The sequence below is a fragment of the Podarcis filfolensis genome, assembly GCF_964270895.1.
Source record: "Podarcis filfolensis genome assembly, chromosome: 1".
NCBI lineage: Eukaryota > Metazoa > Chordata > Lepidosauria > Squamata > Lacertidae > Podarcis > Podarcis filfolensis.
This window is the reverse complement of record NC_139604.1, coordinates 129,702,249-130,855,681: the sequence shown is the minus strand read 5'-3', so window position 1 is coordinate 130,855,681 and position 1,153,433 is coordinate 129,702,249. Positions and strand designations below refer to the sequence as shown.

The 1,153,433-nt window shown below is 46.6% G+C and overlaps 17 protein-coding genes and 4 long non-coding RNA genes across 36 annotated transcripts in view; 12 read left to right on the top strand and 9 right to left on the bottom strand.

Moving 5' to 3' along the window:
- The window catches only part of LOC310766583, a 165,749-nt gene extending 78,481 nt beyond the window's left edge, over positions 1–87,268 (top strand). The window contains exon 2 of the long non-coding RNA XR_014550270.1: positions 83,283–87,268. This is a non-coding gene — a long non-coding RNA (uncharacterized lncRNA). The remainder of the gene's footprint in view (positions 1–83,282) is intronic.
- SAMD4A (sterile alpha motif domain containing 4A) overlaps positions 1–87,268 on the top strand; it is a 155,123-nt gene extending 67,855 nt beyond the window's left edge. Inside the window, exons 3-14 of the mRNA XM_083613985.1 lie at positions 14,241–14,762; positions 38,991–39,254; positions 47,410–47,519; positions 48,829–48,915; positions 54,231–54,525; positions 57,869–57,954; positions 63,204–63,322; positions 64,718–64,919; positions 69,453–69,579; positions 71,173–71,256; positions 78,654–82,852; positions 83,201–87,268. Of these exons, the coding sequence (XP_083470111.1) occupies positions 14,241–14,762; positions 38,991–39,254; positions 47,410–47,519; positions 48,829–48,915; positions 54,231–54,525; positions 57,869–57,954; positions 63,204–63,322; positions 64,718–64,919; positions 69,453–69,579; positions 71,173–71,256; positions 78,654–78,682 (1,925 nt within the window). The 3' untranslated portion in view covers positions 78,683–82,852; positions 83,201–87,268. The remainder of the gene's footprint in view (positions 1–14,240; positions 14,763–38,990; positions 39,255–47,409; positions 47,520–48,828; positions 48,916–54,230; positions 54,526–57,868; positions 57,955–63,203; positions 63,323–64,717; positions 64,920–69,452; positions 69,580–71,172; positions 71,257–78,653; positions 82,853–83,200) is intronic.
- A 16,917-nt stretch (positions 87,269–104,185) lies between these two features.
- GCH1 (GTP cyclohydrolase 1) lies at positions 104,186–155,857 on the bottom strand. Its single transcript, XM_083620360.1, has 6 exons — positions 155,127–155,857; positions 131,567–131,676; positions 123,572–123,627; positions 110,285–110,316; positions 108,276–108,360; positions 104,186–107,203 (listed from the first exon to the last, which is right to left on the bottom strand). The coding sequence occupies exons 1-6, from the start codon at positions 155,470–155,472 to the stop codon at positions 107,077–107,079; spliced, it is 756 nt and encodes a 251-aa protein (XP_083476486.1). The 5' UTR covers positions 155,473–155,857; the 3' UTR covers positions 104,186–107,076.
- A 10,422-nt stretch (positions 155,858–166,279) lies between these two features.
- WDHD1 (WD repeat and HMG-box DNA binding protein 1) lies at positions 166,280–198,171 on the bottom strand. 2 transcript variants are annotated; one of them, XM_083611330.1, is made up of 26 exons: positions 197,938–198,171; positions 197,309–197,394; positions 195,351–195,462; positions 190,861–191,012; positions 189,404–189,515; positions 188,675–188,725; positions 187,743–187,838; positions 186,641–186,733; positions 185,821–185,927; positions 184,071–184,212; positions 183,697–183,898; positions 183,312–183,499; positions 181,652–181,836; positions 180,256–180,497; positions 179,409–179,546; positions 177,726–177,882; positions 176,334–176,448; positions 175,252–175,383; positions 173,499–173,731; positions 172,056–172,189; positions 171,601–171,642; positions 170,498–170,550; positions 170,225–170,383; positions 168,565–168,698; positions 168,203–168,338; positions 166,280–167,320 (listed from the first exon to the last, which is right to left on the bottom strand). In XM_083611330.1, the coding sequence occupies exons 2-26, from the start codon at positions 197,383–197,385 to the stop codon at positions 167,117–167,119; spliced, it is 3,396 nt and encodes a 1,131-aa protein (XP_083467456.1). In that variant the 5' UTR covers positions 197,386–197,394; positions 197,938–198,171; the 3' UTR covers positions 166,280–167,116. The 2 variants fall into 2 exon arrangements, with proteins under 2 accessions (XP_083467456.1, XP_083467457.1); XM_083611331.1 differs by lacking the exon at positions 171,601–171,642 and having other exon boundaries at positions 197,938–198,047.
- A 2,746-nt stretch (positions 198,172–200,917) lies between these two features.
- On the top strand, positions 200,918–216,852 carry SOCS4 (suppressor of cytokine signaling 4). Of its 2 annotated transcripts, none has more exons than XM_083617596.1 (2): positions 200,918–201,061; positions 214,982–216,852. In XM_083617596.1, the coding sequence occupies exon 2, from the start codon at positions 215,092–215,094 to the stop codon at positions 216,400–216,402; it is 1,311 nt and encodes a 436-aa protein (XP_083473722.1). In that variant the 5' UTR covers positions 200,918–201,061; positions 214,982–215,091; the 3' UTR covers positions 216,403–216,852. The 2 variants fall into 2 exon arrangements, with proteins under 2 accessions (XP_083473722.1, XP_083473723.1); XM_083617597.1 differs by having other exon boundaries at positions 200,934–201,050.
- A 33,409-nt stretch (positions 216,853–250,261) lies between these two features.
- Positions 250,262–268,783, top strand: MAPK1IP1L (mitogen-activated protein kinase 1 interacting protein 1 like). Its single transcript, XM_083620439.1, has 4 exons — positions 250,262–250,444; positions 259,673–259,700; positions 261,978–262,685; positions 264,210–268,783. Exons 2-4 carry the CDS (start codon positions 259,677–259,679, stop codon positions 264,219–264,221), a joined length of 744 nt encoding a protein of 247 aa, XP_083476565.1. The 5' UTR covers positions 250,262–250,444; positions 259,673–259,676; the 3' UTR covers positions 264,222–268,783.
- A 14,456-nt stretch (positions 268,784–283,239) lies between these two features.
- Positions 283,240–305,793, top strand: LGALS3 (galectin 3). 2 transcript variants are annotated; one of them, XM_083620090.1, is made up of 6 exons: positions 283,240–283,377; positions 297,336–297,357; positions 298,317–298,706; positions 300,068–300,156; positions 303,829–303,997; positions 305,501–305,793. In XM_083620090.1, exons 2-6 carry the CDS (start codon positions 297,340–297,342, stop codon positions 305,654–305,656), a joined length of 822 nt encoding a protein of 273 aa, XP_083476216.1. In that variant the 5' UTR covers positions 283,240–283,377; positions 297,336–297,339; the 3' UTR covers positions 305,657–305,793. The 2 variants fall into 2 exon arrangements, with proteins under 2 accessions (XP_083476216.1, XP_083476217.1); XM_083620091.1 differs by lacking the exon at positions 283,240–283,377 and adding an exon at positions 293,873–293,944.
- A 1,705-nt stretch (positions 305,794–307,498) lies between these two features.
- On the bottom strand, positions 307,499–330,090 carry DLGAP5 (DLG associated protein 5). Of its 2 annotated transcripts, none has more exons than XM_083612426.1 (19): positions 329,965–330,090; positions 326,645–326,887; positions 325,836–326,056; positions 324,550–324,630; positions 324,014–324,101; positions 323,501–323,605; positions 320,865–320,938; positions 320,202–320,488; positions 319,375–319,511; positions 318,441–318,570; positions 315,712–315,797; positions 315,362–315,522; positions 314,897–314,992; positions 312,846–313,056; positions 311,889–312,090; positions 310,743–310,803; positions 310,385–310,634; positions 309,393–309,442; positions 307,499–307,726 (listed from the first exon to the last, which is right to left on the bottom strand). In XM_083612426.1, the coding sequence occupies exons 2-19, from the start codon at positions 326,874–326,876 to the stop codon at positions 307,625–307,627; spliced, it is 2,574 nt and encodes an 857-aa protein (XP_083468552.1). In that variant the 5' UTR covers positions 326,877–326,887; positions 329,965–330,090; the 3' UTR covers positions 307,499–307,624. The 2 variants fall into 2 exon arrangements, with proteins under 2 accessions (XP_083468552.1, XP_083468553.1); XM_083612427.1 differs by having other exon boundaries at positions 329,961–330,060.
- A 7,405-nt stretch (positions 330,091–337,495) lies between these two features.
- Positions 337,496–338,254, top strand: IMP3 (IMP U3 small nucleolar ribonucleoprotein 3; the record flags this gene model as incomplete). Its single annotated transcript, XM_083621171.1, has 1 exon — positions 337,496–338,254. The coding sequence occupies one exon, from the start codon at positions 337,496–337,498 to the stop codon at positions 338,057–338,059; it is 564 nt and encodes a 187-aa protein (XP_083477297.1). The 3' UTR covers positions 338,060–338,254.
- Positions 338,255–351,064: 12,810 nt separating this feature from the next.
- FBXO34 (F-box protein 34) lies at positions 351,065–404,585 on the top strand. Of its 3 annotated transcripts, none has more exons than XM_083613912.1 (4): positions 351,065–351,246; positions 381,040–381,118; positions 400,429–400,638; positions 401,793–404,585. In XM_083613912.1, exons 3-4 carry the CDS (start codon positions 400,559–400,561, stop codon positions 403,870–403,872), a joined length of 2,160 nt encoding a protein of 719 aa, XP_083470038.1. In that variant the 5' UTR covers positions 351,065–351,246; positions 381,040–381,118; positions 400,429–400,558; the 3' UTR covers positions 403,873–404,585. The 3 variants fall into 3 exon arrangements, with proteins under 3 accessions (XP_083470038.1, XP_083470039.1, XP_083470040.1); XM_083613913.1 differs by lacking the exon at positions 351,065–351,246 and adding an exon at positions 351,745–351,906; XM_083613914.1 differs by lacking the exons at positions 351,065–351,246; positions 381,040–381,118 and adding an exon at positions 385,561–385,806.
- Positions 404,586–409,941: 5,356 nt separating this feature from the next.
- On the bottom strand, positions 409,942–437,298 carry ATG14 (autophagy related 14). The gene is made up of 10 exons (XM_083615868.1): positions 437,008–437,298; positions 428,359–428,421; positions 428,173–428,215; positions 426,783–426,864; positions 424,996–425,233; positions 420,097–420,326; positions 417,616–417,737; positions 415,740–415,826; positions 415,542–415,627; positions 409,942–413,372 (listed from the first exon to the last, which is right to left on the bottom strand). Exons 1-10 carry the CDS (start codon positions 437,283–437,285, stop codon positions 413,063–413,065), a joined length of 1,539 nt encoding a protein of 512 aa, XP_083471994.1. The 5' UTR covers positions 437,286–437,298; the 3' UTR covers positions 409,942–413,062.
- A 2,220-nt stretch (positions 437,299–439,518) lies between these two features.
- On the bottom strand, positions 439,519–685,537 carry TBPL2 (TATA-box binding protein like 2). 3 transcript variants are annotated; one of them, XM_083619315.1, is made up of 7 exons: positions 685,486–685,537; positions 453,192–453,598; positions 450,272–450,359; positions 446,259–446,350; positions 442,988–443,155; positions 441,569–441,663; positions 439,519–439,879 (listed from the first exon to the last, which is right to left on the bottom strand). In XM_083619315.1, exons 1-7 carry the CDS (start codon positions 685,528–685,530, stop codon positions 439,800–439,802), a joined length of 975 nt encoding a protein of 324 aa, XP_083475441.1. In that variant the 5' UTR covers positions 685,531–685,537; the 3' UTR covers positions 439,519–439,799. The 3 variants fall into 3 exon arrangements, with proteins under 3 accessions (XP_083475441.1, XP_083475442.1, XP_083475440.1); XM_083619316.1 differs by lacking the exon at positions 685,486–685,537 and adding an exon at positions 660,733–661,240; XM_083619314.1 differs by lacking the exon at positions 685,486–685,537 and adding an exon at positions 456,084–456,661.
- Positions 460,274–476,750, bottom strand: ACTR10 (actin related protein 10). 2 transcript variants are annotated; one of them, XM_083617363.1, is made up of 13 exons: positions 476,560–476,750; positions 475,160–475,232; positions 474,258–474,340; positions 472,098–472,206; positions 470,111–470,218; positions 468,927–468,994; positions 467,605–467,684; positions 465,280–465,315; positions 463,833–463,912; positions 463,660–463,733; positions 463,187–463,268; positions 462,201–462,402; positions 460,274–460,821 (listed from the first exon to the last, which is right to left on the bottom strand). In XM_083617363.1, exons 1-13 carry the CDS (start codon positions 476,634–476,636, stop codon positions 460,640–460,642), a joined length of 1,254 nt encoding a protein of 417 aa, XP_083473489.1. In that variant the 5' UTR covers positions 476,637–476,750; the 3' UTR covers positions 460,274–460,639. The 2 variants fall into 2 exon arrangements, with proteins under 2 accessions (XP_083473489.1, XP_083473488.1); XM_083617362.1 differs by having other exon boundaries at positions 463,660–463,912; positions 476,560–476,747.
- Positions 483,975–541,697, top strand: ARMH4 (armadillo like helical domain containing 4). Of its 5 annotated transcripts, none has more exons than XM_083613600.1 (8): positions 483,982–484,158; positions 493,812–495,132; positions 501,230–501,430; positions 510,102–510,334; positions 519,253–519,535; positions 532,690–532,721; positions 535,188–535,322; positions 540,846–541,697. In XM_083613600.1, the coding sequence occupies exons 1-8, from the start codon at positions 484,144–484,146 to the stop codon at positions 540,912–540,914; spliced, it is 2,289 nt and encodes a 762-aa protein (XP_083469726.1). In that variant the 5' UTR covers positions 483,982–484,143; the 3' UTR covers positions 540,915–541,697. The 5 variants fall into 5 exon arrangements, with proteins under 5 accessions (XP_083469729.1, XP_083469730.1, XP_083469726.1 ...); XM_083613601.1 differs by having other exon boundaries at positions 483,983–484,158; positions 510,102–510,326; positions 519,251–519,535; XM_083613602.1 differs by lacking the exon at positions 501,230–501,430 and having other exon boundaries at positions 483,983–484,158.
- On the top strand, positions 585,518–749,925 carry LOC310762905 (solute carrier family 35 member F4). Of its 2 annotated transcripts, XM_083614595.1 has the most exons (12): positions 585,518–585,672; positions 695,755–695,943; positions 704,153–704,450; positions 705,197–705,416; positions 712,752–712,877; positions 715,359–715,551; positions 718,284–718,373; positions 736,760–736,842; positions 742,922–743,008; positions 744,291–744,380; positions 745,834–745,996; positions 748,180–749,925. In XM_083614595.1, the coding sequence occupies exons 1-12, from the start codon at positions 585,570–585,572 to the stop codon at positions 748,422–748,424; spliced, it is 1,887 nt and encodes a 628-aa protein (XP_083470721.1). In that variant the 5' UTR covers positions 585,518–585,569; the 3' UTR covers positions 748,425–749,925. The 2 variants fall into 2 exon arrangements, with proteins under 2 accessions (XP_083470721.1, XP_083470722.1); XM_083614596.1 differs by lacking the exons at positions 736,760–736,842; positions 742,922–743,008; positions 744,291–744,380; positions 745,834–745,996; positions 748,180–749,925 and adding an exon at positions 720,336–720,831 and having other exon boundaries at positions 585,522–585,672.
- Positions 749,926–755,812: 5,887 nt separating this feature from the next.
- NAA30 (N-alpha-acetyltransferase 30, NatC catalytic subunit) lies at positions 755,813–775,219 on the bottom strand. Of its 2 annotated transcripts, none has more exons than XM_083618193.1 (5): positions 775,008–775,219; positions 772,085–773,023; positions 766,062–766,185; positions 763,555–763,610; positions 755,813–757,714 (listed from the first exon to the last, which is right to left on the bottom strand). In XM_083618193.1, exons 2-5 carry the CDS (start codon positions 773,018–773,020, stop codon positions 757,577–757,579), a joined length of 1,254 nt encoding a protein of 417 aa, XP_083474319.1. In that variant the 5' UTR covers positions 773,021–773,023; positions 775,008–775,219; the 3' UTR covers positions 755,813–757,576. The 2 variants fall into 2 exon arrangements, with proteins under 2 accessions (XP_083474319.1, XP_083474318.1); XM_083618192.1 differs by lacking the exon at positions 775,008–775,219 and adding an exon at positions 773,160–773,371.
- On the top strand, positions 764,543–766,186 carry LOC310766911. Its single transcript, XR_014550521.1, has 2 exons — positions 764,543–764,663; positions 764,984–766,186. It is a non-coding gene; the product is annotated as an uncharacterized lncRNA (long non-coding RNA).
- Positions 775,220–830,960: 55,741 nt separating the features above from the next.
- Positions 830,961–844,129, bottom strand: AP5M1 (adaptor related protein complex 5 subunit mu 1). The gene is made up of 8 exons (XM_083616590.1): positions 843,266–844,129; positions 839,064–839,712; positions 837,870–838,097; positions 836,522–836,661; positions 835,698–835,783; positions 832,936–833,051; positions 832,149–832,245; positions 830,961–831,095 (listed from the first exon to the last, which is right to left on the bottom strand). Exons 1-8 carry the CDS (start codon positions 843,331–843,333, stop codon positions 831,013–831,015), a joined length of 1,467 nt encoding a protein of 488 aa, XP_083472716.1. The 5' UTR covers positions 843,334–844,129; the 3' UTR covers positions 830,961–831,012.
- Positions 844,130–844,446: 317 nt separating this feature from the next.
- On the top strand, positions 844,447–876,832 carry EXOC5 (exocyst complex component 5). Its single transcript, XM_083613785.1, has 18 exons — positions 844,447–844,570; positions 852,054–852,148; positions 853,769–853,916; positions 855,679–855,873; positions 860,870–860,934; positions 861,517–861,545; positions 861,669–861,778; positions 863,477–863,521; positions 863,614–863,754; positions 865,362–865,444; positions 867,149–867,358; positions 868,671–868,818; positions 870,577–870,685; positions 871,148–871,268; positions 872,738–872,824; positions 873,291–873,399; positions 875,366–875,581; positions 876,267–876,832. Exons 1-18 carry the CDS (start codon positions 844,460–844,462, stop codon positions 876,453–876,455), a joined length of 2,211 nt encoding a protein of 736 aa, XP_083469911.1. The 5' UTR covers positions 844,447–844,459; the 3' UTR covers positions 876,456–876,832.
- A 22,038-nt stretch (positions 876,833–898,870) lies between these two features.
- Positions 898,871–902,852, top strand: LOC310766596. Its single transcript, XR_014550274.1, has 3 exons — positions 898,871–899,053; positions 901,328–901,400; positions 902,595–902,852. It is a non-coding gene; the product is annotated as an uncharacterized lncRNA (long non-coding RNA).
- A 246,444-nt stretch (positions 902,853–1,149,296) lies between these two features.
- Positions 1,149,297–1,152,461, bottom strand: LOC310766642. Its single transcript, XR_014550290.1, has 3 exons — positions 1,152,192–1,152,461; positions 1,151,327–1,151,545; positions 1,149,297–1,150,294 (listed from the first exon to the last, which is right to left on the bottom strand). It is a non-coding gene; the product is annotated as an uncharacterized lncRNA (long non-coding RNA).
- Positions 1,152,462–1,153,433: the final 972 nt, after the last annotated feature.

Sequence of the window (1,153,433 nt, the reverse complement as noted above, 5' to 3'; positions counted from 1 at the left end):
ATTATGTCTGAATAGGATGAGAGTGTTGGAGATACGTGTAAATGTGTATGTGAACCCGGTCTTTGGGGGGTTGTTTGATTTTCGTTGTTGTGTATACTGTGTATATACGGACAATGACAATAAATTTATCTAAATGTCCGCAGGGAGCCAGCCGTGGCTGTATAAGAGTTATAGTTCAAAACTTCTGGTGGATTCCAGGTTGCCGAAGGCTTGTATGTTTTGTCCCATTCCCACAAGTCGCTGTGATTTATTTACTTATTTTACAAACGGAAATTTGCTTTATATTTTTCACAGTCAAAAACCATTTTCCGTACAGTGGTACCTCGGGTTAAGTACTTAATTCATTCTGGAGGTCCGTTCTTAGCCTGAAACTGTTCTTAACCTGAAGCACCACTTTAGCAAATGGGGCCTCCTGCTGCCGCCACGCTGCCGGAGCATGATTTCTGTTCTCATCCTGAAGCAAAGTTCTTAACCCGAAGCACTATTTCTGGGTTAGCGGAGTGTGTAACCTGAAGCGTATGTAACCTGAAGCGTATGTAACCCGAGGTACCACTGTATTTTACATACTCGTATATATATAAGTACACTTTTTGGGTTTGAAAACTCTTTGGCAAAATTCAGCGTGATACAGAAGGTTCGCTGTGACCTCTGCATTAGCCCAAGAAAAGGGTAAATCAAGCCAGTTTGCTGAAAAATGTGGATAGAATGGAATCCTCAAATCTTCCTAATTAGGATTAAAAGTTTCACACACACACAATCAATTACATTTCCATCCTTTTAATTGGAGAGGCACTTTTATTGTTGTTCCACCTTCACACAACCCCATATTTGAGGTGTGTTTGTGTTGGGGAGGGTATCCAGGAAGCTTTGACAGTCTCCCCGCCCCCAGGTGACACTGTTTTCATTCAGGTACAGCTGCAGCCCCTCTGCCCAGGTTTTTGGGGAGGGGTGAAATCTTTGGTGACACCTTATTTTAGCTTCTACGGCCTGTTTTCTTTGTGATAGTTATTTATCTTGTAAGATGCTGTTGGGTTTATTTTGTTTTAAGTTTTTATCGGTGTTAATTGCGTGCCACTCTGGAAACCTCCGACGGACGAATGAATGATTTAACGGCAAGACGTATTAACTCCCCACAAGCAGATCAGGATGAATGCTGAACGAATGTACATTATTGTGCCCTGTGGAACTCACTCCCATCAGAGATAAATAACTATATAAGTTTTAGAAGACATCTGAAGGCAGCCCTGCTTAGGGAGCGTTTTTAATTATTGGTGGCTTATTATGTTTTTATATCTGTTGCAAGCTGCCCAGAGTGGGGCAACCCAGTCAGATGGGCGGGGTGCAAATAATAAAATTAGCACCACCGTTAAATAGCTCAGAAAAAATGCTAAATATAAAGACCTGATGCAACCTAACCTCCGCATCCACTTTCTGCAAGCAAATCAGGGTGAATGTTCAGTAAACAGAGCGGCCCGAGGGTTAAAACACCCAATTCTGCCTTGAATCGGAACTAGACCAAATAAATAAATAGATCTGCGAAGTGAATTCTGTCAGGACAGCTTTTCTCCCCCTAATTTGTTGGATGGACCTGAAATAACAGAGTGCATCTCCAGTCATTGCTAAATCGTGAGAACATGAGAAAAGTCTCCTGGATTAGGCCATTGGCGCGTCTAGTCTAGCATCCTGTTCTCACAGTGGCCACCCAATGCTTCTATGGAAAACTCTGAAAGCTGGCCACAGTGGTATCTTGGTTCTCAAACGCCTTGGTACTCAAACAACTTGGAACCCAAACAGCAAACCTGAAAATAAGTGTTCTGGTTTGCGAACTTTTTTTGGAAGCCGAACGTGCTCCGTTTTGAGTGTTACGCCGAGGTCTGTCTGTTTTTGTTATTTATTTTGTATTTTTCTGGCTCTTTTTTTTGTTTTTGTGACTGTGTAGAACCCAGTTCAGCTGTTGATTGATTGATTGTGTGACTGCAGTACATTGTTTATTGCTTTCCTTTTATGGATCAGTGGTCTCGTTAGATAGTAAAATTCCTGTTAAATTGCTGTTTTAGGGCAGGCATGTCCAAATCCGGCCCGCCAGTTTATTTCCTGGGGTAAAATCTTAAGAAAATCTAAAAAACTTCAATCCTCAAAGAAGCTCAACTCCAACCCTTGAAAAAGCTCAACAGCTCAACAACTTCAAGCCTTAAAAAGGTCATCAAATCTGGCCCTCTTTGAAAAAAGTTTGGACACCACTGGTTTTAGGGGTTGTGTTTAAAAGTCTGGAATGGATTAATCCGTTGTGCATTACTTTCTATGGGAAAGCGCGCCTTGGTTTTGGAACGCTTTGGTTTTGGAACAGACTTCCGGAACGGATTAAGTTTGAGAACCAAGGTACCACTGCATTGGGAAGCCATTGCTCCAGAGCGCCACCTGCAGCATGGACAAGCATGGGACAGAAAACTCCTCTCGTTCCGCTTGGCAGGGACCGAGTGAAATCGTGTGCGCTCTAATTTTAGACCGGTGTTATTACAGGTCACAAGAGAGCCAGCTTGGAGCTCAAGCCGAGTGGCCGGTCACACGCGGAAGCTGCAAAAATAAAATTGGGGGAAGGGGGGGGGAGAGAGAGAAGACCGGCGGTCACATGACAGCGTCACATGAAGAGGAGGCTTGCGCAAGGAACGATCCGTTTTGTTTTCAGTTTGGTTGAGAGCACTAAAATAGTTTGGGCGCCCCGCTTTGACAAAAAAAAGCGAAACCAATGCGTTGCTTTAGCATTTCCTTCCTTGCGGCACCTCACCCCTCCCCCACCCGGTGTCAGCTGCCAGCTCCCCAGACAGATATATTGGACAGGGCTTTAGTGGATCCATTGGCATTATTTTTGCACTAGAGGAATCTCATCAGTGATTGAGCAGGTTAAATTGCAAGCTGCATGTTCACAATTCAGTCAGTTCACGCAAGGAAGGAGAGTCCACACCTTCCTTTTTTTTTAAAAAAAAAAAAGATATTTATTGAAGTTTCACAAAAACATAAGTTTACAAAATGAAAAAAGGTCATATAATAAGAAAAGGATACAAAAAAAAAGAACATAGAGAAATGCATGAAAAAGAAAAAAGATGAATAAAGATGAATAAAAATACAAAAGACAAATAGCTAAAAAAAGAATTAAAAACAAATCAATTTTTTGTAACTTTGAACTCATTAGCTTATTTCCTTGGCCTCCTCACACCTCCCCTTTTTATATTCCCATTTAAATAATCAAATCAGCAAATCCTTACCCTAATCTTAACATATTATAACTCTATCTTTTCATCCATTATCAACTCATTTTTGCATATTCTCACTAACTTTGTTGCTAATGCCACTTATTTTCAATCCAACATCATTTTAACATTCATTAATTTTACAGTGTTTCTGTATCTGTGTTTTACAGTGTTTCTGTGTATCTGACGAAGTGTGCATGCACACGAAAGCTCATACCAAGAACTAACTTAGTTGGTCTTTAAGGTGCTACTGGAAAGAAAAATTTTTTAGTGTTTCTGAAGATAGTCTTTAAATTTCTTCCAGTCTTCTTCCACCAACTCTTCTCCCAGGTCTCGGATTCTGCCAGTCATTTCGTCCAAGTCCACCACCTTCCAACCTTCCACTGCCACACAGCTCTTACTGCCAGAAAGTTCTTCCTGATGTTGAGTCCGATTCTCCTTTCTTGTAACTTGAAGCCATGGGTTCGTGTCCTACCCTCCCGAGCAGGAGAAAACCATCCTTCTTGTGCCCACTTTGGGAACTATGGTGGTACCTCTGGTTGCGAACGGGATTCGTTCTGGAGTCCCCTTCGCAACATGAAAAGCCCGCAACCTGAAGCATCGTATCTGCACAGGTGCGCGGCGTGATTTGGCGCTTGTACGCATGCGCGAGTGGTGAAACCCGGAAGTAACCCTTTCCGGTACTTCCGGGTCGCCACGGGACGCAACCTGAAAAAAACGTACCATGAAGCAAATGTAACCTGAGGTATGACTGTACTGATCTATTGCTTTGACATGCTCACACACACTGCTCAGTCCATGATTTCATGCCATGTGAGCGTTATTTATGAAACATTCCTTATGAAACATTGGTCTCTTCCTTCTAACCAAGGTAACTCAAATCACCTAACAATAGATAAACCAATATACAGTGGTACCTCGGGTTACAGATGCTTCAGGTTACATACGCTTCAGATTACAGACTCCGCTAACCCAGAAATAGTGCTTCAGGTTAAGAACTTTGCTTCAGGATGAGAACAGAAATCGTGCTCTGGCGGCGCGGCGGCAGCAGGAGGCCCCATTAGCTAAAGTGGTGCTTCAGGTTAAGAACACTTTCAGGTTAAGAACGGACCTCCGGAACGAATTAAGTACTTAACCCGAGGTGCCACTGTATTGCAATACACACACAAGCAAGCAGGAATGTGGAGTTCCCTGACACGAAAGCCTTTTCCCAATAGGAAAAAGCGTTTATATTCTCACAGAGCTTCGCCGTCATGTGGCAAGGCAAAATGACTGGCCCCCGGGCCCATGTCTGGAATGAGCCCCCACCCCCCCGAAATCTGAGGTGGTCCACCCCCTGGTTTAGATCACCAAAGCGAAGCAGCTCCGCTGGCCTTGCTTGCAGGCAGAGGTCCAAAAGGCTTATGGATGCTAATTGCAAATGTGGCGTTTCCGTAGTTCCTAATCCCCTTTGACCTCTCCTGTTCTTGTTTTGACAAGGCTGCACAAAACTCTCTGAGCTGCCTGCTGTTTGAAAGGGGAAGATGGCTCAGCCACACCTGCATCAGCTGTTGGGCAGAGAGCAGCTGCTGGCGTGATGGCAAAGGAGTCATTTCTTGGGACCGGGTGGGAATGGTCCTTTCCCATGCATGAAGGTAAAGGGAGCCCTAACCATTAGGTCCAGTCGTGACTGACTCTGGGGTTGCGGCACTCATCTCGCTTTACTGGCCAAGGGAGCCGGCGTACAGCTTCCAGGTCATGTGGCCAGCATGACTAAGCCGCTTCTGGTGAACCAGAGCAGCGCACGGAAACGCCGTTTACCTTCCCGCCAGAGTGGTACCTATTTATCTACTTGCACTTTTGTGCTTTCGAACTGCTAGGTGGGCAGGAGCTGGGACCGAGCAACGGGAGCTCACCCCGTCACGGGGATTCGAACACCGACCTTCTGACTGGCAAGTCCTAGGCTCTGTGGTTTAACCCACAGCGCCACCCGCGTCCCATTTCCCATGCATAGAGAACTGCATTACACCAGGTTAGGCTATTTGCCCATCCAGCCCATCCATGTTGCCTGCTCTGGCCAACAGCTGCTCTTCAGGGAGTCAGTCAGAGAGACTCCTTACCACCCACCCTCCTGATCCTTTTAAGTGGAGATGCCAGGATTTGAACCTGGGACCTTCTGAGTGCCAAGTGTGGGCTGGCTCTGCCCCTGACCTAGAGTCCCCTTACATCATGCTCCCAGCTTGGGGGAGTGGGAGTCTCTGCTTTGAGTGCAGCACTTTGCGATATCTGAGACATGCATAGCATTACAGTGAGTGGCTTGCTTCCTATGCCAGCCTTCAGTACTGCCCCTTCTCATGTGCATCGTGTGGTCCACCTGTCTCTCGCCACCTTTTTAAGTGGCAACACATTCATCCCTCACCTTAATCCTGCCCTGCTCCAAATTCACAAGCATTTTCAAAAAGAGCTGCAGAATCTGTGGGAAATTGAAGTCAAACATGCATGAGTGCTAGTTAGCTTATGAAGGGGTTAAGATGATAGAGCAGTGCTCCTAGACTCAGGTCACCTCCACTCTATTTGATGAGGGAAGAAGTGAAGCCTTCTCTTCCTGTTCTCTCTCTCTCCATGCCATGCAACTGACCAAGGAAGGCGGGTCTAATCTTTGCTCCAAGTTTAGAGTACATGTTTGAAGCTATCTCTCTGCATTTTCTACCCAAGAGTATTCTGCCTGTGTTCTCCTTGCTGCTGCTTCAATCAGTGCATGAACCCGACCTTTGGAATGTTTTGTAAGTAAAATTTTTCAAACTTACTTAACAGTGTGTGATCTGTTCGTTGCAAGAGAGGTAGAAAGAGAGAAGCACTGTTTGCAAGTGGATTGAACGGGATAAAAGAGTTTAACAACCTATATTCCTAATGTTGTCGTTGTTTAGTCGTTTAGTCGTATCCGACTCTTCGTGACCCCATGGACCAGAGCACGCCAGGCACTTCTGTCTTCCACTGCCTCCCGCAGTTTGGTCAAACTCATGCTGGTAGCTTCGAGAACACTGTCCAACCATCTCGTCCTCTGTCGTCCCCTTCTCCTTGTGCCCTCCATCTTTCCCAACATCAGGGTCTCTTCCAGGGAGTCTTCTCTTCTCATGAGGTGGCCAAAGTCTTGGAGCCTCAGCTTCAGGATCTGTCCTTCCAGTGAGCACTCAGGGCTGATTTCCTTCAGAATGGATCGGTTGGATCTTCTTGCAGTCCATGGGACTCTCAAGAGTCTCCTCCAGCACCAGAATTCAAAAGCATCAATTCTTCGGCGATCTGCCTTCTTTATGGTCCAGCTCTCACTTCCATACATCACTACTGGGAAAACCATAGCTTTAACTATACGGACCTTTGTTGGCAAGGTGATGTCTCTGCTTTTTAAGATGCTGTCTAGGTTTGTCATTGCTTTTCTCCCAAGAATTCCTAATGCTATCCTGCTGCTTTTGGGAGCTTTCTCCTGCTGTAAAGTGTGCAAAGCCCTGCATTTTGAATCCAGGCAACCAGCCAATTCCTTCATTATTTACCCCCCACACACAGGGGTCACGGGGATTTCTATTTTCCTCCCACAAAATCTGTTCATCACGGCCAGTAGCCTCCGATAGCCCTTTCCTCCATGACTGTGTGATGGTGATTACAGTCACAAGCCGATAAGAACCCTCTGCTGTTATCTGTTGCCCCGTTCAGATTGAGCTGTGTCAAAAGTCTGCAAGATTTTTCTTAGCTTCATTATAAAAACTTCTCTGTGTGCCCTGGAAAGCACGGATGGTGCCTTCACATCCCCTCCACTAGCCCTGAGATGTTGCATAATTTACCCTCCGGTTAGGACGGCTGAAAAAGGCATCCTGGAGCGATGCTGCCGATTTATTTCTAGACAGACCATCAGTCTGACTCCCTCTTCATTCTTGTTGACTTCTCTTAACAGGATTTGAAGATGAGCAACCGAGATGGTTTAGTTTGCTGGGGCTATGTTTTCCAGAAAGTGTATGTGTGTTGTTTTTCCCCTTTCTCCCTTAAACTGCCTCTTCTTAGACTACCATCGCCTTCCAGCCTTCCCCAACAGTGTGCCCTTCCGGATGTGTTGGGACCACACCTCTGAAACTGAAAACAAGAGCATAATAAAACAGCAGTTTTAAGGCCTGTCTGCTAACAAGCAGAGCTCTTAAATGCGCCTCGGTAATGGTGCGTAGGAATAAGACCTCATTTGCTGCTGCTGTGTTATTCTCGGATTCCTAGGTCTGTGTTTTCCTTCTTCATTTTTACCAAAACAATCCTCGTGGTCTTTAATTATACTCCTGGTTCCTTGTTATAAATTGCTGTCTTGTTTACAAATGGTAAAAAAAGAAGAAGAAATCACTGGGGGGGCGTTCTGTGTGCGCACTCATTGATTCTCCCACATTCCACATTTCTTTGAGTTGCTCATTCACATTCTTACGAAAGCTAAAAGTCTATTGAGGGCAGCCTCCTTCCTGTGAAACTTCCAACTCTCAAAGCAGTGGTGGCGACGTTTTGGTTATTTTGGAGCACCTGACTCGCAAGAGATCGTCCCACCGGTATGGGGTGTCTTTTGATCAGTGTTCCCCAAATATTCCGTACCTGGAGCACATCCGCTTTCCTGGATTTTAGTTCTGCATTCAAAAAGAGAGGAGGCCTGATAATATTGCTAAGCCACTATGCAGAATTGGATAAATTAACTGGAAGGATTCGAAACTTGCGGGATCAGAGATTCTTAGAAGACTGGAGTAAATATACGAACTATTTGAAAAGTAATAGAAATGAACAGATTTACGCTAGTAGGACTGCAAGAAGTTTTGTAAGGAGAATTATATGAAATATTACAAGAAAGACTATGAGGAGAATTATTAGTTGATGACAATTAAGTGTGATAGATGTATTAAGAAATGCAGAATAAGTGATAAAAGACGGAAAATCATCAGAGGTGTTGACGGAAGTCTAAAACAATGTATAAGATAAGAAGTTATGTTATGTGATTGTTGGAAATGATATGTTAAAAAAACTAATATATATATATATATATATATATATATATATATATATATATATATATAAATAATTACTTATAATAATAATTTATATAGATATAGATAGATATAGATATAGATAGATAATATTACTAAGCCACTCTTTCACACAGTGGTTCAACAATCAGTCCCAGTTCACCGGGAACTCGGAGAGTTGCAGCTCTGTGACGGGAAACAGGGATGTCCTAACAGCTCTCTGCACCCTTAGGAAACTACAGTTCCCAGAATACCTTGGGGGAAGAAGCCATGACTGTTTAAAGTGCTTTCATGGTGCTTTTAAATGTGTGGTATGAATGCGGCCTTAGTCAGGCAGCAAGCTGATGTTGTGACTTTATACTGTGGTTCCCTTGGTCAGAGGGGCTTCAGCTTGTGTCTTGCACCTGAGTGTGAATGTGTCTCGTTGTGAACACACTCCTAGCTTACAGAAAACAATGTTCAGCTTCTGCCATAACCTGCACCCAACCTGCCTATAAGTGATTTGTGTAGATCACTTAAGTGCCGGAATTTTGCTGACCATGTTGAGATGCTTAGATGTTAAAGCCAAAGGTGTCGATTATATACAGCTGACAGGAACTGCCTTTATATTGAGAGGAAATTTCTGCTGGGCTTCTACCAAAACTGTATGTGAAGTCTGCCGAAAGCACAATGACCAACCTGCTGCTGTTCAGGTTTATCACCTGCACCAAGCAAGGTCAAAGGTTAGGTGAGATAGGAGTCGGACTCCGTCAGCATCTGGTGGGCACCTGGTTGGGAAAGTACAATGAATGGTAAAGTTCTAGTTAGTACCAATGGACTTTCGAGGCTTCTGAGGTGCAGCTGATTGGTGGAGAGGAATTTCAGAAGTGCTGCCATTGGCCTGAAAGCCAAGATCCATCCCTGAGCCTTGACTTAACTGGACAAAATGAGAGAAAGGAGCTGTTGGGATATGAGTGAAAATATTATTGTAACAGGGGCTTGGTGTGGATGATGCCTTTGGGTGATATCCAAGCCTGTCATTTTATATCTATACATTGGGAGACAGCAGTTGAAGGAACTTCTGGAGTGGTCAAGGCAATTTCTTTAATGCCCCTAGACCATGGGTAGGCAAACTAAGGCCCGGGGGCCAGATTTGGCCCAATCGCCTTCTCAATCCTGCCCGCGGACGGTCCGGGAATCAGCATGTTTTTACATGAGTAGAATGTGTGCTTTTATTTAAAATGTATCTATGGGTTATTTGTGGGGCATAGGAATTTGTTCATCCCCCCCCCCAAAAAAAATATATAGTCCAGCCCCCCACAAGGTCTGAGGGACGGTAGACCAGCCCAAGGCTGCAAAAGTTTGCTGACCCCTGCCCAAGACAAACCTGTTAAGCATCCTTTTTACATGTTTAAAGGGTTGGTCAAGTACAGACATGTTGTCGTAGAAACAACTCAATAATAGTGCCTTCAGAAGAAGGCAGAAAGCCTCCCTCTCCCATAGCTGGCTGGATGCCACTCATCCTAGGGCAGTGATGGCGAACCTTTTAGAGACCGAGAGCCCAAATTGCAACCCAAAACCCACTTATTTATTGCAAAGTGCCAACGCAGCAATTTAACCTGAATACTGAGGTTTTAGTTTAGAAAAAACAACTCATCCATTAACATCTTCTGCCATAAAAGAAAAACACAATAACAGAGCTTTCAACGACACAAACAACTTTTTATTGAAAGGCAAAAGCTTGCATTTGGCATGCTTTTGAACAATTCATGTGATTTTTGCTGTTGTGCGCATGCTGATAATTTCTCTAACCTTGCTGAACTCAAGGCGGCTTACTCCCGAGTAGGAACGACAGACTGGCGGGAGGCCCTGGCGCATCAAAAGTCTGCACCTGCGCAGCCAGCGTAAGGTAAAGGTAAAGGGACCGCTGACCATTGGGTCCAGTCGTGGCCGACTCTGGGGTTGCGGCGCTTATCTCGCTTTATTGGCCGAGGGAGCCGGTGTACAGCTTCCGGGTCATGTGGTCAGCATGACTAAGCCACTTCTGGCGAACCAGAGCAGCGCACGGAAACGCCATTTACCTTCCCGCTGGAGTGGTACCTATTTATCTACTTGCACTTTGACGTGCTTTTGAACTGCTAGGTTGGCAGGAGCAGGGACCGAGCAACGGGAGCTCACCCCGTCACGGGGATTCGAACCCCGACCTTCTGATTGGCAAGTCCTAGGCTCTGTGGTTTAACCCACAGCGCCACCTGCGTCCCCTTGTATGTATAAATGTAAATACAACTGTATATCATAAAGGCAGCACAGCCTCCAGTGATCTCACCCTGTACTGAGACCAAGGTAGGCGCTGGCACCCCCAAAGTCTCTCGCAGCTGCTTCGAGATGAGGATGCAGGTAACATTGCATTTTGAAGTGTGCCTCCAGTTTCAATCTAGAAAGCACCGTGCTCAGATATAAAAAATCTAGGAAGTCCTAAAGCAGTGTTTCTCAAAGTGACCAGTACCACCCCCTGGGGGGCTGTGGGATCACCCGGGGGGGTGCTAAGAGGCAAGTAGGCTCCAGGGGGAGGTGCAAAGGACTATTAGACCTTGAAAAGCTGGTACCACTGGATCATCAAGTTCATCAGTTTTGTTGAATTAATTAAACTACATAGTCTTACCGTATTTTTCACCCCCTAAGACACACCTGACCATAAGATGCACCTAGTTTTTAGAGGGGGAATGCAAGAAAAAAAATATTCTTTAAAGGGAGCGCTGAGCAGAGCCTGTATGCATCCCAGGCTCTGCTCAGCACTCCCGTCGCTGACGGGCTGCCCTTCTCCCTCCTTGGGGAAAAGCCCCCAAGCGCCGCACACATGCTCCGTGCGGCTCGTGGAAGGGAGCGCGGATCTTGGGGGTTTTTGTGGGAGCAAGGGACAGAAGCTCAGCGCTCCCTCTTGCTGTTCTGGCTTCTGGGATAGCTGCACAGCCTGCATCCGCTCCATAAGACGCACACACATTTCCCCTTACGTTTTAGGAGGGGGAAAGTGTGTCTTATAGGGTGAAAAATACGGTAATTGGATTTTGAATAAACGCACCTTTGCTGTTAATTGTGCTAATATCTTCCTGGGTGGGTGGTGCAAACAGCTGTTTATGAATAATGCTTTTTTGTGCGGTGGGGGGGCGGCACTGGCGTGAGTTTATGGAACCAAGAGAGCGGTGCCCCAAAAGAAATTCAGGAACCAGTGTCTGAAAGACTTCTTGAAGGCTGTGTGTGTGTTTTAGATCTGATTAGAAGCTACCCTGATATGGCCAGTTGGATTTTCAGCTGTTTTGATGTGGCCAGTTGGATTTTCAGCAGTGTTTTGTGCCGGGGGGGGGGGGCAGCATTGTCGGCCATGAAACCGGAAGAGAGAGCTCTGTGTATTTGGGGCATGCGTGTGATGTCGGAGGCGGTTGCATGACTGCCATAGGACTTATGTGGGTTTGGGAGATTTAAGCACAAATGTGCCTCTGGACCAAGATGCTTGCCATTCTTTTTCTCCTACACGGCTTTCCGCTTCCTTCCTTCCTTCTGCAGCAGCTCCTTGCCTTTCTGCCCCCACTTTTATCTGTGAACCTGCCATAACCCCCATGCAGAGACGTTTGGCTCTGTGTCAGCTTTCCAAGTGGAATTTGCACAATGTTAGGAGAAGGGCAGCGATGGTGGGTGTAAACCTGGACAACCCAGAATGGCAACGAGAATGATGAATGGTTCTGGGGACGCGGGTGGCACTGTGGGTTAAACCACAGAGCCTAGGGCTTGCCAATCAGAAGGTCGGCGGTTTGAATCCCCGCGACGGGGTGAGCTCCCGTTGCTCGGTCCCTGCTCCTGCCAACCTAGCAGTTCAAAAGCACGTCAAAGTGCAAGTAGATAAATAGGTACCACTCTGGCGGGAAGATAAACGGCGTTTCCATGTGCTGCTCTGGTTCGCCAGAAGCGGCTTAGTCATGCTGGCCACATGACCCAGAAGCTGTATGCCGGCTCCCTCGGCCAATAAAGCAAGATGAGTGCCGCAACCCCAGAGTCGGCCACGACTGGACCTCATGGTCAGGGGTCCTTTTACCTTTACCTGGGGAAGTTGCACAGGAAGCCTTGCTTATGTCAGAATGGATTCACTTAACGATAAGGCAGATAGTGGTGGGAAGTGGGGGGAGGAGAGAGAGGTGGGGAAATATTGTTTAAAAAGGTATAGTCATAGGTGTATCAGTGTATTCCAATCTGAATTGTCAAATTGTGTTATTATCGCCATTATGGTTTTTGTTGTGTGTGTCTTTTGCGGTTGATGTTTGTATCGAAAAAATGATTAATTAAATAATAATAATAAAAAAAGGATTTGCTTAAGTCACCAAAAGAGATCATCACTGCGTTAAACGCAAGCTTCCTGTTTCTACCTCAGATATTTTCTAAACAAAGTGAATAAGTTACACCAGTACAATCCTAAATATGTTTACTCAAGAGTAAGGCCCTCTGATTTCAGTGGGACTTAGTGCCTGTGTAAGTAAACGTTGGATTGCAACCTTGCCCATTAAAACAGTGAATGACAGTAGGAAATTTTGCCTAGCAGAATTCAAATAGAAGTTTGTCTGCCTTCTCCAGGCAAACCAAGTGTGATACTGTTTCATTGATTCTGTTTTGACTATTTATTTGTGCTTTCATCTTGAATCTTTATCTTGTGAACGGCCCTGAGATCTTTTGAAATAAGCAACTATCCCACTTTTAAAAGACATCTGAAGGCAGCCCTGTTTAGGGAAGTTTTTAATGTTTAATGCTGTATTGTGTTTTTAATATTCAATTGGGAGCCTCCCAGAATATTATTATTATTATTATTATTATTATTATTATTATTATTATTATTATTTTTTTGATGACGGGTAGTAAATCTAATAAATAAATAAGAATAAGCCACAGATAAATGCTTGGCTACAGTCACTGCTCTCTCTTCTCTGGAAATTCATGGTAAGACATATTTTGGGTTTGTGTTGCATGTGAACTGGGTCTGTGTGGAAAGTACTGCTATTCTTTGTTAATTCTGAATTTGTTATATCCACCATAAAAAAAACCCCAAATATAAAATAATCAGGGTGTGTAACAGGTAAGTAGTTATTTTCATCTCCTGGTCCACAAATGATCAGTACGGGTCTGTGTGGATCAATGACCCTCACATATCTTTTCTGACTGTATCTTGTGCCAGTGGCAGGAGGGCAGCTGACACAGGTGTGATTTCTTTATTTTATTCGTTATTCTTCTTTTACTTATTAATTTTGTATACTGTCCTATGCCCGTAGATCTCAGGGCAGTTCGCAACACAAAACTGCAATATAAAAAAATGCAGAATACATAATAAAAACCAAAAACAATCCAATACAGTGGACGCTTGGGTTGCAAACGTGATCCGTGCGGGAAGCATGTTCGCAACCCGCAGCGCTGCATCTGCGCATGCGTAGGTCACAATTCGGCACTTCTGCACAAAGCATGATTCACTGCTTCTGCACATGCGCAAGTGCCCAAACCCAGAAGTAACCCGTTCCGGTACTTCCAGGTTCGGCAGGGTGTGCAACCCGAAATCACACAACCCAAAGTGTCTGTAACCCAAGGTATGACTGTAATCCCCCCTCCCCCAACCTATTATTCTATTTATTAAAATTTTATGTCATCTATTAAATTTCTTTAATCTTCCTGATTGCAATAACAGGCTGAGAAAATCAGTGCATGGCGTTCTGTGTGACTCAGAAGTCTGCACACTCCCAGCAGAGAGATCAAGTCACCTCTTTGGTTTGGTTTTGCACTCCCTTTTCTTCTTCCGCTTTGTGCGGGGAGGAGAAAAGAACTAGACTGCGTCGTTCCTTGTTCTGCGGGGATCAGCCTCGCAAAGCCGCCTCGGTGCGTCTGAATCTCCTTATTTTCTCGCTCGGCCGGTTTGCTGATTTCACAACTCTCTTTCTCCTGCCCCTTTCCTTCCCTGGCACAACAGGAATCATTAACCAGTGGCAGCAGGAATCAAAGGACAAGGTGATTTCGCTCCTGCTGACCCACCTGCCTCTGCTGAAGCCGGGGAACATCGAGGCGAAAGTGGAGTACATGAAGCTCCTTCCCAAGATCCTGGCTCACTCCATCGAACACAACCAGCACATAGAGGAGAGCAGGCAGCTCCTGTCTTACGCCCTGATTCACCCCGCCACGTCCCTGGAGGACAGGAGCGCCCTGGCCATGTGGCTGAACCACCTGGAGGACCGCACATCGCTGGGCACCTACGGGAGCCAGGGCAGAGGCCGGTCCGACTCGGTCGATTACGGGCCGTCGCACTACTATCACCAAAGACAGAACTCGGACGATAAGCTCAACGGGTGGCAGAGTTCGCGGGACTCCGGCATCTGCGTCAACGCCTCCAGCTGGCAGGATAAGAACCTGGGCTGCGAGAATGGCCACCTCCCTCTCTATTCCTCCTCTTCCGTCCCCGCGACAATCAACACGATCGGAACGGGCACGGGCACAAGTAAGTCGCGGGTGGCGGTCTTGGGGGGCGTGCGGGAGGGCTCTTTCCTTTCCCCGCAGTAGCACCGCACTGAGCAAACTTGAACAAAACAGCATATAACTCGAGGGGAAAGAAGCCGTGCCTAAATTAGGGTCTGGGCTGGTGGAGAACAGGGTCAGGTTCAGTCAGGCAGCCAGGGGAATGTCAAAGCTACGCAGCCAATCAGAGCACGTGTTGCCTCTGCCAAGCATCCCTGGTTGCTAAGCAACCCCTCCACCACCATCCCTTGGCTAAGTGGGCTTACCTAGCCTTGTATTAACCCTTTAAGTTACAAGCCGAATGATTCCCTGCTGTGGCCCTTCTGGCAGGTTTGCATGTCCCGTCCCACTTCCTATTCCTAAATAAATATTGTTATTGGAAGGTTTTCAAAACGTGGCAACAGCCATGGTAACAAACATCCATTAGGGTTCCAAGCGAGGAAGGAGGGAGTGGAATTGTGTAGGTCTCCTGTGTTGCACCAAGTTGCCGCAAAGATCTAATTGCAGCAGCAACTTCTCCTGGAGAAGCCTAGTGAGAGTTGTCTGAGGACTCCAGGGTGCTCGTTCATTTCAGTGGGGACGTGGGTGGTGCTGTGGTCTAAACCACTGAGCCTCTGGAGCTTGCCGATCAGAAGGTTGACAGTTCAAATCCCCCGTTGCTCTGGCCCAGCTCTTGCCAACCTAGCAGTTTGAAAGCACACCAGCGCAAGTAGATAAATAGGTACTGCTGCAGCGGGAAGGTAAACAGCGTTTCCATGCATTCTGGCACTCATCACAGTGTCCCATTGTGCCAGAAGCGGTTTAGTCCTGCTGGCCACATGACCCAGAAAGCTGTCTGTGGACAAACGCCGGCTCCCTTACCTGAAAGCAAGATGAGTGCCGCAACCCCATAGTTGCCTTTAACTGGACCTAACGGTCAGGGTTCCCTTTACCTTTACCTATAACACTTTAGAGTGTTCAGAGTGCTTCTTGCCATAGCTGTCAACGTTCCCCCTTTTTTAAGGGAAATTCCCTTATTCCAAATAGGATTCCACACAAGAAAAGGGAAAAGTTGACAGCTATGCTTCTTGCCGATCAGAAGGTCGGTGCTTCAAATCCCCGTGACAGGGTGAGCTCCCGTTGCTCAGTCCCAGCTCCTGACAACCTAGCAGTTTGAAAGCACACCAGCGCAAGTAGATGAATAGGTACCACTGCGACGGGAAGGTAAACGGCCTTTCCATGCGCTCTGGCTTCTGTCACTGTGTTCTGTTGCACCAGAAGTGGCGTAGTCCTGCTGGCCACATGACCCGGAAAGCTGTCTGCGGACAAACGCCGGCTCCCTTGGCCTGAAAAGCGAGATGAGCGCCACAACTCCATAGTCGCCTTTGACTGGACATCTTTCCGCAGGGCCTGCAAGACAGAGTTGTTCCACCAGGCCTTTGGTTAGGGCGCAGCCTGACCCCCTCCTCTGGCAACCTGCACAGAATTTTGCTTAACGGTTGCCATCAATCTGATTTTAATTAATTTTTATAATGAAATGTTTTTAAAATGTTGGATTATTTGATTGTTTGATTATTTGATTGTTGTTAGCCGCCCTGAGCCCGGCTTCGGCTGGGGAGGGCGGGATATAAATAAAATTTATTATTATTATTATTAACCCTTCGGGGCTCTTTTACCTACCCAATGGTTAGGCATGGGAGCTGGTATTGGACAACAATCAGAGACCCACAGCTGCCCCACTTCTGATTTAAATTGGCACTGTTTGTGCTGCTTCCAGAGGAGTCGCCGTGTCTGTCGACTGCAGCAAAGACAAAGGAATCGTGTAACTTCACCAGTTCATTGCAGTGTATATTTGCAATCCAGTGGCTTTTTGTTTTGTGGTTTGCATGGCATAATAATAGAATCGTAGAGTTGTAAAGTTAGAAGGGACCCTGAGGGTCATCTAGTCCAACCCCCTGCCATGCAGGAATCTCAGCCAAAGCATCCATGACAGATGTCCATCAAACCTCTTCTTAAAAACCCCCCAGGAAGGAGAGTCCACAACGTCCCAAGGGGGACCTTTCCTCTGTTGAGCAGCTCTTACCGTCAGAAAGTTCTTCCTGCTGTTTAGCTTGAACCTCCCTTCTTGCAACTTTACAATGAATGAATAAATTTCATAGAATCGTAGGATTTCTTTTTTTTTAATAATAATCTTTATTAGTTTTTCAATTAGGTACTCCACATACACATATTGTATTACATTTTACATTTATACTTGCTCTTCAGAGCTGACTTCCCTCCTTCCTTCTTCTGGTTCTTTTTATATCACATATAATTTTATCGCATTATTTTCTTCCATTTTGTATATTGTTATATTGCATGATTTTTTTGGTGCAGGCTGTAGCCATGGACATGCTATGTGATCTGATGGTGAATTTGGGGTGACCCAATGTAAAAATCGTGAGGATCCATGGGCTTTTACCTCCTCCCTCCCAGGCAGCCTCTGCTAGCATCCCTTATCTCTCTTCTGATCCCACCGATCAGGTGTTTCCTTTCAACACTCCCTTCCCTCTTGTTTGCCTTAGTGTCTTTTTCCTTGATGGCAATTAAACTGAGTAGGAAGTTGAGATGGTGCTTTGGGTTGAGGTGACCTGAAAACTACCTAAAGCTATTTTCCAATCTGGACTTTCTCTCCCCCCCCCACCCCCAAAGCAACCTGTCTCCATATCTGGCCTGGGGTAGTGATTGAGGGCTGGTGCCATTATCTTTTTAAAGGGGCTCTTTAAGAGTACCTTTGAAGCAGGAAGTGCTCATGTTGTAGTGCATTGACCCAAATTCCCAAGTCGGACCAGGGTTCGAATCTCCTTCTGGGTTTTTATTTTGAATTGAAATCCTAGGGCACCGCACCCAAGCTGTTCCACAGACGACTGAAATTTTAAAGGGCATATGAATTAGAAAAACCCTGTCCTTAGCTTGGCCGACTTCAGGAGAAGTGCAACAGAGGCGCTTGGAAAATCAGGTGTGTTTTCTGCCAGGTGGATCTGTCAAGGCGAAGGGAGGTGTTCCGGGAACCCTAGGGTGCCATCTGCACCCCTCACGCAGCTACAGTTCCCAGAGTTCCCTGGGAAGAGGGACTACCTGTCGGAAATGCGTCTCTAACAACTCTTATACGTAGGGCTGCCTCTGAAGTCGGTTCGGAAACTTCAGCTAGTGCAGAATTCAGCAGCCAGGTTGCTCACCGGAGAAAGACGATTTGAGCATATTGCATCGCTGGTCCATCCTGGTCCAACTGCACTGGCTACCAATTAGTTTCCGGACCCAATTCCAAGTGCTGGTTTTGACCTATAAAGCCTTAAATGGCGCAGGGCCCCAATACCTCAAGGACAGCCTCTTTCCATATAAACCTACCCGGACCCTGAGATCATCTTCTGAGGCCCTTCTTCGTGTGCCCCCTCCTCGAGAGGTCCGGAGGGTGGCAACATGAGAACGGGGCCTTCTCTGCAGTGGCTCCCCGTCTGTGGAATGCTCTCTCCAGGGAAGTCCACCTGGCACCTACATTATACGCCTTTAGGCACCAGGCAAAAACATTCCTTTTTAACCAGGCCTTTGGTTGATCTGATGGATATCCTATGCCCTTTTAAAATATGGCTCCTTTTGGGGGGAGTGTTATTGTTAATGTTTTTATTTTATATATTGTGATCTTTTCTGTGAATCACCCTGAGACCTCTGGGTATAGGGTGATGTATAAATTCAATAATAATAATAATAATAATAATAATAATAATAATAATAATAATAATATCAACAACTGTTTTTGTTTCAAACTGGCCTATCCACTTTTTTTGCAATTGTTTTTATTGATTTTCATATTATATATTTATACATTCTTACAATATTAGCAACCTAAAACTCTCAGGAGTTTTACAACTCTTAGTACCCTTTGCAAACTGGATTCATGGCTGTTTAAAGATGTTCTGGGCAGTTTTTTCGTTCTGAAATTCAAACGTTCACAGCCTGCCCTGGGACCTGCTGGCAAAGGACAGGTCATAAAGTTCGTCATTGTCATCCGGGTTCCTCTCGGGTGCCCCCTGCCCCATCTGAGCCTGCCTCCCGCCTGCCCCCCTCTGCACAAACGTCCTTCTGTTTCGCCTCTCTCCTGGCACGGGGCAGCCTTTCCCACCGAAGGAGCCTGCTGCGTGAGTCTTTCCTCTTTCGCTCCGTGTCCTCTCCAGGCTGCCTCCCCTGCACAAGCAGCCCTTATCCCAGCCCCAAGGCACTTCCTGGCTCCGTACAATGAGGGCGTTCTGCTCCTGGCCCGGTTCACTCGGGCCAACACGCAGCTCTCAGTTCCACCGAGGGTTTTGCAGTCTCCCCCTTTCAGAGCAGGGTTTTGCGGCACGAAGCGTGTGCTTAAGGAAGCTGCTCTGGAAAAGGGAGTTTTTCTGCACACTCCCTCGCTGGATCTTACTGAGCTTTTGTTTACTTCCATATATATATACATACACACACACACACATATATATATATATATATATATATATATATATATATATATATATATATAATTTTTAATGATTTTAACATGTAAATTATAAAATGTACCACAAAACTTATCACTTATACAATCTTTTTAGACTTCCATCAGCACCTCTGATGATCCACCGTTTTAACCACTTCTTATGCATGTCTTAACTTTATATTGCCTTTACATCTCTTAACAAATCACCCTCCCCCTTCTCCGTTTTTGCAATACTTCCAATAATACTCCTCACAAAACTTCTTGCAAACCTACAAACGTCGTCTGATCTTCACAAATACTTTTCAAATAGTCCGTAAATTTACTCCAGTCTTCCGTGAATTTCTGGTCCCGCCGGTTTCGAATCCTTCTTGTTAGTTTATCTAGTTCTGCATAGTCCAGGGGTCTGCAACCCGTGGCTCCGGAGCCGCATGTGGCTCTTTTACACCTTTGCCGCGGCTCCGGGGCGGATACTAGCGAGGGGAGGAGGCGCATTGTGCGCCCCGACACTCCCCACTGTGGCGGGCGCTGTACTGGCTGTGACGTCGCATGGGGGCGCTGCGTGCGTTAGTCACCTTCCCGCCTGCCCGCCCGCTACATTGTAAGGGGCATGTACGCTGGTCACTGCATTGAAAGGGGGCATGTACGCTGGTCACTGTTTTGAAGGGGAGTGAAGAACACACACACACACAAAAAGGTAACTTGTTAATTTAACGTTTATTTCTATGAGGAGGAGTAATTCTGAGGGGTCAAACAAAGAAATAATTTAAAAAAGTGACAAAAAAGTTATTTTTATAATGACGAGTTTTGCGGCTCCCAGTTTTTTTTTCTTTGGAAACGGGTCCAAGTGGCTCTTTTTGTCTTAAAGGTTGCAGACCCCTGGCATAGTCCATTAACTTCATCCTCCATTCTTCAATCGTCGGTAGTTCTTCTTGGTAGTTCTTCTTGCTTCCATTTTTCGGCCAGTAATATTCTTGCTGCTGTTATTGCATATAAAAAGAGCTTATATTCCTTTCTATTTATATCACTCCCAACAATGCCCAGTAAAAATGCTTCTGGTTTCTCTATAAATGTATATTTCAACATTTTTTTCATCTCATTATATATCATCTCCCAGAAGCATTTCACCTTTTTTCATTCCCACCACATGTGATAGAATGTTCCCTCTTTTTCTTTACATTTCCAACCTTTATTACTGACTTTATACATTTTCGCTAACTTGACAGGTGTAATATACCATCTATACATCATTTTCACGACATTTTCTTTTAGGGCATTGCATGCAGTAAATTTTAAACCTTCTTTCCATAATTTTACCCAATCACTCAGCTGTATATTATACCCAAAATCTTTGGCCCAGTGGATCATAACCGACTTTACCTCCTCATCCTTCAAATGCCATTCAAGCAGCAATTTATACATTTTAGACAAAATTTTAGAATCATGAGCTTTTGTTTACTTCCAAGTGATGGAAACGTGCAAGCAGCGCCGAGGGGAGCGCCAGAAGAGCTCTGCCGGATCGGACCCAAAGACCCAACTAGTCCAGCACTCTGTTCTCGCAGACGCCAAACATACGGCCATGGGGTCTGTTTCAGGCAGGAACTGAGGGGAGCAGCGCTCGCCCCCCCTGCCTGCGATTCCCTCAAGGATGTTCAGAAGCATACAAGCAACTCCCAGTTTTCAAGGGGGCTGTGTTGTTCCACGTCCTTGCTTGAAATTGTGTGAAATTGGACACCCATCAAAAAAGCCTGCAAACACCCAGTTCTGCCCTTTAAGTGACCTTTCAGTGACATCTTTATGACATTTCTGAGTCATTTCTGGGTTCGGTGCTGCATATCTGTGTGCGATCGCATCTGAAACAGGAGTTGCCTATATTAGTATTAGTATTAGTACAGTGGTACCTCAGGTTAAGAACTTAATTTGTTCTGGAGGTCCGTTCTTAACCTGAAACTGTTCTTAACCTGAAGCACCACTTTAGCTAATGGGGCCTCCCGCTACTGCCGCGCCACCAGAGCATGATTTCTGTTCTCATCCTGAAGCAAAGTTCTTAACCTGAGGTACTATATCTGGGTTAGCGGAGTCTGTAACCTGAAGTGTATGTAACCTGAAGCGTATGTAACCCGAGGTACCACTGTATTAGTATTAGTAAACCACCGAGCCTCTTGGGCTTGCCGATCGGAAGATCGGCGGTTTGAATCCCCACGACGGGGTGAGCTCCTGTTGCTCTGTCCCAGCTCCTGACAACCTAGCAGTTCGAAAGCACACCAGACGCAAGTAGATAAATAGGCACTGCTGTGGCGGGAAGGTAAACGGCATCTCCGTGCGCTCTGGCTTCCGTCACGGTGTCCTCTTGCACCAGAAGCGGTTTAGTCCTGCTGGCCACATGACCCGGAAAGCTGTCTGCAGACAAACGCCAGCTCCCTTGGCCTGAAAGCGAGATGAGCGCCGCAAGCCCATAGTTGCCTTTGACTGGACTTAACCGCCCAGGGGTCCTTTACCTTTACCTTACCTTTGCCCATTAGTACAGTGGTACCTCGTGTGAAGAACTTAATTCGTTCTGGAGGTCCGTTCTTAACCTGAAACAGTTCTTAACCTGAGGTACCACTTTAGCTAATGGAGCCTCCCACTGCCACTGCCACACGATTTCTGTTCTCACCCTGAAGCAAAGTTCTTAACCCGAGGTACTATTTCTGGGTTAGCGGAGTCTGTAACCTGAAGCGTCTGTAACTCGAGGTTACCACTGTATTACTATTATTATCTCGCAAGGAGGTGAGCGAGGGAAGCCCCAACTATGCCGTGGTTTAAAATACTCATATCCACACACCCCGTGGGCATAGATTGGCCAGGCAGGGGTGACGCAGCCAGTGTTGGCAGGGAGGGGGTGTCAATCCCCTGCCCCCGAGCCGGGTCACTACAAGGACCCAAATGCCCAGCCGCGCCATAACCCACCGCGAAAGGTGAGCGGTTTATTGTTAATATTATTATTAATTAAATTTGTATACCGCCCTACATGCAAAGATCACAGGGTGGTTCACAACATAAAAATACAAAATGAGAACAAAAAATACACAATAAAAGCACACACACACACAAACACATTTAAAAGGCATAGAAGAAGAAGAAGAAGAGTTTGGATTTGATATCCCGCCTTTCACTCCCTTTAAGGAGTCTCAAAGCGGCTAACAATCTCCTTTTCCTTCCTCCCCCACAACAAACACTCTGTGAGGTGAGTGGGGCTGAGAGACTTCAGAGAAGTGTGACTAGCCCAAGGTCTCCCAGCAGCTGCATGTGGAGGAGCGGAGACACGAACCCGGTTCCCCAGATTACGAGACTACCGCTCTTAACCACTACACCACACTGTTTAATCGGCCTGGTTATAAAGGAACATTTATAGAGAGACTATCTCCAACAAGGAAAGGTAGAAGATAATCAGCATAGCTGGTAGACATTGATAGCCATCTCCTCTATGGACGTGTCTCGTTCTCCTTTGACGCCACCTAGGTTGGTGGCTGGGGATGTGGGTGGCGCTGTGGTCGAAACCACTGAGCCTCTTGGGCTTGCCGATCAGAAGGTTGGCAGTTCGGATCCCCACGAGCGGGTGAGTTCCCATTGTTCAGTCCCAGCTCCAGCCCACCTAGCAGTTCGAAAGCACACCAGTGCAAGTAGATAAATAGGTACCGCTCTGGTGGGAAGGTAAACAGCATTTCCACGCGCTGCTCTGGTGTCGATGTTCTGTTGCGCCAGATGCAGCTTAGCCATGCTGGCCACATGACCCGGAAGCTGTCCGAGGACAAATGCCGTCTCCCTCGGCCTGTAAAGCGAGATGAGCGCCGCAGCCCCAGAGTCATCTGCGACTGGACTTAACTGTCAGGGGTCCTTTACCTTAGGTTGGTGAATATGTACTTTTACGTGTATATATCTGGCCTGAATCTCCAACATTCAACTTCACTGGGTTCCCCTGACTTCTAGTGTTAACTTAGTGGTGGAAACCTGGTGGCAAAACGCAGGATTTGCCAACTTGTCCCCAGAGCAGCACACAGAAAAGCCTTTCACAGGAAGCATCCCTGACGTGCTCCAGCTTAGAACCAGACATATTTAGTATGTTTTGACTGTGGCTTCTTACTTCCACAAAGGCCACCTCTTCTCTCTCCCTGCCTGCAGGAACACAGTTTCTTTCGAAGCTATTAATACATCATTTCAGTATTTCGCCCAGCGGAGGCAGTGGGATGAGAGAGAGAGAGAGAGAGAGAGAGTATTTTTGAAACTGAATTGCAATAAAGCCAGCATAAATCTTTGGCTCTTCCTCTTGTGATCTGCCGCACAGCAGAGGACAGAAGGAAGCAAAACATTTCAGACCACCAGTTTATTATATATTCATATTCTCTCTCTCTCTCTCGCAGTCTCCTCCGTTCCATATATAAATGGTTCTCTTTGAAAAATATCTTGTTGTTCCTGGGATCATTACTACATCTTCATTTGTCAAGTGAAGATGTAGTAACAATCAGCTCCTCGCTGTAAGGTGTGGTTCTCCTCCAGGGATCTTGTAAAATCAGAGCTGGGAAAATGCTCAACTTAAAACAAATCCCCCAGGAATCTCAGGCCAGACCGAGACTTCTGAGTGCACCCCTTTCTCAGCGAAGGTTCCCATCCGCCTCCCAAGTCAAGCTGCCCACTCCTGGCCGCTTGGAGTAGGCATTAATGAAAAGGAAACTTAAAGAGGTCAGGCAAGCAAAAAGGTAGTTTCCTTACTGTACATCTCACTGGATTGAGCTTGGCTGAAAGGCAGAGTTGGTTACGAAAGCCCCATTTAAAAGGAAAAGGAAACAGCAGGGAACCTCTCCATTAAGCCTGTTTGCACTGGAGCAAAAATGTACTGTATTTTTCACTCTATAAGACGCACCAGACCACAAGACGCACCTAGTTTTTGGAGGAGGAAAACAAGAAAAAAAAAATTCTGAATCTCAGAAGCCAGAACAGCAAGAGGGATCGCTGTGCAGTGAAAGCAGCGATCCCTCTTGCTGTTCTGGCTTCTGGGATAGCCGCGCAGCCTGCATTCGCTCCATAAGATGCACACAGATTTCCCCTTACTTTTTAGGAGGGAAAAAGTGAGTCTTATAGAGCAAAAAATACAGTAACTTTGGATTCCTTGATTTTCATAAATTCGTCTCTTGCATTAGGTAAGTTCTCGCAGGATAAGGCTACTAGCCACAATACAGTGGACGCTTGGGTTGCGAATGTGATCCGTGCGGGATGCATGTTCGCAACCTGCAGCGTTCGCAACCCGCATCTGCGCACGCGTGGGTTGCGATTCGGCACTTCTGCGCATGCATGACCACCAGGTACTTCCAGGTTTCGGCGGTCCGTAACCTGAAAAAAACACAACCTGAAGCGTCTGTAACCCATGGTATAACTGTAGCTGTTTTCTACCTCTTTACTGTTGGAGGCAGCAAATGCTGGAGCTGGGAATCACAAATAGGAAGAGGTGCAGTTATGCTCAGCTCCTGCGTGTTTTTGCCAGGAACCTAAAGATATGTAACAGTGGTGCCAGGCGAGCCACAACAGGGAGCACATTCCACAAGTGGGGAGCCACTGCAGAAAAGGCCTGTTCTCGTGTTGCCACCTTCCAGGGCTGGAATAATGTTCACAGGCAGGGTCTGAGCCGGTTCATATGGGGAGAGACAGTCCCTGAGATGCTGTATAATGTAGCACTTGGAAAATAGAACAGGTTAAGAATGGCGTAAGGGCAGCATTATAATTTTAAGAATGGCAGAGGAACAGCCTTGGAAATTGTCAATTTAGAACCATTTGTGAACCACTTAATCAACGAGCTCTCGGAGCTGTGTACATAATAATTGCATTGACACAGCAATCAGAGTAATTAAAACGAGAATCATCAGCTTGCTGTTTCCTACCCTAGCTGAAGATTCGGCTCCCTCCTGCCAACTTCCAGCCCACCTGGCTTTCAAAAGGAATTTCTTGGGTTTCCTAGCGTTTTGCCCTTTCCATTTAAGATTTTACCAGTCCCGCAGGAAGCGCCCTTGCCAACCTGATTCTGGTATCCATTTATCTCCTGCGGAGAGCGATAAGCAGATTGCCATGAAAGCAGTCTTTTTCCTCACATGCTGTAAGCTGCTGTTCTCAAATTGCGTCCAAAGGAGAGAGAGAGCTGTTGGGTATGCATATGGAGCAGTAACTGAGCAGTTCAGAAATTGGCAGCGGCGATGCCCTTACGACCGCAGCAAGGCGAGCATTTCGGGTGGGTTAGGGGGCTGTTGTTGTTTTTCCTTTGCCTAGTTCTGTCAGATGCTTCAGTCGCTCATTCGCAAGCAAACACAACAGCTAGCCAGCAGTTGGAGAGCGTTTTGCGGAAACGTCATTCTCTTGTTTTGTGCCACCGAGAGGTTTGGTGATGAAACTAGGGCCACATTCGCACTGTGCGTTTAAAGCACTATCGCATCATTTTGACAGTCAGGGCTTCCCCCCGAAGGATTCTGGGAACTGTAGTTTGTTACAGGCGCTGAGGGGTGTGAGGAGATCCTCCATTCCCCTCCCAGAACTAGAGTTCCCGGATTTGATTAACAGCTAATCCCCCTTCCCCAAGAATTCTGGGAATTGTAGTTCTCTGGGGGCGATAGGCATCTCCTTACAACTCCCAGCAAACTTAACAGACTCCTGTTCCCCTCATGGAGCTACAGTTCCCAGAGTGGGTTAACAACTGATCCTTCTTCCCAGGGAACTCTGGGAATTTTAGCTCTGTGAGGGGCAAGGGGTGCCGGCTGGCTGGTGCTCATGGGAGTTGTAGTCTAAAACATCTAAAAGGCAGCTCTAGCATGCAATATTCTAGCATGCAATATTCAAAACTACAACTCTCTTGTTTTGCAGGAGTAAGCCATGGCAGTAAGAACATTTCCAAATTGGTTAAACTTCATCTCTAGGTTCTGCTGTGATCTTTAAGACCTCCGAGTATAGGGCGGTATATAAATTCTAACAACAACAACCATCACCCAGATTTATTTCTTGCAACACTAATATGCACACCAAGTTCCTGTCGAGAGAGAATCATTTTTTAAGGCTGCCCCACAATTGGGAAACCCATTGTAGGTGGGAAGGCTGAAGGTTTGACAAAGGCTGAGCTACTATTTAAAAAAATAAAATAAAAAGACTTCCGGAGGCGGCGCGAAACAGCAATGGCGGTCCTCTTCAGTTGTTGAAGAGGGGCTCCGCGGAAAAGGGTCGTGCGCTGCGGCACAGCGACGACCCGTTCAGGAAAACCACGGGTAGAGTGAGCCCGTGGCCGTGGGATTCGGCGGGCACCAGGAGCGACCTCGGAAACGCAGAAGGGACCCCGTAAGGGGCTCCGGAACGTGGAGGGGGTTGCGGTGCTGTGAATCCATCGCTCTTTCCGCGGAAGTGAAGCCGCGCGGCTGCTGCTGATGAGCGCTGACCTTTCTTCTTTGAACATTTGATCGGAAACAACAAACTCGTGAGTAAGAAATTTGAGGCTTTATTTGGACTCTAAATTGATGAATTTCGGCTGAAAACGGGAGACGCTAAAAAGGAAGTCAGTCTTCCGTCCCTGTTTAAAGTACTGAGCAAAGTTTTCTTTTAAAGCGGAAGCGTTGAAAAGAGGTTAAAAGAAGTTGGAATTTACCCTGCAAGTTTGAATTTGACTGATTAAAAATAAAGGGAAAGTCAAAACTGTATTATAAATGGACTGAGACTGTGCTATACCTCTCCTTATTTTGTGGATTACAAAGTTATGAGCCCCAGCACACGGGCTGCCTGGATACAAAGTAACATCAGACTGTGGCAATTGCGTATAGAGACATAAAGTTACTTGGGCTACTTTATAGCCACTAAAAAGGAACTGTTGCTTACACCTTCGCAAAGAACTTTCATTATCTGCAGTGTAAAGTGATCTCAGAGGGTTCCACCCCCCCTATTTTGGAATTTACTATATATGGGACTTAAATGGTGGAAAATTTTCTATCCTTCTTCCTAACTTTTGGGGAGCTCCCCCTGCTGGATTGTGGAATATAAATCTCTGAGAACCGCTGGTTGTGTTGGAAATTCTTTTGCCTGGATGATTACTTTTCCCATGGGATTTACAATTTGACCTTGAAACCTAGACAGCTGTGGAATGAGTGTGGCAGGAAAAACAAGGGCTGCCAAGAAAGCAAAACAAACTGAGCTATTGCAATCAACTTTGCCTGTGCAGCCACGTAGATCATCTGTTCCAACAGTGATAGATCTGCCAGAAGGACAATTTAAACAGCCAGCTTTGGAAGATATGGCTGCAGGAGGGTTAGACCCTATTTCTAAAGAAATTTTGGAACAACTGGCAGCATTAAATAAGAAAGCCGACGAACAAGCGGCTAAATTTGACCAGGTTACAGCAACAATTAATAAGTTGACAGACCAAGTTGCTCAAAATACACAGGCGATAGGAAATTTCGAAAAGACTATATCAGAGAATCGAAAATTAGCTGAAGACGCAAATACGAAAGCAGACCAAAATAAAAAAAGGATTGAGGAATTAAGAGGGGAAGTAAGACCACTGAGCAGACAGGTTACTGAACAACAGGCCTATCTGTCTATGGCGGAGCTGAAAAACCGGGAGAGTAATCTTAGGATCAGAAACATCCCAGAACTAGAAAAGGAAGATTTGGCCGGCTTTTTGACAGCAGAAATATCCAAGTTCTGGGGTCTGGCAGAAGAGAAAGACTTCAAAATCGTCACCGCTTTTAGATTGGGAAGAGTGGCCAAGAAAGACAAACCAAGGGATTGCTTGATCATATTGAGATACAAGCAAGAAAAAGATAACATACTTGGCCTACATTTTAAAAACCCATTGGTGATACAGGGGAAGACAGCAGAAATCTTCAGAGACATACCAAAACAACTGTTGGATTTAAGAACAATATACAAGGACCTGGCAAGATTATTAAGAAACAACACAATCCCCTACAGGTGGGAATTTCCCCAAGGACTATCTTTTAATTTGAAAGGGAAGAAGGTGAGAATCAGAACAGCAGAAGAGCAAGAAAAATTCCTAAACGACTACGGGGAGGACCTTCGAAAAGGGACAGCAGGTACCTGGCCACCCCCCACGTCAGACACAAAAGATCCACCTCCAGACATAGACGATAAGGGAGACAATCCCATTGGCTAACAAGTGGATCCAGGATGTCTCTGCAGCTTTTTAGTTGGAATATTCATGGTGCAAATTCCCCTGAAAAAAGGAAAAGGATTTTCCATATTTTGAGGAAAGAACAACTAGACGTCATTTGTCTCCAGGAAACCCACGTGACTAGGCTCCACAGAAGAGTGCTAATAAACAAGCGACTAGGCCAAGAATTTATTTCATCAGCTAAAGAAAAGAAAAGGGGAGTCGTGATATATGCAAAGGAGAGCCTAGCACCAAAATTTGTGTTTAAAGATGAACAAGGAAGAATTCTGGCGATTGAGATACAATCACAAGGACAAAAATTTTTGATAATTGGAATTTATGCACCAAATGAGGGGAAATCTGAATTTTATGGGAAGCTGCATGAGACAATGCTGGACCACATGGACTATAACAACATCATTCTGATGGGAGATATGAATGGGGTTGTCTCCACACACATGGATAAGTCACAAAACCAAAATGTGACTAAAGATGGCAGACTACCAAAGACCTTTTTTGAACTCACAGACAATATGGATTTGATTGACATTTGGAGGACAAAGAACCCCTTAGGTAGAGAGGGAACATTCTTTTCTGAAGCCCACCTATCCTGGACAAGAATCGACCAAATCTGGATATCTGGAGGACTGGCACCTAAGACCAAAAAAGTAGAGATCTGCCCTAAAACTTGCTCCGACCATAACCCCTTGAAAATGGACTTGAGACTTACACCAGCTGGATCCTTCAGATGGAGAATGAATGACGCATTGTTTAGAGACCAGGAGATAGTGAAGAAGGCCCAAAAGACGATGAAAGACTACTTCGAATTGAATTTGAACACGTCGGTGGAAAAAAAAACAATCTGGGACGCAAGTAAAGCTGTCATGAGAGGGTTTCTGATACAGCAGAATTCTATTAAGAAAAAACTCTGGAATGGTAAAAAGGACAAGATTTTGGAAAGGATAAAAGACGGAGAGAAAAAGTTGAGACTAAATCCAAAATCAAAAGAAGTTTTGAGAGAAATAAAATTCCATCAAGCACAATATGCTAAATTGATAAACCAAGAAGTTGAATGGAAAATTAAACAGATGAAACAAAGATCATTTGAATCCGCAAATAAATGTGGGAAGCTGCTTTCATGGCAGCTGAAAAAGAGACAAAAACTGAACTTTGTTACCAATCTAGAGGTTGAAGGAGAATGTATTCAGAAACCAGAGGAAATTAGAAAGTGTTTCCAGAGATATTTTAAAAAATTGTTTTCCCAAGGACCCCAAGTGGAGACTGAAATAAATAATTTTTTAAAAAGCTATGGCCTACAAAAATTAACACAAGATAAACAAACTGACCTGAATTATAAAATAACCCAACAGGAAATCGAAAATGCCATTCAGCACATGCAACTAGGCAAATCTCCGGGCCCAGATGGACTTACCTCCAAATACTATAAGACATTAAAGGAATACCTGACCCAGCCATTGATGGAGGTATGCAACCAAATCATGGAAGGGAAGGGGGCACCAGAATCGTGGAAAGAGGCATTCATCACTTTGATACCAAAACTGGAATCTGAAAAGACTCAACTTAAGAATTACCGTCCCATCTCACTCCTAAATGTGGATTACAAGATTTTTGCTGACATTTTGGCAAATAGATTGAAAAAAGTTTTAAATGGAGTTATTCATAAAGACCAAGCAGGCTTTCTCCCTGGTAGGCATCTGTCAGACAATACTAGGAACATCGTCGATGTTCTGGAACTTCTACAGACAAATTTGAATACGAAAGCAGTATTGATATTTGTGGACGCGGAGAAGGCCTTTGACAATATATCTTGGAAATTTATGAAGAAGAATTTGGAAGGGATGGGAGTGGGAAGGGCGTTCCAAAATGGTATAGATACAATATATTCAGAACAAAAGGCTAAATTGATAGTAAACAATGTGGTGACAGAAGAGTTTAAAATTGAAAAGGGAACACGACAGGGGTGCCCCCTATCACCCTTGCTATTTATTTCTGTCCTGGAGGTTTTGCTAAATTTGATTAGGAAGGATCAGCGGGTGGAAGGAATACAGGTCGGAGGAAAACAATATAAACTGAAGGCCTTTGCAGATGACTTGGTTTTGACATTACAGGAGCCGGTGTCCAGTACAAAAAGAGTATTGGAACTAATTTCTGAGTTTGGTCGGGTGGCGGGATTTAAGTTAAACAAACAAAAAACTAAGGTCTTGGCAAAAAACTTGACATCTTTAGAAATAGATGGGTTTCAGAGGGAAACAGAACTAAATGTTGTTAATAAAGTGAAATACCTGGGGGTTAACTTGACTGGGAAAAATTTGAATCTGTTTAAAGACAATTATGAAAAATGTTGGTCTGAAATCAAAAAGGATCTAGAAATCTGGTCAAAATTGAAACTTTCCTTGTTGGGAAGAATTGCAGCAGTAAAGATGAATGTATTGCCAAAAATGCTGTTTCTGTTTCAGACCCTACAGATCGTGGACAGAGTGGAATGTTTTGGAAAGTGGCAGAGGGACATTATGAAGTTTGTCTGGCAGGGCAAAAAGCCCCGAATAAAATTTAAAATATTAACAGATGCAAAGGAAAGAGGGGGTTTTGCCCTGCCGGACTTAAGGTTGTACTATGAAGCTGCATCCCTCTGCTGGCTGAAAGATTGGTTTTTGCTAGAAAACACTGATGTCCTAGATCTGGAAGGGTTCAATAATGCTTTTGGGTGGCATGCATATTTGTGGTACGACAAGGTAAAGTCTCATAAGTTGTTTAAAAACCATATTGTAAGGAAATCTCTGTTTTCTGTCTGGACTAAATACAAGGACTTATTCGAAAATAAGACTCCGAGGTGGTTATCACCGATGGAGGCTAAAGCCATAAAAACACTTAATATGGGGGGTGGCTGGGCAAAATACTGTGAAATAATAGAAAGAGTGGGTGACACTTGGAAGTTGCAGAGCTTCGAAAAATTGAAAGGGAAGGTGCGAGACTGGTTTCATTATGCCCAAATTTTAGAGATTTTTAAAAAAGATAAAAAAATTGGTTTCCAGGTGGAAAAATCAAAATTAGAACTAGAATTGCTTGAACCTAAGACGAAAGTGCTTTCAAGAATGTACAACTTGTTGCTTAAATGGAATACTCAAGATGAGACAGTTAAATCAGCCATGATAAAATGGGCTCAAGATATTGGATACAACATTATGTTTGAGGACTGGGAAAGGTTATGGACCACCGGTTTGAAATTTACGGCATGTAGTGCCTTAAAGGAAAATATTATGAAAATGATGTACAGGTGGTACATGACCCCAGTCAAACTTGCAAAGATATATCATTTGTCTGATAATAAATGTTGGAAATGTAAGGAGGCTGAAGGAACCTTTTACCACCTCTGGTGGACATGCCCGAGGGTGAAGGCCTTCTGGGAATTGATTTATAACGAGTTGAAAAAGGTATTTAAGTATACCTTTCATAAGAAACCAGAGGCCTTCCTCTTGGGCATTGTGGGCCAGAGGATACCCAAGAAAGACAGAACCTTCTTTTTATATGCAACGACCGCAGCAAGAATTCTCATAGCTAAATACTGGAAGGCACAGGAGCTACCCACACTGGAAGAATGGCACACACAACTGATGGACTATATGCAACTAGCCGAAATGACTGGCAGAATCCGAGACCTGGGAGAAGAGGCTGTGGAAGAGGACTGGAAAAAATTCAAGGACTATTTACAAAAACATTATAAGATATATGAATGTTAAAAATTTGCTAAGGTTTGAGGTAAATAGGCTTCAGTATTGAAATTCGGAGACGATAGAAACAAAGTTAATGATTGAGAAAGTTTTAATTTCAGAGTGAATAACTAGACGAAAATACAAAAACACAGGAAACAAGGTACTAATTTGCTGTTTACATTTATTATAAAGAATGCAGGGATGGAGGGGATGGGGAAGTCCAGTGGATGATGGAAAAAGATGTTGAAAGATGAATTTTTTTCTTGTTTAATCTCTTTTTTTTTCTGTAAAACTGCTTTTGTTGTGTTATTGATGATGGATTCAGATTCTGGAAAAAAAGCAATAAAAAATATTTAAAAAAAAAAAAATAAAAAAATAAAATAAAAATTGCAGATGACCTGGGATTTCTGGCAAATGGGCCAAATTTCCCACCAGAAACCTCAGCTTTCTGCACCCAAAGCAACGGTGCTCTATGACTTCTGAAAGTGGTCTGGTCCTCACGACAGCTCCTGCTACAGTAAGCCAATTACTCCTGAAGACAAAACAAAAAAAAATTTTTCCTTCCAGTAGCACCTTAAAGACCAACTAAGTTAGTTCTTGGTATGAGCTTTCGTGTGCATGCACACTTCTTCAGATACACTGAAACAGAAGTTGCCAGATCCTTCTATATAGTGAGAAGGTGGGGAGGGGTATTACTCAGAAGGGTGGTGGGAATGGGTGATTGGCAGATAGCTGTGATGAGCCTGTTGACGACTCTTAACTGCTGAATTGCAACTCATTACCAAACTTAAAACCATGGAGAGACCTGGTCTGAACAAAGACATTGGATTCTTATCTCATTATACATGACAAAGCCATTTTTCACCTTCTCACCCCTTGCTTTTTCCTGTAAGACCTATTGCAGTCGTTAAGAGTCGTCAACAGGCTCATCACAGCTATCTGCCAATCACCCATTCCCACCACCCTTCTGAGTAATACCCCTCCCCACCTTCTCACTATATAGAAGGATCTGGCAACTTCTGTTTCAGTGTATCTGAAGAAGTGTGCATGCACACGAAAGCTCATACCAAGAACTAACTTAGTTGGTCTTTAAGGTGCTACTGGAAGGAAAAAAAATTTTTTGTTTTGACTATGGCAGACCAACACGGCTACCTATCTGTAACTACTCCTGAAGAGTTAGCTATATTTTCTGCAATACACTACTAACCAATTTCCCTTTGGGGAATGATGTGATGGTTAGGGGAGATAAGTCTTGGTAGGCAATGGGTGGTAGTCAAATATGCAGAAATGGCGCGTCTCGCTTTGCCACAGGGTCTGGTGAGGTTTCACAAGATTTCAGCAAGATCTCACCAGAAATTAGCACTGATTTCAGTGTGCCTTCTCCACCTGCAAGGGTGGCTTCAGATTACAGAGAAATGAATGGCACAGCCAGAAGCCCCACCCCAAAATACTGCAGCCTTTGAAGATTTTTTTCAGATACCTAGACAGCAGCAAGGACCAGAATCAGGCCACAGGTACTCAGAAATCCAAATCTGGCAGCGGATTCTCACTGCCTGGTTTGCACATATCGACAAACCATGGTTTATTAAAGCATGGCTTAGGGTTATGTGTGAACCTACAGTACGTTGTTTGCTTACAAACCTTGGTTTGTTTCAACTATGGCTTGGCGTTCCGTGGGAACCTAGCCGCCTTCCTTAAAACTATGGTTTGTTTGGCCACCCCAGATGCTCGCCAGGCTACAAAGGCAAGAGCAACTGGAAAACACAAGTCGCAGTTTGTAGGACAACCTGTGGTTTGTGAGACCTACTGCCGTACCTCCACCGTAACTGGCGGCATCGCAACAAATCCATGCATAAAACCCATTGCGTATTAAAACATCGGTTTCTAAAATTGCCTGCTGCGTTTTCTTGGCAACCGGCATTTCCTCCCCAATTACTCAGTTCAAAAGCAATATTGTCCTTTTGGTTTTATTTGTTTTTCCTTTTTAGAGTACACAGCTGCAGAATGATAATTTTAACTGAGGAACCGCTCCCACCCCCCAAATACACACACATTCATACATTTCCTACTGTTGGCATGTATATTTCGGAGAGGTTGGAATTTGCATATTTGATTCCGCTTGAATAGTGTATCAGCCAAAACAGGGGTTTAAAGAGCAGGCCAGGAAGAGACAAGAGGTTTGCCAGCCTGGTGGTTTCAAGGTTGCCAACAGGGAGGGACAGGTGAGCCCCACTTGCGTGTGGCTGGGGGGCAGGGGGCTTGTTCAGAGGGGCTGCCGCAGAGCCAGTGTTGTGCACACTCACACACCCCAGTTTCCCAGTTTCGTGGGGTGGTGAATGCTTCCCTCTGTGAGGGAGCCTTCCCAGACCCGCTGAAAGAGGCAGTTATCAAACCGCTTCTTAAAAAACCATCTTTAGATGCTGCCAATATGGCCAACTATCGCCCAGTCTCAAAACTTCCATTCTTGGGCAAGGTGATTGAGCGAGTGGTTGCTGAACAACTCCAGGCACGCCTGGAAGAAGTGGACCATTTGGATCCCTTCCAGTCGGGATTCAGGCCTCATCATGGGACTGAAACTGCCTTGGTCGCGCTGGTCGATGATCTCCGGGGGGCTAGGGACAAAGGTGAGAGCTGTTTCCTAGTTCTGCTGGATCTCTCGGCAGCCTTTGACACCATCGACCATAACATCCTTCTGGACCGTCTAGAGGGGCTGGGATATACTGTTATACAGTGGTTCCGCTCCTTCCTCCTGAGCCGTGTTCAGAAAGTGGTGGTGGGGGATGAGTGTTCAGACCCCTGGGCTCTCACTTGTGGGGTGCCTCAGGGTTCTGTCCTCTCCCCCATGCTTTTCAACATCTACATGCAGCTGCTGGGAGATCATCGGGGGTTTGGCCTGGGTGTCAATCAATATGCAGATGATACCAAGCTCTACCTCTCTTTCAAATTGGAACCAGTGAAGGCGGTGAAGGTCCTGTGTGAGTGCCTGGAGGCGGTTGGAGGATGGATGGCGGCTAACAAATTGAGGTTGAATCCTGACAAGACAGAAGTACTGTTTTTGGGGGACAGGAGACGGGCGAGTGTGGAGGAGTCCCTGGTCTTGAATGGGGTATCTGTGCCCCTGAAGGACCAGGTGCGCAGCCTGGGAGTCATTTTGGACTCACAGCTGTCCATGGAGGCACAGGTCAATTCTGTTCCAGGGCAGCTGTTTATCAGCTCCATCTGGTATGCAGGCTGAGACACTCCCTGCCCGCGGACTGTCTGGCCAGAGTGGTGCATGCTCTGGTTATCTCCCGCTTGGACTACTGCAATGCTCTCTATGTGGGGCTACCTTTGAAGGTGACCTGGAAACTACAACTAATCCAGAATGCTGCAGCTAGACTGGTGACAGACTGATGTCTTCATGTGACTTTCAAAACAGGATTGATACTGCGGTTCTCAACCTGTGGGTCCCCAGATGTTGTTGAACTACAACTCCCATCACCCCTAGCTAGCAAGGCCCGAGTTCAGGGATGATGGGAGTGGTAGTCCAGCAACATCTGGGGACCCACAGATTGAGAACTGCTGGATTAATAGTTTCTCTCTTTGGGAATGGTATTGCTGGCATCTCCGCAAGAACGTTGAACCTATTTTTCCTAAAAATAAAATAATGATAAATGATCAGACCCGGGAAATCCTATCAGCAGCCCTGAGAAATAAGTCAAACCACTTACCTTAAAGCTACTTCACTGGAGTAAACGGCTGGTGGGTTTCTTTATTAAGTTTCATTCCATACAGCAGTGCCTGCAGTCTGCACTAGATCGGGCGTGTACCTCACTGCTGGTTTCAGCAGCCTTTTCATTTATTTATCCCATTTATTTTATTTCATAAAATTTATATTTGCGCCACTTAATGGGGCTTACTCCAAAGTCAGTAGACCAAGCACTGCATTCTCTTTGGGGGGCCACATGCAAGTCATGCAAAAGCCACAGGCAAATGTGGGTGTAATCCTTACTTTTATGTTTCGTTTTGTTTTTTAAAATGATTTATTAAAAAATTGGACCTTCAATACGTAATAACTTTGTCCTTTCCCAACTTCCCACCCCGTTTCCCATAGCATTTTAATCCCACACCCCCGATGAACAATACCTTCTCTTTAAATTTATTTATTTGGTTTTTCAAATTAAAGTTTTACGATCACATATCCAACATACAGGGACGCGGGTAGCGCTGTGGGTAACACCTCAGCGCCTAGGACTTGCCAATCGCATGGTCGGCGGTTCGAATCCCCGCGGCGGGGTGCGCTCCCGTTGCTCGGTCCCAGCGCCTGCCAACCTAGCAGTTCGAAAGCACCCCCAGGTGCAGGTAGATAAATAGGGACCGCTTTATAGTGGGAAGGTAAACGGCATTCCGTGTGCTGCTCTGGTGCCGGTTCGCCGGAGCAGCTTCGTCACGCTGGCCACGTGACCTGGAAGTGTCTGCGGACAGCACTGGCTCCCGGCCTATAGAGTGAAATGAGCGCACAACCCTAGAGTCTGTCAAGACTGGCCCGTACGGGCAGGGGTACCTTTACCTTTACCTTATCCAACATACATCATAAAAACAAGTTTCCATAGAATCTCCTGAATTTCCCTCCTCCCCTTTGTGGGTCTTACGCCTTCACCCTTGTTATGTACTGAGTTGAATAGGATCCAAAATGCAGCAGTCTAATTGGTCCTAGAACAATAAGATCCAAAATGCAGCAGTCTGATTGGTCCTAGAACAATAGGATTCAGAATGCAGCAGTCTGATTGGTCCTAGAACAATGCAGCAGTCTGATTGGTCCACAGGAGCCACCCAGTCCAGTTCCAGGTGGAAGGGAATCCGCAACCTGATTGGCTTACAGGAAAATCCCGGAATTAGCCAATCATGTGCAGCCCATTGTGTAAATAATGTATATAAAGCACATACTTTGGGGAAACTTCCATTCCTCCTCACCACTATGAGCTGAATAAAGAGCATGAAATCCACTCTCGACTCCGAGTATATTTCAACCCTTTTATGCCACCACATCAAGACTGTATTCTCTAATTCCTTCTGTTGCTCATATTTCGAATCCTGCTTGCAAATTCACCATACTATAACATTCCCTTAAATAGCCCGAGAGGCGCTTCCATGCTTCCCCAAAGATAATCCTGACTTTTGCACTGTAGGCGGTGTTCCAGCCGTACGCGAGAGGCATTCTCGCAACCCAAAGACACGTTCCGGGCAGGGAAAAGCACTTGAGGAAGCCATGCAGAGTTGGGTGGCCAGGACAAGGGCATGGCGTGGGCAGAGACCCCAGGCCCATAGAGAGAGGCTTTGAGGGCCACATTGGGTCCCTGAGCCAGAGGGTCTCTGCCCCTATCCTCAGTACGCAAGAATCGTACTTCTAGGCCTTGTTGATTTCAGTTGCAGGGAAAACTTAACGAGTGGCAGATTTTTGCACCCGCATGATTGCTCTTTTCTATTATTCCCCGTCATTTTATTTTAGCAACTGCTGTGGCACCGGCCATCTGTCTGTACTCTGGGAGCTTTACGTCTTCCGTGGAAAGAGTTGCATTGCCGGAACAGCTCTTAACGCCAGAAAGTTCTTCCTGATGTTGAGTCGGAATCTCCTTCCTTGTAATTTGAATCCATCGTTGCAGGTCCTGGCCTCCGGAGCAGTTTGCTCCATCTTCCAGCCCTTTAGATCAGGCATAGGCAAACTCGGTCCTCCAGATGTTTTGGGACTACAACTCCCATGATCCCTAGCTAACAGGAGCAGTGGTCAAGGATGATGGGAATTGTAGTCTCAAAACATCTGGAGGGCTGAGTTTGGGGGTGCCTGTTTTAGATACTTGAAGATGACTCTCATGTCGCCTCTCAGTCTTCTCTTTCGTCGTCTCCTTCAACCGTTCCTCATAAGGATTGGGCGAGGATCTTACAGACAGGGATGGGCTGAGGCAAGGATTGAGATGGAGCCGGGGGCTGAGGCGAAGACCCCAAGAAAGCAGGTGGTGGAGGAAACCAGGGACAAGGGCAAGGGGAGCGGAGCGGGCCCACTCAGTCACCTGCTCATCTACAGGTTATATTTCCATCTCCTCTTCAAAGTGCCTATCAGTGCCGCAAGCTTTTGAGTTTAACAGAACTCCTCCTCAGACAAAATGAGTATTTGGAGCACCAAGAGGAATTGAGTAAGCAAATTCTAGGGCCCGTTTTTCCTTTCAGTCCAGAGACAAATTCCACACCAGACACCGAAAGCCCTATTAATTCGATTTTCAACGGCAATGGCTCTTCGTGCAAGAATCCTGGGAACTGTAGTTTGCTGAAGGTGCCGAGACTCGTTAGGAGAAAGCTACAATTCCCAGAGTTCCCTGGGAAGAGGGGTTGCTTGTTAGACAAGTCTGTGAGGGCAAAGGAATAGGAGTCCCTTAAGGTTGCGGAGAGTTGCTAGGAGACCCCTATTCCCCTCAGAGAGCTGCAATTCCCTTGGAAGAGGCGCTGGTTGTTAAACCGCTCTGGGATAAGATTAAACCTTATTCGCATTAGCCAATAGCCACAGCAACAGTAAAACATTACAGTATACGTAGAAAAGGAAGTTTGATACCAGAGCACAATTTAAAGTCCTGAATCAGCCGTCAGTTAGTAGCCCTTATTCTGAACCGCTCTGCGAATTGTAGCTCCAGCGGGCGTCTCCTAACACCTCAAACTACAATTCCCAGAATTCATTGGGCAAAGCCACCCGTTGCTCCATCTTGCGCCTCTGGGTCTGGCAGAGCGACCGTCTGGGGCGGAGGGGGTGGCGGTCGTGAGCAAATACCTTGTTTTAATTTTCTGTTCCCTGCTTTTTGTTTGTTTCAGTTCTCTCGAGCCAGACCCACCACAGCCCTTTGAAACGGTCTGTGTCCCTTACCCCGCCCATGACCGTCCCCAACCAGCCCCTAGGACACGGGTGGCTGTCACATGAGGACTTGCGAGCTAGAGGACCCCAAGGCATCCCTTCCGATCACGCCCCCCTGTCTCCTCAAAGCAGTGTAGCCTCTTCAGGAAGTGGAGGGAGCGAACACTTAGAAGATCAGAATTCTGCGCGTAACACATTCCAGGAAGAAGGGAGTGGTATGAAAGGTGAGTGGTGAGAAAACCAGGTTCCCCCGTCCTCCTCCTGTTTGTGTAATACAGTGGTGCCCCGCAAGACGAACGCCTCGCAAGACGAAAAACCCGCTAGACGAAAGGGTTTTTCCGTTTTGGAGGCGCTTTGCAAAACGAATTTCCCTATGGGCTTCCTTCGCAAGACGAAAGCCCATAGGGAAATCTCCAGGACAGCGGGGAAGCGCAGTGTGTCTTCCCCACTGTCCTCGGACCTCCTCCGAAGGCTGGCGGTGGGGCGGAGAGACCTCCTCCCGCCGCCAGCCTTCGGAAGGCTCCTCCGAAGGCTGGCGGTGGGGCGGAGAGACCTCCTCCCGCCGCCAGCCTTCGGAAGGCTCCTCCGAAGGCTGGCGTTGGGGCGGAGAGACCTTCTCCCCGCGCCAGCCTTCGGATGGCTGTCCTGAAGACTTGCGGTGGGAGGAGGGTTTTCCTTCCCACCGCCAACATTCAGAATGCTGTTCTGAATGTTGGCGGTGGGGAGGAAAAACCCTCCTCCCACCGCAAGCCCCGGGAACAGAGGAGAAGCGCTGCGCGCCTCCCCCTCTGTTCCCGGACCTGTCCTGAAGGCTTGCGGTGGGGAGAAAAGCCCTTCTCCGCACCGCCAGCCTGGCAAGCGGTCTCCATAGGAACGCATTAATTGATTTTCAATGCATTCCTATTGGAAACTGTGCTTCGCAATATGAAAAACTCACAAGAAGAAAAAACTTGTGGAACGAATTAATTTCGTCTTGTGAGGCACCACTGTATTCAGCCACTTATTATTGAGGGGAAGTGCGTGGAACAGGTCTCGGTGCTTCGATTTCTGGGAATGGAGTTGAGAGACGACCTAACCTGGGGAGAAAACAGCAGAGACCTGATGAAGAGAGCACAGCAGAGGTTATAGTTTCTGAGAATCCTCCGGAAAAACAATCTCTCAAAGGACCTGTTGATGGCATTTTACCATTGCCCTGTGGAGAGTGTATTAACTTATGGTCTGTGTGTGTGGTTTGGGAGCTGCACGGTCAGGGGAAAAACAATGCTATCCAGGGTTGTAAAGACTGCAGAGAGAATAATTGGGCGCACTCTTCCCACCTTGGATCAAATCTATGCTGTCAGGTGCCATAAGAAAGTGGCAGAGATAGCACAGGATAGTGCGCACCCCGGAAATGATCTCTTTCAGCTTCTGCCTTCTGGAAGAAGGTATAGGGTTGTAAAGGCCAGGACTAGCCGCCTGAGAAACAGTTTCTACGCAAATGCAATTCTGGTTCTAAACGCAGCATAAGGGGTCTCTATTGTATAGTGTATTTTAAAATGGGGTTTCAGAGTTTTTAGGGGTTTTTGAATGTTTTATGTAGTTTTTCAGTTTCATTGCTCTGCATGGGACAATGACAATAAAGATATCGTATAACATAAAGCAGAGCGTCCTGGATCAGGCCAGAGGCCCGTGGAGCGCAGCGCCCGCAAGCAGGACCCCAGCGCTCTCTCGCTCTCCCTCCTGCGGTTTCCAGAAACTGGTATTCAGAACTCAGCCAGGTGGGCGGGGTATAAATAATAAAAATTATGACAATCATTTGCTTCCACCAACGGTGGAGGCAGGCCACGGCCATCAAGGCTTGTGGCCGTGCATAGCCTTCGACAACAAAATTTTGTTAAAGTGGAATCACCAAAAAAGACAGTCCGCAGGAGAGCTGAGAGTTTTAAAACTCCGGTTTCACTTTGTTTCGCTTTTAATTTGTACGCAGCTTTTCTATAGACAAGGTGGTTGGCAAGTTAATCTTTCTTTATGTTAGGGTTGCCTAACAGCCAGATGATAGGTATTGTAGTCCCAAAACAGCTGGGGACCCGGGTTTGAGAAATCCTGGTATGGAGAAATAATAATAACAACAACAACAACAACAACAACAACAACAACAACAACAACAACAACAACAACAACAACAACAACAATTACTATTTATTATTTATACCACGCCCATCTGGCTGGGTTTCCCCAGCCATTCTGGTTAGCTCCCAACAGATTAAAAGCACAATAAAGCATCAAACATCAAAAACTTCCCTGAACAGGGCTGCCTTCAGATGTCTTCTAAACGTCAGATAGTTGTTTATTTCCTTAACATTCCTTGATGGGAGGGCGTTCCACAGGGCGGGCGCCACCACCAAGGAGGCCCTCTGCCTGGTTCCCTGTAATCTCACTTCTCGCAGGGAGGGAACCGCCAGAAGGCCCTCAGCGCTGGACCTCAGTGTCCGGGCAGAACGATGAGGGTGGAGACACTCCTTCAGGTCTACTGGGCCGAGGCCGTTTAGGGCTTTGAAGATCAGCACCAACGCTTTGAATTGTGCTCGGAAACGTACCGGGAGCCAATGTAGGTCTTTCAGGACTGGTGTTGCCTCCTTCCCCTGCTTCTAGGTTTCATGAAGGCATCTGATTGGCTGCCACAGGATGATGGACATCTGGGCCTTTGGTCTGGTCCAGCCAGCCTCCCTCATGTGATTTGTCTGCATAACTTGCAAGGGTGCAGATTCTCCCCCCCCTTGGCATATGCATATGAATAGGCCTCCCTCTGTTAGAAATACTTACAGGCTTTCTTAACGGCCTTCCATGTGTTCATCAATCTGTGCTGCCTCAATGGCACGCTCCTTGGATGTTTTAACCATTCCCATCTGTTGCCTCTTGTCACCAGCCTAGCTTGAAACGGACACTCTCCCTTCTAGTCTGTTGTTTTGTGTTTTCACGAGAGAAGCGGCCTTTTTTGGACTTGCGCTTTTTTCCTCGTGGTGTCGTTTAGAAGTGGATTAAATTAATTCCCCTAGGAAGCTAGCTGCGTGTGGCTGTTCTCTTTTTAATTTCGACTAAGCAATGCCAGCGTGGACCACAGATTCTTTTCGAGAAAGGCACCAGAAAGGGGATGTTCAGTACTACCGAGGATGACACAGCAGGCCTCATAAACCAATCAGTGGACAGCTGCTCATTTGCATGTTATAATTAGCAAAGTTGATGCCACCGAGTAAGTGTTTGTGGACTGTATCCCAGGATGCCTTGAGCCCATGATGGTCCCTGCAGCAACTAAGAAGGAGCAGGGCCAACTGTTATTAACTAGCTAAATTGTTTTATTTATTCATTCGTTTATTTTATTTTATTTATCTTCCTTTAATCTTCCTGGAAACCATATGAGAGGAGTTGGGCTGATGTCAGAGTGACTGGCTCTGGGGCTTGCATTGTGGCTGAGCTGGAATACATCTCACCCAGAGTGTGTCTTTCCTGTAGTTCGGACTCAAATTCTCACAAATTCAAGCAGTGGTTCTTACAGCACAAAGCAGACATCTTTAGCTTCTCTTGAACCTCTCTGCCTTCTTCCTGTCTGTCAGTCAGTCAGTCACACTGCTACCTTTACATTTTAATTACAGTATTTTTTGCTCTATAAGACTCACTTTTCCCCTCCTAAAAAGTAAGGGGAAATGTGTGTGCGTCTTATGGAGTGAATGCAGGCTGCGCAGCTATCCCAGAAGCCGGAACAGCAAGAGGGATTGCTGCTTTCACTGCGCAGTGATCCCCCTTGCTGTTCTGGCTTCTGAGATTCAGAATATTTTTTTTTCTTGTTTTCCTCCTCCAAAAACTAGGTGCGTCTTGTGGTCTGGTGCGCCTTATACAGCAAAAAATACGGTATCCATGTTTTGAGAGTAGCTCAAAGAGTCTGGTTGCCAACGGTGGTGATGGCAGCTGCCCTCCCAACATCTGGGTTGATGCTGTTTACCAGCAGGGAGAGACCGGAGGCAGCAGGAAGGTCAGCACAGTACAAATGCTCTTCTGGAGCCCTTTGGTGCAGTGGTTCTCAACCTGTGGGTCCCCAGATGTTGTTGGACTACAACTCCCATCATCCCTGAGCTCTGGCCTTGCTAGCTAGGGGTGATGGGAGTTGTAGTTCAACAACATCTGGGGACCCACAAGTTGAGAAAGGCTGTTCCATAGCATCTCCTGTTGTTCCTGGGAGCTGTCCCGGGTCCTGCAGTTCCTAGATATCGCCAGATGCAAAGAAGCCCTCTTGGTGGATCAGGGGAATGCAGTGGACATATTGTATCTTGATCTCAATAAGGCTTTTGTCAAAGTCCCCCATGATATTCTTGCGAAGAAGCTGGTGAGATCTGGGCTGAACAAGGTAACCGTTAGTTGGATGTGCAGCTGGTTGACTGACTGAACCCAAAGACTAATTAACGGTTGTGGGTTAAACCACAGAGCCTAGGACTTGCCAATCAGAAGGTCATCGGTTTGAATCCCCGCGACAGGGTGAGCTCCCATTGCTCGGTCCCTGCTCCTGCCAACCTAGCAGTTCGAAAGCACGTCAAAGTGCAAGTAGATAAATAGGTACCGCTCCTGCGGGAAGGTAAATGGTGTTTCTGTGCGCTGCTCTGGTTCGCCAGAAGCGGCTTAGTCATGCTGGCCACATGACCCGGAAGCTGTACGCCGGCTCCCTCGGCCAATAAAGCGAGATGAGTGCCGCAACCCCAGAGTCGGCCACGACTGGACTTAATGGTCAGGGGTCCCTTTACCTTTACAGCATCCTGGAAAAAAGTGACGAGTGGGGTGCCCCACTGGTTCTGGGCCCATTTTTGTTCAGCATCTTTATAAGTGACTTGGATGGAGGAATTGAGGGGATTCTCATCAGATGTGCAGATGGCACCAAACTGGGAGAGGGAGCTAATGCCGCAGAATCGGGACTAACAAAATGAATTTCAATAGGGACAAATGTAGGTTTCTGCACTTAGGCAGGAAGAACCAGCTGCACCCATATAAGATGCGGGACACCTGGCTTGTATGGGGAAAGGATCTAGGGGTCTTGGGGGAATGCAATCTGAACATGAGGCCACAGTGTGACGCAGCAGCAAAAAAATCAAATGCAATTCTAGGCTGCATCAAGAGAAGTATAGTGTCCAGATGGGACATGGAAAAGTTCCATTCTATTCTGCTTTGGTGTGAGAACCCCACATGGAGTTCTGCGTCCAGATCTGGGCACCACAATTAAGAAGGATGTTGGCAAGCTGGAAGGTGGGCAGTGGAGGGTGACCAGGATGATGAAGGGTCTAGAAACCAAGCCTTATGAGGAACGGTTGAGGGAGCTGGCAATGTTTAGCCTGGAAAAGAAGAGACTGAGACTGAGAATGAGAGCCATCTTCAGATATCTCAAGTGCTGTCACATGGAAGAAGGAACAAGCTTGTTTTCTCCTGCTCTGGGCAGGTAGGACTCGAACCCATGACTTCAAGGAGCTTCTGACTAAACACCAGGAAGAACTTTCTGACAGCAAGAGCTGTTCAGCAGTGGAACGGTCTCTCTCAGGAGGTTGCAGCCTGGAGGTTTTTAAGCAGTGGTTGGATGCCCATCTGATACGGATGCTTTAGTTGAGATTCCTGCATTGCAGGGGGGTCAGACTAGATGACCCCTGGGTTCCCTTCCAACTCTACAGATCTATTATTCTTTTCCCCCTGAACTCTTCTTCCTTGCTGTCCCCTGGTGGCTGACCCCTGCCCTATATAGTCATACCTTGGTTGCATGGCGAGTTCCCACCCCCTCCCAAGTGGAAACAATGACACATGACACAATTATTAATGTTAATGGGCTAAATAAGGCCACAACTTTATTGGTTACAGGTGATGAGTGGTATTGGCTTAGGCATTGGTCCTAACCCACTATATCCGACTTCATCCTGTCCGCTGGAAGTCCGGGAAGGGTTAACCACCAGTAGGGGGAGTCCTGCTGATGCACATCAACTAGGAACTCCCCCGGGGTCACCGATAGGGGGTGTGCCTTAGGCCCTCACCTCCATAGGCTTCGGACAGGGCCATGCCCCCCAGAATCCTTTACCGGACTACCCTTCAAAATGCGGGGTAGGCGATGGCGTTATCTCCCCTCTTCCAACTACAGAAATATACCAATGCCTAACCGCCAACACCCAGAAAGTTGTGACGATTTGCTATGAGGTAGGCGAAAACCGGGACGTGGGTGGCGCTGTGGGTTAAACCACAGAGCCTAGGACTTGCCGATCAGAAGGTTGGCGGTTCAAATCCCCGCGACGGGGTGAGCTCCCGTTGCTCGGTCCCTGCTCCTGCCAACCTAGCAGTTCGAAAGCACGTCAAAGTGCAAGTAGATAAATAGGTACCGCTCCGGCAGGAAGGTAAACGGTGTTTCCGTGCGCTGCTCTGGTTCGCCAGAAGCGGCTTAGTCATGCTGGCCACACGACCCAGAAAAACTGTCTGCGGACAAACGCCAGCTCCCTTGGCCAGTAAAGCGAAATGAGCGCCGCAACCCCAGAGTTGTTTCTAACTGGACTTAACTGTCAAGGGTTCCTGTACCGTTGTTGTTGTTGTTGTTTAGTCGTTTAGTCGTGTCCGACTCTCTGTGACCCCATGGCCAGATGGGCAGCATCTTATTATTATTATTATTATTATTATTATTATTATTATTATTATTGGCTGCAGAGACCACCGTTCCCTCCTCTCTCCCTGTTTCTGCCAGTGCTTGGTGAGCATTCTGCTTTGGTTTGACTCTAGAACCAGATTGCAAAAGGGGAATGGGAGGGAGTCAAAGTGCAAGTAGATAAATAGGTACCGCTCCAGTGGGAAGGTAAACGGTGTTTCCGTGCGCTGCTCTGGTTCTCCAGAAGCGGCTTAGTCATGCTGGCCACATGACCTGGAAGCTGGGAATCCCCCCAATCGCCCGGGGCCTGGGCTCCAGCCCCCGCACGCGTGGTGGGACCGTGAAGCCCACAACCTCACCTCCTCTGAAGGGCTGAAGTGGCTATCCCAAACGCCTTTGTACTTGGACATTTTGGCTCCTGAACGCCGCAAACCCGGAAGTGAGTGTTCTGGTTTGCGAACGTTCTTTGGAAGCTGAACATCCGACGGGGCTTCCACAGCTTCCGATTGGCTACAGGAGCTTCCTGCAGCCAATCAGAAACTGCGCTTTGGTTTCTGAATGTTTTGGAAGTCGAACGGACTTCCAAAATGGATTTCGTTTCACTTCCAAGGAAAAACTGTTTTTGGGTTCTGATTGGATGAGGACAGAAAGCCTCTACCTACACACTGGGTGTTCAACAGCAATGCTAAGTAGCAGGAATAGGAACAGTATTAAATTTATTATCCACCCACCCTCCACCAGCTGATCCCAGGATGGATTGCAACAATCCAAAATCCAGAACTTAAATCATCTAAAACCTTCTATTTATTCATTTGTTTCCTCACAGTCATATTTATTCATTTCCATAATATTTGTATTTCTTTCTATATTTTTATAAACTTTGAGCACCACTGAATTGCAGAAAAGGAAACCCTCCGAGCTGTTTACAAAAAGAAAAAATTACCGTTGAAAAATTCACAGCCCTAACTTAAAATGTGCAGAAAGTTAAAACCACAACAGAATAGACCAAAACTTACTAAAACTCATACAAACTTCTAAACATCTGGGTAGACTTGTCTAAATAAGAATGTCTTCAGCAGACGCCGAAAAGAGTTGCAGTGAAGTCGCCTGTCTGGTATCAATAAGCGGGGAGTTCCAAAGTGTTACCACCACACGAAGTAATCGAGTTCTTACAGAATACACTGCTTGATTTTTTTTGAAAAAAACACCCTCAAAGTGGTTTATGGAAAAAAATAAAACAACGAAATTATCATTGAAAGCAACTATCTGAAACAGTCAAAAGTTTAAAATCAGCGATAAATTGGAAACAGAAAGCACATCAACATTCTACATGTCTGAATTTTGTCTGAACAACAACACCAAAAATGCTTTTATCAGACACCGAAAAGCGTGCAGTGAAGTGCCGTCCATAGGCAGGGAGTTCCAAAGATTACTAAAAAGACGGGTTTCGTACAACCGCAGAACGTGTATTATGATTTGGCACTCGTAGCAGTGCTAGTTCCACAGATCAATGTGGTAGAGAAGGGCATACAATCTTACAAGGCAACTAGTCCCGCAGAATAATAATTATTTATTTGTACCCCGCCCCACCCAACTGGCTGGGTTTCCCCAGATTAAAGTTGTTAAGGGCTTTATATAGTAAAAGTAACGTCTCAAACATGTAGTCCTCTATACCGTAGCTTTCCGTGCTCTGTTGTTCAACCCCATAAGATCTAACGTGTGCATTCCTCTCCGTCTCCAACTTGCAGATGTTCCTGCCTGGCTGAAGAGTCTCCGCCTCCACAAGTACGCTGCCCTTTTCTCCCAGATGACGTATGACGACATGATGTCACTGACCGAGTGTCAGCTGGAGGCACAAGTATGTGAGGTCACCCAGCAAATTCATGAAAACTGTTTTACAGTGGTACCTTGGTTTACGAACTTAATCCGTTCAGGAAGTCCGTTCTTAAACCAAAGCGATCTTAAAACAAGGCGTGATTTCCCATAGCAGCGGGGGACTCAATTTACAAATGGAACACACTCAACAGGAAGCGGAACATGTTCTGCTTCCATGGCAAAGTTCACAAACCAAAACACCTACAGCATTCTTAATCCAAGTTTTTCATAAACTAAGCTGTTCTTCAACCAAGGTACCGCTGTATGTATGTATGTATGTATGTATGTATGTATGTATTTACATACATACAGTGGACGCTTGGGTTGCGAACGTGATCTGTGCGGATGCACGCATGCGCAGGTTGTGATTCGGCGCTTCTGCGCATGCGCAAAGCACGATTTAGCGCTTCTGCGCATGTGCGACCGCCAAAACCTGGAAGTAACCCATTCCGGTACTTCCGGGTTTTGGCGGTCCGTAACCCAAAAAACGCAACCTGAAGCGTCTGTAAGCCAAGGTATGACTGTACATACATACCCCACCCATCTGGCTGGGTTTCCCCAACCACTCTGGGCGGCTCCCAACAGAATATTATTATTAATAATGATGATGGTGATGATGAGCTAAAACATCAAACATTGAAAACTTCCCTAAACAGGACCGCCTTCAGGTGTCTTCTAAAATCAAATAGTTGTTTATTCCCTTCACATCTGAAGTGAGGGTGTTCCACAGGGCGGGCACTACTACCGAGAAGACCCTCTGCCTGGTTCCCTGTAACCTCACTTCCCGCAGTTAGGGAACCACCAGAAGGCCCTTGGAGCTGGACCTCAGCGTCCGGGCTGAATGATGGGGGTGGAGACGCTCCTTCAGGTATACTGGACCGAGGCCGTTTAGGGCCTTAAAGGTTAGCACCAACACTTTGAATTGTGTTCGGAAACGTACAATTAAAATTAAATAGTTTCAATTGTATTATGAAGACAATCTGTTTCAGATTTTATTGAGTTTTTATATCTTCCTTACTGGGTTGTGCAAACTGATATTTTGAATAATGCTTTTTTATAGGGTAGGAGGCTACTGGGGGTGAGTTTTATGGAACCGAGGGGACGGTATCCCCAAAAATTTGGGGAACCACTGGTCTGATAAATGGACTGAAGGTTTCAAGTTCTCTTGGGGTCTTCTACTTGTTGCTGAGCACCACCCTGAATTATATCTTGTAGTCCCATGTCTGCTTTGCAGTTGGTGGCCCACATGTGTGTGCATATACTAACACAGAGATCTACATTGTTCTTTTTAGAACGTTACCAAAGGTGCAAGGCACAAGATTGTGATCAGCATCCAAAAGCTAAAAGAGAGGCAGAACCTTCTCAAGTCCCTGGAAAGGGTGAGTTGACTCAGCTTATCCCTCAAAACTGTTGAGGTTTCGGCCATTAACGTCAGTTAAGTGTGTTAGTAATGAAGGTTCTCAATCTTCTTGTTTTTTGCTCCTACACATGTCTCCTCTCTGGCCTGTGTGACAGTGATTTCCTGTATGAGCTGCCTTGAAACATTTTTGCTTCCTCCCCGCCCACCTGCGTTTCAATTGGCTAAGCTGCTCTGATGTCACAGTATGTTCTGATTCCGCAGGGAAGTAGGGGACATATGGAGAGATGGGCCAGAAGTCAAGTACAGTGCTGATTTGGACATTAACGCAGTAATAAGAAGATGATCTGAATCCCCCTTTGGATCTTGAAGTATGGGTTCCCCCAACAAAATTTAAAAATTTGGCTTTGTAATTTGGAATTTATGTGATGTGATTTAATTTGATGTGATTGGCTAGTTAATAAAAATTATTTAAAAAAAAACAAACAGAAGTCAAGTACAGTGGTGCCCCGCAAGACGAATGCCTCGCAAAACGAAACACGCGCAAGACGAAAGGGTTTTTCGGTTTTTGCGTCGCTTCGCAAGACGATTTTCCCTATGGGCTTGCTTCGCAAGACGAAACGTCTTGCGAGTTCTTGCGAGTTTGTTTCCTTTTTCTTAAAGCCGCTAAGCCGTTAATAGCCGCTAAGCCGCTAATAGCCGTGCTTCGCAAGACGAAAAAACCGCAAGACGAAGAGACTCGCGGAACGGATTAATTTCGTCTTGCGAGGCACCACTGTAGAAAATGAAGAGTTGAGAACTGAGGGGTTGGGCAAGGGGGGGAAAGGAAGAGGTCTGATGCTGTGGGCTTTGTCAATTTGGGACTCTGCCAATTTGGGACTCCCAGCAGCCTCAGGCCACATGATGGGACTTGTAGTCCAAAAGTTGTGGAGGACACCAGGCTAGCAAAGGATGCTCTACAGAACAGTGTCTGTAAGCAAGGACTAGAAGGGAGAATGGTTCTCATGAGTAAAGGAAAAAGGAGAAAATGAAAAAGAATATTGGAGAGATTATTGCAATGCAAGTCTTTCTAAGAAGTCTTATTAAGCATCCCATCCCGTTATATATTTTGTAAAGCTTTCAGCTTGCCTGTTTACTATGCATTCAGACACCTCTTAAGATGTTGTTGTTGTTTAGTCATGTCCGACTCTTCGTAACCCCATGGACCAGAGCACGCCAGGCACTCCTGTCTTCCACTGCCTCCTGCAGTTTGGTCAAACTCATGTTAGTAGCTTCAATAACACTGTCCAGCCATCTCGTCCTCTGTCGTCCCCTTGTGCCCTCCATCTTTCCCAATATCAGGGTCTTTTCCAGGGAGTCTTCTCTTCTCATGAGGTGGCCAAAGTATTGGAGCCTCAGCTTCAGGATCTGTCCTTCCAGTGAGCACTCAGGGCTGATTTCCTTCAGAATGGATAGGTTTGATCTTCTTGCAGTCCATGGGACTCTCCAGAGTCTCCTCCAGCACCAGAATTCAAAAGCATCAATTCTTTGGCGATCAGCCTTCTTTATGGTCCAGCTCTCACTTCCATACATCACTACTGGGAAAACCATAGCTTTAACTATATGGACCTTTGTTGACAACGTGATGTCTCTGCTTTTTAAGATGCTGTCTAGGTTTCTCATCACTTTTCTCCCAAGAAGCAGGCATCTTTTAATTTCGTGGCTGCTGTCACCATCTGCAGTGATCATGGAGCCCAAGAAAGTAAAGTCTCTCACTGCCTCCATTTCTTCCCCTTCTATTTGCCAGGAGGTGATGGGCCCAGTGGCCATGATCTTAGTTTTTTTGGTGCTGAGCTTCAGACCATATTTTGCGCTCTCCTCTTTCCCCCTCATTAAAAGGTTCTTTCATTCCTCCTCACTTTCTGCCATCAAGGTTGTGTCATCTGAGGTTAAGATTGCCGGAAGAAATATCAACAACCTCTTAAGATACCATAACCTAATTTTCCACGATCAAGGCTTTTGTCTGTTTTGATACAGTTGGGTGCCATTTTGAATCAAGATGGCGGACCAAACCTTTCAAAACTGCTTTGATTAGAACCACTGGTTTCAAAACTGCACTAATGGTTTGGTTTCTCAGAATTCCTTAGGAGTGCCGGGCGCAAAGCTGCTAGTAAATAATATTGAGGAGTATGATAGGTCTATAGTTAGCTCACCACCATAGCTGTCAACTTATAGATTTGAAAATAAGGGACCAGCAGCCTTGAAAATAAGGGACCAGCAGCCAAAATAAGGGACCTGCAGCCTCACCTGTTCCAGGCACTCCAGTCTTCCTGTCCTCCTGCAGTCTGGTCAAACTCATGCTGGTAGCTTCGAGAACACTGTCCAACCAACTTTGTAACCAGAGGTTCAACTGAATAGAATCTGAATCACATGCACCACAAGGCCTATGCAGCCTCAACTTAAGATGGCTCCCCGGCCTGGCTTTGCACTGCAAAGTTTGCAGCAGCACGTACAGCAAAATGGCGTCCAGCATTCAAAACCCCCCTCAGCTTGCATTAACTAGCCACACACAAGGCATGCAAGCTCCACCCCCCAGTCGTTCTTAGACTTCTTATTGGGTGAGCAACACAGCCAAGCAACACAGTTGGAGCCTCCCTCCTCCCTGGCCGGCAGGGAGGGAGGGAGAGGAGCTGCTTCCTTTGAAATTTAAGGGACATCATTTAAGGGACATTTAAGGGACATCCATCAATAAGGGACAGCAGCGGGACATGGCGCTGGAATAAGGGACTGTCCCTTCAAATAAGGGACACTTGACAGCTATGCTCGCCACCCACCTCTGTTTGGGCCTTTTCAGTAGCTTGGCAGGGTGTCTGTCTGCGTTGGGTTAGCTCACGCCTCTGCTTCCCTCATTTATAGTACACGACTTATTTAGGAATCCTGCAGAAGATAATGAAGCCGTAATAGATCCCTCTCCCAGTTAATACAAGCTCTTAAAGGCCAAGAAGAGGGAGGAAAAGCCTGCATGATTCATGTGTGATTTCTGAGCAGTTTCATGGTCTCTTCCCCCCGCTGCTTCCCTGCCCCTGTTGCGTCTGAAATATTGATATATTGATTTGGCTGTCATGAATACGCAAACGCAACCACAGTCTCGCTGCTACGTTCTCTGTAAAACAGAAGGCGATGAATCAAAGCTTAGTTGTTGGCGTTTTTCCACTGAGGCTGCAATCCTGAAATGTATTTACTAGTGGGCAAGCTCCAAGGAACATAATGAGAGTCATAGGTAAACAAACATTGGGTCGATCCTGCAATTGTAAGGGCGTTGTAGCTCTTTTGACTGGGATTCAATCATATGCCACCTGGGAAATTTAGGACTTTTTGGTGATAAGGAAAGCAACAGGAAAATCAACTGGAAAGTTTAAGTTAACACTCCCTTGATGCAGTATCATCTAACTAACCACTACCCGTGAAAAAAAGCAAGAAACAGGGTCGTCTGGAAGTGGCATGAGCAAGCAGACTTTCAGAGTAGGATGGGAATAGCCCGTTAACAAGTTGCTTTTACAGTAGTACCTTGGTTCTCAAACTTAATCCGTTCTGGAAGTCCGTTCCAAAACCAAAGCGTTCCAAAACCAAGGCATGCTTTCCCATAGAAGGTGTTGCAAAATGGATTAATCCGTTCCAGACTTTTAAAAACAACCCCTAAAACAGCAATTTGACATGAATTTTACTATCTAATGAGACCATTGATCCATAAAACGAAAGCAATAATCAATGTACTGTACTACAAAATAAATAAGATGGTATTGTAGATGATAAAAATTAAAATTGCTTTTTTTCTTTCTTACCTGCACTGATGATAGTCATTGTTTGGATGGGGGGCTTTTATCCATTTCCGCAGTCACACAATCAAGCAGTAGCTGAACTGGGTTCCACACAGTCAAAAAAACAAATTAACTGAAAAAGCCTTAAAAACAAATAGGAGAAACCAAAGCGCCAAATTTAGTCCATTCCGGAAGTCCGTTTGACTTCCAAAATGTTCCAAAACCAAGGCGCAGCTTCTGATTAGTGCAGGAGCTCTGGAAACAATAGCCGACAGCCGCATCGGGCGTTCGGCTTCTGAAAATTGTTCGAAAACAGGAACACTTACTTCTGGGTTTTCGGTGTTTGAGAACAAAGAGAAAGCCAGTTTTAGGGCACACACCAAGGCTATTGGTAGAGAAATCTGCCATGAAATTAATTCACAGAATGTGTGCGTTTGCTGCGGGGAAAGCCGATTTCTCTTTCATCCAGAAACCAGATAAGAAGCAGCAGCTACAAAATGCTACAGCCTTTGAAGCCTCCTGACTGCAGAGAGTTCTGGCCTTGGCGTATCACGATGAGCGTTCTTCGCCGCCCTTGCTCACGGTCAGGGGTCCCTTTACCTTTACCTTTACCAAACTTAAAACCATTGAGACCTGGTCTGAATAGAGACACTGGATTCTTGCTTTTCCCTGTAAGACCAATTGCAGCCGTTAACAGTCGTCAACAGGTTTACCACACCTATCAGCCAATCACCCCTTCCCACCACCCTTCTGAGTAATACCCCTCCCCATCCTCTCACTATATAGAAGGATCTGGCAACTTCTGTTTCAGTGTATCTGAAGAAGTGTGCATGCACACAAAAGCTCATACCAATAACTAACTTAGTTGGTCTCTAAGGTGCTACTGGAAGGAATTTTTAAAATTTTGTTCCCATCATAGGAAGTCATAGTGCCACTCTATTCCGCCTTGGTCAGACCACACCTGGAATACTGTGTCCAATTCTGGACACCACAATTTAGGACAGAGTTTGACAAGCTGGAAGGTGTGCAGAGAAGGGCGACCAAATTGATCAGGGGTCTGGAAACTGAGCCTTATGAGGAATGGTTGAAGGAGCTGGGTATGTTTAGCATGGAAAAGAGGAGACTGAGAGGAGATAGAATAGCCATCTTCAGATATCTCAAGGGCTGTCACATGGAAGATGGAGAAAGCTTCTTTTCTGCTGCTCTGGGGGGGTGGGGGTGGGACTCGAACTCATGGCTTCAAGTTGCAAGAAAGGAGATTGCGACTGAGCCTTAGGAATAACTTTCTGAAGAGCCATTTGACCATGGAACAGACTCCCACGGGAAGTGGTGAACTCTCTTTCCTTGCAGGTTTTTAAGCCGCAGTTAGATGGCCATCTCTCAGGGATGCTTTAGTTGAGATTCCTGCGTTTTTTATTTTGTGGTCCCTTCCAATCCTTCGATTCTGTCTGGCTAAACCAAAGCAGTAGGTTAAGCACAGGTGCTTAGGTGAGGCTAAGAAGCCAAGGCATTAATGGCCAGGGGATGTTGTTTTCCGCAGGACATCCTTGAAGGGGGCAACCTGCGGGTGCCCCTGCAGGAGCTTCACCAAATGATCCTCACCCCCATCAAAGCTTTCTCTTCTCGGAACCTGACGGCGGACGACCGCGGCCGGGATCCTGAGCCCCATCGCACGGCTTCCCTGATTGGCTCTGACGGCCAGGGGCCCGACTGCAAGGACTCCGCCGCAGGGGGGATAGCCCACCACCACCTGCCAGGCTGCGAGGGGGAATCTGGAGGGGCTCCTTTGCCCGAAGGGGACATCCCAGGGCAGTTTACAAAGGTGATGGGCAAAGGTAAGGAGCCGCGATTGGGGAACGTCTTGCTCCCAAGGGAGAGACGGGAGCAGGTGGTGGCCCTGGTGGGGTGGGGCGGGAGCTCACCTGGCTCCCAGGTAAGGGCTGGGATGCTGGGGACCCTGTGACTGCACAGAAGCAGTGGGACGGATGTGGTTTGTCCATTGTGCAATTTTACGTGGCTCTCATTCATTGATTGGAGGGACGCAGATGGCGCTGTGGGTTAAATCACAGAGCCTAGGACTTGCAGATCAGAAGGTCAGCGGTTCGAATCCCCGCGACGGGGTGAGCTCCCCTTGCTTGGTCCCTGCTCCTGCCAACCTAGCAGTTCGAAAGCACGTCAAAGTGCAAGTAGATAAATAGGTACCGTTCTGGCGGGAAGGGAAACGGCATTTCCGTGCGCTGCTCTGGTTCGCCAGAAGCGGCTTAGTCCTGCTGGCCACATGACCCGGAAGCTGTATGCCGGCTCCCTCGGCCAATAAAGCGAGATGAGCGCTGCAACCCCAGAGTCGGTCACGACTGGACCTAATTATCAGGGGTCCCTTTACCTTTACATTCATTGATTGCACTTGTATCGTGCTTTCGCTTTTGTATTAATGTTCTGCTCGCCTCTTTGGCTCCAAAAGTGGCATAGAAAACAATCCATAGCAGACAAAACTGTTAGTATTCCTTTCTCATCGCTCTCCAGCCTCGTATGGTGTTGTAAAAGTGCCTCGGTGTTGGTGTCGTCGTCGTTATCACTGTGTGTCAGTCAGTCTAATCTGGACAAAGAGCGATCCGTTAGCTCAGGCACAGGCAAACTCCGGCCCTCCAGATGTTTGGGACTACAGTTCCCATCATCCCTGACCGCTGGTCCTGTTAGCTAGGGATGATGGGAACTGTAGTCCCAAACATCTGGAGGGCTGGAGTTTGCCTATGCTTGCGTTAGCGTTTGTCCGGGGGACAAATGGGTGGCAAGAATAAAATAGAATTAGGCTCCAGGGCTTTTCATGTGCAGACAGCACCTTCCACTGCAATCTGAAATGTGGGACCCTTTTTAAAAATTAGTTTTTATTAGAGATTTTCTTGTCCTATGAAATAAACAGATAAATGGAGGGGGGAATACATCTTTCGTCTTTCAAGAAAGTGTATAACTGTCTTGTGTATAACGTTCAGGCATATTCCATGTGCCCGTGTCTATGTGTCTTTTTCGATCTGTGCTTTGCTGTTTCTCTTCCTCCTCAATTCTCTCTGACCATGTTTTTTAATTAAATATTAATTTAATAATATAATAAAATAATAACAGCAATTTAATGTTATATATTGAAAAGCAGGGAAACGACAAACTGAACATCCCTCTACCTGCCTTTACCCATCCTGAAGGCAGAGTTCAGAATTATTATTATTATTATTATTATTCTGGAAACGTGTGAAAGTTTAGCGCTCAATTCTGTGCTAATTGTTTCCAGAAAGCATCCTATTTGTGCAACCTCATTGACTCGGAAATGAGAGTTTTGCGTTGCCCTTTCAGGTGACAAGATTTGGGGAGGTATCCAGTTCTTTTCTGCCTTTTGAAATTTAGCGTGGCACGGCTGTATATCAGCCCCAAAGCCACGCACCAGGTGCTGCAGTTTGAAAAGAGCATTAGAAATCAGAACAGAAGCACTAATATTATAACCGGCAGAATTAACAACAACCCCCGACACCTGGACGCAGCCAGCGTCTAACCCCTGCACAAGCTTTGTGCAAGCAAATCGGGGTGATTGCTCAGTAAACACAAACTGTCTAGACAAAACTAATTTTTTCTTATACGCAACGTCTGCAGCAAGAATCCTGGTGGCTAAGTACTGGAAAGGGAATCAGTTACCCACTAGGGGAGAGTGGCTATATAAGCTCTCAGAACACTTAGAATTAGCCAAATTGACAGATATAATAAGACGAAAACCAAAAAGTGAAGTAAAAAAAGAATGGGAGTGCCTAAATGAATACCTCAAAGGTCAAGGTTCGAGGGCAGAAATCTGGCTGAGTCTGGAATAACCTTGTGAAGTGAAAGGATAAGAAAGAGGGATTTATATCTAGATGTTAGGATAGAGAGGATAAAGAAAACAGGAAGACACAATGAGAGATAAGGGAGGTGCTGTGGGATTGGTGGAAGTCAATGTCTTGTTGTTGTTTTAGTGTTTATAATATTAACTTGTAAGATATGGATTTGGTTTTTTTGTTTTGTTTTTGTTGTGTGTTTTTTTTTAGTTTTCGAATGTTGATTTTTGTGTGTTGTGTATTGTTATTTTTTGATATCTTTCGTGTTGTTATTGTTGTTGTTATTGTTGTTGTTGTGTGGAAAATACTAATAAAATTCATTTAAAAAAAAAACTGTCTAGAGGGGACCTGGGAGCACAGAGCTGGGAAAGGGACTCTTCTACGGAAACGTCCACCTGCCAGAGATAACAATGGGCCCGTGGTCTGCATCGTTTGTGCCCCCTTGTGGCTAGTGAGAGCCTTTCCTCCTCAAAGGCTCTGCATCTGACCTGTCCATTCCGGCAGAGGACCCCAGCTGCTTCTCCCTTTTTATAAATAGACTTAAATGGAGTTATTGCAGATTGACGCCATAGTAACGAGGAGCAAAATAAGGAGCTAAAGGGAGAAAGGCATTAATGGAATCTGGCTTGTGTGTGTGTGTGTGTGTGTGTGAACATTCTTCGTGGAGGGCTCTTCGCTCTTCCGCACAGGTCGCTGTAACAAGGCTGGTTCGAATCCTTCCTTAACGTGAAAACAAGTCTAAAGCAGGTGCAAACTTCCCCAAGCGAAGGATAGACTTCTTTCTGCTTCTCTCTCTCCCTTCCACCAGGGCCAGGGCCTCCTCAGTGATGGCTCCGACCTGGTGGAATGCTCTGTCTCATGAGACCAGGGCCCTGCAGGATTTAACTTCCTTCCGCAGGGCCTGTAAGACAGAGCTATTCCGCCTGGCTTTCAATTTGAACTTAGCCTGATCTTTTATTCCCCTTCCTTCCCTCCCCCTTCCCTTTTTATGAAGATTACCCGCTCTGGGATCCCACAGCTAATTCTCCCCTGGTCTACTCGCTGGCCCAAACAGGACTAATTTAGCCAGCTAGCCCTGGTGATCATCTAATGTTTATTGGGTGGATTTCCCCCCTAAATTGATTTTTTAGTTCTGAATTTATTGTTATTCACATTTTATACTGTATTTTATGCTGTTTTTTGTTGTTGCATCAATTAAGTGTTTTAAATTTGTTGTTGGCCGCCCTGAGCCCGGTTTTCTGAACCAGGAAGGGCAGGGTATAAATAATTTGTTTTTATTATAATTATTATTAATATATATATATATATATTTATCGCTTTGCAGTATGCACCCAGCTCCTTGTCTCCAGGCCGGATGAGGAGAATATCAGCTCCTATCTCCAGCTGATCGACAAATGCCTAATTCACGAGGTGAGTGGGTCTCTGCTTAGCTTTCGTTCTTTTCTAGAGACGCGGGGGAAACTGGTATTCAGCTGAATACCAGCTCAGGCATCTTGGACTACAACTCCCAGGGGCTGCTGGGAATTGTAGGACAGGACGCCTGGTATTGCAGAGGTGGGGAATCGTTTTCTTCCTGAGGGGATTCTGCTGTCATACGGGGAATCTTCCAGGGGCCTCATGGTGTTCATGGCAGGAGCAGGAGCATAGCTGTCAAGCGTCCCTTATTTGGTGGGACAGTCCCTTATCCCAGCGCCATGTCCCACTGCTGTCCCTTATTGATGATGTCCCTTAAATAAGCTACTGAAGGTAATGGGGCCCTTTCTATGTCCAGCTGTCCTTTGTCAACAACAAATTGTTGCTTTTTTTGTGTTGAATATATGTTGTATGGTAATATATGGACCTAATAGGTATCTAAAGCCATTTGCACACAGCAAAACATGTATTTTATCAAAGTAAATGTTGATCCCTTATTTTGGCTGCTGATCCCTTATTTTCGAGGCTGCTGGTCCCTTATTTTCAAATCTGTAAGTTGACAGCTGTCAGGGCTGCCCAAGGTCCCAGCTCACAAAGGACCAACGCTGCTTCTTGGTTAAGTACAAAAGTCTTTATTGAAGTTCAGTTTCACTTCCAGAGCCGCAGCGCGCAGCTCTACGTCTCAACTGTTAGACCGCTGATGCTCCGTCTGAGTCTCCTCCCCCCTGACACCAATTTAAGATTCTAGCCTTACTCCACCTCTTCCTCAGTTTCTTCCGCCTCTGGTTCCGCCTGGCCGTTGGGGTCTCGCCCTTTCTAGACTCTTCTGACGCTGAGTCCCCTGAGCCTTCCCCCTCCCTCCGGCGGGCTTTAGGAGCTGGTTCCCCATCCGGGTCTCCTGCTGTTCCCCGCGCCTGTACATTTGAACTTGGCGCGCGCGCCCAGCCGGTAACTTTTCTCCTGACCGTTTCACTGCTGCTGCTGTCACTGCTTCCCCCTCTGGGGGGGCTAGCTGCAACTGACCTCCCCTCCGTTGGAGGCGTGGTCAGCCCTGACTCACTCTCTCTCCCCGCTGGAGGAGACGCTGGCCCTGACACATGTGACTCTTCCCCCCCACTACGCTCTGGTGGGGAAACTGGTCCCAATCCGCCACTGCTGCTTTGGGGTTCCCCTCTGTCTCCTTGTTTCTGGTGCGTCCCCCCTGGGACCCCCCTTGCCCTGACCATAGGCGCCCCCTTCTGGGAATCTTCTGATTCGCTGGAGAAGCTCATGGAATCTCTCAGGCCACTGTCATACTCCCCTACGCTGCCCTCGGATTCTTCCCCTTCGCTCTCCATTTCCTCTCTCCCCAGAGCTCCTGCTCCTGAGTCCCTGACAACAGCCATGAGCAGAAGTCAGTCACATGGTTGCCAACTAGATTAAAATGGGGGGGGGGTATAAAGTCATACCTTGGGTTGAAGTAGCTTCGGGATGAGTATTTTCAGGTTGCACTCCATGGCAACCCAGAAGTAACGGAGCGCGTTACTTCTGGGTTTCGCCACTCGCGCATGCGCAGACGCTCAAAATGACGTCACGCGCATGCACGGAAGCGGCAAAACACGACCTGCACAGACGCACAGTCGCATCTTACGTTTGCTTCAGGATGCGAACGGGGCTCCGTAACGGATCCTGTTCGCATCCAGAGGTACCACTGTAATCAATCACATGGCTTGATGCACGCCCACCATTTGAATGACAGTGTGCATCAACTTTGAGGAGCACCCTGCCCCTCAAATATTTTAGAGGGGGGGAGACTGAAGGGACGTCGGCCCCTAGAAGTTTACTCCTTTGAGTGGCTGTCCAGTACAGTGGTACCTTGCTTCTCAAACTTAATCCGTTCCAGAAGTCCGTTCCAAAACCAAGGCGCGTTTTCCCATAGAAAGGAATGCAAAACAGATTCATCCGTTCCAGACTTTTAAAAACAGTCCCTAAAACAACAATTTGACACAAATTTTGCTATCTGACAAGACCATTGATCCATAAAATGAAAGCGATGATCAATGTACTGTACTATAAAATAAATAAGACAGTATTGTAGTTGTTAAAAATTAAAATCAAACCATTTTCTTACCTGCACTGATGATAGTCATTGTTTGGATGGGGGGCTTTTATCCATTTCTGAAGTCGTACAATCAGTCAATCGGTAGCAGAACTGGGTTCCACACAGTGACAAAAACAAATGAACCGAAAAAGCCTCAAAAGCAAAAACGCAAAATAAATAGCAAAAACCAAAGCGCCTAATTTAATCCGTTCCAGAAGTCCGTTTGACTTTCGAAATGTTCGAAAACCAAGGCGCAGCTTCTGATTGGTGCAGGTGCTCCGGAAACAATAGCCAACAGCCGCATCGGGCGTTCGGCTTCCGAAAAACGTTTGAAAACCAGAACGTTTCAATGTTTGAGAGCCAAGGCGTTTGAGAACCAAGGCACCACTGTATAGGAATCAGGACCTAGAAAATGGTGTCTGTGTTTTATTTATCTCTTCTGTCCTTGGCCCTTAGTGTTGTATTTTTATTCATTTGTTCGTTTCTTCGTTAGAATGTAAGCCCGTGTGTAGGGAATGCCTTCTTTTTTGATTTCATGTGCCGTATTTTTCGCCCTATAGGACGCACTTTTCCCCCTCCAAAAATGAGGGGGAAATGTGTGTGCATCCTATGGGGCGAATGCAGGCTTTCGCTGAAGCCTGGAGAGCAAGAGGGGTCGGTGCGCAACGACCCCTCTCGCTCTTCAGGCTTCGCGGACCTCTCCGCAAGCAGCGGGAGCGCTCCCGTTGCTTGCGGAGAGTTGCCTGCAAGCCGAAGCTTGCGCACGCTGAGATCAGCGCGCCCAGGCTTCGCGGACCTCTCCGCAAGCAGCGGGAGCCAGCACTGGGCTCCCACTGCTTGCAGAGAGCTGCCTGTTTGGGGGCTGGGGTCGGGGGAAGCTCGGGCCTCCCCCGCCGCAGCCCTGCGCCTGGGGGGGGGGAATAATTTTTTCCCCTTTATTTCCCCCCAAAAAAACTAGGTGCGCCTTATGGGACGGTGCGTCCTATAGGGCGAAAAATACGGTAAGCCTTTCCGACCGAAGGGGGGCAGGTACAAATACTCTAAACAAACGAATACAGATTTCACACGGTTCCTGATTGTGGAGATTATTCTTCCCACGTTCAAATGGATGTGGTTGGAGCCCCTCGTCGGATTTCCCCACTGAACTGGGCACTGTCGTCCCATGTCAATCCCACATGTTTCCATTGGAAGACCATTGGACGTTGACGAGTTTTACCACTCGCCATGAAATTTACGTTCTTCTCCGCAAGTGGAGCAGGGAAGACTGCTGCTGCCTAGCCAGTTGCATGGTAAAGGAGCAGTTCAGGATCTCTGGGAAGGCTACTTCCACCCAACATCCCCCAAGAGAGTGTCGCCAGGGCTACAATATCATAATATAATAATAATAATAATAATAATAATAATAATAATAATAATAATAATAATATTTATACCCCGCCCTCCCTGGCCAGAGCCGGGCTCAGGGCGGCTAACACCAGTAAAATTACAGTAAAAACATAATAGGGGGGGGGACACAGTTTAAAATACAGGTTAAAATGCAGTTTAAAATGCAGCCTTATTTTAAAAGTAACCCATAGATCAAAACCATAAGGGGAGGGAAAACATAAGGGTCAGACTGAGTCCAAACCAAAGGCCAGGCAGAACAGCTCTGTCTTGCAGGCCCTGCGGAAAGATGTCAAGTCCCGCAGGGCCCTAGTCTCTTGTGACAGAGCGTTCCACCAAATCGGGGCCAATACTGAAAAGGCCCTGGCCCTAGTTGCAATCAATCTAACCACCTTGCGACCTGGGACCTCCAAAATGTTGTCATTTGTGCACCTTAAGGTCCTCCGCAGGGCATAGTAGGAGAGGCAGTCCCGTAGGTACATAGGTATTATTAATAATAATTATAATTATAATTTATTATTTATACCCCGCCGATCTGGCTGAGTTTCCCCAGACACTCTGGGCGGCTTCCAACAGAATATTAAAAAACAATGGTCTATTCAACATTAAAAGCTTCCCTAAACAGGGCTGCCTTGATGTCTTCTAAAAGTCTGGTAGTTGTTGTTCTCTTTGACATCTGGTGGGAGGGCGTCCCACAGGGCGGGTGCCACTACTGAGAAGGCCCTCTGCCTGGTTCCCTGTAGCTTTGCTTCTCGTAGCGAGGGAACCGCCAGAAGACCCTCGGCGCTGGACCGCAGTGTCCGGGCAGAATGATGGAGGTGGAGACACTCAGAGTGGATAGTGTTCAAAAACCTTGCTCTGTGTTGTCCCCTCCAAACAACTCACATGCAGCAAACCGCCCGGGGCTCAAACCGTCTTTCTCCAAAGGGCAACCAGTTGCATCAAGCCTATTAGGCATTAAAATCGTAAAGATCCCCTTTCATTACTATATATTTTTTATTACCGGCCCTTCCCCAACAGGTCCCAGGGAAAGGTTCTCCCATTTTAGAATTCAGTACAGTCATAAGGTAAAGGTAAAGGGACCCCTGACCATTAAATCCAGCTGCGGACGACTCTGGGGTTGCGGCGCTCATCTCGCTTTATTGGCCGAGGGAGCCGGCGTACAGCTTCCGGGTGATGTGGCTAGCATGACTAAGTCGCTTCTGGCAAACCAGAGCAGCGCACAGAAATGCCGTTTACCTTCCCAACGGAGCGGTATCTATTTATCTACTTGCACTTTGACGTGCTTTCGAACTGCTAGGTTGGCAGGAGCAGGGACCGAGCAACAGGAGCTCACCCCGTCGCGGAGATTTGAACCGCCGACTTTCTGATCGGCAAGTCCTAGGCTCTGTGGTTTAACCCACAGCACCACCAGTGTCCCTCAGTACAGTCATACCTCGGTTTAAATATGCTTCAGTTTGAGCGTTTTCAGGTTACGCTCCACGGCGACCCAGAAGTAATGGAGCGCGTTACTTCCGGGTTTTGCTGCTCGCACATGCACAGACGCTCAAAATAACGTCATGCGCAGAAGCAGCGAAACACGAGCCGCAGACACGCAATTGCATGTTACGTTCTACTCAGGATGCAAACAGGGCTCCAGAACGGATGCCGTTCGCATCCAGAGGTACCACTGTATTTGCTAAGATGTCTTTTATTAACAACTCGGGTGCATCCTGTGATTAATATTATTATTATTTCTGATGTTGCCTCCTCTCCTCTCCCCACCCCTCTTTCTTTTGGGCAGGCGTTCACAGAGACGCAGAAGAAAAGGTTGTTGTCATGGAAACAGCAGGTGCAAAAACTCTTCAGGGCTTTCCCTCGGAAATCCATCCTCGATCTCTCGGGGTACCGGCAGCAGAGAACGTAGGTTTGGGGCCTTTTCTCCTCCGAATATGGGGCCTGGGAGAGTGGCTGGGGCGCGTGGCAAGGTCCCTTCTGTGGCGCAGGGAGCCACGCTGATGTTTCGATACTGCTGCGTGTGGGTGGGAGCCCGGAGGTCAAGGCTTGAGTGTCACCCTGCAAAAAGTCCAGGCCAGCCTGACCCAGAAGTCTTTAGGGGGCCACTAGGTTCAGGGGGGGAGCCAATGAGCGGAGTCACCTTGGAGGGGCAGGGAATACAGCAGCAATTAAAAATATCAGGCAAAGCATGGTTAAATGAAGGCAGCTACGGACGATCCTCACCCAGAGCAGGTTGAGCAGTCAAGACCAAAACCCTTGAAATGCCCATGCAAACAAATAAGTTCGACTTCCAAAACGTTCGGAAACTAAGCCGCAGAAGCCGCGTTGGACGGCTGGGTTCCAAAGAACGTTCACAAACCGGAACACTACTCACTTCCGGGTTTGCGGCGTTCAGGAGCCAAAACGTTCGACGTTCCCAGCCCCCTAGGGATTGTTATTTTTAATATTCTTATTTTTAATAACTTTTTATTCAAAATTAAAACAAAACATATTATCCAGAAACATATCATCCTTATTTCCCCCCCATTTTTCGTAGGGTCACGAAGAGTCGGACACGACTAAACGACTAAACAACAACAAATAAAAGTAACAGCAAATCACAATGCATTGTTGTTGTTCAGTCATGTCTGACTCTTCATGACCCCAGGGACCAGAGCACGCCAGGCACTCCTGTCTTCCACTGCCTTCCGCAGTTTGGTCAAACACAGGCTGGTAGCTTCGAGAACACTGTTCCACCATCTCGTCCTCTGTCGTCCGCTTCTCCTTGTGCCCTCCATCTTTCCCAACATCAGGGTCTTTTCCAGGGAGTCTTCTCTTCTCATGAGGTGGCCAAAATATTGGAGCCTCAGCTTCAGGATCTGTCCTTCCAGTGAGCACTCAGGGCTGATTTCCTTCAGAATGGAGAGGTTTGATCTTCTTGCAGCCCATGGGACTCTCAAGAGTCTTCTCCAGCACCAGAATTCAAAAGCATCAATTCTTCGGCAATCAGCCTTCTTTACGGTCCAGCTCTCACTTCCATACATCACTACTGGGAAAACCATAAATACCACAAAATATACAAATCATAGTCTGGGGAAGGCAAGGTGGGGCAAGGCAGGTGGAAACACCACTGTCTGATGAGGAACAGAAAGTGCAAACGTAAAGCCATTAAACCAAAAAACCACCGCGATTTATATTTGGAATTAAGGGATGCCTGCATGATCCTTCGTTTTAAGCAGCGTCACCGGGCGGCTGAATCTTTGTTTCCAAATAACGCCCCTGGGGTAGCAGAGGTAAGCCGGTGTGTTTGTTCTTTTCCAGCCGAGGTTTCGGCCAGTCGAACTCCCTGCCAACAGCTGGATCTGTAGGTGCAGGAATGGGTCGCCGGAACCCGCGCCAGTTCCAGATCCCCTCCCGGAACCTGCCTACCACGCGGCTGGGCCTCCTGGGCTCCAGTGGCCTTCTGGGAGCCAGCCAGCGCAGCACGGCCGCCAACCCCACCATCCTGAAGCAAGGGAGACAGGTGGGTACCAACCAGCTCCTTAAGAACTTAAGGGGACCCCTCTTGGATCAGCCCCAGGTCCCATCTAGATAACTAACGGCATTACCCAGATGCCAAGGACGGCCACCAGTTTCGATGTCTTCGGAAGAGAAAGGTGCAAACAAGACAAGGACCAGAAACCTGTCCGTGGCTTGTTAGCTCAGTGGAGCCTCCACGCCCAAGGGCAGTCTATCTCGTGGGAATAACCCTCAATTTCTGCTGTTATGGTTATGGTTGAGGTCCCAGGGTGGGTTGTTGGCGTCGGAAGAGAGAGAGAGAATGGAGTACACCTCTGAGGGTGACGTTAAAAGGCTGTGTTAGCAGCAGCCAAGTGACACACACACACACAACCGGGACACACACCTGGAGGTCCTGGGCTGCCTAGGAAACAAGACCCTCTTCCTCAGCCCCACTGAAGTGGTTGATTGGTAAGCAGAATAATGCATTTGGCAGTAGCTTGGTGTAATGGTTATAGGGGTTGCTCGTGCGTAAGTTGCCGCCACTCCTGGCTAGGTTACCTGGTTGAACCCTTTCTGTCTGGACAGCCCTTCACTCCGTGGCTGTTCAGTCGCTAGCAGAATCCGTCAGTGGGCGTTTCTTGAACTTCTTCCAGCAAAGAAGTTCTTTGAAGCCAAGTCTACGCCTACTTTCCCTGCGCGGAAGTCTTCTGCGCAGGGAGGGCGTGGGCAGCGGAGGACCCGTGCTCTCCTCGCTGGTCTCCGGTGAAGAGTCCTGGAGCCTCCTCTCCGATTCCCCCATCTGCCCCCCTTCTCCACTGGTGTTACGCTGATTTCCTTCCCCAGCAGATGGGCTGCCTCTCTGCCTGCTGGGACCCTCTCCGGCATCCCTCTGGAGGCTTCCCTCCGCCTCTGGCTCCGATGGCAGTTCCCTGACACTTGGCTACAGGAGTTGTTGGAAGGAGGCGTACAATTATTATTATTTACCGTATTTTTTGCTCTATAAGACTCACTTTTTCCCTCCTAAAAAGTAAGGGGAAATGTGTGTGCGTCTTATGGAGCGAATGCAGGCTGCGCAGCTATCCCAGAAGCCAGAACAGCAAGAGGGATTGCTGCTTTCACTGCGCAGCGATCCCTCTTGCTGTTCTGGCTTCTGAGATTCAGAATATTTTTTTTCTTTTTTTCCTCCTCCAAAAACTAGGTGAGTCTTGTGGTCTGGTGCGTCTTATAGAGCAAAAAAAATTACGTTATTTTATTTATTTATTTATTTATTTATTCATTCATTCCCCGCCCATCTGGCGTCACCCAACCACCCCAGAGACCCCACGCCAGATTTGGGTTTACTCCTCAGCCCTTTCTTCTCCCAAAGATCTTCTGCAAGGCAGCAAAGATTTAGGATCAGAGTTTTCTTTCTCCCGGGTGGACGAGCCCAAGGTACAATACTGAAACACTGTCTGAGATAGCTGTTATAAATAAATAAGGAAGGAACCATTTAAATTGTTTATTATTATTATCATGATCGTCTTTGACGGATGAGTTGCCCCCTAAACCACTGTCGCAAGGCGATTTATACCAAAGATAATTAAAAGCAGTTAAGAACCCAGAAACGACAAATGCATTTAAAGAAGACCAATACCCTAATGAGTGCACGCTCTTTGGTAAAGACCCCCTTTTGCCAGCTGAGAAAAATCTCTAGGAATGAAAATCTCTTCAGCTGTTCCCGGAAAGTGCAGGTAGCAGGCACCTGTCGCATTTCGACAGGGATGCTATTCCACAGGGCAGAAGCCGCCACACTAAAAGCCCTGGTCTGAGGTACTGCAGAGCAGAGAAATTTGATATTTGCAGGAGAAGCTCTCCCGCAGACAGCAGAAATGGCCTCCATGAGCATCTTGCTGGCTGTTGCTGAAAAACCAGATGGGTCTTGATCTGAACCAGGGGTCAGCAAGCTTTTTCAGCAGGGGGCCGGTCCACTGTCCCTCAGACCTTGTGGGGGGCCGGACTATATTTGGGGGGGAATGAACAAATTCCTATGCCCCACAAATAGCCCAGAGATGCATTTTAAATAAAAGCACACATTCTACTCATGTAAAAACATGCTGATTCCCGGACCCTCTGTGGGCCGGATTTAGAAGGTGATTGGGCCAGATCCGGCCCCGGGCCTTAGTTTGCCTACCCATGAATTCTGAACCAACAAGGCGATCTGTACAAATGAATTTTTAACAAGTCCATGGGGAGAAAGGGGGGCTGTTGCGAACAAATATTTAAACTGGAATTGGAGGGGTGAGGTGAGGTGGGGAGGGTGTCTCCCCTTCCTCGCAAACACACAAAAAGCCAGTTGTGGCATTCCTGTCCTGGAAATATATTTTCTCCGAGCCCAATAGCCCACTCCCCAAACCAGGAGTAGAAGTCAAGTTGTTCAGTTGCCAAAGGTTGCTTTGTCACCACTTTCCTTCGTTGCACTGAAACTAGGTCCTTCTTGGGCTTTGATTGAAAAGAAAGGGAGCCAGAATGATCTGTAGGCATTTCCTGTTTTCACTCTCTTCCTTGCTGCAAAAAGAGGTCCTGTAAAGGGGAGGAAGAGGAGATCAGGCGGGGGGAGGGAGGGAATGCTTTGAGGAAAGGACTGGGGCGGGGTGGAGTTGCATATTCAGGCGCATGTATACGCCTTCTTCTTAAAATAAAAACAAGTGCGGCATTTAGAAAGTTAAAACCTTGCGCAAGATGTAAGCAGCGATGTGAGGGGGAATTGTGAGCCGGGTCTGGAGCCGTTTAGGTTAGAGAAGAGGAGGGGGGGTGCAACATGATAGAAATTTATGCAGTTGAGCATGGCGAGAGAAAAGTTCTTCTCCCTCTCTTGTAACCCCAGAACTCCTGCAGATCCAGTGACGCTGAATGCATAGAGGGGAGGGGAAAGGTATTTTCTTCACGCAGTGTGTAGTTAAACTGCGGAACTCACTGCCACATGAGGCAGGGATGGGCGGCTTTGAAAGAGCATTGGACAAATGCTTCTGGAACAGGACCGAGGAGAGGACTCTTGTGCTTGGATCCTGCGTGCTGGTTTCCCATAGGGCTGGCCTCTGTGAGAACAGGGTGCTGGGCTGGATGGGCCATGGGCCTGATTCAGCCGGCTATTCTTACGTTCTTAATCCGCTCCTACACCACTTGATCAAGACCATGTGAGTCAGCTACTGAAAGAATCTGATGGGAAGCTCTGCATGATGAGGCCAGCCTTGGAGAGAGACTGGCCGTTTAACAAAACTCAAGGGCTCGGAAGTTGGATTTGCTGCTTGGGTTAAACCACAGAGCCTAGGACTTGCCGATCAGAAGGTCGGTGGTTCGAATCCCCGCGACGGGGTGAGCTCCCGTTGCTCAGTCCCTGCTCCTGCCAACCTAGCAGTTCGAAAGCACGTCAAAGTGCAAGTAGATAAATAGGTACCACTCCGGCGGGAAGGTAAACGGCATTTCCGTGCACTGCTCTGGTTCGCCAGAAGCGGCTTAGTCATGCTGGCCACATGACCCGGAAGCTGTACTCCGGCTCCCTCAGCCTATAGAGCGAGATGAGCGCCTCAACCCCAGAGTCGGTCACGACTGGACCTAATGGTCAGGGGTCCCTTTACCTAATGTATGCAACACATCCAAAATCTTCCCGGCGTTGCCCAGTGTGTCATGCCGTGGTGATCATTTCCCTTGTGCCTTCCTGCTTCTGCAGCACGATAGGTCCTAGAGTGTAAAGCAGGGGTCAGCAAACTTTCTCAGCAGGGGGCCGCTCCACTGTCCCTCAGACCTTGTGGGGGGCCAGACTATATTTTTTGGGGGGGAGGGAAATGAACGCATTCCTGTGCCCCATAAATAACCCAGAGATGCATTTTCAATAAAAGCACACATTCTACTCATGTAAAAACACCAGGCAGGCCCCACAAATAACCCAGAGATGCATTTTAAATAAAAGGAAACATTCTACTCATGTAAAAACACGCTGATTCCCAGACCATCCATGGGCCGGATTTAAAAGGCGATTGGGCCGGATCCAGCCCCCATGCCTTAGTTTGCCTACCCATGGTGTAAGGTAAAACTTAAAGGACCCCTGGATGGTTAAGTCCAGTCAAAGGCGACTATGGGGTTGCGACGCTCATCTCGCTTTCAGGCCAAGGGAGCCGGCGTTTGTCCGCAGACAGCTTTCCAGGTCATGTGGCCAGCAGGACTAAACCGCTTCTGGCGCAACGGGACACCGTGACGGAAGCTGGAGCGCATGGAAATGCCGTTTACCTTCCCGCCAGAGCAGTACCTATTTATCTACTTGCACTGGTGTGCTTTCGAACTGCTAGGTTGGTAGGAGTTAGGACAGAGCAACGGGAGGTTACTCTGTTGCGGGGATTCCAACTGCCAACCTTCTGATCGGCAAGCCCAAGAGGCTCAGTGGTTTAGACCACAGCGCCACCTGCGTCCCTATAGGTCCTAGAGTGTACACAGCCAGCGTGGGGTGGGGCATCTTGTACCTTTGTCCCCCGTTGACCTCTGCATTTTGCAGCTTGACAGTGCATGTTCTTCTCCCTTACAGAACCTTTGGTTTGCAAACCCTGGAGGGAGCAACAGCATGCCCAGCCGGACTCACAGCTCCGTGCAGAGGACGCGCTCGCTGCCGGTGCACACCTCTCCGCAAACCATGCTTATGTTTCAGCAGCCAGGTGGGTCAAAGACGTCTTGCTCCTTTGCCAGTCCTCACCCTCATCTTATCTCTGTTAGAATATTCTGTTCCACCTTAAAACAGATGTGTGGATAGTTGTATGACACATGTCTGTTTACACTCCAGCACAGCTTGCTGGGAACTTCCATTTGTGTGCATAGCTTTTGCTTTTGCTGCTTGCCCTTGGACACGAAAGGGAGAAGACATGTTTTTCCTTTGTCCTGATGTATGCTGAATAAACTGCCTGTAAATATGCTCTCACAGCCGTCGCCTGCCACTTCTGTTGTGTGTTATTAACTCTGCTGATTAGAGCGTGCTCCAGCTTCTGAAGGCTTCTGAAGCTGTGGGTCACAGTTTCATGCTGAGCCAAGGCCAGGAGATTGCTCAGCTACCGGCCGGTGGGGCCTGCCAAATTGCCCCTGTTTCCTTGGAAGCATCCCAACAGCCCGCCTAAGCGAGACAGTGGACATTTGGCAAGCTTGCAATCTCCCTTCACCAGTGCCACCACACTCCAAAGTCTTTTGAGAGCCAGTGTGGTGTAGTGGTTAAGAGCGGTAGTCTCGTAATCTGGGGAACCGGGTTCGCGTCTCCGCTCCTCCACATGCAGCTGCTGGGTGATCTTGGGCTTGTCACACTTCTTTGAAGTCTCTCAGCCCCACTCACCTCACAGAGTGTTTGTTGTGGGGGAGGAAGGGAAAGGAGAATGTTAGCCGCTTTGAGACTCCTTAAAGGGAGTGAAAGGCAAAATATCAAATCCAAACTCCTCCTCTTCCTCTTCTTTTAAGCCTATTTTTAGGTGGTGCTTTTAAACCGTCAGGTTAGGAGGGAAATGTGGGGGATTAAATATATGGATCCCTGTGGACCCAGGTGTGTGGGTGAGCAGCGACAGAAAACAACTGGGTGCCTGGTTTCAAAACGTCATGTTCCTGTAGGAAGAGAGCACCAGTAGCAGAGATTAAACTCGCAAAAGTTAAGCAACAGTAAAGCGTTAGGAATATAGGTTCTTGAACCTTTATATCCCATTCAGCTGCACACAGCAGGTGACCTCTTTCTACCGCTCTTGAAATGAGCAGACCACACACTGTTAAGTAAGTTTAAAATGCTTTACTTACAGATTCAAGGTCTCAGTCATGCATTGCTGAGTGCAATACAGAATGTAGTTCCAAATATGTGCTGTAAGCTCAGGAGCAAGCTTATACATGTCCTCCTTGGTTGCAGAGAGAGAGAAAGGAAGCAGAAAGGCTTCACTTCCTTTGCAGAATAGACTATGGCGTAGCCTGACTGAGACTATCTAGCAATACAACTCTGTGGTCCTTTACCCCTTTGTGCACTAACTAGTTGTATTTGACTGCAATCTCCCAGATGAAAAGAGGTGGGCAAGTTCCCTACTCGGCCCAGAATGGATAATAATAATAATAATAATAATAATAATAATAATAATAATAATAATAATAAAAAAATTCTCCAGAAGGAAAAACTTTTGCCTTAACTAGATTTGCAGCCTGGATTTCCTTCCACATGCAGGAAGTGCCTCCAGCTACACTGCAGATATTTCCTATTCTCGTGGAAACACACTTTCTGTTTTTTTCTGCAGAGTTCCAGGTACCAGTGACAGAACCTGACATCAATAATAGGCTGGAGTCGTTGTGCCTCAGTATGACAGAACATGCACTTGGAGGTAAGCGCTTCTCTTGTTTCCAACCTCTTATCTGTGTCAGAAATGTCCTGAGATCCCATCCACACATGACACACAGGAAGACGGTAGAATTCCGGACTGAGCCATGTCAAGCTGCAGTTTAAGGGATTGAGATTTTTTTGGGGGGGGGGAAGGCACACAGAGAGAGACAGAAGCCCTTTGGGGAAGGGTCAGAGCTTGGGATACAAGGAGAAAGCAATTTCTGTCCTGTCCTGCTTTTATTGCAATGCACAGCGTTTCCATTCAGCTACAGTTCGGTTTCTGCTAAAACCATTTTGCTACCCACTGAAGTTACCATAATGAATTGTGCTGGCCAAGTCAACCAAGCCTTATGAGGAACGGTTGAAGGAGTTGGGTATGCTTAGCCTGGACAAAAGAAGACTGGGAAGCGATAGAATTGTTGTTGTTGTTGTTGTTGAGTCGTTTAGTCGTGTCCGACTCTTCGTGACCCCCTGGACCAGAGCACGCCAGGCACTCCTGTCTTCCACTGCCTCCCGCAGTTTGGTCAAACTCATGTTCGTAGCTTCGAGAACACTGTCCAACTATCTCGCCCTCTGTCGTCCCCTTCTCCTTGATCTTTCCCAACATCAGGGTCTTTTCCAGGGAGTCTTCTCTTCTCATGAGGTGGCCTGAGTATTGGAGCCTCAGCTTCAGGATCTGTCCTTCCAATGAGCACTCAGGGCTGATTTCCTTCAGAATGGAGAGGTTTGATCTTCTTGCAGTCCATGGGACTCTCCAGAGTCTCCTCCAGCACCAGAATTCAAAAGCATCCATTCTTCAGCGATCAGCCTTCTTTATGGTCCCGCTCTCACTTCCATACATTACTACTGGGAAAACAATAGCTTTAACTATATGGACCTTTGTTGGCAAGGTTTGTCATTGCTTTTCTCCCAAGAAGCAGGCATCTTTTAATTTCGTGACTGCTGTCACCATCTGCAGTGATCATGGAGCCCAAGAAAGTAAAATCTCTCACTGCCTCCATTTCTTCCCCTTCTATTTGCCAGGAGGTGATGGGACCAGTGGCCAGGATCTTCGTTTTTTTGATGTTGAGCTTCAGACCATATTTTGTGCTCTCCTCTTTCACCCTCATTAAAAGGTTCTTTAATTCCTCCTCACTTTCTGCCATCAAGGTTGTGTCATCTGCATATCTGAGGTTGTTGATATTTCTTCCGGCAATCTTAATTCCGGTTTGGGATTCATCCAGCCCAGCCTTTCGCATGGTGAATTCTGCATATAAGTTAAATAAGCAGGGAGACAATATACAGCCTTGTCGCACTCCTTTCCCAATTTTGAACCAATCAGTTGTTCCATATCCATCTTCAAATATCTGAAGTTTGTATGATTCTAGGAACTCTTGTAAGATAAATGTGTTGTCTTGCTAAATTTCATCTCTGTTGTCTCCCTCTTGGCCGTTCCTACTTCTTGGTTCAGGGGAAATTATTACGAGTCAGTTTGGTTTGTTAGGATGGACCAAGAGTAGCCAGCCAAGGTGGAGCCCTCTGGATGCTGTTAGACTACATCTCCCATCACTCCCTGACCTTTGACCCCGCTGGAGTTGTGCACCAAGAACACCTGGGGCCGACCATGCTGGCTACCCCTGCTATGAGCTGTAGATCTGCAAAATCAGAATAGCACAATTCTAGTCATCATCATCATCAAACCTTTATTGCATTAGCATACAGCCATAGCAGGATAAGACAAAAAATGCTAGAGAGAAGCAACCTAACAAGATTCAGACGATATTACTGGCATTGTGACATTTAAATTACCCTAAAACAATAATGTAAAAATTTAGTTGCCAGCGCCGGGAATCTAAAATGCAGATGTATATAAAACATATAATGGCCCCAAAATAGGCTCGGCACATTAGGTTAAAAAGGTAATACAAAGAATTAAAACAGGTCCAGGTCTGGGACACACTACCCAGTCAGTGTAGCCCTGAGTTTCAAAGCCTGCACTATAAAGATAGCCACCCCACGTGAAATTTGGGGATTTGCATCCACAAGAAGCGATTTCAAACAGTCTTCCTTAGATGTGATGGTGGGCGGGATCAAGAGGAGGAGCTTAGTTCTTATTAGCTCATAAATAGGGCAGTAGAAAAAGAAGTGTATGAAGTCCTCTACTTCATTCATTGTGCATGGACATAGACACTGAGTAATGGGGGTCTTAAAGTAAATCCCCTGCAAGAAGGCCGTGGGTATAGAATGAAAACGGGCCATGGTAAACGCTCTTCTCAAATTGGGCTCCGTCAAGTCTATCAAGTAGTTGGCCAGTGATCTTACCACTTTCAATTTAGGGAGCCACTTGGAGAGGCGAGCTGTGGTGGACTGTGCCCGGTCCATGGCCTCGTCTCTTGTAAGAATCCAGGCCCGGATATTATGATGGTCCCAAGATGACAGCGTGTCAAGATCTGGGAGGGAGTAGCGTGCCGTGATAGTCTCCATGGCCTTGGACCATTTGTTGTTATGAGCACAAGTTAAAAAGGCTTGCCTGGCTAGTAGGGAGCCTGGGGCATTGATTAATTTACAATAAAAACTAATTATTCTAATGTGGGCTCTCGCAACAATAGAGGGGAGGCCCAGTTCTGTTCTTAACTGTGCAGCAACCGAGCCCTTGGGGAGGCCCAGTATCTTTCGCACAATTCTAGTGTTAATAAACAGCTCTGGAGTTCCCAAGCTGTAGCCGGTGGACCACCGCCGATTCACAATCTTCATCCACATGGTCTGTAGTGTATCTGTGGGTTTGTGGCTGAAGATGAGAGACGTCACACAGTATTCTATTATTATTATTATTAATTATTTGTACCCCTCCCACCTGGCTGGGTTTCGGCCCCCGAAGTTCCCAACCCCTGCCACAAACCAATTGCACTGTTAGTCGTGGAATGCAGCCGTCGCTAAAATCATTAGAAACTGGCTTGCTTGTCTACAGTCCTGTACCCACAGGTCTCGGGATAAAATAAAAATTCTAGCTGAGAGGGCAAAGAGGAAGGGGAAAGGCCATGTTTCCCGCTTCCATTACTCACCAACTTAAGCCTGAGATCTTCCTGGCTACTGAAAGTGGATCAGCTGCGTTAGTAACGACAGGGGCAGGCGGTGGGGGTGGGGGGAGGAATTCCTATTTTTTCCTGCAGCTGCTTTGAAAGGAATCTTGCCGAGACATTCCAAGGATCTTGTTCCTCGCTGGTTGTTTTCATTCAGCAATGCTAGACCAAGAATGGCCCGCCGAGCAGCGCTATAAATAACGTTTTAAAGAAAGGGGTCGTTGAGTTTTGAGCTCAGGTGGTTTTGCTGTTTGTTTGCTTTTCTGAAAGGAGACCTGAGCAAGCTCCCTTCTTTCATCTTTTTCCTTTCTCCCCCCCCCCCCCAATAAGTCTGAAAAGCCCCCAGGGGGATGAATCTGAGCATTGGAGCACTTTCCACAATTATTTAGCGGGGAGAGCTGTAATAGTTGGCTGTAGACCCTAGGCTAAGTTGCCGCTGAACGAAACATGGCTGTGTGTGTATGTGTCTCCCTCCTTTCCCCCATCTGTGCCTGCGTGTAACTTTGAAGCCGCAGCCCCCGTCCCCAGAAACATTTCCTCCGTCTCGCTCATGTGCTAAATGGAGAGCATCTTTGGGGGCTGAAATCTGAAAGGGCAGACTCTTCACCCTTCCTCCCACCCCATCTCCATGTGCCCTCCTCCTGGTTTGCCTCGTTCGCAGAGGGAGACTGCGGAGCTGCAAAAGGTTCGCGAAAGGGCGACCCAAGCAGCCGAAGGGATGCGACAACTCCTGTACGAGATCTCTTAGCTTAGAAAACATCAAGTAAGAGGAGATGCGGCAGAAGTGTATAACCAGGCAGAGGGCCTTCTTGGTGGTGGCGCCTGCCCTGTGGCAGGCCCTCCCGTCAGATGCCAAGGAGATCTCTGCAACCTTTAGAAGACACCCGAAGGCAGCCCTGCATATTATTATTATTATTATTATTATTATTATTATTATTATTATTATTTCCCCAGCCACTCTGGGCAGCTCCCAGAAGAATTTTAATAATAACGAAAAAGCGATAAAACATCAAACATTAAAAACTGAGCATGTCGTGTAAGTAATAATAATTAAGTAATAATAATAAAAATATTATAAAAAGTAATAAAAATAAGTAATAATAATAATTTATTTTGAGCCACTCTGGGCTGCTCCCAACAGAATATTAAAAGCACAATAAAACATCAAACATTAAAAACTTCCCTAAACAGGGCCGCCTTCAGATGTCTTCTAAAAGTTGCTTATTTCCTTGACATCTGGTGGGAGGGCGTTCCACAGGGCGGGCGCCACCACCAAGAAGGCCCTCTGCCTGGTTCCCTGTAACCTCACTTCTCGCAATGAGGGAACCACCAGAAGGCCCTTGGAGCTGGACCTCAGCGTCCGGGCTGAACGATGGGGGTGGAGACGCTCCTTCAGGTCTACTGGGCCGAGGCCATTTAGGGTTTTAAAGGTCAGCACCAACACTTTGAATTGTGCTTGGAAATGTACTGTATAGGGGAGTTTTTATTGTTTGCTGTATTTTTTTCTTCCGTTTTAAAATCCCCCATCTTCTCCCTTCGTGGCGTCTTTCCAGTTTGTTCAGGAAACGTCGCAGGGGGGTCGTGAGAGTTGTTTTACAGCTTTTTCTCCATGACCCTGGAACCCTGGAACACTTGGGATACTGGGACACTGGGACACTCCCTCCTCCTAGTTATTTTTTCACTCAGTCACAGGCCAGACGTTGCTTTCAACGTCTCTCACACTCAAAACATTCACTGGAGTGTCCCCACACGCACATTCAGCAACCCATGCACCTCCCTCAATCCCTTTTTTACCAAAACCAAAACCACAACCGGCAGCGCTTAGACTTCGACCGGGGCCCAGCAGCACCCTTTACTGCTTTTTCTGGGCGATACCAAAACCAGTGGCACTTTTTCTACCCTACTGGTTGGGCTGATCAGGCCCTGTTTGCTTGCTCCCACCTATGCCCTGTGGAGCCTACCTTGTTCCTCGAGGTACCTTCTTTCGGCCGTTGCTTTTCTCCGGTCCTTGCAGTGTGTCCACTCAGGAACGGGTGGCAATTCCTCCCACGAACTTGGCAGGATGTGCACTGGAACTGCTGACACGAACCGAGCTGTTCACCACAGGGACGCCTTGGACCCACATCCCTTATCCTCAGGGAATCTGTTTTTCCCGGCCAAACGCACCAAGAAATGTAGCCTTATGTGGCTTTGCCCTCGGGTGGGGAAAATATTGCGCCTGGGAAAGGGAAGTGGGAGTCAACAGACACTCAAGGAATAGTTTCGGAGAAAAGGCTTTTATTTCTACCATCCATGAACTGGTAGAAGGAGCAAGTGTGATAAGTCACAAAAAGCATGCACGAAATTCACAGTCATGTGCACAAGCATATATACCCCTTTCCAGTTCCCTCCCCCTTTCTCCTCCCTCAGGAGTTCCTCTGAGCATGAACAGAAAGCTGTCTTGGGACTATTGGGACTCTTGGCACCCTTCCCAGGAAAGGGGTTTCAGAGTGTTCAGATATGTTTCAATCTCTTGTTCTGGCATGGTTCCCGGACAGAAAGTAAGTTGCAATGTGCTTCTTTAGCAAGGCCAGAAGGCATCAGAAAGGCCTGAGAAACAATGGACTGTTCTCTACCTTTTGTTACAGCAGAGCGGAATGTTTCTGATGCTTAGCTGCCGAGAAAATGATTTTGAAAAGCTTTGAGAAGCTTTGAGCCTGCTTTGGTGGGGGGTGACTTCGGGCCTAGGTGAGGTCACCTGTCCTCACCTTCCTTCATTATGTTTTTGTATATTTTGCAAGCTGCCCAGAATGGCTGGGGCAACCCAGTCAAATGGACTGGGCATTTATTATTATTATTATTATTATTATTATTATTATTATTATTATATGCATGGCACATGATGTCTGTGCTCTGGCAACCGCAGGAGGTCAGGGTCTGGCTAGACGAGGAGGAATGGCGGGGAATCCCCCCCAGGGAAGCGTCAGAGGGGGAAAGCCCCCAGCCAGGAGAATGATGGTGCGATGCAGGAGGCAGACCAGAGGAAGAAGGGGTTGCAGGCAGGTTGGAGGCTGAGCAAGCAGCAGGTTTAGGCGAGACGGAAGTAGAGGAGGAGGAGGAGCAGTCTGAGGCTGCAACAGATCCCCAGCCACCTGACAGCTCCCCTGTTTCCTTCTCCTGTCCTCCTCTGTCCCCAAGGATGGCATTACGTATACATAGAGAGCCCCACAGAGGAGGAGTTTGTGACTGTTGGGATGGCAGACAGCTGAGGAGGAGCCTTAGGAGGAAGTGGGGAGCTCAGATCCTCAGTTCTCACCAAGGCTAGTCCTGCCCGTGTATTTCTATTTTGTCTCTACGAGTACAAAAAATCAAACTTACTGCTCATCTCTGAGTTTCTGTGCTGAACTGCTGCTGGACCAGCCCTGGCAGAGGAGGGGAATGGGCTCTTGTGCTCTTAAATTGCTCCGTTTCCTTGGGGCGGGAGAGGAGAGGAATCGTTTGCCTTCACTCGCCTGCCACTGAAATTCCTCCTGAATAGGATGCAGAATTGGATAAAATGACAGGAAGGATTTGAAACCTGCAGGACCAGAGATTTACAGAAGACTGGAAGAAGTATATGAACTATTTGAAAAGCAGTTGTAACCAACAAATTACGCTAGTAGGACTGCAAGAAGTTTTGTAAGGAGAAATATATGAAGTGTTAAAAGGTAAAGGGACCCCTGACCATTGGGTCCAGTTGTGACCGACTCTGGGGTTGCGGCGCTCATCTCGCTTTACTGGCCGAGGGAGCCGGCGTACAGCTTCTGGGTATGTGGCCAGCATGACTAAGCCGCTTCTGGCGAACCAGAGCAGCGCATGGAAACACCGTTTACCTTCCCGCCAGAGTGGTGCCTATTTATCTACTTGCACTGGCATGCTTTTGAACTGCTAGGTTGGCAGGAGCAGGGACCGAGCAACAGGAGCTCACCCCGTCGCGGGGATTCGAACCGCCAACCTTCAGCAAGTCCTAGGCTCCGTGGTTTAACCCACAGCGCCACCCGCATCCCACATGAAGTGTTACAAAGTAGATAAAGAATAGAGATATTGGTTATGAGTTTTAAATGTAATAGGAATTTTCAGGCAGGACTGATGGAAGTCAAAAAACTGAATAAGATGTTAAAGTATGTTTAATTACTGTTGAAAATGGTATGTTAACACACACACACACACACACACACACACACACACATATATATATATATATATATATATATATATATATATATATATATATGAAATTCCTCATGCATAGCCTTTCCATCTCAGCCAGCCTCCAGCCTTTGGTCTGGCAGCCTCTTAACAGTGAACCTCACCCTTTCAGATGGTGTCGACAGAACCTCGACGATCTAGAAGACGGAGGTGTCTGCAGTGAGAACGCTGGCCGTCGGCAAATTGGGCTGCTGGACCAGCGGCAAAGTTGCCAGCGAGTCCCCGGACGTGTCAAGGATCCCTGGAGATAATTTGCAACCTTTCCGTTGCCGTTTTCTTCTCTCTGTGTCTCTCTGTCTGTCTGTCTGTCTGTCTCTTGTCTCCTCCTCTCTCCATCTCTGTTTACATTTTGTAAAAGGGTCACACTTATATTGCTGTTACGCATCGTCAAGAAACAGGACTGGGATCCGCCAGGTTTATGATTATGCACAAAACAGAGAAATAACATTGGGTGGGGAGCGGAAGATGTCGGAGGGCTTCGTCAGAGGAGCAGGCCGTGGCTAAGGGCAAGCCCCTTAGCAGCCAAATAATATGCTCGGAGCATCCGTTGGGAACGGGCAGCGGGGGTGGCAGACGGAACCGCTCCTGCCGAAGAGACTTTCTGAAATAACGTCACCGAAGCATGAAGACGACGACGCAGAGAGCGACGCGTCGGCCATCTGTAAATAGGAGCTGTGTTTCACTGACATTCACTGTTTTGAGCTGCAGTTGTTGTCGGGGGGGCGGCAGCGGCGGCGGAAAGGAAATTAAAAAGGCCAAACTAATTTCCCTCCGTTGGCGTCCAAAAGAGCGGCTTTGGGTTCTGCGCATTGTTTACACGAAGAGCGCGGCAGGTGTGCAGAGCGCGCCCCCACAAACACCTCTTCCTCCTCCTCTCGCAGTGTTAAGTTGATGAACCGACCGAGTGGGCCAGTCCCAGCCCCCTGGCCTGCCACTTGGGGGGGACGTCTAGCGTGGCCCAGACTCCCTTGCCAGCACCCCAATCTCGCCTGCCACGTTCTCTCCAGGATCAAGGGCGCTTCCACCAGGCAGAACAGGGAAACCGCAGGCACAGTGAGAGAGGGGAGCGGAACAAGGCCCTTCGGTCTTGCCAGAATAATTTTGCCGCCGCCTGCAAGGACTCGTCTCGCTGACGTAAAGGATCTTTTGCATGGCATTTTTGTGTGTGCGTGTGTTTGTTTGTGTGTGTGTGTGTGTCTTATAGCAGCAGGTTTGCCTTTGAAAATAACTGCCAAGCTATTGCTTCTATAGAGGGGGCTGCGGGAGGCACTTGCGTGACTTTTTTCTTGACTTTCCGAGCCAGGGGCAGAGCAGGGCGCCGAAGGAAGGAACGAGATTTGTGGCAGGGCAGGCAGGAGGAACTGCGTCTGGAGGTGCCGCAGAGAAGCCTCCGCTCCTTAGATTGCGTCTGTGTGCATATATTTGTATGTATGTGTGTGAGAGAAAATAGAAAAGATGTTGCATATGGACTCGCGAGCCCATGTCCTAGGAGGAAGAGAACATCTCAGAGATGCTTCTCTGGGAGAATAAGAGAACCATGTCCACTCAGAGACTCATCTTGCTTTCGGCTTGGTACCTGAAGTGTAGGGTGGCAATGGGACTCGGCTCATTGAGCAACACAGGCATGGCCGTCTTGTGTCAGACTGAAAGCTGCTGGTTGGGTGGCAGCAGCCATGAGAGCGGGGAGTCCATTTGGACCACCCTATTTCTAGGACCCAAGCCCTATCTGCTTGGCATTGCTTGCCACTCAAGGGGACGGGTCCAGTTGGGAACCAGAAGTGTTGGTGTGGGCAAGGGTCAGGTCGCCTAAACCAGGCACCCCCAACCTGCGGCCCTCCAGACGTTTTTGGCCTACAACTCCCATGATGCCTAGCTAACAGGACCAGTGGTCAGGGATGATGGGAATTGTAGTCCAAAACATCTGGAGGGCCGAAGGCTGGGGATACCATGCATGAGATCAGTAGTACATCAGATTTCTCCCCAGGGAAGCCATATAACAAGCTGCGAGACCTACCAAGACCTGGGTCAAATCCTGCATTGCAGCTTTAACGACCAGTGCCCGTTGGGAATGACAGGGTGGGCATCATGGAGCCCAACAGCAGGTGGCGCCAGAGCCAGTGAGAGATTGAGATGTCCCTATCTACTCCCTGCAGAGTTCTCCACGGGCAACACTGAGGCTCAAGGGGGAGTTGGCAGTCAATGCCACCCGCTGGATAGGTTGTACGCAAGAAGGCAGGCGGGTGGTGGCTGACTGAGGCTGGCAAGGCCCTGCCCCCTTCGCACCAAATGGACTAGCCTCCATTGGTGGCAGAGAGCAGTTGGGGTAGCCCTTTGCCAACCTGGTCCCACCCAGATGTTTTGGCCGGCAGTTCCTGTCAGCCCCAGCCAGCACTGCCCTGCTGGTAGGAGTTGGGGCCCCAAAAACATCTGGGGAACCCCAGATTGTCAAAGGATGGCATAAGCAGCCTCCCACGTGGCGTCAGAGTTCTTACCTGCCCCTGACGTAACTTTAGAAGGTAGCCCTGACTTCCAAGTAAGCCTGCTTCCAATCTGGGTACCCTTGGAAGACCCTTTGAAATACCAGCAGGGCCTGACGTCCACGCCGACGTGTCTGGGGACCGGAGTGCTGCTCATTCAACCCCACTTTCTTTTCCCGGCCTGTGAGGTAATCGGAGGAGAGGGTGCCGAGGCGTCTTCTCAGGAGGGGATGAACGTGCCTTTCCTGTGCCGAAGATCTGCGCAGGAGGGAAGGGTAAACAGAGCGGCTGGAGGCAGCCGTCTCCCCGTCTAAATGGGGCATCTGTTCCCCGGCGTGTTTGTGCTGGAAGGCAGACACTGATGCCTTTCTCTGGGCCTGGCGAACGGGGATCCGTGCGCCGGGCCAGGAGGGAAAAGAAGCAGGCCAAGGCCTGTCTCCCCTCATGAGCACAGCAGGAGAGGTCAGTGCATGGAGGGGTCGAGGGGGAAACAAGGCTTCAAAAGAAAACAGCTCTGGCCGAGCGCAGCTTCCCAAACAAGTAGGCTCATGCGCCTACTTTTTCCACTGACGCTCCCATCTCAGACCTGGCCAGATTTAATCCAAGCAGGTCTAGGAAGCCTTTGAAGGCAGCCTCTGTGCAAACCTGCGAGAGATGTGAGGTCACCTCGGAAACTTGGTTTGCGTGGCATCGGTACGGTTTGCTCTGTCTTAAACAAGAGCCGCACCGTCCGCAAGCGCGATTTGCCTGTTTCTTGTGGCCCAGAAAACTTGGCTGCTGGAGAAGGAGTGTGACTTGCAGACTCCCAAACGCCCAATCCTTGCTCCCGTGTCTTTGCAGTGGCGTGCTGTTGCCACCTGCAGGAAGATATAGCTTTAAAAATAAATAAATAAGTGTGCGCAGCTGAAATATACGTCACGTTTTGGTGCATCACATCATACCAGCATATTCCGTGATACCTGATTCTAAGGGCTCACCGAGTCAGCGCGTGCTTTGGGGGGGGGGTCTGTGCACCGTGCAGATTGGTGCATCATTTCAGCATTTCTGGATGCAGCAGGGCAGGAGCGCAGCCCGTTCAGCCATGCTGGCACTAGCCGACCCCTCAGGGCTAGTTCCTGCCACACTGGCTTCAGTGGGGGGGAAAGGAAACACCTCTGCCTCTTCTTCCCCCGGGATGCTTCTTCCGTTCTCAGATGTGTGCCACAGTGCCAAGCAATGGGCATCTTCACTCTGCGAATCATAAATTGATTTGAAACCAGTTTCATCGCCGTGGCTCCCCTTGGAACAACCTCCGTAGAATCCCGGAACTGCAGAATGGAAAGGGAACCCAGGTGGTCATCCATTCCAACCCTCTGCAATGGAGGGAATCCCCTTGGGAAATGTAGTTTTGAGATGGTGCTCTCAGGAATCATTGCAATGGTGTATAGCCTGCAGGTTTATATGGGCTTGAGACCAGTTTTAAGTGGATGTGGTCCCCTTAAACCCCCTTACTGAACTTGTGGGGAGATCCTGGGTGTCCTCTGTTGCGTATCCTCAGCTCCATTACAGAACTGCAGCTGGCAGGGCCCCCGGGTGGAAGCCATCCTCATTTAAGCCAGGTGTGCGCTACCTTTGGCCCTCCAGATGTTGCTGAACTTAAACCTCTCATTATCCCGGGCCCCTGGCATTGCTTTCTGCAGCTGATGGAGGTGGAAGTTCAACATCCAGTGGGCCATAGTTTCTGCACTCCTGGTTTACACCAAAATGAAACAGGTTGGCATGTTACAGGTAGGTAGCCGTGTTGGTCTGTCGTAGTCAAAACAAAATAAAAAAATTCCTTCCAGTGACACCTTAGGTAAAGGTAAAGGGACCCCTGACCATTAGGTCCAGTCGTGACCGACTCTGGGGCTATGGCGCTCATCTCGCTTTATTGGCTGAAGGAGCCGGCGTTTGTCCACAGACAGCTTCCGGGTCATGTGGCCAGCATGACTAAGCTGCTTCTGGCGAACCAGAGCAGCGCACGGAAACGCCGTTTACCTTCCCGCCGGAGCGGTACCTATTTATCTACTTGCACTTTGATGTGCTTTCTAACTGCTAGGTTGGTGGGAGCAGGGACCGAGCAACGGGAGCTCACCCCGTCGTGGGGATTTGAACCGCCAACCTTCTGATCGGCAAGTACTAGGCTCTGTGGTTTAACCCACAGCGCCACCCGCGTCCCTCTTCTTCAGATACCTGTGCATGCACACGAAAGCTCATACCAATAACAAACTTAGTTGGTCTCTAAGGTGCTGCTGGAAGGAATTTTTTTTATTTTGTTTCAAGGTTGACATGTGGTTGAGCCCAAGAAGTGCTACAGGAAGCCCCTGTCCCGACGCATCTATCCCGTGTGAGTCAATTGCCTTTCCCCCAGAGAGTCTCTCATGGCCCAGTTTTATTTGGGAAGAACGGTTTTCTTTCTCCACCTGATCAAGGTTTAACTCAGTGCCAAACACTTGCTGCGACTTTCTTTTCCAGTCAGCGGAGGGGAGAGGAAGGGGCAGAGCTGTGCCTCAGCATCTGTCTTGAGCCTCCGGGCAGAGAGATCTACGTAAATGCATTCGATATGCCATATTTTGAAGGCGTGCGTTGTTGTTTTTCGTTTTCCTCCTCCTCAAAACAAAAGGTGCCAAAATACAGTTTTCGTTTCTGTGATTCTAGCGGGAATGCGTGATGCTAAAGGGCGGTGTGGGTGTGTTGTGTTTTGATCGTATTAAAGAAGGAACGCAGTCCTGGAGGGGAAGGTTTTAGAAAGTGGTTTGTTTCAAGGCACCCAGGAAGAGGGGGCACAGCCTGCCCCGGGTCCACTCCCTCGCGGGGGGGGGGGTTCTCTGGAGGGCGGCCTGACCAATTTTGCTCAGGTTATCAATTGTGAGGGGCGAGGGAGAAGCAGCGGGCACAGAAGAGAGTGGAGGATGCAGATTGGACACAGAGAGGGTTTTTTTGGGGGGTGTCCTACAAAACTTGAGTGGCGTTGCTTGTGCAGGGAAACGGGGGGGGGTTGGGTAGAAAAGGAAGAAGTTCCTGAAAAGTATTTAGAAATCTGGGGGGGGGACCCTTTTATTTATTCATTTGCTGAATATAGGAAAACAGAGGTTATCTGATTATTAAGAGATATTATTTTGGATAAATATATGAATTATAACTCGCTATGGCTGGTAACCATGATAGAAATTCTGAGAATAACCATATGCTTGCTTGCTTGCTTGCTTTCTTTCTTTCTTTCTTTCTTTCTTTCTTTCTTTCTTTCTTTCTTTCTTTCTTTCTTTCTTTCTTTTGCTTGGAATAAGAGAGCTTCTTTTCCATTCGCAGTGTGTTGAGACATTGTCTTAGGTTTTGTGTGTGTGTGTGTGTTTGTGTGTTTCTTTTTTAATCAAAAGAGGCTTTAGATACGTTTCAAAAAGGCCCTCCCCCCCCCCAGGTTCCCTCTTAGTTCCTGTATTGACTGCAGGAAAAAGGGGGTGGGGTGGGGGACACACCCCATAAGTATCTAATCTAAAAATTAAATCTATTTATAAAAAAAGTGGGGAAGTTGCATGCAAAAGGCCGTGGAAGTCAGATGTTTAGTATTTTAAAACAAAACAAAAAAAAGTGGCAGTGCCTTTCATTTTTCTATTTACTCATTTATCACCAAATGCAACCGTTTTATAATAAGCAATTGTAGGATAGCGTCAGAAATTGCGAAATATTTCACTATGTAGAAATGTGTGGAGTTCTGTTATGGCTGTTATTATTATTATTATTATTTTGTCCTCCCCCTTCTCCTTGCTCTCATCGCAAGAGTGTATTAAGCTGGTTATGTCGGCTGCCAGAGACAACTTGTTACTATGCGATTTTATCACCTATGAAATTTATATTGCTGCTTTTCCTTTTAGCGGTTTGCGGCTTAATTGTTGACGGGGAAATGCAAGGGAGATTTCACGTATCCAGATTGCGGCAGCGGGGGATTCTGGGAAGGGGCTTCTGGTGTGTCCCCCCCCCCGCCGCAGAATTCATTTGATGGGCAGTAGCTGGCAGGGGTTGGAGCCAAGAAGAACGAAGCACGGGGGGGGTGTGTTTTTTTTGGGGGGAGCAGCGTCGCTTTTACTTCCTGCACTGTGATACCGTCTATACTGCAACGTGAAGCAACCCTAGTATACCTCCAAGTGCCCTTGGCTGTGTTGCGCACTGCGGAAACAAACTGTGCAGGCCGCAGGGTGATGCAGGTCTCTGCACAATTCCGTAGGCCCATCAGCTGGATGGGAAACAGCCCGGCTGCGAGGGGACGCAAGGCTTGCAGCGGTTCGAGGCGCCTCGGTGACCTTGCGCGACAAGGTCCCCGTTCGTTCCCAGGAGACTTGCGAAAGGGGAGTCTCCCAGCAGACCTTGAGCCATGTTCCTCAGCCAAGGATGGGCACCAAACAAGGTTGTCTTTGCTGCGTGAAGAACAAACCTACCTACCTGGATTTGGGGCCTGGATTCGGCGAGGTTTGGGCCAGCGCTCTGTGCCTGGCAAAACAGGGCCCCAAAATACATCTTCCCCCCCTGGCCCATGGCAAGCTTGCCTGTTGAATACAAGTCTTGCAATCGCTTGTAACTCCACCTGGATGTCCGAAATGACCATCTGCACAGCTGTTGTCAAGCAGTTTGCTTTTACCGCAGTGAGAGACACACATACGCCGCAGCCTCCTTAGACCCCAAATTCTGGGCCACGGCAGTGCCTTTTTTCCTCTCTCCCCCCCCCCTTTATTTTTCCCGGGTGGGGCCAAGGACGAATGACGCTGAGGAAACCCAGCCTTTCTTTTGAGGCGTCATTCGATGCTCCCTTTTCGTTCAGCTTCCTCCGACGCAGTCTAGGCATCTTCCCCTTGCTGTTCTGAGATCACAGAGGGGAGAGGGTGGTTTCACAGCCCTGCTCCCCGAACCAGCGCTTATGAAGATAGATGTAGAGACCTGCAGGCAGTTCAGATTGCTGCAGAATTGGCACTCTGCATATGGCGCCAGCCTCCCACGTTAAAGCCAGAACTTGGCTATTTTGTCTCATCAGCATCCTCTCTCTCTCTCTGGGTTTATAAGGGCTGATCTGGATGTTACCTTCTCCCTCCTCTTTCTGCACTGAAGGCAAGCAGTGTGTGGCATGTGGTATTTCCCCCAGATCAGTCTCTGCCAACCTGGCCCTCCCCACTTGCTTTTGGACTTCAGCTTCCATCAGCGCCAGCTGGCATAGCTGCCCAGAAAGCAACAGGTTGGCAAAGACTGGCAGAGACCTTCGCGGGAAGAGGGGGGTGAAGATACACCCAGAACAGCTGCAACTCCATGTCCCATAACATCTGGCGAAGCCTGTCTGCAGAGCCCTCTTGCCGTCCCCCGTTTTGCCCTTCCCACCCCCAAACTCCCCGGTCTTTCGAAGTTTTCCTGGATGTGCCTGATTTGAAGCAGGAAGGAAAGAGTAGACCTTGTAGAAAGTATAATTTGCACACAGCTATGATAACACTAAAGTTGATTTTATACAAGTCATCAAGAGTTTGCAAAGTGAGTTTTATTTTTTGTATTCCTTTAATCTTTACTTAAAAAAATAAAAATAAACGGTGAATGTGTATTCCTCTGGGAGGAATTGCAAGAAAACGGGAATGTTAATAAATGTTGAAGAAGAAGAAAAAAAAGCAAAATACTTCCTCCCTTATTAATATATAACTCTTATGTATTTATGCCTCCTGTAAGCAAATGAAAATGAAAACAAAAAAAAAGCTTGGGTTTCTGTTCTGCTGCATGCCTGCTTTTGGCACTGAAACACACCTTCTGTTGTTTTGCATGCGTTTTAGTCTTGACCTCTTCTTTTCATTTTCTTTGGTGGGGGGAAGGGTGTATTTCCCCTGTATAAAATTAGTGCACAAAGAAATATTTTTGCCTAGTTAATGTTGCCAAGCAATGCATATTTTTTAAGAAAGGAAATTTGTCATATATGGAAATAGCATGTTTGTTTACACGTTTCAGCTTCCTGATTATACAGAAGAAGAAAAAGAAGGGGGGGCGGAAACAAAACACACTATAAACGTTTGGGGATGCTGTAATTTCTTTGCAAGTGTACAGTTTTCAATTCGCTGTTATTACTGGTGAAACACCCTCGTGGTTTCAACTTGCTACGATATATATTTATTATTCGTCCTCCTCTCATGTAACTAGGAATCATGCCTATGTTTCATATCAACGTTATATTGGAAGTGAAGGGAGATGATTAATACAAGATTTTGTAACACTGGTGAGTGTTGGCTGTTTATGTGGGCGCTTGGTTTTGTTGTGATTTAGAGTGGGGAGGGAAATTATCCTTTCTCGTCGTTATCTGCTGGTACATTTCCCCTGCACAAACCCTCTGGAAGTGAGCAGAATAATCTAACTGAAAGTATTTGGCAATGATTTTTAACTACCGTATTTTTCGCTCCATAAGACGCACCCGACCATAAGATGCACCTCGTTTTTAGAGGGGGGATGCAAGGAAAAAAATATTCTTTAAAGGGAGCGCTGAGCAGAGCCTCCCACCTGCATTCGCTCCATAAGACGCACACACATTTCCCCTTACTTTTTAGGAGGGGAAAAGTGTGTCTTAGGGAGTGAAATATACGGTGTTTCTATGCAATCTTTACCCTTTACCTACCAAGCCAAACAGAATTATATCAATTGAACAAAAAATAGCTTTTGAATTTCTAAGTCATGCAACAACTTTTTAGCACCCCTCATTTGGGGAATTTGAAAAATTTGGCAAGTCCTATTGTGCCACACATACCTTCAGTATAGGGATAGGTAGGGAAGCAAAGCAGCCCAGCGGTATCAACGGACCCCATAAAGTCTAATCGTGCCCTCAGCTTTTCCTTGGCAGCCCCTTGGGTTGTCCAAGCAGTGGCATAACGTGGGTTGCCAGAGCCCGGGGCCGTGCGGGAGGGAAATGGACAGAGTACGCATGCACAATCAGCTGCCTGATGGCATCCGCGTCACCCAAGCGATCGCAGCTGCAGAGATAAGACAAGAAGAGTCGTTCTGTCGTCTGGAGAGGTCACTTCCTGGCTCGCATGGAGAAACTGTTTTCAACGGAGCCCTGCAACGAAAGCGCACAGCTGTGTTGAGGCAGCACCGGGTGTTGAAATCTTGTGTCCCTAACAAATTTTGTGCCCTGGGCAACTGCCCCGTGCCCCCCCCCCACATGCTACACCACCATGTACAAGTAGCTAAGCCAGCTGGATTTGGACCTCAAAACTCCCAATTTGGTTCAGCTTCTGGAGCTGCCTTTGCCAACCTGATGCCAGCTGCCCTGTAGCAATAGTCAAAAACATCAGGAGGGCACCAGCTTGGAGACAGCTGCTGCAGGTAAATATTCGCTGTTGGTCATTTGCTTCAAGAGTCGCTATGCAACCAGCCTCCCAAATGCTGGAGAAAATGCCCCTTCCGACACGTCAGGATTTTCCATGGACGTGGGCCTGCTGTTTGGATTTCAAATGCCTTTTTGATGCCCTGAGTGTGCATCTGTGTGTTTAGCCACCTTGGTGGAAAACTAAAGTGTTCCAGATATGGGGGAAGCATGCTCCAAATGGCACATGGAGGCCCTTGTGAAGGGGGAGTGTGTTTCCACGTCACCAACCGCAACTAAAACCCCACAAACATTGGATAGATTAATCTGACTAGGTAACTTCCTGTTCTTCAAACAACTCTGTGTCACTGTTTTTTTCTTTTTTCATTTTTTTCTCCCCCCCCCCAAAGATCTTTATTGAAACTTAGCATATATACATCATAACCAAAATTCCCAATGATTCCCTCACATAAAATGCAATATGTAAATTACAACAGCTGCATAATTACACTTAATTATAAAACCCACCCCCCACACTCTACTTCCCTCCACAGCAATTCAACTTCTTTATATTTCTTTCTACCTTTCCCCCCTTGCATTCTATAATAAATTATTTTTGTTAAATTCTGATTTTTCCGTCTTTCTTTATTGGTTTTGTTATTGCTTACATTTTTTATTTTAAGCCTCTTAGCATGTCATTTTTAGAACAATATTTTGACATATAATCGTCGAAATACTTTGTAAATTAAGTGAGTAGATAGAATTGGCAAAATTGACTTCAATTATAAGATACCAATCAAATCAAAAGTTAAGAATGGAGTGGAAGTACTGTATTTTTCTAAATGTCTGCATCTCCTGTTAACCAGGCAAGCCTGACCCTAAACATGCACGCTCAGAGCTAGTGCTTGAAACTGCAGTGTGCTTATTGGCAGGAATACGACAAGACTTGTAAAGTAACACGAACTTTGGACACTATGGATGTATAACAGATAAAGGTAAAGGTAAAGGGACCCCTGTGGCTGGATGGTTACGTGGGAGCCAGTTGAAGTTAAATCCTTCGAAGACAGAGGTCCTCTGGCTGGGACGGGACGATATGGGATTGAGGGGGCAACTCCCATCTCTTGCGGGGGTGCAGTTAGTGCCAGCACCGTCCGTTAAGAGTTTGGGTGTAATCTTCGACACCTCCCTCTCTATGGAGGCGCAGATTGCGGCTATAACAAAGGCGGCATTTTTTCATCTCCGCCAAGCTAAGCAGTTGGCCCCTTATCTCTCTCGCCCTGACCTAGCCACTGTGATCCATGCGACGGTCACCTCCAGACTGGATTATTATAACTCGCTCTACGTGGGGCTGCCCTTGAGACTGACCCAGAAACTCCAGCGGGTGCAGAGTGCCGCGGCGAGACTCCTTATGGGGTCTTCGCTGCGAGACCACATTCATCCGGTACTATATCAGCTGCACTGGCTCCCGGTGGAGTACAGGATCAGGTTTAAGGTGCTGGTTTTAACCTTCAAAGCCCTGTACGGCCTAGGACCCTCGTACCTACGGGACCGCCTCTCCTGGTATGCCCCACAAAGAAACCTACGGTCTGCAAATAAAAACATCCTGAAGGTCCCAGGCCTCAGAGAGGTTAGGCTGGCCTCAACTAGAGCCAGGGCTTTTTCAGCTGCGGCTCTGATCTGGTGGAACGCTCTGTCACAAGAGACTAGGGCCCTCGGGACTTGACATCTTTCCGCAGGGCCTGCAAGACAGAGCTGTTCCACCAGGCCTTTGGTCAGGGCGCAGCCTGACTCCCTCCTCTGGCAACCTGCACAGAGTTTTGCTTAATGGTTGCCATCAACTTGATTTTAATTAATTTTTATAATGAAATATTTTTAGAATGTTGGTTTATTTGATTGTTTGATTATTTGATTGTTGTTAGCCGCCCTGAGCCCGGCTTCGGCTGGGGAGGGCGGGATATAAATAAAATTTATTATTATTATTATTATTATTATTATTATTATTATTATTATTATGACCATTAGGTCCAGTCGTGGCCAACTCTGGGGTTGCGGCGCTCATCCCGCTTTATCGGCCGAGGGAGCCGGTGTACAGCTTCCAGGTCATGTGGCCAATATGACTAAGCCGCTTCTGGCGAACCAGAGCAGCACACAGAAACGCCGTTTACCTTCCCGCCGGAGCGGTACCTATTTATCTACTTGCACTTTGACGTGCTTTCGAACTGCTAGGTTGGCAGGAGCAGGGACCGAGCAACGGGAGCTCACCCCGTCGCGGGGATTTGAACCGCCGACCTTCTGATCAGCAAGTCCTAGGCTCAGTGGTTTAACCCACAGTGCCACCCGTGTCCCAATATAACAGATAGATTACAGTAAAAGATACAGGAACAAATTTTAGAAATGGAGGGATGGAGGGAAGATGAAAGGCTCGAGAGAACATTTTTTCTCTTTCTTTTTTTTCTTTTCTGTATGTATATTTTTTTAGGAAAAACTTTTATATATATATATATATATATATATATATATATATATATATATATATGAGACTGCAGCGTGCTTGTTCAACAGCAGTAAAAAGAAAAGAAAAGAAAAATCCTTCCATATCAATGGTCTTGTAAGAGTGCTTCTCCCCTGGCTGTGCAGTGGCTATTTAGGAAGAACATGTGCCATTAAAAAACATCAGTTGTTAAGCCCAGTTTGAACAATAGTGGCTAATGACTAATAACAGAACATTCAGTAAATGTGACACTTCAATAAAAATTCAGATAAAGAATTAAATGTGACCCTTCAGGTGTTGACAAAGGAGCAGTGGAAGATGAAATACAGTCATACCTGGGGTTACAGATGCTTCAGGTTGTGTGTTTTTGGGTTACGGACGCGCCAAAACCCAGAAGTACTGGTACAGGTTACTTCTGGGTTTTGGTGCTCGCGCATGCACAGAAGCACCCAATCGCAACCCGTGCGTGCGCAGACGCGGCGCTGCGGGTTGCAAACGTGTGTCCCACATGGATCATGTTCGCAACCTGAGCATCCACTGTATATCTAAAGACTTATGAGTTTGTGCCTGTTTTAGGCCGGGATAACTATTGAGCTTCCCCCAAAAGAAGCATGGGAGTTGTAGTTTGGCAAGGGTGCGAATTCATCTCTGTTGAGAGGTAACTAGCCTCCCACACAGGAAGACTATGGTTCCCGGGCAGAGGAGACCTTTTGTTTGATTTTGGGCACCTGCTTGTTTCAGAGAGTCTTCTCGAATGCTGCTTACCTTTAGGTCTGTGAGCACATTTGGATTTTGAAAGGACTGCTGTGGTCACCAAACTTCGGGTCATTCTTTTCTCCCCGCCATCTCCCAAATCAGCCCTCCTCCCCAGAGAGAGCGAGAGAACACACACACACACTTCACATTTCTAAGGGATTCGGGTAAAAGATCCCATCTGAGCCTTGGGAAACTCATCAAGATGACAGAGAAAGTTGGAAAGAGAGTAATCCTATTTCCTCCAGCTCTCTGCACATTTCAGGAGAGAAAAAGGTATCCATCCTTATCATTTTGTGACCAAGTGGGCAATGAGTTGAGGGTGTGGGGACTCAAGAGATTTTGCGGAAGATCTCAAGAGTGCCTCTGCCAGACCCTGATAGGATGTTTTTATTCGTTTATTTGACGTAATCCTATCCTGCCTTCTCCCGCTGGGATTCAAGGCGGCTTACAACATTCTTTTAAAAAGCCCAATGAAAACAATAATTTAAATACATCTGGACACATTTAATGTTATGTACTGAAGTTCTCACCCTGGGCCAGCAGGGGGATACTGTAGATAGTTATGCAAATAAGGGATCGAAAGTGACATTCAGTGATTGGATAGTTTTAGAAAGTTGTTACAGTAACGTTGTACTGGAGCTCTATATAAGCAGTTTGACTGAACCCTTCAGTTTAGTTCTGTCCTGGCCTGTGAATAAACAAGAGCTGTTTGAAGAATCGCTGTGTCACAGTGGTGTAGCGTGGGTTGTCAGCACCCGGGGCAAGGCAAGTAATTTGCGCCCCCTAACCCATGGATTTGCGCCCCCTAACCCATGGATTTGCCCTAACCCCAGATGTTGCGCCCGGTGCGGCCCGCCCCCCCCTGCACCCCCCACGCTACGCCACTGCTGTGTCATCTGATATGTTCCCCCACAACTTAACATTTTAAACTGACAGTTTAAAATCCAGATTGTCCTGACAGCAGCCCAGCGGCCAGTATTGCCTGCATCTTAGTTTTCAAAGGCCTCTCTGAGCAGAAAGACCATCAGATATGCTCAGTTGCATCAGGGCTGCTTTTTCCCAGGGCGGGTCCAAGTCTTGTTGCCGCCTGAAGCAAAGGACAAGATGGGTTGGGTTCCCCCCCTTCTTTTTCTAAAAAAATAAATTATTGATTTTCTTTTCTCATAATAAATATCCAATATCATTACTTAACATTCATTTTCCAATCCCCCCCCCCTCCCTGTTGACTTCCCCCAACTTCCATTTCTGGTTTATTACATCAAATGTTACATTCTGCTGTTTGTACATAATACTAGGTTATCACCTGTTACATTTCTTGTTCTCTGTAAATAAATTTGTAAATGTTTATTTAAATCCTGCCAACGAGTCCATTTTTTTTGTTGTTTCTGCAAATAAGTTGTGAAAGGTTCCCATTCTTTTTCAAAGTCACTATTGTCCTTTTCACGCAGTTTATTCGTTAACTTTGCTAACTCTGCACAGTTCATCAGCTTTTCTTGCCATTGTTCTTTTGATGGTATTTCTCCAGTCTTCCAATTTTGTGCTATTAAAATTCTTGCTGCTGCTGCTGTTGTTGTTTAGTCGTTTAGTCGTTTAGTCATGTCAGGGAACTGACATCGGAGCCAGAGGCGGAGGCAAGGCTCCCGAGTGATGCTGGAGAAGGGCTTAGCAGGGAGAGAGGCATCTCATCGGCTGGGGAAGGAAATCAGCGTAACACCAGGGATAAAGGGGGGCAGATGGGGGAATCGGTGAGGGGGCTCCAGGACTCCTCGCCGGAGACCAGCGGGGAGAGCACGGGTCGTCCGCTACCCACACCCACCCTGCGCAGAAGACTTCCGCACAGGGAAAGTAGGCGTAGACTTGGCGTCACAGAACTTCTTTGCTGGAAGAAGTTCAATAAACGCCCACTGACGGATTCTGCTAGCGACTGAAACAGCCACGAAGTGAAGGGCTGTCCAGCCAGAAAAGGTTTAACCAGGCAACCTAGCCAGGAGTGGCGGCAACTTACGCACGAGCAACCCCTATAACCATTACAAGTCGTGTCCGACTCTTCATGACCCCATGGACCAACCAGAGCACGCCAGGCACTCCTGTCTTCCACTGCCTCCCACAGTTTGGTCAAACTTATGCTGGTAGCTTCGAGAACACTGTCCAACCATCTCGTCCTCTGTCGTCCCCTTATTCTTGCCATCTCATTTTTTACCACATCCAGCTTACCAAGGTTCATGGTTCTTACATTCCTGGTTCCTATGCAATATTTTTCTTTACAGCATTGGACTTTCCTTTCGCTTCCAGGCATATCCACAACTGAGCAACCTTTCGGCTTTGGCCCAGCCGCTTCATCAGCTCTGAATCTACTTGTACTTGTCCTCCGCTCTTCCTCAGTAGCATGTTGGACGCCTTCCGACCTGAGGGGCTCATCTTCCAGCGTCATAACTTTTATATGCCTGTTGTCTTTGTCCATGGAGTTTTCTTGGCAGGGATACTGGAGTGGCTTGCCGGTTCCTGCTCCAGGTGGATCACGTTTGATCAAAACTCTCCACTATGAGCTGTCCATCTTGGGTAGCCCTGCACGGCATAGCTCATATCTTCTCCGAGTTATTCAAGCCCCTTCGCCACGGCAAGGCAGTGATCCATGAAGGGGTAGCATACATAAATAATGTCCCCACACACCCTTCCATGTACAAAAGCTGGCAGGACTGGGCAGCTGAATCTCATTTCCACACCCATGTTCAAACAGCTGCCTCCACCATACCTGAGCATGGCCAGCCATCTTAAAGGATGCTGGACAGGCTGTGTGGCACCTGCCCACTCACCCACCCACTGCATCAGCCGCCTGAGCTGGGCGTCTCCCTCTGCCTAACAGTAGAGCCGGTCCTGCTCTTCCCTCCCCTTTGGGGCCTTATTCGTGGCCAAACTGCAACCCGTTCCCCCCGCCCGCCATCAAATCACAGCTCAGCATGACACAAAACAGCCGAGCTTCTCCCGGACCGAGCGAAATCTTTATTAAAATCTCCTCTGTCTCTCCCGGAAGCAGGATCCTTATCGCAGGCCTTATCAGCCTTCGAGGCCGGGCAAGCATGTCTGCCACAAAAGGGAGCCTTGATGCACACTGTGGGTGGGATGGAGGCGGGAACGGAACAAGCACCCTTCATCACGATAATGAATATTGCAAACGATAGCTGCCCCCTGGGACTGCCTCGCTTTCCCCATATCAGACCGCTGAGGCAAGACAGGAGGCCCTATTGTCTGATGCTCTTAGAAAGACTGTGCTTTTATAGCTGCGGTCACATTTAGAGAGAAAGCCAGGCCTGTATGCTCATCATTTCAGGAGAGCAGGATTTGTGCCAACCTCCTCAGGGCACGGACCTGATCTCCTCCTTTGTAGAGAATTGTGCCCACTAATGGCCTGGTTCAGAATGCATGTAATAAATCATTAGCCACAACCCAGAGGGTTGTCAGAAGGTGGTGTGGCCTCGCAGGAGACTTTGGGTTTTTTGTCGCTGGAAAAATAACGCCTCCCTTTGCGGACGATGGCGCTTCCGCCTGCAGATGGCGATGCAGACTCATTTACGACAGCTCAGCCAAAGGACGGCAGCACTCGCTGCTCCTGCTGTGTCCAGCAACTGGTATTCAGACGCGTTTACTATATGGTTACCAGATTTTTTTCAATGAATCCAGGGACACTTTTTTTGGGGGGGGGGGAAGCTGAGTAGCAACAGGGAGTCAGCAGTGGGGATGGTGAGGCAAAAGACCCTGGGCCCATGCACACATGCATATTGCATAACGGTGCAAAGCCCTTCTTTAGCCCACTGTGAAACATAAATGCACAGAGTTTTTAAAAACCTGAGCAACGGCTGCTTGCCCACAACTCCCGAGCCTCCCCCGATCAGTCAAAACAAAGGGAGAAGGGGGCAGGAGATTGCGCAAGACATATCCTATGAGCACAAGATACACCATACGGGGACTTCCGGTGAGGAAAAATGGCGGGTGCCACGGCAGCGAGCAGCTCCTGAAGCCAGCCAGAGCCAACTGCGCTACCAGGCTGGCTCTGGGCTGCTGAGGCTGCCACTGCCACGTTTCCCGGGGACAGATTTGCAAATCCGGGGACATTCCGGGGATGGAATTTGTCCGGGGACAGATTTGCAGATCCAGGGACTGTCCCCGGGAACCAGGGACATCTGATAACCCTAATTTACTCGCTCCAGCAGTGGAGGGAGAGTCTAGCCATTGTGGCAAGCAAACATTAATAGCCTTCTCATCCATGAATTTGTCTAACCTTTTTTTTTTTTTACAAAGCCAACGAAGTTGTTGGCCAACACAGGCTTGTGTGGCAGGGAGTTCCAAAGTGAGTAAGTCCTTTCCTTTGTCGGTCCTGAGCCTTCCAACATCCAGGGTTAGGGGTTTTATGTTGCAAATGGGTCATTCAGATCTGATTGTAGGGGTTTTGGTCCCCCATCAATGCTATTATTCTATTACAGGATTTGACAGTACTGACCAGTCGTCTGTCTTGGGCCCCAGCTGCACTGTGCATTTAAAGCAGTATCATGTCACTTTAAACAGTTCTGGGTTCCCCCCAAAGAATCCTGGGAACTAGTTTCCTAAGGGACCCTGCGATAGTCATAGAATCATAGAATCATAGAGTTGGAAGAGACCACAAGGGCCATCGAGTCCAACCCCCTGCCAAGCAGGAAACACCATCAGAGCACTCCTGACATATGGTTGTCAAGCCTCTGCTTAAAGACCTCCAAAGAAGGAGACTCCACCACACTCCTTGGCAGCAAATTCCACTGTCGAACAGCTCTTACTGTCAGGAAGTTCTTCCTAATGTTTAGGTGGAATCTTCTTTCTTGTAGTTTGCATCCATTGCTCCGTGTCCGCTTCTCTGGAGCAGCAGAAAACAACCTTTCTCCCTCCTCTATGTGACATCCTTTTATATATTTGAACATGGCTATCATATCACCCCTTAACCTCCTCTTCTCCAGGCTAAACATGCCCAGCTCCCTTAGCCGTTCCTCATAAGGCATCGTTTCCAGGCCTTTGACCATTTTGGTTGCCCTCTTCTGGACACGTTCCAGTTTGTCAGTGTCCTTCTTGTACTGTGGTGCCCAGAACTGGACACAGTACTCCAGGTGAGGTCTGACCAGAGCAGAATACAGTGGCACTATTCCTTCCCTTGATCTAGATGCTATACTCCATCTGAGGCCCTTCTTCATGTGCCTCCCCCCATGTGAGGTCCAGAGGGTGGCAAAATGAGAACAGGGCCTTCTCTGTAGTGGCTCCCCATTTGTGGAATGCTCTCCCCAGAGAGGTTCACATGGCACCTTCATTATATATATTTTAGGCAACAGGCCTTTGGCTGATTAATATTCTATGGCCTTTTATATGTGTCTGAAGGAGGGGTTTTATTATTTTCCTGTTTTGTTTCAATTATCTTCTTGTTTTTATCCTGTATTTTAGTCTGTGAACTGCCCTGAGAGGTTATGATGAAGGGCAGTATATAAATTTTCTTCCTCTTCTTCTTGTTAACAAGAACAACAACAACAACTAACATTAGCAATGTTTATGCACATCCGGGTCCCACTTTGTCGTTTTTTTGGGATATGTTGTCTTCCAGGACAAATGCGTGTACAGATGTTGAGTTGTATGCAGTCATCTACATGGCATCCAAACGGACTTGGGGAAATAATATATAATAATAATAATTTATTATTTATACCCCGCCCATCTGGCTGAGTTTCCCCAGCCACTCTGGGCGGCTCCCAATCGAGTATTTAAAACAATACAGCATTAAATATTAAAAACTTCCCTAAACAGGCCTGCCTTCAGATGTCTTTTAAAGATAGGATAGCTGCTTATTTCCTTCACATCTGATGGGAGGATGTTCCACAGGACAGGTGCCACCACCAAGAAGGCCCTCTGCCTGGTTCCCTGTAACCTCACTTCTCGCAGTGAGGGAACCGCCAGAAGGCCCTCAGCACTGGACCTCAGCTTCCGGGCTGAACGATGGGGGTGGAAACGCTCCTTCAGTTATACTGGGCCGAGGCCGTTTAGAGCTTTAAAGGTCAGCACCAACACTTTGAATTGTGCTCGGAAATGTACTGGGAGCCAATGCAGATCTCTCAGGACTGGTGTTATGTGGTCCTGGCCACTGCTCCCAGTCACCAGTCTAGCTGCCGCATTAACCAAGGGACTTCCATACGTCTGGGAATCGGGCTGTCAAAATGGCTTCCGGGTTGATTTTCGCTGAATCGGCAAAATGTCCAGGAAAACCCAGACGTAGGGCAAGTAGGGCGATTTTTAAAAATGCTTTACAAATCCAAAAAAAGCCCCAATAATTTTGTCCAGATTTTCACTTTTGGAATATGACAACCCTAATTAACCTGTTTAACTTGATTACACGCATGGAGAAGGAAGAAGGGTAGCAAATTGTGCAACAGCCTAAATGAATTGCTTTGGGACCTCTTTCTTGTGAGACGTGATTAATAAATTTAATAAGTTGATTGCACTATGTTACCCAGGTCTTCCCAGGCAAACCACTGCATGCTAACGGCTGTGCCATCCTTTCGGTTTGCACTCAGTGGAACCTTAGCAGCAGCTTTAACTGGTGAGGGCAGAAAGTTTCTAGTGTTTGAATAAGGGCACAGAGCTTTTGAAATAGCTCCTCGCTATGTCCTCACAACGTCAAAGGCTTTCGCAAAAGGGCAAATGGACAGGGGGGTGGGAGAGACGCACAGCCCAGTGGCAAATATTCAGAGCAAGAGGCTGAAACAGCCCACCCAACGAATGACAGAGCCAGTGACAAAAAATTGACCCTCTTCCTGCCTCCTGTACTGCTGGCCGAAAGTACATCTTTCCAGAGTTACATCATTGTCCAGAAGAACAACAGCTCATCAATAGCTTTACTGATAATAATTAACTGCTTCGTACCAGGGCAGCACTAGGGTTTGAGAAGCGAAAAAGGAAAACACACACACACACCTGTCCTTTGAAGGCTCTACAGTGGTACCTTGCAAGACGAAATTAATTCGTTCTGCGAGTTTTTTCGTCTTGCGAATTTTTCGTCTTGCGCAGCATGGACTCCCTGGGTATTAACGGTTTTAAGAAAAAGGAAACAAACTCGCAAGACGTTTTCGTCTTGCGAAGCAAGCCCATAGGGAAATTCGTCTTGCGAAGCAGCTCAAAAAACGAAAAACTCTTTCGTCTTGCGAGTTTTTCGTCTTACGAGGCATTCGTCTCGCGAGGTACCACTGTATTTTGGAAGATTTGTTTGTCTTAGTGGGATGCAGGTGGCGCTGTGGGTTAAACCACAGAGCCTAGGGCTTGCCAATCAGAAGGTCGACGGTTCGAATCCCCGCGACGGGGTGAGCTCCCGTTGCTCAGTCCCTGCTGCTGCCCACCTAGCAGTTCGAAAGCACAAAAGTGCAAGTAGATAAATAGGTACCGCTCCGGCGGGAAGGTAAACGGTATTTCCGTGCGCTGCTCTGGTTCGCCAGAAGCGGCTTAGTCATGCTGGCCACATGACCCGGAAGCTGTACGCCGGCTCCCTCAGCCAATAAAGAAAGATGAGCGCCGCAACCCCAGAGTTGGTCACGACTGGACCTAATGGTCAGGGGTCCCTTTACCCTTTACCTTGTTTTTCTTAATTGTTTTTGCTCTGCAGATTCAGCACCCGGGAAAGCTGGATTCGACAACCAGCATAAATCCTGCAAGTTAAACAAACCAGCCATGCTGGGTTTGAGAGCCCTCCTGCACAGTTAGAATCATAGAATTGTAGAGCTGGAATGGGACCCCATGGGGTCATCCAGTCCAACCCCGTGCAATGCAGGAATCTCAGCTAAAGCATCCATGACAGATGGCCATCCAAGCTCTGCTTAAAAACCTCCAAGGAAGGAGAGTCCGCCAGCTCCTGAGGGAGACTGTTCCACTGCCAAACAGCTCTTTACTGTCAGAAAGTTCTTCCTGATGTTGAGTCAGAATCTCCTTGTAACTTGAAGCCATGGGTTCGAGTCCTACCCTACAAGGTAGGACCCTTCTGCCTTGAAGACCTGCCCTGATGAGGCCACTGGCCTAGCTACCCCAGGTGTAAGAGGCTGTTGGAGGGAACGGTCTCTTGTGTCCGATGATAATAACAGCAGTGAAAACATGTCATTTCCTGCACGTCTCCTAGCAGCCAATAAATTGCTAAATAATCTACACCGGCTTGATTCCTGGCCGGTGTCTGTGATGTCGTGACATGACTGAGCTTCAGAGCCAGATTTTAAATTACACTCCCAGCTATTTACTCACTGGGTGGCCTTTAAAGGTAAAGGTAAAGGAAGGCTGTGTGGAGATAAATTTTCGAACCAAAGCAGTGTTTCAAGACGAAGCTGGAAAGCTAAGAGTTTTGGAATGACGCAGTTAAAAATGCCGTCGCCATTTTGGGAGGCATTGTTGGAGCTCTTGGGTCTGGGAGGAGAAAGAGAGAAATAGAGTTGTTTACATATCGTGGATCAACTCCTCGGTGGGACTTAAGAGCGACAAATGCCAAATTCATGATGGAAAGAGCGATGCTATCTACGAAGGAGATATATGGAAACCATCTGGACTTAGTGGAGGAACGGGAAATCCACACAGGATTATTATTTTGCTTATCGGCTTAAGGAGACTAACAGAAGAGATCGTAAAGGAAAAATAGAAATTATATGAACAAGATATGATGTGGAAACACCAAGATAAGACTGGATAGAATTATGAATTTTGTCTGGACTGATTGGGACTGATTTGGACATTAACGCAGTAATAAGAAGATGATTTGAATCCCCCTTTGGATCTTGAAGTATGGGTTCCCCCAACAAAATTTAAAAATTTGGCTTTGTAATTTGGAATTATGTGATGTGATTTAATTTGATGTGATTGGCCAGTTAATAAAAATTATTTAAAAAAAAAAGGTAAAGGTAAAGGGACCCCTGACCATTAGGTCCTGTCGTGGCCAACTCTGGGGTTGTGGTGCTCATCTCACTTTACTGGCCGAGGGAGCCGGCGTACAGCTACTTGTATTTTTGACGTGCTTTCAAACTGCTAGGTTGGCAGGAGCAGGGACCGACTAATGGGAGCACACACCGTTGTGGGGATTCGAACCGCCAACCTTCTGATCGGCAAGTCCTAGGCTCTGTGGTTTAACCCACAGCGCCACCCACATCCCGTAGCCACCCACATCCCATGGGTGGCCTTTGGGAAGCTGCTATTCCTCTCCTGTTCCCCAAATCTGTAATATGTAGAGCAAAAATTACTGCGTTCCCTTGCAATGGGGTTGCTTTGAGGGTTAACAGGCGATAGCCAATAAGAGCATAAGAAGAGCGTCCTGGATCAGGCCAATGGGCCATCTAGTCCAGCTGGAGGCGTAGGAATACAATAGAATAGATTTTTTTATTTATACCCCGCCCATCTGGCTGGGTTTCCCCAGCCACCCTGGGCGGCTTCCAACAAAGTATTAAAATACATTAGTCTGTTAAAAGAGACATCACCTTGCCAGCAAAGGTCCGTATAGTTAAAGCTATGGTTTTCCCAGTAGTGATGTATGGAAGTGAGAGCTGGACCATAAAGAAGGCTGATCGCCGAAGAATTGATACTTTTGAATTCTGGTGCTGGAGGAGACTCTTGAGAGTCCCATGGACTGCAAGAAGATCAAACCGATCCATTCTGAAGGAAATCAGCCCTGAGTGCTCACTGGGAGGACAGATCGTGAAGCTGAGACTCCAAGACTTTGGCCACCTCATGAGAAGAGAAGACTCCCTGGAAAGACCCTGATGTTGGGAAAGATGGAGGGCACAAGGAGAAGGGGACGACAGAGGGCAAGATGGTTGGACAGTGTTCCCGAAGCTACCAGCATGAGTTTGACCAAACTGCGGGAGGCAGTGGAAGACAGGAGTGCCTGGCGTGCTCTGGTCCAGGGGGTCACGAAGAGTCGGACACGACTAAACGACTAAACAACAACAAGAAGTCTGTTAAACATTAAAAGCTTCCCTAAACAGGGCTGCCTTCAGATGTCTTCTAAAAATCTGGTAGTTGTTGTTCTCTTTGACATCTGGTGGGAGGGTGTTCCACAGGGCGGGTGCCACTACTGAGAAGGCCCTCTCCCTGGTAGGAAGGGGAGTGAGGGAAGCGGGGTGCAGGTGTCATCCTGAAGTGGGGGTGACATTCGGCACAGCTCTCCCCCTTCCCCCAGCTCACTGTAGGCTTGGGAATCAGCCTGAATGGGGGGTGACATTCAGTGCCCGCCCCCCTGCGCCGAGATCGGCCCCGTGGGCGGATCGTCCCCACCCCCCAGGTGCACAGCATGTCTGCACTCCGGGTGCCAGAACACCCAGCTACGCCACTGAGTCCAGCATCCTGTTCTCTCAGTGGCCGACCAGGTGCCTTTGGGGAAAACCCACAAGCAGGATTCGAACACAAGAGCATCTCTCCCCTCCTGTGGTTTCCAACGACTGGGATTCTGATTCTAATTGCTGCTAATTGTGGAGGCAGAGTATAGCAATCATGGCTGGCAGCCATCCGCATCCCTGTCCGCCATTAATTTTCCTAGTCCTCTTTTAAACGGAAGGGCATCACTACCTCTTCTGATAGCAAACTGTACAGTGGTACCTCGGGTTACAGACGCTTCAGGTTACAGACTCCGCTAACCCAGAAATAGTACCTTTGCTTCAGGATGAGAACAGAAATCGCGTGGCGGCGCGGCGGCAGCGGGAGGCCCCATTAGCTAAAGTGGTGCTTCAGGTTAAGAACGGTTTCAGGTTAAGAACGGACCTCCAGAACGAATTAAGTTCTTAACCCGAGGTACCACTGTACTTCCTTTCTTCAGTCTTGCAATGTCCCAACATTTAACTGCATTGGATGGTTCTCCATTTGCTGAATGGCCTTGGCAGTGCCTGAAATGATCCATCAATCATTTGACATGCTAAGTTTGGACCAGAGAGACACCTGGGGTCAGGACCCAGCCAGTAAGTAAAATTGGGTCCATCGCTCTTCCATCGTATCCAAGGGATGGGGAACCTGTAGATGGTGTTGGAGTACAGCTCCCATCTTCCCTGGGACGGCTGTTGTGGGTGCTTTAGTTGAGATTCTGGCAATGCAGAGGTTTGGGGGGTTCCTTCCAACTCTTTGATTCTGTGACATTGGGGAACCAGAGTCTCGCCACATCTGGAGCACCAAATGTTCCTCCTCCTAGCCTTCCTTGCAGGGTTGGTGTGAAGGTAAAGGTAAAGGGACCCCTGACCATTAGGTCCAGTCGTGGCCGACTCTGGGGTTGCGGCGCTCATCTCGCTTTATTGACCGAGGGAGCCGGCGTACAGCTTCCGGGTCATGTGGCCAGCAGGACTAAGCCGCTTCTGGCGAACCAGAGCAGCGCATGGAAACGCCGTTTACCTTCCCGCCAGAGTGGTACCTATTTATCTACTTGCACAGATGTGCTTTCGAACTGCTAGGTTGGCAGGAGCTGGGACCAAGCAACAGGAGCTCATCCCGTCACGGGGATTTGAACTGCGACCTTCTGATCAGCAAGTCCTAGGCTCTGTGGTTAACCCACAGCGCCACCCACGGTAAATATGGGCAAATTGTGGACTGAAAGGCAAGATGCATGTGTGTGTGTCAGGGGGTGGGAGTGTAAAGTTTTGCTTTTCCTTCGCTCACGAGAAACACCTGCTACAAAATCCAGGCTCTTCAGGGAATTAAAGGTCAGCATTTGTGGATTCAAGAAATCTGAACAAAGAACAAAAGCAAGGAGGTAGAGGGTAATCTCAAGAGTATTAGATGCCTCAGCTAGGCCAAACAGCGGTGTTTGAGTAACCTAATGTTGACACTGCTTTTTAATGTTTTTAAACCTCTGTTACTTTGCGGCTTTCTGAAGCAGTTGTGTCCGTTCTTCCTGGATGAACAAAACGAGCCATTTCCTGCCTCTGGGGGTGCTTCTTCACTTCAAATGAAATTAAAAAGATGGTCTGGTTTTGGGAAAAGATTCAAACAGAGAGAAAATAACCCAATGAACTGGAAGAAGTGTAGGCATAGTATTGTGGGGGGGGGGGGGGGAGAGACAATGTGCATCTTCCAGGCCTTTTGTGTGAAAAGATCCAAATGCTACAACCTTTGAGTCGCTCCATCCCCTTTTGTGAACCTTCTCCAAGTCCATATTGAGATGGCGCACCCATTTCATCTCACACCTGGAGGCTGCTGCACGACTTTCTACCCCAAAGACCAGAGCTTTCCTGACTTTTCGTGCTGGTGACGCACTTTTCAGACCTGTATCATTTTGCAACACAGTCATTCAGTTTCACTAGCAAACCGGAGGTTAAACCAAACACTTTTCCAGCCCCCGGGAGCATTCGCACGACACACCGACACTCTGCAACTGACATACAAACATGCCGCAACACAGAGTTTGGAAAGCTCTGCCACAGATACACATGGTAGCGGCAACACCCTGACCCATGTCAGATCGCAGGTACAGATCGCAGGTATGAATGCGATTCTCAGTCAGTTTAACCCCTGGGTTGCAATCTGCGAAGCTACAGGATGCTGGTGCTGAACTCACAAATCACACAGCGGAGAGTCTCCCAAAAATGACCAAGGCTGTATTTATCTTTTAATATTTTTAAATAGAACAGAGCTTGACAGAAGGGGGAAACACGACGACGGACTGTGCATGGCTTACGTTTATTTATGTACAGACTGGGCACGGAAAACGTTGGCTAAGGGTCACTTTTCGCCCACAAAAGAAGAGGCATAAGCAAGCCTTCCTCTTCACCCTGCCGTCATCCAGCCGTTTAGGGACTACGACTCCCGTCCGCCCCAGACTGTAGTCCCGAACATCTGGATGAGGCCAAGGGGAGCAGAGCTTCCTATAAATAACAAATTCGCCAAGATGCAAGTTCAACAAATTCTAAGGCCACAAAGGGTGCAAGCTGCTTGAAACTTCCTTTTGCTCGTGGTACGGGGGGAGAAGGAATAAATCGCTCCCTTGCACCAGTTCTCCTTTATGGAGACAGCCGAGAAGTTTTCCAAAAGTCCAGTTAAGAGGTATGTTGGAAGGACTCTGTGGCGAAACAAAAAAGCAGAGTTTGGACAGGGACGACGCCGGCTCTGTCCCCAAGGGAAAAGTGAGGCTGCTCTCCTCCTGCCTCTTCCCTCATTGCACAAGGCTGAGGGTCACCAGTTTCCTCATCCCAGGGCTTCGCAGATTAAGGTTACCAGACGTCCCTGTTTCCCGGGGACAGTCCCCAGATTTACAAATCAGCCCCCATACAGAATCCATTGAAGCTGCAAAGTGTCCCCACATTCATTGGGGGGGGAAATCTGGTAACCTTATCTCAGATGTTGTTGGACCACCAAGGGCCATTGGCCCTGACCACTGGGTGTACTTGCTGGCGCTGATGGGATTTCCAAGGCCAACAACAGGTTGGAAAGGGCCAGGTTGCCTTTTTGGCTTCGCACACTTCCTAGAAAGGGAGCGTCTGTGGAAAATCCAGACGGGCTTTCTGCTCTCTCCCCTCTCCCCCAACAGTAATGAGCAAAGAAAAGCCACCATGGCAAGCATCCGCCCACAGCCCTCTCCTCCACAAATTTGTCTAATCCTTTTTCAAATGCTGTCTCTTGTGGCAATGAGTTCCATAGTTAACTTCCGCCTCACTCGCTTTTTCAGTTTCGTCCCAAAGCGTGTTCTCCCTAAATGAGAGCACGTGTTGCGTTGGGGTCTGCTGAGTCATCCCTTTGTTGCCAGGTAGGGTTGCCTGGCATTTAATTGGATGGCTGTGTTGCAAATTTGGTGGGAGAGACCGAACTGTTTAAATTCAGAGCACGCAGCTTGAGGCTTTCTCTTTCGCTGTGTGAGCCGAATCACCCGCCCACCCGCCCTGCGTTTGGAAGGTTTTACTTGACCTTGCTATGCCTGTCATGGGGTCATCTGCCATTGGGGAAGGAGCCTGGTAGGAATTTTGTCCACCTGGCTGATTGGCTGAGCCATTTGGTTTTTGCCTACTGCATGGCAAATCATCACAACTTGTAAGGTTGGCGGTTAGGCATTGGTTATCAATTGGTTGGAGGAGGGGTAAGGATTGGCTGTGCCTGCCCCTCCAATGCTGCTGCAGAAGGGAATTCTGTTAAAGGAATCCAGGGGCTTGCCACGATTTCGTCCGAATCCCTGGAGAGGGGCTAGGGCCGGCAAGCCCTGGGAAGCATGCGGGTGAGCGTTGAGGGCCTGTGACTCAGCTCCATTGCTCCCCAATATTGTTTTCCCTTCACTGGCATCCGATGGAGTTTGGATGTCAGTTCTGTCCCCAGGCGGGGGGCGGGGGCAGATAGTCTTAACCAATGCCTAAGCAACCACTCATAAAAATTGTAAAAGTTGTGGCCAAAATTATGCCAAAAACCCAAACAAAAATTACGTGTGAGTTGTGAGTTATTTGAGGGGGTGGCTTGGGGACGTCGACACGCAAATGCTGCAACCTTTCATTGGAGGGGAATAGCTCCTGGCTATTGCCCTTTCCTGACAGCTTTCGTCCCTGGGACCATTGGCCAAGCTGGCTGGGATGGGTGGGAGTTGCAGCCCAATGACTTCTAGAGGCCCAGGGGTCCCCGGTTTACTGACTTACCGATCCAAGCTCTGGCAAATGATAGATTTGAGTAAGTGGATCAGACAAGCTTCGGGAGGGGGAGGCTTAGAGTCTGCTCAACACTTGCTTCCAGTTACTGCCTCATCTTTCCTTAATTAAAAGAGGTTTACACAACATCCCTTCCATAAATTTTCCGTGCAGACTGCAGCAAGCCACTTCTGACGATGGTGGCATTTTGGTTACCTAAGAGGAAGGGGACAGGACTCTTTGACGTGCACGGAAAAACATTCCCATGGCTGGCCATGTGTTGGAAACCAGGGAGGAGTTCTCAGTCTGGGGAGAAGGCCTTCATAGGATCACAGAATTATTGCAAGGGACCCCAGGGGTCATCTAGTCCAACCCCCGGCAATGCAGGGATCACAGCTGGCATGCGGCCCCTTGGGCGGTTGGCCTGTGAAGGATTGTGGCCCCTGGGTTCCCTGCCTCTGCTCCACGCCTTGAAGGAAGGATGCATTTTGTGAGTTACTTGGAAAGAAGGGGTTTCGCTTTCCCTCCTTCCGAAGGAGCATTTCCTGAAAAGCGCTTTAAACGGTCTTAAGAAGCAGAATAAATTTTGTAAAATCCCACTCGAACCACCCACCAAAATCAACGGACAGCGTTGTGAGAGGGCCTGCCCAGAACATCAGCCGAGAAAACATTTTCCAAGACAATTTGGAACCTCCCAGATGGGGGTCACAATGGACTTGCCATAAAGAACCTTTTACAGAACCAATAATAAGTGAAAACAAGGGAATTGAAATGGACAGTTACTTTAAGGAAAGAGAGAGAGAGAGAGGAGGGAACAAAGCAGCAAAATAACCAACAGCAGGCAAGACAGTCCGGAGGAAGATGGCACAGTTTTAGCTGCGGATGAGCGTCAAAAACTCTTCCCGGGTCTTTGGGTCTTCCCGGAATACTCCGAGCATCGTGCTGGTCACAGTCTTACTGTTCATTTTCTGAACCCCTCGCATCACCATGCACATGTGCCTGCGGGGAAAAGGAAGAGGGAGGAGATGCCATCAGACAAGAAGCAGCGCGGCGAAATGGTTAAGAGTGCCGGACTAAGACCTGGGGGAGCAGGGTTCAAATCTTCGCGCGGACATGAAGCTCGCTGGGAGACCTTGGAGTCAGCCACATCCCCAGCATAAAAAAAACACTAATTAAATGTTTCAGAAATAAGAGCATGAGAAGAGCTTGCAGGATCCGGCCAATGGCCCCTCTTAGTCCAGCAGCCTGTTCTCACAGCGGCCAACCAGATATCTGCCTATGGGGAAACCCCTGTCAGGACCGTCTTACCCATAGGTCATAGGGGTGCAGGGCACCCGGGCGCCGGGCTCTCAGGGGCGCCAGGCTGAGAGTCCAGGGCCTGAGATTTGAGTCCGGGGAAGAGCCTGCTCATCGGTTAGAGCGCCGGGGTGGGCTCTTCTACTGTGGTCTCCCCTGGTCTCCTCGCTGGCCCAAATAGGACTAATTTAGCCAGCTAGCCCTGGTGATCATCTAATGTCCTGTTTGGGCCAGCGAGGAGACCAGGGGAGAATTAGCTGTGGGATCCCAGAGTGGGTAATCTTCATAAAAAGGGGAGGGGGAGGGAAGAAAGGGGAATAAAATATCAGGCTAAGTTCAAATTGAAAGCCAGGCAGAATAGCTCTGTCTTACAGGCCCTGCAGAAGTTAAATCCTGCAGAGCCCTGGTCTCATGGGACAGAGCATTCCACTCATGGGACAGAGCATTCACTGAGAAGGCCCTGGCCCTGGTGGAGGATAGTCTGACTTCCTGAGAAACACAAAAATCTGCCTTATTCTGAGTCAGACCACTGGTCCTTCTACCTCAGTACTGTCTGCACTGATGGCAGCAGCTCTTGGGGTTTGTAAGTGTTTCAGTCAGGAGTCTCTCTGGGGATGTTTTTGGGATTGAACCTGGAACCTTCTGCATGCAAATCAGATGCTAAACCACTGAGCGATGCCCCTCCCACCCACAACATTTAACCCCTGGCCGTCCGGGAGAGAGAGGGAGCCCTCTCCCCTCTTGGGTAACTCAGCAGAGCTCTGCGCATGCTTACGTCGCTTCAACCACCACCCCGACACCCGCAGGCTGCAAGGCTTCCGTGATGGCAATGGCAATCTGTTTCGTGAGGCGCTCCTGAACTGCAGCAAGGAAAGAAAACGGGGCGGGGAAAAGAGATCTGTAACTCTTATGGGATGTCTCTGCAAGTCACATCCATTAGGAAAGAGTTGTTTGGGTGGCAGAGATTACCGTATTTTTCGCTCCATAGGGCGCACAGGACCATAGGGTGCACCTAGTTTTTAAGGGGGGAAATAAAGGGGGGGAATTTTCCCCCAGCCCAAGCTTCCCCCGACCCCAGCCCCCAGAACAGGTCCAAGAGCGGCGGCAAGATTGCACACAACCTCGCCGCCGCTTCCAGAGCTTGCGGGGCTGGGGACAAGGGAGGCCCGAGCTTCCCCAGCCCCCAGAACAGGCTGCTATCCCCCAGAACACGCTGCTACTCCCGCCGCGCTCAGAAGGCTTGCGGATAGCTGCCTGAAGCCTGCATTCGCTCCATAGGACGCACACACATTTCCCCTTCATTTTTGGAGGGGAAAAAGTGCGTCCGATAGAGCGAAAAATACAGTACATTTCAGAATATTCATTTAAACAACATTTCAGAATATTCATTTACTTCCCTTCTTGAACCTCTTTCCGTGGTTCATTTTGCCTACCATACACCCCTGCATCTTTTACATGAACTAAACCATTCAGTAATCCATTCTTACAACCATCAGAACTTACTTTCAGTGTTGAATTTATCTCAATGCTACCAGTGTTTTTCAATGAACACAATTTTCACCCGTATACTCAGTAAACATTTTCCAAGTCTTCTTTAAACATGCATTCTTTTTCTTCTCTTATTCTATATGTTAAATCTGCAAACTGTGCATACTCCATCAGATTAAGTTGCAATTCTTCTTTGGTTGGGACCTCGCTCATTTTCCATTTGGGGGCTAACAAAACACGGGCCGCGGTAGTAGCATATATAAATAGTCTTTTTTGACACCTGGGAATCTCCCTCTGAATTATCCCCAACAAAAAGGACTCTAGTTTTTTTTTTGGAAAGATACTTTTAAACGTCCCCCCCCTTTATATATCATTTCCCAACACCCTTTTACAAGTCCACCACTTATGATAAAATGTACCCTCAACCTCGTTACATCTCCAGCACTTATCTGATGGATATAGGTTTGATGAGACCCTAAGCTACTGAAGGTCATGGGGCCCTTGATATGTCCCGCTGTCCTTTGTCAACAACAAATTGCCACTGTTTTTTGTGTTGAATATATGCTATATGGTAATTTATGAACCTAACAGGTATCTCAAGCCATTGGCACGTAAGAAAATTATGTATTTTATCAAAGTAATTGTTGAACTGAAATACAATTAATAGAAATTTTATAATGGGATCAAAATAAATAAATTATGTATTACATGAAATCAATCAGAAGGTATAAGACTCACACCCTTAGTCTATGCTGCCTGATCATCAGTCTGCAAGCACTCTTTAATATTAGATAACAGGTGCAACAGCTTGGCGTGCATTCAACTGTGCTGCACTGCAGTCTGCAGCCACACGCTGCATGTTGCCCTGCAACCAGTCCATGCAGAATGTAGGTACCCTTTATATAGAAATGAGCAAACTAGTGATATTTGAGGGAGCAGGCTAGCAGGCAGAGCCCATGACTTACATCACAGGAGCCTACACAACACAAAACACTGTTGTTGTATGTAGGTTTTATTTTATTTGTTTTTTATCCTATATTTTGGAAATGTACATCCAGGTTTTTTCCCTTTAAATTTTTTTGGGGGCCCCAAGAGAGTGGGGCCCTAAGCTACAGCTTGTTTAACTTATACATAAATCCGGCACTGGTTTGCTCCCTTACCCCACCCTGACTTCATGCAATTCCAGGGTAGCGATGAGGCATTACCAATCCTCCAATGGCAGGTCTGTGTGATGACACTGTTCCATTTTTATTATAGAGAGAGATATCATTAGGTAGAGCACAAGGGATTACTCACCTTGTAATCTTCTGCTGTAGATTTCAACAATCCTTTATTTAAAAAGGGGAGAAAAAGAGAAGGCAGCATTCTGTTACAACAGCACTTTCAAACTGTAGATTTGAAAGCAGAGGTCAAACTTATGAACACAAAAAAGTAAGCTTTGGGCATTGACGGAATGTAAATTAATTGATAAGCAATAAAAACAAACGGGTATCCCTCCCCAAAGCACACTTTATCCCCATTTTTTTGTATTCCCCCCCCCCCATCATAAACCACACAAATTTCCTGTTAGGGTCCCACCTGTAAACCATCCCAAGAAATCAAGGTAGACCAGACCAGGTAAATTCCCAGGACTGGGACACACCCTCCCGTGCTAATCTCTTTCAAGGCACCTTAATTTTAATAGGAGAATTATGGGCACACTTTCATCACTCCCATGAAAATGGGCAGGACTTCAAACATTCTTAGCTTGGGTTGGGTAGAAACAGACCCACCAACCTGGATCACGCAAAGGGATTTGCAAAAACTTTATTCGCATTAGCCAATGGCCATAGCAACAGTCAAACATTATATGCAGAAAAGGAAATTTGATATAAGAGCACAATTTAAAGTCCTGAATCAGCCGTCAGTTGGTGGCCCTTATTCTGATTGCCCCTGCTATGAACCTAGCAACCTTTGCTGTTATCTGCTCATTTTGATCTGATAGAAGAAAGGACATTGTGGCAGTGATTGTGCGCCCTGGGATGGTTAGTACGGGTGGGGTGATGATCTCATTCCTCAGGTCTTTGTAGCGAGTACAAGACAGGAGGACGTGTGCCGCTGTTTCGGTGCTGCCATCTCCACAAGGACAAAGACGTTTCTCAGGCGGGATCTTTTGGAATTGACCCTCAAGTACCGCAGATGGCAAAACATCCAATCTTGCAAGTGTAAAAGCACATCTGTATTTTGGGATAATAAGTTTGTGCAGCTATGGAGCCAGAGAATCAAAATGGAGAGGTGGATACTGAACATACCAAGGGCAGAATTTCTGATGCTCGATATCTTTTAGACGTTGACCAGTTAGCCTGTTTGCTTTAGTAGGGCTCATAGTGAGTAGGTGTTGTGCGGATAGGCCACAAGAGGGAAGTTCTTGATAGACGGTTTTAAGCCAGGCACTTTTATGGGAGTCTTGAAGTACTAGGGATAGTAAACTGGCGGGATTTGAGTTTAGGCGGAGCCAGAAGTTAAGAGTTCTTTGGAGGGATTTGCAAAGTGTCTGGAGCTCAGAGATGGGCTGGGGCAGAGCATACCAACTGGCAAGGTCAAAAAGTTACTGGAGCAATCTCTTCTAGCCTGCTTGTCAATTCAGACGTACGTGTCTCCAGAGACACTTTTTAGCTTCCAGTTCTTAAAACAGCGTCCCACCTAACCAATCAGTTTTGGAGGGGGGGGAGCAGAAAGTGCTGCTTTCAGCTCCAGGCTGAATCCTTCTTGTACCACCTGGGTGCAACCAGGGTCATTGCTCAGTGGTGAGAAACAGCACACACAGAGAGAGAGATCACAGAAAAATCTGTCCCAGGCCCTTCAATGAGAATGCCAGGCAAAGCATTTAGGAAACTGTGCATTGATCCAATTAGAGCTCCAAAATTTAATCTGCATGAAAATGCAAAGTAAAAAAAAATTAAAAAGGTGTTTGTTTACTGTTCCAGGATCATGCCCCCAAGTATACTAACCCGACACATTAGTCCGAGAAATCCTATTAGGAGAGATTATTCTTCTCCTGTTGACAAACCTGATTTGGAGCCACAAGCGGCTTTAAATAAAATAGGACAAAGAGAAGGTGTGGGTTTTTTTGTGCAAAGTTATCTGGGCTTCCTTGCCAGCAAGGTGGCAAGGAAGCGAAAGCCAGCTTCGGCTAATCCGCTGCAGCACTTACAAATGAAGTTGCAAAACGAAAGCACGGACTTCTCAAATTTGCTGTCTCCCCCAAATCAGCCCCCAAAGCTCCAAGGTCAATGGAGGCTGCAGTCTTGGAAACCTCCATAGCTACTGACTGCAGGAATACCGGCTTCATGGTATTGTTACAGGTTTGGGGGAGGTCGTTCTGGGTGAAAACCAGGTTCACACCTGTGATCCTGTTTCTGTGAGGCTAGAGGGAAGGCCATCTGCCATGGGTGCTTTAGCTGAGATTCCTGCATGCAAGGGGTTGGACTAGATGACCATCGGATCCCTCTCCAACTCTACAATTCTATGAACGCTGCCGAACCTTAAGCAGAGGGCCTTAAGGTTCATGGATAATCATAGTTTAGAGGTCCAGGGCCCTGAGGAAGTCAGATTATCCTCCACCAGGGCCAGGGCCTTCTCAGTGATGGCTCCGACCTGGTGGAATGCTCTGTCCCAGGAGACCAGGGCCCTGCAGGATTTAATTTCCTTCCGCACGGCCTGTAAGCTATTCTGTCTGGCTTTCAATTTGAACTTAGCCTCATCTTTTATTCCCCTTCCTTCCCTCCTCCTCCCCTTTTTATGAAGATTACCCGCTCTGGGATCCCACAGCTAATTCTCCCCTGGTCTCCTCGCTGGCCCAAATAGGACTAATTTAGCCAGCTAGCCCTGGTGATCATCTAATGTTTATTGGATGGATTTCCCCCCTAAATTGATTTTTTAATTCTGAATTTATTGTTATTCACGTTTTATACTGTATTTTATGCTGTTTTTTGTTGCATCAATTAAGTGTTTTAAATTTGTTGTTAGCTGCCCTGAGCCCAGTTTTCTGAACCGGGAAGGGCGGGGTATAAATAAAAAATTATTATTTATAATTTATTTATTATGAACTGGCCCAACCAGTTCCTTTGTTAAGGCGATGGCCTTAGCTGGCCAGTTAAGGACTTCCATTCACATGTCCAAAGAGGTTGCTTTGTTGCCATGGAGACAAATGGGAACCCAAACTGTGCCTTGAGGCTCCCCTGGAAACCTAATGGGGAGGCAAGATGTTCTCTCCTGTTCTGGAGGGTAGGATTCGAACCAATGGCTTCAAGTTACAAGAAAGAAGATTCCAACTAAAGATTCGGAAATACTTTCTGACAGTAAGAGCTGTTCAGCAGTGGAACAGACTCCCACAAGAGGTGGTGGACTTTCGTTCCTTGGAGACTTTTAAACCAAGATTGGACGGCCATCTGTCATGGATGCTTTAGCTAAGATTCCTGCATTGGACTAGATGACCTTTGGGTCCCTTCCAACTCAAATATTCTATGATTCCAAGATACTATATTTTTCACTCTATAAGACGCACCAGACCACAAGACACACCTAGTTTTTGGAGGAGGAAAACAAGAAAAAATATATTCTGAATCTCAGAAGCCAGAACAGCAAGAGGGATCACTGTGCAGTGAAAGCAGCAATCCCTCTTGCTGTTCTGGCTTCTGGGATAGCTGTGTAGCCTGCATTCGCTCCATAAGACGCACACACATTTCCCCTTACTTTTTTGGAGGGAAAAAGTGTCTTATAGAGCAAAAAATACGGTACTTTGGCATGTTATGCTACGTCCCTTTCCACCCTTTGCTTAGGTTACATAGATGTTTAAATGAAACCATATATCCTAAAGACACTTCAGTCTCCATTGACCTTCATTCCAAGGAAAGCAAAAGATGGATAAGTGCCAGAATCCCAAGTCTCCCGCCACTCAGAGATTGGGGTTCACACAACGCTATGTCAAAACAAAGCGCTCCTGACCCTTGCTTCCACTCCAGAGGCACCACGCAATATTCCAGCCTTTGCCAAGTTGGCGCCCTGCAGAACTACAACTTACATCAGCTTCAGCATCAGCATCATATGGCCCTACTGGCTTGGGCTGATGGGAGTTGTAGCGCAGGGCAGCAGGTTGGTGAAGACTTTGTTGTTGTTGTTGTTGTTGTTTAGTCGTTTAGTCGTGTCTGACTCTTCGTGACCCCCTGGACCAGAGCACGCCGGGAACTCCTGTCTTCCACTGCCTCCCGCAGTTTGGTCAAATTCATGTTGGTAGCTTCGAGAACACTGTCCAACCATCTGGTCCTCTGTCGTCCCCTTCTCCTTGTGCCCTCCATCTTTCCCAACATCAGGGTCTTTTCCAGGGAGTCTTCTCAAGAGGTGGCCAAAGTATTAGAGCGTCAGCTTCAGGATCTGTCCTTCCAGTGAGCACTCAGGGCTGATTTCCTTCAGAATGGATAGGTTTGATCTTCTTGCAGTCCATGGGACTCTCAAGAGTCTCCTCCAGCACCATAATTCAAAAGCATCCATTCTTCAGCGATCAGCCTTCTTTATGGTCCAGCTCTCACTTCCATACATCACTACTGGGAAAACCATAGCTTTAACTATACGGACCTTTGTTGGCAAGGTGATGTCTCTGCTTTTTAAGATGCTGTCTAGGTTTGTCATTGCTTTTCTCCCAAGATTGCTCAGTTTTGTTTTTTTTTTTTTGTTTTTTTAATGACACTAGGCCAGGAATCAGACGGAGTTGCCGGCAGAGCAAAAGGAAAGAAGCAGCTCTCAATAGCGAGACCGAGTTGTGTGTTGCATGCGTACGAAGGTAACGGCGGTGGGTGCGTGGGTGGGGCCGTGGCGCACGAGCCGTTTCAATCCAAAGCAGCACATCCGCGAATTAATGCAGTTCAGTTTCCAAGGAAAAGGAGAAAGCCCCAAAGGGCAGCTGTCGGCACAAACGTCCAGCCATATCGCAGAGCCTGGCATCTGCCATTCACGTGCCCACTGAGGTATAGTTAATATCAGTGCTCTGCGTGAATGAGCAGAAAAGCAGAATAAGAGGCGTACTGGATCAGATCAAGAGGCATGCTGCGCCCATCAACGCCTGTCCAGCAGGAGCCCACCGGAAGGCAATAAACCCCTCTCTCTGCTCTGTTCCCAGCAACTGAGATTCAGAGGCCAGATCTGTATGTGATGCTTCTGTGCACACCAGGGGCAGGCAGGCCTCCGACAGGGATGGGAAAATCTCTGAATCTCTAGGGAGCAGCTACCAGTCAGTGTAGGCAGCACTGAGCTACCGTATTTTTCGCTCTATAGGACGCACTTTTCCCCCTCCAAAAATAAAGGGGAAATGTGCGTCCTATGGAGCGAATGCAGGCTCCTTGGCTTCAGCGATAGCAACGCGAAGCCTCCGAAGCACAGAGGGAGCGCTCCCTCCGCACTCTGGAGGCTTCGCGTTGCTTTCGCTGAAGCCTGGAGAATCTGGTCTTTGAGGCTGGCGGTGGGGGAAAGCTCTTGGGGGCTTTTCCCCAAGGAGGGAGAAGGGACTGACTGGCCGCGTCAGTCCCTTCTCCCTCCTGGTCGAAAAGCCAGCAGGAGCCGTGCGCTCCTTAAAGGGTGCGCGGCTCCTGTGGGCTTTTGCGGGAGATGGGGGGATTCCCCCACCTCGTAGAAAAGCCCGCAGGAGCCGCGCACCCTTTAAAGAGCGTGCAGCTCTTGGGGGCTTTTCCCTGAGGAGGGACAAGGGACTGACTGGCGGCGTCAGTCCCTTCTCCCTCCTGGTCGAAAAGCCCGCAGGAGTCGCGCACGGCTCCAGTGGGCTTTTGAGGGAGGTGTTCCCCCACCTCCCGCAAAAGCAGGGAGAAGGTCTGGGAGAAGCGCACAAGCTGCGTGCAGCCTGCCCGCTGCTCCCAGAGCTGGGGGGGGGATCATATATTTTTCCTTGATTTCCCCTCTGAAAACTAGGTGCACCCTATGGTCAGGTGCGCCCTATGGAGCGAAAAATACAGTAGGTGACTCAGTATAAACCAGCTTCTTATATCCACAGAAGTCTCGTAAGTCCTCTGTGCCAGCATAGCGGATGGAGTGGGTGTCCGAGTTAAAATAACCAGCTAACTGACTTGTTAGCGAAAATGATTAAATATTTACATACAGTGGACCTTCCAGATACGAACTTAATTCATTCCGGGTGTCCGTTCGCACCCCGAAAATAACGTAAATAGAGGCGCGCTTTTGCACACACGCGCAGCGCGATTGAGCACTTCTGCGCATGCACGCACGGCGAAACCCGGAAGCATCCCGAAGATTCTGTATCCAGAGGGATATGTAAGTAGACTGTATTGCAAAGTTAACAGGGAGAGTAAGAGGAAACACTATACAAAAAGTTAATAAGGAATGGATGATTTTTAAAGAATATCTTAAAATAGAGGAAATGTATAGCAAAACTCATCTAGAAAAAGAACTGGGAAAACAGAATAATAAAAATGAAATGCGTAGAGATTAATAAATTGTAAAATAGCACAACGAGAAGAGTTGAAAATCAAACACTGGTGGTGTGTCTGCATTGGGTTTGTATATAGGTAATGTATGTTTTGCAGGTATGTATGGTATGTATAGGGACGCGGGTGGCGCTGTGGGTAAAACCTCAGCGCCTTGGACTTGCCGATCGCATGGTCGGCAGTTCAAATCCCCGCGGCGGGGTGCGCTCCCGTCGTTCGGTCCCAGCGCCTGCCAACCTAGCAGTTCGAAAGCACCTCTGGGTGCAAGTAGATAAATAGGGACCGCTTACCAGTGGGAAGGTAAACGGCATTCCGTGTGCTGCGCTGGCTCGCCAGATGCAGCTTGTCACGCTGGCCACGTGACCCGGAAGTGTCTGCGGACAGCGCTGGCTCCCGGCCTATAGAGTGAGATGAGCGCACAACCCTAGAGTCTGGCAAGACTGGCCCAAGCAGGCAGGGGTATCTTTACCTTTATGGTATGTATTGTATGTACAGTATTGTATTGTACTGTTTAAGTTTATGTATAATAAAGATTTTTAAAAATTAAAAATTATAATAAAATAAAATGGGGACACCTGGGTTCAAGTCCCTGCCAAGCCACAAAGCATTGAGAGTATTCAGGCCAGTTTCTCTGAGCCAGTGTTTCCCAAACTTTTTTTTTTTTCTGGGCCACCCTTTGAGAATAAAAATTTGTTTGGGCTACACCAATTTTAAAATAGAAATATATTGTAAAATGCAACTAGTTATCGCTCTTGCTTTTGTTTTGAAAAGATATTTATCCATAGTCTGCAAATAATAATAAAACTGATACCATACTGAAATGTTTAAATCTGTGCTTGAACCGTCCCACCATTATCTCCTGCCATACCAGTGTGACATGCCACACACTTTGAAAACCACTGCTCTAAGCTTTGACATACCTCACAGGGCTGTTGTGTGTGTGAGTTGTTTCCTCCACATATTACAGATCTGGGGAACGGCATAGCTGTTTCCCGAAGGTCACCCAGTGAGTAAATGGCCGGAGCGAAATTTAAACACTGGCCCCGAAGCTCAGTCATGTCACGACACCACGGACACCGGCCAGGAATTAAGCCAGTGAACAACGTTTAGTGATTTATTGACTGCTGGGAGACGTGCAGGAAATGACATGTTTTCAGTGCCGTTATTAGCATCAGACGCGAGAGACCGTTCTCGCCCAAAAGTCCTTTCTGTGATTGTGCAATTTGGGGATAATTGTGGAGTGATGCAAAGCCATCGATCAGCCTGGAGCAGGGACCGATAAATGCATCTGAAGCGAATCCCTGCCTACACTTGAGGATGAAGACAAGCGCCGCAAGGCAGGCGAGACGCTGGAGGGTAATTTCAGCATTTGCTCACATGGAGACAGACAAAAGCCAGCAATTACGCAGGCTGCCCTCCAGAGTTCCCGCGCCCAGAAAGCCAAAAGCCGAGAGGGAAGTGAATCACCAAATGCCACAAGGCCAGAAAGTCCACACTGATGTCAGTAGCAAGCTAAGAAAATAAAGAAATTGAGGCTAGGAAGAAGAAGAAGAGGAGGAGGAGGAGGAGGAGGAGGAGGCGGAGGAGGAGTTTGGATCTGAAATCCCACTTTATCACTATCCTTGTTGTTGTTGTTTAGTCGTTTAGTCCTGTCCGACTCTTCGTGACCCCCTGGACCAGAGCACGCCAAGCACTCCTGTCTTCCACTGCCTCCTGCAGTTTGGTCAAACTCATGCTGGTAGCTTCGAGAACACTGTCCCACCATCTCGTCCTCTGTCGTCCCCTTCTCCTTGTGGCCTACATCTTTCCCAACATCAGGGTCTTTTCCAGGGAGTCTTCTCTTCTCATGAGGTGGCCAAAGTCTTGGAGCCTCAGCTTCAGGATCTGTCCTTCCAGTGAGCACTCAGGGCTGATTTCCTTCAGAATGGAGAGGTTTGATCTTCTTGCAGTCCGTGGGACTCTCCAGAGTCTCCTCCAGCACCATAATTAAAAAGCATCCATTCTTCAGCGATCAGCCTTCTTGATGGTCCAGCTCTCACTTCCATACATCACTACTGGGAAAACCATAGCTTTAACTATACGGACCTTTGTTGGCAAGGTGATGTCTCTGCTTTTTAAGATGCTGTCTAGGTTTGTCATTGCTGTTCTCTCAAGAAGCAGGCGTCTTTTAATTTCGTGACTGCTGTCACCATCTGCAGTGATCATGGAGCCCAAGAAAGTAAAGTCTCTCACTGCCTCCATTTCTTCCCCTTCTGTTTGCCAGGAGGTGAGGATAGCTCATAGCTTCTCTAAGTTATTCAAGCCCCTTCGCCACGGCAAGGCAGTGATCCATGAAGGAGTATCACTAGCCTAAGAAGTCTCAAAAAGGCAAACCATCTCCTTTCCCTTCCTCCCCCACAACAAACACTCTGTGAGGTGAGTGAGGCTGAGAGACTTCAGAGAAGTGTGAGTAGCCCAAGGTCACCCAGCAGCTGCATGTGGAGGAGCGGGGAAGCGAACCCGGTTCAGCAGATTATGAGTCTACCGCTCTTAACCACTACACCACAAGAGGCGAGAGGCTGCCACAAGGTTTGAGGAACCAAAGAGCAGCACTGCATCCTGTTTCATGGAGCTATCAAGGGCTCTGTTCTCCCTCCATGGCCAGAGGCAGCAGTGCTTCTGAACACCAGTTGCTTGAAACCACAGGAGGGGAGGGGGCTCTTGAGGTCAGATCCTGCTTCTGGGTTTCCCCACAGGCATTTGGCTAGCTCTTGTGAGAGCAGGATGCTGGACTAGATGGGCTTGATCCCGTAGGTCTCTTGTGATGCTCCAACATGGCCAATCAGGTATATCGGGCGTAAAGATAAAAATAAAGGACCCCTGGATGGTTAAGTCCAGTCAAAGGAGACTATGGGGTTGCAGTGCTCATCTCGCTTCAGGCCAAGGGAGCCGGCGTTTGTCCACAGACAGCTTTCCGGGTCGTGTGGACAGCAGGACTGAACCGATTCTGGAGCAACGGGACACCGTAACGGAAACCAGAGCGCATAAAAATGCTGTTTACCTTCCTGCTGCAGTGGTACCTATTTATCTACTTACCCTGGCCTGCTTTGAACTGCTAAGTTGGCAGGAGCTGGGACAGAGCAACGGGAGCTCACTCCGTCGCGGGGATTCGAACCGCCAACCCTCTGATTGGCAATCCCAAGAGGCTCAGTGGTTTAGACCACAGCGCCACCTGTATTCACCCCTGGGGAACCCACAACCAGGCCAATAGCACAACAGCCCCTCTCCCACTCTGCTGCACCTGGTACTGGGTGTGGGGATTGCGCTGAATGGCAACTATGGGCAGTAAGAGCCATCTACCTTTTATGGCCTGCCCATAAAAAGCAAGTCTGGGGTGATGTCTACTGTTTCCAGGAACTTTCCTCATGGTGAGATTTTTGTGGGTGAGCTGAGAGGCTGTTTGGACCCTTAGTGGGAACCCAGAGGGTGGGTTAGAAGGAAAAGGAATTGATATTGATTTACACATTGTCAGAGCTGCCCAAGGTCCCAGCTCACAAAGGACCAACGCTGCTTCTTTGTTAAGTACAAAAGTCTTTATTGAAGTTCAGTTTCACTTCCAGAGCCGCAGCGCGCAGCTCTACGTCTCAACTGTTAGACCGCTGATGCTCCGTCTGAGTCTCCTCCCCCCTGACACCAATTTAAGATTCTAGCCTTACTCCACCTCTTCCTCAGTTCCTTCCGCCTCTGATTCCGCCTGGCCGTTGGGGTCTCGCCCTTTCTAGACTCTTCTGACACTGAGTCCCCTGAGCCTTCCCCCTCCCTCCGGCGGGCTTTAGGAGCTGGTTCCCCATCCGGGTCTCCTGCTGTTCCCCGCGCCTGTACATTTGAACTTGGCGCGCACGCCCAGCCGGTAACTTTCCTCCTGACCGTTTCACTGCTGCTGCTGTCACTGCTTCCCCCTCTGGGGGGGCTAGCTGCAACTGACCTCCCCTCCGTTGGAGGCGTGGTCAGCCCTGACTCACTCTCTCTCTCCGCTGGAGGAGACGCTGGCCCTGACACATGTGACTCTTCCCCCCCACTACGCTCTGGTGGGGAAACTGGTCCCAATCCCCCACTGCTGCTTTGGGGTTCCCCTCTGTCTCCTTGTTTCTGGTGCGTCCCCCCTGGGACCCCCTTGCCCTGACCATCGGCGCCCCCTTCTGGGAATCTTCTGATTCGCTGGAGAAGCTCATGGAATCTCTCGGGCCACTGTCATACTCCCCTACGCTGCCCTCGGATTCTTCCCCTTCGCTCTCCATTTCCTCTCTCCCCAGAGCTCCTGCTCCTGAGTCCCTGACACACATATTAGTAACTTTGTATTAATGTTACAGTTTTATATTTACATCTGTATTTTTGTAAGCAAAAAAACAATTGAGTTCCTTGTTGCTGCTTCGGTTTTTTTGTACACTGCTTAGAGACATTTCTAATATATTGGGTGGTATAGAAATCAAATCAAACGAGCAAAGAGTGGCTGTAAAGAAATGTGAAAGGTCAGATTGAATTGAGTTGCTGATTAAAGCAGGAGAATCAACATACGCAGTACAGCCCACGAGTGGATCTACACACAAGGGGGGAAACACTATAAACAAATCAGAAATTTAATCATTATAACAAAAACAAAAAACGCTATGTAAAAATCACACCAAATTTGTTTTGCTCTCTGGCGCCATCTGGTGTTGCATGTTTATAACAAATTTGAAACATCGGGTTTTTTTTACTAATGTAACTGAGTCCCGTATCAGTCCAAATTGTGAACGGAGGGTTTACTGTTTAAAGAAGTTAGCATGTGGCTTGCTATTTTTAATCATTTTTTATAATTGAATTTGTATCAGAAAATCCCAGGACAATTCACAAAAATGAAACTATCCACACAGCTTAGGGATATGGAATGACCAACAGCAAAAAGATGGAAAGCAAAGAAGGGACATTAAACTAAGGAGCCTTGAAAGCTGTTTCAACTAAAACACAGTGCCTGGGAAGACAAGCTTTTAACCAAGTGGCAAAAAAAGGCTGTAATGTTCAGATCAATGAATTGTGTAAGCTTGACAAGAAAAATGGTTTTGCATCGGAAAAACCAAATTGGAAACGGAGTTGTTAGATACTAATGTCAAAAACCTATCTAAAATGTATAATTCATTGTTGGAGAGGCATACAAAGGATGAACAAGTTAAATCTGTGATGATAGATTGGACAAGAGATGTTGGACACAATATAATGTTTGAAGATTGGGAAAGGTTGTGGAACAAAGGGGTTAAGTTTACTGCATGCACTGTACTAAAAGAGATTATTATGAAAATGATGTGTAGATGGTACTTAACCCCAGTAAAACTAGCAAAGATCTACCATACGAATGATAATTCATGTTGGAAGTGTAGAGAAAAAGAAGGCACCTTTTACCATATGTGGTGGACGTGTCCCAAGGTGAAAGATTGCTGAGAAAAGAGTTATAATGAATTGAAAAAAATGTTAAAATAGACATTTATTAAGAAACCAGAAGCCTTTCTACTTGGAATAATAGGACTGGAATTGCCCAAAAAGATGTTAGATTGTTTTTGTATGCCACAACTGCAGCAAGAATTTTGGTATGAGCTTTCGTGTGCATGCACACGAAAGCTCATACCAAGAACTAACTTAGTTGGTCTTTAAGGTGCTACTGGAAAGAAAAAAAATTTTTTTGTTTTGACTATGGCAGACCAACACGGCTACCTATCTGTAACAGCAAGAATTTTGTTAGCCAAAAATTGGAAATTGCAAGAAATACCAACAGTGGAAGAATGGCAGATGAAGATGTTGGACTTTTTGGAGTTGGCTGACCTGACTGGAAGAATCCGCGATCAGAAAGAAGAGGAACATCAAGAAGAGTGGAAGAAATTTAAGGACTATTTAGCTAGATATTCGAATTTAACATAAGTAGAATCACTTGTAAGTACCAAATTGGCCGAGGATTAAAATATGTCGAATTTTATAACATTGTGGACTGAAAATATTATGAAAAGGAAGATAGAAATTTGAATAAGTAAATTTTATTGAAAAATAGATATTGGAAAACTGCTACAATGAGATTTACTGAAAGTCAATCAGGAAGGATTTGAGGAAGTCATTTAACAATGTAAACTAAATTGGACCTTTAACAGTTAGGTGTTTATATGTTTGTTTGTTTCTGTTTCTAATACTGTATTGTTTTCTCTTTTTGTGAGTTTGTCTTATATTTGGAAAATTAATTTAAAAAATTGGAAAAAAAGAAGGCTGTAATATTGGCCAACATACACCTATCAAAAAGCAATGACAAACCTAGACAGCATCTTAAAAAGTAGAGATATCACCTTGCCAACAAAGGTCCATATAGTAAAAGCTATGGTTTTCCCAGTAGTGATGCATGGAAGTGAAAGCTGGACTTTAAAGAAGGCTGATCGCCGAAGAATGGATGCTTTTGAATTATGGTGCTGGAGGAGACTCTGGAGAGTCCCATGGACTGCAAGAAGATCAAACCTATCCATTCTGAAGGAAATCAGCCCTGAGTGCTCTCTGGAAGGACAGATCCTGAAGCTGAGGCTCCAATAGTTTGGCCACCTCATGAGAAGAGAGGACTCCCTGGAAAAGACCCTGATGTTGGGAAAGATGGAGGGCACAAGGAGAAGGGGACGACAGAGTACGAGATGGTGGGACAGGGTTCTCGAAGCTACCAGCATGAGTTTGACCAAACTGCGGGAGGCAGTGGAAGACAGAAGTGCCTGGCGTGCTCTGGTCCATGGGGTCACGAAGAGTTGGACACGACTAAACGACTAAACAAGAACAACACACCTATCAAAATTGCACAGGGAGGAATTCAACGTAGCACTAACACAATTGGTCTGTCAGGGCATCCGTCCGTCATGAACTGATGTGTTCTGCACAGAGACTCACAGCTACATGCATCCTTTTCGCAGGTGAGTCTTCACCCAGACTAAGAGGCTAACACACAACAGCACAGCTTCCTGGCACTTAGAAAAGGGTCAGATTATGCAGCTAAACACACTCCGCTCAAGGCAATCCAATTTAGCAAACAGCATTGCTTTAATTACCTGGAAGTTCTTACCTTGCCAGCTTGCTGAGTCCCAGGACCTGTTTGTTAGGGAGGTAGCCTATGTGCACCTAAGAAAGGGAGGGAGAAAGAATGGGGAGGAAAGTCATGAAACAGATCACACAGGTGCGCGGCTGTCAGGCAAGACCTGGGGGTTCGTGCATGTGCATCCATGCCGGATCAAACATGAACCAGGAGTGCGCTTTTTAGCCTGGGCAAGGAAGAGGAAATAATGGCGATGCGAGTTGCGTTAAGAGGCCGAGAAGGAACAGAAAAGTCAACATGCTTGGTGAACTCACTTCCCGTTTGTCTCTCATTCCTGTAAAGAAGGGAAGGGGCAATCAAAAACCATTCAAATTGGGCTTCCAAAAAAGCCGAGAAGATTTCAGTCATACCTCGGGTTACAGACGCTTCAGGTTGAGTTTTTTTGGTTTGCGGACCACCAAAACTCGGAAGTACCGGAATGGGTTACCGTATTTTTCGCTCTATAAAATGCACCAGACTATAAGACACACCTAGTTCTTGGAGGAGGAAAACAAGAAAAAAAAATATTCTGAATCCCAGAAGCCAGAACAGCAAGAGGGATCGCTGCGCAGCTGTTCTGGCTTCTGGGATAGCCGCGCAAAGCCTCTTCAGGGCAGCAAATTCTCCCTGCCCTGAAGAGGCTTCGCATGGCTAAGCCAGAAGCTAGAACAACGAGAGGGAGCGCTGCACAGCGATTCCTCTCGCTGTTCTGGCTTGTGGGATAGCTGCGCAGCCTGCATTCGCTCCATAAGATGCACACACATTTCCCCTTACTTTTTAGGAGGGGAAAAGTGCATCTTATAGAGTGAAAAATACGGTACTTTTGGGTTTCGGTGGTCACGCATGTGCAGAAGCACTAAATTGCGCTTTGCACATGCGCAGAAGTGCCGAATCACAACCCGCGCGTGCGCAGACGCGCCGCTGCGGGTTGCGAACGTGCTTCCCGCACGGATCACATTTGCAACCTGAGCGTCCACTGTACTTGGAGGTCTAAGAATGGTGACACAAATCCATTTGACACGCTGGTGCATGCAGCTGATTTTTTAAAAGCTGAGGACTTCAGTGGGTCATAAGAACATAAAAGACTGCTGGGTCAGGCCAGGAGTCTACCTGGTCCAGCATCCTATTCTCACAGTGGCCAACCAGATGCCTGTGGGACAGCCACAACCAGGATTCGAACACAAGAGCGTCTCTCCCCTCCTGCGATTTGCAGAAACTGGTCTTCAGAATCATTGCTGCCTCCAGTTCTGGAGGGCAGATCCTGGCCATCAGGACTCAGAGCCATTGATAGTCCCAGCCTCCAGAACTTTTGCATCCTTTGGAAAAAGCTTCTCTTTAAAAAAGGGGGCAGGAAAAAGGCAGAAGGTTCTGTGCCTTTCTGTGCTTAAGCTGAACAGTCACAGCTCACTGCAAAGGATTGCAAGAACCTTCTTCACAAAGGTGTGCAGATTCTCTGTAAATGCTACGCAAGAAAAACTTTAATAAAAAATGATTTAAAAAAAAAAATCTCTGTAAATCTCATACCTACACAGAACTACATAAATCATTTCTTTCTTTCTTTCTTTCTTTCTTTCTTTCTTTCTTTCTTTCTTTCTTTCTTTCTTAAGGTTTTTTATTTATATTTTTCAACTCTATACATTTCATTAGTATTACTAAACATTTCCAAATTTTGACTTCCTTGCCCCTCTTCCTGTGGTTCCTTGAATTAATTTGTTTATGTCTTCTGCATACTCAAGTTCATTTAACTTGCTCACTTATATATCTACTGTAAATATATGCTCTTATAAAATGGCATTAATCCTGCTAATGTTTTTCTGTGTTCCCAATTTATCTGTAAATATTCAACAAACCATTTCCATTCTTTTATAAAAAGTTTGTTATCTTGATTTCTGATGCTTCCGGTAAGTTTCACCATTACGTAAATCGTTCCCCCTATGTTTCCTGGAGAGAGAGAAGAGCTATTAAATTAGATTATTATTATTAATGTTATTTTATTTCCAAATGTAAAGGCCAAGGCTTCTTCACGACTCTAAGAAGAGTTGGGCTGCTGGATCTGACCCAAAGGCAGTCTCATTCAGGGTTCTCACAGTGGCCAGTCAGATGCCCCGACGGGGAGCTCACAAGCAGGACCCGAGTTCAAAAGACGGTCCCCTCTACTTGCGATGGCTCCCAGTAACTAGTACCCAGAGGGGGGGGCATAGCTGTCAACTTACAGATTTGAAAATAAGGGACCAGCAGCCTCGAAAACAAGGGATCAGCAGCCAAAATAAGGGATTTTCTGGGCACAGATATGTTCGACTTCTGAGCCCCTCTGAGCCAAAGGCAGAAAGCCCAGCCAGCAGCCAAACGAAGCCTCAAGCGGTGGTTCACACAGCGCAGCAACCCAGCAAAGGGGATGCAGCAAGGAAAACCACTGTCACCTCTCTGCTGGGAAGCGCTGAGCAAAGGCGAGTCCCCAGGCAACGCGGCCGATTTGATCGGCAGAAGGCATGCAAGCTCCACCCCCCAGTCGTTCTTAGACTCCTTATTGGGTGAGCAACACAGCCAAGCAACACAGTTGGAGCCTCCCTCCTCCCTGGCTGGCAGGGAGGGAGGGAGAGGAGCTGCTTCCTTTGAAACCCGGGAAATTTAAGGGACATCATCAATAAGGGACAGCAGCGGGACACGGCGCTGGGATAAGGGACTTTCCCGCCAAATAAGGGACGCTTGACAGCTATGGGGAGGGCACAGGTAGTGGTTGTGTCTGCATGATCAAAGCATCAGGAAGAGCCCCACTGAACATGGAGCTGCCAGAAGGGACAAATTGTCCCCTGCCAAATTAGCTGGAACTGCTTAGAAAGAAAAAAATAATAATAACAATTAGGAAAGCCACAGAATGTACTTTCTCTGGAGAAGAGAATAATCTTACGGGCGCCGCAGTGCCATCATTTTACAAGGGAGGAAAAGAACAAGCGTCAGAGCCCGAGTTTGGGGGCTTTTCTGGCTGGAGAGCAGAAACTAAATACCCCCAAAAAAACTCTTCTTTTTCAGAGCAGAAGTCAGCTGCCACCAGGCCCCAGAAAGAAATCCACAATCGTGGTTGCCATTGAGGACTTCCTGGCTGTAGCCTAAGCAATGCAAGAAGCTGTCTAAGACAGAGTCAGACCACGGGCTCATCTTCCTCAATATTGTCTGCACTGACTGGAGTTTCAGACTTTGGGGGAAGCCACGACTGTTTAAAGTGGTACTAAACTGCTTCTAATGTGGAATGCAGATGGGGCCAGATAACAGCCCCTACCCTCGTTTCTCATGCCTGACCATAACTAAGCCTATGCACAAAAGTGATCTTCTAAAAGCAAAAAAAGTCACTTTGCATGTTGATTCCCTGTTTATCTCTGCCTCATTTCCAGAGTGTTTCATTTTGCAAATAAATTTTTATTGTTTTCAACATGTAATTGTTGCCCAGTATACCTGAAGGAGCGTCTCCACCCCCATCGTTCTGCCCGGATGCTGAGGTCCAGCGCCGAGGGCCTTCTGGCAGTTCCCTCATTGCGAGAAGCAAAGCTACAGGGAACCAGGCAGAAGGCCTTCTCGGTGGTGGCGCCCGCCCTGTGGAACGCCCTCCCATCAGATGTCAAAGAGATAAACAACTACCTGACATTGAGAAGACATCTTAAGGCAGCCCTGTTCAGGGAAGTTTTTAATGTATGACATATTAGTGTATTTTTGGTCTTTGTGGAAGCCGCCCAGAGTGGCTGGGGAAACCCAGCCAGATGGGCAGGGTACAAATAATAAATTATTATTATTATTATTAATTCTTTTTCCAACAATCCTTATTGTCACATTATAATCCCTTTGACTCTGCCGAATCCTGACTTCCCTCCCTCCCGACCGCTGGTATATACATCACATACTTTTTGTGTATATTATTGTCATAACTCTACTGTTTTACCTTGGAGGTGTTATTCCAGTCCTGCTAGTGTCTTAATATTTTTGTTGTTCTCCTTTATATATTCAATAAATTTATTCCAATTGTTATTGTATCTCTGGTCCTCTTGGTCCCGGTGCCAGAGTCTTTCATTTTGGATTGTTAAGTTCATTGAGGCATGGACCTGCCTAGCTTATTGGCTACAATGCACACTGAGCATGTCGTGTAAGTAATAATAATAATAATAACAATAATAATAATAATTTATTTTGAGCCACTCTGGGCGGCTCCCAACAGAATATTAAAAGCATGATAAAACATCAAACATTAAAAACTTCCCTAAGCAGGGCTGCCTTCAGATGTCTTCTAAAAGTCAGGTAGTTTTTTATGTCCTTGACATCTGATGGGAGTGCGTTCCACAGGGCAGGCGCCACCACCGAGAAGGCCTTCTGCCTGGTTCCCTTTAACCTCACTTCTTACAGGGAGGGAACTGCCAGAAGGCCCTCGGAGCTGGACCTCAGTGTCCAGGTTGAACGATGGGGGTGGAGACGCTCCTTCAGGTATACTGGGCCGAGGCCATTTAGGGCTTTCAACACTTTGAATTGTGCTCGGAAACGTACTGGGAGCCAATGCAGATCTCTCAGGACTGGTGTTATGTGGTCTCGGCGGCCGCTCCCAGTCACCAGTCTAGCTGCCGCATTCTGGATTAGTTGTAGTTTCCGAGTCACCTTCAAAGGTAGCCCCACATAGAGCGCATTGCAGGAGTCCAAGCAGGAGATAATTAGAGCATGCACCACTCTGGCAAGACAGTCCATGGGCAGGGAGGGTCTCAGCCTGTGTACCAGATGGAGCTGGTAGACAGTAATTAAACCATAATCATGTTAGAAGACTCAAGGCCTTGCCAGAGATTTGGGGCACTATCCTGCTTCCTCTCTGCCTGTCTTTCTCCTCCCACAGCGATGGGGAAAGAGTCCTTTTGCTCCCCCAGCTCTTTCCTTATTGTGTAGTAGTAGTACTAATAATAATAATAATAATAATAAATCTGAGCACAGATTAGTTTCTGAACTTCCAGCATCCAGAACTTTTGAATGTTTTGGAAAAAGCTTCTCTTGTTAAAAAATTATAAAAAATAGAGGGGGGGGGGAAAATAAAGCAGAAGTTTATTGCTCACAGCAGGTTCTGTGCTCCTGCGATGCTGCCTTTTTAACTGACGGTTCGTGTGACCTGGAAGAGATCAGAGCTTATGTCCAGGGCAATCAGGTTTAATGCACAGACGTCTGCCCTCGAGGAAGGCTGCTGGTACGAAGGGCTTTGAAATGAAATGTCAGGAGCGATGATGAAGGAGGCGAGACCAGTGCAAAGAGAGTGGGGGTAACCTTTCCAGAGGGAAGTCGGCAAAGACTTTGGCAAGGAAAGGTCTCCAGAAACAGTACTGGGAGGATTTGCAGGGAGACATCAGAGAGACGCTCTCTCTTTCTCTCCACACACACACCACCCGTTCTCTAAAAACCTGGATCTTGAAAGTGCAACAAGCAAGATACGCTTTCACGTCCTGGAAAAGGCTCGTCCGAGCCCTCCTCTGTTTACCACCACCCCCTTCCTTGCAAAACTCGCTTTGAAGCAAAGCAAATTGTACTAAATGACCGAAGAGACGCAATTTCAACTCGTGCCATTTATCCTCTTTTACGCAGTTTGGGTTTCCTTGGCTCCTGAGTCTGGGTTTCTGAATCCAGCACTGGAAAAGCTGTCTGACAACACTGAGCCCCACCCACCCAGACCATAGCTGTCAACTTTTCTTGCAAGGAATCCTATTCAGAATAAGGGAATTTCCCTTTGAAAAAGGGAAACGTTGACAGCTATGACCCAGACACCAGTTGCCGGCTAGATCAGTGCTGAGCTCTGCACCAGAATTCGCTCGGTTCTAGGTGGCAATTCTGGGCAGCAAATTCGGCAGCGGTGACTTAAAATTTGCAGAAAATTCAGCCGCAGGTGAAACAGGACTCCTGACCATTAGGTCCAGTCGTGGCCGACTCTGGGGTTGCGGCGCTCATCTCGCTTTATTGGCCGAGGGAGCCGGCGTACAGCTTCCGGGTCATGTGGCCAGCATGACTAAGCCGCTCCTGGCGAACCAGAGCAGCGCACGGAAACGCCGTTTACCTTCCCGCTGGAGCGGTACCTATTTATCTACTTGCACTTTGACGTGCTTTCGAACTGCTAGGTTGGCAGGAGCTGGGACCGAGCAACGGGAGCTCACCCCGTCGCAGGGATTCGAACCGCCGACCTTCTGATCAGCAAGCATCCCGCAGGTGAAACAGAGCTGCAGGCAAAACTAACAGGCAATGAAGCGCTTGGATTGTCCCCATGTGGCTGATTCCAACACTGGCTTCTTGCATAATACCAAACACTACCCAAGTATCCTGTTCCATGAGGGCTAGAAAGACAGCCCTGTGTTGCAGTGGTTAGAGCAGGGTTACACAAGCTGTTTCTCCAGGTTTTTCTGAACTACAACCCCCATCATCCCTGACCACTGGTCCTGCTAGCTAGGGATGATAGGAGTTGTAGTCCAAACCAGCAGAAGACTCAAGTTTGGGAAACGCTGGGTTAAGAGTTTCGGACTGGAACCTGGGAGAGACCAGGGTTCAAATCCCCCCAATTGGCTATGAAGCTCACTAGGTGTGACTTTGGGCCTGGTCACTGCCTCCTCTCAGCCTAGGCTACCTCACAGGGTTGTTGTATGGCTTGAATGGGGAGAGGGAGAACCATGTATGTCTCCTTGAGCTCCTGGAAGAGAAAAGGTGGGATTTACATGCAAATCAATCATGCGGGGGCTCAATTAGTGCCAGAGCCTTCTTAGGTGTAACCTTTGATGCCTTCCTTTCCATGGAGGTGCAGGTTGCAGCCCCAGCAAAGGTGGCATTTTTCCATCTCCGCCATATCAGGCAGTTGGTCCCTTACCTTTCTCGCCCTGATTTGGCCACAGTGATCCATGCGATGGTCACCTCCAGGCTTGACTACTGTAATTCGCTCTACACGGGGCTGCCCTTGAAGCTGACCCAGAAATTCCAGCGGGTGCAGAATGCCGCATTGAGGCTCCTTACGGGGTCCTTGCCGTGGGATCACATTCATCCAGTGCTTTACCAACTGCACTGGCTCCCAGTGGAGTACAGGATCAGGTTAAGGTGCTGGTTTTGACCTTTAAGCCCTATGCGGCCTAGGACCCACGTACCTACGGGACCGCCTCTCCTGGTATGTCCCACGGAGGACCTTCAGGTCCACAAATGACAACACTTTGGAGGTCCCAAGTCGCAAGGTGGTTAGACTGGTCTCAACTAGGGCCAGGGCCTTTTCAGTACTGGCCCCGACTTGGTGGAACACTCTGTTGCAAGAGACTAGGGCCCTGCGGGACTTGACATCTTTCTGCAGGGCCTGCAAGACAGAGCTGTTCCACCAGGCCTTTGGTTTGGACTCAGTCTCACCCTTATGTTTCCCTCCTCTTGTGGTTTTGACTTTTAAAATGAGACTGCATTTTAAATGGCATTTTAACCTATATTTTAAATTGGTTTTTCCCCCTATTATGTTTTTACTGGTGTTAGCCACCCTGAGCCCGGCTTTGGCCGGGGAGGGCGGGGTATAAAGAAAATTTATTATTATTATTATTATTATTATTATTATTATTATTATTATTATTAAAGATCAATGAGACAATGACAATAATCCTCACACAGCTAATCCCAGAACAAACGTGCATCAAACAGGCGTCCACTTAAAACATTTTTGTTTGATAAGTCTACCCAGAAACGTAGACGTTGCCTATGTTACTTATCCTTTTTCCACTTCTTTTCATCCATCTGCCATGGCTGCTTTAGCTGAGATCCCTGCATGACAGGTGAGAGATGGAAGAGATGACCCCTGCGGGTAAATTTCGGCTCTTCAATTCTACGATTCTGCGATAACTTGCTGATGGAATCCCTAAAGGCTTTGGTGAACCAAACATTCCGATTCATATCTCTGCTCATTCTCTGTGTGTGGTTGGTTTAAAAAAAAAAAAAGCGAGAAAGGGGATGGAAGTAAAAAATTACCTTTCCCACAAATGGAACCAGGTGGTGCTCGCACATCGAGAACATGTCTATGTCCTTCACAATCACCATTTCGTCGTGATCTTCATCAAATATGGCATCGTTTAGCACATCTGAAATTAAGCAAAGCACATTAAGAAGAGGAAGAGGAGGAGGAGGAGGAGGAGGAGTTTGGATTTGATATCCCGCTTTATCACTACCCTAGGTACCGCTCTGGCGCAAAGGTAAATGGCGTTTCCGTGCGCTGCTCTGGTTCACCAGAAGTGGCTTAGTCATGCTGGCCACATGACCCGGAAACTGTAGCCAGCTCCCTCGGCCAATAAAGCGAGATGAGCGCCGCATCCCCAGAGTCAGCCACAACTGGACCTAATGGTCAGGGGTCCCTTTACCTTTACCTAAGGAGTCTCAAGGGGATGTGGGTGGCGCTGTGGGTTAAGCCACAGAGCCTAGGGCTTGCCGATCAGAAGGTCGGCAGTTTGAATCCCCGCCACGGGGTGAGCTCCCATTTCTCAGTCCCAGCTCCTGCCAACCTAGCAGTTCGAAAGCACGTCAAAGTGCAAGTAGATAAATAGGTACCACTCCAGCGGGAAGGTAAACGGCGTTTCTGTGTGCTGCTCTGGTTTGCCAAAAGCGGCTTAGTCATGCTGGCCACATGACCCGGAAGCTGTATGCCGGCTCCCTCGGCCAGTAAAGTGAGATGAGCGCCGCAACCCCAGAGTTGGCCATGACTGGACCTAACGGTCAGGGGTCCCTTTACCTTTAAGGAGTCTCAAAGCGGCTCACATTCTCCTTTTCCCTTCCTCCCCCACAACAAACACTCTGTGAGGTGAGTGAGGCTGAGAGACTTCGGAGAAGTGTGACTGGTCCAAGGTCACCCAGCAGCTGCATGTGGAGGAGCGGGGAAGCGAACCCGGTTCACCAGATTACGAGTCCACCGCTCTTAACCACTACACCACACTGGCTCTCCTTAGTAGTTACCAAGTTGCTACTGATTACGGTGGAGGAAGAATGGTGTGTTTTGACTGCTTCCGCCCTCGCTGTTCCCAGCTGGGTCGTCGCCAAACCAAATATCTGGTATCGATCCTTGTTTGGCTGAATTATATATCATATTTCTGCACATTTGTACTTCTGTGACACAGGCACAGATTTCTGCATCTGGCTGGCCCAGTTTTATGGGAGAGATTCATCTAATCATCGGAAGCCCTGGGCAATTACTTCTGTTTGCAAATGGGGCTTTCTGCTTCCACTCCCACACAAACACAAAGCTCGTTCTGGAGGTCCGTTCTTAACCTGAAGCTGTTCTTAACCTGAAGCACCACTTTAGCTAATGAGGCCTCCCGCTGAGCCGCCAGAGCACGATTTCTGTTCTCAACCTGAAGCAAAGTTCTTAACCTGAGGTAATATTTCTGGGTTAGCAGAGTCTGTAAACTGAAGCACCTGTAACCTGAAGCGTCTGTAACCCAAGGTACCACTGTATTTAGCTATTGTTTGCTTGGTTTATAGACTGCCCTTTATCCAAAGATCCCACGGCAGTGCACAACATTAGGATCATAATGCACAGAATGTTAGGAGTCATTCTGCAAAGAAACAGAAAAGATGATTGTAACTTTAAGAACCGTTTCTGTGAGAGGTTTTCTAGGCTGATAAGGTACAGCTGGTGATGAGTACAAAAGGAGGAGACATTGCAGTTTGAATTTGCCTGCAAAGAGAGAACACCCACATGCTATGTGTTTGTTGTTTTTGTATAGCTGTAATAAAACCTTTGTTTGAGTGTTTTACACCGGTCTCGTGGTTCTGTCGTCTGCCACCAGAAGAAAAAAATCCTCTAACACAGAACAATAAAATAAAATGATGATGATGATGATGATGATGTTTTATTTATAACCTGCCCTCCCCGGCCAGGGCCAGGCTCAAGGCAGCTAACACCAAAAATAAATTATAATAAAACGTAATAGAAAAAAACCAAAAACATTTAATTAAAATACGGCTTAAAATACAGCTTAAGTGATAACAGTCCTCCCTCACTACCGCCCCCATTTAACAGGCCATAGATTATTTAACAGCCGAAGGCCTGGGTAAAGAGGAATGTTTCCACCTGGCACCTAAAGACATGTAATGATAGCACCAGGTGAGTCTCTCTGGGGACAGCATTCCACAAACAGGGGGCCACCACAGAAAAGGCTCTTTCTTGTGTTGCAAACCTCCGGACTTCTCGAGGAGGAGGCGCACAAAGAAGGGCCTCAGACGATAATTGCAGGGTCTGGATCTGTTCCTATGGGGAGAGGTGGTCCTTGAGGAATTGAGGTCCTGAGGCTTTATAGGTCATGACCAGCACTTTGAATTGGGCCCAGAAACTAACTGGCAGCCAGGATTAGTGATAAACGCTCACACCATCTTGCACCGATGAGCAACCTGGCTGCCAAATTCTGCACCAGCCAAAATTTCCAAGCATGAGCTTCATGATCACTGCAGATGGTGACAGCAGCCACGAAATTAAAAGACGCCTGCTTCTTGGGAGAAAGGCGATGGCAAACCTAGACAGCATCTTAAAAAGCAGAGACCTCACCTTGCCAACAAAGGCCCGTATAGTTAAAGCTATGGATTTCCCAGTAGTGATGTATGGAAGTGAGAGCTGGACCACAAAGAAGGCTGATCGCCGAAGAATTGATGCTTTTGAATTGTGGTGCTGAAGGAGACTCTGGAGAGTCCCCTGGACTGCAAGAAGATCAAACCTCTCCATTCTGAAGGAAATCAGCCCTGAGCGCTCACTGGAAGGACAGATCCTGAAGCTGAGGCTCCAAGACTTTGGCCACCTCAGGAGAAGAGAAGACTCCCTGGAAAAGACCCTGATGTTGGGAAAGATGGAGGGCACAAGGAGAAGGGGACCAGCACTTTGAATTGGGCCTGGAAAGCAATTGGCCACCAGAATCGGTGATAAATGCTCACACCATCTTGCACCGGTGAGCAACCTGGCTGCCAAATTCTGCACCAGCCAAAATTTCCAAGCAGTCTTCAGGGACAGCCCTACGTTTGATGCATTGCAGTAATCTAACCGTGAGGTTACCAGAGCACAGACAACAGTAGTTAGGCTATCGCTGTCCAGATAGGGGCGTAGCTGGGCCACCAGCCGAAGCTGATGGAAGGCACTCTGGGCCACTGAGGCCACCTGAGCCTCGAGCGACAGCAAAGGATACAGGAGCCTCGTTAGACTTGGATCTGTGAGATTTTGCTGTATTTTTCGCCCTATAGGGCGCACCGGCCCATAGGGTGCACTTATTTGGGGGGGGGGGGAATAAAGAAAAAAAATCCCCCCCCCCCGAGCCCCAAAGAGCAAAGAAGCCATGACAGCCAGCGGGATGGATCCCGCTAGCTGTCCTGGCTTCGTTTTTAGCCTCGGGGCTGGGGGTTCGGGAGCGAAGGCGAGGTTGTACAACCTCACCATCGCTCCCGGAGCTTGCGGGGCTGGGAGCGGGGGAAACCCGAGCTTCGCCCGACCCCAGCCCCCAGAACGGGTCCGGGAGCGATGGCGAGGTTGCTCTGGAACTCCAGCCGGGATCCCAAGGCTTGCGGATAGCTTCCTGAAGCCTGGAGAGCGAGAGGGGTCGGTGCGCGCCGACCCCTTTCGCTCTCCAGGCTTCAGCGAAAGCCTGCATTCGCCCCATAGGACACACACACATTTCCCCTTCATTTTTGGAGGGGAAAAAGTGCATCCTATAGGGCAAAAAATACGGTAGTTTGTGTCTCAGTTAGGAGCATAGGATGCTGCCTTATACAGAGTCAGACCACAGACCCACCCAGGTCAGTATTATCGACCCTGACTGGCAGCAGCCCTGCCCACTATACCTGAAGGAGCGTCTCCACCCACATTGTTCTGCCCGGACACTGAGGTCATGCTCCGAGGGCCTTCTGGCGGTTCCCTCCCTGCGGGAAGTGAGGTTACAGGGAACCAGGCAGAGGGCCTTCTCAGTAGTGGCACCCGCCCTGCGGCACACCCTCCCATCAGATGTCAAGGAAATAACTGTGCTTGCTTGGAAAATTGGAACGATACAGACGTCAAGGAAATAAGCACCTATCTGACTTTTAGAAGGCATCTGAAGGCAGCCCTGTTTGGGGAAGCTATTAATATTTGATGAATTGTTGTATTTTAATATTTTGCTGGAAGCTGCCCAGAGTGGCTGGGGAAACTCAGGCAGATGGGCGGGGTATAAATAATAAATTTATTATTATTATTATTATTATTATTATTATTATTATTATTATTATGGCACAAGGAGAAGGGGAGGACAGAGGATGAGATGGTGGGACAGCGTTCTCGAAGCTACCAGCATGAGTTTGACCAAACTGCGGGAGGCAGTGGAAGACAGAAGTGCCTGGCGTGCTCTGGTCCAGGGGGTCATGAAGAGTCGGACATGACTAAACGACTAAGCAACAACATTATTTTAGACAGGGCACTCTGTCCTTCCTGGGAAATGGCAGAGATTGCACCTGAGACCAGGCATGCAAAGGTAGATGCTCTAAAAAGCATCCCTTTTGCAATGAGGCTGCCATGACCTCACCGAGCAACAACTTTGTCTCAGTTCTCCATCTGTAAAATGGGTACAGCAGCTGCCTCCCTTCCACGACTATTGTGAAAGCAAACAAACAAACAAACAAACTGTAAAGCAGATGGGAAAAGTCGAAAGAGGCGGCACCAGAATCGCACATTTTCTGCCGTCTGGAATTTTCCCACTCTGGGTTACCTGCCCTCAGGAAGGAGGGAAGGGAAGGAAGTCTGTGCATAAAGGCGTAGCTGGGCTTCATTTTGTACTTTTTACACAGTTCCTGTGCAAGAGCCAATCTGAATAAGAACAAAAGGGCTTTCGGGCAGCGGTCCCCACCCTCGAAGCCCATCAAAAGCTCCCCGCCCCGTCTCCAAGTGACTCAAAAGCTAATATAAAAAAACCTACAGCTGTGCTAGACGCCTTTTCTTTTACAGCTTCCTGTGACACAAACACAGACGCATAGACACCCCTCGCAAACACGGCCACCGATGCTTGGTGCTGCCATTTAGGGCTGATAGTGATATGCTATCGCGGGTGGTTTTAATTTCCTGTGCGCAGCCAGATGGAGGCAGGTAACCCTGGCGACCAGGGATGGAGCTGCTCTCGGCTCCTCTGTCATGTCCATCACCAGGAAGTGTCTGGAGAAGGCGGGGGGGGAGGGCAGGGAGGCCTTCCAAGCACGTACAAAGGGCAGATTACGTTTGCCTCTGGCCAACTCCCTTCCCGCAAGGCAACCTTTGCCAACCTGGTGCCCTCCAAACGTTGTGCATCACAACTCCTGTCTGTCAGCTCCGGCTGCGTGACTGATGGGGACTTCAAAGGCCTCCAGAGCAAGTGGAGGGAGAAAGGTTTCTCTCCTAGCGCCAGGGCTCGTGGGCAGCAAATGAAGCAGAATGTTGGAATAATAATAATAATAATAATAATAATAATAATAATAATAATAATAATTTATTTATATCCCGCCCATCTGGCTGAGTCTCCCCAGCCACCCTGGGCGGTTCCCAATCAAATGTTAAAAACAATACAGCATTAGATATTAAAAACTTCCCTAAACAGGGCTGCCTTCAGATATCTTTTAAAGATAGGATAGCTACTTATTTCCTTCACATCTGAAGGGAGGGTGTTCCACAGGGTGGGCGCCACTACCGAGAAGGCCCTCTGCCTGGTTCCCTGTAACCTCACTTCTCACAATGAGGGAACTGCCAGAAGGCCCTTGGCTCTGAATCTCAGTGACTGGGCTGAACGATGAGGGTGGAGATGCTCCTTCAGGTATCCAGGACCGAGGCCGTTTAGGACTTTAAAGATCAGCACCAACACTTTGAATTGTGCTCGGAAACGTACTGGGAGCCAATGCAGATCTCTCAGGACCGGTGTTATGTGGTCCCGGCGGTCACTCCCAGTCACCAGTCTAGCTGCCGCATTCTGGATTAATTGCAGTTTCCGGGTCACCTTCAAAGGTAGCCCCACGTAGAGCGCATTGCAGTAGTTCAAGCGGGAGATAACCAGAGCATGCACCACTCTGGTGAGACAGTCTGAGGGCAGGTAGGGTCAGCCTGCATACCAGATGGAGCTGGTAGACAGCTGCCCTGGATACAGAATTGACCTGCGCCTCCATGGACAGCTGTGAGTCCAAAATGACTCCCAGGCTGCGCACCTGGTCCTTCAGGGGCACAATTACCCCATTCAGGACAAGGGAGTCCCCCACACCAGTCAACCCCCTGTCCCCCAAGAATAGTACTTCTGTCTTGTCAGGATTCAACCTCAATCTGTTAGCCGCCATCCATCCTCCAACCTCCTCCAGGCACTCACACAGGACCTTCACCGTTGGAAGATTCGGAACAGATAAATAAAAGGTGTCTTCATGCAGTGTGCGGAGTTAATCTGTGGAACTCTCTGCCACAGGAGGCAATGATGGTTGCCAACTTGAATGGCTTTAGAAGAGGACTGGGCAAATTCATAAAGGAGAGTTAATCGGTGGGTGCTAGCCGTTTTGGCTATGCTCTGCTTCCACAGTTGGAAGCAACAACAAAAAAAAAAAAACAACGGGCAGAGAGCCTTCTTGGCAGTTATGCCCTCCCTGTGGAATGCCCTCCAATCACATGCCAAGGAGATTTAGAACCACAGTCATACCTCTTGTTATGTTCGGTTCAGGTTACGTCTTTTCAGGTTGCGTCCCGCGGCGACCCGGAAGTACCAGAAAGGGTTACTTCCGGGTTTCGCCACTTGCGCTTGCGCAGACGCTCAAAATGACGTCACTTGGATCTGAGAGATTTTAGTTTGTGTCTCAGCTTAGGAGTATAGGATGCTGCCTTATACAGAGTCAGACCACAGACCCACCCAGGTCAGTATTATCGACCCTGACTGGCAGCAACCCTGCCCACTATACCTGAAGGAGTGTCTCCACCCCCATCATTCAGCCCGGACACTGAGGTCCAGCTCCAAGGGCCTTCTGGCGGTTCCCTCACTGTGAGAAGCCAAGTTACAGGGAACCAGGCAGAGGGCCTTCTTGGTAGTGGCGCCTGCCCTGTGGAATGCCCTCCCATCAGATGCCAAGGAGATTTAGAACCACAGTCATACCTCTTGTTACGTTCGGTTCAAGTTACGTCTTTTCAGGTTGCATCCCGCGGCGACCCAGAAGTACCGGAAAGGGTTACTTCCGGGTTTCGCCACTCACGCATGCGCAGATGCTCAAAATGATGTCACACGCATGAGCAGAAGCGGCAAATCGCGACCCGCAGATCATAGAATCATAGAGTTGGAAGAGACCACAAGGGCCATTGAGTCCAACCCCCTGCCAAGCAGGAAACACCATCAGAGCACTCCTGACATATGGTTGTCAAGCCTCTGCTTAAAGACCTCCAAAGAAGGAGACTCCACCACACTCCTTGGCAGCAAATTCCACTGTCGAACAGCTCTTACTGTCAGGAAGTTCTTCCTAATGTTTAGGTGGAATCTTCTTTCTTGTAGTTTGGATCCATTGCTCCGTGTCCGCTTCTCTGGAGCAGCAGAAAACAACCTTTCTCCCTCCTCTATGAGACATCCTTTTATATATTTGAACATGGCTATCATATCACCCCTTAACCTCCTCTTCTCCAGGCTAAACATGCCCAGCTCCCTTAGCCGTTCCTCATAAGGCATCGTTTCCAGGCCTTTGACCATTTTGGTTGCCCTCCTCTGGACACGTTCCAGTTTGTCAGTGTCCTTCTTGAACTGTGGTGCCCAGAACTGGACACAGTACTCCAGGTGAGGTCTGACCAGAGCAGAATACAGTGGCACTATTACTTCCCTTGATCTAGATGCTATACTCCTATTGATGCAGCCCAGAATTGCATTGGCTTTTTTAGCTGCCGCGTCACACTGTTGGCTCATGTCAAGTTTGTGGTCAGCCAAGACTCCTAGATCCTTTTCACAGATGCGGGCCGCGTTCCGCTCATGTTGCGAACGGGGCTCCGGAACGGATCCCATTCACAACCAGAGGTACAAGACATCTGAGGGCAGCCCTGTATTAGGAAACTTTTAATGTTTGACATTTTATTATGTTTTTATATACGTGGGAAGCCACCCTGAGTATAAATAATAAAAGTTGTTATTGTTGTTGTTAGCCATCCATTTGACCGGTTTCCCCCAGTCACTCTGCGCATCTTCCAGCAAAATATAAAAAGAGAATCAAACATTATAAACTTTGCTGTGCTTCTGAACACCCGTCGCTGGAAGCCTCGGGACAGGAGAATGGTTCTTATGCACGATTCCTACTCACTGGTTTCCCACAGGCAGCTAGCTGTGGCCTTGTGAGAACAGGGTGCTGGACCAGGTGGCCACTGCCCTAATCCAGCAGCCTCTGTTTATGTTCTCATGAGCACACCAGGTCGGGGAAGGCCAATCACTCTCTGTGAAATGGCTACAAAACTGCCTACCTCGCAAGGCTGTAGTGAGAATGAATTCAATACATGACTTTTATACCCTGGTGCAGAAATAATGGACGGAAACACCACCGTCGTATTAGCAGCGGTTATTATGCCTGGGTTCTGACAGGGCTGCTCTTAAGGTGAGGCTTAGGAACCAGAGTTAACTAGCGAAGGAAACTGGACTTCCAGCCCAAGGGAAATGCTTTTAAGTCCTACTGAAATCAAACGCAAACAGGAGTGTGATCCTATACCTGCCTACACAGATGCTAACAGAGGCTTGATTATTGTAACTCGCTCTATGCGGGGCTGCTCTTGAAGCTGATCCAGAAACTCCAGCGGGTGCAGAATGCCGCGGTGATACAGGGTCCTTGCCGTGGGATCACATTCATCCGGTGCTTTACCAACTGCACTGGCTCCCGGTGGAGTACAGGGTCAGGTTTAAAGTGCTGGTTTTGAACTTTAAAGCCCTATGCGGCCTAGGACCCTCGTACTTACAGGACTGCCTCTCCTAGTATGCCCCGCGGAGGACCTTAAGGTCCGCAAATGACAACATTTTGGAGGTCCCAAGTCGCAAGGTGATTCGATTGGTCTCAACTATGGCCAGGGCCTTTTCAGTACTGGCCCCGACTTGGTGGAACGCTCTGTCACAAGAGACTAGGGCCCTGCGGGACTTGACATCTTTGCGCAGGGCCTGCAAGACAGAGCTGTTCCGCCTGGCCTTTGGTTTGGACTCAGTCTGACCCTTATGTTTCCCTCCCCTTATGGTTTTGATCTATGGGTTACTTTTAAAATGAGGCTGCATTTAAAATTGCATTTTAACCCGTATTTTAAATTGTTTTCTTGTGTTCCCCCCCCCCCATTATGTTTTTATTGTAATTTTACTGGTGTTAGCCGCCCTGAGCCCGGCTCTGGCCAGGGCCAGGAAGGCGGGGTATAAATATTATTATTATTATTATTATTATTATTATTATTATTATTATGTCCAACAGGACTTACTCCCAGGTAAAAGCACAGCAAGGCCCCACTGAACTCAATAGAATTTAACTTCTGTGTGATGTTTTGGGAGGGACTCCAAAGGTCATCCAGTCCAACCCCCTGAAATGCATTTGCCTACGACAACTATAAAGCATGCTAAGGCATTTAGACCACGTGTGAAGTGCAAACTCCCCATCGACAGATGTGACGTTGGATGAAAGAGAGGATCGCAACAGTTGGGAGAAGATAAAATCTGAATAGGAAGGGAAGAGAATCGCCCGTGATTTGTAGCCTTTGCGTCAGAGGTAAAAGAGCCTGTTGCTATAGGAACTATTTGCATGGCTTTAATGTCGCTCGGGAGGCGAGCGAAAAAGAAAAGATGAAGAGGCTGCCTTTACAGCCTTTAGGGCAGGTTAACGGAAGACACAAAACGGCTAGGATGGCTGGCTCTCTGGTGCATTTGCAGTCTCCAGCCACAGCCGGAGTAATCAAAACCACGAGGAGTTTACGAAGTTGCTTCAAAGGCCAGAGCCGGAACATGCGCCAGCAATGCTTACAGCGGCTCAGACTGGGTGCATGCGCACCTACGCAAACCCATGTGCCGCCAAAGGGCTCTCCTCAAAACCCCTGGCTCTTGCCTTCTCACTTCCCATCATCTCTGCCCTCTGTGGATGGGACTCTAAGTTTCCCTGACTTGGAAAAAGGCCACTTCAGAAGTGCAATGAATGGGTGGGTGGAACATTCACATAACTGGCAAGAGTTGCACTCTGCTACGGCGCGGGTCATTAACCTTTCAATGCCCGTGGGAGCATTGGATTTTCTTTTTTCTTTTTTGTATAATTTTTATTAAAGGTTTAAACAAAACATATTATCCAAAAACATGTCATCCTTAATTCCCCCCCCCGTTTCCTCCCTCCCCCCACGCTCCCACACAAAAACCACCCACCCCCACCCCCACCCCCGACTTCCCTCAGTTCCAGTCTTTGGTTTCTCTGTGAATGCTGTTCTCTGCATGTTACAAAGTCGTATAAATCCTTAAATTATTTAACTGATTATTGTCGATAAAAAGTTTGTGAATGTTTATTCAAAACCTGCCTAGGAGTCCAATTTGCTTTGTTGCCTCTTCAAATACTTTGTAAAGGGTTCCCATTCATCTTTAAAGTCACAGTTATCCTTGTCTCGTAGCTTATGTGTCAATTTTGCCAGTTCTGCATAGTCCATCAATTTTTCTTGCCATGATTCTTTAGTTGGAATTTCTTCAGTCTTCCATCCTTGTGCTATTAGGACTCTCGCAGACGTTGTTGCATACATGAAGATGTTTTTCAGCTTTTTTGGCAGATCTTTCCCTACAATCCCTAACAAAAATGCTTCGGGTTTTTTAACAAATGTTAGACGGAACATTTTCTTCAATGGAGCATTGGATTTTTAAGCAAGTACAACAGGCACCGCATCCTTTGGTCTCTTTAAAGGGCCCCTGACCATTAGGTCCAGTCGTGGCCGACTCTGGGGTTGCGGCGCTCATCTCGCTTTATTGGCCGAGGGAGCCGGCGTACAGATTCTGGATTATGTGGCCAGCAGGACTAAGCCGCTTCTGGCGAACCAGAGCAGCACACGGAAACGCTGTTTACCTTCCCGCTGGAGCGGTACCTATTTATCTACTTGCACTTTGACGTGCTTTCGAACTGCTAGGTTGGCAGGAGCAGGGACCAAGCAACAGGAGCTCACCCCGTCGTGGGGATTTGAACCACCGACCTTCTGATCGGCAAGTCCTAGGTTCTGTGGTTTAACCCACAGTGCCACCCGCGTCCCTTTGGTCTCTTAAGAACATAATAAAAGAGGCTGCTGGTCAGTCTTGCCCGTGTCTAGTTGTGGGCACTGTTGGTGCATGGGTACACAGAGCTGGACCTCACTGGGCTTCTTGCACCAACTAAAGAATGCCGGGCAGCTACATTCTCCCCCACAAGCACCCCTCAGGATGATTCGTCACTCTTCTTTCCCAATGCGCTTCTGCGACACATATCCGAAGATATGTGCACACAGTACAATAGCAGAGTCCAAGCAGAAGCTAGGCATTGGCGGTGTGGATTTCTAAGCTACTTTATTACGTACCAAACAGAACAAAAGAAATCATGGCTCCTCTCTCCTCCTTCATCTCCAAGAGAGAACAGAAAAGCAATAGCACAACATAACGGAACAGCGTAGCTGAACTTCCGTTCTCGTGACTCCAGCAGTATGGAATGTCAACACAGGCATGTGATGAAAACAATCACACACCCTGCAACGGGAGGAATGAAATCCCAACAGGCACAGCAGTTTAAGAAGGGTGATAATATACATTCACCCTGGAGAAAAGACGACCGAGGGGTGATTTGATATCTGTGTGACAGGTGACCACCCAAACTCTGTTTAAAAAGCTCCAAGGAAGGAGAGTCCATCACCTTTAGTGGGAGTCTGTTCAACCATTCAACAGCTCCAGCTGTCAGATAGTTCTTCCTGATGTTCAGTCTGAATCGCCTTTCATGTAAGTTGAATCTATCGGCTTAGGTCCTTCCATCTTCCATGTGATATCCCCAGGGGCGGAGGAAGGGGGGTGCGGTGGGGACGGGCTGCCCCGGGTGTCACCACTGAGGGGGGTGACAAAATGCCGGGCGGCACTCACCGCGGGGGCCTGTAGTGCGTCCGAACCACGCGTCTCTCCTGGAAGTGACACAGCATCTTGAGCGCCCAAACGGTCCGCCTGCTGCCTCCCCCTCAGCGGTAGAGCGGCTGAGTGAGAGGAAGCAGGCAGACTCCTCGGAGGCCTCACGGAGTGTCCTGCCCCGGCTGGCCACACCCCGTGGGCGGCTGGCACGTGCGCTGCCCCAGGCGCCCAATCAGCTTGCTCCACCTCTGGACAGCCCTTCAGATATTTGAAGATAGCTATCCTGTCTCCTGTCCATCTCCTCTTTTCCAGGCTAAACACCCAACTCCTTCAAGTGCTCCTCATGAAACTTGGTTTCCAGACCCTTGATCATCTTGGTCTCCCTCCTCTGCACATATTGCAGCCTGTCAACATCCTTCTTAAACTGTGGTGCCCAGAACAGGATACAGTATTCCTAGTGGGGTCTGACCACGGTAGAATACAGTGGTGCCTTGGGTTAAGAACTTAATTCGTTCTGGAGGTCCATTCTTAAGCTGAAACTGTTCTTAACCTGAGGTACCACTTTAGCTAATGGGGCCTCCCGCTGCCACAGCCGCGCGCTTTCTGTTCTCATCCTGAAGCAAAGTTCTTAACCCGAGGTACTATTTTTGGGTTAGTCTGTAACCTGAAGTGTATGTAACCTGAAGCGTATGTAACCCGAGGTACCACTGTACGGTGGTACTATGACTATTCCCATCAAAGTAACTTCCCATCGAAAGGGGGGGGCACTCTGCGTTTTCCTCATTCTCTGCTTCATCAACAGCGCTTGCAAAGGAAGTCTTATAGTTAGTTATAAACATAAACACCACAGAACAAAACTTGCCTTCAGAAGAAAATATTATTGGTTACAACATTTTACTCCTTTCTTGTTCCCCCTCATATTTTTTTTCACAGCTTAGCTGTGAAAAAGAAAATAGAAAATTGTGCCAACATTTTTTTAAAAAAATTCTGAAAAATAAAAAAGAGCTTTGGCAAGTTTACTTTTCATGTGAGTCAAATTAAGGCACTTTCCCCCAATGCACTGACAGTTTAAACAAGTTGAAGACATGGCAGATCATTCAGAGGCAATAAAAGGCTTTAAGAGACACCTGGCCGAAATTGCAGCCTTTCTTCACTCCGCTTTCCTGCCAAAACGGTATTTACAAGAAGAGTGACGTGCAAGAGGCAACAAGGTTTGCTTCTGCCATCAGTGTCTCTAATGAGGTCTGGAATCATGCGCCGAGCCCCAAATGGAATCAATTGTTCGGAAAGCATCTGCTAGTTCCTCCATCAACATTGGCAGCGGAGAAAAGAGGTCTAATTTAATTCACATTTGTGATTGCACACAGTGCAAGTGGAAACAAGGGGGGCAGAGTCAGGCTTTATTCTGCCACTTTCAAGCCCGACGGACACACTTGTCTCTTTTGCACAAATCCTTTGGCACAAAACTATCCATTATGGAAATTGTTTGGTTTGGTTTTGTATTTTTTAATGTTTTCTATATTGCTTATGTGATGGCAGAAAGTGAGGAGGAATTAAAGAACCTTTTAATGAAGTGAAAGAGGAGAGCGCAAAATATGGTCTGAAGCTCAACATCAAAAAAAGAAAGATAGTGGGCGCTGGTCCCATCACCTCCTGGCAAATAGAAGGGGAAGAAATGGAGGCAGTGAGAGATTTTACTTTCTTGGGTTCCATGATCACTGCAGATGGTGACAGCAGGCACGGAATTAAAAGACGCCTGCTTCTTGGGAGAGCAGCAATGACAAACCTAGACAGCATCTTAAAAAGCAGAGACATCACCTTGCCAACAAAGGTCCGTATAGTTAAAGCTATGGTTTTCCCAGTAGTGATGTATGGAAGTGAGAGCTGGACCATAAAGAAGGCAGATCGCCGAAGAATGGATGCTTTTGAATTATGGTGCTGGAGGAGACTCAAGAGTCCCATGGACTACAAGAAGATTAAACCTCTCCATTCTTAAGGAAATCAGCCCTGAGTGCTCATTGGAAGGACAGATCCTGAAGCTGAGGCGCCAATACTTTGGCCACCTCATGAGAAGAGAAGACTCCCTGGAAGAGACCCTGATGTTGGGAAAGATGGAGGGCACAAGGAGAAGGGGACGACAGAGGACGAGATGGTTGGACAGTGTTCTTGAAGCTACCAGCATGAGTTTGACCCAACTGCGGGAGGCAGTGGAAGACAGGAGTGCCTGGCGTGGTCTGGTCCATGGGGTCACAAAGAGTCGGACACAACTAAACAACTAAACAACAACAAATATTGCTTATGAGTAGTTTTGTTATGTTTGCAGTTATGTGTATTTTCATGTTGGAAGGAGTCCTGTCCTGAGCATGTTTTTGAACTTTGGAAAGGCAACAAACAAATGATATACAGAGTATATTTTAGCCAAGCTTCTAATATTGTGGCCTTCCATAACCACAAGCATTCTGGAGAGATTTAACCACTTTTGACTCCTCTTTTCAACTTCCTCTTTTACCAGTGCCCCAAATTTCTTGGGGATGTTTCTTCCTTTGAAGTAAAATGTAAATATGCTGGACTTTCTTGGCAACTGCCCATTTATATATATATTCAATTTGATAGCACTATGGTCACTATCCGCATTTGGTTCAATAACATTTACATCTGGCACCAGATCCTGAGAGTCCCTTAAGAAGATTACTTCACCTGTGTTCAGATCCATGATCTACTGTTCTCAAGTATCGCGTCTAGAAAAGGCAAAGCGGTACACCAAGTGAGCTGCACCACTGATTAAAAATCGCAAGTGATTCTCAAGACAGTGATCTGCAATGCACTTTCAGGTGGTTCACTAGGCAGAAGTCAGTAAGGAGAAGCCATCGCCATCGTCGCTTTATTGGTTCGTGCTGGTTGCTCAGCAGCTAATTGCACACGGCTAGACCTTACGACACAAAAAGGCAAACAAACTGACAAGTGGCAGACAGCTGCAGTGCTAACTCCAAAGCCTGTGGTTTAATGCAGAGCAAGAATTTTGAAGCATTTGCCTCGCTATGCCTTCGGCGGAAGCGGTTCTGAATTTGCCTTGGTGTGGCTCCTGTCCAGGACGGACAAAAATGCAAGCAAGGGCAAAGTGATTGGGACAAAATACCCAACTCACTTTACATGTAAACAAAAAAGAAAAGGCAAAGGACCCCTGGATGGTTAAGTCCAGTCAAAGGCGACTCTGGGGTTGCGGCGCTCATCTTGCTTTCAGGCCAAGGGAGCCAGCGTTTGTCCACAGACAGCTTTCCGAGTCATGCAGCCAGCAGGACTAAGCTGCTTCTGGCACAACGGAACACCGTGACGGAAACCAGAGCGCACGGAAATGCCATTTACCTACCCGCTGCAGTGGTACCTATTTATCTACTTGTGCTGGTATGCTTTCGAACTGCTTGGTTGGCAGGAGCTGGGACAGAGAAACAGGAGCGCACTCCGTCACAGGGATTCGAACTGCTGACCTTCTGATCGGCAAGCCCAAGAGGCTCAGTGGTTTAGACCACAGCGCCACCCGCATCCCAACTTTGCATGTATGCTCATGTGGTCTGTATTGGTGGTGACTGACCATGAAAAAGAGTTATTGGGAGTGGATAGCCCACCTGACCTCATCCACACTGCTAACCTGACAGGGCAGCGACAAGTTTGGTGTGGTGCAAGCAGGGGCATACGAAGTGGGAGGCAGAGGGGGTGGGCTGCCCCGGGTGCCACTCGGGGGGGGGGGCGTGACAGGATGGCCCCTGCCTCCCCACAGCTGTAGAGCGACCGAGGGAGCGTGGTGTCCATATGGGCTGCCTCTCGCACAGCGACCGCACGGGCTGCCGTGCATGCGCACTCCATAAGGGATGCTGTGCATGCACAGTCCGTATGGACGTCGCGTGTGCGCTACCGGGCAGTTCGTCCTGCCCTGGGTTCCTCTGCCACTGGGTGCAAGCACCCTGGCAACAGTGTTAGAAACCCAGATGTATAAGCTGGGTGCCAAATTGCACCTAAAACCTGGGTTATGGTCTCCACAATGGAATGTACAATCGCCAGGGGGTTGGGTTTGATGACCCCTTTCAACGTGACAATGCTACTATTCTATTATCTCAACTACAATCTGCTGGGATAGCTCAGTTGGTAGAGCATAAGACTCTTAACTTGAGGGTCATGGGTGTGATAGGAATTTGGAGGTCTTAGGTATATGTTAAATGTTCATAAGTGTACAAACCAAGCACGTACATAGATCAGCACAGGAAGACCGACCTGAAACCATTTTGATTCCCAAACTGAGCAAATGATTTCTCTGCAAGGTCAAAATGGGAAACCTCCCCATTGTCTCTTTCCTCACAAATCCTGTCTTAAGGGCACATTTAAGATATGAATAGGGTGTGAGCCTGACCTGGCTCAGGAACTAAGTATTTATCATTACAAAAGACTGGCCAGGCTACCCAGGAAATCCAATCAATTGACCATTAAACAGGTAAACAAAGCACTCAGATTTCCCTTTCTGTGATGTAGGTATGTGGGGAGTGGTCTTGGGTTTCACCCCTTCTGTGCTGTATGTATGATGTATGGAGGGGTGGTCTTGAGCTCCACGGCAGGGAATTTAAAATGTCTATGTAAGGCCTTGCGCGCCATTGTTCTGGGTTCTTCCTCCTTTCCTGCGAGTGAGGGGAGCACCCTGTTGCAACAGATCAATAAAGATCAGGCTTACTAGCTGCTTTGCTTCTCAATATTCTCTGGTTGGCCTGTGTTCTTTTCTCCTACCAATAGGGAACCTATGTAAGGACTCTATATGGGCTCTTGGATACCCATAAGGAGAAAAGGGCAGATTTTGTTTACAACATGGGTTTTAGCCCCACATGGGGCAAAACATTCCTGCATTGCAGGGGTTTTGAGTAGATGACCCTTGTGGTCCCTTCCAGCTCAACAATTCTACGAGTCCATTGTTTGACTGCAACTCTTACAATAATAATAATAATAATAATAAATTTTATTTATATCCCGCCCTCCCCAGCCGAAGCTGGGCTCAGGGCGGCTAACAACAATAAAACAATACAAAAGTACAACACAAACAACGCTCTAAAATCATTCATTATAAAATTAATTAAGTTCAAGCCACTGGCCACTATTGGGCCAGAGCTCCGCGAAGATTGCCGAGGGAGGGAGTCAGGCTGTGCCCTGGCCAAAGGCCTGGCGGAATAGCTCTGTCTTGCAGGCCCTGCGGAAAGATGTCAAGTCCTGCAGGGCCCTAGTCTCTTGTGACAGAGTGTTCCACCAGGTCGGAGCCACAGCCGAAAAAGCCCTGGCTCTAGTTGAGGCCAGCCTAACTTCTCTGTGGCCTGGGACCTTCAAGATATTTTTATTTGAAGACCGTAAGTTTCTCTGTGGGGCATACCAGGAGAGGCGGTCCCGTAGGTACGAGGGTCCAAGGCCGTATAGGGCTTTAAAGGTTAAAACCAGCACCTTAAACCTGATCCTGTACTCCACCGGGAGCCAGTGCAGTTGATATAGCACCGGATGAATGTGATCTCGTAGCGAAGACCCCGTAAGGAGTCTCGCTGCAGCATTCTGCACCCGCTGGAGTTTCTGGGTCAGTCTTAAGGGCAGCCCCACGTAGAGCGAGTTACAATAATCCAGTCTGGAGGTGACCGTCGCGTGGATCACAGTGGCTAGGTCAGGGCGAGAGAGGTAAGGAGCCAACTGCTTAGCTTGGCGGAGATGGAAAAATGCCGCCTTTGTTATAGCTGCAATCTGCGCCTCCATGGAAAGGGAGGTGTCGAAGATTACACCCAAACTCTTAACGGACGGTGCTGGCACTAACTGCGCCCCCGCAAGAGATGGGAGTTGCCCCCCCAATCCCATATCGTCCCGTCCCAGCCACAGGACCTCTGTCTTCGAAGGATTTAGCTTCAACCGGCTCCCACGTAACCATCCAGCCACAGCTTCCAGACATCTGGTCAGTGTGTCTGGGGCCGAGTCAGGATGGCCATCCATCAACAGATAGAGTTGGGTGTCATCGGCATACTGATGGCAACCCAGCCCAAAACTCCGGACAAGCTGGGCGAGGGGGCGCATAAAGATGTTGAAAAGCATTGGGGAGAGTATCGCACCCTGAGGTACTCCACACACCAAGGAGTGGCGCGATGACAATTCCCCCCCAAGCGCCACCCTCTGTCCCCGACCAGAGAGAAACGAGCGCAGCCATTGAAGGACTGTGCCCTGGATCCCCACGTCGGCAAGGCGGTGGTCCAGAAGTTCATGATCGACCATGTCGAAAGCTGCTGACAGATCTAGAAGAATCAGCAGCCCCGACCCGCCTCGATCCAGCTGTCTACGAAGATCATCTGTTAGGGCAACCAGAGCTGTCTCGGTCCCATGACCAGCGCGGAAGCCAGACTGGAATGGATCCAGAGCCGATGTTTCATCCAGAAACCCACCAAGCTGTTCAGCAACCGCTCTCTCAATCACCTTACCCAGGAACGGAAGATTCGAAACCGGGCGGTAATTGGATAGATCTAAAGGATCTAATGATGTTTTCTTTAAGAGCGGGCGCACCACTGCCTCCTTCAGTTCCCCTGGGAATGTCCCCGTGCCAAGGGACAAATTGATGATATCCCCCAGGAGGGCCCGCACCTCGTCTGGACACGCTCTAATCAGCCAAGACGGGCACGGGTCGAGAGGACAGGTGGTGGGCTTTCCAGCTCGGAGGAGTCTGTCTACATCGGCTGGGGATATCCGGTCAAAGTGGTCCAATACTGGACCCGAGGACAGTCGAGGGGCCTCCAGTTCCTTTATTGTATCCAAATTGGCAGGGAGGTCATGGTGGAGCAACAAGACCTTCTCCGCAAAAAAGCTCGCAAATGCCTCACAGCCGTGTGTCAAATTGTTATTTAAATTTGGCTGTCCTTCAAGGGACGTTAAAGACCTGATTATACTAAATAATTGCGCCGGGCGAGAGCTAGCGGATGCAATGGAGGCCGAGAAGTAAGACTTCTTAGCAGCCTTCACCGCCATCTCATAGGTTTTCATAAAAGCCCTATAAGATGTTCTTGAGGCTCCGTCACGGGCACCCCGCCATACTCGCTCTAGCCGTCTGAGGTCCCGCTTCATTTTCCGGAGCTCCTCGGTAAACCAGGGAGCCCGGTTTCTGCGGGGTCGCAGAGGGCGCTTCGGTGCGATCTCATCGATGGCTGCCAGGAGCTGGATATTCCAGCCCTCAACAAGCTCAGTCAATGAGTCGCCAGGGGGAGCAAGGTCCCGCAAGGCTTGGCGGAATCTATCGGGGTCCATCAGCCTCTGCGGGCGAGCCCAAATCGGCTCGGCACCTAAGCAGGGTGGGGGTGGAAAGTCAATCCTGGCTTTCAGAGCGTAGTGATCAGACCATGGCACCTTCATCGAAGGAGACATGATCACATCTATACCTGCACCAAAGATCAAATCCAGCGTGTGGCCTGCTTGATGTGTGGGGCCCGAAACAAACTGGGAGAGCCCTAGTGTCGCCATGGAAGACACCAGGTCCAGAGCCTGTGAGGAGGGAGTGGCATCAGCATGGATGTTGAAGTCCCCCAATACCAATAGGTTAGGGAACTCCAAGGCCCAGCCGGCCACCGCCTCCAATAGGCCTGACAGGGTGGCTGCTGGTGCGCTAGGTGGCCGGTACACCAGCCAGACAGCCAAGCTCTCCTCGGAGCCCCACACTAGGCCAACACATTCAATGCCGGGGATCGATGGTGATGGTAGAGCCCTGAAAGAACAATCTTCCCGGATTAATAATGCCACCCCTCCCCCCCGGCCCACAGTCCGTGACTGGTGGAGGACGGAGAAACCCGGGGGCGCCATCTCTCTTAAGGTAACTGTTGCCCCTTCGCGCACCCAGGTCTCCGTCACACAAGCCAGGTCAACCCCCTGCGAGATAAAGAAATCTCGCAGGGTGGCGGTTTTGTTGCCTATAGACCTGGCATTGCACAGCACCAGTGACGGAGGTGAGTAGTCCTTGCTCGCCCTACCCTCGTCCCTCGGGATGAGGCGCAGATTGGAAGGGGTACGAGCATATCCATATCTCGATCCCCTTCGCCTATAACATCTGCCCCCACCGCCATACCTCCCTCGCCCCTCCACGGTAGCAATCCCAAGCCTCATAGTAGCCTCCATTGATGGCAATTAATGTTATTCTTTCGCAGCCTAAGACAATAAAACCTTAAAACAATAAAAACAAAAAACAAAACAACCCAGAAAACAATAAAACAATACAAATAAAAGCTACAAAATTACAAATTCATCAAAATCTAACGAATTCCCAAGCCCACCCAAACATCCCTCCCACCCCCATATATAAAAATCTAAAGGGAAAGGAACAGAATCAATTCCCAGAATTGATGCTTTTGAGTTATGGTGCTGGAGGAGACTCTTGAGAGTCCCATGGACTGCAAGAAGATCAAACCTCTCCATTCTGAAGGAAATCAGCCCTGAGTGCTCACTGGAAGGACAGATCCTGAAGCTGAGGCTCCAATACTTTGGCCACCTCATGAGAAGAGAAGACTCCCTGGAAAAGACCCTGAAGTTGGGAAAGATGGAGGGCACAAGGAGAAGGGGACGACAGAGGACAAGATGGTTGGACAGTGTTCTCGAAGCTACAGCATGAGTTTGATCAAACTGCGGGAGGCAATGGAAGACAGAAGTGCCTGGCATACTCTGGTCCAGGGGGTCATGAAGAGTCGGACACAAATAAACGATTAAACAACAAAGCTGGAGGTTTTTAAGCTGTGGTTGCCAGCTGTGGTCTCCATGTAGTTGCCATTGGACCTCTGTCAGTAGCAAAATGTGCCCGGCTAATTTCTGCTCTGATCTCCCCTCCACCTCGCCCCTCCCAGTGATGTGGCTGGAGGGAGGGGATGGGGGCAGCACAGCCCCAGAGGACGCCACCCACGAAGATTCTGACCCAGCTGTGAAAAAGGAGAATTCCATGCTAGGGATCATTGGGGGGAAAGATCCAGAATAAAACTACCAAGATCACAATAGCATTGCACAAACCCATGGGGCAAGTGCACTTGCTATAGTGGCATGTAACTCTAAGCCAAGGGTGTCCCAACTGTTTTCAAAGAGGGCCAGATTTGATGAAGTGAACATGCGTGAGGACCGTCCAAAGTTGTTGAGCTGTTTTAAGGATTAAGTTGTTCAGCTTTTTTTAGAATAGAATAGAATTTATTATTTATACCCCGCCCATCTGGCTGGGTTTCCCCAGCCACTCTGGGCAGCTTCCAACAGAGCATTAAAGTACAGTAGTCTGTTAAACATTAAAAGCTTCCCTAAAGAGGGCTGCCTTCAGATGTCTTCTAAAAATCTGGTAGTTTTTTATTGCCTTGACATCTGGTGGGAGGGCGTTCCACAGGGTGGGTGCCACTACCGAGAAGGCCCTTTGCCTTGTTCCCTGTAACTTGGCTTCTCGCAGTGAAGGAACCACCAGAAGGCCCTCGGTGCTAGACCTCAGTGTCCGGGCAGAACGATGGGGGTGGAGATGCGCCTTCTTTTTATGATTTTACCGCAAAGTTGTTGTGCTTTTTTTAGGATTTTACTCCAGGAAATAACCTACCACAGGGGCTGGATTAATCCGACAGGCCCCCGAAATGGACTTTGGACAGGCCTGCTCTAAGCCATCATTTATTTTTAGGGAATGGGTCATGGGTCAGGGACAGGCATTAACTTTGCATGCAGAAGATTTCAGAGATTCAACCCTCACAGCTGAAAGAGACCCCATCCTAAAACCCTGCTAGTTGGTGTACTTTCCCAAACTTGGGTCTCCACCTGTTTTTGGACTACAACTCCCATCATCCCTAACTAGCAAGACCAGTGGTCAGGGGTGATGGGAATTGCAGTCCGAAAACAGCTGGAGACCCAAGTTTGGGAAACCCTGGTGTACATAGTACTAATAATAATGCTAATAACAATTTTATTATTTTTATATTGGCCAAACATAACAGTCCTGTTTGAAATCCTGAAGAGCCACTAGTCAGAGGGAGAGGACGGGGAAGAGAGAGGGAGGGAGGGAAGACTCCTCTGAGACCAGATCGAAGATGGAGTTCAGAGAAGAACTAAGATTCATACTCAGGAGTTTCTGATTCACAACCGAGGGTGTGTTCACACCAGGGGACATTATTGGGGATGTCTTTACCCTATGCAAAGGAGTCCACACCTTGTCTAGAGATTAAGAGTGGTGTTAGCCTTAAGGACTCAGGTCTGTGTGAAGCTGGTTGGAGAAACAGTGCCCCAGATGGTATTATTTCACAACAAAGTACAGGATATGCTTGCATTCTGGATGATGTCCTGTGAGCAGGGATTAAAAACCCAGCATGAGATACACAACTAGTAAACAGGAGTGAGAACAAGACCTCGGTTTTCTTAGCTGCTTTGCTATGCCGGCGCCATACAAAGTGACCCAGCAGTTTAAAGTTGTTTCATTCATTAAAACTGAAGTTTAGTATTAACTTTTAAAGTCATCTTGAAATGGGAGGAGCCTGCAGAAGGCACCTGGTCCAATCCTTGGAAGCATCTTTAAAGCCCTAAACAGCCTTGGTCCAGTATACCTGAAGGAGCGTCTCCACCCCCATCGCTCTGCCCGGACACTGAGGTCCAGCTCCAAGGGCCTTCTGGCAGTTCCCTCACTGTGAGAAGTGAAGTTACAGGGAACCAGGCAAAGGGCCTTCTCGGTGGTGGCGCCCGCCCTGTGGAACGTCCTCCCACCAGATGTCAAAGAGAACAACAACTACCAAACTTTTAGAAGACATCTAAAGGCAGCCCTGTTTAGGGAAGTTTTTAATGTTTGATGTTTTATTGCTTTATTATTATTATTATTATTATTATTATTATTATTCTGTTGGGAGCCACGCAGAGTGCCTGGGGAAACCCAGCCAGATGGGCGGGGTATAAATAATAAATTATTGGATGATGATGATGATGATCTCCAATTATAGCTGGGAAACGCTCCTTGTCTGAAATCCTGAGGAGCTGCTGCTGCCAGTCAGTGTGGGCATACTGAGCTAGACGGCTTGACTCTGTAGAAGCCAGCTTCTTAAATGCCAATGCGTTTCCAAAGTAACAATGATTTCATTGGAAAGTCACTTCCCAACTTTTGTAATCTCCTGCAGGCAAGTCTCTTCCCCAACCTTTCTCCATTCCGGTGCCCTCTGGTTGCTTTGGACTAAAACAAGGCCACCAGCCCTGGGCAGCACTGCCTAGTGGGCACTGCAGTCCGAAACAGCTGGAAGGCACTGAGTCTGCTATAATCTACCCCATGGGAACAGTGAGGGTGCCTGAAAGGACCTTTAAGCACATTCATTTATTGGAACCAGGACACAACAGCCAGCTCAAATTGCCCCTAATTTGAGAAGAGCAGCCTGCCTGCCTCACAGAGCTGTTGGGAACAAGAACGATGCAAAGCACTGGGCATTTTGCTTTGTTTTTAGTTTGGCGGGGATCTATTCTCCAGGAGCCCTGCTCACCTGTGATGGTCTCTTGGTAGCCTTTGGTGAAGAACTGCATGGCGGTGGCCGCCCTCCAGGGGGTCTTGAGGAGCCCCTGGCGCTCGGGGTCCTCGCCCAGGGCGCGCAGGATGGTGCTGTAGGCGGCGGCCAAGCCGGGCAGGTTCATCTCGTTGTCTTCCTCGCTGCGGGTGCGCTCCTCTCTCCAGCTCTCGAAAGAGCTGGCTGCAGCCTTCGGGCAGCGCGGCGCGTCCACGGAGGAGCGGCCGGGCAGCGCCTGCGGCGGCTTCTCCGCCAGCGCGTAGCCGTTGTAGCTGGCGGCTCGCAGAGGCTGCTCCAGCAGCGCCCGCGCCTTCACCTTCTCCATCGCTCCGGAACCGGGAGACCTGTCCGTGCGGCTGGGGAAAACCCTGGAGATGTGGGCTGGATCTGGCGACTTTGCGCGCAAAAGGACGCGCGCCCTGGAGGGACGAACACCCGAGGGACCGTGCCCGGTCTCAGACGGAGGGGGCGAGTCTTTCTACCCACGAGGAGCGCAGGGATCCTCAGCGCAGCGTTGTCTCCAGCGCTGGAGACGGTGCGCCAAAGCGGTGACCCGTGCGCCTTGGCGCTGGAGAGGTTGGGAAGTTCCTGGCGGAGCGTGTTCCGGCAGGGAAAAGCGTGGCGCGCCTCGACGGAGGAGGGAAAAGAACACCGATGTCAGGATCCGCCCCTGGCTTTCCCTCGGTTCCACCCTCGGACTTTCCCCCGGCCGGCTCGCCCCACTTTATAGCGTGCCAGGCTTCGGCGCAGCTCCTATTGGGCTCCCCTGCCCGTGCGTCACCCGCCCTAGCAGCCTGTAAGCGGATCAGGCGGCCGGCGAGCTCCACGGGCGGAAGCGGGGGTAGCGGCGGGCGGACGGGGGAGCCCAGGCTGGGCCAAGCGGGGACGCGGAGGGGCCCCTGTCGAAGTGGGAGAGGCTGGGTCGCCGTGGGGAGCGCAGAAGCCCGGGTAGTCGCAGGAGGCTGCCTGATGGCTTTTATTTGGTTCATAAGGATCTTTGCGCACCGCCAACTCTTAAAAAAATAATATCCTGGCCGACGGGTACGATAAAATCACGAAAACATCAAAACAATGTGAAATCGCAAAAACCCACATGAGCAGCGTGGAATCCAATTCTCTTTCGTTCTTGTTTTGTTTTGTTTTGAATGTCACTATAATGTTCTTGGAATTACAGCTAAAGCATCCAGGACAGGTGACCGTCCAACCTCTGCTTGTTGTTGTTGTTTAGTCGTTTAGTCGTGTCCGCCTGTTCGTGACCCCCCTGGACCAGAGCACGCCAGGCACTCCTGTCTTCCACTGCCTCCCGCAGTTTGGTCAAACTCATGCTGGTAGCTTCGAGAACACTGTCCCACCATCTCGTCCTCTGTCGTCCCCTTCTCCTTGTGGCCTCCATCTTTCCCAACATCAGGGTCTTTTCCAGGGAGTCCTCTCTTCTCATGAGGTGGCCAAAGTATTGGAGCCTCAACTTCACAATCTGTCCTTCCAGTGGATCACTGCCTTGTCATGGCGAAGGGGACTGAATAACTCAGAGAAGCTATGAGCTATGCCGTGCAGGGCCACCCAAGATGGACAGGCCATAGTGGAGAGTTTTGACCAAACCTGATCTACCTGCAGCAGGAACCGGCAAGCCACTCCAGTATCCCTGCCAAGAAAACTCCATGGACAAAGACAACCTCTGCTTAGAAACCTCTAAAGAAGGAGTCTTACAACATTAGTTGTTACACATTAATTCATTGCAAAATAGCCAATGTCCATCATTAAACAATGTACCAATATTTGTTGTTGTTGTTGTTGTTGAGTCGTTTAGTCGTGTCCGACTCTTCATGACCCCACGCCAGACACTCCTGTCTTCCACTGCCTCTGCAGTTTGGTCAAACTCATGCTGGTACCAATATTACCCATATCGAGTCAGATATGAAATCTGACTTTCCAGCGCAATCAGCTATTAATAATATTTATTCTTGGCTGTACTCAGTTCCTCAAAAGTTCCCATTGTGGGGGAAAAGTAAGTAGCATCCTACTTCCAGAGGAACCCAGACTGAGTGAGTCTTGTGTCCCAGGAGCTTTTTCCCTGCTCAGAGAAGTGAGGGTGAGTATAACAGCCAGAGAGCAGGGAAAAGAGAGACGTTGAATAATAATAATGGCCTGCCTTGCAGGACTGTTGTGTGGGTTAGTGAATAATGCATATGAAGTGCCTTGCGAGTGGTTCCAGGAAGGCTTAGTGCACAGAGGAGAAAAGGGTTCAAACTCCTATTCATGAGCCCCAGGTTTTTGCAATGGCAAAGTGAGATAACCTCCTTTGCACACTACCCAGGCATAGAAGAAGAAAAACAGCATATAAAACAAATAGAAAATAGATTAAGATGGGGGCCACTAGGTGGCGCATCGGAAGATGGCTGACAATAACATCTCTCCGACCCACACGAGGTAATTTGGAGGCTATGATGGGGGTAATTAGCCTCCTTAACCCCCCCAGGATTATGGGGGGGACGGCCCTTGCCTGCTGTGCCCTATACCACCCCCGAATTTGTGGGGGTGGGGGCACTAGGCACAAAGCCCTCCTGTGGGACTCCGGCACTCCTGGACGCCGTCCCTGATCCGCGCCTCTAGTTTGCAAGAATCTTCAAAAGAAACAATTTGGACGAGATAAATTGCACATACTTCAAGGAAAAAGGGGGAGTAAAGACTGCTGACAGAAGAGATCTCTGATAACAAGGCAAGAACAAAATATGAGAAGATACGTCAAGATACGGTATTGCAAATGACTGAGGGGGGAGGGGGAAATAAAAACTTTCCTATCCTCTTTATGTGATTAACAAGAATCCCCTCCCCTAATGAGTTAGAACTTTAAGGACTTAAGCTGTGATTTAAGGCTGTGTGGAGATAAACTTTCGAACCAAAGCAATGTTTCAAGACGAAGCTGGAAAGTTAAGAGTTTTGGAATGACGCAGTTAAAAATGCCGTCGCCATCTTGGGAGGCATTGTTGGAGCTCTTGGGTCTGGGAGGAGAAAGAGAGAAATAGAGCTGTTTACATATCGTGGATTAACTTCTCTGTGGGACTTAAGAGCGAAAAATGCCTGATTTATGATGGAAAGAGTGATGTTATCTACGAAGGAGATATATGGAAACCATCTGGACTTAAATTGGAAGAACGGGAAATTCACACAGGATTATTATATTTGCTTATCGGCTTAAGGAGACTAACAGAAGAGATCGTAAAAGAAAAAGAGAAATTATATGAACAAGATATGATGTGGAAACACCAAGATAAGACTGGATAGAATTATGAGCTTTGTCTGGACTGATTGGGACTGATTTGGACACTAACGCAGTAATAAGAAGATGATTTGAATCCCCCTTTGGATCTTGAAGTATGGGTTCCCCCAACAAAATTTAAAAATTTGGCTTTGTAATTTGGAATTTATGTGATGTGATTTAATTTGATGTGATTGGCCAGTTAATAAAAATTATTTAAAATGAAAATAGATTAAGATACCCCAGAGAATGAACCTGTGGGCAGGGAGTGTCTCAGCTTTCAATATATGTACAATGCATATTATTAAATTCATGCATGCATAATATTGGCTACTGAGTCCTCTACCCTCTGGCTGGAGGAAGCTCTCAGGAAGTCGTTTATTTCTGCACATGCTAAATGTTTCCTGAAAACTTGTAAGGAGATATCAGTGGGAGTGAACCACAGGCTCACTTAAGCCATGTCTGTTTCAGCTGGGGTAATATCGGGCACTAGAGACACCGCTTCCTTGTAAGGGATTGCATTTATATCACCATCAAACCATTCGGGTTTTCCTCCCCGTGAAGAAAGGCATGCACTGGTCATGTAATAATAAACGTAGCAAGTGCAAAATGGCCTGGAGTCTTCTTGGAGGAAAGGAGACCTGGAAAGATAGGAATGAATCAGGGTAGGAACAGATTTTCGCATTTGTATCCTGCCTTTCTCCGTGGCAGCCCAGCCCTACAATTCTATAATTCTGCAAGAGGCAGTGGCTGGCTCTAAGTTACCCAATGAGCTTCTTGGCTGAGTGGGGATTCGAACCCTGGTCTCCCAGATCCTAGTCCAAAACTCTAACCACTACACAACACTGTGTACACCGTGTGGCCTGTCCCACACCTGGCTGTTGCTCAGTGGTATGAACAAACTTCCTAGGAGTTTATCTCAGTGAAGGCCTTACTTGGAAAATCAATACAACCCAGGTGGTTAAGTAAGCCCAACAGAGACTCCATCTGTGTGGTACAATGGTTTGACATCAACTGATAGGAAGTGCCTACAGAGGGTGGTGAATACAGCACAAGATATTATGGGCTGTCCCGTGGGACATTGCGGAAGAACGTTGCCTCAGGAGAGTGAGGAAAACTCTCAGGGATGTTTCACACCCTGGCTGGCACTTTCTCAGGCAGAAGATATAGAAGCATGATTAGTCGCACCAACAGGGTAAAGAACAGCTTCTATCCGTGGGCTGTTCGGCTGCTGAATGAAAAGATAACAACAGGGCAACTGACTTTTGGGTTTGGTGGGTGTGCATCAGTAAACGAGCGGAATTAAGTCTAAGAGAGCTGAGTGGGGGGTGCTCGTGTAATCTTACTGTATACAAGTTGTACAAGTGACAATAAAGTATTTCAAAGTTTTTATCGGTGGTTGCAAGAACCAATTATCTCTATCTTTAAGTCTGAACAAGATTGCTTGTTTAACCTGGAGGTAGGCTGTCTGAATTGTGCATTGCTTTGTAACGATTTGTTGGGTCTCTGGACCATAATAAAGATTGAGTGATTGATTGATTGATTGATTGATTGATTGAATAAAGTAGTTCAATTTCAATTCAATCTGCTTTCTCTGCAGAAGGTTCCAGGCTCAATCTCAGCATCTCCAGGAAAGACTGAGAAATACATGCCTGTCTGAAAAATTGGAGAGCTTCTGCCATACTGAGCTATTGCTAGTCCATTGCTAGTCTAGTCAGCTACTTTGTGTGTAACTGGGCATGTGTGTGTGTGTTTGTGTGCGCCATCTTGTCATTCAACGCAGGCAGCAAAATGTTTTGAGCTGGCCTTGGGTGCTGGCAACCTTTTTGACCCTGAAAACCTGCCATTTCCTCATCGCCAACTCTCCCGAGAGCTCCATGCCAGTGATTGGCAAGGCCACACAGTGCAGATATAGATGCATACACACTTTCTCTCCCGTGGAGACAGGCACACAATGTCCCTCCTCAGCCATATCTAGGTTGGTAGCTGTCATTGGGAGTGAGGTTTAACCCTCTCAACCTATTCCAGCACTGTAATAGGAAGGGAGATTGCACCAGATAGCTCCACTACTTTTGAAGACTTTGATCTTGTCTGTGCGTTGTTTTTTTGTTTTGTTTTTTCCACTGCTTTTTTGCCTCTTCCCTGCAGAGCTCTGTTAGCTGTTAGCTCAGTGGTCAGTATTCCTGCTGCCAAACGAAATGGAGGAAATTGTTAGTTGTCGAGGAGATAAGGGCCTGGGTAAGGAAAATATGTCATAAATACGCTTTGGTGACTCATTTCCTCTTTGTCCCTTTTGGGCACCTGGTATCATTCAAAACCTCGCTCGCTGAATCATCACCTTGTCGTGGTGAATGGGCTTGCACGTTCCTATGATCCTTGTGAGCAAAGCCAGTGTACTGGAAGAAGCAAAGATCACCAGTGTCGAAGCAATGATTCCTCAACATCAACTTTGTTGGACTGGTCATGTTGTGCAGATGCCTGATTATCGTCTTCCAAAGCAACTACTCTATTCCGAACATGGAAAGCGTAATGCTGGTGGTCAACAAAAGAGGTTTAAAGACTCTCTCAATGCAAATCTTTAAAAATGTAGTATAAGGACCCCTGACCATTAGGTCCAGTTGTGGCCGACTCTGGGGTTGCGGCGCTCATCTTGCTTTATTGGCCGAGGGAGCTGGCAAACAGCTTCCAGGACATGTGGCCAGCATGACTAAGCCGCTTCTGGCGAACCAGAGCAGCGCACGGAAACGCCGTTTACCTTCCCGCTGGAGCGGTACCTATTTATCTACTTGCACTTTAATGTGCTTTCGAACTGCTTGGTTGGCAGGAGCAGGGACCGAGCAACGGGAGCTCACCCCGTCCCAGGGATTTGAACTGCCGACCTTTTGATCGGCAAGTCCTAGGCTCTGTGGTTTAACCCACAGCGCCACCCGCGTCCCTCCAAAAATGTAGTATAAACACCAACAACTGGGAAACACTGGCCTGCAAGTGCTCCAATTGGAGAACAGCCTTTACCAAAGGTGTCATGGACTTTGAAGACGCTCGAACTCAGGACAAAAGGGAGAAACGTAGTAAGAGGAAGGCACACTTAGCAAACCCTCTCCGTAATGAACTCCTGCCCGGAAACCTATGTCCCCACTGTGGAAGGACGTGTGGGTCCAGAACTGGCCTCCACACTCACTTACAGACACACTGCTAAGACCGTGTTCATGGAAGACAACCTTACCTGGCTATGAGTGATCGCCAAAGAAGATCATTCAAAACAAAAGAGAAAACAGAATGGGCAGCTCAGTGCTCAGGGGTGGTGTTTGCAGAATCCCAGATAGAGAGAACAAAGATCCAATGGGGGGGGGGGCGTAGAACCATCACTATCAGGGCTGTAACAGCAAAATGACACATGCAACTTTCAACACAAGATGAAGCCCATTTCCTTGGCTTGAGGGATCTTTGTTTCCTTGTTAATTATAAACTATTATGAAGTCTTCTTTTAATCATCATCACCATGGTGAAAAGAGTTCTACTCCAGAGGATGGTTGCAAAGAACGTTTTGAAAATATTGTAGATTTCTTTTAAGTCTACAGAAGCCAGAGGAGAAGGAAAACAACATAAATATTGCAACATTTCAACTACTTTAAATGCATTTTTACTCAAAACAGGAGATCCGCATGGAGTGTATGTGGTGCAAAGGATTAACTGGAGACATGTGCAAGTAATTCAGTGAGGTTTGTAGCCTCTCTCCATCATCCTCCCCCCCCCCCAAAGTGAAGAGAGTCTCAATTTTTATAAGCCTATTGTTCTGCTGAGAACTCTCCTTTCTCCCCAATAATTTCAGAGGAGTGCATTTTGTGTACCACATCCAGCTCTGCATACATGGCAACCGGTTCAACTCTCCTAGCCTCACGATGAGCCGAAGATAATTTTGTGTAGCAAAATTGTTGCAGAAATTACGGATGCCACCCTCAGCCATAACTATGGGGTAGGAATGTATCTCAGTGGCAGAACATCTGCTTTGGAATAGATGCGCCAATGGTGTGACTCAGGAACATGACAGTTACAATATTTTAGGTGTCCTAATCAGTGTTGTTTTGAAAGGTTCGGTCTGCCATCTTGCTTCAAAATGGCACCCAATGGCGTCCATAGTCCGAAACCTGCTCCGCAATGTCCAAATTTGGCTATAGTACCTTAAGAGGTGTCTGAATACAGCGTGGAGACAGAGAGCTTTCCAAAATATAGAAACCGTTAAGTGCTTTGTAACTGTTGGTTGGCATCCGTCTGTCTTGGGAGACAGTGGAGGAGTGCACCTTTGGGGGAGAAGTCAAATCATTGAAGAGTTACAGTGCCTGCTGTGGCTGTAGAGACCGATACGGGAGAGACATGTTTTGTTGCAGCTGGGGCAGATGAAGGTGTCCGGTTGGGCTGATGCAGATGAACCACGGCATTTCTTCTGCCTGTGCTCCCCCCAAATAAAAAGGCCTGGGTCAATGAACTTCTCCAGGGCTGAGAAGACCATAGAGAAGACACCAGCTGAGTCTTTCTCGGGAGGCTATTTCATAGATGCGGTGCTACCACCAGCAAGGACCTTTCCATAAAAGATACCCAGAACACTGTGCATCACCTGTTTGCTAAGATTGCTAAGGGAAAGGAGATTGTTAGCCACTTTGAGACTCCTTAGGGTAGTGATAAAGCGGGATATCAAATCCAAACTCTTCTTCTTCTGTACGTTATGCTGCTTGACGCAAGTTTCCACATTCTTTGCTTCTAACTTTTTTTCAGTGCGTGTAATGAATTTCTCCAGCTTTGTGATCCACTGCAAGGATGGTATGTTGTAACAGATAAACTATTGAGCCTAGGGTCAGGGCAAAGGTTGCCCTAAGGCCAGGTATTACATCTTGTTTAATCAATAAACAGAAGGCCGTGTCCCCAGATTTCAACACATCTGCAAAACCAAACAGTGAGCTTCAGATAATGCAAAGTCCCTGTCCTGCATGATAAAGCTTAGGTTTATTTGCATGCTGGAATCCTCTAGCACCCAGAGAAGAATGTGGTAAGGGAGCTTCCTGGGAGGAAATCCTAAGAGAGTTGTTTAGCCAAGAGAAAATGCAATTTAAAAGTGACAGGATAAACATCCTTCAGATATCTGAAGGGGTGTCAGCTAGACAATGCAGCAAACTTGGAAAGAAGTGGACTCTCCTTCCAGACTGGGATTCCAACTTTCAGGAATGCTGTAGCAGAGGCCTTTCTGCTTCGGCTGGATGACCTTTTGAGATCCCATCAACGCCAATATTCTATGCAGGGGTATTGCTTATCAGCAATTAGATGGAAGCTGAATTAAAACAGGACTTCCACACAGCACTAAACGCAATACATTTTTATGTTCTTCGCCATGGCCAAGATCCTTCCATAATAGTTGCTCACAATTATGTAAACTGCATGCAGCTAAGTTCCTCGCTAGAATTAATTATAATCTTGTTTGCAGGTTAAGTCTGTTTCAATGCTGCCTGTTGATTTGTCTGGGGTGGGGGGCTTTAATTGAGCAGTCATTAAAGGCTCCCTCTTGGAAACAGAAATGAACACTGGGGTAATTAAAAGAGGCTAATTATTGGGAAACTCTTCACTTATCCCCCAGATGTAACTCACAATGAGGTGGTGAAAGCAGTCAATTAGCCAAGTTGCACATATCTGGCAGTCCTGCTTTTAGTGTTTCATCATAGGCACAGATTAAGGACGCGAGTGGCGCTGTGGGTTAAACCACAGAGCCTAGGACTTGTTGATCAGAAGGTCGGCGGTTCGAATCCCCGTGACGGGGTGAGCTCCCGTTTCTCTGTCCCAGCTCCTGCCAACCTAGCAGTTCGAAAGCATGCAGTGCAAGCTCCAGCGGGAAGGTAAACGGCGTTTCCGTGCGCTGCTCTGGTTCGCCAGAAGCGGCTTAGTCATGCTGGCCACATGACCCAGAAGCTGTACGCCAGCTCCCTCGGCCAATAAAGCGAGATGAGCACCGCAACCCCAGAGTCGGTCACGACTGGACCTAATGATCAGGGGTCCCTTTACCTTTACCTAGGCACAGATAGAGAAGAGCTAAATCTCACTGTTTACAGAAAAGCACCAGCATTCAAGCACAGGTCCAGATAAGGAATGCGAACCCCAGAGTGGAGCAGACTGACAGCATCGTCTGGATGTTTCATAAAAAACAAGTGAACAAATGACGGCAGATTCCAAAAAAAAAAAGTTAACATGGAAGCAACCCCAGTGGTTTAAAAACTCAAAGTGCAGCTATGGGGAGGGTGTGGGTTAGAGAATCTGCATCCCTGAGACCTGGGTGAATGCTGAATTTCCACATGGAGCTTGGCTTCATTGATGAGATGGCTAATATCCAAGAATAGACCCAAACAATAAACTTTCATACTCAGAAGCAGCATACTTTGGGTTATCAGATGCTGAAGGCAAACAATAGGGGCTTGGTCATTCCTCCTTTGGTCACTGCTGTGGATTCACAACCAGACTTTATCATGTATGAAGCACCTTAAGAGCTTTTCTACACAAGCTGCCTTCGTAATCTTTAAGGTAGCCCCGCAAGGCAGTTCAGCATATTTTTTAATTCCAAAATGAAAGGGCTACAGATGCAGAGATTGGCAACTTTAGGCAAGCCATTTGCTGAATACCTGAGCTCTGAACTAGACATCCCTGGCTCACAGTCCATTCTTATCCAGTCCATTAAGACTAGCCAACCGTCCCCTTGCTTTCTTAAAACTGAAGCCCTCTCCAAATGCCTCTGAATGAAAGTGGGATGGGGAAGGACAATCTTTTGATTTGCAATTCAGGACAGCCGTGCTCCTGCATCTCTTTGCTCATTTACCTGGGGGCACTGTTATCCTTGGATCGATCATTCAATTTCATAAGTAGATCACAGTATCCTTCCGATGAATTAGTGGATTTATTCCGTCCAACAGTTTACTATAACAATGGCTGTGATAACTGCTTCTTTGGCTAGCATCAACTTGGCTGTAGCAAGGTTAAAAGTGGTTATGCCCTACTGCACAGGGACGGGAAGCCCATGTCCCTCCAAATGCTGTTAGATGCCAACTCCCATCAGCCCCAGCTAGCATGGCCAAGGGACCTAGGGATGATGGGAGTTGGGAGTCCAGCACTATTTAGAGGGGCACAAGCTCCCCGTTCCTGTTCTGTAGGCTCAAAGTCCTTCCTCTCCAGGGCTCCAAAGTACTGGGAGCTGAACTGATATATGAGGGGAGGGGAGAGGAGAAGGATTTCTTCTCTCATCAGTTAAGTTGGAGGGGACAAAACAGACCTACCCAAATATAAAACTAGCATCTGAGATAAGTGAAAACAAAGTATTCATCAACTAAGATATACAAGACAGCATCTTAAAAAGCAGAGACATCACCTTGCCAGCAAAGCTCCATATAGTTAAAGCTATGGTTTTCCCAGTAGTGATGTATGGAAGTGAGAGCTGGACCATAAAGAAGGCTGATGGCTGAAGAATGGATGCTTTTGAATTATGGTGCTGGAGGAGACTCTGGAGAGTCCCATGGACTGCAAGAAGATCAAACCTCTCCATTCTGAAGGAAATGAGCCCTGAGTGCTCACTGGAAGGACAGATCCTGAAGCTGAGGCTCCAAGACTTTGGCCACCTCATGAGAAGAGAAGACTCCCTGGAAAAGACCCTGATGTTGGGAAAGATGGAGGACACAAGGAGAAGGGGACGACGGAGGACGAGATGGTTGGACAGTGTTCTCGAAGCTACCAGCATGAGTTTGACCAAACTGCGGGAGGCAGTGGAAGACCGGAGGGCCTGGTATGCTTTGGTCCATGGGGTCACGAAGAGTCGGACACGACTAAACGACTAAACAACAAGAAGAAGATATACAAATGTCACCACTTTATTTAGTAGAACCATTACATAAAAATACAAAAATTCCAGCATTTGGAAGAAAAACATTTGCTATGCAGAACTCAGACATACCCGATGATGCCCACATGCCTAAGGCAGGAGTATTTAATGTGATGCCCTCCAGAAGTTGTTGGACTACAACACCCATCATCCCCGATCACTGGCTAGGCTGGATGGAGCCAATGGGGAGTCCAGCAACACTCTGAGGGCACTGCGCTAGCTACCCCGGCCTAAGAGACAAGTCTCTCCTACATTCCTTTCCTACATAGATCAGGGGGAAAGTTAGACAAACCAGATGGGTGTGGGGTGAATGATTCTTCTTCAACATGGCTGGGTGGGAAATGGGGTTGCATGAAGGCTCCACTGTTCTCCGCTCACCTACCAGCACACGGTGAGTCAAGTCAAAAGCTCACAAGGCTGTTGCTGCAAGAGAGGCAAACCCCCAAAGTGCCAGAGCCTAACGAAGGCTTTCACACATTCTGTAACTTAAAAAGGAAAAGCAACAAAGAAGTAGTGGGAAACAGAAGGTCTGAAGAACAATGTCAAGCAGGAACGGTGGACATCTATGGAATGGACTCTTTGCCTTTTCTCCTTGGCCATAGCCGCTTTCTACTGCCATGGTGCAGTCCCAAAGGAAACACGGTGCACTATTGAAATAACAGGTCTCATGCCAGAAATATTTGGATTTGGCTTACTGGGACCAACTAAATGTGTGGCATGACATAAAAAGGGCAACACCTGTTTGGAGGCTGGTTCAAACAATAGGTTAAAGTTAACCCACAAGGTACCCTTAGAAAAGCACAGGCTGGTTTATCTCTGCTTAAAGGCAAATGCTGATAGCTTTGCGATGGCAGACTCCTGAATGGAACTGGGTTTTGTGACCGAGCTTGTGTCCTCCTTTGATTTTTTCCCTTGGCTTTCTTGCCCATCACTGTTAACAACTTCCAAGCGCTTCCGCTTTTTCCCTTCCAACGAATCGCCAGCTTCTTTTCCTTTGGCTTTCTCGGTCCAAACCTAGGGTAGGGGAGGAAACCAATTAACTAATGTAGCAGGGATTTGCCATTATTCAGCTATTCAGAGGTAAACTGCAGGAGTGGGACAGTGTGACTGAATTCTGTGGAATGGGATACTTCTTCAGCAGCACTGAATCCTAACATAATAAGATCAGAAGAGCCTGGCTGCTGCATTCAACCTATAGCCCAGCATCCTGGCTTCTCTCAAGGCATTACCCCTAGACCAGATTTCCAACTGCAGCAAAGATAGGGAGATGTTGAGCAGGGGGTGCAGTGCAAATATTATAGTTAGCATGTTGTAGTGATTAGCACTGAACTAGACCTGGAGAGACACAGGTTCAAATCTCTACTATGAAAGCTCCCTGGGTGATTTCACACTGTTGACTCACGTTAAGCTTGTGGTCTGCTAAGACCCCAGGATCCTTTTCACATTTACTAGTGGCAAGCCAGGTGTCCCCCATCTTTTATTTGTGTGGCTGGTTCTTCATGCCTTATAGTTGTTCCTACTGAAATTCATTTGGTTAGCTTAGGCCCAGTTCTCCATTCTGCCAAACTCATCTTGAATCCAGATTACGTCTTCTGCGACGTTAGCTACCCCACCCCCATGCCTGCAGGGGCTGATGGGAGTTGTAGTTCAGCAACACCTGGAGGGCCTGAGCTTCTACACACCTGGCGTGGCACAACATAGGCCATATTGTGCCAAACGTGGAGATTAATGCTTCACGCAGCTACCTCCAAGTTCATTCATTCTGGGGCATGGTAACAATGCTGGAGCAGGCAATGGAAAAGCAGCAGAACCCAGGAACGAGGAAAGGAAACAGGAAAAAAATAAAGGATTTCTATAGAAGAAGCAAATGAACATTTCATGGGGGAACTCCATTACCATCCTTTCTTCAGCAGACAGATTTCTGAATCGACTCATGCCTTCTTTTATTATCTCAGTTTCTTCAAAATGAGGATTATCTGCCCCAATGCAGCTTCTGTTCTCGTCTAGCCACATCTGGAACCCAGTCTTTGGCCTTGAAAAAAGGAAGAGGAGGAGGAGGAGGAGGAGGAGGAGGAAGAAGAAGAAGAAGAAGAAGAAGAAGAAGAAGAAGAAGAAGAAGAAGAAGAAGAAGAAGAAGAAGAAGAAGGGATTTTGAAATGTTCTGCAGCTGAACTTTTGGAATGCCCGGGGAGCTTTCTGGATTAGCCACCCCACAATGGCAATGGGAAAGACTGGGACTGCCCCCCTGGGACACTGACCTTTTATTGTCACTGCTCTCAGTTGGAGTTTGAGGTGGTTCAGGTGGGGGTGCTTCAGTTCCCCCTCCTCTCTCGTCTATGTTCTTCTTTTCAGTACTAGGTGTTCGGGGTTGGAAAAATGCAGCTGCTGCAGCCTATACAATTAGATACAGGTTTCAAAAATTCACAGTGAACGTGTATTACTTATGCATTTCAGACTGTAAAATACTCTGGGCGCCCATCTCTTGATGTTAAAACATTTCCCTTGAAAAGGGTGTCTTTATAGATAATTTTTTCTCCCAGTCCACAGTTTTAAATGCATTATTAACTACAACAGAAGAAGTCAGTGAGATAGCATGTCTTTTGCTTTGTGTGTGTGTGTGCATTTATTGTTTGTATGTATGTATTTTATCTTCACCTACTTACTGTTTCTTTGTATTGAAAAACAAAACAATAGGCATGCCAGGGTCTTTGCTTTTTTGACCACGCAACATCGTTTTTTACCCACTTAAAAAAAGATGCTGTCAAACAACCAACAAAAAATTGTATACATCTTGAGATGAAGTAACAACTCTTGACTGTTCAGTGTTCACTTTTCTATCATGTGCATATTGTTATTTATGAATGGTGCACCACAACAATAAACCTAACCCTCAACAAGTGGCTGGAAAACAGTTTTTTGAGATGAGTCCAACAAATTTCAGGTATGAAAATCTTCTTCAGTGCCAACAAGCAACACCTAACAACAATTCAAAAGCAAAACAGGTAAAACGTGTGCCCTTGAGAGAAAATGCAATAATCTAGTCTTGTGCATCACCCAGTATTCCCAATAAATTCACTAGTATGCTACTAGTATGATGAAAAAAAGTATTAAAGATCTTAAAGGTAAAGGTAAAGGGACCCCTGACCATTAGGTCCAGTCGTGGCCGACTCTGGGGTTGCGGCACTCATCTCGCTTTATTGGCCGAGGGAGCCGGCATACAGCTTCCGGGTCATGTGGCCAGCATGACTAAGCCGTTTCTGGCAAACCAGAGCTGCGCACGGAAACGTTGTTTACCTTCCCACCTATTTATCTACTTGCACTTTGACGTGCTTTCGAACTGCTAGGTTGGCAGAAGCAGGGACCCAACAATCGGAGCTCACCCCGTTGCGGGGATTCGAACCGCTGACCTTCTGATCAGCAAGTCCTAGGCTCTGTGGTCTTACAAGCCTGATAAAGGACACAAAAGAAGAGGTGGGGGTGGCCCTGTTTTGTGGCCCTTCAGTGGCGCTCACTCTGTGTTTCTTCACCTCACTTCTTCATCTCACAAACTGACCTTCATGCTTGATCTTACAGCCCTCACTTAGGGTACAACATTTCTTGCACTTGATATGAGCTGACAACAATGAATTAGCTGAGCTCCACCCCAATACAATCGTACCTTGGATCCCGAACACTCTGGTACTCGGACATTTTGGCTCCCGAACACCACAAACCCGAAGTGAGTGTTCCAGTTTGTGAACATTCTTTGAAACCTGAACATACGATGGGGCTTCCGCAACTTCTGATTGGCTGCAGGAGCTCCCTGCAGCCAATCAGAAGCTGTGCTTTGGTTTCCGATTGTTTTGGAAGTTGAACAGATGTCTGGAACGGATTCCATTCCACTTCCAAGGTACGACTGTAAGTCAACACGAATCTCACCTGCTTTGACTTCGGCTTAGGAACCAGCGGTTTTATAACTGGACTCTTCTTGTTTGAAGCAACTCGGCTGTTTGGCATGGAATTTTTCTTGCCTTGTTTGGTCATGTTGTCTATGATATTAGCCAGCTGAACCAGCTGATCCTTTTGGCTACTGGATACCTAGTGGAGCAAAACATTTTTAAAAAACCCTTACTTTCCATCGCTCAGGATTTCTGACAATCTTCACACATTTTACTTAAAATTTGAAGTGAACTAAAATCACCAAATTCTCACCTTGAAGGGATTGACTCGCTTTTGACTGCTGGACACAACTGCAGCTTTTGTTACTGGAGAGAGAAGCAATAGGGGAGAAGAACACCAATGAAAACCTTTCAAAATCACTGTGTATGCCTTCTGGGAAAAGGAACAAATTGTTTTCATTTACAATAGTTAGGTGGGTCTGCGTATACAGAAGTGCTTTATTAATTAATGTTATGTGTTCTTTATTTTTAGGGTTGTATTCAATGCTGTACACATGGGATTCCATTTATAAGCATAAGGTAAAGGTAAATGGACCCCTGACCATTAGGTCCAGTCGTGACCGACTCTGGGGTTGCGCGCTCATCTCACTCTATAGGCCGAGGGAGCCGGCGTTTGTCTGCAGACAGCTTCTGGGTCATGTGGCCAGCATGACTAAGCCACTTCTGGCGAACCAGAGCAGCACACGGAAACGCTGTTTACCTTCCCGCCAGAGCGGTACGTATTTATCTACTTGCACTTTGACGTGCTTTCGAACTGCTAGGTTGGCAGGAGCAGGGACCAAACAATGGGAGATCACCCCGTCGCGGGGATTCGAACCGCCGGCCTTCTGATCGGCAAGTCCTAGGCTCTGTGGTTTAACCCACAGCGCCACCTGCGTCCCTCATTATAAGCATACCTCAGAGATATTGCAGGTTCGGTTCCAGACCATCACAATAAAGCTAATATTGCAATAAAACCCAGCTCCAGCCATAGTCTACTCCCATGGCCGGAAGAGGGGCAGCAGCGGGGAGCTTCCGTCCCCTGGCTGGGCTGCCTGAAGTGGCACCCATGTCCTGGTAAGGAGCAATATCCACGAACCACAAAAAAAGCAAAACACAATAAAACGAGGTTTGCCTGAAGCCACCTCTCCACATGCCCCACACAATCCCCCAACTCCTCATAGCTGATTTGGGGTGCACAGTGGGAGCTGGAGAGGAACTGTTCCAATTTATTACATCAGAATTAAGGGATGCAAGCATGCTGTTTGACAAAAGGAGAGGAACTGCAGTTGGGCAGCTGACACCAAAAGTTGCACAAACAGGCACAACCATGAATATCTTTTCCTTGCCTAGAAAATAATAATTATTTTGACTCACCAGATTTGGGAGTAGACACCTTTTCAGAGATTGGTGAAGGTCCTTCAGAAAGATATGACAAATGGTGTATATGTAAGTGCAAGCACGAGAAGAGGAGTGAAATTTGAGGCATCTTCCAGGTTAACCATGAATAAGTGCTGTATTACAGTCCTAGTTAAGAACACCAGCTAAGCAAAATAGATGGTAAGTGAGCTACAAAATGCTAAAAGCTAGAGAACACAGAAGACAGACCCTACCTGCTACTTTGATTACTGAGGGAAAGGAGAAGCAAGCTTTTCCTTCCTTGAAAAGGAAAATGAATCAAGAAAAGTAAACCCCAGAAAATAGTTCTTCTTTGTGGAGCCTGTCATGCATTATTTGTCTTCTCTTATCAACAACCCGTCCTCAGGATTTGGGAAATATGACAACTATACAGCCTTCTGCCCTGAATACTTGTGTGCATCTATCAGTCTTACTAGGTTTTGTCACTTCAGATGTGCCTTCCTCCTCCTCCTCCTTCTCCTCCTCTTCCTCATAGGTCTCCATACTTTGCTGACGTTGAAGGTTTCTGATCCGGGCCTGACCTGATTCTGTGGAGGTGCTACTGTAACTGAAAGCGGATAAATGAACTCAGCAGTCTACTCATTTAGTTAGATATTTAGATAAACAGATAGATAAGAGGCAGCTGCCACACATGTAACAAACTGGGCCATTAGTAAGATTAAAACAACAACTGATTTAGGTCACATGCTAGAAAATATCTTAAAACTGCATACCTAGGTAAAAAGAAGATGATAACTACACACCCTGGCAGCAAAATAAATGAATCACCAAACTTCTGTTAAACTCAGTGAAAGGCTAGGAATAGACAGTGCTGTACCACTGATGAAACTAAGTGTGTGTGGTTGGAAGAAGGTATCAATCACTCTGAGGTTTCTAAAATGAGGGGGAGAGGATACAGGGAAAATATAAAGAACAGTAACATATGTTGCACAGCACATTAATGGACTGTCCTAGAGCTAACAACAAGTCTCTGGTTAAAAGCACATTCTAGCGAAGGTCACTGCCAACACACAACCCTTATCTACAATTAAGGACGGTGGTGAATAGTGAAGAAAATTCATGTGAGAAAGGAGGAAAGAGTGCAGACAATGGGTTAAGGGTTATATACACACATGCCCTTTGTAAATGTATGTATATGTGTGTATGTGTGTGTGCGTGTATCTCCATCTCCAAACCTTTACACTCAAAATGCTATTCTGTCCTAGGAGAGAAAGATAAGCTTAACTCTTGCTTCCAGAACATCCCCAGTTTGTGAAACATCCCAGTCTCCGCAAGAATCAACTTCAAGCCATAAAAAGATGGCTGTATCTTACTTTTTATGGAAAATTTGTTCCTCGAAGAAGAAGAAGAGTAGTTTGGATTTGATATCCCGCTTTATCACTACCCTAAGGAGTCTCAAAGGGGCTAACAATCTCCTTTCCCTTCCTCCCCCACAACAAACACTCTGTGAGGTGAGTGAGGCTGAGAGACTTCAGAGAAGTGTGACTGGCCCAAGGTCACCCAGCAGCTGCATGTGGAGGAGTGGGGAAGCGAACCCGGTTCACCAGATTACGAGTCCACTGCTCTTAACCAGTACACCACGCTGGCTCTCAAATGGTGCCTGTTCCCTTTTTAAGCATTGTTTCAGTCCAGGGGTTGAACACCAGTATAAAGGCTCCCCATTATCCACGATACTGGCAGGGAAGGAACACCACCAAACCTCAGGCACTGGCAGATAGAATATGGGACTGCAAGCCACACAAATGCCCACGCTCACTATCTGTCACTAGTACACGCCTGCGTGATGAATGAGGTCCCTGCAACTCCTTCACTGCAAAAGTGTGCCAACTGTAGTTCACTCTGGAATTTCTTCTTACCCAGCATTCAGATGGTTCCGGAAATCCTCTTCCTCCTCCTCTTCCTCCTGCATGCCGTTCTCTTCAGCAGCTGCCAACTCAGCTGCTCTCTCTGCTGCCAGTTCACTGAGCCGCTGGGCGAGATTCAGCCTCCGAGAGCGAGAGGCGTACTTGATAGCTAAGCTCCTGGCATTCTGAGTCATAAGCTCAGCAAGCTCCATGCAGCGAAACTCGCGTTCCAGGGTGCAGGAAAGCTATTTGTACGAAAGGGAAAAAGAGAAAGTCCCATGGTGTTTAGCAAGGGAAGGGTCTCTTGTAAAATCAAGAGAACAAAAGCTATACAGTAGTATCTCCGGTTACGTAACCCTCTGGTTACGTAAACTTCAGGATGCAAAAGTGGCAAACCCGGAAGTATTTTACTGAGTTTTATTGAGAGAGTCAGAACTTACAGGGTTAAGAAGTTCTGAGTGACGCCTCACATTCTTGGAGGCGTGTTTAGAACACTGACTGAAGTGGGAGTGGTCAGTATCTCTGAGAGAGAGAGAGAGAGACACACGCAGTGTGAGTCTAGCCGCTCACGAAGATGAGTGCGCTGTCACCGGGATTAACGATCTGTTGATCTGTACGAGATTAAAGCTACTTGTAAAATAAGGAAGACACCGAGCGTCTGCCTGATTTATTGCTGCACACAAGGCAATCATTGACTCTTGCTTCTGACGCTGTGCTAAGCTCTGCTAACTGGAGCTGGAAGCCCGGACGGAGCAAAGACACGCAGGGAAACGTGTGGGCTCCAAATGGGGCAAGCGAAGCTGCCAGGAAAGTTCTCCAAAAGTTTTGCTGCGCGCGCATGCGCAGAAGAGGTCCTCAGGTTGCAGAAACCTCAGGATCCAACCAGACCTCCGGAACGGATCACGTCCGCAACAGGAGTTACCACTGTACTCCTACCCTCCTCTCTGTCACTGGGAAAGCCACCTGCCTGTAGTCATTCTTTTAAAAAGCAGTAACTTTGATGGGAACCAGCCTGCTACTGGAGTTACACTGCCTTTAAAAACTGTTAAATTAAGAAGTAGACCTCAACATTTTAAAACCGTACAGGAGACAAGACAGTAATGGGCAGTGCAAAGCTCTGGGGCCATGACACGGCAGACCAAGGAACTATGGCGTATTAGGGTTAGTTTACTGAGGCTTCGCCAGCAAAGGGTGGGGGGCAGTTGTCACGTCACTTTCTTCTCTTGGCATAGCTTTCTCTTGGCTTAGCAAGGCTCCTCTCCTAAGAGCCTCCTGCTCTTAGGCATTAGCTACTCACACATTAAGCCCCCAGTCCTCCTCTCTGATCCAGCCTCTCCTCACCCTTCTCCATTCTCCTCCCATTCCACATAGTTTGCACTGTGCCTTGCCTCCATCCCTGACACCTCTGGCTCCACCCACTGCAGCAACTCTGGCTACAGTCACAGCCAGCCCACCTCGAACTTCTCAGCAGCCTGGGAATAGCAGAGGTGTTGGCACTGCCCAGCTACAAGATTTGTGTGTTGATTAAGCAGATCTATCTGCGTTATCTATCCACGCTCAGACCACACAATGTGTGTTGGCAAGCTAGATCTTGCAATAGTGCGTGCTCAAGCCTAAACGCCCTTTGTATGTTTCAGGGGTTAATAAAGGGTCACAACCAAATTCCCAAGCTGCAAAGAAATAATGCTATTTTGCTAAGCAGCGTGACATCAAAATGCTTCAAGAGCTGTAGTTGCTTTTTGAATTGAGAACCTCCCTCACTTACTGCAAACATTTTCATCAAGAGATTCTGCTGTTCTTGGGTTGCCTGGCTTTTCAAACTTTCATCGTGTTCATATCCATTTTGGGATAAGTAGTCCAGGTAGCGGTGAAACAAGACAGAGCGCCAAAATTGCTCCTGAAGCATGCAGGAAAAAGAAAGGGGGGGGAAACATAGTTCAACACGTTGCTGTTTAATCAGGACCATTTGTAGGTCCCGATATTTGCAGGAATTTAACAAGGTCCTGAGATTGCTCTAATACTTACAATAAACAAACATACAAATGCATGCCCTCCACATGCGATGCAAGTAAACAGCTTTGACGGTTTTTACAACACAGTGGTGTATTAAATGACTGAGTGAATGTAAACACACATATACAACTATGGGCAGAGCTTCTGTACATTTTCTGTTCAATACATGCAATTTAAACATGAATTCAACAAATGTTTCTGACCAGCCCCACAGATAAGAACAGGGGGTTCTGCAGTGCTTTTCTTCACATCAGAGATAATTTGCATCAGAGGTGTTTTATATTAAACGACGTGTCAGATAAACTACTCAAGGAACTCACGTGCTCCACTTCCATGCAATACAGACAAAGCAAAAACCATACAAAATGGGTCTGAGAAAAGGAAGCAAACTGCAATCCCTTATTTAGGTCTTCAGTCTTCCCGCTCCAAATAAAGATATATTGTTTTCCCTTCAGTTTTTGGTGCTTGGTATTATTTTGAGTCCAGCATTTGCTATGTGTTGCTGCTGCAAGGAATTTGTCTATGACCGCAATCGGTTTTTATGTTAATATTTATCATATGACGTATGTGTTTTATGCGGTTATTATTTTTCACCTGGGATCCAAACGTATGAAGGGTGAAAAGTGCGATAAATAACAACAACCATAATGTTGCTTTCATTAATAACACTGTCGTTGTTAACAAACCCCCTTTTCCAATATGGATCTACGGACCAAATCCCAAGTTCTGCCTACATACACGCTGCAAGGGCTGCTTTAATAATCTGGACACACATGTCAAGAGGGCACGGATGCAAGACAGCCAGCAAACCAAACCAATGTTGACTTTCCCTACCTCCATCTGGCCCTTATCTGTTGCTGTCTGACAAAAAGGAAGCTTGAATGGCAGCACTGCTACTGCAGGACGGGGAAGGGTAGCGGGGAAACGGGCTCCTTTACAAGGGATGCACCTGCAAGGAGGGAAGCACAGAATTAAGATGCACGCCTAAAAGCAGTCTCTCTCTCTCCCCCCCCCCCCAAGTAGGCTCTGTCTAAAGGAGCAATTCATGCACTCACAGCACAATAAATAAAAGGTACAGGTTTTCTTGCATTGTACCACTTCAGTCTACAGGTCAGGGAGGGGCAGTTTCCGTACTCTCCCACATCAGAGGGGAGAAAAATGGCATGCATTAGTTTTTATTTTTAAAAAGTAACACATTACAAAGAGTAGAACAAAACTCCAAAAAAGCATTTGCTAAATCTAAAATTTTAGCCCCATTCAATTACACTAGTACAATCAAATCCTTCATACATCCATTCTCCTAGGTGATATATTTTTTAAAAATACACATAAAGAGAAACCCTGTATTTAAAAAACACACTTTCTGTCTTTTTCTTTCTTGGAAGAGGAAGGAAAACCACAATGACTGTGACTTGCATTCATCAACCCAGACGTATCCTGGGGCTTTTCATTAGTTTCCCTAGAAATGAATGACTCGTTGGGGGAAGCAGGAGAACATGCCGTTTCTGTACAATTGGCCAAGTCGACAGATAACAGCAAGATGCCTCCCTGAGTGGCTGCAGTGAGCCCAAGCTTAGCTTTATCAGGGGGAAATAACGCAACCATTGGAAGAAAAAGATAAAAGTAAAGCAACCATGTACGGCTGCGCTCTATATCTGCAGGGAGTCTGCAGCAAAAGGGGAGATTCAGGGCAGCCCTAAGGTGATGGTAGTTGTGACAATGCCATCACTGAAGGCAAGAGCAGCCTGGTGCAGTAAGACTTGCTTCTCCAGCAGCTGGAGCTTGTTTGTTAACTGTATTTTCACTCTGAAGGTCTCGATTATTTCTTCTGTAATAGTGAATTTATTCCGCCTACCAAACTGTTGCGGTTTTTGTTTTACTTAAATTTATTATGCTTTGTTAGCTAGCTGCTGTTAGAAGCTGCTCTGGGGACAGCTCACTTTGGAAAGGTAGCAAAAATTAAACCAAAGCAAGTCAATTAAGGGCAGCCTTAGTTGCACAGCTGGCAGTTTAAAGGGGAAGAGACGCTTTCATTGCTAGCAGCTCCACACAGACCTCTTCCCACCCAAGAAATTTAGGCTGCAGGGGCCTGGACTAAACAGGCAGCAGTGGAGAAGTTGTAGACAGACAGCAGCAGAGGATAAATGGACAGGTGGCTTTGGACAAAACCACCTGCATATTCACATGCTTTTCTGTTGTATAGCCATGCAAACTCTAATTTCCTACCTGAGCTGCTGCGGGTTTTCATGAATGCCCACAATCCAGTAGTGATCTGACTTCCCTTTACAGTGCTCCCTTGTGTCACAGACTGGGGTCCAGGTATTACCAAGTCCTCGGTTCAGCATGCGCACGACACCCTCTGAATCCGCGTAACAAGGGGTACCTACAAAATCAGGAACACACACACACAGTGTTGTTTTGAGGGTTCTCTCTGAAGCAGACGCATGAGCTACAGGTAGGATGTTAAGTGCAGCACTCCTCTCTGCCTTACTGAATAAAAGAAGTATGGCACATTTTGAAGAGAATCGGGGGCTGTTAACTTTGGAAATGGTGCCACCTTCTGGTAGTCTGTAGTAACTAAGTTGTTGAAATTCAGTTTTAACAGCCATGTCCCCTTGCAATCTTCAAGAGCAAGCAAGTGCACAAGTATCAGTGACCCTTTTAAGCTTGTAGACAGCGACAATGATGTTACTCTTGCAGGATAGCCACCTGTCATTCACAAAGGAGCAGTGCTTGGTCCCCTTCCCCACCCTGGTATCCTCCTCAAGTTTAGAGATGCTCTTGAAAAGCTCCTTGCCCAGATCCATCTCCACAGATCTGGGTGTTCACTAATAATGCTGAACTTCCCTACATAGGACGTTGCAGGCATCTTCACCTCTTAGGGCAGGCATAGGCAAACTCAGCCCTCCAAAAGTTTTGGGACTACAACTCCCATCATCCCTGACCACTGGTCCTGCTAGCTAGGGATGATGGGAGTTGTAGTCCAAAACATCTGGTGGGCCGCGTTTGCCTATGCCTGTCTTAGGAGGCTGCAGGCATCTTCAACAACACCAGTGACCAATTTAGCTTGTAAACCAGCCCTTAGGGATAACAACTTGCACCCTAACTTCCCTTTCACTCATCAGTGTCGTTATTTTATTCAGATTTTTGCCTGCCCTTCACCATCAGGTCCAAGGGCTGCAATCATCCAAAACTGAATATTAAAAACTGCTATAACAAATTACAGTCGCAGAAATAGGGTCTGAATGTTAAGGAGTTCACTTTCATGGACCAGGGCTTTCCCTCCCCCCCCCCACCTTCACACTTGTCCTGGGGGCTGGGGAGCCTTTGGGAATGATTTGGAATATACTGCAGATGGCTGCAGGGGAGGTAGTGGAAACTGGCTCCTCTCACTTTCATGAAGAGAAACTCAGGATCCAAACCGGTGAGCAATACAGTGCTACCTCGGGTTACATACGCTTCAGGTTACAGACTCCACTAACCCAGAAATAGTACCTCGGGTTAAGAACTTTGCTTCAGGATGAGAACAGAAATCGCATGGCGGGAGGCCCCATTAGCTAAAGTGTTGCTTCAGGTTAAGAACAGTTTCAGGTTAAGAACGGACCTCCGGAACGAATTAAGTACGTAACCAGAGGTACCACTGTATCCAGTTATGTCTATCCACTAACAGAACAAACTTTCACTTGTGCAGTGGGACTTCCTCTTCTGCTTGCAAACCCCCTTGTACCCACCCACCCCCTCAATATAAAGGATCATAGGAACTTCTAGAATAGAATTGATGGGGCGTGAGAGGGCTGTGGAGGAGAGTAGAAGAATGGGAAGTCTGTCACACAATGCTGCACATCCCCTCCCCCCAGGAAAATGATATTGACATATCTCAGAATAAAGGAGAGAAGCGAACCATCTTACCTTCTGCTGAAAATCCTAGCCATGTGAGATAGGATTTCCTGGAAAGAGGAAGTGGGTCACCATGCAAAAGCTGCCTCTTCTTCCTTCCCAGCTCTAGCAGCTGCACCCCAAGACACTGATCCCCATCAAAACCAGTACCTATAAGAGCAAGAGGGGTGGGGGCAATTAATTCTAGACCGAAGGAAGTTGCAGGAAAGGAGCTGCTGCTGGTGGGTGAAGATAGCTGGAAGTTGCTCTGTCGGTGTGCCATTTTCTGGGCACCTGAAGGACCTGAGTGCTCACGGGAAGGACAGATCCTGAAGCTGAGGTTCCAAGACTTTGGCCACCTCATGAGAAGAGAAGACTCCCTGGAAAAGACCCTGATGTTGGGAAAGATGGAGGGCACAAGGAGAAGGGGACGACGGAGGACAAGATGGTGGGACAGTGTTCTCGAAGCTACCAGCATGAGTTTGACCAAACTGCGGGAGGCAGTGGAAGACAGGAGTGCCTGGCGTGCTCTGGTCCAGGGGGTCACAAAGAGTCGGACACGACTAAATAACTAAACAACAACAACAACAATCCTAAAACAATTCCAATGAAGTCTAAACTTCATTGCGGCAAGACGGGTGGTGTAAAGCCAGTAGTACAATTACAAAGAAATGGAATTCGTTGGGCATGTGATGACGGCTCACTTTAGAAATGCAACTAAATTAACATACTCAACATTTCCCCATTCAAAATCAAAGCATGATGCTTCTATGGCATTTTGTGAAACAGAAGTTGCAGCAAAAAAGGAGGTGGGGGGGGGAAACATAACTAACCCCGAAACATATTTAAACAGGAAAAAGAAGCCTGCCAGGGAAATCACCTTTGTGAAAAGCCACCAACAGCTGCTCTCCGTGTCCCGCCATGGACACCACAGGGCCAGGGAGGCTGAAGATGTCTTTCTGAACTCCCCCATTCGTGAAGAGGCGGAGGAGAAGGGTGCTTGTGGCACACGCAGCCCAGCCCTGGCCCAAACAAACCGCTTCTATCTCTTCATTCTGCAGCATGTCAACTGTCCACTCCTTGTTGGAATCCCAGGAGTTAAAATGTATGCAGTGAAGCTTGCTGAAAATGGGGAAAAAGCGAGGGGGGAATGGGGAACAAAATACAAGAAGTGATTAGGGATGTTCAGACTAGAGTCTTTCTGCTGAACATGTTTTTCGGGGGGGGGGGGACTTCACACAATAGTAGTAGTTTTGTTGGAGACTAAATTAAACCAGAATGCTGGTTTGTACTGTTACAAGTTGAAAACATGCTAGGAAAAAAAAAGTACATGTGAAAAGGATCTAGGAGTCTTGGTTGACCACAAACTTCACATGAGCCAACAGTGTGACGCGGCAGCTAAAAAAGCCAATGCAATTCTGGGCTGCATCAATAGGAGTATAGCATCTAGATCAAGGGAAGTAATAGTGCCACTGTATTCTGCTCTGGTCAGACCTCACCTGGAGTACTGTGTCCAGTTCTGGGCACCACAGTTCAAGAAGGACACTGACAAACTGGAACGTGTCCAGAGGAGGGCAACCAAAATGGTCAAAGGCCTGGAAACGATGCCTTATGAGGAACGGCTAAGGGAGCTGGGCATGTTTAGCCTGGAGAAGAGGAGGTTAAGGGGTGATATGATAGCCATGTTCAAATATATAAAAGGATGTCACATAGAGGAGGGAGAAAGGTTGTTTTCTGCTGCTCCAGAGAAGCGGACACGGAGCAATGGATCCAAACTACAAGAAAGAAGATTCCACCTAAACATTAGGAAGAACCTCCTGACAGTAAGAGCTGTTCGACAGTGGAATTTGCTGCCAAGGAGTGTGGTGGAGTCTCCTTCTTTGGAGGTCTTTAAGCAGAGGCTTGACAACCATATGTCAGGAGTGCTCTGATGGTGTTTCCTGCTTGGCAGGGGGTTGGACTCGATGGCCCTTGTGGTCTCTTCCAACTCTATGATTCTATGATTCTAAAACTGATAACCAATTTATTAATTAGGAAGTCTTCTTTCATTTATCAGCTCCACCTTTTCTTCATTCCTCAGCTGTTCCCTTGAGGTTTTGCATGAAACGAACGGTAACAGTATCTCCAAGAGATGTTGCACTAACAACAGCTCTGAGATCCATTCATCCTGACCATGACCACTACAGGTGAACCCCTGGCATGCCAAAAATAGGTTTGGTAGTGTGTGTGTTTTTAACAAGTTGTGTTCTTCACAGAAACATTAAAATAAGTGTTACCTCGCTAGCTCCTCTGTGCTCTCGCAGGCTAGCAAAATAGCTTCACTGGAAAGGGATGCCATTGTGTGATTCAAAGAATTTGGCAAGTGCATAGCGTGATGGATGGCCGTGTCATGGAATTCCACATCAATGGCGTTGTCCTGCTCATCATTATAGCAGCGAATAATACCAATAGAGTTCCACACCTATGGGAGGAACATCAACAGTAACAGTACTTTCAGAAAAGCAACATACAGCCTTCAAATGCCTGCTTTCTACTCTGAATGGATACCAGGTCACCTGGTCTAACTCTAGCAGAGGCTACTACTCTTTTCCGAACTTAAAAATGGAAAGCGTAATGCTAGTGGTCAACAAAATAGGTTTAAAGACTCTCTCAAGGCAAATCTTTAAAAATGTAGTATAAACACCCACAACTGGGAAACACTGGCCTGCGAGCGCTCCAGTTGGAAAACAGCCTTGACCAAAGGTGTCATGGGCTTTGAAGACACTGGAATTCAGGGCGCAAGGGAGAAATGTGCTAAGAGGAAGGCAAGCTTGGCAAATCCACACCATGATCAACTCCTGCCCGGGAACCAATGTCCCCACTGTGGAAGGATTTGTGGATCCAGAATTGGCCTCCGCAGTCACTTATGGACTCATTGTTAAAACCGTATTTATGGAAGACAATCTTACTCAGCTACAAGTGATTGCCAAAGAAGAAGAATGTTCACACAAATATCAGACAGGCAGGGTATAAATAATAAAATATTTATGTTATTATTATTAAACATCATTACTGGGTTTTTGGAAACCACTTTGCGATCCTTTTCTTGAAAAGCAGCATACAAAAACTTAAGTAAAAATTATACTCTCTCCATTTCCCCCTTAATTAGATGGGGACAACTGGCTGATTATTTTGACATGTTTGGTTTAAAGGGCTGAGGGCAGAAGAAATTTCAAAAAGCAAAGGGGGATGACAATACCACACGCCCAAGAAAGGACTCCAATGTCTGTTGTGAAATGATCTGATAAATGCTGGCCAATATTATACCACAGAGAAGAGTTTAGGCTGCAGTGCAGACTTATATTCTAACTGTGGTTTATTACTCCAAACAGCAAAAGACAGGGGCAATGTCTGGGAGACCAGGCAAGTTGCTTGCTCCTGTGACATTTCTCTTTTCATTTCTCTCCTTGTAAAGATGGCACCTTATTGATTGAAATGTTTATTGACCTTCCCTCACTCCTCTGTGGAATAACACCCCATCACCTTGTTTCTTGAAAGAGGCGGGGAAGAGTCATTCCTACTCACAAAGAAATCTTAAGCCACTTTTCCACCCCCATTCAGGAAGGTTCCCTTCCCTTTCTGGAAGGTTTTTTGTGCAACAGCAGCCTATGTAGAGATGCACTGCTTTAAAAAAGAAAAGAAAAAAGAACTCAGACTGCTCCCCCCCCCTTAAAAGGAGACAACAATTGATGAAGGGACCAAATGACCTGGGAACTGGTACTGTTTTGGGTGGCATCACACTCCCTTGCAAGATCAGCTGCATAGCCTGGGGGTACTTATCGGATCAGTATCACTCTTGGATCTTGAGGTGGGACCGACGGCCAAGAGTGCCTTTTCCCATCATCATCATCATCATTATTATTATTATTTTAAATCTGCCAAAGAAACGAAACTCACCATGAAGCGGTGAGTGAGGTGAACCGGAGTGGAGCCAGGCTGGAAGGGCTTTTGCTGAGGAGTTGGCAATGGTCCATCGTAGAACGGCCTCTGGGTTGATGACAGTGGCAGCAGCGGGGCAAGGCTTTCCTGGTCGTCCTCTTCTTCCTCTTTGTCAAGGCCAGAGTTAGCTTTCAGCAATCCAGTATCTATGCAAGACAGACAGCTTTGTATTAGAGGCTTAGGAAAGCAAGGGCTTCTTTTTTTAATCTTGCAACACCCACCCCCCCGCCAACCAAAGGATATTGTGAGCCAAGCTGGCAACATCCCTGATGTGTCTGCAGTTCCTGCAGTGTTGTCCCCCCTGCCCCCCGCTCCACACACCCAAGCTTTGGGAAATTCAAACCTAGGGAGCTTTCATCATCCTCTATTATTGCCCCTCGGTTTCTGGGACGGCCTGATGCCATCATGGGGTTGTCGTCGTCCTCTTCATCGTTCCTCGCTGCTTTGGAACCCCAGTCGTCCCCAACCGAGTCTCTGTTCAGGAAGTCCTCGCCGTCATCTTCATCAAAAAGTTCGTCGTAATCTTTGACACCAGGAGCAGATGCCTAGAGCCATGGTTTAAAAGTTACTGTCATAAAATCCACATAGTGCTATCAAGAAAACATCACGTTTTATCCTGAAGCCTGCCAAACTCCAGATTTACATGAGTGGATAAAGATTGCCATCCATGATGGGAAAGGATACCGAAGAAGCCAAGAAAGCTTCGGTTTGTATTACCTTGCGGTTTGATTTCTTTCCGTCTACATCACAGACGTTCTCAAGTAGTCCCAGATTGCCTTCCGTGTCCGTATAAGCAACCTGCCCGCTTTTTGGGTGCCAAGCCAGACCACAGATGGTGTAACTTTTGTCATGCTTCACCCTAAAAAATAATGAAAAACCAGTGTTCTGTGCAGGTTTAAAATCACAATCTGTTAAACCCTCGCTACAGAAAAAAATTGTTTGGCTCACAGGACTTGGACAAATCATTCTTGGCTTAGCAAAGATCACTAGAGCAGAACACAAGAACCCTGTGAAAAAACCCTGTGCCACGGATGAGTCCTAATACTGTAATTGTAATCAATTAAGTGAGAAACATACACACTAGTCCTCCTGAGCTCATCAAATCTTCTCAATGTGCTACGTCCTTCTGAATCATATGTAGTTAAGAACAATTCTAATTGGTTCTTACTAAGACAGATGAATCACATGCGGTCTGTGCAACCCAAATCGCTATGCTCAGGCAGGCCCAACACCCAGCTAAAAATTATTGTGGGCCGTTTGCAGTTTGCATGGCTGATATACACAGAGGAATGTCTTAGGTCCATGGGCCTGACATTCCACATTCCTGCTCTAGGGCATCGGGATTTTTTACCCAATGCAAGTTGCCCTAATTTACATAGGATTTTTTCTCCCAAAAGCAATCCCAGTTCAAAATTTTCCAGAAAATCCACACCACTGAGCACTGCAGTACAAAGAGACTAACAAAAAACATTTTTTCCTTCCAGTAGCACCTTAAAGACCAACTAAGTTAGTCCTTGGTATGAGCTTTCGTGTGCATGCACACTTCTTCAGATACTTCTTCGTATCTGAAGAAGTGTGCATGCACACGAAAGCTCATACCAAGAACTAACTTAGTTGGTCTTTAAGGTGCTACTGGAAGGAAAAAAAATTTTTTGTTTTGACTATGGCAGACCAACACGGCTACCTATCTGTAAAGAGACTAACAGTTATGGTTGCATGGAATGGACAGAGATGGCCCAACGAAAACAAGGCAGGCATCTGTCCTGTCATAAGCTGCTTCACCTCTAGATTAAACCAAATGTAAACAAAATAATAATAATAATAATAATAATAATAATAATAATAATAATTATTATTATTATTATTATTATTATTATTATTATTATTATTATTATTATTTATACCCTGCCCTCCCCAGCCAAGGCCGGGCTCAGGACGGCTAACAAGCAATAATAAAAACAAGTTGAATGAATACAACTTAAAAACAAGATTAAAATACAACAATTAAAATATTGAAACATTGAAATATTAAAATGCAGCCTCATCACAGGAGGAGAAAGGAAAAAGAAAAAAGAAAGAGGGGGAGGGAATCAAATTGGCTCCAAGCCAAAGGCCAGGAAGAACAACTCTGTCTTACAGGCCCTGCGGAAAGAAATCAGATCCCGCAGGGCCCTGGTCTCATGAGGCAGAGCGTTCCACCAGGCCGGGGCCAGTGTTGAAAAGGCCCTGGCTCTGGTTGAAGCCAATCTAACTTCCTTAGGGCCCGGGACCTCTAGGGTGTTGCTGTTTATGGACCTTAAGGCTCTCCGTGGGGCATACCGGGAAAGGCGGTCCCGTAGGTACGAGGGTCCTAGGCTATTAAGAGGGCCAAATGCTCATTTTATAGACCTGTGGCTCCCAATTGCTCTCTTAATAATTGTTCTACTTTACTCATCTTTACAAGACACATTATGAAAACTACAGGCACCTCTCCAAGCACTCCTGGGTCTCCACATTCCAAATGACTATCCAGCCACCAACACTTCCTGCTGCCAGATACTGTCCACACGGAGACCAGGCTACAACATTGAAGGGCTGGTAGGGGGTGGGGGTAGACAAAGGAAAAAATAAAGATGCGTCATTAACTGCAGAACACGTTGAACAATCTCACTTTCATTTTGGGCACCAAGCAACTGTGCTGATTATTAATTCTTTGTGAGAAAAGAAAGCATCTATATTGGGATTTTCTAAGCAAACTGAAAGGCAAAACAGATGTATGAAGATACTGGGCACTCGTTTCAACTTTTCATTTATCATCCTTGTGGGGGATGAGGAGCCTTGAATTTAAGGGGGGGAAACACCCTGTATCTTATATAAATATGAAAGTTGAGAAACTATTTCCAGTTGCCATAGCCACTGCCCAGTCCTATGAAATGTCAGGTTCTATTTTACAATTCTAACATTTGCAAAGAAAATTAATATCCCACAGGCAACACATTCCATTGTTCTGCTATGCACTCTGTGCTTACCTGAACAATGATGCATCTATCTGTAGGAAGGACTATTGGGCCTCGTTTCCTTTGGTTAAGAGTCAATGCCTGAGTGCACTGAATTCAATGAGACTTACTCTCCCAGGTAAGGAGATACAGGATTCCTTGCAGGTAGACTGCTCATTTAGAAAAGCATATCATAGCCATCCGGGAGCGATCAGTTTAACAATGGATAGCCAGCACTTTCTTCATGTGTCAGGAAAGCCCTCTTCTTACAATACGTACAGATTGAATAGCAAGCACCTGGAGGATACCAACCTGTGTGACGGACTTATCCAACAGATCTAGTTGATGATCCCAGGTTTCTCGTCTGTATAGTTTAACCACTTTCTCTACTGGAACAGCAAGCAACTATTCAGAGGGGGAAATGTTTTGTTTTTAATAATAATAGTTTTATTATTTATACCCCGCCCGTCTGACTAGGTTTCCCAGCAAATCTCAGTTGTAAAATGAGTTCCAGTTTTGTGGCTTTAGTTATAAAAGTATTTTTAAGCCACAGTGTCGTAAAATATCAAGGCAGAGTAAAACAATAAAAGAACACCGTTAAAAACAATATGATGTTTGATAAGCAAGCACTGATGCATCGTTCATTTTGGAAGGAACTCACTAGAAACAAAGCATTGTACACAGAACACAGAATGCATTGTATGGGTTCCGTCCTGTTCCAACAAAGCCGAGAGACCAGCCTGTGGCAACAATCTGAGTCAGAAAAAGCAGGACAGCTCTCATGGCTAAGACTGCAAACCCTCAGGAGCAATGGAGATTGATCCAACGAATGTCTGAAATCAGCGAAGCACATGCATACTACAGCAGCTATACCGAGTACCAGTCTTCCACAATGCTTCTTGCCATGAGAAGTGTGTCACTGCCCTCTGGCAAACATGACAAGTAGCCACCCTTCCTCCCAAATTTGAAGCTACAGAGGTGGCCAAAGATTTTTCTGAGCAAAAGATTAGCAAGCGTTATAAGTTACTTTTGGTTGCCCTTTTCGCTTTGTGAAAAGAGCAACCAATAAATGTAATTAATCGTGATCATCTATTGTATGGGAAGAGGTTCTTGTGCCATTTCATATGTTGCCCACTCTCTGCATCTGCATTACTTAGAAGACACAGCATTTATGACTGCGACAGCAGCACCTTCACCAACACACTCCATCCTTAATCCTGAGCAGGGCTCTGCCATTGTTCCACATGTTGGATTTCTAAACACTCAGCTGCACAGTGGCATCAGGGCAGGTTGATTTTCAGAGGAACAACAATTTGAAAAGATTCTAAAACATTTTCCTACCCATTGCTTTTCCAAATTTGTGCACGCGTGCACGCACACACACGGATTAAAACATATAAAGACAACTTGTTACCTTTCCCGTTTTGGGTTGCCACGCGTGTCTACATATTGTTTTTGCATTCACCACATCATTACACTTCTGCAGCAATGGCCAGTTTGTCTCACAACTCTGAAAGCAAAATAAGTTAATAGTGGTTATCCATCTTGAGATGAACTTTTTCTAAATATGATGAGATTCAGGTAGATAGCTGTGTTGGTCTGACACAGTCGAAATAAATAATAAAATAAAATAAAATAAAAGTCCAGTAGCACCTTAGAGACCAACTAAGTTTGTTTTGGGTATAAGCTTTCGTGTGCATGCACACTTCTTCAGATACTTAGCTGGTCTCTAAGGTGCTACTGGACATTTACTTTATTTTTTATTTAAATGTGATGAGTTTTAGATGAAGAGGGGTGCAATATAAGTCCCCACCCAAGGAAGGACAGATAGCCACTGTGGATCCACAGCCTGGGAGAATAAAAAAAAAGGTCTTCAACTATGCCAGTTAAGTATCTCTACATACTGCTACTCAAACTTTGAGATCATTAGGAACTTCGAGAAGTCAAATGGAGACACTTCCATCCCTTAACTGGAATGTTTCTTTAAAATGTCTGAACAGGGCAGGTGTGGAAAATGATATGTAGGACAAGCCATAAATTTGAATGATTTGGTAAATATGTACTCTATGAACCTGCTGTCTTCACAGTATATGTTCCTGGTTGCCTGAGTAGCCTGTGACCATTTTTCCTGTAAATAAACACTCTCTTCCAGAAGGCATGGGCCCTCTTGCACTAAACACAGAAGGGGGCAGTTTTTCTAAGAGCACGAAAACGTTAATATCTGAATACAGACAATGGGAGTTGGTATGAGGTCAATGCAGACATGAGAGAAATAAAATTTAAAAACCTACTTAAGCATCTCTTGTGGTAAAATTCCTGGTTTAACTCCAAGAAGTGGCATTTTACCTGCTCTGAAATTTTCCATACTCTCACTGACCCGTCACAGCTTGCTGATGCCTGTGCAAGGAAACATTTTTAGAGAGTCATTAGCCTCTGACCAACCAGCAAAGTACTACTGCATTAAGGTTTACATTGAAAACAGCAGCAAACAGTATCCTAAACGTATTATGCAATCAAACGTTCATGGACATACTGGTCTTCAAATGCATTAGCCTTTAAGGTACCCTTGATGTTTTCCTATCAAGTGTTGGAATAAATAGTTGAAAAAATCAAGTCTGAATTTGATTTTCATATTATCTTTTCTACTTTTCAGCATAGTTACAATTTCATGAAGTCATTTTGTCAGTGCCACATCATATATATATATATATATATATATATATATATATATATATATATGAGAAATATTTTGTTTGAAGGCACTCTTAAAAAGAAATGGTTGAGTATTTACAAAGCCATGACAAAATCTCATTTTTAAAAAGTGATAATGAACACTATAAACTTTTTATTAACATCTGACTGTCGTGTCTCTCCCCAAAGAATGCTGAAAGTCATAGTTATATAGCTTTGCAGGTTATTCTGTGCTCTATATATGTCACAAAGTAATTTTAGTTTTGAATTTTTAAATTATTAATTTATTTCATTAAGGAGGTTTTACAAAAACCACCTTAATTAAAATGTGTGATCCACTTTTAAGAGACAAGAGAAGAAAAAGTCCACTGGAAAAGTTGTTACCAGAAAAGTGTTCTTTGGATCGAATGACACACTTAAAACAGGTGCGTCATGTCCTCGAAATGTCTTTTGCTGGCTGCTGTCAGTTACTTCCACAATCTTCACCAGGAAGTCACTAGGGATAAGCATAATACTACTATCAGTTGTGCTATATAATGAAAAATTGAAAATCTAACTTTTATTGGAATAAATGAAGCTGTATTTCTTCCATTTAGAAATGACTCAATTACAATTACAGTGCAGATGTACCGTATTTTTCGTCCTATAGGGCGCACCGGCCCATAGGATGCACCTCGTTTTTTGGGGGGGGAAATGAATAAAAAAAAATTATTTCCCCCCCCCAGCCGCGGCTGCCGCCCCAAGCCTTGCGCACACCTGCCCGAAGCATGGGGCACCCTCTGGAGGGCTCCCCGTGCTTCGGGCGGCAGGGTGCCACCCCAAGCCTCGCGCGCTCGGCGGGACCTCCCGCCGGGAGTGCAAGGCGCGCAAGGCTTGCCGACACTCGCCGGGGCTGCAGGCTGCTGCCTGCAAGCCTTGTGAGCCCGCGGGACCTCCCGCCGGGCACGCGAGGCTTGCGGATAGCTTCCTGAAGCCTGGAGAGCGAGAGGGGTCGGTGCGCACCGATGCCTCTCGCTCTCCAGGCTTCAACGAAATCCTGCATTCGCCCCATAGGATGCACACACATTTCCCCTTCATTTTTGGAGGGGAAAAAGTGCGTCCTATGGGGCGAAAAATACGGTACTTTTTAAAAGGCACTGCATGTTTCTACGCAAGTGTGGGCACACAATTACTCTACCACAGAAAAAGTTAACCTCTGTTCAATCTCTGCAATTCAGAGATTCATTTGTGTTATCAAACATTATAGACATAAAAACCATTTTCATAATGCATATTAAAACTGTTGATTATAATGAACTACTAACTCTGACAAATTGTCTTCCTGCCATGAGCCCCTCAAGGCAATTACAACAAATTGATCTAATTTAAAATGACAATTAAGGACTCTTGAGAACCACCTCCACAAATATCACCTGCAAATGCTTATAACAAGAGCAAGAGGTAGAAAAATGGCAGTAAAAGTCGGCTGGAGTGCTTTAAGCTAACCTTCAGAAACTCAGTAAAGTGATAACTTATATCGTACACACTCTTCTGCAGCCTGCATTAAATTAGGTACAGCCGGACTCACTTCTCCACCAGATCAGTGCAAGAATGTAGACAGCTTCCTATGAGCAAAGCTGATGTGTTTTTCTCAAAGGAATGCCAATTATATGTAGAGAGAATATACAATGTTCTTGCAACAATCCCAACATTAAATACAATCAGCAGAGCATGCAAACTTTTTTCCTATCATACATGAACAGAATATTAAAACAATGTCTTCTATCCAAGGTTGCTGGTATTCAAAAGACATAGGGAAAGCTGTTTGTGTGTCTTTTCCTTCTACTTCAGAGTCAAATTACCTGGATCCAGCAGCTACTTTGCTCCCATCAGCACTGAAAACTACATGGTTTGCATTCATTGTGAAGCGTGTCAGGATACCATCTGGAGCACCCTCTGGGAATGTATGGATCTGGACAGTATTGTTAGAGACTGCCGTAATCAATCTTCCATTCTACAAATAAAGCAATGGGAGGGTCAGGTGATTTAAATAAACATCTACTGACTCCAGGAGCAGTTCAATCCACTTCAACCGGCTCCCACGTAACCATCCAGCCACAGCTTCCAAACATCTTATCAGTGTGTCTGGGGCAAGTCAGGATGGCCACCCATCAACAGATAGAATTGGGTGTCATCAGCATACTGATGGAAGCCCAACCCAAAACTCCGGACAAGCTGGGTGAGGGGGCACATTAAGATGAAGTGAAAAAGGACCTAGAAATATGGTCAAATTTGAAGCTTTCATTGCTAGGCCGTATTGCTGTGATAAAAATGAATGTATTGCCAAGAATGTTGTTTTTGTTTCAAACATTGCAAATTTTGGATAAAATGGACTGTTTCAAGAAGTGGCAGAGAGATATTTCTAGATTTGTCTGGCAGGGCAAGAAGCCTAGAATAAAATTTAAAATACTAACTGATGCAAAAGAAAGAGGTGGATTTGCCCTGCCAGACCTTAAACTTTACTATGAATCAGCCGCATTTTGCTGGCTGAGAGAATGGCTGCTTCTTGAATATACAGACATTTTGGATTTAGAAGGTTTGAACAATGTATTTGGGTGGCATGCATATCTGTGGTATGATAAGGTCAAAGCACATAAAGCATTTAAAAACCATATTGCCAGGAAAGCATTGTTTAATGTCTGGACAAGATATAAAGACCTACTTGAAAATAAAACCCCAAGGTGGTTGTCACCGATGGAAGCGAAGGCTCAGAAAAAGCTCAATTTGGAGGCCAAATGGCCGAAATATTGGGAAATTTTGGAACAAGAGGGAGACAAATTGAAATTGCAGAGCTTTGAAAAACTAAAAGACAAAGTGCGAGATTGGCTTCATTATTATCAAATAATGGAGGCATACAATTTGGACAAGAAAATTGGCTTCCAGGTGGAAAAATCAAAATTGGAAACAGAACTGTTAGATCCCAAAACTAAGATTCTGTCAAAAATGTATAACCTGCTGTTGAAATGGAATACTCAGGATGAAACGGTAAAATCTGCTATGATTAAATGGGCACAAGATGTTGGACACTACATTATGTTGGCTGACTGGGAGCAGTTATGGACCACAGGTATGAAGTTTACAGCATGTAATGCCTTAAGAGAGAATATTATGAAAATGATATACAGGTGGTACATGACACCAGTCAAGCTTGCAAAAATATATCATTTGCCTGATAATAAATGTTGGAAATGCAAAGAGACTGAAGGTACATTCTTTCACCTTTGGGGGACGTGCCCAAGGATTAAGGCTTTCTGGGAGATGATCTATAATGAAATGAAAAAGGTATTTAAATATACCTTTCTGAAGAAACCAGAGGCCTTTCTCCTGGGCATGGTCGGCCAATCGGTGTTAAAGAAGGATAGAATTTTTTTTATGTATGCTACAGCAGCAGCAAGAATACTCATTGCAAAGTATTGGAAGACACAAGATTTACCCACCAAGGAAGAATGGCAGATGAAGGTGATGGATTATATGGAACTGGCGGAAATGACTGGCAGAATCCAAGACCAGGGAGAAGAATCGGTAGAAGAAGGTTGGAAGAAATTCAAAGACTATTTACAGAAACATTGTAAAATTAAGGAATGTTAGAAGGATGCGGGAATGAAGTTATGTGGTTTTAGCAGTAATGTTTTAAAGGAGTATGTAAAAATGGGTTGTCAACAGGTGAGAATGTAAAGTTACAACATATTAAGATAAATGATTAAGATAAAAATAAAGATGGAAAGGATTTGCTGAATTAACTAACTGAACTAGAATACAAAAAAGGGAGGTGTGAGGAGGTCAAGGAAACAGGTAAATGAAAGATAAGTCATGGAAAAATTGATTTATTTTTTTAAGTGTTTTTATTTTTCAGTTTTTTGTAATTTTTTGTTCTATTATTATTTTTTCCTTATTTTTGTAATTTTGTGAAATTTTTAATAAATATTACCTTAAAAAAAAAAAAAAGAAAATCATCGGGGAGAGTATCGCACCCTGCGACACTCCACACACCAAGGAGTGGCGCGACGACAGTTCCCCCCAAAGCGCCACCCTCTGCCCCCCAACCAGAGAGAAACAAGCGCAGCCATTGAAGGACTGTGCCCTGGATCCCCACGTCGGCGAGGCGGTGGTCCAGGAGTTCGTGATCAACCATGGCGAAGGCTGCTGACAGGTCTAAAAGAATCAGCAGCCCCAACCTGCCTCGATCCAGCTGCCTGCGGAGATCATCTGTTAGGGCGACCAGAGCCATCTTGGTCACATGACCAGAGCGGAAGCCGGACTGGAATGGATCCAGAGCCGATGTTTCATCCAGAAACCCACCAAGCTGTTCAGCAACCGCTCTCTCAATCACCTTACCCAGGAACGGAAGATTTGAAACTGGGCGGTAATTGGATAGATCTAAAGGATCTAATGATTTTTTTTTTTAAGAGCGGGTTCACCACTGCCTCCTTCAATTCCCCTGGCAATGTCCCAGTGCCAAGGGACAAATTGATGGTATCCCCTTTTCAGTACTAATAAAGTTGTCAATACACTTCAGGGCGAATATACTTATTACTCAGCTGGGCTCAAAGACTGGCCAGGGTGGAGACTGGGGAGAGGCCATTCCTCCTCCCCCATTTATGTTCCCTTGGCAAATATGGGCTTGGGAATGTCCTTGCATGGATTACAAATTACAGTTAAATCTATTTCTAGGGAAATCCATATATATATGCACAATTGTAAAATTAACAACCATTGTAAAATTACCTCTTCAAAATACTTTCCATGTAAGAATAGCAAGCATCAGTCTAGTACAGGCATAGGCAAACTCGGCCCTCCAGATGTTTTGGGACTACAACTCCCATCATCCCTAGCTAACAGGACCAGTGGTCAGGGATGATGGGAACTGTAGTCCCAAAACATCTGGAGGGCCAAGTTTGCCTATGCCTGGTCTAGTTACGTCCTATAATTGGATGCTGTATCAGATTAGCCACTAAAGCACAAATTCAGTAACGACATGAGGTTGGGAGCAGCAAACATGAGTCCCAGGGCCAAAATGGTAAGAGGGAAATAGTAAAATGGTCACCGTAAACACACAACAGCACAATAACTTTAATGCTGATGGTGTTACAAGTAGCCAGGTAAATTTGCAAGCGCAGTATAACCAGCCTTTAATAAAAGATAAAGATTTGAAAAATTTAGGGGGTGATTTTCTTATAATAGTAGTCTCATTTGAGGCTAATAATAATAATAATAATCTCAATTATAAGTATCAATTGAGTTGCTTTAACTTGCTGTATTCACAAGAGGGCAGACTTGGGCAAGGTTTCACAAATAAAATACTTATTAAAAACTGCAGTCTGAGTATCAAATTTAACAAAATGATAATATTGCAATGAAGAAAGTCTTGTTAAACTGTGAAACAAGAGCCCAACTTAAATTAGCAAAATAAAATGTAGTGTAAATATTGTTTCAGAAAGGAGTTGCTGATGCCAAACATGTGGATTTGTATTGCTAATGTTTTACTCATCTTTTTCTATTTTTCCATTAAAACAGGAAACATAAAATAATTATTTTGTTTAAAGAAACGTTCCACCCAACTCTAAATGCATCTACTGTCTGCTGGCGTTAAAACAGAAGACCAGGGGTCAGCAAACTTTTTCAGCAGGGGGCCGGTCCACTGTCCCTCAGATCTTATGGGGGACCGGACTATATATTGGGGGGGGTGAACGAATTCCTATGCCCCACAAATAACCCAGAGATGCATTTTAAATAAAAGCATACATTCTACTCATGTAAAAATCCATGGGCCAGATTGAGAAGGTGATTGGGCCGGATTTGGCCTCTGGGCCTTAGTTTTCCTACCCATGCAGAAGACGATACAAATGATAAGTGATACCTCTTTCAATTAAGTTAGCAGTTTTGAACACCCTGCACAACACTGAAAAGAAAGTTGCTACACCAGAAGTTTTTACTTGTCTAACGAGTTCACAGACAATTTGTAGCACAGACAGCCTAGGTGAATGAAGCGAACCAGCTGTTCCAATTTACAAAAGCTTTTGTGCCTAGTCATAATTCTCATGTCACAGGTAATCAAGTCAGTGACTATATTCAATCCTGACATAATAGACTGCATAGCAGAAGCAACAGGTTGCTCAATTATTGCTGACTTCCAATCAGAATAAAGCACAGCTGTGAAAATGACCTCATTGTAGGTATTGCCTAATGCACAAGGCCTATCTGATGACACCACTTTTACAAAGGAGCCCTGCACACATACTGGAAGAACCAGAATATCTCCAAGTTCCCGCTGTATAGTTCATAACTGCAGTACCTTGAGAGCAAACGAGTAGGCCTTTTCTCCCACGTTAATTGACTTGGGGTCATTGTCATCCAGGCTTTCCCAAATCCTGACATCTCCATCACTGCCGCATGTTACAATACAGCTATTCAAAGAAACAAGATCAATCTTACACAAACATGTACGAAACTGTATCAAAATTCTTCACAGTTTTCACTAAAGTAAAACAGTGGTGGAAGTTTCTCTGCAAACGCTTTCATTCCTCAGAAACAATATACAGTGGTACCTCGGAAGTTGAATGGAATCCGTTCTGGAAGTCCGTTCGACTTCCACAACATTCAGAATCTAAGGCGTGGCTTCCGATTGGCTGCAGGAAGCTCCTGCAGCCAATCAGAAGCTGTGGAAGTCGCATCAGGACATTTGGGTTCCAAAGAACGCTCACAAACCAAAGCACTCACTTCCAGGTTTGCAGCGTTTGGGAGCCAAAACATTCAACTCGCAAGGCGTTCGGGATCCAAAGTACGACTGTAAATTGATCACATGAAGAAGGTGCTAGCTTTGGTGTCAACAGTCACTATGGACGACACTGTAAAAAGATGAGGTGTCCTACTAAATTTCAGGTGACTACTTCGCATCTCAACCTTATAGATTATGGTGATAAAACAAGGCATAAGGAAAGAGGCAATCTCTTGAATACATGCAAAAAACCCAACCTTGGGCAGCAAGACCATACAATTAAACCACATGACTTCCCCCAAAGAATCCTGGGGAACCCTCTCAGAACTACAATTCCCAACAAACTGCAGTCCCCGGGATTCTTTAGCTGAAGTCATGTGGTTTAAATGAATGGTGCATAGTAGGCAAATTGCTTCCTCCCTCATGAATTTAACTATCAGTGGTTACTTGCCACAATGGGTATGTGCTGCCTCCATAGTCTGCTTCTAAAAAACAGCTGCTGGAAACTACAAAGGGGAAACTGCTGTTGTGCTCGGGTCCTGCTTACGGATTTCCTACAGTCATCTGGTCAGTCACTCTGAGAACAGGATGATGAACTAAACGAGCCATGAGCCTGATCCAGGAGGGCAGTTCTTATAAATCTAGCACCAATGATATCCATTTTTGCAGAGCTCAAACTACATCACTCTAAAAAAGGACAGCACCCTGGCTAAGTGCATCTGTTTTGGCCACCAGGCCATGACAGTTTGTCCTCATTCCTCTGTTGCTTTTCACTGCTGTGCCACCTGGCAGAAAAGATGAACGTAGAATCTGCTTGCACTGAGATCATGCAAATCCATCTGTGCATGACTGTACTATTCCTAGTTGTCAATGGAGTATTCAGTTCCACACAATGCTGGAGTTCCCTTGTAATTTGGCAGCAGTCATTCAGATGGGATAGGCAATAAAGGCACAACATCACTTTGACCCATAGCATAAACAAAAATCTTTGGGTCTTAAGAATTATGAAGTCATTTATTTGTTCTTCACATGAAACAAACACTGTGGGAAGCCAATAACAATCGCTTCCTGCCATCTATACCAGGAATGAGGGACCTATGATCCTTCAGATGTTGCAGGACTCCAAACCCCACCAGTCTTAGCCAGCATTGCCAATGGCTAGTGATGTTCTAGATTCAGGTAGGTAGCCATGTTGGTCTGACGCAGTAGAAATATATATAAAAATAAAAAAAATGTCTAGTAGCACCTTAGAGACCAACTAAGTTTGGTCTTGGTATGAGCTTTCGTGTGCATGGTATATGAAGAAGTGTGTATGCACTCGAAAGCTCATACCAAGAACAAACTTAGTTGGTCTCTAAGGTGCTACTAGACTATGTTTTTATTTTTATATATATGGCTAGTGATGTTGTGAGTTATCCAGAGGGCCACAGGTTACCCACCCCCAACATACACACTGTGTGTACATTAATCACATGCAACTGGGTTGCAAAATTAGTGCAACTTTTAACACACACCCAAGGCCCTCAGTCACTTACCTCCCAATGTCATCAAAGCAAACATCTGTGTGACCTTCTGTGTGGCCGTATCTCATTGGCTTTTGTGACAAAGGCATATTCTTTATCTAGGTTACAAAGTTAAAAATGGCTTCAAGCAAAACAATTACAAGTGATTTAACAGGTCTTGTTTTTGAGTTCAAAAATCACCAAATCTACAATTACGTTCAAACTATTTTTATTTATTTTTTAATATAACGTCATTAGCCTGCATGAAATTTTACAGTGTAACACAACCAAAAGGTTGCCTGTAGAAGCTTACTACCTAATTTTAGGCTGGGGGGGGTGTGAATAGGAGAAGTGGAGAGGCAATAGTAGTAGACAAATGTAAAGGTAAAGGTACCCCTGACCATTAGGTCCAGTTGCGGACGACTCTACGGTTGCGGCGCTCATCTCGGTAACATATACAGTAATAAAAAATGCCTACAGACTGCAATTTCATTATAAAGAATCTCAGTTACTATACTATGGACAACTGTATTAGTCCTTTTTCATCATTTTGCCACAGACACAGTACTTTAGGATAGGAAAAAGTCAATAACTTATTCCGCATGTTATGAAGGCTTGGCTATTATTAGACTCCTTTCCTTCCTTTGTCTTGTTATGCTTACGTTTTCTTCCGTCAGCAGCCCCTCGACGAAATCTCCAAATGGGCGGTTTTCTAATCGGTGCCAGTGATTTGAGGTAGAGGTAAAAGCAGTGCAATTCCAGATTCAGTGACCTGCAGTGAAAGCGTATAGTCCCGTAAATGCAAAAACCACAGTGCGACATACATGCAAGGCGATAAATCATCATCATCATCACAACATTAGGAGGGTTTCTTTCACAAAGAAGACAAGAAGCAATGACATGGGTAGCGCAAATACTTTGGATTACACTGTTTAGAAGCACACCTTTTGTAAAGGTATCAGCCATACAGGTGACTCTTCACTCAAGGAGTTGCCAGGCTCCTGCTTACTCTCTTAGGAGGGCACCAAATTCCCAGGATCCCAGCTTGGCTGCCACTTAATCCGAAACAACTTGCACCCAATGCTGCCTCATAATGTTTTGTTTGAAAGGGGGGAGGGTTCCCCACAAAGTCTGCTACTTGGAGAGGTGAAGAATGGAGAGAGAAAGGAAGTCAGAGAGACAGCAGTCATCTCTTCTCACACCCCCTTTTTTTGCTGGAGCACAAAAAAAGGGAAAAGGAGCAGCGGGGAAGCAGTGGAGACACCAAGAAATAGGAGTGGGGTGGGAGGCCACTTCTAGGCAGGCAAGAAAGAAAAATAGCAGCACACATGTCAATGGCAGGAGTTCAGAAATAGAGGGGGAAGTGGGGCAAGCTGCTCTTCTCTTTATCTGCAAGCCGCCTTAAGTCCCTGTCTGGGGAAAAGGTGGGGTAACAACACAATAATAATAGCAGGTCCTTGTATGGGGGGGGGGTTGCTTGCACCTCACCATAATAATAATAATAATAGCAGGTCCTTGTATGGGGGGGGTTGCTTGCCCCTCACCAAATAAATAATAATAATAATAATAATAATAGCAGGTCCTTGTATGGGGGGGTTGCTTGCCCCTCACCAAATAAATAATAATAATAATAATAGCAGGTCCTTGTATGGGGGGGGGGGTTGCTTGCCCCTCACCAAATAAATAATAATAATAATAGCAGGTCCTTGTATGGGGGGGTTGCTTGCCCCTCACCAAATAAATAATAATAATAATAATAGCAGGTCCTTGTATGGGGGGGTTGCTTGCCCCTCACCAAATTAATAATAATAATAGCAGGTCCTTGTATGGGGGGGTCGCTTGCCCCTCACCAAATAAATAACAATAACAGGTCCTTGTTTGGGGGGGGGTGTCGCTTGCCCCTCTCTGCAAAATAATAATAATAATAATATAAATTATATCAGGTCCTTGTTTGGGGGGGGGTGTCGCTTGCCCCTCTCTCCACAAATAATAATAATAATAAGCCCTTGTTCAGGGGGTTGCTTGCCCCTCTCCACAAATAAAAATAAAAAATCAGGTCCTTGTTTGGTGGGGTCGCTTGCCCCTCTCCACAGATAATAATAATAGGTCCTTGTTCAGGGGGTTGCTTGCCCCTCTCCACAAAATAAAATAATAATAATAGGTCCTTGTTCAGGGGGTCGCTTGCCCCTCTCCACAAATAATAATAATAATAATAGGTCCTTGTTCAGGGGGTCGCTTGCCCCTCACCACAAAATAAAATAATAATAGTAATAGTAGTAGGTCCTTGTTTGTGGGGGGGTCGCTTGCCCCTCACCCCCCGACCCCCTCGTGGCGCCGCCTATGCGGGCAGCCTGAGGTAACAAATCACCCCCCCTTTTGCGAAGGGGCGCTTCTTCCCCCCCCTTTTTCTTCCTCCTCCTTCGCTTCTCTTTTGGGGGGACTGAGGAGAGAAAATAGGGCCGAGGCAGGCGCCCCCCCAAACGCAGCCCGGCCCCCAACAGCCCCCCCTCCTCACCGCCACACGGAGGCCCCGGCCTCTCCTCCTCCTCCCGGCCTTTCTCCTTCTTCCCGCGCTCTGGGCCTGAGGCGGAGCCGGCGTGGGGCGTCAGAGTCCCGGCCTCCCTCCCTCTCCTCTCCGCCTCCCGCTCCTCCTCCTTCCCGGGCCGGCCGGATCCTCCGAGACCGTGATGGGGGGGCGGAGGAGGCGCCTGAGGTGACCGGGCCGCCTGGCACCGAGCGAGGGAGGAGAAGGAGGAGAGGCGGCGGCGGGGGAGGAGAAGCGCCTCTGCGCGGCCGGGAGACGGGCGAGGAGGGCGGGCAGCAGCTGGCCGGGCCTCTCGGCTGCTCCTCTTCCCTTCTCCCTTCTTCTCTCCACCCTGTGGTGTTAAAAGGACATCTCTGTGTGGAGCTTTATAGGATATATATACACTTTTTTCAGCACTTTCTGTCTCACGGTTTCCTCTCTCCCCATTAATCTCTTTATTTCGGAGCTCCCACCTCCCTCTCTCTCTCTTCTATTTATTTTTTTTAATTCCCCCCCCCCGCGTTTATTTCTCATTTCTTCTCGCCTTGCCTTCCTCAAATAGCCCCTTCTCCATTGGCATTTTGGTCAAATAACCCCCTTCCCCATTGGGGAGGAGGGGGGCTCCTTTCTTCCTTCTTTTCTTCCTAGGGGAGTAAGTTTTAGGACGGCACCCCCCACAAAAAGTGCCTCCCTATTTACTTCCCGTGTATAAGACTTACTATATTTCCCCCCTAATTTTTTTAAGTTTAAAAACGGGGGGTCGTCGTCTGCACGGTTGCAATTCATTATTTCTTAATTTGGGGGCTCCAATTCATTATTTCTTAATTTGGGGCTCCAAAAAAGGGGTCGTCTTATGCATGGGGGGGCGTCTTATACATGGAAAAATACTGGAATTAAAATTCCCCTGCGCTCAGTTCTGCCCACCTTCCCTTTTCTGCTGCCTCCATCCTTCCCCCTTTCCGGGTGCTTTTCCCCTCTCCACCTTCCCCATTCCCTTTTCCTTCTCTTTCCTTTTAAACTCTCCTTCCTTGCCCCCCCACTTTCTTTCCTTCCTTCCTCCCTCCCCATCTCCTGCCTCCTCAGCCCAGCCCACCTCCCCCCCCCAGTTCCAGCTGTGCAGTTAATCCAGTCTGGCTTTGTGTCTGATGGGGAGCGGATGTGCTTGTCCTTGCTGGGGTGAAGCCCCTCTTGGACCCCTTCTTTTGGGCGCGAGACCTCCGCCCCCCCACCACCACCAACATGTCTCTTCTGGTAAGCAGCAGGTAAGCATGCTCAATGGGGTGGGGGCAGCTTCCCCTTCATTATGGAAATTGCTTTATTATTATTATTATTATTAACCGTTAAAGGCTTTCTGATTGCCATCAGTTCACATCTTCGCGGCATGTTTCTTAACATTCTGGGAAATTTAATTAATTGTAATATTCTTCCTTAACATCAGTAACTCTTCGGAGTTAAGGGCAGTGCTTTTTTCCTGGGGGGGACGCAGGGGTGCGCATACCCCTAAACATTTTGTGACTCTAAGTTTGGCCTCATTGAGGAGCAGTATTTCTATATGAGTAGGAAAATGAGAGTACCCCTAAACATTTTTTTCAGGAAAAAAAGCACTGCTTAACATTATGGGGAAAGTGTATGTGGAGGGTTATTGGAGTTGGGGGGTCTGTTATTTGCATCGGCCGGGTATCTTTCTGGTGGGAAGAGGAGTAAGCTGTATTCTGACAAAATCTGGCTCGCTGATGGTTTCATAACTGCTGTCGCAGAAATGTAACTTTTTTTTTAGAAAACAGCTGAAGGCAAAACTTTTTAATGAGTCTGTGCCTTTAAGGTTAGAATTGGTGCTCGGTAATAAATTTTGATTCAAGAAGTTCCCAGTTTTAACCCGCTCTAGGGATGTGTATTAAAAAATGGATGGGCAAATAAATATTTAGGATCCTTGACTGCATTGCTGAAGGTTTTTCTGGACAGCATCTACTAGTGAGTAACCAAGCATTTGACTGTGTTACAGGTCACTTCAGTATCTTATATCCACCCATGGCATAAGTGATACTCGCCTGACAGGCCATCCTTATTTCAAAGGATTTCCCTTTATTCTGGAGTATTCCCATCTCAAAACCAAGCACTGCACGTATTTTTAAAAACTTTGATATGCCCACCACACTTTTAAAAAGTTAAAAAGCGAGGCTTTCTTCTCTTTCAAATGACATTTCCAAGTGTAGCTGCTTCTCGCTCTACTTCATACATGGCACACATTTTACATCTCATGTCTTGAAACATGCATGGAAATGCCACTTAAGAATGACTAAAATTCAGGTCTGATTCACTGCCACCTTCTATTCTGGAAATATTCCGGAAGCGATTCGTTCAAAGCCAAACCTAGGTCTTAAGATGTGTGTCCTTTATTATAACGATAATTATAATAATAGATAATGATGATTATAATAATGCTATAGCAGCAACACTAGTTGTGTGTGTCTTACGGAGAAACCACAAGGAACTAAAATGCTTGTTCTTGCCTTTTAATGGTAGCTTGGTAGCTATTGAGATCTAGGCTGACAAAATACATGAAATAGCTCTGGATTGTTTGTTTGGCCCTGCTTACAATACATGTGTGAATATTTCTGGTCTCATATTGACACGTGTGTGTGTGTACTATTATTATTGTTACTATTATTAATCTATATGCTACCCATCTGACTGGGTTTCAACAGATTAAAACACAATACCACATCAAACATTAAAAACTTCCCCGAACAGGACTGCCTTCAGATGTCTTCTAAAAGTCAGATAGTTGTTTATTTCCTTGACATCTGACGGGAGGGTGTGACTACCGAGAAGGCCCTCTGCCTCACTAGATGTTTCAGGATATGGCAATATACTTTGTACACAAATAGGTGCCTTCTTCTGTTTCTAGAGATACAACTATTAGACTGTCCTTAGCGAGAATATAATTTTTACGAGATGACATTTAAAAATAAGCAACTAAATGTCCACGTTGTTGTATTTAAGGAAACATTTTAAATAGAATTGGTGTTTTCTTTTTACTCTTTTATTTTTGGAGTGTTAACAGGACTTCTTTTTTAAGGATGGAATTATGATAAATTCCTATTGAGGATCTCAATTCTGGTTGAATTGCAGATCCATAATTAAGCTAAATATATTTCTGTGTAGGGGGAGAAACAAATTGTGGGTATTTAAATGGGAGCTGCACAAGAGTAATATTTTTCTTCAGTTTCCATTCATTTGAATGAGCCGTGCAAAGGAGAACCCAAGCATTCTGTCCCCATTCATGACAATGGATTGAATAAACTGAGGCTTAACCCAGATAAGATAGAGAGGCAGTTAGTAGATGGTTTGTCTGCCAAGTTGAGTGGGTGGTTTTTGTTTTTATTTTTATTATGTATTTTGTGGTTTTATATTCTGATTTTATCTTGTGAACCACGCTGAGATCTGTGGGTATAGGGCAGTATACAAAATTAATAATAATTTTTTAAAAAAAAACCTATTCTGGATGGGGTTGCACACCCCCTAAATCATGAGTAGGCAGACTAAGACCTGGGGACCAGATCTGGCCCAGTCGCCTTCTAAACCCGGCCCACAGTCAGTCTGGGAATCAGTGTGTTTCTACATGAGTAGAATGTGTGCTTTTATTTAAAAAGCATCTCTGGGTTATTTGTGGGGCATAGGAATTTGTTCATCCCCCCCCCCAAAAAAATGGTCCGCCACCCCACAAGGTCTGAGGGACAGTGGACTGACCCCCTGCTGAAAAGGTTTGCTGACCCCTGCCCTAAGTAATCCAATTTGCAGTTTGGAGGTACAGTGGCGTAGCGTGGGGGGTGCAGGGGGGGCAGGCCGCACCGGGTGCAACATCTGGGGTTAGGGCAAATCCATGGGTTAGGGGGCGCAAATCCACGGGTTAGGGGGCGCAAATCCACGGGTTAGGGGGCGCAAATTACTTGCCTTGCCCCGGGTGCTGACAACCCACGCTACACCACTGTGGAGGTACAGTAGTACCTCGGGTTAAGAGCTTAATTCGTTCTGGAGGTCTGTTCTTAACCTGAAACTGTTCTTAACCTGAAGCACCACTTTAGCTAATGGGGCCTGTCACTGCCGCCGCACCGCTGCTGTGCGATTTCTGTTCTCATCCTGAAGCAAAGTTCTTAACCCGAGGTACTATTTCTGGGTTAGCGGAGTCTGTAACCTGAAGCGTCTGTAACCTGAAGCATCTGTAACCCGAGGTACCACTGTACTCAGCATCCAATATTGTCACTAGACTACAGGCACAGGTGTCCTCAGGGGCTGAAAATGTCCTGCCTTTTATCGACTTCTGGTGAGAAATCGGCTACAATCTTACTTGGACAGAGATAGCTTGGCCACGGTATGGTCATCCATGCTCTGATAACCTCCCCTTAGATTATTGTGTTATGTATTGTATGTGTTATGTATTGCCTTTGAAAACAATTACCTTGTTAGTCCAAAATGGGGCAGTGAGGTTGTTGACCAGGACTAGGCAACTGAAACATATTGTGCTAGTACATTATCAGCTGTTCTGGCTTCTTGTTCATTTCCAGGCAGTTTTGGGCCAGGTTACCTGTAGGATTGCATCCTCCCACATATATCCAGACCTTGAGTCCATGATCTCTGAGAACTACCACCAGGTGTGATCCAACTAGTAGTGATAAGGCCTTCTCAGTAATATCACCCTGGTTGTGGAATGCCCTCCCCAGAGAGCCTCACCTGACCCCTGTTATGTATTTTTTTTCTGGTGCCAGATGAATACATTTTTATCCTTCCAGGATTCTGACAGAAGGTTTTGGCTTTTAAGGTACCAATTTTATTGATTTTTCTCTGGCATTATGTGTTTTATAAGGGATTTGTACCAAGAAAGAAAAGAAAGAAAGAAAGAAGAGATTTGTACTTTGTATTGCTGAATTTTAGTAGTATTCATGTATTACACCTGAAAGTGAGGTTCTTCAGTTCACCACCCAGAGAAATGCCATAAATAAATATGTAATATTGATTAATGTATGGAAGGATGCAGTTTGAATTTTCTGCCTCTGGCACCAAAACAAAGGTCTAGCACAGTTTAGTACACTTCACACTTCTTATACCTTACGTGCTGATGACTGAGAATCATTTGCCAAAAACAGCAACTGATAAAACAAAGTTTTTGCATGAAGTAATTTCCCCACCCCATGGCACTATCTCACTATCACAGTGTGATGCAGCAGCAAAAAAGGCTAATGTTATTCTAGGCTGCATCAGTAGTAGTGTCCAGATCAAGGGAAGTAATAGTACCACTCTATTCTGCCTTGGTCAGACCACACCTGGAATATTGTGTCCAGTTTTGGGCACCACTATTTTAAGAAGGATGTTGACAAACAGGAAGGTGTGCAGAGGAGGGCGACCAAGATGATCAGAGGTCTGGAAAGGAAGCCTTATGAGGAGCTCTTGAAGGAGCTGGGTATGTTTAGCTTGGAAAAGAGGAGACAGAGAGGAGATAGGAGAGCCGTCTTCAAATATCTTAAGGGCTGTCACATGGAAGAGGGAGCATGCTTGTTTTCTCCTGCTCTGGAGGATGGGACCCGATCCAGTGGCTTCATGTTGCAAGAAAGGAGATTCCGACTAAACATTCGGAAAAACTTTCTGACAGTAAGAGCTGTTCAGCAGTCGAACAGACTCCCACTGGAGGCGGTGGACTCTCATAGAATCATAGAATCATAGAGTTGGAAGAGACCACAAGGGCCATCGAGTCCAACCCCCTGCCAAGCAGGAAACACCATCAGAGCACTCCTGACATATGGTTGTCAAGCCTCTGCTTAAAGACCTCCAAAGAAGGAGACTCCTTCCTTGGAGAAATCTCCTTCCTTGGAGATTTCTAAGCATCTGTCATGGATTCTTTAGCTGAGATTCTTGCATTGCAGGGGGTTGGACTAGATGACCCTCAAGGTCCCTTTCAACTCTTAAGATTCTATGATTCTCACAACTCATGTGACCAGGCACACAAATAATGGTTCCTAATGTCTCTTTACTGAAACAATGGGTTGGATTTTGCTGGTCTTGCATACTGGGAGTACAGTGGTACCTCAGGTTACATACGCTTCAGGTTACATACACTTCAGGTTACAGACTCCGCTAACCCAGAAATAGTGCTTCAGGTTAAGAACTTTGCTTCAGGATGAGAACAGAAATCGTGCTACGGCGGCAGCAGGAGGCCCCATTAGCTAAAGTGGTGCTTCAGGTTAAGAACAGTTTCAGGTTAAGAACAGACCTCTGGAATGAATTAAGTACTTAACCCAAGGTACCGCTGTACTCAAATAGGGCTTGCTTTAACTAGACATATATAGGATTGCACTGTGAGTCTCCAAATGACAAAAAAAGACAACACTGCACAGTCCCCTCTTAAGTCTGCTGAAGAGCTGACAGCCTGTTTTCTCGGCTCTTTGTAGTTCAAGCCCAATATATTTACTATATTTTGAGTGCATGTTAACATCTGCAGAATTGGGGCTACTATAAGTACAATTGTAGTCAGTTGTGCTTCAATGGAGTGCCTGCTTTAAAATACGACCAATCTTTGAAACAATATTTTATACATATTGTTCTTAAAGAGAAAATGTCTTTGGCACACAGGTTACAAAATACCTGAACTGAAAAGGGAATTTCCTCTTACCATTTCTGCAGCTGAGGCTAGCTTTTAATTTCACTACTAGGCCAACAACAGTAATCTCTCCCGGGCAGAAATCTTTTTAAAAACAAAACAAACTTGCAAGCAGTTTCCACAACATATTTGCTTATAGCGTATGGTAACCTTCATAGAATGTGTGTCCTTGATATGCTTTATAGTCTAAATGGTGCTCTGGTAGGTTTTATTCTGATGCCTATTTTGAGTTAAGCTGAGAGAGCCATCTCTTGAGTGGTAGGAGGGAGGAACGAATTGCCCTTAAGAACAGAAGAGTGCTGATGGGCTGCAGCTTTTGGTATCTGTCTGGTTTCTTACCAACAGCACAACCTTAACCATGTCTACTCAAATGTAAATCCTGTTGAAGTGTAGCGACGCAGTGGTGCTGTGGTCTAAACCATGGGTAGGCAAACTGAGGCTTGGGGGCCGGATCCAGCTCAATCGCCTTCTAAATCCAGCCCGCGGACAGTCTGGGAATCAGCGTGTTTTTACATGAGTAGAATGTGTGCTTTTATTTAAAATGCATCTCTGAGTTATTTGTGGGGCGTAGGAATTCATTCATTTCCCCCCCAAATATAGTCCGCCCCCCCCAAGGTCTGAGGGACAGTGGACCGGCCCCCTGCTGAAAAAGTTTGCTGACCCTGCCCTGACTGAGCCTCTTGGGTTTGCCAACCGTTGCTCTGTCCTAGCTTCTGCCAACCTAGCAGTTGAATTCAACCCTGAGCAAATGGAACTAAGATTGCAGTTTAAATTACACTGGGATAGCAAATACTATTTGTTTGCAGCCTGCATGTATGCGGTTATAACATATTCATTGCTCCTATGGATTTATTACTGGAGATAGAATTTCTCTCTTTAGGGAAATGCAGGCATATGGATTCCCTGGTCTTTATCAGCCACTTGGAGGTTATCCATACTTCCACTCACTTGTCCAGTGCCTAGAAAGCATGGGTCCGGGCAGTTTTCCACATGTCCCATACTTTCTAGGCAAGGGCCATAAAATCATAGAATTATAGAGTTGGAAGGGACCCCAAGGATCATCTAGTCCAACCCCCTGCTGTGCAGGAATCTCAGTTGTTTTGCCCTTGCCCTTCCACTTTCCCATGGAAAACCCGCTCTTTGGCAATAAACCAGAGCAAACGTCAATCTGGAGAGAACCCAATTGACATTTGCTCTGATTCAGCAGTAAATATTGGATTTTCCCAGGGGAAAGCAGTGGTGCAAGGGCAAGTCTGGATATGATCTTAGTCTCAGAAGAAGAGGGTTATTCTGGGCCTCTTATATCTGTCCACACATGATGCAGGGTCCAAAGTAACTGGTTTCAGACTTCTCCAATCTTCTGCTGTCCTTCCTGTTGTGAAGATCAGTCAGATTTCTCCTAGGTGCTCCTGTAGGAGAAAATCTAGTCCAGAGGTGTCCAAATTTTTTTCAGAGGGCCAGATTTGATGAAGTGAACATGCATGACCTTTTTTTTTAGGATTTTACCCCAAAGTTGTTGACCTTTTTTTTTTTTTTTTTTTTTTTTTTTTAAACCACAGAGAGGAACTGTCTATGAGGGCCAGATTAAACCGACCATCAGGCCAGATTAGGCCCCCAAAACGGACTTTGGATATGCCCGATATAGTCGCTAGCTGTAGGAGAGACGTGAAAAGGAACAATGTTGGCTTCCGTGCTCTCCCTGAGATAAGAGTCCATTGCGATTGCAACCAACAAAAGAGACAGTCCTGTGTCAAAGAACAACGAACCAAACTCCTCCGCAGCGTTTTTCATGCTCTGATTACTTCCCTGTGGCGGAATCATATGGTCCAAAAGGAAGCCGTTATTTTATTGTCTGCGTGTGGGAGCTAGCTGCATGCTTAAGTGTTTTGTCAAAGGCAGAATGCTTTTAAAAGGCTTTCAGTGTGTGCCCACTAACAAGTAAATTGTACATGGAAGATGTGAGCATCCTTTCTGTGAGCCCTATGTCACATCCGCTCTGTTTCTTAGTGAAAATAAAGCCTGCAAAGCAGATGCTCATAATGTGGTTTATCAAATGGCTCATTCCATCAGTGTTGCCCTCTGGGTGAAAATATACTTAATATCTATGTGGTCTTTTGTTCTTATCTGTGTTGCTGGCATTAGTGAACATAAAGCTATATGCATTTATTTGGTTCAAATATCCTTGGGTTATGAAGATGTCGTTAAAGCCTGATTTGTGGGGGGTTGGGATGGAGACTTAGGGGAAGGAGAACAAGTTAAAGCATGATATTAAGCAAGTCTGTACAGCTGGCATGAATCCCAATTTATGTGAGTGTTCCTCGTCTAAACCAAGGATTGGGAATTTTCTGTTGTCTTGCTGTGTTGTTAAAATGGAAATGTCCTTACATTAAGTTACTGAGGTTACGCTGGCAATCTTGTACATTTAGAATTTTGTATTTGCATAAGACCTTGTTCTGGTTTTTTGGACCTGCTTTTTGTGTTAATGTACTATTAGGTTCCTCTAGCCTTCAAAATGGTGCTGGCTAAGCATAACATTAATAAATAGCCCCTTTCTCTTGCTCATTTGAAGAGGAGGAGACAATGACTGAGAAATCAGTGGTATCTACCCTCGGGGAATAGGACACAGACACTGGGTGTCTCTCAGTAGCAATATTGTGAGGGTAAATATAATGAAGGGAATAGATTAATTAAATGGAGAGAAGACCCGAGAGCTGCTTTTTTCAGTCATCTCAGTTCATTTAATAAGAAGAGTTGGAGAGTTGAGCTGGGAGAAATAGAAATGTAAGCGTGATGTAAAATGGTTGCTCCAAAGGTCTGGTGGAAAGCCCTGTTTCTGTGCGTACAGATGAGCTCCTTCCTCTTTATCTTCAGCTGGGCAGGGGAAATATGCTTTGAGTTATAAACATGGAGAGGAATGTGTGTGTGCACGCTTAGATTTCTCCAAAGGTTATGGCATGTGTAAGATAATCTTTCTCTGCAGAAGAATGTTTATTGTTAAGAAAGAGGGTTTATTGCTTTTGATTTATAGTCCAACATATCCCAACCGCGCAAGGTGATAAAATTATGTTTGTTTAAATAAATCTTTATCAGCAGTGGAAGAGACACTGTTATTCATACCATTTACAGATGAGGCACCAGATTTGTGTCTTGAGTAAGCCTACATAGGATTGCTTAGTGCAGCCATCCCCAACCTTCAGCCCTCCAGATGTTTTGGACTACAATTCCCGTCATCCCTGACCACTGGTCCTGTTAGCTAGGGATCATGGGAGTTGTCGGTCAAAACATCTGGAGGGCCGCAGGTTGGGGACGCCTGGTTAGTCTATCATCAGAGATCAACAAGGAAAACATTTCTCTGTTGAGGTTTTTCTACCCTTGACCTCTCAGTGGCTTTTGATATGACATAAAAGAAAAGATTAACGGGTTGTTGTTTTTTAAGTGCCCTGATTTTCTTCCAGAAATGGCATTCAAGTCTTGAAACAACCGTAAGCATCATAACATAAAATACTGTATTATAATTAACAGCAGATTCAAGCAGTTTAAAACCAAGAGATCAAAGTCTCAAAGACATAACCTCAAAGAGTTAACAAACAAAAGCACTCAAGCTAGCAGAAAAAACCCACTGGTCACCACTAGAACAGTGTTACCGGTCACCAAAGGCTCATATAAACAAAGACAGGCTTTGCCTGATGCCTAAAAGATAATAAGGACATCTCCAGGTGAACATCCATCTAGAGGGAAATTCTATAATCAAAGCTTTCTATCTCCAATGGTGACATTTCCATTTCCGGGGGCCAGCTGCTTCACTTCAGACTAGGGGGTTGCCTGAAGAAGGCCTCCAGTCGCTATCTCATCCGTCCAGGAGAAGAAAGCCCTTAAAGTACCTTGTTCCCAGGCTATGTAAATTTATGGCTATGTATTATCAAAACTAGACCTTTGGCAACACTTGAAATAGGAGAGGACAACTTTTGAGTAAACATGCATAGAAATCACTTGAAATTTCTGAAGACATTTCAGAAGAAGCTTGGTGTAGAACACATTGTGTTAATTGTGACTTCTTTTGGACCTCCTGCTGGAGTCAATGGGAATAAGCAGAGCAGCTTTATGCTGGTTCTAATGCTCTCCAGGCAGTTGAGGGTTAACTCCTTTGTGGACACTTGTGCGCTGTTCTGTAAAGTTTCATAGCCCTCTTTCTGTCTGTACAGTCATACTTCGGGTTACAGCCGCTTCAGGTTGCGTTTTTTTTGGGTTACGGACCGTCGAAACCCGGAAGTACCAGAACGGGTTACTTCCGGGTTTCGGCGGTCGCGCATACGCAGAAGCGCCGAATCGCAACCCGCCGTGCGCAGACATGGGTTGTAAACGTGCATCCCGCACGGATCATGTTCGCAACCCGAGCGTCCACTGTATAATATCTGTATAAAATCACCAAGTGAAATCATTTGGTGTGCGGATGACGCCTGACTCCATTTTCCCTTTAGAACAGACCCAAAGGCAGCAGCTTCAGCTGCAAACAAGCTTGTGGAGACAATAATTAGCTGGATATACAAAATGTTACCAATGCCCTGTTTCTCCAGGGGTCAGTTTCCACTTGATGCATAATAATATTTCTCTTTTGGTGAACCAAGTTCACGGTCTTGCTGTGCTCCAGCATCTACTGCAGGTGTGGAGGAACCTTTGGGCCCTGTAGATGTTGTTGAACTACAACTCCCATCATCTCTGGCCATTGGCCAGGTTTGCTAGTGCTGATGTGAACTGTTGTTCAGCAACAGCTGGAGGCCAAAGGTTCGCCACTCCTGGTCTGCCATTAGAAGCAGAGCTAAAACAAAACGGTGGCTAAGAGCAACTGGTCATTTGGATGGCAGTCTCACTGTATTTCTCATTCATTCTTCTTCAGTAACTTCCAGGCTAGACTCTTTGATGCACTCTTGAGAGGCGCAGAGAAGCCCCACCCCCATCCCCACCCCAAAAAGTATTTGGAAACTAGTTGGTGTGCAATGCAGGGGCCTGGCTTTTTGTGAAGGCTAGTCACCGACATTGCACCTGTTCTAAACTACACTGGCTTCTTGTTGGTTTCCAGACCTCACGCAAAGTGCTGGTTTTAACCCTTAAAACCCAGTGGTGTAGTGGTTAAGAGCAGTAGTCTTGTAATCTGGGGAACCGGGTTCGCGTCTCCGCTCCTCCACATGCAGCTGCTGGGTGACCTTGGGCCAGTCACACTTCTCTGAAATCTCTCAGCCCCACTCACGTCACAGAGTGTTTGTTGTGGGGGAGGAAGGGAAAGGAGGATGTTAGCCGCTTTGAGACTCCTTAGGGTAGTGGTAAAGCGGGATATCAAATCCAAACTCTTCTTCTTCTTCTTCCTTGGAGTCTGTTTTCCTCTTGAGATCTGTGGAAGAAGCTGTCCTCTAGCACAGGGCTGTGGCCTTTTCAATTGTAGGCCCTCTAGGGAATCTAAGCGTTGTAAGAAGGTAGAAGGTAAAGGACCCCTGGATAGTTAAGTCCAGTCAAAGGCGACTATGGGGTTGCGGTGCTCATCTCACTTTTCAGGCCGAGGGAGCCGGTGTTTGTCCACAGACAGCTTTCCGGGTCATGTGGCCAGCAGGACTAAACTGCTTCTGGCACAACGGGACGCTGTAATGAGTGCCAGAGTGCACAGAAACACTGTTTATCTTCCCACGACAGCGGTACCCATTTATTTACTAGCACTGGTGTGCTTTTGAACTGCTAGGTTGGCAGAAGCTGGGACAGAGCAACAGGAGCTCACACCATCACGCGGATTCGAACCACCGACTTTCCAATCGGCAAGCCCAAGAGGCTCAGTGGTTTAGACCACAGAGCGACCCACTCCCCTAAGCATAGTGCTACCATCTTTTAAGAGAGGTTAAAACTTCTTGTAGTTTTGATACAGTACTTTGTTTTATTTGTGTGTAAACCACATTGAGTTAAAATATTTGCCTTAAAGGTAGCTTGTATGTGGCTTAATAATAAATAATATTAAAATACTCGTTTAAAAATGCCTCAGAGGTTCAAGTGCCCTTGCTCCACATTATAAATGTATTATGTTCCATCTGCATGTTTCTTATTCCCTGGGGCCAGCAATGTGTTTAGATAAACATTAAACTGTAGGGGAGGCAAACAAAGGCATGTGTTGTGCATGAGTTGAATCTTGAAGAAGGCTTAATTTTGGTAGTGTCATTTCCCCTCCCTCTTGCAATCCCTTAAAAAGAAAAAAAAGCCATCCATCATGGTCTTTCAAAATTGCTTTCATGAAAGGAACTGGATTTTATATAATCCTCTTCAATATGTAAAGCCCTAGATACTTCAAGTGCCTTGGGGGTGTCCTTTAAAAAGAAAAAGAGAAAACCCTTCATCTTGAAAAGCAAGTGACAAGAGCACCAAGAGATTCCCAGTATGTAACTTATGTATTTTTAATTAATTTCTGTCTTGAGTGTGACCTGAAAGTGTCAGTATAGAATAACATCTCTTAACATCACACTTATGTGAACTAATATTGAACAAGCATAACGTGAATCTTTTGAGCATGTAATATTTCTTGGCCTACTTTGCCTCTCTTCTGGGGGTTTTGCTCTTGAATGACTCACTGGCATGAATATATATAGCATTTGTCTAAAAAGGACAGGCAAAGCAAAATCCTCTCCAACAGCTCTCAGCTACCTGGTGCCCTCCAGATGTTTTTGACCACAATTCCCATTACCACCAGCCACTATGAAGGGGGCGGACATCTGGGGGGAAAGCGTTTGGCAACCCTACCCACCATTGAACCCAATGTGTTTTGACTTTATGTCATTTTGGCCCGTGTAAGTTGCAGGTTTACTGTACAGCACTTGTCCCAACGGCGTGGTGGGGATCCTGGAAGTGTGCCCACTTCCAGCGATGACATTAAGCCCTCTCTGCAGTTTATCTCTCATAATATGACCATGGAGGAAGTCCTTGAGAGCTAATTAAGTTAGAATTGTGCTTCAGGTGATACAGAGGTCCATCAGCCACAGTTCCATTTGTCTGGAAGCACTGGAAGTCACACCTATTTACCATGGCCTTTTGCACTTGAGTTGTACATTTTTACGACCCTTTGTTACTCTATTATTTGTAGTTGTTTCCCCGGCTGTTGTTAGACTACAACTCCCATCATCCCTAGCTAGCAGGACCAGGGATGATGAGAGTTGTAGTCCAGCTACAGCTGGGGACCCAAGTTTGAGAAACACAGATTTAAAATAATAAAGAATTTGGAACTCTGATAGTCTGGTTTTTTTTAAATAAGAAACAACAATATTAAGCAAGTAGCTATGAGTATTCCAGTATGTAGCTGGCACAAATGCTGATATTTATAGCTCCACAGGTAAAAAGGATCTTGCATGAATATGGTGTCCATGTGATCTAATCGCCTTGATCTGAATATCAGTGGAATAAGCTAGCAAGATATAACTTGGAGTTTAGCTTTGATTTGCATTTCCACCCACAAACGTTTCAAAATATCAAATAAAATACGATTGTCCTGATTCTGTGGCAGATATAGATTATCTGATTCAACCTCTCCCTCCAATTAATTAGTAACACTTTCCTAAGTGGATATCTGCCAGCCAAGGCTTGATTCTTGGAAACAAGTTAACCCCTTAATTCCCAAACCACACCACATACAGGATTTTTAAAGCAGTAGAATGCCTCCACGCAATGTCTGCCACATTGAGCTCCTGAAGGAAGTGTGGGATAACAAAAGAGGAAGAAAATATTTAGTGCTTGTCTCAGTATGAACTTAATGGATCAAGTGCAATTCTAATCACCCCACAGAAACCAGTGTAGTCCTTTCCTTTCCAATAGAGCTTCTGTTGTGCTGCTGGGCCCACGAGCACTGTGGCTGGGCCCTTTATGTCAAGTTGCTCTTCAAAACCTCCCCTAGGAACATGCAGCAGTGTTCACTATCCTTGCTCCTTGTTTTCAGCTCTACTGCTTTTCCTGGAAGTAGTTCAAAGCCAAGGGAAGGACAAGCCACCAGATATTCCTAGGGAGGGTTCAGAAAGGCTGTGAACAGCCGGTCTCTGACGCTTTGTGTCTGGGCGATGGAAGCCTGAGTGTATGCTTGAGTTTATCACACATGTACTCATAACGTAAAGGGACGCGGGTGGCGCTGTGGGTTAAACCACAGAGCCTAGGGCTTGCCGATCAGAATGTTGGCGGTTTGAATCCCCGCAATGGGGTGAGCTCCCGTTGTTCGGTCCCTGCTCCTGCCAACCTAGCAGTTCAAAAGTACGTCAAAGTGCAAGTAGATAAATAGGTACCACTCCGGTGGGAAGGTAAACGGCATTTCTGTGTGGTGCTCTGGTTCTCCAGAAGCGGCTTAGTCATGCTGGCCACATGACCCGGAAGCTGTATGCCGGCTCCCTCAGCCAATAAAGCGAGATGGGCTCCGCAACCCCAGAGCTGTCCGCGACTGGACCTAATGGTCAGGGGTCCCTTTTCCCTTTACCTTTTTACTCATAACGTAAGCTGAGGACTGTCTTTTTTGTTTTCGTAGGTACATCCGAAAAGCACCTGATGGAAGCTTTCTGAGATAGAAACTGGTTCCAGAGGATTTGGCAACGGTAGCCTTGGAACCTTTGTGAATCCGGTTGCATTTGCGGGGAAATGGCAGAAAATAAAGAAAGGAGTCCTAAAAATCCAGATGTGAGGCCTAAAACCAGCCGGAGTAGAAGCGCGGACAGAAAGGACGGCTATGTGTGGAGCGGAAAGAAGCTTTCCTGGTCAAAAAGGAGTGAAGGCAGTTCTGACGCCGAAACGGCCAGCACCTCAGGGAAATCCATGTTTAGTTTAAGGAACCAGGAGAGGAAGCACAGCTGTTCCTCTACTGAGCTCGACTTGGAGCGTTCCTGCGGCCACAGACTCCTAGGCCGCTCCCTTAAGCAGAAACTGCAGGATGCTGTGGGCCAGTGCTTTCCCATAAAGAACTGCAGCAGTCGACATTCTTCGGTGCTTCCATCAAAGAGAAAGATCCATATCAGCGAGCTCATGCTGGACAAGTGTCCTTTCCCGCCACGATCCGAACTAGCCTTCCGGTGGCATTTAATCAAACGGCACACTGCCCCTGTAAGACAGGCGTCCGAAAGTTGGTCAAGTATGGAGCCGTCACAAGGTGAAGGGAGGAACGGGGAACTCAGGGGCGTTGAGAGTGCCGAAGGAGAAGAGTCAGCGCTTTTGCAGGCGTGCAGCATTCCTGACGTTGCAGCCTGCAGGTGCGACCCTCAAGGTGACTCCGCCGCAGGCAAGCAGCTAAGGAACAGCAGGGAGGAAAGTGACATGGACTCCGACGATGAGGTGGTGACACTCTGCACCAGCTCCAGGAAGAGAAACATGCCACGGTGGGAAACAGACGTCGAGCTACTGCAGCTGGAAACCCCTCCTAAATATCACACCCAGATAGATTATGTCCATTGTCTTGTCCCTGACCTCCTTCAGATCAATAATAATCCCTGCTACTGGGGAGTGATGGATAAATACGCGGCAGAAGCACTTTTAGATGGGAAGCCAGAAGGGACTTTTTTGCTGCGAGACTCTGCCCAGGAAGATTACTTGTTCTCGGTCAGTTTTAGGCGATACAGCCGGTCCCTTCATGCCAGGATCGAGCAGTGGAATCACAACTTCAGCTTCGATGCCCACGACCCATGCGTCTTCCATTCTCCCGACATCACTGGACTCCTGGAGCATTACAAAGACCCAAGCTCCTGCATGTTCTTTGAGCCGCTTCTCTCGACTCCCTTAAACAGGACTTTCCCCTTTTCCCTTCAGCATATATGCAGGACAGTTATTTGCAACAACACGACTTACGATGGCATAGACGCCCTTCCCGTTCCGCCCTCTGTGAAGTTGTATCTGAAAGAATATCACTATAAGTCCAAAGTTAGAGTCCTCAGGATTGATGTACCAGACCAGCAACTCTAGAAGACTTTCTGAGAGACCTTTAGCAGTCTCTGTCCTTTCCCCTCTAAATAATTGTTTTCCCCTGAAAAAAATTATTTATAGTCTCAACTGAACTCTGCCTGAGCCTTATGGTCCAAATAGATTTTTATTCTGCAGCTCCAACAGGCAGATTTTTTGGGGTGAAGACACAAAATCTGTGCTTTTATTGGTAATAATATTCTATAGGGTTTTATGGAATTTCAAGTAGATTTTTTTAAGTTTTCACTCAAGCCTAACCTTTTAGATTGAAGCTAAGTCAAAATGAATTTTGACTTGTCCTTTATATACTGTGATTTATATGCAGTACAGGCATGTTTGAAACACTGTATGCAATGTCTACTCAAGAGTGACTAATTTGTATTTTATACCTTCCTTTGAAAATTAGTACTTGGTCCTCTCTATAAAAAGTAAAATTAATGTCTATTTATGATGCTGCTGCTGCTACTGTGTGGCTTCTTAATTTCGGTCATAACAACAATATATTATCTGTCTTTTGAGTCCATGTGACCATAATCTGGTATATGGCACAACATAATTTGGTCTTCTGATCATTTTTTACTTGTTTAAAAACTATGTACTGAGCTTAGATTACCTCGTTTGGAAATTTCTACCAAGAACCCAGAACGATAATGCACCATATTAAGCGATGCCAGTGTAAAAAGTTAGTAAATGTTTTACAAGGAATTAAATCATGGGCAGAGCATCCGATTGGGTGCAGACCTCACAAGCTATTAACTATATGTGCTAAAACAAATGTGAATTCCCAAATAAGACAACACTGGGATAGCTCAGTAGGTAGAACATGAGATACTTAACCTCAGGGTTGCAGGTTTGAGCCCCACGTTGGGCAAAAGATTCAGGCATTGCAGGGGGCTGGACTAGATGACCCTCGTGGTTCCTTACAACTCTTCAGTTCTAAGAAAGAGAGATGTGGACCTCCTGCCTCTCTCACACACACAACTCAGTCTTGCATAGCGTTGCCATGTTTCAAAAAGTGAAAATCCGGACACAAAAGTTGCTGAGCTTTTTTGGCACAGCTGTTGAGCTTTTTTCTTGGTTTTTGAGCTATTTTTAAGGACATTTGCCCAAAAAAGCAACACTTCCAACATGGGTTGCCATACTTCTGGGTTTCCCTGGACATTTTTGGAAATTTCACCCGGACGCAATTCACGGTTATGTCTGGGGAAACCAGGGCGTATGGCAGCCCTAGTCTTGCTTAGATTAGCGCTCTCTTGTCATTTTCCCACCCCCAAAACTGCCCAGGTCTAACCATTGTAGTTTCACATGGTTAAAACTACAGTAACCTTTCTCCAAAAGCATGGACAGTACCTGGTTGGACAGATGTATTATATCTGCATTCTTCAGGCCCGTTGCATAGTTAATACAGGAGAGTATTTTCACTGCAGACATCGGGGGTTCTCTGTGAGCAGAGACAAGCAGGTAGCCTGAAGACCGAAGTTTATAGGAAAACACCATCCTCTTTCAGGCGTGCGTCTCTCAAACAAAGTATAAATTGAACTAGATATGCGCTTTGTCCTCCCATCTCAAGGACAGCACTGTGTCCCCTCAGGACTAAGAAGTAGATTATTAGGCTTTTTCCTCACTTTTAAAATAGCTTTCGAACTCCAGAGGTCTCCCTGGAGAGCCAAGAGGGCATTGGGTCCTTGTACAGAAAGCGCCAGACACTCACTTAGAAATTTATGAATAGGTCTTGGTGAATTACCTATTCTTGAGGCACACTTTTTAGCATTGCTTCCCTGTCGCTTAGTTCCTTCTATTTCAGTCATAAAACTACCTAGTTTTCAGTTTTAATAATATCAGTGGGAAGGGTCTCCCCCCCCCATTTTTTTAAAAAAAACAAACCCCAGGCAGCGGTGTAGCTTTCTCTTCTTCCTCCCACCCTGCATATACCTCCCTCCCCAAGATTAATATTTTTGAATTAATCTTGTTTCATTTAAAAAGAAGGAATCCCAATTTTCACTTTTAAAAGTTCTCAAGACGACCTATATCTGTCCCTGTAGTCGCTCTCTTTCGCTTTTATTTCATCTGCATTCTGATACTATTCCTCCTCTCCTAATTGCTTTGTATTTACATTTGCTTCTCCCTTGTAGCACTGTGAGTAAAGGTAAAGGGTAAAGGGACCCCTGACCATTAGGTCCAGTCGTGACCAACTCTGGGGTTGCGGCACTCATCTCATTTTACTGGCTGAGGGAGCCGGCGTACAGCTTCCAGGTCATGTGGCCAGCATGACTAAGCCGCTTCTGGCGAACCAGAGCAGCGCACGGAAACGCCATTTACCTTCCCGCCAGAGCGGTACCTATTTATCTACTTGCACTTTGACATGCTTTTGAACTGCTAGGTTGGCAGGAGCAGGGACCGAGCAACGGGAGCTCACCCCGTTGCGCGGATTTGAACCACCGACCTTCTGATAGGGGAGGGCTATCTCCCACCCCACCCCATTTCATTGCAGTACAAAAGGAGAAACAATCTGTTTCACAAGGCTTTTAAGTGTGGAATCCAATAAAGCTAGCGTTTTCCTAGAGGCAATGCAAGGACCACGTCTCAGACTATGCGCAGGGGTCAGCAAACTTTTTCAGCAGGGGGCAGGTTGACTGTCCCTCAGACCTTGTGGGGAGCCAGACTATATTTTTTTGGGGGGGGGGGGAGAACGAATTCCTATGCCCCACAAATAACCCAGAGATGCATTTTAAATAAAAGCACACATTCTACTCATGTAAAAACACCAGGCAGGCCCCACAAATAACCCAGAGATGCATTTTCAGTAAAAGGACACATTCTACTCATGTAAAAACACGCTGATTCCCGGACCATCCCCAGCCTGGATTTAGAAGGCAACTGGGCCAGATCCAGCCCCCAGGCCCTAGTTTGCCTACCCATGGACTATGGAAAACATGTTTGCAGCGGGTAATACCCAGGTAGGTGCTGCCACTAGCACAAGAACATTTGACTGTGCAACAGAACTTCCTCTCCCTCTTCTCTCCCTGCGCACCCCCTAAATCTGTTCTGGGGCTTCCCAGGATAATACTTTATTATATTTTAAACTACAATGCAAGCAACTTATTTTTTAATAAATGTTTAAGGAAAATCACATGGCATATGTGCAAAGATAGAACCTACACGTCTGGTGGGGGGTGCGCGGGAAATAACGGTACAGAGGGTTTCGGTTTCTGGAGCATGGCAACTGCACTTACTAATGTTCATTGCTTGTTACTGTGTGTTGAGGAAGGGGAGTATATAAAACCTTTTGTCAGAGCCAGAACAAAGGAACGTTATTCCCACCTGCCTTCTCTATGTCTCTCTCTCACTGTCTCTCTCGCTCTCGCTGTGACCAGAGAGAGCCACAGAGCTCCTCTCACCATCTTTTATGCGTCTCTGCAGGAATGTGCTTTAAGTATACCCTGATGCATGAGCAAGCTTGAGAAAGCACGTTTCATGTTGAGGGAACCAGCTGGCAAGAGAGCCGACAGTCTCTGCTGTACGTCTGCAGATTTCCCCAGAGAAGCCCTAATTCCCATTTTTATTTTTCTTAGAAAAGAAGCCTAGTCCGTGCACAGCCTGACACAAGAGGGGAAATGCACAGATTCCGTTCATTGGTTTTGTCAGAAACTAGCCTGCTCCTGCCTCCCAGTGTTTCTTGGCCAATGAACGAGATCGTAATAACAACTGGCATTAATGAAAGCACATCTAGTCAAAATGAAGGCTGAAGTCGCAACACCCGGTGAAGGAGTTTCTGGGTTCATTTTCAAGCCTTCTGCTGGGCGTATTTGCAGCATTTTTAGTCTACTCTGGAGCTGGCCGGCACTGCAAATTCCATTCAGAAAAACGGCTGAATAGCTAGCTCCTGAGAAAGTCTCAGGAGGACAAAACCCAGAAAACACTTGGCTTGCAAGGCTGCAACAGCAGCAACATCCTCCTTACTAACATGAATGAAAAATGACCCTAGCTGGGGGAAATGGCTAGCATGGAAGCCACCGTCGTTCTGGGCCAGAGAAAACCAGGATCATTTAGTTAAAAGCAGAAGGTCAAGGGATAATCTTACAACTTGCTGCAATATTTATGTTTTCTTCTTAGATGTAGCATTCCTTCCTGTGGTGTCTTGTTTCCACAACAGAAGCCGTTTTTCTCCGCCAAACTTTACTATCTCGGCAGGCAAAACAGCTCATCTCATAGGCCACTGTGTGAGCAAAAATAGGGACTGTCCACTCCTTCCGCCCTGCTAGTGACCGCAGCTCTTTTTAGTTGCAGCATGCGGCATTTAGGGCCCTCAAGGGCAGAGAGATTCCACATTAGCCAACCAAATGCCAAGCCAGAAAGAGGGTGAGTTGGTGGGGTTATCTTATAAAAACTGCACTCTTCTGTAAAGAAGAGACTTTACAGTTAAATTATGTGTCATCAACCAGGAAAGATAGGCTACTCAAAGCTTATCACAATAAAAGCATCCAGTAGGAAAATGGTGCCCAAAAGTAGCTGGGAATGGGAGAAAGTGAAGTTATAACAATGACGGCTTTCATTTTTGTATCCAGCACAGCACAGTGGTCAGGGATGGTAGGTGTCGTCCGAAACATCTGGCAACCTCCCCAACCTGGTGCCCTCCAGATGTTTAGGATACAGGTGGCATTTTTTCATCTCCGCCAAGCTAAGCAGTTGGCTCCTTACCTCTCTCGCCCTGACCTAGCCACTGTGATCCACACAACGGTCACCTCCAGACTGGATTATTGTAACTCGCTCTACGTGGGGCTGCCCTTGAGACTGACCCAGAAACTCCAGCGGGTGCAGAGTGCCGTGGCAAGACTCCTTATGGGGTCTTCGCTGTGAGATCACATTCACCCGGTGCTATACCAGCTGCACTGGCTCCTGGTGGAGTACAGGATCAGGTTTAAGGTGCTGGTTTTAACCTTTAAAGCCCTATACGGCCTAGGACCCTCGTACCTACGGGACCGCCTCTCCTGGTATGTCCCACAGAGGAACTTACGGTCTTCAAATAAAAACATCTCGAAGGTCCCAGGCCACAGAGAGGTTAGGCTGGCCTCAACCAGAGCGAGGGCTTTTTCGGCTGTGGCTCCAATCTGGTGGAACGCTCTGTCACAAGAGACTAGGGCCCTGCAGGACTTGACATCTTTCCGTAGGGCCTGCAAGATGGAGCTGTTCCACCAGGCCTTTGATCAGGGCACAGCCTGACTCCCTCCTTTGGCAATCTACACAGTATCTCTAGCCCAATGTTTGCCAACAATTTGATTTGAATTAATTTTATAATGAATGATTTTAGAATGTTGTACTATTTTATTTATTTTTATTGTTGTTAGCCGCCCTGAGCCTGGCTTCGGCTGGGGAGGGCGGGATATAAAGGGGAAAAAAATTACAATTATTATTATTACAAGATCCATCAGCCCCAGCTGCATGGCCAATGGCCAGGGCCTATGAGAAGTATAGTCCCAAACAGGTTGGGGAAGGCTGATTTATAGAATCGAATCACTGTGTGTGTTTATGTATCTGTGGTGAGTTGCCTGGGTTTTGAATCTGCCACTGTGGTTCCCTTAGTTCCCAGCAGAGTACAGTCATACCTCAGGCTGAATATGCTTCAGATTGAGCATTTTCTTTTTTTTCTTTTTTTTAAGAAATATTTATTAAGATTTTACAAAGACAAATATACAAAAACACATAATAATAAAATAATAAAATAAAAAATAAAAAGATAAGTAAAACATACAGAAGAAAAACAAGAAAAATTAAAAGCAATTGTTTTTCATAACATAAAACTCATTTGCTTGTTTCTTTGACTTCCTCACACCTCCCCTTCTTGTATTCCCATTTAAATAATCAAATCAGCAAATCCTTACCCTCTTTCATTTATCTTATCTCTATAGATTGAGCATTTTCAGGTTACTTCCATGTTTCACCGCTCACACATGCGCAGACGCTCAAAATGACATCATGCGCAGAAGTGGCGAATTGCGACCCGCACACGCGCAGACGCGGGTTGCGTTCGCTTCAGGATGCGAACGGGGCTCCGGAACGGATCCCATTCACATCCAGAGGTACCACTGTACCCTGTTTGGGTTGGTGGTGTCACCCTACAAGTATTAACCCTTGCAGGTCTAGCAATCCACTTAAGCCTCCAAAATAGACTCCGGTTCTCCAGCTTTTTATAGTAGGGCAGATAATAATAATGATGATGATGATGATGATGATGATGATGATGAATTTTATTTATACCCTGCCCTCCCCGGCCAGAGCCAGGCTCAGGGCGGCTAACACCAGCAAAATTACAGTAAAAACATAATAGGGGGGAAAACCAATTTAAAATACAGGTTAAAATGCAATTTAAAATGCAGCCTCATTTTAAAAGTAGCCCATAGATCAAAACCATAAGGGGAGGGAAACATAAGGGTCAAACTGAGTCCAAACCAAAGGCCAGGCAGAACAGCTCTGCCTTGCAGGCCCTGCGGAAAGATGTCAAGTCCCACAGGGCCCTAGTCTCTTGTGACAGAGCGTTCCACCAAGTCGGGGCCAGTACTGAAAAGGCCCTGGCCCTAGTTGAGACCAATCTACTTTTAAAATGGGCTACTTTTAAAATGAGGCTGCATTTTAAATGGCATCTCATAGAATCATAGAATCATAGAGTTGGAAGAGACCACAAGGGCCATCGAGTCCAACCCCCTGCCAAGCAGGAAACACCATCAGAGCACTCCTGACATATGGTTGTCAAGCCTCTGCTTAAAGACCTCCAAAGAAGGAGACTCCACCACACTCCTTGGCAGCAAATTCCACTGTCAAACAGCTCTTACTGTCAGGAAGTTCTTCCTAATGTTTAGGTGGAATCTTCTTGTAGTTTGGAACCATTTTAACCTGTATTTTAAATTGGTCCCCCCCCGCCCTTATAATTCTACTGTAATTTTACTGGTGTCAGCCGCCCTGAGCCTGGCTCTGGCTGGGGAGGGCGGGGTATAAATAAAAATTATTATTATTATTATTATTATTATTATTATTATTATTATTATTACCCTATGGTTGGAGGCAGCAATGCTTCTGAACTCCCGTTGTTGGAAACCACAGGAGGGGAGGGGTCTCTTACGCTCAGACCCTTCTTATGTGTTGGGGCACCTAGTTGACCATTGTGAGAGCAGCATGCTGGATTAGCTGAGCCATTGATCCAGCAGGCTCTTATCACGTTCTCATGTTCCTTAGTCCACCAGAAGACAGGCAGGTGGTCATCTGTAGCAGCCAAAGCTTCTGAACTATCTTTAAGGGCGTTCCACATTGATTACTAGAGCGCAGCCAGTCACTGTGGTGGCAAACGACTGGATGCCTGCAGCAAGCTCCTTTGTCTTCCAGGAAAGGGTCGGGCAGCAAATCAGATTCAGCTGATAAAATGCACTCTAGGCCTGTTGCCTGATAGGCAAGGCTTGCGCTAAGGTGGCTTTCCTACGCATGGCCCAAAAACGAGGGCACAGATGTGCGTAGAATCTGCCAATCCGAATTTTTATTTATAGCTGCAGAATTTAGAACTAATGGGAGGAGTTCAACGTTGGGCTCCTCTGCTCGTTCCGCCATCTCCTCTCTCTTGCTTTGGGGGGGGGGTTTCTCCTGGCCCCCCAGGGCAGAATTGGGGGCATGCAGAGAGTGCGCATTGTGCTTCTGCTGGCATGCCAGCTTAGCTGAATCCCGCCCAATTTCCATAGCCAACATCAACAGTGTAAATTAAATAGAAATGCAAAACATCTCACTGTACAGGAGAACACACCTGTATGGAAAGTGACCTGTGCACAGTTCTGCTGCTCAGGGGCTCACTGTTGAGGGGCAACCTCAAGACCCCTGTGGGTCTCCTTTCTTAGGGAAAGAGCACCTCAGAAGAACAGTAAGAAAAAGAGGAAACAGCCCTGGGGCTCAACAAGGCAAAATTCATTATTACAGCTCAGGGCCAGCACAAACATAAGGCAAGGTGAGGCGACTACCTCGGGCGGCAGAATCCACAGAGGCAGCAGAGCCTGGTGGAGATCTTTATTCAGCCCTTCTTCCTGATACAGATCTTCACTCACCCCTTCTTCCCCGGCAAGGAGGGTGGCATCTTGTGGTTTGCCTCAGGTGTCAAAATCTCTTGCGCCAGCCCTGTTACAGCTCATGGGAATAATTTTTAGTGCCTTATTTATTGAATACCAGGACTTTCTCTCCACCACCCTATTTTCTCTCGTTCTTTAGAACAGTCTAGGACAGGGGTCGGCAAACATTTTCAGCAGGGGGCCGGTCCACTGTCCCTCAGACCTTGTGGGGGGCCGGACTCTATTTTGGAAAAAAAAAATGAACGAATTCCTATGCCCCACAAATAACTCAGAGATGTACCATATTTTTCGCTCTATAAGACGCACCAGACCATACGACGCACCTAGTTTTTGGAGGAGGAAAACAAGAAAAAATACATTCTGAATCCCAGAAGCCAGAACAGCAAGAGGGATCACTGCACAGAGATCCCTCTTGCTGTTCTGGCTTCTGGGATAGCTGTGCAGCCTGCATTCACTCCATAGGACGCACACACATTTCCCCTTACTTTTTAGGAGGGAAAAAGTGAGTCTTATAGAGCAAAAAATACGGTATTTTCAATAAAAGGACACATTCTAGTTATGTGAAAACACGCAGATTCCCAGACCGTCCGTGGGCCGGATCTGGCCCTCGGGCCTTCGTTTGCCTACCCATGGTCTAGGACTAGACTGCCCCTCAGACAGAGGGCAGCTTCAAACAGAGGAATGTCCACTGTAAAGAAGAACACTTGGTATTAACAAGCAGCTCAAGACATTTTGCTGCCTGAGGCAAAAGACAAGAAGGTGCCTTTCCCCAAACCAACTGGACTGGTAGTTGAAATTTACTCCAATATTGGAGGCATCCTGCACTGCACTCGAGGGCAGCAGGCTAGCATAGCAGTTAGAGGGCACTCACAGCTCGGTCCACTCTGCAGCTTGCATATAATAGTAACTGGTTTTTTCCCTTCTCTACTCTCCCACTTGGAAAACTGTAGTTGCTATGTGGGACAGTCATGACTCATAATGACCATTAGGCATCACTGACCTGTTTCCCAGCTCTGCATGCTAATTAAAATGGAAACAATGTCACTAGATGATGATGATGATGATGACCAGCCTTGGATGCAACAAACCACATGATGTTCTGCATGTTTGTAACACAGACTTTAGGCTTGCAAGACAGAGCTGTTCCGCCTGGCCTTTGGTTTGGGCTCAGTCTGACCCTTATGTTTCCCTCCCCTTATGGTTTTGATCTATGGGCTACTTTTAAAATGAGGCTGCTTTTTAAATTGTATTTTAACCTGTATTTTAAATTGGATCCCCCCATTATATTTTTATTATAATTTTACTGGTGTTAGCCACGCTGAGCCTGGCCAGGGAGGGTGGGGTATAAATAATAATAATTATTATTATTACTACTACTACTATTATTATTATTATTCCTCCGCCAGTGGTCGGAATTTCTTTTTTTTGTCATTCGGATCCATTGATTCAGGCCCTAACCCTCCAGAGCAGGAGAAAACAAGCTTTCTCCATATTCCACGTGACAGCCCTTCAGATATTTGTGGGACGCGGGTGGCGCTGTGGTCTAAACCACTGAGCCTAGGGCTTGCCGATCAGAAGGTTGACAGTTTGAATCCCCACGAAGGGGTGAGCTCCCGTTGCTCGTGCCAACCTACCAGTCTGAAAGCACACCTGTGCAAGTAGATAAATAGGTACCGCTCCGGCGGGAAGGTCAACGGCGTTTCCGTGTGCTGCTCTGGTTCGCCAGAAGTGGCTTAGTCATGCTGGCCACATGAGCCGGAAAAACTGTCTGCAGACAAACGCCGGCTCCCTCAGCCAGTAAAGCGAGATGAGCGCCACAACCCCACAGTTGTTGACTACTGGACTTAACTGTCAGGGGTCCTGAAATATACTCAGAGTCGCAAAGTGATTTCATGCTCTTTATTCAGCTCATAGTGGTGAGGAGGAATGAATGAAAGTCCCCTCAAAGCATCTGCTTTATATACATTATTTACACAATGGGCTGCACATGATTGGCTAATTCCGGAATTCTACTGTAAGCCAATCAGGTTGTGGATTCACTTCTATCTGGAGCATGATTGGGTGGTTCCTGCCAACCAATCATACTGCTGCATTGTTCTAGGACCAATCAGACTGCTGCATTCTGAATCCTATTGTTCTAGGACCAATCAGACTGCTGCCTTTTGGATCCTATTGTTCTAGGACCAATCAGACTGCTGCAGTTTGGATCCTATTCAACTCAGTACATAACAGGTCCTTTAACTTTTTTATCCTGTCTCCTCTCACTGTCCCCTTCCAGGCTAAGCATACCCAGCTCCCTCAACCATTCCTCATAAGGCTTGGTTTCCAGACCCTTGATCATCTTGGTCACCCTCCTCTGCACGTGTTCCAGCTTGTCAATACCCTTCTTAAACTGTGGTACCCAGACCACAAGACTCCAGGCAGGGCCTGACCAAGGCAGAATAGAGGTACAGTCATACCTCGGGTTACAGACGCTTCAGGTTGTGTGTTTTCGGGTTACGGACACACCAGAACCTGGAAGTACCGGAACGGGTTACTTCCGGGTTTCGGTGCTCACACATGTGCAGAAGTGCCAAATCGCAACCCGTGCGGGCGCAGACACAGCGCTTTACGGGTTGCGGACACTGCGGGTTGCAAATGTGCCTCCCGCACGGATCACGTTCGCAAACCGAGCGTCCACTGTACTCTTACTTTCTGTTAATGAATGTTAATGAATTGTTCTGTGGTTTCTTATTATTTTGGGCAGCTTTTAATAATAGGATAGCCTCTCAAGAGTGGTTATCCTGTTCCCTGCCCATGCCTCACTTTAACGGGACTCTTAAAACTGCTTTGTTCCAGCAAACATATTTTAGTTAAATCCTGTTGACTATCCTTTTTTATCAGTTGCTCACACAGGCTTTTTTACGACTGCGTTTTGGCTACTGCTGGTTTTATTGTGAGCTTTCTTGCTTTTCCTTTTCTTGTACTTTTTAGATTTGTAACTCACCTTGACTTTTATAGACAGGCTGGGTGTTGATGGCAAAAATAAATAACCAATCATTTTAGACACCTGGGAAGTCTGAGGTATAAATAAATAAAAGCACATCATTGTTTGATCGATGGTTTTATGTGTTTAGATACCACGTTCCTGCCAAGACATCTGTCTGCACAGGGCACTATGGGTCTTTGTGCGGCGGGGGGCAGTGTTTGGTATTTATATACCTCCCAATTAACCATAGTCTCTTGGTAGAGGGGATGCTCAGAAGCGGCAGCTAAGAAATGTGTAAGAAATGGTGTTCAGAATTACCAGCAAGTACAAAAAAGAGCCTGTTGTCTTTGTCCATGGAGTTTTCTTGGCAGGGATACTGGAGTGGCTTGCCGGTTCCTGCTCCAGGTGCATCACGTTTGGTCAAAACTCTCCACTATGACCTGTCCATCTTGGGTGGCCCTGCACAGCATAGCTCATAGCTTCTCTGAGTTATTCAACCCCTTCGCCACGGCAAGGCAAAATATGGTTTGAAGCTCAACATCAAAAAAATGAAGATCATGGCCACTGGTCCCATCACCTCCTGCCAATTAGAAGGGGCGGAATGGAGGCAGTGAGAGATTTTACTTTCTTGGGCTCCATGATCACTGTGATGGTGACAGCAGCCACAAAATTAAAAGACGCTTGCTTCTTGGGAGAAAAGCAATGACAAACCTAGACAGCATCTTAAAAAGCAGAGACATCACCTTGCCAACAAAGGTCCGTATAGTTAAAGCTATGGTTTTCCCAGTAGTGGTGTATGGAAGTGAGAGCTGGACCATAAAGAAGGCTGATTGCCGAAGAATGGATGCTTTTGAATTATGGTGGTGGAGGAGACTCTTGAGAGTCCCATGGACTGCAAGAAGATCAAACCTAACCATTCTTAAGGAAATCAGCCCTGAGTGCTCACTGGAAGGACAGATCCTGAAGCTGAGGCTCCAAGACTTTGGCCACCTCATGAGAAGAGAAGACTCCCTGGAAAAGACCCTGACGTTGGGAAAGATGGAGGGCACAAGGAGAAGGGGATGACAGAGGACGAGATGGTTGGATAGTGTCTTCGAAGCTACCAGCATGAGTTTGACCAAACTGCGGGAGGCAGTGGAAGACAGGAGTGCCTGGCGTGCTCTGGTCCATGGGGTCACGAAGAGTCGGACACGACTAAACGACTAAACAACAACAACAAAAAAACTTATACAATCACACAATACAATTTATGCAACAATAAAATAGTTTATACAAGAAAATCCTCCCTTTAAAAAAATAATATGAAGTAACTTATTCATACGTACACTCAAACACAAACCTTTCCCTTGTTTTCACCAAAATTGGTTCTGCTTTCTTTTTCAAAGGAGTAAAGGAAGTAATTATTAAGGCAAAGAATCTGGTAATCTTTTTATTAACCGCTGCTCTTTGCAGCGCTGTTCAAATAGAGAAAACTTTAGCTGATATCAGTTTTAAGAACCGGTGGAGCAATGCGTGGAATTTAGTCCTTCGAGAAACACTTACTGGGCACGTCAGATTTTTGAATAGGAAAGCGAAGTCAGACCCGTTTATTGTAGTCTGGTGGGAATTGACTGAATATATCAACAAGGAAAAGCTACATCTTCCTTTCTCCACCAGTTTCACAAGCCATTCGGGACAAATGAATCTCTCCATGAATAATCCATCACCTTCTCTTTATTACAAGTTATACTTTACATCTCCTAATGTGCACTGCATTGTCAACTGGTGTGCAACTGTGTTGTAATGCTTCTCACATGCTTGATATTTTGCTTCACCTTAGTCACCATCAGAAGTCCGTCTAAGTTCCTTCGGTTTTGATTTTATATTTGTTGTATCATTGAAAACCCATAAAGAATTTTTTTAAATGACAAAACCCACAAACACCTTTCCCCATCCCTCATCTTTTCCATTCAGGGCTATGTTTTCTGAAACTTATTAATTTACTTAGAACACAAAGTACAGTCATACCTCATGTTACATAGGCTTCAGGTTGAATGTTTTCAGGTTGCGTCCCGCGGCGATCCAGAAGTACCGGAATGGGTTACTTCCGGGTTTCGCTGCTCGCGCATGCGCAGATGTGCAAAATGACGTCACGTGCATGCGCAGAAGCGGTGAATTGCGACCTGCGTGTGCGCAGACACGCGGACACGGGTTGCGTTCTTTTCAGGTTGCGAACGGACCTCCGGAACGGATCCCGTTCGCAACCAGAGGTAATAATAATAATAATAATAATAATAATAATAATAATAATAATAATTTATTATTTATACCCTGCCCATCTGGCTGAATTTCCCCAGCCACTCTGGGCAGCTCCCAATCAAGTGTTAAAAACAGTACAGGGTTACATATTAAAAACTTCCCTGAACAGGGCTGCCTTACGATGTCTTCTGAATGTCAGGTAGTTGTTTATCTCTTTGACATCTGATGGGAGGGCGTTCCACAGGGCAGGCACCACTACCGAGAAGGCCCTCTGCCTGGTTCCCTGTAGCCTCACTTCTCGCAATGAGGGAACCGCCAGAAGGCCCTCGGCGCTGGACCTCAGTGTCCGGGCTGAATGATGGGGGTGGAGACACTCCTTCAGGTATACAGGACCGAGGTACCACTGTAGTCCACTCCAACATCCAATCATAGATGTATAATTTTTTATAGATTTGTTTACTGCATTTATGTATCCTGCCTTTTCCTCTAAGGACCTTGAGGTGGTGTACATGGCTCTCCGCTTCCTCACAACGACCCTGCAAAGTAGGCTAGGCTGAGAGCCACTGCCCATCCCAGTAAGCTTCCTGGCCGAGTGGGCATTTGAACCCTGGTCCAAACCCTCCAAGTGTCCCTATTTTCCAGGGACAATGCCGGATTTACAGAAGCCATCCCAGTTTTCTGATTTGATCCTGGAATGTCCCACTTTTCCGTAGGACCTCCCTATTTTCATCAGGGAAATGTTGGAGAGTATGGAGTTATGTGGCCCCCCAGCCAAGGAGATAAGTAACTACACAACCTTTAGAAGACATCTGAAGGCAGCCCTGGATAAGAGAAGGTTTTTTAAATGTTTAATATTTCATTACTAGTACGTTTCTGAGCACAATTCAAAGTGCTGGTGCTGACCTTTAAAGCCCTAAACGGCCTTGGTCCAGTATATCTGAAGGAGCGTCTCCACCTCCATCGTTCTGCCCGGACACTGAGGTCCAGCTCCGAAGGCCTTCTGGTGGTTCCCTCGCTGCGAGAAGCCAAGTTACAGGGAACCAGGCAGAGGGCCTTCTCGGTAGTGGCACCCTCCCTGTGGAACGCCCTCCCACCAGATGTCAAAGCTTGCAAAAATATATCACTTGCCCGATAATAAGTGTTGGAAATGTAAGGAAAATGAAGGTACATTCTTTCACCTTTGGTAGACGTGCCCAAAGATTAAGGCCTTCTGGGAAATGATATATAATGAAATGAAAAAGGTATTTAAATATACCTTCCTGAAGAAACCAGAGGCCTTTCTCCTGGGCATGGTCGGCCAATTGGTGCCAAAGAAGGACAGAACTTTTTTTATGTATGCTACAACAGCAGCAAGAATACTCATCGCGAAATATTGGAAGACACAAGATTTACCCACCTTGGAAGAATGGCAGATGAAAGTGATAGACTATATGGAATTGGCGGAAATGACTGGCAGAATCCGCTACCAGGGAGAAGAGTTGGTGGAAGAAAATTGAAAATTGGGAAGCTTTTAATGTTTGATGCATTACTGTATTTTAATATTTTATTGGAAGCCGCCCAGAGTGGCTGGGGAAGCCCAGCCAGATGGGCAGGGTATAAATAAATAAATTATTATTATTATTATTATTATTATTATTATTATTATTATTATATATGTTGGAAGCTGCCCAGAGTGGCTGGGGCAACCCAGTCAGATGAGCAGGGTACAAATAATAAAGTTGTTGTTGTTGTCATTGAATAGGACTTCCCTATTTTCATCGGGAAAATGTTGGAGGGTATGCTGGTCTCCCAGATTCTAGTCCTACGCTCTAACCACTATGCCACACTGTCAAACCTAGAAACAATGGCTATGTCTTAAATAGAAAAATAGTGCCTCTTGCACTAGTAGGGAAGAGGGGAACTGTGTCCTTCTGAGTCTGCAGTTTCAAAGTCCCATATGCTCTCCTCCATGGTTTTGTTTTTAAAAATCTTTAAACCAGACAGCCCTCGAAGCAGAGGACACCTTCAAAGAGAGCTGCCCTCCATAAAATGGGACACTCTGTGTGCACCTCCCTCCCCAAATAAATTTGCCTGGCTTCCTCGAGTTTAAGGAGGGCGGCAAAGGCTTATTCTCTCCTGCCCTGCCTTTAATCTGATTTAACCTCCTGCTGTGGTGATGCATTTTTAAACAGGCTCTGTTGCTTTATGCGCTTCTCATGCTGCCGTTTTAATTATTTAATTGATATATTGCATTTGCTGTCATTTTCATTTTCATTGGGTTCTGTATTTCCCTCCCTAATCAGATGCAGTGTGCTTGTTATACCAACTAGGTGCCTCTGGGAAGCCTGCGAGCGGGAGCTGAACACCAGGGTGCTTTCCCCAGCTTGTGTTTCTGGACAACTGGTATTCTGAACTTACAGATTTGAAAATAAGGGACCAGCAGCCTCAAAAATAAGGGATCAGCAGCCAAAATAAGGGATTTTCCAAGCACAGGTATGTTCGACTTCTGAGCCCCTCTGAGCCAAAGGCAGAAAGCCCAGCCAGCAGCCAAACGAAGCCTCAAGCGGTGGTTCCCACAGCGCAGCAACCCGGCAAAGGGGATGCAGCAAGGAAAACCACGTCACCTCTCCGCTGGGAAGCGCTGAGCAAAGGTGAGTCCCCAGGCAACGCGGCCGATTTGATCGGCACAAGGCATGCAAGCTCCACCCCCCCAGTCGTTCTTAGACTCCTTATTGGGTGAGCAACGCAGCCAAGCAACACAATTGGAGCCTCCCTCCTCCCTGGCCGGCAGGGAGGGAGGGAGAGGAGCTGCTTCCTTTGAAACCCGGGAAATTTAAGGGACATCATCAATAAGGGACAGCAGCGCGACACGGCGCTGGGATAAGGGACTTTCCCGCCAAATAAGGGACGGTTGACAGCTATGATTCTGAAGCATCACTGGCGTGGAAGTAGACCATTGCCAGCAGGGCCAGCAGCTACCAGTAGCCTTAACCTCCACGAATCAGTCTGATCCTCTTTCAAACCTATCCAAGTTGGTTACCCTCACCGCCTCTGGTGGGAGAGAGTTCCACAGTTTAACACTGCGCTGCATTCAGAATTTGCTTTCTTCTGCCTGTTCTGAATCAGACATTCAGCTTCACTGGATGTTCTCAAGTTCCCTATCCACTTTCTCCTCTATGTATCTCTCTCTCACCCACACCCACACACACAGAGTGCATATTTATTATATAATATTGAGAGCCTTTTTTTAAAAATTATTTTTATTGATTTTCCAATTAAAAAAAATCCAGTTAAATATCCAATCATAATACTTCTATTAAAATAAAAATCTAAAATAAAAAAAATCAAATTATAGTCCAAATTGTGTTTATTAATTTCTTGGGGCTCCCCACATTCTGGATCTCTGGAGCATATCTCCGCATCTTAGTCCTGCTTCTCCTTCTTGTTTCCCTATTTTCCACATCTCGATATTAATGCTTCATAATTTTTTGTCCCTGGGTCCGGGATTCTCATTCATGTCAAACACCATATACTTTCACCCGCCGAATACAGCTTTGTTAATATATATTTTTCCAACTGCCTTTTGATCAGCTCAGCTTCGTCTGATTCCGTTCCAATTCCGGGATGTTGTCCAAATCTGTTATCTTTGATGCCGCAGCAACACATTAATTGTCAAAACCTTCCTTTTGAACTTTATTAGACCAGTATCTTCCAAAATAATTTATTAGGCAAATGAGTTTGCAATATTGAACTGTGTTCCACAATATCAGTCATTTCGCGATCGATCGGCCTTTGGAGACCGCACTCTCTCCCCTCCGGGCCCTAGAGGGGGGGCTGCTAGACATCCCTTAGCCTTCTTTTTCGCTCATAATTAATATATAGTGGTACCTCGGGTTAAGTACTTAATTCGTTCTGGAGGTCCGTTCTTAACCTGAAACTGTTCTTAACCTGAAGCACCACTTTAGCTAATGGGGCCTCCTGCTGTTGCCGCGCTGCCGGAGCACAATTTCTGTTCTTATCCTAAAGCAAAGTTCTTAACCTGAGGTACTATTTCTGGGTTAGCGGAGTCTGTAACCTGAAGCGTATGTAACTTGAAGCATATGTAACCCGAGGTACCACTGTAAAAAGCTTCTGCAAACAGCTGCACGGTATATTGTTCCAAATTATTGTCTCGATTCATCACAAAGTCAATCAGTTTGTGCTAATATTGAGAGTCAATGTGGTGTCAGGCTTGCACCTGTGAGACCAGGGTTCAGATCCTCGTGTGCTCATGAAGCTCGCTTAGTGACCTGAGGCCACGCACTCAAGTCTCGGCTGAAACTACCTCACAGGGTTGTTGCAGACCCCCTCAGTGTCCCTATTTTCCAGGGACGGTCCCAGATTTACAGAAGCCATTCTGATTTCTGATTCGACCCCACAACGTCCCTCTTTTCCTTGGGACATCCCTATTTTCATCGGAGAAATGTGGGAGGGTGTGGAGCTATGTGACACACACACCCCAAACCAAGGAGATAAGTAACTATACAGCCTTTAAAAGCCATCTGAAGGCAGACCCGGATAGGGAAGTTTTTCAGTGTTTGATGTTTTATGTTTTTATATATGTTGGAAGCCGCCCAGAGTGGCTGGGGCAACCCAACCAGATGGGCGGTGTATAAATAATAAAATTATTATTAGTATTGCTATTATGGAATAGGAGGTCCCTATTTTCATCAGAGAAGAGTTGGAGGGTATGTTGTTGTGAGGGTGGAATGGAGAGTGGGAGAACCATGTATGCCAGTTTCATCTCCTTGGAGGAAAAGGTGAGATAGAAGAAGAAGAAGAAGAAGAGAGGAGGAGGAGTTTGGATTTGATATCCCGCTTTATCACTACCCTAAGGAGTCTCAAAGCGGCTAAACATCTCCTTTTCCTTCCTCCCTCACAACAAACACTCTGTGAGGTGAATGAGGCTGAGAGACTTCAGAGAAGTGTGAGTGGCCCAAGGTCACCCAGCAGCTGCATGTGGAGGAGCAGGGAAGCGAACCCGGTTCACCAGATTACGAGTCTACTGCTCTTAACCAGTACACTACACAACAAATAAATGCATGCAAACACTCATGCACAAAAACCCTGATGCATAAATGTTCTGTTTCTTTAAAAAGGTAAAGGTACCCCTGACCGTTAGGTTTAGTCGCGGACGACTCTGGGGTTGCGGCGCTCATCTCGCTTTACTGGCCGAGGGAGCTGGCGTACAGCTTCCGGGTCATGTGGCCAGCATGACTAAGCCGCTTCTGGCGAACCAGAGCAGCACACAGAAACGCCGTTTACCTTCCCACCGGAGCGGTGCCTATTTATCTACTTGCACTTTGACGTGCTTTTGAACTGCTAGGTTGGCAGGAGCAGGGACCGAGCAACGGGAGCTCACCCCATCGCGGGGATTCGAACCGCCGACCTTCTGATCGGCAAGCCCTAGGCTCTGTGGTTTAACCCACAGCGCCACCCACTGTTTCATTACAGTGATATAAATTCTGCCTCAGTTCCTTTAAAATCTAACAGCCATCTGTCCTGGGTGCTTTAGCTTAGATTCCTGCATTGCAGGCGGTTGGACTAGATGACCCTCAGGATCCCTTCCAACTCTACCATTCAATGATTCTATGACTGTAGATACTGAATCACAGGGATTTTTAAAAATTTAAGAAGTTAGTATATTGGTATGTAATGAATGATGCTTTACAGGGTTAAAGAAAAAGAAAAATGGTGTAAAAAAGAAAAAAAAAGTACCAAGGTGGAAGTAATCTAATTAGACACAACAATACAGTAAGAGTCAATTTTTTGAGGTCTTAGAACAAAGAAAGGAAGTCAATTTGTGTTTATGTACGTAATGATATGGTTTTTTTTCTGTAGATGTGTGCTTTTTCGTTTTTGTTTAGTTTAGTTTTGTTTCCTTTGCTTTTTTTTTTTCGTTTTCTGTTTTTTTCCCCTATATGTTCTGGGGATTTTTGTTTGTATAGTATTATTTTGGATTCAATGTTTGTAATTTTTGTTATGATTCTGCATTGAAAATAAAAAAATTCAAAACAAAAAAATTAAGAAGTTACACAAACTTGTTATGTGTTATAACGACTTTTGCACTTTTAAAACATTTTAAGTGATCTTGGGAGGATTAAGGCCGCAAGGCATCCTGTAAATGCTAAAATAAATAAACGAAGACTCCCGTTCTATCCTCACATCAACCCTGCGAGGGATTGCTCTGTGAAACCTTCTCTTCCCTCCCCTTTTATGAAGATCACCCGCTCTGAGACCCCACAGCTAATTCTCCCCTGGCCTTCTCTTTTTTTTTTAAATGAATATTTATTAAATTTTCCAATTTTATATAAAGACAAAAAGAAAAAGAAAAAGAAAAATATTAAAAACAATTCAGTTTCAATAACAGTTTTTCAGTCCCATGTTTCTTTGACTTCCTCATACCTCCCCTTCTTGTTCTCTAGTTCAATTTGTTAATTCAGCAAATCCTAATCTCTTAACATTCCTTTTAAAATATCACCTTATTTTCCACTCAACTTTTTTTTTTTAAATTTAGTAACAAAAACCATTATAATCCCCATTATCTTTATCATAACAGCTGGAGACCACCAAAGTTCAAACCAACATCTTTTCAAAGTTCATTAATTTTATAGTATTTCTGTAGATATTCCTTAAATTTCTTCCAATCTTCTTCTGCTGACTTTTCTCCCTGGTCGCGGATTCTGCCGGTCATTTCTGCCAGTCCCATACAGTCAATCAACTTCATCTGCCATTCTTCCAGAGTGGGTAGATCTTGAGTCTTCCAGTGCTTTGCTATAAGTATTCTTGCTGCCGTTGTAGCATACATAAAAAAGATTCTGTCCTTCTTTGGCACCAAATGGCCGACTATACCCAAGAGAAAAGCCTCTGGTTTTTTCAGGAAAGTATACTTAAATATCTTTTTTATTTCATTATAAATCATTTCCCAGAAGGCCTTGATCTTTGGGCACGTCCACCATAGGTGAAAAAATGTACCTTCCACTTCCTTACATTTCCAGCATTTATTATCGGGCAAGTGATATATTTTTGCGAGCTTGACTGGGGTTATGTACCACCTGTATATCATTTTCATAATATTCTCTCTTAAGGCATTACATGCCGTGAATTTCATACCTGTGGTCCATAACTGTTCCCAGTCAGCAAACATGATGTTATGTCCAAGATCTTGTGCCCATTTAATCATAGCTGACTTAACCGTTTCATCCTGTGTATTCCATTTCAGCAGCAAGTTATACATTTTTGACATAATTTTAGTTTTAGGTTCTAGCACTTCTGTTTCTAATTTAGATTTTTCCGCCTGGAAGCCAATTTTCCTGTCCAAATTGTATGCCTCCCTTATCTGAAAATAATGTAACCAGTCTCGGACTTTGTTTTTTAATTTCTCAAAACTCTGCAATTTCAGTCTATCTCCTTCTTGCTCCAAAATTTCCCAATATTTTGGCCAACTGGCCTCCATATTGAGTTTTTTCTGAGCTTTCGCTTCCATTGGTGACAACCACCTTGGGGTTTTGTTTTCCAGTAAATCCTTATATCTAGTCCAAACATTAAACAGAGATCTCCTAACAGTGTGATTCTTAAACGCTTTATGAGCTTTAACCTTGTCATACCACAAATATGCATGCCATCCAAACACATTGTTAAAGCCTTCTAAATCCAAAATGTCTGTGTTTTCAAGAAGCAGCCAGTCTTTCAACCAGCAGAATGCTGCTGACTCATAATAGAGTCTGAAGTCTGGCAGGGCGAAGCCACCCCTTTCTTTTGCGTCAGTCAAAATCTTATATTTTATCCTAGGCTTCTTGCCCTGCCAGACAAATTTAGAAATATCTTTCTGCCACTTCTTAAAACATTCCATCTTGTCCACAATTTGTAATGTTTGAAACAAAAACAACATTTTAGGCAATACATTCATCTTTATAGCTGCTATTCGACCCATCAAGGAAAGCTTCAAATTTGACCATGTTTCGAGATCTTTTTTCACTTCTGACCAGCATTTCTCATAATTATTTTTAAATAGGTTCCCATTTTTAGATGTCATATTAATCCCCAGATATTTCACCTTCCTCACCACAGACAGACCTGTTTCATTCATTCTCGCTGGCCCAAGTAGGACCAATTCAGCCAGCTTGCCTCTGGGATTATCTAATTGATTTTTGAATTTTATTGTTATTCATGTTTTTTATACTGTATTTTATGCTGCTTTTATAATTAAGTGTTTAAAATTTGTTGTTAGCCACCCTGAGCCCTGTTTCTGAACCGGGAAGGGTGGCCTATAAATATATTATGATTATTATTATTATTATTATTACTCAGAGACAGCGACTGGTCCAAAGTAATCATGTCAGATTTGTATTAGCATGAATTGTGTGAGAGTGAGAGAGAGAGTTAAGGTGGCTGTTTATAATTTAGTGAAAGTCAACAGGAACCTATTGACAATTCTCAGCCAAATTTTGCCCGTCTCCATCACATCGCAGCATGTTAAAACAGAACGCGATAGCCTGCACTCACTGGCGTGTGCTGAAAACCTGAGGACATACGTATCTATTTTTGGACATTCCCGAAATGAATCATGTGAACATCAGGCCTCGGCGTCCCAGCAGACAGGTAAATATATATAGGCATCCGTATATTTGAGTGCTTCTGTTTCGAAAACCAAACCTGCGGTGTGTTTCTTTAAATAAACCGCCCCCCAGGTTCCAGTGCAAAGAAGTCACCCTTGTATGATCCATTCATATATGACCTTACTGTAAAGCAGACACATGCTCTTAAATAATTAAAAATATGGGGGGGCAGTTAACTCAGTTTTTTGTGGTGGGTGGGGGACGTGCCCTGGGGTGGAGGTAGGGGGTTAAGAAGGAGGCTCAAGGAAGCTTTTAGCCAGATCTTCGGCCAGGTTTATTGATGACCCGGTGATCAATTTCATGTTCTTTCCTGGATGTTAAAGCTAATGGGAAGTGAATGGCTTTTAGTTAAACGTGCGTTTTTTTTCCCCAGGACTCGGGGAAATAAGACCGAGACCACGATCTGCGAAATGATGAGAAATAAGCAATTCCCTTAACCTTTTTTAAACAGGGCAGACGTGGCCCCCGATGTCATCCTGCCTGCCACTCATTAGAGAAATGGCTCTCGCTTTCGCCCCCTCCCCCTTTTTTTCATTTTACGAGAGATAACATAACCCGCCCTATTATTTATTCATGAATCGTAGCCATTAAGACAATAAATCAAATTATCAGCTTCCTGTCTCGCTCTGGGTTTAATCATTTTTTATGGCTGGCGTAATACGAAGACAGCTTCCTTCCTATGAAACAGGAGACCTCTGACGACCTATTTATTAGGACCCTGCATTTCCTCCCCATTTTTAAGTCTATCCCGGTCATTTTCTCTGTCAATCGCAGCTGTAATAAAAATCCAATAAGGAACTTGAACATTCATTCAATGGAGCAAAATTACCCATGAAACCAGGGGGCTTTTTAACCTTTCTTGAACATACAGTACTAATAAGTGACTTCTAGTATAATCAAGCTTTTCTCAAAATTACCGTATTTTTTGCTCTATAAGACTCACTTTTTCCCTCCTAAAAAGTAAGGGGAAATGTGTGTGCGTCTTATGGAGCGAATGCAGGCTGCGCAGTTATCCCAGAAGCCAGAACAGCAAGAGGGATTGCTGCTTTCGCTGCACAGCGATCCCTCTTGCTGTTCTGGCTTCTGGGATTCAGAATATATTTTTTCTTGTTTTCCTCCTCCAAAAACTAGGTGCGTCTTATGGTGCGGTGCGTTTTATAGAGCGAAAAATACGGTGGTATGTAAGGGACAGGAAATATCAGCCAGTGGAAGTGTGTTCACATCTGAAGCAAAAACGTTATATATGTATGTGTGTTTTTTCAGATTGCTTCCTCTGTGAAACATCTTTAAGCGGTTTAACAATGAAAACAGCAGCAAGAAACACAGAGAGCAACTGCAAACATAAACCCAGTTTCAAATATGATGAAGACTGGGGTAAAGCTGTCCGCTTAAAACGTTTGTTGGGAAACCAAACTGGAGACGGTGACTGTCTGACATGTAAGAGGAGGATGTTTCAAAGTTAGGGGCCAGCACATTCAAGGCCCTGCAGCCTTACATCTTACAAAATGGGACTTCCAGGTGAGCATCTCATCAGGTATCGGCAGGATACCTTCTCCTGCACAGCGCAGGAATAATGAGAAGAGTCAGCCAGCAGTAGATCACACCAAGCAAGTTGGAGTTAACTTTCTATTAGCAAAAACAGGAGGGTCAGGCCTCATGAGCGCAGCATATCATCTCCGGCAGGTCTGGCCTCCGTGAAGCCGTTGCTGAGGCTGAAGGTTGGTTCTCCCCCAAGCTATCTGAGACTGCGCCTGAATGAAGCAAGCTTCTCCTATGCCCTTTTCATACCTCTTCTGGTTCTGGGAGACAAGGGGGAGGGGAGCTTCTTGCAGCAGGAGATATCCTTGCCTTCTCACCAGCCTGATTAATCTCTGCCTCTTGGCCTTCCTCTTCTCCTGCTTCAGCTTCTGCCTCTGATTCTGGACTGCTCTCTGCCACAGACTCTCTCAGCTCACAAAGCCTTGTTGCCTCTTCAGCTTCCAATACCTCCTCTCCCCAGTCTCCTCCCTCTGACCACTTCTCTTTGTCCCACCACTAATCCCTGGACTTTGAGCCTTCTTCCCTTTATGGTTCGCCAGCTGGTTCCCCCCACCATTCCCCCGTGTCCGACTAAAGGTAAAGGACCCCTGGATGGTTAAGTCCAGTCAAAGGAGACTATGGGGTTGTGGCACTCATCTCGCTTTCAGGCCAAGGGAGCTGGCGTTTGTCCGCAGACAGCTTTCCGGGTCATGTGGCCAGCAGGACTAAAACTCTTCTGGTGCAACGGGACACCGTGATGGAAACCAGAGTGCAGGAAACGCCATTTACCTTCCCACCGCAGTGGTACCTATTTATCTACTTGCACTGGCGTGCTTTTGAACTGCTAGGTTGGCAGAAGCTGGGACAGAGCAACGGGAGCTCACCCCATTACGGGGATTTGAACCGCTGACCTTCTGATCAACAAGCCCAGGAGGCTCAGTGGTTTACCTGTGTCCGACTAGTCCATGACAAATAACATAAATGCTGATACGGAAACAGGGATGGGGTGGGTTCAGCCTTATGCCTTCTATTTCCCCCTCCACTTTTTATTTATTTACTATACAGCGGTACCTCGGGTTACAAATACCTCAGGTTACAAACACTTCGGGTTACAGCCTCCGCTAACCCGGAAGTAGTACCTCGGGTTAAGAACTTTGTCTCAGGATGAGAACATAAATCGTGCACCGGTGGCGCGGTGGCCCCATTAGCTAAAGTGGTACCTCAGGTTAAGAACAGTTTCAGGTTAAGAACGGACCTCCAGAACGAATTAAGTTTGTAACCAGAGGTAATCCCTGGGTTCCACTTCTGTGTCTTGAATTCACTAAGCTTGAGTGGAATCTCGGGATTTCTTCAGAGCAGAGCTGGGGGAGCCTGATGCCCTCCAGATGTTGTTGAACCCCCAACTCTCATCAGCCTCGGACAACATGGATCCAACTGTCAGGGGAAATAAGAGCTGCAGTCTCTGAAAAGCGGCTTCTGCACAAAACCTTGATAAGGCAGCTGCGGTCAAAAGGCCACTTTTTTGTTTGTTTGTTATGTATTTATAAAAGATGTAGATTAACAGAGCGACGACCCGAAGCATCACATCACCTGACTGACAATAACAACCTTCTCAGGTTTTTCCTCCTCCAGGCTTGTGAGGAAAACAAGGTTGCGCAGAAAGGGAAACAGCGGGGAAGTATTTTCACTTTGGGAAATAAGCAAGCAATCCAGTCTGCTGCCGAAATGCCATGTGATAGGACAAACAGGGTTTGTATTATCACATGGGACCACATAGACCTGAGAGGGGAGGGTTTGTTATGTACTGAGCTGAATCCTAGAATAGGATCCAGAATGCAGCAGTCTGATTGGTTCGCAGGAGCCACCCAATCCAGCTCCAGGTGAATCAGCGACCTGATTGGCCTGCAGGAGCAGCCAATCAGGCTCCTGGATGAAGTGAATCTGCAACCTGATTGGCCTGCAGGAGCAGCCCCGGAATTAGCCAATCACGTAGGGCCCATTGTGTAAATAATGTATATATAGCTAGACGTTTTGGGGAAAGTTTCATTCGTTGCTACTATGAGCTGAATAAAGAGCATGAAATTCACACTCGACTCAAGAGTATATTTCAGGGTTCACTCAGGTCCACGTCAGTTATTTTAGGTGGGAAACCCTGGGTTGTTGTTGCTACAATGTTGAGAGACGACTGCCTATAAAAGCAGGCCGGCTGAGCTGTTTGCTGTTCAGTTCAGTTCTGTTCTGTTCCAGCTTACGAATAAAGAGCTGCTTTGGAGAAATCGCTGCGTCGTCTGATATGCTCACCCACAACTTAACAGTTTTGTTTTGCTTTGTCTTGTTTTTTGTTTTGTTTTGTTTTGCAGGGGGTGGGCAGGGCTCACGGGATGCAACCCAGAGACACCCAAACCAACCCTGTGTCTTACGAGAGGTGGGCAAGCGGCAAATCCTCATGAATGAACCAATTTGTCAGGCGTACAGGAACGTGGTTCTTTGGCAACAGGCTGCCGCCATCGCCTGTGGAGCCCCATTGATTCCCCCTCCCCACCCAGCTGCAGCTTGTTGCATCAATTTGTCAGGGTTTAAATATCAATTAAAAGGACGGCTCTCTCCTCTGCCCACCTCTCCCCTGCTCATGTTTGCTCCCTTCGTTCGCCTCCCCTCCCTCGCAAAACACTAATGAACTGTTTAATGCCCAAGAGGCAATTTCAAATTATCTAGTGTGATGATGGGGCTGCAGCAGAAGATTTATTACCCTTGTTTGATCTTCTGCTAATGCATTATTATTATTATTCTGATCAAGAAAACAACCTGGGGTGGCTGGAAGTCCTTTTGCGCCTCTCTGTGGGGTCTTTTCGTTTGGTGGGGTGGTGGTAGTTGTTAGCAATGGACCACACATGGCACAAAGAATCTCAGCCCACCAGCTAATTCAATTCTTGTCTGCCGCTAGGGACCAAATTGGATTAGGCCATTTCCTGGTTCCACTGCAACTATCACAGATGAAACTATACTGCATAAGCAAACACACAACCCTTTTAACTTTAGAGAAAAGGTGAGGAAGAAGGGACCTGATGGATGTGTATAAAATTATTCCAGAAACGATCCTAGACTTACAGAAGCCGTCCCAGCTTCTGATTTGATCCTGGAATATTTCACTTTCCCTTAGGACATTCATCGGAGAAATGTTGGAGGGCATGGAGTTATGCGACCCCCAAGCCAAGGAGATAAGTAACTACACAACCTTTAGAAGACATCTGGAAGGCAGCCCTGTACAGTGGTACCTCGGGATGCGAACGGGATCCGTTCTGGAGCCCCGTTCGCATCCTGAACGCAACATAAGCCGCGACAGCACGTCTGTGCGTGTCGCGTTTTGCCTCTTCCGCGCATGTGTGTGATGTCATTTTGAGCGTCAGCACATGCGCGAGCGGCGAAACCCAGAAGTAACGCGCTCCGTTACTTCCAGGTTGCCGCGGAGCACAACTCAAACACACTCAACTCGAAGCACATTCAACCCGAGGTATGACTGTACAGGGAAGTTTTTAAATGTTCAGTGTTTTATTATGTTTTTATATATGTCAGAAGCCCCCCAGAGTGGCTGGGGCAACCCATTCAGATGGGTGGGTATAAATAATAAAATTATTATTATTATTATTATTATTATTATTATTATTATTATTATTATGGTACCTTGGGTTACATACACTTCAGGTTACAGACTCCGCTAACCCAGAAATAGTACCTCGGGTTAAGAACTTTGCTTCAGGATGAGAACAGAAATCATGCTCCGGTGGCACGGAAGCAGCAGGAGGCCCCATTAGCTAAAGTGGTTCTTCAGGTTAAAAACAGTTTCAGGTTAAGAACTGACCTCTGGAACGAATTAAGTACTTAACCCGAGGTACCACTGTATTATTATTATTATTATTATTATTATTATTATTATTATTATTATTAAATTAATTAAATGGGACACCACAATTTTCATTGGAGAAATTCTGGAGGCTAGGCTTCAACAGGCAGGGATATTTTCCTCCAGGCATGGATGGAGCGCTTTTTCCTTGGGGTTTCAGGAGAGGCTCAAAAAGTGAGTTTTTGAGGACGGCAAGCAGGTTTCCAGAAAGATTTATCTTCCATTTTATTAAGCGTGCAGATGCGAGGAAGGAAGAGAGAGGGACGTGAAGCAGTGTCACGGCACAGCGGTGCAGCCATCCATCACGAAACGGGCAACGCAGCGGATACCGGATCATCCTGGAAATGGGTTTGGCGAGCAGCGATGGAAATGAACTTAGAAGCGCAGTCAGCTCCCTTACGGAGCTGAAGGAGAGATTGATTGCTTCAATTATACAGTCTGACTTCCCCTCAAATGACGCCCGAGGCTGCTGGAGTATTCCCACTTCTGTATCCTTGCAAACCTCCTCATGGGAGGGCAGCAAGTCTGAAACCGATGCCCTGGACAGACAGGCCAGAGGCTACTGGGGGGGAACCTTGGTATTGCAATTTATGAAAGCTCAGAGGCAGCGGGACCACCCACTCCCCCGCCCCACTTCCCCATCAAACAGCCCCTTGAGCAGGCCCATTCGGAACAAACCGCTTCAGAGTGCTCTGCCCCCCCCCCCCGCCTTGCAGCAAGTTTGCAGCAAGTCTAATTTATCACCGAAATGTCTATAAAACTCCCCGAGGGAGACCGGTTGCAGTTCCCCAAATGCCCCTCTGCAGCCTAATCTCTTCCTTTGTTCATAAATGGAAAAAAAGGAACCAGTGGGTATTACATTAATAGCCCCGAGAGTCGGAAGAATTAGGCGATTTCCATGGAATTTGCTACTGCCGTCATAAATATCCCCAAGGGGTCGGTGTGGGGGATGGGAAGCCCAGTTATTTATACCGCATTAGCAAAGCCATATTTGGAGAGCATGTTAAGCAGACAGTATGTTAAGCAGAGTCGAGTCAGTTCGATAGCAAAGGCGTTGCCCAGTGTGTGTGTGTGTGTTTTTTTTAATGGGGGTACGCAGGGGTACGCATACCCCTAAACATGTTGCGAATCTAAGTTTGGCCTCGTTGAGGGGCAGTATTTCAATATGAGTAGGAAAATGAGTGTTTCCCTAAACATTTTTTTAAGAAAAAAAGCACTGGCGTTGCCTATCGGTCGGGATGACGGTATTAAGGTCACAGCAGAGGGATGGCGTAATAATAATTGAAATATACTCAGAGTCGCAAAGTGATTTCATGCTCTTTATTCAGCTCATAGTGGTGAGGAGGAATGAATGAATGTCCCCTCAAAGTATCTGCTTTATATACATTATTTACACAATGGGCTGCACATGATTGGCTAATTCCGGAATTCTACTGTAAGCCAATCAGGTTGTGGATTCACTTCTATCTGGAGCATGATTGGGTGGTTCCTGCCAACCAATCATACTGCTGCATTGTTCTACGACCAATCAGACTGCTGCATTCTGAATCCTATTGTTCTAGGACCAATCAGACTGCTGCAGTTTGGATCCTATTCAACTCAGTACATAACAATAATAATAATAATAGTAATAATGTTAATAGGCAGTTTACAAAGCATGAAAGAAACAAGATTCTGCCCAGTCTAAAATATGTATTCCATGTTTCTCGTCCCCTTCCCCATTTTTGCAAACTTGGTTAGGCTGAAAGAGTGAGAACAGTAAACTTTGTCATGAACCAGGAATTCAAACCCTGGTTCTCCGTAGCTCAGGTCCAAAGCTCTAGCCACTGTACAAAACGGCTCCTATTGCCAAGAATACTTGTATTAATAATAACAATTATTATTACTTATACCCCGCCCATCTGGCTGAGTTTCCCCAGTTACTCTGGGCGGCTCCCAATCGAGTGTTAAAAACTGAAATATACTCGGAGTCGAGAGTGGATTTCATGCTCTTTATTCAGCTCATAGTGGTGAGGAGGAATGGAAGTTCCCCCAGAATGTCTGTTTTAAATACATTATTTACACAATAGGCCGCACGTGATTGGCTAATTCCGGGATTCACCCGTAGGCCAATCAGGTTGCGGATTCACTTCCACCTGGAGCTGGATTGGGTGGCTTCTGTGGACCAATCAGACTGTTGCATTCTGGATCCTATTGTTCTAGGACCAATCTGACTGCTGGATCCTATTCCAATCAGACATTTTGGATCCTATTCAACTCAGTACATAACAAAAACAATACAGCATTAAAAACAATACAGCATTATATTCCATTCACTTTTGTTTTGTAGAAATGAGCAGCAGCCCCTTGAGGATTAAATCCCGCCCCCTCCATGACAAAAAGCTTTGAGCGCATCATTATTAATACACTTAATGCAACAGGGATTAATGCAATTATCAGCCTGGATTTCCTTTTCCTGCTGGCTGATGGCATGTTGAAACGAGAGTGCTTTGTGCCCGCGCCTGTGGAACGCCAGAAGGGAAGGAGCCATACACTCCTCACTTTCAACAATTGTTAATTATTTCTAAATTTGCATCTCTCAATATAAATCAGCATGTGGAAAAGTCATGCAAACTTGTGTCGTTTTTTATCGCGCGGCCCAGCAGAGGGCATTCCACAGCTCCAAGGAAGCAAGGAAGAATTCTGTGCTTCCTGCAAGGCAGAATGTAACTCTGGACTTTCTCAGATGATCTCAAGTCACAGGGAAGTTCATCTGGGAACAGGCACTGAGATATCCCAGAACAGCACTATATCTAGGTCAAAGAAGGCTTAAAGGGACCGGAAGCACACTGCTAATCATCCATAACACAATTTCAGTGAAATATGACCACGCCAACCCACGCACGTCAGGTGGTGGCATTCTGGACTCAGTGGATTTGTAACTGGCTGACTGACCGAACCCAAAGGGTGCTCATCAATGGTTCCTCTTCATCCTGGAGAAGAGTGACTAGTGGGGTGCCACAGGGTTCTGTCTTGGGCCCGGTCTTATTCAACATCTTTATCAACGACTTGGATGATGGACTCAAGGGCATCCTGATCAAATTTGCAGATGACACCAAACTGGGAGGGGTGGCTAACACCCCAGAGGACAGGATCACACTTCAAAACGACCTTGACAGATTAGAGAACTGGGCCAAAACAAACAAGATGAATTTTAAAAGGGAGAAATGTAAAGTATTGCACTTGGGCAAAAAAAATGAGAGGCACAAATACAAGATGGGTGACACCTGGCTTGAGAGCAGTACATGTGAAAAGGATCTAGGAGTCTTGGTTGACCACAAACTTGACATGAGCCAACAGTGTGACGCGGCAGCTAAAAAAGCCAATGCAATTCTGGGCTGCATCAATAGGAGTATAGCATCTAGATCAAGGGAAGTAATAGTGCCACTGTATTCTGCTCTGGTCAGACCTCACCTGGAGTACTGTGTCCAGTTCTGGGCACCACAGTTCAAGAAGGACACTGACAAACTGGAACGTGTCCAGAGGAGGGCAACCAAAATGGTCAAAGGCCTGGAAACGATGCCTTATGCGGAACGGCTAAGGGAGCTGGGCATGTTTAGCCTGGAGAAGAGGAGGTTAAGGGGTGATATGATAGCCATGTTCAAATATATAAAAGGATGTCACATAGAGGAGGGAGAAAGGTTGTTTTCTGCTGCTCCAGAGAAGCGGACACGGAGCAATGGATCCAAACTACAAGAAAGAAGATTCCACCTAAACATTAGGAAGAACTTCCTGACAGTAAGAGCTGTTCGACAGTGGAATTTGCTGCCAAGGAGTGTGGTGGAGTCTCCTTCTTTGGAGGTCTTTAAGCAGAGGCTTGACAACCATATGTCAGGAGTGCTCTGATGGTGTTTCCTGCTTGGCAGGGGGTTGGACTCGATGGCCCTTGTGGTCTCTTCCCTCTATGATTCTATGATTCTATGGACTGACTAGTGATTTAAATTGTGATTTAAATCGATTTGATTTAAATCAAATGCACCCTGACCAACATGGCAATTTTTTGTCTTCTCCAGAAGTTTTTCCAGCTGTGCTGATTTGGGGCTTACCCCTTTTGGGGCCAACATGGCTATTATTATTATTATTATTATTATTATTATTATTATTATTATATTTATTTATACCCCACCTTTTTCCCTGATAGGACTGTAGGCTGCCAGGGCTTCTGCCATAATAAATGTAGTCTTTCTAATATTTTTTTTAAAAAGTTTTAATTTATTTAACATTATTGTTACAAAATATAAGCAAAATATTGCAAATACATACATATATATTTCAAATAAGCACATATATATGAAAAAGGAACAAAAGGGGGAGGAGAAGAAAAGAAAAAAAGAAGAAAAGAAGAAAAGAAAAAAAGAAGAAAAGAAGAAAAGAAAAAAGAAGAAAAAATAAAAAGAAAAGAAGAAGAAGAAGAAGAAAAGTTGGAAGAAAATGTAGTCTTTCTGACAGGCTTCACTGATCTGGTGCCCTCCAGATGTTTTGGGCAACTCAGCCAGCTAGTAGCAAAAACTAGCAAAAACTGTAGTTCAAACACTCCGCTTAAATCCACCAAAGCACTTTGGTGTAGTGGTTAAGAGCGGTAGATTCATAATCTGGTGAACCGGGTTCGCTTCCCCGCTCCTCCACATGCAGCTGCTGGGTGACCTTGGGCTAGTCACACTTCTCTGAAGTCTCTCAGCCCCACTCACCTCACAGAGTATTTGTTGTGGGGGAGGAAGGGAAAGCCGCTTTGAGACTCCTGAAGGGGAGTGAAAGGCGGGATATCAAATCCAAACTCCTCTTCTTCTTCTTCTTCTTCTTCTTCTTCTTCTTCTTCTTCTTCTTCTTCTTCTTCTTTGCAAACAGCCTCAAAGAACATAAGAACATAAGAACAGGCAATCAATTAATTAAAACACATCTTAAAATTTGTTGTTGTTGTTTAGTCATTTAGTCGTGTCCGACTCTTCGTGACCCCCTGGACCAGAGCACGCCAGGCCCTCCTGTCTTCCACTGCCTCCCGCACTTTGGTCAAACTCATGCTAGTAGCTTCGAGAACACTGTCCCACCATCTTGTCCTCTGTCGTCCCCTTCTCCTTGTGCCCTCCATCTTTCCCAGCATCAGGGTCTTTTCCAGGAAGTCTTCTCTTCTCATGAGGTGGCCAAAGTCTTGGAGCCTCAGCTTCAGGATCTGTCCTTCCAGTGAGCACTCAGGGCTGATTTCTTTCAGAATGGAGAGGTTGGATCTTCTTGCAGTCCATGGGACTCTCCAGAGTCTCCTCCAGCACCAGAATTCAAAAGCATCCATTCTTTGGCGATCAGCCTTCTTTATGGTCCAGCTCTCACTTCCATACATCACTACAGTGGTACCTCGCAAGACGAAATTAATTCGTTCTGCGAGTTTTTTCGTCTTGCGAATTTTTCGTCTTGCGAAGCACGGATTCCCTGGGTATTAACGGTTTTAAGAAAAAGGAAACAAACTCGCAAGACGTTTTCGTCTTGCGAAGCAAGCCCATAGGGAAAATCGTCTTGCGAAGCAACTCAAAAAACGAAAAACTCTTTTGTCTTGCGAGTTTTTCGTCTTACGAGGCATTCGTCTTGCGAGGTACCACTGTAATTCTATAATAGTGTTGTGTGTGTCTATATGTGTGTGTATATCATAGAATTATATATGTGTGTGTGTGTGTATCATTCTATGATATACACACACATATTATATAGACACACACCACACTATTATATTTTAGATAGAGCTGGATAGACACACACACACGCGCGCGCGCACACACACAGTGTTATGTACTGAGTTGAATAGGATCCAAACTGCAGCAGTCTGATTGGTCCTAGAACAATAGGATTCAGAATGCAGCAGTCTGATTGGTCCTAGAACAAGGCAGCAGTATGATTGGTTGGCAGGAACCACCCAATCATGCTCCAGATAGAAGTGAATCCACAACCTGATTGGCTTACAGTAGAATTCCGGAATTAGCCAATCATGTGCAGCCCATTGTGTAAATAATGTATATAAAGCAGATACTTTGAGGGGACTTTCATTCATTCATTCCTCCTCACCACTATGAGCTGAATAAAGAGCATGAAATCACTTTGCGACTCTGAGTATATTTCACACACACACACACACACACACACACATATATATATATGCAGCTCTTAAAAAGTACCACTCAAGGTACTGAGTTCGAAACCCCCCCCCCGACCCACCCGAGATACGTGCACTTCCCTCCTCCGGCCAGCAGGGGGCACGACAGAGACTCCACCTCTTCCGGCGGCGCCGACGCATGGGTGAGGGCGGGGCTGTTTCCCCCCCTGCCGTCACGTGTCCCCTGCGAGGGGCGGGGGAGAGACTCGGAGCGACTTCTTCGACGGAGGGGGCGGGGCTCCGCTCCGCGCCTGCTCGCCGGCGAAGGCAGCGGGGCAGCGTCACGTGATCGGGCCCCTCCCCTTTCCCCCTCCCTTGCGACGCGAGAGCGAGGCTCGTTTCCGCTTCCGGCTGGCTAAGGAGGGCGTAGCGGTGGCCCGGAGAAAGAGAGAGCCGGAGCGAGGCTCATTTCCGCTTCCGGCTGCTTCAGGAAGGGCATTGAGGGAAGAGGCGGAGGAGAAGCGGCGGCGGCGGCGTCTGTGGCGGGGCTTCCTCGACGCGCGCGCCCAGGTAGGCCCCGCCATGGGGGGGGGGGAAGGGGCCCGGCTGCCCCGGCTGAGGCGAGGGGGGGCGGTGGGGAGGGGAGGGCGCGTCTCGTGAGGGGGAAGGGGCGGCCCTCGTGGGACCAGAGAGCGGCCCCCGGCAGCTCCAGCCTCCCTTCGCCCCTCGGGCTCCCCGGTCCCTTTGTTTATTTGCTTCAGGAAATCTGCACCCCGCCTGGTCATAGGGCCGAAAGCAACCTCAAAGCGGTTCCCCAAAAAATTAAGACCAGAACGGCGAAATGTTACTACAGTGGTACCTCGGGTTACAAACGCTTCAGGTTCCAGACTCCGCTAACCCAGAAATAGTGCTTCAGGTTAAGAACTTTGCTTCAGGATGAGAACAGAAATCGCAGCAGCGGGAGGCCCCATTAGCTAAAGTGGTGCTTCAGGTTCAGAACAGTTTCAGGTTAAGGACAGACCTCCGGAACGAATTAAGTACTTAACCCGAGGTACCACTGTGTTGTTGTTGTTATTATTATTATTATCATTATCACAATCATCATTATCACAATCATCATCATCATCAATGTTTCTTACGGCAAACAGCCAGTATACTAAATCCAGAATTTCTGACAATAAAAACAATCAGCATGGGATTTAACATTCAATATGCTATTTAAGTGGAATTAATAATAATAATAATACCATCATCAATGTTTCTTACAGCCAACAGCCAGCATACTAAAACCAGAATTTCAGCATAGTTCTTTACACAGACAGTAAAAACGATCAACATGGGATTTAACAATCAATACGATATTTAAGTGGAATAATACTAATATTATCATCAATGTTTATTGTGGCAAACAGCATACGAAAACCAGAGTTTCTGCATAGTTCTTCACATAGACAATTAAAACGATCAGCATGGGATTTAACAATATACCAATTAAGTGGAATAAAAATAATAATATTTAGTATTTATACCCTGCCCGTGGTTCCTGCACGTAGAAAAACATAATAAAAGACCAGGCATTAAAAACTTCCCAGTATATAAATCGAGAAAGACCCACAGCCCCACTTTGACGCAGACCAAAAGTTAAAATGCGAAAGCAGGTTAAAGTCACCTCCGCTTTCTGAGCACCTGGGCAGGCTTGCCTAAACAGGAATGTTTTCGGTAGGAGGATTCCCTCTGAATTTCTGTTGGCAGGGAGTTCCACAGGACTGGGCCCATGGTAATGAAGGGTCTGCTTTTTGTTGCCGTCAGATGACCCTCAATGACTTGGGGGGTCAACAACACTCCTGATCTCAATGGTAGAGCTGGAGTACAAGGGTTCAGGTTACCCATGGTCAGTTTTGCTCCCCCATCAGTTGTCTCTCTCGTTTATTATTAGTGTTACTGCTACAGCTACATACTGCCCTGGAAAAGTTTTTGAGAAGGGCAACCAAAATAATCAAGGAGAGATATATATGTAGTTCTTTTTATTTAGTCTTGTTGAAGCCATTACAAAAGATAGATCAAGGGGGTGGAGCAATGCAAACCCCCCTTCCCCATTGGAAAGGTTGCTGCAGTTGGTGCTTTTTCAGTTTAGAAGAAAGGTTGGATAATGTGTGTGTGATAGGAGAATACGAGATTATGCGTGGTGTGGGAAAAGCGGATAGTGTGAAGTTTTCATTTTCGTGATATCAAAACTCTTTAGGACGCCTGAGGAAGCTGAATGTTGGAAGTGTCAGGATAAAGTACAAATGCTCATTCTTGCATGAGGCAGTAATGGCGTCCAACTTCAATGGCTTTAAAAGAGAGACGATTTATTGGAAGATAAGCCCCTTGTCAGTGGCTCCTAGCCATTGTGGCTATGTTCTCACCCCAGTGTTGGAGACAGTATGCCTCTGAATACCATTTGCAAGTGGCATAGCTGTCAACTTTTCCCTTTTCTTGCGAGGAATCCTATTCGGAATAAGGGAATTTCTCTTTAAAAAAGCTATGGAGTGGGGGAGGGTTGTTGTTCTGTAAGCACCTGTTTAGCCTCTGTGAGAACAACTAGATGGACAGCTGACTTGATCCAGCAAGATATCTGGTTGGCGACTGTGAGAACAGGCTCCTCCAGCAGGGTGGTCTTTTGTTCTTAAGGCTCGTGTTCTTAAACAGGTATGGCAAGCCTCGATTCCAACACAGGTGCTGGGGAAATAAGTTGATAGGGAAAGAATATGGTGTTATTTTAACCACATGCAGTGGGGGGGTGGCTGGGAGAGTCCTGAGCTGAGGACCAGGTAGTCCCCATGTCTCCCTCATACATATGCCTTGGGTACATCACCTTAACCTGTAGTAAGGGCAGTGGCTGGTGGGGGGTGTTGGGGAAAGCCATGATACTTCTTTACCTTGCAGCCTTATGTAAGGATTAAGGAGGAAATACCTTTGAGCAATCTAAGCTCAGGGGACGCGGGTGGTGCTGTGGGTAAAAGCCTCAGCGCCTAGGGCTTGCCGATCGAAAGGTCGGCGGTTCGAATCCCCGCGGCGGGGTGCGCTCCCGTTGCTCGGTCCCAGCGCCTGCCAACCTAGCAGTTCGAAAGCACCCCCAGGTGCAAGTAGATAAATAGGGACCGCTTACTGGCGGGAAGGTAAATGGCGTTTCCGTGTGCTGCGCCGGCTCGCCAGATGCAGCTTTGTCACGCTGGCCACGTGACCCGGAAGTTTCTTCGGACAGCGCTGGCCCCCGGCCTCTTAAGTGAGATGGGCGCACAACCCTAGAGTCTGTCAAGACTGGCCCGTACGGGCAGGGGTACCTTTACCTAATCTAAGCTCTGCATCAGTGGTTTATCAATCCATGAGTGCAGGCTGAAGTAAGCCATGGAAACCTAGGTGACCTGGCTGGGTGCTTATTGGAGTAAGGAAGAAGCCCTGCATATCCTTGGTGATAAATCCTTGAGGACCTAAATATAGGTCAGTGATCGCACCCCTGAGGCGGAAGTAAAGGTGCATGGAAATTACCTGAGGCATCCCAAGCTACAGCTGACTAATGTGTGGGAATCCCCGAATATCACCATTTGCCAGAAACCACAGCCCTGTCCCTGTGTTTGGAATGCCTGGCAAAGTTGCGATGAGGATGCTAGCCCTTTGTTATGAGAGCAGATTGAAGAAATTTTATTTCTGGCCTGACTGTGTTGGTTGCCAATTAGTTTCCGGGCCCAATTCAAAGTGCTGTTTATGGCCTATAAATCCTTAAACAGCTCAGGACCGCAATACAGTAAGCCCGCAACTTACGCAGATTTAACTTGTGCACATTCAGCTTCACACATTTGGCACAAAACAAAAACAAATTAAAAGGGGACAAGCATTTGTGGAAAAAAGACTTTGGCAATTCCCCCCTCCCCCCGCTATTGAACCCAGTATGTTTTGACTATAGACGATTTTGGCTTAAGGCATGATCTTTGAAAGATGACCCCCACATAAGTTGCGGGTTTACTGTACCTCAATGACCACCTTTCCCCATATGAACTGATCCAGACCCTGTGATCATCATCACCTGAGGCCCTTCTTTGTGTGCCCCTTCCACAAGAGGTCTGGAGGGCGGCAACACAATAAACGGGCCTTTTCTATGGTGGCTCCCCACTTGTGGAATTCTCTCTCTGGTGAGGCTTGCCTCGCACCTTCATTACTTATCTTTAGGTGCCAAATATTAACATTCCTCTTTTCCGAGGCCTTTGGCCTTTTAAACTGCTTAGTTTGTTATTTTGTTATGCACTTTTGTGTTTTTATACTGTAAACCATCCTGTGATCCTTGGATGAAAGGCAGTATATAAATTTAATTAATTAGTAGTAGTAGTAGTAGTAGTAGTAGTTTCTATCTAGGAAAAAACCAAAACCACTCTCATGCATCAAGACACTGATACAAAGTGTTGCTGGCAATTGTAAATGAGATGCTGTAGCTGTGGGGCTTGGAATTTAGCCATGTTTACTAGAAAGTAAATGCTAGTGAGTTCTGCTGCCAGAGGAGTGCGCCTAGAATTACAGCTGTGATACCATCACAGGTCTCCATCTCACTCTTCTCTCTAATACCTAAAGAATAGCTGTATTTTATGTATGAACAAACACTTTCTCTGCTGGCACACCCTTTAGTGTTTGTGTGTATAAAGATCAGGTATGCCCTCTTGCTTTGCTGTTTGTTAACACACAAGCTTTATAAACTTCATGGAGACCCACGATCAATATTTGCACTCCTGTGGCAATCTAGAAAGCAAGCTGTCGCCGTACGTGTTAACGTACACTGTATGGATTGTGAATCCCTACTGCAACATTCAGTAGACGTCTAAAGTACCTCTCTGTTTCTGTAATGCTTTTCGTACTACAGCATTCTGCGTCTCTAGGACCAAATCGGATGGAAAATGCTCCCCCCCCTTCCACATCAAATTGTGTGGGGGCCTCAGGTGTCTTCTATCACTGAGGGGTTTTTTTCGGGCGTAGGAGTTCTGGCACTTCCAGAAATGGCTTATTCAAAAACAGATTCCAGTTAAATGATGGTATTTCCCTCCCTCCCGTTCCCTAGGGCTCAGTATGTTTAAGCAATAATGCAGTATGTTGCTGCATTTCCTTATTTTTTATTTGGGCTTGTGACATAATAATAATAATTTATCATTTATATCCCGCCCATCTGGCTGGGTTTCCCCATCATCATGGTTCTTACGTAAATAACTGACCACAGTTTTCCATTCTGCTGGGATGATTCCTTCCACCTAAGATTATTTTGTAGGGCAAGGTTTAATGAGGCACTTAAAAGCTGAAACTGCACCACCTCTGGAGATACTTGTTGATCACAAGTGCTGTTTTGCTTCTAGTGAAGTGGTGCCAAATGGTTGCCAACAATGAAACAATTTAAGCGAAGCCATGAGGGAATTGAGACAATTTAGCTCTGTGTTGTCGCCTGAGATTTCAGCAGCTAGACAATTTGCAGACAAGAAGAATAACACAGGATTCCAGATATGCTATCGTTTGTTCATAGGTAGGTATGATTAGCTGTTGTGAAGGGGTCGGCTAGTTGGTCCTTTGAATGCATCAGAATTACGTTTCTCTCCCTCGCAAGCCTTTGCTTCAGTTTCTAAGAAACCACGGTTTAGCATTTTGTTCTAACCCAAGCAAACTGTGGGTTGTCTTGCTGAAACAAACTTCAATCTTTGCTTTATGAAGCTTACTTGTTTCAGTAAACCATAGTTGAAATTAACTTCAGGGTTGGACGTACCACTAAACTGTGGCCAATTGAAAACGGAGGCAAAGGCTTTTGATCCCCTTATGGTCAGGGGAGGAAGGTCGTGTGAGAGCCTGAGACTTGTCCAGGTTCAATCCCATAATGATAAACCATAGTTTATCTTGACACTCTATGGGCTGAAGGATATGAGACAGTGATTCACCCTGCTCTGACCAAAGGATCAGATCAGCAAAGAAGATTCTTGGAATAGCATTAAACCAGAGCAGGTCAAAACTTGGTTGGGGTTGCTTCCTGGTCTGATCAACAAGAGAGCTTAGCTTGCTGTCGTCACCCTGTTCTCTCAGATTTCATTTGCCTTATTTGAGCACCCTGCCTTATTTGAGCACTTCCTCCAACCCACTAACTTGTCCCTACCACAAAAGTATCCAAAAGTCCTGGGGACGTTGTGCAGCCAGGCTGAATTAGTTTCAGTCGCTTGCGTGCACTTGTTTTATAATCCAGTTTCACTGTTGCAGAATTCCTGGCTTCCCTTGGTGGGTGCGGCTGTGTAGCTAGTACCAAGGACCTTTGCATCTCTGTCATTCTGGTCATAGCTGTGCCAATCCAAGGCTTAGTCAGCAGCTGGCTTAAAGGTCTTGCCTCTCTCCTCCATTCCCCTTCCTCATTCATGGCATGGGTGTGGCAGCACAGAGGTCATCAAAGCCGGCAATTAGTGCTGAGAAGCTGTTCTGTTTTTAGGCTTTGTCCGAGTGTTGATCAGGATGGGGAGGGAGGAATAACTCTTGGATACCACTCCTCAGTATTTCTGTTACTTCCCTGCTTCTCTTCTTGGAAACTAAGGGTTGCTGTTGTCTGACTAGACCCATTGGGATTAATGGACCTAAGTTTGCCTTCTCCGCTGGCTCCAGTGGCTCTGCTTTGAGGAGGACCAACATTGGGTACAAATCCAGAATAAAGAAATGTTATACACACACATGCAAGTGTGAGTAAGAACGGAGCCTTCTGCCAAGAGATCTGTCCCAGCCAATATTTGTATCTTGCACAAGTGCCTCTACTGCAGTTAAGATATTAATAGCATCAGGAACACAGGTGGCGCTGTGGTCTTAACCACTGAGCCTCCTGGGCTTGCTGATCAGAAGGTCGGCGGTTCGAATCCCTGCAACAGAGTGAGCTCCCGCTGCTCTGCCCCAGCTCCTGCCAACCTAGCAGTTTGAAAGCACGGCAGCGCAAGTAGATAAATAGGTACCACTGTGGTGGGAAGGTAAACAGCATTTCCGTGCGCTCTGGTTTCTGTCACGGTGTTCCGTTGTGCCAGAAGCGGTTTAGTCCTGCTGGCCACATGACCCGGAAAGCTGTCTACAGACAAACGCCGGCTCCCTCAGCCTGAAAACGAGATGAGCGCCACAACCCCATAGTCGCCTTTGACTGGACGTAACTGTTAGAATTTCAGCTCCAGTCGTCCGAGCTGATATGGCTCATCTTCCTTTGAGCCCAGCAGAGCATTAAAACAACGAAGTCCACAACAGAAGGATGAGGCAGATATGGGCTACATTGCTATACTTTATTACTAAGCTATACAGAGAGCAAAGAAAAACACATCTCCTCTCAGTGAGAAGCAGAGAGCAACTGAACAAAAGAAACGACAGAACAAAGGAAACAGGAAACCAGTAACGTCACATCCCGTCTCCCTTTCCCCTGAGAATCCAACAGTATCTGGACTCTCTGGAATGTAAACAGTCCTGTGACTGCAAGCAGCTGCTCAGTGAGAGAAACAGAAACTAACAGTAACCGTCCAGGGATCCTTTACCTTTTTACCTATTAAGAGCATAGGCAAACTCTGGCCCTCCAGATGTTTGGAACGATACTCATCATCCCTGACCACTGGTCCTTTTAGTTAGGGATGATGAGAAGTGTAGTCCCAAACATCTGGAGGGCCAGAGTTTGCCTATGCCCAATCAAGAAGATTCCTGCTGCGTCAGACGAAGGGCATCCTGTTCTCACAGCGGCCAGCTGCATGCCCATGGGAAGCCCACAAGCAGGACCTGGGCACAACCGCAATCCCCCTTACCTACATTTCCCGTGCAAGTGGTATTCCTAGGTAGACTGCCTCTGATATTATGGGTACCTGATATTGGTCCGGATGGGTTGTAGGATGTCCTGTGCATCAGGGCATTCAGCGGGGCTCCTCTGTGTTGCCTCATTGGGTGTGGTGTGGTGATTTTGCCGCTCCTCTCTGGATCCCTCATTACCCCAGTTATGTTAGGATGGCCAGAATGGGTAGATCATGTGGAAAACAGGAGTATGCTGAATTTGGGGGGAGCATCTGCTCCTGCTCTTAACTATAATTAAGGATTCCTGAAGAACAACTACCTCCCATATGTACCCTCCTGGATCTTCTGTTCAACACAATATGTAAGGCATTGTTTTCAGGTTTGGCAACTGGGCCTAAGGCCTTAGCCTCTTCCATTGTGCCTCTTCCGTTGTGCCTTCCCCAGGGAAAGCCAAATGACCCCACTGCTATATGCCGGCTGGTGCCAGATGAAGACCCAGATCTCTAGGGAGGCTTTTGAGGGAAGCTGAATGGATGGAGGATTGTTGTCTGTTCTTGTTTTCCCTGCTGATGTGCTGAACTTTCTGGATGCCTGTTGTGATTACCGATTTTACTGTTGAAACTTAACTGTTTAGCTCATGGTTTGATTGTGCTTGTTGTACATTTTCAGCACTTCCTCGGGGGAAGAAATATGGGATAGATTTTTCTCAAGTTATTGTGCAGCATTTAAAGGGGTAAATGGCAGTGGCAGATGCTCAGGAACGGGGGTGGCAAAGGTTCTGAGGGTGGGGAAAGTTCATTGCAAATTGCAGGCGTGCAATTATGTATTGTTCAATGTTAAATGGAACGCTGGCCCAATTGCTGATGTGCCGTCAGCAGATTTACTGACACAGTTGTGTCACTTGCCTTTAAAAGCAGAACTTCTTGCTAAACACGGGTATCACCAGCTACCTTGACCTGGAGAGTTTGTTCTTCTGGCGTGTTTATGTGTGTGTATTGTGATGGTTCCATTATTTTTCTTTTGTGATGCTCTTCCTGACTGGGGACTCAGTCCTTATTCAAGGGTCTTAGTCAGAATCTTTTATCCTAGTGAAAAGGCATGATGTCTCAAATGAGCAGCAAGCGGTCACTTCAACTGATCGCTTGCACTAACATGGGGCCCTTTTTATTCACAGTGATACAGGGACCTTTTTATCCAGCAGAAATAGGCAGCAGCTGTTTTTATCTAGTGCAGTGATGGCTAAACTTGGCCCGCCAGCTGTTTTGGGACTACAGTTCCCATCATCCCTGACCACTGGTCCTGTTAGCTAGGGATGATGGGAGTTGTAGTCCCAAAACAGCTGGAGGGCCAAGTCTGGCCATCACTGCATCTAGCGGGTCCAACCAATAAGATGATTTGTGGTTTTACAGGTTGCTACCAATGTTGGGTGGGATGTTTTGATTTATACAAACGTTGTATGTGACTTATTTTGTTCCCTTTTATGATATTGTGTATTAATGTTTTTAAATGTACCTCTGGTAACAAGTGACTAATAAGTCCCATTAATAATAATACTGACACTGATGGCACTGATACGGTGGCTGCGGGCAGTGACTCTCAAATACAGTTGTACCTTGGATCTCAAACTGCTTAGTTGCCGAACGATTCGGCTGCTGAGCGATTTGAAACCGGAAGTGAGTGTTCTGGTTTTCGAATGATTTTCAGAAGCCGAACGTCTGGCACGGCTTCTGCAGCTCCTGAAGACAATTGGAAGTCGCGTCTTGGTTTTTGAACGGTTCCGGGAGTCGAACGGACTCCTGGAACTCATTCTTTTTGGCAACCAAGGTGCAAATGTAGTGGTTTGTAGGAACCCAGTTGATGGTGAAGGTTTCTGAGCATGCAAAGGCTTAATGATGTGCAGTTCAAGAACTCTCATTTGTGCACCAAAATGTGCTTCATCTAAATTACATGCCTGCTGTAGTCTGAAATTCTGCATTAAACCAATCACATTTATTTCTTTTACAGGAAAATGTCAGCTGCTGACGACTTCTCGGTAAGTCTTCCAAGTTGGCTACTTTCTAAGTTGCAACCAGAATGGATTTGATTTAAATCACAATTTAAATCACTAGTCAGTAAGACTTGATTTAAATCATTTTTTTACAGAAATGCTCATTCTTGCTGGTATAATCTTAATATTCACAACCATATGAAGGTTTCATTTTTGGAATAATAAATTTTCAAAGTAGTTTTTTACAGTTTTATAAAAAATTACTGATTTGGTTATACTATTAGAAATACATAGACAGATAATTATGAAATTATTGTGAGGTTTAATAAGTTAACTTTATATTTGGACAACTTTTCTGCTGTATATTTAAATAACAATTTATTTAACTGAAACAATAACATTATAGCATATGCATCCATGTTTGTTAACTGATGTGGTTAAACGGGTTTTTTTATATAAAAAAACTTAAACTGAGTTTTGGGCACCCATGAAAACTTAAAACAAATCCTTATTTCCTGATGAATAGCCTTTGGACTATAATGTAACTTAAATAGAAACTATCTTTAGAAAGATTTCCCCCAAAAAAGCATTTTATTTTCAAAATCCAATTTAATCATATTTTTTATTATTATTTTTTAAAAATATCAATGATTTTTATTCACCCTGCTTGCAACCAATGTGTGATTGTATCGAGACCAATTCCGATGTTTGAACGGATGATGGTGTGTATTCCAATGCAAACCCAAGAGCTGAATTTTTAATGGGGAAAGAAGCACATTAAGTTGCTATAGCCTTTTACACTGACCCTTGAATGTTACGGTTGAACTGCTTCATTTTGTTAATGCAGTTAACCTCCCCCATCCCCCATAACGTTAGTGGTTAATCTCTGCCCACTGGGACTATAACCTGCATTGTTGGGCGGGAGATGTTGAGATTGTCCATCTGACAAGCGTGTGGTAGGAGCCCTCATAAGAGGAGGCAGAAGGTTTAAGAGAAAACTTTTCCGAAGAAGGGAAGGCAGGGCCTAAACCATGGAGGCATCTTGATAAATTGCAAGGCAGAGGCGACGTCAGCGTGGAACAAATGTGGAATGGAGGGAGAGAAAGAATAGGCAGGCAACCATGGACTGGAAATGGCCTGAACAATTGTGACCCACCAGTAAGCTATGTGGGTTTGCAGAAAAATTCCCAGTTCCCGAAATCAACAGAAACCTGACTAAGTACAATTGTCTTACTATAACAACACTTTTTAAGGTATAATGAAAAACCCCACCCTCCCACTATATATAAGGGACTGGTGAGTTCTGTTTCAGTGTATCTGAAGAAATGTGCATGCACACAAAAGCTTACACCAAGAACAAACTTAGTTGGTCTCTTAGGTGCTACTGGACATTTTTTTATATAGATACCGTATTTTTCGCTCTATAGGACGCACTTTTCCCCCTCCAAAAATTAAAGGGAAATGTGTGTGTGTCCTATGGAGCGAATGCAGGCTCCTTGGCTTCAGCGATAGCAACGCGAAGCCTCCGAAGTGCAGAGGGAGCGCTCCCTCCGCACTCCAGAGGCTTCGGGTTCCTTTTGCTGAAGCTGGGAGAGCAAGTCTCTCCTGGCTTCAGCAGAGAGGGAGAGCTGTGCAGCACGCCCCTTCAGCCAAGCGGGAGGAGAAATGGAAGGGGCTCCGTTTCTCCTGCCGCTTCGCTGAAGGGGCGCTGGGCAGAGAGGGGGAGAATTTTCTTGTTGTCCCCCTCTAAAACAAGGTGCATCCTATGGTCGGGTGCGTCCTATAGAGCGAAAAATACGGTATTTCAACATTTTTAAAAAGTGCTTTGTTAAAATTTCCAAGCTGTCTAAATAGTTTTCCCCCCTTAATAATGAACAGTGTTTGAGCTAATGTGCTTACCTGGGGGAAATTTGAGAAAAGCACAGATACCCTGCAAATTCACACGTTAACTTGGAAGTGGTTTTACTGGGATACTTAAGAGTTGACCATTGATCGCCTTAACCTTCTTTAAAGAACAGTAAAGCGGAGGTGCTGAAATCTTGGTGGGTCACAGCGAGAAGCTGGCCGCCCCAGAGTCAGGTCAGGACTCACCGGCAGAGAATTTGCTGTGGAAAGGCACAGTGAGTTTCCCCATGTCTTGAATCGGGTGTCCTTCGATGGTGGGATGAGCAAGGAAGGTATCAAAACAGTCTAGAGAGAGATGAGAGGTTGTTCGTATGTGGCTGATGCCAGAGATGGTGGTGGTGGTGATGATGATAAAGTGTAGTCTCCTCTGGTGGAGTAGCAACAGTGGTGGTCTCACCCCGTGTTTCGTTTTCCTAGCTGGCGGATGCTCTCCCAGACACGTCTCCTGCCAAGAATGCCTCCTTGGGCAACACGAAACCTGCTCAGCAACCCGGCCAGCCCCCCCAAGCCTGGCCCGCTTCCAACCCCTGGAACAACCCGCCGAGCGCTCCCCCCGCGGCAATGTCGGGGCTGCCTCCCAGCACGTCCACCTCCAACGTCCCTTTTGGACCCCCTCCCACGGGAATGTACCCTTCCCTCCCCCCTGGAGCCCCTGCCCCCTTCCCGCCTCCTGGGTCGGCTTGCCCCCCTCCTGGCACCCCTTACCCTCCCCCGGGCCCTGCCCCACCCGGCCAGTACCCTCCTCCAAACATGTCCTTCCCAGAACTCCCCAGGCCCTATGGGGGCCCAGCAGAGCCGGCCGCGCCCCCTGCCGCCGCCGTCGGGCCGTGGGGGTCCATGTCTGCCGGAGGAGGGTGGGGGCCCGCCGTGGGGGGCCAGTACCCTGCGCCTAGTGTGCCGTACCCACCCCCAGGGCCGTATTCCACTCCCACCCAGGCACCGGGGGCCGCTCCTACAGTGCCGTGGGGCGCCGTCCCCCCCGGACCATGGGGGCCTTCGCCACCAGCCCCATTTCCCCCGCCCACAGGGTCCTATCCGGCTCCAGGACTGTACCCAACGCCGCCGAATCCTTACCAAGTGCCACCTGCGCCCGCTGGAGCTCCGTCCATGCCAGGGGGCCTTCATGTGAGTACAGCAAGCTTCTTCTTCTCCTAACAGTCCCTTTGTTTGCAGCTCAGCTTTAGAAATGTCCTCCCTCAATTGCTGTTCTTCATCAGAGCCAGCGAACCTCTTCAGAGGCAGCTGTTGAATTGCAGCTTTTAATTTGATAAGCTTTATTTTTCCTTATTCTATTTATTTGGGGTTTTTATTTATTTATTAGATTGATATACCGTCCCTTCATTAAAAGATCTCGGGGGCGGTTCACAAGATAAAAATACAAGATAAAAGCGCAAATTGTTAGAACAGAAACATCAAAACAGTAACCCTCCCTCCCTCTCTGATCTTCTAAGGGAAGCTTTTCCATGGCAGCTTGTCTTAGGAATCCCTGCGTATAAGAATTGGGGGGGAGGGTGTTTTCTGGAGTGCCCTCTGATGCGTAGTGTCTTGGCATGCCTTGCATCATCTTCTCACAGTGGCCAACCGGATGCCTGTGTGAATCCTGCCAGCTGTCAGGAGCTCGTCCTACACTCGAGTAGGACCCTGGCAGAGACACATGACCGACTGGCATGTTCTCTCCCTCCTGGTCGTTCGTTCGGGAGCTTCAAAATCTTTCTTCTCCCTGAACATCACGGCGACCAATGCCAACAGACATCGGCACACTTAGGGATCCGCAGAGTCTTCGCAGCTTGCGTAACAGAACTCAGCAACTCAGCATTTTGGCTAATCTACTTTATTTACATATAAACACACACAGAGCACTGCAACATGGCTCCCTCTATCTCTAGCATCAGATAGCAGAGAAGAAGAACAAAGGACAATAGTCCCACTTCACGGAACACAGTAACAGAAACATCCTTTCTCCGTCACTTCCCACTCTGTGGAGTCAAAACATACACTGTCATGTGATAGACAACAATCCCATGACTTCAGTCATGGAGCAGCCCCCTCCCCACCTGTGATTCCAATGCAGCTGGCATCCTAGCAGCTCCCACAGGGAAGGGAGAACATCCCAATTGTAGCCAGCAATGGGCAGCAACCTGCTGTTGGGGATGGGAAATAGCCACGGATGCATTACTAGGTGCAGATCATAGCCTCTTCTTCCCATTTCAGTGCGTCACATTTAGGGTCCTTATGCTTCAGGGGGGAAAACCTATTTGTGAGTGATAATGGTCTAAAAACCAGGGAATCTCCAGGCACGGCTTCTGCTAGTTAGAGGGTGTGATTTCCGTATGCAACACTAATCCTATCCCCTTAGCATGTTTTGTAGTCACTGCAAGAACAGCCCTGGTAGCATCATTTTTAAAAAAGAAAATAATCTGCTGCCTGTGTATCACTGTCCTTTCCCCCATGCAGATAATAAACTGGCCTCAGTCACACACAATAGGCTCGGATGTAGATTTAGATCTGTTGAGAGAAATGCGTGTTTAATGGCGTTGCACATTTGTCAACCCCTCAACCCTTTGTCTGGCTCCTGGAGCAAACCCTCAGTAGTTTGATCTTGGAACTGCAGAATCTGACTGACCTCTCTCTCTTTACTCTTTTCCCCAGCCTTACCGTTGAACTTGTGCCGGGCTGATGAAGTGCAGTCTCCTCACCTACAACTGCTATTTACAAGAGAAGTTAAACATTCGTTTTCTGTAACCTTTTGGAGTCTCAAAAGAGCTCGCTCACCTTCTGCCTGCTCATCTGAGGCACAGAGGAGGACTCTGCGTAAGCTGGACTCTGTTCAAATGCTGAAGTAACCTTTTTGTTTGTCAGTGAATTAGGATAAAACATGCCCCAGCTTCCCGATCCTTGCTTGGGAGGTGAGGACCCCACCTTGGAATATGCGGCTGTTTGCCCAGAGGGTTAGGACTGCTCCAGAATAGTCCAGGAATTTGATGGAAGGCCTGGTCCCATCGCCATTGCTGGACTTGTGTCTGTGTGTTCAGGTTATTCAAGTCAATTCAATAAACTCGGTGTATTCTGGAGAAATTCTTGGACAGATAGGCTAGACACATTACGAGTCACTCATCAAACAGAAAAGAAGCAAACCATGTTAATCTGGAGGCAGTTCTCAACATCGCATTCATTTATCTTAGCCATGTTCTGGGAGATAGTTGGCAGAGATTTAGATCTGACACTTGATGTCTAGCCTCCAGGCAGCTGTGAACATCGTTGCACCGCCCAATTTAGGTGTTCGGGCAGTTCGGATAGATCATTCTGAGGGGCTAGTCTGCCAGCTGATTTGGACTTCACTGTTTTCATTAAGAGAATGGATTTTCCCTCTGAAATGGTCCACATATTAAATCTAGGACTAGAACTGCCATTGGGTTGACTGATGAGCCCTGATAACTTTTTGGTTGTTTTTGTCCTTCAGATGGAATTAAAATGTTTATTGTAGGGAGGAGGCAGGAATCTGACCAGAATAATCCTCTTCTTGCTTAGTGGCTCCAGAACCCATGGTCCTTGCATAACCGCTGCCCTCACTTGGGAACCGATGGTGTCTATTATCAGAACTCCACAAAGCGCAGTTGCACCTTCACCTGAGTGCTATCGTCTTGTTCTCAAATCAGATGGCAGAGTCTAATATCAGATTAAATAGGGAGGTTGTTCTGCAGCGGGGGGTGTCTCCCGAAGTCTGTTCTCAGGCCGTCTTGGTTCAACAAAGTAAATTGTGTATAGCCAACACAGGGCAGTGGTTGCAGCAGCAGTTTTAACTTGCCTGTGTGTGTACTTTCCCCTTCCATTCTGGCTTCTCAGAGTTCGTCCCTAGGCTCAAGTAAACCTCTCCTTCAAACAGCCCCTGTAGGGCTGGCACCATGCACTCATCTGGTTGCTGTTGCCGTCAGCAATGTTGCAGGACAGGGCAGCCTGGCCAGTAAATCCACAGTTTAGTTGCCTGCAAAACCAGCTGTGTTGTCTGTTTGACAAACCTCTGTCTGCTCATCCAAAGGCAATTCTTAATTCTTCATCGGCAAGTGATCATTTAGAAGCCATCTGTGGGCGGTGGCTCTGCAGGCGGGCACCCTGTTGCTCATCGGTGTCGCACCCCTGAGAATTGCAAGGCTGGCTAGAGTAGAGTAGAGAATGAAGATCTTTTCAAGTGGCTGCAAAAAAAATAAAATACTGGTTAATCATGGCAGGACTAGGTTCCCCTTTGGGTTCCTTCCAACTCTACGATTCTGTGCTGTGGAGTGGACATGGAATAGGGAGTTTAAACAAAATTAAAAATCTGCATGTGTGGAATGGAGGGGCCTTTCCGGTCTGTGCTTGTGTAAGTTTGTGGCAAGCGTTTATTTCCCCTTGGCTGCATGCCTTCCTTCCATGTTGCACTTCTCTGATGGGGATATTGCACCCTCCCAGAAATTCAGAGCCTAGTATTTTCTTGGTTGTGGGGAGGGGAGAATGCTTCCCACCGCCCCCCCCCCCCCGGCTAGCACATTCATTGTTGTTGTGATTTGCTCGGTGGTATGTGACTTTGCAACACCCGCAGCTATCGGATATTGTTCGGTGTGGTAATTGAGGTTAGTGATGGGTGACAATTCCCCTCTACATCCCCAGCTCCACCAGTTTTGTGAAAAACTCCAAGCCTAAGAAACCCTGAAGTAAAAGTCCTTCTAACCTTTCAAAAAGAAAAGAAAAGAAATAAGCAACCTTTGGTTTTATGTTCTAATATGGCTCTTTGAAGGCTGTGTGCTGTGCTTCTTCTGTGCTAGAAATCCCCTCCCTGCATGCACATTCAGCAAAGTTATTTGTTCTCCTGTTTGGGTGGGATGCATTATTGGCACTGAACAGGGACTTGCCAAAGTATGCAAAAGCTAAAATGAAGCGTGGGCATGCGTTGACCTGTGGAAAGGCCCCAGAATCACCATTTAGCACTTGGGAGTCGTTTACCGTAATTGCTATTCCATCAGGTTTTGGACAGGGCGGGAGTGGTTTGTTCCAGGTCCGAAGTGTGCGAGGTTCTGAGATGTGCAGGAGAGAAATGCGAATGTACCTACCATAGACCAGCCTAAGACAACCCACGTGTATGTCTTCTGTGTGCTTTTTTATATATATAAAAAAAATGAACTCTTGAAAATAACGAACGATACAGGAGTTTTTCACAAGCCTGGAGCAGACCAGTGGTCGTGCTGAACCTCAAGCTCATAGGACAGACTTCTCCAAAGGTGCGTTCAGTGGCTCCACCCTGAGGCTGTCCTTCTGTAGAGACTGCAGGATTTGTATTGCCCCTGGAGAGGAAGAGGAGAGAGACCATAGACCTGGCTAAGAGCCCATCACATCGTCTTTGAATTCAGCTATAACCCGCTTGGCTGAAGCTCCTGCAAAAGTAGGTGCTAAGATCCCACCTGAAACTGTAAGGGCCTTCAAGTCTCGTCCAGCCTCCCTTCTGTTCCTATTGATCATGCACATGCAAAAGTGTTGGGGAGGCAGTGGAGTCACAAAGTGTGTGTCCTGTCCCCGGCCAGCAGCCAGTGCAAATAAGCAGTGGTATCTCTCAGCCAGGACCAGGGGGTGGTTTTGGCTATACACTGTTTTCACCTTGTCTGTCGGCTTTGGAACCTAACCCCCGCGTAAGATGCGGCTCTGCTGCACCATGCAGGTGTACTCAGAAGTAGGCCCCACTGAACTTGATGGGACTTACTCCCAGGTAAGTGGGTATAGGATTGCAGACACTGGACTAAGCAGCTTGGACAGAAAGGCTGGACGGCCGCTGCTTCATCTGTTCCAAATTAAGAGGATGGAACCTGAATTCAGGGCTCTGCAGATTTATTAAACCTCTGCCCAGATGCCATGCCGAGAGAGAGCCTGGATTCTGCCCGGAAGTTTGTGCAGGGCACCACCCGTAACCATTCACTACTTTGGCATAATTCTGGGGTGCTCGAAAGTGGCAGGAGCAGAGGGCCAGGCAGGTTGCGGAAACCCCAGTCAGCGACAAACACACCCTCGGGAGCTCTGCCAGCATCTGCCGCAGTTTCTGAAAGCTGAGATTCTGTGCCCGGATTTCCACATTCTCTTCCTTTTCCACTTCCCTCAGAAACGCTGCCCAAACACAGCAGCGGCTAGATAGGAGTCGGTTGACGGATGCATTGCTCTGGTTCATCCTTTCCACAGCCAGGTGTCTGTCGGATGTTTTGAACTGCCAACTCCTGGCACCTGGGTGGGCCTGGATGGGAGTTGGCAGGCCTAAACATCTGGAAGGCTGTGGAAAAGGATGCTCTGGTGACACCATTTGGATAAAAGGGATCATGCATTGCTGGTTGGCATCTGTCCGTCTCGGGAGACAATGGAAAGTGCAGCTTCAGAGACCGATAGAGGAGAGAGATGTTTTGTTGCAGCTGGGGCAGATGAGGGTGTCCGGTTGTGCCACTGCAGATGCACCATGGCGTATCTTCTTTCTGTGCTCCCTCCTTTCTGTGATATATATCAAAGTTTCTCTTCTGGGTATATATGGAAAGAGTCAGAGCAGTATATGCAAGGGAGATGGAAGTCCTGTGAATTAAAATGCATTTTGCATCTTTGTGCTTGGCTCCTCCAGGAAATTTTTTCCAAAAATAACAAATAAAAATCCAAAATGGACCAGACTTGGTTATGGACAAAGCATCCTTCCTGGGGATTCACGATCTCTGCTTATTATCCCTTGATGTTACTTGGACCGCTCCCCCTCACCCCCCTGGTCATGAGACTACCCTTTCTCATAAATAATGGGGGGGACAAGGCCCCTACCCCACCATCCCAGGCAATTGTTCAATGCTGTGTAGTAAAACTTTTTAATCATTCTGTCCCGAGTGTGAGCAATTTTTAGCCCAATTGATGCTTGTTATGCAATGGAATTTGTATCAATCTGTACTTTGTGAGTTGGGGGTTTTGTTTTGTTTTTTGAGGGGGGAAAACTGCTGAGAAATTTGGGGTTGGGTTTTTTTTGGCTTGTGCTTCTGGGGTGGATATTTAACTGCATTTGTTTACAATATGGAATTATTAAGCAATCACACTTCTGAAGCATAGACCATATCACCTGCTGCTGTATTATTATTTTTCTTTCTAGATGACAAATTTGTTGTATGATGGTAGTGAAGAGGCTTTAAATACAGGATTTGATATTTTTTGTATACAATTGGACATTAAACGTATTTTCAAGATGACGGTGTTCAGAGTGCTTAGAAAGGCTTCTGTCTTAGGTGATGAAAGCTTCCTCCCACCTCGCTGTATGACAATAATCCAGTACCCTATCTTAAGAACATAAGAGGCTGCAGGATCATTCCAGTGGCCCATCCAGTCCAGAATCCTGCTCTCACAGCAGCCAGCAACTGGTACAGTCGTACCTTGGAAGTCAAACGCCTTGCAAGACAAACGTTTTGGCTCCCGAACGCCGCAAACCCGGGAGTGTTCCGGTTTGTGAACGTTCTTTGAAACCCAAACGTCCGCCGCGGCTTCCGATTGGCTGCAGGAGCTTACTGTAGCCAATCGGGAGCCGCGCCTTGATTCCTGAATGTTTTGGAAGTCAAACGGACTTCCGGAACGGATTCTGTTAGACTTCCGGGGTGCAACTGTATTCAGAAGCATTGCTGCCTCCAAGAGTTTTAAAGCGGTCCTTTATCTCTTGTCACTTCTGTGAACACACGAGACTTGACCAGCAAGACTCTGGGAAGAGGTACCAATAATAATTCCTCTCCACCCCTTGGCCCAGGTCGTTTTATTCACAAAAGAACTTTTTACACAGTGTTTGTAAGAACCAATCAGATTTCCTCTGAGCATTTAAAAAAAAAACCCACGTGGGGACAAAGTTAAAGTTAAAACTACAAAGAGCTAATTTGAGCATGCATACATTCTGAGAGTAAATAAAACAAGACTAGAGGAATGCATTCAGCAAAACCCCGGAGGTCATAAACAGGAGAGGAAGGATGGCAGTATTTACCATCTCCTTGTGAACACTCTTCCTGGCCCTTAAGATCTATCAAGATTAACAAACTACATCAAAGCTACCTTCTATCTTTATGACCCAGGATGCCTGGGGAAGCAACCAGTCTGTGTTTTCAAATGCTTATACGTGCCTGTCAGGCGTAGAGAAAGCAAATGGCAGAGGTGCAGAGGCTTGTGGGATTCGGTCAGAAATCATTGTCAATGAATCAAACCCAGTCAACGCAATGCTTTCATCGCGGACACAATGGCTTGCTCCATATTTCATAATTCCTCATAGCAATCCCACCTGACCCCCACACTCTGGATATTTGCACCCCCACAGTCTCCAGGCACTGTGGTCGTCTGCAAGGGATTCCCACATGGGGTTGAGATCGCCAGCCTCCACATGTCATGCTTCCAGACATTTTTGTAACACAGAGTTGGTCTGACAGCGGGCCTGGTGCCTGAAGCCTGCTCCCCGTAGAGCATGTCCTGGGGGGGGCGGGGTCCTGCCATCTTCCATTCTGCGGACATAGCCAAGCCAGTGTAGATGCTCCAATTCCACCCGACGCTGAGCATGTGGAAGGCATCGAGGCATCACTCTTGGTGGGTTGAAGTTGCCCACGGTTCACTTCCATAAAGCAGCCTGCTCAACAGTGAAGGGTTGGACATTAGCAGTTGCTAAAATTTAGCTCTTACGGTGCAGTGATCTAGTTGGTGCACTGATCTAGTTCGGTCTTTGGAGATTTGGGTTGTTGGAAAGCTGCAAACACACCGGCCTTGTGTCACATCACGGACCAGAGCAAGAGAGAGTATTTGGGCCCAGAAGGCGGGGGGGGGGGCTGCCCACAGAAGAAGCAGAACTCCAGAGTAGAGCAACTGCTTTGCGTATAGAAGGCCTCCGATTTAATCCCTGGCATCTCTGTGTAGCGCTAGGACTTCCCCCTGCAGGAAAACCTGGGCTGTCACTGCAGACAGAACTCAAATCTATGTTTCCAGGTGCCATAAGAAAGCTGCAGAGATAGCACAGGATAGTGCGCACCCCAGAAATGATCTCTTTCAGCTTCTGCCTTCTGGAAGAAGGTACAGGGTTATAAAGACTAGGACTAGCCGCCTGAGAAACAGTTTCTACCCAAATGCGATTTTGGTTTTAAACACAGTGTAAGGTAGTTTCTGTGGGAGTATATTGTATTTAATTATGGAGTATCAGAGTTTTTAGGGGGCTAAGCAGGCTGGGATAGCAGGGATAGCAGGCTTGTTGGTTTTTGAAGGTCTGATGTAGATTTTTTCAATTTCGTTCTGTATGGGACAATGACAATAAAGATTATCGTATCGTATTGAAATAGATGGACCAAAAGCCTGAAACTCTGCAATGCACCTTCCTTATTCCCTTTTTAAATTAGCAGTTCCTTAAGGTCGGCGGTTCGAATCCCCGCGGCGGGGTGAGCTCCCGTCGTTCGGTCCCAGCTCCTGCCTACCTAGCCGTTCGAAAGCACCCCTAAGTGCAAGTAGATAAATAGGGACCGCTTTCTAGCGGGAAGGTAAACGGTGTTTCCGTGTGCGGCGCTGGTGCTGGCTCGCCAGATGCAGCTTAGTCACGCTGGCCACGTGACCCGGAAGTGTCTTCGGACAGCGCCGGCTCCCAGCCTCTTGAGCGAGATGAGCGCGCAACCCTAGAGTCGGTCACGACTGGCCCTGATGGGCAGGGGTACCTTTACCTTTTACTAAAAACCCCAAGGACCAGTCCACTGTTTCTCAAACTTGGGTCTCCAGCTGTTTTTTGGACTACAACTTGTCATGAAACTCTACTCAATATTGATCCAGAGCAGAACTCCCAACGTATAGTTAGCAGAGTAAAAACACGTTGCAGGATAAGATAGACCAATTGTATTTCATCCAGCAGAGTTTGCTACTGCTGTTGTTGTTGTTTAGTCGTTTAGTCGTGCCCGACTCTTCGTGACCCCCTGAACTAGAGCACGCCAGGCACTCCTGTCTTCCACTGCCTCCCGCAGTTTGGTCAAACTCATGCTGGTAGCTTCAATAACACTGTCCCACCATCTTGTCCTCTGTCGTCCCCTTCTCCTTGTGCCCTCCATCTTTCCCAACATCAGGGTCTTTTCCAGGGAGTCTTCTCTTCTCATGAGGTGGCCAAAGTATTGGAGCCTCAGCTTCAGGATCTGTCCTTCCAGTGAGCACTCAGGGCTGATTTCCTTCAGAATGGAGAGGTTGGATCTTCTTGCAGTCCATGGGACTCTCAAGAGTCTCCTCCAGCACCATAATTCAAAGGTATCAATTCTTCGGCGATCAGCCTTCTTTATGGTCCAGCTTTCACTTCCATATATCACTACTGGGAAAACCATAGCTTTAACTATACAGACCTTTGTTGGCAAGGTGATGTCTCTGCTTTTTAAAATGCTGTCTAGGTTTGCCATTGCTACTGCTACTGAAGGTAAATGAGCATAATGGTCACAAATGCAATGCATTCAGGATTGGCCCTGCCCATAAGAAATCCAGTTGCAGCAGGCTTAAACTTACAATAACTTATAATGAGACTAAAACCTCAACACTGAAGCATACTATATACAGAACACCACAGCAAAATGAAAGAAAGACAGAAAAATGAAGCCCAGGCTCCATCTGGCCTTATAGTCAGCATGACCTTGACAGAAAGAGATAAGAGAATCAGTTTAAGCCAGCTGTACTCGGGTTCCCTGAAGGAATAACCCAAACATCACAAACCTTCTGCTTGTTTCTTTCACAAAGAGAAGCTTCCAGTACACTCTTGAATTAATTGGAATAGGAAAGATCTCTGCACATCAGAGCAATACTTTGTGAACCGAGAAACGCAGACTGACACAACTCCCACCATCTCTAGCTAGCAGGACCAGTGGTCAGGGATGATGGGAATTGTTGTCCAAAAACAGCTGGAGACCCAAGTTGGGAAAACACTTGACTGCTGTCTTGGATGTACAGTGGTACCTTGGTTCTCAAACTGAATCCATTCCGGAAGTCCGTTCCAAAACCAAAGCGTTCCAAAACCAAGGCACACTTTCCCATAGAAAATAATGCAAAATGGATTAATCCGTTCCAGACTTTTAAAAACAATCCCTAAAACAGCAATTTAACATGAATTTTACTATCTAACGAGACCACTGATCCATAAAATGAAAACAATAAACAATGTACTGCAGTCGCACAATCAATCAGTAGCTGAACCGGGTTCCACACAGTCACAACAACAACAAAAGCTGCAAAAACAAAAATGCAAAATGAATAGCAAAAACAGACAGACCTCAGCGTAACACTCAAAATGGAAGTGTGGCACTCAAAACAGAGCATATTCAGCTTCTGAAAAAAAGTTCGCAAACTGGAACACTTACTTCCGGGTTTGCAGTGTTTGGGTTCCAAGCTGTTTGAGTACCAAGGTGTTTGAGAACCAAGGTACCACTGTATCAATTTAAACTGTCATTTCCTTCTTCAACCAGGAGAGGGCACAAGGTCTACTGTCTTTAAGCACAGACCTGCAACCCTGGCATTTTGGGAAACACCTCATTTTCTTGCAAGATGGTTACTCCTATCGTTAGGCTGGGTTTGCACATGCAGCAGGAGGATAGGAAGAAAAGCCTTTACATCTATCCCAACCAAATCCCCTGCAGTGCAGAAATCTCAGCCAAAGCATCCATGACAGATGGCCACCCAAACTCTGCTTACAAACCCCCAAGGAAGGAAACCAGAGGCCTTTCTCCTGGGCATGGTGGGCCAATTGGTGTCAAGGAAAGATAGAACGTTCTTTATGTATGCAACAACAGCAGCAAGAGTTCTTTTAGCAAAGTATTGGAAGACACAAGAACTACCCACGCTGGAAGAGTGGCAGACGAAGGTGATAGACTATATGGGACTGGCCGAGATGACTGGCAGAATCCGCGACCAAGGGAAAGAGACGGTGGAAGAAGATTGGAAGAAATTTAAAGTTTATCTTAAGAACTGCTGTAAAATTAATGAGTGCTAAAATGTCATGGGTAACGTAAAACAGAATTGCAATGATAAACGATTGGGTAAGAGAAAAAGGATCAAAGAAATTGAATCATAAGTAATTGAAATTAGGGGTTGCTGAAAAAGTTTAAAACAGGGATGCAGAAAAGGGAGGTATGGGGAAGTCGTTGAAATAAGGCTTAAGAAAAAAAAGGTTATGAAATTATACGTGTTTATATGTTTGTTTGTCTATGTATTGTTAGTTGTAAAGTGTCTTAATTCATGTTGGAAAATCAATAAAAAAATATAAAAAAAAAACAAAACCCCAAGGAAGGAGAGTCCACAGCCTTCTGACGGAGTCCATTTCTGTGCCTCCACCTTCCCTGCCTGGACCTAAAGTGGAACATTGCACTCTGCTGCTTCATTTGGCTACAGACTTATTGATGATAATAATAATATAATTATTTATTATTTATACCCTGCCCATCTGGCTGGGTTTCCCCAGCCACTCTGGGCGGCTTCCAACAAAATATTAAAATACAATAGCCTGTTCAAGATTAAAAGCTTCCCTAAACAGGGCTGCCTTCAGATGTCTTCTAAAAGTCTGGTAGTTCATCAAACCTTTATTGCATTAGCATACAGCCATAGCAGGATAAGACAAAATGCTAGAGACCAAAATACACTAAAATGTCACACATTAAGAACTTCCCTGAACAGGGCTGCCTTAAGATGTCTTCTGAATGTCAGGTAGTTGTTTATCTCTGACATCTGGTGGGAGGGCGTTCCACAGGGCGGGCGCCACCACTGAGAAGGCCCTCTGTCTGGTTCCCTGTAACTTGGCTTCTCACAGGGAGGGAACTGCCAGAAGGCCCTCGGAGCTGGACCTCAGTGGCCAGGCTGAACGATGCGGGTGGAGACGCTCCTTCAGGTATACTGGACCGAGGCCTTTAGGGCTTTAAATGTCAGCACCAACACTTTGAATTGTGCTCGGAAAGGTAAAGGTAAAGGTACCCCTGACCATTAGGTCCAGTCGCAGATGACTCTGGGGTTGTGCGCTCATCTCGCTCTATAGGCTGAGGGAGCCGGCGTTTGTTCACAGACAGCTTCCAGATCATGGGGCCAGCATGACTGGGCCGCTTCTGGCGAACCACAGCAGCACACAGAAACACCGTTTACCTTCCCGCGAAAGTGGTACCTGTTTATCTACTTGCACTTGACGTGCTTTCGAACTGCTAGGTGGGCAGGAGCTGGGACCGAACAACGGGAGCTCACCCCGTCGCGGGGATTCAAACTGCCGACCTTCTGATCGGCAAGCCCTAGGCTCTGTGGTTTAGACCACAGCACCACCCGCGTCCCGCTCAGAAACGTACTGGAAGCCAATGTAGATCTTTCAAGACTGGTGTTATGTGGTCTTGGCGGCCGCTCCCAGTCACCAGTCTAGCTGCTGCATTCTGGATTAGTTGTAGTTTGCGGGTCACCTTCAAAGGTAGCCCCATGTAGAGCGCATTGCAATAGTCCAAGTGAGAGATAGCTAGAGCATGCACCACTCTGGCCAGACAGTCCGCGGGCAGGTAGGGTCTCATCCTGCATACCAGATGGAGCTGGTAAACAGCTGCCCTGGACTCAGAATTAACCTGTGCCTCCATGGACAGCTGTGAGTCCAATATGACTCCCAGGCTGCGCACCTGGTCCTTCAGGGACACAGTTACCCCATTCAGGACCAGGGAGTCCTCCACACCTGCCTGCCTCCTGTCCCCCCAAAACAGATAAGAACTGTGTTGCGGGTCTGGGTGTTTTTTATTCCTCCTGTGTTTCGGGGGACAGTGTAGGTATGATCGGTTCTTGCTTACAGGGGCAAGAGAAGCGACATTGGCTCAAAGCGCAACCAAGAATATTATACTGCAAGCAGAGCTGCTTATTTCGTGCTGTTAGAAGAACCTTCCCAACGAGAGGCCCATGGAGTCACAAATGCGCTTTAAACCACTTCCAGATCTGTTTTGTGGGGCGCAGCCAAGGAACTCTGGCAAGGGATTCCTGCGGCTTGCCTTCTAAAAACTCATTTCCAAAAACGGGATCTCAGAAACATGTCTCTTGTTCACATGAACCCACGATTTGCATGCAACAAGGGGGGGGTGCCTTGGGTGAAAAACAGACCTCTGGTTCCTTGAGGGCTATTGGGACGCAGAAATAGTAAGAGCCAACACTTCTGCCTCAGGTGATCTGATTTACACACCCTGCACAATCTCCCAATTGCAGCCTTTGCCAATCTTGGCTCTCTTGTCTAGATGTTGCGCGGCAATTTTCATCATCCCTGACCAGTGGCTAAGCTGCCTGCGGATAAAAACAGTTAAAAGCAGCTACATTAAAAAATTAAATTAAAATCAGCGATAAACTAAAAACACATCAACATGCAAGATTTCTGCATGGGCTTGTCTATGCAGAAATCTTCCTAGTAGGTGTTGCAAAAAGTGCTGTGAAGGTTTCTTCCTAATAATAATAATAATAATAATAATAATAATAATAATAATAATAATTTATTATTTATACCCTGCCCATTTGGCTGGGTTTCCCCAGCCACTCTGGGCGGCTTCCACAGAGACCAAAATACACTAAAATGTCACACATTAAGAACTTCCCTGAACAGGGCTGCCTTAAGATGTCTTCTGAATGTCAGGTAGTTGTTTATCGCTTTGACATCTGACGGGAGGGTGTTCCACAGGGCAGGCGCCACCACCAAGAAGGCCGTCTGCCTGGTTCCCTGTAGCTTTGCTTCTCGCAGTGAGGGAACTGTCAGAAGGCCCTCGGAGCTGGACCTCAGTAAACGATGGGGGTGGAGACGCTCCTTCAGGTATACAGGACCGAGGCCGTTTAGGGCTTTAAAGGTCAGCACCAACACTTTGAATTGTGCTCGGAAACGTACTGGGAGCCAATGTAGGTCTTTCAAGACCGGTGTTATGTGGTCTCGGCGGCCGCTCCCAGTCACCAGTCTAGCTGCAGCATTCTGGATTAGTTGTAGTTTCCGGGTCACCTTCAAAGGTAGCCCCACATAGAGCGCATTGCAGGAGTCCAAGCAGGAGATAATTAGAGCATGCACCACTCTAGCAAGATAGTCCGTGGGCAGGGAGGGTCTCAGCCTGTGTACCAGATGGAGCTGGCAGACAGCTGCCCTGGATATCAATAGGCAGCGAGTTCCACAGTTCCCAGGTTGTTGCGTGGATTACTGGAATAATGTATGCTAACTGCTTCAAGGACTTGAAAAGGGCTGGAATAAATTGCTACGGGATGAGATACTCGAGGCAGCTCCTTTGTGACTCACAGCAGCTTTTGCAAGAGATAAGTGTGTCACATCAGAGATTATACCCGTGACTGTGACTGAGAACTGGGTCCTTCCTGCTCATGAGGTGACCCTGCCGTTATTGAGCAGGACACACCTAGGATATGAAGAAAGCAGCTGATATGAATTCCAGCTCTTGATTTTCTGTATGCTTTCAACAATATTTAATCATTGCACTTATATATCCCATTCCCCCCCCTCCTGTGAGGCAGATTAGACAGAGACAGTGACCAGCCCAAGGCCATTCATGACTGAGTGGGAATTTGAACCCAGATCCTAAACTGAAACTCCTAACAGCTGCACCAAGGGAGGGGAAACCGTGGCCCTTTCAGGTGATGTTGGAATACAACTCCCATCAGCACCAGCCAACGCTCAGGGATGATGGGAGTTTGGAGTCATTATATTCACTGGGGAAAAAAGAAACTCATTTTTGGAGCTCACACGTATCCTAGGCATATTTACTCAGAAGTAAGTCCTACTATGCCCAATAGGGCTTGCTCCCAGGTAAGTGTACACAAGAGTGCAGCCTGAGCTTTGAGACGCAGACTTGCTCTAGGGCATAGGTAGGCAAACTAAGGCCCGGGGGCCGGATCCGGCCCAATTGCCTTCTAAATCTGACCCGCGGACGGTCCAGGAATCAGCGTGTTTTTACATGAGTAGAATGTGTGCTTTTATTTAAAATGCATCTCTGGGTTATTTGTGGGGCATAGGAATTCGTTCATTCCCCCCAAAAAATATAGTCCGGCCCCCCACAAGGTCTGAGGGACGGCGGACCGGCCCCCTGCTGAAAAAGTCTGCTGACCCCTGCTAGGGAGTTGATAGTGAATTGCCACCACCTGGCCTGTGGAACTACTTGCTTCCCACCTGGGGCGGACCAACACTTGTAGTTTATAACATTAAAAATGCGTTCTTAAAATGCTACACCAGAGGGCACTGTAGAGCAGCGAGCCACCGCCAATGGAAAATTGCTATTCAGCACTGTAGAAACATTTAGCAGATCATTGTAGATCCAGCCCTGGTCTACCTGCAATCAGGTAAATATTAGGAAAACATTGCAAGCTTCAGGTGTAAACGGCTGTTCCATGTATAAAAGGTAAAGGGACCGCTGACCATTAGGTCCAGTCGTGACTGACTCTGGGCTTGCGGCACTCATCTTGCTTTATTGGCCAAGGGAGCCGGAGTCCAGCTTCCGGGTCATGTGGCCAGCAGGACTAAGCTGCTTCTGGCGAACCAGAGCAGCACACGGAAATGCCATTTACCTTCCTGCCGGAGTGGTACCTATTTATCTACTCGCATTGGTGTGCTTTCGAACTGCTAGGTTGGCAGGAGCTGGGACTGAGCAACCGGAGCTCACCCCGTCGCGGGGATCCAAACTGCCAACCTTTTCATCGGCAAGCCCTAGGCTCTGTCGTTTAACCCATAGCGCCACCCACGCTCCATGTATACAGTGGAGCAAATTCAGTGGACCTGAGATGAAGGGTTCAGACTGATTTAATTTCTGAGCTGCCCTTCCATGCAAGCCCAGGGTGGCAAATAATGTATTTAGACTAGCCATACTAGGCTAGGAACAAGTATCTCATAGTATGAGTTGATCAACAGTGGAGAAAAGGGCACTTTCTCTGGAAGGTGATGGACTCTCCTTGGTTAGAAGCTTTGAAGCTGAGTACCTATCAAGGATGGTGTAGCGATGGATTTAATAATAATAATAATAATTTATTTGTATCCCGCCCTCCCTGGCCAAAGCTGGGCTCAGAGCGGCTAACAACAGGTAAAAATAGCACAGTGTACATAAAAATCACAGTCAATTAATTAAAATACATTCTAGAATGTAGAATGAATTTCCTGTATTGGTGGGGGGTTGAGCTAGATGACCACTGAGGTCCCCTCAGATTCTTTGAAAGCGGGGGAGGGTGGGTTCAAGAGAAGGCCTCTGTCCCCCTCTTTTGAATATGAAGAGATTTCGGAAACAGTTTATGAAAGAAAAATCCACTGAAGTCTGCTGAAGGCCTCCAGGTGATACCAGAATTACTCCCTCTCAGCTCGTGGGATCGCGATTTGGGTGTCCCATTCCTCAGAGGGGAGTGAAACTGTGGTGCGGATACATATTTCACACCCTTTCTTGAAATGCTTTTGTGCATAACTGCGGCTGGGTGGTGGATGCCTCATGACTCATCGCTTGGCATTCAAAACTGTTTTGAATGCTTGCGGAGCTAAGCTTAACAAAACAACCATCATAATAAAACGGTGATTCCCCCCCCCCCATAGCAGTCCTCCTGGTGTTCTGGAGTCCAAAGCGGTGCAGGAAACCACTGGACCTCATTGCAGCACAGGCACGCAAGTCATAGAAAGGGATAGTTGAGTCTGTACGGCATGAGGCTCTTCATCTGAGGGCTGTGGGTTCGAGTTCCACCTCAGGCAAAAGATTCCTGCATTGCAGGGGGTTGGGATGGATGGCCCTTGGGGTCGCTCCCAACTCTACGATTCCATTCAATCAGGCTTCCTCAACCTCGGCCCTCCAGATGTTTTGAGACTACAATTCCCATCATCCCTGACCACTGGTCCTGCTAGCTAGGGATCATGGGAGTTGTAGGCCAAAAATATCTGGAGGGCCAAGGTTGAGGAAGTCTGCCTTAAATGCTCTTCTAGCTAGGCTTGGGGTTACATGGGGGAGTGAGAAACTCTGCGAGGTTTAGCCCTGTCCTACATCTGAAATGTGGAGGTTTTCAGATGAATGGGTAAATCGTCTAATGAGTTGCACATGGTTCTTCTTCTGGATGTGGCCAAGCACATGAGCTGGCTCCTTAGCTTTGGAACACTTTGAACCAAAATTAAGTAAGTGTTTTCTGTGTCCAGGGCAGCTGTCTACCAGCTCCATCCAGTACGCAGGCTGAGACCCTATCTGACCCCAGACTGTCTCGCCAGAGTGGTGCATGCTCTAGTTATCTCCCACTTAGACTACTGCAATGCGCTCTACGTGGGGCTACCTTTGAAGGTGACCCAGAAACTACAACTAATCCAGAATGCAGCAGCTTGACTGGTGACTGGGAGTGGCCGCCAAGACCATATAACACTGGTCCTGAAAGACCTACATTGGCTCCCAGGACGTTTCCGAGCACAATTCAAAGTGTTGGTGCTGACCTGTAAAGCCCTAAATGGCCTCGGTCCAGTATACCTGAAGGAGCGTCTCCACCCGCATCGTTCAGCCTGGACACTGAGGTCCAGCGCCGAGGTCCTTCTGGCGGTTCCCTCACTGCGAGAAGTGAGGTTACAGGAAACCAGGCAGAGGGCCTTCTCGGTGGTGGCGTCCTCCCGGTAGTGGCGTCCTCCCATCAGATGTCAAGGAAATAAACAACTATCTTACTTTTACAAGACATCTGAAGGCAACCCTGTTTAGGGAAGTTTTTAATGTTTGATGTTTTATTCTGTTGGGAGCTGCCCAGAGTGGCTGGGGAAACCCAGCCGGATGAACGGGGTATGAATAATAAATTATTATTATAAATTATTACAGTGGACCCTCGGCATACGAATATAATTCCTTCCATGGGTCCGTACGTACCCCAAAAATCGGCAAGTAGAAGCACTGCTTCTGCGCACGTGCATGGCGTCATAGAGCGCTTCTGCTCATGCGCGGGTGGCAAAACCTGGAAGAATACACTTCTGGGTTTGCCACGTTCGCACCCGAAAGTTACGTTACCCGAAGGTAACGTTAACCCGAGGGTCCACTGTGTTATTATTTAATTCTGTTGAAAAGATTTCCGCTCAACTCTTACCCATTGTGCCTGCCTGACTGCTTTGATCGGTGGGATTGGCAATATTGCTGCTGCCCCATAACTCCCATTCCACATTTGTAAGAACTGGACCATTTAGCGTAGCAGAACCTACACTTCGGAACTCTCTGCCTCTTGATACCAAGCACTTTTGGGAGCCTGCTAAAACTATTCTTGTTTAGACAGGCCTAGCCAGGTGCTGTTGTCTTTGTCCATGGAGTTTTCTTGGCAGGGATACTGGAGTGGCTTGCCGGTTCCTCGTCCAGGTGGATCACGTTTGGTCAAAACTCTCCACTATGACCTGTCCATCTTGGGTGCCCTGCTCGGCATAGTTCATAGCTTCTCTGAGTTATTCAAGCCCCTTCCATTCTGAAGGAAATCAGCCCTGAGTGCTCACTGGAAGGACAGATCCTGAAGCTGAGGCTCCAAGACTTTGGCCACCTCATGAGAAGAGAAGACTCCCTGGAAAAGACCCTGATGCTGGGAAAGATGGAGGGCACAAGGAGAAGGGGACGACAGAGGACGAGATGGTGGGACAGTGCTCTCGAAGCTACCAGCATGAGTTTGACCAAACTGCGGGAGGCAGTGGAAGACAGGAGGGCCTGGCGTGCTCTGGTCCATGGGGTCATGAAGAGGTGGACACGACTAAACGACTATCAACAACAACAACAACAACAACAACAGCCAGGTGCTTAGAAAGTTTGTGTGGAATCTAACCTGTTTCAAAACTTTTTGTAAGTTTTAAACTATCGTTGCAAATGTTTCTTGATTTTATTTTTATCTTTTTGCAAACCACTTGGAGGTGGTTGGTTTCTTTTACAATCAAGTGGTGCAGAAACATTAACAGAAATGAATAAAACGAAACAAATGGAAAGCAATGGGCAGATGCTTGAACCTTAAACCGTAACACCATCTCAGTTTTTGGACGTTAAATGGGACCCACATTTTCCCTGCAAACTCATAAACTTCATGATATTATGCCTGTCCATGAAGGACACCTCACACTTCTCTCTGGGTGAATTTCAACCACTGCCCTCTGCCGCCCATGAACATTAGCAGAACCTCACGAAAATGCAAATCCATGTGACCCCTTAGGGAGACGTCCACGTTGCACATGCAGATCAAGGGTGGAAAACAAGTTCTGATGAATCATCCATGTGTTTGTTTCCATAGCAATAAGACCAGCTGTTCTAAGGCTCTTAAGCAGTGCTGCTTTTCTTTAAAAAAAATGTTTAGGGGTGCTCTCATTTTCCTACCCATGTTGAAATACTGCCCCTCAATCAGGTCAAACTTAGATTCACAAAATGTTTAGGGGTATGCGCACCCCAGAAAAAAGCACTGCTCTTAACTCCTACAAGGCAATGCTCTTCTCTTGCCTTCTGCTAACCTGGCACCACCCAGAGGTTTTAGGACTACGGTTCCCATCCGCTGGGGTTGTTGGGAGTTGTAGTGCAGAAACTTCTGGAGGCGCCCGGTTAGCAAAGGCTGCTGTAGTCTAACCTGAGCCAAGCCTCTGGCATATGACTGACTGATCCGAGGCCTTGTGACCTCCACACTGCAATTTCCCCTTTGTCCTCTTGAGCTGCTCTCACCCCCCCGCAATACAGGAATATGCAGCTGTCCCGTACGGGGATCAAACCTGCAACCATGGCATTTTCAGCACCAGGCTCTAACCAGCTGACCCCAACCCCAGCAGAGATTCAAAACTGCAAAACATGCAGAGAAGTAAAACGTGAAACTATAGGCAGAGGGCCTTCTCGGTGGTGGCGCCTGCCCTCTGGAACGCCCTCCCGCCAGATGTCAAAGAGTGACTATCTGACTTTGGAAGACATTTAAAGGCAGCCCTCTGTATAGGGAAGCTTTTAATGGTCGATGTTTTATTTTTTATATATATATTTTGTTGGGAGCAGCCCAGAGTGGCTGGGGCAACTCCGTCAGATGGGTGGCATATAAATAAAAAAAAAATAATAATAATAATAATAATAATAATAATAATAATAATAATAAGCTGTCAGGCCTTTATTATTACAATAGGTGGGTGTAAGGCCAAAATGTCACCTGATTAAGGCATCCATACCCTTGAAATAACCGTGGTCCCTTTTTAATGTTACAAAAGCATCCTACAGCTGGTCCATTTTCAGAACAAAAATACTAATAAAATACTATTTTTTTATATCGGTGCTACTACTTAAGTACTATAATACTAAGTATTAAAGTATTAATACTTAGTACTAAAATGCTAATAAAATAATATTTTATCAGTGCTAATACTTAGTACTAAAGTATTAGTACTAACATACTAATAAAAAGTGCCTTTTTTTCTCTGTCTTAAATCTCCCTGAATGTCTCCAAGCTCAAGCCTTAGGACAGAAGGAGGGGAAACACTTTCCCCTGTACACTTTCTCCCTGCCAGGCAGATATTTGCAACCTTCCCCCGGTCTCCTCTCTCTCCCCTTTTCTCTAGAGGGAAAAAGTCCGCGCCGCCGCCCCTTTTCCTCGTAGGGGAGTCGCAGGCATCCTGGACGGGGGGGGGATGCCGAGGGGAACCCCGGCTGGGCGGGGGGGTGTCACCCATGGGGGCCAGGCTGTAGAAAAAGGCGGTGCAAGGTCGTGGGCGATGGGGAGGGGCATTTTGGGGGCGGGACACCCGACGGGGCGGTCCCGGGACGGGGATATGAGACGCCTGGCCGGCCCCGCCCGAGCCCGTCTCGGCTGCTGCTTTCCCCCTTCTCAGTCCGAGGCTTCGACGGGATTCTGCCAGGTAAGAAGGGCGTCGAGGATCGGGCCCAGGAGATTTTTTTGGGGGGGCTGGGGGGGTTGGCCGACCTTCCACCCTCCACCTCGAGAATGGTGCCACTTTTGGGGGTTCCTTTCTCCAGCCCCCCACCCAGCTGCCGGTGTTGAGAGACGGTTCCAAAAAGGGGAACCGTCTGACTTTTGTTTTTGGAGGATGGGGGTCTCTGGCCCAGGAGGGTGGGCTTTGCCAGCTCCAAACCCCCGCCGTCTGCGATGACCTCCCGCGGCGGAGATTTGAAGGGTCCTCCTCCTGCCCCCCGGTTTGGGCATCTGCGCCCTCGAGGGGCGTGGAGGAGTTGGCTAAAGAGACCCCCGCCAAGAGCGCATCTGGCTCAGAGCTGACTTCTCCGAAGCTTGCAGAAGCCGTCCAGGGTCAGCCCAGCCCAAACCGAAAAGGCGCCTTAGACAAAAAGAGCCTTTGACGTCTCCTCCCACCCCCCCAAGCCCCTGTCAACGTCTGAATATTTGGCTTTGTCAAACAGAATCCGTAGCCTATTTCACAGCATGGAGCTCTGCCACCCTGGGAGGGTGATTCATCCCCGTCCGATATTAAATCCACACGCATGGATCTTGAAAGTTACATAAGAAGAGACTGCAGGATCAGGCCCATAGCCCATCCATGCTCTAGCCCAACTCCCTAGAGACTGCGATCTACTCACAGAGTTTAAACTGGCAGTGATCTACCCCCTTTTTGGGGGGAATTTGGGTCAAAGTTGTTGAGTTTTTTCAGGGAGGAGGTAAAATGTTGAGCTTTTTTTTTAGGGGAGCCACAGTTGTTCAGCTTCTTTGGGGGGAGCCAGTGATCTACCAGTGATCTACCACAGATGTCCAGTGATCTGCCGGTAGATCACAATCTACCTGTTGGACATGCCTGCTCTAACCAGCTGAGGTATCCATGGATTAGACAAAAGAGCAGGGGACAAAATGTTGGTTCTGCTCCGTCTGCGCATTTGGAGACAGCCATGCTTCGGAGGTGCTTCGGATTGGACCTGCGACCTTCTGCATGCCCAGCCTGTGCTCTAGCCACTGGCACTGCAGCGCCAGTCCCCAAAGCTGTGGGGTGCAGCATGAGGTTGCCCTTTCACATCCTGCTACAGCTGGCCAGCAGTGGGTCGGACTCTGTGTCTCGTGCAGAGGCAGGGCAGGGCTGGGTGTTAGGCACAGCAAGGAGGGTAGAAGCCCAGAACGCAGAATTGTAAAGTAATTGTTGTTTTGTGCTCAAATCTAGGCGGAATGGGGTTGGTGTGTGGGAGAAAAAAAGTACAGATTTCGGAGTGGTGCAGAAATATTGAACTGTGACTCTGGGTTTGGCTTTTTGCACAAGTTGGCAAGCAGCCAAGCAGCGAAAAGCTTCTGCAGTTGTGCAGAATAGTTCAGTCCTGCATGCAACAGCCTCTTCTGTGTCTTTCAGAAGTTGCTATTTGGGTAAGGTAAAAGGTAAAAGACCCCTGGGCAGTTAAGTCCAGTCAAAGGGGACTATGGGGTTGCGGCGCTCATCTTGCTTTCAGGCCGAGGGAGACAGCATTTGTCCGCAGACGGCTTTCTGGATCATGTGGCCAGCATGACTAAACCGCTTCTGGCGCAATAGAACACGGTTACAGAAACCTAGTTGCTGTTTAGCTTCAGATAGGTCACATCTGCACCGATCTCCTTCCACAGAGCTATAGGTAGCAAATGTTTGCTTTTTCTACATCCAATAGAAATCCATAGCATCGATACTGAGAACCAGCTGGGTGCGGTGACTGTGCTGTAATTGACAGTCGCAGTTCATATCCTGTGTTTATGTCCAAGATCCAAAACGGCTTACAATCCGGATTCCTGTTTAGTAACACTTGCAGAGAGTCTTCCGTCTGTATGGGCGGAGGCCGTGATGCTTCTGCAAGCCAGTTGTGCGAGACCATGGGAGAGCAGGGTTTTCAGGTCCCCCTCCCATTGAACCCTTGTGGGAACTGGATGCTAGACTTGGTGGCCCACTGGCCTGATCCAGGAGGCTCCTCTTAGGGCGTAACTATCATAGAACAAAGGGACGTGAGTGGCGCTGTGGGTTAAACCACAGAGCCTAGGACTTGCCGATCAGAAGGTCGGCGGTTCAAATCCCCGCGACGGGGTGAGCTCCCGTTGCTCGGTCCCAGCTCCTGCCAACCTAGCAGTTTAAAAGCATGTCAAAAGTGCAAGTAGATAAATAGGTACCACTCCGGCGGGAAGGTAAATGGCGTTTCCGTGCGCTGCTCTGGTTCACCAGAAGCGGCTCAGCCATGCTGGCCACATGACCCGGAAGCTGTACGCCGGTTCCCTTGGCCAATAAAGTGAGATGAGTGCCGCAATCCCAGAGTCGGCCACAACTGGACCTAATGGTCAGGGGTCCCTTTACCTATACCTATAATAGAACAACAAAACAACAACACCACAAACTGGCTTATACGTATAAAACCAAATTTACTAGAATAATAGCTAGAAGAGAGGTAGACTTGTAAACATTTAAGCAACAAACATACTAAGGTGCCATGTGCAAAACAAAGCCTGGAGATACTGTAAACATGGAGTGGATAAATGTACAACTCTATCTTAACAAGTGAGATGTGCAGTAAATGTTATACAGACTGGATAAATGAACCGTTCAACAAGTAGCGTAAGTCCAGTCACAGAACGGCAACCCCGTGCCGCTACAAGGGAAGGGTAGTGCACTGGAGAATATGAAAAAGTTTTTCAAAGCTGTTTTCCAAAGATTGCACTGGATGAGATGTTCTTCAATGGGTCTTGAGTTGGAAACACAAAGCCGTATGCACGGATCAGTCACGGGAAGTCAAATCAAAGCCACCGCCCTGGTGAGAATAACGCAATTGGGCAAAAGGAGACCTGTTCTTCGGATATATTACAGGTTTCGCTACAGGCTTCATCAGTCCGAAAAGCCAGTCGTACAAAACGGCTTGCTCAGGATAAAGAAAGTATTCCAACTATCATAGAACAACAGCAGCAAAGGGAGGAACTGCTTCTGGCCATTTCAAATCCCATTCATCAGCTCAGCCTACCTTTCAGGGTTCTTGTAATGAGAAGGTGGCGTTTGCTACATCCAAGCATTGATGCTGACCACAAGTATGCCACCCTCAGCAAAATGGGAAGAAATGGTGCGATGTGCCTAGGACCCTCATACCTACGGGACCGTCTCTCCTGGCATGTCCCGCAGAGGACCCTAAGGTCCATGAATAAGAATAGCTTAAAGGTCCCAGGCCCTAAGGAAGCCAGACTATCCTCCCCCAGGGCCAGGGCCTTCTCAGTGATGGCTCCGACCTGGTGGAACGCTGTGTCCCACAAGACTAGGGCCCTGCAGGACTTGATCTCCTTCCGCAGGGCCTGTAAGACAGAGCTATTCCGCCTGGCCTTCAATTTGAATTAGCCTGATCCTCTATTCCCTTTTCCCTTTCCTCTTCTGTGAAGAAACCCTTTCTGGGACCTCACATTTAAATTCTTCCCTGGTCTCCTTGCTGGCCCTAGTAGGACCAACTTGGCCAGTTAGCCCTGGTGATCATTTCATGTCTACTGACTGGGTTTTGTTTTGTTTCCCCCCCATAAATGACCCCTGAATTTTAGAATTTTATTGATATTGATGCTGCATTTTATGTTGCATTTTATGCTGTTTTTAAGTCACATTTTAATCAAGGTTTTATATTTGCTGTTAGCCGTCCTGAGCCTGGTTTTTAAACTGGGAAGGGCGGGGTATAAATAAAAATTTATTATTATTATTATTATTATTATTATGCATTTTTATGTTGCTAACTGCCCTGAGGTCTTCAGATGAAGGGCGGTAGACAAATTTAATAAATAAAATAAAGGTTGGTAATCACAATATAGTAGTGTTCATGGCTGACCCCAGCTTGTGAGTGCATTTTATTTTGCAGATAAATGCAGTGCTTTTTTCCTGGGGGGACGCAGGGGTATGCATACCCCCTAAACATTTTGTGAATCTTAAGTTTGGCCTCATTGAGGGGCAGTATTTCAATATGAGTAGGAAAATGAGAGTACCCCTAAACATTTTCTTTAGGGGGAAAAAGCACTGGATAAATGTATTGTATTTTATTTTGCAGAATGCTTAGACAGCTAAATGTGAAGATATCTAAGCAGTGTATCAGAGCAGAGGGTTAAAAAAAAAAAAGTTAACGGAAACTTTTGTGATTTGATTCTGGAGAGACTTCCTGGTTTACAGCTGCTCTGTCCTCCCCCCCCCCCTGACTCCCAGCTTTTTGTGCGGTGGCTTTTTCGTTTGTCACAATGTCAACATCCCTCCTTTTGAAATGACAGCCGTGTGAGAATAGAAGGCCCCTTTTCTGTTCTCCCTTGCTTGGAAATGGGTGAGGCTCTGTAATCCCCTGGGCATTATTTCTGCATTGTAGGTCTGAGCCCCTCCCAGCATTGATGCTCAGCACAGCCTGTAGCCCTTGACTGTCCAGGGTGCTCCTAGCTGGGGAGGAGCCCATATCTATGGGGCAGGGTGGCTGCTTTGGGTGCAGAAGGACCCAGGTTCAGTCCCCAATGGCCTCGTCAGTTCTTTCTTTCCTCTTTGGGGATCACTCTTAGCTGAGTAGTAGTAGTAATAATAATAATTATTATTATTATAATTATAAATTTTTATTTATACCCCTCCCTTCCCGGTTCAAAAACCGGGCTCAGGGCAGCTAACAACAAATTTAAAACACTTAATTGTAAAAGGCAGCATAAAATACAGTATAAAAACATGAATAACAATAAAATTCAAAATTCAGAGTAAGATTGTCTTCCATAAACAATGACTCCGTAAGTGACTGTGGAGGCCAATTCTGGACCCACACGTCCTTCCACAGTGGGGACCATAGGTTTCCGGGCGGGAGCTGATCACGGTGTGGATTTGCCAAGCGTGCCTTCCTCTTAGCACGTTTCTCCCTTGCGTCCTGAGTTCGAGTGTCTTCAAAGCCCATGACACCTTTGGTCAAGGCTGTTCTCCAACTGGAGCGCTCGCAGGCCAGTGTTTCCCAGTTGTTGGTGTTTATACTACATCTTTTTAGATTTGCCTTGAGAGAGTCTTTGAACCTCTTTTGTTGACCACCAGCATTACGCTTTCCATTTTAAAGTTCAGAATAGAGTACAGTGGTACCTCAGGTTACAGACGCTTCAGGTTACATAAACTTCAGGTTACAGACTCTGCTAACCCAGAAATAGTACCTCGGGTTAAGAACTTTGCTTCAGGATGAGAACAGATATCACGCGGCGGCAGCAGGAGGCCCCATTAGCTAAAGTGGTGTTTCAGGTTAAGAACAGTTGCAGGTTAAGAACGGACCTCCAGGACGAATTAAGTTCTTAACCCGAGGTACCACTGTAGTTGCTTTAGAAGACGATAATCAGGCATCTGCACAACATGACCAGTCCAACGAAGTTGAAGAATCATCACTTCAACATGGGTGATCTTTGATTCTTCCAGTACACAGTAGCGGGTGACAGACCTTGAGAGCTGCTGTAAGTCAGAGTAAGCAACACTGGGAGAGATGGGCCACTGAACGTGACTCAACAGAATATGGCTTCATCCATTCAGCTCTGGTCTGAACTGACACACTTCTAATGTAGCAACTGCTTCTCCGGGTTAGAACAAAGATCCGTCTCGACACATCTTGTTCACAAGCACCTTGGCAAAGGGAGGGTATTTGCAATATAAAAGCAGAAAAATACATAACATAGTAACAAATGAAAACAATTACACACACACCCCAGTTTAATAGGCCTGTGAGGAAAGGAATGTCTTTGCCTGGCGCCTAAAGATATGTAACAAAGGCACCAGGTGAGCTACCCTGGAGAGAACATTCCACAAACGGGGAGCCACTGCAGAAAAGGCCCCGCTCTCAAGTTGCCACCCTCTGGACCTCTCATGGAGGAGGGCACACAAAGAAGGGCCTCAAATGATGCTCTCTCTGGGGTCACTTTAGAGATGCAGTTCTTGAGGTTTTGCGGTCCTGAGCCATTTATAGGTCGGGTCAGATTCTGAGTCATATGAGCATATGTCCAAGTGAGCAACCTGGCCACTTAATTCTGTACCAGCTGAAGTTTCTGAACAATCTTCAGAGGCAGCCCCATGTATGATGTGTTGCAGTAATCTATCCTAGAGGTTACCAGAGCATAGACGAAAGAAGTTAGGCCGTCTCTGTCCAGATGGGAGCACAGCTAGGCCACCAGCCAAAGCTGATGGATGGCGCTCAGCGCTAACAAGGCTGCGTGAGCTGTGCCGGATTCACGCATAAGCTAAACAAGCTATAGCTTAGGGCCCCACTCTCTTGGGGGCCCAAAAAATTTTGAAGGAAAAACACCTGGATGTACATTTCCAAAATATAAGATAATAAACAAATAAAATAAAACCCACATATAGCAACAGTGTTTTGTGTTGTGTAGGCTCCTATGATGTAAGGCATGGGTAGACAACCTAAGGCCCTGGGGCCGGATCTGGCCCAATCACCTTCTAAATCCGGCTTGCGGGAATCAGCGTGTTTTTACATGAGCAAAATGTGTCCTTTTATTTAAAATTCATCTCTGGGTTATTTGTGGGGCCTGCCTGGTGTTTTTACATGAGTAGAATGTGTGCTTTTATTGAAAATGCATCTCTGGGTTATTTGTGGGGCATAGGAATTCATTCATTTCCCCCTCCCCCCCCAAAATAGTCTGGCCCCCCCCAAAGGTCTGAGGGACAGTGGACTGGCCCCCTGCTGAAAACATTTGCTGACCCCTGATTTAAGGTAATGGGGGTCTAGCAGCATGCTAGCCTGCTCCCTAAGGACAAAGAACAGCTGGACATATCAAGGGCCCCATTACCTTCAGTAGTTTAGAGTCTCATCAAACTTAAATCTGGCCCTGTGCATGAGCCTCAAGCGAAATGGAGGTTTCGTTTTATTTATTTAATTCTAGCATTTCTCTCCCAGTTTTCTAGCATGGGGCAGATTTTCAAAGCGGTGAATGACATAAGGAAAGCATTAAGAACAGGCAGCAATAACAGCGAGATAGTCATGCAGAAACAAAATCATGCAACCCTTTTGATCTCGGCTGCCTGCAATTGTGTTGAAGGCAAGGGAGTTAATTGCCTGCTTGGTGCTTCAGAGGCCCAAAGAGAATGGGATTCTGTTGTCTAAATAGTTGGTGTTCCAAGAGGGCTGCCATTATCAGAGTTTTGGATCCTTCTGATTTGTGTTTTGTAAAGGCATTCTCTGCTTCCAGGAGAGCAGCCTGGGCTTGCCTTCACCAGCATGGACTTGGTTCTTGAAAGGGCATTGTAATGGCAGGGAGGGGCGGTGAGGACGGAAGGAGGAGCATACTCAGAAAGATGCAGTGTTCTTTCCATTGTTGACATTGCACACAGTCCTGCAATAAGGTGCTTTAAGGCATGGGGACGCGGGTGGCGCTGTAGGTTAAACCACAGAGCCTAGGGCTTGCTGATCAGGAGGTCGGCAGTTCAAATCCCTGCGACGGGGTGAGCTCCCGTTGCTCGGTCCCTGCTCCTGCCAACCTAGCAGTTCGAAAGCACGAAGTGCAAGTAGATAAATAGGTACCGCTCTGGCGGGAAGGTAAACGGCGTTTCCGTGCGCTGCTCTGGTTTGCCAGAAGCGGCTTAGTCATGCTGGCCACATGACCCGGAAGCTGTATGCCGGCTCCCTCGGCCAATAAAGCGAGATGAGCGCTGCAACCCCAGAGTCGTCCGCGACTGGTCCTTAAGGTCAGGGGTCCCTTTACCTTTAGGCAAACTAAGGCCTGGGGGCCGGATCTGGCCCAATCGCCTTATAATTCCGGCCCTCAGACAGTCCGGGAATCAGTGTGTTTTCACATGAGTAGAATGTGTCCTTTTATTAAAATGTATCTCTGGGTTATTTGTGGGGCATAGGAATTCATTCATTTCCTCCCCCCCCCCCCAAAATATAGTCTGGCCTCCCACAAGGTCTGAGGGACAGTGGACTGGCCCCCGCTGAAAAAGTTTGCTGACCCCTGCTTTAAGGCATCCCCAACATCTGTCTGCAAATAATTCTATTGTATTCCTGGGCAGAGTTGCTCAGCTCTACAAATCTATGATTCTATGAACTCGTGCTTTAAATAGACTTGTATTAAGTTTTATTGATCACCTCTGGTGAGTCACAGTTGTCTCCAGGTAACCAAGTGAGAAAGTCTGTTGATATTCAAAACAATTTTTTTTTTTTCCTTCCAGTAGCACCTTAAAGACCAACTAAGTTAGTTCTTGGTATGAGCTTTCGTGTGCATGCACACTTCTTCAGATACCTTCTTCAGATACCTTCAGATACTTCTTCAGGTATCTGAAGAAGTGTGCATGCACACGAAAGCTCATACCAAGAACTAACTTAGTTGGTCTTTAAGGTGCTACTGGAAGGGGAAAAAAAAGAAAAAGAAAAAAAAATTGTTTTGACTATGGCAGACCAACACGGCTACCTATCTATAACTGGATCTGTTGATATTATTATTATTATTATTATTATTATTATTATTATTATTATTACTACTACAGGCCATCAATATGCTAGAAAATGCTCACGCACGTATGAGTAGACAAGGGGCAAGTGCCTTTCTCTTTGAGCTAATCTTGCAAATAAGTACACAACTTTGTGAACTTGGAGGAAGAATAAAAGCATGCTCAGAGTTAAATTCCTTGTGGTTAGGGCCAGGATGATACATGCTAGATTTTCAGTAAGCGTACTTTGAGAAATGTTTTGCATGGTAGGCACTAAAGTAGCATTTGTTGCTAAACTTTGCAACAAAGCTCAGGGAGAAAACAAAAGCAAAGTCACCCAGTCCCGTTGGGCTGGTTTAGAGCTGGCTATTGAACAACTTCTACCTATCCTAATTTTATTGCCTAATTGGGTTGGAATGTTTGGCATGAACGCTCTCTGTTTCGCTGTAGCAGTTAAACAGGGTGGTTGTTCAGCCTCGCAACCTTCAGGTCTGATTCCTTTTCTCAGTGACGCTTGCCTAAAACTCTGATCGTCTTAAATTTCATGGCCGCAAAACCTAGGTTCTGCAGCTGGAATAAATTGCACAGGAGTTTCTTCATCAGTTGATGGCTGGTTTGCAGGCAGATCTCAGTCTGTTTCGCAGAGGAAGGTCTTGATAAACTTTCTCTTTGCGTACCAGGTCCCGTAACTGGCATGTTTACTTCCAATGTGCCTGTAGTGTAAGTCCACCTTCAGGTATCAGGTAGAGGTGAGTCACTAAAGATAAGCAGGAATCCACATGCCTGGGATTTAGTTTCTGCCTCTTGAAGGCCCCATTCTGTCTGATCCTCGCTATCCTGTCCAGGATGAAAGAAACTACCACAGAGACAGACTTGGGTCTGTCTGCCTGATGGGAAAATCAGACTGATTTAAGAGCTGCAGCAATTAAGTAATATGCAACTGGGGTGGAGAATAGGGATGTCAGGAGCATCCCAGATCATAAGATTTCAGGACTCAAAGCTGAGACCTAAGGTAATGTCATTGGGGAGGGGGCAGACACTGATGATGTCGCAGAGATGATGTCATGGGAGTGCCACTAAGCATGACACATCAAGCATTAACCTGAAAGACCTACATTGGCTCCCAGTACATTTCCGAGTACAATTCAAAGTGTTGCTGACCTTTAAAGCCCTAAACGGCTTCAGCCCAGTATATCTGAAGGAGTGTCTCCACCTCCATCGTTCTGCCCGGACCCTGAGGTCCAGCGCCGAGGGCCTTCTGTTGGTTCCCTTGCTGCGAGAAGCCAAGTTACAGGGAACCAGGCAGAGGGCCTTTTCGGTGGTGGCACCCGCCCTGTGGAACACCCTCCCATCAGATGTCAAGGAAATAAACAACTACCAGACTTTTAGAAGACATCTGAAGGCAGCCCTGTTTAGGGAAGTTTTTAATGATTGATGTTTGACCGTGTTTTTAATATTCTGTTGGAAGCAACCCAGAGTGGCTGGGGAAACCCAACCAGATGGGTGGAGTATAATAATAATAATAATAATAATAATAATAATAATAATAATAATTATTATTATTATTATTAACAACTGCAACCACTATGACCATTTGCAGAGATGGAGTCACCGAGCTACGTTTTTTCAGAGATCCCCTTGAAAAGGGGTTGACTATTAAACTGCTTTAGGAATCGTATCTCTGCAAAGAGAATAGGGGTCTTCTGAAAACATTCAGCACCCCTTAACAAATGACAGCTCACAGAATTATTTGGCGTTCGCCATTTCTGTTTAAAGTGGCCATGGCTCTTGGGGCTTCAGGTTTCCCAGCCCTACAAAGATGCCATTGGGGGATTGAACCCGGAACCTTTTGCATGTGTGGACAGGATCTCCCATAGCCGAAGAAGCTGAGCTTGTGCAGAGAGCTTGCCAGCTCCTAATAGGACAGAAACTGGGTAGTGCAACATCTTGGATCGGATGGAGTGGGGAATAGCAAGGAGTAGCAGCAAGATCCTCCTTCATCTTTCTGGGTGACCTTGAACTGACTCTTATCCTCACGACGACCCTGCGAACTGTGCCAGGCAAGGCCCAGGTACATGTCTCTGCTGAGGCCAATGATAATTATAATCTATTACCTATACCCCACCCATCTGACTAGGTTGCCGCAGCCATTCTTTTCTTTTTCTTTTTCAACAAAATGTTTATTACAAAAGGAAAGGTCCTCAGGACACATATATGAACATAACCAGGTGTCTGGAGATGGGAACATTCATCAGCCAGCTCTATGAATAGCAAGAAGCCTTGCACTTTCCTTCATCGGGGTACTGAATACTCGTGGCGCAAAAATGATTCAAAGAGCAGGCAGCCGCTAAGAAGATGCTATTGGCTAAAGCCATCAGCGGACCAAAACAGTCTCTTGGTGATTACCCTAAAGAAAACCTCTTTGCTAGGCTCTCAAGCACCTACAGCCTGCTGACAGCCTGTTATTTGCCAGTGATTAGGGGGTTCCTCAAGGGACGCGGGTGGCGCTGTGGGTTAAACCACAGAGCCTAGGACTTGCTGATCAGAAGGTTGGCGGTTCGAATCCCCGCGACGGGGTGAGCTCCCGTTGCTCGGTCCCTGCTCCTGCCAACCTAGCAGTTCGAAAGCACGTCAAAGTGCAAGTAGATAAATAGGTACCGCTCCAGCAGGAAGGTAAACGGCGTTTCCGTCCGCTGCTCTGGTTCGCCAGAAGCGGCTTAGTCCTGCTGGCCACATGACCCGGAAGCTGTATGCCGGCTCCCTCGGCCAATAAAGTGAGATGAGCGCAGCAACCCCAGAGTTGTCTGCGACTGGACCTAATGGTCAGGGGTCCCTTTAACTTTAAGGTAGTCTCTGTGGGAGTATATTGTATTTAAAAATGTGGTATCAGAGTTTTTAGGGGGCTAACCAGGTTGGGATAGCTGGGATGGCAGGCATGTTGGTTTTTGAATGTCTGATGTAGATTTTTTTCAATTTCGTTCTGTATGGGACAACGACAATAAAGATTATCGTATCGTATTGTATCATATCGTATCATAATTGATATTCAGAAGTATTGCTGCCTCGAACTGTGAAGGCAGAGCAGAGCCATCGTGGCTAGTAGATAGGAGAGTCATCTTCAAATATCTCAAGGGCTGTCACATGGAAGAAGAAGAAGAAGAAGAGGAGGAGGAGGAGTTTGGATTTGATATCCCGCCTTTCACTCCCCTTCAGGAGTCTCAAAGCGGCTAACATTCTCTTTTCCCTTCCTCCCCCACAACAAACACTCTGTGAGGTGAGTGGGGCTGAGAGACTTCAGAGAAGTGTGACTGGCCCAAGGTCACCCAGCAGCTGCATGTAGAGGAGCAAGGAAGCGAACCCGGTTCCCCAGATTACGAGTCCACCGCTCTTAACCACTACACCACACTGGCGGGAACCAGCTTGTTTTCTCCAGCTCTGGAGGGTGGGACTCGAACCCATGGCTTCAAGGAGATTCTGACTAATCAGGAAGAACTTTCTGACAGGAAGAGCTGTTGGACAGTGGAATGGTCTCCCTCAAGAGGTTGCTGACTCTCCTTCCTTGAAGGTTTTTTTAGCAGAGGTTGGATGGACATCTGTCAGGGATACTTTAGCTGAGATTCCTGCATTGCAGGGGGTTGGACTAGATGACCCTTGGGATCCCTTCCAATTCTACCATTCTATGATTCCATGGTGAAAAGGTAAAGGACCCATGGGTAGTGAAGTCCACTCAAAGGCGACTATGGGGTTGCGGCGCTCATCTCGCTTTCAGGCCGAGGGAGCTGGTGTTTGTCCGCAGACGGCTTTCTGGATCATGTGGCCAGCAGGACTAAACCGCTTCTGGCGCAACGGAACCCTGTGATGGAAAACAGAGCGCACGGAATCCCCATTTACCTTCCCGCCACAGTGGTACCTATTTATCTACTTGCACTGGCGTGCTTTCGAACTGCTAGGTTGGCAGAAGCTGGGACTGAGCAACAGGAGCTCACCCTGTAATGGGGATTCTGTGATAGCCTTCTCCTCCATGAATCTATCCTTATCGTTAATGGCAGGGAAGGATAAACTGTAGAGTGAGCATACTTTTAATCAAATCAATCATGGGTGGGGTGAAGTCATGAGTCACCGTTTTGCAGCGTGAGCTGTTGCCACAAACCTCGCAGGACTCTTGTGAGGAGGGCTTCAGCAGGGCAGTGCTTGTCGTGCCAATGCGCCGTTGTTTGGCACTAAGTAAACTGTGTGGGGCACATACACTTTCTTAACATGAATGGGGAGCATTTGATTTGAGTCATGGGCGTGCTGAGGCCTGAGTGAGTCATATTTGCACAGAGCTTTCGCCTGAAGCCACGGACAACGGCTGTGTGTTTTCCCAAAGTGGATGCAATGGCAATTTCCCTGAATATCTCTTTGAAAGGGCGTGTTCGTGCGTGTTTTGTAGGCTTTCTATGAAGTTTGTGGGTCTCTCTTTTTTTTTATTTGGCCAGCTTTCAGGGGAGTGTACCCTCTCCGAAAGACAGCTCTGTTTGTGTTGAGAAGTGGGGGGGAAACCTGAAATATGTTCCTGGGCGGTCTTCACTTCTTGTTCCAAGATGAGTCAACATCATGTGTATACTCAGAACACAGACGGAAATGAATTGGTAGCAGATCTGGATGGCTCACTGCTAGAAAACAGGGAGAAATTCCATTCGGTTTGCATTTAAAGGCAAACCTACCTAATTCTCACTTTTCGAAACAACACAAGCGCTGAAAAACTAGAGAACCGAAAAACACCCGTCCTTTGAAACTGGCACGATTCTGGATTTTGCAATGACCTTCTGCAGCCAAGTAATGTGCAGGTGCTGCAGTAAAGTATTTATGAAGATGCACACAGTGAAAAGAAAACGCGAACATGCTTTATATTAGGCAAAATGGCAAGTACAGTGGTACCTCGGGTTAAGTACTTAATCCGTACTTAACCTGAAACTGCTCTTAACCTGAAGCACCACTTCAGCTAATGGGGCCTCCAGCTGCTGCCGCACCGCCGGAGCATGATTTCTGTTCTTATCCTGAAGCAAAGTTCTTAACCCGAGGTACTATTTCTGGGTTAGCAGAGTCTGTAACCTGAAGTGTATGTAACCTGAAGCGTATGTAACCCGAGGTATCACTGTAAACATTTAGAGAAGTTTGCATTCCAATGCTGGTGAATTTACATGAGCGCTTGAAAGCAACATCTGGATTCTGAGCTGTTTCTTTGCCCCAAAATAAGTAAATCCCAGCCTTTATCAAGCTGGTGCTTCTCCAGATGTTTGGGACTGCAACTTCCATCAGCCACAGCCAGCAAACATCTGGGAGGGGCACCAGGTTGGCAAAAGCTGCTCTATTCATTGTACCACAAAGCCTCCCTTAGCTCTGCCAAGATTTGCATTTGGCCAGTGGAATCTATGGATGCGCCTTGCACTCACCTGTTCTCTTTTTCTGTTTTGTTTCAGGAAGATGTCTGACGGCTTTTCAGTAAGTATCTACTCTCCTGATGCAGTAGTGCTTTTGATGCCAATTTTAAAAAGGATTACTGTGTTGTTGCTGTGACCTGAGACCTCACGTGATCTTGGCCTGAGAAAGCAGGGCGCTTTCTGTATCATCAAGAAAGCACCAGCCACGGTTTCAGCTGAGACATTTAATTGCACGTTTAGTCAAAACCCAGTTAAAACTATATATCGGGGTTTTTTTCCATCTATAAGACACCCCCATGTATAAGACGGCCCCTATTTGGGGGGCAGCAACCAATCACCAGTCCACCCTTGGCATTATCTTTGTATAAGATGCCCATTGATTTTTGACATTACAGTGGTACCTCTAGTTACGGATTTGATCCGTTCAGGGGTGCCATTCGCACCCCAAAAAGTCTGCAACTAGAACGCTGATTCTGTGCACGCACGCAGCATGATAGAGCGCTTCTGCACTAGTAGCATCCGTGCAACTATCGTTGCAAAATTAAAAGTATTTTCTGCTCCTTTGGAATATCTGCACCTATCTTTCCTAATAAGAAAGCCTCTGGGTTTTATTTTTACAAAAGTTAATTTGAATTTTCCCCTCATCTCATTATACAGTGGATGCTCAGGTTGCGAACGTGATCCATGCAGGATGCACATTCGCAACCTGCCACGTCTGCGCATGCGCGGGTTGTGATTCGGCGCTTTTGCACATGCACAAAGTGCAATTTAGCACTTCTGTGCATGCGCGACCCCCGAAACCCGGACGTAACCCGTTCTGGTACTTCTGGGTTTCGGCGGGTCTGTAACCCATAAAAACGCAACCTGAAGCATCTGTAACCCGAGGTATGACTGTATATCATTTCCCAGAATGATTTTATTACCTTACAAGGCCACCGTATATGATTTTTCTTTACATTTCCAGCAAATATTTGGACCTCTTATTCATTTTTGCTAACTGTTGCTTTGTTCTCTCCACAGTTGTCTGATGCCCTGTCCGGGGGTGCCAACAACCCGAATGCCAACCCAAATGCCCAGCCAAACCCTTGGGGAAATCAGCCTGGCACTTTCCCAGGATATCCCGGAGCGTTCCCCGGCCCATATCCCGGAGCACCCGGCGCATACCCAGGGGCCCCCGGCGCATATCCAGGGGCACCCGGCGCATACCCTGGGGCCCCACAAGCAGGTGGTGGCTACCCTGGAGGCCCACCCCAGCCAGGCGGATTTCCCAGCGCACCTGGAATGGTTCCACCAGGTGCCTCCGGCATGTATCCTGGCCCCGGACAGCCCCCAAGTGGCGGAGGAGCACAGCCGACCGCACCCGGATTCCCACCTTCCGTTCCGTCCGGAGGAACACCTTCCGGCCCGTTGGTGAGAAACATGCTTGTTTGCGTGTGCCTCTAGGCTAGGAAATCTCTCTGATCTGTCTTATTTTAGAAAATGTATACACTGCATTGATGGTAAGCAATCACATCAAAAGCGGCTTGCAAGATTTAGGGTTCTGTGTCTTTTTTAAAAAGGAAACGAATACCCTTTGTTCACAGAACGAAAAGTTACTCCTGGATGAAGCTGTGAATAGGATCAGTTTGCAATATTCCCCATAGATAGGTTTTTCTGCTGGACACCAGTTGCCCACTCAAAACTCCATTCCACAGAATGCTGTATTATTTTACTGTTGTTAGCCACTCTGAGCCCGGCTTTGGCTGGGGAGGGCAGGATATAACTAATAATAATAATAATAATAATAATAATAATAATAATATTACATGAGTTCCTCAGCTTAAGGCAAAGATCTGAGGGTTGGCGGAATTAAATTAAACTAGCCAGAGTCATTTCATTCTTATTATTAATTTGTACCCCACTTTTATATACTGATTTGTATACCGCTTCTATGCCCAAATGTCTTATATATTCCTCTCTGGTCCCATAGAACAGAGAGACACCTGACCAAAATTGCTGTGAAAATAATATTTTTTGATGATTGCACCAAGGTTTATTTTCTCTCTAACTTATTAGTTGTGGCTTTAAACAGTTATTCTATTTTACCTATATTTTGGTGATTTGTCTAAATTTTATATATTATGAGCTGCTTTGAGGTTGTCTCCCAGGTCCTAGACCAGTGGTTCTGAAGCTTTTCTTCTTCTCTGGGCCACACTTTCAGAAGAAAAATTTGCTCACACCACACTTAATTTCCTCATGATAAGGAATACATTGGGGGGGGGGTGTTTACTATTCCTAGTAGTGCTTGATTTATAACATAGAACACAACTATGATCATGAGACGTCCAGAAAGTACAAAACAATGCAGCTACATAACAACATGAAATATTCCCAAAATAATTATAAATGAGCCCCTTACATATGTACCTCAAGTATGTATACAAACTCAGCGAGAGGTGTGTGCTTGCTTTTGCCGGGTAATCTCACTTATATTAGGTCTAATTTGAGGCAAACAAACATCCACCTCCTCATCAAAACAAAGAAGCCTTTATCTTTTCTGTTCTTGAAAATCCCTGATCTCAACAATATGCTATAGCCAACTAGCTGCCGACGCTCTTGCTCTCAGTTCGGAAAGATAACTATCCACTATTCTGCAAATAAATAAAAAATATTTTGATACTATACACTGAAATGTTCACGTTCCTGTGATTGTCTTGCCATCCTTTCTTGCCACACCCCCTGAGACCCACTGCCCTCGACCAAAACTCTGAATGTTATACCATCTTTTGCAGAAAGTTCCCTGTGACATCCCACTGCCGGCAGGACTCCAGCCTCGCACTTTATTGACCATTGTTGGGACGGTGAATCCAAGGGCAACCTGGTAAAGATGGAATATAATAATAATTTATTATTTATACCCCGCCCATCTGGCTGAGTTTCCCCAGCCACTCTGGGCAGCTGGAAAAGGGATTGGGGGTGTGGGGGGGTGTTCCAGTTTTCTGTAGGAGGGGATTGCATTTTCGGGGCTGAATTACGGCTGTGGTGTCTCCCTCTTACTCATGGGTAGGCAAACTAAGGCCCGGGGGCCGGATCCAGCCCAATCGCCTTCTCAATCCGGCCCGCGGACGGTCCGGGAATCTGCGTGTTTTTACATGAGTAGAATGTGTCCTTTTATTTAAAATATATCTCTGGGTTCTTTCTGCCTGGTGTTTTTACAGGAGTAGAATGTGTGCTTTTATTTAAAATGCATCTCTGGGTTATTTGTGGGGCATAGGAATTTTCAAAATATAGTCCGGCCCCCCACAATGTCTGAGGGACAGTGGACTGGTCCTCTGCTGGAAAAGTTTGCTGACCCCTGCTCTTCCCTGTCCCTTCTCCCCAGGCTCACAATTCAGAACGAGGAACCCATAGATAGGGGTGGAGGCCTGCTATTTTGAGTCAGCCAGGGGGAAGTGCATGAATGCAGTGGCGTAGCGTGGGTTGTCAGCACCCGGGGCAAGGCAAGTAATTTGTGCCCCCTAACCCGTGGATTTGCGCCCCCTAACCTGTGGATTTGCGCCCCCTAACCCTAACCCCCAGATGTTGCGCCCGGTGCGGCCGGCCCCCCCTGCACCCCCCACGCTACGCCACTGCATGAATGAGCCGGCTAACCATGCTCTAGACCGGGTTGCTACCCCACATATCCTCCAGGAAAATCGTCATCTCCAAGCGGCTTTTCACAAAGCTTATGCAGTCATTAGGATCAGTGGTTCCCAAACCGTATTGGGCCCCCGGCTGTTTGGTTCCATAAACTCATCCCAGATGCCTCCCTAGCCGAGCCTATAAAGAGCATTATTCAAAATAGCGGTTTGCACAACCCACTAAGGAAGATAATAGCACAGTAAAATTCAGAATAACAATTAATGGTGCTGTCAGGGCTGCCCAAGGTCCCAGCTCACAAAGGACCAACGCTGCTTCTTTGTTAAGTACAAAAGTCTTTATTGAAGTTCAGTTTCACTTCCAGAGCCGCAGCGCGCAGCTCTACGTCTCAACTGTCAGACCGCTGATGCTCCGTCTGAGTCTCCTCCCCCCAGACACCAATTTAAGACTCTAGCCTTACTCCACCTCTTCCTCAGTTCCTTCCGCCTCTGGTTCCGCCTGGCCGTTGGGGTCTCGCCCTTTCTAGACTCTTCTGACGCTGAGTCCCCTGAGCCTTCCCCCTCCCTCCGGCGGGCTTTAGGAGCTGGTTCCCCATCCGGGTCTCCTGCTGTTCCCCGCGCCTGTACATTTGAACTTGGCGCGCGCGCCCAGCCGGTAACTTTTCTCCTGACCGTTTCACTGCTGCTGCTGTCACTGCTTCCCCCTCTGGGGGGGCTAGCTGCAACTGACCTCCCCTCCGTTGGAGGCGTGGTCAGCCCTGACTCACTCTCTCTCCCCGCTGGAGGAGACGCTGGCCCTGACACATGTGACTCTTCCCCCCCACTACGCTCTGGGGGAAACTGGTCCCAATCCCCCACTGCTGCTTTGGGGTTCCCCTCTGTCTCCTTGTTTCTGGTGCGTCCCCCCTGGGACCCCCCTTGCCCTGACCATCGGCGCCCCCTTCTGGGAATCTTCTGATTCGCTGGAGAAGCTCATGGAATCTCTCGGGCCACTGTCATACTCCCCTACGCTGCCCTCGGATTCTTCCCCTTCGCTCTCCATTTCCTCTCTCCCCAGTGCTCCTGCTCCTGAGTCCCTGACAGGTGCATTTATTCAAAACAGTTAAAAGATTAAGTCAACAAAACTGACGAACTTGATCCCTGTGATACCAACTTTTCAGATAGTCATTTACACCTCTAGTGCCCCCTGCCCCTTCTTCTCGTTGCTCACCCCCCATGTAATCTGACCCCCCAGGGGGGCAGGACCACCCACTTTGTTAGATGTCACCCTGTCTTTATTGAGCTTTCGTCCTAATTTGCTTAGGGTGCGTATAATTTCCCCCATCCTTCATCTCACACTTTTAAATGCATTTGCTCATCACATTCCTTACTGCAAAACTGTGATGATGATGATGATGATGATGATGATGATGATGATGATGATTTGAAAAGCCATCCAGGAACGGGGGGCGACTAGGTGGTACATCGGAAGATGGCTGACAATAACATCTCTCTGACCCACACGAGGTAATTTGGAGGCTATGATGGGGGTAATTAGCCTCCTTAACCCCCCCAGGATTGTGGGGGGGACGGCCCTTGCCTGCTGTGCCCTATACCACCCCCGAATTTGTGGGGGTGGGGGCACTAGGCACAAAGCCCTCCTGTGGGATTCCGACAATTTGGACGAGATAAATTGCACATACTTCAAGGAAAAAGGGGGAGTAAAGACTGCTGACAGAAGAGATCTCTGATAACAAGACAAGAATAAAATATGAGAAGATACGTCAAGATACGGTACGACAAATGACTGAGGGGGGAGGGGGGAAAAAAACCTGCCTTTCCTTTTTTTATGTGATTAAACAAGAATCCCCTCCCCTAATGAGTCAGAAAAGGACTTAAGCTGTGGATTTAAGGCTGTGTGGAGATAAACTTTCGAACCAAAGCAATGTTTCAAGACGAAGCTGGAAAGCTAAGAGTTTTGGAATGACGCAGTTAAAAATGCCGTCGCCATTTTGGGAGGCATTGTTGGAGCTCTTGGGTCTGGGAGGAGAAAGAGAGAAATAGAGCTGTTTACATATCGTGGATCAACTCCTCGGTGGGACTTAAGAGTGACAAATGCCTAATTTATGATGGAAAGAGCGATGTTATCTACGAAGGAGATATATGGAAACCATCTGGACTTAGATTGGGGAACGGGAAATTCACACAGGATTATTATATTTGCTTATCGGCTTAAGGAGACTAACAGAAGAGATCGTAAAGGAAAAAGAGAAATTATATGAACAAGATATGATGTGGAAACACCAAGATAAGACTGGATAGAATTATTAACTTTGTCTGGACTGACTGGGACTGATTTGGACATTAACGCAGTAATAAGAAGATGATCTGAATCCCCCTTGGGATCTTGAAGTATGGGTTCCCCCAACAAAATTTAAAAATTTGGCTTTGTAATTTGGAATTTATGTGATGTGATTTAATTTGATGTGATTGGCCAGTTAATAAAAATTATTTAAAAAAAAGAAAAAGAAAAGCCATCCAGGAACTCTGACAGTCAAACTCTTAGCTGAAAAAGAGCTACAAATTGCACACCTATCAGCCAAATTTGCCCTGGCAGCTAAGAAGTTCTGTTCCAGCTCTGTTAATGCTTTCTAATTTTAAATTTTTATGCTGTACATTTTTCATGCTGAAAATGTTTCTAGGTTAGGTTGTGCAATTTCAGAGGAAAGCCTGCTCTTGCCCTCTGCTGTACATTGTAAAGACCTTTGGCTGTATGCAATAAATTGATTATTCTTTAAGGGGATTTGTTGGACTCCGGGAGAACACTGTGACTCTGATAACAGTGGTCTTAATTCCTGGCTCCCGCTGTGTGATTTATGATCAAATGTTGAGACATTCCTCGGGAGACGGTTACAGCTTGTGTCTCCCTGTTGCAGCATTAAAGTGGATTTGAAGAAGGGCAATGACATCGCCCTCCACTTCAACCCCCGCTTCAATGAAGATGGCAGGAAAGTTATTGTTTGCAACACCATGCTGCATAACACCTGGGGGAAGGAAGACAGGACGGCCCCCAGGTTCCCTTTTGAGGCTGGCAAACCTTTCAAGGTAAAGGGGGGCACAGGGAATGGGGCTCTCTCTCTTAACTGAAGCAGAAGCGAGATGAATGAGTTAAACGTTTGTGCTGTACAGTGGACGCTCGGGTTGCGAACGTGATCTGTGCGGGATGCACATTTGCAACCTGCAGCGGCGCATCTGCGCACGCGCGGGTTGCGATTAAGTGCTTCTGCGCATGCACAAAGCGCGATTTAGCGCGTGCGCAACCGCCGAAACCCGGAAGTAACCCATTCCAGTACTTCTGGGTTTTGGCGGTCCGTAACCTGAAAAAAACACAACCTGAAGCATCTGTAACCTGAGGTATGACTGTATAATGAAAGCACTGGCTAAAATTGATGTTTTAATGATGGGCAGCTTATTTTACCACGAAAATTAATTGCCGCATTTCCACAATGAGCTGTGCCTAAAGCAGTGGACGACAACTTCCATCAGCCCTACAAAGCCCAGCCACGGGAGTTGCAGGTCCCCACACCTGATCTAAATCCACAAAAATTACATCTGCTTCTTTACCACGCTGTTTCATTACACCGTAAGCCTGCCACCGTATTTCTGCATCGCCTCTAGTAAACATCCATCATTCAGTCAGCAACATATGGATTTCAGCAGCAGTGTCGCTTAGTGGTTATAGCAGTAGGAACAGAAGATGACCACAACCTAGATTGGATGAAAGGTTTCAGCCTCCCGGCCAGATGTTTCTGGCAAGACCACAAGCACCCAGTATTTAACATTTACACTTTTTTGTTTTAAGTGTTCAGAGAATGCAGGTGTGTGGCCTCTATCAACTTTAGTCTTGTTTTCCATTTGTTTATTTGCTGACATATCAATCATCAAATACTGTGGGTAAGGGGTTTGCAAACTCCTGCTGTGTGAGCTGTGTCGTCTTCAAAACTACAGCTCCGACTTAAAATTAGGGGTAGTGAGCTGTACATTTAGTAAAACCACCATTTACCACATCCGGTACCATATCCAGGATTCCACATGACTGCACAAAATTGCATCAGCAGCTAACCGTGTGATGACTCTTCCACACAGGAAAACATATATATAAAAAAGGCATTTATAGACTGCTTAATCAGCATTTCTAAGAGGGGTACATAAAACAAACCATACAAAGGATATAACAATTAAAAATCTCCATAAAACTAAATACCAGCATATAACACCTGCTGGAAGAAGAAAGTCTTTGCAGCAAGGAGGTTGCCTACCTAATCCCAAGTGGGAGGGAGTTCCACAGGCCTAGACCTGCAGCAGTGGTTTACGAACTTGACTCAAGGGTAGAGCCACTGAAATTAATGCAAGTTAAGTTAATCATGGCTGTTAATTTCAATGAGTTTACTCTTAGTAAACGTTAGCTGAATATAGTCCTAAGCCTTGATGTGCTAGGAAGCCACGCTCTGTTCAAAGAATTTGGAACTTAAGTTAATCTCTGCTCACAGCCTCTGCCATTCTGCTTTCCTGGTTCTTTTAATGTTTTGAACACTTCTCCTTTTCCAGATTCAGATTCTGTGTGAAGCGGATCACCTGAAGATAGCAGTCAACGATGCTCATTTGATGCAGTATAACCATCGCATCAAGGAGCTAAACCAGATCAACAAGCTGTGCATCAATGGCGACATCACCCTCACCAGTGTCACACCAACAACCATCTAACCCAAGGCTCCAGCAACCTAATACGCCAACTCTGCGTGCATTAAAACAGCAGCTTTCGTTTTTCTAAAAAGATGTCCGGCTGGCTTCGCTTTGTAAGGCAAAGTTTAATAAAAATATATATACACAGGACCAGTCAAGGAGAGGCTGAGTGTCATATGTAAGTCCTCACAAGCAGGTTTCTAGTCCTTATGGGCACCAGAGGGTTAGAAAGGGTGTTGGCAATGGACGGAGGATGGAGTGGGGATGCAGCTGAGCAGGACTGCTAGGAGTGAGGGTTTCTGATTTTTATTAGTAAAGTTTTAAAAGCTAAAGGCCCATCAGATATTCAAGCAAAGGGGGAAGGGGGTGAGAGAAACATTTCAAAACTTATCAGTATAGGAGTACTGGCACCTTCAGAAGTCCTAAGGTCCAACATTGATGAATAACGATACCAATTCAATTTGGACTTGTGGGTGACCATACCCAAACAGTTGGGAACCAGGGGCCTTGAAGTGGTACGCACCAAACTTAACATTATCATGCTTATTAAATTTGGGTACAGCCTTTCATCAGTAGAATCCCAGGGGAGTGCATAACAGAATCACCTCGCCCCAACAGCGTTCTGTCTTACCGGCATACCTCAGGCAAAAAACCTCCCCAACAATACTGCTTTTGTTTGGACTACAGCAAACTCTGCTGTGTACCCTTTCGTGGACCCCAGGTGTATGTGTACCAAACTTTGGGAAACTGGCCCAGAGGATGGGCAGGGTTCGTTTTACAGCTGTAGCCTTATTAGACTTTACCGACTGGTGGGGTCTGCGTTGCTCCCGGGAGGGAGAAAGGAAGTCAAATGACACCGAGGTTGATTTAGAGTTTATTCTGCTCTCCGGATAGCCGAAGGCACTGCGTGAATCGGTTCACTGCAAGCACAAAAGCAAGAGAAATTTCATGCAGTATACATATCCTCCAGGCACCCTCTCCTTCCGTCCCCAGGAATCCAGCCACGTCACGGAAGTTGACATACATGACCATAAACAGATGTTCCTGTTCCGGTACTCTTGACCATAAAAGGGTCTTCCTGTTCCTATACTCGTATCTTGGGGCAAGAAGGTCACCAACTATAAGAGCACTCCTGGCGCCGTTCTGGGTCTCTTGTCAGACCTGACAAAGTCTGTGCGTCATTGTGGTCAGGATGTAAGTTAAGACCCAGATGTGCCATCCCTGCTTTACTTTGGAACTGGCAAGGCCATCCATTGCCGTCACGGACTGATAAAGGAGAGGGCTTTGAGCACTTGTTTATACAGCTGGGCTTCTGTTTATACATTGGCTCAAGAGCTCGTTAATGAATTTTAGAAATGCTCCCTTGGAGAAGGAAAATGGGGATTTTGGGTCCCGTTTTGGACTGACTGCACAGAAACCCATTCCTTAACTTCCTCTTATAGAACCACAAGAGGCTGTGATCTTCCTCCCTAGAAGTGGAGGTGACAGACAGAGGAAGGCATAATCTTGTGAACAGAATGTCCTCCAATCGAATCTGGCAAATCTCAGCATAAACTAGGTTAAAAAGCAACAACCCACAGAGCTTTCTTATTCACATGAACTGTGCAGGTCACACATTTTCCTGGCCCAGATTAGCCAGAGGCATTTTGTTTTATTCTTTTCCCACCGCTGCATGCAGCACAGAATACTCCCCGCCCAGCTTGTTACAATACAGGACAGGTCTGAGCTGAAACAGAAATAGATTTCCTCCAACACAGTTCTGGATCATAGTTGATTTTGGGAGGGAAGAGGGATTATGGATGAGGAAAGATGTTAAAGAACCCACACAGATGATACTGAAAGGCAACTCAGAAGACACAGACCAAACTTTAATAAACATTTAATAGGAGTACTTAAAAACAGAAAACACCACAGTAAATTTCCTTTTACCCACTCCCCCCACCCACCCCGGTTTGTAAATAAAAATCAATCCTATTCTGCCCCTTCTGATTAAGTAAGTGGAGAGAAAACAATGAGGTCGTTGCTTGGGTTGGCCACAAATTTCTCCGCCTGGTTCCTCGGAGTGACGAAAAGGCTTTCATCCAGGCTGGGCTGTGGGGAACAAATAAGGAAGGTTATATAATATAATATAGACAGGGAAGCAGTAAATAAATCATGTCCATGGAAATCAGGTGCATGTTGTACACTGCTGAAAAATTCAAACTTTTGGAAGGAGGCTAGAAATCTGCTCTCCTGCTTTAGGAAGAAACTTTATGGCAGCAAAAGCAGTTTGACAGCATAATGGACTCTCTCAGAAAGTGATGAGTTCTCCATCATTCAAAGTTTTTAAGCAGAGGCTAGATGGTCGTGATTCCTACACTGCAAGGGGTTACTCCTTTCGGTCCCTTTCTAACTCTACAATTCTATGACCTGCACTTCCCCTCTTATTTCAAGACAGAATATACATTCATCTGCCTCCTCTCAATAATAGCCAAGTGATAAAAGACTGACAAGTGCTTTCACAAACAGCATCCAAGCTCTTTTCATTGCTGCGTGCCTTACACCCACTTCACACTTGCATGCATGCATGCAATGAACGGCTTCCTTAGCAGAAGTGACTCAGAGGCTTCTTGCTTAACGGCAACTGCCTCCAGGGCTTTCAAAAAAGTGACCTAACCGGTTAGAGCAGCAAACAGCCTAAAAGGGAGATCAAGGATCCTCCCACTGAATTTAGAGATACCATCTGACAGATAGATAGTTATCATAAACGGTAGCGTTACAGTTGCTTGTCATAAGCAGAAGTAGTTCCCGTGTGGATTAGAAGAACGTAATACGCTAAATTGCCTCATTGCCCAGCCTTAAGAGAAGTTAGTTACCCTAACTTTCCCCTAGGCTTTTGATCTGCCAAAGTAATGAAGGTGACAAATAAGGCTGAGTGATATATCACTGTATTGTCCAAAACTGGTTTGAAGTCCAGATTGTGATATCGGTTTCATAACTTTTGACCTGGCAATATATTGTGAATCGTGTGTGCATGCACGCGCTATACAAAAAAATCACAATGTGGGGAAAACTGTGAAGCCAGCTACGGGAGGGGAAGTAAACTGCATTTACTTAACATTCCCCACCCCACCCCCAATTGTTGAATTTAGATTCTAGGCTGCTTTGGGGCAGGGACCTGGCCATTTGTCTTCATGAAGCTGTCAAGTGTTTTTCAAATAAAGAGTCAAGAAGCTGGATAGAATGCCATCCAGAGAAATTTTCACTCTGAGAAAAGGATCCGGTGAGGAGATGTGTTCATGCTCAGTTGCTCTGACGAGCCCACGGCTGTACTTTCCTAATAATCTATGTCCATTTGTTACTGATTTCTAAGGAGTTGGGGTTTTTTTTTTGGGGGGGGGGGTGAAAGAGAAAGGGCTTCTTGACATAAGCCTGACTTCATTGCACCAGACAGCTGGAGTCCTTTGCAACTCGATGCAGCCTCTTTATGGCACATCATAATCTGCATTATGCATAATCTCCATGTATAAGACTAGGGTTTTTTTTTACTCTAAAATAATGTTAAAAAATGGGGGTCGTCTTATACACGGGGGTCATCTTCCCCCATTTTCATAAATTTGAGTCCCCCAAACTAAGGGGTGTTATACACAGAAAAATATGGTATATATATTTAACAGGAAACCATGGCATCAGATTTGTTGCAGTAATTGGAGAAATGTTAGTTGCTAGTCTTTAGAAGTCCACCCAACCCAATTAGCTCCTTTTCAAACAAACATACCTGGAGTTCAAGCACTGCAGCTTCGCTGGAGAAGTCACCGAGAAGAGAACCTGGAAAATAAGGATATATTTCCAGTGGGCTTTTTAACCTAACTTAGGTCTGGTTCAGTAATATGTAGGAGAGGGTTTCTAGTGGGCTGTGTCAATAAGGTTTGAGGATACACATCTCGTTACCAAGTACCTATGGTTCATGAATGACGGCAGGGACTCACCGCTGTCCCATCTCAAAACCAGCACAGGCAGTGACTGTTGGGGACATGTCTGATGTGTGCGCAACTGCACATGCGCACACAGTGCTGAACCCAGAGGTGACACGAAAGCGTCACCAAAGGGGGCAAAACACCAACGGGTGTTCTGATTCTGTGCAATTTCACGCAAGCGCATAATGACTCGGAATGCAACCCCTGCACAAACGGGGAGTTGCCTGTAACAAACAGGAAATATCTTCATTTCAAGATATAGCAGTCAAACACAAGGAAGTGTCAGCAGGGTGAGAATATAGGAGCAACGAGACACCCACCCCCAATGCTTAACATGTGAACTTGGAAGTCTGCCACGCTGTTCACAATGAGACTTCCTTCTCCTGAAAAACAAGCCTAGGGCGGCAGCCTAAAGGTTCTGGGCCAGATTTAACAAACCCTGTTAGCCCTTGCAAGGTCTAGAGCAACTGGGGTTCCCCCTCGTCTCCCACGGGCCCCCATATTGGCTCAGTGGGGTTAGGAGCCTCCAAACAGCAATTGTTACAGCCCTGTGCTGAATTCCACCTTCCATCTACAGCTTAAAGCAGCTGATCACACAGGCTGTAACCTCCATAGAAGATTATGCCACAATGCATTTGTTAGTCTTTAAAGTGCACCAAAAACACAATGTGGTGAGTGAGATAGAAGCAGCTCCTTGAATTCAAATTCCAATCTGTTCATGTAATCACAGAATAATACATGGACCTCAGCCAGAGGTTCTTCCCGCTACCTAAAAAGCCCCATGGAAATCTACCTGTTTGACATTCTGGAGTGGGCAGCTCTTCAGCCTGGGAGCAACTTCCTTCAGGCGGGGAATCCTCCTTGGGACTCCATGAAAGAACATCCTGTTCGCCCAGATCTGCAATCGTCTGTTTCACCTCTTCTGTAGCTTCTGAAACTTCTGTTTTATCAATGGAACCTTCCAGGCCCTGAGAATCGGTAGAAATCAAGTCATCCTTATCACACAAGGGTGATCCGCTGTCACAAGTGGCTGTTTGTACATCCTAAGAGTTCAGGAAGGAAGAGAGAGAGATTTCAAGGAGCAAAATGAGATGGGGGCCATTCTGAACTTTCAGGACAGGCACACATTCAACACAGACGATACAACTTACAGCAGTTTCTTTCGCCATGTCTTCTGCTGTAGCACAGGGTTCCTCCGCAGCTTGGATGTCACTGGGGGGAGACCACATGTGTTCATCATCAGTCAGAAACTTGCATGTTAGGTTTTTAAAACGTTCATCTTGGGGGAAGGTGTGCATGGGTGTGAATGACAGCTGACAATTCTCCCTCTCAGTTTACGTCCAAGATACTGGACGAACAATTACAAGGGCAAAGTTTACAGCGTGAATTAGCACAGAGAAGCACTTGTCTGAAATGAACAGCTGCTTCTCCCAGGCAAATATGCCAGCAGCAGGATCCCACCCCCTGCCCCAACTGCATCCTTCCTACAGCTAGAACAAAATATCACGATGCTGTGTTCAGCACTGGAAGAGACCAAGGTGACAGAGCTGTACCAGTGGCCAACAAAAATTGGGTCGCGCATTTTTGCCGGAGGGAACTGAGATGCGAGAGGAAGGCCATGGGTTTTTACACTGTGCTCTCCGCGAGGGCATTTTCAGCACAAGTTAAAATGAACAGCTTCCAAAGACAATTCAACTCCAAGTCATACAACCAATCATCTGGCAAAGGGAAAAGAAGGCAGAGGTCTTGAGCAGAGCGCTGTGGTGTAGGAAGAGAGCAGGCGTTGGTTGTGCCCCAAGAGGTGGCAAAAGCAAATGAGGGTTTCAACTTTTGTGTTGCAATCCTCTAGCTCAGTGTGGATCGCACCCAGCAGCTGCAACTAAGCTGCTCAACAGCACCAGCCTACATAAACCTTGGGGGCTGAATGGAGCCTCTATTCATCAAGACAGAATAACTGTGGTGGAGACAAATAGAAAGCGGACCTGTTTCATGCTGTGTGTGTGAACACCCAAAATAATTTTTGCTGCTTACTATGCAAAACACTGTCCAGGGAAGGGGGAGGCTGTGGCCAGATGATGCTGGACTACAATTCCCATCATCCCTGACTGTTGATCACACTGGTGGGAGCTGTAGGCCAGCCATATCTGGAGGTCCACAGATTCCTCACCCTGGAAAAGATGGACGTTCAGTTCGATCTGGAAATAGCCACTGACGAGGCGATTCATCTGGATCTCACTAACACAGACAGTCATTTCTGCACCAGCCGAAAAGGGCTCACATTCAGGCCAACTGCATACCATTGTTCAGAAATGCAGCAGAGGTCAGTTCTGGCAGGTTCCAACACCGCACTCGGATCCGAAGGAGGAGGAATGGCGTTGGACGCGGTTGGCGTGCCTAGCCTTACAACACAGGTATCTGCACAGCTCTGAAGCAGGGCTCTGTTGGCAGATCTTGGTGTCATCCGCCTGGAAGCCCTGCTTGCAGATTGAGGAGTCCTGCCTGAGCAGTGGAGAGAGAAGGAATAAATCAATGGATATTCTATTAGGATGTCATGCATGTCAATAGAAAATCTGGATTCTTCAGAATTGCCCCGTGTCCTGAAACATATAGAAACTGCTTAAATCTGACATAGGGGATGGCGGAAGATTGGCTCCAGTCTCTCTTCCTGTTTGGACTGGTGCGCTAGCTGTGTCCACTCAGAAAACTAGGAGCTGGCTTCCACCATTTGTACCCTGAAAACTTCTCAATGGGATTACTGAAGAATATCCTTTGTATGTAAAATGTACAGAAAATGTACTGTATGTATGGAAAATGAGCTAGAAACTTTAACAGGTACAGAGTACAGAGTGAAATCTTCACTGGCTACGTGGCCCAATTAAAGGAGAGGTCTTAAACCCAAGAACTGAGTCTTCTCACTTTTGGAGTTGTTTCAATAAACCTTTGTGCTGTGTGGTGGGTGTGTATGTCTATGGAGAACAGGAAGCACACACACTGCCTCCTAGCTCACAGTATGTATAACCAAAACATTTGGTCTGGGGTAGGGGCTGGGGAGATAAATTCATGGTTCCCCTACGTACTATTCCTTTTCTAAAGAGAGACCTGCTTCACCATCACCTCCATGCTCCTCATTCCCAGTAACTGAGCAAGGCACGCTCACTAGAAGCGCACTAGACTTCCAGAGGTGCCCCCTGCAGCAAAAAAGCTTCTCCTTCACACCCAAATTCACTCACAGAAGGAACTGCTCCAACACTGACCTGGGAAAGGCCTGGGTGATTCAATTCTGAAAAACCCTCCATCAAACGTCACTTTCTCTGGGGTTTCTTGACCTGCAGCCTCCACCATCAGCCCTTCTGCTTTCATCTTGTTCTTCACGGCTGCCTTTATCGCTGCAAGGCGCTTTCGGGCTGCTCTCCTTTCAACAGAGCCACCCCCTGCTTTGGTTGCCCTTTGAGGGGCTGCCTTCTTCTGAAAGACAAAACGCAGGACAGCATTTTCTCCCCACTCTCTCTGACACCTTCTAAGAGCTCAGACAGAAAACTGACACAGTGCAGGACCCTTCAGCCTTCTGGATGTAGATAAATTATCCGCATCCCTGCCCATGTTTGCTGGGGCTAGTGAATTTAAGCAACACCTGGAGGACTAAAGGTTCCCCACGCCTCCCACAGCAGCCAGGGAAGTGCCAGTTCAAATCTCAGCCGAAGCCTGAAACCAGACTGGCATGGATCCAGAAAATCAGGCTCATCCAGGAATGTCTATAGTTGCTCTGCCACAACCCTCTCAATTATCTACCACAGAAAGGAAGCATTTGTGACCAGGCGATAGTTACTACAATCTGCTGCGTCCAGACCTGGCTTTATCAGTAACGGTTGCAGCTTAAGTCCTGCAAACTTATAATGATTGCAAACTTTGAAACTAGCTGGCACGGTAACTTTAAAGGTAAAGGGACCCCCGACCATTAGGTCTAGTCGTGGCCGAATCTGGGGTTGCGGCGCTCATCTCACTTTATTGGCCGAGGGAGCTTCTGGGTCATGTGGCCAGCATGACTAGGCCGCTTCTGGCGAACCAGAGCAGCACACGGAAACGCTGTTTACCTTCCCACCAGAGTGGTACCTATTTATCTACTTGCACTTTGACGTGCTTTCAAACTGCTAGGTTGGCAGGAGCAGGGACCGAGCAATGGGAACTCACCCCATCGCGGGGATTTGAACCGCCAACCTTCTGATCGGGAAGTCCTAGGCTCTGTGGTTTAACCCACAGGGCCACCCGTGTCCCACAGTAACTTTAGAGCTAGCCAAATACAGCTGGCTTATTATCCTGTGAGACCAACCTTCGCCAACCTGAGGACCTCCAAATGTTTCAGACTACAACTCCCATTAGCCTGTGCCAGCCTAGCTGTGCTGACAGGGGCTGATGAGAGTTGTAGTTCCAAAACATTTGCAGGGCCCCCAGGTTGTCAAAAGTTCCACGGGGTATAGAGCCCTCTAGTGGTGAACTATAGAATGACATGGACTCCACTCACTACAGAAACAGCAAAAACGCTGGTTAGATTAACAGAATTATTGGAAGGGACCCCAAGTGTCATCTAGTCCAACCCTCTGCAATGCAGGAATTTCAGCTTAAAATGTGCAGAGGGAACCCTGACTTTTTCTCCTAAAGGCACTCTTTGATTTACTTCTCTAGAACACATTTCAAGCAATCAGTGTACTTCACATTATCTCCGATACCCCTGAAAGGTGGACCAGTGTTATTTCCACCACCGCATACTGAGAGCACGGGGCTTGACCTGGAGGTTGCAAGTCTTACAGATCACTCTTAGCAAGCATCTCTCTCTGGCACCTTCTACTATTTGAACTGCGTGTGTGCACAAATTCAAAGAACCGCACAGGGCTCCCCCTCCCGACTCCAGTCAAGAGTGCCCAGTCTCCCAACCTGCCCTGTCGGTCAGCAAGAGGATGATGGGTGAGGATGGGGGATGGCATGGACCACTTTTTGGTTGGACGAAACAAAAACATGATCCCCAATGAGCTCACAAACCAAAATACAGCACAAAGGATACATGGGTCAGCGATGTGAATGCAGTCTGTGATTGTTTTCAGTCGCAGTTGCTGAGGCTACGTGACAGTTACTCTAGAGAGAAAAGGTTGATTTCCTGCCTAGAGGCCTAGTGAAGATCTACTCCAAAAAGTGAGAAAAGTATTTGCGGGGTTTTTTTTTAGCAACCTCCTGGAGTTGCTATGGGAAAGTCTGTCTTGGTAATCCTGTTAGATTGACAACCCAAGAGCAGAATTACAGAAGCCTCTCATACCTTGAGGGGTCTCTTGGCCTGGACATCGTCTGCCATTTGCCATCCATTCTCCTGGAGTTTCCTCAAGTTCTCAAATTTTTTCTTTACGTCTTCTACCTATATTCAGAAAACCAAAAGCAATGAGAAAGAAACAACGACGGCAGGACTAACCAGCTCAATTAGCTGTATTTATTAAACTGATTAATGTTGCTTATTACTTAAAAGGTCTCCAAGTGACTTAAATTTAAAACGTCATTTGGCTGCATTCTTTGAAAAACAAGACAAAGAGCCCTAAATGCCCAAGAAACTTACAGAGTAAAAAGCAAAGGGCTAAACCTGCAGAAATCATGAAACAGCTTCCCAAAGCTGATTTGCACACAATGCAAGTGGGAAGGATAAGTGTCCCGTATTGAAGTTGTGGGATGACAATGCGCTCTTGAAGAACCACCTGAATATGAGACAAACTTTAAAAAACAGAGATCTTACTTGGAAGTTCACCATATCCCAGAATCCATCCAGGTCATCACAGGTTGTTTCCTTTTCTCCGCGTCTGAACTCACAGTTATCCACCAGCCCTTCAAACTGCTTGAATCTCTCAGCTATCAGCAGCCTGGTTTGCCCAACAGTGGTACGGACAAGATCTTTGGCTGCGGAAATGAATATTTCATTATGTATAATAAAGTGTTTGATGAGACATTTAAGAAGCCTAATTCGTACAAATCTCGCTTGTGTAGCTTGGGAGTGTCAAAGCCAAAGCCACTCAGGCAACAGACTCGAGCAAACTGTTCCACCCAGAACAGCAATTTTGCAACTCCTCCTTCAGCTTCTTCACTTACCATCCTCTGGAATATCCGCCTCAGCTGCTCCATCCCACTCAAGGCAATGTGATGCCAGCCTCTCGGCCTCGCACCGAAGGAGGTTTCTTTAAAAGAGAAGCACACAGAAAGAATGAGTACAGTCATAAAAGGTAAAGGGACCCCTGACCATTAGGTCCAGTCGTGACCGACTCTGGGGTTGTGCGCTCATCTCGCTCTATAGGCCGAGGGAGCCGGCGTTTGTCCGCAGACAGCTTCCGGGCATGACTAAGCCGCTTCTGGCGAACCAGAGCAGCACACAGAAATGCCATTTACCTTCCCGCCGGAGCAGTACCTTATTATCTACTTGCACTTTGACGTGCTTTCGAACTGCTAGGTTGGGCAGGAGCAGGGACAGAGCAACAGGAGCTCACCACGTCACGGGGATTCAAACCGCCGTCCTTCTGATCGGCAAATCCTAGGCTCTGTGGTTTAACCCACAGCGCCACCCGCGTCCCTGAGTACAGTCATACCTCGCCTTAAATGTGCTTCAGGCTGAGCATTTTCAAGTTACGCTCCGCGGCGACCCAGAAGTAACGGAGCACGTTACTTCCGGGTTTCGCTGCTCGCACAGACGCTCAAAATGACGTCACGCGCATGCGGCAAAACTTGACCCACCCTCCAGAACGGATCCCATTTGTTGTTTTTTAAAAAAATAATTTTTATTAACTGGCCAATCACATCAAATTAAATCACATCACATAAATTCCAAATTACAAAGCCAAATTTTTAAATTTTGTTGGGGGAACCCATACTTCAAGATCCCAAGGGGGATTCAGATCATCTTCTTATTACTGCGTTAATGTCCAAATCAGTCCCAGTCAGTCCAGACAAAGTTCATAATTCTATCCAGTCTTATCTTGGTGTTTCCACATCTTATCTTGTTCATATAATTTCTCTTTTTCCTTTACAATCTCTTCTGTTAGTCTCCTTAAGCCGATAAGCAAAATAATAATCCTGTGTGGATTTCCCGTTCCTCCACTAAGTCCAGATGGTTTCCATATATCTCCGTAGATAACATCGCTCTTTCCATCATAAATTTGGCATTTGTCGCTCTTAAGTCCCACCGAGAAGTTAATCCACGATATGTAAACAACTCTATTTCTCTCTTTCTCCTCCCAGACCCAAGAGCTCCAACAATGCCTCCCAAAATGGCGACGGCATTTTTAACTGCGTCATTCCAAAACTCTTAGCTTTCCAGCTTCGTCTTCAAACATTGCTTTGGTTCGAAAGTTTATCTCCACACAGCCTTAAATCCACAGCTTAAGTCCTTAGTTTCTGACTCATTAGGGGAGGGGATTCTTGTTAAATCACATAAGAAAAAGGAAGGCAGGTTTTCCCCGCCTCCCCCCTCAGTCATACCGTATCTTGACGTATCTTCTCATATTTTATTCTTGTCTTGTTATCAGAGATCTCTTCTGTCAGCAGTCTTTACTCCCCTTTTTCCTTGAAGCATGTGCAATTTATCTCGTCCAAATTGTTTCTTTTGAAGATGAGACATTTAAGAAGCCTAATTCGTACAAATCTCGCTTGCAACTAGCGGCGCGAATCAGGGACGGCGTCCAGGAGTGCCGGAATCCCACAGGAGGGCTTTGTGCCTAGTGCCCCCACCCCCACAAATTCGGGGGTGGTATAGGGCACAGCAGGCAAGGGCCGTCCCCCCCACAATCCTGGGGGGGTTAAGGAGGCTAATTACCCCCATCATAGCCTCCAAATTACCTCGTGTGGGTCGGAGAGATGTTATTGTCAGCCATCTTCCGATGCGCCACCTAGTGGCCCTCCTGAACGGATCCCATTTGCACCCAGAGGTACCACTGTACGTGGCAATACTGGAGACAGGGTGGGCTTCACACAAACTTTGCTCCAATTCCCAGCCCTTTAAAGTAATTTGCATTTGCATTCCACCCTTCAGCAGTACAGCTTCAGGTGGCATCCCTGGGGGTTCCCCGCTTCTTCCCCACAATGCGCCCTGTTTTGGAGGTTTCACCGAAAGAATGTGACTGCCTTGAAGTCACCCCGGGAGATGTGTGTCCAGGTAAGGATCTGAGCCCAGTCTTGCCAGGCCCTGGCCCAACCAAACATCCACAACATCACACACGACCTTGGCCTCTCAGCCTAACCAACCTTACATGGTTGTTGTGAGGATAAAATGGTCCGCAAAAACTTATTTACCATTTGAGGCCCTGCTAGTATGATGATGCATTTAATTCAGTTATAGATATTGCTGCATATATTGAATATTGTACTAACGACGGACAGCATAAAAATGGTTTTAGAGAAATAATAATGATAAATCTGGGAGAGAGGTAATCTCCTTGGATGATTAATATTAATAAGTTCTCATGCTGTTCTATTAAGTCGCAAAACATCTGTGGAGGGCTTTCCCAATGCCAACCGAGCCAACCCCTCCATTTAAGAGTTCAGATGTGTTTGAGGTGTCAATGGGCTCTGTCTGAGTGAGAGGGAAAGTGTGCCAGATGAATGGGCCAAAAAGGAGCTTTAGAGACACTGCAGCTCAAAGGGAAGAGGGCAGCTAACTAACGTGCCTTTTACTGGGTCAAGCATTTTGCTCTGCAGTTACTTTGATTGCAAAGTGAATCTCATACATAGCAGAGGGACTGCCCATAAAGTGAGTGTTCCATCAGCCAGTGTTCTCTTCAGTCACGCTCCCAAGTGTATCAGTCTGGACCCCTCTGCCCTTTTGTACAAACCTGAAATAGGGCACATTGTGTTGTGGCTCTCCTGCTGGGTCGGATGAGTCGCTGGCTGGCAGATCCACTTTCTGTGGATTGATCTGCTTTTCAAAGGGAGTCACATCCATTGTTTCTTCAGTTACACATTCTGAAAGATGAAGGATATTTTTACAGAGAAAACTGCAGAACACTGTAAAAAGTACAGGGGAAAAAAACATGCCGCAATATAACTCTGTCAGTCCGCCTGGTTGAACGAATTGCTTACCTTTTGACGACTTATCAAGTTTAAGCTTATACTGTATATCCATAAAACCGTAATACAGTGGTACCTCGGGTTAAGAACTTAATTCATTCCGGAGGTCCATTCTTAACCTGAAACTGTTCTTAACCTGAGGTACCACTTTAGCTAATGGGGCTTCCCGTTGCTGCCGCCACGCAATTTCTGTTCTTATCCTGGGGCAAAGTTCTTAACCCGAGGTACTATTTCTGGGTTAGCGGAGTCTGTAACCTGAAGTGTCTGTAACCTGAATAGGTGCTATTGGAGGATACAGGAAGTCTCAGCCGCAATGATAAATCAACTTGAGCTTCAGCCCACGAAATGGCAAATCTTAAAAATAGGTTTAGCATTTTAATTGTGTTTTACAATGTTTGAAGTATTTCGGGTGGACACCACACAAACAACATGCAATTCCTGTTCCTAAATTTGAAACTTTCATTAGCTGCTTTGAAAGCCTTGTGGAGCTATGAAGCAGGATACATATTCCATATGAATAGATCGATAGCTCAGGAAAGCCTTGCAACAAACCTATAAGGCAGGTTGGCATTGCAGGTGGAGGGGCTGGGAGAAGGGCAACTGGACTAGGACCAGTTTTGAGTTCAAAGTGGAATATGGGACTTTTGGCCGAAAGTTAGCAACTATGCTACAAAAGCGCTCTTCCCCCCTCCGACACACCTGTGTTAGCATCTGGAAATTCAAGTACAGATGGATGTTCCTGAAGATCTGCCTTTGTCATTCCTGGGCTAGAGACCTTCTGTTTAAGCCCACAGTCCTGCGGCAAAGCTTCCAGAGCACCTTCTCCAGGGACTTGGCTAGGAAAAATAATAATTTACGTGGCATTATGTTTTACATGTATGTTTTAATGTATTTTTAATCTTTTGTTGGAAGCCACCTAGAGCGGCTGGGGAAACCCAGCCAGATGGGCAGGGTAAATAAATTTATTAATTATTATTATTATTATTATTACTATTATTATTAGGCAATCATCTGAATAGACAGAACATTAAAGCATTTAGGCAGTTTAAGTTCCATTAATGACATAGCACAGAAACTCTCCTGCCAGGGAAGAAATTGGGGGGGGGGGTTGCTTCTCTTACATGGCATTTTGACTGGGTCAAGACAGTGCACTCATTTGCCACAGCTACTTCAAAATAAACAGCAGGCAGCTTTCCACTGATATTTTTAATGAGGTCAGGCTTGCAAATATTCAGATCACTCAGGAAATCTGAACACTGGATCTGAGCCTTCATAATATTGGCCTGAGTCAAGGTGTCAACTCTAAAGGACTTCCCAGATCTCATGGTTCTATCAAATGATGCACATCAAGAGTGGCCAATGTCTTTGGGGACAAAGGCCACAGTCATTCATGGTAAAACCTTGGGAGCTGGAAGTACTAATTTTTAATTTCTAAAAATTACAATTTTTGCAGGGGCCAGAGAGATGTTACAAAAACATTTGGGCAACTCCTTATCTCATCAGAGGACCCTATGGTAACCCATTACCTGGTGGTCTCTGCAGGGCTCCAGCAAAGATTGGGTGACAGGAAGACATCTGCCTTGGAAGGGGACATTGGCTTGACTTTGTAGGCGGTCAAACCCTCCAGAGGCTTGAACACAAAATTCTGAGGGGCAAATGAGCGCTCTCTCCTTTGTGGTGCAGGAGCCAGGATGGTAGGGGCTGGAAGGTTTTCTTTCTCCAGGTTTTCTTTCTTCAGCTTTGCAGCTGTAGCCAAAGGGATTTGGGTGATCAGAGGCTCCACTGAATGATTCTCTTTCATGCCACTCAACACCTGTAACAGGACATAAAGGCTTATTTGTTTTTCTTGAATGATATGGACTTTTCTCAGCCAGTAAGGAACAGACAACATGCCACCCTAATGCATTATAAGGGCGACACACACTCACACTCTTTCCATCATCATAACACTTCTAGAAATATGCATGCAGATAGGAGAACTAGAAAAGCAAATAACATTGGAAATGTTGGCTAATGGGAAGTGAAGTCCATTGACGTATGGAGAGCCACCCATTCCCCGAACCCTGCTCAAGATTCTTAAGCTTTCCCCCATTACATGTTGATAACAGCAATCTAACAAACAGGGCTGTAGAGATTATTGATATGAAGGTTGCAGTGTGCGAAACACTAGGAAAAGCCAAGACACTTACTGTTGCTTTTGCATTTTTGACCCCTCTCTGTTGCTGCTTGCTGTTACTTGCTTCCCTTTTCTGCGGCGGAAAACCTAAAAGAAAAGCTGCAAGATTCTGAAAAGCTCATCAAAACAAGGAAGGACAAGCCAGAGAAGTTTCTCAAAAGCTTTCTATGGGGATACATCCCAGATATTTGGGAAGGGCAGTTGTAGTGAAGAAGCAAAGCATTGTAAGGAGACCAAAAAGGCCAAAGGATTTATGGGGAATGCGTTCTTGTTGCTTTAAGTGGAGACTTGCTGTCTACGGGAGTGAGAATCCTTATTGTGGGCATCTGCAAAAATAAAACTCTCCAAGTGATTAGTGGTATTCTAGCACCTGGTACTTAACAAAGCTGTCTGGGTGAGAATGAGTTATCAACCCTAATCACTCTGAGAATGGGTATCTGGTGAGTCTCTGAAAATAAGGAGGAACCTTTTGATCCAAGTTCCTGAGAATTAACAAGCTCAGCTGTCCCAAGTTAAGTTATTAGTCAATTAGCTGACCATTGGTGAATTTAAACATCATCAAGAATTTTGATTGGATCGGAGTTCCGTTTCCAGGTGAGTTTTAGAAATAAAGACTCTGAGAAAGTAGCCGGGGGTGCGCTCTGCAACCCGCAATTCTGTCAGCTTACCACCTTGCTGATAGTCATCCTGCCTGTGGGTCTTTTCCTTGAGATGCAGATTCCATTGAGGACTTTGAAATTATACTAACTTTGCCTTTGTTCTCATTTGTAAGTATGTTAGCTAGCTATACTTTACTACTTTACTTTACTGGAAGGAAAAAAAGTTTTTGTTTATACTTTACTACGTTATTGTTTTCTGTTTGACATGTATAAGAGAATGTGCCTACTTTTTTAAGTATGTTTAAACCTGTATTTTAAAAATAAATTTTAAAAAGAGAACTTTTCTTGTCCTGTGTGCCATTCTGGGGGGAAGTCTGAGTCCAGAAACCTGACCAATCAGTTACGCACTACCTGTTGAATTTCTGCCTGCATTTCTGTGAAAGTAACTTGCAGGGCAGGGCAGCCGGTAACTACGAAGCATAACTTTCTCCCTTGAGTTACATTTTCTGGTGCCCTGGTAAAAGGGAGTGGTGGCAGCAACTACCCTTTTTGATGCGTTTTGTCCTATAAAAAGTATATGCTGCCGGCCGCCGTTTCTCTGAACCTGACCCAGCTGGATGGTGTGATAGGAATTTTATGGTCTTAGATATACGGTTCATAACCGCACATACATAGGTCAGCACAGGAAGACCAACCTGGAACCATTTTGATTCCTAAACTGACCAAATGTTTTCTCTGCAAGGTCAAACTGGAAAAGTCTCCCCATTGTCTCTTTCCTCACAAATCCTGTCTTAAGGACACATTTAAGATATGAATAGGGTGTGAGCCTGTGACCTGGCCCAGGAAATAAGTATTTTACCACTACAAAAGAATGGCCAGGCTCCCCAGGCAATCCAATCAAGTAACCTGCCAGACAGGAGATAAACTGCGACAGGAGAAAAACAACATGCAAATGTTCTGTTTTAGACCGCCTTTTCTGGGATGTATCTGAGGGGTGGTCTTAGGCTACAGCCCTTCTGGGATGTATGCATAATGTTTCTGGGGGTGGTCTTGATCTAGAGGATGGGAATTTCAAAAGTCTTTATAAGCCCTTGCACAGCATTTTTGTGGGTCCTCCTCCTTTCCTGCGAGTGAGGGGAGCACCCTGCTGCAACAGATCAATAAAGATCAAACTTACTAGCTGCTTTGCTTCTCAATATTCTCTGGTTGGCCTCTGTTATTCTCTCCTACCAATAGGGAACCTACGTAAGGACTCTATATGGGCTCTTGGATACCCCATAAGGGAAAAGGGCATATTTTTATTTACAACAATGGTAAGGACAGGTGAGGGAGGGGCGCATGGCCGGAGTATTACTACAGCAGTAATATTTGAGAAGGGTCGCGGGTGGCGCTGTGGGTAAAAGCCTCAGCGCCTAGGACTTGCCGATCGAAAGGCCGGCGGTTCGAATCCCCGCGGCGGGGTGCGCTCCCATTGCTCGGTCCCAGCGCCTGCCAGCCTAGCAGTTCGAAAGCATCCTCGGGTACAAGTAGATAAATAGGGACCGCTTACTAGCGGGAAGGTAAACGGCGTTCCGTGTGCTGCGCTGGCTCGCCAGATGCAGCTTGTCACGCTGGCCACGTGACCCGCAAGTGTCTGCGTACAGCGCTGGCTCCCAGCCTCTAGAGTGAGATGAGTGCACAGCCCTAGAGTCTGTCAAGACTGGCCCGAACGGGCAGGGGTACCTTTACCTTTACCTAATATTTGAGAAAGGCTCAGTGATAGAGCATCTGCTTTGCACGCCAAAAGTCCAAGGTTTAATCCCTGGCATATTCAGTTAGGGCTGGGATAGAACCTTGTCTAAAGAAATTTTAGAGCGCTGCTTCCAGTCAGTGTACAGAATACTGAGCTAGGTGGACCAATGGCTGACTCAGTATGAGACAGCTTCCTATGTTCCTGGAGGAAAAAATGTCGAAAGTTCAATTTGGGCCAAGAAGAAAATGCAGAGCTGTCGCTATATGCATTGCTTGACGTTTCACTCCCCAATGCACAGCTATTTACTACCTCACTCACCTGCGCTCACAGCGGGCCGAGATATCTGTGGTATTTTGGTCATAGCAGCAGCGGTGGCTCTTGTAGCTCTTCTAGCAGCAGTTGCGGAAGTTGAAGGCTGCAGCCCTGAAGGGGGGGGGGGAGAGAGAGAGGAAGATGATGTGTACTCCTTAAAACATTTCACATTCTGGGTGCAAGACGTCAACAGCACAACCTACTCAGAATCAAGTCCCACTGCGTTTTAGCAGAGGCTGTATGTGGCATTAATTCACAGAAGACCTGATAACTGGACAGGACCTGCCGTGGGAGCCAATAGATTTCTGTACGTGGCTATTGGGAGTCACACTCATACGATTAACAAATGCAACCAATTCCAACTGCAGCCACATTGCTTTGCATGCCCAGGAGTTCAATGGAAGACGAACTCAGAGCTCCAGGAGCAGTGCTTTAGCACTATGCTATCCAGAAACTCACACGTATAGTAGCCCCAAAAGGTTTGGGGCAATCCTGCAGTGTTTGGATGACGATGCATACCTTTCCTCTCTTTGGGGGGTTTGTCTACGTAGATCTGCCTCTGGTTATGCTGAGCTGTTTGCGGAGTGGAGCCCTTGCTAGGTACCATCTATAGAGAGAAATGGAGTCAGAGTTTCATAAATGCATAACTTGGTTTACCATCCATTTACTTTTACAGGGCCTTCCTTTAATTCCCAATAAGACAATTGCCTTTGTTATATGAACCTTACATCTATTCTTGCAAATAAGCCCACTTGCAAATATTCTGGCCGAACATATATAGGTAGGTTAGGATTTACTTTGCCATTATTAAATTTCTTTAAGGGCTCAAATTAACACAAAACATTTGCAAAGCTACAAACATTTTGAGTTGGCCATGGCCCTTAATTTCAAGGTGCACACACATAACACACAAACTTAACCCCATATGTAGAAATAAATAAAAAACACCAACAGTAAAGACTACCTACCCCTGGTTTATTACCAAGCTGCCATAGTTCTAGCAGCTCATTTTTCTGTTCAAACCACATGTAAAAGAATAAAAATGTAAGACAAACCACTGATTGCGGTGGTCTAGCTGGTGGTCTGATTGATTCTTGCAGTTGGTTCTTCACCTTTGACCTTGTTAACCGCGTTTCCTAGGAATACCCAGCAGATAGAGTAAGCATACATCACCCCCAGAAACACACATTTCCAATTAAATTTTAAACCAATAAACATTTTTTTTTAAAAAAAAACAACAACCTGTATTTGCACCTCCTAACCAGAGTAGCCAACCATATGAAAGAATGGCCAGGCTGTCCAAAATCAGTGACCATAATCAGGTATTCTGGCAGACACGAAAAAAGCAACACTCTCAAATTTCTGTGACAAACCACCGCCTTCTACGATGTATGCATGATGCTTTTAGGGTGGTCTCTACTTAAGGGGTTGGACAATTTCAAAAGTCTTTAAAGGTCCCTGCACACTTTATTCTTGATCTCTCTTACCTCCTTACCAGGTGGGGAGGGAATTTTGCTGGAACAGAAAAATAAAGCCTTGCCTTGCTTTCACTGCATCCTGCCTCCATCCATTTCTCTCTGATGGATTATGGACTTAGGGGACTCAGTACCTTGGGGAGTTGGGCAGCAAACCAGGGCAAACACCATGCTCAAATTTGTTCTTACAGGGTACATTTATCTACTTTGAGGTGAAAACCTGTGTACACAGTAGCGTTTACCCTACATTCAGTGTGCTCAAACTGCCAGTTTGGGAAGTGGTATACAATGTTAGCCATGCTCCAGATCTATCCTGTCATTTCCTTTGAAATATTGTGCTTTGATGCATTCCCCCTCCCCCTTCCCCCTAAAAATACACCAGTTTTCAAACTGAAAGAATGGCCTAGTTGTGCTTAAAGCCAGTAATGTGTGCACAGCCCAAGTCACATTAGAAGGTGGCATGCATATCTTATTTTTCCCCTGATGGAAGTGATTGAGTGGTTGAAATGAGAACTTATGTACTTTCCTTATCCTGCTTCAGGGGACAATCTTATTCAAAACAAGCTACCCTGGCAAACCCCTGCTCTGAAGGCCCTTGGCTTTAATAATGGAACACAAGTGACTGTCAGCACCACAATTACATATAACAGACATCAATTATTGGAGCGCCCATTGTGAATCAAGCTGATTCCTTCCTTCCTTCCTTAACCACTACCCACCAATCCCTTTTTTTCTGGTCCACATAAGGCATACCACCCCTCCAAAATCAGAACCTATTTCAAACCATAATATTCAACTCTGGTTTGGACAAACTAGGAAAACCCAACAACATGGAAAAGAAACACAGGAGAGTTAAGTACACGTACCACACTTGCTGCTTTTGTTACAGTTTCCCTTGGCTTGCTGAGCACCGGTATATTTGATGGTTTTAAAAGGAAGGCAGGTGCCTCTGGTTTGAATTGCCCACATTTAAATATGGGCTTTCTCTGCTCCTTTAACTTCCGTAGTTCTTTCTCAGCTTTGTAACGCTGTAGCATTTCCAAACGCTCCTGTTCGCGAGACTTAGCTGAAACACTTGATTTCTGGCCTACATGGGAAGCAAAAATAACTTTAGTTCCCATCAGAATAACTTCAGAGGAATTAACAGTCTAATCACATCTGTGTTTACATCAAAACATCTCATAGATTTCAATATGATTTACTTCCAAAAAGGACCTAAATTGGAGGCAGCCATATTCATCTACCTATCCACTATTACCCCAAGGTCTCATTCCATTGTCATTTCAGTCCAGAGGATCAAATATGCAAAATTAGTATTATCTGCCACTACATGAATCACTTTACACTTGTTTACATTGAATTGCACCTGCCATTTTACTGCCTGTTCGCCCACTTTCAAGAGATCTTTTTGGAGCTCTTCACAATCTTTTTGTTTTAACCATTCTGATAAATAATCTACTATCATCAGCAAATGAGCCTCTCCAACTTAACATCTTAACATTTGGGTGCCTTAGGAATTCTGGGGTGGGTGACGTCTGAACTTGGTCATTTATCAGTTTCTGTTTTGTTCATAAGGCCTCTGGAGCACATTAACTTTGTAGATGCAGAAAACTCTACAATGACAGAGTCTAAAAATCAGTGCTTTGTCGAACACGAGTTGCAAGTCTTTACTTACTTGACTTTGTGGTGCTCCTTAGGAAGTATCCTTCACCTGACTCCTCCAGCAGTGAAGGCTCACCATTTCTTGATGCCTGTGTGTTGACATCAATGAGTCCAAACTGCCTGCCTTTGTTAAATTCCTTGTGTCTGCTCTCCTTTTGGGAAATGGACTTTCGGTGGGCAAGTTTTGTCTTCAAGGCCTCCGTACTTAGGTCCTTTTTGTACCGAGCAGCAAAAGTGGCAGCCATCTTGCTGTGTTCTAGATGTGAGAAAGTGAGAAAGATTATAGGCTATGGATTATAGGCTATGGATGCCTGCCCTTTTGTGGCACCCTACTTGCACAACAGTAGTGATGTATGGAAGTGAGAGCTGGACCATGAAGAAGGCTGATTGCCAAAGAATTGATGCTTTTGAATTATGGTGCTGGAGGAGACTCTGGAGAGTCTCATGGACTGCAAGAAGATCAAACCTATCCATTCTGAAGGAAATCAGCCCTCAGTGCTCACTGGAAGGACAGATCCTGAAGCTGAGGCTCCAATATTTTGGCTACCTCATGAGAAGACTCCCTGGAAAAGACCCTGATGTTGGGAAAGATGGAGGGCACAAGGAGAAGGGGACGACAGAGGACGAGATGGTTGGACAGTGTTCTCGAAGCTACCAGCATGAGTTTGACTAAACTGCGGGAGGCAGTGGAAGACAGTAGAAGACTGAGAAGGATCGCCTATTGCGACCTAGCCTGGATCTTGCTGGGGAATGCAGCCAGGGAGGTCAACAGGAGATCAAGCCGGGTGCCTGGGAGAGTTGCCAGTTTCTCATGATATGGGCTTGAGTGTGCCTGGCGTGCTCTGGTCCATGGGGTCACAAGAGTCGGACACAACTAAACAACAACATATATAGGGTGCCTACATTCTGGATGGACTGGTTGCATGGCAATTACTTTGATAAAATACATATTTTGTTATGTGCAAATGGCTTGAGACACCTATTAGGTCCATAAGTTACCATATAGCATATATTCAGCACAAAAACAGGGACAATTTGTTGTTGACAAAGGACAGCTGGGGATATAAAGGGCTCCATTACCTTCAGTAGCTTAGGGCCCAAATCCAGCCCTGCCCCAGACATCCCATTAACAGTGGGGTTTTTAATTTTTACTGATTAATTGAAAAGCTGATATCATCAAGTAAAGATTCCAAGTAATCTCAGGAATAACTTGATGATAGTAAGAGCTGTTTGACTGGAAAGAGGTGGTGGACTTCGCTTCCTTGGAGGTTTTTAAGCAGAGGTTGGGTGGCCACACATGCACAACAGACTTCTGCCTATGCAAACAGGACCTCCCATGTGCAGATACCCACTTCCCAGGTGTCTCAAAGATCTGCTTGGCAGGCACAGCTGAAAGACCCTCTGGAGTAGTTTGGGGTGGGATGCTCATGGGGCTGGCAGGGAGAAAACAGGAAAGCAAAGTCTGTCACATCTGCTGCCAGGACAAAGATCTTGCCTTAGAGGTTTTTTGGATTGCCTTCCAGTTCACTTACATTGACAAGCTACTTGGCTTTGATGTGGACATAGGTAAATGGTATTGCAAGAAAACACTGTTTAAAAGCACGGTACTATAGGACCTACCCACACGATGCTAACACTATGCAGTAGAACCAAAGAACGTTACCCCCATCTCTCTCCCCTCCCTTTTCCTCCAACTACATGATGTCTATGACAACACTGCCTCATACTGAACGAACTGTGAAAAAAGACCACAGATTGAAAATGAAGATGCAAAGTGTACATGTTTGTTGCTTTCCATTAAAGATTTTCTTCTGTTACAAAGCAAACTTTACAAAATGAAGCTGAGTCAGACCATTCCCATTCCCCCTTTTAGTTTAAGGTACTGCCTGCTTTGCCTGCAATAGGAGTCTTGTATAGCTCAATATACAAGAGCCTAGTCCAACATCCAATTCTCACAGGGGACAAAGAGGTGCTCTAATGGGGAACCCTTAACTAGGATTTGAGCGCAACAGCACCTTTCCCCACTTGCGATTCCTTGCAAATTGACCAGAGAAAACTACAATATCCCTGCATGCAGAGGAAGTGGCTACTTGAGGATGTGCAATCAGGAAGAATGTAATGCTATGAAACACCGTCCTGATGCAGGGGTCAGCAAACTTTTTCAGCAGGGGACCAGTCCACTGTCCCTCAGACCTTGTGGGTGGCCAGACTATATCTTGAAAAAAAAGATGAACGAATTCCTATGCGCCACAAATAACCCAGAGATGCATTTTAAATAAAAAGACACATTCTATCCATGTAAAAACACACCGATTCCTGGACTGTCCGCGTGCCGGATTTAGAAGGTGACTGGGCCAGATCTGGCCCCTGGGCCGTAGTTTGCCTATCCATGTCCTGAGTAGTAAGTTCCCCATGTATGAAGTGAGAGCTGGACCATCAAGAAGGCTGATCACCGAAGAATTGATGCTTTTGAATTCTGGTGCTGGAGGAGACTCTTGAGAGTCCCATGGACTGCAAGAAGATCAAACCTCTCCATTCTGAAGGAAATCAGCCCTGAGTGCTCACTGGAAGGACAGATCCTGAAGCTGAGGCTCCAATACTTTGGCCACCTCATGAGAAGAGAAGACTCCCTGGAAAATACCCTGATGTTGGGAAAGATGGAGGGCACAAGGAGAAGGGGACGACAGAGGACGAGATGGTTGGACAGTGTTCTCGAAGCTACCAGCATGAGTTTGACCAAAATGCGGGAGGCAGTGGAAGACAGGAGTGCCTGGCATGCTCTGGTCCAGGGGGTCACGAAGAGTCGGACACGACAAAACAACAAGTAAGTTCCCTGCTGCAGGATCAGGCCAAAGGGGGCCCAGCATCCAGATCTCCCAGTGGCCGACCAGGTACCCCAGCTGGGAATCCCACTTGTAGTTCCCACCAACCGGCACCCACAAGCATTTGCTGCCTCCCAGCTGCGGAGGCAGAGCAGAGCCTTCGTGGCCATTGACTCCAATGGGTCTACTCCGAGAAGGACTGAAATCGCAGGCCACCTAATATCCCGGAATTATTCAGAGGACAGCGCGCTCGTTGGAGAGCAGCCGCGATAGCAGCCTCCGCGAATCTTCCCAACCCTCATTGTGAAAGCCGTCCAAGTAGGCGGCTATCTTGTGGCAGGGAGTTCCGCAGGCACGCTCCGCGAAGGGGGACTAGCGTTCGGCCGAAGCTTCCCCCACACGAACGAGCCGCCGAGCGACCGGTCCTCCACCCCCTCAGCCCCTTCTTTCACCCGCCCCCATCCCATTTTATGGGGCCTTCTCATTCCCCACGGCCGCCCGCTCAACTCACCAAACGCGTCCTACCCGCTCCAGCGCCGACCCCCAAACCGCCTCTCGGCTCGCCTCAGATTCAAATATTAAAGTCCCCGCCGCTGATTGGTGGCCGGCGTCGAAATGCAGGCCGCCCATTGGCTGATTTGCCCACCAATTGGAGGCTCGCTTGCTCAAGCGCGCTTTGGTTGGGGGTGGAAACAACAGCGTCGGCCCCGCCTTTTTCTTTCGGGCCGCGTTTCTCTTTTCCACGCCCTCCACCGCACTCCAAGGCCACTGATTGGCCCGAAGTGGAGAATTCCGTCACTCGCTCTTTCATTGGCTCCGAAGCCGATAATTCAGTCACTCGTTCTTTCATTGGCTGGCTTCTTACTTTCAGAGAGCCGCTGCCATAGAGGTAGGTAGAATACAGAGGCGCGCACCTATTAGGAACTGGCGGGACTCGATGCTCCTCCTGGAAACTACAGGAATTCGATGTTATTTTTTAAAACGTAGCTTCTACTGCAACCGGCAAGCAAGCAACAGAATTTCTGTTGTGTTTCCCCCCCCCAAAAAAAATCAGGTGTTATTTATTTAATGTGAAAAGAGACAAATATTGATTCTATTTTTTAAAGAATTTTAAATAATAGAATAATAGAACTGTAGAACTGGAATGGGCACCGAGGGTCATCTAGTCCAACCCCGTGCAATAAGAACCCATGCAGGAATCATACGTGACAAATAGCCACCCAACCTCTGCTTAAAAACCTCCAAGGAAGGGAATTCCACCACCTCTTTTCCAGTCAAACAGCTCTTACTATCATCAAGTTATTCCTGATATTACTTGGAATCTTTACTTGATGATATCAACTTTTAAATTAATCAGTAAAAATTAAAAACCCCACTGTAAATGGGATGTCTATGGCAGGGCTAGATTTAGGCCCTAAGGTAATGGGGCCCTTTTATATGTCCAGCTGTCCTTTGTCAACAACAAATTGCCGCTGTTTTTTGTGTTGAATATATGCTATATGGTAATTGATGGACCTAATAGGTGTCTCAAGCCATTTGCACGTAACAAAATATGTATTTTATCAAAGTAATTGCCATGCAACCAGTCCATGCAGAATGTAGACACCCTATATATGTTGTTGTGGTTTAGTCGTTTAGTCATGTCCGACTCTTCGTGACCGCATGGACCAGAGCACACCAGGCACTCCTGTCTTCCACTGCCTCCCGCAGTTTGGTCAAACACAGGCTGGTAGCTTCGAGAACACTGTCCCACCATCTCGTCCTCTGTCGTCCCCTTCTCCTTGTGCCCTCCATCTTTCCCAATATCAGGGTCTTTTCCAGGGAGTTCTCTTCTCATGAGGAGGCCAAAATATGGGAGCCTCAGCTTCAGGGTCTGTCGTTCCAGTGAGCACTCAGGGCTGATTTCCTTCAGAATGGAGAGGTTGGATCTTCTTGCAGTCCATGGGACTCTCCAGAGTCTCCTCCAGCACCATAATTCAAAAGCATCAATTCTTCAGCGATCACCCTATATATAGAAAGGAGCAAACCAGTGATATTTTTGGTTTCTATGGAAGCCGCCCAGAGTGGCTGGGGAGGCCCAGCCAGATGGGCGGGGTATAAATAATAAATTATTATTAATATTATTATTATTATTATTAGAGGGAGCAGGCTACCAGGCGGGGCCCATGACTTACATCATAGGAGCCTACACAATGCTAAACACTCTTGCTGTATGTAGGTTTTATTTTATTGGTTTTTTATCTTATATTTTGGAAATGTACATCCGGTTTTGTTTTCCTTTAAAATTTTTGAGGGCCCCCAAGAGAGTGGGGCCCTAAGCTATAGCTTGTTTAGTTTATACGTAAATCCGGCACTGGCCTGGGTGTTAGTGGAAGGCTGGGGGGGGGCACATCACATTCTTGCTGGGACAGTTTGTGCACCTTTGATCCCCTGCACCCCGAACTCAGCTCTCACCTAGTAGCTGTCCGCATGAAACCTCAGCTACACTTCGTTTGGGCCTCCCTTTTGCAGCCCCTGCCTGAGACTGCACCCAATCATAAAATATGTCTAGAATATATTGCTTTTAAAAAGTTGCTGGGGGGAGACTATTCTCTATTTGTTACTGTCGGAGAGGAATATTCCAAGGGAACCCGGAAGATGTGCAGTGCACACCCATATCACATTTATTATATCTATGTTCAACAAGAAGAGGAAGCGGGCGGAGCTCAGGGACCGGAAAAGGAACTTCCGCTGCCCTTTCCCCACGTGGTTGATTCTGGTGCTGGTTTCCCCAGGACTTTTGCAGAGCCTGATTTTTGCTGCCTGTGAAGCCGCTGCAGGTCAGTTGGTGGTTGGGGTGTTTCTTTGGGGGTGGGGGTAAATATTTCTTTCCTCTGGCTTTCCTGTCTCCTTGGTTTCTATTTGTTAGATCCAGCTCCCACATTGTTTAAAAAATAATTTTTATTGAGTTTTCCACTTAAATCATTGAAATATACTCAGAGTCGCAAAGTGATTTCATGCTCTTTATTCAGCTCATAGTGGTGAGGAGGAATGAATGAAAGTCCCCTCAAAGTATCTGCTTTATATACATTATTTACACAATGGGCTGCACATGATTGGCTAATTCTGGAATTCTACTGTAAGCCAATCAGGTTGTGGATTCACTTCTATCTGGAGCATGATTGGGTGGTTCCTGCCAATCAATCATACTGCTGCCTTGTTCTAGGACCAATCAGACTGCTGCATTCTGAATCCTATTGTTCTAGGACCAATCAGACTGCTGCCTTTTGGATCCTATTGTTCTAGGACCAATCAGACTGCTGCAGTTTGGATCCTATTCAACTCAGTACATAACAATCATATTCACATGGGAGCTGGGGGCACTGCTATACGGTGGTTCCGCTCCTTCCTGCTGGGCCGTGTCCAGAAAGTGGTGGTGGGGGATGAGTGTTCGGACCCCTGGGCCCTCACTTGTGGGGTGCCTCAGGGTTCCGTCCTCTCCCCCATGCTTTTTAATATCTATATGAAGCCGCTGGGAGAGATCATCGGGGGTTTGGCCTGGGTGTCCATCAATATGCAGATGACACCCAGCTCTACCTCTCCTTTAAATCAGAACCAGTGAAGGCGGTGAAGGTCCTGTGTGAGTGTCTGGAGGCGGTTGGAGGATGGATGGCAGCTAACGGATTGAGGTTGAATCCTGACAAGACAGAAGTACTGTTTTGGGGGGACAGAGGGAGGGCGGGTGTGGAGGATTTCCTGGTCCTGAATGGGGTAACTGTGCCCCTGAAGGACCAGGTGCGCAGCCTGGGAGTCATTTTGGACCCACAGCTGTCCATGGAGGCACAGGTTAATTCTGTTTCCAGGGCAGCTGTCTACCAGCTCCATCTGGTACGCAGGCTGAGACCCTCCCTGCCTGGACTGTCTCGCCAGAGTGGTGCATGCTCTGGTTATCTCCCGCTTGGACTACCACAATGCGCTCTACGTGGGGCTACCTTTGAAGGTGACCCGGAAACTGCAATTAATCCAGAATGCGGCAGCTAGACTGGTGACTGGGAGCGGCCGCCGGGACCACATAACACCGGTTCTGAGAGATCTGCATTGGCTCCCAGTACGTCAAAGTGTTGGTGCTGACCTTTAAAGCCCTAAACGGCCTTGGTCCTGTATACCTGAAGGAGCGTCTTCACCCCCATCGTTCAGCCCGGACACTGAGATCCAGCGCCGAGGTCCTTCTGGCGGTTCCCTCATTGCGAGAAGTGAGGTTACAGGGAACCAGTAGTGGCACCCACCCTGTGGAATACCCTCCCTTCAGATGTGAAGGAAATAAGCAGCTATCCTATATTTAAAAGACATCTGAAGGCAGCCCTGTTCAGGAAAGTTTTAAATATTTAACGCTGTATTGTTTTTAAAACTTGATTGGGAGCCGCCCAGAGTGGCTGGGGAAACTCAGCCAGATGGGCGGGGTATAAATAATAAATAATTATTATTATTATTATTATTATTATTATTATTATTATTATTATTTTATTTTGTTACATAATTCTGTGGCTTAATATATTACTCTGTAAGAGCACCGACCTCCTTCCCTCCCTCTTTCTGACTTCCACATAACTTTCCATATTCTTCGCATTTCTATAAGTACTTCTTTACCCTTTGTCAAAATATAATACTTCACCTTATTATCGGTAAATCAGTTCCTTGTATTTACATTACAAAACATTTCAATTCAAGCCTACAAACGTTTTCAAATGTTTACAATTTTGTTTCATGTAAAATGTAAATTTGTTCCAGTCCTTTTGAAACAGTTCGTCACACTGATTCCGAGATCCAGCCCCCACTTTTCGCGTTGACGAAATGCACGTAGTTTCGTTGCAAGGCGGTGAGCCTGTGGAACTCACTGCCACAAGGCGTAGTGACAACCGCAAAGTCAGATGGCTTTGAAAGGGGATTGGGCAAATACATGGAGGAGGGGGCTGTCGATGGTTGCAAGGCACAAGGGCTATATATTAGCTACAGGGAATCACACGTGGGGATAATGTTGACCTACCTGGTTCTTGCTTGTATACATCCCATGGGCCTTTGGCCAGCCAATGTAAGACTAAGAAGCTGGACTCAAGGCGCCTTTGCTTGATCCAGCTGGGCTCTTCTTCCTTGATCACTTATCAAAGAGCTGTCTGTACTTTGAAATCAAGATACTTCGCTGAGCCTGGTTAATAATAATAGGAATGGGAATAATAATAATAATAATAATAATAATAATAATTATTATTATTATTATTATTATTATTATTTATGTGTACCCTGCCCATCTGGCTGGGTTTCCCCAGCCACTCTGGGTGGTTTCCAACAGAGATTAAAAATACAAGAAAACATCAAACATTAAAAACTTCCCTGAACAGGGCTGCCTTCAGATGTCTTCTAAAGTCAGATAGTTGTTTTTCTCTTTGACATCTGATGGGAGGGTGTTCCACAGGGCGGGCGCCACTACCGAGAAGGCCCTCTGCCTGGTTCCCTGCAACTTCACTTCTTGCAGGGTGGGAACCGCCAGAAGACCCTCAGAGCTGGACCTCAGTGTCCGGGCTGGATGATGGGGCGGAGACACTCCTTCAGGTATAATGGTTATAATATTTGTAGTGGTAATACCCCATGAAAACTTTTTATGATCTTCCTTTGTGCATCAGGTATAGAGATAGGGATGTATAGCAAGAGCTAAAGAGACATGGTAAACAGTTTAAAAAATACATATTTTTGTTGCATCATATGGTATTATTATAAAAGCCAGGTTTATGCCAGGGCGGGGTGTATGACCTCAGTTAATACTGTCAATATTTTCTGTGCAGTCGATTTCCAGCAGATGTTTGTGTCCCCTTACCTAATCCTTCTAAGTAGAGATGGCAGCGATTGCAGCTGGGGTGTTTTCCATGGGCCCAGCCATTACACTCCCATAAACTGACATAATAATAATGATAATAATAATTTTATTATTCTTACCCCGCTCATGTGGGTTGCCTCAGCCACTCTGGGCGGCTGCCAACACTCATAAAAACATAATAAAACATTCAGCATTTAAAAACTTCCCTGAAAAGGGCTGCCTTCAGATGTCTTCTGAAGGTTGTATAGTTACTTATCTCCTTGTCATCATGGAAGGGTGTTCCACAATGTGAATACCTTGGCAGAAAGTACGCTGTATATCCATTTAACTATTCTATCCTGCCAATTAGCTACATAGGATTATCTTCTCGTCCGTTTCCCCCCTGTTGCTAGTGGTGTTGTCAAATATTTGGCAGGGCACAGTGCATGGTTTTGCGGGGTCTACATTTTCCTTCTTAGGTCCCAAGTTGTCTGGAACACATATTCTGCAAAATCGCTGGCTGAACTGCTTACTCAGGGGTGTCGTCTTCTATTTGTCCCCGTGTCAATTTGCAGTTTATTGGTTAATTTTTCTAGTAGGGCTGTTTCCCATACTATTTGGTACCATTGGTCCATGCTTACTCCTGACAGGTCAGAGAGAAGCTTAGCTAAACACGTTATAATCAATTATAAACCAGTTAGGTTCCGGGCCCAATTCAAAGTGCTGGTTTAGACCTACAAAACCTTACGCGGCTCGGGACCACAATACCTCTTTTCAAATGTACCTCCCCAAACCCTGGGATCATCTTCTGAGGCCCTTCTTCGTGTACCTCCTCCACGAGAGGTCCGGAGGTTAACAACACGAGAACGGGCCATTTCTTCACTGGCTGCCCTTTTAAAATGGGATCGGATGGTAGTTATTGGGTTTTGCTTTTATTTTTATTATGTGTCTTGTGTTTTTATATTGTGATTACAGGTTGTAACCCCCGCCCCCCCGCCCCCGAGACCTGTGGGTAAAGGGCAATATACAATTTAATAAATAATCAGCATCACGAATATCCTTAAACGCTTAGGAGGCATCGCAAGCTTTCTACACACAATGCAGATACTAAAAATGTAAGAGAGTTCTGAAGAGGTGTGGTTCAGTGGTAGAGAATCTGTCTTGCATGCAGAGCATCCTAGGTTCAGTCTCTGACAGCAGCAGACTCCTGCTTGGATAGCGACTCCCGGTACAGGCAGTCATACCATTGGTCCATCTATCTGAGTACTAAGCATAAGACAGTGCAATCCTATAAGCAAAAAGAGACCACGGAGAAGGCAAGAAGGGGGAAGAGAAGAAGCTGGCTGAATGCAGGGTTAATGTAAGCTGGCTGAATGCAGGGTTAATGTCAGCGGATATACCCCAAGACTGCAGTCTTCGTTTCAGTTAATAATAATAATAATTTTTATTTATACCCCGCCCTCCCCAGCCAAGGCTGGGCTTAGGGTGGCTAACAAGCAATAATAAAAACAAGTTGAATGAATACAACTTAAAAACAAGATTAAAATACAACATTAAAATATTGAAACGTTAAAATATTAAAATGCAGCCTCATCACAGGAGGAGAAAGGAAAAAGAAAGAGGGGGAGGGAATCAAATTGGCTCCAAGCCAAAGGCCAGGTGGAACAGCTCTGTCTTACAGGCCCTGCGGAAAGAAATCAGATCCTGCAGGGCCCTGGTCTCATGAGGCAGAGCGTTCCACCAGGCCGGAGCCAGTGTTGAAAAGGCCCTGGCTCTGGTTGAAGCTAATCTAACTTCCTTAGGGCCCGGGACCTCTATGGTGTTGTTATATATGGACCTTAAGGTCCTCCATGGGGCATACCAGGAGAGGCGTTCCCATAGGTACGAGGGTCCTAGGCCGTGAAGGGCTTTAAAGGTCAAAACCAGCACCTTAAACCTGACCCTGTACTCCACTGGGAGCCAGTGAAGCTGGAAAAGCACTGGGTGAATATGCTCCCATGGCAGAGACCCCATGAGGAGCCTTGCTGCTGCATTCTGCACCCGCTGGAGTTTCTAGGACAGCTTCAAGGGCAGCCCTGCATAGAGCGAATTACAGTAGTCAAGATATACGAGAGAGAGAGATATTGCACACACTTTTGTAAATCAAGAAAATCTTTAATAATAGTAAAAAATAAAACTAAGCTTCTCTCTCTGCCCTTTGCGTCTAGGAGGAAAGATGGTGCGCAAGTTGAAGTTCCACGAGCAGAAGCTCCTCAAGAAACTGGACCTGGTGAACTGGGAGGCCGCCTCCGGGAACCTTGCTGAGCTGCGAGTGCTCCGTCGCTTCCGCTTGCAGCGCAGGGAGGACTACACCCGCTACAACCAGCTGAGCCGCGCGGTTCGGGAGCTGGCCCGCCGCATCCGGGACCTCGGGGAAGCGCCGGAGTCGGCAGCTTTCCGGGCTCAGAGCACTGCCGCTCTCCTAGAGAAGCTGTATGCCATGGGCTTGGTGGCCTCCAAAAGCTCCCTGGAGCTGTGTGACCGCGTCTCGGCCTCCTCCTTCTGCCGCCGCCGCCTGCCTTGCCTGCTCCTGAAGCTCCGTATGGCCCAGAACTTGAAATCGGCCGTCACCTTTGTGGAGCAGGGCCACGTGCGGGTTGGGCCCGAGGTCGTGACGGACCCAGCCTTCTTGGTGACTCGGGCGATGGAGGACTTCATCACCTGGACCGACTCCTCTCGCATCCGCCAGCATGTGCTCAACTACAACCAGGAACGGGATGATTTTGATTTGGCTTGCTAATTATCTTTTTTCTTTTTTTTTAAGTGGGGGCACCTTTTCCCAATTTGTTAACCTGACTTACCGTATTTTTCGATCTGTAAAATGCACCTGACCATAAGATGCTACTAGTTTTTAGAGGAGGAAAACAGGGAAAAAATATTCTGAATCAAATGTTGTATAAACTACCGTATTTAATAAAAAACCAGTATATCAGAATCATATTACAGCCGTGTAAAGTGAACAGCAGTCAACAGTGGCATTAAGAACCATCATCACTGTCATTAACAAGTGAAGAGAGACTTTAAGGTTAGAGTACTCTTCTAGTCTTCTGTGAACCCCAAGAACTCATCACTGCTAGAGTCAGAATTTATGAAGCTCAGTTGCTCACAATCACTGACATCACTTTCTTCGCTATCTTGATGTAAAGTACCATCTTCGCGTGCAAGCCCCCTTTTCCACCCTCCTCCTCTCCATCCCTTTCACCCAAACTCCTCAGGTGACGTCTGCAATTTCTCCCCTTCTCTGCACCCTCTCCTTTGCTCTCTACCATGACTCTCCACTCATGGCAACCTACAGTACCTCCTCTCCCTTCACCCAGCTTCTTGGTCCCCCTCCTCTCCATCCTCTTCCTCCCCTTTCAGCGAACAGCCTGCCCGCTGCTCCAAAGCTTGAGGGAAAGGGGCAGGCTGCTGGCAGAGCAGAATCCCCAACCCCCATTCAGCAGCCCAGGAACGCGGGGCATGGGCGCACAGCCTGCCCACTGCTCCAAAGCTTCCCAGGGCTGCAGGGGAAGCTGAGGCCGCCGGCAGAGCAGCGCGGCTCCCCCACCACCACCAAAGAGCAGCCCAAGAGCGTTTCGCACTCCGGCAGTTTGGGTCCAGGGACCACACATTCGCTCCATAAGATGCACAGACATTTCCCCTTACTTTTTAAGAGGGAAAAAGTGCGTCTTATGGAGCGAAAAATACGGTATTTATTAAATTTGCTCGCTGCCCTTCATCCGAAGATCACAGGGCAGTTCATAACATAAGAATGCCAAATTCATACAGAATAAAACGAAAACATCCATCTCTTGTGCGATCCTTGTGGACCACAGGAGTAGGTAGGCCTGGAATGCTTAGCCCAGATAATCTCCAAGGGCCCCAACATTTTCCCCACTTGGCAGTTAATGCCCTGATTAACGTGGATAGTCTTGATATTTTGGAGGGTAACTGTTTACCGCTGCGTGCAATAGTGACTCTGTTGTCTGGGTTGTGTGTGTAGATCCTAACAATGCCTGTATCTTATATTCATTTTAAAAAAAAAATTATTAAGGGTTTTCTTGTTTTACAGTGTAAGTGTAATGCCTCGTATTTTTTTCCCCCATGTAACATTTTTACAAATCCGTTTCATTTGTTGAGGCATTAGGGGGAGAAGAAAAAAAGAAAAGAAAGAAAAGAAAGGGGGGTGGAGGGAGGGGAGATGGATGGGGGTGGGGTCGGGTGGCGATGTTTCTGTTATGCTTAATGTATGTAGAGTTTGGTGTCAGCGTGCTTGTGTGGTTCACTTGTGTTCCTTTGGTGGTGAGAGAGGTTGGGGTTGGCCTAGGGTGTGATTGTTTGTTTGTGGCTGGCTGTGGTGGTCTTTGTTTTCGTGTGTGAGTGGGGTGGGTGTTTTGGATCAGGTTAGCCATACTGATCCGTATGCTGTTGGTGGATTATTGTCGTTGTCCTGTTGGGCTGTGTATGTGATAAAGGGGAGCCATACCGGGGTGAAGGTGTCTTCTTCTGTTTGTCCCCGTGTCAGTTTCAGCTTATTAGTTAATTTTTCTGGTAGGGCTGTTTCCCATACTATTTGGTACCATTGGTCCATGCTTACTCCTGACAGGTCTCTCCAGTGTCTGGTTATGATGTTTCTGGCTTATATTTATTTTTTAAAAAAATATTGGTTTTGTCCAAAATTAATCTAAGTAAGATAAAAACATGACATAAACAAAAAAAAAAAAAAGAAAGAAAGAGAGGTAAGAAAAAAGAGATAGAGTTTCAAGAGGAAATAGAGAAGATAGTGTTCAGAGATTAAAGAACTTTCAATTCTTCATCAGTCTGCTACATATAAACAATGTGGCTGGGGAAGCCCAGCCAGATGGGTGGGGTATAAATAATAAATTATTCTTATTCTTATTAATCACTTCATACATGCCAATGTAACACCTAACAAAACCACTTTCTAGAAACAAACATCATCTTCCATCCCCAAATCCAAACGTCATTATTTCATTTTCTCATCACTTCATTTTCTTATATTCTTTTATCTTATATTCCGATGGCAAAGGTTGAACTGCAATGGCACCTTCTCTTTACTTTAGGGAAAAAACAAAATGACAGGCTTCGGACTTGGATAACGCACAGAGAGAGAGAGACAGTCTCCACCAGAGGGAGGTGGTGGACTAAAAGTTGTCGGTGCATGCTTGGAAAAGCAAATGGACTGGCTGGCGAAACAACACTCCATACAAATACTCTATATCAAACATTCTCTGTGCCATAGACATCTTACAGGAGCACACCAGAAGTTAAATAACGGATTATATTTGACTGCTCCCTAGCAAACAACCCCAAATCTTGATCCATCTTTAATTAAAAAGCCAACAACCAGTATCATTCACTTCTGATCGCGGACTGGATGGCTGCCCACAAGTCATCCACACAGCTATTCTTTTCAAGAAGCTCCCCCCCTCCCCTGGCACCTCCGCAAAATAATTTCCTCTCTGTCTCTATGGTAACACGTTCCTTGATAGTACAGCAGAAGTCATTACGCTGCTGAATTTCTTGGCTGGTACCTCAGTCTTTGAATCAATGCTTAGCGTTTTGTGCATTTCTCTCTCACTGCTCTGCTGTGCTGGCCCCAGTTGCGAGCAAGAAACCTTTCCCTCCCTCAATATTTCTCACTTTGACAGTAGCTTTGCCACCATAATGCGTTTTGAGATGACTGTTTCGGTTGGGGGGAGCGAGATTAGCGTTCTGTGTGCTTCACTGTCACTTAATATGTTTAGAACTTTTATCGTCTTTTTGTAAAATTGACCTTGGCTTTTGCCAAGTTTAAAACAGAACCATGCACCTATCAATTGCTTCTGAAAACAACAACACTAATAATTTTATTTATACCCCGCCCTTCCTGGTTCAGAAAACCGGGCTCAGGGTGGCTAACAACAAATTTAAAACACTTAATTGATGCAACAAAAAAAAACCAGTATAAAATACAGTATAAAACGTGAATAACAATAAATTCAGAATTCAAAAATCAATTTAGGGGGGAAATCCACCCAATAAACATTAGATGATCACCAGGGCTAGCTGGCTAAATTAGTCCTATTTGGGCCAGAGAGGAGACCAGGGGAGAATTAGCTGTGGGATCCCAGAGCGGGTAATCTTCATAAAAAGGGGAGGAGGAGGGAAGGAAGGGGAATAAAAGATCAGGCTAAGTTCAAACTGAAAGCCAGGCGGAATAGCTCTGTGTTACAGGCACTGCGGAAGGAAGTTAAATCCTGCAGGGCCCTGGTCTCACGAGACAGAGCATTCCACCAGGTCGGAGCCATCACTGAGAAGGCCCTGGCCCTACATAACAACATCTAGCCACGGAATATGAGTCTTTGGCTACCCATTATTTCCTTATTGCATTTATATGCCACCACTCCTCCAGGGAGCTCAAGGTGGTGTATTTAGTACTCCTTTTCCCCATTTTATCCTCGCTGCAACCCTGCAAGGTAAGTTAGGCTGAGAGTGGGTGACTGAACCAAGGTCACTTGGGGAGCTACGTGGCCGAGTGGGGAATCGAACCCTGGTCTCCCAGGGACTAGTCAGATGCTAACAACTACGCCATACCAGGCAAGGCAATTTATGATCCATTCCGTGGCGTTCTAAAACGCTTGTTAACTTAACTTTCAATGGGTTTTGAGCGTGTTTGAATGCTTAAACTGTATACAATTTAGGGTTGAATCCAGTGCAGAATACACACCTTGAAGTTAATATACATGACTAACCTAAATTTTGGAACACAGGTGGCACTGTGGGTTAAACCACAGAGCCTAGGATCAGAAGGTCGGCGGTTTGAATCCCTGCGACAGGGTGAGCTCCCGTTGCTCAGTCCCTACTCCTGCCAGCCTAGCAGTTCGAAAGCACGTCAAAATGCAAGTAGATAAATAGGTACCACTCCGGCGGGAAGGTAAACGGTGTTTCCGTGTGCTGCTCTGGTTCGCCAGAAGCGGCTTGGTCATGCTGGCCACATGACCCGGAAGCTGTACGCCGGCTCCCTCGGCCAGTAAAGCGAGATGAGCGCTGCAACCCCAGAGTCAGTCACGACTGGACCTAATGGTCAGGGGTCCCTTTACCTTTAACCTAAATTTCAGTGGGTCTGCTCTGAATTGGTTGCCATCCCTATTGTAGAAATGGGAAACCTGAGATGCCCTTCAGGTGGTTATCGGGTTCTGACCCCCATCAGCCTCTGCCACTATGGCCAGTGATCAGGGCTTGATAAGACCTGTAGTTCAGAAACATTTGGAGTGCCATGGCCTCTGCATTCCTGTCATAATGAATTCCAAAGGGTTAAGTCATCTGTAAATGAAAAACAAACAAACGTGGCACTTGTAGACAAAGTGATCTGTGTGACACAGGCATTGGTGATACTTCATCAGAATAATGAAGCAAGCTGTACTTTTGTGACAGTAGGGACAGTCAAACTCCAGTTCCCATCAGCCCCAGTTGGCATCGCCGATGGTCAGGGAGTTGGTAGTCCCCCAAAGCACTGTGCAGGCACAAAGTTGCCTAGCCTTGATTTATTGCCTAATGAACCTGTCATTTTAGACCCTGCTGCATCCCTAAGAAAATGTCCGGAATGTTTGTCCTTTCCTAGCCTGAAACATTTGCATCTGCAACCAACTTCACCCAACATGCACCCAAATCACAGCTCATACTTTTACGGGCAAGAGGCTGTGTTGTCTTTAATGACTGCCTATGAGACAGAAGCGGGACGCGGGTGGTGCTATGGGTTAAACCACAGAACCTAGGTCTTGCCGATCAGAAGGTCGGCGGTTCGAATCCCCACAACAGGGTGAGCTCCCATTGCTCGGTCCCTGCTCCTGCCAACCTAGCAGTTCGAAAGCACGTCAAAGTGCAAGTAGATCAATAGGTACCGCTCCGGCGGGAAGGTAAACGGTGTTTCCGTGCGCTGCTCTGGTTCGCTAGAAGCGGCTTAGTCATGCTGGCCACATGACCTGGAAGCTGTACGCCGGTTCCCTCGGCCAATAAAGCGAGATGAGCGCCGCAACCCCCGAGTCGGCCACAAGTGGACCTAATGGTCAGGGGTCCCTTTACCTTTACCTTACGAGACAGAAACCAGCGGGTACAATGTTTTCCTGGCCTGCAGATACACAGAGGAAGAAAACGGCACCTACTGATACCTGCCTGTCGTGGAGCTCTGCAAAAGTCACACCTGTTCACTGCGCAGGTGCCAGGCAAGTTGCTGCTGCCTTTTTGCAATCTCTTTCCAAGGCTTTGTGTTCACTGCGTAATTGGCACTCTGAATCTGTGGCTGCGCATAGCTGTAACCGGTGCATAATGAAGGTGGCTTTCCCTGACACGACGCAGCAGCAGCAGCCGCCCACGTGAGGCAAGCCCTTTCTGCAACGCTGCCTGGCAACCGAGAGCTCCTTCTGCTAGTCATTTGCTATCGCGTTCTCAGTGCAGAGGCTTATGCCAGCATTCCTGGTTCTGTGGTGGCTAAAGTACAAGTGGGATAGTACATGTGAACCTTCCTCGTTCCAGCTTTCTCCAACTCCACTATCTGATTACCTTTCACCCGTGTAGGCATTTGCATATCAGTAATGGACTGTGTCAGGAGAAGGTCTTTGGCAATCACTTCTAGCCAAGCAAGATTGTCTTCCATGAACACAGTCTTAACAGTGAGTCCATAAGTGACTGTGGAGGCCAGTTCTGGATCCACACGTCCTTCCACAGTGGGGACAGAGGTTTCCAGGTGGGAGTTGATCATGGTGAGGTTTTGCCAAGCGTGCCTTCCTCTTAGCACGTTTCTCCCTTTCGTCCTGAGTTCGAATGTCTTCAAAGTCCATGTTACAGGTAGGTAGCCGTGTTGCTCTGTCGTAGTCAAAACAAACTAAAAAAATTCCTTCCAGTAGCACCTTAGAGACCTTACCTTCTTCAGGTATCTGAAGAAGTGTGCATGCACACGAAAGCTCATACCAATAACAAACTTACTTGGTCTCTAAGGTGCTACTGGAAGGAATTTTTTAAATTTTGTTTCAAAGTCTATGACACCTTTGGTCAAGGCTGTTCTTCAACTGGAGCGCTCGCAGGCCAGTGTTTACCAATTGTTGGTGTTTATACTACTTTTCAAAGTAGTATATTTGCCTTGAGAGAGACTTACAAACGCCATCTCCAACTCCTCAAAAGATTCCATCAATAGTGTCTCCGAAAATTTTTTTACACTTCACTTGGGAAGACAGGCAAACTAATGCCAGTGTACTGGAAGAAGCAAAGTGTCAAAGCAATGATTCTTCAACATCAACTTCGTTGGACTGGTCATGTTGTGCGGATGCCTGATTATCGTCTTCCAATGCAACTACTCTATTCCGAACATAAGAATGGAAAGTGTAATGCTGGTGGTCAACAAAAGAGGCAGAAGTTAAGGTCCTTTAACAGTTATTATTGGGTGGCCAGGAAACGAGAATAAAGTTGGTGCATCTTGTATACCTTCTTCATCTGTTTTTCTTTGTCTTGTGGTTGTTACATTCTCATGACTGCCTCCTGTTGCTGCTACCACACCTCCTTTACTTCCTCCCATCTCTTCCACCTGTTTTTCTCTAGTATACAATAATATGAATATACCGTACTTTGGCCTGCTAAAGTTGCCCGTGTTCTTATATTAGAACCATACCTTGGTTAAGCCTCCCCCCGCCCCAGCTCCAAAAAAATGCATGCACGCTCTCTCACACACAGAGTACTTAGCATTAGATCAGATCAAAAACATTCTGCAGGATGGCTCAGCTCTTCTGCAAGGCTTGAAAGGCATTGACATTTTGTCACATTCATTGCAGTAATGATTCCAACCTGACCTGGTAGAAAACTAATGGTCTTCATTCACAGAGGTTGGACTGTAAACATTCCGATAGCTTTTTGCTCCCCGAGTGGTTGGAATGTTGTTGAACGTTCTGTGCCATCCCACTAGCCCAGGTGATTGATATCATAGGCTGTACCACCACAGGAACAATACAATACGGACTAGGGTGCAAGACACCTTTCCATTTCCAGAATGGTTCAAGTGTCACAGGTTCCCTGAATAGCCAACAATTTATTTTATCTACTTTTTAATTAAATTAATAAACTTAATAATTCATCTGTGATCATGAGACTCTTCTTCATCTGCCTTCGTCATGAGAGGTCTGGAGGGTGGCAACACGAGAAAGGGCCTTTTCTGCAGTGGCTCCGTCTGTGGAATGCTCTCCCCAGGGAGACTTGCCTGGTACCTTCATCATACACCTTTAAAGGTAAAGAACCCCTGACCATTAGGTCCAGTCGTGGCCGACTCTGGGGTTGTGGCGCCCATCTTGCTTTATTGGCTGAGGGAGCCGGCGTACAGCTTCCGGGTCATGTGGCCAGCATGACTAAGCCACTTTTGGCGAACCAGAGCAGCGCACGGAAATGCCGTTTACCTTCCCGCCGGAGCGGTACCTATTTATCTACTTGCACTGGCATGCTTTCGAACTGCTAGGTTGGCAGGAGCAGGGACTGAGCAACGGGAGTTCACCCCGTCATGGGGATTCGAACCGCCGACCTTCTGATCAGCAAGTCCTAGACTCTGTGGTTTAACCCACAGCGCCACCCGCATCCCTACTCATACACCTTTAGGAGCCAGGTAAAAACATTTCTTTTCAACCAGGCCTTGGGCTGATTAATATTCAGTGGCCTGTTAAATTTGTTAGGGGAAGGGTTATTTTTATTTTTAAAAACAAAAACAAAAACCTTTTTTTATTACTTCTATCATGCATTTTTATCTTGTGAACCATCCTGAGATCTTTGAATGGAGGCATATCAATTTTTTTAATAATAATAATATACATTTTTATACCACCCTTCATCCAAGGATCACAGGGCAGTTTACAATATAGCAACACAGAAGCGCATAGCGTAGTAACAAATAAAAACAGTCACACACATACTGAGTTTAAAAAGCCATAGATTGTTTAATTAGCCAAAGGTTTGGGAGAAGAGGAATGCTTTTCTTTTCTTTTTTTTAATAAAATATTTATTGAGATTTTACAAAAAACATAGGTTTATAAAATACAAAGAAGACATATGGAAAGAAAAAGATAAAAAAAGAAAACATACAAAAATACATAAAAAAGAAAAAAGGAAAATAAAAATACAAAAAGCGAGTAGATAAAAAATAATTAAAAACAAATCCGTTTTTTATAACTTTAAACTCATTAGCTTGTTTCCTTGACCTCCTCACACCTCCCCTTTTTGTATTCCCATTTAAATAATCAAATCAGCAAATCCTTACCCTCTTTCGTTTATCTTAACTCTGTAACTTAACATATTATAACTCTATATTTTCATCCATTATCAATTCATTTTTGCATATTCTTATTAACTTTGTTGCTAATGACACTTATTTTCAATCCAACATCATTTTAACATTCATTTTAACATTTAACATACAGTGTTTCTGCAGATAGTCTTTAAATTTCTTCCAATCTTCTTCCACCAACTCTTCTCCCAGGTCTCGGATTCTGCCAGTCATTTCCGCCAATTCCATATAGTCCATCACCTTCATCTGCCACTCTTCCAGGGTGGGTAAATCTTGTGTCTTCCAATACTTTGCAGTAAGTATTCTTGCTGCTGTTGTTGCATACATGAAGAAAGTTCTATCCTTCTTTGGCACCAATTGGCCGACTATGCCCAGAAGAAAGGCCTCTGGTTTCTTCAGGAAGGTATATTTAAATACCTTTTTCGTTTCATTATATATCATCTCCCAGAAAGCCTTAATCTTTGGGCACGTCCACCAAAGGTGAAAGAATGTACCTTCATTTTCTTTACATTTCCAACATTTATTATCGGGCAAATGATATATTTTTGCAAGCTTGACTGGTGTCATGTACCACCTGTATATCATTTTCATAATATTCTCTCTTAAGGCATTACATGCCGTAAATTTCATACCGGGAGAAGAGGAATGCTTTTCCTGGCGCATAAAGATATGTTACAAAGGGGCCAAGCGAGTTTCCCTGAAGAGAGCATCCTGCAAGCAGGAGAATTCCACAAACTTCCCTGTGGACCTCTCGTGGATAAAGCCTTGAGGTATTGCGGACCTGAGCTGTTTAAGGCTTTGTAAGTCAAAACCAGCATTTTGAATTGGGCTCGAAAACTAACTGGCAGCCAGTGCAGTCAGGTCAGAATTGGTGTAATATGCTCAAAGTGTCTGGCACATCCACTGCCTCACCTGCAGATATAAAGGAGAAGGGCTGTGTATTAGCCATGACAATGGAACAGTATACCATGATACCAGCTACTGGGGAAGACTGCAGCTCTCATGTCCTGCTTTCAGACCCTCCAAGTGTCCCTATTTCCCAAGGATGTCCCTGATTTAGAGATGCTGTCCCGGTTTCTGATTTGATCCCGAAACGTCCCACTTTTCCTTAGGATGTCCCTATTTTCATTGGAGAAATGTTGGAGGGGATGGAGTTACCTGCCCCCACCTCCAAGCCGTCTGAAGGCAATCCTGTAGAGGGAAGTTTTTTAATGTTTTATTGTGTTTTTACATATGTTGAAAGCTGCCCAAAGTGGCTGGGGCAACTCAGTAAGATGTGTGGGGTATAAAATTATCATTATGGAATGGGACGTCCCTATTTTCATCAGAGAAATGTTGGAGGGCATGTGCTTTTCTGTGTGGTCCTGTTAATGACAGAGTGCGGGATGAGACATATTTTGGGTCCCACTCAGTCTCCTTAAGGTTTCCTTTAACCATTGTCCAAATGGGACCACACAACCTGGGAGCAGTTGCAAAGGCATCTAAGCCAGGGGTCAGCAACCTTTTTCAGCTGGGGGCCGGTCAACCGTCCCTCAGACCATGTGGTGGGCCGGACTATATTTTGAAGAAAGAAAAATGAACAAATTCCTATGCCCCACAAATAACTCAGAGATGCATTTTAAATAAAAGGACACATTCTACTCATGTAAAAACACGCTGATTCCCGGACCGTCCGCGGGCCGTATTTAGAAGGTGATTGGGCCGGATCCGGCCCCTAGGCCTTAGTTTTACCTTGTTGTTGTTTAGTCATTTAGTTGTGTCCGACTCTTCGTGACCCCATGGACCAGAGCACGCCAGGCACTCCTGTCTTCCACTGCCTCCTGCAGTTTGGTCAGACTCATGTTTGTAGCTTTGAGAACACTGTCCAACCATCTCGTCCTCTGTCGTCCCCTTCTTCTTGTGCCCTCAATCTTTCCCAACATCAGGGTCTTTTCCAGGGAGTCTTCTCTTCTCATGAGGTGGCCAAAGTATTGGAGCCTCAGCTTCAGGATCTGTCCTTCCAGTGAGCACTCAGGGCTGATTTCCTTCAGAATGGAGAGGTTTGATCTTCTTGCAGTCCATGGGACTCTCAAGAGTCTCCTCCAGCACCATAATTCAAAAGCATCAATTCTTTAGCGATCAGCCTTCTTTATGGTCCAGCTCTCACTTCCATACATCACTGCTGGGAAAACCATGGCTTTAACTATACGGACCTTTGTTGGCAAGGTGATGTCTCTGCTTTTTAAGATGCTGTCTAGGTTTGCCATCGCCTTTCTCCCAAGGAGCAGGCGTCTTTTAATTTCGTGACTGCTGTCACCATCTGCAGTGATCATGGAGCCCAAGAAAGTAAAATCTCTCACTGCCTCCATTTCTTCCCCTTCTATTTGCCAGGAGGTGATGGGCCCAGTGGCCATGAGCTTTGTTTTTTTGATGTTGAGCTTCAGTCCATATTTTGCGCTCTAGTTTTACCTACCCATGTGCAAAGGCATCTCAGCACCTTTCCACCCCTCGAGGAAAATGTCTCCACTGACATGCAGCTCTTAGCCTATCTTGAGCAAAAAATGGGGAGCTGTGCAGAGTGTCTGCAGGCAATTGTTTTCACGGTTAAAGCAAACAGCACGGTGATAAGGTGGTATACGCCCATGAAAAGCCCTGATAAGCGCAATAATTAAATAATCCACTGCCCACACACCAGAGCTGCCGTGGTTTGGCTGATCCCCTAATTACTCTGACAGAATCAGACTTCTTCCTTAGACCGTGATAAGATAGGGCTGTAATTTTATCTCTTGTTTTCTTCATGCCTGGGAAAGGCTGTAATGCCGAGAGGCTAAGTGTCTCGGGGAAAGTTATACAATATGCAGACCATCCTTTAGCAGAAGATTGTCGTAGCTTTGCATTGTGGGGGTGGCTGGTATCAGGCTGCCTGTAAGATTAGCACCATATGTTAAAAACAAAAAGCCCACCAAACCAAATAAACTTTAAAAAACTGGCACCAGGCTCACTTTAAGGTTAGCACTTTCTGGGGGGTGGGGGGCGGGGGAGAGAGAAAAGTTGGTATTAAACTAAGGTTACCAGATTTTTTTTCAATGAATCCCGGGGCACTTTTCAACTTCAGTAGGAATGATAGGATTTTATCAGGGGATTTGTAAAGCTGGGGACTAACTATACCCAGGAAATGGGGATGTCTGGTAACCTTATATTAAACTGGGTTTAAGAGTTAGTACCAAGGGACGCGGGTGGCGCTGTGGGTTAAACCCCAGAGCCTAGAACTTGCCGATCAGAAGGTCGGTGGTTTGAATCCCCGCGACAGGATGAGCTCCCGTTGCTCGGTCCCTGCTCCTGCCAACCTAGCAGTTCGAAAGCACGTCAAAGTGCAAGTAGATAAATAGGTACCGCTCCTGCGGGAAGGTAAACAGTGTTTCCGTGCGCTGCTCTGGTTTGCCAGAAGCGGCTTAGTCATGCTGGCCACATGACCCAGAAGCTGTACGCTGGCTCCCTCGGCCAATAAAGCGAGATGAGTGCCGCAACCCCAGTTGGCCACGACTGGACCTAATGGTCAGGGGTCCCTTTACCTTTAACCTGAAAAAAACCCAACCTGAAGCGTCTGTAACCTGAGGTATGACTGTACAGAAATGTAAATAATAATAATAATAAAGCCAGCCCCGCAACCTGGCACTACTAAAGCCGCCGCCCTCTTACGTTTGAGGCTTGAACACATATTTTTGTGCTTTTATACTACAAAACGCTCTGTGATCCTCGGACACAGTGGACGCTTGGGTTGCGAACGTGATCCGTGCGGGATACACGTTCGCAACCCGCAGCTGCGCGTCTGTGCATGCGTGGGTTGCGTTTTGGCACTTCTGCGCATGCGCAAAGAGCAATTTAGCGCTTCTGTGCATGCGCTACTGCTGAAACCCAGAAGTAACCTGTTCCGGTACTTCCGGTGGTCTGTAACCCCCAAAAAAACCCCAACCTGAAGCGTCTGTAACCCGAAGTATGACTGTATAGAAATAATAATAATAATAATAATAATAATAATAATAATAATAATAGCCAGCCCCGCAACCTGGCACTAATAAAGCGGCTGCCCTCTTCCCTTTTGCATATTTTTGTGTTCTTCCACCGCCCTGTGATCCTCGGAGGAAGGGCGGCATAGGAAATGAACCAATACTAATAATAACCCCCATAAGCGTGGCCCTGGGCCCCAGGGCCTTGCCCGCGCCGGGGCTTGTGTGGGTGTCCCGGGGGCTGAGCTTGGCCCTGGGCCCCCAATCCACTCAGCCCCGCGGCGGCGTCGGAGGCCTGCCCGCCTGTCCCTGCCGGGGCGGCGGGGAGCCGGCGAGGCCCGCCGGTCGGAGCGGGCGCCTGGTCGGCCCAGCCCTGCCTGCCAGCCTGCCCCCGCCGCCGCCGCAGCAGCCTCCCCCGGCGGGCGGCGCCCCACTCGGCGCCGCTGCTCCGCCCCGGGCCTTGGATTGGCGGGAGGCCGCGGCTCCTCCCAGCGCGGGTCGGGGGCCGAGCGAGAGAAGCGGGACGGAGGAGACGTCGGCGAAGGTAGCGCCGGAGGAGGAGGAGGAGGAGGAGGGGGAGAAGCGCCTCCGCCGCCAGCAGAAGGAGAAGGAGCGTCGGAGGCCCCAGAGCCGCCCCCTCGCCAGGTGAGGCGAGGCCGCTCGCGGGAGGGCCCGCGCCGGGGGCTCGCCTAGAACCCGCCGCCGGCCTCGGGAACCACAGCGGGGGGCTTCCTTCACCCCCTCACCGAAACAACCCCCGAGGGCGCCCTTGGGAGCCCCACACCCCCCAATTACCCCCAGCGCTATAATAGGACCTGCCCCCTATATGAGGGGTCTTTCCCCCCTTGTAGGGGAATTCTTCCCTTTTTTGGGGGGTGGGTGATATTTGAGGCGGGGTCTTTCGGGTTTCAGCCTCATTTTGGGAAGAGGAATCCCTCCCCCCTGCCCATATTTTGGGGTGTCTGTGGGGTCGAGGCGTGGACTCGAGGTGTCTCCATCCTTCTTTTTGGTGGGGGTCTGGACCTCCTTCTCTTTAGCTTGGGGCGTTGTGGGGGCTTCTCCGTATTCAGGGCTTAAAGAGGGGGCCCTGCAGGATTTGGGCTGCCTTTGCATTTCAGGGTGGTTGTGTTTTTGTGTGGGGCGGAGGCTTCTTGTCCCCATTCCCCCCACCCCCTGCTTGAGTGTAGGAGGGCCCCTATATTTAGGATTTTGTCGTGCTTGGGAAATATGGAGTTGGAGTCCCTGCTGCTTCCAGGGTTTGGGGTGATGGAGAGATTTTCTGTTTCCAGGAGGCAGGGATTTGGGGTGAGGGCTCCTTTCTCCACACTCATATTCTTTCCCTCCCACCCCCTTTCCCCCTACTCTTTGGGATTTGATTCTGTGCCTTTTCAAGGCTTCCCTTAAGCCAAACGGTTCCCTTGAATTCGAGAGAGGAGGCTTGATCCTGCTGCCCGAATTGCAAAGACTTCCTTGTTCCATCACCAGGGACCTCGGAGGAGCTTCACATCTCAGCCCCCTTTTTTTGCTTAGGGGATTAGGAAACTGGAGCAATTGCCAGCCCAGGTCCCAAAGGCTCCTTGTGACACGATGAATTTGCAACACAGAAGGAGCGTGCAGCGTGCGGATCTTGGCCTCCCACCCCTGGGAGCAAGCCCTGTTGAATTCAGTAGGATTTACTTCTGAGTAGACATGATTGTGATCATTTTGCTGTTGCATTTGTTAATCCCTTTTCTTACAAAGGTAGCTGTTTTGCATTGAAGCCAGTTAAAAGGCAGTAAAAACCTAAAACAGACAATTTGGTGCAGTTAGCAAAAGGAAAAAAGGCAAGACTACAAGTCATGCTTGGTATTGTGCCGTCCGTTAATTTAAATGGGACTTTATTTGTTTCTGTCTGTGTCTGTATATAGTTAACTGGACATGGTTCCAAAGATTTCAGTGAGCTAGCATATATGTTGCCCTTCAGTTTGCTCACTTATTTTTGTAATTTTAAACTTGTTTTAAACTGGATTTAATTATGTGTTTTAATTGTTGCTTCCCGCCCTGGGATCTTAGTGTGAAGGGCAGGCAATAAATTGTAATGGGAAACCCTGTATGCCTGCGTACACAATTTTTCTCTTACCTGCACAGGTAATTGTGACGTGTCATGTGCTTCTTTCCAAAGGGAAGGTTTGAGAAGGGACTGTGGACTCTCAGTGCTGGAGTCCTCAGTTTTTACTCCTTGGCTGTAAAAATATAAGGTATGTTCGGGCATCTCTGTTTGGTTTGAGCTATGAGGAATCTATGATGGGCATGACTGTTGCCTTTGAGTTGGTGGTGTGGTATTTCTGTGGTAGAATATGTGACTTTTCACCAGTGCACACTTGTGGATATGAAGAATGAGTCCCATAGTGTTAATGCATGTGTTTTGGAGTGCTCCCAGAGAATAAAAATGAATGGTGTTTTTGCTAATGCTAGCAAATACTAGCATTTTTCTAAGCTAGTTATGCAATATGTGATCTCATAAAATGTACTGACTACTGTACCTTAGGGGACGCGGGTGGCACTGTGGGTTAAACCACAGAGCCTAGGACTTGCCGATCAGAAGGTCGGCGGTTCGAATCCCCGCGACTGGGTGAGGTCCCGTTGCTTGGTCCCTGCTCCTGCCAACCTAGCAGTTCGAAAGCACGTCAAAGTGCAAGTAGACACCATATTTTTCGCTCTATAACACGCACCCGACCATAACACGCACATAGTTTTTAGAGGCGGAAAATCCGTAGGCATGCCACCCGTAGGCATTTCCTCCATAACACGCACAAACATTTCCCCTTACTTTCTAGGAGGAAAAAAGTGAGTTTTATGGTGTAAAAAATACGGTAAATAGGTACCGCTGCAGCGGGAAGGTAAACGGCATTTCCGTGCGCTGCTCTGGTTCTCCAGAAGCGGCTAAGTCATGCTGGCCACATGATCCGGAAGCTGTACGCCAGCTCCCTCGGCCAGTAAAGCAAGATGAGCGCCACAACCCCAGAGTCTGTTGTGACTGTACCTAATGGTCAGGGGTCTTTTTTACTGTTCCTTAGAAGAGCTAGTTATTTGGAAAAAACCTACATCTTCCCACTGCTAACCCTTTAACAGAGGTTCCCATGGCTGCTTCTGCCAGAGGAATTTCAGCCATTCATCCCTTTCCCTTAAAAGAACACCTGCCATTGCTATTGATGCTTCTGGGGGAAAGCAATTACCCCATAACTAGGGTTCCTGCCAGCCAGCTTAATTTAGGAGAGCATTACCTGCCCATGCTCCTTTTTCCACAAGGGCTCTCACACCAATGTAGCTGCTGCTCCGCGGAGGGAACAGATGAAAAAGAAGGTGATGCTGATAATAGGGTTGCCATATCTTGAAGAACAAAAAAGAGGACAGCCCGAGCCATGAAAGAGGGGTGCTGGTGTATGGTGCCACCGCTGCACCAATGTGCCTCTTTTCCCAACTTGGGCTTGAGCTGGCAGCGACTACAGTGTGCAGAGCTGCCTGAGCCAACCCCCAAATAAATAAATAACCCCCCCAAATCCCAGACATTTCCTTTAAAATCTAAAAAAAAACCCTGGATGGGCCTGTTGGTCCCCCCAAAAGAGGACATGTCTGGTATTTCCCAGACATATGGCAACCCTAGCTGATAAGGAATTTGCTAATGGTGCCTCATTCCCTTGAAATCTGTATGGGGTCCGGCTGTAGAGGGGACCTGTCAGTTTCACCTTTTGCTGCTGCATTAGAGCCAAGCTGTGCAGGCCTCATATTTTATCTTTAAAAATCTTAAGTTGGCAAGCTTTGTTCCCTTCCTCTCTGCTGTCCTGCTACAGTTTTCAGGTAAAATGGTGCAAAGTTGAGAGACCCCTTGGGAACTCCATAGGTACATGGATGAGGCTCTACACTGTCCCTGACTGACTCCAGCTACAAAAGCTGAAGCTGCTGAACAGGCTCTTGAGCTGCTGTGTTGTTTGCGGGGTTTTTTTTGTTGGGTGGTGTTGTTGCTGTTGGGTTTTTGTGATTTATGTGGAAATTCTTCAGTTTGCTTGTTTGTATTTTGATGTTTTATTTGTTGCTTATGACTTCTGCTATGTTGCAGTTACGTATTTTTTTCATGTTATAAGCCGCCTGGAGCATTATTCGAATTGTGGAAAGGAGGCAGACAAATAAATATATATGCCTGTATGTATCCAGTGTTTGAAATTAGTGAGCCACATTTTGCACCTGGTTTCTGACCACTTGTGACCAAGTGAAGATGCCCGGGCACCAGGATGGCACATGACGTCTCCACCATCTGGAGGTACATGCCTGGGGATCATTGGATCTGGACTGTTTTCACACACTAATACCCCATCCTGTAGAATTCTATCAGTTATATTTTATCTGCACAACAGAATGAATTTCTGGAACCAAAATGCTTTTTCTATGCAGCCTGAGCAGGAGCAGTCTCCATTAAGAAGAAGAAGAAGTTGGAATAGTCCATATATATGTGGACTGTCCCTGCATCAAGGAACTTTTCTTCTTTAAGTTATCAAATCTCTTAACCTAGCTCAGGGTTGCCATCTGAACTAGCCAGATGTTTAACTGATAATCAATCACAGTCAGTTCATCATTTGAAAAATAAGACATTAGAGCCATCTTGCTCCCAAATGGCAAACTAGACATTCTGTTTTGGCGCCTGTAACCTTGGTTTCAGGAGCCATTTGGCTCCTAGATTATATATCTGAGCTCCGAACACCAAATGTATTATAAGCCATATATCTGAAGCAAGGGAGGCCAGAGTGCTACCTTGGACCACACTTGAAAATCATATAATTATGGCAGAAGCTCCAAAGATAATGACTGGGAGAAATCGAGACTGAACCTTTCTCCCTAACATGCTAGATAACTTGCATAGCTGAGTGCTGAAATATTCCATTCCCACCTGCAGCAGCCTGAAGTGGATCAGTCCAGGAGCAGCTTTACTATTTGATTTTACTGAGAGTATAAACTGGTTCTTGCCAGTTTCTGCGTCCACAGTACCAAATTGCCCATCTAGAGTTGCCTGATGTTAGGAATGAAATCCATGCCATACAAACTGGCAGTACAGTGTCTTAGCGGCAGCTGTGTTTTTCTCGGTGGGCTCTGCAAATGCAGTCTATTAAAATGCAGTGGACATTTTTTAAAATAAAAAGTGATGTGTATCTTTTCATCCCTGTTTTCATGCTTGTATGATCAGTTCTGTTCCCTTCCCTTTCTTGGTCTCATTGCTGTGTGGCAGTTACATAAAGAGCGTATTGTGGAACTGGATTGGACAGAGTGTCGTCAGATGCGCAGTGACACTTCAGGATTCACTGACGACGCTCTGCAATGGGCTCAACACAGCGTGCACCGAGTGAGCTGGCACCAGGCTTTAAATACTCGGCACATTAGTGTCTCTTTAAAAATTCCTTTTCTTGAAGCCTCGGCATTGCGCTCATACTAATTGCATGGTTTTGGGTAGGTTAAATATGCTTATGCCATTTTTAAACAAAGGGCATAATGACAGTAGCTTGCGATTCTTGCTTTGGTGTTTGAGGCTTAAAGAATGTCTACGATGTGCGTTTTGAGCCGCGGTTCCGAATATGTTATTAGGATGCCAGCCTGAATCTTTTATTAACAAACGGAAGAATGTGACCCCAGGTTGCTGGGGTGGTGTGTGTGTGTGTGTGTGTGTGTGTGTGCGCGCTCGCGTCTGTGCGTAAGGATTTTGATTTTTTTTTTTAAGTACAGCCTTCCTCAAGTGGTTCTCCCAATTAATAAGCCAACATGTTCCCATGAAAAGAGTGGTGGGAATTCACAGCAAATGCAAACTTGAGAGCCATATCAAAATGTGTTGCATCTTTTTTTTCTATAGGAGGCACTTGCTCTTTATTTCCACCCTGCCTTGCTTCTCTACCCTCCCACCCAAATGTTCTTCTTTTAACAAATGGACCAAATGGACTCTTCCCCAGATGATGCCTCTATCATCCCTGCTCCCCATCCTCCAAAGTGCCTTCACCTGGCTGGAATGTGTCCTTTACCTGTGATAATTACACCATATTTCCTGGATGGAGAATTGTGTGTAGGTGTCGGGAACCTCTGACAAAAGCCAGAAGCCTTTGACTTCTGTGTCGCTGGAATACAGTGAACTGTACAAAAATAAGGCTTGCATCTGTTTCTCTGCCTACTTTTGCCTCTGGTCCCACCCATGATTTGCATGCGGCCCCTGGAAGATTGGCCATGGCGGAATGTGGTCCTCGGGCTGAAAAGTTTCCCTGTCACAGCTTTGACCCATCACATGGTGGGCCCCTTCCTGCCTGCCTCCTAGTGAGCAGTCCTTCATTGAATACGTTCTGTATACCCTGATAGGGGAATAACAGAGCTGCTCCCCACATGTCTGCTCAAAGAGCTTGGCTTCCCTACAAGCTGGAAAGGAAAACCGCTGTGAGCAGATGCAGACACACACACCATTATGTAGGTGTTGGTTGATTGAGAACACAACTATTCAATGCATCCTCTCTGTCTTGAGAGCTCTGAGCTTTTGCTGTTGCTTTTGACCCAATAAATGTTCCTGGTGTTGTTGTTGTTTTCTGGATGGCTGGGGTGATGGGCACTTCAGGGATCGCATTTCAAACCTCAGTTTGGCTATGAGCATGCTTGTTGGTCTTCTGAAATATTTCAAAGATGGAAGTAATAATGGCTCAAGCCAATAAAACAGTGTTAGAAACTCAATTATACAAACTAGGTGCCAAATGGCTCCTTAAAGCAGGGTGGTGGTGGTTGTTTAGTCGTTTAGTTGTGTCCAACTCTTTGTGACCCCATGGACCAGAGTACACCAGGCACTCCTGTCTTCCACTGCCTCCCGCAGTTTGGTCAAACTCATGCTGGTAGCTTCGAGAACACTGTCCAACCATCTTGTCCTCTTTCGTCCCCTTCTCCTTGTGCCATCCATCTTTCCCAACATCAGGGTCTTTTCCAGGGAGTCTTCTCTTCTCATGAGGTGGCCAAAGTATTGGAGCCTCAGCTTCAGGATCTGTCCTTCCAGTGAGCACTCAGGGCTGATTTCCTTCAGAATGGATAGGTTTGATCTTCTTGCAGTCCATGGGACTCTCAAGAGTCTCATCCAGCACCATAAGCAGGGTTACAGCCGCCAAAATGGAATGCCTAGTTGCTGTTTTTGGACCAGATGGTTCGAAAGTCATATTTTTCAGTATGATATTTTGGTTCCTGATATTCATTTTGATTGTGCAGGTACAATATAATGAATAGAATTCTACAGAATGTGTTGCCAGTGTGTGAAAACAGTCAAGATTCAAGGATCCTCAGGCATGCACCTCCAGATGGTGGAGACACCAGGCGCCATCCTGGTGCCCTGGCACTGATAGCCAGGTGCAAAATGCCCCTCACGCCTGACGAATTTTGAACGCTGCAATAAGGATACTGTAAAGTCGAAATAAAAGACTGGTGCAAAGCGCCTTATAAGCTAAAAGCACATTTGAACTTTAGGGGCGGGGGCTGCCAGTAATTTGGTGCCTAACTAAGCTCCATAATGAATGAATGGTCTGGAGTGCATCATTAGCCAAACCTGCATTTCCCATCTTCTCTTTTCCAGGGTTTGTTATGCTTACTGGATTATGTGTGACTGTGCAATGTTTTTTCTTTACGGAAGAGGGGAAAGCATGGTGTGGCTTACTTATACATAGAGATGAGCTGTATTTTTTGTGAATTAGGCTGGCTAGACATTTGAACTCATCAAATCAAGAGTAGCTGTGCCTCTGACTGTCTGAATCTGTTTGGAAACCAGCTGGGTGGCCTGGAGGGGATCTTGTAGGCAAGCACACAGAGAAGTCCAATACTCTGGCTGCCTTTCCTGATGCTCCTGCACCACATATCCCTACTAAATGAGACTTAAGATAAGTGGGGAGAAGGCTTGGTCCAGAGATGGAGACTACACCACCAGGTGCCTTCAGAGCATCTGATAGCAGCTTGCAAGCTAATGATGGGGGATAATAAAACCCCCTCTTCAGATGCTAATCCGAAGTGTTGGTCCCAAGGCTGACATAAACTGGGAGTGGAACATCTGGCATAATTTGTGAGCAGCGCCTTCTTAAGAGAGTAGGCAATACACTGCAGCCTTTCTCTTACGGTTTATAGCTTCCTCAAGTCTACCATTGACTCTTCTCTCCCCAGTCATAACATGTAAATGCACTTGTTCCGATCATAAACGTCGCTTCCCCTCTGGACTTTCGCTTGTGATGAGTTTGGCCTTTGAAACCATAGCTGGCAAGTTCTCTGCTGTGCATTTCCTCTTTAATAAATGGATAATCTTTTGCTTCGGGGACTGGGTGTGTTTGGGATACTGAGTGCAAAGGAGGGAAGGAGTGTCCAGAAAGCTAGGGAGTGAAAGAGTCTCATTCACTAGCTGTGCTGGCACTGCATCCAGCTTGTGCCTGCTGTTGCATGGCACTGCCTATCAGCGGTTTTTATTGGGTTTTCAGTAAACGCATGGCAGCAGCTGAAATAAAAACTTGTGTGATGAACAGTCATTAAACAATCAACGCCACTCCCTTACGCTCACCCTGTTTCTTCCTAGTCTTGTGTGAGTCGCTCCCTTCTAGAAAATATGTATTAAAAAAACCTGGGCTCAGATCTCTTTGCACACTTTTCATAGTATATGGGCCGTTGTTTTTGTTGGCATCCGTCTGACTCGATAGACAATGGAGCGCTCCTCCAGGGCTGAAGTCAAACCGCTGCGTTCGCAGTACTGAAGTGACCCCCGGGGTGCAAGCCTGGCCAGTGTGCATGGAGGTCCTGGGCTGCCCAGACAAAAAACCTACCTCTTGGACTCCAAAGGGTAGCAGAGCAATATATTTGGCTGGAAGAGTCTTCTGTCTAAAGCCCGGTCACATGGAAGATGGAATAAGCTTGTTTTTTCCTGCTCCAAAGGGTAGGGTTCAAAGCAATGGCTTCAAGTTACAAGAAGGGAGATTCTGACTAAACCTCAAGAATAACTTTCTGATAAGAGCTGTTTAGCAGTGGAACAGACTCCCCCAGAATGTGGTGGACTCTCCTTCCTTGGAGGTTTCCAAGCAGAGTTTGGATAGTCACCTGTCATTGATGCTTTAGTTGAGGTTAGTGCATTGCGGGGGGTTGGCCAAAATGACCGTTGGGGTCCCAACTCTACAATTCTATGATCCTGGAGGGCTGTAGACAATGCTGAGCTTAGATGGACCAATGGCCTTGACCTCCATGTAAGGTACCTTCCTATGTTCCTGTATCTGTTGCAATAGGACTTCACACGTTTATAGAACAAGATACTGGGTCATCATGAGAACCTACTGATCTAGACACTGTCTGTTTCCATTGTCAGGAGGGCTGGAGCTTGGGAGAGACCTGCTGGTTTCAGCATTGAAGCGGTTCAGACTGATAGCTGCTGATCCTTGCCATATCCACACTGGCTTCTGAATGTTGCATGCAGAATACCCTGTTAGCTGGGGGGAAATCTTTTGTAGGAACAAGATTGGCCAAGTTTCTCCAGCTGTGCCAGTCTTCAGGTGGCTAAAGAAGTGTCTTGTAAAAATCTGATGGTTGACCTACAACTCACACTTGGGGACTTAGAGTTTTGTGTTGTGGAAGAGTAGATAGTGTATTTGACCCTGAAGGCATAGAGGGAGCGCACACAGGGGTAGCTGCAGATCATTTCCTGAAGTGAGGAGGGTAGGAGTGTAGTAAACTGCCTTACCCCGAGTCACACCATTGATCCATCCAGCCCCGTATTGTCTACATTGAGTTGGGGCAGCTCTCCATCCCTACCTGAAGATGCCAAGGACTGAAACTTGGAAAGTTGTGCTGTACCACTGAACTACAGTCCTTGAAAAGAAGGGGAACTTCACACCTGTTTGCCTTTTTTGTGTTTTAAAACAGCTCTACTGCCCTTTTGCCTGTTTCTGGATACAATTCAGAGTGCTGTTTTTAACTTTCAGGCACCCGTTATGGCTATGGCTCGGGGCACAGGTATCTAAAGGACTGCCCACTTCCATACAAACCAGCACAGGCATTTGGGGGTCCCCACTGGTGGCTGTTCTCTGGGTGTCTCCAAAACCGGAGGGGCAGCGGGTGGCAAGTGTGTTGCGTGACACCCTTTCAGAGGGCAGCACCCAACTACAGCATATCCTCTCCACAGAGAACAGGTGCAGGGTTAATTTTTAGGTGCTTGGTTGAGGACTTCACTAGCCTGTGCTTTTAATGAATGGTGGTTTTGATCTCGTCTGCTGAGAACTTCTGTAGTTATTTTTGCTGCTTGATGGCTGCTTTTCTAGCACACCATTTTGATCTGACTCTTTTGAACTTGAAAAACTCTGTGTTGTTTCTATTCCACAACTGCTTTTGTTTTCAGTTATTCCCCACTCCCCCAAATGATTTCCAAAGCACGGTTCAAACAAGTTAAAAGTGAGAGAGACAGATATCTTTGAAATGGACTGGGAAAATCTCAAAATGTCATGTTTGTGCCTAGGATTCTGAAGCATTTCTCCAGGTGACGTAGACCTAGCGGTTGTGTGTAGTTTAGTCTTAAAACCTCATGGTGCTGTTTTCTTGTTTGGTGTATGTGCACAAGGGAAGGGTAGCCTGGGAGCCTGCATAGATGTAGGTTTTTGCCATCAAAATGCTATGTGTCTTTTGACCTGATATATATATTTTTAAACATAAGCTGGGGAGACACGGTTGATGATTCCCCCTCCCTGTTTCTTATTGGAGCTTAGTGGCCCATGAAAATCCAAATACGCTTTCAGTTTAGAGAAATGCACAATTGCAAACAATAAGTGACTTTTTCAAAATGCCCTCCAGCGGCGGCAATTTCTCCTTGCGCACAAAGCAGTCCTGTTTACAACTTGGGAGAGTTATGTTAAGTGGTTTTTCCAGCAGATATTTTGAATCCTTTGAAGCTGCCTCCTAGCCATACAAGCCTAGAACATAGGTGCGAAAACCACAGGGGTACCATTTGCTGCTCAAAAGACCTGTTCTTTCCTTCAGGGCAGTTTATTTTGCTAGTTGTTTTCCAGAAAACCCACATTATGCCCCCCCTCCCTTGTGAGCAGTTTGTGGGTTCAAAGGTCACAGTAACTTAAACATGTGTGCTTTTTCTGTGCATTTGGCTGTCTGGAGGACCGTAGGAACTGAGCTGTGTGTTTGGGCTGAATTAACTGTGTCTGTTGCGTTTCTTGTATTGCATTATTTTGTTAACACAACCTGATTCCCTATTTGGAATTTTCCCAACCTTGCGTCCGAAGCCATGGGTTGTACCCAACAGAGTTGTCTATTTAGTGCAAAGACTTCCCCCCCTTCTCTCCCCCCCCCATGTCCCCTTTTCCAGCCCAGATCTGCTCCAGAGGGTTGGTGGAAGGTCCAGAACAGACTGGGGCAGGGAGATGACATGTCCTCGGCTTCTTTTGATACAGATCCATGGACTTTCAGAGGTGATATTCCACTCAATAGGAGTTGGTAGGAATCAGCTCCTTTGTTCAGGCTTCCCATTGAGGCATCTGGTTGACCACTCTGAGAGCAGGATGCCGGACTAGATGAACTATCCCTTTACCCAGAAGCCAGGCACTTTTGATGTTCTTAATGGGTGGATTTCTGCCCTTTGCTGCCGCTTCCTACATAGGAATCTACCTTGTGCCGAGTCAGACGATTGGTCCATCTAGATCAGTCTTATCTACACCAATGTTTCTCAAACTTGGGTCCTCAGCTGTTGTGGGACTACAACTCCCATTGCCCCTGGCTAGCAGGACTAGTGGTCAAGGTCAGGGATGATGGGAGTTGTAGTCCAATAACTGCTGGGGACCTGAGGAACACTGGTCTACACTGATTAGCAGTGGTTCTCCAGGGTTTCAGAGCAGGAGACTTTCCCAGTCCTACCTGGCATTTAACCAGGGACCTGTTGCATACGAAAGCAGATCCACAAGCAGCTCCAGGACTCTCCAGACTGCAGTTTGGAAACCACTGGTCTGGCGGGATGCTTAGTTTCATCTTATCTCCCTTTTTTCCTTGCCTTTTTTCGTCTCCACAGCCAGGATTTTACCCTAGCAGTCTTCGTGCTTTGGTAATGCTGATTTTTCCGGTGTGTGTGTTTGCTTCTATCTGCTTGCAGTTCTCACTAAGTTTGTGATTTTGAGCAGTAACGTCAAATGACACTCTGCTGCAGGAGAAGGTCTTGCTGATTAGAACCAGCTAACTTGTGGGAGAAAGTGAGCATAATGCTTCTAAGGTCATGAGGGTTTTCAAAACAGCAGAATGCGGTGAGTGTAACAGTTGCAAAAAGCGACGTGTTTAGATGATGCCTGGAGTTGGGCTCTTGCCAGTTTTTAAAAGATAATTGGTTGTAATTCGACAAGCAGTGCGCTGGTTTTGCGGTGCTTGGATGCAAACCTGCGTCTGTCCTGATGGGAGCCAGAGAGGACACTCGTGATTCAGAATTCAACAGATGACAGGGTTGGCTCACTCAAATGCTTCATTCATGTGCGTCTGTGGCTTGTTTCAGCCCTTTTACCGAATAAAGAGAGACTGATGAATGACCACGTAAGCTGCTGTTGTGATTGCTCATGCATTCCAGCGGAGTCCACACACCGCTGCTCTTGGTATTAGATCAGAAGGGCTGCTTTGCTATGTCAAAGCAGTGTCAACCTATCCTGGCACCTTGACTGCTACCATGACCAGCCAGCGGCCTCCAGAAGCTTACTAGCAGAACTTGAAAAAGTTCATTCACCTCTGCATAGCCAGACCTCCAGTGAGTGACAGGCGCAACAACTCATCCATGAGCAGTCCCTGCTTTCGTTTGTTTATTAAATTTGTATACCGCCCTATACAAACAGGGCAGTTCACGACACAAAGTTACAGCAGCACAAAATACTTAATAAAAGTAATTTCAACAATTAACAATACTAATGTATATAAACTACAGTGGACGCTCAGGTTGCGAACGTGATCGTTGCGGGAGGCACGTTTGCAACCCGCGGCGTTGCGTCTGCACACGTGTGGGTCGTGATTTGGTCTTCTGCGCATGCACAAAGCGCCGATACCCAGAAGTAGCCCGTTCTGGTACTTCCGGGTTCGGCACGGTGCGCAACCTGAAAACGCGCAACCTGAAGCACCTGTAACCCGAGGTATGACTGTAATAAAAAATATGCTCCCCAACAAAAGCCTCTAAAACAATCCCCCAGCCCACCAATACCAATACAAAAATCCAAATTAGCACGTAACATTTAAAAGCAACCCCACCCTCCAGATAAAACAAGACCCACCCAAGTCAAAACCCCAGCCCTGGTTAAAATAACCTAGCAATTTCCTGCCGGTCTGCTCATTTGCCCTCCACCCGTGCCTGCCTTACTCTAGTAGTAAACACAGGGGTGGGGAAGCTACACAAAAAAAGCAGAGTTTCTCTATAACCCCCCAACCCCCCCCTTTTTGTAGCTGAAGCTCTGTTTGAGCTTTATCCTGCCCATCTTTTCCATTCCGAAGGCGGGCAGTCTGCCTCGGTTACCCTTAAGGAAGAGTTTAGGCTTAACTTGCAGCAACGCTGGCGGTGAAATCAAAAGCCACACATGCCGAACAGCCTTGAAGTGGCTCTGCTGCTTTTAGTGCATAGGGAAGTCCCTTGCCCGTTATAAGGGGTTGTGCTTTGCTCTGACACGCGATCCCTTAAGGTGCTGCCCATCTTGGCCTATACTGAAAGAATGTCGGAAATGGCACGTGTATTCCAATGGAGTCTTGCATTTGCAGCTCCCATTGTTTCCTCTGGCCGTTGTCTCCGGTGGGTCATCCCTGTCATCCCTTTTAGTCCATCCCATCAGTTTTTGCCTATTGCTTCTCAGAACCTTCGTTTCTGACGATGGGCGGGGCCAGAGGCCAAAGTGCGTGGAGCAATGTATGTAGATTTTACCTTGGTTTTGCAGGCTACTTTCTGCACACACTTGCACATGCCTGTACCCTTCCCCCAAGCGAGGAGTATTATTGGAGTTCAACTCGAAAGAGGGTGCAAAGCAGTGCCAGGTAGGGGTGTAGTCTAGGGAAAGGGTGTGTGGCTTGGGAGAGTCCCAGAGGCCAGATAGAGGAAGACAGAAGGGCAGCCTTCGGCTTCTGAAAAGAGGCATTGAAATTCAGCAAGTTCAGATCTCTCATATGTTTAAAGCTGCGTTGGGTTTAGCCAGACTTTCAAATAAGGATAAGGTTAATCAAATACAGATATTTATTTGCTTTTTAAAAGTTCTTGATGGTGGCAAGTCCTACCTTTCCAGTTTACCTCTTTCTTTCAGAGACGTGTGGAGGCCAAGAAAAATAAACTGGTACTTGCTCATTAGCTTTGACGTGAGGCACAAATAAGCTTGACAGCTTCGGAACAACTGATGCTATCAATGGTGGGGATTGTCGTCACTCTTGTGGTTTGTGGTGATCTCTTTATTATGATTTTGGAGATAATAAGGGCTTATTCATACATGGTAAGGTATGAAGGGTTTTCTCTGTCGTACTGAAATTAACGCCCTGGAATTCTTTTGATAGTCAGGCACACCTCGTTTTGGACCATTCTGGCTCAAACACAGAAAGAGCACTGTGGTGTAGTGGTTGGAGTGTTAGACTAGGACCTGGGAGAGCAAGGTTCAAATCCCTGCCCAGGAATTAAGCTCACTGGGTGAGTCTCTCAGCCGAACCCACCTCACAAGGTTGCTCTGTGAGCATAAAATGGGGAGAGGGAGAACCATGTATGCTCCCTTCAGCTCCTGTTTATAGGTCTGGAAACTCCGTATTTTGGAGATGATAACCTTGATATTTCTATATTCAGCAATCTGGTCCCTTCTCTGTGTTTTTGACTGCTATTCCCATCAGGTCCAGCCAGTGCTGGGGAGGGCTCCAGATTGCTGAAGGACTGGCTTACATGGTCAGGGATGGAAGAGCCACTGTTTTCCATTTTCTTTGACCAGATTCAGCCTTAGAACGATCTATGGGTAGGCTGTTCAGTCGCATGAGAGCCAGTGTGGTGTAGTGGTTCAGAGCGGTAGACTCGTAATCTGGGGAACCGGGTTCGCTTCCCTGCTCCTCCACCTGCAGCTGCTGGGTGACCTTGGGCCAGTCACACTTCTTTGAAGTCTCTCAGCCCCACTCACCCCACAGAATGTTGGTTGTGGGGGAGGAAGGGAAAGGAGAATGTTAGCCGCTTTGAGACTCCTTCTCAAAGGATAGTGGGGTAGTGATAAAGTGGGGTAGTGATAAAGCGGGATATCAAATCCAAACTCTTCTTCTTCTTCTTCATGTGAAAGTGAATGCCAAGATGTTCATAACTATCGTACTCAAATGTAAGTTTCCATGGGTCCTGAGACTTTGGGTGTGTGTGCCAATGACAATGATAAGTGGGGTGACTGTTTCAGCTTCCCCGTTCATATGGAGGATGATAGACCTACCCTCCAAATTCCTAGAAGTGCCTAGGAGTGCCTCTTAGTCATGATGGCCGTATTCTATGGTCAGTGTGCTCATTGAGGAACAGAAATGGGCTGTGGCCTTGCTGCCTTCCTGGTGGGCTCCCAAGAGGTGTCTCAATGGCCACTGCAAGAAGCAGGATGCTGGACTAGGCAGACCTTTTGTCTCATCCTGCCAGGTTCTCTCATGTTTTTCTGATGACTCTAAAGTAATCTGAATTAATGCTTTCATTTCACCTTTGAATGCCTGCAGAATCCACATTCGATGGCAGCATTTTCTGTTGCCTCTTAAATGAACCTGGATGAAATATTTGCAGAGGATATTCAATACCCCCTTCATTGTTGGTATCATTTGTAGAGGGACGTTGTTCTTTCGTCTGTGCTTCTTAACATTTAACAACCTGGGGAATTTGTGTAACCTTTCCAGCAGCATTAAATCTCTCTGACGGAGGGCTTCTCCGATTTGTCTTGTTGCTGCTGCTTCAGTGTTCCCAGCATTTCTGAACTATTTTTAGCTTGGCTTGTCATTTGGTACTAGGTGTTCTTGAGAACTATTAATTATTAAGTTCACTGGAATTCTTTTGTTGTGCCACCGCCGGTGTTGCTATACACACACACACACACACACACACACACACACACACACACACAGATCAGCACATAGATTTTTCACTAGAAGCTTTATTGCTCTTGGTCTTTAGCAGGCAAATTAACTTAAAACATGTGATTGTGGCCTTAAAGCAAGGCTTTCCCATAATTTTCATAAGAACATAGGAAGTTGCCTTATACCTAGCCAGACCCTTGTTCCATCTAGCTCAGGACTGTCTACACCAGGCATGTCCAGAGTCCGTTTCAGGGGCCCGCTGCTCGATTTAATCTGGCCCTTGTGGCAGTATATGTCCTGGGGTAATTCAATCCTAAGAAAAGCTCAACAGCTTTGGGGTAAAATGGTAAAAAAAGCGCAACAACATGTTCACTTCTTTAAATCAGGCCCTCTTTGAAAAAGGTTTGGGCGCCCCGGTCTACACTGACTAGCTGCCAGGGTTTCAGATAGTTTTTAACCCTACCTGCAGGTGCTGGGGATTGAATCGGAACCTTCTGCACGCAGATCAGGTGCTGCTATTCCCCCTTCTTCACTAATACTAATATGTACAGTGGTACCTCGGGTTACAGACGCTTCAGGTTACATATGCTTCAGGTTACAGACTCTGCTAACCCAGAGATAGTGCTTCAGGTTAAGAACTTTGCTTCAGGATGAGAACAGAAATTGTGCTCCGGCGGCGCGGCAGCAGCGGGGGGCCCCATTAGCTAAAGTGGTGCTTCAGGTTAAGAACAGTTTCAGGTTAAGAATGGGCCTCCGGAACGAATTAAGTACTTAACCCGAGGTACCACTGTATAGCATTGCCTTTAAGTAGGTGTTCGTGTTCTCTCTCTCTCTCTCTCTCTCTCTCTCTCTCACACACACACACACACACACACACACACACCCCAACACACCTTTTGGTCCTTATTAGCATCTTGCATAAACCAAATTGGTTCCTTTCTGGAACGTGTAGACTATTACCTTTACATACATTTAATATTCCGCTTTTTTTTTGTTTCTGGTGTCTTTTCTCACCTTTTCAATAAGGAGAAAGTAGTGAAGCATGACTTTTTATTACATCAAATAATACTGAACATGCTGGCAATGGCAGCTCTCGACGCTCTAAGAACTTCTTCAGGCATGTCCAAGGAATTTCTTTTTTTAAAAAAAATCGAATGTATTGCTTAACTTAAAGTCCCAGTTATAACATGGAGACAGTAATGGCTCGGTCCTTGTAGACAAAAGGGGTGATGGATAAAATCGACCTGTGCCAGTTTTATTTACTTACCTGAGAGCAGACAGTGTTTTTGCTTGCCTGAACTTTGATCTGATTTTACACTCTCTGCCAGGTTGGTTGTTCACAGACGCCACCACAAACCCAGGCTGAAAAAATCAGAGGGGTTAGTTTCTTTTGCAGAGCAAACCTCTAACCTTTTTGGTGCTCGACATCTGATTGGTTCCTTGCTGCTTTTGTTCTTTAAGCCGGGGGGGGGGGGAGGATCCTGCATCCTCCAGCTTGTTTGCTTGACTCCGAATCCCATCTTCCCCAGCCAGCATGACCAATGGTGAGGCATGATGGGAGTTGCAGTGCAGCTGCGTCTGGAGGGTCTACATCCCTCCACTACTCCAGGTAAAACACTGAAGCCCGCTCGCTCTGGCTGATTATTATTAAACTTGGATGTTAGAGGCTATTATTTTATTTATTTATTTATTTATTATTAAATTTATAAAACGCCCTTCATCCGAAGATCTCAGGGCGGTTCACAAGATAAAAATACAGGATAAAAGCGCAAAATAAATAGTTAAAACAGAAACAAGAAAACAGGAAAAAAAAACACATTCCCACAAGAACATTTCAAAAGCTGTAGAGAATATTAATTGGCCACCGGGAGCTGCCTTCCTGATATCCAGGCTGGCTAGAGAGCTTGGGATAGAAGACACTGCACAGTAGCCCTGTGGGTCTCTGTGGGAGAAGAGGATTTTGGGTTGGGGAATGAAATCTGGAGTATGAGGAGTGGTAGAGAAGGAATCTTGCTCTCTGGCTCTTGTGTTTTATGTAAAGCAAAACACAGAAAAGGATACCAAACCCAAATAGGCTTCTGCTCCAAAGCAGCAGCTTCCGAGCCAAGGATCTGCTGAGGTTAGATGGGCTTTGAACCGGGGAAACTATTAGTCTTGATTAGGACTTCCCAGGCTTCCAAGATGTCCTTTCTTTGCTTGACATATTTATTGCATCGCTGTGGTTTTAATAAGATGCTGAACGCCAGCGTCCCAAGGATTTTCGTACGCCGGGAATTTTCCTCCCTCGCACGTCCAGCTGTCCTTCCCTTGCGGAGCCGGTAGTGCGGGAAGCCGTAATGCAGACCTGCAAGCTGCTGACCGTGTTTCGAGAGAGGCAACGAGGCCAATTTTATAATAAACGGCATGGGATTATCTGTCATTCTGTGCCTGCTGCAGAGCAATATTTAATTGCATTCTGCACGTCTAAGCAGACTTCAAAGGAAGGTTTCACTTTTTAAAAAATCATTCCACCACACCCACTGGTGCTGTAATAACCTGCACACAGCTCCCAGTGATCTTGGCCTATTAAACTCGCTGGATTTGTTATCCCACCCCGGGGTTAGAATAAATAGGCCTCCCGTGCTTCTTAGATGCTCTCCATTTCATAATCCACTTCCTACAAAAGCATGACACTTAATGCAGTGGTAGACCCGTTGACAAATCCCTTTTCGCTTTGGCGGCTGCTGGTGGGTAGGGAGGTAATTTTCAAATTTTACACAGAATCGCAACTTTTCCTGCTTTATTTGCCCAGTCTTATTTTCATTGTGTTAGTGGGCGTTTGAATAACGTCTGTGATGTGGAATTAGTGGAGGCAAACAAGGAAACTCAGATTACAGCAGGTAGATCATTAACAACTTGCGTTTTCCTTACCACTTAAAACTTCCTTGTTCCGAGGGAAGCTGTTCTGTCCCCATAGATGCTTAATTCTCTAATAAGGAAGTGGATTTGGTGGGCGCCAGCTGCCGGAAATTGGCAGGTGAGGAGAATACCATTGCTCTCAGCTCCTGCTTGTGACCATCACGGTGACTGCATTGAGGATAGGATTATGGACTAGATGAGTGTTTCGCCTGATCAGTGGTTTTGGTAGTGGTACAATGAGATTCATAGCTGTTTTAAGACCAACATGGATGCTATCTTGTTCCGCCTGTCTTTGTTTATTTTATTTTTTAAAATTTTTTTGAGGCATGGGACATGTTATGTTTTGCAGCCCGCATAAGGGAGAAAATATCTGTTGCGCTCAGCTGGCTGTTTTAATCACTGTTTGCACAGTAATTTGAGCCTCCAAGAGGCTGGGAGCCAAATTTGCCGGTCTCTCCCTCTTTTATTCCGGCTGGGAATGCAGGTCACTGGGCAGCGGATGGAATTTTTTTCGGCTGGGTTTTTTAAATTTTTTATTTTTGAGCCAGCACTTTTTTGCTTTTCAGCGAAACAACAAAGGAACTCTCTCACCCGCTTAACAGGGTGGCTTTTCCCGTGGTCTTGCCAATAATGCCCCTTTGGCTCTCGTTCCAATTCCTAACAGACTGTGAGACTCTCCAGGCAAGGACCAAACGGTTCCTGGGATCAGACTGCTTTTGCATGCTTGAATGTTGGCCCTGTGGGGGTAGGAGGAATTTTTAAACACGTGGAAGACAAGTGTTATTGGGGAGAAGAGCTTTCATTATACAGCTTTAGGCGCCAGGCAATAAGTTCCCTTTTAACCAGGTCTTTGGTTGATTTGATTGACGTCCTGTGCCCTTTTAAAATGTGGTTTTTTTAGGGTGGGGTGGGGTTATTGGTTTGTAGTTTTTATTTTGATTATGTATTTTGTGGTTTTGTATTTTGATTTTATTCTGTGAACCGAACTGAGACTTGCAGGTATAGGGCGGCAAATAAAGTAAAATAAAATAAAACTTTCGCAACACCTGCTTTTTGAACCAAGTGGAATACAATCAAACCTCAGTTCTCGAACGGCTCTGTTTTGGAACGTTTCGACTCCTGAACGCCGAAAAACCAGAAGTAACTGCTCCAGTTTTTGAACGAATTTCAGCAGCCGAACATGCTACACGGCTTCCGTTTTGAGTTCCCCTATTGTATTGAGGCTTCCACTTTCAATTTTCGGTTGTCGAACGTTTCGAAAGTTGAACAGTCTTCCAGAACGGATTACGTTCGACAACCAATGTTTGACTGTAGTTAGTTATGTGATCTCCCCCCTCACCTGCAGTTTGAAGTAGTACAATCCAGGAATGTTTCACCCTATGGTGAACAGTCCCTCTGGCTCAGTATTGTCCACAAGACTGGCAGCAGCTCTGCAGTGTTTCAGGAAGGAGTATTTTTCCAGGCCAGCTAGGGATTGAGCTGGGGACATTTTTCATGCAAAGCAGGTGGTCGCCCACTGAGTGTGACTGTTCCAGTATATATCTACATCTTTCTCTCTATACGTATGTGTGTATCCCACCAAGCATGTCACATGGAATCCTGAGTGATTTTTTTAAAAAGTAATATTTATTAAGAGTTTAAAGATTACAAAAAGAAGAAAAAGAATTAAACAAAGCAAAACAATACAATACAATACATGAAAAACAAAAAAACACTACTTATCTTAACAAAACAAAAACAAAAACAGAAACAATTAAAAACACATCCAATATTTCCATATCATATCTTTCATTTACTTGTTTCAACGACCTCCTCACACCTCCCTTTTTTGTATTCTAGTTCAGTTAGCTATTTCAGCAAATCCTTTCCATCTTTCTCAGTTTTTGCCCTATAATTTATCTTAACCCAATCTAACCTTGTTTTTTCCCCTTTGGCCCATTAACAATCTATTTTTACTTAATTCTTTATAACATTTCTGCTAAAGCCATATAACTTCATTCCAGCATCCTTCTAACATTCATTAATTTTACAGTGTTTCTGTAAATAGTCTTTAATTTTTTTCCAATCTTCTTCCACCGACTCTTCTCCCTGGTCTCGGATTCTGCCAGTCATTTCCGCCAGTTCCATGTAGTCCATCAACTTCATCTGCCATTCTTCCCAGGTGGGTAGATCTTGTGTCTTCCAATGCTTTGCAATAAGTATTCTTGCTGCTGTTGTAGCATACATAAAGAAAGTTCTATCCTTCTTTGGCACCAATTGGCCGACCATGCCCAGGAGTGATCCTAACACCACAATATAAAAACAGCATTAAGCAATAAACCATTTACCGTATTTTTCGCTTCATAAGACGCACTTTTTCCCTAAAAAGTAAGGGGAAATGTGTGTGCGTCTTATGGAGCAAATGGCTCTGCGCAGCGTCCCTTCAGCGAAACGGGAGGAGAAACGGAAGGGGCTCCGTTTCTCCTCCCGCTTTGCTGGAGAGGCGCTGCGCAGAGAGGGCCACCCTAACCTCACTGGGTTGTTGTGAGGTTGTTGTGTGATAGCCCTTGTTTAGCCCCCTGAGCAACTTGACAAACAGACAGGAGAACATTATTCTTGTTTTCCCTCTTCAGTCAGTCTTGGATTCCATCACTGCCCAAACCATGTGCCTCTGTCTCTCCAAACGGCCAGATAATCCCATTTTTCCCCCCTGGGGCTTTCTGTGAGATAATGAAATCCAAGCACTAATGCCTGTTAAAATGCTTCTACTGTTCACTTGCAAAATCAAGCTTTTGAAAAGAGGCTCTACAGAAATAAAAGATTCAGAATATTTTTTTTTCTTGTTTTCCTCCTCTAAAAACTAGCTGCATCTTATGGTCAGGTGCGTCTTATAGAGCGAAAAATATGGTAAATACAGTGGTACCTCGGGTTGAGTACTTAATTCGTTCCAGAGGCCCGTTCTTAACCTGAAACTGTTCTTAACCTGAAGCACCACTTTAGCTAATGGGGCCTCCTCCTGCTGCTGCTGCGCCGCCGCTGCACGATTTCTGTTCTCATCCTGAAGCAAAGTTCTTAACCTGAGGCACTATTTCTGGGTTAGCGGAGTCTGTAACCTGAAGCGTATGTAACCCGAGGTACCACTGTAGTCTTGAATCAAAAGCAGTACAGCTGTGAGTGGAACCAAATGGAAAAACCTGCCCAGCAGATCTTAAAAGCACAAATGCCAGTGTCAGCTGATAGTGTTCTGAGATGCCACTCTGTGCTGGCACCCAAGTATTGCATGCATGCGCAGCCCGATGGAAGCACAGCACACTCATTCCCGTTGAAGAAATGAACTTCCCTGGGATCTACGGATGAAGGGCACTGTGCAAAATAAACAAATAAATCAGTAGCCTTATGCTGGCCATGGGCTGCTTAGCTGGTTCTTCCTGGGGTGGAGGTGAGCTGTTACATTCAGGTCCCGCTTGCAGGCTCCCTATGCGCACCATGTGGGGCTTTGTGAGAGCAGAGTGCTGGACCAGAAGTGCTTTTCAACTAGAAGGATCCGAAACAATTTTTCCTACAGGCATAAACGGCTCTGCAGAGGCCCACCGAGCCCCTGTGCCCTTCATACCAAAAAGAAAACTGCCGTTAGATGTTGAAAAGCTGTGCGCCCAAGAGAAAATATGTGATCCTTGGACGTGCCCAAGGATTAAGGCTTTCTGGGAGATGATCCATAATGAAATGAAAAAGGTACTTAAATATACCTTTCTGAAGAAACCAGAGGCCTTTCTCCTGGGCATGGTCGGCCAATTGGTGCTAAAGAAGGATAGAACTTTCTTTATGTATGCAACAACAGCAGCAAGAATACCGTATTTTTCGCCCCATAGGACGCACCGGCCCATAGGACGCATCAAGTTTTTTTGGGGGGAAATAAAGGAAAAAAAATTTTATTTCCCCCCCAGGCGCTTGTGGTGCCGGCAGTGGGGAGAAGCGCTCTTCTCCCCGCAGCCCGCCTTCAGACCAGGTCCGGGGACAGCGGGGAGACTCACTGCGCCTCCCCCCTGTCCCCGGAGCTTGCGAGGCAGGCAGCGGGGAGAAGCGCTCTTCTCCCCGCCGCCCGCCTTCAGACCATTTCGGGAGACAGCGGGATGGCGGCGTTCCACCTCCCTCTGTCCCCCGACCTTGTAGGGCTGGCACTGGGGCTCTCCCCTCTCACTCTCCAGGCTTCAGCGAAAGCCTGCATTCACCCCATAGGACGCACACACATTTCCCCTTCATTTTTGGAGGGGAAAAAGTGCGTCCAATAGGGCGAAAAATACGGTACTCATCGCAAAGTATTGGAAGACATAAGATTTACCCACCCGGGAAGAATGGCATATGAAGTTGATGGACTATATGGAACTGGCGGAAATGACTGGCAGAATCCGAGACCAGGGAGAAGAGTCGGTAGAAGAAAATTGGAAGAAATTTAAAGACTATCTACAGAAACACTGTAAAATTAAGGAATGTTAGAAGGATGCTGGAATGAAGTTATGTGGTTTTAGCAGTAATGCTACAAAGGGGTATGTAAAATTGGATTGTTAACAGGTGAGAATGTAAAGTTACAATATATTAAGATAAATTATTAAGATAAAAGTAAAAATGGTAAGGATTTGCTGAAACAACTATTGAACTAGAATACAAAAAAGGGAGGTGTGAGGAGGTCAGGGAAACAAGTAAATGAAAGACAAGACATGGAAAGACTGATTTGTTTTTAATTGTTTCTATTTTTCTGTATTTTGTATTTTTTTGTTTCTTTCTTTTTTCTCTTTTCATTTTTTCCATTTTTGTAACTCTTTGGAAACTTTAATAAATATCATTTATTTTTTTTAAAAAAGAGAAAATATGTGAGCTCTGTAACAGCGCGGCTTTCCCATGGCAGAAAGCACTAACCCCAGAAGCCTGGCAATTAATAGCGGCATGGGCTTTTTCAGTGCAGTGGACTCAAAATCTTCAACAGGCAATCTGCAAAAAAGGGTGTTCTCCCTCTCAACCCCCTACATGCACACTTAATGAATTTTGGAAGCAAACCAGCCGCGATCTGAATAAAGAGCAACAAAGCAGCATGCTGGTTTTTTAGCTGGCCACAGTTACGTTTCACTTCTGGTTTGCTGCCATCTGCTCTCTCGCTGTGCAGTTAGCACTTTCCTGCTGCTGGTGGAGTGTAAAAATCCAAATTAGTTTCCTCGGGGAGATCTAGCAAGTAGTTCTGAGGCTCTTTGGAAATGGGGGGGGGTGGGGGGAATGACATTAGCGGTATAATGCAGGCAGGTCTAGTAATTTGGAACCGGCTGCTTCTCCTGCTGTAGAAAGTGAATAACCTCATCTTGTTAGCTCTCAACTTCATAGAGGATTTCTATTTCCAGGATAAAGTGTGGGAAGGGAGAAACTGGTGCAAAATGAGAGCAATTTTGTCAGAGTGACTGAAGCTGGAACAGAAGGCCAGTAGTTGCGGGAAGTCAGCCTGTAAAACAGCTCAGAGCTTGTTCAGTAGCTGGCAAGTGGCTAGAAACAGCTCTTCTCTTTCTAAAGGCATCTTCAGTTGCCCTGTTTCTGGAGCCCTCGCCCTGATTTGCTTACAAGCCCTAAACGGCCTCGGTCCTGTATACCTGAAGGAGCATCTCCACCCCCATCGTTCAGCCCGGACACTGAGGTCCAGTGCCGAGGGCCTTCTGGCGGTTCCCTCATTGCGAGAAGCAAAGCTGCAGGGAACCAGGCAGAGGGCCTTCTTGGTGGTGGCGCCCGCCCTGTGGAACGCCCTCCCATCAGATGTCAAGGAAATAAGCAGCTGTCCTATTTTTAAAAGACATCTGAAGGCAGCCCTGTTTAGGGAAGTTTTTAATGTTTGATGTTTGACCGTGTTTTTAATATTCTGTTGGGAGCTGCCCAGAGTGGCTGGGGAAACTCAGCCAGATGGGCAGGGTATAAATAATAAGTTATTATTATATAATATTACACAAAGCTTATGCAGGGGTTAGATCAGGGGTCAGCAAACTTTTTCTGCAAGGGGCCAGTCCACTGTCCCTCATACCTTGTGGGGGGCCAGACTATATTTTGAAACTCCCCCCTCTAACTCCCCCATCCCTTCTCCACAGCACCGGACGAGCCCCGGTAGCTGCTTACCTGTGCCTTGCGAGGGGCAGCAGCTGGCGGCAGAAGGACGATGAGCGGCGCGAAAGGGCTGGCTTAAAATGGCGCTCAGCCAACTACAGCTCAACAAAGCCCAGCCTCCTTCCTCCTCTAGGCAGGGCGGGGAGAAGCCAGGAGGAGGGAGGGAGGAGGCGCCGTCGCGGTGTGTGTCGGGGGGGGGATGGCGCAGCCCGAATGATCAGAATCGCCACACCGATCCACGCGGCAATTCCCGGGCCGTCCGCGGGCCAGATTCAAAAGGCATTTGGGCCGGATCTGGCCCCAGGGCCTTAGTTTGCCAACCCATGGGTTAGATCAGGGGCCAGCAAACTTTTTCAGCAGGGGGCTGGTCCACTGTTCCTCAGACCTTGTTGGGGGTTGAACTATATTTTTTTGGGGGGGGGAATGAATGAATTCCTATGCCCCACAAATAACCTAGAGATGCATTTTAAATAAAAGCACACATTCTGCTTATGTAAAAACACCAGGCAGGCCCCACAAAGAACCCAGAGATGCATTTTAAATAAAAGGGCATATTCTACTCATGTAAAAGCACACTGATTCCCGGAGCATCCACGGGCTGGATTTAGAAGGTGATTGGGCCGGATCTGGCCCCTAGGCCTTAGTTTGCCTACCCATGGGTTAGATCAGGGGTCAGCAACCCACCACAGAATAACCCAGAGATACGTTTTAAATAAAAACACACATTCTACTCATGTAAAAACATGTTGATTCCCGGACTGTCAGTGGGCCAGATTGAGAAGGCGATTGGGCGGCATCCGGCCCATGGGCCTTAGGTTGCCTTCCCCTGGGTTAGATGATGCCCAGTCCTTATTCAGCATTTGTTCCGATTTGTTTATGGGATGGTTAGATGACAATGACCATTCATTCTGATTTGCTTGGGCTTTGCTTACAAGTCCTCCTGTTAACAGTTCAGTCATCCCACACTCTTTAGTGCCTTTCCTCACAACTTTCCTAACTGCAAAAAGTTTTCCTTTTTTTCAAAGAGTTATGCTACGGCAACAGCACGTTTAAGCCATTTTAATGGTGCAAACCTAAATTTATGGTATGCGTTTGAATCCCTTCTGGAAAAGAGTGACTGTCCGCGGGCCCCATCAAACTGTCTTGAACCTCCTGTTTTCTCATTTAATGCTCAAAGGAGCAAAGTAGATCGTAGCCAGTATAAAAACTTTTTAGAAATGAAATTAATAATGCTATTACTAGGTAATAACAACAAAAATAATAATAACAAATCTCGTTGTAAAAAAAGGCACCTAGACATTCAGTCGTGGTGACTGTAACCTAGGTTTAAGGTGCTATTTGATGATTAGCTTAAATATCTGAGTTTCTAACACTGCTTGGAGGGTCTCTCTTTCGCTCGCTCTCTCCCTCTTTCTCTTGTAGCCAAAAGTTTATTTAAAAGGCTTGCAGTCGAATCGTGTGCGCATTTACCTTGAAGGAGTTCCCTCTGCGACACTTAGGAAGAGAAGCAGCTAATCAGCAGGGACAGACTTCTGATTCAAAGAGGTGCACCTTTGGGTGGTTGGTCTGCAGTAAGCAGTCTAGATTCAGTAAGGGTGGCATTTTCCCCTTTCCTGTTTTTGATGCTGTCCCCTTTTGCCAACCCTGGATTTCATCATTCCTCCCTAGATGAGCTTAAAAGTGAGGGAGGGAAGCATATTCCTGAGAATGTGAAACGCCAAACAAGGACCCCGACTTCTTGAATGTGAAACGGTTTTTGTTTGGGTCGAGGAAGTGTCGTGTGGCGTTTCCTTCTTTACGGGCTCCTACATCTTGGTCTATTAATAAGCTGCAGGTCTATACTTAGCCGAGCAGCAAGGGGTGGGTGTACCGCTGCTTCTGCCTGGCAGGGCCTGGTGTTCCTGGCCTACTTCTGTTCAGCAGAGTGTGTTTGATGGTATCGTGCCTGCAGCTTCACAGCCTGCCGTCGTGGGGAGTGAATGGAAAGGTGCATCGCATGCTTTGCTGCACCCAGGGCACTTGAGGTATTAGATCGGATCGCGCTGTCCGTTGTTCTCCTGGTATCGTTCTGTACAAACGTCACACATCAGACGCTTCAGCTGCCCAGGCAAGTTCAGAATCCGGAATAAAGGCTTCCGCACAAAATGTGTAGACGTAACAGGATCGGGATGAGCTGTGCTCATGTAGAAGATGCAGGGCGGTTAGAATAAAGGACTTCTTTGCACCATGCGTGGCTAAACTGTGGAGTTCTCTCACACAAGAGGCAGTGATGGCCACCAGCTTTGGATGGCTTCGAAAGACAAATTCATGGAGGATAAAGCAGTTGTTGAGTAGGAGCCACAATGGCCGTGTTCCTCCACACTGTTGCAGGCAGTATATGCCTCTCGAATGCCAGTCGCTGTGAGTAATCCCAAGTGAGGAGGAGAGTGATCTGTTCTTGGGTCGTGCTTGTGAGTTTCCCATTGGGGCATCTGGTGGTCCACTATGAAAACAGGATGCTAGATGGGCCATTGGCCTGATCTAACAGAACTCAACTTTCGTCATTACTTTTAGAAAGATGTAAGTTTCTGGTCCTCAGCATGGCAGAAGTGGGAGGAGATCTATATTTGTCTGTCTGTCTGTCTATCTATCAAGTGGGAGAAGATCTCTCTCTCTCTGTCTATCTATCTATCTATCTATCTATCTATCATCTATCTATCTATCTATCTATCTATCTATCTATCTATCATCTATCTATCATCTCTAGCATTTTGTTGCCTTCATCAGAGGAGCTCAAAAGTGGCACATCAGCCTCACAACAGCCATGTGCTTTAGGTCTGGTTGAGAGCCAGTGATTTGCCACAGGTCATCTAGCTAAACTAAGGAGGAACATCCGTCTGGGTTCAAGACCTTTGGCGATAAAGCCCAAGGGAAAGCTGTACTGCTGATACATTCTCTTCCAGTGCTTTGCATTTTTACATTTTTTGCCGAGGGTTTTTATTGGGCTCCATTGTATTTTAAGTTTCCTTTGGTTAAACGTCTTACGATGCATGTCGCTATTTAAATTTAAAATAAACACAGACTTTGTTTCATTGTTGAACTGACTCCTGACCATTGGGAAGGTCAGGACTTTAAATGATGAAATGAACAATGACTGTTAACCTTTTTGCTTATGGAGCTTCTGAATTTGCATAACAGGATCTTGTCCGAGAATGTTTTTATTCCAGGTTCTGAAATACCCTGATGGGAGGGACTTGGTGGTGAGAGCTTGTAGAGCCATGGGGCAGGAATGGGAATGGGGAACATGCTGCTACTGTGGCTCCAGTCCTCACTATGGGACCAAGTCCAGAGGGTAGCATTGGGAGAGTGCTTTTTGGCCCCCTGGTGGTTATGCTATTTTATTTTATCCCCAGTGCTATTTAGTCATAGAACTGTAGAGTTAAAAAAGACCACGAGGGTCACCCAGTCCAACCCATTGCAATGCAGGAATCTTTTGCCCAACGTGGGGTTTGAACCCACGACCCAGAGATTAAGAGTCTCACACTCTACCAACTGAGATATCCCAACTTCACAAGGTAATATGTATATGAAGTTGTTGGGAGAGGTCATAAGGATTTGGGGGACAAGGTGCTTTAGGTGCACTGATGACACCTGGCTGGATTTCTCCATAACATCTCAATTGGGAGAGGCCGTGTAAGCCCTGGGCTGGTACCCTTTGTGGCCTCCTAATTTCTCTACCGGCCACCACTGGCCAGGGTCCTTGAAAAATGGAAGTGCCCTGAGCAGCCTCTGAAAGGGGCTGGTGATGTCAGAACCTGGACTCCGTCCAGGCAAATCACACACTCAAGGTTTTGGGGTGAGGGTGTCGGCATGCAGAGAGCTGGGAGGTCAGCTGGCTAGCCCTGGCTGGGCCGTCTCCTTCCAGCTGTCCCGCTGCGAAGACCATCACCTCTGCTCCGACGTAAATCAGCGACCCGGGCTTCTGAGCCAGGGCACACTATCCGCAGATTGAACTGCGCACACAGAATAGGTGTGAGGCTTGTGGAAGCATACTACAACTACAGATTTATTAATCATAAATCAGGACAAAGAAACATGTTGTTTCTCTCCCTCGTTGTCTCAGAGAGAATGGGAAGAGCAAAAGCTATACACAACTGAAGTTCCCAGCAAGCTGGTCTGGAATGCAAACAGACACGTGACACGCAACAGTTCCACACGCCTGCTCCTTAAGGTGGAATGGAAATGTCAACAGAGCTTCTGCTGCTCTGTCCCAGCTCCTGCCAACCTAGCAGTTCAAAAGCATGCCAGTGCAAGTAGATAAATAGGTACTGCTGCGGCGGGAAGGTAAATGGCATTTCCGTGCATTCTGGTTTCCATCACGGTGTTCCATTGCACCAGAAGCGGTTTAGTCCTGCTGGCCAGATGACCCAGAAAGCTGTCTGTGGACAAACGCCGGCTCCCTTGGCCTGAAAGCGAGATGAGTGCCGCAACCCCATAGTCGCCTTTGCCTGGACTTAACCATCCAGGTGTCCTTTACCATTACCTTTTTACCTTGTTCTTGATTTGCTGCTTGGTTTTTTTTGTCTGGGGGAGACAATCTGTGTAAACAGCAAAGAGCCTACCTCCCCTTTGAAACTTGAGGAAGGGGAAGAAAACCTCACATTTCCCTGAATCACTGGAAGGCTATTGTTCTAGGGCTGCCCCTGTAGGGTCGTGGGATAAGCTGGCAAGACTGGGAAGGGCTATTGCTCCATGGCAGTGTTTGCCATGCTTTGCATGTGGACTGTTCCGGGTACCATCTCAAGCATCCCCTGTCAGAAGGCTCTGATCACAGGTGACCGGGGAGAGGGGACCTCTGCCTGAGACCCTGAAGAGGTGTTTCTAGATGAACCGATCATGTGGGTTGCATGAATAACACTGAATTAGCCGAAACAATGGCATTTGGGGCATTTCTGTTGTGTGCAGTGATTTTGCCCATACACTGGGTGTAGTATGATGATGATAATGATGATGATGATGATGAATCCATCTGGCTGGTTTGCCCCAGCCATACACTGCATATTTTTGCAGTGGTGTTTTGTGGCTGTCCTTGAGCTTTCTGTGTCGAGAGGAGCTATAAATATCCAGGAGACGAGAGGTTGTGGCTGCTCTTGCCTACCGTAGCTTTTGGAAATTCATTGCCCTCTCTTTCCACTTTGAGTTGTCATTCCCAACACCCTCCAGAGGGAAGAGGCCTGTGATGTTCTGGGCGGCAGTGCTTTTAATACATCTGGTTGATTGTGTCCTCTGGTAATTTTTATGATGTGTCCTTTTTATAAAGATGGAATGTTTGCTGCCTGCTAATTGCTTGCTGCCCTCTAACCTCCCCTTCCTTTTCCTTTTCAGAAATGCCCTTCAAAGGATTGTGCCGAACACCGAGGGTGCTGTGATGTCTGAAACTGCGCAGAGGGGCTTCTCCCTGAAGGTACTGCTCTCAATTTGCCCCAGCGAGGTGCCTATGTGCAGCTCTACGTATTTGTTTTTGGTATTTTGGGGATGCTGTGCAGAAAATCTCTTCCTATTTATACAGTTTGGGTGCTGATTTTTAATTTTTTTTTAACGGGTGGGGAAGGGATCTTTCATTGTAGCAAGAGACTGCTTAGGAGCTTCCGTTTTGGACTTTACATGTTCCAGTCAAGAGGTATACCCAGATCCGGTACTTTTTTATATTGATTGATTGATTGAATTTATAAACCGGCCTATACCTGGAGGTCTTACGGCAGTTCACAGAACAAAATCAACAACCCAATAACCTCCCCCTGCAACAACCCCACATTTTAAAAGGGCATAAGATGTCAATCAAGTCAACCGAAGGCCTGGTTAAAAAGGAACATATTTGCATGGCGCCTAAAGGTGTATAATGAAGGCACCAGGCGAATTTTGCTTGGGAGAGCATTCCACAGACGGGGAGCCACCGCAGAGAAGGCACCTTGTCTACATCCTCGAGCCTTACCAACTAAAACTCATCCAACACAACAGGACTAGACTGTGCTCCAGACAAAAGGCCCTGTACAACCTGGAAAAGCTCATTCAGATGACATAATGAGGATGCAATGGAGGCAGCAATGTATGCCTTTTTTGCTGCCTTCACTGCCACTAGGTAGGCTCGATAATGAGCCCTTACCAGCGTTTGGTTGCATTCATTCGGATCTCTCCACCACTTGTGTTCAAGCCGTCTTCCAGCTCATTTCCTCGCCCTAAGCTCTGGAGTATACCAAGGGGCCAAATGGGCTCCTTGAAGTGGGAGAGGACACTCAGGGGCGATTGTGTTAATAGCCTGAGCTGTTTGGGTGTTCCAGAGGTCAGCCAGGGCTTCAACAAGGGCTCCAGTCATATCAGCCAGAACACACACACCCCGAGCCGTTTGGAATCCCACTGGATCCACCAGCCTCTGAGGGCGGATCTTCCTAATAGGCCCCCCGCCTCTGCGGAGGGGAGGAGTTGTTGACGGCCTAAATCTCAACAGGAAGTGATCTGGCCATGACAAGGGACTGATGTCAATGTCTCCCACTTTCAAGTTAACCTCTGCCCAGTTGAGTAAACAAGGTTCAGAGTGTGGCCTGCCAGTGACATGTTGGGCCAGTGACATGTTGAGACAGCCCCATAGTTGTCATGGTGGCCATGAAGTCCTGAGCTGCCCCAGAGCCAGCTGCCTTGGCATGGATGTTGAACTCTCCCAGAACCAGCCGTCTGGGAGTCCTCAACACCACCTCAGGCAGGGAGACTGCTGGGCAGTGAGGTGGGTGGTAAACCAGCAGAATCCCTAATCTGTCCCGATTGCCCAGTGCCAGGAACACACACTCTAGATTCCCCCTCCAACTGGACATAGAGCGTGGAGATAGAGAGAGAATTTCTACTGACTCCCCCTCCCCAACCCTTCAGTCTGGCCTGATGCTGCAGTGAGTACCCAGGTGGGCACAGCTGGGTGAGACCAACTCCACCCTGATCACCCACCCAGGGTTCAGTGAGACATGCCAGATCAGCCTCTTCACCCATAATCAGATCATGGATGAGGGAGATTGTTTCCTGGGCTGACCTGGCATCCTACAGCAGCAGTTGCAGACCCAAGGGCTGGATGATATGACAGCCACAATTCCCCAGGTTGGGGGAGGGACTGGCACACGGCACAGTCACTAACTGCCCCTCCTCCCACGCCATACCTCCCCCTACCCAGAACCACTGAAATTGGGCCTCCCCCTGCTCTCCACCACGTCTCTCCTTCCAGGAATATCCCACAAAATGCCCTTAAAACCCAGTTAAAAACAGTTAAAACACTAAAAAGAGGAATTTAAAAGGATATAAAAATAAAATTAAAAGCAATTTAAAAGAAAAAGCCCTCTCTGCTCAGCAGCAGCAGCAGCTCATATGAAACCTTTGAGGCCCTGCCCTGGGCCTGGTGGAGAGAGGCAGGAGCAGGGCCCTCAGGCTCTCATTTATTTATGACTTTTTACTTCCAAGGTGATGTATGTGGTTCTCCTCCTCTCTTTCATCCTTACAACAACCCTGTGAGGTAGGTTAGACTAAGAGATGGTGACTGGCCCAAGGTCACCCAGTGAGCTTCATGGCTAAGTGCAGATTCGAACCCTTCTCTCCCTGGTCCATGGTCCAACACTCTGAAACATTAGGCCACACAGGCTTTCATGCAGAAGGTAGCTGGACACAAGCAAATATTACAAGTTCAAAAAGGCAAATGTTTTCTAGAACGGAACAGTAAGATGCATGTCCCCAGTTTTAATTCAGGAGAAAATGGGACCTTGGCTGCCTGAAATCTGGGGAAACTGTTGTTGTTATTGTTGTTGCTTAGTTGTTTAGTTGTGTCCGATCTTTGTGACCCCCCAGAGCATGCCAGGCACTCCTGTCTTCCACTGCCTCCCGCAGTTTGGTCAGACTCATGTTTGTAGCTTCCAGAACACTTTCCAACCATCTCGTCCTCTGTCGTCCCCTTCTCCTTGTGCCCTCCATCTTTCCCAACATCAGGGTCTTTTTCAGGGAGTCTTCTCTTCTCATGAGGTGGCCAAAGTATTGGAGCCTCAGCTTCAGGATCTGTCCTTCCAGTGAGCACTCAGGGCTGATTTCCTTAAGAATGGAGAGGTTGGATCTTCTTGCAGTCCGTGGGACTCTTAAGAGTCTCCTCCAGCACCATAATTCAAAAACCATTGCTGCTACGTGAGCAAAAAGAGACAGTCTTCAGCCACCCATTCAAGCTGCTTCATTTGAAGAGGTCACATGAGAAGCTTGTTGTGCAAGCTGTTGAAACTGCCTTATGTTGGTGGGATGAGTCCTGGGTAGATCTGAGAGCTGGCTGGCTGAGCTTTGTAGTTTGCAATCAGCTCAGACTTCTGTTAACCACTTCTGTAGTTGCCTGAGGTGAGCAAGACTCTCCTCCAGGTGACCAGATGGAGCTTTGTAAAACTGGAAGTGCATTGGGGTTTGTGGTGTTGGTGTCATGTTGCTGTTGGACCTTCGATGTGCTACAGAGTTCTGTTGGCAGCTGGGCAAGTAAGTTTTGTGGATCTGTTTGCAAGGCTAGCTCAGTTTCTTAAGTTGTGTGATGTCTTGGCTCAGATCCGTGACTCAGAAGTCATGCCCTAAAATCCCAGGTGTGTAAGAGATGTCTACAGTTCCTCAGTCATGAGGAGAAGGAGTACTTGGTTCATACAGCATTGTAGATCTTGTTTCTAGAGTTTTTGGGGTACAGTTCCCATCATCCCTTACCACCGGTCCTGCTAGCTAGAGATAATAGAAGTTGTAGTCCAAAAGCAGCTGGAGACCCAATTTTGGGAAACCCTGGTCTAGATTCCATCTCTGTGATTCTGTGAGCTGTTCCCAAAAGCAAGTAAGAGAGAGTATCTGGAAAGTAAGGTAAAGGTAAAGGATCCTTGGACAGTTAAGTCCAGTCAAAGGCAACTATGGGGTTGCGGCGCTCACCTAGCTTCAGGTCCAGGGAGCTGGCGTTTGTCCACAGATAGCTTTCCAGGTCATGTGGCCAGCAGGACTAACTGCTTTTGGCACAACGGAACACTGTGATGGAAGCCAGACCACACGGAAACGCTGCTTACCTTCCCACCGCAGCTGTACCTGTTTATCTACCTGCACTAGTGTGCTTTCAAACTGCTAGGTTGGCAGGAGCTGGGACAGAGAAACGGGAGCTCACCCTGTCGCGGGGATTTGAACCGCCGACCTTCCAATCGGCAAGCCCGAGAGGCTCATTGATTTAGACCACAGTGCCATCTGCGTCCTTAAATCTGGAAAGTAAACCTGGATTTAAATGGCAGGTAGACCTTGGGTCAACCAATATTCTGGCCCCTCATCTTGGATCCATAAAGCTTTCTATGTTCTCGTCTTCTTGTCTACACGAATGACACCAGCAATTTTTGTTTGCAGCTGTGCAGAATTACGTAGTGCTCTCTCTTTCCCTGACTCTCCCTCTGACATCCCATGTCTTTCTCACCCATCTTCACACACACACACACACACACACACACACACACACACACACATAGAGTCTGGAGGGTCTATAAAAGTAGACAGGACCCTACAAGTTCCCCAGTTGGGCTTTACCTGGAGATGCTGATGTTTGAACCTGCGGCCTTCTGTGTGCAAAGCTTGGGCGTTCTCTGCCACAGGAGGCATTTCTGCGCAGGAGGCATTTTATTTCCCCAGCCTGCCACCGTGCAACAGGTTGCTTTCTGTCTGGACAGGCCTTGCCCAAGAAAAGGCCTGTAGTTGGGTATAAGGAGGGGGCTCTGAACCCATCTGTGCCTCACTCAGGCAGGAGCCGGCTCTGCTGCCTGAAGCTGCCGTGGTTCCAGAACACGGGGTTCTCCGCAGCCCCCATCATTCCCATGGTAACAGGCTGATGTCACATCTGGTGAAGGACGTGGTTTCAATGGCTGGATGACGCAGGGCTCACGCGTGGCTCAGGTGGAGGAGCAGATGGACTTTTTGCTGGGCTGAGAGTCCCCTGAGAAGGGCGGGAGGCAAGCAGGGCCGTTTCCTGCACTGAGGACTGAAATTGGGCTTGCTAAGAGGAAAAGGTGAATGTGTGAATCGGCTGCGTTTGCTTTCCTGCCTGTTGCTGACCGACCTGGTAGAGAGGATGGCATGGTGCAGGTAAAACCTTTGAAAACAAGCCTTTATTCAGAGCTGGGCATGGGTGGAGAGGAGAGGACCTTTTCTTTGTCATCTCCCAAGTTTCTGTTTGCTTCGGGGGGGGGGGACGACTTTCCAATGTCGTCTTGTTTTAATTCTGTTCCAGTTGCCTCATTTGTTCTCTGAGCCACTCTCTTCCCCACCCTGCCTCCTCCATTCTCTCCCCCCTCTCCTTTTATACTTACTAGGAAAGGGAACTCTCCCCTGCCCTCTGCGTGATGGTCACATTTTCCTATATCCTATGAGCAGATTCCAAGATTGCAGAGAGGGGTCCCCACCCATTTGATTTGGCGGCAACCTTTCGCTCCCATGAAAGCAGGGGCCGATTGTTCCGATTCCCTGTGTATATGTGCTTTGGCAAAGCTTGAAGGCGCTTTCAATCACGGCTGCCCATTGTTGGCTTGCAGAAGTGGCTGCAAATGAAAAGGGTGCAGCCCCAAGGCAGTAAAGATTATGGGATTGTTCTCCTCCCTGCCCTGTCTCCCTTGTCCTACTACTACTTATTTCCATGACATACAACTTTCCCTTCAGCACTTCCCTGCTGGGACTTCAGTCCAAAGACCACTGCTTGGTGCACAGGAATCTTTGCATCTCTCTGCCCACCCCCCCCAAAAAATAATTTTTTTGTTTGCTCTCTTTCTTTTGTGACCACGTTGGGGATTTCACAGGTGCTGCCCTGGGCCTCATTCCTACGTTTTGGAAGTTTTTTATGCCAAGACTGCTTCTTGGTTTAAAAATAACAGCAGATATCAAGGAATTGAAATACAGTGGTACCTCGCAAGACGAAATTAATTCGTTCTGCCAGTTTTTTCGTCTTGCGAATTTTTCGTCTTGCGAAGCAAGGATTCCCATAGGAATGCATTGAAAATCAAACTTGCAAGACATTTTCGTCTTGCGAAGCAAGCCCATAGGGAAATTCGTCTTGCAAAGCAACTCAAAAAACGAAAAACTCTTTCGTCTTGCGAGTTTTTCGTCTTGCGAGGTACCACTGTAGCGCACAGCTGGGTCCCATTTTCACACGGCGCATTGTTGAAACAAGGGGACTCGCTCCTACGGGAGCTAGTGATGCAGCCAGCAACTTGGATGGCTTTAAAGAGGGATTAGACAAATTGTTGTTGTTGTTTAGTCTTGTCCGACCCTTCGTGACCCCATGGACCACAGCACGCCAGGCAAATTAACAGAGGATAAATTGGTAGAACAATAAGACTCTTAGTCTCAGGGTTGGACTAGATGATCCTCGTGGGCCCTTCCAACTCTACCGTTCTATAATTTCTCTGATTCTACTAGATGCTGTGGCTATGCACTGTCAGAGGCAGTAAATTCCTCCGAATACTGGTTGCTTGAAACTGCAGAATGGGAGATGTTCTGTAGTGCTCAGGTCCTGTTTGTGGGACACGCCACTGTAAGAACAGGTTGGTGAAATAGACAGGCCTTTGGCCTGATCCTGCAAAGTGCTTATGTTAAATTCACTAGTCTGAGTTTAGAGCAGGGGTCAGCATCCTTTTTCAGCAGGGGGGCGGTCCACTGTCCCTGAGAGCATGTGGTGGTCTGTACTATATTTTTTTTGGTGGGGGGGAAATAAACGAATTCTAGGCCCCACAAATAACCCAGAGATGCATTTTAAATAAAAAGACACATTCTACTCATGGAAAAACACACTGATTCCCGGACTGTCTGCAGGCTGGATTGAGAAGTCGATTGGGCCGCATCTGGCCCACGGGCCTTAGGTTGCCTACCCCGGTTTAGAGCATGTGCTCTACCAGTGAGTATGTGGCCCTTAAGAGCTTGCTAAAAAGCTCCAGAGCTGGATGGGCAGCTGAACAATATCCCTGGCATTTGGGCTTCCCTTTTTCGTGATGCAAAACCTCTATTTTAGAGCAAAGTCTAACCAGTCCTAGCTGGATCGAGCAGTCTGCTTGTTTTCTGGGATTCCTTTGAATGAAATGTACTTCATTTAAAAAGGAAAACAAAAGGAGAAGCTGAGTCATGATTTGTGAACATGGTGTTACATGATGAGTGATCTTTGCAGTCCTGTCAACAAAAACTATGTGATTACTAAGAAAAAGGGCTCCAGGTTCAGCAGGAGATCACCTGTGAGATTGCAAAGAGTTTGCAGGATGTTTACCTCGAGGTTTGTGTGTTACTCCTCCTTTCTTCCTTGTTCCTGGTCTGGTGCCATGAACTGATATTCTAGTGGTTTGATTCTCTGCGTTTTGGGATGGGACGGCGTGTTATAAGGAATCTTTTAAACCCCAGACTTTAAAGGCAGTTATTTCCAGACTTAACGAGAGGCTTTCATACTCTGAAACGCAGTTTGTGCTGTACTCTTTTGTGTGTGTGTGTGTGTGTGTGTGTGTGTGTGTGTGTGATTACTTCCAGAATGCGGCAGCTAGACTGGTGACTGGGGGCGGCCGCCGAGACCACATAACACTGGTCTTGAAAGACCTACATTGGCTCCCAGTACGTTTCCGAGCACAATTCAAAGTGCTGGTGTTGACCTTTAAAGCCCTAAATGGCCTTGGCCCTGTATACCTGAAGCAGCGTCTCCACCCCCATCGTTTTACCCAGACACTGATGTCCAGCACTGAGGGCCTTCTGGCGGTTCCCTCACTGCCAAGTTACAGGGAACCAGGCAGAGGGCCTTCTCGGTGGTGGCGCCCTCCCTGTGGAACGCCCTCCCATCAGATGTCAAAGCGATAAACAACTACCTGACATTCAGAAGACATCTTAAGGCAGCCCTGTTCAGGGAAGTTTTTAATGTGTGATATTTTAGTGTATTTTTGGTTTCTATGGAAGCCGCCCAGAGTGGCTAGGGAAACCCAGCCAGATGGGCAGGGTACAAATAATAAATTATTATAATATTATTATTATACTTCATTTCAGGGGGTTGGACTAGATGACTCTTGGGAGCCCCTACTCCTGTCCCTTGCTAATTCTGTGCCTCTGTGGCTAAACGTATTATTGGGCAGAGTAAAGTCCACTTTGCTCCTTCCGCAGGTCCTGCAGATGCTGTACTGCCTAGAGCTAAGCCATGGCTTGACATAGCACTGTGTCCAAAGCTGGGATCGTGGTCCGTCTCCAGCTACAGCTCATGGTTTGTTTGGACTGGAGCAGGAGAAACCACAGCCCTGGGTTTGCACGCAATGCTAAGCCAAACCATGGCTTAGCTGAGGGTAGCCGAGCAGCAGCAGAATCAAGAGAGGGTCAAAGCAGCCAGGATTTTCCCTTTGAGTACTAACCCGCTCACTCATTCACACTTAGCCATGTGCTTCCGTATGAGGCAGGTTATTGTATGAAACTGATTTAGTGATTTTACCATGTTTTAAGAACCTTGCTTATACACCACTTTTGAACATGGGGAAGAAGTTTTAAATCAGTGTCCAGTCTGGTGTTGGACTACAACTCCCATCAGCCCCAGTGAGTGTGGTCAGTAATCAGGGATTATGGCAGTTGTAGTCTGGCAGCACATTGGCTACTGCACTATACCAGAGTAAGTCTGTGTCTACACACACAAACACACACTGAATCTTTCCTGGGATCCACAGCTGGTTCTTGGTTTCTCTGCAGTTAAAAGGAAACAGTTATTTAAAAAGTGGAGTGCATGTGTCTTGTCTTTTAAAGAAAACAATCCTGAATGGGGCAATTTTTTTGTAGCCATTAGTTTCCCTGATTTTGTGTGTGTGTGTGTGTGTGTGTGTGTGTGTGTGTGTGTTTGCAGCGCAATTCCTCTCACAGCCATGGGCTTTTTGCTGGTGGTCCAGCACATCATTTCATTCCTCTGTGGACTTTCCCCCCTCCATTTTTCAGGGTGTGAGGCTCTTCCAGCGACTTTCCAGATACTTGTCAGTGTGAGCTGGGAGGGTGTGTGTTTTAGTAGCGGTGATGAAAACAGCAACCCCCAGCTGGAAAACTGTCAGCTCTCCAGTATCAGTGCTGTAAAACAATGCTGGGATCACCCAGAATGGAAAAAGCAAGCGGCTTGGATTTCTACACACACACACACACACACACACACACACACACTCACTCCTTGGAAGAAGTGATTTGCACAAAGTCTTGCTGAATGTTTATTAGGGGCAGTGAAGACACTTGGAGGTTTCTCTGTGCCTCTTCCTCTCTCTCTAGCTAAGAGGCTTGGCCAGTCCCAGCTGGGAATCAAAGAATTGTAGCACTGGGAAGGACCCTGGGGAATATGCAGCTATCCCATACAGCGATCAGACCTGCAGCCTTGATGTTAGTAGCACCATGCTCCAACCAACTGAGCTATCCGGAATCTCCCACAGCTGTGGGGAACATGCAACCCTCTGGATGCTGTCAGACTCCCATTACCCCAGCCAGTATGGCCAGTGGCCCTGGGGATGATGGGAGTTGTAGTCCAACAACCTCTGGAGGGTTCGTGGTTCCCCATGCCTGGTGCACGACAAAAGGAAGAGGCTGCGTGTGTGTATAACATATGCACACGACACTCAAATGGAAGTGGCCCCCTTGCTGCAATGAGTGAGTGTGAGAGAAGGATACAACAGTGATTTATTGCTTTCTCCTTTTTAGAGGTGGGGGGTTAAACTAGGGTTACCAGACGTCCCCGGTTCCTGGGGACAGTCCCTGGATTTGCAAATCTGTCCCTGGACAAATTCCGTCTCTGGAATGCCCCCAGATTTACAAATCTGTCCTGGGAAACGTGGCAGCGGCAGCCTCAGCAGCCCGGAGCCAGCCTGGTAGCGCGGTTGGCTCTGGCTGGCTTCAGGAGCTGCTTGCTGCCATGGCACCCGCCATTTTTCCATGCCGGAAGTCCCCATTTGATGTGTTGCGCACAAGACACATCATATGGGGACTTCCAGGAGGCAAACCGCCAGGCGCCACGGCAGCAAGCAGCTCCTGAAGCCAGCCAGAGCCAACTGCGCTACCAGGCTGGCTCCGGGCTGCTGACTGCCGCTGCCACTGCTGAAGGGGAACTGGGGACGTCTGGTGGTACAGATCTCCTGCCCCCTTCCCCCTTTGTTTTGACTGATCGGGAGAGGCTCGGGAGTTGTGGGCAGGCTGCTGTTGCCCAGTTTTTTTAAAAACCTCTGCGCATTTATGTTTCACAGGGTGTAAAAGAAGGGCTTTGCACCTTTATACAATATGCATGTGTGCTTGGGCCCAGTATCTTTTGCCTCACCATACCCACTGCAGACTCCCTGTTGCTACTCAGCAAAAAAAAGGGGGGAGGGGTCTCTGGATTCATTGAAAAAAATCTGGTAGCCATAAGTTAAACATTCACAAACAGCCACTCTTGATGTAGTTCTGAAACAACCGCAGGTAGCCGATAGTGTGTTGTTGTTGTTTAGTCGTTTAGTCGTGTCCGACTCTTCATGGCCTCTTGGACCAGAGCACGCCAGGCACTCCTGTCTTCCACTGCCTCCCGCAGTTTGGTCAAACTCATGCTGGTAGCTTCGAGAACACTATCCAACGATCTCGTCCTCTGGCATCCCCTTCTCCTTGTGCCCTCCATCTTTCCCAACATCAGGGTCTTTTCCAGGGAGTCTTCTCTTCTCATGAGGTGGCCAAAGTCTTGGAGCCTCAGCTTCAGGATCTGTCCTTCCAGTGAGCACTCAGGGCTGATTTCCTTCAGAATGGATAGGTTGGATCTTCATGCAGTCCATGGGACTCTCCTCCAGCACCAGAATTCAAAAGCATCCATTCTTCGGCGATCAGCCTTCTTTATGGTCCAGCTCTCACTTCCATACATCACTACTGGGAAAACCATAGCTTTTACTATACGGACCTTTGTTGGCAAGGTGATGTCTCTACTTTTTAAGATGCTGTCTAGGTCTGTCATTGCTTTTCTCCCAAGAAGCAGGCGTCTTTTAATTTTGTGGCTGCTGTCACCATCTGCCGTGATCATGGAGCCCAAGAAAGTAAAATCTCTCACTGCCTCCATTTCTTCCCCTTCTATTTGCCAGGAGGTGATAGTGTAACTTGCCCAAATTCTCCCTGTCGTTACCTGAAAGTTTGGTGGAGGCAGAGTCTGGGGTTGGCGATGGGCATGGGCTGAGTGCTTCCTGGTCCTATTTTCCAGCTCTTTTGTATGCTCTTCCAGACATCAGGGGGAAACCAAGATCCCCCTGAACCTAAGTTTCACGGCGGGGCGTAGAAAACACCTGGCGACGAGGCAAAGTAACAGATGAGAGATTCTTGCTTATCCTTTGTCTTCCCTGAATTGTGAGTGCACTGTTCACAAGGATCTGTTTCAAATGCAACCTTGGAGCATCAATTTGCACGGTCCACCTGCAAGCCATCCTGTGTAAAGTAATTTACGTGGCAGTGTGTGGATGTGCAAACCAGCTATAAGGTTCTCAGATTTCATGCAAGAGTCCGAGGCCATAGGAAGATGTCAATCTGCCTCACATTGAGTATTGTCCACACTGACTGGCAGCAGTTCTTGTAAGGTTTCAGGCAGGGAATCTTTTCCAGCCCTACCCGAATATGCTGGAGACTGAGCCCTGGAGTCCTTTGCATGCAGCTCTGCCTCTGAGCTGCTTTTGACTTTCCTCATAGTGTTAGAATCATAGAATCATAGAGTTGGAAGAGACCACAAGGGCCATCGAGTCCAACCCCCTGCCAAGCAGGAAACACCATCAGAGTACTCCTGACATATGGTTGTCAAGCCTCTGCTTAAAGACCTCCAAAGAAGGAGACTCCACCACACTCCTTGGCAGCAAATTCCACTGTCGAACAGCTCTTACTGTCAGGAAGTTCTTCCTAATGTTTAGGTGTTTCCTGGGCATATGCTGCCTCCCATATAGCTAGATGGTTCCCAGTTCCTTTTTCAGCTCTTAAATCTTCCTCCCTTCTTGCTGCATCAACAGCTTGGCTTCCAGAAGCAGCAGAATTCAAATCCTGCCAGACTGGAAATGTGTGTAGATTCAGTGTTTGCAGTGACAAGTGCCTTGCCAGCTCTTTGAATCAAGGCTTGAGGTGTTCCCCATTTTGCCTTAAAAACAGGTTATTCAGGAGGACGCGAGAGAGCAAGTGGGAAATAAAACCTCAGTTATCAACATTCCTTAAGCTGTAAGTCACTTTCTGCTTTCGATGGAAAGTTAGCAATGTGGAGAGTGGCTGCTTATTTTTCTCCCAAAGCCCCTGATCTGCCTGGAGATGGGTACTGCTGCTGTTCTTGTATAGTCCTCCCGAGCATCTCCTAAGCTTTGCCCCTAGTTAGATTTGAATCTCAAAAGAACCTAGTGACTTTTTGAAAGGCCCATCAGGTTGAGATGCTTTGATTACCAGAACAGATAGAACATTTAATTGAATATCCTGGTTGAATGTCTTTCATCTACCACATCAGGCCACCCTGAAGCCTAATTGGGTGCATACAAATGGCACGCTCTATCAGCCATGAAGCGGTGCTTTTGAAGACATAAGGTATCAGAAGACTCCTTGTTTCTGCTGTCACAGATTACAAAGACCGACCGCCTAGAACAGGCATGTCCAAAGTCCATTTCGGGTGCCTAATCTGGTCTGCCGGTTGGTTTAATCCACCCCTCTGGTGGTTTATTAGCTGGGGTAAAATCCTTGAAAAACCTCAACAACTTCAAAATAAGGTTAAGAATTATAAGTAACAGAAACTTTATGTGTTTTTTCTATTTTTTTGTGTTTAGTTTTGAATATTATGTATTTTTGTGTTTTTTGTTTTGTTTATTTTTTGGTTTTTTGTCTGTTGTGTGTTTCTTGAAAATGCTAATAAATATTTTATAATAAAAAAAAATGAAAAACCTCAACAACTTCAAAAGGTCAACAACTTTGGTCGGCCCTCACAGCCCTTCACGTCATCAAATCTAGCCCTCTTTGAAAAAAGTTTAGACACCTCTGGCCTAGAAATTCTGACTGAGGCTGCGGGACCTTTACAAACGACCTGCAGCAGTGAAATGGTTGTAAGGAGCCTCCAAACTCTGTCACGGGTGATGGTTATACATGCTAGCATGTGTGGCTTCAGGCATGTGGGACTGGAGAGCCTTGGCCAAACCTTGTGGCCAGTTGCATCTGTGTTGTGTTTGTGCAGGTGCAATGTTTCTGTATGGCAGGGCTAGCTAATGTGGCGCCTTCCAGATTTTGCTGGACTGCAGCTCCCATCATCCTTGATCATTGGTGTCCTGAACCCTGGTGTACCTGGCGACCAGTCCTGCTGGCGTATACAGTCCCACGGGCAAATGCTGGCCAGTAGTCCGGAAATACGGTCCAGGTTCAATGCAGCAAGCCAAGTCCAAAGTGCGACAGTCAGGAAACGCAGTCGAGGTTCAGTTCAGTGTCACAAACCGGCAGGGCAATGGGGAAGAGGATCCCAGCGAGGGGTGCAGTCGTGATTGGTACATCCTGGGGCAAGCCGGGGATGAAGGAGAGGTTGGGGGCTTGGAAAGTACTCACAGGGCAACAGAGAAGGGCAAGGGGATTGGGGTCAGTGCACATGGACCAGGGGCCTCCGTCTCTGTGAACATGCGAGCAGGAATACGAAGGAGGAGGAAAACAATGTGTAGAAAGAAAACTCCCATAAGAACCCGTGATTAAAAATACCGATGCCTTCCCCTGAGCTTTTAATATTGGATAATTTAAGCATGCTCATAAATCAAAAGTTTTGTGTCTCTTCTGCAAAAAAAAAAAAAAAAAAGTATACTTTTGCGTGTGTTCTGCTCTTTCCATTGCATAGGGAGCAGTGGCAGGTACTCTCTAGGACAGTGTTTCCCAAACTTGGGTCTCCACTGGTCCTGCTAGCTGGAGACCCAAGATTGGATAAAGCCTGCTCTGGGAGGCTGAGGCAGGCAAAGGCCCACAACCCAGCTCCCTAGCTGGCCAGGTGGGGCTCATTAGCTCTGGGAGGAGGGTTGTGATTCCTCAGCTGGATTAGGCTCAGGACAGGTGAGGTTCCCATGGCCTCATCAAGCCCAGATGCTGCAGACCCAGCACCTCAGCTCTGCTCCCCTTTTAAGCCTTGACTCCGAGGCTGCTCCCTACGTCTCAGAACCTGCTGTGTTTGTGGAAACGGGGCTCCCTCTGGTTCCTGTGCACTGACCCCCATTCCCTCACTGTCCTCTGTCACCCCGTGAGTACCACTTACACCCCGAACTGCTCTCATAGGGACCTGAAGGGGTCTTTTCTTTCCACCGAGTTGTATCCCATGCTGAATTCTCATTGCCTGCTGGAATGGAAGATTTCAGGATGCAGAGCAACCTTCCGCAAAATTGGGACCTGTTTGAGGATGGTCTTGCACTGCTTCTTACGGGAGTAACCATGATGGAACAATCAGACTGGGGACTCAAGCCCATTTCATCAGGTACACGAAGGTGGCATTTTAGTTGGCAGGTATAGAAAGAAGAAAACTTTAAGGTGGGAGTTGAATGAGATGCAAAAATTACAGCCGGTGATAATTGGAACTTAATATATATGTTAAATAGGCACACCTTTAAACCTTCATAGTGGCAGATTAGCGATTGCTACTGAGATGATTGTATTAACACCTGCACATTTGCAAGAAACAGTCCAAGATAACACAGATATTGCTATCTAAGTAAGCAATTAACACATGTGGTGTGATTAAAAAAATTGTTTGTCTCCAGTTAATCCACAAGTGATGGCATTAAACGTCTTGATGAATTTGGCAGTTTCATCTTGTCCTTCACTTGTTCCAGAGCAGCCACCTACAGAGTGTCCTGGGAGGTTGAGATGTTCTCCCACTAACTTTTATGGATATTGCCATTCCTGATGTTCAATTTGCATCCACTCTTCAGCAGGCAAGATGCTACACAAAGTAGTGGGTGAGGGGCAAGAGGGGGAAGATTGTACAAAAATTAGGCTGCCCTCATGGCTACAACATCAACCTAATTTTTGTCCCTCCTCCCTTTTCTTTTTTCTTTTTATAAAGTCTCTCCTTTACTCTCCTGCTTTGAGTAACGTTTTTTCCTGATGAAGAGTCCTGGAGAATCCCAAAGCTTTGCCACTCTTTTGTGACAGCTTGGTTAGTCCCATAAAGTTATTGCTGAACTGTTGGTTTTCTTCTCCTTATGGACTAGTATGTTTATTTTTTACCCCCACCCCAATATAATATATATATCTATATCTATATATCTATCTATCTATATCTATTTCTATCTATCATCTATCTATCTATCTATCTATCTATCTATCTATCTATCTGTAGTAACACAGGGGTGCGGCTAATCAGAAAAATTACCGTATTTTTCGCCCTATAGGACGCACTTTTTCCCCTCCAAAAATGAAGGGAAAATGTGTGTGTGTGTCCTATGGGGCGAATGCAGGCTTTCGCTGAAGCCTGGAGAGCGAGAGGGGTTGGTGCCCATTGACCCCTCTCACTCTCCAGGCTTCAGGAAGCTCTGCGCAACCCTTTGGGAGACCGGCTCGAAGCCGCGCCGGTCTCCGAAGGGTCGCACAGAGCTCCCTGCGCTCCTGGGCGTCGCTCAGCTCTGCGCGACCCTACGGAGCCCGGCGCGAAGCCGCTCGGGGCTCCGATGGGTTGCGCAGAGCTGCCTGCATTCTGAAGCCTGGGGCGCACTGAAGAGCACATCCGGGCTTCACGCAGCTCTCCGCAAGCCTGGGGAGACTGCGCGGCTCCCTAGGCTTGCGGATAGCAGGCTGTTCTGGGGGCTGGGGTCGGGGGAAGCTCGGGCTTCCCCCGCGCCAGCCCCACGCCTGGGGGGAAAATAATTTTTTTTCTTTATTCCCCCCCCCCCATAAAAACTAGGTGCGTCCTAAGGGGCGGTGCGTCTAATGGGGCGAAAAATACGGTAAATAAGGGTGACTTTCCAGGAAGAAGTGAAGGTGGCAGGGCTTCATTTTGGTGCTGAGTTCAGTTGCTTTTCACAGGGTGAGATACACTAACCACTTGCTCACATTTGATTGAAAACACACGCACACATGGGCTGTGGCTTAAAAGAGTTTATTTCCAGAAAAACACTGCAGATAAGAGGCAACACAAAGGACAAGATAGTACACTATTTTTTAGAACTGGCCTTCCCCTGCGCAAAGGAGGTGTGAGTGAATTTCTGTCGGCAAGAATGCCGTTCAGCATCTCATCTGTTCCACAAAGATAACGCACGTGAATTTGCCCCTTATCATCATCCCTCAAATGGAGAGTCATTTTCCATATAGCCAGACAGGGTACAATAACACAGAGTCTATCACTGCTGGTGGTATTCTGCAAACATCCCAGCACCTCCTGTTACGGTTTGCTTGTGCTTATGCATGCATGTTGGGGGAGGGCCGGGTTAGGGCTGAGAAAGGGTCAGGAGGCAGCAATATCTTGGAGCCACCTCTGATGCTGCAGCATTTGTCCTTTCCCACCGAACCTTTATCAGTATTCAGCTATGATCTCAAAGCCCTGTTGGTGCCCAGTACTTCTCTCATGCTTTTGTAAAGTGCCTTCTGGAGAACAGTATGAAGGGGACAGCAGTGTTGGGTCTGGAAGGCATACAGTGCACAGATATCGAGCTGAGATGGGAGTAGTACAGGCAGTGGGAATAGGAGCAATGTGAGGAGGGCAAAGAGCGGAACAGGACACTGGTGATGTCCCCTTCCAACCATTGCAAGAATCCTTCTTGGGTTCTCCATCATCATGAGGCACCGTAAAAGCATTTCAGAGCTTTTCAGTTTGATCACGAGGACTAGGCACACTCTGTTTTCTTGCTAGATAATAAAACTGTAAGTCTGTCATCTCACTGCAGTTCCCATGGCCACCAAGAGGTGGCCATGGCAGTTCCAGTGTGATGACAGACTAGCAGGAAAACAAGCAGTCAGCACGGCTGGCAGGCACCCGAAAAGAGCTGCATAAAGGCATGTGGGAGGCATACCAGAGACTAGTTCGGCAAACCGCTCTCTGAAGGAGGACAGACTGCGCTTGGACAGACGGCTCTCAGAAGCGCCTTCCACCCTCCTTTAAAAGATGCTGGGGGGTTGGACAAACTGTGAGGGGTGGGGGCTTCAGACAGGCTGTGAGGGGGAAGAAGAGGGGTGGTCAAGGTATAAAGGGAGGGGCTTTGGCCAAGTGGGGGGGAAAGGGCTTGGCAAAGCAGTGGCAGCCCCTTGTTTAAAAGGGATATCTGCGTTCAGATATCTTTGGAAAGTCGTGTAGTTACTCATCTCCTTGACATCTGCTGGGAGGGCGTTCCACAGGGTGGGCGCCACCACCGAGAAGGCCCTCTGCCTGATTCCCTGTAACCTCCGTTCTCTCAGGGAGGGAACCGCCAGAAGGCCCTTGGAGCTGGACCTCAGTGTCTGGGCAGAACGATGGGGGTGGAGATGCTCCTTCAGGTATCCTAGGCTGAGGCTGTTTAGGGCTTTAAAGATCAGCACCAACACTTTGAATTGTGCTCGGAAATGTATTACAGTTTCCTAGTAGTAGTATGGTGGCAGACCTACGCCTGTGTCTGCTTAGTCAGGGATTTTAGATCTGCAGAAATTTGGATTGAGTGCAGGAAGAGAGTCTAAACAAGGCTTTCGTTCTGAAGCGCTTGACAAGATTCCGGATGCAGCGCTGCAGAGATGAAGGCTTGCAAAGCCACGTGCTGCCACCTAATTGCCAGTACGACCTGTTTAGCAACTTGGTGGCACGATTTCCTAGATACCAACCAGTATTTAACCAGACGACATTCCACTGCCTTGGCACTGACTAATCCATATATTTTTTCCAGCTCAGGGCTTGTTTTCCACCCTGGGCTTTGCCTGCAGGTCACGTGTTTGTGTCTGACGTTTTCCAGGCTTCCCTCCAGGTTCTCTCCAGTGTGGAGGCAAACGCTCTTGTGTGGAAAAACAACAATCCTACACTCAAGTGAATTGGGGGAGGGGGGAGGTGCGTGGAAGAGGGAGAGGCACACATGCTGTAAGGAGTAGATTGGGAAAAAGTCCCCCAGCAGCTGGGCTTGTGCTCATTCTGCAGTCTCCTCGGCCCAAGGGGCTACCAAGGGCAGTCGCTCCTGCTGTGTGTCAGCCTGTACTCCTCTGAAATCCAATATGTTGCCTGGATTTGGATAGTCAGCAGCATAAGCAGTTCTGCTGCTCCTACTTTCCGCTTCCCTATAATACGAGGGGTCCAATGACCAGAAAAAGGGTGAAACATCATATTATAGGACCAACCCATCCTTTGCCAAAAGACAATGGCAAGCTGTTCGATGCCACAGCATCCTTCTTCCCAAGGTGCAGTTGTTGAGAACGTGTGTGGCTGTCACAGGAGATGGGGGGGGGGAGAGGATGGGACATAAGACTGCAGCTCAGGGGCAGAGTATATACACTGTGGGCAGGAGGTCCCAGGTTGTTTCCCTCCCTCTGTCCTGAGAGACAAGGAAGCATACCTCTGGGGGCAAAGTCAGTTTGCTGGAGAATCACAGCACCTGCTGTGGCTGCAGAGACCAGCAACTCGTAACTGCTGCCTCCCGCGTCGCTTTTGCTGTGTTGGCAGCACCTAAGTGACATCCCTGGGTCTCAAGCCTGGATGGTGCATATGGAGGTCCTGGGCTGCCCAGACAACAAGACCCCCATCTTAGCCTGGCTGATGTGGTCCAAAGGAAAGCAGAGAAAATGTGTTTGGCACCAACTTGGCTACAGGAGTTGCTGCAAGGAGGTGTACAAGGCACCATCCAACAGGCTGTGTATCAGGTTTACTCCTTAGCCTTTTAACTCACCGAGGATTTGACCCCCATCAGCTCCCCTCACCTGGTTTAGCCACTCAGTTGAAGCTGTTTTCCGGGGTGTGGCCACTGCCACACGCTGACAGCTTCTAGGAGCTGCAGGCGAGAGCTGAGTGCAGGGGACCAAAGGTGGACAAAGTGTCCCAGAAAGAGCACGATGTGTCTCCCACCAGAGATACTACCCCTCCTCCTAACACCCCATACACCGCCATACATTGCCAGGGAGACAAAACTCCTATCTGAAACCCTGGAGATTTGCTACCAGTCGTTGTAGACCAAGGGTGGCAATGGGATGTTCTCCCATCATCCTTGACCACTGGCCATCCTGTCCGGGTGCAGTAACAACTGGAAGGCATCAGGGCAGGGCAGGCCGGTGGGTGTCAACTCTGTATGCTGCACCCAAAGTCATCTGTAAGCAGGCGTGGGGAACCTGGTGTCCTCTGGGTATTACTCGACTGCAGCTCCCATCATCCTTGACCACCGGGGAGTTGCAGTCCAACAACGGTGTGGTGCAGTGGTTAGAGTGTCAAGACTAGGATTTGCAACCAGGGTTCAAATCCCCACTTGGCCTTGAAGCTCCCTGGGTGACCTTGGGCCATTCACTGCCTCTCAGCCCAAGCTACCTCACAGGTTCGTTGTGGTGGTTAAACGAGGAGGGGGAGAACCACCTTGTATTTAGCCTTCAGCTCCTTGGAGTAAAAAGTGAGGCATAAATGTGATAAATAATAATAAATAGACATTGCTGCATGAGGTGAGCCAGTTTCCTGACCCCCTATAAGGCACCTTCCTGTATTTTTATGTTTAAACATGCAGTTCCCTTAATAGCAGCCGCAGTGCTGCTGGTGTGCATAATGCACAGTGCTTTGTGTATCTTTGATGCGTTCTAACAACGCCCGTTTTCATTTCCCCCCAGCGTTTTTTAGGTGCCAAAGACCCAGTTGACCGCCGTGTGGAGCGAGATAAGTTAAGGCAGGAGCCCCGCCAGAGGACCGGGATGGATTGGCTGTGACAACCTGCCGCAGGTGGAGGTGGAGGGGAGAGTTATGATGAAGAGTTCCTGCCGAGCTGGCCTCCACCGGGAACTGCTGAATTCCACATCCTCCGCGTTACACCCGGTCAAACGGTACGGTTAGATGCAGAGCCGCCATTTCTCGTGGGCAAACGCTTTCTACCTCAGCTGCATTCCGATAGGCTCTTGGTGGCTGAAAAACCCATTTTTAAGCAAGGATCCCAAGGAAACGAGGAGGAACACTGGATTCCTGGCAATTTATAGACTTATTTTGGGTCCTAGGTGACTCTGATGTCTTCTACGATGAAGGCAGTTTGTGTCAGAATTGCAGAGGGAAAGGCTATGGTCTTTTATAGACTGGGTGGCTGACTAGAAAACAAGAAGCAGAGGATAGGAATAAGTCAGCTATTTTCCCAGTATGTACAGTTGTACTTTGGAAGTCAAATGGAATCTGTTCCGGGTTTGCGGCGTTCGGGAGCCAAAGCTTCCGAGTTCTAGGGCGTTCAGGATCCAAGGTACCACTGTTCTTCATTATAAATATTTGTCTCGAAACAGCTTATGACAACAATGATTGGTTTTAAAAACCCAGCACCCTAGGAAGGAAAAGCCAGAAAGAGCAGTGGTCAGTGGAATATAACAAATGTGCGTTTGTTGAGATGCCCTCCTAAGAAGTGTGTCTGGGCCTTCATTCCTAACTCCCTCGTGCTAAGACAGAAGATGCTGGACTCCTCCAAAAATTCATGGGTGCTTGAGAAGTCATGCTAAGGTCATGGCTTAGGTAATTCTGGGTCAGCATCCTCTGCTCTGAAGTCCTGACAGGACGACGGGTCTTCCGCTCAGCCTTAGAAATAAAATCCAAACAAATAATCAATTTGAAAAATGAACTGAGTCTTGAGAGGCCGAAAATGAGTTTGTTCACTGTTACTGAAGTTCCTTCTTCCTGTAGTTTTAGGGTCCAATTTATATCAGAGCCTTCCCCAAGCTAATACCTCCCTCCCCCCAGTATTTTGGACTGGAACTTCCATCAGCCCCAACCAACATTGACTTTAGCCGGGGGTGTCGTCCTCTCTCAGTTTCTCTCTCACACGTGTGTTTGTGTGTGCGCACACATGTGCATGTATGAACACACAACTCCCTACCTACTCTATAAAAAAGGTATCCCATCTCCTTGATCTCTCAGCTCCCGGCTCCTTGTGTACAAAAGCACCCTTCAAAAATCAGCAATGGTATCGGTTTTTAATCTGTGCATTTCTCTCTCTCTTTTCTAGAATATCTGGCATGCACTTAAAGCCCTATCTCAAGTTACAGAAGAAAGAACGGCCTCTGGAAATAAGCCTGGACCCTCCCCGAAGCCCACCAATGAGCCAGCCGAGGTTGGCAGAAGAGGAGAAGCCCAGCAGCCCCGAGCCAAGCCTCTTTCCAGCCCCCTCTCTCCGGAAGCCATTGGGGACCCTCTCCCCCAACACCATCGCTAGCAGCAGGAGCCACGCGGAAGGGCCCGGCGGGAAGGAGAGGAGAGCCGCCCTCCCGGCCACCATCCACCAGGGGGACGATGGAGAGGGACCACTGGACATCTGGGCCATCGTGAAGCCGGGGAACACTAAGGAGAAGGTCGCCTTCTTTGCGGCCCAGCAATGCGGCGACCGCAGCCGGGTGCTCTCTGTGAAGAACAAGAGCACCTGGGACATCGACGGGAGGTCCACTAAGCGCAGGAAAAAGTCGCTGGATATCAAGAAGGCCAAGGTTCACCTGGAAAGGATGAGGGAGGCCAGCGGGAGGTGCTACCAGCCTGAGCCATTTGCCTGCGGCATCGAGCACTGCTCTGTCCATAATGTGAATGACGGCCTGGAGGGGGGCTTCCCGGGACGGCCCCTGTCGGTCGTCGAGATGGTTGCTTTCTTGGAGCAAAGAGCCAGCGTCTTGCTGGCCGACTGCTCCAAAAACTGCCCTAGTGCCTCTGCTGTGACCAAGTTCCCTGGCCAGCCCAAAGCCGCTCCCCTAGCCTCTCCCGGACCTTTCCCCATCTCGGGAGTCTGCGAAGCTCCCTCTGAAAAGGCAGCCTGTGGGGCGAGCAGCAGCAGTGGCAGCAGCAGCGATGGGGAGCAGCAGCCAGAGCCCCTTCGAGTGCTGGACATGGTGGCCAAGCTGGAGTCGGAGTGTCTCCGGCGCCAGAACGAACGCGAAGCAGGGTCACTCTCGAGGAACAACAGCTTCCGGCGGAACGTGGGGCGGATGCTGCTGGCGAGCGGGGCGCCTCCAGAGAATGACGCCGGCAAGGCGCCCCCAGAAGCTCCCAGCCAGGAAGAGCCCTGTCCGCCACTGGAAGGCCAGCTATCTTCGATCGTAGGCGCCCGTGCTGGGAACGGCCTTCTCGTGCTTGAGCAGGGAGGGTTGGTCTCCTCCAGCCGCGGCTGGCTCAGTTCTGAGAAGGCGAGCAAACCCACATATCCGGAAGCTGCTCAGGCGCCCCCACATTCCTTGCACAGCAGAAAAGCGACGGTTGATTGTACGCCGAAGGAGCCGGCCACTCTTCCCAGCCTGGCTCCCAACGCGCGAGTGAGAGAGTCCGTGAGCATTAGTATCTCTGTCACCAAGAGGGACGCCGGCTGCAGAGCTGCCCAGCCTTCCGACGCCGCCTTGGGCGAAGACCCTCTTCCGGGCAGACTCTTCTTGCTCCTGTCCAGGTGTGAGCCTCCCCAGGAGTGCCTGCGCTCGGAGGAGACCCTCCCCGAAGAGTGCCGTGTGGGCCCTCAAGGGAAGGACACCTCCCTGGGCGATGAAGCCCCGCGCCTGCCCGCCCCTGCTCCCGGGGAGACCCAGGAGGCACCCTCAGAAAGCACCCCGCAGGCCCTCGCCTCCTCGCGCCTGAAGCGGCAGAGATCTCACGACTTCCTGGAGACCAGGTTCAAAATCCAGCAGCTCCTGGAGCCGCAGCAGTACCTGCTCTTCCTTCCGCACCACATCATCGTGAAGATATTTGGGCTGCTGCCCACCCGCAGCCTGGTGGCGCTCAAGTGCACCTGCGGGTACTTCAAGTTCCTCATCGGGTACTACAACATCCGGCCGGCCGACTCCCGCTGGGTCCGCGACCCCCGCTACCGGGAAGACCCCTGCAAGCAGTGCAAGAAGAAGTACACCAAGGGCGACGTCTCGCTGTGCCGCTGGCACCCCAAGCCCTATTGCCAGGCGCTGCCCTACGGACCCGGCTACTGGATGTGCTGCCACAGGTCCCAGAGGAGCGTCCCCGGCTGCAGGCTCGGCCTTCACGACAATCACTGGGTGCCTGCCTGCCACAGCTTTAACCGTGCTCTGCACAAGAAGCCCAGGGAGGCGGAAGAGGACTGCTAGCATGCCCTCCCTGGCGCAGTCTTTGTGGAGCCTCACTTCCTAGGTGGGGAGGGGAAAAGATGTTTTATGCCTTGTGATGTTTACACTGTATATAATTTTGTGGGTGGTTTTTTTGTTTGGTCCCCCTCCCCCTTTCTATTTCCCGCTTCCACAGGGCTATGAAGAAACTGCACATGACTTCTAAATCACAAGAGCCTTTTTTAACCTTTTAGAGAAAGAGAGAGAGAGAGAGAGAAATAGCCCTTCCGTGTACATAATATTCCCAGAATCTCCTTGTCCATCAGAGTGACTTGACAGCTGGTTGACCAACGTTGAAGATCACTACAACGCAGCTACGAGAGTGTTGCGGCTACAAGTCCCGTGTCGTCGTCGTTGTAAAAAGCAACAACCGTGTCTCATTTTCAAATCTGTATATCCTGTACAAAAATATACATATATAAATATATATAAATATAAATATATATTGAAAATGTTTCTGGAAGGAAACTCTAAATAGGTAAAAGAGGAATCTTCGAAAAGATGGTTTAACTGGACAACCTTAAAAAAATAGGCTAGAACAAATATTTGTTATATCTTAGGGTGGCAGCAAGTGAAAGAGGGGTGTTTTTCTTAGAGCAAAGAGTGTTGAGAAAAAGCTCTGGCTTCCCATGCCAACCTCACCTGGTTTTTGTTTCATTTTTTTTTTTACCTTAAAATAAAATGTGCATTCTGAATCTTGCTCTTGCTCACCTCTCTTTTCCCCTCAAGATTTTTCCTCGTTAACGCTCTCTCTCTTAAAAAGGGGTGGTATTGCAAGCATTCTGGCTGTGTGAAAGTGCTCTGCATTACGGTCAGAGAAGCAGGGCCAGCCCAGGACACTTTGCTGTCTGGGGCAGGATGATGTGCCCTCCCTTTTCTGCATACCCAAGCCCATGGACTGGTAGTTGGGTCTTGCCATGCAGCCACCAGCACGGAAGAATCTTCCACTACACCAGAAGGCAGCAGGTTGGTTTCGGGCATCCAGGACAAGGCCACACAGCCCTTGTGCATAGGAGGGCCATACAAGAGGATGTATCTGCCACCTGGGGCAGTTGCCTTGTTTTGCCTAATGAAGACAGCTTACCGTATTTTTCGCTCTATAGGACGCACCGGACCATAGGAGGGGGAGAACAGGGGAAAAAAATCTTTTTCTTGTTCTCCCCCTCTAAAACAAGGTGTGTTCAAGGTGCATTCACCCAAAGCCTTTGGAGCGTAGCAGGAGTTACCGCTGCGCTCTGGAGGCTTCAGGCGGCTACTTTGGAAGCCTGGAGAGCGAGAGGGGTCGGTGCGCACTGACCCCTCTCACTCTTCAGGCTTCAGTGAAGGCAACTCGGAGGCTTCAGGTTCCTTTCGACCTGCTCTTTGGGGCTGGCAGGGGGAAGCGCTGCTTTCCCCCACTGCCAGCCCCAAAGAGCAGGTCGGGGAACAGCGCAAAGGCTGCTCGCAGCCTTGCCGCTGCCCCCCGAGCTTGTGGGGCTGGCAGTGGGGGGAAGCGCTGCTTTCCCCCACTGCCAGCCTCAAAGATCCCTGAAGCCTTTGGAGCGCAGCGGGACCTCGTGCTGCGCTCCAAAGGCTTTGGGTTCCTTTCGCTGACCCAAAGCCTTTGAAGCGCAGCACGAGTTCCCGCTGCACTCCAAAGGCTTGAGGCTTCGGGGACAGCCTTTGTAGCCTCCACAGGGCAGCGGGGTGAAGGCCCTGCGGAGGCTTTGTGCAGCTAACCGCAAGCTAGAACAGCGAGACGGAGCGCTGTGCAGCGCTCCGTCTCCCTGTTCTGGCTTTGGGCTTAGCCGCAAAGCCTGCATTCGCTCTATAGGACGCACACACATTTCCCCTTAATTTTTGGAGGGGGAAAAGTGTGTCCTATAGAGCGAAAAATACGGTATGTAATTGAGGGATCTTGCACCTGATTTTGAATGACAATTCCCCTATCCTGAGGTTATGTGTGACTCGGCCCACACAGTCCAGGAGGAACTGCAGGGGGGGATACAAGGAGCTTCAGGGAGAGGAGGGAAAGAACATGATTGGTTGCATGACCTTCCACTCATGCAGCCATTGGACACAATCCCTCTGTACTTAGCCAGGGGATGTGTATTTAGGACAGTGGGGGTGTTGAAAAACTAACTAGATTTTGAAATTTAAATGTGAATCTCGACCATTTCCGATTTAATTTTGCAAATGTCAAAAAACAGATGTGCACCTATGCTATGGAATGCACACTCAATTTTCAGACATTTACGAGGTTTTCTGGAATGCTCAAAATCAACATGGGCATGCTGATGTTTTCCAAATATTTAGGCATTCAGAGTTACATAACCTTCATAGAGTTTACTCCCAAGTAATAGACGGTTGCACACTTTGATCAGAGGCAGGTTGCAGCTGCCTCGAGCGCAGTCGCTTCTCGCCACACACATGGATTTGACTGGTGGAACAACCTTTTGTTTTGAGAAGCAACTTCCCTCCAGCTCTGGAAGCTAACTTTGATTAATGGAAAAGTGTGTATTTTATTCGTAGAATCAAGTAGTAGATTAAATTATGCAGTAGACAGTATATGGTTCAAGGTTGCAGAGGACACCAAATCAAGATGAGCAGCAAACGTTTTAGAAAACGTTGGGAGTGTTTCATAGATAGCAATTAATTTGAAAATCAACAAGAAACACGATTGTGTTTCATGTAGGAGCAAAAGTGCCAACCATCTCTATAGCCAGGTTGAGGCAGTTTAACTGGTAGCAAAGTCTTCTGAGAAAATATCTAACTTAGCATGAGTCACCATGACTCTATTATGCAAGGCCAGTGTTTTAGGTTCACCTTGATGGGCCTAGTTTCTGAGATAGAGGAAGCACTAATACTTTGTTCCCTGTGAGGAATACATTTTCACACTGGAAAAGAGGATGTTGATAAGGTGGAGCAGAGCATCTGCTTTGCTTTGCATGCAGAATGCCCCAGGTGCAACGCTCGGCATCTCCAAGCAGGGCTGGGAAAGGTTCCCTGCCTAAAATTCTGCAGAGCTGCTGCCAGCCTGTGTAGACAGCACTGAGGTAGATGGAACACTGGTATATGGCAGCTTCCTATGGCATGACCAGTCACAAGTACAGTGGTACCTCGGGTTAAGTACTTAATTCGTTCTGGAGGTCCGTTCTTAACGTGAAACTGTTCTTAACCTGAAGCACCACTTTAGCTAATGGGGCCTCCTGCTGCCGCTGCACGATTTCTGTTCTCATCCTGAAGCAAGGTTCTTAACCTGAGGTAGTACCGTATTTTTTGCTCTATAAGATGCACTTTTCCCCTCCTAAAAAGTAAGGGGGAATATGTGTGCGTCTTATGGAGCGAATGCAGGCGGGCAGCTCTGCTCAGCGCGCCCTTTAAAGAGCCGCGTGGAGCGTGTGTGCGGCTCTTCGGGGCTTTTCCCCTGAGGAGGGAGAGGGCTTAGCCACGCACAGCCTCTCCCGGGCAAGGGGAGCCTTCATCCCGCTGCCCAGGAGAGGCTGCGCACAGCTATCCCGTAAACCAAGACAGCCAGCGGGATCGCTGTGCAGCGATCCTGCTGGCTGTCCTAGCTTCTGGGATTCAGAATATTTTTTTTCTTGTTTTCCTCTTCCCAAAACTAGGTGCGTCTTATGGTCTGGTGCGTCTTAGAGAGCGAAAAATACGGTATTTCTGGGTTAGCGGAGTCTGTAACCTGAAGCATATGTAACCCGAGGTACCACTGTATTAGGAAGAGAAGGGAGAACATGTTTTTTTAGATTACTAGGACTCTGAGAATTAATCTGTTTTGCAAGTTGAAAAGCACCTCAGGCAGCAGAGAGCCAATCTTCCAGTAGCAATGACACATCTAACCCTAACCCTATCCTGGCTGGGGCTGATGGGAGTCATAGCTCAAAAATCTGGGAAAACATATTCTGCATAGGCAGCCCCTGCAGGAGAGCACCTGTTTTCTTTGTACCCAGAGACCAGTACCATCATTCCATCTTTGAATTCGTGAATTTGGTAGCTTAACTACATGCCGTGTGAAGAAGTCCCTTTTTTCCCTGTCCTGAAACTTCCAGCATCTGGGGATGCCTCCCTGGAAAGAGACCCAGATGTGAAACAGCGGATTTGTTGCTGACTACCTCCAGGATCAGATGCAACAGTTCTCTGGGGCCTCAGCTGAAGATACCAGGGATTAACCCCAGGACCTTCTGCTTGGAGAGCTACAGCCAGTCTGATTGGTGGAAGAACCACATACACCTGCCCTTGCAGGTGAGACCAGAATAAAACCATGAGATAAATAAATGGGTGGGACTTCTTGACAACAGCGACAAGAAAAATTTCCCTCTACACGGCAGGCTTTAGGGAAAAGGTGCTATTTGCCATTGACTCCGGGGAGCAGAAAGAATTCCTCAGTGTGCATGAAAGGGGCACATTCCACAAGGAGGCAGATCTTTCCCCATTTTGGTGCTTTGCATAAAGGTAAAAAGACCATTAGGTCCAGTCGTGGCAGACTCTGGGGTTGCGGCGGCGTTCATCTCGCTTTATTGGCCGAGGGAGCCGGCGTACAGCTTCCGGGTCATGTGGCCAGCATGACTAAGCCGCTTCTGGTGAACCAGAGCAGCGCACGGAAACGTCGTTTACCTTCCCGCCGGAGTGGTACCTATTTATCTACTTGCACTTTGACGTGCTTTCGAACTGCTAGGTTGGCAGGAGCAGGGACCGAACAACAGGAGCTCACCCCGTCTCGGGGATTCGAACCACCGACCTTCTGATCGGCAAGTCCTAGGCTCTGTGGTTTAACCCACAGCACCACCCTTGTCCCATTGAGTTGCATTTGGTCTCCCAAATTAGCCACAGAGGCATAAGGAGCTCTGATGGGACTTTACTTAGGTTATCAGAGCATAGATTTTCAACCTTTTTGAGGCTACAGCTCCCTTGACCAACTACATTCTTTCTGTGGCACCCCTGTGGGGCTCATGAGCCCAGATACGTCATCCCTTGCCGGCAGAGCTGGCAGCCTCTCACCTTTTTTCAGACACCTTTGTGGAGTGTCCCCTCAGCCTCTCCCCTCCGGGCGGCTGCTGCTGACCCAAAGAGAGGTGCCTCCTCATGCTGCCCCATAGCGGCCTGGGAAGAGAAGGCCCCCAAGCCTTAGTGGCCCAACAGAGACTGGCCAAAGGTGGGAGGCAGCAGTGACAGCAGCAGGGCTGCTGCAACAAACAGCTGTGCAAGCCTTAAGCATTAAGAGGAGGGAGGGAAGAAAAGAGGGATGATAAATAATAATAATTATTATTTATACTCTGCCCATCTGGCTGGGTTTCCCCAGCCACTCTGGGCGGCTTCCAACACAATATTAAAATACAGTGGTCTGTTAAACATTAAAAGCTTCCCTAAACAGGGCTGCCTTCAGATGTCTTCTAAAAGTCTGGTAGTTGTTTTTCTCTTTGACATCCGATGGGAGGGCGTTCCACAGGGTGGGTGCCACCACCGAGAAGGCCCTCTGCCTGGTTCAGTGTACCTTGGCTTCTCGCAGTGAGGGAATCACCAGAAGGCCTTGGAGCTGGACCTCCATGTCCGGGCAGAACGATGGGGGTGGAGATGCTCCTACTGGACTGGGGCCGTTTAGGGCTTTAAAGGTCAGCACCAACACTTTGAATTGTGGTCAGAAACGTACTGGGAGCCAGTGGAGGTCTTTCAAGACTGGTATTATGTGGTCTTGGTGGCTGCTCCCCGTCACCAGTCTAGCTGCCGCATTCCGAATTAGTTGCAGTTTCCGGGTCACCTTCAAAGGTAGCCCCACATAGAGGCCAGTGTTGCCTGCAGCACCCCTGATCATCATTCAAGGCACCCCAGAGTGCCACGGCACACTGGCTGAAAACCACTGTATTAGAGGGTCACTTTTGTGTTCATAGCAGTGGAAGATAGCAGACACCCAGATGCATACAACACACAATACTGTCATCTTCATAGTGTTCCTTACAATTTTAGAAAATCCACGAGGATTCACAGAACTAGCCTCTCCCAAGTCAGAATGAATGGAATAACAACAATAATAAAAACCAAACCAGCCAACCTTGGGAAAACTCCTGTTAAAAGATTTATTGCAATAATACAATAAATTTTTAGAAAAACACACGCATCTGTTAGGTTACAACCCTACCTAGTCGGAAAGTGGCGCAAGGTTTGCTGAAAAGGCAGCCAGGGGTTGGGGACCCTCAAAACATAAATCCCCCTCGGATGATAGAGAGCACTCATTTCAGAAGCTTCGCTCGGTATCTTTTGAGGCCACTGACCCTAAATGCGCAGCCTTGCCTCTGTGGCGCCACAACTATGACCCGCAAGATGCTCAGCCGGCTGTCTTCACCCACAACAGTCGGCTAATGGGGAGCCTCTCTGCTCCTCGCCATTCAAGCAGAACACAATCACACCTCAATTGCACTAAAGTTTTGGGCACACACTCCCAGTTTCTCCACATAGCTTTATATGTGTAAAAACATTTTTTTATATATGTGTGTGTATCTATTTATATATACATATAAAACAAAAACCAACCGGGGGAAAAACCATTGTTACCAAAAAAAGAGAAAAAAAAGTGTTTCTGGAAAGGATTTGACACCCTAACATATTACAATCCTTGGGGCGCACCTTTGTGAATTCCGAGTGGATGCTACACTACGGCGCTAGAGAGGCATCGTTTTAAGACAAAGAAATCAGGACTGACAAAAGGTTTGTGGTTTACTGGCATTTCCTATTAAGAGGGTTTCTCCTCTCTTCTTTTTTAAACAAACCATAAATAAGCAGCAGAATGGTTGGAACACATGGGGCAGGGCAGGGAACATAGAGTTATATATACAAGGGGGAAAGGGCCCAGAGCCAGCTGGGAGAACCCAGCAGCTATGAGCCCAGCGTTGAGCAGCCTAACTCCTTTGCAACTAATAAAGTGCCTTCTTTCACAGGACCTCCTTCCACACATATCGTTTCGGACACAGGAGAGACTCGCAGGGCAGTGTGTCCCACGTTGAGCATCCTTTGAGGCAAAGACAAGTGAGCCCTGCACCACCTGGTTTCCCTCTGGTCTCTCGTAGCTGGATAAAACCTCACCAGGAGCCTGCGATGGTGGAGCAGGCTGGATTACATTGCTGCTGTTCTTCTGCGTTAAGTCTTTGCGGGCTGGGAAATCCCGCCCGACGAGTTTAAAACTGAAAACACTGAACCGGTGGGATCTTTGGTTTATTAACAGAAATGCGCAGAACCCCACCTCCGGCAAGTACGTCTGCCACGCAAGGTTCCCCACGCCACCAACTTCCACCCAACTGCAGGCCAAAGTGGGACAGGCAGAGAATCAGAGCAGAAACACATCACAGAATCGAAACAGCCAAGAGCCAAATATTCAGCACCAGCGGCTGGAACCCTCTCCTGAAGACTGCAGAAATGCCCACTAGCCCAGGCCCGTTATCTGTGAGGATGAAGCCTTTTGCCTGGCATGACTTTGGTCTCTGCATGTGTGCTACTCCACAGAAGTGGATGCCCGCAGGACTGCACCACGTGACTCTGAATCATGGCAGCAAAGCATCCTTGGGCTCAAACTGCTGGCAGTGGCATGGGCAGGGAGGCTGCCTGACTGGCACCTCTCCCCCAAGGTGCACACTTGGCACATTGGGCCGCAGTGGGGTTGCAAGAGAGCAAGGGCAGCAACAGAAACCCACAGCCAACTTCTCTATTGTTCTGTAACGCATTGGGGGTTGCTACATCGTGCCACTGGATGCTGGACTTCAGTGTTCTCTATCTGTGGTGGAACTCCGGCCCAAATTTCCATGGGGGCGTGGGGGCACGTGTCCCCTCCCCACCTGCCCTGCCTGACTTGCACCTTTTGCTCACTCATTCCTTGCCAAGGCCTGGCCTCCATGCACACAGGGCCTACGCTGTCTCTTATACACGGAGAGATGGATTTGCATGCTCCGAATCTCCACCCACTAAGTGCCTGAACCAGGAATGGTTTTCTGTAGGGGGCTGAACAAGGAAAGGGTGCATTGCCAAAAGCCTAATTCGCCCCCCCCCCCAAATTGCCAAAAGCCTGCCTAGTCAGAAGCCAGGCTGAGATCCGAGGGGCACCGTGCTACATCCAACCAGAAGCTGAACTGGATGCAAGAACCAGGAGGATTTCATGGGGTTTTTGACCAAGGAGGAACACACGCCTCATTGCTCTCCACGAGCACAGGATTTCTTTAAAAACAAAAACAAAAACCCACATGGAACGTGGACCAAACGTCAAAACAAAAGTGCGGCTCCTTTGCACACAAAGAGGATTTGTGACGAGACAAACCTTATTGTAGCAGTAGAATTGCTCTGTATTGGCAAGTTATTACAGTCCAGGCTTTCTTTGGTGTCGGGCAGCCAGAGCAAGAAGCCAGGGAACTCTTGAGCGACTCAGCATAAAAAACGTTCTGCAACTGGATCCACAAGAGTGTGCGCACACACATGCACACTCACACAAAGAAGGCATGACCTAACATCTATTTTCTCCCCTTTAAAAATAAATAACCTACTGATATTGAGGAAACATGATGTATTAAAATTATGGCAACGGAGATCAGAGACCACACAGAAATGCAGCAATCTGCACATCTTGCCAGAAGGCTCTACAAATGTGCATTTTGTGCTGCAAATTTTCTCCCCTGTGCACACTTTTAGAATAAACACACACAAACAAACGTAACCCAAGAACCCTGCTGGGAACTAATCACAGGGGATGTGGTGGCCTCATGCACTGGGCAGAACTGCCACGATAGTTTTCTCTTTCAGTCTTCATGCTTCAAGATGATTTGCCAGGCCACGTAACCCCAGATCGATTTCCTTGTTTTTGTTTTGTTTAAGGGACTAAACTAAAAAAGAAACTGAAGTTAACAGACAGGATCCTCCTCCTTCCACCCTCAGCGGAACACGTGGGACTTGGAAGAGGCACAGACTTCCGTTTTCAGGTGTCCAAGATGCGTGTCGGGAGAAAACGAGATGCAAGGTGACTGTCGCGCAGTCAAGCTTGGGCAAATTGAAAGCATCTTCCGGAGGGGAGAGCGTGTTACGCAATCAGAAGTCTGACCCTTGATGTTCCAGGCACTACTTAGCAGAATTGGGAAGGTTTACTACAGTTTTGGTGGGGGGGATGTGGGACAGGAACTCCTCCCCCCACAGAGGTCCGAGTGTCACCCTAGCGATGTCCAGTGTACGCTTTGAACCAGGAGGTAACGGAGGCCGCGGCCGAGGAGATCATGCCTCCAGCGCTGCTGCTGGCGATGGGCTCCCGCAAGGCCAGCGTGCTCTCGCTCTGAAGCATCTCCACCGTCTGCGAGGGGATGTCGCAGAACCGGGGGCTGGGCAGGTTCTCCCAGTCCGTCCCGAGGTCCGTCTCTTCGTCGCTGACACGTTCGTCGCCGCTCTCGTCCGTTTCGCCGGCGCCACTGGGGTCCACGAACTCCATCGAGTCCTCCAGGTCGGCGCTGATCTCGAACGGCCCGGACCTGCGGTCGGAAAAACTGACTCGGCTTACGGGAAATACGACTCGCAAATCGGGACCGGCAAGAGGAACTAAGATAAGGACACTGACAAACTGGAACGCGTCCAGAGGAGGGCAACCAAAATGGTTAAAGGCCTGGAAACGATGCCTTATGAGGAACGGCTAAGGGAGCTGGGCATGTTTAGCCTGGAGAAGAGGAGGTTAAGGGGTGATATGATAGCCATGTTCAAATATATAAAAGGATGTCACATAGAGGAGGGAGAAAGGTTGTTTTCTGCTGCTCCAGAGAAGCGGACACAGAGCAATGGATCCAAACTACAAGAAAGAAGATTCCACCTAAACATTAGGAAGAACTTCCTGACAGTAAGAGCTGTTCGACAGTGGAATTTGCTGCCGAGGAGTGTGGTGGAGTCTCCTTCTTTGGAGGTCTTTAAGCAGAGGCTTGACAACCATATGTCAGGAGTGCTCTGATGGTGTTTCCTGCTTGGCAGGGGGTTGGACTCGATGGCTCTTGTGGTCTCTTCCAACTCTATGATTCTATGATTCTACCTTTTGCAGGAGAATGACAGAGCTTTGCTCCACTTACAAACTCCCCAGAAAAACAAGGTTTAAACCGGGCACCCCCAAACCCAGCCCTCCAATGGGACTACAATTCCCATCATCCCTGACCACTGGTCCTGTTAGCTTGGGATGATGGGAGTTGTAGTCCCAAAACAGCTGGAGGGCCGAGTTCAGGGGTGCCTGGTTTCAACTGACTGGTGGATCACTTAATAATAATGCTGTAAGCTGTGGTGTAGGGACAGGAATCAAGGTTCTCATAATATTTGGGAAGGTCTCCAGTGAAATTTGAAGAACGCAAGTAAGGGAAAGGGTGCCACGGTCTAACCCTTTTGAGGCCAGGATTGGAGCTGAAGGGAAACCAAAGGAACTAAGCTTGCTGGGAAAAGGCCCTAACCCCTCTCTACCATGGTGAACCACAGACACACTCTCCCATATTAAGGATACATTGCAGTCTGGCCAAAGGACCCAAGGGGGCTGGGGAGCAGGGCTGCAGAGGAGGCCTGGCCTGCGAAGAGCCCCAGGGTGAGAGATACAGACTTGGATGGCTACATTCGCCCCCAGGCCTGAAATCCGTCTCCCCTTCAGGTAGAAGATCCAGCTCAGCTTGTGGATGCCAATTTCCCTCCAAGCCACAGAGGGTTGCTGCCAGCCAGAGCTGATTCTACTAGGCTATGTGGACCGCTGCTCCAGTTCAGTATAAGGCAGTTTTAGTTGCTGAATTTGGCTCTCTGTTCGGTTGTCATGGTCCCATTTCATAGCTCAGGGAAAGCTGAATTAGGAAAGGAGGCCCTGAGGGAGCAGAGGAAGGGGGAGGTATCATGGTGGCACAGGGATGGGGAATAATAATAATAATAATAATAATAATAATAATAATAATAATAATAATTTATTATTTATACCTCGCCCATCTGGCTGGGCCTCCCCAGCCACTCTGGGCGGCTTCCAAAAATATATATATTAAAATACTGTAATACATCAAACATTAAAAGAACGATGGGGGTGGAGACGCTCCTTCAGGTATACTGGACCGAGGCCGTTTAGGGCTTTAAAGGTCACCACCAACACTTTGAATTGTGCTCGGAAACGTACTGAGAGCCAATGTATGTCTTTCAGGACCGGTGTTAAAAGGTTTCAGCGGCCGCTCCCAGTCACCAGTCTAGCTGCCGCATTCTGGATTAGTTGTAGTTTCCGGGTCACCTTCAAAGGTAGCCCACATAGAGCGCATTGCAGTAGTCCAAGCAGGAGATAACCAGAGCATGCACTACTCTGGCGAGACAGTCCGCGGGCAGGTAGGGTCTCAGCCTACGTACCAGATGGAGCTGGTAAACAGCTGCCCTGGACACAGATTTGACCTGTGTCTCCATGGACAGCTGTGAGTCCAAAATGACTCCCAGGCTGCGCACCTGGTCCTTCAGGGGTACAGTTACCCCATTCAGGACCAGGGAGTCCTCCACACCTGCCCGCCTCCTGTCCCCCAAAAATAGTACTTCTGTCTTGTCAGGATTCAACCACAAGGGGAAGGCTGTGCCAGGCTTAGAAGTGGCACAGAAAGGGGCAAGGAGGGAGAGGTGCTGATGGCAGGGCGCAAAAGAGGCTGGAAGCTGCCTCTTACCTTCCCAAATGTTCTGTCTCGGGGCTGACCAGGTACATCAGGTTCCTGAGTGTATGCAGAGGATGCAGGAGGTCTAAGTTTACGTGCTGGAAGAGGAAGAAAGCAGAACATCCATCAGGCAAAATGTGCTGAGACGAGGAAGGGAAGTGTGAAGCCACCCGAGAGGTTAAAGAAAAAGAAAACCTGCATTCACTGTACCTGAGAAAAGCAAAGGTAAAGGATATTGGCGTTCAGCTTTTTCACTGCCCACGTGAACTTCCTCCTGCTGAGGTTTTCCCCGCAGAACTCACTGCAAGACACGTTAAAAACACATGCACAAACTGAAGAGAGAGCTCTCAATGAAAGGATCCTCTCCTCTCCGCTTTCTGCAATGCTAGCAAATCAACCAAATCTTGGCAAAACGATGGCGTTTATTTGGCCAGTTGGCAGGAAAGGGAAAAGCGTGCATCTTGCCCATCTCCATTTGTGGAAGGAGGCAAAACTAACTGTTCGGGCACTTCTTCCATGCAGAAATAATAATAATAATAATAATAATAATAATAATAATAATAATAATAATAATAATTATTATTATTAATTCCCTACCCATCTGGCTGGGTTTCCCCAGCCACTCTGGGAGGCTTCCAACAGAATATTAAAATACAATAACCTATTAAACATTAAAAGCTTCCCTAAACAGGGCTGCCTTCGGATGTCTTCTAAAAGTCTGGTAGTTGTTTTTCTCTTTGACATCTGGTGAGAGGGCATTCCACAGGGAGGGTGCCACTACCGAGAAGGCCCTCTGCCTGGTTCCCTGTAACTTGGCTTCTCACAGTGAGGGAACCGCCAGAAGGGCCTCGGCACTGGACCTCAGTGATGGGGGTGGAGATGCTCCTTCAGATATACTGGACCGAGGCCATTTAGGGCTTTCAAGGTCAGCACCAACACTTTGAATTGTGCTCGGAAACGTACTGGGAGCCAATGTAGGTCTTTCAAGACTGGTGTTATATGGTCTTGGCGGCCGCTCCCAGTCACCAGTCTAGCTGCTGCATTCTGGAAGGAATCCCTTCGAGAGGGGAAGGGTTAAGTCAAAGCTGCAGGCCCTGTCACCCAACACCCCCCCCTCTCTCTCTGTGTGTGTGTGTGTGTGTGTGTGCAGGTCCTGTTCAGTAAGCAGAGACCCATAACCAGGATTTCCCAAACCCAGCCCTCCAGCTGTTTTTTGGACTACAACTCCCATCATCCCTAGCTAACAGGAGCAGTGGTCAGGGATGATGGGAGTTGTAGTCCAAAAACGGCTGGAACCCCAAATTTGGGAAATGCTGCACAAGAGGTCCCTCCCTATACCTAGAGAACGAACCCAGGAGCAGCTATTGGGGCTTTCTGTTTTCTGCGGGAGACTTATCAAATGCACAAGGAAAAGGTGAAATCCACGCTGCTCTCAAATATCTCCATTTTTTGCTTCCTCTCCAGTGCTACCACACGGGCCTTGGGGAGCTCAAAGTGCTTCACGTATAAAGGTAAAGGGACCCCTGATCATTAGGTCCAGTCGTGGCCGACTCTGGGGTTGCGGCGCTCATCTCACTTTATTGGCCGAGGGAGCTGGCATTTGTCCACAGACAGTTTTTCCGGGTCATGTGGCCAGCATGACTAAGCCGCTTCTGGCGAACCAGAGCAGCGCACGGAAACGCCGTTTACCTTCCCGCTGGAGCGGTACCTATTTATCTACTTGCACTTTCACATGCTTTCAAACTGCTAGGTTGGCAGGAGCAGGGACCGAGCAACGGGAGCTCACCCCGTCGCGGGGATTCGAACTGCCAACCTTCTGATTGACAACTCCTAGGCTCTGTGGTTTAACCCACAGCACCACCCGTGTCCCTTGCTTCACATATACTCCCTTGCAATTGTTACAACGTGCAATTGTAGAGCGAGTCCAGCTGTATCGCATCTACCCTGCGGAAAAGGGGATCTTTCCGAAACGTTGCACGCGGAAGAAAACCCCAGAGTGTAAACTGGGGTTCATGCACTTATAGACCTGGTGCTCAAAACACACGACGCTCCCCTCGCGCCGCCCGCCAGGTTATTCCAAGACAACTTGCCTGTTGTACAGCTTCTTGGGAAGGTTAACGTCAAGTATATGCGACAAAATGTTGACAAGCTGAGTTGTATAGCACAGGGCAGCACTGATGGTGTATGCAGGGTTGTTATGCTCCATGTCTGGAAGGGAAACAACAACAACACGCCCCTCATCAGTAGGTTGTAAAAGGGCTCCCTCCCCCAGGAGTATCAACTCTATACGTCTCCCCAGGAAACAGCCCCATCAAGAAGGGAGCCTTAGATCCCGGCGTAGCATAATACAGTGGTGCCCCGCAAGACGAATGCCTCGCAAGACGGAAAACCCGCCAGACGAAAGGGTTTTCCGCTTTAGAGGTGCTTCGCAAAACGAATTTCCTATGGGCTTGCTTCGCAAGACGAAAATGTCTTGCGAGTTCCTGCGGGTTTTTTTTCCCTTCCCCCCCCTTTTTCCCAAGCCGCTAAGCCGCTTATCAGCTGATCCGCTAAGCCGCTTATCAGCTGATCCGCTAAGCCGCTTAACAGCTGATCGCTAAGCCGCTAAGCCGCTTATCAGCTGATCCGCTAAGCTGCTTAACAGCTGATCCGCTAAGCCGCTTAACAGCTGATCGCTAAGCCGCTTATCAGCTGATCCGCTAAGCCGCTAAGCCGCTGATCGCTAAGCCGCTATACTGCTTATCAGCTGATCCGCTAAGCCGCTTAACAGCTGATCCGCTAAGCCGCTTATCAGCTGATCCGCTAATCCGCTAATAGCGCTAATCTGCTAATGGGCTTGCTTTGCAAGACGAAAAAACCGCAAGACGAAGAGACTCGCGGAACGGATTCTTTTCGTCTTGCGAGGCACCACTGTAGTTAGGGTGCCGAACTAGGAGCTGGGAGATCAGGGTTCAAATCACTGCTTGGCCATGAAGCTCAATTTTGGGCCAATAACTGCCTCTCAGCTCAGCCTGCCTCGCAGGGTGGTTGCTGGGATTAGAGAGGAAGGAGAGAACCACGTAGGCTGCCTTGAGCTCCTTGGGAGAAAAGGGTAGCGTAGGAATGCAATAAACAAATACATTGGTATCTTGGTTCTCAAATGCCTTGGAACCCAAACACTGTGTCAGGGGGCTGCCATCAAGGGAGGGGAGAGAGGTAGGAATGTACAGAGAGCCTCCCCGTTTGTTGAGCAGCTGCACCTTGTCAAGAGTCTGGTGAAGGCGGGCTCTCAGGAGAAACAGAGGAAGAAGGAAAAGGGCCTGAGATGAGCCACGACACCACTCCCAAGAGGTTTGAAATGCCACTTCCGTGGCAGAGTTGTTGCCAGGGAAATAAACATAAGGAAATGAGGCAGAGACGGGGTTTCCCTGGGCTTTTGTGCTGGAAGTCAATTCGGAAGAAACCACTTCCAGAATCTGCTAGTAATTGAGGCAGACCTGGATTTTGAACTTCTGCACTGTACATAGTTTGCACTCAATAAAACCTGTGAAAGACAGGTCGGATTCCTGGCTGTTATCCTCGTGAGAAACCACACACATTCCTCACACACTGCAAACCCAGAAGTAAGTGTTCTGGTTTGCGAACTTTTTTCGGAAGCCGAATGTGCTCTGTTTTGAGTGCCATGCTTCTGTTTTCAGTGTTACACTGAGATCTGTCTGTTTTTGCTATTTATTTTGCATTTTTGTGGCTTTTTTGAGACTGTGTGGAACCCAATTCAGCTACTGATTTATTGTGTGACTGCAGTACATTGTTTATTGCTTTCATTTTATGGATCAATGGTCTTATCAGATAGTAAAAATCATGTTAAATTGCATTTTTAGGGGTTGTTTTTAAAAGTCTGGAACGGATTAATCCATTTTGCATTACTTTCGATGGGAAAGCGTGTCTTGGTTTTGGACCGCTTTGGTTTTGGAATGGACTTCTGGAACGGATTAAGTTTGAGAACCAAGGTACCACTGTATGGAGGGGTAGAGATGTCAGGGAAGCACATAACCTGCACATAACTTCAACTCACTTTGTCCATGGCTGTGATGTGAACCCTCAATTCTGCCCAGCTCTATCTCAGGGCCCCTAGGACTTTTGCTTCCACACACCCACGGACAGGACACAAACAAAAATTAAAACTGTGTTGCGAAACAGTGTATGAATTATACAAGTTATTTATCTTCTCTGAACCGTGAGTCACAAATCCCAAACCCCAGCTGAAATTTTTGCTGCTGTTCCGGCTTCTGAGAGTTCTGCAGGCGAGGGATTTGCCGGCATGTTGTCACAACCAGGAAAAAAAGGAAAGGAAGCCAAGGAGTTGAATTTTGTGCCTGGACCTGTGCCCCACAGCTTTGTGTGGCTGCAGAATCGCAAACGACAGGGGAGCCCTGCTAACACACTCCCAGGCTTCCCTTAATTCAGTCTAAGCTACATGTTCTGCATTGATGTTAACCACATAATGTAGGTGAAGGAATGAGCAGAGGCTTACTCCCAGTGAGCTTAACTTCAGCCCAGCCAGAGGCTCTGTGGAATTTTTTTTTACCTGGCCCTTGAGTGGTCTTCTTCTCTTCCACCCAGTTGTAGTAAGCAGAATAATCTCCGTTGTTGGGAAGGGTGATCCAAGGCCCCGCAATGCCTATGCTGGTGTCTCCGTTGTGGTCGTCACACACCCATCGCCCGGACAGGTAGGTGGTCCTCCTGGCTTCCGCAAGCTTGCTCACAGTGCTAGAAGTCATGGCGTTGTCGCTCTCGGACGACATGTCTGCGGGGTCCCTGGAATAAAGGCAAGAGGCTGAATGGCGGTCTCTAAGGAAGGATATAGGGACGTGGGTGGCGCTGTGGGTTAAACCACAGAGCCTAGGGCTTGCCGATCAGAAGGTTGGCGGTTCGAATCCCCGCGACTGGGTGAGCTCCCGTTGCTCGGTCCCTGCTCCTGCCAACCTAGCAGTTCGAAAGCACGTCAAAGTGCAAGTAGATACCGTATTTTTTGCACCATAACACTCACTTTTTTTCTCCTAAAAAGTAAGAGGAAATGTCTGTGCGTGTTATGGAGCGAATGCCTACGGATGGCGGGGGGATCTGCTGCAGTCGTGAGCAGAGGATCCATGGTTCCCCTTCCTTCCCTCCTCAGTGGCTCGCTTTGAAACAGCAAAGCGGGAGAAGAGCCACTGAGTGGGGAGGAGAGAGGGACAGAGAGCCTGCTTGCTTTAAAGGAGCAAAGCGGGAGAGGAAAGGAGCCGCTTACACGAGTCCGGAGCTGTTTTTTTTCAGCGAGCCGAGGAGGAGGGAGAGAACAGCTAGCTAAATAGCAGCAAAGTTTTTCGCAAGCAGGCTCTCTGTCCCTCTCTCCTCCCCACTCAGCTGGCTAAATAGCAGCAAAGTTTTTCAGTGAGCCGGGGAGGAGGGAGAGAAGCAGAGACTTTAAAGGAGCAAAGCAGGAGAGGAGAGGAGCCTTCTCCTCTTATACCCTTCTTCTGCATTATTAACAGCATCCTCCTCCACCCACCCCACGCGTGCTCCTTGTCCCTTGACTGCTTTTCCTTCCCTCCCCACTTAAAACGTGGTTACAAAGCATGGATCCACATAGATCCTCAGGAATTTTGCACTGGGTCACCCCAAATTCACCATCAGATCACATAGCATGTCCATGGCTACAGCTTGCACCAAAAAAATCACGCACCCACTGTTGCCTGGGGCTGCAGTGGTACAAAAACGTGGTTACAAAGCACGGATCCACATGGATCCTCAGGATTTTTGCATTGGGCTACCCCAAACTCACCGTCAGATCACATGTCTGTGGCCACAGCATGAACCACAAAAATCATACATCCACTGTTTCGTTTAGAATATTTGTTTTTCTTGTTTTCCTCCTCTAAAAACTATGTGCGTGTTATGGTTGGGTGCGTGTTATAGAGCAAAAAATACGGTAAATAGGTACTGCTCCAGCGGGAAGGTAAACGGTGTTTCTGTGTGCTGCTCTGGTTCACCAGAAGTGGCTTAGTCATGCTGGCCACATGACCCGAAAGCTGTACACCAGCTCCCTCGGCCAATAAAGCGAAATGAGCACCACAGCCCCAGAGTCGGCCACGACTGGACCTAATGGTCAGGGGTCCCTTTACTTTTAAAGAAATGATATAGCCACCCCCACTAGCGGCTGCTACTGGTGTCCCCTCCGTGAACTGGGCAAACTGTGCTCAAGGGGCTCAGAAACTGGGCAGAAAATACAGAAATAAATAAACTCCTTGGGACATCGTCCCAGGAGTCCAGCTTTTCCTCTAAAAAGCGGGAAAAGTTAAAATTAAGCACATTGCTTTCAGTGGAAGAAATAAACCCATGCTAACATCATCTCCCTTAGGCAGAAAGTGCTTAAAATCGAACATTTAAAGAATTAGCTTCTGTCAAAGAAAAGCTGAAAACAGGCGTAAGACAAAACAGGTGTTGAGGCTGCAACCCCAAGCAAACTAATTATCCCCACCCAACCAGCCACCTAGAAACCACCCTTTAGACCACGCAGGGTAAAACAGAGGAAAATTAAGAACCAGGCATGTCCCCTTGAGCAGGATAAGCCTATATGGGATAGCTCAGTCGGCAGAGCATGGGACTCATGCCCCGCATTGAACAAACAGATTCTTGCACTGCAGGGAATTAGACTAGAAAGCTCTTGTGGTCCTTTCCAACTCTACAAATCTTTATTATTATAATACAGTCGTAACTCAGAAGTCGAATGGAATCCGTTCCGGAAGCCCGTTTGACTTCCGAAACGTTCGGAAATCAAGGCATAGCTTCCATTTGGTTTATGATTGTGCAGGAGTGCTGGAAACAATAGCGGAAGCCACACCAGACGTTCGGCTTCCAAAAAGACGTTCGAAAACTGGGGGCCACTAGGTGGCGCATCGGAAGATGGCTGACAATAACATCTCTCCGACCCACACGAGGTAATTTGGAGGCTATGATGGGGGTAATTGGCCTCCTTAACCCCCCCAGGATTGTGGGGGGGACGGCCCTTGCCCGCTGTGCCCTATACCACCCCCGAATTTGTGGGGGTGGGGGCACTAGGCACAAAGCCCTCCTGTGGGATTCCGGCACTCCTGGACGCCGTCCCTGATTCGCGCCGCTAGTTGCAAGCATCTTCAAAAGAAACAATTTGGACGAGATAAATTGCACGTGCTTCAAGGGAAAAGGGGAGTAAAGACTGCTGACAGAAGAGATCTCTGATAACAAGACAAGAATAAAATATGAGAAGATACGTCAAGATACGGTACTACAAATGACTGAGGGGGGAGGGGGGAAAAAACCTGCCTTCCTTTTTCTTATGTGATTTAACAAGAATCCCCTCCCTTAATGAGTCAGAAACTAAGGAGTTAAGCTGTGGATTTAAGGCTGTGTGGAGATAAACTTTCGAACCAAAGCAATGTTTCAAGACGAAGCTGGAAAGCTAAGAGTTTTGGAATGACGCAGTTAAAAATGCCGTCGCCATTTTGGGAGGCATTGTTGGAGCTCTTGGGTCTGGGAGGAGAAAGAGAGAAATAGAGTTGTTTACATATCGTAGATCAACTTCTCGGTGGGACTTAAGAGCGACAAATGCCAAATTTATGATGGAAAGAGCGATGCTATCTACGAAGGAGATATATGGAAACCATCTGGACTTAGTGGAGGAACGAGAAATCCACACAGGATTATTATTTTGCTTATCGGCTTAAGGAGACTAACAGAAGAGATCGTAAAGGAAAAATAGAAATTATATGAACAAGATATGATGTGAAAACACCAAGATAAGACTGGATAGAATTATGAATTTTGTCTGGATTGATTGGGACTGATTTGGACATTAACGCAGTAATAAGAAGATGATCTGAATCCCCCTTTGGATCTTGAAGTATGGGTTCCCCCAACAAAATTTAAAAATTTGGCTTTGTAATTTGGAATTTATGTGATGTGATTTAATTTGATGTGATTGGCCAGTTAATAAAAATTATTAAAAAACAAAAAAAACAAAAAGACGTTCGAAAACTGGAACACTCACTTCTGGTTTTTGATCGTTTGGGAGCTGGAACGTTCTGTTGGGACATTGCCTACGTGCTTCTGTGCAGCTTGGCAGAGTGAACAATTAGTAAGTTGGCTGAAGGCCAGGGAGACTGAGCAAGGGGAGTTTCTGCCTGGAGACATGGGAGCCTTGGCTACAGCTCTACTGTTGGAGGAGGTCGCCCATATAGGCAGAATGACCAATGACTTCTCTGTGTGTAGGAGAGTCTTGGAGTGAGTTGAAGTTTTGTTGAGAGAGAGTTAAGATCCATATCTGCAACTTGTATATAGTAACTTGTGAGTCTGCTGTTGTACATAATAGATCTCTAAGAAACCAAGTTACTAGTAGGCAGCATTTTGTTCCTGATCATCTTGCCAGCTTGCAAACAAACGTTTCCAGAAAGTCTGTGTACACTCTGCAATTTTCAACACATTCAACTCCCAAGGCGTTTGGGAGCTGGGGTACGAGTGTAATAATATTATTGTATGTATGCAGCCCATCTATCTGGGTTGCCCCAGTCAGAATTCTTTGATCCTAAGATAGAAATGTAGTAACTTTTTTTAAAATGAAGCTGTATCTCCCACTGCGGCTCAAAGGGACTTTCACCCAAGTAAACATGATTCTGGTTTGGGTACAAACTGGGTGACGTCAGGAGGGGGTAAGGACCATTTCAACACAACCCCTTCTCCCCACATTCCCATGGCCTTCCAGTTGCCAGCAGGTTTCCTGCCCACAGCTTTGCAGCTAGATGAGCATGGATATACCGTATTTTTTGCTCTATAGGACGCACTTTTTCCCCTCCAAAAATTAAGGGGAAATGTGTGTGCGTCTTATGGAGCGAATGCAGGCTCCTTGGCTTCAGCGATAGCAATGTGAAGCCTCCGAAGCGCAGAGGGAGCGCTCCCTCCGTGCTCCGGAGGCTTCGCGTTGCTTTCGCTGAAGGGCTGAAGCCCCTCTCGCTCTCCAGGCTTCAGCGAAAGCAACGCGACGCCTCCGGAGTGCAGTGGAAATGCGCACTGCGCTTTGGAGGCTTTGCGTTGCTATCGCTGAAACCGGGAGAGCAAGACTCTCCTGGCTTCAGCAGAGAGGGAGAGCTGCGCAGCGCCCCTTCAGCCAAGCGGGAGGAGAAATGGAAGGGGCTCCGTTTCTCCTGCAGCTTCGCTGAAGGGGCGCTGAGCAGAGGGGGTGAATTTTTTTTTTCCTGTTCTCCCCCTCCTATTGTCAGGTGCATCCTATGGTCTGGTGCGTTCTATAGAGCGAAAAATACGGTAAAAAGCAAAATTATTATTACTACTAAACCCCACAAAAGAGCACACGTATGCCTCTCGCCTACTGCACCTTGCAGACCGAGGAAGTGAGACCGTCTCCCGAGTGGTCCGCTCAACGCACTGGCTCAGCAGCTGCCCCTTCCTTCCCTACCTCATGCCAATCTTCACCTCCTCGATAGGGAAGATGACGGAGGTGAGTTCCAGGACATGCGAGCGCCGGAGGCCTGCAAGGTGCTCGTGCTGGCTTCTGAGGTCGTAGTTCCTTTTCTCCACCAGCTCTCCCAGCTTGCGGTTGTGCCTCTGGATCTTCTCCTTCTTCTCCTGATGCCGCTGGGCCCTGCGGTACAGCTTCTGGTTCTCGTCCTTAATTCGGAGAAGCCACTCGGAGTCTGGGGCAAAGCAAAGGCAATGGTGAGCTTTCGGGGTGGAACTGTCGTTTCTTCATACTGGTGCTGCAACCAGCTCATTCTTTCGATCAGAGACGGCCAGTCCTAGGCAACAGCTTTGATTTTTAGTTTCAAGTTACAGGGAAGCCAAGTTACAGGGAACCAGGCAGAGGGCCTTCTCGGTAGTTGCGCCCTCCCTGTGGAACACTCTATGTGGCGCTCTATGTAGGGCACTCTACGTGGTGCTACCTTTGAAGGTGACCCGGAAACTGCAATTAATCCAGAATGCGGCAGCTAGACTGGTGACTGGGAGTGGCCGCCGAGACCATACAACACTGGTCTTGAAAGACCTACATTGGCTCCCAGTACGTTTCCAAGCACAATTCAAAGTGTTGGTGCTGACCTTTAAAGCCCTAAACGGCCTCGGTCCTGTATACCGGAAGGAGCATCTCCACCCCCATCGTTCTGCCCAGACACTGAGGTCCAGCTCCAAGGGCCTTCTGGCAGTTCCCTCCCTGGGAGAAGTGAGGTTACAGGGAACCAGGCAGAGGGCCTTCTCGGTAGTGACACCCTCCCTATGGAACGCCCTCCCACCAGATGTCAAAGAGAACAACAACTACCAGACTTTTAGAAGACATCTGAAGGCAGCCCTGTTTAGGGAAGCTTTTAATATTTGATGTATTACAGTATTTTAATTTTTTTTTGAAGCCGCCCGGAGTGGCTGGGGAAGCCCAGCCAGATGGGCAGGGTATGTATGTATGTATGTATGTATGTATGTATAAATAAATAAATATTATTATTCATCTTGATTTTTTTCCAGCTGTTAACTTGTGATTAATAAAAAAGGGTTAGTTACATTGCTCTAGCAGTTGTTTCCCCAACTTGCTTCCCCAGCTGTTGTTGGACTACAACTCCCGTCATCCCTGACCACTGGTCCTGCTAGCTGGGGATGTTGGGAGTTGCAGTTCAACAACAGCTGGGGACCCACTGCTCTGATGGTTATAACTGGTTGCTTGAACCACTTTATGCCAACTGAAAGGGCCCCCTCAAACGTGCCTAATGCTATTCTGCTACTGAGGATGGCAGCAGAAGACTGACAAACGAAGGCCAAACTTTCTTTCGGGGAAGTTGCCCGCCATTACTGATCTTATCGTCAAAGAAGCCCAGATAAGCTTCTGGGGAATGCTAAGGTCACATAGCATGCTTTGCAAAACCGTTCCGCTATGGGAACAGGAGTGCCCCAGATAGAGTCTGCCAACGCTTCTACTGAGGAGGAAGAGGAGGAGGAGGAGGGGAGGAGTTTGGACTTGATATCCTGCCTTTCACTCCCCTTAAGGAGTCTCAAAGCGGCTAACAATCTCCTTTCCCTTCCTCCCCCACAAACATTCTGTGAGATGAGTGAGGCTGAGGGACTTCAGAGAAGTGTGACTGGCCCAAGGTCACCCAGCAGCTGCAGGTGGAGGAGCGGAGACGCGAACCCGGTTCACCAGATTACGAGTCCGCCGCTCCTAACAACTAAACCACGCTGGCTCCCAGCACGAGCATCACTTACTTCTTGCCATTTCTTCGTTTTCCTTGCAGATCGTTTGCTTCAGCTGCTCAACCCTCATTTTGCAGGACATTATTTTCCACCTCTGAAAGAAACAGAGCAAGTAGAGGAGCTGCCCCAAAACCCACCACCTCAACAGCCTTAATCAACCAATCAGTTTTGTCTCAGGACTCAAAGGAGCAGCACCTATGATAGGGCTATTGATTATCCCCTGAACTGCACACTGCAATGTTTTCAATCAAGAAGCTTCTTGAGCCCCTCACTAGGTATAAACATTAAATTACTGTGACCCAGAGTAATCCTGGGGCTGGCTGAGTTGTGGTAATTCGGTGCGAGAACAGCACTTTTTGCTTTCCCCAAAGGTGTTATTATTTTAGGGGCAAGTGAGACAACAGATACATCTATTCTCTCAACCAAATTCGCCTTCAGCAAAAAAGTTATATGTCTTGCTTATTTGCCAGCTATTTGGGCACTGCCTTAGAAACAGAAAGACTGGATGGAGGCTAGACCAGACAGATACGTTTACACCTTCAGAATAAAAAAGAAATTCCAGCCAAAGTAGCTGTAATTAAGTTCTGTCTTTCCTCCAATGAACTCAAACCACTGCACATGGTCCTCTTCCAGTTCCTGCTTTCTCCTTGAATCAGCCCTGAGAGGTAGGTTAAGCTGGGAACGGGTTTGACTGGCCCAAGGTCACCCAATTGGGCTTCTTGGCTGAGTCGGGATTTGAACTCAGGTCTCTCAGGCCCTAGTCCTACACTTTAAATGCTACATTGCACTGGTGGAAGCATAGGATAAAAACAACTCTCCTTTGCTAAACTCAACAGGTACAAGACATCCAGCGAATTTAAGGGCATCCGACCTCCCCTTTTAAAATGTAGGCTTACTTTGGCAATTGGTAGAGTATCAGCCTCTTAATCTCAGGGCCACGGGTTCAAGCCCCAAGTTGGGCAGAAAGATTCCTGCACTGCGGGGGGTTGGACTAAATGACCCTCATGGTCCCTTTCAACTCTACAATTCTATGATTACAGGGCACTGTGCTCTGTAATAGGTTTGTGTTTATCCTTCTCTGAAATCATTATTAAATGCCCCACAGGGAGCTGAGGTTTAGGGATCAACCTTACAGGGTTGTTGCATGGCTTACCAAGATAATGTGGATGTTGTGCTTCGAACACTTGGGGGGGGATGTTATATAAATGCAAAATATTACTACTGGACTGAAGCTGGTGCCCCACGGTACAACTCCACACTCCCCTCGGTATACATGCACAAGAGACCCACAAGCGCAGGGCTGATATGCGGTTCCTTCTCATGTGAAGAAAACAGCGCGGGTCTACACTGAAAAGTGGCCACTGCGCTTCAATGTAAACTGGAAGACTTCCACAGGACTCACCAGCTGGTCAGTTATCCATTTCCCCTCCATAGCTTTTAACAACCTACAAGAAGAGGGGAGCGGAAGGAGCAGAAGATTAGCTGGCAACCAGAACCACGCTTTCAGCAAACATCAGAGGTTCGAAAGACGATCTGCCTGTGCTTTAAGCCAACCAAAGCAGGTAAAAGAAACTGAACTGGGACTTACTGGGACTGGAATTCGTGCTGCTTGTTTCTAAGGTGCTTCAATCTCTCCTTCTTTTCAGAAAACCTGGAAAAGAAAGAAGTTCAAAGTTGTGGAAGGTGAAGGAGGTCTGCTGTTTGATGGCCCAGCCTATGTGTTTGTTTTTTAAATCTCCATACAGCACTTTGAAATTTAGGTGCTTTATATACCTAAGGGACGCGTGTGGTGCTGTGGGTTAAACCACAGAGCCTAGGGCTTGCCGATCAGAAGGTTGGCGGTTCGAATCCCCGCAACGGGGTGAGCTCCCGTTGTTCGGTCCCTGCTCCTGCCAACCTAGCAGTTCGAAAGCACCTCAAAGTGCAAGTAGATAAATAGGTACCGCTCTGGCAGGAAGGTAAGCAGCGTTTCCGTGCGCTGTTCTGGTTCGCCAGAAGCGGCTTAGTCATGCTGGCCACAGGACCCGGAAGCTGTACGCCGGCTCCCTCGGCCAATAAAGCGAGATGAGCCCCGCAACCCCAGAGTCGGCCATGACTGGACCTAATGGTCAGGTGTCCCTTTATAATAATAATAATAATAATAATAATAATAATAATAATAATAATAATAATATTATTATTTATACCCCGCCCATCTGGCTGGGCCACCCCAGCCACTCTGGGCGGCTTCCATAGAAACCAAAAATACAGTAAAATATCACACGTTAAAAACTTCCCTGAACAGGGTTGCCTTAAGATGTCTTCTGAATGTCAGGTAGTTGTTTATCGTTTGACATCTGCTGGAAGGGCGTTCCACACGGCGGGCGCCACTACCGAGAAGGCCCTCTGCCTGGTTCCCTGTAGCTTTGCTTCTCGCAATGAGGGAACCGCCAGAAGGCCCTCGGCGCTGGACCTCAGCGTCCGGGCAGAATGATGGGGGTAGAGACGCTCCTTCAGGTATACTGGACCGAGGCCGTTTAGGGCTTTAAAGGTCAGCACCAACACTTTGAATTGTGCTCGGAAACGTACTGGGAGCCAATGTAGGTCTTTCAAGACCGGTGTTATATGGTCTCGGCGGCCGCCCCCAGTCACCAGTCTAGCTGCCGCATTCTGGATTAGTTGTAGTTTCCGAGTCACCTTCAAAGGTAGCCCCACGTAGAGTGCATTGCAGTAGTCCAAGCGGGAGATAACCAGAGCATGCACCACTCTGGCGAGACAGTCCGCAGGCAGATAGGGTCTCAGCCTACGTACCAGATGGAGCTGGTAAACAGCTGCCCTGGACACAGATTTGACCTGTGCCTCCATGGACAGCTGTGAGTCCAAAATGACTCCCAGGCTGCGCACCTGGTCCTTCAGGGGCACAGTTACCCCATTCAGGACCAGGGAATCCTCCACACCTGCCCGCCTCCTGTCCTCCAAAAATAGTACTTCTGTCTTGTCAGGATTCAACCTCAATCTGTTAGCCGCCATCCATCCTCCAACCGCCTCCAGACACTCACACAGGACCTTCACCGCCTTCACTGGTTCTGATTTAAAAGAGAGGTAGAGCTGGGTATCATCTGCATATTGATGGACACCCAGGCCAAACCCCCGATGATCTCTCCCAGCGGCTGCATGTAAATGTTGAAAAGCATGGGGGAGAGGACAGAACCCTGAGGCACCCCACAAGTGAGAGCCCAGGGGTCTGAACACTCATCCCCCACCACCACTTTCTGAACACGGCCCAGGAGGAAGGAGCGGAACCACTGTATGACAGTGCCTCCAGCTCCCAGCCCCTGAAGACGGTCCAGAAGGATGTTATGGTCAATGGTATCAAATGCCGCTGAGAGATCCAGCAGAACTAGGAAACAGCTCTCACCTTTGTCCCTAGCCCGCCGGAGATCATCAACCAGTGCGACCAAGGCAGTTTCAGTCCCATGATGAGGCCTGAATCCCAACTGGAAGGGATCCAAATGGTCCGCTTCTTCCAGGCGTGCCTGGAGTTGTTTGGCAACCGCTCGCTCAATCACCTTGCCCAAGAATGGAAGATTTGAGACTCGGCGATAGTTGGCCATCGTCGCCGCATCTAAAGATGGTTTTTTAAGAAGCGGTTTAATAACCGCCTCTTTCAGTGGGTCTGGGAAGGCTCCCTCATGGAGGGAAGCATTCACCACCCCACGAAGCCCATCGCCCAGTCCTTCCCGGCTAGCTTTTATAAGCCAGGATGGGCAAGGGTCCAGGAGACAGGTGGTTGGTTTCACTCGTCCAAGCAGCCTGTCCACATCCTCGGAGGTAACAGATTGGAATTGATCCCACTCAACTTGACTAGACAGAACTCTAGCACTCTCCCGCCCCGGCCCTGCTCCCACGGTGGAGTCTACTTCTTCCCGAATCTGAGCGATTTTATCTGCAAAAAACTTTGCAAAATCATTGCAGGAGAACATGTGGCCCGTACTGGGCCCCGATGTTGCAGGTGGTTCCGCTAAATTGTGAACCACCTGAAAAAGTCTCCTGCTGCTGTTTTCTGCAGATGCAATAGAGGCGGTGAAGAAATTCTTCTTCGCCGTTGCTATCGCCACTTGGTAGGCTCGACGTTGAGCTCTAACCTGTGTCCGGTCAGATTCGGAATGAGTTATCCGCCACCGGCGCTCTAGCCATCTCAACGATTGTTTCATTGCCCTCAGATCCGTGGAAAACCACGGGGCTGTCCGGGCTCCATGCAATCGGAGAGGGCGCTTCGGAGCCAAACAGTCAATAGCCCTGGTTAACTCCACATTCCAGCGGGCCACCAGGGAATCAGCTGAAAGGCCATCAACATGGGATAAAGCATCCCCTACCACTCTCTGGAAACCATTTGGATCCATTAAGTGGCGGGGGCGGACCATCCGAATTGGTCCCACCTCCCTGCAGAGGGGATGGGTAGCAGAGAAGTCCAGTTGCACCAGGAAGTGATCTGACCATGGCACTTCTTTCGTTTCGCTTTTACTTAGTGTCAGATCACCAACATCCATAGAGGTAAACACCAGGTCCAAGGCGTGTCCGCGGCTATGGGTTGGGCCAGACTTATTCAGGGACAGCCCCATGGAGGCCATGCTTTCCACGAAGTCCCGAGCGGCCCCTTGTAAGGTCGTGTCGGCATGGATGTTAAAATCCCCTATGACGACCAAGCTAGGTGTCTCCAGGAGAACATCTGCCACGACCTGAAGCAGCTCGGGCAGGGAATCCTTGGTGCAGCGGGGAGGTCGCTACACCAAAAGGAATCCTGTACTGCCCCTATTGCCCAACTTCCAGAACATGCACTCGGAAAACTGGGTCTTCCCAATAGGACGCCTGGTGCAAACTAATGACTTCCTAAAAATCACTGCAACCCCCCCTCCCCGCCCACATGACCTGGGTTGCTGTGCGTAAGAGAAACCTGGTGGACAAGCAGCGGCAAGGACAGGCCCATCTGCTTCATCCAACCAAGTCTCTGTTACACATGCCAGGTCAAGTCCTCCATCCATGATCAAGTCATGGATGGCAGTGGTCTTATGAATCATTGACCTGGCATTGCACAGCAGCACCTTCAGGTCATGTGGGTATCCCTTGCTGATTCTAGTATCCATCCGGTCAGGACCAGACCCGGAGGCAGGAATAGTCCTCAGACAACGACTAAACCTGCCCCCTCTATAATGACATGGTCTAGTCTTAGCGTAACTCCTCCTCCTACCCGTGATCACTGAGATCGGTTGTCCCAGTGCATCCCCCCCTGTGGAACATGCCCCAGCCATTTTGTGGGCTGGGGCCCACTCCCCGGCAGCCCTGACCCCTCCCCCTAAGAACAAAATAACACCTTAAACAAACAAGCAAAACCATATACCTTAGCAACAGCAGAGCACCAACCTCATCAAGAAAAAAGATGGATGCAACAATCTCAGACATTTTAATCAGTGTTAGGAAACTCCCAGGTGCCAGGCACATTTTGCGACTGGCACGGGTCCACTTGCGACCACATGGAGAACTCTGGACGGAACGTTCTGCGACTGACATCTCCATCTGGCTGAACACTCTAGCTTTCTTAAGCAGGTAAGCAAAAGAGCTTATTTACTGCGCTGGTCTCCCACCTTTTCCCCCAAGGAGTACATGGTTCACCCTCTTCCTCAGTTAACCCCAACAACGACCCTGCGAGGTAGGTTAGAAGGTTGCGACTGACTCCAAGGTCACCCAGTGAGCTCCATAGCCAAGTGGGGATTTGAACCCTGACCTCCCAGGTCCTAGTCCAACCACTACACCACCCAGGCTTCCAGAGAACTTCCACTATGCGGCAGTTATATATATTAAGTTAATATATATATATATATATATATATATATATATATATATATATATATATTTATATATAGTTTTTTATATATAGTTATATATATTAAGTAGGTAAATAAATGAGGAAAGCAAAATGTCACTTAGAGAAGGATCTGAAATATTTTCCTTGATGCCTGAATTTGTTTTATTCTGAATTGTTTTATTAGATGTTTTAATGTGTTGTAAAGCGGTAGAGAAATGAAAAGAATAGTAGTAGTAATAACAGAAAAGGCACCTAGATATTCTGTTGTGGCGACCATAGCCATGGTTTAAGGTGCCATTTGGTGATTAGCTTATACATCTGAGTTTCTAACACTGTTTAGAGTGTTTTGGGCACAGCTGTTCGGCTTAACTTAGACCAGGAGTTTGATGAGGGGCAGCTTATGTTTCACTGGAAGAATGCCAGCCAACTTCTGATAGGTCACCTCAAGGCTGACCGTGGCCTGAACCTGCCAGATAGTCCTCATGTTCTTGAGAAGGACCAGGATAAGATATGTGCTATATCATTCAATGCACCACCCACGGGATTCTGGCAAAAATAGTAACACCACAAGACTGCGGTCAGGCCACACGTGACCTAAAGAAGTGATGAGCTGTTAAAAGCCAGCCACATATAATATAATCATTTGGAAAGAGATGCGCACTCAAAAGTATACTGATGGCAACTATTGGTTAAACAATTTTGCACCCTTCTTCCCTTCTGTTTCTTTATAACATTGGTATACTGTATTTAAATTTATTAAGTGGTATTGTGTTTTCATCAACAGTAATTTCTGCTCATGCTTGGGAAGAAGGTCCCAAATTCCTCCAATTTCCCTATCCCACAGCATCCCCCCAGCCCCCCACCAGTCCACAGGAACAGAAGGGGGCCACAGAGAGGAAAAGGAGAGAGGCAGGGTAGCCTGAGAATTGAGCCGCACACCTTGACAAAAGCATAAAAACAAACATAGCAAACATAGCCAAAGAAATAAAATACAAAAAGCAGTAACCAATCTAAAATGTAAAACAGAACTAAAGGAGCCAGGTATAAATTAGACAAAAAGCCTATGCAAGTTTACGCAGAAACAAGCTTCACTATGTTCAGATTGCACAATCCTATACAGTGTAGTAATGCCCAATTAACCTACCAGGGAGTAAACTTGCATAGGAGCACATTTAAACATTTTTCTGGTTTCCAAAAGATGCTGAACATTTTCCAGTACAGTGGTACCTCGGGTTAAGAACTTAATTCGTTCTGGAGGCCCGTTCTTAACCTGAAACTGTTCTTAACCTGAGGTACCACTTTACCTAATGGGGCCTCCAGCTGCCACTGCCGCACAATTTCTGTTCTCATCCTGAAGCAAAGTTCTTAACCCAAATTACTATTTCTGGGTTAGTGGAGTCTGTAACCTGAAGCGTCTGTAACCCGAGGTACCACTGTACATTGTGGGGGGGTGGAAATACTTATTTCCAGGAGCTAGCAAAAATAGCGTAACATAATAGCTAAAGCAGTCTTTGCCAATCTGGTGCCCTTCAGAACAGAAATAGTAATTTGGGTTAAGAACTTTGCTTCAGGATGAGAACAGAAATTGTGCGGCAGTGGCAGCGGGAGGCCCCATTAGCTAAAGTGGTACCTCAGGTTAAGAACAGTTTCAGGTTAAGAACAGACCTCCAGAACGAATTAAGTTCTTAACCAGAGGTACCACTGTATTTCTCAAAACTATGACACAATACTCAAAACACCCTGCACAAAACAAGGGGAGCAGGTTGCCTTTGTTTTGACTAACGGCAGGACTTCCTGCCAAACTGTGACTCATCATCGAAAATTAAATGTTAACCAAGGTCGAACTACTTAACAAACAAAGTGTTGGAAGAACGTTTCCTGAAACAAACACCGCATTTCAGCATGAAGTATAAATCAGGAGCAGACTAACAATGAGGAAATATAAATCCTATTGAGATCCAAGTGACTCAAACTTCTGTGAAGTTAAGAGTTGAGAAGCGGGAGTTACGACAGCTATGCTATGTAATATTTCGCTCTTGTGACTTCTTCCTGTTTACAAAAACTGTAATTCACCCAAGACATATGTGAAATCATAAATATGATTTATTTTAATCATAAACACACTCTTTCTCTAAAGGAACAGGTACGTAACTTGGGGTGCTCCTGGATCCGCTGCTGTCGCTTGAAACCCAGGTGGTCTCGGTGGCAGAGAGTGCTTTCTGTCACCCTTGGCTGCTGGCCCAGCTGGCCCCCTATCAGGACACAGATAGCCTAACTTCTGTGGCCTATGTTTTGGTAACCTCTAGGTTAGATTACTGCAAGGTGTTAAATGTGGGGCTGCCTCTGAAGACAGCTTAGAAACTTCAGCTGGTGCCAAATTCACCGGCCAGGTTGCTCACCAAGAGGAGCTGAGCATATAACACCGATCCTGGCCTGACTGCACTGGCTGCCAATTAGTTTCTGAGCCCTAATCAAAGTGCTGGTGCTGACCTATAAAGCCTTAAATGGCTCAGAACCTCATCCAGGGCCCTTCTCTATGCCCCCCCCCTTCCCAAGAGGTTTGGAGGGCAACAACATGAGAACAGGTCTTTTCTGTGGTGTCCCTGTTTGTGGAATGCTCTCCCAGAGAAGCTCACCTGGTGCCATCATTACATGTCTTTAGGCGCCAGTCTTTCCCAGCCCTACCTGAAAATGCCAAGGATTTTATCCTGGGACCTTCTGCATGCAAACCAGATGCTCTTCCACTGATCTACCCTATCAAAGAGGGTGTTGGGACTACAAAATTTACAAAACCCCCTCAAATTCTATGATACAACATCTGCTCTTGCGTCTTGCTTAAGATGCAAGGCAGAAAGTCAGCTACCGTTCCTACCATTTAGAACAGAAAGGTTCGATACTCAACTTGACAGCTTGCTTAAATTAACAAATGTGTATGGTCACCCAGGGTCATGTAAAGAGCCGTATGTCCCTGTTACGGCACTGGAGGAATCCAGCACCCGGGCAAGTACAGCCAGAAGAATCGAGGAAACAATACCACCAGCCTGAAGACGACTTTATGCTGCCAGACCAGGCTGGGTTTCCTTCAGTGCTAACAACGTAAGAACAGTACCACTGGCTCTGACTGAGTGCATCCTGTTTCACACTGGGGCAAGCCAGATCCTTTTCAGAAGCTGGCCGTGAAGACCATGGACCATCCCCCCAATGTTTGCCCCCGCTCCAACCAACAGATGCCCACAGGTACACTGACCCACCACAGGTAAGCTGTAAGTTGCCCTGGGCACGAGAAAGCAACTAACAAAATTTAATACAAAATGACAAGTTTACAAGACAGGAGTCCCTGGGTGGGCTGGAACTACCAGCCTCCTCATTAACATGCCAACCCTTTGCGCCCTGAGTGGCTGGCAAGGTCTACTGCCAGGTCTCAGGCCTCAACCTCGGGGGGCAGCGGCCACCTGTCAGCAGTGAGCCGCGGGAGTGCCTTTGAGCATGTGCAGAGAGCCGGAGCCACTTATATACAGTGGTACCTCGGGTTAAGTACTTAATTTGTTCCAGAGGTCTGTTCTTAACCTGAAGCTGTTCTTATCCTGAAGCACTTTAGCTAATGGGGCCTCCCGCTGCCGCCGGAGCACAATTTCTGTTCTCATCCTGAAGCAAAGTTCTTAACCCAAGGTACTATTTCTGGGTAGCTATGGTTTTCCCAGTAGTGATGTATGGAAGTGAGAGCTGGACCACAAAGAAGGTTGATCACCAAAGAATTGATGCTTTTGAATTATGGTGCTGGAGGAGACTCTGGAGAGTCCCATGGACTGCAAGAAGATCAAACCTCTCCATTCTGAAGGAAATCAGCCCTGAGTGCTCACTGGAAGGACAGATCCTGAAGCTGAGGCTCCAATACTTTGGCCACCTCATGAGAAGAGAAGACTCCCTGGAAAAGACCCTGATGTGGGGAAAGATGGAGGGCACAAGGAGAAGAGGACGGCAGAGGACGAGATGGTGGGACAGTGTTCTCGAAGCTACAAACGTGAGTTTGACCAAACTGCGGGAGGCAGTGGAAGACAGGAGTGCCTGGCGTGCTCTGGTCCAGGGGGTCACGAAGAGGTGGACACGACTAAACAACACTATTTCTGGGTTAGCGGAGTCTGTAACCTGAAGCGTCTGTAACCTGAAGCGTCTCTAACCCGAGGTACCACTGTATACACTTTCTTTATCCTGGATAAAGCCTTAACCGCAACCGGCCCCCCCCCGGGAGGCTGAGGTGAAAGGGGGGCTGCCGAATTTCCCGCTTGAGGAACCCCCTGAGGAAAAGCGCCACCAAGGGGCCCAGAGACCCCGGGGAAGGGGGGAGGGAAGGGGAAGAGGAAGGGCCTGGCCGCCCTCCTCCCCCGAGGCACCCACCGCTCCGAGTCCCGGCCGTCGAAGAAGACGAAGTCCCCCCCGCGGACGCACTTGGCGCAGGTGAGGCGCCGCCGCGTGGTGTTGCAGAGGGGGCAGCGCTCCACCGCCACGTACAGGCCCTCGGCCCGGGACTCCGCCTCGGCCCCGGCCTCCGCTCCCTCGGCACTGGCGGCGGCGGGGGCCACAACCCCGGAGGGCGGCGGGGGCGGCGGGCGCTGCTGTTGCCGCCGCGGGCACTGCGCCGGGCCCGTCCAGCCGCCGCCCCTGGGAGACGCCATGTTTGCCGACGGGCTCGCGGCGCCCGGCGGTCACGTGGGACTTTGTTTTCAATCCGGGGCATGATGGGAAACAAAACAACCAGCGGAGGGAGGGAGGGAGGGGACGCACGCGGGGGCGGGGCTTCAAGGGGAAAGGAGCGGCGGTGACGCATTACGCAGAGGCGGGGTGTCACGGGGGAAGCGGCTCCCATTGGCTAATCCCTGACGGGCCTACGGGCGGAGTTTAAAGGGGAAGGAAAGGCGGCGACGTATTACGCAGAGGCGGGGTGCGATGGAGGAAGCGGCTCCGCTATTGGCTAATCCCAGATGGGCCTACGGGCGGAGTTTAAAGGGGAAGGAAAGGTGGTGACGCTTCAAGGGGGAGGCGGGGGTTGATGCGGGGGAGCGGTTCCTATTGGCTGCCTCGCATCCCAATCCCAGGCAGGTGGGGGAGCGCTACCATAAGAGGGCGGAATGGAGGTGACGTATTTAAGGGGCGGGGATGAATGGGGGACGGTGTTTGATGGGGAAGCGGTTCCTATTGGCTGCCTCCCTGCCCAATCCAAGGCCGACTCCGTTTCCGCTGGATTTCATTCTTGCCCTCCTATAATTTGGGAGTATTTTCACTTTTACTTATTGGGTTATTATTATTACTACTACTACTACTATTATTATTTATTGTATTTTAGTGTTTTGTTGGAAGCCGCCCAGAGTGGCTGGGGAAACCCAGCCAGATGGGCGGGGTATAAATAAATAAATAAATAAATAAATAATAATAATAATAATAATAATAATAATAATAATAATAAAATAATAATAATAATAATAAAATAATAAATAATAATAAAATAATAAAATAATAAAATAATAAAATAATAATAATAATAATAATAATAATAATAATAATTTCTCTGCGCATTTTTTTTTTGCATAGGGTTTAAAGGTTGCCGGCTGCCGAAAGGAGAAGCTGACTTTGGAACCGGGGAACATTAAATTTATGTGATTATGAAAGTTAAATATAAACTCAACGTCAGGCAAGGAGTTAAAAGGTTCGCGTTGGTTTGCCTTTGAAGCCGAAGTTGTGAAATTCGCACTTGCAGGAACAATAGGAAAACCAAAAGGCAGCCATTCCATAGACAAAGGATATGGTGTTGGACTTTCGGAGGAAGAGACGAGAACCAGCCCCGCTGTACCTCGGGGAGGGCTGTGTGGAGAGAGTCTCTTCCTTTGAATTCCTAGGAGTTTATCTCAGTGAAGACCTTACTTGGAAGATCAATATAACCCAGGTGGCTAAGAAAGCCCAACAGAGACTCCATCTCCTCAGAGTATTGCGGAAGAATGATGTCAATCAACATTTGATTATCTCTTTCTACTGGTCCACAATAGAAAGTGTCCTTTCATACTGCATCATGGTGTGGTCCACTGGTTTGACATCATCTGATAGGAAGTGCCTACAGAGGGTGGTGAATACAGCACAAGATGTTATGGGCTGTCCCGTGAATCCGCTGGATGACATTGCGGAAGAACGTTGCCTCAGGAGAGTGAGGAAAATTCTCAGGGATGTTTCACACCCTGGCCGGCCCTTTCTTGATCTCCTGCTCTCAGGCAGAAGATATAGAAGCACGATTAGTCGCACCAACAGGGTAAATAACAGCTTCTATCCGTGGGCTGTTAGGCTGCTGAATGAAAAGATAACAACAGGGCAACTGACCTTCGTGTTTGGTGGCTGCGCGTCAGTAAACGAGGGGAATTAAAACTAGGAGAGCTGAGTGAGGCATGCTCGTGTAATCTCGCTGTATACAAGTTGTACAAATGACAATAAAGTATTTCAATTTCAATTCTCTGACATCTGCAGTCATCTGGATTTTACCGTGTAGTTTCCCAACCAACGCTGTCAGCAATATGCTAATGACACACACCTCTGCTTCTCCTTTACAGGAGTAAATGCTCCGTTTTCTGTTTCCCTGCCTCTTTCCTTGCAACAGTGGTGTGGACAGACATATTTAAGACCGTGTTCATGGAAGACAAACATACTCGGCTATGAGCGATCGCCAAAGAAAAAGACAACCTGCTGAAATGCTGATGAGCTAGAACCAGGCCTTCCAGTCAAATGGGTCTCCCATTCCACATCAGCCAATGTGGCTAGACTACATATTGTTTAACGAATAATTAAAAAAACAACAACCCAGTACTTTAATAGTGTGATTTATCTTTATTTTAGACAAAAATACATTTAAAAAACGGGGAACATTTCAATTTCAACAGTATTCCAAGACGCTAACCCGTTCCCTAAAGCATTCTTACAGAACTAGTTTTTGTATTTCATATCTCTTTTATCACATTTCACACTGTTCAAAATTCATAGCCTTTTTTCTGTAAGGAATTCACAAGAAGAAGAATACGATGAAACAGACTGACGGCCTCAAACTAACAGAGGATTAGAGGTATTTGACTGTCAACAGTCAATTTGTGTGTTTGAGAATTTTGTACTTGATGCTAAAACTCACCTAAACTATACAATTTATCAGAAAAAAATTAAGAAGCTTTCTTAAAGCCCTTCAGGATTGGATAGATGTTTTCAAATGCTTCATATATTTCAGAACGGTATTTGGCACCTAGGAAAAATGGTTTTGAAATGAGCATTAATAACATTCATAAGAAATGAAATGAAGTTAGGAGCAATGCCCTAAAAATGTTCTCTGCCAGGAGAGTAAAGTTGAAGGGGGAAATGGGGGGAAATTTTCCATAGCGCAGCCCTTTTGAACTCCATTATCAGAGTGGGATGGTTTTCGATCATCTCCACTAGACTGGTTGAAAAGCCTACCATAGTAGATGACACCTTCCTTCCTTGTCAGTTCCTGGCTTATAATGTTAATTACCATGTCAGTTTGGACAAACTGTTTTTCTAGTTCAGCATCTTGCACCTGGCCTGAACAGAGACAAATCTATCTCACATTTATTTTCCCTAGATGCCACCACAGCATTCTGTTTGGGTTCGTTTTTCTTAAACCTGCCAGCTATCCATTTCAATGAGAAATCAATAGTTTTTTTATTAAGAATGTACACTATTCACTTTCCCCCTAAAACAGCTATCCTGTTTCCCGCTTCTCACATGTGGTGTGTACACACACACACACACACACATTTATCCTATCACCATTATGTATCTTGTAATGTACGCCGGGGTGCCTGGCGTGCTCTGGTCCATGGGGTCACGAAGAGTCGGACACGACTAAATGACTAAACAACAACAACAATGTAAATATTATATATTATGTAAAATTGCATAATTTTACATAATATATAATAAAATATTACAGTGGTACCTCGGGTTAAGTACTTAATTCGTTCCGGAGGTCCGTTCTTAACCTGAAACTGTTCTTAACCTGAAGCACCACTTTAGCTAATGGGGCCTCCTGCTGCTGCCGCACCGCCGTAGCCCGATTTCTGTTCTTATCCTGAAGCAAAGTTCTTAACCTGAAGCACTATTTCTGGGTTAGTGGAGTGTGTAACCTGAAGCATATGTAACCTGAAGCATATGTAACCCGAGGTACCACTGTACATAATAAAATAAAATTACATAATATATATTATGTAAAATACATAATATTATGTATTTAGACACAGCGGGTGGCGCTGTGGTCTAAACCACTGAGTCTTGGGCTTGCCGATCGGAAGGTCAGCGGTTCGAATCCCCGCGACGGGGTGAGCTCCCGTTGCTCGGTCCCTGCTCCTGCCAACCTAGCAGTTCGAAAGCACATCAAAGTGCAAGTAGATAAATAGGTCAATAAATAGACAAACGTCGGCTCCCTCAGTCAGTATAGCGAGATGAGCGCCGCAACCCCAGAGCTGTTCGTGACTGGACTTAACTGTCAGGGGTCCTTTACCTTTAATATTTTTGCAGGATTCAGAAAAGGACCTTAAATTCTTTTCTTCATTATAGTTTTAGGGCAGAAGTGATGCTTAAAATGCTTTTCACATTTCACACATCAGTAAACCGAGATAATCACACTACACTGATCTGGGTGTAATAAAACAAAACTGTTCTTAGGCTGCAGTCCAATACGACTAACCTATGCATAAGCCCTGCTGAATTCAGTGGGACTTCTGAATAGATAGGTATAGGATTGCACCGATTGTCACACGGTGCAATTTTGGTAGAACAAATGTAAGATGTCTGATTTTACAGCTCCCATACATTTCAACAGGGCTCGCACTGGAGATGTTTCCAACAGACTGTGCCTATAGCCTTTTCCTCCCCTTCACATGCAAACTCCTAGGTCAATAGTTTGTGCATCACTTACCAGTTAATACCACTTTTCCAGACACAAAGATAAGCAATACAATCCGTGGTTTGACCATTCGATAAATGAGGCCAGGAAACAGTTCTGGTTCATAGCTGTTTAAGAAAGAATTAAAATGCATGACGTTAGAAAATCATTTGACATTGTATGTGACTAATGGAAGGGTTTTATGTGACTTTGGGGTTTAATGCATCAGAAAGGGGGAGGTGAGATATCAAAAGAGCGTCTACCCTCTTCGAAAGAAAAAGGGAGGAAGCAGCTTCTGAAAAGGTCATGAGGGACACAGATAGTCCAGGTTAGCAAAGCCAGCAAGAATCATTGTGGAATTATGTGAGAGGATACAATATCAGCACCAGGCTATGTTCATATGACCGCTTACTCCAAATCCATTGCACACCACAATGATGCAAGCCCTCCATTCACAAGCAGTGTAAATGGGGCTACGTGGGGCTACCTTTGAAGGTGACCTGGAAACTACAACTAATCCAGAATGCAGCAGCTAGACTGGTGACTGGGGGCAGCTGCCGAGACCATATAACACCACTCTTGAAAGACCTACATTGGCTCCCAGTATGTTTCTGAGCACAATTCAAAGTCTTGGTGTTGACCTTTAAAGCCCTAAACGGCCTTGGCCCAGTATACCTGAAGGAGCGTCTCCACCCCCATCGTTCTGCCCGGACGCTGAGGTCCAGCTCCAAGGGCCTTCTGGCGGTTCCCTCATTGCGAGAAGCAAAGCTACAGGAAACCAGGCAGAGGGCCTTCTCGGTAGTGGCGCCCGCCCTGTGGAACGCCCTCCCACTAGATGTCAAAGAGATAAACAACCACCTGACATTCAGAAGACAGCTGAAAGCAGCCCTGTTCAGGGAAGTTTTTAATGTGTGACATCTTAGTGTATTTTTTGGCCTTTGTGGAAGCCGCCCAGAGTGGCTGGGGAAACCCAGCCAGATGGGCGGGGTACAAATAATAAATTATTATTATTATTATTATTATTATTATTATTATTATTATTATTATTATTATAAAGCAGCAGAGGACTAGAATGTGATCTTGCCCCGAGGGCAAAGTACTCCCCGGTTTGCACACCCACAAGCTATTTCAGGCATCTCCCCTGTTAAGTTGTGGGTGAACATATTAGACGACACAGCGATTCTTCAACAGCTCTTGTTTATTCAGAGGCCAGAACAGAACTGAACTGAAGGGTTCAGTCAGCCTGCTTATATAGAGCTCCAGTACCATGTAACTGTAACAATTTTCTAAAACTATCCAATCACTGAACGTCACTTTTGATCCCTTATTTGCATAACTATCTACAGTATCCCCCTGCTGGCCCAGGGTGAGAACTTCAGTACATAACATCCCCCAAAAGAGGAAGAGCAAATGTTCTGTTTTCCTTTCCAACAGCGGTGTGGATGGACGTACCTACTGAACTGCTGATGCGTGAGAACCAGGCCTTCGAGCCGGATGGGAAATCTCACATCGCAGCTGCCCACCATGTTCTGTATTTTGAAATCCAGGAACTTAGCAGGGAATCCAAGCTTCTGCACCACACGGGCGTACTTCCTGGCTGCCAGCCGCGACTGTTCTTCGCTGCAGGTTCACAAACACACAAAAAGGGGGGTGGGGCAGAAATCCAGCCAGCAAAGGTTTGAGGCATAGCTGTCAACTTACAGTTTTGAAAATAAGGGACCAGCAGCCTCGAAAATAAGGGATCAGCAGCCAAAATAAGGGATTTTCCCAGCACAGGTATGTTCAACTTCTGAGCCCCTCCGAGCCAAAGGCAGAAAGCCCAGCCAGCAGCCAAACGAAGCCTCAAGCAGTGGTTCCCACAGCACAGCAACCCAGGAAAGGGGATGCAGCAAGGAAAACCACCGTCACCTCTCCGCTGGGAAGCGCTGAGCAAAGGGGAGTCCCCAGGCAACGCGGCTCCACCCCCCAGTCGTTCTTAGACTCCTTATTGGGTGAGCAACGCAGCCAAGCAACACAGTTGGAGCCTCCCTCCTCCCTGGCCGGCAGGGAGGGAGGGAGGGAGAGGAGCTGCTTCCTTTGAAACCCGGGAAATTTATGGGACATCATCAATAAGGGACAGCAGCGGGACACGGCGCTGGGAAAAGGGACTGTCCCGCCAAATAAGGGACGCTTGACAGCTATGGTTTGAGGAGGGCTATAGGTTGGTCTGTGCTTGGCAATGGTTCCATAAGGATACAGCAGAAGGGAGAGAAGCCAAACAGGAGCATCATCTGCTTGGCTGAGAAGCCAGCTCTATCAGGCTTCCCCTCCAACAGCTATCATTGGACAGCGCACCTTCCATCAGGTTGCTGCAGAGGGAACCAATGGAGCAGGGCCGCCCCATTGACTGCTGAGAGGCTGCAACTTTTGACATCTCTCCTTGAGCCATTTCCCATCCCAGCTGGTCTAGTGGCCTGAGTTTGCTCCCCGCTCCCCATTAAGTAGGGCTACCTTTGAAGGTGACCTGGAAACTGCAATTAATCCAGAATGCGGCAGCTAGACTGGTGACTGGGAGCGGCCACCGAGACCACATAACACCGGTCCTGAAAGACCTACATTGGCTCCCAGTACGTTTCTGAGCACAATTCAAAGTGTTGGTGCTGACCTTGAAAGCCCTAAATCGCCTCGGCCCAGTATACCTGAAGGAGTGTCTCCACCCCCATCGTCCAGCCCAGACACTGAGGTCCAGCTCCGAGGGCCTTCTGGCGGTTCCCTCACTGCGAGAAGTGAGGTTACAGGGAACCAGACAGAGGGCCTTCTCGGTAGTGGCACCCGCTCTGTGGAGCGCCCTCCCACCAGATGTGAAGGAAATAAGCAGCTATCTTCTTTTTAAAAGACATCTGAAGGCAGCTCTGTTTAGGGAAGTTTTTAATACTTAATGCTGTATTGTTTTTAACACTCTATTGAGAGCTGCCCAGAGTGGCTGGGAAACTCAGCCAGATGGGCAGGGTATAAATAAATTAATAATAATAATAATAATAATAATAATAATAATAATAATAATAATGTGGAATTATTTAATTGTACATCAAAATGAAAAATAACTCTGTATATGTATTGCTGCAGCTGCAAATTTGGAAAATTCCATTGAAGCTAAGCAAAAGGAACAGAGAGCCTAAGAGATGATAATCAACTTAGAATGTCTCTCTGCAAGCTTGCACGTGGAATGTTAACTTAGATCACATGAGAAAGGTATTGGGTTGCAAATCTCAATTTTGTCTGAGTTGGTCTTTGCTCTCTCCCTGGAAGCAGCCGGAGAGAAAAGTGTGCAATCTCCAGGAATGCAGCCTCAGAGTATAATACAGGCTGTGGAAGAGGCAGAGCTTTGTTTTCAGCTCTGGGTGAAGTAATTTCATGTTTCTAAGATGTTTAACCTATGCGTGGAGAAGCATATGATACTATGCAATAATTTGGGTGTAATATTACTGTTGCAAGTCTGTTTTGCAACAAGTTCTATTAGTAAAGCTTTTGAACCGTATTTTTGGACTGGACTATTCTTATTTCAAGGAGGGTCCGTTTTTATTCACCCTACTGCTTCCAAATGCACAATATCAATACTCCCCCCCCCAATAAATATTTTTTCCTTTTGGCTCATTTCCTTTATATTGTGGGCCTGAGGGCAGAGACAGGCTTGTTAGTGACATTTGCAAGGTTCTCTGGGAGCCTGCAAACAAAACGTTTCCCACATTATTCCAGTTGTTCCTATTTATTTATCTGTCAGGACAGACCCTATTTCTTGGTACTTGTTCAGAGCGCTTGGAAAGTTATAACTGGGGCCTGAGAATTGGGGTGTTGCAAGCATGTCTCTGTTTACTTCTGTGAAATGTGCAATGTAAACATTATTCAAATCAAACGAATCTGTATGTGCTGACTTTCAACCATTTATTACAGGCTTTCTGCTATCCTTTGGGAGGGGCAGAGAACTATGTGAGCAGTGAAAAGCGCCCCCTCTAACCATTGTATATCCTACTAATCGCAACCCGGCCTCCAGTTATTTCACTTGCATCACCCACAACACTTCCTTATATTACAGGGTCAGGTTTAAGGTGCTGGTTTTGACCTTTAAAGCCCTTCACAGCCTAGGACCCTCGTACCTACAGGACCGCCTCTCCCGGTATGCCCCACGGAGAGCCTCAAGGTCCATAAATAGCAACACCCTAGTGGTCCCGGGCCCTAAGGAAGTTAGATTAGCTTCAACCAGAGCCAGGGCCTTTTCAACACTGGCCCCGGCCTGGTGGAACGCTCTGCCTCATGAGACCAGGGCCCTGCAGGATCTGATTTCTTTCCGCAGGGCCTGTAAGACAGAGTTGTTCCGCCTGGCCTTTGGCTTGGAGCCAATTTGATTTCCTCCCCCCTTTTCTTTTTTCTTCTTCCTTTCTCCTCCTGTGATGAGGCTGAATTTTAATATTTTAATGTTTTAATATTTTAATGTTGTATTTTAATCTTGTTTTTAAGTTGTATTCATTCAACTTGTTTTTATTATTGCTTGTTAGCCGCCATGCGCCCGGCCTGGGGGGGGCGGGGTATAAATAAAAATTATTATTATTATTATTATTCAGAGTCACATGGCTAGGCAAAACGTATTTAAAAGGAAGGAGAGAAAGAAAGCTAAGGTTTGCAGAAAGCTCAATCCTGCCCGCCATGTCAGTGCCCCGTTTATTCTGGGTTCATAGCAAAGTCCTACCTTTTCGCTCCTGTGCAGACCATTTTGCCGGAACTAAATATGAGGGCTGTTGTCCTTGGTTCTCGAATTCGCATGATCACAGCGGCAAACCTCTGAAGTTCAGGAAAAAACCAGATTACCACCTTGCAAATCTGTTTTAGACAAGTGCCTCTGGCAGTATCTTACGAAATACAGAGATTTGACCCGACAGTTGCACTCTGTGCATGCTCACCCTTCTCATTTCTGAGGCTCTTGCAATGGAGGAATCTACAAGACCTGTTTTCCACAAGCCCTTTCTAATATTACATTTATATGCCACCTTTTCTAGCAAGGAGTTCAAGGCTGTGTACAAGGTTCTCCTCCACCCCAGTTCATCCTCACAGCAAACCTGTGAGGTAGGCTAGGCTGAGAGATAGTGACTGGCTCAAGGTCACCCAATGAGCTTCATGGCTGGGTGGGGATTCGAACCGTGGTCTCTCAAAGTCATAGTTCAACATTCTAGAATTGTAGAGTTGGAAGAGACCACGAGGATCATGTACTCCAACCTTCTGCAATGCAGCAATCTTTTGCCCAACGTGGGGTTCAAACTCATAATCCTGACAAAAAAAATTTTTTCCTTCCAGTAGCACCTTAAAGACCAACTAAGTTAGTTCTTGGTATGAGCTTTCGTGTGCATGCACACTTCTTCAGATACACTGAAACAGAAGTTGCCAGATCCTTCTATATAGTGAGAAGGTGGGGAGGGGTATTACTCAGAAGGGTGGTGGGAATGGGTGATTGGCAGATAGCTGTGGTGTAGAATCATAGAATCATAGAATCATCGAGTTGGAAGAGACCACAAGGGCCATCGAGTCCAACCCCCTGCCAAGCAGGAAACACCATCAGAGCACTCCTGACATATGGTTGTCAAGCCTCTGCTTAAAGACCTCCAAAGAAGGAGACTCCACCACACTCCTTGGCAGCAAATTCCACTGTCAAACAGCTCTTACTGTCAGGAAGTTCTTCCTAATGTTTAGGTGGAATCTTCTTTCTTGTAGTTTGGATCCATTGCTCCGTGTCCGCTTCTCTGGAGCAGCAGAAAACAACCTTTCTCCCTCCTCTATGTGACATCCTTTTATATATTTGAACATGGCTATCATATCACCCCTTAACCTCCTCTTCTCCAGGCTAAACATGCCCAGCTCCCTTAGCCGTTCCTCATAAGGCATCGTTTCCAGGCCTTTGACCATTTTGGTTGCCCTCCTCTGGACACGTTCCAGTTTGTCAGTGTCCTTCTTGAACTGTGGTGCCCAGAACTGGACACAGTACTCCAGGTGAGGTCTGACCAGAGCAGAATACAGTGGCACTATTACTTCCCTTGATCTAGATGCTATACTCCTATTGATGCAGCCCAGAATTGCATTGGCTTTTTTAGCTGCCGCGTCACACTGTTGGCTCATGTCAAGTTTGTGGTCAACCAAGACTCCTAGATCCTTTTCACATGTACTGCTCTCAAGCCAGGTGTCACCCATCTTGTATTTGTGCCTCTCATTTTTTTTGCCCAAGTGCAATACTTTACATTTCTCCCTGTTAAAATTCATCTTGTTTGTTTTGGCCCAGTTCTCTAATCTGTCAAGGTCGTTTTGAAGTGTGATCCTGTCCTCTGGGGTGTTAGCCACCCCTCCCAGTTTGGTGTCATCTGCAAATTTGATCAGGATGACCTTGAGTCCATCATCCAAGTCGTTGATAAAGATGTTGAATAAGACTGGGCCCAAGACAGAACCCTGTGGCACCCCACTAGTCACTCTTCCCCAGGATGAAGAGGAACCATTGATGAGCACCCTTTGGGTTCGGTCAGTCAGCCAGTTACAAATCCACTGAGTGGTAGCATAGTCAAGACCGCATTTTACCAGCTTCTTTACAAGAATATCATGGGGCACCTTGTCAAATGCCTTGCTGAAATCAAGGTAGGCTACATCCACTGCGTTCCCTTCATCTACCAGGCTTGTAATTCTGTCAAAAAACGAGATCAGGTTCGTCTGACATGACTTATTTTTCAGAAATCCATGCTGACTATTGGTGATCACAGCATTCCTTTCTAGGTGCTCACAGACTGTTTGCTTAATGATCTGCTCCAGAATCTTCCCTGGTATTGATGTCAGACTGACTGGGCGGTAATTATTTGGGTCCTCTCTTTTCCCCTTTTTGAAAATAGGGACAACATTTGCCCTCCTCCAGTCTGCCGGGACTTCGCCGGTTCTCCAGGAATTCTCAAAGATGACTGCCAGTGGTTCTGAAATCACATCTGCCAGTTCTTTTAATACTCTTGGATGCAGTTCATCTGGCCCTGGAGACTTGAATACATCTAGACTAGCCAAGTATTCTTGTACTATCTCCTTAGTTATTCTGGGCTGTGTTTCCTCTGCTGAATCATTTGCTCCAAATTCTTCAGGTCGGGCATTGTTTTCTTTATCGGAGAAGACTGAGGCAAAGAAGGCATTGAGGAGTTCAGCCCTTTCTGTGTCCCCTGTTTGCATTTCACCATCTTCTCCTCTGAGTGACCCCACTGTTTCTTTGTTCTTCCTTTTGCTACGAACATACCCATAAAAGCCTTTTTTGTTGCTTTTAACCTCTCTAGCAAGCCTGAGTTCATTCTGTGCTTTAGCTTTTCTGACTTTGTGTCTACACGTGCTGGCTATTTGTTTGAATTCCTCTATGGTGGTTTCCCCCCCTTTCCATTTTTTGTACACATCCTTTTTTAATCTTAACTCAGTTAAAAGTTCTTTAGATAGCCACCCTGGCTTCTTAGGCACCTTCCATGTTTCCGTCTCATTGGTATTGCCTGAAGTTGTGCTTTTACTATCTCCCTCTTAACAAACTCCCAGCCATCATGAACTCCCTTTCTTTTTAGTATTACTGTCCATGGGATCTCACCCAGCACTTCCCTAAGTTTTATGAAGTCGGCTTTCTTAAAGTCGAGAAATTGTGTCCTAGTATGCTTGGCTGCTCCTTTCCGCTGTATAGTAAACTTCAGAAGAGCATGATCACTCGCGCCTAATGATCCTTCCACTTCTACCCCACTAACCAGGTCATCAACATTGGTTAGGACCAGATCTAAAATGGCTGTTCCTCTTGTTGCTTCTCCCACTTTCTGGACAATGAAGTTGTCTGCAAGGCCAGTGTGGAATCTGTTTGACCTTATGCTCTTGGCTGAGTTTGACATCCAACAAATATCCGGGTAATTGAAGTCCCCCATTACTACTATCTCCCTTCCTTTTGCATGCTTGGCCATCTGTTCCAGGAAGGCATCATCTATGTCCTCCGTTTGGCTTGGGGATCTATAGTAAAGCCTGGTGAGCCTGTTGACGACTCTTAACGACTGCAATAGGTCTTACAGGAAAAAGCAAGGGGTGAGAAGGTGAAAAATGGCTTTGTCATGTATAACGAGATAAGAATCCAATGTCTTTGTTCAGACCAGGTCTCTCCATGGTTTTAAGTTTGGTAATGAGTTGCAATTCAGCAGCTTCTCTTTCCAGTCTATAGAGACCTGGTCTGAACAAAGACATTGGATTCTTATCTCGTTATACATGACAAAGCCATTTTTCACCTTCTCACCCCTTGCTTTTTCCTGTAAGACCTATTGCAGTCGTTAAGAGTCGTCAACAGGCTCACCACAGCTATCTGCCAATCACCCATTCCCACCACCCTTCTGAGTAATACCCCTCCCCACCTTCTCACTATATATAAGGATCTGGCAACTTCTGTTTCAGTGTATCTGAAGAAGTGTGCATGCACACGAAAGCTCATACCAAGAACTAACTTAGTTGGTCTTTAAGGTGCTACTGGAAGGAAAAATTTTTTTTTGTTTTGACTATGGCAGACCAACACGGCTACCTATCTGTATCATAATCCTGAGATTAAGAGTCTCGTGTTCTACCGACTGGGGTACCCCAGCACCTCCATCTCTAGAGTCCACCAAGTCTGAGCCCAACCAGAATCTCAAAGGGGAACAATTTCTCAGAGGCAAGGCACCAAACAGCTTCCCTGGGGCTTACCTTTGGGTTGAATTCTGCATTCCTAGCTTGAAGGGCAATGTTCTTGAGGTCCAGCTTACAAGCCAAGTTTACAGTGGCCACTATATTCCTAGGAGAACAAGGGAGAAACATTGCACATTTAGGGTTTCATGCAACAGACTGACAAAGGTGCCTTTAGTGCTTAGAAGTGGCATGGATAAGTTCATGGGATGCATAAAAGATAATTAGAAGTCACTTGAAAGTAATAAATAGGCTAAGGATTAGTATAAGAATGTGTTGTAAAACATTAAGGACTAGAATACTAATAAAAGAGAGAAGGATAGTAAATGGAAGAAGTCAATTTCAATAGAAATATGATTTTAGAGAACTGTTACAAGGTGATACAATGAAATTCAGTTGGGGGGACCTCAGGAAGTCAATTAACAATGTAAGGCAATTTGGGTTTCGGAAGAAATAATTCTTTTTATGTTTTTCTTTTGTTCTGTAATGTGTTTTCTTTTGCTGTGTGTTGTAATGTCTTTTTTTCTTATAAATTTGGAAAAGCAATAAAAAAAATTTTGGGGGGAAAGTTCATGGGATGCATCACAGCAAATTTGCCATTCCTTTCAGTACTGAGCCATAAATTGAATGTCCATCATACTCCTCCTCCTCCTCCTCCTCCTCTTCTTCTTGTTCTTCTTCTTATTTCTAGATGCAATTAGTTCAGGGAAATCAACCAGCATCTGTTGGGATTGCATAAATTTGACCTTACTAGTTTGGGAACGTTCACACGACACAGTGGTACCTCGGTTTAAGAACAGTCTGGTTTAAGAACGATTCGGTTTACAAACTCTGCAAAACCGGAAATAGTGTCTTGCTTTGAGAACTTTACCTTGGTCTAAGAACAGAAGCCGAATGGTGGTTGGGGAACCTCAGGCCTCATTGGGGAAAGCGCGCCTTGGTTTCAGAATGGTTTTGGTTTAAGAACGGACTTCCGGAACGGATTAAGTTCGTAAACTGAGGTACCACCGTACATTCAAAGCACCCCCAATGCACATTTTAAACATAGAACAAAGAGTTTAAGATAAGCAAACAAGAGTGAAGAGAATGTGTTGCCATTGCTTAGCAACCTGGAGGCAGACTCCCACTTACTCAGGGAGAAGGCCCCCAAGTGGCTAGTGGCTAGCAGCAGCAGCAGCAGTAGTAGTAGCAGTAATACCCTGCCTTTTTCCCTGATGGGGACAAAAGGTGGCTTCAGATAAAAATAAGAACAACCAAAAACATAGAAAAATAACAATTAAAAAAACCAATTAATGATTTGCTGGATAAAAGCAACCATGGTAAAGGTAAAGGTAAAAGGGCCCCTGACCATAAGGTCCAGTCGTGACCGACTCTGGGGTTGCTGCGCTCATCTCGCTTTATTGGCTGAGGGAGCCGGCATATAGCTTCCGGGTCATGTGGCCAGCATGACTAAGCCGCTTCTGGCGAACCAGAGCAACGCATGGAAACACCGTTTACCTTCCCACCAGAGCGGTACCTATTTATCTACTTGCACTTTGACGTGCTTTGGAACTGCTAGGTTGGCAGGAGCTGGGACTGAGCAACGGGAGCTCACCCTGTTGCGGGGATTCGAATCACCAACCTTCTGATTGGCAATTCCCAGGCTCTGTGGTTTAACCCACAGCGCCACCCGCGTCCCAAAAGCAACCATATTTCAATCTATTGATTTTGTACTTACCGTATTTTTCGCCCTATAGGACGCACTTTTCCCCCTCCAAAAATGAAGGGGAAATGTGTGTGCGTCCTATGGGGCGAATGCAGGCTTCAGGAGAGCCCCAGCGCCAGCCCCACAAGGTCGGGGGACAGAGGGACCATGCTGTCTTCCTGCTGTCCCCGGACCTGATCTGAAGGCGGGCGGCAGGGAGAAGAGCGCTTCTCCCGGCTGCCTGCCCCGCAAGCTCCGGGGACAGCTGGGAGACGCAGCGCGTCTTCCTGCTGTCCCCGGACCTGATCTGAAGGCGGGCGGCGGGAGAAGAGCGCTTCTCCCCGCTGCCTGCCCCACAAGCTCCGGGGACAGCTGGGAGATGCAGCGCGTCTTCCTGCTGTCCCCGGACCTGATCTGAAGGCGGGCGGCGGGAGAAGAGCGCTTCTCCCCGCTGCCTGCCCCACAAGCTCCGGGGACAGCTGGGAGATGCAGCGCGTCTTCCTGCTGTCCCCGGACCTGATCTGAAGGCGGGCGGCGGGAGAAGAGCGCTTCTCCCCGCTGCCTGCCCCGCAAGCTCCGGGGACAGCTAGGAGACGCAGCGCGTCTTCCTGCTGTCCCGGACCTGATCTGAAGGCGGGCGGCGGGAGAAGAGCGCTTCTCCCCGCTGCCTGCCCCGCAAGCTCCGGGGACAGCTAGGAGACGCAGTGCGTCTTCCTGCTGTCCCGGACCTGATCTGAAGGCGGGCGGTGGGGAGAAGAGCGCTTCTCCCCGCTGCCGGCCCCACAAGCTCCTGGGGGGGGAAATAATTTTTTTCCCTTTATTTCCCCCCCAATAAACTTGATGCGTCCTATGGGCCGGTGCGTCCTATGGGGCGAAAAATACGGTAATACACATATAACTTTAACCCACCAGGTGGCACTATTTGTGTAGAAAGCTAACTACGGTAGAACTTGTTGAAACAAAATTAAAAAATTCCTTTCAGTAGCACCTTAGAGACCAACTAAGTTTGTTATTGGTATGAGCTTTCCTGTGCTTGTTGGTAAGCCTCTGTGTTTAAGTTAACTCCACCCCTTAAAAGCTGAGCCATTTGTTGTTTGCTGTCCTCTCCAGACGAGATGTCTGCTATTTCTCTCCTATCTCCACTCATCCCGTAAACAGTTCCTGCATAAATAAAGCCTTTGAACTCTACAAACTACAAGAGTGACTTTCAATCTAAGTCACCCAAGCTTCAAGGCGCTCTAAGAGGAATGAACCTACTGCAACTGTGGGACGATGCCAGAAGAACTTTCTGAAGCAGAGGCCATAGGGGTCATCGGGTTCATGGGAAGACAGGTTCCAGAGGCATCGGGCATCCTAGAAGCATCGGGCGACGGTTGAGTTGCGTTTTCATCCCTCTGTCGGGACAGGCCACTACCATTCAGGAAGATGCCACTGTCTTGCGATCCTGACTGAGAGCCGTGCTGCTCTCCCAATGCCATTGCACGGCCCTCATATTTGTTATCCGGGCTTAAATAGTCAGGCAGGAAGCTGAGGTCAATCGAGAAGTTGTGGGTCCGGTCGGATGGAGAATGAAACGATGCTCCCTGGTAGGAGGAAGGAGGCAAGTCTGCCGCGAAGGGGCTCATGGGAGCAGAAACCTGCGGGCTGGACGATGGAAAGTTATCCTATCACAACGTGGGAGAGAGAAAAAACAGTCGTCACACTTCTGCGTTAATAGGACATAAGAAGAGGCTGCTGGACCCATCTAGTCCAGCATCCTGTTCTCACAGTGGCTTGCCTGTGGGAAACCAGCAAGCAGGATTCAAACACAAGAGCATCTCTCCCCTTCTGTGGGTTCCAGCAACTGGGATTCAGAAGCATTGCTGGCTCCAACTGTGGAGGCAGAGCCGAGCCATTGTGGCTAGCAGTTGCCAAAAGCCCTTCGCGATAGGTAAAGGGTAAAGGGACCCCTGACCATTAGGTCCAGTTGTGACCGACTCTGGGGTTGCGGCGCTCATCTTGCTTTATTGGCCGAGGGAGCCGGCGTACAGCTTCCAGGTCATGTGGCCAGCATAAGCCGATTCTGGCGAACCAGAGCAGGGCACGGAAACACCGTTTACCTTCCCGCTGCAGCGGTACCTATTTATCTACTTGCACTTTGACTACTTCCCTTGAAAAAAGGGAAAAGTTGACAGCTATGGTTGCTAGGCTTCCCTGTCTCCAAGCAGACCTCCTCACTTACTCTTGCTTCACTTGGCTTCTTGCCAACTCACTAATTGTCCGCTTCAAAGCTGCCGTTTCTCCCAAACCTCAACACCCACAGCTACTGGGCATTTATTCAGATTCTGGGCATTTATTCCGATTTGATTGTGGGGAGGTTAGATGGCGTTGTGTCAAATCAAGCGCTATCCCACACATTCCGGCACACTTTCCCTTCTTAGAACGTCCACTAACATTCAGCCTCAGCTCTCTATCTGCAATTTGGGAATACGGTAATTAGATTTGCCCAGCTTACTTGGTCATGTTCATAGCTCAGTGGTGCAGCACATACTGTATTTTTCGCACCATAGGGCGCACTGGACCATAGGGCGCACCCAGTTTTTAGGGGGGGAAATCAAGGAAAAAAAAAATTTTTCCCCCCAGCCCCAAAGAGCAGCGTACAGGCTGCGCACAACCTCTCCCTGCCGGAGGGGTTGCGCGCAGCTATGGAGCAAGCCAAAGCAGCAAGCGGGATGGATCCCGCTCGCTGTTTTGGCTCCCCCTTTAGCCCCGTGCAGCCTCTCCCTCCCGGGAGAGGCTGCGTGGGGCTAAAGACTCCATAGCCCCGTGCAGCCTCTCCTTGCCGGAGACGCTGTGCAGGGCTTTCCTGGCTTTACTGGGAGGGATTCACCCACCTCCCGCAAAACCGGCAGAAGCCGCACAACTCCTTCTCCTGGCTTTTCTGGGAGGTGGGAGAAGGGACTGATGCGGCCAGTCAGTCCCTTCTCCCTCCTGTGGAAAAGCCCGCAAGAGCGCACGGAGCTTGTGTGCAGCTCTTGGGGGCTTTTCCCGCCTGCCTCCCCCCTGCATTCGCTCCATAGGACGCACACACATCTTCCCTTGCTTTTTAGGAGGGGAAAAGTGCGTCCTATGGTGCGAAAAATACGGTACTTTTAATGCCAAAGATCCCAGGTCGAATCCCTGATGGATGACTGGGGCAAACTATTAATTATTATTATTATTATTATTATTATTATTATTATTAATTGCAAAACATACAACACAAACAGAAAAAACAATACCACAATGACAACATTAATTGGCTACACATCACCTAACATCACACATATTTTTGACTTCCGAATCACCTCATTGTGCTTTCTAAACATTTTTAAGCTATATGCACTTCCTATTATATCTATTACATCTCAGGGACAATTTTTTACATTTACAATTCTCTTTAATATTCAAGATTCAATCTGTCAGGAAATTTGCATTTTCACAGTATTGTTTTAAATATTCTTTCAATATTGTCCATTATTTGCTCACTTTCTGATTTGAGTTTCCTCTTATTCTCCCAGCCATTTTTGCCAGTTCCAGGTGTTCTATCATCTTCACCTGCCAGTCAAGCTTTATAGGAATTAAGTCACCTTTCCAATTTTTTGCTACCAGAGTTCTGGCCGCCGTGGTTGCATACATAAAGATGGTTCTAAAGTTTTTTTGTATTTCAGTGGACATAATGCCTAACAGAAAGCCTTCTGAGTTTTTTTTTTTTGAAAGGAGAATTTAAAAATCTTTTTAAGTTTGTTGTATATTATATCCCAAAATTCTCGTATCCTCACACAATCCCGCCTGGGACAGGGACAAACTCCTGCCTTAAACCCTGCTACCTTCTGGGCCACATGAACCAATAGGCTGAATCAATATAAGGTATATTCCTATGTTCCTAAATGCTAAGCAATAGGAGCAGAACAGAAATAATATGACCAGAATCAATCAAATTAAATGTGGAAACAACACACTTGCTCAACTTGTTCCAATAGCGTGACTGGGAGTTTTGCTAGTTCCACAGTAAAAAGCGGATAGCCACCTTTCACTAAGGCCTGCAGGTATTCTTTGACTCTGGCAATACTAGCAGGAAAAACAGTTGCCCTTTCAGAATGGATTAAGCCCCAGCATCCTTCATTTTACCTGGCCTGTACACTGGTCCAGGTAGTTTTCCAGGGATAAATCCTCATCCATGTTTGGTTTCCCTATTCCACAGGAGAGCAGGTCAACGGTTTCCAGTAACAGTATGGATGGAGAAAGAAGATGGAAACTGCTGTAGCAACCTAGAGAACATCTCTCCAGCTGGTGATGTTGGGAGTAAATGACTACAGGTGAGTTAAATTAAGAAACCCCCTTAATTGGAGAAAAGGGAATCAGGTGGTCTTAGGAAGCCTGAGCAGCTATTCACTGGGAGATTTCTCCTGACTGCTCTCTAGATCTGTTGGTATATGCAGGAGAATCTCACAGGCTTACCCAAGCAAAGCTGTGCTGGTCATACTATAACACCTGACTTCCATTTGATGGTGTGCAACAGAACTTGAGTCATACAAAGGCTTTGAAATTAAACTGGCTTCAAAAGGCGCAACTTTCCCCAGTGTAGCCTGGGAATTGTAGTTCAACGAGCCCCTTTACATCACTGCAACAACCTCCAGCGTTTCTCCACGGGGAGCCACATAGTTAAAACAGGCATGAAAATAGCTTTTCTGTGAAAAACCGTGTTTGCTCAGAGGCTGGTTCGTGGGCATTTGCTAATGCGGTTGTGTATAAAAGCATGCATCTCAGCAGATGTATGTTCATGTACGCTACTACAGCGGCAAGAATGTTACTTGCCCCAAAATGGAAAGAAGCAGAAGGAAGAATGGATACAAAAACTTATGAAATATGCAGAAATGGCGAAATTTGCTGGAAGAGTAAGAAATCAAGATAAGCATTTTTTACATAAAAGAACGGAAATGGTTGGTTGAATATTTCCAGAGAAAATGATTATAAATTAGTGAAATGTATAAAATCAGTGAAATGTATGAAGTTGAAAAGTATAAATAAATAAAAAAAGAAAAGCATGCATCTCAGCGGCAGGATCATTTTGAACATGGCCTCCTGGAGAACGAGGAGAGGCTTTGTCTTGGGTCACATCCACACCAGAAACAGGCAGCCCTGTTTAGGGAAAGTTTTTAGTATTTGATGAATTATTGTATTCCAATAGTTTGTTGGAAGCCGCCCAGAGTGGCTGGGGAAACCCAGCCAGATGGGCGGGGTATAAATAATAAAAATATTATTATTATTAATAATAATAATTATTATTATTAATAATAATTTCAAGAACATGGCTCCCCCCCCCAAGTGCTGGGAGCTGTAGTTCACACTCCTCACTGAGCTACAATTCCCAGCACCCTTCACAAACTAGTTCCCAGCCCTGTGCTTTGGGTGTATGGTACGGATTGCCTGGTTTTCCTCTGTTCCTCTGGAGATCTTTGAAGGTGATGAAGAGCAGATAGCCAGCTAAAGCTGTGGTACCGGTTGGAAGACTGATTGTCTCCCAGAGCACTTGGAAAAGAGCGTAGGAAGACACCCACAAAGCATTAAACATGTGGCATGTCAGGTTAGCAGAACCCAAGTGCAGAGGTTGAGTCTTCTTTTCAGCACGGTGCAGGCTGAATAGAGACGTCTTGGGATTTGTTGGGATTAAATGTGTTCAAAAATAACAGACCATCAAGCTGGGCTTCCATTTTCATCTGTGGTGGAGAACATAGGAAGGTGCCTTCCACCGAGTTGCACCATTGGCACATGGTCACCTTCTCACCAAGCTGCTTGGCAATAGTCTTGTAGCCCAGTCCAGCCTTGTGCAGGTCTACAGTCTTGTCCCTGACATCCTTGGACAGCTCTTTGGTCTTGGTCATGGTGGCTACTTTGGAATCTGCTGGGTTGATTGCTTCTGTTGACAGGTGCCTTTTCTACAAGTACTGTAACAAGCTAGGATTACAGGCAAGACCTCTCCCTTACTGCAGGTGCTTCTAATCTCAGCTCATTACATACAGTGAAGATACCAGGTAGCCTGGCATCTGGCTGGTCGATAGGGGATCAAATACTTATTTCACTCATTATAATGCACATCAATCTCTGACTATTGTCTTCTGGGGTTTTTTTCTGTTGTTGTTCTGTCTCTTTTGTGTGCATGCATACCTCTTCAGAACAAACTTAGTTGGTCTCTAAGGTGCTACTGGACAATTTTCTAATTATTTTTATTCATTCAAACTCTTGGACTACACCGAAACGGCAAAACTGACCAGAAAGCTCAGGAACCAAGAAGACAGAAACTTCAATAAAGAATGGGGAAAATTTATAATTTATCTTGGGAGACCACTGTAAGCAGATGAAAACATTAGCAGAATTGCAGGAACACTTGTAATGTAGCAAGTACTATGGAGATAATGGAGTTATATAAAATATGGACTATTGAAAAAATATGTAGTAGAAAAGGTTAAAAGAAGGACCCATGGAGGGGAAGGTGAGAAGTCCAGAGATTCGGAGAAATCTTTAAATGTGGATGTACTGTATATGGTTGTATTGTTATAATTTTATACTTGTAAAATCAAATAAAAATAAATTTTAAAGAAAGGGAACACTGATTTGCACATGCTAATTTATACATAGGTGCATATATGGAAATGTTATATACGCAGTAACACAAGACATCTCACACTAGCCAGGAAGACGGTGATCAGGTGTTCTGTGTGTCTGTTGTCTAGGTGTTCACTGTTGATGGGCAATTTCCAAGGTCCCTGCACTATACCCTTATTCTTTATATTTAAACTATTCTTTATCTTTTGAACTGGACTTTGACCAGAGCGTCCTTTGAGCAGAGGATGCCTTCAAATCAAGGATTTCCATCTGTAAAGTAGGGCACATGGCCACCCAACTCAGCAAGAAAAGGATGGGTTACAAGGGCCCTAAGGAAGTCAGATTATCCTCCACCAGGGCCAGGGCCTTCTCAGTGATGGCTCCGACCTGGTGGAACGCTCTGTCCCATGAGACCAGAGCCCTTCAGGATTTAACCTCCTCCTGCAGGGCCTGTAAGACAGAGCTATTCCGCCTGGCCTTTAATTTGAATCCAGCCTGATTTTTTATTTCCCTTCTCTTCCCTCCCCTTTTATGAAGATCACCCGCCCTGAGACCCCACATCTAATTCTCCCCTGGCCGCCTCGCTGGCCCAAGTAGGACCAATTCAGCCAGCTAGCCCTTGCCAACAAAGGTCCGTATAGTAAAAGCCATGGTTTTCCCAGTAGTGATGTATGGAAGTGAGAGCTGGACCATCAAGAAGGCTGATCGCCGAAGAATTGATGCTTTTGAATTATGGTGCTGGAGGAGACTCTTGAGAGTCCCATGGACTGCAAGAAGATCAAACGTATCCATTTTTAAGGAAATCAGCCCTGAGTGCTCACTGGAAGGACAGATCGTGAAGCTGAGGCTCCAAGACTTTGGCCGCCTCAGGAGAAGACTCCCTGGAAAAGACCCTGATGTTGGGAAAGATGGAGGGCACAAGGAGAAGGGGACGACAGAGGACGAGATGGTTGGACAGTGTTCTCGAAGCTACCAGCATGAGTTTGACCAAACTGCGGGAGGCAGTGGAAGACAGGAGTGCCTGGCGTGCTCTGGTCCAGGGGGTCACGAAGAGTTGGACACGAGTAAATGACTAAACAACAACAACAACAACAAAGCCCTGAGGATTATCTGATTTTTGCATTTTATTGTTATTCATGTTTTTATACTGTATTTTATGCTGCTTTTATAATTAAGTGTTTTAAAGTGTTTTAAATTTGTTGTTAGCCGCCCTGAGCCTGGTTTTTGAACCAGGAAGGGCGGGGTATAAATAAAAATTTATTATTATTATTACAACAATGGTTGCCTCAATCCAAAAGATCCCACCTCAGGTAACTCTGAGGCGACTGTTAGCAGGGAGAGATCACTATGAGGGAATTTGGTAGTGAGCAAGTGAAAAAGACAGTACTGTTTGATATAAAGAAAGTGTTTTCTGGTACCTTAAAGACTAACAAATGGACCGTGGTGTAAGCTTTTGAGGACTCAAGGCCATTTCATCCGATACAGAGGTGTAAGATTTCACTTCAAACCTTTGGCAAAGTAGGCCTGAGAACACGAAAAAGACTCAAAAAGGGGGGAAACGTCCAGAGGGGTAGAAGTGTTAATCTGTGCAGGAAAAGCAAAGTCTTGTAGCATCTTTAACCAATTTATTATGATGTTTGCTTTGGGAAACAAGAGTCAGCTGCACGAAAGCCTACTCCAGGAGGATGCGTGGAGAAAACACACACACGCACAAATACTGATAAATTACACATTTTAATGAACTACTGTGAAATAAAACGTTACATTGAGTTTGGCAGAGAACCCTGGAAGTGCGTTTTCAGGTTCTGACAAGTTTTAGAATGCTTTAAATAACAGCAAAGGTTGAAAGCTCAGGCCTTTGTAATGACTGTATATATAAATAAACATTATCACTGGGGTATCATCTTAAGTTGGGGAAGCAGAAGTGGCTGATAGCTTGTCTCCTGCTCCAGAATTGGACCCTTGCTGGCTTGCTTGAGTGTGCTTCCAGCTCCATCACAGTCCAACCTCAGGAGGAGGGAGGGAGGGAGGGAGGGAGGAAGTGCCACAATGCAAAGAAGACCCGTGTCTCAGGCAGACTCCTACTTCTCTGTGGAAAAGGCCCTTTTCATCAGGGGCGGGGGCGTTTTCCCAACATCAAACATCATTTCCAATGGAGGATTATTGAGGCAACACCAGTCGGGGATGCGGCCTGTCTGGTTGTAGTATTCTTTCGACACAGAACGACTGCCCAGGATGTCTTGGAGGGCTCCAAAGATGGCTCCTGTAACACGGAACAGAAAGCAGGAATTAGAGAAGCGTTTGTTCCACTGGGCTTCATTCGCACTTGGGCAATGCAGCACCTCTGGATTGATCTTGGTATGGACTCAGGGCTGGAGTTGTTGTTGTTGTTGTTATTATTATTTAAATTTTTTTTTAAAGAAATATTTATTAAGATTTTACAAAGACAAATATACAAAAACACATAATAAAAAAATAAAATAAAAGTAAACATACAGAGAAAATAAGAAAAATTAAAAACAATTCTTTTTGATAACTTAAAACTCATTTGCTTGTTTCTTTGACTTCCTCACACCTCCCCTTCTTGTATTCCCATTTAAATAATCAAATCAACAAATCCATACCCTCTTTCATTTATCTTATCTCTATAACTTAACATTTTATAACTCAGTATTTTCATCCATTATCAATTCATTTTTGCATTGCTAATACCACTTATTTCCAATCCAACATCATTTTAATTATTTTTTGACCTATTTATACCCTTCTTCCATATTCTTAAAGCATTACAGCTGGAAACCACTTAATTTCTATCCAACACCATTCTAACATTCATTAATTTTACAATATTTCTGTAGATAGTCTTTAAATTTCTTCCAATCTTCTTCCACCGTCTCTTCTCCCTGGTCTCGGATTCTGCCAGTCATTTCCGCCAGTTCCATATAGTCCATCACCTTCATCTGCCATTCTTTCAAAGTGGGTAAATCTTGTGTCTTCCAATACTTTGCAATAAGTATTCTTGCTGCTGTATTATTATTTAAATTTATATACCGCCCTATACCCGGAGGTCTCAGGGGTCTCACATAAAAGATAACAATACATAAAATCAAAGTAAAAACAATAACCCAATAATACCCCCTCCCCCAAATCAGAGCTGCATTTTAAAAGGGTACAGAAAGTCGATCAGGTCAGTCAAAGGCCTGGTTAAAAAGGAACGTTTTTGCCTGGCACCTAAAGGTGTATAACAGGGGTCAGCAAACTTTTTCAGCAGGGGGCCGGTCCACTGTCCCTCAGACCTTGTGGGGGGGCCGGACTAAATTTTGAAAAAAGAAAAAAAAAATGAATGAATTCCTATGCCCCACAAATAACCCAGGGGTGTATTTTAAATAAAAGCACACATTCTACTTGTGTAAAAACATGCTGATTCCCAGACCGTCCATGGGCCGGATTTAGAAGGTGATTGGGCCAGATCCGGCCGCCAGGCCTTAGTTTGCCTACCCATGGTGTATAATGAAGGTGTCAGGCAGACTTTGCTGGGGAGAGCATCCCACAGACGGGGAGCCACTACAGAGGAGGCCCCGTTCTCGAGTTGTGAGCCCCTCAAAGAATCCCAAAGTTAACTCACAGGTGTCTCAGACTTACCTCCTAACCAGGCCACGCAGTTGGGCTTGGCTGGTGGCATGTGCACGCGGAAGGTCTTGGATGCCAGCGTCTCCTTATACTTGGGCTTCTCCACCAGGTGCCTTATCTCTGCCATCAATCTGTGCAGGAATCCTGGCAACATGGCGGTGCCGCCAATCACCAGCAAGTTCTCAGCCAGCTGCTTCCTGGTGTCTATCGGGCACTGGCAGAGAAAGGGAGGAGAGAAGATGATTCACTCGGGCCACGGGCTCAACAAGGGCTGGTGTGCAGCTTGCAGGTTTGCCACAATGTCCCTGTGTGTGTAGCGATATACTGATCTGCGGGGGGAAAGGAAAGGGGCTGCAGATGGCAGGGAGTGGAGCAGATCAACCAGAGGATTGGCAGACAACATGACTGAAACTGCGTGGCTGCCAGGAGGTTCATTGTAGCTTTGCTAAGGAAGCTTATCTTCTGAACTTCCGGCCATGAAAAGAAGCGCAAGATAACCCTCTGGGGGGTCTCGAGCGGTGTGGGGGTTATTTGAGAGGTTTTGCGAGATCCTGAGGGACGTGGTACCCAGCAGTGCCCAGAAGTGCTCTCTTGATCCCTGGGTCTTAATAATAGACTCGGGGACGGGATTGAGCTGCGGGCACGAAGGGGGAGCAGCTTCAAAGCCACACTGTGAAGTCTCAGGCTTCTTATGAAAGTGGCCAGCTTCCAAAATTAGTAACGAATTCGGACTTATAACTGGCGGAGCTAATCCGAGCATTGCTTTAAAACTCTGAACTCTTTAAGATTCAGCGAGTTACGGGGCGCAAAAAGGGAGTCCGTCCCGGCAACTGGGAGAAAAGGGCGCACGACGGAAGGTTGGAGGAAGCTTATCTTCTGCTCCTGGACAGAAGGGCCAGCTAGTTTGCAGGGTGAGTGCGCTCTGTATGGTGGGGGTGTGAGATTCATCCCTGGCGGAGTGGGAGGAACCAAGAGAAGCAAAATGCCAACCACAGTACCTCAACCAGTGAATCCAGGATCAAAGTAGCCACCGATTTTTCTTCGTTGTCCTGCTCAAAGAGTATTTCGACGACAGAATCCCTGTTGGAAAGAAGCAAACGGAGGCTTTGAGTAATCCAGGCTTAGAATAAGGGATCAGAAGACACTACCCAGCTCCTCCCAGCTGAAAAACCAAAGGGACAAAATTGACATTAGGACACCCCCACGGGGCAAAGTTTGTTGCTCCTTCTGTTTGGCTATGTGGGTTTACAAGGCTGCCGGCTGAGCCGTCAGGGATGACAATGTTTTGGATAGCGGCCGCCACATTTGCACAGCAAGTCAAAAGAGAGCGGCGTTTTTCTATCTCTCTCTCGTACTACTAGAACACAGGATAAAACTACCGTATTTTTCACTCCATAAGGCGCACCGGACCATAAGGTGCACCTAGTTTTTAGAGGGGGAAATCAAGAAAAAAAAAATTTTTTTTACTAACCTAATTGCTCCATTCACGTGCAAAATCTTCTCTCCGTCCAACGGATAGTCCACGTCTGGAGGTGGAGTGGGGCGCTGCAATACAAGAGAGGCTGTCAGAAGGCGAAAAGCGAACGAGAAGGAAATCAAGCTCATTCTTACTGAAAGGGGAAATCCAGCTCCTTCCTCGCATACCTCAGCGCTGCCGTCGAGGTTGAATTTCGCCGCCTGGATTTTCAGCCCCCGCTGGAGGTCGCTCACGAAACAGGTGCGAACTTTGGAGACGAACAGAAATGGTTTCAGAACTGTTCTCAGCCAAACAGTCCATACCAATGGTTCTCAACCTGTGGTTCCTCAGTTGTTGGACTATAACTCCCATCATCCCTGAGCTCTGGCCTTGCTAGCTAGGGATGATGGGAGTTGTAGTCCATCTGGGGACCCACAGGTTGAGAACTGCTGGTCTATACAATCATTTTAATGGGTGTACAGATGGGAGGTTGCCTGCTCTTGATACGTCACCTGAGGCCCAGGTGGCCTCACTGTTGCAATGTGCCTTCCATCAGCTTTGACGGGTGGCCCACCTGCGCTCCTATCTGGAGAGGGATAGCTTAACTTCTGTTGTCTATGCTCTGTATCCTCTAGGCTGGATTACTGCAATGCATTTATATGTGGGGCTGCCTCTGAAGCCTGTTCAGAAACTTCAGCTAGCGCAGAATTCAGCAGTCAGGTCACTCACCGGAGCAGCCAGTTTGAGCATATTACACTGATCAGGTGGGAAAAAACCAATGATTTAAAAAAATATATTAAAAATTGGATTTTTTAAAATTTAAATTGGATTTTTAAAATAAAATGCTTTTGGAGGAAAAATCTTTCTAAAGATAGTTTTCTATTTAAGTTACATTATAGTCCAAAGGCTATTCATCAGGAAATAAGGATTTGTTTTAAGTTTTTCACGTGTGCTAAAACTCAGTTGTTGTTTTTTTTTTAATTGTTTAACCACATCAGTTAACAAACATGGATACATATGCTATAATGTTATTGTTTTAGTTAAATAAATTATTTAAATAGTTATTAAGGAAATGATTACTTTTCTCCTTCAAATAAAGATAGGTAGCCGTGTTGGTCTGCCATAGTCAAAACAAAAAAAAAATTTTTCTTTCCAGTAGCACCTTAAAGACCAACTAAGTTAGTTCTTGGTATGAGCTTTCGTGTGCATGCACACTGACGAAGTGTGCATGCACACGAAAGCTCATACCAAGAACTAACTTAGTTGGTCTTTAAGGTGCTACTGGAAAGAAAAAAATTTTTTTCCTTCAAATAAAGTACAGCAGAAAAGTTGTCCAAATACAGTTAACTTATTAAACCTCACAATAATTTCATAATTATCTGTCTATGCATTTCTAATAGTATAACCAAATCAGTAATTTTTGATATAACTGTAACTACTACTTTGAAAAATTATTATTCCAAAAATGAAACCTTCATCTGGTTGTAAATATTAAGATTATACCAGCAAGAATGAGGCAATCAATTAAAATCAAGGCAATCCATTTTAGGAATGGTTTGCTCCCTTGCGAAGTTTACAAATGGCAATTTCTGGATGAAAGGAAAGCTAAGGTTTGTATGAAGGCAGTCATCTTACCTTTGATATCTTCTACAATGTCTTCTGGAACAGAACCTAAAATACACGATGATGATGATGATTATACCCCACTCTTTTTACTTACAGGGACTCTAGGCAATTTACAGATAAAACAGGTTTTGCTCAAACAGCATCAACAGAACTGTAAGCCCCCAAAGACAGAATGCACTTAGAATGTAGTACAAATGAACAGAAGAGTCCTTCAGAATAATCCAATTATTAAAAACACATATTCTCTACAGTAACAGGAGAACTGCAGTGTGTGGAGCTTTGCGCCTCATCCTTCAGACACCTGATAACATCCCCCCCCCCAATTATGCAGCAGAGCAGGGAATATTGTCGCTGAATATTGCCCTCAGGCCCAACTTGAGGCTTCCCAGAGGCAGCCATCATGAGAAAAGGATTACCGTATTTTTCGCCCTATAGGGTGCACCGGCCCATAGGGCGCACTTATATTTTTGGGGGGGGGGGATAAATAAAGAAAAAAAAATTATTCCCCCACCCCCCGAGCCCCAAAGAGCAAAGAAGCCATGACAGCGAGTGGGATGGATCAGGGCCTTTGGCTTGGAGCCAATTTGATTCCCTCCCTCCCTCCCTCTCTTTCTTTTTTCTTTTCCTTCTCCTCCTGCGATGAGGCTACATTTTAATGTTCCATTATTTTAATGTTGTATTTTATTTTTGTTTTTAAGTTGTAATCATTCATCTTGTTTTTATTATTGCTTGTAAGCCGCTCTGAACCCGGCCTTGGCTGGGGAGGGCGGGGTATAAATAAAAAATTATTATTATTATTATTATTATTATTATTATTATTATTATTTTAGCCTCTGGGCTGGGGGTCCAGGAGCGAAGGCGAGGTTGCGCAACCTCGCCATTGCTCCCGGAGCTTGCGCGGCTGGGGCGGAACATGCTGCTATCTGCAAGCCTTGGGAGCCCGGTGGGAAGTCGCGCCGGGCTCCCAAGGCTTGCCGAGAGCTGCCTGAAGCCCGGGGTGCGCCCTGCTGCGCTCCCCGGGTTTCGGGCTGCAGGCTGCTGTCCGCAAGCCTTGGGAGCGATGGCGAGCTATCCTCTCCAGGACAGCTTCCTGAAGCCTGGAGAGCAAGAGGGGTTGGTGCACACCGACCCCTCTCGCTCTCCAGGCTCCAGCGAAAGCCTGCATTCGCCCCATAGGATGCACACACATTTCCCCTTCATTTTTGGAGGGGAAAAAGTGCGTCCTATAGGGCGAAAAATATGGTAGATGATCCTTTGGTCTGAAATAAGCAACAGAAAAAGTCCAGCAGAAGGGCTCTTTTTATGTTTTCAACCAACCTGCTCATGGTTGGAAGCCAACAGATACAGTAATGCATGTGGATCACTGCTTCTTAGCGGCAATAAGAATTCATGAACCATTTCTGACACTCCCTTTTCTAACTTGAAAGGGTTTGCTTTCTACTTTTCCTTTAGTAACAATAATCGGATGGGAGGTGGAAAATGAGCGAGGTCCTAACTAAAGAAGAATGGCAACTTAAGCTGATGGAATATGCACAGATTGCAGACTTAACATTTACAGGTGAAACTTGAAAAATTAGAATATTGTGAAAAGTTCATTTATTTCAGTAATTCAACTTAAAAGGTGAAACTAATATATGAGATAGACTCATGACATGCAAAGTGAGATATGCTTCTACTTCTCAGAGGTCCAATATTGCTCTATTTGCAATCCTTGTTTTGCTGATTTCATTTAATATTCCAATTTTCTGAGATAGTTAATTTGGGGTTTTCATCAGCTGTATGCCATTATCATCACAATTATAACAAATAAAGGTTTGACATCTCTCACTTTGCATGTCATGAGTCTATCTCATATATTAGTCTCACCTTTTAAGTTGAATTACTGAAATAAATGAACTTTTCCACGATATTCTAATTTTTTTCGTTTCATCATATGTTCATAAGAGAACAAGAAGAACATAGGTTTAAAGAAGATTGGAAAACGTTTACTGTATATATGGAAAATAATTGTGTGCAGATGAAAACGATGGCAGCATTAAGATTAATTCAACAGCGTAAATAATTTTTGATGGACATAATAATGGAAAACTGACTGGTATACTTTTTGTAAAATATGCAGGGATTTAAGATATACAATCTGAACCATGGAAAGAGAAGGGTAGTCATTGATATTTCAAGTATGTAAAATGTTTATCTGAAATTGTAAAACAGAAAATTTAATAAAAAACTATATTTTTAAAAAAAATGAATGAGAGGAGAGGGGATTTACCCCATTCTCATCTGAACAGTTCCAATAAGCAACACCTGCCTCTCATTAATTGTAATAATAGTTACCCATCACTGAGGGAAGGCTCTGTCCTTTGGTGGTTCCCGTATCCACAGTGCTTTGCTCCAGCAGCTGGTACTCCAGTTCTCTAAAGGATTGCAAAAAAGGTGATTTAGCAAAAAATAGCATTCAGGCAACACGATGCATACACACAACAAGCCATTTCCAACTTTCTGCTCCTAGTATTTATGAGACGGACAGTGGCTCACCGCCAGCCAATGTTAACTACTCCACAAAGGCCTGCAAGGCAACTGGAGGATGCTCTCACGTTTCAGATGTCATGCTTGGAGGACTGGTGGAAAATCTTTCTCCTTATGAGCAGCAAAAAAAAGCTAATGCTATTCTAGGCTGCATCAAAAGAAGTCTAGCGTCCAGATCAAGGGAAGGAATAGTACTACTCTGTTCTGCCTTGGTCAGACCACACCTGGAGTACTGTGTCCAGTTCTGGGTGCCACCATTTAAGAAGGAGGTTGACAAGCTGGAATGAGTGCAGAGGAGGGCAACCAAAATGTTAAAGGGTCTGGAAGCCAAGCCTTATGAGGAATGGAAGGAGGAGTTGGGTAAGAGGAGACTGAGAGGAGATATGAGAGCCATCTACAAATATCTATATTTTTTTAAAAAAGATTTTTATTAAAGTTTCAAAAATTATATAAAAACAGAACAATACAAGAAAAAAAATACACACAAACAAAAATAAGAACAAGTATACTTTCAATCCCTTATTTTCTTATAACTTACTTCCCCGACTTCCTCATACCTCCCCTTTCTGTATTCCAATTTCTAATTTATTTGATTCAACAAATCCTTTCCCTTCATTCTCATTCAAATTTTGACCTTTCTTTTTCTTTTACTTATCCATTACAGCCGAAAACCACATAAATTCTAAACCAGCGTCCTTCTAACATTCAATAATTTTACAGTATTTCTTAAGATAGTCCTTAAATTTCTTCCAGTCTTCTTCCGCTGTCTCTCTCCCCTGGTCCTGGATTCTGCCAGTCATTTCTGCCAGTCCCATATAGTCAATCACCTTGATCTGCCCATCTACAAATATCTAAAGGGACGTCACATGGAAGATGGAGAAAGCTTGTTTTCTCCTGTTCCAGTGGATTCAAATGACAAGGAGACTAAACATCAGGCAGAACTTTCTGACAGTAAGAGCTGCTTGGCAGTGGAATGGAAGGCTGCGGACTTTCTTTGGAGGTTTTTAAGCAGAGGTTGGCTGACTTATCGGTCATGGATGCTTTAGTTCAGATTCCTGCATTGCAGGGGTTGGACTAGATGACCCACAGGGTCCCATTCAACTTTGCAAAAATATTTTCTGTCGACTTACTTGTGAATGGCTTTTCCTCCCAATGGTAGCGCCCCCCAGCAGTTCAGAACTGGAATTCCTTCATAGATCTGCAAGCAGCTAAGGATGTTTCATGAATAGTATTTATGATAAACCAACCAGGTACAAGAACCACACTTAAGCACCATCTTTCTAACAGCTGCTTCCTTCTCCATACAATCAACTGACAAGTCAAATGGGCCAAAGAGGCAAGAAGACAAACATATTGTTTGGCTCCAAATACCGCAGCCCTGAGCTCTCCAAAAGCTTGAGAAATGTCTTTTGGAGGGCTGGAAGCAGTCCAGTGACACACTATCCTTTTGTTTTAGTTACAGGTAAGTAGCCGTGTTGGTCTGCCGTAATTGAAACAAAATTTTAAAAAAATCCTTCCAGTAGTACCTTAGAGACCAACTAAGTTTGTTATTGGTATGAGCTTTCGTGGTCTTACAGGAAAAAGCAAGGGGTGAGATGGCCGAGATGGCTTTATCATGTATAATGAGATAAGAATCCAATGTCTCTATTCAGACCAGGTCTCTCCATGGTTTCAAGTTTGGTAATTAGTTGCAATTCAGCAACTTCTCTTTCCAGTCTATTTCTGAAATTCTTTTGTAATAAGACAGTTACTTTGATATCTTGCATAGAATGTTCCCCTATTTTTAGCCATCTCACTCATTGCTTTTTAATGTAAGACCAACTGCAGTCGTTAACAGTCGTCAACAGGTTTACCACACCTATCAGCCAATCACCCATTCCCACCACCCTTCTGAGTAATACCCCACCCCACTCTCTCACTATATATAAGGGTCTGGTGACTTCTGTTTCAGTGTATCTGAAGAAGTGTGCATGCATACGAAGGCTCATACCAATAACAAACTTAGTTGGCCTCTAAGGTGCTACTGGAAGGATTTTTTTATTTTGTTTCGACTATCTTTTTGTATTCACGATATGGAAAGAGGGAGAATGTGAGACAGAAAGGAATGGAATTGTGATGAAAGCATGTTGCAGAAGCAAGTGTGACCTCATAAGGCCAGCATGGGTAAGAATCAAGGGTCTTCCGAAAGTTTGGCAAAGACAGACATGAGACAAACAGGCCTCCCGTTGAGTAGGTTGACTGTGGGAGTTAAAAGCTGTCTTGATTAATGTTTTCCTCCTGAAGTAGTCACACCGGAGAGTAAAAAAAAAGATACGGGGAGCACCATGCTTTCTGTATAGCCACAATCCAAGACCATAGCAGAATTGATCCCAAGGGTCAGGAGAGACATCAGGTGGCCTGGGGCAAAGAGCACCGAAGGAACCTAGAAGGAACACAGAGGTGACAAGCTGAACACATTGCAAGAAAATTTAGAAGGTCTGGAAGCCTCAAGCACCTGCCTTTCAGAGGCAACTGGTAGCTAAGGTTCAAAAGGATATGGGCCTATAAAACTCTAGAAATTTCTATACGGTGGATGCTCGGGTTGCGAACGTGATCCGTGCGGGAAGCACATTCGCAACCTACAGCGTTCGCAACCCGCAGCGCCGCGTGTGCGCACGCACGGGTCACGATTTGGCGCTTCTGTGCATGCGCAATCACCAAAACCCGAAGTAACCAGTTCCGGTACTTCCGGGTTCGGCGTAGTGCGCAACCCGAAATCGTGCAACCCAAAGCGTGTGTAACCTGAGGTATGACTATAGTACCATATTTTACCATCTTGAGCTCTCATATTCAAATAACCATCATGCAGTGAGATAGGCTATTGCTCTTCCCTTTAGATGTATTTGAAAGAGAGAGCTAAGTCCCATCTGCATGATACATTCAAAGCTGCACCACTTTAGACAGCCAAGGCTTCCCCCAAAGAATCCTGGGAGCTGTAGTTTTCTATGGGAGCTGGGAGTTGTTAGGAGACCCCCATTTCCCGCACAGAGCTACAATTCCCAGAATTCCCTGGGAAGAGTGATTGTTAAATCACTATGGGAATTGCACCCACATAAAACTACATCTCCCAGGATTCTTTGGGGGAAGCCGCCAACATGTTTAAAATGGGTAGGATACTGGGTTGGACATATAGTGCAGATGGGACCTTAAGAGTGTTTGTAGCCTAGGGTGCCCAGGACACCAGATTGGAGAAAGCTGCCCTTGTGATAAGCTGGGCTTTTGGACTGGTGGCGCCAGTGTTGTGGAATGCCCTCCCTGCCGAAATATGAGTGGCCCCCATCGGTATTGGCATTCCGCCGGCTCTTGGAAGACACAGCTGTTTAGACAAGCATTCTCCTGCTCTCTTGATCTGAAGATCCTGTTTTAACCACCATGCTGTTTTAATGAGCTTGCTGCATATTTTAACTATGGATATTCATTTTAATGTTTTGATCGAATTGTGTCTTGAATATGTAGATAGGCTTTTTCAACACTGGCCCCGGCCTGGTGGAACGCTCTGTCTCATGAGACCAGGGCCCTGCAGGATCTGATTTCTTTCCGCAGGGCCTGTAAGACAGAGTTGTTCCGCCTGGCCTTTGGCTTGGAGTCAAGCCTTTCTTTTTTCCTTTCTCCTCCTGTGATTGAGGCTGCATTTTAATGGTTCAATGTTTTAATGTTGTATTTTAATCTTGTTTTTAAGTTGTATTCATTCAACTTGTTTTTATTATTGCTTATTGCTTGTTAGCCGCCCTGAGCCCGGCCTTGGCTGGGGAGGGCGGGATATAAATAAAATATATTATTATATTTATATTTATAAACAATCATAATAATTCAGCACTCTTCTGCAGGTGCAAGGGCTCTGACGTACACACAAATCTCCCCCTTGCTCACTACAGCTTCCTCTTTCCTTTGACTAGCTCTGTGAACACCTGTCTGCCCAGCTTATTCAGGCTGGTATGGAAAACTTTGCGAGTGAGGATGCTCCATAAGCACCATTGGGCAGGTATGGGGTTCTAGGCTGCACCACCCAGCAGGTTCATGCTGGAACTGCAAAGGCGGGTCTCCAGCACTTGGCCATCTTGCTAAGCTCCATTTTTAAGGGGATTGCTTTGCAGGTGCTGCTGTGGAACTGAACCGAGATCCAGGCTTTGGCCATTATTCAACCGTTAATACAGCAGCTACTGAAAAGCCCAGGTGAGCTCAGCAGCTGCTTTCCCCACAAGCAAGCCAAGAAACCTAGACAAGTAGACAGGCAGCTGCAGCAGATGTCCGGAATGTATTACCTCAAAATATTTGAACAAAACCCTTGTAAGCGTCTCTCTGAAATGGGAAGGGCACAGTACAGACTCCACAATCACGACACGGCGGTCTCGGGGGTTTACCAGCAAGTGCCTGAAAAGTGAATGGATGAGACCAGAAAGCAGAATCAACAGCTGGTACCTCTTCTTGTAAAATAAATCACCCCCAGTCAAGACTTTGGTGATTACCACAGTCACTCAACATAAGCTGCAATCCATTGTATGGGATTCAATCCCTTCGAACACAGTGGGACTTACTTGTAGACAGGACTGCACAGCTAATAAAGAAAACAACAGGAGCCAGAAATAATGTTGTATGGATGGGACTGGAATGGGTGAATGGGCAGAGCCACACGTTGGGACGCTGTCTCTTGGCACAGAAAAATATGAGGAAGGAGACCCTGCCTTCCCTTACTTACAGGCAGAAAAACAGATTTTGTTGCTCTTTAAAGTTGCTATGACCTTTCTGAGACAGATCGCTTTCCTCATTGTGTATGAAGAGTTTAATTCCAAAAGGGGCTTAAGTTAATTTTGACAAAAAACTCAATTTTGACCTGTAGATGTTGCCATGAGTCCTACCAATACAAAATAAAAAATCTTGTATAAATTTTGGGCCTAAGTCATTGTTAGCAAGCCTTGAAAATCGTGTTTGCATTCAAAAAAGGCCCTAGCCAGAAATAATTTTCTTCCAAACGGAATGTTGGTCAAAACTGACTCAAGCCCCTTTTGGAATTAAACTCTTCGTATGGCATGGGAGGAGAAACTTTGGCTTCTGGACTGAATAAGACCCAGCACTGGTCCCAATATGGCTTGCGAGGCAGTCGTCCCTACCCAAATCATGCCCACCTGCCCCACACCTGATATCACATGCAGTAATGCACGGATTTTGCCACGAAGGAACACTCAGGACTTCCAAAAGAGCTCCTGAATGCTAGTTTACTAGCAGGGCTTGCTGACTGATCGACTCTGACAGTGAGCCCCATTTAGATTAGCTGCACTATGGAGTTTCCCACTAGAAACTCCCTAGTGCTGTCGAGGTGGTTTGCTGCCTGCAGGAGTCTGTTATTTTGTCTTCAGGCACATTTTGGGTTCAAGTTGCATTGCAGATGGACATTTTTCTTCTAGAAACACTGTCGTTGTGATGTCAGGTGCATAGCTGTCAACTTGCAGATTTGAAAATAAAGGACCAGCAACCTCGGAAATAAGGGATCAGCAGCCAAAATAAGGGATTTTCCAAGCACAGGTATGTTCGACTTCTGAGCCCCTCCAAGCCAAAGGCAGAAAGCCCAGCCAGCAGCCAAACGAAGCCTCAAGCAGTGGTTCCCACAGCGCAGCAACCTGCCAAAGGGGATGCAGCAAGGAAAACCACCGTCACCTCTCCGCTCAGAAGCACTGAGCAAAGGTGAGTCCCCAGGCAACGCGGCTGATTTGATCGGCACAAGGCATGCAAGCTCCACCCCCCAGTCGTTCTTAAGACTCCTTATTGGGTGAGCAATGCAGCCAAGCAACACAGTTGGAGCCTCCCTCCTCCCTGGCCGGCAGGGAGGGAAGGAGAGGAGCTGCTTCCTTTGAAACCCGGGAAATTTAAGGGACATCATCAATAAGGGACAGTAGCGGGACACGGCACTGGGATAAGGGACTTTCCCACCAAATAAGGGACAGTTGATAGCTATGGTCAGGTGACTTGACAGGTGACTGGGTTGCAGGGGAGGGGTGGGCCCAATATTATCCAGTTTCCAATTCCTGATACAAGGTTCCAGCCCACCCTGGCTTAGCCTAACGTACAAGCCAAAGCACAGAATTCCTGTGTCTTAGGCTACGTATGATTCAAAGAGTGCTGAAGGTCAGAATGGTCTTTGAGGCAACGAGGGTGCCCCTTACCTGTTTTACACAGACAATCTGAGCTCAACCTCCCAATTCTGGGAGCCTCTTCACAGATGCAACACCAAATTATGTACAATTCAAATGCGGATGTAGACTTGATACAACCATTATGGCACTGTATTGCAACAGGATACCTAAGCAATCCATTTCCTAGTCAACTGCTTATTTTTTGATAAAATTATTCCTCAAGTGTATTTTAATTGATAAACTAATCACTTAATTTTTTATTAGAGGGAAAGTCATTACAGCGGCATCTCCTACCTGAAGTACAGCATGTGGATGAACTCCTTCAGGTACGAATATAACTCCTCTGTATTGATGTTGTATTGAACAACTTTGACAGGCTGTGAAAGAAGTCCATTTGAAACAGTTTCAACATCGTCATCACACACACTGAATTGGCTTCAAAAATAACAACAGGTTTCTTTCTCAATAGTTTTAACCTAGTGGGAACCTAGTGAACTTTTTCCTGTGCAAGACCCCTATGCAAGCAGCCCAATACTGGTCTAGCTAACAAAGCTCCTCCTTCTCCTCAGTCTCTCTCTCATCTCCTAATCCAGTCCGCCTTGCTTAGGGTAAGATGCCATCCAATGTCACTACTGCCACCCGACAACTGGTGTTTAGCTAGGAGGATTATTTGCAAGACCCCAGAGAGCTTAAGCACATCCTTCATCCCCTTGTATTTATGGCTACACCAGTTTAAGGGCACATGACTTCTCATCCTATCCTATGAGGTCTCAGCAACTTACACAGAAATGCAGCATCACTTATCCCAGTAATTATACAGATATTGATAGAGACGGTATTACATCAGATAAATCTGTCGAACACAGGACTTATTTCAACAGAAGTTGAAAAATAAGGCCCAGCCATTTTTAATGTTTTATTTATTGTAGATGGATGATGTCCGGATGTTTTCGTTACTGAACTCAAGCAACCAAAACAACCAAATTTTGCTTCCCTGTCTTGCCTCCATTTCCTTCCCAGCGTTGAACTTCAGATTATAATCTTCTCAGGACACAATAACAATAATACTAAAGAAAAATTAACGTTAGCGTTATAGAAGTTACCACAGATAAAATACCTTAAATGGATTTGCATTCAACTAGCTTTTAATATACAGCAAAAGTTAGCCGTTTAAACAAAAAAAAAAGGGGGCCTACCTTTGAAATTCCAGGTTTCTTTATTTCACTAGGGATAACACATCTTGGCCCTGTTTCGCCTGCAAAGCCACACCTGGAATTTTAAGATTGAATAGTAAATGTGTGTATTTCTATAAATATGACAACCTATTCCAAAGAACGTTGACTGGATTGGCAACAGAAGAAAATGCTTTTAGCCAGCAACCAACAGTGTCTTTGGTAAAGGCATTGGGGTCTTTTTAATTTTGGAGAAAAGGCGAGTGAGAGGCAGCGTGATAGAAGTTCGTAAAATCACATTATGGCGTTTTGGAGAGAGAGCATGCGAACATACATACATGCATCAATTTATTTGTTGCTGTTGTTTTAATAATAATAATAATTGAATTTATATACTGCCCTATACCTGGAGGTCTCAGAGCGGTTCACAGAATAGAATCAAAATATAAAACGACAAAATACATATCTCAGGATGATACCACTACTACTACTAATAATAATAACAGAGTTTATATACCACCTTATACCCGGAGGTCTCAGGGCGGTTCACAGAATAAAATCCAAATAAAGGTAAAGGTACCCCTGCCCGTACGGGCCAGTCTTGACAGACTCTAGAGTTGTGCGCCCATCTCACTTAAGAGGCCGGGGGCCAGCGCTGTCCGCAGACACTTCCGGGTCACGTGGCCAGAGTGACGAAGCTGCTCTGGTGAGCCAGCACCAGCGCAGCACACGGAAGCGCCGTTTACCTTCCCGCTATAAAGCGGTACCTATTTATCTACTTGCACTTAGGGGTGCTTTTGAACTGCTAGGTGGGCAGGAGCTGGGACCGAAAGACGGGAGCTCACCCCGCCGCGGGGATTCGAACCGCCGACCATGTGATCGGCAAGTCCTAGGCACTGAGGTTTTACCCACAGCGCCACCCGCGCCCCAAATATAAAACCACAAATACATAATCCAAATAAAAGCAACAGCCCAATAACCCCCCTCCTTTATTTAGTCCTCTTTTTGATTCATTTGAATGAAAAGTGGCTTAGAAATAAATCAAAACAAAAACAAATTTCCAGGTCTGCAGCTTCCCTCCTGGGAATAAATAGGAGCGAAAGGCAAAAATATGACGTCGTCTTGCAAAAGGAGAGATAGTTAAAAAGACATCAAGTAGTTTTGTGTTTATATCTTGTATTTTTATGCTGAGATCTATGAAACAAGGGCGGTAGAAAATATTATTAATATTAATATATTATTATTATTATTATTATTATTATTATTATTATTATTATTATTATTATTGAGAGGGGGCGGGGAGGGCAACAGCAACAGCAAAAGCAGCAACAATAATAATAAGCGAGAGGGGGCGGGGAGGGTGGGCGACGCCCAGAGGAAGCAGGAGGCGGGGGCGGGGGGATAAATCGAGGGACGCCTCTCACTTGGTGAAGGCCGCGCCCAGGTCGATCACCACCGCGGTCTTCTCGCCGCCGCTCCCGAGGCCCTCGTAAAGCGGCATCGCGGCGACTGCCCTCGGGACGACGACGACGAGGAAGAGGAGCGGGCAAAACCCCAAGGAGAGCCAGTTTGGGAAAAGGGGAGGGGGCTTTCTTGACCGGGTGGCGCGCTGAGCTAAATGGCTGGCGGGGCGGGGGCCTTCAGCCTCAGCAGGCGCGTTTCAGGCTGCCCAACATGCCGCCTGATCCCGGGGGTTATTTATGACGCCCTCGTCTCTTTCCGCACGTCTTCTCCTTAACTCCACAGAGTTGTTATCGTTTGTCTGAAGAGCCACAAGCGCCCCTCGTTTCTCCTCGCCGCCCCTAGGTTCGGCAGGCAATGCGGTAGACACCCCACCGCCGTCGCCGGTCGAAGAATTGAGGCTGGCGGAGGAAAAGGGAGAGTAAAGGGGGTGCAGTCTAACGAAGTGGAAGCCACATTTCCGGGTGTCGTTGGGATGCTCGATAGGAAATCTCCCACTTGGGTGTCAAGGCTGGTGGTGCATTCACACGAGCTAAGGGGGCTGCCGTTTTGAGATCCCTTCCACAAGGATGAAGAGTGAAATATACTTTTGATCATAAATGATTGAAACTGCAAAAGAATAAAAAAAACATTCTCTGGCGTGTTTTAGGGATGCTAACTACAACTGATTGGTTCAAAATTGAGAAAGGAGTATGACAAGGCTGTATATTGTCTCCCTGCTTATTTAACATATATGCAGAATTCATCATGCGAAAGGATGGGCTGGATGAATCCCAATTAAGATTGCCGGAAGAAATATCAACAACCTCAGATATACAGATGACACAACCTTGATGGCAGAAAGTGAGGAGGAATTAAAGAACCTTTTAATGAGGGTGAAAGAAGAGAGTGCAAAATATGGTCTGAAGCTTAACATCAAAAAAACGAAGATCATGGCCACTGGTCCCATCACCTCCTGGCAAATAGAAGGGGAAGAAATGGAGGCAGTGAGAGATTTTACTTTCTTGGGCTCCATGATCACGGCAGATGGTGACAGCAGTCACGAAATTAAGAGACGCCTGCTTCTTGGGAGAAAAGCAATGACAAACCTAGACAGCATCTTAAAAAGCAGAGACATCACCTTGCCAACAAAGGTCCGTATAGTTAAAGCTATGGTTTTCCTAGTAGTGATATATGGAAGTGAGAGCTGGACCATTAAGAAGGCTGATCGCCGAAGAATGGATGCTTTTGAATTATGGTGCTGGAGGAGACTCTGGAGAGTCCCATGGACTGCAAGAAGATCAAACCTATCCATTCTTAAGGAAATCAGCCCTGAGTGCTCACTGGAAGGACAGATCCTGAAGCTGAGGCTCCAAGACTTGGCCACCTCATGAGAAGAGAAGACTCCCTGGAAAAGACCCTGATGTTGGGAAAGATGGAGGGCACAAGGAGAAGGGGACAACAGAGGACGAGATGTTTGGACAGTGTTCTCAAAGCTACAAACATGAGTTTGACCAAACTGCGGGAGGCAGTGGAAGACAGGAATGCCTGGCGTGCTCTGGTCCAGGGGGTCACGAAGAGGCGGACACGCTAAACGACTAAACAAACTTCATAAATCCTTTGTCAAGTCCTGCATCTTTTGCATTGAACCCCAGACTTCCCGCCCCTTCTTTACACACACACACACACTCTTTTAAAAAGGAAAAAGTTGCTTACAGGACAACTAGGCACGATCTCCCTTAATTCAGCGTCATCAAATTATCTCTTAAGTTCTAGTATTGGAGAGAGGGAGAAAAACGTCTCATCCACTCCCTCCAGAAAAACACATTATTTTATATACCTCTGTCATGTCTCTTCTTTCTTGCCTTTTCTCTAAATCAGGGGTCAGCAAACTTTTTCAGCAGGGGGCCGGTCCACTGTCCCCCAGACCTTGTGGGGGGCCCGACTATATTTTTTGGGGGGGGAAATGAACGAATTCCTATGCCCCACAAATAACCCAGAGATACATTTTAAATAAAAGGACACATTCTACTCATGTAAAAACACACGGATTCCCGGACCGGCCACATGCTGGATTGAGAAGGCGATTGAGCCGGATCTGGCCCCCAGGCCTTAGTTTGCCTACTCATGCTCTAAACCCAAATGATGCAAGTTTTCCTCATAGGGCAATTGTTCCATCCCTTTAGTCATCTTTTGTTCTGTGAACCGTCCCGAGACCTCCAGGTATAGCGTGGTATATAAATTCAATTAATCATCATCATCATCATCATTGAAATATACTTGGAGTTGAGAGTGGATTTCATGCTCCTTATTCAGCTCATAGTGGTGAGGGGGAATGGAGGTTCCCCCAGAATGTCTGCTTTATATACATTATTTACACAATGAGTCCCACCTGATTGGCTAATTATGGGATTCTCCTGTAGGCCAATCAGGTCGCGGATTCACTTCCACTTGGAGCTGGATTGGGTGGCTCCTGTGGACCATCAGACTGCTGCATTGTGAATCCTATTGTTCTAGGACCAATCAGACTGCTGCCTTTTGGATCCTATTCAACTCAGTACATAACAATCATCATCATCTTGGTAGCCCTTTTCTTACCATTTTCTAGCTCTAAAGATATTTCCTTATTTGGGGTGACCAGAACTGTGCATGCTATTTCAAGTGTGGTCTTACCAATAGATTTGTACAATGGCATTACGATATTGGAAATTTTATTTTCAATCATTTTCCTAATGATCCCTAATGATTGAATTTGCCTTTTTCACAGCTGCTAACTTCTGGGTCTGCATCGCCATTGGGCTGTCCACTACATCCCCAAGGTCTTGTTCCTGGTCAGTCACTGCCAACTCAGACCTCAGGAGTGTATATGTGAAATTAGGAATTTTTTTTGCCCTGATGTGCACCCCTTTGCACTTTCTTATATTGAATTGCCTTTGCTATTTTACTGTCTATTCATGCAGTTTGGAGATATCATTTTGGAACTCCTTGCATGCTGGCATCCATCTGTCTGGAGAGACAATGGAAGAGTGTGCCCTTGCGGGTTGAGGTCAAACTGAATGGTTAGGAACCATGAGCAAAACTGAAAGGTTTGAGAAATTTGTGCTTGGCAGATTGAGTATTTGAAGAATAGTGTGGGATAAGGAAGAAGAGAGTTAAGAATACGGCTGGAGGTTATTGAAGAAACTCAGGATTATTAGAATCTGTTTCCAATGGAAGAATGGGCAGATACAAAATTTCATTTTTCATTTTTTCCCCATTTCACTTTTAATTTGTACACCGCCTTTCTATATTACTATACGCAAGGCGGTTTACAAGCTGAAGAAACAACAAAATAGACAGCAAAGATCACACACCTAATAACAATCTGATCCAACACAGAAAAGTCAAAATAGAAACATAACTTTAAAAGAAGCAACTTATATCAAATAAAGCAATATTCAGTCATCCATTAGAATATAATACTAAACAGTAAAATTAAATAGCAAATAATAATTAAACAGTTTATACTTAACAATTACAATAAATAATTACTAAACTATAATCAATAAAAATAAGGCAAAATTTGTACAATGGCACTTCATGGGACTTAACCAATAAAGCTGAATAGTGGAAGATTCAAGGTGGTCAAAAGGAAACACAGTAAACTTGAGACTTAACACGCATTTAACTTTGTGCATTCAGTTTTATGCGCTTGGGAAAAACATTCTTAAAAAATTAAAAGGGGGCAGAATATGGGTGGGCATCCAGGGAAAAATGACTTCGGCAACCACCTGCTACTGACCACCGGTTGTTTTGACTTTATGGCTTTTGGCACAATCCCTTGAACGTAATCCCTGCATAAGTTACGGACTCCCTGTGCATTTTCACACAGCACATAGTTAAACTAGGCAATTTGCTCCCTCCAGGGTATTTGACAAATGCAGGGAAGAAAAGGCTATTGGTGGTTACTACTTGCCATTTTAAGGGACGTGGGTGGCACTGTGGGTTAAACCACAGAGCCTAGGACTTGCTGATCAGAAGGTCGGCGGTTCGAATCCCCATGATGGGGTGAGCTCCCATTGCTCGGTCCCTGCTCCTGCCAACCTAGCAGTTCGAAGCACGTCAAAGTGCAAGTAGATAAATAGGTACCACTCCGGCGGGAAGGTAAATGGCGTTTCTGTGCGCTGCTCTGGTTCGCCAGAAGCGGCTTAGTCCTGCTGGCCACATGACCCGGAAGCTGTACGCCAGCTCCCTCGGCCAATAAAGCGAGATGAGCGCCGCAACCCCAGAGTCGGTCACGACTGGACCTTTTACTTGCCATTTTGGCCATGTGCATCCTACATACAAGCTTCAGTATCAAATAGAGGAAATAAATGTAGTAGTTGCTGGAAAACAATGCATGAGAAATATTGCACTCGTGTCCCCCTTGTGAGCTTTCCGAGAGGGCTCTGTCTGCCCCGCTGTGGGAAAGGAGATGCTGAACAAGATGGACCACTTCTGATCTCATCCCACGGCAGGGCTCTCCTTAGGCACAGTCTGATATTGTTTCCATTAGCATTAATTAATAGGCTGGCCTCTTGAGATGCCCTTGAGAACATCTTCTTGGGTCGGCTTCCCTTCTCCCTCCTTTCCCCTTGCTTATTTCTTTCTTTGCTGTGCTTGTCTAATTTTGCAACTCGCTATGTAGGACAGGGAGAGGAAGGAAATAGCTCAGTACTGCAGATGGTGGTTTAAATTTAAGTTGAGATGCTACCGTGTGGTGTGACTATTTCAGTGGGTTCTCTCAACCCCCGAGATTTATTCTCTTTACTTCGGAGCACTTATTTGCTCCATTGATTTATGTACACTCTTAACAGACTCTCTAACAAACCCTGGTTAACCCTGGAAAGCGTAAGGGTATTTCTCTTCCAGGCTTCCTTCCCAGAATTGCAACTTCCTCGTGTGACCTTGGCTAGTTCAAGGAGAGTATCTGTTTATTTCTTTTTACTCAGCAGTTCTGCTTCCCAGGTTGTAACTGCTGACTTGATTCACACCAAGTAAAATATTTTCTACTTCCATCAGCACTGGAGAGATCAGGAGCAGAGCTGGACTCTGTTCTTTTGGGGCAAAACAAAAATGGAAATCTCAAGAACACCCACCTGCCGTGCCACAAGGGGGTGGCCTGGGCAGATCAGGTATAAACTGGCTTGCAGGTTCTGCTTTGCTGCTCGTGATGTTCTTGTGGAAATAATTAAGAAAGAAAATCCAGGTGAGCTAAAGGAACATTATATGCATATTGTTATGGATGGAAGGGGAAGGGAGACACAAGGTGAGAAGTTGGGCGAGGGCTGTAGCTCACTGTAGGGTAAAGGTAAAGGGACCCCTGACCATTAGGTCCAGTCGTGGCCGACTCTGGGGTTGCGGCGCTCATCTCGCTTTATTGGCCAAGGGAACCGGCTTACAGCTTCTGGGTCATGTGGCCAGCATGACTAAGCCGCTTCTGGTGAACCAGAGCAGCGCACGGAAACGCCGTTTACCTTCCCGCCGGAGCGGTATCTATTTATCTACTTGCACTTTGACGTGCTTTCGAACTGCTAGGTTGGCAGGAGCAGGGACTGAGCAACAGGAGCTCACCCCGTCGCAGGGATTCGAACCGCTGACCTGATTGGCAAGCCCTAGGCTCTGTGGTTTAACCCACAGCGCCACCCGTGTGCCTTGTAGCTCACTGTAAGGAGGCAGCAATTTCTGTTCTGACCTGTATTCATCACAATCAGCACCGTTTTCCGTTCTGCTGCAGTTTGGTTTCCACCAAATACTGTGTTATGTGTATTGCTATCCCCTACCTAAAGTTAAGTTATGCAGATTACATAACTATTTATGTAACCGATGTAACTTACATTCATTACAATGTAATGGAAACTTCTAAACAATGTAAAAGAAAGTAATTGCATATATTCTGCACACTTAAATGGCTCAGGGCTGCAACGTCTCAAGGGCCAACTCTCTCCATATAAACTGACCCAGACCTTGTGATCATCATCATCTGATGCCGTTATCCTACAGCCTTTTAAATGTGTGTGTGTGGGGGCAGTTATTGTTTTGTTTTACTTTTGTTCTAACTATTTATTTTGAGCTCCTGTCATGTATTTTTATCTTGTGAACCACTATCTTCGGATGCAGGGCGGTATATACATTTAATAAATAATAATAATAACAATTAGGTGAAAAAGCAATGATCTGAGTGAAAACCAACCGCATTCGCTTATTGAATTCTGTTCCTGACAGCAGACGAACACGCAAGCTGCAGCCATTTCTGCTTCTTTTTCTCTCAGAATTCTCCAGTGGTCCTGATCACTGGTAGAGTACATCCTTTGCATCGAGAAACTCTCAAGCTCGATCTCCTGGTAAGCACACCTGGATGGAGGCTGCACACCTGTAACTCATCACGGGATGCATCGAATCCAGGAGGAAGCCATTGTTTCTGTTATTATTGTGGTTGTTGATTTGTCCATCTGGCATCCTTCTAGGGCAGGGGTCAGCAAACCTTTTCAGCGGGGGGCTGGTCCACTGTCCCTCAGACCTTGTGGGGGGCCGGACTATATTTTGAAAAAAATATATGAATGAATTCCTACGCCCCACAAATAACCCAGAGATGCATTTTAAATAAAAGCACACATTCTACTCAGGTAAAAACACCAGGCAGGCCCCACAAATAACCCAGAGGTGCATTTTAAATAAAAGCACACATTCTACTCAGGTAAAAACACCAGCAGGCCCCACAAATAACCCAGAGGTGCATTTTAAATAAAAGGACACATTCTACTCATGTAAAAACACCAGGAGGCCCCACAAATAACCCAGAGGTGCATTTTAAATAAAAGGACACATTCTACTCATGTAAAAACACCAGGAGGCCCCACAAATAACCCAGAGGTGCATTTTAAATAAAAGGACACATTCTACTCATGTAAAAACACCAGGAGGCCCCACAAATAACCCAGAGGTGCATTTTAAATAAAAGGACACATTCTACTCATGTGAAAACACGCTGATTCCCAGACCGTCCGTGGGCCGGATTGAGAAGGCGATGGGGCCAGATCTGGCCCCCGGGCCTTAGTTTGCCTACCCATGTTCTAGGGTCTCAGGCAGGAGTCCTGTCCTTCACCTGCACTCTGCTCCTTTAGATGCTGAACTTGGGACCTTCTACATGCCAAGCAGGTGCCCTACCTCTGAGCTATATGGACCCTCCCTTTTGCAACCCAAGCGTTTTTTGCTTTTTTTTAAGACTTGAAAATGCTGTCTAAGCTCTTGCTATTTATGAGTCCACTGGAGGAACTCCTATAAGCACAGCACGGGTCTGCGGCTGGTGGGCGGGGCGAAGGAGGGCCCCCATGGGTGGGAGTCTTGCTACTGCCGCCTGGCCCAATCCCCGAGCCAGCGAGGAGGAGTGGCTGATGAATATGAACAGCAGCCTCTTTCTTCCCCTCCCTCTTCTCCTTTCCTCCTCCCAGTCTCTCCTGGCCATGAAGGCAGCAGCAGAGCAGCTGAGAGGAGGATGCTGAGGACCAGCCCAGATAGCATCTTCCTGAAGATGCTGCCTAGCTGAAAGGATGGAGGGCGCTCAGGTAAGGCAGGGATGATACAGAGGCTGCCCTGTTTCCTGGCAACGAGGGAGAGAAGTCTAGGTCCAAGGGAGGCCGAGGGAGGGGCAGAACTTGTCTGCAGAGAGACTTCTCCCAAGTCACTTTGCCCAGTCGCAGCTAAAAGATCCCTAGACAAGGGATGCTCGCTGCCCTGGGCTTTTTGAGGGCTGGGGATGGAAGGAGGCCTTGATGGGAAGATGCAGGGTCCTCGCCACTTGCAAGCCTTGCATTCCACAAGAACAGCAGCCAGAGCTTCTTTGTGTACTGTTTCAGCAAATGGAGGCTTGCTGCCTCTGCCTCTGCCTCCCTTTTGTTTGGGGATTTGCTTCCCCCATCCCTCCACCTCTCTTTCTCTCCACCTCTCTCTCTCTCCCCTTTCCTCCCAAGTTTCTTGGGCCCAGATCGAATTTCCCCCTCCGATTCATGGCTTTGATTTCATTCATATCTCCAGCTCTCCAGACTTTGGAGCAAGAGCCTCGTTGTGGAATTCCAAGGTTTAGACGATTGCAAGAAAGGGATAGAAAAAAAAAAGAGATGAGAATTGCAAGCCTTTCTTTGAACTTTTTGTGCGTCGCAGAAATACCTCCGAAGGTTACCGTCTGCTGCTGTCCTTACAGCTCCTTTCCTCAGAAAGGAAAATAATAATAAAAATAAGTGTTTGGCATTTAATGTTCAGAACAGCCACAGGGAATTGGTTTATTCGGAGATGGAAGCGAGCTGGTGGGGGAGGAGCGAAACTTCAGACCATTTGCCATTTGTCTGCTGTGCAGAGATGCTACACCCCACTTTAAAAATAACATAAGGCGACACTCTGGTGCAATGATATATAACAAGAGACACATGCTGTGATCTTTGCAGATGGGGGTGTTTTGGAGGAAGGGACGGTCATTTTCGTGTGTGTTTTAATTCATAAAAACCAACAGATCTGCGTCCCGGAAATTTAAGGGGCCATCTGTTTCCCCACAGAGAAATGGCTAAGTGGATTAGTGCTGTTTGCATGTATCCCTGTAGCAAATGGATCGCCAGATTTTGGAGAAGGTTGGAGGAACAGGGAAGCGAGGCCTGCAAAGCTAGCCACAGATTCACGCTTAAAAAAAGCAAACAATTTTTGGGGGGGCAGGGGCACCTGTGCCCAACCCCAGATCTAATGCCATCAGTGCTGATGTTCTGCCTGGGGCTATGACAGGTTCGGTGAACATAAGCTGCTAGCCATGTGTTGGTCCCAGGCCCATGCAGAAAAGGAAGGTTTTTTAGCCCCTGGTTTGTGCGCTGGGTTTGGCTTAGCTGTGCAGCCCTGAGATATAGGATTGAGGTTGAATCCTGACAAGACAGAAGTACTGTTTTCGGGGGACAGGGGGCGGGCTGGTGTGGAGGACTCCCTGGTCCTGAATGGGGCAACTGTGCCCCTGAAGGACCAGGTGTGCAGCCTGGGAGTCATTTTGGACTCACAGCTGTCCATGGAGGCGCAGGTCAATTCTGTATCCGGGGCAGCTGTTTACCAGCTCCACCTGGTATGCAGGCTGAGACCCTACCTGCCCACGGACTGTCTCGCCAGAGTGGTGCATGCTCTAGTTATCTCCCGCTTGGACTACTGCAATGCACTCTACGTGGGGCTACCTTTGAAAGTGACCTGGAAACTACAACTAATCCAGAATGCGGCAGCTAGACTGGTGACTGGGGGCGGCTGCCAAGACCACATAACACTGGTCTTGAAAGACCTACATTGGCTCCCAGTACATTTTCGAGCACAGTTCATAGTGTTGGTGTTGACCTTTAAAGCCCTAACGGCCTCGGCCCAGTATACCTGAAGGAGCATCTCCACCCCCATCGTTCTGCCCGGACACTGAGGTCCAGCTCTGAGGGCCTTCTGGCTGTTCCCTCCCTGCGAGAAGTGAGGTTACAGGGAACTAGGCAGAGGGCCTTCTCGGTGGTGGCACCCTCCCTGTGGAACGCCCTCCTATCAGATGTCAAAGAGATAAACAACTACCTGACATTCAGAAGACATCTTAAGGCAGCCCTGTTCAGGGACGTTTTTAATGTATGACATCTTAGTGTATTTTTGGTCTTTGTGGAAGCCGCCCAGAGTGGCTGGGGAAACCCAGCCAGATGGGCGGGGTACAAATAATAAATTATTATTATTATTATTATTATTATTATTATTATTATTATTATTATTATCTCTCTCTCTCTCTCTCTCTCTCTCTCTCTCTCTCTCTCAAGCTGAAATTACATACCCTCCAACATCTTGAGTCCCAAAACCGGGGTGCATATCTTCCCGCCCGAGTCACATGTGTCCCGCCCAAGATCATGGAACCCCAAAGATGCCCTTTTTGGGGTTATGCTTTCAGGCGCTCCAAAACATAAGATTGCAGCCCCGAAAGAGAGCTCTTTTTCCGGGCGAGATCTAGGCACAAAACAACACACCCAAAATGGCCACCTTGTTTTCGTGCGAGAAAGCAGGACGCCCTGGTTTTTTCCACAGCACTTGCGGAGTATGAAATTAGTTTCATACTGCATACTTCTTGGTCACGCTAAGTTCCTGCTTTTTCTCTAAGGTGTCCAAATTGTGGAGGTTGGTGGCATATTATCTTCTCAGCAGCCCTGCAAAGCGGACTAGGCTGAACAGTAAGGCTACCTAGCAAAGTAGCCCCCATCTTCTCCATACATTTAGAGCAGTGTAACACAACTTTAAACTGCCATGGCTTCCCTCCCCCCCAAAGAATTCTGGGAACTGTAGTTTGTTACGGGTGTTGAGAAGTTAGGAAGTCCCTTTGTTTCCCTCACATAGCTATGATTCCCAGAGTGGCCTCCCAGGGAACTTGGGGAATTAGAGCTCTAAGAGGGCAATGAAGGGGTCTCCAAACAACCCCCAATACCCTTAAGAAACTACAATTCCCAGGATTCTTTGGGGCGAGGGAAAGCCATGACTGTTTAAAGTTGCTTTTAGATGTATAGTGCAGATGGGGCTTAATTTCCCCAATGTCACACAGGAAAGGTTTGCGCCTGAGTGGGGATCTAAGCTGGACTCTCCTTGTTCAAACAGAACATTAATCTGAAGAGGTAAGGAACTTTTGTCAGTCTCAGGGTATCACAAGTTGGTAAATACAATACAGTGCCATGCAAGAAAAAAAATTAGTGTGGCAAGACTGCTGTCTGGGAGGATTAAAGAAAACTTGAAGTTTATTGCTCTTAGCAAACAAAAACATTTTTATGCATAGTGAAAAATAGTCGAGAGTGGATTTCATGCTCCTTATTCAGCTCATAGTGGTGAGGAGGAATGAAAGTTTCCCCAAAGTATCTGCTTTATATACATTATTTACACAATGGCCCCCACGTGATTGGCTAATTCCGGGATTCTCTTGTAGGCCAATCAGGTTGTGGATTCACTTCCACCTGGAGCTGGATTGGGTGGCTCCTGCGGACCAATCATACTGCTGCATTGTTCTAGGAACAATCAGACTGCTGCATTCTGAATACTATTGTTCTAGGACCAATCATACTGCTGCATTTTGGATCCTATTCAACTCAGTACATAACACATAGGTTTTTACATGTGGTCAAGGCAGAGCAAAGAAGTTAACACAAACACATGCTAGCTCAGTGGTGTCCAAACTTTTTTCAAAGAGGGCCAGACTTGATGAAGTGAAGGGCCGTGAGGGCCGACCAAAGTTGTTTACTTTTTTTAGGATTGAAGTTGTGGGTGAACATATCAGACAACACAGCGATTCTTCAAACAGCTCTTGTTTATTCACAGGCCAGAACAGAACTGAACTGAAGGGTTCAGTCAGCCTGTTTATATAGAGCTCCACTAGAATGAAACATTAATCACTTTCTGTAACAATCCAATCACTGAACGTCACTTTCAATCCCTTATTTGCATATGTGGACCTGAGTGAAAACTATCTACAGTATCCCCCCTTCTGGCCCAGGGTGAGAACTTCAGTACATAACACCAGTTGTTGAGGGGTTTTTTAGGCTTTTACCCCAGGAAATAAACTGACACAGGGACCAGATTATACCGACCGGCGGGCCGGATTAGGCCCCCGAAACGAACTCTGCTAGCTCATTCTGACACCGACTTACCTAGAGAAGAAGCAGGAGGAAGCGAAGTAAAGGAAGCGATTTGCTTCACCAACAATTAGTTACGAAGACAGGAGGAATCGGTGAGGAGTAGCAGGTTTCCTTTCGGTCCGTTGCCCCTCCACTTGTTCACGTAGCTTCTTACAAGTGCTGCTGATTTACTCTCAAAGGAGGCAAAGTCCCCAAACACTCAGCCTCTCTATGCCCTGAAAAAAAAACCATAGATTGTTGTATTGCCTTGCTGTTGCGATGCATTGATTATCCGGGATTCAAAGAACCCCTCTTTTTGTGTGATAAACTTTTTGCTTCCTGTGAGGCCGGGAGCAAAACTTCAAATCGTGTAATGATTCCTTTAAAAAGAAATAAATAGAAAAGCAATCTGGGGAGGCTGCAGTTTTAAAGTGAGAAGCAGCGTGTGTGTTTGTTTGTTTGTGTGCATGCGGAGCTGCTTAAATTTTCTAATAATAATAATAATAATAATAATAATAATAATAATAATAATAATTTATTATTTATACCCCACCCATCCAGCTGGGCTTCCTCAGCCACTCTGGGCGGCTTCCAACAAAATATTAAAATACCGTAATACATCAGAATACGTTCTAGCTGCTTATTCAACTTGTAATTGTGCAGGGGGAGTGGATACGTCCCGGGGAGGGAGATTTTGTGTATCAAAATAGCTTACCAGTGTAATAAACGTAAATCTGCCCTTATTCCCTTATAGGGGACACAAGAGCCCTCATAGAGTCCTTTTCAGGTTCTCCACCGGTCGGAGAAAATGACAGAGGCCAATCAGAGAATATTGAGAAGCAAAGCAGCTAGTAAGCCTAATCTTTACTAACTGTTGCAACAGGGTGTCTCCTTCACACACAGGAGAAGGAGGAGGACCCAGAACAAAGGTGTGTCTATCCTTACATAGACATTTTAAATTGCCCGCCCCGGAATCCCAGACACATCATACCTACATCACAGAAAGGCTGGTCCACGACAGAAATCTGAGTGCGTTGTTTGCCTCCTTTCTGGCAGGTTACCTGTTAATGCTTACTTGATTGGATCCCCTGGGGAGCCTGGCCAGTCTTTTGTAATGACAAATACTTAGTTCCCGAGCCAGGTCACAGGCTCACCATATTCATACACAGACATATCCTTAAGACAGGATTTGTGAGCAAAAAGACAATGGGGAGACTCCCCCATCTCCTCCCTCCTTGCAGAGAAAACATTTGGTCAGTTTGGAAGTGAAAATGGTTTCAGGGCGGTCCTCCTGTGCTGCTCCAGACATGTGGTCCACACATCTACGTATGCGCTTGGTTGGTACATTTATGAATACTTGTTTTTTTTAATATATATATATATATATATATATATATATATATATATATATGAATGACCTTAATTTTTTTATTTCACCAGATAGTGGTTAAGCACACTCAGCTCCTGCTATCAGCTCAGAACGGCAGCTTTCCAAGGCTGCTTTGCAGACTGTCTTGCCAGAGTGGTGCATGCTCTGGTTATCTCTTGCTTGGACTACTGCAATGCACTCTATGTGGGGCTACCTTTGAAGGTGACCCAGAAACTACAACTAATCCAAAATGTGGCAGCTAGACTGGTGACTGGGAGCGGCCGCCGAGACCATATAACACCGGTCTTGAAAGACCTACACTGGCTCCCAGTACATTTCTGAGCACAATTCAAAGTGTTGGTGCTGACCTTTAAAGCCCTAAATGGCCTCGTTCCAGTATACCTGAAGGAGCGTCTCCACCCCCAATGTTCTGCCCGGATACTGAGGTCCAGCGCCGAGGGCCTTCTGGCGGTTCCCTCGCTGCGAGAAGCCAAGTTACAGGGAACCAGGCAGAGGGCCTTCTCGGTGGTGGCGCCCGCCCTGTGGAATGCCCTCCCACCAGATGTCAAAGAGAAAAATAACTACCAAACTTTTAGAAGACATCTAAAGGCAGCCCTGTTTAGGGAAGTGTAATGGTTATATGGGGTTGCTCGTGCGTAAGTTGCCGCCACTCCTGGCTAGGTTGCCCGGTTAAACCTTTTCTGGCTGGACAGCCCTTCACTTCGTGGCTGTTTCAGTCGCTAGCAGAATCCGTCAGTGGGCGTTTCTTGAACTTCTTCCAGCAAAGAAGTTCTTTGACGCCAAGTCTACGCCTACTTTCCCTGCGCGGAAGTCTTCTGCGCAGGGTGGGTGTGGGTAGCGGAGGGCTCGTGCTCTCCCCGCTGGTCTCCGGCGAGGAGTCCTGGAGCCCCCTCTCCGATTCCCCCATCTGCCCCCCTTTATCCCTGGTGTTACGCTGATTTCCTTCCCCAGCCGATGAGCTCCCTCTCTCCCTGCTGGGCCCTTCTCCAGCATCGCTCTGGAGCCTTGCCTCCACCTCTGGCTCCGATGTCAGTTCCCTGACAGGAAGCTTTTAATGTTTAATAGATTATTGTATTTTAGTGTTTTGTTGGAAGCCGCCCAGAGTGGCTGGGGAAACCCAGCCAGATGGGTGGGGTATAAATAAATTATTATTATTATTATTATTATTATTATTATTATTATTATTACTGAGCTTTTCGTTCCACTTATGAAGACCTTTTTCCTCATCTGCGGTCTCCAAACACCCTTAACTGGGGAGCCCTGAGCAGGAGTGTGGAAATGATCTGCTTTCCTTGAGGGAAGACGGACTCATGCCGTTGGGTATTATTGATTTGCTGGTTAATACAATATACTCGCCTCCATCCTTTTCTAATTAGAAATCGCTAAGGAAGAAGATTGCCAAACAAGCTGAGCTTCTGCTTTTGAAGACCAGAGAGATGTCTTTGTTTTTGTTTTAAATAGTTTCAGATCAATACATTCTACCCCCATGGTTGGAGGCAGCGAAGGCAGAACAGATATAGTTTAAATTTCTATTAATGTTTGATTGGTTTTTAAAAATTATTATTATTATTTCCATGTTTTTAGCTGTTCTGATTTTATCTGTCAGCTGCCTTGAGATGCTGTCAGGGGAGAAGATGGGGTATAAATAAATATATGATAATAACATAACATAACATAATATGATAATAAACATTCAGCCAGTAATTTAAAGGGCTTGTTTGTATGGTTCAGTCTAGAACAGAATGGTATAGTCCTCTTCAGTCTGTAGAAATCTGATATGCAGGAGAAATTATCATTATTAACTTGCCTGTTTATAAGATTACTTACCTGCCATTCGCCGTAAGGTACCAGTAAGGGTTGCAAGTTTATAATAATACAACAGAAAACCTAATAAAAGAGTTGATGGATTATTAAAAAAACAAAACAAAACAATTCCCAACAAAAGCAGTGCAGTATAGGTTCAATGAAACAGAAATTGCCGGTCTAAGGCCACAACTGAGTGTCTTGTGAAGTAGAAAAGTCCCTTGCACATAGAAAGCTAGCCTCTCCTGGAGAAGTGTCTTGGCCTGACCTTCTCCCTGATGTGCTAGTTTTCCACATGCAAGGAGATTTCCTATTTTTCTTTTTATGGAGGAGATGCACCTTCTTAGTATGTTTGCATTTAAATTTCTCCCACCTCTCATCCCTTTGCAAAGCAGCTGACCATGGATTAAGGGCGAAAGTATTGTAGCGAAGCACTGTTGGGATGCTTTAATCGCTGCACCTACCAGTGTCCCTGACTGAGCCTGGCACCACAGGGTGGCGCGTTGAGAGATGAGAGCTGCCAGCTGCTTGCAGTTCTCTCCATCAAGCCTGCCAACAGGCTGTCGTGTTCCTTGAACTTCAGGGATGGAGGTGTTTGTAATGAACAGAGCGAGCACCTGCGATCATCATGGGCACCTAGTTCCGACAAATGGCAACCAAACCTTTATCCCAGCTTCCAAATCTGCATCCTTTTGGTGGCATATCTGAACTGCAGGTAAAGGTAAAGGGACCCCTGATCATTAGGTCCAGTCGTGACCGACTCTGGGGTTGCGGCGCTCATCTCGCTTTATTGACCGGGGGAGCCGGCGTACAGCTTCCGGGTCATGTGGCCAGCATGACTAAGCCGCTTCTGGCGAACCAGAGCAGTGCACAGAAATGCCGTTTACCTTCCCGCCGGAGCGGTACCTATTGATCTACTTGCACTTTGACGTACTTTCGAACTGCTAGGTTGGCAGGAGCAGGGACCGAACAACGGGAGCTCACCCCGTGGCGGGGATTTGAACCGCCGACTTTCTGATCGGCAAGCCCTAGGCTCTTTGGTTTAACCCACAGCGCCACCCGCGTCCCTATATCAGAACTGTATTGGGCCTTAAATATTTGGCCATGCTCAGCAGGGTTAATGGAAGTAGTAGTCTGAAATGTGTGTCAATATATTCTTAGCAGTGGGATTTATTTTATTCCTGAGCAGTGGGATTTATTTTATTTCTAAGTGGCATACAAAACCAGTAAAAATATCAGTAAAAGCAGTTAAAAACAAATATTTGAAACATTTATTTATTTTTATTAAAATCAAGCCAGAAGCTAAAAGCCGGATTAAAAACTCATGGATGCATTCTTTGTCTGGGAAGGCAGCCTAAACAAAAATGTTTCTAGCAGGTGCCGAACCTGCAAAGGACTCTATAAGGGCTCTTGTGTCCCCTTAAGGGAATAAGGGCAGATTTTTGTTTATTACACTTGTGAATTGGCGGTTTCAAATTAAACTGAGAACTTAAGAACATAGTGTTCATTATGCCAAGGTTGCAGGTTTGATCTCTGCATGGGACAACTGCATATTCCTGCATTGCAAGGGGTTGGACTAGATGATCCTCTAGATGGGTCCCTTCCAACTCTGATTCAATAGTCTGTATGGGCAATCTATCCAGAAGATAACTTGTATTTTGAAGAGCTTGTGATCTAACATGGTTGCCCTTCCTGCCTCGGTTCCTTTCCCTTCTTATCTCTTGTTACCTTCTTTGATGGCATGAGAACAGCCTTTAATGTCCTAATCAGTCGGGAGGTTAAGTGCTGGGTACCTTCTTTGTGTTGGACATTGTTTTGAGAAAGTGAGGGATTGGGAGGGGGTGGTCAGTTTGGGAGTCAAAATGGTTTCAGGCCTGTTTTCCTGTGCTGCTTCAGACATGTGGTTTATATATTTATGTACGTGTTTGCTTGGTACATTTATGAAAATTTATTATATGTATATAGGGACGCGGGTGGCGCTGTGGGTTAAACCACAGAGCCTAGGACTTGCTGATCGGAAGGTCAGAGGTTCGAATCAACGGGTGAGCTCCCGTTGCTCGGTCCCTGCTCCTGCCAACCTAGCAGTTCAAAAGCTTGTCAAAGTGCAAGTAGATAAATAGGTACCACTCCGGCGGGAAGGTAAATGGCGTTTCCGTGCGCTGCTCTGGTTCGCCAGAAGCGGCTTAGTCATGCTGGCCACATGACCCAGAAGCTATATGCTGGCTCCATCGGCCAATAAAGCGAGATGAGCACCGCAACCCCAGAGTTGGCCACGACTGGACCTAATGGTCAGGAGTCCCTTTACCTTTACCTATTATATGTATAAGACCTTAAATTTTTTATTTCAAGAGCTTAGCTGAACTGAGAGCTCTCTTTTGCTTCTCGCTTCCAGGTCTTGCTCCCCGGCACCGCTTGCTCTCCTTGTTCCCCCGCACGGCGCTCCGCCGGAATGGGCCCCCATCCGATGGGTTTCCCTGTCTGCCTCTCCCTCTGCCTCATCCTGCTCAGCTCCTGCAGCCCGCCATGCCTCGCTTTCTGGGAGGCGGAGGGGCGGCCCGCGAGACAACTACGCCAGGCCTTTCTGGAAGACCCCGGAAACGTGAGCGTCCCGGGTCCAGAAAGCCCCTTCACCTCACCTGCGCAAGCAGCCAGCAGTGCGGCTTCTGGAAACCTCTACGAAGGTGCCACAGCCGAGCTGGCCGGGGAGCCGTTAGACACCGCCACCACCAGCAAAGCCACGCTACCAACCAGCCTGGATGCTCAAAGTCCTTCAAGACGCCAGGGTTTGGATGTTGACGCCACTGCCTCAACCCCAGAGGTGGGTGGCAGCGAGCAGCAGTTGGACCCCAGTGTGCCCAGTAAGGAACTGGGGAGCAACGGGCAAAGCGAAGTCTTGCTCGCCCCGGTTGTGACGGCTCCAGACCCGAATGCCAGGGGTGATGGGCTCAGCACCACCGCAGGAGAGCTGGTGGAGGGTGGCGGGGCAGGAGACGGGCTCGGTTCAATGGCGGACGTTTTCGCGCCAGGCGTCTTGGAAGGAGGCAGAAGCGCCACATGGCGACCGGCCACAGAAGAAGCGCCCATTTCCAAAACGATAGCCAGCGGCCGCTCCGTGACTCCTTCCCCTCCAGTGGGTCAATCTGTTGATTCTGAGCAAGGGCTGGACAGAGACGACGCCTCAGTTTTGAGCAGCACAGAGGGTCCTGTCTTGGCTCCGACTGACGCCGCCTTGGGTTTGCAAAAGGGGATCTCCACAGATTGGGAGCTCTTGAAAGGCGTTCCTAGTGCTGCAGCAACTGTCACGCCGCAAAGCGACGACTGGGATGATACAAAATTCGGGCCCGCCAGTCGGGTGGGTGCTCTGGGACCCGTGGCGGAGCTTTATCCCGCCGTGGGGGGAGAGGAAGAGGAAGACGATGTGAAGAAGGCTCTGCCGCCGAGATTATCGGCAGCCGCGGCGAAAGGAAGCGAGAATGTTCAGACCGGGTTGGGCCTCGCGTCCGCGGCAAGCAGGGAGCCCACCTCGCCCTCTGCTAGCCTGGATCCTGCCCATGTCGCTGACCCGTCAGCGAAAGCTGCAGCCCCCTCTGGGAGCACAGTGGAAAATGGAGACCCCTTTGCCACTTCCCGTTCCAGATCCGTCGCAGAGACCACCGCTACGACGGACGCGACCAAAGCAGATGTCTTCCAAACCCCAAGAGATTCATCAAGAGGTAAATAAATTCCTCCTTTTGCTTTCAGTTTATTTGGTATGCGTCCCTATGACCTGGAAGCTGTACGCCGGCTCCCTTGGCCAATAAAGTGAGATGAGCGCCGCAACCCCAGAGTCGGCCACGACTGGACCTAATGGGCAGGGGTCCCTTTACCTTTACCCTATCGCGCCTTCCCTTCAAGCTGCTCAACGGGGCATACACAATCCTGCCCCCCTCCCCATTTTATCCTGAGAGCCAGTCCATTGGGATGGGTTATGCTGAGCGGTGGTTACTGGCCTGAGGTTGCCCAGTGACCTTCATGGGGGGGGGTGATTTGAACACTGGCCTTCCAGGTCCTCATCTAGCACTCTAACCATTACACCACACTCCTCCTCCTTGGCAGTTCCTTTTTTCAAGAAGGGCTTGGAATAAAGAGCCATTGGCGCGAGAGGACTTGGCCTACATTGCCGCCAGGCAATGAGATCACCTCCTTGGGTGGCACTGTGGTCTAAATCACTGAGCCTCTTCGGCTTGCTGATCAGAAGGTCGGCAGTTCGAATCCCCGCGATGGGGTGAGCTCCCGTTGCTCTGCCCCAGCTCCTGCCAACCTAGCAGTTCGAAAGCACGCCAGTGCAAGTAGATAAATAGGTACCGCTCCAGCAGGAAGGTAAACGGTGTTTCCGTGTACTCTGGTTTCCGTCACGGTGTCCCGTTGCACCAGAAGTGGTTTAGTCCTGCTGGCCACATGACTTGGAAAGCTGTCTGCGGACAAACACCGGCTCCCTCGGCTTGAATAGCGAGATGAGCGCTGCAACCCCATAGTCGCCTTTGACTGGACTTAACCATCCAGGGGTCCTTTACCTTTTTTTTTACCTGCACTTTGGAACTCCCTGCCTGTTGATACCAAGGAGGTGTCTTCAGTGTGCCCTTTCCGATGCCTGTTAACAGTGTTTTTGTTTAGGAAGGCTGCATAGATTTTGCGAAAGCTGACACGTGTTTTAATCTGTTTTTAGTCTATTGTAGTTTTTTAAAAATATAAAATTCTGGTTGATTTTATTGTTCTATCTGTTTTGTAAGCCGCTTTGAGGGTTTGTTTGATTTTTTTACAGTCAAGTGGCATATAAATTTTATGAAAGGAAAAAATAAACCTTCCTTACTCTGTGTCCCTTATCTGCCCAAAATGATCAGAAGAGATTTTATCTTCTTTGAGCCTCTTCCTTGATTCCATTCCCTGTTTGCTCGCTGAGGTCTGGCACCAGAGCCAAGACGTTTGCTTTGGTGTCCCAGATATCCTGTGTATCTGGGCTCTTTGGTATTTGACCTGTATTATAACACTGTTGCTGGCAGCATTCACTCATTCATTGGCCCAGATTGCTCAATAGAGGGTGTGTTCGCATTACTGCCTTCAAGGGGTAAGTTGCTGGGCTCTTATTTTTTTTTGTGTTTTTCACATCTCCTTTCTGCTCACATCAGCACAGCTTCATTAGTGTCGGATTCATTTCTTTCTTTTTTCTTTTTGTATGGAATCTCCTGGCCCTTCAGGAATTTTATTTACAACATAACACAACCCCCCCCCCAATACACAAACGCACCCTCATTAAACGTGAACATAACATGCAGGGAGCATAACATACAACAATACAAACAACCAAATAAAAGACTTCCTTTATCCTGTATCTGGCCTCCTTATTTACTTCTTATAAACTGTTTCCTTTATGAATAATTATTAAGATTTTTCTAATTATAACTTAAATATCCACAAAGTCTCCTGCAGACATTAATCGAAACAAGTCCAGGTATGTATTTTAGGGCACTGTTTTGTGAAGTGTTCTCTGCATTTTCCCCATGCTTTTTGAAACTCTTGTCTAGTGTGATCTCTAATTGCCTCGTTAATCTAGCCAGTTCAGTATACTCTAACAGTTTGTCTTGCCATTCCTTTTTTGTTGGCACAGTTTCTTTTTGCCAGTTTTTAGCAGTTAGGATCCTTGCCGCTCCTGTGGCATAGAGGAATATTTTCTGATCTTCTCTTGCTATACCTGTGTCTGTTATCCCTAGTAGATTCATTTCTGTGCGTTCCAGAGAGTGTTGACAGGGCAGGGATGCTGTTTATCCTACTGAAAGGTGTTCACACCTTGGCTTGAGATGAATTAGGTTTAAGGACTCCAATTGGTGTGAAACTGGTTGGAGAAACAACACATCAACCAACTGAGATGTATGCATTTTGGATAATGTCATGTTGACACAGACTAATGTTAATGGAGAAATCTGAGGGCTCCCTTGGACAAAAAACAAGGACACCAGCCAGGAATAGCAGAGCAAAACAGCAGCCAGTAGGCTTGGTCTTGATTGAAGACTGTCGTAACAGGACTCCTACCTGCCACAAGGTGGAACAAGATGGAAGCCCTGAACAAAAGAGAACCCAAACTTTTATTAGCTGCTAATCCCCATGTTACCCCCCCCCCAAACTACATCACTCATACATCACGGTTACATCATGAAAGGGGAGGTCTGGTGGCAGTAATCTGAGCATCCTGGACTCTGCCCCATGGTTCCCCTTGCCCTCCACCAAACACCCATCAAGTGTAACAAAAGAGATATTTACATTTCCCTGTTTCCCAGCCAAATGAATCACACCCTTTTGTCTTCATCTGGGTTTGTTATTTCTGGAATGGCACTCAGGTATCAGGATGCCAGGGATTATCACTCAGGCAGAGGGGCTGCTGAGTAGCTGAGCTCACTTGTCTACAGTCATACCTCATGTTACGTTTGCTTCAGGTTGAGTGTTTTCAGGTTACGTCCCACGGTGAGCCAGAAGTACCGGAAAGGGTTACTTCTAGGTTTCGCCTCTCGCGCATGCGCAGACGCACAAAATGACGTCACGCGCATGCGCAGAAGCGGCGACCCGCCCACCCGCAGATGTGGGTTGCATTCCTTTCAGGTTGCGAACGGGCCTCTGGAACGGATCCCGTTTGCAACCAGAGGTACCACTGTATATGAATTTCTGAAGTTTTCCCAGTGAGCCAGTACATAGATACATTTATCAGTGAGTTCTTACATTTGGGATTGTGCACCAGAGGCCCTTTGAATAGATAGGAAGAAACTGTGATGAAGTGTTTTGTGGGGACAAATCACAAAAGTCGCAAAAGTGATTGTGCTGATTTTGGTAGTGGGCTGCATGTGCATGATATCTGCTGGAGGGGCAACCCCCCCCAACCTATACATAAATTCCTGCAGTGCTAAAAACCCAGCCCTGGAATTGCAGTGAGTGCTCAGTGAATGGTTGTGGTTTGACTGTCGGACTAAGACCTGGGAGACCAGGGTTCAAATCCTGCCCCCTCAGCCATTAAGCTCACTGGGTGACCTAAGGGCCAGTCAGTCACTCTCAGCCTAACCTACCTCACAGGGTTGTTGTGAGAATAAAAATGGGGAGGGAGGGAAGAAAATGATGCACGGCATCCCGAGCTACTTGGAAAAGTGGAATATAAATGAAAAACTAAACAAACAAATAAATCTTATACTGCAAGCCGAACCATGCCTGCTCAGAAGCTACTCCTGCTGAATTTGATGAGAGTAGGATAAGTGGTGTTTGATGCTTGAAGCTCAACATCAAAAAAACGGAGATCATGGCCACTGGTCCCATCACCTCCTGGCAAATAGAAGGGGAAGAAATGGAGGCAGTGAGAGATTTTACTTTTTTGGGCTCCATGATCACTGCAGATGGTGACAGCAGCCACGAAATTAAAAGACGCCTGCTTCTTGGGAGAAAAGCAATGACAAAACTAGACAGCATCTTAAAAAGTAGAGACATCACCTTGCCAACAAAGGTCCGTATAGTTAAAGCTGTGGTTTTCCCAGTAGTGATGTATGGAAGTGAGAGCTGGACCATAAAGAAGGCTGATCGCCGAAGAATGAATGCTTTTGAATTATGGTGCTGGAGGAGACTCTGGAGAGTCCCATGGACTGCAAGAAGATCCAACCTCTCCATTCTGAAGGAAATCAGCCCTGAGTGCTCACTGGAAGGACAGATCCTGAAGCTGAGGCTCCAAGACTTTGGCCACCTCATGAGAAGGGAAGACTCCCTGGAAAAGACCCTGATGTTGGGAAAGATGGAGGGCACAAGGAGAAGGGGACGACGGAGGACGAGATGGTTGGACACTGTTCTCGAATCTACCAGCATGAGTGTGACCAAACTGCGGGAGGCAGTGGAAGACAGGAGTGCCTGGCGTGCTCTGGTCCAGGGGGTCACGAAGAGTCGGACACGACTAAACGACTAAACAACAAAGGATAAGTGGTGTTAGGTTTGCATTCTACAGCTCCCAGGATTCCTGATGGCCTTACTGGAAACAGACTGGTAAATAGGATTGCCAGGGCATATATTTTGCTTCCCCTAAAGTTTCATTCCCCTGATTCCCAAAGAAGAGGCAGGGGAGCTTTCAAAATTCTGGTAAGTTTGCATTTTTAGCCGGCTGCCACAATCAGATGCTGGTCTGGCAGCAGGAGGAAGAGGAGATTTTTTTGACCTTCAGCCTCTGCATTCTGCTGCCGCTGTGGAATTTTTCCTGCAGGCAGCACAGAACTTCTGCAGCCTCGATCCAGTGTTTTTTGGCTGTTTCTTTGCCACTGAAGTGAGCTAGTTTGGGCAGGCCCAAGTTCTGGCGGCAGCTGGCTGCTTTGACGGAAATGTCCCCAAATGAAAAATGGAAAAAAACCCAGAGAAAGTGTCATTGCAGGAGGGGAGCCTTGGTCACGCTAGGCTCTGACGCAGCTGGAGAGATGGCAATTGCTGCCATCTGTCTTGCTCTCGCTTTCCGGAGGGGAGGCCGGGTGATCAATTGAGACCATGTGGGTGTGAGGATATTGGAACATATCCGGCTCGGCTCCTGCAATGAACGGCTGTTTCTGCGGCAGGAGCACTAGGTCAGCAAACGCTTGCTGCAAGAAGAAAAGGGGGGGGGGAATTCCTGCCAACTTCTTACACACGTTGTCTCCTGTACAATATGCATAGGGGATAAAATTGAACCCGGAAGAACCCCACATTGAAGGCTCCATGCAGCTGAAGAGCACTCCTCAAGCTGCTGCTTCTTTGGCGTTCCATCGTAGCCGAGTAAGATTGTCTTCCATAAACACAGTTTTAGCAGTGAGTCCGTAAGTGACTGTGGAGGCCAATTCTGGATCCACACATCCTTCCTCAGTGGGGACATAGGTTTCCGGGCAGGAGTTGATCACGGTGAGGGTTTGCCAAGCGTGCCTTTCTCTTAGCACGTTTCTCCCTTTTGTCCTGAGTTCGAGTGTCTTCAAAGCCCATGACACCTTTGGTAAAGGCTGTTCTCCAACTGGAGCGCTCGCAGGCCAGTGTTTCCCAGTTGTCGGTGTTTATACTACATTTTTAAAGATTTGCCTTGAGAGAGTGTTTAAGCCAGTGTGAGAGAGCCAGTGTGGTGTAGTGGTTAAGAGCAGTAGACTCGTAATCTGGTGAACCAGGTTCGCTTCCCTGCTCCTCCACATGCAGCTGCTGGGTGACCTTGGGCCAGTCACACTTCTCTGAAGTCTCTCAGCCCCACTCACCCCACACAGTGTTTGTTGTGGGGGAGGAAGGGAAAGGAGAATGTTAGCCGCTTTGAGACTCCTTCGGGTAGTGATAAAGCGGGATATCAAATCCAAACTCTTCTTCTCCTTCTTCTTTTGTTGACCACCGGCACTACATATTCCATTTTTAAGTTTGGAATAGAGTAGTTGCACCCCAAGTCTCACCTTCTCGAAATGTTTATCCAAGTAGCACTGGAATCCACCACAAAAAACAACCTCTGGTTTGGATGGCTCCCCCAGAAGGATACCGTGGTGGATGGTATCGAAAGCCGCTGAGAGGTTGAGGAGAATTAACAGGGACACATCATACAGTTTCTGTGCCAAAACCGGGCCTAAACCCTGACCGGAATGGACCTAGGAAATCAGTTTCTTCCAAATACATTTTAAAAAGAATAAAAAATGAATGAATGAATGAATGAATAAATGAATAAATAAATAAGGGTGCTCTCAATGCATTCTGCTTTCCCTAAATGGGTCGGTCCAGTAACAGATATTTTATCTTCTTTTCTGTTTCCCCCCCTACACCCACCAGGCGTTACTCCTGGGGCAGCGGGTGCCGTGCTTCTTCCAGCTGTGACACAAGGAGACTTTAGCACCCAGCAAGCCGCAGGGCCAGAGAGGGGGATGGAGGGAGAAACACCGACAGTTTTCAGAATCTCCCAGCTGCCAGAAGACTCTGCTGCTTCCCCCCTTGCCACCAGTTTGCCTGTTCTGAAAACACCGGATGCAAAAGGTTGGTAGACTCTTCTTTCTTTTTTCTTGGCTGTGACTCCATAATAATAATATTACTTTTATTATTTATACCCCGCCCATCTGGCTGGGTTGCCCCAACCACTCTGGGCAGCTTCCAATACAGTCATACCTTCAGGTTGCGTTTTTTCGGGTTGTGGACTGCCGAAACCCAGAAGTACCGGAACGGGTTACTTACGGGTTTTGGCGGCTGTGCATGCGCAGAAGTGCTAAATCGCGCTTTGTGCATGCACCAAATTGCAACCCGTGCGTGCGCAGACGTGCCACTGCGGGTTGCGAACGCTGCGGGTTGCGAACGTGCATCGTGCATGGATCATGTTCGCAACCCGAGCGTCCACTGTATATGCAAAAACATGATAAACCAGCAAACATAAAAAAAACTTCTTGATACATGGTCCAGCCCACAGCTTGTGTTATAAGAAAAATACTGTTTGCTTTCCCTTATGGGGTATCTAAGAGCCCGTATAGAGTCCTTATGTAGGTTCTCTTATCGGTAGGAGAAAATAACAGGCCAACCAGAGAATTTTGAGAAGGAAAGCAGCTAGTAAGCCTGATCTTTATTAAACTGTTGCAACAGGGTCCCCCGCTCACCCCCACGCAAGGAGGGAAGAGAGGAACCCAGAACAGTGGTGCGCAAGCTTTTATATAGACTTTTGAAATTGCCTGCCCGGTAGCTCAAGACCACCCCCCCAAACTTCTTACATGCATCACAGAAAGAGGTGGTCCCCAGCAGAAATTTGTGTGTGTTGCTTCTCTCCTGTCTGCCAGGATACCTGATAATGCCTTATCTGATTGCCTTTTCTGGGTAGCCTGGCTATTCCTTTGAGATGGTAAATACCGTAGATTCTGGCGTATTAGGCCACTGGACGTATTAGACGACACCCCAAATTGGCAGCTGCAATCTGGGGATTTGCTCAGCTCCGCGCCGGGAGAAAGCTGCCCGGCGCGGAGCTGAGCCTGCCACTCGCTGCTGCTGCTTCGGGTGCCACCACCAAGAAGGCCTTCTGCCTGGTTTCCTGTAACCTCACTTCTTGCAGGGAGGGAACTGCCAGAAGGCCCTCAGAGCTGGACCTCAATGTCTGGGATGAATGATGGGGGTGGAGACGCTCCTTCATGTCTACTGGGCCTTTGAGGCCATTTAGGGCTTTAAAGGTCAGCACCAACACTTTGAATTGTGCTCGGAAACGTACTGGGAGCCAGTGTAGGTCTTTCCAGACTGGTGTTATGTGGTCTTGGCGGCCGCCCCCAGTCACCAGTCTAGCTGCCGCATTCTGGATTAGTTGTAGTTTCCGGGTCACCTTCAAAGGTAGCCCCACGTAGAGCGCATTGCAGTAGTCCAAGCGGTGTAGACAATATTGTATAGTCAGTCACCAGGCCTTCCATCCATGCGGAAAGACTTCAGTTCATTCGGCCTTCCTTTTTTGGTTCTGTATAGCAATTAGGATGCCTGCAACTCTGATTGTCAAACCAACAAACAGCAACAATATTAGGAAGAACTTTCTGGCAGTAAGAGTTTTTCGACAGCGGGACAGACTCCCTTGGGAAGAGGACCTTGCGGTCTTCAAACAAAAACATCTTGGAGGTCCCGGACCACAGGGAGGTTATGCTGGCCTCAACCAGAGCCAGGGCTTTTTCGGCTGTGGCCCCGATGTGGTGGAACGCTCTGTCACAAGAGACTAGGGCCCTGCGGGACTTGACATCTTTCCGCAGGGCCTTTGGCCAAGGCACAGTCTGACCCCCTCCTTCTGTAATCCTCATAGAACTCTGGCCCAATGGTTGCCATTAATTTGGTTTTGAATTGATTTTAGAGTGAATTGGTTTTAGAATGCATTTCAATCAGTTGATTGTGATTTTATGCAAATTGTGTTACTTTTATTGATGTTAGCCGCTCTGAGCCCGGCTTTGGCTGGGGAGGGCAGGATATAAATAAAATGTTGTTGTTATTATTATTATTATTATCTGCCATGGATGCTCTAATTGAGATTCCTGCATTGCACGGGGTTGGACTAGATGACTCTCGGGGTCCCTTCCAACTCTATGATCCTGCGCAAGAGGTTGTTTCCTACCTCTTCCAATAATCAGTATTCCATCCCCACCGAGCATGCTCAGTTCTTGTCGGGCTGTTTTCAGGGGGTTCCTCCCCTCAGTCTTTTAGGGTGTTTCTCCTAAAGATTTTGTGGTACTTCTGCAAGTCTAGAGGTCCCTGCCACCTGCTGATAACTGCGAACCAGATCCTTATATTTTGCTCCCCTCGTGCGCTACGCTTGACAGGTGTGTCGGGTCACGCAGCTGCCAATCATCTTAGCATCCCGACGATGTCATGTGAACCGTTTTCCTTCCCCCCTACTTAATTTATTTATTATTAATGTCGTGATACATATACAAAATCTTTACATATTGATACATATACATTGTATTCATAATAATAATAATAATAATAATAATAATAATAATAATAATAATTTATTATTTATACCCCGCCCATCTGGCTGGGTCCCCCATCCCCCCAGCCACTCTGGGCGGGTTCCAACAAAACACTAAAATACAATAACCTATTAAACATTAAGAGCTTCCCTAAACAGGGCTGCCTTTAGATGTCTTCTAAAAGTTTGGTAGTTATTTTTCTCTTTGACATCTGATGGGAGGGCGTTCCACAGGGCGGGTGCCACTACCGAGAAGGCCCTCTGCCTGGTTCCCTGTAACCACACTTCTCGCAGCAAGGGAACCGCCAGAAGGCCCTCAGCGCTGGACCTCAGTGTCTGGGCTGAACGATGGGGGTGGAGACGCTCCTTCAGGTATACTGGACTGAGGCTGTTTAGGGCTTTAAAGGTCAGCACCAACACTGTGAATTGTGCTCGGAAACGTACTGGAAGCCAGTGTAGGTCTTTCAAGACCGGTGTTATATGGTCTCAGCAGCCGCTCCCAGTCACCAGTCTAGCTGCCGCATTCTGGATTAATTGTAGTTTCCGGGTCACCTTCAAAGGTAGCCCCACATAGAGTGCATGGCAGTAGTCCAAGCAAGAGATAACCAGAGCATGCACCACTCTGGTGAGACAGTCTGCGGGCAGGGAGGGTCTCAGCCTGCGTTAACAGATGGAGCTGGTAGACAGCTGCCCTGGACACAGAATTGACCTGTGCCTCCATGGACAGCTGTGAGTCCAGAATGACTCCCAGGCTGCGCACCTGGTCCTTCAGGGGCACAGTTACCCCATTCAGGACCAGGGAGTCGCCCACACCCGCCCGCCCCCTGTCCCCCCAAAACAGTACTTCTGTCAACCTCAATCTGTTAGCCGCCATCCATCTTCCAACCGCCTCCAGACACTCACACAGGACCTTCACCGCCTTCACTGGTTCTGATTTAGAAGAGAGGTAGAGGTGAATTCGTAAATTCACATTTTCACATTTCTTTATGTACCCACATTTATCCATTTCTTATTTCTTGCCCTGTGTCTTCCCTCCACCCGTGCGTGACTTCCTTGCTATTATTTTGTAACTTTATTATTGAGATTGTAGTTTTGTATCTTAATAATTAAACATTCAATCTTAGTGAACCGTTTTCCTTTCCCTGCGCAGTTTGAGATCCAGTGGTGCGGGCAAAGGGACAGCCCGTTGCAACCGTCAACTGTCAGCTGTTTTTTTGCGCTGGCAGAAGTCCTGGCCTCTGCAGGAACTGCCCTGCACACCTGACATCATATAGGATGTCATGCAGAGGGCCAAATAGGGAGCCTGGTGCATCGGATTAGGCCCAAGGGCCAGAGTTTCTCTACCACTTACTGTATTTTTCACTCTATAGGACACACTTTTCCCCCTCCAAAAATTAAGGGGAAATGTGTGTGCGTCCTATAGAGCGAATGCAGGCTGCGCGGCTAAGCCCAAAGCCAGAACAGGGAGACGGAGCGCTCCGTCTCACTGTTCTAGCTTGGGGACGGCTGCGCAAAGCCTCCACAGGGCAGCGGGGTGCCATCACCCCGCTGCCCTCCGGAGGCTACAAAGGCTGTCCCGGAAGCCTCAAGCCTTTGGAGTGCAGTGGGAACTCGCGCTGCGCTCCAAAGGCTTTGGGTCAGTGAAAGGAACCCGAAGCCTTTGGAGCGCAGCGCGAAGTCCCGCTGTGCTCCAAAGGCTTCAGGGATCTTTGAGGCTGGCGGTGGGGGAAAGCAGCGCTCCCCCCCCAAGCTCGGGGAGCAGCGGGAAGGCGGCGCGCCGCCTTTGTGCTGCTCCTCGACCTCTTTGAGGCTTTTCCCCGAGGAGGGAGAGGGGACTGACTGGCTGCATCAGTCCCTTCTCCCACCTCGTAGAAAAGCCCGCAGGAGCCGTGCGCTCCTTAAAGGGTGCGCGGCTCCTGTGGGCTTTTGCGGGAGATGGGAGAATTCCCCCACCTCCAGCAAAAGCAGGGAGAAGGTCTGGGAGAAGTGCACAGGCTGCATGCAGAGCTGGGGGGGGGAATCATATTTCCCCCCTTGATTTCCCCCTCTGAAAACTAGGTGCACCCTATGGTCAGGTGTGCCCTATATAGGATGTAGTCCTATTCTCAGCTCCTGCTTCCATCTGCATGTTCCAAGCTGTAAAAGCAGAGGATGCAACTGAGATCTGAGCTCGCATTTCAGCCCATCGCCTTCCTCGGAGGTTTGGTTCGCTTTGCCTCGCGGTGCACAAAAACGGAACACTTTGTGTGTTTTTCAAAAATATTTTTTATTAAGTTTCTTACAGATATAACACATATCACAACAAAAGAAAAACAGAGAAAAAACAAAAGAAAAAAGGCAAGATAAACAAAAAACAAGGTACCTAAATACCTAAACAACCTAATCACCTAAACAACACAAATTAATTATTATTTAGATTTCTAACCTCATAAACGTATTTTGGGCTTCCTCTGAGCCCTCCCATCTGAATTTCCTTGTCATTAAAATGTAGCAGTTTTCTGGTATCATTTTTTTAAATAAAAAAAGTACCGTATATTTTGCTCTATAAGACTCACTTTTTCCCTCCTAAAAAGTAAGGGAAAATCTGTGTGCGTCTTATGGAGCGAATGCAGGCTGCGCAGCTATCCCAGAAGCCAGAACAGCAAGAGGGATTGCTGCTTTCACTGTACAGTGATCCCTCTTGCTGTTCTGGCTTCTGAGATTCAGATTATTTTTTCCCCTTGTTTTTCTCCTCCAAAAACTAGGTGCGTCTTGTGGTCTGGTGCGTCTTATAGAGCGAAAAATACGGTATTCCAATTAAAATAAAATTTCTTCGCTTTCCTTTAGGTTCTAAATCTTTTTATGAAAACGGAATACTTTGGAGAGGGAAAATTAAAAAACCAAGGGTAGCATCTTTCTTACCGCGCTGCTAAAATATTAAATAGGGATGCATTTATAATTAAGCTTGCTGGAAGCAAACTAATTGCGTGGGGACTCTGATGGTAATCTGTTAGCGATGGGCCCTTGGTGTGGCTCAGACCAGCTCCTTGGGATCGCCACAAAGAAGACTTTGAATAATAATCATAATAAATAATAATAATTTTTTATTTATACCCTGCCCGTCCCTGTTTAAAAACCAGGCTCCGGGCGGCTAACAGCAAATATAAAACATGGATTAAAATGCGACTTAAAAAGAGCATAAAACAGCATAAAACACAACATAAAATGCAGCATCAATATCAATAAAATTCTAAAATTAAGGGGTAAATTTTTTTTTTGGGGGGGGAAACCCAGTCAGAAGACATCAAATGATCACCAGGGCTAACTGGCCAAGTTGGTCCTACTTGGGCCAGCAAGGAGACCAGGGAAGAATTTAAATGTGGGGTCCCAGAAAGGGTTTCTTCATAGAAGAGGAAGGGGAAAAGGGAATAGAGGATCAGGCTAATTCAAATTGAAGGCCAGGCGGAATAGCTCTGTCTTACAGGCCCTGTGGAAGGAGATCAAGTCCTGCAGGGCCCTAGTCTTATGGGGCAGAGCATTCCACCAGGTCGGAGCCATCACTGAAAAGGCCCTGGCCCTGGTATAGGATAGTCTGGCTTCCTTAGGGCCTGGGACCTTTAAGCTATTATTACAGTATTCATTTGAAGGCATTTACACACACAGACCCTGATGTTGGGAAAGATGGGAGGGCACAAGGAGAAGGGGATGACAGAGGACGAGATGGTTGGACAGTGTTCTCGAAGCTACCAGCATGAGTTTGACCAAACTGCGGGAGGCAGTGGAAGACAGGAGTGCCTGGCGTGTCCTGGTCCATGGGTCATGAAGTGTCGGACACGACTAAACGACTAAACAACAACAACAACAACACACACACACACATTGTTTACAAGTGAAAATCCCCACAGGGAGCTGGGTAACAGCCTCTACCAGCACTCGTAGCTGGAGCATGTGATTCCTGGTGCTTTGACGCCACTTTAGAGATAAACTTTTTGGCTCATTCCATGTTCTTTTGGCAGTTAACATTGTGTTTCCTGCATATAAAAGCAGATCCAGTGTGCTTTAAAAATTGCGTCCTACCCTATCAGCATCTTATCTTTTTGCTTGTCATAGACCAGGCATCCCCAGACTCAGCCCTCCAGATGTTTTGAGACTACAATTCCCATCATCCCTGACCACTGGTCCTGTTAGCTGGGGATGATGGGAGTTGTAGTCCCAAAACATCTGGGGATGGCTGCCATAGAAGCATAGAATGATAGAGTTGGAAGGGATCCCGAGTGTCATCTTGTCCAACTCCTGGCAATGCAGGAATCTCAGCTAGATCATCCATGGCAGGTGGACACCCAGCCTCTGCTTCAAAACCTTCAAGGAAGGAGACTCCACCTTCTCCTGAGGAAGACCGTTCACCTGTCGAAGAGCTCATACTGTTAGAAATTTCTTAGAGCGATAGATAGATAATTTATTACGGTCAGAGACCAGCTTATAAAACACACTTGCGGGTACAATCCCAGAAAGAGAACAAACAGTTAAAACAATGTACAACAATAAATTTAAATTTTATAAATGCAATAAGCATGTTGTTGTTTAGTCGTGTCCGACTCTTTGTGACCCCATGGACCAGAGCACACCAGCCACTCCTGTCTTCCACTGCCTCCCGCAGTTTGGTCAAACTCATGCTGGAAAAGCCCCCAAGAGCCGCACACACGCTCCACGCGGCTCTTTAAAGGGAGCGCTGAGTAGAGCCTCCCGCCTGCATTCACTCCATAAGACGCACACACATTTCCCCTTACTTTTTAGGAGGGGAAAAGTGTGTCTTATAGAGCAAAAAATACGGTATGTGTTTATGCCTTTATTTTTGGTGACTCACTGGTCCCAAATTTTTTTGCTCCTTGTTCCATCCACTTTGGGATGGCAGCCACGGCACTTTTATCAAGATACGCGTGCCGGCAGCTCATTCTTTATCCCCCCCCCCCCGAAGAAAGCACCACTCAAATCACTAAAGGAAATTAAAAGAAGATAAATGCAGCAAACAAATACTCTGTCTGGCTGCTCCTCAGAAGAGAATGCCAGACTAGGCAGGACAGCTCAGCCTGAACCAGGACGACTGACTCATGATGATGACAAATCCATTGGGAGAATACTTTGTCCCTAAACTCTAGTATGGCATAAAGTTGCCTTAGTTAATAGCATCTGTGGGATGTAATCCACTGAGAGCAGTCAAGTATAACATTCCTTGTAATGCTAGAGAAGACATGCCGGGTAATGTTTGGTCCAGCCAGTCGAAAACTTCCTGTTTCCTCCTGGCTGGAGCATCCTTCCTTTTGCATGTGATAGAAGGTGGGTGTGACCTCACCTGTTCAGGTAACAAAAGGACAAGTCACGCAGCACGCTCTCCCTCTTTTTCACTTCCTTCTTCGTTTGACCAGCTTCTTAGTTAGGAATGCTCTGCTAGCTTCTCAGAAGCACTGGGATTATTCCCCCATATGGGGTGGATCCTCATGTACATATTTGTAACTTAAGTCTGCCTTCAGGAATCCAACTGTGAACTGATGTGAGTAAATTTCTTTTATTGACTTTGAATAAGACTGCCGTGTCTTTATTCTTTTAAGAGCGATTAAAGGGAACTTACCAGGAACATACAATTCAATACTTAATTGTATAACAGTGAGAGGCTCACACAAGCCTGCAACCAGCTATCTGCTGTGCATGTATGGAAGGAGAATGTAAACTCTGCTACATAAAGAAACTTGCCAACGCAAGTTAGGAAGGATATTAATAGACAACATAGCCTCTTCTGCCACCCTGGACATTGCTTGTGATGCTCTTGGGCTAGTTTGTGCTCATTATCCTTTTTTTATTTATTTCCAAAACCGAAAAAAGAAAAATTACAAACATCAAATTCAACATCCATATTCCTTTTCTAACATAAACCTATTACATAATTAACTAAATTGAAATATACCTAATTACTCTAAACTTCTCTTTGCTGTATACAAATACAACACAGTTAGAAATTTTATATTAAAGCTTTTATATTATAAATAATATTTCAAATTCCCCTATACCCCCTGTTCCCCTTGTGCAGGGGTAAGCAAGGAAATAATAAAAGAATCAGCTGAACAAGGATTAAATTATAACAACACAACAAGACGGAAGAAGTAAAAATAAAAATGAGATCACACATGGGTTTGCGCTCATTATCCATGTGGGTGTCGGGTACACACCAATCTCCTGTTTTCCCTTCCTCTTGCACAGGGCCCGTCACTGCCCTTAGTGGAGAGGAGGAGGAAGATGTTTCTGTTGCCAGCTCTCCTGCAACTCTGGGGGACCAGAGAACGCAGGACGAAGGGATTCTGGGAGCGACCGAAGCCATGACAGTTCTGCCGACCTTGGCGTCTTTGACGAAGAGGACCACTGTCCCAGCCACGCACCAGATCACCACGGCTGCAACCTATGAGCTGGATAGGCTGGAATCAGAAGGTATATATGTTACGGCCTTGGATCTCAGCGCCAGACCACTTGCTCTACGTGCAGAAGGTCCTGGGTTCAGTCCCCGTTAGCATCTGCAGGTAGGGCTGGGAGAAACTCTCCTGCCTGGAGAGTCAGTGTTTTGCAAGCTTGGTTCCCCAGCTACAGTTGGACTACAACTCCCATGATCCCTGCTAGCTGGGGATGATGGGAGTTGTAGTCCAACCACAGCTGGGGACCTAAGTTTGAGAAACACTAGGTGGACAACACTCAGTCTGGTGGACCGCCGGTTTGACTTCGGTATAAGGAAGCTTATCGTGTTCCCAGGTCCAGTACAATCTCAGTTAACTTGTGCGTTTTGACTTTGCACCGGTTGAAATTGTCCAGATTACATGCACACATTTAAGCTCTTTTGGCACTGAGTTATCCCGGTGTGGGAAGAGCTTTTGAACTCTCCTCCTTGCTTACTGCGCAAGTCCTGCTCAGCGCAGGGGCACTGGGATGCTCTCGCAAGATCTCACAGGAGCTCGGACAGCCCCCGTGAGATCTCGCGAGAGGAGCATCTCGGAGCCCCTGTGCTTAAAAGCTCTCTGCTTTGCTTTGGAGGTAAAGACCACTCAGAATGCTGGCTCTGGAAGGTAAGGATCCCTGACCAGGACAGGACAGTAGGGCTTACATTTTGCACACAGAAGGTGCACACAGTCAGACCCTGGTACCTCCAGCCGAACGGATCAGGGAGTAGCTGATGGAAAACACCTCTGTTGGTTAATGTGTGGAGAAGTGATGGATAGTTGTCGAAGGACCTTGTGTGAGAGGCAGGGAAGAAGAGATCTCCCAGGATGGGAGGGTGGGAGAAGAAAGGTGAGAGCTGGTGGCGTCTACCTTCCTCTGCATGGGACAAGTTAAGATTTATCAAGAGGTGTGGGACATAGCTATTAATGATAAATCAACATGTGCCATTAAGGTAATACGGGGAATACGCGGGAGAAATGATTTTGAGGAAATATGGAGGGTGTTTGTAGAATTTGTACTGTTAAAACAGGAAGGGGTCAAACCATCGCAAGAGGTGTTGAAATTTTGGGAGGTTGCATAGTTCCAATGGAATGGACTCAGTGGTGGGGTGCACATTTTTATTCTTATTTATAGTTATTACTTTGTCAGAATAAAAGAGTAATAATAATAATAAAATAAAAATAAAAGTTAAGATTTATCTGTGAATGACAACCCCCCCTTTTATGTTTTTGTTCAGATTAGTTGCTCTTTTACTGTAATATATTAGGAAAGGTCTTAATAAAAACTTATATTGATAAAGGGATTTAACAGGAAATAAAGTAGAAGAACCAGCTGAATCTTCTAGTGGCCCATCTAGTCCAGCACTCTGTTCTCACAGAGGCCAACTAGATGCCTGTGGGAATCCCAAGCACAAAAGAAACTCTTGCTTTTTAACCATGGAGGCATAGGATCGCCATTCTGGCTAGTAGCCATGGGCAGTTTGTCCTCCCTGATTTTGTCCAGCCCACTTTTAAAACTTTCCAGGTTGGTGGTCATCCCTGTGGGAGGGAGTTCCATAGTCTAACTATGCAAAGCATTCCTAGTTTTACTGAACCACCATTCGTCTCTACCCAGTTGAGTCTTCTTCTTCTTCTTTGGCAATCCCTCGTAGCTGAGTAAGATTGTCTTCCATAAACACGGTTTTAACAATGATGTCACGGTCCAGTTCATGGGCGGTAGAAGTCCCTGCAGGGGACATCAGGACCGGGGGCAAGATGGCGGGGTGGGAGCAGGAACGGTGGTCCAGAAGCCAGGAGTCAGGAAGCCAAGAGTCCGAGGGTCAGGAAGCAAGGAGTCACGAAGTCAGGGTCCGGGGATCAAGACTCAAGGAGTGAAGAAGCTGAGGTTCAAGGATCAGGAAGCAAGAAACCAAACGCAACAAGGCAGGAAGCATGTTGCTGTGGCAAAGAGCCGAAGGGAAATGCTGACCTTATATACCTTCCCAGCTCTTGCCACCAGGTTCTGTGAGTTACCAGTCGGCCTCACCTGTGGGGCCCTGCCTTGCCTCTTCAGAACAAACTTAGGAAGGCCCCAGTCCTGCAAAGTCCTATTGGTCACAGGGCCTGGCTCCTGCATGCACACCTGACAAATGAGTCTGTAAGTGACTGTGGAGGCCAATTGTGGATCCACACGTCCTTCCACAGTGGGGACATTGGTTTCCAGGTGGGAGTTGAGGGTTTGCCAAGCATGCCTTCCTCTTAGCACATTTCTCCCTTGCGTCCTGAGTTCGAGTGTCTTCAAAGCCCATGACACCTTTGGTCAAGGCTGTTCTCCAACTGGAGGGCTCGCAGGCCAGTGTTTCCCAGTTGTCAGTATTCATAGTACATTTTTAAAAAGATTTGCCTTGAGAGAGTCTTTAAACCTCTTTTGTTGACCACCAGCATTACACTTTCCATTTTAAAGTTTGGAACAGAGTAGTTGCTTTGGAAGATGATAATCAGGCATCCGCACAACATGACCAGTCCAACGGAGTTGATGTTGAAGAACCGTTGCTTCGATACTGTTGATCTTTGCTTCTTCCAGTACACTGGCATTAGTTTGTCTGTTTTCCCAAGTGATGTGTACATTTTTTTGGAGACACCAGGAGTCTTTTGAGGAGTTGGAGATGGCATTTATAAGTGGTCCATGTTTCGCAAGTAAATAGTAAGGTTGGTAGTACAATAGCTTTGTAAACAAGCAGTTGAGTAGAACTGGGGTGGCCAGGGTGGAAACCTGTTGTGGAGCACGACTCCCACCCCCCAAAGAAACTCTGGCCATGTTGGCTGCAGCAGCAGCCTGAAACATCTGGAGGGCACTGAGTTGGGGAAGGCTGAGCCCAGTTCCTGCTCTTCGCGGCTGTTCTACATCAGCTCTTGTTTACAACATGTTCACCAGAACAGTGTTATGAAAGCTGTTACCTGCCTGGGCCCTAGTGGGACAGATGGACTATGAATCATGGAGAGAGAGAGAGAAATAGGACGTTGCAATTATGATTTTCCTTGCTTGAGGGTAAGACTGGACTTGTTTCCTGCTTGTTCTTCCAATTAGCAATCACTCTTTGGACTGGGCTGCAGGCTTGTTCCTTTGATATAATAACCAGCATCCCATTTGGGCTCTTATAATTAATGTGCTAATGGGCTTCTCAGCAGGATTCGTTCCAAGGACTGGTTTCTCCCAAGCAACTTATTAAGAACCGCTGCAGCCTAATGGGTGGTTTGTGGCTGTGTGTGTGTGTGTGTGTGTTGGAAGCAGTAATGATTCTGAAAAGTGTTGCTGGAAACATTGGGAAGGGAGCGTGGCTGGGGAAACCCAGCCAGATGGGCAGGGTATAAATAAATTATTATTATTATTATTGGTGCGCTATTATTCAAAAGGGACGCGGGTGGTGCTGTGGGTTAAACCACAGAGCCTAGGACTTGCCAATCAGAAGGTCGGCAGTTCGAATCCCCGCGACGGGGTGAGCTCCCGTTGCTCAGTACCTGCTCCTGCCAACCTAGCACTTCGAAAGCACGTCAAAGTGCAAGTAGATAAATAGGTACTGCTCCGGCGGGAAGGTAAACAGTGTTTCCGTGCACTGCTCTAGTTCGCCAGAAGCGGCTTAGTCATGCTGGCCACGTGACCCGGAAGCTGTACGCTGGCTCCCTCGGCCAATAAAGCGAGATGAGCGCCGCAACCCCAGAGTCGGTCACGACTGGACCTAATGGTCAGGGGTCCCTTTACCTTTACCTTTACCTATTATTCAAAAAGATAAGAACCCATAATAAACAAACAACAAACAAAAAACATCTGGATATGCTTGTCTAAACAAAAATGTTTTCAAGTAGGCACCGAAAAAGAGTACAGTACAGGTAGGGATGTGGGTGGCGCTGTGGTTTGAGCCTCTTGGCTTGCTGATCAGAAGGTCGGCGGTTTGAATCCCCGTGACGGGGTGAGCGCCCGTTGCTCTGTCCCAGCTCCTGCCAACCTAGCAGTTCGAAAGCACGCCAGTGGAAGTAGATAAATAGGTACCGCTCCGGCGGGAAGGTAAACGGCGTTTCCGTGTGTTCTGGTTTCCGTCACGGTGTTTCATTGCATCAGAAGCGGTTTAGTCTATGGACAAACGCTGGCTTCCTCAGCCTGAAATTGCTCCTATCATCGCCAGCCAAGACAGCCAGTGATCATGGATGTTGGGTGTTGTAGTCCAACAACATATTGTGAACCGCACTGAGATCTATGGATAAATGGTGGTATATACATTAAACAAACAAACAAACAAATGTGGAGGGGGCACAGGTGTCTCCCCCTCCCAATTCTACATGAATCTACATATGTCTTTCAACAGAGGCTTTCCCGTGGGGCCTCTCAATCTTCCTTTTTTTAAAAAAAAAGATGCAAAAAGTAAGAACGTTTTTGTTCTGAATGCAAATCATTGGGAGGGAGATGCATGTATACGAAGAGAAAAGAATTAGAAGGCCATCAGAGCCCTAATTACAAACTGTTTTCCAAAAAGCAAACGTTCTGCTGATTCTCTGCAGTGCTGTTGAAAATGAAAATGAGTTTGCAAAGAAGGTCGTTTGGCTCAGCAAACTTCTACCTTCTCTCTCTCTCTCTCTGCATTTTCAAACAGCACCCAAAGAAACCCAAACTTGCGTGAAAGGTGGGGTCTTGTGTGATACAGGAAAACTGCCTGATACTGCATCAGACCATTGTCTAATCTTGCTCAGGACTGTCTGAACTGACAGCGGCTCTCCAGGGTGTCAGGCAGGGAATATTTCCCAGCCCTACCCAGCTTCATGGCCAAATAGGAATTTGAACCCTGGCCTCCCAGATTCTCCTCTGATGCTCTAACCGCAATACCACACAGCCCCTCCTCTGGCGAATAACCCCTGAATACAAAGCCGAATGAACACACAAGCTTTGTGGCGAGAAAATCAGGAGGAATATTCAGTAAAGGAGGTTGTTTTAAGGAATCTTTGGCTCAGTCGGTAGAGCACAAGACTCTTGATCTCACGGTTGCAGGTTCAAGACCTGCGTTGGACCAAAAGTTTCCTGCGTTGGACTAGGAAACCCTAGTCCAGCTCTACAATGCTATGGTTCCGATTTTGTTGCACTTCTGCCTGCATTTACCGTATTTTTTGCTCTATAAGGCTCACTTTTTCCCTCCTAAACAGTAAGGGGAAATGTGTGTGCGTCTTATGGAGCGAATGCAGGCTGCGCAGCTATCGCTGAAGCCAGAACAGCAAGAGGGATTGCTGCTTTCACTGCGCAGAGCTCCCTTTAAAGAATTTTTTCCCCTTGCATTCCCCCTCTAAAAACCAGGTGCGTCTTATGTTCAGGTGCGTCTTATGGAGCGAAAAAAAAGGTAAGTGATGACAACCTCTGCGCTGGCGAAACTTTATCTGGAAGACTGCACTGCTTCCCGGTGACCAAGAGATGGCAGTGTTTCCTATTGTTTCTGAGCAATTTAACCAGGAGCAGAGCGTTAGGGCAAAATGTTTTAGGAGAAAACAGAGCCATTCGGCATAGAATCGTAGAATTGTAGGTTTGGAAGGGACCCTGTAAAGGTAAAGGGTAAAGTGTCCCCTGAGCATTAGGTCCAGTCGTGACCGACTCTGGGGTTGCGGCGCTCATCTCGCTTTATTGGCCGAGGGAGCCGGCATACAGCTTCCGGGTCCTGTGGCCAGCATGATAAAGCCGCTTCTGGCGAACCAGAGCAGCACACGGAAACGGCGTTTACCTTCCCGCCAGAGCGGTACCTATTGATCTACTTGCACTTTGATGTGCTTTCAAACTGCTAGGTTGGCAGGAGCAGGGACCGAGCAACGGGAGCTCACCCCGTCGCGGGGATTCGAACCACCGACCTTCTGATTGGCAAGTCTTAGGTTCTGTGGTTTAACCCACAGCACCTCCCGCGTCCCTAAGGGACCCTGAGGGTCATCTATATCCAACCCCCTGCAGGAATATGCAGCTGCCCCATACGGAGAATCGAACCTGCAACCTTGGCGTTATCGGCAGCAAGCTCTAACCAGCTGAGCTATCCACTGGCCCCAAATGCCAGGCAGTATGGGGCTGCAGCAACCCACAGCTTCCCAATGAGACTTCCCGATGACTGTGGTTCCTGTCTCTTTTTTGTCCTCTTGGGGAATGGGAAACTTGTGTCCCTAGGACTATCTCCATCTGAACTATTAAAATTGGATTTAATTTCTGCCAAGAGAATTATAACTCACAAATTAGAGGAGATGGATTTACAATTTAATATTGTGACAGGTGGTGGCACCTGTTCGCCGATAAACCTTGGCTTAACACCACCAACGAAACTTCCATCTTATTTAACTACCTTATCTGTGGTGACGCACAGGTATGCCTTTATAAAGGCTAGATTTAATGTTTTCCCATCAAACGTGTTGGGTAACAGACTCTCCAAAGGACAGATCTCACTCCTTTGTGACTGTAAAAGTGGATCTATAGAATCGTTATATCACATAATCTTCTGCTGTCCATTATATTCGGCTTCACGGTCCAAGTTTCTGGCCCTATATTTATCGAGAATTGCTGACAGATCTCAGGAAGCCCAAATAATATACTTATTAAACGACGAAGATACAAGTAGATCCCTTGCAGTCACTAGATACCTGATTAATGTTTTATTTCAAAAGAGGAGAAATGGATCACTGTATGACTCTGACAGCTTAGCTAAACTTAAGAACCATCAATAAGTGCCAGAACTAAGACGCATATCCCCCAAAATCTGATGGATTTGAATTGCGGTTTACATAGAGGGAGCTTATTGTGTATAGTGTTTACTTAACTGAAGTAAAATTGGTTTTATATGGGTGTTTTAACTTGGAACTGTTTAAATTGTATTGTTTATGGATAAATTTTGATGTATTGTTTTCGATATGGGCCAATGGCCGCAATAAATCTATACTATACTATACTGTCCTCTTGGGGGGTTCCCCAGCTGGAGCCCCACCCCCCCGACTCGTCGACACCCAGCCAAGCCAAGCCATGACAGGGGCTAGTTCCCATTGGGTAGCACCATGGTGTTAAATGTGTCGTTGCATCAATACGCCTGGTGTTTTGTTCTTAAATGGGAGTAGCCGCGCAGCCCTTCTCGAGCAGAATCAGGACTGCAGTCCTTTAATCCTTTCCCTCCATGTGACCCTGATTAAAATAGTTGCAGGAATTTATGTATAGGTTGAGGGGGGTTGCCCCTCCAGCAGATATCATGCGCATGCAGCCCACTACCAAAATTGGCACAATCGCTTTTGTGACCTTTGTGATTTGTCCCCACAAAACGCTTCGTCACAGTTTCTTCCTATCTATTCAAAGGGTCTTTGCTGCACGATACCAAATGTTAACAATTCACTGATAAATGTATCTCTGTACTGGCTCACTGGGAAAACTTCAGAAATTCATATAGACAGGTGAGCTCAGCTACTCAGCAGCCCCTCTGCCTGAGTGATAATCCCTGGCATCCTGATACCTGAGGGCCAGACAGGTAGCCATTCCAGAAATAACAAACCCAGATGAAGACAAAAGGGTGTGATTAACTTGGCTGGGAAACAGGGAAATGTCAGATCTCTTTTGTACCACTTGATGGGTGTTTGGTGGAGGGCAAGGAGAACCATGGGGCAGGGTCCAGGATGCTCAGATTACGGCCACCAGACCTCCCCTTTCGTGATGTAACCGTGATGTATGAGTGATGTAGTTTGGGGGGGAGTACCATGGGGATTAGCAGCTAATAAAAGTTTGGGTTCTCTTTTGTTCGGGGCTTCCATTTTGTTCCACCTTGTGGCAGGTGGGAGTCCTGTCGCGACCGTCTTCAATCAAGACCAAGCCTCCTGGCTGCTGCTTTGCTCTGCTATTCCTGGCTGGTGTCCTTGTTTTTTGTCCAAGGGAGCCCTCAGATTTCACCATTAACAAAATAATAATAATAATAATAATAATAATAATAATAATAATAATAAAAAATATAAATCTCCAGGCTGGGCTCCTCCATGGAGGAAATGGCTACTAGCTACTTACGATGGCTTGGCTTGGCTTCCACAGTCGGAAGCCCCCAAAAGCAGAAATGGTCCGAAATACTGAAAGGGAAGGGAGTTATTAAACTGCTTCTTAAAAAAACATCTTTAGACCCGGCCAATTTGGCCAACTATCACGCAGTCTCAAATCTTCTATTCTTGGGCAAGGTGATTGAGCGGGTGGTTGCTGAACAACTCCAAGCACGCCTGGAGGATGTGGACCATCTGGATCCCTTCCAGTCGGGATTCAGGCCTCACCATGGGACTGAAACCGCCTTTGTCGCGCTGGTCAATGATCTCCGGGGGGCTAGGGACAAAGTTGAGAGCTGTTTCCTAGTTCTGCTGGATCTCTCAGCGGCCTTTGACACCATCGACCATAACATCCTTCTGGACCGTCTAGAGGGGCTGGGATATACTGTTATACAGTGGTTCTGCTCCTTTCTCCTGGGCCGTGTCCAGAAAGTGGTGTTGGGGGATGAGTGTTCAGACCCCTGGGCTCTCACTTGTGGGGTGCCTCGAGGTTCTGTCCTCTCCCCCATGCTTTTCAACATCTAGATGGAGCTGCTGGGAAAGATCATCAGGGGGTTTGGGCTGGGTGTCTGCGAGTACGTGGATGATACCCGGCTCTACCTCTCTTTTAAATCAGAACCGGTGAAGATGGGGTATAAATAATAATAATAATTTATTATTATTATTATTATTATTATTATTATTATTATTATTATTATCTGCCCTGGATGCTGTAACTGAGATTCCTGCATGGCCTCTAGCCATGGCCAAAATGGTCATCAACTGTCCAGCCTTTTTGCATAGATGCTGTCCTCTTGTGGACTCCAATTATATCAATGGACCGCTGTGTCTTTCTCAATATTGTGCTTGTTCTTCTCTCTCCTGCCTTTCTAGAGGAAGAGGAGGAGGAGGAGGAAGAAGAGGAGGAGGAGGAAGAAGAAGAAGAGGAGGAGCCGGAGGAGGAAGAAGATGAGGAAGACGATGGCAACGAAGAGGAGAGGGAACCAAATTCCATGGACGAAAGCTTGGATGAAGACGCCAACCTGTCCAGCTTCACTCTTCCTGGGGAGGCGTCTCAGGAACCCCTGGAAGGGCTCGAGAACCCAGCTGGGGAGCTCTCTGGAGTCTCCTACCAAGTGCCAAGCGCCATCGAATGGGAACAACAGAACCAAGGGCTAGGTAAGCAACATGCGTTCTCTGCTGCAGTGGGCAAGTTTTGCGGCAGTGATCCTTCCCAGTCCTTTTCTGAGCACAATTCAAAGTGTTGGTGCTGACCTTGAAAGCCCTAAACGGCCTCGGTCCAGTAGACCTGAAGGGGCGTCTCCACCCCCATCGTTCTGCCCGGACACTGAGATCCAGCGCCGAGGGCCTTCTGGTGGTTCCCTCGCTGCGAGAAGCCAAGTTACAGGGAACCAGGCAGAGGGCCTTCTCGGTAGTGGCACCCACCCTGTGGAACACCCTCCCACCAGATGTCAAAGAGAAAAATAACTACCAAACTTTTAGAAGACATCTGAAGGCAGCCCTGTTCAGGGAAGCTTTTAATGTTTAATAAGTTATTGTATTTTAGTGTTTTGTTGGAAGCTGCCCAGAGTGGCTGGGGAAACCCAGCCAGATGGGCGGGGTATAAATTATTATTATTATTATTATTGAAAGTTTGAAAGGGGGTGGGATTCATTCTCGCAAACTGAACACCCGCACCCCAAAACCCCGTTGTAAATGTTTCAGGCAGCAGTTCAGAGTTAAGCCAGCTGTTTGGCTGTGTGAGCAACCGACACCCTGTTTTGCACCCTGACTGAAACGCCGTTCCAGTTTGGGAATTGGACATGCTGCGATGTTTGCCTTGCGCCGGGGCCACATTACAGGCGTTTGGAGCCTGTTTTGGGGGGATTCGGATTTGGGAAGACATCTAAATATTGCTAGGCAAACCTGTCCGTTCCAGTCCATCATTTCCCCTCGTTTTTAAAAATATTAAACCATGCTTCTAGCCCTCATGTTGGGTGTTTGTGCACAAGGCAGCAGCCGGGAAGGACTTCCAGTGTTTGGACCACTGTTCTGTTTGTTTTCTTTTCCTCTTTTCCCTCTTGTTTCCTCTTGGTATTTTTAACATTTATAAAAAGCTGGGGGCGGGGGCAGCGGCGGTGTGGAGAAAGAATTCCTTTTCATTGGGCCGAGGAGGACACAAACAGGAAGGGGACAGTCAGGGGAGGGGAGTCACTGCAGGAAAGGCAGGGTAGAAAGGATCTTCTAGGTGGGAGATGAGAGGGTCTATACCTCTGTTTGTGGATAAATGACAGGATATATATGATATAAGGGATGCGGGTGGCGCTGTGGGTTGAACCACAGAGCCTAGGACTTGCCGGTCAGAAGGTTGGCGGTTCGAATCCCCGCGACGGGGTGAGCTCCCGTTGCTCGGTCCCTGCTCCTGCCAACCTAGCAGTTCGAAAGCACGTCAAAAGTGCAAGTAGATAAATAGGTACCACTCTGGCGGGAGGGTAAACGGCGTTTCCGTGCACTGCTCTGGTTCGCCAGAAGCAGCTTAGTCATGCTGGCCACATGACCCGGAAGCTGTACACCGGCTCCCTCAGCCAATAAAACTAGATGAACGCCGCAACCCCAGAGTTGGCCACGACTGAACCTAATGGTCAGGGGTCCCTTTACCTTTACCTATATATGATATAAAGAGAATGAAGGGCCTTATAGGTATTTTCCCCCATCTTTTTTCTCTTGCTTTTATATCTTTTGGTTCTTTTTAATATTCTTGTTCTCCAAACTAGTTTGATTCTTATTGTATTTTACATCAAAAATTGACAATATATATATCTTTAATGGAAAGAGTGAGGTGAAATAATAATATTATTATTATTATTATTATTATTATTATTATTATTAATAAGGGAGATGTGGTTCTTGAGTTATTGGAGTCCTGAACTTCACAAGGCTTTGCAGGTCGAAACCAACACTTTTAATTGGAAACTAACTGGTAGCCAGTGCAGTTCCGCCAGCAATGATATTTAAAAAACCAGAACAGAAATAGGAGCATTATGTGTGATGTAGCTGTCTTGCGAAAAGTCTTCGTAGCAGCACAAACATCAACACACCACGTTCCTATCATCACGATACCTTCCTTCCGTTTATTATATTTTGCCCTTTCTGTGTGAAAAGCTTGTAAGGGGTGGGTGGGCCACCTTGAGAGGAAGGGATATGAAAACCTCCCACAGAAGCCTTTCTTTTTGGTAAACAAATCAATCACATTTTGTTTGCCCTGAGACCCCGAGAGAGGCTTGCGCTGGAATCCATTAGGAAAAAAAATAATGTACGAAACCGTGTAGTTCTGGGTTTCCAATAACAGGATAATTGCCTCTGACCTCGAGCGGCCGTTGCCTTTCAAAACTTGGAGATCGGCATTAATCAGCAGGGGGAATCGATTGAGCGGGTCTTTCCAGAGAGGTTGTTCTGGCATTGGTACTTGATAAATAGAGATCAAAGCGCTTCCAAGCTCCAAACTGTTTCCCATTAGTCTATTAGCAATTTGGAACCACCCGGCATTTTGCTGTCAGCAGCGGCTGCGCAAGAAGGTTTATTGATCCGTGGGGATCGTGGCACAGTCTCCTCCAACCGGGTGCCCTCCAGCTGCCAAGAAGGACATTGGAAAGCTGGAAGGTGTGCAGAGGAAGGCGACCAAGATGATCAGGGGTCTGAAAGCCAAGCCTGATGAGGAGCGGTTGAAGGAGCTGGGGATGTTTAGCCTGGAGAAGAGAACGCAGAGTTGACATGATAGCCATCTTCAGGTATCTAAAGGAGGATGAAGCAAGCTTGCTTTCCGCTGCTCCAGAGGGCCGTGGATTTCAATTACCGTATTTTTTGCTCTATAAGACTCACTTTTTCCCTCCTAAAAAGTAAGGGGAAATGTGTCTTATAGAGCGAATGCAGGCTGCGCAGTTATCCCAGAAGCCAGAACAGCAAGAGGGATCGCTGCTTTCACTGTGCAGCGATCCCTCTTGCTGTTCTGGCTTCTGGGATTCAGAATATTTTTTTTCTTGTTTTCCTCCTCCAAAAACTAGGTGTGTCTTGTGGTCTGGTGCGTCTTATAGAGCGAAAAATACGGAGAGTCCAGTAGTGGAATGGACTCTCTGAGGAGGTTGTGGGTTATCTTTCCTCAGAGGTTTTTAAGCAGAGGCCGGAGGGCCACTGACTGCATATGATTCTATTACTGCAGTATTGCGAAAGAACGATGTCAATCAATGTTGGATGATCTCCTTCTACCGGTCCACAATAGAAAGTGTTCTTTCCTACTGCATCACGGTGTGGGACGCTGGTTTGACATCAACTGATAGGAAGTGCCTACAGAGGGTGGTGAATACAGCACAAGATATTATGGGCTGTCCCGTGAATCCGCTGGATGAAATAGTGGGAGAACGTTGCCTCAGGAGAGTGAGGAAAATTCTCAGGGATGATCCACACCCTGGCCGGCACTTTCTTGATCTCCCGCCCTCGGGCAGAAGATATAGAAGCATGATTAGTCGCACCAACAGGGTAAAGAACGGCTTCTATCTGTGGGCTGTTAGGCTGCTGAATGAAAAGATAACAACAGGGCAACTGACTTTTGGGTTTGGTGGGTGTGCGTCAGTAAACAAGGGGAATTAAAACTAGGAGAGCTGAGTGAGGCATGCTCGTGTAATCTCGCTGTATACAAGTTGTACAAGTGACAATAAAGTATTTCAATATCTTCAGTTTCCCGTTAGCCCCAGCCCAGCTCAGCTTGTCCCCTAGCTCCTAATCATGGACTCTGTTGTTGTTGTTGTTGTTGTTGTTGTTTGTTGTTGTTTCTTCTTCTTCTTCTTCTTCTTCTTCTTCTTCTTCTTCTTCTTCTTCCTCTTCTCTTCTTCTTCTTCTTCCTCTTCTCTTCTTCTTCTTCTTCTTCTTCTTCTTCTTCTTCTTCAAAAGTAAATCAAATAGATCAATGCAATAAAAATAACAGGCACACAAAAAAGCAGTGCAGGATATCCGAGAGAGACTTAAGATTAGGTTTGTGGCGTGCTTAAAGACCGTTAGGGAAATGTCAGGGAACTGTCATCCGAAGAACAGGTGGTGCAAGGGCTCCCAGAGGTTGAGAGAGACTTATCAGCGGAGGAGGGAACCAGCAGGGGGCGAGAAAGAGCTCCAAGGGAAAGCGAGTCAGAAGAATGGCTCAGAGACAATTCCAGTGAGAACAGTGGGGAGGTTTCAGGACCTCCTATAGGGACACCCACTCCCCGCCGGAAATTGTCACGTAGAGAGTCCAGAAGACGTGTTTCCGTTAAGGAGCTGTTATGCTGGAAGAAATTCCGTAAACGCCCACTGTCGGATTCTGCCAGCGACTGACGGAGCCATGCTTATGGCGCTCCGTTACAGACAGTGGTTTGTGGACTTAGCCAAACACTGAGGGACTAGGAACTTTACGCACAAGCAGCTCAACATCCCTTCACAGGAAACCAAATTTTACATTGTCCCAGTGCCAGATTTACGTATAAGCTAAACAAGCTATAGCTTAGGGCCCCACTCTCTTGGGGCCCCCCAAAAAAATTAAAGAAAAAACACCACTGGATGTACATTTCAAATTGTATTTCAGTTCAACAATTACTTTGATAAAATACATATTTTGTTATGCGTGAATGGCTTGAGATACCTATTAGGTCCATCAATTACCATATAGCATATATTCAACACAAAAAAACAGCGACAATTTGTTGCTGACAAAGGAAAGCTGGATATATCAAGGGCCCCATTACCTTCAGTAGCTTAGGGCCTCATCAAACCTAAATCCGGCCCTGACACCTGTATAGGGAAGTTTTTTAATGTTTAAAGTTTTATTACATTTTTATATATGTTATAAACCTTCTTATTTTCTTATGGACTGAATTTTTCCCTTCCCACCCCTAATTGTTGCCTAAGATTCTTGTCTGCAGGCTAAGACAACAAGAAGAAAGGAGCGACCACTTTTAAGGCTCTAGTCCTCAGCCTCTGATCTCAACGCAGTGCCGGATTTATGCATAAGCTAAACAAGCTATAGCTTAGGGCCCCGCTCTCTTGGGCCCCCCCAAAAAATTATAGGAAAAAAACCTTGGTGTACATTTTCAAAATATAAGATAAAAAAAAAAATTAAAACCTACATACAGCAACAGTGTTTGGTGTTCTGTAGGCTCCTGTGATGTAAGTTATGGGCCCCGGCTGCTAGCCTGCTCCCTCAAATATCACTGGTTTGCTCCTTTCTATATATAGGGTGCCTACATTCTGCATGGACTGGTCACATGGCAACATGCGGCATGCGGCTGCAGACGGCAGTGCAGCACAGTTGAATGCAGGTCAAGCTGTTGCACCTGCTATCTAATATTAAAGAGTGTTTACTTCTTCCGGCAATCTTAATTCCGGCTTGGGATTCATCCAGCCCAGCCTTTCGCATGATGAATTCTGTATATAAGTTAAATAAGCAGGGAGACAATATACAGCCTTGCCGTACTCCTTTCCGAATTTTGAACCAATCAGTTGTTCCATATCCAGTTCTAACTGTAGCTTCTTGTCCCACATAGAGATTTCTCAGGAGATGGATGAGGTGATCAGGCACTCCCATTTCTTTAAGAACTTGCCATAGTTTGCTTTGGTCGACACAGTCAAAGGCTTTTGCATAGTCAATGAAGCAGAAGTAGATGTCTTTCTGGAACTCTCTAGCTTTCTCCATAATCCAGCGCATGTTTGCAATTTGGTCTCTGGTTCCTCTGCCTCTTCTAAATCCAGCTTGCACTTCTGGGAGTTCTCGGTCCACATACTGCTTGAGCCTTCCTTGTAGAATTTTAAGCATAACCTTGCTAGTGTGTGAAATGAGTGCAATTGTGCGGTAGTTGGAGCATTCTTTGGCACTGCCCTTCTTTGGGATTGGGATGTAGACTGATCTTCTCCAATCCTCTGGCCACTGCTGAGTTTTCCAAACTTGCTGCCATATTGAGTGTAGCACCTTAACAGCATCATCTTTTAAAATTTTAAATAGTTCAGCTGGAATATCATCACTTCCACTGGCCTTGTTATTTGCAGTGCTTTCTAAGGCCCATTTGATTTCACTCTCCAGGATGTCTGGCTACAGGTCAGCAACCACACTACCTGGGGTGTACGAGACATCCATATCTTTCTGGTATAATTCCTCTGTGTATTCTTGCCACCTCTTCTTGATGTCTTCTGCTTCTGTTAGGTCCTTACCACTTTTGTCCTTTCTTATGGTAATCTTTGTATGAAATGTCCCGTTCATATCTCTAATTTTCTTGAACAGATCTCTGGTTCTTCCCATTCTGTTGTTTTCCTCTATTTCTTTGCATTGCTCGTTTAAGAAGGCCTTCTTGTCTCTCCTTGCTATTTTTTGGAAATCTGCATTCAATTTCCTGTATCTTTCACTATCTCCCTCGCATTTTGCTTGCCTTCTCTCCCCCGCTATTTGTAAGGCCTCGTTGGACAGCCACTTTGCTTTCTTGCATTTCCTTTTCATTGGGATGGTTTTCGTTGCTGCCTCCTGTATAATGTTGCGAGCCTCCATCCATAGTTCTTCAGGCACTCTGTCCACCAAATTTAAATCCTTAAACCTGTTCCTCACTTCCACTGTGTATTCATAAGGGATTTGGTTTAGATTGTATCTTACCGGCCCAGTGGTTTTTCCTACTTTCTTCAGTTTAAGCTTGAATTTTGCTATAAGAAGCTGATGATCTGAGCCACAGTCCGCTCCAGGTCTTGTTTTTGCTGACTGTATAGAGCTTCTCCATCTTTGGCTGCAGAGAATATAATCAATCTGATTTCGATGCTGCCCATCTGGTGATGTCCATGTGTAGTGTCGTCTTTTGTGTTGTTGGAAAAGAGTGTTTGTGATGACCAGCTTGTTCTCTTGGCAGAACTTTATTATCCTTTGCCCTGCTTCGTTTTGAACTCCAAGGCCAAACTTGCCAGTTGTTCCTTTTATCTCTTGACTCCCTACTTTAGCATTCCAACCCCCTATAATGAGAAGAACATCCTTCTTTGGTGTCAATTCTATAAGGTGTTGTAAGTCTTCATAGAATTGGTCAATTTCAGTTTCTTCAGCACCAGTGGTTGGTGCATAAACTTGGATTACTGTGTTGTTAAAAGGTCTGCCTTGGATTCGTATCGAGATCATTCTATCATTTTTGAGATTGCATCCCAATACAGCTTTTGCCACTCTTTTGTTGACTATGAGAGCCACTCCATTTCTTTTATGGGATTCTTGCCCACAGTAGTAGATATGATGGTCATCCGAACTGAATTCGCCCATTCCCGTCCATTTTAGTTCACTGATGCCCAGGATGTCAATATTTATTCTTGCCATCTCATTTTTGACCACATCCAACTTACCAAGGTTCATGGTTCTTACATTCCAGGTTCCTATGCAATATTTTTCTTTACAGCATTGGACTTTCCTTTCGCTTCCATGCATATCCGCAACTGAGCGTCCTTTCGGCTTTGGCCCAGCCGCTTCATCAGCTCTGAATCTACTTGTACTTGTCCTCCGCTCTTCCTCAGTAGCATGTTGGACGCCTTCCGACCCGAGGGGCTCATCTTCCAGCGTCATAACTTTTATATACCTTTTGTCTTTGTCCATGGAGTTTTCATGGCAGGAATACTGGAGTGGCTTGCCGGTTCCTGCTCCAGGTGGATCACGTTTGGTCAAAACTCTCCACTATGACCTGTCCATCTTGGGTGGCCCTGCACGGCATAGCTCATAGCTTCTCCGAGTTATTCAAGCCCCTTCACCACGGCAAGGCAGTGATCCATGAAGGGGTGCTACTATAATACTATATATAAATATTATAATTATATTAAATATTTTACTTCCTTATAAAGGCCCCCATTACCTTCAGTAGCTTAGGGTCCCATCAAACCTAAATCCAGCCCTGTATCGTCCTGTGGAGACCAGAGTCCTGCGTGTCTGTATTTGTCGTGTATAAGGTACAAAATGTAGTGAAATAGCTCTGAGCATGCAGATCTGAGCTTGTAGCGGGGGGGTTCAGGCATGCCTTATCTAGGTGAGTTTACATGGCGAAAGAGAACAGGAAAAGGAAGAAACGTAACTTCCTTCCTTCCAGGTGAGGGGCGTGGCCTAATTGAGTCTAGGAATACACCTCTGTGGTCTTAACCCTTTCATGCATTAACTAGCTCCGTGCCCTCTGGTTATATTTGACTTCAATTTCCCACACGAGCTTCTGAGCTTCTGAATGACTCATGAGATCTTAGCGACACTTTCACCTTTTAAAAAAACCAAAAATTTTCATTTTCCTCCACTCAGTTGCGCAAACTCTGCTCTGGTTCATTATCCCCCATTATCCCTTTGAATCTTAATGAATAGCTGCGGTTGTAATTGCAGCCTTGGTGGGAAATGTCACATTAACACCACTCTGTGTTTACAAAGCCCCAGCGTTTCTCTAAACGGGGAAAGGGGGAATAATTATTGCTTTCACTCGGTCCCGTGATGGATATGTTAAAAGCCGGCGCTCATGAGAGAGGAGCTTCCCTGTGATTAAGGGAACCAGGAAGTGTCTGTCAAAAGTCTGACACAATGCGTTGATAAATTGTTTTGCATGGTGTGCGGCCAGCATCCGATTAGGACCTGCGAGACACGGGTTCGGCTCCCGCACTCAGCTGGGAAATTCATACGATGACCTTGAGCTAGACACCATCTCTAGCCATCTGCGACAGTAAGAACAAGGAGGGAGGGAACCAGGTATATCACCTTGTGCTATCGGCAGGAAGAGTGGGATATTAATGTAAAGTAAATAAAAATAATAATATCATAGAATTGTAGAATGCAGGAATGTGCAGCTGTCTCATGCAGGGATCGAACCTGCAACCTTGGGGTTATCAGGACTATGCTCTAACCCACTGAGCTATCCAGGCTTCATGTAAAATGTGGGAAGGTTTTCTACCACAGTTTTACTCGGTTGTCTTTGCTTTTTAAAATGTGTGGTGTGGTGTAAGTGGGCATTATTGTCTTGGAAGATGTTTAGTAAGGCCAATTCTGGGGTGGTTTCTAATACTTGCTTGGTTATTTTACTTATTTCTCGTATGGTTATTGTCTAGAATAGTTGGATTTTGGGGCACTCATCTTTTCCTCCGTCTACCTCTTTCCCCCTTTTCTTCCTAATGTCTCAACAAATGAAACCGATTTGTAAAAATGTTACATGGGGGGAAAAAATACGAGAGAGGGACATTGCACACACTTTTGTAAATCAACAAGATCTTTAATAATAATAAAAAATAAGTATACAGAATGATTTTTTTTAATTTTTAAAAGTACAATGAACCAATACAGTTACAGTTCTGGAATGCAAGTGAAAGCAATTGTAATTAAAAGTTAAATTGTTTAAAAAAAAATGTGTGGTGTGTCGCCCTCCCCTTCTCTCTTATCAGAAGAAGATTGCAAACCTAGATGGAAATTTCGTTTTGCTATTAACCCAAAGCTGGGAGGTTAATATTCCCCCTAAACCCTGTTAATCTTTTTAAAAAGTCATCATTGCAAGTTGCCACAGTTCATGCCGTAAGTTATGGGCTTACACCGCAGGCATGTCCAAAGTCCGTTTTGGGGACCTAATCCGGCCCTCTGGTCGATTTAATTTGGCCCCTGTGGCAGTATATGTCCCTGGGGTAACCCCCCCAAAGCCCAGGAACTTCAATCCTAAAAAAAGTTCAACAGCTTTGGGGTAAAATTGTAAAAAAAGCTCAAGAACTTCAATCCAAAAGAAAGCTCAGCAACTCTGATCAGCCGTCACGCATGTTCACTTCATCAAATCTGGCCCTCTTTGAAAAAAGTTTGGGCGTTTTATCTGAGAGAAATAATTGTCTCCCTACAGCCTTATCCCTGTTCCAGGTACCGCATAATACCAGTTCTGCATTTGTAAGAAATCGACCCCCACTTCTTCTTCTTTTCCTCCAGAGATTTCCCTGCGAAAGCCTGCTCTTTAAAGCTCAATTGGAGCAAACAGCAATCCACAGAAAACCTGGGCGCTAAATGAATGAATGCTAAAGAGCAGGTTTTTATGGGGAAAACGTGGGGCGCTGAATAACTGTGAATACTGGTCTACCTTAAAAAGAAAGATTTAAGAAAGTTTGCTAACAGTAAACATCGAGGTAGCTCGTCATGTGGCTTTTTTTGTTCTGCCTCTAGCAAAATTCAGTTTTGTTCACGATCGTGTTGTAAATTAGGACTTTAGCATTCGGGTGTTTTTTAAATCAGCGACTGGCTGGTGCCTAGCCAAGATTTCACACTGTGCCGCATGTTGTTATGGCTAATGGCTCAAACAGTAACACTGCACCGAACTGATCAAGGGGAAAGAATAAAAAAGCAGAGAGAAGAGAAAGTAATATTAATAAGGGATCTTTCTGTCTAACAGGGAATGATGACTTTTGTTGATTAAATCTAAAGTTTTTTCACAATTCCTCTCTCAGAAAGGGCACCCGCTTGGGGTATTGAATAATAAGGAAACTGATTTCAATTAAATTGATTAATTGGAGAAAGGCAGTGACTAATACACTAAAAATGATTTTGTCAGTTGACTGCCCTATTGGAAAATGGATGTTCGAGAGCTGAGTCACACCTAATGAAAGCCGCCAGGGATCACAGGTGATTATAGGAATTGCAAATATTTTATAGCCTGCCTTCTGTTCTTTCATTTGATTTTTTTCCAAAAAAAGAGAAAGCATTATTGGCAATTAATTAAGTTACACAAGAAAAATTATGTGCCGAAGAAGGACTTCCAGTTGAAAAAGACAAAACTTGTTCCTATAGCTACACGTATAATTAAAGACACTCGTCTTCATTGAAAAAAAACCCTATTAATATTCCGTGTACACAATTCAACAAATTATTCGATTTTGACCTGTGCAATCTTTGGAGTTGGGAGGATAGCTTCATATTTCGTTTTCCTTACTTTCTCATGCTTAGAAATATAGAAAATCTATTCCCTGCCTGAAGTACCCAGATCTTTTATTTCGACTTGGCAAGGCAGGTCCCTGCCAATTTTCGTTTTAGCAGACAAGGAGACCGAAAGCAAGAAAATGAGTCTGAGTTAGAGGAGGGTGTTTAACCTCCGTTGTCAGAATGAGCCTCTGTTGTGTAAGCCCTGTGTCCAGGGCAGCTGTTTATCAGCTCCATCTGGTATGCAGTATGAGACCCTACCTGCCTGAGTGTCTCAACTGAGTGGTGCATGCCCTGGTTATCTCCCGCTTGGACTACTGCAATGCACTCTACGTGGGGCTACCTTTGAAGGTGACCCGGAAACTGCAACTAATCCAGAATGCGGCAACTAGACTGGTGACTGGGAGCGGCCGCCGAGACCACATAACACCGGTCTTGAAAGACCTACATTGGCTCCCAGTACATTTCCGGGCACAATTCAAAGTGTTGGTGCTGACTTTTAAAGCCCTAAACGGCCTTGGCCCAGTATACCTGAAGGAGCGTCTCCACCCGCATCGTTCTGCCCGGACACTGAGATCCAGCGCCGAGAAGCCAAGTTACAGGCCCTTGGAGCTGGACCTCAGTGTCTGGGCTGGACGATGGGGGTGGAGATGCTCCTTCAGGGATACTGGGCCAAGGCCATTTAGGGCTTTAAAGATGATCCTCAGGGTTCCTTCCAGCTACTTGACTTGATGCCGCCCATCTGACTGGGTTGCCCCCAGCCACTCTGGGCAGCTTCCAGCAACGTCAAACATAGTCAAACATCACTGTGTCAGCAGTGGGGTTTGTGTGTGAAGTTTCAGTAGCCAAGGTATATATAATGCTAAGGCCCACTGAGCCTTTTGTGCTTGCTGATCAGAAGGTTGGCAGTTCGAATCCCCGCAATGGAGTGAACTCCTGTTTCTCTGTCCCAGCTCCCGCCAACCTAGCAGTTCGAAAGCACACCAGTGCAAGTATATAAATAGGTACCGCTGTGGCGGGAAGGGGAACGGCGTTTCCGTGCACTCTGGTTTCTGTCACGGTGTCCCGTTGCGCCAGAAGTGGTTTAGTTCTGATGGCCACATGACCCAGAAAGCGAGATGAGTGCAGCAACCCCATAGTTGCTTTTGACTGGACTTAACATGGGATGCAGGTGGCACTGTGGGTTAAACCACAGAGCCTAGGACTTGCCGATCAGAAGGTCAGCGGTTCAAATCCCCACGATGGGGTGAGCTCCCGTTGCTCGGTCCCTGCTCCTGCCAACCTAGCAGTTTGAGAGCACAAAGTGCAAGTAGATAAATAGGTACCGCTCCAGCAGGAAGGTAAACGGCATTTCCGTGCGCGGCTCTGGTTCGCCAGAACTGGCTTAGTCATGCTGGCCACATGACCCGGAAGCTGTACGCCGGCTCCCTCGGCCAATAAAGTGAGATGAGCGCCGCAACCCCAGAGTTGGCCACGACTGGACCTAATGGTCAGGGGTCCCTTTACCTTTACCTTTACCTGTAATGTCACCTGACTTCAGGTGAGATGCTTTTCATGCCCACATCTGTCAAATAAACTTCATAGTAGCACCCTTTGTGTGTGTGTGTGTGTGTGTGTGTGTGTGTGTATGTTGTATCTCTGATATCAACATCTGCCCCTTGATCAAAGCCTCTTGCCGGATAGAAGCCCATTGATTCTTCCCCAGAAAGGACAGCCTTTCATTTATGCGATCACAGCGTGAGTTCCTAAGCGGAGCCTCGCTTTATCTTCTGTGTAGGCTTAGCGAAAGGAACTCCCTCCGTTCTGGCGCTTTGATCGCTCGGAAAGTAGCACAGATGGTTTGTAAGTGCCACCAGGAAAGACGTTGCTAAGCTGGCAGGTGAGACAAATCGTGGTTCAAAGCCCCCCACATCTGTTGCTGCTTGGGAGAGAAAATGATTTTCTCCCTTTTGCACTGGTCTTCGCGATTCGGCGCTTCTGCGCATGCGTGTGATGTCATTTTGCGCTTCTGAGCGGCGAAACCCGGAAGTAACCCTTTCCGGTACTTCCGGGTCGCCGCGGGACGCAACCTAAAAGAACGTAACCTGAAGCAAACGTAACATGAGGTATGACTCCATAGAAGAAACTTTCGTGGAATAAATTAGTGCAAGAAGGAACTCTGCGTGCATGCCTATGATGTGCAGGGAGCATGGCTGCAGGGGGGCTTGGCAGTGAGGGCAGGGGACCCCTTGACCTCCTCTCCCTGCATTCCTTGAATCTAGATATGTGTAATCCCCGCCATTCAAACTGCAGTAACTTTTAACAAAGTTGGTTTTCGATCTCACGCCCTGCTGCTGCTACAGTGCTGCTCTTAGGTTTATGACTGCCATTAACGTTTATGTTGTTGTTTTTCTAGTGAGAAGCTGGATGGAAAAGCTGAAAGATAAGGTAGGGAGATCTATCTTTGTCTCGCTTTGCGTTTGAAGGCAGGTGCTGTCTTTCGCTTTCAGAAACCAGGGCTCCCAAAGGGCGAAATTTGTGGTTTATGGTTCAGGGGGTCCTTTTGGATGGGCAGCTGGAGAGCAGATCATGAAAAAAGCACACCAAGAACTCAGGCCAGTGTAAGTTTCAATAGTGGGAGTAGTCTCTACTCTCAAATCAATAGTCAATTGTCAAAAACTAATCCATTCAAAAGTATGTATTCTGACAAGGATTACAAACTCAAATAGAGATTACAAAGTCTAACAGAGATTACAAACTCAGACTCATAAAGATATGTGTAACATCATGGTCTGAAGCTCAACATCAAAAAAACGAAGATCATGGCCACTGGGCCCATCACCTCCTGGCAAATAGAAGGGGAAGAAATGGAGGCAGTGAGAGACTTTACTTGGGCTCCATGATCATTGCAGATGGTGACAGCAGTCACGAAATTAAAAGACTCCTGCTTCTTGGGAGAAAAGCAATGACAAACCTAGACAGCTTCTTAAAAAGCAGAGACATCACCTTGCCAACAAAGGTCCGTATAGTTCAAGCTATGGTTTCCCCAGTAGTGATGTATGGAAGTGAGAGCTGGACCATAAAGAAGGCTGATCGCCAAAGAATTTATCCTTTTGAATTATGGTGCTGGAGGAGACTCTTCAGAGTCCCATGGACTGCAAGAAGATCCAACCTATCCATTCTGAAGGAAATCAGCCCTGAGTGCTCACTGGAAGGACAGATCCTGAAGCTGAGGTTCCAATACTTTGGCCACCTTCTGAGAAGAAAAGACTCCCTGGAAAAGACCCTGATGTTGGGAAAGATGGAGGGCACAAGGAGAAGGGGACGACAGAGGATGAGATGGTTGGACAGTGTTCTCGAAGCTACCAGAATGAGTTTGACCAAACTGCGGGAGGCAGTGGAAGACAGGAGTGCCTGGCGTGCTCTGGTCCATGGGGTCACGAAGAGTTGGACACGACTAAACGACTAAACAACAACAACATAATTCATTACAGAATTAGAGATAAGAGTTTATGAGTAGAGATAAGTTCATGTTAGTCCATAGTAAGATTTGACATGGAGGTCTTAGTTTCAATCATTGAGCAGAAGTCAGAAGTCAGTTATGGATCAGAAACCAGGACAGGGCCCGTTTTCAATATATTCACCTTCATCAGCTATTGAAACTTACATTGGCCTGAGTTCTTGGTGTGCTTTTTGCTTGGAGACCAGATCCTGACATAGGTTTGAAGGATGGTGGTGACAACCTTCTGCTGTTTGCAGAAAATTGGAAGCACTGACACCGTTTGCTGAGAGTCTCTGGATTTGATCCTCCTCTCTGAGAACCAGAGAATTTTGACTGTGCTGGTCCTCAAGTCAGCTGCTCCCCACGCTGATCACAACTGATCGGAGTAATCCAAAAGACACCCATGCTGATCACCGCTAGCCAAAATGGAGAACGTTTGTGGTCCTTCTACTGCTGCTAAGGCCCCAAGTCCCATCAGCCACTGCCAACAGCTGGGAATTCTGGGATTTGGAGTCCATCAACACCTGGAGGACCACAGTTTCCTCACCCCCAGACTAAGGGCTGATTTGCACTTCATTTTGGCAACACACCATCTGTTGTGTTTGAACCGGTATTGATTGTGGGGTATTTATGGGAGTGTTTCAACATTGTGCTAAGGAGATGGTTCTGCCAGAGCAGCTCAGTCACAGAGATCACCTGCGGGAGCATCTTTGGGCGTTCCCCCAGATCTCCAATCTTGGTTGTCCCTCGTATCCCATCCTCTTGGCGTGTTACTCATCTCCTGACTACTCCTGGTTTCACCACCACCACCAAAACAGCTACCTAGCCTGAATAGCGTTCCCATGTGCTGACATTCTTTCCTAGACTTGCCATTTTCATTCCCCATTCTTGCTTGAACATCCACGATCCCATTCAACACTTTCAGAGGCAGCAGCCCCTCTTGCTGGAAACAGCAGCAGGGGAGGGTGCTATTGAGTCAAAATGGCTTCAGGATTGTTCTCCTGTACTATTTCATACCCGTGGTTTATACAGTGGTACCTCTGGATGCGAACGTGACCCGCGTCCACGCATGTGCGTGACAGCATTTTGCCCGTCTGCGCATGCGCGAGCGGCGAAACCCAGAAGTAACGTGCTTTGTTACTGCGCAACCCGAAAATATTATCCCGAAGCTACTTCAACCCGAGTATGACTGTATACTTATGTATGTGTTTGCATTGTACATTTGTGAACATATATATATATATGACATATTAGTGTATTTTTGATCTTGTGGAAGCCGCCCAGAGTGGCTGGGAAACCCAGCCAGATGGGCGGGGTACAAATAATAAATTATTATAAATTATTATATATATATAAGACCTTAGAATTCCTATAACACTGAAGTGGCCTCTTTTCCCTCCCCTCTTCTGCAGGCTGGTTACATGTCTGGAATGCTGGTGCCCGTCGGGGTTGGCATTGCGGGGGCCCTTTTCATCTTGGGCGCTCTCTACAGCATCAAGATCATGAACCGCCGGCGAAGGAACGGCTTCAAGAGACATAAGCGAAAGGTAGGCTCCCAAAACACCTCCCCCCCCCAGAGCTGCTCAGCCTTTGTGATTCTCTGAGGCCCCGGACAATTTTGGCTCGTGGAAAGTGCCGCTCTGCCATTCAGACCGGAAAGGGCAATATCAGGCTTCCTCGAACTCGGCCCTTCAGATGTTTTGAGACTACAATTCCCATCATCCCTGACCACTGGTTCTGCTAGCTAGGGATCATGGGAGTTGTAGGCCAAAAAACATCTAGAGGGCCGAGTTTGAGGAAGCCTGGGCAACACCGACAAACCATCAGTGGCTGTTTAAACTAATAGAATTTTCTACTTCTTCTTCTTTGGCGATCCCTCGTAGCAGAGTAAGATTGTCTCCCATAAACACGGTTTTAACAACAAGTCCGTAAGTGACTGTGGAGGCCAGTTCTGGATCCACACGGCCTTCCACAGTGGGCACATTGGTTTCCGGGCGGGAGTTGATCACGGTGTGGATTTGCCAAGCGTGCCTTCCTCCTAGCACGTTTCTCCCTTGTGTCCTGAGTTCGAGTGTCTTCAAAGCCCATGACACCTTTTGTAAAGGCTGTTTTCCAACTGGAGTGCTCGCAGGCCAGTGTTTCCCAGTTGTCGGTGTTTATACTACATTTTTTTAAAGATTTGCCTTGAGACAGTCTTTAAACCTCTTTTGTTGACCACCAGTATTACGCTTTCCATTTTTAAGTTCGGAATAGAGTACTTGCTTTGGAAGACTAATAGACTTTAACTAATAGAATTTATAGAATGAGCCAATATGACAGCTGCAATGAGGAATATGGACGAGAAAATAATAGTAAGTGAGTGGGAATTCCGGGTTAGCGCCATCGGCGAATGGCGGAGTTCCTCCGATCGGGGGAACGGGCTCCGTGGAAATTGGGTCTTCCCACCGCGGCAAAGGTGGGGACCTGCTAGAAATCCCAGGCGGAGGGAGCCTGGGAACGTGGGGTTCGGCAGAGCACCAGGAGCGCCTCCCCTACTCACGGGGAACCCCATTTTGGGGCTCCGGAGCAAAGTGGGGTGAGCAGTGCAGTGCTGCGAACTGATTGCTACTTTCACGGAGGGAAGCCGCACAGCCATCGCCGGAGAGCGCTGACTTTTTCCTGTTGACAATTGGACTCTAAACAAGTACCCGTGAGTAAAAACGGAAAATTGGATCAAGAAATACTTCCGGTTAGCGCCAGCAACTGTAATGGCGGATTTCCTCCGATCTCCGGAGGAAATCTGCTTCGTGGAGCTAGGGTTCTACCGCTACGGCGAAGCGGGGACCCGAAAAAAATCACAGGCGGGGAAGCCTGTGAACTGAAGGCTCGGCGGGCTCCATTTGCGTCCCCCCCCCCGCTGCAAAGGAGCCTTTTTAAAGGCTCCGGAACATACCGGGGGTGAGCAGCGCGGAGCTGAGAGCTGTCTACCCGTCTCCGCAAAGCGAAGCCGCATGCCATGGTTGGAGAGCGCTGACTTCTTCCTTTGAAATTTGGACTAAAAGTAACAACCCGTGAGTATTACGGAAATTGGACATTAAAAATCACCCCTTTTTGATTCGGCACGAGCGGGGAAGGCGTAAAGAGGAAGTCCGTCTCCCCCTTTTGTAAACATTTTAAAGCAAGGACTAGATAACTAAGGTTGAAAAGAACATTTTCTTCGTGGGAAGTCAAAAGTAACTAATTTCACGTTTTGGCAGTATAAGTGAATGTGCTGGAGGATAAGAATTAATTTTGAAAGTGGATTGATACCCCTCCCCCAGGACCCGGGAGCGATCCGCGAGGGAGCCTGTTGGAGAGATTTAAAAGACTTTGACAGCTGTCAAATTAGCTGTCAAAGCTGAGAGGGAAAAAAGAGAGAGAACTTTGTTTCTATTGCCTCGGCTGGTTATATTGGTTACATATAGGTAACAAATTGTCGAAAACCAAGGAAAATAAAGGACTTTTGGATTTACAACTGGAAGGAATACTAAGTAACCAGCACTCCCCTAGAGGGGGCTCTGGGACATTACAGAATGGCTGTAAGTGGAAAAATACAGACGGCACTCGAGAAGATATTTCGAAGCCTGGGAAAACTTCATGAACAAAGCATTGTTTTGGCTAAAAATGTCATAATATTGAATGAAAAAGCAAACAAACCTGTGGAAATTGGAAGGGACTTGACTCAAGTCTCTGTACCAGAACAAAAAGACTGTGCCCTTGAACTAATAACTCTTGCAGCTGAACAAGAAAAGGAACTTGAGAAATTTGAAGAAGCTACATATGACAACTTAGAGGGAAAGGAAGGAGGAGCTATAATGCAGCAGAGGATCAAAGAAAGAAGCAAAAAACAAGATTTGGATTACAATCATAAATATGGAGACCTGGCAGGCCAGAGGCCTGTAAAGATGGACTTAAAGGGAAAGATAAATTTAACCAAAGTGGAAGCAGGAGTTTTTGGGACATTTGGTCTTAAAAGAAGTAAAAAACAAGATTTGGATTACAATTTTAAATATGGTGGCCTGGCAGGAAGAAGTATGGACCTTATGGGGACAGAGCTTCTCCGAGATCTGGTGTTTAACATAAAGGACTATCAGAAAAACCGGCAGAGAGGAAAGGAAAGAGATTTAAGGGCCTCGGATGTGAGATCACCAGGCTGATACCAGATGGATTGATGGACATTGGTTGGGGATTGAAACCGGGAAAAGTGGGGAGTGGGGTTTTGGGTATCCAAAGGCGGTATAAATATATTCTTTTTTGTAAATAATCTGTTTTGCTATTTTAGATTAAAATGGGGAAATCGTGAAATGGAATTGGGGTCGACTTTAGAAAAAGGTATTAAGAATAAGATTTGATGTATCAAGATTGAGATTTATGTCAAAATTGGTTAAACAAAAGGATTTAAATATAATAAGGTAAAATTTGGGGATAGGAACTTGTTGAACTAAAAATTGAATTGGAATACAAGAAGAGGAGATGTGGGGAAGTCAAGGAAAAATGTTAATGAAAGATATATGTTTGCTTTTGTTTTTTTTGTGTGTGTGTTTTGTTTTTTTGTTTTTTTTAAAATTTTTTTGAAAACTTCAATAAATTTTTTATGAAAAAAAAAAAGAAATACTTGAATTAGGCTCCGAAGTGGGAAGGTTCAAAACAGGAAGTCCGCCTCCCGCTTTTTGTAAATAGACTGAAGCAAAAATCTTACAATCTAATAGCCTGGAAAGTTGCCTTAAAGGTTGGAATTTCCTGCATTTACAACTAATAAAACCCCCTTGGAAGCAGGTGAAAAGGGGGGGGGAATCTGACTGTTTAAGCCTGCAGGAGAGGGAGTAAAGGAAAATAAGTTTCCATCGTCTCCAACCTGGGAACGGGGTGTCAGGACAGAAATTGCTGGAGACGTCCATTGATTGTACGTGGAGCATTTTGACAGATAGTTTAAAAAGAGAACCAAACTGACTTCAATGCTGCCTTCTGCATTTTAAAGAAACAAAGTATTTGAAAATTGAAAGTAACTTTCCTTTGTTGGACATGTTTCAAAAAGATTGATACAAATAGAAATTGTGTCCCCTAGAGGGAGCCTGTCAATTTGTTGCTGCAGTTTACTTGGAGACCTTACAGCTGTGAGATTGGGATCATGGGACCAGTCGTTTGACCTTGAATAGAAATGTGTTGGGAGGAAGTTTTGGTGTCTGCTTTTTGCAAGACAAATGCTTTGCTGGAGCAGTTGCATGAGAAGACGGATTCGATGAAAGAGAAGTTGGACTTGATGACTGCTGTAGCCAGTGAACATGGATTAACAGGAGACATAGAAATTATACAGCGACCAACTCAGGAAACTGGATCGACTAGGCAAGTGCAAGGGCAGATGAAGATAGAGGAGGCTGCGATCGCACCCCAAGCAACACAAATGGAGAGATCCGAAGTCCTGCAGGAGCATAAGCCGTTGTTTTGGAAGATTGAATTTGGAGTGGGCCTGGGAGAACCTGGAGTTAAGGAGGCTCTTAACTTTGGGGGGACTTGGAAACATGCTGACAACTACATTTTTTTTTAAGATTTGCCTTGAGACAGTCTTTAAACCTCTTTTGTTGACCACCAGTATTACGCTTTCCATTTTTAAGTTCGGAATAGAGTACTTGCTTTGGAAGACTAATAGACTTTAACTAATAGAATTTATAGAATGAGCCAATATGACGGTTGCAATGAGGAATATGGACGAGAAAATAATAGTAAGTGAGTGGGAATCACTGGAAAAAATAGTTCAAAAAGAGCAGAATAAATGTTAAATATACAAGCGGGGATCAACTTATGAACACCAGATTAAAAAGGGGAAAGGGGGGTGGGAATGGCGGGAAATATAAACCAAGGAGTTGCAGCAAAGTTAAGTGAAAATGTAGGCTGTCAAGGAAAGATAGGCTGGGAAATGACAGGAAATGGCTAGAGATGTTTTATGGTTGTAACCAGTGTAACCTTCAGGCCATAGGTGCCAACTCCCTGGAGCCCTGGGTGCCTGAGCACCCGCAAAATTCCCCATGAAGGGGCCGGGCACCCACAGATTTCTGTGCCAGGGCCATGCACGCTGCATGGCACCCAAGTCACGGGGCAAGCTGGGACTCCTGCTTCAGGTTTCATCAGAAATTTTCCCGAAGGACCAACGTCCATCTTCTTTGGCACTCTAGCAGTCCTTGTTGTAATTCAAGCCTCTATCGGGAGAAGCTGGCAGCCCTCCCAGGCACCCGAGTTGAGTTCTGATGACCTCCCTGGCTGCATTCCCCAGCAAACACAGGCAAGGTCGCTATAGGCGATTCTTCTCAGCGTGAGAAGAACACCCCCCCTCTTTCTTGCCCCCCGGCAGGGGAAAGAGATAGACAGAAACGTATTTTCATGCCTTTATTTCTGTCTTTGCAGCATTACAAAAAACATGACTGCTCTCTTCAAACTCCAGCAGTCTAGTAGCTAACACTTCCTGTACTTTCTGTACAGCTCATATTACACTCTGAGCTACCATATTTTTCGCTCTATAAAACGCACCAGAACACAAGACGCACCTAGTTTTTGGAGGAGGAAAACAAGAAAAAAAATATTCTGAATCTCAGAAGCCAGAACAGCAAGAGGGATCGCTGCGCAGTGAAAGCAGCAATCCCTCTTGCTGTTCTGGCTTCTGGGATAGCTGTGCAGCCTGCATTCGCCCCATAAGACGCACACACATTTCCCCTTACTTTTTAGGAGGGAAAAAGTGAGTCTTATAGAGCAAAAAATACGGTAATTCCGGTGCTTCGCACTGTGAAATGACTGTCCCTCTGTTTCCCACGGACAGTCCCAACATTCCCATCATGTTTTGTTTTCAAGCTAGCACTTTGCAGCAGCGTTGCATCCATATCGTAACAGTCCGGCCCGAACCTAAGCGCAGTTTCTGACCTACCCACCCCTTTTAAATGTGCCAATGTACCAGGCAGGGAGTTTGGAGGAGGGGAGGGGAACAAGCAGATGAAAGAAGGTTTCATTCCTTGTCGCTGATGTCTTCCCCTTCCTCTCTCTCTCTCTCTCTCTCCCCACCACAGCAGAGAGAATTCAACAGCATGCAAGACCGAGTGATGCTTCTAGCGGACAGCTCTGAAGATGAATTCTGAACCAGGCTGCGGCGCCTCGTTTCCTGCCCTCCCGTGACTTTTATTCCCTTCTCCCCCCTCTATTTCCCTTCTTTCTTGTCGCCAAGGGAGGTGCGCAAGCGTTTCTGCTGCGCCGCCACAGAGGCCGGCCACCTTCCTCTCGCTCACGGGGCCGCGGTGCTTTTACACAACCTGCCCCTATAAGAGGAAAACACACACACACACACCGATAACAGCATGCTGCAGCCACAGTATAACACACGAATATTGTTCTTTTTAAAATATATGTATCTCTGTACGGTTGCGCACGTTCATTTTCCATGCCCGGCACGCCGTTCCGAATGCGCAGCAGGCAAAGGCGTGGACCCAAAAGACAAAGGACGTTTGTTGGGTGTTTTTATTCCATCTGCTGGCCGTCATGCTGCCGTCCTTCTGGTGTGAGTCCCTGGAGAGGGCAAGCTTCAACCCAGATAACTCCTCTCCCTCTCTCTCTCTTTCTCTCACTGGGGAGCGACTTCTGAATACGTTGCGTTACCTGAACTGGAGTTCGCAGTTTCCAAAATTAGCTGCTCTGTTTAATTGATGAAGTGCCGCCCCAAAGCAGATCCCCACCCCATTGTCCAGGTAGGAACTAGGTAGATGTAGGAACTACACAGTGATATGTAGATTAAGATACACTGAAGGCCCATACTAGACGTTTATGTGGGAGACACACGGAGGGCCCCCCACTTTTGTAAACTGCAAAGCAGTTTTGGAGGCTGCAGTTAGGAGAAAGGGAAACAGCTGACTCTCCGGGGTTTCAGATGGGCGGCTTTCCCATCCCAGAACCTGGGATCTATTGCAGGCAAAGCAGGTTCTCGTCCACATATCCCTTAAAAAATAACGATAAGGTCCTAGTCCTCAAGGATCTGAACAAAGGACCGATTGATGCTGTCTCCACTGGCTGGCAGCAGGTCTTGAACCTGGGACTTGCTGCATACAAAGCAGATTTTCTGCCGCCGAGCTACGCTCCTTCCCCAAATCTGGCAAGCTGGGAGCAGAGAATGGCAGGGGGGAAATGCTTAACTCGTTTCCTTTCCGTTGGTTTCCCCCCCTTCCCTCCCTCCAGCTGCTTTTTCACCCGTGTTGGAAAAGATACAGGACCCCTGCATCTTTTTCCTTGACAAGGGAAAAACAGCAGGGTGTGTGTGTTATGATGATTTTGAGTGGACAAACGTGAGGAAGGGGAAGGGTCAAGCATCCCCTCCGCTGCTTGTGCTCCTACTGACCTCTTGTGCTTCCAACTTATCGTGAGGTTTAGCCTTCTAAGCACGCCAGCCTACTTTGCAGAGCTGCTTATTTAAAGACACAGACAACCCATTGCTAGGTGGGGTTTTTCCAGGGCTTTTTCCCCAGCTGGAACTTGCCGGAGCTCAGTTCTGGCACCTCTCATGTGTCGCCATTGCCTTTATAAGAGAACAAGGGAGGCATTCGCGGTGAGTTCCGGTGCCTCTTTTCTTAGAGAGACGGCGCTGGGATTTTCCTCCCATTGTGAATAGCAAGCGCATGGGGTGCTGATTCTTTTTGGAACCACGGTGTGTGGGGTCCCTTTGCGCCCCCCCACATGCTCCCAGTGCATCAAGGCCCTCCCCTTGCCAGCTGTTTAGTTTTCTTTAGCCATGACAGCAGTGTGGTGTCAAAGTGCACGACAAACACCACGTCTCGCTTGGCCCTGAGGTCACAACCTTGATGATGACGGTGCTGGGATCAATGCTGTCATGGGACACCCCCCCTTCCCCCTGTGGCGGATGCTTCTGGCAAGGCAGCCCAACTCGTTACCGGTATGCCGCCCGTTGGCTTGGGAACTGCCGGCCAAAGGCTTCTGCAGCCCGTCACCTGCAGTTGTGTAGCGTCAAATTTGGAAGTGCAGAGTTCCCTTTGTGATAGTCACAGCCACTCACCTCTTCTGAGATTATGCAACCTTCTAAGAATATACCATAATATTATAATGATACAAGAATAAGAATAAATAGAGATGCATTGCAGCGATCAATGCAGATCTCCGTTGTGTTGACTTTCAGCCAGATCTGCTATTTTCTGTGCACGTAAATATTTTGGACGGCTCCAATAATATCTTCCGCTGGAGAGACTGACGTTGCGTTTTCCATGAAGTTCCGTTCCACGTAGCAGAACTTGTTGTTTTTCTGAAGCTGGAGCACCTTATGTTTTCAGTGCTCCTAAATGCTTAGCTTTGCAGCATGCAGAATCATTCTTTCTTGGTCCTTCTCCAGATTGACCCCCAGGAGCCCATCTTCAGTGGCCGACTCATGTCCTTTCCCTTTGCTTGTCTCTGGTCAGCACAGAGGGTGAGAAGATGTCTTCTCAGTGGGTAAAAAGATCTCCTTTTATGCTGATCGGGCATAAAACAGGAGACAGGTACCCTTCTGCAGAAATAGTATCAGGTCTTTTCCTATACCTCTGATCACCTGGAACTTAAATCCACAGCGCTTTCCCTGGTGTAAATACACCCCACATGTGTTTGCGATCACTTGGAACATTACCAAGACTATGCTCATCTCTGTCCTGTTGTTTCATGGGTCCTCCTTTATGGCTCCATTGAAATGGACTGGAGGAGGACACATCCAAACGGCTGATGCCTTCAGCCTTGTGAAAGGTCACCCAGGGCCCCCGACCACCTGAGAAGCAGCAGTCAGCAAGCGGCTTTTGGGGTGGTAGGGAAAGGGGAACGTGTGTTCTGGGTTGCTTTCTGGAGAGAAGCAGTGTCAGCTGAATGAGCGTGAGCCCAAACAAGGCCCCAGGAAACCATAACATAGCGGAGGGGAAGCGGTTTCAAAAGCAAGACTGAAGTGGATCGGAGCTGGCTTTCAGGCTTCTAGTCCATAGTGAGTAATTCACAGAGCTGCGCTAAAAAAAGGTACAAGGGAGGTGGACTACACATGCTGAGAGCAGCTTCCCAGCCAAGACGGCAGATGGCGAGGCCAGGGTGAAGCTAAGTGGCTACTTTGCAGGGGTGTGGCGGTCGTGCATCAGACGGGATTGGTGGGTGCTGTTGGACTACAACTCCCATCACTCCCAGCCGGCTTAGCTGAGGAGTTGTACTCCAGCAACATCTCGGCAGGCCGAGGTAAGCGGGGCAGTGCCCAGTTTGCCCTAATGGACCAACCTCTGCTGATAGGAAGCTTAGGACTAGGTTGTTTACCCCACACAGCTCAGCATTGTCTATCCCAGCCTGGTGCTCCCTTCCGACTGTTTTGGACTACAACTCCCATCAACCCCAGTCAGCACAGCTGGAGGAGAGGTACTAGGTTGGGGAGCTCTTGTCTTCCTCAACTGGCAGCTGCTCTTCAGGGTCTCTGATAGAAGGAGAAAGGTCTTTCCCATCACCTGTTAACCGGTCATTTAGCTGAAGGTGGTTAGAGCAGAATCGGCAGGCTGGCCCAGGAATGGCTTAGAAAGCTACCGTATTTTTCGCTGTATAGGACACACTTTCTCCCCTCCAAAAATGAAGGGGAAATGTGTGTGCGTCCTATGGAGCGAATGCAGGCTTTCGCTGAAGCCTGGAGAGCGAGAGGGGTCGATGTACACTGACCCCTCTCGCTCTCCAGGCTTCAGGCAGCTATCCGCAAGCCTTCTGAGCGCGGCAGGAGTTCCCGCCGGGCTCCGAAGGCTTGCGGATAGCAGCCTGTTCTGGGGGCTGGGGTTGGGGGAAGCTCGGGCTTCCCCCGCCCCAGCCCCGCGGCTGGGAGAAAAAAAATAAATCCCCCCTTTATTTCCCCCTCTAAAAACTAGGTGTGCCCTATGGTCTGGTGCGCCCTGTGGAGCGAAAAATACGGTACCTTATGACCAGGATGGCCCATCCAGCTCTATAATGCCCACACAGACTGGCAGAGGCTCTTTGGGGTTTCCCTAGCCCTACCTGGGACCTCGTGCACACAAATCAGAAGCGCTACTGCTGAGCTACGGCACTTCCTTTAAAATTAATAGTAAGTGTCTAGTCCTCAAGGTTCTGAGGGAAGGGCTGATGTAAATTGGAATGGAAGCTGCCTTATCCTGAACCAGATCATTGGCTTAGTATTGTCCACACTGACCTGCCAAAGGAGATGCTCTGCTGTTGAGCGACAGTTTCTCCTGCAGCTCAGACCTTCTAGGCTTTCCCAAACTTGGGTCTCCAGCTGGTTTTGGACTACAGTTCCTATCATCCCTGACCACTGGTCCTGCTAGCTAGGGGTGATGGGATTTGTAGTCCAAAAACATCTGGAGGGACAAGTTTGAGAAACCCTGATCTAGGAAATCACTGATGCCCACTGATATCTCAACCGTCCCCTGGTCTGGAATGGGATGCCTCTGAATGTTTTTAATGTGGAAAGGCAAAAGAAAAGAAAAAAGAAAGTTCATGGCAAATGTATATCCCAGCTAGTGTAGACTTTACATTTGAATTATGCAATGCCTACTGCAGTGGAGGAAGGATTGGACCAGCATGGGGGGGGGGCGAGGTCCAAGGTCCGAGACCCATCACCGTCATGGAACCGCCTCAGGGCCTCGGAACGTGTCACTTCTGCCCGTTTCCCCACCTCTGTGGCGGGGATTTTAGTGACCTACCTCACAGGGTTGTTGTGAGGGCAAACAATAAAGCTTGAGAAGCACTTGGCAAATGGAGAGGGCTTTCTGAGAGACGCGAAGCAGCGGCGCCACAATAAATGGATTTAGGTGTTGTTAACAGAAAAATCCAAGGGCTCCCTTGGACAAAAACAAAAGACACCAACCAGGATTACTTGGAGCAAAACAGCAGCCTGTAGGCTTGGCCTTTATTGATCTGTTGCAACAGGGTGCTCCCCTCAGCCGCAGGAGAGAGGAGAACCCAGAAAAATGGCATGCAAGGCCTTATAAAGACTTTTGAAATTCCCATCCTGTAGATCAAGACCACCCCCAGAAACATCATACCTACATCACAGAAGGGGTGTAACCTAAGACCACCCCTCAGATACATCATATCTACATCACATTTGCTCAGTTTAGGAATCAAAATGGCTTAAGGTCGGTCTTCCTGTGCTGATCTATGTACGTGCGGTTATGAACATTACTGTATATCTAAGACCATAAAATTCCGATCACAATATCACGTGTGGAAATGGACACCGAGGGGAACGCTACTTGGAAGGCGCAGTTTAAGGGGGCTACGTGAGCTGGTCTGGCTACAGCCAGTTATGTGAACACAAAACAACAAGCAACAATCCACTCTGGTGAGCAGGAAGAGGGTGTGGAAGATTAACTAGGTGATTTCTGTTCCTGGGGATACTTCCATTCCTCTGACCAGGCCCTGGAAGCTTTCAAATGCAGGGCTAGGGAACCTGAGACCCATAAGATCAGTGTTTCCCATATTTGAGTCTCCAACTGTTTTTGGACTACAACTCCCATCATCCCCAGCTAGCAAGACCAGTGGTCAAGGATGATGGGGATTGTAGTCCAAAAGCAATTGGAGACTCACGTTTGGGAAACACTGCTCTAGAGATGTTGTTTGGACTCCAGATCCCATCAGACTCAATAGGCAGCCAGGAATGATGGGAGTTGTAGTCCAACTAACACCTGAAGGGCAAAAATGAGATTCCCTCATTTCTGTTGTGAAGGAAACCACCTGCTCCTCCTGAGCGATATGGAAACGGTGACTCTACAGATGTTGTTGGACTCTTAAGAAGACACCAAGAGCCGGCTGGATCCGTCTCATTCAGCATCTTGTTCATCACAGTGACCAACCAGATTTCTGTGAGAGATCTGCAAGCAGAATCCGAGCAGAAGAGCAACTCTCCCCTCCTGTGGTTTCCATATTGAGTTTTCCATATTTAATTACATCTCATTACACAAATCTATAACATGAAGCATTGCTCAGTCACAGCACCGACTTCCTTCCCTCCCTCTTTCTGACTTCCAAACATCTTTTACTAAATTCTCGCATTTCTATAACCCCCTTTTTTACCTTAAATCATCTTTTTTAAAATAAAAATTACCTCCTTATATGTAAATCAGTTCCTTATTTTCACATTACAAAGCATTTCAATTCAAACCTTCAAACGTTTTCAAATGTTTACAATTTTCTTTCATATAGAATATAAATTTGCTCCAGTCCTTTTGAAACAGTTCGTCTTGCCGATTCCGGATCTTCCCCGTCAGCTTTGCCATCTCCACATATTCTACCATCTTTATCTGCCGGTCTTCCAATGCAGGAAGTTCCTGCGAATTTGTCTAATCCTTTTTAAAAGCCATCCAAGTTGGTGGCCGTCACTGCAAGTTTCAGTGTGAAGAAGGACTTCCTTTTATCCATTCCTGAATCTTTCCAGACTCTGCTTCGCAGGGTGTCCAGGAGTTCTGGTGTTATGGAAGAGGGAATACCCCTCCTCTGTACACTTGTTGTTTATAGTCATTTAGTCGTGTCCGACTCTTCGTGACCCCATGGACCAGAGCACACCAGGCACTCCTGTCTTCCACTGCCTCCCGCACTTTGGTCAGACTCATGTTTGTAGCTTCGAGAACACTGTCCCACCATCTCGTCCTCTGTCGTCCCCTTCTCCTTGTGCCCTCCATCTTTCCCAACATCAGGGTCTTTTCCAGGGAGTCTTCTCTTCTCATGAGGTGGCCAAAGTCTTGGAGCCTCAGCTTCAGGATCTGTCCTTCCAGTGAGCACTCAGGGCTGATTTCTTTCAGAATGGATAGGTTTGATCTTCTTGCAGTCCATGGGACTCTCAAGAGTCTCCTCCAGCACCAGAATTCAAAAGCATCGATTCTTCGGCGATCAGCCTTCTTTATGGTCCAGCTCTCACTTCCATACATCACTACTGGGAAAACCATAGCTTTAACTATACGGACCTTTGTTGGCAAGGTGATGTCTCTGCTTTTTAAGAAGCTGTCTAGGTTTGTCATTGCTTTTCTCTCAAGAAGCAGGAGTCTTTTAATTTCGTGACTGCTGTCACCATCTGATTTGGTATGGGGCACCCCAAAAGACAGCGAGGCACAACCGCCAGGTTAGCAAAGGACTGGGAGCCCCTGGGAGGCTTTGCAACGGTGCGAAAGTGGTTAAGGCAGGTTTCTAGGTTCTTGTTTGAATGGATCTTCGTTTTTTTGATGTTGAGCTTCAGACCATATTTTGCACTCTTCTCTTTCACCTTCCTTAAAAGGTTCTTTAATTCCTCCTCACTTTCTACTATCACGGTTGTGTCATCTGCATATCTGAGGTTGTTGATATTTCTTCTGGAAATCTTAATTCTGGTTTGGGATTCATCCAGTCCAGCCTTTCGCATGATGAATTCTGCCCTGATTGTGACTATTTCTTCTTCCCTGTGTTTGTAGACCTCACCCAGGTTGGTTGGTTGACCTTTGAAGAAACAGCAGCCTTAAAATATAATACCTAGAGACAAAGCTCATGGCCACTGACTCCTCCTGCCCCTCCTCGCAGCTGCCTTTTGTTTTTTGTTCCCCTTGAGAATCTGGCAGAAAGCAAGTTGGGCTCTAGTGAGGTTTCCTCCCCAGAGACCTTGCTCTTTCCATTTTGCAAGCCCTTGCCTCTGCCTGAGCAGCAGCTTCCAATCTGTCCGTCATCCTGTGGGACAGAGACAAGGCAGGCATGAAAACCTACTGAGGTGGGGTGGGGAGGAAACAGCCAGGCGGAGGGGAACATCTTTCTCTCCAGGCACATTAAAAAATATATATTTTTTAAAGGGGCCTTTTCAGATGTCCCTCCCCTCAGTGAGGGAACGACGCTGGAACCCACAAACCAAAGTGGAATACGTTTTCTAACAAGGATGAAAAAACTGTGCCCCTCTGAAGGCTGTTCAAATCCAGCTCCCATCGTCCCATTGAGGATGGCCACTGGGCAGAAATGATGGGAGCTGGACCAGAATGATCTAGCAGGATGGAACAGCTATCCATCCTTGATCTGGAATTGAAGCCTGATGAGGAACGGTTGAAGGAGCTGGGTATGTTTAGCCTGGAAAAGAGGAGACTGAGAGGAGACAGGAGAGGCACCTTCAAATATTTCAAGGGCTGTCACACGGAAGATGGAGCAAGCTTGTTTTCTCCTGCTCCGGAGGGGAGGACTCGAACCCATGGCTTCAAGTTGCAAGAAAGGAGGTTCCGGTTAAACTTTCAGAAAAGCTTTTGGGCAGCAAGAGCTGTTTGGCAGTGGAACAGACTCCCATGAGAGGTTGTGGACTCTCTTTCCTTGAAGGTTTTTAAGCAGAGGTTGGATGGCCATCTGTCAGGGATGCTTTAGCTGAGATTCCTGCATTGCAGGGGTAGGCAATCTAAGGCCCGGGGGCCAGATGCGGCCCAATCGCCTTCTCAACCCGGCCCGCGGACGGTCCAGGAATCACCATGTTTTTACATGAGTAGAATGTGTGCTTTTATTTAAAATGCATCCCTGGGTTATTTGTGGGGCATAGGAATTCGTTCATATTTTTTTTCAAAATATAGCCCGGCCCCCCACAAGGTCTGAGGGACAGTGGACCGGCCCCCTGCTGAAAAAGGTTGCTGATCCCTGGACTAGAGGATCCGTGGGGTCCTTTCCAACTTTACAATTCTATATGATTCCAGCGAGGAAATGTTGCAGCGTTTCGGGCTTTTTAGTTTAGAGAAAAGGCGAGTGAGAGGCATCGTTATAGAAGTTTATAAAATTATACATGGCACAAAGAAAGCAGATACATTAGTGGCCAGAACTGTGGAAACCTTGTGGAAAAAGTGTATTTGTGAGGTTTGATGGCTCATAACACCTGATTGGCTCTCTAAACACTCATGCTCATTGGCTACATTGAAATGAAGGAAAACTACTGCATATCAACCTAAGCAAGTAGTGCTTCCTTTTTCTGGTTATTTGGCTATAACTTTTGACCCTTCAGGCTCATGCCCCAGCCCCGGCTCAGCTGGTTCTGGAGGCGGGGAATCCTGTGCAGGCTGGGATCCCTCAGGTTCAGCATCCGAGTCCGAATCCCAGGCCATCACAGCTGCAGGCTTTCAAGCAAGAAAGTAGTTTCTCTCTCTTACAGGGAATCAAGGCAGTCCCCCCCCCTTAAATGTTCACTGGCAAGACAGGCTTAATCAAATGAAGTGAGGCTGCTCATTTAGCTACTTAAATCCCTCTGGCTCTGAGGGAGGCAGAAGAGATAAAGGGTTTTGAGAATCCGATCGTGGGAGAGGATTGAATTCTTTGCAGAGGTGAAAAGGGCTGGCTGTTGGCCAAGGAAGGAGCACAGAGGAGAGAAAGAGAGATGGGAAGAGACTGCAATGCAGGGAATCCAAAACTGAAGAAGTCCACTGATCGATGGAAGGCGGAGGCTCACTGTTTTCAAGGTGGCACGCCAAGAGCGCTGACACCCAGGGGTGTAGACACACCCCTTATCTCTCCCAAAGCTTGCCAAGCCTCATTTGAGCAGTGACTGTTGCGATGCGTCCAAGGGAACGGGGGCAGTTGGCGGGCCCCCATCTGGCTCCAGCCCACCGGCTGGTCGAACTCCAGTCCTCGGTTCTGCATCAATCAGCGACTCAGAGCTTCAGAAGCCTTTCAGAAGCTAAGCACGCAAGTCAGCAGAGATAACAAACTCTTCGCGACGGAAGGGCGGACAGAGGCATATGTAAAGCATATTTACAAGCAGTTTATTCAGCATAGATCAGGACAAAGAAAACATGTCTGCTCTTCTTCATGTCCAAGCAAGAAGGCATAAGGCAAAAGCTATACACAAACAGAAGTTCCCAGCAAGCTGTGCTAGAATGTAAACAGACATGTGACATACAACAGCTCCACACATCTGTTTAGGTGGAACGGAACGTCAATATCCTAACATTGATGGCAGGAAGAGAGGAGAACTGGGCATCCCCTTGGTGCTGTGTTTCTTCACAAGAAAACACAGTTATACTATGGAACTTCCCACCACAAGAGGCAGTGACAGCCACCAACTTGGATGGCTTTGAAAAAGGATTTGACACATTCATGTAGGAGTCCTTCGGTGCTGCTTGCTAGTTTGCCAGAGGAATCTGAATGGCCCCTATGAGAACAGAATGTTGAAATGGATGGCTTGATCCAGCAGACTCTACTTATGATGTTATGTTCTCATCAGTTTGTGGATTTATTTATTTTTAAGTCCACATGAAAAAGTCCTCCTAATGTACATATCTCACTATGTACATTTGCATGGAAACCAAAATGCTTGTTTACAAAGCTATTGTACTACCAACCTTACTGTATGCTTGTGAAACGTGGACCACCATCTCCAACTCCTCGAAAGATTCCATCAACGGTGTCTCTGAAAATTTTTATACATCACTTGGGAAGACAGGTGAACTAATGCCAGTGTACTGGAAGAAGCAAAGATCACCAGTGTTGAAGCAATGGTTTTTCAACATCAACTTCGTTGGGCTGGTCATGTTGTGCGGATGCCTAATTATTGTCTTCCAAAGCAACTACTCTATTCCAAACTTAAAAATGGAAAGCGTAATGCTGGTGGTCAACAAAAGAGGTTTAAAGACTCTCTCAAGGCAAATCTAAAAAAATGTAGTATAAACACTGACAAATGGGGAACACTGGCTTGCGAGCTCTCCAGTTGGAGAACAGCCTTTACCAAAGGTGTCATGGGCTTTGAAGACACTCAAACTCAGGACGCAAGGGAGAAACAAGCTAAGAGGAAGGCGCGTTTAGCAAACCCTCACCATGATCAGCTCCCGCCCGGAAACCAATGTCCCTACTGTGGAAAGATGCATGGATCCAGAACTGGCCTCCACAGTCAGTTATGGACTTACTTTTAAGACCGTGTTTATGGAAGACAATCTTACTCGGCTACGAGTGATTGGCAAAGAAGAAGACATATCTCAACACTTTCTTTTAATATACACAGTTTTCCTTGGAAATCTCCACTGTGAAGCCTGGAGAAGTGTGAATTTTTGAGGGACAGCTTCCATCTTTGTGCCAAAAATGGAAGCAAGAAGAATTACCGACGAAAGAAGAATGGAGGATGAAACTGATGGCCTATGCAGAATTAGATAAACTAACAGGAAGAATTCGAAATCGGCGGGACCAGAGATTCACAGAAGACTGGAGTAAATTTACGGACTATTTGAAAAGTAATTGTGAGGGTCAGATTACATTTGTAGGTTTGCAAGAAGTTTTGTGAGGTGAATTATTTGAATTATTGCAAAAATGGATACAGGGGGGGATGGTTAGTTAAGACAATTAAAGGCAATATGAATTTAAGACATGCAGAAGAAGTGATAAGAATGGTGGATCATCAGAGGTGCTGATGGAAGTCCAAAAACAGATTGTATAAGATGCGGAGTTTTGTGGTAGGTATTATAATTTATATGTTAAAATTAATAAAAAATTATATATATATATATATATATATATATATATGAATTTTTGAAGGACAGCTGCATTTTGATGCACGAATTGGTTTGGGAACTGGGAATGAGGTGGGTTCAAATGAAAGCAAACTCTCCCACCCCTAGGTGAGGCTGAATAGGGCCCCCTTTGCAAGAGAATCTCTTTGGAGGGTGGTCTCCTTGCTACTCACTTGCCGTTGCAGTTGATGATAAGAGTCTTAAACCCCAGGAACATTTTTCCTGTGAACCTGCAGATTGGGTTCTTACTTCAACCTTTCTGAAACTGACGAGAGTGTTGCTGCTGCAGCAGCAGCAATAATCTACTGACTCAGAAAAGGGCCGTCTGTTATTTGTTGACATCTCCACCTGGCATTTCCTTATCTTGTAGAGCCTCGGTTTTGTCTCAGGATGGAAAAAGGAAGCTGACAAGGTGACGCTTCACCTCCAAAGGGAGAAACAAGCCGACTTTATGTGTCTGGCATTTTGACAACGGAAGCCCTTTGCTTCCGACCAGCTCCTGGCTTTCAGAGATGTCCCAAATGCCTGATGCTCACCTGCTTGTAGATATTTCCTTGGACTGCGATGCTTCCTGCAAACGGCTGCCAGGATGCTTACAATAACAAAATCCCCACTGAAGCACCAGGGTTGCACTCCAGAATGGCAAAACGCAGACTATCTGTGCTTTCAGATGCATCGCCAGACTTTTGCAATTAAAGTGGTGCAACCAATCCAATGCAGAAAGACATAACAGACTTTTTGAAAATAGGGAAGAGAAGGGGAAATGAACTGAAAAGTGTGGGATGAATGAATGATCAGCAGGAAGAGATGTAAACACCATGCAAGCAAATCTCGAGAATGCTCTTTGTCGTATCAACTCCCCACAAACAAATTAGTAGGAATAATCCGTGTATAATCCATTCTCCATGTAAACTTTGCACAGGCATTCCTCTGGGGAACTACACACAGGGACAATCTAATCTATAAAAGGTTATACCCCATAATTTATTGACTGTATTTAGTTTAGGGATTTATGCTCTGCCTTTCAACAAGTTCCCAAGGTTGATTTGTTTGCAGGGAGGTTGTAAAATGTTGTGAAAAACAAGCGTCACCCCACACATTTCCAGGACACTTTCCTTATTGCAAAAAGTCTGATTTTGTTGTGGGGGAGGGGGGACATATTTGTTATGCAAAATCAATTTAACATAAGAACATAAGGAGAGTTCTGCTAGATCAGGGCAAGTGAGCATGAACCTTCTGGCAGAAGGGAAGATCTTGCTTCTTTTAAAGTGGGGGGGGGGGAGTTTTTCAGCCTGGGGGCCTTCTTCCCTAGTGGGCTGCTTTCTTAGAGCTACATGCCAGTGGTGGGTGGGGCAGCTAATAATAATAATAATAATAATAATAATAATAATAATAATAATAATAATATAATAATAATAATAATAATAATAATAATAATAATAACAACAACAACAACAACAACAACACAGTGGTACCTCAGGATACATACGCTTCAGGTTACAGACTCTGCTTACCCAGAAATATTACCTCGGGTTAAGAACTTTGCTTCAGGATGAGAACAGAAATCGTGCGGTGGCGGCGCGGCAGCAGCAGGAGGCCCCATTAGCTAAAGTGGTGCTTCAGGTTAAGAAGAGTTTCAGGTGAAGAATGGACCTCCAGAACGAATTAAGTACTTAACCCGAGGTACCACTGTAATAACAACAACAACAGCAACAATAACATACCACTTAAAATAATCTCTAAGCAGTGTAAAGGTAAAGGGACCCCTGACCATTAGGTCCAGTCGTGACCGACTCTGGGGTTGCGGCGCTCATCTCGCTTTATTGGCTGAGGGAGCCGGCGTACAGCTTCCGGGTCATGTGGCCAGCATGACTAAGCCGCTTCTGGCAAACCAGAGCAGCGCACGGAAATGCCGTTTACCTTCCCGCTGGAGCGGTACCTATTTATCTACTTGCACTTTGACGTGCTTTTGAACTGCTAGGTTGGCAGGAGCAGGGACCGAGCAACGGGAGCTCACCCCGGCGTGGGGATTCGAACCGCTGACCTTCTGATCGGCAAGCTCTAGGCTCTGTGGTTTAACCCACAGCGCCACCCGTGTACACTAAGCAGTGTATAAGTGGCTTAATACAACAAAAATTCAAACCAGCAGTTAAAACTGTAAAATCAAAATTTGGTTAAAATGCCTGCATGAATTTTTGTTTCAAGTTTTCGGCAGCTGCCAGAAGTTCAACAGGTAGCGACTCTTACCTTTGCATAGTAGGCTACAGCCTAGCCATGCAAAAGTCAGGGGTTTCTATTCTACACCTCTCTCCCTCCAAGCATTCAAGAGGCATCGTTCATAGAATCATGGAACCGTCAAGCTGGAAGGTACAACGCAGGAATCTCATCTAAAACTAAAGCATCCATGACAGATGCCCATCCAACTTCTGCTTAAAAACCTCCAAGGAAATGAGAAAATCCAAAAAGAATGGTTCAGATTTATGGTATACCTGGAGAAAACCGTACATCAATAAAGACACTCACAGGACTGAAATAAAACTCATAACGTTTATTGTAAACATTTAGTTAGACCACAAGATGCAATGCCATAATATAATAAGGAATGTATGTCTAAAGTATAATACAAAAATTTATTAAGGAATTATAGACATTTATAGAATGTATATATAGTAATCACGCTTAAGCAAGAGCAATGTAGACAAGCCAGTTAATTCGAATAAGATACTGTATAGATTTAAAGGACAATAATATTGTTAAGCTATATTGTGTTTAAGGTATTTGGAAAAAATTAATAAAAATTATTGGGGGGGAACCCTCCAAGGAAGGCAAGCAAAAAAACAGAGGGGTGTGGCTTGGGTTTTCCCCCCATCCCCAGGCAGCCAGGTAAAAAGAGGTCTGGTGGGTTATATTTGTCCTGTGAGACTGAGGCTCCCTGGACATTAAAGGATGCCTTATTGATGGATGACTCTCCCAAAGCAAATAAATAAGAAGGCATTTCTTTGGGGCAAAAATTACAAATTGCAGCCGCGAAACCAGCCAGAGCAACGATGCGCTGTTCATCAACTCCCCCATTTTCCAAGGCAACCTGTCGCGCGTTCTGAAAGATAGACAGAAGACGACTGATGCTATCGGCCCGTTTGCTGAAGCAGAGACACTGAGTTAGCTTGCTGTCAGCTTTGCCGTCTCATTGTCCTGAGCGAGGAGGACATTGTCTCTAGTCAGCAGGTTTCTTCAGCTGGTACCAAGAGACCTGACAATTAGGGGATGTGCTTGGCTCTGTCAAACACGGGCGGACGCCTTAGATTGAGTCAGGCCAAATCTAGTGCAGCATCTTCTGCAGATAGGGCTGGCGATAGCCTCTGCCTGAAACTCTGGACAGCTGCTGCCAGTCAGTGCAGGGGATATTGAACCAGCTGGATTATCATTTGTAGTAGCAATAATCATGCTTCAATTTATTATCCGCCATCAGGTCCCAGGGTGGGCTGTTGTTGTTTAGTCATTTAGTCGTGTCCGACTCTTCGTGACCCCCTGGACCAGAACACGCCAGGCACTCCTGTCTTCCACTGCCTCCCACAGTTTGGTCAAACTCATGCTGGTAGCTTCGAGAACACTGTCCCACCATCTCGTCCTCTGTCGTCCCCTTCTCCTTGTGCCCTCCATCTTTCCCAACATCAGGGTCTTTTCCAGGGAGTCTTCTCTTCTCATGAGGTGGCCAAAGTATTGGAGCCTCAGCTTCACGATCTGTCCTTCAAGTGAGTACTCAGGGCTGATTTCCTTCAGAATGGAGAGGTTGGATCTTCTTGCAGTCCATGGGACTCTCCAGAGTCTCCTCCAGCACCAGAATTCAAAAGCATCCATTCTTCAGCGATCAGCCTTCTTTATGGTCCAGCTCTCACTTCCATACATCACTACTGGGAAAACCACAGCTTTAACTATACGGACCTTTGTTGGCAAGGTGATGTCTCTGCTTTTCAAGATGCTGTCTAGGTTTGTCATTGCTTTTCTCCCAAGAAGCAGGAGTCTTTTAATTTCATTGCTGCTGTCACCATCTGCAGTGATCATGGAGCCCAAGAATTTCAGTATTGTTTTCAATATTGAAATTTAAGCAGCTGTAGCCCAAGGGTGGGCTACAGCTGCGTAAATTTCAGTATTGGAAACAGTTAAAGTGAATGACAGTTGCGGGAATAGTGCCCTAGGAATTATAGGTACTCAAAATACGCACGAGAAGGCCTGAGCGAGGGAAGTTTGGAACATGAAGGTTGAGTTTGCAAGAGAACCACGAGAGAAGGACAGAACGACAAATGTGCAGGAGCTATTGCCATAACTGCTGAGAGCAAAGGAAGGAGGGGAAGATAAGAAAGTTGCTATGCCTTGTGATTAGACCAATAGAAAGTAGGAGAAGAAAGTGCTGCCATTTTGGTACATAACTTTCCTTTAAAATAATAATAATAATAATAATAATAATAATAATAATAAGAAGAAGAAGAAGACGACGACGACAACAGTGGTACCTCTGGATGCGAATGGGATCTGTTCTTGAGCCCCGTTAGCATCCAGAGCAGATTGCAACCCATGTCTGCACATCTGTGCGTGCACGGGTCACAATTTGCTGCTTCTGCGCATGAGCGTGACATCATTTTGAGCGTCTGCGCATGTGTGAGCGGAAAACCCGGAAGTAACCCGTTTTAGTACTTCCGGGTCGCCGCGGAGCACAACCTGAAAACGCTCAACCTGAAGCGACTTTAACCTGAGGTATGACTGTAATAATAATAGAAGAAGAAGAGTTTGGATTTGATATCCCGCCTTTCACTCCCCTTAAGGAGTCTCAAAGAGGCTCACAATCTCCTTTCCCTTCCTTCCCCACAGCAAACACTCTGCGAGGTGAGTGGGGCTGAGAGACTTCAGAGAAGTGTGACTGGCCCAAGGTCACCCAGCAGCTGCAGGTGGAGGAGCGGGGAAGCGAACCCGGTTCACCAGATTACGAGACTACTGCTTTTAACCACTACACCACACTGGCTCTTATTATTATTATTATTAATAATAATAATAATAATAATAATAATATTTTAAATATATATCCCTCCCATCTTGTTGGGCAGCTTACAATGCAACAAAGCACCAAACATTACAAAACTAAACAATAACAACCAGAATAATAATAATAATAGCAATAATAAACAGTTTACACTTACTGTATACCCAAATTAAAATAACCGCCAACCCCAACTAAACATGTAAGCAACATCAACCCGACAAAAACAAAACAGGAACCACCTCGCCCCATATGAACCGATCCAAACCCTTTGAGAATCATCTGGGGCCCTTCTTTGTGTGGCTCCTCCATGAGAGGTCCAGAGGGCCTTTTCTGTGGTGGCTCCCGGTTTGTGCAATGTTCTCCCCGGGGAGGCTCGTCTGGTGCCTGCCTTACATATATCCAGGCAAAAACGCTCCTCTAGAACCAGGTTTTGAGCTAATTAAACCATCTTTTAATTTAAATGCGTTTGCGGGAGGGGGAGTTGTTCATTCGTTTTCTTTTTTTCATTCTGTGTTTTCATGCTGTCAGGGGCTCGGGAGCAGGAGCACTAGGGAGAGAGGATTGGGAGAGCGAAGGGGAAGAATCCGAGGGCAGCGTAGGGGAGTATGACAGTGGCCCGAGAGATTCCATGAGCTTCTCCAGCGAATCAGAAGATTCCCAGAAGGGGGCGCCGATGGTCAGGGCAAGGGGGGTCCCAGGGGGGACGCACCAGAGACAAGGAGCCAGAGGGGAACCCCAAAGCAGCAGTGGGGGATCAGGACCAGTTTCCCCACCAGAGCGTAGTGGGGGGGGGGAAGAGTCACATGTGTCAGGGCCAGCGTCTCCTCCAGCGGGGAGAGAAAGTGAGTCAGGGCTGACCACGCCTCCAACGGAGGGGAGGTCAGTTGCAGCTAGCCCCCCCAGAGGGGGAAGCAGTGACAGCAGCAGTGAAACGGTCAGGAGGAAAGTTACCGGCTGGGCACGCGCGCCAAGTTCAAATGTACAGGCGCGGGGGACAGCAGGAGACCCGGATGGGGAACCAGCTCCTAAAGCCCGCCGGAGGGAGGGGGAAGGCTCAGGGGACTCAGCGTCAGAAGAGTCTAGAAAGGGCGAGACCCCAACGGCCAGCCGGAACCAGAGGCGGAAAGAACAGAGGAAGAGGTGGAGTAAGGCTAGAGTCTTAAATTGGTGTCTGGGGGAGGAGACTCAGACGGAGCATCAGCGGTCTGACAGTTGAGACATAGAGCTGCGCGCTGCGGCTCTGGAAGTGAAACTGAACTTCAATAAAGACTTTTGTACTTAACAACGAAGCAGCGTTGGTCCTTTGTGAGCTGGGACCTTGGGCAGCTCTGACACATGCCTTGAGCCCTGATCACTATAGGGTCACAAGAGAAAGAGAAATAATAAATTGTTGCTGCTGTTAGGCCTCTTTCTCCAGTGAAACTAACCAGAGGACAGATTTCAGCACATCAATTACTCTTCGTAGGACATGCCAAAGTGCCTGCAATTTATTAGCAATCTAATATCGTCGGCAAGTTGATTCTATTTCCCTCTGAGAGCTCCAGAAGCCTGCTGGGCCCTGCTGGGCCTGATCCTGTCAACCCTGGCATGATGCTCCTGCTAAGTGGTCTTACAGCTGGCAGCCAGCAATCTCCCCCAGCAAAATGGCCCCTCTGTGTCGTCACCGGTTGATTAAACGTCAGCAACGTTGACGGGGAAGAAATCTGAAGCGGAAACCTGTGCACAAATCAGAACTGCTTCCTCTGGCCCTTTCTCTGGAGGCTGTGTCTTAGAATCACAGAGCTGCAGAGCTGGCAGGTGTGGGATGTGATACAGAAGGAGCAGTCAAATACAACATTCCTTGTTTTCCTAGAGTGGACATGCAGGGGGATGTTTGGTCCAGCCAATTGGAACTTCCTGTTTCCTCCTGGACTGGGACGTATTTCCTCTTGCATGTGACCAGAGGTGGGCGTGACCTTACCTGTGCAGGTAAGAAAAGCACAAGTCACGCAGCCCTCCTCCCCTTCTTTTCCATCTTCCTTTCGTCGTGTGAACTGCAGTGACTGCCAGTCTGCAGTGACTGGGATTATTCCCCATAAGGGGTAGATCCACATGTACATATTAGTCACTAAGTGTGCCTTCAGGGATCCAACTGTGAACTGAATGTGTGAGTAAACTCCTTTTATACACTTTACATAAGACTGTGGCGTGTTTATTCTTTTAAGAGGGATATAAGGGAACTCACTGGGTCATTACAGTGATGCGGGTGGCGCTGTGGTCTAAACCACAGAGCCTAGGGCTTGCCGATCAGAAGGTCGGCGGTTTGAATCCCTGCGACAGGGTGAGCTCCTGTTGCTCGGCCCCTGCTCCTGCCCACCTAGCAGTTCGAAAGCACGTCAAAAGTGCAAGTAGATAAATAGGTACCACTCCGGTGGGAAGCAGCTTAGTCATGCTGGCCACATGACCCAGAAGCTGTACGCCAGCTCCCTCGGCCAATAAAGCAAGATGAGCGCTGCAACCCCAGAGTCGGTCACGACTATGTGGCCAGCATGACTAAACTGCTTCTGGCACATGGGACACGGTGACAGAAACCAAAGCACACGGAAACGCTGTTTACCTTCCCGCCGGAAGTTTCAATGGATGTAAGAATGGAATACTGAATGGTTTAGTTTATGTAAAATATGCAGGGATTTATGTTATCCAAAATGAACCATGGAAAGAGAAAGAAAGGAAGTCACTTATATATAATAATAATAATAATAATAATAATAATAATAATAATAATAATTTATTTATACCCCGCCCATCTGGCTGGGTTTCCCCAGCCGCTCTTGGCAGCTTCCAACAAAATATTAAAAATACAATAAAACATCAGACATAAAAAACTTCCCTAAACAGGGCTACCTTCAGATGTCTTGGAAAAGTCAGGTAGTTCTTTATTTCCTTGACATCTGACATTTTAAGGTTGTTGAAACGAATACTCTAAATTGTAAAACAGAAAATTTAAGAAAAATTACTTTTTTTAAGAGTCATAATGGCTCTGTGGAGCACTGGGATAAGGGCAAACGGACTATAGCTCAGTCCATCTCTCTCCTGGCCTAACCTACCTTGCAGGGATGGTGTGAGGCTGAAAGGATGTGGTCATGTACTTCACTGTGTTTGATAGATGGCCAAAGCCCAGCTGCAGCTCAGAAACAAGAGCTTTTAATATTGGGCTTTGTTGCTATCCAGAGACTCTTTTCATTAGACTATAGACAATCTATTGTTTGACAGCCTGGGTTACTCTTGTCATATTATTTACTACCTAAATGAAATATTTCTATTGATTGCTCTCCAAGTGGTGCAGTACAGGCACTTATCCACGCAGATCCAATGCGCTGGAAGAATTCCCGGAGCGGTTGCTGTTTTAAGTCTGTTGTAGCAAGAAGCAAAATGCAGAGACTCTTGTGGCGCCTTAAAGACGAACAAATTTAGGATGTTGTAAGCCAGGCTTACAGGGATGCAGGTTAAACCACAGAGCCTAGGACTTGCTGATCAGAAGGTCGGCGGTTTGAATCCCCGCGACGGGGTGAGCTCCTGTTGCTCAGTCCCTGCTCCTGCCAACCTAGCAGTTCGAAAGCACGTCAAAGTGCAAGTAGATAAATAGGTACCACTCCGGCGGGAAGGTAAACGGCATTTCCATGCACTGCTCTGGTTCGCCAGAAGCGGCTTAGTCATGCTGGCCACATGACCTGGAAGCTGTACGCCGGCTCCCTCAGCCAATTAAAGTGAGATGAGTGCCGCAACCCCAGAGTCGGTCATGACTAGACCTAATGCTCAGGGGTCCCTTTACCTTTACCTTAAGGCAGGCTTTATCAACCTGGTACCCACCAGAGGTTTTGCAGGACTAACCTCACGAGTAGACTACTGTAATGTTCTTTGTGTGAAACTTCCCTTAGAGTTGATCTAGAACAGGGGTCAGCAAACTTACTGCGCCTCGGACCAGTGTCTCCAGTGCCGATCGTGCGGCGGGCTGGAGGGCGGGGGAGCGTGTGCCCATACTTGTGCGCACACCCTATTTCCAGCGCACTTCTGGGTTGGAGGAGCACTGGAAATAGCTTGTGTGCATGTGCACGGGCCTCCTCCGACCCAGATGTGCACCGGAAATAACGCTTGCGCATGCACACAAGCTACAGTATTTTTTGCTCTACAAAACACACCCGGCCATAAGACGCACCTAGTTTTTAGAGGAGGAAAACAAGAAAAAAAATATTCTGAATCAAATGTTTTTGAAGAGGCTTTGTGCAGCTATCGCTGAAGCCAGAACAGCAAGAGGGATTGCTGTGCAGCCTGCATTCGCTCCATAAGACGCACACACATTTCCTCTTACTTTTTAGGAGGGGAAAAGCGCATCTTATAGAGCGAAAAATATGGTATTTCCGGTGCTCCTCTGACCCGGAAGTGGGCAGCCGCACAGTGCAGCCCCAGTAAGAGTGGGCGGCGGCAGCAGGCAGTGGGGGTCGCCATAGGTCAGATAAACGAGTCCTTCAGGCCCTATTCGGCCCACGGGCCTTAGTTTGGGGACCCCTGATCTAGAAGGTGCAGCTGGTGCAGGCCAGATTCTTAAGGGGATCACATGGCTTTAGGATAGGACTGCCATATGTCCAGAATTTCCCGGGCATAGCCGGGATTCGTCCGTCAAAAATGGCATCTGGGCAGAATTTTCATAAAACATCTAAAATGTCCGGGGAAGCCCAGGCATATCAACAACTTTTGTGTTGGGGTTTTTGAAATATGGCAATCCTACTTTAGGATGGGAGAGAGGTCCTCTCTGGGAAGGAGCGGTGAGTGAAAGAAGAGATGGAGAAGGGGAGAATTTGCCCAGGGGAAGATGGGTGTGGGTGGGAATCCATCAGGGATATTTTTTTTTAGTTGGGATTCCTGCATTGGCCTGGATAACCCTGCTTAGACTTTGTAAGATCACGTAGATCAGTGGTTCCCAATGGACAGTCGCACCTCCAGGAGGAGTGCTAAGAAGCAAGGGACTGGCAGGGGGTGGCAATAATACATTATTATCAGACTTTGCAAAGCTGGATCAAGTTCATCAGTTCTGTATAATAATAATAATAATAATAATAATAATAATAATAATAATTTATTTATACCCCGCCCATCTGGCTGAGCTTCCCAGCCACTCTAGGCGGCTTCCAACAAAATATTAAAATACAGTAATGCATCAAACATTAAAAGCTTCCCTAAACATTAATTAAACGAAATGGAGTCAGTCAGGGCTCTGCCCTTCCAGGCCAGGTAGAAAAAGGCCTGCTTCTTCCTTCCTTCCTTCCTTCCTTCCTTCCTTCCTTCCTTCCTTCCTTCCTTCCTTCCTTCCTTCCTTCTCTCTCTCTCTCTCTTTCTTTGGCGATCACTCGTAACTGAGTAAGGTTGTGTTCCATAAACACGGTTTTAACAGTGAGTCTGTAAGTGATTGTGGAGGCCAATTCTGGATCCACGCGTCCTTCCACAGTGGGGACATTGGTGGGAGTTGATTACGGTGTGGATTTGCCAAGCGTGCCTTCCTCTTAGCACGTTTCTCCCTTGCGCCCTGAGTTGGAACGTCTTCAAAGCCCATGACACCTTGGGTAAAGGCTGTTCTCCAACTGCTCACAGACAAGTGCTTCCCAGTTGTCAGTGTTTATACTACTTTTTAAAAGATTTGCCTCGAGGGAGTCTTTAAATCTCTTTTGTTGACCACCAGCATTACACTTTCTATTTTAAAGTTCGGAATAGAGTAGTTGCTTTGGAAGACGATCATCAGGCATCCGAACAACATGACCAGCCCAACGAAGTTGAGCAGGTCTTCCAGGAATCACAGCCAACTTACCGGTACATTAGCAGAATCACTTTCTAGGCAAAGCCAAATAATATTCGGTAGGCCATATAAGTTTGGGAGCCTCTGCTCTAATGGATTTCTTCCCACTTCTGTCTCATCTCTCCCACTTTAGTTGCACACATTTTAAGCCTGCCTTTTGAAAAAGAAGATTTGGAAATCATTGCACAATCAACAGCACAAGTTCTTCCTCTACTGTCAGAAGCTGTATACTGGGCACCGTAAGGTGAGGAAGAGTCCTGTTGCACTGTGGTCTTGCTTGCATGATATACCCATCTGGTTGGCCACTGTGAGAACAGGATATTGGAAGAGATGGTTCTTTGGTCTGATCCAGCCCCAACAACCTCAGATATGCAGATGACACAACTTTGATGGCAGAAAGTGAGAAGGAATTAAAGAACCTTTTAATGAGGGTGAAAGAGGAGAGCGCAAAATATGGTCTGAAGCTCAACATCAAAACAACGAAGATCAAGGCCACTGGACCCATCACCTCCCATGGACTGCAAGAAGATCAAACCTATCCATTCTGAAGGAAATCAGCCCTGAGTGCTCACTGGAAGGACAGATCCTGAAGCTGAGGCTCCAATACTTTGGCCACCTCATGAGAAGAGAAGACTCCCTGGAAAAGACCCTGATGTTGGGAAAGATGGAGGGCACAAGGAGAAGGGGACGACAGAGGACGAGATGGTTGGACAGTATTCTCGAAGCTACCAGCGTGAGTTTGACCAAACTGTGGGAGGCGGTGGAAGACAGGAGTTCCTGGCATGCTCTGGTCCAGGGGGTCACGAAGAGTCGGACACCACTAAACGACTAAACAACAACAATTCCCCATTCATTGTGTGTGCTTGTGCACAAGCTTAGAGCCAGCTCTCCCTTGTGAAACTGGGCTGCTGGTGATTTATGCTATAATTAAATCCCCGGCAAGGCAGCAATTTATTACTGGCCCGACAACGTCGGCACTGATATAATTGAGTTATTGCCCGGTGATTTACAATAACGAAGCCGTCCCCTCCAAGATCAGGGGAACACATTTTGCGGAGAGATTATGGTAACAGGAACCTTGATTAAAATGTCTCTGAGGGGGGAAGAAGGCCCGTGGCCACGGAAAGCTTTAAATCACCGCCAGAGATTCCCTCTTGGCCTGGTGGGGAAGGAATCCCAATGAATTTTATTTAATTCCTGTAATGCAGCTGCCTTTTCCGTGAGATGGAGAGAGGTGGGTTCTCTTCCAGAAACCTGGGTACCTGATAAGGAGCAAGGACCCCCAGGAGACCAGACTGAAGAATGGTTGGATTAAGAAACATAAGGCACTCCCTTATATCAAGTCCATATCTGTCCATATAAGCCTAGCCTTTGCCAACCTAATGCCAGATGAGTTGGATTATAACTCCTAACAGGTGGAGGAGTCTCTTATCTATGTTGGTGTAACTAAGCTTCTGCCATAGCCTATCTCTAGGGATGGAGTCAAAAGCAGAGGTCAAGTCCACAAAAGCCGCGTGTAGTTTGCAGTTGAACCTGTTTAGGTATTTATCAACTAAATTTTTACATTATTGTTTTAGGGTAATTTAAATGTCACAATGCCAGTAATATCGTTTGAATCTTGTTAGGTTGCTTCTCTCTAGCATTTTTTGTCTTATCCTGCTATGGCTGTATGCTAATGCAATAAAGGTTTGATGATGATGAACTCCTAACAGCCCCGACTGGCATGTCATAGAATTACAGAGTTGTAGAGTTGGAAGGGACTCCAAGCGTCATCTAGTCCAGCCCCCTGCAATGCAGGAATCTCAGCTAAAGCACCCAGGACAGATGAACATCCAACCTCTGCTTAAAAGGAAGGAGAGTCTACCACCTCCCAGGGGAAGAAGAAGAGTTTGGATTTGATATCCCGCTTTATCACTACCCGAAGGAGTCTCAAAGCGGCTAACAATCTCCTTTCCCTTCCTTCCCCACAACAAACACTGTGTGGGGTGAGTGGGGCTGAGAGACTTCAAATGGACAAGTTAACCGGGAAAATTAGATATCGACGAGAACACAAGTTCATTGAGGACTGGGAAAATTTTTCGGAATATTTGAAGAGTGTATGTGATGAGCAAACAACGCTAGTGGGCTTTAAAGAAGCTTTGTGAAAAAATAAGGAATATTGCAAGAATGTAAATAAGGATATAAAGGTATTTTTTTTTAAAAAAAGGCGATACTAAATTTGAGGAATGCGTAGACAAAAATTTAAATACGGATGATTGTCAGAGAAGCTGAGGGAAGTTCAAAAGGTGAAAATATGTTATTTGGGAAATTGTATGATTGGAGATATTTGTGTAAAATTTAATAAAAAATTATACTAAAAAAAGAGAGAGACTTCAGAGAAGTGTGACTGGCCCAAGGTCTCCCAGCAGCTGCATGTGGAGGAGCGAAGACGCGAACCCGGTTCCCCAGATTACGAATCTACCGCTCTGAACCACTCACTACACCACACTGGCTCCAGGGGAGGCCGTTCCTCTGTCGAACAGCTCTTGCTCTCAGAAAGTTCGTCCTGCTCTTTAGTTGGAATATCCTTCCCTGCAACTTGAAGCCATGGGTTCGAGTCCTGCCCTCCGGAGCAGGAGAAAAGAAGCTTGCTCCATACCCTTCAGATATCTGAAGATGGCTATCATATCTCCTCTCAGTCTCCTCCTTTCCAGGCTAAGCATGCCCAACTCCCTCAACCGTTCCTCATAAGGCTTGGTTTTGTTGCAGGAATTTATGTATAGGTTTGGGGGGGGGGGGGAGGTTGCCCCTCCAGCAGATATCATGCACATGCAGCCCACTACCAAAATCACTACAATCACTTTTGCGATTTTTGTGATTTGTCCCCACAAAACACTTCGTCACACTTTCTTCCTATCTGTTCAAAGGGCCTCTGGTGCACAATACCAAATGTAAGAACTCACTGATAAATGTATCTCTGTACTGGCTCACTGGGAAAACTTCAGAAATTCATATAGACATGTGAGCTCAGCTACTCAGCAGCCCCTCTGCCTGAGTGATAATCCCTGGCATCCTGATACCTGAGTGCCATTCCAGAAATAACAAACCCAGATGAAGACAAAAGGGTGTGATTCACTTGGCTGGGAAACAGGGAAATGTAAAGATCTCTTTTGTTCCACTTGATGGGTGTTTGGTGGAGGGCAAGGAGAACCATGGGGCAGGTCCAGGATGCTCAGATTACTGCCACCAGACCTCCCCTTTCATGATGTAACCATGATGTATGAGTGATGTAGTTGGGGGGGGTGTAACATGGGGATTAGCAGCTAATAAAAGTTTGGGTGCTCTTTTGTTTGGGGCTTCCATCTTGTTCCACCTTGTGGCAGGTGGGAGTCCTGTCACGACAGTCTTCAATCAAGACCAAGCCTACTGGCTGCTGTTTTGCTCTGCTATTCCTGGCTGGTGTCCTTGTTTTTTGTCCAAGGGAGCCCTCAGATTTCTCCCTTAACAGTTTCCAGACCCTTCATTATCTTAGTCACCCTCCTCTGCACACCTTCCAGTGTGTCAACATCCTTCTTAAATTGGGGTGCCCAGAGTTGGACGCAGGACTTCAGTTATAGTCTGACCGAGGCCACAATTGTAGTCTTGGACTCTTCAGAAAATAAGGACTCACTCCTCTTCCTCCATTCTGCTCTCAGATTGCTGCTGCTTCTCTCCTGTAAACGCAGGGTCAGTCCCCAGCATCTCCACACAGAGTGTGATGGCCTGGGATTCAGACTCAGAGGCTGAACCTGAGGAATCCCAGCCTGCACAGGAGTCCTCGCCTCCAGAACCAGCTGAGCCAGGGCTGGGGCATGAGCCTGAAGGGTTCTCACCTGTGCTGGATCCTCAGGTGCAGGCACCAGCTGAGTCTGCTCTGGCTCCTGAGGTGATGGAGGACCCATTGCCTGCAGGTGCTCCACTCTCAGCCCCGTCAGAGGAAGCGGAGGTTGCCTCTGGGTCCAGTAACCTCCAGCCTCTCCTGGGCTGCAGAGGCTCAGGGCAGAGAGGCGGAGGGAACTAAGTTCCCGCAGGAGGAGTGCTCACCTCCAGGCCAGGAGAGGCGAGTCACCAGAGGATCGGGGCCGCCCTATGCCTCGGGGCAGATAAAAGCCAGTCAGCCCCAGGTTGTGGGAGCAACATTGTTGGTAGCCTGTTCCTGCCTGCACCCTGTCCTGCTCTTCTGCCAGAGTTCCTGACCTCACCCGACTCCCTGCCTTGGACCCAGCTTCAGCCTTGACGGACAGCCTCCATACCGCACCCTCGACTTCGGACTGGACCTTGCCGCACGGTTAACCCTCGGGACCAGCACACAGAGCTTGCAACTGCTGCCAGTCAGTGTAAGCAAGGCTGAACCAGATGGGCCAATGGTTAGACTCAGTCTAATGCAGCCACCTGTTTTCCTACATGACCGCCGATGTTGGTTTGTTGTGGTGCCAGGCACACATCCTGCCTGCTTCCAGTTAGCGTCTCCTGTAATTTGGTGCAGGGATCTGAAGCCAAGTGCAGGGCAGGTGAACGTTTCGCCACCAGGAGGAGCAGGATCCCAGTTTTTCTGCTGAGATACAGAGCAGACAAGGGAACCGACAGATCTTGCTCTGTTAAGCTGCCAGATCTTGCTCTGTTAAACTGGCTGCTACTGCTTCACTCATTGCAAGTTTGCACAATTGCATGCGTGGCAGTTTTGCAACAACAGCAATTCAGAATTAAGGTATCTGCTTTGTCTCTAAGAAAAGAACCTTAGAACCCTGCTGGATCAGGACCATCAAGTCCAGCATTCTGTTCTCAAAGTGGCCAACCAGATTCCTGTGGGAAACCCGAAAGCAGGATTCGAATACAAGAGCAGCTCTCCCCTTCTGTGGTTTCCAGCAACTGGTGTTCAGAAGCATTGCTGCTTCTAATTGTGGAGGCAGAGCACAGCACCAACGTGGCTAGCGGTGCAGTCTATTCAGACTGTTAAGCCTGAGTGCAGGGACTGTCTGACTGCTGTGCTTGTAAGTTGCTCCTTCTTGATTAAAGAGCAAGGTAAACAGGCTCTAAATAAATGAACAGGTCTCCTATGGGCCCCACCATCCCGGGCTGCAGCTCATGTTCTCTTGGTTTTCATTGCACACATCATTAGAGCTGTTCAGCAGAATCCCTGATCTAGACCTTAGCCAAAAAGGTTGCACTCTGGCAAAAGCGTCAGAGAAGGCTGGTATATTCCCATTGAACTTACAATAAACGCACATGTCCTTGGGAGACCCTAGGATCCCTCATTCCTGAACATTTCACCTGGTTGCCCAAGGCCTCAGAATGCTGGACTGCCCTCAGCTAAAGCATCCATGACAGGTGGCCATCCAATCTCTGGAGGTGAAAGTCCATGTCTTTCTTTCTCCATTGCTAAAACTGCCCGTTTACATTGGTCCTGTGCTTCACTGAGAGCCTTTGCTCTTGGAACATCCAGGCCCAAATATGTGACCTCACAGGACTCCTCCAGTTTGGAGGACACCCCATAACTCATCCTTTACTAGCCTTCTACTGTAAGAGCCAGATACAGAACAGGGCAACTGTCCTTTAAAAGAGCAAGCAGCTCCTCAGAGGGGCCAGCTAGCCCTCCTAAGGCTTGAGAAGACTTGCCTGGCCACAACTGGTACATATCTCCACATGTGGTGGGAATGCACAAAAACCCAGCCTTTCTAGAATTCGATATTCCAAGAATTAATAAAATAACAGAACAGCTCATAAGAAGAGCCCTGTGGGATCAGGCCAGGGGCCTCTCTAGTTCAGCATCTGGTTTTCACCGTGGTTAATCAGATGCCCAATGGCAATGAGATAGTGCCTGCTTGATGTGTAACCAGAGATAGCTCCAAGGCACGGGTAGGTGCCGCCACACCAAAGGCCCAGCAGAGGGTATCTGCTGGAGGCCCTCACCTGCAAAGGGCAGTGATCGACTGGGTATATAAGCAGTCCGGAGGTGTATGCTAGAACCATCATCTTAAGCTTAGCTTGGTAGCTAATCTGCAGCCGGTGCAATTCTTTCAGCAGTGGTGTAACATGGAGGTGACAGTCTGCCCTGGTGAGGAGTCGAGCTGGTTACAGCTTCCAGGCCAACTTCAAGGGCAGCCCCACATAGAGCACATCGCAGTAATCCAGCCTGGAGGTTACCAGCCCATGGAAGAGAAAGCTAAACTGGTACGACCTGGGATAAGGAGCTATCTCCCAGGCAGGCTGATGGGGAAATGTTTTATCAGTTGCTGAGAAATGTCATAGCGGCCATTGCTGCAGCTGGTGCTCTCCTCCTTGTCATCCACATGCGCAAAGCAATCTGTTTCATGAAAGCACAGATCCAGGCCAGACAGGGTATAAAATGTTACAGGCACAGCAGAGAGGATTCAGCCACAACAAATGTCTGTGGCGCTCCTTTTGCTGGAAGAGTTACCAGCAGCCCTCGATTAATGGCCTTTGCAAAACACATGCAGGGCTTGCAAGGACAACTGCGTGCAAATCATTCCTTACGAGCAAAGCCAGCAAGAAAAGTTTATTAAAAGCTGTCTCGTTTCTCAGAATGGCAGCAAGGAGGGCTGCTTCCAAACCCCTCTGGATCCATGCATATTTGGGGGACTTTCCAGATTTTGTAGGCTGCTGGATCCAATAGGCTGCTGGATCCATGCACAGAGTAGACTGGATAGGAGCTGATGTGCCTCTCAAGTAGTTAAATCCAGCAAGGCAAATCATCTCCTTTTTTGGAATAACTTATTATTGGGTTTTATAAACAAGGATCATAGGAGTAGTAGATGATACAAACAAATGGACCAGGTCTTCCCATGTCACTTTATCACAAAAATAGCACAATACATTTGCAGTAATGTCCATGACTTATTGATGGTCAATGTGTAAGTTTTTGGTTCATGAACTGGTTTAAACAAAAACAAAGGGAAGCATAGTTTATTTGTTAATCTCTCAAGGAAGGCTGTTGTTATGTACTGAAGTTCTCACCCTGGGCCAGCAGGGGAATACTGTAGATAGTTTTCACTCAGGTCCGCATATGCAAATAAGGAACTGAAAGTGATGTTCGTGATTGGATAGTTACAGAAAGTTGTTACTGCTGCTTTGTAGTGGAGCTCTATATAAGCAGGCTGGCTGAATCCTTCAGTTCAGTTCTGTTCTGGCCTTTGAATAAACAAGAGCTGTCTGAAGAACTGCTGTGTCGTCTGATATGCTCACCCACAACTTAACAGCTGTCTCCCAAACTGCTTTGTACCAGTTATCTACCATTATGCTGTAAAGGTCTTTCTAGTATCTGGTTATGTTGCATCTTAACACTTGCAATAAATGGTTTATTAATTCTTTATTATGTAAATCCTGCTTCTTGTCGTGAAATATATTTAGTAAAGCAAATTCTGGTTCGACTTCTTGTTCTGTTATTTTATTAATTCTTGGAATATCGAATTCTAGAAAGGCTGGGTTTTTGTGCATTCCCACCACATGTGGAGATATGTACCAGGTGTGGCCAGGCAAGTTTTCTCAGGCCTTAGGAGGGCTAGCTGGCCCCTCTGAGGAGCTGCTTGCTGTTTTAAAGGACAACTGCCCTGCTCTGTATCTGTCTCTTACAGGAGAAGGCCAGTAAAGGATGAGTTATGGGATGTCCTCCAAACTGGAGGAGTCCTGTAAGGCCACATATTTGGGCCTGGATGTTCCAAGAGCAAAGGCTCTCATTGAAGCACAGATCAGTGTAAACGGGCAGTTTTTGCAATGAAGAAAACAAAGAAGTGGACTTTCAGCTCCAGAGGTTGGATGGCCACCTGTCATGGATGCTTTAGCTGAGATTCCTGCATTGCTGGACATTGGACTAGATGACCCTCTGCAATTCGACGATTCCTTGTTCCTAAATGACCTGGAGTCAACAGTGGGCAGTTAGGAGGTCATGTTTGAGGGTGACACCAAGGCGGTGAGCACTGAATCAGGCGGCTGTGAGCTCCAGAAGACCTTCTCCAATGTGAAGGAACGGTCAACCTTCTCCACACGAAGCAGGGGCTGTGCCGCTGAGCCGCAGCCCTTTCCCTTGCCTTGCCAAAACTTGTGCATTAAAAACGAAAGAGAGCAGGAAATGATTTGTTCACAGAATGAGGTTGCATTCCTTAGCTCATGGAGAAATGCTCGTGTTTCTGGAAATGTGATAACCACGTTGAGGTCCTTGTAGCATTTCACTTGGCTATCAAGTGCACACCGCGCATATTCTTCGGCAACTGCGTCCTGTTAAAAGGCAATGATATCATTCACCTGGGTTGCTTGCTACAGGCGGAATTCGCTGGCCATGCTACTGCGGATATTTCTGCTCCCCTTTGCAACAGAACGTAGCAAAAGAGTCCCTCCCTTCCCTGCGCTTGGCCCTTTGCCCACCCGCGGCATGAAAACTGCTTCTGCTAACATTTCTGACTCTCCTGCTTAGAGGAGATGTCAGTCACTTGGACTGGTTCCATTTGCACGAGTCCCTCGTTCTGCTTACGCAGAGCTTCTTCGAGGGGAGCAGCCCCGAATATGTTCCTCAATTTGGTTCTATCAGAGACAAAAGAAAGTTCACAGCCCCATTGGTTCATGAACGTAGGAGTCATCCGTCTCCTATAGCATTGTCCCCACTGACAGGCAGTAGCTCTACAAAGGTTCAGGCAGGGAACCCTCCTAGTCCCCTACGGACATGCCAGAATTTGAACCCGGGACCTTCTACATGCAAGGCACGTGCTCTGCCACTGAGCTATGGCCCTAGAATGGGAGTAGAGTCCAAAGGCCCACCTAGCCTACGGAAAGCCTGAAAGCAGGACCTGAGCGGAACAGCATTCTCCCGATTTGTGATCCCAGGAACTGGTATTCAAAGGGATACAGCTTCCATCTACCGGAAGCAGGATGCCTTAGTCATAACCAATAGCCGTTAATAGGTTACCCACTGTCAGGAGTCAGATGCAGGTCAGCAGTAAGGAAGCAGAACTGCATTGCCAGTTAATGAACATACAACGTGGCCTAGTGGTCTCAGCAACACATTCCCCAGTGGGTCTTGCCCCTATGGAGCAGTTGCCAGGGCTGAAGGTCCCCGTCTTCCACCCTCTCCAAGGCTCTTCCTCTCCCAAGCAGTCAGTATGGTGTAGTGGTTAAGAGCAGTGGACTAGTAATCTGGTGAATCTGGTTCGCTTCCCCGCTCCTCCACATGCAGCTGCTGGGTGACCTTGCGCTAGTCACACTTCTCTGAAGTCTCTCAGCCCCACTCACCTCACAGAGTGTTTGTTGTGGGGGAGGAAGGGAAAAGAGAACGTTAGCCGCTTTGAGACTCCTTAGGGTAGTGATAAAGCAGAATATCAATAATAACAATAATAATAATTTATTATTTATACCCCGCCCATCTGGCTGAGTTTCCCCAGCCACTCTGGACAGCTCCCAATCGAGTGTTAAAAACAACACAGCATTAAATATTAAAAACTTCCCTAAACAGGGCTGCCTATCAAATCAAACTCCTCCTCCTCCTCCTCCTCCTCCTCCTCCTCCTCCTCCTCCTCCTCCTCTTCTTCTTCTTCCCAAATTGCATCTGCATACCTCTGGGCCTCTGTTCTGCCGTTCTCATGACTCTGCGTGTTCTTGGAGACCAGTGGGGACGGGAGCTTGCTGCAGCAGGAGAGGGAAACCCCCCTGGATTCTTCAGCAGTCTCTCAACCCCCCTCCTCTGCTTCTTCCTCAGAGCCGGAACCGCTCCCCGTCACCAGCTCTTCCTGCTCACCAAACCCTGTTGCCCCTTTGGAATCCGGCACCTCTCCCAATCTGCCCCCTCTGACCCACCACCAATCCCCTAGTTCTGAGCCTTGTTCCTCTAGGGTTTCCCTTGGGGGTTCCCCGGCTGGTGCTGCCCAGGCACTTCTTGTCATCCAGTCCATGACACCATCCATTTGTCTAATCCTTCCAGTTTTTCCTGGAGCACAGCTCCCACCATCTCCGGTCATTGGCTGCACTCACCGAGGCATTAATAATAATAATAATAATAATAATAATAATAATAATATTTTATTTATACCCCGCCCTTCCCGGTTCAGAAAACGTGGCTCAGGGCAGCTAACAACAAATTTAAAACACGTAATTGATGCAACAAAAAACAGCATAAAATACAGTATAAAACGTGAATAACAATAAATTCAGAATTAAAAAATCAATTTAGGGGGGAAATCCATCCAATAAACATTAGATGATCACCAGGGCTAGCTGGCTAAATTAGTCCTATTTGGACCAGCGAGGAGACCAACTGTGGGATCCCAGAGTGGGTAATCTTCATAAAAAGGGGAGGGGGAGGGAAGGAAGGGGAATAAAAGATCAGGCTAAGTTCAGATTGAAAGCCAGGCGGAATAGCTCTGTTTTACAGGCCCTGCAGAAGGAAGTTAAATCCTGCAGGGCCCTGGTCTCATGGGACGGAGCATTCCACCAGGTCGTAGCTGGAATTAACAACACCACCTGGAGACCCAGGGTTTTGTGACTCCTGATATACAGGAAAAATTGTTTTGTTAAACTAAATCCTTACACAGTGTTTCAATACAAACAGATAACAATCCTAAAAGGAAGACTAGGTTGACGTCCCCCAAAAGCAGACACAATGGCAACAGCCAAGAGGCTGTTGACATTCTTAAGGAGTCTCCGAATGTCGCCTCTAAATGGACTACCATGTCCTGGCTGCGCTTCCTTGTGGCTTGGACAAGAGCCACAGAAGCAATTCTGCAGGATGAGTTTCTTCTACCTTATTATGACCGCCAATATTTATATATGCCCAGCATGTCTACGGAAGGAAAAGAAGAGATTCCCCGAACAGGAGGGCTTGGAAATGACTTGGAACTTTGCAGCTTGTTCCTCATCCTATATCGTTATAACCTTCAGGTGCGTCTCCTTCCCTTCCCCTTTGTGCTCCAAAGGGTAGGACTCGAACCCGTGGCTTCAAGTTACAAGAACGGAGATTCCAGCTAAACAGCAGGAAAAACTTTCTGGCAGTAAGAGCTGTTTGGCAGTGGAACGGACTCCCTTGGGAGGTGGTGGACTCTCCTTCCTTTTAAGCAGAGGTTGGATGGACATCTGTCATGGATGCTTCAGCTGAGATTCCTGCATTGCAGGGGGTTGGACTAGATGACCCTTGGGTCCCTTCCAACTCTACAATTCTACGATTCTATTGTCTACACAGATTGGCAGCAGCGCTCCCGGGTTTCATACAGGGGGTATCTCTAAGCCACGGGTAGGCAAACTAAGGCCCGGGGGCCGGATGCGGCCCAATCGCCTTCTCAATCCGGCTCATGGATGGTCCAGGAATCAGTGTGTTTTTACATGAGTAGAATGTGTCCTTTTATTTAAAATGCACCTCTGGGTTATTTGTGGGGCATAGGAATTCGTTCATTTTTCCTCCTTCAAAATATAGTCCAGCCCCCCACAAGGTCTGAGGGACAGTGGACCAGCCCCCTGCTGAAAAAATTTGCTGACCCCTGCTCTGAGCCTTACCTTTCATACAAACCGCACCCAGCCGGAGCCTTAAAGTGAAGCAGAGTTAAAACTTTCAGCTGCATATTAAAAGCCATTAAAAGCCACATGGAAAAGAGACGTCTTTACAGCCTGCCTAAAATCAATCTGGGATGGGGCCTGATGGACGGTGCGGCTGATTGTTTTTAGGGATGCTAAATTGTCCCAAATGGGGCAGTGCGCGAAATCAATCAAACCCTCTCACCTATCTCAGCATAAAACCGAGAGGCCAGCAGAATCTTTGGGAGGCTCCTGGGCCAATGACCAGCTCGTTAAAAGCCCAGCTCAGGGAAAAGGAGTTTTGGCATTTCATTAGCCAGCTAATCCCTGCGCAGTCCTTTGATGCTGTTTTGAGATGCTAAGCCGGCAACAGTCAGTGGGGAGGTAATAATTGCACCTTGGGCCATTAAATAGCATTTTGATCCTAATTGCTTTTCTTTCCTTCTGCTGATACGGAGGATCTGATTGTTGGACCGTCCAGGGATTCTTCACCTTCAAAATAAAATAAAAAATCTGCCTTGCACCCAGAATAAGAAAATGTAGAAATATCGGGAAGCAGGTTTCTATCAATTTCATGGGCCAAAAAGCTGGGGTCACACAGCTTAAAATCTGCCCCCACCTCAGTAAAGGCTGTGTGGATGGATGAGAGTTGAAAAAGATCCTGAGGGTTATCCACCCCCATCATCCAGCCCGGACTGGCGGTTCCCTCCCTGCGAGAAGTGAGTTTATAGGGAACCAGGCAGAGGGCCTTCTCGGTAGTGGCGCCCACCCTGTGGAACGCCCTCCCATCAGACGTCAAGGAAATAAACAACTATTTTACTTTTAAAAGGCAACTGAAGGTGGCCCTGTTTAGGGAAGTTTTTAATGTCTGATGCTGTATTGTTTTTTATATTCGGTTGGAAGCCACCCAGAGTGGCTGGGGAATCCCAGCCAGATGGACGGCTTATAAATAAATCATCATCATCATCATCATCATCATCATCATCATCATCATCATCATCTAGTCCAGCCCCCTGCTATGCAGGAATCCCTACACGTGGTCCCCAACCCAATTTGAAACCAGGAATGTGCCCTGTCTAAAACCCAGGAGAACCACTGCCAGTCTGTATGGCCTATTGGTCCAGCATCTCATTCCTACACCGGAAGGAGGTGGGTGGTGTTGTGGTCTAAACCTCCGAGCCTCTTGGGCTTGCCGTTCAGAAGGTTGGCGGTTCGAATCCGCGCAGCGGGGTGAGCTCCCGTTGCTCTGTCCCAGCTCCTGCCAACCTAGCAGTTTGAAAGCATACCAGTGCAAGTAGATACATAGGTACCGCTCCGGCGGGAAGGTAAATGGTGTTTCCGTGCAATCTTGTTTCCGTCACGGTGTCCTGTTGCGCCAGAAGCGGTTTATTCATGCTGGCCACATGACCTGGAAAACTGTCTGTGGACAAACGCCGGATCCCTCGGCCTGAAAATGGAGAGGAGTGCTGCACCCCATGGCCAAATTCAACTGGATTTAGCTTTCCAGGAGTCCTTTACCTACAGTGGAAGGTCACAAACAGGACCCTGAGTACAGCAGCTCCCTCCCCAAAATGATGGTGCCAATGATTCTCTGTGTGAGTCTACGGAATGGCCTAGTATTGCTCTGAGGGGCATTATGGGGGGAAGGAATGGTGCCCCCCTGCATGCCATATATTTTTGTTGTTGTTGTTTAGTCATTTAGTGGTGTCCGCCTCTTCGTGACCCCCTGGACCAGAGCACGCCAGGCACTCCTGCCTTCCACTGCCTCCCGCAGTTTGGTCAAACTCATGCTGGTAGCTTCGAGAACACTGTCCAACCATCTCGTCCTCTGTTGTCCCCTTCTCCTTGTGCCCTCCATCTTTCCCAACATCAGGCTCTTTTCCAGGGAGTCTTCTCTTCTCATGAGGTGGCCAAAGTCTTGGAGCCTCAACTTCACGATCTGTCCTTCCAGTGAGCACTCAGGGCTGATTTCCTTCTGAATGGAGAGGTTTGATCTTCTTGCAGTCCATGGGACTCTCCAGAGTCTCCTCCAGCACCAGAATTCAAAAGCATCGATTCTTCGGCGATCAGCCTTCTTTATGGTCCAGCTCTCACTTCCATACATCACTACTGGGAAAACCAATTTGACCATCCCCAAATGGGCTACAAAATACCACCCTGAAAATTCTGAGGATGCCAAATTTGTCACCTGGCAGCCTGAGCACCCATCCTTCGCTTCTTCCCACTACAAATACCCCGTTCATTTTGCCCACAAGATATAATGTTGTAACTCTCGGAAGATAGCCTCTGAACAAAGAGAGGCTTGTCCAAACGCCCTTGGCAATTTTTACTCAAGTGACAGAATTGAGATATTATTGGATGGACTATGCATTGCCCTGAAGGACTTGGCATCTCACTTTACCGCTAGATTTTTCTTACGTATTTGACAGGTGCTTGTGTGCTTCAAAATGTAGGGAGGACCCAGCCTTTTAAAGACAGTGCATGATGTTAACTACACGCCTTGTGGGCTGCTGTAGGTTAGTCCAGGGTTAGACTCTGGTAACGTGGCGCTCCCTTAAATATTTCTGATTTTGCATGCCCTCTTCCTTTCCATTCTGTGCATGCTCTCAAGTGTGCTACGCCATAGCTGCAGCAACTCAGTCACCCATACAAACTGGGCCTGAGTAGGTACCTGTATAAATATGTTGTTGTTTAGTCTTTTAGTCGCGTCCGACTCTTCGTGACCCCATGGATCAGAGCAAACCAGGCACTCCTGTTTTCCACTGCCTCCCGCAGTTTGGTCAAACTCATGCTGGTAGCTTCGAGAACACTGTCCAGCCATCTCGTCCTCTGTCGTCCCCTTCTCCTTGTGCCCTCCATCTTTCCCGACATCAGGTTCTTTTCCAGGGAGTCTTCTCTTCTCATGAGGTGGCCAAAGTCTTGGAGCCTCAGCTTCAGGATCTGTCCTTCCAGTGAGCACTCAGGGCTGATTTCCTTCAGAATGCATAGGTCTGATCTTCTTGCAGTCCATGGGACTCTCCAGAGTCTCCTCCAGCACCATAATTCAAAAGCATCAATTCTTCGGCGATCAGCCTTCTTTAGGGTCCAGCTCTCACTTCCATACATCACTACTGGGAAAACCATAGCTTTAACTATACGGACCTTTGTTGGCAAGGTGATGTCTCTGCTTTTTAAGATGCTGTCTAGGTATAAAAATAGGGTTTTAAATTATTATTATTACTATTATTATTATTATTATTATTATTATTATTATTATTATTATGAGGTTCCTTAGCTCGGCACCCTGTGCGGGATAACTGCCCGCACCTCCTTAAATCCGGCACTGTCTAGCCTTTCCACTTACAACAATGGTGAGGTTTTTTTCCTAACCTGAGGGCCACATTTTCTACTGTGCAACCTCGCAGGGGCCACATGCAGTTGTTGGGTGGTGCAATGAATATATGTTTTACCTCTGCACAGTAGACTAGTATTTTGTGCACAGTTGTCTATATCTTCCATCCAGCCAAACAAGAGCGGCTGGGGAAACCCAACCAGATGGGCGGGGTATAAAAGAATTATTATTATTATTATTATTAGAGGCAATAGCAGAGTTCAAGGCACGGGTGCCAGCTCCATAGGGCTGAGCCCTTTTGGTCCCCCTTATATTTTGGGGGCTGGTGCTGGGACCCCCCCCAAAGTCCAAAAAGCACAGAGTCTCCTTTTCCTCCTGCTGCTGCTACAGCAGAGGTTTGAAGCAGCCTCCTGCCAGTGGTGGCACCAAGGGGAGGAGATGTCAGCCATTGACACTGCACAGCCGCTGCGTTTGGCCCCTCCAGATGCCCCGACATCACATGTGCAACATGCCCCCCCCCAATCGCCCTCGCAAGCTGGCACCTCTGGTTCAAGGGCACATTCCAGTTAGGTACTGTTGTGGATTGGTTGGATGCAGAGGAATGGTGGGGAGGAACCAGCTGGGGAACCCCCAGGGGAAGAAGGCTCAGAGCCCAGGCGGTGGTGGTGGGACAACAAAGAGAGGTCAGAGGGAGAAGATGGGGAGGAGGTGTCAGTAGCTGGAGAGCTAACAGGCCTTAGTGAGCTGGAGGAGTCTGTGGCAGAGAGCAGTGCAGAATCAGAGGTAGACGCTGAAGCAGGAGAGGAAGGTGGCCAAAAGGCAGAGATGAGACAGGCTGGGGAAGAAGCCAGAGGGCCTCCCTCTCCTGCTGCTACAAGTTATGGTTACCAGATTTTTTTCAGTGAATCAGGGACACTTTTTTTTTGAAGCTGAGTAGCAACAGGGAGTCAGTAGTGGGGATGGTGAGGCAAAAGACCCCTGGGCACAAGCACACATGCATTTTGTACAAAAGTGCAACACTCTTCTTTCTGTTGGGATACTGCCAGGGAGACGGAGACATCAGGCAGGCCCCAATCCTCTCCAGACGATCACCGGTCTCCCGTGGAACAGCGTCAGTCAATTAGCGACACGAGCCTCAGAGACATTCCAAGACTCGTGCACACCCTTTTCAGCAGTCTCCACAATGGAAGATTCAGACAGGAGAGCATATTTACAGCTTTATTCAACGTAGACCAAAACAAAGGAAAAACATGACTGCTTGCCTCTGTGTCCAGGAAAACAGCCGGAACAAAAACTATATACAAAACGGAAGTTCCCAGGCATGTGATACACAACAATCATGCCTGACCATTTAAGGTGGAACGGAAATATCCTAACATCCTCCCCCTTTCCTGCGAAACATAAATGCGCAGAGTTTTTTTAAAAACTGGGCAACGGCGCTGTGCGCCCATGACTCCCGAGCCTTCCCCGATCTCCTTCCCCCTTCTCTCTTTATTTTGACAGATCAGGGGAGGCTCGGGAGTCACGGGCGGCCAGCCGTTGCCCAGGAGGGGCCAGCCTGGTAGTGCAGTTGGCTCTGGCTGGCTTCAGGAGCTGCTCGCTGCCTGCTGCCGTGGCGCAGGAAAAATGGCGGGTGCCACGGCAGCAAGCAGCTCCTGAAGCCAGCCAGAGCCAATTGCGCTAACAGGCCGGCTCCAGGCTGCTGAGGCTGCCGCGGTCACATTTCCCGGAGACCGATTTGCAAATCTGGGGATATTCCGGGGACGGAATTTGTCCGGGGACAGATCTGCCTATCTGGGGACTGTCCATGGGAACTGGGGACGTCTGGTAACCCTACTACAAGCTCCCTTCCCGCATGTCTCCCAGAACCAGAAGAGGTGTGAAGAGGGCAGAGGAGAGGTTGGCTTCATGCAGGCACAGTCTCTGATTGCTTGGAAGAAACCCAGGAAAGGAGGAGACATGGACAGCTCTGGAGAAGCACGGGCCATTAGCCTTGGCAAGTGATTCATGGGGCAAGACCTACCGGGGTGAGCTGCTGCGCTCATTTGCCAAGTCTGTGCCGATCCTGTTCTCGCTGACAAAGAATTAACTCCAATGTGCCTGGTGGCGCTGTGGGTTAAACCACAGAGCCTAGGACTTGCTGATCAGAAGGTCGGCGGTTTGAATCCCCGCGACGGGGTGAGCTCCTGTTGCTCGGTCCCTGCTCCTGCCAACCTAGCAGTTCGAAAGCACGTCAAGTGCAAGTAGATAAATAGGTACTGCTCCGGCGGGAAGGTAAACGGTGTTTCCGTGCGCTGCTCTGGTTTCGCCAGAAGCGGCTTAGTCCTGCTGGCCACATGACCCGGAAGCTGTACGCTGGCTCCCTCGGCCAATAAAGCGAGATGAGCGCCGCAACCCCAGAGTCGGCCATGACTGGACCTAATGGTCAGGGGTCCCTTTACCTTTACCTTACACTCCTGTCAGGTAAGAACACTCAAGGATGGGGAGCAGAGGCAGTGAGAGGCGTGGCCTGGGGAAAGAGGGTGTGGCTAGGCAGGGTGTGTGTTCTGGGGATAGTCAGGAGAGCCAGAGAAAGAGGACTGGAGAATCCCCACTCCCAACCGGCTTACAAAAATGTTGGTGCCTCGGGGGGGGGGGGCTGAGTGCCTATGAGTTCAAGCGGAGTTCCTTAGTGGAGGGAATTTTCCTCACCAGTCCAGCTGTGTGGTGGAATCTTGTGCGTTGACTCTCCATCCGCCAGCCCCACAAAGAAAGCACAGACAATTGGGGAAGGAATTGAAAATAGAACTGTCAACATCACAATGCCATTGTACCAATCCATTACCTGACCGCGGATGGAACACCGTGCGCTGTTCTGGTCGCCTCACCTCAAAAAGGATATTGCAGTGTTGGAAAATGTTCAGAAAAGGGCAACCAAGGAGACAGAACAACTCTCCGATGAAGGAAGGTTGCAGTGTTTGGGACTTTTGTCGCTTAGAGAAAGTGAGAGGAGGAAGAGACATGAAATTTACAAAATTATGCCTGGGACAGAGGAAGTGACTAGAGAAAAGTTGTTCTCCCTCTCTTGCAACACTGAAACTCGTAGGCAAAGAAGATGAATATTAGAAGATTCAAAGGAGATTAAAGAAAGAACTTGCTCACACAGCACATAGTTAAAACTATGGAACTCACTGCCACTGGAGACAGTGATGGCAATCAACTTGGATGCCTTTAACGACTGGACAAATTCGTGGAGGGGAAAAAGGCTATCAAGCTCTACCAGCCAGGATGACAATGTTCTATCAGAGCCATGTTCAAAATTCCCCAGGTGTCAGGCTTGTTTTGCTACTGGCATGGGTCCAGTTGTAACTGTGTGATTTCTGGGCGCCAGGCTGGCAACCACAGTTTAAAAACCTCTGCCTTAATCCAGTTCCACTGTGTGTGTTCCTCTTTCTTGCATATTGGGAAGAGTGAACTGTTGTAAGAGCAAGCTACACTAAAGCAATGCAGTTCAGATCATAGAAGCCCTTTGTGGCTTAAGGTAAAGGTAAAGGTAAAGGTCCAGTCATGACCGACTCTGGGGTTGCGGTGCTCATCTCGCTTTACTGGCCAAGGGAGCCGGCGTTTTTCCGCTTCCGCAGACAGTTTTTCCGGGTCATGTGGCCAGCATGACTAAGCCGCTTCTGGTGAACCAGAGCAGCGCACAGAAACGCCGTTTACCTTCCCGCCAGAGTGGTACCTATTTATCTACTTGCACTTTGACGTGCTTTCGAAATGCTAGGTTGGCAGGAGCAGGGACCGAGCAATGGGAGCTCACCCCTTTGCGGGGATTCGAACCGCCGACCTTCCGATTGGCAAGTCCTAGGCGCTGTGGTTTAACCCACAGCGCCACCCGCGTCCCCTTTGTGGCTTAGGGCCCTCATATCTATGGCAACCTCTCCTGGTATGCCCCGCAGAGGACCTTAAGGTCCATGAAGAACCATAGTTTAGAGGTTTCTCCCTTGCGTCCTGAGTTCAAGTGTCTTCCAAGCCCATTACACCTTTGGTAAAGGCTGTTCTCCAACTGGAGCGCTCGCAGGCCAGTGTTTCCCAGTTGTCAGTGTTTATACTACATTTTTTTAGATTGGCCTTGAGAGAGTCTCTAAACCTCTTTTGTTGACCACCAGCATTACACTTTCCATTTTTAAGTTTGGAATAGAGTAGTTGCTTTGGAAGATGATCATCAGGCATCTGCACAACATGACCAGTCCAATGAAGTTGATGTTGAAGAACCATTGCTTTGACACTGGTAGATATGTGAACATTTAGAGGGTAGCTACATTCAGACATTCAGGTACAGAGTATCTACCTTAGGGGCGGCAAAGTTGTTGTGGCAGTTGGGCCAGTTCACGGTCCTGCAGACGCCGCAGTTGGCCGGTGTGTGTGTGTGAGCCAAGCATGCGCAAAAGCTATTTCTGGCGCTCCTTCTGGCGTGGAGGAGGCGTGCTCAGCTTCCCATTGGCTGCAGGAGCTTCCTGCAGCCAATGGGAAGCCGGCCAGCATCGTGGAAGGCAATCCCCTCTCTGCTCCAGACCGGTTTAGCGCGGCACACGGGAGCCGACCAAATGGGTGGCAAGGGTCCATGGGCCGGTTAAATGACCCCCATGGGCTGCTTGTGGCCGACCCCTGAGCTACCTGTTCATATTTTCTACCAATGAAACCTTGAGTGCCTGGTCAAATTCTATTTTTTTTAATAAGATATTTATTAAGATTTTTTAAGATATTACAATAAATTAAAAGAAAAGAAAAAACAAATGTATAACAAAAATACAGAATAAAATAAAAAATAAAATTTAAAAACACATAAATTTTCAATTGCTTATTTTCCTTTAACTTGTTTCCCGGACCTCCTCATACCTCCCTTTTTTGTATTCCACCACAAATTATTAGTTCAGCAAATCCTTACCATTATATAATTACCTGTTTATAATCCTTTTTTTTCTCTTTCATATTCTCTTAAAGCATTACAGCTGGAAACCACTTAATTTCAATCCAACATCATTCTAGCATTCATTGATTTTACAATATTTCTGTAGATAGTCTTTAAATTTCTTCCAATCTTCTTCCACTGACTCTTCTCCCTGGTCTCGGATTCTGCCAGTCATTTCTGCCAATCCCATTCTAAGCTATACAAAATGTTTATTGCATATTTACAAAAGCAATGCACACAAATTAATACATTAGCAGGATTTTTTTAAAAAAAATACTTGTAATATTATATACAACGTACAAAAATTGGAAGTGATCAGAGATAAAGACTTTATTGAAGTGCATGAATGAAAATAATATAAAGTAACCAGGGGAAGGGAAAGGATGGAGGGAACTCACGGGATTCAAATAATCCCATACTGTGGATTCAATACTGATTGTGTATATAGTTGTTTTAAATGTTTTATTTCATGCTTTTTTTTTAATGCAATGTTTTTGTGAAAATTAATAATAATATTATACAAGGAATTCTAAGCCATGGTGTCCGCAGTTTCAAATAATGGGTATATATTTGTTTTAAAAATGTGATCCTGCAAGAAGCAAAGACCAGAAGGAAGTCTCCTTAAAATAAATCATAAAAGTAGGCAGTGCATTGTAGGAATATAATGCCTAGTGTTGCTATTTTTACCACACCTGCTCAAAGCTGAGATGGGTTAAAATAGAGGGTTTTAATGACCATTTGGCAACAGTGACCCTCTTTCCAATGGAGTAAATATACTCAGGGTTGTACCTGACTGGCCCACTGGGACTGTGAATGCTGGGGCTGACAGCTGTTTAGAGTCAGTGGGGCTGATCAGGGATGCCAACTTGAACGAAATATAGTGGGGGCCTAGGTAAGCCCCACCCCACACAATTGATCACATGATGCGGGTGGCGCTGTGGTCTAAACCACTGAGCCTAGGGCTTGCTGATCAGAAGGTCGGCGGTTCGAATCCCCGCGACAGGGTGAGCTCCCCTTGTTCGGTCCCAGCTCCTGCCCACCTAGCAGTTCGAAAGCACACCAGTGCAAGTAGATAAATAGGTACCGCTCAGGTGGGAAGGTAAACGGCGTTTCCGTGCACTGCTCTGGTTCTCCAGAAGCGGCTTAGTCATGCTGGCCACATGACCCAGAAGCTGTACACTGGCTCCCTTGGCCAATAAAGCGAGATGAGCGCCGCAACCCCAGAGTCATTCGCAACTGGTCCTAACGGTCAGGGGTCCCTTTACCTTTATCTATAGCACTTCAGAGTGTTCAGTGTGCTTCTTGCTGATCGGAAGGACAGCAGTTCGAATCCCCGCGACGGGGTGAGCTCCCGTTGCTCGGTCCCTGCTCCCGCCAACCTAGCAGTTCGAAAGCACACCAGTGCAAGTAGATAATAGGTACCGTTCCAGCGGGAAGGTAAACAGCGTTTCAGTGTGCTGCTCTGGTTCGCCAGAAGCGGCTTAGACATGCCAGCCACATGACCCGGAAGCTGTCTGCGGACAAACGCCGGCTCCCTCGGCTTGTAGAGCGAGATGAGTGCCGCAACCCCAGAGTCGTCGGCGACTGGACCTAACGGTCATGTGTACCTTTACCTTTAGGTAAGCCCTGCCCCACACAACTGATCACATGATGCAGTGCACACACACACACCATTTGAGTGGGAGCACCCCTCAACTTTGTGGCTCCCCCAAATATTTTATTGTGGGGGCCGGAGCGCCCTTACCCCCTGGGAGTCGGCTCCTTTGGTACTGATAATGTCAAAGGTTGCAGGTTTGATCCCCATACGGGACAGCTGCATATTCTCTGCATTGCAGGAGTTTGGACTGGATGATAGTCAAAATCCCGCCCCCCCCCCGAAAAAAACCTCTTGAGTTCACGTCTATCCTCTCCTGTCTTTCCAAACTTTTGCTCCTCTCATGCTCTGGGCTTCAGTGAAGAAGCAGGATACCAACGCCCCCCCCCCAAAGACGACACAGCACCCCGGTCCATTTGCTCCCCCCTCAATCCCCACCTCTAAAACCCACGTTTCTCTTCCCGCCCCCCCCTTACCCAAAACTTGGCTCTCCTGATGCTCTTAAGCGGTCTTCAACGAGGAGGCAAAACACGACCCACAACACGCCTGGTCCATTCCCCCCCCCCATCCCTCTCCCCCCCCCCACATCCTACCAAACTTTTGCTCGCTGCCGGTGCTTTGCAGCTGCATTGTGGCTGTGTCCCCCCCGCCAAAAAGGAGCAGGAATAGGAAGGGGCATTGGATAGCCCTGGGGGAAAGTGCGCAAAAACTTCTAGGTGGCCGGCGTGGGTGCGTATTGGGGGGGGCGCATTTGGACGGAGGAGGAGGTTGGCTCAGCTGGCGAGAGGGAGGGAGGGGAGGGGAGGGAGAAGTGGAAGGGGGGGAGAAGAGAGAGAGGCTGCAGCCTCTGCGATCATGCGGAGGAGCCGCTCTTTCCACGGTGGAGAAGCAGCGATAGCAGCAGCAGCGCAGGCATCCCCGAGCGCAGACGGATCGCGCTCCCCCCGGGTCGTGTCCGCCTCCCCCCGGCTCCCCCCTGCGCCGTCCCGGGCTGGCTCCGCCGCCGCTGTCCCCGGCCGAGCTGCCCCCGCAGCCGCTCTGCATGGACGTCAAGGCGGCGCCCAACGGGGTGGCCACCATCGAGGACCGGATCCTGCGCATCACCGGCTACTATGGATACTACCCGGGCTATTCCAGCCAGAAAAGTGAGCGCGAGCGCCGCGATCAGGGGAGGGGGGGCAAAGGATATTGGAAGGGGGGGTAATATTTCGAAATATTATTTTTTTGGAGAGGGGGTCTGTTTCTCCGGCGGGGGGGGGGGGGGAAGAAAACTGCATAGAAGTAAGTGACTCCTTGGTGGGGGGGGGGGTCGGGGTGCGGGGGGGGGAGAGAACAAGCCAGGATCCCTCCATCTCTTACGTTCACACGCTCCCCCCCTTTGCAGCTCTAAAGTGGGAGGGGGGAGAGGAGAAAGTGCGATGGATTCTGGGGAGGGGGCGGTGGAGAGGGGAAAGTGGGGGGGGGGCTGGTCTGTGTCTTCCTTGCTGGCGGGGGGGTATCCTCTCCAGACCCCTTTTGCATTTTAAGCCGCTTTGTGATGCGCTGTGGAGGTTGGTTGTTGCAAAATTGTGCAGTTTTTTAAGAAAAAGGTTGTATTTGGGGTGGTGTGTGTGTGCGTAAAAGCACGAAGGAGCCTGCAGTGCGTGTGTGTTTGTGCACGTGTGAAAGAGAGGTTTGCTGCTGCTGCTGGCTAGCAGCTCTTGAGGACTTGCCGCATCAAGTGTCGAGGGGCACGTGGGAACGGGCTGCCCGCGGGATGGGGCTGCAGTAATCGTGCGGGGAGGTCGACCCTGCTGCACGTGTGAAGCAGGAGGCACAGATTGCGGCTGTGGAGGGACTCCTGAGAGGTGGCGGACACGACATAGGTGCTTGAAGCGGTGCCTTGGGTGGACAAACGGGGGGGGGGCACTTCTTTGCACATAATGAGCTTGTGGGACTCACTGCCACATGATCTGCCGACAGGTTATCAGCCTAGAGGGATTTTGAAAGGGTTTTGGCCCCAGCCATGGCTGGTGTTCAGGATGGTGAAATTCAGAGGTAGAAAGTGCTCTGAAAGTCCCGTCCTCTGCACTGATTTTAGCATGCTTAAGCCTGCAGTCTTTTGTCTGCTTACCTGGGAGCAAGCCCCATTGCAGCCAAGCAGATATGTGCAGAATTGCATTGTGAAGACGGTCTTGGATTACGGCCAAGCTATTTGGAAAAAACACCCCGCGATTCCACATTCTGCAGCGGTGCAACTTTCCTGGAAAAGTTTCAAGATTTTTATTTATTTTAAACATGTATAAACCTCTTTAGTAGAAAGCCAAAAGTGCCTAATCTGGTGTATTAATAACAGGCCCCGTGATTATTATTATTGTTTGGTGGAATAACAGCAATAATAATTTGCCACCTACAAATAAACATTAGCAGCATTATCTTTTATCATCTGAATCTACTGGAGATCTGTCACCGCTTTGATTCACAGTCCAGAAAGGGACCGCTTGCATTTATTAGAGCTCAGCATGATCCGTAGAGGAGGCCAATATTCAAGTTTTTACGGGCAACTTTTATAACCTTTCATCTACCTGCAGTGAGGAGTCCGGCTTGTTTTGTGCAGAATGGAAAAGATTTTGTCTCTTTGCTAAGAAAACCACATGCCAGTGCTTTGCCATTGGAACGATAAGATGAACGTTCATTTGTCTAATTTGTCTTGGCTTCTCTGTCTTAATTCACTGTAGTGGAAATTCAGATGCAGTTCTTTGGCTTTCCGCTGCTTCTTCTTTTTTGCAATTCTGGCAGAAAGCATGAAATGGCACACTAGGGGTGTTAAAAAGGCATTTTAAGGGTGGCTGTGCAACCTGAACTTCTTAAATCACACGTGCAACCACGGCAGTGGTGAAAGTGAGCAGAAAGACTGCTACGGTTTGTGGTGTCCTGGGAATTGGATGTTTCCATTACAGTGGTACCTCGGGTTAAGTACTTAATTCATTCCGGAGGTCCGTACTTAACCTGAAACTGTTCTTAACATGAAGCACCACTTTAGCTAATGGGGCCTCCTGCTGCCGCCGCACCGCTGGAGCACGATTTCTGTTCTCTTCCTGAAGCAAAGTTCTTAACCCAAAGTACTATTTCTGGGTTAGCAGAGTCTGTAACCTGAAGCGTATGTAACCTGAAGAGTATGTAACCTGAAGCGTATATAACCCGAGGAGCTACTAGTTTTGGACCAGACTTCCCAAAACACTACTTGGGCAGTGATTCATTTTTAAAAAAGGAGGGGGGTGCTGGAATTTTTCACAACTGGAGTCCTTAATTGTGCAATCATAGAATCATAGATTCTATGATTAGGGACCCTGAGGGTCATCTAGTTCAACCTCTTGCAGTACATGAATCTCAAGCATTCAGTGGTAGAGCATCTACAATCGCAGGTTCAATCTCCAGTGTCTCCTTGTAGGCCCCAAGGAGATGCCTGCCTGAAATGGCAGAGAGCTGCTGCCAGCCCGTGTAGACAATATGGAGCTAGATGGACCAGTGGTCTGACTCAGGAAGTATAAGCCAGTGGCCTCTGTTCCTAAGGAGCGCAGAAGGTAAAGGGACCCCTGACCATTAGGTCCAGTCGTCGCTGACTCTGGGGTTGCGGCGCTCATCTCACTTTATTGGCCGAGGGAGCCGGCGTACAGCTTCTGGGTCATGTGGCCAGCATGACTAAGCCGCTTCTGGCGAACCAGAGCAGCGCATGGAAACGCCGTTTATATTCCTGCCAGAGTGGTACCTATTTATCTACTTGCACTTTGACGTGCTTTTGAACTGCTAGGTTGGCAGGAGCAGGGACCGAGCAACGGGAGCTCACCCTGTGGCGGGGATTCAAACCGGTGACCTTCTGATTGGCAAGTCTTAGGCTCTGTGGTTTAACCCACAGCGCCACCTGTGTCCCAAGAAGCACAGAAGAGGAACGGTTAAATAATCCAATCTGGGCGACTGGATTTCCTGGGCCAAGCTCTTCCTGCCGATGATGTCGTTGCAGCTAGGAAGTGATGCAAAACATGCTCCTTCTTCCTGATTGGGTATTGTTGTTGTTTAGTTGTTTAGTCGTGTCCGACTCTTCGTGACCCCCTGAACTAGAGCACACCAGGCACTCCTGTCTTCCACTGCCTCCCGTAGTTTGGTCAAACTCATGCTGGTGGCTTCGAGAACACTGTCCCACCATCTCGTCCTCTGTCCTCCCCTTCTCCTTGTGCCCTCCATCTTTCCCAACATCAGGGTCTTTTCCAGGGAGTCTTCTCATGAGGTGGCCAAAGTCTTGGAGCCTCAGCTTCAGGATCTGTCCTTCCAGTGAGCATTCAGGGCTGATTTCCTTCAGAATGGAGAGGTTTGATCTTCTTGCAGTCCATGGGACTCTCAAGAGTCTCCTCCAACACCAGAATTCAAAAGCATCAATTCTTTAGCGATCAGCTTTCTTTATGGTCCAGCTCTCACTTCCATACATCACTACTGGGAAAACCATAGCTTTAACTATACGGACCTCTGTTGGCAAGGTGAGGTCTCTGCTTTTTTAAGATGCTGTCTAGGTTTGTCATTGCTTTTCTCCCAATGAGCAGGTGTCTTTTAATTTCGTGACTGCTGTCACCATCTGATTTGGTATGGGGCACCCCAAAAGACAGCGAGGCACAACCGCCAGGTTAGCAAAGGACTGGGAGCCCCTGGGAGGCGTTGCAACGGTGCGGAAGGTGGTTAAGGCAGGTTCCTTGGTTCTTGTTTGAATGGACAATGAGGACTGGAAACCTGCTGCTGTTTTTAAAGCAAACGCCATAGTTCTGTGTTAGGGCAGCTGCCTTGCATGCAGAAGGCCCCAAGTTCAGACCTCGGCACCTCCGGGTGGACCCGGGAGAGATTTCTTGCCTGAAACCCTTCAGCCTCTGATGGTTTAGCCAGCTGCCCCAATTCAGGTCAAACTATTTGCCCATCTTAGCCAAGGACTCTGCATTCTGACTCTCTCTTTAGCTCAGTCGGCAGAGCATCAGACTGTTAATTCCAGGGTCGTGGGCTTGAGCCCTGGGTTGGGGCGAAGGTTTACTTCATTGCACGGGGGTTGGGCTAGATGACCCTCGTGGGCCCCTCCAACTCTACAGTTAGCTATGAAACCCGATCTTTGCAGGGCTTGACCAAGGAACCTTCTGCATGCAAAGCACTCTGCCACTACAGTCCCATTCCCATAGGTCAGTGGCCGGGGGGGGGCATTATTGCAGAGGCCTGCAGGGTGTGCTGCCTCTTCCAGTGGGGCACCCACTGGGTCAGAAATGGTAGCACATTGGTAGAGCCTCTGCTTTGCCACGCAGAAGGTGCTGGGTTCGATTCCTGACATCTGCAGAGACGCCTTCCTTGAAACCCCCGGAGAGCTTGGTCAGAGTGCGCAAGACTGAGCTGGATGGAGTGACTTGTATGAGGCAGGGACCTTGCTCAGAGCTTTGTGGGTTTTTTAAAATAATAATAATAATAATAATAATAATAATAATATTTATTTGATTTTTCAAATTACAGCTTTACAATCACATATCCAACATACAGCATAAAGACAAGATTACATAGAATCTCCTGGGCTTCCCTCCTCCTCTTTGTGGGTCCTGTTGTTAATCATTTCCTCCTGCATCTTTTACAACAATCCAAACCTTTTACCTCTCCGTTATACCCAACATTCAGCGTTGAAGTACAAGTGTTATTCCTATCCTACTAACCATTTTAATTGTTTCCAGTGGTTTTTAAGGTCAATTATAAACTTCCCCCGTTCTTTATTAAAATGTTGTTGTTGTTGTTGTTTAGTTGTTTAGTCGTGGCCCACTCTTCCTAACCCCATGGACCAGAGCATGCCAGGCACTCCTGTTTTCCACTGCCTCCCGCAGTTTGATCAGACTCATGCTGGTAGCTTCGAGAACACTGTCCAACCATCTCCTCTGTTGTCCCCTTCTCCTTGTGCCCTCCATCTTTCCCAACATCAGGGTCTTTTCCAGGGAGTCTTCTCTTCTCATGAGGTGGCCAAAGTCTTGGAGCCTCAGCTTCAGGATCTGTCCTTCCAGTGAGCACTCAGGGCTGATTTCCTTAAGAATGGATGCGTTGGATCTTCCTGCAGTCCATGGGACTCTCAAGAGTCTCCTCCAGCACCATAATTCAAAAGCATCAATTCTTTGGCGATCAGCCTTCTTTATGGTCCAGCTCTCACTTCCATACATCACTACTGGGAAAACCATGGCTTTAACTATACGGACCTTCGTTGGCAAGGTGATGTCTCTGCTTTTTAAGATATTAAAATGTTGGTTTCCCTGATTTCCGATTCTTCCCGTAATTTTTGCCATTTTGGCATAATCCGCCAACTTAAATCTGCCATTCGTCTCTGGTGGCCAAGAGGTCTACAGATAGCTTCGAGTCCTGGTGGCTCATCTCTCCCTTCTCAGTCGGAGACAGAGATGCTTTTGGGTACCAATTGCTGGAAACCACAGGAGGAGAGAGTCGCTCTCGGGCTTGGATCCTGCATCTGGTTATCCACTGTGAGAAGAGGATCCTGGACTCGGTGGGCCACCGGCCTGATCCTGCAGCTGCTTCAAGGTAGCAGGGCCCTGCATTACCTTGGAGTTATCTGTGTTGTCTTCTTTTGGCTTAGGGCCCTCGTATTTACGGGACCGCCTCTCCTGGTCTGCCCCGCAGAGGACCTTAAGGTCCATGAATACCGGTAATCATAGTTTAGAAGTCCCAGGCCCTAAGGAAGTCAGACTATCCTCCACCAGGGCCAAGGCCTTTTCAGTGATGGCTCCAACCTGGTGGAATGTTCTGTCCCAGGAGACCAGGGCCCTGCAGGATTTAATCTCCTTCCGCACGGCCTGTAAGACAGAGCTATTCCACCTGGCTTTCAGTTTGAACTTAGCCTGATCTTTTATTCCCCTTCCTTCCCTCCCTCTCCCCTTTTTATGAATATTACCCGCTCTGGGATCCCACAGCTAATTCTCCCCTGGTCTCCTCGCTGGCCCAAATAGGACTAATTTAGCCAGCCAGCCCTGGTGATCATCTAATGCTTATTGGATGGATTCCTCCCTAAATTGATTTTTGATTTTATTGTTATTCACGTTTTATACCGTATTTTATGCTGGTTTTTTTTTTTGTAGCATTAATTAAGTGTTTTAAATTTGTTGTTAGCCGCCCTGAGCCCGGTTTTCTGAACCGGGAAGGGCGGGGTATAAATCAAAAATTATTATTATTATTATTATTATTATTATTATTATTATTTTGCATGGGGTCTGGGGGAAGTCTGGGGGAAGTGACTTCTCATTACTGCAAGCTCTGAGCAGGGTGTGGGTGTGGGTGTGATCCATCGGGGGCCCCCTACATGATTACAGCATTTGAGACCTGGCACCTCTGAGCAGAGCAGAGCGCCCCCCCCCAAATATATATGGGTGGGAGTTGGATATGGCTCCTGAACAGGTCTCGTATCACCTTTACAGCCCATGGCTTCCCCTGAATCATCCTGGGAACCTTAGTTCCATTGGATGCTGCCAATTGTACCTCTGCCGGGCGTGGTGAACTACAATTCCCAGGATTCCTCGGGGAGGGGGAAGCTTAAAACGTCTTGCAATTGTATTGCGTGGATGTGGTCAGCAGTCTCTTCACATGTTCTTAACTACCCTTTATTCATCACTGCGTTATAATGTCAAAAGGTTTGCGCGTATTTGTGGGGGTTGGACTAAATGTCCTCCCGGGGTCCCGTTCCAAGTTGGTGGCTCTCTGGATTCTGGAAGAGAGAAAGAGAAAGATTGTGGAAAAGAGAAAGAGAATCTTCCTCAACGGATCTGGCTTGGCATATTCCCTTGCTTGGTAAATTAGAGGTGATGGGTTGCCATGGGAACAAAATAATAGGCCGATGGCCCTTAATGGTTGGCCTTATAAATGGCCAGCAGATGAGCGACTGGGATGCTTCTACCCCTTGCTAAGGAATGTGGTAACCCAACTGTCTGTGAGGAAAGGGCAGCCTTCAGTTGGTAACAGGCTGAGGGCAGAGGCATCGCAGGCTTAAGCTAGATGTGCCCTCGAATGTATAGCAACTTGGGACGGATCCTGTTTCTCCTCCTGATTCTCACTGCCAGATGTCAGCCTGCTTGCACTGTGACATCACAGGAAAGCCCCTTACGCAGACCCTTGGTCCATCTAGTTCAGTATTGTCTGCTCTGACTGGCAGAAGCTCTCCAGGGTTTCAGATGGGGAGCGTTTCCAGCCCTAACTGCTGACATTTGAACCCAGGACCCGCTGCATGCAAAGCTGACAGCTCATTCCCTTAACCAGGAGCCTTGAGGGGCAGCCATGGGATCTCTCCCCTTAATCTCTTCTCTCTATAGGGCGGGCAGGGTATCCATATTGTAGCCTTATTGGAGTTCACCGATTGGGTCTGCGTTGCTCCCGGACAGGAGGAAGGAAGTCAAATGACACCGAGGGTTGGTTCAGAGAAAGAGTTCTTTATTTCTGCTTTCCAGAACAGCAGAAAGGCACCTGCGTGGTCAGTCCACAGCCAGCCCAAAGAAATGAGAAGTTTCATGCAGTATATATATCCTCCAGGCACCCTCTCTCTCCTTCCCCAGGAATCCAGCCACATCAGCCTATACACGCAGGTTGACATCACATATGTTCCTGCTCCGGTATTCTTAATCATAAAAGGGTATTCCTTCCTGTACTTCTGACCATAAAAGGGTATTCCTGTTCCTATGCTCTTATCTTGGAGCAAGAGGTCACCAACTCCAAGAACACACTCTGGCGCTGTTCCTGGACTAGGCCTGTGCGTCAGGACGTAAGATAAGACCTAGACATGTCATCCCTACTCCACTGAAACAGCCAAGGTCATCCTTGCCGTCACGAACTGATAAAGGAGAGGGCTCTGAGCACTTGTTTATACAGCCGGGTTTTTGTTTATACATTTACATTGACTCAGAGCTCAAGTTAATGGATTTTAGCTAAGGAAAAATAGGGATTTTGGTGCCTGTTTCAAACTGCCTGCACAGTCAGTTTTGGGTTTGGGAAACCCATTCCTTCAATATGGCTCAGTGAGCACTGCATCTCTGTCAGAGTCATGGGGTGTGTGTTTGTATGTGTGTATGGGCAGTGTATGAACTTAACACAGCTTCATTCATTTTTGGCTGCTGTTTTGTTAACGTTGTTTATTTTGTTTTATAGATTTCAGGTGTTCCATTGATTCGTTAATCATATAAAACGACTCTTGCATCAATTGTGATGTTTCGCCTATTTTGTAGTTGTTGCTTTGCGAACGGTGTTCTCTAATTGTTTCACTGATGGCCTATTAATTCTTCACTGTGATTTATGCTGTATCTCTGATATTCTGTTATTGTGCCACCAAGTTGCTATTATTTATTGTTTGTCGGCCGCTTTGGGAATCATTTGAATCACAGCATAGAAATATAAGCAATCAGTCAAATCAATTAATCTCTGGGGCAAGTCTAACGATAGTCTGACAATGCAGGAAATCAGGGGCGTAGAAGAAAAATGCACTGCGCATGCTCAGAGGCCTATTGAGTCTAGGACTTGGTTGCCAGACTCCTGTAGGGTGTTAAGGCAAAATACCCTTTACTGTACCTTGTCTAGAGGAGGGTTGGAAACTCACTGGCCTTTCAGGAGTTTTTAGACTCCAACACCCATCAGCTCCAGCCAGCATGTCCAGTAGTGAAGGATGATGGGAGTTGTAGTCCAGCATCGTCTGGCCTGAGGAATAACAACACATATCTCTGTTCTGGAAAAGCTGTAGCTGTAAAGAAGATTCTTTGTTTGTTTGCATTTATATCCCACCTTTTCCTCCAAGGAGCTCAAATTGGTACTTGTGGTTTTCCACCTCCCACACAACAACCCTGTGAGGCAGGTTTGGCCGAGAGGCAGTGACTGGCCCAATGTCACCCAGTGAACTTTGTGGCCAACTGGAGATTTGAACCCTGGTCTCCCAGGCTATGGTGCTGGAGGAGACTATTGAGAGTCCCACAGACTGCAAGAAGAACAAACCTATCCATTCTGAAGGAAATCAGCCCCGAGTGCTCACTGGAAGGACAGATCCTGAAGCTGAGGCTCCAATATTTTGGCCACCTCATGAGAAGAGAAGACTCCCTGGAAAAGGCCCTGATGTTGGGAAAGAAGAAGAAGAAGAAGAAGAAGAAGAAGAAGAAGAAGAAGAAGAAGAAGAAGAAGAGTTTGGATTTGATATCCCGCCTTTCACTCCCCTTCAGGAGTCTCAAAGCGGCTAACATTCTCCTTTCCCTTCCTCCCACACAACAAACACTCTGTGAGGTGAGTGGCGCTGAGAGACTTCAGAGAAGTGTGGCTGGCCCAAGGTCACCCAGCAGCTGCATGTGGAGGAGCGGAGACGCGAACCCGGTTCCCCAGATTACGAGACTACCGCTCTTAACCACTACACCACACTGGAGGGCACAAGGAGAAGGGGACGACAGAGGACGAGATGGTGGGACAGTGTTCTCGAAGCTACCAGCATGAGTCTGACCAAACTGCGGTCAGTGGAAGACAGGAGTGCCTGGCGTGCTCTGGTCCAGGGGGTCACAAAGAGTCGGACACGACTAAACGACTAAACAACAACAACTCCCAGGCTGTAGCCCGACACTCTAACCACTGTGCCACCCTGTTACCCATCGGGAAGGTCTTGGATTCCCATCTCCAGCCTCTCCTGACAGGGCTAGGAAAGACTCCTGTCTAAAACTTTTGAAAGTTGCCACCTGTCCATGTATGGATGGTACTGAACTCTGGAGACAATGGCCTGGCTTTCTCCTATAATGGACCTTTCCTGTGGTCCTGTGTGCGAAAAAGATTCTTTCCTGGACACCCTATGATCCTCAGGTGTGCCGTTTACATTTTTCCTTCCAGTGTGTAACCTAGGCAGTGTGGGATCGAACTGTTTCCTTCTGCGCTGCCTTAACGGAGAACTTCTCCGGCAAAAGAAATTTCGCTTTTAAGAGCTGAGCTGCAAGCGAGCTGTCCTTGCTGGAATAGAACATTTCTGCGTTGGACGGTTTCAATTAGAAACTCTTTGTTTCTTTAAGCTGTAAGACAACCTTTTTGCCCTAAGCAAAAGTGATGTTTATACACAGATGGGAAATGACCCATCACGGTTTTTACTGTTTTTGGCATAATTTCTCTATTTGGCATGGCCTGAGGTGGCTGTGGACAAGGCACTTTTAAAAGGCAGTGATTTAAGGAATGTCTGAGGCGAAAATTCAGACGGAGCTGCACTGGGGAATGCAAAAGATACCGTATTTTTTGCTCTATAAGACTCACTTTTTCCCTCCTAAAAAGTAAGGGGAAATGTGTGTGCGTCTTATGGAGCGAATGCAGGCTGCGCAGCTATCCCAGAAGCCAGAACAGCAAGAGGGATTGCTGCTTTCACTGCACAGCGATCCCTCTTGCTGTTCTGGCTTCTGAGATTCAGAATATTTTTTTTCTTGTTTTTCTCCTCCAAAAACTAGGTGCGTCTTGTGGTCTGGTGTGTCTTATAGAGCAAAAAATACGGTAATCCATAGGTTTTTGGGGACAGGGAAGCTGTGTATCTATAGGTTGGGAGACGGGGAACGGTGGCTCCCCTGTTGCTTGGGGACTGGGGAACTGCAAAAAGACCAGTTCCTGCGTCCCTAATTTTCAGAAAGCGGGTGTCTAGAAAGAAGGGGAGAGAGAGGGGGATGCTGAAATCCACTTTCCAAATGAGCAATGCAGCTAGCAGTAAATTAAAAAAAGGATGATGCACGATACTCCCTCCTAAGCCTTTTGCTCGTGATGAAAGTAAAGAGAATCTGGCATCAAACAACTGTGCTCTTATTGCAGCAAACTGGCAAAGACGATTATGTAAGACAATTGTTTGTAGGGCGCGTCTGACGGCCTTCGCTGATTTGTCTCCTGCCAGCTGTGAGCTTTTGAAGAGGATACTTGAGGCAAAGAGAGAGGATAATTCTTCGGAACGGATGTGCACAAAAGGAGCACAATGTTTCTGTCGTGCGACGAGCCGCGTTCGGAAATGGGCAGAACCTCCCTCTCTCTGTGGCTCCCCCCCCCCCGTTACCTGCCCACCACCAGGATTTTTGTTTGTCTATTGCTTGTTGTTGTTTAGTTGTTTAGTCATGTCCGACTCTTTGTGACCCCATGGACCAGAGCACACCAGGCACTCCTGTCTTCCACGGCCTTCCGCAGTTGGGTCAAACTCATGTCCAACCATCTCATCCTCTGTTGTCCCCTTCTCCTTGTGCCCTCCATCTTCCCCAACATCAGGGTCTTTTCCAGGGAGTCTTCTCTTCTCATGAGGTGGCCAAAGTATTGGAGCCTCAGCTTCACGATCTGTCCTTCCAGTCAGCACTCAGGGCTGATTTCCTTAAGAATGGATAGGTTTGATCTTGTCTGTCGCTAAACTTCTTTAAAAATGTAAAGGGACCCCTGACCATTAGGTCCAGTCGTGACCGACTCTGGGGTTGTGGCACTCATCTCGCTTTATTGGCCGAGGGAGCCGGCGTACAGCTTCCGGGTCATGTGGCCAGCATGACTAAGCCGCTTCTGGCGAACCAGAGCAGCACACAGAAACGCCGTTTACCTTCCTGCCAGAGTGGTACCTATTTATCTACTTGCACTTTGACGTGCTTTCAAACTGCTAGGTTGGCAGGAGCAGGGACCGAGCAACGGGAGCTCACCCCGTCACGGGGATTCGAACCGCTGAACTTCTGATCAGCAAGTCCTAGGCTCTGTGGTTTATCCCACAGTGCCACCCGCGTCCTAAAACTTAAAACCTAAAACCTAAAACCTAAACTTCTTCAGGTTCCTATAAACTTCTCTCAATAGCGTTAGAAATTAGCCAGGTGTGTTTTGCGACCACGTGGAGATCTCTGGATGCTAGGATGGCGACTGACATCTCCACCTGGCTGGCCCCTCCAGCTTTCTTAAGCAGGTCAGCAGATTAGCTGATTTATGGCACCTTTTCCTCCAAGGAGTGCATGGTTCACCCCCGCTTCTCTGTTAGTCCCTACCACGACCCTGTGAGGTTGATTACGAGGCTGTGACTTGACTCCGAGGTCACCCAGTGAGCTTCATGACTAAGTGGGGTTTTGAACACTCATCTTCCAAATCCTAGTTTGGTGCTCTGACCACTACACCACACTGTCTTCCTAGAGTACTTCTGCTATGGGACGGCTCTATAAATTAAGCAGGTAAATAAATATAGGTAAAGGTAAAGGGACCCCTGACCATTAGGTTCAATCGTGGCTGACTCTGGGGTTGTGGTGCTCATCTCGCTTTATTGGCTGAGGGAGCCGGCGTACAGCTTCCAGGTCAAGTGGCCAGCATGACTAAGCTGCTTCTGGCGAACCAGAGCAGCGCACGGAAATGCCATTTACCTTCCCGCCGGAGCGGTACCTATTTATCTACTTGCTCTTTGACGTGCTTTCGAACTGCTAGGTTGGCAGGAACAGGGACTGAGCAACAGGAGCTCACCCCGTCACGGGGATTCGAACCGCCGACCTTCTGATCGGCAAGTCCTAGGCTCTGTGGTTTAACCCACAGCACCACCCACGTCCCGTAAATAAATATAGGGAGAGCCAAATGTCACTTAGAGAAGGATCTATTTCCCTTGAAGCTGGAATCTGTTTTATTCTGGATTGTTTTATTGGATGTTTAATGTGTTGTAAACTGTTTTGAGGTTCCCCCCCTTTAAAACATAAAGCAGTATAGAAATAAAATGGATAAGAATAAGCATAAATTATAATAATAATAAATTCCATTGCAAGAAAAGGGGCCCAGATATTGCATTGTGGGGACCACAACCTAGGTTCAAGGTGCCATTAGGCAATTATAGCTTAAATATCTGAGTTTCTGTCCCTGCTCAGAGGCACCTCAGAGGCATCTGTTTCCTTCGTAGGCTTTGGCGAGAAGGTTTTTGGAGGCCCAAACCCCCCCTTGAATCTGCACCTTTCTGTAACACTGTCAAGATTTACAGACCTGCCAGAGTGTTTTATCCAAAGATCCATCACAGAGAAATAAGCAATGAATAATCTGAAACGTCTTTTGGCACCAGCTAGCATCCTGTTTTTAGATACCGCAAGTCAGATTTCAGGTTACATATTGAAATGGCAGAGAAGAGGTCACAAGGAGCAAACAATAATCTCGCAGAACAAACACAAATAAAAAGCGTCTGCTTTGAGCCGGGAGATCTGGGAAGTCGACGTCCCAATTTGTCGCATTGAAAATGTCAGCTTTTCCATTCCTGTGTGACATGCTAATCTTTTTTCTCAGACTGTCATTCAGGGAGGTAGGGGAATCTGTCAGTTCTAGAGCATCCACTTTAGAGGCAGAAAGACCCCGCCTCAAATCCTAGAGAGCTGAGCTGCTGCCAGTCCGTGTGGGCAGTAAAGGGCTAGATGGACCAGGATTTGACTTGGTGTGAATCCATTTCTGATGTTCTTCTGCTAAACAGTTTCCTCTGTTCAAATGCTTCACAATCCTGGAATAAGAGGAAGAGGTCTTCTTATGGATCCAAAATTTGGTTAATTAATAATAATAATAGTAGTAGTAGTAGTAATAATAATAATAATAATAATAATAATAATAATAATAATTTATTACAGTGGTACCTCAGGTTAAGTACTTAATTTGTTCCGGAGGTCCGTTCTTAACCTGAAGCACCACTTTAGCTAATGGGGCCTCCTGCTGCCGCCGCACCGCCGGAGCACGATTTTTGTTCTCATCCTGAAGCAAAGTTCTTAACCCGAGGTACTATTTCTGGGTTAGTGGAGTCTGTAACCTGAAGCATATGTAACCTGAAGCGTCTGTAACCCGAGGTACCGCTGTATTTATACCCCGCCCATCTGGCTGGGTTTCCCCAGCCACTCTGGGCGGCTTCCAACACAATATTAAAATACAGTAATGCATCAAACATTAAAAGCTTCCCTAATCAGGGCTGCCTTCAGATGTCGTCTAAAAGTCTGGTAGTTTTTGTTCTCTTTGACATCTGGTGGCAGGGTGTTCCACAGGGCGGGTGCCACCACCGAGAAGGCCCTCTGCCTGGTTTCCTGTACTGTAATTTGGCTTCTCACAGTGAGGGAACCGCCAGAAGGCCCTTGGCGCTGGACCTCAGTGTCCAGGTAGAACGATGAGGGTGGAGACGCTCCTCCAGGTATACTGGACCGAGGCCGTTAGCAGAGAGTAGGCAAAAACTGATAGTTCTCCCAATGTAGGGAAGCAGAAAGTGGAAATTCCCCAAGGATCAGTATTGGGACCTGTGCTTCATAGCTCTTTCACAAAGTATCTAGAGTCTGAGGCAAGGAGTGAGATAGCCAAGTTTGCTGATGCTACTAAATGGTCCAGGGTCATTAAAACAAAAGGATGGCGAAGAGGTTCAAAATAATAATAATAATAATAATAATAATAATAATAATAATAATAATAATAATTTATTATTTGTACCCCACCCATCTGGCTGGGTTTCCCCAGCCACTCTGGGCGGCTTCCAACAAAGATGAAAAATACACTAAAATGTCACATATTAAAAACTTCCCTGAACAGGGCTGCCTTCAGATGTCTTCTGAATGTCAGGTAGAATCTCTTTGACATCTGATGGGAGGGCGTTCCACAGGGCTGGCACCACCACCGAGAAGGCCCTTTGCCTGGTTCCCTGTAACTTGGCCTCTCACAGTGAGGGAACCGCCAGAAGGCCCTCGGAGCTGGACCTCAGTGTCCAGGCAGAACTCTCCAAATTGAGTGGATTGGCAGGGAAGTGCCGAATGCGAGTCAATGTAAATGGGTCTGTAGGGATGGAAGGTGGAGCAAGTTGCTCCGGAAGGTAGGACCCGAATCAACGGCCTCAAGTTACAAGAAAGGAGATTCTGACGAAACACCAGGAGGAACTTTCTGACGGTGAGAGCTGTTTGACTGTGGGACGGAAGGCGATGGGTTCCCCTTGCTTGGGGATGTTTAAACAGAGTTTGGACGGCCACCTGTCATGGATGCTTTAGTTGAGATTCCTACATTGAAGGGGGTTGAACTAGATGACCCATGGGGTCCCTTACAACTCTGTGGTTCTATGCTTTTGGGCTTCCCTGAAGAGGCATCTGTGTGCTGGGCCCGGGGGTCACCTGTGAAACGCGGTCCAGGTCCGGTCCCAAATTCAAGGATTCCGCGAGGAGTCAGTCCAACAGGGCCAAGGCAGGACACGAGGCAGGAAACCAGGCACAGGATCTCAGGCAGGATCTGGCATACAGCAATGTTGCTCCCGCAACCTGGGGCGTGGTCCGACAGCCTTTTATCTTTGTCGGGGTAGCGGCCGGTCCTGATCCCCCAGCGACTCACCTCCCTGTCTTGCCCAAAGGCAAGCACTCCTCCTGCAAGTACTCAGGTCTCTCCTTCTCTCAGACCTCAGTCTCTGCAGCTCGGGAGACGTCGGTGGGTTACTAGACCCAGGGGCCACCTCAGCCTCCCCTGACCCAACCGGTAGTGGAGCAGCTGTAAGTGATGGCCCAGCTGAAGGCAACGAGGTCATCCCCGCATCTGGAGCCAGGGCAGGCTCAGGCCCCTGACTCGGCCCAGCTGGTGCTTGTTGCAGGGGAACCTGTGCAGACTGGGGCTCTTCAGGATCAGGCCCCAGACTTGGTTCAGATGTTGCCTGAGGCAAAGGATCCGGTGCAGACTGAGACTCCTCTACTTCCAAGTCCGAGTCCCAGGCCATCACAATCTGGTTGGCCACCACGAAAGCAGAAATCCACCTCAGATGGCCCCTTTGCCTGATCTACCAGGGCTTCGCTTACCTTCTCAGTGGGATGTTGTCTTTTCGGCATGGACGGAAAACGTTTATGTTTCTTCGGGTTGTGGACAGCATTTTAATGTGGTGATTTTCTCCTGTTTTTCTCCTCTGCAACATCTACTCTCCGTCAGGGAAAAAAACCCCCAAATGCATCTGAAAAGCTGTTTGGTTAGAAAAAGAAACTAGCAAATCATTTTATGAGGAAGCGTGGACTTTCTTATTCCAACAGATTGGTTGCTTTTGATTTCGGGGCTGGTGCTATGTTGTTTTTATTGTTAATTAGGTGTGTGTTTTTAATAGAACTTACAGTTTTTAGTTCTCTTGATGTTTCACTGTTTTTTAATGATTGAAAAAACAGTAAGTTTCTAACTGTTCTCATTTTATCTGTAAGCCGCCTGGAGTCCCTGTCAGGAAAAATGGCGGAATATAAATAAATAGATGAAGAAGAAATCTAGTTTCAAGGATCTGCAAACTGCACATTAACTGTGAGCAGGAACACACAAGTCTTTCCGTTGCATCCCTTGGCGCAATGGGACTTTGCCCTCGTCTCGCCTCTCTGCCCCCCCAACCTGCTCCCGAGGGTCCATCAATCCTCAGAAGCAGATTTCAGGGTGCACACATGGGGGGGGGGCTGCGTAGAAGAGGAGACGGGAAGAGGTGCAGTTATACTGTGCAGGCAAAAGGCTTTGGTGGAAGCTGTTATGGGAAAATCTAGGCGCGAGGCTGCTCAGTCACCCAGCTCATTGGGCAGAGCTCGCGGGTCCCTGGGGAATAAAGGAAGGAGTCCAGCCACCAACCGGAGCAAATAGCTGTAGACCAAAGTTTATTGTGCAACAGGTTCAAAGAGGAATTTTGAACCCCGAGGATGGGGTGACAATGACTTTTAAAACTTTCCCACCATATCCCAGAATACAGTTTGTACAGCATCATTGCTACATCATTGCTTCATCATGGCTACATCACTGACATGGCACAAAAGGGGAGGGGTAGACAGGGGTTAGGGACGTGGGTGGCGCTGTGGGTTAAACCACAGAGCCTAGGACTTGCTGATCAGAAGGTCGGCGGTTCGAATCCCCACGACGGGGTGAGCTCCCGTTGCTCGGTCCCTGCTCCTGCCAACCTCGCAGTTCGAAAGCACAAAAGTGCAAGTAGATGAATAGGTACCTCTCCGACGGGAAGGTAAACGGTGTTTCCATGCGCTGATCTGGTTCTACAGAAGCAGCTTAGTCATGCTGGCCACGTGACCCGGAAGCTATATGCCAGCTCCCTCAGCCAATAAAGCGAGATGAGCTCCGCAACCCCAGAATCGGCCACGACTGGACCTAATGGTCAGGGGTCCCTTTACCTTACTACAATCTTCCAATACAGTCATACCTCGGGTTACAGACGCTTCAGGTTGCACGTTTTTGGGTTACGGACGTGCCGAAACCCAGAAGTACCGGAATGGTTTTGGCGCTCGTGCATGCGTAGAACTGCCAAATCGCGCTTTGCGCATGCGCAGAAGACCAAATCGCAACCTGCACGTGCACAGACATGGCGCTCTGGGTTGCGGACGCTGGAGGTTGCGAACGTTTCTCCCGCATGGATCATGTTCGCAACCCAAGTGTCCACTGTATTTGTTAACTGCTGAACCTAGACATTTCGAACATTTCGAACGGGGAGGAAAAATAGTTCATTTACGCAGTCGTCATTTCTCGCTGTGCATTATGCATTACTGTTCCAGCTCCTTTGAGTCAGAGGAGGGAAGATTGAGGGGAGGCAAAAAAGAGAGAGGGAAAAACGGGTATGTAGGCTTTTAAGTCATTTGGGTAATTTAGAAAATGTTACACTTAATCTTTTGTAAAAAGTACAGGCCTCTGGTTCTCTTAGCGACACTCCTGCTGTTTCTCTCTCCACCCCCTGTAAGGAAAAAAGGACAAGTTGCTGTTTCAGGAGGTTTCTAAAGCAAACACCCACATATCGTACTCAGGACTAAAAGTGTGTGGGACCCTTGAGGACCCTTTGCTTTCAATAACACTTGCACAAGTTGGGGTTTTTTTTGGGGGGGTAGGAGGGTGAAAATCCTGCTTCATTTCCAGTTCATGCACTGTAAGTTGCTGCTGAAATAATGCATTTTTTTAAACACCACAAACTGGTGTTATAAGAAAAATACTGCTTCCTTTTCCTTATGGGGTATCTAAGAGCCAGTATAGAGTCCTTATGTAGGTTCCCTATTGGTAGAAGAAAATAACAGAGGCCAACCAGAGAATATTGAGGAGCAAAGCAGCTGTTGTTGTGTTGTTGGTCCCTTTGGCCGGCTCCCTTGGCCTGAAAGCGATATGAGCGCTGTAACCCCATACAGTGGTACCTCGGGTTACAGATGCTTCGGGTTACTCATTTTCAGGTAACGGACGTGCCAAAACCCAGAAATACTGGAACGGGTTACTTCCGGGTTTCGGTGTTCGCGCATGTGCAGAAATGCTAAATCATGCTTTGTGCATGCACAGAAATTTTGAATTTTGAAATACTTTATTGTCACTTGTACAACTTGTATACAGTGAGGTTACATGAGCACACCCCACTTAGCTCTTTTAGTCTTAATTCCCCTCGTTTACTGATGCACACCTACCAAACCCAAAAGTCAGTTGCCCTGTTGTTATTTTTTCATTCAACAGCCTAACAGCCCATGGACAGAAGCTGTTCTTTACCCTGTTGGTGCGACGAATCATGCTTCTATATCTTCTGCCCGAGGGCAGGAGATCAAGAAAGTGCCAGCTAGGATGTGAATAATCACCCCTGAGAATTTTCCTCACTCTCCTGAGGCAACGGTCTTCCGCAATGTCATCCAGTGGATTCACGGGACAGCCCATAATATCTTGTGCTGCATTCACCACCCTCTGTAGGCACTTCCTATCAGTTGATGTCAAACCAGCGTACCACACCGTGGTGCAGTAGGAAAGGACATTTTCTATTGTTGACCTGTAGAAGGAGATCATCAAATGTTGATTGACATCATTCTTTCGCAATACTCTGAGGAGATGGAGTCTCTGTTGAGCTTTCTTAGCCACCTGGGTTGTATTTATTTTCCATGTAAGGTCGTCTCTGAGATAAACTCCTAGGAATCGTGTCACACATGTGCGCAGACGCGGCACTGCGGGTTGCGAACGTGCCTCCCGCACGGATCACGTTCGCAACCCGAGGTTCCACTGTAGTCGCCTTTGACTGGACTTAACCGTCCAGGGGCCCTTAACCTTACACCTTTCTGAACCTTTTTCCAACTCTGCAATATCCTTTTTGGACTGTGCACAGGATTCCAAATGTGGTCGCACCGTAGGTTTGTGCAACAGCATTATAATATTGTCCGTTTCATTTCCAGTTCCTTTACTCATGATCCCTAGAAAGGGATTTGCCTTTTTCCACGGCTGCCACTCACAGGGCTGACCCTCGTTTGTCCTGTGCCATGGATGGCTCAGTTAGTCCTACTCGCTATATAAATTTCCCCTCTTGTAAAATTTCCTTGCAGCTTTTAGCCCAAGGTGCCTTCCCTCGCAAGGAACAAACAAACAAATCTGCAAGCTGTTAAGAGTTTGCCTCTGTTTAGCCCAACTTGTATCTCTTTGATCGTCTGCAGAAGCCGGAGGCTCAAATGGACCCCATCTTTTATTTATACAAATCCTTTGTTCCTAAAGATGTATGAATTACTTCAGTTTGCTAAGCTGCTGTTATTGCTTTGAGAAAAAGCCCGTTAATACGCTGTCTTTTCCACCTCCCCTTCCCACCCCCTCCCCTTTCTTCTAAGTTCTGCAATATGAATGCTGAAGGAAGCCTGGCCATAAATTTCCATTTGTCGTGTCATATATATGCGCTTGCTATATGGAAATGAATTTTGGAAGTTTAAAATTAAGGTGCCCTTTAAGGGATCATAGAATCGTAGTGCTGGAAGGGACTCCAAGGGTCATCTAGTCCAACCCCCTGCAATGCAGGAATCTCAGCTAAAGCATCCATGAAATGTGGCCATCCAAGCTCTGCTTAGAAACCTCCATGGAAGGAGAGTCCACCGCCTCCCAAAGGAGACTGTTCCACTGTTGAAACAGCTCTTACTGTCAGAAAGTTCTTCCTGGTGTTTAGTCGGAATCTCCTTTCTTGCAACTTGAAGCCATGGGTTCGAGGCCTCCCCTCCAGAGCAGAAGAAAACAAGCATGCTCCATCTTCCAAGTGACAGCCCTTGAAATATTTCGCTAGCAGAAGGGGAATTCGGCAACAACTTCTTCTTCTTCCTCCTCCTCCTCCTCCTCCTCCTCTTCTTCTTCTCCTTCTTCTTTTCATTTCTATACCACTTTTTCTCCTTTTCCATGATCCTCTTTCTGCAAGCAGGTAGAGTTATTGTTGTGTTCAGAGGCTTCTCATAGGCATCTGTGAGAAAAGGATGCACGGGACTTTGGTCTGACCCTGCAGGCTGGCTCTTACGTTCAGAGGTAAATTACTTAGGTATCTGGTGAAACGTAGTGTGTTTCAGATGGCAGCCTTGGTGCAATCCGTTTCCAGTTCTGGCAGGAAGAGATATGTAAAGATCAGGCATCGACTCGCTCAGAACAAACCAAAATCAGGAACTGTGCACTGGATTTGAGCGGAAAGATGTCAAAAGAGAGAGAGAGAGAGAGAGAGAGAGAGAGAGAGAGAGAGAGAGAGAGAGAGAGAGCAGGGCTCCAGTACCTTTGTGTAGAAAAGCGAATTTCAACAGGTGCCGTTTGTGATGCAAGCTGCACCTGCTGAAACCCCTTCTCTTGCACAGGTGGGATCTGTAGTTCAAAACATTGGAGGGCAGCAGGTTGCAGAAGGCTGTCATGTTTCTCGGTTCTGACTCCCTTGCTTTGGCTGGCTGGAGAGATGTGCTCCATTACAAAGGAGACGCACGGACTTCTGCATTTGTACGCAGATCAAAGCCAGATCGGGAGGAACACGCTATTCTAACCAGAAGCTGCTGTTTGGAGAGTCAGAAGAATGGCCCTTCATAGTGTGACTTCAGACCCGGGTGCAAAGCTTTCAGATTGACTCTCCTTGAGATCCTGAACCGAAGCAAGCGATGCATTTGGTTAGGGATGCAAGAATCAGACCGTAGGTGGATTTAGGCCAGCAATGCTTCCAGCAAACCCACAAATGGGGAAGGGTAGCTACAGTCCTCTCCTTTGTGGTTGTCCCACAAGCAACTAACATCTGGAGATCTGCATCCTCCAGACAACTGGTTTCTTGAGGATTCATCCTGGTTTGCTTGCACTAAGTTCACAGGGAGGTTAGGCTCATGTCAGGGGAACACCATATGTTTAAAGCACCTTTGGCACTGTGGTCTAAACCACTGAGCCTCTTGGACTTGCTGATCAGAAGGTTGGCGGTTCGAATCCCCACGACAGAGTGAGCTCCTGTTGCTCTGTCCCAGCTCCTGCCAACCTAGCAGTTTGAAAGCATGCCAGTGCAAGTAGATAAATAGGTACCACTGTGGCAGAAAGGTAAATGGCATTTCCGTGCGCTCTGGTTTCCGTCATGGTGTCCCGTTGCACCAGAAGCAGTTAAGTCCTGCTGGCCACATGACCTGGAAAGCTGTCTGTGGACAAACACTGGCTCCCTTGGCCTGAAAGTGGAGATGAGTGCCGCAACCCCATAGTTGCCTTTGTCTGGACATAACCGTCCAGGGGTCCTTTACCTTTACCTAAAGCACCTTTATGCCACTTTAACAGTCATTGTTGTTGTTGTTTAGTCATTTAGTCGTGTCCAACTCTTCGTGACCCCCTGGACCAGAGCACGCCAGGCACTCCTGTCTTCCACTGCCTCCCGCAGTTTGGTCAAACTCATGCTGGTAGCTTCGAGAACACTATCCAACCATCTCGTCCTCTGTCGTCCCCTTCTCCTTGTGCCCTCAATTTAACAGTCATGGTTCTGAGCCTTCTTCCCTTGGGGGTTCCCCAGCAGGTTCTCCCCCCCACTCCTCAGCATCCAGCCAGTCCATGACTAGTGAGGAGGGGTGGAACTGGCTGAACGTGGCCCAAGGCTCTCGGCTCGGGATGTTAGAAGGCGTCATTCTCCTTTCTACCCTGTATCTGTCAAGCGCACCGCCGTTTCCTTTCTGCTGCAGTTCACCTTCCGCCAAACCCCACTCAATTCATCTCGCTTCCCTCTGTGGCGAATTCACATAACTTGTGCAATATTGTTGTTGTTGTTTAGTCGTTTAGTTGTGTCCAACTCTTCGTGATCCCCTGGACCAGAGCACGCCAGGCACTCCTGTCTTCCACTGCCTCCCGCAGTTTGGTCAAAAACTCATGCTGGTAGCTTTGAGAACACTGTCCAACCATCTCATCCTTCATTGTCCCTTTCTCCTTGTGCCCTCAATTTAGCAGTCATGGTTCCCCTCAAAGAATGCTTGGAGCTGTTGTCTACCCACTCACAGAAGTACAGTTTAAAGCAGCCTTAACAAACTACAATTTCCAGGATTCTCTGGGGGATAAGTCATGTGTGCTAAACATGTGCTCATCCTACATCTTCCTGAGGATATTCAAGTCCAGCTCGTTGCAATGCAGGAAATTGCAATTGTCCTATACGGGGATCGAACCTGCAACCTTGGCGTTATCAGCTCCACGCTCTAGCCAACTGAGCTATCCAGCTGTTTAACTGATAATCAGTCACAGCCAGTCCATCGTTCAAAAAATAAGACTTTAGAGCCGTCTCAATCTCAAATGGCAACTAGATATTTTGTTTTGGTGACTGTAACTTTGGTTTAAGGAACCATCTGGTGCCTAGCTTATATATCTGAGTTTCTAACACTGCTTAGTGTTAGAAAACTGGGGGGCTGAAATCTGATTAACTGTAGCCAGATTTGGCTCCCTATATATGAACTCGCTTTCTAAAGAGATGGGACTTGTTGCAACCGTTTCATTCCTCTGATTATATTGAGACAAATGCTGGAGTCGGCCGTGCGCACATTAGATGAGATTTATGTCGAACCGTCTTGGGGTGGCTGCTGATTGATGGAAAGCACAGAAATGGCTTTATTGCGATCTGAGAAGCTGCTTTTTCTTGAGCTTGAGTATATTTGTGCGGTTATAGGTCTTGACAGTCAAAGTGCTTGCGCTTATCGCGACATTTTGTAACTGCTCCTTCGCTTCGGCTGCGAATGGCCCCCTGAGAAAAGTTTGGTGTGCGTGAATAAAAACAGAGAGAGCAAAACATCTGGGTCACACCAACCCAGCACAAATAACGAAAGTGTCTTGCAGCTCCTTAAAGACTAAAAACTAGTTTATTGCGGCAGAACCTTTGTTAACCAGATCCCACTTCACAGGAAGCGTGAAACTGTGTCTTCCCTTGGCAGACATATTTGTGCATTGGCTTGGGAGCAGATGGGAGGGGAAAGGCCATAAGATTATAAGAAGAGATTGTTGGATCAGGCCCATGTGTGGTCCAGCACCTTCAGTGGCCTGAGGGACAGGTGGTGCTGTGGTCTAAACCACTGAGCCTCTTGGGCTTGCCGATCAGAAGGTCGGGGGCTCGAATCCCCTCAACCAGGTGAGCTCCCGTTGCTCTGTTCCAGCTCCTGCCAACCTAGCAGTTTGAAAGCACACCGGTGCTAGCAGATAAATAGGTACCCCTGTGGCGGGAATGTTAACGGCATTTCTGTGTGCTCTGGTTTCTGTCACGGTGTCCCGTTGCACCAGAAGCAGTTTAGTCATGCTGGCCACATGACCCAGAAAGCTGTCTGTGGACAAATGCTGGCTCCTTTGACCTGACAGCGAGATGAGCTCTGCAACCCCATACAGTGGTACCTCGGGTTACAGATGCTTCAGGTTACAGACTCCGCTAACCCAGACATAGTACCTCGGGTTAAGAACTTTGCTTCAGGATGAGAACAGAAATCGCGCTGTGGCGGTTCAGCTGCAGCGGGAGGCCCCATTAGCTAAAGTGGTACCTCAGGTTAAGAACAGTTTCAGGTTAAGAACGGACCTCTGGAACGAATTAAGTTCTTAACCAGAGGTACCACTGTAGTCACCTTTGACATAAGAAGAAGAAGAGTTTGGATTTGATATCCTACTTTATCACTACCCGAAGGAGTCTCAAAGCGGCTAACATTCTCCTTTCCCTTCCTCCCCCACAACAAACACTCTGTGAGGTGAGTGAGGCTGAGAGACTTCAGAGAAGTGTGACTAGCCCAAAGTCACCCAGCCATAGCTGTCAACTTTCCCTTTTTTTGCGGGAAATTCCCTTATTCCAGTGCCGTTTCCCACTGCTTCCCGCTGCTATCTTGGATTGTTAGATATCCCATATAGACTGTCCCCGGGACAGGTGAGGGTGCAGATTCCTTATTTTCGAGGCTGCTGATCCCTTATTTTCAAATATGAAAGGTGACAGCTATGCACCCAGCAGCTGCATGTGGAGGAGCGGGGAAGCGAACCCAGTTCACCAGATTACGAGTCCACTGCTCTTAACCACTACACCACACTGGCTCTGTACCTTCACCCTAACCTTCTAACGGTATTCCTTGCATCGTTCTGCCACCTATTTCTTCAAGGAGTCCACGGTTCACCCTCTACCTCCGTTAATCTGTACAATGACCCTGCGTGGTAGACTGAGAGACAGGGACTGACTACGAGGGTGAGCTTCATGGCTGAGTGGGGATTTGAACCCTGATCTCCCGGGTTCCAGTCTGATACTCTAACCACTCCACCACACTGCTGGTGTGCAGCACTTGTGGGGAGAGTGCTGTTGCACTTGGGTTTTGCATCTGGGCTTCCGTTGTTGCAGACGAGCCGTTGCCTTGATCCTGTTTTGGAGTCTTGCCTTCAACAATCAATAATAAGTGCATTTTCTGTGTTTCCGTCCTGCATTTACGGAGTTCACCATCAGGACTCGAGATTTGTCTGGTTGGAGACCTTGATTCTTTGAGATGCATGTGTTAAGGTCTTTTATTCTTCTGTTTTTAGAAGCAGGCATTTAACCTCTGAGTTAACCTTCGTTTCCGTTTTCTTGCTCTTGAGATAATGCTGCTGATTTCATTTGGATTTCGCTCCCCCCCCCTTTGTGTTTAATGCTGTTCTATGCTTTGATAACTCATTTGAGTTGGAGATCCGATTATAAATCCCCGGAGAAATAAATAACTGTACACTGACGGGGCTTATAAAAGCACTACTAATAACTTAGATCCCCAAACTTTTGCTTGGGTTTACTGCTGTGCCTCTTGATTTCCCCCCAAGCCTCTGAGCATGTGCTGTGTGCTATTCCTCTGCCCAGGACCCTCCAGTGGGCTCTGTTCCTTTTACAGGAAGCGGGGCAGGTTGCCTGCGGTCAGAGGGATCAGCTTCAGATAAGCCGGAAGCCTCAGGAAATCTCCTTTTGCAAACAAATCCCCATTCCACTCCCTCTGCCTGCATTGGAGTGTGTGGCTTAGGGTATCTTCAATCTCTCCGGAAACATATTTTGAGCCTTGAGATTCCTTGGGGACTTTGTCCCTCCCCACTATTCTGCTGCAGACTGCAAAGCAAAAGATGTTTCGGCACGTTCAACGGAAAAAGCCACGGCACCCCGTCTGCAGCTTCTGAACATCACACACTTTCTCAATGACACTTTGATGCAAGGTGCTTCTGGGTACCGGTTGCTGGAGGATGCAGGACTTGTGTTCGAATCCTGTTTGTGGGATTTCAAGTTGGGCATCTGGTTGGCGGGATGCTGGACTAGAAGGGCCACTGGCTTGACCCAGCAGAGTCTCTTCTGATGTTCTTGTGCCCTTATGCAAAGGTCAAGAGTTGCAGACTTCATTTCAGAGCTCTGTATGTCTGCATTTTAAACTGCATTTTAACCTGTACTTTAAATTGGTCCCCCCCCCATTATGTTTTTACTGTAATTTTACTGGTGTTAGCTGCCCTGAGCCCGGCTCTGGCCAGGGAGGCTGGGGTATAAATAAAATTATTATTATTATTATTATTATTATTATTATTATTATTATTATTATCATCATCATGGATTTGGATTTGATATCCCGCTTTATCACTACCCTAAGGAGTCTCAAAGCGGCTAACATTCTCCTTTCCCTTCCTCCCCCACAACAAACACTCTGTGAGGTGAGTGGGGCTGAGAGACTTCAGAGAAGTGTGACTAGACCAAGGTCACCCAGCAGCTGCATGTGGAGGAGCGGAGACGCGAACCCGGTTCACCAGATTACGAGTCCACCGCTCTTAACCAGTACACTACACTAGCTCATCATCATCATCATCATCATCATCATCATCATCATCATCATTACTATTATTATAGCAGGGGTCAGCACATTTTTTCAGCAGGGGGCCAGTCCACTGTCCCTCAGACCTTGTGGGGGGCCGGACTATATTTTGAAAAGAAAAGAAAAATGAACGAATTCCTATGCCCCACAAATAACCCAGAAATGCATTTTAAATAAAAGCACACATTCTGCTCATGTAAAAACACCAGGCAGGCCCCACAAATAACCCAGAGATGCCTTTTAAATGGACACATTCTACTCATGTAAAAACATGCTGATTCCCGGACCGTCCGTAGGCCGGATTTAGAAGGCGATTGGGCTGGATCTGGCCCCCGGGCCTTAGTTTGCCTACCCATGTTTTATAGGATGGCATCAGCTCTCCTGAGTTTTTAAGGGTTTATAAAAGAGACAAAGTGTCTCGAGCCTTGGTGTGAAGAGCTTGGGAGCGCCATGATCAAATATTCATGATGAACATTGGTGCTTATTTGAAACTATAAATCCCACAACAGTTTCTTGCACATTCAACAGTTTGCTGATTAGCCTTCTTCTGTCTGGGCCTTATGAAGACAATAATAGCGAATGGTTATGAGCTCTTCAGAGTCGTCGTTAGATACACAAATACGTTGGCGCCACTTGAAAATGAAAAGGAAATTTCCAAGCGTTCCTAAAATGAGAATAAGTGAGAATTTGGTAACCCTGGGTACTTCCAGTGCAAGATTATTGTGGCCTCCTCCTTATATGAATCGAAGAAATTTTTTATTATGGACACAGACCAAAAACATTAGAAACATGCAACTAGTTTAATACAACTGAAGATAAACATGTTTTTCTCAAAGAGCCAACAAGACAATTCTCCTGGAAAAGAATGTTTCAGCTGCCTTGGTAATATGCGAAGGAATGTCCCTTTAAGTGAAACTGTACAAAATCTACTTAAAGTCTCCCCAGGAGGGTTCTTAATGGAGGGAGAGAATTGTCCTCTCTGAACAAGTTACAATGCAGAATAACATCTTCAGCAGCTCTGTTACTCCAGCTCCACACAGGCAGAAACATTTGTTAACCTGGACCTTGTTTAAATCTTGATACCATTTTTTTAAAAATTACATTTGTAATTAATATTTGCATATGTATTAAGGTAAAGGGACCCCTGACCATCAGGTCCAGTCATGACCGACTCTGGGGTTGTGGCGCTCATCTCGCTTTATTGGCCGAGGGAGCCGGCGTACAGCTTCCGGGTCATGGGGCCAGCAGGACTAAGCCGCTTCTTGCGAACCAGAGCAGCGCACGGAAACGCCGTTTACCCTCCCGCCGGAGTGGTACCTATTTATCTACTTGCACTTTGATGTGCTTTCGAACTGCTAGGTTGACAGGAGCAGGGACCAAGCAACGGGAGCTCACCCCATCGCGGGGATTCGAACCGCCGGCCTTCTGATCGGCAAGTCCTAGGCTCTGTGGTTTAACCCACAGCGCCACCCGCGTCCCTTTGCAGCTATATAGCTGACTCCATAATCAAAGTTCAGAGAGAGTGAGTGAGAGAGGTGAGGTATGTGGCTGGGAAGGGTTTCAGCGGCCAGGTGGAATATATTGAGCATATGATAGTCTTAATGGGAGATACAAATGTGGTAGACTCTCTAGAGATGGATAGAACTATAAGACAAACAGAAACTAAGGAAGGGAGACTACCTGTAACTTTTTTCAAACTGGTAGAGAATTTTGATGTGATAGATATTTGGAAATTTAAACACCCACTGGACAGGGAATACACATTTCTCTCAGAACCGTATTAGTCCAGTGGAAGAATCGACCCAGTATGGCTTTCGAGAAAGTTAGTGACACAGGCCAAAAAGGTAGAGGTACAACCGAAAACACTTTCGGATCATAATTCAATTTTATTAGAATTAAAAGGAGAAAAAAAATATCTCGACTAGATGGAAATTAAATGAGGAGCTTTTAGACAATCAGAATATTTTACAAAAAGCAGAAAAAGCCCCACGGGATTATTTTGAATTCAATTTAAACCAGGAAATATCCAAAAAGGTGGTTTGGGATGCCGGCAAAGTGGTAATGAGAGGGGGTTTTCATCCAACAGAATGCTTATCAGAAGAAAATTAGGGAAGGAAAAAAGAAGTACAGTGGTACCTTGGGTTAAGAACTTAATTCGTTCTGGAGGTCTGTTCTTAACCTGAAACTGTTCCTAACTGGAGGTACTACTTTAGCTAATGGGGCCTCCCACCGCTGCGCCGCTGCGATTTCTGTTCTCATTCTGAAGCAAAGTTCTTAACCCGGGGTATTATTTCTGGGTTAGCGAAGTCTGTAACCTGAAGCGTCTGCAACCTGAGGTACCACTGTATTGAATGAATTGATTGAAAAAGAAAAGGAACTGGTCATAAAACCAGGGAACGAGGCAATAAAACAAACAATAAAACTGCTGGAGAGCCGCATTCAAATCCTGGGGCTCTTCTTCCCCCCTCTGGCACAGAAGGAGGCACACCTATAGAGCAGGGCACCTGGGACACAGTACCTTTTGCCTGGCATGCTTTGCTAACACCGAGCGAATCTAAAAATAATTCTAAATGGGACTAAACGTGGAACACGAAAGAAAAAAGGCGGTGGCGGTGCAATGTTAATTGCTGAGCAAACCACCTCTCCGCAAACTGTTTGTTCAGCTCCAATTAAACTTTCAGATTTCCATGCTGGCACCAGCAAAACCGAAATCGATGGAAACCATCGTCTGACTCAGGGCTTGCTGGGCTGGGTTGCAAGATCCTTCTTCCTTTGCAGTTGTTTGATTTGAGGCTGCTTCCAAACAGACCGTCCCTGCCGGTGCATAAAGGGAGTTAATTTCGAACTTGGCTGGGCGCTTGTTTACAGGTATCTGTCTATCAGTATTCTGGGTAGAATTGATTTTCCTTTCCTGGTTCGGTAATTACTTCTGCAAAGCCTAATTTGCAAAATTGAAAGCAGCAGAGGGGAACCAGGTCGTTCATAATGCGTTTAGGCATTGTTTAGCTTCGGTCTCCTGCTTTTTCTATCTCACTTTCCCCCCATTGGAAGATGCAAAAATTATAACCAGAAGTTCATGGGTCTTTGCTGCAAAAGCAATATAGGGGCCTCCTGGGTTAAACCACAGGGTTAAACTGATCAGAAGGTCGGCGGTTCGAATCCCCATGACAGAGTGAGCTCCCATTGCTCAGTACCAGCTCCTGCCAACCTAGAAGTTCGAAAGCACGTCAAAGTGCAAGTAGATAAATAGGTACCGCTCCAGCGGGAAGGTAAACGGCGTTTCCGTGAGCTGCTCTGGTTCGCCAGAAGCGGCTTAGTCATGCTGGCCACATGACCCGGAAGCTGTACGCCAGCTCCCTTGCCCAATAAAGCGAGATGAACGCCGCAACCCCAGAGCTGGTCACGACTGGACCTAATGGTCAGGGGTCCAGTTACCTTACACAGAAGCAGGAGCTCGGACGGCATGTCATCAAGAGGGCAACCCTAAAAGAAGCACATAGATCATTTAAAACATTTATATTCTGCCTTTCCTGACAGTTCATGGTGTCTATAATAGTGAAATGGAATAAAGCCTAGTTATGAATTGGGAGTGGGGTCAGTCTGGATGATTCCCTGAGTCCCTATCAGTTTTGAGGATCCTGTATTTGTGGGGGTAAAATGCCAAACCATTTCTTTTATCGAGGTAAATATTTTGGGTAGCTAATTAAGCACCCCAATTAGCATAAGCAGGGGATAGCTCAGTCAATAGCACACGAGACTCTTTTTTGTAATTACAGTATAATATTTTATTGAAAGGTTTCTGATTATAAAGAAATAAAGTGATACACAGAAAAAAGAAGAAAATAAAAATAAAAAGGCACAACATGTGTAGAGAATATCCCCCCAAAATACTCTAACCCATTCTTTTTAAGTATGATGTTGTTATCCTAATACATATGTAAATATTAATAGCCTAATACATTTTGTATAAACTCATTCCAAACATTGTCATATTTGTCCAAGCAAAGTCTGCGTCTGTAAACAACCTGTTCATAAGTTGCGAGTGTTCTCTTATTATTGATCCATTTGTTAAAGGTGACCATATCTTTATTCTTCCGGTTCATCACACATTTATTCAAAATCCAGTTAAAACTATTTCAGCTTAATTAAATCAACAGAACTGATGAACTAGATCCAGCGATACCAGCTTTTCAAAGACTGATGGTACAGCTCCATTGCCTTCCTAACACCTGCTTGCCTCTTTGCACCCCCTAAGCAATCCCACGGCCACCCCCGCCCCCGGGGATGGCATCCTACGTTTTGGGGACCCCAGATGTGGACAATCTCGAGGCATTTGGCCCAGCGATGTGACTCTGTATAAGGCAGAGGCTTCTTTAAGCCTCACCCAAGCCTCAAATGGGACGGGATGCGGGTGGTGCTGTGGGTTAAACCTCAGAGCCTAGGACTTGCTGATCAGAAGGTCGGCGGTTCGAATCCCCACGACGGGGTGAGCTCCTGTTGCTCGGTCCCTGCTCCTGCCACCCTAGCAGTTCGAAAGCACGTCAAAGTGCAAGTAGATAAATAGGTACCGCTCCGGCGGGAAGGTAAACGGTGTTTCCGTGCGCTGCTCTGGTTCGCCAGAAGTGGCTTAGTCATGCTGGCCACATGACCCGGAAGCTGTACACCAGCTGCCTCGGCCAATAAAGCGAAATGAGCGCCGCAACCCCAGAGTCGGTCACGACAGGACCTAATGGTCAGGGGTCCCTTTACCTTTACCTTTAAACCTCAAACAGGTGGTGGTGGGGAATCCTGCAAAGATGCCAGAGGAAGACCAGGCAACCTTTGATGAAGCTGACCGAGACCCAAAGGCTTCCTAATGAGGTTGCAGCAGAACACCATCAGGTGCTGAAGGAGTCCTGGCTCCTTTTAATTGCAGCCCGGAGATCTGAAGCTCCTTCTTTGCAGAGCGACTCAGGGGTAAGACGACCATTTGCAAAGACACAGAGGGGAAAATAGAGAACAATGATTTGCATAGGGTGGTTGGAATACGGGGATGGACATTCAGTGGCATAGCACGCACTGCTGGTGCCTGGGGCGAGGGCACAAGCCGCCCCTTGTGGTGGTGTGCGCTCTGGGGGAGGGGGATGCAGAGAGTGAATGGAGCCTCGCCGCTGATGCCGCTGGAACGACCACCCGCCAGAGCCAAGCAGGGTTGCATTGCGGGTGCAGCAGGCATGCGCACAAACAGCATGCTCATGCTCCCCTGCCAGCGCTGCGCCGCTCTGTGATGCTGCAGGTCTGCATGAGGAGGATGCAACAGGCATGCGCCCTTCCTGTTCAGCCTGCAACATCGCTCAACATGCTTGTTGCAGCCGCCAAGGGCTGTGGGCAGGCAGGGCGGCAAGGATCCAAATACCCCCCCAAATGCGCCCAGGACCACAATCCCTCTGGTCCTTCCCTTGATCAGCATTGGATAGCTCAGTGTCAGGAGTCCAGGTTCCCAGCTTGATAAGACAGTAAGCGTAGGTAAAGGTAAAGGGACCTCTGACCATTAGGTCCAGTCGTGACCGACTCTAGGGTTGCAGCACTCATCTTGCTTTATTGGCCGAGGGAGCCAGCATACAGCTTCCGGGTCATGTGGCCAGCATGACTAAGCCGCTTCTGGCAAACCAGAGCAGCGCATGGAAACGCCATTTACCTTCCCGCCGGAGCGGTGCCTATTTATCTACTTGCACTGGTGTGCTTTCGAACTGCTAGGTTGGCAGGAGCTGGGACCGAGCAATGGGAGCTCACCCTGTCGCGGGGATTCGAACTGCCGACCTTCTGATCGGCAAGCCCTAGGCTCTGTGGTTTAACCCACAGCGCCACCCGCGTAGGTAAATAATAATAATAATAATAATAATAATAATAATAATAATAATAATAATAATTTATTTATACCCCGCCCATCTGGCTGGGTTTCCCCACCCACTCTGGGTGGCTTCCAACAGAATATTAAAATACAATAACCTATTAAACATTAAAAGCTTCCCTAAACAGGGCTGCCTTCGGATGTCTTCTAAAAGTCTGGTAGTTGTTTTTCTCTTTGACATCTGGTGGGAGGGTGTTCCACCTCTGCCTGGTTCCCTGTAACTTGGCTTCTTGCAGCGAGGGAACTGCCAGAAGGCCCTCGGCACTGGACCTCAGTGTCCGGGCAGAACGATGGGAGTGGAGACGCTCCTTCAGGTATACTGGACCGAGGATTTATTGCAAAAACAAAGCAATAGCTCCAGACGGCTCTAACAAAACCTCTGGCATCATCACTCAAGATGACCTTTCTGATGGTTCCTTCCGCTGTCAACAGCTCTTATGGCTCTTATTTTGCTTCCTGCCTAGTAGCCCTCCCATTCACCGACTCCTGGGACTTAGCTCCAGCCTTTTCCTTTTCTAACATGCTATCTGTGTGTTTGTTCGCGCCTGTTTGAGCTTCCGGTGAGCTTTGACTGTGTTCTGGCCTGCTCTCAGCTACTGCCTTATCAGCCTGCCCTTCAAGGTCAGGAATAGCTGAAGTCTCCAGCTGCCGGCTCTCCCCTGCCTGACTAACATCTAAGTCTCTCTGTTCTTGGCTGCTTTCTACAGTCGGCTGCAAACCTTCGCTAGGAGCTGGCTCATTTCTGACACTCAGTTGCTTAGAGCTTGGTGCTTAGAGCTTGATAACGCCAAGGTTGCAGGTTCAATCCCCGTATGGGACAGCTGCATATGTCTGCATTGCAGGTGGTTGAACCAGATGACCTTAAGGGTCCCAACCCTGCAATTCTGTGATTCTATGTGACGCCACTGTGCACATCCAGAAACATTGCAGGCTCAACAGAAACACAATGCATCTCTCCAGAGTAGGAGAGACAGTGACCAGATGGCTGGATGTCTGCTCTGTCTGCTGTCTGGGTCCTCACAGTTGACAGGAAACTTCAAAGCCTCTCCTGCTCTACCTTCTTTTGGGTCGTCTTTTTCTTTTCTATATACAGTGGTACCTTGGTTCTCAAACTTAATCCCTTCTGGATGTCCGTTCCAAAACCAAAGCGTTCCAAAACCAAGGCACGCTTTCCCATAGAAAGTAATGCAAAATGGATTAATCCGTTCCAGACTTTTAAAAACAACCCCTAAAGCAGCAATTTAACATGAATTTTACTATCTAACGAGACCATTGATCCGTAAAATGAAAGCAATAAACAATGTACTGTAGTCACACAATCAATCAATCAGAAGCTGAACTGGGTTCCACACAGTCACAAAAACAAAACAAAAAAGCCGCAAAAACAAAAACGCAAAATAAATAGCAAAAGCAGACAGACACCAGTATTAACACTCAAATCGGAAGCGTAACACTCAAAACGGAGCACGTTCAGCTTCCGAAAAACGTTTGCAAACCGAAACACTTACTCCTGGGTTTGCAGTGTTTGGGTTCCAAGTTGTTTGAGTACCAAGGCATTTGAAAACCAAGGTACCACTGTAAATTTTTGCTAATTCCCCCCCAAACATTTTGTGTTTTGTGCTCAGGTCCTGCTTGTGGGTTCCCCACGGGCATCTGTTATCAAGGACTGGGCAGCCTGGTCCTTCCAGAGAAGATGAAGACAGTTCAGAATTACCACAGGGGTTTGAGGGAGGTCACAGCTCAGAGGCAGGTGAGAGGAAAAGCTGGGAAACAATGGGAGAGGGAAAAGAGGAATAAGAAGCACTAGAGGAGCGACAGCTGACGGACTCAGTGTCTTTAGAAAGCATTCCAGTACCCCCTTCCATCTCCCAGAACCTGGCAGGCCTTGAAAGTAGGAGAGCAAGGAGCTCCAAGGCAGAGGGCACTTTTCAGCACCCGTAACAATGGCTCATGAGGAAGTGGCTCCCAGTACGTTTCCGAGCACAATTCAAAGTGTTGGTGCTGACCTTGAAAGCCCTAAACAGCCTCGGTCCAGTATACCTGAAGGAGCGTCTCCACCTCCGTCGTTCTACCCGGACACTGAGGTCCAGTGCCGAGGGCCTTCTGGCGATTCCCTCACTATGAGAAGCCAAGTTACAGGGAACCAGGCAGAGGGCCTTCTCGGTAGTGGCACCCGCCCTGTGGAACGCCCTCCCATCAGACGTCAAAGAGAAAAATAACTACCAAACTTTTAGAAGACATCTGAAGGCAGCCCTGTTTAGGGAAGCTTTTAATGTTTGGTGTATTACAGTATATTATTGTATTTTAGTGTTTTGCTGGAAGCCGCCCAGAGTGTCTAGGGAAACCCAGCCAGATGGGCGGGGTATAAATAATAAATTATTATTATTATTATTATTATTAGTGAGAGAGACAGAGCGGGTGAAGATTCACTCGGGACAACACCATTATTCAGAGAGGCTGCATTCCCGAGCCTCTGTCTGTGAATACTGAATAAAAGCAGATATTAAGGACTTTTTCCTGTTCTTGTCCGTTCTTGGCAGCTTGGTTTCTTTGCCGCCTGACCTCTGGCTGGCCCGTGCGAGAACAGGATCCTGGACCAAATGGGCCCTTGGCCTGATCCTGCAGGCTCTTGTCAGGTTCTTATGCATGGTGTGCAGTCCAGCGGATCGAGCGGTTCCTGGTGACTGTGGCCAGAGCTCCGCCTCTCAGACCCTTCTTGTCCCTGGGAGCGAACAGGCGTTCCCTGACCGCGTCTGTGGCTTTGCTCAGTTGCGGCCGGTTCCTGATTAAAAGCATCTGGGAAGCCCTGCTTTCTTCCAGCCTTGCCTGCTTTGCCAGGCGCTCCTATTGCTTCAATCAATTTTAAATTTGTGATACTCATGATCGCAACAGAAGCCGCTGCCTGGTCACGTGGCCACGGGGAGCTAAAAATACCACTCTCCGCGGAGCTTTACTTATTTCATGCTCCGAAGCCCCAGAAGTGTTTGTTTGAGGGGAAAAACATATTATGAAGATAGCACTTAATGCTATTCAGACACACTTCACAAATAATTTACCAGGGGAGGGGAGGGGAAATAATATCCACTGGAAATCGTGAGCTCCTGGAGTGCCTGGCAATATTTATCCTAATTACGGCACTAGTAAGCTCGGCTTGCCCTCTTCAGATTTGCGTCTTCTCTTTATCGTTTCTGTACTTTCCCTCTTTATACCACCCTTCACCAAAAATGGACATAGAATCCTAGGGTTGTAGTGTTGGGTTGTTATTGTTGTTTAGTCGTGTCCGACTCTTCGTGACCCCATGGACCAGAGCACGCCAGGCACTCCTGTCTTCCACTGCCTCCCGCAGTTTGGTCAAACTCATGCTGGTAGCTTTGAGAACACTGTCCCACCATCTCGTCCTCTGTCGTCCCCTTCTCCTTGTGCCCTCCATCTTTCCCAGCACCAGGGTCTTTTCCAGGGAGTCTTCTCTTCTTATGAGGTGGCCAAAGTCTTGGAGCCTCAGTTTCAGGATCTGTCCTTCCAGTGAGCACTCAGGGCTGATTTCCTTCAGAATGGACATGTTTGATCTTCTTGCAGTCCATGGGACTCTCCAGAGTCTCCTCCAGCACCAGAATTCAAAAGCATCCATTCTTCGGCGATCAGCCTTCTTTATGGTCCAGCTCTCACTTCCATACATCACTACTGGGAAAACCATAGCTTTTACTATACGGACCTTTGTTGGCAAGGTGTTGTCTCTACTTTTTAAGATGCTGTCTAGGTTTGTCATTGCTTTTCTCCCAAGAAGCAGGCGTCTTTTAATTTTGTGGCTGCTGTCACCATCTACAGTGATCACCCAATCTCTGTTTAAGAACCATCAAGGAAGGAGAGACCACTACTTTCCAAGGGAGTTCGCTGGCAAATGGCTCTCAGAAAGTTCTTCCTGCTCTTTAGTTGGAATTTCCTTTTTTTGTCATTTGAATCTGTTGGTTGGCGTCGTACCCTCCTGAGCAGGAGAAAGCAAGCTGTTTTCCATCACAGGGATGCGCAAAAATAGGACAACCATTCGCATATGTTACACAGTTAACACAAGCCTGGCTTTACTCCATCAACCTGACAAAAAAGATGGGGTTTTAACTTGCATCTAAAAGTATATAAATTTGGAAGGAGAGTCACTTCAATGGGGAGGTCATTCCAAAGATGTGGAGCCACCACAAAACAGCCTCTTCCATGAGTCCCTGCTCTCACTGTTCATTGAACACCAGGACCACCAGCAGCTATGGACAAAAACATATTTGTAGATTGCGACTAAACATCAGGAAGATCTTTCTGACAGTAAGAGCTGCTCACTAGTGGAACAGATTCCCTCAGGAGGTTGTGGACTCTCCTTCTTTGAAAGTTTCTAAGCAGAGGTTGGATGGCTGGATCTTTCATGGATACTTTTAGTTGAGATTTCTGCATTGATGCCCTCTTCTTTCAGCAATGGAAAAGACCACGCATTTCGCAAATTAAAAATTGTTTACTTACAAACTCCCCAAAGGTCAAATTCATGTGATTCAGAAAAGTTGCACAGGCAGGAAGACTTGGCTTAGTTACAAAATGGTGAGAGTTCCTCAAGAATGGCTTGTGAAAGCCATGCAGTCTGAGCTGGAGCAACCAGTTCAAACCTCTTTACACATTGAGTGGACTCCTTTTAGATCTATTTTTTCCTTGCAAACCACACACTGAGGTTCACAGGTTGACTGGAGGAGAACAAATTCCTCGTAAGGTGAGGGGAAGTGACCTAAGCTGGCAGGACAGCTTACTCTGTGGTATTAACCCATTTTTGTGTTAATAACGTTGGTTATATGAGACTGGTTATCCCACAAATACAAGTCAGAAACATCACCAGGGAGAGGACGCCATAGTTGTTTCCAATCTCTGGTGATTCCAGCCCTTGTGAATTCTTCCTTGGTAAGCCTCATTCCTGGTTTCTGTTCCTTGGCTGCCATAAATAAGCCCTCCCTAAAGTATTTGAAACCATTATTTTCATCTCTTATCATTTGCCACTGGACGTTCATGGTTCAGGACAGCCTTCCCCAACTTGGTGCCCTCCAGATTTTTTTTGTTTTTTGTTTATTCAAAATTATAACAAGACATATTATCCAAAAACATATCATCCTTGTTCCCCCCATTTTTCCTCCCCCCCCCACAACGCCCCCGACTTCCCTCAGTTCCAGTCTTTGGTTTCTCTAAGAATGCTGTTTTCTGCATGTTACAAAGTTGTATAGATCCTCAAACTATTTAGCTGATTATTATCAATAAAAGGTTTGTGAATGTTTATTCAAAACCTGCCAAGGAGTCCAGTTCGCTTTGTTGCATCTTCAGATACTTTGTAAAGGGTTCCCATTCATCCTTAAAGTCACAGTTATCCTTGTCCCGTAGCTTATGTGTCAATTTTGCCAGTTCTGTATAGTCCATCAATTTTTCTTGCCATGATTCTTTAGTTGGGGTTTCTTCAGTCTTCCATCCTTGTGCTATCAGAACTCTTGCAGCCATTGTTGCATACATGAAGATGTTTTTCAACTTTTTTGGCAGGTCTTTCCCTACAATCCCCAACAAAAATGCCTTGGGGTTTTTAACAAATGTTAAATGGAACATTTTCTTCAATTCGTTGTAAATCATTTCCCAAAATTATTTAATTACCTTACAATCCCACCACATATGATAAAATGTCCCCTCCTTTTCCTTACACTTCCAGATTTTTTTGGACTATGACTCCCATGAGTCTGGTGGGAGTTGTAGCACAAAGTATCTGGCGGACATGCAGCTGTGGTGGGGAACAGTGTTCCGAACCCTGAACACAGGCGACAAATGGTGGGGGAATCAAGAGAAGGTTTCCAGCCATTGGAGGGAGGGAATATATCTACGACTTTGAAACATTTCGGGTGGGAGCGAGTCAAAGCCAGTTGACAGGAAAAAGACGCTTCTTTGCTGCTGCCGGGCTACTTACCCTTCAACTCACACAAAGCGGCTTCCATCTGGCTGTTGACACAATAAATACATGAATCAAAGAAGCCAGCAAGCTGTTGCAAGGTGCCCTCCTTTATTTGTTCTTTCTTTTCCTCCCCTCTCTCTCCTTTTTCCTCTTTAGCCTTGTTTTGTTTTGACAACAAAGAAGCTCAGGAATCCCTTGATAACAATTATTTAGATAATCATTCCATCTGAGTAATAAAGAGGCATTTCCAGCTCGCAACAAAGAGCTATCATTATTGTTAATTGTTCACGCAGCCCTTTTTCGCGGGCAAAACGCTTCTTCATTGGCTGCACACGGGCTATTATTTCCGCGGCGCAAAGGAGGAGATGCCACAAGCAAAATTGCGCAAGTAAAACATCGGTGGATCGGGCAGCTGACAGAACTAAAGGGAAGGTGGCAGGACTGGGACCTAGCTTGCGTTTTAAACTAATAACTCAAATCCATCCTGCAGGGTTTGCGTACGTAGACTGAAATGTGCATATTGGATAGATTGAAAATGGTTGTGTTGTTTTTTTAAGCCATAAAATTGCAGAGTTGGAAGGGACCCCCAAGAGGTCATCTAGGCCAACCCGCTGCAAGGCAGGGATCACACCTTAAGGATCCCTGGCAGGTGGCCATCCAACTTCTAATTAAAAACCTCCAGCAAAGGAGAGCCCACTACTTCCTGAGGGAGTCTGTTCCACTGTCAAACGGCTCTTGCCATCAGAAAGTTATTCCTATTGTTTAGCTGGAATTTGTCCTTTTTGCCACTTGAATCCATCAGTCCTGGTTGAGGTTGAATCCTGACAAGACAGAAGTACTGTTTTTGGGGGACAGGAGGCGGGCAGGTGTGGAGGATTCCCTGGTCCTGAATGGGGTAACTGTGCCCCTGAAGGACCAGGTGCGCAGCCTGGGAGTCATTTTGGACTCACAGCTGTCCATGGAGGCACAGGTCAAATCTGTGTCCAGGGCAGCTGTTTACCAGCTCCATCTGGTACGTAGGCTGAGACCCTATCTGCCTGCAGATTGTCTCGCCAGAGTGGTGCATGCTCTGGTTATCTCCCGCTTGGACTACTGCAATGCACTCTACGTGGGGCTACCTTTGAAGGTGACTCGGAAACTACAACTAATCCAGAATGCGGCAGCTAGACTGGTGACTGGGGGCGGCCGCTGAGACCATATAACACCGGTCTTGAAAGACCTACATTGGCTCCCAGTACGTTTCCGAGCACAATTCAAAGTGTTGGTGCTGACCTTTAAAGCCCTAAACGGCCTCGGTCCAGTATACCTGAAGGAGCGTCTCCACCCCCATCATTCTGCCCGGACGCTGAGGTCCAGCGCCGAGGGCCTTCTGGCGGTTCCCTCATTGCGAGAAGCAAAGCTACAGGGAACCAGGCAGAGGGCCTTCTCGGTAGTGGCGCCCACCCTGTGGAACGCCCTTCCAGCAGATGTCAAAGCGATAAACAACTACCTGACATTCAGAAGACATCTTAAGGCAGCCCTGTTCAGGGAAGTTTTTAACGTGTGATATTTTACTGTATTTTTGGTTTTTATGGAAGCTGCCCAGAGTGGCTGGGGAGGCCCAGCCAGATGGGCGGGGTATAAATAATAAATTATTATTATTATTATTATTATTATTATTATTATTATTATTATTATCAGTCCTATCCTATCCTCCAGAGTCCTATCCTCCAGAGCATCAGGAAACAAACCGTCACAGGGATGCACAATTAAAAATAGGGCAATAATTCCCATAAGTCACACAATTAATTTCTTGAATTTAATCCGTTCTGGGAGCCCATTCAACTCCTGAAATGGTTCGAAAAACTAAGACGTGGCTTCTGATTGGCTGCAGGAGCTTCCTGCAGCCAATCAGAAGCCGCATTGGACATTCGGCTTCCGAACAACGTTTGCAAACCGGGACACTCACTTCCAGCTTCCAGACACTTGTTCAGTGTGTCTGGGGCTGACTCAGGATGGCCAGCCATCAACAGACAGTTCGAGTCAATCAACCTAGCAGTTCAAAAGCACACCGGTGCAAGTAGATGAATAGGTACCGCTGCGGCGGGAAGGTAAACAGCGTTTCCATGCGCTCTGGCTTGTATCACGGTATCCTCTTGTGCAGTTTAGTCCTGCTGGCCACATGACATGGAAAGCTGTCTGTGGACAAACACCGGCTCCCTTGGCCTGAAAGCGAGATGAGCGCCACAACCCCATAGTCGCCTTTGACTGGACTTAACTGTCCAGGGCTCCTTTACCTTTTTTACCTGAGCTGCCCAAAGGACAAGACCACACCCTCCTGCAGCCTCGCTGATGTGGTCCAAAGGAAAGCAGAGCAAGATGTTTGGCACCAGCTTGGCTGCAGGAGTTGCCAGAAGGAGATGTAGAAGGCGCCATCCAACCATCTTAGGGACTCCACTCTGGATTTGTGTAGAGTTTACTCCTTAGGTCTTTCTTCTCCCGAAGATGTCCTGCAAGGCAGCGGAGGTTTAGGACCAGAGTCTTCCTTCTCTGAGATGGGCTGCCTTCCCAGGTTGATGAGCCACATCTAACCCTCACTTCCATCTACAGCATGTGCAGAAACTGCAATCTTGACTGTTCAACCCACTCTTGGTCTCGTCTGTTGCATCTACCAGAGCCTGTCTTCACATACAAAGGAAGTCCCTAACTCACCGAAGGTTTGAGACTCATCAGCTACCCTTACCTGTTTTAGCCACCCAGTCGAAGTCATTGCTGGGGTGTGGCTGCTGTTGCCTGCTGACAGCTTCTGTTGTTGTTTAGTCATTTAGTCGTGTCCGACTCTTTGTGACCCCCTGGACCAGAGCACGCCAGGCACTCCTGTCTTCCACTGCACCCTCATGTTCGTAGCTTCGAGAACACTGTCTAACCATCTCGTCCTTTGTCGTCCCCTTCTCCTTGTGCCCTCCGTCTTTCCCAACATCAGGGTTTTTTCCAGGGAGTCTTCTCTTCTCATGAGGTGGCCAAAGTATTGGAGCCTCAGCTTCAGGACCTGTCCTTCCAGTGAGCACTCAGGGCTGATTTCCTTCAGAATGGATGTGTTTGATCTTCTTGCAGTCCATGGGACTCTCAAGAGTCTCCTCCAGCACCATAATTCAAAAGCATCAATTCTTTGGCGATCAGCCTTCTTTATGGTCCAGCTCTCACTTCCATACATCACTACTGGAAAAACCATAGCTTTTACTATACGGACCTTTGTTGGCAAGGTGATGTCTCTGCTTTTTAAGATGCTGTCTAGGTTTGCAATCACCTTTCTCCCAGCTTCTAGGAGCTACAAATAAGAACCACCCCGATCTTGAAGCAGAGCAGTTTCTATTCTGCAAGCCAACCTTCCTCGCTGGTGGTGGCAGCTGTTGGGAGTTGTTCTCCAAGCCCCCGTAGGGAATGAAGGCAGCAGATATTTCTCCTCCCTCTGGGTTTGCTCCCAAAGCCTTTCTCACGAATGAGTAAAGATGCAAGGCAACGGCGAATCTGTCAGGAGCTCGTCCTACACTCGAGTAGGACCCTGGTTAGAGACATATGCCCGACTGGCATGTTCTCTCCCTCCTGGTCGATCGTTCGGGAGCTTCAAAAGCTTTCTTCAGCCCGAACATCACAGCGACCGATGCCAATCAACACCAGCACACTTAGGGATCCGCAGAGTTTGCACATCATGCGTAACAGACCTCTGCAACTTAGCATTTTGGCTAATCTACTTTATTTACTTTTTTAAAAAAAATATATTTTTATTGATTTTAACATATAAATTATAAAATGTACTTATCACATACAATCTTTTTAGACTTCCATCAGCACCTCTGATGATCCACCATTTTAACCACTTCTTATGCATTTCTTAACTTTATATTGCCTTTACATCTCTTAACAAATCATCCTCCCCCTTCTCCATTTTTGCAATACTTCCAATAATACTCCTCACAAAACTTCTTGCAAATCTACAAACGTTGTCTGATCTTCACAAATACTTTCAAGTAGTCCGTAAATTTACTCTAGTCTTCCGTGAATTTCTGGTCCCGCCGGTTTCGAATCTTTCCTGTTAGTTTATCTGGCTAATCTACTTTATTTACATATAAACACACATGGAGCACTGCAACATGGCTCCCTCTCTCTCTAGCATCAGACAGCAAAGAGAGAAAAGAGCAAAGGACAATAGTCCCACTTCACGGAACACAGTAACACAAACATCCTGTCTCCGTCACTTCCCACTTTGTGGAGTCAAAACATACACCATCATGCGATAGACAACAATCCCATGACTGCAGTGATGGAGCAGGAATTCTAACAGAATCAGCTATTCTTCAAGGTGCCATGGGTCTCTGTGTCGTCCTTCACCAACTTGGCGCCCTCCAAATGTTTGGGGCTACAACTCCTGTCAGCTCCAGACAGCACAGAGGGCACCAGGTTGACGAACAATGGCCTCAGTTGTTTTTGCTGCAGTGTGCTAAAACAGTCTCACCCCAACCAGATACTTTAAACTACAGTCCCCACCACCTCTGAACAATAGCGGGACTGGCAGGGGCTGATGGGACTTGTGGTCCGGAAGATCTGAAAAGCGCCCAGCTGGGGAGAGCTAGGCTAAGCCCATTTCCACGGAGCCGACTGCTCCATTTTTAGCACAAAACCCATCCCATGCAAAGAGGCAAACCTGGGCCCAGGAAGCCTATCTACTGCTCTAGAAAGATGACATTTAATATTATTGAAATATGCCAGCTTTGCAGGCGCTTGTTTACATGCAATGTAGGTCACTAACCTAAATTTAAACGGTACCTTTCCTTAGGGACGCGGCAGGGTTCGTTCCCTCGGGGAATACTCCCAGGAAGGCACGGCTGGCGATCCGAGGGGCAGATGGATGACCTGCTTTCTAATTGCGCTGCGCACGATGTTTGCATAATGGGCGGAATTTGCAGCTGGAGTCAAAAGCGGGCAGGCCTGTGGCACTGCCCTGAAATTGGTGGCAATGGGAGGCCTTAAATTATATGCTGCTGCTACTGAGCCCTTTCGTTGAGGCTCTTCCCTCAGTGTTGCTGAAGGAAGGCAGGTGAACGTTATGAGAATCACTGTGGTGTAGCGGTTCTCCGGACCTTCCTTGTCAAAGCCCAACACCTCACTTATCAGGCTTTGAGATGGCACCCCCTTGGCTCAGCACCAGGTGCCACTCATACAGCCCTAAATTGGACCCTGCTGGGGTGCTGACTCTTGCAGGGGCCCTATCCAGTCCAAATGTTCTCAGATGTTTTCCCCTTCCCCCATGTCACAACCCCAACCCCAGCTCTCTCAAGGCATCCAGTGCTCCACTTCAAAGAAGCTTCAAATCAAAACGATGCATTTTGCTGGGTTTTGGGCTTTGGCGTTTTCTGCCTCTCTCGTCCAGTACATTTCCAAAGCAAAGCAAGAAGGTTAAGATTTGGTCTCTGGAGTATTCCCTGTAATGGTCTGAAAAAACTGACAGAAGAGTTGTCTACAGAAGCAAAAGATGAATGTGTGTTGGAAGGAATAAGCTTTTATGCCTTGTTTTGATAATCAAGGCATTCAAATGCTTTTCTTTTTTAAAGACAAGTTTGTCTGGGTCAGCTCAGGCTGATGGGAGTTGTAGTTCACAACATCTGGAGGGCACCAGGTAGGGAAAGCCCGGTGAGGAGTACAACTCCTTAGAAATCTCCAATGGAGGAGAGCTCACCATTTTCTGGGGGAGTCCATTCCCCTGTCAAACAGCTCCCACTTTTGCATGATATACAGATTCTTAACAAACAGAAGATGGCCATTTAGGTTAGAGCCAATTCCATATCAGGGCAGGATGAATGAAGAGATCTTGAACCTGTTTGGTTGTTGGCATCCATCTGTCTTGGGAAGACAAGAGAGCAGTGCCCCTTTGGGAGTGAAGTCAAACCACTGGAGATTTACAGCTGTGACTGTAGAGACCGATACAGGACCACAGCTTAAGGCGGGCAGTAGGAGACCAGGGAGACATGATGATCTCTCCCACCAAGGAAGGCAGCTCATCCCTTATGCCAATCAAGCTGAGCTAATAATAATAATAATAATAATAATAATAATAATAATAATAATAATAAATTTTATTTATATCCCGCCCTCCCCAGCCGAAGCCGGGTTCAGGGCGGCTAACAACAATAAAACAGTACAACAGTAACTGCTGCCTTCCATGTTGTTTTTTTGCTGTGCATGGAGGTCTTGGGCTGCCCAGACGACAAGACCCCCCTCTCAACTGATGTGATGTGATCCAAAGGAAAGGAGAGTGTAGGAATAACGGAGGACAACCAGAGGTTGGATGCAGTTGAGCTGTGCAGAAGCACACTGGCAAGCATGCTCCAAGACAAGCTGCCGGCTAGCTCTGTAGAGGCTCCTTTTATTAGCACACTATGCAAAACCAGTCAGATACATTTGGACTGTGACCTTTACACATCTTCCAATCCCGAGATCGTGGTGTGGTACAAAGTTATTTTGGCACCTGTTTCCACTGCATCATTTCCCCCTTGAACAATGTATGATGAAGGAGGCAAAGGTCACAGACAGGGCACGGGAGACCACTAAGAGAGCAAAGGTTAGATAGAGGGCATGATGTTCAGACAGCTGTGGCTTTGTCTGCAGATGGAAGTGTGCTCCACACCTGAAGGTCACGCGGTCAGACAGCTGAGGCCTGACTGCGGGTGGAAGTGTGCTCCACACCCGGTGATCACTCCTTCAGCAGAGCAAGACATTTGGCTCCAGCTTGGCTGCAGGAGCTGCTGGAAGGAAGCGCCATCCAACCATATTAGCAACTCCACTCCGGATTTGTGTAGGGTTTACTCCAGGGGTCGTCAAGGTTTTACCAGCCTGGGCCGGTCAAGTCCCATGGAGATCTCTCCATGGGCTGGATTGCATGCACACAATTTCCGGCGTCTGGGCATGTGCAGACGTGATTCCCGGCACCGCAGAAGCAAGTCCCTGCACCGTGCTGTGCCCGTTTAGCGCAGCATGTGAGGACTCACTGAGCAGGCGGCTCAGTTCAGGGGTTGCTCGTGGGCTGGTTAAACTGCCCCTGTGGGCTGCTTGCGGCCCATGGGCCACACGTTGCTGACCCCTGGTTTACTCTAGCTTTTCCTTTTGCTGGAGATGTCCTGCAAGGCAGCGAGTATGGATTACTCCTCAGGGTTTACCCTCAAATTCTTTCTCTTGAATGGGTATGTACCGCCTTCTTGACCGTCGGACCCCCCTCTTGGTCTTGTCTGCTCCATCCTCCAGAGTCTGTCTTCACATGCAGGGGAAGACCCTAACTCAATGAGAGCCAGTGTGGTGTAGTGGTTAAGAGCGGTGGACTCGTAATCTGGTGAATCGGGTTCGCTTCCCCGCTCCTCCACCTGCAGCTGCTGGGTGACCTTGGGCCAGTCACACTTCTCTGAAGTCTCTCAGCCTCATTCACCTCACAGAGTGTTTGTTGTGGGGGAGGAAGGGAAAGGAGAATGTTAGCCGCTTTGAGACTCCTTTGGGTAGTGATAAAGCGGGATATCAAATCCAAACTCCTCCTCCTCCTCAATGAGGGTTTGAGCCCCATCAGCTCCCCTCACCTGGTTTAGCCAGTCAAAGCCATTCCTGGATTGTAACTGCTGTTGCCTGTTGACAGCTTCTAGGAGCCACAGGTGAGGGCTTAGTGCTGGGTGGGGACCAAAGCAGGAGGGCAAACCACCACAGAAGGAGCATGATGCGTCCCCCACCAGAGGCACTTCCCCAATCTTGAAGCAGAGCAGTTTTTATTTTGCAAGCCACCCTTCCTCGCTGGCTTCTGTAAGCTGTAGTCCAAAGCCTCTTGAGAGAACCAACCGGGCTGGGAGGAGGCTGCTGTATAAACTGCTATTCCTTGTATAAAAGCCTTCCTTCCTTCCCATTTACTGCAAGATAAGAAGAAATCATGTTTCCAGGATGCCTTGGCCAGACACGCTCATAGGAGCTTGACAGCTGGTGGTCGGGGTGTGTGTGTGTGTTGTTATTGTGAGAGACAGAGACTTAGAGCCGTTCTGCTTCAGGTCCCCGGACCACCAGAGCCGGAATTCTTCCAGTTATCTTCCAGTTATCCTAACTTCTCTGTGCAGTTTACCCGGCTGGCATGGGCAAGGCTTGCAATGTGGCATGAAATGCCCATCCTTCCAAGAGGCAGCGGCTGCTCAAATCGTTTATCTCTTGCTTTCTAACTGCCCCAAGGGGATTGCAAGAAGAGTCCTGCTGGATCAGGCCAATGGCCCTTCTTGCCAGTACTCTGCTGCTAACACTAGCCGGCAAAATGTTTCTGGAAAGAGAAACGTTGCAGAATTTAGTTTTGGCTCGCATCTTTTTGGAAACCTGCTTAGTTCACACTTGATGGACTGATATGCAGCTGTGTGATATGCAGCACATTCGGGAGGCCGGTGGCGCTGTGGGTTAAACCACAGAGCCTAGGACTTGCCGATCAGAAGGTTGGCGGTTCGAATCCTCGTGACGGGGTGAGCTCCCGTTGCTCGGTCCCTGCTCCTGCCGCAACCCCAGAGTTGGTCACGACTGGACCTAATGGTCAGGGGTCCCTTTACCTTTTACCTTACCGGCACATTCAGTTGTGCAGGGTCTCTTCAACATAGTCAAAGCCATGTCCCTTTCTAAGATGGTGCACTAATATTATAATTATGCAATGGATTTGGAATGCTCCAACATCTTTTGGAATGATTTAAGTCGTGTTTTCCTCAAAATTGTATGTAACAGCATTCACACACCTTTTTCTTGAAACGGAAACATCCTGAGTTTCCAGTTCCTCTTCTGGGAATGAACTCCATGCACCGTGTGAAGAATAGGGAGGGTGAATACGCCAATTTTGCCTCCTTTCCATTTCTTGTTTTCCAGTCCTCAGTTTAGAGCTTCACATTTCCACATCAGCCGGCTTTTAAAATAAATCCACATGAAAATTTGTTGACATTTTAGTGGAAATTTATCTCAACATATACAATCTTACCCTAGTGTGCACTCTTTCACACATGTTAACTGCTTGGAGAACTCACTGCAAAATTCAGGGAAGTGCAGATTTTGAAAAGTGGGCGTGTTTCGGTTCACTTACTGCTCTGGAAAGTGCCAATGGGATCTGTTTGCCTTTCAGTGCAAACTGAATCTAATTCCAGCCAGCCATCCCTGGCCATCCCTAGTGAAGAAGTCCTTTCTCCTGTCTCTCCTGAATCTTCCAGCTTTGTTAAAGGTAAAGGTAATGACTCTGGGGTTGCGGCCGACTCTGGGGTTGTGGCACTCATCTCGCTTTACTGGCTGAGGGAGCCGGTGTACAGCTTCCAGGTCATGTGGCCAGCATGACTAAGCTGCTTCTGGCGAACCAGAGCAGCGCACGGAAACGCCGGTTACCTTCCCGCTGGAGCGGTACCTATTTATCTACTTGCACTTTGACGTGCTTTCGAACTGCTAGGTAGGCAGGAGCAGGGACTGAGCCATAGCTGTCAACCGTCCCGTATTTAGTGGGAAAGTCCCTTATCCCAGCGCTTTGTCCCGCTGCTGTCCCTTATTGATGATGCCCCTTAAATTTCCCGGGTTTCAAAGGAAGCAGCTCCTCTCCCTCCCTCCCTGCCGGCCAGGGAGGAGGGAGGCTCCAACTGGGTTGCTTGGCTGCGTTGCTCACCCAATAAGGAGTCTAAGAATGAGTGGGGGGTGGAGCTTGCATGCCTTATGCCAATCAAATCGGCCGCGTTGCCTGGGGACCCGCCTTTGCTCAGCGCTTCCCAGTGGAGAGGTGACGTGGTTTCCCTTGCAGCATCCCCTTTGCCGGGTTGCTGCGCTGTGGGAACCACCGCTTGAGGCTTCGTTTGGCTGCTGGCTGGGCTTTCTGCCTTTGGCTTGGAGGGGCTCAGAAGTTGAACATGCCTGTGCTTGGAAAATCCCTTATTTTGGCTGCTGATCCCTTATTTTTGAGGCTGCTGGTCCCTTATATTCAAATCTGTAAGTTGACAGCTATGGACTGAGCAACAAGAGCTCACCCCATTGCGGGGATTCGAACCACTGACCTTCTGATTGGCAAGCCCTAGGCTCATTGGTTTAGACCACAGCGCCACCCGCGTCCCCTTCCAGCTGCGTTTGAAGGCCCCAAATTCTAATATTGCAAGAGAACATAGTGTCATGATGCGCAACGGGCGCTGTGCCAGTGCTCAGCCGTGGCAAAGACATCCAGGAGCGGTTCTGCAATTCTGCAATTGCAAGGAAAGCAATTAGCGCTGGGTGCACTTTCCCCAACTTTTGAGACGTGTCAGCATTCAGCGTCCAACTTCGCCAGCAGAATTCTCCTGAGGCCAGTGGACCTCCCTGGGGAGGCCGAAATAACACTGGAGGTGGGGGGTGGGAAAAGTGGACTTTCTGAGAAGCTGTAATAATAGTTTTTAAGATGAGCGAGCCAGCAAAAAGTTAATGGCATTGCAGTCCCTTCTGCTATTCAACGGGGTCCCCCCCCCCGTTCCACCTTTCATTCCTCAGCCATTTGGGACTTTAGGGAACAGCTCGCAGACCTCACAAATGAGCGCATTAGAATTCCAAGCAGTTTCATAATTCAGATTTGCAGAAATCTTGGGTGAGCTGCTGGCACAAAGGACCGGCTTTATTGAGGTGAAATGGTTCACAGCGCCTCACTGGGGGAATTGTAATATGAAAGGCATGGATATTTTCTCTGTGTTTGGATTCTGCATTGAGTTCCTGGGGGAAAATGAAGATCTCATTCCTCTTGTACTTACGTTAAGCTGTATTACAGTGGTGCCTCGCAAGACGAAATTAATCCGTTCCGCGAGTCTCTTCGTCTTGCAGTTTTTTCGTCTTGCGAAGCACGGCTATTAGCGGCTTAGCGGCTATTAACAGCTTAGCAGCTTAGCGGCTATTAACGGCTTAGCGGCTATTAACGGCTTAGCGGCTATTAACGGCTTAGCGGCTTTAAGAAAAAGGAAACAAACTCGCAAGAACTCGCAAGACGTTTCGTCTTGCGAAGCAAGCCCATAGGGAAAATCGTCTAGCGAAGCGACGCAAAAACCGAAAAACCCTTTCGTCTTGCGCGTTTTTCGTTTTGCGAGGCATTCGTCTTGTGGGGCACCACTGTATATCATTGCAGGAGAGCTTAGAGCCGCCTTTCACAACCAGGTGCTGCCAGATGTTTTTGCCCATGGGAATTGTAGTACAAAACATCTGGTGGGTGCCAGGATCCCCAAGTGGGCCATACCATGCCCTGTGGGGGAGGGATTACTAAGAGGCAAGGGGACGGCAGGGGGCGCTGAGGTAAATGGCGGTAAGACTTGAAAAGCTGATTTCACTGGATGAACTTCATCAGTTTTCCTGAATTAATTAAACTAAATAAGTTTAATTGGATCCTGAATACGTGCACCATTAATTATTACTGTTTTGAATGTTACTGTGTTAATATCTTCCTTAGTAGGCCATGGAAACTACTATTCTGAATAATCCTTTTTCTAGAATAAGGGGCACTGGGGATGAGTTTTTGGAAGCAAGGGAGATGTTGCCCCAAAAAGTTTGGAAACTACTGCTTTGGAGTTACGATAGAGCCTGAGGTAAAGGTAAAGGGACCCCTGACCATTAGGTCCAGTCGTGGCCGACTCTGGGGTTGCGCTGCTCATCTCGCTTTATTGGCCGAGGGAGCGGGCGTACAGCTTCCGGGTCATGTGGCCAGCATGACTAAGCCGCTTCTGGCGAACCAGAGCAGCGCACGGAAACGCCGTTTACCTTCCCGCCAGAGCGGTACCGATTTATCTACTTGCACTTTGACATGCTTTTGAACTGCTAGGTTGGCAGGAGCAGGGACTGAGCAACGGGAGCTCACCCCGTCGTGGGGATTCGAACTGCTGCCCTTCTGATAAGCAAGTCCTAGGCTCTGTGGTTTAACCCACAGCGCCACCCCCTTGCCCTCAGAGCCTGAGAGTTCATCCTAAAATATAGGTCACTTGCTTTAAACTCTGCAAACTCATCACAGCCAAAGTCTGCTGTTTCCTAGAAATTCTCACAGCGCAGTTAGCCTTGTTGCTACCTGCCCTCGGCTTGACTGCATGGAATTCTTCCCACCTGCTAGAGTTGCCATATTTTGAAGAGCAAAAAAGAGGACACATTTGCCGACTTCTGCTTTTAACTATAGATCTCTATGACGACTCCCATTGCGAAAAAGAGGACATGTCCTGGAAAAAGAGGACATATGGCAAACCTTCCTGGACGTCTTGTGGACCTGCTGGACGTATTTTCACACTTGGGAGAGAAAATGCTCACCGGAGCGAGGGTGTGTGTGTGTGTAAAATTCCCCTTGGGAGTTTAAGTGCAATGGCTTTCACCAAATCCCCAATCAGACAGACTTTATTCAGTAATGCGTTATATCACAGAGCAAAGGTAAAGGGATGCGGGCGGTGGTGTGGTCTAAACCACCAAGCTGCTTGGGCTTGCCGATCGGAAGGTCAGCGGTTCAAATCCCACGGTTCAAAGCCCCCGCTGCTCTGTCCCAGCTCCTGCCAACCTAGCAGTTCAAAAGCACACCAGTGCAAGTAGATAAGTAGGTACCGCTGCGGTGGGAAGGTAAACAGCGTTTCTGTGCGTTTCTGTGGTTTCCGTCATAGTGTCCAGTTGTGCCAGAAGCGGTTTAGTCCTGCTGGCCACATGACCTGGAAAGCTGTCTGTGGACAAACGCCATCTCCCTTGGCCTGAAAGTGAGACGAGCGCCACAACCCCATAGTCGCCTTTGATTGGACTTAACTGTCCAGGGGTCCTTTACCTTTACTTTTTACCTATATAGCACAGAATGCAATAATCTGCGAGAGCTCTCCATGAGGACACACACAATGTAGGCAAAATATATGACGTCTTAGCTGCTTATCCTTTACCTAACCACTTTCCCCCACTCCAGGACCTCACCATCTCTCAAACAACCACAGTCCTTGAAAGGCAACTTACTGGTATTCAACCTCCCCCCTTTTACTGTACATATCTGAACCCTCCTTGCACCTTATAAGTTACTCTCACCTGCAGTCAAAAACAATCTAAACCACAGACCGACAAGTCAACATAAGGAACAGGAATTAAACAGCAGCAGAGGTAGAGTGAGATTCTGATTTGCTTGCACAATGCTTACAGGTAGGTTAGACAATGTCTGTCTTTGTTGAGTATTTGTTCTGATTTGTCTGTGGGGCAGTTACAAGGCAAAAAGGCATCCCAACACTTCAAGCTTCTTTTTTGGTGATCACTCGTAGCCAAATAGGATTGTCTTCCATGAAAACGGTCTTAACAGCCAGTCCGTAAGTGACTGTGGAGGCCAATTCTGGATCCGCACATCCTTCCACAGTGGGGATGTAGGTTTCCGGGTGGTAGTTGATCACGGTGAAGGTTTGCCAGGTGTGATTTCTTCTTAGCACGTTTCTCCCTTATGTCCTGAGTTCGAGTGTCTTCAAAACCCATGACACCTTTGGTAAAGGCTGTTCTCCAATTGGAGCGCTCACAGGCCAGTGATTCCCAGTTGTCGGTGTTTATACTATATTTTTTAAGATTTGCCTTGAGAGAGTCTTTAAACCTCTTTTGTTGACCACCAGCATTACACTGTCCATTTTTAAGTTCGGAATAGAGTAGTTGCTTTGAAAGACGATAATCAGGCACCCAAACAACATGACCTGGCTGGTGTATGGCAGGGCTGGGGGATGAATCCCGAGGGCTACATCTGAACCCAAGGCGTGAAGTTCCCCACTCCCTTGTCTAAATGCCTCCCCTTATTTTGTTGCATAATATCTATTCTAATCGGAACTGTCTTCTTCCCAATGCTACGAAAAGGAGCTGAACCATGGCACTGCAAAATATTTACATAATGCATAATCTCGTAGACTTGTGTTCTAGAAAATAAGCAAAGAAGACACAGGTCTTCATTTGCATAATGCATACATTTTGCAAAATTCAGCTTTTCTTGCTGCAGATTTTTCTTTTATAAATAGTGTACACACAACTCTGATTATAATCTCCCAGCTTTCATTAACTCTCTGGTTGCTTGTCCCCACCAGCCACAAATAAGAGCGCTCTCTCTTTTTCTGCAGCAAGAGCCTTGCTTATAAAAAAGAACATGATTTGGAGATTTGAAATGCAATATTCCAGTCACAGGCCCACGGGAAGGACCAGATCTCAGGGGGCCAGAGAGAAGACTTGTCCTTAGCTTCTTTTAATCATTGAGTAAGACTTGCCGATCAGAAGGTCGGTGGTTCGAATCCCTGTAATGGGGTGAGCTCCTGTTGCTCGGTCCATGCTCCTGCCAACCTAGCAGTTTGAAAGCATGTCAAAAGTGCAAGTAGATAAATAGGTACTGCTCCGGTGGGAAGGTAAACGGCGTTTCCGTGCGCTGCTCTGGTTTAGTCCTGCTGGCCACATGACCTGGAAGCTGTACGCCGGCTCCCTCGGCAATAAAGCGAGATGAGCGCCGCAACCCCTGAGTCGGTCATGACTGGACCTAATGGTCGGGGTCCCTTTACCCTTTACCTTAAGGTGGCTGTTCCCATCTATTGTGGGGAAGTGGGCAAAGCAGCGATGCTGGCAACGCAATAGTCTATTTTTTCTCCCAAGAAATATCAGCTGTCCTGTGTTGTCTTAACTGTCCTGGATGGGTTGCAGGTTCAAGAGCCATTTGGAGGTAGGAAAGATTCTACTTTAAAATTCTGAGATGTGTCAAAGGTGAGGATCAATTAGGATAACTTCTCAGGGGAGATTGAGGTTGAATCCTGATAAGACGGAAGTACTGTTTTGGGGGGACAGGGGGAGGGTGGGTATGGAGGCTATCCTAGCCCTGAATGGGGTAACTGTGCCCCTGAAGGACCAGGTGTGCAGCCTGGGAGTCATTTTGGACTCACGGCTGTCCATGGAGGCACAGGTCAGTTCTGTGTCCAGGGCAGCTGTCTACCAGCTCCATCTGGTATGCAGGCTGAGATCCTACCTGCCCGCAAACTGTCTCGCCAGAGTAGTGCATGCTCTGGTTATCTCCCGCTTGGACTACTGCACTGCGCTCTACGTGGGGCTGCCTTTGAAGTTGACCCAAAACTGCAACTTTTCCAGAATGCAGCAGCTAGACTGGTGACTGGGAGCGGCCACTGAGACCACATAACACCGGTCCTGAAAGATCTATACTGGCTCCCAGTACATTTCTGAGCACAATTCAAAGTGTTGGTGCTGACCTTTAAAGCCCTAAATGGCCTCGGCCCAGTATACCTGAAGGAACGTCTCCACCCCCATTGTCCAGCATGGACACTGAGATCCAGCTCCGAGGGCCTTCTGGCAGTTCCCTCCCTGCGAGAAGTGAGGTTACAGGAAACCAGGCAGAGGGCCTTCTTGGTAGTGGCACCCGCCCTGTGGAACGCCCTCCCGTCAGATGTCAAAGAGGTAAACAACTACCTGACTTTTAGAAGACATCTGAAGGCAGCCCTGTTTAGGGAAGTTTTTAATGTTTGATGTTTTATTGTGTTTTTAATATTCTGTTGGAAGCCATCCAGGGTGGCTGGGGAAACCCAGCCAGATGGGTGGGCTATAAATAATAAATTATTATTATTATTATTATTATTATTATTATTATTATTATTATTAAAAATATCCATGGGGAGATGGTTCTTTTAGTCTTCTGTGCACAGCCCTGAACATTGGCATCAGCTGGCGGAGATTTTGGAGATCTCAACGGCAAACCTTGAGCGTGTTGCACATATGCACGCAAAATTCCCCCGACGTTTAAAAATTCAATTTACTCTCCTTTTAAAAGAGAAGCATGGCAAGCCCATTAGCGGGGAAAGGGAACATATGTTTCCCTGTGCTGAGCAGCTTGGACATGCTGCAGGCGGCAGATCGCAAGAGACGCTCTTGGCACGTAGATTTTTAAAAAGTGACATCCCCCCCCCTCCGCACCTCCAAGCAGCCATCGAGATAATTAATCATAAGGCAAATTAAAGTTCTGAGCCTGGAATGCCTGTGTGGTACCCAGGCCACAGTTTGAGAAGGATGCTGAATAGGGCCTGCTGCTGATGCTCACCTGTTTGACCTCACCTGGGGAGGAGTCCCAGGTGAACCTCGGATGTCAAATAGAGTGCATTGGCAAGGGATCCTTTGCAGAAGGAGGTCCTTTATGTACTTGAAGATACTTCAAAGGTCTGGACCTAATTGCTCCCAAATGTAGCAGAGATTCACACTGATATCTTTTCAACTTTATTATTTTTTTTTAAAAAAAGGCCCTTCACTTTTTTGTTTTGAAGTGCAGGAAAATCACAGGAGAGGGTGACGCAGCTCCTGCAGATGGAAATTATCCCTCTTGTCCGTCATTAGCATGGTTATGAACACCTGTGATCGCAAGCACGATAATAATTGCAAACGTATTAACTTGCATGGAACATAGGAAATTGTGTGGAACAGGTGGATGAAGCACATTCGTCAGGGATTGCTGGATAAGTTAAGGAAAAGGTCCCGAGTTCAGTTCCCAGAACATCCAGGTTGTTGTTGTTTAGTCGTTTAGTAGTGTCCGACTCTTCGTGACCCCATGGACCAGAGCATGCCAGGCACTTCTGTCTTCCACTGCCTCCCGCAGTTTGGTCAAACTCATGCTGGTAGCTTCTAAAACACTATCCAACCATCTCGTCCTCTGTCGTCCCCTTCTCCTTGTGCCCTCCATCTTTCCCAACATCAGGGTCTTTTCCAGGGAGTCTTCTCTTCTCATGAGGTGGCCAAAGTATTGGAGCCTCAGCTTCAGGATCTGTCCTTCCAGTGAGCACTCAGGGCTGATTTCCTTCAGAATGGATAGGTTTGAACTTCTTGCAGTCCATGGGACTCTCAAGAGTCTCCTCCAGACCATAATTCAAAAGCATCAATTCTTCGGCAATCAGCCTTCTTGATGGTCCAGCTCTCACTTCCATACATCACTACTGGGAAAACCATAGCTTTAACTATACGGACCTTTGTTGGCAAGGTGATGTCTCTGCTTTTCGAGATGCTGTCTAGGTTTGTCATTGCTTTTCTCCCAATGAGCAGGCATCTTTTAATTTCGTGGCTGCTGTCACCATCTGCAGTGATCATGGAGCCCAAGAAAGTAAAATCTCTCACCGCCTCCATTTCTTCCCCTTCTATTTGCCAGGAGGTGATGGAACCAGTGGCCATGATCTTCGTTTTTTTGATGTTGAGCTTCAGACCATATTTTGCGCTCTCCTCTTTCACCCTCAATAAAAGGTTCTTTAATTCCTCCTCACTTTCTGCCATCAAGATCCAGGTGGGATTGGGAAAAGATTCCCTGGCTGAAATCCCGGAGAGCTGCTGCCAGCCGGTGTTGGCCATACTGAGCTGGATGGACTGGGGATCTGGCCCAGTAGAAGGCAGCTTCCAATGCACCCATGTTTGTGTGTAGTCAGCACCTCACTGTCCCACGTGGGGAGAAAGATGTCGGAGGGAGGAATGATCAAATACTGATAGCCCCCAAATTGGGGGAGATTAGCAGCTAAACCTAACATGTGCATATTCTTACTAGTTAGCCTGAGAAGGGGTTAATACCATAGTGCTGAATTGCTGATAGGCAGATATTCAGACCATAGACGTTCAGTTGGTAGAGAGGGCTCTGTGTGATGTCATTTCCTCTCCTCCCCTGGAGAGGAAAGAGTATAGAGTACTTCCTGTTCCTCTGTTTTTCTCTTGCTTTGATCCACATTGAATGCAGACATGTCTCTGTTTGCCCCAGCTTTAGGCACATTCCCAAGGCTGGTTATACTGTAAATATAAATATTTTGCCAGCCTAGTTTTCACTGCTGCCATTGCTGCAAACTAACACAAGATTACAAGTAAGTAAATTATAATTTTAAGCTTTCCTCCCTGGTTGATTCTTTATTAAGCAGGGTAAGAAAGAGGAACCATTTTCCTTCATAGCATGAGTTGCTCAGAACAAGGTTTTACAGATGAATTCATTTTAATTTTGCTGCCAAGGATGGGATTTTGAAACTCTGTTCAACCCACACACGTGAGTGCTTGGTGGGATAAATTGCAATTAATATATCCTCTCCTACCTTTTAAAACCCATTCCACACAAACTCCCAGTGGCTTCATATATATATTCAGTAGCACAAAGGATAATACAGTGGTACCTTGGTTCTCAAACACCTTGGTTCTCAAACGCCAAAAACCCAGAAGTAAATGTTCTGGTTTTCGAATGTTTTTCGGAAGCCGAACGTCCGATGCGGTTGTCGGCTATTGGTTCCAGGGCGCCTGCACCAATCAGAAGCTGCACCTTGGTTTTCGAACATTTCGGAAGTCAAATGGACTTCCAGAATGAATTAAGTTTGGCGCTTTTGCTTTTGCTATTTTGCGCTTTTGTTTTTGAGACTTTTTCGGTTAATTTGCTTTTGTGACTATATGTGGAACCCAGTTCAGCTACTGATTGATTTTGATTGTGTGACTGCGGAAACGGATAAAAGCCCCCCATCCAAACAATGACATCAGTGCAGGTAAGAAATTTTATTTTATTTTATTTTTATCCTCTACAATACTGTCTTCTTTATTTTATAGTACAGTACATTGATTATTGCTTCCATATTATGGAACAATGGTCTCGGTAGATAGTAAAATTCATGTTAAATTGATGTTTTAGGGTTTTTTTTTTAAAAAGTCTGGAACGGATTAATCCATTTTGCATTACTTCCTATGGGAAAGTGCGCCTTGGTTTTGGAACGCTTTGGTTTTGGAACAGCCTTCCAGAACGGAGAACCAAAGTACTACTGTATTGAAGCTGCCAAAGAACTCTCCCAATGCCACTCTCTGTAGGACTGGAACCATCAAACAACAGTCCCCCTGTTCCTCTCCCAGAGCCACAATTCTCAGAGTTCCTCACGAAAAGGGATAGTCTGTTAAACCTTTTTGGGAATTGTAGCTCTGGGAGGAGAATAGAGGCATCCAATATGCAGTAACGGCAGCAAGAATATTAATGGCCCAGAAATGGAAACAAGAGGAACTACCGACCCTTGAAGAGTGGAGAATGAAACTTATGGACTATGCAGAGTTGGACAAACTAACTGGGAAGATTAGATATCAACGGGACCACAAGTTCATCGAGGACTGGGGAAAATTTACAGAATATCTGAAAAGTATATGTGATGAACAAACAACGCTAGTGGGATTTAAAGAAGTTTTGTGAAAGTTAAAGGAGTATTGTTAAAAAGGAATAGGATAGTAAGGGTATACTAAAAGGCAACATTAAATTTAAAGAATGTGTAAAGTTTGTAAAAAATATGGATGATTTGCAGAGAAGCTGATGGAAGTCTAAAAATTTGAAATTTGTGAAAAAAAATTGATATGGTGAATTTGTATAATGGAAAATTTAATAAAAATTATTAAAAAAAGAGAGAGAGAATAGAGGCATCTCCTAACAGCTCTCAGCACCCACAACAAACTACAGCTCCCAGAATTCTTTGGCGAAGCCACGACTGTTCAGAGCAAAGTCGTACTGCATCAAATCCACGGTCTAATGTGGTCCTAACTGCACACAGCATTGTCATGGGAACGGCACGCAGGATAATAACACGAGAGTTTGACTTTTTAAGCGGCTTTCCGTGAAGGTTATCGCAGCAGCACTGGAAAAGGAGAGACAAGCTTCTCCTCTTCAAAACACTCTCTTGACTTAACATTCCTAGCCAATTTATAATTCATGGGGACACTGGGAAAGGTTTGAATTTCCCCCTGACCTACTTAGAGCAACAATGGCTACATCTGTGCAACATGCACAAGATCACAAATTCATGGGTTTGCAAATTTATTCTGCGGTGGCCAAGACCTCCCCACGACATCTCTCCACCCAAAGTCTCCTGCAGTATAATGCAGAATTATCTAAAACAGTGGTATCTGAGTTTTGAATGGAGAGTGCAATTAGTGGGGCAGTTTCAGAGGTAATTACCTCTCTTAAACAGTTGTCATTTGGTAATTACCCTGCTGAAGCAGGGGCAAAATTGGAGCATGCTTACCCACCGGTGAACAGTTTATGAAAGTTTAGGGAAATTTTTAATGTTTATCGTGTTTTAAATTTTCTGTTGGGAGCCGGCCTGAGTGGCTGGGGAGGCCCAGCCAGGTGGGCGAGGTATAAGTAATTTTTTTATTATTATTATTATTATTATTATTATTATTATTATTATTATAGCAGGAGTTTTTCAGGACAGTGGAGAAGATTTCTCCAGAAAAGTGGACTAGAAAAAGTATTAAGAATTTCTCAGATCTTGGGGGAGAATTCAGACTATGAGCTGGACATTTTGATTTTCAAAGTCGGCATTCTTTGAGGGATACTTGCAAAGAAAATGACTTTTTAGGTTTCATTAGCTGTTGTTGTTTAGTCGTTTAGTTGTGTCCAACTCTTTGTGACCCCCTGGACCAGAGCACGCCAGGCACTCCTGTCTTCCACTGCCTCCCGCAGTTTAGTCAAACTCATGCTGGTAGCTTCGAGAACACTGTCCCACCATCTCGTCCTCTGTTGTCCCCTTCTCCTTGTGCCCTCCATCTTTCCCAACATCAGGGTCTTTTCCAGGGAGTCTTCTCTTCTCATGAGGTGGCCAAAGTCTTGGAGCCTCAGCTTCAGGATCTGTCCTTCCAGTGAGCACTCAGGGCTGATTTCCTTAAGAATGGAGAGTTTTGATCTTCTTGCAGTCCATGGGACTCTCAAGAGTCTCCTCCAGCACCAGAATTCAAAAGCATCAATTCTTCGGCGATCAGCCTTCTTTATGGTCCAGCTCTCACTTCCATACACCACTACTGGGAAAACCATAGCTTGAATTATATGGACCTTTGTTGGCAAGGTGATGTCTCTGCTTTGTTAGCTATTCAGTACCTTACCCCGTGGCTTGCAGGACATCTTAGGAGAAGGAACGGCTGCACAAATCCACCTTTCCTTCACGTAAGGCTTCTCGTTTTATCCTCACAACCTTGTGAGGTAAGCTAGGCTGTGAAACTGTGACCAGCCCAAGCTCACCTGGTGAGCTCCATGGCTGAGTGGGGAGATTCGAACCCAGCTCTCCCCGCTCGCGGTCCCTGACGCTTTCTAACTACTACTCCACGCTGCCCCAGATCTTTGGCACTTTTGCATCTTGAAACAAACCAGTTTCCTTCGTTTGGTGCAATGTTAATTCCAGCCACAGGACTTTGTGGTTTCCTTGGCCCATAATGTGGATAGTTATTGTTGCTGCAGACTCATAAACTTCCCTAATATTCCCTCTCTTTTCTCCCAGCCTCAGCAATAAAGCTTTGGCTGCCCCTGCAGCAATTTCAGCTGATTAATCGATGGAGTACTTGACATCTGCCATATGTTATGCTTGAAACTCCTGCACTTTTTTTTTTTAAAAAAGAAATTTATTATAAGAAATCTGAGTGGCTGGTAGAATATATATTTTTTTGCTTTACGAGCAAAAAGTGCCCCTAGAGCAGCTTCGGCCGAACGGGGTGGTCATTAAATCACAGGGATGTTTGTTTCTCTGTCAAGCTCAGGTTTGGACCACGTGGAGCCTAAAAATAAGAGAGGGCTTTCAATTTTGCATGTTCAGGCGATCCGTCACCATAAGCTAAATGGATGGGTTAAATGTGCTATTTAAATGTGCTCAGCAAAGCGGTGGATCGTTTTCCTCCACTGAAATATACTTTCCGGTGCCGGAGCCAGCGCTGCAAATCCGCGGCGGTTAAATTATTTACGGGCAGAAATGTCAATGTTTGGAGAAGCCGAATGATCTTATTGATAGAAGCAACTTCGGCCTTTTGATGCTCTGTGATCTTTTAGAATTTATTCTGTTGGCTGTGGGTGGTTGTTGTGCTTTTCCTCTTTTGTTTTGGTGGCATCCATGCAGCATTTTGCCACCCAACCGAGTGTGCAGAAAGCAATGCGCAGCACAGGATTGGGAGGGGTCTCGGCGGTCATCTAGACCAACCCCGGCTAATGATGGAAGTCTGCTCCCAAAACAGCCCTGACAGGTGGGCATGCAGCCTCAGCTTGGAAACTAGTGTCACAACCTATTTGCTTCAGGTTGAGCGTTTTCAGGTTACACTCTGTGGCGACCTGGAAGTAACGGAACGTGTTACTTCCGGGTTTTGCTGCTCGTGCATGCGCAGACACTCAAAATGACATCATGCGCATGCGAGGAAGCGGCAAAATGCGACCCGCGCACGCGCAGACGCGCAGTCGCGTGTTACGTTCTACTCAGGATGCAAACGGGGCTCCAGAATGGATCCCGTACGCATCCAGAGGTACCACTGTATGCACACTAAGCTTCTGGCAAAACACAGCTAGAACAATGAGATGTCGTAGAGCTAATCTACTATTTATTTACACACTAGGTACAGACAAAAGCATAATGGCGTCCATTCTCTCCAGCTCCGAGAGAACAAACAGAACAAGTAAAAGTGAAAGTACATTACAGCGGAAGAAATAAGACTGTCTTCCGTTTCCAACACTCTTCTCAGACAGGCATGTGATTTACAACAATCTTATCTGCAGCATCGGAGGATTGAAATTGCTAACAGGGACGCTGTGACGGAAGCCAGATCGCAGAGAACAGTTTTTACCTTCCCACCGCAGCAGTACCTATTTATCTACTTGTACCGGTGTGATTTTGAACTGCTAAAACAAAAAGAAAAGAAAAGAAAAAAATCCTTCCAGTAGCACCTTATAGACCAACTAAGTTAGTTATTGGTATGAACTTTCGTGTGCATGCACACTTCTTCAGATACACTGAAACAGAAGTCACCAGACCCTTATATATAGTGAGAGGGTGGGGAGGGGTATTACTCAGAAGGGTGGTGGGAATAGGTGATTGGCTGATAGGTGTGGTAAACCTGTTGATGACCGTTAACGGCTGCAATTAATTACCTTATTTTTCTCCCTATAGGACGCACCGTCCCATAAGGCGCACCTAGTTTTTTTGGGGGGGAAATAAAGGGAAAAAAATTATTTCCCCCCCAGGCACGGGGCTGTGGCGGGAGAGGCCCGAGCTTCCCCGACCCCAGCCCCCAAACAGGCAGCTCTCTGCAAGCCGTGGGAGCCCAGCGCTGGCTCCCGCTGCTTGCGGAGAGGTCCGCGAAGCCTGGGCACGCTGATCTCAGCGCGCGCAGGCTTCGGCTTGCAGGCAACTCTCCGCAAGCAGTGGGAGCGCTCCCGCTGCTTGCGGAGAGGTCCGCGAAGCCTGGAGAGTGAGAGGGGTCGTTGCGCACCGACCCCTCTTGCTCTCCAGGCTTCAGCGAAAGCCTGCATTCGCCCCATAGGACGCACACACATTTCCCCTTCATTTTTGGAGGGGAAAAAGTGCGTCCTATAGGGCGAAAAATACGGTAATGGGACGCGGGTGGCGCTGTGGGTAAAACCGCAGTGCCTAGGACTTGCCGATTGTATGGTCGGCGGTTCGAATCCCCACAGCAGGGTGAGCTCCCGTCTTTCGGTCCCAGCTCCTGCCCACCTAGTAGTTCGAAAGCACCCCTAAGTGCAAGTAGATAAATAGGTACCGCTTTATAGCGGGAAGGTAAACGGCGTTTCCGTGTGGTGCGCTGGTGCTGGCTCGCCAGCTGCAGCTTCGTCACGCTGGCCACGTGACCCGGAAGTGTCTTCGGACGGCGCCGGCTCCCGGCCTCTTAAGCGAGATGAGCGCACAACCCTAGAGTCAGACATGACTGGCCCGTACGGGCAGGGGTACCTTTACCTTTAATAAGTTGCAATTCAGCGACTTCTCTTCACAGTCTATTTCTGATATTCTTTTGTAATAAGACAGCTACTTTGAGATCTTGTATAGAATGTCCTGGGAGATTGAAGTGTTCTGCTACTGGTTTCTCTGTCTTGTGATTCCTGATGTCAGATTTATGTCTGTTTATCCTTTGGCGTAGGGTTTGGCCTGTTTGTCCAATATAGAGAGCTGAAGGGCACTGTTGGCATTTGATGGCATACACAGTGTTAGAAGATGAGCAATTAAATAGTCCTGAGATGCTAAGTTGGCAGGAGCTGGGACCGAGCAACGGGAGCTCACCCTGTCGTGGGGATTCAAACCGCCGACCTTCTGATCGGCAAGCCCAAGAGGTTCAGTGGTTTAGACCACAGCACCACCCACGTCTCCCCACTCCTCAAGCATCACCGTCTCGAAATGAGCATCCAAATTGGACCAGAACCACCGCAAAGTGGTGCCACTGATCCCTAACTCAGACATCCGCTCCAGAAGGATACCATGGTCAATGGTATCAAGAGCGGTCCAGGAGAATTAGCAGGGACACATTTCCCCTGTCTGTCTCCCGACAAAGGTCATTTTTGTTCGCACTTGTGAGTGCAAATACTGCACCTGCTGCACGCGAATCTGCAGCGTGGGCCCTCCTTGTGCAGCCGGTGTGTTGGTAGGCAGCTAATGCACATTGCAGAGACCCTCAGTTGCTCCCCTCAAAAAACCTGTTCTGCTGCTTGTCTTATCAGTCTGATTTTGCTGCGTCAGACCACACGAGGTTCGCACAGGTAGTGGAACATTTTTCTCTTCCTCGTAGGCTCTTGTGCTTATCGTCGGGGTGGGGAGGAGAGAGAGAGGGGGGGGGAGCCATTTGCTGCATTATTCACTCGCCCAGAAATAGATTATGTTCCGAGAGTCATCTTTGGGGAACAGATGGCCTCAGGTAACAGCAAAACTCCCAGTTCATTCGTGACGTCCTTTCCCAGGTATGCTTTTGTGGCGATCACACAGGGTCCCTGGAAGTTTGACGGTCTATTGATCCCTGTGCCACCACTGTGATTGCCTCTTCGCTGCCACCAACCCATTTCCCTTGGGTACACACGGAGTCCAGACAGTTGTTCACATTAACAAATAATCAAGTTTATTTTTATAAGCACGAACAAGTTTGAGGTTTCAGTTAATTTTTCTTGTCAGTTTCTTAATCTTAGTTTCTATGCTGACCTAACAACTTCAAACTGATTATCCCAACTATCTATCTGACTCCACCTAACAGTTCCTCTCACGCTCTCACTACACAACACGACCAACCCATAGACTTATCCTCCCTCTTCCTTCTCCAACTCCCAACTCTCAACTGACTTCCACACAACTCCAACTCTCACTCTAACTCCTCCCCTCAAGTTCCCACTGGCCAATCACTTCACACTCATTTAACCCTTTCCTTATGACCCACCTAGGAGGCAAACGCCACAGCTGCTTAGAGGGAAGGGCACAACTCGAACCTTTATTTTGGGGGTGGGGTAGGGTGAAACTCGGGTCCAGGGACTGAATGTGGCCCCCAAGGTCCCCTCTATCTGGCCCTTGGAAGTCTCACCAGATTACGCACCTCGCTGGCCTTGAGTGTCTTGGCTTCGCTGGGATGTGCCCTTGGAATGCCTGCAGCGATCTGGAAAACGCTTTAGCAGGTGCCAGGTGAACATGAAAATAGCTCAAAGTGAAAGCAAAGAGTCACAGCATTTCACAGTGTCCGTCCCCCCCCCCCTTCATTTTAAATCTGCAAATAACCCGGGTTGATCGTTCAAAGACATAAAAAGCCACCATCATTTTGGAATTAAAACTGATTTAGCATGGGAGTCACTTGAAGCGCAAGTTTTTTGCCTCCCTCTCGTAACGGGCATGTGGCTTTTAACTTGTTTGCAAATGATCTAGAGTTAGGGGTTAGTAGGAAGGTTGCCAAGTTTGCTGGTGGTATTAATTATAAACACAGACAATAAATAATGGGTGCAGACAGTGTTGACAGCTGGCCTGCTATCAGGGCAATCGGTATTTTAACGCTGGTTCTAAATAGGTTTCCTTTTAAGTATTGTCTTTAGTGAATTTGTTTTCTTTACATGGTATTTTAAATTTGAGGTTTTAAAAATAGTGTAAGCCGCCTTGAATCCCAGCTTGGGAGAAGGGTGAGATATAAATAGAATCAGAGAATTACAGAATTGTAGAATTGGAAGGGACCACGAAGGTCATCTAGTCAAACCCCCTGCGATGCCCAATGTGGGGCTCAAATCCACAACCCAAAGATTAAAGAGTCTCATTCTCTGCTGAGTGCAGGTCTACCACTGCCTTGGAGATTTTGGACCATCTCTAGATGACATCCCTCTAAAGGAAGAATTATGGTCCTGGGCTATACTAACAGATGAATAATGAAAGTGGCTTTCAAAGAGATGGCTAGAAAGGTAAAGGTAAAGGAGCCCTGGACAGTTAAGTCCAGTCAAAGGCGACTGTTGGGTTGCGGTGCTCATCTCACTTTCAGGCTGAGGGAGACAGTGTTTGTCCGCAGACAGCTTTCCTGGTCATGTGGCCAGCAGGACTAAACCACCTCTGGTGCAATGGGACACCGTGATGGAAACCAGAGCACATGGAAACACTGTTTACCTTCCCGCCAGAGCAGTGCCTATTTATCTAATTGCACTGGTGTGCTTTCGAACTGCTAGGTTGGTAGGAGCTGGGACAGAGCAACGGGAGCTCACTCCGCCGTGGGGATTCGAACAACCGAATTTCCGATCGGCAAGCCGAAGAGGCTCAGTGGTTTAGACCACAGTGCCACCCGTGTTCCCCAGAACAACCACTACTCCGTTATCTCAAGGGCTCAGTGCCCTCTCTATGTTGGAATGCAAGGCTTATAGTCCTAGAACTATGTAGTTGGAAGGGACCCTGAGAGGCATCCTTGCAATGCAGAAATGACAGGTAAAGAATCCCTGATAGACAGCCATCAAATCCCAGCTTGAAGCCTCTATTGAGGTTTTTAGTCATCAGTCTAGATTAGATACTGTCAGAGCTGCCCAAGGTCCCAGCTCACAAAGGACCAACGCTGCTTCTTTGTTAAGTACAAAACTCTTTATTGAAGTTCAGTTTCACTTCCAGAGCCGCAGCGTGCAGCTCTACGTCTCAACTGTCAGACCGCTGATGCTCCGTCTGAGTCTCCTCCCCCCAGACACCAATTTAAGACTCTAGCCTTACTCCACCTCTTCCTCAGTTCCTTCCGCCTCTGGTTCCGCCTGTCCGTCGGGGTCTCGCCCTTTCTAGCCTCTTCTCCTGCTGATTCCCCTGAGCCTTCCCCCTCCCTCCGGCAGGCTTTAGGAGCTGGTTCCCCATCCGGGTCTCCTGCTGTTCCCCCCGCCTGTACATTTGAACTTGGCACGCGCGCCCAGCCGGTAACTTTCCTCCTGACTGTTTCACTGCTGCTGCTGTCACTGCTTCCCCCTCTGGGGGGGCTAGCTGCAACTGACCTCCCCTCCGTTGGAGGCGTGGTCAGCCCTGACTCACTCTCTCTCCCCGCTGGAGGAGACGCTGGCCCTGACACATGTGACTCTTCCCCCCCACTACGCTCTGGTGGGGAAACTGGTCCCAATCCCCCACTGCTGCTTTGGGGTTCCCCTCTGTCTCCTTGTTTCTGGTGCGTCCCCCCTGGGGCCCCCCTTGCCCTGACCATCGGCGCCCCCTTCTGGGAATCTTCTGATTCGCTGGAGAAACTCATGGAATCTCTCGGGCCACTGTCATACTCCCCTACGCTGCCCTCGGATTCTTCCCCTTCGCTCTCCATTTCCTCTCTCCCCAGAGCTCCTGCTCCTGAGTCCCTGACAGATACCTATTTGGATGTGTGGGCTGCCTATATAAAATACAAAAAATAAATAAATAGAAAATAACCTCTCGGTTTTCAGTGTGGGGACATTCCCTGTTCTACCTGGATATGCCCGGAATTGAACCTGTGACCTTCTGCATACAAGGCAGGGTCTGTAGCGCTGAGCCATAGCACTTTCTTTAAAAGGGCCTTTTGTTCCCCTTTTGATACCAAATCAAGGACTAGACTTTTTTCAGAGAGTTCTTTGGGTTTTTGAAAGCATCTTATATACACACACGTGTGTGATTTCTATTTCTTTCTCCTGCTTCTTTCATTCCACTTCCTACAGAAGATCTCAGAACGATTCAACGATTTTAAAGAAATTAACAGCAAAAATCAGTTACAACGATTTCAGATGCAAAATAAATGGAAAGGATTTTAGATAAGAAACCATTAAAAATAAGTTCAGATATAAAAACAGTTTCAAATCCAACGCAGATCGGAAGCAGATTAAAGAAACAGCGACACCTTGCCCTAAAATGTTTACTTACCTCTTGCCTTTTCTGTCATTAAGGCGGCTAACATCAAAAATCAGTAGAAACGACACATTTATGCAACAGGTCAAAAGGACAGTAAAATTAATCTGAGTGCCGCATGCAGTCCATGGTCAAAGGATCAGAGGTCAGCAGTCAAATCTCAGGCTCAGCTAAGAAGTCTGCTGAAGTTTCGAAATGAGAAAAGGTTTGCTGCTTGCCAAGAGGCAAACAGTTATGTGTCCAGGCATAAGATCTGCACATTGCTGCACTGAGTATATATCTTTCTATATAAATAAAAATGCAAGGCTGTCATCACGCAGCCCCATTGGAGGATTCTGCATTTGCATGAAGGCAGGGGAGGGAAGGGGAGCAAAAGAGAAGGCAGGTTTTAGAATGGCAATCTTAAACAACATCAGGTTCTTTAATAAAGCAGGTATCTGAGGAGCTCCGAGGATATGGAAGGCCTAGAAGGAGCTGTGAAGGAATGGGAGTTTGGGTGAGTTGTAAAGGGAGTGAGGGGTAAGCTGGCAAGGCAAGGATAGGGGTTTGGTGTGGGTAGGGGATAGGTGGTGTTGGTAAGCAATCTGAGCAGGGGCAACAGCCCCTAGTGTATATTACATAACTGATGATGATGATAATAAAAAATGTGGTTTTCCTGCACCAAAAGGTTGCTCTCTTTCTTATCTCCCTCTCGTAAAACTGCTGCAGGTTTCCTAATAGCCCTCCCCTCCTCTCTCTCTCCACATGAAGAATCCATGAGGACTTTACCTTTTGCACAGCTCCCCTGCAGTTTTTATTTAGTGCCATGGCCACAGGTCACTTTGCAACGTAGCCTGGGGATTTGTAGTATAGCTGTGCTTCTTATTGCTTGAGTAATACTATCAGAACAAGCGTTCCCACCTCGCCGCAAGCACGTTAAAACCCCCCTCTGACTTGTCTGCCAGCTCTGAGCTAATGTTAAGCATAAATTTCTCCTCCTTAACCGAAGCCAAGAATAGCAAACAAGCCGGTTTGAAAACGAACCCTTTGAGAAGCTGAGCATCCTCTGCTCAAGCGAGGCGTCCTTATTTCAACTGCAAAGATGGAGCGGTGGGTTGGGGACGCGCCAGAGGTCGGCAACAGGATCAGGCCAATTTGCTCATCTAGTCCAGCATCCCGTTCCCAGATGCCCTGGTGGGAAACCCGCAAGCAGGATCTGAGCACAAGATCACCTCTTGCGGTTTCTAGCAGCTGGGATTCAGAAACTTTACTGCCACTGACCCTGGAGTCACAGCATAGCTGTTGTGGCTACTCGCAAATTCCCGATTTCTCATAACTGAAGTGCAGAGTGTTTGAGGACCGGGACATTCGCAGGGAAACCAAAATGCTTGTTTGCAAAGCTATGGTACTACTAACCTTACTGTATGCTTGTGAAACGTGGACCACTTATAAACACCATCTCCAACTCCTCAAAAGATTCCATCAACGGTGTCTCCGAACAATTTTACACATCACTCAGGAAGACAGGCAGACTAATGCCAGTGTACTGGAAGAAGCAAAGATCACCAGTGTTGAAGCAAAGATTCTCCAGCATCAACTTCGTTGGACGGGTCATGTTGTGTGGGTGCCTGGTTATCGTCTTCCAAAGCAACTACAGTGGTACCTCGGGTCAAGTACTTAATTCGTTCCGGAGGTCCGTTCTTAACCTGAAACTGTTTTTAACCTGAAGCACCACTTTAGCTAATGGGGCCTCCCGCTGCCACTGTGCTGCCGCCGTACGATTTCTGTTCTCAACCTGAAGCAAAGTTCTTAACCTGAGGTACTATTTCTGGGTTAGCGGAGTCTGTAACCTGAAGTGTCTGTAACCTGAAGGGTATGTAACCCGAAGTACCACTGTACTCTATTCCGAACTTAAAAATGGAAAGTGTAATGTTGGTGGTCAACAAAAGAGTTTTAAAGACTCCCTCAAGGCAAATCTTTTTAAAAATGTAGTATGAACACCGACAACTGGGAATCACTGGCCTGCGAGCGCTCCAGTTGGAGAACAGCCTCTACCAAGGGTGTCATGGGCTTTGAAGACACTCGAATTCAGGACATCAATAGCTTTTCTCTTCAAAATCAACCTTACCTTGAGCAGGAATGCCAGCCATCCTGGAGTCCAGGGGAGTCTTAGCAGGTTGAATATAGCCCACTGGTTTTATTGTTCATAGGGCTAACCAGGCAGACTCTTTTCTCAGGGCTACAACTTTCTGTGTTTACCATGGACAGCTCCTGTTTTATACGCGTTATAACACTGTGACACCAGATGGCGCTGTGGAGTTCCGTCTTTTGCCAACGTAGTTTCCCAATTTGAGGCTTACAACGAGCTTTTTCTGAAACGCTTCTTTGATGTGTCTAGACCCAGGCAGTAAGAGCTGTCTGCCAGTGGAACGATCTTCCTTGGGAGGCGATGGGCTCTCCTTCCTTGGAGGCTTTTAAGCAGAGGTTGGGCAGCCATCTCTCATCTATGATCTAGTTGAGATTCCTGCATTGCAGGGGTTGGGCTAGATGACCTTTGGGGTGTCCCTTCTGGCTCTACAGTTCTATGATTCCATGCTATATCTATGGGTGGGTACAGAGTCTCCTGCAGCAGCATTTTTTTCGGATATTTGGTGCCCATATGCTTCCAGGGGGTGGGTGTGTAGATCAGAACGTTGCTCTTTAAGCTCTTTTTCCAAAGAGGTAAAAAGAACATAAATAATTACTTCAGCTCTGGAGAGTTCTCCAAGAACCGCAGCTTTCATTAAAAGGGAAGATTTCTCTCCCCCCACCCCCCCAGCCCTGGCCTGCTAAATCCCAAATGTTATGTTAATTCAAAACCTAAAGCATAGATTTTAATTGCAGGCAAGTCAAGCAACGCTCTTCCCAGAACAGCTTTTAACTCTCTGACTGGGTACAGATCTCCTCCTCCCTCCCCACCCTGCTACCCATAATTACACATTGTAGCTGTGCTGGTTTTAAAATGTTCCCATGTTTGCAAGTTAGGACGCTTAAAGGGTGTGTGTGATGGCCTGGGATTTGGACTCAGAGGCTGAACCTGAGGAATCCCAGCCTGCACAGGATTCCCCGCCTCCAGAACCAGCTGAGACGGGGCTGGGGCTTGAATCTGAAGGGTCCTCACCTGTGCTGGGTCCTCAGGTGCAGGCATCAGCTGAGTCTGCTCTGGCTCCTGAGGTGATGGAGGACCCACTGCCTGCAGGTGCTCCACTCTCAGCCCCGTCAGAGGAAGCTGAGGTTGCCTCTGGGTCCGGTAACCCTCCAGCCTCTCCTGAGCTGCAGAGGCTCAGGGCAGAGAGGCGGAGGGAACTAAGTTCCCGCAGGAGGAGTGCTCACCTCCAGGCCAGGAGAGGCGAGTCACCTGTGGACCGGGGCCGCCCTGTGCCTCGGGGCAGATAAAAGCTGACCAGCCCCAGTCCCAAGTTGTGGGAGCAATGTTGTTGATAGCCTGTTCCTGCTTGCACCCTGACCTGCTCTTCTGCCAGAGCTCCTGAACCCACCCGACTCCCTGCCTTGGACCCAGCTTCAGCTTTGACGGACAGCTTCCATACCGCACCATCGACCTCGGACTGGACTCGGACCTCGCCTCTTGGTAGCCCCCAGGACCAGCACAGGGGGGCACGTTTCGGTTTGAAGCAGGCTGGAGTTAAGTGATACTCAGCGCTAGTGCAATTGGCACGTCGTTCACGAATCTGCTGTCAGGAGCATCCGGCGCAGGTCTGCGATAACTCAAAAGGTGTCCACGAAGTTAACTCTGTATTCAAAGAAAGTAACATCTCGGGCCTAGTGAGCAAAGCAACTAGGACTGAAAATTCCTGCCTTCCCACCGCTCTCTAAGGCTCCTCCCTTAGCAATCTGAGGTGGTCTCTCTCTCTTTGCTCCTCCTTCTTCATACCTCTTCTGGTCCGGGGGCAAGGGAGCTGGTTGCAGCAGGAGCCGGAGACTCCCTGGATTATTCATAACCTGACTCATCTTTGCCTCTTGGCTCTCCCCTCTCCATCCTCTGCTTCTGCCTCTGAGTCTAGACTGCTCTCTGCCACAGACTCTTCCTGCACACTAAACCCTGTTGCCTCTTCAGCTTCCGGCACCTCGTCTGGATTTTGGAGCTGGCAAGCACTGTAGTCTAAGGTGGAACTCCCAAACCTTTGGGGCTACTGTCCCCTCGGTTCCATAAACTTGCCCCCTTACCCTACCCTATAAAAAGCACCATTCAGAACAGCGGTTTGCACGACCCACCAAGAAAGAAAGCAACGCAATGAGATTCAAAACAATTAATTGCATACTTATTCAAGGTCTGGTTAGAGCTCTTTAGTTTAGTTAACTCAACAAAGCTGATGACCTTGATCCAGCCACGCCAGCTTTTCAAAGTTGGATGGTCATTTGCACCTCCAGCTTCCCCCTAGAACCGTCGCCTCCCAGGCCCAACACTCTAACCACTACACCATACTGTCCTGCTTGCAATCTTCCCGTAGCACTGGGATGGGGAAACCTGTTGCCCTCCAATTGGACTCCAACTCCCATCATCTCTGACTATTGGGCATGTTGGCTGCGGATGATGGGAGTTGGAGTCCAATTGGAGGGCAACAGGTTTCCGCAGCCCCAAATTATCAGCCCTTTGAATTGTTGGAGAAGAGGTTTTTCAATATGTATATATTCCACACACACGTGTATTTTTCTCTCTGCTTGTGTTTGTGTGCCATTTGCTACTTCACGTCATAAAACGTTTTGGACTAACGGTGGCATCAAATTGCATTAAGTTGCTACTCTGAAATGTGTGTGTGTGTGTGTGTGTGTTTAAGAGGTTGAGTGTTAAAAGCATCACCCTGGGGAGAGTGTCACTGTCTTGAAGTAATTCCTGCTGAGCCCACTGACAGCTCTCTGAAATTCAGGTGCTGAAATTCAGGAATTGTAAAAAAACCAATTTTTCAAAGCGCTGCTACAACTCAGACAGACCCCCCCCTTTGCTGTTGGATGGGGAGAATCATTCCATGCCTGATCTGCCCCCCAAACCCTAAATAATTTTCTCCCTCCTTGTGACCTGGATAGGAATAATTTAGCAGTCTGTCTGTCCTGTCTGTCTGTCTGTGTCTCAGGTGATGCTTCCTAACTCACTCTGAGCACTAAAGCCTTGTCAACTGTGGAGATTGTGGTCTTCCATCAGGACCTTCTCTTTATGGAAATTTATTCCAGTATAAAATATGCACACGCCAGAGAATTCTTCACAAAACTGTTTTTTTTCCCTCCCCTTAGTTTGCTGCCAGCTTATTACCACCGTGGGCGATGAAGGCAGCCCTGAGGCGTCGGATTTTTAACCTTGCCGGTAGATTAAAAAACAACGTTGCATTTGAATAGGAGAAAGTTTGTGGTTCTTCCCACCGCCCCCGAGAAAAGTAGTTTTGGTGTCTTGTGCTTCCTTTCTGAGGTGAGGGGTGGATTGTATGCTTTGCACTGCAGGTTTAATGTGCAGTTTTAAATGTCTGAGTGATGGAAGGAAGGGTGAATCTCTGGAACGCAGCCAGGAATTGAGAAGAAAAATGGAAAAGTTGTTCAAGCTGTATTGTTTGTGGCAGTCTGACGCCTCAGGCACCGACTGGCTGAGCTGAGCATCCCAGCAATAAAGCGGGTAGAGACTGTTGGCAGTTCGGCTTATTTGAGGGAAGGGGAAATTGTCAGTTTGGCTGGGATGAAAATCTCACAGGGGCCACAAGAGGACTGTGGCGATCACACGGGGCCCCCGGACGTTTGACGGTCTATTGATCCCTGTGCCACCACTGTGATTGCTTTCCCGCTGCCACCAACCCGTTTCCCTCGGGTACACACAGAGTCCAGACAGTTGTTAACATTAAATCAAATAAGCAAGTTTATTTTCTTTTTCTTTTTTTATAACATATTTATTAAGGTTTAGGAATTTATATAAAACAGAAAAAACAGAACAATAAAAAAACAAAAACAATAAAAATACATACAATCCAAACAGAACACATACAAAACAAGTATAATTTCCATCCCTTATATTCATAAAACTTACTTTCCCGACCCCCTTCGTACCTCCCCTTTCTCTATTCCATTCTCTAATTAAGTCAATTCAGCAAATCCTTTCCCTAATTTCTATATAATTTTTAACCTTTCTTTTCTTAATCACATAATCATTACAGCTTTTAACCCCTTAATTTCTGAATCAACATCGTTCTAGCCTTCAATAATTTAAGCAAGTTTATTTTCTAAGCCTTAACAAGTTTATGGTTTCAGATAATTTTTCTTGTTAGTTTCTTAATCTTAGTTTCTATACCGGCTTATCCTTTCCTGAACTGCTAACTGATTATCCTAGAAGAAGAAGAAGAAGAAGAAGAAGAAGAAGAAGAAGAAGAGTTTGGATTTGATATCCCGCCTTTCACTCCCTTTAAGGAGTCTCAAAGCAGCTAACATTCTCCTTTCCCTTCCTCCCCCACAACAAACACTCTGTGAGTTGAAACAAAAAATTTTTTTTCCTTCCAGTAGCACCTTAAAGACCAACTAAGTTAGTTCTTGGTATGAGCTTTCGTGTGCATGCACACTTCTTCAGATCTGAAGAAGTGTGCATGCACACGAAAGCTCATACCAAGAACTAACTTAGTTGGTCTTTAAGGTGCTACTGGAAGGAAAAAAATTTTTTTGTTTTGACTATGGCAGGCCAACACGGCTACCTATCTGTATCTGTGAGTTGAGTGAGGCTGAGAGACTTCAAAAAAGTGTGACTAGCCCAAGGTCACCCAGCAGCTGCATGTGGAGGAGCGGGGAAGCGAACCCGGTTCCCCAGATTACGAGTCTACCGCTCTTAACCACTACACCACACTGGCTCTCCTAACTGTCTATCTGACTCCTCCTATCAGTTTCTCTCACTCTCTCACAACACAACTCGACCAACCCACAGACTTACCCTCCCTCTTCCTTCTCCAACTCCCAACTGACTTCCCAACACTTTCAACTCTAACTCTAAGTCCTCCCCTTGGGTTCCCACTGGCCAGTCACTTCACACTCATTTAACCCTTTCCTTATGACCCACCTGTCGGCAGCTCCCTTCGACCGAGCCTTTGAAATCGCCTCCGACAAACAATTAATGACCCCGAGCCTTTGATAAGGCGTTATATGTCAGGGATGTGTATACCTGTGAAGAGATCCAAGATTTAGAACCTCAAAGCCAAAGTGAGAGCATTTGGGTCAAAATTAAGGGAGAGAAGAATAACAGTGACCTCATTGTGGGAGTTTACTATAGATCCCCAAGCCAAACGGAGGACATAGATGATGCCTTCCTGGAACAGATGGCCAAGCATGCAAAAGGAAGGGAGATAGTAGTAATGGGGGACTTCAATTACCTGGATATTTGCTGGATGTCAAACTCAGCCAAGAGCATAAGGTCAAACAGATTCCTCACTGGCCTTGCAGACAACTTCATTGTCCAGAAAGTGGGAGAAGCAACAAGAGGAACAGCCATTTTAGATCTGGTCCTAACCAATGTTGATGACCTGGTTAGTGGGGTAGAAGTGGAAGGATCATTAGGCGCGAGTGATCATGCTCTTCTGAAGTTTACTATACAGCGGAAAGGAGCAGCCAAGCATACTAGGACACAATTTCTCGACTTTAAGAAAGCCGACTTCATAAAACTTAGGGAAATGCTGGGTGAGATCCCAGGGACAGTAATACTAAAAGGAAAGGGAGTTCATGATGGGAGTTTGTTAAGAGGGAGATAGTAAAAGCACAACTTCAGGCAATACCAATGAGACGGAAACATGGAAGGTGCCTAAAGAAGCCAGGGTGGCTATCTAAAGAACTTTTAACTGAGTTAAGATTAAAAAAGGATGTGTACAAAAAATGGAAAAGGGGGGAAACCACCAAAGAGGAATTCAAACAAATAGCCAGCACGTGTAGACACAAAGTCAGAAAAGCTAAAGCACAGAATGAACTCAGGCTTGCTAGAGAGGTTAAAAGCAACAAAAAAGGCTTTTATGGGTATGTTTGTAGCAAAAGGAAGAACAAAGAAACAGTGGGGTCACTCAGAGGAGAAGATGGTGAAATGCAAACAGGGGACACAGAAAGGGCTGAACTCCTCAATGCCTTCTTTGCCTCAGTCTTCTCCGATAAAGAAAACAATGCCCGACCTGAAGAATTTGGAGCAAATGATTCAGCAGAGGAAACACAGCCCAGAATAACTAAGGAGATAGTACAAGAATACTTGGCTAGTTTAGATGTATTCAAGTCTCCAGGGCCAGATGAACTGCATCCAAGAGTATTAAAAGAACTGGCAGATGTGATCTCAGAACCACTGGCAGTCATCTTTGAGAATTCCTGGAGAACAGGCGAAGTCCCGGCAGACTGGAGGAGGGCAAATGTTGTCCCTATTTTCAAAAAGGGGGAAAGAGAGGACCCAAATAATTACCGCCCAGTCAGTCTGACATCAATACCAGGGAAGATTCTGGAGCAGATCATTAAGCAAACAGTCTGTGAGCACCTAGAAAGGAATGCTGTGATCACCAATAGTCAGCATGGATTTCTGAAAAATAAGTCATGTCAGACTAACCTGATCTCGTTTTTTGACAGAATTGCAAGCCTGTAGCCTACCTTGATCTCAGCAAGGCATTTGACAAGGTGCCCCATGATATTCTTGTAAAGAAGCTGGTAAAATGCGGTCTTGACTATGCTACCACTCAGTGGATTTGTAACTGGCTGACTGACCGAACCCAAAGGGTGCTCATCAATGGTTCCTCTTCATCCTGGAGAAGAGTGACTAGTAGGGTGCCACAGGGTTCTGTCTTGGGCCCGGTCTTATTCAACATCTTTATCAACGACTTGGATGATGGACTCAAGGGCATCCTGATCAAATTTGCAGATGACACCAAACTGGGAGGGGTGGCTAACACCCCAGAGGACAGGATCACACTTCAAAACGACCTTGACAGATTAGAGAACTGGGCCAAAACAAACAAGATGAATTTTAACAGGGAGAAATGTAAAGTATTGCACTTGGGCAAAAAAATGAGAGGCACAAATACAAGATGGGTGACACCTGGCTTGAGAGCAGTACATGTGAAAAGGATCTAGGAGTCTTGGTTGACCACAAACTTGACATGAGTCAACAGTGTGACGCGGCAGCTAAAAAAGCCAATGCAATTCTGGGCTGCATCAATAGGAGTATAGCATCTAGATCAAAGGAAGTAATAGTGCCACTGTATTCTGCTCTGGTCAGACCTCACCTGGAGTACTGTGTCCAGTTCTGGGCACCACAGTTCAAGAAGGACACTGACAAACTGGAACGTGTCCAGAGGAGGGCAACCAAAATGGTCAAAGGCCTGGAAACGATGCCTTATGAGGAACGGCTAAGGGAGCTGGGCATGTTTAGCCTGGAGAAGAGGAGGTTAAGGGGTGATATGATAGCCATGTTCAAATATATAAAAGGATGTCACATAGAGGAGGGAGAAAGGTTGTTTTCTGCTGCTCCAGAGAAGCGGACACGGAGCAATGGTTCCAAACTACAAGAAAGAAGATTCCACCTAAACATTAGGAAGAACTTCCTGACAGTAAGAGCTGTTTGACAGTGGAATTTGCTGCCAAGGAGTGTGGTGGAGTCTCCTTCTTTGGAGGTCTTTAAGCAGAGGCTTGACAACCATATGTCAGGAGTGCTCTGATGGTGTTTCCTGCTTGGCAGGGGGTTGGACTCGATGGCCCTTGTGGTCTCTTCCAACTCTATGATTCTATGATAAGGCTCCAAGCACATTCTTCACTCAGCAAAGTTCCCAGCAGGGAAGGATGAGATCGTATGAGCTACATGTTTAAAGAGTTTTATTTCTAAACTACGCAGAACAGAAAAGACATCCTCTCTCTATGAAAGCAGAGAGCAACTGAAACAAAGGAACAAAGGAACAAAGGAAATAGGAAACCACTAATGTCACATCCCGTCTCCTTTCCCGTGAGACTCCAATAGTATGAAATCCCAGGAATGTAAACAGAGTCCTGTGACTCCAAGCAGCTGCACAGTGAGAAACAGAAACTAACACCACCTAGGAGGCAAATGCCACAAGGACCTTCATGGGGGCAGCCTCGCCTAGGTCAGTGCCGAGACATCTGATGGGGAGGTCTTATCCAATTCCAGCCATAGCAACTGAGAGGTTTGGGTACCGGGGATTGGGGTGATGAGCATGCATCCGCAACAACTCCACCACAGTGAGATTGGGACCCAGGAAAGCCAAGCCGGGCCTTATCCATATAGCAGTTGTGGGGAACCTTTTTTCACTCTTGAGGGCAACATTCCCTTCTGGGGCACATGTCAGTGGTGGGCGTGGCCAGAGGCAAAAGTGGGCGGAGCATCTGCCCTGAATCTTACCTGTGCGCAGTTGGCTGCTTTCTACACACACTCCCACAGCAGGCAAGCGAGAGGCATATCTCAAGGACGCTGCATATGGGACAGAGGCCTATTCCTGCATTGCAGGGGGTTGGACTAGATGATCCTCAGGGTCCTCCCAACTCTACATTTCTTTTCTTATAATTAAATAAATTTTATTAGTATTTTGCACACAACAACAACAAAACGAAAAATATCAAAAAATAACAATACACAACACACAAAAACCAACGTTCGAAAACTAAAAAAGCAACAACTAAAACAAAACAAAACAAATCCATATCTTACAAGTTAGTAATATAAACACTAAAACAACAACAACAAAACATTGACTTCTACCAATCCCACAGCACCTCCTTTATCTCTCATTGTGTCTTCCTGTTTTCCTGTTTTCCTTATCATCTCTATCCTAACATCTAGATATAAATCCCTGTTTCTTATCCTTTCACTTCACAACTCTACATTTCTATGTTCCTGTGATTGTATGATTTGCTCCCCGGGCCTCAGGCTCTTCGTGCCTTCCAGAGGGGCTCGCTCTGAGCCGTTTCTTTGCCCAACTGGAATGCTGTGGAATTTCAGGCTTTTAAAAAATGCCCCACAGGCTTCTTCTTCTTCTTCTTCTTTGGCACTCACTTGTAGCCGAGTCAGATTGTCTTCCATAAACACGGTCTTAACAGTGAGTCCGTAAGTGACTGTGGAGGCCAATTCTGGATCCACATGTCCTTCCACAGTGGGGACTGTGGTAAATAAAAATATGCCCTTTTCCCTTATGGGGTATCCAAGAGCCCATATAGAGTCCTTACATAGGTTCCCTATTGGTAGGAGAAAATAACAGAGGTCAACCAGAGAATATTTGAGAAGCAAAGCAGCTAGTAAGCTTGATCTTTATTGATCTGTTGCAACAGGGTGCTCCCCTCACACGCAGGAGAGGAAGAGGACCCCCCAAAAATGCTGTGCAAGGGCTTATAAAGACTTTTGAAATTCCCCTCCTCTAGATCAAGACCACCCCCAGAAACATTATGCATTCATCACAGAAGGGGTGTAACCTAAGACCACCCCTCAGATAAGGCGGTCTAAAACAGAACATTTGCATGTTGTTTTCTCCTGTCGCTTTGTTTATTTCCTGTCTGGCAGGTTACTTGATTGGATTTCTTGGGGAGCCTGGGCAGTCTTTTGTAATGATAAGGCTCACACCCTTATTCAAACAGATTAAGATAGGATTTGTGAAGGAAGAGACAATGGGGAGGCTTTTCCATTTTGACCATGCAGAGAAACATTTACTCAGTTTAGGAATCAAAATGGTTCCAGGTTGGCTTTCCTGTGCTGATCTATGTACGTGTGGTTATGAACGTTGCCATATATCTAAGACCATAAAATTCCTATCACAGGACATAGGTTTCCAGGCGGGAGTTGATCATGGTGAGGGTTTGCCAAGCGTGCCTTCCTCTTAGCACATTTCTCCCTTGTGTCCTGAGTTCGAGTGTCTTCAAGCCCATGACACCTTTGGTAAAGGCTGTTCTCCAACTGGAGCATTCGCAGGCCACTGTTTCCCAGTTGTCGGTGTTTATACTACATTTTTTAAGATATGCCTTGAGTCTTTGAACCTCTTTTGTTGACTACCAGCATTATGCTTTCCATTTAAAAGTTTTGAATAGAGTAGTTTCTTTGGAAGACGATCATCAGGCATCCGCACAACATGACCAGTCCAACGAAGTTGATGTTGAAGAATCATTGCTTTGACATTGGTGATCTTTGCTTCTTCCAGTACACTGGCATTAGTTCACCTGTCTTCTCAGGTGACGTGTAAAAATTTTTAGAGACACCGTTGATGGAATCTTCTGAGGAGTTGGAGTTTATAAGTGGTCCACGTTTCACAAGCATACAGTAAGGTTGGCAGTACCATAGCTTTGTAAACAAGAATTTTGGTTTCCTGCGAATGTCCCGGTCCTCAAACACTCTGTACTTCAATCAGGAGAAAGCTGCATTCACAGAGCCCAGGTGATGCTGGATTTCAGCATCAATGTCTGCCCTTGCGGAAAGATAAGTGCCCAATGGCTTGTATTCATTTCCCTCCTCCAAAAGGCCATTTTTCAGGGACACCCCCAAATTCTCCCCTTCCTCCCTCACAAAGTTCTTTATGTTGCTGGCACCAGTAAGATCATCTTCTCGTGAGTCGCGCTTCTACAAGCAAGCCCTTCCTCGCTTCGTAAAATGTGTCTCCCTCTGATCTTGCAGCCTTATTCCTTGGCACTGTTCCAGAAGAAGTTAGAGGGTCTAAAATCCATTTGCTTTACCTGAAAATAGCTGCCTATCGATTGACCGGCGTCCAGTGCTACAGGAGGGTGCTAAAATGCTTCCCCTTCTACAAACAGGAGGCTGGGAAGCTGTGTCCCAAAGCGGCTTGGCTTTCAAATGAGAAGGCATTTTAACAAATCTCTGCAAGTAGCTTCCAAGTTTTGGGCTGAGTGTTTTGAGGCATTCCCAAAGTAAAGGAAAGATTGAACTCTGATTAATAAGAATACACACAGAGGCTTGAACCAGCAAGACTCCGGGAAGGGTGCATATAATAATCTCTGCCTCCACCCTCTGGCCCAGGTCGTTTTATTCACAAAAGAGTGTTTTTACAGAGTGTTCCTAAGAACCAATCAGATTTCTTCTGAGCATTTCTACAAACCCCAGGTGGGGACAAAGTTAATCTACCAAAACTAATTAAGCATGGGGTAAATAAAACAGAACTACAAAGGAGTGCATTTGGCAAAACCTGAGGTGATAAACAAGCAATATACATGAGAAGAAGGATGGCCAGGAAGACAGCGATCATTATCACCTTCAGGTGAGATCTGTTTCCTGGCCCTAAGATTAACATCCTGGGATTAACATATCAGAAAAGCTACAGCAAAGAAACTTGCCCACTGAGTTTGATGACCCAGGACGCCTGCCTGTCTAAGCAACTGGGCTGTGTACCTGACTTGTCAAGCAAGAGAAATGGCCAGAGATGCAGAGGAATGTGGGATTTGATCAGAAATTATTGTCAATGTATCAAACCCAGTCAACACAATGCATTCATCGTGGACACAATGGCTTGTTGCATATTTTATAATTCCTCATAGTAATCCCACCTGACCCCACATTCTGGATATTTGCACTCCTACATGTTTTGTTTGTTTTTATATGTGGGGCTTGGGATGCCCCTAATGGGATGCAAACTCTGGGTTCCCCTTCTCCTCCTTCCACTGTTGCTGGTGCCCGTTGGTTTATCACCATCACCATCATAGAATCATAAAATTACAGAACTGGAAGAGACCCCCCCAAGGCTCACCAGCCCCCTGCAATGCAGGAATCTCATTCATTCATTTCATTTCTACACTGCTTTATATTTTAAAGAAAAAGTCTAAAAGTGACTTGCATCACATTAAGATATCCAATAAAGCAGAAGAAAGTAAAAAAAACAACCCAAAGTATACGTTGAGATCGACATAATTAACAGGAAAACAAAGTATTATCTTAAAGATATATAAAAAAAATTACAAAGAAGCTCAGCTACAGAGTGCGCATTTGACACAGCAACTCTAACAAATGTTTTTTATCTTAAACATTTCGCAAGAAAACAATACTGTTGTTGTTTAGTTTAGTTTAGCTTCGAGAACACTGTCCAACCATCTCGTCCTCTGTCGTCCCCTTCTCCTTGTGCCCTCCATCTTTCCCAACATCAGGGTCTTTCCCAGGGAGTCTTCTCTTCTCATGAGGTGGCCAAAGTCTTGGAGCCTCAGCTTCAGGATCTGTCCTTCCAGTGAGCACTCAGGGCGGATTTCCTTCAGAATGGAGAGGTTTGATCTTCTTGCAGTCCATGGGACTCTCCAGAGTCTCCTCCAACACCATAATTCAAAAGCAGCAATTCTTCGGCGATCAGCTTTCTTTATGGTCCAGCTCTCACTACTGGGAAAACCATAGCTTTCACTATACAGACCTTTGTCTCTGCTTCTTAGGATGCTGTCTAGATTTGTCATTGCTTTCTCCCAAGCAGCAGGCGTCTTTTAATTTTGTGACTGCTGTCACCATCTGCAGTGACCTACCAATGGTGGTTCATGGCAAATAGTGGCTGTGGAAACTTAGGCCCCATGACCTGGGTTTGTACCAAGAGGCAGCCAAGATGGTCTCAAGCCTCTGCTCCAGCCTCTGCTTTTGTAGCTGGAGTCAGTCCAGGCCCTGTCCTCCCAGGCCAGGTGGGGAAAGGCCTGCAAGCCAGGGAGGAGGTCTTCCAGGACTCACAGCCAAGGTGGTTTGTCCACCCTCTGAAGGCCTGATCCAAGAGAGAGCAGGTGAACAGGTAGTGACAGCAAGGAGGAAGCCGTGTCGGCCCCCACCCCCTGTAACAATTTGTGCCCAAGGATCAAGGTCTTCTGGGAAATGATCTATAATGAAATTAAGAAGGTTCTTAAGTGTACCTTCCATAAGAAACCAGAGGCCTTTCTCCTGGGCATGGTGGGCCAATTGGTGCCAAGGAAAGATAGGACGTTCTTTATGTATGCTACAACAGCAGCAAGAGTTCTTCTAGCAAAGTATTGGATGACACAAGAACTACCCACGCTGGAAGAGTGGCAGACGAAGGTGATAGACTATATGGGACTGGCTGAGATGACTGGCAGAATCCGTGACCAAGGGAAAGAGACGGTGGAAGAAGATTGGAAGAAATTTAAAGTTTATCTTAAGAACTGTTGTAAAATTAATGAGTGTTAAAATGTCATGGGTAATGTAAAACAGAATTGCAGTGACAAGTAATTGGGTAAGAGAAAAAGGATTAAAGAAAGTGAATTATAAGTAATTGAAATTAGGGGTTGCTGGAAAAGTTTAAAACAGGGATGCAGAAAAGGGAGGTATGGGGAAGTCATTGAAATAAGGTTTAAGAAAAAGAGGTTATGAAATTATACGTGTTTATATGTTTGTTTGTTTATGTATTGTCTTGTATTGTGTTTTAATATATGTTGGAAAATTAATAAAAATTTATTAAAAAAAACACAATTTGATCTCCCTGGCCTGGAATGGAGAATTTGGGGGTGCATTTCCATGCAACACCCAATATGATGGCACTGTAGAAGGTTGAACTAGATGACCCCCTGGGTCTCTTCCAACTCTGCAATTCTATGATTTTATAGTCTGCCTTTCTGGGGAAGCTTTGTTGAGCTCTGGCGTGGTGTAGCACAGCGATGGGGAACCTCAGCCTCAAGAGGGGCAAATGTGCCCCCCCAGACCTCTCCATCTGCCTGCTCAGGCCTCTTCCCTTCTTTTCACTCCCCTCGCTGCCATGCGCACTTGGGACCCTCTATTTGTGTGGGGTCGGTTTGCACGCACCCCTTGCTTCCTGCAGAGGAGGTTAGCAGCACTCCAGCCATTGCAGAACCTGCTTTTGTCTCGAGCTGCAAACTGCCGCCACATCAGCAGTCCGGTCACAAGCACACCTGCCTGACTTCATTCCTCAGGCAGGCTCTGCCGCCCGTCTGCCTTCTTAGCTGGAGGCGATGCGCGCTCAGGAAGGCAGGCGAGACGTGCGGAAGGAGCATCAAATGCTGCCAGCTAGCGGTGCTCGCTTTCCTCTCTTTTGAAATCCGAGGCAAGGCCGGGTTATCAACCCAGGCAGCTGTCTTGCAAGAACATCGGCACTGGCGAGAGGGCTGGAGATTGTCTTCTGCTCTGCCGGTTGCAAAATGGTTTTTCTGTCCTCTGGCCTGGTTCTGGGTGTGGGTTCTCAGCCCTAGAATTGCCTCTGAAGCCACAGAGGCAGAGGAACAGCCTTCTCTTCACTCACAGAGGGAACCAGATCTTGCTCAAAATAGCTCTGGCAGTAGAGTCTGGCTGGGTGAGAAAATGGGACAGAGACAAGGATGGAGCCAACTTTTCTGCATCCTCTCCTTCAGCTTAGTGGTAGAGCATCTCCTTTGCATGCAAAAGTTCCCAGGTTTGATCCCTGGCATCTCATAGAATCGTAGAGTCGTAAGGGATCCCCAGGGGTCATCTAGTCCAACCCCCTGCAATGCAGGAATCTCAGCTCCAGCATCCACGGCTGATAGCCATCCAACCTCTGCTTAAAACCCCCCCAAGAAAGATTCACGAGGAATCTGCTCCACTTTTGAACCGTCAGAAAGTTCTTCCTGATGTTTAGTCGGGATCTCCTTTCTTGCAACTTGAAGCCATGGGTTCGAGTTCTACTCTCTGAAGCAGGAGAAAACAAGCATGCTCCTTCCTCCATGTGACAGCCCTTAAGATATTTGAAGATGGCTCTCCTATCACCTCTCAGTCTCCTCTTTTCCAGGCTAAACATACCCAGCTCCTTCAAGCGCTCCTCATGAGACTAGTAATAATAATAATAATAATAATAATAATAATAATAATAATAATACAGTGACGGAAAACTCGCTAGACGAAAGGGTTTTCCGTTTTTTGAGCTGCTTCGCAAGACGAATTTCCCTATGGGCTTGCTCCGCAAGACGAAAACGTCTTGCAAGTTTGTTTCCTTTTTCTTAACACTGTTAATACAGTTGCGACTTGACTTCGAGGAGCAACTCATAGAACGCAGTGTACATAGTAGCCTTTTTTGAGGTTTTTAAAGACTTTGGTGATTTTTGAAGCTTTTCCAAAACTTCTTTTGCAGCCATTTGGTAAGTTAAGCTTTTAAAACTTTTTTGGGGGGTTTTGGATTTTGGGTTGGGGTGTTTGGAATTCAAGGACTTGGTGTTGGGGAGGGGTTTGCAAGAATCTGGAAGCTTGTGTGTTTTTCTCTGCATTTTTATGATTTTCTGTGACCATTGGGCCACTCTGCTGTTTTTTAAAAAAATTTCTGGGTTTGAATTTTGAAATGCTCTTTACAGTATGTGTGACTTTAAAGAGCACTTAATAAACTCTTGTTGTACCAAATTTGGCTTTGTTTGGACTTTTTTTGACCATAGGAACGCATTAATTGATTTTCAATGCATTCCTATGGGATTTCGTGCTTCGCAAGACGAAAAATTCGCTAGACGAAAAAATTCGCAGAACGAATTAATTTCGTCTTGCGAGGCACCACTGTAATAACAATAATAATTTATTATTTATACCCCACCCATCTGGCTGAGTTTCCCCAGCCACTCTGGGAGGCTTCCAATCAAGTGTTAAAAACAATACAGCATTAAATATTTAAAACTTCCCTTAGTTTTCAGACCTTTGAGCATCTTGGTTGCCCTCCTCTGCACACCTTCCAGCTTGTCAGCATCCTTCAATTGTGATACTCAGAACTGGACACAGTATTCCAGGTGTGGTCTGACCAAGGCAGAATAGAGTGGTGCTCTTACTTCCCTTGATCTGGACACTATACTGTCCGGTATATGAAAGTGTAATGCTGGTGGTCAACAAAAGAGGTTTAAAGACTCTCTCAAGGCAAATCTTAAAAAATGTAGTTATAAACACTGACAACTGGGAAACCCTGGCTTGCGAGCGCTCCAGTTGGAAAGCAGCCTTTACCAAAGGGTTTTGAAGACACTCGAACGCAGGACACAGGGGAGAAACGTGCTAAGAGGAAGGCACACTTGGCAAATCTGCACCGTGATCAACTCCCGCCTGGAAACCAATGTACCCACTGTGGAATGACGTGTGGGTCCAGAATTGGCCTCCACAGTCACTTACAGACTCATTGTTAAAACTGTGTTTATGGAAGACAATCTTACTTGGCTACAAGGGATCGCCAAAGAAGAAGAAGAAGACTGTACTTCTGTTGATGCATCCTAGAATAGCATTAGCTTTTTTTGCTGCTGCATCACACGGTGGACTCATGTTCAGCTTGTGGTCCACCAAGACCCCTAGATCCTTTTCACGTGTACTACATCAGGTGTCCCCATCTCCAGGTACGGTTGCGAGTTTTGCTGCCTATCTGTTTGGCCAATCCTCAGATAAATGGACCACTGCTCTGACTTGGGAAAAGGCAGCTTCCAATGTCCCTGCGATTCTGCATTCAGCGACTTTCTCAGGAAAATTCACAGTATTACATTCTCTGTTCTGGATCACTGCCATTGCCAACTGACATGAGTTTTTTAAAAAACCAAAAAAATCTCAGCAGTTTGCTTACTCTATATTTCCATTCCTCAAACAGAAATGATCACATCACAATTAAAATGCCCCTTTTAATCTCGTAATTTATTTTTCACTTTAATCTTATTTTTGTGTGATTTCTCCAAAGCTGCTATAGTCTGTACATGTAAATTGAAATGTTTGGATATTCTATTTCCTTTTCTTTATTTTGTTTTTAAGTTATTTACTGAAATAACTTGAGGCAAATGATTGTTCTGTGTGAAGTAATGATGCACAACTTCAGCCGCATCTTGGCTGAAGTTTTGGGCTAGGTTAGCAGGGCTTTAGGACCCGGCGGAAGAAGCTGGTGAACACGCTGTTCTTTCCACCACCGAAATAGGAAAGGACCGAAAGGACCGAAATAGGTTCGCTCATGTTCTTTGGAAGAGGAAATATTGCTCTGCAAAGTGTTAATCACTTGGAGGAGGTTGGATCCAGAATGTTCAGACAGGAAAATTCATTTCTCTGGGACACAGGGCTGTTAATACAGGCTGTTCCCTTAACGAGATGGGCTTCTCCGATTTAATTGAATAAATCCCTGCGACTGAACACCTCTGATTTGTAGCTGCCAAGCTCAAGTGCCATCTGATCAATATTGTGCCCTGTTCGAGAAAATGATCCTCATTTGAGAGCTGACCACCATGTCCTCAAGGTCAAAGGCTCATCTTTCAATGAGTACAGAAGATGCCTCATCAACTCTCTCTGAACTTTTCGGAAATTGCAAGGGAAATGGAGGGGTAGCACTGATGGTGGGGTGCAGAGACCAGGTGTGGTGAAAATATGTGTGTGGCCATTTTCATTTCAACCCCCCCCCCCCCGGGAGGAAATTCATCACACACACGAAAGGACACTGGCTTGCATAATATTTGCATATGATAATTGAGAGGGCCAGTCGTGATGTATGGAAGTGAGAGCTGGACCATAAAGAAAGCTGATCGCCGAAGAATTGATGCTTTTGAATTATGGTGCTGGAGGAGACTCTTGAGAGTCCCATAGACTGCAAGAAGATCAAACCTCAAAGATCAAACCTCTCCATTCTGAAGGAAATCAGTCCTGAGGGCTCACTGGAAGGACAGATCCTGAAGCTGAGGCTCCAAGACTTTGGCCACCTCATGAGAAGAGAAGACTCCCTGGAAAGGACATTGATGCTGGGAAAGATGGAGGGCACAAGGAGAAGGGGACGACAGAGGACAAGAGGGTTGGACAGTGTTCTCGAAGCTACCAAACTGTGGGAGGCAGTGGAAGACAGGAGTGCCTGCTGTGCTTTGGTCCATGGGGTCACGAAGAGTCAGACACGACTAAACAACAACAACAATTGAGAGGGCAAGACGCCTTCAGCTTGTGGGCCAAATGAGGTCCACCTGGAAGTCAGCAGTGCAAAAGATCTTCCTCTGTAGGCTCAACCTGGGATATACTAAAAAAAAGTTAAATTGCGAAAGAAAGGAAGAAAGAAAACGAAAGAAAGAAAAGGGTGGGGGTGAATCCAGAGTTGCACCCAAAATTCATGGATTGGCTCCCAGTACGTTTCTGAGCACAATTGAAAGTGTTGGTGCTGAACTTTAAAGCCCTAAACAGCCTCAAAGGTCCAGTATACCTGAAGGAGTGTCTCCACCCCCATCATTCTGCCCGGACACTGAGGTCCAGCTCTGAGGGCATTCTGGCAGTTCCCTCACTGCGAGAAGCCAAGTTACAGGAAACCAGGCAGAGGGCCTTCTCGGTAGCGGCACCCGCCCTGTGGAACGCCCTCCCACCAGATGTCAAAGAGAACAACAACTACCAAACTTTTAGAAGACATCTGAAGGCAGCCCTGTTTAGGGAAGCTTTTAATGTTTGGTGGACTACTGTATTTTAATATTTTGTTGGAAGCCGCCCAGAGTGGCTGGAGAAACCCAGCCAGATGGGTGGGGTATAAATAATAAATTATTATTATTATTATTTATTTGCCCAGCTAGTGGCCAGTCACTGGTGTCTCTCCCTCCTGCTCTGCTCCCCCCTTGTCTCTTAGAACCAGAAGGGCAGAGGGGAGTTTGGGGATGCACAAACACAGTCTCCAGTTGCTTGGGAGAGGAGGAGACATAGACGGCTTTGGGAAAGTGGGGACCTTTAGTCTTGGCAACTGATTTCACAGACCTACAGGAAATGAGCCGCTGTGCTCATTTGGCCTCACACTCAGCCAAGTCTGTGGAGATCCAACTTTGAGCTGTGTGAATCACTGGCCAGCTCGCTCGGTGGCACCCAACTCCTTGGTGAGGCCAGTCAGTTCTCTGTAACACGGGGGACAACTAACAGCACTCCTCTGGATGACTCCAGGGTTTGAGCAGGCATTTAAGGCAGTTCTTCAGGTAAAGTCCATATCTCCTACCCAGACCCTGAGATAAGCACCTCAGGCTCTTCTCTTCATGTTCCCTAGTCCAAGGTAGATCCGGGCGATGGCGACAAGAGACGGTGTCTTCTCTGTAGTAGCCCCAGTTCCTGCAATGCTTTCCCCAAGGCAACCTTCCTGGTGCCAACCTTGTCACTGTTTCAGCACAAGGCAAATATGTTCTTGTTTTGGGCAGCACCAACGATACATTTTTGGAGTGTCAAATGTGGTCCGTCTCCCCAATGTTTATGTGATTTTATTACTTTGTAAATCACCCTGGGGTTTTTTATCATTTAGTGGGAAATGATGCATAAGGTTAATTGTTGGCATCTGTCTGTCTCTGGAGACAATGGAGGAGTGCGCCTTTGAGGGTGAAGTCAAAACTGTTGAGAGGTTACAGCAGTACAGGATACAGGAGAGACATGTTTTGTTGCAGCTGGGGCAGGTGGAGGCGTCCTGTTGGGCTGCTGCAGATGCACCATGGCGTTTTTTCTCTCCCAGCAGTCATTCCTCCTCTGGTCACTGCCAGCCTCCATGTCACGTTTGCAAACTTTCCCTAAAACCTCACCTTCCTTAAATAGCAACAGCCCGATTTGCAAATTTATTTATTATTTCCTTCCTTGGTTGAAAGCCAAGCCCTCACCCGGAAGACTTGAAGACTTCACTTGAAGACTCTTTCTCTCTTCAACAACACAAGACCCAGACCTAGCACTTCTTTGATCCCTCGGGGCGCCCCTCAGAGAGTTGAGTGCTAATTCATTGTAAGTATAGCTAATCCAACTCCAGCCGCCCAGACTGATTACAGTGACTTTCCTTTCCTCTCTTTCTTTCTGATTTTATATCGTAGTTAGCACCTAATCCTCCTTCAGTCCTGCAGGCTTTGCTATGTTATCTGCTCCGCTACAATATGGTGAGAGAAAGCAAGATTTCCAGGGGAAAGTATTAAGGAGGATTATATGGAGATTAGACCAGAATTAGAATGAGAGACAGACAGACAGACAGGGGGAAAATACCCTCACAATGCTACAAGTCATTTGCAAAAGGAATTTTAAAATTTCAGCTTTTGGAATGCGTTGTTTTGCAATGGAGGGGCATTTGAGACTGCTTCTGTTCACTTAGATGGAGAGGGCTGGGTGGACAACAATATCTTCCTCCCGCCCTGACATCTTTGGGACCATTTATTAAATCTGCATCCTGATTTGCTTGCAAAAGCTTCCTCTCCTTCTGATTTGTTTGCGAGGCGCTTATCTGGCAATGAGCATTCAGCCTGATTTGCTTGCGGGGTGTTTGCATGTCTTCCCAATTAACCTTCCGTTCATCCCACGCTTCTCAAAATTCTGGAGATCAGGCAGATCCCGAATCCAAGACGTATTAGCTATTTATGTTTGTGTGTCTCATTTCTCAAACGGATCGCCCCTGTGCCACCCGATTAAAATTCACAGGGCATCCTGTATCGGTTTCAAGCTTACCTTCCTCAAAGGGTGTTTCTGGGGCTGCTGGCATCCTTGCAAGGTTTCTGTGCGAGCTTCTTGGCTTTTGAAATGAGTGTGTATCAAGAAGTCTGAAGTTCGGGTTAGAGGCAAAGTCACATATTAAAGGTAAAGGGACCCCTGACTATTAGGTCCAGTCGTGACCAACTCTGGGGTTGCAACGCTCATCTGGCTTTATTGGCTGAGGGAGCCGGCGTACAGCTTCCGGGTCATGTGGCCAGCATGACTAAGCCACTTCTGGCGAACCAGAGCAGTGCACGGAAACGCCGTTTACCTCCCCGTCAGAGCGGTACCTATTTATCTACTTGCACTGGTGTGCTTTCGAACTGCTAGGTTGGCAGGAGCAGGGACCGAGCAACCGGAGCTCACCCCGTCGCAGGGATTCGAACCGCCAACCTTCTGATCGGCAAGTCCTAGGCTCTGTGGTTTAACCCACAGCGCCACCCATGTATGGAGGCACAAACTCAGCTCTCCCTCTCAAGGTGGACAACTCAATTGGTGAGAGCAGGGTGTTGATAACACCGAGTTTGCAGGTTTGATTCCCCTTATGGGACATCTGCACATTCCTCCATTGCAGGGGGTTGGACTAGATGATCCCCAGGGATCCCTTCCAACTCTAAAAAAAATACTGTGATTCTAAATTCTAATTCTAGGTGTCACCTGTTTGACACACATGCTTGCCAACAAGTACCTGTTGCACTTGCATTTTACAACAGTACATTACTACAGTAAAAAAAGACCCCATCCAAATGTTATATGCAAAGCAGCCTTCTGTAGTTTCTATAGCTGAGCCTTCTGCACCAGATCTTGTGACTCCATCAGGATCCTGGGGCGTGGTCTAAACCAGCTTTCCCCAATCTTGTTGTTGTTTAGTCGTTTAGTCGTGTCCGACTCTTCGTGACCCCATGGACCAGAGCACGCCAGGCACTTCTGTCCTCCACTGCCTCCTGCAGTTTGATCAAACTCATGCTGGTAGCTTCAAGAACACCATCCAACCATCTCGTCCTTTGTCGTCCCCTTCTCCTTGTGCCCTCCATCTTTCCCAACATCAGGGTCTTTTCCAGGGAGTCTTCTCTTCTCATGAGGTGGCCAAAGTATTGGAGCCTCAGCTTCAGGATCTGTCCTTCCAGTGAGCACTCAGGGCTAATTTCCTTCAGAATGGAGAGGTTGGATCTTCTTGCAGTCCATGGGACTCTCAAGAGTCTCCTCCAGCACCATAATTCAAAAGCATCAGTTCTTCGGTGATCAGCCTTCTTTATGGTCCAGCTCTCCCTTCCATACATCACTACTGGGAAAACCATAGCTTTAACTATACGGACCTTTGTTGGCAAGGTGATGTCTCTACTTTTTAAGATGCTGTCTAGGTTTGTCATTGCTTTTCTCCCAAGAAGCAGGCGTCTTTTAATTTCGTGATTTCCCCAATCTGGTGCCCTCCAAATGGTTTGAATGAAAACTTCCACCATCCTTGTCCATAGGTCACGTGATCTTCTGGAGAGCTTGATGAAGAATGCAGTGTGACTCGAAAGCTTGCACGCTGAATTGTTTGTAGGCAGCCCCCAAGGCGTAATACTTCTTCTTTTCTTCCCCTCTCTTTTGCTTTCTCAGCTTTTTGTCGGGCACAAAAGGGAAAGCACATATTTGTCTAATTAAGTGTGGAGTGTCTAAAACGTAAAAGGAGATATAAGGCCGGGATGCTCACCACACCGGCACTCTGAATAGTGGCTTTTTCACAGATGACCTGCGATAAAGACAAAACACATCGTAAGTCCAGAATTGGAGGACGTAAGCGGCTTTCCCCCTCCCCTTTGCCCCACATTTGTATATAATTATTTGACATCCAATTACAACCAAATTATTCTTGCTCCAACTCATAAAATAAATAGAAATCTATTACTGCGCCCGACGATGTCGTGCAGCACGCTTGAAATTAATAATACAGATTTCTTTCTCTATTGATGCCGCAGACAGTCTCTGCCCACCCGCCCGCCCCCAATGGTAGTTTATTCTCACCGTGTTCCGCTGCCAGTGAACAGCTAAATTACTATGTTGAAAGATTAAGGAGCCCATCATCTCTCCTTAGGCAGGAGAATCCTTTGAGACAGCCCTCTGCTGAGAACGAAAGGCTTGCAAGATGCCTGCTTCGTGAAGCTGTGTCTCAGATATATTGGGTGCTCTGATGTCTGATTTTGCATCCTTGGGGGCTGTTCTAGCCTAGCAAAGCTTGCTCGGGGGGCTAAAACCATCTAACTCCTTCCTGGGATGTTCAAAATCATAGCAGGAAGTTGCGTTATACAGTGGTACCTTGGTTCTCAAATGCCTTGGTACTCAAACAACTTGGAACCCAAACACTGCAAACCTGGAAGTGTGTGTTCTGGTTTGCGAACTTTTTTCAGAAGCCAAACGTGTTCCGTTTTGAGTGCTATGCTTCCAATTTGAGTGCCACCCTTCCGTTTTGAGTGTTATGCTGAGGTCTGTCTGTTTTTGCTATTTATTTTGCGTTTTTTGCGGCTCTTTTTGTTTTGTTTTTCTGATTGTGTGGAACCCAGTTCAGTTACTGATCGGTTGATTGTGTGACTGCAGTACATGGTTTATTGCTTTCATTTTATGGATCAACGGTCTCGTTAGATAGTAAAATTCATGCAAAGTTGCTGTTTTAGGCGTTGTTTTAAAAAGCCTGGAATGGATTAATCTGTTTTGCATTACTTTCTATGGGAAAGAGCGCCTTGGTTTTGGAACAGCTTTGGTTTTGGAACGGACTTCCGGAACGGATTAAGTTTGAGAACCAAGGTACCACTGTTCAGAGTCAGCCTATTGGCCCATCTAGTACTTGCCACACTGACTGGCAGCAGCTCTCTGGCATTTCCGGCAGGAGTCTCTCCCAGCCCTACCTGGTGATGTCGGGGGTTGAACCTTGGACCTCTGGCATGCATGGCAGACACTCTACCACTGAACTACAGGCCTCCATCGAGGGCTCAGAACATAAGAAGAGCCCTGCTTATCATAGAATCGCAGAATTGTACAGGACCCCAAGAGTCATCTAGTCCAACCCCCTGCAGTGCAGGAATCTCAGCTAAAGCATCCCTGAGAGAAGGCCATCCAACCTCTGCTTAGAAACCTCCAAGGAAGGAGAGTCCACGACCTCCAGAGGGAGTTCATTCCACTGTCAAACGACTCTTACTGCCAGAAAGTTATTCATGGTGTTTAGTCGGACCCTCCTTTCATGTAACCTGATGTCAGGTGTGTGCATGCAGGAGCCAGGCCCTGTGGCCAATAGGACTCTGCAGGACTGGGGCCTTCCTAAGTTTGTTCTGAAGAGGCAAGGTGTGGCCACACAGGTGAGGCCGATTGGTACCGGTAACTCACAGCACCTGGTGGCAAGAGCCAGGAAGGGATATAAGGTCAGCATTTTCCCTTCAGCTCTTTGCCACAGCAATACGTTCCCTGCCTTGCTGTGTTTGGCTCCTTGCTTCTTGATCCTCGGACCCCTGACTTCGTGACTCCTTGCTTCTTGATCCTCGGACCCTGACTTCGTGACTCCTTGCTTCTTGATCCTCGGACCCCTGACTTCGTGACTCCTTGCTTCCTGACCCTCGGACCCCTGACTTCATAACTCCTTGCTTCCTGACCCTCGGACCCTTGACTTCGTGACTCCTTGCTTCTTGCTCCTCGGACCCTTGACTTCGTGACTCCTTGCTTCTTGCTCCTCGGACCCTTGACTTCGTGACTCCTTGCTTCTTGCTCCTCGGACCCTTGACTTCGTGACTCCTTGCTTCTTGCTCCTCGGACCCTTGACTTCGTGACTCCTTGCTTCTTGCTCCTCGGACCCTTGACTTCGTGACTCCTTGCTTCTTGATCCTCGGACCCTTGACTTCGTGACTCCTTGCTTCTTGATCCTCGGACCCCTGACTTTGCGACTCCTTGCTTCTTGATCCTTGGACCCCTGACTTGACCGCTCCAGTTGGTTGAAATTGGCACTCTTACAGGTGTCATGCAGCGTATTTTTCGCTCTATAAGACGCACCCGACCATAAGACGCACCTAGTTTTTAGAGGAGGAAAACAGGAAAAAAATATTCTGAATCAAATGTTGTTGAAGAGGCTTTGCGTGGCAATCCCTCTTGCTGTTCTGGCTTCAGTGAAAGCAACACAGCCTGCATTCGCTCCATAAGACGCACACACATTTCCCCTTACCTTTTAGGAGGGAAAAAGTGCGTCTTATAGAGCGATAAACACGGTAATACCCGTTCTGCATTCAGAAGAGATCAATCTTCTAGTGTGGAAGCAGTTACACTTTGGAACTCCCTGACGATTGACACCAGGCAGGCTGCTTCGCTGTGCTATTTTTGGCACCTGCTAAAAGCATTTCTGTTTAGACAAGCCTACGCAAGTGCTTAGAAAGTGGAGGCCAATCTGTTTCAGTATTTTTAAGTTTTAAAGTAGGGCTGATTTTACTCTTTTACCTTTTGCAAATCGCTTTAAGGTTTTCTTGCGTTTTTTTACAGTCAGGGGGTGTGTAAATTGCATGAAACAAACAAACAAAGGAAATAAAAAATAGAGGACCACAAGTTTCAAGCTGGAGCTTGAAGTCAGGTACCCACAGGTTGTGGAAGCCCATGTCTGGAGTTGGTACGACATCCCTGACAAGTGATGATGAGGAATTCTTTCAAATTCTGGGCCTCTTCAGCAATGGGGGGGGGGGTGCAAAAGTGGGGTTAGGGGCGGCATTCTCCAACCAGGGAGATTTCTGGGGCAGGGAGGTGAAATTTGGGCAAAGCTCAACGCTGCCACCCAGAGCTTCTCCAGAAAACTTTTTGTTTCTATGTGACCAGGGATGATGGAAGCTATAGATCATGGGTAGGCAAACTAAGCAATGGGGGTTCAGAGAAGAAAAGAGAAATGGGGCAACAACTAGGACAAAATTGATCCCCTCAGTAATACGTAGCAAGGCTATCATGTTAAAGCTGAAGATCATGGGTAGGCAAACTAAGGCCTGGGGGCCGAATCCGGCCCAATCGCCTTCTAAATCCGGCCCACGGACAGTCCAGGAATCGGCGTGTTTTTACATGAGTAGAATGTGTCCTTTTATTTAAAATGCATCTCTGGGTTATTTGTGGGGCATAGGAATTTGTTCATACTTTTTTTCAAAATATAGTCCGGCCCCCCACAAGGTCTGAGGGACAGTGGACTGGCCCCCTGCTGAAAAAGTGTTCTGGCCCCTGCCATAGATCCCCAGATGGGGTCTGCTGGTTCCCTTGCATTGCTGAGACCTCCCCACTGCCTTGCCCTCTCTCCCCATAAGCAGCAGAGCCCAAGAAGCTAGGGGGCAGCTCCACCCCATTGTGAGAGCCTCTTCCCCCCACATTATTTTTTGGTTGGCCCAAGTCTGTCTTGAGAAACAATGAAGTGTGCCTCTGAGGGAGGGGGGAGTCATTCCGCTGGTACCTCGTTTAAGCAGTTGTCAATCAGGGTAATTACCCCGCTTAAACAGTGGTAAAGTTGGAGCAGGCTTACCCATCGGTTGACAGTTTATGACGGCAGGATTTTTTTCAGGAGAGTGGAGAAGATTTCTCCAAAATAGTGGGCTAGAAAAATGTATCAAACGTTTCTCAGATCTGGGGGGGGGGGGGGAAGTGTCAGAATATGAGTTTGACATTTGGAGCTTGGTTATTTTCGCATTTTTAAAGTTTGCATTCTTGGAGGGGTACTTACAAAGAAAATGACTTTTTAAGATTTATTGGTTAAGGTTTACTCCTGAGCCTTTTCGTCTCCTGAGTAGCTAACCCTACCCAAATCCAGAGTGGAGTCCCTAAGGCGTTTGGAATTATTACAATTACAATTATAGTTAAAGGTAAAGGGACCCCTGACCATTAGGTCCAGTCGTGGCCGACTCTGGGGTTGCGCCGCTCATCTTGCTTTATTGGCCGAGGGAGCCGGCGTACAGTTTCCGGGTCATGTGGCCAGCATGACTAAGCCGCTTCTGGCGAACCAGAGCAGTGCATGGAAACGCCGTTTACCTTCCTGCTGGAGCGGTACCTATTTATCTACTTGCACTTTGACGTGCTTTCGAACTGCTAGGTTGGCAGGAGCAGGGACCGAGCAGCAGGAGCTCACCCCGTTGCGGGGATTCGAACTGCCAACCTTCTGATCTGCAAGCCCTAGGCTCTGTGGTTTAGACCACAGCACCACCCGCGTCCATCCACACAATTGTATTTATTTAAATTTCTATACTGCCCTGCATCTGAGGATCGCAGGGTGCGGTTTACAATATAAAAACACAAAAATACATACCATAGTAACAAACAACCCCCCCCCCCAGTTTAAAAGGCCTTAAGTTGTTTAATTAGACAAATGCCTGGTAGAAGAGCAATGTTTGCTCTAAAAGGACGACTTGCAATGAACCAACCTGTTTAAAATCAAATCAGACCTGACAGCGCTGTCAGTTTAATGTGTGATCAGTCCTCACTGGCACACTCTCAGCTTTGCGAAGATTGCTGCTGTTATTGCTTTAAAGTGTTTACCTGGATTGGGAAGGAAATATAAAATCACACACCGCCTTTTCCCTTTGAGTGGCACTTAAAGTGCGGAGCCCGAAGTTCCCTTCGTGTCTCTTCCCCGCCCAACTCTGCATTGTTTCCTTGTTTGCTTCCATAAATCACATTAATATTCCAGCCCTGTGAAATGAGCTGATAATGGCCCTGTCACTTGTCATCTAGTGTCTTAAAAGCACGGAAGATATGACAGCAGATGGTGAGATTTTCTCATCCTGCTGGCTGGCTGGCCGGCCTCCCTGCGAGCCTTTGCAAAGGTTTTTTGGTGAAAAGCCAACTTGAACCTGGAAGACTAAGGATGCCATGGTCTAGGATCGCCGCAAACCTAGACAGCATCTGAAAAAGTAAAGACATCACCTTGCCAACAAAGGTCCGTATAGTTAAAGCTATGGTTTTCCCAGTAGTGATGTATGGAAGTGAGAGCTGGACCATAAAGAAGGCTGATCGCCGAAGAATGGATGCTTTTGAATTATGGTGCTGGAGGAGACTCTTGAGAGTCCCATGGACTGCAAGAAGATCAAACCTATCCATTCTGAAGGAAATCAGCCCTGAGTGCTCACTGGAAGGACAGATCCTGAAGCCGAGGCTCCAAGACTTTGGCCACCTCATGAGAAGAGAAGACTCCCTGGAAAAGACCCTGATGTTGGGAAAGATGGAGGGCACAAGGAGAAGGGGACGACAGAGGACGAGATGGTTGGATAGTGTTCTCGAAGCTACCAGAATGAGTTTGACCAAACTGTGGGAGGCAGTGGAAGACAGGAGGGCCTGGTGTGCTCTGGTCCATGGGGTCACGAAGAGTCAGACATGACTAAATGACTAAACAACAACAACAACAGGATCGCCGCAGATCTCTAGCACTAGAGGCAAGTGGCTCAGGATCCTTGGTTTGGTGTTTTGCGAATGAGAGACGGCAGTGGTGTATTGGTCGGAGTGTCAGGTTAGGACCTGGGACAGACCAGGGTTCGAATCGCCACTTGGCCATGAAGCTCACTGGGTGACCTTGGTTCTGCCCTTGCCTCTCAGGCTAGCCTACCTTGCAGGGTTGTTGAGGAGATCAATGGAAGAAAGGAAGAAACATGCATACTCATTACGGGATAGTGGGATACCAATCCAATAAGCAAGCAAACAAATCATATCCAGTGAACACTTGGGATTGTGCACTCTGCCTGCTCCCCTCCATGCAAATGGTAGTTCCTCTGCACCTAGGCAGGGACGCAGGCAACAGGACCAGTGGTCAGGGATGATGGGAATTGTAGTCCCAAAAACATTTGGAGGGCCGAATTTGGGGGTGTCTGCCTTACACAAATCCAGAGTGGAGTCCCTAAGACCGTTGGATGGTGCTTTGTACGCCTCCTTCTGGCAACTCCTTCAGCCCAGCTGTTGCCAAACGTCTTGCTCTTTGGACCGCATCAGTGAGGCTGAGAGGTGGGTCTTGTCCTTTGGGCAGCCCAGGACCTCCGGACCTCCAGCCACCCTGCCCAGTCTTGTGCCCCGGGGAGGTCGCTTTGGTGCTGCTAACACAGCAAAAACAACCTGGGGGGCAGCAGTTACAAGTTATAAGCTCAACCTGATGGTGTAAGATATGAGGGCTACAGGTTGCCTTCATCGGTGGGAGAGATCTACTGCCTGCCGTAAGCTATGCTTCACGAATAGCTGCCCCAGCTGCAACAAAACATGTCTCTCCCCTATCAGTTTCTACAGCCAAAGCAGGTGCTGTAACTCTCCAATGATTTGACTTCACCCCCAAAGGCGCACTCCTCTGTTGTCTCCCGAGACAGATGAATTCGAAGAACCAAGCAGGAAGCGCTGGAGGAACAGGAACCTGGTCAGATATCAACTCCCCTATCTCCCTGGTGACCTTGGGCCAAGCGCTCTCAGCCTAACCTACCTCAGAGGGTTGTTGTGAGAATAAATTTGGGCGCGAATGGTGACTACAAGCCCTGTGAGCATCTTGAAGGAAGCACATTATTATTATTTTTAATGCAATCATTGGAAACATTTGTCAATTAATTTCCTTTCTCTGCAACCTAAATTTCCTTTTCTCCCGGAACCTAAAATGGGAGTCGGTAATGCTTCTTGATCTTGCCGTTTAAGTGTACAGTGGTACCTCTGGTTAAGAACTTAATTTGTTCTGGAGGTCCGTTCTTAACCTGAAACTGGTCTTAACCCGAAGCACCACTTTAGCTAATGGGGCCTCCCACTGCCGCTGCGCGATTTCTGTTCTCATCCCGAAGCAAAGTTCTTAACCCGAGGTACTATTTCTGGGGTAGCGGAGTCTGTAACCTGAAGCGTCTGTAACCCGAGGTACCACTGTATTGGATTTTGATTTCTCCTGCTAAAGATGCTATTTGCTCCAGTGATTCTGGATGAGCTCTGCAGCCGTGTGTTTTTCTATCGTCTCCTCCGAAACACTGCTTTTGTCTGCCGTGTTGATTTCCAGGACTTCCCCCTCGCTCTGTGATATTTAACTAAGCAGCTGAAAGCACCGGTTCCCCTGTCTAATATTAGACCTCACCGGCAGAGAAGTGCTTTCTATTCTGGTGAGATGCAGCCAACCTAAGCTCATGCATTTTCATGGCACGAAGGGCTCACAAAACAGCGCCGCATCTTTCCTTTCGCTGTGCTGTTGCCGAAAGATAATATGCCTCCTTTGTGGGCTTTCGGGGGGGTCGTTTCATTGCGAATGGGGTGCCTTGATTCAGAAGGGGCTTGCTGTCTCTTAGAAGTGGAAAGAGGGTTTTTTTGGGGGGTAGGGATAAAATATTAAGAGGGGTACTAAGATCTCTGGCCATGCCCAAGAACTGTGCAAAGTGCTGGCTCTGAGGTCAAGCCTTGTCTGAATGTGTTGCAAATGGTTTCTCCGGGAAACAGCAGATCTGACGGCAGCGTCTTCCGAACAGCATCTCCAGACACGGCAGAGAGGTACCTTGTGCCACAGGGCAGGGAGGGGGGCAGCCCTCTCCCCCCAAAAAATGTGCGGGCAAAAGGCGGCGAAGAGGACGTAGAGTCTCAGTGGAGGGCGATTTCCACAGAATGAAGAAACATACCGCGAGAGTGGCACCTTTGCAGCCCTTCAGTATTTCCACATTAAATTCAGCTAGATCAGACGGTAAATGCCATTTTATTTCCTCCTATGTACCTTCCGACCTATTCCACCCCCGCCAAAGAAACCAGTAATTTTTCATTTAGATTTTTGTGTGTGCGTGTGTGACGGAAAGGCCATTTGTTGGAATGTTGATGGAATACTTTTATTTCTTAGTTTTGGTCATGCGGTCCCCATAATGTCTAGCTTTTTCACTGTATTGAGATCCATTTCTGGCAATTGGGGGGGGGGGAGGGGGAGACCAAACAAGGGCAAAAAAAGGGGTTGTTGTTAATCTTTCATATTTAGTTTGTGAAGTCCTCACAAACCAGCTCTCTCAGATTGCCTCTGTTTCCCAATACTATTTCAGTGGGGGAATCTTTCATTTCTCTCTGTGTGTGTTAGAAGTATTTTATTATGTTGCAGCGGGTTGTGAAGATCGTCTACTTATCCTGAGTTTCAAATAGTAGAAAATGGTGGGGGGGGGGGGACAGGAGAGAGAAAAGGACAAGAATCAGTTTTCTCATGAATAGCTTTAATCCAGGAATGTGAAGAGAATGCACTTTGCACACCTGTCCACAGGTGTGCCCTGTTGATGGAAGAGATGGAGGCGGAATCCACAGAACCTCCAGAGTGGGCTCACCTGATCTGGGTGGATCAGGACTCTCAAGGGCTACTAGCCAGGATGGCTGTGCTCTGCACGTAAAGTTGGGGGGGGGCCAGCAATGCTTCTGAATACCAGTTGCTGGAAACCACAGGAGGGAGGAGGGCTCCTGTGTTAATGGCCTTCCTACAGACATCAGGCGTGACCACTGTGAGAACAAGATGCTGGACTTGATGGGCCATTGGGTTCTTATGACCCAGACCAGATCATGAATCGGCTTTAGTCCACTGTGGAATACTCAGCCTTGAGGTGGTCCAAGGACTCCAGCCATACCTCCGTCCATTGCACAGTGGTACCTCGGGTTAAGTACTTAATTCGTCCCGGAGGTCCTTTCTTAACCTGAAGCACCACTTTAGCTAATGGGGCCTCCCGCTGCTGCCGCGCCGCCGGAGCACAATTTCTGTTCTCATCCGGAAGCAAAGTTCGTAACCTGAAGCACTATTTCTGGGTTAGCGGAGTCTGTAAACTGAAGCGTATGTAACCCGAGGTACCACTGTATGTATGTGTGTGTGCGTGTGTGTGTGTGTGTGTAAATATGTGTGTGTGTGTAGGGGCGCGGGTAGCGCTGTGGGTTAAACCAACCTAGCAGTTTGAAAGCACATCAAAGTGCAAGTAGATAAACAGATGAGCGCCGCAACCCCAGAGTCGGTCACGACTGGACCTAATGGTCAAGGGTCACCTTTACCTATATATATATATATATATATATATATATATATATATATATATATCTGAAGGACCTAATGTGTGGGTCTTCTTCTTCAGACCATGCACTTTGTATAGAATACAGCAAGTCCCCCATGGGAACTCAGATACGTAAGCTAATCGTCATATGGCACCTTAAGGGGACACGGGTGGCGCTGTGGTCTAAACCACTGAGCCTCTTGGGCTTGCCGATTGGAAGGTCGGCAGTTCAAATCCCTGCGGTGGAGTGAGCTCCTGTTGCTCTGTCCCAGCTCCTGCCAACCTAGCAGTTCGAAAACAGGCCAGGGTAAGTAGATAAATAGGTACCACTGCGGCGGGAAGGGAAACAGCATTTCCATGTGCTCTGGTTTCCATCATGGTGTCCTGTTGTGCCAGAAGCGGTTGAGTCCTGCTGGCCACATGACTCGGAAAGCTGTCTGCGGACAAACACTGGCTTCCTTGGCCTGAAAACGAGATGAACGCCACAACCCCATAGTCGCCTTTGACTGGACTTAACCGTCCAGGGGTCCTTTACCTTTACCTTTATCATATGGCACCTTAAACCCATGTTACAGTCCCCACAGTGCAATGTCTCGCCCTGACCTAGCCACTGTGATCCACGCAACTGTCACCTCCATACTTGATTATTGTAACTCACTCTACGTGGGGCTGCCCTTGAGACTGACCCAGAAACTCCAGCGGGTGCAGAATGCCGCAGCGAGACTCCTCATGGGGTCCTCGCTGTGAGATCACATTCACCCAGTGCTATACCAGCAGCACTGGCTCCCGGTGGAGTACAGGATCAGGTTTAAGGTGCTGGTTTTAACCTTTAAAGCCCTATATGGCCTAGGACCCTCGTACCTACAGGACCGCCTCCCCTAGTATGTCCCATGGAGGACCTTACGGTCTTCAAACAAAAACACCTTGGAGGTCCCGGGCCACAGGGAGGTTAGGCTGGCCTCAACCAGAGCTAGGGCTTTTTCGGCTGTGGCCCCAATCTGGTGGAACGCTCTGTCACAAGAGACTAGGGCCCTGCGGGACTTGACATCTTTCCGCAGGGCCTGCAAGACAGAGCTGTTCTGCCTGGCCTTTGGCCAAGGCACAGTCTGACCCCCTCCTTCTGTAATCCTCACAGAACTCTAGCCCAACAGTTGCCATTAATTTGACTCTGAATTGATTTTAGAATGAAGTAATTTTAGAATGTATTTCAATTAATTGATTGTGATTTTATGTAAACTGTGTTACTGTTGTTAGCTGCTCTGAGCCCAGCTTCGGCTGGGGAGGGTGGGATATCAATAAAATATTGTTAATATTATTAACAAGATTACAAAGCTGAAAATGAATTGTGCCTATCGTCAGCACAACGGAGATGTCAGTTTCCTTCCTGGCATCCAGAGATCTCTACATGGTTGCAGTTGAACCCTCACCAGGTGCAAAATGCGCCTGACACCTGGGGAATTTCTAGCACTGGTTCCGTCGTCCTTGGACAAAGCTACAGGAAAGCAGCTTGGCTTCCTCCCCTGCAAAAAATGCCTGTTTGGAAAATGGATGAGGGTCTAGTGGAGGAAGGTCTTATCTGTGCCAGCTGGAGGGTTTATTACGGCAAGGAGAAGCTTGATTTGTGACTGGGATCCAATCGGAGAGGTGGCAGCAGCAGCGGTGGGCTGTTCAAAGTGGATCTGGTTCCATGGATGGTCAAGTAGCATCCTTAGGATCTGGTGGGGCCAGCTGGTTCCAGGATCAATTTGCTGGGAAGTCCCAAGTGTGCGTCTGCATGGTGGATTCACACAAGTCAGGGAATCCATGCCAAGATCAGTTCATAATCTGGAGTGACTTGCCAGCGCAGGCGCCATCTTGTAGGTAGGCCAGAAGGTTCTAATTTCAAGCCAGGATAAAAACCAGGTTTGCAATCCCATTTTGAGGAGGTGAGGTGGCTTAAAGTGCAAACCGTTGTTTCCTAGTTTAGGTGGAACAACAAACAATGGTTTGCAAAACACCATGAAGCAACTGAGCACTCTGACCGTACAAGGGGAGGCGAGTGTGGAAGTCCAAAGTTCCTTCTGAGATCGTTCTTACGGTTCCATATATTGGTTTGGAATGATGTCCAAAATGAGCAATCGAATAATACATGCACATACATGATGTAGACAGAGCCTCTCAGTTAAAAAAATAAATAAATCTGTGTTTTTAATTTGGGTTGGTGGAGAGCTATGTCTGTTGCATTCATATAGTGTTTCATTTGATAGTTGTCTTTCTTATTTGGTATTTGCATCCCATGAAACTTGCAACTCGCCTGGACCAGGAAACATAGCTGTCAACTTACAGATTTGAAAATAAGGGACCAGTAGCCTCGAAAATAAGGGATCAGCAGCCAAAATAAGGGATTTTCCAAGCACAGGTATGTTCAACTTCTGAGCCCCTCCAAGCCAAAGGCAGAAAGCCCAGCCAGCAGCCAAACGAAGCCTCAAGCGGTGGTTCCCACAGCGCAGCAACCCGGCAAAGGGGATGCAGCAAGGAAAACCACGTCACCTCTCCACTGGGAAGCGCTGAGCAAAGGCGAGTCCCCAGGCAACGCGGCCGATTTGATCGGCACAAGGCATGCAAGCTCCACCCCCCAGTCGTTCTTAGACTCCTTATTGGGTGAGCAACGCAGCCAAGCAACACAGTTGGAGCCTCCCTCCTCCCTGGCCGGCAGGGAGGGAGGGAGAGGAGCTGCTTCCTTTGAAACCCGGAAAATTTAAGGGACATCATCAATAAGGGACAGCAGCAGGAAACGGCGCTGGGATAAGGGAGTTTCCCGCCAAATAAGGGACAGTTGACAGCTATGACAGGAAGTGGAGTGGGAAGATTCCAGCTGATCAAAGGGAGCAATTGCTGATGGGACACAGTTCATACCTAACTTAAGAAGATCTCAGACTATTGCCCCTTTCTTACACCACAGAAAACTAGTTTATTTTGCTTCTCTCTCTCTCCTCACCCTTTATAAGGGGTGATTCATTCATGACTCGTGCTGATGACAGATGCATTGTAAATCCCACCCCCCTCAGAAAATGTCATTTTCAGATGGGCTAAAGGGACCGTTTGGGATATCCTGCTATGTTTGGTCTTTGAAAAGTGTGAGCACGCAGAACGTTTTGAAGAGCCTTCCATGAACTACGTGTGCTGGTTTTTTCCCCTCGCTGTCCACACGACATCCTCCATAATCCAAACAGATCCAACGCTTTGGGTAAATTAATGCCCTCATTTTCCTTCCCCGTGTAAATCTGCATTGTCTCCTGGTGTGGAAGACCAGAAATTCTCCTTTAAAAAAAAATATTGAATCAAAATCTGGTGCTCTAAGCCGATGACAGGATAGGAGAGCAAAGCTGCATTTTTATATTTGAAGGAAGCTCTGGCACCCTAAAATCCCAGCACAACACCTTCTTGGTTTACAAATCAAGCTTCTTATTTTTTTAAAGAAAACAATATGGTGCTGGGTTGATTCACAAAGCAGGTTTGCTTCACTGGTGCGCGACGGCTGTAAAGAAAGAGAACGCATCGCATTTTTGTTTTAAACCCGACGTTTAGAAAAATCACAGGAGAGGGAGAAGGAGCTCCAGCTGATGGAAATTATCCCTGCCGCTGATCATTAGGATGGTTAATAACCCTGGTGATTGCAAACACCATAATGATTGCAAGCGTATTAAATTGCATGGGGCAAGTGGATGAAACATATTCGTCAGGTCCTGCTGGATAAGTTAAGCCACGGGTCCCGAGTTCAGTTCCCAGAACATCCAGGTAGGACTGGGGAAAATCCTGGAGAGCTGCTGCCAGCCAGTGTTGGCCATACTGAGCTGGATGGACTGGGGGTCTGGCTCAGCAGAAGGCAGCTTCCTATGCACCCATGTTTGCATGGCAGAGAGAAAGTGTGTGTCGTCAGCTCACCCCGTCCCACATGGGGAGAAAGATGTCGGAGGGAGGAATGATCAAATACTGATGGCCCCAAATTGGGGGAAATTAGCAGCCAAACCTAACACATGCATATTCTTGCTAGTTAGCCTGACAAGGGGTTAATACCATAGTGCTGAATTGCTGGTAGGCAGCTACTCAGACCATAGAAGTACAATTGGTAGAGAGGGCTCTGTGTGATGTCATTTCCCCTCCTCTCCTGGAGAGGAAAGAGCATAGAGTACTTCCTGTTCCCCTCTCTCTTCCTTTGACCAGCATTGAATGCAGACATGTCTCTGTTTGCCCCAGCTTTAGGCACATGCCTGAAGCTGGTTATACTGTAAATACAAGTGTTTTGCTTGAACAGGTTTTACTTCTGCCATTGCTAATCAATGTGAGGTTATAAGTGAGTAAATTATAATTTTAAACTTACTTCCCATGTTGTGGTAAGAAAGAGGAGCCAGCTTACTTCATGGCTGGACTTGCTCAAATATCTCAAGGGCTGTCGTGTGGAAGATGGAACAAACTTGGTTTTCTGCCCCCTGCTCCTGAGACTAGGACCCAAACCAATGGTTTCAAGTTTAAAGAAAGTAAATTCCGACTAAACATCTGGTAGAACTTTCTGAGGGTTTGACACGATTCTGCGATCCTCTGTTGTTGGCAACGGAGGTGTGCGCCTTTGGGGATGAAGTCAAACACAAACTGTTGGAGAGTTACAGCGCCTGCTGTGGCTGTAGAGACTGATACAGGAGAGACATGTTTTGTTGCAGCTGGGGCAGGTGAAAGTGTCCGGTTGTGCCACTGCACATGCACCACGGCGTTTCTTCTCTCTGTGCTCCTCCCAGAGGTCATTCCTTCTCTAGTCACTGCTTATTGTAACCTCACAACGCAGTGTTGATCGAAACTCTGCAAACCTGTAAGCTGAATGGCCTGGGTGGGGACGGTCCAGCGCTCTGTTGGAGAGCACACACTTTGCTTGTGGAAGGTCCAATTTGTGGCGTCTCCAGAACCAGCAGTAGTCTTCAAGGAAAGATCTCTGTTAGAGCAGAAAATACTGGGGCGAGCAGACAAAACAGCTTCCGCGATGCCCAGAACCTGGGTTTCAGAGGCATTTTCCGCATCTCGGACTCTCCTCTCCCTTGGCTGCCCTCTCGTTTGTCTATACAAACTGCCAGGTGACTTCAGGAACCTCTGGACCAGGCTGCGCTTCTGTTTGGGGAGAAATAAATAAATGAAGCCCTCGGAACATTTACCAGAATGCATCGGTTCACCTTGAGGGTCAAAGCACATCCATGCAGCACACTTAGCTGTGTCAGTCTGAAAGGAGACAGTTTGGAGCTTCGCAGCTGCTGTAGGATGAAATATTGATAAGCTGTCGCTCCTCAAACATCCGGGAAGAGTAGTTTCCCCGGTCAAGCAGTGTCACCGAATTAAAGACGATAAAGAGCTGGTCAGAGCTCTCCATTCTTTGGGGGGCAGGGGATTAAGAAAACAGGTTGGCAAAAACTTTGACGTTGGATTTTTTTAATATTGAAGACACCTTTGGTTGTGAAAAGGGTGAAATAAATAAATCAGCTGCGACTCCGGCAGCCAGGTAGCCTAACCTTTCCGCCAAGTCCTTTGTGGGCTGAATTCTGAGGCTGCCTGTTTCACCGCCTCTGCAATTCTCAAGGTAAATGCCGGCCGTCTCTTTCAATTATGCAAAGAGCCTTCGCAGACCAAGTCTAGATTTGGCCCTTTAGAAAGGGAGGGAGGAAAAGTGAAATAAACTCAGAGTCGTGAGTGGATTTCATGCTCTTTATTCAGCTCATAGTGGTGAGGAGGGAATGAATGTCCTCTCAAAGTATCTGCTTTATATACATTATTTACACAATGGGCTGCACGTGATTGGCTAATTCCGGAATTCACCTGTAGGCCAATCAGGTTGTGGATTCACTTCCATCTGGAGCCGTATTGGGTGGCTCCTGCCGACCAATCATACTGCTGCATTGTTCTAGGACCAATCAGACTGCTGCATTCTGAATCCTATTGTTCTAGGACCAATCAGACTGCTGCATTCTGAATCCTGTTGTTCTAGGACCAATCAGACTGCTGCATTTTGGATCCTATTCAACTTAGTACATAACAAAAAGAAAGCCTAGATTTGATTTAGAGCATTCCTGCCCAATCAGGGCGAAGCTGGATGTTACAGGGATGTGAGACTGCTGAGTGGTGGCAACAGAGCTGATGATAAATAGTGCTGATTAATAATACCTGATAATGTAGGAAAAGCTTTGGAAAGCCACCTCCTTGCAGAGACACGAGAAGTTGATGGATTGGACAGAGGTGGCTGCCTGTTGGTACCCTGTATGGTTAACTGTTCCTGTCTTTTACCCTCCCAGGAGAGCATGTGCAGAGTACAGTGGTACCTCAGGTTAAGTACTTAATTCGTTCCAGAGGTCCATACTTAATCTGAAACTGTTCTTAACCCGAAGCACCACTTTAGCTAATGGGGCCTCCTGCTGCTGCCGCACCGCCGCTGTGCGATTTCTGTTCTCATCCTGAAGCAAAGTTCTTAACCTGAAGCACTATTTCTGGGTTAGCGGAGTCTGTAACCTGAAGCGTATGTAACCCGAGGTACCACTGTATGTTGATGGCTGGAAAAAAACTGGTGGCACAAAAAGGGTGTCACCTCTATCCTTAAGGGTTGGTAAATCGAGTGGCAGAGGTGATAAAATTGACTGAGAGGGTTGTTGTTGTTTAGTCGCTTAGTCGTGTCCGACTCTTCGTGACCCCCTGGACCAGAGCACGCCAGGCACTCCTGTCTTCCACTGCCTCCCGCAGTTTGGTCAAACTCATGCTGGTAGTTTCGAGAACACTGTCCAACCATCTCGTCCTCTGTCGTCCCCTTCTCCTTGTGCCCTCCAACTTTCCCAGCATCAGGGTCTTTTCCAGGGAGTCTTCTCTTCTCATGAGGTGGCCAAAGTCTTGGAGCCTCAGCTTCAGGATCTGTCCTTCCAGTGAGCATTCAGGGCTGATTTCCTTAAGAATGGATAGGTTTGATCTTCTTGCAGTCCATGGGACTCTCAAGAGTCTCCTCCAGCACCAGAATTCAAAAGCATCAATTCTTCGGCCATCAGCCTTCTTTATGGTCCAGCTCTGACTTCCATACATCACTACTGGGAAAACCATAGCTTTAACTATACGGACCTTTGTTGGCAAGGTGATGTCTCTGCTTTTTAAGATGCTGTCTCGGTTTGTCATTGCCTTTCTCCCAAGGAGCAGGCGACTTTTAATTTTGTGGCTGCTGTCCCCATCTGCAGTGATCATGGAGCCCAAGAAAGTAAACTCTTTCACTGGTTAAGAAAAGCATCAAGGGACCTTTTGTATGATGCGGTTTTCTTGGGCCGAATTTACGAGGACCTGCTATAATTTAGATTAGGGGTGGGGAAACATTTGGCACTCGGGGGCCACATTCCATTCTGGATATCCTTTCAGGTGCCACAAGATGGTGGGCGGGGCCAGTGGCAAAAGTGGGCGGAGCAGTGAGTGCGAACAGATTATTGGTTTGTCTTTGTTCTGATTTTTAATTATGTATTTTGCAGTTTTGGTATTGTAATTTTAGGTTGTGTACCGCCCTGAGATCTACGGGTTGATATATAATAATAATTAGGGTGGTATATAGTAATAATAATAATAATAATAATAATAATAATAATAATAATAATAATTTGTACAGAAGTAAGGCCCACTGTGTTCAGTGGGACATTTTCTCTGATGGGTGGAGAGGTCCTAGGAAATCTGAGTTGGACCCTGTGTTTCAGTCTTTCAGTCTTTCTGTTTTGGAATGTGCGAATTATTAGGTAGGTTTGTCGGTCATTGAGAACTGAATCTACTGAGCAGGTTAAATCATTAGCAGGATTTTAACCACACTTGTGAACTAACGGAAAGTACGGATAATTTGGAAGGATAAAACTTGGATAGTATTGATATGCAGTTGTAAATATTATCACCAGGACACATGGAAGAGATGGGGGGGGGGGAGTCAGGAGATTCAAGTAATCTCGATATTTGGATTTTGAATTTGTTGTTGTTGTATGTTTATAGTGGTTATAATCACACACACACACACACACACACACACACACACACACACACACACACATATATATATATCACAACTGAATCTGCTGCCATCCCTAGTCACAACACTCTTTGGCTTTTGCTGCAAGAGACTGACTCATCTATAACTTTGGAAAACATATATTTTGCTCTCCGCTATATACAGTACCAGGGACATGGGTGACAAAGATCCGTATAGTTAAAGCTATGGTTTTCCCAGTAGTGATGTATGGAAGTGAGAGCTGGACCATAAAGAAGGCTGATCGCCGAAGAATTGATGCTTTGGAATTATGGTGCTGGAGGAGACTCTTGAGAGTCCCATGGACTGCAAGAAGATCAAACATGTCCATTCTGAAGGAAATCAGCCCTGAATGCTCACTGGAAGGACAGATCCTGAAGCTGAGGCTCCAAGACTTTGGCCACCTCACAAGAAGAGAAGACTCCCTGGAAAAGACCCTGATGTTGGGAAAGATGGAGGGCACAAGGAGAAGGGGACGACAGAGGACGAGATGGTTGGACAGTGTTCTCGAAACTACCAGCATGAGTTTGACCAAACTGCGGGAGGCAGTGGAAGACAGGAGTGACTGGGGTGCTCTGGTCCATGGGGTCACGAAGAGTCGGACACGACTAAACGACTAAACAACAACAACAATGGCTGCGTAGTCTCTGCAGTAGCCAGGAGCACATTCACACCATTAAAGCTAGTGCACCAGCTACACCCGTTCCTTGAGATGTCTGATTTGGCTGCAGTGACAAATCCTGCTTTGATCACTGTAACTGCTCTACGTAGGGCTGCCTTTGGAAAGGGCGCAGAAACTTCAACCTTCCTCAAGAGCTGCAGCCAGATTGTCGACTGGGGCTAGTTAGGAGCAGACGACTCCCTTGTTACAACAGCTCTGCTGTTGGGGATAATTCAGACGGAAATCCCCAGGTGTCAAAAAAGGTTATTTATGTATGCCACTACTGCGTAGATATAAGGGACGTGGGTGGTGCTGTGGGTTAAACTACAGAGCCTAGGGCTTGCCGATCAGAAGGTCGGTGGTTCGAATCCCCACGACGGGGGTGAGCTCCCATTTCTCAGTTCCTGCTCTTGCCAACCTAGCAGTTCAAAAGCACACCAGTGCAAGTAGATAAATAGGTACTGCTCTGGCAGGAAGGTAAACGGCGTTTCCATGCGCTGCTATGGTTCTCCAGAAGCGGCTTAGTCATGCTGGCCACATGACCCGGAAGCTGTACACCGGCACCCTTGGCCAATAAAGCGAGGTGAACGCCGCAACCCCAGAGTCGGCCATGACTGGACCTAAGGGTCAGGGGTCCCTTTACTTTTACCTTTATATACAGTACCAACCTTTCCTTCTTCTTCTGCAACTCATATGCTTTTGTAGCATTAGATGCTGCAAATGTTCAGTCTGAGTAAGAAAGGGGACTGGAGTAGTTGGGTTGGGTTCTGAGCTACCACCCTCCCTCTCTGCTGTAACCTCAAAATGCATCTGCCAAAATGAGAAGAGGCAACTGCTGTGGACGATGCCGTCATTCCAGGCTGATCTCCCCACCTAACCTGTCAGATGCGTCTAGCAAGGATTCCCTGGACCAGTTTGAGCAAATGGCATCAACTTCAGCAAAGATACTTGAGATACTTCCCAGCATGGGAAAACGGGAAATTCCTCCTGGGTCAAAGTTGCCATCACCAGAAGACTGTGAGAAGGTGCTTTCTATGGGGTGGTGGCTCCCAGCTCTTGCTTCTCAGGGGCTCAGGGTGAAATATGTTTCATGAAAATAATAATTCTGGAGCTGAGACCATATCTTTGGATACTGAAGTCCTCAAGCAAGTCTGGCCAAGGTTGTCCACCATGAGGAAAAGGACTCCTGCCAGTGCGGAGAAGACCTCTCTTCTTTATGATTGCATTGCCTGCCCCTTTACAAACATGGCCATCGGGGCACCCCCAAAACCTGACTTGCACACCCACAGTTTGACTTATCTGCCTTGTTGAGAAGGCCGGTGGAAAGGACTCAAGTGAGCTAGCGTGAGGCTCGCCGTTGTCTTTGTCATCTGCACACGGGCAGAGGCTGTCCTGCGCATGCACGATCACATACACACATAATTGCATGCCTTTGTAGAAACGTTCTTCTGATTTGTTTTGGTTCTAGATGATGCAATCACAGAGTTTTCTGGTCCATGAGTTACCATATTGTGGCACTTCAATTGATGGCTGTTTGTTTTCAGGTGGACAGTTTTCTTACAGACACAAAAATGATTTGATAGAGGACAATATTAGCCAAGTAGGTGGTGCCCATTGGACTGGTAGGGTGGAAGGCAGACAAACCAACTGTACCAATGACAGGGTTGAGGCCACAGCCAATAACAGGCCAGAGCCAACTAATTCCAGTTTTGCTCCCACCTTCCTCCCCGCTGAGTTCTACAAGGGCAACACTAAGGACACATGCGCAGCATACATTTAAAGCATGATGCCCACCATGACGTCCCTCAAAGAATTCTGGGAGCTGTAGTTTGTTGAGGGTCCCATCCCAGAGCCACAGTTCCCAGACAGGTAAATCAACCAGCCCCTCTTCCCATTGTAGCTCTGCGAGGGGAATAGAGGCCACATTCCCACAGCTCTCAGCACCAGCCACAATCTACGTTTCCCAGAATTCTTTGAGGGGAAACCACGACTGTTTAAGGTGGTATCACAGTGCTTTAAATATAATGTGTGCAAGTGCCCTGAGATGGAGGAGGAGGAGGAGGACAGGCCAGCTCCCTGGACTGGTTGTAAGTAAGCAGGTAGGTAGGTAGGTTGGGGGGCTGGCTGAGGGTTGGTGGAGTGGATCCCTGTTTGCCCAAACAGGCCAGCTTGCACTGGCCAAGTCCTTTGCCCTCCCAATTTTGGGGAGCTTATCCGCCAAACTGATGCACGCCTCTTTCTCCCCAGGTGCCTCACGATCCTCTGTCGTCCGATGCAAGCCGGGAGCCAACTGCCCCAACACGCAGAGTGGCCTCCGCAGGCAACATTCCCCCTTGTCTGCCGCTGAAGATTCTGCTGCTCCCATTCTAGAGCTGCAGAGTCGAAGTCCCTCCGGATTTTGCCGGCACGGCAGAGGAGAGAGGCAGAACAGATCAGGTAGGCACCCCGTAGCCTGAGCGTCACGCCTTCCTGTTGTGCCTTGGGTACCAAAATAAAATTTGAAAAAAGCCTTCCCTGTCCCAACAAGGCATGAATAGTTTATTATTATTGATGATGATGGTAATAATAATAATAATAATAATAATAATAATAATAATAATAATAATGTAAAGGGACCCCTGACCATTTGGTCCAGTTGTGGCCGACTATGTGGCTCATCTCGCTTTATTGGCCGAGGGAGCCGGCGTACAGCTTCCGGGTCATGTGGCCAGCATGACTAAGCCGCTTCTGGCGAACCAGAGCAGAGCACGGAAACGCCGTTTACCTTTCCGCCAGAGCGGTACCTATTTAGCTACTTGCACTGGTGTGCTTTCGAACTGCTAGGTTGGCAGGAGCAACGGGAGCTCACCCCATCGCGGGGATTCGAACTGCCAACCTTCTGATCAGCAAGCCCTAGGCTCTGTGGTTTAACCCACAGCGCCACCCGCATCCAATAATAATAATAATAATAATAATAATAATAATAATAATAATTGCATTTATATCCCACCTTTTTCTCCAAGGAGCTTGAGGTGGCCTCCTCATTTAATCCCCCACAACAACCCTGTGAGGTAGGTTAGGCTGAGAAAAGGCGGTGACAATCTCAAGGTCAGCCAGTGAGTTTCATGGCTGAGTGGGGATTCGAACCCTGGCCTCCCAGGTCCTGATCCGAAAATCTATTTGCTAGCTCTCACTGACCCCTACACTGACCTACGTATTTTGGGAGTGGCACAGCAAGGGAAGGAAGGTTGTGTGAAGAAAGACACTCCGCTCTCTGTCCTCCAGCCAGGCCCAGTTCAGAGGCAAATTCCAGCCAGGCAAAGACCCCTGCGGAGGGTGCAGAGAACGCCGAGGGGTGTGGCTTGGGGAGGGGTGTGGCCTGCAAAGAGTCCCAAGGGCAAGAGGCCTGGAGGGCTGCATTTGAATTCTAGACCTGAGATCTACTACCCCTGAGTAAAGAAACTAACCCAAAATATGGTGGGCTCATAGCCCAGTGGTAGAGTTCCTGCTTCTTGTGCATAGTGTCCCAGGTTGATTCGTACCCCTCTCTTGTGGATGTTTTTTGTTTTTTTTTTGCGGATATGAAGGATGGCTGGTCAAAATGAGATGTGTCGTGTCACGTTGCAAGTTTGCAGCGAGCAAGTTGCATCGCAGAAGACTTCTCAAGTAGGACATATGAGCCCTGGGTACAGAGGTGGAGCTAAATCAGATCCCAGGGGCCTCTGAAAGGCAGTTCAGTTCTGCCACTGAAGCAGCGATGCTTTTTCTTTCATTCATAGGCGGAGAGAAGAGAAAGAAGTGAGAAAACCAGAGGAAGGACCCATTTTTGAGATTGTTAAAAATTGAGAGTTGGACTGGGGGGGTCTTTATGTTTGCTTTTTTGGAGAATATTTTGAGTGGCTGCCTGTGTTGTGTGTTTTTTTTGGAGGGGTAGTGGGCTTTGATTCCTATGTTTTGTTTTTGTTTTTTGGGGTGCCGATATTTTATCTATTGTTTAGGGCAAGGAGGTTCAAAGTACAGTGGTACCTCGGTCTTCGGACATAGTCTGTTCTGGAAGACTGTTCAACTTCCAAAACGTTTGAAAACTGAGGCGCAAAGGGAACTGAAAAAAATAACATGTACACGCAGGAGGAGCCGTTCGACTTCCAAGGCGCGTTTGAAAACGGAAGCATTTACTTCCGGGTTTTCGGCATTCAAAAACCGAAACATTCAGCTTCCGAGACGCTTGGAAACCAAGGTACCACTTTATTGCCAGCTTTCATGCTGTGAAATGGGCGCTTTGTGGTGCCCGTGGCAGTTTCTTAGATTTCCAAATGTGCCCTTGGCACATTTTCAACGCCACAGAAGGCTGGGGACCTCTGGCCTACTCCAACTGGGAGCAGTTTTCCAGGGCCTCCGGGGAGAGAAGGGTTTTTCTTGTCCCTTCATGCTGGAGACTTTTTCAAGTTGAGGTAGCATCAGGGATTGAAGCTAGGAGCGCCCCGCAAAGCATGAAGTACACCCATGTCCCAAACAGAAAGGAGTCTCAGTGGGTATTCACTTTTTGTTCTTGTTGCTTTTGATCTGCAGGTGATACGTAGTTGGCTGCCTCTCCACTCATGTGTGCTGTGTTACCTTTGCATTGAAAAGAATATGGTGGAATAGCGAAGTGACAACATATATTTACATAAAGAATTACGCAGATTGCTTAAATTGTATAATTTCACCTGCAGCAGACGGCAATACGAATAACATCATTTTGGGCAAACTGTTTAATCTGACCGTGGGCCTCTCCAGGCTGGTGGTTTTGTGTGGCAACGTGTCTCTGAAGCGATGGTGATAATGCGTTAGTGCTGGATTTATACTGGACTGCCCACACACAATATTCTTCTTTATTAGTTGTTCGACACAAGATAGTATCACCAAGGCAACTACAGTCATACCTTGGTTGATGAACGCCTTGGTACTCGAACGTTTTGGCTCCCGAACCCCACAAACCTGGAAGTGTTTGTGAACGTTCTTTGGAACCCGAATGTCTGTTCTGGCTGTTGGCAGAGGGCCTTCTTGGTGGTGGCACCCGCCCTGTGGAACGCCCTCCCATCAGATGTCAAGGAAATACAGTGGAATCTTGGTTTTTGAACGTAATCTGTTCCGGAAGACCATTCGACTTCTGAAATGTTTGAAAACCAAAAACTGAAAGCACAAGCCTCAGATCAATAGGGAAACTCTAAATGGAAGCCACTTAGCACATTCGGCTTCTGAAAATCGTTTCAAAACGGGAGCAGTTACTTCCAGGTTTTCGGTGTTTGGGTTCCAAAATGTTCGTCGATGGAGACGTTCGAGAACCGAAGTTCCACTATAAACAACTACTGACTTTTAGAAGACATCTGAAGGCAGTCCTGTTTTAGGAAGTTCTTAGTGTTTATTGTATTTTAAATATCGGTTGGGAGCCACCCAGAGTGGCTGGAGAAACCCAGTCAGATTTGGAGAAATTGATTGGCAGCTTCGCTTGCCCTCCTTGGAGCCCACACGCTTCCCTGCGTGTCTCTGCTGCTCCGGGCCTCCAGCTGCAGTTAGCAGAGCTTAGCACAGCGACAGAAGCAGAGCCTTGTGTGCAGTAAATCAGTCAGACGCTCGGTGTCTTTCTTATCTTACAAAGAGCTTTAATCTCGTACAAATCAACAGATCGTAAATCCCGGTGACACGCAACTCATTTTCCCGGTACGTTCCAAACCGGAGCTGAGCGCACACTGTGTGTGTCTCTCTCTCTCTCTCTCAGAGATACAGAACACTCCCACTTCCGTCAGTGTTCTTTTGCCACGCCTCAAAGAATGTGAGACGTCACTCAGAACTTCTTAACCCTGTAAGTTCTCACTCTCACCATAACCCCTCTCGTATCACATTCTGAGAGGACTTGTGAACAGACCTTTACAGACCTCTGTGTGTCCCACACCTTCCCACCTGCTTGTTGAGTCTCCTCACAAATCTCTGGTTCGCACTGTGCGAGACCAACCCATGCATTTGTGACTCGAAACCTCTCAGGTGGAATTCCCTTTGTTGCCCGTGAAGACCGCCTGGGCACAAACTGCGGTTCTTCTTCTGACCCACTGGGGCCAGCAAGTGCGTCTTCTTCATCAGACGACTCCCCCTCTGACTTGACCCGTCTGTGAGCTTTCTCCATCGCTCTAACAGGAGATGAGGGCTCACTCTTGGACACTCCTTTCACAACCTGTGGAGACGCCTCCCCCTGGTGCTGACCCTGATCATCGAACAGATCACCATTACCTGGCTCTCCCTCCTCCTCAGATTCGGACAGACAATCTGAGACAACGTCATGGCTGACTTTGCGCCTTGACCTACTTTCCTGCTGCTCTTTGAACTCAGCATGCTTACTGACCAGAAGCTTGGTTTGATCACCTTCTGGGTATGCAAATCTCCACCCCTTTGTCGCAGGCTCATACCCACAGAAGATCATTTCCTGGTACCTTGGACCACCCTCTTGCTGCAGACACTTTGGTACAGGCACCATGGCTCTGCAACCAAACGAACGGAAGAAATGCACCTGCGGCTTCTGTCCGTTGAGCAAGAAATACGGGGTGTCACCTACCACTGCATTGTAGCACCTGTTCATCGTGAAATTGGCCGTTTTTACTGCCTCCCCCCAGAAACTGTGAGGCAACCCAGAGTCACACAGTGGAACCTCTGAAACTTGAACCAGAGCCTTACTCCTCAGCTCTGCCACGCCACTCTCCTGAGGCGAAGTCACCTTGTGACGTATCCCCCTCTGGCGAAAGAAACTCTTTAGAGCAGACCCAGTGACCTCTGAACCACGGTCACACTTGAATCCCTGCACCTTGGTGGAGAACCTCTGTTCCACCTCCGCAACCCAATCCCTGATTAGTTGCGTTGCTTCCTCCTGCGTTTTCAGCAAAAAAGCCCAGGAGTTCTGAGTGAAATCATCTGCCAAAATCAGCAGAAACCTGGCTCCGCCCAGACTTGGCTGAGGCATAGGCCCAAACAGGTCTGCGTGCACAAGCTCAAAAGGCTTTGTGGTTACTCTCTCCACCCTGGGATAGCTGTATCCCTTGTTCTTGGCTTTCCTGCAAGCCCTGCAATTTAGGGTTTCACCACATTCTCTTACCTTGCACCCTTTGGTGCATTCTGATAACATCTGCAAGTCATCACAAGACCCATGTGCAATCCTTTTGTGCCACACACATGCACATGAAACATGAGTGTGAATGTTTGCTTTCCCAGCATTCCCCACTCCCTTTTCCTCCAGAGGTGTTTCCAGAACAAAGAGGTTCTGATTTTTCTCAACACGTACCAGTTGCTTCCCCCCTCTGGAAATTGTACAGACATTGTTCTCAAAACAAACCATATACCCCTCCTGTAAAAGACACGGTACAGACAAAAGACAACAATTCAGTCCCGGCGCCACGTAGACTTCCAGCTGCGCCTGCAAGAAAGAAACAAAAACATTGCCGGCTTTTGTTACAAGCCTCTGTGACCCATCAGCAAAACACACTGATTTCCCAGCTGAAACAGCTCTGCAGTTCTTTATCTGGACACCAGGTGTCTCAGGCACGAGATGTCTATTAGCAGCAGAGTCAATGACCCAACGTAGCACACTGTCCTTCGTTGCCTTAGCAACAGAGTTCCTTCTGCCCCCCTCTTTGGGGCCGTTACAGGTGTCTTTCAAAACAGCCATTGACGCAAGCAGCTGATAAGCACCTTCTTCCCCTTCCGGCCGTCCCTGTGCCTTCCCACGCTGGCCTCTTCTCCCGGGCTGGTTCCCATGGGAAATGTCCTTGGGACTTTCCTGCCCTTTCTCTCTCTGTGGACAGCAGCGGCGCAGGTGTTCAGGGGAACCGCAAACATAACAGCGACGAATGGAAAACTTTACAAAGTGGCCTTTGGACTTCTGTGCCCCCCCACTCTTGCCAGCAGCACTCCTTGAGGCTTTGCATCTGGGGACGTGGCTTTTGGCTTCCAGCTTGGTGGTTTCTCTGCAAACCTTCTCCAGCTCCTGCCAAACAGCCTGGCACTCAAGACCCTTGGACTGGCCTTTCTGGCCCGCACCACCAAACTTGGGTGCATAGCTTCCAGAGGAACAGCTAGCCTCTGCTTTCCTCTTCCCAGCTCTCAGCAGCTCTCCAGCACACGGCCCATCACGTTGGCGTGTCGAAGCATTGCAGCAGCTTCCTGGGCACTCTGGGCATTCCTCAGCCCCTGCTGGACTCTCAGCTTCTGTGCAGCATCTGGCCCCCTCTGGTGTGGTTCCCACTGCAACCTTCAGTGCCTGCCACACGACCCAGGGCTCCTTCTCGTCCACCTCTTCAAAAGGGACTGCACACGGTTCATGGCTCTCTGCCATCTTCTCCCCCGGGGCCCAGCTTACTTACGAACAGTAGTAGCTTCTCATGCACCCGGTACAGCACAGCTCCTCCAGCGAGCTCCTTGCCTCACGATCTAGGCACAGCTCCCAGCTCCAGCTGGCTTCAGCTTTTCTCAGCGTCTCTTCCTGGCAGGAGATTGCAGCACGCACACACCGGCACGGACTTGGCTTGCTTCACAGCGTCAGCTGACTCCCATAAGCTTTGGAGAAATTGATTGGCAGCTTCGCTTGCCCTCCTTGGAGCCCACACGCTTCCCTGCGTGTCTCTGCTGCTCCGGGCCTCCAGCTGCAGTTAGCAGAGCTTAGCACAGCGACAGAAGCAGAGCCTTGTGTGCAGTAAATCAGTCAGACGCTCGGTGTCTTTCTTATCTTACAAAGAGCTTTAATCTCGTACAAATCAACAGATCGTAAATCCCGGTGACACGCAACTCATTTTCCCGGTACGTTCCAAACCGGAGCTGAGCGCACACTGTGTGTGTCTCTCTCTCTCTCTCTCAGAGATACAGAACACTCCCACTTCTGTCAGTGTTCTTTTGCCACGCCTCAAAGAATGTGAGACGTCACTCAGAACTTCTTAACCCTGTAAGTTCTGACTCTCACCATATCAGATGGGTGGGGTATAAATTGTTGTTGTTGTTGTTGTTGTTAAAAGTTGCAATATTTCGGCAGGAAGTTATGGGGCACACACTGATTGAAGCAAAGCAATATGTCCGACCGGGTGGCCAGTGGTCACATGCTAGCAGTGGGTGGGGCCAGGGGGAAAGTGGGCAGAGCAACCAATGCGAATTTTGCTTTTGTACAGTAGGATAGTTTTTGTGCGGACTCACTCAGAACCTTCTCTATCCTCCATCCAAACAAGTAGGACGCATCACCATCAGAGTTCACTGACATATGCCAGTCAAAGGGAAAACACAGGGTGGGTAAGGGGTGTGGCCGAAGAGGGGTGTTGCCTAGGGAAGGTTCGGGGGGCCAGGCAGACAGACCTGGGGGGCCACATTCCATTTCAGATTGCTCTTTGTCAACCACTTGGAGGCTTCTGGGGGAAGGAGCCTGGGGGAAAACTGCCTTGTCTCCTTGCCTTGAGGTCTCCTTTGGGGTGGTGCTGTGAAATATACTCAGAGTCAAGAGTGGATTTCATGCTCCTTATTCAGCTCATAGTCGTGAGGAGGAATGAATGTTTCCCCAAAGTGTCTGCTTTATATACATTATTTACACAATGGGCTGCACGTGATTGGCTAATTCCGGAATTCTTCTGTAGGCCAATCAGGTCGTGGATTCACTTCCATCTGGAGCTGGATTGGGTGGCTCCTGCAGACCAATCATACTGCTGCATTGTTCTAGGACCAATCAGACTGCTGCATTCTGAATCCTATTGTTCTAGGACCAATCAGACTGCTGCATTTTGGATCCTATTGTTCTAGGACCAATCAGACTGCTGCATTTTGGATCCTATTGTTCTAGGACCAATCAGACTGCTGCATTTTGGATCCTATTCAACTCAGTACATAACATGCTGTGAATTGGGTTCAGAGGGAGAAGGTGAGGAAATGGTGACCGGGACAAGGGAGATGGGTTTGGTAGGGAGGGAGGGGTCCATTGAGGCCATTTTGACTGCACCCGACACCCCCCTCCAAAAAACCACCACCCTGGAATCAGCACTACGTACAAGCAAAGCAGCAGAGGGGGAAACGGCTGCTGCAGGCAGAGACGTATGAAAAACATACAGTGAGTGTTTGCCCCACCCAGGAACCATTCTGGGCCCAGGCATAGCACAAAAAGCCTTCTCTAGAGGCTTCAGGCATTGGGGGCAGTCACACATAATGCTAAACCATGGTTTGTTCAGCAAACCTCAAGTCATCTCACAAAGAAGCCTGCAGCTTGGGTTGCTTTTGCCTTGTGCCTCCATCGCAAGGCTGTCGGGCTCAGACGTAACAGCAAACCATCGCTAAAGTGATCCCCGGTCTGCAGGCTACCAGCAAACCATCGCTCCAGGTCATGGTTTGTTGCCGGAAAACACACAATCGTTCATCTACTGGGCTGGGTTCAGATGTCCAAACAAACAGCGTTTGGGCTAAACAACCATGGTTTTGCTTTGTGCATGACCCAGGTTACTAGTGTGAACCAAATTCCCAGAATTCTCTGGCCTGCTGCTGCTCGCTTTCAATCGACAAATGCATCTGATTCCATGCCCTCTTTTCAATACCAGCTGTGTGGCCTGGGGTTCCTCCTTTCAGATATGGGAGGTGGTCTCGATCCCCCTTTAACAGTCACTGCTGCCTCTTTTTGCAGGGGAAGACGGGACCCAGGGCCACGGGGAGAATGGCAGCCAGGAGAGCCACGTGCAGACGCGGTGCGAGTCCTGTACGTCCACGTTCCTCAAGATTGTCTGGGGATTTCTGATCATCCTCTCCGTCTCCTCCTCCTGGGTCGGAACAACGCAGATTGTGAAAATCACATACAAGAACTTTGATTACCCGTTTTTCATGACTTGGTTTTCCACAAACTGGAACATTATGTTTTTCCCAGTGTATTACTCTGGGCATCTTGCAACGGCACAGGAAAAGCAATCTCCAATCAAAAAAATCAGGTAGGCCTATCATTTATTTCATTCCTATCCCACCATTTTCTCCAGGGAGCCCAAGGTGACTGACATGGTTCTCCCCCTCCTCATTTAATCCCCACAATGACCCTGTGAGGTAGATTGGGCTCAGTATACCTGAAGGAGCGTCTCCACCCCCATTGTTCTGCCTGGACATGGAGGTCCAGCTCCGATGGCCTTCTGGTGGTTCCCTCGCTGTGAGAAGTGAGGTTACAGGGAACCAGGCAGAGGGCCTTCTTGGTGGTGGCACCCGCCCTGTGGAACGCCCTCCCATCAGGTGTCAAGGAAATAAACAACTATCTGGCTTGTAGAAGACATCTGTTTAGGGAAGTTTTTAATGTTTGATGTTTTATTGTGTTTTTAAATATTCTGTTGGGAGCAGCCCAGAGTGGCTGGGGCAACCCAGCCAGATGGGCGGGGTATAAATAAAAATTATTATTATTTATTGAGGCACTGGCTGGCCCAAGGTCACATTCAGTGAAAGTTTCATGACCGAGTGGGGATTCGAACCCTGGCCTTCCAAGTCCTAATCCAGCACTATAAACCACTATGCCATGCTGGTTCCATTACGATGGCAAGGAGTCTTCCTGGGTAGAATTGATCAAAGGCCCATCTATCAAGCAAACGCAAAGCTGGGAAGATGCTGGACTCAGGTCCCACTTTGACATTTATTTCTTGTGTTTGTCCACACCCTGGATTTTAAGACTCCTGTTTTCTTTCCCTTGTGTGTGCAGGGAATGCAGTCGGATCTTTGGCGAGGATGGTCTGACGCTGAAACTCTTTCTTAAAAGGACAGCTCCCTTTTCTATTCTCTGGACTTTGACTAACTACCTTTACTTGCTGGCTTTAAAGAAGCTGACAGCCACGGACGTCTCGGCCCTATTCTGCTGCAACAAAGCCTTTGTCTTCCTCCTCTCGTGGATTGTACTGAAGGACAGGTTCATGGGTGTAAGGGTAATGACCTCCGCCATTCCCTCTCATTCTCGTTCTCGCTCCCCATTGTGGGTAGGCCATGCACCATGTTGGCTTTGCAGTGAATATAACCAGAAAGGGGCATCAACTTTGGTAGAAATGGTTTCGGTTAACAGCCCTCAGGCGATGCTGAAAACCTTGGGTTGCATTCATGGGAGTCATTTTTATGGAGAAATCTCACCATCAGGTTGCTTTTCCTTGTGATTCTTCCACAAGGAACATCTCATAAATGTTGCCCTCTGGTGAGGAAACTGAGATACAACAATGGGAAAACTAATCCACTAATATATATATATATATGTATGTATATACCGTATTTTTCGCACCATAGGACGCACTTTTTCCCTCCTAAAAAGCAAGGGAAAATGTGTGTGCGTCCTATGGAGCGAATGCAGGCTTTCACTGAAGCCTGGAGAGCGAGAGGGGTCGGTGCGCACCGACCCCTCTCGCTCTCCAGGCTTCAGGAAGCTATCCGCTAGCCATGGGAGACCCAGCTCTCCCACGGCTAGCGGAGTGCTGCATTAATCCCGAAGCTTGGGGCGTGCGGAGCTCAGCGCGCCCCAAGCTTCTGGGTGCCGGCAAGGTCTCCGCTAGCCGTCTAGCGGAGACCTTGCCGGCACCCAGAAGCTTGGGGCGCGCTGAGCTCCGCACGCCCCAAACTTCGGGATTAGCGCAGCGCTCCGCTAGCCGTGTCTAGGCTGCGGATGGTAGCCTGCTTCCCGGAGCGTTGGGCGCCCTGAAAGCAGAGCGCCCGGCGCTTCGGGAACATATCCGCAGCCTAGGCAGCCCTGCGGGAGGTCCCGCAGGGCTGTCTAGGCTGCGGATAGCAGCCTGCTTCCCGGAGCGTTGGGCACCCTGAAAGCAGAGCGCCCGGCGCTTCGGGAACACATCCGCAGCGTGGGGAGCCTTGCAGGAGTTCCCCACAGGGCTCCCCACGCTGCGGATAGCAGCCTGCCGCCCGGCGGGTGGGGCGCCCTGAAGCAGAGCGCCCCTCGCGCCAGGCAGACATCTGCAGCGTGGGGAGCCCTGCAGGAGTTCCCCGCAAGGCTCCCCAAGCTGCGGATAGCAGCCTGCCGCTCGGCGGGCAAGGCGCCCTGAATCAGAGCGCCCCTCATGCTGGGCAGACACCCGCAGCGTGGGGAGCCCTGCAGGAGTTCCCCGCAGGGCTCCCCACGCTGCGGATAGCAGCCTGCTGCCTGGCGGGTGGGGCCCGCTGAAGCAGAGCGCCCCGCGCGCCAGGCAGACATCAGCCAGCCCCACAAGCTCGGGGGACAGCAGGGAGGCGCAGCGCCACCATCCCGCTGTTCCTCCACCTGGTTCGGTTTCCCTGACCTGCTTTTTGGGGGGAAATAAAGGGAAAAAATTTTTCCTTTATTTCCCCCCCCAAAAACTAGCTGCGTCCTATGGGACGGAGCGTCCTATGGTGCGAAAAATACGGTATATATAGTGGTACCTTGGTTCTCGAACGGCTTAGTTGTCAAACAAATCGGCTCCCGAACGCCAAAAACCCGGAAGTAAGTGTTCCGGTTTTGGAACGTTTTTCGGAAGCCGAACGTCCGAGTGTAGGAAGCTCCTTTGGCCAATCGGAAGCTGCGCCTCGGTTTTTGAACAGTTTCAGGAGTTGAACGGACGTCCAGAATGGATTACGTTTGAGAACCAAGGTTCCACTGTAATGCAAACTTATTTGCATACAACCGGGGTTGTATCTTTCTTTAGCTCCTCAGGAACACATTTTTAAGGAAAACTAACTGGAAGAATGACTGGTAAATGTTGGATTGTAGACGTTGCTAGTACAATTTCACCCTTATTGGGGGTGGGGGGCGCAGAGGCACTCACCTGACCTCCCAAGAACTGGGTCCCTTTTGCTTCTCTGTAAAGACCGGGGTGGGTGTTGGTATTCTTGAGAGTGTATGGATCAGGGCCATTGTGCAAAATGAAGAAATACAGCTAATCATTCACCTGCCTTGTATCTAGTATCACCGATGCCAATAAGGATATGGTGGGAAATATTTCCCTTAGAATTAATGATAGTGGAATAATAATAATAATAATAATAATAATAATAATAATAATAATTTATTATTTATACCCTGCCCATCTGGCTGAGTTTCCCCAGCCACTCTGGGCATCTTCCGATCAAGTGTTAAAAACAATACAGCATTAAATATTAAAAACTTCCCTAAACAGGGCTGCCTTCAGATGTCTTATTATGCACATTTAATAATAATAATAATAATAATAATAATAATAATAATAATAATAATAATATCATCTGGCCGGGTTTCCCCAGCCACTCTGAGTGGCTCCCAACAGAATTAATGGTAATAATTTTTTTTAAAAAAAACGATAAAACATCATACATTAAAAACTTTCCTTAAGAGGGCTGCCTTCAGATGTCTTCAAAAAGTCAGATAGTTGTTTATTTCCTTGACATCTGATGGGAGGGCATTCCACAGGGCGGGCGCCACCACTGAGAAGGCACCCTTTCGGAAAGATTGAAAGACGTGTGCCCAAAGGGATTGTTTAAGAAGCAAATGCTACCCATCAGTATTAAAAGGAAAGGCTTTCTTTAATGCCCCCGTTCCTGATTTCTATTTCTGTAGCACAACAAAGCCCCAAATGCTCTCCCAAAATAACCCGTGCATCTTTTCAACTCGCGGCACCATCAATTAATGTTTGCCCTCGCCAGTTAAAATTGTCCTCCTGACGGCAAATTAACTGAACGAAAGCTTTCGTGGGTAAATCCGTTGATTAAACCGATTTGAGCTTCCTGCTCCAGTGTTTATTCCATGGTTCTCTCTGTCCAATTTACTCTGCCCCTTAATGAACACACATATAAACTAGATGAGGCAGATAAGCAAACCGGTGGGATGAGCCGATGGAGGAGGATGCCTTCTGGAAGATGCAGAATGAAGGAGCTGGGAGGGCCTCGTACATCTTTGCTGGGAACTGCAAGGAGAGAGGGGCTGTTGCACTCAAGATCAGCTTGTGGGCTTTCCAAAGGCATCTAGGATGCTGGAGTGGAGAGTGTGGAGGGAGAAATTTGGTTCCGTTTGTGTTTTAATATCTGCACTTCTCTGAATTTTGAGGTGCATTTCTGCAGCCAAGGAATGTACAGTGGTACCTCGGGTTACAGACGTTTCAGGTTACAGACTCTGCTAACCCAGAAATAGTACCTCAGGTTATGAACTTTGCTTCAGGATAAGAACAGAAATTGCACGATGGCGGTGCGGCAGCGGGAGGCCCCATTAGCTAAAGTGGTGCTTCAGGTTAACGACAGTTTCAGGTTAAGAACAGACCTCCAGAACGAATTAAGTTCTTATCCCGAGGTGGTTCGAATCCCCGCAACGGGGTGAGCTCCCGTTGCTCGGTCCCTGCTCCTGCCAACCTAGCAGTTTGAAAGCACATCAAAGTGCAAGTAGATAAATAGGTACCACTCTGGCGGGAAGGTAAACGGTGTTTCCATGCGCTGCTCTGGTTCGCCAGAAGCGGCTTAGTCATGCTGGCCACATGACCCGGAAGCTGTACGCTGGCTCCCTCGGCCAGTAAAGTGAGATGAGCGCTGCAACCCCAGAGCTGGTCACGACTGGACCTAATGGTCAGGGGTCCCTTTACCTTTACCTTTACCACTGTATACAAAAATGCATTTTTTTTGTAATCGTCTCCCCACAAACCCAGGGGTTATGTTCCTGGGAACCATGCGTATATGTGAAATCATATATGGTGGGGAACACCACCTAAAAAGCCTGTAAACAGCCTCTAAACCTCTGGAAACCCATGAAAAACTCTTTTAAAAATCCACTGAACTCCACCACAATCACTCCCTCCAAACCTCCTTTCTCAAACTCCAACTCTCCCCGGGTCTCAAAGGTCGGTGCACCAGGCTCCTGGAATTGCAGTTGCAAAGGCCCCTGCAATGGCTAGCTGTTTCCCCACACTTTTCGCACAATTCTTGCAGTTTCCCTGCTCTTTCTGGGCCATTCTAGCCCTTTACGCAGCTTTCTGCAGTTTTAAATCAATTTATTCGATTATTTTGCGGTGTCACGCGTTATGCACGAGCTCAAGTGGGGAGACGCCTGCACAAAAGGGCATTATAGTAAGGGAAACTGCTTAGCAGAAATGTGGGTGTTTGCAGAATGAATTTGTGGTAAAATGCTTTCGAAGAAGATTAGAAAAATTCACGGAGGCTAAAGCTATCGTGGTTGCTTCTGCTCTGCTTGGAGGCAGTAATGCGGCTGAACATCAGTTGGTGCAAACCACAGGATGGGAGAGGGCTCTCGCACTCGGGTCCTGCCTGCAGGCTTCCTACGGGGACCTGGTTGGCCACTGTAAGAAAAGGATGCTGGATTAGATAGACCATGGGCTGGTCCACCAGGAAGGCTCTTCTTGGGTTCTCATGGCTCCAAGGCTCTTCCTCAAGAAGCAGTCTCCTTCTCAGAGTGTAGCCCAAGTTGGCTCATGCTGCCTCCTCCTCCTCCTCCTCCTCCTCTTCCTCTTCCTCTTCCTCTTCCTCTTCCTCTTCCTCTTCCTCTTCTTCTTCTTTGGTGATCCCTCATAGCTGAGTAAGATTGTCTTCCATAAACACGGCTTTAAGAATGAGTCCATAAGGGACTGTGGAGGCCAATTCTGGATCCACACACCCAGTGGCGTAGCGTGGGGGGTGCGGGGGGGCCGGCCGCACCGGGCGCAACATCTGGGGGGGGCACGCTCGCACTCGCCGCTCTCTGCCCCTACTAAAATCCACAGGTTAGGGGGCGCAAATTACTTGATTGCCCCAGGTGCTGACAACCCACGCTACGCCACTGCACACGCCCTTCCACAGTGGGGACATTGGTTCCCGGGCGGGAGTTGATCACGGTGAGGGTTTGCCAAGCATGCCTTCCTCTTAGCATGTTTCTCCCTTTTGTCCTGAGGTTGAGCATCTTCAAAGCCCATGACACCTTTGGTAAAGGCTGTTCTACAACTGGAGAGCTCGCAGGCCAGTGTTTCCCAGTTGTCGGTGTTTATGCAACATTTTTTTAAGGATTTGCCTTGAGAGAGTCTTTGAGCCTCTTTTGCTGACCACCAACATTATGCTTTCCATTTTTAAGAAGAAGAAGAAGAAGAAGAAGAGTTTGGATTTGATATCCCGCCTTTCACTCCCTTTAAGGAGTCTCAAAGCGGCTAACATTCTCCTTTCCCTTCCTCCCCCACAACAAACACTCTGTGAGGTGAGTGGGGCTGAGAGACTTCAAAGAAGTGTGACTAGCCCAAGGTCACCCAGCAGCTACATGTGGAGGAGCGGAGACGCGAACCCGGTTCCCCAGATTACGAGACTACCGCTCTTAACCACTACACCACACTGGCTCTCGTTGCAAATAGAGTAGTTGCTTTGGAAGACGATCATCAGGCATCCGCACAACATGACCAGTCCAATGAAGTTGATGTTGAAGAATCATTGCTTCGACACTGGTGATCTTTGCTTCTTCCAGTACACTGGCATTAGTTCGCCTGTCTTCCCAAGTGATGTGTAACATTTTTCGGAGACACCACTGATGGAATCCTTTGGTTTCTCACCCAAATGACAGTGGGCTATCATAAACAGGCAAGTGACAAAGATGTAGCAAGATCTCAGAGGCTGCCTGCACCGTCAAGAAACACACACCAGCAACATAAGGTTCCCCATTCACACTGTGTACCTTACAAAGTCCTTGATGAGTACTCCTCTCGCCCTGTTAGCCCCAAAACCGTCATTCCTTCATCCATTGCAAAAGACCGATAACAGAAACAAATCTGGTTTGGGAGCAGATTTGCCCAAATTGCTTTTAAATCTAAAATATCCTTAAAAATCAAAAATCAAAGAATTGTAGGGTTGGAAAGCTACACCAAAGAGTTATCTAGTCCAGCCCCGCAAGGCAGGAATCTCAGCTAAAGCATCCATGACAGATGGCCATTTAACCTCTGCTGTCGAACACCTCTTACTGTCAGAGAGTTCTTCCTGAAAAAGTCCCTTCACCGAATTTTATGAAAAGAGGGGATGTGCTGTAAAAATAAAAATAAAAATAAAAATAAAAATAAAAATAAAAATAAAAATAAAAATAATTTGTTATTTATACCCTGCCCATCTGGCTGGGCTTCCCCAGCCACTCTGGGCGGCTTCCAACAAAACACTAAAATACAGTAATGCATCAAACATTAAAAGCTTCCCTAAACAGGGCTGCCTTCAGATGTCTTCTAAAATCTGGTAGTTGTTGTTCTCTTTGACATCTGATGGGAGGGCGTTCCACAGGGCGGGTGCCACCACCGAGAAGGCCCTCTGCCTGGTTCCCTGTAATTTGGCTTCTCGCAGCGAGGGAACCGCCAGAAGGCCCTCGGCGCTGGACCTCAGTGTCTGGGATGAATGATGGGGGTGGAGACGCTCCTTCAGATATACTGTTACCAAGACAACCCCCTTGTTGTCCCCATAGTCTACACCGGGTGGTGGTCCCAAAGTGGGCAGTGGGGTTACCGGGGTGGGGAACGCTAAGCGATATAAATATGACTATTAGACTTTGCAAAGCTGGTATCGCAGGACGAAGTTCATCCATTTCGCTGAATGAATTAAGGTGAATAGTTTCGACTGGATTTTGAGTAAACGTGCAATTAATTGTTACTGTTCTGAATTTTATTTAGCCATTACCTTCCTTAGGGAGTCCTGCAAAGCACTATTCTGAATAAGAACAGGGAACAGGGAACAGGGGCAGAAGCAGTGTCCCAAAAAAGTTTGGGAACCAGTGGCCTGTGCTTCCATTATGGTGGTCTGTCCCCACTCAGAACCCTCTATTCAGAGGGAAAATATGAGAGAGAGAGAGAGAGAGAGAGAGAGAAATACCTCAAGGACCGCCTCTCACCATAGGAACCTACCCGGACCCTAAAATCATCTTCTGAGGCCCTTCTTCATGTGGCCCAGGGGGTGGCAACACAAGAACAGGCCTTTTCTGTGGTGGCTCCCCATTTTGAGAATGCTCTCCCCCGGGCGGCTTGCCTGGGGCCCTCATTATATATTTTTAGGTGCCAGGTGAAAACGTTCCACCAGGCGTTTGGCTAATTAACATTATATGCCCTTTTAAATGTGGGGTTTTTTTAAGGGGGGGGAGGTTATTGCTGTGTTCATTTTTCATTTTTTATATTTTTTATTTTTTATTTAGTATTTTGTGTTTTTTACATTGTGCACTGCCCTAAGATCTACGGATGAAGGCCGGTATGCAAATTGAATGAACAAACCAACCGACAAACCTCACGGCATCTCTTTCCGAGTGACGCGATTGCTCTAAATTTCTTTCTTTGTGGATTACGCAGATAGTTGCTGCAATCATGGCCATCACTGGAATCGTCATGATGGCGTACGCAGACGGTTTTCAGGGCGATTCGATTATCGGGGTCGCGTATGCCGTTGGGTCTGCATCCATGTCGGCGCTGTATAAGGTAAGTCCTTGCACACTTCCTTGTTATCTTAATGCTTTGAAGGAGGAGAGGAGCAAAATTTGACCTGCGCAAGAGCAAAGCAAGCTCTCCATGCTGTGAAGGCCCCTTCCTTCCCTCTCTTCCCTCCCCTGATTTACATTCTGCGCCAGGTGCGTCAGGGGAAAGTTACGACGGAGATAATTACTTTTGTGGCCCACCAAGGAATCAGCTTGGCTTCCCTTTATCGAGTCTTAATGAAAACTCTATTATTCCGCCGCGGTGAGATTAGCATCTGTGAGTCCCTCATTTTCCGCGCCGGTGTTTTTATCGACGCTCGCTGTGCATGAGTGGGAGAGCATGTTGAAATGTCGAAGGAGGACCCCTCGGGTGAGAGGAGGAAGGTCTCGCCCACGACGCCCCTCTTTTTTGGGAAGCCCAGCCTTAGAAGGACACGAGGGATTCTTTCCACGGCGCTAACAGTCAAGAAATGTCTGGAGTGAGGAATCAACTCTTGTCAAAAGTACCCTTACAAAGCTAGGAGAAGGCTTGTCCGCCAGTCCTACTGGGTGGCGCTGTACAGTGGTGCCTCGCAAGATGAAATTAATCCGTTCCGCGAGTCTCTTCGTCTTGTGGTTTTTTCGTCTTGCGAAGCACGGCTATTAGCGGCTTAGCGGCTTAGTGGCTATTAACGGCTTAGTGGCTTTAAGAAAAAGGAAACAAACTCGCAAGAACTCGCAAGACGTTTCGTCTTGCGAAGCAAGCCCATAGGGAAATTTGTCTTGCGGAACGACTCAAAAAACGGAAAACTCTTTCGTCTTGCGCGTTTTTCGTCTTGCGAGGCATTCGTCTTCCGAGGTACCACTGTAGTCTAAACCACTGGGCCTCTTGGGCTTGCCAATCAGAAGGTCAGCGGTTCGAATCACCGTGATGGAATGAGCTCCCATTGCTCTGTCCCAGCTGCTGCCAACCTAGCAGTTCAAAGGCACACCAGTGCGAGTAGATAAATAGGTACCACTGTGGGGGGAAGGTAAATGGTGTTTCCGTGCACTCTGGTTTCCATCACGGTGTCCCGTTGCGCCAGAAGCGGTTTAGTCCTGCTGGCCACATGACCCGGAAAGCTGTCTGTGGACAAACCCCGGCTTCCTTGGCCTGAAAGCGAGATGAGCGCCACAACCCCATAGTTGCCTTTCACTGGACTCAAACATCCAGGAGTCCTTTTATAGGTAAAGGTAAAGGGGCCCCTGACCATTAAGTCCAGTCGTGGCTGACTCTGGGGTTGCACGCTCATCTCGCTTTATTGGCTGAGGGAGCCGGCGTACAGCTTCCAGGTCATGTGACCAGCATGACTAAGCCGCTTCTGGCGAACCAGAGCAGCGCACAGAAACACCGTTTACCTTTCCACTGGAGCGGTACCTATTTATCTACTTGCACTTTTACATGCTTTCAAACTGCTAGGTTGGCAGGAGCAGGGACCGAGCAACGGGAGCTCACCCCGTCGCGGGGATTCGAACCGCCGACCTTCTGATCGGCAAGTCCTAGGCTCTGTGGTTTAACCCACAGTGCCACCTGCGTCCTTTACCTTTTACCTAAGTCTCTCAGCTTCTCCTAGGTGCGCGCCTGACAAGGCAGTTGCTGCCACAGAGCTGCATGCACCCTGCTTCTGCTCCTCTCTCTTCAGTCCTCTCCTGGTCCTGGGAGACAATGGGGAGAGGAGGAGGAGCTGTGGAAGGCCTTGACTCTACCCCAGACTGACCTCTCCTTCCCTCCTCCGGCACCCATTCTTCACTCTTCAGTCCTGCAGTTCCTCCTGCCTCTCCCTCTCGTCTCTCAGCTGTTTCTCCCAGTTCACTGATCCCTCCTTCCATGTCAGTTTCCAACCCCTCTTCTCCCAGTGCCCACTCCTCACTGCCCAGCCAGTCCCTGACCATGCCTCCCCACTTCAAGAGCTCTCTGCTATCTTCTGCAATGGGCACGACAAACTTCCAGCCTATGAACTCAAAGCAGCACCCAAGAGCTGGCTGGTTTCCCCCCTGGACTCTCCCAGGTCATGCCCACACAGGCCACGCCCCTCCATCCAGACCACGCCCCTCCACACTGGCCACACCCCCTCCTCACAGGCCACGCCCCTCGCCAGCCCTGCCCTTATTGAGCAAAGTGAGGTGGCCACTTCAGGTCGGAGCTTTTGCGTGTCCCAAAAGGACAACAAATTGCTATTTCAATGGGTAGACAGTCGTAGAATTGTTGGGTTGGAAATGGGTTCCAAGGGTCATCTAGTCCAACCCCCTTAAATTTAATATTGTTGTCTTCTTGCTCCCAGGATTCCGTGCCTCAGGTGTCAAAATAACTTGACCACCTTTGGGGAAGTTGCGCCATGACTTTGGGAGGGAGGCTAACCCTTTGCTGCACTGTCTCGGGCACTGAAATATCTTGAGTTACTCTGTTCCCCAGGGACTGAGGAGGTTGCACTCAGCCTGACCTGTTTCCCCCTTTCCCCCACTTTAGGTTCTGTTCAAGATGTTCCTTGGGAGCGCAAACTTTGGAGAAGCGGCCCATTTCATTTCTACGCTTGGCTTTTTCAACTTGGTCTTCCTTTCCTTTACACCGATCATCCTGTATTTCACCAAGGTGGAGTATTGGTCTCCCTTCTCGGCTGTTCCCTGGGGCTACCTGTGCGGAATAGCTGGCCTCTGGCTAGGTATTTATCCTTATTTTATTTCTTTACCTGAATGTTTACGATTTGCACAACCGTCTCAAGGTGGCTGCTTGGAAGGTGGAGGGAGCTTGCTTTCCCTGCTCCGGAGGGCAGGATCCGAACCAACGGATTCGAATGACGAGAAAGGAGACTCTGACTAAACATCAGGAAGAACTTTCTGACGGGAAGGGCTGTTCAACAGTGGAACAGACTCAGTGCCAATTGTCAGGGGTAATGAGAGGTCCAACAAGATCTGGCTGGTCACAGGTTTCCCATCCCATTCGCTCTACGCGGGGCTGCCCTTGAAGCTGTCCCAGAAACTCCAGCGGGTGCAGAATGCTGCAGCGAGGCTCCTCACGGGGTCTCTGCCATGGGAGCATATTCACCCAGTGCTTTTCCAGCTGCACTGGCTCCCGGTGGAGTACAGGGTCAGGTTTAAGGTGCTGCTTTTGACCTTTAAAGCCCTTCACGGCCTAGGACCCTCGTACCTACGGGACCGCCTCTCCTGGTCTGCCCCACGGAGAGCCTCAAGGTCCATAAATAGCAACACCCTAGTGGTCCCGGGCCCTAAGGAAGTTAGATTAGCCTCAACCAGGGCAGGGCCTTTTCAACACTGGCCCCGGCCTGGTGGAACGCTCTGTCTCATGAGACCAGGGCCCTGCAGGATCTGACTTCTTTCCGCAGGGCCTGTAAGACAGAGTTGTTCCATCTGTCCTTTGGCTTGGAATCAACTTGATCCCCTCCCCCTCTTTCTTTTTTCCTTTCTCCTCCTGTGATGAGGCTGCATTTAATGTCTCAGTGTTTTAATGTTGTATTTGAATCTTGTTTTTAAGTTGTATTCATTCAACTTGTTTTTATTATTGCTTGTTAGCCGCCCTGAGCCCGGCCTTGGCTGGGGAGGGCGGGGTATAAATAAAAAATATTATTATTATTATCCCTGCTCTATATTATTATTATTATTATTATTATTATTATTATTATTATTATTTGCTAAATGTATTGGTTGCTTTTTTTCTTGCCAAAGGCAAGTGAAAGCAACAAACAAACAACTGACAGCCCACCCACAGATCCGTTAAAACGAAGAAAAAAGCAGAAAAAATAATATATTTATTTCCTTGATGGATTACATGTTGCATAGTTCTTACCTGAGGGCTTTCAAGAGGGAGGGGCGGTAAGATGAAGGTGACACATTTTTTATGTTTATTAGCTACGAGCTGGGAAAGGGTTGTAGCTCAATAGTGGAGCAACTGCTATGAGTGCAGAAGGCCCCATTAAGGCAGAGTGAGGCATGCGCCTAACTTTCAAGTCCCACTCCGTTCGACGAAGGGCTGCAACCTTATTTCATTTTGCTGGGGGATATGCCCTATAAAACCCGGTGGGACTTTAGGTAAAGGCCACAGCTCAGCAAGAGAATATCTGCTTTTTATATAGAAGGTCTCAACCTGTCAGAGACGTTCCCCTTCTGACAGACAAGAGAGAAATCTGGAGGGGAGGGGGAAGAGCCAGAGTGTACAGTGGTACCTCCGGTTTCGGATCCGGTCGGATCCCGAGGTTTTCGCAAGTGGAGGTGCCTGTTCTGCGCATGTGCGCGGGGCGAAACCCGGAAAAATACCGTATTTTTTCCTCTATAAGACTCACTTTTTCCCTCCTAAAAAGTAAGGGGAAATGTGTGTGCGTCTTATGGAGCGAATGCAGGCTGCGCAGCTATCCCAGAAGCCAGAACAGGAAGAGGGATCACTGCTTTCGCTGCGCAGCGATCCCTCTTGTTGTTTTGGCTTCTGAGATTCATAATATTTTTTTTCTTGTTTTCCTCCTCCAAAAACTAGGTGTGTCTTGTGGTCTGGTGCGTCTTATAGAGTGAAAAATACGGTAGTTCCGGGTTTGCCGTGAGCATATCCCGAAGGATACGTAACCAGAGGGGTTCGTAAGTAGAGGTACCTGATTCCTTCACACAGTGAAAGCGAGATAAACTTATCTCACTCAGGAATGCAGCCTGGCAGTTCTGAAAGTAACACAGAGCGGAAAGAAGAGGATGCAACAGAAGAGGGGAAAGGGATAGTAGGAACAGTCTCTCCGAAAAGTTGGAAATTGAGTTGTTTGGCAGAAAAGCGCATGACAGGAAAAAGGTGGTGGTGGGGGGAAGGTGCAGAGTATCTTGCTTCAACCGGAAAAAGAAGCTAGATCCGTCAACTGACTCCGAAGGTGACGAATGAGCGAATGAAGCTCAGACTGCTGAGCCCTGTAATTGCTGAATAAATCCGAAGTAATAAAGCTGTCAGAGGCTGCGTCTTGTGTGGGAGAGACTATCAAACCTGACACCCCCACTCCCAGCTTTTTAGACTTTCAAATGGCTGACATTCTCAACCCAATCTCGAGGTGCTAGGTAATCCATTTGTATCCTCCGTGAATTTGTTTAATCCTCTCTTCACGGCATCCAAGGAGGCGGCCGTCACTGTCTCCAGTGGGAGGGAGTTCCACAGTCTTTCTTAACTTTTCCCAAAATTCAAAGTCCCAAACTCTATAACCTTTCCTCATAGGGGAGTCGCTCCATCCGATTCATCATTTTGGTTGTCCTTTCCTGAACAAGTGGGATTTGTCATCTAGAACCTTAGGAGGACAAGGCTTTCTGGAAGAAATATTTATTTATTTGCCGGTTCTGATCCTGGTGGTGCAGAAGATCTCTTTTTCTTCTTCTTTTTCTTCACAACCTCACTCTTTGCTTTTTTCCTCCGCAGCTTTCAACATCCTGGTGAACGTTGGAGTTGTGCTTACGTACCCAATCTTAATATCTATCGGGACATTGCTCAGTGTTCCCGGCAATGCAGGTATGTTGTTGTTGTTGTTGTTGTTTAGTCGTGTCCGACTCTTCATGACCCCCTGGACCAGAGCACACCAGGCACTCCTGTTTCCCACTGCCTCCTGCAGTTTGGTCAGACTCATGCTAGTAGCTTCGAGAACACTGTCCCACCATCTCGTCCTCTGGCGTCCCCTTCTCCTTCTGCCCTCCATCTTTCCCAACATCAGGGTCTTTTCCAGGGAGTCTTCTCTTCTCATGAGGTGGCCAAAGTATTGGAGTCTCAGCTTAAGGATCTGTCCTTCCAATGAGCACTCAGGGCTGATTTCCTTCAGAATGGAGAGGTTTGATCTTCTTGCAGTCCATGGGACTCTCAAGAGTCTCCTCCAGCACCAGAATTCAAAAGCATCAATTCTTTGGCGATCAGCCTTCTTTATGGTCCAGCTCTCACTTCCATACATCACTACTGGGAAAACCATAGCTTTAACTATACAGACCTTTGTTGGCAAGGTGATGTCTCTGCTTTTTAAGATGCTGTCTAAGATGCAGGTATAAATAATGCCTTTTGATCAATGCAGTGGCTCTGCGTGTGGCCCAGGTTACTTGCTTATTTATTGACATAAAATTCCTAACCACACCCCCTAATAAATTGAAAAAAATGTTTAAAAGCACCTTTCCAAAAAACAACAACCCAGAGTCCTTTTTGTTGGGGATAATTCAGGTGGAAATTCCCAGGTGTCAAAAATTATTATTTATGTATGCCACTACGGCAGCCCGTGTATTGTTTGCCCAAAAATGGAAAATGAGTGAGGTCCCATCCAAAGAAGAATGGCAATTTAAACTGATGGAATATGCGCAGTTTGCAGATCTAACGTATAGAATAAGAGAACAAGAACAACATTCATTTAAAGAAGATTGGGAAATGTTTATTGACTGTATGGGGGGAAATTGTGTACACTTGAAAATGCTGGCAGCATTCAGATAGATTCAACACTGTAAATAAGTTTCCATGGGTGTAATAGTGGAATGTACTGAATGATTTAGTTTATGTAAAATGTGCAGCAATTTATGCTATGTAAAATGAACCATGGAAAGAGAAGAAGGGAAGTCATTTTGTTTTTTAAGGTTGTTTAATCAATATTCTTAATTGTAAAACAGAAAATTTAATTAAAAATTATACATAAATTCTAATAATAATAATACATGGGGTAGGAGCAGGGCTGGAGTTAGGTTTGATGAGGCTCTAAGCTACTGAAGGTAATGGGGCCCTTTATATGTCCAGCTGTCCTTTGTCAACAACACATTGTCGCTGCTTTTTGTGTGTTGAATATATGCTATATGGTAATTTATGGACCTAATAAGTATCTAAAGCCATTTGCATATGCAGAATGTAGGCACCCTATATATAGAAATGAGCAAACCAGTGATATTTGAGGGAGCAGGCTAGCAGGCGGGGCCCATGACTTACATCAGAGAAGCCTTCCCATACTGTTGCTGTATGTAGGTTTTATTTTATTTGTTTTTTATCTTATATTTTGGAAATGTATATCCAGGTTTCTTTTCCTTTAAATTTTTTTGGGGTCCCCAAGAGAGGGGCCCCTTAAGCTATAGCTTATACGTAAATCCAGCACTGGTAGGAGTAGGAAAGGTGGAACATGTATGTAAATAATAATAATATAAGAACCTCTGTCTTTCGCTGTGCAAAGACAGAAGCCGCAAGAGTCCACCCACTTTCCCCTCTGCCCACCCATGGCATGAGGCCCTCAGGATGAGACTGCTCCCCTGACCATAGCTGTCCCTTTTTTTGCGGGAAATCCCCTTATTCCAGCACCGTTTCCTGCTACTTCCCACTGCTATCCCGGATTGTTAGATATCCCGTAGACTGTCCCTGGGACAGGTGAGGCTGCTGATCCCTTATTTTCGAGGCTGCTGATCCCTTATTTTCAAATCTGAAAGTTGACAGCTAATCTCCTCGTTCCCCTTTTCTCCCCAGCTGTCGATCTTCTCAAACGCGAGGTGATCTTCAGCGTGGTCCGTTTGGGGGCCACCACCATCATCTGCCTCGGGTTCCTGCTTATGCTTCTTCCTGAGGAATGGGACGAGATCACGCTGCGATTCATCAACAGCCTGAAAGAGAAGAAGGGCGAAGACCACCCTGAGGATGTCACAGACTCGAGCGTCCACTTCCGAAGCAGAAGTCGAGTCAACGGGACTGTGTCTATACCGCTGGCTTAGAGCCGGCTGGGCTTCAAGTTGCGTGCACGCCAATGTATATTCTGTGAATATGATTTATTAATTCCCTCCCCTCGCCCACTTGTATGCTTTAAAAAGAGACAGCTTTATTTTAAACAGGAATGGATTGTAAATTCAACGCTAAACACATCAGATACCTAAGCTGTTTACATTTGTACACTTTATCCAGGAGTAGGTGCAAATAAGGACAATAAATTCCTTTTTATACAGAAACGCAAATAAAAGAAAGCTATATATGTCTGTGTTTGGTTCTGGAGGTTGGCGGGGGGTCGGCGTTTGGAATTTGTGAAAAGCGCCGAGGGCACCAGCTACAAAATGGCTGCCGTGGGAGTGTTGGGGGACACAAAATGGCTGCCATGGGAGTGTTGGGGGACACAAAATGGCTGCCATGGGGGGGTGGGATGTGGTGGGTCACAAAATGGCTGCCACATCTAAAAGAGCGGAAGAAGAGGCTGGTCCACAAAAAGCAGCTCGCCAATGGGAAAAGGCACCTACAGCGATTGCGGTCAGAGGGGGGCTCTCCTCCGTTCAGAAGGGAAGGGATGGAGGGAATCCAGTCGTGGCATTTAATGAAATTTTGGGGCTTTTTCCCCTGAAGGGGGTTGGCTCAGTGTAGAAGAGGCCAAGTGAGTGCAAATGGGAACCAATTGGGTAGATCGGGAACTACTGGAGGGTGCTACTGTGGGAGCTACTGGAGGGTGCATTGTGATATAATAATAATAATAATAATAATAAGAAGAAGAAGAAGAAGAAGAAGAAGAAGAAGAAGAAGAATATAAATTTATACCTTGCCCATTGTGCTGGGTCTCCCCAGCCACTCTGGGCGGCTTCCAACGAAATATTCTTTTTCCTTCTTTGGCGATCACTCCTAGCCGAGTAAGATTGTCTTCCATAAACAATGAGTTTAACAATGAGTCCGTAAGTGACTGTGGAGGCCAATTCTGGATCTAAACGTCCTTCCACAGTGGGTGCATTGGTTTCTGGCCAGGAGTTGATCACGGTGTGGATTTGCCGAGCATGCCTTCCTCTTAGCACGTTTCTCCCTTGCGTCCTGAGCTTGAGCATCTTCAAAATCCCAACAGAATATTAAAAACACGATAAAACATCATTCATTAAAAACTTCCCTAAACAGGGCTGCCTTCAGATGTCTTCTAAAAGTCAGATAGTTGTTTATTTCCTGACATCTGATGGGAGGGCATTCCACAGGACGGGTGCCACCACCGAGAAGGCCCTCTGCCTGGTTCCCTGCAACCTCAGTTCTCGCAGGGAGGGAACCACCAGAAGGCCTTTGGAGTCCAAAATGACTCCCAGGCTGTGCGCCTGCTCCTCCAGGGGCACAGTTGTCCTATTCAGGACCAGGGAGTCCCCCACACCTGCCCTCCCCCTGTCCCCCCGAAACAGTACTTCTGTCTCGTCAGGATTCAACTTCAATCCATTAGCCGCCATCCATCCTCCAACCGCCTCCAGACACTCACACAGGAACTTCACCGCCTTCACTGGTTCCAATTTGAAAGAGAGGTGGAGCTGGGTATCATCCGCATATTGATGGACACCCAGCCCAAACGCCCTGATGATCTCCCAGCGCCTGCATGTAGATGTTGAAAAGCATGGGGGAGAGGATAGAACCCTGAGGCACCCCGCAAATGAGAGCCCAGGGGTCTGAAAACTTATCCCCTAACACCACTTTCTGGAGAAAGGAGCAAAACCACTGCATAACAATGCCCCTATAACAGTGCCCATAACCACCACAAGGTTAATAAAAGCTTTGGAGAGTTTATCCTGATCAGGGAAACAGCACCAGCAGAGTGTTCATTAAAGGTAAAGGGTAAAGGGACCCCTGACCATTAGGTCCAGTCGTGGCCGACTCGGGGGTTGCGGCGCTCATCTCGCTTTATTGGCCGAGGGAGCCAGCGTACAGCTTCCGGGTCATGTGGCCAGCATGACTAAGCCGCTTCTGGCGAACCAGAGCAGCGCACAGAAATGCCGTTTACCTTCCCATCGGAGCGGTACCTATTTATCTACTTGCACTTTTAGGTGCTTTTGAACTGCTAGATTGGCAGCAGCTGGGACCGAGCAACGGGAGCTCACCCCATCGCAGGGATTCGAACCACCGACCTTCTGATCGGCAAGTCCTAGGCTCTGTGGTTTAACCCACAGCGCGACCCACGTCCCTAGAGTGCTCATTGCTACAGCCCAAATCCACTTCACAGACACACTTTTATAGGTGCTTTAATGTTGGAAAAACCAATCTCAGATCTCTGTTGGTGAGTTGAGTTTCACACCAGCGTGCATTTTCCAGAATGGTAAAGGTAAAGGACCCCTGACAGTTAAGTCCAGTTGTGGACAACTCTGGTGTTGCAGCACTCATCTGGCTTTACAGGCCAAGGGAGCCGGCGTTTGTCTGCAGACAGTTTATCCGGGTCGTGTGGCCAGCATGACTAAGCCGCTTCTGGCGCAACACAACACCGAAACCAGAGCAGCACACAGAAATGTCATTTACTTTCCCGCCGGAGCGGTACCTATTTATCGACTTGCACTTTTGGGCGCGCTTTCGAACTGCTAGGTGGGCAGGAGCAAGGACCGAGCAACGGGAGCTCACCCTGTCGCGGGGATTCGAACCGCCGACCTTCTGATCGGCCAGCCCAAGAGGCTGAGTGGTTTTAAACAAGACTCCACTGGGGATTTAGGGGTGAGACTTCATTTTTAAGTGAACTGAGCTGGTTCACACCCCTTGGAGCAATACACAGACTGGAACATTATTATTATTGTGATTTCAGACTTTTCTCCATTTGAATTCAGCCTCTGGCATCACAAAAGTACCAAAATGTGTCAGAACAACAATAAGCATTTTGGGATGAGATATGGTAAGACCTATGTACATTGGGATAAGATATATATATTAAATACATGCTTTGTGGTTAAAAAATATGAATTTTCATATGGATTTTTTTTAATGCAGAACAGGACAGGACAGACCTTTGAATAAACCCATGTGGAACTGATAAGGATTTGAAACTGACTGATCCATTCATTTCTAGAACAACCCAGGCTAGGGATGGGGAGAAATTTGATTCAGATTGCATATAAAGGTGAACCTACCTAAGCCACATATTCCAAAACACTACATGAACTGAAACACATCCATCTTTTGAAATCTGCACTTTCTCAAATTTTGCAGAGCAGTCCTCCATCCAAATAATGTGTATTTAAAAAATAAAACAAAATGCATCTATTGGAGTAGAAGTGCACACACTCGTGAAAATAATATAAATTAATTGTGTTGGGCAAAATTACATACAGATATGTGTATATCAGAAATTCAGAGACATCACCTTGCCAACAAAGGTCCGTATAGTTAAAGCCATGGTTTTCCCAGTAGTGATGTATGCAAGTGAGAGCTGGACCATCAAGAAGGCTGATCACCGAAGAATGGATGCTTTTGAATTATGGTGCTGGAGGAGATTCTTGAGAGTCCCATGGGCTGCAAGAAGATCAAACCTATCCATTCTGAAGGAAATGAGCTCTGAGTGCTCATTGGAAGGACAGATCGTGAAGCTGAGGCTCCAATACTTTGGCCACCTCATGAGAAGAGAAGACTCCCTGGAAAAGACCCTGATGTTGGGAAAGATGGAGGGCAGAAGGAGAAGGGGACGACAGAGAACGAGATGGCTGGACAGTGTTCTCAAAGCTACCAGCATGAGTTTGACCAAACTGCGTGAGGCAGTGGAAGACAGGAGTGCCTGGCGTGCTCTGGTCCATGGGGTTACGAAGAGTCAGGCACGACTAAACGACTAAACAACAACAATATCAGAAATTCACACTAAAATGCTGGTGAAGAACTGATACAGAATTGTAGAGAACCGAAGACTAGAAAAATGAGAAAGTGAAACTGACAGATTTCCCTGTCCTTAACCCAGACAGAGTCTTACTCTCACCACCTATGAAAACAAGGGCGTAGATATCCTATTTTTGCAGACGAGCTTCAATGATCCGGAAGCAAAGCAATCCGCTAACTTAATTTTTTGCTGGGCGAAAACTGCCTTGGCGCTCCGAGCAAAGAAAAATACAATTTGACAAATGAGGCGGCTGTGAGATTGCATTCCTCGGCTCGTAAGGGCAATCAAGCCTCTCTCTGTCTCTGACGGGGAAAACAAAACGTGTGGCGAATATTGTCAGCTTGAGAAGCTTCCCAGAAACACAATAATGCATTTCCAAAAAGCTCTGGAAGGAAGCGGTGACAGCGGCGATGGCCTCTCATCGCAGTTCATTTGCAACAGTTTATTGCTCCTCAAATTCATCTCTGCTGCAAACATGCCGCCGATGGTACTTGAGTTCACAGGCAAGACCTAATGAAATCTAGGACACAGAGCGATGTGCTGTAATCTCTGGACTATCACATTATACCACAATATTTCTCGGAGTTATTTGATCAGTTTCATGGTGTGACACGGGGCTTGACTGCCGTGCTTTGCTGCCACAGGGTCTCAGAATTGAAATCAGGGCCAGGTTTAGGTTTGATGAGGCCCTAAGCTACTAAAGGTAATGGGGCCCTTGATATGTCCAGCTATCCTTTGTCAACAACAAATTGTCACTGTTTTTTTGTGTTGAATATATGCTATATGGTAGTTGATGGACCTAGGTAAAGGTAAAGAGACCCCTGACCCTTAGGTCCAGTCGTGACCGACTCTGGGGTTGCGGCGCTCATCTCGCTTTATTGGCCGAGCGAGCCGGCATACAGCTTCCGGGTCATGTGGCCAGCATGACTAAGCCGCTTCTGGCAAACCAGAGCAGCGCACGGAAATGCCGTTTACCTTCTCGCTGGAGCGGTACCTATTTATCTACTTGCACTTTGACGTGCTTTCGAACTGCTAGGTTGACAGGAGCAGGGACCGAGCAACGGGAGCTCACCCCGTCGCAAGGATACGAACCGCCAACCTTCTGATCGGCAAGTGCTAGGCTCTGTGGTTTAACCCACAGTGCCACCTGCGTCCCTAATAGGTATCTAAAGCCATTTGAACATGTGGCCATGCAATCAGTCCATGCAGAATGTAGGCACCCTATATATAGAAAGGAGCAAACCAGTGATATTTGAGGGAGCAGGCTAGCAGGCGGGGCCCATTACTTACATCAGAGGAGCCGACCCAACACAAAACACTGTTGCTGTATGTAGGTTTTATTTTATTTGTTTTTTTATCTTATATTTTGGAAATGTACATCCAGTTTTGTTTTCCTTTATTTTTTTTTGGGGGGGGGGCAAGAGAGTGGGGCCCTAAGCATAGCTTGTTTATCTTATGCGTAAATCCGGCACTGATTTAAATGAATATTGGAGACCATGTTCCGAAGTCAAATGGCTCTCCTTTGGATGTTTCAAAAAATAATAAAACCAAAAGTATCCAGGGAAGGACCAAAGCTCAGTGTTAGAGCATCTGAAGAATGTCATGGGTTCAAACCCCAGCATCTCCAGGCAGGGCCGGGAGAGGTCTTCGTCTGAAACTCTAATGAACTGCTGCTGTTGGTGAACTGGGTGGCCTGTCAGTGTCACTCGGTATAAGGCAGGATAAAACTCTCTCTTGGTGTCAGCAGTCCAGTCCCCGACTTGATCACACAGCAAGCGTAGTTAATTAAAAAGGAGGATTTATTGTCAAAACAACAGATCACTCCGGATGGCTCATAATACAGCCTCCTGGCATCATCAGTCATGATGACCCTTCTGAAGACTCCTTCCGGTTACAGATGTCAGCTTCACCTTTGAGCCAGTGCCAACGACTGGGCTCAACCTCTTCAGCCCCGACTGGGCCAGGCGAGCTGGAAAAGCACTCCCAGAGACCTTCCACGCAGGAAGCAGGTCTAAGTGCTGTGGACTCACAACTTAGAGCTGTGAGCACCAAACTTAGTTCCAAAAGTCAGCGGAGCACAGCAGAGTATGAACCACACGAACGATAGCTCTGAAGTATAACTTCTTTTATTCTCTACAGCTACTGCATAAACTAACTAAAGACTAATCGGAGACGCTGGACTGCATGAGTGTTACAGCTGCTTGAGCAGTCACCTTATCTATATACAGATAACACTCAGACTCCCACAGACTGGAGCGGAAGACGCGATGAGCAAAATCCGCCCCCTCCTTTCTGAAACATTGTCAGCAGATTCTTGCAATGGGAGGGGTGAAATATCCTCAACAGAAGGTATTGAACTTTCTCACTTTGCGCCTCTTGCTTTGTTTCCGGTCCAACAGCCCTCCCCTTAGCCTACTCTTAAGAGGCATTGGCTCTGCTCCAATCTCTTCCCATTCTGACAGACTGCTTCCTTCTCTGTTCGTGCCAGTTTGCACTCCTTGAGAGCGTTGGCTGGGTTCCGGCTGGCTCTCAGCCATTCCCTTATCAATTGGTATTCCAAGGGGCGGGGGAGTTAGCACTAGCCAATGCTCATCCTGCCTGGCAGTTAACCCACTCTGTTCCTGGCTGCTTTCTTCAGCTGGTTGCAAACCTTCACTGGGAGCTGGCTCATTTATGACACTGAGTCAGGCATCAGAGGCACCAACTTGAATTAAAAAACAACAACACACAGATAAGTCCTGGCCCCGATCCTAGCAATGGGGATACCTACTGCTGGTGAAATGGATTATTCCCACTGCACCCCGTTTTTTATCCCCTGAACAGTCCTGTGAAGTTGACTGATCTCAGAAACAGCGACTGGTTCAGGGCTACTCTGAATTCTTAAAGCTAAAAGGGGACTTGAACCCAACTCTTCCCCGAGCTCAAGTTTCTAGATACAGTGGTACCTTGGTTCTCAAACTTAATCCATTCCGGAAGTCTGTTCCAAAACCAAGGCTCGCTTTCCCATAGAAAATAATGCAAAATGGATTAATCCGTTCCAGGCTTTTAAAAACAATCCCTAAAACAGCAATTTAACATGAATTTTACTAATTAACGAGACCAATGATCCGTAAAACGAAAGCAATAAACCATGTACTACAGTCACACAATCAGTCAGTAGCTGAACTGGGTTCCACACAGTCACAAAAACAAAAAAAAGAGCCAGAAAAATGCAAAATAAATAACAAAAACAGACAGACCTCGGCGTAACACTCGAAAAGGAAGTGTGGCACTCAAATCGGAAGCGCAACACTCAAAACGGAGCACGTTCGGCTTCCGAAAAGAGTTCACAAACCGGAACACTTACTTCCGGGTTGGCAGTGTTTGGGTTCCAAGTTGTTTGAGTACCAAGGCGTTTGAGAACCAAGGTACCGCTGTGTCTGGTTGCCTCCCCACAGCCGCCCAAAATCAGCAAGGGCTGGCTGCAAAATTGCTTGGGCATATTTTTAGGACCCACCTTATTTCTGTGACAGTAAGTTGTTTTACACTGCTTTGAAATAAAGGTTGGGGGACCATCTGACAGGGATTGAAGAAGAAGAAGAAGAAGAAGAGTTTGGATTTGATATCCCGCCTTTCACTCCCTTTAAGGAGTCTCAAAGCGGCTAACATTCTCCTTTCCCTTCCTCCCCCACAACAAACACTCTGTGAGGTGAGTGGGGCTGAGAGACTTCAGAGAAGTGTGACTGGCCCAAGGTCACCCAGCAGCAGCATGTGGAGGAGCGGGGAAGCGAACCCGGTTCACCAGATTACGAGTCTATTGCTCTTAACCGCTACACCACACTGGCTCTGGATTGTTCTGCTTTGATCACTGCATTTCAAGGGGTTGGACTAGTTGACCCTTAGAGACCCCTTCCAAGTCTGCAGTTCTGCGCTCCTAACTCCTCACATTGACACAGTAGCCAAGGCTGTGCATTCATCAACCTTTAAATGCTGCAGTCTGGTGGCCAGTCTGCTGTCCGGGAAAGGGAGAAACGTGTTGGAATAAATCTCCCCCCTCCCCTTTTCTCTTCCTTGCCCAAAAGCTGAATTGCAGGATTCCAGAATTTAAAAGACAGGTTTTATGCATGCAGACCCTGAGGGCTGCACACACTGCCTGTTGGCCCCAGGTTTCTGAGTGTGCGTTCTTATGCACACACGGAAGTAAACCCCACCAAACTCAGCAGGACTTAATGCTAATTAAGGATGCACCAAACTGGATTGTCAGTGTCAATATTCAGCAATTTCCCAACTCGCTGGGGGGAGGGGGGCAGAATACCTCCTTTGCAGCAACTCTGCAAGTGTGTGTTGGGGGATTATTTCCTTGCAAAAGGCATAACAAGTGCGCAAGGACGTCTAGTAACTCGCGCACAATGCGTAAAACAAATGCCAAGTTCCTGGTAATTTATCTGCAAACTGACTGTGAGGTTCAGGGGTCTCGGTTGCAATGCTATTCCATTGCAAAACAGTATCTGAACATGACTTTCCCTCCCTATTGCCAGCTCTTCAACGTCTCCTTCCCCTGTTGTTCTCCCCCCCCCCTGCCTAAATGGTAAGGAAAACCACCCGCAACTGCAGAGCAAACGCTTTGCGGTACAGACATTAAGTTGGTGGAGCATGAAGAGTGTTTTTGTGTGGGTGAGTAACCTGCGCTGGGGAATGTCGCTCGGAGTCATGAATTTCATTACTGCATTATGCAGCAGCGCCGCTAAAATGATTGTTCCCCAGCTTGCGGGGTGCCCTAGTCTAACAATCGCTTATGTGGGGAGTGGGGTGGGTGGATGAGCTGCAGAGCAAGTCTTGTGGGATGTTGGAGGCAGGGATCTGCAGAGGAAGCTGCCTTCTAGCAGAACAGGCTATCTATCCAGCTCAATATTGTCTGCACTGACTGGCAACAGCCTGTGGCCTCGGTCCAGTATACCTGAAGGAGCGTCTCCACCCCCATCGTTCTGCCCGGACACTGAGGTCCAGTGCCGAGGGTCTTCTGGCGGTTCCCTCGCTGCAAGAAGCCATGTTACAGGGAACCAGGCAGAGGGCCTTCTCAGTAGTGGCACCCGCCCTGTGGAATGCCCTCCCACCAGATGTCAGAGAGAGCAACAACTACCAGACTTTTAGAAGACATCTGAAGGCAGCCCTGTTTAGGGAAGCTTTTAATGTTTGATGTATTACAGTATTTTAATATTTTTTTGGAAGCCGCCCAGAGTGGCTGGGGAAGCCCAGCCAGATGGGCGGGGTATAAATAATAAAATATTATTATAATGATGATTGCCACCTCTTTCCCATATGTGCGCAAGCGATCCTTTTAACTGGAGAGGCCGGCGGTGAACGACTTCTGCTCTGTCACTGAACTATGGTAGTTTTCTTGGGGGGGGGAGCAGGGATGTGGCGCTCATCTCGCTTTATTGGCCGAGGGAGCTGGCGTACATCTTCCAGGTCATGTGGCTAGCATGACTAAGCCGCTTCTGGCGAACCAGAGCAATGCACGGAAACACCGTTTACCTTCTTGCCAGAGCGGTACCTATTTATCTACTTGCACTTTGACATGCTTTCGAACTACTAGGTTGGCAGGAGCTGAGACAGAGCAATGGGAGCTCACCCTGTCATGGGGATTCGAACCACCGACCTTCTGATCGGCAAGTCCCAGGCTCAAACAATAAAGCAGACACATCACCTTGCCAACAAAGGTCCGTATAGTAAAAGCTATGATTTTCCCAGTAGTGATGTATGGAAGTGAGAGCTGGACCGTAAAGAAGGCTGATCGCTGAAGAATTGATGCTTTTGAATTCTGGTGCTGGAGGAGACTCCTGCAAGAAGATCAAACCTATCCATTCTTAAGGAAATCAGCCCCGAGTCCTCACTGGCTGCAACTTGGCTGCAGGAGTTGCTGGAAGTAGGCGTACAAGGCATCATCAAACTTGTGGGAATGTTCAGGGATGCAGGAGAGGATATATTGTTTGATTATATCCTTTCCAACTTGTGTTAACAAGTTCTACAATTTAGCAGAGTAACATTCCCCTTTTTAAACTTGCACAGCCGATGCATTTGCTCAGGCTCTCTAAAGCCTCTGAAATACGTTTTCCTTTTGGTAATTCCCCATTTAGTCCCTCATAAAAAGATAGACACGACACAGTCTTCTATAAAAGTATAAAAAGAGTTTACTCACTCACATTCTGTTCACGATTGGATCCCAGAAGGCAGACTTAAGTTAGAAAAGTAATATACACCTGGAAACTATCCCATAAGGAGAGCATCTTAGGCTAAGCAGATGTTGCTTCTTCGATGAATGTGGTCAGAGAGAGAGAGAGATGGCTGACCAGTCCTGCTCTTTTGTTACCTGGGCAGGTGAGGTCGTGCCCACCTCTAGTCACATGCAGAGGAAGTCTGTCCCAGCCTAGGAGAAAAAGGAAGTTCTGACTGGCTGGTCCAAACATCCCCTTTTATGTCCACTCTAGGGATGTTGTACTTGTGATTTTTACACCCCACAAAACTGTCTTAGGGACTCCACTCTGGATTTGTGTAGGGTTTACTCCTTAGATTTTTCTTCTCCCAAAGATATTGTGATGGCCTGGGACTTGGGCTTGGAGCCGGAGGAGTCTCAGTCTGCACTGGATCCTTTGCCTCAGGTGGCATCTGAACCGAGTCTGGGGCCTGATTCTGAAGAGTCCCAGTCTGCACAGGTTCCCCTGCAACAAGCACCAGTTGGGCCGAGTCAGGGGCCTGAGCCTGCCCTGGCTCCAGATGCGGGGATGACCTCGTTGCCTCCAGCTGGGCCATCACTTACAGCTGCTCCACTACCAGTTGGGTCAAGATGGCTGAGGCGGCCTCTGGGTCTAGTAACCCGCCGACATCTCCCGAGCTGCAGAGACTCAGGTCTGAGAGAAGGAGAGACCTGAGTACTCGCAGGAGGAGTGCTCGCCTTCAGGCAGGACAGGGAGGTGAGTAACCGGGGGATCAGGACCGGCTGTTACCCTGTCAGAGACAAAAGGCTGCCGGACCCCGCCCCAGGTTGCGGGAGCAACATTGCTGCTTGCTGGAACCTGCCTGAGACCTTGTGCCTGACCTAGCCCAGTTTCCTGCCTTGGCCCTGTTGGACTGACTCCTCGCGCAATCCTTGGATTCGGGACCGGACCTGGACTGTGTGGCTCAGGTTAACGCCCAGGCCCAGCAAGAGATATCCCACAAGGTAGCAGAGGTTTAGGATCAGAGACTTCCTTCTCCTGGATGGTCTCCCTTCCTACATGGAGAAGCCCCACCTGCCCTCACTTCCCTCTACAGCACATGCAGAAACCGCCTTCTTGACCGTTGGACTGATTCTCGGTCTTGTCCGCTCAATCCACAGGAATGCTCCAGGCTGGCTTAATGTTCAGTCCCTGTGAGACGGCTCATTCTTTCACAGCAGGAAGTTCCCACACCAGGTCAATGTTTAACTGGACTTACCAAAGTGTGGAGATGGGAAGGGTCTGTGAGGGAGTTGCCATGGGAATGGGTGCACTTTTGGCTATCCTGTGCGCCAGGGAGTGCCCTGAGGGGAAAATTCCACTGGGAGACCATCGGTAGGTTGCGTTAGAAATCCAGTTTCATCTCAAAAGGTGGTCGGTCGAACGAGCGGCTCTGAAAACCTGCCGATTTTTTTCCTTCTTGGGCTTCACCCTTCCTGGTAGACACTGTGTTTTGAACCCGTCTTCAGCTTCAAACCTGGAAATGTCACCCCACTGCACGGAGGAATTCTCAGGCTGCGGGTTTCGTCCTTTTGGATCTTGCCCCCATTTTGACGACTCCACGCTTATGGACCTGGGGAATGGAATGTAGGGCAGTTTTGGGAGTTGGGGACCTTGGCTGTTACTTCTTTTCCAGAGCGACTCACCGCTGTCTGGAAAGATGGGCTCGAATTCCTCAAAGGCCCGTCGAAAGGTGACTAAAGTAGCCCCCATGCCCATGAAAGAGGACTGGCCAGAGGTCCCGGGCAGGGTGGCCATCTACACGTTCCAGAACCCTCAGAGGGAGACAAGTCGAAACACATTTGCCTCCTGGGTGGAAAGGAATCCAGCATCAGACAGGCACCTTCCGCCCCTGAGAGAAATGGGACAAGGGGCATATCCCACAGGTAATTCTTCATTCCTTTTTAGGGTGTAATGAAAAGGACAGAGGTGTCATTTTTATTGTACCTTCCTGATGATGAAGCGTGATATCATTTCTTCTTGTTGTTGTTGTTTCCCTCTCCATGAATTATTTGCCTAATCCTCTTTTAAAGCCATCCAAGTTTGTGCTCATCACTGTCTCCTGTGGCAATGAGTTCCACAGTTTCACTACATGAAGAGGTACTTTATTTTCTCTGTCCTGAATCTTCCAGCGCTTAACTATTGACACAATACAGGTACCTGTCCTGTACTCTTCTTGCTGCCTGCTAATAACGTTGTTGTTGTTTAGACGTTGTTGTTGTTTAGACTAGCCTAGCCAGATGAATTTTTTAGTTTATTATTCGGTTGTTGGGATTTTTGAATTTTTGAATTCTTTTTACTAATAATCAGTCCCCGAAAACCTGTTGGAATGGAACAGTCTCCACCTGCCAACAGGAGGACAGCAAGGAGCGAGCCGGTCCAAATTCTGGGGGCAGCCATCGAGAAGGCACTCTCCTGCATCCTCACCAAATATCCCTGTGAGAGGGGATGAGACCCTGAAGATCTCAGAGCTGGGGGGCTCAGGACTTGCACTCATGGTGATATCAGGGCGCTTATACACAACGCCCCCCCTTTCAATAGTGTTTGTGCCTGCAAAAGTTTTGGGACAGAGCAATCTGTGGAACGCCCTCCCACCAGATGTCAAAGAGAACAGATGACTTTTAGAAGACATCTGAAGGCAGCCCTGTTTAGGGAAGCTTTTAATGTTCGATGCATTACTGTATTTTAATATTTGGTTGGAAGCCGCCCAGAGTGGCTGGGGAAGCCCAGCCAGGTGGGTGGGGTATAAATAATAAATTATGATTATGATTGATTGCCACCTCTTTCCCATATGTGTTCAAGCGATCCTTTTAACTGGAGAGGCCGGCGGTGAACGACTTCTGCTCTGCCACTAAACTATGGTAGTTTTCGGGGGGGGGGGGAGCATGGATGCTGTGGTCCGCAAACCAACTTGTGGAAGATCCCCGTGTGCCTGCTGGATACTGGCAATCTTGCGCAGGCTGTTGGGCAAGGTTTGCAAAGTAAGGCAAAGGTAAAGGGACCCCTGACCATTAGGTCCAGTCACGGACGACTCTGGAGTTGCGGCGCTCATCTCACTTAATAATAATAATAATAATAATAATAATAATAATAATTAATAATAATTAATAATAGTTAATAATAATAATATTAATAATTATTATTCCCAGATGGGCCTTGGAATGAGGATGGTGGATTTGACAGGCTTCTGGTATGATCTTATGCAGGGCCATCTTAAGCACATCTGGCGCCGTGGTGCAAAGATCCCTCCGGCACCCCCCCCTTTCCCAGAGTTGTTGAACTTTTTTTAGGGATGGAGGAGGCGGGCAGCGGCTGGAGGGTGGCTCCTCCGGCGGGGAAGAGGCGGAGGCTGGACGTGGCGCCTCCCGGCTCAGCTGCCTGCTTCATGCCGCAGTGGCCACGGCAGGCAGCACACCGAGCGAGCGGGCCTGCACCGAGCAAACGAGGGTGCGTGCGCCACTCCCGCCGAGCGCCGGCTCAGTTTTTTCCCTTTTAGCCTTCTGGAGCCCCGTTCAGTGTTCTCCGGACTCTCACCTGGCACCCTCCAGAACTTGGCGCCCTGGCGCCCCGCGCCACTAGCCTCTATGGATAAGACGGGCTTGTTCTTTTGCATTTCTGATATATACTCAGAGTTGCAAAGTGATTTCATGCTCTTTATTCAGCTCATAGTGGTGAGGAGGAATGAATGAAAGTCCCCTCAAGGTATCTGCTTTATATACATTATTTACACAATGGGCTGCACATGATTGGCTAATTCCGGAATTCTACTGTAAGCCAATCAGGCTGTGGATTCACTTCTATCTGGAGCATGATTGGGTGGTTCCTGCCAACCAATCATACTGCTGCATTGTTCTAGGACCAATCAGACTGCTGCATTCTGAATCCTATTGTTCTAGGACCAATCAGACTGCTGCCTTTTGGATCCTGTTGTTCTAGGACCAATCAGACTGCTGCCTTTTGGATCCTGTTGTTCTAGGACCAATCAGACTGCTGCAGTTTGGATCCTATTCAACTCAGTACATAACAATTTCCATGAAAAGGTTTGTTTCCAGGTTCATTTCACCGAAAACAAGGACGCGAGCCTTTCTTTGATAAATAATAATCTTGCATGGAGCATCATGGATCTCTCTCTCCCCGACCCCCCCCCCCCGGATGATCTCATGGTAGAGGCTGCCTTGCGCACGTGAAAGGGAATGTTACCCCCCCCCCAAGAAGACGTGGAGGTGAATACAAATGAGTCCTGGGCATTTGGCAAACGACCCAGAGCGCTTTATGACAGCAAGTACGCTCACATAAAAACACCTGGCAGAAAGGTATAAGAAAGCAGATTCTGTCGGGTATTATGAAAATGTTGTTTCCTTCTCTCTTTTTTGCACAGACGTTTTAACGCACTCATTATGCCAGAGTAGAAAATCTGTGAAGCTGCTGGGCGGGGGCTCTCCTGTGCTTTTCCTCCATCCCCTCAGTTAAAAAGAAAAAGGAAAGTGAAATGGATCTGTGTGTGAGAGAGAGAGAGCTCTGTTCCGCACACAAGGGGATCCGCATCTTCTAGAGCTAATTGACTGTTTGGGGTTGCCAGTTTCCCCAGAAAGCACTCTTCCTCTCCAAGTTCTAATTTCTGGGTATTATGAATAATTTGCAAATTAGACGCCGTCCTTATTAAGTCGTGCGAAGATCCTGCAGGTGGCATAAAACGAAGCAAAAAAACAAAAAACCAAGCCAATTTATAAAAGCAAAGACAAACTGCCCAAAGGGTCAGTACGATGGTGGTGGTGGATAATAGAACTGTAGAGATGGAAGGGACCCAAGGGTCATCTAGTCCAACCCCCTGCAATGCAGGAGACATGGCCTCCCATGTCCTCTCCCCCATGCTTTTCAACATCTACATGCAGCCGCTGGGAGAGATCATCAGGGGGTTTGGGTTGGGTGTCCATCAATATACAGATGATACCCAGCTCTACCTCTCTTTCAAATCGGAACCAGTGAAGGCAGTGAAGGTCCTGTGTGAGTGTCTGGAGGCGGTTGGAGGATGGATGGCGGCTAACGGATTGAGGTTGAATCCTGACAAGACAGAAGTACTGTTTTTGGGGGACAGGAGGCTGGCGGGTGTGGAGGACTCCCTGGTCCTGAATGGGGCAACTGTGCCCCTGAAGGACCAGGTGCGCAGCCTGGGAATCATTTTGGACTCACAGCTGTCCATGGAGGCACAGGTCAATTCTGTGTCCAGGGAAGCTGTCTACCAGCTCCATCTGGTACGCAGGCTGAGACCCTACCTGCCCGCAGACTATCTCGCCAGAGTGGTGCATGCTCTAGTTATCTCCCGCTTGGACTACTGCAATGCGCTCTATGTGGGGCTACCTTTGAAGGTGACCCGGAAACTGCAACTAATCCAGAATGTGGCAGCTAGACTGGTGACTGGGAGCGGCCGCCGAGACCACATAACACCGGTCTTGAAAGATCTACATTGGCTCTCAGTACGTTTTCAAGCACAATTCAAAGTGTTGGTGCTGACCTTTAAAGCCCTTAAACGGCTTCGGTCCAGTATATCTGAAGGAGCATCTCCACCCCTATCATTTTGCCCGGACACTGAGGTCCAGCGCCGAGGGCCTTCTGGCGTTTCCCTCACTGCAAGAAGCCAAGTTACAGGGAACCAGGCAGAGGGCCTTCTTGGTGGTGGCGCCCGCCCTGTGGAACGCCCTCCCTTCAGATGTCAAAGAGAACAACAACTATCTGACTTTTAGAAGACATCTGAAGGCAGCCCTGTTTAGGGAAGCTTTTAATGTTTAACAGACCACTGTATTTTAATACTTTGTTGGGGTGACCCAGCCAGATGGGTGGGATATAAATAATAAATTATTATTATTATTACTATTTTAAAAATTGTAAAAATTATATGTTGATGCAAACACAGGATGGGCAGGCCCCCCGATGCCTTTAGCTTCTGCAGCGAAATGTTGAAGGATATTGAGTAGTTGGGTTCCTCAGCCCTCGCTTCAGGAAAAAAGCATGTTAAAAATATTATTATTTATTTATTCAAAAGCCTTTCGCAGAAACTCCCGTGACAAAGATGCTCCTCTTTCCTCCCTCTTTCTAAGTGCCGAGGTCCACTGTGCTAGACCTGAAGATGGAAGCGGGAGGACAAAGCATCATCAAACAGCATCCTCCCCGAAGACCCCAGGTAAGAGGGGGCAGAGCAGGCCAGTGACGTCAGGGGTGGGTGCCAGGAACAGGTCAGCAATAACTCACACGATGTCTGTGACATTAACTCTTTATTCAAAGAAACAAACAGCTCAGGAGGCCAGGCCTACGAAGCACAGCAACTCATCCCGGTAGATCTTGCCCCTATGAGGAAGTTCTGGGGCTTTCCCACAGTATACCTGAAGGAGAGTCTCCACCCCCATCGTTCAGTCCAAACACTGAGGTCCAGCTCCGAGGGCCTTCTGGCGGTTCCCTCCCTGCGAGAAGCCAAGTTACAGGGAACCAGGCAGAGGGCCTTCTCGGTAGTGGCACCCGCCTGTGGAACACCCTCCCATCAAATGTCAAGGAAATACAGTCATACCTCGGGTGACAGCTGCTTCAGGTTGCGGTTTTTCGGGTTGCTGACCGCCAAAACCCAGAAGTACTGGAACGGGTTACTTTGCACATGCACAGAAGCACCGAATCACAACCCGCACGCGCACAGACGTGCAGACGCAGGTTACGAACACTGTGGGTTGTGAACGTGTATCCCGCACGGATCACGTTCGCAACACGAGCGTCCACTGTAAACAACTATCTGACTTTTAGAAGACATCTGTAGGCAGCCCTGTTTAGGGAAGTTTTTAAAGACTGGTGTTTTAATGTATTTTTAACCTTTGTTTGAAGCCACCCAAAGTGGCTGGGGAAACCCAGCCAGATGGGCGGGGTATAAGTAATAAATCATCACCACCACCACCATCATCATCATCATCTAAGTCTCCTCCTCTCCTGGGTCCTTCCCAAGCAATCTAAGACTTGGTTGAGGCATCTGTCTCTGCTCTGCCCTCTTCATACCTCTTCTGGTCCTGGGAGCCCAGGGGAGAAGGGAGCTGGTCGCAGCAGGAGAGGGAGACCCCCTGACTTCTTCAGCAGCCTCCCTCATCTCTGTCTCCTGGCCCCTCTCTTCTCCTGCTGTCAGGCTTCAGGGAATCATGTCCCTCCCACTGTGGCAGCCAAGACGCAGAGAAATGATAAAAGTTCTTCTTCTTGTTGTTGTTGTTTAGTCATTTAGTTGTGTCCGACTCTTCATGACCCCATGGACCAGAGCACGCCAGGCACTCCTGTCTTCCACTGCCTCCCGCAGTTTGGTCAAACTCATGCTGGTAGCTTCGAGAACACTGTCCCACCATCTCGTCCTCTGTCGTCCCCTTCTCCTTGTGCCCTCCATCTTTCCCAACATCAGGGTCTTTTCCAGGGAGTCTTCTCTTCTCATGAGGTGGCCAAAGTCTTGGAGCCTCAGCTTCAGGATCTGTCCTTCCAGTGAGCACTCAGGGCTGATTTCCTTCAGAATGGATAGGTTTGATCTTCTTGCAGTCCATGGGACTCTCAAGAGTCTCCTCCAGCACCATAATTCAAAAGCATCAATTCTTCGGCGATCAGCCTTCTTGATGGTCCAGCTCTCACTTCCATACATCACTACTGGGAAAACCATAGATTTATATGTCTATTCATTAGAAACCACCGATGGGCTTCTCCTCGATGAATTTGCCGAATCCTCTTTCAAAGCCTAGAAGAAAATGTGACTCTCATGCTTTCAAGTTTCCCCGTACGCTATCCGGTTTAGCACTCGCGCCGAAGTTAATTTGGCAACATGCTTAGCGCAGCAGCTAACAGGAAGCTTTCGTGATGACAGGTCCCCCGAAGGCAATAATTGCACCACCGGTCCCTTAAAACAGCCGTTGCGTAGTTGAGATTGAAATTCATAGGCCCGCGTCCCGGCAAACATCCCTCAAAGCCAAATCGAATGATGCGGAAGCCCGTGGGAATCTTCTCCCCGGAGAGATCCCCGTTACCGTTCTTTGACTTGACAAGATCCCTTTGAAGGACTGTCTCTCTTCCGCTCCTTTGCCTTTTCTTCCAGGCAGCGTGGCGCTCGTCCCTTTTCATGTGAGATCCCACCAGATGCTTTTAGCTGGCTTGCTGGTTCCTTTTGCTCGGCCTACTTCCTCAGGCTTTGAAAGTCTCGGCGGTGAGAAGGCTGAAAGAAGACTGCCAAAGGCGTTCCCAGGAGGACTTCTGGCCCTGAATCCCGTGCAGATTCCTCACAGCTGTGCGCGAGGATCTCTGATGCAGTCTGGAGCAGAATGGGAAGCCCTTCTTATTCACACACACTGATCAAGCAGCTAGAAAGTTATATATCATCACCAGCACCATCCATTTTAAATGCCACCCATCTGACTGGGTTGGCCAGTCACTCTGGGCGGCTGCCACAAAGAACAGTAAAAGCACAGGGATAAATGTTTGAGACCCTAGCGATACAAACCAATTGGCCAAAGCAAAACCAAAGTAGGTTTTTCTTTCAGCTGGGAAAGTTACAAAGGAAATGTGTGTGGGATTGTCCAGGGCTCCTCCCTGCAGAGGGTTCACTCTGTACAGTGGTACCTCAGGTTAAGTACTTACTGTAATTCATTCCGGAGGTCCGTACCTAACCTGAAACTGTTCTTAACCTGAAGCACCCCTTTAGCTAATGGGGCCTCCTGCTGCCACCGCACTGCCAGAGCACGATTTCTGTTCTCATCCTGAAGCAAAGTTCTTAACCTGAGGTAATATTTCTGGGTTAGCGGAGTCTGTAACCTGAAGCATATGTAACCTGAAGCGTATGTAACCCGAGGTACCACTGTATTGTAATTGATCACATTTACAGCGCCGGAAATCACTTCTGTACAGGTGCAGTTTTCGGTGTCTGGGCATGCGCAGAAGCGATTTCCGGCGCCACGAGCATGCGCAGACACAATTTCCAGCGTCGCGCTGCACTGGCCCGGCCCATGGAGGATTTCCACGGGAATGATCCGGCCCATGCCCGGTAAGCCTTGCCAACCTCTGGTCTAGCCCTTTTATGTTTTTGCATGTGCCTAAAAAGAAGGGTTGCAGCTGAGCAGCAGAGCATGCAGGAGGTGCTGGGTTCAATTCCTGCCATCTCCAGGTAGGGCTGGGAGAGATCCTTGCCTGGAACCCTGGAGTGCCACTGCCCATCAGTGCAGTGCAGCTTCCTATGTTCTTATGTGTACGGAAAAGTTATGATTTGTGAAGAGCGTTCCAGCTGAACTGAGCAGCTGGCAGATTTTACTCCCTGGGTTCCTGGGCAAAATGGTTTGAAGAAGAGTTAGCTTTGCAGTGTTAGGTGCTGCCACCTAGTGTCCACACTCAGAAGGCAGTTTCTGCAGAGGAACAGATGGGGCTCGTCCAACTGGGAAGGAAAACTCTGATCCTAAACCTCCAAGGGTTTGCAAGGCATCGTATTTTTCGCTCCATAAGACGCACCTAGTTTTTAGAGGAGGAAAACAAGAAAAAAATATATTCAGAACGAAACAGTGGATGTATTATTTTTGCGGTTCATGCTGTGACCACAGACATGTGATCTGATGGTGAATTTAACAGAGACATCACCTTGCCAACAAAGGTCCGTATAGTTAAAGCCATGGTTTTCCCAGTCGTGCTGTATGGAAGTGAGGGCTGGACCATAAAGAAGGCTGATCGCCGAAGAACTGATGCTTTTGAATTCTGGTGCTGGAGGAGACCCTGGAGAGTCCCATGGACTGCAAGAAGATCAAACCGATCCATTCTGAAGGAAATCAGCCCTGAGTGCTCACTGGAAGGACAGATCCTGAAGCTGAGGCTCCAAGACTTTGGCCACCTCATGAGAAGAGAAGACTCCCTGGAAAAGACCCTGATGTTGGGAAAGATGGAGGGCACAAGGAGAAGGGGACGACAGAGGACGAGCTGGTTGGACAGTGTTTTCGAAGCTACCAGCATGAGTTTGACCAAACTGCGGGAGGCAGTGGAAGACAGGAGTGCCTGGCGTGCTCTGGTCCATGGGGTCATGAAGAGTCGGACACAACTAAATGACTAAACAACAACAAGAAGAAGAAGAACTTTTATCATTTCTCTGCGTCTTGGCTGCCACAGTGGGAGCGACATGATTCCCTGAAGCCTGACAGCAGGAGAAGAGAGGGGCCAGGAGACAGAGATGAGGCAGGCTGCTGAAGAAGTCAGGGGGTCTCCCTCTCCTGCTGCGACCAGCTCCCTTCTCCCCTGGGCTCCCAGGACCAGAAGAGGTATGAAGAGGGCAGAGCAGAGACAGATGCCTCAACCAAGTCTTAGATTGCTTGGGAAGGACCCAGGAGAGGAGGAGACTTAGATGATGATGATGGTGGTGGTGGTGGTGATGATTTATTACTTATACCCCGCCCATCTGGCTGGGTTTCCCCAGCCACTCTGGCTTCCAACAAAGGTTAAAAATACATTAAAACATCAGTCTTTAAAAACTTCCCTAAACAGGGCTGCCTACAGATGTCTTCTAAAAGTCAGATAGTTGTTTACAGTGTTGTTTACAGAGAAGACTCCCTGGAAAAGACCCTGATGTTGGGAAAGATGGAGGGCACAGGGAGAAGGGGACGACAGAGGACGAGATGGTGGGACAGTGTTCTCGAAGCTACCAGCATGAGTTTGCCCAAACTGGGGGAGGCAGTGGAAGACAGGAGTGCCTGGCATGCTCTGGTCCAGGGGGTCACGAAGAGTCGGACATGACTAAACGACTAAACAACAACAACAAATGCAAAAATCCTGAGAATCCATGTGGATCTGTGCTTTGTAACCACATTTTTGCGCCATTGCGGCTCCACACAACAGTGGGTGGGTGATTTTTTGGGTGCAGGCTGTAGCTGTGGACATGCTATGTCATCTGATGGTGAATTTGGGATGGCTTTGGGGTGACCCAGTGTAAAAATCCTGAGGATCCATGGGCTTTTACCTCCCTCCTCCCAGGCAGCCTCCGCTAGCATCCCTTATCTCTCTTCCGATCCCACTGATTAGCTGTTTCCTTTCAACACTGTATACAAATATTGAAAACCACTCCTCTCCTGAAAGATACCTGCTCTGGCGGGCGCCCAAGGTCTCGCCACCTCTCACCACCCTCCATTCTGGGTCCCTGGCCGCCTCACAGCCATTTCAGTGCTGGGCGGATGGCATAGATGCTTTTCTGAAGAGACATCTGGTTGAAACAACCTGAGAGCAGAATTTGCCACATTTGGGAGACAGTGACAGCTGACAGGGTCCTGCTTCCCTTCAACATACAGAACCAACACACAAAACAACACTGATTAAGAAGGGAGTTCTAGTTGTCCTGTTTATTATACATACATACATACATACATACATACCCCACCCATCTGGCCGGGTTTCCCCAGCCACTCTGGGTGGCTTCCAACAAGAGATTAAAAATACATGAAATACATGAAAACACCAGTCATTAAAAACTTCCCTAAACAGGGCTGCCTTCATATGTCTTCTAAACGTCAGATAGTTGTTTATTTCCTTCACATCCGATGGGAGGGCGTTCCACAGGGCGGGTGCCACCACTGAGAAGGCCCTCTGCCTGGTTCCCTGTAACCTCACTTCTCGCAGGGAGGGAACTGCCAGAAGGCCCTCGGCGCTGGACCTCAGTGTCAGGGCAGGACAATGGGGGTGGAGACGCTCCTTCAGGTATACTGGGCCAAGGCCATTTAGGGCTTTCAAGGTCAGCACCAACACTTTGAATTGTGCTCGGAAACGTACTGGGAGCCAATGCTTCAGCAGTACATATACTAAAATTGGAACGATACAGAGAAGATTAGCATGGCTCCTAGTAAGGGAGCCAGTGTGGTGTAGTGGTTAAGAGTGGTAGTCTTGTAATCTGGTGAATCGGGTTCGATTCCCCGCTCCACCACATGCAGCTGCTGGGAGACCTTGGGCTAGTCACACTTCTCTGAAGTCTCTCAGCCCCACTCACCTCACAGAGTGTTTGTTGTGGGGGAGGAAGGAAAAGGAGATTGTTAGCCGCTTTGAGACTCCTTCGGGTAGTGATAAAGCGGGATATCAAATCCAAATTCTTCTTCTTCTTTCAAGACTAGTGTTATGTGGCCTCAGCAGCAGCTATTTCATTTATATACTGATTGGTTGCAAACAAAACTAAACAAAAACCCTCAAATATCTCAAAGCAAAACAGTTTTGAACAGTCCAACTCTCTCTTCTTGGCTTTGCAGAAGTTGGAGCCTTTCATTCTCGCAAAGGACATCCCTGCAGACAAATTCTTAAGCCTGCCATGTGGAGGAGCAACATACAGAGCAAAGGTTGGTAGAAGTTCGTGAAGGAAGGAAGGAAGGATGGAGGGAAATGTTTATGCTGTAAGTACAGGGTAATCTTAGTGTACAACTGCATGCTGCAGTTAGCAGTTTTTAAGAAGGTGCGGTTAACATTCTGGCCATGGAAGTATCGTATCAAACACATGCACTGCTCTGCTTGGGCAAGAACTCCCAGCATCCCTGACCATTGGCCATGCTGGCCAGGGGTGCTGGGAGTCCAGCAACACCTGGAAGGCTATATGTTCCCTTTTCCAGATAGACCAGGGTTTCCCAAACTTGGGTCTCCAGCTGTTTTTGGACTACAGCTCCATCATCCCTAGCTAGCAGGACCAGTGGTCAGGGATGATGGGGATTGTAGTCCAAAAACAGCTGGAGACTCAAGTTTGGGAAACCCTGAGACAGAGGATGGTCTGCCCATCCAATAGGGCTGTTTAATTTCCATGCCCTCTTCTTGAGGAGGGGATTAAACTATTCTAATTTAGGCTAATGCTTCAATCTTTTTCAGTTTAATAATCCTCAACACATACTTCCTCCAGAGATATAATATGTAGAACTTTAGCATGGGAATCTGCTTCTATGTCCCATGGTTGCAAATACTCACTAGTTGGACCAGGTTTTGCTTCAGCAAACCAATTCCTATGCCCATTGCTTGCCCATTCCCAGGAAGAACTCTGTTTATACTCACACTAGGGATGAATGGAGTTTTTTTTTTTGCATTTTAAAGCAAATTGGTCTCGTTTGTACCTCCGGGCCCTAAGTCACAGATTGGAACATAACGATCCTTTGGTTTTTACATTTTTCTGAATTTTGCAATACGTTTCTCACCCCCAAATACATTTAAAAAGTGTGCATTTTAGGATAAAACACATTTAGGAATGAATGTATTTGGAGATTATATGCATGTATTTAAGTAAATACACATGTAAGTATGAATTTAAATAAGAATTTTCTTGTGGGCTCTTTTTTTAAAAAAAGAAAGAAAGATAAAAACCCACAGATTAATGCAGAAACCGGATGGATCAGATTTATGAATGTACGCATGCAAACCTGCAACAGACCAGAAACAGAGTGATCCATCATCCTTATATCACCGCCTAAGAATCTTTGATTTTAGAGAGCATAAGAATATAACACCAGCCAAGCGTGATTTTTGCGTCAGCTACAAGTACCCTTGTTCACCTTGCCCAACGAGTGATGGATAGGATCGTGATGGAATCATGAGTTTGTTTTGCGAAATATGGGTCTCCTCCCCCTCCTTTTCCCTTGGAAGGAGCAAGATAAAGGAGGGAAGACTGTTCTGCACCCCGCTGGAAGACGGCAGTATCTACTGAAGATGAAGATGCTGGAACAAAGGAAAGAGGTAATGGCCATGGGATGCCCTTGGTGGATTCAAGAGGGAAACGTGGATAATTAAGTAAAACGATGGAACTTCCGTTTTGTGCATTAGAGAACACCACTGCAGGAGGGACTATGATAAGAGATGGTATCATTCTGAATGGATTCACTGCCATAACCATAGGCTTATGACATTCAGTTGTTTATCAGTTCCATTAATTGTAGAGAAGTCAATCCAATTAAACAGATTTTAATCGATTTGTTTTATTTGACCGATTTAAGGGGTTTTTTTTTATAGCGCGACTGTATACAGGTCCAAATCAGAAGTGAGTTTGGTGGGATTTACTCCCAGGTAACCTCCATAGGAGGGACATGGGTGGCGCTGTGGGTTAAACCACAGAGCCTAGGACTTGCTGATCAGAAGGTCAGGGGTTCGAATCCCCGCGACGGGGTGAGCTCCCATTGCTCGGTCCCTGCTTCTGCCAACCTAGAAGTTCCAAAGTAGATAAATAGGTACCGCTCCGGAGGGAAGGTAAACAGCGTTTCCGTGCGCTGCTCTGGTTCGCCAGAAGTGGCTTAGTCATGCTGGCCACCTGACCCGGAAGCTGTACGCCGGCTCCCTCAGCCAATAAAGCGAGATGAGCGCCGCAACCCCAGAGTCGGCCACGATTGGACCTAACGGTCAGGGGTCCCTTTACCTTTACCTTTTATCCAGGTCCAAATCAGAAGTGGGTTTGGTGGGATTTACTCCCAGGTAACCTCCGTAGGACTGCATCCTTAGGGCCAGATCCAGCTACATAGTTGTGCTAGCGGCAGCCAATGCAACAATGTGTGCGAGTGTAATAGAGCTGTCTCCTCTCTCCTCCCCGCACTGCACCCCCCCCCCATTGGCTCCAGGAAGTTGAGATAACACCCAGAATAGCACACAGGGGGAAGGAGAGGTGTGATCGTTTCACCAGGCAAGCAGAAATCTTTGTGCCAATGAAGCACTACTTTGAATTCCACCCAAAGTCAAATAATCTACCAATTAAATGCACATGTGGGTTAAAACAGCATTGCAATCTGTTTTTAAGTGTGACTTGTGTTCCTTGTGACTTGCCCCGAGACCTTAGGGTGAAGGGAATAAAATCAAAATAATAATTATTCCTATTCTTATTATTTCTGAAGAAGGAAGTCTATTTTTTTTCAAAACTGCAATAATGCTTGCAGTTCAAACACTGCACCACCCTTTAGTTATAGCAAGCGACCTGCTGCATTCTTTGGAGTATCTCTTTGATGCAAAAGCTAAGGTCAAATTTATTCCTACTGAATTGGCGTGGCACCCTCAAAGGATCATGGGAACTGTGGTTTGGGGAGGATTCTGATCACAAGCCTCTGGCAGCTGCACTACAGCTCCCAGGTTCCCCTGGGGAGAGCAAAAGACTGCTAGATCTGTTTAAGGCCCTTCTGTGCATATAACTAGCTATTTATAAACCCAGGCAGAACTGAAAAGATGCTTGCAGCAGGAGGCAAGACTTAACAAGCCAAAAGCGAGGGACCTCAGCATCAGCGAAACTCTTGGGTGTGTGCCGGGAAATAATAGCTCCGAAGATGAGGAGCTTCTTGCCCTTGAGCGTGACCAGACATTTGACGGAGACCATGGTAAGTGATACTGGGGAGCTGAGCAGGTTTTCCGGTTTAAGCAACCTGCTGTGGTTCACACTGCTGCAACTGCCATATAATTAAGACACCACTTCCCGCACGGATCACGTTCGCAACCCGAGCGTCCACTGTAGTTTAGTGCAACAATTGGTCAAAGAAGCATACTCCAGATCCTTCCAATAGCTTGTTACTATGAGCCTGGCCGCTAGTCAAAGAGAACTCCTTAAGAGATTTGAACTGTTAAGTTAGCATCACCTCCCACAAAAAGACTGAGAAGTGCCAGCTCTGGACATGTAAGGACGTTTCGTCCGGTAATTGCATTTACATATGCTGATCAGACAGCAAGTCCCAGAGCTGCAAGATATATCGGCATTCAGGTCAAATGTCCACAAGTCACCAAGTGCCATTTTGTGACTTTCCTGATTGCCATCGGGCAACAAGGCAGAAGGTGGGAAAGTATTTTCCACTCCGATGTCAGAGGTCCAGTCCTCGGCTTGATAACACAGTAAGCGTAGTTAATTAAAAAGGATGATTTATTGTCAAATCAAACAGATAGCTCCGGACGACTTAACACGGCTGCCGCCATCATCAGTCAAGATGACCCTTCTTAAGAATGCCTCCCACATGGCCAGAAGCAACTGAACTTTCGCTTCTTATGTCTTGTGTTTTACTTCCTATCTTGCAACCCTCCCATTCACCGAGACCTCGGACCTCAGCTCCCGCCTCTTCCCCATTCTCTGAGAGGCTGTCTCATAACTCTTTCCTGCCTGTTTGTGCTTCTGGCGAGCTTTGACTGTGTTCTAGCCTGTTCTCCGTTACTGTCTTATCAGCTTGTATGTCAAGGTCAGGAGGAGCCAGAGTATGCAGCTTTCCTCTGTCTGACTAACATCAAAGCAACCTCTCTGATCCTGGCTATTTTCTGCAGTTAGCTGCATACTTTTGCTTGGCGCTGGCTCATTCCTGACACCCGAGGACCACATTTGTTTCTGGGCATCCTTCCCAGGGTCATGTGGGGCCAGAGGCGAAAGGGGGCGGATCAATGGATGCAAATTTGTACTGAAGGCTAGTTTCTGCCCACACATCCAAACATCCCTGGTCCTGCTTCAACCGAGGCAAGGAAGAGGCATTCTCAGAGTTCCAGGACACATTCCAAGCAAGCAAACACATTTCAGGTACAAAACAGCACTAGTGGGGCCTGGGGGCACTTCCAAGGGCCTGGTAGAGAGCCCTGGAGGGCCACATTGAGCCCCCAATCTTGGGATTCCCCACTCTTCCTCTAGGCAAAACTACTGAAATTGATGGGCCACTCCAAGGTAGCCAAACCCATTGTTGTTGCTGTTGTTGTTTAGTTGTTTAGTTGTGTCCGACTCTTCGTGACCCCATGGACCAGAGCACGCCAGGCACTCCTGTCTTCCACTGCCTCCCGCAGTTTGGTCAAACTCATGCTGGTAGCTTCAAGAACACTATCCATCCATCTCATCCTCTGTCGTCTCCTTCTCCTTGTGCCCTTCATCTTTCCCAACATCAGGGTCTTTTCCAGGGAGTCTTCTCTTCTCATGAGGTGGCCAAAGTATTGGAACCTCAGCTTCAGGATCTGTCCTTCCAGTGAGCACTCAGGGCTGATTTCCTTCAGAATGGATACATTTGATCTTCTTGCAGTCCATGGGACTCTCCAGAATCTCCTCCAGCACCATAATTCAAAAGCATCAATTCTTCAGCGATCAGCCTTCTTGATGATCCAGCTCTCACTTTCATACATCACTACTGGGAAAACCATGGCTTTAACTATACGGACCTTTGTTGGCAAGGTGATGTCTTTGCTTTTTAACATGCTGTCTAGGTTTGCCATCGCCTTTCTCCCAAGGAACAGGCGTCTTTTAATTTCGTGACTGCTGTCACCATCTGCAGTGATCATGGAGCCCAAGAAAGTAAAATCTCTCACTGCCTCCATTTCTTCCCCTTCTATTTGCCAGGAGGTGATGGGACCAGTGGCCATGATCTTCGTTTTTTTGATGTTGAGCTTCAGACCATATTTTGCGCTCTCCTCTTTCACCCTCAATAAAAGGTTCTTTCATTCCTCCTCACTTTCTGCCATCAAGGTTGTGTCATCTGCATATCTGAGACAGTGTTGTTATGAAGCTTCCTGTGGCGACCAGATACCCAATGCTGTTTCTTTTTATTAGGCGATCGGTGGAGTGGAGAATTTCCAAAAGATCTTGGACCTTCTGAACCCCAAGGACAGAGGGGTAAAGTGGAGACATGGTTGCTAAAGCAGCAGGCGAGAAGGGAATCTTTCTGGGATGCATCAAGCACGGACTCCGAGAACTGGGAAGGCGACTTGGGGAAACCTCGCCGGAGACCAGCCTTAGTGAGGACTAAGACGGAGAGGATCGCTCTGTTCGACGAGTTTTTTGATAGAGAGTTCTGAGCCAGAGAGTCCCCAGAAGGAAGGTCAGGTTGGCGAGGAAGACGGAGCGAGCCTTCAAGCCAACAAGGGAGATGTCATGGCGGCTAAGAGACCGACACCCTCCCATCTCACTTCTGCCATGGACTTGCAAGCTTCTTTTTTGCTCTGCAAAATGGGGGGGGGGCGGGTTCAACAGCTTACCTTACAGGGTAGGTGTGTGAAGCATTGGACATACTTGGAAGTGTTATACCAATGCTAAGTATTATTACAAAGCCCTCAGTGGCCCGAGACCAAAGGACCTGCAGGAGTGACTATATCACCAGGGGAGGCTCTGTTCTTGATGCTTCCTGGTTGGCACTGACCCAATGACAGGGCCTTCTTTGTGGTGGTCTCTTTGTGGAATGCCTTCCCTGGTCAACTGAGTCTCTTTCCCTCCCTTCCCGACTTTCAGGAGAAATTTAAAGGCACCCCTGTTTACCCAGGACTTTGAGGGCCAAGAGACCTTGAAATTAGGAGCTGCGAGGGAAACGTGATTGCTTTTCAATGTTGTTATATGTTCTCAACGGTTTAAAATGGTTTCTAAATGTTTTAAACATGTGTTTTATTTTAAACTGAATTGTTTCAACATTTGCTATGTTTGTCACCTTGGGCTCCTTTGGGCAGACGGGCAAGATACAAATTTAATAATAAAATAAAATTATAAAACCCTGGTTCAGCTGTTGGCATGGCTTGGTCAATAACTAAACTAAGTGGCATGGGAACCGCAGGTTTTGCTGCAGTGCTCTGCTGAGATAAGCACATTTAACAGCCTTTATTCAAGCTCAGCCGAGTATAGTCTGTTGTCGCAGCGACTCTCCACGATTTCTGGTGGAGACTTTTGCCATCCCAGCTACCTGAGATAATTACCTGTTGAGTGGAGAGTTACCATTTTAGCAGAGCTGCTAAAAGCTGCAGCAAGCTGTCAAGCTAGCTGGTTTGGGAGTCACTCCTGGTTCTGGTGCAGCTCAAATAAACGAGCCCTTGCCTTCATTTTCTTTGATTCAGGTGGATGTCTAGGGCAGCTCGGAAGGGTCCTCGTGCAAAGGTAGAGCCCTGGCTGGAAAGCTTAAATCCTGCCGCCACTACACTGGAGAGGGATTGAAGAAAAGGAAATATGAATTGGTCCCACCCTGTAGCTTGACCAATTTTGGCTAGGAGCGGCTAGGAGCCAGGTAGAGTCACAGATCTAAAAAGAAAAAAGGTGTAGACTCGCACACACTGGCCAGCTTCCATTTTGACTTGAAATGTTTATGTTGGGCTTCTCTGAAGCATGTAAAGGCAAGAGTGGGCTGGGGGAGCGCCGGCTCATAATGGTACCCACCCGAGAGGTGCAAGAACTGCTCTCCGGCCCATTCCAAGCTGAAAAAAAGCAGTGTAAATCACTATCAGTCTTTGAAAAGCTGGCACCACTGGTCAAGCACTTTGGTTGAATGAAACGAAATCATTTTATGTGTGTTTTGAATAAATGTGCAATTAATTGTTACTGTTTTGAATTTCATGGTGCTATTTGTCATGTGACAAAGAGACATGAGAGCAGAAGCAGCAAAGCAGGCTGGGAAGTGCTGGGACTGCACAATCATTTGGGCTTACTAAAGTTAGTCAGGTTGCGGGTCCAGCGTTTTATGGATGGCGAATTGCTAAAGCTGGAAAATCAGGGTGTTGTTGGTGAGGACCTTGAAGGGACTGAAGGTCCAGTGGTGAGGCCATGTACCGGTGCAGCAAGGAGCAGAAGCCATGTCAGTTCAGCAACCTGCAGCGTTTATTAATCTTGGCAGCACTGCCCAGATGGAACGTCTGAATGGTAAGAACTACCTGACTTGGGCTCTCAAGCTTGAACTGGTTCTAAAACGTGGTAAGACTTTGTGCCAAAGAAGGATAGAACTTTCTTCATGTATGCAACAACAGCAGCAAGAATACTTATTGCAAAGTATTGGAAGACACAAGAGTTACCCACCCTGGAAGAGTGGCAGATGAAGGTGATGGATTATATGGAATTGGCGGAAATGACTGGCAGAATCCGAGACCTGGGAGAAGAGTTGGTGGAAGAAGACTGGAAGAAATTTAAAGACTACCTTCAGAAACACTGTAAAATTAATGAATGTTAAAATGATGTTGGACTGAAATTAAGTGGCATTAGCAACAAAGTTAATAAGAATATGCAAAAATGAATTGTTAAATGGATGAAAATATAGAGTTATAATATGTTAAGATATAGAGGTAAGATAAATGAAAGAGGGTAAGGATTTGCTGATTTGATTATTTAAATGGGAATACAAAAAGGGGAGGTGTGAGGAGGCCAAGGAAACAAGCTAATGAGTTTAAAGTTACTAAAAACGGATTTGTTTTTTAATTCTTTTTTATCTATTTGTTTTTTGTATTTTTATTCCTCTTTTTTCTCTTTTATGTATTTTTCTGTCTTCTTTTTTGTATCTTTTTCTTTCTATGTGACTTTTTTCTATTTTGTAAACTTACGTTTTTGTAAAATCTCAATAAATATCTTTTAAAAAAATAAAATAAAACGTGGTAAGACTTTGGCACTGTGTGGAAACTGGTTTGAATCATGTTGTTTATGAAGAAGTTTATTTTAACTCAGTAAAGCTTTTATTCTTTAAAACTCTGCATCATTAATTTACGCTGCGTGTCACTATTATCTTCCTTAGTGGGTTGTGCAAACTGCTGTTCTGGACCATGCTTTTTATAGGGTAGATTAGGGGGCACTGGGGGTGAGTTTATGGAACCAGGGGAGCAGTGACCTTCAAAGGTTTGGGAAGCACTGGTGTAATTCAGCTTTGTGCTGTGACGTACATCCTGTCTGTGCTTGCCACATGGTATTAATCACTGTATGATTCCCCACTCAGGTCCCCCTGTGTGCTGTTCTGGGGGTTCTCCTGAGCACCCGAGCCAATTTTCAGTGCAGGGGTGGCGGGGGAGAAAAGCTAGGGGAAGCCCCACTGCACATATAACTCTGGAATATTTGCAGATACCTCCAGCCACCTTGATGTTTTCATGATTTCCTGTACTGTTCCCTTCACTCCCCAGGTTAGGGTTCTGGTACTCCTAGGTGAGGCTGAAGTGGGATGCCTCTGTATGTTTTGACCTGGCTCAAATAAAGGAAATTAATGGGCTTTTCAAACAAAGGAATAAGCAACTGTCCAAAAGTGAAAAACAGTATTTATTTCTGTATAAGGGCTGGGAAGGGAACTGGCATGTGCTTTGAAAAGGAGAGAGAGAGGTCCGGCTTCATTTCAGTGAATCAATAAGTAAGTACCTGACATTTAACCTTGAAGGAATGTTTCCTTTCCTCACAAGCAGCTTAAGTAACCCAACGCCAGGTGAAGAAAGCCAAGAACCAGCTCTCTTTTCAGATAAGAAACGTCAGGCTAAATGCTTTAGATGAAGATAACTCACCACGCTGAAACTGCAAGCTACCCTCATATTGCCTTCCTCTGTTAAGACCAACTGCAGTGATTTGGTTGATGGCCTGGGTGTGTGTGTGTGGGTGTGTCTAATCCGATCCTTGCCATTTATCTTTCATCAGCAATTCTCCTTCTTCCTGAAGTTGCCATTGGCAGAATTCTCATAGGAATGTGAGAAGAGCCTGCTGGATCGGGTCCATGGCCCATCTCAGTCCAGCATCCTGCCCTCAACCATGGTCAATGAGATGTCTCCATGGAAAGACCACAAGCAGGGCACAACAGCCCTCTCCTCTCCTGTGGTTTCTAGCTACTGGTACAGTGGTACCTCGGGTTACATAGGCTTCAGGTTACACACTGCGCTAACCAAGAAATAGTGCTTCAGGTTAAGAACTTTGCTTCAGGATAAGAACAGAAATCGGGCTCTGGCGGCGCGGCAGCAGCAGGAGGCCCCATTAGCTAAAGTGGTGCTTCAGGTTAAGAACAGTTTCAGGTTAAGAACGGACCTCCGGAACAAATTAAGTACTTAACCAGAGGTACCACTGTACAGGGGACGCGGGTGGCGCTGTGGGTTAAACCACAGAGCCTAGGACTTGCTGATCAGAAGGTCGGCGGTTCGAATCCCCACGACGGGGTGAGCTCCCGTTGCTCAGTCCCTGCTCCTGCCAACCTAGCAGTCGTCAAAGTGCAAGTAGATAAATAGGTACCGCTCCAGCGGGAAGGTAAACGACGTTTCCATGCGCTGCTCTGGTTCGCCAGAAGCGGCTTAGTCATGCTGGCCACATGACCCGGAAGCTGTACGCCGGCTCCCTCGGCCAATAAAGCAAGATGAGCGCGGCAACCCCAGAGTCGGTCACGACTGGACCTAATGGTCAGGGGTCCCTTTACCTTTACCTTTTTTACCACTGTATTCAGAAACATCACTGCCTCTGACTGTGGAGGCAGACCATAGTAATTGTGGCTAGTGGCCATTGACAGTCTTCCCCTCCATGAATTCGTCCAGTCCTTGTTCAAAGCTATCCAAGCTGGTTGCCATCACTGCCTCCTGAGGAAATGAATTCCATTGTTTAAAATGTGGCACGTGAAGTTCTTTATTTTCTGTCCCGTATCTTCCAACCTTCAGTTTCATTTGATGCCCAATTCAACATAGCGCTATGACAATTCAGCGCTGCATTATCCTGTCTGTACTAACATTCCAGCTGGCCACATGCAGCAATCCCCTGCTCTATCCCTCCCCATGTGCTGTTCCAGGGGTTCTCCTGATCCCCTCAAGCCAATTTTTGGGAAGCGGGATATTATGTGGGTTTTTCTATCCACTTACTCCACGCCATATATAACTTGATGGGCTTTGATCATGTCACCTCTGGCTCAGTTTTCTCTAGAAGATCTTGATTCCCCAGAGGTCCTGTTCTAAAGACCAAGTGGGATGCATGGAAACCAGATGTGCTTCTTAAGAGTTTCTTACACGAGTCAGTAGGGATGCAGGATGACACACAGTTTTCTGTTCTGCTCTCCACTTCTCACAAGCAGCGCTGCTTCCATTCCTCTGCAGTCCGACTTCAGCCAAAAACTGTATTATTCATTTCACTGGCTGCTGTAGCCATATTACGTAATTGACCTAATTATGTAAATTACATTGTCATTACATTATTCCACCCCATTAATTTCAATGCATTAGGTACCTAGCAGGACCAGTGGTCAGGAACTGTAGTCCAAAAACAGCTGGAGACCCAAGTTTGGGAATCCCTGGTCAAGACCAACATCCTGTTTCCAACGTTGACCAACCAGATGACTTTGAGAACCTAACAAGCAGGGAAAGTATGGATCTTTAACAACGAACAGTGCGATCTGGAAAAATAAACCATTTTTTTTATTCTAGAGCTCATGGACTCAGCATTTTGGGGAACTTGGAAGCAAGTCACTCTGCTTTAATGGCAAAAGGCAGTGTGCACTGAAAATTCAACATACTAAATCTAGCCTTGGCCAACCTGGTGCCCTCCATGAGACTTGGGACTATAGCCCTCCATCAGTCTGTTGCTTCTTGGGGCTGTAGTCCAAGATATTCGGATATTCAGAGGGTATGCTAAGCAGCTGCAGAAAGGGGCAGATTACCATTTCACTTTTGGGGTTACCGGGATACAGAACGGTAGGCAAAACCACAGATGAGAGAGGTAACCACTACATATTATGGCAGATAGTCCTTACAGCCAGGGGCTAAAGGTAAAGGTAAAGGGACCCCTGACCATTAGGTCCAGTCATGACCGACTCTGGGGTTGCGGCGCTCATCTCGCTTTATTGGCCGAGGGAGCCGGCATACAGCTTCCGGGTCATGTGGCCAGCATGACTAAGCCGCTTCTGGCGAACCAGAGCAGCGCATGGAAATGCAGTTTACCTTCCCGCCGGAGCAGTACCTATTTATCTACTTGCGCTGGTGTGCTTTCGAACTGCTAGGTTGGCAGGAGCTGGGACCGAGCAATGGGAGCTCACCCTGTCGCGGGGATTCGAACCGGCGACCTTCTTATTGGCAAGCCCTAGGCTCTGTGGTTTAACCCACAGCGCCACCCACGTCCCTTACAGCCAGTGGCTACTTCAAATTAAATACAGAAATGCAGCACTGTCATCCAGCAACAGGAAAAAACCAAGGCAAAATCAGCTGTATTTTTTGTTTTGATATCTGCTTTTCAACTAATTAACAAGTTTTCAACTAATTAACATTATCTGCTTTTCAACTAATTAACAAGTTTTCAACTAATTAACATTATCTGAATCAAGTTTTTTCCCCTCACAGTGATTTGATGCAATGCAATTGTCAGGACTGCAAAGAATGTTTTTGTACTTGAAGACAAATCTCTTTTGAAGAAAACATTAGAAACTGATTGGTTAGTTGAAACTGTTTTTTATATATATATATATAAAAAAACCTCATCTTGCTGCTGCAACAGCCCTTCAGAACACGCCTTTTGCCTTCTGAAATTGGGAATAGATGAGTACCTCAAACATAGTCCCAGTACTGTTTTGCTACAGTTACTAATACAAGCAGCATTCTTCCAAAACAGGAAAGATGTACACAGCATGCTCAAGATTGTATTTGAAGTGGACTCTGTAGTGGAGTTCTGGAGGACTTCAGCCAGCTGGGAAGAAAAAATACAATCTACAGATTAAATATTCCTAAAATGCACAGGGACAGATCGTTCAGGATTATGGCACTTTGGATTTTAGACGAGAGGTTACCATGGGGGAACAGTTAAATATGCAAGCACAAAAATGATAAACTTCCTGTATGTAGAGAGCTAGCATATTAAGAAGTAATTGAAGTTAAAATGTTTCATGACATGCTGATTTTTATATTGCAGTGGGTTCCCCCCCTAAAAAAACCCCAGTGTATTCAAACATGCAATGTACACCTACAGTTGAAAAGTTATATAGTCCAGGAAGATTTATCCTTTGTTTTTAAAAAGAATTATTTCTAATTTGTCACCGAAAGCCTCAATAATTAAATAAGAGGGTTACCAGCACTTTGAAGAAAATCTCATGATTTTATACTAGAAAACTCACGTCAATTACTCTTACGGTGGCTAGACGCAGACCTCCAATCCTCCTGGCTTACGTTCTGTAGTGTCAAACAAAATTTTATACTGGGGTGGGAAGCAGTAACAAAATGATGCTTCCATTATTATGTCTTCGTAGCATTTACTTAGGCACCCCATTGCCCAAACTCTTGGGTTTATTAGCGGCAAAGATGGACTTGCACGATTGTTCAATAGCTAGACCCTGGTAGTAAACAGATGCCTGGTGGATGCTCAACAGGACATTATCTGCTGCTGCAAACATGGTGAATCCTGCTTAGCAGGGCACTCACTCGAATTGATAAAGAGGTACAACTAAGGCCTGATTCAGATTGGGGGGCCACGGTGGAAGGAGAGGTGAGCCACACAAATTGTGTCCAGAGAGAAGTGCCAGTTTTAAATTAAAATCCTTTATTTTTCCCAAATACAATTCACAACTTATACATAGTGGGGAAGATGCTCAGTCTGTGCAAAATAGGGATGGCCTTCCTTTAAACTTACTACGCTGTCCAGAATGGGTTGCCCTTCTCCAAAGGGTGACTGGAAATCAGGTACTCTCAAATGTACAGTTAACTCAAACCACTGCTGCTGTTGTTGTTGTTGTTTAAGACAGGTTGAATCCTTAACAAACAACATAGTAAGGCAAAGTTGAATTCTGAAGATTTTCCTTCCGATATAAGGAAACGGTTTTTCCATGAGTCATCTAGGGTCATTTTAATGTTTTGCTTATATATATATATATATATTGTATATAATATATATACCAACGCTGTCATTGCTGAACTGCCAAAAAGAAATGATTTGCTTTACATATTGCACTGACAGACAGAAGTACACACTGTGCCGCTGCTGAAAAAGGATACTGGTTTTAACAAGCCGGTGTAGCCCATTCTGAAAAGGGGGTCGGGGTTTATACCAAACCTTCGAACACCTCTCTGCCAAATTAATCCGAAGAAAATTAAAACTGCAAGAGTTTTGGCTTTCGTTTAAAAGAAAAAAGAAAAGGAGAGAAAGCGAATGCAGCTTAAAGATGGGTACGGTGCAACTTGAAATTTATTTCCAAGACCAAGAACTGAAAACTGAAACATTTTTAAGAACACGGAAGCAAAGCAATGTGAATCCAAATCAAATTTACGTTCTTCCAACTGCTTTAAAATAATGCCTCTTTCGCTATTCTAGTGATAATTTTGATTAAATTAAACAAAAATCGATCCAATCTACATTAATTTACTGCTTTGTGGTTTTGTTTTTTTTATATAAAAAAAGATCCCTCGCTCTCTTTAAAGGAAAAAGTGCATCAGACTCCCTTTTAGCAGCCACTCAAAAAAATAGCTTACACACCTGGGAGAAGTTTCCAAATCATAAAGGAAATAATTTATTATCAAATCCAGAGTTTAAATAAAATCTGTTCTTGCAAAGACCAAAAAAAAAGGGGGGGGGGAATCAAGAAAAGAAAAGCATGCACTCAAAAGTCAGCGGTGGAGACAAATATACTATCTATACAGGCACTGGCAGACGCAATTTTATTGTCACCGTTACTCGATGTAACACACACCCCACCCTACAATACATTTTTTCATCCACTAATCACTGAGGTACCAATATTTAAGAATGAAAAGTTCAATATTGAAAAATAAAGCCTAAAGTTGAAGCAGTTTTTATTTTCCCCAGAGGAAAAAAAAACCTATGGTGAGTTTTGTATGAAATGTTAGTATACTTATAGTATTTTTTTTTTAATTTTCTTTTTACAATCTACATTGGCTTATCTCTTTCTCTCTCTCTGGAACCGGGGGGAAAAAAAGAGTTGTGTTCCACATTACACAGGTTCTTGGATAAAATGTTCACCATCTTATATATCAGGAGTCAGTAGACTTGCAAATGAACAGGGATCTTGGCTACCTACTGGCACATCTTCCTGGTTACCAAGAGGATCTGAAGTCTGAAACAACCTGTTGCAAATTCAGAACAAGACGTGCCATGCCACACAGTGCAACGATTTAGGTGCGACGTTCGATGAGACACTCACAGAGAAGAGCTGCATGGAAGTTATTATGTCCACCTGCAAAGCAATTTCACACAAATTGCATTGCATGCAAAGGACGCCGCTGCCCGGCTGGTTGGGGAGAGGAGTCCTGGGCGCAAGGATGGCCTCCTATCAACGCAGCCACAGTTTAAGACGCAGTGCATCAACTCCATTTAAATAGTATCTGAACAGCCTCTTGTCTCGAACAAAGCCAAGATTTTCATAAAGTTTCAACGCGGACTTGTTGGTGATCTCGGTCTCCAAGACAACCTGCAAAAGAAGATGACAATATTTTCAAGCGATACTGCATTTTTCTGAAATTCCGAGGTTCATCAGATTGATATATATATATTTTTAACAGCAGTCAGATTCTTGTATTTCAGCTTCAAATCATCTGTAGTCCCGTAGAATATCACTATAGAAACCCCCAGAACTGGCCAAGGAATCAATTTGCTGATTCAAATGTGCATGTTTAAATCGCCTGTCCAGCATGCAGTTGTTTTTGTTTTTTTTTGAAAAGACAACAAATGCATTTACAAAGGAGGACCAAGGTTTGCAACTACAACAATTCAGAATATTGACTGTGGCTAGAAAGATGTGGGTTCATATCTCCACTCAGTCATGAAGCACTTTAGGGGATCTTGGCTGAGTCATATCCTCAGCCTAACAATTCCCTCACAGTTTTGCAAGAAGACGGAAAAAAAGGGGGGGGCACATTTCATCTCTTGAGCTCCTGTGGCATAAGGATGGACAAAAATGTTATTTTTAAAAAAACCAAAAAGGCCCAAAACAAAACCCAACAACCACAATTTCAAATGGTGATACATTTTCACTGATAACCTGTTCTTCCATTGACGGGATGTGAACATAGCAAGCTAAATCTGGGATTGTTGATCTGAAAAAAGGCGTTTCATAGAGCCAAGATATGCAACAAATATATTATGTGTGTACATGAATCCATACAACCGGTTCTCTAAAATGCAGAAGGACATATTCTGTGTTCTCCTAATGGCAGCCTGGTGCCAGAACAATCTAACCATCTCTCAGATGGTCAGACATTATATAGTTAAGCTGGCGGTACCTAGATGAGGGGCTGCCCAAGACCATAGAAGGTAACGGAAAACGATGATTGAATATGCCTCTGAAAGATCCTCTCAAGAAGGGAAATTGGCTGTAGCCCTCACAGTGAAAGTACATAAGGCAGCAACACGTTTTATCTTTCTGAGCACACACTGTGTATGTAAGTAGGTAAGTCTCTCTCTGTGTAATACAAACATTTCTTTTATTTATGACATTTGTCATATCATTACTTTAAAAAGTACAATACACTTGAGACTTGTCTTTTCTTACAGGAGGAACAGAAAGCTAAAGTTACACCACATCTTGATTGAAGTTTCTTAAGAGACACTAGAGTCCTGATTTAGCCTGCCAACAGTCAACTGGCCATCCCAGTTCTATACTACTGCTCACGTTTACCAGGTCTTAGACGCAGCTGTAATAATAATAATAATAATTTATTTGTACCCTGCCCATCTGGCTGGGTTTCCCCAGCCACTCTGGGCGGCTTCCAACAAAGATACATCAAAATGTCACACATTAAAAACTTCCCTGAACAGGGCTGCCTTCAGATGTTTTCTAAACGTCAGGTAGTTGTTTATCTCTTTGACATCTGATGGGAGGGCGTTCCACCACGAGAAGGCCCTCTGCCTGGTTCCCTGTAGATGTGCTCCTCACAGTGAGGGAATCGCCAGAAGGCCCTTGGCACTGGACCTCAGCGTCCGGGCAGAACTATGGGGGTGGAGACGCTGTTATTCCTGGTTACCTCCTGTCCCTCCCTGAAACCCTTCAGCATCCTGAAGTGGAGACTGAGCTTCAGAGGCAGTCTGAAGCTGGGAGTCGTTTTACTCTTTTTCGGAGACTCTGAAGCCTAGTGCAATTCAGAGATGGTCCTCCAGGCCACTTTGTACAGGGGCAGGTGGTTTGGCTGATTAAAGTTTTATAGTTTCCTCTGACAGCTGCATTTGCAGACTCTTGCCTATGAAGCATGCACATAATGATGTTAATCAGCATACTGCTTCTTGTATGCCCCTCTGCCCCTTCTTGCTATCTGCTGCCACATGGGTAGTCCACAGCCCTCCTGCTTCACTGCCCCACCTAGGAATTTTCCTATTTCCCCAATACCCTAATTCAATGTCTCCTCTTCCTCCAAATGTATCCAGCCATCACTACCTATTGCAAGTTAAGCATATCCACAAATGAAGCTGCTTCACGTCTATCAGCACCGTCATGAGTGGAAAACCACAGATCACAGTTGCCTCCCAAAATCTCCATAAAGCCAATTTATATACGTTGAGTTGGGGTGGCCAGGAATGAGGGAGCCGAAGTTTCAAGCTGCAACAGATTTTGTGATTAACAACACTATGTCCACCCTGAACTCTAAGGATGGAATGAGCCATAAACCAAACAAACTCCACTAACATTATCTCTAGAAGTATTTGCTTTTCTAACTACACAGGCAGCATTCACTTCCACCAGTGCTATTTTAAGACACTGGCTGTGCTCAGACATTCAAAAGGCCACAGAAGCCTGGGCTCTGCCACACCACTGTGATAGTCCAACAGCGCATTGCCCACAAATATGTATTAATTACTTTGTAACTGCATTAGATTATAATATTATGGTTATGATTTGATAGTGAGAAGATAGGGTGCAGAAGGGGAGAACAACTCCTCCGTGGAAAAAGGAGTGGCAAGCCAACCAAAATGAGAAAAGACAAAATTGTGTTTTGAATGTATATGTTAAATGTTGAAACTTTATATATATATCGTATTTTTTGCTCTATAAGACTCACTTTTTCTCCTCCTAAAAAGTAAGGGGAAATGTGTGTGCGTCTTATGGAGCGAATGCAGGCTGCGCAGCTATCCCAGAAGCCAGAACAGCAAGAGGGATTGCTGCTTTCACTGCACAGCGATCCCTCTTGCTGTTCTGGCTTCTGAGATTCAGAATATTTTTTTTCTTGTTTTCCTCCTCCAAAAACTAGGTGCGTCTTGTGGTCTGGTGCGTCTTATAGAGCGAAAAATACGGTATATATATATATATTGGGGGGGGGGATTATTCAGTAACTGCTACGTAAAGTGACCATATGCATGCATAAAACAGTAATAGATCAATCACTGCAGAGAGAACTTTTATTACTTGCAACATCAAAATACAATACTTTTCAGCACACATTGTTTAGTTCAGACTAAAGCTGCTGAGTAGTGAGAAATGTGCACACATGAATGGCTCAGATCCAAATGCACCAGAATTAAATATATGGCAAGGTAAGAGGACGCATCATCATAATCAGTTTATTACGGTCAATAGACCTGAAAGAAAGGGGGTTCATACTGAATGCTCCTGTTTCAGCCTTCTAATTTACTGCATCAGGAGAGAGAAAATCTACTATAAATGCAAACTGGAATTTATAAATCCGAATAATCCAATTGTTCGGGAACTTCAAGCTCTTCAAGGAATAGTTCAATTCAAAACAGCTCCAGAGAAATGCAGTTCAAAATATATGTAGGGCTCCAGGGTTGGGAAAGGATGCTGCAGACCAATTAAGGATGTTGCCAAGTTGGAATATGTGCAGAAGACAGCAACTAAGATGATCAAGGGTCTGGAAACCAAGCCTAATGAGGAACAGTGGAGGGAGTTGGGTATGTTTAGCCTGGGTAAAAGGAGACAGGCTAGCCATCTTCAAATATGTAAAAGGCTGTCACATGGAAGAGGAAACAAGCTTGTTTTCTCTTGTTCTGGATGGCAGGACCTGAACCCATGGATTCAGGTTACAGAGGAGATTCTGACTAAACATCAGGAAGAACTTTCTGGCAGTAAGTGCTGTTCAATAGTGGAACAGATTTCCATGAGATGTGGTGGACTCTCCTTCATTGGAGATTTTCAAACAGAGGTTGGATGGCCATATATAATATATGATTTAGTTGAGATTTCTGCATTGCAGGAGGTTTGGCTAGATGGCCATCGGGATCCCTTCCAACTCTACAATTCTACGAGAAAAGCAATGGGGGTTCAGAGAAGAAAAGAGAAATGGGGCAACAACTAGGACAAAATTGATCCCCTCAGTAATACGTAGCAAGGCTATCATTTTAAAGCTGAAGATCATGGGTAGGCAAACTAAGGCCCGGGGGCCGAATCCGGCCCAATCGCCTTCTCAATCTCATTGGTTTTCATTTTAATTAGAATTGTCTCTGTATTTCTTTTTCTTTTTTGGCTCAAGCAATGGTCATTTCCACAGTGAATTTTTTGCTATTTTTTTGTCTGAGTGGGCTTATTTGTACTGTTATGTTAAAATGAAATAAACACCTCAGTCTCTGATAGCTATCATTATTTTCCTGGCCTTTTACAGGTAAGGGGAGATATTTATTAACTTCCACAGTGTTTTTTTAAAAAATGAATTTTGCGCATTTATGAAGCAAATGAATCTCTAGCTGTCATATGCAACACCTTTGTTTTCAAGGCAGGGCAATAAAATTATCATTGCAAGTAGTCAGCACAACCAGCAGCATTCATTCCATTATTTACTCTGTTGGTTCAGCAGGTGTGAGTTAATGTTGAAATTCTTGTTTATTGGTATTCTAAGTACTTCAAGGTTCTCTTTTGTGGTTGTTCAGGAAAGCCTTTCTACCAGTTTGCCCTTTCAAAAACAAGCTGCTTCCAAGTCAAGATTTCAACATTAGTTCCAATCGGTTGATTTTATTAGGTTCCTATTCAGAGCGCCTAAAAAGCAGCAACTGTTTTAAGATGACTGAGGATGTTTGGCTCAATATCCGATTTAATAAGCCATGGTTTGCAGTTTGGCAGCGAGTTGGAATTAGAAACTGTGGCCTGTGATGCGATGTGAGTTTGCAAACTATAGTTTGTATTAGTTATGGTTTGGTGTGATGCCAAAGTTGAATAAGTTACAGCTGCTGCTGTATGTCTGGAAGCCACTAAATCTTGAGACAGGAGTGCTGAGCAAAGAGGGAGGAAATGGGAAAGAAACTCTAAACCATAGTTGGGACATTTGAATGCTCAGACCAAGGCTCTGAGCAGTGGTTAGCATAAACCATTTGGTACGGTGTCTGAACCAAGCCATAATTTCAGATTTTTCGCCCATCGACCTGGTTTGGTCCTAGTTCAGTGGACTAAATTTGGGCAGCAAAACACAAATGAGTTTTAAGAGAGTTCAAGCAGATCAAGGGAGGAGGCAGGGAAGGCTGCGGGGCACAGCACCAAACCAGAAAGATTAGCAAAACAGGTCAACCAAAGGACAAAAGGAATGGTATCCTGTATTGTGCTTTTAAGGGTGGGTGTCTCCCTCTGGGTCACATGTAGTTCCTCCAGCAAAGGCCCAACATTATTTTAATCAAAGTGTGCCACAAAAAATTCCCAAAGCTTTGCTCATAAACAAAAGGATGGGAAAAAATTGCTTTCAGATTATGTGTGTGAGAGAGATTTCATGCTTTTACATGGTAAATTTCACTGACAGGTTTTTAAATGCACCACATCAGCTATGCGCAAGCGATGCCCTTCATCAGTTCTTCTCGCTAGGTGGCACCAACTTTATAATAAAGCCTGGTGGCTGCTAAGGGGGATGTTTGGGTGGAAAACTACTTCTGGGCCCTGACTATTGTGAAGAGAACGCATTAGCCCCAGAGAATACTGAAGCTGCTGATACCCAAGATGTGTTTTCATGTAATAAAGCCTTATTAGTCATGTGGTTTTTTTAAGAGTAAAAACTGTCACAGTTTTGCATAGTCTACAACACCTTAAACCTTTAGTACACAAGCCAGAAATGCCACTTTAAGGTGCTCTTACCCCAGACAACTGTTTTCGGATGTTTGTAAAAACAATCTTTATAGACATCACTGCCCTGTTTAAAACAGTCAAACAGATGCTAACTCATTTCCTGGAGTCACAGAAAGCTCTCAGAATAACGTATCTTTCTGAATGTGTTCTATATTCTGCTCTAACAGAAGAGTTGCTTACATAGCAAATGGCATTTGAAATGATGGCCTTCTAGCAAAGCGAGGAATGAAAACATACTTCCTTCAAATGAAGAAAAGACTCACCTCATCGCAATCTCCTTCTACCATGGCATAAATAGCTTTCTTAACCAAGTTTGTACCTGGAATAGAGATTAAAAGCAACAAATTTAAACCACTGGCACAAATTATTTCAGCACCAATTAGCTCCTAGAGTTCAGGCTATGGCATAAAAGCAAATGTACATAATTAATGATTACTGTGGCTATTCTGTACAACCAAGATAAAATACCTTCTCTAATTCAAAATAAAAAGGTCTCTTAGCCCTCTGCATCAAATTGGGCTGGGCATTTCCTGTCTCCTAATTCAAACTGAAGCAATGGCCTTATTGAGGTCTTTTTTATTTTATTTTTACTGAAGCAGAAGCACAAAGCAGCTTCCAGGAAAACAACCACCAAACAATAAATCAGATTTAAAATAATGAAGGTGTTATAACAGCCAGGGCCACCTAGCCTGCAATGGTATAATGAACTGTATGGCCAGGGAAGATTCTGGGGTACAGGATAAGGGGCTTAAAAGTGTGAGGCATCATGGGTTGTGCGACTAAGGCCTTGGCATTAAAAAACAACAACCTTCAATTGCCTGCATTGTCAGAGTTTTGCTTCTCACAAAATGTCATGCTTTGGACCCGACCCTCCCCCAAGTTTTGTATTTGTTCCGTTAGTGTAGTTCAGATTTCCGTCTAGACGTGTTTTAACTGAGGAAGTCTACCATCTGAAGATGTCTTACAAGGCAAGGCAACCACCTCGAAGAGTGTGCACTGCACATAAGAGAGTCATGCCAATCTTCAATAGGATGCAACTAGAATGAACGCTGGGGGGAAGATAATAAATGAGTTTCTATGTCAGTGAATAAGAAGGGAACCAAGCTGTGTCCAATAAGTTGCTGCTGCGGACAGAGAAAACCAAAGCACCCTGGTGTGCTTGCACAAGGGACTCTTTAGATCCCTGCCAGTCAACAGTGTGCTGTACCAGCGATCTGAAGCAATGGCCCGTGAATTCACTTACTCCCAACTGCCAAGGCAAGCTTTCTTCTCCCAGTTCCCGCAAAGCAAGCCTTCAGAGCTCAGAGGGCCAAGGCAGAGCACAAGTGTGGGAGCTAGTCCCATCTCCTTGTGGAACCCTGGTCTGAACAAGGTAAAGGTACCCCTGCCCGTACGGGCCAGTCATGTCCGACTCTGGGGTTGTGCGCCCATCTCACTTAAGAGGCCGGGAGCCAGTGCTGTCCAAAGACACTTCCGGGTCACGTGGCCAGCGTGACAAGCTGCATCTGGCGAGCCAGCGCAGCCCACGGAAACGCCGTTTACCTTCCCGCTAGTAAGCGGTCCCTATTTATCTACTTGTACCCGGGGGTGCTTTCGAACTGCTAGGTTGGCAGGCGCTGGGACCGAACCCCGCTGCGGGGATTCTAACCGCCGACCTGACGATCAGCAAGTCCCAGGCGCTGAGGTTTAAAGGTGGCTGGGATTAATTGGAAACCACCAATTTCTGTAACCAAGCCTAAAGCCGAAGTGTATTTGGGGAGGAACACCCAACAAATTCCTTCTAAAATGAGAGCGGGAGAGTAGTTTCTGTTTCATATCCAATTTACCATTCATTCATGGTGCCTACATTTGCATTAAGGGGGGGGGGAAAGGTTCTCCCCTGGCTTTTGGTTCATTTAAGGCATACATAAAACGGCTGGCAACTGGTAGTTGTCAGGCTACATCTGGCCACCTGAGGGATGCCATCTGTTCACAGCAAATGTAGGTAGATAGATTAGGGGTTTTATCGTGTAGCAGCCACGAGGCCCCGTAGTGCCCAACACTGGCAATTTCCTTCAAAATGCAGCCATGACACACTTCAATGAATTCATGATGGCTCAATTTAACAAACACAGCAAACTTGCTGAGAAGGTGAAGTTATCACCTGGTGGTGGGCAAGCTGGTGAACTCAGAGGCCCGGTTTCAGCTTTTTATTTAATTTTTGTTTGCTGTTCCCTCAACACAGACACACATATACTGGAGGGCTTTTGCTGATTTGCATGATTAAGTGTATGTCCTTAAGACATGATTTTCATAACATGGCTTAAATATTATTTTTATGAACATGGGATACACCACACAGCTGTAGGTATTCCACAACACAACAGTGCAACTACTCTAAATAAAAAAAGATCAACTCTCTTTCTCCCCATAATGGAACTCTAAACAGGACCCAGACGGGTGCATGTCTGGTGCATCTTATGTTTTTAGGTCATGCCCAGTTTCTCTATCTTTTGTGTACATTCTGATTATTTAAAAATGAACTATAGTCATATGGAATTGTTAATGAACAAGCAAAAGTGGATTATTATCAGGAGTCTATTATGGACTACAAAGACTGTAGAGACGGGCTGGAGAACTGAAAATTTTCTCTCCTAGAAACAATAACGTTCAAAAATAACTTGTAACACAAGAAGGGTGTAATCAAGATTTCATCCCAAAGCAGCAACTTATCAGCAACTTTTAGATATATTTTTATTTATTTTAAAAAGGACACAAATGCTATTCTTACCTATGCCTTTTCTTCTGTATTTGGAATCCACTGCTAACATGGCTATATAACCTCTGCGAAACATCTTTTTGTGCATATCCAACTTGCAGACGATGGCACCTACACACTCGTCTCCTACCATTGCCTTGAAAAAAACAACAACCCAAGAAGATTTTTGTAGATTAAGAGGGCAATATGCAGTGCCACAAAATCCACCATTCTATAGGTACATTTACAGCAAGATTGCTTTCTGGAAGTTATTTGCTTTACAAATAAAGGCAGATGCATCTCCCAGTAACTAAAGCGTACACTACACATTTTGTAGTAAGGCAAATTTCGAGGACGATTTCTCAAATTGTTACATTGACTGGCTTGGATTCTAAGTAGCACAAATTTAAGAAAACTCACTTTCCTGTTCCCTCGAAGCCCCAGCATCCTGAGAAGTCCCTCTCTCTCTGAGGGGTGGGGGACCCTCTCCACTGTGTAAGACAGGGCAAGGAGAGCTGCTGGGGGAGTTGCCCCCAACTGGGAAGAGGGACTGTCTGCGAGCTTCATCTGCAGAAGGCATCTCTGCTCTAAAGCGTGTCCCCCCCATGCCTTTTAGGAACACCCTCCTGCCTGGCCTCTCCTCAGGAGCTTTTGGGTGGATGCAGAAGAGACAGGAAAGTCCCCTTGTGCAAGCTTGTTTCTGCTTGTCATTTAGGACACACACTACTAATTTCAGCCTAGTTACTATTCCACACAGAACTCCTAAAAGATTATGTAAAGGAAAGCCTCATGCAATTCAAAGAATGCACAGATACCAGTACAGGTGCTACCTCTAGTTGCGAACACCTCTGGATACGTATCCTTCGGGTTATGCACGTGGTAAACCCATAAGTAATGGAAAGGTTTCCACTGCGTGCGCATGCACAAAAGCAGGCTATCGCCCCGCGCATGCGCAGAAGCAGTGCCTCTGGATGCGAATGTTTCGGGGTAAGAATGGACCCCCTATTACTCGCCTGAGGAAAATAATTTTGAAATCCCGAGAAGGAAATACACAATCTAAGCATTATTTAAGTTAGCAAGCTGCTCCAATGATATACAGCCACTGTCCTCTAACCATGAACTAAACTGGAAGTCACAAACAAAGCTGCAGTCAGAGAACTCCAGAAGCTATTCTGGAATAACTGGTTTGAGGATTGCAAATAAGGACTGTGAAGAAGGGAAAGAAAAATCTACACTCCCCAAACCACCTCTTTCACAAAATATACACAAAGGTTTTTGATATATACGTAGATCACTTGCCATAGCTAAATTTGTTTCAGAATTCTTATCCTTTCAACAAAATACTAATTACTGATAACTTAAGCACTGATGGAAGTTAACTGTACACTTCCTAATCCATTTACGACACACCTGCACACGTAAATAAACTCTTGAGTGAGGAAAAGAAGCTGCAAAATCATTTCATTTGAAAAGATTCATAAACCTATGTGTTAAAAGATACTGAATGTGTAAAATTTAACACCAAGGAATACCTTAAGGGGAGATTCCATGCTAAATCTGCACCTCTCTCCTCTCAGATCCAAGTCTCTACCCACAAAACCTGTGCAACAGGACAATGCAGAGACCAACCCAAGCACTCTGACTCAGAAGGAAAAGTTACTGGATTTAAAATTCAATCCATCACATCAAAATGTTTTCTTAATAAAATCTGGCATAGAAGGGCCCCATAAGTTTTTTAAGATATAAAACATTAAGCAGCAACAGTGAGTTGCAGAGGAGCTCAACTACCTTCTCAAGTTCTCAAACATAGGGGAGGGGGAAATCCCCAACCTATGCTAAATTTTTGCCTTAGGCTGAAACCTTGCACACATTTTATATGTACCAGCCAGATCCTGAGAAGTGTCACTGAATATGCTAAGAGAACACCAATTTTTGCGCAAAGAAGCTCAAATGTATTACGTGACTGTTCATGCCATATCTTCTTTTGTTAAAGAGACACCAAGGGTAATAATGCATTATAGGCCAAACCACTTGGAATCAGGCAGCATTATAGGCTAGCAGCACAAACCAATTACAGTTAAGCACCCTGAATTCTGATCAAGTTCAACAGGAGGGATTTAAGCAGGTACTTAACTCTCCCGTTGTGATCAATGGGGGCACGGTCTTTCTTCCTAACAAACCTCTTGGAACAAGTGTGCATTCATGTAGTGAGTTCAAGGGCGCGCGCACACACACACACACACACACACACACACACACACACACAGAGTATACAATAGGCTTACTCGCCTCTTGCCAGGGAACCGCGCTTGCATAGCAGGATGAACAGAGCCAGCTGCTTGAACTTAGAAATGCTTACGCTGGCATACAACATAAGCATTTTGTGCCCTCATGCTGGCACAGCTGTTCTCTTACATTCTGTCCTTAGAGGTTACATGGAGTCTTAGATTTGGTAGGTAGACAGGCAAGAGTAGATTTCATTGTGCAGCAGCAGCAGAAGCGCCGAGGCTATGTTATGACATACAGAAGATGACATTTCAAGCAGCTTTCTCTTAAGATTTCACTCAAGTCATGAATAAAAGCAGGTCCCACTTAGTTCCTAATGTCTTAAAAAGGGCACCCAGCCAATTATTGTTAGAAGCATGGAGAAAGTATGCAAGTTAGAATCCACTTTGAAGCGGAGCTAGGGTCACACACATGAAGATAACAAGACCTGCGGAAAACTTTGGTAGTATTTTAAGAAGTGGGCACAAAAAAGAGCCCTGCCTTAAACTTCAGCCGCAAATCACTTCTCACTGACATACTGATGGCCTTGCAATAGTGAAGACAAAAAATTCTAGAGATAAGCAGCTGTAAGCCAACGTCTTTCATCTTTGAAGCCAATGAGCAATACCTGAATTCCTGTTGTCACTTTATTATCCGGAAACAATAACTTTCTGTCTCTAGTTCCAGCAACACAGCTAAATGAACAGTGTTTCACTCGGAGCTCAGAATTTAACCAAAGCTGCTTGGAATTTACTTCTCCAGCTTTTATTCATGGGTCTCATTCAGTCACCACACTAGTTCAATCTACAAACCATATTTTAGAGATCAGGAACGTGACAGGTTTCCAGTCTCTTTCTGCCTTTCCTACTCTCAAATGTGTGCATATACTTCCTTTCTTCCATGGTTTGTTTTGAGGTAGCGCTAGTTAGCATTTATCATTGTTCGCATCTGAATCAAGCAAATCATGGAAAGAAGAGAGAATCTTTGAGAAGACAGGGCTGCAGCTCAGTGACAGAGGATCTAGAAAGTCACAGCTTCAATTCATGACATCTCCAGGTTGGGTGGGAGAAACCTCAGTCTGAAACCCTAGAGCCACTACTGGTCAGTGTAGACAAAACTGAATTAGACGGACCAACAGCCCCATTCAGTATACGGCAGTTTCCTATATGTTTCTATGACAGACAGAAGGGAGCAAGCATTACTGAATGCTAGGTTTAGACTAGGCCACTGGACAATAATCTATAAAACACAAACTGCAACCAAACCAGAAGTTTACCATCAAGTAGCACCATTTAGAAACTTGGCCTAGCAAAAATTTGGCCCTTATGGGGCCACCTTTAAATTTCTTGTTTTATGTTCTGTTACCATTCATGTTCAACATTCACAAGGGTCCAAGCTCACCAGACTTCTAAACACACAAGAAGGGAGAGACTATGGCATATCACCAGCATTAAAACTTTAAGCAAGGAAAGTCCCATTACTATAGGAAGCTTAGTGCTTCACTCCAACACTACAGCTTAAAAAAAATAATAAAAATCAAACCTGACTTCAGGGATGCTGAAAGTATCAAGCACAGACTACAGAAAGATTAATTTTGTTAGTGGCTAATCAATCCGGCAGGACTAAGCATCTTGCAGCATTATTAGTTTTAATATGTTCAGAGAAGAGAAGCCATAAAGCTTCAGGAAGAACATTTTGTATTTGATAATTAGAACGTCCACAGATCTATTAGCACCGATAAACCGCTGAAACCCATAAATGCAATGTTTGCTTGCTAGAAGGCCTTCCAAAATTCAGTTTTGTTGGGTGCTCTTGTTCAGCTTTCTGGAACATCAACCCTGCAAATGAGTGTTTAGAAACCAGCCTCACAAGTGCCAGAACAAAGGTATTGGCTGACTCAAGTTGAAATGCTTAATCACTTTTCTTAAAAGCAGATGCTTGTGAACACCCTCAGTCCCTTTACCAAATGCAGCATGTAGGCAGCATTATACTAAAACAACATGGTGTTCAGTTTTGTCACTGGGGCCCAGCCAGTGGCTTCTGAGGTCACATAACCAATCTGCTGCAGCAATACACAATGCCTGTGCGATTCACAGACCTAACAAGAAGTGTGATGAGCATTTGGACTGATGCTGCCAGTATGAAGAACCACCCCTTAAGATTTCCCCCGCAAACCATTTTTGTTCCCTACCTAGCCAATTGATGCTTGCCCATGAGTGTTCTCTTCTCCACATCACAAGCCCTTAAAAAGCTGTCTAACTAGCAGTTCATAAACGTTTTAAAATCAACTGATATAAAATTCCATAGGTGGCATTTCCTTGTAAAAAATAAGGAGACATCTTATTACATTCTCATGAAATAAATTCCAAGGATTATAATATTAAAAGGCTCAACAAAATACCTGTACAATGTTCGCAAAGTCTATTTTATGTCCACTTATAATTGTCTTTAGAGATAGAATATTTGCCTTGTAGTTTACCTCTACTCTCATCATCCGGTAACAGCACAGCTTTGACCCTGAAATTATTTACTACTTCTGCATGTGCATCCATAAAAATAAACATAAGAGGGGCTGACAAGTCTGAGCTCTGACCATGTAAGTCTGCAGTCCAGTCTGATTGTTACTTTGCTATAAGGTGGGACACTAATATTTCCCTTTAGCACTGACAAGTTCTTTAACATATATAATGCAGTAGGAGCACTTGATTAGGTGCTTCCCCATTCTCTCGAACATATCACAAGCAACAGTTACCCTTCAATAGAAAATTCCCCAAAGCTTCCACACACAGTCCCTCATCTATATGGGTGGACCAGCTGCTGTTTCTGTAACTAAAATGTATACTTCAGACATGCATTTTTATGAGACTTTTGATGATACGAAAAAGTAAACTTTCTATTTAAAATTGGCATGCCACAGAAAAAAGGAGAAACCATGTTTCTAGCTCTGTGATCACCTCTTTCAGCATTCTGAAATCTCTACAGGCCTCAGTACTCTACCATCACAGAATAATATCTCAAAGAAGGCGAGGCAGCCAAATGAATAATAAAAATAGCATCATTTGGTAGAGACTAAGAAGGAACACAATTTTCAATGTATGACAGATGACAGCTGTGTTCCAATTTCATTAGGGAGAATAAGAACTGAATACAATGGAAAAGAGATTTTCAGTACAGCACAGTTCCACAGTTCCAAGTGGAAATGTATTACTATGTAATGACACATAAGATCCATTTTAGAGGCTTTTAAAAGGTGTTGAATTGTTTTTCAGAAGTAATGTGGGCTTAAATCAATGCCAGTCTGAAGGAAGATGGGACTAGACAATATCCAGGCTAAAATGTTTCTAAAAACTTCTCTACAGATATGAAGGCTGCCAGCTGTCAATTGATACCATTAATATGGCTATTTCTCATTTTTACTGGGCTGAAGTTGAGAGAGGGAATGCTAAAAAGAAATCAAATGGGAAAGTAATGTCAATGACAACTAATGCACACAAAAAGTTGAGGGTCTTATTTGTACACGCACACCCCAAATTTGAAGTTACACAGAAATCTCCATAAACTGAAGACTTACGCATTCCTATGCCAAATCAGCTGAGCCACAGAGGTCACCAAGCCGGTTCTGCGTATCATTTATTTCAACCACCAAGTGGCCAAATGTGGACCAACTTCCCCTGCGACCACCGCCACCCCACCTGCTGCGCCCCAACCCTGCACCGGCCACCCTTCCTCTACACCCCTCAACGCCAACTTCCTTCACCATGCCTCCTTCCTCGCCCCCTCCCCCAACTTACCAAAAAGCAAAGCTGAGGCCAGTTGTGGATAAAATACCTATATGTGTAAATGGAGTAGGGTTCAGACAGATCTTTGGTGATCAGTCTCATGATATCGGGCATCTGCAACTCGGACTCATAGCGGACGTATCGTATCGTCAGGTCCCCTTCCTCCTCCTCCACCTGCTGGGGGCCCCAGGAAGAGTCCGTGGTGGGGGGCCCCGGGGAGCATTTCTGCAAGCTGCAGTTGGAGGCCAAGGACCTGGACAGGAGCAGCAGGGACTCCTCCTCCTCCTGGTGGCCTCCTCCTCCTCCTTCCTCTTCCTCCTCCTCCACCCCTCCCGCTCCAGCCAGCCCATTCCTGTCCCCTTCCGAGGGGGCAGAAGCAGCGTCGTGGCGGCGCTTCTGCTGCTCTGGGGGCTGCGCAGTCCTTGCTTGGGAGCGGGGGACCCGGTGGTGGTGATGGTGGTGGTTGCTGAGCGAGGAGGGAGGCTGCTGCTGGGGGGGCAGCTCGGGACCCTCTTCCTGCTGCTGCTGCTGCTGCTGCTGCTGCCCGTGTCCCATTGTCTTGCCAGCGGAGCCGGGGCTGGGGCTGCTCCTGCCGCCGCCTCTCTTGCTGCCCGGCGGGCGCTGCTTCTCGCCGCCGCCGCCGCTCAGGACCTTGCCCTTGAGTGGGCCGCGCAAGTGCCTCAGGTCCGGCCCGGGGATGAGCCCGTTGAGCTGGTGGTTGCGCCGGTGCGGCGGGCAAGGCCGGCGGCGGTCCCGGGCGCCTTCATCCCCGGCCTCCTCTTCTTCTTCCTCGCGAGGCCTTCTTCCTCCGCCTTCCTCTTCTTCTTCTTCTTCCTCCTCCTCCTCCTCCTCTTCCTCGGCGGCTCCCGGAAAGGGCAGGAGGAGCGAGGCGGCGTCTCCCGGCGGCGAAGCGAGGAGGCTGCTAGGCCCGGGCGGAACCTCGGCCATGTCCTGAGGCGGGAAGAGACCGGCAAGGGGAAGGGGGAGAAGCGTGAGAAAGAGAGGCGACCCCCGCCCAAGACTCTCCCCTCGCCCACACGCCGCCCCCCCCGGCCGCCCCTTCACCGCCGCGCCGTCTCCGCCTCACCCCAAAATCCCCTCAGCAGCAGCAGCAGCAGCCGCGGCGCCTCCCGCTCCCCTCCTCCGCTCCTCCTCATCCAGCGGCCGTAAAGCGAGGGCAGGTTTCCCGTCAGGCCAGGCCGCCGCTCTCGCGCGAGGGCCGACGAAGGAAGAGCGCGACACTTCGCGCCGGCGCCTCGCTTTACGGCCGGGCCCCCTCAGGAAAGGGCTGCGAGGGAAAAGGGAAGGAGAAACGGCGTAAGGGGGCGGGGCCTCGCCGAGAGGGCGGGGCGCGACTTCTGCGCGCGCCGTCGCGGCCCCTCCCACCCTGCGGGGCGACGCTTCCGTTCGCGCGCTCGCTTTGTGCTAACGGTCCCCGTCCTCCTTTTCTTATCTCTATGGTCCTAACAAGTCGCGGAGACTCTATGGTCAGCGAAAGAAAGAGAGGCCGACATATATCTATTTCTCTTTTAAAAAGCTGTCCCTTCGCGGATAGGCCCTCGCGACGGTGGGAGAGCTGCGCAGGCGCAGATCGTGCTTTGGCTGAGGGCTAGGCGGGAACGAGCTTGAGGGCTGGGGGCGGGGCTAGCGGTAGGCAGACAAGGGAAAAGCGACCCTGTACACGTTTCTCACGACAAGGAGGGGGGGGGAGACGCGTGTACATATGCATGTGAGTATGGGAGTACACGTGTGCGGTTTTCGTGAACTATATTTCTCGGGTGACTACTTTGACTAAAGCTCTTCATTACATCCCCCTCAAATTAAGATGATGGATCATCACCATCTGTTAATTAAATCACCCTTTATCTCCATGGAAGCCAAGGTGGCATCTAGTAAGAACAATTATAATTATTAACTACATTTGTATACAGTGGTACCTCGGGTTACATACGCTTCAGGTTACATACGCTTCAGGTTACAGACTCAGAAATAGTGCTTCAGGTTAAGAACTTTGCTTCAGGATGAGAACAGAAATCGTGCTCCGGCGGCGTGGCGGCAGTAGGAGGCCCCATTGGCTAAAGTGGTGCTTCAGGTTAAGAACAGTTTCAGGTTAAGAACGGATCTCTGGAATGGATTAAGTACTTCACCCGAGGTACCACTGTACTGTCCTCCATCACAACGTAAAAATGCAAAATGAAAACACAAAATACGTAATAAGACAGAATCAAACCTACGGTATAACCCCTCCCCCCCCCCAAACACAGGCCATAGAATGTTAGTCAGCCCATAGCCTGGTTATAGAGATTGTTGTTGCTGTTGTTTTATTCATACCCTGCCCACCTGCTTCCCCCCAGAGTGGTTTCCCCAGCCACTCTGAGCAGCTTACAGTGTACATATGAAAACATGGTTTTTTCCTGGTCCGTAAACATATAAAGGTGGCGCTGTGGGTTAAACCGCAGAGCCTAGGACTTGCCAATCAGAAGGTCACCGTTTTGATCCCCGCGACAGGGTGAGCTCCCGTTTCTTGGTCCCTGCTCCTGTCAACCTAGCAGTTTGAAAGCACCTCAAAGTGCAAGTAGATAAATAGGTACCGCTCCAGCGGGAAGGTAAACGGCGTTTCCGTGCGCTGCTCTGGTTCGCCAGAAGCGGCTTAGTCATGCTGGTCACATGACCCGGAAAAACTGTCTGTGGACAAACGCCGGCTCCCTTGGCCAGTAAAGCAAGATGAGTGCCGCAACCCCAGAGTTGGCCACGACTAGACCTAATGGTCAGGGGTCCTAAAGGTCAGATGGTGGCCCACCTCTGGCAACTCCCCTCAACCCCTGGTAGGGGCTGGTGGGAGTTGTAGTGCAGGACATCTGGGCAGCGCCAGGTTGCAGGAGCCTTTCCTCTCCATCCCCTTGGATCCCCAGACCCTCTCATTCTTTGAGGCCACCTGTTTGCCACTCAATGGACAGTTGCCTCCATGAATCCCGCCGTCTCTCCTGCCATGTGCAAAGTGGCCGGTGTGCCATGGAGATCAAGCAGGAACACCTGCCCAGGTTTCACGAGAAAATGTCCCCTGAAAGGAACTTGGGTCATTTGCTTCAGGCTGCAGAAGCTGTGTTCTCTCGGCCTGAAGTCACAAAGCTTGCGGTGATGTCAGAACCGGCTGCAGGGTGGATGTCTGTGATCGATACTTCAACATCAACCATGTCTTTTCCTTAGCTGGAGCAGTTTTTTGCTCCTCCTTTTCTTCTAATTTCTCTCCTCATTGATTTTTGTCTTCCTGTCTCCTCGCCTTGCAAGTTTGCTGTTTTTACCTCCCCCCTCCCAGGCAGCCTCCTTTTTTGCTAGCGTCCCTTATCTCCCTCCCCGATCGCTTGCCATCAGCAGCTTTGTTTCAACACCCACTTCCCTCTTTCAAAAAAAAAAAAAGCATGATATGCTTTTTGCCCCTGGGCAATTTGGCTCCAGGGACCACACATTCGCTCCATAAGACGCACAGACATTTCCCCTTACTTTTTAGGAAGAAAAAAGTGTGTCTTGTGGAGCGAAAAATACGGTACATAAAATAAAAACAACAACCCAACAACCTCCCACCTGAAAAAAATCACATTTTAAAAGGGCATAGGATCCTGGCAACTTTTAAAGTAAGACAATTAACAAACCGCTCATTGGAAAGATCATGATCTCAGAAACGTCTGCAGCAATATTTGTTGGCAACCCAATTGGCTGAGTGTATGGTTTACTCCTGTGCCCTTTCTTCTCCCAAAGATGTCCTGTAAGGCAGCAGGTATGGGTTTTTCCTCGGGGTTTACTCCCGAAGCCTTTCTCATGAATGCATATAGCCAGAAGGCAGCAGAGGTTTAGGACCAGAGTTTTCCTTCTCCTAGATGGGCTACCTTCCCAGTGGAAAAGCCCTCCCTGCCCCTGAGGGTGGTGTAGAAATATAATAAACAAGCAAGCAAGCAAAGCCATCTCCATCTTTCACCTAAGATGCACTCCTCTCCTGTCTTTCACCTGGCTGGGATGAAAAGGGGCAGGCAAGTTTCACCATAGGAACAGAAGAAGAGTCTGTTAGATCCAGCATCTTTTTCACCCAGTGGCCAAACGCCCTCAAGGGAAACCCATAAGTTTCCTCTGCCTGAGAGCTATGAATTGCTGCTGGCAGCCTGTGATGGTTCTAGGGGTTGCTCGTGCGTAAGCCGGTGCAAACACCTGGCTGTATTGCCTGAGTGAACCTTTTCTGTCCGGACAGCCACTCACCCGTGGCTGTCTCAATCGCTGGCAGAATCCGTCAGTGGGCGTTTCTTAAACTTCTTCCAGCAAAGAAGCTCTTTGACGTCTAGTCTCCTCCTACTCTCTCTGCGCAAAAGCCTTCCGCGCAAGGAGGGCGTAGGCAGCGGAGGACCCCTACTCTCCCCGCTGGTCCCCGGCAAGGAGTCATGGGACCGCCTTGCCGCTTCCCCCATCTGCCCCCCTTCTCCACTGGTGCTACGCTGATTCTCTTCCCCAGAAGATGGGCTGCCTCTCCCAATCCCGGGACGCTCTCTGGAATCCCTCTGGATTTTGCTCTCTCCCTCCGGCACTGATGGCAGTTCCCTGACACAGCCAAAGCAGACGATACTGAGTTAGGTGGCTGAAAAACATTATATATTGCTTGGGAAGACAGGTGAACCAATGCCAGTGTACTGGAAGAAGCAAAGTGTTGAAGCAATGATTCTTCAACTTTGTTGGACTGGTCATCTGGTGCGGATGCCTGATGATTGTCTTCCAATGCAACTACTCTATTTCCAACTTAAAAATGGAAAGGGTCATGCTCGTGGTCAACGAAAGAGGTTTAAAGACTCTCTCAAGGCAAATCTTTAAAAATGTAGTATATAAAGAGAAATTTCTTGGAAGTAAAAATTAGGCTTAGGGGTAAAATAAGATTATGTTGTCAATAAATATTAAGGACTGGAGTATTAATAAAGGTGAAGAAGTTAGTAAATGAAAGAAGTTAATATTATTAGAACTGTGAATTTGGAGAACTGCTAAACAGGTGATAGATTGAATTCAGTTAGAGGGGATTCGAGGAAGTCAGTTATCAGTGTAATGAAATTAGGATTGGGAAGTTAAAATCTTTTTTTCTTTTTTAAATGTGTTTTTCTTTATTTTTATGGATTGTAATGTTTTTGTTTTTTGTTTTTTCCTTGTTTATTTCTTACGTGATAAATGTGAAAATCAATTTAAAAAAATGAAAAAAAATGTAGTATAAACACCAACAACTGGGAAACACCGGCCTGCGAGCGCTCCAACTGGAGAACAGCCTTTACCAAAGGTGTCATGGGCTTTGAAGACACTCGAACTCAGGATGCACGGGAGAAACTTGCTAAGAGAAAGGCAAATCCACACTGTGATCAACTCCCGCCCGGAAACTAATGTCCCCCCATGGAAGGACGTGTGGATCCAGAATTGGCCTCCACAGTCACTTACGGACTCATCGTTAAAACCGTGTTTATGGAAGACAATCTTACTCAGCTACCAGGGATTGCCAAAGAAGAAGATAGCCCAAGATCACATGGAAGATGGAGCAAGATTGTTTTCTCCTGCTTTGGAGAGCAGGACTCGAACCCATGGCTTCAAGTTACAAGAATGGAAATTCCGACTAAACATCAGGAAGAACTTTCTGACAAGCAAGAGCTGTCTACATTTTATATGTGACTTGTTCAGATGTTGTGAGTTTGTACATATCTTCTATACATTGGTTGGAGGGAACCCCATGTACCATATTTTTTGCTCTATAAGACACACCAGACCATAAGACGCACCTAGTTTTTGGAAGAGGAAAACAAGCAAAAAAATATTCTGAATCCCAGAAGCCAGGACAGCAAGCGGGATCGCTGAGTAGCGATCCCGCTTGCTGTCCTGGCTTATGGGATAGCTGCGCGCAGCTTCTCCCGGGCAGGGGATAAGGCTCCCCCAAGAGCTGCGCTCCCTTTAAAGCGTGCATGGAGTGTGTGTGCGGCTCTTGGGGGCTTTTCCCCGAGGAGGGAGAAGGGCAGCCCTCCTCGGGGAAAAGCCCTGAATAGCCCCACACATGCTCCATGTGGCTCTTTAAAGGGAGCGCTGACAGAGCCTCCCGCCTGCATTCGCTCCATAAGACGCACACACATTTCCCTTTTAGGAGGCGAAAAGTGTGTCTTATAGAGCGAAAAATACGGTATATTTTTCCGGTTCTTCAACACCTGTCTGCCACGCTGGTGTTGTTGGTGCAAAAAAATGATAACGAAAGAAAAGTGGTGTCTCGAACTGCTAGATTATGTGGAGTTATCAGGCGTGGCCACCAACATAAGAAACCAAAATGATGATCCCAGGAGTAAAAAAAAGGTTTTATTTAAAAATGCAACGACAGCAGCATGAATATTATTAGCTCAGTACTGGAAAGAAGCAGGTGTTCCAGCGAAAGAAGATTGGCAAGTCAAATTAATGGAATATGCTGAAATGGCTAAATTGAGGTTAAAACTAAGAAGAATAGACGACAACGAATTTAAAGAAGAACGTAAGGACTTTATTGCATATATACAAAGCATTGTACACAGGTCAATTACATTGGCAGGATTTTGAAATACTTGTAATGTGATTATGAATAAGATAATAAGTAAAAACAATGACTTTTCAGACTACAGAGGACATGTGAAGAAATACAATGTAACCAAGGAAAGTTTCAGAGGAAATCAATTTTTTAAAATATTTGGACATGAGTATATATTGTTATTGTATAAGTTTGTTATTTTTGGGAAATTAATAAAATGTTATATAAAAAATAAAGAAACCAAAATGATAAAAGATATTCCTTTGGATTCCCAAAGGAATCCAAAGGGTGTATAATTATAATCTGTTTTTTTTATTTTGTTTTGTTATTAGTAAGAAAATTGGGGAATTCGTGGAAGGGAATTTGGGTCGACTTTAGAAAATGGTTTTAAGAATGAGCACTGATATACAAATATGGATGTTTATAAGTTAAAATTGGTTTTTTCTTTAAAATGAACTAAATATAAAAAGGTTAAAAATTGGGGATAAGAACTTGTTGAACTAATAATTTGAATTGGAATATAAGAAGGGGAGGTGTGGGGAAGTCAGGGAAATATGTCATTGAAAATATGGTTTGTAAACTTTATGTGTTTTTTAATTTTTTTGTTTTCGTTTTTTCTTTTTTTGATTTTTTTATTAAGATGGAAAATTTTAATAAACATTTATTTAAAAAAAATGATAAAAGATATAAGGAAGACTGGGTATTATTTATTGATTATATGAAAAAAATTTATAAGCAGGCAATTAGCCTAGCAGGATGGTAATACTTTCAGCAGCGTAAGAAAGAACTAGAATTAATGGGATGAGCAAAGAAAGATTGGGGAAACTAAGAAGACGCGAAAGGAAGTGGAAGTCCATCAGTTACTGTATTTTTAAAAATGTAATAGAATATCTAACATGTAATTTTCTATTTCCTATTACTTTCAGGGTTTTTTTTTCTTGTGTTGAAATGTATCAGAAATGCAAATTTAAAAAATAAATACCTGTCTTTTTGCAGTAGTAAGGGAGTTCATTCTTATTGTCCCCTTGTTAGGTTCCATGTATTGGGGACATAATTCAAAAGGGTATTTGCAAATACCCAAATTTGAGATTGTATTATGAAGCCTCGTGCCTTTGTTGGCTCAGAGAATGGATTGTCTTAAAAAACACAGATCTGTTGGATTTAGAAGGCTTCGATTTAAGATTCGGTTGGCACGCCTATCTCTGGCAGAATAAGGAAAAGGTGCATAAAGGCTTCTCAAATCATATCATCAGAGGATCCTTGTTAGAGGTGTGGGGAAAAAATAGGAAATTGTTGGGAAAAATTACCCCTTGGTGGTTATCGCCCATTGATATCTTAACCATAAAAAAACCAAATATAGAAGGTGAGAGATGGACCTATGAAGACCTCCTGGAAAGATCTGAAAAACGATGGAAAATCAGACCCTATGAAGAGCTAAAAGAAAAACTAACAGGCTGGCTGCAGTACCATCAAATTAATGCCTTATGGAAAGAAGACAAAAAAACTGGGATGAATGAGAAAAAATCTAGGTTCCAGGTAGAGATTATAGAAAGTAAAACCAAACTTCTATCCAAAATGTATAACCTGTTACTAGAATGGGATACTAAGGATGAGGAGGTCAAGGAAGTTATGATAAAATGGGCGATAGACTTTGGATATAATTTGGATTACGATAATTGGACAAGGCTATGGAATAAAGGTATGAAATTTACTGCCTGCACCACCCTTAGAGAAAATATGGAAAAGATGATGTACCGTTGGTACATCACCCCCGTGAAATTTGAAAAAATGTATAAGACCGGGGATAATAGGTGTTGGAAGTGTAAATCCAAAGAAGGCAGTTTCTATCATATGTGGTGGAAGTGTGAAGAAATAAAAAATTTTTGGGAAGCCATATACAATGAATTGAAAAAGATACTTAAATACACCTTTGTTAAAAAACCCGAAGCCTTCCTCCTAGGTATGATCGGAGACGAGATTAAAAAAGAAGACTACATAATGTTTCAATATGCAACTGTAGCTGCTAGGATTCTACTAGCACAAAATTGGAAAGCCCCTAATATCCCGACCATTAAAGATTGGCAAATTAAATTATTTGAATACTTAGAATTGGCAAAAATGACGCAGAATATCATACAGCAAAAAGATACAAAGTTTATTGACGATTGGACCAAATTTATAACATATATGGAAACAAATTCTAGAAATCTAAAAATCACAGTAGGTTTAACATAATTCTTGCGATGCATAGATGATATAAAATAAAAACTGCAGAATGGAATTACAATCTTATATAATCAAAAACCGAGATGGAGGGAAGTCAATTCGTGTGTTTCTTTTTTGGTCCGTTTAGGTTTCCTGTTGTTTGTTCTTGTTTTTGTTTTCTTTTTTTCTCTTTTTTATGTACGGTTGTTTTGTTTTTCTATTTGCTTATGAAAATTAATAAAAAGAATTTAAAAAAACAACAAAAAAACAAAAGGGTATTTGCAAATTTAAGGTTTTTCGATACGGTTACGTTAATTGTCTCTGTTACCCTATGATAAAGAGTTGCCAATACATTGGTAAGAACAGTGGTGGATTCAGGGTGGATTTGATTAAACCAAATTGCTTTAAATCATGATTTAAATCACGATTTAAATCACTAGTCAATAAGACTTGATTTAAATCACTAGCCAGCAAGACTTGATTTAAATCATAATTTTTTTACAGAAAGACTCATTCTTGCTGGTATAATCTTAATATTTACAACCAGATGAAGGTTTCATTTTTGGAATAACAAATTTTCAGAGTAGTTTTTACAGTTATATCAAAAATTACTGATTTGGTTATACTATTAGAAATACATTGACAGATAATTATGAAATTATTGTGAGGTTTAGTAAGTTAACTGCTTATATTTGGACAACTTTTCTGCTGTACTTTATTGGAAGGAGAAAAATAATCATTTCCTTAATAACAATTTAAACAATTTATTTAACTAAAACAATAACATTATAGCATATGTATCAATGTTTGTTAACTGATGTGGTTAACCTTTTTTTTTAAAAAAAAACACCTTAGACTGAGTTTTAGCACACATGAAAAACTAAAAACAAATCCTTATTTCCTGATGAGTAGCCTTTGGACTACAATGTAACTTAAATAGAAAACTATCTTTAGAAATATTTTCCCTCCAATAGCGTTTCAATTTAATAATCCAATTTAAATTTTAAAAAATCAGATTTAAATTTTAAAAAATCAGATTTAAATAAAAAATCAGATTTAAAAAAAAACACAGATTTAAATAAAAAATCAATTTTTTAAATATATATATTTTAAATCATTAATTTTTATCCCCCCTGACCCTGTTACATCTCCAGCAGCTAATGTTTTGTGCCTCTTGCACTGCTTAGATCTGGAATATGGAAGGCAGTTTGCATTAACAAGCATAATATCGCTAGAGGGCAATGTTGCATAGCTTTCTCTGCCAGCACTGAAAAGCACCGGGATAAATTCCTTTTCGGTTGCTCTGGGCACCTCCCCCCTCATTAATTTTTGCTATGCATACCCCTAAAAAGCATGAATGCTGTGTACAAGTTTGCAAAGATAGGTCTCATGTGGGTAGGGATGGCCAAGAAATTCAATTCCGTTTACATTGAGAAGTGAACTTGATCCGCACTTGCGGAAGCAAACTATAAACCAGAACCAAAACAAAATTTGCGCTTCTCTTTATTTTGCAATGCAGTCACCCAGCTAAGCCTTACGAACGAAAATGGGATGAAGTGTGTTGAAAAAATGGACACGTGTGAAAATAACATCCAAAATGCATTATATTGCGGGTGGGGGTCCTTTGAAAATGTGTATATCAGGCAAAATGGAAAGAAATCAGTCTATTGACTTCACTGTACCTTTTCAGACACCTGCTAAACACATTTTTGTTTATGCAAGACATTTAGAAAGTTGATGTGTGTTTTAAATATGTTTTTGCTGACCATTCTTCCTTAGGCGTGGTTTCCAGACCAGTTATCCTCCTGGCCGCCCTCATAGAATCATAGAGTTGGAAGAGACCACAAGGGCCATCGAGTCCAACCCCCTGCCAAGCAGGAAACACCATCAGAGCACTCCTGACATATGGTTGTCAAGCCTCTGCTTAAAGACCTCCAAAGAAGGAGACTCCACCACACTCCTTGGCAGCAAATTCCACTGTCGAACACTCCACTCCTCTGAAGCTTGCCTCTTTTGTCTGACTGACGAACAATTCTGCATAACCTGTAAGCCTGCATGCTCTTATATTGGCAGATAAAGAGACACACATCTCAAACCTTTCTTTTTCTTTTTCTTCTTAACTTACGGTACATCTCAGATTCTCCCCCTGCCCCACACCCAGCCATTCGACTTCTGGATATCACATTGCAAAAAATGAATTGAGAAGTCAGAAGGGACCCATTTGGAACCTTTGTTTTATTTCTATGGCATGGGTAGGCAAACTACGGTAAGTCCCGGGGGCCGGATCCAGCCCAATCACCGTCTCAATCCGGCCCATGGATGGTACGGGAGTCAGCACGTTTTTACATGAGTAGAATGTGTCCTTTTATTTAAAGTGCATCTCTGGATTATTTGTGCGGCATAGGAATTTGTTCATCCCCCCCCAAAAAAACCCATATGGTCCGTCCCCCCACTGAGGGACGGTGGACTGGCCCACGGCTGAAAAAGGTTGCTGACCTCTGCTCTGGATGGTCTGCAACTGTTGCTGCTCTTTCACAGTCAAGAGCAGGTTAAAACCCAACAGGTGCAGCTGATTCACCGCCAGCAATTTGCCCCACTCAAGGTGGTGCTTTGCTAAGCTTTGCCAGAGAGCCAGATGGTGTATGATATCCAAAAGGAGAGGAGAGGAACCCCCGTGATAACTCAGCCCAGTGTGGTTCATGAGCCTGTTTCTAGACAGAACAGGAACCTGGGCTCGCTGTTTTTCTTGCTTACAGAAAGCGCAATCACTTATGCACAGTATAAGTCTGGACTTCATTCAAAAGTAAATAAATAGCTTTTTTTTAAAAAGAGCAGTAGACCCTGGGTCCTTGCGCTTCATTGCCATAGAACAGGGGTCAGCAAACTTTTTCAGCCGGGGGCTGGTCCACTGTCCCTCAGACCTTGTGGGGGGCCGGACTATATTTGGGGGGGATGAACTAATTCCTATGCCCCTCAAATAACCCAGAGGTGCATTTTAAATAAAAGCACACATTCTAATCATGTGAATCATTGTTATTAGGTGTGTGATCTTCGCTGTCTATTCTGTCGCTTCTTCAGCTTCTAAACCGCCTTGTGTACAGTAATATAGAAAGGCGGTATACAAATTAACAGTGAAATGCAATGAAATGCAACTGGCTGGGTTTGTCGGGGTTTATTGTTCCTTGCGAACACCTTTAGCTGAATCAGAAATCACGCAGCGTTCAGAAGCATCTCTGCCTGGAAGTGGTCCAGTACTTAAGAGTTGCGTTTATGTTGCAGTTGGGGATTAAATGGAAAGGGAGCAGATGGCAGCAGTGACCCCCGATGAAGAATCTTTTTCTTTTTTTGCTCAAGAAGGATCCTCCGCTAAAATTGCTACTGTTCTCCCATGTCGTGCAAGCACCCTCTGGTGGAGAAAGATAGCCAGTGCAACCATCGCGCCTTGAAAAACGTGATTGCAACAAGGAAAACTCACTGTAAACCATGGGTAGGCAAACTAGGGGCCGGATCCGGCCCATTTGCCTTCTAAATCCGGCCCATGGACGGTCCGGGAATCAGCTTGTTTTTACACGAGTAGAATGTGTGCTTTTATTTAAAATGCATCTGTGGGTTATTTGTGGGGCATAGGAATTCGTTCATTACTTTTTTTCAAAATATATTCCGGCCCCCCACAAGGTCTGAGGGACAGTGGACCGGCCCCCTGCTGAAAAAGTTTGCTGACCCCTGTAACCATCTCGTACCTACGGGACCGCCTCTCCTGGTATGTCCCACGGAGGACCTTATGGTCTTCAAACAAAAACATCTTGGAGATCCCGGGCCACAGGAGGTTAGGCTGGCCTCAACCAGAGCCAGGGCTTTTTCGGCTGTGGCTCCGATCTGGTGGAACGCTCTGTCCCAAGAGACTAGGGCCCTGCGGGACCTGACATCTTTCCGCAGGGCCTGCAAGACAGAGCTGTTCCACCAGGCCTTTGGCCAAGGCACAGTCTGACCCCCTCCTTCTGTAATCCTCATAGAACTCTAGCCCAATGGTTGCCATTAATTTGACTCTGAATTGATTTTAGAATGAATTAATTTTAGAATGTATTTCAACTAATTGATTGTGATTTTATGTAAACTGTGTTATTTTTACTGTGGTTAGCCGCTCTGAGCCTGGCTTCAGCTGGGGAGGGCGGGATATAAATAAAATTTTATTATTATTATTATTATATTGATCCAGTGAGCAACCTGGCCTCTGTATTCTGCACTAGCTGAAGTTTCCAAACCGTCTTCAGAGACAGCCCTACGTATAATTCATTGCAGTAATCTAACCTTGAGGTTTACCAGAGTACAGGTAGTTAGGCTGTCCATGTCCAGACAGGGACGTGGCTGGGCCACCAGCCAAAGCTGATAGAAGGCACTCTGCGCCACTGAGACCACCTGAGCCTCAAGAATCCAGGACCTGCTCCTTGAGAGCGAATGTAACCCATCAAGAGCAGGCGACCTCCCACCCATCTGGTCTAAGGGGCGACCCACAAATAGTGCCTCTGTCTTAATCCAGATTGAGCTGCGGTTTGTAGCTTGCGGAGACCAGAGAGCAAAATGAAAGCCAAAGACTGCAATCAGCTGGCGATCGGAGCAGATGTATTTGTCATGCATGGCATGTGTTTTTGTGAGAATGTGGGAGTGCAAGACCAGCCCTGCAAGATCAGGCCAGTGACTCATCTCATCCTGAATCCTGTTCTCACAGTTGCCAAGCCAGTGCCTCTGGAAAACCTACAAGCAGGAGTTGAGCAGGGCTGGGCGATGTATCTATATATTGCCCCAAACCCGTTCAAAGTCCATATCGTGATACCAGCTTTGTAATTTTCGACCTGGCAATATATCGCAAATCATGGTGTTGGGGTGTGTGTGTGCTTGCATGCTATGCAAAAATCACAATGCGGGGAAAACCGTGAAGCCAGCCAATGTCTCTACACAGCACCATCCTTGTTTCAGATATTGTGATATATCGGTATATCATGATGTTTAGCTGGTGATACAGCACAGGGTTGAAAACCAGATATCCCCCAGCCTTACTGTTCGCCTCTACATGTTGTTGTTTAGTCGTTTAGTCGTGTCCGACTCTTCATGACCCCCTGGACCAGAGCACGCCAGGCACTCCTGTCTTCCACTGCCTCCCGCAGTTTGGTCAAACTCATGCTGGTAGCTTCGAGAACACTATCCAACCATCTCATCCTCTGTCGTCCCCTTCTGCTTGTGCCCTCCATCTTTCCCAACATCAGGGTCTTTTCCAGGGAGTCTTCTCTTCTCATGAGGTGGCCAAAGTATTGGAGCCTCAGCTTCAGGATCTGTCCTTCCAGTGAGCACTCAGGGCTGATTTCCTTCAGAATGGAGAGGTTTGATCTTGCAGTCCATGGGACTCTCCAGAGTCTCCTCCAAAAGCATCAATTCTTCGGCGATCATCCTTCTTTATGGTCCAGCTCTCATAGTTCCATCCTTATTTCAGACATCATGATATATCAATGTATCGTGATGTTTAGCGATATGGATATGTTGAAGTATCACCCAAAGTATCACTTTTCTCTAAACCAAAAGGTCCCAAACGCTGCAGCTTCTCATAGGGGAGTCGCTTGACCTCCACAATCATTTTGGTTACCCTTTTGGGAACCGTTACCAGCTCTACAATATCCCTTGCACACAGCTAAACATTCAGGTGGATGGATCGCACCCTACAAAACAGCTGGATGACATTGTCAGCTAACAGTAAGGCTGGCTTTGCTAGAAACACATATTTAAGTTCTCCGATTCCAGAAGTCCCAGCCGCTCACAAAGGACACCGTTTCAAGGAAAATACAAGAACAACGGCATCACCTGATGCATGTTATCATTTTATTTTCCTGCTGGTGGGAAACTTGCCATATTTGCATTTTTGAGCCTGAATAGTTCTAATTTCCCATTTTTTAATTGCAGAAGCTCAAGAGGAACATTTACTTTGTTTTCACTGAGCAGTTATACAATTATTCCTTTTCAGATACTATGTGAACCATGAACCCTAATAGGCTAGGCTTTGTTAATGCAATTTGGCAGAGGTATTTACATGAAAACAGAAATCTAATGAATTTTTCAAATGAGTACATTGGTAACACAAAGTAATTACTTTTTGGGAGGTGGAGGAACCCAAAATTCATTAAACTTTTTTTTTTCTCAATTAGCAAAGTGACTTGCTAAATAAGCTGGGGATGGATGGAGAAGTGTTTTATTATAAACATGTTACACACATACCGCTCCCCAGCCAAACCAAGCAAATTTGCTTAGAGAGGGCAAGCTTGCCTTGGTGTTTCAAGGCCAAACGAGGGCTGAAAATTTTGGAAGAATTCGCATAGAGCTGGGAAGGGGAAAGGCTGTGGCGTTGTAAATAGCAGCAGCCGCAGCAGATGGTGCCCATTGGGTCTGATAGGATGAAATGCAGGGAGGCCAACAGTAGGTGGCGGCAGAACTTAAGACTAACCTGCTGGATCTGACCAATGGCCCATTTAGTCCAGCATCCTGTTCTTACAGTGGCCTGTGGGGAACCAGCAAGCAGGATTCTAGCACAAGAGTCCTTTCTCGTCGTTTTTAATGATGATGATGGAGGCTATCCTCCAAACCATGTGGAGAGGAATTTTTTCTGAACTCCCTCCCTTGTTTCTCTGGGCCTCTTCATATCTTTACTACAGGGTCATCCTCCCAGATATATCAAGAGTGTTGACTTTCAAGAACCGACAACACTGTACCTTCATTCTCGAACTTAATCTGTTCCGGGAGTCTGTTCGACTCCTGAAACGCGATTCCGTTTGGCTGGAGGAGCTTCCTGTACTCAACCGGAAGCCGTGTCAGTCATTCGGCTTCTGAAAAACGTTCACACTCGCTTCCGGGATTGCGGCGTTCGGGTGCCGATTTGTTCCGGGTCCAAGCCGTTCGAGTGCCAAGGTACCACTGTATCATCTAGTCCCACTCTCTTACTCTCCGCAAGATCTAGACTCAATCGAGACCAGAAGCAGCCCGCTGAGGGCAAGCATGGATGGGGGAGAGGGGGCGCACCCTCCATTTGTGTGCTATGAACAGGTCAGTATGTACGCAGCCCAGAGCTTCGCTTGCATGTAAACCTTGCCAGTCTGTTTCTTTTAAACATTCAGCCTTTGTTGTTGTTGTTGTTGTTGAGTCATTTAGTCATGTCCGACTCTTCATGACCCCATGGACCAGAGCACGCCAGGCACTTCTGTCTTCCACTGCCTCCCGCAGTTGGGTCAAACTCATGCTGGTAGCTTCGAGAACACTGTCCCACCATCTCGTCCTCTGTCGTCCCCTTCTCCTTGTGCCCTCCATCTTTCCCAACATCAGGGTCTTTTCCAGGGAGTCTTATCTTCTCATGACGTGGCCAAAGTATTGGAGTCTCAGCTTTAGGATCTGTCCTTCCAGTGAGCACTCAGGGCTGATTTCCTTCAGAATGGAGAGGTTGGATCTTCTTGCAGTCCATGGGACTCTCAAGAGTCTCCTCCAGCACCAGAATTCAAAAGCATCAATTCTTCGGCGATCAGCCTTATTTATGGTACAGCTCTCACTTCCATGCATCACTACTGGGAAAACCATAGCTTTTACTATACGGACCTTTGTTCAGCCTTTGGGAAGTGGTAAATCTGCAAGCAACACAAAAACCTTTGATTTCTTTCAGTTCGACGGAGAATACCCGAAGCCTTTACGATGGCTCTTGATGCACAGTGTTAAATACATCGGTTGGTGGGGGTCCCCTTTGTCTCTTCCCCCAGTGACCCACTATACTTTCCATAAGCAAGGCCGGCAAGGGGGGGGGGCGAGGTAGCTCTTTCCTTTTCTGAATATTCTCTCATTAGGCTGGAGGGGTGCACTCCAGAAGGGCTAATTGTTGGAATCTTTAATTGTTCCCCTATGACCCCGGCTTCCCTCGGGTGATAGTGGGCCACCACTGGATCTAATAGAGAGAAAATCTGACTGCCGCTCCGACTAATGGAACACTTTCCCCTCATTTTCTCCGTAGGGGGGGCTGTGGGAGTGCAGCGTTCTAATTGTTGCTCTTACGGTAATTGGAGGTAGTAGGTGTACGAATAATTTCATTGTCTTTCCTGCAAGGGGGTAGGTTTATTTACGACCTCTTTGACGCCTCTTAGACCCCGGCAGCAGCGCGGCGAAGATTGCATTAGCTTTCCTTGCTGGTTGAGCAAGGGCTACCCGAAAGCTGTCATTAACTCGGGGAGAAGTCGGGAACCCGGCTGGAGAGGCAGGGTCTGGAGCAAATCGCGGCAGCGCGAGGTGCTAAAGAAGGTGCCATCCTGCCACAAATCTTGGGGGTTTTCTTGGAGCCCCCAAGCCCTCTCTGCTCTGGGGTGAAAAGCAGGCTGGTTTCAGGCTCTTTCCTGAAAGGAAGCTAAATTGCAAAAGCCGCTCACCTCCTCGGAAAAAATCCCAATTTCCTGCCACTTTTGCCACTTTTCTCTTCGCCCTAATAACATTTGGATCATCTTCTTTCTGCAAATGCAAGAGGGAATCCCAGGATGGTGTCGCAGCACCATGCGGCCAATCAGAGGTGGCCATGTGACTAAAGGACAAAGAAAGCCAATTGAGAGAGAGGAGAACGCGCCCAGGATCTCGCAGTGATATTGCTGTGGCTAACCTACGGGAGGCTGGCAAGCAGGACCTGAGTGCAAGAACACCCCAACTGTGAATCCCAGCATACTGTCTCCGATATTGAAGAATATAGCCTTGTTATAGAAACATAGTGTGTTGCGCTGTGGTCTAAACCACTGAGCCTTGGGCTTGCCGATCAGAAGGTCGGCAGTTCGAATCCCCTCCACGGAGTGAGCTCCCGTTGCTCGGTCCCAGCTCCTGCCAACCTAGCAGTTCGAAAGCATGCCAGTGCAAGTAGATAAATAGGTACCACTCCAGCGGGAAGGTAAACGGCGTTTCTGTGCGCTGCTCTGGTTCGCCAGAAGCGGCTTAGTCATGCTGGCCACATGACCCGGAAGCTGTCTGCAGACAAACGGCAGCTCCCTCGGCCTATAGAGTGAGATGAGCATGCAGCCCCAGAGTCGTCTGCAACTGGACCTAACAGTCAGGGGTCCCTTTCCCTTTAGAGTTGGAAGGGACCATGAAGGCCATACAGTCTAAGCCTCTGCGATGAAGGAGTACTTTTTGCCCAACGTGGGGCTTGAATCGATGACCCTGACATGAAGAGTCTCATGCTCTACAAACTGAGCTATTGGATGAGGCTCATGATAAGGTTCAGGGAGCTTCATTATGCTCAGGAGGATGCTAGTATAATGATGATGATGATGATGATGATGATGATGAGCTGCCATGGATGCTTTAGCTGAGATTCCTGCATTGCAGGGGGTTGGACTAGAGGACCCAGCTTTATGCTTCTATGATGATGATGAAGAAGAAGAATTTGGATTTGATATCCCACTTTATCACTCCCTTTAAGGAGTCTCAAAGCGGCCAACAATCTCCTTTCCCTTCCTCCCCCACAACAAGCACTCTGTGAGGTGAGTGAGGCTGAGAGACTTCAGAGAAGTGTGACTGGCCCAAGGCCACCCAGCAGCTGCAGGTGGAGGAGCAGGGAAGCGAACCCGGTTCACCAGATTACGAGTCCACCGCTCTTAACCACTACACCACAAAAGCTATGGGATTTCCTTCTTTACACACTGTATGTATGTATGTATGTACAGTATGATTACCAGATTTTTTCCAATGAACCTGAGGACACTTTTTTTTTTTGAAGCTGAGTAGCAACAGGGAGTCAGTAGTGGGGATGGTGAGGCAAAAGACCCCTGGACACAAGCACACATGCATATTGTATAAAGGTGCAAAGCCCTTCTTTCACACCCTGCGAAACATAAATGCACAGTTTTTTACAAAACTGGGCAACGGCACGCTGCCTGCCCATGACTCCCGAGCCTTCCCCGATCTCCTTCCCCCTTCCCCCTTTGTTCTGACAGATCAGGGGAGGCTAGGGAGTCACGGGCGGGCGGCTGTTGCCCAGGAGGGGCCAGCCTGATAGTGCAGTTGACTCTGGCTGGCTTCAGGAGCTGCTCGCTGCCTGCTGCCGTGGCACAGGAAAAATGGCGGGTGTCACGGCAGCAAGCAGCTCCTGAAGCCAGCCAGAGTAAACTGCGCTACCAGGCTGGTTCTGGACTTCTGGGGCTGCCGCTGCCACATTTCCTGGGGACACATTTTTCAAATCTGGGGACATTCCGGGCACGGAACTTGTCCGGGGACAGATTTGCAAATCCGGGGACTGTCTTCGGGAACGTCTGGTAACCCTAATGTGCAGTATGTATGTATGTATTAAATTTATATACCACCCTCCATCGAAAGCCCATAGGGCAGTCTTCGGTGTAAAAATACAGAATGAAGAAGAAGAGTTTTGGATTTGATATCCCGCTTTATCACTACCCGAAGGAGTCTCAAAGTGGCTAACATTCTCCTTTCCCTTCCTCCCCCACAACAAACACTCTGTGAGGTGAGTGGGGCTGAGAGACTTCAGAGAAATAACACGAAATAATATCATAACAAGAAACAACAACAACCAATAACCCCCTCCCACAAACAAATTTAAAAGACTATAAAATGGTTTTAATCAGCCAAATGCCTGGTAATAAAGGAACATTTTCTCCTGGCAACTTTAACCCTCTCATCGTGGCTTATGTGGGGTGATGTTTGCTGGAGCAGCCAGCGGTACCTGTGTGTGTGCAAAACTTACCTGCTTACCTTTATAAACCTTTCCTATTCCCACTTCTGCTTCCGTCGCAGTTGCCTTCCTGTCACCCTTACACCAGAGCCCTGTGCCAGGAGAGCTAATCCAGACATGAAGGGGATTAGCAGGGAATACGTGGACAATAACATAATGCTATGAACCGATGGTGCCCTTTTTATGGTTGAGATGCTAATTTGTACAGTGGTACCTCGGGTTACAGACGCTTCAGGTTACAGACTCCGCTAACCCAGAAATATTACCTCGGGTTAAGAACTTTGCTTCAGGATGAGAACAGAAATCGTGCTCTGGCGGCGCGGCGGAAGCAGGAGGCCCCATTAGCTAAAGTGGTACTTCAGGTTAAGAACAGCTTCAGGTTAAGAACGGACCTCCAGAACGAATTAAGTTCTTAACCCGAGGTACCACTGTATAGCATTTTCCTAAGTGCTCAAAAGCCCTTAGTTCACCCAGAAAGTGAAGTCACAGCATCCGTTGGACCTGTCCAGGATATTCCCCCCAACATTATTCCAGGTTTCCAACATTACTTTGGAATAATTTTGGGATGGGGAACCAGAGACCCTCCACCTGTACTCAACTACAACTCCCATCATGCTTTGTTCATTGGCCATGCTGGGGGGGGGGAGTGTCTGATGGGAACTGGGTTCTCCTTTGAGATGCCCATTTGTTTTTCCTGGGCGATGGCAGACAGGCGGTTGCTTTGTTCCAGGGTGAAGGTGCTCCTAACAGGTTTAGACTGGTGAAGCTGTTTTGGAAGCCTCTTTGCTGCATTCATTCCAAATATATTCTGGGCTGAACTACAAAACGACAAACTCTCTAAGTGCAAGTTCAAAGCTTCAGCATGTTATGGAAAAATCTAGGTGCGAGGCTGCTCAGTCACCCAGCTCGTCGGGCAGAGCCCGCGGGTCCCTGCGGAATAAAGGAAGGATTCCAGCCAACCGGAGCTAATAGCTGTAGACCAAAGTTTATTGCGCAACAGGTTCAAAGAGGAATTTTGAACCCTGAGGATGGGGTGACAATAACTTTTAAAACTTTCCCACCATATCTCAGAATACAGTTCGTACAGCATCATTGCTACATCACTGACATGTCACAAAAGGGGAGGGGTTAACCTTGGCAAAAAATGTCCAGACAAGTCCTTGGTACAAGATTAGCATAAGCAGACGTGGCAGGGCAAGACTCAGGTATAAGATTAGCATAGACAAATATGTCTTAAGTACCCACCACCCAAAAGTACAATAGAAGTTCCTTTGCATGTCTGGTGCCTGAGGCGAGTCAGGTGATGAGATTTGGCTAACAATGAGCCCAGCAATTGTCACCTCTGGACACTTCCTGGAGTCCTTTTTCAAGGGGAAAATAGCTTTGGAATGGAGGAAACTGGGAAAGGAGATGATTTTATATTATTTCTAAAGCTAGGTAACTTCCCTGAGCTGTCAAGTTGAAAGGATACATTCAGGCATAATATTTGTAATATTTAACTTTAAAGATGTGCCCCCCCCCTGTAATTTCCGTAACAAGCATTTACTGGCTATCACCTATAATGGCATGGGAGAGGGTGGAAATCTCCCAGTTACCAGAGCAGTTGTAGACTTTTTTCTCCAAAAAAAGGTGTTTGCTTAATTGAGTGTTGAGTAAACAGATATATGTCCATGCAATACTTTAAAATTAAAAAGGACAGATAACTTAAATGAAGCATGGGGGAGAGGTAGCTCAGTCGGTAGAGCATGAGACTCTTATCTCAAGGTTGTGGGTTCGAGTCCCAGGTTGGGCAAAATATTCTTGCATTGCAGAGGGCCGAATTCCTTCCAACTCTACAATTCTACAAAAGGACCAGTAATCTATCCAGCGCTGTATTTGTTAATTTGCATGTCCATCATTTTGGTTGCAAAACGGCCCGCTAGCCTTTTCGATTCGCCTCTGGTCACGCAGGATTCTGAAACAATTTGGAAAGGAAGTCTGCAAAGGGTGGAAGCCGAGTGTGTGAGCTCCGATTCCTCTTTCCAAGCTATTTCAGCTCTCCGGAACGGATGGGAAGATCACATTTCTCTGGCTGTTTTGAAGACGAAATGGTTGTGCTGAATACAGATTTATTTTAATCTATTTATTTGCAAAAAAATAAAATAATGTCTGCCCCACCAACCTTAAGAAAAAAAAAAGGTGTCATGGCGGCGAGCAGAATATGATCCACAATAAAGCGGCATTCATGGAGCGAGTGCAAAATGCATCGCTAATCAGTAGAGCAGCTTAATACACCAAACTTAGCAGGATCACCCCTCGGGGGAAGCCTAGATGAGCAGATGAGCTTTAAGTAGGCACCAAAATGCCAGTACTGTAGGTGGCTGGCTGGTGTTCATGGCATCTACCTTGCAAAGCACACAGCGAAGCAAATCCAGCCCCTGTCAGTTGGCAAACAATACCGCATCGGAATGCCGTCTTCTTGGCTCGCTGTCCATCTTTGGACAACTCCCCCCCCCCCCCAAATCACTCCAGCCCCTTTCCTAACATCTCCTTCTCAAGGTGAAGCGAAATCGAGACAATCCGCCAGCCTCCAAAATAGAAAGCATAAAATGGGGAGTATATAGAAAGTCAATCCTTCACTGCTCTTCTCCGCCCTCTATGAGGATTTAGAAGCAAACAAGAGAACGAAGGAAGGGGGGGGGGAGAGAACAAGCTGACCCACTTTTTCCAGCTAGCAGAAAAACTCCGGAGATAAAACAGGAGAATGGATCTTTGCATTTCACAAACATCAGTGGCGCGGGGGGGGACGGGGGACGGACGGACGACCACTTCTGCATTTTGAGATGCAAAGCTTACGGCTTGACCAGGGGTCGGCAACGTGCGGTCCATGGGCCGGATGCGGCCCACAAAGACCATTTATTATTTTATAAATAATTTAAAATTATTATTTTACTGGCCCACAAGCCGCCCCCGAACTGAGCAGCCCACTCGGTGAGTCCCCCCGGTACGCTGTATTAACCGTTGCAGCACGGCACAGGGACTCACCGAGTGGCGCTGGAAACCGTGTCTGCGCATGTGCAGATACCGGAAATCGCTTATGCGCATGCCCAGACGCCGAAAATTGCTTCTGAGCAGGCGGGATGTTTGGTGTCTGGGCATGTGCAGAAGAGAAGAAGAAGAAAAGTTTGGGTTTGATACCCCGCTTTATCACTCCTCTAAGGAGTCTCAAAGTGGCTAACAATCTCCTTTCCCTTCCTCCCCCACATCATCTCGCTTTACTGGCCGAGGGAGCTGGCGTTAGTCTGCAGACAGCTTCCGGGTCATGTGGCCCGCATGACTAAGCCGCTTCTGGCGAACCAGAGTAGCGCACGGAAAGCGATGTGCAAATCTATCAAACCTCAACCTAGGGAGCTGGGCTAAATATTACAAAGCAGGCTTCAGCACTGGCAATGGGACAGCGCCCTCTGCAGCAGGGGAGGAGAAAAGACTAGTCCAGGGGAAAGCTGCTCCCCAGCACGGGTTGCCTCACTCTGTCTAATGGTAGTGCCGGCCCTGATATCCATTTCTGGCTATGGCTGATGGATCGGGAGCATCCTAAGCCCTGAGATTTTGGAGCCCAAATCTGAGACCTACAGGCAGCCCCTGGGGGTGTCAAGGAGGAAAGCCACTGGTGGTTCGCCCTCTGGGCTTCCTCCCACCACTGAGCCTGGAAGATGGAAGTTAAAGGGGAGAGAAGTGTAAGGAGCATAGAGGACTGACCCCACCGCAGAGAAGCTTATGCAATAATTTGCAGCGTGCTCCTGCCAGGCTGAAGCTTTCTTTTTCTTTTTCATTTTTTTTTTACTGATTTTCACAAAATTAAAAACAGACTAACAAATAAACAAACAAACTTTTATCTTCTTGCAGTCCGTGGGACTTTCCAGAGTCTCCTCCAGCACCAGAATTCAAAAGCATCAATTCTTCGGCGATCAGCCTTCTTTATGGTCCAGCTCTGACTTCCATACATCACTACTGGGAAAACCATAGCTTTAACTATACGGACCTTTGTTGGCAAGGTGATGTCTCTGCTTTTTAAGATGCTGTCTAGGTTTGTCATTGCTTTTCTCCCAAGAAGCAGGCGTCTTTTAATTTCGTGACTTCTGTCACCATCTGCAGTGATCCTGGTGCCCAAGAAAGTAAAATCTAGTTATCTATAAATCAGATGTTGTTGGGCAGGAGTTTTGAGAAGCTCGTCTACTTTGCCACTTCTTGAGGGCTTCCCAGTGGCAGATCGAAGTGCTTGCTTGGTAATGTATATAATGCTTGCTGTTTAGAATAAAACCTTTAATCTTCTCACTCGTGTTTTGTATTGCCTCTGAATCTCTTTTTTTAATTGTGTATTTTAAGTTCATTTTGCATCACACACACACTCAAACAAAACAACAACAACTAAGAAATACAAATAAGATGAAGGTACGTACAAAAACTTATACAGAACAAATAACAAATACAGAACAAATAACACCATATTTCAAATTGTTGTTGTTGTTTAGTCGTTTAGTCGTGTCCGACTCTTCGTGACCCCCTGAACCAGAGCACGCCAGGCACTCCTGTCTTCCACTGCCTCCCGCAGTTTGGTCAAACTCATGCTGGTAGCTTCGAGAACACTGTCCCACCATCCCGCCCTCTGCCGTCCCCTTCTCCTTGTGCCCTCCATCTTTCCCAACACCAGGGTCTTTTCCAGGGAGTCTTCTCTTCTCATGAGGTGGCCAAAGTCTTGGAGCCTCAGCTTCAGGATCTGTCCTTCCAGTGAGCACTCAGGGCTGATTTCCTTCAGAATGGATACGTTTGATCTTCTTGCAGTCCATGGGACTCTCCAGAGTCTCCTCCAGCACCATAATTCAAAAATATTTCAAATACATATTTCAAATACAGAACAAATAGTCACCATACCATATTTCGGTTCTTCTTTTCTTCCAGTTGACTTCCTTCATCCTCAACACAGTTCACTTTTCATTTTTGGTAAACTGTCTCCTTATTTTGTTATTACCAGCTTTTTCTTTCTGTGTTTTTTAAAAAACCTTAAGTACCATAATTTATTTTGCAGAAGTTAATCGAAACGAGTCCAAGTATTTATTTGAGGGCACAGCTTTTTAAGGTATTCTCTATATTTTCCCCTTTCTTTTTGAAACTTTTGTTTGGACTGACCCCTAATAGCCTCTGTCAATCTGGCCAATTCAATATAATCAAATAATTGTATTGCCTCTGAATCTCATTTTAAAAGAACCACCGTGCCTTGGGCAAGACAACACTGCGTCTGAAATCCTCTAGAGCCTTTGCCAGTTGGTGGAGACCGGGTGTTCTCATTTTCCCCCCCTCTTGGCCACACATTCAGAATAAAAATTTGCTCATGCCACACTGACTTTTAATTGGAAGTACAGTGGAAAACAGGGACGCGGGTGGCACTGTGGGTTAAACCACAGAGCCTAGGACTTGCCGATCAGAAGGTCAGTGGTTCGAATCCCCGCAACGGGTGAGCTCCCGTTGCTCAGTCCCTGCTCCTGCCAACCTAGCAGTTCGAAAGCACATCAAAGTTCAAGTAGATAAATAGGTACCGCTCTGGCGGGAAGGTAAATGGCGTTTCCGTGCGCTACTCTGGTTTGCCAGAAGCGGCTTAGTCATGCTGGCCACATGTACGCTGGCTCCCTCGGCCAATAAAGCGAGATGAGCGCCGCAACCCCAGAGTTGGTCACGACTGGACCTAATGGTCAGGGGTCCCTTTACCTTTACCTTTACCTTATAGTGGAAAACAAAAAGAAACAGCACCTTGCCATGCTTGCTTTATAAAACAGAACACAACCACTTTATAATATGACTTCTAAAAGACATCTGAAGGCAGCCCTGTTTGGGGAAGCTTTTAATGTTTAATAGACTATTGTATTTTAGTGTTTTGTTGGAAGCCGCCCAGAGTGGCTGGGGGGGCCCAGCCAGATGAGCGGGGTATAAATAATAAATTATCACCACCATCATCATCACCAGCACCACAGAACATCCAGAAAGTATAAAACTGCCTTAAGTATGTATACAAACTCAATGAGAGCTGTGAGTTTGCTTTTGTCAGTTAACCTCATTTATGTCAAGTCTAATTTGAGACAAACTCTCGTATCCATTTTTAATGAAAAAATTTATTAAGAGTTTCCAACATAAAATACAACAAGTGCCAAATTAATCTAAAGAAGACAAATGGGGGAAGAAGCACGAATAAGCAAAAGAAGAAACTAAACAAGTAGAAAAAGGAGAGAAGAAAAAGAATAAAAGAAGGTCCTCTATCATAATTTTTATTTATTCCCCGCACAGAAGAGTGAACCCTCCCAGCTCTCCCTTGGCAGCTTCCCCTTCTTGTCCCAGCCTCAAACTCTCATCTCCACATCAACCCAAAGAAGCCTTTCTCTTTTCTGATTTTTCATATTTGTCAGAGCTGGAAATCCTTGCTCATGGCAATATGTCATGGAGAACTGTTGAAGAATAGCCAATGCTCGTGAAGAGAGGATACAGTTCCTGGTTGTTGTTGCTGTTGCTGTTGTTGTTGTTGTTGTTGTTGTTGTTGTTGTTGTTGTGTGTTATGGAACTTGCCATAACTGAGTTCTGGCACCTCTCTGGTGGGTGCCATTGTCATTCTAAGAGAACAAGGGAGTTCATGGTGAGTTTCGGTGCCTCTTTTTCTAGAAAAATAGCTCTCCCTCTGCGTGTGTGCATTTTGATACTATACTACCCTAAAATGTTCAAATGTTTCTTGACTCTTCCTGTCACACTTGCCGTCCTCTCCTGCCACACCCTTTGAGAACCATGAGTGTGGACCAGGGGTAGGCAACCTAAGGCCCGGGGGCCGGATGCGGCCCAATCGCCTTCTCAATCCAGCTCGCGGACAGTCTGGGAATCAGTGTGTTTTTACCTGAGTAGAATGTGTCCTTTTATTTAAAATGCATCTCTGGGTTATTTGTGGGACATAGGAATTCGTTCTTTTTTCTCTCTCTTCAAAATATAGTCTGGCCCCCCACAAGGTCTGAGGGACAGTGGACCGGCCCACAGCTGAAAAAGGTTGCTGACCCCTGGTGTAGACAATACTGATCTACATGGACCATTGGTCAAATTTGGTATACTGTCGTACCTTGGTTGCCGAATGCCTTGGTACTCCGGCTCCCGAACAATCGAAACCTGGAAGTGAGTGTTCTGGTTTCCGAACGTTTTTTGGGAAGCCGAAAACGTCCGATGCGGCTTCTGCTATTGTTTGTGGTGCACCTGCAGAATCGTGAGCCAATCTGAAGCCGCACCTTGCTTTCCAAACATTTCGGAAGTCAAACGGACTTCTGGAATGCATTCTGTTTGAAAACCAAGGCGCCTTCCTATGTTCCTATGCTTTCTGACCCAGATTGTGTGTGTGCATTTGTGTGTGTGTGTGCTTGTGTGGGTAGGTGTTCTGCTTAATGGAGAAATCCATGGAGGGCTTTATTTTTCCAAGGTAACTCTGGGTGGTTTGCTGTGATGCTTAGTGGGTGCAAACGAAACATGGAGGGAGTTGGGTGAGTTGGGAGAGGGAGGAGGAGTAATGCATTTTTGCATTAGCAAGCCACAGCCAAGTTACAGGGCTGCCTCTTTCCAGTGACTCACGAAGCAATTTCTGAGCCGGTGAGCGCTACAGGGTAAATCTGACTTCTACTTTTAACCCCGTTAAGAGATAAGAAATGATTATTCTCCTAATTGCCGTGCCGTTACTTTATTGGTTAAATTAACATTCAATTGCAGGGGGTTTGCTGTGCAATATACAATATTATTTTGCCTACTGCGCGTTCAAAGTCTCCCTGTCACAGCAACAGCAGGCCAGCAGGAGAAATCCTTTTAACAAATAGGTAAATATAAGCCTTGGGGGGAGAGGCGAGGGAGGGGGAAGGGGGTAATTATTTCAGCTATGTTAGTGGGTGAAGGGGGGAAAGGGGGCTAAAAATAAGTCAAAAACGCTGGAAATTATATTAAACGGTCCACAGGGGAAAGCGGCTGCGATTCGAGAGTCGCCGGTGATGTTGGAGCAAATGGAAAGCCTTGCCAGATCATCTGAATCGCCGTAGAATTGTAGAATTGGGAGGGAACTTAAGGGCCATCCCCCCGCAATGCAGGAATTGTTTAAAATAACCTTTTCTAAGAAACCAGAAGCTTTTCTTTTAGGAATAGTAGGTGCTGGAATTCCAGGTGACCTGAAGAGACTATTTATGTACATGACTACTGCTGACCGGACACTGTTAGCCCAGAGATGGAAAGAAGACACAGTTTCTGCCAGGGAAGAACGGCAGATTTAACTGATGGACTATGCAGAAATGGCAAAAACTTACTGGAAGAATTTGGAATCAGGAAAACCAAAATTTCAACAAGGAATGGGGGAAATATATAATTTATTTTTAAAAAAAATCATTGTCAACAATGAGAAGAATCTTTCTTTGCATCAGCCACTAGCCATAGCAATAAAAAATAATACGTACTGAAGATATAGATAAAAACTTAATTATACAAACTACATTCCGAAGGTTTACATCAATAATCAAATAATCAAACAATTAAAATTATTAGTAGGATTGGAATGATAAAAGTTGACTGTGGCTTTATTGAAGATTTAATAGAATTGGATTAACAGAGAAGATGCAGGAGAAAAAGTTAACATAAAGACCCAAAAAAGGGGTGAAGGGAAGTCCAAAGGGATTTATGGATATTGTCTTATTTGTTCTCTTTGCGATGGTTTGTAAATCTGAAAACCCCAAAATAAACATATTAAAAAAAGAGAGAATGCAAATTCCATCGCCGACTCTTTTTTCCTTCACTGTGAATTTGTCCAATCCCACTTTTAAAGCCATGTAAGGCATGTAAGTGAGATATGGACCATAAAGAAGGCTGATCGCCAAAGAATTGATGCTTTTGAATTATGGTGCTGGAGGAGACTCTTGAGAGTCCCATGGACTGCAAGAAGATCAAACCTCTCCATTCTGAAGGAAATCAGCCCTGAGTGCTCACTGGAAGGACAGATCCTGAAGCTGAGGCTCCAATATTTTGGCCACCTCATGAGAAGAGAAGACTCCCTGGAAAAGACCCTGATGTTGGGAAAGATGGAGGGCACAAGAAGGGGACGACAGAGGACGATATGGTTGGACAGTCTTCTTGAAGCGACCATCATGAGTTTGACCAAACTGCGGGAGGCAGTGGAAGACAGGAGTGCCTGGCGTGCTCTGGTCCATGGAGTCACGAAGAGTCGGACACGACTAAACGACTAAACAACAACAACAAGTCATGTCTTGTGACAGCAAATTCCACAAGTTGCTTGTGCGCCGTGTGCAAAAGTTATTCCGTCAGTCTGCTCCGAACCTACACTGATCAGTTTCCGTGAGCCTTGCGTTGTGGGGGTTTGTCATTCAGGAAAATTAGGCACGGTGGCTTGGATCATCTCCTCCTAGGCCTGGTCGCCAATCTCTTTTAGGTTTGTGGGCACATTTGGATCTACTAGCCATGATGGCTATGCTCTGCCTTCCACAGTCAGAGGCAATTGGAAACCGCAGGAGAGTTGCTACTGCGCTCAGATCCTGCTTGCAGGTTTCCCACTGGCTGGCCACTGTGAGAGCAGGACGCTGGACGAGATGGGTCTTTGGTCTGATCCAACAGGGTACTGGATGCAGGTGGCGCTGTGGTCTAAACCACCGAGCCTCTTGGGCTTGCTGATCGGAAGGTTCGTGGTTCGAATCCCCATGACAGAGTGAGCTCCTGTTGCTCTGTCCCAGCTTCTGCCAACCTAGCAGTTCAAAAGCACACCAAAAAGTGCAAGTAGGTAAATAGGTACCGCTGTGGCGGGAAGGTAAACGGCATTTCTGTGTGCTCTGGTTTACGTCATGGTGTCCCGTTGCGCCAGAAGTGGTTTAGTCCTGCTGGCCACATGACCTGGAAAGCAAGATGAGTGCTGCAACCCCATAGTCGCCATTGACGGGACTTAACCATCCAGGGGTCCTTTACCTTTACCTTTGTTATTTATTAGATTTACAGTGGTACCTCGGGATGTGAACGGGATCCGTTCTGGAGCCCCGATCGCATCCTGAAGCGACCGCGACCCGCGTCTGAGCGTTTGCAGGTCGCGTTTTGCTGCTTCTGCGCATACGCGTGGCGTCATTTTTGACCGTCTGCGCATGCGCGCGTGGTGAAACATGGAAGTAATGCGCTCCGTTACTTCCGGGTTGCCGCGGAGCACAACCCGAAAATACTTAACTTGAAGCACATTTATCCCGAGGTATGACTGTATATACAGCCCACCGTAAGATTTCAGAGCAGTTCACAGAAGAAAATATGGGGGGGGGGGACACAAGTAAATAAGTAAAACAAAGCAGCAAAACAGTAGCCCCCACACACACTTATGTTCTTATGTTCAATCAATCAGTCAACCAACCTATCTATCTATCATCTACCTATCTATCTATCATCTATCTATCTATCTATCTATCTATCTATCTATCTATCTATTGCAGTCAAAGACCATTCAGCAGAATAAACAATAGCAACATATATGATATCAGTACCAAGGGGCAGACTCAGTAGGCGAAATTGAAAATTCCCTATAAACTTCATCGCATTAAAAATAGCACTTCTTCTGCTAAAAGCTATATTCCAGAGTTTAAAATCAGCACTCGTTCATCATGCTCGCACGATATTCTCAGAAATTGATCGCAGTTGTATTTTTGATGCAAGACGTGCTCCATTTCCCACTGCCCAAAATGAAACATTATGAAAAGCTGAATTCTCTTCTTTTTTTACACTCAGAATCGACACCCGTTTCTATCGTCCGCTTTTCAACCTGAAAACACGAAGATGCATTTCCTTCTGCCATCGTAGTTCAAAACCAAGAATTGATTCACACACACCCCTTGCTCTGAGAATGCTCCCTTTGTTCAGCCCCAGCCCCGAAGTTTCTCTCCCCCCCGCCAACCTCTGACTCCCAGCAATGAGTCGCTCGGAGCTGGTGGTGAAAGATTTTTTCAACAGCAATTTGCTTGTTCCAATTTGCTTTTCAAGGTCTGTGATCAGGATTGTGAAGGAAGCCTGTAAAAGGATCTAGTTCTATTAATTTGGCCTGGTAGTTTCTCTTGTTTGACTCGTATTCAGTTTCGCTGGCAGTTCCACTCGGTGAGCTAATTGAATCCAGAGGGCCAGCGCTTGGTCCCACGTGCGAGGCTAGAGTTTCACGTCCAGACCTGAGCTGGGCTCCGGTGCAGTAACAAGATATACTACACCTGTTGAAAAGGTGAGGAGAGGTGGAAAGAGAGAGGTTTGAGGGGAGCTTCTCGGTCCTGCTTCGTAGCTTCAGGTTTTTAACCGAAATTCTCCTGGAGAATTCAGCTAAGACATTTATTTACAGCATAAGATTTGGGCGCAACTCAAGTGCGAAAGACGCACACTCACAAAGCGGTTTGCAAAAAAAGAAAAGCAATGATGAACCTAGACAGCATCTTAAAAAGCAGAGACGTTACCTTGCCAACAAAGGTCCGTATAGTTAAAGCTTTGGTTTTCCCAGTAGTGATGTATGGAAGTGAGAGCTGGATCATAAAGAAGGATGATCGTTAAAGAATTGATGCTTTTGAATTCTGGTGCTGGAGGAGACTCTGGAGAGTCCCATGGACTGCAAGAAGATCAAACCTATCCATTCTGAAGGAAATCAGCCCTGAATGCTCACTGGAAGGACAGATCCTGAAGCTGAGGCTCCAATACTTTGGCCACCTCATGAGAAGAGAAGACTCCCTGGAAAAGACCCTGATGTTGGGAAAGATGGAGGGCACAAGGAGAAGGGGATGACAGAGGACGAGGCGGTGGGACAGTCTTCTTGAAGCGACCATCATGAGTTTGACCAAACTGTGGGAGGCAGTGGAAGACAGGAGTGCCTGGCGTGCTCCGGTCCAAGGGGTCACGAAGAGTCGGACACGACTAAACGACCAAACAACAACAACAGTAAAATTATCCATAAGAAAAATTAACAGCAATGATTTAAGACACTCAAAAAGTTAAAATAGCCATAGACCAAAAAGAAGGTTTTGACTTGCACCAACTTTCTAAACATCTGGGTAGGCTTAGCAAAAATGCAGCTGCTGAAAAGACGAAAGTGAAGGTGCCTGCCTTATATCAATAGGCAAGGAGTTCCACAGTGTAAGAACAGCCATAATAAAAGATCAAATTCTTACAAAAGTGGAACGGGTGTTTTGTGGCACCTGTAGTGCTGCTGATTCTGCTGATCGAAGGGGTTGACTGGGTGCAGATGAAGTGTGACAATTTTATAGGTAAGCCGGCCCCAAGTTATCAAAGGCTTTATGTACTAATAGTAAAAGAAAAGAAAACAAAAGGTAAGGGACCCCTGGACTGTTAAGTCCAGTCAAAGGCAACTATGGGGTTGCAGCGCTTATTTCGCTTTTCAGGCCAAGGGAGACAGCATTTGTCTGCAGCTTTTGCAGGTCATGTGTCCAGCAGGACTAAACCGCTTCTGGCACAACAGGACACCGTGACAAAAACCAGAGTGCACAGAAAAGCCATTTATCTTCCTGCTGCAGTGGTACCTATTTATCTACTTGCACTGGCATGCTTTTGAACTGCTACATTCGTAGAAGCTGGGACCGAGCAACGGGAGCTCATCCTGTCGCGGGGATTCGAACCGCCGACCTTCCGATCTGCAAGCCCAAGAGGCTTGGTGGTTTAGACCACAGCACCACCCGCATGTTAATAGTAACACCCTGAACTTGGCCCAGTAGCAAATTGGCAATGCAGTGCGGATCTCTGAGCACAGATGTTAGATGCTGGCAGGGTCAAAAATCATAGAATTGTAGAGTTGGAAGGGATCCGAAGCGTCATCTAAACCCTTGCAATGCAGGAATCCCGTGCATAGCTGTCAACTCCCCCCCCCCCTTTTTTAAAGGGAAATTCCCTTATTCCGAATAGGATTCCTCGCAAGAAAAGGGAAAAGTTGACAGCTATGATCCTGTGTGGGCTCAAACCGCCAACCATTCTGGTTAACGGCAAGATGCACTGATCCATTGTGCCACTGGGGGTTCACGGTGCATCGTTCTGCACAAATGGCAGCTTCCAGATCAAGCTCAATAAATTCAATAAATTAATAATAATAATAATAAGCCCCACACAGAGGACATTGCAGTAAGATATAGAGCTGTGGTCAATTCCTGATGATCTGTTGACTGAGCAGAGGTCCTTTGGCTGGGTCGGGACGATATGGGATTGGGGGTGCAACTCCCGTCTCTTGCGGGGGCGCAATTAGTCCAGCACCGTCCGTCAAGAGTTTGGGTGTAATCTTCGACACCTCCCTGTCCATGGAGGCGCAGATTGCAGCTACAACAAATGCGGCATTTTTTCACCTCCGCCAAGCTAAGCAGTTGGCTCCTTACTTCTCTCGCCCTGACTTAGCCACTGTGATCCACGCGGCGGTCATCTCCAGACTGGATTATTGTAACTCGCTCTTCGTGGGGCTGCCCTTGAGACTGACCCAGAAACTCCAGCGGGTGCAGAATGCCGCTGCGAGGCTCCTCACGGGGTCCTTGCCATGGGATCACATTCATCCAGTGCTTTACCAACTGCACTCGCTCCTGGTGGAGTACAGGGTCAGGTTTAAGGTGCTGATTTTGACCTTTAAAGCCCTATACGGCCTAGTACACTTGTACCTATGGGCCCCCCGGTCCTGGTATGCCCAGCGGAGGACCTTAAGGTCCACAAATGACAACATTTGGAGGTCCCAAGTTGCAAGGAGTTTCGATTGGTCTCAACTAGGACCGGGGCCTTTTCAACACTGGCCCCGACTTGGTGGAACGCTCTGTCACAAGAAACTAGGGCCCTGTGGGACTTGACATCTTTACAGCAAGACAGAGCTGTTCCACCTGGCCTTTGATTTGGACTTGGTCTGACCCTTCTGTTTCCCTCCCCTGATGGTTTTGATCTATGGGCTACTTTTAAAATGAGGCTGCATTTAAAACTGCATTTTAACCTGCATTTTAATTTTTTTTCTTATTATGTTTTTACTGAACTTTTATTGGTGTTAGTCACCCTGAGCGTGGCTCTGGCCGGGGAGGGCTGAGTATAAATAATTTATTTATTTATTATTATTATTATTATTATTATTATTGGAGTAAAAAGGTAAAGAGACCCCGACCATTAGGTCCAGTCGTGGCCGACTCTGGGGTTGTGGCGCTCATCTCGCTTTATTAGCTGAGGGAGGCGGAGTACAGCTTCTGGGTCATGTGGCCAGCATGACTAAGCCACTTCTGGCGAACCAGAGCAGTGCACGGAAACGCCGTTTACCTTCCCGCCAGAGCGGTACCTATTTATCTACTTGCACTTTGACGTGCTTTCGAACTGCTAGGTTGGCAGGAGCAGGGACCGAGCAACGGGAGCTCACCCCGTTGCGGGGATTCGAACTGCCGACCTTCTGATCGGCAAGTCCTAGGCTCTGTGGTTTAACCCACAGCGCCACCCGCGTCCCTATTAATGGAGTAGGACATCCCTATTTCCATCAGGAAAATGTTGGGTAGGGTATACAGTCAGTATTATGTGATTGATGAGCTTACACATTCTTTTTGGGGTGTTCCCTTCTGCAAACCTAGAGACTTCTCTCCCCGCAAGCCTGCTGATATCTCACCCTTGTAAAGTGGTCCTGTTTCCCTTCCATAAAGACTTGCACTTATGTCTGAACTTTGGAAGCAGAGAGGACGATTTGGTGCATTTTAAAACCACCAGGGGGCAGACGTGGCCTTTGAACGCAATGCTCATTCCTTTGAAATGCTGCTTTCTCTAATGCGCCCCCCCCCCATCATTAACCTATTCTGGTCTGTAGAGCAGGCTGTGCGAGGGAATGGGAGCTGAGTACCTGACAGGCTTTGGAGCAAGGCTACATCTTACAGGCTTCTGAAGGCATCGCAGTACGATTCCGAGCACAGTTCAAAGTGTTGGTATTGACCTTTAAAGCCCTCAATGGCCACATTTCAGGATACCTGAAGGAGCATCTCCACCCCCATCAGTGGCGTAGCGTGGGGGGTGCAGGGGGGGCCGGCCGCACCGGGCGCAACATCTGGGGGGGCGCGCTCGCTGCCTCCGGAGTCGCCGAAGAGTCTCGGGCGCAGGCTGTAGCAGAGCCCCATGTCTCGTGGAACCGACGAGCTGTGTGCGCGTCCTGGCTGAAGGCGTCCGGCAGGCAGCGGCTCTCAGCGCTTGCCGCGGTCGCCGCGCGTCAGGGCCGAGGAGGGTGTGCCAGGCAGCCCCTCCTCACAGCCCCGCCGCCGCCGCCGCTGCTGCAGCTGCTGGGCCATGTTGCATTTTCCTCGCCTCTCTGCCCTCCTCCTCCTCCGGGCAAGCGGCGTCGTTTGGGCGGCAGCGCCAGCGGCAACTCGCCTCAGATCACCTGACATGGACCCGCCGCCGCCGTGGCTACCTTACCGTAAATACCCCAACCCAGGCAGCAGCAAGAAGCTGGCAGCGGCGGCAGGTTAGGGGTTAGGGGGTCAAATTACTTTCCTTGCACTGGGTTAGGGGGCGCAAATTACTTGCCTTGCCCCAGGTGCTGACAACCCACGCTACACCGCTGACCCCCATCGTTCTGCCCGGACACTGAGGTGCAGCGCTGAGGGCCTTCTGGCTGTTCCCTCATTGCGAGAAGGAAAAATACAGGGAACCAGGCAGAGGGCCTTCTTGGTAGTGGCACCCGCCCTGTGGAACGCCCTCCCATCAGATGTCAAAGAGATAAAAAAAACTACCTGACATTTAGAAGACATCTGAAGGCAGCCCTGTTCAGGGAAGTTTTTAATGTGTGACATTTTAAGGTATTTTTAATTTCTGTTGGAAGCCGCCCAGAGTGGCTTGGGAAACCCAGCCAGATGGGCGGGGTACAAAGAATAAATTATTATTATTATTATTATTATTATTATTATTATTATTATTATTATTATCCAGCACATGACAAGCTGGTCTGCTCCCTCACAGTCTGGGGGACGGAGGACTTTGTGCATCAGAGACAGTAGGGTAGTTGGTGTGGGTGACCAGGGCACCTGCCATCAGCATCAAATTTGTTGTTGTTGTTTAGTTGTTTAGTCGTGTCCGACTCTTCGTGACCCCATGGACCAGAGCATGCCAGGCACTCCTGTCTTCCACCGCCTCCCGCAGTTTGGTCAAACTCATGCTGGTAGCTTTGAGAACACTGTCCAACCATCTCGTCCTCTGTCGTCCCCTTCTCCTTGTGCCCTCCATCTTTCCCAACATCAGGGTCTTTTCCAGGGAGTCTTCTCTTCTCATGAGGTGGCCAAAGTCTTGGAGCCTCAGCTTCAGGATCTGTCCTTCCAGTGAGTCCTCAGGGCTGATTTCCTGCAGGACTAGGAAGGGTGAGATAACACTTGATTAGACTCAATTAGAGATGGGAAGGCCTGGGAAGAAACCGGAAAAATGGTGTGTGTGTGTGTGTGTGTGTGTGTGTGTGTGTGTGTGTGTTTCCCAGTAGTGATGTATGGAAGTGAGAGCTGGACCATAAAGAAGGCTGATCGCCGAAGAATTGATGCTTTTGAATTATGGTGCTGGAGGAGAGTCTTCAGGAGGCCTGGGAGGGGGGAGGTAAAAACAGCAAACTTGCAAGAAGAGGACGTTTGGGACTACAATTCCCATCATCCCTATCTAACAGGACCAGTAGTCAGGGATGATGGGAATTGTAGCCCCAAACATCTGGAGGGCCGGAGTTTGCCTATGCCTGCTCTTGAGAGTCCCATGGACTGCAAGAAGACCAAACCTATCCATTATCTTCATTCCATCTCTGGGCCAATAGCATCTGTGCAGCTGTTGTTGCAACACCCCCATATATATTATAAATATTCTGGGACGGGTGCCAAATTTTGTCCTCACTCAGGGCACCATATGACCCAAGACTTTCCCTGCAGTGGTCCACCAGATGCCTAGGGGAAACCAGGGAGCAGGATTTGGGCATGAGAGCAACTCTCCGCTCTTGTGGTTTCTCACAACTGGTATTCAGAAGTGTCACTGCCTCTGATCATGGAGGCAAAGCATCGCCATCGTGTTCAGCTTGATGTACACCACTGAGAGACAGGTGTAAGGTAAAGGTAAAGGGACCCCTGACCATTAGGTCCAGTCGTGGCCGACTCTGGGGTTGCGGCGCTCATCTTGCTTTATTGGCCGAGGGAGCCGGCGTACAGCTTCCGGGTCATGTGGCCAGCATGACTAAGCCGCTTCTGGCGAACCAGAGCAGCACACAGAAATGCCATTTACCTTCCCGCTGGAGTCGTACCTATTTATCTACTTGCACTTTGACGTGCTTTTGAACTGCTAGGTTGGCAGGAGCAGGGGCCGAGCAACGGGAGCTCACCCCGTCGCGGGGATTCGAACCGCCAACCTTCTGATCAGCAAGTCCTAGGCTCTGTGGTTAAAACCCACAGTGCCATCCGCATCCCTTCGCCAAGAGTTATAGAAAACAAACAAATAAACAAGGAAATCTGCAGAGGAACATAGCCTTTGGAACCTTTAAACATCTCCTCTCGTAGGTGCAGCTTGAGATCAAAAGCCAAGGAATCAGGACCAGGCTAAGGTGAGCTTCCAGTTCCTTTGAAGCTGAATCTCCTGGCTTCAAGGTGATGTCGGGTGATGGACAGGAGGGTTGCTCCGCCCACCTGCCAAAGTGGCACTTTGGAACTCAGGATCTGTTTCCCCCCGCCGGGTGGATCCAGTTCACCACCTCTGCTTCTGGGGATGTGATGCTTTCTTTGACTCCCGGACTAAGAAGCCTGGAATAAATATCAATCGGTCGATGGATTGATGTTTAAAGCATTTAATGAATTAAAAGCATTTCTAAACCGCTTAGAAAACCTCTGAGCGGTATTTCGGGGGGGTGGGGAGAAGCAACATAAAAGCCAATTATATGGCACCATAAAAGCAGAGATGGAAATGTAAAAAAAACAGTATTCTGAAATGAGATAAAAGGAATTCAGCAATCATAGAGTCCAATCTTAGCAGTAGGGGAAAACCTGGGCAAAAAGACACACCTGAGGCAACTGATGGATGCTTCTTCACATGGGCCATGGGGAAGGGCATTCCACAGGGCAGGGACAATGAGGGGGGAATTTCCATTTGGGGGGGAGTCACTGCCCTGTAATATTCCATAGGGTCTGGTGCCATGAGTAGAATGGACCCAGGTGTGATCAAGGTCATCCTACCGGTCTCTGCAGAGTCAGGCATTTAATAATAATAATAATAATAATAATAATAATAATAATAATAATAATAAATTTTATTTATATCCCACCCTCCCCAGGCAAAGCCGGGCTCAGAGCGGCTAACATCAAATGTATAACACATTAACATAAAATCAGACAATCAATTAAAATACATCCTCAAATCAGATCAGGATCAGAATAAAATCCAATCAGATGGCAACCCGCAGATTAGGGTTGGGGACCTTAAATGCTCACCAGGCCCAACTGTTTGTGCTGAACTTAAATGGGCCTGTGAGAAAAATTGGGAGGCCACTTTCATGCAAGTTCTTATGAAAGGGGAGAGGGAGTCAGAGTGAACCCCGGCCAAAGGCCTGGCAGAACAGCTCCGTCTTGCAGGCCCTGTGGAAAGATGTCAAATCCCGCAGGGCCCTAGTCTCTTGTGACAGAGCGTTCCACCAGATCGGGGCCACAGCCGAAAAAGCCCTGGCTCTGGTTGAGGCCAGCCTAACCTCTCTGTGGCCTGGGACCTTCAGGATGTTTTTATTTGAAGACCATAAGTTCTTCTGTGGGACATACCAGGAGAGGCGGGGGATAAGCTGCTGGGATGTTGATTTGAAAACAACACAAGATAAAAAGCTGTGCACCCAGTGCACCCAAACTGGGCCAAACTGGGACCAGTGCAACCAAACTGGTCGCACCTCCCTAGGTCTGCCTTTGTATCTAGTTGGGGCACCTCACTGCCTCCTGGTGGAGCTTGCAAATAAGCACACCACTGGGGGGTGTTCTCTGCTCCCATCTGCTAAGATGACACCTGATTATCGTTGACAAGGCTGCATCCTCCATATAATAAAATGATTATTGGCTCCCCCCAAGGCTTTCCATTCTGCAGGAGGGTCACAGAAGAGACCCAGTATCCCAGCTTCCCCTTCCCAAACAGCCCCCCCCAAAAAAACAACCTAGATTCCCACCATTCAGTCACCATGTTCAGCTGAGACCATATAACACTGGTCCTGAAAGACCTGCACTGGCTCCCAGAACGTTTCCAGGCACAATTCAAAGTGTTGGTGCTGACCTTGAAAGCCCTAAATGGCCTTGACCCAGTATACCTGAAGGAGCGTCTCCATCCCCATCATTCAGCCCGGACACTGAGGTCCAGCTCCGAGGGCCTTCTGATGGTTCCCTCACTGCAAGAAGCGAAGTTACAAGGAACCAGGCAGAGGGCCTTCTTGGTGGTGGCGCCTGCTCTGTGGAATGCCCTCCCATCAGATGTCAAGGAAATAAACAACTATCTGACTTTTAGAAGACATCTGAAGGCAGCCCTGTTTAGGGAAGTTTTTAATTTCTGACATTTTATTGTGTTTTTAATATTCTGTTGGGAGCTGCCCAGAGTGGCTGAGGAAACCCAGCCAGATGGGCGGGCTATAAATAATAACAATAACTATAATAATAACTCTTCCTCTGTCATCTGATCCTGTCTACCCAGTCCCAGTCCTGATAGCTCATCAGGGCTCATGACATGTTGTTGCACTACGATTCCCAGCGAGCTTAACCAACAGTCAGGGATACTGGGAGTTGCAGCCCACAACATCTGTTGGACAGCATGTTAACCACCCCTGAGACTCACTGTTCTAGTGGCATTTATTTGTACACTGCAACGTCCAAGATCTCCTAGCAGCCTTCGCCTGCGAGCTGTCATATAACTCTAGATTTGGACATTTCTTAAAAGGGATTTATTTGCAAAGCCCACTACACTGTAATAGGCCTTAAGCTGTTTCTGTCTAGGCTTTAAATCCTCCGTAGTTTATGCATTATTGACCCAATCGACGGCGATGGAGGCCGCGGACCCTCAACAACCCACCGTGTCAATCCAGCCGCTAGGAAGCCTGGAATCCTACTTCTCTGCAACATGAAATGAGAGAGGAGCCCTGGAGATTTGCGTAGAGAGAAACCATGCAGATGTATCAAGCTAACTTGTGCTGTGTCCCATCGCTGCTCCACCTTCTCCTTCTTCTTCTTCTCCTCCTTCTCCTTCTTCGGCAATCACTCGTACCTGAGTAAGATTGTCTTCCATAAACAATGAGTTTAACAATGAGTCCGTAAGTGACTGTGGAGGCCAGTTCTGGATCCACACGTGCTTCCACAGTGGGGACATTGCTTCCCGGGCAGGAGTTGATCACAGGATCCTATGCCCTTTTAAAATGTGATTTTTTTCAGGTGGGAGGTTGTTGGGTTGTTGTTTTTATTTCCTGTACCGTATTTTTCGCTCCACAAGACACACTTTTTTCTTCCTAAAAAGTAAGGGGAAATGTCTGTGCATCTTATGGAGCGAATGTGTGGCCCCTGGAGCCGAATTGCCCAGGGGCAAAAAGCAGATCATGCTTTTTTTTTTTTTGAAAGAGGAAAGTGGGTTTTGAAACAAAGCCGCTGATGGCAAGCGATCGGGGAGGGAGATAAGGGACGTTAGCAAAAAAGGAGGCTGCCTGGGAGGGGGGAGGTAAAAACAGCAAATTTGCAAGGAGAGGAGACAGAAAGGCAAAATCAATGAGGAGAGAAATTAGAAGAAAAGAAGGAGCAAAAAACTGCTCCAGCTAAGGAAAAGACACTAAGGCAAACAAGAGGGAAGGGGGTGTTGAAAGGAAACAGCTGATCGCCAAGCGATCGGGAGGGAGATAAGGGACGCGATATAGGAGGCTGCCTGGGAGGGGGGAGGTAAAAGCCCATGGATCCTCAGGATTTTTACATTGGGCCACCCCAAATTCACCATCAGATCACATAGCATGTCCTTGGCTACAGCCTGCACCAAAAAAATCAGGCATCCACTGTTTCCTGGGGCTGCAATGGTGCAAAAATGTGGTTACAAAGGACGGATCCACATGGATTCTCAGGATTTGTGCATTGGGCTACCCCAAACCCACTGTCAAATCACATGTCTGTGGCCACAGCATGAACCACAAAAATCATACACCCACTGTTTCATTCAGAATATTTTTTCCCTTGTTTTCCTCTTCTAAAACCTAGGTGCGTCTTATGGTCAGGTGCGAAAAATATGGTATTATGGAGCGAAAAATATGGTATTTTGCATGTGAAGACCCCTAAAACCACCCCCAAATGAAGACACAATAGACACAGATTTTAGTTTAAGGTTTTTGGCATTAAATTTTGGCTACCACTTTACTGATTACAGCATGTGAGTGGTTGCTTAGGCTTTGGTTGCACTATACCTGAACCTGCACGGTGGCAGGAATAGGACTGACATTGGGCACCACCGTATGTCAGTACGGGAAAGCATCCTGGGGGAGCGAGAACTCCTTCGATCTCACAGCTCACCCCAGATGCTCCCAGGGGCTCTGGCGTGGCCCTAGCCCCTTGACAGGATTTGGACAAAGGCAAGGTGAGCCCCTGGATTCATTTAACGGAATTCCCTAGCAGCAGTGATGGAGGGGCAGGCACAGCCAACCACGTCCCCTCCCCAAAACATTGAACCAAATGCCTAACCGCCAACCTTACAAAATTGTGACGATTTGCTACACAGTAGGCAAAAACCAAGTGGCACCAGCCAATCAGCCAAATGGCAAAATTCCTACCGGCCCCTGCTCCAAAAGAGATGACCCCTAGACAGGCATAGCAAGGCCAAAAGAAAAACCCTAAATATAGGGAGAGGAGGGCTGGTGATCCGCTGCATGTCACAATAAAGTGAAATTCTCCAGCGACGTGCAGCTGCTTAAGTAGCCCCTCAGCAGCCAATGGCCAACCCAACTGACCAAATTTCTGCCCCAACATCAGAGGGGCAACTAATGGAGCATTGTGGCCATCCAAAGGGTCCCGCCCCACAAAAGGGAGGCAGTTTCTGGTGATCTCACCGCAACATGTGCCCTCCATGATGGAGGACCCGACTTGTGGCTTTATATTTTGATTTTATTCTGTGAACCACCCTCCGGGTATAGGGCGGTAAAAAAGGTAAAGGACCCCTGACAGTTAAGTCCAGTTGCGGACAACTCTGGGGTTGCGGCGCTCATCTCGCTTTACGGGCCGAGGGAGTCGACGTTTGTCCACAGACACTTTTTCCGGGTCATGTGGCCAGCATGACCAAGCCGATTCTGGCGAACCAGAGCAGCGCATGGAAATGCTGTTTACCTTCCCGCTGGAGCGGTTCCTATTTATCTACTTGCACTGGCATGCTTTTGAACTGCTAGGTTGGCAGGAGCAGGGACCGAGCAATGGGAGCTCACCCCATCGAGGGGATGTGAGCCGCCGACCTTCTGATCGGCAAGTCCTAGGCTCAGTGGTTTAGACCACAGCACCACCCTAATAATAATAATAATAATAATAATACACAAATCCAGAGTGGAGTCCCTAAGGCGGTTGGATGGAGCCTTGTACACCTCGTTCCAGCAAATCCTGCAGCCAAGCAGGAGTTGCTCTGCTTTCCTTTGGACCACATCAGCGAATCTCAGGTGTGTGTCTTGTCTGGGCAGCCCAGGACCTCCAGACACGCTGCCCAGGCTTGTGTCCCAGGGAGATCACTTCCATTACGAGTTACCCATCTTTGCAGCCACAGCAGGCGCTGTGATTCTCCAGCAGTTTGACTTCACCCCCCGAGGCGCAGTCCATTGTCTCTCGTTAACAGACATACCTTCCTCAAGCACGGGATTCTCCTCTGACAACACTTCAAATGGTCCTCTTAAAACCCTAAATACTGACTTTAAGCTGTGGTCCTACATGACTGGATTCTTCCTTATGTCCAGTGCCAGATTTACGTATAAGCTAAACAAGCTATAGCTCAGGGCCCCACTCTCTTGGGGGCCCCCAAAAAAAATTAAAGGGGAAAAAACCTGGATATACATTCCCAAAATATAAGATAAAAAACCAAATAAAATAAAACCTACATACAGCAACAGTGTTTTGTGTTGTGTAGGCTCCTATGATGTACGTCATGGGTCCCGCCTGCTAACCTGCTCCATAAAATATCACTGGTTTGCTCATTTCTATATATAGGTAAAGGTAAAGGGACCCCTGTCCATTAGGTCCAATCACGGACAACTCTGGGGTTGCGGCTCTCATCTCGCTTTACTGGCCGAGGGAGCCGGCGTACAGCTTCCGGGTCATGTGGCCAGCATGACTAAGCCACTTCTGGCGAACCAGAGCAGCGCACGGAAACGCCGTTTACCTTCCCGCCGGAGCGGTACCTATTTATCTACTTGCACTTTGACGTGCTTTCGAACTGCTAGGTTGGCAGGAGCTGGGACCGAGCAACGGGAGCTCACCCCGTCGCGGGGATTCGAACCGCCGACCTTCTGATCGGCAAGCCCTAGGATCTGTGGTTTAACCCACAGCACCACCCGCGTCCCCATTTCTATATATAGGATGCGCATAAATTACCATATAGCATATATTCAAGACACACACACACAAAACCAGCAACAATTTGTTGTTGACAAAGGACAGCTGGCCATATCAAGGGCCCCATTACCTTCAGTAGCTTAGGGCTTCATCAAACCTAAATCCGGCCCTGCTTATGTCCCATAAGAAAAGGAAGGAAAAGATATCAACCTGGGCAACATGAGAACTAGCGCCTTCTTTGTAATGCAATCCCATCTATAGAGACTCAAGACCTAGGAAAGCTGATCTGGCCTCTCTTTTTTAGAAAACCAGGAGAAACCAATCCTTTCGCGGACGTCTTCCTCCCATATGTGGATGTCCAGACGCGGGTTTCAGGGTGGTTCTGTGATGCATTTTTGGTTCTCCTTGCTAAAACAAATGGATGGATTTTATGTTGGGTTTTTTTTTTTTACGTTGCGTTGCATTTTCGGCCGGCTGCTTTGAGGGCACCATGGGGAAATTTTAATTAATAGCCATAATACCCAGCCTGGCAGGGGACGAGCCGGGGGAGGAGGAGATCATTGTCTTGCCCGGGCTGCTAACTCGCCGTGCCGAAGGGAGAAGATGCCTATTCATTGGACGGGCCGATTGATGCTCCGCGTCGGATAAAACGGGGCACAACCCGTGTTGGAATCCGTTCTGCTTCGGACATCCTTGTTGGGCCTGGGCTTTCAGGGCGTGCCGTTTGGTTTCTCGGTTGTCATCCCTGGATGAGGCCGGTTTCCCTGAGCAAACAACCCCCCCCCCCGAATGCAAGCCAGGATGCTAGCCGATCCCTTGTGTGAGCACCAAACGCCACCTGCCATTCCGTTGACTTTCTAACTCAGGATTTGCCTTCAAATACCGCAAGCGGACGGCATTCCAAACTCCTTTCTTGTCGCAGTTGGGGGTGCCGTGGTTTCACCCCCCTTTTTCCCTTTTCTTTTTTTTGGGGGGGGGAGAGAAAAAGGTTCAGGAGAATGAAAGCAGCCCCTGGCTGCGTCCTCCTGCCCTGCTCCCCCCTCCCCAAAATCTCGGTTGCACTTTGTCAAAACGAGGTAACTGCTAGTTAAGTAAAATTCCCTAGATCAAAGGGGGATTAATCACCAACTGAATCCTCGCTGAATAAACCTGTCATTCAAGAAAATTATTTCCAGTGAACTTAGCAGAGGATTGGGGGGTATTTGCATAACAGGGGCCATACAGGCTTCAGCCAGGTTAAAAGGTTCCGAATTCTGCCGGCCTCCCCAAGGTCTCTGCCCCCCCCCAACCTTTCACTAGCCCTGAACAATAGGTCCCTCTCCTAATCTGATAATACAGCTCACTATCTAAATGATGTCAGGACAGCCAAGTATTGCAAAGTTTGGATGAGGGATGGATCAATTTCAGTAACTCCCAAATCTGATTTGTTGGAATTTAAGATGTAATCCTTAAAAAAAAGACGGAGAAAACCCTTTAAACCCCCCCAAAAGGCTGTTTATTAACATCCCCCTCCTTTCTCTTCTCTTTCTTTCCCACCTCCTTTTTGACCTTTCCCCCCTTAGAAAAGCCTGTTCTGAGCGTCTGCTGTCTCCCTTCTGTTCCGCCACGGTCATATTCAAAACCACATATATATATTTTTAGTGGCTATCCATTCAAGGCAGGAAGTTAAGCCTAATTATTCTTTGTGGAGGTAAAGGGGGGGAGCTGTGAGCCAGTGTTATAGCCTTCCTCAGAGTAGATTCATGGAAGTTAATGGGCATGACTGACTCAGGTTAGCTATGAGCAGGACTTGCAAAATTGAATATAATGCATCATTTTACATTCTTTTAATCCTTTTCTTGCTAGGTCTTATTTCCTTATATGTCATCATTTAAAGTTTCTGACCGATTTTTTTTTTAGATTGATTTCACGATATGGCCAATTTCCATAGTTTTAAATACCCCCAAACTGAAAAACAAGTCTGCACTTTTGAAAACCACCCTGTAATAATCAATATTATTTTAGATTTTAAGATGAACAACTTTGTTTCATTAATATTTTCTATTACAACTATGGATTGTAGGAAAGTTGTACCCGGTAGCCATTTCCCCCCCACGATGTCCAAAAAACGTAAAATTTTGTTACAAGACATAAGAGACCCATAAATTGTTATTCTTTATTGAGAAATGGCATGTCTTTGCAATAATTTTCATCATCAAAAACTTTTGATTCCATTGCGCCCTCACGCTGAAAATTTAGGTTTTCTAAACCTAGTTTTTCCACCAAAAAACCCCTATATTTATACATTTTTAAAGGCATATATAAAATCTTTTGAGTGCTGGTGTATTTTTTCCTGAAATCCTCATCATGTTATTGAGCTCTGTGTAAAATTTCAAAGAGATCTTATCATTGGTTATGGAGAAAAAAATTAAAATGCACACAAGACCGAGGATCTCAAGAGGGACAGAAACACAGATTTCACAAACTTTGAAGTGCTATAAAATCAAAACCGTTTGAGATAGAGGGGAAAAATTTTAGGGAGTTTCTTTCAACCAAGTTTCATCAAAATCTGAGATGGTGGGTGGCGAAACCCTTGTTTTTTTGCACTGATCTGTTGTGGAATGACCCGGTAGAGAAACAACTTTAAAGCGAGTGACTGCAGTTCAGCACACTGAGGACTGTAAATGCTCAGTGGGCAGAGAATATGGACCAACCGCTGGGATGGGGAGTCTGGTAGAGGAGTCAATAGAACGAACAGGAAGGGAGAGAAATGCAATGAAGTATTGTGGAACAGGGCTTGACTGACTACCGTATTTTTCACCCTATAAGGCGCACCAGCCCAAAGGGCGCACTTATTTTTTTTGGGGGGGGAAATAAAGAAAAAAAAAATATTTCCCCCTGAGCCCCAAAGAGCAAAGAAGCCATGACAGCGAGCGGGATGGATCCCGCTCGCTGTCTTGGTTTTGTTTTTAGCCTCGGGGCTGGGGGTCCGGGAGCGAAGGCGAGGTTGCGCAACCTCGCCATCGCTCCTGGAGCTTGCCTCGGGCTTCCCCCGACCCCAGCCCCCAGAACGGGTCCGGGAGCGATGGCGAGGTTGCGCTCAACCTCACCATCACTCCCGGAGCTTGCTGCTATCCGAAGCCCGAGAAGCGTGGCGCTGTAGCCCGCTGCGCACCCCGGGCTTAGGGCAGCTATCCGCAAGCCGGCGGCGCCTGGCGGGAACTCCCGCCGGGCTCCGCAGGCTTGTGGATAGCTGCCCTAAGCCCAGGGTGCGCAGTGCCGCTGTCAGGGAATCAGGAGCAGGAGCACTGGGGAGAGAGGAAATGGAGAGCGAAGGGGAAGAATCCGAGGGAAGCGTAGGGGAGTATGACAGTGGCCCGAGAGATTCCATGAGCTTCTCCAGCGAATCAGAAGATTCCCAGAAGGGGGCGCCGATGGTCAGAGCAAGGGGGGTCCCAGAGGGGACGCACCAGAAACAAGGAGCCAGAGGGGAACCCCAAAGCAGCAGTGGGGGATCGGGACCAGTTTCCCCACCAGAGCGTAGTGGTGGGGAAGAGTCACATGTGTCAGGGCCAGCGTCCCCTCCAGCGGGAAGAGGAGGTGAGTCAGGGCTGACCACGCCTCCAACGGAGAGTGGGGGAATGGAGGGGAGGTCAGTTGCAGCTAGCCCCCCCGAAGGGGGAAGCAGTGACAGCAGCAGTGAAACGGTCAGGAGGAAAGCTGCTGGCTGGGCGCGCGCGCCAAGTTTAAATGTGCAGGCGCGGGGGACAGCAGGAGACCCGGATGGGGAACCAGCTCCTAAAGCCCGCCAGAGGGAGGGAGATGGCTCAGGGGAATCAGCGTCAGAAGAGGCTAGAAAGGGCGAGACCCCGGCGGGCAGGCGGACCCAGAGGAGGAAAGAGCAGCGGAAAAGGTGGAGCAAGGGGGGAGGAGATTCAGAGGGATCATCAGCGGTCTGACAGTTGAGACGTAGAGCTGCGCGCTGCGGCTCTGGAAGTGAAACTGAACTTCAATAAAGACTTTTGTACTTAACAACGAAGCAGCGTTGGTCCTTTGTGAGCTGGGACCTTGGGCAGCTCTGACAGCCGCGCTCCCCGGACTTCGGGCTGCAAGCACCTATCCGCAAGCCTTCGGAGCCCGCGGGAGATCCCGCCGGGCTCTGCAGGCTTGCGGATAGCTTCCTGAAGCCTGGAGAGCGAGAGGGGTCGTTGCGCACCGACCCCTCTCACTCTCCAGGCTTCAGCGAAAGCGTGAATTCGCCCCATAGGATGCACACACATTTCCCCTTCATTTTTGGAGGGGGAAAAGTGCGTCCTATAGGGCGAAAAATACGGTAATTGGGAAAGTGAACTGGGACACCCTGCACTGCAGCGTTCTATTTCAAGTCCGACTGGCCTATCTGTAAGCTATATTTTCATAGAAGCACAGAAATGTAGAGTTGGAATGTACCCCAGGGGTCATCTGGTCAGTCAGTCAGAGTCAGTTTTATTGCACATAGCCAAAGGCTGCCGCAATGTATACAAAATCATTCAACAATCAAAAGAAAATATGCTGGATTAATACAAAAAAACTTAAAACATTTATTATTAAGACATTACCTACTCGGTCCAGTATACCTGAAGGAGTGTCTCCACCTCCGTCGTTCAGCCCGGACACTGAGATCCAGCACCGAGGGCCTTCTAGCAGTTCCCTTGCTGCGAGAAGCCAACTTACAGGGAACCAGGCAGAGGGCCTTCTTGGTAGTGGCACCTGCCCTGTGGAACGCCCTCCCACCAGATGTCAAAGAGAAAAATAACTACCAAACTTTTAGAAGACATCTAAAGGCAGCCCTGTTTAGGGAAGCTTTTAATGTTTAATAGGTTATTGAATTTTAGTGTTTTGTTGGAAGCCGCCCAGAGCGGCAGGGGAAACCCAGCCAGATGGGCGGGGTATAAATAATAAATTATTATTATTATTACTCTAAACAGAGCTATAAAAGTACAGTGGACGCTCAGGTTGCGAACGTGATCCGTGCAGGATGCACAGTTGCAACCCGCAGCGTTCGCAACCCGTGTCTGCGCACGCGGGGGTTTTAATTTAGCACTTCTGTGCATGCGCGACTGCCGAAACCTGGAAGTAACCCGTACTTCTGGGTTTTGGCAGTCTGCAACCTGAAAAAACGCAACCTGAAGCGTCTGTAACCCAAGGTATGACTGTACCTTAATACAGTGGTTCCTCGGGTTACAAACACTTCAGGTTACAGACGCTTCAGGTTACAGACTCTGCTAACCCAGAAATAGTACGTCGGGTTAAGAACTTTGCTTCAGGATGAGAACAGAAATCGCGCGGCGGTGGTGCGGTGGCAGCGGGAGGCCCCATTAGCTAAAGTGGTACCTCAGGTTAAAAACAGTTTCAGGTTAAGAACGGGCCTCCGGAATGAATTAAGTTCTTAACCTGAGGTACCACTGTACTTCTGTTGATGCAGCCTAGAATAACATTAGCTTTTTTTGCTGCTGCATCACACTGTGATAGTGAGATAGTGCCATGGAGTGGGGAAATCACTTCATGCAAAAACTCTGTTTTATCAGTTGCTGTTTTTGGCAAATGATTCTCAGTCATCAGCACGTGAGGTATAAGAAGTGTGAAGTGTACTAAACTGTGCTAGACCTTTGTTTTGGTGCCAGAGGCAGAAAATTCAAACTGCATCCTTCCATATGTTAATCAATATTGCTTATTTATTTATGGCATTTCTCTGGGTGGTGAACTGAAGAACCTCACTTTAAGGTGTAATACATAAATACTACTAAAATTCAGCAATACAAAGTACAAATCTCTTTATTTTTTTATCCCCCCTTCCTTCCTTCCTTCCTTCCTTCCTTCCTTCCTTCCTTCCTTCCTTCCTTTTCTTTCTTGGTACAAATCCCTTATAAAACACATAATGCCAGAGAAAAATCAGGAATCCTTGACAGATAGCCACCCAACCTCTGGTTAAAAACTTCCATCTTCCATGTGATCTTTGAAGATGGCCATTGTATCTCCTCTTGGTCTCCTCTTTACCAGGCTAAACATACCCAGCTCCTTCAACTGCTCCTCATCAGGCTTGGTTTCCAGATCAACCACCTCTGCACACCTTCCAGCTTGCCAGTGTCCTCCTTCAGCTGTGGTGCCCAGAACCAGATGCAGGAATTCCCCTTCCCTAAAAGATTAGCTAAGGCCATGGGTAGGCAAACTAAGGGCCGGGGGACGGATCCGGCCCTATCGCCTTCTAAATCCAGCATGCAGACAATCCGGGAATCAGTGTGTTTTTACATGAGTAGAATGTGTCCTTTCATTTAAAATGCATCTCTGGGTTATTTGTGGGGCATAGGAATTCGTTCATTTTATTTCTTTTTTTTTAAAATGAATATTTATTAAATTTTCCAATTTTATATAAACACAAAAAGAAAAAGAAAAAGAAAAATATTAAAAACAATTCAATTTCAATAACAGTTTTTCAATCACATGTTTCTTTGACTTCCTCATACCTCCCCTTCTTGTTCTCTAGTTCAATTTGTTAATTCAGCAAATCCTAATCTCTTAACATTCCTTTTAGAATATCACCTTATTTTTCCACTCAACTTTTTTAAATTTGATAACAAAAACAGTTATAATCCCCATTATCTTTATCATGACAGCTAGAGACCACCAAAGTTCAAACCAACATCTTTTCAAAGTTCATTAATTTTATAATATTTCTGTAGATATTCCTTAAATTTCTTCCAATCTTCTTCTGCTGACTTTTCTCCCAGGTCGCGGATTCTGCCGGTCATTTCTGCCAGTCCCATACAGTCAATCAACTTCATCTGCCATTCTTCCAGAGTGGGTAAATCTTGAGTCTTCCAGTGCTTTGCTATAAGTATTCTTGCTGCCGTTGTACAATACATAAAAAAAGGTCTGTCCTTCTTTGACACCAAATGGCCGACGGAATTCGTTCATTTTATTTCCCCCCCAAAATATAGTCCGGCCCCCCACAAGGTCTGAGGGACAGTGGACTGGCCCCCTGCTGAAAAACTTTGCTGACCCCTGGCTAAGGCTCTCCCTCTTTCCCTTGCCCTCTGTTTTATCCTTGCAGCAAGCGAATGACATGGTTTAGGCTGAGAGAAAGAGAGTGCCTGTGTTGAGTTCTCCCACTGAACTTCATGGACGTGTAGGGATACGTTATCTAGGGCCGTAGCTCAGTGGCAGAGCATCTTTCGAATGCAGAAATTCCCTGGTCCAGTCCCTGGAATTTCAAGGGAGAATTGGGAGCTGGATGCAGGAGGGGAGAGACAGCTCCTGCGCTCAAATCTTGCTTCTGCGGGTTTCCAAGAGGCATTTGGCTGACCGCTCTGAGAACAAGGGTGCTGGACTAGATGGGCCATTGGCCTGAGCCTCTTCTGATGTTCAGGAATATCCCCTGCCTGGAACATGGGAGAGCAGCTGCCAGTCAGAGAAGGCAACACTGAGTCAAATGAGGTTTGACCTGGTATGAGACAGCTATTTAAACTCCTATTGGGAAAGGTCTGTTATTCAGGGGGTGGAGCCAGGGGAAAAGGTAGGCGTCGGGACACCCAGGGCGGGCATCGCTACGTAGGGCGCATGTGCGGCATCGCTACGTACGATGCATGCGCTGTATGTAGCAACGCTGCACATGTGCTGTATAGTGGTTTGCCACCGGCGCTGCTCTAGCGCCGTACGGACGGTGCCGGGATCCTTCTGCCGCCGCTATAGCCATGAACGGATGATCCTCCATTCACGGCTGCAGCCGCGAGCAGAGGATCCCGGCACCATCCATACGGTGCTGGAGCGGCGCTGGCGGCAAACCGCTATACAGCGCATGTGCGGTGTCGCTACATACAGTGCATGCATGCAAGGTCACACATGCGCTGTACTTAGCGGTTTGCTGCCGACACCAGTGTGGTGTAGTGGTTAAGAGCGGTAGACTCGTAATCTGGTGAACCGGGTTCGCTTCCCCGCTCCTCCACATGCAGCTGCTGGGTGACTTTGGGCCAATCACACTTCTCTGAAGTCTCTCAGCCCCACTCACCTCACAGAGTGTTTGTTGTGGGGGAGGAAGGGAAAGGAGATTGTTGGCAGCTTTGAGACTCCTGAAGGGGAGTGAAAGGCGGGATATCAAATCCAAACTCTTCTTCCTCTTCTTCTTCTTCATTCTGTCCATCCCCCTGCAGTGTAGGAAACTCTTCTTCTTTGACAAGTAAGATTCATAGCAGAGTAAGATTGTCTTCCATAAACACGGTTTTAACAATGGGTCCATAAGTGACTGTGGAGGCCAATTCTGGATCCACACGTCCTTCCACAGTGGGGACATTGCTTTCCGGCGGGAGTTGATCACGGTGAGGGTTTGCCAAGCGTGCCTTTCCCTTAGCACGTTTCTCCCTTGTGTCCTGAGTTCAAGTGTCTTCAAAGCCCATGACACTTTTGGTAAAGGCTGTTCTCCATCTGGAGCATTCGCAGGCCAGTGTTTCCCAGTTCTCAGTGTTTATACTACTTTTTAAAGATTTGCCTTGAGAGAGTCTTTAAACCTCTTTTGTTGACCACCAGCATTACGCTTTCCATTTTTAAGTTCGGAATAGAGTACCGTAGTTGCTTTGGAAGACAATCATCAGGCATCCGCACAACCAGTCCAACGAAGTTCATGTTGAAGAACCATTGCTTCAACACTGGTGATCTTTGCTTCTTCCAGTACACTGGCATTTGTTCGCCTGTCTTCCCAAGTGATGTGTAAAATTTTTCGGAGATACCATTGATGGAATCTTTCAAGGAGTTGGAGATGGCGTTTATAAGTGGTCTATGTTTCACAAGCATGTAGTAAGGTTGGTAGTACCATAGCTTTGTAAACATGCATTTTGGTTTCGCTGCGAATGTCCCGGTCCTCAAACACTCTGCACTTCCGTCAGGAGAAAGCTGTACTCGCAGAGCTCAGGTGATGATGGATTTCGGCATCAATGTTGGCCCTTGTGGAAAGATAACTGCGTAGATCATACATGACAGATGACCACCCAACCTCTGCTTAGGCTGATCATCCAATCTTAACACAGTGGAGGGCAGTCCTACCAAGAACTGGATGACTTGCTATTTTTGGGGGGTTGGGGTCCCTTCCAACTCTACAATTCTATGAATATATGACCAACCAGTTCTTAAATTTGAAATCAAGATTTATTAAGAATCACCTGTCTGTCTGTACACACCCATGATAGGGCTCCAAACTCCACAATCTCGATGCACCCTGTTCTGCCCACCCAAGGTTATCCTGGGCTTGGGAAGGGCAGATTTGCCCAGATCATAATCCAACCCAGTGCAATCCTATGCGTACCTACTCTGAAGTGAGCCCCACTGAGAACCATAGGACTTACTCACTGCGAAGGGTGAGCAGGATCCTGCTTATGTGATCCTGGGCATTGATTTATTTCACTCCTTAGCTACGGGGTGTTGGTGAGGAGACTTAAAGAGGGTATGTAGTGGACTGTATTGTTAAAGCTATGGTTTTCCCAGTAGTGATGTATGGAAGTGAGAGCTGGACCATAAAGAAGGCTGATCGCCGAAGAATTGATGCTTTTGAATTATGGTCTGGAGGAGACTCTTGAGAGTCCCATGGACTGCAAGAAGATCAAACCTATCCATTCTTAAGGAAATCAGCCCTGAGTGCTCACTGGAAGGACAGATCCTGAAGCTGAGGGTCCAAGACTTTGGCCTCCTCATGAGAAGAGAAGACTCCCTGGAAAAGACCCTGACGTTGGGAAAGATGGAGGGCACAAGGAGAAGGGGACGGCAGAGGACAAGATGGTGGGACAGTGTTCTCGAAGCTATGAACATGAGTTTGACCAAACTGCGAGAGGCAGTGGAAGACAGGAGTGCCTGGCGTGCTCTGGTCCATGGGGTCATGAAGTCGTACACGACTAAACGACAACAAAAGTGGACTGTAGTCCATGAGAGCTTACCCCAGAATAAAGGGGTTTGCATTTAAGGTGCTGCAGGATTTCTTCTCGTTGTAAATATTTACATCTGGAAGGTATGAAGAGGCCAAAAGCTTATGAAACTAGCAAGTCTAGTCCAGTATGTGCATTAAATGGTAACAGTTCATGGTTGCTGCCCATAGGCATTGGGGTTTCCCGAAGACTTTCTAGAAATTTGTTGACCCCTTGGCTTCTCCTGGTAGGGCTGGGAATGCCCCCTGTCTGGACTCCTCCTGGAGAGCCTCTGCCAGTCAGTGTAGACTGAGCTTGGTGGATTACCGTATTTTTCGCTCTATAGGACGCACTTTTTCCCCTCCAAAAATTAAGGGGAAATGTGTGTGTGTCCTATAGAATGAATGCAGGCTGCGCGGCTAAGCCCAAAGCCAGAACAGGGAGACGGAGCGCTGCGCAGCACTCCGTCTCGCTGTTCTAGCTTGGGGATGGCTGCGCAAAGCCTCCGCAGGGCAGCGGGGTGAAGGCACTCCGCTGCTCTGTGGAGACTTCAAAGGCTGCGCTCCGGGGGCTTCAGGCAGCTATCCGCAAGCCTTCAGAGCACAGCAGGAGTTCCTGCTGCGCTCCAAAGGCTTGCGGATAGCCTCCTGAAGCCTGGAGAGCGAGAGGAGTCAGTGCACACCGATCCCTCTTGCTCTCCAGGCTTCACTTCGCTGGAGAGGCGCTGCACAGCTTTCCCTCTCTGCGCAGCGCCCCTTCAGCGAAGCGGGAGGAGAAATGGAAGGGGCTCCGTTTCTCCTACCGCTTTGCTGAAGGGGCGCTGAGCAGAGAGGGAGAGAATTTTTTTTTTCCTGTTCTCCCCCTCCTATGGTCCGGTGCATCCTACTGAGCGAAAAATACGGTAATTGGGCTTAGGATAAAGTAGCTTCCTTCAAGGGGAAAGCTGTGGTTGGGTGGTTGGGCATCTGCCCAGCATGCAAACATCCCAGGTGCAATGCCGAGAATCTCCAGGTAGGGCTAGAAGTGCTGCTGCCAGTCAGTGTAGTGAATACTGAGCTAGATGGAACAATGGTCTGAATCAGGGTAAGGGCAGCATCCTGGCTTCTTTGCCATCTTTCAATTCTCATGGGTTTCATTATTCCAAATGTATCTGGGGGAGATCATAAAAGGTGTTTGTGTGTGGGTCTATTGCGGCCATAGAAAGGCATTTATTTTTTTATCAGGCCCCCCCCCCCCCAATGTATTAGATAAGTGTTTCGGATTGTAAATGTTTGGTGCACTCTGCATTTTTTAAAAATTTTCTGTAAGTCGCTTAGAGATGCTTTGTAAAAAGCGGTGAACAAATGTACTCATCATTGATATAACGATGACAGAATACCTAGAAATTCTATTTCTGATCCTTTTCAAAGGAGGGAACCACCCCCACCCCCTTTTAGGGGATTCTGCAAAATTCTGCAACCAACACAAGAATCTTCTAGCTGCACTTGATCTCATTGTGATGGCCGGTGATTGACAGGTGCCCAATGATAAAACTTTGGCTTGCGAGGCTGATCCTGATCAGGATCTGGCCTGCGGGCCTAAAAATGTTCCCTATCGCTGCTTCTCCCAGAAATCTCAAAGCAGTTGGACTTGACCTGCAGCCAAACGGTGAAGTGGAACTTTGCTGGGTCTCGACATTGATGGATTTACTGCAGAAGCAACTCAGAGAAACCCAATGCAGGCGAGACTGTACAAAAGAAATTGTAATTATAGACCTAGTGTGGTGCAGTGGTTAGAGTGCTGGAATAAGACCTGGGAGATACCAGGGTTCAGATTTCTACTCAGCCATGAAGCTCACTGGGTGACCTTGGGCCAGTCACTATCTCTCAGCCTAGCCAACCTCGCAGGGTTGTTGTGAGGGTACAATAGAGAGGGCAGGGGAGAACCATGTATGCTCTTTGCAGGGAGGGTGGGATATAAATGTGATACTAAAATTAAAAGCGAATGGTGCAGTTCTATACACGTCTACACAGTAAGTCCTGCTGAAGGCGAGTACAGTGGTACCTTGGGTTACATACGCTTCAGGTTACAGACTCCGCTAACCCAGAAATAGTGCTTCAGGTTAAGAACTTTGCTTCAGAATGAGAACGGAAATCGTGCTCTGGCGGCGCGGCGGCAGCTGGAGGTCCCATTAGCTAAAGTGGTGCTTCAGGTTAAGAACAGTTTCAGGTTAAGTACGGACCTCCGGAACGAATTAAGTACTTAACCCAGGGTACCACTGTACTCTCTCATCATTTCAGTTTATTTTGTATAGGATTTGGTTAACTTTCTCCCTTCGGCAAGCTCCTTTTGAGACACTGCAAGCCGAAAGCAGAACAGCAGCATGTGGACAGCTACCCCCCAAATCTTAAATAAGCATCTGCATTGCCCAAAACAAATCTGGAAATTGAACTCTAGTGAATTTTATGCATTTGGATTCTGGCTGCACATTCTGTAAAAGGTTGTTTTTTTAGTAAACCCAGAGCATCCATTTAAGAAGCCTGGCTATTTCTACAATTCCTTACTTCCAGCCGTTCAGTTTGGCCACCTGTGTTGCTTCCAGTTCCAGAAACGGCTGCCAGCGTTATCTCAAAACCTTATGTATTTTGCTAGCAGTTTCAAAGCAGACATTCAGAGATTATTTTTTTTGGGGGGGGAATTAATGACTAATAATTTGCATTTTTGCAAAACTACTGCTCCTTGGGTTAAGGAAGCGAAAGAAGTTATGCTAAACTGGAATAAGAGACTATACATTCCTAAACTGGTAAAAATGTGAATTCCTATTGGCGGCTTTCACTGTTGGGTTGATGACAAGCCTTCGCCGTTGGTGTCCGACTTCAAGAACGTCCCACTTCCTTCATCTTTTGGCTGTCTGGAACCATGCTAGGCTATGTGGCAGGTGTCTGATTCCCTAATCATAATTTTTGACACTAAACGGAATTTGCCCATTGCTGTCTCTAGAAGATGGCTCAGGCTCCCTTATGCTAGCAGTTCATATTCGCCACCAACACTGCAGTGTGTGTGTGTGTGTATCTGTGCAAAGAATGGCTATCAAAGAAAATGAATAAAATCCATATTGAGATAATTTTTTAGAAAATGATTGAAGTTTTAACCCAAGAAAGGACTCTTACGAGTTTCTTATAGCTTAGAATAAGAACGTGTCAATCACGATTTAGCTTCTGGAATTGGAATCTCTTTGAAATGCAGCTGTTTCTTCTTTAATTGTGGCAGCAGACTCGGAAGAAAAGAAAGGTCCAGCCTTCAAGATGAGTCAGGAATACAAAATAGCTCCGGATTAGTTGGGGAGTTCAAAGGTCCCTAATTACACTAAGGAGTTCCCAGACACAGAGAAAACATTAAACAGGTCACCTACCAAATGGGAAACAGACTTTTGTCTTCCACCCCAACCCCCCCCTTCCTTTTTTTGTTTTGTGAAAGAAATTATCTTGAAAAGATAGGTTTCTAGACAGAATCAAAAGCAGCGCTGGGATATCCAGCTGATCTCCTTGGAATGCACACAGGGGTGCTGCTTTTGTCCTGCGACGGGAGGAGAGTTTACCGCAGAGAGCAATGGACTTTCCCCTCCCAACAGGCGTCTCAGTCTGCTTGGCGCCGACCGGCGGGGAGTCTCCTTCTTCCTCCTGCGCACCCCTGATTTCTCCTCCCGGGGAATCAGCTGCTCATTCCCAGACTTCTTTCGGCTCTGCATTACTTCGGCCAATCGCTTTCGAAGCCAGTGTGGCAACGCCGAGGAAGGGCGTCGGAGCCAAGAGACGGGGAAGATTTGTAGCTTGGCGGCCGGGCACCTGCTCGGCTTGCAGAAGGTCTCAGGTTCGGTCTCTGGGTATGGCTGGGAGAGAAGCATGCCTTGCATCCGGGATAGCCACTGCCAGCCAGCGCAGGCAATATTGCGCTAGGTGGACGAAGGGTTTGACTCAGTAGAAGGCAGCTTCTGGTGTTCCTATGGCAGCACCTGGAACAGAATGATACATCGGCCACCTGCAGTGGCCCAGTCCAGGAGCCATTTAGCAACTGATCTGTACCATGCCTCGGAAGTCAAACAGCTTTTGAGGTGCATTTTTCTCCCCCCCCCCCGACTTTGCAGCCACCTCATTGGTCCTTAGTTTTTGAACATTGAACGGCCTTCCGGAATGGAATACATTCGAAAACTTGGGTCCACTGTATGTGGAGAAAGTGGGTCAGGTTTTTCTCCCTCTCGTAACACTAGGGACATCCGATGGAGTTGAATGATGGATGATTCGGGACAGATACCAGAAAGTCCTTCTTCACAGAACTCTCTCCCCCAGAAGGCAGTGAGGCCAGGCTCTTCTGTCCTCATGTGCGTACACAGTGTTATACACACATATTCTAACTACCAAGAAGCAAACTAATATCTGCATACAGGTGGTATCTCCTAGATGGTATCTTTGAGAAACAGGGGGTTTTAATTTCAGCACACCCTGGCTGTCCTTTCAGAAGTTTTGCCAGGCAGTCTTTTTTTGGCCGAGCATCATGGCTTGCGCTAATCAATCTCCTCTTTATGATGCTGAACCAGCCGTCAGATTGGTATCTCAACCTGAGCAGTTTTTCAAATTATAGTTTTTGAAACTTCTCCCCATACACAATCACTGATCTTATTTATCACACAGCAACACAGTTAAACAAAAGTCAGGCCATTGTGCCTGGTGATGAAAGGTGCTGTTTGTCTCTCCTTTTGTGCTACTCTCCAGGGTCCCAAAGTTCCCCCCCCCCACCTTTCACAATTTTGCCCATTTATCCCTACAGCCTGCTGAAACCGTTTCCTGTATTCCTGAAGATACCAGTGAATATTTTTTTAAAATGCAGAATTAGCATGCAGCTTTTGTGACTTCTCTGTTCCACTAAATTTGGAATAGTTTGTTCTTCTGCTTGCTGGGTTTACAGTCATACCTCAGGTTATAGACGTTTCAGGTTGCGTTTTTTTTGGGTTGCGGACTGCTGAAACCCGGAAGTACAGAAACGGGTTACTTCCGGGTATCGGCGGTCGCACATGCGCAGAAGTGCTAAATTGTGCTTTGCGGGTGCGCAGACACGCCGAATCACAACCTGCATCCCGCATGGATCATGTTCGCAACCCGAGCTTCCACTGTATATGGAAAAGGAGCTTGGAAGCTGTTAAAGGTGGTCAGAATGTTTTGCAGCAGAATCTGACAATCTACAGCCTTTTAAATGGGGGAGCGGGGGCAAATATTTCTCATTATGTTATGCATTTTGTGTTTTTATGCTGTAAGCCGCACTGTGACCTTTGGAAAAGGATTTCACCCCTTGTCAACTTGCACCGGCTAATGTAATAGGCTTGTAGTGTTACCTTTAGGCTTGCAGATTTAAAGATCCATTTCAAGAAGCACGAATTGAGTCGTGAATCAAATACTTTGCTCTGCCTTTCCCAATGGATGAACAGCCCTGGAAGGAAGGCCAGCTCTAGAATTCCAGTGGTACAGTTGCTCAGTGGTGAGTGAAAGGCACTCTGCACATGCACGGAGTTACTTTAAAAACAGTATTACTTCATACAGGTTTCTTTACAAATGGGCTTGGCCAAAGAGGAGAGATGGTTGTGCTCAACAGGAGGTGAAAAAGGCTATAACACTAAGGTCCACAGCACCTGCAAGGGCCTGCCCCCCCTAATAAAGATCCCACTCCATAGCATTCCTATATCTAGATTTCTACAAAGGCAGGAGGACCAGTTGCAGACCATTGAGGATGTGTTGGTGGTGAAAGAAAGCCTACAATGTCACTGGCTACAGCTAGCTACGGAAGGGGTGTGTGGGCTCACAAAACAATAAACAACATTTAAGCAAAATAAAGATGTTTGTTGTTTCCCCCCCCCAAACACGGTCTTAAATAATGAACAGATCAGTTAAAACATTTCAGTACTTTTTTCCCATTTCAAGTACAAAATTGAGGGGAAATTAGAAAAGTAAAGTTCTATACACTACAGGTGCCGGGGCTTTGGAATTCCAGATGTAGTAATCTGAAGAAAGCAATTCTCGAGCTGAAATTAAAATAAACACACACAGACACACACGGAGAGAGAGAGAGAGAGAGAGAGAGAGAGAGAGAGAGAGAAATAAGCTACTATACAGTATCTCAAAACACACAAAAGCACAAATGATTAAAATACATTTGAGATTGTAATTTCATAATTTAAAAAAACATGTTTTTACTAGACATAATAAATAAATCATATAGTTGAAAGCTACATTTTGGAGCATTTTGGCAGCAATATGCTGATGGCACACAGCTCTATTTCTCCTTTACGATAATGATAAATTCTGCAGAAGGTAATTTTGAAATGGAGGCTCCAGGGCAAGTTCACCTATTTACACCTTGCTAAAGGTGTCCTTCTGTTTTAACGTAAAGGAGGTGAGGCAGTGGAAGCGCTGGACCGGTGTCTTGCCTCGGTAATGGACTGGATGAGAGCCAACAAACTGAAGCTCAATCCAGGTAAGACTGCGGCTCTGTTGGTGGGCAGTTCCCTAGACCAGATGGGTGGCAGGTGCCCAATTCGAAGTGCTGGCTCTGTCCTATAAAGCCTTAAATGGCTCAGGACCACAATACCTAAAGACTGCCTCTCCCTATATGAACTGACCCAGACCCTGCAATCAACATCTGAGGCCCTTCTTTGTGTGGCCCCTCCTCAAGAGGTCCGGAGGGTGGAAACACAAGAACAGGGCCTTCTCTGCAGTGGCTCTCTGCTTGTGAAATGCTCTCCCCAGGGAGGTTCGCCGGGCACCTTCATTATATATCTTTGAGTGATGGGCAAAAACACTCCTTTTCTTCCTGGCTTTTGGCTAATTAAATCTATGGCCCTTTAAACTGTGTGTGTGTTATTGTTTCTGTTGCATTTTTGTGTTTTTATATGGCAAACTGCACTGTGATCATCGCATGACGGGTGGTGTAGAAATTTAATTAATAACAATAATGATAAATTCTGCAGAAGGTAATTTTGAAATGGAGGCCCCAAGGCAAGTTCACCTATTTACAGCTTGCTAAAGGTGTCCTTCTGTTTTAATGTAAAACCAGCGGCAGATGTGACCCTGCTCACCTGTACTGATCTTTGGTTTTCCTGAGGAAAAGACCTGGATGGAATGCTGGTCTGTGTAACATCCGGTCAGTGTGAAATCCAGGATTCTAAAATAAAGCTAAGCGCAACCAAGCAGAAAACAGTAAGATGTACAGATCCTCATTTCTGTTCAAACACCTCCCTGTCCCCATAGACCTACCTAGAATATACAGTATTTTTCCATCTATATGACGCCCCCATGTATAAGACCCCTCTATTTTTGGGGACTCAATTTTAAGAAAATGAGGGGAGATGGCCCAAAGTTGTTGAGCTTCTCCCCTCCACGCAGCTGCGGGCAGGAAACACTCCCTAGATCGTTTTCTGCATGCAGCGGCATCAGGGAAAGTTGCGCTCCCAACCGGCTGGCTGGCACGCTGCTTCTCCCCCCCTCCCATGCCACTATCCGTTTATTGGACGACCCTAGTTTTTTGACATGATTTTTGAGTCAAAAAACCTCGTCTAATACACGGGAAAATATGGTGTATCTAATCTTTGCACAAGGAGGTTACTTCCTCCAGCTAGTGAAGGCTCTCACACCCCTTGAACTTTTTGGTATTCCTGCACATAAGTGAGTAGAACTGGATGACAGGAACAGAAAATGCCCATGTCCCTCTTGTTTCCTAACATCCACCCATATCCAGGTTGAAGGCCCTTACAAAGTTTCTTGATGAAAACAGTGCCCAAGTCCATCCATTTTTTTGGGGGGGGGGCGACGACGACACACAACTGCACAATTAAGACCCAGCTTCTCTTGAAGCTGACGACTTACTTTGATGTAGGTGGTGTTTCCAGTACACACAGGGTCATTCTGCTGCTCCTGATTCAAGGCGCCAAAAGCGACAGTCCCAGAAAGGGATATTTCCAATGACTTGGGGAATTTTTGTCCTTTAAAAGAAAAAGGAAGGTTTCAGAGTTGTAATAATAGCAATAGCATTTATGTAAGACTTCTAAGGGACGCGGGTGGCGCTGTGGGTTAAACCGATCAGAAGGTTGACGGTTCGAATCCCTGCAACAGGGTGAGCTCCTGTTGCTCGGTCCCTGCTCCTGCCAACCTAGCAGTTCGAAAGCACGTCAAAGTGCAAGTAGATAAATAGGTACCGCTCCGGTGGGAAGGTAAATGGCGTTTCCGTGCGCTGCTCTGGTTCGCCATAAGCGGCTTAGTCATGCTGGCCACGTGACCCAGAAGCTGTACGCCGGCTCCCTTGGCCAATAAAGCGAGATGAGCGCCGCAACCCCAGAGTCGGTCATGACTGGACTTAATGGTCAGGGGTCCCTTTCCCTTTACGACTTCTAAGAAGGGGGGGGGTGTGAAGCCCAAGATTTGGAGCCCATGAGAACCAGCTCCTAAAGGGACCACTCGTAACTTGAGAGAACTGTTGGGGCAGCCCCGTCTGGGGTACTTTAAGTCCTGAGCGAAGTCTGAAAGAAGCCCGGCCCATCGATCTTTAAATCAGTCACCCTCCCCACTTCCTGTCTGGTTTAAACACATGGATCTGGCCACACCTGCACCTCTGCTTTGGACCTAAACCCAGTTTACAGGCAAATACTGCCCCAATGCTGTGAAGAAGAAGAAGAAGAAGAAGAAGAAGAAGAAGAAGAAGAAGAAGAAGAAGAAGAAGAAGAAGAAGAAATTTTAGGAGTAACTGTTAGTGGTTCCCCATGGCTTGAATGCACAGCTCATAACCAGCAGGAGCTCTGTGGAACTCCCTTCCAGTTGAGGTCAAACGGAACCCACTCCCTGTTTATTTATTTTATTTCGTAAAATTTATACACTGCTTGATTGTAAAAAAGAACCACACACACACAACCTCAAAGCGGCTTCAAAAAGAGAAAACAATAAAACCAAGAAAAAGGTGCAGCCATACTTTAAAACGTACAAAAATTAAAATACTGAAACAGATTAAAATTTCCTCAACTTTCCAAGCTTGTTTCTAATAATGTTTTTAGCAGGTGCTGAAAAGAGCATGGGGAAGGTCTCACCAGGCAGGGAGTTCCAAAGTTTAGGCACCGCAGCACTAAATGACCAAGTTCTTACAAATGCGGCACCTTCAAAACTTACTTAAAAAAAAAAAAGAATTTGCAGGCATTTTAACTGAATTCTGATTTTAACACATTTTTGTCTTATTGTATTGGATCACCAGCACGCTACTCCGAGACAACTGTGTGTAAGTGGTATACAAATTGTTGAAATAAATACATAGCATCATTTAGAACTGACACCTCACATTGGAATATTCCAGGTGCTTCACATTGTTAAGGTTTATTTCAGTCCCCCTTACAGCAAGCTTCATAATGTAGGTCAGTATTTTTTATCCCCATACTGCAGATGGAGGCAAGAAGGACTGAGGCGGATAGAATTGTTTGTGGTTTGCCTGAAGGCAACCTAGGAAGGGGCTGCAGGGCAAAGAGGGAATTCGACAACCAAGAGGAAAATATCCTCAGGTGCCATTTAAGATTTTCCGAGGCTGAGCCAAGGTTTTAAATTTTGGCTAACCCAATTATCAGAATAAGCAGTTCCAAGAATTAAGTGTCCCGTATCTGACAAATGCAGCTTGGGAACTTGTTCACAAAGTGAGACACCAGAGACGCTAATAAAGCACAATCCAGCTCTTTTTGTGGGAATCAGAGTAAATGGGAACCACAATAGGCCTGTGAAATAAATCAGACCGAGTGCTGAGAATTATTTGCTCAAGTCTATTCAAGGAGTCGCTGGCTGCACATGACATCATGGGCTGTCCTCAAGAGTTCGCTAGATGACATCGCGGGAGACTGCTGCCTCAGGAGAGCGAGGAAAATTCTTAGGGACGACTCACACCCTGGCCAGCACTTCTTTAATCTCCTACCTTTGGGCAGGAGATACAGAAGTATAGTCAGCCGCACCAACAGGTTAAAGAACAGTTTTTATCCGTGGGCTGTTGGGCTGCTGAATGGAAAAAAATAGTGGTGTAATTGACTTCCGACAAGCACACAGAGCGCGAACAAGACTGAGTGTATATGTGGTGGGGAGGGGGGCTCGTTTAATTTCACTGCACACAGGTGGTGTAGTGACAATAAAGGTTTGTTATTATTGTTATTATTTTCATCATACCTCGGGTTACAGACGCTTCAGGTTGTGTTTTTTTGGGTTACAGACCGCCAAAACCCGAATGGTACCAGAATGGGTTACTTCCAGGTTTAAGCAGTTGTGCATGCGCAGAAGCGCTAAATCACTCTTTGTGCATGCGCAGAAGTGCCGAATCGCAACCTGCGCATGCGCAGACGCTGTGAGTTTTTGCCTGAGATGAGAGCATGCCTGGCCTGAGTTCAGAGCTCACACTCTTGGCCACCAACTCTATGCTAGAGAAGTAAAAGAAGTCCTGGTTGGCAAAGCCCACCGGGAGGGAAAAGGCTTTAATGAGGACTTGGCTGATCTTCCCATGGACCAAGAGTGGATGGAGCAGCCAGCAATGTGGCTGTGATGCCTTTTCAAACAAGTTCAGTAAGTAGCCATCCTTCAGTAGGAAAGGGGGGGGGGGATAGGTTTTATCTTACCTATGACCCAAACCAGCAAGCTTTTCTCTTTCGCCACCTCCAGCTGGCCGTAGCTAACTTTGTATTCCAGGTGTGTAATGGGTCCCCTGTCGCCAACAGAAGAACAAACCCCGTTACAGCAACCTGGGGCTTACCTGGAACCCCTTCATTAAATAACCGGTAACAATACACAGTTTTTGTACAAGGTGAATTTGGTGCAAATTAAACATTTGCACCAGGAGACGATGTAAGCAGTAGCCTTCGTCACTCCTCTGTTATAAATTGTTCCAGCTGTAGGGCGAGTGGAGACACCTCTCCCATTTCCATCATATTGGTAAAAGGTGAACTGCTGGTCCAGTCCTTACTCATTGCCCATTGTGATGAGCAGCACTGAGCAACATCTGGAAGGTCAGTGGTTTCCCAACATTGGGCTAGATATGATCTGTCCTATGCTCTATTTCGGGACGCGGGTGGCGCTGTGGGTTAAACCACAGAGCCTAGGACTTGCTGATCAGAGGGCCGGTGGTTCGAATCCCCGCGATGGGGTGAGCTCCCGTTGCTCGGTCCCTGCTCCTGCCAACCTAGCAGTTCGAAAGCATGTCAAAGTGCAAGTAGATAAATAGGTACCGCTCCGGGAGGAAGGTAAATGGCGTTTCTGTGAGCTGCTCTGGTTCGCCAGAAGCGGCTTAGTCATGCTGGCCACATGACCCGGAAGCTGTACGCTGGCTCCCTTGGCCAATAAAGCGAGATGAGTGCCGCAACCCCAGAGTCGGTTATGACTGGAGCTATGTTGGTTCTTGAAAATCCCACTCCCAGAAAAGAGGGGACAATTGCATGATTCTCACCTGTTGAGAAAGGGAATACGGGCTTCACAGTACTCAAAAGTGTTTTTCACACTTTCATGAAGCTTCAGGTGAACGGTGAACTTCCACTGTGACTCTTCCTCTTTTAGCTGATAAAACCCCAAAATTGGTGGAACAGGCACCTGAGCGAGAGGAGGGAGAGTTGAATTCCTTATATTCACATTTTAAAACCATTCTTACACGTTTTATCAATTGATGGTTGTAGGCTTTTTTTATGGTTGCGGGTTTTCAAGTTGCCCAGAGGCCTCTTTGGAGGCATGATAGAGTGCAAATTCTAGAATAAAGTAAAATAAATAAAATTAAAATGGGTTGACAGCTTCCAGATGTCAGATATAAACTCTCCGATTGCTAAACAGTAAGATAATTAGGCAGAAAGTGCTTAATTCTGATGGAAAACAGGAATTAACAACTCATTTGCAAGCTAGATTCTCTAAACCACCGATCAGCAGGGTGCTGGAAAAATTTCTAGGATGGAGGCCAAAAACTTGCCCAATGCCACACTCAAAGCATGTAATGAGATGGAGGGCCATTGCTAACTTGCAGATTCCTTTCCGAGAGACAGAGATGAGAAGAGACCAGGCTTTGTTATGAGAGACCATGTTATTATACAGGAAGGTGTGATTGTAACTTTGCCTTCCATAGATGTAAATCTCTGTACGTGCGGCTGCATTTAAAAACAGTCCGGAAACCACAGTTGGTCCGGGAAAGGGGCGCAAGATTATTAACTGGGACTGATAATTTGATGATATTGCACCTGTGCTGTGTCTGTCTGACAGCGCTCAGCTTAAAAGTGTTGCTTTTAACCCTTAAACTTCACATTACGTGGTGCCATGCTGTAAATAAATGAACCAGACCAAGACGGGCACATATGATAAGTATCTTTCAATGGATAACTGATCAGGCAGGCAGGCAGGTCTCTTGCTTCTGCAGCCTTTATAAATCTGGTAGGTGCGCCAGCCCAGATTCTTTCCTGCTCATAGAATCTTAGACTTGCAAAGGATCCCAAGGGTCACCCAGTTCACCCCTTGTAATGTAGAAATTACAGCTAAAGCATCCATGACAGATGGCCACCATCCTCCCTCTCCCCCCCCCCGCCCCCGCTTTCCTTCTCCAGATCAGGTCCCGATCACCACCACTTCATCACCAGTGGTGCCAGCTGCTCCTTATCCTCACTGCTGTTGCTGCTCACTTGGTCATCCTCACCAGGCCAGAGGGTGGGAGAAGAGCGAGGAGGAGGGCCAGGGGATCTTGGCGCCTCTTGCTGGGGACCGACTCTGGCAAGTGCCTGACCCCCGCTGCCAGATTAATATTGCAAATCGTGCAGCCTTACCTGGGAAGTATAAAAGCACAGGTCGAAGGGGTCTGCAGGAGGTATTAAAGGGAATTTGTAAGGCCCGCTGAAGGCAGAGTCGTCCATTACGTCAACGCTGCTGGAAGTCAGAACGGCGGAGTCGAGGGACGTAACGCAAGGGTGGGCCAAAATATCCTGGAGAGGAGAGCCATTGGCAGGGAGGTTCAAGCTGATGGTCACGTTGGGAGCCGTGCCTTCGATGTCGCACTTCAAAGACAAAAAAAAAGAAGAAGTCTTCAAAGCACCCCTAGTTATCCATGAAAATGGAACAGACCTCCTTAGAGAACGGCCCACTTCACAACCTCCTAGAAGGGCTTCCCTTTAAATAGTTAATAGCTATAATAGCGGGGACGCAGGTGGCACTGTGGGTTAAACCACAGAGCCTAGGACTTGCCGATCAGAAGGTCGGCGGTTCGAATCCCCACGACGGGGCGAGCTCCCATTGCTCGGTCCCTGCTCCTGCCAAACTAGCAGTTCGAAAGCACGTCAAAGTGCAAATAGATAAATAGGTACTGCTCCGGCGGAAAGGTAAATGGCGTTTCCGTGTGCTGCTCTGGTTTGCCAGAAGCGGCTTAGTCATGCTGGCCACATGACCCGGAAGCTGTACGCCGGCTCCCTCGGCCAATAAAGCGAGATGAGCGCCGCAACCCCAGAGTCGGTCACGACTGGACCTAATGGTAGGGGTCCCTTTACCCTTTAAGAGGAACCTCCGACCTTCCAGATGTTGCTGACTTTAACTAGAATTGTATTATCACTTTCATTACTATTCTTACTATTGTAATTTATTACAAGTACAACCTGCAATGTCTGAACTGAGACAGTGTCTCTCAGCTCGCAGGGCTATTATGAGGATGAATAATGCAAGCGCCGCAGGATGAAATCTAAACACTGAAAAATGATATCGAAATTAGCAGTGGCATCTTTTAACTCTTTATTCAGCTAGCAAAACTAGGAGGGAGGTATGCAAGAGCATATCTGTAAAGCGAGATTTTCAGTTTGGTATAGCTCACAAATCTAAAAAAAGAAGCATTTCCTTTGCGGCATGCTGAAGCATTAAAAATATTAGGTTCAGCTTCCCCATATGCCAAGATAAAAATGAGCTGAATTTTTGCTTTTCCAGGGGCATTCATGTGTCAAATAGGTTAGAGAGATTTGCGCCAGAAAGTGTCTCACCTTGCAAGTTACAGTTCCATAAACCTGCCACATGTCTGACACATCCCTTTTGTCATACTGCACAGACTTGACTTTTTCAGTAATGCAGACATTAACTTGAGGCTTTCCCTTGTACGTGCTGGTTCTCCAAGCTGGTGGTTTCTGAGGATGGCTACTTGGAGTAACGTGATTGTTTTCCAATGACGAGCCGTTCAAGTTCATATCCAGCGGGGTGCCAAGAGGACAGCTCTGCATAAGCAAGCCTGGGAGCTGGCCAATTTTGGAAGTCCTCTCTGCTTTGCTCTTCTGGCTGGAGTTCATGAAAGCCAGCAGCCCCGACAAGACCGCAAAAGCCTGAGAGACCCCACTGATGCTGATGAGAGGTGGGCGCGGTGCCAAGGGCTGCTCCACCAATGGGAGGCCGACGTAAACCAACCCGCTCTTTTGGAAGGCCACCACAGGCCAAAGTTCGCCGCTTTCGGTCTGAAGGGCATAGACCGAAGTCTTGTTGATTCGGGAGCAGCCATCCCTACGCTCTATGAAGCTCTGGTCTTCATCGGCCAGCCTCAGTTCGAAAAGCAGCGCTTTAAGGAAAGGGCCGTCTTCAGGCACGGCCACATAACTTGCTCCGTTGAGGCATATTGCTCGCTTTTCAACCGTGGGGTAACGCCTGCAATGTGGAAGCACACAGGTTGCAGGAAAGTTAACATTACGTTGCTTGAGACATTCAGCCCAAACACTGAGGCCCAGCTCCGAGGGCCTTCTGGCAGTTCCCTCACTGTGAAAAGTGAAGTTACAGGGAACCAGGCAGAGGGCCTTCTCAGTGGTGGCACCCTCCCTGTGGAATGCCCTCCCATCAGATGTCAAGGAAATAAACAACTATACGACTTTTAGAAGACACCTGAAGGCAGCCCTGTATATGGAAGTTTTTAATGTTTGATGATTTATTGTGTTTCTTTATCTGCTGAAAGCCAGCCAGAGTGGCTGAGGCAACCCAGTCAGATGGGTGGGGTACAAATAATAAAATTGTTGTTGCAGGCTCCAAATTGGTCTGAGCTGCATGGCACCAAACTGACCCAACTCCTAAGGGTTTGGTTCACCAAGCTGTTTTTACAAGTCACAAGCGAGGTGGAGGCTCCATGAAGACACCTATCCGCACAATGGCTGTTTTGGCACAATCCTTTTCTGGGGAGAAATCACAGCATGAATCAGGCCATTGTACACAAAGGCCTTCATCTGAAGTTCCACTTCACACAAGATGTTATCTATACCCAGGGGAATGAGGCTTTGCAAGCACTCCAAGGCTTGAGTTGTGACCCAATGCTTTGGTAAACCTGGAGCCCTGCCTGTTTACAGTTCTATTACCAATAAAACAGACAATTCACTTGTTTCTGTGCTCATGTCCTTTTCCAGCCCCCTAAATTTGAGAAACCTTTACTGCTGTTTGTAGGTTCTGATTTGTCAACTGATTGTCAACTGCTTCTGTATCTTCCTTTATTAACTACAACTCCATAGTTAATTCTCCTCTTATTCAGAGGAGTAAAAGAAATATCAAACCCTTGTAATATCCACGGGAGAACAGAAAAACCTTTTTTTATATATTAAACAATTGGATTTAACTACTACGTTGTACAGTAATTATTTTTAAAAGACGCCACTGTCAGAAGCTCAATTTCCCCCCATCAAAATTAATTTAATTCCAAATATCAAGTTGACAGTGTCACTTTAAAGTACAGTAGGAATGAACAAAAGGGGATAATTGGCATTATGTGGAATCGGTGTTTGAACCTGGCATGGTGGAAGGTTTTTATTTGTTGTCTCTAATTCCCATTTTGGCTGAAGGATGGCTGAAGTATTCCTGAGTCTACAATGCAGACTACAATTACTGCTGAACCTCAACAATCACAAGCACAGTTTGTGTAGAGATTTTACAGAACTGGCACATGCTCTTTACGTTTCTCTTTTTAACTCTCCCAATGCTCATGCGAAAGTAACAGAGAAATGCGAGTGAAAGTGCGTGCAATGTTCACATGCTCATCACGACTTTGTATACTGGGATAGACCCTTCTTCTCCCCACATCCATAACATGGACACTCCAGGCAAACTCTTCCCCTCCTTTCTGAGGAAGCAAAATTAGGTACCTGCATGACGGCACATCCATGTGCCACATACAAATTTTATGCAATGTCACATGCACGGCGATTGGAGAGGCGCTCGCCACTCCTCCACCATGCAAAAGCATGCCTGAAACCCTAGACAGCTGCTGCCAAACAGTGTAGACAATATTGAGCTATGTGAACTAATGGTCTGACTCAGAATAAGGCATTTGTTCCTATGTAAATGCAGGACAGAAGGGACGTGGGTGGCGCTGTGGGTTAAACCACAGAGCCTAGGACTTGCCAATCAGAAGGTTGGTGGTTCAAATCCCCGTGACGGGGTGAGCTCCCATTGCTCAGTCCCTGCTCCTGCCAACCTAGCAGTTCGAAGGCACGTCAAAGTGCAAGTAGATAAATAGGTACCACTCCGGCGGGAAGGTAAACGGTGTTTCCGTGTGCTGCTCTGGTTCGCCAGAAGCGGCTTAGTCATGCTGGCCACATGACCCGGAAGCTGTACGCCGGCTCCCTCAGCCAATAAAGCGAGATGAGCGGCACAACCCCAGAGTCATCCGTGACTGGACCTAATGGTCAGGGGTCCCTTTACCCTTTACCTTTAAAAGCAGGACCCAGGGCAAGTAGCCCATCCAAGGTTGCCAAGAATTTGGTCCCCGTGGGGAAACAGGAGGAAAATGGTATAATATTGGAGGCAGAGTACACATTATGTTTAGGACACGATGTGGTTTCTGAGGTCTTTCTCTGCAATATGGAGGAACATGTAACCAACCTATGCATTGTTCGGAGTGTTGCTATTCCAAATAGCCACTCCAGAAAAACGGGGAAGGGGTCCATGATTCTGCTTGCAACTGAGTGTGTTCCACTGTTTTCTGCTAAGCTCCATGAGCGCCAATCTTTTTTTTCCAGCCATGAAGCTGGAGAGGAGGCAGAGCTCATAGTCAATTACACTGGCCTTTGGAGCAGCTGAGACACAAACGCACAGAGCAAGTTGCCACTAGGGTTTTGTGATTGCAGCCTTGAACTGGTGACAACCACATTCTCGGTCCTGTTCAGGAAGACAATGCTGTACTAGAGAAATAATGCTAAATAATTGCCTCCTGTGGGCCCCACCAATGTACCTCACCACCCAAAATGCAATGTTACTGTGCTGTGTATCCGTCACACAGAGGAGCCACTATCAATACAGTGCGCCCGCAACGTATGCACATTTAACTTACGCACATTCACCTTTACGTGCACATAATAAAAAGAGGGTGGATGTCCAGGAAAAAAAGTCTCTGGCAACCCTACCCACCATTGCACCCAATGTCTTTTGACTATATGCGATTTTGGCTTTAGGCGCAGTCCCCAGAATGCAACCTGTGCGTGGGTTTCAGGCTTACTGTATAGGAAGAATATAGGAAGCTGCCTTATTGCCCAGTATTGTCTTTCCCCAACACATTGACACTATAGAATTTTAACTGCCACAACTTTCGAAAAGGATCTTGGTAATTGTAGCTCGGGTCTGTTAAGAACGCTATCCCATGCAGACGCTCCAAACTACAATTGCCTGGGATCTTTGGGGAGAGGGAATGTAGTGTAAATACGCCCTTTGTTTTCAGATGCCTTGCCTCGCATGCTAGGAAACCAAAATCACAGTATGTCACAATGTCATTGGTGGGCTGGTTCCTCTAAGGGAGATCACCCTCAGTCTTTATCTCAAGCTGGCAATCCCAGGGGAAACTGGGCAGGAGAACGGCTACGCAGGAACAGCAACCACAGAAGTTGTGTTGCATCAGTTCAGACTATTCGCCCATCCAGCCCAATGCTGTCTACTCTGACTGGCAGCAGCTTTTCAAAGTTTCAGGCGGAGGAGGAGGGTCTTTCTCATCGAATCTGCCCAATCTATTTTGACTGCAGATGCCCACGGTGGAAACTTCTAAATGAAAAGCACGGCCTTCTGTCATCGAGATATATGACCCATCACTTAAAGAGATGCTCCTTACATGACGGTTCAACTCACAAGAGGCTGTTCTGGTTCACAATGGATGAAAGTGGGCAGGGAAACAGCCACTGGGTGGTGAAAGGAACATACTGACCAGCTCTTACGTAGGTTCACTACAGCATATTACCTGGAAAACAGCACGGTGCCACAGGACCCTTGTTCGTGGCCGACGAGCCAGAGTCCCCTCAAGGCCATTGCGGGTGGCTTAATGGATCGCAAAAGATCGCAAAGGATCACCACGTCTAGGAACGTCTTCTTGCAGGCATCATTCGGGTACCAAGGGAAATTTCGGATCCGGAACCGCCCAGCTCCTCAACCCGAGAGCCACTGCTAGCTTTTCCCCTGGATGAGCACCAGCTCCCTTGTTCCTCAACCAGAATTTGGCCCACAGGTTAGGGCACCCCTCTCACCGGCCGTGCCCCAACCCCAAATCTACTTAAAAAACAACAAAATCCCTCCGAAGTTTCGCTTCCCCGGGGTAGCAGGCCTTCAAAAAGTCGCAGGCGCCCCAAACAACGCCCTAGCTTTGCAAATCAACGCTCCAAAAGCGGAGACCCCCTACCCGTTCCAGGCTGAGGACCCCCAACCCCACTATCCCCTTGCAATGGGGAGCATGCACCCTAAGTGCACCCTTGCAAACAGGGAAAAAAAGCAGACACAAGGAACCAGATCTCTCTCTCCCTTTTTCTGTCCCAGAAGCTCTTGCACAAACCAGACTCTCTTGCAGTGCAGAGAGTAGGGGGTCGGGACACCCCTTCCCCTATTCAGAGCTCCCCTTTTTAGAGGGTCTTCCGACCCCTGCAGCAGATTCCTTCCCCCCCCCCAGCCCTGCCTTAAACTCCCCAACAGTCTTTCAATATATATATATGGAATATAAATATATATATATTCTCACCGTCCTACCCTTGTTACCAGAAGGAGACCCTCCCTCCCCACTTCGCTCCGTGGGACACCCCACTTTTCAGAAGCCCCCCACTGACGCTGCTGACAGGCCTGCGCCCCTCCCCTCGCCCCTCTCCTCAGGAGCGGCCTCCGCCTCCTCAGCCCCCTCAGGCCGCCTTCCTCCGCCGGGCCTTCCCGCTTCCTCCGAGGCGCGGCTTTGGGGCCTAGCCGGCGGCGGCGGCGGCGGCGACAGCGCCGGCAGCAGCAGCAGCAGCTGACTGGGGCGCCTCTGCCTGGGCGGAGCCGCCTCGCAGGCCCCGAGGAGCCGGGGAAGCGCCCAGCCGCGGCCTGCTGAGGGACGGTTTCCGGCGGAGGAGGAGCAGGAGCGGGAGGAGGAGGAGGAGAGCTCGGGACTCGGCCGCCGCCGCCGAGAGAGGCCATGGAGGAGGCCTGGTCCGGGCGGCGGGTGGCGGGCCTGCGGGGGCGGCTGAGGGACGGCGACGGAGCAGGGACCGGTGTCATGGCGGCCGTCACGCCCGAGCTCTTCGAGGTGAGGGGTTGGGGGGGGGGCGCCCCCCGGAGGTAAGGGGTGAGGTGGGAGGAGAGAGGGAGCTGTCACTGGGGCAAGATGGGGGAGCGAGAGAGAATGGGGTGTGTGGGGTGATGCCCGCTCCCCTCTCCTCATGGGGTGGGGAATGTCTCCCTCTCATGTGGGGGGATATGCCTCTCGTCATGGGGGTATCCCTCTTCTTATGTGGGGGGCACAACCTTTCCTCATGTGGGGTGGCACCCCCTCACCTCGTGGGGGGGATATCCATCTTCTCATGTGGGGTGGCACCCCCTATAATTGGGGGGATACCTCTCGTCATGTGGGGGGGATATCCATCTTCTCATGTGGGGTGGCACCTCCTATCATGTGGGGGGCATCCCTCTTCTCATGTGGGGGGCATCCCTCTTCTCATGTGGGGTGGCACCCCCTCTCCTCATGTGGGGGGGATATCCATCTTCTCAGTGGGGTGGCACACCCTATCATGGGGGGGGATACCTCCTCTTGTCATGTGGGGGGGATATCCCTCTTATGTGGGGTGGCACCCTATCTCCTCGTGTGGGGGGATATCCATCTTCTCATGTGGGGTGGCACCCCCTATAATGGGAGGATACCTCTCGTCATGTGGGGGGGATATCCATCTTCTCATGTGGGGTGGCACCCCCTCTCCTCGTGGGGGGGATATCCATCTTCTCAGTGGGGTGGCACACCATATAATGGGGGGATACCTCCTCTTGTCATGTGGGGGGATATCCCTCTTATGTGGGGTGGCACCCCATCTCCTCATGTGTGGGGGATATCCATCTTCTCATGTGGGGTGGCACCCCCTCTCCTTATTTGGGATGATACCATGTGGGGTGATACCCCCTCTCCTGCAGTGGGGCACCCCCTAGGGAGGGAGTGTTTTCTTTGAGGTGAGGAAATAGGCAGATTGTTTCTTTGGGGGGTGGGGTGGTCTTGTCCCTCCGGGAGTGAAGTATTGATTTAGTTACTGCATTTTCTATACTGCTTTTCGTTCACATGAATCCCGGAGCGGCTTACGGACAATGAGCGATAGCAGCGTGGAATGTCACAAACGCAGCATAAATCATATAGAATAGCTAACAAATCACCGGAGAAGCAGTCGCAACCTGCAAAAAACGCTGTTGACAAAGCAACAGCTAAGAAATAAACAAAACACCAGAATTAAAGCAAATGTCATATGATTAACAAATCATATGATCTGTCTATAATCTATTAACAAGCATTTATAATCTATACAATATTAACAACATAGCAAGAATAGCAAGCAAATAATAATAATAATAGTAGCAAGCAAAAAATAAGCAAAACCCTATTAAGTTCATACGTGGAGATGAGGGGAGAGGAAGATGGGTGGGCAAAGTCCCAGCCTCAGGCGGCAAAGGGGTGCAAATGGCATGCTCCTTTGTCTATAAACTTGCCTTTTTCTATGTCTGCTGAGGGAGGAAGAGGGTTTAGGTTGAGCTGATTTTGGGGAGGGGGGAGTGTCACTGAAGGGGAGAGGGAAGGAAAGGCAAGCGGTGGTGGAAGGGAGCTGTCAGTGGGGCAGCGAGGGTTTCCGGGGAGAGCAAAATGGGTGTGTGTTTTGCAGGGAAAGGTGGGGAGGGGCAGCTGTCAGCGATGTAGTGGGGTAACATCTTGTGTTTGTTAGGCCAGAAATAGGGAGGCATAAGATTGGTCTTAGAGGGGAAAGGATTTTTTTTGGGGGGGGGGGTAAAAGTGTCTAGTACCTGGACTTTCCCCTCACCCCTTACTTTGACAGCCACGTGAAATGGAGAAATGAACCCCCCTCCCTGAGATGAAGATGCAGCGACAGGCAAAAGATTCTCCTGCTGGGTTATTTGCTTGTCATGCAGCTGTTAGTGTTGTTATTATTAAGTAATAATAACAAATTGGGAAGCCTCATGTGTGGCACAGGGTGAATGAGATGGGGAGCAAGAGATTGTGAACGGTGGGTGGAAATTGGGGAGCCATTGTTTTGAAGGTGCAGTAGGGTGGGTGAGATGCTTCATTGGGTTGTGTCTGCGAAGATGATGAAGTTTAGCCAGAGAGACAAATTCAGAACAATAATAGTAGTAGTAGTAGGAATAATAATAATAATAATAATAATAATAATAATAATAATAATACAATAATAGGCAATCCCCCCCAGAACTGGTGGCATTGCTGCTGTTCCCCCCAAAATATTGTAGTAGAACTTCTAAGGTTATTTTTATTGGAGGGGAAAGGTTTTAAGAGTTTGTTTGGTAAATGATGTCTTAGCCCACTTTCCTCCAATATTGAGGTAATCAGGGCATTGAGCTATCCTTGGTCCAGTGCTGACGGGACTGAAAGGGCGGAAAGCAAGGAGGCCAGGGTCAGAAAGAACCAACAAATTCCAGTTTCATCTCCATCCTCTTCCCTGATGAGTTCCCCAAAGGCAGCAGACTAAGGAGGAGGAGGCTGACAGCCAGTGCTTGTAAGTAAGAAGGCCGGCAGGTGGGGGCTGGTGGGGCAGCTCCCCATCTGCCCTGTTGGAACAGCCTCCACTGCTCTGGCCTTGAGTATTCTTTGCAGCCCTAAGCTGCTGAAGAAGTCATGTACTGATTTGTATTAAGAGATGGTCTATGGTTGCCACTCTTTCTTTTCTTGGCATGTCTTCCCCTTGGGCCCATAACAGCTGCATTTCAGGCAGAAGTGCAGCCTGCATGGAGATGGGATTTCATTTGCTGCATTTCCTCCACTTCTGTAGCTGTTCAAGGACAGGAGCCCTGCTAGGAAAGAGACTGGCTAAAAGTGACCAGTCGCACCTTAGGCCGGACACGTTTCTTTGAAATATCCTGCAAACGGACGTTTGTGTGTGTGTGTTTATGTTTACAGGCTACAAGAAGCAGCTGCCATATTTTATTAATTTTTGTAAACATTTCTCCTCCACCTTTCAGCCCATGAAGTGGCCCCAATCATCTTCCACCTTAAAGATAATATATACGACAAAAGCAAGGCATGTTAAATAGCCTCACTTGGTCTGTTAAATTTATATCCCTGTGTTTCAGGTTGTACCAGAACCTGTGAGGTGGTTTTCATTGTGAACAAGTGTGAAGATGCACAGGGGTATTTTTTCTTTGGAACAACCCCCAATTCCAGAGCCTGACTGTAACTGTGTCTGTAACTTGGCCTAAGCACATGCAACCAAAAGAACCTTGAACTCATTCCTTGTTTTACCCTGCCTCCATTTCCTTCCACTTCCTCTGTAGTTTCCTCTGAATTGATTCCTGCGTAGCAGAGGGTTGGAATAGATGACCCTCGGGATCCCTTCCAACTCTACAATTCTATGATGCTGTGAACGCTGCAGTATTTATCTGTAAATGGGAGGCACGCTAAGGAAGCATAATCACCAGAAGTAGCAGCAGTGAAAGGAAGATTGCATTCATTGTGTGATGGTTCAAATGGCAGTTCAAATGCCTAGGGACTGGCCTGCCAGGCAGTTTGAGTAACCCAGACATAATGTAACACTCATCGTACTGTAACATGACCTATGTGATTAGTGGAAGAGAGGGGGAAACAGATGATTTCATCTGTGCAGTTCTATCAGCCATCCTTAAATACAAAGAGGTTTCCAGAGAATGTGAACCTTGGATCTCTAGGTCTGTGGTGCTCTGCATACTTAGCTGGAGAGTGTGTCTCCTGAATTCAGTTGGGCTTAATTTCTGAGTAATGGTTAGGGTTGCACTGTAAATGTACCACTGTGGTAGACAATATGCCACTTGCCAAAAGTTTTTAAGAATTTTTGGCATGATTACTGGCTTTACAGTTAAGTGTAGGCCGTACAGAGTCTTCCAGTTTTGCAGGCAGCCCCATTAGGTAGCAATGCAATATGTATTGTTATTAGATTACAGAAAAAGTGGGCAGTGTAGAATGTTCTCACAGTTGGCAGGTATACAGAAGAAATTGACCTTCCATTGGAATAAACATTCCTCCTCTGCATTATATCATAAATGTTCCAGGTAGTGTTCAGTTTGGGCAGCATATGCCCTAATGATTCATTTTGTGCTATGTTTCCATCCATTTCACGACCACAGTGGACCTTGCCCAGCACATTAACTATCATTTGGTGGCCTGCTTCCCACTTCATTGTGCTTCGTTGTACTTACCTGGGAATAAGTCCTGGGCACTCAGTAAGGTTTGGATGCTTCTGTAGAGGTAAAGGGACCCCTGACCATTAGGTCCAGTTGTGACCGACTCGGGTTGCGGCGCTCATCTCGCTTTATTGGCTGAGGGAGCCGGCGTACAGCTTCCGGGTCATGTGGCCAGCATGACTAAGCCGCTTCCGGCAAACCAGAGCAGCGCACGGAAATGCCGTTTACCTTCCTGCCGGAGCGGTTCCTATTTATCTACTTGCACTGGCATGCTTTTGAACTGCTAGGTTGGCAGGAGCAGGGACCGAGCAACGGGAGCTCACCCCGTCATGGGGATTCGAACTGCTGACCTTCTGATCAGCAAGTCCTAGGCTCTGTGGTTTAACCCACAGTGCCATCTGCATCCCTGGGTGCTTCTGAATGGGGACTTAATATTGTAAATGGGTATTTGGGTATTGCAGATGGGTTGCTGGCAACAGGATTTTTTTTAGCATGTTGGGTTTTCTTCAGAAAGGGTAAATCTGGCTTAATTTGGGGGTGGAGGGAAGTTCAGGCTGGCTTTTGATGCTAATAATGTTGTTTGGACACTGTGAGCTTGCACACTTGAGGAGCACCAATCTCACAATAAACCCAGGTCTGGAAGCAACCTTTTTGCTTTGTCCATTCACGTATGATTGTGGTGAATGTCTCCCAGGGTGGAATGCTATGCAAACAATAGAACACTGTGTTAAATCTGTTCAGATCCTAGAAGCAGTAGCCAGGGACCAGTGAAATCAGTAAATCCATAAAACTTAAACTGACGGATATAAAACATGCCAGATTGCCCCTAGGAAAACAAAAAAGCATTTGCCTGCTGCTGAAAATACATCAAAGTTGGCACCAGGCAAGTGTCTCTGGGGTGGGCATGCTATTGACAGAGCTTCACAGCCAAGAGCACCCTCTCCCCAGTCACCACCTGCCTAGCGTCACATAGCACAAGGACCAAGAGGAGGGTCTCAGAAGATGAACAAAGGCTCATGCTGAAATGGACTGACAGCTAGTGTCTGTTTAAGAGACCTGCTGAGCTACCTTCCCTAAAGCTGTTCCCAGTTAGCAGCGTGGCAGCTGCACTTTGTGTTAACTGAGGTTTCCAAGAAGTCTTCAGAGGCAGTTCCATATAAAAACACATTGCAGGAGTCCAGTCCATAGATTAGTAGAGTATTAATAATAATGATCAGACAATCTCTGTTGAGGAGGGAATTGCACATCACACTTGCGTGGTGAAAGATTCTACGGGGTACAGATGCCGCTCGGGGAATACACATTGTTCAATCAAGAGGCACGTTGCAACACTTTGCTTGTGGGCGTCTGGTTGGGAAACAGGATACAGGACTAGGTAGGCCTGTTGTCTGATCTAGCAGGTTATTTAAAACAGGGGTCCAGCAGGTACCTGAACTATAAACAGAAAATTTTGTAAATGTGATCAAAGAGCCTTGTGGCTCCTTAGAGACTAACATATTTATTATGATGTACAGTCATACCTTGAGTTGAACGTGCTTCAGGTTGAGCGTGTTTGAGTTGCACTCCGCGGCAACCTGGAAGTAACGGAGCGCGTTACTTCCGGGTTTTGCCGCTCGCGCATGTGCAGACGTGCAAAATGACGTCACGCTTGTGCGGAAGCAGCGAAACGCGACACGCGCAGACGCGCTGTCGTATCTTGCATTCCATTCAGGATGTGAATGGGGCTCTGGAACGGATCCCGTTCGCATCTCGAGGTACCACTGTAGTTTTTACGGTGCTACAAGACTCTCTGATTGTTTTTGCTGCAAGAGCCTAACATGGTTACACCTCTGGAAATGTTTGCAAACGTCCATACCAAATTTCACAGTGGTCTCATGATCTATATTGTCCCTTTGAATCAGATAAGAAATTCATAATGGGTTTCTGAACTTGTGATTTAAAACTGTGTGGTGAGCATGTCTACCATTTTTTTAAAAAAATCTCTATGCCGCATGGAACAATTGCATTACAAACAAATGTAGCAATGGAATGCTAAAAACACAAGTTAAACCAAAGGAGAGGCTTGGCTTTGCCACTAAACAGAACAAACTTGTGGTATAACTTCGGTGCACTGTAGGTGTGGAATAACTTGTCTATCTAGTCAGGTATTGTTTTTCAAGGTGCTAATGCTTGGCACTGATATTAAAAATGCCTGGAATAAAAAGCTGCTTGTGGCCTCTGAGCACTTTGAATTTGGAAAAAGATGGCTTATTGCTATTGCCCTCAATATCATGTTTTTAAAACCTCATATCACTTTCCAGCAATCTAGGTTTTTAAATTAGCTCAAAGACATAAGATTACATTTTCTTTGCTTTTTTCATTTTATTCCTTTTTTGAAAAAATATATTGCAATTAATTTTTTAAAAAACCCATAAGATCTATTCTTGATGAGCTTCTACAACTCTGTGTAGGACTGATCTGTAATTTATTTTAAGCTGTTTTTAATACTGACTTTTGAATTGCTGTAACCTGCCCTTGGACCTTGTGGTGAAGGGTGGATTAGAAGCCTATTATTATTATAATTGTTGTTATTGTTATGAATTTTGTAAATGTAAATACCCTCTAAAAGTAAACAGAGTGTGTTCCTGGTGTCATACAGAAGGGATACAGTCTTCCTATGAAGTCTACAATCCACATGAAGATAGGAGTGTGCTCAGGGTTTGGGACAGATAAATGAATAATGTGGGGTGGCAGGTGAGACTCACAGTCCTGCTACCTGAGATCTTTGTAAATGGAAATGGTGGTACTGAACCTGGCCCTTTGCGCATTCAGAGCGTGCTCCCCTACAACTGAGATACGGCCTCTCCACCCATAAGGAGCCGCATGGCAGAAAGGCACATGATTAGAGTGTGGGAAGTTGATAGCGGAGGCTGACGAACTTAAGGGAACAGCTTGCGACTTTCCTTGTCTAATCCAGCCTCTCTCTGAGCTGATGGATTGGAAGGTCCCTGTGTACAAATCGCTAGCGTCACCACTGAGTGAGCACACTCTTGAATGCATTGGGCCTAGATCCTGATTGGGCTTTGAAGTGAATGACAGGTCCTGGAGTGTAAAAGGCTGGGAGCCGCTGCTTATAGCGGGCCAGTTCTGCAAGCGCTGAACGAGGTGTTCACTATATTCAAAATGCCTAATTTTTAGATTACGTGCACAAATGTGTAAAGTGCCGCTGGCCCTATTATCTATGGTTTGTAAAGCATTCACTGCAGAAAAAGCTTTTAGCCGCTTTCACTCAGCGAGGTGTAAACAATATGTATCTTGCACTTCCTGCTGTGGCTTGCTGTAAAAAAGTGATTCTTTTCTTGTGTGGTTAGGAGCCCTTTGTGGCAGATGAGTACATTGAACGCCTGGCGTGGAGGACTCCTGGCGGAGGTTCCCGAAGTAACGTGGAAGCTTTTGATCCCAAAAGGTAAAATCCAGCCGCATAATCCAGCTGCACAATGAACACTTTTAACCATCCCTTAACAAAGAGCAAGCACTGTGCGAATCATATAAGTACCCAATAAACACCAGCTGTGAAAGCCGCTGGATCGCTGTGACACCCCCTCCTCCATGCCCCCCATGCAAGCTCCTTAGGTGGTTTTCATAATAGCGTGTTGAGGGTAGAAAGGGGGTTGAGGAAGTACAACGTAGAAAGAAAGAAGTAAACGGGAGAAAGGGAGAAGTTTTCTTCTGAAAGCCCATATTGGGGAAGGAACGGGTCTTACGTGGCTTATTGACATGGCCATATTGGCTTCTACAAGTAACATTAAGAGCATGGTTAAGGAACTTGAAGGATTAATCCCTAAACTGCTATACTTGACCAATTCTTGCAAGTTGCTAGTTTAGTATAGAATTCAATATGACATAATTGCTAGGTGTTGGTGCAATGGAGTGAATAGGGGTATTTTGATAAGGTTAAGTGCCATTTCACAACATTCTTTTAATCCATTTTAATAAGCAGATCGATTTTCTCATGGCTGTCTTATTTTCCCAAGTCCTCTAGAGTTTGTTTTTGCTGTTTTTAAGGTTGGCAGGGTAGCTTATTCAGGTGCATAGCTGGGCATAAAGGCTGCCAGGCTTTAATGGCTTTGGACCTTGAACCTAGTTCTTCACTAGGTCCAGAGGCCTTTCTAAATCCTTTTGAAATCCTTTAACTGGGACGTGGGACTCTGTGTGTCTTTTGACCAGTTTGGGATTTCTGTTTTATACAACTGTGCACCCACATGTTTGCATGAAAGGTCTTTGGGTGTCCCAAGGTTGATCCTGGTCTATGTACTTGCTAGACTTACGGTGTGGGGATGACCCGCTATGTGAAGCCTAGTTTTGTTTTTTTAATGGGGTAAACTTGTATGGTTGTCCTTATCTAAACTCGTTCATGGCCAGAAGTGTGCTGTGAAAGTATCACTTTATGGGACAAATTAGGATCCTGCAAGAAGACTTCAATTAGACTAGGGACTGAAGTTTTTGGGATACAGGGGGAGGGTAGGACAGAAATAGGGACGCGGGTGGCGCTGTGGGTAAAACCTCAGCGCCTAGGACTTGCCGATCGCATGGTCGGCAGTTCGAATCCCCGCGGCGGGGTGAGCTCCCGTCGTTCGGTCCCAGCTCCTGCCCACCTAGCAGTTCGAAAGCACAATTAAGTGCAAGTAGATAAATAGGTACCACTTTCTAGCGGGAAGGTAAACGGCGTTCCGTGTGCTGCTCTGGTGCCGGAGCAGCTTCGTCACGCTGGCCACGTGACCCGGAAGTGTCTGCGGACAGCGCTGGCTCCCGGCCTCTTAAGTGAGATGAGCGCACAACCCTAGAGTCTGTCAAGACTGGCCTGTACGGGCAGAGGTACCTTTACCTTTAGGACAGAAATGCTTATAATAAAATGAAGATATGCTGTAGAAGTTAGGTTGTGTGGTGTGTGTTTTTAAGCATTGTAGTCTTAGTACTGATGTACCTTCACCAGTGCCTTCAGAACTATTTGGTAGCACCAATCACACAATGTCATCACGATACTGCAATCTGCTTTCTCAAACCCTTTATAAAAAAAACCTTTCAGATTACAAGAAGAATTTGTGAATCATATCAATGAACTCAAGTTGCTAGATGAAAGAATCCAGAGAAGAGTGGAGAAGTTAGAGCAGCAAGTCCAGAGAGAAGCCAAGGAATTTGCCAAGAAGGTTCAAGAGTTGCAGAAAAGCAACCAGGTAAGAAGTCAGGGCTCAGTTCACATCCTTGCAGTACTCTCTCATCGTTTCAGTTTATTTTGCATGGGAGAACTTGTGCTAGATTGTGTCTTAAGCTTATACATCAGGTTTTGATGTACCATATTTTTCGCCCTATAGGGCACACCAGCCCATAGGGTGCACTTATTTTTTTTTGGGGGGGGGAAATAAAGAAAAAAAAATCCCCCCCCCCCGAGCCCCAAAGAGCAAAGAAGCCATGACAGCGAGCAGGATGGATCCCGCTAGCTGTCCTGGCTTCGTTTTTAGCCTCGGGGCTGGGGGTCCAGGAGCGAAGGCGAGGTTGCGCTCAACCTCGCCATCGCTCCCGGAGCTTGCTTGCGGGGCTGGGGCTGGGGGTGGGGGAAGCCTGAGAGCGATGGCGAGGTTGTGGGCACCATGCTTCGGGCTGCAGGCTGCTGCCCGCAAGCCTTGGGAGCTCGGCGGGCTCCCAAGGCTTGCGGATAGCTTCCTGAAGCCTGGAGAGCGAGAGGGGTCGGTGCTCACCGACGCCTCTCGTCTCCAGGCTTCAGCGAAAGCCTGCATTCGCCCCATAGGACGCACACAGATTTCCCCTTCATTTTTGGAGGCAAAAAATACGGTAATTTTTGTCCTTTGAATGTCCAACATCGGAGTGGTAGAGGCACACACTAACAGTCTCTCTGCAATTGCCACTGCCTTCCCACACACCTAACTGCAAACAAAATTTGAAGGGGTGGTATCTGTTATTTATTGTAAGGGAAGGTGTGTGTTCAAGACATATCGTTTTATTTATTTGGACAATTTATATAGCATTTATATTTAATAAAATCTCTTAAGCGGTTTACAATGCAGTTGGAGACATTTTAAAATTAAAAAAGCAAATGCAAAAAATTCTAGAAAATATCCATATTCTACAAAACACTATTAACCTCTTTAGCATCAGAATAAGCATTGAGCATAAAAATCAGTTATAGATATACAAGGATATTTCACGTTATAAAACATTAGTAAACACATAGATATAATATGCTTTAAAGATCAGTGTTACAAATGAAAATTAACTAAAACAGTTATTTTTGACATTCTTCAATAACAAAAATTGGCAACTAGGCAAAAGAGGGCATCTTCACTGTTCTGGGTAGGTAGTTACAATGATAGTGGGATCAATTTGTTGCCTCTCGTCAGCCACCATTAGGGAGGAATGGAAGGTGAGAGAATGTCAACTCAGCTTACCTTAATATCTAAGTGTACAAGCGATCTATACAAGCGACTTTTCTCCAGTTGCTTTGAGTACATTAGCCTCTATATCTGCAACCATTACCTATTCCTGCTGGTTATGCAGCAATCTGCAAATGGGGAACTCCAAATTCTAGCGCTCAATAGTGTGTGTGATTTAGCCAGATATAGCTGCTTCTATATAACACAAATTTAATCTTAAGAGGAATAATATGAATTATTCCGGATACTTCACCAAATGGTTGGAACCAGTCTGTGTGAGCAACTAGGCAGTCAGTCACTAACCATACTGAATCTTAAGAGCCGCACTGGATACCAATGGAATTAGCTCAGTTAATGCAACTTGATGCACTTTCATCAACTTGATTTATGTGGATGCTTCTCTGTTTTACTGGAGAGGGGACGAGTACTGAACCTTTCCCTTTGTTGGCTTCTGTGCTTTTGCTCTTTAGAATGTTATTGAATAGCTTGACTTTCCTTAATTACAGTAAACACAACCGCTATTACTTTGTCTGCCCTCTTCTCCCAGGTTGCCTTCCAACACTTCCAAGAGCTAGATGAGCATGTCAGCTACGTGGCAACTAAAGTCTGTCACCTTGGCGACCTGCTGGAGGGGGTAAACACGCCACGGCAACGGCTAGTGGAGGCTCACAAACTGATGAAATACTTTAATGAGTTTCTAGATGGAGAGCTGAAGTCTGACGTTTTCACCAACCCTGAAAAGGTAAGGCCCGTCAGCAGAATTGAAAGAAGTTGCACGCCATAAGCTGAGTTGCCCTAATTACAACCCCTTGCTGCAACTTTTCCACGCTCTGACTCCCTAGCGAGCGTCTTGTCCAAGCGCCATTGTTCTGGAGTACAGATTAACTTCATTTGCCTGCAGATTCAGCCGTTCTCAAATGTGGCAATGCTGTCACTTTTTCATTTTGCAAAAATCATAAGCGACTTGGAAGAATGCTGAGAGAGTAACTTTTTAGAATACCTTGGAAATCTCTTGTGTTTTCTTCTTCCTCCTCTCCTTCTTCTGAAACTCTTGCCCTAATTCTTCTCACTTGTGAATGAACATTTCCCTGTTATATGTCTCTTGGGTAATCCCTCTTTGTAGCTAGAAGTATTATCAGGATGCGTCTTTTGGCTCTACAGAATGGTTAATGTACTCCTCCTCTTCCTGGGGACATACAGAGAAAACTGAGGTGTGTTAAAATAAATTTTGCAGATAAGTATGTGTGTGTCTTTTTCTGCAAATCTGACTTCCCTGTTTTGCACCAGGATGTTGCTTTGAAAGCTTTACTGTGGCCTGGTTTAAGTGTCGCCATCTTGTTTGATAAACTATTTTTTGCTGGATCAAGAGTGAGCTTTGTGCCTGAGCACTTACTCCTCCCCTCGCATCCCTGGCTTAGGGACAGATAACTGAGGTTTTGTCAAACCACAGTTTTCCATGACATTCAATCAGATCCTAGTTTGATACCCTGGTTTGCAAACCACTCTTATGCCAGTTTCTTCTTGTTGTTGTTGTTTAGTCGTTTAGTCGTGTCCGACTCTTCGTGACCCCATAGACCAGAGCACGCCAGGCACCTCTGTCTTCCACTGCCTCCCGCAGTTTGGTCAAAATGCCAGTTTCTTGGTACAAACATCAAATACCATTGAGCTAACCTTTTGTAGCAATTTTCTTTAAGGGCCAAACATACAGAGTTACTCTCTTCCATGTATATTTCCCAAGTCTTTTCCTCCAGCATTATCACCAACTTTCCCTCTCATTTTAATACATAGATTACTTCTTTTTATTGTCCTTTTGTATTAACAGTTTATATATCCGTAACAGTACTTGAGTGTCTTTTTTTATATCCTTCTTTTATGTTATGCAAGGTCTTTCAGCATCTTATATTTTCAATTAAGAAGTTTCTGATATGAAATAATTCAAACAAAGGTGGCTTATTTTCTCCTACTGCTTCCTTAATCTGATTGTATGTTCTCATGCAGTTCATACATTTCCATTTGGGTTCATGTACTTATTTATTCCAAAACATTCTCACTTTTTAAAGCATCCACTACTCCCAAATTCATTGAAATGTAGATTGAGTGTCAGTGAACAGATTTGGAGATAGCTGTTACCTAAACTTATCCCAAATGCTCTATATGGAAACTAGAAATGTATTTTTCCTAAGTTCTAAGGGGCTTTTAATTAGTTTTTAATCATAACAAGGTTGGGAATAGCATCCTCCTAAAAGTATACTCTAATATTTTGAACACAGTGTTTTCTCCTTTTCTGCATCACTCCAAAAATTAATGTTCATCATAGTTCTTGTTATCCTCTCATCAAAAACAAGTTTCAGCAGAGTTGAGTTGTCTTAATCTGATTTTCTTTTTCTTTTCAAGCTTCCATAGTTGTTCCTATAAAAAAAACAGGTTTTTCTCTTTCTAAAACCTGAAATGAGTTATTTCCAGTATGTTACCATCTTCCTCTTTTAGTTAAATGTAAGCATGATACCTCGGACCTTCTGTTGTTCATTTTAAAACTTGATTGGTGTTATCTTTTAATGACTGTTCTGGTTGAGTAGGAAATAACAGCAACGCTGTCAGCATATGTGCACACTTTAAATTCTTTCCTGCTGATTTCTAAACCTTTGATCTTTAGAATGGTTTCTTATCATAACAGCAAGGAGCTCTGAATTTCAACAGAAGTGAGGACAAGGGGCCGCCTTGTCTAGTCCCACAAGTAAATTAAGTTGTCACTGTTAAATTAGCATTTATGACTGTACATATGTGGAAGAGGGCAGTTGATAAACCAGTTGATAAATGTTCCAGTGCTAGCAGCTTTTAATCCATGAAAGTCATGCTCCCATTCCATGCAGTCAAAAGCCTTTTCCCCATTAGTAAATGCAGTAACCCCCTGCCTTTACATTATGTATATATATATACGTGTGCGTGTGTGTGTGTGTGTGTAAAAATAAAACAAACTCGCTTCTCTGTTTGCTGGTCCTTTAGCAGCTAGAACAGCCTGATGCATGCATAAGAGGGAGGTCAGTGGTGGACCTTGGGGTCTCAAATTTCCGTAGTGCCCTGTGTGATGCCAAATTCAGTGCCTCTTGCCTTCCATTCTGCATTATAGTTATGGTGCCCCCTGCAGCATCCCGAAGGCTCCATGCCCAGTGTGATCAAACTGGTTACACTCCCCTAAATCTGCCTTTGAGGAGGTGTGAATAAGTGTAGGTTTGCAAAAATGGAAAAACAGCTAGTTAACAACCCTGGGGGTTACAAGTTCTACATGTAATCTATAAGAAACTGATAGAAGACTGGTAAGGTCCTTGAGATAGAGTATTCCATAGTGGAGGGCCTTCCTCCTGGTGGATCAGGGTTGAGGAACCTGGTTCCTTCTAGATGTTGCTGGACTACATTGGCTCCAGTGGTCAGGGATGATTGGAGTTGCAGTGTAGCAACATCTGGAGAGTCACAGGTTTCCACTCTTGTAATAGATTATAATACTGCCTTCAAGTCCCATCAGCCAGTGCATCTGGAGTGCTCAGGCTGGGGAAGACTACCCTAGGAGGTGGCCTATGCTAGCAGGTGCTCTTTGATTATATAATCCAGAAATCCCTTTCCATCCGTAGCTATATAATTTACTAATTTCTTTTGCTTACAATGCACCTACAACGTGATCTGTTTGTACTGCTCCCACAACATCCTCAGAGCTCGATAGAACTGCACTGATCTCTTCCCCTCTACTCATATGTTTGAATGGATGTGTGTGTGAGTTTTATGTGCTTCAAACGATTATCTTAATGCACCTCTGCCTGATTCAAGATGCTTTCGCTCCTAGACCTGGCAAAGTACAGCTGGATTGGGGGCAAAATTCCAAAGCACAGACAAGGGAGAATGGCTCTCCTGCCTCATCTTCCCAGCTTGTTTCCCAGCCTTGCGAGATCAAGCCCTTCTGAGATCTTGGCAATACGTTTTCATCACTTCCCACAGGATGCCCTTTGGGTTTTTGTCCACGACCAAATCTCCAATCGTCTCTGTGTTTGCAGGGCCACTTTATACTTCAAAGGGTTTTGATTGCCTACTAAGCAGTTTTCAGAACCGTAATTTTTGCCTATTTTTAGCGCAGCTTTAGAAATCTCACTGAAGTTTACTAGCCTGAGTGATAAAACCTGCTCAGCTACCCTTGCCTGTCATGACAAGCAATCATGAAGAAATGAATCATGGGCTTCACCTTGTCAGGCAAGGCCATCTTGCTCTGCGCCACACAGACTAGAATTTTGCATTAACTGTTTTATATACATAGTATGTTTTTAGTACTGGAGTTTTTGGTTCAGCTTTAGTTGAATGTTTCCTTCATACAGGCCCAGGGTTAGCTCTTTGCTTTTAAAAATTGGAGCTCTGGGGTTACTCTTATTTTGAGAACTTCTCATCAAAGATTAAACATTTGGACATTTGAATCACGTTCTTCTTCCATGGAGCCCAGGGTGGCTTACAGTGTTCTTCCTCCTCCCGTATTTTATCTTCATGACAAACCTGTGTGGTAGGTTAGACAGGGGGAGGTGACTGGCCCATGGTCAGCCAGTGAGGAACATGGGAAGTCACCTTCTACCGAGTGAGACCATTGTCCACATCACTCAATTTTGTATAGCAATAATAATAATAATTTATTATTTAGACCCTCCCCATCTGGCTGAGTTTCCCCAGCCACTCTGGGTGGCTCCCAATCGAGTGTTAAAAACAATGCAGCATTAAATATTAAAAACTTCCCTAAACAGGGCTGCCTTCAGATGTCTTTTAAAAATAGAATAGCTGCTTATTTCCCTGACATCTGATGGGAGGGCGTTCCACAGGGCGGGCACCACTACCAAGAAGGCCCTCTGCCTGGTTCCCTGTAACTTGGCTTCTCGCAGGGAAGGAACCACCAGAAGGCCCTTGGTGCTGGATCTCAGTGTCCGGGCTGAATGATGGGGGTGGAGACGCTCCTTCAGGTATACTGGGCCGAGGCCGTTTTGGGCTTTAAAGGTCAGCACCAACACTTTGAATTGTGCTCGGAAACGTAATGGGAGCCAATGCAGATCTCTCAGGACCAGTGTTATGTGGCCCTGGTGGCCATTCCCAGTCACCAGTCTAGCTGCCACATTCTGGATTAATTGCAGTTTCTGGGTCACCTTCAAAGGTGGCCCCACGTAGAGCGCATTGTGGTAGTCCAAGCAGGAGATAACTAGAACATGCACCACTCTCACTTTAGATTGGGAGAAGGTATACAGAGGAAAGGATAGCATGACCCAAGGTCTGTCTGCAATGCGTACAGAATACTTTACCTCCTGACTTATCAGAGAACCATTATACTCCACTTTAGCCTGTCCTGGCAGCAGCTGTGCCAAAAGGAGCAACAGATATAAGAACTAGGGGAATGTCCCAAAAATTATTAGTTTGGTCCATTTCCATAAAGGAGATGATTGCAAGTTTCGTGAATAAAGGCAAGAAACTAAAGCTTGAAATAAACTCTTAGCAAGTCATTTTAGGAAGAGGATTCAGAATATTGGAGTGGGGGAGCGAGGCGGGGGGGGGGGAGTTCCAGGCTACTCTTTCTGTCGATTGTGGGAATTTTCAGAAATAAGTGGTGGCTATCACTTCCGTGCATTAAGAAGGGCATTAGGAAATGATTTTGGTTTGAGGGAGCAAGTGATCTGCTTGCATGGTTTATCTCTTGTGGTAAATTGTACGTCTTCTCCCAATAGATTGAAGAGGCAGCTGATATTATCCAGAAACTGCACCTGATAGCACAGGAGTTACCTTTTGACAGGTGAAGTATGACTGACAGCTGTAAAATGGTCTTTGTGATTTCTGATGGATTTCAACTGACTCTTGCTAGCATTTTAAAGGGGGGACAAGTGGGGTAGGGGAGTAGTCATGAGCTGAAATCAAAACAGTACATTTCAAGTGGGGGAAAAATCATTAAAATACAACTAACTAGTTCTGCTAGCGGAAGCCCACATAAGGACTTCTGCCCACATGGGGGGAGGAGAGGGGCATAATTCTTTCTGACCAGGTGAAAAGCCTGTGCTGACAGGACAATTGCCATAGTGTTATATTGATTTCCTGCCAAAATATTTTGAGGGCTGCATCTAAAAATAATTCCAACTGTAACTCCGCCCTAATTTTTCCATTGCATTTTCTTCTTGTATGCTGATGTTTCGATATGTATTTTAATATATTGTATATGAGATTCTCTGATAATATTTTAAGATACTGCTGTGTACCACCTTGAAACTTGGGGAGGTGGTGTAGAAATCATAAATAAATGTAAAAATGTGATGTGTGAAGCTAGCTCTTTGCTAGAAGATTGAAGTGCAAGCCTTTAATTTTAATGTTATTTTGTCAATAGGTTTTCAGAAGTAAAATCCAAAATAGCAAGTAAGTTCCGCTCTCTGCTGCCCTGAATTTCTTAAATTGACTTGAAAATGTCCTTATTGCTCCCTTTTCACTAACTTGTGGAACGTTATTTTATACCCCCACCTCCTTTCCCCTTGCATGCAGGTAAGTATCACGATTTGGAGTGCCAACTGATCCAGGAGTTTACCAGTGCACAAAGAAGGGGACAAATCTACAGGATGAGAGAAGTAGCTGCAGTCCTGCTTCACTTTAAGGTAAGAGGCGAGAATCTCTTTCTAAGGTTTGAATCCTGTGCACACTTACCTGGGAGTAAGCCCCATCTTAAAAAGTAGAGACATCACCTTGCTAACAAAAATCCGTATAGTTAAAGCTATGGTTTTCCCAGTAGTGATGTATGGAAGTGAGAGCTGGACCATAAAGAAGGCTGATCGCCGAAGAATGGGTGCTTTTGAATTATGGTGCTGGAGGAGACTCTTGAGAGTCCCATGCACTGCAAGAAGATCCAACCTCTCCATTTTGAAGGAAATCAGCCCTGAGTGCTCACTGGGAGGACAGATCCTGAAGCTGAGGCTCCAATACTTTGGCCACCTTATGAGAAGAGAGGACCCCCTGGAAAAGAACCTGATGTTGGGGAAGATGGAAGACACAAGGAGAAGGGGACAACAGAGGACGAGATGGTTGGACAGTGTTCTCAAAGCTACCAGCATGAGTTTGACCAAACTGCAGGAGGCAGTGGAAGACAGGAGTGTCTGGCGTGCTCTGGTCCAGGGGGTCACGAAGAGTCGGACACGACTAGACGACTAAACAACAACAACAAGCCCCATTGAACTCAGGAGACTTACCTCTAACTAGCATGCATAGTGCTGCAGCCTCAGCCAGTCAGCCAGGGTTTTGAAGAATAAATATCCGAATGATTTGGCTCAAAACAGGGCCTTCCAGATTGCAGCCATTACTTAATCCATCCAGATGATGTGGCTTCAGCAAAGCGATTCCCAGCACATAGAACATTGTGCCATTGGAAAAAGCAGTTTGTTATGCCCCCTGTATGTTTGACTTTTGTACCGTTTACCTGCATGGATGGCAGTTGCGCTCAAGTTTGTGGGTAGCAGGGAATGTCCATTGCAAAGCACGTCACAAGGCTCTCCCTTCCTACTCTCCCTTTGAAAGCACGGGCCATTTTATTTTCTTAGCTTCTCTTCCAGCAGCCTCTCCATGAAAACTACACTCCTCCCTTGTTTCTTTACATACACACAAATGTGCAACGGCTGTTTCTAAGAGCCTCTGCCGCTTCGTTGTGATTTCTACAGTTGGCAGAGAACTCCGTTATTTGAGTCAAACTTATGTGTGCAAGTTCAGACCACTGGGACCTATAGAAAGGAATTGTCAGTGACCACCCCACAACTGCAGGCTTCTTTTCCTCTAGAAACTTTCCGGGGCTCAAAACTGTGTATATTTTGGAAGTGCATTGTATGATCACCAGCATGAGCTTCAGTGGGTGGCCAAGACTACACTTCGTTGGAAGCAGAATGGGCACATATATCTCAAGGCATGTGTTAATTCCTCTCTTGCCTGCCTCAAGGCAAGTTTGGATATTTTGTATTAAAGGCCCCACTCTGAATGGGTCTGTTGCTTCCAATTTTGTTAAGCAAATAATGTGCCTGAGAGGCTGTTGAGTTCGACAGATTAAATAGCCATTAGCATGTGCAGTGAAGTGCCACTTTTTGGGGAGAGACCAATGGTCCATCCAGCAGACCCATCTGTTCTCCTGGTTATTTTGTACTCCCGGTAGTATGTTGCTGGCAAAGTGGAGCTCCCCAGGGGCCAAGCAAAGAAAGGGAGCTGGGAGGCAGAGAGTTCCTCCCCCAGTGCCCTTGTCAAAACAGGATGTGAAACAGTTATTAACGGTAGTCGCAATGTGCCTAAATTTCAATTCCTTTTTTTGTTTTCAATAGGGCTATTCCCACTGTGTCGATGTGTATATAAAACAGTGCCAAGAGGTAAGGTTTTGCTTACGAAGGATCTATCTAAATAACATTGTTTTACAACTGTGGATATTTTAATGGTGGCAGCTCTCTCCTAACTTACACAGGGTGCCTACTTGAGGAACGATATATTTGAAGATACTACTGTCCTCTGCCAGAACGTGAACAAGCAGGTTGGCGATATATTTAGCAGCCCTGAGACTGTGATGGCCAAACTTATCCAGAACATCTTCGAAATCAGGCTTCAGGTGACTTGAACTTTTAAAAGCACATTATAAGTATTCTTCAAATACAAACAAGTTACTGTTGTTTCATTGTGTTCTTTGTGTAGTATATTCCTTTTCAGAATGGTTATCTGTAGCAACCTTAATTATTACAAACCTTGAAGTGTTTTGGTGCAAGAATGTGTTGTTTGATATATGCTGTCCAGTTATGGCTATTTGCTGTGCTTGCTCCCCCAATGCTATAGAAGTCGTGTGGGAGAATCTTTTTGTGGTACAAGGCTTTGAACTCCACAGCTTGGTTCTAATCATTATAATAATATATAGTAATAATTTATTATTTATACCCCGCCCATCTGACTGGGTTTCCTCAGCCACTCTGGGTGGCTTCCAATTGGATATTAAAAACACAATACAGCATTAAGCATTAAAAACTTCCCTAAACAGTGCTGCCTTCAGATGTCTTTTAAAAGTAAGATAGTTGCTTATTTCCCTGGCATCCGATGGGAGGGTGTTTCACAGGGCAGGCGCCACAGCCGAGAAGGCCCGCTGCCTGGTTCCCTGTAACTTGGCTTCTCATAGTAAGGGAACTGCCAGAAGGCCCTCGGAGCTAGACCTCAGTGTCTGGGCAGAGCGATGGGGGTGGAGACGCTCCTTCAGGTATACAGGACTGAGGCCATTTAGGGCTTTCAAGGTCAGCACCAACACTATGAATTGTGCTCAGAAACGTACTGGGAGCCAATGCAGGTCTCTCAGGACTAGTGTTATATGGTCAGTGTTATGGGCTTTAATAGGCAAGTCACAAAAACATAGCCTCAGGTTCCCCTATGTACACTGAAAATAGTAATAGCCAATCGCACAGAATCTTTGTGGGCATGAGCAGGGAAAGGATTGTGGGACGTTTTGCTGCTGAGAATGGGATGGCACTTCAAGCAACCGCCAAGTGAGCATCATATTCCACAAAGCGGCTCCTTCTGTCCCTTGCCTGTCGCTCGTCCTACGCTCTTTATGAACTGTGTTGTTTCCCCTCTGGGACCAGGGATTTTCCACCTGACTGCATCCCTGAGTGTGGTGAAGGGATGGAGGAACAATTTCTGTGTAGGCAGGGCCCCCGGTGCCTGTGCTGGCAGTGTGTATATCTATGCTTAATACCTCATCCAAGTACTTTGGCACCCCTTCTGTAATGGGGAGGTGAGTGGTTCAAGGGGAAGTTCATACAGCACATTAGTGGAAATGATAGAAAGGGGATTGGGATAGCCACTTCTCCACTCCCACTCTCTCCAGCATGTAGAAGAGGCAGAATAGTGGTAGTTAGGTTATGGTGAAAAGGCAAGATCTGAACAACACAGAAATGGCAGTGTTTGTTGTTTTGAAATGACAGAGGGGTAAGTGGAGGCAGTGTGATGTTGCCGTTGATTATGCTGGAAACCTTGCTTTTCTGAGAACTTCCATTGTATTTTAATATTTTGCTGGAAGCTGCCCAAAGTGGCTGGGGAAACCCAGTCAGATGGGCAGGGTATAAATAAATTATTATTATTATTATTAATCATTGACTTGGATGGGAAGTTTCTCAAAACTGGATTATTATATATGAATGTGTTTGAGAACTAGCAGTGCTGGTCTTCATTTCACAGAGTTATATAAAAGATCAGTTGGAAGAGCACAAGAAGTCTGACGCAGAGCAGTATCTTCAGAGCCTCTATGAACTGTATACAAGGTTGGTGCTGTCTGTCACAAATTTTTTTAACTGGGCACTGGCAAGGTCTGCTGGTGTCCCCCTCCCTGCCACTCCCCAATTTTTGTCCTTCTCCAGCACTTTGTGGCTATTCTGTCCGTAGATGCTATTTCCTCCCAGAACTGTGGGCTGTTTCTTCTTTTTTAAAAATAATGTGTGCTCATAATGTGTGCCTCCTGACCTCTGTGCCTCCCTACCTGTGCACCCATGCCTAAATTTGCTGTAATACGAAAGGAGAAATTCAGGGCTGGGGGCAGACTAGACACCTCTGCTTCTGTGGTGTTCAGAAAGTGCCAATAGCCAGGGCTTTCTGCCATCACAAGAAATGCGTCAAAGAACAGTGACTGTTACTGGTGGCCCCAGGTGAATATTTGATCCAAGTACATTCAGTACTGTTTGTACTCAGGGCAGCAGGAGCTTTGATTGGTGGTGAAGGAGGAGTGGCAGGAGGGTGACTGGGATGAGAGGATTGCACTGTGTGAAGGTGGATGCCTTCACGCTAAAGAAACAGGGAGAGTAGCACTAGTTCCTGCATTGCAGGAGGTTGGGCTAGATGACCCTCGAGTTTCTTCCAGCTCTACATTTCTATGATTCTATGATAACAGGGTATGGGGAGCCAAGTTAGTAGACTAAGTAAGCTATCCCTCTTCCAGTAAAGTGAAAATCACCCGGGAAGGGGTGGGGTTGACATTCTCAAACTGAACTGTAATAAAATGAATTTAAAAAGTAAAAAAAATGTCCAGTAGCACCTTAGAGACCAGCTAAGTTTGTACTGGGTATAAGCTTTCGTGTGCATGCACACTTCTTCAGATACACTGGAACAGAAGTCACCAGACCCTTAAACAGTGGTACCTAAGGTTAAGAACTTAATTCATTCCGGAGGTCCGTTCTTAACCCGAAACAGTTCTTTACCTGAGGTGCGCTTTTGCTAATGGGTCTTCCTGCTGCTGCCGTGCCGCTGGCGCACGATTTCCGTTCTCATCCTGGGGCAAAGTTTGTAACCCGAGGTACTACTTCCGGGTTAGCGGAGTTTGTAACCCGAAGTGTTTGTAACCCAAGGTACCACTGTATATAGTAGGAGGGTGGGGTAGGGTTTTTCTCAGAAGGGTAGTAGGAGATGGGTGATTGACTCAATGGGTATGGTAAACCTGTTGATGGCTGTTAACGACTGCAATTAGTCCTACAGGAAAAAGCAAGGGATTGTATGCAGATGACCAAAAATAGCTTTAGCATATGTAATGAGACAAGTTGTTAACAGTCGTCAACAGGTTTACCATACCCATTGAGTCAATCACCCATCTCCTACTACCCTCCTGAGAAAAACCCCACCCCACCCTCCCACTATATATATGGGTCTGGTGGCTTCTGCTTCAGTGTATCTGAAGATGTGTGCATGCACACGAAAACTTATACCCAGAACAAACTTAGTTGGTCTTTAAGGTGCTACTGGAAATTTTTTAAATTTATTTTGACTGTGTCAGACCAACACGGCTACCTACCTGAATCTGTAGACCAGGTCCACACTTGCTTAGCCTTGGCAGTGCTGTAGTGTTTGCTGTGCCCAGACCCCTCACTCCAATCCCTTAGTGAACACTGCAAATCCTTTATACCTGAATGTTACCTCCTGCTAATGTATTCCTTCTTTCCTTCTTGCTCCCTCCCCCCTCTCCCTTCCTTAACATAAAGGACTAGTAATCTTTCGAGCAAATTGATGGAGTTTAACTTGGGCACTGATAAGCAGACTTTCTTGTCTAAGCTTATCAAATCCATCTTCGTTTCCTACTTGGAGAATTACATCGAGGTGGAAATTGGTTATTTGAGAAGCAGGAGCTCCATGATTTTGCAGCGCTATTATGAGTCGAAAAACCACCAAAAGAGAGCCATTGGAAGTGGAGGGTAAGGTTTGGCTTCCAGTCTTGTTTACTGTTCTTCTTTCTTTCTTTCTTGATTTTAAGTTTGCAGTATTCTCAAATCTGCATTAAGGACAAGTCTTTTGTTTAAGATACTGGGTATGCACACATTAGGGATGCGGGTGGTGCTGTAGGTTAAACCACAGAGCCTAGGGCTTGCCGATCAGAAGGTCGGCGGTTCGAATCCCCGCGACGGGGTGAGCTCTCGTTGCTCGGTCCCTGCTCCTGCCAACCTAGCAGTTTGAAAGCACGTCAAAGTGCGAGTAGATAAATAGGTACCGCTCCGGCGGGAAGGTAAACAGCGTTTCTGTGACCTGCTCTGGTTTGCCAGAAGCGGCTTAGTCATGCTGGCCACATGACCCGGAAGCTGTACACCGGCTCCCTCGGCCAGTAAAGCGAGATGAGCGCCACAACCCCAGAGTCGGTCACGACTGGACCTAATAGTCAGGAATCCCTTTACCTTTACCTTTTATGCACACATTTATAATTTTGTTTGCTATCTGCTGCAATGGTTGCTTGCATGTCTTAATGATGCAGTCACAAAACCAAGCTAAAAACTTTGCAGGGATGTTTGTTGTGTGAAATAAATGGAACACCGTGACAGAAACCAGAGCACACGGCAACACAGTTTACCTTCCTGCCACAGCGGTACCTATTTATCTACTCGCACTGGTGTGCTTTCGAACTGCTAGGTTGGCAGGAGAAATTGCCAGCTGTATACCATGTATACCCCATAGGTTATATGGGGTATAGCCTGTGGATGCTAGAAGGATTTTGTCCAGCCCATAGCGATACTCTAGCAGAAGGTTGTTTCCTTGCTGTAGCTAATAGCCACCAAGACCACCTCTCTGTTTCCTGGCTGTGCTAACCTGGCATAAGCAGTAGCTTTTAAGAGTGTGTTGGAGGCAGCACGAGGGAGAAGGCATTCCCTGTGGTGGACAAATGCATACCTTTTGCCCTATTATTATTCCTGGTCCAACGGGCTTTGCTGGTTTTGAAACACTGCAAAACTTCTTGTGCCAGAGACGATAGCAGGACAAAATAAATGGTTCTGCACCCCACAGGCAGGCTTGCCTCTGCTGTACCAGCTTTAACTTTCTTCATATGAGTTGTCTGTCTCCAATTCTTTTGTACTGATGGTGTGGCATTTGTTGTTCTTTCTTCAAAAATCTGAGGAATTTGCATTCTGTATTTAAAACATCTAGCGTTGTTCTTCATGTGGCTGAAAAGTTAACCCCGGTTTGCATAACCAGACTTCACTGGGATTAATGGCTCCTGCTTGGTGCATCTCTTTCTAGCATTCAAGAATTCAAAGAGCGAATACGGCAGCGGACAAACCTGCCATTGGGACCCAGTATTGACACCCACGGCGAAACTTTCCTGTCCCAGGATGTGGTGGTTAATCTTTTGCAAGAAACTAAGCAAGCCTTTGAAAGGTGCCACAGGGTGTGTACACTTATTAATAGAATTATTTTAGGCTATCTCTAATGGTTTATCAGTATACACTGTGAGTGTTGCTGTGTGGACACAAACATTTTCTGAGTGTGTGCTCCCATTTTGCTGTTTTTACATCTTCTAATAGTTTTTTTTAAATTATCTTAATTCTTATGCTGTTTTTGAAAACTTTTTTTTAGTAGAAAAGTGGCATATAGATGCATGAAATAAGTGTTTCTTCCTGAGCTCCTATATCCCAGCTCAGTCCCTGAGATAATCTGGAGGAGCTTCAACAAGTAGTTGGGCATTTACCTGTGGGTATAGGGTGGTATTTAAATGTAATAAATAATAATAATAATAATAATAATAATAATAATAATAATAATAATTATTATTATTATTATTATTATTATTATTATTTATTTTTTTAATGCTGCTGGTGACATGCTTCAGAATGCTGTTCCAGCAGAGATTCAACAACACCCTCTTTCTTGACTTTCAGGCATCTCTAAGTATATTCATTAATAAAGTTTTGTTGTTGGGACTAGAGTGAAATTGACGGGAGCTGCAAGACCGTAGTTCCCCCTTCTGGATTCCCTTTTGCAGTACAATAGTGTTTTTTCCACCCCACCTTCCCTTGGTATAATAGATGTGCCTTCAGTCCGGATTGCCAAGCTCACTTCCGTGTTTGGTTGCTCTCCTCCATTTCACCCAGCTTCCAATAGCATTTTCAGAAGTTGTTGGGGGGAAAGGACGATAGCACTGGAGTCTGGAGAGAGGGCGAGAAGGGCAAGAGGAGCAGCAGGAAGGGTTGTTTTGTGAAAGATGCAAGGAGCCGTGAGGGGCCCAGAAGGCGGATGCGCAGGAGTGGGGAACCCTGGGCCCAGGGCAAAATGCAGCCTCCCAGGCCTCTCTATCCGGCCCAGGGAGCTCTCCCCTCACCCAGACTTCCTTCACACCTTCCTTCAGTGTTTTTACCTGTCTGGAATGTGTCCTTGAACTCTGATCACGCCTCCTGCTTGTCTGAAAGGGGAACAGAGAGAGACCTGTGCAAAAAACCTATTGCACTATACAAGGGCAACGTTTTCCATTCCTTGCTCTGCCTGCTACTGGCCCCACCCACAATTGGCATGTTGCTTAGAAGGGAGTGGCCCTCATTACCCCACCCCTTCATTTTCAGAACTTCCTTTTCAGGAAATAAAGGTAGGGGTCCTTAGTAGGGTTGGGCGATATATCGTCCAAAAGCGGTTTGAAGTCCATATCGTGATACCATAATTTTTGACCTGGCAGTATATGGCAAATCATGATATGTGTGTACGCTCTGCAAAAATCACAGTGTGGGAAAAGACGTGGAGCCGGCCAATGCTTCTCTCGATTCCCACAGCCCCTGTTAACTCTGCTGGCTCAGCTCTCCTTGCCTCCTGCAGGGGGCAGCAAATCACAAGAGCAGGCGCCGGCAAAAATCACGATGCGGGAAAAACCGTGAAGTCAGCCTGTGCCTCTGCATAGTTCCATCCTTATTTCACACATAGTGATGTTTAGCTGGTGATAAAGCAGGATGTTGAAAACCAGATATCGCCCAGCCCTAGTCCTTAGGATGGCCAACAAAAACTTGTCACTTGCAAGTTGCTCCAACTCTTCATAATTACATGGTTTTGGTTGGTCTTTGCATGAATCCATGCAAAGTGGTCTGTGTTTAAAATAGTTTGCATATGATTTTTCACATCTCAGTGCCAGAAAGGTCCTAACGAGCCCTTTCCACTTTTAAAGCTTTCTGACCCTTCAGATCTGCCGAAAAACGCCTTCAGAATTTTCTCTTTGCTCGTGGAGTTCTTATGCATCGAGCACATTGATTACGCTCTGGAAATTGGGTTGGCTGGTAAGTGCAATACTGCCTTTATTCCCATTAAATATTACTCTGTAACGTAGCTAAAATATGTGACCCTTCTTTGAAACAATACATTTTTGGAAACTACTTAAAAGTTCATTTAGTTCGAGGCTGCAGTATTCTGATGTAACTTGCCCTAGCGGTTTAGGCTCCAAACAAAACAGCATCGTAAACAAAGAAACAAAATTTAATGTAAACACCATTCTTAAAATTGCTGATATGTATATAATTTAGAAGCAACTCTGATGAAATAGATTGGAGTAGTCCCATTTTCAGCTTTTAAAGAAATGAAAATATCAAACACTTAACCTTCGTACAGCTTAAAGTCAGTGTCCTTGTTATCGCTGGCGATTCTGCTAACTGGTTCTCAGGATTCCTGACGCTTGTTGGATGGATTGTTTCCTTAGACTCATTCAAAAGTTTTTACTGGTTTCATTATTTGCTTGCCTCTAGGAATTCCTTCTCCAGATGCCAAGACTGCAAATCTTTACTTCCTGGATGTCGTGAACCAGGCTAATACCATTTTTCACCTCTTTGACAAGCAGTTCAATGATCATCTGATGCCATTGGTTAGGTAGGTTACCTGTTGTGTTTTCAGGCCAAGAAGCCATGTAGAGTTTGCATTCTGACTCATAAATGTTCCTTCGTAGGGGCAAAAAGTGTTATGCTAGAATCATCTCCTGTCTGGGGCCACATAAAAGCTCCAGAATAAGCAGGACATGGAGGCAGACACTGTGGGATTTCTTGCACCCTGACCTACTGGAAGCCCCCATACTGACTTCTGAGAGATCACATATTTCCATGTAATCCTCTGGGGGTTTAAAAACCTTATTTTGCATTTTTTCCAAATTAAGTTAGTTAATTTGCAAATTGAGATTTTCAGTATTCTGTTGGCTACCGAAGCCCAAGAATGGCATTACATGAGTGATAAAAGGCATCAGTGGCTATTAGACATGGTGGCTATGGGCTAACTCTGAATGACAGTCACTGGGGAACAGCAATAGGAGAGGCCTTTGGCTCTCAGGTCTTCTGCTGGGCTTCCCATAGACACCTGCTTGGTCACTGCAAGAAGGAGGTGGGCTCCCTTTTATCTGATCCAGCTGGGCTCTTTGGATAGTCTTCTGCATATGTAATACTTTTCCATACTTGCCTCCACACAGCACCCCCAACAGTTGCACGGCCAGGTTCTCCCTCCCACGTAGCCTGTTCCACACATAACTGCGACTAGGAGGCCTCTTTCACGAGAGGCGAAAATGACAGGGTGGACGAACTGGGAAACCCTTGCAGATTCAAGTGCCCTGGGATCGAGGGTGCTTGTGTAGCCTTATTGGAGTTCACCGATTGGGTCTGCGTTGCTCCCGGACAGGAGGAAGGAAGTCAAATGACACCGAGGGTTGGTTCAGAGAAAGAGTTCTTTATTTCTGCTCTCCGGAACAGCAGAAAGGCACTTGCGTGGTCAGTCCACAGCAAGTCCAAAGAAATGAGAGATTACATGCAGTATATATATTCTCCAGGCACCCTCTCCCCCCTTCCCCAGGAATCCAGCCACGTCAGCTTGTACACGCAGGTTGACATCACAGATGTTCCTGCTCCGGCACTCTTAACCATAAAAGGATATTACTTCCTGTACTTCTGACCATAAAAGGATCTTCCTGTTCCTACTCTTATCTTGGAGCAAGAGGTCACCATCTCCAAGAACACCCTCTGGCGCTATTCCCAGACTAGGTCTGTGTGTCTTTTGTGGTCAGGATATAAGATAAGGCACAGACGTGTCTTCCCTGTTCTACTGGTACAGTCAAGGCCATACTTGCCATCACAAACTGATAAAGGAGAGGACTCTGAGCACTTGTTTATACAGCTGGGTTTTGGCTCAAGAGCTCAAGTTAAAGCATGTTAGCTAAGGAAAAATAGGGATTTTGGTGCAGTTTCAAACTGCCTGCACAGTCAGTTTTGGGCTTGGGAAACCCATTCCTTCACTTGGAGTCGATGTGTGTGTGGCAGAGAATGGTAGCTAACAACTTCCCCTCCCTCCTTTTATTACAGCTCTTCCCCCAAGCTCTCTGAATGTCTTCAGAAGAAAAAGGACGTCACAGAACAAATGGAGGTGAAGCTGGACATGGGCATTGACAGGCAAGTGAAGGCTCCATCACCTTTCTGGATCATCACTCAGTTTCCCCTTTTGCATCAACTGTTCGTGGTTTGGGACAGTTCATTATTCTGGCAAATAATGAAAATTTAGGGGTGGGGAGAATTGTGGACCTGTGTCTAGCCATCCCTCCATCCCAGTGCCTAGTTCTGATTGCAAGTCCCTTGGAGGAAGGGACAGCCATGCTGCTGCTTTGTGAAGTGCAGAGTATCGAGATGGTGTTACATAAATAATGTGCGTGTTAATCTCTAATTTTAAGAGCGAAGTTTTAAATCGCCTCTGCTGCTCCTTAGCAGCCCACCATTTCTGGAAGCCCAGGGAAGTAGGCCTGCGACGGCACACTTCACCGCAAGTTAGCGGTCGCTTTGAGAAGAGGATCGTGTTGGCTTGGGCTTTGTGGGGCTCAAAATGCTAACTTTAAAACAGCCACCTGGTATTTTAACTTTGAAGGACGCTGAATTGCATGATTGGGCAGATGAAGCACATCTTGGCGGCGGAACAAAGGAAGACCGATTTCAAACCAGAAGATGAGAACAATGTTCTGATTCAGTACACTAATGTGAGTAACTATATATAGATTAGTCAATGACAAGTGACACGGCAAGTAATTGGACTGCCACTGGCGTTCTTCCCTGCTGGCTCTGCTCAGCGTATGCATTTTATCACACATGCGCCTCCCTTAATAGTCAAGTTTTCTTCACTCTTCTAGGAATTCTGATGCATTTCCATTGTGCGATTTCTGCCTGGGCGAGAACAATAGCGGTTCCTAAATGCTCAGCGTTTTTAGTCATTGGTGTCCTGTTGTGCTGTATAGAAATCATAAGAATGTGGAAGCATAGAGTGGGGTGAGGCTGGCAGATAGTTTAGCCCAGCCCCCTGCAATAAGGCTGTATCCTCTTATGTACTAAGCTACGCTGTATTGACGACTGCAATTTAGCATTTATACCGCACCAGGAGCCAAACCCACCCTCCCACCCTGCGGAGTAGCTCCCAGCACCCCAGCCGAAGTGTGCCGCGTTCACAAAGCACAGAGTAAAAATGAAGACATTCCTCACTGTGCCCTTCAGGCTCCCAGATCTCCGTGGTTGCCACCAACAGAGCCACAGTGTTTGAAGAAATCCAAATGTTGCACATGGAGCAAAATGCTCAGAATGAGTGATGCCTCAATTACCAGGGAACTTATTTTAATAGCGGTGCACCTTTTGCGACCACATTTGAAGGCATTACATAATACAGTGGTACCTTGGGTTACATACGCTTCAGGTTACATACGCTTCAGGTTACAGACTCCGCTAACTCAGAAATATTACCTCGGGTTAAGAACTTTGCTTCAGGATGAGAACAGAAATCGCGCAGCGGCGGCAGAGCAGCAGCAGGAGGCCCCATTAGCTAAAGTGGTGCTTCAGGTTAAGAACAGTTTCAGGTTAGGAACAGACCCACGGAACGAATTAAGTACTTAACCCGAGGTACCACTGTATAAGGACAGTATAACTCCAGAACCTTGACTGGCTTTGGTAGCAGCCAAAGTATTGGGATAATTGTAGCACATGGATTCAAGTTACGAGAGATTCTGACTAGACATCAGGGCAAACTTTCTGACAGTAAGAGCTGTTTGACAGTGGAACGGTCTCCCTCAGGAGGCGGTGGACTCTACTTCCTTGGAGGTTTCTAAGCAGAGGTTGGATGGCCATTTGTCAGGGATGCTTCAGTTGATATTCCTGCATTGCAGGGGGTTGGACTAGATGACCCTTAGTGTCCCTTCCAGTTCTACAATTCTGTTGTTCTATTTATTTATCTGAAGTGTGAGTGCATGAGAGAGAGTGATGGGTGCACATCAAGACCACTACTGCGGCTTACTTAATATTACCGTTTGAGTAACATCAGTGGAATTTACTTTCAGATACTTCCACTGGGATATTTGAATGCTTTTTAAAATAAGAGGTATGAAATAGATATAGTGAACCTTTTTGTTGCATCAGCATCTCTCTCTGCACGCAAAGTTCTGGGTTACACAGAACTACTTGTCAGACAGACTGGAAAAAATGATTAAATCACAAGTATGATTCTTGTACATTAGTCACTTCAAATAACTGCCACATCACCAATATTTTTTTTCACTTTAAACAAGTGTAATGTAGTGATAAGCAGGGATTACAAGCCAATTCTATGTTTCCTTATGAGTGAATCCCATTGAGTTAAATGGGGTTTACTCTCAGATAAGTGGCCACAAGAATGCAACCTGCATTTTGCTGCAGTTCCTGGGAGTTTCACATCCCAGGAATGCCATCTAAAAGTATTGAACTCATTTTCTTCCAAGAGGGCAGCTGAGAAGTTTGCGAAAGAGTGAAGTGTCCGTTCTTTATTCAGTTGAAAAATGTTGTATGACCACAATGTGAGGTAACACCTTTCCCCAGTCGTCAGTTCAGAAACCCAACACACACCCCACAGTTCCCACCCCCAGTGGCTGTCAAGCCTGACAGAGCCCTTTTCTTTTTCTCCTCCTAACTTTCCTGCTTACTTTCCAGGCCTGTGCCAAAGTCTGCATCTATGTCAGAAAGCAAGTGGAAAAGATCAGGAATTCTATGGATGGCAAGAACGTGGACGGTGTTCTGACGGAGTTTGGAGTTCGCTTCCACCGACTCATCTATGAGCACCTGCAACAATATTCCTACAGCTGCATGGGTGGCATGTTGGCAATCTGCGATGTGGCTGAATACCGGAAATGTGCCAAAGAGTTCAAGGTATGTGGCCAATAGGCATGCCCAGTGCAATTTGAGATGCAGCACCTTGTCCTTGTATTTGACTGGGTGGCCTAATGTTAAAACGGGATTTACCTATAAAATGGGAATAGTCAAACTGTCAGCCTCAAAGGTTTGTTGCGTTCATGAACAAAGGTGAGAAAAATATATTTGCATTGGGTGCATTATGCAAATAATGTTTTGCTAATACAGTGGTACCTCGGTTTTCGAATGTAATCCGTTCCAGAAGTCCGTTCGAGTTCCGAAACGTTCAAAAACTGAAAGCGGAAGCCTCAAAATGGAAGCCTCAATACCAGGCATGGGCAAACTCGACCCTCCAGATGTTTTGAGACTACAACTCCCACCATCCCTGACCACTGGTCCTGTTAGCTAGGGATGATGGGAGTTGTAGTCCCAAAACATCTGGAGGGCTTAGTTTGCCTATGCCTGCTCAATACGGAAAACTCAAATCGGGAGCCGTGTTTCCTGTTTGACTTCTGAGATGCGTTCAAAAACCAAGGCATTTACTTCCGGGTTTTCGATGTCCGAGTTCCGAACCGTTCGACTACGGAGGCGTTTAAAAACCGAGGTACCACTATAATAATCTCTAGGCCTGTGGTGTATCTGAAAAGCACCGTTGGGTATTTAAATTGATCTTGCTTTGCTTCCCCCCCCCCCATTGCTACAGATTGCACTGGTACTGCAGCTTTTTGACACGCTCCACTCCCTTTGCAACCTCCTTGTCGTCGCTCCGGATAACTTGAAGCAGGTCTGCTCAGGAGAGCAGCTTGCTATTCTGGACAAGAACATCCTCCATTCCTTTGTACAGCTCCGTCTTGACTACAGATCCGCTCGCCTTGGCCGCCACTTCAGCTGAGAGCGCAGAAGAAGCAAAACCCAAGTGTTTGCTGGGACTTGGCTTCCTAGAGAGCATAGTGGCGGCTTTTTCTGAGGGTGGGGTGGGGGCCAGATTGGAGAGGGGGGGGGAGAGAGAGAGAGAGAGAGAGAGAGAGAGAGAGAGCGCGCGCGCGCTCTTGGTAGAAAAATGTCCAGGTGTAACTTAAACTGGTCCTTTCCATTTGTCCTCTTTTCTTCTTCCGTGTAAAATAAACAGCCTCCAGAAATTTAGATTCTGCAAAAGCACTTCCTATTGCCTGTTCATCGGAACGCCACGTGGCCAATCTTTCTGACTTGCTGTCTTCTGAATGAATGAATTAAATAAATAAATAAAAACAAATAAATACGTTTTCAGCACTGGTTCAAAAAGAATGACTTGTATTTCGGAACATCCAAAGTGGATTCCTTTGCCCGATCTGCAACCTTAACACCTTTCGGTTACCCAGTGGAGAGAAGGGAATAGATCCTTTTTGTAGATGGGCGTTCCTTAAAACCGCTTTGCGCTCTCTCAAAATGACACCCGCCACAGATGTAAAGTTTTGCACTTGGGAAAGCATCAGGAAGCGTCTCCCCCTGCAGAGTTAAATGATGTTCCTGAGGCAGAGCTCTCATTCTATGGCTGGCATCTCTGTTCAGCTGAACAAGTCTCCCTGCTCTTCCTTTCTCTTTTCCATTTCCTTTCTCGCCATGCCTTTCCTTGCTCCCAGTAGCCACCAGCGGCCCCGTCTTGCTGCCTCCTTTTCCTTCCGCTGATGGGCTTGTGCACATCTCTGCAGCATGATCCTGATAAAGCATAGCGATGAGGCTTAGTGTACTTGTGGGACAGGTGACAGCTTGCAGGGTTGCCCGACTCCCTTCCCCCCCTGGAAGAGTGTGGGAATGCTAAAGACGGTAGGAAAGGATATATTGGATAAGTATTATCCGTCCTTCACTCACACTAGTAAGTGATGTAGCAGAGCAGATTCCCTTCAGTATAGCTGGAAACTAGTTTGCAGATTCGTTTGACTCTCTTAGTTAAGATTATTTCCTGGTGTCCCCTTTAATCCCCCTCAAAAGAATAAAGACACAAGAGTTTCTGAGTAAAGTAACAAAACGTTTACTCACATTTCAGTTCATGGTTTGATCCCTGAAAGGCAGGCTTTACTTAATACCGTATTTTTCACTCCATAGGGCGCACCGGACCATAGGGTGCATCTAGTTTTTAGGGGGGGGAACAAAGGGGGAAAAATTATTTACCCCCCCCCAGCCCCAAAGAGCAAAGAAGCCAAGACAGCGAGCAGGATCCATCCCGCTGGCTATCATGGCTTCCTTTTTAGCCACGCGCAACCTCTCCAGCCGGGAGAGGCTGTGCGCGGCTTTGGCAGAAGCCAAGACAGCGAGCGGGATGGATCCTGTTTGCTGTCTTGGCTTCATTTTGAGCCGCGGGGTTAGGGCAGGGGAAGCCCGAGTTTCCCCCGACTCCAGCCCCCAGAACAGGTCTGGGAGCGGCGGCAAGGTTGCGCGCAGCTCCCGGAGCTCTTCGGGCTGCAGGCTGCTACCCACAAGCCTTTGAAGCCCGGCGGGAACTCCCACCGCACTCCGAAGGCTTGCGGATAGCTTCCTGAAGCCTGGAGAGCGAGAGGGGTTGATGCGCACCGACCCCTCTCGCTCTCCAGGCTTCAGCGAAAGCCTGCATTCGCCCCATAGGACACACACACATTTCCCCTTCATTTTTGGAGGGGAAAAAGTGCGTCCTATAGAGCGAAAAATAGGGTAATTACATAACAAAGTCTGAGAGACAGCAGACAGCAAAACTACATTAAGATAACAAAATGGCTGCAGGAGAGCAGCATGGCAGCAAAAGATCAACAACCCACTCTAAGGAAATAAGGACTGTTGCATTTGACTGTATCAATGAATTACATCCCACAAAGTGGTTCCTGAAGCTTTGACAGCGGCTTGATGCACTGAAGTTCAGCAGCTGAACCTTTTCCCTTCCTTGCGGATGCCATGATGGGGAAAGCTTTGCACAGACGACTTGTGCTTGTTACGTGGGTGTTAAAAGAATCGTGACACACACATGTTAGCAGTGTGTATAGATGGAGAGCGGTGCTGAACCCTCCAGTAACTGACTTAAATCTGTGTAGTATCTCCTCACATTTTTCACAATGCTCCTAAGGGAATACACCTGACTACACTTTGACTTAGTTCTGGTGAGATCTAAAAGCCCCATGAAACTGTTAACAGGGCCTCTTTTCCCATTCATAAGACCATGTTCAGAACGTAGCAAGACAACATGCAGTCTTCATTTTATTAACTCATGTATACACAAACTGTGTAATCATGTATACACAAACTGTGAGCCAAATCCAATGTGCTAAATACAACCCATACATTCACAGGCAAAGTTTTAACTCCTTCCCTGTCTCAGAAGTGGCATGGAACTTTTCTGATTTAATCAGAAAACACCTGTCGGAAATACCGTATTTTTCGCTCCACAAGACGCACCTGACCATAAGACGCACCTAGTTTTTAGAGGAGGGAAACAAGAAAAAAAATACTCTAAATGAAACAGTGGATGTATGATTTTTGTGGTTCATGCTGTTGCCATAGACATGTGATTTGACGGTGAGTTTGGGGTAGCCCAATGCAAAAATCCTGAGAATCCATGTGGATCCGTGCTTTGTAACCACATTTTTGCGCCACTGCAGCCCCACAAAACTGGATGCATATTTAATTTATTTATTGGTGCAGGCTGTAGCCATAGACATGCTGTGTGATCTGACGGTGAATTTGGGGTGGCTCAGTGCAAAAATCCTGAGGATCCCCGGGCTTTTATCTCCCCCCTCCCAGGCAGCCTCCTTTATCGCTAGCATCCCTTATCTCACTTCTGATCACTTGTCGATCAGCGGCTTAGTTTCAACACCCACGTCCCTCTTTCAAAAAAAGAAAAAGAAAAAAGAGCATGATCTGCTTTTTGCCCCTGGGCAATTCAGCTCCAGGGACCACACATTCGCTCCATAAGATGCACAGACATTTCCCCTTACTTTTTAGGAAGAAAAAAGTGCTTCTTATGGAGCGAAAAATACGGTACTTTAGGGAAGTTTCCTAATGTTTTTGGTACATGTGCATCTTTATAAAGAGTTGCCAGCAGGGCAAATTTAGTATGCATCTCTTGATCACCTCTCGCTCCCTCTGGTTTAGAACTGGATCCCTTCTCCATTCTGTAGGGCAAACCAGATGATGGGGGTGGGGAGCAGCTGGGGCTGGGCATACCTGTGATTTCCTGCATGCCTTGAGGCTGGGTAAAAAACAAATAAAACATTTTGAGTCACAGCGTATGCACGTGAGGGCAGTGTGTCGTGGCAAAGATGCACACCGGTCGTACTATTGGGACCAAACAATCCCTCTTGGCTCGCCCCCAAGGAGATGACTGGCCTGTGTTTTTTAGTGCATCTTACAAAAGGCCTTTTCTCTCAGGCCTGCACTTAGCTCTTCAAGCCGCAAGGATCTTCCTGCAAACCTTTTTGAAGGTCTCCAGGCCCAATAAGTACTGCCTGATTTATAGCACTGTAGTTTTTTATGGGGTTTTTTTAGGGGGGGTGAATACATACAAGCTCAGTATTATTGTGATAAAGGAGCGAGGCAGAGCCATGCCAAGCTTTCCCAAAGCATTCTGGGAAAACGCCTGCTTTGTTCCCTTGCATCGCTCTTTTCGCTGGCCATGGCAGAGGCACAAAGCGTTCGGTGGACACCGGAGAAGGAAGGCGCTAGCTGTACAGCTGCCATTTTTGTGAGCTGTGATGTGGATTCCAAACATACCTCTCTGATACCTCTGAATCTTAAGTGCCAGCATTGCTGGTGTGTTGTTGTTTTTTTAAAAAAACAGTGGTTCTGCTCACCAGTATTACAAATCATTCTGCAAAAAAGGGGGATTTAGTCCATTTGTGAAAGATTTCAGAATGGCAAGCAAAGAGCGTTTGGCATCATCGTATGTCTGCAAATCGCATCAGAAGAATACTTCAAAACTTGGTTGCACACTTCAAAACTTGGTTGCACGCACACACACACACTTACTTTTTAAATAAAGTTCTAATGCTGTTATAGATGTCCCTTTACTCGGCTTGGCCACAAACATCAATACTAACAGAGGAAGTTGTGGATGGTTCCTTTAAACTCAGCCATACAACCATCGCTGCACCAGCCTTCTCCATTCTGGGGTTCTATTCACATGTTTTTGTTCAATATCCCCATCTGCAATCATTCCTTCCTGCAGAAAGCCGACGATTTCCGGGTTCAAAATTGAGAGAAGCCAGAACTTGCTGCCACCAGAACTTACTCTTCAAAGCCGTTTGCTGCGGTACCATTTTGGGGTGCTATTGTGAGCAGCGCTAAAACTTCAAGGTGCATCACGTCAGATCCTGCAAAGATGGAGTGGGGTCCTTTCCCCTTTGCGCTGCCTCCTTTTGAACCAGTTTACTCCAATCTGACTCCCTCCAGGTATCTTGGGCTTCAGCTCCCCTCTGTTGGAGCCAACACAGCTGCGCCAGCTTGGACTGATGGGAACTGTAGTCAGGTAATGTCTGGAGGGCATCAGATGAGGAAAGGCTACCTTACACCAAATCGGACCAATAAGCTATTGACCCAATTGCCTACTCTGACTGGCAGCAGCTCATCAGGGTTTCAGACTGGGAGCCTTTCCTGGTCCTACCAGCAGATGCTGAGAACTGAGCCTGCGGCTTTCTGTATGCTCTTGGGCTTGCCGATCAGAAGGTCAGCGGTTCGAATCCCTGCGACGGAGTGAGCTCCCGTTGCTCTGTCCCAGCTCCTGCCAACCTAGTACTTCAAAAGCACGCCAGTGCAAGTAGATAAATAGGTACCGCTGTGGCAGGAAGGTAAAAGGCGTTTCCGTGTGCTCTGGCTTCTGTCATGGTGTCCTGTTGCACCAGAAGCGGCTTAGTCCTGCTGGCCACAGAAACACGGGAAGACACGGAAAGCTGTCTGCGGACAAACGCCGGCTCCCTCGGCCTGAAAACGAGATGAGCGCCGCAACCCCATAGTCATCTTTGACTGAACTTAACTGTCCAGGGGTCTTTTTACCTTTTTACCTTTTACCTAGATGTTGTTGAGGAGTGAGAACGTGCTTGAAAGGTGGGCTTGGAAGAGCACATTGTTGCTTGAGAGTCTGGAAAGAACAAGCTGGCCAATGATTATTGGCCACAAAGCAAACTTCGGCTAACGTCAAGGTGGGAGTGCCAGAGTTGAGATTCTCAGAACCAAGATGACCAAACTGGGCAGCTTTGGCTATTCCTTAGCCTTCCTTAACCTGCTGCCTCCGCAGTCAGAGGTGGTCATGCTTTTGAATCCCAGTTGCTGGAGGCCACAGGAGGGGAGATGGCGCTCTCATGCTCATGTCCTGCTTGTCGGTTTCCCACAGGCATGTGGGCAGCAACTGCAAGAACGGCATAGCTGTCAACTTACAGATTTGAAAATAAAGGACCAGCAGCCTCGAAAATCAGGGATCAGCAGCCAAAATAAGAGATTTTAGTCAACCAGCTGAAATACGAAGTTAAAAGGGACCAGATAATTTGGGAGAGCAGCGCCGGTTTTTAGCCCTTCGTTTCCAGAGGTTGCTGCTCAAGACACCAGCTGATGAAACGCTGCAATTAAATAACTACAAGCAGCAACCACTTTTCGCCCAAAACAGAGTCCAAGCTACGAAGATGCTGCCGCAGTTCTGTATCTTTTCTCTCACGCTCCATCTGCAGCTCTCAGTTCCATCAGGCGGGGCGGGAGGAAGGGGGGGGGAATAGTGCCTGAAGTAAACCCACAGATCAGACCATCTGTGATAGTCTACCACTACAAATCTGTGGGAGAAGCGCTTGCGGTCCTTCCCCTGTAGCCCTTGGAACACCTGCCTGCGCCTCCACCTCCTCCTCCTCTCTCTGAACTGCTTTCTCTATGGTTGCCCTCACTCTCCTCTCAAGGCTCCCCAGCAATTCATAGGCCACACCAGGCTGCCCATCTCATCCAGGTTCTTCGGTGGCGCAGCCACAGTTTGGCCTAGCGGGAGCGGCGGGGGCGATGGGCAGAGGAGAGGCCCCAGGCAGAGACGCTCAGTTCGGCGGCCGTGAGGAGGATGGTGGCGGAAGGGCCCGAGGCTCCCACCAGTTCTGGTGGGGAGGGGCTCCCGGGGGCCGAGGCTGGTGAGAGGAGGCTGGAGGGGGGCAGGCCGGGCAGCCAAGCAACACAGTTGGAGCCTCCCTCCTCCCTGGCCGGGAGGGAGGGAGGAAGAGGAGCTGCTTCCTTTGAAACCCGGGAAATTTAAGGGACATCATCAATAAGGGACAGCAGCGGGACACGGCACTGGGATAAGGGAGTGTGCCGCCAAATAAGGGACGGTTGACAGCTATGAAGAACGGGCTGCTGGACGAGACAGGCCATTGATTTAGCAGGCCCTTCTTATGCGCTTATGCGTTTTCATGTACAGTCTATATTTTCCCACCAGTGGGGCCCAAGAGAGCTTGCTGGTGGAATATCCCCTCCCCACTCAAGCAAAACACAAAAGTAATTTGAAGAACAAAATTTGCACTGGGGAGGGGGGGAATTTAAACTTGCTGTGCGTTTCAAAGTATTATAGCTATTACGGCGTGCAATTTGGGAAAATATTTTCCAGTCGCACCTCAATATAATTTTAAGTACTATCCACAACTAAATTTCAAAAATGCCTTTTTTATTTCCAGGTAATGAGTTAAAAGTGCTGCCTTTCCATGACTCCCTCTTCTAACGTTGGCATTTAATGAGCGGCAATCAAGCGAGGTCTTGAGAGGGGGGCGGGTGTAATTATACGCCCTCCAATTGGTTAAAATAGGAAATTGCCAATAGGGCAGAAAATAACAGATGTGTTTTCCCCCTCCCCACCCAATTTACAAGTCCTATAATTTTTTAACACAACTTGGCGTTTTGTATTCCGTTTTGCTTTCCAGCCGAAGGGGTGACGATAATGAAAGGGGGGAAGGCTGAGCAGTTGCAACTCCATCCGCGCAACTTGGGAGGGGGGAAAGAAGAAGAAGAAGTGTGCATATTGTGAAAAGGGAACCTGGAGGAGGATTGTAGAAAAGAAAGATATTTAAATGCTTAGAAACAAGCTGATGGGGAGTCATAAATGGTGAAGGCAGCCGTAACATTTTAAGAGCAGCGGAAACACTTGGGAAGCTCTTTTGAAGCCCTGAAAACACAAACATACAAATTTCCACAGTCCTGGGGTGAGCTCAGAATGTGGAGGGGGGGGAAGCACACAAATTGCTTTGCGAGTTTCAGCATTGCTCAAGCTTCAGCCAAACATAAGAAGCCGCCACATCCCATAATGTAAGAATATAAAAAGAGCATTCTCTGCAACATTTTTCCAATGAAAATAGGGACATCCTATTCTATTATTATTATTATTATTATTATTATTATTATTATTATTATTATTATTATATTTGTACCCCACCTATCTGCCTGGGTTCCTCCACCTCATACCCTCCAACATTTCTCCAATGAAAATAGGGACATTCTATTATTATTATTATTATTATTATTATTATTATTATTATTATTATTATATTTGTACCCTACCCATCTGCCTGGGTGGCTTCCAACATATGTAAAAACATAATAAAACATTAAACCTTTTAAATTTTCACTTCACTTTTAATTTGTATTCCGCCTTCCTATATTACTATACCAAGGCGGTTTTTACAAGCCGAAGAAACAATGAAATAGACAGCAAAGATCACACACATAAATAACAATCTGATCCAGTACAGAAAAAGTCACAATAACTTTAACAATAAAGCAATATTTAACAATCCATTAGAATATAATACTAAACAGTAAATGGCCTCAGCCCAGTATACCTGAAGGAGCGTCTCCACCTCCATTGTTCAGCCCAGACACTGAGGTCCAGCTCTGAGGGCCTTCTGGCAGTTCCCTCCCTGCAAGAAGCCAAGTTACAGGGAACCAGGCGGAGGGCCTTCTTGGTAGTGGCGCCCGCCCTGTGGAACGCCCTCCCACCAGATGTCAAGGAAATAAACAACTATCTGACTTTTAGAAGACATCTGAAGGCAGCCCTGTTTAGGGAAGTTTTTAATGTTTGATGTTTTGTATTTTTAATATTTGCTTTTGAATTATGGTGCTGAAGGAGACTCTTGAGAGTCCCATGGACTGCAAGAAGATCCAACGTATCCATTCTTAAGGAAATCAGCCCTGAGTGCTCACTGGAAGGACAGATCCTGAAGCTGAGGCTCCAAGACTTTGGCCACCTCATGAGAAGAGAAGACTCCCTGGAAAAGACCCTGATGTTGGGAAAGATGGAGGGCACAAGGAGAAGGGGACGACAGAGGATGAGATGGTTGGATGGTGTTCTTGAAGCTACCAGCATGAGTTTGATCAAACTGCGGGAGGCAGTGGAAGACAGGAGTGCCTGGTGTGCTCTGGTCCATGGGGTCACGAAGAGTCGGACACGACTAAACGACTAAACAACAACAACAATTTTTAATATTATGTTGTAAGCTGTTGTTGTAATTATTCTTGTTCTTATTCTTATTCCCTTAAGTCATGGGTAGGCAAACTAAGGTCCGGGGGCCGGATCTGGCCCAATTGCCTTCTCAATCCAGCCTGCAGACGGTCCGGGAATCATGAGTAGAATGTGTCCTTTTATTTAAAATGCATCTCTGGGTTATTTGTGGGGCATAGGAATTCGTTCATTTTATTTTTCCCCTAAAATATAGCCCGGCCCCCAACAAAGTCTGAGGGACGGTGGACCGGCCCCCTGCTGAAAAAGTTTGCTGACCCCTGCCTTAAGTCATTCATTCACCCTGCACTTCTCGGACCATTTCCCTCTCACTTTCCAAACTGCAAAAAGTCTGTTGTTGTTTTTTTTTAAAAAAAGTAAAGAGAGGCAGAGCACTTTAATCCATTCTAAATGTGCAAACCTAACATTCTGGCATGTGAGCAGAATTTTCTGCGCAAGTATCGCTGGACTTTGAACCCTGGTCATCATTCGCAAGGCCCCTGTTGAGTATTTTGAGAGAAGCCATCACATTTGGCCGTCCATATGAAAGGTGACATTTTTTCCCCCCATTTTGTGTGTGGTGGTAACATTCATTTGACTGTAAACAATTCATTAAAATAACTAGCTAAGTCTCAGACAAGTGGATTTTTTGAAGGTTGCTCAATCTCCTTACTTATCTATCCAAAGTCAATTTGAGTGTGAATATGGTGCATTGTCCCCATGATGGCAAACAGCGTCTCCAAAGAGACGTTTATTCCGCCGGCATGGATTCCAACTAGACAGCAATGATGCATTACAAATATATAATTATTTGCACTAATATTTGAGCAGGTGGAATGGATTAGTAGACAGTCAACAGTACACTGCTGATAACATGTATTTTTCTATATTAATATGTACTGTGCAACATGTATTAAAATTGTCAATAATTCATTTCCACAGCGTTAGCAGTATTTATATTGCTGTGTTCTGCCGGGGGGGGGCAGTGAGGGGAGGGGGCAGAAACAAAGCAAATTGGGGGGGCGGAATGCATGACGAAGACGAACTTTTCAAAAACATTTAATGAGTGGAAGTTTTCCTACAATGAGGGAGGGAGGGCAGGGAGGAAAGAAGCAGATGATGCTCATCTTCTGTTTGGGTTGAAACAACAGTTTCCTAAACCATGGGTAGGCAAACTAAGGCTAGGGGGCCGGATCCGGCCCAATCACCTTCTCAATCCTGCCCGTGGACGGTCCAGGAATCAGCGTGTTTTTACATGAGTAGAATGTGTCCTTTTATTTAAAATGCATCTCTGGGTTATTTGTGGGGCATAGGAATTTGTTCATTTTTTCTTCAAAATATAGTCCATTTAATGAATGTTAGAATGATGTTGGATAGAAATTAAGTGGTTTCCAGCTGTAATGCTTTAAGAATATGGAAGAAGGGTATAAATAGGTAAAAAAATAACTAAAATGGTGTTGGATTGGAAATAAGTGGTATTAGCAACAAAGTTAATAAGAATATGCAAAAATGAATTGATAATAGATGAAAATACTGAGTTATAAAATGTTAAGTTATAGAGATAAGATAAATGAAAGAGGGTAAGGATTTGCTGATTTGATTATTTAAATGGGAATACAAGAAGGGGAGGTGTGAGGAAGTCAAAGAAACAAGCAAATGAGTTTTAAGTTATGAAAAATAATTGTCTTTAATTTTTCTTATTTTTTCAGTATGTTTACTTATCTTTTTATTTATTTTTTTATTATGTGTTTTTGTATATTTGTCTTTGTAAAATCTTAATAAATATTTCTTAAAAAACAAAAACAAAATATAGTCCGGCCCCCCACAAGGTCTGAGGGACAGTGGACCGGCCCCCTGCTGAAAAAGTTTGCTGACCCCTGAATAAAAGCACTCTTTTAACTACAGTGGTACTTCTGGTTACGAACGCTTCAGGTTACGACAGGCATCCCCAAACTTGGCCCTCCAGATGTTTTGGGACTACAATTCCCATCATCCCTGACCACTGGTCCTGTCAGCTAGGGATGATGGGAGTTGTAGTCCCCAAACAGCTGGAGGGCCGAGTTTGGAGATGCCTGGGTTATGAGCTCCGCTAACCCGGAGGTAGCTGCTCCTGGTTGCAAACTTTGCCTCAGGATGCGAATGGAAAGCGTGCACCACTGGCGGCCCCATTGGCGAAAGCACGCCTCACGATAAGAACGGTTTCAGCTTAAGAACGGACCTCCAGAACGAATTAAGTTCATAACCAGAAGTAGCACTGTAATGCCAGTACAGTGGTACCTCGGGTTAAGAACTTAATTCGTTCTGGAGGTCTGTTCTTAACCTGAAACTGTTCTTAACCAGAGGTACCACTTTAGCTAATGGGGCCTCCGGCTGCTGCCACCACGCAATTTCTGTTCTCATCCTGAAGCAAAGTTTTTAACCTGAGGTACTATTTCTGGGTTAGCGGAGTCTGTAACCTGAAGCGTCTGTAACCTGAGGTACCACTGTATACCTGAAGAAGCATCTCCACCCCCATCGTTCAGCCTGGACACTGAGGTCCAGCGCAGAGGGCCTTCTGGCGGTTCCCTCACCGTGAAAAGTGAAGATACAGGGAACCAGGCATTCTCGGTAGTGGCGCCCGCCCTGTGGAATGCCCTCCCATCAGATGTCAAAGAAATAAACAACTATCTGACGTTTAGAAGACATCTGAAGGCAGCCTTGTTCAGGGATGTTTTTAATGACTGATGTTTTAATGCATTATTAATCTTTTGTTGGAAGCCGCCCAGAGTGGCTGGGGAAACCCAGCCAGATGGGTGGGGTATTTTTTTATTATTATTATTATTATTATTATTATTATTATTATTATTATTAATTTATTTATTATGCTATTGTCTGAAAGAGAAGAGGAGGACCAGCCCTACCACTCAGCAAGGGGAAGCAGCTGCCTCGGGCGGCACATGCTGCGGGAAGTGACATCCCCCTAAACCAGGTACAGTGGTACCTCAGGTTAAGAACTTAATTCGTTCTGCAGTTCTATTCTTAACCTGAAACTGTTCTTAACCTGAGGTACCACTTTAGCTAATGGTGCCTTTCACTGCCGCCGAGCCGCTGGCTCGCAATTTCTGTTCTCATCCTGAGGTAAAGTTCTTAACCCGAGGTACTACTTTTGGGTTAGTGGAGTCTGTAACCTGAAGTGTTTGTAACCTGAAGCATATGTAACCTGAGGTACCACTGTATGGGGAATCTTCAGCCTTCCAGATGTTACTGAACTACAGCAGCCATGGATGAAGGGAGTTATATAGAGGCTCCCCACGTCGGCCATGCACTGATCGTATTTATTAAGTGGAAATTTGGGGTCTCCCCCTCTTTCTCCTTTTCCCCTTCTTGTCTTTTTCTTTTTCACCTTCCTTTTCCTGGTGAGCCTGTCTTTTCTCCTAGTTAGTTCCTTGGCTGGGAGCTATTATCATCCACAGTGAGAAAGGGACAGCACGTTTCTTTTAAAAAATATAAATCTGTCAGAAACAATTGCACCGCAACACTCCGCTGCAAAATGTTGCATATGAGGCTGTGTGTATGTGTGTGAGAGAGACTATAGCCATAGAATCATAGAATCATAGAATCATAGAGTTGGAAGAGACCACAAGGGCCATCGAGTCCAACCCCCTGCCAAGCAGGAAACACCATCAGAGCACTCCTGACATATGGTTGTCAAGCCTCTGCTTAAAGACCTCCAAAGAAGGAGACTCCACCACACTCCTTGGCAGCAAATTCCACTGTCGAACAGCTCTTACTGTCAGGAAGTTCTTCCTAATGTTTAGGTGGAATCTTCTTTCTTGTAGTTTGGATCCATTGCTCCGTGTCCGCTTCTCTGGAGCAGCAGAAAACAACCTTTCTCCCTCCTCTATGTGACATCCTTTTATATATTTGAACATGGCTATCATATCACCCCTTAACCTCCTCTTCTCCAGGCTAAACATGCCTAGCTCCCTTAGCCGTTCCTCATAAGGCATCGTTTCCAGGCCTTTGACCATTTTGGTTGCCCTCCTCTGGACACGTTCCAGTTTGTCAGTGTCCTTCTTGAACTGTGGTGCCCAGAACTGGACACAGTACTCCAGGTGAGGTCTGACCAGAGCAGAATACAGTGGCACTATTACTTCCCTTGATCTAGATGCTATACTCCTATTGATGCAGCCCAGAGCCATACAAACACAAATCACCAGAGCCTCCTGTAGCCCGTTCTTGAAGACTACATTGGGCAAAAGATAGTGCAATGTCTTTGGAACAATCCTGTGCAAAAAAAAGGGGGGCAGGAAGAAACCCAGAGAGGAACGGTAGCCTGATATTGCTACCACCTGCTACATCCAGTGTGAAATAAGAACCCCATTGAGACAAAAATTAAAGACTTAGCTTAGCTGAGGCGAATTATCTTTCTGAACCTGCTTGCTTTCTTCTATTATGGAAAAGAAAGAATAAATAATATCCCGAAGATGAGCCCCTCCGCCTGAATTTAAGGAAACATGGAGTAGATTTAGCTTCTGAGTTTGCCTGAAGTTCAGGCAGGGTGGACATTGTGGTGGCCGTGTGGCCTATTTTTACAGAGGGCAGTCCTCTAGTTGAAGGTATCCAGTTTAAAGATGGGGAGCAGAGGAAGAAGAAGAAGAAGAAGAAGAAGAAGAAGAAGAAGAAGAAGAAGAAGAAGAAGAAGAAGAAGATTTTATTGCTTGCACACTCCCCATTTCACTGGGTTGTCCCTGCGCTTTGCATTTCTATTTAAATTGTAGCATTTGTTCCCAAATTTGGCCCCTACATATGAATTAACACCTGACAGTTTTATGCAAATCAGAATACCCAATCTTTGTGACACATTTCCTCTCTCTTGGTAAGAAGCTGCCCTTGTGGAAATCTATTGAGATTTGGGGTCTGTAGCAATACTATTTAGCCTGCAATCAGTGGATCTCTGACCCTACCAGTTGTTTTGGTGCTAGCCACCAAGGCCCAGAAAGCCATGACACCCCGAACCCCAGGGCTTGCCAACCTTTTTGGACCAGTGAGCACATATCAAATTTTGAGAGAGTGTCGTGGGTGCCAGTCACAAAATGGCGGCATTGTAGGAGGGGGCGTGACATTGCACAAAATGGATGCGATGGAAGGGCATTTCTGTTCCTCTGGCAACCTCATGCTTCTCAGGAGATTTCAACTATGTCCTGCTGGCCTTGATTGTGGAAATATGGCTGTTAACTCTGTCTGATGGCCTTCTGGTGGTTCCCTCGCTGCGAGAAGCCAAGTTACAGGGAACCAGGCAGAGGGCCTTCTCAGTAGTGGCACCCGCCTTGGTGGAACGCCCTCCCACCAGATGTCAAAAAGAAAAACAACTACCAGACTTTTAGAAGACATCTAAAGGCAGCCCTGTATAGGGAAGCTTTTAATGTTTAATAGACTATTGTATTTTAATATTCTGTTGGAAGCCGCCCAGAGTGGCTGGGGAAACCCAGCCAGATGGTTGGGGTATAAATAAATTATTATTATTATTATTATTATTATTATTATTATTATTATTATTTTCACCAAATGGTAACCCTAGGCTGCCATTCTTTAGCCATTTACCTGGGAGTGTTGTTGTTTAGTTGTTTAGTCGTGTCCGACTCTTCGTGACCCCCTGGACCAGAGCACGCCAGGCACTCCTGTCTTCCACTGCCTCCCCCAGTTTGGGCAAACTCATGCTGGTAGCTTCGAGAACACTGTCCCACCATCTCGTCCTCTGTCGTCCCCTTCTCCTTGTGGCCTCCATCTTTCCCAACATCAGGGTCTTTTCCAAGGAGTCTTCTCTTCTCATGAGGTGGCCAAAGTCTTGGAGCCTCAGCTTCAGGATCTGTCCTTCCAGTGAGGACTCAGGGCTGATTTCCTTCAGAATGGAGAGGTTTGATCTTCTTGCAGTCCATGGGACTCTCTAGAGTCCTAGGCCGTATAGGGCTTTAAAGGTTAAAACCAGACCTTAAACCTGAACCTGTCCTCCACCGGGAGCCAGTGCAGCTGGTATAGCACTGGGTGAATGTGATCCCGCAGCGAGGACCCCATAAAGAGTCTCACCGCGGCGTCCTGCACCCGCTGGAGTTTCTGGGTCAGTCTCAAGCACTTTCATAGCACTATCAGCAAAAGGCACAGCCCATCCCAAATGATTATTATGCCGTTTGTTTTATTTTTCACTCGGGAGAAGGTTGAATCAAATCACAGGGTTAAAGCCATTGTGTGGCTACTTTGAATAAGAGACTGGCAGTTTTTGAGACAGCCTCGGAGGCCCCCTGCTCATGTTTTGATTCTCTCCAGCTCAACCTGCCTGTTCACACGGCTGGCAGCAATTACGGGTTCACCGCACAGGTGTGCCTGCCCCACCTTGAGACTCTGCTCACCTGTTCATTGCCCGGAGGCAGCCAGGTGCGGTTTGGTCCTTCTAACAATCACTGTAGGTCTGAGTGAGGCCTCTTTCTGTGTTGGATTGCATTGGTAGGGCACGAGCTGAAGGTTTATTCTTATTCTCTTTCCCCTGCAGAGGAAAGAGGGAAATCTCAGGGTGAGAGGGGCAGACTCAGGGATGCCATAAGTTTAGACAAGTTGCTGGACAAGTTGCAAAATGAGCCGGATTGAGAAGGCGATTGGGCTGCATCCGGCCCATGGGTCTTAGGTTGCCTACCCTGATGTAGCTTGTTGAAACCAGGCCTGAATATTCCATTTGCAATGACTTTTTAAAAAGTTTATTCTCTGAAACAACAATGCAGTTTCAGATATGAGAGAAAAAGTGTGCACGTGTGTGTGTGTATCTATCTATCATCTATCTATCTATCATCTATCTATCTATCTATATCTATCTATCTATCTATCTATCTATCTATCTATCTATCTATCTATCATCTATATCTATCTATCTATCTATCTATCTATCTATCTATCTATCTATCTATCTATCTGTCTGTCTGTCTGTATCTATCTATATCTATCTATATCTATCTATATCTATCTATCTATCTATCTATCTATCTATCTATCTATCTATCTATCATCTATCTATCTATCTATCTATCATCTATCTATCTATCTATCATCTATCTATCTATCATCTATCTATCTATCTATCTATCTATCTATCTATCTATCTATCTATATCATCTATCTATCTATCATCTATCATCCATTTATCTATCTATCCATCCATCTATCCATCTATCTATCTATCTATCCATCTAACTTTTTTCTGGGAGGACGCAGGGGTACACATACCGCTAACCATTTTGTGAATCAAAGTTTGGCCTCACTGAGGGGCAGTATTTCAATATGAGTAGGAAATTGAGAATACCCCTAAACATTTTTTTTAAGAAAAAAAAAACACCACACACACACACACACACACACACACACACACACACGTTTGTGTGTGTGTGCATGCATTTGCATAACACAAGCCAGGAAAGAGTTAAACTGATTAAGCTGGGCAAAGCATAAATAAATAAATAAACCTGTTATTAAAAAAATGATAATCATGAAACCCTACAAAAAAACTTTGCCGCTGCCCCCCTCTCTTTTTGGGGGGGGTGAGGCAGCAGGGGTGAAACAAAAGATTTGAAGGGTGGTGGTGGTAAAAGACAGGCTGTTCTAGGTATGCAAAAAATGTTTCCCCTTTTATATATATTGACAGCCAGAGGGGTGTTATTATTGAGAATATGGGCAAAGTTGCTGCCAAGGTTCTGCTGGTACTCGTGTTTAAAAAGAAACTATGGAAACCAGGGCTAGGAATATTAATTAAGTCCAAATTTGGAATTTCTCCGCCAGGAGCGGCTGCAGGCATTCAATGAAGCGACCTGTTGCGTCTGCCATTCACAACGGTGTTAGCAATTTAACCAACTGCCAAACTTCTCCCCCTCCCTCAAAAAATAAATAAATTAACATGTTGTTGCAATAATAAGATTAAAAGGTTAGGTGTTGATAGGATTTTTTCCCCTTTCATTTCTTTGTACCCTTACCTTCTTTTCCCTCTTGTTTTAAAGGACAGGGGACTGGGTTTCTCTTTTTATCTAGGGGCTCCTTTGTTTCAGTGCAGGAGGAGATTCTGGAAAGCTTTTTTTGCTGTAATGCATGGCAAAAACTGTAAAATATATGCTGCACAGGCCAAGGTTCATGGACATCAAGATTTGCCTTGTATCTGTTGTTATTTTTTTGTTTTAGTGTTTTTTTAAAAAAACCCAATCTGTTTCTGAGTCACTCTGTACTCACCTTCCACTTTGATCTGTAATTGGGGTTCTGCTCTGTAATTTGGGGCCTCTGAGCCACTTTGTATAAAACAAAGTTACGTATTCCCCTTTAACCATAACAGGGATTCGAAAAACGGTTATACCTTTCCCTGCTTTTGGCAAAAGTGGATGAAATTTTCAGGCACACGAACCCCTCTGGCCAGCCAAACTGCAGATAAGCAAGACCAGGGACTTAAAAGGGACACACTTTCTTCCATAGCCCCTCGTTGAGTTAGAGGTAGCGTTTTAGAGAGCATCTGAAAAAGCAGAGACATCATCTTGCCGACAAAGATCCATTATAGTTAAAGCTATGGTTTTCCCAGTAGTGATGTATGGAAGTGAGAGCTGGACCATAAAGAAGGCTGATCGCCAAAGAATTGAGGCTTTTGAATTCTGGTGCTGGAGGAGACTCTTGAGAGTCCTGTGGACTGCAAGAAGATCAAACCTCTCCATTCTGAAGGAAATCAGCCCTGAGTGCTCACTGGAAGGACAGATCCTGAAGCTGAGGCTCCAAGACTTTGGCCACCTCATGAGAAGAGAAGACTCCCTGGAAAAGACCCTGACGTTGGAAAAGATGGAGGGCACAAGGAGAAGGGGACGACAGAGGATGAGATGGTTGGACAGTGTTCTCGAAGCTACCAGCATGAGTTTGACCAAACTGGGGGAGGCAGTGGAAGACAGGAGTGCCTGGCGTGCTCTGGTCCATGGGATCACGAAGAGTCGGACACAACTAAATGATTAAACAACAACAAGCGTTTCTCTGGACAATTCTTACAACGACCCTGTAAGCTAGACCAGTGTGTTATTACCCCCATACTGCAGAAGGTAGCTGAGATTGAGGGTGGTATGCAGGAGATTCAAATATGGAAACATAGGAGCAGACAAAGCTGCTTTATGCTGAGCTGCCTTATATCCTGGTATGTCCCACGGAGGACCTTACGGTCTTCAAACAAAAACATCTTGAAGGTCCCAGGCCACAGGGAGGTTAGGCTGGCCTCAACCAGAGCCAGGGCTTTTTCGGCTGTGGCCCCGATGTGGTGGAACGCTCTGCCACAAGAGACTAGGGCCCTGCGGGACTTGACATCTTTCCGCAGGGCCTGCAAGATAGAGCTGTTCCACCAGGCCTTTGACCAAGGCACAATCTGACCCCCTCCTTTGGTGATCCTCACAGAACTCTAGCCTAATGGTTGCCATCAATTTGATTTGAATTAATTTTATAATGAAATGATTTTAGAATGTTGTATTATTTTATTGTTGTTAGCTGCCCTGAGCCCGGCTTCGGCTGGGGAGGGCAGGATATAAATAAATTATTTATTATTTATTATTATTATTATTATTGAGTCCAGCCAGCCCTAACTGGAGATGTCACCGGGGACTGAACCAGGGGTCTTCTGCGATGAAAGCAGGTGCTCTGCCACTCCTCCCCCATTTTTGTTTCATAAATCAACCTACTATCTATGCTCTTTGAGGAATAACAACCACAACCCAGCAACCTTTTTAGACAGGGGCACTCCTGGCTCATTTACCACTCTCAGTCCTTGTGTTATTGTATTTTACTTGTGTAAACAAGTAAATCCCATGCCCTCCAACATTTCTCTAATGAAAATAGGGATGTCCTATTTAATAATAATAATAATAATAATAATAATAATAATAATAATAATTTTATTATTTATTTCCTGCCCATCAGACTGGGTTCCCCCAGTAACTCTGGGTGGGTTCCAACATATATAAAAATATAATAAAACATTAAACATTAAAAAAACCTTCCTATGCAAGGCTTCCTTCAGATGTCTTCTAAAGTTTGCATAGTTACTTAGCTCTTTGACTTGGGGGTCGCATAACTCCACACCTCCCAACATTTCTCTGATGAAAATAGGGACATCCTAAAGGACGTGGGTGGCGCTGTGGGTTAAACCACAGAGCCTAGGACTTGCAGATCAGAAGGTCGGCAGTTCAAATCCCCGCAACGGGGTGAGCTCCCGTTGTTGGGTCCCTGCTCCTGCCAACCTAGCAGTTCGAAAGCACGTCAAAATGCAAGTAGATAAATAGGTACCACTCTGGTGGGAAGGTAAATGGTGTTCCTGTGCGCTGCTCTGGTTCGCCAGAAGCGGCTTAGTCATGCTGGCCACATGACCCAGAAGCTGTACGCCGGCTCCCTCGGCCAATAAAGTGAGATGAGCGCCGCAACCCCAGAGTCGGCCACGACTGGACCCAATAGTCAGGGGTCCCTTTACCTTTACCTAAGGAAAAACAGGACATTCCGGGATCAAATCAGTAACCTCTGTCAACCCAGTACTGTCCCCGGAAAATAGGGACACTTGGAGGGTTTGAAACCCAAGAAATATTTTCCCCAAATCTTTGTTTTACAGCTTCTGTCTCGACAGCCCACAGCTGAGACTGCTAACGGGGAGTCACTTTGCTTTGGAAATTGCTACTGCTAGAAATTCTACTCATGTGCTGGGCACAGTTCACTGGGAGAGGGGGGGAAACAGTGCAATTGAACGGCAGCTCAGTCATTCGGGTTGAGATGTAGGAAACCTCTCCATTGCATCCCTCTCTGGCTCGGATTCCAGCTGAAAGTGAGCCGGGCAGATGGCAAAAGAGATGCATTTCCTTCTCGCGGAAGAAGGGAGGCAGCCTTGACTCGAGCAAGGCTATTTCTGGGCGACGATAATCCAAAATGCACAGTAGGCAGAAGTTAAAAGGAAGTGCTCCCTTTTTAGGTTTTTAAACCATATCCCTTAATCCCGGGCAATGATTGACAATCATGATTTAGAGCACGAGGTCCCCTTCTCTAATCCAGCAAGTTTGATGTTATGTGCATCTCTCGTGTGGCATTATTCAACTCCAAATAAATGGAGGCCTGGTGCAATTGATGCTACATTGCTCTGATACTTTCTGGATACTTACAGATTAGTATCCATTCAGAGTATCCATCGCCGGATCCATTAAGGAAAAACAAAAGCAAATAGGCATGGGTGCAATTTAGCAACTCCTTCAAAATGCACATACAATTAAAATCTCCCCTTGCTGGGTGGATGGATGCCAGTCTGGGGAGGGTTGCGGGGACAGTAGGCATTTATACAAATTCAGATCAGAGAGAAGAGAAAGGCAATGGCTATAGTAACTCTGATTTGATGATGATAATATCGAGAACCACTAACCAAAAACCTCACACATCTTTATATCTGCTGGCAATTAAAAATAAATGGTTTATTGGGCTCATGGTACTTCTGTAAGGCGCAGGTGCTTGCTCTGAGTACCCACAAAGAAAGAAAAAGCATTAAAAAAATTATTATTTTGCATTAGTTTACCTAGCACAGATGCCAAACCAGAGGAAGGGAAGGGGTCCAGTGATGTCATTTTAATAGTACAGGTGAGATTAAACCTCCTTGTCTCATATGCTCAGCAGCTTTTAAAGGCTTGTTTGGCTTTGAGGGGAAGATAGTAGGCCACAGTGGTTGCAGCAATGGAGCAGAGATACTTGGTCCCGACGAAAAAAAAATTGGTTGCATACTTGAACACAGCAGTGTTTCCCAAACTTGGGTCTCCAGCTTTTTCCCGACTACAGTTCCCATCATCCCTGACCACTGGTCCTGCTGGCTCAGGAATGAAGGGAGCTGTCATCACCCAGAAACATCTAGAGGGGCACAGCTTGTCTATCCTTGACCTAGAACCGTGACATTTGGATGCTGAAGACACTGTAGGGGTTGCAGGTGAGTAGGGACCATGAGGGGAAGAAATGGAGGCAGTGAGAGATTTTACTTTCCTGGGCTCCATGATCAGTGCAGATGGTGACAGCAGCAACGAAATTAAAAGACGCCTGCTTCTTGGGAGAAAAGCAATGACGAACCTAGACAGCATCTCGAAAAGCAGAGACATCACCTTGCCAACAAAGGTCCGTATAGTTAAAGCTATGGTTTTCCCAGTACTGATGTATGGAAGTGAGAGCTGGATCATAAAGAAGGCTGATCGCCGAAGAATGGTTGCTTTTGAATTATGGTGCTGGAGGAGACTCTTGAGAGTCCCATGGACTGCAAGAAGATCAAACCTCTCCATTCTGAAGGAAATCAGCCCTGAGTGCTCATTGGAAGGACAGATCATGAAGCTGAAGCTCCAAGACTTTGGCCACCTCATGAGAAGAGAAGACTCCCTGGAAAAGACTCTGATGTTGGGAAAGATGGAGGGCACAAGGAGAAGGGGACAGCAGAGGACGAGATGGTTGGACAGTGTTCTTGAAGCTACTAACATGAGTTTGACCAAACTGTGGGAGGCAGTGGAAGACAGGAGTGCCTGGCGTGCTCTGGTCTGTGGGGTCACGAAGAGTCGTACACGACTAAACGACTAAACAACAACAACAACAGGGACCATAAGAACGTAAGAAGTGCCAATGGCCCACCTAGTCCAGCATCCTGTTCTCGCAGTGACTGACCAGACGCTTGCAGCGAGCCTACAAACTGGATCCGAGCACAGGAGCATTCTCTCTTCCCGTGATTTCCAGCAACTCAGATTCCAACTGCGGAGGCGGAACAGAGCTGGTAGCCATCAACAGCCTTGCCCTCCGTGAATTAGCCTAATCCTCTTTTAAAGCCGTTTAATGTGGTGGCCGTCAACAGCTGCTGTGGGAGAGAGTTCCCCAGTTTAACTACCGTATATACTCGAATATAAGCCGACTTTTTCAGCATATTTTTAAATGCTGAAAAAGCCTCCCTCGGCTTATACTCGGGTGTGGCGAGCGGCGGCGGAGGGACGAGTGGTGAGAAAGGAGCACTTTCTTGCCGCTCATCCCTCTGCTGCCACCCGCCTCTTGCAAGGGCAGGCACAGGAGCCACGGCTGGGAGAAGCCCTGTCCTGCGCTGTGCGAGCGGCAGAGGTGGCGGCAGAGGAATGAGCAGCCCAAAAGGAGCCCTTTCGGGCTGCTCCTTCCTCCTCCTCCACCTTGCCACTGTTGGCAAGGTTTGTGGTGTGGTGAACCGGCTTATACTTGAGTCAGTAAGTTTTCCCTCTTTTTTGTCCTAAAATTAGGTGCCTCGGCTTATATTTGGGTCGACTTATACTCGAGTATATACGGTATGCACTGCATGAAAAATGTACTTTCTTTTATCTCTCCTGAAACTTCCAGCACTTAGTCACGAGTTTCTGCATTATGAGAGAGGGAGAAAACCTTTTCTCCATCTACTTTCACATGCTGTTTTATAGACTTCTATCTTGTTACCTCTCGCTTGAATTTTCTCTAAACTAAAAAGTCCCAAAGGCTGCAAACTTTCTTTGTAGGGGAGTCGTTCTGTCCCCTCGATAATTTGGGCGAACCTTTTCCAACTCTGCAATATCCTTTCTGAGGTGAGGCGACCAGAGCAGGACACAGAATTCCAAATGCAGCTGCACTACAGGGGATTATAAACCATAGATTTGCAGTCATTTCCCCCCTGCCTGCCTCGTTTATCCACCGGCAAGGCTGTTGTTGCTTTATTTTGCCATCTTGCTAGACTCCAGTCAGACCACCGGAGGCCAAAGCGACAGCAGCAAGCTTGATCTATGATGGATTTCTTACAGCTGGGGCTGAGCAGCTGGCCAGATGGTTGCCAGCCCCTAGAGCAAACGTGGGTCCCCAGCTGTTATTTCTCAAATGTGGGTCCCCAGGTGTTATTGGACAACATCACCACAGCTAGCAGAACCAGGGGTAAATAATAATGGGAGTTGTAGTCCAGCAACAGCTGGGGGCTGCTGTGGCGGACCGTGGACTGACCATAATGCTTTGACCCCGAAGAGGACACAGCAAAGGTAATTGTTCCTTTGGAGGGGTGGGATTAAGTTGAAGGCACCCCCTCACACCTTCAATATTGCCATTATTGCATTGTTATATGGGACTGAGACGCATGGGGGTTGTTGGTTGACCATATCTAGGATTAAATGCATCCCTTAGGGCACACAGTGTGAGGGACTGATAAGACCCTAGTCAGTGGTGTCCAAACTTTTTTCAAAGAGGGGCAGATTTGATGAAGTGAAGGGCCGTGAGGACTGACCAAAGGGCCAACCAAAGTTGTTGACCTTTTTTAAGGATTAAAGTTGTTGACTTTTTTTTTTATAATTTTACCTCAGATTTGTTGAGTTGTTTTTGTTTTTGTTTTAGGATTGAAGTTGTTGAGCTTTTTGGTGGGGTTGGAGTTGCTGAGGTTATTTTAGGATTTTACCCCAGGAAATAAACTGCCACTGGGGCCAGATTAAACCGGATTAGGCCCCCCGAAATGGACTTTGGAAATAAACTGCCACAGGGGCTGGATTAAAACGGATTAGGCCCCCGAAACGGACTTTGGACATGCCTGCCCAAGTGTTAGGTGTTGCAGTGCCCTGGTTTAGGGACCTCTGATGGGTTTAAGAGCTCTCCTGCCACCTTCCTGAAGCCTGGGGAGCTTCTACCCAGCTTGGGAAGGGAGCCGAGATGCTCACACGCATGATGTCAGGATATCGTGACGTCACCCAGTGTCAGGGACTGGACTGAGGAGGAATGGTGGGGACCAACCCCCCCTTCCTGAACCTTCCTGAGAAGAAACAAAAAAAATTTTTTTTTCCTTCCAGTAGTACCTTAAAGACCAACTAAGTTAGTTCTTGGTATGAGCTTTCGTGTGCATGCACACTTTTTCAGATACACTGAAACAGAAGTTGCCAGATCCTTCTATATAGTGAGAAGGTGGGGAGGGGTATTACTCAGAAGGGTGGTGGGAATGGGTGATTGGCAGATAGCTGTGATGAGCCTGTTGATGACTCTTAACGACTGCAATAGGTCTTACAGGAAAAAGCAAGGGGTGGGAAGGTGAAAAATGGCTTTGTCATGTATAATGAGATAAGAATCCAATGTCTTTGTTCAGACCAGGTCTCACCATCTTCTCACCCCTTGCTTTTTCCTGTAAGACCTATTGCAGTCGTTAAGAGTCGTCAACAGGCTCATCACAGCTATCTGCCAATCACCCATTCCCACCACCCTTCTGAGTAATACCCCTCCCCACCTTCTCACTATATAGAAGGATCTGGCAACTTCTGTTTCAGTGTATCTGAAGAAGTGTGCATGCACACGAAAGCTCATACCAAGAACTAACTTAGTTGGTCTTTAAGGTGCTACTGGAAGGAAAAATTTTTTTTTGTTTGTTTTGACTATGGCAGACCAACACGGCTACCTATCTGTAACTTCCTGAGAAGAGGAGGAGAGTGTAGATTTAGAACAGGGGTTTGCAGAAGGTCGTGGTTCAGAGGCTGCAGAGCGGAGAAGCTGGGAAATATTGGGAGAGCAGCAGGAGGAAGCTGACACTCAGTGTCTTTGGAAAACATTCCTGACCCCGCTCTCCAAGGACCAGGCGTGCATTGAGAGTAGGAGAACAGAAAGCTCAGAGGCAGGAGGCCCTGATCAGCCAGTGCAGCGTTGATGTAGAATAGGAGGGACTGAGGGGGTGGGACTTTTCTTGGAGCAACGCCATTGTCTAAGTGAGACCACATCCCTTCGTCTCTCTCTGTGAATATTCAATAAACTACTTCGGTAAGAATTCTTCTTGTTTATCTGTCTCTTGGCTGCCATCGTGGGAGGGATAGGACTCCCTGAAGCCACACACACACACAGCCCTCACAAGCTGGCACCTCTGGCCCTAACTGCTCCCCTACAAAAGAATTTCACTACCTGCCACTGGATGCTCCTTGGCTCTTGTGCTATGGAGTTCCAAAGGGCACCACTTTGTCTCCAAATGCTGTTTAGCGTCTATATGGAGCCAATGGGAATAGCCATTTGGGGGTCTGGAACATGGTGTCAATACATTAATGACACACAGAGCTACTTCTCCATACCTGGACCACTGCCTGAATATTGTGTTGGTGTAATTTTTTACTGTATCCGTATGCATTTTTTTATATCACATTGAAATTTTATACAGCTGAGCAGTATATACATTTTTTATAAAATAAATGAATAAATAAAATACAGATTGGAGTTCAAACACAAAACTTTAGTTTTTCCTCATATAGCAGTTAAATACCCTGTATTTTCTTTTTAATCAAATCTTTTTTTTGTAGTCAGGTGAAGAGCAGGGCAAAGTCGAGATTGTGGCATAGCACATCAGGGTCCAGCAAGGCAAGGTAAGGCAAGGTGGTAGCATACTGTCACAGTCCGGTCTATGGGTGATCGAAGTCCTGGCTGAGGACGTCAGGACCGGGGGCAAGATGGTGGGGTGGGAGCAGGAACAAGAGTCCAGAAGCCAGCGGTCCAAGGGTCAGGAAGCAGGGAGTCAAGGGTCCGAGGGTCGAGAAGCAAGGAGTCAAGAAGCCGAGGTCCGAGGATCAGGAAGCAAGAAGCCAAATGCAGCAAGGCAGGAAACGTGTTGCTGTGGCAAAGAGCCAAAGGGAAATGCTGACCTTATATCCCTTCCCGGCTCTTGCCACCAGGTGCAGTGAGTTACCAAGCGGCCTCACCTGTGAGGCCGTTCCTTGCCTCTCCAGAACAAACTTAGGAAGGCCCCAGTCCTGCGAAGCCCTACTGGTCACAGGGCCTGGCTCCTGCACGCACTCCTGACACATAAGGCCAGGCAACACAGGAGAACAGGCTGTGAGTAGCACCTTGGACAGCTCATGTAGGGAGTTCAAGCTGCCAGAGTCAGAGGCCCCCTGGGCTGGACAGGAACTGATAAAATGGGTTTCTTTTGTACTAGACTTGAAACAGTGGAGATAAGAAGAGTCCTGGCTGGATCAGGCCAGTGACCCACCTGGTCCAGTATCCTGATCTCACAGTGGTGAACCAGATGCCCTTAGGAAACGTCGGCAGCCATTACTGAGTCAGGTGCGTCTGCTAGATCCTTGCTCTTCTCCCTGAAAGATGGGAGACAGATCCGAGGGTTGTGAGACAAATGTATAGACATGCAAGTGAGCTTGATTACATGATTCCCTGGTTTGCCCTCCCTTCATCCCTCCTCCTCTGCCCCTCTGGCAAGTGTGGGGAAAACCTTTTTCACCCAGAGGCCCACATTCTCTTGGTTGGGGCCAGTGCCCAAAGTGGACTGGACAATGGATGGGTCTCTTCTCTACGCCAGTGTGGTGTAGTGGTTAAGAGCGGTGGACTCGTAATCTGGTGAACCGGGTTCGCTTCCCCGCTCCTCCACATGCAGCTGCTGGGTGAACTTGGGCTAGTCACACTTCTTTGAAGTCTCTCAGCCTCACTCACCTCACAGAGTGTTTGTTGTGGGGGAGGAAGGGAAAGGAGAATGTTAGCTGCTTTGAGACTCCTTTGGGTAGTGATAAAGCGGGATATCCAATCCAAACTCTTCTTCTTCTCTTCTTCTCTGTTTAGCAGGCCACATTCCAGCTGGGTGATCCTTCACTTCCTCCAAAACATCTCTTCATTCTTGTTTTGCACACGAGCGAGACATATTACCATACTTCAAGGACACATCCAAGCCAGCCAAAGGCACTTGAGGAAGATGGATGCAAAGGAGTGGCCTTTTCAGTTGTGGTTCCCCATCTGTCAAATGTGCTCCCCAGCAAGGTCTGCCTGGTGCCTTCACTGACATATTTTTGGCACCAGATAAAGACTTTTCTTCCCTCCCAAGGCTTCCAATGGTGTTGTTTGGCTACTAGTGTGCTGCCCAAGTTTCCTGTGGTTGTTACGGGACTTGGGTGGCTTCCAACAAAATATTAAAATACAATAGTCTGTTAAACATTAAAAGCTTCCCTAAACAGGGCTGCCCTAAACAGCCCTTCTCATCTTGCAAACTCATAAATATGAACAACCTAAAGTAATGGTTGATTCCATTGAGTACAGTAAATATAATAAAATTAAGCATGTGCATTTGATAACTGCTGAAGGAGAGCAAAAGTGTGTTCTCTTCTTCAACAGCCCTCACCCCACTTCCTTTTCTAATGAATAAAAGTATATTCCAGTTTAGTTAAATAAAACCTTCAGTCAGCACAAAAAATACAATTAACATTTATAAATCACACAGGGCATTTCCCCACAAATGTACATGAAAGTGCCTTGGGGAGAGGGAAGGGGAAACAATTTTAGAGGATATTGGAGGTAGGAACTGTTGCTGGATAAACAGAACAAAGGAATACACAAGTAATACATTAGGTTTTAATCATAGGTACAAAGTAGGTTCTGATACATACAGTAAAAAGTAAATAAAAAATGGGTTGAGGAAGTGTTTTCATGGACTCTGGTTGGGTGAGAGATGGCGGGGTCCTGGGGTGGCAGAATGTGGTTGGGTGGAGAATGAGCAGCTAAAATGATGTATGTTTTTTGTGGGAATGTTCAGGGTGGCAGGGGAGGATATATTGTTGATTAATATCCTTCCTAACTTGCGTTAGCAAGTTCCTTTACTTAGCAGAGTTTACATTCCCCTGTACACATGCACAGCAGATAGCTGGTTGCAGGCTCGCGTGAGCCTCTGACTATTATATAATTCAGTCTGTCTCAGATTGAATTGTACGTTCCTGGTAAGTTCCCTTGAATCCCTCCCAAAAGAATAAAGACACCACAGTCCTATTCATAAGTAGCAAAAAGATCAGGCAGAGCACTGAAGGCAGGTTTAAGGCTCAAAGTTTCAAACATATACAAACAGGTTTACCCCATATAGGTCAATAATCCCAGTGGCTGCAGGCTTGCAGTCCTGCAGTTCACACGACAAAAGGAAGATGGGAAAAAGAGAGAGGTGTGCTGCGTGACTTGTCCTTTTGTTACCTGGACAGGTTAGGTCACGCCCACCTTCTATCACATGCAAAGAAGGATGCTCCAGGCCAGGAGGAAAAGGAAGTTTTGACTGGTTGGACCAAAAATTCCCTTGCATGTCCACTCTAGGAAAACAAGGAATGTTGTACTTGACTGCTCCCAGTGGATTACATCCCACATTTTTCCGTATAGCGTGTGTCCTAATGGAAATGTTCTCTCACATACTCTTTGAACTCTGTCCAGTACTTTATTATGGAATAAAGTCAGACTAGCTGGGAATTCAGTGTGAATTTCCAAGGGGAATTTCCTGTATAAAATGAACCTTGCATTCCCCACTTACTGCTACCTTGAATTCAGATGATGATTATCATATTGCAAACTCATTATGAACAGAAACTGGTATTTTATTGTTACTCTGCAAAAAAATAAAATAGTAAAAATTCTTGAGCAGCAGCAGCAGAATGAAAACATTATCTTCTTACGAGTTGAAAAGGTAACAAGCAAATGGTGGTTGTCCAAAATTTTGGTAGCTGCTCCTTGCCATTGCTGCTGCACTTGGACTGGACTTCAAATGAGAAATCTGTTTTGCAGCACATTCCATGGCAAATTCCCTCCAGATAAACTCATCCTGTCGACACGAGCCAGAGTGGCACCAGGAATTTATCCTTGGAACCGAGTTTCAGTAACCTTAATGGCTGGCTAGAGAGAGGTCTCTGTTGGGGGAACAGAACGATGTCCAAGGCTGGACACAAGGCTGGTAGCTGTCTTCATTTCACAGATTGAGTGTTCAAGGTTTGCCCAGCAGAGGAAAACATGGGGTCTTCCAGATTCTCTTGAAAGCTTGGAAACAAGCTTACAAGAGGAGCAGGCTGTGCTGATGGCCACTAGCTTAGCTGTTTTTGTGTGTGTGTGTGTGTGTGTGTGTGTGTGTGTGTGTGTGTGTGTGTTTAAGGATAAGGAACATAGGAAGCTGCCTTATTCTGAGTCAGACTGTTGGTCCATCTAGCCTAGTTTTGTCTGCACTGGCTGGCAGCGGCTTGCCAGAGTTTCTGGCAGGAGACATTCCCACCCAGCCCTGCCTGGAGATGCAAAGGGGTTGAACCTGCTTGCAGCCACATGTGCTCTGTCATTGAATTATGACACTTCCCCCTAGACAGGTTCATGATAAGATTGATGGTTGCCAGGTATGATAGCTATATGGAACCTTCATGTTCAGAAGTAGCAGACCTGAATGCAACTGCTTGGCCACTTCTGAAAACAGTCTTTCTTATGTTTGTATGGAAGGAATGAAGAAAAATATGGAAGGGAAGGGAGAAAGAAGATCAATTTAACCACGAAATCAAGCAGAACCGGAGTTGTATGTGTACAGTGGAAGCACAGAAAGCTGTACAATGGAGGACTTGATCACTCTATCTAGCTTCCTAAGAATCTCAGTTTTTAAATTTTATTTAAGGCACTAGTCCTTATGACTTGTGAGAGCAATTCCAGGTGTAGTCTCAGAAGCCAGAAAGTGCTGCTGCCCAGATGGAGTGGCCCCAGTGCCCTGGTTAAGTTCATTGACCCTCTCCATGTTGATGTAAAATAGTAAAGGCTACAGAATGAAATATGAAAAAGATATTGTGTTAGGTCACCAAGCACCAACACCAAGGGGTGGCTTCTATGTTCAGTAGAATCCAAAGATAATGCCTTTCCTGGACTGGACTTATTTCCCCTACAGGTGGAAGAATCATGTTTTTGAAGAATCAGCAGACAGATCACTCACTGCATATAGTAATGTAGCACTTCAGGGAGAAAACTAGACTGAAGCCTTTTGACTGGCATACTAGTTTTCTATGTGCAGGGAATGCATTCGGAACATGCACCCTTACTCTCACCAGTCCCATACCCTCCAACATTTCTCTGGTGAAAATAGGGAAATTCGACCTGGTAATTCAAATGCCCTTAGGTAGATATGGCAAAGCTTTTGACCCTATCCCATGGGAACCATATATGGCATTCTGAAGGATTTGTGGGGGGGATTCCTCAGAGCGGTGGGGGGAATTTTTTTGGAGTGTGCTTTGCAGGGCTGCACGGATAAGCCCTTCACTTTGACACAAATTAAGCGTTCCGTTAATTTTGAAAAGTAGGCCCCGTCGAAGAGTTGGTGTCCTTCAAAGCCAACTTAATGTCCTAATCCATGTTGGGCAAAGGTCTCCCAGTTCATCCCGAGACTGTTTCTCCACCCCCCGCTCCGGGGCTGTCATTCCTGTCCTGTTAATTTGAGCAGAAACCGTAATTAGATGTAAGTGGTCTTGTTTCTCACACAAATGAATGGCAGCATCTGCAGAGAGGCAACTTGTTCCAAAAACTTTTGGCTCCCAGCTCTCCCTGCAAGTTCAACAGCGCAGAGCAAGAGCCAGAACCTAGACTTCTGTCGGCCTAATTTCATATCTGTGAAAAGCACAAGAGCAAATCCCATATTCCAAAAACCTAAAGGAGGGTGTGGTGCAGGCCACATTCCAGGCACCATTCATTCTGCGTTGTTCTGGATTAGCCAAACTAGGAACACATTTTCTCTCTGTGTGTATAAAACATGCAGATTTAATGTGCCCCACCCTTCTTTTGAGGGGGCACCCTTTCCCCCAAGAACATGGTATCTAAGCCCCCTCAAAGCCCCCCATCTCTAGGACACCCGCGGAGATTCCACTAATACAGACCTAACCAACCTTTTGTTGTCCACCAGGTATTTTGGACTACAACTCATATCAACCCTAGCCAACATGGCTGCCCTGGCTGGAGATTATAGGAATTATGGTCCCAAAAAACTGGGGGTGGGACCAGGTTGGTGCAGGCTGCCCTAAAGAGACTGGCCCCATGGAGACCTCACACAGAACACATCCCTAAGTCTGGAAGCTCTGACTCTTCCAGCTGGTTGGCTGTGGTGGGTCTTGCTCATGAATGGTTTCATTTTTTGTCTTGGTTCCTCCATGTTTGTTCCAAGGGCAGGCCTTGTCTACATGGAGCCCTCTCTGTTGGATTGTGTTCCCTCTTGAAAGTGCCATGTGGTCAAATTGTGACTTTTTAATCCTTGTGGTCAACTCCTTCCTTGGCCTAACAGTAGGAGGATCCATCCATCCATCCATCTGTGATGGCCTGAGACTCGGGCTCTGACTTGGAACCAGAGGAGTCTCAGTCTGCACCGGATCCTTTGCCTCAGGCATCATCTGAACCAAGTCTGGGGCCTGATTCTGAAGAGTCCCAGTCTGCACAGTTTCCCCTGCAACGAGCACCAGCTGGGCCGAGTCAGGGGCCTGAGCCTGCCCTGGCTCCAGATGCGGGGATGACCTTGTTGCCTTCAGCTGGGCCATCACTTACAGCTGCTCAACGACTGGCTGGGTCAGGGGAGGCTGAGGCGGCCCCTGGGTCCAGTAACCCACCAACGTCTCCCGAGCTGCAGAGACTGAGGTCTGAGAGAAAGAGAGACCTGAGTACTCGCAGGAGGAGTGCTCACCTTTGGGCGAGACAGGGAGATGAGTCGCCGGGGGATCAGGACCCGCTGTTACCCCAACAAAGATAAAAGGCTGATGGACCCTGTCCCAAGTTGCGGAAGCAACATTGCTGTATGTCAGACCCTGCCTGAGATCCTGTACCTGTCCTTGCCTGCTTTCCTGCCTCGTGTACTGCCCTGGCCCTGTCGGACTGACTCCTAGTGGAACCTACAGATTCTGGACCTGACCTGGACCGCGTTGCACAGGTTACCCCTGGGCCCAGCACACCATCCATCCATCCATCCATCCATCCATCCATCCATCCATCCAAAGGTCTCTTGTGGAAGGGAGTTCCACAGACTGGGAGCAAGAGGCTCCTTGCCCTTGGTTTTGCAGCAGGGTTTTCCAAACTTGGGTCTCCAGCTGTTGTTGGACTACAACGCCCATCATCCCTAGCTAGCAGGACCAGTGGTCAGGGATGATGGGGATTGTAGTCCAAAAACAGCTGGAAACCCCAGTTTGGGAAACCCTGACCTAGAACAATAAAACATGGAAAAGGAGTCAGGATGTCTGCAGTTTGTGACCCTGGTGTCCCTTTGCTAGGATATTATTTGGGGGGGAATTAATGTGGCAAAGGTTTGGCCCAAGGGATCAATTCTTTGCCTCGAACTCAGAATATCCTATCCCTAAGTGGTCCTGATGTGTGTTTTATTTGCCACGCGTTTCCTTAAATGCTAAGCGCACATTGTGCTCCCAAAGCCCAAGGCATTTTAATTCCCTGTGATTCTGTGGGAAATTTAAACAAGAAAGGCGGGCTGTGAGGAATCCTGTAGACTTGAGAGCCATCTTAAGTGGCAGATTCAGGATGGCATTAATGGCCCTGGGTGGGTGGGCTCCATGTTAATTATTGGAAGAGAAGTTGCCATTTGGATTTTCTACCTCAGGCGCTGAAATATTGTGGGCCAGCTCTGCTGGAGAGATTACTTTTACCTCAGGTTTTCCCCAGTGACGTGTTTCATCCCCCGCACACAAAAATACCCCACAAAGTGTGTGAAATAATGACAATACTCCAACTATTCTTACTTTTTATCCTTTGGTTATTGTAATTACAAGTAATTTTGCGAAGGATTTTCTATTTTTAAGAAATCACACTTTTGTACTTGATCCAGCTAACAGGATTTTCCTACATTACTTCATAAAGAGAGCCCATCTTTTTAAACTTCTAATGTTATTTCTTATTCATTAGTACATATGCCTGGAGGGTATGTTCATAAATGGGTTAAAGTTACAAAGTTATGCTTATAAAAGCGCATGGTAATTTGGAATATCTGGGGGATTTATTAATTTTTGAAATCTTAAAAGAGCAAAAAGCTAAAATGAGATTGGATTAAGTATGTTCTTGCAAGCCCGTTATTCTAAACACCCTTAAGGACCACAGAGGAGGGAACAGAGGACATTATGCAAATAGGGAATCTATCTCTAAGTGCCCCGTAGGCTTGCTGATGTAATATTTTACATGGTTAGTTAAGTACATCAAGCAAAAAGGTTGACCTTGATAGACTGTAAAAAAAGGTATTTATTCCACAGCCACCAATTGTTTTGCAGCCTCGCTGCATCGCTTGCAAACACGCAAGCACTTTTGTGACTCTGTCGCATTTCGGAAACGGGTGAGGAAAACAAAGAACTGCCCACAACAGCCGTTTTTCTCTCTCTCTGCGTGTGAAAATGTGTTTTTAAAAGACAATTCTTTATCTTTATCGGAATGCTGTTTATGGTACCGCTAACCCGGGGCAATGTCTGAATGAGGAAATGTCATTTGTAATGGAAGCCGGGGCTGAAATGAATATTCATAAATCTTGGAAATTCACACAGAGACTTGAATTTTATTTATTTCCCCAGTTTCTCAGTTCACAATTGCAATGTGAAATTTTGAAACGCACATTCAGATGCTAGTTTTTTGTTTTTTTACTTCAGATATTGAATTATTTTACCTCAGATTATTATTTTATATTTTTTTTACCTCAGATATTTCGAGTTGGGCAGGTACAATGCACGAAATCAGATGAGGTATCAACTGATAAATAAAAAAAATCATTGTCAGTCCACTAGCACATGCAGTCACATATGAAATCATTGGGTGTGAGCCAACTATATCCTACTCAGAGTAGACCCATCAACATCAATGGATGCCAGTAACAAAAGCCCATTGATTTTAATGGGTCCGCTCTGCACAGGACTAACTTTGGATCTCACCCACCGCGTGTCACGTGCCAAATATTGACTACAGAAATGGAATGCCAAAGTCAGGTTCAAATTTTATTTTATTTATTTATTTCACAAAATTTATACTCTGCTCGATTGTAAAAACACACACAATAAAACCTCAAAGCAGCATGCAAAAGATAAAACAATAAAATCAAGAAAAATATACAACGCTGTTTTAAAAACATACAAAAGTTAAAATACTCAAACAGATTAAAATGAGCTCAAACTTTCTAAGCATCTGCGTAGGCTTGCTAAACAGGAATGTTCTTAGCAAAGGCTAAGATATAGAGGCCAATATTCATTGACTACCCAGCAAATATATTCTGCAGCATATCTGATCAATGGTCAACTTCATAGCTGTCAAAGGAGAATTTTTGCAAGCAAATTGATTTCAATTGTCTAATGTTTTACAATTTTTTATGTGCTGTAGGCCGCCCAGAGTGGCTGGGGAAACTCAGCCAGATGGGTGGAGTATAATAATAATAATAATAATAATAATAATAATAATAATAATATAAGAAGGCAGAGGAGGAGGCTATATAAGGGTAAAGGACCCATGGATGGATAAGTCCAGTCGAATTTGACTATGGGTTGCAGTGCTTATCTTTGATTTCAGGCCAAGGGAGCTAGCCTTTGTCCACAGACAGCTTTTCTGGGTCATATGGCCAGCAGGACTAAACCGCTTCTGGCGCAACGAACACCGTGACGGAAAACCAGAGCGCACGGAAACGCCGTTTACCTTCCTGCCACAGCGGTACCTATTTATCTACTTGCACCGGCGTGTTTTTGAACTGCTAGGTTGGCAGGAGCAGGGACCGAGCAACGGGAGCTCACCCCGTTGCGGGGATTCGAACCGCCGACCTTCTGATCTGCAAGTCTAGACCACACATGGGGGCCATTGGGAGAGGGCAGTTTGCAATATTACCTTTCAAATGTTCGGGCGTAAATAAAACAGCAGCACCCAAATGTTTCAACGTTTAAAATATTTGTGAATATCTCGTTTCGCTTTAGCCTCTGTTTTTAAAAAGCACGATCGTTTTGTTCTAGCGCTCGTCGAATCATAGAATTGTAGTGTTGGGAGGGACACCAGTGGTCATCTAGTCCACCCCCCGTGATGCAGGAATTTTCTAGGGTTATGGCATTCTGCTAAAGATGCAATAAAGTCTTCTTTATCAACCACACCAGCTTAAGTCTCTCTGCAGAATTTCTCCAAATCCTTTTAATTTAACTCTGTATTTGCACTGGGGGAACATCTTCACATGTGTTGAACGTAAGAAACTTATACCAAGGAAGAGTATCAAGCCTAGTAATGTCTAATACAGATGTGGTGCCCCTCAGGACTCCAGCTTCCATCAGTCTCGTCTAGCATGGCCAATGGAATCAGGCATGATGGGAGTTGTAGTCCAGAAACATCTGCAGGGCTACTCGGGTTTCACAACTTGCCTAAATGAATTCCAGACGGATAGCTGTGTTAAGTCTGTTGTAACAAAAACAACGAAGAGTCATGGGACACCCTAAATATCTCCTGTTTTTTTCTTTTTTGGACTACAATACCCAGTACCCCTGACCACTGGGCCTGCTAGCTTGGGATGATGGGAGTTGTAGTCCAAAAACAGCTGGCAACCCAACACTGCCCTAAGGGCTAACTGATCTGCATGACGTCCTGCACTTTATTCCGTTCAGCTGCTGTTTCCTTTCCCGATATTTTCCACGTTCCATGTGATCTTTCTCGCAGCATAACACCACTTCCGGAAATCTAGTGGAATCCAGAATTTCAGCACTCATTTCCATATTAATTGTTTACCCCCTCCCCCCCCAAGAAAATTCCATTTGCAACCCTGTTAACTTGGAAGATTGTGGGTGTTTTGCATTGTGATGCTACCTGATGATATCCTGACACACATTTCTTTCCTACCATTTAAAATGCAGCGTGGCATGTTGGTGTAGCAAGAGCCGCAGTTTCATAATGCAACAGGCAGCGCAGTGCAAAAGGAACATTAGAAATTGGGACCGAAGAATGAGCATTATAACTGGTAAAACAAGCATGATAAACTCCATGTCTGAATGCAGCCGAAGCTTTTTGGATGACAGCCGACTTCGTCTAAAGTGGGCTTGTAGTCCATGAAAGTTAATAGCAGGGATAGCCAATGTGAATGCCAGACATTGCTAGAAAGCTTTCTTTCTTGCTCACATGCAAGAGTCTCCTTGTTGTAGTGTTCAGGATGGGATCCTAAAGGTTTTGCTTCAAGTAGGCACGTTTAGGATTCATGTATAATCTTTCTGCATAGCAGGTCTTTGGCCTATTGGGGACTGAGAAGAGGACCAGGCCAAGACATTTTGGCACCTGAGGCAAAGCACAAAAGACACCCCCTCCCCACTGGGGAAGGAGGGAGGAATGAAAATCTAAGTCAGCAACAAGCGGGGGGGGGGGGGTAAAGATCTACATTGGGATCCGCTGCCCCTGTGTATCCTGCTGCCCGGGGACGGTTGCCGCATCTTGTCTCATGGGTGGGCCGGCCCTGACTGAGAATACCACTATTGCCCACAGTCCTAGTATGTATAGTTCTAACATGTGTGTGATATCCTTAAAGAGCAGAATGAAATCTACTGTGCTGGTCCCAAGGGTTAACTGTGCAGCGAGGTCCGAGTCCAGTCTGAGGTCGAGGGTGTGGTATGGAGGCAGTCCGTCAAGGCTGAAGCTGGGTCCAAGGCAGGGAGTCGGGTGAGGTCAGGAACTCTGGCAGGAGAGCAGGACAGGGTGCAGGCAGGAACAGGCTACCAACAATGTTGCTCCCGCAACTTGGGACTGGAGCTGGCTGGCTTTTATCTGCCCCAAGGCATAGGGCGGCCCCGATCCTCAGGTGACTCGCCTCTCCTGGCCTGGAGGCGAGCACTCCTCCTGCGGGAACTTAGTTCCCTCCGCCTCTCTGCCCTGAGCCTCTGCAGCTCAGGAGAGGCTGGAGGGTCACCGGACCCAGAGGCAACCTCAGCTTCCCCTGACGGGGCTGAGAGTGGAGCACCTGCAGGCAATGGGTCCTCCATCACCTCAGGAGCCAGAGCAGACTCAGCTGGTGCCTGCACCTGAGGACCCAGCACAGGTGAGGACCCTTCAGATTCAAGCCCCAGCCCCGGCTCAGCTGGTTCTGGAGGCGGGGACTCCTATGCAGGCTGGGATTCCTCAGGTTCAGCCTCTGAGTCTGAATCCCAGGCCATCACACCTGTTTTAGCCACACACTGCCTGAGATTTTGGAATTTCTGTACAGCAAGGATGGGGAACCTCTGGCCCTCCAGGTTTTTGCCAGCTCCCATCATCCCTGACCCAGCGCTGGCTGGGACTGATGGGAGTTGGAGTACAACAACATCTTGGGGGCCCACAGATTCCCTACCCCTAGTGTATAGATTCATCAGTATTCTTCCTTGCCTCTGAAAATGCAATTCCCTGCTCAGAGTCTCGGTGGATAAGGTGGGTAAATATTAAGCAACCAACCAAACCTGCGTCAGTAACTGACTGTAGAGATTATGATGCTTCTCTCCTATTCCCCCCTTCCCTCCTCCCTCCCAAATGCCCCCACTCCAGTTTTCTATAGACATGCATATATTTGCGAATTTTAAATTCAGAAGAGAATTGACAAGGTCCTTTGCTGAATATGGTGCGTTATCTTTTCCATGTGGGTGTCTAAAGGGAGAGATTGGTTGATGTGGCACTTACGGATTACTCCAGGCTACAAACCTCGCTTGTTCTGTTTAGCATTTCGGTGGTTATCGCCAAACTGAACTGGAGACTCTGCAGACGGACACTGCAATGCACCGGGGCCCATAGCATTGAAAACAGGTGAAAAGCAGATATTTAGCCAGTCCTGCGTGTCAATATATCTGAAAACCTTTTAAAGGCAGCATCATATTCTCTAGATCCTGTGGGGCACAAAAAGTAATGAGTGTTAAGTCCCCCCTAGGGAACCCCTCTCGCTGCAAAAGCAACTTCTGAGTGTCCCAGTCGCTGTTGAAAAAGGCATTGTGAGCTGCTAACCTATGATAATAATTATTATTTCTATTGATATCCTGACAGAGACTCAAGGCGGATTATAGATAAAATAGGAACAGCTGTAGCTGTCACCAGATGTGCAGACCCTCCAAGTGTCCCTATTTTCTAGGGACAGTCCCAGATTTACGGAAGCCGTCCTGGTTTCTGATTTGATCCCAGAATGTCCTTCTTTTCCCTAAAGGTAAAGGTAAAGGTAAAGGGACCCCTGACCATTAGGTCCAGTCATGACCGACTCTGGGGTAGCGGCGCTCATCTCGCTTTATTGGCCGAGGGAGCCGGCGTACAGCTTCCGGGTCATGTGGCCAGCATGACTAAGCTGCTTCTGGCAAACCAGAGCAGCGCACGGAAACACCGTTTACTTTCCCGCTGGAGTGGTACCTATTTATCTATTTGCACTTTGATGTGCTTTCGAACTGCTAGATTGGCAGGAGCAGGGACTGAGCAACGGGAGCTCACCCCATCGCGGGGATTTGAACTGCCGACCTTCTGATCGGCAAGTCCTAGGCTCTGTGGTTTAACCCACAGCGCCACCCACGTCCCTATTTTCATTGGAGAAATGCTGGAGGGTGTGGATGTGCATAACTGGTCCCCATGACAATACATTTTGCTGCCCCCTCTCCACCCCACACATAAAAGCAGATCAGAATAGCAGCCGAATCTTATTCAAGACTGATGACAAGGCAATGTCCGTAGGCTGCTCCCAACCCCCAAGCATCTACTGTTGGTGTATTGCCAAAATAAACTTGAAAGGAGCCTTGAAGCATGGTCTTGAAGCACATCCTCGTGAGGCCACACCTAAAGCATCTGCTTAGCAACGAGAATTCTCCCCAGCAACAGGTGCCTTTATCAGGGCGTGTTGTGGAGAGATGCAACTGAGTGTGAGGCAGTCAGTGTTGGTCAGTTTGTCAGCCAGAATATGTGAAAGTCTGTGAGTCTGTCTCTCCGGCCGGATGGCTGAAGGGAGCAGAGATCTGTAAATAACTCTAGTTTCTTATTTCATTTGTAGACCAGTAGTGTTGATGCCACTTGTTATGCAAATACAGTGGTACCTCGGGTTACAGACACTTCAGGTTACAGACTCCGCTAACCCAGAAATAGTACCTCAGGTTAAGAACTTTGCTTCAGGATGAGAACAGAAATCGCACGGCGGTGGCAGCGGGAGGCCCCATTAGCTAAAGAGGTACCTCAGGTTAAGAACAGTTTCAGGTTAGGAACGGACCTCCAGAACGAATTAAGTTCTTAACCTGAGGTACCACTGTAATAAAGACTTTAGAGAAGAACTGAATGGGTGAGGTGGTTATTCCTGTCATGGGAATTCACCTAGAGAGGGCTGGACTGCTGCTACCGCCATGAAGACGCAGGAAGACGTTCTGAGTAGCCTTGCTGAGATGGAGAAAGGAACCCCAAGAGTTGGAGCTCATGTACTAACATCTACTGCATGAAACAACTACTTTTAATCTTCCTTATGGAAGAGCTGGCCCTGCTTGCAACTTTTCATAGCTGAATACTCCTCAAGAAACATTTATGGTGCCCCCAATGGTCTTGAGAATTCCTTCTGTTCACCACCATGGTAAAATCAGGAGGAATATGGTATACTTGATGCTTAGAGACCATCAAGGTTGGATATTGTTTAGGGGTTGTAGCTGGAGCTCAAAAAGGTTGAAAACCACTGATCTAGTCCAACCCACTGTGATGCAGGAATATGTATCTATCTCATATGAAGATCGAACTTACAGTCTCATCCTCTTTGTATCAGCTGCTTGAACTGGAAGACAAGATGCCAGGAGCGCATCCCAGCTGAGCCTTGCTGAATGTTCACCACATGCATTCACTGGCACAGCACACACCTGTACACTAAGGCATCACCTGGAGGTTGTTCCTTGCAGGGAAGGTGCTCCAACCTTCCACTCTGTAGGTTCAAATCTGTCGATCCACTTCGACCCCAGTGAAGTCTGCCCTATGATGCGTCATCCTGTGGTCTGGGGCTGTTCTGTCCCATGAAATAGATCCAGTGGGAAAATGCCTTTTTGGTTATGCCTCCAGGACACTAAGTAAATCAGAATGGGTCTATTCTCAGGTGGAAAAGAAAAGCACAGCAATCATATGCCCCAGAGTGGCTGGGGCAACCTAGTCAGATGGGCAAGGTACAAATAACTACTACCAATAATAATTTGCCTAAAGAAGTTTCACCAGTATCTGTATGGGGGTTCCCTTCCCTGTTATAACAGACCACAGATTCTTGGTAAAACTATTAAAAGAGAATAGACACTCGCAATGGCTGCAAGCCAACTATGTAGTTGTGTTAGCCTGTTCATCAATTAACGGCCTCTTCTTATGGGCGTAAAAAGTGAGTAACCATTTTGCCTTAAAGTAAACAAGAACTAGAGTATATCATATCAGCAGCAGCAGCCCTGTATCTTTTTGAACATATGCGGATATATTCAATGCTAGTCATAGAGTTAGACCCATTGAAATTAATGGCTTTGTTGACTAATTGAGGTCCATTTCCATGGCATGCCTTTGCAGAACGGTTTGCTCTGTGACAATTCCTGCATATTGCCCTGTGGCTGGACATAAACCTCCCTCACAGTGCCCATCTGCTGCAGACCTCAGAGGTTTGCTTTCTTGCTGTGTGTTATTTTTCTTTCCGTACACAGTCTGTGCAATTGAACCCTTGCTTCTCTGTCGTACCACACATTTCGCTTATTGCTGTTGAGCATTTTCACTTGCGCTTTAGATGTTTCATGCACTCTGGCTATTCTTAAGGCGTTTTCTAATGTGACGTCATCCTTCACGAGCGGTTTCTCCTGTATGCCTTTTGCATTTGATCTCATTAGGATCCTGTCCTTTAGCAGGTCATCCCCATCGGTCATCCCGATAATAAATGTTGGAAATGTAAAGAAAATGAAGGTACATTCTTTCACCTTTGGTGGACGTGCCCAAAGATTAAGGCTTTCTGGGAGATGATCTATAACGAAATGAAAAAGGTATTTAAATATACCTTCCTGAAGAAACCAGAGGCCTTTCTCCTGGGCATAGTCGGCCAATTGGTGCCAAAGAAGGATAGAACTTTCTTTATGTATGCAACAACAGCAGCAAGAATACTTATTGCAAAGTATTGGAAGACACAAGAGCTACCCACCCTGGAAGAGTGGCAGATGAAGGTGACGGATTATATGGATTTGGCGGAAATGACTGGCAGAATCCGAGACCTGGGAGAAGAGTTGGTGGAAGAAGACTGGAATAAATTTAAAGACTATCTTTTGCATTTGATCTCATCAGGATCCTGTCCTTTAGCAGGTCATCCCCATCGGTCAAAGATCCGTCTTTGAGGATGAACTGCAGCTGGGTTACCCATTGGTCAGTTGTCTCTGTTGGGCCTTGGTTTCTCTCATTGAAAAGGTTCTTCTGTTATGGAGGTGTCCTTTCTCGCCATGCAGTAGGTCTCAAAAAGTTCAGACAGCCTGCTTGGGTTTGTCTTTTCTCCTGTAAGCTGGAGATCAAAGCTCTACAGTTGTCTGCGCCCTTTCGTCCAAGGCATTGTCAAAAATGCATGGAGCTGCAGACCACTTATTTGCCTCTGGCAGTGGCGTAGCGTGGGGGGCGCAGGGGGGGCCGGCCGCACCGGGCGCAACATCTGGGGGTTAGGGTTAGGGGGTGCAAATCCACGGGTTAGGGGGCGCAAATCCACGGGTTAGGGGGCGCAAATTACTTGCCTTGCCCCGGGTGCTGACAACCCACGCTACGCCACTGGCCTCTGGTCTTGCAAACAGGAGCTCCACTAAGACTTTTCATCTTACACACATTTCTGCTGCACTTCCATTTTTCAGACTCCGTGGGTGGCACACTTCTTGTATTCTTCTGAGAAGGCCACGGTCCATCCCACTTCTAACACCATGCATTGTCTTCCACTATTTCTGTATGAACTCACTACACGCTGAGTTAATGAGGGGTAAATCAAACTTCATGTTAACAATATGCAATGGGATATGCTACTTTGAGTTTTGTTTTGTAATTGATACAGGGGGAGATGCCTCCATTTGGCAACTGACAAAAGAATAAAATATTGGAAGGGATATAAAAGTTGTCGCAAGCCACAGAGGATTTTTTTTTTAAAGGAAGAAAAATAGGAAACATTGCAGAGACTGAAAACTATAATAACAGGTCCTCGACAGCATCCATTCAGCGTGCTTTCTCTCTGTTGCTTTTTGAAATATTGCCTCTCTTCTTGAGAAAGATTATATTGTATTTACAGGGCTGCAAAAGGCATCGTCTCCCAAACCCTTCCGCGGTGAAATAAATCTAAAACGAAAACATGCTGCGCAGTCGGCTCACACTGCCTTAAAAATTACACATCAAGAACCTTTTTCTAGTGACAAATACTTTCAAGGCAAACAAACTGAACAGAAATTAAAAAATCTCTGTGGGGCATAAATATGCAATTACACTCACACGGGGAGCATTTTATCAGGTAAACCAATCCTACTTTGTTAATTGAAATGCTGCTGTACAGGATTTCTCTCTTTCTGCCTCCCCCCACCCCTTTTTCTGACAAAAGGCCTTGAACACACACACACACACACACACACACACACACTTTCCTGCTGCAGCTGCTGTTCCACACATTGTACATCTCTTCTTTTTCACCCCCTTTTCAGTGACATGGGGTTACAGAAACCAACTGGACTGGCAGCTAAACCTTCTGGCCATGGGATATTATCCCCCAGCACATCTAGTTATGGGGCTGTGGTGCCCAGAGCTCTGTTCTCCCACAAAAATGTACACCAGGATTAAAATAATATCCATTCCACTTTTCAGCTGATAAAGGTTCCTGGATTAGGTAATTTATTAACAAACAAACATACAAACATACTCCTTTCTTGCCAAATCTCAGTAACGGCATCATTCCTTCTCTCTGGCTTACACATCACAAAAGGAAAAGGAATTCGGAGAGGAGGAGGGAGGAGAAAACACAGACAACCTTGGGCTCAGTTACAGTTTGAAGCTCGTCGCATCAAACATTTGGAATAGAAAGATGTAGAGAGGAAGAACCAAATGCCACTGGTCTTTTATTCTTCTGTTGTCTGTGGGCAGCTGCTTTTGTCGGGGGCTGTTATTTTCAAAAGAATGCTTCAGATGTTGTGCAATTCCAGGGCATTCTTGGGAGAAAATTGGTGGCTTCCACAAAATTGGTGGCTTGCACACGTGGATACGCCCGATTTCCCCAGAGTGATAAATTTAGGGGAACCTGGGAAAATAAGGTGGAGGATGCCAAAATTAGCTCTGCTGCCGCTGCTATTATAGAGAGGTGCACCCCGCCCAATACAAATGTGAGTAACGAAAACGTATCAACTTGTTAGCCAGGTCCAAGTTGTTGTTTATAGTGTATAAAGCTCTTAACAACTTGGGGCTAGTTTACTTACGAGATTGGCTCACTCCATATGTGTCCACTGGACCTCTTCAGTCTGCAGAAATATCACTGTTACAGATACCACATACTGTAACACCCATTACATATCTATAAGAAATGGTTATTTTAGTGTGGCAGCAGCTACACTTTGGAACTCCCTGCCTATTGATATCAGGCAGATGCCTGCTAAAAAGGGTGTTTTTTTTTGGCAAGCCTACCAAGATGTTTTGAAAGTTGATACAAGATTTAATCTGTGTTTGGTTTATTGTTGTTTTAACTTTTCAAAAGTCTTCAATTCGGATTGCCATATTTTGAAAAGTAAACCAGAACAACCCCAAAAGTTGTTCAGCTATTTTTTTAGACAAACCGCAAAGTTTGGGCAAAAATGCCAAAAAAACAACAACACCAGGGCAAACCACCGGGATAATCTGGACGTATGACAGCCCCGCTTAAATTATTGTTTTATCTTTTTTGTAAACCGCTTTGAGCTTTCTTTGCTTTTACAATCCAGAGGTGCATAGATTTCCTGAAATAAGGCAAACAGATGAATTCATGACACTTGTTTAGGAGGAGCTGAATGGTGTCCCTTGGGGCTCAGGCCTCCCCCCCCCCCGGTTTGTTCTAGGATGAACACACACCTGAATAGTGTTCAGGAGGCGACATGCGCTGTCCTGTGGGAAGGGGATGGTTCCTGGCCCCTGCATCAGCTTGGTTTTTCGGCCTTTGTGTAGCGTCGTCTGCCGTGGGTAACAACATTCTGTTCCTGTTTGTCACATTTTGGGAATGCTCGAGTCCAGAAAAATCACTGCTTGGCAGGCTGGTTAATTGCATCAATGCGAGCAGAAAGACCAGCTGTGCTTTATGCTCATCCATCTGCAAACGTTTGTAAGAGTCCAGTTCTTTTTGACAACTGCTGAACCCAGGCCAGCAAAGTCTTCTGCCGCTCCAGCTATGCTCAGAGTTAGCACCAACTGCGTGCTGTAGGTGGTTGTTTTTTTTTGGGGGGGGGGAGAACCTTGGAAAACATGTCCTGCGGAGGTGCCACCTCTTTTCTCAGTCAAACACTTGGTAGTGGCAACAATGGGCAGCCGCCGCTTAAATTTCCCACAATGCCTTGGGCAATGCTATGTCAGGGGCATTGTGGGAAATTAAAATGGCAGCTCCCAGTTGGATGGCATGCACCTTTGGCATGTTCCAGGGTGCTTTTTATAAACAACAACACATTTTTAAAAAGTGAAAGGGGAACCATTGGTTTGCGTGCAGAATTGTAAGGAATTATATTATGGGGTAGTTTCCATCACACACTAAGAAACTTAGGGCTCACATTTCCATTTGTCCCTTGATTTCTGCATTCTATGATCCTGTGGGTCTGAGAGGTTTTTGTTTTCTCCCGCCTGTTTCCCCAGGAAAACCTGCTCTTTACTGCTGCATTGGAACAAATGTCACTCTGGGTAGAGGCAGAAGGACTGATGGCTGCAAGTTACAGGGTAAGTTACGGAGAGCTCAGGTAGCTGGTGCAGATCTATCCTTATTCCTTAGACTCACACCAACCTTTTTGTCTATTCTGTTTTGTTTTGTTCTGTCTTCCTCCCCGCTGCTCAGTCTACTTGCTTCAGCCCAGCCTGCAATGTTTGAAGAAGTCTCCTGCTTCCAGGTATCTCTGTTGACTAAGCTGCACTCCTGTTGTGGAGAATGTAAATACAGCCTCTTTGTGGTTTTCGTTCAGGTTCATGGGATGCCCTCAAACACAACCGGTGAGGATTTATGTCCTTGGCGACGGTTTGGTCATTGCCAGAGAAGAAACAACGAGCCTTGTTTTCCAAAGAGGGAGATGCTGTTGCGAAACATTTCGGATTTAATTTGGTTCATTCGGCGGATTCAGTTACTCTTATTTCAGTTTCACTGTCTTTTGAAATGGTTTAACTTGTGCACTGTCATGAGAGCTGAGGGCCGGCCCTACCATTAGGAAGATGGGAGCAGCTGGCAGCTGCCCCACTCCCAGTCCCCCCCCGAGTGCTCCCTCCACCTATTTCTAGCTTCCTGGTGCTTGTACCCCATTGGTGGCCGGCTCTCTTGCCTGGTTAGTAAGGTAAAGGGACTCCTGACCATTAGGTCCAGTCGTGGCCGACTCTGGTGTTGCGGCACTCATCTCGCTTTATTGGCCGAGGGAGCCGGCATACAGCTTCCGGGTCATGTGGCCAGCAGGACTAAGCCGCTTCTGGCGAACCAGAGCAGCGCACGGAAACGCCGTTTACCTTCCCGCCGGAGTGGTACCTATTGATCTACTTGCACTTTGACGTGCTTTTGAACTGCTAGGTTGGCAGGAGCAGGGACCAAGCAATGGGAGCTCATGCTGTCGCGGGGATTCGAACTGCCAACCTTCTGATTGGCAAGTCCCAGGCTCTGTGGTTTAACCCACAGCGCCACCCACATCTGGTTGCCTTTTCCCAGTTCATGACAGACAATGCCACTGGGAAAGGCCCCTGACTGAGTAGGCAAACTGAGAGCCAGTCACAGAATCATAGAATTGTAGAATTGGAATGGACCTCAAGGGTCATCTAGTCCAAACCCTTTCGATGCACCCCAGGCCAGCTGGCTCAGCCATCATGCGGCACATGGACACTGCCATGACTTTTCAAGTGGTATAAGAGTGCTTTCAACAGAGAGCCAGTGTGGTGTAGTGGTTAAGAGCTGTAATCTGGTTAACCGGGTTCGTGTCTCCGCTCCTCCACATGCTGTTGCTGGGTGACCTTGGGCTAGTCACACTTCTCTGAAGTCTCTCAGCCCCACTCACCTCACCTTCTTCTTCCTAAAAGAAAATTGGGGTGGGGGATATAGCTCTGGGGGGAAGGATCTAGCCCATCATCCTGTTCTCACAGTGCCCAACCAGATGCCCTGGTGGGAAACCTACAAGAAAGTCAAGAGTGTGAAATCCACTTCCGATTGTGATCTACCAGCAAACTATCCTCAGAGCGTGTTTCCATAGGTCAGGGCCCATCACCAAAATAAGCACCATAACGTTAGCCTTTACTGGTGATAAAAGTGCTCCAGCCCCCTGAGAATTTTCGCTCCCTCTTTCTGTACTTGCCCTGGCACTGACCACAAAATGTCACCTTCTCGATGTGGCAGGGACGGGATCCCACATCAATGAATGGGTTGATCTGGTCGTGATGGCATGGACCAATAGTTCAAAAAAACATTGACTCCTTCCCTTTCTCTGTACAAGGCCAGCCCAAGACATTTTGCTGTCTGAGCAGTGAGGGTAAGAGGACTCCCACACCCCTATTCTGCACAGATGGTAATAATAATAATAATAATAATAATAATAATAATAATAATAATATCAATACCCCTCTAACTAAAACCATAATACATCAAGCGCTAAAAGCCTCCTGATACAGGGCTGCCTTCAGATGTCTTCTAAAAGTCAGATAGTTGTTTATTGCCTTGACATCTGGTGGGAGGGTGTTCCACAGGGTGGGTGCCACTACCAAGAAGGCCCTTTGCCTGGTTCCCTGTAACTTCGCTTCTCGCAGTGAGGGAACCACCAGAAGACCCTCGGAGGTGGACTCAATGTCCAGGCTGAATGATGGGGGTGGAGACGCTCCCTCAGGTATGCTGGGCCGAGGCCGTTTAGGGCTTTAAAGGTCAGCACCAGCACTTTGAATTGTGCTTGGAAACGTCCGTTAGATTGCGAACCACCTGAAAGAATATCATTTGTACCCTGCCCCTCTGGCAGGGTTGCCCCGCCACTCTGAGCCACTCTTCCAACAGATATAAAAACATAATAAAACATCAAACATTAAAAACATCCTGAAACAGGAGAAGCCCAGGGGGACTGCCAGTTGAGTCACCCACACCAAACGATGAAGAAGAAGAATTTGGATTTGATATCCCGCTTTATCACTACCCGAAGGAGTCTCAAAGCGGCTAACATTCTCCTTTCCCTTCCTCTCCCACAACAAACACTCTGTGAGGTGAGTGAGGCTGAGAGACTTCAGAGCAGTGTGACTAGCCCAAGGTCACCCAGCAGCTGCATGTGGAGCAGCGGGGAAGCGAACCCAGTTCACCAGATTCCGAGTCCACTGCTCTTAACCACTACACCACGCTGGCTCTCCTGACATTGCTAGCCTGCTTTTAGCTAGGAAAGTCAGAGTGGTCTTCATTTAATATTGCACTTGATTTTATTATTTTTAGTATCCTGGGATTTGATGATGTTAGGCTGGCTGTTACCATGTCATATGCTGTTTTGTTTTCATTTTGCTCTGTTAGCTTATGGCTGTTTTAAATTTCCTATTTGTGAGTGATTGGATTCAGAAGATGTTGTTTTTAATTTTTTATCTTTTGCTTATAATTTCTCCTTGACCGTTAGCTGTTTTGGGAGGATCTCTAGGTTGTTGGGTGTTTTTTTGTTTAACAAAAAAATGGCATAGAATTAATTAACAATAAAATAAAACGCATGTGCGCAGTGCAGAGAGGAGCAGGGGCGTTCTTTCTGCATCCTCCCGAAAACTCAATGAAGCGGCTTAGGAACAGGTTCTGGCCAGACCAAACAAAATACATCTTAACATTGTTGTTTAGTCGTTTAGTCGTGTCCGACTCTTCTTGACCCCATGGACCAGAGCACGCCAGGCACTCCTGTCTTCCACTGCCTCCCGCAGTTTGGTCAAACTCATGCTGGTAGCTTTGAGAACACTGTCCAACCATCTCGTCCTCTGTCGTCCCCTTCTCCTTGTGCCCTCCATCTTTCCCAACATCAGGGTCTTTTAACAACAACGACAACAACAGTAGCAACTCTTCTGCTCTGTAGGGTAGGACTCGAACCCATGGCTTCAAGTTGCAAAAAAGGGGATTCCGACTCAACATCAGGAAGAACTTTCTGACAATAAGAGCTGTTTGGCAGTGGAACAGACTCCCACGAGAGGTGGTGGACTCTCCTTGCAGGTGTTTAAACAGGTTGGATGGCCATCTGTCATGGGTGCTTTAGCTGAGATTCTTGTATTAATAATAAATAATTAATAATAAATTTTATTTATTTATTTATTTATTTATTTATTTATTTATTTATATTTTTATTCATTCATTCATTCTTTCATTCCCCGCCCTCCCCAGCCAAGACCAGGCTCAGGGCGGCTAACACCAGGTATAAAAACAATTGATTAAAATACAACTTAAAAACAAGATTAAGTGCAACATTAAAATGCAGCCTCATTTCAGTAGAAACTCAAATCAAAAACTTTTTGGGGATGAAAACGTTAAATCTTCTCCAAGGCCAAGTATCCAGACTGGTCCTACGTGGGCCAGAAAAAAAGCCAGGGAAGTCCTCAAATAGGAGTTCCATCACAGAAGGGGAAAGGAAAAAGGAAAGAGGGGGAGGGGATCAAGTTGATTCCAAGCCAAAGGCCAGGCAGAACAACTCTGTCTTACAGGCCCTGTGGAAAGAAATCAGATCCTGCAGTGCCCTGGTCTCATGAGACAGAGCGTTCCACCAGGCTGGAGCCAGTGTTGAAAAGGCCCTGGCTCTGGTTGAGGCTAATCCAACTTCCTTAGGGCCTGGGACCTCTAGGGTGTTATATTGCAGGGGGTTGGTCTGAATGACCCATGGGATCCCTTCCAACTCTTTGATTCTATGATCTCCTATCATCCATGCCTAATTCTTTCCCATGCTGGCCGGGGCCGATGGGAGTTGAGAGCCCAAGAACGTCTTGAGGGCACTAGGCCCTACCTCAAGACCTTGAAGATACTTTCCCCTGCAACCTGAATTGCCCTGCACAAACATTCACCGGTCCTGTCCCTTCCCCAGCCTGTGTTTTTTAAGTGGCTTTCTTTGAACCTCCTGGGCTATCTGTTTTGACCACACAAGCGTGAGTCCTGGCTTTGATGGTACAAGCAGATACTTGCTTGACAACTCCAAGAGCAGGTGTCTGTTTCAGATGTGGTGAAAAGAGACACGCAGAGAGGAGAACATTCGCCCGAGGATCATGTTTGTAAGAGTCATCTTCCCACAGTGTAACAGCTAAACAAGATGTCAAGTGCTGACAGCTCCTTTTGACGAAGTTAACCTTGAAATGAACCAGAATTTCAGTTATGAGCCGTCCTGTAATTCGATGCTAACTAAATGTACTTTGAATGGAACAGCGTAATTGACATGGGAATTGTTTGAATGACGCTGGAGAGCCAAGTGCGTCGCTGCTGGTCGGCTCCTGCCTAGTGTCAAGCTCCTTTGCTTAGTTACAGCAAACTTTCCGAAGAGGAATGCAAGGCACATCATTTACAACAACGGCAGCATGCTGTTCCTCTCTTTGGTGGTTTCTTTCTTTTCTTTTTTATACATATAAAAAGGAAACATTTGGCTTTGGAATAAAATAAGCACATTAACGAACCGATCCTTCCAGTTCTTGGGATCCTGTACCCAGTGGGAGTTCGAACCTAACAGAAGATTCTGTTGCTGAACTAGTCTGGCAAGTGAAGTTATAGGGAACCAGGCAGAGGGCCTTCTCACCAGCCATGTCCTCTCCTCAGATGTCAAAGAGATAAATAATCAAATGACCTTCCATGGACATCTGAAGGCAGCCCTGCCTGAGGATGCTTTTAATGTTTGATGTTCTGCTGCTGTTGCTGTGTTTCTGTATATTATGTTGGAAGCTGCCCTGAGTGGTTGGGGCAGCCCACCCAGGTGTGTGTGTATATCACTGTAATAATAATAATAATAATAATAATAATAATAATAATAATAATAATAATATATTTATACCCCACTGATCTGGCTGGGTTTCCCCAGCCACTCTGGGCGGCTTCCAACAGAACACTGAAATACAATAACCTATTAAACATTAAAAGCTTCCCTAAACAGGGCTGCCTTCAGATGTCTTCTAAAGGTCTGGTAGTTGTTCTTCTCTTTGACATCTGGTGGGAGGGTGTTCCACAGGGCAGGTGCCACTACTGAGAAGGCCCTCTACCTGGTTCCCTGTAACTTGGCTTCTCGCAGCGAGGGAACCGCCAGAAGGCCCTCGGCACTGGACCTCAGTGTCCGGGCAGAACGATGAGGGTGGAGACGCTCCTTCAGGTATACTGGGCCTTTGAGGTCATTTAGGGCTTTAAAGGTCAGCACCAACACTTTGAATTGTGCTCGGAAACGTACTGGAAGCCAGCGTAATTCTTTCAAGACCAGTGTTATATGGTCTTGGCAGCTGCTCTTCTGACCTTCATTTCAAGGAAACGGAAGAAGAGAAGAAGAGTTTGGATTTGATATCCCGCTTTATCACTACCCGAAGGAGTCTCAAAGCGGCTAACAATCTCCTTTCCTTTCCTCCCCCACAACAAACACTCTGTGAGGTGAGTGAGGCTGAGAGACTTCAGAGCAGTGTGACTGGCCCAAGGTCACCCAGCAGCTGCATGTGGAGGAGCGGGGAAGTGAACTCGGTTCACCAGATTACGAGTCTACCGCTCTTAACCACTGCACCACACTGGCTCACCAAACCCCGAGCAAGCACCTGGAACCTGCTTGGAGGTTAGGTGTGTGTGTGTGTGTGTGTGTGTGTGTGTGTTTCTGGAGTTGAAAGTGCTAGCCACCCTATACGCAAGACAAGGAACTTGACATGAAGAATGAGCAGTTCCCATCCCTGTTTGGTTCCCCCATTGTTGGTGGGCAGAAATAAGAATCTAGAGTCCTTGAGGTCCCTCGTTTAAGCCCCTCTGAAGCAACGAAGATGGAATAAAGCACCCTTTGAAGATAGATGAGCATTAAGCACCTCTCCCAAGCACTTTGTAGAATGGAGTGCTCAGGCGTTCTGAATATAACTTTATGCTATCTAAAGGGCTTCTTAAGCTTAATCAGGCGCGCTGGCTAGAGTTAGCGGAAGATACCCCCCCAAACCAAATGGTTAGCGGAGTAAGATGGATTTCAAAACGATCCTGTCACACAGATCCATCCCTTTGGCCCTGGAGGTTGAGAGCGAGCTTACCACAGAAAGCCGAGATGCTACAGCGCGGCTGATTTAATCGTTCATTAAACATTAGGGAGAGGCCAATTATGCTGTTCAAGAGTGAGATGTTTTACGCGAAAATGACAAAAAGATACATGTAATCATTGAAATGCCAGTTTACAATCAGATAGGATGTGAAATAATCCCTTTAGCAAGCTTAAGCTTTTACATATTAATGGAACGGAATTGGGGGCGAGTTGGGAAGATGGAGGGCCGGCTGGAACATACTCACGAAGGTCCTAATCATGAAGTGAGTGCCTGCGATGTTGCAAAGTAAGAATTAGCACATTTATTTTGAAGTCTGCGGCAAAGATAGTTGTGGGAAATCTCTTCCCCCCCTTAATAAGAAAAAATTGCCTGCTTTATAGCTCAACGATGGGCACACACTATTTGAGTGCAATGTGCACACACATCCAAAATCTCCCTCCCTCCCACCGGTGTCTCCCTCAAAGTCAAAACACAGGGTGACACCAGACAACTTGTTAACAGAGGAGCCATAGCTTGCTTTCCTTCTGGCAGTGCAAACCTGGCTTTGAAAACAGCTGCATTGCAAATTTAGGGGGGAATTCAGCACTGCGCTATTGCAAATATTCCCTCTGCGCAAACATACCAGTTGCTGGAAGTTGCATGGGACGGGAGAGGGTTCTTGCGCTCGGATCCTGCTTGTGGGCTTCTTCTTCTTTTTTTTTTTTAAGAAATATTTATTAAGATTTTACAAAAACAAATATACAAAAACACATAATAAAAGAACAAAAAAAAAGAATAAACACACAAAAAATAAGAAAAATTAAAAACAATTCTTTTTCATAACTTAAAACTCATTTGCTTGTTTCTTTGACTTCCTCACACCTCCCCTTCTTGTATTCCCATTTAAATAATCAAATCAGCAAATCCTTACCCTCTTTCATTTATCTTATCTCTATAACTTAACATTTTATAACTCAGTATTTTCATCCATTATCAATTCATTTTTACATATTCTTATTAACTTTGTTGCTAATACCACTTATTTCCAATCCAACATCATTTTAATTATATTTTTACCTGTTTATACCCTTTTTCCATATTCTTAAAGCATTACAGCCGGAAACCACTTAATTTCTATCCAACATCATTCTAACATTCATTAATTTTACAATATTTCTGTAGATAGTCTTTAAATTTCTTCCAATCCTCTTCCACCGACTCTTCTCCCTGGTCTCGGATTCTGCCAGTCATTTCTGCCAATCCCATATAGTCCATCACCTTCATCTGCCATTCTTCCAAAGTGGGTAAATCTTGTGTCTTCCAATACTTTGCAATAAGTATTCTTGCTGCTGTTGTAGCGTACATAAAAAAAGTTCTGTCCTTCTTTAGCACCAATTGGCCGACAATGCCCAGAAGAAAGGCCTCTGGTTTCTTCAGGAAGGTATATTTAAATACCTTTTTCATTTCATTATATATCATCTCCCAGAAAGCCTTGATTCTTGGGCACGTCCACCAAAGGTGAAAGAATGTACCTTCAGTTTCTTTACATTTCCAACATTTATTATCGGGCAAATGATATATTTTTGCAAGCTTGACTGGTGTCATGTACCACCTGTATATCATTTTCATAATATTCTCTCTTAAGGCATTGCATGCCGTAAACTTTATACCGGTGGTCCATAACAGTTCCCAGTCAGCAAACATAATGTTATGTCCAACATCTTGTGCCCATTTAATCATAGCAGATTTCACCGTTTCATCCTGTGTGTTCCATTTCAACAGCAAGTTATACATCCAACAGCAAGTTATACATGACAAAATCTTAGTTTTGGGTTCTAACAGTTCTGTTTCTAATTTTGATTTTTCCACCTGGACAAGAATGGAGATTCTGACTCCACATCAGGAAGAACTTTCTGACAGTAAAGAGCTGTTTGACAGTGGAATGGTCTTCCTCAAGAGCTGGTGGACTCTCCTTCCTTGGAGGTTTTTAAGCAGAGGTTGGATGGACATCTGTCAGGGATGCTTTAGCTGAGATTCCAGCATTACAGGGGGTTGGCATGAATAACAACGACGACAACAACAACAACAACAACAACAACAAAATATATTTATACAACGCCCTCCCCAGCCAGAGCTGGGCTCAGGGCGGCTAACAACAGTAAAAATTACAGTAAAAACATAATAGGAAAAAAAACACCAATTTAAAATACAGGTTAAAATGTAATTTAAAATGCAGCCTCATTTTAAAAGTAGCCCATAGATCAAAACCATAAGGGGAGGGAAACATAATGGTCAGACTGAGTCCAAACCAAAGGCCAGGTGGAACAGCTCTGTCTTGCAGGCCCTGCGGAAAGATGTCAAGTCCCGCAGGGCTCTGGTCTCTTGTGACAGAGCGTTCCACCAAGTCGGAGCCAGTACTGAAAAGGCCCTGGCCCTAGTTGAGACCAATCAAACCACCTTGCGACTTGGGTCCTCCAAAATATTGTCATTTGTCCCTTGCTGTCCCTTCTAACTCTACAGTGTTTATTGCCATGTTACTTTATCAAATATTTGCTTCCTGTATGAACAGCCTGAATTATTTTCAAATAATCTTTTGTGGCTCTTGTTGTTGGTTTTTGAATTGCTGTTTTCATCGGCTCTCGACCAGGGAGAGGAACAAATTTTGTAAAGTGTGTTTCGCTCAGGAACCCGTGTCCTCCCTTCCTCCCTCTCCCCCCCTCTACTCCCCCCCCTAAAGAGCGTTTGAACGACGACAGAGGATACCACGGTGCAGCGACGAGCTTTGATGCACGCTCTTTTGCTAACCAAGGTTACTTGCGAAACGGTCATCTCAGCCCCTTCCTCTTGCTCCCTGCCGGAGGGATGCCATGGTTGCTGCTCTCGCCTTGCATTGCTGCTGGGCAACGGACCCAAACGGCACTGGAGGGAAAAATGTATTCCAGAGATAATATTGAGGGGGAAAGGAGGAGAAGAAGAAACTGGCAAACAGGAGTGGTGTTTTCTCCCCCCCCCTTTGCGTCTATGGAAACACCTGTTGGAATGGTTGCTGCTTTGGGAAGAGCGGGATGAAGAGAGACAGCTGTAAGGGAGCCAGCGGCAGTAGGAGCCTGCTACCAGGATGGTCCTGTGCCAGCCAAAAGATGTGCCAGACTATTTGGCACGCTGTCAGATATCTGGGTTTCCACTCTGCTTGCCAGCTTGCAAACACAGGGAATTCTTCAGCAATAACACTGTGGCTAGCCCCATGCCCACAACCCCCATGTTGGGTGTTTATAATCCTTGATGTTGGCTGGGGTTTCCTACCCCCACACTCCTTTGCCCCCCCCCCAGTGAAAAAGCAAAGGTAAGTCCCGAACACCAACCCTATAGCATCGTAGCGGCAATTGGTACGGAAACAAAAGCATCACTCTAAGGTTTTTGGCAAGGGCCCTTGCGAATCTGCTGGGTGCTTTCCCTTCGTTTCCTGCCTCCCTCTCCCCAAAAGCAAACAGCGGTCTTTATCTCCTGCAAACACTTTGCTAACCTGCCCGCTTCTTCAGTGTACACGTCTTAAAATTCTGGAAGCAAAAGAGCTCGACTTTGAGAAGTTGTGTGTTTGTTTGTTTCCCCCCCACCCCACAATGGCACGGAGGTTGTCGTAAGAAAAGTCTGATGGGCGGTGGGCCTTTGGAAGGAGATAGGGGTGGCATCTGCTCAGCAAAAAAAGAAATTCAAAGGCATTAGGGAGACTTCAACAAAGGTCCGTATAGTTAAAGCTATGGTTTTCCCAGTAGTGATGTATAGAAGTGAGAGCTGGACCATAAAGAATAGCTTTTCCAGAAGTTGCTAGGCTACAGCTCCCATCCTCCCTAACCATTGGCCAATGGGCGCTGGAAGTCTAAGAGCTTCTAGAGCAGGGGTCAGCAAACTTTTTCAGCAGGGGGCCAGTCCATTGACCCTCAGACCTTGTGGAGGGCCGGACTATATTTTGAAGAAAATAATGAGCTGGACCATAAAGAAGGCTGATCGCCGAAGAATTGATGCTTTTGAATTATGGTGCTGGAGGAGACTCTTGAGAGTCTCATGGACTGCAAGAAGATCAAACCTATCCATTCTGAAGGAAATCAGCCCTGAGTGCTCACCGGAAGGACAGATCGTGAAGCTGAGGCTCCAATACTTTGGCCACCTCATGAGAAGAGAAGACTCCCTGGAAAAGGCCCTGATGTTGGGAAAGATGGAGGGCACAAGGAGAAGGGGACGATAGAGGACGAGATGGTGGGACAGTGTTCTCGAAGCTACCAGCATGAGTCTGACTAAACTGTGGGAGGCAGTGGAAGACAGGAGTGCCTGGCGTGCTCTGGTCCATGGGGCCACGAAGAGTCGGACACGACTAAACGGCTAAACAACAACAGGGAGACTTCCTGAATGCTTCTGTCCCAAAGCTCAAACAAGGGGAGGTTCTGGGGTTGAACGGGTCTTATCGGTGAAAAGAAATTCTAGGAAAGAGAGTCTCAAGAATATTTTTTAAAGAAGAAAACCCACTGTAGGCTACACTACCACTTTCGTGCTCTGCTGGGACTTGAGACAAAGGAAATGGAAGCAAGAACGAAGAAGCGCTCTTCAGGCAGGTCAGGACCCTGGACAGCTGCCCGTGACCTTGCTAGCTGAGCTTTGGAAGGTGGTGTTTCAGCAATGAGCTGGGGACATCTGAGGGCTTCTGTAGGTTGGAAAGGCAACTGACCTTGTCTCCTTGAGAAGCTGGCTCTGCTGGTTTTAAAGGTCCATGTCTGATTTTGCAGGCGCTGACTAGGGAAGGGATGGCGATGTTACTGTGGGATCATCCTCTGAGCCTGCAGAATGCAGAAGAGCTACATCCTCGAATCAGGAGTACATACTGAGCCCCCCACCCCTAATAATAATAATAATAATAATAATAATAATAATAATAATAATATAATTTATACCCCACACATCCGGCTGGGTTTCCCCAGCCACTTTGGGTGGCTCCCAATACAGTGGCACCTCGGGTTAAGTACTTAATTCGTTCCGGAGGTCCGTTCTTAACCTGAAACTGTTCTTAACCTGAAGCACCACTTTAGCTAATGGGGCCTCCTGCTGCCGCTGCCCCCCCGGAGCATGATTTCCATTCTCATCCTGAAGCAAAGTTCTTAACCTGAAGCACTATTTCTGGGTTAGCGGAGTCTGTAACCTGAAGCGTATGTAACCTGAAGTGTATGTAACCCAAGGTACCACTTTAGATTAAAAACAGAATAAAACATCAAGTAACCTGGATTAAGTAAACAGGATTTCTTAATCATCTATATCAGTGGTTCCCAAACTTTTTCCGGCCACTGCTCCTTTGGTTCCATAAACTCACCCCCAGTGGTCCCTACCCTACTCTATTAAAGGCATTATTTAGAATAGTGGCTTGCACGATGTACTAAGGAAAATAATAACACAATAAAATTCAAAACAGTAACAATTAATTGCTGTCAGGAGTGCATGCAGGAGCCGGGCCCTGTGACTGGTAGGGCCTCGCAGGACTGGGGCCGTCCTGAGTTTGGCCTGGAAGGGCAAGGCGCGGCCGCACAGGTGAGGCTTGACAGAAGACTCGTAGCACCTGGTGGCAAGGGCCAGGAGGGGTATATAAGACCAACATTTCCCTCTTGCTCTTTGCCACAGCAACACGCTACCCACCTAGCTGTGCTTCGGTTTCCTGACTCTTGGACCCTTGGCTTCCTGACTCCTGGTTTCCTGATTCGGGGACTCTTGGCTTCCTGACCCCTGGACTGCTGACCCTGGACTGCTGATTCCTGCTTCCTGATGTACCAAGCCAGGACTCTGGCTGCCTGTAACCTGGACCGTAACAATTGCACATTTATTCAAAATCCAATTAGTTTAATTAATGGAACAAAATGGATGATCCAGCAATACCAGCTTTGTAAAGTCTGAGATTTACAACTCTAGCACCGCTGCCTCTCTAGTGCCCCCCTAGGTAATTCTTCCCCCTAGGTGGTGCCACCCACCTTGGAAACCCCTAATCGATATCTTCTTGTAGGTAGTGTGAAGGACTGATTTGGGGGTCACGGCAGGTATTGCTCTTGATGGAAAGTACCATGTCGTCCTGGAGATGTGGAGCACCATCAAAACATCACTTCCCCTTTGAACACCCCTTTTCAAGTATGATTTCCTCTTTCTCTCTTTCTCTCCTTGTAATGCTCCCATCAAAGATAAGGGAGGCCTTTCCCTTTTCTGGCTTCTTGAGGACAGGATTAGCATCTGTGTGCATCCACTCCTGATGTCTACCTTGCAGGTGCAGGTCAAAGAACCAGCAGCCATCCTTCAGTTGGCTCCTCAATAATAGAGCTGTTTCACCCTATTGCAACCAACCTCGTTGTTCCCCTTCCTCTCTGTCTACCAGCTGAGCCCCAGAGGGCGGGAAGGAAGAGGGTCTCTCTCTGAACTTTAAAGTTGAACAGAAGAAAAAAGCCACACTCTCCTTAAACGGACGGATGGATGCTGGCAATAATGAGTGGGACTTTGATTACTGCGTCGGATGTATTGAGTTTTCTCTTCAAACAAAGCAAAACAAAAACCAGGAGAAGGGGAGGGAGGAAAAACCTCTTCCCTCCCCCCCCATCATATTTCACTTTGTGGCTGATTTTCTGGGCTCTGCTGTGTGTTCTTCCTCAGAAAAGTGTTATGAGAATCAATATTTAGACAGAATAAGCCTTAATCACAACAGAGTTATGCCTCATTAAAGAGGGATTCCTTTTGCTGCCTTCAGACGGTGAGGCACAATGTATCAAGAGCAAACAAGTGTCTTGGTTTCCTATTTGGGATGTTCCTCCTCCTGCTTCTCCTTCTGTGTAAACAAGAAAAATAATTTTTTTTTGGTTTGCAGGAGAGAGAAAAAAAAAGTCTTCTAGTTCACCCTCGGTTGCCAGCTGGGGTGTTAAGAAAACATGGCTGAGGTAAAAGGAATGAAGGAAGGTCTTTCAGAAGTTATCTATGTTCTCTCTCTGTTGCTGGAGGAAGAGGGTGCTGGACTAGATGGGACTTTGGCCTGGTCCACAAGGACTCTTCTTGTCTTCTTGAGCTGCCTTGCATCAGGTTGGACTATTTGTCAAACCAGCCCAATATCGTATCCTTCAGGAGTGGAGAGTCTCCGGCCCAGCAGCTGAAGATGAATACCAGAATCACCTGCAGGATCAGGCCAAGGTTCCGCCTAGTCCATCATCCTGTTCTCATAGTGGCCAAATCAAATACTTACAGGAAGCCTGATTTCAACAGCACTCTCCCAACAGTTAAAGTGTTTCATCGGCTACTTACTTCCATGAATGTGCAATGCATGATTTTGTAGCATTTCCAATGTCCTCCGGGACCACAGATACAACCTCATCTGCAGTTGTAAAGTAGTGTGAAGTTTCAGGTCAAGTTCTCATGCTAAGGTAAAGGGACCCCTGACAGTTAAGTCCAGTCGCGAACGACTCTGGGGTTGCGGTGCTCATCTCGCTTTATTGGCCGAGGGAGCTGATGTTTGTCTGCAGACAGTTTTTCCAGGTCATGTGGCCAGCATGACCAAGCCGCTTCTGGCAAAACCAGAGCAGCACACAGAAACACAGTTTACCTTCCTGTCGGAGTGGTACCTATTTATCTACTTGCACTCTGACATGCTTTCGAACTGCTAGGTTGGCAGGAGCTGGGACCGAGCAACGGGAGCTCACCCTGTTGTGGGGATTCGAACCGCCGACCTTCTGATCAGCAACCCCAAGAGGCTTGATGGTTTAGACCACAGTGCCACCCGCACAGAATCAGTAGATTCTTCATGAAATGTTCATCCCCTCCAGTTGTCTATATTGAGAAGGGAAAATATTGTGAATGATAAAGTGGAGTTAGATTTAGTACTGTTTAGTTAAAAGTTTTGAGATCCATCCTCTTCAGTAATACCGCTGAAATATATATATATATATATAGAGAGAGAGAGAGAGAGAGAGAGAGAGAGAGAGCGCTATTCCTGCATTACTAAGGAAGGTCAAAGGCAAAACGTTTAGCTAAATTGTGTTAAATTTGTCCCTGTTTTGTCATTCACTTATTTCCCATATATCCTTGTTTAGTGTTTGTTAGCAAAGAAAGGAGATTCTGACTAAACACCAGGAAGAACTTTCTGATGCTAAGAGCTGTTCAACAGGGAAAGGACTACCTCAGAAGGTGGTAGACATCACCAGAGGTTTTTACACAGTGGTTGGATGGTCACGTGCCAGGGATTGCTGAGCTGTGATTCCTGCATTGCAGTGGGTTGGACTAGATGATTTCTGGGGGTCCCTTCCAATTCTACAGTTCTGTGGTTCTATTATCCTTCTAGGATCCAGAGTCAACTTGCTTTCAGTGCAGTTCAGCGGCTTGTGGGGCGTGATAATGCGTGTGTACATTCATTCTATGTTTTGAGAAAGGCAAAAGACTTAATAACATATCGCAATTAAATTATATAATTGCATCCCCCCACCTCCCCAGAAGAGAATGTTTTGCTGTGTGGTGTAGGGAATGAAATGCATAACTCAATCTTGTCTTTCTTTCCCCCCCTCTCTAAGAGAGAAATAAAATCTGTATTTAAATGGCTGTGGAACATTGTGCATTTAAAGTGCACAGCAAGCTTTTCCCTAAAGCACTCCATAGGATATGTAAATCTTTTGATCTCTCACAAAATGCATGAGTTTCGTAAAGAATAACGAGCGCTGGCTTGGGAGGAACAATATTGACTGTCACTGCAGTGAGCTCAGGCCCAGCCATTATACGTGTGGCTTTTTGCAGTTTAACTGCAAGGCAGAGTCCTGTGACTATTTCTAATGCATTCTAATAGCTGCTAAAAGAGATTTTATTTCATAATAGATGCATTCTTTCTTTTGGGTCTGACAAGCTCTTATTTCAATTTGTTCCTTTACGTTTCTTCCTCTTTCATTATAAACATCTGTAGGGGTGGGGAGGAAGAAGGAGGGAGGGGGGCGGAAATCCCACAATCGAGCAGAGTAGGAGTTGCAAGTCAAAACAATTAAGAATATTACTCAGTTGTTAAACCGAAATAGGAGAGGTGGAGCAACAACGATAGATTGCGTGGCTGCGACAAAACTGGGAGATGCCTCCAGTACCTTTCAAGATGTCAGTGGATCAGGAGGGGAGGTAGCCCCCTGTGGTTTCTCAGTGACCTGGAAACTACAACTAATCCAGAATGCAGCAGCTAGACTAAACGGCCTCGGTCCAGTATACCTGAAGGAGCGTCTCCACCCCCATTGCTCAGCCCACCTTGAGGGCCTTCTGGCAGTTCCCTCCCTGCGAGAAGAGAGGTTACAGGGAACCAGGCAGAGGGCCTTCTTGGTAGTGGCGCCTGCCCTGTAGAACGCCCTCCCATCAGATGTCAAGGAAATAAACAACCATCTGGTTTTTAGAAGGCATCTGAAGGCAGCCCTGTTCAGGGAAGTTTCCGTGCGCTGCTCTGGTTCGCCAGAAGCGGCTTAGTCCTGCTGGCCACATGACCCGGAAGCTGTATGCTGGCTCCCTTGGCCAATAAGGTGAGATGAGCGCCGCAACCCCAGAGTCGGCCACAACTGGACCTAATAGTCAGGGGTCCCTTTACCTTTACCTTGAGTGATCGCCAAAGAAGAAGAACAGGATACTTCCCATCCAGTCTCCTGCTTCAGTTTCTGCCTCCAATTCTGGACTTCTCTCTGCCACTGATTCTTCTCGCTCACTAAACCCTGTTACATCTTCAGCTTCTGACTCCTCTTCTTCCCAGTCTTCTCCCTCTGACCGCTCATCACTGTCCCACCACCAATCCCCTGGCTCTGAGCCTTCTTCCCTTGGGGGTTCCCCAGCTGGTTCCTTCCACCATTCTTGTGTCCAACCAGCCCATGACAGTCAAGGAAAGCCTTATGCACTGTGAATTTTGTCTAAAGCCTTTTAAAGCCATCCAAGATGATGGACATCACTACTTCATCTGGGATTGAATTCCATCGTTTAACCATGTCCTGAATCTCCCAGCACTGAACTTCACCAGATGCCCCTGATTTTTAGTATTATGAGAGTTGAGCATCTCTATAGTCCTTCTTCACACCATGGAATTATTCCATTTGTCTCTATATTGTCCTCTTTTACTTGACCAACATCTGATAAACATTTTGAAGTATTGCAAAAGGAGCGGGAAAACCACATATAATTTACAAGGGGAAACATTTTGTCTCTTAACCTGTTCCCCCCCATTCCTGTGCTTTGGTAAAGGTAAAGGTGACCCCTGACCATTAGGTCCAATCGTGACCAACTCTGGGGTTGTGACGCTCATCTCGCTTTATTGGCCGAGGGAGCCGGCATACAGCTTCCGGGTCATGTGGCCAGCATGACTAAGCCGCTTCTGGCGAACCAGAGCAGCACACGGAAATGCCGTTTACCTTCCCTCCAGAGCGGTACCTATTTATCTACTTGGACTTTGACATGCTTTTGAATGGCTAGGTTGGCAGGAGCAGGGACCGAGCAACGGGAGCTCACCCCGTCGCGGGGATTCGAACCACCGACCTTCTGATCGGCAAGCCCTAGGCTCTGTGGTTTAACCCACAGTGCCACCCGCGTCCTCCTGTGCTTTGAGGAGGTGGTAATATATTGGAAGTGTGAGTGTAACCTGGGAAGATTATTCATGTCACATGCTTGCCGACTTCTTGGCTAGGTAGCTTTCAACAAAAGGAGGATATTCAGTTACATTCATCTTGGTTCTTAATAAACTAGTAAATCTCCCATTGTTCTTTGTTGTTCAATTATAAAAGCCATGTGTATGAGACTCTAGGTACTTTAAGATAACCGCAGCTGTAAAGATAGACAAAAAGAGAGAGACAAACCCTCTAAAAACACTTTATAGATTTGCATCGGAACAAAAAAATTGCCATTGTTTATCGCATTTTGATGAATACGGTTTTGCGAATTGAAATGGCTTTTCTTAGGAAATGGCTGTAGAGATTGCTCTTTGAATGTGGCACACAATGCACACTTTTTATTCATCCAGGTAATGAAGATGTGTGGAAGCCCGGGCCGAGAGGAAGATGCAATGAGCCAGTGAAACCCGATTTGAAAACTACCTTATAAAGATGTTTCTCAGAATGCATTTGTCCCCAAATGTTTTTGTTACGGAACATAGGTAGATAAATATATAAATATAAAGATATATTCATTCATATCCTTAGGGCGGATGGTCCCTCTCAGCACAGACCCATTGAAATTCAATTTGCATTACTTCCAAACTACAAGAAAGAAGATTCCACCTAAACATTAGGAAGAACTTCTTGACAGTAAAAGCTGTTCGACAGTGGAATTTGCTGCCAAGGAGTGTGGTGGAGTCTCCTTCTTTGGAGGTCTTTAAGCAGAGGCTTGACAACCATATGTCAGGAGTGCTCTGATGGTGTTTCCTGCTTGGCAGGGGGTTGGACTCGATGGCCCTTGTGGTCTCTTCCAACTCTATGATTCTATGATTCTACTTTCTCTCTCTTCTGTTGGTGCCTTCTAATATCCATATCCATACCTCTATCTGAATGAAATGAATGAACCTTAGCTACTCATTCACATCCATATCAATGGGTCTGATACTAGTGACCAGTGCTGAGATGAAGGTCTACCAGGCTTTTCCAATGAGGATGCTGCTTTATGGTAGTGAGACATGGGCGACTTTTACCCGCCAGGAGTGATGCTTCAGTGCCTACCACATGTGTTGCATAATGAAGATTTTGGGCATGGCATGGCAGGACAGACAAAGATGTGCTCTCCAAAGCCTACATTCCCAGCATGTCTGTGCTTTTGTCTCAGCAACGTCTCCTCTGTCTTGGTCATGTTGACAGTATAGGATAGCAGGAGCCCCAAGGATGTGCTCTACGGGGAGCTGGCTTCAGGCACCAGAAGGAGAGAAGGAGAGAAAGAGGAGAGAAGGAGAGAAGGAGAGAAGAAAAAGAGGAGAAGGAGAAGAAGAAGGAGAGGAGAAGGAGAAGGAGAGAAGGAGAAGAAGAAGAAGGAGAAGGAGAAGAAGGAGAAAGTGGTGGTGGTAGTAGTAGTATTTATATCCCACACATCTGGCTGGCTTTCCCCAGGCCCTCTAGGTGGCTCCCAACAGAATATTAAAATCATGAGGAAAAAAATCCAAAATTAAAAACTTCCCTAAACAAGGTTGCCTTCAGCTGTCTTCTAAAAGTCAGATAGTTGTTTATTTCCTTGACATCTGATGGGAGGGTGTTCCACAGGGAGGGCCTCTGCCTGGTTCCCTGTAGCTTCACTTCTTGTAGGGAGGGAACTGCCAGAAGGCCCTTGGAGCTGGACCCCGGACTAAACAATGAGGGTGGAGACGCTCCTTCAGGTATACTGGACCGAGGCCTTTTAGGGCTTTAAAGGTCAACACCAACACTTTGAATTGTGCTCGGAAACGTACTGGGAGCCAGTGTAGGTCTTTCAGGACTGGTGTTACATGGTCTCGGCGGCTGCTCCCAGTCACCAGTCTAGCTGCTGCATTCTGGATTAGTTGTAGTTTCTGGGTCACCTTCAAATCACCAACTGTGGTGCTGAACCACAGCTCTAATCAACCCCAGCATCCATGATAAGTGGTGTGGGGTGATGGGAGTTGTAGTTCAACGACAGGTGAGGGCCAAAATTTTCCTACACCAGGCTTTGTCTTGATGCTGCAACCCACAGTTACAAATACTTCAGCCGAGAACTAATCTTTTGTGGTCTGAAACTTGGGGAGGAAATGTCCCCAAGAATACTGGAAGCAGCAATGGAGAAGGAGCCAGGAGCTTTGGCTCCAGAAGTGCCAGGAAAAAAAGCAGTTGTCAGTCCCTGGGAGGAGATCCAAAGCAGAACATCTTGTGCCTACTTGGTCCTAATTCAAAGTTTTAGCTACCAAGGCTCCAGAACACCCGAAAGCCACTTTTCTAGCTACTGAACGTGCCATTCCTGCAAGTAACATATAACACTCAGGCTTGGCCTCTGAGCTTGAAATCCCTGAAGCCGTGGATCTCCTCACACAACTTCCTCACAATTATTTACGAGTTCTTCTTCTTTTTTTTTTTTTAAAAAGCTGCTCTGGAACAGATGGATGAAATGGGGAGGGGAGCGGGAGAGAATGAAAGAAGCAAAGGCGCCCAGAGGAAAGAATCAAAACGATGGAAATGTAAAGCAGCAGAACATATAGATGAATACCTGCTCTGAAATGCCACCCAGCATCCAAAATGTGTGATTTTCCCCAGGGGAAACCTCTTATCAAAGACTGCAGGTTGTTCCAGCAGAGCTGATCAAACCAGTTCCTCATTAAACGAGAGTCGCTGCCTCTCACGCGAACCTACCTCATAAGGTCGTTGTGAGGATGAAACAGGGTGGGTGGGGTAGAATCCATGGCACACATGCTACCCTGAGTTCCCCGGGTGAATGGCAGAATATAAATGCAATCCTAAAATAAATTTTAATACGTGAGTGAACGTGTTAATAAAGCAGTCCGAACCACCTTGGCTGGGAAGCAAAGTAAGGAATGGAAACGTTTTGAATAGTAACAAAGAGAGGTGATGTGGTGCAGTGCTTAGATTGCGGGACTAGGACTTGGAAGACCACAGTTCGAATCCCCACTGGGCCAGGAGGCTCACTGGGTGACCTCGGAGGAAAAATGGGATATAATGACCGCTCCCCACATTAAACGGGGGGTGCCCTTTGCGTGGTCATGCGCAGCCCCCTGGACCCTATGCGGCACCATTAGCACAGGCTTGGCTTCGCCTTCCCCAGGTGGTATACCTGGAGGTCTCCGCCTACCTCAGCCAGTTGCCCAATCCCGCCTGGGGAGGCGTTGCCAAGGCGATCAGGCCAGGTAGGGGGAGGGACCACCCTGCCCACACAATGGGGGGAGGATCTTACCTGGGAATCGTCAGTTGGCTCCAGAGCTTCTCCCAGACTTCTTTTGCAGGTTAACCTTTTCTCCACAGGTACGCGGGCGCTGCTACGTCAAGGTCGCTATTGAAGGGCCGGAAAGGAATCCCTCTGCATTGGCAGGTTTGCCTTTCCTGTAGCAAAACGTCACAACTTTGGCGGTATCAGGCCTTGGGCGGAATCCTTTAGTCTATCTTCCCTAAGTTGGGGGTGGGCGTGTAGCCCCCCTTCTCTTTGTGATAGCGATACCAGGGTTCCCCGTTAAAGGGGTTGTTTTGAGAGGAGGCTTTGGCTGTACGCCGAGAGGTTGTCATTGCTCTCCCCCTGTGACGGTGGCGTAACGAGGGCGGGCTCTCTCTGCTTGAACATACCGTATTTTTCGCTCCAGAAGGTGCACCTGACCATAAGGCACACCTTCTTTTTTTGGGGGGGTGGGATTCAAGAAAAAAAATATTATTTAAAGGGAGTGCTGAGCAGAGCCTGTATTCATCCCGGGCTCTGCTCAGCGCTCCCTTTCATGAGCTGCGTGGAGCGTGTGTGCGGCGCTTGCAGGCTTTTCCCCGAGGAGAGAGGGCCTTCCCGCTGCTCCCCGAGCTTGTGGGGCTGGCGGTGGGGGGAGCCCAGGTTTCCCCCCCCCAGCCCCAGGGACCACACATTCGCTCCATAAGACGCACAGACATTTCCCCTTAGATTTTAAGAGGGAAAAAGTGCGTCTTATGGAGCGAAAAATACGGTATGTTCTCCAGAGCCAGCCCACCCCACACACACTTTCTGGATAACCCTGATGTTCCCCAGATCCCCGGTGGGGGACTGGGAAGGATAAATGCCCACTGGCTGAGCCAAGGTCTGCTCACATCTGAAACATAATAAAGTTGTGGCCAATTTTAATCCCATAGCACGTTGTCTTGACTCATTATTCCACACAGGGCTGCCCAGGGTTTGGGGGACTCCGCCTGTCCACGCAAATGTAATCAATAAAGATATTGGCATGACCTATGCCCTTATACCTCCTTGCAGAGAACCATGGGTATTTGTTTATTTCTGCCACCTCCCAGCCACCTGCCCTCTCGTTTGGCCCAGTCCCTGCCCAACTGTGTGAAAAGGTATTTCTTTAATCTCAGGTCGGCGACTGAGATGAGGGGCTTGAAGGACATGTATTAAGCATCTCTCAGCAATCCAGCCGTCCGAGAGCGGAAGGTCAGGCGATTTGACTCTTCCCAGAAGCCCTTGAACAATGCAATTATTCAGGAAGGAAATTTCAAATTATTTTCATTAGACTTCTGTTTTTCCAATCTAACCAAAGTGATTAATTAGGGATTAAAATATTTACACTCTGCGCGCTGCCTTGGCACAGCGCTAGAATATTTAAGCGTTCTGCTAAAGGGGTCAGCTATTTTCCAGGACTTCTGGTATTCTGTTTTTTTTTTTTTTGAAGCATTTTTTCCCCTGGGGAGTGGAAGAAGGACACTTGTTGCGGCTGCATATAGAAGCTGAACTTCAGAGTAATCTTTTCCTCCGCGGCCAACATTTGCACTTAACCACACCATAACTCTGGAGCAAAGACTTAAGAAAAATGCACATAGCTACCAAGGAATCAGTTTACCAGCTATGAATGTTCGCTCCAACCATTTTTGGAATCTGTCAGCAAACTTTTAAGACTTGTGAGAAGCCCTTTTTTAAAAATGGATTTTATTATGAGGAGGAAAATGTGCAAAATATTTAAATGCCTTTTGTATACAAAAGAAGTATTAGCAGGCCACTCCCAGCAGAGGAAAGCTGTTGTGCTCATTAATATCCAAATAATATCTAGCTTTTGTAAAGTTAATAAAAGGGGACTATCGCCTCGACCACCACCACACAGAGGTCTGTAATTGTTTTCTGCTCTCTCTCTCTCAAGGGGATCCATTCAGCTGACACGGAAATTTCAGCCAATCTTGAAATCTTCCCAAACCGTTCTTTCAACGAAGGGGTAGTTGAATCGTGCCATTTCTTTGCAATTAAAATCTTTGCTGAAGTTAGCAGATTCCAAGCTTCCTCCTGCTGCTGTTACATGGAAAGCTACTGGCATTTCAAAGCGATACTAGGGACCATATTGCATTTTGTGCTTGTTGTCCTATTTTAACCCCCCCCCCCCGGGTATTTCCTACACATGCACAAACACCCAACCCCAGAGATTAACTTGTGGGGTGCAATGATGTAATTGTCTAGTATTCTTTCTTTCTTTCTTTCTTTCTTTCTTTCTTTCTTTCTTTCTTTCTTTCTTTCTTTCTTTCACCACACCTAAACCCCAATTAAATCTTTGTTAATTAATCTAAATTAATTAATCTAAAGATTTCACAGTTTCCCATTTTTCTTGACACACAAGTCATGGCCCTATTCCATGTGGTTAGCCTCCGACCGAATGTCTGAAGCATCGATCTTGAACACCGGTCTTGAAAGACCTACACTGGCTGCCAGTACGTTTCAGAGCACAATTTTTAAGATACCTCAGCTATAGACTGCTGCAATGTGCTCTTTGTAGGGCAGCCCTTGAAGACAGTCCAGAAACTAGCGCAGAAAGCTGCAGGAAACATCTTAACTGGCACCTCTGTGTAATGTCATATTACACAGATTCTGCGAGATCTGCACTGCACGTCTGTATGTCATCACCTACCAGGCCTTGTTTAAAGGATGAACATTAACATATCAATTCCTTTAAAAAAAAAATATTTATTGAAGTTTAACAATTACAAAGAAAGAAAAACGAACAGTAATAATAATAATAATAAAATTTACAATACTTCAAAAATACAGAAAAATACAATGCTAGAAAAGAAAAAAGAGAGAAAAGAAAAGGGAAAAGAAAAAGAAACCCAAAAACAATACAGCTAAACAATAACATTTAAAAACAATAACATCCAGTATTTTCATATCTTTATCTTTCATTTACTTATTTCCATGACTTCCTCACACCTCCCTTTTTGTATTCTTAATTCATAATTGTTTCAGCAAGTCCTTTCCCTCTTTTTCAAATTTTATTCCAGAGTTTATCTTAACGCAGTTTAACCTTAAATTTTACACTTTACCCATCAACAATCCATTTTAACTTAATTCTTTATAACCTTTCTGCTAAGACCATGTAGGTTCATTCCAGCATCTTTCTAACATTCATTAATTTTACAATACTTTTTAAAAATATACTTTAAATTTTTTCCAATCTTCTTCCATCGACTCTTCTCCCTGGTCTCGGATTCTGCCAGTCATTTCGGCCATTTCCATGTAGTCCATCAGTTTCATGGTGGGTAGATTTTGCGTCTTCCAATACTTTGCATATCAATTCCTCATTGGCCTGGGACCTCAGCCATTGCTGGAGTGCCTCTCTCCATATCAACCAGCCTGAGCTCTGCTCACAGCTGCACTGATAGCTACTGATCTATTTCCCCAAGCTTATAGGCCAAGTCTGGTTTAATTTCAGCCTTTAATCTTTGCATTTCTTCGTGGGAGTGTTGCTGTATTGCTCTTTTTGATTATATGCTCTGAACTCCCTGGATGTTACTGTGCTGGTTTATGTAAACTGCTTTGGGGTTACTTGGGAGAGAAAGCTTGATGCAAGAAGTCACCCGAAGAGGAATGACTGCTGTGAGGAGCACAGAGAGAAGAAACACCATGGTGCATCTGCAGCAGCACAACCTGACTGTCACTGCTAAAAATCGGCCGCTGTTTCTTTAATGCTAAAAGAACTAAGTCAGCATGAGTCAGCGGCCTACAATGACTCATGCAAACTTTCACCAAATTGTACCTGTATATATAGAGTGGTCAATGTTAGTGTAGTGTTGGGTTGGTTGGATGGTAGAAAGCTGGTTGCGTTTGGTGTGTGTAAAAGCTGTCGGTAAAAGCTGTTGGTCGTGGTTGGAGAAGAAGACTTTTTAAGAATAAAAGCAGCAATACTCTGCAAGAATACTCTTTCTCAAAGACTGTTTTGTGCCAACTAAGGTCTGAGGACTAGGGAAAGGAGTAGAAAGGAGGTCAGAGCCTTTGGTGTTATGTACCGAGTTGAATAGGATCCAAAATGCAGCAGTCTGATTGGTCCTAGAACAATAGGATTCAGAATGCAGCAGTCTACTTCCGGGTTAGCGCGAACGGCTAATGGCGGATTCCCTCCGAGCTCCGGAGGGAATTGGCTCTTCAGGAATTGGGTCTTGCCGCTGCGGCGACGCGGGGACCCTTAGAAATCACAGGCGCGGAAGCCTGTGAACTTGGAGACTCGGCGGGCACCATTTGCGCCCCCCCGACCTGTGAAGAAGCCTTTTTAAAGGCTTTGGAACGGGGGACGGGGTGAGTGGCGCGGTGCTGAGAGTCGACTGCTTCTCCTGGGGAGTGAAGCCGCGAGCCATGGTCGGAGGGCGCTGACTTTTTCCTGTGAACAATCGGACCCTAAAAGTAACAACCGGTGAGTAGTACGGAAATTGGACTTTTTAAGGAAATTTTCTTTGGAATTTGGCACGATCGGGGAAGGTGCAAACAGGAAGTCCGCCTCCCCGCCTTGTAAAAGATCTAAAGCAAGGACTAGTTAACTAAGGTCGAGAGAATTGTCTTTTCGATAAAAGATATTAATTTCACGATTTGGCGATACAAGTATAAGTAATTGTGCTGGAGGATAAGAGTTAATTTTGAGAGTTGAAGTGCCACCCCCCCCGACCCGGGAGCGATTCGCGAGAGAGCCTGCTGAGGAGATATAGAGAAGTTTGACAGCTGTCAAAATTAGCTGTCAAAAAGGAAAAAGAGAACTTTGTTTCTGCTGTCTCTGCTGGATACAGTTGCTGCAACTTGGTTATATTTTGTTGAAAATAAGTAAGAACTGATACAAATTAACCTGACTTTTGGATTTTAACTGGAAAGAATACTAAGTTACCAAATCCCTCTAGAGGGGGATTTGGGACACTACAAGAATGGCTGGAAGAGGGAAAATTCAGGCTGGGCTGGACAGAGTATTTGTTCTCCTGGGAAAGTTACAAGGCCAAATTGAGGTTTTGGCTACAAATGTAACAACCTTGAGCTTAAAAGTAAATAACATTACGGAATTCGATAAGGACTTGACTCAGGAAGCCCATGCAGCTGGACAAAAAGAGAACTTTGAGAATTCTGAAAGTGTGGAGAAAGAGATATATGTTGTTTCTGAGGAGAAGGAAGGAGGAGCTGTAATTTTGCAAACGACAAAGGAGAGCCAGAGGCCTGATATCATGCTCATAAAGGGAAACAAGAAATCAAACCAAAGGCCTGACAGGATGACTACAAAGGAAAATAAGTATTGGATGATGAAATTCTGGCTTAAATTGGTGACGGAAGAATGGAGAGACCTCTTTGTGTGGAGACCTGAAGACCTATGGATTACAAATCTGATTAAAGTGGAAGCTGGAGCTTTTGTGACAATTGGACTTTTGGACCTTGCTTTTAAGTATGGAGGTCTGGCTGGAAGAAACTTGGACTTTATTGGGACAGAGCTCCTCCGAGATTTGGAGTTTAATATTAAGGACTATCAAAAAAACCGGCAGAGAGGAACTGAGAGAGAATTAAGAGCCTCGGACGTGAGATCTCCAGGCTGATAGAAGATTAAGACTGGATATTTGTTGGGGATCGAAACCGGGAAAGGGGGTGGTGGGGTTTGAGAATCCAAAGGGTGTATAATTATGATCTGTCTTATTTTTTTTCTTTTGTCTGGTTATTAATATGAAAATTGGGAAATTCGTGGAATGGAATTAGGGTCGACTTTAGGAAAAGGTTTGGATATTGAGGTACAAATATTGATGTTTATAAGTTAAAATAAGTTAAAAAAAATGAATTAAATATAAAAAGGTTAAAAATTGGGGATAGGAACTTGTTGAACAAACAATTTGAATTGGAATACAAGAAGGGGAGGTGTGGGGAAGTCTAGAAAATATGGTAATGAAAATATGGAATTGTAAATTTCATGTGTTTTTAAATCTTACCTTTTTTTGCATTTTTTGTTCTTTTTGATTTTTTTGTATTGAATTTGAAAAATCTTAATAAATATTTCATAAAAAAACAGAATGCAGCAGTCTGAGTGGTCCTAGAACAATAGGATCCAGAATGTAGCAGTCTGATTGGTCCTAGAGCAATAGGATCCAGAATGCAGCAGTCTGATTGGTCCACAGGAGCCACCCAATACAGCTCCAGGTGGGAGTGAATCCGCAACCTGATTGGCCTACAGGAGAATCCCAGAATAAGCCAATCACGTGGGGCCCCTTGTGTAAATAATGTATATAAAGGAGACATTCTGGGGGGAACCTCCATTCCTCCTCACCACTATGAGCTGAATAAAGAGCATGAAATCCACTCTCGACTCCGAGTATATTTCATCTTTTTCAAACACTGACACGGACAACTTCCTCTGCCCCAGCTACAACAAAACATTGGTATCTGTAGCTGTAACTCTCCAACAGTTTGACCTCACCCCCAAAGGGGCACTCTTCCATTGCCTCCTGAGACAGACGGATGACAACTGAATATATAAATAATGAATAAATGATACTTCAAAAAATAAATTAATTAAAGGTGGGATTGTCTGGCCCAGATCTCCTGTCAACCAGATTTGTTGCAGAACCCTGGGTTCTAATATTAAAAGAGCAGCACAAGAAAAAAATAATGTATCTTTTGACTTACGAACAAAAGATGAGCCTCCTGGATCAGGCCCATGTAGTCCAGCATCCTGTTCTCACAGGGGCTCACCAGAGGCTTGTGGGATATCCAGAAGCAGGATCTGGGCACAAGAACACTTTCTCCTGCTTGTGATTCCTTGTAATCGTATTCAGAGGTATCCTGTCTCCGTCGGTGGACGTAGAGCATAGCCTTCCTGTTTGTTGTTGTTGTTTAGTTGTTTAGTCGTGTCCGACTCTTCATGACCCCCTGGACCAGAGCACGCCAGGCACTCCTGTCTTCCACTGCCTCCCGCAGTTTGGTCAAACTCATGCTGGTAGCTTCGAGAACACTGTCCAACCATCTCATCCTCTGTCATCCCCTTCTCCTTGTGCCCTCCATCTTTCCCAACATCAGGGTCTTGTCCAGGGAGTCTTCTTTCTCATGAGGTGGCCAAAGTACTGGAGCCTCAGCTTCAGGATCTGTCCTTCCAGTGAGCACTCAGGGCTGATTTCCTTCAGAATGGATAGGTTTGATCTTCTTGCAGTCCATGGGACTCTCAAGAGTCTCCTCCAGGACCATAATTCAAAAGCATCAATTCTTCGGCGATCAGCCATCTTTATGGTCCAGCTCTCACTTCCATACATCACTACTGGGAAAACCATGGCTTTAACTCTACGGACCTTTGTTGGCAAGGTGATGTCTCTGCTTTTTAAGATGCTGCCTTCCTGTTTAGTAGCCATCAATAGCCTTTCTCCACACTTTCCACTATTTTTGTAGACCTCAGTCCTATCCAGTCACCAATTTTTCCTAAATGGAAAAACAAACAAACAATCCCACACATTTTTCACATAAGGAAATTGCTTCAACCACCCGATCCTCTGGGTTGCCCTTTATTCTCGCTCCTTTCTTGGTCTACCATTTTCCTGTATCGCCAGGCAGGGCTTTGAGCAAATGTATCACATACCTAACAGAATTTGTGGGCACAAGACATGGTTGTGGCCATTAGAGAGGATTAGATATAGGGCAATTCGTGGAGAATTATCGATGGCTCCCAGCCATTTCATCTCAGTCAGAACCTCTACATTCATGCAAGTTGCTTTGGGCTACTTTGGGTAGAAATGTGACTAACTAACTAACTAATAATAATAATAATAATAATAATAATAATAATAATAATTCAGTGTCTCTGCTAGCCAGATCCTGGCTCCCAGCCACAACAAATGGCTGTCCTCTGCCCATGTCTTCCTTGCATGATCTTCCCTGCGGAATCTGCCTGGTCTAGATGGACCTCAGTCAGCTGCAACAAGGGAACTCTCAAAGCATCCAGACGCAAGGTGCAATAAATAAATAAATACATAAGAATGCAAGTGAATCACGGCAAGAATACCAAGTGCGCTTCTATGACCTTTGAAGTTAAGGATAATCAATTTGCTTCACATCTCAATCCTCTCCCGCCTGCCTTGCCGCATCAAAAGAGGTCAGATAAGTAAGAAAGCACAGAGTAACACGCAGTCAACTTGGAGTTTACCTGCTGCTTTGCCCTGGAAGTGCGGCCGTGTCGCTTAGGAGCACTTTGCCTTGATTTTATTAAACTGAGCTCCGAAGTTGCCGAACTTGTGTTGTCTTCCACGATGGGCTCGATGGAAACCAGAGGGTTGGGATGGTGGGGGTCATTCCTCGCAGCCTCCTGCCGTAGTCTCTGCAACTTTCCCCGAGATGAAAAAGGAGGTGAATAACAGGATTTGCATTCCTTTCCCCCAGAACGAGACTGCTGCTGCAAGCAAAGGTTTCTCGGTGCTTAATATATGTCGCCAATATTATCAGGCGCGTCAACCCATTTCCTGGCCGGGACATCTTTCCCTCAGGGGCCTGGAGTTACCTGCCATTTCCTGATGTTACTTAATCGTTTTAGCCCAAGCTGCTAACCGGTATTTATTTAGTTACCTTGAATGCGTTTCCAGTGATGGCGCAGGGCGCTGTTTGTGTATGCGACCAGCAAGAAATTCTTTGCATCTTTCTTTGGAAGGGGGTCACCAGGTGCTGAAAGACAAGATTGCTCGCTGCATTTTCTCCAACGTGTTTAACGGCGTGGAAAAACACCTCCCCTTTCTGGCCATGTTTCCATAGTTCCTCCCCTAAAATGTTCACATTCTCGTGAAACGCCCTTACTTGCCCCTTGTCCTCACTTGCCATCAGCGACTCCATCATGTTTAGGACAATCCTAGAGAATAAAGACTTAAAAAGTAGAGACATCACCTTGCCAACAAAGGTCCGTATAGTAAAAGCTATGGTTTTCCCAATAGTGATGTATGGAAGTGAGAGCTGGACCGTAAAGAAGGCTGATCACCAAAGAATTTATGCTTTTGAATTATGGTGCTGGAGGAGACTCTAGAGAGTCCCATGGGCTGCAAGAAGATCAAACCACTCCATTCTTAAGGAAATCAGCCCTGAGTGCTCACTGGAAGGACAGATCCTGAAGCTGAGGCTCCAAGACTTTGGCCACCTCATGAGAAGAGAAGACTCCCTGAAAAAGACCCTGATGCTGGGAAAGATGGAGGGCACAAGGAGAAGGGGAAGACAGAGGACGAGATGCTTGGACAGTGTTCTCGAAACTACCAGCATGAGTTTGACCAAACTGCAGGAGGCAGTGGAAGACAGGAGTGCCTGGCGTGTTCTGGTCCATGGGGTCACGAAGAGTCGGACACGACTAAATGACTAAACAACAACAAAGAGAATAAAGACAACAGTACAGTGTCCAACAAGTATTTCTTGCGCCAAAACGGGGTGGCATTTTCAATTTCAGTGGTGAGGGAGAAAGTGATCAATGGCAGCTGAGAGGTGCAGCTGCCACTGTCTACTCCTCTCTGCCCGCCTTTCTTTTCCCTCACCGCCTTCACATACCCTCCAACATCCCTCAGATGAAAATAGGGACATTTCCTCTGAGCACAATTCAAAGTGTTGGTGCTGACCTTCAAAGCCCTGAACAGCCTCCGCCCAGTATACCTGAAGGAGCATCTCCACCCCCATCCAGCCTTTCGCATGATGAATTCGGCATATAAGTTAAATAAGCAGGGAGACAATATACAGCCTTGTCGTACTCCTTTCCCAATTTTGAACCAATCAGTTGTTCCATATCCAGTTCTAACTGTAGCTTCTTGTCCCACATAGAGATTTCTCAGGAGACAGATGAGGTGATCAGGCACTCCCATTTCTTTAAGAACTTGCCATAGTTTGCTGTGGTTGACACAGTCAAAGGCTTTTGCATAGTCAATGAAGCAAAAGTAGATGTCTTTCTGGAACTCTCTAGCTTTCTCCATAATCCAGCGCATGTTTGCAATTTGGTCTCTGGTTCCTCTGCCTCTTCTAAATCCAGCTTGCACTTCTGGGAGATCTCGGTCCACATACAGTCCTACCTCGGGATAAATACACTTCAGGATAAGTATTTTCGGGTTGCGCTCTGCAGCAACCCGGAAGTAACGAAGTGCGTTACTTCCCAGTTTCGCAGCTCGCGCAGACGGTCAAAATGACGTCATGCGCGGAAGCGGCGAAACGTGACCTGCGCATGCGCAGAGCTACAATCGCGTCTTACGTTCTGTTCAGGATGCGAATGGGGCTCCGGAACGGATCCTGTTCGCATCCTGAGGTACCACTGTATTTGTTTTTTATCTTATATTTTGGAAGTGTACATCCAGTTTTTTCCCCTTTAATTTTTTGGGGGCCCCCTAAAAGAATGGGGCCCTAAGCCATAGCTTGTTTAGCTTATACATAAATCTGGCACTGCCTTCAGCGCATGAGGGCTTCCCCAGGCTGCCTCCAGTTGCCTCAGGCGGCGGCAACGAGAGAGCCAGTGGAGGTGGGGGCACCATTTTCAAGAGGCAAAACGTTTTGGGCCAGCCCTGGCCTTCCGAAACGAAAGGAAAAGGCTCTTGAAGACAGTATGGAAACCAGCAAGGAGGAGAGCGGAGTGACACGCTGCTGACAGCAGAGATAAATTTGTGATTTCCTCCCTGATTTTCCATGCTCTTTTCCCAGAGGGAATGACCAGATCCGTTCCTTCTCGATGCCACAACCAAAGTGGCCACAGGCTGAACAGAACAGGGATGTTCCTTGGACGGCTTTGGAAGAAACGAGGATCTTTTTAAATAGAAAAACCTGCTCCTAATCAACTTTCCGTACAAGCTATCCCTGCACAAGTCCCAAACCAATATAATTAGCATTATCTAAATTAGTTATCACACAGGGCCTCCTTCTTTCTTGGGGCAGGAAAATGAAGACGAGGAAGCAGGTTTCATTTTGATGTTATAGGTGTAGCTATAGGCTTCAGCAGAACTATATGCTTGGGCACATTTTAGTAGATAATATTTTTAATCCTAATTAAAAAAAAAACCTCTTCTCTCACATAAATATTAAGATTCATGAATAACTTTATTTTCCTTTAGAAATCAACTGATTTCCATATATCTATACTTCACCTATCTTTGGAATGTAGCAGTTTTTAATTTCAGCTCCCATATAAACAGATTTGCATTATGTTAAGGTTGCATTTAAGTTTTTCGGCATTTAAAGTTTTCAACCGAGTTGAATGTTAATACTTTTTTTTTTCCTGTAAAGAAAGTCTATAAAGTTCAGGCATTGGCATTCAAAGGTAATGTTTGTATCTCTGAAAAAAATAATAATCCCAATAATTTATAAGATGAAAAACTGCAAAAGAAGAGCAGGACTACATGACCTCATCCCTATGTTATCTTCGATATTCGCAACATTAAGGACTAGAAAGTTGCTTCTTTTTAAGGAATTAGGAAGCTGAATTCTGTGCCCTGATTTTTTGTGTGTGATGAGGTTTCCCCTCTATGTTTTTAGCCTGCTCTTATTTTTATCTGTAAGCCACTTTGGGTTCCCACTCGTGAAAAGGCAGGATATAAATAAATATACAACAACAGCAGCATAATGTTCTTGGACTCACATTAGCCCTGGAAATCATCACCAATGGTTAGGGATAATGGGAATTGTAGCAACACCTAGAAGGCTACAGGTTCTCCATCCCTAGTGTAGATGAACACAAGACTCACCTTGCTGGATAAGCCCATGTTCTAGCTATCGCCATTGCCATTTTATCCATAAGCCAAATTTTCCACAAATAAAATGTATGCTCAAAGTGGTACACACACAGAATCTAAATACAAAAATTCAATAACAATATATGCAGGTCCTGTTTACCAAACACAACGCGCTCCCTAGAAATTGTTCGTTAGGTGAGCATTCACATAATGAGTCCATGATTTCCATTGATTCCGATGGGGACATTTCTAATCGGGGATTTGTCCGAACACCCCTGCACCGCTTTTTCAATGGTTTCTTCCTGACATGGCTGCAGCCAACCAGCAAAAGAGAGACAGAGGAAAAACTGATTTATCTGATCTCTCCTCTGATTCGTCCAATCTCGCTTGCTGGATTCCTGCATGGTTTCTGCCCGAAAATGGCTGACCAGCAAAGCACAAACAAGTGAGGAAGTGGGGCAAATTCTGGCTGTTTGGGATATCGGAATCTGTGGAGTGCATAGCAAAGTGTCGGCATAATTCTTTACTTTTGGATAAATGAATTTTCACATAGGGAGCAAGCAGATAGCAGGGTCCTGTTTGTAGATAGTTGTTGTTGTTGTTGTTGTTTAGTCGTTTAGTCGTGTCCGACTCTTCGTGACCCCATGGACAAGAGCACACCAGGCACTCCTGTCTTCCACTGCCTCCCGCAGTTTGGTCAAACTCATGCTGGTAGCTTCGAGAACACTGTCCAACCATCTCGTCCTCTGTCGTCCCCTTCTCCTTGTGCCCTCCATCTTTCCCAAGATCAGGGTCTTTTCCAGGGAGTCTTCTCTTCTCACGAGGTGGCCAAAGTCTTGGAGCCTCAGCTTCACGATCTGTCCTTCCAGTGAGCACTCAGGGCTGATTTCCTTCAGAATGGATGCGTTTGATCTTTTTGCAGTCCATGGGACTCTCAAGAGTCTCCTAATTCAAAAGCATCAATTCTTCGGCGTGCAGGAAAAGAGGGAATCTTGTTTTATGCTCAATGATATATAATTACAGACTTCAGATCTTTCTGTTCTCAGCTATTCTGTATCAAAGGGGCAGGAAATGAATCTTCCCAGGCAAATAATAATGATAATGATAATAATAATAATAATAATACCCCACCTATCTGGCTGGGTTTCCCCAGCCATCTGGGCGGCTCCCAACAGAATATTAAAACCACAACAAAACATCAAACATTAAAAACTTCCCTAAACAGGGTTGCCTCCAGATGTCTTTTAAATTCAGGTAGTTGTTTCATAGAATCATAGAATCATAGAGTTGGAAGAGACCACAAGGGCCATCGAGTCCAGCCCCCTGCCAAGCAGGAAACACCATCAGAGCACTCCTGACATATGGTTGTCAAGCCTCTGCTTAAAGACCTCCAAAGAAGGAGACTCCACCACACTCCTTGGCAGCAAATTCCACTGTCGAACAGCTCTTACTGTCAGGAAGTTCTTCCTAATGTTTAGGTGGAATCTTCTTTCTTGTAGTTTGGATCCATTGCTCTGTGTCCGCTTCTCTGGAGCAGCAGAAAACAACCTTTCTCCCTCCTCTATGTGACATCCTTTTATATATTTGAACATGGCTATCATATCACCCCTTAACCTCCTCTTCTCCAGGCTAAACATGCCCAGCTCCCTTAGCTGTTCCTCATAAGGCATCGTTTCCAGGCCTTTGACCATTTTGGTTGCCCTCCTCTGGACACGTTCCAGTTTGTCAGTGTCCTTCTTGAACTGTGGTGCCCAGAACTGGACACAGTACTCCAGGTGAGGTCTGACCAGAGCAGAATACAGTGGCACTATTACTTCCCTTGATCTAGATGCTATACTCCTATTGATGCAGCCCAGAATTGCATTGGCTTTTTTAGCTGCCGCGTCACACTGTTGGCTCATGTCAAGTTTGTGGTCAACCAAGACTCCTAGATCCTTTTCACATGTAGTGCTCTCAAGCCAGGTGTCACCCATCTTGTATTTGTGCCTCTCATTTTTTTTGCCCAAGTGCAATACTTTACATTTCTCCCTGTTAAAATTCATCTTGTTTGTTTTGGCCCAGTTCTCTAATCTGTCAAGGTCGTTTTGAAGTGTGATCCTGTCCTCTGGGGTGTTAGCCACCCCTCCCAGTTTGGTGTCATCTGCAAATTTGATCAGGATGCCCTTGAGTCCATCATCCAAGTCGATGATTTATTTCCTTGACATCTGATGGGAGGGCACCACTACCAAGAAGGCCCTCTGCCTGGTTCCCTGCAACCTCACTTTTCGCAGCGAGGGAACCACCAGAAGGCCCTCGGTGCTGGACCTCAGTGTCTGGGTAGAACGATACGCTCCTTCAGGTATACAGGACTGAGGCCGTTTAGGGCTTTCAAGGTCAGCACCAACACTTTGAATTGGGCTCGGAAACGTACCGGGAGCCAATGTAGATCTTTCAGGTGTTATATGGTCTTGGCGGCCGCTCCCAGTCACCAGTCACTCCCAGTCAGCGTCCTACATTCTCAGGGATGTGCATATTTTAACTGAAACTGTGTTGTGCAATTCCGAGAAGCGCACAACTCAGTTGACAGCTGTCTTCCTTCCAACCTGCATATAAATCAGAGACTGGCAAAAAGATTAGGCTGGTTCGTTTTAAAAGACAGCACAGATTCTGCTCTCCTCCGTCCCTCGGCTCCTTGCAGCCTCGTGCCATCTCCCACGGCACATCGGGGAGGTCTGCTGCGCCTTTCCTCAGCGAAAGGGACCTCTGCAAGTGTGACAGACAGCAGCACCACCCTCCCGTTCCTTCCCTGTGTCAGGCCCGGCGCTAACAAGTGCTTGTCAAACACAAACAGCAGCGCACAAGAAAGGGGGCCTTGGCAGAGAAAAAACAACTGTGTATTTCCTTTCTTGTTGGCCGCTTTCTTGCAGCAGAGCAGAGCAGATGGCTTTCTGGTAATGATGGAGTAAAAATTAATTACTCTTGTGTGTGTGGTTTTTTTTTTTAAATGATTGCAACTCGGGATAGGAGTTAAAATATTCAGTTGCTAGGACTACAGGAAGTAAGGCGATCGCAAACAAACAAGGAAGTGGGGAGTGGAGGATCGCAATAACTGTTTAAAAAATGGTCGGGGAGGAAGGAGACTTTTTTGTGCAATGCCCACAAGGGAATCCAGGATCTCTTGACCATTGTCCTCCAAGGATGGGGTCGGCAATGTGTGACACATCAACACCTATCATGGCCGGACTTCGGCCATGCTGGCTGTGAGGCAGTGCATAACCTTCCTGGATGGTAGCCACTGAATTTGTCAAATCTGCTTTTAAAACCGTCCAAGCTGGTGGCCATCCCTGCCTCTTGTGGCAGAGAGTTCCAAAGTTTATATGCTGCATGAAAAAGTTATTTTCAAAAACCTGCCACGAATCTTCCAACATTCCTCTTCATGAGTTGTCCACAAGTTTTGGTGATAAAAGGTAAAGGGACCCCTAACCATTAGGTCCAGTTGCAAACGACTCTGGGGTTGCAGTGCTCATCTCGCTTTATTGGCCGAGGGAGCCAGAGTACAGCTTCTGGGTCATGTGGCCAGCATGACTAAGCCGCTTCTGGCGAACCAGAGCAGCACACGGAAACGCCGTTTACCTTCCCGCTGGAGTGGTACCTATTTATCTACTTGCACTTGATGTGTTTTCGAACTGCTAGGTTGGCAGGAGCAGGGACAGAGCAACGGGAGCTCACCCCGCCGTGGGAATTCGAACCGCCGACCTTCTGATCGGCAAGTCCTAGGCTCTGTGGTTTAACCCACAGCGCCACCCGCGTCTCTAGTTTTGGTGATAGATATAGATATAGATATATAGATATAGACTTTTCTCTTCCCACTTTCTCCATGTCATACACCATTTTTAAAAACTTCTATAGCATTTCATGGCAGATAAGCCAACTGTTAGGGGCTGTGGGGGCTTTGGTCCCAACAATAAAATATTTGAGGGGGCCGGGCTCCCACAAGTTGATGCGCATTCCCATTCAAATGCTGTGTGTGCACTGCTTCATGTTATCGATTATTTGTGATGGGGCTTACCTGGGCCCCCACAATATTTTATTCAAGTTGGCACCCCTGTTTCACGGCCAGGCAAGGGATAGACAAAAGTACAGTCTTTCTGGTGTGAGCAACTGCAGTGCTCAGAATTTTGTTTTTAACCCGCCTACACTCTTCAGTAATGAGTCCCATTTACCTCTCTTAATTAGTCACAGGGAATATTAATTAGCATGATACCTGGGGAAGGAAGCAAATTCCTTGAGCAAACTCCACGCTCCTCAGGTGACTCCAGAACAAATACATGCGATATCTCGGAGCATCGACTCTTCAAAAAGCCTGGTGGAATTCAAGGTCCTCCTCTCAAACTTGACAACCAGACAATGGGAAGACTCAAGGAGGACATTTTATGGCCCAGCTAGGGGCTATTAGAGGGGAACCACGAAATAGTGGCTTTTTGAAGCAATTGCCCATCGTACTCTGGCTCCAGAGGTCTTCCCAGCTGGCTACAAAAGCATCGCATATAGGATAGTGGGAGAAATTTCCTTTAGTTCATATGTAAAAGCGAACCTGTTGGATTTTCACTTTCTGAAACGTCCTTCGAAATGCAGCTCTCCTGTGAAATTTGCGCTTCTTCAAATTTTTGCGATGCAATTCGCCAACCAAACAACGATTATGGAAATGCATATATTGGGGAAAAGCCTGCATCAAAGCTAATGTGTTAGTGAAAATGGCGTTAAAAAATGTCTTACATTAGGGATAATTGCTTGCATATTTTTTTTTGTCACAGTCAAAACAGGATTAGGAGAAATTTGGTGTAGAATGCTGAGGGGTTTTGCAATTCCCTCTCTCCATTCAAACCTACCCAGACCCTGAGATTATCTTCTGAGGCCCTTCTTCATGTGCCCCCTCCTCGAGAGGTTCGGAGGATGGCAATTCGAGAACAGGACCTTTTCTGCAGTGTCCCCCCATTCATGGAATGCTCTCCTCAGGGAAGTTTGCCAGACGCCTTCATTAAACACCTTTTTGTGCCAGGCAAAAATGCCCTTTTAAAATGTGTTGTGGAAGGGGGGGCGTTATCAGGTTATCGTCTTTATTTTTATTATGTCTCCTGTGGTTTTTATGTTATAAACTGCCCTGAGATCTGCAGGTATAGGGCGGTATGCATATTAAACAAACAAACAAACAAACTTGCTACAGAAAATGTGGAGAACTGAATTTAGGACTGGGAAAATGTGAAATGGGGAAAATCAGAACTGACATCCCTAACCAAGTCTGGAAAGTCCATCACTGAGGGAACTCTACTGGAACTCCTCATATATTCAACTATATTCACTATTTTGATAGCCAATAATTTTTCCGTTGCCACTGACAACGTTGGATGCAACCTTCCAAGACATTTCACAGAGTTTGAAGTCCACTGGCATATAGCAAGGATGGGGAAATCTGTGGTCCTCTAGAACATGGGTAGGCAAACTAAGGCTCGGGGGCCGGATCCGGCCTAATCACCTTCTCAATTGGGCCCGCGGACGGTCCGGGAATCAGCGTGTTTTTACATGAGTAGAATGTGTCCTTTTATTTAAAATGCATCTCTGGGTGATTTGTGGGGCCTGCCTGGTGTTTTTACATGAGTAGAATGTGTCCTTTTATTGAAAATGCATCTCTGGGTTATCTGTGGGGCATAGGAATTCGTTCATTGTTATTGTTGTTTAGTCGTTTAGTCGTGTCCGGCTCTTTGTGACCCCATGGACCAGAGCATGCCAGGCACTCCTGTCTTCCACTGCCTCCCACAGTTTGGTCAAACTCATGCTGGTAGCTTTGAGAACACTATCCAACCATCTCGTCCTCTGTCATCCCCTTCTCCTTGTGCCCTCCATCTTTCCCAACATCAATCAGGGTCTTTTCCAGGGAGTCTTCTCTTCTCATGAGGGGGCCAAAGTCTTGGAGCCTCAACTTCAGGATCTGTCCTTCCAGTGAGCACTCAGGGCTGATTTCCTTCAGAATGGATAGGTTTGATATTCTTGCAGTCCATGAGACTCTCAAGAGTCGCCTCCAGCACCATAATTCAAAAGCATCAATTCTTCGGCGATCAGCCTTCTTTATGGTCCAGCTCATTATTTTCTTCAAAATATAGTCCGGCCCTCCACAAGGTCTGAGGGTCAATGGACTGGCCCCCTACTGAAAAAGTTTGCTGACCCCTGCTCTAGAAGCTCTTAGACTTCCAGCGCCCATTGGCCAATAGTCAGGGAGGATGGGAGCTGTAGCCTAGCAACTTCTGGAAAAGCTATAGGTGAAATGGAGAAGTGTCCTCTGCGTAAGAGGGCACACAACCACCCTAGTAACTAGTTGGGGATCTCTAGTCCCCTTACCACATTGCGTTCTGTGTTAAGAAGCTCTGCAGATCTGAAGGGTAGAAGATGCTTCATCTGCCTGGCAATCTTCCATCATTTTCCTGTCGCACAATATTGCATTGTGGGAGGTTTTTTTAAATAAATATTTTAAATCTAGTATGTCCCATTCATAAATAAAGGCTTTATGTCGTCTCCTCGCCTCTCTTGGTTCCTTAAGCACATTTCACTTGAAGACCACACACACAAGCCAGGAAGAAATGAAACAATTGCCCAATTCACAAATTAACGGGGAGGTCAAAGCGCTGATTTAGGCCGGTGCAACCGACTCAAAGCTATTCACTCCTTTTGCCACATGATCCAGGCTGCCCTGAGCTGAAACAGCTGAGCCACTTTAATCCTCCTTAATTTGAGTGCAGAGCGGCTCACATGTGATACTAAGAACATTTCAAGAGTACACTGTGCCCATTTTGTTCAGTTCGGCTCCTGACCTGAAATATATATTGACACACACATGGTCTTTGGACCTCACTCAGAGACTCGGGGAGGAATTAAAATGCTTGGGGACCGGCCACATGACTCAGGAAGTTGATAGTGCCTGCATCACCCAGGATGGACTGGTTACCAGAAGGGTCTGAAAACAGGACATATGTACCTACATCATTCACTCACATTGGCACAGAGAAAAGGTAACTCCAAAGGAATCAGGAATTTCACCACGACCGAGGAAGCTGAAATTTAGCATACAGTGGTACCTCTGGTTACAAACTTAATTCATTCCACAGGTCCGTTCTTAACCTGAGGAACCACTTTAGCTAATGGGGCCTCCTGCTGTCACTGCACGATTTCTGTTCTCATCCTGAGGTAAAGTTCTGAGAAAAGCAATGACAAACCTAGACAGCATCTTAAAAAGCAGAGACATCACCTTGCCAACAAAGGTCCATAGAGTTAAAGCTATGGTTTTCCCAGTAGTGATGTATGGAAGTGAGAGCTGGACCATAAAGAAGGCTGATGGCTGAAGAATTGATGCTTTTGAATTCTGGTGCTGGAGGAGACTCTGGAGAGTCCCATGGGCTGCAAGAAGATCCAACCTCTCCATTCTGAAGGAAATGAGTGCCCTGAGTGCTCACTGGAAGGACAGATCCTGAAGCTGAGACTCCAACACTTTGGCCACCTCATGAGAAGAGAAGACTCCCTGGAAAAGACCCTGATGTTGGGAAAGATGGAAGGCACAAGGAGAAGGGGACGACAGAGGACGAGATGGTGGGACAGTGTTCTCGAAGCTACCAGCATGAGTTTGACCAAACTGCAGGAGGCAGTGGAAGACAGGAGTGCCTGGTGTGCTCTGGTCCATGGGGTCACGAAGAGTCGTACACGACTAAACGACTAAACAACAACAACAAAAGTTCTTAACCTGAGGTACTACTTCTGGGTTAGCGGAGTCTATAACCCAAAGTGTTTGTAACCCGAGGTGTTTGTAACCTGAGGTACATGTGGTCAAGGAAACACATGGTTTGCTAGAAAACTCTGAACATGAGTTTTAATGGTTGACCACCACTTGTGGCTTATTGTTGTCGTCGTTGGCTTCCATCTGTCTCAAGAGACAATGGAGTGCGCTGCCAGGGGTGAAGGAAAGCCGCTGTGTTAGCAGCACTGAAGTGACCACCCTGGGGCACAAGCCAATAACAAGACCCCCTTCTTAGAATCATAGAATCATAGAGTTGGAAGAGACCACAAGGGCCATCGAGTCCAACCCCCTGCCAAGCAGGAAACGCTTGGCTTCGCTGATGTGGTGCACAGAAAATCACAATCAGCTTGGATGCAGGAGTTGCCAGAAGGAGGTGTACAAAGCATCCAGATTTGTGTAGGGTTTACTCATTGGCCCTTTCTTCTCCCAAAGATATCCCACAAGGGAGCAGAGGTTTGGGGCCAGAGTTTTCCTTCTCCTAGAAGGGCTCCCTTGCCCAGGTGGGTGAGCCCTATTTGCCCCTCACTTCCTTTTACAGAACATGCAGAAAACTCCTTCTTGACCCTTGGACCCGTTAGTGGTGTGGGTGGGGCTGGGGAAACCCACCCGGATGGGTGGGGTATGTATGTATGTATGTATGTATGTATGTATGTATGCCTGTTGCCTTTGTCCACGGAATTTTCTTGGCAGGGATACTGGAGTGCCTTGCCGGTTCCTGCTCCAGGTGGATCACGTTTGGTCAAAACTCTGCACTATGACCTGTCCGTCTTGGGTGGCCCTCCACGTCATAGCTCATAGCTTCCCTGAGTTATTCAAGCCCCTTCGCCACGGCAAGGCAGTGATCCATGAAGGGCTACAAACATGAGTCTGACCAAGCTGTGGGAGGCAGCGGAAGACAGGAGTGCCTGGCGTGCTCTGGTCCATGGGGTCACGAAGAGTCGGACACGTCTAAACGACTAAACAAGAACAACATGTATGTATGTATGTATGTATGTATGTATAAATAAATAAATAAATAAATAAATAAATAAAGGAAGGTCTCGTTCACTCACTAATATTGAAATACTTTATTGTCACTTGTACAATTTATATACAGTGAGATTACACGAGCGCCAGTAATCTCATGGTAATCTTATGGCTATATATATATATGATTATTACTCATGTCATTCAGATTTGCTTTTTCTTAAACCGTTCTGATGCATGCAGAAGGTCCCAAGTAATATAATAATAATAATAATAATAATAATAATAATAATAATAATAATATATTTCTACCCCGCCCATCTGGCTGGGTTTCCCCAGCCACTCTGGGCGGCTCCCAACAGAATATTAAAAACACGATAAAACATCAAACATTAAAAACTTCCCTAAACAGGGCTGCCTCCGGATGTCTTCTAAAAGTCAGATAGTTGTTTATTTCCTTGACATCTGATGGGAGAGTATTCCACAAGGCAGGCACCACCACCGAGAAGGCCCTCTGCGTGGTTCCCTGTAACCTCCCTTCTCTCAGTGAAGGAACCACCAGAAGGTCCTCGGAGCTGGACCTCAGTGTCTGGGCTGACCGATAGAGGTGGTCCATTCCCCAGTATCTCCAGGCGAGGCAAGCAATGTCCCCTGCATGGAACAATGAGAAACTTCTGCCAGGTCAGTCTAGATCAGGCACCCCCAAACTCGGCCCTCCAGATGTTATGGGACTACAACTCCCATCATCCCTCGCTAACAGGACCAGTGGTCAGGGATGATGGGAATTGTCGTCCCAAAACTTCTGGAGGGCCGAGTTTGGGGATGCCTGGTCTAGATGATACTGAGCTCAGTAGTTGCTGCATGGCAGTGTCCAGTGTTGTGCTCTCACGGAAGAGCAGCAGGATAACCCCAAGACCAACATTGTCCAGCAAGTCCACTTCTAAAACATGAAGGCAAGAGGCATCAGTGTGTGTTCATGTGTCTTCAGAGACCCATAAGCCATAGTTGTCAACTTACAGATTTGAAAATAAGGGACCAGCAGCCTTGAAAATCAGGGACCAGCAGCCAAAATAAGGGATTTTAGTCAACCAGTTAAAAGGGACCAGATAATTTGGGAGAGCAGCGCCGGTTTTTAGCCCTTTGTTTCCAGAGGTTGCTGCTCAAGACACCAGCCGATGAAACACTGCAATTAAATAACTACAAGCAGCAACCACTTTTCGCGCAAAACGAAGTCCAAGCTACGAAGATGCTGCTGCAGTTCTGTATCTTTTCTCTCGTACTCCATCTGCAGCTCTCAGTTCCATCAGGCGGGGCGGGAGGAAGGGGGTGGAATAGGGCCCGAAGTAAACCCGCAGATCAGACCATCTACGCTAGTCTACCACTACAAATCTATGGGAGAAGCGCTTGCGGTCCTTCCCTTGTAGCCCTTGGAACACCTGCCTGCGCCTCCGCCTCCTCCTCTCTCTGAACTGCTTTCTCTATGGTTGCCCTCGCTCTCCTCTCAAGGCTCCTCAGCAATTCATAGACCATGCCAGGCTGCCCATCTCATCTGGGTCCTTCGGTGGCGCAGGCGCAGTACGGCCTAGCGGGAGCGGGAGCGGCGGTGACGGGCAGAGGGGAAGCCCCAGGCAGAGACGCTCAGTTTGGCGGCCGCGAGGAGGATGGTGGCGGAAGGGCCCGAGGCTCCCACCAGTTCTGGCGGGGAGGGGCTCCCGGGGGCCGAGGCTGGTGAGAGGAGGCTGGAGGGGAGCAGGCTGGGCAACCAAGCAACACAGTTGGAGCCTCCCTCCTCCCTGGCCGGCAGGGAGGGAGGGAGAGGAGCTGCTTCCTTTGAAACCCGGGAAATTTAAGGGACATCCATCAATAAGGGACAGCAGCGGGACACGGCGCTGGGATAAGGGACTGTCCCTCCAAATAAGGGACGCTTGACAGCTATGCCATAAGCCTATGGAGAGGCCCTTTCAGATGCCGTCAGGTTTGTACAGTGGCTTCTGCACTTGCATTCTGCGCTGGGGTTGCTTATCACCCACAAGGGCGCTCAGCTATTCAGTGAGCTGCAGGAGGCGTCTGATACCGTTCCGTGGATGTGAAAGGAACCTATTGAGCACTAAAGGAGCAAATTATCAATAAAGGAAGACGGAGCAATGAAAAGGCTATAATAAAGTTCAAACAAAGTGTGCCTGTCAGTTCACAAGATCCGCATGCATGCAAAATTTTCCTGAAAATTACACATCTTACGGTCGATTACATCCTCCTTCTTGAGCTCAAGGAGCCGCTTCGGCGTTTTCATTAAACGTGGAGTATTTGGGGGGATGATAACGATAATTAATAGAGCAAAACCACTTAACATGCAGATAATAAAGTATACGAAGCACTCCTTCTAAAACTGTGACCCTCACCATAGGATATGGATTTGCTATTTTTGACAACATAATGAAAAATCTCTCCCCCTTTAGGCGACTCGATCCGCTCCCAAGTTCGTATCAAGATCTGCCGGCATGCTCACAAATCGAGGAGGGCGCTGGGGGAGCTGAATCAGCCGCTTTGAGGCCCAAAGGGCAGAAACAAAGGAGGTTGGGCTTGTCCTATCAAACTGCCTGTCCATGTAGTCCTGTATTGTCTACTGGCAGCCACTCTCTGGGGCTTCGAGCAAAGAAAGGCCAATGGCTATTAGCCACGATGGCTACGTTCTACCCCCACCATCAGGGGCACTATGCTGGGCACTATGCGGGTTTCCCAAAGGCATCTAGTGAGAACACGATGCTGGACTCGATGGGCCACTGGCCTGATGGACTACCCAGGCTCGTCGTATGCTCTGAATGCTCACACATATTTGCTGCTGAGATTTGCAGAGAAGAATAGAGGGGTGGTGGTGTCAGAAGCTCCTTAAGGCACGGGAATCCTCTGTGGTTTTTTTATAGGAAGTGACGTGGTGGATCAGATGATTCTGAGCCCATCTTATCTCAGTTACCGTACTTTTGCGTGTATAAGACACCCCCATGTATAAGACGCCCCCTATTTTGGGGGACTCAAATTTAAGAAAATGGGGGGAGATGGCACAGAGTTGTTGAGCTTTTTTTTAGGGGGGTTGCCAAAAATTGCTCACCCGCACGCATTGCTAAATAATGATGATGATGATGATGATGATAATAATAATAATAATAATAATAATAATAATAATTTTTATTAATACCCCACCGCCAGGCTCAGGGCGGCTAACACCAATAAAATCCCAGTAAAAACATAATGGGGGGGGGGAACCAATTTTAAATACAGGTTAAAATGCAATTTAAAATGCAGCCTCGTTTTAAAAGTAACCCATAGATCAAAACAATAAGGGGAGGGAAACATAAGGGTCAGACTGAGTCCAAAACAAAGGCCTGGTGGAACAGCTCTGTCTTGCAGGCTCTGTGGAAAGATGTCAAGTCCCGCAGGGCCCTGGTCTCTTGTGACAGAGCGTTCCACCAAGTCGGGGCCAGTACTGAAAAGGCCCTGGCCCTAGTTGAGACCAACCTAACCACCTTGCAACTTAGGACCTCCAAAATGTTGTCATTTGTAGACCTTAAGGTCCTCCATGGGGCAGACCAGGAGAGGCGGTCCCGTAGGTACGTGGGTCCTAGGCCGCATAAATCGTTCCATCGCCGGCAGAAGCTGCCAATAGCCCACCCAACTGATGGAGCGTCAGCCAATCAACCTCCCCCATTGATGCAGCAACCAATAACACGCATAATAGCCGCTGCCAACCTCGGCAGCAACCAATCAAACATCCACCCTATGCACTACTCATGTATAAGATGACCCCCATCTTTTAGCATGATTTTTAAACTAAAAAGCATAGTCTTTGAAATATACTCAGAGTCGCAAAGTGATTTCATGCTCTTTATTCAGCTCATAGTGGTGAGGAGGAATGAATGAAAGTCCCCTCAAGGTATCTGCTTTATATACATTATTTACACAATGGGCTGCACATGATTGGCTAATTCCGGAATTCTACTGTAAGCCAATCAGGTTGTGGATTCACTTCTATCTGGAGCATGATTGGGTGGTTCCTGCCAACCAATCATACTGCTGCATTGTTCTAGGACCAATCAGACTGCTGCATTCTGAATCCTATTGTTCTAGGACCAATCAGACTGCTGCCTTTTGGATCCTATTGTTCTAGGACCAATCAGACTGCTGCAGTTTGGATCCTATTCAACTCAGTACATAACAGTCTTATACATGGGAAAGTATGGTGCTTCTTTTCTGTTGGATTTCACCTTAGGTTCCTTCCAACTATAAAATTCTATGATTCAGCAGATGGTTACAGGACATGCACCGATGGGAAACAAAGCAGCGTGTCTTCCCTGAAAGTTTTGCAGGGGGGAAACAGTATTAAAAGTGGGACTGTGGGGATAACAGCCATGGTGCTATCATGCGCACAATCATCATGGATGCACAGTCAAAAGGATGTGAGAGCAGAGCCATAGCTGGGTGATCTTGCAGCCCTAAGTAACCAAACAATTTAACCCCTGTGTTGCAAACAATAGTCAGTAATATCCAAGGCAACACGATGACCAAATACACTGTTATGATATCAATATACACTCTTTATATAATACAGTGGTACCTCGGTTTAAGAACTTAATTCGTTCTGGAGGTCCGTTCTTAACCTGAAACTGTTCTTAACCTGAAGCACCACTTTAGCTAATGGGGCCTCCTGCTGCTGCTGCTGCGCTGCCGGAGCACGATTTCTGTTCTCATCCTGAAGCAAAGTTCTTAACCCGAGGTACTATTTCTGGGTTAGCGGAGTCTGTAACCTGAAGTGTCTGTAACCTGAAGCGTCTGTAACCTGAGGTACCACTGTATGAAATATATGAAAGTCATAAAATATGCACTCTTAATGGATTCTCTTGAAAACATAAACTTATGTTTATTTGGTTTTATGTTTTCAAGAGAATCCATTAAGAGTGCATATTTTATGACTTTCAGAGATTCATAAGTTTTCTGTTTATGTGATTTCATATATTTCATATTATATAAAGAGTGTATATTGATATCGTATTGTGTTTGGTCATCATGTTGCCTTGGATATTACAGATCCTGGTGCCCGGCTGCCAGGAGGGCCAAAGGGTGAGGGGGGCAGCCGGGAGCAGCTGCTGCCCAGCGCACCCTCTTCCCTGCTCTGCCTGGGCTGTGGGCAGGGAGCGCTGGCCAGACAGGGCAACGGGCAGAGGGTCCCAACAGCCGATTTTGTGCCCCCCCTCACCTGTGCCCCTGGCGGGGGCCCACCTCACCCCCCCCAGCTACGGCCCTGGCTGAGAGAGAACCTCACAAGAGTGAACATAAGAAGAGTCGGCTGGAACAGGCTGGGCATTGGCCCATCAAGTCCAGCATCCTGTTCTTAGTGGCCAACCAGATGCCTTTGCTGGAAAACCCACAAGCAGGATTCGAACACAGGAGCCCTCTCCTCTCCTGTGGCTTCCAGCAAGTGGCATTTAGAAGCATTAACTGCCTCCAACTGCGGAGGCAGAGCATAGCCATCAATAGCTCTCTCCTCCATGAATTTGTCTGGTCCTCTTTTAAAACCATTCAAGATGGCGGCCATCACTTCCTCCTAGGGGAGGAAATCCCATCGTTTAACTGCGCTGCACGATTAAGCTCTTTCTGTTATCTGTCCTGAATCTTCCATCATTCAGCTCCATTAGATGTCCACCATTTCTAGTACCAGGGAGAAAAAACTGTTCTCTTTCCACTTCTTCATTCCATGCATAATTTTATATTATTTTACATCATGCCACCTCTCACTTAGGGATGTGGGTGGCGCCGTGGGTTAAACCACAGAGCCTAGGACTTGCCGATCAGAAGGTCAGCGGTTCGAATCCCCGCGACGGGGTGAGCTCCCGTTGCTCGGTCCCTGCTCCTCCCAACCTAGCAGTTCGAAAGCATGAAGTGCAAGTAGATAAATGGGTACCGCTCTGGCGGGAAGGTAAACGGTGTTTCCGTGCGCTGCTCTGGTTCGCCAGAAGCGGCTTAGTCATGCTGGCCACATGACCCGGAAACTGTACGCCGGCTCCCTCGGCCTATAGAGCGAGATGAGCGCCGCAACCCCAGAGTCAGCCACGACTGGACCTAATGGTCAGGGGTCCCTTTACCTTTACCGTTTCCCTCTCACTTGTTCAACTGAAAAGCCCCAAATGCTGCCTTGTTTCCTCTGGGGGAGTCTCCCCCTCCCTCAATAATCCTGGTTGCCCTTTTCTGAACCTTCCCTTGAAAGGGCCATTCCATCCACAAGCTCTCTGGCTTCTATGTGATCTTTTCCCACATGAATCTGATTCCTAGATCAGGGCATCTGCCTTTGACACAGAATCCTGCTTCCTTCCTTCCTTGCTCACCATCCTGTTTCGCGAAGATAATGCATGGGAGGTTACAATGCATCTGGTTGTTGCAGCCCGTAATTCTCCTCTCCTCTGGTGGGTGGTGGTTGAGAGTTACTAATCCTGTCTCCTTGAGGTTAACTCAAAACAAGGATTAGGGTAAAGTTCCAGAAAATGTTAATCTTCCCCCTTCAGAAGAGTAAGGTTGAGTGCTGTTATCAAGCCCTGTTGGTACAGAACTCCCAGGAACAATGGCTCAATTTAACAAGGTGCAGGAGAAGAGAGAATCTTGCTTTATGCTCCTTGATAGTTACATACAGACTTGGACTACATACAGACTTTAGCCACTTTGGGCGGCTCCCAACACAATATTAAAAATATAATAAAACATCAGACATTAAAAACTTCTCTAAACAGGGCTGCCTTCAGATGTCTTCTAAAAGTCATATAGTTGTTTATTTCCTTGACATCTGATGGGAGGATGTTCCACAGGGTGGGCACCACTACCAAGAAGGCCCTCTGCCTGGTTCCCTATAACCTTGCTTCTTGCAGCGAAAGAACCACCAGAAGGCCCTTGGCGCTGGACCTCAGTGTCCGGGCAGAACGATGGGGGTGGAGACGCTCCTTCAGGTATACAGGATCGAAGCTGTTTAGGGCAATAAAGGTCAGCACCAACACTTTGAATTGTGCTCAGAAACGTACTGGGAGTCAATGTAGAAGAAGAAGAAGAGTTTGGATTTGATATCCCGCTTTATCACTACCCGAAGGAGTCTCAAAGCGGCTAACATTCTCCTTTCCCTTCCTCTCCCACAACAAACACTCTGTGAGGTGAGTGGGGCTGAGAGACTTCAGAGAAGTGTGACTAGCCCAAGGTCACCCAGCAGCTGCATGTGGAGGAGCGGAGATGCGAACCCGGTTTCCCAGATTACGAGTCTACCGCTCTTAACCACTACACCACACTGGCCTATGTAAATGTAGGTCTTTCAGGACTGGTGTTGTATGGTCTCAGCTGACACTTCCAGTCACCAGTCTAGCTTCCACATTCTGGATTAGTTATAGTTTCTGGGTAACTTCAAAGCTAGCCCCACATAGAGCGCATTGCAGTAGTCCAAGCGGGAGATAACTAGAGCATGCACTACTCTGGCAAGACAGTCTGCGGACAGGTAGGGTCTCAGCCCGCGTACCAGATGGAGCTGGTAAACAGCTGCCCTGGACACAGAACAAACAAATGGAAGATCTGAGACCCTTTGAACCAGGGGTCAGAGTCGAAGCACTTACCGCTCACTCCGAGTTGTGCTCACTTAGAAGTGAACCTCATCGCTTTTAATGGCACTTGTGTCCCAAGTAGGGAAGTTGCAGGGGTTCGATGAAAATAGAAACGGGAGCAGAAATTGGTGACTTTTTAAAAATTACCCGTTCTCTCCCTGTTCCTCTCCCCTTGTGTGCTATGTTTTTATTAGATTGCAAGCCTGTGAGTAAGGACTGTCTTAGGTTAGACCCCTATTCCCAGAATGCTTTAACAACAAACCCCTTTTCCTAGGGAGCTGTGGGAATTGTAGCTCTGTGACGGGATCTCTCCTAGCAGCTCTCAGCACCTGTAACAACCTACAGTCCCCAGGGTGCTTTGGGGTGCGGGGTGGAAACCACGACCCTTTAAAGTGGGGTGATACTGCTTTAAATGTGTGGTGCAGATGGGATCTCTCTGTGTGTATGGGAGGCTAAGTAGCGGCAATGCTCTAACTGCAATTTGAGACTGGAAGGAAGGGGGAAGGGTGATTAATTCGAAAGCCAGCCTTTTGGTTCCAGCCAAAGATGTGGGGAGCATGGCTCTCTGCCCCCCCATCCCTGCACCACAGAAAGAAGGGGAGCAAGCGAGTTTGATGTGAAGTTAAAGCAGTCGGGCGGAAGATGCCCAGCGAAGCTGCCAGGATGAGTTTCCAGGCAGGCTGTACATTTTCCCATCACGCCTCCAGCCTCCAGCCGTGAGATTAAGGCCATGTCAAAGGGACGAGGCAAACTAGTTCTGTTCATTTGCTTGTTTGCTTCTTAAACGTAGAGTCATAGAACTGTAGAACCATCGCCATTCTAGGAGAAAGAGGGAGGTATTCTTGGTGAGTTTCGGCACATCTTTTTCTAGAGTCATTGAATCAGTCCTCACTCAGTCTCTAGATCAGTTAGACAACCCTTGTTTTTTAAAAAATTCTTGGGCTTACCAGTTTTACTGATTATCAGGGGATGCTGCTCTGCTCACCAGCCACCCTTCCCTCCACCTTTTAGGTGAACCAAGACGCTCCAAACTCTGCAAGCTTTCTTCCTAGGGGAGTCTCCCCCTCCCCACGGTAATTTTGCTTGCCCTTTTCTGAACCTTTGCCAACTTTACAATATGCTTTTTGAAGACGCCTTTCTCCCCCACTCTCCAGGGTTTCAGACAGGGCACCTCCTCAGCCCAGCCTGGAGAAGATACGTAACGAAAAGGAAGTGATCTGCCGCTGTGACCTTTGCTTAAATACAGTAAGATTCTAGTCCCTGTGATTCTGGAGCTGCTCATTTAAATAGGAAATGGTGAAGCTGCCATATGCAGAGTCCAAAGGCCTCTCTAGCTCAGTATTGTCTACACCAGGGTTTTTCAAACCTGGGTCTCCAGCTGTAATAATAATAATAATAATAATAATAATAATAATAATAATAATTATTATTATTATTATTTATTATTTGTACCCCGCCCATCTGGCTGGGTTTCCCCAGCCACACTGGGCGGCTTCCACAAAGACCAAAAGTACACTAATATGTCATACATTAAAAACTTCCCTGAACAGGGCTGCCTTAAGATGTCTTCTGAATGTCAGGTAGTTGTTTATCTCTTTGACATCTGATGGGAAGGCGTTCCACAGGGCAGGTGCCACTACCGAGAAGGCCCTCTGCCTGGTTCCCTGTAACCTCACTTCTCGCAGGGAGGGAACAGCCAGAAGGCCCTCAGAGCTGGACCTCAGTGTCCGGGCAGAACGATGGGGGTGGAGACGCTCCTTCAGATATACTGGGCTGAGGCCATTTAGGGCTTTCAAGGTCAGCACCAACACTTTGAATTGTTCTCGGAAATGTACTGGGAGCCAATGTAGGTCTTTCAAGACCGGTGTTATGTGGTCTCGGTGGCCGCCCCCAGTCACTAGTCTAGCTGCAGCATTCTGGATTAGTTGTAGTTTCCAGGTCACCTTCAAAGGCAGCCCCACATAGAGCGCATTGCAGTAGTCTATGCGGGAGATAACCAGAGCATGCACCACTCTGGCGAGACAGTCTGTGGGCAGGTAGGGTCTCAGCCTGTGTTCCAAGGTGGAGCTGTACAACTCCCATCATCCCTTGCTAGCAGGACCAGTGGTCAGGGATGATGGGAATGGTAGTCCAAAAACTGCTGGAGACCCAAGTTTGGAAAACCATGGACTATGCTAAATGGGAGCAGCTCTCTAGAGGTTTTGGGCAGGATTCTTTCCCAGCCCAACCTGGAGAGACTGGGGATTGAACCTTGAACGTTCTGCATTCATAGCAGGTGTTCTGCCACTGAGCCACAGCCCTGCCCTGAAACATCATCTTCCAAGTTTCTTTAAAGCGTGCTTGATTTGCAAGACCCCTCTTTGGGCTTCAGTCGATGAATGAGCAGACTGAACAAAAGGGCCCTTTATTTGTTTTTGTTTCGTTTCACGCATAGCAAATATATAATTTTCTCCCTCTCTCTCTTAAATCACAGTAATTGTCTTGTCACGATTAGGGTTCTCTCCCCCCCCCCCCGCCACACCTCCCCCTTCTCTTCCTTTCCCCTCCATTCGCTGTCATTTTACATGGAAGCCCCGGGAAAGAGAATTCTCAAAAATTAAATTTCATGCTTGCATGTGTTTCTGTGATCTGTCATGTGTATGATCTCCGAGTGGAAAACTTCTCTAAAAATAAATGGATTACCCTTTTTACTACACCGTCTGATGTCTCTTCAGTAGATATCGCTGCCTGCCTCTGATCTCTAACCCGCCGCAATCGGAATGACAGGCATTGAATTAAAAGCCGCTGGGTGACGCCCTCTGCCTTTGTGGCCCTTTCCAGAGGGTGCCAGGCTGGTACAGCAGGCCTGCCGCCCCCCAGCCCCCGTTTGTCGACTGCAAGTACACCATCACTCTTTGGCAAAGGACAAATCTCTGACCTTTTCTCAAAGAGCATTGTAAATACCACACTCACTTGGCTCCTTGGAAAAGATGATTTTTATTTTTTAAAATATCGCCTAAGAACCACAGCGCCTTAAGAATTGGAAAGGATCACCATGAATTATCAGGGCCAAGCCCTTCCTTTGAGGCCGGATACCCCAGGCATCCCCTGACAACAGTTACTGGGTGAATACCTACAACCACTTATAAATATAAAGGTAAAGGGACCCCTGACCATTAGGTCCAGTCGTGACTGACTCTGGGGTTGTGGCGCTCATCTCGCTTTACTGGCCGAGGGAGCCGGCGTACAGCTTCCAGGTCATGTGGCCAGCATGACTAAGCCACTTCTGGCGAACCAGAGCAGCGCACGGAAACACCGTTTACATTCCCACAGGAGCAGTACCTATTTATCTACTTGCACTTTGACGTGCTTTCGAACTGCTAGGTTGGCAGGAGCAGGGACCGAGCAATGGGAGCTCACCCCGTTGTGGGGATTCGAACTGCCGACCTTCTGATCAGCAAGTCCTAGGCTCTGTGGTTTAACCCACGGCGCCACCCGCGTCCCTACTTATAAACACGGAGCACTTATAAATGCCATCTCCAACTCCTCAGAAGATTCCAACAATGGTGTCTCCGAAAATTTTTACACATCACTTGGGAAGACAGGCGAACTAATACCAGTTTACTGGAAGAAGCAAAGTTCACCAGTGTCGAAGCAATGATTCTTCAACATCAATTTTGTTGGACTGGTCATGTTGTGCAGATTCCTGATTATCGTCCTCCAAAGCAACTACTCTATTCTGAACTTTAAAATGGAAAGCGTAATGCTGGTGGTCAATAAAAGAGGTTTAAAGACTCTCTCAAGGCAAATCTAAAAAAATGTAGTATAAACACCGACAACTGGGAAACACTGGCCTGCAAGCGCTCCAATTGGAGAACAGCCTTGACCAAAGGTGTCATGGGCTTTGAAGACACTCGAACTCAGGACGCAAGGGAGAAACGTGCTAAGAGGAAGGTATGTTTGGCAAATCCACACCGTGATCAACTCCTGCCTGGAAACCTCTGTCCCCACTGTGGAAGGACATGTGGATCCAGAATTGGCCTCCACAGTCACCTACGGACTCATTGTTACAACCATGTTCATGGAAGGCAATCTTACTAGGCTGCGAGTGATTGCCAAAGAAGAAGAAGACCCACAACCAACTTTGAAGTGGCCATCTTACCACGTCACCCAGGCGTGGGGAAAACCCACGATGCTCCAAATGCTGCCAAATGACAAATCCTGCAATCCCTGACCGTTGGCAGTGCTGTCCGGGACTGATGGGAGTGCCAAAAATATCCAAAGGGCCACAGGTTCCACACCTCTGATGTTGTTGTTGTTGGCTTCCGTCTGTCTCGACAGACAACGGAGTGCATCTCCGGGGGTGAAGCCAAACTGCTGGAGAATCACAGCGCCTGCAGTGGCTGTAGAGACTGGTAACTCGCAAGTGCTGCCTCCAGTGTTGTTTTTGCTGTGTGAATAGCACCTAAGTGACCTCCAGGGGCACATGCTTGGCCAGTGTGTATTGAAGTCCTGTGCTGCCCAGACAACAAAAGCCCTCTCTCGGCCTCGCTTTTAGGGTCCCAAGAAAAGCAGAGCAATACATTTGGCCCCACTACACTTGATCTTAGCCAAAAGGCCCAGAAGCTTGGCTGCAAGAGTTCCAGGAAGGAGGCGCCTTCATTATAGATCTTTAGGCACCAGGCAAAAACATTCCTCTTCAACTAGGCCTTTGAATGATAAATCAATCAATCCATCCATCAATCCATCAATCCATCAATCCATCAATCCATCAATCCATCAATCCATCAATCCATCAATCCATCAATCCATCAATCCATCAATCCATCTTTATTACAGAGACCCAACAAATCATTACAAAGCAATGCACAATTCATACAGTCTACCTCCAGGTTAAAAGGGACGCGGGTGGCGCTGTGGGTTAAACCACAGAGCCTAGGACCTGCTGATCGAAAGGTCGGCAGTTCGAATCCCTGTGACGGGGTGAGCTCCCGTCGTTCGGTCCCTGCTCCTGCCTACCTAGCAGTTCGAAAGCACCCCTAAGTACAAGTAGATAAATAGGGACCGCTTTCTAGCGGGAAGGTAAACGGTGTTTCCGTGTGCGGCGCTGGTGCTGGCTCGCCAGATGCAGCTTAGTCACGCTGGCCACGTGACCCGGAAGTGTCTTCGGACAGCGCCGGCTCCTGGCCTCTTGAGCGAGATGAGCGCGCAACCCTAGAGTCGGTCACGACTGGCCCTGATGGGCCTTTACCTTTACCTTTACCCTTACCTCCAGGTTCAACAAGTATTTTGTTCAAAAGATAGGGATCATTGGTTCTTGCAACCACCGATAAAAACTTTGCCACTGCTAATGTTCTAGCATTTGTCTGGTCTTCCGGTAGGAACCTGACATAGTGAGCCTCTGATTTTCCCGGGAAAGGTACCAGCAAGGGTACTATCAGTTCAGCCCTGGCTTGCTCATATTTTGCACAGTGCAGCAAAATATGTTTTATGGAATCGATGTCTTGAGCACACGAGCAAAGTCTGTCCTGGTAGGGAACTCCTCTCAACCTGCCAATGGATGATAAATGTGTTTGCGGCGGCGCTGGCGACAACGGTGGGGTATTGTTTTGTTTCGTTTTTGTTCCAACTATTTATTTTGTGCTTTGATCCTTGTGAACCTTGTGAACCGCCCTGAGATCTTTGGATGAAGGGCAGTAAACAAATTTAATAGATAATTATAATTGTCAGATGTCATGCATAGAATGGGGAATGTGCCATCTTGCCCTCAGGCGGCAATATTGCTGAAGGGGGATGCGGGTGGCGCTGTGGTCTACACCACCGAGCCTCTTGGGCTTGCTGATCAGAAGGTCAGCGGTTCAAATCCCTGCGACGGGGTGAGCTCCTGTTGCTCTGTCCCAGCTCCTGCCAACCTAGCAGTTCAAAAGCACACATGTGCAAGTAGATAAATAGGTACCGCTGCTGCAGGGAAGGTAAGTGGCATTTCCTAGCACTCTGATTTCTGTCATGGTGTCCCGTTGCACCAGAAGCAGTTTAGTCCTGCTGGCCACATGACCCAGAAAGTTGTCTGTGGACAAACGCTGGCTCCCTCGGCCTGAAAGCAAGATGAGTGCCGCAACCCCATAGTCGCCTTTGACTGGACTTAACCACCCAGGGGTCCTTTACCTTTACCTATTGCTCAAGGCTGCTTCTGCTGCGGTTTCTGCCTTCATGCAGTTCGACAAATGCCTCAAGAGGAGCAAAAGGACATACCTAGTCCATCATTTTTCATCTTACTGGTCACCAAGATGCCTCTGGGAAGCCCACAAAACAGGCCACAGGCACAACAGCAGCACCCCCTCTTCACGACACCCCGATAAACAACATTCAGAGGCATGGGGGCCCTCGTACTGCAAGCTGGGCATCACTGTTACAACTGTTATTTCTTTATTCTACTTACAGTTGCAGTCGAAATTATTCAACCCCCATTGCAAATCGGGTTTATTCTCCAAATCTGCAGACTTTCAGCAGTTTGCAATGAGCAAATCAAACAAAAGCAATTGAATTAGCTCAAGACAACAGATGCTTTAAGTGGTTCCCCCCAAATTCAGCTGAAATTGCAACTAATGCTGGATTCTCCTGTCTCACTATTATTCAACTCCTTCATGGATAGTATCTTTAGTACTTAGCAGAGCAGCCTTTTGCTGCGATGACCTGCTGCAAACGAGATGCATAGCCAAAAAGCAGCTTCCCGCAGCGTTCCTGAATAATCTTTGCCAGTTCCTCACATTGCAAGCCAAGGGCAGCCAGGACTACATTTCATCAAAATCCAACACAATAATTCTTGTTGTTAACACCCATCTGTCTCGGGAGGAGTGTTCTTTTGGGGGTGAAGTCAGACTGTTGGAAGGTTGCTGTGGCTGTAGAGACTGATACAGGAGAGACATGTTTTGTTGCAGCCGGGGCAGATGAAGGCGTCTGGTTGTGTTGCTGCAGATGCACCAGGGCGTTTCTTCTCTGTGTGCACCTCCCAGCATGGAATCTCCTGGGATCCTGGGCAGGGGCTGTGACACACAGAGGGCACCTAGCGGCAGCGGGGAATGTTGGCCCCCTCAATATTGGTGGGGCTAGGCCCCCTGCTTCAAAATATTGTGGGGGCTGGGGCCCCATGAGCCCCATATACCCGGCGCTGCTGAATGGGACTGTCACTTCCCTTGGTCTGGACATTATACTGTTGACATGCAGAGGGGTCAGGAGGCCAGCTGGCAAGCCCAGCTCGGACGTCTCCTTCCATCAGCCTATTGTTGCTGTGGTTGTTGTTGTTTAGTCTCCAGCCACAGAGAAACTGAATAGCCACTGGTGAATTGTTGTTGTTTAGTCGTGTCCTACTCTTCATGACCGCATGGACCAGAGCACGCCAGGCACTCTTGTCTTCCACTGCCTCCTGCAGTTTGGTCAAACTCATGCTGGTAGCTTTGAGAACACTGTCCAACCATCTCGTCCTCTGTCGTCCCCTTCTCCTTGTGCCTTCCATCTTTCCCAACATCAGGGTCTTTTCCAGGGAGTCTTCTCTTCTCATGAGGTGGCCAAAGTGTTGGAGTCTCAGCTTCAGGATCTGTCCTTCCAGTGAGCACTCAGGGCTGATTTCCTTCAGAATGGGTAGGTTTTATCTTCTTGCAGTCCATGGGACTCTCCAGAGTCTCCTCCAGCACCAGAATTCAAAAGCATCCATTCTTCGGCGATCAGCCTTCTTTATGGTCCAGCTCTCACTTCCATACATCACTACTGGGAAAACCATAGCTTTAACTATATGGACCTTTGTTGGCAAGGTGATGTCTCTGCTTTTTAAGATGCTGTCTAGGTTTGTCATTGCTTTTCTCCCAAGAAGCAGGCGTCTTTTAATTTCGTGGCTGCTGTCACCATCTGCAGTGATCATGGAGCCCAAGAAAGTAGAATCTCTCACTGCCTCTATTTCTTCCCCTTCTATTTGCCAGGAGGTGATGGGACCAGTGCTCTGACGTAAATCAGCGACCCGGACTTTAGAAGCCAGGGCACGCAATTAGCAGAGTGTACTGCGCACACAGAAGTAGGTGTGAGGCCTTAAGTCATGTTACAGCTACAGATTTATTCAACATAAATCAGAACAAAGAAACATGTCGTCTCTCTCTCATGTCATCTCTCAGAGAACAGCAAAACAAAAGCTATACAGAAATGGAAGTTCCCAGCATACTGTGCTGGAATGTAAACAGACATGTGACATGCAACAATCTCATGCCTGTTCCTTAAGGTGAAATGGAAATGTCATCATATACAGTGGTATCTCAGGTTACATACACTTCAGGTTACATACGCTTCAGGTTACAGACTCCGCTAACCCAGAAATAGTGCTTCAGGTTAAGAACTTTGCTTCAGGATGAGAACAGAAATCGTGTGGCGGCGGTGGGAGGCCCCATTAGCTAAAGTGGTGCTTCAGGTTAAGAACAGTTTCAGGTTAAGAATGGACCTCCAGAATGAATTAAGTTCTTAACCCGAGGTACCACTGTACTTCGATGTGGAAGAACCACTGGGAGGTGCTGGGGGGGGTATGTGGGGGTAGGCGTAAGTGTGCTTTTCAGATGCCTATGACTTAACTAACAATGCGCACAGCAGAATGCAGACATCAGACTCTGCACAAGCTGACCTACTTTTATCGGGAACAAAAGCAGGATTATATATATAAAAAACATTTTTCTCTGTAACATCTTCTTCTTCTTCTTTTTCTTCTTTGGGAAGGGGAATGGGAAGTTTTCGATGCATACAGGTACGTCGGAAAGATGGCAAGTTATGAGAGAGGAAGGTGAGGCAAGAACAGTGGGAACATTTCCCCCATCAAACTTCCGTCCTAACCTTTCATAAATTACCGTATTTTTTGCTCTATAAGACTCACTTTTTCCCTCCTAAAAAGTAAGGGGAAATGTGTGTGCGTCTTATGGAGCGAATGCAGGCTGTGCAGCTATGACAGAAGCCAGAACAGCAAGAGGGATTGCTGCTTTCACTGCGCAGCGATCCCTCTTGCTGTTCTGGCTTCTGAGATTCAGAATATTTTTTCCCTTGTTTTCCTCCTCCAAAAACTAGGTGCGTCTTGTGGTCTGGAGGCGTCTTATAGAGCGAAAAATACAGTACTTTTTCAAGCTGCCTTGATGGCTCATAGTGGGGCATGAAGGAAGAGAAAATAACACAGTGAGAACAAGAACTACCAACAAAAAAAGAGTGGAAGATGAAACTGATGGACTATGCCGAGTTGGCGAAATTAACTGGGAAAATTCAGAACCAGCAAGACCAGACTTTCCTGAAAGACTGGAAGAAATTTATTATATATTTGAAAGACAATTGTAATCAATTGACATTGTTTGTAGGGTTGTAAGAAGTTTTGTAAGGAGAACTATATGAATCATTGCCAAAAAGGACTAAGGAGGAGTTTGTTAGGATTTGGACTTTATAGCAATAACTATTAAAATAAAATGCAAAATCAGAAAGGAAGTTAGAAAACCATTAGTCGAGGTTGACGGAAGTCCTAGGCTGTGATAGCCAAAGGTTTGTTGTATTGTATAAGATGGGCTGTTATGTTTGGAAAACATGTGCAAAAACCAATAAAAATTATATATACAGTGGTACCTTGGGTTAGGGGACGCGGGTGGCGCTGTGGGTAAAACCTCAGAGCCTAGGACCTGCCGATCGCATGGTCGGCGGTTCGAATCCCCGCGGCGGGGTGCGCTCCCGTCGTTTGGTCCCAGCGCCTGCCAACCTAGCAGTTCGAAAGCACCTCTGGGTGCAAGTAGATAAATAGGGACCGCTTACCAGCGGGAAGGTAAACGGCGTTCCGTGTGCTGCGCTGGCTCGCCAGATGCAGCTTGTCACGCTGGCCACGTGACCCGGAAGTGTCTGCGGACAGCGCTGGCTCCTGGCCTATAGAGTGAGATGAGCGCACAACCCTAGAGTCTGGCAAGACTGGCCCGTACGGGCAGGGGTACCTTTACCTTTACCTTTTACCTTGGGTTAAGTACTTAATTCGTTCCGGAGGTCCGTACTTAACCTGAAACTGTTCTTAACCTGAAGCACCACTTTAGCTAATGGGGCCTCCTGCTGCCACTGTGCCACCGGAGCACGATTTCTGTTCTCATCCTGAAGCAAAGTTCTTAACCTGAAGCACTATTTCTGGGTTAGCGGAGTCTGTAACCTGAAGCGTATGTAGCCTGAAGTGTATGTAACCTGAGGTACCACTGTATAAGAGAACAGTCCTGCTGCATCAGGCCAGTGGCCCATCTGGTCCAGAATCCTGTTCCTACAGTGGCCAGTCGGATGCCTTTACTGGGAAACCCACAAGCAGGATTCGAATACAGAGGCCCTCTCCTCCTTGAGTTTTTCCAGTTCTCTTTTTAAGCCACCCAAGTTGATGGCCACTACTGCCTCCTGCGGTTGGTGGTGCTGTGGGTTAAACCACAGAGCCTAGGACTTGCTGATCAGAAGGTTGGCAGTTCGAATCCGCACAACGGGGTGAGCTCCCGTTGCTCGGTCCCTGCTCCTGCCAACCTAGCAGTTCGAAAGCATGTCAAAGTGCAAGTAGATAAATAGGTACCACTCCGGCGGGAAGGTAAACGGCGTTTCCGTGCGCTGCTCTGGTTCGCCAGAAGCGGCTTAGTCATGCTGGCCACATGACCCGGAAGCTGTACGCCGGCTCCCTCGGCCAATAAAGCAAGATGAGCGCCGCAACCCCAGAGTCGGTCACGACTGGACCTAATGGTCAGGGGTCCCTTTACCTTTTTACTGCCTCCTGCAACGCACTTTTGGGTTATCTATCCATCCTTTCTAAATTTCTCCCTCTGACCTACCCTGCTGTCAGATCACTGTAATGTTAAAAAATAATAATGCTGGGCTGACAAATTTCTCGGGGGGCCATTTGGCCAAGAAACGCTTACGGTATGTCGAGCCGCAGAACTGTCCAGGCAACAATGGGGTTCTCAATTTGCGAGTTTGTGTGCCTCCCCGTTAATTAAACTTTGCAAACAGAATTTAATTTAGAAGCTGACGCTTTTCATTCCTGACTTTGAGGTTTGCCTCTTTAACCTTTCGCTGTGCCAAAGAATTCTCAGTTGCTCAAACCTGCTTTCTGTCCTTCGTTTGGCCGACGGACTGCCGTTCTCGCCAGAACTCCGGATGACGCATTGTCAAAACTCTTTTTCTTTTTTTCCTTTAAAAAAATTATTTATTTTATGTTTTTTCAATGCAAAATCACAACATAAATTATACACATAAAACCAAAAAGAAAAAGAAAAGAACCCCCAAACCCCCATAATATTCACAATACATAACAAAACATACATAGACTTTGACTTCCTTCCACTGTTTTGGGACTTCAAATTTTCAGTCTTCTTAATTGTTGTGTTATATTTATATTACTGATAGCTTTAAACCTATTATAACCATTTCTTTGACCTTGCAAAACTTTACTCGTTACATACCAATATTTTTGCTCCAGAACAGTGTTTTTTCATGTACTCTTTAACGCAGTCCCATTCTTTTATTAATTTTTGTTCTTAGTATCCCCTTAAGACTGCCGTTGATCGTGCCAAATCTATATATTTACAAAGTTTAATTTGCCATTCTTTTACTGATGGGATTCCTCCCCTTCCAATGTTTTGCTATAAGCATCCTTGTCAAAATTCTTTTGATGCAGGGTGGTTTAAAAAAATAAAAATCAGTGACTACAGTATCGTATGTGCACTGATCCAGAGCATATTTTCTACAGCGTTTATAATTGCTTACATGTCAGATTGGCTTGTTTAGAAATTGAACTGCATCCTTCTCATATTAATTCTTACAAGTCTGGCTGACGAAGAACTGATCAAGATTGGCTGATGAAGCATTGAACGAAACAGATTGGTTATCCGGAAACTCTGTTCCGGCGATATTTGGTGACAGATTATGGATATATTGAACTTTTGAATTATTCTACCACGACTGGGGGAGGAGATTTAGAGACTTTGGTTGTAATTTCTGATTATTGGTATTAGTCTATAAATAGGGTTTGGTGCCATTTTTAATTAGCCATTGTGTTGTGTTATATTGTTCAGCTTGTCTATATTGCAACACAGGGATTTGTTTTTGGGTCAAAGTGTGCCTGTTTGCATCATCAGTGAGTGCACAGCATTGGACCGTTTTGTCCCCGTTAGCTACGGAAAAGTTGAAAGTCGCATAAGCACAACTTTCCTTCTGTTTTGGCTCAGCTCGAGGCTTCTATAAATTCTTTCTAGGGCAGCAGAGTTAAGTCACTGACAGCTCAGGAAGCGATGCTGCGTCTGGTGTCTGTCTAGAATTGCAGCCTTATTTAATAAGAATAATATTTACCACCTCCACCACCATTTATTTCCTATAAGTTTATTGCATTTATAGCCGAACCTTTCTCTGCAAGGCACTAAGGGGGAGTATGTGGTTCTCCTTTTCCTTATTTAGTCACTGAGAGCCGCGGTAATGTAGTGGTTAGGGTGTCTGGCTAGGAGCTGGGAGATCAGGGTTCGAATCGCCACTCAGCCATGAAACTCACTGAGTCTGGCCTTGGGCCAGTCACCCACTTTCTCAGTCTAACCTATCTCACAGGGCTGTTGTGGGGATGAAATGTGGAGCAGGAAAAGTGTGCATGTCATCTTGTCCTCCTTGGAAGAAAGGGGGTATAAATAATAATAATATAATAGATTATTATTTATACCCTGCTGTCCCCGGCCGGGGCTGGGCTCAGGGCGGCTAACACCAAATATGAATTACAATAAAATGTAATAGAAACAACAACAAACAAACAGTTAATTAAAATACAGCTCATTTTAGTAAGGCAAAGGTAAAGGGATCCCTGACCATTAGGTCCAGTCGTGACCGACTCTGGGGTTGTGGCGCTCATCTCGCTTTATTGGCCGAGGGAGCCGGCGTACAGCTTCCGGGTCATGTGGCCAGCATGGCTAAGCCGCTTCTGGCGAACCAGAGCAGGGCACGGAAACGCCGTTTACCTTTCCGCCGGAGTGGTACCTATTTATCTACTTGAACTGTGATGTGCTTTCGAACTGCTAGGTTGGCAGGAGATCTGAGCTATACCAGGGGATAAACTGGGAGAGGAGGGCAGACCTCCCTCCGGAGTCTCTATGCCAGAGTCACTGCCTTGCGCCCAAGACTGTGACGTCATGCGCAACGGTGCAGCATCAATAGGAGGCTGAGTGTAGAGAACAGCGCAGCTTCCTCTCATGGGCTCAGGAGGAGCCAGCCACTGGACTGCACAACACTCGGCTTGGCTATCGGCCTCCTCCACTCCTTCAACATTGAGGGTGCCTGGCCCTGTGCCAGCATATTTTATTGGGGTCGAAGATACCTCTGCCCCTAGGAGTTGGCGTGACTGCTCAGTGCTATCATTTGCAGCCGGTTCCTGCCAAACTGAAACTCGCCGCTCGGAGGAGGGGGAACCAGGCAAACCTGGAGACTTCAGGCCAGCTCTGGCAGCATGGTTGACTTGAATAATAATAATGCTGGCCGCAGAACTGGGCATATGAAAGCAGAATCCTTTCCCGCTCCCCCGTTATCATTGTGGGTCTTATTAACTTTGCATGTTTAATTGGCTGGGATGATTATGCATTCCACACTGAACTGAAGGACAGAAGCGGAGGTATTTGTTGTACGGTAGGCGTGATATTCAGAGCCACTGGATTTCAGGAGAGGGAACAGAATGCTGGAAAATTCTCCCGACACTAATCACGGCCCTGATTTGCTATGCCTGTTCTCTTCTCCGCGAAATCAAAGAGGACACATCTGAAAAAGTAGATAGTCTAATGAGTAAGACATTTGGTAAATAAGACCAATTAAAAAATCAAACGCGGTACACATCTGTAAAAGCAGATAATATACCAGGTAAGACATTTGGCAAATAAAACCAAATAATGATGTTGTAAACCTCAGCCCCAGCCGCATGTTCTGAAAGCGCATCTTTATAAGCGAGCGGTTTTATTATTGAAACCGTGCTGGAGAATATTTAAATACGAGGACGAGATGGTTGAGCGTTTGGTAATGCGATCCTTCCCAGGTACACAGGGGTGGAAGGGAAGCGGATCAGTGGCAGAAGGCAGAAAACCCCAGGTTGATGCCCTGCGCTTCCAGGCAGGGCCGGGAAAACTTCTGCCAGACCAGGGTCCTTGAAACATGGGTGCCCAAGTGTTGGACTACAACTCCCATCATCCTTGCAGATCAGCTAAAATGGATGTGGGTGATGGCAGGTGTACTCCGACATTATTTCTGGTGTTCTTCAACCTTGGGGGCCCAGATGTTAGGGGAGGAGTAAAATAACAAAGGGGATAAAAGTAAATTAAATTAAATTAAAAATTTTAAAAATTCCTTCCAGTAGCACCTTAGAGACCAAGTAAGTTAGTTATTGGTATGAGCTTTCGTGTGCATGCACACTTCTTCGGATACAGTGGTACCTCTGGTTACGTACTTAATTCGTTCCGGAGGTCCGTTCTTAACCTGAAACTGTTCTGAACCTGAGGTACTACTTTAGCTAATGGGGCCTCCTGCTGCCACCGCGCCATCCGAGCACAATTTCTGTTCTCATCCTGAAGCAAAGTTCTTAACCTGAGGTACTATTTCTGGGTTAGCAGAGTCTGTAACCTGAAGCGTCTGTAACACGAGGTACCACTGTATAGGGAGCTGAAGGGCATTATTGGCATTTGATGGCATACACAATGTTAGAAGAACAAGTTATCTACCTGTAACTATAACAAAAGAAAGTTAAAATAAAAAGGTATCCCACTGACCTCTTAAATCTCATGGCTTCATTATCATTTATAGAAGGTTCATGGTGTTTAGAGTATTTGAAGTGCTAAGTGCTTAATAACATCACAGCAAATGAAAGCTGTATTCCACCGATTTTTACCTAGCACAAATGACATCAAAGTGGAAACTGAAAAAAACCCCATACTTTAAAGCTAATTGAAGGGAAATCGCTTTTGTGGTTAGTGCCCAACAATCTGCAGGACCTTGAAATACAGCTTACTTTTTGCCATGCTAGCTCACTGCACAGTATCTTTAAAAAACCACAAGCAGTGAGCTCAACTTAGTGTCCCCCTCACCTAAGTGCCCCAGGTTCACTCGCCCTTAAGGCCAGCTCTTCTTAGGTCAGGTCTTGTTAAAAGCAAGGAGACAGCCAGCCAAACATATGGTGGAAAAACTCTCCAAGAACCACTCAGCCAATCAGATCACGTGCTACTTCAGACCAAGCCACTCTGCTTGGTTGCAAAGCCGCACCTCCATCCCTTATTGACCAGCAGAATGATCTCTGCTGTCTCACTTCCAGCTCCCCTAAACCAATACATGGGTGATGCTGTTCTGCTTACATAAGCAAGGACAAATTGTCCAGTAGCACCTTAGAGATCAACTAAGTTTATTCTGGTATAAGCTTTTGTGTGCATGCACACTTCTTCTGCATGCACATGAAAGCTTCTACCCAGAACAAACTTAGTTGGTCTCTAAGGTGCTACTGGACAATTTTTAATGCCCCCCCCCCCGGCTGTGTCAGACCAACACGGCTGTTGTTGTTGTTGTTTAGTCATTTAGTCGTGTCCGACTCTTCGTGACCCCATGGACCAGAGCACACCAGGCACTCCTGTCTTCCACTGCCTCCCGCAGTTTGGTCAAACTCATGCTGGTAGCTTCGAGAACACTATCCAACCATCTCGTCCTCTGTCGTCCCCTTCTCCTTGTGCCCTCCATCTTTCCCAACATCAGGGTCTTTTCCAGGGAGTCTTCTCTTCTCATGAGGTGGCCAAAGTATTGGAGCCTCAGCTTCATGATCTGTCCTTGCAGTGAGCACTCAGGGCTGATTTCCTTAAGAATGGATACGTTTGATCTTCTTGCAGTCCATGGGACTCTCCAGAGTTTCCTCCAGCACCAGAATTCAAAAGCATCAATTCTTTGACGATCAGCCTTCTTGATGGTCCAGCTCTCACTACCTACCTGAAATAAGCAAGGACACTTACACCTGAAGATCAGAAATGGGGGAGGGGGAGATGGAATAGCAATGAAAGCTGTATCATCATAATCAGTTGTTGTCGTAGCATAGGGTTGCCATATGTCTGGCATTTCCTGGACAAACATGGAATACTGCAGTGGGAAGCAGTGTCTGGGTGAAAATTGCCAAACAAATGTCTGGGAAAATCTGGACGTATGGCAGCCCATGTTAGCAGTGTCGTTTTTGCCGATTTCCCTTAAAAATAGCTCAAAAACATCAGTTTTTATTTTTATTTTTGCAATTTTGCCAATATAGCTCAAGAACTTTTTGCGTCCGAATTTTCACTTTTTTTGAAATACGGCAACCCTATTGTAGCAGCGAAGATGATCTGGTTAAATGTAAACACTTTTAAAGTCCCCTGGATTTCAGTCGGAAAGTTAAGGATGTGTCTAAATCTCTCAGCCATTAACATGAACGGGAACTTAAATGTGCTTTGCTTCAGGCATGACCACATCATCAATGTAGATGGCATCCATTTAACACAAGCAAACAAGTAAATGAACACTGGTCTCTGCCCTGAGGAACATCCAGTTTTGACAGTGGGAACAACTATCGGGAGGGGATGGAGAGGGTGGTGCCAGATTTAGGGTGGTATGGGTGGCACAGGGCACCAAGCTGAGGGGGCACAAAATAATAATAATAATAATAATAATAATAATAATAATAATAATAATAATAATAATACAGCTGCCTACTAAGACAATCCATAATAAGGCAACTGCACCAAAAGGAACTGGATATGGAACAACTGCTTGGTTCAAAATTGGGAAAGGAGTACGGCAAGGCTGTATATTGTCTCCCTGCTTATTTAACATATATGCAGAATTCATCATGCGAAAGGCTGGGCTGGATGAATCCCTAGCCAGAATTAACATTGCCCGAAAAAATATCAACAACCTCAGATATGCAGATGACACAACCTTGATGGCAGAGAGGAGGAATTAAAGAACCTTTTAATGAGGGTGAAAGAGGAGAGCGCAAAATATGGTCTGAAGCTCAACATCAAAAAAACAAAGACCATGGCCACTGGGCCCATCGCGCTCGCACTCGCAGCTCTCTGCCCCTACCGGGTTAGGGGGCGCAAATTACTTGCCTTGCCCCGGGTGCTGACAACCCACGCTACGCCACTGCTGACCGGAAAGCTCAGGAGCCAAGAAGACAAAACTTCAAGAAAGAATGGGGGAAATTCATAATTTATTTAGGAGACCGCTGTTAGCAGATGAAAACATTAGCAGGATTTGAATGGCACCTGCAATGTAACAAACACTATGGACAATATGGACAGATTCAAAATATATATTGCGAAATAATATGCAGTTGAAAATGTTGGCAATAGGACATGGAGGGGACGGTGGGAAGTCTTGAGATTCAGAGAAATCTCTATATATGGATATGCAATTGGTATTTTGTAACTCTATATTTGTAAAATATAATAATAATAATAATAATAATAATAATAATAATAATAATAATACTATACCCTACCCATCTGGCTGGGCCACCCTAGCCACTCTGGGTGGCTTTCAACAGAACATTAAAATACAATAGTCTAGTAAACATTAAAAGCTTCCCTAAACAGGGCTGCCTTCGGATGTCTTCTAAAAGTCTGGTAGTTGTTGTTCTCTTTGACATCTGGTGGGAGGGCGTTCCACAGGGCGGGCGCCACTACTGAGAAGGCCCTCTGCCTGGTTCCCTGTAACATGGCTTCTTGCAGTGAGGGACCCACCAGAAGGCCCTCGGAGCTGGATCTCAGTGTCTGGGCTGAACGATGGGGGTGGAGATGCTCCTTCAGGTATACTGGACCGAGGCCATTTAGGGCTTTAAAGGTCAGCACCAACACTTTGAATTGTGCTCGGAAGCGTACTGGGAGCCAATGTAGGTCTTTCAAGACCGGTGTTATGTGGTCTTGGCGGCCGTTCCCAGTCACCAGTCTAGCTGCCGCATTCTGGATTAGTTGTAGTTTCTGGGTCACCTTCAAAGGTAGCCCCACGTAGAGCGCATTGCAGTAGTCCAAGCGAGAGATAACCAGAGCATGCACCTCTCTGGCGAAATAAAAACGATTTCAAAGAAAACACAAAAACAGCAGAGCTGGCCTTGACACCCAGCATGGAGTGGGCAGGTGAGCTTACCAGAAGATGCAAATGAGAGGAAGAAGTGGAAGATGTTGACGACAGCAGAACAGTCAAGCCATCTGCTGGCTGGTGGCCGCTATCTGTTTTCTGGAGCATTGTGGGAAATTCCAGGAGTGGCTCTCTGGCCCCAATCCAAGGGGCAGAAGAAGGGGGCCAGGGCAGAAGTGTCGCCACCCTGAGCACCACCACCTGCAAAAACACACGGCGCACAGCCGTGACCTTCCCTTTCTGGGAAGCAAGCAGTCCAAAGCATCGTTTATTGTCGAGGAACTAACATGGTGTTAATATCTATAAGCAGGGGTTTATGAGCATCCAGTACTTTGGGGGGGCCTCCAGATGAAATTGAACGCCTTTTGGGAAGTTTGTTTTCCCACACCTCCTTTGGAACCTCAAAAGGAAAGGTACTCTTCCTTCTTTCTGTTTTTGGTTTAGAGGATTTATAGCCTGGGTGACCCTGGGGAATTGCAGGTGTAAATAATCGCTTAGGAAGCTGCTGTCCTTGTTCTTGATTAAAACAACAGCAACCTGGCTTCTGTCTCTGTTTGTTTTAGAGTAGGCATTTGCAGGGAAACATTTCGCAATGCGCTGGGTCCTCTGGGGCGGCCCAAGATGTTTTGCTGCCTGAGGCAGAGGACAAGGGGACACAACCCTACACACACACACACACACACTGTGCAGAAATTGATGGGACTAGCAGCTGAATCCTACATCAGCAATGTTTCAAGAAGCCTGTATATTTATTTTCCTGTTTCAAGAAGCCTTTTGAGCCAAGATCTGTCCCAGAGTGGCTGGGGAAACCAAGCCAGATGGGCAGGGTATTAATAATAATAATAATAATAATAATAATAATGATGATGATGTCACCATCTGTATTGAAATTCTTTTTAAGATGTTCATTAAAAAAACGTTTCTATTCTATTGTTTTATCGCTTGCGGTTGCCAAATTGGGCACCTTGGGAGCAAGGGCAGAAAATAATGATGATGATGATGATGATGATGCCTGGAACTTCTCTTCCCACCATCCCCTAAAATAGGGACTGATTAGATCCAAGAAAGAATTTGACATTCATTTGAAATTTTAACATTTAACTCCTGGTATCTCCCCCGCCCAAATGCCACCACTGAAATTCAGTGATGTAGAAGGGATGGAGAGCTTTGTTACTTTCACCTTATATTCTTGCTCTTTTCCCCTGAGCCTTAAGTTCAGTTTGCCCCATTTTTCACATTGGTTTACAATCATTCATTTCCTTAAAAAAAAGAAAAGAAAAAAGGATGCACACAATTCATATGAATTTTTGCATGTATTTCTCCTAAGGGGCACATTCTGTACACAATTTCCCCTACTATACAGTGCATAATAATAATAATAATAATAATAATAATAATAATAATAATAATATTGTTGCATGTACCCTGCCCATCTGACTAGGTTACCCCAGCCACCCTCTAGGCAGCTTCTAGCAGAATATAGAAAAACAAACAAACCAAAACATCACAAATTAAAAGCTTCCTGATCTAGGGCTGTCTTCTGATGTCTTCAGGAAGTTGTGTACTTTATCTCCTTGACATCCAATGGGAGGGCAATTCACAGGGCGGGAGCCACCACCAAAAAGGCCCTCTGCCTGGTTCCCTGTAACTTCGCTTTTCACAGTGAGGGAACCACCAGAAGGCCCTTGGAGCTGGACCTCACTGGGATGAACACTGGGGATGGAGAAACTCCTTCAAGATAGGTAAAGGTAAAGGTAAAGGACCCTTGGATGGTTAAGTCCAGTCGAAGGTGACTATGGGATTGTGGCACTCATCTTGCTTTCAGGCCGAGGGAGCCAGGGTTTGTCCACAGACAGCTTTCTGGGTCATGTGGCCAGCAGGACTAAACCGCTTCTGGTGCAACGGGACACCGTGACGGAAACCAGAGTGCACGGAAATGCCGTTTACCTTCCCGCCGGAGCGGTACCTATTTATCTACTTGCACTGGTGTGCTTTCAAACTGATAGGTTGGGAGGAGCTGGGACAGAGCAACGGAGCTCACCCCGTTGCAGGGATTTGAACCACCGACCTTCTGATCGGCAAGCCCAAGAGGCTGAGTGGTTTAGACTGCAGCGCCACCCGTGTCCCTTCAAGTATACAGGTGCTTTTGTAATTCTCAATCATATATGCATTTTGCAAACACACTCCTGCACATGAAGATTCCTGTATGTGATTGGAGAAATGTGCCACAGAATTTTGGAGAAGTACATGTTTGGAAGAATAGCCGTGTTTCCATCACGGCTTGGGAAGTGTGAGAGAATTCCTACCCCATCCCTATGGTGAAACACAAAACAACAACAACAACCAAGCATATTGTTAGAAGCCATTTCCAGTCTCCACACGGTGCAAGATTCCAGGGAATTCTAGGCGTGCGTACCCAGAGTTTGTGTTTCCTTTTGGGAAAACGAGGCACAGTGGAAACTGTGGTGTCTTTATGATTTATAGTTTATTGACACACATATACAACCTGACCCCTTCATGGATCACTGCCTTGTCATGGCGAAGGGGCTTGAATAACTCAGAGAAGCTATGAGCCATGCCGTGCAGGGCCACCCAAGACGGACAGGTCATAGTGGAGAGTTGTGCTGGGCCTGGGGGTAACCCATGCAACGCGGTCCAGGTCCGTTCCCGAATCCAAGGGTTCCGCGAGGATTCAGTCCCACAGGGCCAAGGCAGGACACGAGGCAGGAAAGCAGGCAAGGTCAGGCACAGGATCACAGGCAGGTTCTGGCAAACAGCAACATTGCTCCTGCAACCTGGGGTGGGGTCCAGCAGCCTTTTATCTTTGTCAGGGTAGCGGCCGGTCCTGATCCCCCGGCGACTCACCTCCCTGTTTCGCCCGAAGGCGAGCACTCCTCCTGCGAGTACTCAGGTACCTCCTTCTCTCAGACCTCAGTCTCTGCAGCTCGGGAGACGTCGGTGGGTTACTAGATCCAGGGGCTGCCTCAGCCTCCCGTGACCCAACCGGTAGTGGAGCAGCTGTAAGTGATGGCCCAGCTGAAGGCAACGAGGTAATTCCTGCATCTGGAATCAGGGCGGGCTCAGGCCCCTGACTCGGCCCAGCTGGTGTTTGTTGCAGGGGAACCTGTGCAGACTGGGACTCTTCAGGATCAGGCCCCAGACTTGGTTCAGCTGTCGCCTGAGGCAAAGGATCCGGTGCGGACTGAGACGCCTCTGGTTCCGAGTCCGACCCCGAGTCCCAGGCCATCACAAGGGTTTAGACTAAATGTGATTCACCTGGAGAAGGAACTGGCAAACCACTCCAGTATTTTGCCAAGAAAACCCAATGGACATAAAAAACGAGAAGAGTTGAGAAGAAAGCGAGAGTTTCCAAGGCCTGCTCTGGTTCATGGGGTCACAGAGAGTCGAACACGACTAAGACGACTAAACACCAACAACACACAACCTGAGCCTACGATGGAGGGACTCACACCATTGAGCTCCAAGAGGGTCCCATTTCTCCCATGGCTGCTGCCTCCGATTCCAGCTCTTGTGTTTGAATCCTGCTTGTGTTTTTTCCACTTTCAGAACAGCTTGCTCAGCTAGACGGGCCATTGGCCTGATCCAACAGCCTCTTCTGATGTTCTGGTGTTCTTACGTGGTTCAGCATACCCTTCTCACGAACCGCCAAGCAGGACCCACACACCACAGGGCATCAGATTTAATTTAGAACATTTCCCCTGTGCATTCACTGTTTCCCTGCATATTCAGCCCAGCTCTTGATGTGTTTCCTGTTCACCTGTCCAGGGCCGGCTTTTGCAGCGGGGTTGATTTGGTTGCCAACACCCGATCAGCAGGATCAGGCCATACGTTCACTGCCAAACATCAAAGGAAACGACGTGCTCCTTTTTGATCGAGACCGCTGCTGTTCCTTCAGCAGATGTACACTAACAAGTATCTTAAATGCGCAACTCCCTTCCCCGCCACTTTGTGTGCATGTGTGACTTAATCACTGATGATGTTTAATGGAAGATCAAAACAAAGTAGTGCACTAATTTGTTTATGCACAGGGAGTTAATTACGACATCAAAACACAAGCATACAATGGGGCTGTGGTTCAGAAAATTCCAGTGTGAAACATGCATCTTGCGCAAGGGTCAGTTCAGCCTTTTCTTCGGACCAATGAGGACTGGAATCTTGCTTTTATTTTTTATTTTTTAAGCACATGCCCTAGCTCAGTGGCAGAGTGCATGCTTTGCTTGCAGAAGGACTTAGGGTTCAGTTCAGGGCCAGATTTAGGTTTGATGAGGCCCTCAGCTCCTGAAGGTAATGGGGCCCTTTATACGTCCAGCTGTCCTTTGTTAACAACAAATTGCCACTGTTTATTGTGTTGAATATATGCTATATGGTCATTGATGGACCTAATAGGTATCTAGAGCCATTTGCAAATAACAAAATATGTATTTCATCAAAGTAATTGTTGAACTGAAATACACTTAAGAAGAAGTATATTAATAGTGAAATAATTATTAAGCTCTAACTTAAAATGATTTTTTATTCTTAACAAACTTAATAATGCAAACACATTGGCATTTGGCAATAACAAAAGTTCCTTTAGAAACACAATTTACAAAGACTCATAATCTGGTCTCTATAAACTTGCTTTAATATGAAATAGTAATAGCAAACCAGTGATATTTTAGGGAGCAGGCTAGCAGGTGAGGACAATTACTTGCATCATAGGAGCCTATGGAACACAAAACACTGTTGCTGTATGTAGGTTTTATTTTATTTGTTTTTTTATCTTATATTTTGGAAATGTAAATCCAGTTGTTGTTTTTTTAATTTTTTGGGGGCCCCCAAGAGAGTGGGTCCCTAAGCTATAGCTTGTTTAGCTTATAAGTAAATCCGGCACTGGTTCAGTTCCTGGCATCTACGCATAGAGATGGGGAGTGACTCCCTACCAGACACCCTGAAGTGTTGCTACCCTGTTAGTGTAGACAATATTGACCTGGGTGGAAGATGGAGCCAGCTTGTTTTCTTTTGTTCTGGAAGGTAGGAACCCAACCATTGGATCCCAGTAAGAAGAAAGGAGGAACAGATTGAGGTTAAATCCTGACAAGGCAGAAGTACTGTTTTGGGGGGACAGGAGGTGGGCGGGTGTGGAGGACTCCCTGGTCCTGAATGGGGTAACTGTGCCCCTGAAGGACCAGGTGCACAGCCTGGGAGTCATTTTGGACTCGCAGCTGTCCATGGAGGCACAGGTTAATTCTGTGTCCAGGGCGGCTGTCTACCAGCTCCACCTGGTACGCAGGCTGAGAGCCTACCTCCCCACAGACTGTCTTGCCAGAGTGGTGCATGCTCTGGTTATCTGCCGCTTGGACTACTGCAATGAGCTCTACGTGGGGCTACCTTTGAAGGTGACCCAGAAACTACAACTAATCCAGAATGCGTCCGCTAGACTGGTGACTGGGAGCAGTCGCTGAGACCACATAAGGTCTTGAAAGACCTACACTGGCTCCCAGTATGTTTCCGAGCACAATTCAAAGTGTTGGTGCTGACCTTTAAAGCCCTGAATAGCCTCGGCCCAGTATACCTGAAGGAGCATCTCCACCCCCATCGTTCAGCCCGGACACTGAGGTCCTCCTTCGAGGGCCTTCTGGCGGTTCCCTCCCTGCGAGAAGCCAAGTTACAGGGAACGAGGCAGAGGGCCTTCTCGGTAGTGGCACCTGCCCTGTGGAATGCCCTCTCACCAGATGTCAAAGAGAACAACAACTACCAGACTTTTAGAAGACATCAAGGCAGCCCTGTTTAGGGAAGCTTTTAATGTTTAATAGCCTATTGTATTTTAATATTCTGTTGGAAGCTGCCCAGAGTGGCTGGGGAAACCCAGCCGGATGGGCGGGGTATAAATAATAAAAATAATAAATTATTATTATTATTATTATTATTATTATTATTATTATTATTATTATTATTATCTTTCTGACAGTAAGAGCTGTTTGACAGTGAAAGGTTGTGGGCTCTCCTTCCTTGGAGGTTTTTAAGCAGAGGTTGGATGGCTACTTGTCATGTATGATCTAGTTGAGGTTCCTGTCTTGCTGGGGTTGGACTAGATGACCCCTGGGTCCCTTCCAACTCTACACTTCTATGATATGTGGAATAAGTATTTTATACAATCCCAGACAATTGGTTCATCTGTCTCAGTACTGTCTACACTGAGTGGCCCTCCTTGGGTTTAGGCAGGGGTCTCTCCCAGACTTACCTGGAGAACTTGGGGTATTCTGCTTTTGTGTGTCGAGTTCCCCAGGGCCACCCCAATAACTCACACATCACACAGAATTTTTTGTTTAAGGTTTTTGGTATAATTTTGGCCACAACTTTATTAAAATACAAACATGTGAGTGGTTGCTTAGGCATTGGTTGCGACTATCTGCCCCCACCGTGGGGGACAGACTGACATTCCGCACGCCTGCAAAAGTCAGAAAAGGGGAATACACTTGGGGGTAGCGACGGAGCAGGGAACCTGCCCTCAGCCCTCCCCAAATGCAGCCAGGAGCTCTTGCAGTGGCCCGAGCCCCCTTGACAGGGTGGACAAGCAATAGTTAGCCCCCGATTCCTTTAACGGAATCCCTTGCAGCAGCAGCATTCGAGGGGCAGGCACAGCCAATCCATGCCCCCCAACCAAACCATAAACCAATGCCTAACCGCAACCTTACAAGTTGTGACGATTTGCTACGCAGTAGGCAAAAACCAAATGGCCCCAGCCAATCAGCCAGATGGACAAAATTCCTACCGGGCCCCTGCCCTAAGAGCAGACGACCCCATGACAGGCATAGGAAGGTCAAAGCGAACAGCCCTAATTCTAGGGAGGGGGGGACGGACAAACCGATGCACGGTTGAAAAGAGGAAGCCCTAGCCTTGTGCAAGGAGTTTTAGCATTTATGGCTGTCAATCAACAAATGGCAACATTAACTTCTTCCCAACAACAAGGGAAGCCCAATCGCATCAGTGGCCAGCGATCAATTAGCCCACCCCACAACTTTGGAGTGTCTTGGCGACCCCCACCACAACACATGCTCTCCATGAAGGAGAACACGCTTTAACACTTGGCAATGCCCTTTCCCCAAACATTTAGCTACCCCGCAACACCACTGTGTGATACCAAGCGCCTTCAAAACCCAGGGAAGTCTTTTGGATCTGCCTGGAAGTTGCCCAGCCCTGTTCAGCATGAGTCCCTCGATGGCAGCGTCTTCTTGCCTCTAATCTTGAAACTAAAGGCAGTCTTGATTGCAAACCTAAGCAGGAGCTAAACATAGTTTCTCTCCTAATCTCTCGGGATCAGTTCATTTTATCTCCCCGCTTAATTGAATGAATGAGAAATTAGATAAAACTTTGCAGAGCAAATCTTTCAGCAAACGTGGGCGGAAGAATATTCGGCAGGCTCTCTGCATGCTCACAGCTGCTCCTTTGTTTTGCGGGAAGTGTGGGGGTTTGATTTAATGCAAGTCCTGCTACACACTTCCATCCCTATTAATTCTATTGTACATATTAAATGTCCTCCTTGCAGAAGGGGAGACCAAAAACAAATAGCATGTGTTTTAAGTGTACGCCGGAGAAGAGAGCACCAATATTTCTTCCCCCGAAAAGCCCTCTGTGGTTTAAGGATGTAAAACTCTCCACTAAAAGGGATTTTGATTTAGAGGGAAAGTGATCGCCTTGAATCGGGCAAGTGCTCGGGGAATTTCCGAAGGGGATTAGGGGGAAACTCGGGGGAGGAGGAGGAGGAGGAAGAGGAGAACCAAACTGTATGGTTTGGGAGCCCTGTAGACAGAGCCTGATGTCAGAACATCAGCGCTGCCCTCTGCCTCATGCAAGTTCTGTTCTTTTGCGGGGGCTCTTTGTGTGTGTGTGTGTGTGTGTCAAATCGTAGAATTGTAGAGTTGGAAGGGACCCCATAGTTCATCTAGTCCAACCCCTTGCACCGCAGCCCTCCAGACCTCTCCCCAGGAACTCTACTCAGGCCACAACCCTCCCTGGTCTTGCTCTGTGCCCGCATATGAGTGCTTTTGCATCACTGGGATCTTTGAAAGCCCTAAACGGCCTCGGCCCAGTATACCCGAAGGAGCATCTCCACTTCCTTTTTTCTGAATAAATTTTTATTAGTTTACATCAAAAATAAAAGACATATTAGTTTCACATCAAATTTTTTCACAACTTATTCTTTTTCAGGACTTCCTTCAGCTTTTCCATAAATCATCCATAGTTATTATTTAAGTTACGCATTTCTTAAATTTATATTGACATTATTTATATCTTTCTTTCTATTCCCTTTAGACAATACTTCTTAATTTTTCACAGTGCTTCTTTCAATCCCTATAGCGTTATCTGTCCCTCACTTATATGTTCCAGATATTCCACAAATTTCCCCCAGTCCTCGATGAACTTTTGGTCTCTTAAATATCTGATCTTCCCTGTCAGTTTGTCCAACTCCGCATAGTCTAACAGCTTCATTCTCCATTCTTCCACAGTCGGTATTTCCTGTTGTTTCCATTTCTGGGCCAGTAACAGTCTTGCTGCTGTTACTGCTTATTGAAAGAATTTACAGTCCTTTCTTTTTATCTCATTTCCTAATATTCCTAATAGAAAGACTTCTGGTTTCTTTATGAATGTATATTTTAAAATCTTCTTCAATTCATTATATATCTTTTCCCAGAAGTCTTTCACTTTCTTACATTCCTACCACATATGATAAAAGTACCTTCTTTTTCTTTACACTTCCAACACTTATTACATGTCTTATACATTTTTGCTAATTTTACCGGTGTCATATACCATCTATAAAACATTTTCATAACATTTTCTTTTAACGTCACACATGCAGTAAATTTTAAACCTTCCTTCCATAGTTTTTCCCAGTCCTCAAATTGTATGTTATAACCCACGTCTCTGGCCCAGTGAATCATTACCGACTTAACTTCTTCATCCTTTAAATTCCATTCTAACAACAACTTGTACATTTTGGATAAAATTTTACCGTCATTATCTATAATTTCAATCTGAAATTTAGAATCCTTGTCCGCGTAGCCATACTCCTTACTGTCTTTCCTAAACATTTCGTTTATTTGGAAATAATGCAACCAGTCATATACATATCCTTTAACCTGCTCATATGGTTTCATTTTCCATTTTCCTCCTTCTTTAAATAGCAATTGAATATATGTTGTCCACTTACTTCTCATATTAATTTTCTTTACACTCATAACTTCTAGAGGAGATAACCAGTGTGGCACTCTAGGTTCTAATAGGTTTTTATACCTATCCCATATTTCAATTAAAGGACCTCGAAAGATGTGGTTCTCAAAACCTTTATGGACTTTCTTTTTCTCGTACCATAAATACGCATGCCATCCAAATCTATTATCAAACCCCTCTAAGTCAAGCAATTCCTTATTTTCTAATTTAATCCAATCTTTCAACCAGCAAAGGCATGATGCTTCATAATACAGTTTCAGATCCGGCAGGGCAAAGCCTCCCCTTTCTCTTATATCTGTTAACAACTTAAATTGAATTCTTGGCTTTTTGCCCTGCCAAATATATCTTGAAATCGCTCTTTGCCACTCTTTGAAGATTCTGTTCCCTTTAATTATGGGGATAGTCTGAAATAAGAATAACATTTTTGGTAGCACATTCATCTTGATTGTAGATATCCTTCCCCAAAATGATAATTTCATTCTTCCCCACACCTCCAGGTCCTTTCTTATTTCATTCCATACTGGCTCGTAGTTGTTCTTGTATAAATCTATATTTTTGGGAGTTACCCATATTCCTAGGTATTTCACCTTTTTAACCACCTCTATCTGTGTTTGTTGTTGCATTATTTCTATTGCACTTTGATCCATGTTCTTCACAATCATTTTCATTTTCTTCTTATTTAATTTGAAACCTGCCACTCCTCCAAACTGTTCAATTTCCTCCAATACTTCTTTTACTGTAGTTATTGGCTCTTCAATCATTATTACCAAGTCATCTGCAAACGCTTTAATCTTGTATTCATTTTGGCCGATTGTCACTCCTTTTATTTTCTTACTTTGTCTAATCGAATTCAGAAGGACTTCTAACACCGTTATAAATAATAGTGGTGAAAGTGGGCAACCCTGTCTTGTTCCTTTTTGTATCTTTATTTCTTCTGTGACTACATTATTTATAATCAGTTTGGCTTTTTGTTCTGTATAAATTGCCCTTATTCCATTAAAGAACTCTTTGCCAACTTCCATATATTCCAAATTTCTCAACATAAAATCCCATGCTATATTGTCAAAAGCCTTCTCCGCTTCCACAAACATCATTATGGCTTGTTTATCATTCCTGGCAGACAGATATTCCATCATATTAATTATATTTCTTATATTGTCTTTCATCTGCCTGCCTGGAAGAAAACCTGCCTGATCCTTATGAATAATTTCTAGTAATATATTCTTCATCCTCTTCGCAAGGATTCCTGCAAATATTTTATAGTCCGTATTTAGCAGTGAGATCGGCCTATAATTTTTGACTTGGGTTAAATCTGAATCCTGTTTTGGAATAAATGTAATATATGCCTCTTTCCATGTTTCCGGAATTTCTCCTTCTCTTAAGATGTTGTTCATCACTTCCTTCAATGGCGTCATCAAAATATATTTCATTTCCTTATAGTAGCACGCGGTGAATCCATCTGGCCCTGGAGCCTTTCCCCTTTTTAAATCTTTTATTGCTTCTTTTATCTCTTCTGTTTCAATTGGGTTATTCAGTTGTTCTTTTTTATCTGTCGGGATCTTCTGCACCTTTTTATCTTTTAGAAATCTCTCTATTTTCTTCAAATTATTTCTTTCTCTATTTTTATATAATCTTCTATAATAGTCCAAGAACCCCTTTCTAATTTCCTTCGGATTGGTTATCTCTTCTCCTTCCAGTGTAATTTTATTTATTGTGTTCTGTTCCTTTCTTTTTTTGATTTGCCATGCAAGCCATTTTCCTGATTTGTTCGAAAATTCAAAGTTTCTTTGTCTCAGTTTTTTAAATATTCCATTCCACTTCTCTGTTTATTATAATTGCAAACTGAGCTTGTAAAGCTTTGATATTTTCTTTTATTTTCAAGCTATTTGGTTTCTTGATTAGTTTTTGTTCGTTGTCCATTATCTGCTTCAAGATTTCTTCTTTACCTTTTTCTCTATTTTTATTTTTGATTGTGTTCTGCTGGATAAAGAATCCTCTCATCACTGCCTTGCTTGCATCCCATACCACTTTTGTCTTTGTACCTTTATTACAGTTGTCAACAAAGTATTCCGCTAGCCTCTTTTGCGCTTTTTCAACAATTTTCTGGTCGTCCAAGAGATAATCTTTCATTCTCCATCTGAAAGTTCTTTCCTCAAAGCTTTTCAATTCAAGTTCTATTGGACTGTGATCGGAGATTACTTTCGGTTGAATTTCTATTTGTTGGGTTCTTGGAGTCAGCTTGCTCGAGATCCAAATCTGATCTATCCTTGACATTGACTGATTCGGTTCGGAGTAATAAGTGAATTGTTTGTCCAGCGGGGGTCTAAGACGCCAAATGTCTATCAAATTACAACAAAAAAAATTTTTTTTCTTTCCAGTAGCACCTTAAAGACCAACTAAGTTAGTTCTTGGTATGAGCTTTCGTGTGCATGCACACTTCGTCAGATACACTGACGAAGTGTATCTGACGAAGTGTGCATGCACACGAAAGCTCATACCAAGAACTAACTTAGTTGGTCTTTAAGGTGCTACTGGAAAGAAAAAAAATTTTTTTTGTTTTGACTATGGCAGACCAACACGGCTACCTTTCTGTATCAAATTACAATTTTTTATCATTGAAAAGAAAGATTTAGGTAATTTCCCTTCTTTACTTGCTCCTTCTCTAAGTCTGTCCATTTCCAACGAAACCACTCCGTTCATATCACCCATTAATATAATTTTCTGGTCCATATATTCAAATAATTTTTCTTCTAGAGTTTTGTAGAATTCAGTCTTATTGCCATTTGGTGCATAGATCCCGACTATAATCAAATTTTCTCCTTGCCATTTGATTCAAACCGCAATTATCCTTCCCTCTTCATCTTTAAAAATTTGTTGAGCTTCAATTTTATTTTTAATATATATAACCACTCCTCTTTTTTTCTCCTTGTCTGAAGATGCAAATTCATTTCCCAATCTTTTATTGATTAATATTTTTTTGTGTCTTCTTGCCACGTGTGTCTCTTGTAAACAAATGATGTCTAAGTTTTTCTTTTTAAAAAACTGTTCAATTTTGTTCCTCTTCTTTTTTTCATTCATCCCATTAATATTCCAATTCCAAATTTTTAACGCCATGATGTCCAAATTTTAAATAAAATTTATTTATATTGCTATAATTTGGCTGTCTCTTCTTCTTCCTCCTCTTCTTCTTCGTCTGTTTCCTTTCCCTTCTCTCCCTTTTCTTCCTCTGGTTTTAATTCTCCTGGCGTTCTTCCCTCTGTTCCTTTGGTTTCATCCACATCTTAATTCTTTATACTTTCTCAAGAATTTCCCAGTTTCTTCTGGGTTTGTCAATCTGTGCCTCTTGCTTCTATACATGAATGAGATTCCTTCGGGGAACTCCCATCTGAATTCGATGTTATTTTTCTTCAACGTCTGTACCAATGATTTATAAAGATCTCTTCATTTGAGTAGTCTAATTGGTATATCTTTGAAAATAATTATGAAATTCCCATCTATATTCAATCTCTTTTCTCTATTCTTCTGTAGAATCATATTTCTCATTTCTCTATCTTTAAATGTAATCAAGCAGTCCCCTGTAAATCTTTTTGCTTTTGTTGTTTTCACTCGCATTCTAAATGCATTTTGGACAGTTTTTGCCATTTCTTCTACTGGTAGTTCCATCCATTGCGCTAATTCTGCTATCAATTTCTCTTTAATATTTTCTCCTTGTATCTCTGGCACAGCTCTGAGTCTCAAATTCACCTCTCTCTGCCGGAGTTCATTCATAGCTATTACATCCTTCATTTCCTCTTGTGCTTTGTTTAATTCCATTATCTCTACTTGGGAGTAGTATATATGATAAACGTCCAAGCAGAAAAAAAAGAGGAGAGGACAATTCAAAATCCACTTTCACAGGTAGCAGAAGATAACACAGTTATAAATCCAAGATGCTTTAAAAGTCAAATTTGTATCCAATATTATATCCAACTTTCAGCAACCATCAAATAGGAAGTGAAAAACCAGTCCCCCCCAAAAAGAGAAAAACAAGTTGTATTGACTTAGTCCAACCACTAGAGGTCTTGGGTCGTGTTGGTGTGGCGTTGTTACAAAAAGGACAAAAATATGTATATATCTCCATCAATTAAGTTTCTTATATATCAAGGATTCCAAAAAACAAAAAAAGAAAACAAAAATAAGGATAATTTACAACAGCCAAATAAACTTGCCAAAATATATTTGTTCTTTAATAGTGTGTCTGTTTTACTATGCTTAAACGTTCTTAATGGCGTTGAAGCCTTCTCTTCCGTTTCACTGTCCTTTGTTCTTTAAAAGCGAAAGTGGAGAAGCGCTTCCTCCTTCTATTTATGCCCTCCGTTACACCAAGGACTTCAATTTTAAACAAGTTCCTCTTCTGTTCCCCCTTTTACTTTGATAATGTCTTTGATATAATGTATCCTCGTAAAAAGTTACTTTTTAGAAGAGTTCATAGGGGAGAAAAACAGTAGCCGCTAAGGCAACTCACTTTCACTTTTCCGGCTCTGCACGTAGCTCTGCGTCTAAGTTGATTTCGGCTGTCAGCTGAACTCCGCAAACTTCTCTTTTCTCTCCGGGACTTCCTTGTTGTTAAAACTTCAAATTTATGCTTAATTTAGCACCGGATTCCTTTAATTTGAGAGCGCAGCGCTTCCTCAGCAAGCTCGGGGCTTCGCTATTCGGAGGTAGATAATGGCTTCCCTCGACCCGCAGATCTGCTCCGCCATTCTCTTCGCTTCTTTCGAAGCTACCTGACGGCCGGGCTGACCGCTTCTGGTTCCGCCGGGAACCTGACCTTCTGGACACCCACCAGAGGTATTTTTGGGGGCCACCGCGCCCTGTAGCACCCCTAATCCTCCAAAATAGCCCGGGATTTCCCTCACGGCAAAATCCCCGCTTGCGACGAGATCGCACTGCACCGGAAGTCTCCCGGAGCATCTCCACTTCCATTGTCCAGCCCAGACACTGAGGTCCAGCGCCGAGGGCCTTCTGGTGGTTCCCTCGCTGCGAGAAGGGAGGTTACAGGGAACCAGGCACAGGGCCTTCTCAGTGGTGGCGCCCGCCCTGTGGAACTCCCTCCCATAAGATGTCAAGGAAATAAGTAGCTATCCTATCTTTAAAAGACATCTGAAGGCAGCCCTGTTCAACTACAGTGATACCTTGGGTTAAGAACTTACTTAGTTCCAGAGGTCCGTTCTTAACCTGAAACTGTTCTTAACCTGAGGTACCACTTTAGCTAATGGGGTCTCCCGCTGCCGCCGCACCGCCAGAGCACGATTAGAATAATAATAAAGGAGAAGAGGTTAGTTAATGAAAGGAGTTAATACTATTAGAAATATGAAACTGGAGAACTGTTATACAGGTGATATAATGAAATTCAGATAGAGGGGATTCGAGGAAGTCAGTTACCAATGTTAAGAGATTTAAGTATCTGAAGTAATAATTCTCTTATGTGTTTATCGTCTTTGTTGTGTGTTTTGTCATGTTTTTTCTTTTTTCTGTGTGAAAAATTTGGAAAATCAATAAAAAAAATTGGAAAAACCAAAACAAAACATGGAAGAGGTGCTAGAGGACAATGGCATGGCTAGATGGGCTATGCAAGGACCTCCCCGCTTCCATGTCCTGTTTTCCTCTCTGGTCCGATTTCTCCTCCTGCTCCCTCACCCCTTTCAGGTAGAAGGCAGCTCCTCTTGGCAGACGGCTTCGTGGAAGCCCGGCAGAGGTCTTATTCATCCAAAAGCAAGCCCAGCTCGATGGGAAGGAAAACCCTCTGCCAAACCTCTGAGGAGCAACAGCCATCTTCTGGCCAGTCGGCCTGCATTCGCGTTGGCACCCTGTCGTAGCCTTCAGGTCCAGATTCTGCTGGCTTCCACCGATGTCGCCTGCTGGAGAGGTCACCCTCGCCGATGGAATTCCTTCCAGGTTAGCAGCTGAGCACACCAGGCAACCTCGTCTGCTCACTGGCACCCGCCGTCTCCGGAAGAACCCAGCTGGAACGGAGCTTGCCTCCCCGTGCCACCAGGCCAGCTTGTGGTGGCATTTTGCAAGCCAAAGCACTCAAATGAGTTGCACGCGCAGGAGAAATAAAAGAGGAGGCCTCCCCTGCTTGGTTTGCAGGAAGGGCAAAGAGGTGCCTGGTTCTTGCTCTGTAAACTGGGCGCACTTAGCAAAGGAAAATCTGAGAGCCAGCTTATCTGCCCAACGATGCAACAACATGCAATGCCTGGGATATCAGATGGCGAAGCAGTCTGTCCAAAACCTGAGATGCCCTGCTGGATGGGTGTCTGAGGCTGTTCTGTCTGCAAAAGGCTCCACTTGCCAGTGGGTGGGCTTGGATTCAGCTTGTGTCAGAAGCCCCCCCCCCCCAAGCAACCTGGAGCAAGACTAAAGTTTCTTCCAGAGCTTTTCTTCAAGGGCAGCATCGCAGATTTCTGGGGCGGCTGGGAAAAGAAAGATTTCAGAGGGCAGGTTCTAAAAAGGAATGGCGAGTAAAGCTACCACTTTCGGTTTCTCTCAGTGTCTCGTTTTCCCAATTCTAATTGTTCAGGTTGCCAAATTCTGGCAGCGATTTGCAATTTTTTAGTAAAAAGGAGGGGGGAGTCCTCATGAAAGTTCATTGGCATCATGCTGCAAATTTCTCCCCGCATAAACATTTTTGCAAGCAGTTTCCCCCTGATACGGTGCATTTTGTATGCTGTTTTCACAAATCTATATATTTTTATACACACTTTCCCCTAATATAATCCATTTTTGAACACATTGTTTGGCTGCATCGCAAAATTCAGGGAAGTTTGAATTTCAAAAGATAATTGTGTTCGTGTATCAGTTTGAGGGGAAGCGGGTGGCGCTGTGGGTTAAACCACAGAGACTAGGATTTGCCAATCAGAAGGTCGGCGGTTCGAAACTCTGCGACAGAGTGAGCTCCCATTGCTCGGTCCCAGTTCCTGCCAACCTAGCAGTTTGAAAGCACGTCAAAGCGCAAGTAGATAAATAGGGACCGCTCCGGTGTGAAGGTAAACGGCGTTTCCGTGCGCTGCTCTGGTTCATCAGAAGCGGCTTAGTCATGCTGGCCACATGACCCAGAAGCTGTACGCCGGCTCCCTCGCCCAATAAAGCGAGATGACTGCCGCAACCCCAGAGTTGGTCATGACTGGACCTAACGGTCAGGGGTCCCTTTACCTTTATCAGTTCGAGATGTGAATTTGGCAGCTTCTCATTAAAAGAAAGGCAGACCAAACAAAATTTCTCCCCATTCTGAATTGTGGCTTACTCCATGCTTGGAGGTGGGTGTCTGTCACTGAGGACCAGTTGGCCCCAATCCTCTCTTATCTCCCAAGCCATATGAAATAACACAAGGCTGTGCCAAATATTTGCCCATTTCAAATGTTTAATAATAGCGGCATGGGAGATTCTTCAGAAAAACCATCAAGATTGTGACCATTAACTCAATCCAGCATATGAAATGACACCCCAGTGCTAACTATCCTGCATCTGGATTGGCCGACGGTGTGCTCTGCAGATGTTATAGGACTCCAAGTGTCAGCCTCTCCAACCAGCATGGCCAATGGTCAAGGATGATGGGAGTTGTAGTACGGGAACATCGCAAGCGCGCTGAATTGGCTACCCTCACCCGACATCAGTGGTTCCCAACTGGTGGTCCACAGACCCCAGACATCCACATAACTCACCCAGGGGGGTCCGTGGCATAAACCCATCAACTGTCTGGGACATCCCATTGGGCGGCATACTCTCATGCAAGAGCGTGGCACCCCAAAATGTGTGAAATCACAGCCGGTCACAGCTCCCCGAAACATGCATCTTTGGGTGCTGTGCTCTCACGTGGGTCACATGACTCGCACAGGAGCATGGCCCAGAAAACATGCACCCCAATTTGGTGCTGGGACATGTTGTAGGGTGTGTTGGCACCATTCACAAAATGAAAACTAACACAGAGGTATCAATGTTTTCAAAAGCAAGGGGTCCATGGCTTGCCTAATTTGGAACGACTGCACTCCATGATAGAATGCATAATGTCACTGGGGACAAGTGAGGGCAATGCAGAGTGAAGAAGTTTGGAAGGGAAGTAGCTCAGTGGTAGAGCATCTGCTTGGCATGTAGAAGGTCTCAGACTCCATCCCTGGCATCTCCTGGTGGGGTTGGGAATGTCCACTGTCTGGAGAGCTGCTGCCAGTCCGTGTGGATAATAATAATAATAATAATAATAATAATAATAATAATAATAATAATAATTTTATTTGTACCCCACCCTCCCCGGCCAGAGCTGGGCTCAGGGCAGCTAACACCAATAAAATTACAACAACAACAACAACCAATTTAAAATACAGGTTAAAATATACAGTGGTACCTCGGTTTAAGAACTTAATTCGTTCCGGAGGTCCGTTCTTAACCTGAAACTGTTCTTAACCTGAAGCACCACTTTAGCTAATGGGGCCTCCTGCTGCTGCTGCGCCGCCGCCGCACGATTTCTGTTTTCATCCTGAAGCAAAGTTCTTAACCCGAGGTACTATTTCTGGGTTAGCGGAGTCTGTAACCTGAAGCGTCTGTAACCTGAGGTACCACTGTAATTTAAAATGCAGCCTCATTTTAATAGTAGCCCATAGATCAAAACCATAAGGGGAGGGAAAACATAAGGGTCAGAGTGAATCCAAACCAAAGGCCACGTGGAACAGCTCTGTCTTGCAGGCCCTGCGGAAAGATGTCAAGTCCCGCAGGGCCCTGGTCTCTTGTGACAGAGCGTTCCACCAAGTCGGGGCCAGTACTGAAAAGGCCCTGGCCCAAGTTGAGACCAATCTAACCACCTCATGACTTGGGACCTCCAAAGTGTTGTCATTTGTGGACCTTAAGGTCCTCTGCAGGGCATACCAGGAGAGGGAGTCCCGTAGGTACGAGGGTCCTAGGCCACGTAGGGCTTTAAAGGACAAAACCAGCACCTTAAACCTGACCCTGTACTCCACCGGGAGCCAGTGCAGTTGGTAAAGCAATAGATGAATGTGATCCCCATAAGGAGCCTCGCCGCGGCATTCTGCACCCGCAGAATACAGAGCTAGGTAGACCAGTGATCTGAGTGAACATTAGGCCACTTAAAGGTAAAGGGACCCCTGACCATTAGGTCCAGTCGTGGCCGACTCTGGGGTTGCGGCGCTCATTTCGCTTTATTGGCTGAGGGAGCCGGCATACAGCTTCCGGGTCATGTGGCCAGCATGACTAAGCCGCTTCTGGCGAACCAGAGCAGCGCACAGAAACGCCGTTTACCTTCCCGCCGGAGCGGTACCTCTTTATCTACTTGCACTTTGATGTGCTTTCGAAGTGCTAGGTTGGCAGGAGCAGGGACCGAGCAACGGGAGCTCGCCCCGTCTCGGGGATTCGAATCGCCGACCTTCTGATTGGCAACTCCTAGGCTCTGTGGTTTAACCCACAGCGCCACCCGCGTCCCATTAGGCCACTTACTCTGTTCTTAATATCCCAAAGTAGGGGAAAACAAGAGAAAGCTGGCTGACATTTTAGGTAAGTAGTGCCCTCACAAGTCACCCAAAAGTGCGAGCTGTTATTTGAGGCTGCTGAAAAGGTATGAGATGAGAAGTCGTTTCAGCCAAGCTCTGTTCCGAGATTAAATTTGGGGGGAAACAAAGCAAAACACAAAGCACAAGCAGCCGCCCCTTGCAACAAACCATGCATTTGAAGTGATTATGCTGCAGCACTTATTTTTCTTTTTCATACCCATAGCAACCAAGTTCAAAGAATTCCCCCCTTTCACCTCCTTTATTATAAAGGAAAGGCCTGAGTGGCTTTGGCATGTATAGATTCACTGCACACACCGACTGGAGTTGCAGAATCATAGAACTGTAGAGTTGGAAGGGAGACCACAGTGGTCATCTAGTCCAACCCTCTAAAATGCAGGTATCTTTTGTCCAATGTGGGGCTTGGACCTACAGCCGTGCGATTAAGAGTCTTGGGCTCCATTGACAGAGCTACAATAATATATATTTAATAATAAGTTTATTATTTATTTATTTTACTTTAAATTTACTAAAGTTTTAAAAGTTACAAAAGGGAAAAGTAAAAAAAAACCATACTAAGCAAAAACAAAACAACACATCACAATAATGAAAAAAAAGAAAAAGAAAAAGAAAGAAAACAGAAAAATAAAATCCATTAAAAAAAACCCACAGCAAATCTTCCCATAACTTATCTTTCATTTACTTGTTTCCTTGACCTCCTCACACCTCCCTTTTTTGTATTTTAGTTCGGTTAACTATTTCAGCAAATCCTTCCCATCTTTTCCAATTTTTGTCCTGTAATTTATCTTAATATAATGTAACTTTACTTTCCCTCCTTTCACCAATTAACAGTCTGTTTTTTCCTAAACCTTTATAACATTTCTGCTAAAACCACATAACTTCATTCCAACATCCTTCTAACATTCCTTAATTTTACAATGTTTCTGTAAATAATCTTTAAATTTCTTCCAATCTTCCTCCACCGACTCTTCTCCCTGGTCTCGGATTCTGCCAGTCATTTCCGCCAGTTCCACGTAGTCCATCACCTTCATCTGCCATTCTTCCCGGGTGGGCAGATCTTGTGTCTTCCAATACTTTGCAATAAGTATTCTTGCTGCTGTTGTAGCATACATAAAGAAAGTTCTATCCTTCTTTGGCACCAATTGGCCGACCATGCCCAGGAGTAAGGCCTCTGGTTTCTTCAGGAAGGTATATTTAAATACCTTTTTCATTTCATTATAGATCATCTCCCAGAAAGTCTTAATCCTTGGGCACGTCCGCCAAAGGTGAAAGAATGTACCTTCAGTCTCTTTACATTTCCAACATTTATTATTGGGCAAATGATAAATTTTTGCAAGCTTGACTGGTGTCATGTACCACCTGTAGATCATTTTCATTATATTCTCTCTTAAGGCATTGCATGCCGTGAACTTCATACCTGTGGTCCATAACTGTTCCCAGTCAGCCATCATAATATTATGTCCAACATCTTGTGCCCATTTAATCATAGCAGATTTCACCGTTTCATCCTGAGTATTCCATTTCAACAGCAAGTTATACATTCTTGACAAGTTCCTAATTTTAGGATCTAGCAGTTCTGTTTCCAATTTTGATTTTTCCACCTGGAAGCCATTTTTTTTGTCCAAATTATATGCCTCCATTATCTGGTAATAATGAAGCCAATCTCGCACTCTATTTTTTTAATTTTTCAAAACTCTGCAGTTTTAATCTATCTCCTTTTCCAAAATTTCCCAATATTTCGGCCATTTGGCCTCCATATTGAGCTTTTTCTGAGCCTTCGCTTCCATTGGTGACAACCACCTTGGGGTTTTATTTTCCAATAAGTCCTTATATCTTATCCAAACATTGAACAGTGCTTTTCTGACAATATGGTTTTTAAACGCTTTATGTGCTTTGACCTTGTCATACCACAAATATGCATGCCACCCAAATACATTGTTAAAACCTTCTAAATCCAGCACGTCAGTGTTTTCAAGAAGCAGCCATTCTCTCAGCCAGCAAAAAGCGGCTGATTCATAATAAAGTTTAAGGTCTGGCAGGGCAAATCCACCTCTTTCTTTAGCATCAGTTAATATCTTAAATTTTATTCGAGGCTTCTTGCCCTGCCAGACATATCTAGAAATATCTCTCTGCCACTTCTTAAAACAGTCCATTTTATCCAAAATTTGCAATGTTTGAAACAAAAACAGCATCCTTGGCAATACATTCATTTTTATCACAGCAATTCAGCCTGGCAATGATAGCTTCAGATTTGACCATATTTCTAAATCCTTTTTTACTTCCATCCAACATTTATTATTTATACCCCACCCATCTGGCTGGGTTTCCCCAGCCACTCTGGGCGGCTCCCAACAGAATATTAAAAACACGATAAAACATCAAACATTAAAAACTTACCTATACAGAGGGCTTCCTTCAGATGTCTTCTAAAAGTCAGAGAGTTGTTTATTTCCTTAACATCTGATGGGAAGGTGTTCAACAGGGAGGGTGCCACCACCAAGGAGGCCCTCTGCCTGGTTCCCTGTAACCTCACTTCTCGAAGGGAGGGAACTGCCAGAAGGCCCTCGGTGCTGGACCTCAGTGTCTGGGCTGGACGATGGGGGTGGAGACACTCCTTCAGGTATACTGGGCTGAGGTCGTTTAGGGCTTTAAAGGTCACAACAACAGTTAGTGGGTCGATTCAGTGTTCAGGACAGACTCCTGATGGATATTCAGATGTGGTCTAAAATGAAGAATGAGGTCTACTCTCTACCCCAAAGGACACCTTTCTTAAATTTCTATCCATGCATTTCTATCCCTCCTCTCTTATGGTCTGGTGAGGTTCTGGCAGTGACCTGAGCTTGATCCTGAGACCAAAGGTTGACAGATAGAAAGGAAGATGACCAACTTCTCACCTGGAGATTAGGGCACCTGGGATGAAGATGCATTACAGGGATGCAGATTCCTCTGAGCAGCGCCAGATTTACATATAAGCTAAACAAGCTATAGCTCAGGGCCCTACTCTCTTGGGGCCCCCCCAAAAAATTAAAGGGGGAAAAAACCTGGATGTACATTTCCAAAATTTAAGATAAAAAACAAATAAGATGAAACCTACATACAGCAACAGTGTTTTGTGTTGTGTAGGGTCCTCTGATGTAAGTAATGGGCCCCGCCTGCTAGCCTGCTCCCTCAAAGATCACTGGTTTGCTCCTTTCTATATATAGGGTGCCTACATTCTGCATGGACTGGTTGCAAGGCAACATGTGCAAATGGCTTTAGATACCTATTGGGTCCATAAATGACCATACAGTGGTACCTCGGGTTAAGTACTTAATTCGTTCCAGAGGTCCGTTCTTAACCTGAAACTGTTCTTAACCTGAAGCACCACTTTAGCTAATGGGGCCTCCTGCTGTTGCCGTGTCGCCTCCAAGCCCAGCACATACAGCCCAGCTGTTCCAAGACCAGCCCCATCTATCTTGCACCTTTGCGCTCCCTACTTGTAGCAAACTCAGCACAGAAAAAGTGTCTTGCAGCTGGTTGGAGCGCTCCGGAAATACAAAAGTGCTCTCATGGCACCAATAAATTGGGTCTGGGGTAGAGGCTGCCATATTTCAAAAAGTGAAATACTGGACACAAAAGTTGTTGGGCTTTTTGGAGCAAAGTTGATGACATTTTCAAGATTATTATTATTATTATTTGGATAATTCACCAAAATACAGACTTTCCCTGGACATTTCAGCGATTTCCGCCCGGACACTGCTTCCGACTGCCACATTCCGACAATGTCTGGGAAATTATGGACGTATGTCAAGCCTAGTCTGGGGTCTGGTGGTCCGCAAGAAATAGATTGGTGAGGCTAAATGAAGCCTACCTTACCATCTATGCCAAGGATTGGTGAAACCATTGTTCTGTGTGTGTGTTGTCATTTCCACACGCATTCATTCTGTTCCATTCCATTCATCTACTAAAAATGAAACAAACCTCAAATCTGCACCAGCATTTAAATCTACCTAAGGTTTTGAAAATGGTATAGGTGCAATATACTCTGAACAAAAGGCTAAATTAATTGTAAATAATGTGGTGACGGAAGAATTTAAGATAGAAAAAGGGACACGGCAGGGGTGCCCAATTTCCCCATTGCTTTTTATATCGGTCCTGGAGGTTCTGCTGAATATGATTAGAAGGGACCGGCTGGTTAAAGGCATACAGGTCGGAGCCAAACAGTACAAACTGAGAGCATTTGCAGGTGACTTAGTATTGACGTTACAGGAGCCAGAATCTAGTACTAAAAGGGTTTTAGAACTAATTCAAGAATTTGGTCAAGTGGCAGGATTTAAACTGAACAAGTTAAAAACTAAGGTTTTAGAGAAAAAATTAACACCGATTGAAAGAGAGAGGTTTCAGAATGAGACAGGCTTGACTGTGGTTAAGAAAGTGAAATACCTGGGGATTAATATGACAGCTAAAAATGGGAACTTATTTAAAGATAATTATGAAAAATGTTGGACGGAAGTGAAAAAAGACTTAGAAATTTGGTCGAACTTGAAGCTTTCACTGTTGGGTCGTATTGCTGTGATAAAAATGAATGTATTGCCTAGAATGCTGTTTTTGTTTCAAACATTGCAAATTGTGGACAAGATGGACTGTTTCAAGAAGTGGCAGAGAGATATTTCTAGATTTGTCTGGCAGGGCAAGAAGCCCAGAATAAAATTTAAGATATTAACTGATGCAAAGGAAAGGGATGGATTTGCCCTGCCAGACTTTAAACTTTACTATGAATCAGCAGCCTTTTGCTGGTTGAAAGAATGGCTGCTTCTGGAAAACACAGACATTTTGGACTTAGAAGGTTTTAACAATGTATTTGGATGGCATGCATATCTGTGGTATGACAAGGTCAAAGCGCATAAAGTATTTAAAAACCATATTGTCAGGAAAGCATTGTTTAACATTTGGATAAGATATAAGGACTTATTGGAAAATAAAACCCCAAGGTGGCTGTCACCAGTGGAAGCAAAAGCCCAGAAAAAGCTCAATATGGAGGCCAAATGGCCGAAATATTGGGAAATTTTGGAACAAGAGGGAGATAGACTGAAACTGCAGAGTTTTGAGAAACTAAAAAACAAAGTGCGAGATTGGCTTCATTATTATCAGATAATGGAGGCATATAATTTGGACAAGAAAATTGGCTTCCTGGTGGAAAAATCAAAATTAGAAACAGAACTGTTAGAACCCAAAACTAAGATTTTGTCAAAGATGTATAACTTGCTGTTGAAATGGAATACTCAGGATGAAACGGTGAAATCTGCTATGATTAAATGGGCACAAGATGTTGGACATAACATTATGTTTGTTGACTGGGAACAGTTACAGATGGGTAGCCGTGTTGGTCTGCCATAGTCAAAACAAAATTTTTTTCCCCTTCCAGTAGCACCTTAAAGACCAACTAAGTTACAGTTACAGAAAGGTAGCCGTGTTGGTCTGCCATACTCAAAACAAACAAACAAACAAATTTCTTTCCAGTAGCACCTTAAAGACCAACTAAGTTAGTTCTTGGTATGAGCTTTCGTGTGCATGCACACTTCTTCAGATACATGAAGAATACATGAATACTTCAGATACATGAAGTAGTGTATCTGAAGAAGTGTGCATGCACACGAAAGCTCATACCAAGAACTAACTTAGTTGGTCTTTAAGGTGCTACTGGAAAGAAATTTGTTTGTTTGTTTGTACCAACTAAGTTAGTTCTTGGTATGAGCTTTCGTGTGCATGCACACTTCTTCAGATACGTATCTGAAGAAGTGTGCATGCACACGAAAGCTCATACCAAGAACTAACTTAGTTGGTCTTTAAGGTGCTACTGGAAGGAAAAAATTTTTTTGTTTTGACTGGGAACAGTTATGGACCACAGGTATGAAGTTTATGGCATGCAATGCCTTAAGAGAGAATATTATGAAGATGATATACAGGTGGTACATGACCCCAGTCAAGCTTGCAAAAATCTATCATTTGCCCGATAATAAATGTTGGAAATGTAAAGAAACTGAAGGTACATTCTTTCACCTTTGGTGGACGTGCCCAAGGATTAAGGCTTTCTGGGAAATGATCTATAATGAAATGAAAAAGGTATTTAAATATACCTTCCTGAAGAAACCAGAGGCCTTACTCCTGGGCATGGTCGGCCAATTGGTGCCAAAGAAGGATAGAATTTTCTTTATGTATGCTACAACAGCAGCAAGAATGCTCATCGCGAAGTATTGGAAGACACAAGATCTACCCACCTGGGAAGAATGGCAGATGAAGGTGATGGACTACATGGAACTGGCGGAAATGACTGGCAGAATCCGAGACCAGGGAGAAGAGTCGGTGGAAGAAGATTGGAAGAAATTCAAAGACTATCTACAGAAATATTGTAAAATTAATGAATGTTAGAATGATGTTGGATAGAAATTAAGTGGTTTCCAGCTGTAATGCTTTAAGAGAATATGAAAAAAGGGTTATAAATAGGTAAAAATCTAATGGTAAGGATTTGCTGAACCAACAATTTGAAGTGGAATACAAAAAAGGGAGGTATGAGGAGGTCCGGGAAACAAGCTAAAGGAAAATAAGCAATGGAAAATCTGTGTGTTTTTAACTATTTTTATTTTGTATTTTTGTTATTTTTTTCATTTTTATTGTAATACTTTAAAAAATCTTAATAAATATCTTATAAAAAAAAATATCTACCTAAGTATTCTCTTGATTGCCGAAGAATTGATGCTTTTGAATTCTGGTGCTGGAGGAGACTCTTGAGAGTCCCATGGACTGCAAGAAGATCCAACCTCTCCATTTTGAAGGAAATCAGCCCTGAGTGCTCACTGGAAGGACAGATCCTGAAGCTGAGGCTCCAAGACTTTGGCCACCACATGAGAAGAGAAGACTCCCTGGAAAAGACCCTGATACTGGGAAAGATGGAGGGCACAAGAGAAGGGGACGGCAGAGGACGAGATGGTGGGACAGTGTTCTCAAAGCTACCAGCATGAGTTTGATCAAACTGCGGGAGGCAGTGGAAGACAGGAGTGCCTGGCGTGCTCTGGTCCAGGGGGTCATGAAGTCGGACATGACTAAGCAACTAAACAACAAGTATTCTCTTTCACTTTATTTTCTCTTAAAATGTGCATTTCAAAACTTACCCTCTTGCAGAATGACTTAACCACCCAGGGCTGTGCTGCTTTGCAATGTCCATAAAAGTGGGAAATCTAGGAATTGCGTTTCCGATCCACACGTTAATCTGAACTGCTCATATTAGAATCTGCAAAGATTGAATTCCCTGAGCATCTGTAACCCAGGCATACCCTCAACACATCCCTACCTTCAGCCAAACATTGGCTGGTTGTATCACAGGGCAAACTTGCTGTTTATCTCCCCCCCAGCCCCAAATTGCACCAGACTGGGACCTTTAAAGCAGGATCAGTCCCCACGAGATGTGTACATATTTCCCTCAATATTTCATTCGGGGAAAGGCGGAGGGAGACATGTTAAAGACACACACACAACCCAAACAAACCCTGAAAAGAATTGAATTTAACTGAGCGGAAATTGCTGACCGAAAGCAGTGCGTGAGCGCCGAACGAAAATTCTCCCTGGCTCTCTAATTATCCTTTCCTTCTCGACTCCAGTATCACATGTAACCATGTGTAGAATCATAAAATAATTATGCAGTGTACAAGCTTTTCTGGGAGCATGTACCACTGTTTTCCTAATTCTTTATCGCTCCCATTGATCGTGGCATGTGTGCATTGATCCAAGTCGGCCATCTGGTAAGGAAAGATAAGCGTGGTACTGTCTTTGCACTGCACTGTCACTCAGGGAGGGGGCAGATTTTGGCTGTAGGGAATTACGGGGGCAGGATTAGCCCTCGTCCTATGAGTAAACTGAATTTGAAATGCAATGTTGCAGCTGCATGGGCCACGTTGCTAACTTCTGGGCTTTTGCCCATGCATTGGGAAGATGGGTGGCTGGTGCGCTGCGTTTTGTGTTTTTTTGTTTGTCTCCTTCCTAAGTGTAAGGAGAGGGAGAGACGGCATTGTGGGGGGGGGGGGACGACCCCTCTCTCTAGCTATCTCTATCTCTCAAATCTAGGGTAGTCCTAAGCCTAGGACAGGGAATATCTAATTTTTTTTTTAAAAAAAAAATTGTATGCACACAAAAACTACTGGATCGAACACAATTTGGATAACAATAAAAAATAGGAATGAGACACAGGCAGGAGCAAAAAAGAAGGGACCATATTACAGAAGGATCAAGAAAGAAACAGACCCACCGATATTGCAAATATTCTGGTTGATTGCGCAAGTATATAGGACAATGATGATGGAATCATCGCCTTTTAAAAATAATAATAATCCTCATGATCTTTCAACGCACAACTTTACCCGACTTTGTGAGGCTTTCAACTTTCTATTTCCCCCTCTCTTCACACTTATTTTCTCAAAGCCGGTCAATTAGACGTCGCCGGTTGTTTTTTTTATTATTAAAAAAATAAATAATAAATAAATGCGATTGTGCTTTTTGCGAAACAATGAGGCCAGCAGCCAAGGGGATGGTGCCTCCATTGTTTCCCCCCCCCCTTCCTCGCCCCCTGCAAATGCCCGCCTGATCTTCTCAAAGCCGCCCCTCTAAAATTGAACAATTCTGTCAAAAAAGATTAGTTCTATTTTGTCTGCTGCTCGCTGACTATTCATGAATGCAAAGAGAAGGGGGGGGGGGGGAAGCAGAGTGTCATACTAAGTTGTGGAGGTGGCAGCCTTTTCTCCTATTGACTTCAGGATACGAAACCGAGAGGCCACAAAGGGCCAGCCCTCCGGGAGGGGGGCAAGGAGGTCCTGCCATGTGTTCGAGTTATAGCCCTCCTCCAGCTCACCCATTCGATTCCCTTTGTGGCTGCAAGTTTATATTGTCATACAGCGGGGAGGTGGAGGGGGGGGAAGCGAAAGAGAAAGAGGCAGAGAGACAGAGAAGCTTCAGGCAACACCAAGCAGAAAAAAACGGATTAGCATATCACAAGGATCATCTTGCATTGCACCAAAATCTTTTCAGTATGTATAATTAGTGAATACAGTCCCTCTTCAACCACCCCTTCTCTTCCCCCCCTCCCCATTTTTGGAGGATTTTTGATTTTTTTGGTGGGGGGGGACCAAGGCAAATTAGCTCCTATCTCTGGCTAGAATATCAGAAAATGGAAAGTTTATCTGGCTGTTATATTCTTTCTTTCTCTATAGCTGGCCTAACCGGCGCTCAGAATATTTTCCAGGTTGCGCTCTTGAACGTGCCACGCAAATTCTGCACGCAGAAGCTGGATTTACTCCAGGAAAAATCAGGGCGAGGAGGGAGGACACCGTGTTTGTTTTTTTAAAATTTATCACGCAGCCACTGCAATGAGTCGAAAAGTTTTCTCTCTTCGTCCTGCACCAGAGAGTTACGCAACAAAGGAGGAGGATAAGAAACATTTTTTTAAAAAAAATAGAATTTCTGTTAGGAGGGGATGTGACGCTCTTCAAGTATACCTTCCCAAAGCACTGAGTATTCATTTACTTCCTAGAGGCAAACTTGTCACTTACTTCTACCATGTCCTTATCAGTTGATCTGAATTAAATTGTACATTATTTAAGGCACACTCCAAAACACAGGGATGTGTTTGTTTTTTTAATGTTAGTTCAATTTTTGTGTTTTAATGTTAGTTAGGTTTTTTAAAAAGTAGAGACATCACCTTGCCAACAAAGGTCCGTATAGTTAAAGCTATGGTTTTCCCAGTAGTGATGTATGGAATTGAGAGCTGGACCATCAAGAAGGCTAATCGCCGAATAATTGATGCTTTTGAATTATGGTGCTGGAGGAGACTCTTGAGAGTCCCATGGACTGCAAGAAGATCAAACCTCTCCATTCTTAAGGAAATCAGCCCTGAGTGCTCACTGGAAGGACAGATCCTGAAGCTGAGGCTCCAAGACTTTGGCCACCTCATGAGAAGAGAAGACTCCCTGGAAAAGACCCTAATGTTGGGAAAGATGGAGGCCACAAGGAGAAGGGGACGACAGAGGACGAGTTGGTTGGACAGTGTTCTCGAAGCTACCAGCATGAGTTTGACCAAACTGCGGGAGGCAGTGGAAGACAGGAGTGCCTGGCGTGCTCTGGTCCAGGGGGTCACGAAGAGTTGGACATGACTAAACAACAACAACCACAACAGGTTTTTGTGGGAGTGGAGGCAGAGTCGAAAAGCACCGTTTGGCAATCTTTTGAGATGAGCTTCCAAAGTGTCCTTCTGCTCTGAAAGAAGCACCCGTCCTTTTCCTTACCCTAAAACTTCTTTGTTTCCCCTTTGTGACATCACAGCAGAAAGCAAGGTTTTATTTATTTAGATGCCACCCTCTTCGCCCACAGCTCTTCGCAAACAGCCGATGTGGCAGGTCTCCGTCCCAAGGGGATTACAGTCCAAAACAGAGCCAGGGAAGCAACAGCAGGAGGGAGGAAGCAGAGACAGGGGCAGAATATAGGGTGACTGCCAACTGCATGCCTTTTGGGTTAGCGACAGTAGGGACTGGCGGGTGAGAGAAAAATGAATTTGGAAGAGAGGCTTAATGGAAAGAAGGGAGGTTTTTGTTGGGATACTGCCAGGGAGATAAAGCCCATCATGGCCCCCACGTCGCCTCCGGACGTCCATCGATCTCCCGTAGATACAGTATCAGCAATTAGCGACACGAGCTCCAGAAAATAGCTTGTGACATTCCAGAGCTGATGCACGCTCTATCAGCAGAATTTGCACAGCGAAAGATGCACGCAGGAGAGCATATTTACAAGTTTATTTAGCGTTGGTCAGAACTAAGAAAAAACATGACTGCTTGCTTCGGTCTGCTCAGGCACACAGAGAGAAACGAAAGCATAGACACAACAGAAACATCCTGTGAACAGGAAATACGCAGACTCTGTGACTCACAAAGCCTGCTCCCTTTTAAGGTGCAACGGAAATATCCTAACAGTTTTTGCACGGAGGCGTCCCAGGAGGTGGTTCCAGTAGTTCAGGACAGCAAGGACAGCGTGGTTTAAATGAGAACAGATGATACCCAGCTCTACCTCTCTTTCAAATCAGAACCAGTGAAGGTGGTGAAGGTCCTGTGTGTCTGGAGGTGGTTGGAGGATGGATGGTGGCTAATGGATTGAGGATGAATCCTGACAAGATAGAAGTACTGTTTTGGGGGGCAGGGGGCGGGCGGGTGTGGAGGACTCCCTGGTCCTGAATGGGGTAACTGTGCCCCTGAACGACCAGGTGCGCAGCCTGGGAGTCATTTTGGACTCACAGCTGTCCATGGAGCCGCAGGTCAATTCTGTATCCAGGGCAGCTGTTTACCACCTCCGCTTGGTACGCAGGCTGAGACCCTACCTGCCTGCGGACTGTCTCGCCAGAGTGGTGCATGCTCTAGTTATCTCCCGCTTGGACTACTGCAATGCGCTCTACGTGGGGCTACCTTTGAAGGTGACCTGGAAACTACAGCTAATCCAGAATGTGGCAGCTAGACTGGTGACTTGGAGCTGCCATCGAGACCACATAACACCAGTCTTGAAAGACCTACATTGGCTCCCAGTACGTTTCCGAGCACAATTCAAAGTGTTGGTGTTGACCTTTAAAGCCCTAAACGGCCTCGGTCCAGTATATCTGAAGGAGCGTCTTCACCCCCATCGTTCTGCCCGGACACTGAGGTCCAGCTCCAAGGGCCTTCTAGCGGTTCCCTCGCTGCGAGAAGCAAAGCTACAGGGAACCAGGCAGAGGGCCTTCTCGGTAGTGGCACCCACCTTGTGGAACGCCCTCTCACTAGATGTCAAAGAGATAAACAACTACCTGACATTCAGAAGACATCTGAAGGCAGCCCTGTTCAGGGAAGTTTTTAATGTGTGACATCTTAGTGTATTTTTGGTCTTTATGGAAGCCGCCCAGAGTGGCTGGGGAAACCCAGCCAGATGGGCGGGGTACAAATAATAAATGATGATGATGATGATGATGAGAAGGCCTTTCGATGGCTAAATGTGGTTGGGCATATTGAGCAAAAGAAGGGGCGTTCCAGGAAGTAGGAAAGAAGGAAGGAACCATAGAATCGTAGAGTTGGAAGGGACCCTGACAATTATCTAGTTCAACCCCCTGCAATGCTGCAATCTTCAGCTGTCTCACGTGGGGATTGAACCTGCAACCTTGCCGTTATCAGCACCAGGCTCTAACCAGCTGAGCTATCCAGTCAGGAAAGTGATAGAGGAATTCTAAGCCTGATGTGGATCTCCCATGTCGCTAATTCGGGGGGAGGCGTCACCCTCATTTACTGAGAGTGATGTCAGCACATGCAGCATTATGACATCATCGCATTCACTATCAGGTCCCTGATTGGCTGCAATCACTGATGATGCATGAAGGCGAAAGGAGCCCTGTTAGAAAAGATTTAGGCACCCGATCTGCTTCTATGTACGAGGAGGAGATTAAACAAACAGGTCAGTGATGGCCTTTGTGGTCGCTGTCAACACCTGCATCACACCCGGCTAACAGCTCTTCTTAAGCCTGTTTATGCATCATATGTTTAATTACATTCCCTTCCCCTCAAAGAATCTTTCAGTAGTTTACCCCACAAAGAACTGCAATTCCCAGCACCCTTAACCAACTACAGTTTCCAGGATGCTTTGAGAGCTGATGTGCTTCAAATGTATGGTGTGCGCACAGCCAAAGTCTTTTAAGTCTTAAGTTTTTGACGTCTTCAACCTGCCATCTAAACCAAGAGAAGGAGAGAGATGGGACCACTCATTGAAAGCAGAAATAAACTTGGCAATGAGCAATACAAAATTCAACCCTTAAACCACATCGACGATAGTGCGGCAGCACCTACTTTTTGAAACTCCTTACTCATTTATATTAGACTGGATTCCTATCAGTGCCTGCTAAATCTTTTTTTTTTAAATTAGGCAGGCCTACAAAGACATGAAATTTTAACATACGGTTTTAACTTTAATACAAATGCATCGCCCTCTGTTGCCACCGCTGCACTCCCATCTTGTTCCCAAAATAGATCGTCTTTCCTCCCTTGTTCCCAGTCTAGATCTTTATTAATCCCTTATTATTCCCTGGTGGGTGGGCAAGGCGCCATTTTGTGGTTCGCCTCAGGTGCCAAAATATATTGGGCCGGCCCTGATTTATTGCATCGTATCTCACCTTTTCCTCCAAGCAGCTTGTGGCCGTGTACATGGTTCTCTCCATCCTCATTGAATCACACAACAACGACCCTGTGGGGTAGGTTAGATTGAGAGGCAATGACTGGCCCAAGGTGGGCTTCATGGCCGAGTGAGGATTCAAACCCTGGTCTCTCCGAGGTCCTAGTCTGACACTCTTTAAACGCTGCACTGTGCTGGATCACAATGCATTATTGGCTGTTTTAATTCCACTTGTTGTTGTTTAGTCGTTTAGTCGTGTCCGCCTCTTCGTGACCCCATGGACCAGAGCACGCCAGGCACTCCTGTCTTCCACTGCCTCCCACAGTTTGGTCAAACTCATGCTGGTAGCTTCGAGAACACTGTCCAACCATCTCGGCCTCTGTCATCCCCTTCTCCTTGTGCCCTCCATCTTTCCCAACATCAGGGTCTTTTCCAGGGAGTCTTCTCTTCTCATGAGGTGGCCAAAGTCTTGGAGCCTCAGCTTCACGATCTGTCCTTCCAGTGAGCACTCCGGGCTGATTTCCTTCTTCTGCATTTTACCCAACTAATATGCATTTTTGTGAACCTTGCTTTATTGGAGAAGCGCATTGCAATATTTGGAGAAGTGCAAATTTTGAAGGACGGCTGCTTTTCGGTAAGTTTGGACGGCTGTGAATCAGGCAAGTTTGTTTATAGATCTGAACCAAATTTATCCCCCTTATCCCTAGGCTGTCAGGAGTGCTATCTACTGCTGGCTCCCTGCTGGACCACAAGTTTTCCTCTGTATGTGTATGGAGAGTTGGCAGGAGCTGTGTGGTTTGTCTGTCTCCGGGAAATGGAAACAGAGTCGGTGGTAGGTTTTGAAACAGGCAGGCTGGGGTTAAGCCAGAACCACACTTCAATCTGTACCTCCTGGGCTGATTCAGAGATTGGAACAGAGTTTTCCACTGCATTGCACACCTTTCCAGACATTCCAGCTTGAAAACCATATCAAAATGCATTTTAAGACGCCTGTTTTTGAGATAACCTATGTTTAGAAATGCATAGAGATAAAGAAATGCATATTTTGAGATAGTGTGTGCATTTAGAAGAGTGTACTTGGGAGGAGAATGTGTTGAGAAATGCATACTTGGAAAGAACATGGGTTTTAGACTACATACTGAAATATCTTTTTAAAAAGATAACCTGCAAATTAACGTAGAGGCAGGGTGGAACAGGCTAAGGAGTATCTGCAAAAGATACAGGATGATTTCTCTACCCCATTTTTTTTGCAATCCTTAGGATCATCAGACTTGCTGAGACAGCCTTCCCCATCCTGGTGCCCTCCAGATGTTTGGCACTGGTGGGAGTTGTACTTCAAAACATCTGGTAAGCTCCAGATTGGGGCACCAAGCTGTCCTAAGCAGTATAGAATCCAAGCTCTACCTCTCCTTTAAATCAGAACCAGTAAAGGTCCTGTGTGAGTGTCTGGAGGCGGTTGGAGGATGGATGGCAGCTAACAGATTGAGGTTGAATCCTGACAAGACAGAAGTACTGTTTTGGGGGGACAGAGGGTGGGTGGGTGTGGGGGATTCCCTGGTCCTGAATGGGGTAACTGTGCCCCTGAAGGACCAGGTGCGCAGCCTGGGAGTCATTTTGGACTCACAGCTGTCCATGGAGGCGCAGGTTAATTCTGTGTCCAGGAGGGCTGTTTACCAGCTCTATCTGGTACGCAGGCTGAGACCCTACCTGCCCGCAGACTATCTCGCCAGAGTGGTGCATGCTCTAGTTATCTCCCGCTTGGACTACTGCAATGCGCTCTATGTGGGGCTACCTTTAAAGGTGACCCGGAAACTGCAATTAATCCAGAATGCGGCAGCTAGACTGGTGACTGGCAGTGGCCGCCGGGACCGCATAACACCGGTTCTGAGAGATCTGCATTGGCTCCCAGTACGTTTCCGAGTGTTGGTGCTGACCTTTAAATCCCTAAATGGCCTTGGTCCTGTATACCTGAAGGAACGTCTCAATCCCCATCGTTCAGCCCGGACACTGAGATCCAGCTCTGAGGGCCTTCTGGCGGTTCCCTCATTGCGAGAAGTGAGGTTACAGGGAACCAGACAGAGGGCCTTCTTGGTAGTGGTGCCCACCCTGTGGAACACCCTCCCTTCAGATGTGAAGGAAATAAGCAGCTATCCTATCTTTAAAAGACATCTGAAGGCAGCCCTGTTCAGGGAAGTTTTTAATATTTAACACTGTACTGTTTTTAACCACCGCCCAGAGTGGCTGGGGAAACTCAGCCAGATGGGTGGGGTATAAATAATAAATTATTATTATTATTATTATTATTATTATTATTATTATTATTATTATCTGTTTGACAGCCTGGGGCCCCAATCTGGTGCCTACCAGATGTTTTGAACTACAAAACATCTGGTTTTGTAGCCCTGGCCCTTCCAGGGTTTTCTAAAATAGTGCTGGGCCACTATTTTGATTTCCCACACTCCCCTAGAGTGGCACTGTTGTCGTTGGCATTCATCTGGCTTGAGAGACAATGGAGTACGCTTCCATGGGTGAAGTCAAACCACTGTTTTTGCAGCACCGAAGGGACCTCCCCTTGGTGCAAGCCTGGGCAGGGTGTATGGAGGCCCTCAGCAGCTCAGACAACAAGACCCCCTTCTCAACCTCGCTGATGTGGTCCAAAGGGAAGCAGAACAATCTGTTTGGCAAAAACTTGGCTGCAGGAGTTGCCGGAAGGAGGCGTACAAGGCCAACCATCTTAGGGACTCCACACTAACTCCCAAATCCTAAGAATACAGCTGGTAGGCTTCACAAAACTACAGCATTCCACGCCATTATCCTCACGCAAGAAGCTGTAGTTCATGGTGGAGAACGTGTTTTGCATGCAGAATGTCCCTGTTTCAATCTCCTACATCTCCAACTTCTTTCTGAAACCCTGGAGAGCTGCTGCCAGACCAGGGGTCTTCAACTCTGGGTCCCCAAATGTTGTTGGACTACAAGTCCCACAGTCTTTGAAGATTGGCAAGATGTCTGTGGGCGATGGGAGTTCCACCCCTACAATATGTCCAGTGTTCTTCAACCCTCGGTCCCGAGATGTTCTTGGACTACAACTCACGTCATCCCCAATGACTGGGTTTGCTGGCTGTGGATGATGGGAGTTGTAGTCCTACATATACCTGGGCACCTGAGACTGCTGTGGGCAATGCTAACTTTGACCCATGGCCAAACTCAGGATAGAGCAGCTTCTTATGTGAGGAGCCTATGCGACTAGAATAAAACAGGCCCTTAGTCTTGAAAGTCCCATTTTATTTCCTTGAGATGATGTTTTGTCCATTATTTTTTTTTTCTCTCCCCCTCCCCATTTATTTATTTACTTATTAACAAAATTACATTCTGTCAGGGAATCAGGAGCAGGAGCACTGGGGAGAGAGGAATTGGAGAGCGAAGGGGAAGAATCCGAGGGAAGCGTAGGGGACTATGACAGTGGCCCGAGAGATTCCATGAGCTTCTCCAGCGAATCAGAAGATTCCCAGAAGGGGGCTCCGATGGTCAGGGCAAGGGGGGTCCCAGGGGGGACGCACCAGAAACAAGGAGCCAGAGGGGAACCCCAAAGCAGCAGTGGAGGATCGGGACCAGTTTCCCCACCAGAGCATAGTGGGGGGGGAAGAGTCACATGTGTCAGGGCCAGCGTCTCCTCCGGAGGGGAGGGAGAGTAAGTCAGGGCTGACCACGCCTCCATCGGAGAGTGGGGGAATGGAGGGGAGGTCAGTTGCAGCTAGCCCATCCGAAGGGGGAAGCAGTGACAGCAGCAGTGAAACGGTTAGGAGGAAAACTGCTGGCTGGGCGCGCGCGCCAAGTTCAAATGTACAGGCGCGCGGGACAGCAGGAGACCCGGATGGGGAACCAGCTCCTAAAGCCCGCCGGAGGGAGGGAGAAGGCTCAGGGGAATCAGCGTCAGAAGAGGCTAGGAAGGGCGAGACCCCGGCGGGCAGGCGGACCCAGAGGAGGAAGGAGCAGCGGAAAAGGTGGAGCAAGGCAAGGGTCTTAAATTGGTGTACAGGGGGAGGAGATTCAGAAGGGTCATCAGCGGTCTAAAGCTTGAGACGTGGGGCTGCGCGCTGCGGCTCTGGAAGTGAAACTGAACTTCAATAAAGACTTTTGTATTTAATTAGAAAGCAGCGTTGGTCCTTTGTGAGCTGGGACCTTGGGCAGCCTTGACACATTCAGTTACACATATTCTCCCCCTTCATGGAACACTGCCTTGCCGTGGCAAAGGGGGTTGAATAACTCAGAGAAGCTATGAGCTATGCCATGCAGGGCCACCCAAGATGGACAGGTCATAGTGGAGAGTTTTGACCAAACGTTTTGCATGCACCTGGAGATACCAAGTGTATCTGAAGAAGTGTGCATGCACACGAAAGCTCATACCAAGAATAAAGTTAGTTGGTCTCTAAGGTGCTACTGGACATTTTTTTTATATTTCTAGGGCTTTAAAGGTCAGCACCAACACTTTGAATTGTGCTCGGAACCATACTGGGAGCCAATGTAGGTCTTTCAGGACCGGTGTTACATAATCTTGGAGGACAGTAGAGAATATGATGTCTTTAGGATAGAGTGGTACCTCAGGTTAAGTACTTAACTCGTTCCAGAGGTCCGTTCTTAACCTGAAACTGTTCTTAACCTGAAGCACCACTTTAGCTAATGGAGCCTCCCACTGCCGCTGCGCTGCCGGAGCACGATTTCTGTTCTCATCCTGAAGCAAAGTTCTTAACCTGAGGTAATATTTCTGGGTTAGCGGAGTCTGTAACCTGAAGCGTATGTAACCTGAAGCGTGTGTAACCTGAGGTACCACTGTATATGCTTTATTTTCAGACCCCAGGCCCATGGGCAAACCAAGTCTGCGTTACAACGATGTCTGCAAACGGGACATGAAGGCTGGCAACATTAACCCTGCTGTGTGGGAATCCCTTGCAGATGACTGCAATGGCTGGAGATGGACAGTCAGGTTGTGCATCTACAGTAGTGACCAGAGGAGGAATGACCGCTGGGAGGAGTGCAGAAAGAAGAAACACCCTGGTGCATCTGCAGCAGCACAACCAGACGCCTTTATCTGCCCCAGCTGCAACAAAACATGTCTCTCCTGTATCGGTCTCTACAGCCACAGCAGGCGCTGTAACTCTCCGATGGTTGGACTTCAGCCCCAAAGACCACCAAGGGCTTGACAAACGTCTCATGGGAAGAGGCCTTTTCAGTTGTAGACCCAACCCTCTGGTTCAGGAAGCTCCATCAGCTGGGAGGCTTTTAAACATCACTTTAGAACCTGTTGTGTTTACTCAGGCCTTTTCTGAAGTTTAGCAGAATTCTCCCGTCCAGCTGCTTATGTATTTATTATTTAAATTTTGCATGCCACTTTCCCATAAAAAATACGGTGGAAGAAGATTGGAAAAAATTTAAAGACTATTTACAGAAACACTGTAAAATTAATGAATGTTAGAAGGATGCTGGAATGAAGTTATATGGCTTTAACAGAAATGTTATAAAGAATTAAGTAAAAATAGATTGTTAATGGACTAAAGGGAAAAAATAAGGTTAGATTGTGTTAAGATAAATTATAGGACAAAAACTGAGAAAGATGGAAAGGATTTGCTGAAATAGCTAACTGAACTGGAATACAAAGAAGGGAGGTGTGAGGAGGTCGCTGAAACAAGTAAATGAAAGATAAGATATGGAAATATTGGATGTGTTTTTAACTGTTTCTGTTTTTGTTTTGTTAAGATAAGTAGTGTTTTTGTTTTTCTTGTATTGTATTGTTCTGTTTAATTCTTTTTTTTTCTTTTTGTAATCTTTAAACTCTTAATAAATATTATTTTAAAAAATATATACTCACAGCAGAAAAACAAAGGCTGCAAATCACTGCCTTGTGACAATAACAGCCAATGCTAAATTGCTTCAAAACGCAGCCCGACAACCCAGCAAATAACAAGGCGGATTAAACAAACATTGCAACACTTTAAATGTCATCATACAGTGTTGGACTGTCAACCATTGAAACATATCAATTAATGATAAAGACCGTAAACATTCCAATGCAATCTCATCGGTGTTTCTATAACTGACGGATTTTAAAAATGCATTTGTTATAGTCTGGTTTTTAATACAACGATGACTTTTGTAAACTTCTTAGAGTTTCCCCCTGCCCCAAACATGATAAGTAGCATTTTGTATGCAAATAAATTAATATCATAAATAGTATAAATTAATAAAGCAAGTTTCTAGTTTTGCATCAGCCAAAAAACAAAACAAAAAAAGGAATCCAATAAGCCGCAATAAACTGGATAGGATCACATATACAAAGTCATTATAAAGATCCAGCCTATTGGTTCATCTAGCCCAGTATTGCCTACTCAGGCTGGCAGAATCATTCCTGTCCTGTCCTGCTTGAGAACTTTTTAGAAGTTGATGCTGAGGCCTGGACTTTTGCTTCTCCTGCATGCAACAGGCAAAGTGGGACAAGTCTGGTGCAGCAAATCACAACTTGTGCCATTGTGAGAGGAGAACAGATAGCCATCTTCAAATATCTCAACAGCTGTCACATGGAAGATGGAGCAAGCTCATTTTCTCCTGCTCCAGAGAGTAGAGCCCGATCTTCTTCTTCCTCCTTGGCGATCCCTCGTAGCCGAGTAAGATTGTCTTCCATAAACACGGTTTTAACAATGAGTCCGTAAGTGACTGTGGAGGCCAATTCTGGATCCACACATCCTTCCACAGTGGGGACATGGGTTTCTGGGCGGGAATTGATCACGGTGTGGATTTGCCAAGCGTGCCTTCCTCTTGGAACGTTTCTCCCTTGCGTCCTGAGTTCAAGTGTCTTTATAGCCAGTATGGTGTAGTGGTTAAGAGCAGTAGACTCGTAATCTGGTGAACCGGGTTCACTTCCTTGCTCCTCCACATGCAGCTGCTGGGTGACCTTGGGCTAGCCACACTTCTCTGAAGTCTCTCAGCCCCACTCACCTCACAGAGTGTTTGTTGTGGGGGAGGAAGGGAAAGGAGAATGTTAGCCGCTTAGAGACTCCTTCGGGTAGTGATAAAGCGGGATATCAAATCCAAACTCTTCTTCTTCTTCTTCAAAGCCCATGACACCTTTGGTAAAGGCTGTTCTCCAACTGGAGCACTCGCAGGCCAGTGTTTCCCAATTGTTAGTGTTTATACTACATTTTTAAAAATTTGCCTTGAGACAGTCTTTAAACCTCGAAATAAATAAAAAATTGTCCAGTAGCCCCTTAGAGACCAACTAAGTTTGTTCTCGGTTTGTTCTTTTGTGTGCTTGCACACTTCTTCAGATACACTGAAATAGATGTCAGCAGACCCTTATATATAGTGGGAGGGTGGGGTTTTTAAAAACCCTCCCACTATACCAGCCTTTCTCAACCTGTGGGTCCCCAGATGTTGTTGAACTACAACTCCCATCACCCCTAGCTAGCAAGGCCAGAGCTCAGGGATGATGGGAGTTGTAGTCCAACAACATCTGGGGACCCACAGGTTGAGAACCGCTGCTACAGTATATAAGGGTTGGGGACTTCTGTTTCAGTGTATCTGAAGAAGTGTGCATGCAAACGAAAGAACAAACCCAGAACAAACTTAGTTGGTCTCTAAGGTGCTACTGGACAATTTTTTATTTATTTCAACTGCATCAGACCAACACGGCTACCTACCTGAATCTTTAAACCTCTTTTGTTGACCACCAGCATGACACTTTCCATTTTAAAGTTTGGAATAGAGTAGTTGCTTTGGAAGACGACAATCAGGCATCCAAACAACATGACCTGGGCCCAAACTAATGTGTGCTGGTCCTGTGGGTTAACTGTGAGGTGAGGTCCGAGTCCAGTCTGAGGTTGAGGGTGCAGTATGGAGACAGTCCATCAAATCTGAAGCAGGGTCCAAGGCGGGGAGTTGGGTGAGGTCAGGAGCTCCGGCAGAAGAGCAGGACAGGGTGCAGGTAGGAACAGGCTACCAACAATGTTGCTCCAGCAACTTGGGACTGGAGCTGGCTGGCTTTTATCTGCCCCAAGGCATAGGGCGGTCCCTACCCTCTGGTGACTCGCCTCTCCTGGCCTGGAGACGAGCACTCCTCCTGCGAGAACTTAGTTCCCTCCGCCTCTCTGCCCTGAGCCTCTGCAGCTCAGGAGAGGCTGGAGGGTTACCGGACCCAGAGGCAACCTCAGCTTCCCCTGACGGGGCTGAGAGTGGAGCACCTGCAGGCAACGGGTCCTCCATCACCTCAGGAGCCAGAGCAGACTCAGCTGGTGCCTGCACCTGAGGATCCAGCACAGGTGAGGACCCTTCAGGCTCATGCCCCAGCCCCGGCTCAGCTGGTTCTGGAGGCGGGGAATCCTGTGCAGGCTGGGATTCCTCAGGTTCAGCCTCCGAGTCTGAATCCCAGGCCATCACATAACGCCTACCTAAACCACCACCCGAGCCAAACACACATTCGCATGGACCATGTGACATTCCACCCTCCTCCCCCCAAACAAAACTAATTGCCAACCAGGGAAATATATACATACGCAAATTGCAACAGCGCCAACATCCTTCTTCGTTTCCCTCCTTGTTTCCCCCCATTGTTCATAAACAAGTGTAGCCTGTAGAAATGTTCATTCCACCCGCCCTCATTAGCATTGCAAGCTGATTGTGTGGGGCTAATATCGAGGCGGCCCAGCGGAAGAGTATATGATCTACAGAAAATGGGCAATTTAATAAGAAAGGGATTGGTGCGACTGGGCCGTTATTTATTTATTTTCTAAATAGCCATTTCACCGGAGAATTATTGCACCGTTTGTGTATAATTTGGCGGGGACGGTTATTTAAATATAAATGGAGAAAGCCCATAACTCAACTCCTTGCCGGGGCTATCTTGTGGCTGCTGCATCTCCATAATTTTTAATAGTGCAATAAACAAAAGATTAAAAAAAAACAAAACCCCACCACCCACCATCTCTAAGCCACACAGTAGTCAAAAGAAGATAATTGGGCCTGTATGTGTTTATTGTAATTTGAATGTGCTTCAATTAACTTTGCTTCTTATTTGCTAGTTCTGTTTTTTTTAAAAGGAAACTTAAATTGGATTTTGTTGTTTTTGGTGGATGTGTGAAATTTGTTTTCAGTGTTAATAACAATGCGAGGCTGGGGGGGGGCAGAACACCCTCCCTCTTTTGTTGACTCCATTAATGGTCCAACTTTCCCCAAGAGACGGAGTACATATCTCTGTTTCCCCAACGATCTTGTTTTTCTTCTGAAACCCTCCGTGTTCTCAGAAAAGGTAGTATTCAGCCTAGTTCTTGGTCAATAGCATTGCTGATGTTTTTGGCGTTTTTTTCTGCTGCATGGTCTGATTCTGCTTAAATTACATTTACTGATTTGTTTTGATTCTATAGCTTAAATCTGTTGTTGTAAATTACTTTGGGGCATTTTATTTTTGGGGAAGAGAGAAGTCCAGAACCATCCAAACTCCTGCCGCACAGATGGAGGTGGAGAAATGAGGTGGAGAAGTCCCGTTGCCAGGTCTGCCTGGCTGCACCAGGATCTACTGATGGAGAGGATCTCCCAAAACTTAGTGGAGAAGGAGGAGAGCTGGGCTGGTCAAGGAACCGCTGGATCCTAAGCCAGTTCAGCTACTGGTAGCAGGTCCAATCTGGGCTTCTCTGCTGCATCAGTCTGGAGCTGGTACAGCAGACAAACCGAATTCTCCTTCCAGATGGAGGGAAGTCATAGTACTGCTCTATTCTGCCTTGGTCAGATGCCACCTGGAATACTGTGCCCACTTCTTGTCAGTTTAAGAAAGATATTGACAAGATGGGATGTGTGTGGAGGAGGGCGATCAAGATGATCTGGAAGCCAAGCCTTATGAAGAATGGTTGAGGGAGTTGGGCATGTCCAGCCAGGAGAACAGAAGACTGAAAGGTGATAGGCTAGGCATCTTCAGATATCTCAAGGGCTGCCACATGCAGGAGGGAGCAAGCTTGTTTTCTCCTGCTCTGGAGAGCAGGACCTGAACCACTGGATTCAAGTTAGAAGAAAGGAGATTCTGACTAAATATTTGGAAAAACTTTCTGATAGTAAGAGCTTGTCATTGGTGGAACAGACTCCCATGAGAAGTGGTAAACTCTCCTTCCTTGGAGGTTGTCATGGTCTGGTCTACAGGTGATCGAAGTCCCGGCTGAGGACTTCGGGACCGGGGGAAAGATGGCAGGGTGGGAGCAGGAATGAGAGTCCAGAAGCCAGGGATCCAAGGGTCAAGAAGCAGGGAGTCACGAAGTCAAGGGTCCGAGGGTCGAGAAGCAAGGAGTCAAGAAGCCGAGGTCCAAAGATCAGGAAGCAAGAAGCCAAATGCAGCAAGGCAGGAAACATGTTGCTGTGGCAAAGAGCCGAAGCGAAATGCTGACCTTATATCACTTCCTGGCTCTTGCCACCAGGTGCAGTGAGTTACCAAGTGGCCTCTCCTGTGCGGCCACGCCTTGCCTCTTCAGAACAAACTTAGGAAGGCCCCAGTCCTGCGAAGCCCTACTGGTCACAGGGCCCGGCTCCTGCACACACTCCTGACAGAGGTTTTTAAGCTGAGGTTGGATGGCCATCTGTCCTGGATGCTTTAGCTGAGTTTCCTGTGCTGCAGGGATTGGACTAGATGACTCTTGGGTCCCTTCCAACTCTAAGATTCTATCATTCTATGATTTCTTGGGGACAACTGCACGGCAGCCTTCATCATCCACCGCAGGGTGACCTGTCCTGACCTTGTGCAGAAGGTCCCCAAATCACGATGGGGTAAGTGCTGCCAGAGCCCCAGAACCTCAGAGATTTCTAATGGCCACCAATCTAGGTGGCTTTAAAAGAGGACCAGACAAATTCATGGAGGAGAGGACTATTGATGGCAGGTAAAGGTAAAGGGACCCCTGACCATTAGGTCCAGTCGTGGCCGACTCTAGGGTTGCGGCGCTCATCTTACTTTACTGGCCGAGGGAGCCGGCGTACAGCTTCTGGGTCACGTGGCCAGCATGACTAAGCCGCTTCTGGCGAACCAGAGCAGCGCACGGAAACGCCGTTTACCTTCCCGCCGGAGTGGTACCTATTTATCTACTTGCACTTTGACGTGCTTTTGAACTGCTAGGTTGGCAGGAGCAGTGACCGAGCAACGGGAGCTCACCCTGTCGCAGGGATTCGAACCGCCAACCTTTTGATCGGCAAGTCCTAGGCTCTGTGGTTTAACCCACAGCACCACCCGCGTCCCTATTGAGGGCAGGTAGGAGACAGTTGGAGACAGCAGTGCTTCTGAATACCATTTGCTGGCAACTGCTGGAAGGGAGAGGGCTCTGGTGCTCGCATCCTGCTTGAGGCTTTTCAAGCAAAGGCATCTGGTTGGCCACTGTGAGAACAGGATGCTGGACTAGATGGGCCACTGCCCAGCCTGTTCCAGCAGATTCTTCTAATGTTCTTATGAGGCTCAGAAAAGAACATTTCTCTGATGAAAATAGGGATTTACAGCAGCAGCAGCAGCAGCAACAACAACAACTTTATTATTTGTTTTCTCCTGCTCTGGAGGGTAGGACACAAACCAATGGATTCAAGAAAGAAGATTCCAACTAAACATGGCGGGGGGCTTATTGAGTTGTTTTTGTTTTGATTATGTATTTTGTCGTTTTATATTCTGACTTTATCCTGTGACCTGCCCTGAGACCTGCCGGTATATGGAGGTACAGTCATACCTCGGGTTACAGACGCTTCAGGTTGCGTATTTTTGGTTTATGGACGCGCCGAAACCCGGAAGTACCAGAACAGGTTACTTCCAGTTTTCGGCGCTCGCACATGCACAGAAGCGCTAAATCGCACTTTGCACATGCACAGAAGCGCCGAATCACGACCCGCACGTGCACAGAAGTGGCGCTGCGGGTTGCGAACGCTGTGGGTTGCGAATGTGCCTCCCGCACGGACCACGTTCGCAACCTGAGCGTCCACTGTATACAAATTTAATAAACAACAACAACAGCTTTCTGATGGCAACAGCTGTTCACCAGTGGAACGGTCTCCCTCAAGAGGTGGTGGACTCTCCTTCCTTGGAGGTTTTTAAGCAGAGGTTGGCTGACCACCTGTCATTGATTCCTCAGATTCCTGCCTTTTAGGAGGTTGGGCTAGATCCTTGGGACCCTACGATTCTAGGAGCTGTCTGTGAGCAGCAAGGATTGCCCCAGGGGGTGGGGTGAGATATGGCAGATGGAAAGATGGTCACGTTTCATAGCCTCTGCTGGAAGGGACCCCACACACGCACCCTGATTGGGGGTTTACTCATCGTTTAAAGATGGGCTCCTTGAATTTCATGTTGTTTTCTGTCAGCAAAGAGGAATGGTGGACTCTGAGCTGCTAATGTCCCAGAACACTTAGGCCAACAGATTAGGCTTTGGGAAAACATTAAGACAAAAAAAGGTGGGGTGCAAATAGGTTTGGTAGGGGGAAGGTGGTAGCTTTGCTTAGCTGCTGCTTTCCTTCTTTTTTTCCACAGGCCAGATTGTTTCTGAGATAAGAGTTTGCTGAAGCCACACTGACAACAAGGGAGAGATGGTGTGAAAACCACTCAGTCTGAGGTGAAAATGCAGGGTGGGTTAAAAACAAGGGGATAACATTTTCACACGCAGCCTTGAGGAACAATGTCAGAGGAGATTAAACTCCTGGGCCTCCACAATTTGCACACACACACACTCCACAGGTGTTTAAGTCACCAATTTGCAATTTGAGCATATATTGACCGGGGGAGGGGGGGGACAGAAAGAACCTTGTAATTAGTCTAAGGCTATTTCTTGCAAATCCCTTTAAAGAGAGAAGGCAGGTTTTTTAATGCCACCATGCATATCTGCATAATTTAGATTTGGAAGAAGTCTATTGCATTGGAGGGGGCTGGACTAGATGACTCGTTGGGTCCCTTCCAGCTCTACAAGTCTATGATTCCGTAAGTAAAGGCAAGCATTGGAAGAGATGATTTAGGACACACCACACTTCAAATGGGTGTAATGGCCATTCAGTCCAAAGAACTTCACTAGGAAGAGGGGTTGACTGTTAAAATTCCTCTGGCAAAGATAGCTCTGGGAGGACAACTGCACATTTAACAAATGACACTTCCCAGACTATTTTGGAAGGAGCCATGGCTCTTTAAAATGGTATTATAGTGCTTTAAATGCATAGCATAGACAGGGCCCAAGAGTGTCTCTCAAGGATCAGAGTGTTCAGGCAGAGGTATCAGAAGTATACAAGGTAAGGAGTGCCCAGAGGGAAAATATTAGGATTATTATTAGAAATATTAGGACTATTTGCTAGCATGGGCCTCCAGAATTTAAATCTCTCCCTGGATGAGAAACTCATGAGTGACATGCCTCTTACTTTAGATGCACATCTATATAAACTTGTGCCCACATCAAGTTGCCATTTGGTACACATCCTGTCTGCCATCTCTCTTCGCATTCTGGTAAAGTTCTATTTTGAACTGTTGATTCATCTATGGGTTATTTATAACAAATGGTTGTGACACACACACACACACACCCTGCTCCAGCCTACCAGGTGAGGTGGCTTATCATTACAGCCTTGAGGGCTAGACATATGGAGATATTTCAAAACAGAAGCTGAGTCTGAATTCTGGGCCCCGTACTGAACTGTGCAGTTATGTGTTGTTGTTGTTTAGCCGTGTCCGACTCTTCGTGACCCCCTGGACCAGAGCACGCCAGGCACTCCTGTCTTCCACTGCCTCCCGCAGTTTGGTCAAACTCATGCTGGTAGCTTTGGAGACACTATCCAACCATCTCGTCCTCTGTCATCCCCTTCTCCTTGTGCCCTCCATCTTTCCCAACATCAATCAGGGTCTTTTCCAGGGAGTCTTCTCTTCTCATGAGATGGCCAAAGTATTGGAGCCTCAGCTTCAGGATCTGTCCTTCCAATGAGCACTCAGGGCTGATTTCCTTAAGAATGGATAGATTTGATCTTCTTGCAGTCCATGGGACTCTCAAGAGTCTCCTCCAGCTCCATAATTCAAAAGCATCAATTCTTCAGCGGTGGAGTTATGTAGTGCAGATGTAAAGCACACACACTTCCTTGCTTTGGGGACATTCCCAGAGGGTACCCAGATATAGGATTGTGTGAACCCTGAATCAGGAATCTCCAATCTCAGCCCGTCCTTCCCTGGTGGTCTCAGCCCTCACCCTCCCCTTCCATGGAATTGTCAGGAGCTCATCCTACATCTGAGTAGGACCCTGGCAGAGACACATGCCTGACTGGCGTGTTCTCTCCCTCCTGGTCGATTGTTCGGGAGCTTCAAAAGCTTTCTTCAGCCTGAACATCACAGCGACCGATGCCAACCAACATCGGCACACTTAGGGATCCGCAGAGTCTTCGCATCATTGCGCGACAGACCTCAGGAACTCAGCATTTCGGCTAATCTGCTTTATTTACATATAAACACACATGGAGCACTGCAACATGGCTCCCTCTCTCTCTAGCATCAGACAGCAAAGAGAAAATGGACAAAGGACAATAGTCCCACTTCACGGAACACAGTAACACAAACATCTTGTCTCCATCACTTCCCACTCTGTGAAAGGCAAAAATCCCATGACTGCAATCATGGAGCAGGAATTCTAACAGGAATATCAGTACAGGGTTGTAGGGAGGACAAGATCACACTTTGAGAGCACAAAGAGAGAGAGTGTGTCATCTCAATGCTAATAAATAAATGAATGAACGATTTTGGCTACCTACCGTGTGGGTTCCTCCAGAATTGCCCATTAGGACTGTGGACCACTGGGACATCAAATGACCTTGGAAAAGGTTTGGAAAGGGCAGCCAAAATGAGTTTGGAGAAAGGGAGAGTTAGAGGCCGCATGATAAGAGTTAAAGAATTATTCATGGAATGTAGAAAGTGGATAGAGAATTCCTGCCCCCCCCCATAACACTAGAACTCATGGATGCCTAACAAAGCTGAAGGCTGCACAGCTGTAGGCAGTGATGATTCTGAAGCCCAGTTGCTAGAAACAATAGGAGGGCAAGAGGCTCTTATGCTCACATCCTGCTCCCTTGATTCCCACGGGCATCTGGTTGACCACTGGGAGAAGAGGATGCTGAATTGGTGAGCAAGTGGCTTGTTCTAGCAAGGCTTTTCTTTTGTACGTTTCTCTCAGTACATTTCCGAGCACAATTAAAGGTGTTGGTGCTGACCTTGAATGCCCTAAACGGCCTCAGCCCAGTAGACCTGAAGGAGCATCTCCACCATCATCGTTCAGCCTGGACACTGAGGTCCAGCACCGAGGACCTTCTGGCGGTTCCCTCTCTGCAAGAAGTGAGGTTGCAGGGAACCAGGCAGAGGGCCTTCTTGGTGGTGGCGCCCTCCCATCAGATGTCAAGGAAATAAACAACTACCTGACTTTTAGAAGACATCTGTAGGCAGCCCTGTTTAGGGAAGTTTTTACTTTTTGATGTTTTATCGTATTTCTAATATTCTGTTGGGAGCCGCATAGAGTGGCTGGGGAAACCTAGCCAGATGGTCGTATAATAATAATAATAATAATAATAATAATAATAATAATAATATCAAAATATCAAAAAGTGTCAGACATTAAAAACTTCCCTAAACAGGGCCACCTTCAGGTGTCTTTTAAAAGTAAAATAGTTAATAGATAATGAATTATAATATTATTATTTGTGCTTATGGAATGACCCCTCCGCCCTTGCCTGGACTCCGAGGACCAGAAGTGCTGAAACGTGCTGAATCCACTTGCCTGAAACCCAGCGCTCCTCTCCTCTCCAGGAAACAGCAGGCTGGTGGATAAGGTGCCTGTTGGTTGAAACAAAAAGACTTGCATTATCTGCCATATCTCTTGATACCTATTAACGCAATCAGATTTACTTAGCGCACCAGCGGGGGCTGCCATAATCTCTTTCCCTTCTTATTCCCATCTCGCTCCCCTTTTCCTGCTCAACTTGGGCTGCTTTGTTTGCATACCTTCCTCCTCTTGGGATGTGTTTGCGGCGCGTACCTTTGGCTCCCGGAAATGCTATGATGCTGAGAGATGTTGCCTCCGTCCAGCCCCCCTCCCCCCCGGCTCCATCCCTGATCACACTTGTCTTTGAACGCTCCCAAACTTGACTTTGATTAGCCGCACTAATAAACGAGAGAGATTTCATCCTCTCCCCACCCAGCGCTCTTTATTAATGTCACTCGTTGGAGTTGAAAAGATGTGCACTTAATGCTTTCTTTTCATCTCCGCCAAGAAAGCAACACTAAGCGAACAACAATAATAGTAGCAATAAAAGTATTTAACGATAGCATATAGGATTTGTTGAGATGGTAATCAGGGAAACTGGTAATTGAAGCTTTCTTTTCCTTCCTTTCTTTTTTTGGCGGGGTGGCGGTGGGGAGAAGCCCTTTTCTTCTGAATCCTTCCGCCTGCTTAATAGGATGAAATTAGCTGGAGTGGCTCCGTGTTTGAAGAGGTTATGATCTAATTGGCAGTGCCCCCTGGGTTTGCGGCTGGACCAGGCGATCAGGTGGAGTCGCAGGAGGGCATGGGAACCTCTGAAGTACAAGGCTCAGCTTCCGCCATACTAATTAGCCTAAATTAGCTATGCTGGTTTTTGTGCCGGCTTTTGAATTCCCCCGGTAATGCTTTTATCAGGGCCGTACGGAGAGAAATATTAAGCGGCCAACCAAGTTCACCTGCTTAATGGCAAGGATGCCAGGGGTCGCTCGGCGAGGTTTACTCTTTTCCTTTTTAAGCATCAAACCTAAGGCAACGAGCTTATAATAGGAAATAACACCTGGGTATCAAGCATGCCCGTAAAGATAGACTCAGGAGGACCACACGTTGTGCTCCTCCTCAAGGAATGAAGATGTTTCCTTAGGTCAGTTTCTCATCCCTCTTGGACTACTGCCATGCGCTCTACGTGGGGCTACCTTTGAAGGTGACCCGGAAACTGCAATTAATCCAGAATGCGGCAGCTAGACTGGTGACTGGGAGTGGCCGCCGGGACCACATCACACCGGTCCTGAGAGATCTGCATTGGCTCCCATTACGTTTCCGAGCACAATTCAAAGTGTTGGTGCTGACCTTTAAAGCCCTAAACAGCCTTGGTCCTGTATACCTGAAGGAGCGTCTCCATCCCCATCGTTCAGCCCGGACACTGAGATCCACCTCCGAGGGCCTTCTGGCGGTTCCCTCATTGCGAGAAGTGAGGTTACAGGGAACCAGGCAGAGGGCCTTCTCGGTAGTGGCACACGCCCTGTGGAATGCCCTCCCATCAGATGTCAAAGAGATAAACAACTACCTGACATTCATTCAAAGACATCTGAAGGCAGCCCTGTTCAGGGAGGTTTTTAATATGTAATGCTGTACTGTTTTTAACACTTGATTGAGAGCCGCCCAGAGTGGCTGGGGAAACTCAGCCAGATGGGTGGGGTATAAATAATAAATTGTTGTTGTTGTTGTTGTTGTTGTTGTTGTTGTTGTTGTTGTTGTTGTTGTTATCCGTTTAAGCACACGGGAAGAGCCTTGCTGGCTTGAGCCACTGGTCCACTGGTCCATTGACATCCTTCTCTCACACTGGCCAAGCAGTGAGCTTCCCCTAGAGAGGGCTATTGATGGCTCCTAGCCATGAAGGCAGATGACACAACCTTGATGGCAGAAAGTGAGGAGGAATTAAAGAATCTCTTAATGAGGGTGAAAGAGGAGAGCGCAAAATATGGTCTGAAGCTCAACATCAAAAAAACGAAGATCATGACCACTGGGCCCATCACCTCCTGGCAAATAGAAGGGGAAGAAATGGAGGCAGTGAGAGATTTTACTTTCTTGTGCTCCATGATCACTGCAGATGGTGACAGCAGTCACGAAATTAAAAGACACCTGCTTCTTGGGAGAAAAGCAATGACAAACCTAGACAGCATCTTAAAAAGTAGAGACATCACCTTGCCAACAAAGGCCCGTATAGTTAAAGCTATGGTTTTCCCAGTAGTGAGGTATGGAAGTGAGAGCTGGACCATAAAGGAGAAAGAATTGATGCTTTTGAATTCTGGTGCTGGAGGAGACTCTTGAGAGTCCCATGGACTGCAAGAAGATCAAACCTCTCCATTCTGAAGGAAATCAGCTCTGAGTGCTCACTGGAAGGACAGATCCTGAAGCTGAGGCTACAAGACTTTGGCCACCTCATGAGAAGAGAAGACTCCCTGGAAAAGACCCTGATGTTGGGAAAGATGGAGGGCACAAGGAGAAGGGGACGACAGAGGACAAGATGGTGGGACAGTGTTCTCGAAGCTACCAGCATGAGTTTGACCAAACTGCAGGAGGCAGTGGAAGACAGGAGTGCCTGGCGTGCTCTGGTCCATGGGGTCACGAAGAGGCGGACACGACTAAATGACTAAACAACAACAACATGATTCTGTTATTGCTTGTATGGCTATGGTTAGTTTGTACATAAGTTTATATGTAATATGTAACTATTATTATTATTATTATTATTATTATTAGTGTTCAAATGTGAGCAGAACTTGACTGGACTACCAGCTTCCATGCGTATATCCATTAAAACTCATTCATTCTCCATCTGCCTTGCCCCGCATGCTTACTCTAATGCAAGTCCCGCTGTCTTCCGCAGAGCTCTCTCCCAGGGAAGCTTGCATCGGTTTGCAGCCTCCGTCTGTTTTGTCACGGAAGAGGCGAGACCCTTTTCAAAGCCAGGCGACTTTCCATCCTGGAGGGAGGGCCCAGGAGAGGCACTCTTATTCCTCGCTTGCCTCTCCTCCTCTTCTGTAAGCTGTTGACGTTTTTTAATTTTCGCTTCCCATCCCCCGATTAATCAACTTTAACCGTGCAAAGAGATTTGTGGTGCATTCAGAATAATTTTCACAAATCTGTTTTAATTGAAAAATGTGTCTGGGTGGAATAAAAAGAAACAAAGGGGAGAATTTTCTCAGCCCAGAAAGTATCTTCCTTTGAGTTGCCGGCAAGCAAGCAAGCAGGGTTGGGTGTGGGTTGGAGAGTTGATACTCTATTCTGAAATACTGCTAAGATGGACAGTTAGACAGTTTTCACATCCTAGTGACCACAAGTGGCCCCAGACAGCCTAGTTAGATAAGATCTCTCCAGGTAAGAGACCATAATTCTTCATAATCATAGTTTAGAAGTCCCGGGCCCTAAGGAAGTCAGAATATCCTCCACCAGGGCCAGGGCCTTCTCAGTGATGGCTCCGACCTGGTGGAATGCTGTGTCCCATGAGACCAGGGCCCTGCAGGATTTAACTTCCTTCTGCAGGGCCTGTAAAACAGAACTGTTCTGCCTGGCTTTCAATTTGAACTTAGCCTGATCTTTTATTCCCCTTCCTTCCCTCCCCCTCCCCTTTTTATGAAGATTACCCGCTCTGGGATCCCACAGCTAATTCTCCCTGGTCTCCTCGCTGGCCCAAATAGGACTAATTTAGCCAGCTAGCCCTGGTGATCATCTAATGTTTATTGGATGGATTTCCCCCCCCTAAATTGATTTTTTAATTCTGAATTTATTGTTATTCACGTTTTATGCACTGCAACCACCTCATGCCAGGCTCGCGAGCGGCATGGGCGAGAGTCTCTCTCCCTCCCCCCTCTCTCTCGGGCAGGGAAGGGCCGATGGAACTCCCCGCGCCAGGACGACGGCAGCCCCAACGTGCTGCTTAGCATACCCTCCAACCAGTGCAGCATCTTAATGTAGTGATTTCCCCCTCTGCATCCCTTTCATAACTCTATTTTTATAAATCATTTGTCCACCCATAGTTCGAATTTTTACTACAAGTTTACTACCAATGTATGTAACTCTTTACAATAGCTTTTCAAATAAATTATAAACTTTCCCCATTCTTTATTAAAGAGGTCCTCTTCCTGGTTTCTAACTCTGCCTGTAAACTTTGCCATCTCAACGTCGTTCATCAGTTTTGTCTGCCCCTTTTCTTTGGTGGGAGTTGTAGACCCTTAGGATCATCTAGTCCAACCCCCTGCAAAACACAGTCAGTCGCAGCCAAAGCAGCCTGGCTCCATCAGTGGCGGATTTATGTATAAGCTAAGCAAAATCCCTTATTTTGGCTGCTGATCCCTTCTTTTCGAGGCTGCTGGTCCCTTATTTTCAAATCTGTAAGTTGACAGCTATGGGCCAAGGTGTGGCTTGCTTCCCCACAGCTCCAGCCTCGGTGAGGGAGGTTGTCTTGGTGGCTCCTGGTTTTGCCCCCTCAGAAATTTGCACCCAGGGTTATGCGCACCGGTCCCCCATGCTGTGCCACTGCATTTGGGGAACAAGCAGGGATTTGCAACCCATGACCCTCTGTACGTTGCGGGACTACAACTCCCATCGTCCATAACCATTGGCCATGCTGTCTGTGGCTGATGGCAACTGGAGTTTGACAACATTTGGAGAATATTTGGTGGGAACGCACCTTCTTTGTAGCAGCAGCCAAAGTTCTGGTTTTGACCTAGAAAGGCTTATGCATATCCTCCAACATGCCGAGGTGTAAAACCAGAACACACATGTCTTCCGGGGCTGCGTTCCTGCATGAATCACGCAACCTGCGTAAGATTGCGGCCCTGAAAAATGTGCTTGGGGGGGGCGTGCTCTCACTAGAGAACAAGGCACCCCAAAATGTGTGTCTCTAGGGGCACTGTGCAAGATCATTACCCCCAAAAAGCACTTTGGGGAGAAAACATGGCATGAGAAACGGTCACCGTGCTCTCCTGTGAAAAAAACCAGAATGTCCCGCTTTTATTGGGACACTAGAAGGCTATGCTTATACCTCAAGCCAGTGTGGTGTAGTGGCAAGAGCAGTAGTCTCGTAATCTGGTGAACTGGGTTCGCTTCCCCGCTCCTCCACATGCAGCTGCTGGGTGACCTTGGGCTGGTCACACTTCTCTGAAGTCTCTCAGCCCCACTCACCTCACAGAGTGTTTGTTGTGGGGGAGGAAGGGAAAGGAGATTGTGAGCCCCTTTGAGACTCCTTAAAGGTAAAGGTAAAGGTAAAGGTACCCCTTTTTGGAATTTCTCATCGTCCTGCTCTCGGATTCTTCCAGTTAGCCTTGCTATTTCTGCATACTCCAATACTTTCTGGTGCCATTCTTCGATTGTCGGAATATCCTGTTGTTTCTGTCTCTGTCCAAGGAGTAGTCTTCCTGCTGTTGTGGCATACAGGAAGAATTTCTGATCTTCCTTTTTAATGTCCTCTCCAACCACTCCTAGCAAAAATGCCTCTGGTTTTTTTATAAAAGGTGTACTTAAATATCTTTTTAAACTCATTATACACACTATCCCCAAAAGTCTTCCCCTTGTCACGCAACCACGTGGTGGAATTTTTTTACTAGGTCAGCAGTCATATTATCTGAAAAACAGATTTTTTTTAAAAAAAATAAACAACTAGTGCCTTATTTCACACCACTTCTTTCAGTGCCACTTTTGTGATTTTTTTAAAAAAGGAATATTTACATATGGATTGTTTGTAGCCTCGTTACCCAGAGGTCTCTAAGTGACTTTAATTACATTATATACCATGTTTAATGGTATGTTTTCAATCTCAGCGTTGCTCCAAGGAACTGAAAGTGGCACATGGTCGTCAGTCGTCTCCTTTTATCCTCATAGCAGCCCTGCGAGGTGGGTTAGGCTGAGAGAGCCCATTGGCCCAAGATCACTTAGGAAGCTTCAAAGCTGTGTTGAGGATTTGAACGCAGGACCCGCCAGTCAAAGGCCAACATCGCAATGGCTCTTGAAAAGTGTGCCGAGGAAAAATAATGGGAAAAGGGATGCATTTTTAAAATAAATAAATAAAAATGAAATAGAGAAAATGGGAGTGATTTGGTTTGACATCAGTAAACAGAAAGGTGTAGTTCTTATTGCATATTTTAATTCCCAAATTTCCTTCTTCATAATCCTTTTTGCAAACTGTTTTTTTTTAATAGAAAACATCAGCATATTTTACATTTCCGTGTAGAAGGGAGTTATTCTAAGAGTTTTCTCATAAGTGATCCATATTTCTTCCATTACCATCTCTTCTCCCCCCTCCCCTTTTTTCTTTGGTAAACTTAATTTGAATTTAGAAAGTCTCCAAATGATAATTGAATCACAAGTTTGGATTAGAATTCTAGCAGCAACACTTGACTTGGTCAAAATCACTGTTATGAAGAGATGCAATTTTTACACAGTACTTCACATTGATTAAGTAATGTGTGAAAATGGGGAAAAAAGAATATGAATCTTAATCATAGTCATTTGCATGAAATAAAAGTCTGTATCAAGGGAATGCGCATTATAATAACTCCTCGGTGTTTTGGTTGCATCAGTGAGCATAGAAGTTGTATACTTCCCCCACCTGACTCCACCAACAATGTATAAGAATTCCTTCATTTCCAGTGCGGCTTTTTTTTGATGAAGTGAGAGTTTTGCAATATGTGAGTTATTTCAGTTGGTTGAGCCAGTGTGTACATGGTGACAGAGGCCAATTTTACTCAAGCTTGGCACACCTAAGAGGAAAGGGTTAATAAACTGGTAACCACATCTGTTGCATACCCTCCAACATTTCTCTGATGAAAATAGGGAGGCTCTATTTAATAATAATAGGGACGTGGGCGGCGCTGTGGGTTAAACCACAGAGCCTAGGACTTGCTGATCAGAAGGTTGGCGGTTCGAATCCCCGTGACGGGGTGAGCTCCCGTTGCTCAGTCCCTGCTCCTGCCAACCTAGCAGTTCGAAAGCACGTCAAAGTGCAAGTAGATAAATAGGTACCGCTTCGGCGGGAAGGTAAACGGCGTTTCCGTGCGCTGATCTGGTTCGCCAGAAGCGGCTTAGTCATGCTGGCCACATGACCCGGAAGCTGTACGCCGGCTCCCTCGGCCAATAAAGCGAGATGAGCACCGCAACCCCAGAGTCGGTCACGACTGGACCTAATGGTCAGGGGTCCCTTTACCTTATTTAATAATAATAATAATAATAATAATAATAATAATAATAATAATAACACCAGCCCCATTGGCTGGGTTGCCCAGCCACTCCGGGTGGCTTCCAACATATATAAAAATGTAATAAAACTTTAAAAACTTCCCTATACAGGTGTCAGGGCCAGATTTAGGTTTGATGAGGCCCTAAGCCATGGGTAGGCAAACTAAGGCCCAGGGGCCGGATCCGGCCCAATCGCCTTCTAAATCTGGCAGGCAGTCTGGGAATCAGTGTGTTTTTACATGAGTAGAATGTGTGCTTTTATTTAAAAAGCATCTCTGGGTTATTTGTGGGGCATAGGAATTCGTTCATCCCCCCCCCAATATAGTCCGGCCCTCCACAAGGTCTGAGGGACAGTGGACTGGCCCCCTGCTGAAAAAGTCTGCTGAGCCCTGCCCTAAGCTACTGAAGGTAATGGAGCCCTTAATATGTCCAGCTGTCCTTCGTCAACAACAAATTGTCGCTGTTTTTTGTGTTGAATATATGCTATATAGTCATTTATTGACATATTAGGTATCTAAAGCTATTCACACATAACGAAATATGTATTTTATCAAAGTAATTGTTGAACTGAAATACAGTTTGGAAATGTGCATCCAGGGTTTTTTTCCTTTAAATTTTTTTTGGGAGCCCCCAAGAGAGTGGGGCCCTGAGTTATAGCTTGCTTAGCTTATACATAAATCAGGCACTGACAGGTGTCTTCTAAAGGTTGTATAGTTACTTATTGCCTTGGCCTGGGGTTGCATAACTCTATACCCTCCAACGTTGCTCTGATGAAAATCGGGACGTCCTGATGAAAATAGGGACGTCCTAGTCTTTATAACCCTGTACCTTCTTTCAGAAGGGATGCGGGTGGCACTGTGGGTTAAACCACAGAGCCTAGGACTTGCTGATCAGAAGGTTGGCAGTTCGAATCCCCACGATGGGGTGAGATAAATAGGTACTGCTCTGGCATTTCTGTGCGCTGCTCTGGTTCACCAGAAGCGGCTTAGTCATGCTGGCCAAATGACCCAGAAGCTGTACGCCGGCTCCCTTGGCCAATAAAGCGAGATGAGCGCCGCAACCCCAGAATCGGTCACGACTCGACCTAATGGTCAGGGGTCTCTTTACCTTTACGTTTTACCTTAAGGAAAAGTGGGACATTCCAGGATTACATCAGAAACCGGGACGGCTTCTGTAGATCGGGGGCTGTCCCTGGAAAACAGGGACACTGGGAGGTCTGCTGTTGCCTCTGAAGGATGCTGGTGACAAGACGTGCAGAAGCAGTCTTGAGTCTCCTCCTGCTCTACCTGCTTTGGAGTTGAGAGATGACCTAACCTGGGGGGAAAACAGCAAAGACCTGATGAAGAGAGCACAGCAGAGGTTATATTTTCCGAGAATCCTCCAGAAAAACAATCTCTCAAAGAACCTGTTGGTGGCATTTTACCATTGTACTGTGGAGAGTGTATTCACTTTATGGTCTGTGTGTGTGGTTTGGGAGCTGCACGGTCAGGGGGAAAACAATGCTGTCCAGGGTTGTAAAGACTGCGGAGAGAATAATTGGGTGCACTCTTCCCACCTTGGATCAAATCTATGCTTCCAGGTGCCATAAGAAAGCTGCAGAGATAGCGCAGAATAGTGCGCACCCCAGAAATGATCTCTTTCAGCTTCTGCCTTCTGGAAGAATATACAGGGTTATAAAGACTAGGACTAGCCGCCTGAGAAACAGTTTCTATCCAAATGCGATTTTGGTTTTAAACGCAGCGTAAGGTAGTCTCTATGGGAGTATATTGTATTTAATTATGGGGTGTCAGAGCTTTTAGGGGGCTAACCAGGCTGGGATAGCAGGGATAGCAGGCTTGTTGGTTTTTGAAGGTCTGATGTAGATTTTTTCAATTTCGTTGTTCTATATAGGACAATGACAATAAAGATTATTGTATTGTATTGTATTGTATCCTTTATAGGCAACTTTGCCCCTGGCAGCGGCGTAGCGTGGGTTGTCAGCACCCGGGGCAAGGCAAGTAATTTGCGCCCCCTAACCCCTAACCTGCCGCCGCTGCCAGCTTCTTCTGCTACTGCCTGGTCTGGTCTGGTGTGGTTCTCTCCCCCGCTCAGCGCTGCGCTGGGCGGCCGCTGCACTGTCCCTCCCCCAGATAGTCCCTCGCTCTCTCTCCGCACCGCACGCCTGGCACCCACCCCCTCCACAGTGGGCGGCGACCCGGCGGCTCGGATCGGATTCGCACAGCCAGCACTGCAGTGAGAGAGAGTGAGTGAGCCAGGTAGGGGCAGAGAACTGCGAGTGCGAGTGCGCCCCCCCAGATGTTGCGCCCGGTGCGGCCGGCCCCCCCTGCACCCCCACGCTACGCCACTGGCCCCTGGAAACCTTTAGGCTAGGCTTCTGTCATGTAATCTGCATTGGGCTGCCTTTGAAGGTGGCTTGGAAACTTCATCTGGAATATGTCTGCAAGAACGTTAACAGGGATGCTCAATTTCATTAAGATTTCTTCATGTAGGCTCTTTGAATCCTGACCCACAATCTTCAATCTCCGGGTGCATCAGAATAAAATCCACGCAACAGTTAAAAATGTACGTTCCAGAGAAAGTACGATGAAAACAGACTATCAGCAAAGTCAAACAACGGCAGTTCTAATGCCCAAGGCCTGAACAAACAGCCAGGTTTTTCACCTGGCACCTGAAAGCCAGCCGTGTGGGTGCCAACTGAATTTCCAGGGGAGGGCATGCCAGAGCTGGGGTGCAGCCATGGAAAAGATGTCACTGCCAGGCTCCCGGTGGTCGAGTGCTAAGGTGGGCATCCCTGGAAGATATCAAGTCACAGGCTTTTCCCCATTCCACCAGCATCTACCACTGCCTATGAGACACCTTTTCTTACTGGGTGGTCATTTACTTATAAAGAAGAAATGCTCTCCTCTTCTCCAGGCTAAAGATACCCAGATCCTTCGACCGTTCCTCATAAGGCTTGGTTTCCAGACCCCTGGTCATCTTGGTTCAGATCCTCCAAATGTCCCTAATTTCCTGGGACAGTCCTGGGTTTACAGAAGCCATCCCAGCTTCTGATTTGATCCCGGAATGTCCCACTTTTCCTTAGGATGTCCCTATTTTTATCAAAGAAATGTTGGAGGGTGTGAAGTTATCCAACCCCCCCAAGACGTCTGGAGGCAATCCTGTATAGGGAAGTTTTTTTTATGTTTTTATATATGTTGGAAGTAGTAAAATTATCATTATGGAATGGGACGTCCCTATTGTAGGAGGGTGTGTTGATTGCCCTTCTCTGCACACCTTCCATCTTGTCAATATCCTTTCTAAATTGTGGCAGCCAGAACCTGACACAGAACTCCAGTGGCCAGATACAAATACTCAAAACAAACGCAGCTCTCCCTTCTCATCTAGTCTGGTCTTTAAGAGGCAGATTTCTGGCACTGCTTAAGCCAATCTCCAGCACCTGAATCGGTTTCTTAGGTCTGCGTTATTTTACAGTGCAATTCTATGCATGTCTACTCAGCACAAGTTCCCGTTGTGTTCAACGAGTCTTCCTTTTTTATTATTGCATTCATATTCCACCTTTTTCCTCCAGGGAGCTCGAGGTGGCGTACATGGTTCCCCCCCGCTCATTTTGTCCCCACAACAACCCTGTGAGGTAGGCTGGGCTGAGGAATAGTGACTGGCCCAGGTCGCCCAATGAGCTTCATGGCTGAGCAGTGATTTGAACCCTGGTCTCTTCCAGGTCCTAATCTGACCCTCAAACTGCTGTGCCTCACTGCTTCTCTAGATAAGTGGCTGACAACCTGTTGCATCTCTGCTGAAATGAAACCCTGCAGGGTGTAATGTTATGTTTTTCCTCTATGCCCCCCGCAAGATGTCTCTTTTTAAAACAAAACGAAAATGAAACAAGCCGTTCTACACCCCCTGAAGCTCTCCGGCCTCTGAGTCATTCCCCCCCCCCATATGCCCTTCTCGGAGGACCACCATCACCACCCTGTTCGCTGAGAGCAATTCTGATGAGGAGACCAGAACGTTACACAGTGTTCTGGATAAGGGCAGGCCATTGATTTGTATAATAGCATTATAATCCCTCTGAATTAGTCTGCTTCCACATTCGTAATGCATTCTAACACCCTGTTCCCATTTTTATCCTTAGTGGCACGATAATCTTATTTATGCAATTACATTTATCTGAATGACCTGAGGGATGCCCAAAACATTCCAATGACCAGACGCTTCGGATAACCGGGAGTCTCATTTATGGAGGGCAACGAAGGCACAGGGCTGTGTGTGTGTGTGTGAATATACCCTAACTTTGGGAAATAAAACCACTGGTTACACACTGAGTGACATGGGTTCCATATCGTCTTTGGGAGGACAGGCTGAAGGCAGTGAATGTCTTGTGTGAGTGTCTGGAGGCAGTTGGCGGATGGATAGTGGCTAACAGATTGAGGTTGAATTCTGACAAGGCAAAGTACTGATTTTGGGGGACAGAGGGCAGACAAGTGTGGGGGACTCCCTGGTCCTGAATGGGGTAACTGTGACCCTGAAGGACCAGGTGCACAGCCTGGGAGTCATTTTGGACTCACAGCTGTCCATGGAGGTGCAGGTCAATTCTGTGTCCAGGGCAGCTGTCTACCAGCTCCACCTGGTACGCAGGCTGAGACCCTACCTGCCCGCAGTAGTCCATTACTACATCCATCAAAACTTATTTACGCTGCTGAATTTATCTTAATGCTGTCAGCATTTTCAATTTCCCCCCATACATTCAATAAACATTTCCCATCTTCTTTACATGTATATTCTTCTTGTTCTGTATGTTAGGTCCGCAAGCTTCGCATATTCCATCAGTTTAAGTTGCCATTCTTCTTTGGTTGGGACCTCGCTCGTTTTCCATTTTTGGGCTAACAAAACACAGCCTGCAGCATGCAGTATCTATGCAGTAAAGGTAAAGGGACCCCTGACCATTAGGTCCAGTCGTGATCGACTCTGGGGTTGCGGCGTTCACCTTGCTTTATTGGCCGAGGGAGCCGGCGCACAGCTTCCGGGTCATGTGGCCAGCATGACTAAGCTGCTTCTGGCGAACCAGAGCAGCGCACGGAAACGCCGTTTACCTTCCCGCCGGAGCGCTACCTATTTATCTACTTTGATGTGCTTTCGAACTGCTAGGTTGGCAGGAGCAGGGACTGAGCAACGGGAGCTCACCCCGTCGTGGGGATTCAAACCACCGACCTTCTGATCGGCAAGTCCTAGGCTCTGTGGTTTAACCCACAGCGCCACCCACGTCCCTTATATCTACGCAGTAGTGGCATACATAAATAACCTTTTTTGACACCTGGGGATTTCCGTCTGAATTATCCCCAACAGCAGAGCTGTTGTAACAAGGGAGTCGTCTGCTCCTAACTAGCCCCAGTCGACAATCTGGCTGCAGCTCTTGAGGAAGGTTGAAGTTTCTGCGCCCTTTCCAAAGGCAGCCCTACGTAGAGCAGTTACAGTGATCCAAGCAGGATTTGTCACTGCAGCCAAATCAGACATCTCAAGGAACGGGTGTAGCTGGTGCACTAGCTTTAATGGTGTGAATGTGCTCCTGGCTACTGCAGAGACTACGCAGCCATTGCTGTTGTTGTTTAGTCGTTTAGTCGTGTCCGACTCTTCGTGATCCCATGGACCAGAGCACGCCAGGCACTCCTGTCTTCCACTGCCTCCCGCAGTTTGGTCAAACTCATGCTGGTTGCTTCGAGAACACTGTCCCACCATCTCGTCCTCTGTCGTCCCCTTCTCCTTGTGCCCTCCATCTTTCCCAACATCAGGGTCTTTTCCAGGGAGTCTTCTCTTCTCATGAGGTGGCCTAAGTATTGGAGCCTCAGCTTCAGGATCTGTCCTTCCAGTGAGCACTCAGGGCTGATTTCCTTCAGAAAGGATAGGTTTGATCTTCTTGCAGTCCATGGGACTCTCAAGAGTCTCTTCCAGCGCCATAATTCAAAAGCATCAGTTCTTCGGCGATCAGCCTTCTTTATGGTCCAGCTCTCGCTTCCATACATCACTACTGGGAAAACCATAGCTTTTACTATATGGACCTTTGTTGGCAAAGCCATGCTCAGGACTGAGTCCCAGAGCACACCCAAAGGACGAACCTGTGGCTTCAGGGAGAGTGTTGCTGAATCCCTGTTCCCTGTTCCGCCTTGACCAAGAGCACTTCTTCCTCGTCTGGTTCAAGTTTCAAGATACCTCTAGGACTGCAAAACGCAAGCATTTCGCAATGTGTGCAAACACGTTTGTGTGCATGCGTGCGCAGCGTGGAGGTTTGGTGTAAGTGGCGGCTCAATCGGCATGAATACGGGGTGGCTGGATTGCTCCGACATGGCTAAACCACTGTGCGTGCCAATAGCAAATCACTCTGTGCTTTTTTATATATTTTCATATTACATTTGCTGCCCCTGTGGCTAATCCACTCATCACCCCCTCTCTCTGCTTGGTTGGTGATTTGCAAGCAGCAAGCCTTGGTCGATCGCTGTGTGCTTTGTTGACAGGAGCACGTTCCGTAGCTGTAGTTTGCCAGAGGGGCAACTGCGAAATGTGTGGGATTTCTTGGTTTTCCACAACATGGGTGGCTCGGGGGTGGGGGGGAGGAGAGAGGCGTTGCTGTTATATGACTGTAGCCCACCTAGGACAGCTCCATCATTCCGAAATGGAGTGGGTCGTTGTGCCCCATCAGTAAGGCAATTAGCTACTCATAGGGCTTAATTAATCCATAATGTACTAAAGCAACTGCCCAGTGCCCCCTCAAATTTATCCATAATTTAAGCCCTCAGTGAGACTCTGCCGTGCATTTATATAATGACTATATAAGTGTCCAGTCTGAATTTCAGCATAAGGCTGGACACCTTCAGCCAAGGATAAATGGAATTTATCAATTCTAGTTTGGCATTTTTCCAACCTGAAGCTCAGTTTTACCCCATTTCTGTTTGTTTGTTTGTTTGTTTGTTTGTTTGTTACAAAACGTTCACATGAAAAACTGAAATTTGCATGCAACATAATGTATCTGTATATATTATTTTCACTAATATACGAAATAATGCACTCTAACGCATAAGCATTTTTATACACATTCTTTTGTTTGCAGCACTGCGTCGCAAAATTAATGGATTTCAAGGGCTGCTATGGTTTGCACATGGTTTCAGGAAGTGCAAATTAGGTTTGCACCGACGTGTGAAACGAACCAAAGTTCTCTTCCATCCCTCCATTCAGTTCATGCATATTCATGCTGCTGCTGATTTATCAGTTGCTTTACTCATAAAAATGACTCAAAGCGACTCACACGAAAACAATGCAAATGCTAAAATCAATTACAATTAACACTGTAAATAAAAACCTAGCAAACAATAAAACAATAAAAACCTAGCAGGCCCTAGCCCATCAAAAAGGGGCACAATTACATAAAAACCCATTCAAACTGATGCCCAAAAACCCACATAAAGAGGAGAGCTCCTGAGGAAAGCATTCCACAATCAGGGGGCCACCACAGAAAAGGCCCATTTTCGTGTTGCCACCCTCCACACCTCCTGTAGAGGGAGCTCACAGAGAAAGGCCTCAGATTGTATGAGATGTCCCAGAAGTCATGATTTCCAATGCATTTCCTGCAAAAGCAGCCTTCTTCCTTTGCCTTCAGCAAAGGAACAGCTTCAGATTGCCCAAGTAGCTACTAGGCGTGGTTCCACCTGCCAGAAGCGCCGACTTGGGCCCCAGCTTATGGGTGCCCAGCACGAACGTGGCATGACATCATGATGTCACATGCCCCATGACCTCAGAACCTGACTTCCGGTTGGGGGGGGAGAGCAGGTGAGTTGGAAAGTGACTCTGAGAGATGGTCAGCCTGTGAGCTTCTTGGCTGTATGGATATTTGACCCCAAGTCTTCCTCACGGCAGTCAAACATGCTAACAACTGCGGCACACAGGCTTTCCCCCCTTTCCACGTCAAGGAGGAAGGCTCTGAAGGGAAGATGCTATAACTGAGCAATTCTTCTTCTTCTTCTTCTTCTTCTTCTTCTTCTTCTTCTTCTTCTTCTTCTTCGATTGCTCTTAGCTGAGTAAGGTTGTCTTCCATAAACAATGAGTCTGTAAGTGACTGTGGAGGCCAATTCTGGATCCACATGTCCTTCCACAGTGGGGACATTAGTTTCCAGGCAGGAGTTGATCATGGTGAGGGTTTGCCAAGCGTGCCTTCCTCTTAGCACGTTTCTCCCTTGCGTCCTGAGTTCGAGTGTCTTCAAAGCCCGTGACACCTTTGGTAAAGGCTGTTCTCCAACTGGAGAGCTCGCAAGCCAGTGTTCCCCGTTTGTCAGTGTTTATACTCCATTTTTGTAGATTTGCCTTGAGAGAGTCTTTAAACCTCTTTTGTTGACCACCAGCATTACGCTTTTCATTTTTAAGTTCGGAATAGAGTAGTTGCTTTGGAAGACGATCATCAGGCATCAGCACAATATGACCAGTCCAACAAAGTTGATGTTGAAGAATCGTTGCTTCGACACTGGTGATCTTTGCAGAACGCTCCTGTATCTGCAAGGGATCATTGCAAAGGCTGGTGGAGAACGATTGAGGCTACATGCACACCAGACATTGAAAGCCCTATGAGACCACTTTGAACAGCCATGGCTTCCCCCAAAGAATTCTGGGAGCTGTAGTTTGTTAGGGGTGCTGAGAGCTGTTAGGAGGCCCCTGTTCCTCAGGTTAAACCACAGAGCCTAGGACTTGCTGATCAGAAGGTCGGCGGTTCGAATCCCCGTGACGGGGTGAGCTCCCGTTGCTCGGTCCCTGCTCCTGCCAACCTAGCAGTTCGAAAGCACGTCAAAGTGCAAGTAGATAAATAGGTACCGCTCTGGCGGGAAGGTAAACGGCGTTTCCGTGTGCTGCTCTGGTTCGCCAGAAGCGGCTTACTCATGCTGGCCACATGACCTGGAAGCTGTACGCCGGCTCCCTCGGCCAGTAAAGCGAGATGAGCGCCGCAACCCCAGAGCCATCCGCGGCTGGACCTAATGGTCAGGGCTCCCTTTACCTTTATTCCTCTCACAGAGCTGCATTTCCCACAGATACCTGGGAAGAGGGGTTGACTGTTAAACCACTCTGAGAATTGTCGCTCTGTGAAGAGAATAGGGGTTTTCCTAGAACCTTCAGCAACCTTAGAAAAAACTACAGTTCCCAGAATCCTTTGGGGAAGCCATGACTGTTTAAAGTCGTATCATACCACATGTATGGTGCAGATTGGGTCATAGTTTGAGTTGTTGTTGTTGTTTCCAGTGTTTGTGTGTGGACATTGAAGGTGCTTTTAACCTGTTGTTATGTACTGAGTTGAATAGGATCCAAACTGCAGCAGTCTGATTGGTCCTAGAACAATAGGATCCAAAAGGCAGCAGTCTGATTGGTCCTAGAACAATAGGATTCAGAATGCAGCAGTCTGATTGGTCCTAGAACAATGCAGCAGTATGATTGGTTGGCAGGAACCACCCAGTCATGCTCCAGATAGAAGTGAATCCACAACCTGATTGGCTTACAGTAGAATTCCGGAATTAGCCAATCATGTGCAGCCCATTGTGTAAATAATGTATATAAAGCAGATACCTTGAGGGGACATTCATTCATTCCTCCTCACCACTATGAGCTGAATAAAGAGCATGAAATCACTTTGCGACTCTGAGTATATTTCACCTGTGTTCGTATTTTAACTTTTGTATGTTTTAAAGTACAGTTGTGAAATTTTCCTCGTCCTTATTTTTTTATCTCTTTGTAAAATGCTTTGAGGTTGTTGTTGTTTTTCACAGTGTGTGACTTTCGTGAAATAAATAAATTCCTAGCATGACTCAGGTGCACAAGACCAGCTGTGGCACTGGGTCTATGAAGGCTCATTCGCTTCAGCCCTCGATGCGCATGTAGGAGTCAGTCAATTCCTTTTCAAAGTATAATTGCCATTTACACCAATATAGCATGTCTAAATCTCAAGCCGTCCGCTCCTCCCTTCCCCCTCTTTTTAATTCACTTATTAAATGTACATACTGTAGGACTAAAACTTAGCAAACAAAATCTATGCCCGGGAGCAAATCCTTTGTACAATATTTGAGGGGGAAGAAAGAAATAGTTATCCTGGGTGTCAAATGACAGAGGTGAAAAATAATTAAATTAGCCCCCTCTCTCTCAAATGCATCAATTACTCCGGAGGAAGACTCCCCTGTTTAAATATTAATTTGAAATTTGGCATGCCATTAATCCATAAATATGGGTTGGTGGCGCATTTGTGTGACTTAAATGTGTGCATACCAGAGGTGTATTGACATAGCTGGCTGTAATTACTGCTCAAGGAAATGTTATAGGCTTTAGTCTGTTATGTAAGTTGAGCTGCGGATTGGGAAGACGCCTCCTGGATTGGCCTAATACTGCCAGTCAGTTGCTCCCCTGCGAAAAACTCTCCGAAGGCGTTTCCATCTCCGGAGTTGTTTTGTTCGGATTAAATACCACTTTGGATTCAGTTTGATCGCTAAAACAGAATAGATCAGCTCAACACTTGCATACATTTCCAGATGACCCAATAAAGGCTTTTGCTGGCTGTCAAACCGCCCCCCCCCCCCACAGTTGCATTGGAACAATCTTACCCTAAGGGACTCATTTCCACTGGCAGCGCGATCCCCAGGGTACCATTGCAGCTGGCCCAAGCTCCCCGTGCGCTGGGTGCCCTGTCCCCAGGCCGTGCCCCAGCCCCGCCTCCACCTGCTCTCCGCCCCCCGTTGCCAGAGCATGAAGCTCCGCCACTGCGCATTCCTTCAAGTAGAACATTATGGGGGCCTCGGCCCAATATACCTGAAGGAGCGTCTCCACCCTCATCGTTCAGCCTGAGGTCCAGCGCCGAGGGCCTTCTGGTAGTTCCCTCACTGCGAGGTTACAGGGTACCAGGTAGAGGGCCTTCTCGGTAGTGGCACCCGCCCTGTGGAACGCCCTCCCATCAGATGTCAAGTAAATAAACAACTATCTGACTTTTAGAAGACATTTGAAAGCAGCCCTCTGTATAGGGAAGTTTTTAATGTTTGAACTTTTACCGTGTTTTTAATGTTCTGTTGGGAGCCGCCCAGAATGGCTGGGGAAACCTAGCCGAATGAGTGGGGTATAAATAAATAAATAAATAAATAAATAAATAAATAAATAAATAAATATTATTATTATTATTATTATTATTACTAGTACTACTACTGTTGCTGGGACGCGAGTGGCGCTGTGGGTTAAACCACAGAGCCTAGGGCTTGCTGATCAGAAGGTCACCGGTTCGAATCCGCGCAACGGGGTGAGCTCCCGTTGCTCGGCCCCTGCTCCTGCCAACCTAGCAGTTCGAAAGCACGTCAAAGTGCAAGTAGATAAATAGGTACCACTCCGGCAGGAAGGTAAACGGCGTTTCTGTGCGCTGCTCTGGTTCGCCAGAAGCAGCTTAGTCATGCTGGCCACATGACCCAGAAGCTGTACGCCGGCTCCCTCGGCCAGTAAAGTGAGATGAGCGCCGCAACCCCAGAGTCGTCACGACTGGACCTAATGGTCAGGGGTCCCTTTACCTTTACCTTTACTACTCTTGCTAGTGGTCAGAGTAATGGGTCATAGAATCATAGAATTGTAGAGTTGGAAGAACCTAAGGGTCATCTAGTCCAACCCCCTGCAATGCAGGAATCTCAGCTAGATCATCCAGGACAGATGACCATCCAACATCTGCTTAAGAACATCCAGGGAAGGAGAGTCTACCACCTCCCAGGGGAGTCTGTTCCACTGTCAAACAGCTCTTACTCTCAGAAAGTCCTTCCTGATGTTTAGTCGGAATCTCCTTTCTTGTAACTTGAAGCCATTGATTCGAATCCTACCCTCCAGAGCAGGGGAAAACAAGCTTGCTCCCTCTTCCATGGGACAGCCCTTGAGATATTCGAAATGGCTCAGTCTCCTCTTTTCCAGCATGTGGCTTTTATGCACAGGCAACTCCCCATTTACATGGGGGTTATGTTCTGAGGCACCACATGAGTCACTGAGACTGTGCATATTTGAAACACCATTTGAAAGGCCTGCAAACACCCTCTGAAATTCTGAAAACCCTGGGGAAACCCTTTAAAAAACCAGCCACACTTATCTGAATGGCATGAATGGTGGCAATCGCTCCCTCCAAACCTCCTTGCTCAGACTCCAGGTCCCCATGGACCACAACGATCACAGACCCTCCAAGTCTCCCTCTTTTCCAGGGACATCCCAGATTTACAGAAGCTGTTCCAGTTTCTGATTTGATCCCAGAATGTCCTGCTTTTCCTTGGGATGTCCCTATTTTCATTGGAGAAATGTTGGAGAGGATGGTAACATTTTCATCAAATGTTGGAGGGTATGTGGTTGGTGCAAGGGCTCATGGGAATGCACTTGCAAAGGCTTGTGGGATTGCAAAGCGCAGTTTTTGTGCCTTTTTTAAATACCTTTCTGTGCCATTTTTGAGCCATTTCCGGCCATTTCTTCCACTTCCAAGTTCAGGCTGATGTGCGTATGTGCAGTCACGCATATATTGCACAAGCGTCAATGGGGAGTTGCCTGCATTTGCACATTCCAACCGCACAAACACCAGAGGTATATATGCACACAGGTAGTCAGTCTCTCGTTCCGTTAGTGCAAAGATCTGCTCTTGCACAACATAAATAAATAAATAAATAAAATTTTTTTATACCCTGCCCTTCCCAGTCCAGGAAACCAGGCTCAGGGCAGCTAACAACCAATTTAAAACACTTCATTGATGCAACAAAAACCAGCATAAAATACAGTATAAAACGTGAATAACAATAAATTCAGAATTCAAAAATCAATTTGGGGGGAAATCCATCCAATAAACATTAGATGATCACCAGGGCTAGCTGGCTAAATTAGTCCTATTTGGGCCAGCAAGGAGACCAGGGGAGAATTAGCTGTGGGATCCCAGAGCGGGTAATCTTCATAAAAAGGGGAGGAGGAGGGAAGGAAGGGGAATAAAAGATCAGGCTAAGTTCAAATTGAAAGCCAGGCAGAATAGCTCTGTCTTAAAGGCCCTGCGGAGGGAAGTTAAATCCTGCAGGGCCCTGGTCTCATGGGACAGAGCATTCCACCAGGTCGGAGCCATCACTGAGAAGGCCCTGGCCCTGGTAGAGGATAACAGAACTTTGCTCTGTCTCCTCTCCCTGCACTGCTTCCCAAAATCCCTTCTGAGTTTCTCCCCGGTTGGAGAGGGGCAGAGGAGATAGGGGGGAAGTTATGTTGTGCAAGTGTAAATCCTTACACTAATAGAATGAGGGCATTGGACGCCACACCCCTGCACGCACATCTTCCATCCAAAAAAGCTGAGGGGTGAGGCCTGGTACGATAAGAAAAGTATGTGGCCAAGAAAGAGAGTTCAGAGATCTGGATGAAGAGGTCTAGAGGGCTGCATTTGGTCCCCAGGAGGGAGGATCCACTCCCTCGACCTGGTGGCTAAGATAGCGAGCTGCTTCCCTTCTCAGCTCTGCCATGAACTCACCAAGTAGGCCTACAGTGTCACAAGAAGCTGCCTTTCTACAGAGTCAGACTGTTGCTCCAGCCAGATTGTCTACTTCAGGGTTTCCCAAACTTGGGTCTCCAGCTGTTTTTGGACTGCAACTCGCATCATCCCTAGCTAGCAGGAGGACTAGTGGTCAGGGATGATGGGGACTGTAGTCCAAAAACAGCTGGAGACCCAAGTTTGGGAAACCCTGGTCTACAATCACTGGCAGAGCCTTTCCAGGTTCCCCTGCTTCTCATTTATTCACTCATAAGTTCAGTTTTCCATATTTCTACATCAGTATGGTTATCTCCTCCTGAAAATTCACCAGCAATTCATTTTCTCTCTCTCTCTCTCTCTCTCTCTCTCTCTCTCTCTCTCTCTCCGTACAATTTTGCCAAATATGCACATTTTTTAAAAAAAGACTTCCCCAAATATAATTTTATTTCTTTATTTCACAAAAGTTACATACTGCCTGACTGTAAACCCCCCCCCCCACATCTCAAAGAGGTTTACAAAAGATAACAGTAAAATCAAGAAAATTCACAACCGTACTTTAAAATGTACAAAATTCAAATAACTGAAACTGATGAAAACATACAAAAGTTGCAGTATCAGAACAGATTAAAATTACCACAACTTTCTAATCATTGTCTAAATAAGCCTATTGTTTGCCAAGGACTTCCAAAGTGCAGGCCCTGCCACACTGAACAAATGAGTTCTTACTAATGCAGAATGGATACCTTTAGTAGTTCCAATAATGCATTTTTAAAATGTTATTTTCATGAATAAATGCATTTTAATGTGCATTTTACTCCAGAATATGCATTTTTGTACAAGTTACCTGGCTGGAGAACTGCATTGCAAAATTCGGAAAAGTGAATTTATCTCTCATCTCTACCTGGGAATGCCAGAGATTGAACCCAAGGTCTTCTGCACACATTGCAGGGGGTTAGACTAGATGACCCTGGGGTTCTTTTCCAACTCTACGATTTTGTGATTCTAATTCATATCCGCTGCCACTGAGCTGTGGCCCTTCCTTTCACCGTTAGCTAAACCAGTGTTCCCAAAACTTGTGTTGTTGGTTTGAAACCAGTGGCTAAAACAGTGCAGCTTTGAATCAGTGCCACCTGATTCAAAATAGCACCCAGTTGTAAAATAAAAACCTGCGCTTTGATCTCAGGAACCATTATGAGAAATTCGGTTACGGTGTTGAAGGTGTTCAAATGCATAGCAAACAGCAGGAAAAAACAACTTTCCAAAATCAATACAGTGGTACCTCGGGTTAAGAATTTAATTCATTCTGGAGGTCCGTTCTTAACCTGAAACTGTTCTTAACCTGAAGCACCACTTTAGCTAATGGGGCCTCCCGCTGCTGCACCACCACCGGAGCACGATTTCTGTTCTCATCCTGAAGCAAAGTTCTTAACCCGAGGTACTATTTCTGGGTTAGCCGAGTCTGTAACCTGAAGCGTCTGTAACCTGAAGTGTCTGTAACCCGAGGTACCGCTGTAATAGATATAATTTTGAATGTGTGTATTTGTGTGTGTAGGTAGATGAACAATAGATAGATAGACAAAGACAAAGAGGTTCCCTTGCTAAGGTAAGAGCTAAAGATGGATCTTAAAGGTTAAGGTCCAGTCGTGGAAGACTCTGGGGTTGTGCACTCATCTCGCTCTATAGGCTGATGGAGCCGGCGTTTGTCCACAGACAGCTTCCGAGTCATGTGGCCAGCATGACTAAGCCACTTCTGGTGAACCAGAGCAGCGCACGGAAACGCCGTTTACCTTCCCGCCAGAACAGTACCTATTTATCTACTTGCACTTTGACGTGCTTTCGAACTGCTAGGTGGGCAGGAGCAGGGACCGAACAATGGGTTCGAACCGCCAACCTTCTGATTGGGAAGCCCTAGGCTCTGTGGTTTAGACCACAGCGCCACCCGCGTCCCAAAGATGGATCTTAGACATTGCTATTTTTTATAGAAAAATAGGTGCCAGAATTTTCCATGGACGCCTCCCTTGTTCTGTTATAATGGCAATGGCGCCCACCTGAGAGGTGCCAGAACTGAGTTCTGGCAGGGAAAAAGCCCTGGTCTTAGGTCTGAAAGGGTTGAAGACTAATGTGTTAAACCCATAGATTTTATTTATTTATTCTGACTTTGTCCATGGGGCAGTGATGGGGGTTGTGGTTTTTTATTGTTGTTTTGTGTTTGGGATTGTAGACCTGCCATTTGGCCACATCCTCTCTTGAGACAAGTCTTTAAAAAAGACACCAAGGTGTGGCAAAGCGAGATCTGAGAAGGCCTGCTGCTCCAAAACGGAAGACACATTTCCAGGTTTTTATCCTATAGCATGTCGTTTTGCGCATGTGGGGCAGGTGCTTTGACTTTCCGAAAACAAGACGCCCCTGTTTCTGTGCTTGCAGAACCCTTGCCATCGCTACGGGAAAATACAGAATGGAAAAGTAAAACCCTGCACAACAGCACCCAGTTCGTTCTCCAGCTCGTCTTGGTGCTGAAACCTTTCCAATACCATATTCCTCAAAAGTGCTAAAGCCTTCAGAAACCATCCCAGACTCCCTGATTTTCTCACCCGCTCTCCCCCTCTGCTCCAGCAACTTCTCCTTTTGTGTGCCTTTCAAGGTCTTCTGAAGTGAGGCAATCTTTTTATATATTTCTCCCCTCCCTCCCCTCCAGCCTGCATCAAAGTTAGGACTTTGTTAGGGGAGCTTGCGACCAGCATCTGTTCCCTCTTTTTCTCAGGGGCTAAGGAGCCGAGTGCTGTTTGGCTGAAAAAGGCCCGCATTCAGGCTGAGATTGCCTCTCTTTTGCTTCTCTGTCACACTGTCAAGCTCAATCAGAAAGCAATGAAAGTGATACAGAAGGAAGACTTTGCTGGCTAGTCTTAGAACAAAGAGAACTCTGGAGCCTAGCACAGATTTCACATCCAATTTAACTCTTTGCAAAAGGATTTTAGGAAATACATAGTCAAGAGTTGGGGGGAAAAATGGAGTTGGGTCTACTATAAAGGCTAAAAGTATTATCCAGGCTTAGATAAGCCACAAAGATAGGTTGATAGTATTTTCGAGCATAAACCACATTAGCCGGTATTACATGTTGAAGCTTTCTTTACTCGTTAAGTTGCAAGGAGATTTGAGGGGAATTTAGCAGCTAAATAAAATGACTCTTTCATGATTCTTAGCCTTAACAGTCATTTTACTTGTACAAGGTGCATGAATAGCAGGGGCTGAAATCACGTTGTTTAACAAATCTGGTATTAGAGGGTTAGTCTCAGTTTACTTATTAAGAATTTAGTTGAGTAAAGGATTTTAGGCTCCAGGTCTTTGTGCTGGTGACAATGAAGCAGGCCGCTACTGACATTTTTGGATACATAGATTGGCTCGTCCTGTTTGATCTCTCTTGTTAGGCCTGCAATTAAGCCTCTGCTTAATTAGACTTTGCAGATTGGATATGTACGGGAAAACCTCCATCGAGGGAACGGTGGTGGTTATTTCTGAGGCTTACACCAATAGTCTGTTTTTCCAGTTTACATTTACAGGTCGCTTTTTTCAAAAGGGTGAAATATTTTGATGTTTCAGAGAGATGACTTTGAACATTAATGTAACGCACTGATGGGGAGACTGGGAGACAAATTGGGTGTTTGAATGGTTTTTTTGCTTTCTCTGTGCGAGTTACAAACACAAGATGGTGTTATTGCAGCTTCACTTCACACAGGTTTGCCCTGAAATAAGTCCCATTGTATCCAGTGGGACTTACTCTAGAGTTAGGAATGCAGCCTTAGTACAACTAAAATCTGTGGCCCATGATCATCTTTAAATCCATGAATTTTAGTGCTATGATAGGGATCAGGCCGATTCTCTGATGCCCAGTATAAATGCTCATTTGCACAAATCTAAACAATAGCAATTCTTTAAAGAATCGATGAGGAATAATGTCTCTTCTCTCTTCTCTTTCTGCTCCTCTCTCTCTCTCGCTTAGGTACGCATAAAACACAGAGCAAATAATGCAACTTTTGGTTGACAATCAATTCATTCTGTTTAAAAACGTCCAGTACTGTGAAATTTCCGTTATCCTTCTGCTTGCCTCCAAAAAAAGGGGGGGGCTTGTGGTTTTGCAACCACAGCATTCATCCGGCCGTCCAAAGCTGCTAATATCTTGTAAGCACCCTTTTCTAACATCCAGCCCCGTCTTACTAGGGCACATTATGGAAGCAGAAGAGAAAACGCCTCTCCGAAAAGTCATCTTCCTTGGAGAGAACGTATCTCTTTAGAAATTCCCCAAGAACAAGAGATGATTACAAGGAAGAAATATGACGGACACTAACATTTCATCTCTGCATACAATTATGGGACAAATTAGAAATGCTATTATGTTAGTGCTTCATAATTAAGTAAGCAATTAAAAACAAAAACAGTTCATTAGCAAATTGTCAGCGCTTTGCAGACAAGTGCCCAGCAAGGTCGTGGAAAAGCAGCAGATGACTAAACACTGGGAGGCAGGGAAGGAGGGAGAAAGCCAGGCTAATGTGGTGGCAATTTGCAGTGTTTAGTTATGGTGGGGGAGAGTGGTGCTTTTTCCCAATTAAAATAATAATAATATTTTTTTTTCTAGCAAGTTAGTGAGACATCTTCACTAACGCTGCATGGCTGATGGTTCTCTCCCTCTCGCCCCCCCCCCCAATCTGCAGCCTTTTGGTTGAAAGTAGGGGAAGGGAAGAAATTCGACTCAGTTTGCATTTAAAGGCAAATCAGCCACATTCGCACTTGTGAAACAAAAATGTAGCCATCCTTCAAAATGTCCACTTCTCCGAATTTTGCAATGCAGTTCGCAAGCCAAGTCACTTGTGCAAAAATGTAAATGCTAGGATAAGTGCGGGGGAAATGCACACATTTCTGAAAATAAAACCCAAAAGATGCTATATTTAGAGGAAACGTCTTTGCACAAATGAGTATCTCAGGCAAAATTCCACCCAAAATGTGGATATCATGAGAAATTACCGCTGTAATGCTGATGAATTTTCCAGAGTGCTTGGAAAATAATAACAATTGTAATCAAAAATTGATGTGGAAAAGCGAGAGACTTAGGAAAAACTGGTTTGCACGTCCCTCGTTGTGAGGGATAGACATGCCTTCCCCTGAGATTGAAGGAAACTGCTTTTTGCCAGTACTCCAATCGCCAGTTGTGCTTGCTGGCAAATTGTGATTCATGTCCCATGTTGTGCAACATCATCACTGCTAGAGAGTGCAAGTAGGGAAGCAGATGTAAGAGTTTGGAAGTGCTGGAGGAGGTTTGGTAGCTCTGTACATAAACTTTTATTTGTCTCTGTTGGGATGAGAGCTGAGCCAGCACGGATAGCGTGGGCTTTCTATACAGTTCAGATTTAATAAGGAAAAGCTGGCTGTGGAGGAAGCCTATTGGCTAGCACCTGTGACATCACCGATTCATCTCATCTCCACTCCAATTCATGAAGTTTTACAACTCTTCTTTAAATGTCTGTGATTTTTATTTTTTTAGTACAATGAAACATGAATAAACCTACATTCTACAGCATGCCTAGGGTACACAATGAAGAGCAAGACCCAGGACTGATCTAGCATTTTCCTATGTTGCACAAGGCTGTTATGGATGCTACTGAAAGCAAGATACAGCCCTCTTTGCCTCTTAGAAAGCCCAACACCCTGCTTGAGCAAGTGCCTATTGGACTGTATCTGTGACGTCATTGAGTACAGGACACAAATCTCTGCCACCCCCACACATACACACCCCGACCAGCCACATACAACCCTTTCTTGAAGAAGAAAGAAACCCCAAAATAAATATTGAGCTCTTCCCTATCATACCCCCCAAGCTTGCAGCAATTGATCTCCATTTTCAAAAATTCTCTCCCACCACAAAATCACAAGTGAAGCACACTAAGAGGGTAGCTGTTCCAATTCCTTTGGAGATCACCGTGCCTGAGAGCTCTTTAAGATTGCAAGACTGCATTTTGCATGTGTAAGTTGCATTGATTTCAAAGAGGCCTGTTTACTTAAGTAGATACAAGACTGGAGTCCAAGGTGACAGCTTTAATTTCTAGCCAATATATGCAAGAGAGAAATGTTATCTTAATATTGACAAGCTCCTGAGGTAGTCTGCCATAAGAAAGAAAGAAAACAATGTTTGCGGCAACTTTTAATACAGTTATTGCATTAGATATGTTGAGCCATTTTTTTGCAACATAAACTGAAGTGGGCTCTAAGCCGCAACTTACATCACGATAAGTGCATTAGTCTTTATGGCGCCACAAGACTCTTTGCTGGCTTAAAAAAGATCTCCACATTATTCCGTTGCTGGACTTCAGATAGGCAGAGACCTAGTTATAAAGGCATGGCACAGAAGTCATTTCAGTCTATAGCAACAGGATTTCGTTCACCCTGTGAGGTACTTACGATCGATACATTCCTCAATTGGTTTGATTCTTTTTATATATAAAAAAATACCCATGTTATATGTAAGCTGTCTCCTGAGCAATTTATTTAGCATTAAAACCTACTGAAGTTCGAAGAGGACTTATTTCCAAGTAAACGTCTTCAGTGACTGATTTGTTATTAAAGCAAAACATAAGCAGATAAACGAACAACTTATATCTTTTTTGGGGGGGGAGAGTTTCCTGTTAACGTCATTCTGAGATTCGCCTTTGGAATAATTTTATCTGCAGCCTCCAAATTCTTGGGTTTTGGGGTTGTTGTTTTTTTGCTTTTTTAAAAACACTCAGCTTTTATTAGGCAACGCAACCAAACCCTCTCACCGGCCACCATCTTCTGCCGCAAAACATGTTTTCATGATGTTTTCTCAAAAGGCAAACAGTTGGCTGTTGCTAATGATTTCTCCTGTTGTTGTTGTTTTTTAAAAATGATGCAGCAAACACATTTCACTCTGTGGATGGCAAGTCTGAACAAACACTGTCGTAAACTGTTGAATTGACTTTGAAATGGATTCTGAGGAAAGAAATGGAAGGTGGTGTTGCTTTTTGTGTGTGTGTGGGAGGGGAAGAAAATGGCAGGATCCACCCAAACTTGGCTGTGGTCCGTCTCCAGTTCGGAACAGATGCCCACCGATTTTGGCGAGGATTTTTGTCCTCCGTCCCCCACCCCCACCCTATCTGTTGCGGTTCACAATCCTAATGAATGTTATGTTTAAATAACATGAATAAAGATAAACTGACAATGAATTCAACTCCGGTTTGAGCAGCGGAATAAAAATGAGCAAGGCGCCTTAATCTCCTGCCACCTAATCTGGGTTGAATTTCCTCTGTATCTGTGTGTGTGTGTGTGTGTGTTTGTGTAAGAATCCTTTTCTTGAGTCTCCTTGGCCATTGACAAGGTCTTTTGAGATGAATATGAAAAGATAGATTTAAAGGTTAAGGTCCGGGTCAGTTGGTTGCAGATGTTTTGTGAGAGATTGTTCGGTCGAGTTGCAGCTACTTCTCGCGACGAAGGAATTTCCAAGCGCTGCCGCCGTGACCAGTGAGCTGCTGACTGGTGAAATGGGGTTTTGTTTCACAATTGATCCTCGCAAACACAAACACATGAGATGAAGTGTTTGCTCTCTTTAAAAAAAAAATGGGAAAAAAGGAAGAGAAAGACGGTTGGGTCCTATTCCAGACACCCACCAATTGTTTCTCTGTATGGTTCTTAGATTCCTAACCTGTATATACTTCATGGGCTCGGAGCAGGTGACAGACACCCCCACCACCACCAAAAAAGGGCAGCTGGGGGGGCAGGTATACACTAATCATCAACCAATGGAACTGTATCTATAGAGATTAGCATGTGGGTGGCAGTGGTAGGAGATGTACAAAAAAGGCAATTCTAATATAATCACCAAAAGTTTTAAGTTCAACATGCAAATATTTTACAACACACATCTCTCCTGAACAAACATCAAAGCAGATGACAGGGCTGATAAAATGTGCAGAATTTCTGTTATTTATTTAAGACATTTATATAGCGCTTGGTTATCCGTCTGTTTTAGCGGCGCGTGTAAGAGCAAGCCACAGAAAATGGGGCAATACAGCAATAAAAGTTTCTCAGGGGATGAAAATTACAATATCTATTTTTTAAAACACACACACACACACACACACACACACACACAAACATACTGAAAGAAATTTCCGGAAGGATCAATACTCTTGTTTCTCAGGGTCAGCATTTAGGGTGGAAGTTACCAGAAACGTTTGTGTAACTCACAAATTTGGATTTCCTATCTAGGCCGATGGGCTATGTAAATGCGTGTGGTGTGTATTCTGTCCACTCAAATTCTGGTGTTGCTGCCACAAATAGTCCCTTGTGTTGTCCTTCATGGGACACCCCCCCCAAAAAAAAATTGAACTGAGAAGAAAATATTGTGAGATTTTAATAATTCATTTTCAGGCTGAAAATCTTTCAGATCCACGTTTTGAAATTTATTTATTATGAATGCTCTTTTCTTTTTTCAGTCCTAAATCATATGTTTTGTGCAGTTGTTGGCCAACTATTGTTCTTAAAGATAAGAAGACAACTGGGCTGCTGTCGCGGCAATCAGTATTTTCATGCTGGTTCTAACTGTGCTTGAACAATTCTTTCTCAACTCGTTTGTTTTTATGACTTTGTATTTTAAAACGATGTTTTGAAAAATGTAAGGGCCTTGAATCCCAACTCGGGAGGAAGGCCAGAAGTAAATACCATCAGCAAATAAATAAACAAACAACAAGCAAGTTGCCATATACCGAATTGGACCATTGCTCTCTGAGAGCCAGCATGGTGCAGTGGTTAAGAGCGGTGGACTCGTAATCTGGTGAACCAGGTTCGCTTCCCCGCTCCTCCACCTGCAGCTGCTGGGTGACCTTGGGCCAGTCACACTTCTCTGAAGTCTCTCAGCCCCACTCACCTTACAGAGTGTTTGTTGTGGGGGAGGAAGGGAAAGGAGAACGTTAGCCACTTTGAGACTCCTTCGGGTAGTGATAAAGCGGGATATCAAATCCAAACTCTTCTTCTTCTCTCTAGTTCAGTATTGTCTGCACTGACTTGTAGTAGCTCTCCAGAGTTTCAAGCAAGGGGTCTCTTCCCTAGATATTCCGGCGAATGAACTTGGGACCTTCTGCATGCAAAGTAGATGCTCTACCCACAAGCTAGGACCTTCAGTGAGACTCTGGCTGCAAGAACCAAAATTGGGTATATGTAGACATGCTCCAGATTCTACAAAACACTGTTCTTCCCTTGTGATTTGGGACCCTCAAGTGGGTTGCCTGAGCCAACTATCTGGCTATTTAGTAGTTGCAGTGAGTAGAAGATTTTGTTAGGAGCAGGAGTTAGTTAAAAGTCATGTAGTGGAACAAAGGCTTAACCAAGTAACTAGACCACCTGTGATTCCCCTTCCCTTTCTCTCTTTCCTATAACATTTCCTCTTTCTTCTTCTTTGGCGATCACTCGTAGCCGAGTAAGATTGTCTTCCATAAACATGGTTTTAAATGTGAGTCCATAAGTCACTGTGGAGGCCAATTCTGGATCCACATGTCCTTCCACAGTGGGGACACTGGTTTCTGGGCGGGAGCTGATCATGGTGAGGGTTTGCCAAGCGTGCCTCCCTCTTAGCACGTTTCTCTCTTGCGTCCTGAGTTCGAGTGTCTTCAAAACCCATGACACCTTTGGTGAAGACTGTTCTCCAACTGGAGAGCTCGCAGGCCAGTGTTTCCCAGTTGTCAGTGTTTATACTACATTTTTTAAAGATTTGCCTTGGAGAGTCTTTAAACCTCTTCTGCTGACCATCAGCATTACACTTTCCATTTTTAAGTTTGGAATAGAGTAGTTGCATTGGAAGATGATCATCAGGCATCCGCACAACATGACCAGTCCACCGAAGTTGATGTTGAAGAATCATTGTTTCGACACGGGTGATTTTTGCTACTTCCAGTACACTGGCATTAGTTCGCCTGTCTTCCCAGGTGACGTGTAGAATTTTTTGGACACCATTGATGGAATCTTTCAAGGAGTCGGAGATGGCGTTTATAAGTGGCCTTGAGAGAGTCTTTGAGCCCGGCCTTGGCTGGGGAGGGCGGGGTATAAATAAAAAATTATTATTATTATTATTATTATTATTATTTTGTTGACCAGTAGCATCACGCTTACCATTTTTAAGTTTGCAATGGAGTAGTTGCTTTGGAAGACGATCATCAGGCATCAGCACAACATGACCAGTCCAACATTACCATGATCCTACACTTTGTTGAAGGGAAACTGCCCTATAATGTTTACAGCACGGATAAGTAACCCTCAAGATGTTGTTGCACTACAACTCCAGTCATAATAGCTCAGTTGGTTAGAGTGTGCTGCTGATAACACCAAGATTGTGTCTTTGTTCCCCATATGGGACTCCTGCATATTCCTGCATTGCAGCTGGTTGAACCTCTGGGTCCCTTTCCAGCTCTACAACTCTATAATTTTAAGAACATAAGCATAGCCTTCTGGATCAGGCCAATGGCTCATCTAGTCCAGCATCTAGTCCAGGGAGCCAGTGTGGTGTAGTGGTTAAGAGCGGTGGACTCGTAATCTGGGGAACCGGGTTCGCGTCCCTGCTCCTCCACATGCAGCTGCTGGGTGACCTTGGGCTAGTCACACTTCTCTGAAGTCTCTCAGCCTCACTCACCTCACAGAGTGTTTGTTGTGGGGGAAGAAGGGAAAGGAGAATGTTAGCTGCTTTGAGACTCCTTAGGGGAGTGATAAAGCAGGATATCAAATCCAAACTTTTCTTCTTCTTCTTCATCCTATTCTCACAGAGGCCAACCAGATGCCTGTGGGAAACTAGCAAGCAGGATCCAAGCACAAGAGCAACTCTCCCCTCCTGTGGTCTCCAGCAACTGGTATTCAGAATAATAATAATATAATAATAATTTATTATTTATACCCCGCCCATCTGGCTGGGTTTCCCCAGCCACTCTGGGCGGCTTCCAACAGAATATTAAAATACAATAGTCTATTATACATTAAAAGCTTCCCTAAACAGGGCTGCCTTCAGATGTCTTCTAAAAGTCTGGTAGTTGTTTTTCTCTTTGACATCTGGTGGGAGGTTGTTCCACAGGGCAGGTGCCACTACCAAGAAGGCCCTGTGCCTGGAGGCCCTCTGCCTATGGAGGCAGAATGTAGCCATCACAGCTGGCAGCCATCGATAGCCCTCTTCTCCATGTTTCCTAAGTCAGGCTGGATATAAATTTAGCAGGCAAACATTTTGACGTTTTGACAAATCATCACATGCACACGAAAAGGAGCTCATTTCCCGGAACTGCCAGAAACATTCACGAAAAACTGAGAATAGTTTTGGCCTTCTTCCTACAAAAAGATACACACAGCCTAACTGTTGCCTGGAGCCTTGGGTTTGGGCAAAATGTTAGGAATTATAAGAAAATCCTCGCAGAACTTTAGAAGTCTAAGAAGTTCCCAGACAACAACTAGATTGCAATCTTCCTGTGCGCTTTGCTTCAATTATCGCGTCTCTATCAGTCGCTCCTCACATTAACATTCTTGTGAGTTTTATCCTGCATAACATTACCAATATAATGTTACTAATATAAGCCTTTGTGCATTATTCTGACATGATACTTCATTAAAAAGGAAAAAAACAGAGCGGGGGCTTGGGTATAAAGATTATATGTTCTGAAACCCAAAGTGGCTAATCTCGCAAACTTCTTTGAAAGGAGAAGAGGGTGATGATCCTTTTAGATGGCAAAGGCAAAGTCGTGTTTCTCGTGTTTAATCTTCTTCCTGACATGTTTGCTCAAGCGCAAGTCTTCCTTGAAGCTCAACTTGCTGCAAAGTTTACTTCTGTGCCCCATATTTATCTGTTGTCCTCACAGCATGTCCTATCAGCAACCACTGCGCGTGCGGGGGTGGGTGGGAGAGAGATAACACATTAAATGATTCTCCACTACTGGTCTATAGTAAACATCAGAAGAGATACCTGCTGGATCAGGCCAATGACCCATGAAATTCAGGATCCTGTTCTCGCAGTCGCCGATCAGATGCCTGCGGGAAAACAGCAAGCAGGGTAGTGGCTGTTTCCAACCTGGTGTCCTCCAGACATTTTGAACTACAATTCCCATTGCCCCCATAGGACTACAAGTCCCATCGGGCATGCTGGGGAAGGCTGGCTTAATCACACAGCTGGAAGAGGATGCTATCCCAATGATAAGTGGTTTCATGGATGGCTTCAAAGCCCTTTGTGGCTTAGGGCCCTCGTATCTACGGGACCGCCTCTCCTGGTATGCCCTGCAGAGGAACTTAAGGTCCATGAATAAGCATAGTTTAGAGGTCCTGGGCCCTAAGGAAGTCAGACTATCCTCCACCAGGGCCAGGGCCTTCTCAGTGATGGCTCCGACCTGGTGGAATGCTCTGTCCCACAAGACCAGGGCCCTGCAGGATTTAACCTCCTTCCGTCAGGCCTGTAAGACAGAGCTATTCCGCCTGGCCTTTAATTTGAATTCAGCCTGATCTTTTATTTCCCTTCTCTTCCCTCCCCCTCCCCCTTTTATGAAGATCACCTGCTCTGAGACCCCACAGCTAATTCTCCCCTGGCCTCCTTGCTGGCCGAAGTAGGACCAATTCAGCCAGCTAGCCCTGGGGATTATCTGATTGAATTTTATTGTTATTCATGTTTTTATACTGTATTTTATGCTGCTTTTATAATTAAGTGTTTTAAATTTGTTGTTAGCCGCCCTGAACCCGGTTTTTGAACCGGGAAGGGCGGGGTATAAATAAAAAATTATTATTATTATTCAAGACAGTTTTCCATCCATAAACCATACAGATGCAAATCCAGTTGCTTTCAGAGATGAAGTTGCAACTGGCAGCTTGTAAACATTCCTCTCTGGCAAAGAGCCATAGTAGAGCATTTGCTTTGCATGCGAAAGCTCCCAGATTCAATCCCCAGTAAGGGATGGAAAGACTCCTGGTCCCAATCCCTCGGAACCTGCTGGCGGTCAGTGTAGACAATACTGCACTAGATGAACCAATGGTCTGATTCAGTAGAAGGCAGCTCCCTACATTTCCAGGTTCATTGGCTACTTCTATGTTGGTTACCAGAGGGAAGGCCCTCAAGATGCCTCCTGCAAACTCTACAAGCATCTTCACCATCTTGGTGCTCTCCAGAGGTTAATAATAATAATAATAATAATAATAATAATAATAATTTATTTATACCCCGCCCATCTGGCTGGGCTTCCCCAGCCACCCTGGGCGGCTTCCCAAAAAAATATTAAAATACTGTAATACATCAAACATTAAAAGCTTCCCTAAACAGGGCTGCCTTTAGATGTCTTCTAAAAGTCTGGTAGTTGTTGTTCTCTTTGACATCTGGTGGGAGGGTGCCACTACCGAGAAGGCCCTCTGCCTGGTTCCCTGTAACTTGGCTTCTCGCAGTGAGGGAACCGCCAGAAGGCCCTCGGCTCTAGACCTCAGTGTCTGGGCAGAGCGATGGGGGTGGAGACGCTCCTTCAGATATACTGGACCGAGGCCGTTTAGGGCTTTAAAGGTCAGCACCAACACTTTGAATTGTGTTTGGAAACGTACTGGGAGTAATCCACATCTCACGTGATGGGAGTTGTGATCCAAAACATCTGGATGATACCCAGCTCTGGAATGCTGTGCTAAGGGATTGTGTTATGGACCAAGGAATCCTGGATTCAAATAACGTCTGAGCCAAGAATAATTTTCCAAAAAGAGAGAGATGGTTTGTTTTTCGGTTGCCTCGCCAAGTTCAGCTTCCACGAATTCTGGGTGCAGCAGTGGTCCCAGTTTTAGTGTTGTTTAATATTATTTTAATATTGTTGAAAGAAGCAATGGGCTTGAACTCTGTTCCTTCAAGACCAACCCTCTTGCCCAGAGCTTCTTTCACCCACCAATTATGAACCAATCAAATTTCATTCAGCATTTAGTGAGCTGAAAGAACATCTCGAGAACTTCTTGAGAACAACCGTTGCAGGCATGGTTACATCTACCTCCGCCACCCCGCAAGAATATTCAGCAAGGAGACCTTCAGTTTTGCCACCTGCAAACACACAGTGCTTTCAGTGTTCATTCCACACTTGCAAATAATTGAGCCTTTGGTGTGACAGCATTTACACTTTGGAACTCCTTGCCAATTGACATTGGGCAAGTGCCTTCATTGCATCGTTCTTAGCGCCTGCTAAAAAGTTTTCGTTTTGGCAAGCCTACCCAGGCATGCACATTCCCTTTAAACTACCCAGAAGTTAGAGGAGCCCAATCTTTTCCTACTTGACGTTCCTATGCATTTGGAAAAGGAAAACCCACATTTGAAGCATCTGTGAGCTTTTTCAAGCTGGTGCTTCATGTTTTGTCCTTGTTCCGTGCCTGAGCAGAATATAAATAAATCTCATGCGAAGCATCTCTACAGCAGGAATGTCAATGACCCTGCTCTGTTGCTTTTGTTCCTTGCCCTGTCAACACATTATCCCCATGGAAGGCTAACATGTGATGTGGTGGCCACCAGCTTAGAAGGTTTTGAAGGGAGGTTAGATATATTCATGGAGGATAAGGCTGTCAGTTGCCACGGCTCATGTTAGCTATATTCTAGCTCTGGATTTGGAAGTAGGATATGATGTGATGCCATTTGCGGAGGGTGGTAAATGAATTTTCAGATTGCAAGTCCAAAAATAATAATAGCATGGACTAGGACGTGATTACTGCTCCCACACAGATTTTTTCCACCAAACCTTGCAAGCTTGATCCACCCTGAACTCTTTTTACAGAGATCTTGCGTACCTTTCAAATCTGCTGATTAGGAGAGAGAACAAAATCTTGCTTCTCAGAATAGAAGGGCCATAGCTCAGTGATATGGGACGCGGGTGGCGCTGTGGGTTAAACCACAGAGCCTAGGACTTGCCGATCAGAAGGTTGGCGGTTCGACTCCCCATGACAGGGTGAGCTCCTGGTGTTCAGTCCCTGTTCCTGCAAACCTAGCAGTTGGAAAGCACATCAAAGTGCAAGTAGGTAAATAGGTACTGCTCCAGCGGGAACGTAAACGACGTTTCTGTGCGCTGCTCTGGTTCACCAGAAGCAGCTTTGTCATGCTGGCCACATGACCCGAAAGCTGTACACCGGCTCCCTCGGCCAATAAAGCAAGATGAGCACTGCAACCCCAGAGTCGGTCACGACTGGACCTAATGGTCAGGGGTCCCTTTACCTTTACCTTTAGCTCAGTGATAGAGCACTGAGGTCTCAGATTCAATCCCCGGCGTCTCAAATAAGGGCTGGGAATATGCCTCATAGGAAAATCTGAAGAGCAGCTGCCAGCCAGAGTAATACTGAGCTGAAAGGACCCATGGTCTGACTCTGTCTAAGGTAGCTTCCATTATTCCTAGTGGAGAAAACCACACCATGTTGCCATCTTTACACAGAAGAAGCTGCCTTGACCCAGATTAAGTCACTGGTCCAGCCAGATCAGTATTGTGCATGGGTGGCGCTGTGGTCTTGACCACTGAGCCTCTTGGGCTTGCCAATTGGAAGGTCAGCAGTTCAAATCCCCATGGTGGGGTGAGTTCCCATTGCTCTGTCCCAACTCCTGCCCACCTAGCAGTTCGAAAGCACACCAGTGGTATTAGATAAATAGGTTCTGCTGCGGCGGGAAGGTAAATGGCGTTTCCGTGCGCTCTGGTTTCCGTCACAGTGTCCCGTTGCGCCAGAAGCGGTTTAATCATGCTGGCCACATGACCCGGAAAGCTGTCTGTGGACAAACGCCGGCTCCCTCAGCCTGAAAGCAAGATGAGCACCTCACCCCATAGTCACCTTTGATTGGATGTAACTGTCCAGGGTCCTTTACCTTTACCTTTTTACCTTGTTCATATAGTCTAGGAGCAACTCTTCAAATTGTGAGGTTACGATGCATAGACAACTGTGTTCAACCTATACCAATCTAGGAACAGCTATAGTTGTATTACCAACCAAAGTTGGTACAATGCGCTTCTAGCCACCAGGACCTAGTTCCAGGAGCACCCTCAAATAATAATAATAATAATAATAATAATAATAATAATAATAATAATTTTTATTTATACCCTGCCCTCCCCAGCCAAGGCCGGGCTCAGGGCGACTGACAAGCAATAATAAAAACAAGCTGAATGAATACAACTTAAAAACAAGATTAAAATACAACATTAAAATTTTGAAACATTAAAATATTAAAATGCAGCCTCATCACAGGAGGAGAAGAGAAAAAGAAAAAAGAAAGACGGGGAGGAAATCAAATTGGCTCCAAGCCAAAGGACAGGTGGAATAACTCTGTCTTACAGGCCCTGCGGAAAGAAATCAGATCCTACAGGGCCCTGGTCTCATGAGACAGAGCGTTCCATCAGGCCGGAGCCAGTGTTGAAAAGGCCCTGGCTCTGGTTGAGGCTAATCTGACTTCCTTAGGGCCCGGGACCTCTAGGGTGTTGCTATTTATGGACCATGAGGCTCTCCGTGGGGCATACTGGGAGAGCCGGTCCCATAGATACGAGGGTCCTAGGCTGAGTCCTAGAAAGAGTGCAACCTCGTCGAGGGCTGGCAATGCACCAATTTCTTGGACCCTTGGAGCCACACACCCAAAGATCTTCCATCTTTCCAGGACAATCAAGTGGATTTCCTTCTGTTTGCCCATTCAGTCCCCACAGTGGCAAGGACCCCTGCTGTGTAAGGTTAGTTCTCTGCAACCATTTTTTTTTTAAAAAATGCACACGCTATACGTAAAAGGGGTACGTAAAAGGCTTCACAATAAATGCTATATTACATTCCTGCAAACAGCCGCCTCTTCATGTTTCTTATTTCTAAAGGCAGCACAATTTTATTTATTTATTAAATTTCTGTCCCACTTTTCTCCAGAAGGGGACCAGGGGGGCAAACAAGGAATGAAACAAAAAAACCCCAAAAATATTTAACCACCCTGAGATCTATGAATGAAGAGCAGTATACAAATTTTAACAACAACAATACATTTTTGCACTAGACCGCAATCTTAACCATGTGTACTCTGAAGTAATTCCCAATGATTTTGAAGCTGCCCCCAAGTAACTGGGGTTAGGATTTCAGCCTTAATCTGCTTCCTTTTGTGAATTTTATTAACCAATGGAATGCATCGTGCAAAATGGGGAGAACCATCTGGATTTGACTGCCCACTTTGACCATCCTGAATCTTCATCTTAGAAGTAAAATTAAACTTAAAATTCATTTCTTTCACCCTCCCTCAAGTTATTATTTTTTTAAAAACTTAGAAATAAACAGTATATCCCTTTGCTGGAACATGTGCAGAGGACAGTGTCCACTCCAGAGGACAGTGTCCACTCTGCTCCAGAGAAGCGGACACGGAGCAATGGATCCAAACTACAAGAAAGAAGATTCCACCTAAACATTAGGAAGAACTTCTTGACAGTAAGAGCTGTTCGGCAGTGGAATTTGCTGCCAAGGAGTGTGGTGGAGTCTCCTTCTTTGGAGGTCTTTAAGCAGAGCTTGACAACCATATGTCAGGAGTGCTCTGATGGTGTTTCCTGCTTGGCAGGGGGTTGGACTCGATGGCCCTTGTGGTCTCTTCCAACTCTATGATTCTATGATTCTATGATAAAGGGTCTGGAAACTAAGCCTTATGAGAAATGGTTGAGGGAGTTGGGTATGTTTAACCCAGAGAAGAGAAGACTGAGTGGAGATATGATAGCCATCTTCAAATCTATTAAGGGCTGTCACGTGGAAGATGGAGCAAGCTGGTTTTCTCCTGCTTCGAAGGGCAGGACTCAAACCAATGGCTGCAGATTACAAGAAAGGAGATTCTGACTAAACATCAGGAAGAACTTTCTGACAGGAAGAGCTGCTGGATGGTGGAATGGTCTCTCTTGGGAGGTTGTGGGCTGGACTAGATGGACCAATGGTCTGATCCAGCAGGTTCCTCTTATGCTCTTTAATATGGTCCCCAAAGGGCAACCCAAATGATGAAGGGGATGCCAAGACACAAAGGGCCTCTGCAGATGTCCTTTTCAGTGTGCATTCATTGATCTGTAAGACATCTGGTCTGGAGAAAAGAGGGGATATAGATGATAGTAATCAGTGCTCTGGAGGGTAGGACTCGAACCCATGGCTTCAAGTTACAAGAATGGAGATTCTGAATTAGCATCAGGAAGAACTTTCTGTTGTTGTTTTTTATATAAGATATTTATTAGAATTTTCCATTTTATACAAACAAAGAAAAAAATTAAAAAGAAAAAATAATAAAAACACATAAAGTTCATAACTTATTTTTCAATAACATATTTCCCTGACCTCCTCATGCCTCCCCTTCTTGTATTCCAGTTCAAATTGTTTATCCAGCAAATCCTTATCTCATAGCATTACAGCTAAAAAAACCCTTTTTTTCTATCCATCTTCTTAAATTATTGTAGCTTAAACTTTTACTTATATACAAAGAAAGAAGAACCATTTTTTCATATTCTTTTGTACCATTACAGCTAGAAACCACTTAATTTCAATCCAACATCACTCAACATTCATTAATATTGCAGTGTTTTTGTAAGTAATCCTTAAATTTCTTCCATTCTTCTTCTGCTGACTCTTCTCCCTGGTCACGGATTCTGCCAGTCATTTCTGCCAATCCCATAAAGTCAATCAACTTCGTCTGCCATTCTTCCAGAGTGGGTAAATCTTGCGTCTTCCAATACTTTGCGATGAGTATTCTTGCTGCTGTTGTAGCATACATAAAGAAAGTTCTATCCTTTTTTAACACCAATTCGCCGACCATGCCCAAGAGAAAGGCCTCTGGTTTCTTCACGAAGGTATATTTAAATACCTTTTTCAATTCATTATATATCATTTCCCAGAAAGCCTTAATCCTAGGGCACATCCACCAAAGGTGAAAAAATGTACCTTCATTTTCTTTACATTTCCAACATTTATTATCGGGCAAATGGCAAATTTTTGCAAGCTTGACTGGGGTCATGTACCACCTATATATCATTTTCATAATATTTTCTCTTAAGGCATTACATGCCGTAAATTTCATACCTGTGGTCCACAACTGTTCCCAGTCAGCAAACATAATGTTATGTCCAACATCTTGTGCCCATTTAATCATAGCAGATTTAACCGTTTCATCCTGAGTATTCCATTTCAACAGCAAGTTATACATTCTTGATAGTATCTTAGTTTTTGGTTCTAACAGTTCTGTTTCTAGTTTGGATTTTTCCACCTGGAAGCCAATTTTCTTGTCCAAATTATAAGCCTCCATTATCTGAAAATAATGAAGCCAGTCTCGCACTTTATCTTTTAGTTTCTCAAAACTCTGCAATTTCAATTTGTCACCTTCTTGTTCCAAAATCTCCCAATATTTTGGCCATTTGGCCTCCATATTGAGCTTTTTCTGAGCCTTCGCTTCCATCGGTGATAACCACCTTGGGGTTTTATTTTCAAATAAATCTTTATATCTTGTCCAGACATTAAACAATGCTCTTCTGACAATATGGTTTTTAAATGCTTTATGAGCTTTAACCTTGTCATACCACAGATATGCATGCCACCCAAAAACATTGTTTCTGACAGTAAAGAGCTGTTTGACAGTGGAACGGTCTCCCTCTGGAGCTGGTGGACTCTCCTTCCTTGGAGGTTTTTAAGCAGAGGTTGGATGGACATCTGTCATGGATGCTTTAGCTGAGATTCTTCCATTGCAGAGGGTTGGTCTGGATGTCCCTTGGGGTCCCTTCCAATTCTATGATTCTGTGATTCTAGAAAAAGATGTGCCAGAACTCACCAAGAACGCCTCCCTCTTTCTCTTAAATGGCAATGGTGTCCACCTGAGAGGTGCTGGGGGAAAATCCCTGATAACAGCAGCAGCAGCAACATAAATGCTCATGAAAGTATTGGGCTGGTTATGCAGGATCCCATTTTATGTTTGTGTCTGCAAAAGCATGGCTTCCTTTCCAATCAGTACCCCTGGAGGGTAGGATTTGAACCCATGGCTTCAAGTTACAAGAAAGGAGATTCCGAATCAGCATCAGGAAGGACTTTCGGACAGTAAGAGCTGTTTGACAGTGGGACGGTCTCCCTTGGGAGCTGGAGAATTCTCCTTCCTTGGAGGTATTTAAGTAGAAGTTGGATGGCCATCTGTCATGGATGCTTTGGTTGAGATTCCTGCATTGCAGGCAGTAGGAGACCTCTTTCCAACCCCACAATTCTACCATTCTATGTCTAAATGACAAGTGTATACTCACTTGTAGAGAGAGTGGCTGCAGTCCTATCCCAACTAACCTGGGAATCAGCTTTGCAGATGTCATTTGGGCCTTGAATCAGAAAGAAGAAGAAGAAGAAGAAGAAGAAGAAGAAGAAGAAGAAGAAGAAGAAGAAGGAGAGGAGGAGGAGGATGGGGGAGGAGGAGGGGGAGGAGGAGGAGGAGGGGGAGGAGGAGTTTGGATTTGATATCCCACTTTATCACTACCCGAAGGAGTCTCAAAGCGGCTAACATTCTCCTTTCCCTTCCTCCCCCACAACAAACACTCTGTGAGGTGAGTGAGGCTGAGAGACTTCAGAGAAGTGTGACTGGCCCAAGGTCACCCAGCAACTGCATGTGGAGGAGCGGGGAAGCGAACCCGGTTCACCAGATTACGAGTCCACCGCTCTTAACCACTACACCACACTGGCTGGTGTATCCAGGAGTACCTCCAGGCTATGTACCTCCTTCTGAACAGTGTAATAATAATAATAATAATAATAATAATAATAATAATAATAATTATTATTATTATTATTATTTATTTGTACCCCGCCCATCTGGCTGGGTTTCCCCAGCCACTCTGGGCGGCTTCCACAGAAACAAAAAATACACTAAAATCACACATTAAAAACTTCCCTGAACAGGGCTGCCTTAAGATGCCTTCTGGATGTCAGGTAATTGTTGATCGCTTTGACATCTGATGGGAGGGCGTTCCACAGGGTGGGCGCCACTACCGAGAAGGCCCTCTGCCTGGTTCCCTGTGTAACACAACCCCAGGTAGAACAGACAACTTGCCTGTCCTCCACGCAGATTCTTCGCTATCTTGAACCCCATCTTTTGAATAAATTATGTGCGGCAGGTTTCTACACGCATAGACCCCCCCCCTTTGCTTCTTGTGTCTGTTTTGCTCAACAGCTATTGGCACAGCCACATCCCTATTTTGGAATTAGAGGGACTAAATGGAAGCAAGGCCTTCAAGATCCAGATCTCGAAGCCTGCCAGCTGAACCATGATGCCTACCGTAAATCCCGGTCAAATGTTCATGTGCTTAAGACATGAGTGATGGGGTGCAGGCCCTGTTTTCCACTTCCTTTCCCCCTTTCCCCTCATTTCAAACTGAAAGGATGTCTGTTCTAAATTGCACTCAGCTCTAACCCCCCGTCTTCCAAACGTCAGCGATAGGGGATATCGGGTCTTGAGCTTTGGGATTTTGGTTGATTAAACAGCTTCCCGGTCTCATCTTTTATGTCTAAGTGGAATGTCATTGAAAGAAGTCTCTCATATATATATATATATATATATATATATATATATATATATATATGCTTGGTATACACAACACATTTATTTAATATATATTTTTTAAAAAAATATTTAATCTATAGCTCAAGTAGTCAACTGCTTGTGGGGGGGAGGGAAAACCCGTGTAACTGACAGTTTGTGGGTTTTATGGAAGTGGTGGCATTAAAGGGCATTATTTAAATTTGCTTCTAAATACTTGTTTGATAAGTAGGGATCTGTATGATTTATTCATATCACAATTTACTAAGGCATGTTAGATAGCTCCCTTCTCATTCATACCCTCCTGTCACTCTGTTTTTATATATGTTAGTTTAAAAAGATTTACCCAATGTAAATAAGAACAATTATAGAATTACAGAACGGGATTACTTCTGAGAGAATTGCGTGCGTGCGGGGGGGGGAGGAGGGGGAGAGGATCGGGGGGGGGGGAGATGGGGAGCGAAATAACCCTACAGTGCATTCTTGGTGGCTATTCTCTTTGACTCCATCATTAAGGGAGGTATTCAAGAATGTCTAGAGGGTGAAGAGAGCAAAAGTGTGTTTTCTTTTCGATATGATAGCCGCATTGAAGATATTCTTCCCCGTACAATGGATTTTACCTAGTATTATCTTTGTAGGAAGCTCCTTTCAGCTGAAAAGCAGGAGTGAATAGGGGTGTCATGACATGGGATTAACAGTACAACCGGATAGTAAATCAAATGTTTGAGATGAGGGGTGGAGGGGGGGGGAATCAGGGCTGGAGGGGAAAGCGAAATGTCTAATGTGACATGCATCACAAGAATAAACTGGCAGCGTTTCATCGAGATGAGCAGGCGGGGAGGTGGGGGTGGGGGTGGAAAGAGAAGAAAAAGATAATATATAATTATCCGGCAAGGTTCTTGAGACTTCTACTTTAATGCAACTTTGGGGAGACACGCAGCCCATTTTAACCAGCCAATCTCTCTGTAATGAATCTAATCGCAATGTAAAACATTCCCAAAGACTGTAGGCCGCACTGAGTACTAATTAGGGGGAAAGTCGATCTTGAGAGAGGCGGAGGGAGAGAAGCTTCTGCTCACGTGGAAATCAAATAGCTCTGAGTGACCGTTCCTGGGAAGATGGTCTCAAAAGCCGGTGAGTTCCAAAGAATTTTCGGCAGTGGCGTAGTGTAGGAGGGGGGCCCCAAGGCTCCGGGCGCACAATTTTTGAGTTGCCACAAACTGGTACTCCTCTCCGCCCATCAAGGGCTGTGTCGGCCAGCTGGGCTCCCCCCTGGAATGTGCAACCGCACCCCGTTTTGCTCCAGTGGCGAGGACTGAGCTGACATCCTCCCCACCTGCTGTGTGCTTGCCCTGGGCACCGACAACCACCGCTATGCCACTGATCACGGGAGTGGTTGTTGTTGTTTTTTAATCCGGCATTGTAAATACACCCACAAAAGTTACTAGCCTGCTAACGAGTGGGGTATGGGGAGCTACTAGCCTTCAACCGAATGGGTTGGTTACAAGCCCTGGGCCACGCTCTATTTGGGGGTGAGGAGTCAGGATCCTTGGGCAAGGCCAAAGGGGGACTGTGGACTATCCCATGGGTGAGTTCGTCCAAGTAAGCAGGAGCTCAAAGGAGAGGTGGCACCTTGGATACCAGGCAGAAAATGTGAGATGGAGACTCATCTCATCAGGAGAAGTGCCCAAGTGCAGGCAAAGACTCCTCAGGTATCAAGGTCTCCTCAAGAGTAACACACACAAACACCCTTCTCAAGGAGACGTCCTGATGAGAACATCTAATAGGTTGTTGTTGTTTAGTCGTGTCCGACTCTTCGTGATCCCCTGGATCAGAGCACGCCAGGCACTTCTGTCTTCTACTGCCTCCCGCAGTTTAGTCAAACTCATGCTGGTAGCTTCGAGAACACTGTCCAATCATCTTGTCCTCTGTTGTCCCCTTCTCCTTGTGCCCTCCATCTTTCCCAGCATCAGGGTCTTTTCCAGGGAGTCTTCTCTTCTCATGAGGTGGCCTAAGTATTGGAGCCTCAGCTTCAGGATCTGTCCTTCCAGTGAGCACCCAGGGCTGATTTCCTTCAGAATGGACATGTTTGATCTTCTTGCAGTCCATGGGACTCTCAAGAGTCTCCTCCCACTGCCTTGCCATGGTGAAGGGGCTTGAATAACTCAGAGAAGCTATGAACTATGCCGAGCAGGGCACCCAAGATGGACAGGTCATAGTGGAGAGTTTTGACCAAACGTGATCCACCTGGAGGAGGAACCGGCAAGCCACTCCAGTATCCCTGCCAAGAAAACTCCATGGACAAAGACAACAGGCATATCTAATAGGAGTCTTAGCTATTTATTTTATAAAAGTTATACAGATCAAAGTGGTCAAGTGGGCATATATGGAGTAAAGCAATTTCACAGGTAAGTTGGCTCCACATTGTGAGGGTGTGGCTCCAGCAGTTCTAGCAACATCTGGAAGGCGCCAGGTTTGGAAAGACAGCTATAAGCTGTTGCTTTCATTCAAATACTGCGTCTTTGCCTTCGAACCACAGCATTGAAAGGCAGAGTATTATATGAAAGCAATTCATCACGACTCAATGGATATATCTAAATAAGTGTGCTGGGAGAAAGCAGTTAAGGGGAGCCAGTTCTATGAGTGATGGGTCGATGCAGATGTCACAGGAGTGTGCCGGCCAGTAATCACACAGTTCAAAGCTGGAGTTGACTCCTTATCAGCAAAAACATGATCTCCACAGACTTGGCTGAGTGTCAGGCCTAATGAACAGAGCAGCTCATGCCCAATGGTCTAAATCCATAAAACTCAGTTGCCGAGACTGAAAGTCCCTGCATCCACACAGCTATCTAAGTCCCCTTTTCTCCAGGCCTTTTCCCAAGCAATCAGAGACTGTGCCTGCATTAAGCCAACCTCTCCTCCACCCTTTTCATGCCTCTTCTGGTTCTGGGAGAGAAGGGGGAGGAGAGATTGTTGCAGTAGGAGGGGAAGATACTTGTGACTCGTCTCTGCATCTTGGTCTCCCTCCTCTTCTGCTTCAGCCTCCAATTCTGTCTGCCAAATTCTCCCAGCTCACTAAGCCCTGTTACCTCCCCAGCTTCTGACATCTCCTCCTCCCAGTCTGCTCCCTCTTTTCCCTCGGACGATTCATCGTCGTCCCACCATCACTTTCCAGGCTCTGAGCCTTCTTCCTTGCGGGGGGGGGGGGGTCCCCAACTGGTTTATCCCACCATTCCTCTGCATCCAACCAGTCCAGGACTGCAGAGGTGTAAGAAATAAATGGTATGCAAAATTGCTGTGTGATCCAATGCTATTTCTATTGACCTGCACCAAGAATATATTGAGATGAGATCTGACATTGGGACAGGGGAACCTCAGGCCTGGGGGTCGGGTCACATGCCCTCTATTTGGCCCTCAGGCTGCACACCCCTTACTAACTCTGCTCCCCCCCCCAAGTGTTTTACCAGGGTGGAATCTATCCTCCTTTTCTGCCTTGATGGAAGATAGAGAGTTCTTTTGGGATAGAGCTGGATAGCTCAGTTGGTTAGAGCTTGGCGCTGATAATGGCAAGGTTGCAGGTTTGATCCCCATATGGGACACTTGCATATTTCTGCATTGCAGGGGGTTGGACTAGATGATCCTCAGGGTCCCTTCCAACTCTACAGTTCTATGATTCTATATACAAAGGTAATACTTGCACACATTGCTTCGCCCACTTTTGCACGCATGCCCCGGCCCTTGGAAGCTTACCCAGAAGGGAATGTTGCCCCTTGTTTGAAAAAGGTTCCCCACGCTCATTTCAACATCATGGCAGTCGCTCTTACTGGTTCTGCAAAATCTGATGTAGCATTGATCAGTTCCCACCCCATCCAAAAAATTAACAAACTTTGCTTTTGTTAAAATAGAAAATTGACAACACTGGAACTACTCAAAGGTCATTTATTTTAGTCTAGTTTAAAATTAAAAACTCAAAAAATCATACCCTGCATTTCTGAGGAACTTTCTCCATAAAGCAGCTCACAAACTTCAGTCGAAACCAAGATAATAAAAGCATTCCTTTATTATATATCGGCAGAGCAAAGTGCACACATCTGCAAATGCATCTACAAATACGACTCATTTGAAGAGTTTCAAAATACAGGGCCCTTGTGGGTACAGGTCCTTACAGCCATTTCTTTGCCTATTATTCCTTCTTTCGCTCTTTGCTTTCTAAGGGGGTCCTTCTTTCTTAAACATGCACTGAACAGTGTTTTTTTCTGTTTGTTAAGGCTGGAGCCTTTGGCAAAAGTCTGTCCCCATCAAAAGTCCAGCTGCATCTTTTTGCATCAGCTGGCTCTTCTGAGGGGAGCCCCATGCAGAGCTCACTACAACAGCGGAGGCTTGAGGTTGTTGTTGTTGCTTAGTCGTTTAGTTATGTCGGACTCTTCGTGACCCCATGGACCAGAGCATGCCAGGCACTCCTGTTTTCCACTGCCTCCCGCAGTTTGGTCAAACTCATGCTGGTAGCATATGATATGTAAAATACGAGATTCTAGAATTTATTTGATACTTACCAAAGGAATGGAGGGAAGTCTGAGGCTCGGCAGAGCCTAGTTTAAATATGTAACTTATATATGTAATATATGAATGTATGTATGTTTACTAAAAATTAATAAAAATTATTCTGCAAACTCATGCTGGTAGCTTCAAGAACACTGTCCAACCATCTCATCCTCTGTCGTCCCCTTCTCCTTGTGCCCTCCATCTTTCCCAACATCAGGGTCTTTTCCAGGGAGTCTTCTTTTCTCATGAGGTGGCCAAAGTATTGGAGCCTCAGCTTCAGGATCTGTCCTTCCAGTGAGCATTCAGGGCTGATTTCCTTCAGAATGGAGAGGTTTGATCTTCTTGCAGTCCATGGGACTCTCAAGAGTCTCCTCCAGCACCATAATTCAAAAGCATCAATTCTTAGGTGATCAGCCTTCTTTATGGTCCAGCTTTCACTTCCATACATCACTACTGGGAAAACCATAGCTTTAACTATATATTTGTTGGCAAGGTGATTTCTCTGCTTTTAAAGATGCTTAGGTTTGTCATTGCTTTTCTCCCAAGGAGCAGGTGTCTTTTAATTTCGTGGCTGCTGTCACCATCTGCAGTGATCATGGAGCCCAAGAAAGTAAAATCTCTCACTGCCTCCATTTCTTCCCCTTCTATTTGCCAGGAAGTGATGGGCCCAGTGGCCATGATCTTCGTTTTTTTGATGTTGAGCTTCAGACCATATTTTGCACTCTCCTGTATCACCCTCATTAGAAGGTTCTTTAATTCCTCCTCACTTTCTGCCATCAAGGTTGTGTCATCTGCATATTTGAGGTTGTTGATATTTATTCTGGCAATCTTAATTCTGGCTAGGGATTCATCCAGCCCAGCCTTTCGCATGATGAATTCTGCATATAAGTTAAATAAGCAGGGAGACAATAAACAGCCTTGTCGTACTCCTTTCGTAGCTTCTTGTCCCACATAGAGATTTCTCAGGAGACAGATGAGGTGATCAGGCACTCCCATTTCTTTAAGAACTTGCCATAGTTTGCTGGGGTCGACACAGTCAAAGGCTTTTGCATAGTCAATGAAGCAGAAGTAGATGTCTTCTACTGCATATTAGTGAAGCAGAAGTAGATGATCACAGTGCATGAATCACTGTGGCCAGACTATCCCTGCCCAAGAACAACTGCATATGCATACCAGCTGCAGCTGGTCAAAAGGAATCCTAGACCCTGATGCTTCTTCAGCCTCTGGTGACGAAGATGGATCCAAGCACACCCTCATATTCCAGGCCTGTTCTTTAAGAAAGAATGCATCCCCGTATCTCCCTCGCTGATAACAAAAGAACTCGTGGACGTTTGATAAAGCTGGATGATGGAGATTCAGGACAGATAAAACAAGGGTGCCAGACACAGCCTTCAACGTGTAGCAAGGGTCTATGGGACTCTGGGCAAGGGCACAGGTGGCTTTTTCATCACAGCTTCCTGTTGAAGGTCGTGGCCCCGGAAAAGAGAGTGAAATACTGGAAGTAAACCACTGGCTTCACCACACCCTGAACCCATCTGTGTGCTGGTCCCGTGGGTTATCCGCAAGGCGAGGTCCAAGTCCGGTCCATGGTCAAAGGTGCAACGAGGAGGCAGTCCATAGTAGCTGAAGCTGGGTGCAGGACAGGGAGTCGGGTGAAGTCAGGAACAGGCTTGCAATCAGGGAGCCAGGGCAGGTCAGGAGCTCAAGCAGGAACTAGCAACCAACAATGTTACTCCCGCAACTTGGGACTGGGGCTGGCCAGCTTTTATCTGCCCCGAGGCATAGGGCGGACCCGATCCTCCGGTGACTCGCTTCTCCCGGCCTGGAGGCAAGCACTCCTCCTGCAGGAACTTAGTTCCCTCCGCTTCTCTGCCCTGAGCCTCTGCAGCTCAGGAGAGGCTGGAGGGTCACCGGACCCAGAGGCAACCTCCTCTTCCCCTGACGGGGCTGAGAGTGGAGCACCTGAAGGCAATGGGTCCTCCATCACCTCAGGAGCCAGAGCAGACTCAGCTGGTGCCTGCACCTGAGGATCCAGCACAGGTGAGGACCCTTCAGGCTCATGCCCCAGCCCCGGCTCAGCTGGTCCTGGAGGCGGGGAATCCTGTGCAGGCTGGGATCCCTCAGGTTCAGCATCCAAGTCCGAATCCCAGGCCATCACAATCTGGTCACCCTCTGTCCCCTGAGAAATCCCCCAGAGCATTCATAAATCCATCTGGTTCCATAGGTCTCCGGAGACAGACCTTCAACATTGGTCCCTCACTTCAGTGTGGCAGGCCCTGCTCTGGGGAACATCTTGCAACAGGTGTTCAGAAGGAGTCTTTCCTGCTCTCTTCCAGACGTCTTTTAAAAACTATCTTGTTCAGACAGATCTTTGGAGTGCGATTTTTTTTCTCCAACAATATTTTATTGATATGTTACTGATGTTCATACTGTTGTTGCCATGGTATTGTGTTTTTTTCTGTTGTAAAAAGGTAAAGGACCCCTGACAGTTAAGTCCAGTCATGGATGACTCTGGGGATGCGATGCTCATCTTGCTTTACTGGCTGAGGAAGCTGACGTTTGTCCACAGACAGTTTTTCCGGGTCATGTGACCAGCAGGACTAAGCCGCTTCTGGCAAACCAGAGCAGCGCACGGAAACACCGTTTACTTTCCCGCCGGAGTGGTACCTATTTATCTACTTGCACTGGCGTGCTTTCAAACTGCTAGGTTGGCAGGAGCTGGGACCGAGCAGCGGGTGCTCACCCCGTCGTGGGGATTCGAACTGCCCACCTTCCGATTGGCAAGCCCAGAAGGCTCAGTGGTTTACACCACAGCACCACCCGCGTCCCTTTTCTGTTGTAGATGCCTGTATTTTCCATGAAAGTGCTGCTTCTAGATATAATATAATATATCCTTATCCTGATTTTGCTTTAACCATGAGTGCTCTCTATGCAGAAGGTTCCAGGTCCAATCCTTAGCATCACCAGTTAAAGCTCCCCCGTTTTCTAGATGAACCAAGAGTCCAACTCTGTATAAGGCAGCTTTGTATGTTCCACTGATTCGCCAGTGAATTTGTTTTCCAATCTGAGAAGCACAGAACAGCTTTCAGCCTGGGCCATGCCTTTCCACTATCTGTTTCCGAGCGTTTGTTTGCACAGGGAAAGGGGTTAAACGAAGGCTCGCATGATGTCCCTCTAATATTCCCCTGCAAAGTTAGTACAAAAATATTCTGTGCCGCCAAAGCCCATTAAATATTCAAACTTTAATATATATTCCTCAGTAACAAATGTACAGTTAGATAACACATAAAGAATTATGAATGACTAATTATATTTTGCATATTTACAGCAAAGACAATTAGCAAATAGCTTTTATATGCAAAATAAATGAAAAAGTAATTAAGATGCACTAACTAGAGCAGCAGTATCAAGTCTGTTGTCTTGTGATTCACTCCTAACAAACATAATAATTATGCATTCATTGTCATATAATTACAACAGCTCTGTCCTTTAGAAAACTGGTTATTTACTGTATAATAACCTGAAGAGATGCAGAAGTTCCTCATAATAGTGAGAAGGATAATTAAAACATTTCTGCATGGAGTCTGCTTGCGCAGTCGAGTTTATTATCATAAACTTGAAGTAAGAGACCAATTTCCAATGAGATTCAAATGCCTCCCAAGCAAGCCCTGTGAGTTCTGGAGCACAAAAGTTGTTGACTTCATTGCATGGGTCATCGACAGGCCACCACCAGTGTGTGAACCAGCGTTCGCCAACCTGGTGCCCCCCTGATGTTTTGGACTAGAATTCCCAGCAGCCCAAGCCAGCACAGCTAATGGTCAGGGAGGACGGGAGTTGCAGTCCCAGAATATCTGGAGGGCACCAGGTTGAAGAAGGCTGGCATGGACAACAAAGCTGCCATTCTACATGCATGTAGGAGACATTGTGGAAGGGTGCTCAGGTCAGGATGAGGGATGGGAGGAGCTGGAGAAGATAGAGAAAGATGATCCTAGGAGAACATCCAGCACGAAACATCTTAGTTGCCCAGGGATGGAGGGGACCTAGCAGATACAGAATCCAGTCCTGGAGAGGGAGTCATCGGACTTTCACCCAGCTGATTCATGGAGGCCCAGCCCACAGCCCCGGTACTACCTTCCCTGCTGCCAGAACTGTTATGTACTGAAGTTCTCACCCTGGGCCAGCAGGGGGATACTGTAGATAGTTCAGGTCCACATATGCAAATAAGGGATCGAAAGTGACGTTCAGTGATTGGATAGTTACAGAAAATGGTTACTGTTGCGTTCTAGTGCAGCTCTATATAAGCAGGCTGGCTGAACCCTTCAGCCCAGTTCTGTTCTGGCCTGTGAATAAACAAGAGCTGTTTGAAGAATCGCTGTGTCGTCTGATATGTTCACCCACAACTTAACAAGAACCTATGCCTTCATCCAATCCTGATGGCAAGCTTCCACCTTCAGAGGAGGCCTTAGATACCAAGTCAGCCTCCTCCTTCATCACCTAGGTCAGGGGTCAGCAAACTAAGGCCCACGGGCCGGATCAGGCCCAGTTGCCTTCAGGATCTGGCCTGCGGACTCTCCGTGGATCGGCGTGGGAATTCTGTTCGTTCGGGCTGCGCCATTTCCCCCCCTGCGCCGTTCCATCCCCCCTCCCTCACACACACGGTGGCAGCTCCTCCTCCCTCCCTCCTTCTGGCTTCTCCCCGCCCTGCCTAGAGGAGGAAGGGGACTGGGCTGAGCTGAGTGCCATTTTAAGCAGCGCCTCTCCGGAGCCTTTCACACTGCTCATCTTCCCTCCTCCGCCACTGCCCTGGTGCTCCTTTAGGCCAGAGAGTGGAGAGGACAATGTCCCTTTGGCTACCACAAGAAGCTAGAAAAATGCAACCTGTGCATAGAAGTCATACAACTCATGCAACATGTTGGCGACTAATATACACACAATAATTCCCAAAGTAGTTACACATTCTTTATCAATCTTCTGAGAAAAATACAAAACCTTATGCAAAGCCACAGAGACTTGCGAACTACCCAACCCAAGATGAACTTATCATGTCTGGTTTCGATGGATCCATAGTCGCCAACGTGTTGCATGAGTCGTAATACCCACAAGAATGGCAGCCCCAGGGAAGGGAAGCACAGCATCTGGGGCTGGGGCTTGTGGGGTGTAAAACACAGGAGCAGTCAATGACAACATTCCTAGAGTGTACATGTTAGAACATGGGGAGGGATGTCTGTCCAGCAAGCAGGTAAACTTCCTGGGACAGACTTCCTCCGCATGTGACCAGAGGTGGGGGTGGCCTCACCTGTGCAGGTAAATGATAAAAGCACAGGGCAGGCAGCCATCTCTCTCTCTCATCTTCATCTTTCGAAGAAGCAGGATGCCCTCTTGGCTCTCAGCCAAGAGAAGAGGAAAGGACTATCTTCCTATAAGATAGATTCTATATGTATTTTACCTTTTTAAGCCTGTCTGCCTTCTGGGATCATATTGTGAACAGAACGTGAGTAAACTCTTTTATACTTTTATAAAGACTGTGTCGTGTCTTGTATTTTAAGAGGGAGCAAAGGGGAAATTACCAGAGTGATTATTATAGAGGTTCTAGCGAACCTGTGCAGACGTTACCGTTGCAAACTTAAAGGGGAATGTTATAAACTCTGCTGATATTTTGGGAACTTGTTAGCACAAATTGGATTAGGATATAATCTCACAATATATCCTCTCCTGCACCCCTGAACATTCCCACAGGGCTGGGGGGTGGGGAGGAGGACGACTTGCCCCCTTGCTTCTTCTTCCAGCCTCCCCCCACCCCCGGGTGCTGCTTCTCTGGCCCACCACAAGGTCTAAGGGACAGTGGACTGGCCCGCAGCTAAAAAAAATTGCCGCCCCCTGACCTAGGTCATGGAGACGCCAGTGCTAGTGTGAACAGACAGCTCAAGCCCAACCCACTAGGAGGAGCTCCCGTTTGCTTCTCCAGTCCAAAGATGTGCAGAGGTTATATTTTCTGAGAATCCTCCGGAAAAACAATCTCTCAAAGGACCTGTTGATGGCATTTTACCATTGTTCTGTGGAGAGTATATTAACTTATGGTCTGTGTGTGTGGTTTGGGAGCTGCACGGTCAGGGGGAAAACAATGTTGTCCAGGGTTGTAAAGACTGCGGAGAGAATAATTGGGCGCACTCTTCCCACCTTGGATCAAATCTATGCTTCCAGGTGCCATAAGAAAGCTGCAGAGATAGTGCAGGATAGTGCGACCCTGAAAATGATCTCTTTCAGCTTCTGCCTTCTGGAAGAAGGTACAGGGTAATAAAGACTAGGACCAGCCGCCTGAGAAACAGTTTCTACCCAAATGCGATTTTGGTTTTAAACACAGTGTAAGGAGTCTCTATGGGAGTATATTGTATTTAAAAATGGGGTATCAGAGTTTTTAGGGGGCTAACCAGGTTGGGATAGCAGGGATAGCAGGCTTGTTGGGTTTTGAATGTTTTGTGTAGATTTTTCAATTTCGTTGTTCTGTATGGGACAATGACAATAAAAATTATTGTATTGTATTGTATTGTATTGTATTGTATTGTATCGTATCGTATCGTATCGTATCTCACTTGCTGCACTGAAGCCATCCATATAGCAATAAGTCTTGGGGGCACGTCAACCATTGGGTCAACATCTTAGCCTTTGACCTCTGCACTGACTACAGTATGTACTGATTTGAGCATGGAAGTTTCTGGGAGAAACTGAAATCCAAGTTCAAGCTGGAAGCAGGACAAGGCCGCTGGTCACTTCTTGACGTCTGCCCAGCTGGCATGGCAACCTGCTCCATAAATGAGCATCATAATCCACAGTGAAGATCTGTAGCAATTGGATTTAAGTAACTTTAATCCTGTTGTTGTTGTTGTTGTTTATTTAAATCCTGAATTTTCCCCAGACTCAGGGTGGCTTACACAAATTAACACAACACAGATAAAATACACACACACACACACACACACACACACATATATATATGTGTGTGTTTTATTTATTTATTAAAGTTCTTATGTTACATCGGTAAACATTATCGTATTACATCACAAGGCTATAATTATATACTATAATTTTCAACATGTATACAAAGTTTATATACTAAAAGAAAAAAGAAAAAGAAAAGGGGGGGGGAAACAAGGACAAAAAACTATTCCAAAATCATATATATAAAACACTTCGGACTTCCTGTCTATCCCATTTACAAATGAATGTACTCTTATTATTGTATATTTCTTTACATTTTATCTAATACATTCCTATATCAATATGTACCCTTGGTCTTAATTCTCAACTCTCTCTCGAATGCTAGCATAAAAAAGCTACATATATATATATATATATATATATATATATATATATATATATATGCCAATTGTTTAAAAGTAAGTCAACTGTAATAGAATCGAAGAAAGAAAAGAAAAAAATCTCTTGAAATACAGTTAAGAAAAACAGTGCAGCACTATTAAAAGCCCTTTCCTTAAAAACAGTCAGTAGTCTGAATAAAACAGTTTTGGCATGCTTGCTGGTGGGAGGACAATAAGGAAGGAGCCTGTCTGGTTTCTGTAGAAAGGGAGTTCTAAAGTTTGGGAGCAGCCACTGAGAAGGCCCTGTTAACTTCAGTAAGAACAATTCATCTTCAATCCCAGTGTTAAATTTTAACAGGGTCCCCCCCCCACACACACACACAACAGACCTCAGTGGCTGAAGAGCTGGTTCATAAAACTGGTTTGATGTGCTAAGTGTTACTAACTGCGACTGGGCTCTTTACATGAACACAGCAAAGAAGAAGAAGAAGAAGAAGAAGAAGAAGAAGAAGAAGAAGAAGAAGAAGAAGAAAGGAAGGAAGGAAGGAAGGAAGGAAGGAAGGAATTGGTGGTGACATGGAACCAGCTGTGAATTGTAAGAGCACTGCAATAATCCCATAACCACATCACGGGAAGCTCTGAAGTCAGTCATAAACTCAAACCATGAAACGGTTGTGCGAATCAGTCTACATGGTATTTCTGAGCTGAAATCTCTGAAAGGACCTTTCTGATATTTTCCTTTTCCTCACCTGTCTCCCCTCCTCCTCTGCTGCCATTTGTTGTGGTGGCTGCCATTTGGCTCCCATAAGAAAATAATAAGAGCCTACAGGACCAGGGCCTGGTCCATCTGGCTCAGCATCCTGTTCTCACAGTGGCCACCCAGATGCCTGTGGGAAACCTGCAAGCAGGATTTGAGCACAATAACAACTCTTCCCCATCAGCGAAGGTAATGCTCTTGGTAATAATGCTCTTGGTAATAATAATAATAATAATAATAATAATAATAATAATAATAATAATAATTTGTTTGCTTGTTTGTTTGTTTCCTACCCATGTGGCTGGATTTCCCCAGCCATTCTGGGCGGCTCCCAACAGAAGATTAAAAACACAGTAAAACATCAAACATTAAAAACTTCCCTAAATAGGGCTGCCTTCAGATGTCTTCTAAAAGTCAGATAGTTGCTTATTTTCTTGACATTGGATGGGAGGGCGTTCCACAGAGAGGGTGCCACCACTGAGAAGGTTCCCTGTAACCTCACTTCTCACAGCGAGGAAACTGCCAGAAGGCCCTTGGCGCTGGACCTCAGTGTCCGGGCTGAATGATGGGGGTGGAGATGCTCCTTCAGGTATACTGGACCTTTGAGGCCGTTTAGGGCTTTAAAGGTCAGCACCAACACTTTGAACTGTGCTTGGAAATGTACTGGGATCCAATGTACGTCTTTCAGGACTGGTGTTATATGGTCTCGGCGGGCGCTCCCAGTCACCAGTCTGGCTGCTGTATTCTGGATGAGTTGTAGTTTTAGTGATGGGATGGAAGTAAGCTGCTGTGGCTCTTCTTCCTCCAGCTGTCCAGCCTCCTCTCCTGGCTGCTTGACCCCTTCCTCTGTTGCTAAGGAATGTCTCCACTCCATGGATGGAGCAGGACAGGGAGTGAGTGGGTCTCCTCCTTGCCCTCTTCTGACAGCTCATCTGACTGCACCTGCCACCCCCCAGCCAGTTGGGATCATGAGACCCACGATAAATGGTTCTTTACTTAGATGCCAACCAACCTTCTCCAGTAATCTCCTAAATGTCTTACTGGGGCTACAGACTGAGCAGACACACAGAGGACCTGCTCACAATCTTTCCCATTATCCCAAGACATAGTGTTATTTCTATTGAAATGAAAGGAACCGTTTCTGTGGACAGGCGGAGTCCCCCAAACCCTGGGCGCCCCCCCCCCATGTGGAATAATGACTCAAGACAACATGCTATGGGATTAAAATTGGTCACAACTTTATTATATTTCAGATGTGGGTAGACCTTGGCTCAGGCATGGGGCATTTATCCTTCCCAGTCCCCCGCCAGGGATCTGGGGAACATCAGGGTTATCCAGAGTGTGTGTGGGGGGGACATATGTTCAAGCAGAGAGAGCCCACCCCCGTTACGCCGCCGTCGCAAGCGAGAGCAATGACAACCTCTAGGCGTACGGCCAAAGCCTCCCCTCAAAACAACCCCTTTAATGGCAAACCCTGGTATCGCCGCCACAAAGAGAAAGGGGGTGTGAATCACTGCTACATGCCCACCCCCATTCAGGGAAGATAGACTAAAGGATTCCACCCAAGGCCTGGCCTGATCACCTTGGCAACGCTTCCCCAGGCGGGATTGGACAACTGGCTGAGGTAGGCGGAGACCTCCAGGTATCCCACCTGGGGGGAGGCGAAGCCAAGCCTGTGCTAATGGAGCCGCATAGGGTGCAGGGGGCTGTGCGCGACCACGCAAAGGGCGCCCCCTGTTTAATGTGGGGAGTGGTCATTCCAGTATTGCATTTGTACATATAAATCGGCACCTGAAAATGTTATGCAAACCAGAATCATTCCATTCGTTCCCTTTTCTGGCAAGGTGTGATTGGTCTCCCTCTTGGCAATTCAGGCAGCTGGGCCTGATGGGTCCAGAGGTTTGACAGACGCAGAATGACTTTTTTAAAAAAATTAGAAAACCAGCAAGAATCTCAAGGGAATGACCTGCTATTTGCTATGGGAGATACTGTTAGTGAGCATCTTAAGCATCCTGCCTGTTACTGAAAAATCGCGCCAGTGTTAAAACGGGCTTATGCAGCCCATTTTATAGGAAGACAGTGTAGCATCTGAAAGGGCCAATTTTAAAAGAAAAAGAAAAGTTTATTTTTGTTTTTGGTTGGCTTGCAGAAAGTTGTAGTGGATAGCTCGATGGAGGCTGACCCAGAGTCTGGCATAAATCTGTTTTAGGGACCATTAGGAAAAGGACGGAAAATAAAACGACCAATATCAGAATCTCTTTTATTCAACTCTATGGTGCAAATACTCTTAGAATACATGGTTAACTCACCTCCAAAATGAAATTGCAGAGTTGGAAAAGCTTCAAATCTCCAGGGCCGGATGAGCTGCGTCCAAGGGTGCGAAAGGAGCTTGAGGATGTAATCTCAGAGATTCAGTCTATATTCTCTGAGAATTCTTGAAGAACAAGTGAGGTCCCTGCAGACCGGAGGCAGGGAAATGTTGTCCCCATCTTCAAAAAGGGGGAGGGGGAGAAGACACAGGTATCTACTGACCATTGAGCTCGATATTGATACCAGGAAAGATCCCAGAACAGACAATTAAACAGTCGATCTGTGAGCGCTTAGAAAATGAAGTTATGATTACTAAGACCTAGCTCGGGTTTCTCAAAAACAAGTCATGCCAGACAACTCCCATTTCTTTTTTTGATAGAACTACAAGCTGGTGGATCAGGGGAATGTGGACATAGTGTATCTTGATTTCAGTAAGGCTTTTGACAATGGCTCCCATTATGTTCTTGTGGAGAAGCTACTAAAATCTGAGTCGAATGGGATTTTTTAGCTGGTTGACAACTAATCCAGAATGTGGCAGCTAAACTGGTGACTGGGAGCGGCCGCCGAGACCACATAACACCGGTCTTGAAAGACCTACATTGGCGCCCAGTACGTTTCCAAGCACAATTCAAAGTGTTGATGCTGACCTTGAAAGCCCTAAACGGCCTCAGTCCAGTATAACTGAAGGAGCATCTCCACCCCCATCGTTCAGCCCAGACGCTGAGGTCCAGCACCGAGGGCCTTCTGGTGGTTCCCTCATTGCAAGAAGCAAAGGTATAGGGAACCAGGCAGAGGGCCTTCTCGGTAGTGGCACCTGCCCTGTGGAACACCCTCTCATCAGATGTCAAAGAGAAGAACAACTACAGTGGTGCCTCGCAAGACGAAATTAATTCGTTCCGCGAGTCTTTTCGTCTTGCGATGTTTTTCGTCTTGCGAAGCACGGTCCGTCGCAACTGCACCTCTTCAAGCGGCTTTAAGAAAAAAGCGAACAAACTCGCAAGACGTTTTCGTCTTGCGAAGCAAGCCCATAGGGAAAATCGTCTTGCGAAGCAACGCAAAAACCGAAAAACCCTTTCGTCTTGCGCGTTTTTCGTCTTGCGAGGCATTCATCTTGCGAGGCACCACTGTACCTGACATTTAGAAGACATCTGAAGACAGCCCTGTTCAGGGAAGTTTTTAATGTGTGACATTTTGATGTATTTTTAATCTTTGTTGGGAGACGCCCAGAGTGGCAGGGGAAACCCAGCCAGATGGGCGGGGTACAAATAATAAATTATTATTATTATTATTATTATTATTATTATTATTATTATTATTACTGTGCTGGGCCTGTTGCTGTTCGACATCTTGGATGAAGGAATTGGGGGGATGCTCGTCCAATTATGGCCAACTACAGAAGACTTCCAAAAGCATTTCCAGAGCCATGGAGCACCTTGTTGGTGTCAGTGGCTTAGCAGTTCGTGGGGAAATGCAGGCCCTACAGGAACTGCTGAAGGAGAAACTAGACGCGGCTAAAGCAAATAGGGACAAATGTAAGGTTCTGCACTTAGGCAGGAAGAACCAGCTGCACAAATCTTAAGGTTCCATTCTTTGCCTTTCTTAGCTCCCAGCACATGGTCTGTCATGTATTGTATGCAAATCTGTGTTCTCTTCTGCTCTCTGGTGATCCATTTATTCCTTTTGGTGATATGTAAGCTGCCACCCAACTCATGCTGTGTGCCCGTAGTAAGAGTTTTAACGGATTGCAACCCTGGCTAGTTTCCACGGCTCCCAATAAAGGGGCCTTGGGAACTGTTCCTTCAGGGGAGCTAATGTAGAATAGTGGCTGAGCGATTCAGTTTGCAAATCAGGAAATCTCTAGCTCAAATCTTACCTCTGCCAAAAATTCACAAGGTGACCTTTGGGTACTTATTTTGTCCTCCACCTCTGTCTGCAATAAAGGTAAAGGTAAAGGGACCCCTGACCATTAGGTCCAGTCGTGACAGACTCTGGGGTTGCGGCGCTCATCTTGCTTTATTGGCCAAGGGAGCCGGCGTACAGCTTCCGGGTCATATGGCTAGCATGACTAAGCCGCTTCTGGCGAACCAGAGCAGCGCACGGAAACGCCGTTTACCTTCCTGCTGGAGTGGTACCTATTTATCTACTTGCACTTTGTGCTTTTCAACTGCTAGGTTGGCAGGAGCTGGGACCGAGCAACGGGAGCTCACCCTGTCACTGGGATTCGAACCGCTGACCTTCTGATTGGCAAGTCCTAGGCTCTGTGGTTTAACCCACAGTGCCACCCGCATACTAATACAGACCTACCTTGCAGGGCTATTGTAAGGTGATGTAACCCTCTAAATGTGTTATATGAATTCATCTGGCTTGAAATTGAGGCAAATAATTTTGTTTGTCTGTAAGCATACTGACCTTATTCCCACCTCCTTATTCCCACAGAACAGGACATTCTTATCCTTTGTATTTTCCACTTCTATGAAAGGAAATGCACTTAAATGCATGAAAGAAATGCATTTGGTAAAAGAAAATGCCCATTTAAATTCAAATTTCATGATAAAATACAATGGCAGGTTGATGTGCAACAAACAGGACAAAATGGATTTATGAACCTGGGAATATGCCCTGGAACAGAAATAGCCTTCTCGGCCCATTTGTATTTGAAACCAGCTTGAAATCTGAGATTTCAGATGCTGTGCTGCTACTTCATCACTGGGAAGACCCAGAGGGACCCAGAAGTGGTGCTGGTTGTAGAAGCACTTTGCTGATCTAGATCCTGGGCAGCCGAGAGATCCAGCACGGCGAACGCTCCCGGTTCACGAAATGAGAGTCGTGCGAGGGTTTGCGCCCCAAAGGAAGGTCTGGAAAGGAAAGCACGTTGTTGTCGACGAGAGGGAAAGGGGGCGACGCGAGGCCTTTCGAGAGAGCCTGGCACAAAGCGCCGGGAAGGCGGATATGTGTTTGTGCATGTGCGTGCGTATGTAGGGAAAGTGTCAGGATCAAGCAAGCGTTGCCACAAGCCGGGCTTACGATCCCTCCTGCAATAATCCAGGAGCGAACACGGATTCTGAAGAAGTCGCTTCTTCAAACTTTCATGCAACAATTAAGTATTCCATTGTCACGGCTCAATTAAATGGTACGGCCTGAGAAAATTGGGGATTGTAAAGTGAGGACGGAATGCGCTTTGATCCTCCTTCCAGGGTTATTGTTTCATTAATAAATGAACATGTCATTTGTCTCACCAGAGGGAGCCCATGCCCTCCAGGCACTATTCCCTTTTTTGTTCAGGTTTTATAAAGATGAATTTCCAGTGCTCAGAAATATCATGGATTAGAAGTTAAGCCTGACAGCACTTCGGGGAGCTCTGAGCTTAAAGAGCCTCACACAGGTCTCCAAAGCAGTTGTTTACTAATAGAGGGAACTGGAGGCCGTCTGCAGCTGCTGATATCGTATTACCATTTGGAAAGACAGTAGCTGAGATAACAAATCACACAGTTTTAATAATTACTCCTGCTTTCCCTCTTTTTCAGGGGTTTCTTTCTCTCCCTCTCCCTCTCTTTTTTTGTTTCCTGCGTGACTGCGGAGGCTGGACTCCATCCAAAAAAACAGATAAAAACAGTATGGAACTTTTATCTTTCCGCGATAATGACAACACATCATGTTCCACGAAGAAGTTTCCTGCTGGATTTCGTCTTCCTCTCCCCGCCCTCCCCTCTATTTCCCTCAAGTTTCAATAAAATGTAATTATACTTTATAATTCTGCTCTTTTAATCTTCCCCCTTTTTACCAAAAAAAAAGAAAAGAAAAGAAATAAAAGGAACTTCACACCCACAACGTTCTTAGGTTTTGGGGGGCTTTTTTGGGTGGTGGGGGTGGCGACACTTAATTGTCTTCCCCCCATTGACAAAATGCAGAAAACACCCCTTCTTTGGGTAGACCTGCCGTCAAAACTCCATGCACAAGCGGAGCTGTTTTGCATTCAGATTAATACCTACTTTAATTTGGATGCAAAATAGCTGCCCCATTATTTAAACACACACACACATACACACAGAGAGAGTTAACTAAGTCATTTGGCAATGAATGGGTACTAAGATATGATATTTCTTCTTGTTGTTGTTTTTAATCCTAAATTGAGCTGACATTAGGATTGGTATATTTTAATATCAATAGATTAGCCCTAAAGAGTGGAAGCCTTATTTAGAAAATCTGCATTTTTAATATGCTCTCCAGGAATCTCTTTTTTTCAAAAAAGTGTCCATTTAGACAAACACTGGATTTGACTGGGCTGTTTTTGCTTCTTCCTGGTGTTTCAGAGGAAATCGCGTATTGTTCCAGCAGCAAGCAGGCTCCATTTGCCAGACAATGGCACCGGCTAATTTCTGGCAGTGGAGGAAAGAGATAAATGTCCTATAATTATATCTTCGCCGTGAAACCTGAAGTCTAGGAGCGTCAAGGTAACCTAAACTTTTCCCATAGCTTTCACTGCGCTTCTGATGAGGCCATGTTCCATTGGGTGATTACAGGGGGCTAACACTCTCTCACTCGCTCTCGCTTTCTCTTCTTCTTCTTTTCAAAAAAAAAAAAGGAAAAAGAGAGCATTATTTCAGAATAATCTTAATTGGCGAAAGGTTGAGGCCTTTCTAGGAGGGGAGGGAAAAGGTTGAATAGTCTTTTCAAGTCACATGAAAGTTTCTGGGATGAATGTACGGTAATTAGATTAATAAGTAGCTTAATTTATCACAGCTGAGGATTTCAGCAACCACACATTAGAGCAAGGAGGGGAGGGGAGAAGGCTAGGGTGGTGGTTCAAGATTTTTTAAATTTTGGGGGGGAGGGGTGGTGGTGAAAATGTGCGGAAACTTGTTTAACCTTACACACACAGTGTAATTCTTTGTGTGTGTGTGTGTGTGTGTGTGTGCGCGCGCATGTGCGCAAATTCAGCCGTTGCGGAACAAATTAGCACACATCCACACGAATAACAGAATGAGGAGGGCCCTGTTCTGGCCCTTTGTGCTCTCTAGTTAGTAAGAGGTATTAAGATTTGTCAAAGAAACTTTCCCCTGTGAAGTTATTCCATACCCTCTGACATTTCTCTGATGAAAATACGGATGTCCTATATTATTATTATTATTATTATTATTATTATTATTATTATTATACCTCGCCCATCTGGCTGGGTTGCCCCAGCCACCCTGGGCGGCTTCCAACATATATAAAAACATCATAAAACATTAAAAATTTAAATTGGACAGGCTGTCTCCAGGTGTCTTCTAAAGGTTGTATAGTTACTTATCTCCTTGGACCAGGGGTCAGATAACTCCATACCCTCCAACATTTCTCTGATGAAAACAGGGATGTCCTAAGGGAAAGCGGGACATTCTGGGATCAAATCAGAAACCGGGATGGCTTCTGTAAATCTGGGAGCGTCCCTGGAAAAGAGGGACACTTGGAGTGTCTGTTATTTTGATGGGAGGAGTGCAGGAACTGCTGGGTTAGAAAGGAACTCCACAGGGACCTTGTTTTGGGTGCTGAACGTTTCCGTTGCAGAAGATGCGACGGGAGGTTCTGGTTACGTAGAGATCCTTGCTCAGCTCATGAGAGCCATGCAGAACTCTGCCAAGGGCAAAGCAGTCGGGCCCCGCAGGTCTCGAATGTTGCCATGCGCTGGCTTCTGCGTGCCAATGGAACAGATGCGCAACATCACCGCGATGTGGGGCGTTTCGTGTGCCGAGAAGGCCGGACCAATGGGCAGCAGCCACCCGCAGCAAGAGGCAGTGCATGTACACCATTGCAGAACTACAGCCGACCTGTTTACAATGCAGAACAAACAGGGTTTCTTTTCCATCGCCTTGCGGGGTCTACATCTTTCGATTGTTAATGGGGCACAGCCTTTCTTCAAAACAGGCTGCCTCTTGGCTACGCAGAACTGGATGGCACACAGTTTGTGGGCTCACGGTGGCATCGGGAATGTTCTGGTCCCTCCCTCTGCCCGCCGGCCCGCCCCCCAGGTCTGTGTTTTTATTGTGTTTTCGGAGGACAATTCCTCCCCAGAATTTTGATCCGCCTGTGCCGTTTTGATGTTGCCATCCTGGAAAGAGAAAGCTTTGTGTCTTGTCATTATTTATCAGCCCGGATGCCTGATCTCATTAAACTAACTCCTTAACTCTTGTGTTCCTATAAATGGGGGGTGGCAGGCAGAGAGATTCCCAGTGCCTCTTCATGAAAGCTCTTGGCACTGGTGCAAAGGAAATCCGGCGCTTGTGTCTCGCAGCCCTAGTGCGACGGTAGCTGTCAGGACTCCACAGCCGTCGTCATCTTGAGGAGGCCCTAATGAAAACCCAGCAGTCAAGAGAGCCTCTTCCGCTTGTGTCGCCTGGTTCTCTGCAAGTATTGCCTCTTTGAAACGGGATGATAAAGCCAACTCTCGATATTGCTTTCAGCCATCTCCAGCGTGGCATCAGCTCCCTGTCGCCTAGAGGGGAGAGGAGGCGAAAGAACCCAAATTGGAGCACCCAAACACTGTCATGAAAAGGGGAATGACACAGCAAACTGTTGCTTGCTCTCTCTTTTTAACGAGAAGAAGAAAATATATTATCTGACACTTAAGAGAGGCCTGTTGGAAAAGGAGGCATGGGTGGGGAACTGTAATTATGGCGCAGATAACCCATCCATAAAGCATGGCTGTGTCTGAGAGGGCGGCTTTGGGAAAGGGAGAGAGGATCAAAATGCTGGGAGTGGTTTTTGGATCACGCCGGCACTCGCCAGCTTGATAAGACTGATAAGTATAACCAGTGGCTTAGGACGATCGATTCCTCTCCATAGGAGATCTCTCGGAAAGCTCACATCTTCTCCTCTGTTTATATGAAAGCGGTGCTTTCAAGATGTTTTATCATCTAGTAGCAAATATGACGTGAATGGACGAACGGAACCTTTCTTCTTCTTTTAATCTTGAAGGGGAGAGACTGAGGAAAAAATTAAACAGGACAGCATTTAATTATGCCTATCGAACAAACCCGTAGAGATGAGGAGAAACTTGGGTTCCCCGCGCATGTGCGGGTTTTCCGCTTTTTCTTCTGATGAACCCAAGTGTCTGACTCTAATCTGAAATGGATATCTAATTATTGTTTAACATTATTTGTTTAGTTGGCGTTAACGACCTCTAATTTGCCTTTAAATGATTCATTTGGTGTTTAAATAAAGCTCCTTTTACTTAATAATGTTTTCTTTAACCAATCTTTGCTAATGTCAATACGCTCTTTGTTTAACCTTCTTAAAGGAAACATTTTCTCGGCTCCAAGACAATTAGGAATTATTACAGCAGTATTGCGGCGGGGGCGGGGGGGGAGAGAAAGAGCCATGAAATCAACAAATGGTATTGTGACGATGAAGCTAAAATCAAAATATTCCCTCCGAATCACAAAATCAGGAAGAAGCGGTTCCTCAAATTTGCCTTTGAAGCAACCCCAAGGTGGAACTATGTGTGTGTGACAAAAAAATCTCTTTGAGGTTTCAGGATCAGTGTTTCCTCTATGAAACCAAGGCATGCATATCTTAGTACATCATGCACAGTGGAGAATCAGCGAGTGTGGGACCAGCCCTACTATTGACCAACCTGAGGCGTCTGACAATATTCAGAGCTGTGGGAGTGACAGCAGATTTTGATGGGGGTCCGTCTTCTGAAAATGATTATGAGGGTGCACCTAAGATCACATGGGGTGGTCGTTTTGCCCAGGTGACTGCTCACTGACCTAGTAATGTTGCATGGCAGGTAGGGACACCATTTTCTGGCTCGCCTCAGGTGGCAAAATGTCTTGGGCCGACCCAGAGTGAGCAAGAGAGAGTGCTTGACCCCTGCCACCCCGATGATTCTTTCCTGCAAATAACACCCCCCCCCCCGTGTAGCTTTTAATTGTGCCCCCTTCAAGCTGGTCTAGGACACTAGAAACTTTTCTGCAGTACGCATCTGGCTCCCGGTGGAGTACAGGGTCAGATTTAAAGTGCTGGTTTTGACCTTTAAAGCCCTTCATGGCCTAGGACCCTTGTACCTATGGGACCGCCTCTCCCGGTATGCCCCACGGAGGACCTTAAGGTCCATAAATAGCAATACCCTAGTGGTCCCGGGCCCTAAGGAAGTTAGATTAGCCTCAACCAGAGCCAGGGCCTTTTCAACACTGGCCCCGGCCTGATGGAACGCTCTGTCTCATGAGACCAGGGCCCTGTAGGATCTGATTTCTTTCCGCAGGGCCTGTAAGATGGAGTTGTTCTGCCTGGCCTTTGGCTTGGAATCAACTTGATCCCCTTCCCCTCTTTCCTTTTTCCTTTCTTTTTCTGTGATGGAACTCCTATTTGGGGACTTCCCTGGCTTTTTTCTGGCCCACATAGGACCAGTCTGGAAAGTTAGCCTTGGTGAAGACTTGACGTTTTCATCCCCAAAAAAGTTTTTGATTTGAGTTTCCACTGAAATGAGGCTGTATTTTAATGTTGTAATGTTGTATTTTAATCTTGTTTTTAAGTTGTATTTCAATCAATTGTTTTTATATCGGATGTTAGCTGCCCTGAGCCCGGCCTTGGCTGGGGAGGGCAGAGTCTAAATAAAATTTATTATTATTATTATTAAACAAACAAATCAGTACGTAAGTACGAATGCCTCCCTGGGAAACATTTCAGGGAGGAAACTGTTGGTGGGGAAGGGGTTAAGCACCCTCTTCCCCTTCTTGCTGGCATGACTCTTCAAACACCTCCACATCCATCCCTTTTCAGCACAGCACAGGTTTGGGACCAAACAAACAGGTGTAATTTTACCCCAAGGTTATTTTAGGGCAGGGGTGTGTGGTTTTTTTCTGAGCTGGAGGGTCCATGCCCTTCTAAGCAACCTCCCAGGGGCCGCATACCAGGGGTGGGCGGGGCTAGGGGGAAGTGGGTGGGGCAAGAAATGTTAATTTTTCCTTGGTACGGTAGGCTCGCTCTTCACACACGCCTCTCCAGCCTCCATTCAGGCAAGCGAGAAGCATGATCAGAGCTCACAGACACATTCAAGTCAGTCAAAAGCTTTCAAAGGTGATGCAAGGCAGGAGCGTGAAGGGGTGTGGCCTGCGGGGATGGGTGTGGCTAAGGAGGTGGGATGGCCTGTGTCGAGTCCTCGGGACCAGAGAGACTAGCTTGCAGGCAGGAGCAGCCAGCCAGGGCAATGTGTGGGGACAGTGTTACTTCCCCATATTGAAATCACTCTGATAACCAGGAGGTGACAGCAGCCACGAAATTAAAAGACGCCTGCTTCTTGGGAGAAAAGCAATGACAAACCTAGGCAGCATCTTAAAAAGCAGAGACATCACCTTGCCAACAAAGGTCCGTATAGTAAAAGCTATGGTTTTCCCAGTACAGTGGTACCTCGGGTTAAGTACTTAATTCGTTCCGGAGGCCCGTTCTTAACCTGAAACTGTTCTTAACCTGAAGCACCACTTTAGCTAATGGGGCCTCCTGCTGCCGCTGCACCGCCGGAGCCCGATTTCTGTTCTTATCCTGAAGCAAAGTTCTTAACCTGAAGCACTATTTCTGGGTTAGTGGAGTGTGTAACCTGAAGCGTATGTAACCCGAGGTACTACTGTAGTGATGTATGGAAGTGAGAGCTGGACCATAAAGAAGGCTGATCGCCGAAGAATTGATGCTTTTGAATTATGGTGCTGGAGGAGACTCTGGAGAGTCCCATGGACTGCAAGAAGATCAAACCTCTCCATTCTGAAGGAAATCAGCCCTGAGTGCTCACTGGAAGGACAGATCCTGAAGCTGAGGCTCCAAGACTTTGGTCACCTCATGAGAAGGGAAGACTCTCTGGAAAAGACCCTGATGTTGGGAAAGATGGAGGGCACAAGGAGAAGGGGACGACAGAGGACGAGATGGTGGGACAGTGTTCTCGAAGCTACCAGCATGAGTTTGACCAAACTGCGGGAGGCAGTGGAAGACAGGAGTGCCTGGCGTCCTGTGGTCCAGGGGGTCACGAAGAGTCGGACGCGACTAAATGACTAAACAACAACAACCAGGAGAAGGAGGAAGCAAGCAGTGGGGAGGTCAGGACAGCGCAGGCACAGTAGGAACACTGCTGGCTGCTGCCTTTGGCCTTTGAAATTGAGCCTTCTCTTTGAGCAGAAGGTCTCAAATTCAAGTGAGGAATCTCCGGGTAGGGATGGGAAAGACCCCTGCCTGAAACCTGGAGAGATGCTGCCAGTCTGTGTAGGCAATGCAGAGCTAGATGTGTGGCAGGGGTTATAATAGGTTTATTGATTTATCCCTCCTGGCCCCCACATCCATGAGTTGAACACAGTTTTAAAAATTCCCCTCCTTAACCACAAAATTAAACGTATGGGAATAAGGCTGCAAAACCTTGTTTTGAGCAAGTCCAGTGACGAAGAAAGCTGCCTTCTCCTTTCTTAACAAAGAATCAGGCAACAACGTGTGAAGCAAATTTAAACATGAGATTTACTTACTTTATAATCGTGCATTGGTTCCCGGCAACAGTAGCAGTAAAGAACTATGCAGGCAAAATACTTATATTTACAGTATAACCAGCTTCAGGAGCGGAAGCAAATGGAAGCATGTCTGCACCCAATGCTGGTCAAAGGAAAAGAGATAGTAACAGGAAGTACTCTATGTTCCTTCCTCTCCAGGAGGGGGAAGGGAAATGACGTCACACAGAGCCCTCTCTATCAGTTGTATTTCTATGGTCTGAGTATCTGTTTACCAGCAATACAGTTGCATGGACTTAGCCCCTTCTCATGCTAACTAGCAAGAATATGCATTTGTTAGGTTTGTCTGCTCATCTCCCACAAGATGGACTAATGGTCTGACTCAGTTTATGGCAACTTCTGATGTTCCTAAAACGACATAGCCAAATCATGTGACTATATGTGGGGAGAACCTGAATTCACCCTTGGGAGGGAGGACCACAGCTCAGCGGTAGAACATCTGCTTTGCATGCAGAAGGTCTAACATTTAATAATAATAATAATAATAATAATAATAATAATAATAATAATTTATTTATTTATACCCCACCCATCTGGCTGGGTTTCCCCAGCCACTCTGAGCAGCTCCCAACAGAATATTAAAAATATGACAAAACTTCAGACATTAAAAACTTCCCTAAAAAGGGCTGCCTTCATATGTCTTCTGAAAGTCAGATAGTTGTTTATGTCCTTGACATCTGATGGGAGGGCGTTCCACAGGGCGGGCGCCACCACCGAGAAGGCCCTCTGCCTGGTTCCCTGTAACCTCACTTCTCACGGTGAGGGAACCACCAGAAGGCCCTCAGAGCTGGACCTCAGTGTCCGGGCTGAACGATGGGGGTGGAGACACTCCTTCAGTCCCCGGTAGTGTTTGCAGCTGCGTAGCGGAAGATTCAGGAAAGAACAAAGAAAGTGTTTCTTCAAGTGCAGTGCCAAGTTAAACTCTGGAACTCGCTTACATTGCAGGCAGTGATGTCCACCAACCTGGGTGGTTTTAAAAGTAGATTCGACAAATTGATGGAGGAGGTGACTGTTGATGGCTACTTAGCATACGGGTTATGCTAGACCTCCACAACTGGAGGCAGTAATGGGAAGGGAGAGGATTCTGGTGCTCATATGCTCTGGCTTCCAACAAGCCACTGTGAGAACAGGATGCTGGACTAGATGGGCCACTGGCCTGATTCATCAGGCTTGTCTCATGTTCTTATGCCATCCCTAGGAAAGGTAGGAAATGGTCCCTGTCTGAAACATCATCACCATCACCATCATCATCATCATCATCATCATATATTATTTATATCCTGCCCATCTGGCTGGGTTTCCCCAGTCACTCTGGGCGGCTCCCAGCAGAATATTAAAAACATGATAAAAACGTCAAATATTAAAAACCTCCCTAAACAGGGCTGCCTTCAGATATCTTCCAAAAGTCAGGTAGTTGTTTATTTCCCAGGAAGAGACGACAATGAATTTAAGGAAGAATGGAAGGTGTTTATTGCACACATACAGAAACATTGTACACAGATTAATATATTAGCAGGGTTTTAGGAACCCTTGTAATTTTGTTATGAATGGACTTAAATGATTTTGATACCATCGACCATAACATCCTTCTGGACCGTCTTGAGGGGCTGGGAGCTGGGGGCACTGTCATACAGTGGTTCCGCTCCTTCCTCCTGGGCCGTGTTCAGAAAGTGGTGGTGGGGGATGAGTGTTCAGACCCCTGGGCTCTCACTTGTGGGGTGCCTCAGGGTTCTGTCCTCTCCCCCATGCTTTTCAACATTTACATGCAGCCGCTGGGAGAGATCATCAGGAGGTTTGGGCTGGGTGTTCATCAGTATGCGGATGATACCCAGCTCTACCTCTCTTTTAAATCAGAACCAGTGAAGGCGGTGAAGGTCCTGTGTGAGTGTCTGGAGGCGGTTGGAGGATGGATGGCGGCTAACAGATTGAGGTTGAATCCTGACAAGACAGAAGTACTGTTTTTGGGGGACAGGAGGCGGGCAGGTGTGGAGGATTCCCTGGTCCTGAATGGGTTAACTGTGCCCCTGAAGGACCAGGTGCGCAGCCTGGGAGTCAATTTGGACTCACAGCTGTCCATGGAGGCACAGGTCAAATCTGTGTCCAGGGCAGCTGTTTACCAGCTCCATCTGGTACGTAGGCTGAGACCCTATCTGCCTGCGGACTGTCTCTCCCGCTTGGACTACTGCAATGCACTCTACGTGGGGCTACCTTTGAAGGTGACTCGGAAACTACAACTAATCCAGAATGCGGCAGCTAGACTGGTGACTGGGGGCGGCCGCCGAGACCATATAACACCGGTCTTGAAAGACCTACATTGGCTCCCAGTACGTTTCCGAGCACAATTCAAAGTGTTGGTGCTGACCTTGAAAGCCCTAAACGGCCTCGGTCCAGTATACCTGAAGGAGCGTCTCCACCCCCATCATTCTGCCCGGACGCTGAGGTCCAGCGCCGAGGGCCTTCTGGCGATTCCCTCATTGCGAGAAGCAAAGCTACAGGGAACCAGGCAGAGGGCCTTCTCGGTAGTGGCGCCCGCCCTGTGGAACGCCCTTCCAGCAGATGTCAAAGCGATAAACAACTACCTGACATTCAGAAGACATCTTAAGGCAGCCCTGTTCAGGGAAGTTTTTAATGTGTGATATTTTGCTGTATTTTTGGTTTCTATGGAAGCCGCCCAGAGTGGCTGGGGAGGCCCAGCCAGATGGGCAGGGTATAAATAATAAATTATTATTATTATTATTATTATTATTATTATTATTATTATTGTTATTAATTTCAAAGTTAACAATGGGCATGCGGTACATTGATAAATAATGGAGCCAAGGAAGGGACTAGGGGGGAGTCAATTTGTTGTGGATTATTTTGATTTTGTGTTGTTGTTGTTTCTATTTTTGTTTTTTTGGGGGGGGATTAATAAATTGCTATAAAAAAAACCAGATAGTTGTTTATTTCCTTGACATCTGACAGGAGGGCATTTTGCAGGATGTGTGCCACCACCAAGAAGGCCCTCTGCCTGGTTCCCTGAAACCGCACATCTCGCAGTGATGTGAGGTTACAGGCATCCGCCAGAAGGCCCTCGGTGCTGGACCTCAGTGTCCGGGCAGGACGATGGGGATAGAGACCATAGAGAGCTGCTGCCAGTCCGTGGAGACAACACTGAGTTAGATGGACTAATGTTCCACCCTCCTTGAAATGGCCGCAGGTGCTTGAGCACACAACGCCCGAAATAAATGGAAGAGGCTGAAAGTCTGTTGAAGGGTATGGAGTTGCAAAAGAAAAACCATAGGATATTAATTGGCCTGGAAAATCTTGAACAAAGGAGCCTCAATTTCAGCTTGATTTGTGTTGCCATTATGAGTGCAAGGGTACCAACTTGAATACAATATTGGGAGGAGAGGCTGCATAATCAATCACATGACGCAGGGCAATGCCCATCAACTTTGACGTGGTCCAGCCCCCTTAAATATTTTATGTTTGTTTGTTTAGTCATTTAGTCGTGTCCGACTCTTCACAACCCCATGGACCAAAGCATGCCAGGCACTCCTGCCTTCCACTGCCTCCCGCAGTTTGGTCAAACTCATGCTGGTAGCTTTGAGAACACTGTCCCACCATCTCGTCCTCTGTCGTCCCCTTCTCCTTGTGCCCTCCATCTTTCCCAACTTCAGGGTCTTTTCCAGGGAGTCTTCTCTTCTCAAGAGGTGGCCAAAGTCTTGGAGCCTCAACTTCAGGATCTGTCCTTCCAGTGAGCACTCAGGGCTGATTTCCATCAGAATATTTTATAGGAGAATATTTTATAGGAGGGAGAAACCCCCTCAGCATCTAGGAGTTGTCTTCTGTAGTCCTGTGAGTTTCCCCGATCTACAACCTTCCCTTCCTGCCTACTTTCAGCAGGATCTGTGCTCATTTTCCTCCATCTCTGTGCGTGTTTTGTGTGTGGCAGCAGCCCACAGGGCGAAAGCTGTGGGTCACACATCTGACTCAATGTTGTTCAGCCTCCTGATGGTGCTTTATGTACAAAACAAATCCCTTCTCCCCCTCCCCACCTTGATTTATTGGAAGAGCTAGTACTAGAAACACATTCTTCCCCCCACAGGGATAAGCGAGAGTTTCGACAAGCAAAGTTGAAGCTAATGTGTTGTATTAGGTCGATCTGCTCGTGTGTTTTAGGGCGAGTGTGACTGACACTTTCTGAGATAAGAGAGCTCGATTGCAATTGCCTTCATTTACAAGAGGCTGGGAAGTTCATAATTAAGGTCAGAAAGGAATACGAGGGAGGAAAATGCAGAGAGACTGCGATCCCCCTTAAGCACAGACAAGGCCTGGAGAGAGAGGCAGTTGACCCAGGCAATTGCATAGGGGACACCGGCTACTGGGTTGGTTTTACTGAACGCTCCTGTGTGTCGCCTGCTTACTGCCCTTGAGAATTCCTGTTCTGACTGCATCTACTTATAAAAAAATAAGTGCATTGGCTGCACCCACTTTATGCCCCTGAACCAGGGTTTGCCATGCGCCAATGGAGCCCTTAGTACAATAGAGGAGATTCCGACTCAACATCAGGGAAATCTTTCTGGCAGAAGAGCTGTTTGGCAGTAGAACGGTCTCCCTTGGGAGGCGGTGAACTGTCCTTCCTTGGAGTCATTTAAGCAGAGGTTGGAAGGCCATCTGTCATGGGTGTTTTAGCTGAGATGCCTGCATTACAGGGGTTGGACTAGATGACCCCTGGGTCCCTTCCAACTCTATGATGCTATGAAAGTCTAGCCATCTCTGATTCATGCCATTAGGCTGCATACACGCTATACAGTAGTACCTCGGGTTACAGACGCTTCAGGTTACAGACTCCGCTAGCCCAGAAATAGTACCTCGGGTTAAGAATTTTGCTTCAGGATGAGAACAGAAATCATGCGGCAGCAGCAGGAGGCCCCATTAACTAAAGTGGTATTTCAGGTTAAGAACAGTTTCAGGTTAAGAACGAACCTCCAGAACAAATTAAGTTCTTAACCTGAGGTACCACTGTATATCTACTTAAAGGTAAAGGTAAAGGTACCTCTGACCATTAGGTCCAGTCGCGGACGACTCTGGGGTCACGGCGCTCATCTCGTTCTATAGGCCGAGGGAGCCGGCGTTTGTCCGCAGACAGCTTCCGGTTCATGTGGCCAGCATGACTAAGCCGCTACTGGAGAACCAGAGCAGCACACAAAAACGCCGTTTACCTTCCTGCCAGAGTGGTACCTATTTATCTACTTGCACTTTGACATGCTTTCAAACTGCTAGCTTGGCAGGAGCAGGGACCGAACAACAGGAGCTCACCTCATTGCGGGGATTCGAACTGCCGACCTTCCGATCGGCAAGCCCTGGGCTCAGTGGTTTACACCACAGCACCACCCACGTCCCTTATATATCTACTTACATTTACGTATATCCCGAGGGGCTTAAGGAGACGTACATAGTTCTCCCCCTTCTACTTCAATCCCCACAACAACCCTGTGAGGTAAGCTCAGCTGAGAAAAGGCAGTGATTGGCCCAAGGCCATCATGATATTTTAATATTTATTATTTATACCCCACCCATCTGGCTGGGTTTCCCCAGCCGCCCTGGGAGGCTCCCAACAGAATATTAAAAACACGATAAAACACCCAACACTAAAAACTTCCCTGAACAGGGCTGCCATCAGATGTCTTCTTAAAGTCAGATAGTTGTTTATTTCCTTGACATCGGATGGGAGGGTGTTCCACAGGGTGGGCGCCACCACCGAGAAGGCCCTCTGCCTGGCTCCCTGCAACCTTGCTTCTTGCAGTGAGGGAACCACCAGAAGGCCCTTGGAGCTGGACCTCTATGTCTGAGCGTGGGGATTTGAAACCTGGTTTCCCAGGGTCCTAGTCCGACACTCTAACCGCTACGCCACCGCTGGGTCTCACTAGCTAAATCTAAGGCAGGTGGTTAGGCCTTTCCCTGCCCGAGAGAAAATCCTGTTTTTATTCCTCCCCTCACAGCACCTCAACCTGCACCATCCCCTTCCTAGCAAACACCGGACCCACCTCCATGTGTGGCCCCCACTGCCTATGGAGAGGCTCCCCCACCCCAATGCTAATTTTCGCTCTCTGCTGTGGCAATTAGAAATGTGTGCTTAATAGAGTGTCATGTTAATTGTTGCCGAGTTAACCAATTTCTCCCTTTAATTGGTGATTGATTAACCTATTGAAATGTTAAGTGACTCAGTTTCCATCCAGAGCAAAGTGTGTGTGGGGGGGAGAGACTTCATCTGCAGCCACAGTCAGGCTCTCTCTCTCTCTGGGAGTCTGTTGGTATTTTTTTTTTCTTCCCTCCTCCTCCTCCTCCTCCCCACCTTCCCCCAGCTTTCTAATTAGATGAGCCAATTTGACATGCATTTGTCTGCTGGAAAGGTTATCAGCTCTGGAGGTGACCTGCGGAGGCAAGGTTGCACAGAGCATCCTCGCCAGAAAAGGTTTTAAGGGAGATGGTGGCTGTAGTCAGTTGCATTGTGATGGTAATTAACCAGATTTTTGCCTCCCCTCCATGGAATGAGATGATTCCTTGGCCACATATAGGCACTTTTTAAACCCTCCTTGGCTTCTCATAAGTGTGCAAGCGATCAATAATTTCTTAAGACGGATCTCTTCGTTCACTTGTTATTAATTGCATTTTTATCCCACGTTTTCCTCCAAGAACTCAAGGCAGTTTACGTGGTTCTTCCCCGCTTTGTTTAATCACAACAACAACCCTGCGAGGTGGGTAGGGCTGAGAGGGAGTGACTGGTTCAAGGCACTTCATGGCAGAATGAGGATTTGAACCCTGGTCTCCCAGGCCCTGGCCCAACACTCTCCTCCTCCTCCTCCTCCTCCTCCTCCTCCTCCTCCTTCTCCTCCTCCTCCTCTTCTTCTTCTTCTTCAGCAATCACTTGTAGCCAATTGTCTTCCATGAACACAGTCTTAACAGTGAGTCCATAAGTGACTGTGGAGGCCAATTCTGGATCCACACGTCCATCCACAGTGGGGACATGGGTTTCCAGGCAGGAGTTGATCATGGTGAGGGTTTGCCAAGCGTGCCTTCCTCTTAGCACGTTTCTCCCTTGCGTCCTGAGTTTGAGTGTCTTCAAAGTCCATGACACCTTTGGTAAAGGCTGTTCTCCAACTGGAGCGCTCGCAGGCCAGTGTTCCCCATTAGTCAGTGTTTATACTACATTTTTTTTAGATTTGCCTTGAGAGAGTCTTTAAACCTCTTTTGTTGACCACCAACATTACACTTTCCATTTTTAAGTTGGGAATAGAGTAGTTGCTTTGGAAGACGATCATCAGGCATCCGCACTACATGACCAGTCCAACGAAGCTGATGTTGGAGAATCATTGCTTCGACACTGGTGATCTTTGCTTCTTCCAGTACACTGGCGTTAGTTCCCCTGTCTTCCCAAGTGATGTGTAACATTTTTCGGAGACACCGTTGATGGAATCTTTCGAGGAGTTGGAGATGGTGGTCCACGTTTCACAAGCATACAGTAAGGTTGGTAGTACAATAGCTTTGTAAACAAGCATTTTGATTTCCCTGTGAATGTCCCGGTTCTCAAACCCTCTAACCACTATGCCACACTGGCTTTATGGAGGTGGATGACCATCTGGTTGCTATGAAGTCAGTGTCTAGCAGAATTTTTAAAATGTCGCCCATGCAATGCACTGTCAAACATCTCTAACTGCCAGCAAGTTCTTCCTAATGTTTAATTGAAATCTCCTGTCTTACCATTTGAATTCATTGGTTCAGGCCAGGCCCTACTCTCCAGACAAGCAGAAAACAATCTGGCTCCATCTTCCACTTGCAGCCACCACATCCACCAATGGCAGAGAAGCACCATTGCCATCAGCGCCAATTTCAGGCAAGAATGTGCAGATTTGGGGTGAGATATCACACAAAATGGGCGCAACCTTGCCCATAATGCAGCCTGGGACCCACGTACCTACGGGACCGCCTCTCCTGGTATGCCCCGCGGAGGACGTTAAGGTCCACAAATGACAACATTTTGGAGGTTCCAAGTCGCAAGGTGGTTAGATTGGTCTCAACTAGGGCCAGGGCCTTTTCAGTACTGGCCCCGACTTGGTGGAACGCTCTGTCACAAGAGACCAGGGCCCTGCGGGACTTGACATCTTTCCGCAGAGCCTGCAAGACAGAGCTGTTCCGCCTGGCCTTTGGTTTGGACTCAGTCTGACCCTTATGTTTCCCTCCCCTTATGGTTTTGATGAGGCTGCATTTTAAATTGCATTTTAACATGTATTTTAAATTGGTTTTTTCCCCCTATTATGTTTTTACTGTAATTTTACTGGTATTAGCTGCCCTGAGCCCAGCTCTGGCTGGGGGGGGGTATAAATATCATCATCATCATCATCATCATCATCATTATCATTCTTATTGGTGCCAGCAGTGGTAACACTTCTTTGCCACTGGCAGAGGTGAGGCATGCCTAATGACTGGGCCAGCTCTGAGACACATGGCCACCCCAGTCTTGAGTACAGCCTTTCTCACACCCAGGTTGCCAGATGCTCTTGGACTACAGATCCCATCATCTCTGACCACTGGCCATGCTAGCTAGGAATGATGGGAGTTGTAGTCCAACAACATCTTGGAGCCCAGGTTTGAGATCAGCAGCTGTAGTGTCTGTGTCTAGACCCCATAAAACAAGGGACAGATCTACCTCCCTGGGAGTGAGTTCTACATATGGGGGCCCCTGCATAATAGGCCCTGCAAGAGTTGGAGGGGGCTATCCTGTAAATATAAGCCGTACGAAGGCCACTCACTTATACGGGAAGGGCATTGGCTCAGTGGCAAGAAGATAAGAAGAGCCTGCTGGATTGGGCAAATAATCTGTCTTCTCACAAATAATCCTAATCTCAATCCCCAACTAGGAGTGGAAGAATGCATCTGTCTAAAACCTTGGAGAGCCTCTGCCAGCCAGTGTAGACAATATTGAGCTATAATAATAATATTCATGCATTCATTCATTTATACATACCCCGCCCATCTGGCTGGGTTTCCGCAGCCACTCTGGGCGGCTCCCAATAGAATATTAAAAACACAATAAAACATCAAACATTAAAAACTTCCCTAAACAGGGCTGCCTTCAGATGTCTTCTAAAAGTCAGATAGTTCTTTATTTGACATCAGATGGGCGGGCGTTCCACAGGGCAGGTGCCACTACCGAGAAGGCCCTCTGCCTGGTTCCCTGTAACTTGGCTTCTCGCAGTGAGGGAACCACCAGAAGGCCCTCGGAGCTGGACCTCAGTGTCCGGGCTGAACGATGGGGGTGGAGACGCTCCTTCAGGTATACTGGACCGAGGCTGTTTAGCGCTTTAAAGGTCAGCACCAACACTTTGAATTGTGCCCAGAAACGTACTGGGAGCCAATGTAGGTCTTTCAGGACCGGTGTTATGTGGTCTTGGTAGCCGCTCCCAGTCACCAGTCTAGCTGCCGCTTTCTGGATTAGTTGTAGTTTCTGGGTCACCTTCAAAGGTAGCCCCACGTAGAGCAATGGCCTGACTCAGTATAACACATCTTCCCTGTTCCCTGAGCTTTGCAAAAACATCCAGCTGTCTCCCTGGCATTAGTCCTGTGCTGCCCATACAGCATTCGGGACTTGCCTGTGTTTTAATAACTGACAACCCCCCCCCAAAAAAGGCCCACTGCATCCAATTGAACATAGGCAGGCACGGAAAACGCTGGTCGCCGGCGAAGGAAACAATGAGATTACCCAACAACATTGTGCTTCGTGGTCCCTGCAGAGGATTTCCCAAGTGGTGGGGGGCTTGTAATAGTTTTGGCTCATTCATGTGACGCTCAGGGCGTTTGTCCTTTAAAAAGAAGTGTAGATCAGGAGACGTTCGGGGTTAGGCTAATAATTCGGGGCTGAAAATGGCCGCTCGCCATTGTGCCGGCGTGTTCCCCTTGCCGCCTGCCTCCTCTTCTCCCCCCTCGCCTCTCTGGCACTGGGGGCAGCTTTGGGCCCGGTTGGTAAACAGCTTAAGGCCAGACGTCTTTTCAGTCTTTTAAAATGACGCCTTGAAATTAAAAAAGAAAGAAAGGTGTGGGGGGATTGCACACCCCCACAAAACACCCACATCTAAGTGGCGACTGCTTGGCAATCCCCTCACAAAAGCCAGGGGCATTATGCAAGGGTATTTACATAGGCCGTAGCGGAGGAGAGGGGGGCAATTAATGATTTGTGGGGGGGGGCACACACATATCAGGAAAGTTTGTTCAACCCATTCTCCGGTAACAGAGCTTTTTGTAAAAAAATAAAAAATAAAAGTCTATGGAAACTCGTCAAGTTCCCTCCCTCCCTCCCCACACAAATCACTCCAATTCCCCCGACCCACCCCCAAAAGAGAGATTAAGGGCTGGAACTTAGCAAGAAATCCTATGTTTCCTCTCCCCGCCCCCGCCCCGAACTTTCTTTCTCTCTTTTTTAACACCTTACTTTGAAAGGGCAAAAATTGGTGAAACTTTCTCTTAAAAATAAACATTCGTTATTCTATATTTAGATTTGAAAGGAGTCGGAAACAGGGCGGGGGGGGGGGAGCAGGATGCGGAATCTATTTTATACCGCTTTGTTGGACCAGAAAGCCTTCATAAAAGAATCCACCCCCTGGCAGTCCAGCCTGCCGGACACGAGGGGAGGGGGGGGCCTGGAAATAAAAGGGGGCTTGCAAGGTCTGACTAGTCTCTTTTAGGACAGACGGCTGAAATTTAAGCTGATTTGTAAGTGTGGGACAGGGAGGGGGGGTGCTAATTCCCTTTACTGTTGGCCCAACTCTGCCAAAGTTACCCCATAGTTTTGCAAAAGCAGCCGAGATGGTGTGAAGGATTCTTCCCTAATCTTCGCAGCCTCAGTGTGCACCAGAACCATTTTAAACCACGTTAATAATTGTGATTGTGCCTTTCCATGCACTCACCTGTCCGGAATTCCTGGTCGCCTATGGCTACCAAGGGTGTGGATAAGTGCAAGACTGAACTGTAGGCTTCTCACTCTTGAACAACAATTGTGTCTTTGGTTGAGGAGCAGATTTCCAAAATCTTCAACTTTAATTTCAAGTTTTTGCGGAGGGCAGCTCTTTGCCAAATATTCCCTGCACTTCTTCAATTAAGATCGTTTTGGAAAATTGAAAATGATAATAGTTGTGATCGTGCTGAATACTTCATGTTCCACCTCAGGGAATCTTCCTCACGTCAGGTTCAAAGTTTTGTGAAGCGTTTCTGAAAGCTAAGAAGCCAGTGTGGTGTAGTGGTTAAGAGCGGTGGACTCGTAATCTGGGGAACCGGGTTCGCGTCTCCGCTCCTCCACATGCAGCTGCTGGGTGACCTTGGGCTACTCACACTTCTCTGAAGTCTCTCAGCCTCACTCACCTCACAGAGTGTTTGTTGTGGGGGAGGAAGGGAAAGGAGATTGTTGGCCGCTTTGAGACTCCTTCGGGTAGTGATAAAGCGGGATATCAAATCCAAACTCCTCTTCTTCTTCCTTTTAACCCAGTCAAGCCAGTGTTCCAGCTAGCTCAGCACTGCCTGTTCTGACTGCCAGCAGTTCTTCAGGGTTTCAGACAGGGTACATTTTCTTCCCTACCTGAAGATGCTGATGGTTGAACCTACGGCAATTGAACCTAGGTGCTCTGCAACTGAGCCACAGCCTTTTCCCAAAATGGGAGATCTGTTGTGCTGGTCCCGGGTGCTAACCGAGAGGCGAGGTCCGAGTCCAGTCTGAGGTCGAGGGTGCGGTATGGAGGCAGTCCGTCAAGGCTGAAGCTGGGTCCAAGGCAGGGAATCGGGTGAGGTCAGGAACTCTGGCAGAAGAGCAGGACAGGGTGCAGGCAGGAACAGGCTACCAACAATGTTGCTCCCACAACCTGGGACTGGGGCTGCCTGGCTTTTATCTGCCCCGAGGCACAGGGCGGCCCTGATCCTCAGGTGACTCACCTCTCTTGGCTTGGAGGCGAGCACTCCTCCTGCGGGAACTTAGTTCCCTCCGCCTCTCTGCCCTGAGCCTCTGAAGCTCAGGAGAGGCTGGAGGGTTACTGGTCCCAGAGGCAACCTCAGCTTCCCCTGACGGGGCTGAGTGGAGCACCTGCAGGCAATGGGTTCTCCATCACTTCAGGAGCCAGAGCAGACTCAGCTGGTGCCTGCACCTGAGGATCCAGCACAGGTGAAGACCCTTCGGGCTCATGCCCCAGCCCCGGCTCAGCTGGTTCTGGAGGCGGGGACTCCTGTGCAGGCTGGGATCCCTCAGGTTCAGCATCTGAGCCTGAATCCCAGGCCATCACACCTGTGCTCAACAGTAGTATATAAGTAAGAAAAAAACAAACTATTGTAGGCTGTAAGTTTCAGTCTTGTAGACCCATCCTTGGGTTAACCAGGTCCACTGGACCGCTCCTCTCCATTCTGACCACTCCTCCTTTGAAAAGAAACAAGTCTCAATGCACCTTTGAACACGGGTACAAGGGTCGTTCAATCTTCAGACTTGAAGCATAGACCATGGACACATAATTGTTTACTCTGGTTCCCGCGTATTAACATTTAATACAGTACTTCAATGTGCATTTAAGTAATACATCTTTAAAAATAACATTTGTCTCAATGTATGGACAGATGGGCTCATCAACCTGGGAAGGTAGACCATTTAGGAGAGGGAAAACTCTGATCCTAAACCTCCACTGGCTTGCAAGATATCTTCAGAAGAAGAAAAGGCTAAGGAGTCAGTGGAACTTCGGTTCTCGAATGTCTCCGTTGACGAACGATTCAGAACCCGAATGTCGAAAACCCGGAAGTAATTGCTTCTGTTTTTGAACGTGCCTTGGAAGTCAAACGACTTCCACTGTGTGTTTTCCTTTTTTTAAATGGATTTTACCAACTGCTCATTGATCCTCGGTGTTCAGAAGTCAAATAGTCTTCCAGAACAGATTATGTTCGAAAACCGAGGTTCCACTGTACTCCCTAAGACAGCTGGATGGATCCTGATACACCTCCTTCTGGCAAACCCTGCAGTCAAGATGACACCAAACATATTGCTCTGCTTTCCTTTGGATCACATCAGCGAGGCTGAGAGGGGGTTCTTGTTATCCGGGCAGCCCAGGACCCCCGTATACACTTCCCAGGCCTGTGCCTCAGTGAGGTCGCTTCGGTGTTGATATTGTAGCAGTTTGGCTTCACCCCTGGAGACGCACTCCATTGTCTCTCAGGACAGATGGATGCCAACATCAAATGCATTTCCAGATTCATTTTATTCCAAAATACGCAATTTGCGATGCACTTTTGCACACTGTTTGATCTGAGAACTGTATTGCAAAATTTAGAGGCGTGTGAAGTCCAAAGGAGAATTACCGCTTGAAGCAGACTTTTACTCCAGAAGGTGTAAGTCAGAATTCAGAGGAACGTGAATGACTCAGGCTCCCACAGGTCACGTGGTGCCTGGTTCTTCAGGTGAGCTTCTCTTGGCTGATTGAGGTTCTGAGTAGAGTCAGGGCAATTGATGGAGACTGCATCAGGTAAGCATGTATTTATTGGGAGAGTTTAAGCCTGTAGCCCAGTCCAAGAAGTATAGGCAGGTACATATCTAGTGACTGGTTGAACTTCTTCTTCTTTGTAGTTTCAGTTTGTGGGGATGAGATCCAGTTTGGGGGGTTCAGTTGGGGCTGATGGGAGTTGTAATCCAAAACATCTGGAGAGCCCCAAGTTGGCCAAACCTTGTATTCTACCACAAAGTTCCTGACCTTCTCGTTATTTCTTTTTCTAACTACCCTCAAGCTGAACCTTAGCATTGCCCTTGCAATGTAAAGATAGGAATTTTGCTTACTTTAAAATCCTTATATTTTTCTGAAAACCATTTTTTCCCAACTGTCGCAGTTCCTTCTTCGTCTCTGACTGTGAGGCCAACATCGCCAGGTATTTAAAAGCAAGAAAAGAGCAAAGAGGTTGTTGGATCCAAGGGATAGCAATCATAGTAGTTTGGAGGAAATGCCTATTTTAAAAAGAATGCTCTAGCTGTGGATATCTTTAAAAAGAAAGAAGATGATATTCCCACACCTAGAAGGCAGTTCTGGGCCAGGAACAAAGAACACTACTAATTTGAAATTTACTCCTCTGCTCTACGTCCAACTTCCACACCTACCCAAGTTTAAGGAACACATTGAAAGGTGAGCAGTATGAAACACCTTAGCAGCAAGAACCCTTTTAGAAAAAATAAAATAAGGGCAAAGCAGAGAGTACATAATTCTTTCCCACTTCCTTGAGAGGAAGAGGGGAGGGGGGAATTAAACCTCCAGAAATCAATGCCTCATTCAAGGGTATTGATCAGGACTAAATTAATTAGACTTCAAGGCTTATAGTAGTTGATAAGACAACTTGTTTATTTAGTCAATGCGGGAGTTTTCCCTACAGCAGCAAATACCCTCTTCCTTGGAAAAGACATTCGGAACGCAAGATATGTCCGTGTGTCTGTGTGTAAATGAGAGGGAGGCTGCACTCCCAAGAACCTAGTTTGGGTATAAATGAAGGCAGAAGTAGCCAAAATGACACACACACACACACACACACACACACACACACACACCAGGTGTATTGGGCTAAAATTATCTACTTCCAAGATTTTTTGCCGTTCCACTTGAATTAAAATTGTGCCACCTGACCCTTATGCCTTACTCTATGCTGAGCTGTAAAATGTAGACCGATGATGAATAGCTGCTAGGAGGCCCCTGCACACTCTCTCCAAATGCATAAGCTGCAGCTCCCCCTCCAAGACAATTATGAGTTATTCTGCTAAGATATCTGTCCTGCCTTTCTCCTGTCATGAAGCCCAAGGGTGCTGCAGACCCTCCAAGTTTGAATGACTTTGAATTGTGCTCCTGGTGGCCGCTCCCAGTCACCAGTCTGGCTGCCGCATTCTGGATTAGTTGTAGTTTCTGAGCCACCTTCAAAGGTAGCCCCACATAGAGCGCATTGCATTAGTCCAAGCAGGAGATAACCAGGGCATGCACCACTCTGGCCGGAGAGTCTGCAGGCAGGTAGGGTCTCAGCTGGAGTACCAGATGGAGCTGGCAGACAACCACCATGGACAGAGAATTTATCTGTGCCTCCATGGATGGCTGTGAATCCAATATGACTCCCAGACTGTACACCTGGTTCTTCAGGGACACAGGTTCATTCAGGACCAGGGAGTCCTCCACACCTGCCTGCCCCCTGTTCCCCAGAAACAGTACTTCCGTCTTTTCAGGATTCAATCTCAATCCGTTAGTCACCATCCACCCTCCCCCAACCACCTCCAGTCACTCACAGAGGCTCTGGCGGGATCCTAGAGCCCTCCCACCTCCTTCCCAAATTCGGGAAAGTGCTAACTAAGCTTTAGGAAGGAGGCATAAGGACTTGAGGGCCCTATCAGAGACCTCTCACCTCCTTCCCAAAGCCCAGTGCCTCACTTACCTGGAAGATGGTGTGAGGGCTTGGGCATCAAATGTTGGACCACCCTCTTGTAGACAGTTGCCTGGTTGCCTCTGTAGCTGATCCACAGAGATGGATGGGCAATTCTGTCAATTTCAGTTTTCCCCAGTCTCTTATTTTTCCATAGTTCAGTTCTTCGCATCAGTGTGTGATTGTGTAAGAAAAAAGTCCTTATGTAATTCATCAGCTTTTACATGGAGATTTCTCCTAATCAGTAGCGGCCACTGAGGTGGGACACTATTGTTCTCCTGGCTTCCCAAGGCAGGTCACTGGTGGCAAGAGTGAGGCCCTGTGCGGTGCAGCTCAGACAAGCCAACGCTCCTGCCATGATGTGCCACGGAGGCTCCCCGCAAAACACGCCTAACTCTACCATCACCGCTGCCACTGGAGATTTAACTTCTGTAAATCCTAGAGCGGAGCTGACCCACCTTGCAGCTCATGCTCACAATATTTTAACCAGGGTTCCTCAAAGACAAAAACAGAAGCAGATGCAGAAGGCATCAGAACCAATTTCAAGCCAAGTGGCCCTGCTAGTAAAGGCCCCTACCCAAGCCTCTGGACGGCAAAGATTCTTGTTGTTGTTTAGTCGTTTAGTCGTGTCCGACTCTTCATGACCCCCTGGACCAGAGCACGCCAGGCACTCCTGTCTTCCACTGCCTCCTGCAATTTGGTCAAACTCATGTTCGTAGCTTCGAGAACACTGTCCAACCATCTCGTCCTCTGTCGTCCCCTTCTCCTTGTGCTCTCCATCTTTCCCAACATCAGGGTCTTTTCCAGGGAGTCTTCTCTTCTCATGAGGTGGCCAAAGTCTTGGAGCCTCAGCTTCACGATCTGTCCTTCCAGTGAGCACTCAGGGCTGATTTCCTTAAGGATGGATAGGTTTGATCTTCTTGCAGTCCATGGGACTCTCCAGAGTCTCCTCCAGCACCATAATTGAAAAGCATCAATTCTTCGGCGATCGGCCTTCTTTATGGTCCAGCTCTCACTTCCATACATCACTACTGGGAAAACCATAGCTTTAACTATACGGACCTTTGTCGGCAAGGTGATGTCTCTGCTTTTTAAGATGCTGTCTAGGCTTGTCGGCAAAGATCCTAGTGAGGGCCATGTCCCCTTGCAGTTAATCCTTTGGGGGCTGCATGCTGGCAACGGGTGGGACACGAGGGCGACTTTTTGCCGCTGGTAGACAAAGAGGATGGGAGCCTGTCGATCAGGCAAAGTGTTGATGCAATGAAGGTGTCCCAGAAGGCTTTGGACATGGGGCAGAACTTCCTGCTGGCTGGGATAGGGGGGCTGGGAAGGACAAAAGCCGAACGAGGGTGGCGAGGATCCCACCAACAGTTTCTGAAGGCAACAGTCTGCTATCAGCTGTACTCCAACCCTGCGAGAATGCTAATAAGCTGGTGAAGAGCCTGGCTTCCCCGCCATAATTCTATAGAGGAGCTGAGTACCCCATAGTGTTCACCAAATAAAGACAACTAATTGAGAATTTTTTGCACATTTGGCTGGGGGGGTTGGGCGAACTCGTTCACACAGCTCGTTGTGGGAGAATGCAGACCCTCGCCCGTGATGGCTGCTCCAAGGACAGGATCCCCGTTAGCTTTACTCTCCCCAGACTTCCAAAGTATGACAAAAATGTCTAATTTAATTTCGAGGGCATTTCTCCCTCCTCCTCAGCAACACACTCTCAGCTGCATTGCCAAGAACCGTTTCGGCGTCTCTGCCAGAGAGTCGATTCGTCTAGTGTTTGTATTAATATCATATTCGTTATTATTATTTTCTTTTTTAAAAAAAATGCTGACGCTTATTTTTTCTTTTATTTTCTCAGAATTAAATGCTTTCTCTCTCCAACCCCCCCACCCCCTTTTGCTGTTATGTTTGGAGGCGAAGTCTGCATTTTTGTGTCTGCAGGTGACACGCTTTGATTGAAACTAAAATTAATAAATCAGCGGAAAAGCACACACCTAGGGTTCACAGCGGGGGCCCCAAACACGCTCATAAAAGGAGCTTTATGCCCTTGTACAAAGCAGGAATAAATTACGGGAACACTTGTTGCCTTTGGTCTCCGTTTTGCTCCACAGACCGGTATCTTATTTTCGAAGGCTTATTCGTAATCAACAGGTTCCTTGGCGCTTTAGCAGGTGACTTTGTCATTAATCTCTCATTTGACCATTCTGGCATATTAATGAGGCAGGCTCCTCTCTCTCTCTCTCTCTCTCTCTCTCTCTCTCTCTCTCTCTCTCTCATTCTGGCATAAGGAATTAGTTTAAAAGGTGCACTTGTGTCTAAATTGCTTACAGCTCGCGAGAAGTGCCGCCGCCGACCAAATGCAAAAGAGCATTTTTCCCCCCAGCTTGGGCTGCGCTAAAGCACATTTGACTAACATTATCTTCCTTGCTGTGCTTTTCTTAAACCACATACTTATTTCTTCTCCATGGTGCAACTATTACCCGGCTGTGTCAATCATTTTTCCTTTGTCCCCCCTTCTCTTTCGGAGGGGGTGGAAATCTCTATATATTATTACATATTTCCCTCGACCTTTCCCAAACAAAAAATCCAGATTTTATATCCATGTCGCGCAATAATATCCTTTCTGATTAACGGCGTGCCTTTCCCTCCCCTGCCCCCACTCCTTCCTCTGTTAATTAAACAGTTCCATCCCATTTGGGGAGGGCTTTTTGGTGTACGGTTTTGGGTCTCAATGGAACACCGATGCTCGTTCATTTCAACATTTCTTTTCAGAGCGACTTTAATAAATATCATTATATTTAAAAAGTGCTGGAATCCACCTGGTATTTGGGGTCTGCCGGAAAGCCCAAAGTGAGAATTCCTATGGGGCCATTTAAGAGCATTTAAGGAAAGGGGGGGCAAGGGAAATGCTTAAGATTTAAGTCTCACATTTGTGATTACTACGATCTGCCAAAATATATAATATTATGACTTTAGGCTGATTTGGGGGAAAGGAGCCGCCAACCACCACAACAACAGCACTAAAAAAAAAGCCTTTCTGACACTGCGATAAAAACAGTTTTGTGGCAATACAATAATTTGCGCATTTCCAAAGAACGTGCCTGGCAATAAATCTGTTTTGTTGCAGGGTTAGGATTTGTGTGTGTGTGTGTGTGTGTTTCATAACTCCGACAAGCAAACAGGCTCCCAACCAAGTGCATCTGTTTAAATTTCTGAAAAGTGACGTGTTTACATATTCAGATTTTCAGTATGTGTGTGTGTTTTAAAACCTGACACCACAAGCCAAGCTGCTTTTGCATCAGGGGTGTCTTTCCGCAATGTTTTCGACATCTTTTTTTTTAGTCTTAATAGCCAAGTGTCTGTCTTTCATGGATTACAGTCAAAGCTATCACGTCATTTGCGGCCTGTCGCACGGAGAGGCTGCCTCGCTTGTACCACTGTAGTGTTTAAAAAAGAGAGAGACAGGCGAGAATGGAGATAAACCAAATCTGGAGTTTGATGGAGAGGTTACTTAGATAGCCAGCTGGGTCTGTCTGAGTATTCGGAGAGAACGGCGACTGCCAGTGTTGAGGCGGACTCCTAAAGCGTCAGCCAGCCCAGCTCTGGAAGGAAAAAAGAAACTCTGGGATGGGGTGGCTGGCCCATTGCCTGCCATCTTACTTAAAAACTTGCCAGGGCCACAGTCACCTCATACATCTATGGCTTCCTGTACTGGAGCCTGGACTAGATTTCCCTCAGGGTTTCTTCCAACTCGATTCTGAAGCACTATTAAACAGTCATGGCTTCCCCCAAAGCAGTACTTTTTCTGGGGGAAAAGGTGAGGAAACTCATCACAAAGTTTGTTTATTGGGGACCCGGTTGCAGTGCCACAACCACCCATCCCACAAGATGTGATTAATAAACTCAAGCAGACAATGGTCTGGATAAAAAATGGTCACAACTTTATTGATTACAGATACAGGCGGATTTTTGGCTTGGGAATTGGGTGTACTGTATTTTTTCGTGTATAAGATGATGCCTTTTGCTTAAAAAAATGGGTGTCGTCTTATACACGGATAGTGAATGCACAGGGGGGTATGTGCGATTAATGGCAGCAGCAAGCAGGACATTGGCAGCGGCGATTGGGTGGGTGATTGGTGGCTGCGGCAGGGCCTGCTGGCGATTGGCCGTGGCTGCGGCAATTGGACAGGCGATTGGCGGCTGTGGCAAGGGGGCGGGTGGGCTGGTGGTGGTGGCGAACGGGCAGAAAATAGGTGGCCGTAGCGAGGTGTGTGATCAGCAATGGCTGTGGCAAGCGATCGGCAGTGGCAGGCAGGCGGGTGAGCGATTGGCAGAAGTGACCTCACCCACCCCAAAAAAGCTAAAAAACTTAATTTCTTAATTTTGGGTTAAAAAGGGGGGGGGCGTCTTATACATGGGAGCGTCTTATACACGGAAAAATACGGTATATCTGTTCCAGAGCCCCATGCACACACAAATATTTGATTTTTAAAAGGTAAGAGAACTCAGCTGCCAACATTTCTCTGATGAAAGTAGGGACATCCTATTGCATAATAATAATTGTATTATTTCTACCCCGCTCATCTGACTGGGTTGCCCCAGCCACTCTGGGCAGTTTTCAACATATATAAAAACATAATAAAACATGTAAAAAATTTTTTAAAAACTTCCCTATACAGGGCTGCCGTCAGGTGTCTTCTGTTTTTGTTTGTTAAATATTAATTTTTCATTAATATTAATCCAACGCATGCCACATTAATACAATACAATACCAAATCACAATACAATTAAGAAAACCAATTCTCCAATTCCAAATTAAACATTCCTTCAGATGTCTTCTATAGGTTGCTTAGTTACTTTTCTCCTTGGCTTGAGGGTCGCATAACTTCAACATTTCTCCAACATTTCTCCAATAGAAATCGGGACGTCCTAAGGAAAAGTGGGACATTCCGAGATCAAATCAGAAATCGGGACGGCATCTGTAAATCTGGGACTGTCCCTGGAAAATAGGGACACTTGGAGTCTCTGCTGGGAGACTCCTGTTCTCCTCAGAATCTGTCTCCATTTTTTAAAAAATGTAGTTTCTAGTGTGTATTGGTCATATTTCTTTCTTGCTCGTCCTTCAAGGGAGCTCAGGGCTTTCTGTATCTGTTTTATTTCCCCCATTTCATCCTCACAGCAACTACCATATTTTTCACTCTATAAGACGCACCAGACCATAAGACACACCTAGTTTTTGGAGGAGGAAAACAAGAAAAAAATATATTCTGAATCTCAGAAGCCAGAACAGCAAGAGGGATCACTGCGCAGCGAAAGCAGCGATCCCTCTTCCTGTTCTGGCTTCTGGGATAGCTGCGCAGCCTGCATTCGCTCCATAAGACGCACACACATTTCCCCTTACTTTTTAGGAGGGACAAAGTGAGTCTTATAGAGCAAAAAATACGGTATCTTGATGTCTTGAAGCTGAGAGATGGCGACTATTTGTCTCTGGGCAAATATAATTATCTGTGCTACAGACAGTGCTCTGTGTTCATCGAAATGACTTGGGAAGACAAGGAAAGCGTTGATCTGGAGAATGAAATATAAAAGTGAGGGTGCCCTGCTGGGTGACTCTACCTGAGAAGGCTATGCCACAACCAGGGCCTTTCCTCTAGGACAGCCTTTCTCAACCTTGGGTCCCCAGATGTTTTGGCCTACAACTCCCATCATCCCTGACCACTGGTCCTGCAAGCTAGGGATCATGGGAGTTGTAGGCCAAAAACATCTGGGGACCCAAGGTTGAGAAAGGCTGCTCTAGGAGGTCCCTTTCCAGCTTCCATTGGCCTTGCCTCTGAAGGCCCTTGCGGAAAAGTACCTCTGCTGCCATTCTCAGCTCTCAGGTACGTTCGTGCGGAAGAAAGTAAGTTTTGGGCATGGTTAGTCTGGGGGGCGATGCAACAGGAGAAACGGGTGCTTTCATTTTGTGTTTGTTGTTGTTTAGTCGTGTCCGACTCTTCATGACCCCCTGGACCAGAGCACGCCAGGCACTCCTGTCTTCCACTGCCTCCTGCAGTTTGGTCAAACTCATGCTGGTAGCTTCGAGAACACTGTCCAACCATCTCGTCCTCTGTCTTCCCCTTCTCCTTGTGCCCTCCATCTTTCCCAACATCAGGGTCTTTTCCAGGGAGTTTTCTCTTCTCATGAAGTGGCCAAAGTATTGGAGTCTCAGCTTCAGGATCTGTCCTTCCAGTGAGCACTCAGGGCTGATTTCCTTCTGAATGGAGAGGTTTGATCTTCTTGCAGTCCATGGGACTCTCCAGAGTCTCCTCCAGCACCAGAATTCAAAAGCCTCAATTCTTTGGCGATCAGCCTTCTTTATGGTCCAGCTTTCATCCCTGGAAATAGGACACTAGATCTGGAGAAGTGGATTGCCGTGTTTTGCTTTCTTCCTGTTCCTGCAAACAGGCATGGTTTAAACCAGGGATGGGGAATCTGTGGCCCTCCAGATGTGGTTGGACCTCAACTCCCATCAGGTTCCAGCCAGCAAGGCCAGTGGTCAGGGATGATGAGAGTTGGAGTCCCAACAGCATCTAGATAGCCTCTGATTTCAGCAGTTTGCCTTCCATTCATTCCCAGGGTGTAGCCTCTTCTTTCCTCCTCCTATTAAACAACGCTTGTGGTTTTTGTTTCTCTTTTTCTAAGAGTGCAATGTTAATATTTGAGCGTCCATAATATGTGTCTCTTGAGCAAAGGCTTAAGCCTATGGTGTTCCCTCCCACATGATTCCTGTTTTAGCAATTATTGATGGATATGTTGAAGCCAGCCAGAAGTTGCTTTATCTTACCTTTTGAGGTTAAAAAGAAATTTTTTTTTTAGTCTAGTTTTTTTTATTATTATTATAACGGCTTGGCAATTAGCTAATAATAATAATAATAAGTTATACAATTATAATTTTTCCTTCTCAAATCACTCACCAACTGAATCTGTGGCCTTGTCTATCAAGGACTGGCCCATAATGATTTTGTTGTTGCTGTTGTTTTATTTGGCTGGCTCCGCGGTCCCTGAAATGCAAGATTTATCATTAAAAAACTGGCAGGTACTTCACTGAAGTACCACTAGCAACGGTTGTCCTAATGCGTATTTATAAGGAGTGACAGCCAGTTGAGGGTTCGTTGAAATGAGGCCCTTTCCTCTCTCTCTCTCTCTGCCTCTCTCTCTCTTCTCCCTTCCTCCCCTCTTCCTTGAACAACTTGGAAGGTTTCGACTCATTTTGTCTTTTCAGGACTTAGCCAAGATCAGACACAATTCTGCAATGCATATGCAGATTTTGCCTCTTGTTACTTTCTCTAATGAGCCTTCACTTAATCAATTTGACAGTAGCCTTTGTTTTCCCCCCTCCCCAGCTCCTCCTTTCTGACACATACATTTGCCAAGGAAAGTATTTCAGGAAAGAGTTTGAGGAGTTTCAGGGGGTATTAGGAAAAAAACGACGTCGTGAGGGAGCCATTTTTAGGGAGGCTGGTGGAGTGTTTTTTTTTAAAAGGGAGGGAAGGGAGGGCAAAGTTAAAACCGAGGAGTGGCAATCGCCATGAAGGTATGACTTGCAAAAGCATTAAAATAAGGACATGATTTGAGTTTAATTAAACAGCCACCCACATAAAGCAGCTCTCTAGGAATGGTTAAATCCTTGTTTCCGTTACGGGCCAGTTGAGGCATGTGTCCTAATTATGGAGCACCAATAAACTTGGGGGGGTGTCTAAGCATGGAAAACGGGGTTAGATCAGCAGGACATTGCTTATGAGAGCACACTGGGGCATGTTCAGACTTGGGTCACAGCCACAATTTTGCTCCGTCCTTCAGCACATCATCTTGCCAGTGGTCCACATGGTGCAGCCTCCCTGGGTGCCTGCACTTTAAATCCCGAGGGAAGATATAGTGATGTAATTCCACACGTGCAGCTGTCTCAGATCAGGAAGAACAGGGCAGCCAGGGAGGCTTCAGTCTGCTGGAGACACGTTTACTGGGAGAAAACACACACACACAAACTCCCATCAGTCCCAGGTGAACTCCCAAAAGTGGATCTCATTCTCAAAAATTGGGACCTCAAAGAGGAAGAAATGCAAGAAGTCACCAGATACCTGCCTGTACCTCTTTGGCTGTGTCTCAGACTTAAAATACTCCCGATAAATACTTGCTTACCTGAGGCAGTCTCCATTAATTGTCCTGACTCTACGTGGTACCCAAACCAGCCAAGAGAAACTCACTTATAAAGAACCAGGCACCATGTGCACTATGGGGGCCTGAGTCATGCGGTTTATCTGAATTTTAAAGTATAGTAGTACCTCAGGTTAAGAACTGGAGGTCCGCTCTTAACCTGAAACTGTTCTTAACCTGAGGTACCACTTTAGCTAATGGGGCCTCCCGCTGCCGCCACGCAATTTCTGTTCTCATCCTGAAGCAAAGTTCTTAACCCAAGGTACTATTTCTGGGTTAGCGGAGTCCGTAACCTGAAGCATCTGTAACCGGAAGTACCACTATAAACTGATCTGATTTACACCTTCTGCAGTTAAAGTCTGCTTCAAACGGTAATGCTCCTTCAGATTTCACACTCCTCAGATCAGATAGTGCACCAAAGCACATTACAAATCATGTATTTTAGAATAAAATGCATCTGGAGATGCCTACATTGGATTGAATGTTATTTAAATATGTATTATTCAGATACATAGCTAGGTATTCCAAAATACTATTAAATATTACTCAAGTATCTGCATTTTCATGCTTCTCTTTTTAAAAAACAAAATAGGAGATTAATGTAGAACAAAACAGAGATGTGAATGAACACATGTGTCACTGAGGCACACTGGAAATAGAATGATTTGTCCATTCTTAATATCTGCTGTCTCCTCTGCCCATTTGGGGAGTTTGGGGATGGAGGTGCATTTCATTTGTCTGATGCGATTGCCCAGCAGCCATTTGTGATAGGAATGGGTGTTGTCATGTAGGTTTGCTTCCTTTCCCATTTTTTTGATTCCCGATATAAACCATGAGGAATTCAGATGAACTCGGCCTGGAAGGACTCAGAATCCCTGGAAGCATTTGTCCAGACAAAGGCAAGCAAAAACAGCAGCAGGAGCCACAGTAAGGGAAATGTTGGGTGACGATGATAATAATAATAATAATAATAATTTATTATTTATACCCCGCCCATCTGGCTGAGTTTCCTCAGCCACGATGCGTCGAGAACGTGCAGGAGAGTTTCAGAGTTTTTTTTTTTAAGGGCTTCATTTGCATTCCTTCGCCCTGGGCTACCTTGGACCTCTTCGGAGGAGAAAGAGAAATCTTTGCAGACATGCTCTGCTCTTCATACACCCAGCAGCCAAACTCTTGTTTTGCAGCCAACCGTTTGGAAGATGGGGCCTTTGCCACCGTGGTGAAGATGGGACTTCACACCACGACAACTAGGGTGGGCGTCCAGCAGCTCCTGGTTTTGCTCTGACCAAGGCGCAACCACCCCATGGTGGGAGTGACCTTTCCCGTTCTGGAGTCACAGGCAACCCGGAGAGAATTTGCTGCCATCCTTTTCCCCCCCTCTCTCCCCTTCCCTGAAGCAGAGAGCTGCTGCTTCCCTCCCTCTTTCCCCCCCTTCCGCCCACACCCAGAAACCTGTGGGCTCCATGCAATCACAAATACGACATTCCCCACATCCTTTCCCCCACATCCAGTTTTTCGGTCTTGGGACCCTTCCTGCAGCCATTTTTGTTTTTATTTCCGCGGGTGACTATCCGTGATATATGCGGGCTATTTTAAGAATGTAGGACAGAGCGGAGGATTAACATCCTCCTTCTCTTCTCTGTGTATCAGAGCTTCTTAGCCGTAATTAATTGGGACACAGGGTTTTGTACTTTGTGATCAGGTCATTTGACTACGAGCTGCCCAGCTAGATTTTCTTATTGTGTTGTTTTCTGGGGGGGATATTTTTTTTGTCTGTTTGTTTCACAAAAGCACATGTTTCCTACGTTCCTGGGTATCTTTCTAGGGGAAAGATTTAAACTTGCCATTTGAAAAAGTGTTTGGCCCCCGGGCAAGAAAGCAAAAGGAAAGGAAGGGGGAGGGTTGGGAAGAGAGAAAGGGAGAGGGAGAGAATCCGGTTTGCTTCGTGCAACCATAGCCCGGAGGCTCCCGTTTTTCCGAGTTTGATGCAACTGGCCTCACACCGTCACATGGCTGTGATGTCAGCGCGGGAGGGCCTTGTGTCAGACAAATCTGGATTTAGGGGAATTATAGCAGATGTTGCAAAATGGCAACAGTTTAGCGAGTCCCTTTCATCCCACCGGCGAGGAGGCAGGTCCGCTAAGTGTACCAGACAGAAAAGAATGTTATCTTTGATCCCTAACACTCATGGGGGAAAGGGGGCGATGGTGGGGCTTTGCTCGTCAAAAAAAAAAAACCGCACAGAAGAGCTCGGAGCAATGTTGATGTGGAGGAGGCGATGGGAGGCAGATGCGAAGGAAGAAAGGGCTTCTTCTACACAGGCCGGGTACGGGGCTGCAAGTGGGAATCCTGATTTGTGGAGGTGTCTGCCCTGATTATAATATTTGAAGAAGAAGAAGAAGAAGAAGAAGAAGAAGAAGAAGAAGAAGAACAACAACAACAACAACAACAACAACAACAACAACAACAACAACAACAACAACAACGTGTGGGGATATATTAAACAATCCAGACTTAGCTAGATCAAAAAGCAGAAAAAGATGGCCTCCTACTTTCTGAAGATGTGTTGACAAGCATTTTAAGGGGGGAGGCTGGAAGGAATGGAGGAGAGCAAATCTTTGAGTTCAGTGACTCTCCATCCAACTGCCATGATTTTTTAACATATAGGTATCAGGGACTGGCTATCTTCTCCAGTTCTGTTAGCTTCCTTTGGCACATAAAATTGGACCCTCTTGGTGAGAGGAAAATGATGAGGTGGGATTTTGATTTGATTTACCAAGGCTGCTCAACACTTATGTTTAGCTCCTGTCAAATTCACCCCAGATCCACCCAACCCCTGCCCTTGGGTGTTTGCAGCAGCTGTGAATCGGACCTTCGTCTGGACTTAAATCTAATTTGTGTTTGGGCATACCTGCATAGATAATAGAATGAAGTAGTGTGTGTTGGTGTATGTGTTTTTACAGAACGGACTGTACTACTTCAGAATGCAACCAGGGAATGCAGTTTTTTAAAATTTTTAAAAATGTTCCCCTTGCATATATATATATATATATATATATATATATATATATATATATTCTCCTTGCAGTTAAAAGATTAGCAACTGGAGAGTAACACCCTGGAGAGCTGATGCCCATTGAAGCATGCAACACTGGGCTAGGAGGATAAATAGTTTTACTTGGCATAAAGTAGGAATGGATCAGTCTCTCTCCTGCCCATGCCCATTCACACGTCTGTTCCATCCTGCTTTCACCTTAATCAATGGACTTTTCAAACATCTGTTCAAAAAGCTGTATTTAAATATGCATTTTATCACACAATCTCTATTAAGTGTACATTTTATCTCGGTGTAAACATTCCTACATTTCATCCTAACATATGTATTCTGGGACATACCTGAGCCAATCTATGCTTAATAAAATTTGGAGAAGAGTGAGATCCAATGGATAATTATGTTCCTATCTGCACATTAGTCCAGAGAGCATAAATCAATTAACATTAGAAGTCACAGAAAGCAAATTCCTCAAATTCCTTTCTCTCGGTTTTTGCTTGGAGGCAGTTAGGTTTCCCCTCTGTCCCAATAACTGCATCACCCATCTGTTATCAGATGGGGTTTTTTACATCCTCGGGATTACATCAGCTCTCTCTCTCATGGATGTGCAGGCCAGACCTTTTTGCTGAATTTGTTTAGCAATCTAGTCCATTAGAAGAGTTCTGTTATGTGCACCCCACTTCTCTGAACAGTGAGAACTTGCAGGAACCCAGGACTTACCCAGATTTGGTTTCCGTTGGAAGGAGGCCACCGGAGGCTTATTTGCAATTTTGTAATATTTGCTTTTATTTACAAATACACAGGTTGAGCATGGAAGGGAGCACAGCTCAAGTGTGTCATCAGACAGCCATAATCTACTGCTCTCACGTCAGATCTCCAGGGAGATAGGCAGCCCCCTCTTTGCAAAAATGCTGTTAGCTTCCAGAGCCTACGGACTGAGATCTTTGTATTTTTCTCAGCCTCTCTCTCTCTCAACCTGTAGTCTATTGTTCTTTCCACAGGCAAGACACCTGGATGCTTTCATCTTTAGCTGTGAGAGGGGAAGGTCAGACCATTCTGCCAAATGATCCTGTACCAAGAAGCAATCGGCCAACTATTTAATTCCCATAGCAACATATCATCACTAGTTTACCTAACAAAGAATATGCCAGGCCAGACCTGCAGCTCTCCTTTCCCCAAAGCTTACAACAGTTCCCCCATCATACCTTTTCTCACTGAGGTAGTCAACCTGTGCTTGGTCTGTACCACTTCAGACACAGGTAATAATAATAATAATAATAATAATAATTTATTATTTATACCCCACCCATCTGGCTGAGTCTCCCCAGCCACTCTGGGCGGCTCCCAATCAAGTGTTAAAAACAGTACAGCATTAAATATTAAAAACTTCCCTGAACAGGGCTGCCTTCAGATGTCTTTTAAAGATAGGATAGCTGCTTATTTCCTTCACATCTGAAGGGAGGGCGTTCCACACGGTGGGCGCCACTACTGAGAAGGCCCTCTGTCTGGTTCCCTGTAACCTCACTTTTCACAATGAGGGAACCGCCAGAAGGCCCTCGCCGCTGGATCTCAGTGTCCAGGCTGAACGATGGGGGTGGAGACGCTCCTTCAGGTATACAGGACCAAGGCCGTTTAAGGTCAGCACCAACACTTTGAACTGTGCTCGGAAATGTACTGGGACCAATGCAGATCTCTCAGAACTGGTGTTATGTGGTCCTGGCGGCCACTCCCAGTCAACAGTCTAGCTGCCACATTCTGGATTAATTGCAGTTTCCGGGTCACCTTCAAAGGTAGCCCCACGTAGCGCGCGTTGCAGTAGTCCAAGCGGGAGATAACTAGAGCATGCACCACTCTGGTGAGACAGTCTGCGGGCAGGTAGGGTCTTAGCCTGCGTACCAGGTGGAGCTGGTAGACAGCTGCCCTGGACACAGAATTAACCTGTGCCTCCATGGACAGCTGTGAGTCCAAAATGAGGTGTTGGAGGTGTGGGGACTTACATGGTCAGTGGTTCCTTTATGTGAATGAATGCTCCTCTGAACCGAGGAGGAATAGGAAGAAGAAGGGGGGAGAGGAGAGGGAGGAGGCTAGCCTAGAACCTTTGCTCTGACATACTAGTTTTCATACAGACATCCATCCATGTTTGTTTGTGTAGATGAGATGTGGGGAAATGTTGGCCCTCCAGATGTAGCTGAACTACAACTCCCAAAAGCCTTACCAGGCATGGCCAATGGCCAGGGATGAGGTTGGGAGTGTAGTTCGTGTGGGGAGCCAAAGGTTCCCTACACCTGACGAAGATAATCATTCAGTCATGTGAATGCCACTAGCAGTCGGAAGTGGTACGGTCCCAGCCCAGTGGTACAGCCTGGGCCTGAGTCTCATTAGGACTTCAAAGACCAACGTTAACAAGTGGCCGAACTGAACACACTGAAGCAGAATTTCTAGCCTAACCCAAAATACTGGGGCAGCAAAAACATCTGACTTCATCTCCCCTCTGTCTGCCTATTGCTGTGCCCACTTTCTCTTTCCAGCATGGGTCCAGTGAGGTGTAGTGGTTAAGAGTGGTGGACTCATAATCTGGTGAACCGGGTGCGCTTCTCCGCTCCTCCACATGCAGCTGCTGGGTGACTTTGGGCCAGTCACACTTCTCTGAAGTCTCTCAGCCTCACTCACCTCACAGAGTGTTTGTTGTGGGGGAGGAAGGGAAAGGAGAATGTTAGCCGCTTTGAGACTCCTTAGGGTAGTGATAAAGCGGGATATCAAATCCAAACTTCTCCTCCTCCTCCTCTTCTTCTTCTTCTTCTTCTTCTTCTTCTTCTTCTTCTTCTTCCTTTTCTTCCTGATTTCATGCAGGGAACATTAGACCCAAGAGCCAAGCATGGACCTCCAAACTTCTCCATCTGGCCCTTGAGACTCTTTCCCAGGCCACACCCCTCCCCAGCCCTACTTCGTACTCTTCCTTGGGTGTTTTTGCCGGACTGGAATGTGTCCTTGAACAAAGCCCCTTGCTAGGTCAGGTGGATGAATGGAGAGTGGGGTGTGCAGAAATGCCCACTGTGCAAATGTGCCTTTTCAACCACTTATTCCACTTACGATTGCCTCTAGCCCCATGCACCATTGGGACATGGCCACCAGAAGGTAACCCAGATGGGAATGAGACCCCTGGGCTAAAAGAAAGATTCCCCACCCTTGATCTAGTGTAATAATAATAATAATAATAATAATAATAATAATAATAATAATAATTTATTTATATCCTGCCCTCCCCAGTCAAAGCCAGGTTCAGAGCAGCTAACAACAATAAAAATAGCACAATTTACATAAAATCACAGTCAATTAATTGAAATACATTCTAAAATCAATTCAGAATCAAATTAATGGCAACCATTGGAACAGCTCTGTCTTGCAGGCCCTGCAGAAAGATGTCAAGTCCCGCAGCACCATATCTCTTGTGAAAGAGCATTCCACCAGATCGGGGCCACAGCCGAAAAAGCCCTGGCTCTGGTTGAGGCCAGCCTAACCTCCCTGTGGCCCGGGACCTCCAAGATGTTTTTGTTTGAAGACCGTAAGGTCCTCCGTGGGACATACCAGGAGAGGCGGTCCCGTAGGTATGAGGGTCCTAGGCCGTATAGGACTTTAAAGGTTAAAACCAGCACCTTAAACCAGATCCTGTACTCCTGTACTTGCAAACCGTTGCTGGTTGGAGAATTGCATTGCAAAATTCAGATAAGCATGAATTTTGAGGGAAGGTACAAATTTGATAAATGCAGCTCTTAATGTGAACTGAATACAAATTCTCTTAGTTCTGGAAGCCAAGGCCATTTAATAGCAGCAAGTGTTCTTCCTCTGTTTGATGATCTGCATTCAGGTTGGTAGCTGTGTTAGTCTGACGCAGTCGAAATAAATTTTAAAAATGCAAAAAAAAACAAAAAAAAACCAGCAGCACCTTAGAGACCAACTAAGTTTGTTCTGGGATCTGCAGTTTGCCAAACTACTAGGATGCACATTGCATCATAGCCAGTTAAGGGAAAGTGTTTGTGTCAGAGTGTGTGTGTCATAATTGTTGCTCTCTGCAAGGTATTTTTTTGGGGGGGGGATGATTCATTAAGCCAAACATACCTAATTCCTGCTTTCTGAAACAATACGTGAACTCAATACAATACAAAACTCAAGTCATCCTTCAAAATTTTCACTTTGAATTTTTCAATGCACCTCTCCAGCCAATTAATACATACAAGTGTGCTTTAGAGTGAAGGTATTGGTGAGGACAGCATGCAGGAATGCATTTCAACAAGGGAGATGACTTTGTAAGAATGAAAAAAAAGACACAGACAAAATTGCACACATATTAGAAAAAACTATCCGCAAAATGCCAATGAATGTGCACGAGGACTTTCTTTAAAAAATTGTGAACTTCTGAAAATGTGGAGAACTGAACTTTTGCAGAATATTTTATTATTTTTGTAGCAGGGTGTGGAGAACTGAATTTAAGATTGGAAAAATAAGGAACTGGGAGGAACCGAAATGAGGAAGTTCGCCTGCACTTATTCCCTGCACACTCAGATACTGAATTCAGCTGACAGCATGTTATTCCTTTGTCAGACGTTTGTCACCTTAAGATAGGTGTGTGTTACTTTCACTCAGCATCCAGTCTGAAGAAGACTTCTAGAGAACCTGCATGCTTGCTCGCAACTTGGGGATATTTCACCTGGTCTTTAATAAAGGGAGCTCTACCTGCAATTTAACGACACAGCCTAGCAGCCTACTAAAAGAGTAATTGCTTATTAATACTTGCCAGCAGTTAAGTGTGAATCTGGTTCTTTGTGTAAGCATCTTCAGTTACATCTATTCATTTTATTTATTAATTAAATTTCAATGCCGCCCCCTCACCCGAGGATCTATAGGGAGGCAAATATCTAATATAGGAGCAAACTTGAAGAGGGAGGCGTTCTATCTCTTGCCCCCCCTTCCCCTTCCTCGGACCCCCACCAGCAACTCTGCCACCACCACCCCACCCCACATTTGTCCAAGCGCACCCTTGTCTTAATTGGAAACGCAACAATTGTTTAAAAAATGGCATTGTCCCTGAAAAGATTTAGTGAGGGATGAAGAAATCTCTTGAACCAAAGGCCATAATCTGCTGCTCCAGTTCCCTTGGCTGGGTTGATTCCTGAGGAGCACCATTTCCCCTCTGGCAATCCTCCCCGGCAACTTACGTCCCACCTAGAAAATCTCCTGGGATCCCTATATTATTCCCTGCTTTTCTCTCCCCGCACCCACCCTTCCTCCATTCAGCCCGAACAGAAGAACAAGGGACCAGGTTCCAAAAGGGCAGGGAGACATCAGGAGCCAGAAAAAAAACGCTTGAGAATAAGGTCAGGGCCTGACTCCTTCTGCCAACAGTTACCGGGGAGGGGGCTGCGGCCCCCCTCAACAGTGTTCAAAGGCTTTAGTGGGCTTTGTTCAACTGTGTAGGGATTAGGCCGGGCGGTCTGAGAATTTGCCTTCTAATTAAAAAGGATAAAAGATAGAAGTAGCATTAGAACTAAAACACCGCAATGATACTTCACAAGGTTGAGCTCCTTCTCTCTCTCTCTCTCTCTCTCTCTCTCTCTCTCTCTCTTTCTCTCTCTCTTTTTTAAACACACGCACACAAAACCCTGTTAGTCACAAGACAATGTAAGAAGTCACCATCAGGCTTGCTTCATCCTTTTTTGTTTTCTGCTCAAATTTAAACAAGGGTGGGGGGAGAAAGAGAAAGAGAGAGAGAGAGAGAAGGGGAGGAAGGGAGAAAGCGGGGAAGGAAAAGTTTGGAAACTCTTCCCAGCTGTTCCTGTGTGAGGACAGAAGACTAATTGTATGGAAATGATCTGTTTACAGTGCGGGGTTTTTTTGTTCTTAAAACCTCTAGCGGGGTTAGGCGGGAGGGGGCATTCGCACCCCCAGACGCTGCATTTAACGGGACACACCTCAAAGGGAGACGGGACCCCATGAAAATGGGCTCACTATGAATTTAATTCGATTCGATTTACCTCCCTCTTAAATAATGCATTCTCTGCACTTCTGCTGTTTGAACAGGCGCCAGCTCTCATTAACATCTTTGCCCAAATTGTGTCTGTGCCATATGGAATATGGGCTACGAGGTTTGGATGAACTGTTGTTTCGGGATCCTCTGGTTAGCTGTGCACATTTTTTTGCCAGCAGGGGGGTGGGGTGGGGCAGAGAGAGAACCAGGAGATCTTGGGCTTGAAAAGATGAAGATCTGGCCTCAGTCCTCCCACTCGTTCATGTGACTGACCCCAACACCAGGCTGATAAGATGCCCGGCTGAATTCAAGGCAGACCTATATGACTTTATGTATGGATTTATTTGTCTTTTTTGGACCAGGAAACAGGCCTGAAGAAGACAAACAGAGATGGTCGTTGGAATGTGAGCAACTGACACATGAAAACTGTTTATTTGTATGTCGTTTTTTTCCCATGGTAAACAATGTTCAAGACAGCTCCCAACATAAGAAAGCTTACATTTTTCACTCATGGCAAAATTTAAATAAGCTAATGAGAACAACTCCAGTCATTGAAGAGACAATAAAATAAATCCATCTATGGATGATTCAGAATGAGGTCTAACAATAGAAATACAAGAATGTAGTCTGGATTAATGTCAGGTCCCCCAGGTTCCCAGCTTGATAACACAGTAAGTGTAGATAATAAAAAAGGAGGATTTATTGCAAAAACAAACAGATAGCTCCGGACGGCTCTAATGAAGCAGCATTACTCAAGATGACCCTTCTGAAGACTCCTTCCGGCCTCGCCAGCAGATATTGAACTTACAAACCTTACGTCTCTTGCTTTGCTTCCTATCTATCAGCCCTCCCATTCACTGGCTCTTAGGACTGAGTGGATCAGCTCCCACCTCTTCCTTTTCTGAGAGGCTGTCTCTGAGTTCGTTTGCTCCTGTTTGTGCTTCCTGCAAGCTTTGGCTGTGTTCTAGCCTGCTCTCAGCTACTACCTTATCTGCCGGCCCGTCAAGGTCAGGAAGAGCCGAAGTCTGCAGCTGCCAGCTCTCTCCTGCCTAACATCAAAGCCCCTGTTCTTGGCTGCTTTCTGCAGTTGGCTGCAAACCTTTGCTTTGAGCTGGCTCATTCCTGACAATTTACATCCAAAATAATGTATCCGCAAATCTTGACCCCCATCAACAGCCCCTAAAGAGTACCACACTCTGCTGTCCTCTAGACATCCTGAGGAGTAGAAGTCTGGAGTCAGACTTGTCCTTATCTTTCCAGGTCAGGTTCTGATAGTTTAGGCTTAGCAAGGAGCAGGTCTTGCAAGATGATAGTCTCTTCCCAATGCCATAGCTGTCAACTTACAGATTTGAAAATAAGGGACCAGCAGCCTTGAAAATAAGGGACCAGCAGCCAAAATAAGGGACCTGCAGCCTCACCTGTTCCAGGCACTCCAGTCTTCCTGTCCTCCTGCAGTCTGGTCAAACTCATGCTGGGTAGCTTCGAGAACACTGTCCAACCAACTTTGTAACCAGAGGTTCAACTGAATAGAATCTGAATCACATGCACCACAAGGCCTATGCAGCCTCAACTTAAGATGGCTCCCTGGCTTGGCTTTGCACTGCAAAGTTTGCAGCAGCACGTGCAACAAAATGGCGTCCAGCATTCAAAAAACCCCTCAGCTTGCATTAACTAGCCACACACAAGGCATGCAAGCTCCACCCCCCCCCAGTCGTTCTTAGACTTCTTATTGGGTGAGCAACACAGCCAAGCAACACAGTTGGAGCCTCCCTCCTCCCTGGCCGGCCGGCAGGGAGGGAGGGAGAGGAGCTGCTTCCTTTGAAATTTAAGGGACATCATTTAAGGGACATTTAAGGGACATCCATCAATAAGGGACAGCAGCGGGACATGGCGCTGGAATAAGGGACTGTCCCTTCAAATAAGGGACACTTGACAGCTATGCCCAATGCCCCCTTGGCTGTGGAACTGGGTCGCAGACTCCAAAACTCTATGCTGGAACTCTGTATAAGCCATTGGTGCTGTTGTCCCAAGTACTATGGTTAAGCCCTGTGGTGCAGTTCTTTTGTGGGGAGAGGGCAAGGAACCCCAGAGTTGGCACAGCAGCCTAGGGCACTGAATTTTCCAGCTTTCAAATTCCAAAAATGAGGGGGGCCAAAAAGTTGTAACGTAACTTGGGGATTCAAAAATATTTTGGTTAAATTAATAGGTTAGTTTTGCTTGGTAAGTAAAATGCGCGTAAAATTGCACAGAAATCATTACAAATGGCTTCCAAGTTCATGCAGTTATTATACATTAATATCATTATTTACTACTACTACTACTACTACTACTACTATTATTATTATTGTTATTATTATTATTATTTCGCATTACCTGACACTTTCAGAAGGTAGAATTAAAATCCTTTGGTTTTTCTGAAAGCAGTTTATGTGCTTATTTGTCAAACATAGACTTACCAAGCTAAATGTTGCCCAGGCGCAAAAATAACAGCAGATTTAAATCCTTCATACCCAAAAACTTATTTTTAAGACCCTTAAGTGAAGAAATTTCACCCCCTAAAATGACACACCCTACTACGGCATCCCAAGGGCTGTCAGAGCAACCCTTGACCCCTGGTAGCTGTCCAGAATTTCATGGGCAAAGTGATGGAGAACATCAAGATAGCTGAGGAACTTCTCTAACACATAGAAATCTGGAGTTTGGTTCATATATTCTCCAACAGCCCCTGAAGATTGGACTTCCTTACACCTCCCTTTGCCCAGAAAAGGAGACCAAGGGCAGGGGAACTTTGTGCACCGCATGACTTTTCCTCATGAGGAACATCTGTTATCTGTTTTGAATAATTTCTTTTATGTAGGACAGATGGGAAATCGGAAGTCCTTCTTATCTTTCTCTTTCTTCTTCTTTCTCCCCCTCTTTCTGTTCTTTCCTTCTTTTGATTTCTTCTTTTTCTTTTTCTTCTTCTCCTCCTCCTTCTCCTCCTCTCTCTCTTTGTTTTGTTTTCATTGGTGTCGTCTGCCCTGGGGTCCAAGGATCACACACACATGAAGGTGATGGATGGTTGGTGAAGGACCCTGAGAGAGAGGCAGAGAATGGAAGATCTCCATGGGTGAGAGGCTGGGAGAAGAAAGGAGAGGTCCCAAGTGAGAGATGGGAGGGCCCATCTCTTTATGTGCATGACAAGGGTGAAGAGCAGGCTTCCTCAACCTTGGCCCTCCAGATGTTTCGAGACTACAATTCCCATCATCCCTGACCACTGGTCCTGCTAGCTAGGGATCATGGGAGTTGTAGGCCAAAAACATCTGGAGGGCCAAGTTTGAGGAAGCCTAGTGAAGAGGTACTTTTGAGTGAGGACTCTGCCTTTTCTTTTCCTTTTCCTGTTTTTGTTTAGTTTCTTCTGTTCTATTGAGCACTCACACTTTACATTGTGGGTGCCCTTTGCAGGATCGCACGAGCCACTTTGGACCTCAAGGAAGTTACCGGTTGTATGGGCTGGCCTGCCTCTCAGTGTTATTCATTGGGGGTTCACACCCAGCCTCCGTTAGTCAATTTACACTGCTGGGAGGTGGGGCCAGTCCCATAAGTAGGGGGTGGAGCCAGCAGCAGCCAGGCAATCAGCTCAGGAACTTCACCCACCCACCCAACCTTCCCTTTGTTTAATGTTTCTTGTTTGCAGGTTAACCTTTTTTCTTCCTGTTTAGCAGATGCTGCTACGGTCTTTTGACTGGTTGCTGTTGAAGAACCAGGAAGAAATTTTCCTGCATTGGCAGGTTTTGTCTTCCCCGTAGCAATTCATCACAACTTTGGCGGTTTAAGGCCTTGGGCGGAATCCTTTCGTCTTTTCTTCCCTAAAATGGGGGGGGGGATGAAGTGATGACTCAACCCCCCCTTCAGTGGCGATTCCAGGGTCCCCTCTTAAAGGGGTTGTAATATGGGTGTCATTGGCCATACACTGAAAGGTTGTCAGTGAAATACCCTGTGTGGGGGGATATGGGGTGGGCTGCCTGCAAACACATGCGTCTTGCAGATCACCCCCATATACCATTTACCCTGAGGAGCCTCAGTTCCCCCAGCTGAGGGGCTGGGAGGGATACACGCCCAATGCCTAAGCCAAGGTGTTCCTACATTTCAAAGTTTAATAAAGTTGTGGCCAAATTTTAATTCCATAACACGTTGTCACGAGTCATTATTCCTTTCTGGTGGTCCCTGGGGGCTAGGGCGGTCGCTGCCTGGTCACACAATGTATTATGGGAAAGCTTTAATGAAATATTATGGGGAATGAAAGGAACAGCATCCTGCTCTCACAGTAGCCAAGTAGATGCTTCAGTTGGAGACCCTTAAGGAGAACATGCGGGTGGTGATGTGGGTTAAACCACAGAGCCTAGGACTTGCTGATCAGAAAGTCGGTGGTTCGAATCCCCACGACGGGGTGAGCTCCTGTTGCTCAGTCCCTGCTCCTGCCAACCTAGCAGTTCGAAAGCACGTCAAAGTGCAAGTAGATAAATAGGTACCACTCCGGCGGGAAGGTAAGTGGCGTTTCCGTGCGCTGCTGTGGTTCGCCAGAAGCGGCTTAGTCATGCTGGCCACATGACCCGGAAGCTGTACGCCGGCTCCCTCGGGCCAATAAAGCGAGATGAGCGCCACAACCCTAGAGTCGTCCACGACTGGACCTAATGGTCAGGGGTACCTTTACCTTTACCTTTAAGGAGAACATGAGCACAACAAGGTTCGTTTAGCAGCCTCTTTTAACATTGAGTAATTCTCTGAGTTTCAGTTGATTAACTGATTGCATTTGAATTAAGTTGGTTAATTGAATTATGTGCATTATGTTTTATGACTGCATTTGAATTTAGCGGATCAGATGAATTCTCTGTCACGGTTGATTAATTGATTGCACGTGACTATAGTTGATTAACTGAATTTGCATTTTTTTAATAAAAAAAACTAAACTAAAACAAAGGCACTTATCTTCTTTGCTTTTAGGTGATGTACACAATTGTCACAGCAGACATCGACCTAGAAAAGAAAGAAGGGGCAAATGCTGCTTTTGAAATGGATCAGGCTGTCAGCAGCTTTTATAAATACTTGCAAAAAATAATAATAGTTAAGTAAAAATATCGTAGCCTATTAATCTAGACATTTAATCAATTAATAAAGTGAATATTGCCATGGATGTCCATAGAAATTTCTTTTCTTTTGAGGGGGAATAAAACCCAGAAAGAGGAGAAGGATTAGTTTCTCTCACACACAAACAAAAAATGAGAAGAATGGGTCTGTACATTTTTGCCTCGTATCTCAGGTTCTAATAACTTTCTCTTTTTAAAAACTGAAAAGCTAGGACTCTGGGGATTATGGTTCATCCGGGTGGAGGGGGGAGAGAACTGCCCCCATTGCGGATGTTCATGAGCCCTACTTGCTATTAATGGATGCTATTGCTTTTTTATCACCACTTACAAGCTCCAAGCTTGTAATCCATTTCCCCGCTTTTTTTTAGTTTAAAGATGGGTTGTGTCTGCAAAGAGTGAGGAAATCAACCTTCTGTGGATGCCTGCAAAGCTGTTTCCGTGTCCGCCCCCCCCCCCCGTGTGTTTTATGTATTTATTTATAAATGTCACTTACATCCTTCTCTTCCTCCGAAACCTTGCAAAGTGGTCCAAGCAACATCTTCCCATCCAAGCAGCCGACAGAGCCAGCCCTGTTTAGCCGCGTCGTAGTTCTGAAGGTGATGCATGCAGACTCCAGCAAATTAGCAGCGGAACAACAGGATGGGAGGGAAGGAACCTGAGGAAGAAGGGGGGGAAAGGAAAAACTGACCCGACCAGCTTCGTCACATAACGTGAGACGTGTGGGAATGAAAAGGCCATTCCTTTTGCACTCGCATGTGCAACCAGAGCTACACTGGAAGCTCGGAGGGCTGTGGCACAACCCTCCCACCTTGGCCCCTCAAAGTGCAATTTCGATAATGCTGTCAGCCACTCATGGAGAAGTGTTCACCTCCAGGTCCTTCTTCAGAAAAGGTGGCTTGGGCTTATTGCCAAGAGCATGGGTAGGCAAACCAAGGCCTGAGGGCTGGATCCGGCTCAATCGCCTTCTAAATCCAGCCCGCGGACAGTCCGGGAATCAGTGTGTTTTTACATGAGTAGAATGTGTGCTTTTATTTAAAATGCATCTCTGGGTTATTTGTGGGGCATAGGAATTTTTTCATATATATTTTTCTAAAATATAGTCCGGCCCCCACAAGGTCTGAGGGACAGTAGACTGGCCACCTGTGAAAATGTTTGCTGACCCCTGGCCAAGAGAAGAAGAAGAAGAAGAAGAAGAAGAAGAAGAAGAAGAAGAAGAAGAAGAAGAAGAAGAAGAAGAAGAAGAGTAGTAGTAGTAGTAGTAGTTTGGATTTGATATCCCACTTTATCACTACGCGAAGGAGTCTCAAAGCAGCTAACATTCTCCTTTCCCTTCCTCTCCCACCACAAACACTCTGTGAGGTGAGTGGGGCTGAGAGACTTCAGAGAAGTGTGAGTAGCCCAAGGTCACCCAGCAGCTGCAGGTGGAGGAGCGGGGAATCGAACCCGGTTCCCCAGATTACGAGTCCACCGCTCTTAACCACTACACCACACTGGCTGGAATTGTGAGGCCAAAACAAACACCTTATTCAGGGAGCAGGCAGGTCACAACTGCCTCTTCTTGACAAGGTTGGTCTCAATGGACATGTACCCTCCAACATTCCTCAGATGGAAATAGGGACATAGTATAAATGCAATAAATAAATATATAAAGAGAGAGCATCTGAAATTAGGGCATTTCTTGGCTGCTGCTAATTTCAGGTAGGAGTCAACTGCGCGCCAGCAAATTAAAGATGTGCAATTAGAGCTGGTTGGGTGTTCTGTCCAAGAAAGGTCTTCTCTGAAAGATCAGGAAAGAGATGAGGAAATGCGCAGGGAAACAGTTGGTGCTTGCTCTGATGCAACATCATCTCTTCTCCACACAAACAAATCAGAGCGGATGCTGCTTTAAATAGCCAACATCCTCTAAGCTCCCTGCAAGCAAATCAGGGTGAGTGATGAATAATCAGGCTGCCTTTTTATTGCCTGGGGAAATAAAACGCTATTTGCCGAGTGTCGAAAGGATAATAATGAGTCACCGAGAAAGGCAGACAGGAGACAACTTTGCAAACGGTGAGGTGCCACCCCCGAAAAGGCCCTCTGCCCCGTTGCCACCCAGGATACTTTAGAAAGTGGCAACATTTATGGGAGCGTGTCAGATAGTCAGTGGTGCGGTTAGGTAATTTTAGATGCCAGACCTAGGCCACATTCACACCACACATTTAAAGCACTTTAAACAGTCATGTCTTCCCCCAAATGATTTGGGGAGCTATAAGTTGTGAAGGGATACATTTAAATCAAAGCTAAAACCCTAACAAATGTACACTTGTGACAATGACCCAGTCACCCAGCTGAGAAAGCCTGTTTGGCGGGGGGGAATGTTTTCAGTTGCTTCCCTGGGGTGCAGATAGTGGGCATCTGTTGTATTTCTTGAGGAATGATATTCCACAGAATAGGGGCCACCCCAAAGAGAGCCCTGCTCCAAGTTACTTTCTGGTATCTTTCGAATTTGCAGAAGAAGCTCTCCCTCAGACAGCACTCACCTACGGCATGGGCAGAGTGTTACATTCTGCTAGTAGTTCGCCCCTCCAAGCAATGTAGCCAACACATTCTGCACCAACAGCGGCCTACGGACCATCTGTAAGGGGTACATAGCCTTATATTCTCCTTTAATGAATCTTACAAACATTACACTAATATGCATCTCCTATTTTTATTGTTTTATGTGCATTCCTTCTTATAGTTTTGGAACTTTGACCATCCACGTTTGTGTTTGCGTGATTACTTCCACACATACACACAGGTGAGTGATAGGATAGCAAAGCGGCCTTTGAGGATACGCAGAAGTTTGCCATCCCCCAAATAAATCCCTGCTGCTTATCGGAGTTATTGAGAGATAATATGATCGCCGTAACACTTGTCCGGCAAATGGAAATCCTTGAAAGGCTTGTGTGTAATGTTTTCATTCTCCCCCTTCCCCTGTTCCCCCTTCTCTCTTTTTTTTTGGCCTTCAGAATATCATCTTGAAAACACACCAGCCCTCAAACAGATTCCTTTGTCTGTTCGCCAGGTTGGAGTCTTTCCACTGGCTCTGAATCGAAGGCACCTTGGTCTGATTTTGAACGCTGCCATCTCTCAGGATGGCAAGCAGAGATGGAACGTCGGCTCTGTGCCTTAACCTAACCCCGGATTTCTCCTTGGCAAAGGGATGCCAGGATTGCCAAATGACTTGGGGGAACAGGGGGTGGTGTAGGGGAATCAAGGATGGTGCTTTAGTGATACGGGCAACCGTCTCCCAGCGATTGAGTTGGGAAGGGCGCAAGTCTCCCCGTTCCTTTCGAGTCTCCAATTTGGGCAACGACCAAGGTCACGAGTTCAACAGTCAGGGCTTTATCCTCTCCGCCAAGCCCTTGCTAGAGTGCTTGGCTTTGATCTGAAGAATGAGACTCAGCTCCCTCTGAACTTGAGTCCAAGATGGTGACGGGCAAAGTCTTGGCTTTCACTCCGCCTTGGCTGGCCTGACTGGAGGTTAGATGAAATACTTGTCTGACCCAGACAACAACAACAAAAAAAGCCCAGTCCTTGCCAGTTGTGTTAATAAAAAATGGGAGGGGGAGATCAGAGACATTATCACCAGTAGCACTGCCATACATACACAATGTCTTCATTTCCACTTTAAACAGAGTCACCCCTTTGAACACACAGTTGCCTTGGACCGACCCTGCTTCAGTTAAAGTCAAGATCAAATTTTTCACGTTGGCTTCCAGTGTGTGTGGCGGGGGGTGGGGGGGAACAGGGACTCAAACCACACACTTTCTTTGGAAACAACTCACTTGACTAGTTAGCACATGTGGGCCTTTTATTCCAATGAACGAGGCTCCTGGCTCGCACATAAGAGAACCCTGGCATGCCGTAAGAAAGTAAGGAGAGCTCTGCTGCAGGATCAGGCCAAAGAACCATCGAGCCCAGTATCCTGAGCTCACAGCAGCCAAGCTGAATCAGGATAGGACTAAGCCAGAGATAACACCACAACATCCATCAACCTCTGATGGGTGATTTAGAAGGAATGGGTCTGCCCATGTGTGCCAGTATCCATTCTCAGCAGAGTTACATCTCAACTCAGCTCCTTCCTTGGAAGTGTCTTCAAGGTTGAAGGTACACACAGTTGTCAATAAACACTCACTGATGCCATAAAGATTCAGTCAAGTGTAGAGGTTTACTTGACAGGCATAAAAGCATATTGGTAGCCAATATACACAGTCGTACCTTGGTTTTCGAACAGCTCAGTTCTCGAACGTTTTGGCTCCCGAACACCACAAACCCGGAAGTGACTGTTCTGGTTTGTGAACTATTTTTGGAAGCCGAACGTCCGATGGGGCTTCCGATTGCCTGCATTAGCTTCCTGCAGCCAATCAGAAGGCACGCTTTGGTTTCTGAATGTTTTGGAAGTCGAACAGACTTCCGGAATGGATTCCGTTCGGCTTTCAAGGTATGACTGTACAGACGTTCACCCCTGTCATGGTCAAGGCATGCTTAGAATCCAGCAGAAGTCCAAGACACTCTCTCTCTCGCTGCTTCTCTCACTGCAAGAGACTCACAACAAGTTAGAACAAGTTGCACTGAACCATTGTTAGCCGTACTTCCTGTCATACTGCGCGTATCCGAAGAACAGTTCCCACAGAAAGCTTCCTTGCATAGACAAAGAAACTCAGCCTCCTGCTACTTCTTGAAACTTCTCACACACAGAGAGAATATCCAACTTTGCCTGTCTACCCTCCAACATTCCTCAGATGACAGTAGGGACAATCCATTCTACATCAATGTCCCCTCCCCTGGGTCAACTATTTACATGCACTACCAATGGATATGGGGAAAGGGTGGGGCTGGCTGAGTTGCCCCCATGGCTGTTATCAAGAGGCGTATGTAGCAATACCATGCCGGCAAATGCGGGAGCCTTAGAATACCAAAACTGTGAGGCTTCCATCAGCCCACCTTGAGAGTCAGAAGAGGCACCTACGTCAGATGTTTGCAAGGCAGCAATGTGGTCTCTATGGTTGGTGGCTATGACTGCAGAAGGGCCTTGCCCCTTCCCCACGGGTCCCACTGTGCCACCATGAGGGGCTGGGACGCCGACGCCACCTCCTCTTCCCCACTTGCAGAATTTGGGAAGACATCGTGAGAAGTCAGGATGGCTTAAGGGTTTTCATGATCCTGCTCTGGAGGGTAGGACTCGAAACCATGGCTTCAAGTTACAAGAAAGGATATTCTGACTAAACATCAGGGAAAACTTTCTGACAGGAAGAACTGTTCGTCTGTGGAACGATCTCCCTCAGGAGGTGGTGGACTCTCCTTCCTTAGAGGTTTTTAAGAAGAGGTTGGATGGTCATCTGTCATGGATGTACGTTTCCGAGCACAATTCAAAGTGTTGGTGCTAACCTTTAAAGCCCTAAATGGTCTCAGTCCAGTATACCTGAAGGAGCGACTCCAACCCCATCATTCTGCCTGGACACTGAGGTCCAGCTCCGAGGGCCTTCTGGCGGTTCCCTCACTGCGAGAAGCCAAGTTACAGGGAACAAGACAGAGGGCCTTCTCAGTGGTGGCGCCCGCCCTGGGGAATGCCCTCCCATCAGAAGTCAAAGAGAAGAAGACTTTTAGAAGACACCTGAAGGCAGCCCTGTTTAGAGAAGCTTTTAATGTTTGGTGCATTACTGTGTTTTAATATTTTCTTGGAAGCCACCCAGAGTGGCTGGGGAAGCCCAGCCAGATGGGCGGGGTATAAATAAATGATGATGATGATGATGATGATGCTCTGATGGTGTTTCCTGCTTGGCAGGGGGTTGGACTCGATGGCCCTTGTGGTCTCTTCCAACTCTATGATTCTATGATTCTATTCTATGCGATTCCTGCATTGAAAGCGGTTGGACTTTATGACTCTTGGAGTCATCAACAAGCTTGCTCCATCTTCCATGGGACATCCCTTGAGAAATTTGAAGATGACTATCATATCTCCTCTCTGTCTCCTCTTTCCCAGGCTAAACATACCCAGCTCCTTCAACCACTCCTCATCCATCTGGGAGTCCAACAGTTATCTCAGTTGGTTAGAGCAGGATGCTGAGAATGCCAGGGTCGTGGGTTTGATCCCCGTACAGACCACCTGCATATTCCTGCCTTGCAGAGGGTTGGACTAGACGACCCTTGGGGTCCCTTCTACGATTCTGTGATCTGAAGGGCCCACAGCGTAGCCACCCCTGGGGTGATCCTGGGTTAGAGCCGGCAAGCTTTGGCCTCCCCTTCTTTGGAACGGTTGCAAAGATCAAGCTGTTCACCTGGCATACAAACAAGGTATTAAAAGCAATTCTGGGTGTTTATTGCTGGCGTGGAAACTCTCCATGGTGATGATCAGAAGGGATGGCATAGTAACCAGAGCTCTGTGCTACAGGAGAGCGAGAGAAAGCGTTATCGCAAAGAAAGGCCTGGGGAGGTGCAGATAAGCAAGAACATAGACCGCTCAGTCCCATTAAAGTTTGTCATGCACCAAATGTTTGTGGCAGGGGGGGGGGGACAACTGAAGTAGAACAAGGGGATTTCTGGACGGCCTTAACTTCAAGGATGTAAAATGAAGTTGAAAGGAATTTGCTCCCCTTACCTTTCCCCCCCACCCCCCAAAAATAATAATAATCCAAATTTCATCTGTATTTCTGAAAAGAATGTTTTTATTCACTTTTTCAAATAACCGTAACATGATGATACAGCCCAGAGCAAACCAACAGAAAACAAACAAACCAAAATTGGGGCAGAGATTCCAGGAAAAGGGATAACAACCTGGGACATTGTAGGAGTGAGGACCTGACTTTAGATGCACACATACATTGGTTGAAGATGCCAGAGATCAGCTAAGCAAGTCTTTTGATATCCTTCTGGGCATCTTGGTGGTCTTTGATCTAAGGCATGTGTAGTGGGTGGCGCTGTGGGTTAAACCACAGAGCCTAGGACTTGCCAATCAGAAAGTCGGCGGTTCGAATCCCAGCGACGGGGTGACCTCCCGTTGCTTGGTCCCTGCTCCTGCCACCCTAGCAGTTCGAAAGCACGTCAAAGTGCAAGTAGATAAATAGGTACCGCTCCAGCGGGAAGGTTAGCGGTGTTTCTGTGCGCTGCTCTGGTTCGCCAGAAGTGGCTTAGTCATGCTGGCCACATGACCCGGAAGCTGTACGCCGGCTCCCTCAGCCAATAAAGAGAGATGAGCGCCGCAACCCCAGAGGCGGTCACGACTGGACCTAATGGTCAGGGGTCACTTTACCTTTACCTTTATGGGTAGGCAAACTAAGGCCTGGGGGCCGGATCCAGCCCAATCACCTTCTCAATCTGGCCCGCGAACGGTCCAGGAATCAGCGTGTTTTCACATGTGTAGAATGTGTCCTTTTATTTAAAACGCATCTCTGGGTGATTTGTGGGGCCTGCCTGGTGTTTTTACATGAGTAGAATGTGTGTGTTTACTTAAAATGCATCTCTGGGTTATTTGTGGGGCCATAGGAATTCGTTCTTTTTTCTTTCTTTCTTTTCAAAATATAGTTCGGCCCCCACGCAAGGTCTGAGGGACAGTGGACCGGCCCCTTGCTCAAAACATTTGCTGACCTCTGATCTACAAAATTAACTAACACAACAGAACTGTACCAAACTTTGTAAACCGAGCGATATGCACTGGACTCGTCAATTTCTCCACCAGGGCTTAAGAATATAAGATGAAACTGCTGGATCAGGGCCCATCTAGTCTAGCATCTGACAATATTCCATACCCTGTTGAGTCATGCAGTCAATGAAAGACCATCAAATACTTGGCTATCTCTTTGAAGGTGAAATATTCTGCAAATATTCTCTGGATGTGTGGATAATATTAGATCTTTAGCACTTGCATTTGACAGCCGCAGATTTCATGGTAGCTCCCAGGCTGCTGCTGCTGCAGTGGACGTATGACAGTATCAGATCAATGACTTGCAGTAGGATTGCCTGGATTTTAGATGACCTTCATTCATCCATTCATTTAGCCAATCGAGAGAGCAGAAATTCACATTTTGAGAACTGCTTCTGACTCCAAAATGCAAATGCTGGATTTTGAGGCTAGCTTTCAACAACAAAAATATAGCTTGCAAAATCTGAAATGTCATAAAGTGGCTGGGGCAACCCTGCCAGATGGGCGGGGTATTAATTATTATTATTATTATTATTATTATTATTATTATTATTATTACAGTGGTACCTTGGGTTACAGACGCTTCAGGTTACAGATGCTTCAGGTTACAGACTCCGCTAACCCAGAAATAGTACCTCGGGTTAATAACCTTGCTTCAGGATGAGAACAGAAATCGCGCGGCGGCAGCTGCAGGAGGCCCCATTGGCTAAAGTGGTACCTCAGGTTAAGAACAGTTTCAGGTTAAGAACGGACCTCCAGAACGAATTAAGTTCTTAACCCACTTTACTATTACTATTATTATACCACTTCTAAGAGGGTTCACCTGCATCTTCACCACCCCAGTTCTTCAGCAAATCTTGATTCTGTCTGGGCTGTCATTGGGCCCAAACTACGGTACATGTTAGATTTAAATTGCATGTCTTTCACCAAAGAATTCTGGAAACTGTAGTTTGTTCTGGGTTCTGGGAACTGTAGCTCTGTGAGAGGTAAACTACATTTCCCAGGCTTCTTTTGGGGATGCAGTGTGCTTTAAATGTATGGTGTAGATGCAACTATAACAACAAAAGCATCCAAAGGACATCAGGTTGGGGAAAGCCAGTGTGGTGTAGTGGTTAGAGGGTTGGACTATGACCTGGGAGACCAGGGTTTGAATCTGCACTCAGCCTTGAATCTCACAAGGATGACCTTGGGCCAGGCCTAGCCTACCTCACAGGGTAGTTGTGAAGATAAAATGTGGAGGAAGAGAACCATATGCACCATCTTGAGGAGAAAGGGGTATATTGATGTTGTGGTTGGCATTTCTCTGTCTCAAGAGGCAATGAAATGGACTTGCAAGAGGCACCACCCAACCATCTTAGGGATTCCACTCTGGATTTGTGTAGGGTTTACTCCTGAGCTTCTTCTTCTCTCGAAGGTGTCCCACAAGACAGTGGAGGTTCAGGATCAGACTTTTCCTTCTCCTAGATGGGCTCCTAGATGGAGAGCCAGTGTGGCGTAGTGGTTAAGAGCGGTGGGCTCGTAATCTGGTGAACCGGGTTCGATTCCCCGCTCCTCCACATGCAGCTGCTGGGTGACCTTGGGCCAGTCACACTTCTTTGAAGTCTCTCAGCCCCACTCACCTCACGGAGTGTTTGTTGTGGGGGAGGAAGGGAAAGGAGAATGTTAGCCGCTTTGAGACTCCTTAGGGTAGTGATAAAGCAGGATATCAAATCCAAACTCTTCCTCTTCTTCTCCCTTCCCAGGTAGAAGAGCCCCACCTGCCCCTCTATAGATATAATAAATCATAAATAAATGAAGTCTTCTCTCTCGCACCCACAAATTTCGCTACAGGCCTATGAACGGTTCTCAGCTAGACTTGTTTTGGCCCTTCATGGATCTCTGTTACTTATTTTATCGCCCCGTTTGTACAAATAACAATATCAAGAGACAATGTCACCGTGGGCAACTCACCTTCCAACACAGTGCTCTTGGCTACTGCAAATAACCCTCCCCGTCGTCGGTTAAGATCAAGTTGTCTCTGTGTTTCTCCGCGCAGCTGTCTGAAACAAACATGAAGGGGAAAACACTCTTTGGCACACTGAAACCATGAAATGCATGCAAAGAAAAAACAACAACAACAACCGAGGACTTAATTAAAATTGCCTTTTCAAATTATGCTGCTGGAAGAGGGCAAAGTAACCGCATCCCGAATTGTTCCAACACTGCTGGAGCCCAGCGAAAACTCCATTCATCCTATGTATGGGATGCTACAACATCAAAGGGGAACATTTAGCCCCCTCCCCAACGCACACACCAGAAAAAAGAAAAAGGCATTTCTTGTCTTTTTGTGCTGTGTAAATCATCTCCAGCATTGGACTCATTGTCTCCTCTCCCTACATCTGAAGCCTCCTGCGGGAAAGTAGCAGCGAATTGAATCTGAGCATGTAAATCAGGTGGCAGGGGGAAAGGGGGGGATTGGTCCTGCAGCTGGTGATGTCATGGTGGTGACATCATCCACAGGACCTATGGACCATGGAGTAGTGATGGTCTACTGAACTGGAGAGGGAGATGACCAAAAAACAATGAAGCCGTGGGCTTAAGCCAGGGCCGGGGAGATGAAGCAACATGAACCTGCCTGATGAGAATTAGTGCCCCTCCAGACTAGGGATGGGGAGAATTTGATTCTGCTTGCATTTTGCAGTGAAGTTACGAAATCCGAACTGTGTTTGGAAGGTTGAGGTGCTTCCACCATAAAATGTGGAACTTTTACTCTCGGTCTAGAAGATGCACCCGTTGGGTCCCTTCTGGCTTTCTGCCCTTTCCAGCGCTGATATCCTCCTGCTGCTACCAATCTGGTATTTACCACCAACATATGACGGTAGAATAAGCCCTTGAAAAGGCTGGGCGAGGGGGGAGACCCACCCAGAGTGTAAATTCTCTTTTTCAGAAGGGATTGGTGTGTGTGTGTTTTTTTCACCCCCTGAAATAAATCTCCCAGAGCTTTCCAGCCTAGAGAAAGCTTAAAGACAGTCAATGGAGAACAGGGAGAGAAAATGACAAAACATTATGACAGGGGACACTGTAAAACAGACATTGTGGAAATCAGCCGAGAGCAGAACAGGTTTGATGTCAGTCACCGTGTGGGAGTTCATGTCAAGAATAAGATTATTTTCTTTCTAAAGGAAACGCCATTGTAACAGCTCAACCGAGATGGAGAAATCCCTCATCACGCTCCTGACTCAGAAATCTCAAATTCACGCGGAGGTTTTCAGATGGAAAAGGGTACGTCTAAGCGCAGTCCTGGAACCTGTCTAAAAACAGCAAGGGCGAGCCTGAAACCCATGACGTGGAGAGCACCTCTGAGCATGCACAGAGGGCCGTTGCCTTCGCTGCTGGATTTGTCATGTCTAAGCCGAAGCAACGTTGCAGTTGCCTCCCCTTCGCCTGACCCCTTTCTCTGATACTCGCTCTGCCATTACAGTGGTACCTCGGGTTAAGTACTTAATTCGTTCCGGAGGTCCGTACTTAACCTGAAACTGTTCTTAACCTAAAGCACCACTTTAGCTGATGGGGCCTCCTGCTGCCGCCGCGCCGCCAGAGCACAATTTCTGTTCTCATCCTGAAGCAAAGTTCTTAACCCGGATTAGCGGAGTCTGTAACCTGAAGTGTCTGTAACCTGAAGTGTATGTAACCCGAGGTACCACTGTACTCATTTAGAATTAGAAAAATTCCCTAAGTTATGTGATGGACAGGAACAAGAAAAGAGAAGACAAGGTGACGTGACAAGGAGTTTATAAAATAATGCAAGGCCCAGAGAAAGAGGATGGGGGGAGTTTTTCTCTCTTTCTCCTAATGCTAGAAGTCATGGGCGTCCAGGGAAGCTGAATGTTGGACGATTCAGGCCAGATCAAAGAAAGTACTTCTTTGTGCATCATGTAGTTAAACTATGGAACTCACTTCCACTGGAGGTAGCAATGTTCACCAACCTGGTTGGCTTTCAAAGTGTTGGTTTTCAGGCTTCCCACAGGTATCTGATTGGCCTCTGTGAAAACAGGATGCTGGACTGGATGAGCCATGGGCCTGATCCGGCAGCAGGTTCTTCTCATGTTCTTATGGCAAATTGGGGAGTCCGTGCCCCTGTGGGGCAGACAACTTCTCCCCCCCCCCACCAAAACAATTTCAAAGGAAGGAAATGCATGTTACAGTCACAGTACAGTCACTTCCTGGGATAATTTATCTATATCTATCATCTATCTATCTATCTATCTATCTATCTATCTATCTATCTAATCTCCTGGCTGGCCAAAGAGCTGCTCTAAGGAGCTGCAAACAAAGGAAGCAGGCAGCCTTCAGAGCATCTTCTAAGTGCAGAAAGGTGCTTCCCTCACTGTGAGAAGTGAAGTTACAGGGAACCAGGCAGAGGGCCTTCTCAGTAGTGGCACCCTCCCAGTTGAATGCCCTCCCATCAGATGTCAAGGAGATAGAGAATTACAAAACTTTTAGAAGACATTTGAAGGCTGCCCTGTATCAGGAGGTTTTTAATGTTTGGTGTTTTTAGTATGTTTTTAGATATGCTGTAAGCCACCCAGAGTGGCTGGGGATACCCAGCCAGATGGGAGGGATATAAATAATAAAATTATTATTATTATTATTTGTTGTTGTTGTACTTTAGCTGGACTTCCGTTCGACGCAACAAAGCAATTATACTCTTAGGGAAGAGCTGAAACTTAGGATCACTTAACCCAGATTTATTATGCCTTATCTGCTGAGAGACCCTGAGTATGCACTCTTATTTTATCAATTTACATTAATAACACATCACTGAGCTGCAGGATTTCAGCAAAAAGGAGAGGAAAGGAAAACCAGCAAGACCACACAAGGCTGAAGCCTGCCTGCCCCGGCCTCTTTAACCCTAAAATGCAATGTTTCTATGATTTTAATTGACCTCCCAAGTTGCATTAAGGAATTCAAATAAGCCTCCCTTGCTCCCCCGCCTTCGTCTACATACCAATAAATGGAATGCAACCCAGGCAAAAACAAAACACCCGTATTTTTTGTGGTGTGTTCTATTGCATGTAAGGGATTTCCTTCGGAAAGAGAGACACTCTCCAGATAGGAGCTGCGTTAGGTCGCAAGCCTTGCAGTTAAAATAGTGGAGTGAGTTGGCAATCCAGATTCAGTGCTACAGCTGTATCTGTG

Excerpts from the sequence above, each read along its gene's own strand:
- GCH1 (XM_083620360.1), bottom strand. The coding sequence starts at position 155,472 with ATGGAGAAGGTGAAGGCGCGGGCGCTGCTGGAGCAGCCTCTGCGAGCC. Across the intron at positions 123,628-131,566 it reads TGGTTCCATTTGTGGGAAAG|GTGCACATAGGCTACCTCCC; the intron begins GTAATTTTTTAC and ends TCCCTTTCTTAG. Across the intron at positions 107,204-108,275 it reads GGGGTGGTGGTTGAAGCGAC|GCACATGTGCATGGTGATGC; the intron begins GTAAGCATGCGC and ends TTTTCCCCGCAG.
- WDHD1 (XM_083611330.1), bottom strand. The coding sequence starts at position 197,385 with ATGCCTTTGTCACAAAAGCCAATGAGATACGGCCACACAGAAGGTCAC. Across the intron at positions 187,839-188,674 it reads TATGGAAAATTTCAGAGCAG|AGTTGTGAGACAAACTGGCC; the intron begins GTAAAATGCCAC and ends TTTTGCTTTCAG. Across the intron at positions 177,883-179,408 it reads GCTAGGATTTTCAGCAGAAG|GTACCCCTTGTTACGCGGAT; the intron begins GTAAGATGGTTC and ends CTGATTTTGTAG.
- SOCS4 (XM_083617596.1), top strand. The coding sequence starts at position 215,092 with ATGGCAGAAAATAAAGAAAGGAGTCCTAAAAATCCAGATGTGAGGCCT.
- MAPK1IP1L (XM_083620439.1), top strand. The coding sequence starts at position 259,677 with ATGTCAGCTGCTGACGACTTCTCG. Across the intron at positions 259,701-261,977 it reads CAGCTGCTGACGACTTCTCG|CTGGCGGATGCTCTCCCAGA; the intron begins GTAAGTCTTCCA and ends TCGTTTTCCTAG.
- LGALS3 (XM_083620090.1), top strand. Across the intron at positions 298,707-300,067 it reads GAACACCTTCCGGCCCGTTG|AAAGTTCCCTGTGACATCCC; the intron begins GTGAGAAACATG and ends CATCTTTTGCAG. Across the intron at positions 303,998-305,500 it reads AGGCTGGCAAACCTTTCAAG|ATTCAGATTCTGTGTGAAGC; the intron begins GTAAAGGGGGGC and ends CTCCTTTTCCAG.
- DLGAP5 (XM_083612426.1), bottom strand. The coding sequence starts at position 326,876 with ATGGCTGCCACTTTTGCTGCTCGGTACAAAAAGGACCTAAGTACGGAG. Across the intron at positions 323,606-324,013 it reads ACCCCCCAAAGAGAGGAAAG|GGCTGCAGCCTTCAACTTCC; the intron begins GTATGCATCGTC and ends CCCCCCCTTCAG. Across the intron at positions 318,571-319,374 it reads ATTTCCAGATGCTAACACAG|AATGTGTAACTGAAGAAACA; the intron begins GTGTGTCGGAGG and ends TTCATCTTTCAG.
- FBXO34 (XM_083613912.1), top strand. The coding sequence starts at position 400,559 with ATGATGAAGAGTTCCTGCCGAGCTGGCCTCCACCGGGAACTGCTGAAT. Across the intron at positions 400,639-401,792 it reads GCGTTACACCCGGTCAAACG|AATATCTGGCATGCACTTAA; the intron begins GTACGGTTAGAT and ends TCTCTTTTCTAG.
- ATG14 (XM_083615868.1), bottom strand. The coding sequence starts at position 437,285 with ATGGCGTCTCCCAGGGGCGGCGGCTGGACGGGCCCGGCGCAGTGCCCG. Across the intron at positions 428,422-437,007 it reads GACGGCCGGGACTCGGAGCG|GTTTTCTGAAAAGAAGGAGA; the intron begins GTGGGTGCCTCG and ends TTTCTTTTCCAG. Across the intron at positions 415,628-415,739 it reads TTTACCTTTGCTTTTCTCAG|CACGTAAACTTAGACCTCCT; the intron begins GTACAGTGAATG and ends TTCCTCTTCCAG.
- TBPL2 (XM_083619314.1), bottom strand. The coding sequence starts at position 456,134 with ATGGATGAGGATTTATCCCTGGAAAACTACCTGGACCAGTGTACAGGC. Across the intron at positions 450,360-453,191 it reads GGCATCGTCCCACAGTTGCA|GAATATAGTGGCCACTGTAA; the intron begins GTAGGTTCATTC and ends TTGTTCTCCTAG. Across the intron at positions 439,880-441,568 it reads TGGAAAAGTGGTATTAACTG|GTGCCAAATACCGTTCTGAA; the intron begins GTAAGTGATGCA and ends CATTTTTCCTAG.
- ACTR10 (XM_083617362.1), bottom strand. The coding sequence starts at position 476,636 with ATGCCGCTTTACGAGGGCCTCGGGAGCGGCGGCGAGAAGACCGCGGTG. Across the intron at positions 475,233-476,559 it reads CTGGGCGCGGCCTTCACCAA|GTGTGGCTTTGCAGGCGAAA; the intron begins GTGAGAGGCGTC and ends TTAAAATTCCAG. Across the intron at positions 467,685-468,926 it reads GGAGGAAAAGCCATTCACAA|AGAACTGGAGTACCAGCTGC; the intron begins GTAAGTCGACAG and ends GCAATCCTTTAG.
- ARMH4 (XM_083613600.1), top strand. Across the intron at positions 532,722-535,187 it reads TGGAAAAGCTGAAAGATAAG|GCTGGTTACATGTCTGGAAT; the intron begins GTAGGGAGATCT and ends CCTCTTCTGCAG. Across the intron at positions 535,323-540,845 it reads TCAAGAGACATAAGCGAAAG|CAGAGAGAATTCAACAGCAT; the intron begins GTAGGCTCCCAA and ends TCCCCACCACAG.
- LOC310762905 (XM_083614595.1), top strand. The coding sequence starts at position 585,570 with ATGGACGTCAAGGCGGCGCCCAACGGGGTGGCCACCATCGAGGACCGG. Across the intron at positions 705,417-712,751 it reads ACAGGTTCATGGGTGTAAGG|ATAGTTGCTGCAATCATGGC; the intron begins GTAATGACCTCC and ends TGGATTACGCAG. Across the intron at positions 736,843-742,921 it reads ATCCTCCCCGAAGACCCCAG|AAGTTGGAGCCTTTCATTCT; the intron begins GTAAGAGGGGGC and ends TTGGCTTTGCAG.
- NAA30 (XM_083618193.1), bottom strand. The coding sequence starts at position 773,020 with ATGGCCGAGGTTCCGCCCGGGCCTAGCAGCCTCCTCGCTTCGCCGCCG. Across the intron at positions 766,186-772,084 it reads GGCCTCAGCTTTGCTTTTTG|GCAATGGTAGGAGACGAGTG; the intron begins GTAAGTTGGGGG and ends GTTTTTTTCAAG. Across the intron at positions 763,611-766,061 it reads ATACAGAAGAAAAGGCATAG|GTACAAACTTGGTTAAGAAA; the intron begins GTAAGAATAGCA and ends TCTCTATTCCAG.
- AP5M1 (XM_083616590.1), bottom strand. The coding sequence starts at position 843,333 with ATGGCCTTGAGGGGACTCTGGCTCGTCGGCCACGAACAAGGGTCCTGT. Across the intron at positions 838,098-839,063 it reads ATGGAACTGTAACTTGCAAG|TGCGACATCGAAGGCACGGC; the intron begins GTGAGACACTTT and ends TTGTCTTTGAAG. Across the intron at positions 836,662-837,869 it reads TGTGCTTTTATACTTCCCAG|GTGCCTGTTCCACCAATTTT; the intron begins GTAAGGCTGCAC and ends CCTCTCGCTCAG.
- EXOC5 (XM_083613785.1), top strand. The coding sequence starts at position 844,460 with ATGGAGGAGGCCTGGTCCGGGCGGCGGGTGGCGGGCCTGCGGGGGCGG. Across the intron at positions 853,917-855,678 it reads AGTTGCAGAAAAGCAACCAG|GTTGCCTTCCAACACTTCCA; the intron begins GTAAGAAGTCAG and ends CTCTTCTCCCAG. Across the intron at positions 873,400-875,365 it reads TTCTGATTCAGTACACTAAT|GCCTGTGCCAAAGTCTGCAT; the intron begins GTGAGTAACTAT and ends CTTACTTTCCAG.